Raw genomic sequence first — 1,153,433 nt, forward strand, 5'->3', positions numbered from 1 at the left:
AGATCATATCAGTGTCAGCAAACGTCTCCAGCAGGGAGCGAGTCATTATTTCAGACGAGTTTAATAATTCTTGACTGCGCAATGAAATGGATGCAAGCTCTCCATAGCACACGACGAAGTTAAGATCCTTACTAGGTACCTTTTCACTGACGTATTTATTTTCTGAATAGGGGAAAGATCTTCTATAAATCAGTGCGGATACTGGCCTACGCAGGTGACATAGATATAATAGCAAGAACCCAAAAAGCAATGGAAGAGACATTTACAGCTCTTGAACAGGCCAGTAGGAACATGGGGTTAATTATTAATGAACAAAAAACAAAATATATGGCAGCTGGAAAAGCACATAGAGAAAATATGCCAAATGCAATAACAATGGGCAAATATACATTTGAGATAGTTGAACATTTCAAGTATCTGGGCTCGACAGTTATACATCTAAATGATACCTCCTATGAAATTAAGCAGATATTAAAACTGGCCAACAGAGCCTATTTTGCCCTAACAAGACTTCTATCCTCAAGGCTCCTGACTCGTACCACGAAGTTAACTATGTACAAATCACGTTTACGACCAGTGCTTCCATAAGCCTCTGAAGCCTGGACATTAACAAAATATTGAAACACAGGATGCATTTGAAATAAAGGTAGTTAGACGAACTATCGGCCCAATCTGTGAAAGAGGAAGATGGAGGGGGAGATAAAACCATGAGTTTTGTATCATATACAAAGACCAACCCATCCGAAGGATAGTGAAATCATCCAGACTGAGGTGGGCGGGACATGTGTCTCGCATGAATCATACAGAAATACGAAAAAGAATATTACAAGGAAAGCCAGGAGGGCAGAGAGGACGTGGGCGACCAAGAGCCAGATGGGAAGATGGAGTAATCAAAGATCTTAGGAAGATGGGCTATAGAAACTGGAGAGTATTGGCAAAGGACCGAGAGAAATGGAAGGAAATTGTAGAAGAGGCCAAGGCTCGTCATGACCTGTAGAGCCAAGAAAGAAGAAGAAGATTTATTTTCTGATGGCCCTACACATAGCCTAGGGTTAGTGAAGTGTGGCGCTCGGGGAGACTAGTGTGACGTCAGAAGTTCGTTGCTGCGCCCATATTTCTCGAGGGTCCCAGCAAGGGGTTCTATGGCGTCATCTCCATTCCCTCCGCCTCTGTACACTTGGAGACTAGACTCACCAGTCTCTCCGAAAACGGATAGGGACCGTTCAAAACAATTCGACGAGAGCTTGAGCGTGATCCGATGCTGGATAGGATCTTTAGCTTTTCCATCCCTCCTCCTCCACTCCTTCCTCTGGCGTGTGCGCGGAGAATGGAGGGGAGGGTGCCTACACGATGTTGATACGCAAGTGAATAAAACAGCAAAGGATCCCTCTAAGCCCCAAATTCTCCCCCCCCCCCCTTCCCCTACTTCGGCAACACCCTCAGTGGCATCTCGCGCATTAGAAATGTCTTTGTACAGACACGTCCATCCGCTGATCCCTACCCACCAGCAGGACAGGATCTTTAGCCTCCTGCCTGCCTGCGAATAAACATCATGTACTCACGCCATTCTTCACCAGCTATGGGAATGGCTTTTCCCTATGCTGAAAACATAAGGACGAAATTCTAATCAACAACTCTCTAAAATCTCCAATGTTTTTCGTTATACAGGAGAAAAATAAACTGCAGATGGGAGCCCGTGTCCACACCAGTCGTCCACCAGGGCAACAGACCATCGCATTCGTAGAAGATAAGGCCTGTCGATGTGGCAGATATCTCCTTCTTCTCTACTGGCAATCACTCGAGATCACTGAATCACAAATAACATTGTGAGACGTTCCGCCTATTGTCCGCCAGTGTACAAAGTCACGTTTGCTGCCGAAGGAGTGGCCTAGTGGCAGGCACCGGCGCCTATAACTTCGACGCTCTGTAGCGCAGTTGGATGATATTTCCGAACGCAGGTCCCTGTCCTCAATTTGTTCCTCAATAGACCATCTACAACCCTCAAAGTCTGTCGCAACATTTCTGCGATGCCCTGTACATTTACAGCATATACATTTCATACCCAGATTTCAAATTTCCGTGCAGAACGCCATCTCGTTGTATTGAAGCCCTCAAAATGATATGGTATTCACCTGTCGAAATATTGGTTGTTGTCAAAGATGTCATCTGGCTGCATTCCAGTGTTATTTGAACGTTTTATAATCCAGGAGAAACCCAAGTTACATGTTGTCCCTCGGTTTTTACTTTTTTGCCATTGGGCATATTTTCATTTTTATTTATGGCCATCAGTATGAAATACTTCTCCTGGAGAATGATTGTTCTCTTTCTTTTGTCATTAGATTTCCTTGCAGGATTAACTTACCTGATTTTATCCCATCATGATGGTATTTTGTTTTTCCATTAGATATGTGGCATAGCTAAATTCGCTATTCAGTGCCCTTATATGTTCTTTTCACCTGACAATATTTTCCATGAGTATATACACTCCTGGAAATGGAAAAAAGAACACATTGACACCGGTGTGTCAGACCCACCATACTTGCTCCGGACACTGCGAGAGGGCTGTACAAGCAATGATCACATGCACGGCACAGCGGACACACCAGGAACCGCGGTGTTGGCCGCCGAATGGCGCTAGCTGCGCAGCATTTGTGCACCGCCGCCGTCAGTGTCAGCCAGTTTTCCGTGGCATACGGAGCTCCATCGCAGTCTTTAACACTGGTAGCATGCCGCGACGTGAACCGTATGTGCAGTTGACGGACTTTGAGCGAGGGCGTATTGTGGGCATGCGGGAGGCCGGGTGGACGTACCGCCGAATTGGTCAACACGTGGGGCGTGAGGTCTCCACAGTACATCGATGTTGTCGCCAGTGGTCGGCGGAAGGTGCACGTGCCCGTCGACCGCAGCGACGCACGGATGCACGCCAAGACCGTAGGATCCTACGCAGTGCCGTAGGGGACCGCACCGCCACTTCCCAGCGAAATAGGGGCACTGTTGCTCCTGGGGTATCGGCGAGGACCATTCGCAACCGTCTCCATGAAGCTGGGCTACGGTCCCGCACACCGTTAGGCCGTCTTCCGCTCACGCCCCAACGTCGTGCAGCCCGCCTCCAGTGGTGTCGCGACAGGCGTGAATGGAGGGACGAATGGAGACGTGTCGTCTTCAGCGATGAGAGTCGCATCTGCCTTGGTGCCAATGATGGTCGTATGCGTGTTTGGCGCTGTGCAGGTGAGCGCCACAATCAGGACTGCATACGACCGAGGCACACAGGGCCAACACCCGGCATCATGGTGTGGGGAGCGATCTCCTACACTGGCCATACACCACTGGTGATCGTCGAGGGGACACTGAATAGTGCACAGTACATCCAAACCGTCATCGAACCCATCGTTCTACCATTCCTAGACCGGCAAGGGAACTTGCTGTTCCAACAGGACAATGCATGTCCGCATGTATCCCGTGCCACCCAACGTGCTCTAGAAGGTGTAAGTCAACTACCCTGGCCAGCAAGATCTCCGGATCTGTCCCCCATTGAGCATGTTTGGGACTGGATGAAGCGTCGTCTCACGCGGTCTGCACGTCCAGCACGAACGCTGGTCCATCTGAGGCGCCAGGTGGAAATGGCATGGCAAGCCGTTCCACAGGACTACATCCAGCATCTCTACGATCGTCTCCATGGGAGAATAGCAGCCTGCATTGCTGCGAAAGGTAGATATACACTGTACTAGTGCCGACATTGTGCATGCTCTGTTGCCTGTGTCTATGTGCCTGTGGTTCTGTCAGTGTGATCATGTGATGTATCTGACCCCAGGAATGTGTCAATAAAGTTTCCCCTTCCTGGGACAATGAATTCACGGTGTTCTTATTTCAGTTTCCAGGAGTGTAATAAATATAGCTGGAGTAGCAACTGAGGAAGAATGCTGCAAACATTAACAATAGTAATTCCAGTTTTCAAGAACAGAGACAGGAAAATATCCGACAACTGTCATCGCAAGTAGTAAAAACAATGGAGAGGACACTAGAAAGAAGATTGAGGAAAGAAGTAGGTCAGTTAGAACAAATGCAGGATGTCTTTGGACATGGCAGATCAACAGCAGACTCAGTCTTCAGTAAGGGACAATTGGCAGAAGGGCATTGGCAGTATGGGAAAGACTGATGATGACATTTCTTCTGTTAGTAATGGGACGTGATAATGTTCTCAGAGAAAAGGTAGGGGAAACCTTGGCAAAGAATTGAAATTCTTCAAGCAACCCATGAGAAAGTTTCAGCTACTTCCATACGCAAGACGGAAGAACTGATTGGTTTATGAATGCTACGGAGCTAAGATAGAAAAGTGTGGTGTCATCACTGTTGTTTATAACGGTGATGGATGGAATCGTGAAAGAGACCAAAGAAGCTTATAAAGGAAATGAGATGAAGATGTTCCTATTTTCCGACGATATTGTATAGTGGGGAACTACCATTAAAGAAGTACAGAAGTACAGAAACAACTGGACTTATTAAATGAAAAAAATGATACGTTTGGCATGAAAAGCAAAGTGCAGAGAAAGTAAGCCTATGGAGGTGACTAGAGGAAACAAAGGAGGGAAGGGCAAATTAATATTAAATTGCAGGAATCCGAAACTGTGTACAACTGCAAATATTTACTATGTGAGATAATGTAGAATGCAAAGGTAGAAGCAGAAATTAGCGACAGGATTAACAAAGCATTACATTTTACCAGTTTGTGAAAGGCTTGGCCTAGGGAAGGGAGGTGACAATTGGAATGGTAGAGAGCCGAATCTGGATATGGTAAGGTGCTAGGTGTACCAAACGCAAACATTTTACACCATTACTTTTTTCAGTTCTTAGCAGATCTTAAATATCATAAATATTTAAGAGCTTGCTTAAGAGGCACTCAGAACACTATTCATAATTATTTAGAATAATATTTTAGAATCAACAGCATTTGAGAAACAATTAAGGAAAATGTTCAATTTCTGAAAACATTTAACTAAATCAAGCTTTTAAAGTGCCTAATCAGTAAGAAAATGAATGTTTAAACCGATAGTTCACGAAAGATATGAAAACAGGAGCATTGTTTTATAGTTTTGAAACAGAATTACAATGAGCTGAAAATGAATGCATTAGCCAAGGTTAGGATAGCGGCTGGAGCTCACCTCATTCATCAGACACTTCCCTGGGTCAGCTCAGACTCTACAACATACACAGAATACACATTAAAATTACGTAACAGAAAAATAGTGCCGATCGGAGACTGGTCTTTGGCCCTGGCGCAATAAACCTGAAGCAAGAGAACTGTCCCGTATTACCCACAAAAGCTTCAAAATACTCAGGCAGTTGAAGATACAAATGTTTAAAAACAGTCAGAACGCCTGAACATTCAGATTACAAAGGATATACAATTTTAAAGAATCAATGCCCGAATACTTTAAATATTTTTACCCCTCTCTCACTTCTACTGGCTTCCATCTCTTAGTTTTCTTGATTCTCGGATACAATCGAGGCGTTTGATATTTGTCTTTTGTGTGCTTTCTCTCCGGGGTTATTGACGACTTGACACACAAAGGATTAAAGGACCGATGACCTTGCAGTTTGGTCCCTATAGTCCGATCAATCCATCCATTCATTCTTTTATAACTATCTTAAGAAAAACTCGAGCATGTTCCGATTATCAGGGTTGCTGGTCACATTAAAAACAGAGGCCAAACTAACGGCCATTAATGAAAGCTGCACAAAGCCATTGGGGAGAACCCTAAGCAGTTTCACTGACAAAAGGCTCAGCAATAGAAAAGAGCTTTAGGTAAAGCTTGTCCAAAACTTTATCACACGCAAAACAAGATACTCACCATTTATTTCTTCATCATAACTGCCCGTTATAACCTATGCTGGAGGGACCACATCCACCATACAAAGCTGCCAAAAGGGGAATTGTGATAAGTCAGGAGATGAAACCCGCGGCACGTAGGGAGAAGGGAGCAGTGAGTCTTCAAATGGCACAGAGCTGCTCTCCACGATAAACATGGCGACCATGAGCCCGTTCTCGCCGGGATACCCCAGTTAACTTCCGGAACAGCCAGCTAAACAAGACCCAACACAGAACCATGCGTGCGCTTAAATCTCTTCAAAGAGTCACAAGGCCGTCACAAAGCAGGAAGCGAGGGGATCCGTCACTAATAAACGAAAACCGGGTAAGTTAAACGAGCGGCCAGAACCGATATGAGGCAAGCAGGGCTCACCGATGACGTTTGAGGAAGGTCCAGTGCAATGCGCACTTGACACCAGCGGAAAAGTGCCCCCATAGTAGCTGAAAAAATGCAGATATGTTCCTGCTTATTTAAAAGACTCTGACTGAAAAGTAGGGGTACCAGTTGTCTCATTCTCCTTTCCTCAGCGCCATCAGCCCAACTCATTGTCATTATCTCTTTGAGTCTCTCTGTCACTGTCACCTCTGTTGCAGCCGCAGTGGTTCTAGGCGCGCAGTCCGGAACCGTGCGACTGCTACGGTCGCAGGTTCGAATCCTGCCTCGGGCATGGATGTGTGTGATGTCCTTAGGTTAGTTAGGTTTAAGTAGTTCTAAGTTCTAGGGGACTGATGACCACAGCAGTTGAGTCCCATAGTGCTCAGGGCATTTTGAACCATTTTGCAGCCGCAGTACCCTTCGTTCTGTCCTTCTATCAGTCTCCCCACAGTGTCACTGTCTTGCGCTCTCTTACTGCCGATCCCTATTCCTTCCTTCCTGCCTAGTTGTGTTCATTATCTCTGAAGTATTAATCATATGTCAATCAGAAGAAAAGTGCTCCTACCGGAGCACAGAAAGGGTGAATATGTCCCTGTTTATTTAAAAGACTAACTTGAAAGTGGGGTACCAGCTGTCTCATTCCACCTTCTTCGACAACTTAGAAAATTTTCCCAAAAATTGTAGCAGGCGAACATATTCCCGCATTTTGAACGTGCAGCTTATCTTCAACTCGCACAAGCACTTCTAACTATAACTCACTCACAGCTAGTAGTCCATCGTTGGAAGTCGCTCATACCTGTCCGCTCCCAGTTGCCCTTTCTCACTCACTCATTCAGCCCAGCTCATTGTTGTTATCTCTTTGTGTCTCTGTTGAACCGTTACGCGATCGATAGGTCGCGCCGCCGTCTCTAGTGGAACATCTTTGCCTTGGAGGGGGGGGGGGGGGAAATGATAGCGCGGAATCTGAGGCGCTAAGGCAGAGACAGAGAGACCGGAAAAGTGAAACACTGTGAGGCTGCAGAGTTGGGCCCTGGCGACGAGGCGAGTAGTGTACCGGCAGTTGATGGCTAGTTCAAATTCGGCAATTAACAGTCACAGGCTCTGATCGTAGCGGCGATACCAGGAAGAGACACTCAGAGGGGTTCCTGGATCGCGTTGTGGCCAGTTGTAAATCTTTGGACGTGAGGCGCGTTTCGAGGGAAGGAGCGTGTTGTGGAGTGGGGCGGTGGACCACCGCGGTGTTTAAGTTCTGTGTCGGCTGCACGCTATCCTTTCTGGATCGTTGTGCGGTTGTGTCTGTTGAGCTTCCGATTTGGTTTATCGGATGCAAGTGAGCCAAGCATCGGCAGTAACCATAGCTACAATTGTCATTTCCTGAATCAGTACTGTGACCGTTTAGTTCAACAGTTTTCTGGTTGTTTGTTTGAGATTCACGTCCGGTTCCACATCAGACCTCTGGTTATTGATCCCGCTTCTGTCTCTAGGCAGGAAAGTTGCGTGTGAACTCCTGTAACACTACTGAATTTGTTTCTTTATTCGATGTTCCAATCTCAGTGTTGTCTGCGGAGTTCGGTCTCAGCTTCCTGCTTGGCTGCTGACAGACGTCGTATTTATGGCGGCGCGCGTTTATATATTATGTGGGTTCATTTCATGTTTCACGTCTTGCTTGTACTATTACTGGAGCGCACAATTTCATTTATTGTCTTATTAGGCGTTTATACTACCAAGTTTGAAGGTGTTTTGTATCGTTTGTAAGGGTGGCCTCTTTATTTTAATTATTAAGTGTCTCTCAGTGGCGACTTTATTTTGGGTGTGTTAATACCATTATTCAAAATGTTATGTTCTACCTGCTGTTAATCAGGGATTCGTTAGCCACCCCGATGCGCTCTATTCTGGAGTACTGCTGTGCGGTGTGGGATCCACATCAGGTAGGAATGACGGATGACATCAAAAGAGTACAAAGAAGGGCAAATTGTGTTGTATTATCGCGGAATACGGGAGATAGTGCGACAGACGAGATACGTGAATTGGAGTGGCAATCATTAAAACAAAGATCTTTTTCGTTGTGACGGGTTCTTCTCATGAAATTTCAATCACCAGTTTTCTCCTCCGATTGCGACAACATTCTGTTGGCAATCACCTACATATGGAGAAATGATTATCACGATAAAACAAGAGGAATCAGGGCTCGCACAGAAAAATTTAAGTGCTCGTTTTCCCCGAGTGCCATTCGAGAATGGAACGGTAGAGAGACAGCTTGAAGGTGGTTCTTCGAACCCTCTGCCAGGCACTTTATTGTGAGTAGCAGAGTAATCAGGTAGATGTAGATGTAGATGTTTTGGAGTTCAGTGCTCCTCTCCCCGTGGCAGTTACTTGTCTAGATCTCGCACACTTGCCGCGAGTTTGGTACATTTTGTGGTTAGCTGTATTTTGAACTTTGCCCGCCTTACAAGTTTCATTAATTTGGCTCCATTTACTCACTGAAAAACTATTCACTTGTTTTTCTTGTAGCAGTAAATGTGACTGCAGTTCGGCGGCGCTCACTCTACTACAGACGCCTGACGCACTTCCTGTACTAAAATCTGTATTCCTCTGTTAATTAAGCTACCATTTATGTTTCATTTGGTGAGACTTGGGTGAAAGCTACCTCGTTGACAGGGCAGGCGCAACATCCGAAAGTGGAGCCAAGTCCGCGCTCGACTGAACGGGTGCACGTGCTCTTAATCTGTCCGAGCCCACTATGCCTTACCAAGCCAGGGCTATATAATAGTTCGATGTATTTATTTGTTTCTTAATCATTGTGCGCCTACTGCTCTTCCATTTTTTTTTTGTTTCTAGCTCATGTAAATTATTGAAGTGTTAACTAGCTCACTTGCTAATTGAATAATTACTAGATTTTATTTACTTAAATGTGCTTATGCAATTGTGGGTGAATAGTTATTAATCTTACTCCTTGTCTGCACAGTTGGTTCTTGAACTGGACAAACACCGAGAGTTTTAAGATCTGTTAATTTCACAAAGATTCTCTTTGACTATTTGTACCATTCGGGACACAATATTTAACATCAATTTTGTCTGAATGTTTCTCTTGTGTGCCTTGCGCACCTCTACTATCAGGCGGTATAGTAATTTCCTTGTGTGACACTTATTTGCAGAGTATACTTCTACTTTGGACTGTAAATGTTAAAGTTTCTTTCGAGAAAGAACTCTCAGCTCTTTTCTTGTACTGCTACAGTTTTTATGATCGTATTTGATCTGTATGCTATTAATCAATATGGTACAGTTTTATGATTGTAAATTATTTTGTTTCATAGTAGTCAATATCACTGGAAGTTTTCTCCAACAGACGTTTAATAAAATAAAAAGAGTGTTCACAATACGAATGAGCGTCAGTCTCCCTTTGAGCCTGTCCCTCCTATCGCAGACAACCTGATGCGGGTATTACGTCCCCTGTCTCACACACACAACCCCTTGGTTCCGTCCTATTGGTACAGTCTCCTCTCTCTCTCTCTCTCTCTCTCTCTCTCTCTCTCTATCTCTCTCGCTCTCTCTTTCTGCTGCTCTCTCAATCCTTCCTTCCTATTGCTGCTGTCTCTTCTCACTGCGACTGTCTGTCTCTTCCTCATCGTTATTATCATATATTCTGTCTCTCATCATCACTGGTACTCACTCACTTCCACTTTCTCTTCCTCTTTCCTCCTCACCTGGTAATGTCTCCTTCACCCTTTTCATATCACTGTTCTGTCACTGTCAACAAAGTTCCACAGCCACTGTATCCCTCTGTTTCTCTCATTCTGACAGTCTCCTTCCCTCGTTTTATAACACAACCACAGTCTACTATCTTCCAGTATTTATTACTTTTCCGTATCCTTGCCACTGCGACTGTCTTCTTCTCTACCTGCATGAAAAAGCACAAATAAGTGACCATACCAAATTTTTGAGAAAATTTTGAAAGGTGCTGAGGAAGGTAGAATGAGGCAGCTGGTACCCCATGTTTCAGTCACCCTTTTAAATAAACAGTAAGATACTGACAATTCTTGTGCTTCGAAGCTGAATTTTTTCTATTGTTCGCTTCTTATTCCTGCTGCAGCAGTGTATATATCTCATATGAAAGTAAATGTATTGGTGAGTAAAATTCAGACAGTTAAGTTAAATTGAAATAATGCAAAACTGATTTTACACCTCAGACAGGTTTCTATGGGTGAAACAATTTTGCATTTGATTCAGTGTGTGTTTCAGTACTACAGCATGCGGTTCCAGACTGTAACGGAGACCCATCACAGCTTATTTCTCCGTGCCACCTCACTGTGTAAACTATGTTTTTGCCTCATACCGGATTTAAGTGTAGAATCAGGGTATGTCGGTAACGGACGAAGGCAGGACAGGAAGAAAATTTTAACGCTGTTCGAGGTCGGGATCTTAGGAAGATATCGTAAAAATTTGAACCATTTCCTTCGTATAGTCGTCTTGGAATCCTCGGCTGAGCTTTGGTCCGCTGGTGACGGCGAAAATGTAGTAAAAAGTCATTGTTGTGGGGTCTTCCTAAAAACATTCCACGCATTAATGGTGCCTCCGTAAGTCCCACGAAGCATATAGTGGACCACATAAAAAAAACAACCGATTTGTTCCATTTGCCTAATCTGGAGGAAGTGTACACTAATCACAATCTGGCCCTGTACTGTAGGATAGCGACAATAAGACGATCCTTCTTTTGGGTATAAAAATGGTCCCTAGCCCGAGGGCTATCCAAAACACTTGGCCCTACCTTTTTACCACAATCAGAAACAGAGGTGACAAATGGTGTCGCGTGCATACCGATATGTATCGAAGGCCTCGACAGTGGCGAGAAGAGAGGGGAGTAGAATCCAAGCTGGTGAAACCAAATTTCTGAGAAGCATGTTAGGGAAAAAGAGGAATACAGAGCTATAAATTAAGATGTTAGGGATGAATTTGTCGGAGGAAAGCAGAATTGTAGACTTGAGAAGAGTATGACTACAAAGTCTTTCTCGACGGAGTCCTTGCATAAAAAGTTCTCGGATTACTTGCCGCGTCAAATTTGCATAAAATTCCAAGCTTTCGATGACTACCTCCGTCATCAGGCAGAGAACTGCCAGGAATGTAAGAAGTCTCCCTCTTACATTCGTCGCAGTTCTCTGCCTCTTGCGATGGATGGCGCTGCAAGCAATGCTGGATAAAGCACGCAAACAAAAGCTATGGACATAGTGGCCGCCACCTCCGTACGCGCCATTTTCACCATGACGTCATCCAGCCAATGAGAAGCCGTCCACTGCTTATAAAACCGGAAGCCTCACCGGTCCACTATTGTTTGTTCTATGTCTTTCGGCTGAAGAGCAGCGCATATGCTGCAGCCAGCCCGCCCAGATGGGAAATTGAAAAACAATAAACGAAAAACAAAACTGTCCACGACAGTCAGTTTCAACCCTGGCGAAGATGACGGAGGTAGTCATCGAAAGCTTGGGATTTTAACTAAATTTGACGCGGCAAGTAAAATTGAGAAGAATAGGTTTGAAATGTTTTGGACATGTAAAGAGAAAAGAAAATGAAAGAATAACAAAACAATGATGGAGGCCAAATTTGAAGGCAAGAGGGAGACCCAGAGGAAGATTGATCGATGTGATTGACACCATTGTAAGTAGAAGGTATCTGGATAAAAACAAAACAGCAACAGGTATAGAAGAAGAATGGTGTAATGTCTCAACCCGGCCTGATGCCTGATAACGAGAAATGTGTAAGTAGCCTATTTAGGTTTTTATGTTGTAACGGCACGTAGCGCTTTGTATGAAAATCACTGACTGGGCTGTGTGGAGTCTGTGGCTGGTTGGGCAGTTGTGTAGTGTTGGGCAGTTGAATGTGAACAGCGCGAAGCGTTGGGTAGTCGGAGGTGAGGTGCCAGCAGTGGTGGATGAGGGGAGAGAGATGCCAGAGTTTTGAGCGGACGATCTGGACGTGTGTCCATCAGAAAGAGTAAATTTGTAATGCTGTATATCATGAACTGATATATATGTGATGAGTTCGAATATTATTAAGGTAAATACATTGTTTGTTCTCTATCAAAATCTTTCATTTGCCAACTATGCCTGTCAGTAGTTAGTGACTTCCGTAGTTATAATGTTTTATTTAGCTGGCAGTATTGGCGCTCGCTGTATTGCAGTAGTGCGAGTTACGGAGATTTTTGTGATGTAAGTGATTCAATAAAGGTATAGGTTTTTGTTATTCAGGGCCATTCTTTTGTAAGGGTTAATGAAAGTCAGATTGCGTTGCGCTGAAAATATTGTGTGTCAGTTTAGTGACGATCAGAATGAGTAAAGAGAGAAATGTCTGAGTACGTTGAATTTTACTCAGCTGTTTCTGTATCAAATAACGTAAGAGTTTTTCCAGCACTGTCATTCTTTAATTTTCAAAGAGGACGTTTGAAATGGACAACGGCGAATAACAGTAATGTTAAAAGGTAGGCGCACTGCGGTAGCTATACTGTTACAGAGTACACTCATGTGGTGCGATCGGTGCCGGCGCACGTCCGATGTACTGGCGCCTTGGAAGAGGCAGCGAGGTGCACGCGGGCGGCGGAGCGCGAAGCGACGTGTAACGCTAGCCGGCCGGCGAGTGGCGACCGCGGCTTGGGGGCTGTGGGGTGGGGTCGGGGCTCGTCTTTCGCGCCGCGCACCGACAGCTGGCCGGCGGCCGCCGCGCCGTCTCCCGTTGCAGCCGCCTCCGACGCCAAACGACCAGAGCAGACCACGACAGGCCCGGCGGCGCTGCGTGGCCGCGCCGTCTGCCTCCTGGGACTCACCTCGAGTTACGCGCTAACCAGGTGGCGAGTCCGCCACACCGGGGGCTCGTCTTGCCACGGTAAGCTACACACCCTCGTCGAAATCCTAGACCTTTGTACCTACCTACTCTGCTTCTTTATCTTCTACTACTACTTCACAACAGAGTTCTTGCAGCTGACACAGTTTCCGGTATCCAAATAGCCACACTGTGTCATCTCCGCATTAATAGCTCCACCCTACTGCAGATCCATTTTCCAAATCGTAATCAAAACATAAGCATGATCAATACTGAGAATATATTTCCTCTGAAAGATGCCAAGCTCTCTTGGCTTGCCCCTTACATTTTTTACTATCCACACGAGATGTTTCTGGTGAGAGTGACTCAATTAACGGGATAATGTAACAAGTGAGTGCGTACCCAGAACTTTAACTTCTCATTGCTGTGATATTACGCCGCAGCCGCTGATTCCTTCACGTCCGAATGACCACACTTGATTGGCTCACTGCTGACCACATCTCATATGTTCGTGAACTCCTTCTCCCAGGGCTTTTTCGAACTTTGTCAGAAACATAAGCGTACGTGTCACAGAACGAGGAGTGCCTTAAAATTGATTTTGTCATGAGACTGTTTCCAAAACACTTCCGATGAGTTCTAAGGCCAATCTAACACATTTCTAAGAAAAGTAACTAAACGCTTAACTCTCTTTCGAAGAAACAAAAACAGAAACTACTGAGGGAAGTTACTGTGTCTTTACTTACTTTTATCATTTAAAAACTGACCTACGGAATTTTTCCTGACAGGGACATGTCAAACTTAACTTATTCAATCATTACCCACAATATACAAGCCCACGCAATCTAACTGCTATACAGTGACAACATGGCTTCAAATAAATAATTAACACAAAAGAATGGCCCTGAATTGCAAGAAATCCTAACAATAATCCATACTTTTTCGTAAGTCATTTACCTCACAGAAAATCTTCATAACACGAACTACAGCAACTACAGCAAGCAGCAACTACAGCCAGCTAAATAAAAAGATTCTAACTACTATAAATTCTAAGTACTAGGAGGCATATGCTTAGCAAAAGAAAGATTTTGTTGAAGAGCAAACAATGTATTTAGAAGATTTTACCTTATTCATGTGACATCCAGTCCCAAAAATTATATAGTTTTCAATAATCCAACGTTAACAACTACATCCATCCTCATTTTACAGTGTATGTCCTACCAACACTGAGTCTCAACTACGAAATCTGGTCCAAACCCTTCTCTCTCTGCTCGCTAACTGCTAGTTCCTCCAACCACAGAATCTCTTGTTGAGGTCGCAGAGCGCTGTCAGCGATATTAATACAGTCTCTAGTGCTGCCAACATACAAACAGGTAGCCCCTCTGCTCCCCTCAAAAAAATTTTACGAAGCGTTTTGGGGAGTGGCCATGACTAAGTCGTTAAATTTGTTATATTAACAATATAAAATAGATCAGATGCCACACAAAGGTTAAATAATATGCTGTTGGTCAATAAAGTAAAAATTCTCCTCACAGTAACTATAGACAGTCCAAATAATTCATCAGAAGAGAAGTATACGCCAGTTTTATGCACAAAGGCTGCGCGGTATATGAAAATGCACAAGTAAATAGTGGACAACCATGGAGTATTAAAGAAGTAGTGTTGTCCTCCTCACAGAAACACTGTACTGACTCTTGACATGAACATTTCAGTTGGTATCATAAGATTGTAAGGGCCATAACATAGCAGACCCACAGCAGTATCAGTCGAAGTCTCGAGGAATATTGATAGAATTGATGGGTGTCCACAGTAGTCGTTGTAGAGATTACGATAGTAGTGGGCCACCAAAGTTGCAGACCCACTGTAGTCCTTGTAGAGATGGCCAGCAGCCATGTTTTGTGTCTGTGTGGGTGCACAATCACAATTGAAGAATCTTGAGGGTAATATAATAAGTCCATGAACCACCATTGTGTAGTCAGTATTGATGCATATTACAATTTCCTGAGCCACCACTTGTGTACTCACTAACATTTTTTTTTTACAATGACTTTACAATGAGCAATGCTTTTAACCAGTCTCTTGCTGAATTATCAATAAATGTTCAAGCATTAACACAGTAATATGATCTCTGAGATTTGACACATATAGAATGACCAACAGCAAATGTGTGCAGTAGAATGAAACCCTACTATTTACCTGGCTTGAAGAAATAGTGTCTGTACAATTACAATTTAATGGCATACGAATATATTTACAAATGTAAAAAAATGTTATATTAAAGAACATGATAATACAAATACCATTTGTAGTTATACAGGCTTCACAAAAAATATAGAAATAAGCCTATACATGAGTATTACAGGAATTATGACATAAGTAAATAAATGGAAAATGATAATATTAGTAGAAGCATAACATAATAAATAATGTGTGAACATCTTCCTAACGTAAAGAACTTGGTACAAAAACAGAGATTAGATTTGCGAATAACAGTATTCCTCGTGATAGTGAAAGCAGCCTAGTATTAGAAGGAAAAAAAAATCTACCAAATTTATGTTATCAGACAAACATAAAGAGATAAGAAGAACACAGAGACACAAGGGTACACATAACATAGCGGAATAACACAAAGAAAAAGACAGGATCTGTTTCAAATGTAAACGTGTCAAAGTGTAAGGGTAACATTTGATACTGTACTACTTGCAATGCGCATTTTATACCTCTGTTTCATTTTTTTTTTCCTAATATACTTCATGCTCATACCTGCTATACTTTCAATCAAATCTCTTTCATTTCCAACTAAAAATTCATTTAATTCTCACAGATCTCTCTTACTTCAACATTTGTTTAAAAAAATCCTATCTATCTGTATTTATACTTTCAACCAGTGCTTGTACGTCCATATTTTTCTTATGCCATCATTTCTATTCAAGAAAATCCTACCTAAACCTGTTGTCATTATACCCTACCTATATCCGTTCATTTCCTCTTTCAACCGGTACTTATACTTCCATACTTTTCTCATCATTCGTTTCCAGGAAAACCCTACCTAAACCTGTTGTCACTGTACCTTACTTATATCTGTTCATTTCTTCTTTCAAAATAATAGTTCCTCATTATACGATACTTTTTGGCCAGACCTTTTCCTTATAGATACTCAATGCATTTCTCCCAACGCATCATAACTCATTTTCTTATATATCATACCTACTCTTAAGCTAACTTAAATCTACTGAGCTCAGATACATAAACTAGACAACGAGGCAATGCAGCAGAACAAAAAATTAATACAAACAGCAATGACAAAAATGCAGATTGGCAAAGCAAAGAGCAGCATATCTAAATTAGCAAAGCAAATGCAACATTACAACTAATATAAGGCAATATACAGCAAACAAGAAAGTAAATCAGTGATAGATCTGGCTTAAGACAGTAATACAAAGTAAAATTCAGTAGGACATTGCCTGACAAATAGCAGCAGCCAATGCAATAACTTATACCTAAACACGACAAAGCACAAGCAGAAAAAATATTACAATAAAGACAGAAATGCAGACAAGGGAAATATATGTGTAAGCTTACAATAACATGTGTGCATCTCTGATCATCAAAACTATGCAAATCGCCAGGACAAGGAACAAGATCTGTACTATCTCCCATGTGAAATTCAATGGTTCTATGTCACATCGCAACACTAAAGTGGTGCACCACAACAACTTATTCTAACAAGTTCTTGAAAAGAAAATTATGTATGTAGTTCCTGTTACTTCTCCTTCTTATTGTACTTTCCTTTCCATCTGCTCTTTTCTTAGAATGTGGATCATAAAATTATTATTCAATGGACCTGTTGACAGAAAGTGTTCACATTACCATATGTATTAAATTTTATTTTATAAAACCAATTCTGCACTGCAGCCAGAAACCAGATATCAAATAAAATAAACAAACATGTACAAAGCAAAGTATAAAAACATCACTCAGTAGCCATGTGGCATTTCGAAAGTTAGAAGAAATTCTCTCAACTCTCGTGTAGAGACACTTGTCATAATCAGGAGTGTAAATGTAAGAATATTTCTCATCACTCCATAAGCATTTCAGTAAGTAGCACAAAGTACAAACTCCAAAGCGTAATCATATGTTTACAGTAATGTATGACATGTTTGTGGTGTGTTCTGCAAATAAAAGTCAACAGCGAGGTCAACGGCCTCTCTTTTCTACAGCTATGCGAGCGCTTGTGGGAGTGCAGCGAGCTATAAAGCGGCTGAAGCGGTACCAGCAAGGTTAACAGGTAACACGACCATAGGTTTATGCCAAAGAGGTGGTGACGCAGGCCAGCATAGCAGAGCTTTACATAAAGGTAACATACAATAAACATCTTTCAAAGCTCTCATAGTACCACCATGGTTCCTAAACAATATGTGAGCAGTTCACAAAATGCAAAGTACAATTTCTTAAATGCAAAGTAATCCAATTGTATAATTAGCTAGACATATGTCAGAGGCATAGTGAAAAATGCTTATTTCTCTCCGTTAAATGACCAGGTAGCTGTGTAATTCTGTGTTAGAGAAATATGGTACCGATGTATAAAACTGTATAAGCAAATACCGTATTAGCTAGGGCTACTTGCATTTCCCACATGCTTGGTACACGAAGTAGGTGTACTCACATGAGTGATAATGTAATTATACCTCAGATCTTACAGAAAAAAACTGCAGAATGAAATGTATCACTGAAATCCTTCTCTCTATCATTATAGTTCAAAAATATTTCTAATTATGTTTCAGTCACAAAAAGTAATAACTCAAATGCGTGTTATGTAGCGCTAAACTATACTTCTTGCTGTAAGATAATTTCTGTCATTGCTTAACAGTAAAAATGTGCCAGGTAGTTATCGTCGTTCATAAGCAAAGTTCTCCAAAAATCAGGAGTGTCATATAAAAACGTAAAGTGCTATGCGTGTAAATGTCATAATTATTACGTTCATTGCCGTGACCTTGAAAGTACTGTACTGTAACGTATTGATGTGAGACTGTGCAGACAAAAAACAGATACAGCGTAAAACCAATAAAGAAAATTGTGTCGCTCATAAGTAACATCGTAATACAACCACGTATCTGTCAGACAAACTGTGTCATCTGTGACCTCTCAGAAAGTACTTTAAATAGAATTTTTTGTAAGTAAACCAGAATTTTGCAGTAAAACCTCATTAGCAGTATATGTTCCAAGAATGTGAGCCTTATAGTCGTGATGTAATGGTGCAACTAACATGCAAAAGAGTACACACAATAAGACTGTGCCGTCTGTTCCCTATAAAAGTGAACCCGTAAAGTTGCGGTCTTAATAATCCATAGGTTCTTGACTAGATAGTTAACCTCAAAACATTGCTGCCTGCTAAATGTGACAAAGCGTAATAGTAACTTGACGTGAAAAATTTTATAGCAAAGACTAAGTCAGAAAGCAAATTATTTCTCTATAAACAGTTTTACATGAGAAATGTGATGTAATCCTTTATTTTTCTTAGTACGTAGAGTTTCAACTTCAACGCAATTATCATGCAGAATACGTCAGATCCTGCAAGGTCCATTGTAAATCAGAAAGAATTTGTGACTCAAATGTTTCTTCTTATGTGATAATAAACGGGCTTTAGTGAGAACTTTTTGACCAATGTGTAGTTTCTTTGCATTTGTCTTACCGTGTAGTTTTCTTCTTCTGTCTGCAGCAGATTTTATATATTTAATAGCCAAATCAATTACGTCATTAAGCCGAAGTTAACGTGCACTCAGAAAAGGTACCAGGTCTCTGATTATGTTCGGTGGTTCCTCATTCTTCAGTACAGGAATAGTTGGTAAAGCAGTCTAGTCATGAGGCATTTCATTTCAGTACGTTTTGAAATAAGTGTAAGTACCTGTCCCAATACTGATGCTTTCTGTGCCAATAAAGTCTGCAAAGCTTATTAATTCCTTTCATAACGTTTTCAGACGGGTTACAATGTGGAGAGTACAGTGAAATAAAAACAGGTTTGATTTTACGATTCCGAAGCATGCGTGACCAAATAGCAGATCTGAATTGTGGTCCGTTATCTGAAATTACCATCTCAACGTCTCCAAGCTCACGTAAGAAATTTTTAACATAGGCGTAGGATACAGAACATCCAGTGGCTTTGCGTAACGGTGTGAAAGAAATTAGTTTTGAAGTAAGTTCAACAGTGACGAGAACGTACGAAAATCCATCCAATGTTTTGACAAAGGATCCCAGAAGATCAACAGCAGCTAATTCTTTTAATCTACTGTAGCAGGAATAATAGGAAGGAATGGAGCACGATGTGAGATGGTAGACGGTCTAGCTTTTTGACAAAGTTTACAAATAAACAAGATTCTCCTAGTTCTCTTTTCCATGTTAAAATAACAAATCGTCCGAAGAAGATGATATTATTTTCTTGGACCAAATTGTGCATAGGTGAAATGAAAGTACCAAATGAGCTTATTAACAATATCGTCAGGGATACAAAGTACTCACAGCTTGTCATCAACAGTGCTACGTTTGAAGAGTATGTTATCTCTAACCAGATAATAATGACGAATCTGCGAGTGTGTCTTTTCATGCCATTTACTTTTAATATCTTTCCAAATCGGATCCTTGTCTTGCTCATGAACGATGTCCTTTAAAGAATCAAAAACAATGTGTGTGAAATCTTATGGGACTTAACTGCTAAGGTCATAAGTCCCTAAGCTAACACACTACTTAACCCAAAATTATCCTATGGACAAACACACACACCCATGCCCGTGGGAGTACTCGAACCTCCGCCGGGACCAGCCACACAGTCCGTGACTGCAGCGCTTCAGACCGCTCGGCTAATCCTGCGCGGCTTTAAAGAATCATTGACGACGTTTTGAAAGGCTTCTTTTTGAACGTAAAGGATACTGAAATTTTTCTCAAGATTAGCTTGCTTTTCTCAAGGCCAGCCGTTGCACGTGACAGTGCGTCCGCAACAATGTTTTCCGTGCCAGGAATGAAGATTATTGTGAAGCGGAATTCTTGCAGAAACAATGCTCAACGTTTCAACCTGTCATGATTTAATTTTGAAGACATAAGAAATTGTAATGCTAGATGATCACTATAAACTTTTACATGTTTACCAGAAAGAAAGAAACGAAATTTGTCAAATGCCCAAACCATAGCTAAAGCTTCCAATTCAGTGACGCAACAATTTTTCTCAGATTTTGTTAGCACGCGGCTAGTAAAAGCGATGGTTTTAGAAGAATCCGTGCAAAGACAGAAATCTTGCGACAGATCTGTGCGAGCTAAGATTGGCGCGTTAAGTGCTCTTCTTTCAAATAATCAAATTCCAACTGTGCCTGTTCGTTCCAGTTCCAAATAGTTTGTTGCCAGTGAGAGAACAAAGTTTTAGAGTTACTAGTATTTGCATGTTCAGGAACCGACGGTAGAAATTCACGAGACCTAGAAAACTGCGATCTTGACTTTTTGCGGACGGAACAGGAACAGCTCTGATTGCTTCCAACTTTTCAGGATCCGGCTGAATGTCCTCAGAAGATATAATGTGACCCAAAAACTTCACCTTTAATTCAGATTTTTCAAAGTTAACTGTAATTCCAGATTCAGCGAAAATACGTAATAAACTGTTGAGGATGCGATTATGTTGTTCGCAAGCGGCTTCTGCTACTAAAATATCGTCCACGTACGATGTGAGTGTCGTTTTAAGGACTCAGGTAATATGGATGACTAGCCCACGAATGAATGCCGCTGAAGAAATGTTCATACTAAAAGAAAGTTTCCGAAATTGATAACAAACGTCGAAACAAAGAAAAGCCGTATATTTGTTAAAAGCTGATTCTGAGGTCAATAGGAGACAACACTTTTACACCAGTGAAATTTTGAAGAAGTTCTCCCAACGTTTGCGGCCTGTCTGTTTCGGGAATGATTATGATATTTATTTATCTGGAATCTAAGACAAGCCTAATCGATCCGTTTTGTTTCTCAACAACACGTAATGGATTATTGCATGAGCTTACCGCTGGTTCAATAATGCCCTCGTCAAGCGTTGAATGTATTTCCATTCTAACACGGTCCCTATAATGTGCCGGAATTACGCAAAATTTAGTATGCTCACGAACACGAAATTTGTATTGAAATCCTTTAATTGTTCCTGTTTTCTGAGTAAAAACTGTGGAATGTGCTTGTAATATGTCAAAAAGGTCTTGCCTATCAGTGTCATTACAGTTCTCAATTGTTTGAACTTTTTCTAAATTAAAACTTTAGTATCTAATACATCACCAATATCATCCTTGTCAGTACTTGCAAAGTGATTATTATTGCCAAATTCCGTCGAAAGTTGCAAACTGTGATCTGACAAAAGATAAAGCCAATTGATTTCCTCGTCATGGTTTGAAAGCCAATATTCAAATTTCAAAGCTATTGACATACCTTCTTTCTCTAAAACTATTTCGTTGTCCTGAAAGTTTGAATTGCTTTACACTCATTCAAAAAACCTACACCTAATATAACACCCGTCGACATAATGGAACAACAAGAAAATTCATAATAAATCAGTGGCCTTACAAAAGTATTCAAATTTAATTTGTTGGCGTACATCTACACTTTCTCCAGAAATTGCACCTTGTTATTTAATCTTAGGTGTAGGAAGTCTGGGGCAATCGTTCGATTTATTGCATTTGCTGAGATTGTTTCACTAATTACCGAAGTAAGACTGACAGAGTCAAGTACTGCCATATAGTTCATGTCATTTGTTGTGATGTGACTTACAGGACATGCAGTATTGTTCTATTTCATGTCATGTTGCTGGAGTAAAATGTCCCTAACGTCTTCCATTTTCACGTAATAGATAGCCATGGCAGCTACGTCGTCAGCTTCATTAGTACATTTTGTGGCTGCCAGAAGTGCGAGTCATTGTCTGTTATCTCGTTGTTGTCACACATCGTTACTGGGATTTGGAGGTCTCATTTCTATAATTTCAGCTTGTTGAGAGGGCCCTGCCCTATTTGAATCACGTCAGTTCTCATTAAATTCAGGTCTGTTGTCATGACTATAGTGTCCGTCGTCTTGTCAGTGATTTCTTTCTTGTCGATTAAGTGGTGGAGAATTTCTCCCGGAATCGTAATTAACAGGTGGACTGTTGCGTCTGAAGTCATTTTGTCTCCCTTGGTAATAACTATTCTGGTTCCCATAATGTCTATTTCTACGGTTGTCTCTGTCATAGTCATTACCACAGAAATGAGATCTTTCTCTGTAATTATTGTTATTCTGCCAATGGTTGTCATACGGCTGGTGTCTGTTTTGGCCACGATTTGTCATGTACGGTTATTATTTCTGTCGTCACGAAATTGTGATGGATGTGACCTGTAATTGTTGTTGTTTCCCTGTTTTCGCATCATTCGATTGTCCGTGACGATTTCCAATTCTTGCGAAAGTCCCTGAAAAGCTTCGATATCATCTTTACAACGTCCAGCCAAAATAACATGTGTTCAGGCAATTTAAACAAGCACACGCGAATATTTTCCAAGGGGCTGTAGGGGTTTGAAAAATACTGATTCTTGTGTAACAAATCTTCAAAATATTTTACAGGGCTGGAAAATTCAGACTGTTCGAAATGCTTCATCATTATAATACTGTGTTTTTATCGATCTTGAGTAGCCTGAGGTCAACATGCAGAAAGGAAGGTATGATAAGAATCTCCTTCACTTTGACAGTCGCGAATAACCGATCTCCTTCTTACAGGTGGTTCATTTTCTAAATAGCTACACAGAAATTCTAATCTATGATCTAATGACCAATTTGGAGGAAAACAATGAGAAAATTGATGAAGCCAAGCGTGTGGATGTATGTCGTTACTAGACTTCTCAAATGTTTATATTTATGAGTTGTGATGAAGAGCTTATAGTCAAAGACATCATGTCACCGACTCGCAAGTCGGTCATTGTTACTTCGTGTCGATGGTTCCATCTCAAGGCTCGGTCCACCGTGCCGACTCCTTCCTAAAATCTCCGAAATACCATGTATTATTACCGTGTGACTTTTCTATATTTCTAAATGCCTCTTCCCATGTGTGAGAGCCAGTATCCTCTGAAATATCTAATTCTTGTATCACCTGTGCCAACTGATCTTGTGCTTCCCACATTTCCTTTTTGTGTTGTGTATTGATTTTTTTCTGACTGTTTAAATTTCCTAAATTCCCCGTACTCCTCTGTGTCAATAAAGGCTATCGGTCTTGTATCATTCAAATAATCATGTACTTTCGTAGATAAATTTGTCAATTGATCCACAAGTTCAGCTACTTTTTCCGATAATGTGCTGATTTCCTCCGTGTGTTTTTCTGAGCCAAGTTTTAGAGTGTCCTTTTGCGTCCTAAACTATCTACTGTATCCTTTAAGTTTTCCTGAGTTTTTTACAAACTGCACGACCATATCGGTAGACGCAAAAGAGTCAGTTTTCGGGTGCAAGTTGTCTTGATTTTCGTGTACAGTGGTCTGCAGTTCATTTATTGCTCTTTCATGTTTCTGTAATGTGTCTTCATCTCGCGAAAATAGGCTGAAAATGCTCACAAATTTGTGTTTTTACATATTTAGAAATGTTTTGATATTCGATTCGATTTTGTGTACTCAGCGCTTAAATCTTCACGTGTTTGATCAAGTCTTTGTTTAATTTCGTCAATTATGTCTAGCTTTTGAAGTAACTGCTGTCTTCGTTTCTGATTTTGTTCTATTTGTTGCTGTGTTCGTTTCTGATTTTGTTCCATTGTGTCTAACTTTTGAAGCTTTTGGTCTGTTTGATCATATTTTTGAATTAATTGCAATAACAATGTAATAGAGACTGAAACATGTTCCTTTGTATTTTTCGACAGTGCGTTTGCACCGGTGATATTCGTATTTTGAAAAGCAGAGAGTGTGTCCTGATTTAATTGAGAAAAGTGTATTGATGCAAAACCTGAACCTAAGGTATTTGCAAGATTGTGTTCTGTTATTTCACGTTCCTGAGGCGAACTGTTACAGACCGATCCATCGACAATAGTTCGCGGTTCACTGATTGCTTCAATTTCTACCCCTTCATCCAATGTCTGGTCCACGTCCCTATGCACTATTACCAAATTATTGTATTGAACATTTGTCAATTCGTTATTAGGTGGTACTAACAAGCTACGCTCTTCGCCTCGCCACTGTCATTTCTCAATTTGCTTTGCAGCCTAGTTTTAAGCTTTTCACTCGCCATGATTATCACACTATTTTGCACAATAACACACAAAAAACAATTCGAAAAGCAAAAATAAGAAGAAACACTAAAATAGTACTGTAAATAACCAATACCTAACTAGTTGCAAAAGCGACTGGCAGATACTTAGAGCAAATCCGAATGCATGCCACAAGTACAATCCTCATGACAGTACTGTTCAACAACAAGAAAGTACAAATACAAAGGATATTCCATACACACAATTATGCACTAGCACCAAACAATAACTAATTTCTAATCATGCGCTAATTATTCAAACTACAAGAAAATCAGAAGGTTCCAGTGAAGTGTCCTCGGCTAAGAGTCGACAGGTGAAACTACTGAGTGAAACTAGTGTTTTTTTACTTATTTGTATCATTTAATTACTGACCTACGGAATTTTTCCTGACAAGGACAACTCAGACTTAATCAATTCACCTATTACCCACAATATACTAGCCCAATCCAATGTAACTGCTATACAGTGACAACCTGGCTTCAAATAATTAACGAAAAAGAATGGCCCTGAATTGCAAGAAATTCTAAAAATAACCCATACATCCAGTTCCAAAAATTATATAGTTGTCAATAATTCCACTACCCAAACATTACCAACTACATCCAGCCTCATTTTACATGTCCTCAACACTGAGTCTCCACTAAGAAATCATGTCCAAACTCTTCTCTCTCCAGTCGCTAACTGCTAGTCCATCCAACTGCAGAATCTCTTGCCAAGGGCGCAGAGCGCTGTCAGCGATATTAATACAGTCTATAGTGGTAACAATATACAAACAGGCTCCTTACAAAACTACTAACTGCCGACGTCTTCAACTTGAGCAGTCTTACATACACAGTAGACCCGCTTGAAGAAGTTTATTGATGTCTTATGGCGACCTCCCTCCATTGTGATGTGAATTCGCCACACCGAAAACTTACTCTGATGAGGCCAAACCTTATGCCCCTCCCTTCAATAGCATGCTGGTCCACCTCCAGAATGCAATGTAGCAGTAATTATGTACATAATGGATTCGACAAGTTCTAATCCCCATAAATTACTGCCCGGTGGTTTGTCAGCCTAGAGCTGGAGGCCAACAGCGTCCAAATCAGGCGATTGGTTTCCCTGAGATTGGTATCCTTAATAGTAAATGGCTTTCGTTATTAATTAATAGCCTGTCTTGAGTTATAGCAACCACTGGTGACCCAGATACCACTGCATCATCCGCGGTTCTCCTGTGTTTCAAAGAGAAATGGGAGCTTGCAGCTAATGGACTGTACTACTAGCGTTCTGTAAATAGTATTCAGTCATTGGAGTTAAGGCCACAAAAGACAGACTAATATACTCGTAATGTCAGTCCATCTACCCATTTGCAGAACGAGATCGGCAACGCATGCATGTGTGCTGGTGCTCGACTTGGTGGTCACCATTCCGAATCTTGGAGGTGGATGGTCCTCTCATCACAAGAACACTGCTGCCTATTTCAACAAAATAGGGCAACTGGGCTACCTCCCCCTCCCCTCCCTCCTCCCCTCCATTCCCCTCCCCCAGAAAATGGCGGGAAGTTCAACTTCCATCAGGACAATGCAACGCACCATGGCTACCTCCACTAACCTAAGAAAATGGCAGTAAAATAGGTCACTTGGGCTACCTCCACTAACCTAAGTCATCCGACCGCCACCTCTTCCTAGGAATTGGCTGGGAAAGGACTTAGCTTGTACTGGATAGGATGAACATAAGTCTTTATTTCCAGTCTTTATTTAAACAATTTGAGGCTGTAACTCCATCCAGTGTGTTCACCATAAGGTCTGGAGTCCAACTGACCTAGTACACACTACTGCCACCAGAGTGTGCTTTCATCCTATAGCAGTCTGAAGGGAAAATGGCAGGAAAATGATTCATCCTGTGCTGGGCTGCTGGAGAGAGGAATGAGTGTACTTTATTTATTTGGGAACTATTTATTTAGGGTAGGATTCACATAACTTATTTATTACACTAATACAAAACACATGTCTGACGTGCTTGGGGTCACAATTCACAGCCTACAGACCTGCAAACTACTCGTAAATCACCGAAATATTGCGTACACTGATGTGCATTGATGCAAACAACTCGTAATTTGTCAAAATAATGCATGTAAAAGGCTCTGCAAACACGCTAGCTAATCATCAACTGTCGAAATCATACATTGCACAGCCTACAAACCTGTTCACTAAAAAAAAATGCGACAGACACGCAAACAACTAATAAATTGGCAAAAAATAATACACGTATAACGCTATGTAAATATGCTCACAATGCTTAAACAGCCGAAAATAATGCAGTGCACAAACACTCATTGCACATAAAATCGCTTTCAAACTATAGTCAACTGTGACGTATCAGCGAACTGCTCCCCTTCAGAACTCCAAGGCACGCATGTCAGATGGTGCACTCACGCTGGTCCCATATGCAAGACACTTTTGGGCATGCGTGTTTACCATTGCTGGCACAATATCCCTCTACCTATGGATACTGACATCACAGGTCACACTGTGGAAATCTGTTCCAGAACAACATCGATGCTTTCTCTCTAGACTTACCACCATTCTATCCACCAGCCCAGCACAGGCTGAGTCCTTTTCCCGCCATTTTCCTCCCAGACCGCCATCTTGGATTACATCACAGAAAGGAGAACAGCGCCCTCTGGCGGCAGTACTGTGTACTAGGTCAGTTGGACTCCAGACCTCATTGTGAACACACTGGATGAAGGTAGTGCCTCAAATTGTTTAAATAAAGACTGAAAATAAAAACTTACATCCATCCTCTCCAGCACAGGCTGAGTCCTTTCTCAGCCAATTCCTAGGAAGAGGTGGCGGTTGGATGACTTAGGTTAGTGGAGGTAGCCCATGTGACCTGTTTTACTGCCATTTTCTTAGGTTAGCCGATGTAGCCATGGTGTGTTGCATTGTCCTGATGGAATTTGAACTTCCAGCAATTTTCTTGGGAGGGGTGGCCAGGAGAGGGGAGGGGAGGGGAGGAGGGAGCGGAGGAGGTTAGGTTAGTGGAGGTAGTCCAGTTAACCTATTTTCCTGCTAGAATTTGAACTTCCCACTATGATGTCATTGCGACATTGCTATATCCATCACCGTCATCTTGGATCCGCCATCTTGAATAAATTTGTCAATAATGGAGAGTGGTGTGACACATAGGTTGCTTCACTACTTCCGTATATAGGGACAGATTACGCAGCGCATTCCTCTTTAAGAAATCGCATTTGAAAGTCGGTTATTTGTGAGAAAATCTCGTTGTGCCTAGTGGAAGAAGGAGACGTGTTGCAATTCGAGAGCGGTCAGGTCGTGGCCTATGGAGACCGCAGTTCACTGTTCCGCCGTATTGCTGATCCTGTCGAAATGGATATCAATTAGTCTCAGACGAATATGGATTCGATGGGTTCAGGATGGCCATAGCGTCTTCTAGGATCTCAGCCCAATGCACCTAACGTCCCATGAGAAGGGTGTATCATTCGTTGTGCCTGTCAATATCGAACAGACACTTCACACAGCTTGGGCCAGAAATGGGGTTTGTTAGCAACAAGTATCCACACAGACCACGCGACGACGTTTGAAGCAACGCAGACCACAACCACTGTTGCGGCTTCTCTTGATTCAGCACCAGAGAGGCAGGAGGGGCACTGCGTCTTTCCAAATGAGTCCCAGTTCTACGTAAGGCATCGTGGTCTCGCCTGTGTGAGCAGGTTCCTAGTTACATAAAGAGCCAGCACGAGGAGTGAGTATATGGGTGCCGTTGGGTACAAACGTAATCACTTATGATTTGCATAGGCCGTAATTTGACGTTGCTTCGCTTCTGACCTCTTAAGGCCAGTGGCTGCGCTCTGTCTTTGAGACTTCCTTGACAACATCATTCAAAAAATAACGTACGACTGTATGTTGCCCGTGGTGTGCTGATCAACCTCCGTACAGAGGGTGTTAGCGTTGCCCTGGCCATCACGTTCTCCAGATCTCACCTATCGTGCACTAAGATTCACATCCTGCTCACCTTCCGCATCGCCTCCCCCCTTCTCATCCTCCCCAACAGATCACCTACAACTTCAATCACGTATTGTTTTGCTATATTATATGCACACAGCAAACGATATTTCTCTGTTTCCTATCTTTGCAGGTACCTCGTCTCCTACCTTCCAAACTTTACAGAAGCTGTCCTGGGAACCTTGCAGAACTAGCACTCCTGCAAAGTTCGCAGGAGAGCTTCTGTAAAGTTTGGAAGGTAGGAGACGAGGTAGTGGCGGAATTAAAGATGTGAGGACCGGGCGTGAGTCGTGCTTGGATAGCTCAGTTGGTAGAGCACTTGCCCGCGAAAGGCAAAGGTCCCGAGTTCGAGTCTCGGTCCGACACACAGTTTTAATCTGCCAGGAAGTTTAGAGCTGCATATCGTCTAGTCGTATGTTTACATTAACTCATAACCAACAGGAAATCTAATAGTGAAGTGCAAATCTGGAAACAAGGACTGGCATATCGCTGTTACAGGTAACGTATTAAAATTACGGTTACCATAATGCATCAGGAATCAAATAATTACGGTCCACCGCCGCCTGTAGTGAACCTGGACCACAGACTGTAGTGCCAGACGCAGACCTGTGCAGAACGCAAATTATTTACAGCTCAGGAGCCTTCGCCGGGTCGTTAGCGACTGACTGCCCCTTCGACTCGCGAGTGATATACGCCTGGCCTTCGGACGCCAGTTTCCTGCGGCCGGACACGCCCGAGCGGCGGCGGCCCACACTCGCATCCTGTTTCACCGCCGTATTTTTTCGGATCCCGTTCGACAAGTTTCCTATCGTGAAGTCGTTAATTTTAAGGTTCCAGTAAAATTTATAGCCACAGAATGTTGCGAAACTGTAAATTTTGTCGCTGTCGTAAATTAAATTCAAAGGGTTCAGGACCATCAAAAATTAGCTGTACAAGACCCCTATTCGAGGTTCAGAATATCAAATCATCGACGCAGAAAAGTAACCGATTTCAAATCTGACCGTTGACAAGAATGGCTTGCAACAGGATTGTAACGAATTCATACGAACTTGAATAGTGACTGCAAATTTTTCAGTATTTATTGAGGCTGGCTGTAAGCTGTTTACATACATCTCTGCTCTTCCAGGGTTGAAGATAACCATCCCTATAATAACAGAGATTACATGATTCTTCTTTTAGCTGTTAGCATGGATGCGACCATATAGACCGCGAGATTTACGCACGCTCTCATTTGTTTAAGCGTACTATTCGCTTCGCTATTCCTCGAACCATTTATCTTCTTCTTCTGGTACGATTCTTATGCTCGCTATGCTCTGTAGTTGATGCATCACCGCTTAGGTTCAATAGGAACTCTATACAGGGTGTACCATAATTAATGGCGTAAACGCATACAGTTGAAAGTACATGATACAAGAAGCAAAAATGTCTCAGTAAACATAGGGTCGGAAATGCTTATCTTAAGAGTTACGAGCAATTTTTCATCTTCGATACTATGAAGCAAATCTCTTCTACCGCAAGCTCTTTGCTTTCCATATTTTGGGAAATGATAATATGGACCAAAACAAGAAAAAAAATGTAGGCAAACATGTGCTCTAAAATACATGCCTTAAGAGTTATGAACACTTGTTCATCTTCGGTACTTGGGAATACGACTCTTCTAATGAACAAGTGCTCATAACTTTAAAGATATGCATTTTAGAGCACAAGTTCACTGGACATTTTTTTCTTGTTTTAGACTATATTATCAATTCCCAAAATATGGAAAGCAAAGAGCCTGCAGTAGAAGGGAGATGCTTCACAGTATCGAAGATGAAAAATTGCTCTTAGCTCTTAAGGTAAGCATTTTCGACCCCGTGTTTACTGAGACTTTTTTTGCTTCTAGTATCGTGTACTTTCAACTGTATGCGTTTACGCCATTAATTATGATATACCCTGTATAATGAGAAATGTACTTCACACAATACTAACGTTCATTACATTAAATATTATTGTCATTTTATTATGGCTCCTCTGTGTAGCTGATGTACTATGCACATTGAAATGTTAATAGTAAACAATACCTCTAAGAATAGTAAGACTTAAGAGAATATCATAAATGTCAGTAAAACAATTACATAATTACGTTATCTTGGGAAATTAAGATTTTCCGTGTTACCGAATAATACACTGACCACTCAGAACATTATGACCATCTACCTAATATCCGTTATGTCCACCTTTCACACAGATGTGTTCCACCTGGTTCAGCTCTGTCAAGTTGGGGGGCTTGCACATCAATTGGAACTCGCCACTGTGTTTATCGAACCACTCCATCACACCCCTTGCCTTGTGACATGGTGCATTATCTTGTTAAAAAATGCCACTCTGCCCTCAGGAAACTTTATCGCCATGAAGGGGTGTACGTGGTCTGCAATCAGAGTACGATACACCTTGGCTGCCATGGCGCCTTGCAAGAGCTTCGCTCGACCCTTGAAAGCCCACGTGAATGTTCTCTAGTGCGCAACAGAGCCGCCGCCAGTTTGTCTCCGTCCCGCAAGACAGGTGTCACAGAGCTGTTCCGCTGAAAGCCGACGGATTCGCTCCCTCCTATCGGCATGGTGAAGAAGGCATGAGGATTCACCGGACCATGCAACGCTCTGCCACTGCGCCAACGTCTAGTCCGATGGTTACGTGCCCATTTCAGTCGTAGTTGCGGATGTAGCAGTGTTAACATTGGCGCCTGCATGGGCCGTCGGCTGCGGAGGTCCATCGTTAGGAGTGTTCGGTGCACTGTGTGTTCAGACACACTTGAACTCTGTCCAGCATTAAAGTCTGATGTTACTTCCGCCACATCTCGCCTCCTGTCCTCTTTCAGCAGTCTGCCCAGCCTACGACATCCGACAGGTGTAATGAGGGGTGGCTGCCGAACCCCAGGACGCCTGGACGTTGTTTCACCTGGGTTTCGCCACGTGTTGAAAACACTCGCCGCAGTACTCTTCGAACACCCGATAAGTCGTGTAGTTTCCGAAATTCTCCTGCCGAGCCTCCGTGACATCACAAGCTGCCTTCGGTCAAACTCAGATAGAAGGCGCGCCTTCCCTATTCTACGCGTGGACAGGACGCTCACTGATACTACGTGCATTCCTCGCCAGGTGACGCTCCTGTCGTCTGGATAATAGTTTATATCGCCTGAACGGGTATATTATGACAGCAGATCGGTGATCATAATGTACTGGCTGATCAACGTATTTTATTTATGACAAAACATAGATGTTGAACAAAGTAACATGAAATCCTAGCATAAGACCTCGCTCATGTAGCTATGATTTACATGTAATGCACGAGTATTTTCTTCTGGTTTCCCCACGGAGGTATATTAATGGGATATGACATTAAAGACTTACGCCAAACGTCGACCTGAAGCCGGTGCCTCCATGCTAGATGCCCCCAAAATCCGAGCAGACTGCTGTATAGGATCGGTCCTTGCTCTTATTCAGTTGTGTTCACGCAACAATGTATGAAGCAGAAAATGTTACAGTGCTTTCGAGATTAACGGAGCGTCATGATGGCATTTACAGACGTTTTTATGTTATTAAATGTTTATTTTATCCATTAATATATCGCGTTTCGTATCGTTAATGAGACTTTGTTTTTGTTATACACTGCGCATAACGAAGAAGAGTCGTACCGATATGAAAGGGCTGCTTTCGTAATCCAGCATTTTCTTTACTACCGAATGACGAAACCAATGTTCAATTTATGTAGTCTTACCGAAAATGCTGAGAAAATACTTTGAAATGTTTGATCGATTTCCAAACTTTCCTTCTCATTGCGTTCATCCAGGCAGCATTTCAAGTGGGATTTATAGTAAATCTAAAGTCAAACAACAGAAATAAAACCACTGTAGTAAAGACAAGCAGCGTAATCAAAATTGACGTAGTACACACATCATTAAAAGTTTTGCATTAACCCGGTTCCCAGAACTCCTGAAGATATGCTCTGACTGTGGATATTGTATCGCAGACACAGTCCCTTTGACTGTTCAGAGATGTCACTAAACCCACCCAAAGATGTAAACAATGACACCCGATCAGTTCTGACATTCCACCAGGAAGGAGGTACACGGCTCATGTTGTTTGTAGTTCAACCATGCCCAGACGATCAATACCGCGGTTCGATCGCGTTCGCATTGTTACTTTGTGCCAGGAAGGGCTCTCAGCAAGGGAAGTGTCCATGCGTCTCGGAGTGAACCAAAGCGATGTTGTTCGGACATGGAGGAGATACAGAGAGACAGGAACTGTCGATGACATGCCTCGCTCAGGCCGCCCAAGGACTACTACTGCAGTGGATCAGCGTTACCTACGGATTATGGCTCGGAGGAATCCTGACACCAACGCCACCATGTAGAATAATGCTTTTCGTGCAGACAGAGGTCGTCGAACTGTGCGCAATAGTCTGCATGATGCTCAACTTCACTAACGACGTCAATGGCAAGGTCCATCTTTGCAAGCACGACATCATACAGCGCGGTACAGATGGACCCAACAACATGCCGAATGGACCGCTCATGACTGGCATCACATTCTTTTCACCGATGAGTGTCGCATATGTCTTCAACCAGACAATCGTCGGAGACGTGATTGGAGGCAACCCAGTCACGGTGAACGCCTTAGACACACTGTCCAACGAGTGTAGCAAGGTGGAGGTTCCCTGGTTTTTTTGGGGTGGCATTATGTGAGATCGACGTACACCGTTGGTGGTCATGGAGGGCGCCGTAATGGCTGTACGATACGTGAATACCAACCTGCGACCGATAGTGCAACCATATCGGCAGCATATTGGCGAGGCATTCCTCTTCATTGATGACAATTCGCGCCCCCATCGTGCACACTTTGTGAATGCCTTCCATCAGGATAACGACATCGCTCGATTAGAGTGGCCAGCATGCTCTCCAGACATCAGTCCTATCGAAACTGCCTGGAATACATTGAAAATGGCCGTTTATGGACTACGTGACCCACCAACCACTCTGAGGGATCTACAGCAAATCGCCGTTGAGGAGTGGGATAATCTGGACCATCAGTGTCTTGATGAACTTGTGGACAGTATGCCATGACGAATACAGGCATGCACAATGTAAGAGGGCGTGCTACTGGGTATTAGAGGTACCGTTGTGTACAGCAACTGGACCACCACCTCTGAGGTTTTCACTGTATGGTGGTACAACATGCAATGTGTGGTGTTCATGTACAACAAAAAGGCGGAAATGATGTTTATGTTAATCTCTGTTCCTATTTTCTGTACAGGTTCCGGAACTTTCGGAACCGAGGTGATGTAAAACTTTTTTTGGTGTGTGTATATGCAGAATAAAATATCTTTTGAACTACTCCACAAAAGAATGATATGATTCATTTACGCTTTAGACTTCAATCACAGTGATTAGTACAACCGTAAATGACGCAAGCTGGTATTTGTAATCAAAAACATTCCACGACTTCACTCAATCGTAGCACCAAAAGCTAATATTAGGGGCCACTGACGTCGGCTACAAGTTTGTGACGTCATGACAACTCATTATTATACCTCCATGGTTTTCCATCGTACTATTAAATCTCTGAAAACACGCCAGGGCACGCTGTACGACCATGATCCAAGCACTTATTCTAGTATTGATCTACCCATTATGTTAACTTCTTAGGTATCCATCAGTCGCTTCTAAGTTCAAAGAGAGGTGTTTGTTGAAAACAGCCGTTAGATCTAATTGAGCTCAAGACTAAATTTCGTTAAATATGGACAATTCATATAGACTTTGGATATAAAAATAAGCATTGTAGACAATTATGAGTAATATGTAAGCCAAAGAAGAAGGCCCGAAAGGGACTGGAGAGTAATGAGCGTAAAATCGAAAATGAAAAGTAAAATAAATGAACTGTGCTTGAAATGTTGGTCATTATAACAGGATATCAAATTCACATTTTCCTTCAAACAGAATACATGAACAGTAGTCAGCCATATGCATGGCAAGTTCTGGAAGTGTCAGACCAAAGCCGGTTATACAGGGTGTATCGTAATTAGCAAAGAAAACTCACGCTGGCGAAACCTTATGATAACAGGCAAAACGTTACAGTAAACATCGGTCTTCAAATGAACTGTTTTGCGAGATAATTGTGAATGTGCCGTTTCCAGCCGCGACTGACTTCAGCAGTGCCGATGGCTCTTATCCAATTACGTATCGAATCGGACTGAGGTTGAATGACATACGTGAATTCATTCCAAGCGACTTGATGCCAGAGTTCGTCAATAGTAGTGGCTGGCGAGAGATGGAGTGGCAATCTGTCTACATGTACATCTACATGAATACTTTGCAATTCAAATTTAAGTGACTGGCAGAGGGTTCTTCGAACCACCTTCGGACTATTTCTCTACCGCTGCCTCTGTAACAGGGTGTGGGAAAAATTAACACTTAAATCTTTCTGTACGAGTTCTGATTTCTCTTATTTTTTATGATAATCATTACACTGTATGTAGGTTGTCACAGTAAAATATTTTCAAATTCAGAGGCGAAATATCGTGAAAAAATCTCACCGCAACCCAAGACGCCTTTATTTTAGAGATTGCCATCCCAACTCGTTTATCATTTCCATCACACTCTCTCACTATTTAGCAATAACACAAAACGAGCTGCCCTTCTTTGAACTTTTTAAATATGGTCCATCAGTACTACCTGGTAAGGATCCCGTACAGCACAGTAATGGAGGAATAAACGTACTGCAGGCAGTCTCTTTAGTCTGGACCCCGCTACTAGATGTTGGCAGTTGGTGAGCGCTCTGGAGCACGTGGTGGCCAGCGAGACAGTCGAACACCCTCTCTGTTCAAGTAGGATGGGACAGCACAAGAAGCAAACATCCTGATTTTGTTGAAATATAATGTCACGCAGACCTCAAAGACAGACCACAGTCATGGCCTTAAAGGGTTACAAATGTATCCCGTGTTGTACAGATTAGCGACTTAGCGAATCAGATGTGACGGACGTAGAGGAATTGTGAGCCAAGTTTAAACGGATTGTAAACCCTGCTCTGCAAATTATGTTCCTAGTAAGTGGATTAAGCACGGGAAAGACGAACCGTGGAAAATGCTGAGCAAGCAAAGTCTGTCGCACTCTCGGTCTGAAAGAGAATGCGTAAATGCGTAAATGTAGAGATTCGTGCGTCTGTAAAAAGATTTATGCTCGAAGCATAGAACAGCTGCCACCGTCATACCTTAGCAAAAGATATGGTTAAGAACCCGAGAAAATTCTCGACCTCTGCAAAAATTCTAAAAGGATCTAGGGCTTCTGTCCAGTCAATCGTTGATCAGTCTGGAGTGGTAGCAAAATATAGAAAAAGCTAAGACGAAGTTTTGAATTTCACATATAAGAAATGGTTCTTGGAGGAGAAACGTACAATCGTACCTTCTTTTGACCATTGCAAAATGGTTCAAATGGCTCTGAGCACTATGGGACTCAACTGCTGAGGTCATTAGTCCCCTAGAACTTAGAACTAGTTAAACCCAACTAACCTAAGGACATCACAAACATCCATGCCCGAGGCAGGATTCGAACCTGCCACCGTAACGGTCTTGCGGTTCCAGACTGCAGCGCCTTTAACCGCATGGCCACTTGGGCCGGCTTGACCATTGCAAGAACTCGTGTACGGAGGATATAGTATAGCAATAACTGAAGGAGTTGCAAGCAAAAAAAGTCGTCTTGTCGGGATGTAATCCAAATTCGCTTTCACAAAGAGTACTCTACAGGACGGGCCCCTCACTTAGCTTGCATTTATGGCGAATCTGTCGCCCTGTGCTAAGTCCCAAGGAACTGGAAAGAAATGGCAGCTGGCGTATGTATAGAAGCAATATTAGTAGGGTAAAAAACGGACCCGCAAAATTACTGTGCAATATCGTTAACATCAGTTTGCTGCAGAATCCTTGAAAGTACTGTGAGTTCAAATATGATAAATTTCCTTCAGACGGAAAAGCTTATCTCCACGAAATAACGGGATTCCAGAAAGTATCAAAAATGGCTCTGAGCACTATGGGACTTAACAGCTGAGGTCATCAGTCCCAGAAAGTATCGCTCGTGCGAAACTCAGCTTGCGCTTTTCTCACATTAAAAACTGCGAAATATGGATGAAAGGACACAGGCAGATTCCATACCTGTGATTTCCGAAAAGCGTTTACACGTTACCCCACTGCAGACTGTTAACAAAGGTAGGAACATATGGAATAGGCTCACAGATATGTGAGTGGCTCGAAGACTTCTTCAGTAGTAGAACTCAGTACGTTGTCCTCGAAGGCGAATGTTCATCAGAGACAAGGGTATCGTCAGGAGTGCACTAGAGAAGTGTAATAGGACGGCTATTATTTTCCATGTACATAAATGACCCAGCGGATAGGGTTTGCAGCAATCTGCAGTTGTTTGCTGATGATGCTGTGGTGTACCGTAAAGTGCCGTCTTTGAGACACTATAGGGAATACAAGATGACTTAGACACAATTTCTCGTTGTTGTGATGAACGGCAACTAGCTTTAGATATAAAAAACCGTAAGTTCATATGGATGAGTAAGAAAAATAGTCCCGTAATGCTCGAATAAACCATTGTTAGGGTGCTCCTGGACTCATTCACGTCGTTTTAATGTTGACGCGTAACGTTGCAAAGCAATTTCAAATGGAACGAGTATGTGAGGATTGTAGTAGGCAAGGCGAATCGGCGACTTCGGGTTATTGGGAGAATTTTTGGGAAGTCTGGTTCATCTGTTAAGACTACTGCATATAGAAAGCTAATGGCAACTATTTTTGAGTACTGGTCGAGTGTTTGGGATCCGTACCAGTTCGGATTAAAGGAAGACTTCGGAGCAATTCAGAGGTGGACTGATACATTTGTTACTGGTAGGTGCGATCAACGCGCAAGTGTCATGGAGATGCTTCGGCAACTCAAACAGGAATCTCTGGAGGGAAGGCGAAGTTCTCTTCGTTCCTCGAAGCAGATTGAAGAACGATTCTACTGCCGCCAATATACATTTCGCGTAAAGATCAGGAAGAGACGAAGTGTTAGGGATCATACGTGAAATGACTATTACTGGTACTATGTACCTTCAGCCATGCCCCCTATGGTGGATTGCGGAGTGTGTATGTAGATGTACATTCAGATCATGTTTTCCACCAAAGTGGCGTCCCATACCAGACGCTAGTCCTGTATGACGCTGGAAAATACGACAAAGCTACGTGCGTTCACCTCGGACCTCCACACAAGGATACGACCGTCGTGATGCTGTACATGGAACCGACTCTCGTCTGAAAAGGCGATACAGTACCATTTCAGTGTCCGGTGTCGTCGTCCGGAGTACCACTCTTGGGGTGCTCCGCTGCTGCCGCATGAAGGGGAAACTTCACAGTGGTCGCTGTGCTAACTGTCCGTTGCATTTCAGATGTCGGCGCACTGTCCAGGTGTATACATGCCTCGCTACAACAAGCACGTTGGTTGGCTCAAGGTACGTCGCACAACAGTACAGCAGTGGCAAACGAACTAAGTGTCCTCTCGGACGCTACTCGTGTGGGGCCTTTATGATATTGATAGCATAGAGTATGTCTCTCCTGATCCAATTAGTGCCATCATCGCATGACAGTCGTGGGACCCCGATTAGCCCGAGCAGAAACGTCGCGGTACGATCGACTGCAGTCTCTATTAGGCCGCCGTTCTGCTGCTGTCGAGTACCTACATGTGTTGACAGATGCTTCTGCTTTCTCATGGGGCGTAAAATGAACAAGATTTAAATGCCGTACCTCAATGCTAATCCCGAAGAGTAATCTTTCCTCTCGTACAGAATCTAGATGGTATGACTGCTGCCTATTTGGGGCTGCAATGTTAATCACGGCGTATCAGCGTGCCCTTCACGCCAATCTAATGCTTTGTTTTATGCCATCTTCTTGGTGGTCCAGTTTCATTAGCCCATAGTCTGTATGCATTACATTCCAATATCTCTTTATAGCTTTCAGCCTCTACAATCTACAGCTCCCTATAGAACCACAGAAATTAACGCTTACTTCTTAATAAATGTCCTCTCATTCTGTCTCTTTTTTTTCAGTGTTTCCACATAGTCCTGTTCTCGCCAGTTCTACATTCATTGCCTTATCAGCCAGCCTAATTTTCAACTTCCCTTTATAGCAGCTCCTGTCAAATACCGCGTTTATTTTCATTGCCGACTTCCCCACAGCCCGTGATTCATTTCCATACAATACTCTACTGCACGCACACATTCTTAGAAATTACTTCCATAAATTAAAGTTGATGTTAGACGGCTGTAGACTTGTTTTGGTCAGGATCCTCTTTTTTACTGTGAATTTGCCTTTCAAGTCCTCATTTCTTCGTCCATCGTGTTTCACATTGTTTCCAAGCTAGCGGTATTCCTTCACTTTGTCTGCTTCGTAGTCTACAATTTCGATTTTAGCTTCGCTACTAATCTCATTTCTATTAGTTAGTCCTTATTATTTTCTTTTTCATTTTAGTTTCAGTTCACAGCACATCCTCATTAGACTGTTCATTCGATTCGACAGGTTCTGGAATCATTCCCCACTTTCACTTAGAATTGCTATGTTATCAGCATATCCTGCCATTGATGTCTTTTCTTCCGGTATCTTAACACCACTCATGAAACTTTCTTAAACGTGTATTCATCATTGCTCCTTCGATATACAGGGTGTTACAAAAAGGCACGGCCAAACTTTCAGGAAACATTTCTCAAACACAAAGAAAGAAAATATGTGGACATGTGTCCGGAAACGCTTACTTTCCATGTTTGAGCTCATTTTATTACTTCTCTTCAAATCACATTAATCATGGAATGGAAACACACAGCAACAGAACGTACCAGCCTGACTTCAAACACTTTGTTACAGGAAATGTTTAAAATGTCCACCGTTAGCGAGGATACAAGCATCCACCCTCCGTCGCATGGAATCCCTGATGCGCTGATGCAGCCCTGGAGAATGGCGTATTGTATCACAGACGTCCACAATACGAGCACCAAGAGTCTCTACATTTGGTACCGGGGTTGTGTAGACAAGAGCTTTTTAAATGCCCCCATAAATGAAAGTCAAAATGGTTGAGGTCAGGAGAGCGTGGAGGCCATGGAATTGGTCCGCCTCTACCAATCCATCGGTCACCGAATCTGTTGTTGAGAAGCGTACGAACACTTCGACTGAAATGTGCAGGGCCTCCATCGTGCATGAACCACATGTTGTGTCGTACTTGTAAAGGCGCATGTTCTAGCAGCACAGGTAGAGTATCCCGTATAAAATCATGATAACGTGCTCCATGGAGCGTAGGTGGAAGAACATGGGGCCCAATCAAGACATCACCAACAATGCCTGCCCAAACGTTCACAGAAAATCTGTGTTGATGACGTGATTGCACAATTGCGTGCGGATTCTCGTCAGCCCACACATGTTGATTGTGAAAATTTACAATTTGTTCACGTTGGAATGAAGCCTCTTCCGTAAAGAGAACATCTGCACTGAAATGAGGATTGACACATTGTTGGATGAACCATTCGCATATGTGTACCCGTGGAGGCCAATCAGCTGCTGATAGTGCCTGCACACGCTGTACAAGGTACGGAAACAACTGGTTCTCCCGTAGCACTCTCCATACAGTGACGTGGTCAACGTTACCTTGTACAGCAGCAACTTCTCTGACGCTGACATTAGGGTTATCGTCAACTGCACGAAGAATTGCCTCGCCCATTGCAGGTGTCCTCGTCGTTCTAGGTCTTCCCCAGTCACGAGTTATAGGCTGGAATGATCCGTGCTCCCTAAGACACCGATCAATTGCCTCGAACGTCTTCCTGTCGGGACACCTTCGTTCTGGAAATCTGTCTCGACACAAACTTACCGTGCGACGGCTATTGCCCCGTGCTAATCCATACATTAAATGGGCATCTGCCAACTCCGCATTTGTAAACATTGCACTGACTGCAAATCCACGTTCGTGATGAACACTAACCTGTTGATGCTACGTGCTGATGTGCTTGATGCTAGTACTGTAGAGCAATGAGTCGCATGTCAACACAAGCACCGAAGTCAACATTACCTTCCTTCAATTGGGCCAACTGGCAGTGAATCGAGGAAGTACAGTACATACTGGCGAAACTAAAATGAGCTCTAACATGGAAATTAAGCGTTTCCAGACACATGTCCACATAACATCTTTTCTTTATTTGTGTGTGAGGAATGTTTCCTGAAAGTTTGGCCATACCTTTTTGTAACACCCTGTATAAACTTACAGTAAGGTAGTCGTGTGCATCCCCGCCTGTCTTTACTCCTTTTGATACTGTAGCGGCACCACCTTTTAGGATAGGGAAAGCTAGTTTTTTGAGATATTCTGAGCACAAGTTACAGCCAGGTGTGGGCTGGATTACAGTGAGTGACGCATACCATCGGTTGAGAAGTAGTATGGAGGCCACAGGGCCGTCGAACTGCTGAAAAGCGTAAACGCAGCGGTTTGCATGACGCAAGCTACAGGCAGAAGTGGCCCACGGGCTCAACACATGTGTTGTGCATATGTGACTATGAGCGGTGCGTTAGCAAAACAGAGGCGCACAGCCGAGTATAAATAGGTGCCGTTTTCTAACGAGCTTCATTCAACTGTGGCAGCTCTGCTGGACGGCGAGGAATGTCACACCACTGGCTACACGCATCAACAGATGGGGCGCCAGCGTTCCAGTCCATGGTGGGTCATTGGTTCAACCCTCTGAGGCCAACGCGGGGTCCGCAGCCAGCGGCGGGCCACTCTTCGACTTGCTACCATGGGCAGTCATCTCAGCTCCTGACACATGCCAGAGATTTCCCGAGGCGAGGGGCGCAGATTCTGATGACTGATAGCAGGTGCTTGTTGCCACTCGATCTCAGCTACGCCAGCGAGGAAGAAGCAGCAGCGAGTCCGGCCTACGTCTCCCGGTGGAGCGGCGAGGAGACATCGAGTATGGTGGTCACTAAGTCGGCTGCTGGCGCAGCGATCCTGGTGTAATCGGAACTCTGCAGCTGTTGTACAAGGCTGGCACGACACAGCATTGCGTTGCACAGGCCGCTGGGGAGCTCCCTCAGCACTGCAGAGCCCTGTGACGCAGACCAAGAGGAACGAGGCCACTGTAGCTAAAAAACAATAAATCACTTGGAAAGTTCTTGCTGAGTTTTAATATGGCACCTCCTGGCACCTATCCACTACATTTGGTGTCTTCCCGCTACATTTGGTCATACTGACACATTCGGTGGTGGAAGTCGCCACTACAATCCAATCAATTCTTTCTTGGCCTTTCATACTTATTATTCCTTCATAGTTCTTTACATATTAAGTGTTACCTGTCATTCCCTGCAGCTCATAACTATTGTCCCTCTTGCACCATATTAAATTGTCAAACGTTTGTTTGAGATCTGTACATCATATAAAAGTGTCTTCATTTTTTAAAAAAGATCTTGCGTCTACTGTCAGGTTAAGACATGTGCATCTACACCTACGTGGATACTCTGCAAATCGCATTTAAGAGCCTGGCATGGGATTCTTCGAACCGCCTTCACAATGCTCTATTATTCTAATCTCATGTAGCACGCAGAAAGAACGAACACCTATATCTTTCAGTACGAGCTCTCATTTCCCTTATTTCATCATGGTGATCGTTTCTCTCTATGTAGGTCAGTGTCAAAAAATGTTTTCGCATTCTGAGGAGAAAGTTGGTGATTGGAATTTCATGAGAAGATTCCGCCGTAACGGAAAACGCATTTGTTTTAATGATTTCCACCACAAATCCTGTATTATTTCACTGACACTCTCTCCCCTATTTCGCGATAACACAAAACGTGCTTCCCTTCTCTGAACTTTTTTCGATGTACTCTGTCAATCCTAACTTGTAAGGATCCCACGCCACACAGCAGTATTCTAAAAGAGGACGGACAAGCATAGTGTAGGCAGACTGTCTATTAGATCTGTTACATTTTCTAAGTGTCTTGCCAATAAAACGCAGTCTTTGGTTAGCCCTCCCCACAACATTTTCTATGTGTTCCTTCCAATTTAAGTTTTTCGTAATTGTAATTCCTAGGTATTTAGTTGAATTTACGTCCTTTAGATTTGACGGATTTGTCGTGTAAACGAAGTTCAGTGGATCCCTTTTAGCACTCATGTTGAGAGACACCCACATACCTTGCTCATACTGTGCCATCAAGCAGTCAGGCCTGCAAGATGAGTGGTCTGCCAAGCGAGTGGATTCATTCTTATTTGTCGAGTAACATGAACTCTAGTACTCACAATTAAGTTACAAATTATTCTCCTGTATGAATATTACGCAACGGAAACGCAAATCTGACTATTAGTAATTTACACTACTCTGACTGTTCACTACACACTGGCAATACCACATTTTCTTTTTTTATTTAACGGCTTTTATCAACACGTGGCCATCGCACTGAATATGAATGGCGCACACATTACAAATTCTGGATATCATGACAACATACAATTCGAAGGAAAAGGCCACCAATCTTTTCCTTTTCACTATCTTATTTATTCCGATAAATTCTATAACCTAAACACACAAATTCTATAACCTACAACAATAACACATGAGAAATTCCGCCCAGTGGGCATGGCTTTACATTGGTGATTCTCTATCTTATGGTCTCGTAATTACTTAATGCTACAGTGCACTTTCTGGATAGGATGGTGGATCTTTTGCTATATCTCACACTTCGACTCTCACAACCATCATCACGAAACTTTCCTCCAGACCGAGCGGTACAAAAGGAACATGCATAACCCACTACCTCTGAAACTACCTTGCTACTCTCCCATGCAAACCACACATACTTAAATTACATGACATACACCACACTGCAACATGGAATACAACATAAGGAATACTCACAACATTATAATCACATCACTTTCAGCTTTCCCACTTCAATTAGTATTCACCCCAGTTCCACACGACACTGCCCCACTTCGTAACTTTTCTTTCATACTACGAACTCTTGACGATATATGCACGTCTTCCTGAGCAATGCAAGCCAAGTGGCGTTTCTGGATAGACGGCTGACTCACCTTGCTTCTCTCTCAGAGTATTATAGTTTGAATCAAGCGTCACACGGAAACATATCACGTAAAGTAATATTAAGAACATATTCATCACACGTGCGAGTCCTCAACTGATACCATGGACGAGTACTTCTCTTTATCCTTTGTCTTATACACAGATTGAGACTCTCACAGTACTCACCACGTGGAAGTACTCGTCTCTAATTTCAAGTCCTGCACACGCCATTTCTTAAATATTTCCAACTTACAGTACACACGCTAGTAATTCACCTTAACTTAAGCACTCGGAAGTATTTCAACTTATTGCTACACGTGGTTTCATTGTGACCGTTGGTCACTTCCGAAGATTACTATGATCCCATTAATATTACCTGCCTGACATTTAATTCTCCCCACAAAAGTTCCTGAAATAGAGAAATTATTATTCTGAACTACTCTTAAGTATTTCACATGCATACCATGTCTCCACTCTTTTGTCCTTACGGAGCACGCCTAAGACAGGTCTTACCAACACTAGATCCAGCGGCAGAGTGCTGAAATATGGCCGTTCTTCAGGTCCTCTCGCACCTCTGCGAAGTGGGGGAGCACTTTGCTACCGTATTGGTCAGCCACATTTCAGGTGCTCAAAGCTCAGGTAAATTTCATCTCTTTGGTCCCACCAAAGGTGACCCAAGTACCGTCTCAAAGATGATCATATATTCACATTCACTATCTGCGGTTAGCAGATGACCATACATTCACTCATTTCACAGATCTCACCAAACTGGATGTAGGGATTTATTTTGTAGGAGTGCACATGTGATCAATTAAATAAATAACTTGTCATTCTTTCCCACACTGGTATCCAGCTTCGCTGTATTAATTGAAATTGAGTTATTTTTACAAAAAATATGTTGTTCTGACAAGAATAATGAAGTATGTTGTACCTATTTTCAATGTCGGGCTGTACTGTACCCTTTCAATGTGGATGACCTCACACTTTTCGTTATTTAGGGTCAATTGCCAATTATTTCACCATACAGATATCTTTTCTAAATCGTTTTGCAATTTGTTTTGATTTTCTGATGACTTTATTAGTCGATAAACGACAGCGTCATCTGCAAACAACCTAAGACGGCTGCTCAGATTGTCTGCCAAATTGTTTATATAGATAAGGGACAACAAAGGGCCTATAACACCACCATGGGGAAGGCCAGAAATCTCTTCCATTTTACTCGATGACTTTCCATCAGTTACTAGGAAATGTGACCTCTCTGACGGGAAATCACGAATCCATTCATATAACTGAGACGATATTCCATAAGCACACAATTTCACTATAAGCCGCTTGTATGGTACAGTGTCAAAAACCTTCCGGAAATCCAGAAATACGGAATCAATCTGAAGTCCCTTGTCAATAGCACTTAACACTTCATGCGAATAAAGAGCTAGGACATAAGATGATGATGTAGATCCAACGCTAGTAATAGGTGAGCCTCATGGAACGTGGATTTGGCTGACTACTCCAGCGACGTGACAGCAGACACCAATGTAGCTGGCCAGGAAGACTGTGAGTTTGAGCGAGCGCTGCACAAAAAGTGCGCCCAAATTTCCAGAAGTTTACCGTGAGAGACTGTATCTCATGGAGGCCACTGTGTGCTTCGAGAGAATGCCACTACTTTAATATCTTGTCAGTGTACAGTCACGATAACTGACTGCTGTAGGTGATATTCAACAGCGAAAACTAACGTCCGATTAAGAAAAAAACGTGCTATCTCTTTAAAAAGGTGTGGTTTTCATTGACGGAGTGTTCGTTAACAAATGACCGAGTTACGACAATAGTAAAGAGCACATTTTAAAATTTATTTTAAACATTAATAAGTTTCATAGAAAGAAAAGGGTGACAGTTGTGATCAAGTTGTCTTTCGACGACAAGATTCATGTGGCACCAAATGATATATGAAAACTTTCATCAAAATTCAAAATTGAAGCATTTATAGGACGTAACTGTAATTATTGTTATGTAACTGATTTTATTGTAACTTAACAACAAATACTGTAGAGGATAGTAATATTAAATTATCTGTATCTACGAAAGAACTAATTGAACCTATTTTGTAAAATTAATTTCATTTCAGTCTTACAATTAATTTCAGTAATCAGTAAGAATTATTGAAGTTAGGAACAAATGGTCATCACCTATTGGAAAAGCGGAAAAAATTGTTTGGAAATAAATTTGCACATTATTCGTTTCAATGATATTTTTATATGACGTTTCTGGCAAAACCGTCGTGTAACTAACGAACTAACTAACTGCGTACGATCAGGCCTTGTGGGTGAAGGTCCAAAGGTACCGACCGACAGCCGTGTCAACCTCAGACGATAGGCGTCTCTGGATGCGGATATGGAGGGGCATGTGGTCAGCACACCGCTCTCCTGGCTGTTGTCAGTTTTCGTGACCTGAGTTGCTACTTTTCAGTCAAGTAGCTCCTCAACTGGCCTCACAAGGACTGAGTGCGCCACGCTCGCCAAAAACACTCGGCAGGCTCTGTCACCCATCCAGGTGCTAGGCAAGACCGGCAGGAAAGTAGGAAGCCGAGGACCGGAAGGAAACCGGTTTTATCTCTGCGACAAAACTCTCATGTACCATAATTAAATCCCAATAAATTAACAGGTCCAGCCAACCAAAATTACCCCCAAACTAGAGACGAGAGTACAGGTATGATTAATGTTAATGTGAATGATCGACACATCCAATTACTACAGTTCCATACTAAATTCTTCTTCTGGAAGTCTGCTTAAACGTAGCTGGGCGACGTCTTGAGTACAGACTGGGCGGAGGTCACCCGAGCGGGAGGAAACAGCCAGCGTCCAGTCGTTAGGGGGGCAGCAGGCCTTTTCAAAAGACAGTCGCAGCCAGGGGGATGACAAGGACAGGTGGTAAATCGGAGCAGTATATTGTATGAGGGATAAATTCCGCCAAAGAGGAACCATTCGTTTTGTGTCGTAAACGAAGGGAAGCCAGTCCGCTGACACCGGAAAGACACGCCTTGAGCAGACAGCGGAAGACCGCAGTTTTGCGGTGCCCTGCCCTCAGCAGGAAGTCAGCATTTTGGGAAACGGTAAAGCCGAAGCAATACAAAGATAGAATTCTCTGAAGTGAAATAAGACAGGAGGCTGTCCGGCACCTTAGTATTTAAGGACATATGACCCGTCGCCGTTCTGGTGCTGAGTTAACGCATTGATGTTGACTGTTAAGAAATAGTAAGGGCTGGTGCCATTGGATAATACGGATAAGATGTAGAGTGGGAGAAGAGAAAACGGTTTGTTTTTGCACGACACTTGGTTCACTAAAAACATGTGACAGGACGGGTGGAGGGAGCTGCTTGTTTCTGAACCCTAACCCTAAAAACTCATACGACTGGTTAATTATTTTTAAACTGAGTTTGGAAGGGAGATTGCTGCAGTATTACGATGGGCCGGACTGAACATCACTCGGAGGAATCACTGCCGTGAAGACGTAAAAATTCAGCTTCTTGCTGGGAGCGCTCCGTGGACTTTACTTCCATTGAGACATACCAGAGGAGGAGAGGATGCTTCAGCCGAGAGAGAAACTTCGATTCTAAGGGAGAGCAGCCCTCGGCACAGACTAGAAGACAAAATTTCTACCCACTTCAGCCACCAGATGCAGGCACTTATTGTGGTAAGTGAGGTTAGTTACTACAGTGTTCGGAAAATAAGTGATAGATGTACGTAGAGTTCTCAGATTGGCGTTAGAGCTTTTACATTTTTAATTCAGTTACACTCACTAGTAATGTCGAAGTCAGCATCTGCACTATGGAGATAGTGGGTACAAGTATGATTTTTTCTGTAGTTCATTCTTTCCATTGCTGATTAAAATCTAGCAATGCGACTTCCGCAAACTTAATAGCCCCCTCTGATGTCGTATTGACTTTAACGCACTCACAGTCTCATTACCCGACTTTTGCCAAGGTGCTGTTAATTCCTTTTGAATGTAATAATTTCATGTCCTTCTGCAATTATGTTTAACCTGAAGTTCACAATAAATTGTAATAAATAGGATTTTGTAGTGAACCTTGCGAGTTATCGCATCCATGTTTCACGTATACTAGGGCCACCACTTTCTAATGAAAGAAATTCATTAAGTTATCTGCTGCACAACAACTGTGTCATTTTGCTTTATTTGGGCAGTAAAGGGTTTGTAGGCAGCGTGGGGGTGCGGCTATGTAGGGACACGACGCGCAAGGTGGGGAATAGAGTGTGAAACAGGTGGGCACCAGACTGGAATTCGATTGTTATTCGAGTCATGAAGTTTATTAAAAGGTTCCGAGACTGATTTCAGCCCTGGGTGACTGGAATGTCCCACTGTTAAAATTTGTACAATTCAGTGTATAAATTTTAACACTGCGACATTTCAGCGATACAGAATCAGTCTCGGAAACTTCCACTAAACTTTCTGACGCAAATAACAGACGAATCCCATGTCCAAATTTCAGACATAGTAAAAATAGGCGTGTAGTGCCGCGCAACTCTGTATTATTGATGTTGCATATCGCGTTAGGCTTAGCAGAATTTTCGTGTAGAGGCAGTGAACATCAGCGATTTAGCGTGAAGAGTCTCAACTTTGAACTGTACTGGTTGTTGTTGTTGTTGTTGTCTTCAGTCCTGACACTGGTTTGATGCAGCTCTCCATGCTACTCTATCCTGTGCAAGCTTCTTCATCTCCCAGTACCTACTGCAACCTACATCCTTCTGAATCTGCTTAGTGTATTCATCTCTTGGTCTCCCCCTACGATTTTTACCCTCCACGCTGCCCTCCAATACTAAATTGGTCATCCCTTGATGCCTCAGAACATGTCCTACCAACCGATCCCTTCTTCTGGTCAAGTTGTGCCACAAACTTCTCTTCTCCCCAATCCTATTCAATACTTCCTCATTAGTTATGCGATCTAATCTTCAGCATTCTTCTGTAGCACCACATTTCGAAAGCTTCTATTCTCTTCTTGTCCAAACTATTTACCGTCCATGTTTCACTTCCATACATGGATACACTCCATACAAACACTTTTAGAAATGACTTCCAGACACTTAAATCTATACTCGATGTTAACAAATTTCTCTTCTTCAGAAACGCTTTCCTTGCCATTGCCAGTCTACATTTTATATCCTCTCTACTTCGACCATCATCAGTTATTTTGCTCCCCAAATAGCAAAACTCCTTTACTACTTTAAGTGTCTCATTTCCTAATCTAATACCCTCAACATCACCCGACTTAATTCGACTGGTTAGTTGATGGTAATTTTCAGCTTAATTTACAGTGTTGAACTCTGCAGCATTATTGGCAAAAGACTGTAACACAGATCTGAGAGATTATCTCATTCTCGCGCAATCTTGTGCTAGAATAGATACTTATGTGCTCACTCCGTGCAACAGACTGCCGATACTTTAGGTTGCATTTTCTTAGTTACTCATAGTATCAAAAAATTATCGTGTGTCGGCTATAGTTATTGATTACTCATTTCCCATATTTAAATATTCAAAAGGTGTTAGAAGCAGAACCTTTTAACCTCAGTGGAATGTATTACCGTGTGTGGTCGCTCCCCTAGACAACCGAGAGGCAAACAATTTAGCGGTCACACATCGTACCAGCAGCCTTGGTGTGGAAAGGAAGCGTTTATTACTTGTTAGGTCACAAGCTGTCACGTCAGAATTGCCTATCTGATGCCTTTACTTTTGCTAAATCCAAGTAATCCTCAACTTTCTTTTCCATTTCAGTGTACATCATTTTTGTCACCAACTTGGATGTATGAGCTGATAAGGAAATTGTGCTCTTGCTAACTTCTGAATTCTGTGTATGATATTTTTCCTATATTCAGGTTAATAGATTCTACAAACTAGCTTGAATAGTCGGCTTGGTGCACCGCCCCCAGTGAGTTTTAATTTCTGAAGGGATGTTATTTACCCCGCCTTATTTGATCTGAAGCCTTCCAATGCTCGGTCATACACAGACTAATACTGGGTCCCCTATGTCTTCCAGATCTTCATCCATTTCTTCTACCATCGCGTCAGCAGACAGATCGCCCATCCCGCTGCCCCTTCCCCCTCCCCCCTTCGTAGAGGCCATCAATGTCCTCGAAGCTGCGTGAGAGCGGCTTCGTCATGGACTGCCCTCTTAAGGGTGTAGTTACAAAACTAGTACGGTGAAGCTACTCCCGCATTTTCATCAGTTGTAGGCGGCGTGTTTTAATCTGCCTTTACCATATTTTTAATAATAAAATGAAATATTAAAGTTCAACATTATTTAAACACAAAGCAGTCTCCAAGAGTACTATGTAAAGGAATAAAAGAATTCTATGTCGTAAATTGTTTCCGTCTAAATAAACTACTACACGACATTGTTAGCTCACTTTTTCTCGCTTGCTGCACTTATTGCTGACTCTTGTTGCTAATATACGTTTATTGACTTGATTTCTGGCGTGTTAACAGAGATTGAGGTGAAAGTCTTATTTATCTATGCTTGTAGAGAAAGTATTGCAACTACAGCAAAGTGTATTTTAAAGAGTGTACGTTCTCTAACCAAAGATATCTCTGCGCAAAGGGGTTGGGTTGTTGTGAGGGAAGAGACCAAACTGCGAGATCATCGGTCTCATCGGTTTAGGGAAGGACGGGGAAGGAAGTCGGTCGTGCCCTTTCAAAGGAATCATCCCGGCATTTGCCTGGAGCGATTTAGGGAAATCACGGAAAACCTAAATCAGGATGGCCGGACGCGGGATTGAACCGTCGTCCTCCCGAATGCGAGTCCAGTGTGCTAACCACTGCGCCACCTCGCTCGGTCTGCGCAAAGTCGACGCTAAATTTACCCTACGAAATAACTGCTTCTCAGATTTGAAACTATGGAGATAGTGGCAAATATTAATTAATTGTTTACCGAAAGAGAACTGATTAAGAAGTGACTTTCAACTAAAAGTGCTGTAAGAGTTTAAAAAGCGATTTTAATCTGATTTTTTTTAGCGTGAACAGTTTACTATGAGCCACAAATATATTAACAGTGACAGTCGTATGTTAACTTTAAAGTTCAATGCAACGCAGATAATAAAGTCTCTGGTCAAATTCTATGTGAGCTAGCCTGACGTTTTTCTGATAATTAATTAAATCATATTTCTGCGCCTTGAACGTTAGAAAAGGCTGGAAAGTTTAACATCACAAAATTATTTAACTGGACTTAACGCAAGCTATCTTAAATAATCGTCGCAGTCTGTTATATAGCGTAAGAATAGTAACGCATCACTTGCAGTGCCTACTAAAAACTATTAAAACAATATATCATAACGAACTGTGTTGCTTGAAACTAGGTTGCGTACCTTGTCAATGTCTAAATAAGACCAGTGTAAATATTTACAAAATAGCATCGTCATTACAAAGTAAAACAATACCAAGATTTTTTCTGTCAAAGCGACGCTCAAGATCGCTGCACCCGGCAACACTACTACTACGAAAAGAACCACAAAAACCCCAAGAAATAAGACTTAATACCAAGTATGACAAGACAAGACAATATGGAACCGGCTTCAACGGAGAGTGCATCCACACTCTCCTGGTGTGTTTTCATATGTGCTTTCAATCACTGAAACTTACACTGTCAAAGATCCTTTATCTCCCGCTTCCAGTGGGGATACTTGCTCCTTACCTTCTCAGAGATCATTTGGTGCAGTATATCCCAAATTAGCAAAACCATAGTGTATTACTACCAGAGTCACAGAAAGTTACCATCACTATTTTACCTATACAGGGTGTAAGGTGGCAGAATAAATGAAGGTGAGATTCGCACCTTACATGAGAGCTTTATACATCGCAACGGGAAGGTGAATATGGCATCTAACTTAATTCGGCGCTAATGAGCAAATTTGCCAAGCAGTACGTAATGCAAAAGGGGATGACATTCAATTGACGGTAATTAACACACCGTTCCTCTAATGCATGTTTGAGGGGAATGTGAAACAAGCAGCGAGAGGCGTTTTAGTTTGGAATTCAGAGGGACGATGCAGAGGCTATGCTGCACTACAGGTGGTACTATGGAAACCACTTAAAGGGGTGTCCCAGATGGAAAGTCAGCGACCGACCAGGGTACTCAGATGGGGAGAGCGAGTATGATGGTCCATCTAAGGGAGGACAAGAAAGAAAGCTTTTAGAAAACTGTGTTTCGGAATTCCAAATGGATACGAAACAAGACCAGTGACGCATTTTCGATCATGTGTCCAGCAAGTGAAAGAGTCAATGTACGCATTTAGGCATCTGGAACGGGCACAAAACGTCTGATTGGCGGAAACGCGCTAGGAGGGAGAAAAGAGCCAAAGTTTCAACGCAGTTTAAAGGTAGGGACCATGCGATTGGTAGAGAGGGTTTCCACAAAATAAGAGGAACGCTCCTATAGGTCGAAAAAAGCCATGACGTGAAGAACGAAAGAACCCAGGTGGGGAGACAGTTCGGCTATGAGTAAGACAAGACGGAAAATTTCGTGTACTCTTATTGAACTGGCGTCATGTGCAGAAAGGAGTGCATAACGCTCTGTACAACGCAGAGGAGCAATTTGTGTGAACGCTGCGTTCACAGTGGCTGATATCCAGCAGGAAATTAACTGTAGCATCGTCTAGCTGCAACTGAGGAGAAACGAACCAGCCAATTAGTTAATTGTTCCTGTGAGAACTGAGAGGGCATTATAATATGCACGCTGTTCCAACCATGCACGTGTATATCGCCACATAATAAGACCAGGGATGTGTACATGTTCTCGCGCATAACGAGAAACGTAGGGAAAGTTTCTGCTGGAAAATTCAGCAAAGGTGTAATTAGTTTTGTAGGTATTTCAGCGGAAGAGAGCTGCCTAGTAGACGACAGCTCATCACAGCTTAAGGTAAATACCGCGTGTAGAGGCGTAAAGTTGCTGGTTCACCAGCTTGCATCCACTGTAAACTGGAGCGACCTCGGGTAATCTTTTGCTCAATTTGTCACATAACTAACCATCCATCGTAGACGTGATTGTCGTCCTAAAAATAGTACCGAACTTTGAACCGGAATCTGACGATTTTTGTAGTACTGACCAACATCATAACGTAAGTGTAGGAACACTTTTGTAAAGAAACTTATAGTTAAACTTTAATATTGTCAAGTTTACGATAATTTAACCTTCTGAGAGTTAATATTTAATACGTATTGTTGTGTTTAGGATTATTTCAATTTTTTGATGTTGACGAGATTCGTCATCCTGAGAAATGTTTTCTGTTGTCACGTTGTAAACTGTGTAAAGGCGTGTATTCTTGTGCTAATATTGCGACATTAAACATGTCATTTCAACTTACACAGTTGTCTACAATCCTAGAAAAAGTAAACCACAAATATTGCACTTTACAAGAGGAAGAGGAATATGTTCTGTATGTAACTGATAACTTTTAAGCCCCCACAACAAGGTCTTAAAGTGTGTAAGGATAATTTAGAGTCGTGCTGCATACACTATACGATGGGATAACCAGAAGCTCTCTCTGTAGCATGTCGTACGTATTCATACTTACGAGGGTGTGCTAAAAAATATAGCCTCCGGCTTATCTACGTGAAAACTACTCTTCAGTAGCAACACTACAGGGAACAGACTGTAACAACGACCGTCGATGACACTGTGTGTGTTAACCGCTAACTACAGTGCTGCAAGTACAAGAACAGCTTCCCCAGCAGGAACGCAAGTCCACATATTCCGCCCCCCTCTAGTTTATTACGAGGGTGTTTTGAAGGGTTATGGCTCCGAATTTTTGATATGAAAAATTTTGACGCTTGTTAAGCAAAACAAACGTTATTAACTTTGAACATTTTTATTCTTCACGTCTACATATTTGCAACCCTCTACCGCTAGGGGGCTTCGAATTGGAGCGTGTAACATGACGGTGTGTAACGTAAATATGTCGGTAGATAAGGAACAGCGTTCTGTAAGCGAGTTTCGAATTCGAAGAATTCGTCAAATTTGGAGCCCCCTTTCCTTTAGCATGAAAACGCCAAACCACACACGAGCGCTACGACATTTAAATCAATCCGACGCCTTGGATCACTGTCATCGTTCATCATCCTTACAGTGTCGACTTGGCCCCATTCGATTTTCATATGTTTCCAAAACTTAAAGAACATCTTCGAAGACTTCACTCTGACAGTGATGAAGCAGTGCAAGCAAAGTGGAGTTGTGGTCCATCAACAAGTCAAACATTCCACAGTGACGGTATCGTCAAACTCATCTCTCGTTAGGAGAAAGGTGTTCGTCGCCAGGGTGATTATGTTGAGAAATAAATATGTAGAGATGAAAAATAAGTAGGATGTTAACAACGTTTGTTTTATTTCCAAACTTTAAGAGTTTTCATACAACAAATGCGGAGACATCACTTTTGAGCACGCCCTCACACTTGGACGAAAATATTTGTGAGAAAGATATGAAGAACTACCACGTCATAATCGGATGTGGGAAACTGTAAGATGCTGCGCGCAAGCTCCTTATTCTCTCTCTCTCTCTCTCTCTCTCTCTCTCTCCGTCCGAACAGGACGTGGAAGGCCCAACGGAACCGACCAGCCTCCGTGTCATCCTCAGCCCACAGGCATCACTGGATGCGGATATGAAGGGGCATGTGGTCAGCACACTGCTCTCCCTTCCGTCTTCCGTATGTCAGTTTACGAGACCGGAGCCGCTACTCCTCAATCAAATAGCTCCTCAGTTTGCCTACAAGGCACATCTATATCTTCATCCGTACTCTGCAGTCCATTGTGAAATGCATAGTAGAAGGTGCGTCACATTGTATCATGTATTTGGGTTTCTTTCCATGCCACTCGCGAACAGTGTGTGGAAAACATGACTACTTAAATACATTTGTGTGCGCCGCAATTAGTCTAATCTTTTTTCTTTTTTCATTCCCTACGTTAGCGGTACTTAGTGGTCTACCAGTTGTAGAAGTATGAAATCGGAATTTTGTTACAATAATTATACGTCTGTTTTTTGAAAGTGATAATATTTTATTCCAAATAATCTCCATTGCCATTTACACATTTCTCCCACCTTGCCGGCATATCACGCCAAAAAAATAATTCTTCTTTTGAAGCGAACCATGCAGCGAGCCGTTTTCGTACATTTTCATAAGAACTGAAGCGTTGTCCACCGAGAGCGTGTCCCAGTGAAGCAAATAGATGATAATGAGACGGAGGCATTCTGGAGAATACGCCGCACGCCCTAATATTTCCCAACTGAACGGCTCGATCGTTTCGCTAACCCATTTTGCTGTATGTGATAGGGCGTTATCAAAGAGCAAATTGACACTGCGTTGCCTTTTTCCATATTCCGGTCGTTTTCCACGAAATGCTCGATTCATATTGATCATTTGCTGTTGGTAGCGATTAGTGTTAACGGTTTCACCAGGTTTTAGCAGCTCATAATAGATGACACCTTCTGATCCCACCAAACACGGAGCATTGTCTTCTTTCCAAAGCGATGTGGTCTTGAAGTGGATGTCGATGGTTTGCCTCGATTCACCCATGATTTACGACGCTTAGGATTCTCAGAATATATCCATTTTTCATCACCTGTCGCAATTCGATGGAGAAACGACTTGTTTTTATATCTGGCAAGCAACATTTCACAAGTGGTCTTTCGATTTGCTTGCTGTCTTTCATTCAGTTCATTTTTCCACTTTCTGCACGTTTCCCACAGCTTTCAACTGAAGAGAAACGGCTTCCTGCGTCGCCAGGAATAAGGGTAGCCAGCGTTACAGAGAACATTTTACACACAAATATCCCCCTGAGAAGACGATGCCCTTCGTATTCCTTCGGTTTCTGCCATCTACGGATTCACTAACCTTGAGATTCCAGAGAATGAAATATGACTACGATTTCGATTGACAGAATATTAAATGTCGAATAATACGCCAATCTTGACGTCTTATAATTCGTTATTGGCGATCTTAGAATACTTTATACTCGGAGCTTTACTCGATTCCGCTAAATTTATGATTTTTGATCCACCAAATTGATCCCGCCATTACTGATTGGACAGCGAATTCGTAATCAGCCGCCTAAATAGTCTGAAAAGAACACAGTTGTTAGGTTTTTATACCCATTTTTATTACGTCTAGGTTTTGAAGGTAGTTGGCCCATTGTACGCCGGAAGCAAGTGTATTGGCGTTCTGGTCCTAGGAGACCACGTTGCCCCACTGAGCGGCTCTCACATCACAAAACTGCTCGATTTACCTTCAGATTCCAGCATTCGGAGTGTGCAGACCGTGTCACGTGAGACCCAGTTCACGGTAGCCGCGAGAAAATCGTTTTGTGCCAAACCAAAGAGGTTACGATACGCCCCACTGGAAAGCCAGAAACCGTACATAGATAACAATCTCAGAAGGATATGTCTCTGCTGAGGTTAGTAGCAAGTGCACAGCTCACCCCAGGACACATCACGATAATACCGTGTAACATCGCCTATAGTCTTGATAAAGGCTTCAGTTTGGCCTGGAGGAGAGTCCACAAATTTCTTCAGATTTGCAGTTTTCAGCTGAAGCCATTCGTTCGTGAATGGTCCCCAAAAATGATCCCAGACATTTTCTTTGGGACTAAGATCGGGTGTTTTAGCGCATCAGTCGAGGTTCGACAGGGTGCCAATGCATAAGACAAACCAGGAACGTATCAGTGAGGCCCTATGAACACGGCTGTTGGCATCGTGGAAAGCGGGAGTATCCACAAAATGCACATACAGAGATGCAGAAGAAAGACAACACTTGGATACCGATGAAATAAACGTCCTGGTTAATGTTTGCGGTAACCTCAATGAGGAGCCCAAGGTATGGCGCAAGAGCGTCACAAAACATCACCGAAACCTTACCGGCCTAAAATACACCCTCCACTTACTGGGGATTTTACTCCTCATTGGGCCATTGCTGCATTCGACGAGTTCCACATATTGACAAAAGGCAAAATCGCGTGACTTGTCGGACAACACTGCACGCTTCCAGAGAGCTAGTGTCCACTTTAAGAGTTGTTGGTCCCAATGGAGACTTGCAATGCACTGTTGTGAGCAATCATCTTTTGCGTGGTACCTGTCTATAAATGCCCATTGCATGGATAAGAGCAATAAACTGCGGATAAATGGGCGAAGAGATCCACTACTTTCGGTTACACTATTGGCGACAAAGGCCGGCCGGTGTGGCCGTGCGGTTCTAGGCGCTTCAGTCGGGAACTGTGTGACCCCTACGGTCGCAGGTTCGAATCCTGCCTCGGGCATGGATGTGTGTGATGTCCTTAGGTTAGTTAGATTTAAGTAGTTCTAAGTTCTTGGGGACTGATGACCACAGATGTTAAGTCCCATAGTGCTCAGAGCCATTTGAACCATTGGCGGCAAATGACTGCAAACAGTAACTGCCTTATTACTCCCAGGACTAACCATCTAGGGTCATCTAATGATGAATGACCACAAGTAGCAAAAGCAGATGCCTAACAGAGATTCCATAGTAAGAATCTGAAGGAAGTGTCGTTCATCCACGGAAGCTGTGATTTATAAAACATTCGTTCGAACAATTTCTTGAGTATTGTTCATCGTTATGGGAGCCTTACGAAGTAGAATTAGTAGAAATAATTGAGAAGATCCAACAGAGAGCGCCGCATTTCGTTATGGGATCGTTTACTCAACGTGCAACGTTTGTAAGTAGGCTGTTTATGTTTTCTCTATGTAAGTAGGCTGTTTATGTTTTCTTATTGGCAATGTTACGTAGCGCTCAATATGAAAATCACTGGCTGTGCTGTGTGCAGTCTGTGGCTGCTTTGCATTGTTGTAATACTCGCCATTGTAGTGTTAGGCAGCTGGCTGTGAACAGCGCGTAGCGTTGCGCAGTTGGAGGTGAGCCGCCAGCAGTGGTGGATGTGGGAAGAGAGATGGCGGAGTTTTGTAATTTGTCATGAACAGTTATATTTATATATGATGATATCAAGGTAAATACATTGTTTGTTCTCTATTAATATCTTTCATTTGCTAACTATCCCTATCAGTAGTTAGTGCCTTCCATAGTTTGAATCTTTTATTTAGCTGGCAGTAGTGGCGCTTGCTGTATTGCAGTAGTGGGAGAAACGAAGATTATTGTGAGGTAAGTGATTTAGTGATTTGTGAAAGGTATAGTTTAATGTTAGTCAGGGCCATTCTTTTGTAGGGAATTTTGAAAGTCAGATTGCGTTGCGCTAAAAATATTGTGTGTCAGTTTAAGCACAGTCATGTATAAATTGTTCAAAGGGGAAGTTTCATATGGCGACCCTGCCAGGATACCTCACTGGAATCTTCTGATTTTTTGTTGTAGTTTGTGTAATTAGTGTAGATTTTGTTTATTGCTAGCGCATAATTGTAGAGAAAATCTCCTTTGTCGTTGCAGACTTTCATTGTTGTACAGTAAAACAGTTGTGGCATGCATCTAGATTTGCACCAAGTATTTCGCAGCTGCAATTAACTAGATATTATTTTCAGTGCTATGTTAATGTGTTCTCTTATTTTTGATCTTCAAATTGTGTTTTTCTGTGTTGTCGTGTGAAATACTGTGACAATAATGGCGTGTGAAAAACGTAATACTAGGCTCCAAAGTAAACTGAGAAATGACAGTGAAAATGAAAGCAGTGTGTTAGCGCCGCAGAGTAATGAATTAACTAATGTTCAAAGTAGTAATTTGGTAATTGCGCATAGGGAAATGGAGCGGGCGGCAAACAATGGTGTAGACAGTGAAACAAGTAGTGAACAGGGAAGCGTTATCGATCGATTGGTCGGCAACAGCTCGCCTCAGGAATCGCGAATGACAGAACACAATATCGCAAATACTGTAGATTCAGGTTTTGGGTCATCACCGTTTTCTCAAATAAGTCAAGACACATTTTCTGCTTGTCAAAATGTGAATGTTGCCGGTGCAAATGCACTGCCGAAAAGCGTAGAGAAACAGATTCCAGACACTAATACATTATTATTGCAATTAATGCAACAAATGGAACAAAATCAGAGACAAATGGGACAAAATCTTAAAAAGTTAGACACAATGGAACAACACCAGAGACAAACACAGCAACAGTTAGACACAATGGAACAACACCAGAGACAAACACAGCAACAGTTAGACGCAATGGAACAAAATCTTCACACCACGCTTGAACAAACACGTGAAGATTTAACTACTGAGTTACATAACATTGAATCGAAATGTCAAAAAGTCTGTAATGACGTAAAAACACAAATTTGTGAGCATTTTCAACCTATTTTTTCGCGGCATGAAAATGTATTACAGAATCACGAAGCAGCCATAAAAGAACTGCAAACCATTGTTCATGAAAATCACGAAACCTTGCAAGCTAAAATTGACTCAGTTGCATCTACCGATTCGGTTACGCAACTTGCAAAAACTCAGGAAAACTTAAAGGACACAGTAGATACTCTGAAACTTGGTTCAGAAAAACATACAGAGGAAATAATTTCACTATCGGATAAAGTAGCTGAACTTTCAGATCAGTTCACTAACTTATCTCCAAAGGTAGATGATGATCTGAATGACACAAGACCTGTAGCCTTCACTGACACTGAAGAGTGCGAACAAATTAGGAAATTCAAACAAAATCAGAATCAGATTAATACGCAACACCAAAGAGAAATCCGGGAAGTACAAGATCAGCTGACACAGTTAATACAAGAATTACGTATTTCAGAGGATACTCGCGCCCCAATAGGGGAAGAGGGACACAGAAATACGGAACAGCCACAAAATAATAACACAGGGCATTTCGGAAGTTATGAAAGAAATTGGCATTGTGCACCGAATTTTGAAATGGAACCGCCGAAACGACGTAACAATGACCGATGTGCGACTCGCCGACATGATGACTGTGACTATAAGCTGTTCATTACTACACGTAAATTCAAAACATTTAAGAATTCTGGCAACGACATTCATCCACAAGCATGGCTCCATCAATTCTCTCATTGTTTTCCTCCCAACTGGTCATTAGAGCACAGATTAGAATTTATGTGTGGCTACTTAGAGAATGAACCAGCTGTAAGAATGCGGTCGGTCATTCACGATTGCCACAGTGAAGGAGAGTTTTACCATGCCTTCCTCTCAGCATATTGGTCTCAAGCCACACAAGACCGCGTAAAACATGGCATCATAATGATGAAACATTTCGAACAATCTGAATTCTCCAGTCTTGTGAAATATTTTGAAGACATGTTGCACAAGAATCAGTACCTGACAAACCCATACAGCCCCTCAGAACTCATCCGCATTTGCTTAATCAAATTACCTGAACATTTACGACATATTATTTTGGCAGGACGTTGCAAAGACGACATTGAAGCTTTTCAGGGACTGTTACAAGAACTGGAAAGTGACACTGACAATCGCGGAACGCGAAAACAAGGACACAACAATTACATGTCACATCCGTCACAATTCCGTGACGACAGAAACAATAACCGGACACGACTGGTCTATTCTTACAACGCAAATCGTGACCAAAATAGACACCACCAGTACGACAACCGTTGGCAGAGTAATAATAGTTACAGAGAAAGATCGCATTTCCGTAGTAATGACTATCACAGAGACAATCAGAGAAACAGACAATATGGGAACCAAAACAAGTATTATCAAGGGAGGCAGAATAACTTCAGACGCAACAGTTTGGCGCAGAGTTACGATTCAGGGAGAAATTCTCCACCACATGACCGACAAACAAGAAACTATGTAAACTACCGACAAAACGACAGACGTGAATTTCATCAGAACTGGCGGGACTCTAACAGAGCAGGGCCCTCTCGGCAAGGCGAATTTGTAGAAGTTATGTCTCCTAATCCCAATAACGACGCGCGCCAACAAAGAGACAGACAATGACTCGCACAGCAGGCAGCCGCGTGCGCCCGCTGGCTCCGAGAAAAATAACATAAGACGCTAGCCTTGAGAAAAATTTTAGCATTCTTTACCGATGTATACAACATGATATTTGCTTTGAAGTTGAAACTCTGTGCACTAGGAAGAGTAAAGGTTTACACCACATTTCTCATGTAAAACCATTTATTGACAGATAATCTGCCTTTTAACTTAGTCTTTGCAATTTTCACTTCACGCTACTTGTACAATTTGTCACACTGAGAATCTGTTAACATGCAACAATGTTTGAAGTTAAATATCCAGTCTAGAACCTAGGGAACATTTTTAAACAGAAATTACGAATGCATTGTTGTACTGAACAGACGACACAGTGTTGTATTTGTACATTCTTGCTTGTTAGTTGCACGATTACGTAACGACTATAAGGCTCACATACTTAGAACATTTAGCAGTAGTGCTAATGAGATTTTAATGCAACTTTTGCTTTACCTGAAAATACATTCTGGGTTTAAAGTACTTTCTGTGAGATACCAGAGGACACAGTGGTTAGTTTATGTGACAGCTACACGATGTTATCACGACGCTACTAATGAGTGACAATTCACAATGTTGCTTTTGCAGTGTATCTGTTTTACATCTGCACAGTTTTCTGAATTCTTCTAGGAAGAAAAACATGTTTTAGTAGTAACTTTTGTGGTATAGCAACAATGAGACAGCCTTTTTCGTGGCATAACAATACGTTACTGTACAGTACTTTCTTCATTACAACAATAAGCGTAATAACTACGATATCTATACGCAAAGCATTTCACTTTTGTGTATTATGATGTAAGTACATTGACTTATGCAGAACTTAGCTTTCGGAGGACGATAACTACGACACTTCCACACAGATTATGTTGCAACAAGACGCACATTTAGCGCTACAGTACACGTATTTGAGTGATTAATTTTGTACTTAAAACATTTATTTTTAAAGATTTTTGAATTACAAAGAAAGTTTTCCGTGATACATTTCATTGCATTGCTGTAATCTGTAACACCTGAGGGTATAATTACATTAATCCTCAGGGGGGTACACGCTTGCTTTGTGTACCATGTGTTTGGCAAGCACAAGGAGTCCTAGCTAATATGGTATTTGCTTATACAACTTTACACATCGGTACCATATTTCTCTAACACAGAATTACACAGCTATCTGATTATTTGACAGAGAAACAAACATTCTTTTTACTGTCAGTGACACATGTTTACGCAATTACACAGTTGGATAACTTCACACTTATGAAATTGTATTTTGTCTGTACTTTGTGAAATGCTCATATTTTTTCGGAACCATTGTGATACTATGAGAGCTGTGAATGATGTATTTGGTATGGATTCATGATTTTTAAAGTACGTTTGAGGCAGATGACACTTTTGACATGAGCAGAGAATTTTTTAATTCTTGGAGGAAGCTACGACGATTTTGAGATTTGACTGAGGTGTTATGATGTTATTTTTTTACGACGACGATGTGTATTATGCTGCTGAGGTATGTTTATGATTAATAAGCTGGTGCTATATGAGGAATTTGGTTATGCTATGTATTTATTATGATGAAATATTGAAGTGTCGTCGCAAGGTTGACGTGTCGACGAATATAAATATGTGTAATAAGGTAAGGAGTAATGAATAGTGATTAGGGACTCTGACTTATGGAAAAGGATGTTGGAAACCAAGAATCGTACTTTAGAATTATGAAATGTGTGTACATGTGTGAATCATGTGTGAATGTATCACAATGCCACTGAAAATTTTTTTGGACACTGTTATATTCATAGGATTTTGTTTCTACACATTTGCAAAGTAAATTCTCGACCTGTGAAATTTTGTATATATGACTGTCACTGTAGCGGAAACTGCTGTCGTAAATATTTCCGTACGAAAGTTAAGTGACCACCTGCACATAATGCGTCGTGGGCACCCAGGTGTGTCAGACGCCTGGAGAACAAGCCATTAGTGTGAATGCCTCGTCAGAAGCACAGGTAGAAAAAAAAGAAAGGGAAGGCCATTGTCCGCGCTACTGACATCTCCTTGTTGAAAGCATACTGTGGAGCTCGTAATTTATGATATTTACTGAAATGCCTAATGAAACGATGAGAAACATTTCACAGCTATTGCCTTGCTAGTTAAGAAAAATGCCATATGGCTTGCTTTATGTATTTATTTACACATTTTGTTTAATATCAAGTTTCTATCTGCACTGCAGCATTGGTTAAAATAAAATTTTATAGATGTACTAATATAAATATTTTCTGTCTACAGATCGAGTATATAATAATTTTTTTCAAAAAAATGAGGGAGCACAAAGCGACATTTACCTTCACAGGAACTGCATTCATAATTTTCTTTTCAAGTACTTGGTAATTTCTTTTGTAGAATAAATTGTGATGCATCATTCTAATGTTAAGATGTGACATAGGTATTAGACATGGCCATTTTAGTGTAATATTTTTTCTGCTTGCGCTATGTCATGTTTAGGTATAAGTTGCTGCTATTTGCCAGGCATAGTGTTATTGAATTTGACTTTTGCTAATTTATACTGTAGCTTGCTTTGCAATTTTCCATTTTTTTCATTGCTGTTTATAATAATTGTTTTACGTGCTGCTGCATTGCCTCGTCCCTTAGTTTAGCATCTGAGCTCAGTAGATTTAAGTTAGCTTAAGAGGGGGTAGACTATATGAGAAACTGACTATGGAGAATAGGTAAAGAATGCATTGCGAAGTTATATAAAAAGGATTTGGGCCCAAATGAGTATTGTACAATCAGAAATAATTATTTTGAAAGAAATATGAACAGAATACAGAAAGCATGCTTGGATAAGATTTTTTTGGTGGAAGCAAAGGTTGAAATAAGACGAAAGATCTATAGAATGAAGTTTTGGGATGGACTGCAGTACCAAATGTTACACTGAAAACGAACCCTGTCCTTTCCTTTTGTGTTATCCCAGTACGTGTTTGTGTACCCTTGTGTATTTGTTTTCTTCCTGTCTCTGTGTAGTTTCATAGAATTTTTTTCTCTTTTAATATTAAGCTACATTCACTATGATGAGGAATACTGTTATCCTCAAATATAATTGGCATTAATAATATGTTATTTACTTTGTAAAGATGTTAGACATTATTAATTCTGTTCTGTTCAATGCTCATGTGTGAAGTTGATGTTTCAAAAGTTATTGTGATCCTTTATGTATGTACTCATGTCATAATTCCACTGATGTATATGTTTATTTCTATTCTTTTGTAAAGCCTGTGTTACTACAAATGTTATCTGTATTGTTATGTTCTTTAATGATGTATTTTGTACCTTTGTAATTGTATTTTCATGTTGTAAATTTATAATTGTACAGACACCAGTTCTTCAAATTAAGTTACATTTCACTGCACACGTTTCTGTTGGTCATAGTATATGGACAATATGTGAGAAGTAGGGACTGTTAGTGTTTGCACGTGTGTTAATAATTCAGCAAGGGACTGGATAACAGCATTGCTGGTTCTAAGGACAATTCCAAACACTTTGTGAGTGCACAAGTGGTGGTTTATGGACTTGCTATATTCTCTGCAAGACTCTTCGATGGTGATTGTGCACCTGCACAGTCGCAACAGATGGCTGCTGGCCATTTCTACAAGGACTACAGTGGGTCTACATCTTTGCTGACTCACCAGTACCATTATTTCTACAAGGCCTGCAGTGGGTCTGCACCTCTGGTGGCCCACCAATACCGTAATCTCTACCAGGACTACAGTGGGTCTGTTCTGTGATGACCTACCTACCAATATTCTTCCAAACTTCGAATGACTCTGCTGTGGGTTTGCTCTGTTGTGGGCCATTACCTGTATGCATGTCAAGAGTCAGCACTGTCTTTCCGTTGGAAGGACAACACTACTTCTTCAAGACTGCATGGAAATCCACTACTTCCGTGTGCATTTTCTTTTACTGCTCAGACTTTGAGAAAAACACTGCTATTCTACTGTAATGAATGATCAGGACTATCTTTATGGACTGTGAGAAAATTTTAGCTTTTGACCAACATTGTATCAATAAGTGTGTGCATTTAATTTCTTTGTTATTGTAATTATGAAAAATTTTATCAAATCATTATTGGCCACTGCCCAAAAAAAATTTTGTAAAATTTTTTGTGGGGAGCATGGGGGCTATGTAAGTAGGCTGTTTATGTTTTCTCTATGTAAGTAGGCTGTTTATGTTTTCTTATTGGCAATGTTACGTAGCGCTCAATATGAAAATCACTGGCTGTGCTGTGTGCAGTCTGTGGCTGCTTTGCATTGTTGTAATACTCGCCATTGTAGTGTTAGGCAGCTGGCTGTGAACAGCGCGTAGCGTTGCGCAGTTGGAGGTGAGCCGCCAGCAGTGGTGGATGTGGGGAGAGAGATGGCGGAGTTTTGTAATTTGTCATGAACAGTTATATTTATATATGATGATATCAAGGTAAATACATTGTTTGTTCTCTATTAATATCTTTCATTTGCTAACTATCCCTATCAGTAGTTAGTGCCTTCCATAGTTTGAATCTTTTATTTAGCTGGCAGTAGTGGCGCTTGCTGTATTGCAGTAGTGGGAGAAACGAAGATTATTGTGAGGTAAGTGATTTAGTGATTTGTGAAAGGTATAGTTTAATGTTAGTCAGGGCCATTCTTTTGTAGGGAATTTTGAAAGTCAGATTGCGTTGCGCTAAAAATATTGTGTGTCAGTTTAAGCACAGTCATGTATAAATTGTTCAAAGGGGAAGTTTCACGTTACTGGGATGTTCAACACATTACAGCGGCAGACGCTACGAGAGGGGCGTTGTGCGTTAAGGGGAGTTTACTGTTAAAGTTCTGACAGCATATCTTGCATCCTCCATGTATGTCACGCGAAATGACCACAAAAAGAAAATCAGAGAAAATACATGTCATTCGGAGTATTGCCAGCAATCTTTCTTTTCTCGAGCCATTCGTGAATGGAACAGGCAAGGGTGGAAAAGATAGTTATACCAGAAGCATCCTCCGTCATACAGTGTAGGGTGACCTTAGGAGTATAGATTCCGATGTGGTAGATAACCAACAATGATGTGATATCTCTTTATAGCCAGACGACACATACATGTAAACTGTACGGTCAGAAGTACACAGACATTAATATGTAGTGTATCTACACTTTGCCTACATAATGGCTAGAATTCTCCTGGGGACACTTTCAGTAAGATGTGTATCCCTTTTGGATGCTGGGGTATGGAGCGAAGTCGACGTTCTAGCTCATCCCAAAAGTGCTTCATTGGGTCCAGGTCGCGATTCTGGGCAGGCTACTCCATTTCAGGAATGTCACTGCCAAAAAACCATAGTTTCACCTATAATGCTTTACGACCAGGTGCAGTGTCAAGCTGATACAAACATCGTCTCAGAACTGTTCCTCTAATGTACACAGTACGCAGTGCTGCAAAATGTGATCATGTTCCTCCGCATTTCGCATTTTCTTAAGCGTAATAAGTTGACAACACCCCAACCGTGAAAAACGCTCCCATACCGTATTGCTACCGCCTCCATACCTCACTGTCACATGGTGGCAGGTAAGGTTCTCCAGACATTAGTTAAACCCAAACGTTTCCATTCGATTGCCTAAGTGTATAGCATGATTCATCACTCCAAATCAATAGTTTCCGTTCATCTACTTTCCACTGGAGTCATTTACGCCATCTCAACCGTCGCTTGGTACTGACTGCATAAATATATGTGGCTTGTCAGCAGCTGCTTGACCATGGTACCTCATTCTTTTTCTGTATCTGCGTACATACTCCGCAAGCCACAATATGGTGCATGGCCAAGGGTACCAAGTATCACTACTAGTCGTTTCGCTTATTGTTCCTCTCGTAAATATCGGGAGGAAAAGACACTCTACGCACAGTCACTGTGCCAGCTGGACAGCGGATAGCACCTTGGAACTCAAGAGCGTATCCTTCTGCCTGCTTTCATGAGATATATGTATATAAGAAGGGTAGAAGGACGGATCCTCAAAATTGCAGACCAATATCCTTAACATCGGTTTGTTGCAGGGTTCTCGAACATATTCTCAGTTCCAATATAATTAATTTCCTTGAGACAGAGAAGTTGCTGTCCATGCATCAGCACGGCTTTAGAAAGCATCGCTCCTGCGAAACGCAACTCGCCCCTTTTTCACATGATATCTTGCGAACCATAGATGAAGGGTATCAGACGGATGCCATATTCCTTGACTTCCGGAAAGCGTTTGACTCGGTGCCCCACTACAGACTCCTAACTAAGGTACGAGCATATGGAATTGGTTCCCAAGTATGTGAGTGGCTCGAAGACTTCTTATGTAATAGAACCCAGTACGTTGTCCTCGATGGTCAGTGTTCATCGGAGGTGAGGGTATCATCTGGAGTGCCACAGGAAAGTGTGGTAGGTCCGCTGTTGTTTTCTATCTACATAAATCATCCTTTGGATAGGGTGGATAGCAATGTGCGGCTGTTTGCTGATGATGCTGTGGTGTACGGGAAGGTGTCGTCGTTGAGTGACTGTAGGAGGATACAAGATGACTTGGACAGGATTTCTGATTGGTGTAAAGAATGGCAGCTAACTCTAAATGTAGATAAATGTAAATTAATGCACATGAATAGGAAAAATAATTCTGTAATGTTTGGATACTCCATTAGTAGTGTAGCGCTTGACATAGTCACATCGATTAAATATTTGGCCGTAACATTGCAGAGCGATATGAAGTGGGACAAGTATGTAATGGCAGCTGTGGGGAAGGCGGACAGTCGTCTTCTGTTCATTGGTAGAATTTTGGAAAGATGCGGTTCATCTGTAAAGGAGACCGCTTATAAAACACTAATACGACCTATTCTTGAGTACTGCTCGAGCGCTTGGGATCCCTATCAGGTCGGATTGAGGGAGGACATAGAAACAATTCAGAGGCGGGCTGCTAGATTTGTTACTGGTAGGTTTGATCATCACGCGAGTGTTACGGAAATGCTTCAGGAACTCGGGTGGGAGTCTCTAGAGGAAAGGAGACGTTCTTTTCGTGAATCGTTACTGAGGAAATTTAGAGAACCAGCATTTGCGGCTGACTGTAGTACTGTTTTACTGCTGCCAACTTACATTTCGCGGAAAGACCACAAAGATAAGATAAGAGAGATTAGGGCTCGTACAGAGGCATATAGGCAGTCATTTTTCCCTCGTTCTGTTTTGGAGTAGAACAGGGAGAGAAGATGCTAGTTGTGGTACGAGGTACCCTCCGCCACGCACCATATGGTGGATTGCGGAGTATGTATGTAGATGTAGATGTAGATTTTGTACAACCATCCTCTGGAATGCTTGACAGTCCCTGTCTGTCAGCAACATGTGGTCAGCTTATCTTCCTGTGATTTCCAGTTGACAATCACCAATAGTCGACTCGAGCGGGTTTAAATAACCCTGATGGACTTTTTACTTGGGCCACATCCATTGACTAGTAGGTGTTCGAAGTCATTAAGCTCTCCTAACGGACCCAGTCTGCTGCTGGTGCTTCTCTACTGGCAACACAATACTCCCCGCCTCCTTTTATGCTGGCAGGTGGTTTCTAGTGACATATAGTGATCAATTCCGCATTACATAAGGTTGTCGGAATACTTCTGATCAGACAGTGCATTCGTCGCTATCGAGTAGGCTATTCGATAATTTTCCTTTCCTCAGGTTTTTAAGTGTGATGATTGTAGGTTTAGAATTTGATGTTTCAGTCACACACACCCTTTTTTTAGTTTTGTTAAGAGTGTGTGAGTCGGCATGGAACGCGCGAGGAATCTATGTGGAACAGCCATTTAGCAGAAGCTGACCAGTCATTCTTCCCCGCCACTAGCCTGACGCATGCCGCCTCCGACGAGTTAGCGGCCTTTACGGGAGCGAAAAAAACGTCGCTGGAGGATGTCTGGACGTTGACAACTGGCCGGTCTTTTTTCTGGCCGGCCGGATTCCTGGAAGTGGCACCTGCGCTACCAAACAAATTCGTGGTGCGCTGCTGTAATTGGCGTTGCCGCCGCGGCGTGGCAGCACAGCACGGCACGACACGGCCGGCGTTTTTGCAGCAGGTGTCCGTCCTGCCGAGTCAGCGCGGCCAATCCGGCGCGCCATTGTGGTGGCGGGGCTTGTTAGCCGAGCGTAATTAAAGCTGACACGTCGCGCCGCGGGAACGCCGCCCACCCCAGACGCCCGGCACCGGCGCCGCCCACGTCACCGTCTGCAGCTCGTGGTCTAGAGGTTGGTGTTGCTGCCCCTAGATCATGCTGACCCCGGTTCGATTCTTCGCCGAATCGAAGATTTTATCCGCTTGGAAACTGGGTGCTGTCTTGTTATAATCACTTCGTAATGGAAGCTCAAGTCTCCGTAATGGCGTCGAATACAACGAAGCGCCAAAGAAACTGGTGTATGAATGCCTCATATAAGACAAGAACTGTCTGGCGCAGTTGTAAGATCGATTACTGTTGCTACAAAAGCAGGTAATCAAGATTTAAGTGAGTTCGAATGTCGTGTTACAGTCGGCGCACGAGCGAAGGTAGCGATGAAGTGGGGACATTCCCGTGCGACAATTTCACGAGTGTATCGTGAAATCTCCGACATCGCTGCGGCCGGAAAAAGATCCTGCAGAAACGGGACCAATGACGACTTAAGAGAATCGTTCAACGTGACAGAAGTGCAACGGTTCCGCAAATGTCTGCAAAATTTCAGTGCTGGACCATCAACAAGTGCCACCGTGTGAACCATTCAACGGAAAATTATCGATATGGGCTTTCGGAGCCGAAGGCCCACTCGTGTAATCTTGATGACTGCACGACACAAAGCTTTACGCCTTGAGTGGGCCTTCAACACAGACATTGGACTGTTAATGACTGGAAACATGTTGCCTGATCGGACGAGTCTCGTTTCAAATTGTATGGCGCAGATGGACGTGTTCGGGTATGGAGACAACCTTACGAATTCATGGACCCTGCACTTCAGCAGGGGACTTTCAAGCGGATGGAGGCTCTGTAATTGGGGTGGGGCGTGTGCAGTTGGAGTCACATGGGACCCCTGATACGTCTAGAGACGACTCTGACAGGTGACACGTACGTAAGCAACCTCTCTGATCATCTGCATCCGTTCATGCCCATTGTACATTCTGACGGGAAATTCCAGCAGGACAGTGCGACACCCCAAACGTCAAGAATTGCTACAGAGTGACTCCAGGAACACTCTTTTGAGTGTAAACACTTCCGCTGGCCACCAAACTCCCCAGACATGAATATCATTGAGCAAATCTGGGATGCCTTGCAATATGCTGATCAGAAGAGATCTCCACTCCCTCTTACTCCTACGGATTTATGGACAGCTTGCAGGATTCGCGGTGTCAGTTCCGTCCAGCACTACTTCAGGCTTTAGTCGAGTCCGTGCCACGTCGTGTTGCCGCACTTCTGCTTGCTTCCGGGGGGCCCAACACGATATTAGGCACGTGTACCACTTTGTTTGGCTCTTCAGTGTAAAAAGACAGGCAATATGCGTCCGAAGAGCCCCAGTTGAGGTCTTCCAGTCAGTAACGCCATACGATGGTTTCATTTCATCAATGCAGCTTCGCCGCGAGCGTCACTTGCGCGACAGGACAGGTTTGTTCGTAACACTTTCATCGTGCAGTGGGAGAAGTGGTGGGCTATACAGGTATTCGTTCAGTCGAACCATTACGGTAGACGAAATCACAGCACAAACTAACGAGGCGATTGTCAATGACAGTAATCAGTGGACGACGCTTACAGAGTTAGCTTTCAAGACACACTTCAGTCTCACTTTAAGCTTTCTGTTAGCGTCTGCAGCGTCCACTCCAAGTACGTTTGTGCACTATACTAGTAACGCATTTGGCAAACCTTCTCCCCTTAACATTTTCTCCCACCGTCGCTCAGTCCTACCCATCCGACAGAAAAGCACTGTAAACGCCATCCTACCTGACAGAATTTGGTTTAATAGCTATAAGCGGAACATTTATACAGGATGTTTGCGGTAAAAGAACAGATATTTTATTGACGACTGAGCACAGTATACCGAACAACATTGTATCAGTATTTACTTCGTTTGCAGACTAGTAATTACAGTTACTAGGAGTAGTATGGTTTTAAGTTGGTTAGTACCTCAAAGCACACACTGCAAGAAAGCCATTAAATTATCACCTGGGCAGCAGATCAGGTATTGAAGCATGAACGCAAAACGGTAAGTCTGTACTAACAAATGTAGTCCACTTATTGGTGCAGTTACGACTGTGCAGAAAAAGAAACGGATGGTACATTATGTTACGTGTCTGTGAGACACATAGAAAAAAATAACTAACGCACTGAAGTGGTTATCTATTTCTTTTTCTCAGTTTGAAATAGTGTTCCTACAAATACATCACGTAATTTACTACTCGATGTTTATTGCACAGTCATACCTGCACAGTCGCCTGTCAGTATAGCCTGCCTGTTTTGTATTTACGTTGCTAACACCTTTCATATTCTGCATGTCCCTCCTATGAGTGCCCAGGTACATTTCTTCTGATATTTTTGCAGATACGTGCATTCTTTTCTTTCTTTATTTTTCTTTTTTTAATTTATTGCTCATAACGTTTTTAGTGAGAAGCAAGGTATCGATGGCAAGCGTCGGTTTGTTACCAATTATAAACAAAATTATTTTTAAAGTGGAATTTTATGTGTGCATTTGATACAACAACCCCAAATTAGTCTAGTGCGATACAGATATGTATTCACAGGTACAGTAAACCAAAGAATAACCAGTACTCCAGAAGCAACTGAGTAACTCCGTTGTATGGTGATACCATGATACCATCCAGTGCTGGCCAATGCGATGCTGGAGTACTGCGTATTCTTCATGTTTTACTGTCACTGTTAGTAAGTATCAAAAAATCCAATATGACAGTAGGCTAATTTTAGATCGCACTGTCGAACAGGCAAATAATTTCCACTTTAGAAAACATTTTCTTTCTAATAGGAAACAAATCAATGTTTTCCATCAATACTGGATGTCACAAGAAAGAAATGATCAGTGGTAGTTGCCGGGGCTCCTAAAACATTTAATCGATTTCAACCAAAGTTTGTATACACATGTCTACTATATGATAATTAGAGCTGTGGATAATAGAACCTCCTAGCTCTGAAAGCAACGGAGGTATTGAAAAAATGGGATCTTTCAGCCGCTGATATGTAGGCTGCCCTGCCTGACAGGCAGTGGATAATATCACAATGTTTTGAAGGTCTATGTGTGGGGTTAAAAAAAATGGCTCTGAGCACTATGGGACTCAACTGCTGAGGTCATTAGTCCCCTAGAACTTAGAACTAGTTAAACCTAACTAACCTAAGGACATCACAAACATCCACGCCCGAGGCAGGATTCGAACCTGCGACCGTAGCGGTCTTGCGGTTCCAGACTGCAGCGCCGTTAACCGCACGGCCACTTCGGCCGGCTATGTGTGGGGTTAGGCACAGTTGAGTAGACAGATGGGTGAAGCAGATGGAGAGTGGAAGAGAGAAGAGGATGAGGTGGACAGACAGACATAGAAGGGAGGAGGTGGATAGAAAAGGGGTAGGAGGAGGTGGACAGAGACCGATGAGAGGAAGAGATGATCAGAGTGAGGGAAGTGGAGGGGCTGATTGGGTGCCATACCACCAGGCCACAATCGTTCGTGCTTGGTTTGAAGAACATTCATGGTATCTGGATTGAATTGTCTGGCCACCCAGATCGCCCGACATGAATCTCATCGAACATTTATGGTATATAATCGAAAGGTCAGTTCGTGCACAAAATCCTGCACCGGCAACACTTCAGCGATTATGGGCGTGTATAGAAGCAACACGGTTCAGTTTTTCTGTAGAGAACTTCCAAGGACTTACTGAGTCCGTGCCACGTCTAATTCGCGCTACCCCAGCAAAGGGGAGGTTCGACACGATATTAGAAGATATCTCATGACTTTTGTCACCTCATTGTATTACCTAATAACCTATTTTCAAGAGTCTCAGTGAAGACCATCTTGAGTGGACTAAAGGTAAAGGCTCATCAGTAAGATCCTCAGTCTTCAATTACACAGCACTGGCCTCAAGACAGACAGTATACTCTGACAACTTATTGAATGCTCCTGTACACACCGACTGGTTCAAAAAAATTCAAATGTGTGTGAAATCTTATGGGACTTAACTGCCAAGGTCATCAGTCCCTAAGCGTACACACTACTTAATCTAAATTATCCTAAGGAGAAACACACACACCCATGCCCGAAGAAGGACTCGAACCTCCGCCAGTACCAGCCGCTCAGTCCATGACTGCAGCGCCTGTGGCCGCTCGGCTAATCCCGCGCGGCACACACGGGCTGGCATCAGACATGCACCGGATTTAACGATACAGTTTCAGTAAACTCTTATATGTTTATCTTTGGATTCACTGACAGTATCTCCATGTCTCACTACCTTCTCCTTTACAACAAATATCCGTCATCAGCAAAGCTACATTGCATCAGTCTCTCCGAAATCTTCAAAATTCGCTACGACCCTCATTGCGATTATCCCTGCTCCCTGCAATCCATTAACATACAGATACCACTGTCCAACCGCTGGCTCACAGAACAACATACCACAGACAGGACTAAGCACAACAGTCATAGTACATAACATAAAACAATTATTACATAAAAATTTACCTCCAGTCACGACTCTCTTACCTATGGAAACGTAAAAAGAGTGTCTTAAAACCAGTACAATGCTATCATCTTCACATGTTACTATCCTGAACTGCGGAAAGTCTCCAAAATCCTACTTTTCCGTAAACCACATAAACAACCTTGACGCACCTCTGCAATGTTTATGAATCCATCCTGAATCAGTCTCTACTCATTCCTCGTAATCAGAGTTGCTTCTGTCCCAACTTCTGCAGAGATTGGTGTACCTCACCCATTTCCTGCCCCATTCAACAGCCAAAAATCTGCAACACCTGCACTTCTAGTTAGCTTAGTTCGCCTTATTACATTTTCTCCCTTCAACCACCCATCCTTTGTCATTATTAAAAATACCGGTTGCCATACCTTCTATCCCACTAATTGTAGGACAAACCACCCACAGTATCAATCCTTGCGACTGCTACCTAACCATTTTCCAGTGTCCTTGACTATTAACTAACATAGTCAAATACGTCAGCCTAAACGCTCGGCTGATAGTTAACATGTGAACGGCATGTATTAACTAGCCAAAAGAAATCCCATAATGCTCGCGTTTTTGCAATGTGCCTCTCTAATCTTTCATCCTTCGATACTGTGACCAATGCCAATTCCTGGCTACCACTACTTGGGAACTGTATCCCTCCACTAACCTCGACATCTACAAACGCTTGCTTCAACTTATCCTCGGCTGTGCCAGTGTTGCCTGACATCATCTGCTGTGCCGTACATTTCTTTACGAATTCTTTACCATCTTATGAAATTCCCACCTGTTCTCACTCACATTGGACACCTCCATTTATTCCACCTTTCCGTGAAGACAGATCTAACAGCGCTGTTGTTTCCCCTTTAACTTTCAAATTTGTTATCTTTCCCCTTTATATACATGACATGTCAGGAAAATCACCAAGGGATTTTACAGAAAGTATCTTAATACCTATAGAAAAGAAAAAGAACATCAAAAAGTGTGAGGAACATAGGACAGTGAGCCTGATATCGCATGCACCCAAACTCTTGCTGAATATTTCTCAACAGAAGGCTATATGGAAAGCTGAACTGCTTAATGGGAGATAAACAATTTGGTTTCAGGTGAGGAATGGGAACTAGAGATGCCATTGGGCTACTGAGAGTGATAGGGGAGAGGTACATGGAGAAGGAAGGTGTATCTTGTGTTCATTGATCTTGAGAAGTCTTTTGACTGTGTCAGACGGGACAAATTGATGGAAATCCTGAGGAAACATTGAGTTGACTGGAAGGATAGACGGCTAATTAGAAATTTATATTTGAACCAGAGAGCAAGAGTAAGTATAGGAGGTGTGATGAGTGAAGAAATTGAACTAGGAAGAGATGTAAGACAAGGTTGTTGTTTATCACCAATGCTGTTCTATATATATATATATATATTGTAATGGCAGAGAGTGCAACAGAGATGGAACAAATGTTATATGACCTAAACACAAAATTAGAAGAATATGGAATGAAGATTAACAAGAGGAAAACGAAAAGCATGGTAATTGGAGGAAAGGGGAGAAAATCCTGTATTAAAACAGGGGGAGAGGATTAACAAGAAGAAATCGAAAAGCGTAGTAATTGGAGGAAAGGGGACAAAATGCCGTATGAAAATAGAGGGAGAGGAAACAGAGCAAGTGAATAACTTCAGTTACTTGGGAAGTGTAATAATGGATGATATATATTACTCAACAGAAATTAGGAAAGGAATTGCAATGGCAAAAGAAGCATTCAAGAGGAAACAGAAATTACTTTGCGGACCATTAAACAAAGATCTGAGGGAAAGACTTGCCAAATGTTACATCTGGAGCGTTGCACTATGTGGTGCGCAGACCTGAACATTGAGGAAGGAAGATGAAAGAAGATTGGAGGCACTAGAGATGTGGATATGGAGAAGAATGAAAAAAGTGAAATGGGAAGACCAAGTAAGGAATGAAGAAGTATTAAGAAGAGTTGGAGAAGGAGGAAACATGCTGAAAGTCATCAGAAAGAGAAAACGGAACTGGATTGGACATTGTTTGAGGAGGGACTGTTTACTGAAGGAAGGAATAGAAGGAACGGTGGAGGCAAAAAGGGGAAGAGGAAAAAGAAGATATCAAATGCTGGACAATATCAAATGAGACAAATATTCAGAAATTAAAAGACTGGCTATGGACAGACAAAAGTGGAAGAGGCTTAACCCATGACAAGACCTGCAGTAAGGCAGAATACCGTACTACTACTACTACTACTCCTTTATACCGACCTTAGACGTACAAACTCTCCATGTACACTCAAATCGACTCCCTCTCGCGGGCAATCAAATCCTTACCGGTATTTAACCACCCTACAAATTCTAAATCTTCTGTCGCTACCCCACTCCACATCAGGGCTTTCTGTCCCAGTTCGATGTCTCCCTGTCCCTCTTCTTTACATAGTTTAGCGTGGCCCTCACTCCATTTTCCACCTACTGTCCAAGCAACTACCCTCATTTCAATTGTTACCATTCACCTTCTGTTTTTAGACGCACCTCCGATACTACAGAACGCCTGAGCTTCCCTCTCCTGGAAGTCCCTCCGCAGCACATGTCATGCAACTTTTAGTGAAGTACGATGCTTCATATCAAGATTACCTGCCTGCACCAACATTTAATTTCTTATTTTATTTTTTTAACTTAAAAATAAAAATGTTTGTAATTTTTTTCTAAAACAGTCAGTTAAAATCAAACTTTTACTAATCTGAAAAACGTATGTAGATGCTTAACTCTTTGAGGATACTATTTCGATTTTATGTCTTTTAACTGCAATGATACTAAAAAGGGTTGCACATACCATTGATAGCCCCCCGCTCCCTACCCCTACCTCCTGATCCTATGGGCGTGGGGGAGAAGCAACAATGAAAACACTACTCAGGCGACGAGGAGTAATTCTGCCCGCAGTTCTTTCAGTCTCGGTACAACCACAGTTTGTAGTGTACTGATCCCTCTGCCACACCACCCACATGGACGGATCACTTTCAACAGAGCTTAGGAATTTAAGCAAGGACATCGGTGTATGGCCCAATTGTCACGAACTTCTTGCCTCCGTCTCTTCTGTTTTTGCACCCAAAATATCTTTCTCCCATCACTACATTTTCAACCAGACCTGTGAGCTGACCGCCAACGTTCTAGTATGCACTGTGACTTCGGAAGGGTATTTGAGACTGAAAGAAACGGGAGGGTTACGAAGGGCAACAAGGTTCGGCAAAAAATAATTCTGTGGCTTCCCGTTTCAAAAATCGTAACTCTGATATTCCTCAATTGATTACTCCCACATTCCAAAATGACGTCGAACGATTTTTGTATATCCTTCGTGTACTAAACTGGACTTCGGTGAATACGGATCATCCTTTCCACCGGCGATGATTCTGCGTCTGTCTCGCTCTCTTCCTTTGAACAGTGTTTCCACATTTTCACGCAACCCTTGTACGATGAGTGAAACATCCAAGTAATATCCTCTCCCCTAGCACAGTGGCTTGCCGTGCAAATGCCTTCAATTTGTGCGCTCACGTACACCAAGTTAAACACGATTCTGTCTTTCATTCAGTTCATCGCCAACCCTTAGTACCTCCATGTAACTAAAACCGGCCACATTCCTGTCTGACAGTGGGTATTGCTCTGTAATAATCGGATCTCTTACGTTATCGCGTCCCAAACATGGGTATTGTCTGGCATTGGACGACACAGGTCGTGGGAAGAGAAACAGCAAGCTCTTTTACGTGAGAGTAAGTCTTGACCTGGCTGTCCTTTATTACGCAAGGTAGAAATTGGAATTGACCGAAATAATCTGAAGTAGAACTGCTTTACAACTTCTAACTTCATTAAGAATCAGATTAAAATACTACTCTGGTTTTCAGTAAGGAATTGCATGCAGCAACAGGTCAAATCACAGTTCAGAGACGGTAGCGCCCACGCTCGCTATTCATCAACTGTGCCGATACGGCTACAGCTGTTAGCCCCACCTGGCTTCTAATGTCCTCCGACACATTCTCACTTGTGCCTATTGCGGAATGGACGTGTTCACTTTGATGAAAATCTCGCTACCGCTGGAAAAGACTAATAAAGGTGTCTTGGTAGGACGAATGCGTGGATTCTAGGACAGCTACTCCACTATTGTGACGCTAGTCGTTGCCTCTGTAGAAAGCAGATTTAACCTATCTGTCCCTGTGTTGACTATAGTTCCATGAACACAAACTAAATACTGTTCTCCGAACTAAAGTCGAAAGAAAACTAATCTGCTGTTCTGATCTACTACTCGAAGAAAACTTTCAAACTAACAGTGTGTGTATTGTGTATTGAACCGCGGACCTAGAAACGACGGAGAGGCTTCGTCCCTGCCGTAGCCCTCAGTGGTTCACAACCCCACAACAGGCTACAGCAGTCCACTCACCCCGCCACCACCCCACAACGAACCGAGGGTTACTGTGCAGTTCAGCCCCTAGTTGAACCCCCCCCCCCCCCCCACGGCAACGTCTAATACCAGACGAGTGTAACTCCAAATGTTTGCTTGGTAGAGTAATTATGGTGTATGCGTACATGGAGACAGTATTTGCGCGGCAATCGCTGACATAGTGTAACTGAGGCGGAATAAGGGGAACCAGCCTGCATTCGTCGAGGCAGATGGAAAACCGCCTTAAAAACCATCCACAGGCTGGCCAGCATACCGAACCTCGACACTAATCCGCCGGGCGGTTTCGTGCCTTCCGGCTCGGCTCGGTGCGCGGGCAAACTAACAGTACTAAGTTAAATCTCTAGGCAGGCGCTGTCTGTCCATACACGATAATTCTACTCATTGTTCTGTTTCTACTGACCATTATTATCTATCGGCCACTGTTTCTCTCTCTCTCTCTCTCTCTCTCTCTCGACGACTCGAGTACTTAAGATCCGACGAACATTCAGGACGACCTACCTAGCAAAACTCGGGCTGACTTACAGCTTACAACTCACAGCTTCTGCTCGTGCACAGTTACTTAAGTGCACTTCTCTCTTCTTGGTGGCGCTGCTGCTTCAGGTGGCGTGATGGTTTGCGCGCAGCGCTGTTCCTGCTGCGAACGGACGTCCACAGTGCCTCTGGTACTAACTGTCTCAAACTCTTCTTGTACGGGATCTCAGTACACCACAGTGCGCCCACTACTGCACTTCTCCTTTCACTCTCTCCACTCCTTCTCAGGAGCGTCCTGCTCCTCTGTTTTGTTCAGATTTCCCCCTCACTTCTGCTTGTCCCCGACATGTTGCGTGCCACCACCTGATTGACTCTAATTTTACCCTGTCCTCAGCATTTTTTCAGAGGCTGGGTGGTGCGAAAGAGGTGTCTTTCCTTATGTAGTTACCCTCTGCGTGCTAAGCGTCCAATTGGCTTCCCATGACATACATGTGACCCTACTACGCTTCGAAAGGGGGGAGTGAACCACGTACCATGTCTCCTGACCGCAGAAAAAAATACTAGGTGGTACCAGGAGTGGAATGTGGGTCCTTCCACGCCGAAGGCAATGACGCTAACGACTTGTATTCTTTCGAAATTTTATTTAACAGATATGACATAACACAAACACATCAAAATAACAGAAAATAAAATCAGTCTGTGATTTATTGTGCACATTGTAACACCTCTGTACTACAGCCTGGAAAATTGTTGGAGTACACTTCCTACTTGTTTTGAAAGTCGATCTGGGATACGGACGCGTTACTTAAAGACACTATTAATTTCGAGGAGTTCCACGTACTGGATGGTTATAACTAAACTGACGGTGGTCCAAGTGTTGAAGTGTGGCCTGTGTACGTCGCAGATATGTTCATTAGCCCTAGCAATACCAATCCATTTTCAATAATGTGCATTACCAAGGGGGGGGGGGGGGCAGATACTTTATGGGCGCGTGAAGAAAATGAAAAAAGTGAAAAGAACCGTATTCATTAGTAGTTATTAAATTATATTAAGAACATAGTTTGATATGTAAATATGCTCCAGAACAGGAAAATACATTTTAGCACACTCTTAACAATATCAATGAACTTTCAATATCGCGTTCGAAATGTCTGTGATCACTACAAAAATTTTTAAAAATGCAGTTTTCTTCACATTAGTTGATTTTCCCTCTCAACATACTTTTTAAGGGATTTTAACTTACAAGCCCTGAACCTCGAAATGTTGAATACATTATTCACTGGTAAAGTGACATCTGCTAAGGGGTCTTAAATATTTGGGTTAATTTTCACTTAAAAATTTAAAATATGTATGGGATCTGGTAGAAGAATTCATTAAAAACAACAATGTTTTTAGCATAATTTTAAAATATAAAATAAGTGACTGGATTGCAATTTTTTCAAAAGATGGACGTAAAGTAACGCCCTCCACCCCCCAACTTGATATTGCGCAGATTAATCGGTGCACTTGCAAAGTAAGCTAAAAAAAGTAATAGTTCCACTTCATGTCACCAGTTGAAAATATGCCGCTGTAAGCAGTCAGAATGTGAAACGTTTCCTGTTTTTTGTTGGTACATTGTTTGTTACTTTGCGACACGTGTTGACTTCTTTTGTGAGTTGATAGTCGGTGTAAAGGGTTAAGGAAGTTGAAACATTCCTCACAAAACGTAATGCCTATTGAGAATAAAGGCAGCTCACTGCTGGTAAAGTTGTATTATCAAAATGGCAGCAACAGCTGCACTGTTTTGCGGAAATATCGCCGACAGGAACAGCTGCGAAGAGGTCTCATGTCAACAAATATGCTAATGAAAACCATTAAGAAATTTAAAGAAACAGGTGAATTAGGTGCTGCAGCATGCAGAGGGAGGTGGCACATTTAACCGCAGATGCAGATGAAGTTGCTGTAGCTATACCCGACGGTGCAACACATACCTGAAATTCTTCTACAACCAGTGCTCGAGCTGTGTCACGGGAATTGTGTCTGCTCTGGTCAACAGTTCAAAAGTTTAGGGGGCCTAATTTACACTGGTATCCCTAAAAGATTCAGAACGTGCACCAAATGGAAGAGAGGCTACAATGCGTGATGTTACCCTTCGTGTTTTGGCACACAAGGGAATGGATGACATGTGGCCACGAAATATGCTATGAGCGGACTCAGCGCACTTTACACTGCACGGTGCAGTGAATGCGTAGAACTGTCGCATATGGGGTCCTACTCCGTCACATGTTGTGCAGGAACATCCACTGCACTCAGCTTTCATCACAGTTTATTGTGGTTTCTCAAGCCCCTTAGCTCTCGGTCCGTCTTTCTTCGAGGTCGTGACATCGCGTGAGCCTTTCAGGTGTATCGAAACTTGTTGCACATCGTAAGGGCCTCCTTATGCAACACGTGATTCCTACTTTGCAAGAATGCAACTATGTCGACACCACTATTTTCATCAAAGAAGGGATGACACCGCATGTCGCTTGCCAGGTGAAAGATATGCTACGAGAAACCTTAGGTAACAACCACATCGTCTCTGGGCAATGTCAAGAAGTGCAGCGTTTCCAGACCCCGGCCTAAGGCCATCTGACGTCTGGTTGTGGGGATATCTGAAGAACGTGTCTGACAGAGACGTATTTGGACCCTGCCTGACCTGAAGTGTAGCCTATGACTACATGCTGCTCTGATTACACCAGATATCCTGCGAGCAAAATCGACCATGCCGTATTACGGCTGAGTCGGAAGACGATACTGAATACATGTTGTAACTTCTGACCATATCGTAACAACGTGCTTGAACCACTGTTATGTTTCCTTCACTCCACATCACATTCTGATTGATTACAGAGCCATATTTTCACCTGGTGGCAGAAAGTGGAACAATTATTTTTCAGCATACTCCGTAATCGCACCAATTAATTAACATGCTTGCGACGTTTCAGTGTCCTACGATGTGTACAACCCCCACCGAAACACTGCCGGCACGGTAGCTCAGCGTGTTCGATCAGAGAGCCGGTTGGCCTCTGTAATAAAAAAAAAAAAAAAAAAAAAAACTGAGTGGAAGGATCAACCACCGAACTTGAACAGGATGTATTGCGAGGTCCGCAACGACCAATCACAACGATAAAAAAAGCGCCCGGAACACCATCAGTTTATTTATAACCTCCCCATGAAAGGCAGAGACACGGATCTAGTGGAGAAGTGGAGCGAACTGTTTGTACACTGAAAATCGAACATTCCTTATTACAAAGATCTATTAATTTTCAGTAGCCCAACAACCTTTTCTAAAAATTGACTGAACAGTTAACCCCATGCACTACCATTTAATTTATTCTGCTAATGGCAAGCGTTAGTCTCTTCCTTTGTTTCAGATCCAACAATCATTAGTTAATCAGTTTCATCTTACAATTAAATCCTTTTCTTTTGTTTTCTAACATTCACTTACAAGAGTTTACGCAAAGACAATTACCCAAAAATTTTAAACACGAATATTAAAACAATTTTTTAAAACAGCCTCCAGTCTCTTAAGTTGAAGTAACAAAAAACTCTGACAATACCAGAAGACAGTTCTTTTACAATAATCTATAAACTAACAATTCCAGAGGATACTTGTCATTAAATTTCACCAAGTTAAATCAGTCTACCAAAAGCATTTATGAGATCACATAATAACAAATAATTTAAGCAAAGCTCACGCAGAAAATGGCCAGCTTCAGTTCTCACATGATCATTTATAGTTAGTTAACAAAAAGGAATGTAATTAATAAAATTCAGTTTACCAAGAACAGTTACCAACACATTAACCTGAGAGCTCTCCACTATTTCCAGTAATTACTAATCTAGTCCAATACACGCAGTCCTCAAACAAGAAAATTCCAGTGTACTATATAACCGTACGCAGTGAGATGTTACAACAGAAAAGACAACCTTTTATCAAAGTACCATATACAGACTTACCTTACTTAAAATTACTTAACATCTACCCAACCCTTGGAGCCGTCATCCCTTTGTACTGTTCGTAGCACACTTCTGAAGTCTGACTACCAGAACACCAGGTTTTTCTCGACCAATATAACAGGTTACAGTTCGTACCTTATTTCCACCAAACAAAATAAACCTATTCGTTACTGGCGCTGTCCATATTTCTCTCCCTCTTGGAAGATCAGTTTCAGAACACAGTTCCACGAAGTTGTATAGCAACATGACTTCATCGGGTGAAACCGAAACCAGTTCCCTCGTTTTCATTGACCAAAATTTCGAAAGTTCCAAAAGTTCATTCTACACAGGATGGCTACCATGGTGTGTCGGCTTCTTCCTCCAAATTGCAGAAACTCTTAGCATGTGTTTCAGCCTCCCCAAAGCTAGCCGTTACGCTCACCAACTCTTGCTGCAAGTGCAGAGGCATTTCTCTATCTCGCCCGTATGTGTCCCCTCTTTCTTACTGGCGTCGCACAATTCATCCATACCACCAAACGCATTCTATGAAGACAAGCCAATGAATCGATACCAGCGGAAATCTTCAAGAGAAAATAAGCACGTTTATTCCCTATGCTAACATGGTACTATCATGATCTCCAGTACAAGACTCCATCTCCCTTCCTTACCACTACCCTTACCCACCACACTGCCTTATGACGCCTTACTCTGGGATATGTGCACTCTGTCTTTCCAGATGTTACATCCCATTCCAGGAGAGGGACTGGGGTTACCTTTTTAATAACCTCACAGGGATCGAGAAACCTGGGTAACATTACCGTGTTACTTTGTCAGCCCCTTTGCTTGTGGCCCAAATTCTTAATGAAGAGCTAATACGTTGGGCCTCCCGTTGCGCCAATTCCCTTTAACCGTGAAAAGATAATATTTTTCTGGCAACAGATCATCAATTTGCCACAGGGTAGATAACGGAAAATTAGTAGTGTATGCCCGCATCAACTTAACCGGGGAGGTCTTATGACTCCTGTGATCAGCCACGGAATCAATTGATCTTGATGTTGACATGCAATCAATACCGCATTAAGGTTCCTGTTAACTCTTTCGTCAAATGATGGCCGCAGATAATAAGGAGTTACGTGATCAATGACATGGTTGAAATAAAATCACCAGAGCTGAGCTTGCGAGGTGCCGGGGCTAGAAGTGTATTTAACACTAAATTCTTCTAGAATCCACATATGTAAATGATGCTCTAAGCCCCCCCTATTCTAACTCCGACTTTTGCTGTTGCACAAGGATAAAAAAAATACGCGAACTGACTCTAATCAACCCTGCCAGTGGAGTAGAAGAGAGTTTGGCACCTGCAATAATTTAATTTGATAAATAAGTTAAATAAACGAAGGTTTCATTAACATAGTGAGGAATGATAGGGTTGCTCTACCGATTAACAGAATGAAAGTTTTGTCCAAAATAACAATATGATTTATTAAGACTAAACACAAAATAATAAACAAAAACACTTGAAACCTTTACAATACATCAAATTGACTCAAATTGGATACTCAAACAAACGCTATGAATGTAAAGTTGTCCCTAAACTAGATTGTGAGGATTATGACGAAGTGGTATGTGGAGCCAATTCCTTGCAACTCAAATCTTAAGAGAAAACACACAGCCAACCCAACATTAATTGCTGCTACTCAAGACAGAACAAAGTTAGAAAAAGACGAACAGGCGCGCTCTGCTGAGCTCTGATTATCACCTAGGAAAATCCCTATCTGCCGGTGCTGCGGACATACATTACCAAACTGTCTTCTTAACTGCAAGAACACGATCTGGCGTTCCGCAGGCGATGGCTGGTTGCTTCGACGTCCTCGACCGAAAGGCGAGAGTCGACTACCCAGAGCACCCGTACAATGCCGAACACCGAACATTCCCGCCCCCACCACAGTGGCCGTGGTTAAACGTTCCAATCAGCAACTCGAAAACCGGCGGAAAATTCCACTCCATTGCCGGAGCACTACCATTCCACCAATGGAGATTCTTGGCGCCAATTTCTGCGCTGATTTTGCTACATCACGGAGCTATGCCCTGAGCAAGCCAATCACAGTTACTATTTTGCAGAAAGCGCGGGAATTTTCCCGCCACAACTGCCTGGGTACACAAGTCATTCCCACGCCTCGCTGGTAGCCCGCCAGAAAGTGTTTTCGCTAAGATTCTGCGAAGTAACGGAACCTCTAGCCCAGCCGCTACTTCAGACCCCTCCGGGCATGTCTTTTGACAATGTCGGCGTCTGCAAAGCATTCACTCGACTTCCTCACACCCGTCGGCTTAGCAGAGCCCGCCTGTCACCAGACCACCCGGGTGACGAGAGACGCTGCGTGGGAAGTCCGCGTGTGAAGGAATAGCAACTTTTCACCGCATGCAATTAGAGAGGAGAATCGTAAGATGGAAATATGAGAGGGGGCTCATGCCACCTCTCATTGCCCCTACGCCATTTTAGATTGTAATTGGTGAGCGGTTGGCTCACTTAGGAGCAAGGCAGTGAGTCAATCGCCCAAGAACAATCTTGCAAACTGACTCCACATGCCGCCCTCTACAAAGAAAATCACTGCAACTGAAAAATGCAGCTCATACAAGGAGGATTATTTATGATGTAGCCAACTTCACCTTCTTAATATGGAACTCTAACACTCACATCACACATCCATACCCAGGGAGCCCCTTCCAAACACTGATTCACACAGATATTCACTCTCTAAATATGGCCCAGGCATGTGAGCCAAATATGGAGCAATTTATTCTTTACAATCAGAGTTGGAGTGCTCCGCAATTAAATGCCCAAGATTTTACAACAATTTGAATCCTGAAACTAACCTGAACTCACTCACACATGATACTATTTAAGTTAACAATCTCTTTGTGAGCTTTCAGAATCTAATTACAACCTCCGATTCATTCTGTCTCCCTGCAGCAAGAATAACCTTTACAAAATGTTCCCTGAACTGATGGTCCATTCGCATTGACAGTGGTGGTATCTGCTTCAGTTTATGGGGACTTCAGGCACACTGTTTGCATACACACAACAATAAATACAAAATACAAAAAAAAACATGGTGTGGAGAACAATACAGTAATTTGTAATAAGAATTACAGTGTAAAACACAACCACATACCAGGTATAACATACATTACAAAAACAACACAATGAAAGAAATTTAAGAAAGAAAAGAAAGAAAAAAAAAAAACAAGGTTCATGGGGCATCAAGTTGTGCGTGCACATTGCACATTGTTCACGACTGTGCTGAGAATGAGGCACTAAATCACATTGTTAGAAATATTCGAAGCACTTCACAAATTACACATTACTGACATCACATAGGGCTAAACGTCGGGTGTTGTTGCTACGTTGTTGCAACGGCAATAGGGTATGCTGGAGCATCTGCAGTACTCTGTTGAGACTGGACCAAGACCCACGCATATGATGACGGCAATATGGTAGGAAGACACAGTGATCGGCTCTCCTCACGTCGATTAATTGTCTCTGAGGTCTACTTGTTGGCATACATCACTAGTCTAGGCCTCTTCTCTCGCTGGACAGTACTTTATGTTTCCCAATATTGCAGTTCAACGAGGGATGATGGCACGTGGAGTGACTCCACAAGTGTGTGAGGTCATCCTTACAGGATCGAACTAGGAGCGACGATTGCTAAAACCGCTCTCTAATAGAGAGGAGAAGTTAGAAATGAGACCAAACATTTGTTAGTGTGTCACGATACTGCTTTGTGTATGCAGATCGGCCAATGCTAGTGAGTTGTAAAAACCCAAACAGGTGAGTATATAGCGTCCCTTTCTGTCCTGAGGCACATGAGGCGCAGGTTCTGACACGATATGTGATCTTCTTCGTGTACTCACGACAAAGTGGTCTGCCGCAGGGAATCCCTCCAAACGGCTGTCGCGTCCGGAGAGCTAGCAGGCTGTCGCGTGTGGGTCGCGTGTCAGTGTCAATGGCCAGCCTCACTTTCGCTTGTGGCCCGGCGAGGATCCCGCGTAATCCCTCAGGTATACGGCCCCGTGACTGTCAGCTTGTAGGACCGGATGTTCTCGCGCCCTTCACGTCAGGTAGCGCGCTGACGCTTTCTTCTTGCAGGTAGCCGATGACCTCCGGCTGGCCTCTGCATTGCCATGATCCCCGTCATCTGCACAATTCTTACAAAAATCTTATGCCTAACTTTTCCCCATGACCTTCTATGTTATAATAAATTTACATCACGATACATTGATGGTCTGTCATTTCAGACACTCTAATTTTAGTTTTATAGTTATTTATCTGTAGCTATCATAACAAAAATCATGGAAATAATTTATCTTGATATTTGTGTAGAGACCGATCTCACTATTGTACATGGTGTGTGACGCTATATTGGATGAAGAACTAAATGTGCGGGCCCGCACTAATATTACTATTAAATATATAGATCGACAGTAGACATCTACATCTACATCTACATTGATACTCCGCAAGCCACCCAACGGTGTGTGCCGGAGGGCACTTTACGTGCCACTGTCATTACCTCCCTTTCCTGTTCCAGTCGCGTATGGTTCGCGGGAAGAACGACTGTCTGAAAGCCTCCGTGCGCGCTCTAATCTCTCTAATTTTACATTCGTGATCTCCTCGGGAAGTATAAGTAGGGGGAAGCAATATATTCGATACCTCATCCAGAAACGCACCCTCTCGAAACCTGGCGAGCAAGCTACAGCGCGATGCAGAGCGCCTCTCTTGCAGAGTCTGCCACTTGAGTTTATTAAACATCTCCGTAACGCTATCACGGTTACCAAATAACCCAGTGACGAAACGCGCCGCTCTTCTTTGGATCTTCTCTATCTCCTCCGTCAACCCGACCTGGTACGGATCCCACACTGATGAGCAATACTCAAGTATAGGTCGAACGAGTGTTTTGTAAGCCACCTCCTTTGTTGATGGACTACATTTTCTAAGCACTCTCCCAATGAATCTCAACCTGGTACCCGCCTTACCAACAATTAGTTTTATATGATCATTCCACTTCAAATCGTTCGGTACGCATACTCCCAGATATTTTACAGAAGTAACTGCTACCAGTGTTTGTTCCGCTATCATATAATCATACAATAAAGGATCCTTCTTTCTATGTATTCGCAATACATTACATTTGTCTATGTTAAGGGTCAGTTGCCACTCCCTGCACCAAGTGCCTATCCGCTGCAGATCTTCCTGTATTTCGCTACAATTTTCTAATGCAGCAACTTCTCTGTATACTACAGCATCATCCGCGAAAAGCCGCATGGAACTTCCGACACTATCTACTAAGTCATTTATATATATTGTGAAAAGCAATGGTCCCATAACACTCCCCTGTGGCACGCCAGAGGTTACTTTAACGTCGGTAGACGTCTCTCCATTGATAACAACATGCTGTGTTCTGTTTGCTAAAAACTCTTCAATCCAGCCACACAGCTGGTCTGATATTCCGTAGGCTCTTACTTTGTTTATCAGGCGACAGTGCGGAACTGTATCGAACGCCTTCCGGAAGTCAAGAAAAATAGCATCTACCTGGGAGCCTGTATCTAATATTTTCTGGGTCTCATGAACAAATAAGGCGAGTTGGGTCTCACACGATCGCTGTTTCCGGAATCCATGTTGATTCCTACATAGTAGATTCTGGGTTTCCAGAAATGACATGATACGCGAGCAAAAAACATGTTCTAAAATTCTACAAGAGATCGACGTAAGAGATATAGGTCTATAGTTTTGCGCATCTGCTCGACGACTCTTCTTGAAGACTGGGACTATCTGTGCTCTTTTCCAATCATTTGGAACCCTCCGTTCCTCTAGAGACTTGCGGTACACGGCTGTTAGAAGGGGGGCAAGTTCTTTCGCGTACTCTGTGTAGAATCGAATTGGTATCCCGTCAGGTCCAGTGGACTTTCCTCTATTGAGTGATTCCAGGAGATCCCGAAGAATTAACTACCATTTGCCAACGATCTACATTCTATGTCTTTTAATTCAATTATGTTGTTATGCAGGTCTAAGTTTTACTGTGCTATAAGGAACATGCAACTATGCTACTTTCGCTCGCCCGTCGTCCCTCCATCTCGGGTCTGTGGTTTGGTGACCTGAAAAATAGCATCTCAACAGGCGCGCGCCACACTTGTGGTAGAAAACCCCCACAATAATAATCAAGTTATTGTTAAATCCTACAGTTTAACTTATCCTAGTATATCGTACTTTCCCTTTTATTTATTTATTTATTTATTTTATTTATTTTATATTTTTTTTGTTTACCTTATATAATACTCTTACATAATTCCTGTTACGCTGAGATGTCTCGCTGCTCGCCGCTATTGACGACAGTGATGTGCGCGCCGTACGACATGGCCTCCGAGGTCTCACTACGCCTCACTGAAACTCCAGAGACTGGGTTAGCCATGGCTATACAAGACAATAAATTTATAGTTGCAACTTCTTTTTCTATGTTATGCAGTATTCGCGATCAAAGCCCACCTTTCCAGAGGCAATGTAATATGACCAAGCCAGGACTGGTTCCTGTTGAGGATTCCGTCTCCCACCACACATCAGCTACACAGTATGTCACGAATTTCCAAGTATAATTCCTTGGTTATTCATCTGTGACAGTCACAAGCAGCACGATAAATCCCCAACCAGCACATTGGCATGGTAGGCTTTATGCCCGCATTTCTACCGTCTAGGCCCTAGGGCACCATTGGAGTCAAACGCTCACAGGTTCACCCCGACTTGCAAGACAACGATGCTGGCGCATCACTGTAAAAACTATACTGCCCATATTCATCCTCGAAATCACGCAATATACCACAATCTTGCAGTGCACTGACGCGTGCCTGCAAGCATTGGTATGAACGTCTCACGAACTGGTTGTGGCCGCTATGGAGCGTATCACGACTTCTCAGAACGCTTCTAAGAGCACGTTCTTGTATGCGCCCGTTTGTGCGACATCACGTCACTCATATTTACCCCTTAAAATGGACACCAGATAGGAAAGGACAAAAACATTGCTCATGGAAAGGTAGTGCCTCTTATCGCAACGACAGAGGAGATCCCGAACATAGACAAAAAAAAGTTAACAGCAGTAAATTCTTATGCGAGAAAACGCAGCGTGTTAATACTTTAACAATCTTAATCTATTAATGCAACACTTATTGTTCCCCGAAGAAAGGTTCATATATTTGCCTATTCTACTATGTACACCACTGAAACTACTATTATTCCACAAACTCCTTTATGTGAGAGATGTGGTGGAGTCCTATGGACTATCGTCAATCCCTTCTTAGACTCCCCCTCCTCTGACGTGCATTAGGATTTGGAGGTCTAATTTCAATCTCCTGGTTCTCCTGTTGTCCTTGATTTCGCTCTCTCCAATTACGGTCGCTTTGCCGTTCGTCCTTCCTCCTGTCCCAGATTGCTTGTCTAGATTGAACCTGTTCCCTGACGTTTTGGTTTCTGTGTCTCTGGTTTCCATAACCTTGAATAGCGTAACCTTGATTTCCGTAACCCTGGTTTCCTAACTGACCAGTGCGATTATGCGATCTGTTGTCGTCTTCCCTTGCTGGCCCGTGGTATTTGTTATTTTGCGCCTTCTTCCTGTCCTTTACGTCTTGTTTATCGAAGACTACTTCGAGTTCGCGCAATAGACTCTTGAATGCTTCTATGTCAGATCCACACTTGCCGACAAGTGTCTGTTGATACCTAACAGGCAATTTGGAAAAACAAAATTTGATGATTTCTCCCTTGCTATATTGACTATCTAAAAATTGATTCTTCTTGAGTAAATCATCAAAAAATTTGGTTGCGCTCCTTTGCCCGGACACTTCCAGTTCAGGACAAAATATTATTTCCTCTTTAATCCTGTCTTGCGTTTCCTTTGACCAGTAGATCCCCAGGAACGCATCAACAAATTCCTGATAAGTCTGACACGTCGCTGCCACACCCCGCATCATTTCCGCTTCTTGGCCTTCGATGTGTCCACACATGAATTCTAATTTTGCCAGGGTTGGCCATGATGACGATAATGAATTTGTAAACTGCATCACCCAGCTCTTGGGATGCATCGACCCTCCATTATCTCTGAACTTTTGGAATTTTAGTATCGACAGGAAGTGATTGTGATCAAAATTCTGTCCGATCCTCGCACTGGTGTTGTCACTCGATTCCGATACTTGCACGTCTGCTGAGTGTCCTGATCTATCTTGCTGATAACTGTGATGTGCTACCTCTGTATCACAGTGGAAGTGGCACTCAGAATTCACTCTCCTAAGTGGGCTACAATTATTGGAGCTATTACTAGGTGTTTCTGCGTGTGCATTGTTAGTTCCGCACTCTGTCACTGGGCTAGAGCACGGCGGGCTTTTCCTCGGAGACACAATTCTGTGTACTGCATCATTGGTATCCGAACGCGCAGTGCTCGTGTGCCCGTTTCGCTCTAGTTTTGCTATCCGACTCTCTACTTCTTTCATTCGTTTCGTGATGTTCGTAACCGCAATATTACCTTGGGTTTTTAAGAACGCTAGGGATTTTGAGTGGGCTTGTGTTGCACGTCGCAAGCGACCTGCAAGTTGAGAAGTTACTCTTGCGATTTTCATTGCCTCTGTTGCTGCAGTTTTGGCTAGGCCTGCTACTTTTTGTGCTACCATTGACATTTGTTTTGCTTCTCCACATTTTTTCTTTATTGTTAATAATTCCCCACGAATTTCCCCTATATGCTAAATTATTGCCTCCGTGTCCTTCTTACGCTGTTCGTCAGCTTCTTCTTTCTCCTTCTTACGTTGTTTCTCATCTTCTTCCATCTCCTTCTTACGTTGTTTCTCATCTTCTTCCTTCTCCTTCTTACGTTGTTTCTCATCTTCTTCCTTCTCTTTCTTACATTGTTCATCAGCTTCTTCTTTCATTGATCGTAGGAAGCTCAGTATTGGGTTTACGTCATCTTTTTGATCCTCTTCAAACATGGGCGATGTAACTCTGGACACCTGGGCGCTAGAGTTCTGACGTGACCGAGCTGGCCTCTGTCTGCACTCGTTCGTTTGACTATAAACTTCTGCTACCGTCTCGACCTGTGTGCCTGTCTCTGTTCCATCCTCCAATTCACTATCATAATCATGGCCGCGACGTTGCTCTAAGATCGCGTCCAAATCATCGTGCTCATCAATGACCCTGTCGTCCTGTCCTGCTAAAAATGTGCCCATCTCATCTGCGAACCTACCCCCGTCAGTAACGTGTCTCTTATCCATTATAGTATCCACTTTTGTTTTAGCTTCGCTCACTAATAGTCGGGCCTTACTTCTCGTGATCATTCATGAGAAACAAAATTTATCTAAAATACACAATAAAAATAATCTACTCCCTGTATTTTTAAACATAGACATAAAATTTAAACAACGCTCTTCCAACGCTGTAATTACAAGCACAATTTGATGTGGTACAGAAACCGCACACAAATCCGATAAAGTGCGATGTGGTACGGACACCACATCAACGAAACACAAAAAACAATGAACAAAAAAATATATACACTGAAAACAAAAACTGTAATCATGCGCCGCTACTGAAAACTAATCACGGAACTATAAGAAAAAGAACTTGGGTGTTAATCATTAAAAAAATTAAGCAAAAAAAAATTCTGAGTGTCCCTACTACTAGTAATACTTGCTTATCAGCGATTCACAGGAAAGATCCGAGGCTAAGTGTCGCCATTTTATGCGAGGTGCCAGGGCTAGAAGTGTATTTAACACTAAATTCTTCTAGAATCCACATATGTAAATGATGCTCTACGCCCCCCCTATTCTAACTCCGACTTTTGCTGTTGCACAAGGATAAAAAAAATACGCGAACTGACTCTAATCAACCCTGCCAGTGGAGTAGAAGAGAGTTTGGCACCTGCAATAATTTAATTTGATAAATAAGTTAAATAAACAAAGGTTTCATTAACATAGTGAGGAATGATAGGGTTGCTCTACCGATTAACAGAATGAAAGTTTTGTCCAAAATAACAATATGATTTATTAAGACTAAACACAAAATAATAAACAAAAACACTTGAAACCTTTACAATACATCAAATTGACTCAAATTGGATACTCAAACAAACGCTGTGAATGTAAAGTTGTCCCTAAACTAGATTGTGAGGATTATGACGAAGTGGTATGTGGAGCCAATTCCTTGCAACTCAAATCTTAAGAGAAAACACACAGCCAACCCAACATTAATTGCTGCTACTCAAGACAGAACAAAGTTAGAAAAAGACGAACAGGCGCACTCTGCTGAGCTCTGATTATCACCTAGGAAAATCCCTATCTGCCGGTGCTTCCGGACATTACCAAACTGTCTTCTTAACTGCAAGGACACGATCTGGCGTACCGCAGGCGATGGCTGGTTGCTTCAACGTCCTCAACCGAAAGGCGAGAGTCGACTACCCAGAGCACCCGTACAATGCCGAACACCGAACATTCTCGCCCCCACCACAGTGGCCGTGGTTAAACGTTCCAATCAGCAACTCGAAAACCGGCGGAAAATTCCACTCCATTGCCGGAGCACTACCATTCCACCAATGGAGATTCTTGGCGCCAATTTCTGCGCTGATTTTGCTACGTCACGGAGCTATGCCCTGAGCAAGCCAATCACAGTTACTATTTTGCAGAAAGCGCGGGAATTTTCCCGCCACAACTGCCTGGGTACACAAGTCATTCCCACGCCTCGCTGGTAGCCCGCCAGAAAGTGTTTTCGCTAAGATTCTGCGAAGTAACGGAACCTCTAGCCCAGCCGCTACTTCAGACCCCTCCGGGCGTGTCTTTTGACAATGTCGGCGTCTGCAAAGCATTCACTCGACTTCCTCACACCCGTCGGCTTAGCAGAGCCTGCCTGTCACCGGACCACCCGGGTGACGAGAGACGCTGCGTGGGAAGTCCGCGTGTGAAGGAATAGCAACTTTTCACTGCATGCAATTAGAGAGGAGAATCGTAAGATGGAAATATGAGAGGGGGCTCATGCCACCTCTCAAGCTGACTAGAAGCGAAAGCAGCTGCATTGTCGGTAACTAGGCTCTTTGGCGGCCCAAAGCTAGCAAAAATATTCCTTGAGGCTCTTATACTAACATCAGTCATCATTCGTCCAGTTACTACCAGCCGTCATTACTAGGTTTGTTAATTTTACAAACCACTAACTACTATGTATCTTTATACATTCCCTTCCACCACAGGCTCATGATAATACTTAAACCCAAGTGCCAGTAATTCCTTGGGCTGGACTATTTTGTCCTTGTGTGGCTGAAAGGACAAGGCCAAATTGCAGATGAAATAACCCTTTACACTCTCTCCTGAAGTTGATCCTTAATAATCTTTAATTACCTGTCCTGATTCTGACTGACGTCCACGTTCTTAAAGAGCTACGGCAGACTCATCAATATGTTACTGAGATTAATAACTTTCCAGACATACTCCCCCATTTTTCATCCCTAGCTCATCCCGGGCTCTTCGTGGAACATGCAGCTCAAACTGACCGCTATGACACTGTGATCCCCCTGATATGCCTCACCTCAAATGTAAGTGCTGTTAAATGGGCCGCCCATTGAGCAGTTCTACCTCTTTTTCGTGGGTTGACCAGCACCCAATTCAATCGCAAATAGGACAGCTAAGGCTTCCAGCTCATACACAGAGTACCGATCTTCCAACTCGGACAATGGTTCAAATGGCTCTGAGCACTATGGGACTTAACATCTATGGTCATCAGTCCCCTAGAACTTAGAACTACTTAAACCTAACTAACCTAAGGACAGCACACAACACCCAGTCATCACGAGGCAGAGAAAATCCCTGACCCCGTCGGGAATCGAACTCGGACAATGGTCTGGATGCATACGTTATCGGTCGACCCTCCCTCTGTCTTCTTGTAAAAGAACGGCAGCGACGCCAGCCATTCAGGCATCAGTCTGGCAGATAAATTCCTTCCCAAAATCGGGAACTGCTAGTACTGGGGCGCTGGTGAGTGCCTGCTTGAAGTCCTTCGAAGGCGGCCTGCCGCGACTCCGTTCAGACCAATTTTTATTTCTTTTCTAAGTAATTCATTGAGAAGTGCAGCTAACTGAGCAAAATTTGGCACGAATTTTCTAAGGAAAACTCGCCATCCCTATAAATTTAGCGAACCACTTCACAGCTTTGGTAGGAGGAAGTTTATGAATAGCCCTTGTTCGCGCTTGATCAATCGGAACTTCCTGCTCCGAAATGATACGACCCAAGAAGGATATCTGGGAATGGGTCAAGCTAAACTTTGATGGCTTTACAGTGATGTCAGCTTCTCTTAAATGCTGTAGCACTTGGCCTAGGTGCTGCAGGTGCTCCTCCAGGGAAGCAGTATAAATAATAACATCATCCAAGTAATGGTTCAGGAACTTAAACTTTATCTCGTCAAATACATAGTCTAATAACTGAGAGAGTACAGCAGCACCCATCGATAACCCGAAAGGAACTTGCTGGAACTCAGAAAGATCCCAATCTGTACAAAAGGACGTGGCCGCATTTGACTCTCCAGATAAAGGTATTTGGTAGTATGGCTGGTTCAAATCTAAAACGGTAAATTACCTAGCCCCTTTAACTCAGGCAACGTATATAGGTCTGGTAATGGGACTGATTGCAAAATCACTTTCTTATTTAATTGTTATAGACCACTACTGGTCAAGAGACCTCACTCCCGGGTTTAGGAGCAAGAAATACAGAGCGACACGTAAGCTGAACTAGATGGCCAAATAACTCCTTGTTGTAATAGTTTGTAGATAATCTTCTTGAGTTCCTGCATTTTAGGAGGAGACACTCTGTACTGCATCTGCTTCACTGTTCATGGTCAGTGAACCTGTAAGTAGGCTGTTTATGTTTTCTTATTGGCAACGTTACGTAGCGCTCAATATGAAAATCACTGGCTGTGCTGTGTGCAGTCTGTGGCTGCTTTGCATTGTTGTAATACTCGCCATTGTAGTGTTAGGCAGCTGGCTGTGAACAGCGCGTAGCGTTGCGCAGTTGGAGGTGAGCCGCCAGCAGTGGTGGATGTGGGGAGAGAGATGGCGGAGTTTTGTAACTTGTCATGAACTGCTATATTTATATATGATGATATCAAGGTAAATACATTGTTTGTTCTCTATTAATATCTTTCATTTGCTAACTATCCCTATCAGTAGTTAGTGCCTTCAGTAGTTTGAATCTTTTATTTAGCTGGCAGTAGTGGCGCTCGCTGTATTGCAGTAGCTTGAGCAGCGAAGATTTTTGTGAGGTAAGTGATTTGTGAAAGGTATAGTTTAATGTTAGTCAGGGCCATTCTTTTGTAGGGAATTTTGAAAGTCAGATTGCGTTGCGCTAACAAAATATTGTGTGTCAGTTTAAGCACAGTCTTGTATAATTGTTCAAAGGGGACGTTTCATATGTCGACCCTTAGCCTAGGATACCTCACTGGAATCTTCTGATTTTTTTCTTGTAGTTTGTGTATTTAGTGTAGCTTTTGTTTATTGCTAGCGCGTAATTGTAGAGAGAATCTCCTTTGTAGTTGTAGCCTTTCATTGTTGTACAGTAAAACAGTTGTGGCATGCATATAGATTTGCACCAAGTATTTCGCAGCTACGCTTGCAATTAACTAGATATTATTTTCAGAGCTATGTTAATGTGTTCTCCTATTTTTGCACTTCAAATTGTGCTTTTCTGTGTTATCGTGTGAAATATTGTGACAATTATGGCGTGTGAAAAACGTAACACTAGGCTCCAAACTAAACTGAGAAATAATAGTGACGACGAGCGTAGCTTATCAGCGCCGCAGAGTAATGAATTTACTAATGTTCAAAGTAGTAATTTGGTAACTGTGCACAGGGAAATGGAGCGGGCGTCAAACAATGGCGTGGACAGTGAAACAATTAGTGAAGAGGGAATCATTATCGATCGATCGGTCGGCAACAGCTCGCCTCAGGAATCCGAAATGACACGACACGATCTCGCAAATACTGTAGATTCAGGTTTTGGATCCTCACCGTTTTCTCAAATAAGTCAAGACACATTTTCTGCTTGTCAAAATGTGAATGTTTCCGGTGTAAATTCACTGCCGAAAAGCATTGAGGAACATGTTTCAGACACCAATGCATTGTTATTACAATTAATACAACAAATGGGACAAACACAGCAAAAGCTTCAAAAGTTAGACACGGTGGAACAAAATCTTAAAAAGTTAGACACAATGGAACAACACCAGAGACAAACACAGCAACAGTTAGACACAATGGAACAACACCAGAGACAAACACAGCAACAGCTTCAAAAGTTAGACTCATTGGAACAAACTCTTGAACAAACGCGCGAAGATTTAACTACTGAGTTACATAACATTGAATCGAAATGTCATAAAGTCTGTAATGACGTAAAAACTCAAATTTGTGAGCATTTTCAACCTATTTTTTCGCGGCATGAAAAGGCATTACAGAATCACGAAGCAGCCATAAAAGAACTGCAAATTATTGTTCATGAAAATCATGAGACCTTGCAAGCTAAATTTGACTCAGTTGCATCTACCGATTCGGTTACGCAACTTGCAAAAACTCAGGAAAACTTAAAGAACACAGTAGATTCGATTTCAACACAAATGGACAATCTGAAACTTGGTTCAGAAAAACACATTGAGGAAATGTGTTCACTATCGGAGAAAGTAGCCGAACTTTCGGATCGGTTCACTAACTTATCTACGAAGGTAGATGATAATCTGAACGACACAAAACCGGTAGTCCTTAATGACACAGAAGAATGCGAACAAATTAGGAAATTCAAACAAAATCAGAATCAAATTAATACACAACACCAAAGAGAAATCCGGGAAGTACAAGATCAGCTGACACAGGTAATACAAGAATTACGTATTTCAGAGGACACTCGCGCTCCAACACGGGAAGAGGGACTTAGAAATACGGAAAAGCCGCAAAATAATAACACAGGGCATTTCGGAAGTTATGAAAGAAATTGGCAATGTGCACCGAATTTTGAGATGGAACGGCCGACACGACCTAACAATGACCGATATGCGACTCGCCGACATGATGACTTTGACTATAAGCTGTTCATTACTACACGTAAATTCAAAACATTTAAAAATTCTGGCAACGACATTCATCCACAAGCATGGCTCCATCAATTCTCGCATTGTTTTCCTCCCAACTGGTCGTTAGAACACAGATTAGAATTTATGTGTGGCTACTTGGAGAATGAACCAGCTGTAAGAATGCGATCGGTAATTCACGATTGCCACAGTGAAGGAGAATTTTACCATGCCTTCCTCTCAGCATATTGGTCTCAAGCCACACAAGATCGAGTAAAACATGGTATCATAATGATGAAACATTTCGAACAATCTGAATTCTCCAGTCTTGTGAAATATTTTGAAGACATGTTGCACAAGAATCAGTACCTGTCAAATCCATACAGCCCCTCAGAACTCATCCGCATTTGCTTAATCAAATTACCTGAACATTTACGACATATTATTTTGGCAGGACGTTGCAAAGACGACATTGAAGCATTTCAGGGACTGTTACAAGAACTGGAAATTGACACATACCGTCGCGGGATGCGAAAACAGGAAAACAATCACTACAGGTCACATCCGTCACAATTCCGTGACGACAGAAACGATAACTGGACGCGACAAGGCTATTCTCACCACACAAATCGTGACCAAAATAGACACCACCCGTATGACCACCGTTGGCAGAGTAGTAATAATTACAGGGAAAGATCACCTCTCCGCAATAATGACTATCACAGAGACAATCAGAGAAACAGACAATATGGGAACCAAAACAATTATTATCAAGGGAGACAGAATAACTTTAGACGCAACGGTCCAGCACGCAGTTACGACTCAGGGAGAAATTTTCCACCACGTGACAGACAAGAAAGAAACTATGTAAACTACCGACAAAACGACAGACGTGAATTTCATCAGAACTGGCGGGTTTCTAACAGAGCTGGGCCATCTGGGCAACGTGAATTTGTAGAAATTAGATCTCCAAATCCCAATAACGACGCGCGACAACAAAGAGACAATAGGCAATGACTCACACCGCTGGCAGCCACAAAACATACTTATGAAACTGACGACGCAGCTGCCGTAGCTAGTAATTACGTAAAAATGGAAGACATTAGGGACATCTTACTCCAGGAACACGACATAAAACATAACAACATTGCATATCCTGTGATTCACATTACAGTAAATGATGTAAAATTTACGGCAGTACTTGACTCTGGCAGTCCCATTTCAGTAATTAGTGAAACAGCCTTTAGCAAATGCAACAAATCGAACGATTGTCCCACACTTCCGTTACGTAAGATTAAATTACAAGGTGCAATCTTTGGAAAAAGTGTAGATGTACGCCAACAAACCAACTTAGAATTCTTTTGTCAAAGCCACAGCTTCTCTATGAGCTTTCTTATTGTTCCATTATTGTCGACGGAAATTATACTGGGAGTAGACTTTTTGAATGAATACAAAGCAGTCTTAAGCTTTCACGATGCTGAAATAAGTTTAGAGAAAGAAGGTAAGTCAATAGCTTTGAAATTTGAAGACTGGCTCTCAAACCATGATGAGGAAATTAATCGGCTTTACCTTCTGTTAGATAACAGTTCGGAATTTTCTACGGAACTAGACACTAACAATCACTCTGCAAGTACTGACAGGGATGACATCGACGGCATATTTGAAATTAATGAGTTAATTCAGAATAAAATTCAAACAATTGAGAATTGTAATGACACTGATAGGCTGGACCTTTTTGAGATTTTACAAGCACATTCCACAGTTTTTACTCACAAAACAGGAACAATCAAGGGATTTCAATACCAATTTCGTGTTCGTGAGCATACTAAATTTTGTGTTAGACCATACGTAATTCCAGCACATTATAGGGACCGTGTTAGGACAGAAATACAATCTATGCTCGACGAGGGCATTATTGAGCCTGCAGTAAGCTCATACAACAATCCATTACATGTTGTTGAGAAAAAAAATGAATCGATCAGGCTTGTCTTAGATTCGAGACAAATCAATACGATCATTATTCCTGAAACAGACAGGCCGCAAACGTTGGAAGAACTTCTTCAAAATTTTAATGGTGTAAAAGTGTTGTCTTCCATTGATCTCAGATCCAGCTTTTATCAGATCGAACTTCATCCAGAATGTAGAAAATACACAGCTTTCCTTTGTTTCGGCGTTTGTTATCAGTTTCGGAAACTTCCCTTTGGTTTGAACATTTCTTCAGCAGCATTCATTCGCGGGCTAAATTCCATATTACCTGAGTTCTTAAAACGTCACATCACCTTATATGTGGACGATATTCTAATAGCAGAAGCTTCATGGGAACTACATAATTGCATCCTCAACAGTTTGTTACGTATTTTTGCAGAATCTGGAATTACAGTTAACTTGGAAAAGTCTGAATTCGGTAGGACAAAGGTGAGGTTTTTGGGACATATTATTTCTTCTGAAGGCATTCAGCCGGATCCTGAAAAGTTAGAAGCAATCAGAGCCATTCCAGTTCCATCCACAAAAAGACAAGTCCGCAGTTTTCTAGGTCTCGTAAATTTTTACCGTCGTTTTCTGAATATGCAAATTCTAGTTACACCAAAACTTTGTTCTCTCACTGGAAAAAATACTATTTGGAACTGGGTCGAACAAGCACAGCTGGAATTCAATTCTTTGAAAGAAGCGTTACTTCACGCGCCAATACTAGCTCATCCAGATCTGTCACAAGATTTCTGCCTTAGCACAGATTCTTCTAAAGTCGGTCTTGGTGCCCACTTATTTCAAGAAGCCATAGAAAATGACACTACTGTTCAGAAAACCATTGCTTTTGCTAGCCGAGTGCTAACAAAATCTGAAAAAAATTATTCCGTTACTGAATTAGAAGCTTTAGCAATCGTTTGGGCATTTAACAAATTCCGTTTCTTTCTTTCTGGTAAGCACGTAAAAGTATACAGTGGTCATCGTGTATTACAATTTCTTATGTCTTCAAAATTAAATCATGACAGGTTAAAACGTTGGGCATTGTTTCTGCAAGAATTCCGCTTCACAATAGTCTACATTCCCGGCAAGGAGAACATTGTTGCGGACGCACTGTCACGCGCACCGGCTGGGCTTGAGAAAAGTACCACAGAAGGCAACCTCGAGAAAAATTTCAGTATTCTTTACATTCAGAAAGTCGCCTTTGAAAACTTCATCACCACATCTTTAAAGGACATTGCTCATGAACAAGATAAAGATCCGATTTGGAAAGACATCAAGAGCAAATGGCATGAAAAGCCGCACACTCAGATTCGGCATTATTATCTGGTTAGAAACAACATACTGTTCAAACGCTGCACTGTTGATGACAAGCTATGGGTACTTTGCATTCCAGACGATTTTGTTAATAAGCTCATTTGGTACATTCATTTCAGCTACGCACATTTTGGTCCACGAAAATGTTATCATATTCTTCGAACGACTTGTTATTTTAACAATATGGAAAAAAGAATTCGAAGAGTCTTGTCTATTTGTAAACTTTGTCAAAAGGCGAAACCATCTACTGTCTCACATCGTGCTCCGTTGTTTCCTATTATTCCTTCTAAATTAAAAGAATTTGCTGCTGTTGATCTCTTGGGACCGCTTGTCAGAACATCCAATGGATTTTCGTACGTTCTAGTCGCTGTTGAACTTACTTCAAAATTTGTTTCTTTCACTCCGTTACGTAAAGCCACTGGACGATCTGTATCCAACGCCTTTGTTAAAAATTTCTTACGTGAAGTTGGCCACGTTGCTAAAGTAATTTCAGATAACGGACCGCAATTTAGATCTGCTGTTTGGTCACGCACGCTTCGGAATCATAAAATCAAACCTGTTTTTATTTCATTGTACTCACCACATTGTAACCCGTCTGAACGGATTATGAAAGAAATCAATAAGCTTTGCAGACTTTATTGTCACAGAAAGCATCAGCATTGGGACAGATATTTACACTTATTTCAAAATGTGCTGAATGAAATGCCTCATGATTCCACTGCTTTACCACCTACTCTTGTACTAAAGAATGAAGAACCACCGAACAGAGTCAGAGAGCTTGTACCTTTCCCAAATACACGTAAACTTCGACACAAAGACATAATTGATTTGGCTCTTAAAAATATAAAATCTGCAGCAGACAAAAGGAGAAAACTACACGGTAAAGCAAATGCAAAGAAATTATGTATTGGTCAGAAAGTTCTCATTAAAGCTCATTCATTGTCACATAAGAAGAAACACTTGAGTCACAAATTCTTTCTAGTTTACAATGGACCTTACAGAATCCGACGTATACCACATGATAATTGCGTTGAAGTTGAAACTCTGCGTACTAGGAAGAGTAAAGGTTTACACCACATTTCTCATGTAAAACCATGTATTGACAGATAATCTGCCTTTTAACTTTGTCTTTGCCATAAAACGTTTCACTTCACGTTACTAGTATGCTTTAGAAACTGTTACCATGCAACAATGTTTGAAGTTAAATATCCAGCCAAGAACCAAGAGAACTTATTTAAACAGAAATTACGAATGCATTGTTATTGTGAACAGGAGACACAGTGTTATTGTGTGTGTACATTCTTGCTTGTTAGTTGCACGATTATGTAACGACTATAAGGCTCACATACTTAGAACATACCAGCACTGCTAATGAAATTTTCATGCAACATTTTGGTTTGCTTGAGAGTGGATCCTGGATTTGAGGTGCTTTCTGTGAACTGCCAGATGACACAGTGGTTAGTTTATGTGACAGCTACACGATTTTATCACGACACTGCTAATGCGTGACAATTTACAATGTTGCTTTTGCGGTGTATCTGTTTTATATCTGCACAGTTTTTTCTGAATTCTTCTATAAAGTGAGACATGTTTTAGTGGTGACTATTGTGGTATAGCTACAAGGAAACAGCCTTTTCTGTAGCACAACAATACGTTACAGCACAGTACTTTCTTCATCACGGCAATAAGCGTAATAAGTATGATATCTATACGCAAAGCATTTCACTTTGTTTATCATGAGGTAAGTACATTGACTTCTGCAGAACTTGGTTTTCGGAGGACGATAAGTACGACACTTCCACAGAATTATCTTACAGCAAGACGCACATTTAGCGCTACAGGACACGCATTTGAGAGATTTTGTACTTAAGCCATTTATTTTTCAAGATTTTTGAATTACAAAGAAAGTATTTGCTTATACAACTTTACACATCGGTACCATATTTCTCTAACACACAAATTACCCAGCTATCTGATCATTTAACTGAGAGAGACAAACTTTTTTTTACTACATCAGTGGCAGATGTTTACGTAATTATACCGTTGGATAACTTCACACTTACGAAATTGTATTTTGTCTGTACTTTGTAAACTGTTCATATTTTTTCGGAATCATTGTGATACTATGAGAGCTTTGAATGATGTATTTGGTATGAGATCATGATTTTTAAAGTACGTTTGAGGCAGCTGACACTTTTGACATGAGCAGAGAATTTTTTTAGGCTTAGAAATTATTGGAGGAAGTTACGACGATTTTGAGATTTGACTGAAGTGTTATGATGTTATTATTACGACGACGATGTGTATTATGTTGTTGAGGAATGTTTATTATGTTATGTATTTCTCATGATGAAATATTGAAGAAGTGTCGACGAATATGTATATGTATAATGAGGTAAGGAATAATGAGTAGTGTTTAGGGACTCTGATTTATGAAAAGGATGTTGGAAACCAAGAAACGTACTTTAAGAGTTATGAAATGTGTGACTGTATCACAATGCTGACCAATATTTTTTTTTGGACACTTATATTTATAGGATTTTGTTTCTACAGATTTGCAACGCTAATTCTTGACCTGTGAAATATTTTTATATGAGACTGCCACGGTAGCAGAAAATGCTGTCGTAAATATTTCCGTACGAAAGTTAAGTGACCACCTGCACGTAATGCGTCGCGGGCACCCAGCTGTGTCAGACGCCTGGAGAAAAAGCCATTATTGCGAGCCCTTTTCAGCGGCACAGGTAGAACAAAAAAAAAAGGGGAGGCCATTATCCTTGGAAATATTCTTACATCTGCAAACCTGATAATGACAAGTGTCTTTCTACGAGAATTGAGAGCTACTGACTTACGAAATGCCACATAGCTATTGAATGATGTTTTTATGCTTTGGTTGGCGTAATTGCTTATTTCATTTGATATCTGGTTTCCAGCTGTGTTGCAGCATTGCTTTTATAAAATGAAATGCATTTGCTAATGTGAACACTTTCTGTCAACAGATCTATTAAATAATTATTTTATGATCCACATTCTTTAAAAAAGGAGCACTTGGAAAGGAAAGAACAATAAGAAGGAACTAGTAACAGTAACACATAATTTTCTTTTCAAGTACATGGTAATATTTCTTTTTACAATCAGTTGTTGTGGTGCACCACTTTAATTAGTTAGACATTAAGATGTGATTATACATTTCCCTTATCTGCATTGTTATCTTTAGTGTACTATTTTTTCTGCTTGAGCTATGTCATGTTTAGGTATAAGTTACTGCTGTTTGCCAGGCATAGTGTTACTGAATTTGACTTTGTGTTACTCTGCTAAGCCAGTTTTACTACTCATTTATTTTTATTGTTGCTGCACATTGGCTCATATTAGTTGTAATGTTGAATTGCTTGGTAATTTAGATTTACTGTAGCTTGCTTTGCGATTTTCCATTTTTTTTATTGCTGTTTATATTAATTGTTTTATGTGCTGCTGCATTGCCTCGTTCCTTAGTTTAGCATCTGAGCTCAGTAGATTTAAGTTCGCTTAAGAGGGGGTAGCCTCTAAGAGAATGAGTTGCGATGAATTGGAAGAAATGCATTGAGAAAACAGGTTTAGGTAGGATTTTCTTGGAAATAAATGTTGAGGTAAGAAATGTGTGAACATATAAATACAGAAAGCATGCTTAGATAGAATTTTTTTGGTGGAAACAAAGGATGAAATAAGAGGAAAGATATATGAAGTTTTGGGTTGGACTGCAGTACCAAATGTTACACTGAAAACGAATCCTGTCCTTTCCCATTGGTGTTATCCCACTATGTGTTTGTGTACCCTTGTGTATTTGTTTTCTTCCTGTCTCTGTGTAGTTTCATAGAATTTTTTCTTCTTTTAATATTAAGCTACTTTCACTATGATGAGGAATACTGTTATCCTCAAATATAATTGGCATTAATAATATGTTATTTACTTTGTAAAGATGTTAGACATTATTAATTCTGTTCTGTCTAATGCTCACATGTGAAGGTGATGTTTCAAAAGTTCTTGTGATCTTTATGTATTTACTTATGTCATAATTCCTGTAACACTGATGTATATGTCTATTTCTATTCTTTTGTAAAGCCTGTACTACAAATGTTATCTGTATTATTATGTTCTTTAATGATGTATTTTGTACCTTTGTAATTGTATTTTCATGTTGTAAATTTATAAAATTGTAATTAACACCAGTTCATCTTATTATTAACTTGTAAGTTACATTTCACTGCACACGTTTCTGTTGGTCATAGTATATGGACAATATGTGAGAAGTAGGGACTGTTAGTGTTTGCACGTGTGTTACTAATTCAGCAAGGGACTGGATAACAGCATTGTTGGTTCTAAGGACTATTCCAAAAACTTTGTGAGCGCACAAGTGGTGGTTATGGACTTGCTACATTATCCGCAAGACTCTTCAATGGTGATTGTGCACCTGCACAGTCACAACAGATGGCTGCTGGCTATCTCTACAAGGACTGCAGTGGGTCTGCACCTCTGATGGCCCACCAAACCCGTAATCTCTACCAGGACTACAGTGGGTCTGCTCTGTGATGACCTACCTACAATATTCTTCAAAACGTCGAATGAACTCTGCTGTGGGTTTGCTCTGTTGTGGCCCATTACCTGTCAGCATGTCAAGAGTCAGCACTGTCTTTCCGTTGGAAGGACAACACTACTTCTTCAAGACTGCATGGAAATCCACCACTTCTGTGTGCAATTTCTTTTACTAATGAGAAACTGTAATTACTATTATGATGAATGATCAGGACTGTCTTTGTGGACTGTGAGAAAATTTTAGCTTTTGACCAACATTGTATCAATAAGTGTGTGCATTTTATATCTTTGTTACTGTCATTGTGAAAAATTTTTGTCAAATCTGTATTGGCCAGTGCCCAACACCATTTGTAAAAATTTTTTGTGGGGAGCATGGGGGCTATGTAAGTAGGCTGTTTATGTTTTCTTATTGGCAACGTTACGTAGCGCTCAATATGAAAATCACTGGCTGTGCTGTGTGCAGTCTGTGGCTGCTTTGCATTGTTGTAATACTCGCCATTGTAGTGTTAGGCAGCTGGCTGTGAACAGCGCGTAGCGTTGCGCAGTTGGAGGTGAGCCGCCAGCAGTGGTGGATGTGGGGAGAGAGATGGCGGAGTTTTGTAACTTGTCATGAACTGCTATATTTATATATGATGATATCAAGGTAAATACATTGTTTGTTCTCTATTAATATCTTTCATTTGCTAACTATCCCTATCAGTAGTTAGTGCCTTCCATAGTTTGAATCTTTTATTTAGCTGGCAGTAGTGGCGCTCGCTGTATTGCAGTAGCTTGAGCAGCGAAGATTTTTGTGAGGTAAGTGATTTGTGAAAGGTATAGTTTAATGTTAGTCAGGGCCATTCTTTTGTAGGGAATTTTGAAAGTCAGATTGCGTTGCGCTAACAAAATATTGTGTGTCAGTTTAAGCACAGTCTTGTATAATTGTTCAAAGGGGACGTTTCAAACCTTATGTGACACTAGTCACACTCATTTTCTGCGTCAGTAGATCTCCATATTTCTCCAGGAGCTTACCAAATTTCTCCTTTTCTTAGTGTGATAGCTCCCATACATCAACATGCTCCATAATCGAACCCTGACCTATTTGTGGCTCACTAATCCCCTTCCCCAGCTGATGGTTACAGAATGGATGCACTTTCCTGATGAAAATTGGCTTACCGCCCAATCACAGTTTAATCCCATCTTTTGGGCAAATTCGAATCCTAATGTCAAACCATTGGGTTGTTTTTCAGCCACCACTATCATCATTTTCCACGAGCAGGTCTGAATATTAATTTTTACAAACATTTCTCTAACTATGCTCAGTGCTGGCCCTTCTGTAGCCTCGCATTTCATATTACTTTTTCGTAACTTTGGAAGCTTACACACCCCGAGATTAGCCTTGTACCATTGCTGCCCATTATGGAAACCGAACTTCCCAAATCCACAAAGGTACATAATCATTCATCGTTTTCACTAGCACAGATAAAGGACAAACCACTGTTTCTGATAATTCTTATCCTATTACTCTGTTTAACCGCCACTTTCCTCATACTGCGCTTAGCCCGTTGTTGTAGTCATAATTCTGATGCGTCTCCCTTTACTTTCTGAGGACGATCACGAGCCACATGTCCCTCTTTGTGACACCTGAAACACAAGCCACTCCCCCTTGCTATTTCGTTTTTCGTCTGTCTCCTCTATACTTGTCTGTACCCAGTGCTCGATGCTGATCTGCCCGCCTAATACTCTCAACTTGGCTACAAACTCCTTACATTTCCAACCAGGTTCTATATATAAAAGAACGGCCCTCCTCGACCTGTCCTCTAGTTTGATTCCTTCTAAAATATTTTGTACCACGTCCGTTTCCGCTATATTCATACACAATGCCTTTACCCACGTCCTAATATCATGCACGTAATCATACAAAGCCTCAGTGGCCCCCTGAATCTGTGAATAATGAATCTGGACGAGTTCATGCATCTGTCTTTTCGGGACATACTCACTGCAAATAATTTCTTGCAGTTGTTTAACAAACCCCTGCTGCTGAATGATCTCTCGCATTCTGTCGCGTAACATTCCTCTGCTCAGGGGATAAAAAAATTTTGACAGTATCAGCATCCCTCAGATTACATATATCTCTTAAATCCATTACTTCCACAAGTGTTTCAACGGTGGAAGTGGTTCCACCGCCAGAGTCCCTATCTTCTGCAACTCTGGTAGCGACGAGTTCGGGAACTTAGCAAACTGATTTGAGGCGAAACAGGACAACGGTTCTGTCTCAGCATCCTTTCGCGCCCCTGAACTGGTTTCCTCAACTTCACCACTCCCTTCCAAAAATCTCGCAACCTCGGAGTGATAATCAAAAACACACTTATCGACTTTTGCACTGTCAACTCTTGCAACTGTCTGCAAATCCTTAAGTCGGTTCCCCCAATAAATAAGTTACACCTGCAAGCGTTTAATCTGTCTACGGGAAGGCGCACAAGATCTAAAGAAGGCTAACATTGCCGCCGAGCTCTTGCAAAGCAGTGCCAACAGAGGAGAGGGCCACTCTTCCCTCATCCATCTGTTCCACCGTGACGTTTACCAGCCGATCAGCTACAGCACGCATCTGCCACGCTAACTCGCCCACATATCCTTGTGGTTAGTCTCCGCGGATTTGCAGCTCGTACATCAGGCTTTCCTTTTTTAAAACGTTAACCTCAGGAATCTCCCGATACACCACGTCGCCTCCTCAAACAGAATTACGCGACAGTTTATGCTCACAAGAAAACAAAATACAGCCTTAAAACAACAAGTTACCCTTTATTCGTTTTGACTGTTCACCAAATCCACCCACAACTACGCTCTGCTACTAATGAGAGGCAGAGAGAAGGATTTACTGGGGAAGTGGAGCGAACTGGTTGTACACTGCAAATCGAACTCTCCTTATTACAAAGGTTTATTAATTTTCAGTAGCCCACTAATCATTTTTATACATTGGCTGAACAGTCAACAAGAGCCCTGCCATTTAATTTATTTTCCTAATGGCAAGTGTTAGTCTCTTCCTTTATTTAAGATCCAACAATTATTAGTTAATGAGTTCCAACGTACCCTGCAATCCTTTTGTTTTGTTTTCTAACATTCACTTACAAGAATTTATGCAAAGATAATACCCCAAAAAAATTTGAACGGCAATATTAAAACAATTTTTGGATCAGCTTCTATTGAACAAGGTCGATTTTCAGTCCCTTAAGTCGTTACTAAAAAACTCAGGCAATACGAGAAGACATTTCTTTTACAATGAACTAACAATTCCTGAGGACGCTTGCCATTAAATTTCATCAAGTTAAATCTGTCTACCAAAAGCACTTATGAGAGCACTTAATAACAAACAATTTAACCAACGCTCACGCAGAAAATGGCCTGCTTAAGTGCCCATGTAATCATTTACAGATAGCTGACAAAAAGGAATGCAATTTCTAAAATTCAGTTTACCAAGAACAGTTAACAGCACATTAACCTGAGAGCTCTCCACTATTTCCAGTAATTACTAGGCTGTGCCAATACACACTGTCCTCATACAAGGAAAATTCCAGTGTACTATATAACTGTACGTAGTGAGATGTCACAATAGAAAAGACAGCCTTTTATTAATGTATCATGTACAGACTAACCTTACTTAAATTTAGGAGGGAAAGACAATTATTATCCGCAAAGTAGTTACAAAATTGTATTATAATGAAATAGGAAACTTACAAGAACAACATTTTTCGACAGTCTCCTAGCGTTTCAATGCACTTGGTCAATTGTTGTACAAGCTCCCTGATACCCTCATAAAAGAAGGTTCTCCGTAGCGCTGCGAGCCAGGAATGCACCGCTTCTTTCACTGCTTCGTCTGAGGCAAATCGACGGTCCCTTAATGCCTGTTTAAGTGGACAAAACAAGTGATAGTCAGCAGGGGCGAGATCGGGACTATATGGAGGATGATCCAGTACTTCAAATTTGAGTTTCTGGAGCGTTTCAGCAGTGTGGGCTGCAGTATGCGGACGGGCATTGTCGTGCAATAGCACAACACCTTTTGACAGCAATTCTCGGCGTTTGCTTCGAATTGTATGCTTTGAACTGGCAGTAAGCGTCTCATTGTAACGTACACTGTTTATTGTTGTGCCCTTTTCCCCATAATGTTCCAGTACTGGACCTTGTGCGTCCCAAAAAACCGGAAGCATCAGTTTTCCTGCGGACAGTTGGGTCTTGAACATTTTCTTGCACGGCGAATTTGGATGTTTGCATTCCATAATCTGCCGTTTACTCTCCGGCTCGTAATGATGGATGCATGTTTCGTGACCAGTAATGATCCTGTCTAAGAAGTTGTCCCCTTCTTTACCATAGCGATCCAAATGTTTTTTGGAGATGTCCAAGCGCGTTTGTTCATGCAACTGCGTGAGTCGTTTTGGGACCCATCTTGCACAAACTTTATGAAAGCCAAATCTGTTGTGGATGATTTCGTGGGCAGAACCGTGATTAATTTGCAGACGATGTTCCACTTCGTCAATAGTTAATCGTCTGTCTACGAGAATCATTTCACTTGAAGGCTCAATGGTTTCTTCATTTGTGGCGGTAAACGGTCGTCCGGCTCCTTCATCGTGCGTAACACTCGTGGGACCATTTCGGAATTTTTCGGTCCATTCGTAGACACTCCGTTGTGGCACAACACTGTTCCCGTACTGTACCGAAAGTCTTCGATGAATTTCGACCCCTGATACTCCTATCGACCACAAAAAACGGAACACTGAACGTTGCTCTTCTATGGTGCAAATAGACAGCGGAGCAGCCATGATTAACACCACAGCAGCGATAACGAAAGTAACCTAGCAGCTTGAAAGTTGCAAACGTATCACATCAAAGAAGCAAAGCATGCGTCATCAACGTAAAACGACTGTACTAACAAAATAAACTAATAATTGACTTACCCTCATACTTAACATGTATCCACTCCTTGGACTGCTCATGCCTTTGTACTAATCGTACCACGCTTCTCAGGCCTGACTACCAGAACAAAAGGTCCTTCTCGACCAATAGGTCACAGTTCACGCCTTACTTCCTCTAAACCTAATCAACTTATGCGTTACTGGCTCTGTCCATATTCCTCCTCCTCTTGGAAGATCAGCTTCACAACACTGTTCTACGAGGTTCTAGAACAATATCACTTTATTGGAAGAAACCGAATCCAGTCCTCTCGTTTCCAATGATCAGAAGTTTCAGAAGTTCCAAAAGCGACACGCCGTCAGACTAAACAAGATGGCTACTGTTGCGTGCCGTCTTCTTCCTCAAACATAGCCGAAGTCTCCGCATGTGTCTTCCTTCACATACGCACGCTCCACTGCTACCAGCAGCCTCACCAAAGGCATCCACTCGCTAGCCGTTACGCTCACCAACTCTTCCCGCATGTGGACAGCCACTCCTCCATCTGACCCGTTTGCGCCCTCTCTCTCGCTGGCCTCCCACGCCACATCCACACCACCGAAGACATTCTCTGAAGACAAACCTGTCAGTCGATCCCAGCGGATATCTCGAATCATCGTACATGGTTCAACCTCCCACAGTAGCCGAAAATGCCCATTATGTCGTAATCCACCACCGATTTTTGAAAAACGTGGGAAATTCAATACGAGGTGTGGCTAGAAAAAAACCGGACTAGTACTGGTGAAACAATAAAACGAATGCAATAAGGCTGAAAGTCGCGTGGCCTGTCACGTGACTCTCTCTCCGCCTACTGCTCGAGTTTCATCTGCCTCCTGCACTCAGTCTGCCCGTGGCGTCTGTTTTAAGTAGTTGACGTTTTGTCTGTGCGTCGGAAAATGTTGAGTGTACAGAAAGAACAGCGTGTTAACATCAAATTTTGTTTCAAACTAGGAAAATCTGCAAGTGAAACGTTTGTAATGTTACAACAAGTGTACGGCGATGATTGTTTATCGCGAACACAAGTGTTTGAGTGGTTTAAACGATTTAAAGATGGCCGCGAAGACACCAGTGATGACACTCGCACTGGCAGACCATTGTCAGCAAAAACTGATGCAAACATTGAAAAAATCGCTAAACTTGTTCGACAAGATCGCTGTTTAACAATCAGAGCAGTGTCTGAGTTAACAGGAGTTGACAAGGAAAGTGTTAGGCAGATTCTTCATGAAAGTTTCAACGTGAACAAAGTGTGTTCAAAAATGGTTCCAAAATGTCTCACAATTGGACAGAAGGAACGCCGAAGAATGATTTGTTCTGACATCCTGGAAAACATTGAAAGTGATCCCACCTTCTTACAAAATGTTATTACTTGCGATGAAACGTGGTTTTTTACTTACGATCCCGAAACTAAACGCCAATCGATGCATTGGAAAACTCCTGGTTCTCCACGACAAAAAAAAGCACGAATGTCAAAATCGAAATTCAAGGCAATGATGATTGTTTTTTTTTGACATCAAAGGGATTGTGCACATTGATTGGGTACCAGAGGGACAAACAGTGAATCAGCATTACTACATTAGCGTCCTGGCTACCCTACGTGAGCGAGTACGGAGAAAACGGAACGATTTGTGGAGAAAAAAGTCATGGATCCTTCACCAAGACAATGCCCCAGCCCACAGTGCGTTGTCAGTGAAGACGTTTTTGGCAAAACACAACATTCCCATCTTAGATCATCCACCCTACTATATTTGAGACTGTTGAAGCAGTAAAAGAAAAAGCGACGGAAGTAATGTATGGACTTACCGAAAATGATCTGCAGCATTGCTATGAACAGTGGAAAATTCGTATGGAGCGGTGTAGAGACCGAGGAGGAGAGTACATTGAAGGAGATAACATGAAATTGTAAATAATTGTAAATAAATGTTTTTTCCAGCATCAGTCCGGTTTTTTTCTAGCCGCACCTCGTATAACTGCGCCAGAACTGTCAACAGTTCTTTCATGTCCGTTATCCACTACTCTAGATATTACCAAATACAGGTCTCTCTCTCATCTATCTAGACAGCAAGCTCGGTTTTGTTTTCATAGAGTTCCGTATATATTGCATCGTACTCTTGTATATTGAGCGGTTGGTCAATTTAAACTTTCTCCCCCAACATCGCCCCTCTATCCCCCCCACCACGGTGGCATACTGCGCAAATGCCTGCACTCTGTGCACTCACGTATACCACGTTAAACAAGATTCTGCTTTTGATCCAGTACATCGCCAACCCTTCGTACCCCAGTTTAATTAAAACCTGCTACATTCCCCCCGCACGCTGCGGCTCACTCTATAATCGGATCTCTTCTTGTTTTTAATTCACGGAACACGGCTCATTAGCAGAGCGGGGAAGGCGACGCTGTATGGAATGGAGGAGGGCGAGCGCAGGGTCGTTTGGCACTGGTCGTGCGAGAATCGATTTATCGCGGGGCCGCGATATGCGAGTGGCTGGGAGCCAAGCGTGCCTCGCCTGGCCGCTAACGCGCTAATTAAAAACCGTGCGGGCGCAGCTGCTGACAGCGCTCCGGGCGAGCGGCGCGCGAATTAAGGCGAAACACGGCCGCGTCGCCTAATGAATACAAACGACGTGCGAACGGCCCGGCGGGACGTGGCGATGGCTGCGACTGGGATCGCGCAGAAAACCAGCGAGCGGACCGTGACGCGGATAGGTTACACTGACGAGGGGGCAGAGAAAACCTGTTCCGATTAATCTCTCGTACAAAAATAGCTTCGAATAATGGCTCGCTCAAAATGCTGCCATAAGGTTTGGCGTCGAAATATGCGCTCTATATAACAGTATCCGCTTGTGTTCGCATTTAATGTTCAGTCGCAATGGATGTTTGTTATGGTTCAGCACGGTTCGTAATGGAATACGACATTCTTTGAGATAAATGTATAGGGCACCATTCACATTCATTTATGTAGCCGAGGTTGTTAAAACGTCGCCGGCCGGAGTGGCCGAGCGGTTCTAGGCGCTACAGTCTGGAACCGCGCGACCACTGCGGTCGCAGGTTCGAATCCTGCCTCGGGCATGGATATGTGTGATGTCCTTAGGTTAGTTAGGTTTAAGCAGTTCTAAGTTCTAAGGGACTGATGACCTCAGAAGTTAAGTCCCATAGTGGTCAGAGCCATTTGCACCGTTTTTTTTTGGTTTTTTTTTTTTTGTTAAAACTTCCGAATACGGTGGCCGCTGTGATTCCTGACGAGGGATGAATTTTCATCTTCAGTAACTGACTGGCAAGGGCAGGAAAAGTGAGGGCATATAATTCTTTAACATTAACCTCCTAAGTGTTGTGCTTCAGACACTGAACCAGGGTTCTGCTCTAGAGGTGCAAGGGAAGGGGGCACATATTGCCTCTCCCTCCCTCTCTCTCTCTCTCTCTCTCTCTCTCTCTCTTCCACTCCGTCTCTCTTTCACTCTCCCTCCCCCAGAGCAGCTCTGTCGCTCACCACCCACTCAAATATAGCTTACTGTCAGCCCCACTTTTAACCTGGCATACGTACCTTCGTCTTAATAACAAAAAAATATACAAATCGTTAAACACCCAAATACCCAGTATTGATGTTCCACAATAATATATATTGTATATGTGTTCGTGAAGCGACTTCAGACTTTCTGGGCCATTGTGAGACTACTTAAGACTGAAGAGACAGTCCACACAACTCCCGAGAGAACCTACAGTTTTACAAAGACCTATTTCCAAAAATATGAGACTTTTAGAGTATAGTTGCACAATCTTTTTAGAAAATTTTGAAATTTGTGGTAAATTCCTATGGGACCAAACTGCTGAGGCCATCGGTCCCTAGGCTTACACACTACTTAAACTAACTTACGCTATGTACAACACACACACTCATGCCCGGCGGAGGCCTCGAACCTCCGACGGGGGAAGCCGCGCGATCCGTGGCAAGGCGCCTTTGACCGTGCGGCTAATCTTTTTAGATTATGCGTCTATACATACATGTTCTCCGTATAGTTGCATAATATTTAGATGTCACATGTGTTTCGAAGCAAGAGTCTTATGCGGCTAGAATCTCTCGGTGATGTATTGTGCCGGCCGTTTGTAGCCGAGCGGTTCTAGGCGCTTCAGTCTGGAACCGCGAGACCGCTACGGTTGCAGGTTCGAATCCTGCCTCGGGCATGGATGTGAGTGATGTCCTTAGATTAGTTAGGTTTAAGTAGTTCTAAGTTCTAGGGGACTGATGACCTCAGATGTTAAGTCCCATAGTGCTCATAGCCATTTGAACCATTTGATGTATTGTGGATTGTCTGTTCAGTCCTACGATTTCTGACGATGGGCTAGAGAGCCGAAAGCCGGTTCACAACAAATTATAAAATAAATATTATTGTAGTACATTAATACTATGTATTGTAGCAGGGCTTCCCAACCGTTTCAGCAGACGGACCCCTTCTTCAGTCGAAAATCCATGGCGGACCCCTAGTCAGTCAAGAACACAGTAAATTTAAATTTCAGAGCGAAAGCCATGGGATCTGAAAGCTTCTTAATGTAAGTGCCACGTTCCACGTTCCCAATCACCCCCCCCCCCCCCCCCCCCGCCCCCGAAGTATCAATAGTCTTTGGTTTATTTATTATTTATTTTATTTATTTATTTATTGTTCCGTGGGACCACATTTAGGAGAAGTCTCCATGGTCATGGAACGAGTCAATACATGAAATTATAACACGATTGTAGAAACACATAAAATGAAACAAGTCGTTAGTTTAAATAAAGAAAATCAAGAATGTAACACTGGAATTTGCTTAATTTTTTATCTCTTCCAGGAGCTCCTCGACAGAATAGAAGGAGTGAGCCATGAGGAAACTCTTCAGTTTAGACTTAAAAGTGTTTGGGCTACTGCTAAGATTTTTGAGTTCTTGTGGTAGCTTATTGAAAATGGATGCAGCAGAATACTGCACTCCTTTCTGCACAAGAGTCAAGGAAGTGCATTCCACATGCAGATTTGATTTCTGCCTAGTATTAACTGAGTGAAAGCTGCTAACTCTTGGGAATAAGCTAATATTGCTAACAACAAACGACATTAAAGAAAATACATACTGTGAGGGCAATGTCAAAATTCCCAGACTATTGAATAGGGGTCGACAAGAGGTTTTCGAACTTACACCATACATAGCTCGAACAGCCCGTTTTTGAGCCAAAAATACCCTTTTTGAATCAGAAGAATTACCCCAAAAAATAATACCATATGACATAAGCGTATGAAAATATGCGAAGTATACTACTTTTCGTGTTGAAATGTCACTTATTTCAGATACTGTTCTAATGGTAAATAAAGCGGCATTTAGTTTCTGAACAAGATCCTGAACATGGGCTTTCCACAACAGCTTACTATCTATCCGTACGCCTAGGAACTTGAACTGTTCCGTCTCGCTTATAACATGCCCATTCTGTCTGATTAAAATGTCAGTTCTTGTTGAATTGTGGGTTAGAAACTGTAAAAACTGAGTCTTACTGTGATTTAGCATCAAATTATTTTCCACAAGCCACGAACTTACTTCATGAACTACATTATTTGATAATGTTTCAATATTACACACAAGATCCTTCACTACCAAGGTGGTGTCATCAGCAAACAGAAATATTTTTGAATCACCTGTAATACTAGAAGGCATATCATTTACATAAATAAGGAACAGCAGTGGCCCCAGCACCGACCCTTGGGGAACGCCCCATTTAACAGTGCCCCATTGGGACTGAACATCATTACCACTCTCAATATTGCGGAGGATTACCTTCTGCTTTCTGTTCTTAAAGTAGGAGGCGAACCAATTGTAAGCTACTCCCCTTACTCCATAATATTCCAACTTCTGCAGTAATATTTTGTGGTCAACACAGTCAAAAGCCTTCGTTAAATCAAAGAAAACACCTAACGTTCTCAACCTTTTATTTAATCCGTCCAAAACCTCACAGAGAAAAGAGAATATAGCATTTTCAGTTGTTAAGCCATTTCTAAAACCAAACTGTACATTTGACAGCAAATTATGTGAATTTAAATGCTGCAGTAACCTTGTATATACAAGCCTCTCGATAACTTTAGCAAACACCGATGGCATAGAAATAGGTCTATAATTGTCAACATTATCCCTGTCTCCCTTTTTATAAAGTGGCTTCACTACCGAGTACTTTAATCGGTCAGGAAACCGACCACTGCTAAAGGAAAAGTTACAGATATGGCTAAGTACTGAGCTAATATACGTGGAACAATACTTCAGTATTCTGCTAGATACCCCGTCATATCCATGAGAGTTCTTGGTCTTTAGTGATTTAATTATTAACTCAATCTCCCTCTTGTCAGTATCATGGAGGAGCATTTCAGGTAACAGTCTCGGAACACTTTTTTCTAAGAGCGCTATATGATTCCCTGTTGGGACTAGGTTTCTATTTAGTTCACCTGCTATATTCAGAAAGTGATTATTAAGTACTGTACATATATGCGACTTATCAGCAACACGGACATCCCCACTACGCGCTGATTCTATATCCTCGACCTGTCTCTGCAGACCAGCCACTTCCTTTACGACTGACCATATGGTTTTAATTTTATCCTGAGACTTAGCTATTCTATCTGCATACCACATACTTTTTGCCTTCCTAATAACTTTTTTAAGCACCTTACAATACTGTTTGTAATGGGCTGCTGCATTTAGATTTTGACTGTTTCTAACGTTTTGATATAATTGCCACTTTGTTCTACAAGATATTCTTATCCCTTTAGTCAGCCACCCAGGCTGCCTGTTTGTGCTAGTACCCTGTTTTAAACGTTCTAACGGAAAGCAACTTTCAAAGAGCACGAGAAAAGTCTTGAGGAAAGCATTATATTTATCGTCTACTGTATCAGCACTATAAACATCTTGCCAATCTTGTTCCTTGATAAGGTTTACAAAAGTCTGTACAGCAACTGGATCAGCTTTCCTAAAAAGTTGGTAACTATATTTAACATGTGTTGAAGCACAAAAATCTTTTAGACTTAAAATTTGTGCATCATGATCTGAAAGGCCATTCACCTTTTTGCTAACAGAATGCCCTTCTAATAATGACGAATGAACAAAAATATTGTCTATGGTTGTTCTACTGTTCCCTTGCACTCTCGTTGGAAAGAATACGGTTTGCATAAGATTATATGAATTAAGGAGGTCTACCAGCATCCTTTTCCTTGCACAATCACTTATACAATTAATATTGAAGTCACCACATATAACTAACTTTTTGTATTTCCTATAAAGTGAACCAAGAACCTCCTCTAGCTTTAGCAAAAATGTTGTGAAATCGGAGTCTGGGGATCTATAAATAACAACAGTAAGAAGTTTAGCTCCACTAAATTTAACCACACCTGCACAACATTCAAACACCTTTTCAGTGCAGTACTTTGAAACATCAATTGACTCAAATGGGATACCGTTTCTCACATACATGGCTACTCCCCCACACCGCAAAGAGCTCCTAGAAAAGCTGCCAGCCAACCTGTATCCTGGTAAAGGAAGCCTCTGAATTATCTCCTTATTTAAGAAGTGTTCAGATATACCAATAATTTCAGAGTCAACATCTATAAGCAGTTCACTAACTTTATCTCGAATACCTTGTATATTTTGATGAAATATACTAATTCCCTCATTAATCGGATACCCAAGCTTTGTAGAAAGTGGTTTCTTTGTTAGAGAGACTTCCCTTAAGCAGGAATACCTATCAGCTGACTTCAATCTAAAAAAGGTACAGCTCTAACACCCACAACTACCGGAATTTTCCCATGAGTGATCCCACCACCCCCACCTATGCTGTCACCTATAAGTTTTGCCAACCTCCCCTTCCCATACCTGTTGAGGTGCAGGCCATGTCTAGTGAAACCCGTCCTACTGATAGACTCCACCGACACCACTGAAATGTGACTCATGCCTTCTGTCATCAGCGCACCCCCAAGTCTCATGTTATTACGCCTGACGGCTATATTAAGATGAGGCCGATCGTGACGCTGAAACAGTTCCACGAAATGCACATTCGTGTTGCCAGTCTGAGTGGCTATCTTTTCCAGGTCACCATCTATGTCATACTTCCCATCCCTATCAATACTATTACCAGCCCCACCCACAATCACTACCTGATCCTCTTTAGTAAAATCCCTACATAACCCCCCTATGTTAAAAGTCACCTGAGCCAATCCTGCATTAGGCTTCACAATGCTGGTGACCTGGTACTCACTCCCCAAAACTTCCTGCAACTGCTGGCCTACACCTCTACCATGAGAACTACCTAACAGCAGAACCTTCTTCTTTCTCTTAGACTTTGCAACTGTCCTAGCCACCGTAACTGCTGAGGTCTGCTGCATACTTCCTACATCTACAGCTACTAGAGATTCCTCTCCACTAGACTCTGACAGTTGGTCATATCTATTACAAACACCAATAGTAAAACTATCTGAAAATCTCCTTCTCCTAGCAGATCTCTTGCCAACAGCCAGCTCCCATTCCCCAACCCCCTTCTCCCTCCTCATCCTATCTAGCTCCTCCTGTGCGTTTTTCAACTGCACCTGAAGGGCACAGATCTTACGCTCCTGCTCCTCTATCAACTTACTCTTGCTACATAACCTGCAGTTCCAGGAGAGGATCTCACCAGAATGCCCACTGGCTTCCCCACTGCATTCCCCCCAGTGAAAATACTTCGAACAAGTCTCACACCGCAATCCACTACTCACAAACCTACGGCAAAGCCCACACTTCTCACTCATGGTAAAATTTTACAATTATTGAAACAAGAAAACAACTTTATCTAAGTTCCGCTACTACAATAAGAAGATGTTAAAAACTGACTACAATTATCACAAACTTGCTCTACAAGGGAAGTAACTACTATTATTGAAAGTATTAATCAACAACAAATGAGAATATAACAAAATACTAACACAGAAAGAAAATCAAACGTCTAATGACAGTAACGAAACTGAAAGCAGTTCGCAAAAATTTCTTCTGAAGTTATTTCACCGGAAAACACCAAGAACACCGGTTGAAGACCACTAAAGTTCCTAAATAAAATACTATACACAAACAATTAATTAGTACTTAGCTTTCGATGCGCCGCTACAGCTGCAACTGGTCAGCGCGGAATGTAAACACGGGTAAGAGGTTAAGTTGCTCGATACGAAGCACTCACAAATATCAGGTCACAACACACGAAATGCAGAGGTGAATGAAGAAACCACTAATAAGTCACTTATATAGTAAATATTATCACAAAAACAGTTAAAATATATATCTGAAAACTAAAAATAGATGAAAACTTAGAGAGCGATCTCACACGCAGTCACGCGCTTATGACGTCACACCATATGTCAATGAATGAAAAAACTTGAAGGTCAAAAATCGACTTATGAAATAGGTAGTGCACTGACAAAGCAAGTTTAACATTTAATGATCCCTGGGGCCGCGTACGTGCCAGCGAGCGCTGTGATTGGTAGACAAAGCTCGCCCCGCTCATGCGTAAAAGGTTTCAGCGCATCTACCGCCGTGAGCCGGCGCACAAACGACCCCCGTATTGTTGTGAAACAGTCGATCAGAGAAGCCGCACTAAACTGTGTATGCGTTCTCATTTAGGAACCGCAAAGGCTGCTTGGGAATACGACCTGAAGTAAAAGCACACATGTTTTTCACACGTAAAAAAAGTGATAAATTTGTTCACATTTTTATTCAATAAGTTTATTCATTATTTTACACGATTTGGTGAAAGGTGGTAGCGGAACCCCTAGAAAGAGCCGGTGGACCCCTTAGGGGTCCGCGGACCACACGTTGGGAAGCCCTGTATTGTAGTATTTAGTCAAATGTTTGAGCGGAACGAAAACAAGATCCCCTAGAAATACACAATGCATTTCGTCCCAATTTTCATAGTCAAACTAAATGTGGGAAGTGAACAAATTAGGTACCAAATTGACCAACGTGAGCTCTAATTTTGCAAAGGAATATTTAATTCCTTCAAAATAGTGAGGGTAATCAACAAGAACTTAATTACGTACTGATTTGAGGGAAAATTTTTACCTCAACGTTATTAACCAAATACAGAGTTTGAAAGGTACAAATGGGGTATCAAACTGACCAATGTGAAGTTTAGTTTTGCTAAGAAAGATTTAATTGCTTTCAATTAATAAGGATAATTAACAAAACTTAATTAGTGATACGTGGGGAAAAATTCAAATATTTCACAAACAACTGCTGCTGGCTCTGTAGTTGAAATGTCAAAAAATATCAAATCGCAGCATATACTGAAACTTCTCTGTTTTATCTTGATGTCCATACTCCCCCCCCCCCCCCAAACCCCCGAAACGACGTACCATGGAGCTTGCCGTGGTAGGGTGATTAGCATGCACCAACCATACAGACAGCCGTACAGTAGGTGCAGCCACAGTGGAGCGGTATCTGTTCAGAGGCCATACAAACGTGTTGTTCCTGAAGAGGGCCGCAGCCTTTTCAGTAGTTGCAGGGACAGCAGTCTGGATGATTGAATCATGTGGCCTTATAACATCGACCAAAACGACGTTGCTGTGTTGGTAACAAGAAAGCTGAAAGCATGGGGAAAATACAACCGTTGTTTTTCTCGTGGGCGTGCAGTTCTACGGTATGGTTGAATGATGATATTCCAAAGGTAAATGCTCTCTCTTTCAGATCTCAAGGCAGATGCTACTCAGGAGGATGCTGTCACTAGGAAAAACAAAACTGACATTCTACTGGTCAGAGCGTGGAATATCAGATCCCTTAATTGGGTAAGAAGGGTAGAAGGGTAGAAGATTTTAAAAAAGCAAGTGGGTATTGAAGATAGAGTGGGAATTAATGTTGTCTGGTCATAGAAGAAACAGGATTTCTGGTGAGTTAAGTATAGGTTAATAAATAAGAAATCAGAGAGGGGTAGTGCAGAGGTAAGTCTAATAATGAATAAAAAATATGATTGCAGATAAGCTACTAGGAACAGTTTACTGAATGTATTATTATAGTCAAAATAGACACGACGCAAACGCCCATCACTGTAGCACAAGGTTTCACACTAACTAGCTCCACAGATGATAAAGAGATTGAAAAAAAATACGATAAAGAAAGTAAATTATTGAGATAGTTATGGAAGAGGAAAATTTAATTGTGATTGGGGACTGAAATTCGATAGTAGAAAAATGAAGTGAAGGGTAAATAGTAGGTGAATACGGATTGGGGGGAAAGGAATGAAAGGGGACGTCGCTTGGTAGAATTTTGCACAGCGCATAATTTAATCATCGCTAGAACTTGGTTTAAGAGTCATTAAACAAGCTTGTATATGCAGAAAACTCCTGCATATACTGGAAGATGAAAACTGATTATGCAGTGTATCCCAGGAGGAATGGTCTATATTCAGGGATGTGACAGGAGCGGACATGCGAAACAAAACATTTAGTAAACATGGGTTCTAAAATGATACGTTAAGAGTTATGAACACTTTTTCTTCTTCGTTACTGTGTAACGCATCTCTTCCCCTGAACAAGTACGTTAAGCTCTTAAGGCAAAGAGCACTGTGCATGACTTCAGAAAGTGGAAGCTGCGGATAATGAAAGTAATACTTGTTACAGCATTTAACAAAAAATGTCTAGCTGAAAAAGCGTCCTAAGGTATATCAAAGAGAACATCAAGAACAACACTAAAAGTGCCTACATACCAAAGGTGGTGAAAGCTGTGTTGGTTACGTAGTGAAATAAGAGCTCAGTGCAAACAGAAAGAGCTTCTGAACAGACAGATACATGTGCTTTATTTAGAACTAAGTAATCTGCTGTTTCCTGTACATATCATATGTACTGTATCGAAATTAATGTTTTCACTAGGACAGAAAATCACATCATTTCACAAAGCTATGAGAGGAAATTAACAGCCTTAATTCCAAGCAATAAATCATACAATAACCCATCATCTGGTGAAGATCGTTTCTTTGCTACAGTTATCATTTCCACAATTTTTAATTTTACTGATTATGCACAAAACCTGCTAAACGAGGTCTAAAGCATAACACTGCAATAAAAGAAGTAAAAATAACGTTAAGGAATTATTTGTTAAAACGCAAATTGCATGTGATATGGCTAAATTAAATAACTGCGATAATTCAGTAGGTAATAAAATAAATTAAGCCAGAAACACATAGACATAAACAAAGCATAGTGTAAATTTTCCCAAGAGTCAAATTGTGTCAGAAAAATAAGTAAAAAACTCAAGGAGAATAAAGTAGTTGTAGTTACAGCAGACATTGGAAGCTCTGGAAACAATGTATGAATACAGAAATAAAACACTAGATTATATTTCAGAAACAACAACATAAAAGAAATTAATTACAATCCAACCCTAAAATCACAAGATAAACTTAAAAAGTCCTCAAAGAGTGAAACTTCCTCCAGATCTCATTTTAAAAATCTGTATGCACAATAATGAAGCCTTCATCTACAAAACGTCAATTGCAACTAAAGATTCAAAAAGAACGGTGTCCTATGTGACCAACTGTGAACTCACAAAAGAGCCCTTTCTGTAAAATCAGTAAAAAACCTAATGAGATCTTCACCAGTGCCTTCACATTTGAAGGTAATTTTTGTGTAAATAATAGCTATGAGTTTTCAGATAACATCAAAGACATTCTCATACAAAAATCAGCCAGATTTGCGTCCTTTGATACAGTTAACTTGTACAAAAACATACCAGTAAAGGAAAAAATCTCAGGAATTGAAAGTAAATTTTAAAAAAATTAGTCTACCCGAAATTTATGAGCTTGCTCAACTTTTAATATTAGTGCTATCACATGCATACTGCTGCTTTAATAACAAGTTTTATGAACAGGTAGATGGCCTTGCAGTGGGCAGTAGCCTAGCTGAAGTGCTACCCAACGTTTATTTAAATCATTTGAAACATCCTTTTTCAATGTATTAAAAACACTATGTGGATGACACATTTATGTTATTTGATGGAACAATGGAAGAAAACGATCAGTTTGCAAAAGAGCATAACAAACATCACCAAAACAGAGAACTTGCTATTCAATATGAAACTGATAAAGACATAAATTTCTTGGACTTAAAAATTAGTAACTACAATGTTAAATATACATTTCAAGTGTATGGAAAACCCACTGCAACACATGTCAGAATCAACAGCTCATCATGTCACCCCAAGCAACACAAAATGGTACTTTGTAGGTCAGGGATCAACAGAACGGAAAAAATACCCTTATAAACTGACAATCAACTACAATTAGTAAAGAGAATCAAACTAATAGTCTGCAATAATCGTTACAGCTCTTGACACCATCAATAAAGTTGTCTGTAGAAGTAAAGACAAATACAGTAGTACCGAAAGACCTAAGTCGAAGCAAGTCCCCTAGAGTAAACGCCATTTCGCCATAATTACTTATAACCTTTCGAGCGCCAGCCACGACAAAACTATTCCATCTCGTGTGCAAAATGTATGAGAATGTTGTAATTCCAATTCCAAAAAAAAGCAGGTGCTGAACGGTGTGTAATTACCGAATTATCTCTTAATGAATCATGACTACAAAATACTAACATGCATTATTTACAGAAGGATGGATAGTGGGAGAAATCAGCGTCAGGGAAGATCAGTTTGGGTTCCAGAGAAATTATGAAACACGCGAGGCTAATTTCAAAAGACAGGTTAAGGAAAGGAAACTTACGTTTACGGTATTTGTAGACTTAGAGAAAGCTTTTGATAATGTTGACTGGAATACATTCTTTGGAACTCTAAAGGTAGCAGGAGTAAAACACAGGGAGCGAAAGGCTATTTACGATTTGTACAGAAAACAGTTGAAGGGCTTGTAAGGGAAGCAGTGGTTGGGAAGGGAGTGAGACAGTATTGAACGCTGTCCCCAATGTTACTCAGTCCGTTCGTTCAAAAAGCAGAAATGGAAACCAAAGAAAAGTTGGAGAAAGTTTAAAGTTTAAGGAGAATAAATAAAAACTTTGAGATTTGCGAATGACATTATAATTGTGACAGAGACAGCAAAAGACTTGGAAGAGCAGTTGAATGTGATGACTTGCGTCTTGAAAGGAGAATACAAAATGAACAGCGATAAAAACAAAACAAGGGAATAAAATCATGAGGTACTGAGGGAAGTAGATTAGTACACAAGACACTAAAGGTAGTAGATGAGTTTTGTTATTTGGGCAGTAAAATCAATGGTTATCTTTGAAGTAGGCATAATATAAAATGTATGTAATTGCTCAGTGGCAAGATAAACGTTTCTGAAGAAGAGCAATTTGTTAACAACAAATATAGATTCCAGTCTCAGGAAGTCTTTTCTGAAGGTATTTGTCTTGAGTGCAGCCTTGTGTTGATGTGAAAAGTGGGCAGTTACATTTCAAACAAGAAGAGAATATAGGCTTTGGAAATGTGCTATCAGATACACAGAGGGCGTTATGGTGCGAAGTAGATCACAGATGACGTCATCGATGAGTAACAGGATTTCGACACCCTTCTCCTCCACCGTCTGACAAAGGCCAATTGCTCTGCATAAAATGGCGGCAGATTCAAAAAATGGCTGGAAATTCAAATTTTGGTGGAGTTTTACCCCACTCCTATGATGACACTGAGGCAATATGGCTGTTCTCATAAATTGGCGGAAAATTCAAACCTACAGGATGACGTCCAGCATGGCTACCAGGACATACAGGCGTAGCTCTACTGTGACGTCAGAAATCTCAATGGTAGGAGAAATTGCCATATAGGGCTTTTTACAGCAGTCATATCACTGCGGAATTCCATACTGTCTGTCCTAACTTAAGCTATTCCTCTCTGACATCATCATTTAAACAGCTTTCGGAATTTTCCCAGTATATATTTCATTTACATTTGAAGTCCATACTGTATTCTGTGTAGCAGGAACAACTGCGTCTATAGTTGAACAAACACAAGGGGGAATGGTCCTCAGTTCTATACGTGCCACCACTGCAGTGTCCAGCCATCCTCGGTCTGGCAGCATGCCGATGTGCCATGCCGTTAGCCAGGACAGGGCTCAGCCATCAGTCAGCCAACTCACCTGCGATTTGCTCCGCAGAGCTAGTACTTTCTCCGACGTTAAGTACAGACATGTTTAAACATTTTTTAATGAAGTGTAAATGTATCTCTTCGTATAAAAAGAGATTGCTCATTACAGTGTCTATCCCTATTGGGAAAACACATTACACAAATGTACGCTTCTGCCTATAATACAAAAATTGAAGTGTAAACGCAGCCGTCTTATAGAAAGGACATGAGCAGTGCAAATGAAACTGCATGATGTAAGCAATTTTATATTTTATACGACAGGTTATAACGAAAGAATTTTAATAAGTAGATTTATTTGTTGATAGAAACAGATAGCAGCAACAATTTTTTCTTTTTGCAGAAGCATCTCAGACACCGACATCTTTGATGGCAGTGCATTTGAACTATCTCCGGCCTGTTTCCGTCGACTGACACGTCGCAAATGTCCTCAGGGCAACAGGTTTCTCTACTGGATCTTGATCCTGTGAGATTTTACTGACCTGAGACCTGAAACGGAATGTTATTGCAGTCGTAGTCGCAGTCTCATATCTATCGTCCCTTCCATAAATATTTGAAAACAATCATTTTATCACCTAGCGTAAAGCTGGTTCAGCACAGCACCTTTCGTTCCGATCCGGTAGAAGCCACCAGTACCAGCCAAGTCTGTGCGACGACACTCAAGGTCGACCTTGCATCTCCTCTTACTCAGCTGAAATTGGTAACTGGAACTCTCACTGCACAACCCTTTTCCACTGGAGGAAAACGACGCTCTCAGGTACCTTGACTCTCGCTATGTCTAGGTCCACCGTGCACAGTCTTAAAATTGGTTCATATTTCAGCTAAGCTGCTCATGATTTTGTTAATAAACTCTACAACACTGAGGAAGCGCCTGACAATGTAAAAGTCAATAATATGTCCTCTGTTGTAGTGGACTTCAATGGCCGGAAAACAATGAATTTAGTGGGAGGGTCCTGGTAACGACATTAAGAATTTATAGTCTCCACCTGCTTGCGATTGTAGGTTGATGAGATCAGCTTGATAGCTGGAATGAGTTCTCTGAACAGCATAGGCTTCACTAGTGTACCTTTCCTCTGGCCTTTTTGTTTTTTAAACAAAGATCACATAAGCTAAGATAAACTGGACATCTCTGTATGTTATATTATGGTTCTCTGACTTTAAGCATTTTATCATTCGCTCGCGTCCATCATGTCCAGTCATTACATGGGCATCATGTACGGTACTTTATCTTAAACATAGTACCTGATCTCACATTCTTCAGCAATAGGTTATATTAATTACTTTATTTCCTTTACCTTGAGCTTTCAATATTTCTTCAGAATTATAGTCTTTACCAACCCTCTTTCGTCCAGGTTTTAGTGATTTAACCTTGCCAATAAGTATTTTTCTCTGTCCATGAAGACATAATTATAACTGGGGTTTCCGTGTTACACTCTAGAAGTTCGCAGAACTTTACTGATTCAGCCATAGCTGCACTACTGTCGACCATAACAGCCCTGATACAAAGCATAACATTGACTAACTGACAAGAATTACATTCATGTCGGTGCCTTGTACCATTGTTGGACGCACCATTAATAATCCATTAATAATCTGCTACAATTTGCTATGTATAAATCCACCAACTGGGGCCAATGATTGTACACCTCCACTAGTGGATGTGTCTTTTTCAATTTGTGGTAAGGTTTCATAGATAATTTTAGATACGGCATACATGCACTAGTGAAGATTTACCTTTCCTAACCATCTTCTTCCACGATGACATATACAAAATGTGTTTCACAGTTAATGATTTCCCTCTACAGCTGATGCACATTACGAGAGGTTCGACTGCTCATAGCACACTTGATATTCTTTTATTCTTTCAGCAGCTTGGAACAGTTGCAGCACAGTTGACAAACTTACACATTATAACTACACTTGAGATGACATATTGATTTAGAGCTTCCCTGTCCAACAGCTTGCAATAGTCGTAGCGCAATTCAAAGATTATACATTGTAACTATACTTCACATGACATATTTATTTACATTTCCCCTGTGAGATCTAATTCTGTACTAAATGTGATCTCTTTTGATATGGTCAGCAGCAGGAAACTCAACATGCTGTACAGATAATACGCACAAGGTGTGAAAAACACAATATAATTCACACACTTGACACGAGCATGCAGGAGATAACATGTCATGCACACATAGTACGCAGAAAGCAACGTACTTACTCACATACACACTAGACCATCACTCACAGATATATACACATATATTCATTATGATAAGCAGGTCATACTATTCGACATTTTGTCACCATATATACAACACACACACACTCACATGAAAACACTCTATCGCCTAAATGAATAGTGTACATATGGTAAGGTTTCGATTCGGTCAGCGCAAATGACTTGCTTAAGTCATGTCACGATAACCCAGTTCTCAGTTATGGTACAATGTACGCCGTACGTCTTCATGACTTAATGCTGAGTTGCTGTACCATATTCAGAATGGGGGATGGAGTACCAGCAACATCACCATACAGGTTGAGAAACCAGCATTGACAGTTTTTCCTTGCTTATTCTGTAAGTTCTGTCTACCAAACCGTCGCAGTAATGTTTGATGAAATCATCAATAGCACCTTCTTCACCCTCTTCCTTAATTTTCGATTGTCATTCAAGAGATTCTGAAATGGCTTTCCAAATGCCCTAACTTCAACAACCACTGTGTCTCTCATGTAGCCTTACGTCCTTCAAAGACTTTGTTCTGTTAACTACTTGTTATGTACAAGAGCAGACTTTGGAATGGTACACAACTTATATACGCTCACGTCTGCCTTCTTTTCAGTTACGTCAAGAATTGCTGTTAACTCGCTTGTCTCGCTCGTCTTCTTTTTTTCAATTACACCAACCCTTGCAGTTAATTGATTAACCTCAAAGTAGTTGGAGAAAAAGTGTTTAGTTCCTTGATCCTTTTGTTGAGTGCTTCATGTCAAGTAGTATGACGTTTAACACTGTCGTTGAGTATCTGAATTTTTACATCAATGTACAGGCGAATGTTGTGCCTCCCCCTTTTAGACTGATTGTGTGTGGATGATCTCATGAACTTGTCCATACTGCAATGTATAATGACGTAATTACCCTGTTATAATATTCACATGCCATCACATTTTAAAAACATCCTGAAAGTTCTGATACGGCATTCTTAATCCGCCTGCTTCGTTTTATCAATAACTAAAAACCTGTACTGTAAATGATCCCACCAATCTCTACATAAAGTTTCTAATTCATCGAACTTCAAGTCATTTCCTACATGTGCCTGGTAAATATGCCTTAAATTCATATTATCCTATTTAAAAACAATAATAAGATTAACATTATCTCCTACTGGCTGCTTTGGGATCCTTAAATATGTCTGATCAGGGAAAAATATATCAAGACCTCTATGGCCAACATAAAAATGTATTTGCATATTTGTTTCTGATTTTCCACTATGACATCATAGAATATGAATACTCGATCACGTTTTACTCCTTCAGGTGACAGGACCTCATCACTTTGCGTAAAAGTCTTATATGTAAGGCCATTAATACCTGAAAGTATTTCCTCGAGTAGCTGGTACTTGGATTGAAACAGTATTTTGGAAAACATTATATATATGCATTAGCATGGACATGACACTTTCGTGTTCCTGCTGTCTGATCGACTGACAATAATCGAACTCATACCGCTGGCCAGGAGTGCCCCATTCTTGTCATTCTGTTTTTCCAAAGTATCTGCAGACGAATCAGTTACAACAAAGTCCTTAAGAAGAGGATACTTCGTCAACCAGCTCGTGTAGAATACTACACTACCGTTTCTGGAATTTGCAACACCAAGAAGGAAATGCTTGAATTCAATTTATTTAATATCAAGAGTTAGGTACATGACAAGTAACAAATGATTATCCTATCAAATCTGTACATGTCCTTTGAACCCTAGTATTCAGTATACCGTGTGGCCACCACGCGCTGCAATTTGAGCTGCTATACGTCGTGGCATTGACTCAGTAAGGTTCTGAATACGTTCCTGAGGGATTTCCCCTCCAGCAGTTTGTATCGAAACCCACAAATCAGTGACACCAGTTATTGGAGGATCGTGACGCACCAGGTGCCGACCAACCATATCCCAAACATGTTCGATGGGCGACTTGTCTGGCGAAAGTGCAGGCCAGCGAAGCAATGGTACCTGTCGCTCTTCGAAGAAGGCCTGTACATTCCTCGCAATATGTGACGGGGCACTGTCCTGTTGAAATGTGGCGTGACCTGAAGCAGGGGGAGTACCTCAGGCTCCACAACCTCGATTAGTTACCGGTTGCTGATCAAAGTGCCCACAATACGTACGAGGCTAGATCGGTTGATGTAACAAATGGCGCCCCAAACCATCACACCTGGTGTTTGTCTGCTACACCGCTCCACAATGCAGCCCTCCGGGTTGTGCTCACCACGGTACCAGCGGACACGTTATGTAGCCATCACTGTAGGACACGTGGAAGTGGGACTCATCCGAAAAGATTACATGTTGCCACTCAGCTCCCCAGTGACGGTGTCCACGTGCCCACTGCAGTCGGAGGAGCTTGTGGTTTCTGGACAATGGAAGCCAACGTAATGGCATACGTGCAACCAGTCCAATCTGCACCAGACGGCGACAAACCGTCCATGCAGACAAGTTCACACCTGTTGCAGTGCTCCAGCAGTATACCCATTTTCTACTGCTATTTGTTTTATTGTGTTCAGTTCTTGTGTGTAGTTCTGTCTGTTAATGGGTGTTCCGTTTAATCTGAAGTTTGCGTGCTTATGCGTCAGTGGGTGGTTTGATAGGTTGTGAATGGTGGTGCTTGCGGTTGTCGGTTTTCTGAATAATGTGAAGTTGTGTGTGTTGTTTGTTTTATGTATGGTGAGATCTAGAAAGTGTATTGTGTTGTTAGTTTCTGTTTCTAATTCAATTGGCTCTGAGCACTATGGGACTCAACTTCTGTGGTCATCAGTCCCCTAGAACTTAGAACTACTTAAACCTAACTAACCTAAGGACATCACACACATCCATGCCCGAGGCAGGATTCGACCCTGCGACCGTAGCGGTCTCGCGGTTCCAGACTGCAGCGCCTAGAACCGCACGGCCACATCGGCCGGCGTTTCTGTTTCTAATGTGAAGTGAATTGTTGGGTGTAATTTGTTTATTTCATTATGTGGCTGTTCTATGTGTGTATGTGGTTCATCAATCAGGCATATTATGTCATCGACATAACGGTAACAGTATATAACTTTGTAGTTTTTTCGTTTTATTATGCGTTTGAAGATCATGTTCTCCTGGTGAACAAATGAACACTGCCTGGGCTGGGACACACAACAAACCACAATCACTCTCTGTTTTCGTGAAGTGTAAAGTGTTTTACTACGTTATTTGTGGAAAATACTTGTTATACACTCCTGGAAATTGAAATACGAACACCGTGAATTCATTGTCCCAGGAAGGGGAAACTTTATTGACACATTCCTGGGGGCAGATACATCACATGATCACACTGACAGAACCACAGGCACATAGACACAGGCAACAGATCATGCACAATGTCGGCACTAGTACAGTGTATATCCACCTTTCGCAGCAATGCAGGCTGCTATTCTCCCATGGAGACGATCGTAGAGATGCTGGATGTAGTCCTGTGGAACGGCTTGCCATGCCATTTCCACCTGGCGCCTCAGTTGGACCAGCGTTCGTGCTGGACGTGCAGACCGCGTGAGACGACGCTTCATCCAGTCACAAACATGCTCAATGGGGGACAGATCCGGAGATCTTGCTGGCCAGGGTAGTTGACTTACACCTTCTAGAGCACGTTGGGTGGCACGGGATACATGCGGACGTGCATTGTCCTGTTGGAACAGCAAGTTCCCTTGCCGGTCTAGGAATGGTAGAACGATGGGTTCGATGACGGTTTGGATGTACCGTGCACTATTCAGTGTCCCCTCGACGATCACCAGTGGTGTACGGCCAGTGTAGGAGATCGCTCCCCACACCATGATGCCGGGAGTTGGCCCTGTGTGTCTCGGTCGTATGCAGTCCTGATTGTGGCGCTCACCTGCACGGCGCCAAACACGCATACGACCATCATTGGCACCAAGGCAGAAGCGACTCTCATCGCTGAAGACGACACGTCTCCATTCGTCCCTCCATTCACGCCTGTCGCGACACCACTGGAGGCGGGCTGCACGATGTTGGGGCGTGAGCGGAAGACGGCCTAACGGTGTGCGGGACCGTAGCCCAGCTTCATGGAGACGGTTGCGAATGGTCCTCGCCGATACCCCAGGAGCAACAGTGTCCCTAATTTGCTGGGAAGTGGCGGTGCGGTCCCCTACGGCACTGCGTAGGATCCTACGGTCTTGGCGTGCATCCGTGCGTCGCTGCGGTCCGGTCCCAGGTCGACGGGCACGTGCACCTTCCGCCGACCACTGGCGACAACATCGATGTACTGTGGAGACCTCACGCCCCACGTGTTGAGCAATTCGGCGGTACGTCCACCCGGCCTCCCGCATGCCCACTATACGCCCTCGCTCAAAGTCCGTCAACTGCACATACGGTTCACGTCCACGCTGTCGCGGCATGCTACCAGTGTTAAAGACTGCGATGGAGCTCCGTATGCCACGGCAAACTGGCTGACACTGACGGCGGCGGTGCACAAATGCTGCGCAGCTAGCGCCATTCGACGGCCAACACCGCGGTTCCTGGTGTGTCCGCTGTGCCGTGCGTGTGATCATTGCTTGTACAGCCCTCTCGCAGTGTCCGGAGCAAGTATGGTGGGTCTGACACACCGGTGTCAATGTGTTCTTTTTTCCATTTCCAGGAGTGTAGTTACATGTGCATCACAACACTTCAGCATGATGCGGAGTAGTGCTTGCCACACGAAAACGTATGTAAAAACGAATATAGGCACGAAAACATCGTGACATACTAAATTACATTCTAGAAGATAGGTCAACTCCCAGCAAAAACGTTCTCATCAACATCGTTTGGTTGCAGAAGAAAAGCTACCCGTAGTACACTACTGGCCATTAAAATTGCTACACCTCGAAGATGACGTGCTACGGAGGCGAAATTTAACCGACAGGAAGGAAATGCTGTGATATGCAAATGATTAGCTTTTCAGAGCATTGACACGAGGTTGGCGCCGGTGGCAACACCTACAAAGTGCTGACATGAGGAAAGTTTCCAACAGATTTCTCATAGACAAACAGCAGTTGACCGGCGTTGCCTGGTGAACCGTTGTTGTGATGCCTCGTGTAAGGAGGAGAAATGCGTACCATCACGTTTCCGACTTTGATAAAGGTCGGATTGTAGCCTATCGCGATTGCGGTTTATCGTATTGCGACATTGCTGCTCACGTTGGTCGCGATCCAATGACTGTTAGCAAAATATGAAATCAGTTTGTTCAGGAGGGTAATAACGGAACGCCGTGCTGGATCACAACGGCCTCGTATCACTAGCAGTCGAGATGACAGGCATCTTATCCGAATGGCTGTAACGGATCGTGCAGCCACGTCTCGATCCATGAGTCAACAGATGGGGACGTTTGCAAGACAACAATCATCTGCACGAACAGTTCGACGACGTTTGCAGCAGCATGGACTATCAGCTCGGAGACCATGGCTGCAATTACTCATGACGCTGCATCACAGACAGGAGCGCCTGCGATGGTGTACTCAACGAAGAACCTGGGTGCACGAATGGCAAAACGTCATTTTTTCGGATGAATCGAAGTTATGTTTACAGTATCATGATGGTCGCATCCGTGTTTGGCGACATCGCGGTGAACGCACATTGGAAGCGCGTATTCGTCATCGTCACACTGGCGTATCACCCGGCGTGATGGTATGGGGTGCCATTGGTTACGCGTCTCTGTTACCTCTTGCTCGCATTGACGGCACTTTGAACAGTGGACGTTACATTTCAGATGTGTTACGACCCGTGGCTCTACCCTTCGATTCCTGCGAAACCCTACATTTCAGCAGGATATGGCACGACGGCATTGTTGCAGGTCTTGTACGGGCCTTTCTGGATTCAGAAAATGTTCGACTGCTGCCGTGGCCAGCACATTCTCCAGATCTCTCACCAATTGAAAACTTCTGGTCAATGGTGGCCGACCAACTGGCTCATCACAACACGCCAATCACTACTCTTGATGAACTGTGGTATCGTGTTGAAGCTGCATGGGCAGCTGTACCTGTAGCTAAACCACTCGTTTCAGGGCCGGCCAGAGTGGCCGAGCGGTGTAGAACCGCGCGACCGCTACGGTCGCAGGTTCGAGTCCTACCTCGGGCATGTGTGTGTGTGATGTCCTTAGGTTAGTTAGGTTTAAGTAGTTCTAAGCTCTAGGGGACTGATTACCTCAGATGTTAAGTCCCGTAGTGCTCAGAGCCATTTGAGCCACTCGTTTCATCTCGTTACATTTTGCATATTACAGTTTACTATTACATGATACTGCTGGGATTACGTGCTTGTCATTATTCTTGCTCAAAAACCTGCCTACAATAACATTACAAGTACAATCAATTTTATTCATTACTGCTGCATAGAATACATCTACGTGTTATATTACAATCTAGGCTCTCACGGCCGGTGTTATCTACAGTTGAAACTTCCGGCCTGAGAGGCGATCCAAGCTCTGTTTGACTCAATGCCCAGGCGTATCAAGGCCGTTATTACGGCCAGAGGTGGTTGTTCTGTGTACTGATTTCTCAGGATCTGTGCACCCGAATTGCGTGAAAATGTAATCACATATCAGTTCTAGTATAATATATTTGTCCAATGAATACCCGTTTATCATCTGCATTTCTTCTTGGTGTAGCAATTTTAATGGCCAGTAGTGTAATTAACACACAAGTGATCCAGAAAATTCATGCACACCAAATGTAAAGGTAATTACAAAAAGAAACGATCTGTTGTTTGAACTAAAGATGCATATAATTTTATAGTAATTTAACAAAAATGCTTACATTGCGGAATAAATAAAAACGAAAACCCACTGATGATGGCACAGTGGTGCCGAAACATGTTTTGGTACTGAGTAAAAACGGTGTTTTGCATAACTTTTGGACCTCACATCCAACAATTTTAACTGCAAACAGAGCCAATACATGTAGCTGCAAATCAAAATTATGAATATTGGGTTTTTAATTTTCCCGTCAATTTATACTTACGACAACAGCCATATTTTGATAGCGACGTAAGAGTAGAAGAAAATCCAGCCGAAATTTGAGTTTCCCGTCATTTTATAAGTAATCAAATTGCCTTTTGTCGGATGGTGGTGAGGGGAAGTGGAGGGGGTGGGACTTATCCTACGATTCATCAATCACATCATCGAGTGATGCTACAGAAGAATACAGCATGTTAGATGGATAGATCGTGTAAGTATGGGGCGGTACTGAACCGAACAGGAGAGAAAATAAATCTGTTGCACAACTTTACTGAAGGAAGGGATTGGTAGACAGCCGACAATCGCAGGCATGAAGAGATCACTCAGTTATATGGAGAGATCAAAAAGTTTTCTTTCGAAGATCGTATAGTCCAGAATCGGTACGCCAACCGGGCAAATTCCCGTGATCATTCAGCCATCACACTGATGCATCAGGTTGAAGACACCGCTTGGTAGAATGCCTTGTCCTGCTGCGTGAGTAAGTCCATAAGTGCTGAAACGTCCCCTTAGAACAATTATACATGACTGTCCTTAAACTGACACACAATATTTTTAGCGCAACGCAATCTGACTTTCAATAATCCCTACAAAAGAATGGCCCTGACTAACATTAACCTATACGTTTCACAAATCACTTACCTCACAAAAATCTTCTTTACTCAAACTACTGCAATACAGCGAGCGCCACTACTGCCAGCTAAATAAAAGATTCAAACTACGGAAGGCACTAACTACTGATAGGCATAGTTAACAAATGGAAGATTTTAATAGAGAACAAACAATGTATTTACCTTAATGGTGTTGAAAAATCATAATATACATAGCAGCTCATGACATCCAGACTATCAAATTTCAAAACTCCGCCCTTTCTCTCCCCACATCCACCACTGCTGGCGGCTCACCTCTAACTGCGCAACGCTACGCGCTGTTCGCATCCAGCTGCCAAACACTACAATGGCAGACAACAATGCAAACTAGCCACAGATTGCACACAGCACAGCCAGTGATTTTCATACAGAGCGCTATGTAACGTTGCCAATAAGAAAACATAAACCGCCTACTAGCATAGCCAGTGATTTTCATACAGAGCGCTACGTAACGTTACCAATAAGAAAACATAATCAGCCTACTTACATAGCCTACATGCTCCCCACAAAAAAATTTACAAATTGTTTTGGGCAGTGGCCAATAATGATTTGATAAAATTTTTCATAATTACAATAACAAAGATATCAAATGCACACACTTATTGATTCAATGTTGGTCAAAAGCTAAAATTTTCTCACAGTCCATAAAGACAGTCCTGATCATTCATCACAGTAAAATTGCAGTGTTTTTCTCCAAGTCTGAGCAGTAAAAGAAAATGCACACGGAAGTAGAGGATTTCCATGCAGTCTTGAAAAAGTAGTGTTGTCCTTCCAACGGAAAGACAGTGCTGACTCTCGACATGCAGACAGGTAATGGGCCACAACAGAGCAAACCCACAGCAGAGTCATTCGAAGTTTTGAAGAATATTGGTAGGTAGGTCATCACAGAGCAGACCCAGTATAGTCTTGGTAGAGAGTACGGTATTGGTGGGCCACCAAAGGTGCAGACCCACTGCAGTCCTTGTAGAAATAATGGTATTGATGGATCATCAAAGGTGTAGACCCACTGTAGTCCTTGTAGAGATGGCCAGCAGCCATCTGCTGTGACTGTGCAGGTGCACAATCACCATCGAAGAGTCTTGCGGACAATATAGCAAGTCCATAAACCACCACTTGTGCACTCACAAAGTTTTTGGAATTGTCCTTAGAACCAGCAATGCTGTTATCCAGTCCCTTGCTGAATTATCAACACACGTGCAAACAGTAACAGTCCCAACTTCTCACATATTGTGCATTACTATGACCAACAGACGTGTGCATTGAAATGGAACTAACAAGTTAATAATATGATGAACTGGTGTCAATTACAATTTTATAACATAAGAATGCAATTACAAAGGTACAAAATACACCATTAAAGAACATAACAATACAGATAACATTTGTAGTACAGGCTTTACAAAAGAATCGAAATAACACATACATCAGTGTTACAGGAATTGTGACATAAGTAAATACATAAAAGATCAGAATAATTATTGAAACATCAACTTCACCCATGAGCATTAAAACAGAACAGAATTAATAATGTCTAACATCTTTACCAAGTAAATAACATATTATTAATGCAAATTGTATTTGAGGATAACACTATTCCTCATCATAGCTCATGTAGCGGAATATTAGAAAAATTCTACAACGTAAGTCTTATCAGATAAACATATAAAGACTGGAAGAACATAAATACACAAGGGTACACAAACACATAGTGGGATAACACAAGGAAAGGACAGGGTTTCTTTTACTGCAGTATTTTGCAAACAAAACTTTCTTTACTTCTCGGAGATCTCCCATCGTTCTTCATTATTTCCAAAAAGTCCTATCTATACCTGCTTTGTGTACTTTTTCTGTATGACTTCTCAATGCATTTCTTCCAATTCATCGCAACTCATTCTCTTATATAGTCAACCCCCTCTTAAGCTAACTTAAATCTACTGAGCTCAGATGCTAAACTAAGGGACGAGGCAATGCAGCAGCACAAAACAATTAACACAAACAGCAATGACAAAAAAATGGAAATTTGCAAAGCAAGCTACGGTAAATCTAAATTACCAAGCAATGCAACATTACAACTAATAAGAGCCAATGTGAAGCAACAAGAAAAATAAATCAGTAGTAAAACTAGCTTAACAGAGTAATACAAAGTGAAATTTAGTAGCACTATGTCTGGCAAACAGCCGCAGCAAATGCAATAACTTATATCTAAACATGAGAAAGCTCAAGCAGAAAAAATATTACAGTAAAAATGGCCATGTTTAATACCTATGTCACATCTTAACACTAGAGTGATGCATCAATGGTAACTTGTCTGCTAGAGCAAGTTACAAGTCACTGACAAAAATTATGTATGCAATTCCTGTGAAGTGGAAATCTCTTTTTGTGTTCCCTCATTTTTTTGGAGTACACACATCATACAGTTATTTTTTACTGGATCTGTAGGCATAAAATATTTATTTTAGTACATCTATAAAATTTTATTTTAACCAATGCTGCAGTGCAGCTAGGAACTAGATATTAAACAAAATAGGCAAAGCAAGGCGTGAAACGTCATTCACTAGCCATATGGCATTTCATAATGCAGTAAACAATCTTTCAACCAGCAAGACAATAGACATGAAATGTTTCTCATCATTTCATTTCAGTAAATATCATAAATTAAGAACTCTACAGTGTAATCATGTTTTCAAGTTTGAGGGTGTCGTATTTACGATGCTTTCTACAAAGGAATGTCAATAGCGAGGATAATGGCCTCTTTTTTTTTTCTCCACCTGTGCCTCTGAAAGGCACACACTAATGGCTTTTTTCCAGGCATCTGTCGCGCAGCTGGGTGCCCACGATGCATTACGTGAAGGTGGTCACTTAACTTTCTTACCGAAATATTTACAACAGCTGTTTCTGCTACAGTGACAGTCTCATATAAAAATATTTCACAGGTCAAGAATTTGCGTTACAAATCTGTAAAAACAAAATCCTATTGATATAACAGTGTCCAAAAAATTTTCGTCGGCATTGTAATACAGTCACGCATTTACATACATTTCATAACTCTTAAAGTATGATTCTTGGTTTCCAACAACCTTTTTCACAAACCAGAGTCCCTAACCTGTACTCATTATTCCTTACCTTATTACACATATACATATTGGTAGACACTTCTTCAATATTTCATCATAATAAATACATAGCATAATCAAATTCCTCATATAGCATCAGCTTATTGATCATAAACATACCGCAACAGCATAATACACATAGCCATCGTAATAATAACATCACAACACCTCAGTCGAATCTCAAAATCGCCGTAGCTTTCTGCAATAATTTCAAAACCTAAAAAATCCTGTGCTCATTTCAATAGTGTCATCTACCTCAATCGTACTTTAAAAATCGTGATCCCATACCAAATATATCATTCAAAGCTCTCATAGTATCACAATGGTTCCGAAAAAAATTCGAACAGTTCACAAAGTAGAGACAAAATACAATTTCATAAGTGTGAAATTATTCAACTGTGTAATTGCGTAAACATGTGTCACTGACATAAAAAAAAAATTTGTTTCGTGTTAAATAATCAGATAGCTGTGTAATTCTGTGTTGGAGAAATATGGTACCGATGTGTAAAGTTGTATAAGCAAATACCATATTAGCTAGGGCTCCTTGTGCTTGCCAAACACATGGTACACAAAGTAAGCGTGTACTCCCCTGAGGATTAATGTAATTATACCCTCAGGTGTTACAGATTACAGCAATGGAATGAAATGTATCACGGAAAACCTTTGTATCATTGGACTTCAAATATCTTTAGAAATAAATGTTTTAAGTACAAAATTAATCACTCAAATTCGTGTACTGTAGCGCTAAACTGTGCATCTTGTTGTAAGATAATCTCTGTGGAAGTGTCGTAGTTATCGTCCTCCGAAAGCTAAGTTCTACAGAAGTCAATGTACTTACCTCATGATAAACAAAAGTGAAATGCTTTGTGTATAGATGTCTTAGTTATAACGCTTATTGCCGTGATGAAGAAAGTACTGTGCTGTAACGTATTGTTGTGCTACGGAAAAGGCTGTCTCCTTGTAGCTATACCACAAAAGTTACTACTAAAACATGTTTTACTTTCCAGAATAATTCAGAAAAACTGTGCAGATATGAAACAGATACACCGCAAAAGCAACATTGTAAATTGTCACTCATTAGTAACGTCGTGATATAATCCTTTAGCTGTCACATAAACTAACCATTGTGTCATCTGGTATCTCACAGAAATTACTTTAAATCCAGAATGTATCTCCAAGTAAACCAAAATGTTGCATTAAAATCTCATTAGCAGTACCAGTATATGTTCTGAGTATGTAAGACTTATAGTCGTTACGTAATCGTGGAACTAACAAGCAAGAATGTACAAATACAACACTGGTCAACTGTTCACTATAACAATGCATTCGTAATTTCTGTTTAAAAATGTTCCCTAGGTTCTAGAATGGATATTTAACTTCAAACATTGTTGCATGTTAACAGTTTCCTAACTCTGGCAAAGCATACTAGAAATGTGAAGTGAAAAGTTTTATGGCAAAGACAAAGTTAAAAAGCAGATTATCTTTCAATAAACGGTTTTACATGTGAAATGTGGTGTAAATCTTTACTCTTCCTAGTACGCAGAGTTTCAACTTCAACGCAATTATCATGTGGTAAACGTCGGATTCTGTAAGGTCCATTGTAAACTAGAAAGAATTTGTGACTCAAGTATTTCTTCTTATGTGACAATGAATGAGGTTTAATGAGAACTTTCTAAACAAAGGCAATTTCTTTGCATTTGCTTTACCGTGTAGTTTTCTCCTTTTGTCTGCTGCAGATTTTATATTTTTAAGAGCCAAATCAATTATGTCTTTGTGTCGAAGTTTACGTGTATTCGGGAAAGGTACAAGCTCTCTGATTCTGTTCAGTGGTTCTTCATTCTCCAGTACAAGAGTAGGTGGTAAAGCAGTGGAATCATGAGGCATTTCATTCAGCACATTTTGAAATAAGTGTAAATATCTGTCCCAATGCTGTTGCTTTCTGTGACAATAAAGTCTGCAAAGCTTATTGATTTCTTTCATAATCCGTTCAGAAGTGTTACAATGTAGTGAGTGCAATGAAATAAAAACAGGTTTGATTTTATGATTCCGAAGCATGCGTGACCAAACAGCAGATTTGGATTGCGGTCCGTTATCTGAAATGACTTTAGCAACGTGGCCAACTTCACGTAAGAAATTTTTAACAAAAGCGTTGGATACAGACCGTCCAGCGGCTTTACGTAATGGAGTGAAATAAACAAATTTTGAAGTAAGTTCAACAGCGACTAGAACGTACGAAAATCCATTCGATGTTCTGACAAGGGGTCCCAAGAGATCAACAGCAGCAAATTCTTTTAATTTAGAAGGAATAATAGGAAACAATGGAGCACGATGTGAGATAGTAGATGGTTTCGCCTTTCGACAAAGTTTACAAATAGACAAAACTCTTCGAATTCTCTTTTCCATATTGTTAAAATAACAAATCGTTCGAAGAATATGATAACATTTTCGTGGACCAAAATGTGCGTAGCTGAAATGAATGTACCAAATGAGCTTATTAACAAAATCGTCTGGAATGCATAGTACCCATAGCTTGTCATCAACGGTGCAGCGTTTGAAGAGTATGTTGTTTCTAACCAGATAATAATGCCGAATCTGAGTGTGCGGCTTTTCATGCCATTTACTTTTGATGTCTTTCCAAATCAGATCTTTATCTTGTTCATGAGCAATGTCCTTTAAAGATGTGGTGATGAAGTTTTCAAAGGCGACTTTCTGAATGTAAGGAATACTGAAATTTTTCTCGAGGATGCCTTCTGTGTTACTTTTCTCAAGCACAGCTGGTGCGTGTGACAGTGCGTCCGCAACAGTGTTCTCCCTGCCGGGAATGTAGACTATTGTGAAGCGGAATTCTTGCAGAAACAATGCCCAACGTTTTAACCTGCCATGATTTAATTTTGAAGACATAAGAAATTGTAATGCACGGTGATCACTGTATACTTTTACGTGCTTACCAGAAAGAAAGAAACGGAACCCAAACGATAGCTAAAGCTTCTAATTCAGTAACGGAATAATTTTTTTCAGATTTTGTTAGCACTCGGCTAGCAAAAGCAATTGTTTTCTGAACAGTAGTGTCATTTTCTGTGGCTTCTTGAAATAAATGGTCACCAAGACCGACTTTAGAAGAATCCGTGCTAAGGCAGAAATCTTGTTACAGATCTGGATGAGCTAGTATTGGTGCGTTAAGTAGCGATTCTTTCAAAGAATTGAATTCCAACTGTGCTTGTTCGTCCCAGTTCCAAACAGTATTTTTTTCAGTGAGAGAACAAAGTTTTGGTGTAACAACAATTTGCATATTCAGAAAAGACCGGTAAAAATTTCCGAGACCTAGAAAACTGCGGACTTGTCTTTTTGTGGATGGAACTGGAATGGCTCTGATTGCTTCTAACTTTTCATTATCCGGCTGAATGCCTTCAGAAGAGATAATATGTCCCAAAAACCTCACCTCTGACCTACCGAATTCAGACTTTTCCAAGTTAACTGTAATTCCAGATTCTGCAAAAATACGTAACAAACTGTTGAAGATGCGATTATGTTGTTCCCATGAAGCTTCTGCTATTAGAATATCATCTACATATAAGGTGATGTGACATTTTAAGAACTCAGGTAATATGGAATTTAGCCCGTGAATGAACGCTGCCGAAGAAATGTTCAAACCAAAAGGAAGTTTCCGAAATTGATAACAAACGCCGAAACAAAGAAAAGCTGTGTATTTTCTACATTCTGGATGAAGTTCGCTCTGATAAAAGCTGGATCTGAGATCAATAGAAGACAACAGTTTTACACCATTAAAATTTTGAAGAAGTTCTTCCAACGTTTGCGACCTGTCTGTTTCAGCAATAATGATAGTATTGATTTGTCTCGAATCTAAGACAAGCCTGATCGATCCATTTTTCTTCTCAACAACATGTAATGGATTGTTGTATGAGCTTACTGCAGGCTCAATAATGCCCTCATTGAACATAGATTGTATTTCTGTTCTAACACGGTCCCTATAATGCGCTGGAATTACGCATGGTCTAACACAAAATTTAGTATGCTCACGAACACGAAATCGGTATTGAAATCCCTTGATTGTTCCTGTTTTGTGAGTAAAAACTGTGGCATGGGCTTGTAAAATCTCAAAAAGGTCTTGCCTATCAGTGTCATTACAATTCTCAATTGCTTGAATTTTATTCTCAATTAACTCATTAGTATCAAATATATCGTCGATATAATCCCTGTCAGTACTGTGATTGTTAGTGTCTAGTTCCGTAGAAAATTCCAAACTGTTGTCTAACAGAAGGTAAAGCCGATTAATTTCCTCGTCATGGTTTGAGAGCCAATCTTCAAATTTCAAAGCTATTTCTCTAAACTTATTTCAGCATCGTGAAAGCTTAAGATTGCTTTGTATTCATTCAAAAAGTCTACTCCCAATATAATTTCCGTCGACAATAATGGAACAATAAGAAAGTTCATAGAGAAGCTGTGGCTTTGACAAAAGAATTCTTAGTTGGTTTGTTGGCGTGCATCTACACTTTTTCCAACGATTGCACCTTGTAATTTAATCTTTCGTAACGGAAGTGTGGGGCAATCGTTCGATTTGTTGCATTTGCTAAAGGCTGTTTCACTAATTACTGAAATGGGACTGCCAGAGTCAAGTACTGCAGTAAATTTTACGTCATTTACTGTAATGTGAATCACAGGATATGCAATGTTATGTTTTACGCCGTGTTCCTGGAGTAAGATGTCCCTAATGTCTTCCATTTTTACATAATTACTAGCTATGGCAGCTTCGTCGTCAGTTTCATACGTACGTTTTGTGGCTGCCAGCGGTATGAGTCATTGCCTATTGTCTCTTTGTTGGCGCGCGTCGTTGTTGGGATTTGGAGACCTAACTTCTACAAATTCACCTTGTCGAGAGGGCCCTGCTCTGTTTGAATCCCGCCAGTTCTGATGGAATTCAGGTCTGTCGTTTTGTCGGTAGTTTACATAGTTTCTTTCTTGTCGGTCACGTGGTGGAGAATTTCTCCCTGAATCGTCTGAGCGCTGGACCGTTGCGTCTAAAGTTACTGTGTTGCCCTTGATAATAATTATTTTGGTTCCCGAATTGTCTGTTTCTCTGATTGTCTCTGTGATAGTCATTACCGCGGAGAGGTGATCTTTCCGTGTAAGTATTACTACTCTGCCAACGTTGTCATACGGATGGTGTCTGTTTTGGTCACGATTTATGTTGTGAGAATAGCCTTGTCGCGTCCAGTTATTATTTCTTTCATCGCGGAATTGCGACGGATGTGACCTGTAATTGTTGTGTTCCTGTTTTCGCGTTCCGCGATTGTCAGTGTCAATTTCTAATTCTTGTAAGAGTCCCTGAAAAGCTTCAATGTCGTCTTTGCAACGTCCTGCCAAAATAATATGTCGTAAATGTTCAGGCAATTTGATTAAGCAAATGCGGATGAGTTCTGAAGCGCTGTATGTGTTTGACAGGTGCTGATTCTTGTGCAACATGTCTTCAAAATATTTCACAAGAGTGGAAAATTCAGATTGTTCGAAATGTTTCATCATTATGATGCCATGTTTTACGCGGTCTTGTGTAGCTTGAGACCAATATGCTGAGAGGAAGGCATGATAAAATTCTCCTTCACTGTGACAATCGGGAATGACCGATCGCATTCTTACAGCTGGTTCATTCTCTAAGTAGCCACACATAAATTCTAATCTGTGTTCTAACGACCAGTTGGGAGGAAAACAATGCGAGAATTGATGGAGCCATGCTTGTGGATGAATGTCGTTGTCAGAATTCTTAAATGTTTTGAATTTACGTGTAGTAATAAACAGCTTATAGTCAAAATCATCGTGTCGGCGAGTCGCACATCGCTCATTGTTACTTCGTTTCGGCGGTTCCATCTCAAAATTCAATGCACCTTGCCAATTTCTTTCATAATTTCCGAAGTTTCCTGCGTTATTATTTTGTGGTTGCTCCGTATTTCTATGTCCCTCTTCCCGTACTGGAGCGCGAGTGTACTCTGAAATATGTAATTCTTGTATTACCTGTGTGAGCTGATCTTGTACTTCCCGGATTTCTCTTTTGTACTGTGTATTTATTTGATTTTGATTTTGTTTGAATTTTCTAATTTGTTCATACTCTTCAGTGTCCGTGAAGGCTACAGGTCTTGTGTCATTCAGATCATCATCTACCTTTGTAGATAAGTTAGTGAACTGATCTGAAAGTTCGGCTACTTTATCCGATAGTGAAATTATTTCCTCTGTGTGTTTTTCTGAACCAAGTTTCAGAGTGTCCATTTGTGTTGAAATCGTATATACTGTGTCCTTTAAGTTTTCCTGAGTTTTTGCAAGTTGCGTAACCGTAACGGTAGATGCAACTGAGTCAATTTTAGCTTGCAAGGTCTCATGATTTTCATGAACAATAATTTGCAGTTCTTTTATGGCTGCTTCGTGATTCTGTAATGCATTTTCATGCCGCGAAAAAATAGGTTGAAAATGCTCACAAATTTGTGTTTTTACGTCATTACAGGCTTTTTGACATTTCGATTCAATGTTATGTAACTCAGTAGTTAAATCTTCACGTGTTTGTTCAAGAGTTTGTTCCAATGAGTCTAACTTTTGAAGCTGTTGCTGTGTTTGTCTCTGATTTTGTTCCATCGTGTCTAACTGTTGCTGTGTTTGTCTCTGGTTTTGTTTCATTTGCGGCATTAATTGCAATAATAATGTATTAGTGTCTGGAATCTGTTCCTCTATGCTTTTCGGCAGTGCATTTGCACCGGTAACATTTACATTTTGACGAGCAGAAAATGTGTCTTGACTTATTTGAGAAAATGGTGAGGACCCAAAACCTGAGTCTACAGTAAGTGCAATATTGTGTTCTGTCATTTCGGATTCCTGAGGCGAGCTGTTGCCGACCGATCGATCGATAATGCTTCCCTGTTCACTACTTGTTTCACTGTCTACACCATTATTTGCCGCCCGCGCCATTTCCCTATGCACTTTTACCAAATTACTATTTTGAATGTCTGTTACTTCATTACACAGTGGTGCTGATAAGCTACACTCGTCGTCACTATTATTTCTCAGTTTACTTTGGAGCCTAGTGTTACGTTTTTCACAAGCCATTATTGTCACAATATTTCACACGATAACACAGAAAAGCACAATTTGAAGAGCAAAAATAAGAGAACACATTAATATAGCACTGAAAATAATATCTAGTTAATTGCAAGTGCAGCTGCGAAATACTTCGTGCAAATCTACATGCCTGCCACAACAACAATGAAAGACTGCAACTACAAAGGAGATTCTCTCTACAATTACGCGCTAGCAATAAACAATAGCTACACTAATTACATAAACTACAAGAAAAAAATCAGAAGATTCCAGTGAGGTATCCTCGGCTAAGGGTCGCCATATGAAACGTCCCCTTAGAACAATTATACATGACTGTCCTTAAACTGACACACAATATTTTTAGCACAACGCAATCTGACTTTCAATAATCCCTACAAAAGAATGGCCCTGACTAACATTAACCTATACGTTTCACAAATCACTTACCTCAGAAAAATCTTCGTTACTCAAACTACTGCAATACAGCGAGCGCCACTACTGCCAGCTAAATAAAAGATCAAACTACGGAAGGCACTAACTACTGATAGGCATAGTTAGCAAATGAAAGATTTTAATAGAGAACAAACAATGTATTTACCTTAATAGTGTTGAAAAATCATAATATACATAGCAGTTCATGACATCCAGTCTAACAAATTTCAGAACTCCGCCCTTTCTCTCCCCACATCCAGCACTGCTGGCGGCTCATCTCCAACTGCGCAACGCTACGTGCTGTTCGCATCCAGCTGCCCAACACTACAATGGCAGACAACAATGCAAACTAGCCACAGACTGCACACAGTACAGCCAGTGATTTTCATACAGAGCGCTACGTAACGTTGCCAATAAGAAACCATAAACAGCCTACTTACAGTGCTTCTTGGATACTCTCTCGGGACTGGAAGCGGCGTAGTCGATCCTCACGGTGATCTCGATGTGTCTCGGAGGGCTACACCGTCGGAACGTCTTTGAAATTTAATTACAGAAATTACCGGGTTCCATGATTTGCCGAAGGCTCGACTTTATCTTTCTGGGACTCAGTAGTCAAAGAAGCAATTGAAATTCGGTTGCCGACGAGTTTAATTAATAGAGATAGCGGCATCAGCTTTGGCAAATCATGGAATCCGGCAATTTCTGTAATTAAATCACAAACACGACGCGACGGTGCAGCTCTCCGAGAAACATCGAAATCACCGTGTGGACCGACTGCGAAGTCATGGAGGGACCAATGGAGACGTGTCGTCTTCAGCGATGAGAGTCGCTTCTGCCTTGGTGCCAATGATGGTCGTATGCGTGTTTGGCGCCGTTCAGGTGAGCGCCACAATCAGGACTGCATACGACCGAGGCACACAGGGCCAACACCCGGCATCATGATGTGGGGAGCGATCTCCTACACTGGCCGTACACCACTGGTGATCGTCGAGGGTACACTGAATAGTGCACGGTACATCCAAACCGTCATCGAACCCATGGTTCTACCATTCCTAGACCGGCAAGGGAACTTGTTGTTCCAACAGGACAATGCACGTCCGCATGTATCCCGTGCCACCCAACGTGCTCTAGAAGGTGTAAGTCAACTACCCTGGCCAGCAAGATCTCCGGATCTGTCCCCCATTGAGCATGTTTGGGACTGGATGAAGCGTCGTCTCACGCGGTCTGCACGTCCAGCACGAACGCTGGCCCAACTGAGGCGCCAGGTGGAAATGGCATGGCAAGCCGTTCCACAGGACTACATCCAGCATCTCTACGATCGTCTCCATGGGAGAATAGCAGCCTGCATTGCTGCGAAAGGTGGATATACACTGTACTAGTGCCGACATTGTGCATGCTCTGTTGCCTGTGTCTATGTGCCTGTGGTTCTGTCAGTGTGATCATGTGATGTATCTGACCCCAGGAATGTGTCAATAAAGTTTCCCCTTCCTGGGACAATGAATTCGCGGTGTTCTTATTTCAATTTCCAGGAGTGTATATTTTGGAGTGACTCTTCACATTCTGAAAGGATATTTTTGGCTCAGAAACGGGCTATTTGGGCAATAAGTGGTGTAAGTTCACGAACCTTGGTCGATCCCTGTTCACGAGTCTGAGTATTTTGACATTGGCCTCTCGATATATATATTCCTTACTGTCACTTCTTGCTAACAATATCAGCTTATTCCGAAGAATAAGCAGCTTTCACTCAATTAATACTCGGTAGAAATCAAACCTGTATTTGGATCGGACTTCCTTAACTCTTGTACAGAAAGGTGTGCAATATACTGCTGCATCTATTTTCAGTAAGCTACCACTAGAATTCAAAAATCTTACCGGTAATCCACGTGCTTTCAAAAGGAAACTGAAGAGTGCTGCATCTATTTTCAGTAAGCTACCACTAGAATTCAAAAATCTTACCGGTAATCCACGTGCTTTCAAATGGAAACTGAAGAGTTTCCTCATGGATCGATCCTTCTATTTTGTCGAGGATTTCCTTGAAAAATTAAGCTGATTCTTGTTGGAGTGTTGATTGCGTTTACTTAAACTTATGGCTTGACCTTTCTTTGGTTCATAAACGTATTATTTTTATCTGTTATTACTTTTATGTTGTGATTTCATGTGCTGACACGTTCCATGATCTTGGAGATTTGCTCCCCCGTTTGGTCCTATGGAACTCGATGTGTAAATAAATAAATAACAGTATCAAGTGGTCGACCTAGATGAACAACAGAACTTGAGGACCGAGCAGTCGTCAGAGAGGCACTTAGAGCCTTGGATTAATCATTATCATCGATCCACGTGCAACTGGTGCTTCAGTGACCACAAAGACCATTAACAGGCGGCTCACAGCAAGGGGTCTGAGCTCATTGCGCCCGTTGTCCCGACCACAGTTGACCTCCGTACACTAACAAGCCCGTTTGGAACGGTGTCGAACAGATCCGGCGCGGATTCCCTTTTACTGAGGTAGTACTGTGTTGAATGATGAGTCGCCCTTCGAGTTGAGGCCCCTCACATGGCCGGACAACCAGGAGTAGTGGTCTGGGGTACCACTTCTTTTCTTATGAGGACCCCTATGGTTGTCATTCAGTGCACCCTTACAGCCGTTTTGTTACCATTCTTGGCAAGCCATCCTTGACTTACAGTTCAGCAAGATAGTGGCCACCCGCTCACGGAAGGAGTTTCTACTGCTTTTCTTCGTGCTTGCCCTATCTTGGCAAGTACTAACGCCCGATCCCTCTCCAGGTGAGAACATCTGGAGCAGTTTGGGCAGCGCCTTCCAAGGAGTAATGGATTTTGACACTCTAACGCACCGATAGGAGAAAATTTGACAGGATATTTATTTATTTATTTATTGTTCCTTGGGACCAAATTAAGGAGAAGTCTCCATGGTCATGAAATTATAACACGATAGAAGAAACAGATAAAATGAAATATAAGAAACATCTTCAGGCCACAAGTCGTAAGTTTAAATAAAGAAAATCAACACTGTAAATTTGCTTAATTTTTCAGCTCTCCCAGGAGCTCCTCGACAGAATAGAAGGAGTGAGCCATGAGGAAACTCTTCAATTTAGACTTAAAAGTGTTTGGGCTACTGCTAAGATTTTTGAGTTCTTGTGGTAGCTTATTGAAAATGGATGCAGCGGAATACTACACTGCTTTCTGCACAAGAGTCAAGAAAGTCCATTTCACATGCAGATTTGATTTCTGCCTAGTATTAACTGAGTGAAAGCTGCTAACTCTTGGGAATAAGCTAATATTGCTAACAACAAACGACATTAAAGAAAATATATAGTGTGAGAGCAATGTTAGGATTCCGAGACGATTGAATAGAGGTCGACAAGAGGTTCTCGAACTTACACCACATATAGCTCGGACAGCCCGTTTTTGAGCCAAAAATACCCATTTTGAATCAGAAGAATTACCCCAAAAAATGATACCATACGACATAAGCGTATGAAAATATGCGAATTAGACTACTTTTCGTGTTGAACTGTCACTTATTTCAGATACTGTTCTAATGGTAAATAAAGCAGCATTTAGTTTCTGAACAAGATCCTGAACATGGGCTTTCCACAACAGCTTACTATCTATCCGAACGCCTAGGATCTTGAACTGTTCCTTTGTTGTTGTTGTGGTCTTCAGTCCTGAGACTGGTTTGTTGCAGCTCTATGCTACTCTATCCTGTGGAAGCTTCTTCATCTCCCAGTACTTACTGCTACCTACATCCTTCTGAATCTGCTTAGTGTATTCATCTCTTGGTATCCCTCTACAAATTTTACCCTCTACGCTGCCCTCCAATGCTAAATTTGTGATCCCTTGATGCCTCAGAACATGTCCTACCAACCGGTCCCTTCTTCTTGTCAAGTTGTGCCACAAACTCCTCTTCTCCCCAATTCTATTCAATACCTCCTCATTAGTTATGTGATCTACCCATCTAATCTTCAGCATTCTTCTGTAGCACCACATTTCGTAAGCTTTTATTCTCTTCTTCTCCAAACTAATTATCGTCCATGTTTCACTTCCATACATGGCTGCACTCCATACAAATACTTTCAGAAACGACTTCCCGACACTTAAATCTATACTCGATGTTAACAAATTTCTCTTCTTAAGAAACGCTTTCCTTGCCATTGCCAGTCTACATTTTATATCCTCTCTACTTCGACAATCATCAGTTATTTTGCTCCCCAAATAGCAAAACTCCTTTACTACTTTAAGTGTCTCATTTCCTAATACAATTCCCTCAGCATCACCCGACTTAATTCGACTACATTCCATTATCCTCGTTTTGCTTTTGCTGATGTTCATCTTATACCCTCCTTTCAAGACACTGTCCATTCCATTCAACTGCTCTTCCAAGTCCTTTGCTGTCTCTGACAGAATTACAATGTCATCGGCAAACCTCAAAGTTTTTATTTCTTCTCCATGGATTTTAATACCTACTCCGAATTTTTCTTTTGTTTCCTTTACTGCCTGCTCAATATACAGATTTGAATACCATCGAGGAGAGGCCACAACCCTGTCTCAATCCCTTCCCAGCCACTGCTTCCCTTTCATGCCCCTCGATTCTTATAACTGCCATCTGGTTTCTGTACAAATGGTAAATAGCCTTTCGATCCCTGTATTTTACCCCTGCCACCTTTAGAATTTGAAAGAGAGTATTCCAGTCAACATTGTCAAAATCTTTCGCTAAGTCTACAAATGCTAGAAACGTAGGTTTGCCTTTCCTTAATCTTTTTTCTAAGATAAGTCGTAAGGTCAGTATTGCCTCACGTGTTCCAATATTTCTACGGAATCAAAACTCATCTTCCCCATTTTACATTCGTCTGTAAAGGATTCGTGTTAGTATTTTGCAGCTGTGGCTTATTAAACTGATTGTTCGGTAATTTTCACATCTGTCAACACCTTCTTTCTTTGGGATTGGAATTATTATATTCTTCTTGAAGTCTGAGGGTGTTTCGCCTGTCTCACACATCGTGCTCGCCAGATGGTAGAGTTTTGTCAGGACTGGGTCTCCCAAGGCCGTCAATAGCTCTAATGGAATGTTGTCTACTCCGGGGGCCTTGTTTCGACTCAGGTCTTTCAGTGCTCTGTCAAACTCTTCACGCAGTATCCTATCTCCCATTTCATTTTCATCTACATCCTCTTCCATTTCCATAATATTGTCCGCAAGTACGTCGCCCTTGTATAGACCCTCTATATACTCCTTCCACCTTCCTGTTTTCCCTTCTTTGCTTAGAACTGGGTTTCCATCTGAGCTTTTGATATTCATAGAAGTGGTTCTCTTTCCTCCAAAGGTCTCTTTAATTTTCCTGTAGGCAGTATCTATCTTATCCCTAGTGATACATGCTTCTACATCCTTACAATTGTCCTCTAGCCAACCCTGCTGAGCCATTTTGCAATTCCTGTCGATCTCATTTTTGAGACGTATGTATTCCTTTTTGTCTGCTCCATTTACTGCATTTTTATATTTTCTCTTTTCATCAATTAAATTCAATATTTCTTCTGTTACCCAAGGGTTTCTACTAGCCCTCGTCTTTTTACCTACTTGGTCCTCTGCTGCCTTCACTACTTCATCCCTCAGAACTACCAATTCTTCTTCTACTGTATTTCTTTCCCCCATTTGTGACAATTGTTCCATTATGGTCTCCTTGAAACTCTGTACAACTTCTGGTTTAATCAGTTTGTCCAGGTCCCATCTCCTTAAATTCCCACCTTTTTTCAGTTTCTTCAGTTTCAATCATAACCAATATATTGTGGTCAGAGTCCACATCTGCCCCTGGAAATGTCTTACAATTTAATGCCTGGTTCCTAAATCTCTGTCTTACGATTATATAATCTACCTGATACATTCTAGTATTTCCAGGATTCTTCCATGTCTACAACTGTTCCGTCTCGCTTATAATATGCCCATTCTGTCTGATCAAAATATCGGTTCTTGTTGAATTCTGAGTTATAAACTGTAGAAACTGAGCCTTACTGTGATTTAGCATCAAATTATTTTCCACAGGAGGACACCCTACAACCCTGTCAATCAATGATAATCGGAATAACTGCTTGCATAAGCTTCAGAGGTGGACAAAATCATCACTGAATTCCTCAATTTCTGAAGCTCTTTCTATTGAATAAATTACCCATTTTTTCTGAAATTGTAATCATCTGTTTGTGCATCACATATAGCAGATTTCATCCCATTCGGATAATTCATTCGTGGTGTGTCGTCTTTTTATCCTAGTGTGTACAAGAGAACATTTATGTCGTCGTGTATTACATTACAGTACTTGTTAGTTTCGGCCTGTGGCCAATTGAAAATGCCTCTAGTAACAGTACCAACAAACTAAAAAGCTAAACCACTTGTTCCAGGGCCGGCCGGAGTGGCCGAGCGGTTCTCGGCGCTTCAGTCTAGAACCGCGCGACCGCTACGGTCGCAGGTTCGAGTCCTACCTCGGGCATTGGTGTGTGTGACGTCCTTAGGTTCGTTAGGTATAAGTAGTTCTAAGTTCTATGGTACTGATGACTCAGATGTTAAGTCCCGTAGTGCTCAGAGCCATTTGAGCCACTCGTTTCATCTCGTTACATTTTGCATATTACAGTTTACTATTACATGGTACTGCTGGGATTACGTGCCTGTCATTATTCTTACTCAAAAACCTTACGTAGTGGAAATTAAAACTGCCTACAATAACATTACAAGTACAATCAATTTTATTCATTACTGCTGCATAGAATACATCTACGTGTTATATTACAATCTAGGCTTTCACGGCCGGTGTTGTCTACAGTTGAAACTTCCGGGCTGAGAGACCGCTACTGCAGTAGCCGGACGACCTCAGAAGATATCTCCCGCAGATGGAGACGAAACGTCAGCTGGAAATTGTATACATCGACCACGGCCTCTCAGCCCGGAAGTTTCAACTGAAGATATCTACGTTTTGTTAAAAATTCTCTCGTGTTGATTAGTGGTTTAAATTGCTACTTACTAACTTAAATACTCACAACAACGTCACCAATGAAGAAAACTACAACAGAGATTATTATATAATTGAAACAAGCGTCCTCCAGAAGACGAGTTCACTATCTTACCAAACTGCCATCTCAGTCAGTTAAAAAAAAAAGGAAGGTAACGACTTAAGGTTCCCACGACCACCAACGACAGCTTTGAGTATGACAACGGAAGGCAACAAAACCAGCCTGCCTGCGTAGAAGGAACCACCACGTTATTTGTGTTAATGTGGACGTCATGTCAGGATGAACGATGGTATTCGCAAAACCATGCCCAGTTTCTTTAACTACTGTACCGTCTCGCACAAGGTGGCTTGAGGAGAATCGAAGTAGGCGTAGCGTATTTCAGCAGTGTATTCGCTGCGCCGAGTGCCTGATGCACTACCTAAAGTGGAAAATGTGTTGTGGGCATACACATAACGATGACAAGTGAGACTATCTCTCGTGCTGAATTCATTCAGCGCGAAGCGCATTAATATGCAGATGCTACGACCGATTCAATTTATTCCATAATACGTACCAAACAAGATGACGGAAATGTGCGACGACGCGTTTAACGGATCCACTTTAATAAGACGTATTAATCAGAGCGGACGGGTCTGGTGAACCTCACGGTATCTGCCCCGGAGATCTCCTCGGCTGTCCGCGAAGCCAGTGACCTCAGACGCTCTGGTGGCGGGGCAATTCGTTCGCAGTCGCTCTGTCTGTAACAGCGCTATATCTCTGTTGTGGAAGCGGATGGCGCCGTATCGGAGTGGGTCTGGTAATTAATATCTGGACGCGATACACTCCGGGTCGTCCGCGGTGGAGCGGCGCCGGTCCAGAATGACATAATTAACCCTGTCACCGGCCAGCGGCTTTGTCGGGTGATTAATCGCCAGCGGACAAAAATGAGACGCCGCCATAAACAACGGCGACGGACGATTAATCACTCACCGGCGCACTTCCGTCTGGCGCTAACGAACGTCTTCTTTCCACAGCAACACTCCCTCTGGAGCTTTCACGGCCTGTCATTCGAAATAGACCAGATGTCCATCGAACCATTTTGAAAAATAAATACCCTGATCAAAATAGTTACAGCATTAATTTTGTTGTCCCTTGAAAGAGTCCGTCATTTACAACACACTAAAATCGTCGTCGTGGCGGAGGCGTTTTCACTGGAACCGAAATCGGAGATGGAAGATGGAGAAGATAACTTGCTACATGAAAAAAAATGTATAATGTTGTAACGTTCTCTTTGTAACATTAAACTTTTTCAAGATAACGTTGAATGAATGTCTGAATCGTGAAATTGGTATTGAACTCTAATTGTCGTGTTGTGTGTCGTAAGTGCAAGTGGTGTGCTTACTCTGTGTTGTTGTTGATTGGGCAATGCATCTCCCAATATCAATAAAGAAATACATTCACTATAAAATGCATTCAGCTCCTTAGGCATTGAATCCTCTGGCCCTGTTCAAAATTGATTACTTTGGTCCTTGTGCACATGACAATAAATTAAATTGTCTTACCTCTAGAGCATCAACGGAGTAACGCAATATATTGTGGTCTCTCGCAAGAAAATATAAATATGCTAGCTACTGGCTCGGCGGTGTGCAATGCTGGCTGTGATATTTTGAAATGCACGTGAAATTGTTTTGTCTGAAAACTTGATGAAAAAGACTTATGAAAAATTCAATTTCTTTGAAAACATATGAGCTGGACAGGGAGGCGGTACTGATTGTTGTGAGTTACTAACAATGAGTTGTTTTTTAGCTAAATTGAATTGCAGGGTAAGTTTGTTTTTTCAGAATCATTTGACGTTACACTGCATACAGTTGATTCACAAATAATGATTTAAACAGCAAGTAGTATCTAACTTCACTAATTCAACATAAATGCAGATCATCAAATTACATATAGCTCTGTTAACAAATCTTTGAAGCATTACAAAAGTGAAATATCTAACTAGGCTTTTTTTTTTTTCAAAACAGTTTACGTACATTCTGGAGTTACTCAATAATTACAAGTCATCAGCCAACTCATTTATACTAACGCACTGGCAAAAACAAAAATCATAATTATTTAACATCTTATGACATATCTAAATTAACCCAACACTTGGTGGCTTCACACAGCATACCTCAAAAACTGCCTACTCCATCGTCTTCCGCTCACAGACTGCTACCTACAACTGAGCGCCCAGCGCTCTCTTATTCCAACACTATAACAATCTCAGACCATTAGCAGTATCTCTGGCTATGCGGTCTTACACAGCCAGCGATATAAAGCCTATCAAAGACATACACCGTTTAAGAAATCATATTCGGGTACTGCATAGAAATCTGCCACAGTAGACTCCTTTCAATATGAAACTTCCTGGCAGATTAAAACTGTGTGCCCGACCGAGACTCGAACTCGGGACCTTTGCCTTTCGCGGGCAAGTGCTCTACCATCTGAGCTACCGAAGCACGAGACGAGGTACTGGCAGAAGTAAAGCTGTGAGTACCAGGCGTGAGTCGTGCTTCGGTAGCTCAGCTGGTAGAGCACTTGCCCGCGAAAGGCAAAGGTCCCGAGTTCGAGTCTCGGTCGGGCACACAGTTTTAATCTGCCAGGAAGTTTCATATCAGCGCACACTCCGCTTCAGAGTGAAAATCTCATTCCTTTCAATATGTTACTCAGAAAAAAATGGCCAGGTGCTCGTAGGGTTCTGTACAGCTTTAATTATGTGTATAGACGAAGGAGGGTACAATAAATCTTCCTTCATATAGGCTCTTTATCCATTCCAGGAATCGAGAGTCTCAATAATTTTTACCTGTTTCCGACATTGATACCCACGAGATATCGGTCCCAGTTATTCCAAGACTTTCGAGAAGGTCTTAATTTCAGCTCTGAAGTCGAACACCAGATGAAAAAAGAAATTTTTGACGTGTGATATAATAACAAATTAACAGTTTTCTGATTTTGTTGCCTTCGATTGTGTTGTGAAACTTTACTTCTTGGCAAGTTTCACGATTCTGGACCAGCAGGAAGTACCCAATCGGTTTTGAACAGTGAGTTTGAGGTAATCTAAATATGTGACATAAATGATCTAACTTTTTGGATTCACTGACTTAGAAGCTTATATTTTTTACGCCGCCGAGAGGCTATAGACCATGCGTTTGACATAAATTTCAACTTTATACGTCTATACGTTTCCAAGGAAAAGGGGTTTTAACGGACAGACAGGCTGTTTTATAAAAAATGGAACATTTTTTTTGTGTGGTATAATTAGAAACTAATAATCTTTTTGGTTGTTTTCTTTGGTTGTACTGTGAGACCCAGCTTCATGCTAATTTCGCGATTCTATCTCAACGGGATGTACCAGTAGGTTTTGATGAGTGAGTCTTCAAGTAGCAAAACATGTGACGTGCACGTCCATATCTTGTGACTTCATTGGCTTAGAAGCTTCGATGTTTTACAGCACCAAGGAATAGTAAACTTAAGCAAATGACATAAATTTCAATTTGATGCTCGTTTCTGAGAAAAGGCTTTTTAAGAGTCGCCAGACAGACGGACACACGGACAGACCGTCAGACAACAAAGTGGTTCCATAAGGCTTCGGCTTTTACCGATTATGGTACCCTAAAAAGGAGACATATGTCTACATAAATTTCGTTTAAATTAAAAGTAAGGGTGTGAGCATGAGGAGTGCAAAACTAATTACAGTGCTAAACACAGAGGAGAGAGTGGCTTAAGGATAGACTTTGAAGACCTCTACGATGGGGAGTAACTGCTTGTTGATGTGATTGAAAAAGAATGCCTGTCACCCTTTAGAAGGCATAAAGAACCTAATAGAGTCAGCGTTTGACAGAGCTTTAGAAGACTTGTGAACAAACCAGACAGAAGAGGTAGACTTTGATTGGAAATTCTAAAATCAATGGGGAAAATGGCAAGCAAACGCATTTTCCAGTTTGTGTGCGGCTCACTCCAGTGGCGACGTTTTCTTAATTCGAGTTCCAGAGGTAGCAACCTTAACAACGAGGCATGCAGATAGCCCACTGCCTGAAAGACGTCGTGAATGGAAAATCCCAGGAGCGTATATTGGTTATCTCTGATCCTGTTGCTCAATCCGTGCACATGAATGGATCAAATGGCTCTAAGCACTATGGGACTTAACATCTGAGGTCATCAATCCCCTAGACTTAGAACTACGAGTACTTAAACCTAACTAACAGAAGGACATCACTGCGACCGTAGCAGCAGCGCGGTTCCGGACTGAAGCGCCTAGAACCGCTCCACCACCGTGCACATTATTTTGTGAAGAATTGAGCACTGTATTGCTTCATTGCACCACATATACATGTTTACTCCGCAAGCCGTCGCATTGTGTGGGGCAGAGGGAACTTTTTGTGCCATTGTCACTTCCCGCCTTTCGAGTTTGTCGCAAATTGTCCGCATGGAGATCTGTTTTTGGGGAAACCACCTTGTCAACTCAAAGCTCTCTAACTTTACCGTCATGCACGTTTCGTTAGATACACGTTGTAGGAAGCAATAGTGCACATTGGTTGACTGTTCTAGAGCGAATGCTCTCGAAATGTTGACAGTAAACCACAATGTAATGCACAACGCACCTCTCTTGTAACATCTGCCACGAAATCGCGCTGCTCTTCCTTGGATCTTCTCTATTTCCTCTATCAATACTAACTGGAAAGGATCCCATATTAAAGCGCAAGACAAGTGTGTTGTCGTCCGCAGAATGAGTTCTCATGCAACAGCTGGTACCTCACGACGATACAACAAGTAAAGACAGTTGCTGCTAGAAGCAGCAACGAATCGGAAACATTGGCGTAGACATGCTCCTAGGCGTTTCTTACTCCACCGTAGCGCAAAAGTTACACCGACGGAAAAAATCGCAACACCAAAAGAATAATGTAGCATGCTAAAATTTTTGGAATACGTCTATCTAGGTAACATATTTAAGTGATTAACATTGCAAGACCATGGGTTAATGTAAAAGTGAAATAAGCCATTTCAAATGTGAAATGGTGGTACATTAATAACCTGTGTGACCTCCAGAATGTTGAATGCAAGCAAATGAGCGTGCATTGCATTGTACAAGTGCCGGATGTCAGTTTGTGGGATGAAGTTCTATGTCTGTTGCATTTCGTCGGTCAGTACAGGGACGATTAATGCTGTTGTGGATAACGCTGGAGTTATCGTCCGACGATGTCCTATATTTGCTCCGCTGGAAACAGATCTGGTGACTGAGCAGGCCAAGGGACATGTCGACACTCTGTAGAGCACGTTCGGTTACGACAGCAGTATGTGGCCGAGCGTTATCCTGTTGGAAAACAACCCATGGAATGCTGTTCACGAATGGCAGTACAACAGCGCGAATTACCAGACTGACGTATAGCTTTGCAGTCAGGGTATGTGGGATGACCACTAGAGTGCTCCTGCTGTCATACGAAATCGCACCCTGGACCATAACTCCAGGTGTAGGTCCAATGTGTCTAGCACACAGATAGGTTGCTTGCAAGTCCTCAACCAGCCTCCGTGCAATCAACACACGGCCACCACTGGCACTGAGGAAGAACAGCTTTCACTAGAAAACACAACTAACCTCCACCCTGGTTCCAGTGAGCTGTCGGTTGTCACCACTGAAGTCGGAAACGACGGTGGTTTGCGGTAAGTGGGACGCACACTACACGGCGCATATCTCGTAGCTGTCCTTGAAGTAAACGTTTTATAACAGTTGGTTGTATCACTATGATATCAACTGCTGCTCAAGTTGTTGCTGCAGATGCTGTACAATGCATTACAGCCATACGCCGAACACGGTGGTCTTCCCTCTCGGTACTGCCACGTGGCCGTCGGGAGCCCGGTCTTCTTGCGACCGCACATTCTCATGAGCACCGTTGCCTGCAGTCTTTTACAGTGGCTACATTCCTGCAATATCGTTCCGCAGTATCGCAGAAGAAACATCCAACTTCTCATAGCCCTATTACACTATCTCAAACTCAGTGAGGTGTTGATAATGGCATCTTTGTCGCCATAGAGGCATTCTTGACCAACATGAACTCACCAAGTCCAGTCTTCAAAGTAACTAACGCTCAAGACGTTGCAGCGAGTATTTAATGCAAAGCCGGCCGAAGTGGCCGTGCGGTTAAAGGCGCTGCAGTCTGGAACCGCAAGACCGCTACGGTCGCAGGTTCGAATCCTGCCTCGGGCATGGATGTTTGTGATGTCCTTAGGTTAGTTAGGTTTAACTAGTTCTAAGTTCTAGGGGACTAATGACCTCAGCAGTTGAGTCCCATAGTGCTCAGAGCCATTTAATGCAAACCTGATCTGCATCCTCATAGTGGCACAACTGTTATGCGACTAGCACGTAATTGGAATAGCCTCTACGTTTGAGATGTGGAAACACGCCTACCAACTTCCGTTTATGTCGCACAGCTCTTCTTAGTGTTACGAATTGCTTCCCGGCAATAAACAGTACTTATGTCCGGACACAGTGTCACTCAGCCACTTTCTACGTAATAGTCCAATCTCTGTCCGTCCCTGGTAGCTGAGTGGTCAGCGCGGCGGACTGTCGTACCTAAGGGACCGGGTTCGATTGCCAGCTGGGTCGGAGATTTTCTCCGCTCAGGGACTGGGTGTTGTGTTGTCCTTATCATTATCATTTCATCCCCATCGACACGCAAGTCGCCGAAGTGGCGTCACCACGAAAGACTTGCACCAGGCGAACGATCTACCAGTCGGGAGGCCCTAGCCACACGGCATTTCCATTTCCAGTAAAATCTCTATGTAATCAGCCATCACTTCTAATCACCGCTAACGACGACAATATTGTCTTGGCAAAGATCCGGCTGCGAGCGAATAGAAAAGTTTTTCAAAACTTTATAAAAGCAATTGTACTGTGATGTGAACTACCATACTGAAATGACGAAGTGTTAAGTCTTATAACGGTCAGCGACAGAATCAAGTAAGTGTCATCCGTGTGGACCGTAATTGTTTCGGAAGTTAAGCATTTACCAATTTCAAATGGTTCAAATGGCTCTAAGCACTTTAGGACTTAACATCTGAGGTCGACAGTCCCCTAGACTTAGAACTTTTTAAACCTAACCAACCTAAGGCCATCACACACATCGATGCACGAGGCAGGATTCGAAACTGCGACCGCAGCAGCAGCGGAGTTCCGGACTGACGCTCCTAGAACCGCTCGGTCACAGAGGCCGGCACCACGTTCAGGTTTTAATAATTACTGCTAAGCGAAGCATGTATGTATGTGTGTGTTTGTGTTTGTGTGTGTGTGTGTGTGTGTGTGTGTGTGTGTGTGTGTGTGTGTGTGTGTGTGTGTTTGTGTTATGATATCCTCCCGGCCTCTTTCTTAAGTACTCTAGTTGTTACAGTACACCAGAATGACAGCCGATCGAATGACTGTTTTGTCAGATACCTCCTACGTGGGTACACAACACTTGCTGAGGATTCTTCCAATGAATTTCAATCTGGCATCTGCCTTTTTTATGATTGGTTTTATGTGATGTTCAACTTTAAGTAGTTTACTTATTCCCTGGTGCGCACGGTGGCCAGATACATTCTGAAAAGCTTGGAAGAGTATTGCCCGGTAGGCTGTGCTGAGAAATAATTGTTAACAAAAAAAATTCGATATACTGCGTAGTTTCCGAGTTAACTGGCATTGAAGTTAGTGAATCACAACGTTTAGCGTGCAAATTCAAACGGCCCGCTAGAGGTGGTATCGCCAAACGTGTTCTTCGTTTGATTTCCTAAAACCGAAGAAGAGTTGATTCAAAAATTGGACATGGCGCGGCAATAAGGATCGAACCCGAGCCAAAGGTCGAGCAAAAATATGGTTCAAATGGCTGTAAGCAGTATGGGACTTAACATCTGAGGTCATCAGCCCCCTTGACTTAGAACTTCTTAAACCTAACTAACCTAAGGACATCTCGCACATCCATGCCCCAGGCAGGATTCGAACCTGCGAACGTAGCAGCAGCTCGGCTCGGGACTGAAGCGCCTTGAGCCGCTCGTTCACAGCGGTCGGCAAGGTCGAGCAGTCTCGTGCTCTGCAATCTACGCTATGAAAACAACTGATACTAACTGTTAGTGGCGGGCCGCCTGAATTTATGAGCGCAACTACCAGACTGGCTAACTTCAATGCTAATTATCTAGGAAACAGCGTAACATATCGAACTTTTTTCTTAACAGTTATTTCTCTGTACAACCTACCTTGCAAACACCCTGACAAGCTTTTCAGCATGTTTATTGATGTGCTACTTCCAAATGGTTCAAATGGCTCTGAGCACTATGGGACTTAACAATCGAGGTTATCAGTGCCCTAGAACGTAGAACTGCTTAAATCTAACCAACCTAAGGACATCACACATACCCATGCCCGAGGCAGGATTCTAACCTGCGACCGTAGCGGTCGCGCAGTTCCAGACCGAAGTGTCTATAACCGCTCGGCCACAACGGCCGGCTACTGTTTCCAGTTATTGTTCGGCAAGTCTTGTAGTTTTTCAATAATGACTTTTCCCACTATTTATGCAAAATACCTTACATCTGTTTTTGTTGAGGATCAGTTGCCAATCCTTGCACCGTGTGTCGATTCTTTGGGGGCTTTCTTAACATTTCACGATAGGAATCACGTGCGAATAAATGAGATTCGCAAATATGTCCGCATGGCCAATATAATGTTACATACGTGCCTTGCCAATGTATCTACAAATTGTTCTAGACGGTAAGTTGGTGAATTTACCGGGCGGCCGAAATCAAACTGCCCCGGAAAGTGCTTTAGACATCTCTTGGTGGCGTAAAAATATTACTAAAATGGAGAGTGCATATCGTTATTGGAGTCTTGGTACGACATCATGAGACGATAGGGGAAGAAAGAACTGTGAACCCTCCTTGCCTCACCTTATCTCTCTCCCTCCGATTTGTGACTTGTATGGTAATTTGATCATCAAATTGTGATGTAAGTCTTCAGAGTCGCCGCTCTTTTTTTATCAAAAATGTACTGCAAGCACACAATCGTCATTTGATCGATAGCTTCATTATAACTTAAATATACGCATAATAAAATCTGATTCTAACGAAACATACACAGTCCGTCCAAAATGTTTCGAGACTAATTTTATTCCTGGCTTATAAGCGACGTAAGCACAATAACTGCGGTGGTAGCTTGAACTAACGGCCACAAACAGTAGATGAGCATTCGACCAGCTTCTTGTGAGCAGGCAGTGGATAGCGGACGTGCGGCCGCAGTGTATCAACGTCGTTGTGTCCCAAAGCGAAACATCTATAAATAGTTTTGAGGACATTCTCCGGAATGTTTTGGAGAACAGGAAAACGTGTGCAAAGTTTGTTCAGCACAACCTGACTCCTGACCAAAAACAACGTTACTTGTAGACATGCTGCGACTCGATTGGAATGCAAAACGCTGACTGTTCTCTTCTGGGAGAAATTTTGAGACTCGGAGTTATCGAAACGAACCTACCGGAAACCGACAAGGTGCAGAAATTCATATGAGGGGTTACCGCTTTGATGACGTAAGTGTCGCCCAGGTCAATGTGACACGTGAGTTGCACAACATTTCAAACAAGGACTTCTCTGACTCTCTCAGATGACTGTATGAACTTCTTGTGCGCTGTACTGAAGAGTACACCAGAAGAAATAAAACCACCACCTTAAGATTTTCCTATGGTTTTTTTTTCTTTTATTAATCCAGTCCCGAAACTTTTTGGATAAGATGGTAAGAGCAGATTACGGTGGCAAAATAAAATTGCTCGAAATTAGTAGGGTTTTTTTCAAAGAAATCATTTTATTTTCTTTTATCCTATCATCGGTCTTCCTGTAATTTAAATTTCCGCTTTAAGTTTCCTTTTTACATATGGTACCTAATTTTGAAGTACACCTTCCGCACATGTCTAGTAAGTGATGGTTTCCATGCGTTACTCTGTCAAGCCTTTATAAGAGCACTTCTCTATTCGTTATCGATCCTTTCGAAAATCAGCCTTCTGAAGCAATAGATCAATCTGAGTCAAACTTGTCGGTCAAAAGACATTCAATCAGAAAAAATAGATTTTTAATTGTTGATTAATTAATGCACCAATAAGAATGTATTTACTACATTTAAAACATACTTCCTTGACCAAAGTTTCACTCCAGATTCGCACTCACCATATCGAATGTCATCGTTTGGTATTCATAATAATCTCATTCTACTTTAATTTCGGCAGTTTTGTAGTAAACTTTCTCTTGTATGTTTTTAACCATTGTACGCTCAAGTTAACATGGTTCAATCAATATGTTATAAACGTGATTTCCATGCAATGAGAATCGACATTTCGTAACACTCGTATATTTCCGTCACTGTGCGCTGAATCACGCAGAAAATTCACTATCAGCTTAACTCAAAATTATGTAAAATATGAACTGAAGTAAAACACACTTTTTCACTATGATGTATGTCTTTATTAGTGCCATAGTAATGACGTCACCAGGTATAATTTCAAGAGCAGGAGCTTTAGTTTAAGAGAGGCTGCATCTAGCGACCGTGTTAAGTCGATGTTGACGCACAACATGTCTCACTCTGGCTGGATCAGTTTTTCCGTTTTGTATTATTTTCAAAATGGCAACACCGATGTTAACTTGATACAGTAATGACAATACAACTGAACATAATTTGTGACCAAGTCGGCAACTTATTAATTACCGATTATATTTATGCTTCGTGTCATTATAATACACACCATAAAAAAAATTCTATGCATAGGATAAGCACCGAAATTTTATAGAAAAATATTAGTGCTCTTTTGAAAATAAGTACTGTTGACTTTAAACATAACAAGATATCCAAAAATTAATCATAGCGAACAAATGGTAATAACTTTCTACTATTCCACTGAAACACTGAACGGAAAATATAAACAGTACAATTTCTTTTTAGAACTATTTATAGTACTGTAGTGCATGCTATCCCTCCTTTAGCTAGTTTTAATTGATATTAGAAGTTTTATTCTGTTGCATTTATTGGGTACATAATTCAGAAAAGCAATCTTCTATTTACAAAGGTACAGAAAAATGAAACTTTAATTTAAATGAAAGGTATATATGAGTTCTACAGTATGACATGTTATATTTTTCCCAAACATTTGGATTTAAGTTTCTATTACTGAAACCAGTAAATAATTAGCAGGACTGTTGTTCAGTCTTGGAAAGAATTATCACTGGAATAGGAATTTGATTTCAAATAAACAAATCCACAGGCACGCAGATATCAGCGGGACAACAAAACTTTCAAATTTTTAGCACTTGTCTCAAACGAACCTGACATGCGGACATATTTTCGGTTTTTGTGCGTGTCATATAACATAGCAAGAAAAACATTCTCAGTCCTCTGGTTAAGGACACCGCCAATTTTCTTCATATACAAATGAGTCGAAAGTAGCATCCAGTCTGCAGCTTACTAATCACATTCATCCTTCGCATTCAATCTAACAGTGAAACTGGAAAACAGCTGCTGTATTTCAAATACCTACTAATTACAACAAAATTCTGAAGACTATGCATCAAATACAAATTCATGGAACTAAATGCCTAATTCAGTGCCTTAGCTCAGGATTTGCGCTCCAGAGTGATACATTGAAATATCAGTTTCTGACTTTGACCACACGCCATAGGAATCTGAGCCCTGTGGCTCGCACGTAATATTTTCATCCGGCACTTCGTACCATCTTTCCGTTGAGCGCTTTGCTGGTGCTGCAGCGCCGTCTGCTGGCCATTCCACACAGCTGGCAGGTGGCCTGTCAGAGCCGAAGGCGAGTTACGAACCGACAGCGGAGGGCAGCGGGACCCTCGTTCTTCTGGCCGCCCTCTGGCGTTTGTTTCACCCAGGTTTGTGACGGGAACAACTAGAGCGAGAGACGCTCTCGCTCCGCCGTCTTGGTTGAGCCGTACGTACCATGAGGGTCCTTCGTGGCGTGTCCCTGAGTTTCCTGCAGGGCGGCTACTGTGTTCCGCTCGCAGCGTGTATTTGTTACCCTGCAGTTGCTGGAGGTTGGTTAGGACGAGTGCGGGTAATGGTGTTGCTACCCCTCGCTTGTGCAGTGCACCACAGAATTTGTTGTTGAAGCTCTGGTGTTCTAACGCTCCGTTGGGTGTTGCGGAGGTACCCGTGGTCTAAGGGCTCCCATTTGTTTAGTCGGCACGGCATCTCAGCGTGTTCGGTAAGAGGGTTAGTTGCCCTCTGTAATAAAGAACTGAGTTAATCGGTTAATAACGAACTTAAACGGATGTCTTACGACGTCCGCCCCGAGCAGATGCAACGAACGAAAATGAACAAAATGAGATTAAAAAAAAAAACAGGGGGTAGTGTCTTTGATTCATAATCAAAACGTCTTCGGTCCCGGGTTCGAGCCCCGCCACTGCCTAAATTTTGATAAATAATCAGCATTGGCGGCCGAAGACTTCCGTCATAAGAAATCAGCCTCATTCTGCCAACAGCCTTGTCAAAGAGGGCGGAGGAGCGGATAGAGGTTCAGGGCACTCTCTTGTCCTAGGAGTGGGAAATTGCCCCTAAAGGCGGAAGAATCAGAAATGATCAACGACATGAGGATGCAGAAGGCAATGGAAACCACTGCATTAAAGACACGTAATGTGTATCCACAGGACATGTGGCCTGTAATTGAAGAAGTGTCATGATGATCTCTCCATTGGCAAAAGATTCCGGAATAGTCCCCCATTCGGATCTCCGGGAGGGGGCTGCCAAGGGGGAGGTTACCATGAGAAAAAGATCGAATAATCTACGAAAGGATAACGTTCTACGAGTCGGGGCGTGGAATGTCAGAAGATTGAATGTGGTAAGAAAACTAGAAAATCTGAAAAGGGAAATGCAAAGGCTCAATCTAGATATAGTAGGGGTCAGTGAAGTGAAGTGGAAGGAAGACAAGGATTTCTGGTCAGATGAGTATCGGGTAATATCAACAGCAGCAGAAAATGGTATAACAGGTGTAGGATTCGTTATGAATAGGAAGGTAGGGCAGAGGGTGTGTTACTGTGAACAGTTCAGTGACCGGGGTGTTCTAATCAGAATCGACAGCAGACCAACACCGACAACGATACTTCAGGTATACATGCCGACGTCGCAAGCTGAAGATGAACAGATAGAGAAAGTGTATGAGGATATTGAAAGGGTAATGCAGTATGTAAAGGGGGACGAAAATCTAATAGTCATGGGCGACTGGAATGCAGTTGTAGGGGAAGGAGTAGAAGAAAAGGTTACAGGAGAATATGGGCTTGGGACAAGGAATGAAAGAGGAGAAAGACTAATTGAGTCCTGTAACAAGTTTCAGCCAGTAATAGCGAATACCCTGTTCAAGAATCACAAGAGGAGGAGGTATACTTGGAAATGGCCGGGAGATACGGGAAGATTTCAATCAGATTACATCATGGTCAGACAGAGATTCCGAAATCAGATACTGGATTGTAAGGCGTACCCAGGAGCAGATAGACTCCGATCACAATATAGTAGTGATGAAGAGTAGGCTGAAGTTCAAGACATTAGTCAGGAAGAATCAATACGCAAAGAAGTGGGATACGGAAGTACTAAGGAATGACGAGATACGTTTGAAGTTCTCTAACGCTATAGATACAGCAATAAGGAATAGCGCAGTAGGCAGTACAGTTGAAGAGGAATGGACATCTCTAAAAAGGGCCATCACAGAAGTTGGGAAGGAAAACATAGGTACAAAGAAGGTAGCTGCGAAGAAACCATGGGTAACACAAGAAATACTTCAGTTGATTGATGAAAGGAGGAAGTACAAACATGTTCCGGGAAAATCAGGAATACAGAAATACAAGTCGCTGAGGAATGAAATAAATAGGAAGTGCAGGGAAACTAAGACGAAATGGCTGCAGGAAAAATGTAAAGACATCGAAAAAGATATGATTGTCGGAAGGACAGACTCAGCATACAGGAAAGTCAAAACAACCTTTGGTGACATTAAAAGCAACGGTGGTAACATTAAGAGTGCAACGGGAATTCCACTGTTAAATGCAGAGGAGAGAGCATATAGGTGAAAAGAATACATTGAAAGTCTCTATGAGGGTGAAGAATGGTCTGATGTGACAGAAGAAGAAACAGGAGTCGATTTAGAAGAGATAGGGGATCCAGTATTAGAATTGGAATTTAAAAGAGCTTTGGAGGACTTACGGTCAAATAAGGCAGAAGGGATAGATAACATTCCATCAGAATTTCTAAAATCATTGGGGGAAGTGGCAACAAAACGACTATTCACGTTGGTGTGTAGAATATATGAGTCTGGCGATATACCATCTGACTTTCGGAAAAGCATCATCCACACAATTCCGAAGACGGCAAGAGCTGACAAGTGCGAGAATTATCGCACAATCAACTTAACAGCTCATGCATCGAAGCTGCTTACGAGAATAATACACAGAAGAATGGAAAAGATAATTGAGAATGCGCTAGCTGACGATCAGTTTGGCTTTAGGAAAAGTAAAGGGACGAGAGAGGCAGTTCTGACGTTACGGCTAATAATGGAAGCAAGGCTAAAGAAAAATCAAGACACTTTCATAGTATTTGTCGACCTGGAAAAAGCGTTCGACAATATAAAATGGTGCAAGCTGTTCGATATTCTGAAAAAAGTAGGGGTAAGCTATAGGGAGAGACGGGTCATATACAATATGTACAACAACCAAGAGGGAATAATAAGAGTGGACGATCAAGAACAAAGTGCTCGTACTAAGAAGGGTGTAAGACAAGGCTGTAGCCTTTCGCCCATACTCTTCAATCTGTACATCGAGGAAGCAATGATGGAAATAAAAGAAAGGTTCAGGAGTGGAATTAAAATACAAGGTGAAACGATATCAATGATACGATTCGCTGATGACATTGCTATCCTGAGTGAAAGTGAAGAAGAATTAAATGATCTGCTGAACGGAATGAACAGTCTAATGAGTACACAGTATGGTTTGAGAGTAAATCGGAGAAAGACGAAGGTAATGAGAAGTAGTAGAAATGATAACAGCGAGAAACTTAACATCAGGATTTTTTTTGTGGTTTTAGGGCGCACAACTTCAATGGTCATTAGCGCCCAGACTACGTTAGGAATGCACCGCGAGGCACAAGTTTAAAACAGCAACTAAAAGGTAAAACACAATAAAAGACAGACTGACGGGCATAGGATTAAAAAAAAAACAGCATAATCAAATGTCCTTAGAGAGGTTTGTCAAGTTGATAAAACGAAGAACGCGAGCAGCTGCTCGTGGGTCATCCGCTAAAATGGCATCTAGAGTGCATGGCAGGCCAAGATCAAGACGCAGTGTGTTAAAATCCGGACAGGACGTTAAAATGTGGCGGACCGTCAGCAATTGCCCACATGGGCAGAACGGCGCCGGCGCAGCCGTCAGCAGATAGCGATGGCTGAACCTGCAGTGTCCAATTCGTAACCGGGCCAAAACGACCTCCTCCCGTCGAGAAGGGCAGGAGGAGGACGTCCAAGCCGCGGGAAGAGGTTTCAAGGCCCGAAGCTTGTTGTCCGTAAGTGCAGCCCAATCGGCATGCCACAGCGATAAAATGCGCCGACAAATGACCCTGCTACAATCTGACGAAGGGACACAACAAGAAGCTGTCCGAGGCTGGAGGACCGCAGCCTTGGCCGCGGCATCTGCAGCTTCGTTCCCAAGGATACCGACATGGCCAGGAACCCACATATAGCTAACCGGAGAACCGACGTCCACCAGCTGCTGAAGAGAGCGTTGGATCCGGTGCACGAAAGGGTGAACCGGATACGGATCACTGAGGCACTGGATGGCGCTCAGGGAATCGGAGCAGATGACATAAGCAGAATGTCGGTGGCGGCAGATGTAAAGAACAGCCTGGTAGAGGACAAAGAGCTCAGCTGTGAAGACCGAACAATGGCCATGGAGCCGGTATTTGAAACTTTGTGCCCTGACAATAAAAGAACACCCGACCCCGTCATTGGTCTTAGAGCCATCTGTATAAATGAAGGTCATATTAATGAACTTCGAACGAAGTTCGACAAAACGGGAGTGGTAGACCGAACCGGGGGTAACCTCCTTTGGGAGCGAGCTGAGGTCAAGGTGAACGCGAACCTGAGCCTGAAGCCAAGGTGGCGTGTGGCTCTCGCCCACTCGGAAGGTTGCAGGGAGTGAAAAATTAAGGTGTTGAAGGAGGCGACGAAAGCGAACTCCAGGGGGTAGCAGGGCAGAGACATACAACCCGTATTGACGGTCGGGAGAGTCGACAAAAAAGGAACGATAAGACGGGTGGTCGGGCATTGACAGTAGCCGACAGGCATACCGACAAAGCAGTATATCGCGCCGGTAGGTGAGTGGCAATTCACTAGCGTCAGCATGAAGACTCTCGACGGGACTAGTATAAAACGCTCCGATCGCAAGTCGTAAACCCCGATGTTGTATGGAGTTGAGGCGGCGTAAGATGGATGGCCGTGCAGAGGAGTATACGAAGCTCCCATAATCCAGCTTGGAGCGGACGATCGACCGATATAGATGAAGTAGGACGGTTCGATCCGCTCCCCACGACATACCACTGAGAACACGGAGGACATTTAGAGAACGGGTACAACGGGCAGCCAAATATGACACATGACACATGACCAGCTGTTTCCTGTCAAATGTAAGACCCAAAAATTTTGTTGTCTCCACGAATGGATGAGCAACGGGACCGAGTCGTAAGGACGGTGGGAGAAACTCTTTGTAGCGCCAGAAGTTAATACAGACCGTCTGCTCGGCAGGAAAACGGAAGCCATTGGCGACACTCCAGGAGTAAAGACAGTCAAGAGAACGCTGAAGACAGCGCTCCAGGAAACATGTACGATGCGCGCTGCAATAGATGGTAAAATCGTCCTCGAAAAGGGAGCCTGATACATCAGCTGGGAGGCAATCCATTATTGGATTGTTCGCTATGGCGAAGAGAGCGACGCTCAAAACTGAGCCCTGTGGAACCCCATTCTCCTGGCGAAAGGTGTCTGACAGGACAGAACGCACACGTACCCTGAACTGTCTATCCATTAAAAAGGAACGAATGAAAAGAGGGAGGCTACCGCGAAGGCCCCATGTATGCATGGTGCGGAGAATGCCCGCCCTCCAACAGGTGTCGTAAGCCTTCTCCAAATCAAAGAACACAGCCGCGGTCGGGCGCTTCCGCAAGAAGTTATTCATAATGAAGGTCGACAAGGTAACCAGATGGTCAACAGCAGAGCGGCGCCTACGAAATCCACATTGTACATTGGTAAGTAGGCGTCGAGACTCGAGCAGCCAAACCAAACGAGAGTTAACCACTCGCTCCATCACTTTACAGATACAGCTGGTAAGCGAGATGGGTCGATAACTGGAAGGCAAGTGCTTGTCCTTCCTCGGCTTAGGAATCGGGACAACGATAGACTCGCGCCAGCATGCGGGAACATGTCCCTCAATCCAGATGCAATTGTAAGTACGAAGAAGAAAGCCTTTACCCGCAGGAGAAAGATTCTTCAGCATCTGAATATGAATGGAATCAGGCCCTGGAGCGGAGGACCGTGACCGGGCAAGTGCGTTTTCGAGTTCCCGCATGGTGAATGGGGCATTATAACTTTTCGAGGAGCGGAAGTTAGGTGGCCTTGCCTGCTCTGCCTGTTTGCGGGGGAGGAAGGCAGGGTGGTAATGAGCGGAGCTCGAAACCTCTGCGAAAAAGCGGCCGAAGGCATTGGAGACATCCTCAGGGGCCACAAGGACGTCATTCGCGACCGTCAAGCCAGAAACTGGTGAGTGGACCTTAGTGCCAGATAGCCGGCGAAGGCTACCCCAGACAACAGAAGAAGGAGTAAAACTGTTGAAGGTGCTTGTGAAAGCAGCCCAGCTGGCTTTCTTGCTTTCTTTAATAATACGACGACACTGTGCACGTAATCGTTTATAATTGATACAATTCGCCACTGTAGGGTGGCGTTTAAAGGTGCGTAAAGCACCTCGACGAGCACGTAAAGCGTCTCTACATGCTGCGGTCCACCAGGGGACCGGTACGCGACGTGGAGAAGAAGTAGGGTGAGGGATGGAATATTCAGCAGCAGTGAGAATGACTTCCGTGAGGTGTGCGACCTGACGATCGCAGCTTGTGAAGGTTTGATGCTGAAAGGTCGCCCTGGAAGAGAAGAGCCCCCAGTCTGCTTTGGAGATGGTCCAACTAGATGAGCACGGAGAGGGGGTAGCTGCAGGAGATGGATAACACACGGGAAGTGGTCGCTCGAATATGTATCAGAAAGTGCATACCACTCAAACCGGCGTGCAAGTTGGGTAGTACATATAGAGAGGTCTCATTGGGAAATGGTGTGAGATGTGTCCGAAAGAAAAGTAGGGGCCCCAGTATTGAGGCAGACAAGACTGAGCTGGTTGAAAAGGTCTGCTAACAGGGAGCCCCTGGGGCAGGATGCTGGAGAGCCCCAAAGGGGATGGTGGGCACTGAAGTCTCCAGTTAACAAAGATGGTGCAGGTAGCTGAGCAATAATTTGCATCATGTCTGCCCTGGTAACGGCAGACGACGATGGAGCGTAAACGGTACAAATGGAAAATGTAAAAGTGGGGAGAGTAATTCGGATGGCAACTGCCTGCAGGCCGGTGTGCAGCGTGATGGGATCGTAGTAAATATCATCCCGGACCAGCAACATAACCCCACCATGAGCCGGAATACCTACCACAGGGGGTAGGTCAAAACGCACAGAGGTGTAGTGTGCCAAGGCAATTTGATCGCATGGGCGTAGCTTCGTTTCCTGGAGGGCTACGACGAGCGGACGGTGCAAGCGGAGCAGCAACTTCAAGTCCTCTCGGTTGGAGCGAATGCTGCGAATATTCCAGTGAATAAGTGCCATCGTAAGAAGAAAAGGAAGATGAAAGAAGGGGTCAACTCGAAGGCCGCTGAGGGCCTGGCTTCGAGCGAGCACTGCCGCCGCTATCAGTAAGCGGACAGTCACCGTCCATTGGTTCTATAGGTTCATCGGCCATCTTGGTAAGATGGCCGGGAGGGGGAGCTTCCTCCGCCGGTGAACGGCCAGATATTCGGCTAACAGCGGTGCGGCCAGGCGAAACGGATGACGGCCTGGGGCGGCAACCGCTGGGTGGCGCAGGAGAAGAAATGCGCCGTGGCGGAGAAGGAGAACTGTGCTTCCTATGAGCCTTCTTGGAAGGTCGTTTGGTGGAAGTACTGGTCGATGGCTGGGAGGTCGAGGTATGTAGGAAGTCTGCACGGGACGGTTCCTTCTTGAAGGCCCGTGCATCTGACTTCTGGGTCTTCGTCTTAGCAGAAGCTGATGAAGGGGCTTGTGTCTCTGGGGTGATGGGAGGAAGAGGAGACGTCGACCGCTCGATCTTAGCACTGGCCGAACGGACGACCGTGGTGCTGAAGGTCAGATCGCATGTCTGGGGTGCCACCTCCCTGGTAGTCCGAGGAGAGGCGAGGACAGTACTGTATTTCCCGCTGGGAGCAGCGTGGGCTTCCTACTAGCCAATAGCTTGCGAGCAGCCGAGGTGGACACTTTCTCTTTGACCCGAATTTCTTGGATACAGCGTTCTTCCTTATAGATGGGACAGTCGCGGGAGGATGCTGCATGGTCACCCTGACAGTTCACACAACGAGGAGACGGAGGTGGACAGTCACCCTCATGGGCATCCCTGCCACAAGTGACACATTTAGCCGCATTGGAACAAGACTGGCGAGTGTGATTAAAACGCTGACACTGGTAGCAGCGCGTAGGTGTCGGGACATAGGGGCGAACAGAAATAACCTCGTAGCCCGCTTTGATGCGCGATGGCAGCTGAACACTATCTAAGGTCAAGAAAAGTGTCCGGGTCTGTACAAGGTCAATGTTGACCTTTTTCATGATCCTATGGACAGCCGTCACGCCCTGCTCAGCGAGGAAAGACTGAATCTCCTCGTCAGTCAATCCGTCGAGGGATCTAGTATAGACCACACCACGAGACGAATTCAAAGTTTGGTGAGCCTCCACCCGGACAGGGAACGTGTACAGGAGTGTGGCTCGAAGCAGTCTCTGTGCCTGAAAGGCGCTCTCAGTTTCTAGTAACAAGGTACCATTACGCAACCTTGTACAAGACTTAACAGTACCGGCTATGGCATCTACGCCCTTCTGGATAACGAAAGGGTTGACAGAGGAAAAATCCTTTCCGTCCTCAGATCGAGAAACGACGAGGAACTGTGGGGCAGGCGGTAGTACTTTTGTCACTGGTGGCTGGTCATGTTTCCGATTGTGGGCAGAAGTCGAGAGAGAAGAAGAGAAATCCATTGCGGAGGAATCCCCCATGATTGCCAGCGTCTCCGATGGCGCGCTCCTTCCTTATGGGGACCCTCTCAGAGGGCACTCCCGCCTTAGGTGAATGTTTACACCTCAGGTCACACCTCCCGAGAAACAGACGGAGGGACTAATCAGCATTGTCAGAAGGTATCAGCTCAGGCAGTCACCCCTCCCTGGGCCTGGCCTTTACCAGGGGGTACGTGAGTGCCTTACTTGTCTACCCAAGGCGGGGAATTACGCGTTACCCCGTCACCGGCTACGCGTGCGAACGCGTGGGTCGGCCTTCAGGTGCGCACAGGGAGGAAGGAAGAAGAGGAAAAGGAAGAGAGAGAGGACAGACTGTCTCGAACGCCGAGGCGGTGACAAGAGAAGGCAAGGAGAAGAAGGCAAGGAGAAGAAGGCAAGGGAAAGAGTAAGGAGGACAGTGAGATGGAGAAGAACAAAGAAAGGAACCAACCAAAGGAAGGAAGGAAGAAACGAGAAGTGAAAAACCAAAAAGACCACAAATATAGGTCGTGGAAGCGTCCGTCTCCGGACGCAGGCGCTAACTACCCCCTTGAGGGGGATGGACTCCTTTTAGTCGCCTCTTACGACAGGCAGGAATACCTCGGGCCTATTCTAACCCCCGGACCCGCAGGGGGGTCATCAGGATTGATGGTCACGAAGTCAATGAAGTTCAGGAATTCTGCTACCTAGGCAGTAAAATAACCAATGACGGACGGAGCAAGGAGGACATCAAACGCAGACTTGTTATGGCAAAAAAGGCATTTCTGGCCAAGAGAAGTCTACTAATATCAAATATCGGCCTTAATTTGAGGAAGAAATTTCTGAGGATGTACATCTGGAGTACAGCATTGTATGGTAGTGAAACATGGACTGTGGGAAAACCGGAACAGAAGAGAATCGAAGCATTTGAGATGTGGTGCTATAGACGAATGTTGAAAATTAGGTGGACTGATAAGGTAAGGAATGAGGAGGTTCTACGCAGAATCGGAGAGGAAAGGAAAGGAATATGTGGAAAACACTGATAAAGAGAAGGGACAGGATGATAGGACATCTGCTAAGACATGAGGGAATGACTTCCATGGTACTAGAGGGAGCTGTAGAGGGCAAAAACTGTAGAGGAAGACAGAGATTGGAATAGGTCAATCAAATAGTTGAGGACGTAGGTTGCAAGTGCTACTCTGAGATGAAGAGGTTAGCACAGGAAAGGAATTTGTGGCGGACCGCATCAAACCAGTCAGTAGACTGATGACCAAAAAAAAAAAGGGGTGTTGCGGCGTAACATTGACTGCATAGGAGGTACTTGCAACTGTGTTGTTGCTCGGCTTTGAACATTTCCCATATGCGGGTGTTGCCTATTTTGTTTCCGAATGTAAGCTGTACCCATCGGGGGAGAGTTTGGCTAATGGCTCATTGTGTGAATATTTTGATGTTTCGTTGATCACACTTGTTTGACCTAATATGATTCGTTGTTTCTTTCGTAACACCTTATGCTTAAAGTGAATTGAATTGTGTGATTACTCTGGACCACATAGTGAGATTCTCGTATTAGTTCGACTCCCTTTTAAGAACCTTGTTTGACTGTTCCTTTTAAACTGAAGAGCCGAAGAAACTGGTACACCTGCCACCGCGAGCACGCAGTAGTGCCACAACACGACGTGGCATGGACTCGACTAATGTCTGAAGTAGTGCTGGAGGGAATTGACGCCATGAATCCTGCAGGGCTGTCCATAAATCCGTAAGAGTAAGAGGGGGTGGAGATCTTTTCTGATCAGCACATTGCAAGGCATCCCAGATAAGCTCAATAATATTTATGTCTGGGAGTTTGGTGGGCAGCGGGAGTGTTTAAACTCTGAAGAGTGTTTCTGGAGCCACTCTGTAGAAATTCTGGACATGTGGTGTGTCACGTTGTCCTGATGGAAAAGCCCAAATCCGTCGGAATGCACAATAGACGTGAATGGATGCAGGTGATCGGACAGGGTGCTTACTTCGTGTCACCTGTCAGTCGTGCCTAGACTATCAGGGGTCAGATATTACTCCAACTGCACATTCCCCACACCATTACAGAGCCATACCAGCTTGAACAGTCCCCTGCTGACACGCAGCGTCCGTTGATTCGTGAGTTTGTCTCCATCCCGTACACGCCCATCCGCTCTATTCAATTTGAAACAAGATTCATCCAACCATGCGGCATGTTTTTAGTCATCAACGGTCCAATATCGGTGTTGAAGGGCCCAGGCGTGGCGTAAAGCTTTGTATCGTGCGGTCATAAAGGGTACACGAGTGGGCCTTCGGCTCCGAAACCCGTACCGATTATGTTTCGTTGAATGGTTCCCACAATGACACTTGATGATGGTCTAGCATTGAAACCTGCAGCTATACGCGCAAGGGTTGCACTTCTGTCACGTTGAAGGATTCCCTTCAGCCGTCGTTGATCCCGTTCTTGCAGGATCTCTTCCCAGCTATAGCGATGACGGAGGTTTGATGTTTTATCGGATTCCTGATATTCATGGTGCACTCGTAAAATGGTCGTACGGGAAAATCCCCACTTCATCGCTACCTCGGAGTTGCTGTGTCCCATCACTCATGCGCCGACTATAACATGGGTTTTAGGCGTGTTATGCAAATGTTAACTTTATTTGCTAACGTGACTTATATTTAGAGCCAGTTCCTTTATTCCGACTTGCATTGTGTTGGGTACAACCATATACTTGGCAGCCATTGTAGATGGTTTTCAATGGACCTTTCTAATGTTGGCCCTGTTCCGTCACGCCCTGTTCATTTCTGTGTCTCGGCAATGAGGACCGCCCTAGCTGTTTGTGTGTTTGCTTGTGGTGTAGCAGTGCTCACTGACGCTTATGTCCGTTTCGTTCTCGACCATGTTTGCTTCTGCCCAATGCAAGTTGGCACAGAAGAGTGATTCGTGAAAGGCCGCATCAAACCATTCAGAAGAATAATGACTGAAAAATATAATCTAATTTGCCGGAATTGTTCCACATGCATAGCAATACCATTGTTTCTGATATTTATTTTGGCATTTTTCTAGTTATTTTCGTTCCTGTACGTTTTTAGGGCTTGCATCATCCTTTCATCTCAGATCAGTCAGTATTTATTATAAATACGATTTGCATGCGAACAGACCAGAAGTTCGTGAGGGATTGCCAATCTCATTTTGAGGCAACGAATCATCTTTATAACTGGTCACCAGAGAAGATTAAAATTATATGAAAATTAATATGATCGTAAGGCACGTCGTAATTCTGCGCATAGGAGTTATTTGGAGGCATGGGAAAGACGCCATTAGCCACTAAAATAAAAGATGCAGACTCACCTCAGAGTGAGCAGTTCTGGGGAATCTTCGCACGATCTAGGCCTGTGTAGCAAGCAGACGTTTTCACAGCTCCAGATATACATATTTGCAAAACGGTGCCGTATCCCTTTTGCCTAATGTGAAGCTGACAACACTGATGCTGAGAGATAGTTCCGTGAATCTCAGTTGTTACGTTGTTTATGCTCGCAACCCAGATAATAAAGACATCCCGGAAAGTTTTCTTTGTTTTTTGTGGAAGTTAAAATTATCTCAAACCAAAATTTGGAACAGTGGATGTGCAACGCTTCAAAACCAATGACCACAAGTGCTGTCATATTTCATCACGAACGGTACCTGTGCAATGTCCTCATAACGTTATAAGAGTCAGTCGTGGTCAGAACAATGTTCCATGCAGTTCTGACTGCATTATGTCGGACGTATATGAATTCGAACATTGGCAAATTACTTGCGCTCGTGTGGATGATGCCTCCGTAACCAAGGTAGCTGAAGTGTTTGTTGTTTCAAGAGGCACCGTACAGAAGATTTATTCTGCTAAACAACGACGCGAACGAAAGTGTGTGTTGCGTGATCGTGACAGATGGTTATAGTACAGGGCTGTGACGAAAAACAGAACGACGACACCTGCAAAAAGTCACTGGGAAACAATTTGCACTACAGATGGGTAGGTCCGAATGGAAACGGTTGCTTGGACCCGCATCAGTTGCACTGTTGATGGATGTAAACCCGAGTGCAAGTTGGATACGCAGCCTCGGACACGCATTGACATCGATTGGCCAGCAAACTTCCCAGCAGCGGCCGGCATTGGAAACGCAGTGGTGGAGTGGAATGGAGACTGACTGAGTGGCAAAGCCCGCGCCAGATGTGGAGTCTACCGTACCTGCCTTACAGAAGTTAGACGCGCCAGCAGCTGCACACAGCCGCTGCGGCTGGCGGCGAATCTGCCGCTGTGCGAACGTGGCGCACGCCGGAGAGGCAGGCCGTTGTCCGTCCCGACTACCTGTGGTAGTGATTTTGTTCAGTACAACCCCGACCGACCATTTCCTGAATTTTTGTTGTTATTCAGTGAACTGTAAGTTTCGTTGAAAGGTGAGGTTATTACTGAAAAGTAATTTTGGAACTATTCTAACTATTGATTGTGTGACTAAAAAGTCGGCAGTAACGTTTTATTGCTCGGTTTTGGTGTATTCAACGGTGTGGTTTTAAGGTATGGATATCTTTACGTGATAAACAGTAACGGACAGCCCAAATTTTTTATTTTCATGATAATTTTCATAATCATATTTTTAAAAGTTTTAATTTTTATTCTCTCCAGTCTGTCAAGCAAAGGTTGCAAGCAAATTCTGACCACTGCATATGATATTATGGACACTACATGGGTTTAATGACAGATAACTAATTAATCTTTTCATTCATAGTGGCCTACTGTATTTGTGCACGAGTTGGATATACACTCCTGGAAATTGAAATAAGAACACCGTGAATTCATTGTCCCAGGAAAAGGAAACTTTATTGACACATTCCTGGGGTCAGATACATCACATGATCACACTGACAGAACCACAGGCACATAGATACAGGCAACAGAACATGCACAATGTCGGCACTAGTACAGTGTATATCCACCTTTCGCAGCAATGCAGGCTGCTATTCTCCCATGGAGACGATCGTAGAGATGCTGGATGTAGTCCTGTGGAACGGCTTGCCATGCCATTTCCACCTGGCGCCTCAGTTGGACCAGCGTTAGTGCTGGACGTGCAGACCGCGTGAGACGACGCTTCATCCAGTCCCAAACATGCTCAATGGGGGACAGATCCGGAGATCTTGCTGGCCAGGGTAGTTGACTTACACCTTCTAGAGCACGTTGGGTGGCACGGGATACATTCGGACGTGCATTGTCCTGTTGGAACAGCAAGTTCCCTTGCCGGTCTAGGAATGGTAGAACCATGGGTTCGATGACGGTTTGGATGTACCGTGCACTATTCAGTGTCCCCTCGACGATCACCAGTGGTGTACGGCCAGTGTAGGAGATCGCTCCCCACACCATGATGCCGGGTGTTGGCCCTGTGTGCCTCGGTCGTATGCAGTCCTGATTGTGGCGCTCACCTGCACGGCGCCAAACACGCATACGACCATCATTGGCACCAAGGCAGAAGCGACTCTCATCGCTGAAGACGACACGTCTCCATTCGTCCCTCCATTCACGCCTGTCGCGACACCACTGGAGGCGGGCTGCACGATGTTGGGGCGTGAGCGGAAGACGGCCTAACGGTGTGCGGGACCGTAGCCCAGCTTCATGGAGACGGTTGCGAATGGTCCTCGCCGATACCCCAGGAGCAACAGTGTCCCTAATTTGCTGGGAAGTGGCGGTGCGGTCCCCTACGGCACTGCGTAGGATCCTACGGTCTTGGCGTGCATCCGTGCGTCGCTGCGGTCCGGTCCCAGGTCGACGGGCACGTGCACCTTCCGCCGACCACTGGCGACAACATCGATGTACTGTGGAGACCTCACGCACCACGTGTTGAGCAATTCGGCGGTACGTCCACCCGGCCTCCCGCATGCCCACTATACGCCCTCGCTCAAAGTCCGTCAACTGCACATACGGTTCACGTCCACGCTGTCGCGGCATGCTACCAGTGTTAAAGACTGCGATGGAGCTCCTTATGCCACGGCAAACTGGCTGACACTGACGGCGGCGGTGCACAAATGCTGCGCAGCTAGCGCCATTCGACGGCCAACACCGCGGTTCCTGGTGTGTCCGCTGTGCCGTGCGTGTGGTCATTGCTTGTACAGCCCTCTCGCAGTGTCCGGAGCAAGTATGGTGGGTCTGACACACCGGTGTCAATGTGTTCTTTTTTCCATTTCCAGGAGTGTATATTTTAGAACAGCTTTTTTGTGATTTTAGATTTCATTATGCCACTGCACACGAACAGTGAATCCTGGAATCATTTTACAAGCGAAGAAAGTAAACCTAAGTATCGATATCATTCTTTAAATCTCGCTTACAATCCAAGAACTGGAACGGGAAATCTCGTTCGACGTACGAAGAACAAACATAACAATATTCCACTACACCATGAAAGATTTGAGATAAATTTATCCACCAGTGAAGAATTTACTAAGATCATCAGCAGTTCTAACAATACTAACCACAACTCTGTATTTGATTCTTCACCATCCAATTTTTGTAGAAGTTCTACCGTGCACTTCAGTCGTCTTACAGCCCTGAATTAGAGTATCTCAAGAAATCCAAACAGTATATCAAACATCAAAATCAAATATAATTACAAATTATACGACTAATACAGGGCCCCATCAAATTCAGCGTTCCAAACAAACTGATAATGAATTATAAAAATGATTGTAAAAGAATACCATCCATTTAAAGTTACTGAAGATCTTGAGTTCCGAAAACTGTTTAATTTACTTTGCCCAGCATATAAGATGCCAACAAGAAAAATAGTATGTTGCGATTTATTCCCTGCCATCCACAACGAACTAAAGGAAGAAATTTGAAATTTATTTAGGCGAAGAACAGATCTGTGTTTAAGTGCTGATGGAAGGACGTCTCAAAATAATGAAAAATATTTCTACGCCATCACAGGTCACTTCATCTATGAAAACCCAACGTTGCAAAATGTGCTCCTGGACTGTATTTACTATCAAACCTGGCACACGCCTCACAATATAGCAAAAATGCTCAGAGATGTTGTATCTGAAGGGAGTATACGTCCCCATCGTACAGCATAATGTTATTGCCATGTTCACGGATACTTCTAGCAACATATTAAAGGCTGTGACAGTCGCAGGGTGGAGACAAGTGTGATGCTTTGCATACTCCTTAAATTTGACAGTAAATTGTGGTCTGCGACATGAAGAAAATAAATCAGTTACAGCAAAAGTAAGAATACCGTCGAATATTTTAAGCCAAGTTCATATGCCTTATCTAGGTTAAAGGATATTTATATGAAAAAGAATTAAACCTTCCTATACTGAAAATGAAACAGGATTGTCTAACTCGTTGGAATTCAACGTATGATATGTTTATTAGATTTAACATAATGAAGACTGCTATAGTAACTACTCTAGCCATTGAGAACCCACAGCTATATAATTTGTTGATGAGCGGGAAATTATACCATAGTGCAAATAAGTTTTACATGTTTTCCGTGTTGTAACATATTCTCTTTGATTAGAAAAACAAGTCCTCCTATAAAACAAATATATTTATGTTTGTGCCATGCTGGACAAATTAAAAAATGGTTCAAATGGCTCTGAGCACTATGGGACTTAACATCTTAGGTCATCGGTCCCCTAGAACTCAGAACTACTTAAACCTAACTAACCTAACGACATCACACACATTCATGTACGAGGCAGGATTCGAACCTGCGACCATAGCAGTCTCGCGGTACCGGACTGCAGCGCCTAGAACCACACGGCCACCGCGGCCGGCTGGACAAATTAAATGAATACTCAAAAGAACAAAATAGAAGTTGTACTGAAGAATAACGCAAGGCAATTATGCGCGAGACAAACGCAAGATTTGCTGGAACAGAAGAATTAATTTCTCAAGCAGCGCTGCTAGATCCAAGGATCAAATCACATGGTCAAGCGTCTAGAAACGCAGAAAAAGCAATGGGTGAGCTCCACGAGCCGTGTGCTACAATTAAGTTAAATACTGATCAAAACCATGACGAAATTAGTACAAATATTGAAGACACTCTCTCAAGTCAACAGCACTGTCAGTCGCTGATTTCGAGAGAATCTGATCAACAAGTTAAGAATTTGCTTGCTCCACAAAATCCTGCTCCATCGAGCGCTATTGAAATAGTTAAACATATTACTGAAGAATTACTTGACAGGACTCAAGATTCTCTTATCTGGTTGAAACAAAGAAAAGATGTTTATCCACATCTCTATAAAGTGAAGCTGACCCGGTTGTGTATCCCTGCCATCTCTGTGCCATTGGAGAGGATTTTTCCATGATGGGACAAATAATTAATGAGCGACGTAGCAGACTAAAGCCTGAAAAATTATCCCAGATAATATTTCTTGCTCACAATTTAGTATAATTGTGTCGTACGCCCTTGTAGGCATGTTTATATACACATACATCAAAAAAATGCTTTGCATCACATCGGTTCCGAGAGTTTACAGAAAATTGGAATAGAGATCAACATAAACATCATTTCTGCCCCTTTTATTGCTCGTGCAAACCACACATTGCTTGTTGTACCACCATACACCGAGCCCTTCAGAAGTGGTGGTCCATATTGCTGTACACACCGGTACATCTAATACCCAGTAGCACGTCCTCTTGCACTGATGCATGCCTCGTAGCGACATATTATCCACAAGTTCATCAAGGCACTGTTGGTCCACATTGTCCCACTCCTCAACGGCGATTCGCCGTATATCCATCAGAGTGGTTGGTGGGTCATGCCGTCCATAAACAGGCCTTTTCAATCTATCCCAGGCATGTTCGATATGGTGCATGTCTGGAGGACATGCTGGCCATTCTAGTCGAGCGATGTCGTTATCCTGAAGAAAGTCATTCACAAGATGTGCACTATGAGGGCGCGAATTGTCATCCATGAAGACGAATGCCTCGAGAATATGCTGCCGATATGGTTACACTGTCGGCCGGAGGATGGCATTCACGTATCGTACAGCCGCTACAGCGTCTTCCGTGACCACCAGCGGCGTACGTCGGTCCCACATAATGCCACCCCAAACCAGCAGGGAACCTCCACCTTGCTGCACTCGCTGGATAATGTGTCTAAGGCGTTCAGCCTGACTGGGTTGCCTTCAAACATGTCTCCAGCGATTGTCTGGTTGAAGGCATATGCGACGCTCATCGATGAAGAGAACGTGATGCCAATCCTGAGCGGTCCATTCGGCATGTTGTTGAGCCCATCTGTACTGCGCTGCATGGTGTCATGGTTGCAAAGATGGACCTCGCCATGGACGTCGGGAGTAAAGTTGAGCATCATGCAGCCTATTGCGTACCGTTTGACGTCCTGTGGCTGCACGAAAAGCATTATTCAACATGGTGGCGTTGCTGCCAGCGTCCTCCGAGCCATAATCCGCAGGTAGCGGTCATCCACTGCAGTAGTAGCCCTTGGACGCTCTGAGCGAGGCAAGTCATCGACAGTTGCTGTCTCTCTCTGTATCTTCTCCATGTCCGAACAACATCGCTTTGGTTATCGCTTTGGTTCACTCCGAGACGCCTAGACACTTCCCTTGTTGAGAGCCCGTTCTGGCACAAAGTATCAATGCGGTACTGACCGTCTATGAATGGTTGAACTACAGACAACACGAGCCGTGTCCCTCCTTCCTGGTGGAATGAGTGGAACTGATCGGCTGTAGGACCCCCTCCGTCTGATAGGCGCTGCTCATGCATGGTTGTTTACATCTTTGGGCGGGTTTAGTGACATCTCTGAACAGTCAAAGGGACTGTGTCTGTGACACAATATCCACAGTCAACGTCTATCTTCAGGAGTTCTGGAAACGGGGGTGATGCAAAACCTTTTTTGATATCTGTATATTTACAGGAAACATTGCTGAATCGATGTATAACTTCTACCATAGCTGATACTAGTAATTATTTAAAAATATTGATTGACTAAAAGTGGCCACTTTTACAGCAAAAACTAATAGTTAACAAAGGTAGTAGTGTTGTGGAGATACTCAGAAAAATACTTATTGGGTTGAGCTGTTTTGGGGGAAGAGACCAAACAGCTAGGTCATAGGTCTCATTGGATTAGTAAAGGACGGGGAAGGAAGTCGGCCGTGCCCTTTCAAAGGAACCATCCCAGCATTTGCCTGGAGCAATTTAGGGAAATCACGGAAAACCTAAATCAGGATGGCCGGACGCGGTATTGAACCGTCGTCGTCCCGAATGCGAATCCAGTGTGCTAACGACTGCGCCACCTCGCTCGGTAAAAAAAAAAATAAATAAATAAATAAATAAAATAAAATAAAATTTTAAAAAAAATTGTGATTTGGGTGACATATATAGTAACTGATGACTGTGAATTTATAATGCGACAAAGTGTTTGTGATTTTCTGGTAATAAAACATAATTTTATCACAGTTAGCATCCTCTTATTCTTAAAAAAAAAATCAAGACTGTCTGTTAATAAGTTATGGGCTGCATTTTCTTTAACTCCTGTGTAACATAAGTGCAATCCTTCTCGGTCAGAGAAGATTCGCTTCATAGATAAGCCTAGCCCGCTGGCTGTAGACCCAGACCAATACAGGTCCAGCGGACGCGAATTCACTTCACAGATACTGTCTGTCCAACCGGCTTTAGGGCTGGACCCACACAGGTACAGTGGACGCGAAACCTGGATGCAAGTCCGCATAGCAGGATGCAGATCCGCAGTCGACTCCTTTAAAATCATGGACCTAACCATTTCTACATTCGCACTCGCGAACACTGTTAGCAAGCACAACACGAAGGAAGCACCATAAGCAGGGAATTGCAGTGCTAGATGGAACGCCAGAACAACTCGTCAGTAATTTAAAACCTAGTGCCGTTGTCATAATACCTGGAGTATCGAATAATGGAACAAATTCCTTTGGTGGTATGAGTCTTTTTTTCACACCGTATTCAACGTCTGGCCGAATTTAATCCCCAACATTGGAACATGGCGGGGGTTCGTTGATAATTTGGTAGGTATATAGTGGTATTCCATGGGCCCTAGGGTTTTGAATTGCTGCTAAGGTTTGACCATTTGAGATAATCGATTCCATCCTATGAAACAATGTTTGTTCCCCAGTAGCGATGCTGTGTTTAAAGATGACAGGACAGTTGTTCACACAGTTCGCATCATCCGGGCCCAGTTTTATGAGCACAAGGATCAACTGTCCCATCTCCTCTGACCACCACAGTGACTAGACCTGAATGTTATTGAGCCCTTGTAATCTACTTTGGGGACTTTCATCATCATTACCTAAAATTTCCACTATTTTGTAGGAATAATAGTGTAAGATTCCCTTGGAAACAATGCAAGACCTTTGTTTATCCATTCTGATATGACTGGGTGCTCTTTCGAATGCCAAAAATTTTCCTACACAGTCTTAGGCAGAGGAATGTGTAGAGCTTTTTGGTTTCCATTATTTTTGTCGACCCCCTGTTGGTTTCAGTCTCTCACACACATTACTTGCATTGCTGTATCACACACACATTACTTGCATTGCTACCTTAACCTCAAAACATTTAACGGTAATCTGCAGCCCGTGCATTTTGACAGTGAAGGACTGATAGGCTGAGGGTCCCATTCTGTTTAGGGGTCATATACCGACGACCAGCAGTGGAGGGACTCCGTGCAGTAGCTGGTTCGTTCTGGGCCTCAGAACGTCCACAGCCGGCAGAGTCCGTCTGTCTTCCTCGCCCCACTACCCGCGGCCGCCGCCTGTTTTTGTCTTCCGCGATAACAAAGGGGCAGCAATTACGGCACACACAGCCACAGCGGGCTGCTACAACAATGTTTCCAGTCAGCCGTAAAAATCTGACACTGCCTCCGTCCGGGTTACGCCGGCGCCGTATTTATTTTAGGAGTCAGGTGCCAACAAACAGTGGCCTGGGACCTGGAACAAGTGGGGGGGGGGGGGTAGGGGGGAAGGAGGGGGGGGGGGAGCGAGAACGAGAACGGCAGGGGCGTGCGTAGCGGCGGATCTGGCACCGAAAGCGTCCGATGCCCAGCTAGCTCGCTGCTCGTTACTCAAGGGGCAGCGCGCAACACGCTGGCGCTCTACCCGGCTCGACTCTGTGTACGTGGACTCCGCTTTAACGCCAGTACAGATACACAGGGTGTCCCAGGAGGAATGGTCTACAATCAGGCATATGATAGAAACGCTCACAAAACTCACTAAACGCACATATGCTCTTTTCCGAATTGTTTCCTAATTAGAACACATTTAATGGCAATTTTTTTTTGTGTAGCGGCGCGCACGCACGTGCACTACCTATCCAACCTCTTTGACGTTTTATTCTACCCCAACTTACAACGTTGCTTTCAACCTCTTTCCTCGCGACGACTTTCTGCCATAGGAATTATGATTCATTTCCAGTCACTCAAATTTCCCACCCTTAGGACACTTTTTGAACGGTTCAGCACAACGTTTTGCTTTCTGTTTGTTCAGTGTGATTCGAACTAGTTGTGTGAAAAGTCATCAGTTCCATAAATAACAATGTACATTTAATTTGTTCTATTTCGAAAAATATTTGATGCATACTGAGATCATTGCTTCTAATACTTGTTTTTGTCATATCCCTGAATGCTGACCATTCATCCAGGAACACTGTGTATACAAGGTGCCCGAAAATAATGCATACACTCTTTCAAACCGAAACTCTGTTTAATTGAATAAGATAGAAATAATTGAAAAGGCAGTGATAAATTTAGCAATATGGCGGATTTCCTAGAAGCATAGGTTGAGAGATGGAAGTGACCACGTTTTGTGGGGCCGTAAACGTTTTTTTATCAGAAAATACAATTTATTAACAACAGATTCACCAAATTTCCAAACATGAGACAAAATTTCCTATTGAAATGTGCACAGGAATGATATAACCTCAACAGAAATTTTCAAATATTAGACAATGAATATAAGAAATCGTTACTAAAACAACTACATCTAAAATACAAGAAAAGCATTTAAAGCTTTCCTAAATAACTGGAACAGTGTTTCATGAGTAAAGTATGAGACATTAAAACCCGCAATGAAAAGAAGAAAATCGACACCGTGCACAGTGTTTCATGAGTAACGTATGAGACGTTAAAACCCGCAATGAAAAGAAGAAAATCGACACTGAAAAGAGCAGAATTAAATTACACTAGACGAAGTCAGTGCCCAAGATTTACGTAACAGTAAACAAAGCCCGCAATGTATAAAACAAAACCTTATGATTAAAAGCTCAATACTAATATCCCGAAAAACAGCAGAATTAAATTATATTGTAACCTAGACTACAGAATCGACAGAAGTAGAGCTCTGCTTTGACATACTCGTAACCCCTGAGACACAAAATGTAACAATTAAATGATAACTGGGCTGAGTAGCATTACAATTATTATTAGATAACTAGGCGCAAAGACAACTACGCATAAATTAATCAAAGGCAGTTTTCATGCGTGGTCAGCTTGTACTGAATCACTGCTCACGTAAGCTCCATTGGACTAGTAACAGCTCTGTTTTCTGTCTGTGCACACTTGCTCATGCGGCGGGCAGACAAGAACAAGATCTCGCACTGCCCCATGCGAAGCCCTTTATGCAGGAACAGATTTTTGGGACGTCAATACAATACCGAGCGGCCCGTCGTCCTTGCCTGCAGCACCACTCCCACATACCGTCAGTCGCCAACCGCCACCCGGCTTCCCAGTCGTACGCTTCCATTCCAAGCTGAAGCAGCGACTTCCAGGACGGAACTCTCGGGACAAGAACAACGCCGAACGGCTCGATGCACGCGGGTCCGCTATCCGTATGCTGTCAGCCAGCAGCCGCCCACAGTCCCGGCTCCAAGATGCGGCTGTTCCACTGCTCGCAGAAATTTGCGTCCGCAGAAATTCATCCAATAGGGCGCAAAAATCTAAAATTTCCGTTTTTTAACTTCCACCAGTAATTTCGAAGATAATTATTGTACGTGTAACGATTGATAATAATTCACTTAATATGTTCTAAGAAAAAAATCGAAGGAATTACCCAAGTGGGATGGAAATCGTTATTTACACGTACGGACAAACAAATGATTACGATTTCAGAAAAACTGGAAGATTGGTTGAAAGGGAATCAGCTTCACGAACTGAGCAAGTCAGTAACGCCTTGGTCCTCTTCTGGCCCTTATCTAAGCAGTTTTTCGGCTTGGCATTGATTAATAGTATTGCTGGATGTTCTCCTGAGAGATATCATGCCAAATTGTGTCCAATTGCTGCGATAGAACGTCAAAATTCCGAGATAGTTGGAGGGCCCTGTTCATAATGCTCCGAAAATTCGTGAATGGGGAGAGATTCGGTGACACTGCCGTCCAAGACACGGTTTGACCAAAACTAAGAAAAGCAGTAAGAGTTCTCGCCGTGTGCGTGCGGACATTAACTTATCGAAATGGAAGCCCTGAATGGATTGCCATGAAGTGCAACAAAACGGGATAACAAATGTCTTCGACGTACCGGTGTGTTGTAGGAGTGCCGCGAATGACGACAAAACAGGTTCTGCTACGAAAAGAAATGGCACCCCAGATCATCGCTCCCGGCTGTCGGGACGTTTGGCGGGTGGCAGTCAGACTGGTATCTCACCGCTGTCCAGGGTGTCGCCAGACACGTCTTCGCTGCTCATCGGGGCTCAGTTTGAAGCGGGACTCATCACTGAAGACAATTCTGCTCCAGACAATTAGATTCTAGGTCGAAGACGTGTGTGTCGACGCTCTGGAATGCGGTGGGATGACGACCAGAGTGTCGCCCATGATATGGCTCGACAATGAGAAGTCATGCTGTGAGGTACAATCTCTTTTCATAGCATGAGCCCTTTGGCTGTCATCCGCGGCACATTTACAGAAAAGCTGTACGTCGACGATATTCTACGGCCCGTTTGTTGTCCTTTATGGTAAGCCATCCTGGGCTTACATTTCAGCAAGATAATGCCTTCCCGCACGCGGGGAGAGTTTATACTGCTTGTCTTCGTGCTTGCCAAACACTACCTTGGCCAGCAAGGTCGCCGGATCTCTCCCCAGTTGAGTACGTTAGGAGCATTATGGGCAGAGCCCTCCAACCCTCTTGGGATTTTGACGACCTAACGCACCGGTTGGACAGAATTGGGCACGAAATTCCTCAGGAGGACAACCGACAAGTCCGTCAGTGTCAAGCTGAATAACATCTTGCACAAAAGGCCAGGGGCGGACCAACGCGTTATTGAGTTGCTCATTGTGTGAACCCCTTTCTCTTGAATAAATCATCCAATTTTTCTGAAATTGTAATCATTTATTTGTCTATACTGTAAGTAGGCTGTTTATGTTTTCTCTATGTAAGTAGGCTGTTTATGTATTTTATTGGTAACGCCAACTCTGTATGAAAATCACTGGCTGTGCTGTGTGCAGTCTGTGGCTGCTTTGCATTGTTGTAATACTCGCCATTGTAGCGTTAGGCAGCTGGATGTGAACAGTGCGTAGCGTTGCGCAGTTGGAGGTGAGCCGCCAGCAGTGGTGGATGTGGGCAGAGAGATGGCGGAGGTTTGTAATTTGTCATGAACTGCTATATTTATATATGATGATATCAAGGTAAATACATTGTTCGTTCTCTATTAATATCTTTCATTTGCTAACTATCCCTATCAGTAGTTAGTGCCTTCCATAGTTTGAATCTTTTATTTAGCTGGCAGTAGTGGCGCTCGCTGTATTGCAGTAGCTTGAGCAGCGAAGATTTTTGTGAGGTAAGTGATTTGTGAAAGGTATAGTTTAATGTTAGTCAGGGCCATTCTTTTGCAGGGATCTTTGATAGTCAGATTGCGTTGCGCTAAAAATATTGTGTGTCAGTTTAAGGACAGTCTTGTAAGAATTGTTCAAAGGGGACGTTTCATATGTCGACCCTTAGCCGAGGATACCTCACTGGAATCTTCTGATTTTTCTTGTAGTTTGTGTATTTAGTGTAGCTTTTGTTTATTGCTAGCGCGTAATTGTAGAGAGAATCTCCTTTGTAGTTGTAGCCTTTCATTGTTGTACAGTAAAACAGTTGTGGCATGCATATAGATTTGCACCAAGTATTTCGCAGCTGTAATTAACTAGATATTAATTTCAGTGCTATGTTAATGTGTTCTCTTATTTTTGCTCTTCAAATTGTGTTTTTCTGTGTTGTCGTGTGAAATACTGTGACAATAATGGCGTGTGAAAAACGTAATACTAGGCTCCAAAGTAAACTGAGAAATGACAGTGAAAATGAGAGCAGTGTGTTAGCGCCACCGAGTAATGAATTAACTGATGTTCAAAGTAGTAATTTGGTAATTGTGCATAGGGAAATGGAGCGGGCGGCAAACAATGGCGTGGACAGTGAAACAATTAGTGAAGAGGGAAGCATTATCGATCGATCGGTCGGCAACAGCTCGCCTCAGGAATCCGAAATGACAGGACACAATTTCGCAAATACTGTAGATTCAGGTTTTGGGTCATCACCGTTTTCTCAAATAAGTCAAGACACATTTTCTGCTTGTCAAAATGTGAATGTTGTCGGTGCAAATGCACTGCCGAAAAGCGTAGAGAAACAGATTCCAGACACTAATACATTATTATTGCAATTAATGCAGCAAATGGAACAAAATCAGAGACAAACACAGCAAAAGCTTGAAAAGTTAGACACAATGGAACAACACCAGAGACAAACACAGCAACAGTTAGACACAGTGGAACAAAATCTCAAAAAGTTAGACACAATGGAACAAAATCTTCAAAAGTTAGACACCACACTTGAACAAACACGTGAAGATTTAACTAGTGAGTTACATAACATTGAATCGAAATGTCAAAAAGTCTGTAATGACGTAAAATCACAAATTTGTGAGCATTTCCAACCTATTTTTTCGCGGCATGAAAATGCATTACAGAATCATGAAGCAGCCATAAAAGAACTGCAAACTATTTTTCATGAAAATCACAACACCTTGCAAGCTAAAATTGACTCAGTTGCATCTACCGATTCGGTTACGCAACTTGCAAAAACTCAGGAATACTTAAAGGTCACAGTAGACACGATTGCAACACAAATGGACACTCTGAAACTTGGTTCAGAAAAACATACAGAGGAAATGATTTCACTATCGGTTAAAGTAGCCGAACTTTCAGATCAGTTCACTAACTTATCTACAAAGGTAGATGATGATCTGAATGACACAACACCTGTAGCCTTCACTGACACAGAAGAGTATGAACAAATTAGAAAATTCAAACAAAATCAAAATCAAATCAATACACAGTACAAAAGAGAAATCCGGGAAGTGCAAGATCAGTTGGCACAAGTAGTACAAGAATTACGTATTTCAGAGGACACTCGCGCCTCAATACGGGAAGAGGGACATACAAATACGGAACAGACACAAAATAACAACACAGGGCACTTCGGAAATTGTGAAAGAAGTTGGCAAGGTACGCCGAATTTTGAGATGGAACCGCCGAAACGACGTAACTATGACCGAGATGCTACTCGCCGACACGATGATTTTGACTATAAGCTGTTCATTACTACACGTAAATTCAAAACATTTAAGAATTCTGGCAACGACATTCATCCACAAGCATGGCTCCATCAATTCTCTCATTGTTTTCCTCCCAACTGGTCGTTGGAACACAGATTAGAATTTATGTGTGGCTACTTAGAGAATGAACCAGCTGTAAGAATGCGATCGGTAATTCACGATTGCCACAGTGAAGGAGAGTTTTACCATGCCTTCCTCTCAGCATATTGGTCTCAAGCCACACAAGACCGTGTAAAACATAGCATCATAATGATGAAACGTTTCGAAGAATCTGAATTTTCCAGTCTTATGAAATATTTTGAAGACATGTTGCATAAGAATCAATATCTTTCAAACCCATACAGCCCCTCAGAACTCATCCGCATTTGCTTACTCAAATTGCCTGAACATTTACGACATATTATTTTAGCAGGACGTTGCAAAGATGACATTGAAGCATTTCAGGGTCTGTTACAAGAATTGGAAATTGACACTGACAATCGGGGAACGCGGAAACAGGAGCACAACAATTACAGGTCACAACTGTCACAATTCCACGATGAAAGAAGTAATAAGTGGACACGACAAGGCTATTCTCACAACACATATCGTGACCAAAACAGACACCACCCGTATGACAACCGTTGGCAGAGTAGTAATAACTACAGGGAAAGATCACCTCTCCGTGGTAATGACTATCACAGAGACAATCAGAGAAACAGACAATATGGGAACCAAAACAATCATTATCAAGGGAGACAGAATAACTTTAGACGCAACGGTCCAGCGCGCAGTTACGATTCAGGGAGAAATTCTCCACCACGTGACCGACAAGGAAGAAACTACGGATTCTACCGAAATGACGACAGACGATATGATCATAACGACAGACGTCAATTGCATCAGAACTGGCGGGATTCAAACAGAGCAGGGCCCTCTCGGCAAGGCGAATTTGTAGAAGTTAGGTCTCCTAATCCCAGTAACGACGCGCGGCAACAAAGAGACAGACAATGACTCGCACAGCAGGCAGCCGCGTGCGCCCGCTGGCTCAGAGAAAAATAACATAGACGCTAACCTTGAGAAAAACTCCAGTATTCTTTACCGACGTATACCGCCTGACAATTGCATTCAAGTTCAAACTCTGAGTACTATGAAGAGTAAAAGATTGTACCACATTTCAAATGTAAAACCGTTTATTGAAAGACTTAGTCTTTGACATAAAATTTTTCGCTTCACATTACTAATATGCTTTGTCAGATTTAGAATCTGTTAACATGTAACAATGTTTGAAGTGAAATATCCAATCAAGAACCAAGAGAACTTATTTAAACAGAAATTACGAATGCATTGTTATTGCGAACAGACGACATAGTGTAATTGTGTGTGTACATTCTTGCTTGTTAGTTGTACGATTAGAACATTTACCAGTACTGCTAATGAGATTTTAATGCAACATTTTGGTTTACTTGAAAATACATACCGGATTTAAAGTACTTTCTGAGAGATACCAGATGACACAGAGTTTAGTTTATGTGACAGCTACACGATTTTTATCACGACGCTACTAATGAGTGACAATTTACAATGTTGCTTTTGCAGTGTATCTGTTTTATATCTGCACAGTTTTCTGAATTCTTCTAGGAAGAAAAACATGTTTTAGTAGTGACTTTTGTGGTATAGCAACAATGAGACAGCCTTTTTCGTGGCATAACAATACGTTACTGTACAGTACTTTCTTCATCACGGCAATAAGCGTAATAACTAAGATATCTATACATAAAGCATTTCACCTTTGTTTATCATGAGGTAAGTACATTGACTTCTGCAGAACTTAGCTTTTGGAGGACGATAACTACGACACTTCCACAGAGATTAGCTTACAGCAAGACGCACATTTAGCGCTACAGGACACGTATTTGAGTGATTAATCTTATACTTAAAAGACTTATTTTCAAAGATTTTTTAATTACAAAGAAAGTTTTCCGTGATACATTTCATTCCATTGCTGTAATTTGTAACACCTGAGGGTATAATTACATTTATCCTCAGGGGGGTACACACTTACTTTGTGTACCATGTGTGTGGCAACCACAAGGAACCCTAGCTAATATGGTATTTGCTTATACAACTTTACACATCGGTACCTTATTTCTCTAACACACAAATTACACAGCTATCTGATTATTTAACTGAGAGAGACAAACATTTATTTTACTGCATCAGTGACACATGTTTACGCAATTACACGGTTGGATAACTTCACTCTTATGAAACTGTATTTTGTCTGTACTTTGTAAACTGTTCATATTTTTTCGGAATCATTGTGATACTATGAGAGCTTTGAATAATGTATTTGGTATGAGATCATGATTTTTAAAGTACGTTTGAGGCAGCTGACACCTTTTACATGAGCAGAGAATTTTTTTAGGCTTAGAAATTATTGGAGGAAGTTACGACGATTTTGAGATTTGACTGAGGTGTTATGATATTATTACGACGACGATGTGTATTATGTTGTTGAGGAATGTTTATTATGCTACGTATTTCTCATGATGAAATATTGAAGAAGTGTCGACGAATATGTATATGTATAATGAGGTAAGGAATAATGAGTAGTGTTTAGGGATTCTGATTTATGAAAAGGATGTTGGAAACCAAGAAACGTACTTTAAGAGTTATGAAATGTGTGACTGTATCACAATGCTGACCAATAGTTTTTTTGGACACTTATATTTATAGGATTTTGTTTCTACAGATTTGCAACGCTAATTCTTGACCTGTGAAATATTTTTATATGCGACTGTCTCTGTAGCGGAAACTGCTGTCGTAAATATTTCCGTAAGAAAGTTAACGGACCACCTACACATAATGCGTCGTGGGCACCCAGCTGTGTCAGACGCCTGGAGGAAAAGCCATTAGCGCGTGCCTTTCAGAGCACAGGAAAACACCTGGAGAACAAGCCATTAGGGTGTGCCTTTCATCGCTAATGCGACACCCTCGTTACTTGAAAACATATGATTACTCGCACTTTGTGCTAATTGCTGAAATGCTTATGAATTGATGGGAAATATTCGTACATCTGCACACCTGATTATGACAAGTGTCTTTCTATGAGAGTTGAGAGCTACTGACTTACGAAATGCCACATGACTATTGAATGATGTTTTTATGCTTTGGTTTGCGTAATTGCTTATTTCACTTGATATCTGGTTTCCAGCTGTGTTGCAGCATTGCTTTTATAAAATGAAATGCATTTGCTAATGTGAACACTTTCTGTCAACAGATCTATTAAATAATTATTTTATGATCCACATTCTTTAAAAAAAAAAGGAGCACTTGGAAAGGAAAGAACAATAAGAAGGAACTAGTAACTGCATTCATAATTTTCTTTTCAAGTAATTGGTAACTTTTTGGTAGAATAACTTCTTGTGGTGCACCACTTTAATTACATAGACATTAAGATGTGATTATACATTTCCCTTATCTGCATTGTTATCTTTAGTGTACTATTTTTTCTGCTTGAGCTATGTCATGTTTTGATATAAGTTATTACATTTGCTGCTGCTAGCTTTGCCAATCTGTATTTTTTGTCATTGCTGCTTGTGTTAATTGTTTTGTGCTGCTGCATTGCCTCGTTCCTTAGTTTAGCATCTGAGCTCAGTAGATTTAAGTTAGCTTAAGAGGGGGTAGCCTCTAAGAGAATGAGTTGCGATGAATTGGAAGAAATGCAATGAGAAAACAGGTTTAGGTAGGATTTTCTGGGAAATAAATGTTGAGGTAAGAAATGTGTGAACATATAAATACAGAAAGCATGCTTAGATAGAATTTTTTTTGGTGGAAACAAAGGATGAAATAAGAGGAAAGATATATGAAGTTTTGGGTTGGACTGCAGTACCAAATGTTACACTGAAAACGAACCCTGTCCTTTCCTATTGGTGTTATCCCACTATGTGTTTGTGTACCCTTGAGTATTTGTTTTCTTCCTGTCTCTGTGTACTGTTTCATAGAATTTTTTTCTCTTCTAATACTAAGCTATATTCACTATGATGAGGAATACTGTTATCCTCAAATATAATTGGCATTAATAATATGTTATTTACCTTATAAATATGCTTACACATTATTTATTCTGTTTAATGCTCATGTGTGAAGTTGATGTTTCAAAAGTTATTGTGATCTTTTATGTATGTACTCATGTCATAATTCCACTGATGTATATGTTAGTTCGATTCTTTTGTAAAGCCTGTACTACAAATGTTATCTATTATTATGTTTTTAATGATGTATTTTGTACCTTTGTTATTGTATTCTTATGTTATAAAATTGTAATTGTCACCAGTTCATGATATTATTAACTTGTTAGTTACATTTCACTGCACACGTTTCTGTTGGTCATAGTATATGGATAATATGTGAGAAGTTGGGACTGTGAGTATTTGCACGTGTGTTAATAACTCAGCAAGGGACTGGATAACAGCATTGCTGGTTCTAAGGACAATTTCAAAAACTTTGTGAGTGCACAAGTGGTGGTTTATGGACTTGCTATATTATCCGCAAGACTCTTCAATGGTAATTGTGCACCTGCACAGTCACAACAGATGGCTGCTGGCCATCTCTTCAAGGACTACAGTGGGTCTACATCTTTGATGATCCATCAATACCATTATTTCTACAAGGACTGCAGTGGGTCTGCACCTCTGGTGGCCCACCAATACCATACTCTCTACCAGGACTACAGTGGGTCCGCTCTGTGATGACTTACCTACCAATACTCTTCAAAACTTCGAATGACTCTGCTGTGGGTTTGCTCCATTGTGACCCATTACCTGTCAGCATGTCAAGAGTCAGCACTGTCTTTCCGTTGGAAGGACAACACTACTTCTTCAAGACTGCATGGAAATCCACTACTTCCGTGTGCATTTTCTTCTACTGCTCAGACTTTGAGAAAAACACTACTATTTTACCGTAATGAACGATCAAGACTGTCTTTATGGACTGTGAGAAAATTTGAGCTTTTGACCAACATAATATCAATAAGTGTGCATTTAATTTCTTTGTTATTGTAATTATGAAAAATTTTATCAAATCATTATTGACCACTGCCCAAAAAAATTTTGTAAAATTTTTTGTGGGGAGCATGGGGGCTATGTAAGTAGGCTGTTTATGTTTTCTCTATGTAAGTAGGCTGTTTATGTTTTCTCTATGTAAGTAGGCTGTTTAGGTTTTTTATTGGTAACGCCAACTCTGTATGAAAATCACTGGCTGTGCTGTGTGCAGTCTGTGGCTGCTTTGCATTGTTGTAATACTCGCCATTGTAGCGTTAGGCAGCTGGCTGTGAACAGTGCGCAGCGTTGCGCAGTTGGAGGTGAGCCGCCAGCAGTGGTGGATGTGGGCAGAGAGATGGCGGAGGTTTGTAATTTGTCATGAACTGCTATATTTATATATGATGATATCAAGGTAAATACATTGTTCGTTCTCTATTAATATCTTTCATTTGCTAACTATCCCTATCAGTAGTTAGTGCCTTCCATAGTTTGAATCTTTTATTTAGCTGGCAGTAGTGGCGCTCGCTGTATTGCAGTAGCTTGAGCAGCGAAGATTTTTGTGAGGTAAGTGATTTGTGAAAGGTATAGTTTAATGTTAGTCAGGGCCATTCTTTTGCAGGGATCTTTGATAGTCAGATTGCGTTGCGCTAAAAATATTGTGTGTCAGTTTAAGGACAGTCTTGTAAGAATTGTTCAAAGGGGACGTTTCATAATACATGTACGTCACATCTACCGTTTTTCGTCTCAGATAATTCCCTCGTGACGCTACGGTTTTTTTATTCTACTTGTAAGATAGATTACTTTTGACACTTAAACAGTAGGCATATTTCAGTCGTGTATGCCACGCGGGGTAGCCGCGCAGTCTGAGGCGCCTTGTCACGGTCCGTGGGGCTCCTCCCTCGGGCATGGGTGTGTGTGTTGTGCATTGCGTAAGTTAGTTTAAGTTAGGTTAAGTAGTGTGTAGGCAGTTTGGTTCTATAAGACCTCACCACAAATTTCCAAAATTTTTCAGTCGTGTAAGCGATCTTTTGACAATACTCCATGTGATATGGGGCTACCTTTTTTAATCAGGAATCTGAAATTATATCGTCATATGATTACATCCACTGCAACCAATGACTTTCAAAATATAGGTAAAAACTACTCACAAAATGATTCTTATATTCCATTAATGTTAGGCTGACACTCAAATTAAATATCTGAAATATAAAAATTCAGGATGATTCAACAAATCTTGATGAATTTCAACAAAACTGACCAACCAAAAGTGGCACGTTAATGTCTCAAAAAGTCGATAAAAGGGAATGAACTTTAAAAAACACTTATTAAACTTCGATGACTTCACCAACAGTTCGTCTCCTCACGAAACTTCGTATCTGAACATGTGATCTGATTCATTGCATTACTTCCACGCTTTCGATTATAAATGTTTTGACCGGTATAACTACAATTGAACAAAATGTATTTTGAAAGGTACATTTTTTGGATTGGTTGGAAAAACATAGTCCAGGGTCAACATTCGACTAGATGAATATTGTAAACCTCAAACCAGCTAGTAGAATGGGACTGAACCAAGGCAGTCGTCGTCTCTCTACTAGTTTGTCAGATTATTGTGCGTTCAGGCGAACTGGAGAGCAGAATTCATAGGTTTACGATTGTTTGTGATGCTGTCTTATAGCCTGTTGAAAAAGGTCCGATTCCTGCAGAGGACATTTTTCTGCTTCGAAATTTCACGCTTCCTCTTTTCACAGGAAGTGCAGGAAAAGGTATTTCCTCCTTTTTGACTGAAACTAGGTACAGATGAACAAAACAACTGTATAGCATGGCTATGTTCTTCAGCGACCAGTGAACTTTTCTGAAAATTGAATGCAGAAGCAGCAACCCATCACTAATCTTCTTTGTCCAGCGAGGCAGTAGTGCAACACCAGGAGAGGTTGGTCTGCGCCTCTTAGCTACCGTTAATTCTGAAGTTAAAAGAGACTTCCGTGCTTAATCCGTATATTAATAATCTCCACTTTAATCTTTTTGTACACAATCAGTGTTCCCTATAACCGCAACGTTTTCTGTTTGTTACTCAACTACTGCTTCTTCGTACGTCCGGGTAGTGTCGTTAGCTTGCTTTCCGTCAGACTCATTGCTCTATTTTTATTTACTTCTTTTCGCTGAAGGGTAGAATATCTTCAGTTATCATCGTCTTTTCGCCTCTGCTTTTGATTGTCTCTTTGCTCTGAGTTAGTTCTTTCTTTGTTATAAAACTGCTTCCTTAAAGTAAAACCATTGGCTTTACAGTTTGTGTCATTCATCTTTATGTCGTCATATGCAATTTTTGTAATTTTTTTAGTCCTGCGGTCAACGAAAAACGTAAACACTACCCAATGTAGACTTGAGCCTGTTATTAGTCGCCTACATTGCGCCAATGAATGCACAGAGAAAATTTACAAAATAAATTAATTCATACTCCATCATGCTTTTTATTTTGATATGATTGTAATAACCGCTTGTCGTCAATTATGTGGAAAATGATGCATATTAAATACATTACTGTTCTGATTTTTTCTCAACTCTGTTTTAAAGCTGTGTTTGTTGTTCTCACCTAATTTGAGGACAGTTAAAAAGCTGCTTAATTTAGCTTAAATGATTTAAAAATTTGGAGATGTATTTGAACCGACAAGTTGTAAGATATGACGGACGTCAGTTAGTTACATTTTCTACAGATAACTTACGCGATATATCATAATGACGGGGATAGAGAAAATGTGGGTTATTAACTATTTGACGCAATAGATTGCTCCTCTCCGAGCACGCGCTTAGGCAATATGAAAACTTTTCTTTTTTTCTGTTTCATGTTCTTCTGCTGTATGTTTCCATTCAGTCTGCAAGTCTTCGTCATAAGGTTCAGCATTTGGTTTAACCTTTGCAAGGTAGTAAATAAGAGGAATATAGGATTCATAAGAGAACCTTTCTGGCATGTATAATCAATTTTACATTTTTTCTTACAAGGCATCTGACTTCCACCCATTACTTTTACTGTTATATCTTTTTTGTGTGAAGTGGCGAACCCGTGTTTCACACGCAGTAATAAATTATCGCGCAACTACACTGCGCAATAAAAGTATCACAGTTTCGAAGCCCCGTAACTGTCTCCCATTACGACGCATAAGTTTCAAATGTGGTTCAAATGTGCCTACAAAATTTCTCTGTAATGGTGCAAAAGCATGGCGCCCTGCAGAGTCACTCTAGGATACAACGACACGTGTAGTGGTGCAAAGAACTCAATAGTATCATTACGGGTTTCCCAGCGGCAACGATGTATGGTAAATTTAAGTAGATTTTTATGACAGTATGACTTAAAATTTTTATGTTGCATATTTTGAATTATTGACATGTAACCACAAAGCATCTGATTTTGTTTCACGGGTGGTGGAGAAAGAAGTTGGCAGCGATATATGTTTTTCATATCCGAGAAAGCATTGGCACTTCCGAACATTTTTCGCCGTCAAATCAGCGGCAGTAGGTATAGAGAAGATTCGGGAGTTCCAAGTTCTTCCTACGACTAATTGTTGTAACAATATAAAATAACGAAATAATCGTCAATCGATCTTGTGATCTTGTTACTGCGTTACACGATTCAGTACGTATTATGCGCAAATGAAAATTTGTGTGATTCCTGAAATTAATGGTTCAAATGGCTCTGAGCACTATGAGACTTAACTTCTGACGTCATCAGTCCCCTAGAACTTAGAACTACTTAAACCTAACTAACGTATGGACATCACACACAGCCATGCCCGAGGCAGGATTCGCACCTGTGACCGTAGCGGTCATGTGGTTCTAGACTGTAGCGCCTAGAACCGCTCGGCTACCTCGGCCGGCTCCTGAAATTAATTGGAAGTTATCGGTATTCTGATTTTTGTGAAATTCTGGTGAATAGAATTTTGTGGAGAATTGCAAAGAAGTATCTGCACTTGTAAAAAAGATCTTAACCAAACAGGAAGTACACATTGTCGCTAGTGAGGTAACAAAATATATCTTTGGATTCTAAAAGTTATCGCAATGTAGCCAAAGGACTTTGATAGTCTTTCCCATCATTAGAAATTGTTTCTACAGTGCTAACTATTCGTCTCTGATAGAAGAAATAATGGGCGTATAATCTCATGTAATCTTATGCGTTTGCACTTTTTCAGGTACAAATGGCGTAATTAACTTTCGCCAGAGATCATCGCTACTTCCGCAAAGCTGAAGTGAATAGTTCCCGGTACGAAATTTCGTTCTTTCAAATAAAATGGATATTGTAATTAAATTCTATTGGAATTGTAATTTAATTCTATTGGAATTACAATCTGCATTTTATTTGAAAAAACGAAATTTTGTACCAGGGACTATTCACTTCAGCTTTGCGGAAGTAACGATGACCTCTGGCGAAAGGTAATTACGCCAGTTATACCTAAAAAAAGTGCAAATGCGTAAGATTGCATGAGGTTATATGTCCATTATTTCTTCTCTCTTTGATGACAATTGTAGGGACAATTTGTAATAAGAAATAAAACATAGTGTGTTAGCAGATATTATGATTCCCAGAGCTGACGGATCATAAGGAACTTTGCAATAAAACGATATAGCTGAGTCGTTATATCAACGTAAAAAATCAACTAACCCGGGTGCCATTGATTTCTGCATTGATTTGGAGGAAGAATCGAGTTTAACTAATATATTCCAGATTCATCGCCACGGTAAGTACGCCAAATCGTACAAAATCCTCACAGAAATAATCTTCCGACGTAGATGAGATAGGATCTTCGTGCGGTGTGGCTTCAAGCTGACGAAAGAGTTGATGCGTCACCTGAGATACGTACTGCGGGTTAGCTTAAGAGAGAGGCTGTCTCACTTTAAGATTGGAATGAAGTACAAGAATAAAAGTGTTTGAGAGAGCAATTTCGTTCGGAAGAAGGAGGACGACAGGAAGAACTAAGAAGCAAATAAGAAGCTCAAGAACAAGATTCATAGAAAGGCTCAAGAACAGAAAGGGAGAGCCTTGAATGGTGTGGGTGGGGAGGGGGGGGGAAGTAGAATTAATTTGTGCAGGTTGACTTGCAAAGCGGCCGCGGGAGAGATCCAAACCCTCTCGCAGCGATCAACACTCCGAGTTGCCGCTGTTAGCAGTTCGCCATGCAGAGCTCATTGCCAGCCGCCCCACTCATCAAGGCAGATATCTAAGATCGCCAGCATATTCTTGCCAACTTTAATGTCGTCTGGAGATGGAGGACAGAATTCAGTTTGTAAAAGTTTGGGTGAGTCAGATCGATCGATGAAACTTTTTGGGCAGTAAAACTCTGTGTGGTCCAGAAAGTGACTAGCGCTAATGAGAATTAAGGGAATATGACAAATGGTAATAATAATAACTTGTGACAGTTAAATAGAGGCTATCCACAGAAGTAGTTTTGAAGTTACAGTGGTAGAGGAAAGATAGAATTTTAATAGCGGTAAGTTTGTCATGGGAACTTCAGGGTCAGTGTCTGAGTATACATGTGTCATGAAGAACATGGAGTTACTGGCCGCTAGTCTAGCGCCATTGACAACAAGAATAAAATAAATTGATGGTAGCTTAACTGCAAGCAATGCTAATACGGACCGTAGATTAGAGGAATTACAATTTAGTCCAAAGTAATGCTAATGTACAACGTCATTTAAAAGAAGTAAATGCTTATATGGATCGTAGTTCACACGATACGTATTCCGGGTTGTCTGCGCTTAACAGCAAGAGCAGCCTCGAGGCACCACTCAGCTGAAAGGTTGTCGAAGTTCCTGTACAGATGATGCTCCATAGTATAGCCCGCTGCGAGTTTTGTACATGTTTAAAGTAGTCGATACATGTGCGGGTGTGCCGTCGAGGACGTTGCCGAACAAAGGGCTCTTAAAGAGAACCTTTGCCGGTGTATTCAGGCACTTGTCAATGTTCCACGGTTACGTGACCACGTCAGAGGAGGGCGCGACACACGAAGGCTGAAAAAGCATAGACATCCTTTGCTGCCTCACCCCAGTTCAGGTTTCGTAAAATAGTTTGAACGGTGAATAGTGGTTCTACTCTGTATACCCGAAAAAAAAAAACTCCAAAGGGGTCAGCTCACGTTCAATGGGGCTGCACTCCACGGTGTCCTCAGAGTAGCGATGAATCGTCTGAGGGGTATCAGCAATGTCAAACGTTATCAAGAACGTCCTCCTGTTCCTAATAGAGTTGTGAGCACTCGTATTCGACCGCGAAATGTGTGGGACTCATCACCACAAGGGAGGGTGTGTTTCACTGAAGCCCTTTGTACCACCACTTTATTTATTTATTTATTTACACGTCAAGTTCCGTAGGACCAAACTGAGGAGCAAATCTCTAAGGTCATGGAACGTCTCAGTACATAAAATTACAACGTAAAAGAAATAACAGATAAAAATAAAATGTTTATAAACCCGAAAAAAGTCGGGCAATAAGTTTAAGTAAACGCAAACAACAATACAACAAGAATCAGCTTAATTTTTCAAGGAACTCCCTGACAGACTCATGAGGAAACTCTTCAATTTCGATTTGAAAGCGCATGGATTCCTGCTAAGATTTTTAAATCCTTGTGGTAGCTTATTGAAAATGGATGCAGCAGTATACTGCACACCTTTCTGCACAAGAGTTAAGAAAGTCCGATCCAAATACAGGTTTGATTTCTGCCAAGTATTGACTGAGTAAAATCTGCTTATTCTTGGGAATAAGCTGATATTGTTAACAAGAAACGACAGTAAGGAATATATATACTGGGAGGCCAATGTCAAAACATCCAGACTCGCGAACAAGGATCGACAATAGGTTGGTGAACTTACACCACTTATTGCCCGAACCGCCCGTTTCTGAGCCAAAAATACCCTTTTAGAATGGGAAGAGTTACCCCAAAATATAATACGACACAAGAGAATGAAAATAAGCAAAATCGACTAATTTTTGTGCAGAACGATCACTTACTTCAGATACCGTTCCAATAGTAAAAATCGCAGCATTAAATCCTTGAACAAGATCCTGAACATGGGCTTTCCACGACAGTTTACTATCTATCTGAGCACCTAGCAATTTGAACTGTTCAGTTTCACTACTCATACGCCCATTTTGTGAAATTAAAACGTCGAGTTTTATTGAATTGTGTGTTAGAAGCTGTAAAAACTGCGTCTTACTCTGATTTGGCGTTAGTTTATTTTGTACAAGCCATGAACGTATGTCATGAACCGCACTATTTGAAACCGAGCCAATGTTGCGCACAACATCCTTTACTGCCAAGCTAGTGTCATCAGCAAACAGAAATATTTTAGAGTTACCCGTAATACTACAGAGCATATCATTTATATAAATAAGGAATAAGAGTGACCTAGGGCACACCCCTCACCCCTCCCCCCCCCCCCCCTTGACCATGCTCCACTCATACAACACATCACAGCCATTCTCAGCTCTGTAAATAATGACCTTTTGCTGCCTGTTGCTAAAGAAACAGGCGAACCAATTGTGAGCTACTCCCCGTATTCCATAATGGTCCAACTTCTGGAGCAATATTTTGTGATCAACACAATCAAGCGCCTTTGTTGAATCGAAAAAATATGCCTAGTATCGAAACCTTTTGTTTAATCCATCCAGTATATCACAGAGAAAAGAGAACATAGCATTTTCAATTGTTAAACGACTTCAAATTCGAAATGAAAATTTGACAGCAAATCGTGTGATATAAAATGATCAATTATCCTTACATACATAGCCTTTTCAATAACCTTAGCAAACACTGATGGCATAGAAATAGGTCTAAAATTGTCTATATTATACCTTTCTCCCTTTTTATAAAGTGACTATACTACTGAGTACTTTAATACTTCAGGAAACTGACCATTTCTAAGAGAAAAATTGCAAATATGGCTAAATACTGGGCTAACGTGTAAAGCGCAGTACTTCAATATTCTGCTAGGCTCTTCATCATAACCATGAGACTCCTTAGTCTTCAGTTTCCCCTTTGTCTGTATCACATAGAATATTTCAGACATCAATTTTGGGAAGGCATTTGCCAAGGGAGTTATATAATTCCCTGTAGAAACTAAATTTTTATTTAATTCACCAGCAATGCTCAGAATATGATTGTTAAATAATGCACATCTATCTGATATATCACTAACACAAATATTTTTACTACGAACTGACTTTATATCGTCGAATTATGCTGCTGATCAGTCACTTCCTCCACAACTGGTGATATGGTTATAATTTTATCCTTTGAATCAGGTATTCTATTTGCATACTACATACTCTTTGCTTTCCTAATAACATTTTTAAGCACCTTACAGTACTGTTTGTAATGGACTACTGTAGCTTCATTGTGACTACTTTCCTACATAGTTTGTAATTATGTGTGACGTTTCTTCGAGTACAAAAGCTTTTTAGTGTTAAAATTTGTGTATCATGGTCTGAAAGGCCATTCACCCTTTTACTAACAAAATGCCCCTCTAATAATGGAAAATTAATAAAAATATTTTCAATGGCTGTGCTACTGTTCACCTGCACGCTAGTTGAAAAAGAAACACAGTTTGCATCAGATCACATGAATTTAGGATATCTACCAACATCCTTTTCCTTGCACAATCATACACAAAATTAATACTGAAGTCACCACACACAAACAATTTCTGGTACTTCTTACAGTGAATCAAGAACCCTCTCTAGCTTGAACACAAATGCTCTGAAGTCAGCGTTATGAGACCTATAAACAAGAGCAATTACAAGTTTAGTTTCACTACATTCCCAGGAGAGGATGTCGCTAGAATGCCCACTGGCTTCCCCGCTGCATTGCCCCCAATGAAAATACTTTGAACAAATCCCACACCGTAACCCACTACTCACAAACCTACAACAGAGCCCTCACTTCTCACTCATGGTAAAATTTTACAGTTGCTGAAAAAAAATTATACGTCTCATTACCTAAGTTCAGTTACACCAGTAGAACTATTTATAGAACTAACAATAGCGGTCTGGAAATTCTCTCTCTACTAAGAAAGCAACTGCTTGTATTAATACTACTAAACCACAACGAATACCAATAACAACAAAATTTCACAAAATTATTAGCTAAAACAAAAAATTCAAACCACCACTGGAACACTCAAAGAAGTTAAAACACTGAATGAAAATTTTACTGAAATGTTTCCCTAGAAACAATAAGAACCGTCAGCTGAAAACTAAAGCACGAAATTTACTAAACCACTTCAACGCACAGAAAACTGTAAAAAACACAGCAAGCGAACGTTCCCAAAAATATATTTCGCCACAAACAGCACGAAACACCACTGAAAACTATTAATTTTAATAACTGTATAACAGTGCACAAGCACCTTCGTCGGTACTTAGCTTTATAAACAGCTACAGCTACAACTACACGCCGCAAAATGTAAACACACTACTTCGGCGTGAGGCTTGGACAAACGATGTAAGTAAGGACATACGAACAACAGACCACTCGAGTCAATAACACAGGAAGAAAGACTGAGATTATTGAAAAATCACCTAATCAGTTTCTTTTACGGCCAATATTAAAACAAATAAACTTTGAAATAAGTAACTGAAGACTAAAACTTTGTAAAATATTGACGAGCAATTTCAGCAACAGTTCAGCACACGTGACGTCACGCCTGACGGCTTCTCGTGCCGATTCCGAGCAGCGGTGTGTCTGAAATGTTTTCCCAGGCCACACATAAAAAACTGCGTAATTTCAAAGCTGCGTGTAACAGTTCTGACCTACGTCTCAAAGGCGCCAAAAGAAGGGGTGAAATATGTGTAACAGGGGGGGGGGGGGGGTGTAACACGTCTGTGATGGTGTTGGGCAGAACTGTGATGAAATGTGCTCCCGATGAGACATCACTAACCACTTTACACCTCGCATGAAATTCTGAGGTGTGGCCTGTTTCCTGTTTTCCGCATGTGTCGACACGTTGCTGAACACGTGATGAGATGTCGTAGGGCGCCGCCCTTCTGCACCGTCACAGAGGAAGGCTGTAGACAACTTTCAGCCAAATTGTCGTAATATGAGACGTTACTAGGTTTCGAAAAAGTTATACTTCTTTTGCGCAGTGTTTCTGTCTGGCATAGAATAAATGTGGCAGCCAAATTTCGCAAAACAGTGAAATGCTGTAGTCGAATGAGCTGTACCCGTTCTTCTGATAAGCCTGTGGCGTTATACACCTATAATCGCAGACTGCGCAAAACCCGACTGAGCTATTTGTCATTTTTTTGCGAGTAATAAATCTCTATTTCCAACCAATAGCTCAATAAGTACGTAATAAATCTCTATTTCCAACCAATAGCTCAATAAGTACTTTCAATACCAGGAATATGAACAATCTACAGAAAGACCTAAAATCTCTTACCTTGGTCCAAAAGGAGGCCCAGTATTCAGGAACAGACATTTTCAATAAATTTCCAGCAACCATTAAAATCTTGGTTTCAGATAAAGCACAGTTTAAACAGAGTTCGAAATACTTTTTGACAGGCAACTCCCCCTACTCTATAAATGAATATCTTAACAGAGACTGTTAAGCCAGTTAAAAATGTCTGTTAGATTTCAGGTTTGACAGCACTTGGTCACAACAGTCAAGATTAGGTACTTTGTGTATGATAAATTTATTAATAGTGCATAACAGTGTTTCATTCCGACAGTATGCCAATTCTGTAAGTATTAGCTGTTCCACTTCACCGCATTGTATTCACCCATTTCGACAATCTCCTGACAAATGATCAAGGTAGTAAGTATTATATTCAAATGTTTTATGTTATACTTTCTGACATGTTCGACACCCAAGAGAAACATCTCATTTCTTTGGTCTATGAGACGAAAACTGAATCTAATCTAATCTAATCTTTTTTTCATATCTGGTAGCAGTCTAGCGACGACTTTCACATGGATCATCTCAAACAAACGACACCTGAGGATTGGCTCATAAAAGTCCGAAACTGGTCGTGTGAAAATAAAGTAATTTACAAGTGAAGCGCTATTTTCAACCTCTACTATAATGCTCAGTTGCGGATTTTCTGCCAACAGGATTATCTCAAAGAGAGTTACATCCATGTCTGATTTCACTCGCTCCTTTCTTAAATGGTGAAAATTAAAGAGATAACTTGTTATCCACTCCCGTCAGCATGGGATGAATTTCACTGATGGCAAGTTATCCAAAACAAAGAATTTGTGCTGGCGTGTGGTGCTGTAGATTACGATTTTGAACGGTACGGAACATACAATGCTACTTTTTAAATACTAGTTTAACCAAAACTGTTACACAGATCAAATTAAGAACTACACAAAACAAACTCATTGGCAAAAATAGACTGCTGGAAAAAAAAAAATAGTACACCTGGAAAGACGACATCGATTTTGATCCGATGACGGCATATGCCACCTGGAGGATAGTAGGTGTACTGATGACTGTTTCAGCATCGTCGGCCAACAGATAGCGTAGTGGCATAACTACCTGAGCGTCACCTGTGTCTACCGTTTAACAGGCAATACTCAGAGCCTGAAGGCTCAGTGTAGTGCAAACGTGTGAAGCAAGCAGGCGACCATGCCACGGAGACGCACTCGTGCTTCTTGCAGCCAACTGTGCGAGTTTGAATGGAATCATATTGTTGCCCTTAGAGTAGCGGAATGGTCCTTTCGGAGAATCGCCATGCAAGTTGGACATGTTCCATCATTTGTGCAACGATGCTGGTATCATTGGTCACGTGAACATCCTCACACCTGTAGATGAGGATCTGAAGTTCCAGGCAGCACAGATGCCCGCCAGGGGCGTCGTATTGTAAGAGCAGCAGTGACAGATCGTACAGCCGGCACGGCACAGATAACAGTGCTTGTGAGACCATACGTGTCACGCCACAGCATCGACGTGCACGGCTCAACTGGTGGCCAGAGGGTCACTTGGAAGATGGGATGGCGCGCGCTGCATGGAAGTAATGGTCGTTTGCGCATACGACATAGACCTGGTGCGCACTGTCTCGTAGAGTGCATTCGTCCAAGACATACTGGCCCTGCCACATGCCTTATGGTTTGGGGTGCAATAAGCTACAACACTCGTTCAGCTTCGGTGTTTCTGGAGGGGACGCTAACCAGATGTTGCGGCCACATGCAGCTAGCGTTGCTCCACCAAGTGGAGAATAGCAAAACAGAGGCACGCCGGCGACCGAGGCATTGTGAAATAGGCAGGCACAGATAGCCTTGCTGACAGCAGCAGTCTGCCCACAGGCTGACGCAAGGACGCACACAGACTGAGAGCCGAGTGAAGCCTGGAGAGTGTTGACTAAGGGGAGTGAGGTCAGCACGCTAAGTTATGCTGCAATATACTGCGGGAGTAATAACAAAAAGCTACCACTGAGGGTAAAAAACGTCCTCCTGCCAGATATAAACGGACGTGGTCCATGTCCAAATGTTCAGTGTTCGTAGGTGACGATTCCGGAAGTCTGTTCCAGCTCGCATGAGTCATCCGTTCGCCGCCAGCAGCTCTGGAGGTCGGCCCGAGTTCGGTCGGCACCACGGCTGACTAACTAACAGCGAGAACTTCCAGCAGGACCGGCCGCAGCACGGTCTTGGTCACAGGCGCCGCTGGGGACTGACACCCGGACTTCACGGCAACCCCGCGCCACGGCGCGTGGTCCGTCCATGACGGGACCCCGCGGACATCGCGACTGACGGCTTCCCAGCCGCTGGTGCAGCACGCGTCGGCAGCTGACCTCACGGCGACGCGGCTCCGTGGGCGCACCCAGACTGGGGGCGCCGAGCGGCGACGAGTTCATCTCAACCACAAGGCATCCTCGCTTCAGCGGAGCACTGGTGGCTTGAGGCTGCCGAGTGCTATCAGCGGCGCGCGTTGCGCGCGTTGTCGGAGAATCTACACAGAAGCAACCAGGCGGAGGGATCCGCAGGGCTGGGCAGCGACGACGAGGGAGAAATTGCAAAGCTAGTTCAATAAATAATTGTAAAACTCCACGTCGTCTCAGTCTTTGGCGCAGCTACTGTGTCTGCTGCTAACAAGTGGTGCAGAAGTCGTAACACAGAGCTCGGTACACGCAGAATGTTGTTAGACCTGTTCTTTTGACGTTCTTGCAACAGTATAACGCCCTGCCACACGCTGCCTGTGAAACTCAACGTGCTCTGCAAGACGTGCAGCAACTTCCCTGGCAGTATGGCCTCCGGACTTGTCTCCAGTCGACCACATGTGGGATATTATGGGACAAGAAGTGACTCGCACATCTCGTCAGCCAACAGTTCTTACAGAACTACGTGAACGGGTCAAGTAGGCTAGGCATAACGTATCCCAGGACAGTATCGCCATTTGGTGCGATCGATTGGGTGCCGAAGTCAGCCCCTGCATTGCCGCCCACGGAGGGTACGCCATGTACTAGCATGGGCTTTGCGCCATAGGCTGACACCTGGCACCACATAATCACTTATGCTGTTAATCTCTAAATGCAATCATTTCATGTAGACCGTACGCACTGTTGCAACAATAAATCTTGAGTGAACTGGAAACCTCTGAAAAAATGTACTAATTTTTTTCCGTCTGTGTTTTAGTAAGTACCTTAAAAGAGCACTCTGGCCGCATGACCTTTCACCTCTGACTTAAGTCGTTGCGATGAAGAGTAGTGTATGCGCCAGTCGGTTGTCTGGAATGAACGTAGTAAAAAGGGTCGACATGGAAATGTGACACAATGGCAGAAAGGAGCTGTCGTGATTCAACGTGCGTGTGACCACACCTTGAATGAAGTTGCACAATTTATTCTATTAGCGTACATTCTCCAGTGCGTCTACAGCGGATGATACAGCACTCGCATCTATGTAATACGGCACATGAACAATGGTCATCGTAATAGAGACCGAAGGCTTCATCAAAGGTAATTAATGTCAAACCCGACAGTAATTGCCGCTGTCAGTGAATGCCGGTCTATCTCAAATAGGTTGCGAACCAACATTGCGAATGAAACTGTATGCAGTGAACACACCTATTCAAAAAGGCAGATAAAAATTCACTTGACGCCTTCCTGAGAGACAATCTCCACTCATTCCAAATTAACAATTTAAGTGTAGACCAGATGTGGCTTAGATTCAAAGAAATAGTATCAGCAGCAACTGAGAGATTTATACCAAATAAACTAACAAACGACGGAGCTGATCCTCCTTGGTACACAAAACTGTTGCGGAAACAACGAAACAAACATGCCAAATTTAAACAGACGCAAAATCCCCAAGATTGGCTATCCTTTACAGACGCGCGGAATTCAATACGCGGAGTTCAATGCGAGACGCCCATAACAGTTTCCACAACGAAACTTTGTCTCGAAACCTGGCAGAAAATCCAAAGAGATTCTGGTCGTTTTTTAAGTATGTTAGCGGCAAGAAACAATCAAGGCCTTCTCTGCACGATGACAATGGATATACTATCGAAGACAGTGCTGCCAAAGCAGAGTTACTAAACACAGCCTTCCGAAACGCCTTCACAAAAGAAGACGAAGTAAATATTTTATAATTCGAATCGAGAACAGCTGCCAACATGAGTAACGTAGAAGTAAATATCCTCGGAGTAGTAAAGCAACTCAAATCACTTACTAAAAGTAAGTCTTCTGGTCCAGACTGTATACCAATTAGGTTCCTTTCCGAGTATGCTGATGCATTAGCTCCATACTTAACAATCATATACAACCGTTCGCTCGACAAAAAATACGTACCCAAAGACTGGAAAGTCGCACAGGTCACACCAATATTCAAGAAAGGTAGTAGGAGTAATCCACTAAATTACAGGCCCATATCGTTAACGTCGACATGCAGCAGGATTTTAGAAGATATGTTGTTTTCGAACATTATGATTTACCTCGAAGGAAACGGTCTATTGACACACAGTCAAAATGGGTTTAGAAAACGTCGTTCCTGTGAAACATATCTATCTTTTTATTCACATGAAGTGCTGAGTGCTATTGACAAGGGATTTCAGATCGATTCCGTATTCCTGGATTTCCGGAAGGCTTTTGACACTGTAACACACAAGCGGCTCGTAGTGAAATTGCATGCTTATGGAATATCGTCTCAGTTATGTGACTGTATTTACGATTTCCTGTCAGAGAGGTCACAGTTCATAGTAACTGACGGAAAGTCATCGAGTAAATCAGAAGTGATTTCAGGCGTTCCCCAAGGTAGTGTTATAGGCCCTTTGCTGCTCCTTATCTATATAAACGATTTGGGAGACAATCTGAGCAGCCGTCTTAGGTTCAGATGGTTCAAATGGCTCTGAGCACTATGTGACTTAACGTCTGAGGTCATCAGTCGCCAAGAACTTAGAACTAATTAAACCTAACTAACCTGAGGACATCACACACATCCATGCCCGAGGCAGGATTCGAACCTCGGTTCCAGACTGTAGCGCCTAGAACCGCATGGCCACTCCGGCCGGCGCCGTCTTAGGTTGTTTGCAGATGACGCTGTCGTTTATCGGCTAATAAAGTCATCAGAAGATCAAAATAAACTGCAAAAGGATGTAGAAAAAATATCTGAATGGTGCGAAAAGTGGCAGTTGACCCTAAATAACGAAAAGTGTGAGGTCACCCACATGAGTGCTAAAAGGAACTCATTAAACATCGGTTACACTATAAATCAGTCTACCTAAAAGGCGTAAATACATCTCAATACCTAGGTATTACAATTACGAACAACTTAAATTTGAAGGAACACATGGAAAATGTTGGGGGGAAGGCTAACCAAAGACTGCGTTTTATGGCAGGACTCTTGGAAAATGTAACAGACCTACTAAGGAGACTGCTTACACTACACTTGTCCGTCCTCTTTTAGAATACTGCTGCGCGGTGTGGGATCCTTACCAGATAGGACTGATGGAGCACATCGAAAAAGTTCAAAGATAGGCAGCACGATTTGTATTATCGCGAAATATGGGAGAGAGTGTCACAGAAATGATACAGGATTTGGGCTGGAAATCATTAAAAGAAAGGCGTTTTTCGTTGCGACGAAGTCTTCTCACGAAATTCCAATTACCAACTTTCCCCTCTGAATGCGAAAATATTTTGTTGACACCGACCTACATAGGGACGAACGAACATCACGATAAAGTAAGGGAAATCAGAGCTCGTACGGAGAGATATAGGTGATCATTCTTTCCGCACGCTATACGAGATTGGAGTAATAGAGAATCGTGAAGGTGGTTCGATGAACTCTCCGCCAGACACTTAAATGTGGTTTGCAGAGTATCCATGTAGATGTAGATGTAGACATTTCTAGTCGCGTATGTCGAAAAACGCCAGCGGCGCATAAAGCTACACCTCTTCAAAGTGCCTCATAGCACAGAAACTGGAAAGTAGCTTATTGCATGCGGGCTTGCGTCTGACGAAGTCACAATTTTTCCCTTTTCTTCGAATGATGCTGGCAGCCCAATGAGGCGTTTAACCGTTATTCTGTGGAGTGCGCAGTTCAGGCTAGAGGTGGTTCTATGACGAATTGCGAGGGCGGCGGGGGTACTTGCCATGCCTTGGGTCCACTTCACTGATTGCCGTGAAGCTGAACCAGACTGTTTGTTCCAGATTTCTCAGCAAACAGATGCTGACCTTCTTCCACATCTTCGTGATGGGTGTGTTGTGGACACTACCACGGAGCTTCATGCATACGTTCCTGGTTTCTTGAACGCTTACGAAGAGAATTTGTAGCAAACAGAACACAGCAAGTTAATCTCACCGAAGAGAAGCCTTACGACATTAAAGTAACTTCGGGTGTACCCCCCTGGCATGTTACAGGACAATTACTTTTCTCAGTTTGCATAAGTGAGATAGAAGCTGACCTCGGGGATGATCAGTTTGGATTCCGTAGAAATGTTGGAACACATGAGGCAGTACTGACCTTACGACTTACCTTAGAAAATAGATTAAGGAAAGGCAAACCTACGTATTTAGCATTTGTAGACTTAGAGAAAGCTTTTGACAATGTTGACTGGAATACTCTCTTTCAAATTCTGAAGGTGGCAGGGGTAAAATGCAGGGAGCGAAGGGCTATTTACATTTTGTGCAGAAACCAGATGGCAGTTATAAGAGTCGAGGGGCATGAAAGGGAAGCAGTGATTGGGAAGGGAGTGAGACGGGGTTTTATCCTATCCCCGATGTTATTCAAATGGCTCTGAGCACTATGGGACTTAATATCTGTGGTCATCAGTCCCCTAGAACTTAGAACTACTTAAACCTAACTAACCTAAGGACATCACACACATCCATGCCCGAGGCAGGATTCGAACCTGCGACCGTAGCAGTCGCGCGGTTCCGGACTGAGCGCCTAGAACCGCTAGTCCATCGCGGCCGGCCGATGTTATTCAATCTGTATATTGAGCAAGCAATAAAGGAAACAAAAGAAAAATTCGGAGAAGGAATTAAAATCCATGGAGAAGAAATAAAAACTTTGAGGTTCGCCGATGACATTGTAATTCTGTCGGAGACAGAGAAGGACCTGGAAGAGCAGCTGAACGGAATGGACAGTGTTTTGAAAGGATATAAGATGAAAATCAATAAAAGCAAAACGAGGATAATGGAATGTAGTCGAATTAATTGGGGTGATGCTGCGGGAATTAGATTAGGAAATGAGACGCTCGAAGTAGTAAATGAGTTTTGCTATCTGGGGAGCAAAATAACTGATTATGGTCGAAGTAGAGAGGATATAAAATGTAGACTGGCAATGGCAAGGAAAGCGTTTCTGAAGAAGAGAAATTTGATAACATCGAGTATAGATTTAAGTGTCAGTAAGTCGTTTCTGAAAGCATTTGTATGGAGTGTAGCCGTGTATGGAAGTGAACGTGTACGATAAATAGTTTGTACAAGAAGAGAATAGAAGCTTTTGAAATGTGGTGCTACAGAAGAATGCTGAAGATTAGAATGGTAGATCACATAACTAAGGAGGTGGAATTGAATAGAATTGGAGAGAAGAGAAATTTGTGGCACAAGTTGACCAAAATAAGGAATAGGTCGGTAGGGCATATTCTGAGGCATTAAGGGATCACCAATGTAGTATTGGAGTGCAGCGTGGAGGGTAAAAATCGTAGAGGGAGACCAAGAGATGAATACACGAAACAAATTCAGAAGGATGTAGGTTGCAGTAGGTAATGGGAGGTGAAGAAGCTTGCACAGGATAGAGTAGCATGGAGAGCTGCATCAAACCAGTCTCTGGACTGAAGACCACAACAACAACAGCAGTAAATAATGTCGGAATTGTCATGAGGTTTTTCGCGCATGATGCTGTTGTATACAGAGGAGTCGCAACGCCAAAAAAATGTCGCGACGCTTGGTTCACGGAGTGGCAACTGACCTACAACATAAAAAAAACGCGAAGTATTGTGAAAACAGATAGAAAGACTCTTTAGTACATGATTACACGGTTACAGAACAATCACTAGAAGCAGTTACTTCCAGTATGTGGTAGGAACCGACGTTTCGTGGAAAGACCGTATAAAATTAATCGTGGATAAGGCAGAGATCAGGGTGAGATTCATTGGAAGAATCTTCAGCAAACGTAGCCGATCAACAAATAAAGCAGGTTAGAAAACCATCGTTACACCAGTACTTGAATATTGCTCGTCAGCCTGCAGCCTGTGGCAATTAAGACTGGTAGAGGAAATATAAAAGATCCAAAGAAGAGCAGCACGTTTCATAACACATTTATTTCCTCAGCCCGATAGCGTGACGTAGATGCTCAGTCAGCTCCAGTAGCAGATACTGCGTGAGAGGCTTCCTGCATCACACTGTTGTCTGCTGTTAAAGTTCCGAGAGCGTACGTCGCTAGAAGCGTCAAACAATAAACTGCTTCCTATGTTGATGTCGCGGAAGGGCATGGAGATAAAACAAGAGAATTTCAAGCTCACACACAAGCTTACCAGTAATCGTTCTTTCCCGCTACCCATACGTGACTGCAACGGCAAAACAGGGAAGTGACTTCGGTAGGCAAAGTACCCTCCACCACACATTTAAGGTGACTTGATGTAGATGTAGATCGTATTGCTTCTCAACTGACAGATCTGAATCGCATAGAAAAGTCTGAGACTATGCGGAACAGCTTGGTGAAGCTTAACTATCAACATTCCCACAATTTGGTAGCGCTATAGAAACTAATCGTGAGTCGTTATAGCCTAACTCAAGAAAGTGCTATCAGGACTACAGTGTTACACTGTAGTAGTGTGATGTGTTAGGGGGTTGACTAAATTTTTGTCTATACTATACGATATTGCAAGCACTGAAATATCGTATTTACGTGCCGATACCGGGCAAGCGACTTTCAACTACAACATCTGACCTGTACGGGAATATACATAATGGATGTACGAGTACAGGTCGCAGGCGCATGGTTGACGACATATGGAAGTTTGCGATGGGCCGTTGTAAGGGGTTCATTAGGAGTTTATTACTATTCGCTAGCGCACTTGAGCAAATGTAATTTCGATGGATTGCTCACGCGGTGCCTGCGATATGGAATATCTATGCTACAATAGAATCGCAGGTCAGAGCAGTGTTGGCAGTAAGTCGAGTTTAGTAGCTCGCAGAGAGCAGTTGTTTTGTAGCTCGCACAGAGCACTTCAGTTATGGAGTTCGGACAGGGCGGTGCAGCGGTTGACTTGTGCAGAACGATGGCGGTGCCTGAGCGATGTGGTATATATATATATATATATATATATATATATATATATATATATATATATATATAATTGTTCTTTGTTGCCGCTCACGTATGTTAATTGCCACAACTGATTTAACCACACTTGTAATGTTAAAGTACCATGTAATTCCTTGCAGAAATGCTTCAATAATAACTTTCGTTCTGAATAAAACTTTTGCCAGGCATTTATTTGAGTTTAATGCTTTTACGATTTTTTTCTGTGCATACTCACGTTGATTAAGCAAAAGAAAATCAGTCGTTGTCCTACAAATGAAAATCTGATGGCCAGCATTGCACTGGGCTGTGCCAAAAATTTCTTATAGTAGCAGATATATAGATAGCGTTATCCGTTGACATCATTGTGAGGTAAGAATTTTTCACTTTATTCCGGATGATTTCATAGGACCATGACGCAGCGCTGCTGACGTCAGAACTTATTAATCTCGATATGCAGTCAGTCTTTAAAGGAAGGTAATATTAAAACTTGAAATTTTATTATTGGAAAGAAATTTCTCTATTGGGAATTTAAACGAGATTTTTTTGTTGGGAGGCTACACTAAATGTGAATATTATAATTATTTTTCTATAGGGATGTTACATCGTGACTCGTGCGCGGATAGCTAAATGCTAAGGCGAATCGGGTTCGAATCGCAGTGCCGCTCAAGATGTTAGTGTCGTCATTCCATTCTACAGCTGACGGCTGTCCTCATTCGCGTTTGCGAGTTTATTTGATATATAAATTTTTGTCTGGTGCGCTTTCAATTACATTCAAATTAATGCCACCTGTGGTGCAGGCCTTGCATGTTTTCGTTGTTCTACTGCACGCCGTGTCACCAATTTCCTGGAAGTATTTCGTATGGCGTCAGGAATCTGCCTCCGAATGTTCTTCGAACGAGTATTACGGCGTCTCAGCGGCCAAAAACCCAGAGGCAGTCTCTTACTAGCAAAGCCCCTGTAATGGTCCAGTCGGTATGTCTAAAATTTTCACTAAGGACACGTCTCCCCTTTACTAGAAACACAAATAGGGTCGTTAGTTCGCCAAGACGGCAAATTCCGCAGCGACATTTATGTGGCGGCCATTACAGTGCGTACCCGTCAGAGGGAGAAACGACAGTGCGTGGCGTTTAGTTTTATTTGGCTGGTGTCTGCCCGCCCTCCTCGTCCGACAGGCGGCTGTTTGTACGGACAGGCCCGCTTAGGCCGTATCTGAGGCGAGGATCTGGCGCGAGCCGCTTCCACGAGTATCCCGCCAGCTCCCTGCTGGGCCGGGCGGTTATCGCTCTGCGGTATGGCGTTATGATTTAGGCCCGCCGTTTCCACTTTACATGGGGGACCAGCGGCCCGGCAGCAGCACCAGCAGGGGATGGCAGCAGGGCCAACTGCCGCCGTCTGAGTAACGGCCGAGAGCAGGCAACATGGCGCAGCCTACTCTCCCACCTGCCTCTCCCCCCTCCCCATCCCCCTTCCACTCTTGTAAACTTTCACCATTTCGCCAGCAGACATATTGCTCGCTGCCTGCGGTGTGTAATGACGAAGAAAGCGCCAGGTTCGTAATATCTTAGGACGACGTAACACAGACGTGCACACTACTTTTACGTGTAGTTCCCAAAACCGGATTTTGTAAACCGATTTCCCGATACCGCTTCTGGTCGGTCCAATATCGATTCAGAAAATGTGGCTCTAGCTGCAGAGCCGGCCAGTGTGGCCGTGCGGTTCAAGGCGCTTCAGTCTGGAACCGCGTGACCGCTACGGTCGCAGGTTCGATCCTGCCTCGCGCATGAATCTGTGTGATGTCCTTAGGTTAGTTAGGTTTAAGTAGTTCTAAGTTCTAGGGGACTGATGACCACAGATGGTAAGTCCCATAGTGCTCAGAGCCATTTGAGCCACTTTGATCTAGCTGCAGAATAGATTTTCGTTCTCAAATAACCGCACAACCGATTTCGAAACGTGCTTGGTTTGTCACGTTACGTCTTGTTATGAAAATTTTTCGTAGAATCTTGACGGACCGACCTTCAGTGAAGGAGAAATATATGCACAATAATGGAAATCAGTATAAAGGCAGGGTTCCAAGAAAGCAATAATACAATGTCTGTAGCATACACGTATCGAATTTACTATCGAAATAGTAGATACAAATGAGACATTAAGCAATTATGACAGAGTTACTAAGTTTCTTTCATAACACGAGCAACAAAATGAGGTCTTATAATTAAATTTTCCTTGAGACATTTACGTCTCATCCTTATCTACGATAATGATGGAAGCTAAATAAATGAATTAAAAGTTGTGCAACGGCCGAGAAACGAATTTGAGTCTCATTGCTTACTAGACAGGTTGCTGACCATTACACCACTGTAGCACTGTACCTAACGTTGCTGCATGGACTACTGTAATCTAAGGAGTACACCACATTGACAGAGTAAATCGAGGAAAGACTAAAGTAATTAGAAGTAGCAGAAATGAGAACAGCGAGAAACTTGACATCAGAATTGGAGACCACAAAATAGATTAAATTAAGGAATTCTGCTACTTTTGGGGAGGCCGTTGGACTTGACTACTTTGTGCAGCAACATTAGCAGTAATGCTGCGGCGATGTAATAATCAGCATTCCTACCTACTAAGCAAGCGTACCTCAGTTCAAATCCTGGCTGTGGCACAAATTTTAATTCATTTATTCAGCGTCCACCATTATCGCAAAGAAAATATTTGCTTTACCTGGAAAAGGCACTCACTGTCCTGTTGTGTTATTGCATTGTTAATACTTTGACCAGCCTCCGTTCTTCCTAATTACGTCAAAAATTCTCTTCAGCATTCAATCTGTTGGGGTTTGTAGTTCTTGCAGTGAAATTGTCTCCCATTCTTATCGTTTCGCTCTTTTCAGTTCACATACTGCTTCAAATAGCCTTCCATTGAGATAAACATGCCTTGCAAGTATTCCAGCAGGCCGCTGTGGCCGAGCGGTTCTAGGCCTTTCAGTCTGGAACCGCTCGGCCTCTGTAGCCGAGCTGTTCTAGGCCCTTTAGTCTGGAACCGCGCGACCGCTACGGTAGCAGGTTCGAATCCTGCCTCGGGCATGGATGTGTGTGATGTCCTTAGGTTAGTTAGGTTTAAGTAGTTCTAAGTTCTAGGGGACTGATGACCTCAGATGTTAAGCCCCATAGTGCTCAGAGCCATTTGAACCAAGTATCCTAAAAAGATTTTGCACGGGATTCAAATCCACGCTACGTGCAAGTCGGGGTAAGACATCGGTATCTTTATCTTCAGACCACATTTTCGTTGTAAAGAAACATGCACAGCTGCATTATCTTACTGAAACATTAAACTTTCGTCTCCCTTGTCCTCATACCTTCTAATTATTTCTGTCTCTATCATCTTAGTGTATATATTAGAGTACTTTCTAATATCACCCAGACAAAGATTTCTTTAGTATCAGCGTAGAAGGCTCCGCAGATCAAGGCTGCCCAGATCATAACACTTCCACCACCAAAATTTGTCTTTATTCTTACTTTCTACTCTGTTCACAGATCATGCAAGTAATATTCAAATCACATTTGTCCATCTAAATTAAACTTCTTCTCATCACTGAAGATCACTTTATCCCGTTCTTAAATCCATGGCATACATTTTTTCAGCTTACTCCAATCCAGCTTGTTTGCGTTTGGGTGACAATGCAGGCTTCTGCAGTCATTTCTTGAATGGAAGATGTTTCTCATTTGACAAAATTTGTCGTGTACGTCTGGCAGTTACTGGCAGACTGCAATTTTCCTGCAGATATCTGTGCCTTTATACTGATTTTCACTACTGTATTAGACAGAGCACGAAGTTATCTACCTCTGATGTTTAATTTAAGAGAAACAGCCATTGTGCTGACCAAATCGGGAATCTGAACAGCTGATTTCGAAATGCTATTTCTATAAAACAACTGACGTTCGGAAAATACTTCCTCAATTTTGCTTCTTGTCTTCCGGAATTTGTGCCGCATGTAAAAATTGTAATAGAGTTCACACTGCCGCTGGATACACTGTAAGTTATAGTCTACCTAGAAGGTGAGTATCCACCCTACCTCAGCACGTCAGAAGGAGCAGCTACAGGCTGTTTCCCAATGCTATAGCAGCTCTTCTCCTCTTAAATGAGTAGCAATGCAGTCCTCAGACACACATGGGTACGCCTATTTTCCGCTAAGTGTATTAACAACGCACAGAATAAATTATTAAATAATGTCAGTAATCCAAGAAACGTACGTGAACGGAATACACATATATAGGATGGACGAAAGTATTGGAACACCAAAAACACAACACATTACCGTGCCTAATACGGTACGGGACTCCCGTTTTAATTCAAAACAGACTCGTCTCACATAGGATACATACAGGTTCTGTCTATTTTTCCAGGGAATCTGACGCCATTCTTCCTGCAGAATAGGGGACACGTTCAGGTAACGATGCTGGAGTAAGATAGCGATCAAGCACCCTTCTCTACAAAGAAGACCAGAAAGACTTAATAATATTGAGAGCTGGCGTCTGTGGTGGCCAGCGAGGATGTGAAAATTCTCACAAAACTGGGCCCTGTCGCCTTGCAACATAGCATCACGATTGGAAAACAAATATTGTACGATGGTATGGACCAGTTTAGCCAAAATTGTCACACAATCCGTGACAGTAATGCGATATTGAAGAGTAACCACGAGAGCCCATGGAATACCACGACGTAGCTGCTCAAATGATCACCAGAGCTCCGCCATCTTTCACTCTTGGGACATAAAGACGGCCGGAAGCTGGAAACAGTGTTAAACCAGACTCATCCGACCAAATGGCTTTTCTCCATTGCTTCATAGTGCAGGTTATGGCTTCAGCACCATATTTTCCTGCTACAGGAATTTGCATCACAGATGTGTAGTTTTAGAATTCCACCCCGCCCAGCAATTACCCGCTTATAGAGCTCCCATCTTGTTTGTTTGGTCCTGACAGGGTTCGCGAGTGCGACATACCGTTTTGCTACAACTTTTGCATCTGTCATCCTCTTTATTTTTCGTCAAAAACCTCCTCAGTGACAGGCTGTAAGGATCACTCACCACACACTTTCCTCCGCATTGTCACTTAGCGGATGACGTTTCTTCGCTTTGGCTCTGAGCACTATGCGACTTAACTTCTGAGGTCATTAGTCGCCTAGAACTTAGAACTAATTAAACCTAACTAACCTAAGGACATCACACACATCCATGCCCGAGGCAGGATTCGAACCTGCGACCGGAGCGGTCGCTCGGCTCCAAACTGTAGCGCCTAGAACCGCATGGCCACTCCGGCCGGCTTTCTCGCTTTCCCTGTCTACTATATAACTCTTTCATACGGTGCCTCTTGAAACAGCAAACACTTGATCTATCTTGGTTACCGAAACAGCCAACACAAGAGCACCAATAATTTGAAGGCGTTCGAATTCACTCATCTCCGACATAATGCAACGAAAATTACATAGAACACTGTTTTGACTACGAAGAATACTTGCTGTACTTTCTAGAAAAAGTGGTTCAAATGGCTCTAAGCACTATAGGACTTAACATCTGACGTCAAAATGGTTCAAATGGCTCTGAGCACTATGGGACTTAACATCTATGGTCATCAGTCCCCTAGAACTTAGGACTACTTAAGCCTGACTAACCCAAGGACATCACATACATCCATGCCCGAGGCAGGATTCGAACCTGCGACCGTAGCAGCAGCGCGGTTCCGAACTGAAGCGTCTAGAACCGCTCGGCCACAGCGGCCGGCGTGTCCTTTCTAGACATCTTAGTCAATCGGAAAGTGAATGGTTCGTTAGGGTATTCTGTTTTGTCGTAAGTCAACACATACGGGCTTACATTTGCAGACGTCTAGCTACCACCATCCTCCACAAACCTTGGGCTTGCATCTTTCTTTCACACTAACCAGGTGTTGCTTGTGATAGTAAAAGCACAGCACAGTCGCTAGAAACCTCTGCCGGCCGGTGTGGCCGAGCGGTTCTGGGCGTTTCAGTCTGGAACTGCGCGACCGCTACGGTCGCAGGTTCGAATCCTGCTTCGGGCATGGATGTGTGTGATGTCCTTCGGTTAATTAGATTTAAGTAGTTCTAAGTTCTAGGGGGCTGATGACCTCAGATGTTAAGTCCCATAGTGCTCAGAGCCATTCAGAATACCTCTAGTTTGTGTTCAAAGACTATAACAGCTTCAGTAAGGAATAAACATTATCTCTCACAAGAGCACGAGGAGAAGAAGCTGTTCAAGTCCAATGCGTTCCTTCTACATGTGGAAAATATTTCACATAAATTAGGCAAAATCGTAAAGAAACAACATGCGACAGTAATCTTCCGGCCTTCCAAATAGACCTATGGAGGATGATCTGGGTTTGCGGAAGACTCGAGTTTACAGAATACCATAGCAATGTGGCATAGCCTACATTGATCAAACAACACCCACAGCACGCGTAATATGCGTAGAACACGATCGCCACACTCGCATTTCCCAGGCCAGTAGTCAACCATAGACGGCTCGTTTGTCTCCAGAAGTCGTTCTACTAATTATTCTGCCATGGAAATCTTGGCGATGACGAGACCCTTTTGCGATTCATTTACTAAGGAATCTGTAGGAATACGACTGGCGAAAAATCTAATTAATGTAATGGTAGCTTTCATCTTCATAAGGCGTGGGACGTGGTAATTTTTTCAATATCGTCACAAAAACAAAATTTTACATCTAATGACACGTTTAGTAGAAATTAAATTTATTATTCTGAGCACGGAATTTTAAGCTCGCAGGCCCGCAATTCTGCACTGGCCGTGGCATATAAAATCAGCCTTAAGCATTAACCCGCGCGCCGCATGTGGTCCGATATTCATCAGAGAGCGCTCAGCCACGCTAACCTACGAGCATGCTGAATGGTTGTCAGCCGAACTATCGCGAAAGGATGACGACGATATGCAGATACAATCGAAAATTCATGGAATTTATATTTACACTGTTTACAGAACGAATTTTTCGCTCTGCAGAAGAGTGTGCGGTGTTATAAAACTTCTTGGTAGATTAAAACAGTGCTGCGACTGAGATTACAAACGGAACCTTGCCTTTCGTGGCCAGTGCTCCTTTCTTCCGGGAGTTCTAGCCCCGTAAGGCATGCGGAGACCTTGTACTTCTAAATCTATATCTTCATGGATACTCTGCGAACCACTGTGAGGTGCGTGGAATAGAGTAGTCTCAATTTTACCAGTTACTGGGGCTCCTTCGTGTTCCATTCACGTTTGAACTGCCTTCGTGCTTCCGTGCATGCTGTGATTAAACTTGTCCTCACTGTTCCTTCGGGAGCGATACGTACGGAGTTATAGCATGTTTCTACAGTCATCGTTTAAAGCTGATTCTTGAAAATTTCTAACTAGGCTTTAACAGGATAGTCCACCTCTGTCTTCAAGTGGCTGCCACTCCAGTTTCTTCAGCATCTCTGTTAAATCCTCCTACGGATCAAATAAACTTGTGACAATTCGTGTTGCCTTTCCCAGTATACACTACGTAATCAAAAGTATCTGAACACCTCCAAAAACATACGTTTTTCATATTAGGTGCTTTGTGCTGGCACCTACTGCCAAGTACTCCATATCAGTAGTTTTAGACCTCGTCAATGAGCAGAATGAGGCGCTCCATGGAACTCATGGACTTCGGTCGTACTCAGGTGATTGGGTGTCACTTATGTCATATGTCTGTACGCGAGATTTCCACACTCCTAAACATCGCTAGACCCACTGTTTACGATGTGATAGTGAAGTGGAAACGTGAAGGGACACCTACAGCACAAAACTGACAGAGACTGCCTACAATTGAAGAGGGTAGTAACGTATAACAGACAGACATCTACCCAAACCATCACACAGGAATTCCAAATTGAAACAGGATCCACTGCAAGTACTATGACATTAGGCGGGAGGTGAGAAAACTTGGATTTCATGGTCGAGCGACTGCTCATAAGCCCCACATCACACCGGTAAATACCAAACGACGCCTCGATTGGTGTAAGGAGCGGAAACATTGGACGATTGAACAGTGGAAAAATGTTATGTGTAGTGACTAATTACGATACACAATGTGGCGATCCGAGAGCAGGGTGTGGTTATGGTGAATGCCCGGTGAACTTCATCTGCCAGCGTGTGTAGTGCCAACAGTAAAATTCGGAGGCGGTGGTGTTCTGGTGTGGTCGTGTTTTTCGTGGAGGGGGCTTGCACCCCTTGTTGTTTTGCGTGGCACTATCACAGCACAATTATGCATTGATGTTTGAAGCACCTTCTTCACGGCCTGTGACAGAATGGTTACACGACAATAACATCCCCGTAATGGACTGGGCTGCACAGAGTCCAGACCTGAATCTTATAGAACACCGTTGGGATGGTTTGGAACGCCGACTTCGTGCCAGGCCGCACCGAACGACATCAGTACATCTTCTCAGTGTAGCACTGTGTGAAGAATGGGTTGCCATTCCCCAAGAAACCTTCCAGTACCTGACTGAACATATGCCTGTGAGAGTGCAAGCTGTCATCAAGGCTAAGGGTGGGCCAACACCATACTGAATTGCAGCATTACCGATGGAGGGCGCCACGAACTTGTAAGTCATTTTCAGCTAGGTGTCCGTATACTTTTGATCACATAGTGTATGTTCAATATCCCAAGTTAGTCCTATTTAGTATGTGCCCTACATACTTGGGAAAAATTCTAGGATAGGCAGCACGAGTGACCTGTAAGCACTCTCATTTGTTGACTGTTTACATGCGCCTAATATTCTGCCAATAAACCGAAGTATGCCATCTGAATACTTCGGTTTATTGGTAACCCGTATGTTGTCAAGTATCCACGACGCCGTACACCATCTGTAAAGATTCTTAGTACCCTGATCGATCGACTTTCGGAAATGGGATCCTTTGCAACACGACTACGATATCGTGATAGGCCTCGAACGACTCGCACACCTGATATAGAGCAACTGGTATTATAACATGTGAAGAACAACACTGGAACGAATGTCTCAAGGATAGGTGCCGCGGAAGATGTTGCTAAGTCTGTTGGCTGGACAGTCCTCTATGTGCTACGAGTCCATGCTCTGCTGCTGCACTATCGCCCTGCCAGATTGCAATTCTGACAGTGGTCCCCCCAAACGTGTGCTCATGGTCTGCAGTTCACGGCGAAGGTGTTGTTTCATTATGAGGCAGATTTCACGAAATATGGTATCGTAAATTACTATAACACACACTTATTGGTTGATGCCAACCCACATGCACTTGAAAAGAGACGATACCAGCACTCATTTGGTATCAATATTTGGATAGGCGTCCACGGGGGACAGGTTGCTTGGTCCCTATGTTCTACAAAACACATTGAGTGGTGCTAGGCATCGTGACTTCCTTTGGAACCAGTTAGTTACCTGTGTTTCAGGAGAATGTCCCATTACATGAACGACTGCAAATGTGATACGTGCATGATGGGGCATCGGCCCATTTTCAGTGTAGGATGAGGCGACATCTAAACGAGTTTTCAGAAGCGATGGATTGAACGGGAAGGGCCAATACCTTGGCCTGCCCGTTCTCCTAGCCTTTACCCTGTGGATATTTGGATCTGGAGGCATGTAAAGACCTTGGCGTATTCGATCGAATACATTTTGTGGGTAGACTACGACAACATATGTTGAGTGCCTGCGACACAGTCCGTCAACAACCAGGGATGTTTCAACGAATGTGTTATTCCATCAGACTTAGGTTGGAAGGCTGCATTGCAGTGGATGGTAGTCACACCAGCAAAGAAACACAGTGATCCTTCACAGTGCTTGTAGACCATAGATATGAGATTTGCGATCAATGTTTATAGCAACTTTCTTCTTCCCTTGTTGCATACTACATCTTCTAAATGTTGGAACCTTTTTTCCGGAGATAATACGTGCTAAACCTCTACCATAGACTTCTTAGTTACCTGAATTTGGGACACCTTCTAAACTGACGTGTCAAAGACGAATACTTCAGCGAAAGTTTACCACAAACTGTGAAAATTTGGAGCATCATCATGGCACCTCTTTGGCTACGAACGCATCTTCTGTGAAGGTTGGAAATACTGACAAATGTAATAGTATGAGGACAAATGATGATTCGCTCCTGGATATCTAACCTAACTCAACCAAACCTCACACTTCCCATTTCGCGTGCTTTTCTGCTGAAGTCACCTTTGTTTGACTGAGGGCCCTGTTGATAAGCACGGATTAGGCTACCATGTAGAAGAAATTGGTTAAGATCAATCCAATTTATACTCAGGGGTGCCGTATAGATTTCCTTGCGTGGTTAGCTGGCTTTGAGTACTATTATCGGTCCGCGTGCTCGTATCTGATTGCGTTTTTGCGCACGGTGGAATAGGTGCGAAGAGGTAGCGAAGTCATAATTGCTCGGAAGCTGGTTAAATACCTACATTTCATTCTGTACTATCTTCAATTCACCGATGTTAACTGTTCATGGAGGTTAGCTTACCTTTTGAACTAATGTTTCTGGATTATACATCATGAGATTGTCTTGCTTTGTGAGGGAAAGTGTAGGTAAGATTATCTATACGAGATTCTGAACTGTGTCAGCTGTTTTCAATGGCCAATACATTCATCATTCAAATCATGAGTTGTGAGCTTACTTCCTGGAAACATACTCGTATTATCCTGTATACTAGCCTCATAAGGTACCACACCAGCGAGCCGCCATGTTTTTATGTTGCTGATATCAAATACGTTCTGGCGTAACCACAAACGCCGGAACGAAGATGCAAAACGAAAGACCAGAGAAGGCAGTGAAAAACGGCGGCCAATGGTGCGCGGAATCGGACCGCGCCGCGCCAGGCGCGTCCCCTACAATAGCTGCATATAAACGCAGCCCCTGCTAGCCTCGGCCGCACATGATAAGCCCGAGTCTGCAACGCGATCAGTGCTACGTTGTCAGTATCAACTGTTTCCCTGGACTCTGTGCGTACCAAGAACTGTACTGTTTTCACGTCGCCTCTCGCTGGCGACATGTGCTGTAAAGAAAGTTAAGTATTGTCAGTTTGCTTTCTGGAAATAAAACTACTAATGTTGTTTGTTTGAAATTGGGCATCGATTAGCCCCTGTGTGATATGTCGGAGAAATACAACATTGTGAATGGGGTTTCCAATTATAAGTTATGGAATACTAGCCTGACCTACCATCAATCACGGCATCAAGGTGGGGTCCCAAGTGCGACTGGACTGAGTAGCCAATGAGTAACACGTTGTTAATTATGACTGTGTACCCATTTCTATCCCTCTGATTACAGCGCCATCTGTGGTGAAACGAAGAATATGCTTCAGGCAAAATTTACGTAGAGTTTGCTGTAAAATCTTAATCTGCAATAAAAATGGGAGTCCACATTCAAGATTACAAAGTTGCTCCTCAACCCACCCCCCAACACCCATGCGCTTGGTCAGGTGTGGGGTGTCATAGGATGTACCCCCCAAGGGAAATAAATTGGAATTATAACTTTTTTGTTCTGATGTGCTGTTTTCGAGCTATTTCATTGTCTCCTGTTAAAATGAACACCTTTTATACATTATTCACCTACTGTTTGGTGGGATGAATTCACAACACAGCTCATCGCTGAACTTTATGATGGGTTACTCTGGATGAATAATGACTTTGAGGAGCTCTGTTTCCAGAACAGAAAGGCTCGCTTTCAGAAAACCTGTAAGATCCCTGTGCCGTCCTGCTTGGAGAGATGTGATGTGCCCCTGAAAAGAGTCATCTCATAGTTTAGCTGTGACATCTCAGTACTAGCCTGGCGTCTGTCTATAACAGGACAGGAGAGGGAACTGTCGCTCGCCGTAGTAGCAGCCAAGGACTACGACCATCTTGTGGAAAAAGCTAGCTGTGGGGTGGAGTGATGAAGTACTTGGCATGGCACTCCATCCTTGCAAAGCTATCGACAGTGTGGTGCAGTTGCTCCCATGCGAGCATCCAGGCCGGGGCAATGGCTGCCATGAGCTGTCTACATCTCGCAGCCATGACCGAAGTGCCTGTGGTGGTGGTGGTGGTGTCCTAGAGGCCAGAGGTAGAATCCGATGGCTACCAGAGCGATACAGCGGTGGTGGAGGCAGTGGTAGAGATGGCAGGGTTGGCAGCGATTGGGGCTGTGGCGCCTGAGGCAGCTGTGGTTCATGCAGTCACGAGCCTCCACTGGTCGGCGAGGCATGCCACACAGACTGCATTTTGGCAATGCCGTTTACACTTGCCCTTGCACGTGCGTCATGGTGTACTGAAGGAATGGTGGAGGGGAAGCTCACACCCCCAGCAGTGCTGGCTCACCATCGGTAGAGAAATGTTGTTTTTGTTGTGGTCTTCAGTCCTGAGACGGGTTTTATGCAGCTCTCCATGCTACTCTATCCTGTGCAAGCTTCTTCATCTCCCAGTACCTACGGCAGCCTACATCCTTCTGCTTAGTGTATTCATCTCTTGGTCTCCCTCTTCGATTTTTACCCTCCACGCTGCTCTCCAATACTAAATAGGTGATCCCTCGATGTCTCAGAACATGTCCTACCAACCGATCCCTTCTTCTAGTCAAGTTGTGCCACAAGCTCCTCTTCTCCCCAATTCTATTCAATACCTCCTCATTAGTTATGTGATCTACCCATCTAATCTTCAGCATTCTTCTGTAGCACCACATTTCGAAAGCTTCTATTCCCTTCATGTCTAAGCTATTTATCGTCCACGTTTCACTTCCATACATGGCTACACTCCATACAAATACTTTCAGAAACGACTTCCCAACATTTACATCTATACTCGATGTTAACAAATTTTTCTTCTTCAGAAACGCTTTCCTTGCCATTGCCAGTCTACATTTTATATCCTCTCTACTTCGACCATCGTCAGTTATTTTGCTCCCCAAATAGCAAAACTCCTTTACTACTTTAAGTGTCTCATTTCCTAATCTAATTCCTTCAGCATCACCCGACTCAAATCGACTACATTCCATTATCCTCGTTTTGCTTTTGTTGATATTCATCTTATACCCTACTTTCAAGACACTGTCAGTTCCGTTCAACTGCTCTTCCAAGTCCTTTGCTGTCTCTGACAGAATTACAATGTCATCGGCGAACCTCAAAGTTTTTATTTCTTCTCCATGGATTTTAATACCCACTCCGAACTTTTCTTTTGTTTCCTTTACTGCTTGCTCAATATACAGATTGAATAACATCGGGGAGAGGCTACAACCCTGTCTCACTCCCTTCCCACCCACTGCTTCCCTTTCATGTCCCTTGACTCTTATAACTGCCATCTGCTTTCTGCACAAATTGTAAATGGCCTTTCGCTCCCTGTATTTTACTCCTGCCACTTTCAGAATTTGAAAGAGAGTATTCCAATCAACACTGTCAAAAGCTTTCTCTAAGTCTACAAATGCTAGAAATGTAGGTTTTCCTTTCCTTAATCTTTCTTCTAAGATAAGAAGTAGGGTGAGTATTGCCTCATGTAATCCCATATTTCTGCGGAATCCAAACTGATCTTCCCCGAGGTTGGCTTCTATCAGTTTTTCCATTTATCTGTAAAGAATTCGCGTTAGTATTTTGCAGCTGTGACTTATTAAACTGATAGTTCGGTAATTTTCACATCTGTCAACACCTGCTTTCTTTGGGATTGGAATTATTATATTCTTCTTGAAGTCTGAGGGTATTTCGCCTGTCTCATACATCTTGCTCACCAGACGGTAGAATTTTGTCAGGACTGGTTCTCCCAAGGCTGTCAGTAGTTCTAATGGAATGTTGTCTACTCCGGGGGCCTTGTTTCGACTCAGGTCTTTCAGTGCTCTGTCAAACTCTTCACGCAGTATCATATCTCCCATTTCATCTTCATCTACATCCTCTTCCATTTCCATAATATTGTCTTTAAGTACATCGCCCCTGTACAGACCCTCTATATACTCCTTCCACCTTTCTGCTTTCCCTTCTTTGCTTAGAACTGGGTTTCCATCTGAGCTCTAGATATTCATGCAGGTGGTTCTCCTTTCTCCAAAGGTCTCTTTAATTTTCCTGTCATCAGTATCTATCTTACTTCTAGTGAGATAAGCCTCCACATCCTTACATTTGTCCTCTAGCCATCCCTGCTTAGCCATTTTGCACTTCCTGTCGATCTCATTTTTGAGACGTTTATATTCCGTTTTGCCTGCTTCATTTCCTGCATTTTTATATTTTCTCCTTTCATCAATTAAATTTAATATTTCTTCTGTTACCCAAGGGTTTCTACGAGCCCTCATCTTTTAGAAATAATTACGGAAAATAGGTACACATGTTATAAACTCGGCTGCTGCTCCTGCTGCAAAGAAAGAAAAAACAGTGATTATATTACAAAAAACAAAATTACCTATGTCGCCCTCTACCAATTCTGACATCTCCGGCTCAAATTCTCGGATCAGCGGCTCCCACTACCTGGACCGACATGGCTCCACCAGTCCAGCTCACTGATATCGTCTACAACAATAATAACACTGATTAAAAGAAATGTGTACAGCACTAAGAACAAAAATTTAACAAAAAGAATATGTACTTACATGACATGTGTGATAGGATTATTAGGTGTGGTGTAACACATTCCTCGACCTTCTCGAATTCCCTCACAACAGCAAGAACATATTGATTCAAAACCTTATACAGCGAAGAAGCATATATACGAAATACAACAGTAAAAAAAAGACTTTTACGATAATATGTACTTACATGGGAACTGTGTCGGCTGATCTGCCACTGGAAGCTGTCCAGATTTGTTGGCCCGCATTTCAGGAATAAATGTTGCCGGCCTCGGTGGCCGTGCGGTTCTAGGCGCTCAGTCCGGAACCGCGTGACTGCTGCGGTCGCAGGTTCGAATCCTGCCTCGGGCATGGATGTGTGTGATGTCCTTAGGTTAGTTCGGTTTAAGTAGTTCTAAGTTCTAGGGGACTGATGACCACAGATGTTAAGTCCCATAGTGCTCAGAAACACATACACACACACACACACACACACACACACACACACTTGAATAAATGTTGTAACAACAACAAGGAGAAAATTGTAGTACAGGAAATTTTTCTGACATATAGATTTGACAGACACACATGCTACGAAATTTGTGACATTTGAACATACTAATTTGATAAACACATGCTACGAAGCTTTTTTAACGGCAGTATACTACTAAAACACTAACTTGATGAACACATGTAATGAAATTCACGAAATTTGAACTTTCTGATTTGTTAGACAAATTGCTATGAAATTTGAACGTCATCTCTGACTCTTGAAGACGTTCGCTGCTGCTGCTCCTGCTGCTGTCGCTGGTACTGCTAGTGTTTACCGCTGCCACTCACTTCGTGGTACAGGTGGATGGATGCACTATCGAAAACTCGACGAAAAAGGTGGATAGACGCACTAACGAGGACAACTGCACATAGTCACAGATTAGAGTAGAATGAAGATGACTGTAAGGGGATTAGGGTTTCTATAGACTCACGTTCCACCCATTAATTCTGCAGGAACCAATAGGAATGCTTTTACACGGTGAAAACCCAGGCCTGCAAGTTCAGACACTTCGAGTACTGTTCACATCCTTCAGACCATCCACATACAGAATTCAGGTGAGAACGCAGAGAATGCCATTGCAGAATTCACCAGTCTTTCCCGGAAAAAAAAAAAAAAACTTGTTTCGGATACATCAAAATAGGTTCAAATCGCCTGGGACAGCTATTGTTAATGTCCTTAAATACCGCCCTCATACAGAACGCGTGTGGGAAGACAGGGAATGCTTTTTCAGTGTTCATCGGCCCTTCCTGGAGAAAACAAGTTGTCAGATACATCAAAACTGGTGTTAAATTCTCTGCGGGTGGGTACTGTTCACAAGGTCCACGCTCTAGGAATGTATTTGTCAGTGTTCGCCAGTCCTACCCGGAAAACCTGTTGTCGGCTACATCAAAGCTGGCGTAAAAATCCTTTGAACAGGTATCATTCACCAAGTCAAGGTTCAAGGAATGTCTTTCTTGGCGTTCATAAGTCCTCCCCAAAAAACCGATGGTTGGCTGCATCAAGGCCAAGGACAGCATCCTGGTGTTTACCTTTCAACTCTTCCAGATGTCTTTGAAGGAAATGCTTGTGCGAGGAAACAGGAAAAACACCGTGCTTTGTTGGTCGTTCTAGAAAGGTCTTTGAAGATGCCAATACAGGTCTGCTGCCTCAGTTATACTGGAGGATAAGGAGATTCAGAAAGAAACAGCGTCCTTCAGACAGCACACATGAAGTATACTGTTTAGTGAGCAAATGTCTTTGATGCAATCGCGACAGACCACATCATAGTGAAATCGATACAAGGGCCAGAAGATGCTGACAAATGAATGCTGCTTCCGGTCTGTAGGATGTCCGGCAGAAAAGAAAAAGAAACCGTCCTCAATGACTGGTCGCAGCCACTACGCATAGAGCGACATCGTCTTCCTAGGAAGGCCTTTGGAGCAGCCGCCGACTGAGCGAACGTTTCGGTCTGGGATATACACATGACATGCAGGTGGTCGGCTACTGACGAAGACGAAAGCCACCAGTGCATATCGCTGGCAGGACCTACGAGTTCTGCACGTGTTTTACAACACACAGGGAGCGCACCGATCCCATGGAAGATGCAGGTGTTCGACGATGCGTGCTGTTCTTCTGCGATCATTAGGACTGTGTCTTGCGATGATTTTAACTACCATTTGTCGCGAGCGGAAGAATAGGACAATTTTCCGAATGGTTTTCGTTCTTATTTCGACCTATAACGATGTTGTTAACCGTTTCATCGTTATGGGTTTGATTTGCAATTTCTAGGCATGTGAACGGTGTAAAGTGGCGTCAGTTCATATTTATGTGATTATTTTTAACCTGTTACGATCTTTTCAACTTTTTTTGCGATATATGATTTACTGTGAAAAAGGCCTCTGTTTTGCGAGATATGTCACGACTGACTACGTTTAGTGTTACAATTGCTATCTGTAGCAGTGTAATTACATGCAGTGAGTGTTTATGCTATTGCTGACGCCGATTTCGTGGCGGGATTGCACGAGCGATTGGAGAAAACCAATATTCCCACTGCGAAATTTTGAACTATTTATGAGGAATCTAGATTCCTTACTCTGCCATCTGTCAGACGGCAGCAAGCCGTTAATAGTCTGTGGTGACTTCAATGTAGATTTTCTAAAGAATTCTGATAATAAAAATGATCTGGAACCTTATTTTGATCCTATAATTTGATCTCAGTAATTAATTTACCAACTCAGGCGGGTAAAGGAAGTAGCACCCTAATTGATGAAGCTGAAAGTAAGAAAATAACTGTTTAACCTATAACAAATGCTCTCTCTGATCATGATCTACAGTTAGTTAGAATAAATAACGTAGCACGTTACAGTGTGGATACTCCTCAGTGGAAATCAGTTACAATAATTAAGGTCTCCAGGACAAAGTTTTTAAGAATAGTTTACAGGAGATGACATGGGATGTAATTTATACAGAACTAAATGCTAACATAAAATTTAATCTATTCCCTGTTAAATTTATCAGAAAGGACACTAAACAGCCATGTAAGAAATAGTGGATTACTAGAGGGATCGAAGCGTCTTGTGAAAGGAAAAGGGAAACGTATCTTTTGGCAAGAACAAATAGGGATCCTGTAGTAGCTGCAAGTTAGAAAACTACTCAGAATTATTAAGAAGGGTTACTAAAATTCAAGGAACATGCAAATAGTGACAGAAATCACTTGTTGTGACATGAGACTTAAAGTATAATGAATTTACTGAGATGAGGGATAGGGCAACCAGCCACAAAACAAGACAACATCACTATTTACCTGAATGGAGGGGCTGTAAATCATGAGTCACAGCTAGCAAATGCTTTTAATTGTCATTTCTTAAATAACATAGGGACAGACAGTTCAAGAACAAAATCACAGCAACATGTTAAAAATATAACTTTCATAAATTCATTCATATGAAAGTGTCACCAACTTCTCCTTCTGAAATGGAGAAAAATATACAACCTCTCAAAAATAAAACCTGGTTTTGATGGTGTTTCCTCAATATTTCTAAAAATTTGTTCACTTATAATAAGCACAGTCTTATATGAAATACGTAATGCATCACTAAGTCAGGCATTTTTCCAGAGAGACTGAAATGTGCCATTGTTAAGCCCCTCGTTTAGAAAGGTGATAAGACAGATGTTAGTAACAACTGATCTGCTTCACTGCTGACATCGTTCTCCAAAATTTTTGAGAAGGTGATGTATTCTAGAATAGTATCTCACCATTGCAACAACAGTAACCTTTGAAAACTACTTTGGGTTTCAGAAGGGTTGCTCTACTGAGAATGCCATTTACACGTTCACTCACTAGATTTTACAAGCATTAAATTATAAAATAACTCCAGTTAGTATTTTCTGCGACCTTTCGAAAGCATTTCACTCTGTGAATCACAGTATTCTCCTAGATAAATTGACGTTTTGTGAGATTGATGGTACAGCCAACCAATGGATAATTTCATACTAACCAGAATACAGAAAGTTGTACTTAGTAATTCAAGCAATATAATTCAGGATCATAGATCTGATTGGGGAGAAATCACTCATGGGGTTCCCTGAGGTTGAATATTAGGTCCACTATTGATCCGCATTTATGTAAACGATTTTCCATCTAATACACAACAAGCAGTATTAGTTCAGTTTTCAGATGACTCTAGTATTGTAATCAGTCCCAGCATTTGCAAAAAAACAGAAGAAATTGTAAAGAAATTTCTTAAAATTATCATTGAGTGGTCTTCTGCAAATGGTCTCATCCTCAGTTTTAAAAAGACACAACATATTCAGTTCTGTACATGCAGAGATACTACACCTAGTGATAACTGTAGCACATGGTGAGGAAGTAATAAACTGATGGAAACTTCAAATTTCTTAGAGGTCTGAATTGATGAGGATTGAAATTGGAAAAACACATTTTGGAAATCCTAAAACAGCTTAGCTCAGCCACATTAGCACTTAGATTCACTGCAACTCTTGGGGGGGGGGGGGGGGGGAGACAAATCAGTAATGTGACCTATTTTGCATATTTTCATTCAATAATGTCATAGAGATTGATGTTCTGGGGTAACTCATCCTTAACAGAAAGTCTTTATTGTGCAAACAGGTGTTATTAGTATAATATGTGGTGCTCACCCATGATCATCTTGTAGGCATCTGTTTAAAGAGTTGGGCATTCTGACTACTGCTTCGCAGTATATTTATTCCCTCATGTAGTTTGTTGTAAATAATTACAGTTCAAAAGGAACAATGAAATACATAATTACAAAACCAGAAGGAAAAATGACATTCATTGCTCCACGTTAGTGTTGTCTTTAGCACAAAAAGGAGTACACAATGTGCAACAAAAATTTTTGATCATTTACCCAGTGATATAAAATGTCTGGCAAACAACAAAGTAAAATTTGAGAACAGACTGAGGAAGTTCCTTCTTGACAACTCCTTCTACATCTACATATTCACAATAAAGTGCCTGGCAGAAGGTTCAATGAACCACCTTCAAGCTCCCTCTCTACCGTTCCACTCTCGAACGGCACGCGGGAAAAACGACCACTTAAATTTTTCTGTGCGAGCCCTCATTTCTCTTATTTTATCGTGATGATCATTTCTCCCTATGTAGGTGGGTGGCAACAGAATGTTTTCGCAATCGGAGGAGAAAACTGGTGATTGAAATTTCATGAGAAGATCCCGTCTCTACGAAAAACGCCTTTGTTTTAATGATTGCTACTCCAATTCACGTATCACGTCTGTGACACTACCTCCCTTATTTCGCGATAATACAAAACGAACTGCCCTCCTTTGTACTTTTTCGATGTCATCCGTCAGTCCCACCTGATGCGGATCCCACACCGCACATCAATACTTCAGAATAAGGCGGACAAGCGTGGTGTAAGCAGTCTCTTTAGTAGACCTGTTGCACCTTCTAAGTGTTCTGCCAATGAATCGCAGTCTTTGGTTTGCTCTACCCACAATATTTTCTATGTGATCGTTCCAATTTAGGTTATTTGTGATTGTAATCCCTAAGTATTTAGCTGAATTTACAGCCTTCATATTTGTGTGACTTATCGCGTAAACGAAATTTAGCTGATTTCTTTTAGTACTCATGTGAATAACTCCACACTTTTCTTTATTCAGGGTCAATTGCCACTTTTCGCACCATACAGATATCTTATCTAAATCATTTTGCAAGTCGTTTTGATCATCTGATGACTTTACAAGACGGTAAATGTCAGCATCATCTGCAAACAATCTAAGACGACTACTCAGATTGTCTCCTACGTCGTTAATATAGATCAAGAACAATAGAGGGCCTATAACACTTCCTTGGGGAACGCCGGATATTACTTCTGTTTTACTCAATGACTTTCCATCTATTACTACGAACTGTGACCTTTCTGACAGGAAATTATGAATCCAGTCGCACAACTGAGGCGATACTTCGTAGGCAGGCAGTTTGGTTAGAAGACGCTTCTGAGGAACGGCGTCGAAAGCCTTCTGGAACTCTAAAAATAGCGAATCAATTTGATGTCCGCTGTCGATAGCACTTATTACTTCATGACTATACAGAGCTAGTTGTGTTTCACAAGAACGATATTTTCTGAATCTGTGCTGACTACGTGTCAATGAATCGTTTTCTTCGAGGTATGCGCTATATTTCGAACTTCTGTACAACTCTGCCAATCTTGGGGATTTTGCGTTCTTTTAAATTTGGCATGCTTTTTTCGTTGATTCTGCAACAACGATCTGTGTACCATAGGGGATCAGTACCATCACTTATTAATTTATGTGGTATATATCTCTCAGTTGCTGTCTATCTCTTTGAAAACATTCCACAACTTTTCTACAGTTACATGATCAGACCGGAAGGAGTGAAGACTGTCTATTAAAAAGGCTTGTTTCAAATGGCTCTGAGCGCTATGGGACTTAACATCTGAGTTCATCAATCCCCTAGAAATCAGAACTACTTAAAGCTAACTAACCTAAGGACATCACACACATCCATGCCCGAGGCAGGATTTGAAACTGCGACCGTAGGGGTCGCGCGATTCTAGACTGTAGCGCTTAGAACCGCTCGGCCACTCCGGCCGGCAATGTCTTAAAAAGGCGTTAAGAGCATTTTTATCACCTCTATTAAATAGATATACTTTGCGTTTCTTTTTCATGGTTGTAGGTGTTACGGTATTCAGCCTAGCAGCAACTGCCTTGTGGTCGCCAATCCCTGTATTCGTCACAATACTCACTATTTGTCCAGGATTATTTTTTGCTAAAAGATCAAGTATGCTTTATGCTTTCGCAACCATTTACGCTTCGAATGGCCTCATGAACTAATTGTTCAAAATAATTTTCTGAGACAGCATTCAGTACAATTTCGGATGACGTTATATGCCTGCCGCCGGCTTTTATCTTATAATTTTTCTAGCATATCGAGGGTAGATTGAAGTCACCACCGACTATTCCGTACAAGGATTTCTATTACTGTAATGTGTAATAGATGGTGGGTAGTAATTACTAACACACATCTGTATATCTTTTTTTCTTAATTTGCCATGTGAATGTAAAATGAAACGTTCACAATTTTATGATCAATCATGCAAAATAATCCATGGAACATGTAACTAACTAAGTAATTATTTTTTGACATCTCGATATTTTTTCAAGTATTTTACACTTGCACGTTCCAAAATTAAATAAACAACAGAGAATGATGAGCTTTTCCCGCCAAGTAAAGAGATTCACAGCAATGTCTCCTGACTTTTATAAATAAACAATATATCCTCCGCAATGTAATTGACATTGATGTCAGTTTCATGTCACGAGATCCTTCCACTCCAACAGCTCAGCACAGACTGCACGATTTTTCCCGCCTTTTTCCAGGTGGGGGGGGGGGGGAGGGGAGGGATGGAGAACAGGAGTGGATAGGGGAGTGGAGAGGGAGGTGTGGGAGAGATGGGGAGGGGTAATTGGTTGAATTGAATTAATTAATTTGATATCAAAAGCGTGACGTTGCCAAATCTAAACCAGGGCGCAGGGGTGGGGGGAGTGTCCGCTATCTTGAATAAATTAAAAGTGGCACCCTTCTCTCCTTTCTGGACTACACCCGTGCAACTGTTGTTCATGATTTTTCATCTACCTATACTTACGAGCTATGACAATGGAACATGCCTTTGTGAGTAAATCAAGCCCTGTCCGTGAAAAGAAATGGACATACTCATGCAAACTTAGAGACTCCGAATATGCGTTTTTCATTCGTGGTTCCTTATCAAAATATATTTGTTGTTGGCTGCGTCGTGGAACAGTCCACAAATTTCTTCACTTATTATAGGAGGAACGTTCAGTAAGTAAAGCAACTCGTTTTTTCAGCCAGTTTCGGTTTAAAACGTGCAGAATTTGTTGTGAGACATCGTGGAATATTCCCGCTTCAGTCCCTATAGTTTCATGAAGTTTCGACAGGTGGCAGCACTATACACAGCCTTGAAAATGTCTATAATGGAAGCGCGCTCCAAGCAGAAAGCTGTTATCGAATTCCTTTTTGCAGAAAACCAGACCATCGCCAGTAGTCATAGCCGCTTGCAGAATGTCTACGGAGACCTGGCTGTGAACCAAAGCACGCTGAGTCGTTGGGCGTCGCGTCTGTCATCATCGCAACAAGAGTGCACAAAGCTGTCCGATCTAGGTAATGTTCATTGCGATAGTGTCTGCAGGTGTGTTGAATTTTTTGAATGATTTCGTGGTGCCTTCAGCTGCAATTCTCTTTATTTCATGTACGATTGTATAATTTCAGCCTTAGGTCATTTTCAAGTGTCTAAATTGGAAGAATTACGCGTTGGATACATTTGTGTCACTTGTGATTTTAACATAGGATCAGTTCTTTAGTAGTATATTATGCCATGTACGTCCTTGCTTCTATGACTCCATGGAGCTGTCATAGAACAAATTAGAAAAGGTTTTTTTGCCATTTTAGGAGCACATTGCTTTCGAGCAGTTGTTCCAAGGCTCTTACGCATAAGGTCGATGTTTTTAACGTACTTACAAAAGGAAGATTAGAATTATTTTAAAGATTTTTGTTAATTAACCTAAGTACATTTTTGTTCTCAGTTATATTTAATTATCGTTCATCATTGGTGTAAATATGTCTGTATGTAATTTCTTTAAAATAACAGATATTGGTCCTGTTACTGTGGGAGCACGTCATTTTGAATAGTTGTTACAAAGATCTTATGTATAAAATGGATCACAGTACTGTAATGAAACATTACTGAAAACTATGAGAATCGAATAAAACCGGGTTTATGGTTGCGTGATCTTTCGCAGTACAGTCATATTTATTAATGAGTGCAGCGGTAAGTATAAATCCCATTGTTCTGTAATGCTTCGTAATAGAACTGATAAAAAGTTCGATTTCGCCATTTCGCAGGTCTTTTTGTTCATTTAAAATTGTGTCTGAGTGGTCTTTTAGACGGATGTAAATTTCAATTTCTTCCATTAAATCCATGATTTTTCCTTTCTGTAACTTATGTAATATAGATAAATCATTTTAAATTTTATAACAATAACATGCAATTGTAGGATCAAGGACTTACGTGGCATAATGTACCACTAAGGAATCGTCCATAAAGTAAGTTATAATGCGCCTAACAGATCTAGAGATATGAGTTGTTCCTATCTTAAAATGACAAGTAACACTACTGAATTCAACGTATAATACTTCCATTTTTTATTCTTCAAAATAGCCTAAGACGGAAATTATGCACTTGTAAATGAAATAAAGAGAATGGCAGCTGAAGGCAGCACGAAATCATTCAAAAAAATAACTGTAGGTAGGTGAATGACGTTAGAAAATACGCGGTGGCAACACAGACTCGTGGCGCTGGAGATGGCATTGAATGGAAGCACCTGGAGAAGGCTTTAATCTAGCAGTGGATGTCAGATACCTGGCAGTAAAAGTACAAAAATTGTACATACAAAAGTGTACTATAACAGCGATAATAGCGGTTACGTACATAATATAATTAGAATGATCACTAAATTCTACCGAGCGAGGTGGCGCAGTGGTTAGACACTGGACTCGCATTCCGGCCATCCTGATTTAGGTTTTCCGTGATTTCCCCAAATCACTCCAGGCAAATGCCGGGATGGTTCCTCTGAAAGGGCACGGCCGATTTCCTTCCCCATCCTTCCCTAATCCGATGAGACCGATGACCACGCTGTCTGGTCTCCTTCCCCAAACCAACCAACCAACCAACCACTAAATTCTCATTGAACTCAATTTGTTTCGATCCACCCCTCAGCAGGTAACTACGCCCAGGTCGGGAAAAACTGCTCTAGGTGTTGCATCGCAAAAATGGTTCAAGTGGCTCTGAGCACTATGGGACTTAACTGCTGAGATCATCAGTTCCCTAGAACTCGCGCCCGGGTTCCCGGGTTCGATTCCCGGCGGGTCTGGGATTTTCTCTGCCTCGTGATGACTGGGCGTTGTGTGATGTCCTTAGGTTAGTTAGGTTTAAGTAATTCTAAGTTCTAGGGGACTGATGACCATAGCTGTTAAGTCCCATAGTGCTCAGAGCCATTTTTTCCCTAGAACTTAGAACTACTTAAACCTAACTAACCTAAGGACAGCACACACATCCATACCCGAGGCAGGATTCGAACCTGCGACCGTAGCGGTCGCGCTGTTTCAGACTGTAGCGCCCAGAACCGCTAGGCCACCCCGGCCGGCTGTTGCATCGCAACGCTGTGTGTCCGTGTGTGTGTGAGGGGGAGGGGGGAGGGGAAGGCGGTGTGTGTGTGTGTGTGTGTGTGTGTGTGTGTGTGTGTGTGTGTGTGTCTGAAAATATGTTTTTGATATGCGTCTACTGTGATCTTTGCAAACTAATAACCCCTTACTTTCGAGATGTACCATGTATCCTTGCACCATCATATGTGATAATAGTCAGCGAATGAGTTCTTCGTAAAGTGACTACGAGGCGCATTTGTTGCGACGCGTCTTATTAGAACCACCACATCCGGAGAGAAGCGTAACATTTCTGAGAACCAGCGTGGCGAGGCAAATGCTCAGTCACGTGGGAACGGCCAGCTCCGCGGACGGAGGACAAATGTTTTGGCAGGCAGACGCTGCGCCCCGCGGCGCGTCCACCTGCCAGACTGTCAGGCTGCGAGGCCCGGGTTCGTGACAGGCCGCGGGTGTCAACAGCCGCGACGCCGCGCCAGCAGCGGACGACTGCCTCTGGCGGTCGTTGCCAGGCTCCACGGCTAACGTGGCACACGGCGGCCGGTCCTTAAAACCACAGCTAAGCTCGCAGGACGAAAAAACACTGACAGGGAAAAAACCCCAACATCAAAAAATAATGTTGAGTAATGATGTTTCGGGAATACATCTGTTTAAGCAACATATTTAAGTGATTAATATTGCAAGATTACAGATTAACGTAAGCTTGAGACTGGATAGCAGGGTACAAATCTGTTGCTGTTTTTCGATGAAAGCTGATTCTGCTTCGGTGCCAGTGATGTGTATGTGTCAATTAGAAGGAGGCCAGTTGAGGACCTGCAACCAACCTGCCTGCATGCTAGATACACTGACACACAAATGCTCGTACATTAATAACGGGTGTAACAGCCAGAATGTTGAATGCGAGCATGCAAACGCGCATGCATTGTGCTGTACAAGTGCCGGATGTCAGTTTGTGCACCGGATTTCATTGTCTTTCGGTACAGGGACGATTAATGCTATTTGTGGGTTCAAATGGCTCTGAGCACTATGGGACTTAACTTCTAAGGTCATCAGTCCCCTAGAACTTAGAACTACTGAAACCTAACTAACCTAAGGACATCACACACATCCATGCCCGAGGCAGGATTCGAACCTGCGACCGTAGCGGCCGCGCGGTTCCAGACTGTAGCGCCTTTAACCGCTTGGCCACCATGGCGGCCCTATTTGTGGGTGACGCTGGAATTGTTGTCCGATGACGTCCCATATATGCTCGACTGATCTGGTGATCGTGCAGGCCAAGGCAACATGTCGATTCCCTCTACAGCATGTTGGGTTACAACAGCAGTAAATGGCTGAGCGTTATCCTGTTGGAAAACACCCCTTAGAATGCTGTTCATAAATGGCAGCGCAGAAGGTCGAATCATCTGTTTGTTGTACAAGTTTGCAGTCGGGGTGCGTGGGATAGCCACGAGAGTGTCCCTGCTGTCATATGAAATCGCACTCCAGGCCATACTTGTAGCACCAGAGTATCTAGCATGAAGGCAGTTTGGTCGAAGGCGCTCCACTGGCCTCCTTCTAATTAACACAACGCCATCTCTGGGACCGAGGCAGAATCAGCTTTCATCGCAATATACAAAACAGATCTCCACCCTGCCGTCCAGTCTCTCGCTTAACGCCACTGACGTCGCAAACTACCGTGGTTTGTCTGTCTCGGAGCTGTCCTTAAAGTAACCGACATGTACCGTAGCTGTTCGTTATATCACTGTGGTGCCAACTGCAACTCAGACTGCTGCTGCAGATATACCGGGTGATCAAAAAGTCAGTATAAATTTGAAAACTTAATAAACCACGGAATAATGTAGATAGAGAGGTAAAATTTGACACACATTCTTGGAATGAGATGGGGTTTTATTAGAACAAAAAAAAACTATGTTCACAAAATGTCCGACAGATGGAGCTGGACAGCAAAACTGCTACCGTGACGGGTGAGAGGTGCGCCGATATGTTACAGAATCGCATCATCCCCAACCTGGGTGATAAACACTTGCTGGAACGTACGATGTTTATGCAGGATGACGCTCCACCCCATATTGCTAGACGCGTGAAAGATCTCTTGCACGTGTCGTTTGGTGATGATCGTGTGCTCAGCCGCCACTTTCGTCATGATTGGCCTCCCAGGTCCCCAGACCTCAGTCCGTGCGATTATTGGCTTTGGGGTTACCTGAAGTCGCAAGTGTATCGTGATCGACTGACATGTCTAGGGATGCTGAAAGACAATATCCGACGCCAACGCCTCACCATAACTCCGGACGTGCTTTACAGTGCTGTTCTCAACATTATTCCTCGACTACAGCTATTGTTGAGGAATGATGGTGGACATATTGAGCATTTCCTGTAAAGAACATCATCTTTGCTTTGTCTTACTTTCTTATGCTATGCTAATTATTGCTGTTCTGATCAGATGAAGCGCCATATGTCGGACATTTTTTGAACGTTTGTATTTTTTTGGTTCTAATAAAATCCCTTGTCATTCCAAGCATGTGTGTCAATTTGTACCTCTCTATCTACATTATTCCGTGATTTATTCAGTTTTCAAATTTATACTGACTTTTTGATCACCCGGTAGTACGATGCGCCAGAGCCATACGCCGAACACGATGATCTTCCCTCTCGCTAAGGCCACATGGCCATCTGGAGCCCGGTGTTCTTGTGACCGTACATTCTCGTGAGCACCGCTGCCAGCAGTCATGTACTGTGGCTACATTCGCAAGTCTCGCTGCAAAATCACAGAAGGAACATCCACCTTCACGTACCCTATTACATGATTTCGTTTAAACTCATTGAGGTGTTGATAATGATGTCTTTGTCACCTTGAAGGCATTCTTGACTAACATCAGCTCACCACGCCCAGTCTCAAAGGGAGCTAAGTCTGACGACCGTTACAGCGTGTATTTATAACATACCTGATCAGCTTACACAGCTAGTACGAAATTTAAATAGACCACCTCTAGTACTGATAGTGGCCTCAATCAGGAGAGGAAGCGTGTCCACATATTTCTTCAGCTTTGTGATATCCTTATGAACACACTCGTCGATGATTAGATCCCATAGAGCTGACAAATTGCGGGGATGTTGTTTGCTGTGTTTCACCCTGTTTGAAAGGCTTCCGGATGTTTTATATAGCAATAGGCAATAGCTAACATCAAAATGGCTCTGAGCACTATGGGACTTAACTTCCGAGGTCATCAGTCCCCTAGAACTTAGAACTACTTACACCTAACTAACCTAAGGACATCACATACATCCATGCCCGAGGCAGGATTCGAGTCTGCGACTATAGTGGTTGCGCGGTTCCAGACTGAAGCGCCTACAACCGCTCGGCCACAGCGGCCGGCGCAATAGCTAACTATCCGCGCCTTCAGTGTCATAAGCATGTCATAGATTTCATACAAGGTTCAATGAGAATAAGAGCAGATACTTCTACATGTGGTACCTTGATATGCACACACATATGCGTTGCTTTTTTTCTGCGTCGATCAGTCTTCCCGCAAACACCTCACAAACTTTACATTATAATATTTTCTGCACAGTCGTACTTCATCAGTAACAAGTAAGTCCACTACGCCTGTCAGTATAGACTAAACGTTTTGCGACCATGCGTCCACACGCCTGACCTGCTGCCCAGGGGAAAATAACCATTAATGGCTTGCTTTTGCTTCATGTTCTTAGAGGTACTAAGTATTATCTTGCACGTGACGTGAATACTGATGTAATATTGTCCAGTACACCGTCCCCATTCACCAACAGAAACAACTGCACTTTTTTTCTGGTGTCCGTTTTTCCCTTAGCTGCTCCAAGTTCGTGGAAGTATATACCATCTATGCAAATAATTGAAGACAGTTTGTTTAATGCCTTAAACGTTTCGCTTCTTTTTATTTGGGAAGCGTCATCAGTGGCCTGAAATACACGATTCCTTTTATACATACAAAAAAGTATACGTAGTAGATATATTATGCTCCTATATTACATATTGTCATGTTTTTCTCTTGTTTTTTAGGTTATAGTCAATATTACGGAACTTGTGATACAAAAGTTGATTCTAACCTAAAAAACAAGACATTACATACTTCCACGAGAAATATCTGCACTTATGCCCGTTATACCCTATGTATGCAGGGCGTCCCAGGAGGAAGGATCAGCATTCAAGGAGACGGCAGAAAGAATCATTCGAAGCAGAAATGTCTAACAAACATGAGCTCTAAAGTGCGTACCTTAAGATATATGATCACTTGTTGAGTAGAAGAGATATGTTACATAGTAGCGAATATGAACAAGTGCCAACAGCTACAGCCGGCCGGGGTGACCGAGCGGTTCTAGGCGCTTCAGTCTGGAACCGCGTGACCGCTATGGTCGCAGGTTCGAATCCTGTCTCGGGCATGGATGTGTGTGATGTCCTTAGGTTAGTTAGGTTTAAGTAGTTCTAAGTTCTAGGGGACTGACGACGTCAGCTGTTAAGTCCCATAGTGCTCAGAGCCATTTGAACCGTTTTTGATTTGCCAACAGCTCTTAAGGCATGCATTGTAGAGCCCGTATTTACTAGATTTTTTTTCCTAATGATCCAATCCTGTCGTAACCGTGAATATTGACCATTCCTTCTGAGACACCCTGTATATTTCACAAACATTAATCATACTTCGCACATATTTGTAAGCAAATTTCATCCGAATCCCTAACGAATTTTAAACTACAGTTTCATATTAATTTGGAGGACTCTTGTAATTCTAACAGAAATTGATTGTCGTTTCGAGAAAAAGAATTGTCGCTGGCAACAGGTTCTCTGCTGTTGCACCCCATGGGACTCTAGAAACTAGAAAGAACGACAAATGTATTTGTGGCACTGAGCCGTGAGGTAGATCTTCGGCCTCGAAACACGTAGACAAAATGAAACTTCCTGGCAGATTAAAACTGTGTGTCGGACCGAGACTCGAACTCGGGACCTTTGCCTTTCGCGGGCAAGTGCTCCACCAACTGAGCTACCTAAGCACGACTCATGCCCCGTCTTCACAGCTTCACTTCTGCCAGTACCTCGTCTCCTACCTTCCAAACTTTACAGAAGCTATCCTGCGAGCTTTGCAGAACTAGCACTCCTGAAAGAAAGGATATTGCGGAAACATGGCTTAGCCACAGCTGGACTGCTGATAGCACTTTGGAACTTACGAGTGATCTGTTCCGCTGGGCCGGCCGCGGTGGTCTAGCGGTTCTAGGCGCTCAGTCCGGAACCGCGCGACTGCTACGGTCGCAGGTTCGAATCCTGCCTCGGGCATGGATGTGTGTGATGTCCTTAGGTTAGTTAGGTTTAAGTAGTTCTAAGTTCTAGGGGATTGATGACCACAGATGTTAAGTCCCATAGTGCTCAGAGCCATTTGAACCGTTTTTTTTTTTTTTTTTTTTTTGTTCCGCTGGTTTTACGCGATTCTCGTCAGTCCTTGTTTGTCTGTACATTAGTTCTGCTTGGTCTTGGTTTTGCAGCGGTTATTCTCTCGCTTTTCCACTTCTGAATCACATCACCAACCGTGGACCTGGCCAACTTTAGAATGAATTAAATGTCCCTGATGGGTTTTTTGTTCTCAGGTGACATCCGATGACTGGTCCACCTTGGAAGTCACTGAGCTCTCCTGATCGATCCCATCTCTTGTTACTACTTCTGTGTTGACAGCAAAATTGAGCCGTGCACGGCTCGTGTTTGTGCCGTTGATTGTTTGTCATGTTCTCTTACGGTACTGCCGGCTAGTTTTCTTGTTCCATTTCCTGGTGCCACTAACTTCCTGCCTTACCTGCCGTGAGGGGCAGCAGCAACGCTTATCGCTAAGTGCACTGTCGTACCATCTCTGGAGCGACCGATTGTATTTCCAGGTCGTCGTGTGTCTGGAGTTCGGTCAGGACGCAGCAGCAGTGAAGTCGGGGACGGAGCGCTGGTGAGGTGTGGACAGCCAGTGCTCGCGACACACTTGAGCTGTCCGACGGAAGGAGAATGGAGCGGGAACGACCGTTGGTTGGTCGTTCGATCGGTCGTCTCATCGGCCGACGTGTATTTGGTCCTTTGACCGTTTTAGGGCCTACGAGTCGGTTGGTTGGGGCAGAGCAGCGAGGAAGTCTCCATGGCGCGTAGTCAAGCTGGAGCTGCTGGCGGCGTGCACGCGCGATTGGAGTTGTGAGGCGCTTTTTGCGAGGGTTACGAAATTCGTCACCCACCGATCTTGGACACTAAAGTTGAGTGCTGACTTAACCTACCATCCAGCCTCAACTGCTATCACCTCTCTTCGTTTGATCCTGGTTGTCGTTTTCTGGGAGACTCCCGTGATCAACAGCGTGTGTGCATTGAAGTTGGCTAGAATTGTAGCAGTGTTCCTGTGTGGTGTTTAACTTACACTTAATTAATGAAGGAATGAATTAAATTACCAGGGGTATCTTCTGCCTAGTGTCCGTTGACGTTCTGGTGACCTGCCCTGGTCGTCGACGTAGTTTGGAAGTGTATTTTCCTCGTCATGTTGATGCTGTCCAGCACGGCGTGTAGTTCGATAGCTAAGGTGTTGTTGGTAGTTTTCGGCGTGTATTCTGACTTGGCTGGATTGGGCACCAGTATCCAGAACGTTGTGCTATTGACATCTTGTTGTCGTTTTGCTGGTCGGGTGGAGCAGAACTGATCTTGTTGGTTGGTTCGTCGGATGGCTTTCGATTGGGTTGCGTTCCGATTAAAAGGTTGTCGGTCTGGCTGCCTGTCTCACCTTAAACGTGCATTAGTGTTACTTTCCCAGGCCGATCCTTGGAACCTTCTGAACGCCGCTCCTTGTGTTTTACGTAGTGATTTCCTTTTTAGTCTGAAGCATCCTGTGTGGCCTTCAGCCGAGTTTTAGCTTATTAAAATTGCAAAGACTTTCTTCTTAGGCCTTAAGCCATAAAAAAATTGTTTCTTGTTTGGTATGTGCCCTTCAGCTGAGTTTCAGCCTTTCAAAATTAAAATTGAAAATTCCTTTTGTCTAGGCCTTAAGCTGTAAATTGGTTTCAAGTTGGTATGTGGCCTTCAACCGAGTTTTCAGCCTTTTAAAATCAAAAGTTGAAAATTTTTATCCAGGCCTTAACCCTAAGAAATATTTTCTAGTTTTTATGTGGCCTTCTGCCGAGTTTTCCAGCTTAAATTAAAAATTCGAAATTTCTTTGTCTAGGCCTTTAGCTGTGAGATTATTTGGGTTTCGTATGCGGACTTCAGCCGAGAGTTATGTGAAGCATTTTAGGATAAAGCCTTTAGCCTATTTTAGTTGAAATTTAGAAGCTCTTCCCTTTGGGCCTTAAGCCGTAGAATTGTTTTCTGCATGGTTTGTGGCCTTCAGCCGAGTTTTAATCTCTCTTAAATTAAAAAATTCAATATCCTTGTCTTGCCCTTAAGTCATAAGATTGTTATTCTTTACTAAGAGGCCTTGAGCCGAAATTTACTCGAAATATTTTAAGATAAGGCCTTCAGCCTATTATATTGAAGGTAACAATTTTTTTTAAAGAAGTGAAACTTCCATCAGAAGTCCTGTACCCTAATTCCTTGCTTAGGCCTTGTGCCTTGGATTTTCGATGTGGCTTCAGCCGATGTAAATTAAATCAAAGGAGGTCTTTCGTTAAAACCTTGAGAGTTCTGATTCTTGCTTCTGCGATTGTGTGTTTTAAGAAATAAAGTTTGTATGTTGAGTGCAACTGACAGTAACTTATTTTGGCCCCCTTCCACAAATACACTCCTGGAAATTGAAATAAGAACACCGTGAATTCATTGTCCCAGGAAGAGGAAACTTTATTGACACATTCCTGGGGTCAGATACATCACATGATCACACTGACAGAACCACAGGCACATAGACACAGGCAACAGAGCATGCACACTGTCGGCACTAGTACAGTGTATATCCACCTTTCGCAGAAATGCAGGCTGCTATTCTCCCATGGAGACGATCGTAGAGATGCTGGATGTAGTCCTGTGGAACGGCTTGCCATGCCATTTCCACCTGGCGCCTCAGTTGGACCAGCGTTCGTGCTGGACGTGCAGACCGCGTGAGACGACGCTTCATCCAGTCCCAAACATGCTCAATGGGGGACAGATCCGGAGATCTTGCTGGCCAGGGTAGTTGACTTACACCTTCTAGAGCACGTTGGGTGGCACGGGATACATGCGGACGTGCATTGTCCTGTTGGAACAGCAAGTTCCTTTGCCGGTCTAGGAATGGTAGAACGATGGGTTCGATGACGGTTTGGATGTACCGTGCACTATTCAGTGTCCCCTCGACGATCACCAGTGGTGTACGGCCAGTGTAGGAGATCGCTCCCCACACCATGATGCCGGGTGTTGGCACTGCGTGCCTCGGTCGTATGCAGTCCTGATTGTGGCGCTCACCTGCACGGCGCCAAACACGCATACGACCATCATTGGCACCAAGGCAGAAGCGACTCTCATCGCTGAAGACGACACGTCTCCATTCATCCCTCCATTCACGCCTGTCGCGACACCACTGGAGGCGGGCTGCACGATGTTGGGGCGTGAGCGGAAGACGGCCCAACGGTGTGCGGGACCGTAGCCCAGCTTCATGGAGACGGTTGCGAATGGTCCTCGCCGATACCCCAGGAGCAACAGTGTCCCTAATTTGCTGGGAAGTGGCGGTGCGGTCCCCTACGGCACTGCGTAGGATCCTACGGTCTTGGCGTGCATCCGTGCGTCGCTGCGGTCCGGTCCCAGGTCGACGGGCACGTGCACCTTCCGCCGACCACTGGCGACAACATCGATGTACTGTGGAGACCTCACGCCCCACGTGTTGAGCAATTCGGCGGTACGTCCACCCGGCCTCCCGCATGCCCACTATACGCCCTCGCTCAAAGTCCGTCAACTGCACATACGGTTCACGTCCACGCTGTCGCGGCATGCTACCAGTGTTAAAGACTGCGATGGAGCTCCGTATGCCACGACAAACTGGCTGACACTGACGGCGGCGGTGCACAAATGCTGCGCAGCTAGCGCCATTCGACGGCCGACACCGCGGTTCCTGGTGTGTCCGCTGTGCCGTGCGTGTGATCATTGCTTGTACAGCTCTCTCGCAGTGTCCGGAGCAAGTATGGTGGATCTGACACACCAGTGTCAATGTGTTCTTTTTTCCATTTCCAGGAGTGTATAACCACATCCGCTCTATCCTGCTAGCCCAGAGATTTCAACAATACTCCTCGCTTCCTTCTATGCCGTCGGGTACACCCTTCGTAGCGTCTGCTCGTCAATTCCGCATTACAAAGAGGTGTCCGGATACCTTTGATCAGACAGTGTATCATGCTACTCCCTGGACATCTGCCGTGCTTCGTGCGATAAACTTTCGCGAACGTGCCGAGTGTTGATTTAATCTTGTATTTGCTTCGTTGGCCACAGCTAATTAATCACCTCCATTAAAGGCACGGTTTGTCATAGATGTGTACCTCTTCTATACTGATGTGATAGTTTGAAAGTCATACAGGTGTTCTGAGACTGAGAAACGGGAGACACTCGTGGCTCGTATTTCACATCCATCTCCTACAGCGTATGGGCACTTAGATCACGAGTTGGCCTGTTCTGATGCAAACGTGCCCGCTAACAGAATTCTGTGGTGATGTATTCATCTTACGTCGCAGGCACTCTAGAACGTGATCTCGGTGCGAGATGTGCCCAGACGAACGCCCAGTGCATCTTGTGCACATGAGGAGCTTACCACGCAGCTGCAGCTCAGAGCTTTCGTGCATACGTCGCCAGCGCAATACGCAAGTGGAACGAATTTAGTGCCCTGTGTTGGAAAATAAGCCTTCTATTCGTGGCAGTGGAAACATTTATCTAAGGCTACTTAGGGATAATTATTTGGGGTTTCAAATGATGTAGTTTCAGCAATTTAGAGCACGTCTGAGTTTTCTGGAACCGTTTCGCGTAAAGTGCACGTACTTCACCGATAGTCTTGATGCCATTGCTCAGTGTTTTCTCTCAATGAGTTAACGAAATACTTTATCTTCCTGTCGACAGACTGAATTTTTTAAAGTCACCAGTCTTGCTGTTGATTTGGTGCTGTCTTCCAACTATATTGTGCTTATCTTTCATCTCCACGCAATTACTAGGGTGACCTCTGTTTCTCAGGTTTCTAATCGTTTGATACCCCTCCTGCTTCCCACCGCTACTGCTCCTAGCTGCAAATGCCCTAATAACATGTCCCCTCTTCCGTTAAGCTCTTTCATACAAATATTTCATTACATATTCTATTTCGCATTTCTTCATTTCGCACTTTCTTTCTACACTCAATTTTTAACATATTTTGATAGCACCATAGTTCTTCTTGTCTAGGTTTCCAACGGTTCTTGTTTCACACTTCCATACTCTTCATTTCTTCATTACCGTGAAATATTTGCTACCAGAAGAACCCTTTGCTATACTTCTCATAACTTTGCTTCAGCTTTCTTGTTTAATGTGCTTTCCATTGCGTAGTTCCCAGTTTTGATATTAATCAAATAGTTATTATCCTTTCTTGGTCACATGTTTTCGTAGTCAAATAAAGAGTTAGACACGGGCAAATTGCGAATAAAATTGATCAGTGTAAAGTAAAGTTTTGCTAAGAAAAATTTGTTTGAAAGTAATCAAGATAGGCAGGCCGCGGTGGTCTCGCGGTTAAGGCGCTCAGTCCGGAACCGCGCGACTGCTACGGTCGCAGGTTCGAATCCTGCCTCGGGCATGGATGTGTGTGATGTCCTTAGGTTAGTTAGGTTTAAGTAGTTCTAAGTTCTAGGGGACTGATGACCACAGAAGTTAAGTCCCATAGTGCTCAGAGCCATTTGAACCATTTAATCAAGATAATTTGAGGGGAAAATGAGAGATTTCACCAATGGAAATGAAGTGTCAGATACTACCAAGTCACAGGAAAAATTGCAACTCCTCTGATTTCTCTTCATCTACATACTCTTATCATTTATACGACACCGATCGATAGTTAAACCTATTGCATTTCACACTTCTTAAAGAAAATTTGAAAATTAAAAAGGAGTTTGAATGAGAAAAAAAGGTCTGTCTAAAGGTAAGGAATAAAATCGGTTACAGAAACATTTAAAGCCGCTTTGAATGATGCTGTAAATTATGTACAGCAAATGAGGCGCTGATTGAGAATTTTAAGTTCAATGTTCAACTAAAAATCCTAGGATATTAAAGAGTGCTAGAAGATATTTGTGTGCTGCAATTTCTCCTTAAGTCACTAACGTATTAGTATCTCAACTGCTGTACATGATTTCGAAAATCTTCAAAGGCACGTCAGAATATTTCCCCAATCTATTTTATTTCTTACTTTTAGAACAATCATGTCACAGAATATTTGACCTTTCTTTCAGTTGTTTCTTCTGTTGTGCATCGCATGCGTCTTTGATTAGTGTATGCTTAAACCACATTCTGTGCGAAGTGTGCTATGCCTTTTCTCCGATTGGTCTACTAATAAATCATCCTTCTAAGCGGCCAGAAGGACTGCGTTTAATTTCCTAATTTGTCCACCACAAAACGGATGATCGAAAAATAACAGAGAAAGTGAAAATAAAATTTTTGACCGGTATTGTCAACAATGTGTTTCAGTTTGGATAGAAATACACAAACCTTGAATTTCCAGTAGTGCAGAATTTATTATCGGAGTAGCTATATTTTTCATTGATTGGTGATGTTGTAATATCTTTGAATCTGATGTATTTGTTATTTACTCTGTCCAGGCAGCAAAACGTGCTGACTCTTTCACGTCTGGCACGCCTCATTTGTCACTGGTATGTTGTCTAGTGTAAACCGAACGCCTGCCTTGTATTAACACGATTTTAAGATGAAGCCTCCTGCTTTTAAACGTTGGTTCTTGTTAAGGTCTGGCAATTGTATGCGATAGAGCAAAAAAGTATAAAAAATATTGAAAAGAAAGTCAATTACACCTTGTCGACGTCAAAGGCGGCAGTACCAGCATGTGGGTTAGAACAGGGGAGGACAAACGGTCTTTGAGTAACGTTTGTCGCAGTATTTTATTTCAGTTATATACAGAATCATACGGCAATAGTGGCGGGCATGTCAAAAAAAATTAGGTCAGGTAATTAATTTATTTTTTCTCGTATAAATCTGCAGTTCTGGTACTCAGAGAAATACCTACGTCTGAGTACCACCTCACGCCATTAGAAAACCCAAAACAATATATATATACAGACCGAATCGGCGAATGAGACCGAAGCGGCGAATGAAAGCTTGTAGGAAGGCCAGGATTCGAACCCAGATCTATTGCTCAGTGGCCAGATACGCTAACCGAAACGGCACAACTGCACATACTGCCGTAGCATGCAGCTCCCTCCCGTTCTAGTTTAGGAGGAATACCAAGTGGGCTGAGGTGTGAATGGAAATTTTGATTGAGGTGGGAGGCGTGCTTGGCTAGTTAGTGCAATTGTACAAAGCCGCTGTGCCAGGGTGGCGTCGTGGTTAGTGCATTTGCCTAGACAGGAGATCCGAGTTCGAATCCTGGTCTTGGTTCAAATTTTCATTCATCGCTTCAGTCTGCACATACACATTTCCGTGAAGAACTGGGACCGCAAGGAAAGTACACGCCTTGGCAATCTGTGAGTAACATCGGTGTATCGCAACCGAGGCGACAGTGTAAAAAGTGAAAACGGTTGACGGAACTGTTTCTGACGTCTTGCGCGTCATATAGAACAGGTCAGGTGGCTACCTACTAGGACCCGCGGCTACGGCGCCCACACAAAACGGACGTCGAATCAAGGCAGCAGCGGTATGTAGAAAACGTATCAGGCCAGTACAGATTATTTTAAGCCACCTAATTACCATGTACGACTGCTAAGTGCATTACCATGATCCCAAAACAGAGAAACAACGCAAACAGTGGAAGCACAGAGATTCAATACCGCCGAAAAAGGTGAAGTGCCCACCGTCATCTGGCAACATAATACTGATTGTTTATAGGGAATGCCATCGGGTGATGCTAAAAGATTATGCTCACAAGAAGCAAAGCGGCAATAGAGCATACTACCCATATCTCTTGACAAGATTGCGGGAAGCTGTCACGGTTAACTGTTGCAGGAAACTGCCCAGTAGGGGTGTTTTTGCTCCATGACATCGCCCCAAAGAACACAGCTACACATTCCACTGTTATCAAATTCTGCCTCACCTCCTGTATTCTTCTGGCATAGTACGCAGATACTTCTTATATCCTTGGATGAACAAAGCAGAGAGGAACAGGAATTTCCGAACTGACTAGAATGAGAGTGTCATGGGGAGCGTGTCCTAGCCAAAATGCAAAAGACTGCAACCAAATACTGCGCCAAGCTACTCACCGTTTGTAAGAATGTGTCTGATTGGGGGACTCACACCTTCGCATAGTTTCACTGTATTGCTTGATTGCCGGCCAGAGTGGCCGAGCGGTTCTAGGCGCTACAGTCTGGAACCGCGCCACCGCTACGGTCGTAGGTTCGAATCCTGCCTCGGGCATGGATGTGTGTGATGTCCTTAGGTTAGTTAGGTTTAAGTAGTTCAAAGTTCTAGGGGATTGATGACCACAGCAGTCAAGTCCAATAGTGCTCAGAGCCATTTGAACCATTTTTTATTGCATGATTATTTTCGAGGTTGTAAGTGAAACATTATGGCCAATCCTCGTAAACACGGTAAGAGATCCTGACAGAGACTGCGCAGGACAGTGTGGTCGATTTTCGGTGACCAATATCCGGCCGAAGTGTTGGGCAACTTCATTCGTTTGTTCGGTAGGGCAGGTCGATATTATTTGTCCCCTGTCTACCGATTGGCAACGCGCTGCGATGACGGAATTGAGGCCAATGCCCTGCAGCCTTTCTCAAATGCTTTAACAGAAACTATACAGCAAAATATTTGTTTCTTGCAACATCACGACCACCTGCTTAACAGCTTGTTTCTCCGTCTTTGGACGGAAATATATCGCTGATTCTGCGTATCAGGGATGCGACAGTTTGTTAATACGTTTTTGGAGGTATGTGGATTAGATGTCTATGCACACAGGATTTCCGTGAGGCGAATTTGTTCGCACGGTTCTGGCTGCGAATCACGGACAATTATACTACTGAATGATGACATCGCCGTCGGGGAAGACATCAAGCATGAAAGTAAGCAGGCGGATCGCAGTTGTCAGAGTGCGTTCGATTACTACCACAGGTCTCACGCAATCGCAGAAGAATGTCTCCCATAGCATAACATTGCTCCCTACCAGCCTGCGTCCGTGGCGCATTGCACGTTTCGAGCCGCCGTTCACAACAATGACGGCGTTCGTGGAGATTACCATCGACATAGTGTTGTAAAAATGTGATTCACCCGAAAAGCCGAGACGTTTCCATTGATCGATGGTCGAATCCCGATGGTCCCTTGTCCACTGCCGTCTTAATTGACTATGTCGTTGGGTCAACATGTGAACATGGGGAAGTGGTCTGCTGCCGAACTCCATTGTCAACAATGTACGATGAATGGTGTGTTCCGAAACATTTGCGCGTGCACCAGCATTGTGCTCTTTCAGCTGAGATGCCACAGACCACCCACCATCTATTCGACTTTACAGAGCGCACAAGCCTTGGAACACCACTTCTGTGAAAAGTTGTGGACGTCCAATAAGTGAATGCCTAGTGGTAGTTCCGCTGTCCTACCTCTTTCCGTAGATGCTCACAACAGTTGTAAGACGTCATGGTCTCCTGACCTTTACTGCTTACATATTCCGCCCTCACAATCATATTCCACACATCAAGACGCTTCATTCGAACCCAAACTCGATAAGATAAAGTCGATGTTGTATGAATTCATGTAAATGATACGCAAATAACAAGTGCGCACCGGGGTTGAGATACTCGGGGCTGTCGTACACACACACATTCAAGACACAACGGTCACAAGAGCTTTTAGTTCGGGAGAGGCGGACTGCACGCCGAGAAGCCGGTCCCTTTAGAGGACGATTCAGCCTATCTATGTCAGACGGCGACCGCCCGTGGAGCAGACAGCGTTTGCCCGAGTGAAAGGAAGAACGACCCTGTGTACGGCTTAAAAGCAGATTCCGCTACATTGTGTGGGAGCACCCAGCCTACGCATTCTTTACAAACATAGCATGCAGTTTTAGAGGTTTTCACATGGAGACAGCAAACGCCAAACGCCTATGCCACAGATTTCCGGATTGGTCATCTTAAACGAAACGTAATTCTCCCGTTTTAGAAGAGCAATGCTGATTGGCAGGCGATATTCCTGACGCCTTGAGCTGAAGGAGTAATGGAAGAGACCGAAAGATATACCCCTTCACGTCTGGCATGGAGAGGGGCCGTTCTGTTGTCGCTCTTGGAGCGAGAACACGTAACGAGAGCGTGTGCGCTCGTACATGTACACAAAGAGCGAGGAACAAGTCCCTCCTCAGTACTTCACTGGGAGAGCACCTCCGTCGAGAGCAAACCGGAGTGCGACTCTATATTGAGTCCTTGCGATTAAGCGTTGTTCACTGTGTTGGCCGCCACACTTATTGTGCAGTGTGAACAGACAGAGTTATAGTTAAACGCCTGCAGGCGAATTTTTGAGTGACATTGCGGTAGACTGGTTATCTGACCGGTGTACCACGCCATTAGTTAGACTAGGGGCGAATAGGAGTCCTTGATTTCATCAAGGCGTAGGGAGAGTTTGATTGGCAAAGGTCAATCCAGATAGACCGAGAGTTATCTTATTTGTCAGCAGCGAGCAGCGCAGACAGCAGTCATCGCAGCTTACGGTATTGTGTGCTCCAGCTCTTGCGAGCCCCAAATTTCCTCCTCAACAATACACTTCACTGTATTTCACACGCGACAGCCTCGACTGTACCTAGCAACATTCTACCGGATAATTATTCAATTTGAGTAGGTGCAGCTCTCAGCCATTCTGCCAAGTCAATAACAATCTTAAACTTTGTATAGAAATTTCATTAGCGAATCCTATCCTTAAGAGGTAACTTCATATTCCGAAAAGAACCCGGAAATAACGTGTTCAGTTCATAACTAACAGTGCCATTGTGATTTCTCAGAATTTTTGCAAAATAAATAATAATTTTCGTTAGTTTCATGTTTTTCTTACACTAACTACCACTACTCCAGTACCCAAGTATCACACTAGTTACATAAGAAATTTTGTGAATTTTTGTGGCATTTCCCTACAGCGGACTACTCCAGAAGATATTTATTGCTGAAAGTTTTTCAGACATTTCTCTTTAGAACGTTAGGAGCGTCTGTCTGACTTCTGTAGTAGTGTGGGGGTGGAAATTGCATCTTGCAGGAGCCACAGGGTAAAGGGTACATCTCAGATTAATCCGTTGCGCAGAATGACAGAATAGCACCCACACGCTCACACAGTAGTACTTGAATATTCGACCAGCTTTGCCACTTTCGAGATACTCGTTGACAGGCTCTGCGTAATAATAATCTGCCCTTCGTCGAAGTCGCTTATCCCAATTGATTCTCCCATTTTCAGCCCATATCATCGCTTGTGTGATCCCCGTTCGTGTCTGCTCTGCTTACGTACTTTTGTTACTGCGTCACATGCCCGCTACGCCACCAGGTGGCATCCAATGTCGCGGTGGGCAGTGCTCATAATGTTTTGACTTATCGGTGTATACAGCTTTATGTCAGCTTCATGATGACGTGCCCATCATTTCGTTAATGGTCATAATTACTGTGATGTTTGCATTTAAATAAGACACTGCGCAAAATTCGAAGAAGTTTGCAACGAAAAATAGGGATCGCTATGATTCTGCGTTTAGTGCATATAATACAATATGTTGCTGCGTATAAAATTTAGGCAAAATGTTGAATTTTCCTTTAGACTTTGGTGGATGTCTCTATCTGTCACCAACCTCTAGGAAGTTGATCTTATGTAGTACATATTCATTTGCGATCTTGAGCGCCAGCGCAAAGGAAATTTTGGAAATTTGTGGTAAGGTCTTGTGGGACCAAACTGCTGACGTCATCGGTCCCCAAGTTTACACACTATTTAATCCAATTTAAACTAACTTACGCTAAGAGCAACATAAGCCCCCATGCCCGAAGGAGGACTCGAACCTCTTACGGGGTGAGCCGCGTGGCCCAGCGCTAAGACCTGAAGAAATTTTGACAACATGCCTCATACGTCATAAGCGGTTTGAGATATCGAAAAGAGATTTTGGCAAGTAGTAGTGCCCAAACAGAATGCATGGTTCAAATGGCTCTGAGCACTATGGGACTTAACATCTGAGGTCATCAGTCTCCAGACTTAGAACTACTTAAACTTAACTAACCTAAGGACATCACACACATCCATGCCCGAGGCAGGATTCAAACCTGAGACCGCAGCAGCAGCAGCGCGGTTCCGGACTACAGCGCCTAGAACCGCTCGGCCACAGCGGCCGGCGAAGAGTATTTTGCCACATGGTTATTACATAAAACTTCACTATCTACCACGTTACTCAACCAGCTACAGACTTTTTCGATGGAAGAACGTAATTTTTAGGGGCCCTTGACAGCTGATGAAAAGAGAAATACAGTGGGTTTTAGAACAACATAAATGAAGGTATTACACATTTTTGTACCAACTGTGTGACTATTCATAAGCTATTGACATTATCTTCCCTCAGTTCCTCAATTAATAAAGTTAGTAGACCATAGTTTCAGAATTCTCTCGTAATTGCGCCTCTACAACATGTTAGTGAGCTTCGTAAAAATACCTTACGTACTTGCTGGCATTCCAGAAACATCAGCCCACGCACGACTCTGAAGTCCACACATCACTGAGGTTCACTATCGCCCCAGTAATCCACGTGGCAGTATTCAGGTAAACTTTACGAGCGTAGCTCAACCATGGTGCGTTACTTCCTCTGATTCTAATTAATCTGTGCTAGCCAATTCTACCACTTACCCATCATTTGGTAAGGAGCTCTTCAGCAGCGTGTAGTGTTCAGTTGTTCCTCTGACCGGTCGGCGTGCGCCCGCGAAGGCGCACGGGGAAGCAAACAAGTAGCGTTAGCGGCAGCAGCAGGTGGGACCATGTTCCGGAAGCTGCATGTGTGTGTGTGTGTGTGTGTGTGTGTGTGTGTGTGTGTGTGTGTGTGTGTAAGGCTTCGGGCACGGGATGGCCGCTATAAAGGAGCAGGAACGTGCGTACCGTGTTTGTTTTACCCGCCGCTGGCGTGTTAACTGGACGCCAACTGGCTGCTCCACAATACCACCAGCTCCACACGATAGCCACCGTGCAGCACCTCTGGATAACAATAGTTCCGTTACAGCACCGATGTGGCTAACATTAAATTCGTTCTAAAAGAACAACACACTGGTTAGCTATGATTATCACACTTCCGCTGCACCCCTAGCGTTGCAGCGTTCTACAGTGCCCAGAAGAACCTCGTCTCGCAAGAGTTATAGAATATTTAGACAATGTGAACTAAGTTGCTCCAGCTAATCTCTGTTATGCAAAAAAGCGCAGGTACAAATCTAATTAGCTGAAAGTAAGGGTTTCAGATGAATAGTGAAACCTAGACAAATTTTGCCAACGGCCTTGCCACAGTGGTAACACCGGTTCCCGTCAGATCACCGAAGTTAAGCACCGTCGAGCTGGGTTAGCAATTGGATGGGTGACCATCCGGTTTGCCGAGCGCTGAAACGGGGTGCACTCAGCCCTTGTGAGGCAAACTGAGAAGTAGCGGCTCCGGTCTCGGAAACTGACATACGACAGGGAGAGCGGTGTGCTGACCTCATGCCCTTCCATATCCGCCTGTGGGCTTAGGATGACACGGCGGCCGGTCGGTACCGTTGAACCTTCATGGCCTGTTCGGGAGGAGTTTAGTTTTTAGTTTTTTTTTGGACAAATTTTAAATTCCTGTCTAGGACTGGTCACGGTAGACGCGAATTTTCTGTGATATTTATTCGATATAATCATAGTCATCATGAGTATTTTGCCCAAAGGCAGGTTTTCACGTGGTAACTCTCCATATTCTTCTGTCTTCTGCCATTCTCTTCAGATAAATCTAGACTATTGAAACAACTACTCTAAAAATCAAAACAGAAAAACAAACTCCACTTTTCTCAAATCACATTTTTCACAGGAAATACACGAAATTTCTACTAAAATGTTGAGATCGGCCAAGCAATGATTGGTGCATTCTCTCTAAAAATACAGCAGCAGCTCAGTCGAACAAAACCGCATTAGTATACACCACCAAACACTTTACTTTACGGGACAAACGACAGCGCGCTCGTCGCCGACTGCATGTCTTTTTGTAGCCTTAGCTCCACAACACTGTATTTCAGACCTGTGGATGTCTGGAAAATTTTGCTCGGTTCTACGTCCCCTAGACTGCTCTAACACCATTATGAGGTTGTTTTTGCCATCCTGAATAGCAGCAGGTTGATGACTCGGTGGGTAAGTGCCAGAAGATTACCCCAGAGACCCAGGGTTCAGTCCCTATCAGTATGCCATAGCAGTTATTCGTTTACTTACAGTTTATGTCACCTCTGGTAATGATCTGAAAACTGTGAAGTTACACCGTAGTTCCTGGTCAAGGTCAAACTGGAGGCTCCGCTACAAACGTTGAAGTCTTTTTAACTCATAATTTTTCTGAAATTTCAATGACTTACAAACATCAGCTGTGTATGGAAGATTGGTAGATATCAATAGGAAGAGTTGAAAATGTGTGCCCGACCAGGATTCGAAGCCCGGATCTTCTGCTTACTAGGAATGCGCTCTAATCCCTTCCCACCACCGAGGACACAGAAATTACCGCGGCTGCGCCGACTTGCCCCAACCACGCATCCCCCCCCCCCCCCCCCCCACCGAACACCCACATTCTCAACTTACTCCACACACTACGAAAGTAGTGTTTCCTGCCCATCAATCTCATGTTATGAGTTCGATGGTATGTGTGCATCTGCACAGAAATGATCCTTGACTTGTGATCACAGTAATTATATGTGTGTGGTGTCTGTTCTTTCTGATGTGTCCGAATAGGCAGGGAGCACTACTTTCGTAACGTGTGGAGTAAGTTTAGAACGTGAGTCTGCTGGGGTGCGTGCTTCGGATAAGTCCGACCAGCCGCGCTAATTTCTTTGTTCTCGGTGGCTTAGGTTTTAGAGCACTTGCCTAATAAGCAGGAGATCCTGTGTTCGAATTCCAGTCAGGCACATATTTTCAATTCTCCCCGTTGACTTCTATCAACGTCCCGTACACATCTGATGTTCGTAATTAACTGAAAATTCATTCTACACAGCAGTCACGATCCATCATGGTGTCTGTTTTTTCGGACACGTCCGAAAGAACAGACTTCATACTCAATCATCATTTTCCTGACTGGTCAGATGCGGCCTGCCGTGAATAGGCTATTTTCCTACATTAAAAGTATGGTTCAGATGTTGTTATTTTTATTGATTATTACATACAAATAGCATTTACTGTCAATATTCTCACTCCCCCCCATGAACCATGGACCTCGCCGTTGGTGGGGAGGCTTGCGTGCCTCAACGATACAGATAGCCGTCCCGTAGGTGCAACAACAACGGAGGGGTATCTGTTGAGAGGACAGACAAACGTGTGGTTCCTGAAGAGGGGCAGCAGCCTTTTCAGTAGTTGCAGGGGCAATAGTCTGGATGATTGACTGATCTGGCCCTGTAATATTAACCAAAACGGCCTTGCTGTTGTGGTACTGCGAACGGCTGAAAGCAGGGGGAAACTACAGCCGTAATATTTCCCGAGGGCATGCAGCTTTACTGTATGGTTAAATGATGATAGCGTCCTCTTGGGTAAAATATTCCGGAGGTAAAATAGTCCCCCATTCGGATCTCCGGGCGGGTACTACTCAGGAGGACGTCGTTATCAGGAGAAAGAAAACTGGCATTCTACGGATCGGAGCGTGGAATGTCAAGTCCCTTAATCGGGCAGGTAGATTAGAAAATTTAAAAAGGGAAATGGATAGGTTAAAGTTAGATATAGTGGGAATTAGTGATGTTCGGTGGCAGGAGGAACAAGACTTCTGGTCAGGTGAATACAGGGTTATAAATACAAAATCAAAAAGGGGTAATGCAGCAGTAGGTTTAATAATGAATAAAAAAATAGGAGTGCGGGTAAGCTACGCATTATTGTGGCCAAGATAGACACGAATCCAATGCCTACTACAGTAGTACAAGTATATATGCCAACTAGCTCTGCAGATGACGAAGAAATTGAAGAAATGTATGATGAGATAACAGAAATTATTCAGGTAGTGAAGGGAGACGAAAATTTAATAGTCATGGGTGACTGGGATTCGACTGTAGGAAAATGGAGAGAAGGAAACATAGTAGGTGAATATGGATTGGGGCTAAGAAACGAAAGAGGAAGCCGTCTGTTAGAATTTTGCACAGATCATAACTTAATCATAGCTAACACTTGGTTCAAGAATCATAAAATATGGTTGTGTACATGGAAGGATCCTGGAGATACTAAAAGGTATCAGATAGGTTATATAATGGTAAGACAGAGATTTAGGAACCGGGTTTTAAATTGTAGGACATTTCCAGGGCCAGATGTGGACTGAAGAAATTGCAAAAAGGTGGGATCTGGATAAACTGACTGAACCAGAGGTTGTACAGAGTTTCAGGGAGAGCATAAGGGAACGATTGACAGGAATGGGGGAAAGAAATACAGTAGAAGCCGAATGGGTAGCTCTGAGGGATGAAGTAGTGAAGGCAACAGAGGATCAAGAAGGTAAAAACACGAGGGCTAGCAGAAATTCTTGGGTAACAGAAGAAATATTGAATTTAATTGATGAAAGGAGAAAATATAAAAATGCAGTAAATGAAGCAGGCAAAAAGGAATACAAACGTCTCAAAAATGAGATCGACAGGAAGTGCAAAATGGCTAAGCAGGCATGGCTAGAGGACAAATGTAAGGATGTAGAGGCTTATCTCACTAGGGGTAAGATAGATACTGCCTACAGGAATATTAAAGAGACCTTTGGAGAAAAGAGAACCACTTGCATGAATATCAAGAGCTCAGATGGAAACCCAGTTCTAAGCAAAGAAGGGAAAGCAGAAAGGTGGAAGGAGTATATAGAGATTCTATACAGGGGCGATGTTCTTGAAGACAATATTATGGAAATGGAAGAGGAGGTGGATGAAGATGAAATGGGAGATATGATCGTGAAGAGTTTGACAGAACACTGAAAGACCTCAGTCGAAATAATGCCCCGGGAGTAGACAACATTCCATTAGAACTACTGTTACCCTTGGGAGAGCCAGTCCTGACAAAATTCTACCATCTCGTGAGCAAGATGTATGAGACAGGCGAAATTCCCTCAGACTTCAAGAAGAATATAATAATTCCAATCCCAAAGAAAGCAGGTGTTGACAGATGTGAAAATTACCGAACTATCAGTTTAATAAGTCACGGCTGCAAAATACTGACGTGAATTCTTTACAGACGAATGGAAAAACTGGTAGAAGCCGACCTCGGGGGAGATCAGTTTGGATTCCGTAGAAATGTTGGAACACGTGAGGCAATACTGACTTATCTTAGAAGAAAGATTAAGGAAAGGCAAACCTACGTTTCTAGCATTTGTAGACTTAGAGAAAGCTTTTGACAATGTTGACTGGAATACTCTCTTTCAAATTTTAAAGGTGGCAGGGCTAAAATACAGGGAGCGAAAGGCTATTTACAATTTGTACAGAAACCAGATGGCAGTTATAAGAGTCGAGGGGTATGAAAGGGAAGCAGTGGTTGGGAAGGTAGTGAGACAGGGTTCTAGCCTCTCCCCGATGTTATTCAATCCGTATATTGAGCAAGCAGTAAAGGAAACAAAAGAAAAATTTGGAGTAGGTATTAAAGTCCAGGGAGAAGAAATAAAAACTTTGAGGTTCGCCGATGACATTGTAATTCTGTCAGAGACGGCAAAAGACTTGGAAGAGCAGTTGAACGGAATGGACAGTGTCTTGAAAGGAGGATATAAGATGAACATCAACAAAAGCAAAACGAGGATAATGGAATTTAGTCGAATTAAGTCGGGTGATGCTGAGGGAATTGTATTAGGAAATGAGACACTTAAAGTAGTAAAGGAGTTTTGCTATTTGGGGAGCAAAATAAGTTAAATGGGTCAAATGGCTCTGAGCACTATGGGACTCAACTGCTGAGGTCATTAGTCCCCTAGAACTTAGAACTAGTTAAACCTAACTAACCTAAGGACATCACAAACATCCATGCCCGAGGCAGGATTCGAACCTGCGACCGTAGCGGTCTTGCGGTTCCAGACTGCAGCGCCTTTAACCGCACGGCCACTTCGGCCGGCAAAATAAGTTATGATGGTCGAAGTAGAGAGGATATAAAATGTAGACTGGCAATGGCAAGGAAAGCGTTTCTGAAGAAGAGAAATTTGTTAACATCGAATATAGATTTAAGTGTCAGGAAGTCGTTTCTGAAAGTATTTGTATGGAGTGTAGCCATGTATGGAAGTGAAACATGGATGATAAATAGTTTGGACAAGAAGAGAATAGAAGCTTTCGAAATGTGGTGCTACAGAAGAATGTTGAAGATTAGGTAGGTAGATCAAATAACTTATGAGGAGGTACTGAATAGGATTGGGGAGAGAAAAGTTTGTGGCACAACTTGACTGGAAGAAGGGATCGGTTGGTAGGACATGTTCTGAGGCATCAAGGGATCACAAATTTAGCATTGGAGGGCAGCGTGGAGGGTAAAAATCGTAGAGGGAGACCAAGAGATGGATACACTAAGAAGATTCAGAAAGATGTAGGTTACAGTTACTACTGGGAGATGAAGTAGGTTGCACAGGATAGAGTAGCATGGAGAGCTGCATCAAACCAGTCTCAGGACTGAAGACCACAACAACAACAACGTGGAAGAAATTCTTAGAGAAACATAATATAAAACCAATTTTCATTTCGAACTTCCACCCCCAAGGTAATCCCACAGCACGTGTGTTCCGCGAGTTTCATCGCTTTGTGAGAACGTACTGCTCAGCTAAACAAACTAAGTGGGTAGAATACATAGAGCCGTTTGAAAGTGTTGTAAACTACATACCACATTTATCGGCAGGTTTTACTCCAGCAGAACTCACATTAAAAACAAAAGAGAACAATAGTTGGGTCAACCCACTTCCAAAACTAAATACCGAACCGGAAGACTGGGAGGACAAAGTTAGACAAGCATTGGTCACACTATACGAGAATGCACAGAAACGGCAAGAATCACACAACCGGAGACTACAGAATACTCAACAATTTGACGTGGGAGATATGGTGTTAGTAAGGAATTATCCGATGTCCTCATTATTAAAGAGAAAAATGGAGAAGTGGTTTCCGTTATATTCAGGACCATTTGTCATCTTAGGTACACCACATAAAAATAGTTATTTCTTGATCCATCCCAACTCAAATAGACAGAAAGGACTATACAATCACAAAGACTTGAAAATATATGTATCTTAAGTACAGTAAATGACCTTTTACGTGTGTCGTAATGAGGTGAAGTCAAACATCAAAGACTCAAGTACTGTGCGAGTAGGCTAAGTGACAATTATTAATTAATGGAGTAGTGTATAAGTATTTCATGCACACTGCGATGTGGCGTGTGGGAGAAGAGGAACATACAACATTGGAAGCATCAGTACTGCTTGGAGGAAGACACTCTCAGAATACCAATTAGTTGTAATAAAATTTCAGCTCCAGTTTGACGGAGAAGAGGACGCCAAGCTGCAGCCAGGAGAAGAAGAATTGCTTCAAGATGGTTCCACCATAAGACACTTAATCAAACATAATACAAACTTGTTGAGATTTAGTAAACTTTCAGGACATTATGCGTGTGAAACTTCGAACAGTGAACAGAACTGCATATTTCAAACAACAGTAGGATATAGTGACTTTAGAAAATAAACGTTTCATTTTGTTGATTGTTAACTATTTTGAACTCACTAGGGTGAGCAGGTTATGTTCTTTTTTTTCATTCAGACTGTGTGAAGGATACACTTACAACATGTAAAGTTTACGCGAGTTACGTATAGGTTTAAAAAATTTTCCACCGTAAGTTAGTGCCCGGACTTGCATGAACTATAAACCAGGTCGAACAAGATGTTGTCCATGACTGAACAGATCATTACACAGACAAACATATACAGACTTGTGTTTATCACTGCACAATTCTTTGTAAGTCCAGGAGCACCTTTTCGAGAAAATATATGACTTAGGATTTGCTTTTATATTGTAAATGACTACAATTATGTACTTCATTTGATATGTACAACCATTCAGTTATTTATAATTATGTAACTAGACTGTGTAAAGACATTCTTATGGGGAGCAAAAGGACTTTACCTTGTCAGACTTGATAACTGTGATCAAGTGACTACGTGGTGGAGTGAACATGTCACAGATGACCTATGAACAAAGACTTCCTGTGAACATTATGCTCTGCGCGTACGATCTTTATTTCACTGGCGAAAGAGTGGAATTTAACACAAAAGTGGACGCTCAATGAGTGCGTTGTGTTACCATGATTTCGTTTTCAAATTTTGTGCTACGAGTGTTTAGTAATGCCAAGTATTCAGAGTGTTATTGGGACCACATGCGTGGACGTAACATTCCAGGCAAACTAAAACTCAAGAGCAAGTGTTTTTATCGATCAGTCAGCAACAGTGGTGAGTCGTAACAGTGTTGGCAACTGCTACTGACTATATCATTAAACCCGTTGCAGAACTGTATCAATGTTGGAACGTAATTACATGAACCTTTAATTGCAGATAGTCAGTTACGTCGGAAGGGAGAATGGACTTGCATCATGATAAAGAAACTCACAAACAGTCGAACACCTCACAAAAAAAAAAAAACACATTCTTCTTGTTGAGTGAAAGAGTGCATGAAATATGATGTAATTTAGATGTTAATTTAAGGAACTGATACTGCTGTTTGAATTTCATGTGACTGTACGCTGGGATGCTGAGCACACGTGTCGGTGAGGGCAGCATACTGCAGCGACATCATCCGTCATCCCTTGCCGCACCCTGCCACGTCATCGCAGTCCATCGCAGACTTACCTGATGGGGCGAGACATCGGTGTTGCAGTACACCAAGTCGCCAGCCGTTGTCACCAGCAGCACTATCTCGAAATTGTACCATTATTAAATGTCATACAAAGTGAATATTCGAATGTTAAAAATTAACAAAGAGGGTATGGAAGATGTGCTCGCTCTGCCGTGGCTTTTTCTGGGGTTTTTCCCATTGGCCTTTGCCCGAATGGGGGAGCAAAACTGAAAATCCCTGAGACTTAAAAGTAAACAAAGCACATGCTTCCAAGTGAAAGAACACAGTGAACTTTAAACAGAACAGACAAGGAAAATAAGCCTGCTTGGATGTCCAGTCAAACAAGTGTGACTGTACATCCAAAGGGGGCAATGTAGTGCTACAACGATGGAAATTAATATTACGACGATGTCAAACCTTATTTTCATGATTTAAAGAAGCATTCATGATATTAAAAATGTAATTATAATTTTATTATTTTCATTTTTGTGCTCAGTGTATCAAAGACTTTCTAGTGAACGGAATAAATTAGCATTGTTTGTACTACGAAACTATATATGACTGTTAAGGGTTAAGCATGTAATAATTCGATGTAAGACATTTTGTTGAGTCTGAATTTTGTTCTCGTACTGGTCGGTAGATAAGGAAAAGTTTCTTAATGGATGTGAAGGTATAAAGGCTGTAAAAAGGGGAGAGAGAGAGAAGGTAAATACAAGTTATTCAAAACAAATATCTCTAAAGTGTAACGTCTTGTGGTTTCCTATAACTAAAATTTGCAAGGTCTAATCTGAGCCTGTCCTGAATAACAGCGAAGAACATTTATGTTATCATATATTTTCTTCGTTTGATCACGGTTGTGATCAGCATGTTTCTTTTTGTTACGTGACGTGTTATGAATATTTTCATTATACGCTCAAAAGTGCACACAGCTTTAATCGAACCTGCGTCTTTCGGAAACGATAACTTTTAATCAATACAATTACGCGAATATCGTCAAAATCGCAACCGTGATCGCAAAAGTATTTCCTGGACCAAATAATTCCTATAAAATGTTTATTCTCCAAAGCGACCAGCATTGCACTATCGCTGACTCGCAACAATCGAAAGAGTAAAAACAGTGCTTAAATAAAATTGCCACCCTTTAATAATTATTATTATCCCATTAAATAAATAAATAGTAATTCAGTGGCTATCCAATCAATAAACAGAGAGGGCAATTCAGACTGCAGCTTGTTGTCTGTGTCAAAATACTGTCTTCATAGCCAGCGGTTCATTTGAGCAGAGATGAACCTCAGGGGTAATCAATTGCGGGCTGTATTGTGGGTGATCAAACACTTCCCCTCGAAAACGCTGCGGGCCTACAGAGTGCGGCCGAGAATTGTTGTGTAGAACGAACTGCATGACAGTTATGTTATGTGGATTGCATAGCTTCAGGCGAAATCTTTCGCCAGGCGCTCATACTTGATGGGAGACACTAATTTCTAGCCGGCCGGAGTGGCCGTGCGGTACTAGGCGCTATAGTCTGGAACCACACGACCGCTACGGTCGCAGGTTCGATTTCTGCTTCGTGCATGGATGTGTGTGATGTCCTTATGTTAAAAAATGGCTCTGGGCACTATGAGACTTAACTTCTGAGGTCATCAGTCCCCTAGAACTTAGAACTACTTAAACCTAACTAACCTAAGGACATCACACACATCCATGCCCGAGGCAGGATTCGAACCTGCGACCGTAGCGGTCGCGCGGTTCCAGCCAGACTGTAGCGCCTAGAACCGCTCGGCCACCTCGGCCGGCGATTAATTTCTAGCCGCCTTTACGTTTTCACTGTTAGCTCAGAACTGAAAAGAGCGACATGATGCGATCGACGGGAGTACCAGACACAGTGCCCAACGCATCTGTGCAAAGCTTCATCAGATTTTAACTGTGTTTTCCATTTCCCGACTGATCGTTCCTTACTTTCCGAATAACCCTCGTAGTGGTGTTAGACTAAGTTACGAGGCTTCTGCGTACTTTTTCTGCAATCGATTTAGCTGTTTAGTGATGGAGAATGCAATAACACCTTTTAAGTAAGAACAGAAATTTTGTGAACGCTAATAGTGGAAACCTGGAGAAAGCTTACATGTTATTGCTCCACCCAGCTAGAGCAGCGATATGTGCAGCGACGGACATTCTTTTGCCTGCTCACTGCAACATCATAGAACTTGCTCAAAACTAAGGAATTTTGAAACTTTTGTAAAAGTCAGTCACATACGTAGCTTAGAGAATTTAGAAAGGAAAATTGACAAGTTAAAATTAGATATAGCGGTAGTTACTGGAATGTGGTGCAAGGAAGAACATGACGCCTGGTCAGGTGAATGCAGGGTTAGAAACACCAATTAAAAGTGGATACACATGCCTACAATAATGAATAAGAAAATTCGAATGCACGCAAGCTTCTACGACCAGCGTTGTGAACGGTTGTAGTCAAGATAATCACAAAGCAACACCTACCATAACAAGTTAAATTTATATGCCAGATAGCTCTGCAGATGATAAATAAATTGAAAGAATATGTGATAAAATAAAAGAAATTATTCAGACAGCGAAGGGAAAGAAAAATTTGTGATGGAGGTCTGGAATTCGATGATAGAGAACTGAAAAGAAGGTAAATTAGTAGGATAAAATTGATTAGTATTAAACAAAGAAGGAAAAGCTGAAAGGCGGAAGGAAAATATAGAATGGCTATACAAGGGACAGAAACTGAAAAGTGATATTATAGAATGGGAAGAGGAAGAAGATGAAAAAGATTTGGGAGATACTGAGAGAAGAATTGGATAGAGCACTCAAAGACTTGAACCGAAACAAGGCATATTCTCATTCGCTCAGAGTTACTGAGGTCCTCGGGAAGGTCACCTTGACAAAATTATTCCGCCTGGTGCGCAAGATACATGAAACAGAGAAATACTGTCAGACGTCAAGAAGAATGTGATAATCACAATTCCAAAGAACGCAGCTGCTGATAGGTGAATATTACCGAACCATTAGATGTATAAGTCATTCATGCACAATACTGACACGAATTATTTACAGAAGAATTCGACAAACAGCTAGAAGACGACCTCGGGATAGATCCGTTTTTCGGCCTTGAGAAATATAGGAACACGCAGGGCACTATTGTCCCTATCACGTCTCTTTAAAGACAGACTGAAGAAAGACAAACCTACGTTTATAGCTTTTGTAGATTTACAGACAGCTTTTGCTAACGTTGACTCGAATACACTCTTCGATATATTGAAGGTAACGGGGCTGCCGCACAGGAGTCGAAAGGTTATTTACAACTTGTGCAGGATCCAAACTGCGGCTATAAGGATCGAAAGTCATGAAAAGGCAGCAACGATTGAGAAAGAAGTGAGACGAAGTTGGTGCCTCTCCCCGATATTATTCAGTCAGTGGAAAAAAACACAAGAACAAGTTTGGAAAAGGAATTAAAATTCAAGGAAGAAGAAATAAAAACTTCGGGGTTTGCCGATGAAACTGTAATTCTGTCGAAGACAGCAAAGGGTTGGGAAGAGTAATTTATTGCTAAGGACGTGTCTTGAAAAAGAGGTTACAAAATGCACAAGAGTAACAGAATGCGATCGAGTTAAATCTGGTGACGTTGATAGAGTTAGATAATATATGAGATACTAGCAGCTTCGATTTTCACTATTTGGCCTGAAAAATAACTATCTGTGGATTAAGTAGAGAACATGGAAAATGCAGACTGACTGTAGCACAGAAGGCGTTTTGGAAGAACAGGAATTTATTACCTAATATTAATTCATGTCTTAGGACGTATTTCCAAAGAGTATTTGTCAGCAGTTAGCCTTGTGCGGAAGTGGAAAGCGAACGATAAGCAATTCACACACGAATAGACTATAAGCTTTTGAAATGAGATGCCAAAAAAGAGTGCTGAAGATTAGATGTCTAGGTGGAATAACTAATGAAGACGAGCTGAATCGAACTGAGGAAAAACATAATTTATTGCATAACGTGACCAAAAGTAGCGATCAATTGACAGGACACATCTTGGTTGTAAAGGAAAGTGTGTGTGTGTTTGTAGGGGGGGGGGGGGGGATACCCTTTAGAGCTCCCCCTAGTACCATGGAAGTTGTTCCCTGCTGCCCTGATTAACACATGTCCTATCGTCTTGTCACTTCTTCTTGCCACTGTTTTCCACATGTTCCCTTCTTCACGGATTTTGCGGAGAACCTTCACATACCTTATCTTACCAGTCCATCTAATTTTCGACAAGATTCTATTGTACCACATTTCAAACGCTTCGATTCTCTTCCTTCGCGGTATTCACACAGTTCATGAATCACTACCACACAACACTGTGTTCCAAACTTATATTGTCAGAAAATAATTCCTCAAATTAAGGTCAGTGTTTGATATTAGCAGACTTAAAAATGGTTCAAATGGCTCTGAGCACTATGGGATTTAACTGCTGAGGTCATCAGTCCCCTATAAGTTAGAACTACTTAAACCTAACTAACCTAAGGACATCACACACATCCATGCCCGTTAGCAGGCTCATACTGGCCATGAATGCCCTCTTTGTCTTTGCTAGTTTACGTTTGATGTCTTACTTGCTTCTTTCGCCACGCGTTACTTTTCTAACGACGTAGCAGACAGAATTCCTTCACTTCGTCGGTTACCAGGTCACCAGCTTTGATCTTAAATTTATCATCTGACTGCTGCTATTCCTCAGTACTTTCATCTCCCTTGGGTTTGCCCACAGTCCACATTCTATACTGTTCATTTCATTCAACAGGTCCTGCAATTCTTCCTTACTTTCGCTGGTGATAGCAACGTCAACAATGAATCTTATTATTGATATCCTTTGACCTACAATTTTAATCCCACTCTTGAGCCTCTGATATAGAGCCACCATTGCTTTTTCGGATATAGACTGAATAGTGGGAACGAAAGGGTACATCAAGTTCTTACACCACTTTCAATCCGACATTTGGTTCTTGGTTTTTCAGTGTACACACCTAATATGTTCCAAAATGCCACGCATACCACTGGTTCATTGGTTCTATAGGTGACAAAAAGGTAGGGTCAACTGTTTTGGACAACCAATGGGATAGGGCCCATTTGTACACGCAACAGAAGGATCCTCTTAGTGTCACTGTTCTAAGGGTCAAAGCGTGAATATTACACGCCTCCACCTGCATATGCAGATGTGGCAAATCGGTCGGTTCTTTTTACTTGATGGACGTTGGGCTTGATCGGACTTCTGGAGGCACCACTAGTTCATGGCCGGTTCCTCGGAAAACGCCACAAAAAGGGTTTTACTACATTTTCGCCGTAACCAGTTAACCAGAACCCAGCCGATGATTCCAAGACGGCTATGGGCAGTAAATGGGTGACATTTATACAATATATCCCTAAGATCCCGGTCTCGAACAAGTTTGAAAATTCTTTTGATATCCTTTCCCAGATATGGAGGTTCAAATTTACCTTACTTACGCACGCAAAATTCTATATGAGGTGAAATCCAAATAATAAATAACGGCAGAAAATTGTTCAGATTTTTAACGATGTATTATCTAGGCATTTGTCTAGAGGATCCATCTCCCCGTTTTCAAAAATCTTTATTCGTTATCGAGAAACACTCCAAAAACTCCTCCAGGGATTCAGAGACGGCTATGCACAGCAAATGGCAGTAATTTTTTCAATCAGTTTCAAAGATCCTATCTCGAACAACCATGAAATTTTTTTCATATCGTTATCCGTTCCCGAGATGCAGAGATTCAATGTTACCCAACTGTGAGATGAAAACGTAGTTCATAAAGTGACATAGCACAGAGAAAAGTGCTGTAAGGCATCTCTGTTATCATATGGTACCTCATGATGTAGTACTGAAGCGCCTACTTTTTTTCCACGTAGAATCCTGTCTGAGGTGTAAAATTGGTTTTGCGTTATTTCAATTTCACATAAGTAAATATTGCTTACAAATACATTTCTTTTCATATGAGTTACATGCCCTATTGCAGCAGGAAAGAGAAGGAAACCATCTATCGGAGCACAAAAAAATGCAGATATGTTCTTGTTTATTTAAAAGACTCTGACTACAAAGCGGCGTACCAGCTGCTTCTTTCTGCCATCCTCAGCACTTTAAAAATGTACCCAAACATTTTGGCATGCGAACTTATTCACGCTTCTTTATACTGAGAGAGAAAGATAGTGGCTGTGACAATGAGGCGGAAAGAAATCCTGGAAGAAAGAAAGAAAGAGGGGCACACGTTGTTAGTGGAATATAGTTGACAATGACGGAACAGTAGTAGGAAAAGAGTGAAAGAGACATTGCGAGAGGGTAGGAATAAAGAGAAAGAGAAGATGGAAGTGAGTGAGAATCACTGATAATGACTGAGTATATGACAATGACTGAGAGGAATAGAAAGATAATGACAGTGAGAAGAGAGAGCAGCTGGAGACAATAGCAGAGAGACACAAAAAGATAATGCCAATGACTTAGGCTGAATGAATGAGTGGGGAAGGACAACTGGTGTAAGTAGCCTGTCTATATGTTTGTATGTTGGCAGCGCTATAGACTATTAATATCGCTGACAGCGCTCTGCGCCCTCAGAAAGAGACTCTGTGGTTGGACGGACTAGCAGTTATCAGTTAGCGAGCAGATTGCTTGGACATGTGTCCTTCGTGGCGACTCAGTGTTGGTAGGACACGCATTGTAAAATGAGGATGAATGTGATTGGTAATGTTTGGGTAGAGGAATTACTGATGACTATATAATGTTTGGAACTGGATGTCACACGAATAAGGTAAAATCTGCGAAATGCAATGTTTGCTCTTCAACAAAATCTTTTTTTTGCTAACCATAAGCGTTCAATCCTTTTGTTTAGCTGGCTGTAGTTGCTGCTTGCTGCAATTGCTGTAGTTCATGTTATGAAGATTTTCTGTGAGGTAAGTGACTTATGAAAAAGTATGGGTTATTGTTAGGATCACTTCCAATTTAGGGCCATTCTTCTGCAATAATTATTTGAAGCCATGTTGTCATTGTATAGCAGACAGATTGCGTTCCACTTGTATGTTGTGGGTAATAAATGAATAGGTTAAGTTTGAGTTGTCTTTCTCAGGGAAACTTCTGTAGGTAAGTGTTGAAATGATAAAAATAATTAAAGAGACACTAAGAAGTTTCACCTGGCGACCCTGCCAGGATACTTCACTGGAATCTTCTGATTTTCTTGTAGTTTGAATATTTAGCGCATGATTAGAAATTAGTTATTATTTACTATTAGCACATAATTGTGTGTATAGAATTTCCATTGTAGTTGTAATTTCTTATTGTTTTACTGTATTCTCATGAGAAAGGAGTTGTGGTATGCATGTGGATTTGCAGTAAGTACCTCACAGTCGCTTTTGCAACTGATTAGATATTGATTATTTTCAGTGCTATTTCAGTCTTGCTTTCTATTTTGCTTTTAAAGGCTGCAAAACAAAGTGAGAGATGACAGTGATGATGACCATAGCTTGTTAGCACCACCTAGTAATGAACTGACAAATGTTCAAGACAATAATTTGGTAATAGTGCATATGGACATGGACCAGGCAGTAAACAATGGGGTAGAAACTGAAACTATTGGTGAACAGGGAACTACTGTCGATCAATCGGTCAGGTAACAGTTCGCCTCAGAAATGCGAAATAACAAAATAACATCTTGCAAATACCGTAGATTTAGGTTTTGTGGCATACTTTTCTCAATTAAATCAAGACACACTCTCTGCTTTTCAAAATACGAATATTGCCGGTGCAAACGCACCGACAAAAAGCATAAAGGAACTTGTTTCAGTTACTATTGCATTGTTATTGCAATTAATTAAAATATTCAATCGAAAAGAGAAACGAACACAGAAACAGCTTCAAAAGTTAGAGACAATGGAACAAAATCAGAAACAAACACAGCAACATCTTCGAAAGTTAGACACGATTCAACAAACACTTGAACAAACACGTAAAGATTTAACCACTGAGATACACAAAATCGAATCGAAATATCAAAACATCTCTGAAGACGTAAGAACACAAATTAGTGACCATTTTCAGCTTATTTTTTCGCGACATGAAGACTCATTACAGAAGCATGAAGCAGCTGTAAAAGAACTGCAGATCATTGTACATGAAAGTCATGACACCTTGCGGTCTAAAACTGACTCTGTTGCATCTACCGATACGGTCGCGCAACTTGTAAAAAATCAGGAAAACTTAAAGGACATAGTAGATACGACAACGACACAAATGGACACTAAAACTTGGCTCAGCAAAACACACGGAGGAAATCAGCACATTATCGATAAAAGTAGCCGAACTTCCGGATCAGTTAACAAATGTATCTACGAAGGAAGATGATGATATGAATGATACAAGACTGGAAGCCTTTAATGACACAGAGGAGTACGAGGAAATTAGGAAATTTAAGCAAAGTCAGAAACAAATCAATACGCAACACAAAAGACAAATGCGGAAAGTACAAGACCAGTTGGCACAGGTGACACAAGAATTCTATATTTCAGAGGATACTCGCGATCTGACACGGGAAGAGGGATTTAGAAACACGGAAAAGTCACAAAGTAATAATGTAAGGTATTTTGGGGATTTTTGGTGCAGCGAACCTTGAGATGGAACCGGCGACACGACGTAAGAATGACCGATTGGTGGCTCGGCGTGACGATGACTTTGACTATAAGCTCTTCATCACAATGCGTATATTTAAAACATTCAAGAATTCTAGTAATGATACATGTCCACAAGCTTGGTTTCATCAATTTTCTCACTACTTTCCTCCTAGTTCATCATTAGAGCATGTTGTTGTTGTTGTCGTTGTGGTCTTAAGTACTGAAACTGGTTTGATGCAGCTCTCCATGCTACTCTATCCTGTGCAAGCTCCTTCATCTCCCAGTACCTACTGCAGCCTACATCCTTCTGAATCTGCTTAGTGTATTCATCTCTTTGTCTCCCTCTACGTTTTTACCCTCCACGCTGCCCTCCAGTACTAAATTGGTGATCCCTCGATGTCTCAGAACATGTCCTACCAACCGATCCCTTCTTCTAGTCAAGTTGTGCCACAAACTCCTCTTCTCGCCAATTCTATTCAATACCTCCTCATTAGTTATGTGATCTACCCATCTAATCTTCAGCATTTTTCTGTAGCACCACATTTCGAAAGCTTCTATTCTATTATTGTCTAAACTATTTATCGTCCATGTTTTCTTCCATACATGGCTACACTCCATACAAATACTTTCAGAAACGACTTCCTGACACTTAAATCAATACCCGATGTTAACAAATTTCTCTTCTTCAGAAACGCTTTCCTTGCCATTGCAAGTCTACATTTTATATCCTCTCTTCTTCGACCATCATCAGTTTTTTTTATCCCCAAACAGCAAAACTCCTTTACTACTTTAAGTGTCTCATTTCCTAATACAATTCCCTCAGCATCACCCGACTTAATTCGACTACATTCCATGATCCTCGTTTTGTTTTTGTTGATGTTCATCTTATACCCTCCTTTCAAGACACTGTCCATTCCATTCAACTGCTCTTCCAAGTCCTTTGCTGTCTCTGACAGAATTACAATGTCATCGGCGAACCTCAAAGTTTTTATTTCTTCTCCATGGATTTTAATACCTACTCCGAACTTTTTCTTTGTTTCCATTACTGCTTGCTCAATATACAGATTGAATAACATCGGGGAGAGGCTAGAACCCTGTCTCACTCCCTTCCCAACCACTGCTTCCCTTTCATGTCCCTCGACTCTTATAACTGCCATCTGGTTTCTGTATAAATTGTAAATAGCCTTTCGCTCCCTGTATTTTACCTCTGCCACCTTCAGAATTTAAAAGAGAGTATTCCAGTCAACATTGTCAAAAGCTTTCTCTAAGTCTACAAATGCTAGAAACGTAGGTTTGCCTTTCCTTAATCTTTCTTCTAAGATACGTCAGTATTGCCTCACATGTTCCAACATTTCTACGGAATCCAAACTGATCTTCCCCGAGGTCGGCTTCTACCAGTTTTTCCAATCGTCTGTAAAGAATTCACGTCAGTATCTTGCAACCGTGACTTATCAAACTGATAGTTCGGTAATTTTCACATCTGTCAACACCTGCTTTCTTTGGGATTGGAATTATTATATTCTTCTTGAAGTCTGAGAGATTTTCGCCTGTCTCATACATCTTGCTCACGAGATGGTAGAGTTTTGTCAGGACTGGCTCTCCCAAGGGTAACAGTAGTTCTAATGGAATGTTGTCTACTCCCGGGGCATTATTTCGACTGAGGTCTTTCAGTGCTCTGTCAAACTCTTCACGATCATATCTCCCATTTCATCTTCATCCACCTCCTCTTCCATTTCCATAATATTGTCCTCAAGAACATCGCCCCTGTATAGAATCTCTATATACTCCTTCCACCTTTCTGCTTTCCCTTCTTTGCTTAGAACTGGGTTTCCATCTGAGCTCTTGATATTCATGCAAGTGGTTCTCTTTTCTCCAAAGGTCTCTTTAATATTCCTGTAGGCAGTATCTATCTTACCCCTAGTGAGATAAGCCTCTACATCCTTACATTTGTCCTCTAGCCATCCCAGCTTAGCCATTTTGCGCTTCCTGTCGATCTCATTTTTGAGACGTTTGTATTCCTTTTTGCCTGCTTCACTTACTGCATTTTTTTTTTGTTTTCTCCTTTCATCAATTAAATTCAGTATTTCTTCTGTTACCCAAGGATTTCTACTAGCCCTCGTCTTTTTACCTATTTGATCCTCTGCTGCCTTCACTATTTCACTCCTCAAAGCTACCCATTCTTCTTCTACTGTATTTCTTTCCCCCATTCCTGTCAATTGTTCCCTTATGCTCTCCCTGAAACTCTGTACAGTCTCTGGTTCTTTCAGTTTATCCAGCTCCCTTCTCCTTCAATTCCCACCTTTTTGCAGTTTCTTCAGTTTTAATCTACAGTTCATAACCAATAGATTGTGTTCAGAGTCCACATCTACCCCACGAAATGTCGTACAATTGAAAATCTGAGTCCTAAATCTCTGTCTTGCCATTATATAATCTATCTGAAACCTTCTAGTATCTCCAGAGTTCTTCCATGTATACAACCTTCTTTCATGATTCTTGAACCAAGTGTTAGCTATGATTAAGTTATGCTCTGTGCATAATTCGACCAGGCGGCTTCCTCTTTCATTTCTTAGCCCCAATCCATATTCACGTACTACGTTTCCTTCTCTTCCTTTTCCTACTGTCGAATTCCAGTCACCCATGACTATCAAATTTTCGTCTCCCTTCACTACCTGAATAACTTATTTTATCTCATCATACATGTCATCAATTTCTTTATCATCTGCAGAGCTAGTTGGCTTACAAACTTGTACTACTGTAGTAGGCGTGGGCTTCGTGTCTATATTGGCCACAACAATGCGTTCACTATGCTGTTTGTAGTAGCTTACCCGCACTCCTATTTTTTTATTCATTATTAAACCTACTGCTGCATTACCCCTATTTGATTTTGTATTTATAACCCTGTATTTACCTGACCAAAAGACTTGTTCATCCTGCCACCGAACTTCACTAATTCGCACTATATATAACTTTAACCTATCCATTTCCCTTTTTAAGTTTTCTAACCTACCTGCCCGATTTGTGGATCTGACATTCCACGCTCCTATCCGTAGAACGCAAGTTCTCTTTCTCCTGATAACGACGTCCTCCTGAGTAGTCCCCGCCCGGAGATCCGAATGGGGGACTATTTTACCTCCGGAATATTTTACCCTAGAGGACGCCATCATCATTTAATCATACAGTAAAGCTGGATGCCCTCGGGAAAAATTACAGCCGTAGCTTCCCCTTGCTTTCAGCCGTTCGCAGTACCACAACAGCAAGGCCGTTTTGGTTAATGTTACAGGGCCAGATCAGTCAATCATCCAGACTGTTGCCCCTGCAACCACTGAAAAGGCTGCTGCCCCTCTTCAGGAACCACACGTTTGTCTGGCCTCTCGACAGATACCCCTCCGTTGTGGTTGCACCTACGGTACGGCTATATGTATCGTTGAGGCACGCAAGCCTCCCCACCAACGGCAAGGTCCATGGTTCATGGGGGGGGGGGGGGGGGGCATTAGAGCATAGATTATAATTTAAGTGTGACAATTTAGAAATTGAACCAGCTGAAAGAATGCGATCGGTTATTCGGGACTGACGTAGTGAAATAGATTTTTATCATGTCTTTCTTTCTACATATTGGTCTCAGGCTACTCAGGATCGAGTAAAATTAAAATACAGTATAATAATGCTGAAGCATTTCGAACAGTCTGTATTTTCCAGCCGGGTAGAATATTTTGAAGATACATAACACAAGATATATAACACACAGCGCCATAGACTGTGTTAATATCGCTGATAGCGCTCTGTACCCTCGCTAAGAGATTCTGTGAGTGGCTGGACTAACAGTTAGCAGTTAGCGAGCGGACGCCTTTGACATGTGTCCTTCGTGGAGACTGTGTTAGTAGGACATGCTTTGTAAAATGAGGACGGTTGTGAATGTGCACCTGGACAGTCGCGGTGGATGGCTGTGGCCATTTCTACAAGGACTTCAGTGGATCTGAACCTTCGGTGGCCCATTACTGTCATAACCTCTACAAGGACTACTGTGTGTCTGCTCTATGGTGACTTATCGATTCTACCAATATTCTTCGAAACTTCGACTGATACTGCGGTGGCCCATTACTAATCTTACGATATCAACTGAAATCTTCATGTCAAGAGTCAGCATTGTGTTTCCGTGGGGAGGACAACATGACTTCTTCAAGACGGCATAGTTGTCCACTAGTTACTTGGGCATTTTCATATGCTGCTCAGCCTTTCTGCATAAAACTGGCGTAGACTTCTCTTCTATGGAAGCAGAACTGTCTCTAGGGAGTGTGAGGAGAATTTTACTTCATTGACCGACAGCATACTACTTAAACTTTTTGTTCATCCGATCTATTTGATACTGTTAATATAAAAAAAATTTTAACAACTTAGTCTTGGCCACTGCCTAAAGCTGTAAAAATTTTTGAGGGGATCGGTGGGGCTATGTAACTAGCCTGTTTATATGTTTGTGTGTTGGAGGTGCTATAGACTGTAAATCACTGACAGCGCTCTGTGCCCTCAGAAAGAGTCTCTGTGGTTGGACAGACTAGCAGTTACCAGTTAGCGAGCAGACAGCTTGGACATGTGTCCTTCGTCGAGACTCAGTGTTGGTAGGACATGGATGTAGTTGGTAATGTTTGGTGTAGAGGAATTACTGATGACTATATAATTTTTGGAACTGAATGTCACATGAATAAGGTAAAATCTGCTAAATATATTGTTTGCCCTTCAACAAAATCTTTCCTTTGCTAACCATATGCGTACTAGTATTTAGAGCCTATAGCAGTTAGAATCTTTTTGTTTAGCTGTTTGTAGTTGCTGCTTGCTGTAATTGTTGTAGTTCGTGTTTTGAAGATTTTCTGTAAGGTAAGTGACTTATGAAAAATTATGAGTTATTGTTAGGATTTCTTCCAATTAAGGGCCATTCTTTGTGTTAGTTATTTGAAGCCATGTTGTTATTGCATAGCAGTCAGATTGCGTTGCACTTGTATATTGTGGGTAATAAATGATTAGGTTAAGTTGTATTTCTCAGGCAAAGTTATGAAGGTCAGTGTTGAAATGATAAAAATAAGTAAACAGACAGTAGCAGCAGTTTCACTCTGCAGTTTAAGTGAACACTAAGACGTTGCACTGGGATTGGGAGAGTATGAGCGACTCACAGCAACAGACTAGTGAGTACGAGTGAGTTGCAGTTAGGTGAGCTTGTGAAAGTTTGAGGTGAGCTTCTGGTACCGAGCGCCGCGGGTTTCGAATCCGCGCCAGATGGCATGCACCTCGACTACAACTAGAGGTCTCTGCAGCCGTCGTGCCGTAACCTTTGGCCGCGCGCGCTCCTGGCCCGCGTATAATGCGAGGGCGTCACGGTGGAGCACGTGGTCCCAGCGGCCAATAGCGACGTACCCCATCATATATTGAAGCGCCTGCCTCCCGCTCATAGAGGCAGTCTGATATTCTCGTGAGTCTATTGAACATCTCGCCTACAGACAGCGTGTTTACTTCACTTTGTTTCTGTGTACGAGTGGACGTTGTGGATTCGTGAGGTTTTCGCTTGTGACCCCATTGCTTCTTGCGTGTTGTTGTTTGTAAGGTCTTGCTCGGTCGTCCGTCGTTGTTCTTGTCCGTCCTTTCCCGTTCGTTTTGTTTGTTCGCGGGCCACTCCCGTTTGGTCCCGCCACGCTTTCGTTCTCGGCAACCCTGCGACTGTACCAGTTGCGGTTACAACAAAGCTGTATGATAAAAAAAAGCAAGAATATGTTCGGATGCCAAAATTTTTGGAAACATTTTTGAAGGTGCTGAGAAAGGTAGAATAAGGCAGCTAGTACCTCCCTTTTCAGTCAGTCTTTTAAATAAATAGGGGCATATTCGATTTTTTGTGCTCCGATAAGAGCGGTTTTCCACTAGTTTAGGATATTACCCATCTTTTCTTATAGTTGAATTATATTTTCCTCAGAATTTCGAATATCTTGCACCACTTGGCATTGACGTGCTCTTTTTCCAGGTGGCCAAGCCTTATGAACGCTCCTTACGATTATTTAAGTCTTGCTTCCATTTATGATTGCTACTTCACAGCATCCCCTTTAGTACCGTTATCTTTCCGAGATCCAAATTTTCCTTTCTTTTGTGTATTATTCTTGTTTTTAGCTTGTATGCATGACCCGTTACGCTGATATTACAATAGCTCTTGCACATATCTGCCACTGCTATCTCCTGTATTGTGTGGATAATATTTTTCCAGAAGTCTCATGTTTATCACCATACCAATAAATTCTACTCACCAACTTGAATAGTCGCTTCGTTGCCGCTTCCGCGAAGGATTTCAGAATTTCCGATGCATTGTTATGTGTCCCTTCTGACTTATTTGATGGCAAGTCTTCTAACGCTAGGCTAAATTCTGGTAGTAATACTGGATGCCCCGTCTCTTCCATATTGACTCTCGTTTCTTCCTCAATCTCGTCATCAGACGAGCCTTCCCCCTCTCAGAGGCCTTCAGTGTTCTCTTTCCATATGCCAGCTCTCTCCTCAGCATTTAACAGTGGAATTTTCACTTCACTCTTAATGCTGACGCTTTTACTTTTAATTTCACTGTCTTTCATTGCTTTTAATTTCACCTAAAACTATTTGTGATTTGATGAATGTTGAGTCAGTCCTTGCAACCACTATTTCTTTTTCGAATACACATTTTTCTTGTAGCCATTTCACCTTTCTTACTAGCATTCCCTATTTATTTCATTCTCAAGTGACTTAATTTTTATATTCCCTAATTTTCCTGAAATTTTTTTTTTTACTTCTTTCTTACGAGGATCAGTTGAAGTATTTCTTCCGCCACTGAAAATTTCTTTGCTCTTACTTCCTTGTACCAATGTTCGTCTGCCCACCTTCTGTGATTGCCCTTATTAGAGTTGTCCATTCCTGTGCAGCTGAAATCGGTATTGTGGCATTCAGTATCTACAGCCTCAGAGAACTTCAAACGCACCTTATCAGATCCAACTCCTTTCCACATTGATTTTTCTCAACAGTTCTCTTAAACTTCAGTCTATTCTTCATCATTACCAAACTGTGTTCCCGAGACAATATCTGTTCAGCTCTTAAGTTCTTGCACGGCATTTTGAACACGACGAGCTCACGAACTTTAGCAGCAGCGTAGATGTAGCCACGTCAGGTCCAGTCATGTGAGTATTTTAGCCTCGTAATCACTATTGATGGATGTTGAGTGTATTACTATGACGGCAAGAGAAAGGAGCAAGGTAAGCGGTGGGAACGTGTGGATTTAACAACACTGTGAAAAGGCTAAGACGCAAGTTTCTTGGGACTGTCATGGTATGGTGCTAGCAGTTTATGCCAGTAAGGAACGTATCGTCACAGGGGCACCTTACCCGAATCTCCGGATGAGGTTGCGGGAGTCTGTCACGACGAAGTGACGCAGAAAGCTGTCCGAAGGCGTGTTTTTGTTCCACACCTCAGGTCATTCTCCACAGGTCACCGTCACACACGCTGCTTCTTTCGAATAAAAATTCTTTTCCTCACCTCCAGTACTCTTCTGGCAAGCTACCCAGTCACCCTTTCTCTTTACTCGGATGAAGGAAGCGTTACGTGGCAGATATTTCCTGATTGACGACGACGTGATTTTCGAGATGTCACATTTCAGAAGTTGTGATCTCTGTCTTAAATTTTGTTACACGTAGTAACCTGGAACAACAAAAAATCAGGTTATAGAGCAAGTGGAAATCTAAACCACTCTCTCTGGTGAATAACCTAGTCTATAATCACACAAAACAACCGTGTGCAATCCTCGTTCCCTTCTCTGAGTTTTTAAAGTAATTGATCGTTAAGTTTGAACCCTGTGCACAACAAAAACACTGACACAGTGATATCAACAGCTTACGAATATAATAGTTTATATTTAATATTTGTGTGTCGTCTGATAATAAAGAAGTTGTAAAACAGTAAGGAATCTTTTTCTTTTATTGTTTTTTTTTAATTGGCTTTCGGAACGTGCCCATATAGCCATCTCAATAACTGAAATTTTATATTAGGATTACAGTTTGTTTTGACAATTCAAAGTAGATATTAGTTTAAATTGTATCCTGGTACGAAGTAACATATGCTTAATACAGAACTGATTCCAAAATAAAACAACTTTCATAACCACACTACAGGGTGTGGTAGATAAGTAATGAGACTCAGTCTAGAAAAACAAATTTATTGATCCAATTTGTACAAAACGTTAATATTCTTCAAAGTACTCGCCTTGGGCGTCGACACAACGTTGCCAGCGCGTTTTCCAAGCTTCATAGGCCCCACTGCAGTCCGTTTGAGTTATCCCAGTTAGTGCCTTCGTGACAGCACGTTGGATGTTCGGAATATCGTCGAAACGATGACCCTTCAGGCATCTTTTGACCTTCGGAAATAGGAAGAAATCAGGAGGACTCAAGTCAGGGCTGTATGGTGGCTGTGGCAAAACTTCAACTCCAATTCGGGTCAAGTAGGAGGTCACGAGGAACGCTGTGTGCGCCGGAGCGTTGTCGTGGTGGAGACGCCAGCGTTGAGCAAGGTCCTGTCGCTTCCGTTTGACGGCTCTGTGCAATCGCTGAAGGACTTCTTTGTAGAATTCGGCACTGACAGTCTTCCCCTGAGGGACAAACTCTTTGTGAATTAACCCCCGCTTGTCGAAAAACACAATCAGCATTGTCTTGATGCGGGACTTTGACATTCTTGCTTTCTTCGGCCGCGGGGATGCCGGTGTGTGCCACTCCGAGCTCTGGGCTTTCGTCTCTGGGTTGTACTGGAATGTCTACGATTCGTCGCCTGTTACTATGTTGTCTAAAAAGTGTGGATTATTTTCCAAATCATTCAACATCTCACGGCAAACGTCCACTCGTTGTTGCTTTTGTTTGGCGGTGAGCACTCGGGGAACCAATTTTGCGCAAACTTTCCTCATCATCAAATCTTGCGTAACAATTTGGTGAACCGTAAATTTATTCACGGAGACCTCATCGGCGATCATTTTGAGACTTAAACGACGGTCGGAGTCCAGGAGTTCTTTCACTTTGGCCACCGTTTCATCCACACGACTCGTTGAAGGGCGTCCAGATCGTTCCATGTCTTCAACGGATTCCCTCCCGTTTTTAAATTCATTAAACCACCGGAACACTTGAGCTCTTGATAGGGAGTCTTCTTTGTAGGCCTCCGTAATCATAGCAAAAGTTTCCGAAGCAGTTTTGCCCAAGCGAAAGCAAAATTTGATTGCATACCGCTGTTCTATCGAGCGATCCATCTTCAGCGTTTTCACAAGTGTCACGGGCACACACACAACGTAATACGCGAAGCTCGACCCTCACTGCACCAGAGCTCCGACGCGACTGCGAACCGGTTCTATCGTTAGCTCAGATCCCCCACCACGTGACGAACAGGTGGAGACCGCCCTGCGAGCGACTGGGGCGCCGTGCGGCGGCCAGTCTCATTACTTATCTACCACACTCTGTATTCTGAAAAAAGTGTACAAGACGAAAATGTAACGCAGGATATACAGAGGTAGTATGCTATAAAAATGCTACTGGTAACACAATAAAAAACAACAAATCGCCGTTGAAACACATCCGGAATATCCCCAGTTCAATTCATGTTAATGACTATACATCTAAATTAACAGTAAATTTTATTTGGTATGTCCTGCAACAATCGTTCCAAAAACTGCGAATAGGGAACTGAATATTTGTGCAGGTCTCTGAGCACCATCTAGATAAAACAAGAGAACAGTTTACAAGAACCAGATTTGAGTATTACACCCATACGTGTAGATACAACAGTACTCAGACAAATAGATATAGAAGGTACATAGTGACCTACTAAAGCTCAGCGTCCCACATTTTGCTGAGTAGCACGTGCGAATATAGTCAGTTAATTAAGCTTAGAGCTGCCGCTGGCATTCTAATTACCAAAGGAGTTAAAGAAACAGCCCAGGGAGCTATATCTTGATGTTGGCACTGTTAACGAACTCGTACATGATTTTATACGTTACTATATCGTTGGAAGAGATTAAAACTGAAGAAACTGCAAAAAGGTGGGAATTTAAGGAGATGGGACCTGGATAAACTAAAAGAACCAGAGGTTGTACAGAGATTCACGGAGAGCATAAGGGAGCAATTGACAGGAATGGGGGAAATAAATACAGTAGAAGAAGAATGGGTAGCTTTGAGGGATGAAGTAGTGAAGGCAGCAGAGGATCAAGTAGGTAAAAAGACGAGGGCTAGTAGAAATCCTTGGGTAACAGAAGAAATATTGAATTTAATTGATGAAAGGAGAAAATACAAAAATGCAGTAAGTGAAACAGGCAAAAAGGAATACAAACGTCTCAAAAATGAGATCGACAGGAAGTGCAAAATGGGTAAGCAGGGATGGCTAGAGGACAAATGTAAGGATGTAGAGGCCTATCTCACTAGGGGTAAGATAGATACCGCCTACAGGAAAATTAAAGAGACCTTTGGAGATAAGAGAACGACTTGTATGGATATCAAGAGCTCAGATGGAAACCCAGTTCTAAGCAAAGAAGGGAAAGCAGAAAGGTGGAAGGAGTATATAGAGGGTCTATACAAGGGCGATGTACTTGAGGACAATATTATGGAAATGGAAGAGGATGTAGATGAAGATGAAATGGGAGATACGATACTGCGTGAAGAGTTTGACAGAGCACTGAAAGACCTGAGTCGAAACAAGGCCCCCAGAGTAGACAATATTCCATTGGAACTACTGACGGCCGTGGGAGAGCCAGTCCTGACAAAACTCTACCATATGGTGAGCAAGATGTATGAAACAGGCGAAATACCCTCAGACTTCCAAAAGAATATAATAATTCCAATCCCAAAGAAAGCAGGTGTTGACAGATGTGAAAATTACCGAACTATCAGCTTAATAAGTCACAGCTGCAAAATACTAACACGAATTCTTTACAGACGAATGGAAAAACTAGTAGAAGCCAACCTCGGGGAAGATCAGTTTGGATTCCGTAGAAACACTGGAACACGTGAGGCAATACTGACCTTACGACTTATCTTAGAAGAAAGATTAAGGAAAGGCAAACCTACGTTTCTAGCATTTGTAGACTTAGAGAAAGCTTTTGACAATGTTGACTGGAATACTCTCTTTCAAATTCTAAAGGTGGCAGGGGTAAAATACAGGGAGCGAAAGGCTATTTACAATTTGTACAGAAACCAGATGGCAGTTATAAGAGTCGAGGGACATGAAAGGGAAGCAGTGGTTGGGGAGGGAGTAAGACAGGGTTGTAGCCTGTCCCCGATGTTGTTCAATCTGTATATTGAGCAAGCAGTAAAGGAAACAAAAGAAAAATTCGGAGTAGGTATTAAAATTCATGGAGAAGAAATAAAAACTTTGAGGTTCGCCGATGACATTGTAATTCTGTCAGAGACGGCAAAGGACTTGGAAGAGCAGTTGAATGGAATGGACAGTGTCTTGAAAGGAGGATATAAGATGAACATCAACAAAAGCAAAACAAGGATAATGGAATGTAGTCTAATTAAGTCGGGTGATGCTGAGGGAATTAGATTAGGAAATGAGGCACTTAAAGTAGTAAAGGAGTTTTGCTATTTGGGGAGCAAAATAACTGATGATGGTCGAAGTAGAGAGGATATAAAATGTAGACTGGCAATGGCAAGGAAAGCGTTTCTGAAGAAGAGAAATTTGCTAACATCCAGTATTGATTTAAGTGTCAGGAAGTCATTTCTGAAAGTATTCGTATGGAGTGTAGCCATGTATGGAAGTGAAACATGGACGATAAATAGTTTGGACAAGAAGAGAATAGAAGCTTTCGAAATGTGGTGCTACAGAAGAATGCTGAAGATTAGATGGGTAGATCACATAACTAATGAGGAAGTATTGAATAGGATTGGGGAGAAGAGAAGTTTGTGGCACAACTTGACCAGAAGAAGGGATCGGTTGGTAGGACATGTTCTGAGGCATCAAGGGATCACCAATTTAGTATTGGAGGGCAGCGTGGAGGATAAAAATCGTAGGGGGAGACCAAGAGATGAATACACTAAGCAGATTCAGAAGGATGTAGGTTGCAGTAGGTACTGGGAGATGAAAAAGCTTGCACAGGATAGAGTAGCATGGAGAGCTGCATCAAACCAGTCTCAGGACTGAAGACCACAACAACAACATCGTTGGAAGCTAATAAGATTTGGAGGCTGCTTGGGAATTGATGACCAAGAGTCCGACATTACTTGGAAGTACTTTTATGTGATATTGTTTTCAGAGGATATTGTACAAAAATATGGTTTGGATCTCTTCCTCCCCGCAAACCCAAAGAGAGATGGCCCTTAGGTTGAGCAGGTAGAGACGTTTGTTGAACTTCCAACAACTAAATTTTAATCGTGCTGTAACTGTCGCAAAGCGTCTCAATGTTCGTGTATTAATATACCATGGTACTTTTGAAATCATGGGATGAATTATTGCGTTGTGACTCCTTTTCATTTTAGATGTCCGGGACTATTCCTCTTGCGCCTTCAGTGAAGTTGGATACATCGTATACAGCACACACGTATCCTGACAGTGAGAGAGGAATTTCATTGCCGTTGCATCAGCTGGATTCTAGTTTTGAAACATTAAACTGATCCTGACATCAGTCTGCAGAGTCGACGTTCAGTACGCCCTGTTGTAGTGCGGTAGAAGGGGACTTTTCCACACCTGCATCCCCATATATACAGCCGCTTTCTGAGTGTGGGTATCATATCTGTGAGAGGGGGCGTACAATTTTTAATAGCTACAAGTAGAGATGCCTGCTTTGCTACGACATCTACTTGTTCATTTCCAGGTATCCCAGAATGGTCTTTCATCCATACCATCACGATACTGCGACAGTCCCTCTGCACCCGAAACACAACGTCAACAATTGCTGCAACTGTGGTGTGGTTACAACTATTATCATTGTCTCTGATCAGTTGCACAGCTGAAATACTATCAAATATTATGACTGCTGTGTCTGCTGTAGTCGTCTGTGTGATTAGCAGGACTTCCGAAATGGCAGTTAGCTTGCTTGTCGCAATAGTGAGTGTGAATACAGCTTGTAAGGCTTGTTTACTTCGGGTACGCAATAAGCACTACTAGCGCCTTCACTAAACGTGGACCTATCTGTGTACACCACACAAGCATCGTGAAAGTGAGAGAGGAATTCCATTGTCGTTACATCAGCTGGATCCTTGTTTTGAAGCGTTAAACTGATCCTGACATCAATCTGCTTATACAACGTATAGTATGGCCCGTTGTAGGGCGGTAGGAATTTCCTACACCTGGTGCTTCAAGTCCTGCATCTCCATATATACAGCAGCGACGGGTGGAAGTTGCTTATTTATCCAATATGTCCGCACACATAATAAGATATTTTTCGCCAAGGGGATCATATTCGTCGAAAAAGAGTCGCAGGAGGAATTTCTTGAGGAGGAATACTCGTCGCAACTGTATCGGTGGTTTATTCGTAATGCTTTGGTTGGGGTTTACATAAACGCCCCAGTAACTATACGCAAGGCTTTGCAGTGCGTAGTGTCGAGTCTTTGCAGCGTCCTGTATGATGCTGCTCTGCAGCACAGATGTCCGTAATCAAACTATGTCCTTAACAGAGACCGGTATGAATTCATCGCTGTCTGCCCAGCAGAGCCACACTTCAGCAGTATCTCTGATGATATTGCAGGCTTTTTCACATTTGATAATGATATGTCGGATACAAGGAGCCCATCTTAGTCTATCATCGATCATTGTTCCAGGCTATTGTGTTCTTTCCGCAACTGGAAAACGACGTTGTCCCACTTGCTTTGTTTGGGGCAGTGGAATCCTGTGGCGGATAAAGATCATAAGAGTAAGAGTAGACTTGCGATCACAGATTTCGAAGTCATTTTCGTACTCATGCAGGCGTATGAGAGCAGTGTGCATTTTCAGATGTCAGGACTGAAGCGCAATGTCTTCCGGATAGATGCAGACATAGCTTTCGTATTGTAATATTTTGCTGTCACTGCCAAAAAGGCCATGAAGGCCAGCAGTATAAAGATTGAGTAACAAGGGAGCCAAGACTGCCAGTTTCACTGGGACCCAGTGTAGTACTTTTTTTGCAAAATGGCTTCCTACTGCTCAGAAAGCTTACAACGTTATGCACGAATGATTTTATAAACTGGAGTTTTTCCAGTTTTTCCCAAGATTCACGAGATGACGTTGACGTATGCTTTAGTGTCGTCTACGAAAGCAACTGTCATATAATTATTGCGAGAGAAATGTAGCTGTATGTCAGCAACCAACAGTAGAAGGATTTCAACTGTTTGTTTTCCTTTTCGAAAGCCAAGTTGTTCTGTCGGTAATGTTTTCTTGTTTTCACACCACCGGTATAAGCGCCGCTTGATAATCCTTTCCAGTGCCTTTACCGAACACTGTAGCAAGGCGATAGCACGATATAACATGTGTTTATAACATTCTTTTACCGATTTGTAGATGAGAAAGACACGACGTGTTTTCAGCGAGTCGACTTGTAAATTTTGAGCAACATCAGTTTCCCTTTTGTCGGATGTGTCATCTCATTGGGTAGTCAATATAATCTGAGTTAGCACTGTTGTGAGTTTTTCCAGCGAAAAGAGTTTGTAAGTAGGCTGTTTAGATTTTCTTGTTGATGACGCCACGTGGCGCTCTGTATGAGGGTCACTGGCTGTGCTGTGTGCAGTCTGTGGCTGGTTGGCATTGTTGGAGTGCTCGCCATTGTAGCGTTGGGCAGTTGGCTGTCAACAGCGCGTAGCATTGCGCAGTTGGAGGTGAGCCGCCAGCAGTGGTGGATGTGGGGAGAGAGATGGCGGAGTTTTGAAATTTGTAAGACTGGATGTCATGAACTGCCATATATATTATGACTTTTGATGACTATTATGGTAAATACATTGTTTTTTTCTCTATTAAAATCTTTCATTTGCTAACTATGCCTATCAGTAGTTAGTGCCTTCCGTAGTTTGAATCTTTTACTTAGCTGGCAGTAGTGGCGCTCGCTGTATTGCAGTAGTTTGAGTAACCAAGATTTTTGTGAGGTAAGTGATTTGTGAAACGTATAGGTTAATGTTAGTCAGGGCCATTCTTTTGTAGAGATTTTTGAAAGTCAGATTGCGTTGCGCTAAAAATATTGTGTGTCAGTTTAAGCACAGTCTTATATAATTTTTCTAAGGGGACGTTTCAAGTTGTGTAATGACACTGCTGCCCTCTTCATATTCCGCCTCGTTTTCCTTGTCCATGACGTCAGGTGAGCCTATCGTACACAAGAACGATTAATAGTTTGTCGGATTTAGGGGGGGGGGAAGGTGGGGGAGGGGGGGGGGTTGCGTGCATGTCCATTGTCAGACCGTTTTTTATGTTCCTTATCACAGTATAAATACTGCTTATTTATGTTTCTTTGAAGATTTCAGTCCAGTAATTTTAGCACTCTTTTCTGTACTTGAATATTTTCTTGGCTGAAGGTTGTGCTTTTTTAAGAGTTAGAAAGTTCGTATCATTAGAGAGGTTTTTGTAATTTCTCAGTGATTCCCCTCGTTCCCTGAGGACTACGTCACATTCTCAGTCCTATCAACAGTGTGATGGTCGATGAGTAGTCCGCTTTCGTCCTTTTTGAGGTTCTGAGACTTCCGCTGCTTCATAGATAAGCGGTACCAAAAGACGATAGTCTCTTTTGGAATCGTCAGTTTCGATGATCGATTCTAGTTTCTCTTCCAGTAGTGTTTCGCATAGGTTGTATTTAGCTTTGTTTATGTTCAATTTCCGGATAATTGCGTGTTTGACTGTCTCTGTAGGTTGTGTGTTTATTATGATTTGAATTTTCAAGTGGTCCGAATGTAAAGTATCAGGTATAACGTCCAATGTTGTTCCGGCAGACAGTGCAGCGGATGTTACGCTCAAGTTCACTGTAGTCGGGAATTCATTTGGTCGGACTATTCGCGTGAGTGGTCCGTCGTTTAGTATTATAAGGTTAGTATAAGTGGATAGTACGTCCAATAGTATTTTCTCATTGCGTTGGCATTTTGCAGCTATACAGTGCATGGTGGCCGTTAAAGTCACTTAGTATCAGAAGGGGTTTGTCGATGAAGACAATGACTGTTGTTAACCGTTGTTTGGAAAGTCTGTCGCTGGGTGGTTTGTATCCTGAGACCAAATTCAGATAGAGGTCCTCGATCCGCAGCTGGATACTTACTATTATTAACGTATCATGCCGAGTGCCAATATTGACGACAGGAACAACAACGCTGAACCGCGTTAGCCATCATCTTTATTTTCTCTAATGACAAAGTAGCCTGGGAGTGTGGTTTTAACCTTATTTTGGCGATGGCACGAATGACTACCTTACATTCGAGCAGAAAATGTCGAAGGCTTTTTTTGTCTTGAGCGGTCTTGCGTTCCATTGGATGATTTTATAGGCCATTTTGGGATGTGGTCAACGTATTCTGGATTGACATCCGTATCGAATCCGTTTTTAGTGCTGGAGTGCGCCAGTTAGTAATCGGCTGGTAGGATATATCATTCATCACAGCTGTAATTATAGTTAAAATGTTATTAACGAAGTATTTACCAACACCACCAACTGGTTGAGTCTGTGTTATTGCGATAGGTAGGGAATGGGACCCATTGGAGCAAGAGGGAGGTAGAGTTCTTGTTGGTACAATTGGTCCCAGGGAACCAAGCATCAATATGAGAGGATGCGGCGGTGGTGTCGGCGGTGAATCCACTGGAGGCACCGTTCCTGACGTCTGCGGCATTGTCGTCATGGGATGGTTTGATTGCTGTGGACTGTAGCTGGCGATACTGGTATTCGCACTGAGCCGCTACTGAATCGTAAATGGTGGGAACTCTGTACTCTGTCTCTTATTGTTAGGGAAAGAAGTAACTCCATTCACATACGGTCTATTTTTGGAAACAGCTGTAGCTTCTGGGAAGGTAATATTACTGAGAGATATAATTTTGTTTATTTCCTTGTATTTGAGATACACTGGGAAGGTTCAAGTTAAGACAGTATGACCATCGGTACAACGAATACAGGTTGATTGACTGGCCATCCTGTGTGAACTTGTGCAGTTCGCGCATTTTGTGTTACTTGTGCACTATTTACTGCCAGGTCCAAATCGCAAACACTTATGGTATTGTAAGACGGAGGGTACATACATGTCTAGTGGACAGCGAACTTCATGAAATAAAACAAACTGTGGGGGGGGGGGGGGGGGGGGGCTGGGATCTAAATGTCACAACACAGCCGGCCGTGTTGGACGAGCGGTTCTAGGCGCTATAATTTGGAACTGCACGACCGCTACGGTCACAGGTTCGAATCCTGCCTCGGGCATGGATATGTGTGATGCCCTTAGGTTAGTTAGGTTTAAGTAGTTCTAAGTTCTAGGGGACTGATGACCTCAGAAGTTAAGTCCCATAGTGCTCAGAGCCATTTGAACCACTTTTGAACTAAGCAATTGCCCAACTCTGCCCCTTATTATGACTGCGCGATCTAATATCAATAACGCGAAATGACTGACATCACCTACGTACTAAACACTAGAAGACCCTACTTTCAAAGATGATTTACGGTGGAGTGGAACCTCAGTGGAAATAGCTGTTTAGCTTTATAGCCCCAATAAGCCAGTGCAATTTGCGATATCACCGTATGTACTACGTCCGGTGAGTCGAAGTGATGGTTCTCGTATTCGTCTGCGACGATGGAAAAACTCCAGCCACAAATAAGCTCTTTCAAACACTAGGACGGCAGAAGGCGGTCCTAGACTAATGTACTCTAATACTGTCTACTCCTCTCTGTGTTCTACAGACGAGAAACGCGAATTCCCAGCCACAACGACGGAGTTCAGATAATGTCCCAACGTAGATATACGCAGAGGAAGTGCTCTGAATTACTGAACGCTGCGTACTCAACGACGACTACCAGCCCGGAAGTGAAGTCCAGAATCATATAGGTTCGCAACAGTACTGTTCTAACTATAAACTCTCCTGGAGTCAGTCTGTATCAACAAAGCTGATATAGAGCGACCGTCACACACGGGCGCTCGCAACGGAAAGACCACGTCTCTCCACCGCTGGCTTCCCACTAAGGCTCGGCTCCCCACCATCGTAATTCCGAAAACGAATCATATTCCCAAAACCACGGAATATTCTCCCTCTCTACAGATTCTTCCGAACGCCGACCAAGCATATTTTAGTCTTCTGTCGTCCAGCGCGGAAAAACGTATACTCGTATAATGATACGCTTCTGAGCAAAAATCCTGGGAAGTAACCCAGTCTGCGTGATTTCCAAGGTGCCGCTTCTTCGTTCCTCTCACCTGCGTCCAAGATTTTCAGGGTTCGGAAGTACTATCAGGTTATCCTTCCGGTCCCTACTACAACAGCGGCCAGCCGTCACACTATTGTGCTCCAGAGCTCAGGTGCCACGACGTCCGTCACGCTACTTCCTGTGTTTAAGCAGGACCAACACTTGTGAGGGCCTTCCGCCCAGAGCTTGAGTTCTGCCTGCCATTTCATCTCCACTGGCGTTCCAACCGCTACTAGTATAGTCGATCATTCATTACGCCGTTTTTATAATAAAGACACTGTGTCATCTTTCATGCAATTTGCGTTAACAATTATTTACAAGACGTACGAGACAATGTCAGTCTCCTGCATATAAGCGATGTACAACCTATCACATAATACATAATTGTATTTGTAGATCACGGCAAGGTATGTGGATGATTTCTTGTAAGGTGCGAAATTATAGCCACCTTACACACTGAGTCAATGCATTAGTCAAATATTGCAGAAAGACCCAAGCTCAGCGATCCAGATTAATTTTCAAATAGCCGGCCGGTGTGACCGTGCGGTTCTAGGCGCTTCAGTCTGGAACCGCGTGCCCGCTACAGTCGCAGGTTCGAATCCTGCCTCGGGCATGGATGTGTGTGATGTCCTTAGGTTAGTTAGGTTTAAGTAGTTCTAAGTTCTAGGGGACTGATGACCTGAGACGTTAAGTCCCATAGTGCTCAGAGCCATTTGAACCATTTTTAATTTTCAAATCACAATAGTAGGAAGGACAGCAGTCAGTTGCAAAATCCGTAATTTACTGCAGGTCTAGATTTAGACTGTAACAGCGTCATCTTCGATGCATTACCAATGAGTCATACACGTCCCAGTGTGTCAGAGCTTAACATTTGAGAAAATGATACTAGCGTTTACATATCAGACACAAAACGCTTAGTGTCTGTCATGCAAATGCTGGTGTTATTTTGTCATTATTATGCTCTGACACATCGGGACTTACGTGACCCTTTGGTAACGCTCTGCTCGTGACACTGTTATAGTCGAAATCTAGATCTGAAATAAACTACGGATTTTGCAAGTGAACGCTGCCATTTCTTCAGTCTACATATATTGAACGATCGCTGCACATAGAGGAAACCAATGGGTCTCAACTTAGTAAATTATCCAGTTACCACAGTGAGGCAAGGAATGCTGACAAGACCAATAAATGAGGGCAAATGCGATCATACGCCCAGAGTCACTGCTTCGTAGGCGCCGGCTGGGCTCTTTATACAAGGCCATTTTTTCCACCATGTACAAACTCTAGGGATTGCTCGATGAGAGGATAAGAAACCAAAAATGTCTAATGAACCAATGTCCGGAAATGCATGGTTTCCATGCTAGAGACCATTTACTCAATCTTACTTTGTTACAGAGACATCGTTATAATACACGCTGTACCACGTAGCCACAGTTAGAGTATGCGTGGTTTCCCATTAGAGGGCGGTACTGTTCCTCATACGTCATGCCCTAGCGTTCTCTCCTGCCATAGTAATTGATAATGTTGTGTCCGCTTCACTTCTCTTGCTGGCTCACCTTGTAGTGGATGTGATACAGCATTATATACATTGGTTCCGTATTCGAATCGAGAGCTTGCCGACATGACGTTTACTTACGGAAAGATAAATGGCAACGGGCAGCAAGCAGCAAGGTTGTATCATGAGATCCATCCCGCCGACATCAACTACGCATTCAATGTTTGCAACAGTGTTTAGCCGTCTCTCTGAGACAGGATCGTTTCAGGAAGCAGGAAATCATGAAGGACGTATCCGAAATGTTCGGACACCTGACTTGGAGAAAATGTGATTAACACTGCGGAGGGCGACGGCCACGTCAGCACCAGGCAGTTGTCCCGCCAGTACAGGGTAAGCCAGACGACGGTGTGGAACATTCTCCATGACAATTGCTACCAGCCTCATCACTTGCAGAGTGTGCAGGGCTTGCTACCGACAGACTTTCCACATCGCGAGTAGTTTTGTCACTGGTTTCTTCACCAGGCAACCAAGATCCTGGGATTTGTGTCATCCATCCTATTCACCGTGGTACCTTCAACTTTCAGACCATTAATCTGCTGCATAATATGCAGAACCTCCACGATATGGTGACAGAGAATCATCAGCATCCGTTCAGCCGGAATGTGTGGACCTAGATAGTTGACGACCGTATTTTGGGACCAGTGTTCCTTCCACGTCGCCTAACAGACCGGAATTATCTGCGTTCCTCCCCTGCTGCAAGAAGTGCCATTGATGATTCGAAGGGTTATGTAGCTGCTATGTGATGGTGCTCCAGCCCACTTCCCCGGTAACGACCGCACGCATCTCTGTTATGTCTTCCCTGGCTTTCCTGGTCCATGGATTGGACAAGGGGTCCAGTTGCATGGCCTGCTCGTTTACCGGATCTCAACTATGTGATTTCTGGTTATGGATACATCTCAAAAGTATCGTGTGTGCACAGCCCATTCCAGATATGGAGACACTGGAGCAGCGTATCTATGCTGCCTTTGTTTGGATGTAGCCTGTCCGATGTGAACGTGTGAGACACAACATGGTAAGAGGCGTACACGCAGGTATTGAGGCACATGGGAACCTTTTTCAACACAGACTGTAACAATGGCTGCATGGTACAGCGCATATTAGACCGCAGTCTCTGTAACAATGTATGACTGAATAAATGGTCTCTAGTATGGAAACGATGCGTTTCCGGACATCGGTTCATTAGACCATTTAAGTCCCGTATCATTTCATCGATCAATCCCTAGAGTTTGTACGCAGAGGGAAAAATCACCTGTATAATAAGGCTTTTGGGGCTAATAGACACATCCAGTCATGGTGTCGTTCTGTCGGTGTCACTAGAACCAGAGAATGATCGTCTACTGATTTCCAGTGGAACCACTACAAGTTGATCAGTGATGGTCAGCCTGCTCCCTGCTTGCTGACTTTAACCCCGAGACATAACCAACGTGATGCTTACGACAGCTGTGGTCTGCTGTTGCTACCTACAGGGTCATCACAGATGGAGAGGTGACTGGAATGAGGCCAGCCCTCTACTGATGATCGCCCACTGACGACCTGCAAGCTATCGTCTCTACACTGAGAAGGCATGGCAAGTTTGTGAAGCCCACTGCTCGACCCAAGAACATCTGCTGCAGTCTTTATCTATCTGCGGTGGATGACCAGGGCCTAGTCTTCGCGACAACTAACATCCTGGACCACACAATCAGCTGTCCTCACTGCAACGTGATGGGTTGTCTATCACAGCACCGAGGAATGAGCTCGCATTGCACTGCAGAACGTCTGGACACTGACGACACTGTAAGTAGGCTGTTTAGGTTTTCAGCCGGCCGAAGTGGCCGTGCGGTTAAAGGCGTTGCAGTCTGGAACCGCAGGACCGCTACGGTCGCAGGTTCGAATCCTGCCTCGGGCATGGATGTTTGTGATGTCCTTAGGTTAGTTAGGTTTAACTAGTTCTAAGTTCTAGGGGACTAATGACCTCAGCAGTTGAGTCCCATAGTGCTCAGAGCCATTTGTTTAGGTTTTCATGTTGGTAACGCCATGTAGCGCTCTGTATGACAATCACTGACTGTGCTGTGTGCAGTCTGTGGCTGGCTTGCATTGTTGGAATTTTTGCTACTGTAGTTTTGGGCAGTTGGATATGAACAGCGTGTAGCGTTGTGCAGTTGGAGGTGAGCCGCCAGCACTGGTGGATGTGGGGAGAGAGATGGCAGATTTTTGAGAGCGGACGATCTGGACGTGTGTCCATCAGAAAGAGTAACTTTGTAATACTGTATATCATGAACTGATATATATATATTGATGACTTTTGAATATTATTAAGGTAAATACATTATTTGTTCTCTATCAAAATCTTTCATTTGCTAACTATGCCTATCAGTTGTTAGTGCCTTCAGTAGTTAGAATCTTTTATTTAGCTGGCAGTATTGGCGCTCGCTGTATTGCAGTAGTTCGAGTAACGAAGATTTTTGTGAGGTAAGTGATTCATGAAAGGTATAGGTTATTGTCAGACAGGGCCATTCTTTTGTAGGGATTATTGAAAGTCAGATTGCGTTGCGCTAAAATTATTGTGTGTCAGTTTGGTGTTGATCAGAATAACCAAAGAGAGAGAAATGTCTGAGTACGTTCAGTTCTGCTCAGCTGTTTGAAAATCAAATAACTTAAGAGGTTTATCAGCACAGTCATTTATAAAATTTTTCTAAGGGGGTATTTCATAACACCTTCCCACCCCCAGGCTGCCACCAGCACAGCACATCGCAATGGCTCACTGGCCTTCGGCATCAGCACTTCTTTGCGGCACGAGCTATTATACCCACACCCTGACGACGTCCCATTGTATATACCACTGTGTACTACCTCCGGGCGTAAATTGGACCATTTCTGCACTCGGCATTTGGTGTCCTGCACGCAGTGCGATCCCAGCTCTCTAGGTCATAAAAGGGGCGTCCTCCTCCGGTTGAGTCTTGGTGGACTGCAGATGAGATACATAGGTGTACTGATACGCCGTCTACGTAAATAGTAGCAGTGTTGGGACTTTTTAGTCCCCAAAGCTTTAATCCATGTCAGTATTTAAGCTGCAGTTGTGATAGAGAGCAATGGGCTTTCACTGGCAACTTATTACATTTGCTGAATTTTTTAGTGTTGGTCTAATATTGTGTTAAATGCGTTGGTAACGTCTGTTCTGAATAAACGAGTGTTATTAATAATTTGTTTATATTGAAATATTTGTACTACTTGCAACCAGATAAAAATATATCAATATGAACGTTATGATTGTACTTTCAGCTAGCTGCTTCTAGTCCTGTGTTGTCTGCTGTGCATTGAGGCTAACGTCGACATATGCATATATACCTAGGCAGCAGACTTAATCTCAGAGCAGATGAAAGGGTTATACATATAGCACTCTCTGACCAGGAGCGTTGTCGTAGTGGTAGAGCCAACCCTTTGATCGCTAAGATGGAGACCATTTTTTTCTGCAGTGCTTCACGGAACCGTTTTTGCACTTGAAGGTAGTAATGCTAATCCATTGATGACCTTGTGGAAAAAAATTCATTCTGATCATCTCCTTCCTGAACAAACAAGAAACTAGCAATGTTTTCGAAATGGTTCTCACGTGTTTTTATTTCGGTGATGAAGCACGCTTTGTGGGGCAGCGTATAGAATTAATTGTTTAACTGTTGCATAAATGTTTGTAGAATGTTGAAACACTTCATTTCCTGTTATTTTTGCTGTCTTTCGCCGTTCTCAACACTGGCTCTCTAACTACAATATTGGCTACCAGAAAAATGATTAGCAAAACGTGAAGCCTGTAATTAGAATTCCTAGTGCCCACTTCATCTGAGAATACACTTATAGTTACAGCTTATAGCTCTGAGGAATTAGGAGATTGTCCGGGATTTATAATCAAAAACGATTTTCTAAAATAGCTGAGTATATTCGGAAAGTCACAGATGAAAAACAAAAGAATCCACACAACCTAACTAACAGAGCAGTTCAGAGTCTAATGCACTGATGCAACTATAAATGTCCACATTAAATGTTTAAATGAATGCTCGCCATAATTTTATGATTAGGTTCATCAAACGCCACGCTAAATAATGGTAGAATGTCTGTCCCGCGGCGGCACGTGAAAATACGACATACGCAAACTGAAGATCGATAATTAAAGTCAACCCAGAATTAACACTTCACTCGAAAATGATTTCATGGTTACGCGTATCCCGAGTAACTTAATACGGCATCCGAGGCTGTTTGTAGCAATGATACCGACGCGACGCGACTCCCGACACAGATGACGTGCTATTCAGCGTCTGGAGAGAACTGGGGCCTTGCTTCCTCGGGCAGCGTTCTTATATATAAAGCCGCGGTGCAGACGGCTAAGGGAACGCCTGATCAAATCGGCTCTCCCGACTAGCCGCTGGGCTAGTAATGCACCACATTAAGTTATTGAATAAATCATAGCTTCTTTTGCTGACGGCCGATGAAGCTCTCAATTTAAATGTGCATTCAGCACACAGGTAAGTAATCTTAATAAAAGTTTGACGTGGCTAAGTTAAATATTTTGGGAGAGAGAATTAATTTAATTACACTACACGCAGTAGATGAGCTCTGAACTGCCCCTATCGCTATAGTTTTATAGGTATTCAAATGAAACTTTTCACATCTTCATAGTTATAGCGGATCTCCAACCTACTTAAATATAAACATCCTAACCTTATTTATTAGCCTACTTAATCTATCTTGCTTCCTTAAGTTTTAAGACAAAAACCAGAAAATCATGAATTTCCACTAAAAGTTTAATTTGTGAAACCCAAAGTACTGTTTTTATTAAATTATTATGAAAAAGGAATCTAAATATAAAATTTTAACTTTCTAGCTCTTTTCTGTTGCGCCAATGATTTTTACAGAAAAACGTCCAAATTTCGAAAATGGCTAAAGTTATCGAACTAATATTTAACACATATTAATTTAGTATTACTCCTGACATGCTAGAAATGTTTTAGGTTATTTGCTTGATTTTTAAAGTATTGCGCAACATTTATGACGTCAGAGCTAGTTACAGCGGACTAGGCTGGCACACAATGGAAAGACTGATGTGAGTTTACTACAGCGTGAGTAGGCTGCTTCCCTACATCACCCTCTACTTAAATTTTTTTTGTTTTTGAATGTTAATGAACGAAGAAAAAAAAATTTAATTACAAAAAGGGAAGCAAGAGTACAGCTTAACTTCCTATGAAAATTAAAATTGAAATCTAAATATGTAGAAACACTAAAAGAAAACTGATTACCTATACTAATTATTTAAATTGCGGGCATGATCACTGCCTCTTAAGCAATATTATTACTCAAAATTTAAGCAAAGTCAATGAAACACTTTGGCATACATATTGGCTTAGACAAACAAACACATAAAAATATGTAAAATTATGAAAATCTTAACTCCATTAAACACATTTTTACATACACAAATTCAAAGAAAATAACATGATACATAAACAGATGATTATCTCTTAGCAGTCTTTTCTAAACCTGAAAGAAAATTTCACAAATAATTTTTACACACGTGGTTGTAGCCGCTTTGGCTGGCGCTCTACACTTCCATTCACAAGGGTAGAGGAGGGGAAGTTGCTATGGTGTGCATCCTTCACGTTCACTCTAAATTACATGGGGAAAGGGGAGGGGTCACTGTGAGTTGTGTCCAAGTCACTCCACGCTTTCACGCAGCTACCAGGCTGCCATTATCTGGTTTGTCCTGCAGAACAAACAAAAAGAGTGCCTCAGACTCTGTTCACTTAATATCTAAGGGTGGGTCACAATGAAATGGGGATATATACATTTTATCCTTCAATATTTTGCTGGAACAAAGTTAACAGAACTTTTTCAATTTTTGCTCTCGTGGTTACTTAACTGTCATAATCGATAAACAAATGGCTCAAAACGCCGTTAGTCATGTACTAGAGAAAATTTATGCTCAAGGCATACAATCATAACTCCTACTTAATCTGAATTTATTATTTCTGGGCCGGAACACTGAACCAATGCTCGGTACATTCTTGATACATTCGTATTTTATTCACTTAGCTGACTCATCTTTGATTACCTTATTCTTAGAGATAGTATGAGTATATTTGATTAGTAGTTGTATTCTCAACTTCTTTGTACATGTGAGTAACTTTTGGTAATAGTACAGTTCTGAGTGTTCAAAACACACTACGTTTAGTTGACTACTAAATCCACTTATTGGTCCTCTGCTGCTGTGTCAGTTCCACATCTGTAATTAGGTACTTACTTCATTGAAGTGTATTTATGCTGAGCTATAAATAATGTTTCACGTCTGCCATTATGTATTTACTTACTTTGCTAGTGTATGAACTTAAGTAATACTCACTCCATTAAAATTTAAAGCACAGGATAGCACGTTTATTTCATGTCTATAGTGTATTGCAGCTGATCAGTTTGCTCACGTGGCAATCCATTTCCACTCGATCGGACGCTGAAACCACAGGTAGTCTCTCTCGACCTACCAATAAAGTGCATCAAGTAATTATGGACGAGCGTAATGCTAAATTCCTTAAACCTATAGGACACCATGAGCTGCTCTATCTCATCTAACATAAGGGTACCTATGGTCGCATTCACGCCTCCAACTCATAACCTAAATACATGTAGGTGTGTCCTGTCACACACTACACCAAAATAATGGCCAGCTCCAACCTTATAAATACTTCAGGGACGTGTCCTTCACGTCTCAACCACAAACACTGTTCAATTCTATTACACTGCCATTCCTTGCTACACAAGGTGAGTTCATTTTTACAATTTATCTGCATATTTTTCTTAACACTGAGCAATCTCTTTTACTATTAATTAATTAGCTCTACAGCATACAATAGCTTTCACTACCACTTCAGATCCTGCTTGTACACGAATTCATATATCGTTTTAAATTACTGTTGGTGGACCATTTCCAATAAAACAACACTTTGTACTTACTATACTACCAGGGTTCTATACATAATTGTTACTCAAATACATTTTATCTTAATTACATCATACTTCTCTGTTGTTTACGTCACTGTTAGGTTTGTCACATTAGGTATTTTTCTTCACTAATCGGTGGATAGAATGGTTCCAGAACTCATGGCTTGATAGCCATGACGGAAAATTTTTGTATTAGAAAGAAGGGGTCAAAACTTTGATGGATAGAAAAGATGAAGAATTAGTGAGACCTGAAAAGGAAAGAGGATCTCACACAACTGGGGCTGCACAGCTCCCACACTGTGTAGAGGTTACAGAACAACCTCCTCCCTACAGCATTCATTAGTTTATTATTGGCTTGATAACCATAACGGAAAATTTATTGTGTTGGAAAGAAGAGGTCGAAATTTTAGGTGGATAGAAAAGATGAAGAATGAGTGAGGCCTGAAATGGGAAAGAAGATCTCACACAGCTGGGACTGCACAGCTGCCACACTGTGTAGATGTTACAGAACAACCTCCGCCCTACAGCATTCATTCATAACCCTTGACCACGCCACGTCGATCTGTAAATACTTTATGATGCCTTTTTAGAACCTGTCTCATTTCTTCCTTCTGATTAGCTGGAATTTTATCGATTTCCTGCAATTAAACTTTTATTTTGTCCAAAATAATTGCTTCTTCTTCTGTGTTTAGCTTATTTTTTCTAAGATTAACACCTTCGTCCCAATATCTCCTGTTTTTCAGAACTCGTATAGGCAGCTCCCAAGTATCATCATTAGTCACTACATGTTTATCACTAAAAGGTACTGTAATTACTCCGGTTATTGGCAAGACCATTTTTAACTGGCTTCTTTCAAAGTCAACTACACTCTGATATTTTGACAAGAAATCTATGCCAATTAAAACCTCAATACTGAGATTGTTTACAATTAAACATGGATGATCAATTAAATTACCATTAATGTTAAAGGGCAGTAAAGCTTCTTGCTTTAGCGTTTTTGACACCTTGCCAGTAGCACCAATTATTCTCAGTCCTGATACCCTCACTACTGTAAGCTTGTCTTTACCAGGTAACCCATCAAAGAAGGACTGAGAAATCGCACTCACCTCACTTCCACTGTCTAAGAGACAACGTACATTGATACCCAACACATTCACTATTATTATAGGGTGGCTTATTCTAGTTTGCATAGGTGGTTCCTCAAATTCATCCAATAGTTCCTTTTGGATTTGTCTCCAACTAAAGTGATCGACATCTGTCTTCATTAAATTTAGATCAAAGTGCGTAGGGGTTTCCTGAATTACATTTTCAGCTGCCTTTTCCAGTCGGTCTATTAATTTCAAATCGAAACACCACACGACTTCATTACATTTAGTTTGCTGAACATGACCCAAATTACTGTAGTCTGAGCGATTCTGCGCTTCCAGACCGGGCATAACACTAGTTACAGCTAAACCACTTTCATTATTATCGTCGAGTTCCTTCTCAAGTGACAACTGGGCACAGCTACTGGGTTCATCGACCCCCAACAGGCTACCCTCTACATTCTCACTTATCTCCTGTCCTAAATCTATTAGTACATTATCAACATCCTGCACAGGCACTTTAGATAAGAGCACATCCTCCTCATCGTAAATATAAGCATGAATTTCTTCAGCTTCTTCACCTGACAATTCAGTATTTTGTAGCTCTTCCCTACTGTTACACTGCTGCGCCTTCTCTTTCTCTTCCCACTTAGAAAGCGTCTCTAACACGGTATCTATCACATACTGTGAATGATCTAATATTTCTGCTGTATTCTTAGGTGCTACCGACTCTTCATCCACATGTTCAGTTTGAGTATTCTGATCTGTCTTACCAATTCCCGTAACTACTGGCTTAGGAAAAGTAACCGCCTGGTGAGCGCCAGTATCCTCATAGACGGGAACTAGTTTTCCTGCCTCGGCCTACTACTGTTTCCTTTATTTTCATTATAGTTAACTGGTATAGCATTGCTTTCCGTAGTGTTGTTTACATGCATAGTTTTGTTTGACCCAAAATTATTATCATTTGGATGCCATTGTTGGTTCTGATAATTAGTTCTCCAATTCCTACCTCTCTTAGGATGACGAACACCTACTGTTCTGATGTTTACATTGCCATTCTGCTCGTTCCTAAAATTACTACTATTGTTATTAGCATTTCTGTTATTACGTGCTTGCTCCTCATTGGCAGCAACACGTTCTACACGTTCCAAATATTCAATGAAACGATCCAGATTGTCTCTAGGGGCAGATATAATTCTAGTTTGCCAATACCATGGCAGTTTAGCTTTTCCGCCAAATGTGACAAACGTGAGATCCATGACCTAGCAAACTCTTTAATTGATTCCTTGCCTGCATTGAAGCGTTTTCCACTCCAAAACTCTCTCAACACTTCATTTTGCTTATTACTAGACCAATACTCATTAATGAAAGCTGTTTTAAACTCCGCTAATGTTTTACTCTTCAGCATAACATCAGCTGACCAACGCATGGCGTCACCTGCTAAATGGCTTCTAATAAATGAGATTTTCTCTCGTTCAGACCGAGTTGGTGGAATCACATCTTCAAAATCGTTCCATAAATCTAGCGGGTGGATATTTTTATCTGGATCGAACCGCAAGAGCTGCCGACACCCGATAAAAGCGGCGTTTGCAGCTAAAACTTGTTGTATACTACCATTACCAGAAGTTACTGAAGCCACTTTACTCTCAATGTTAGCAATGTTAGTACTAATATTTTCTACTTTCATTTCAACATTATCTACTCTTTGTACAATATGAGTAGTATCAGTTTTGATTGCATCTACGTCTGCTTGACATATATTTACATTTATATTAATATCTTTAAACCTATCTGAGCACAGCTCAGATTCCGCCTCGATCTTTTCTGTTAACTTGTGCTCCAGCTTCGCATCTTCCATTTGGAAGTCTTTGCGAACCTCAGCAACTTCGGATTTTACTGTTTTATACATTTCAGAAAACTGTTGAGCAACCTTTTTCTTAATATCCTCATGATTGTAATGAATTTTATAATTCAAACTGTCTAGATCCTCTTTCAACTTATTGCAACCAGCCTTGAAGGTATCGTCCGTTACCTCCAATCGTTTATTAAAATTAGTTTGGCTGGCCATAATCTCATACTTTAATTCAGCATTACTGCTTTTGACCTCAGTTATTTCAGACTTTAATTCAGCATTACTGCTTTTGACCTGTTCACTTATTTCAGACTTTAATTCAGCTGTCATTTTTGCATTACTGGCTGACATTTTTGCATTACTGGCAGCTATTGCTTGTAATATAACATTTAAATCAATAGCCCCAGCATCTTTGGGTTGCTAACTAGCTGGCTTTTTATCACACTCAGGTGACGAAAAACTAGCTCCAACACCAGAATCATCAAAACTAAATAAAACTTCTGATTGATTAGTCATATCTAACTTCTCCTTCTTAAACTCTACCACCTCTGTTGACTGATTCATTTTTAATTCAACAGAGAAACTATCATCCAATAAATTAACAGTTTCTGCTTTCTGCTTTACTACAGGGGTCTCTATTATTGAATCATTGCCCCTTCCCAAACTACTGTCAGGAGACAATACTTCATATTTCACTTTAACATTACTACTTTCATGCATATTTACACTTGAACCGTTGTCTGGATTTACAGTTCCCTCAACAGACATAGGTTCTGATATAAGTTTAACCTCAGTTCTTTTGGCGGTTCCATCGCCGACAGTCTTTTAGTGCAGGTTAGTAAAATTTTTAAAAGCTTTTCACTTAACTTAGTTCCTTCTGCACGACATAAGGCGTTGTCTGCACGGCGTACCGGGATTACTAATGCGCCGCAGCGCGCTGAACTGCCGACGGCACGCCGACGGCTGTTGTGTGTTTGCGTGGCCGCAACTGCAGGCGCGGCTCCGGCTGCTCCAGTGGACGACTGCGTTGAGGGGAAACTGGCTTCTCTCGATGCCGGCAGCGCCGCTAGACTCAGTGCCAGCTCCGTCAATCCAGAGGCGTTGTTAATCCAACTGCGTCGTCCACATACGCACGCAACACATTCACTGTTCTATGCTCAGTTGCGTGTCGCATTTCACTCGCGAATCCGAATAGTTAAAAATCACTTTCACTTTTACTCAGTTTATTTTCCGGCCGATGCACCATATGTGGGGCGGCGGATAGAATTAATTGTTTAACTGTTGCATAAATGTTTGTAGAATGTTGAAACACTTCATTTCCTGTTATTTTTGCTGTCTTTCGCCGTTCTCAACACTGGCTCTCTAACTACAATATTGGCTACCATAAAGTGATTACCAAAACGTGAAGCCTGTAATTAGAATTCCTAGTGCCCACTTCATCTGAGAATACACTTATAGTTACAGCTTATAGCTCTGAGAAATTAGGAGATTGTCCGGGATTTATAATCAAAAACGATTTTCTAAAATAGCTGAGTATATTCGGAAAGTCACAGATGAAAAACAAAAGAATCCACACAACCTAACTAACAGAGCAGTTCAGAGTCTAATGCACTGATGCAACTATAAATGTCCAAATTAAATGTTTAAATGAATGCTCGCCATAATTTCTTGATTAGGTTCATCAAACGCCATGCTAAATAATGGTAGAATGTCTGTCCTGCGGCGACACGTGAAAATACGACATACGCAAACTGAAGATCGATAATTAAAGTCAACCCAGAATTAACACTTCACTCGAAAATGATTTCATGGTTACACGTATCCCGAGTAACTTAATACAGCATCCGAGGCTGTTTGTAGCAATGATACCGACGCGACGCGACTCCCGACACTGATGACGTGCTATTCAGCGTCTGGAGAGAACTGGGGCCTTGCTTCCTCGGGCAGCGTTCTTATATATAAAGCCGCGGTGCGGACGGCTAAGGGAACGCCTGATCAAATCGGCTCTCCCGACTAGCCGCTGGGCTAGTAATGCACCACATTAAGTTATTGAATAAATCATAGCTACTTTTGCTGATGGCCAATGAAGCTCTCAATTTAAATGTGCATTCAGCATACAGGTAAGTAATCTTAATAAAAGTTTGACGTGGCTAAGTTAAATATTTTGGGCGAGAGAATTAATTTAATTACACTACACGCAGTAGATGAGCTCTGAACTGGCCCTTTGGAGATACGCTATCGCTATAGTTTTATAGGTATTCAAATGAAACTTTTCACATCTTCATAGTTATAGCGGATCTCCAACCTACTTAAATATAAACATCCTAACCTTATTTATTAGCCTACTTAATCTATCTTGCTTCCTTAAGTTTTAAGACAAAAACCAGAAAATCATGAATTTCCACTAAAAGTTTAATTTGTGAAACCCAAAGTACTGTTTTTATTGAATTATTATGAAAAAGGAATCTAAATATAAAATTTTAACTTTCTAGCTCTTTTCTGTTGCGCCAATGATTTTTACAGATAACTGTCCAAATTTCGAAAATGGCTAAAGTTATCGAACTAATATTTAACACATATTAATTTAGTATTACTCCTGACATGCTAGAAATGTTTTAGGTTATTTGCTTGATTTTTAAAGTATTGCGCAACATTTATGACGTCAGAGCTAGTTACAGCGGACTAGGCTGGCACACAATGGAAAGACTGATGTGAGTTTACTACAGCGTGAGTAGGCTGCTTCCCTACAGCTTCCACTGCCTCAGTCGTTATTTAATTTCCAGGTAAAATCTGACACTTTTTTACATCTTTGATAGTAGCAGGGATAAAATAAAAGGAAGGCAAAGCTATCTAAAACTTGTATAAAAACCAGACGGTAACTATCAGAGTCGAAGGACATGAAAGGGAGGCAGTAGCTGTTAAGGGGAGAAAGAGGATTATATCCTAACTCCAATGTAATTCAACCTACAAAGAGGGAATGAAACCAGGAAGAAAGATGTAAAAGTATTTGGAGAGAGATGAAGTAAATATTAGGCATTGTAATTGTATCATATACGGCATAGGACTTCGAAGGTCAGTTGAACGGAATGTAAAATGTCTTGAAAGGAAGTTATAAGGGGAACCCTCAGCTAAAGTAAAAGAATGGGAACTGAACATACTCGAACTGAGGTGATATACTGTGGTTTAGGTTTGGAAACGAGAGAATAGCAAGATAAGATTTTAATTTCATTTTATTTTTTTGTTTCTTGAAAAGAGAAATTTGTAAATATGCAATATAAATTTAAGAAAATCTTTTCTGGAAGTATTTGTCTGAAGTCCTGCCTTGTACGGAAGTGAAACATGAACAATAAACAGTACAGATAAAAGAAAAATAGAAGCTTTTGAATTGTGGTGCCACTAAAGAATGCTGAAGATTAGATGGATACGTCGTGTAACTAATGAAGAGATGAGAAGTGGAGACAGGAAGCAAGGGTCGCATGGTATTATGTGATCAATTGAAGAGAAATAGTTTTAGTGCACATACTGAGGCATCAAGGAATGCAGGCGGTGTAAATAGTAGAAGCAAACCAAGGCCTGGCTACAAAAGCAGTTTAGAATTTGGGGTGGAGTGACTATGCAGAGATGAAAAGTCTTCCACACAATGTAAGCAATCAAGTAGAGGTGGACCAAACCAGTCTTCAACCTAAAGACGACATCTTCTGTCATCCCGTTATTTGACAAGAGTCTGATCTTGGTATACTGTTCGTCATGTTCCCAATTGCAAAACCGCCTAACACCTGAACGTCGTCAACGCATACAAACACTCGATAACAGCCGAATCTTCTGCGCAGACGATTGTTGTCTATTAGATTCAAAATAGTGTATGGTGCAAACAGCTAGAGCCTGTTACAACCGCCACTCCGCTCACAGGACACGTGTAGCTACATCTAATTGTCCTAGTCTACCTGTTGACGTGTCATCTGTTGCAAATTTAACCTTGTCGATGCCGTAGGGTGGAAACAAAATGAGATCCATTTTCACACTTCACACGATGCTTACAGTCCCGTGGCTGTAATGCTTGACTATACTGTGGCCTATAGAAAAAAATGCAGTTGCTAGTCATGTTAATAGGCCTGTACAAAGGTTACGTACAACGCCCATTCTCTGTTATTATTACGGTGGTCTTAAAGATTTGGCTTCATGAGTGTAAACTCACTGCTCCTGTATCAGGTATTGAACCAGAACTCTCCCACAGACCTATGTGCATCAAAAGAGATGAAGTAATGTCGCTTACACGGTGAAAGATTCATGTGTTCCTCTCGGTCCTTACTTGGTGAAAGAATACGTGACTTCGGCAGATTCTTTTCGCTTTGACATTGTAAGTCGTCTTTTTTTCTGTTTTCCGTCGTTCCTTAGTTGCTTCAAAATTCTTAGAGGTATGTTCCGTCTACCAACTAATTGAGAGTACTTTGTTTACTCCCATACGCATTTCGCTTGTTTTGTTTGTGAAGCATCTACAGTGGCCTACAACACATGTTCCTTTTTATACATATAATAAATGTATTATGTGGTAGTTACAATATGTTACTACGTTACGTTTTGTCATGTTTTTCTCTTGTTTTTAAGGTGACAATCAACTTTTGTAGAACGAATTTCGTGATGCGAAATTATCGTTCGGTGTTTACGATTTCCAGCGTTGTTAGCCCAACTTGCACTTTACATTGTGTGTGTGTGTGTGTGTGTGTGTGTGTGTGTGTGTCTGTGAGTATTTTATTTTGTGAAAATGTTTCGTTCTTTCTAAGAATGTGAAACACACACGCTCAAATATCCATTTAAAAAATCACGACACACACAAACACACACACACGCGCGCGCGCGCCCGCGCGCAAAACAAATTATAATATCAGATCACACACACAACACAAACAAAAGACTAGAGATAAACGTACAGCGACAGTTGGCAACACTACACACTGAAAACACACGTGTTGAACACAAAATGTAAAGTGCAAGTGATGTAAGCGATGTGCTGTATCAAATGTCGGTGAAAGAACGCCGGACGTCGGCCGACGAACATGGAGACTACTGAACACATCTCCAGGACCACATACATGGGCTGACAGCGCTGGAAATCGTAACACCAATCGATAATTTCACGTCACGAAATTTGTGCTACAAAAGTTGATTCTAACCTAAAAATCAAGAGAAAAACACGAAAAAATCTGACGTAGTAGCATATTGTAATCACCGCATGATACATTTATTGTATGTATAAAAAGAAAGGTGTATTACAAGGTCACTGAAGACGCTTCACAAATAAGAAAAGCGAAACGCGTATGGCAGTAAACAAATTACCTTCAGTTAGTTGTTTGGACGGAAAATACTCCATGAACAATGTAAGTGCATGTGCTTTTAAGGACTTGGTTTGTTTTTGTGCCAGTACTGTCCGATCAATGACCTAGATCTTGTATGAGATCTGATACAACCTGTATAAAATTTACAATATCAGCTGCGGAAGACATCGTAATAGTAACCATAACTATACCCTGCTTCAAATTACTTCGCCATTTACGGGACTTCAAACCCTAATCTCGGATTCATTCAAATTCCAATTTGAAATTCTAAAACATAGATTCGGAGTATTACAGTTTTACGAAAAATGATTCGGCACTGTCAGTTCAAGTTTCAATGCTTAGGTTAATATTTATTTGCTGATTGCACTGCGAGCTAGTCTCTCCCCGGTTGCGTATCAACCACGGTTGAACTCCTTCCCACTAACAAAGGATACGTATCAAGATAACCCTTTTTACAACTGCTAGAAGAAAGAAAGAGGTGTAACTACTTACTGTTTTCCTACAGTGTTTTCAAAGCACAGCAGAACCGTTTTCTACCAAATCTTGTGAAACTGGAGATGCTGCTTCCAACAAGTGCTTTGTTTTGTTGTTTCATGAAGGTACACTATGTGATCAAAAGTATCTGGACACCCCCAAAAAATACGTTGTTCATATTAGGTCCATTGTGCTGCCACCTACTGCCGGGTACACCATATCAGTGACCTCAGTAGTCATTATACATCGCTAGAGAGCAGAACGGGGCGCTCCGTGGAACTCACGGACTTCGAACGTGGTCAGGTGATCGAATGTGACTTGTGTCATACGTCTGTAGGCGAGATTTCCACACTCCTAAACATCCCTAGGTTCCCTGTTTCCGAAGTTGTAGTGAAGTGGAAACGTGAAGGGACGAGCGCAGCACAAAAGCGTACATGTCGACCTCGTCTGTTGACTGACAGAGACCACCGATAGTTGAAGAGGGTCGTAATGTGTAATAGGCAGACATCTATCCAGACCATCACACAGGAATTCCGAAATACATCAGGATCCACTGCAAGTACTATGACAGTTAGGCGGTAGGTGATAATACTTGCCGGCCGAAGTGGCCGAGCGGTTCTAGGCACTACAGTCTGGAACCACGCGAACGCCACGGTCGCAGGTTCGAATCCTGCCTCGGGCATGATGTGTGTGATGTCCTTAGGTTAGTTAGGTTTAAGTAGTTCTAAGTTCTGGGGGACTGATGACCTCAGAAGTTAAGTCCCATAGTGCTCAAAGCCATTTGATAATACTTGGATTTCATGGTCGATCGGCTGCTCATAAGCCACACATCACGCCGGTAAATGCCAAACGACGCTTCGCTTGGTGTAAGGAGCGAAAACATTGGACTGGAGTGACGAATCACGATACACAGTGTGACGATCCGATGGCAGAGTGTGGTTAAGACGAATGCCCGGTGAACGTCATCTGCTAGCGTATGAGGTGCCAACAGTAAAATTCGGAGGCGGTGGTATTATGGTGTGGTCGTATTTTTCATGGAGGGGGCTTGCACTCCTTGTAGTTTTGCGTGGCACCATCACAGCACAGGCCTACATTGATGTTTTAAGCACCTTCTTGCTTCCCACTGTTGAAGAGCAATTTGGGGACAGCGACTGCATCTTTCAACACGATCGAGCACCTGTTCATAATGCACGGCCTGTGGCGAAGTGGTTACAGGACAATAATATTCCTGTAATGGACTGGCCTGCCCAGAGTCCTGACCTGAATCCTATAGAACACCTTTGGGATGTTTTGGAACGCCGGCTTCGTGCCAGGCCTCCCCGGCCGACATGGATACCTCTCCTCACTGCAGCACTCCAAGAAGAATGGGCTGTCATTCTGCAAGAAACCTTCCAGCACCTGACTGAACGTATGCCTGCGATAGTGGAAGCTGTCGTCAAGGCTAAGTGTAGGCCAACATCATATTGAATTCCAGCATTACCGATGGAGGGTGCCATGAACTTGTAAGTCATTTTCAGCCACGTGTCCGGATATTTTTGATCACGTAGTGTATTAAAATATACAAAACCGTTTTCATTTTATACGACATAGAAACGAGTGTGTATGTACTTTGGTGTACTCTCTGTAGTTGCATAAACATTTTGATCTCTCAGTGTATGCTCCAAAATCTCTGTTCAGTTCTTTTTTCATTTTATCTCTATAGGTGATACAATGTCAAGATTATTTAGCTTCACGTATTCTGCCTATCTGGGCACGGTAAAGTAATCTTAAATCATTGTTTAATCTATTCAGATTCTGATTCCTGTATATGTTTATGATTTTATGCTTATAATAAGCTTTGGCGGTATGATTCAACTGAAGTAAGACAAAAAAAGGTAATATTCTTTTCTTTAAAGACAGTAACATCAAAAACCAACATGTAAATTCTTCCGCTGATTGACTATTCATCGCGAAAGGAAAGTAGGAGAGCAGTATTGCAAACCTTTCAGATCTATAACAGTCTCGTCAATAACTGGAAAATCAAGATGATCTCTTGAAGAAAGTTATGGAAATTGGCAGCAGCTACAGTCCATTTCATCTGCCGCACAACCACGTGAAGTTGAAGCGACAAATGCTAACAAGGGAAATTCCACATCGTACCCCCCCCCCCCCCCCCCCCCAGATTTGGTGGTTATATGGCCCAGTGGAAAGAAGAACTGAACACATATCATGCATGAAAACAGGAAGAAGGTGTACTGAACTACGAAAAAGAGAGCAAAATAGAAACAGTGAACCGTCCAAGGTCAAGATCTGCAACATCGAACGCAATTGATCAGCCACCGCGCCGTGGCTATGTATGATGGCTATTCAGAAAGTAGGGAACGTTTTGGCATTAAAAATAAAACTAAGAATAAGAAATAGATTTTATTATATGCATCTGAAAGAGCGACTGACATACTACTTTTCCACGTATCACCAAACACATTGAGGCACTTACCAAAGCGGTGGACAAGATTTGAAATACCTTCGTCGTAAAATTCTGCCGCTTGTGACTTCAGCTAGTGAGTCACGCCCGCCTGGAGTTCCGTGTCGTCATCAAAGCTCTGCGTTGCAAGCGAGTTCTCCATCTTGGGAAACAAGTGAAAGTCGCTTGGTGCAAGATCGAGGCTGTAGGGCGGATGAGGGAAAATTTCCCATTTGAATGAATTAAGGAGTTCTTTAATACGGTTTGCCGTGTGAGGTCGGGCATTGTTGTGCAAAAATAAAATTATGGACGTCAGCTTTCCTCGGCGTTTGTTTTGAACTGCTCTTCTAAGGCTGTGCAAAGTTTGACAGTACCGGGCAGAATTTATGGTCGCTCCACGTTCGAGAAAACCAATAAGAAGCACACCTGGCCTATTCCACAACAATGTCGCCATCAACTTCCTTGCTGACAAAGTTTGCAAACATTTTCTTGGTTTGGGGGGGGGGGGGGGAGGGGACCCTGTGCGCCCCCACTCCGTGGACTCTAATTTTGTCTCGCAATTTATTCGACCGAGTAATGAATCACCATGTTTGTGGTAGGCCTCCACAAATGTCAACGTTGCCCCCAATCACTGTTCTTTATGGTGCTATGTAAACGTTTTGGGCACCCATTGTGCACATAATTTGTGGTAGCCTAACTTCAAATATCGAAAAAGCAGACGGTCAGAGACGTTTCCACTGTCACGGATGAATGCCGACTGAGCTGCCGAGCGCGCACATACCAAAATACACGCGATCGGCGCGCGCCTAGCGGCGTCAGACAGAAACGTTCCCTATTTTCTGCGAATAGTCCTCGTAGCTACGGTGATGGAGTGCGACGGGGGAGATCCAAGTTCAAATTTCTTTCGTGCCCGATTTTTTTTCCCCTAAATTATGAACTGTCACTGACGTGTATGTATTCAGATTTGTGTGTGTTGTGTTGTAAGGTCCGTCTGCAACAGTGGGGTGTACGGAAGAGACCTACAGACATATTTACCTCCTATCTGTTCTACACAAGTACCATATATAATGACTCTCAAGTTCCGTTTTGGAAATTTCTTGAATTCCTTTGTTGTAGCATAATTTACACCCGTTTATTTGTTGTTTTCATTTCTGTGCGAAGTCTATGCGGCATCTAGTCTGCTCTCACTATTCATCACATTTACTTGCGACGGAAATATGTTCTTATCAAATGACTCTTGTTGTATAACCAATGTGTAGTACGAACAGACACGTTAATGACCGGTCGGAAAGATCACACATTTGTGAAAAAAAGTGGATCACGAGGGAGATTTGAACACGGATCTTCCACTTCGCAGTCCAGCACCGTCAGCGCACAACCACGATGCCGCGGTTCTTACAATTCTCTCGATGTTGCACATCTTTAACTTTGAGCGATCACTGCCTTTATTTCGGTTTTTCTCAGAGTTTAGTACCTCTTCTTCTTGTTTCCATGTTTGATCTGTGTTCAGGTTTTGACGGGCTATTCACTGGCCCTTTTTACCACTAAATCTGAGGGGTCTGCGATGGGGAGTTTCCCTTGTAAGAGCAACCCACAACATGGATAGAAAGTTTTCCCGGCTTCTAGAAGCATCTTATGACGACCAAAATGCGTTACAGTGGCTTCCGGACGATGTGTTTGGGACCTGAGACTAAGGGAATGGTCGCGGTAATTCGTGAATAACAAAGACACGGAGCTACGAAAAGCACATCCTGAAGATGGAATTGACTTTCAGGTGCAGGCAAGAAATGAATCAGTAGCACAAATCATGGCTCATTGCCCTGTACTTTGAAAACCACGTATCTGGGCAGACGTAACCAGTTACCAAAATTAATACACGAGCTCCTATTATAAACATATTTCTGCGATTCTTTTGGATTCCAGATATCATCCGTCGTATTGTATACTGACAGTGCCGGCTACCCTAGAAGATGGCTGAGAATAAAGCATCAGATGTAGCTATCATTGAAACAATCAATAAGACTCAGAATTATCGATGTTGCGTTTCCTTTAACACATAATTTAAACGAAAAGATGAAGGTAAATTGTTTGGCCCAAGCCCGCGACCGGGCTAGCGGCTTAATTGTGTGTAGAGTACAGCCGTTCTTCACTACAGTACCAGGGGCAAGAGGGGTGGAGGCCCTGTTTCCCAGGCCGCCTTTTGCTCCCATGAAAGATCCACAGAACTCATTGAGGATGAGTGGACCTCTGATCTTCCTGTAGGAACTGAATCGAAGATACATCCCCGCTCTCGTTCGGGATCGAACCCAGGTTCTGCAGAGGCGATGTCTAGTCATCTGCCCTCTAAGACACCACGACTACCAATATAAAAAAAAATCAAAAGTAAAAGAAAACTGAGGAAGTACAGTGGACTGAATATTCAAAGGAAGGATATCGATTATCTGCCAGGCTGTTGATACAGACGCTATAGCTCATCTTTAGGATCTGCAGGTCTTGTTTTGCTTACAGTGTTTGCAGTTAAGTAATAGGATGTAGGTACAGCCTTTTATGCAAAAACACTTTTTTCATTTTACTCAAACATGTTTCGGAACCTCTGTGCTATCATCAATGGGTTTGTTGAAAACTGTAAAAAGTGAACATATTTTAGGTTGTACCTCACTTTATTAGATCACTTACAGCCTAAAATATGTTCAATTTTTACAATTTCAATCAACAAAACTCGCTGATGATGGCACAGAGGTGCCGAAACATTTTCGGGTAAAAAGAAAACAGGGTGTTTTTTACATAAAAGGCGGAACCTATATCCTATAACACGCTATAGCGACAAGAAAAGTTTCAGGGAATTTCCAGAAACCTGTGAAGGTCTTAGAAGTGCCTGAGAGGGTGTTTAACGAAGAACAATAAGCAGTTTTAGTTGGGAAATGTAACTTATACAGAGATATATATCCACAGAGAGAAAACATTGTGACTGAAAGTTTATGCTTGAGAATAATATCTCACGTTATTTTTCACGCATTTTTCCACGTCAGTGGAAGCCTTACTGAGAAAAGATTCTTGTAAATTTTGCTCACAAAGTGGTGAAAATGTGGAGAAGGTTTATAAATCAGCACCAGTAGACGTGGTTGATTTGCTGCAAACCAGTTTTCTAAGCGATGAAAGGCTTCTGAGCATGCAGTAACGCCACGAAAGCTGTTGGATTGAATCTGGATAAGACACCGGTGTCCAGCAGCACATACTTGCATTGTTCCTGTAGCCCGCAGGCTGGAAGGTCCTCTCTGGAACCGGTCCGATGTTTATAGCAGTCCTGTTTCGCAAGTGGCGGGGCGATAAATACAGCAGCATTGTTTATTGAGCCTTGAACAAGGTACTTCCACCGCATGCCCATATATTTTGCATTGGTGTAAACTACTCGTATGCAGGAAGTATCCTTACGATGGTACGGTGATAAATAAGCCTGTTCCAGTCGTTTATCTCAAGTCTAAAGCATTATTCCACAGGGAATTCCATTGTTTTTAAAACATGCTTCACCTCTCGGATGTGATTATACTGTGCTTGAGATAAAATTCAAAATCTATATTAAAGATTTAATATTGTAGTTATTATAATTTTTTAGGTAAGAGAGATATAGATGTAAGTTTCCATATTGTTTTGATATAGTGGTTGCTCTAAACTTTTCTAACATCCTGCATTTTACATCTGTTTATGGAAGGCTAATTATGTGCTTCATTCTTGATTCGTAATCATCCACAGGTTCTAATTTTTTTTATTTTCTTCCTGTTTACCTCCCCACCAAGGGGCTGGATGGTTTTTGGTAGTGTGAAAGAGAAAAACCAGAAAATATTTCGTGCGTACAGTTTCATATTTTTCAATAATTTATTCGTTTTTAGTAAAACTTGTCACATTTTAACTTTTAAATATTCGACTACGTATAAATAATAAGATGCCCGATTCGGGAATGGACGAAGATCCTCTGGTATTTGTCTTTATACTTTCATTTTAACATCCAGAACCTATTTCATGTTTCCTGTTGCTGAGAAAAATGAAAAGAGACGTCGCCTGGACTTTGGTTGCATCTATTACTGCGTACCGTGTAAAACAAAATGTATTACGAAAATATTTTCTCGTTTACGTACTATTTTTTATCATTTTATCTGGATGCTTTTTATTGCTGCTATTCCTGAGAAGAGAGATGGGAAGTGATGCTTCGTCGTATCATAGATCTCATTATACACGATCAAAATATTCAAATGTGTGTGAATTCCTAAAGAACCAAACTGCTGAGGTCATCGGCCCCTAGACTTATGATAAGAACACCACACACACACACACACACACACCCATGCCCGAGGGAGGACTGTACTACTGTAGTAGGCGTGGGCTTCGTGTCTATCTTGACCACAATAATGCGTAACGTCCGGCGGGAGGGGCTGCGCAGTCCGTGACATGGCGTCTCAAATTGCGCGGCCACTCCGCGGCTATACACGATCCAATCACATTATTGCTGAAATCTGTTTTCTCAGGACAGAGCGGATGGGGTTGTGGAAAGGGGCCTAGGTCAATTACTGTTTGTTATACAAGAACACACACAACTTTATTAAAAAATGTTCAAATGTGTGTGAAATCTTGTGGGACTTAACTGCTAAGGTCATCAGTCCCTAAGCTTACACACTACTTAACCTAAATTATCCTAAGGACGAACAGACACACCCATGCCCGAGGGAGGACTCGAACCTCCGCCGGGACCAGCCGCACAGTCCATGACTGCAGCGCCCTAAACCGCTCGTCCAATCCCGCGCGGCACAAGTTTATTCCTCAAATCAGTGCAGAGTTTTCTCTTTAAAACAACAAAGATCAGTTCACGACTGGGGGCCCAAGAAACTTCTCCAGAATAAGCTTAAATGATTGCTTTTAAAATACCAGGATTTGGAGTAACGGCTGAAGGCCTTACTTAAGTAAAATTACAATATCTTCTTGGCTAAAGGCCGAAATAATCTTTCAGATCAGCTAAGGGAATTCTTTAAAAGACAAGCATTTACAAATTCCTGCTACAGGCCATATTAAGGAAACTTCAAGCTAATTCTTCAGCTGATATCCCAATTAAAAAAATTTTCTTTACATCATAAAAGAGAGACTTTAAAGATAAGCCTTTACACAGTACAACAGAAAAACATCTTAAGAAAACTTGACGTATCTTGTCGGCTGAAGGTCCAAACAATTACTCAAGAATCATTAAAGACAACCTTAAGTTAAACATTTACAGAACATGGCTGAAGGCCGTTTCAAGAATTTGAGATAGTTAAAGAGAATCCTTACAGACAAGGATTTACATATTAAAGCCACAGATTCTGAAACAAACGCGGCTGAAGGCCTAAATGCAGAGCAACAATAATTTTAAATGAAACACAGCTGAAGGCCTAATCTTAAAGATGTTATGAAGTCCGGCCGAAGGCCATATATTAACATAAAACAGACAATATTAATATACGGCTGAAGGCCTGGCACAGTACCTGCGACAAAATACTCGTAAAATTACTATCCAAACAACAAAGAGTGGTGCTCAGAAGTGTTCCAAGGATCGGCCTGGTGAGGAAACTAACCACAGTTCAGGTGAGACAGGCAGTCAAGCGTAACCCTAAATAATCGGGTGGCAACACGACCTAGGGACGGATGACGAAACAACCAACAATCTAAGCAATTCCCTTCCACCCGACCAGCGGCACGACAAAGGCAAATGTCAGCGAGGGCGAAGATACCAGCAGCACTATGTTTTCAAATATCGGCGCCTAAATACAGCCAAGGCACAATAAACACTCACTCTCTTGCAACCGACTGACTGGCGTCTCCAGTACGCAGACAGCATTCATCTGCTCAGCGGAAATCACAGAAGCTACACACAATTCCACGTAAACACTTGCACCAAGAACTCCGACAATCCTAAAACCAGTCACCGTGGAACAAAAGGAGAAATGACAGTCACACACACACAGAGTTTCCATAAGAGGTCGACGACCAAATACACGTCGTCCGATGAGACGACCGACCGAACGACCAACCAAAGTCGTCCCCACTCAGTGTCGGCAACTGTCGGGCGAGTCTTGACTGTCAGCAGCTCACTGCAGCTCCAATCCGACTCAACTCGATGTCCGTTCGGAACTCGGAGACACGGTGACCCGGGCAACTCGCTCGCACCCACCCATGCAGAGGTAACTCTTGCCCATCGGCGACGACATCTCTGCAAGAGGAAGGAACTGACCCGCGTCCGGCAATATGACCAACTAACGAGGCTCAGAAACGGACAAAAGACCACATAAACGACGACCAACCGAACGACCAACCAGCGGCCGTTCCCGCTCCAATCTCCTTCCGTCGGCCAGTACTGGCTGTCCGCGCCTCCCTGGCGCTCTGTCCCCGAGTGAACTCCCGACAGACGACGACCCGGAAATACTAACGGTCGCTCCAGAGATAATGCGACAGTGCACTTACCGATAAGCGCTGCTGCTGCCACTCACGGGCGAGCAAACCAGCAATCTAGTGACGCCAGTAAATCGAATTAAAAGAAAACGAGGCGACAGAACCATAAAAACAAGATGACGAGCAATAAACGGCAATCGCGAGCCGTGCACGGCTCAATTGCCACCACCGCCTATGTTCGATATCAAGGTGAAATAACCACTCACACACAGCAAGTGGTAGTCCTAGCGGTGGAGGGCATATAAAGCGTGTCGAATGGGACGCGGAAAACAGTGATATCGTTATCGTAATGCGAAAACAGAACGATTCATCTGATGTTCAAAAGGGCAAGGGTGGAACCATTTCCGAAACGGCTAAGTTTGTAAACTGTCTGCGTGCTGCCGTAGTCAACGTATACCGTACAGGGCAAAATGTCACTATCCCAAACAGCAGCCGAGGCAACTGCAGTCCGCCATGGGCTATACATGACATCGGTGAACAACGGTTGCACAGATGTGTACGGGCGAACAGACGTGCAACTGTTGAGCAACTGATCGCCCGGATGAACCAAAGTGCTATCAACAGTGTCTCCTCAACAACCATTCAGCGGACGTAGCTCCGCATGAGCCGCTACAGCAGGCGCCTGGTTAATGCATCCAAACTGACTGCAGTTCATCGGCGACGAAGGTTGCAACTGGCAAGCCAGTACCAAAACTGGGCTTCCACTGACTGGCGAAGTACGGCCTTTCCACTTTTTTTTTTTGGTCATCAGTCTACTGACTGGTTTGATGCGGCCCGCCACAATATCCTTTCCTGTGCTAACCTCTTCATCTCAGAGTAGAACTTGCAACCTACGTCCTCAATTATTTGCTTGACGTATTCCAATCTCTGTCTCCCTCTACAGTTTTTCCCTCTACAGCTCCCTCTAGTACCATGGAAGTCATTCCCTCATGTCTTAGCAGATGTCCTATCATCCTGTCCCTTCTCCTTATCAGTGTTTTCCACATATTCCTTTCCTCTCCGATTCTGCGTAGAACCTCCTCATTCCTTGCCTTATCAGTCCACCTAATTTTCAACATTCGTCTATAGCACCACATCTCAAATGCTTCGATTCTCTTCTGTTCCGGTTTTCCCACAGTCCATGTTTCACTACCATACAATGCTGTACTCCAGACGTACATCCTCAGAAATTTCTTCCTCAAATTAAGGCCGGTATTTGATATTAGTAGACTTCTCTTGGCCAGAAATGCCTTTTTTGCCATAGCGAGTCTGCTTTTGATGTCCTCCTTGCTCCGTCCGCCATTGGTTATTTTACTGCCTAGGTAGCAGAATTCCTTAACTTCATTGACTTCGTGACCATCAATCCTAATGTTAAGTTTCTCGCTGTTCTCATTTCTACTACTTCTCATTACCTTCGTCTTTCTCCGATTTACTCTCAAACCATACTGTGTGCTCATTAGCCTGTGCATTCCGTTCAGCAGATCATTTAATTCTTCTTCACTTTCACTCAGGATAGCAATGTCATCAGCGAATCGTATCATCGATATCCTTTCACCTTGTATTTTAATTCCACTCCTGAACCTTTGTTTTATTTCCATCATTGCTTCCTCGATGTACAGATTGAAGAGTAGGGGCGAAAGGCTACAGCCTTGTCTTACACCCTTCTTAATACGAGCACTTCGCTCTTGATCGTCCACTCTTATTATTCCCTCTTGGTTGTTGTACATATTGTATATGACCCGTCTCTCCCTATAGTTTACCCCTACTTTTTTCAGAATCTCGAACAGCTTGCACCATTTTATATTGTCGAACGCTTTTTCCAGGTCGACAAATCCTATGAAAGTGTCTTGATTTTTCTTTAGCCTTGCTTCCATTATTAGCCGTAACGTCAGAATTGCCTCTCTCGCCCCTTTACTTTTCCTAAAGCCAAACTGATCGTCAGCTAGCGCATTCTCAATTTTCTTTTCCATTCTTCTGTATATTATTCTTGTAAGCAGCTTCGATGTATGAGCTGTTAAGCTGATTGTGCGATAATTCTCGCACTTGTCAGCTCTTGCCGTCTTCGGAATTGTGTGGATGATGCTTTTCCGAAAGTCAGATGGTATGTCGCCAGACTCATATATTCTACACACCAACGTGAATAGTTTTTTTGTTGCCACTTCCCCCAATGATTTTAGAAATTCTGATGGAATATTATCTATCCCTTCTTCCTTATTTGACCGTAAGTCCTCCAAAGCTCTTTTAAATTCCGATTCTAATACTGGATCCCCTATCTCTTCTAAATCGACTCCTGTTTCTTCTTCTATCACATCAGACAAATCTTCACCCTCATAGAGGCTTTCAATGTATTCTTTCCACCTATCTGCTCTCTCCTCTGCATTTAACAGTGGAATTCCCGTTGCACTCTTAATGTTACCACCGTTGCTTTTAATGTCACCAAAGGTTGTTTTGACTTTCCTGTATGCTGAGTCGGTCTTTCTGACAATCATATCTTTTTCGATGTCTTCACATTTTTCCTGCAGCCATTTCGTCTGAGCCTCCCTGCACTTCCTATTTATTTCATTCCTCAGCGACTTGTATTTCTGTATTCCTGATTTTCCCGGAACATGTTTGTACTTCCTCCTTTCATCAGTCAACGGAAGTTGCCCACGATTTCTTCGCAGCTACCTTTTTTGTACCTATGTTTTCCTTCCCAACTTCTGTGATGGCCCTTTTTAGAGATGTCCATTCCTCTTCAACTGTACTGCCTACTGCGCTATTCCTTATTGCTGTATCTATAGCGTTAGAGAACTTCAAACGTATCTCGTCAGTCCTTAGTACTTCCGTATCCCACTTCTTTGCGTATTGATTCTTCCTGACTAATGTCTTGAACTTCAGCCTACTCTTCATCACTACTATATTGTGGTCTGAGTCTATATCTGCTCCTGGGTACGCCTTACAATCCAGTATCTGATTTAGGAATCTCTGTCTGATCATGATGTAATCTAATTGAAATCTTCCCGTATCTCCCGGTCTTTTCCAAGTATACCGTCTCCTCTTGTGATTCTTGAACAGGGTATTCGCTATTACTAGCTGAAACTTGTTACAGAACTCAATTAGTCCTTCTCCTCTTTCATCCCTCGTCCCAAGCCCATATTCTCCTGTAACCTTTTCTTCTACTCCTTCCCCTACAACTGCATTCCAGCCGCCCATGACTATTAGATTTTCGTCCCCCTTTACATACTGCATTACCCTTTCAATATCCTCATACACTTTCTCTGTCTGTTCATCTTCAGCTTGCGACGTCGGCATGTATACTGAAAGGTGGCTACACTGAGCCACAGCGCTAGAGATTGCGCCAAAGAGTATTTTTCAGCCGCCTCCACTGGCAGTTCTTGTCGAGAAGTCGTGGTGGAGAGTTCTTGTCGAGAAGTCGCAGTAGGCAGTGCTTGTTGAGATGTGGTAGTGGAGAGTTCTTGTCGAGAAGTCGTGGTGGAGAGTGCTTATTGAGAAGTAGCAGTAGGCAGTGCTTGTTGAGATGTGGTAGTGGAGTTCTTGTCGAGAAGTCGTGGTGGAGAGTGCTTGTTGAGATGTGGCAGTAGCGAGTCGTTGTTGACAAGTTCCCATGGAGAGTGCTTGTTCAGAACTTGTAGTATTGTTTTGATGGGCTAGACACCAGATGTTGTTGGATTGGGGATGCTGTAACGTGCTTTTCGTCAATATATATGAAGGTAAAAAAATTTCTTTTTTTTATTTATTTCAATGTCTTAAACAATAATGCCTCTTGGTCACAGGTTCAGTCAACAAAGCATCTGGTTCGTTTTCTTGTATTAGACTGTATTTCTGATTTCTATCAGCAATTATAGTATTTCTGGTTTTTTTAAATTACTTCAGTATAAATGGTATTTAAAATATCTTGTCGTATTGAGGAAGAACCTTGCCAGATGTGTAAGTTGAATCACACTTCCACACACAGAACAGCGACACTTGTGCCTTGTTGTTTCGTAGCTTTCATAGTTGCTGGGGACTTAATTAATTAATTGTGTTAACGGAAATTTTGTTTCATTCTTTGTTGTTGTTCTATGCAGTCAGATTGCGTACAAATACCAGTCAGGGCCAACCGGTTACGAGACTGCGTAACCGGACAGGCGACTACAAAAATTAAAAGTATTTGCATTCTATAATATGATTAAGCCCCCATGCACGTGGCGACAGCTGCTTCGGATCGTCCCTTGGAATTCTTCTGATTGTAAAAATAGCAGACAGTAGTATTGTTGTAGTAATTTGTAGTTTAGTAATTGTAGTCTATATTGCATGTGTAGATTTGCTAATTGTCATTCTTCTAATGGTATTTTTTGCAGAATTTAATTTTTGTTGTCTTGTATACGGGTTTGATAATTTTGTGCAGTTATGAAGATTTCAATTGTTCGTTAATCGTAAGATTAAACCAATTTTCATTTCACTTTTTCACCCTCAATCTAATACTTCAGAGAGATGGATGAAGGAAATCAATAAATTGTGTCGACTTTATTGTCATCAGAATCACAGAACTTGGGATCAGTATCTTCATATTTTTCAAAACATTCTGAATGAACTCCCTAATGATTCAACTTCTTTACCGCCTCTATTGATACTAAATAATAAAGCACCGACAAATCGCATTTCTGGAATCATTCCTTTTCCGCCTTCACGGAAACTGCGGCATTCTGAGGTTGTCAACCTGGCTCTACGAAATGTTGCATCTGCGGCTGCTAGAAGAGAGAAATCAGCTAAACGTCCTGGTCGTTTAAAAACCTTGTCAGTTGGTCAAAAGGTGTTAATTAAGCCTCATCGTTTATCTCACAAAGGAAAAGGCTTGTGTCGCAAATTTTTTCTGCTTTATAACGGTCCATATAGGGTTCGCAAAATTATTCATGATAACACTGTCGAAGTAGAAACTCTTAAATCTCGGCGCCCTAAGGCAATACATCACATATCGAACCTTAAAATTTTTGTGGAATGACGTACTTTCGAGAAACCAACAGCTACATGTAAACATGCAGAGAATGCAAGGATACCGCGCCGTGTTCCGGCGGCGGCACATACTCAAAGCAACAGTCAAGTCTGCGCGCCGCACAAGGCAGTCGTTGACCGCAAACAATTACTTCCTACGTCACGCGTACCTACAGCTGATCGAGCGCTCAGTGCGAATGCACTGACAGCCGTAAACAAATACACAGTCTAATTTCTCTGATTAAATTCAGTATAAAGCTATAGTGACTTGAAAAATTATGTTATTAACGTTCAGTATTTTTCAGGATACGGTTGTATAAAATATTTAAGACCTTCATGTAAATTCTGTGTGTGTCCGACGTAAAGAGGACTTGCTACCGAGAAAATTTCAGGAAGAATGTAATTTCGAAGAAGAAACTAATAAACTAAAAAAGGTAACTGTTAATTGAGTTTATTTTTCAGGTAATATATTTCCACTTAGGTACGTACTTTAGACGTAATTTGCTGCTCGCGATTACGTGATTTATACTTTGTGCTAAATTTCATGTTCTATGAATTTACTTGTGAAGCGACGTGCCTGCGTACGTTTGCTTATTTTGACAATGTTTTATTAATGAATAGGGTTGTTACTTGTGTATATTATGCATCGCTTGGCTGCACTGCTTTTTCACTGATGTCATATTTTTCTATTATGTGTCTGCTGTGCTTACTTATTTAAATTGTAATTGTCACATGATTAATTGTGCTGATATGGTTATGTATGTAAGTCATACTTTGTGATTTATCTGCTTGCATCTTCATGTTTACTTATTAAGAGTATAAACATTTATTTGCTTACGCTGATATGATGCTAATGACCTGTTTATTATGTAAGATACATATTTGCTGCTTTGCGTATGGATTGCATATTTATACATTTTTGTTTTGTTGTCATAACTACTCTTTATTTTGTTATATAGAAATGCTGATATACTGTGTACAAACATAGAGTTTAGGTCACACTATGGTATTAATTATAGATTATTCGCTTGGCAGAGCCTCGTTGTAGGGATTTTGCTGCATCCACTTGTTGACATTCTGTTCTCCACTGGTATATTTACTCACTATTGCATGTTTTGCTTACGCTCAGTGCCTTATATTTTAAGATAAGAAAATGAACTACTATAATGCTACGAACGACATTAGTACAAGAAACTTCATTGAAGTCACATGAGCTGGAGATTTTATGGAATCTGTATAAATTTATGCTAATAGAAAGGAAGCTAACGACATGAAATACCAACACTAGTTTTAGACCATTGACAGTTATTACACTGCATTCTTTGTGAGCAACTGAAATAGTGACACTTGACACAAGAAATACTCCACGTTTGCTTCTGTTTTGCCATGATTCTTAAAGTGGTGTGCACACTGTGAATTATTACTATCATTCACACTCCATACTCGTACTTACTTACTGAAAGTTATTCAAACTAAAGGCTGTTAGAGGTCATGTATGCATTTCTTTTATTTAATGATGGACAAGGTAACCAAAATGTATTTTATAATTCATAATGAGTAGAGGATTTGAGTCAGATGGATTACACAGAGGCTGTGTGCGGACATTGTGTCTTCGGATTGTATGGGATGATGAACTGAAGTTTGCACTAGGATTTTATCTGTATTCGTTCGAGGAGACTGACTAGAGGAAAGAGTTGTTATGGAAGTGAAATGATATTGGCGATAAGGTTTATATGTGTCGACGTATTGAAGAGGTATTATGAGGTATTGAGATTGTGTGAAGTTGATCATTATTGGAGTTTTGGTGGACAAGAGGTAAGGTAAATGACATTGATGATAAGGTTTATATGTATCGGCGTAAGAGGTGTTATTGAAGTATTAAGATTATGTGATGCTGATGAGTATTGGAGTTTTGGTGGACAAGAGGTAAGGTAAATGATATTGATGATAAGGTTTATATGTATCGACATAAGAGGTGTTATTGAAGTATTAAGATTATGTGATGCTGATGATTATAGGAGCTTTGGTGGATAAGAGGTAAAGTAAGTGAGGAGCATATTTTTTTTGTTGGTTTATATGGAACAAGGAGGATGAAGATGGCAGACTAGAACACTCAAGTAGATGGAAGATTGTCCACACACACACTTTGTTAAATCACTAAGCAGTATATACTTTTTTTTTTTTTTTTTTTGGAGAGAGGAAGCATTTGCATATCTTGGCACACTGACAGTTGTTCAGAAACCGTACATTTTGATTTGGCTAGGCAAACATTGGTCTTGACATGATGACTGACGTTGACTAAAAATTATTGACTGTTATACATTGCTGCCACTACTACTTGATACACATGTCGAACACCAAATTTTGACAGAATTGCTTCTACACAGTTAATACTATTCAAGTACACAGTAGTACTTAATGTGGATGAAAGATGAGTGAGTGTGTTTTGTGTGTTTTCCTTTCCTAATCCCAAATAATTGGTATCGATCCATCCCCTAAATACACTCCTGGAAATTGAAATAAGAACACAGTGAATTCATTGTCCCAGGAAGGGGAAACTTTATTGACACATTCCTGGGGTCAGATACATCACATGATCACACTGACAGAACCACAGGCACATAGACACAGGCAACAGAGCATGCACAATGTCGGCACTAGTACAGTGTATATCCACCTTTCGCAGCAATGCAGGCTGCTATTCTCCCATGGAGACGATCGTAGAGATGCTGGATGTAGTCCTGTGGAACGGCTTGCCATGCCATTTCCACCTGGCGCCTCAGTTGGACCAGCGTTCGTGCTGGACGTGCTGACCGCGTGAGACGCCGCTACATCCAGTCCCAAACATGCTCAATGGGGGACAGATCCGGAGATCTTGCTGGCCAGGGTAGTTGACTTACACCTTCTAGAGCACGTTGGGTGGCACGGGATACATGCGGACGTGCATTGTCCTGTTGGAACAGCAAGTCCCCTTTCCGGTCTAGGAATGGTAGAACGATGGGTTCGATGACGGTTTGGATGTACCGTGCACTATTCAGTGTCCCCTCGACGATCACCAGTGGTGTACGGCCAGTGTAGGAGATCGCTCCCCACACCATGATGCCGGGTGTTGGCCCTGTGTGCCTCGGTCGTATGCAGTCCTGATTGTGGCGCTCACCTGCACGGCGCCAAACACGCATACGACCATCATTGGCACCAAGGCAGAAGCGACTCTCATCGCTGAAGACGACAGGTCTCCATTCGTCCCTCCATTCACGCCTGTCGCGACACCACTGGAGGCGGGCTGCACGATGTTGGGGCGTGAGCGAAAGACGGCCTAACGGTGTGCGGGACCGTAGCCCAGCTTCATGGAGACGGTTGCGAATGGTCCTCGCCGATACCCCAGGAGCAACAGTGTCCCTAATTTGCTGGGAAGTGGCGGTGCGGTCCCTTACCGCACTGCGTAGGATCCTACGGTCTTGGCGTGCATCCGTGCGTCGCTGCGGTCCGGTCCCAGGTCGACGGGCACGTGCACCTTCCGCCGACCACTGGCGACAACATCGATGTACTGTGGAGACCTCACGCCCCACGTGTTCAGCAATTCGGCGGTACGTCCACCCGGCCTCCCGCATGCCCACTATACGCCCTCGCTCAAAGTCCGTCAACTGCACATACGGTTCACGTCCACGCTGTCGCGGCATGCTACCAGTGTTAAAGACTGCGATGGAGCTCCGTATGCCACGGCAAACTGGCTGACACTGACGGCGGCGGTGCACAAATGCTGCGCAGCTAGCGCCATTCGACGGCCAACACCGCGGTTCCTGGTGTGTCCGCTGTGCCGTGCGTGTGATCATTGCTTGTACAGCCCTCTCGCAATGTCCAGAGCAAGTATGGTGGGTCTGACACACCGGTGTCAATGTGTTCTTTTTTCCATTTCCAGGAGTGTATTATCTTACTTGTTTGTTGTGGCTTGCACTGACACCCATAAATATTATAGGTTTACTGTTATTTGTGTATTGTAATAGTTAATATGACAATTATCTGATATCATTCGTGTGTTTGTTATAATTTGTATGTTTAGTGTAAGAGCATTAATAACAATTTTGTAAAAGCAATTGTGTGTGCCTTCAAATTGTTGTTCGTGCTTGCACCTGTTCAACATTGATGGGTGCCACATAGAAATGTTTAATCTCTGCTAATGAACTCTGATAAACTGTCTGATTAGTGATAGTGAATATTATGGACTGTTACCTGCACTTGTTGAAAATGATGGGTGCCACTTGGAAATGTTTCATTTCTGCTGATAAACTCTGATGAACTATCTGATTAGTGATAGTGAATATTATGGACTGTTACCTGCACCTGTTCAACATTAATGGGTGCCACTTGGAAATGTTTAATTTCTGCTGATAAACTCTGATGAACTGTCTGATTAGTGATAGTGAATATTATGGACTGTTACTTGCACCAGTTCAACATTGCTGGGTGCCACTGATGGAACTGCTTCTACTGACATTATGTCACTTGTTGGTGTCTGCACCTGTTCAACATTGCTGGGTGCCACTGATGGAACTGCTTCTACTGAAATAATGTTACTTGTTGCTGTCTGCACCTGTCAACATTGCTGGATGCCGCTGATGGAATTGCTTCTACTGAAATAATGTCACTTGTTGGTGTCTGCACCTGCTCAACATTGCTGGGTGCCACTGATGAACTGCTTCTACTGAAATAATGTCACTTGTTGGTGTCTGCACCTGCTCAACATTGCTGGGTGCCACTGATGGACTGCTTCTACTGAGATAATGTCACTTGTTGGTGTCTGCACCTGTTCACCAACGCTGGGTGCCACTGATGGACTGCTTCTACTGAAATGATGTCACTTGTTGGTGTCTGCACCTGCTCAGCATTACCGGGTGCCACTGATGGACTGCTTCTACTGAAATGATGTCACTTGTTGGTGTCTGCACCTGTTCAACACTACTGGGTGCTACTGATGGACTGCTTCTACTGAAATGATGTTACTTCTTGCTGTCTGCACCTGTTTAACATTTCTGGGTGCCACTGATGGAACTGTTTCTACTGAAATAATGTCACTCGTTGGTGTTTGCACCTGTTGACCATTGCTGGGTGCTACTGCCGGAACTGTCAACTACTTGTTGATTGATATATTGAAAGGGTTTTATGTGAATATTTGTAAGAACTGATTTTTTGTGTTTTTACTGTTTATAAGATGTTATGAGACTCTTACCTGAACCTATTCGTCATGGCTGACGCTATTGATTGAATTGTTTAACCACATGATACTTATGTAGATTATTATGTAAAATCACATGTATGCAAGCATTTGTATTCTTTACTGTATTTTATATATTAGGTTATTGAAGGGTCAGTGCAAAGCCAAAATTTTAGCTAGTTATATGATATTTAATTATTAATATTATCTTTTATTTTTGTTTGTGTTTTTTGGACGAATTTGGTGGTATTTTCACCACCAATGCTGGCAAAAATACCATCAAATTCTGGCCTGTGGAGGAAGGGCATATGAAAGGTGGCTACACTGAGCCACAGTGCCAGAGACTGCGCCAAAGAGTATTATTCAGCCGCCTCCACTGGCAGTTCTTGTCGAGAAGTCGTGGTGGAGAGTTCTTGTCGAGAAGTCGCAGTAGGCAGTGCTTGTTGAGATGTGGTAGTGGAGAGTTCTTGTCGAGAAGTCGTGGTGGAGAGTGCTTATTGAGAAGTAGCAGTAGGCAGTGCTTGTTGAGATGTGGTAGTGGAGTTCTTGTCGAGAAGTCGTGGTGGAGAGTGCTTGTTGAGATGTGGCAGTAGCGAGTCGTTGTTGACAAGTTCCCATGGAGAGTGCTTGTTCAGAACTTGTAGTATTGTTTTGATGGGCTAGACACCAGATGTTGTTGGATTGGGGATGCTGTAACGTGCTTTTCGTCAATATATATATGAAGGTAAAAAATTCCTTTTTTTTATTTATTTCAATGTCTTAAACAATAATGCCTCTTGGTCACAGGTTCAGTCAACAAAGCATCTGGCTCGTGTTCTTGTATTAGACTGTATTTCTGGTTTCTATGAGCAATTATAGTATTTCTGGTTTTTTTTAATTACTTCAGTATAAATGGTATTTAAAATATCTTGTCGTATTGAGGAAGAACCGTGCCAGATGTGTACTTTGAATCACACTTCCACACACAGAACAGCGACACTTGTGCCTTGTTGTTTCGTAGCTCTCATAGTTGCTGGGGACTTAATTAATTAATTGTGTTAACGGAAATTTTGTTTCATTCTTTGTTGTTGTTCTATGCAGTCAGATTGCGTACAAATACCAGTCAGGGCCAACCGGTTACGAGACTGCATAACCGGACAGGCGACTACAAAAATTAAAATGTATTTGCATTCTATAAATAATTAAGCCCCCATGCAATACCTAAACTATCGTTGCCGGTGTTGGTCTGCTGTCTATTCTGATTAGAACAACCCGGTCACTGAACTGTTCACAGTAACACACCCTCTGCCCTACCTTCCTATTGATAACGAATCCTACACCTGGTATACCATTTTCTGCTGCTGTTGATATTATGCGATACTCATCTGACCAGAAATCTTTGACTTCCTTCCATTTCACTTCACTGACCCCTACTATATCTAGATTGAGCCTTTGCATTTCCCTTTTCAGATTTTCTAGTTTCCCTACCACGTTCAAGCTTCTGACATTCCACGCCCCGACTCGTAGAACGTTATCCTTTCGTTGATTATTCAATCTTTTTCTCATGGTAACCTCCCCCCTGGCAGTCCCCTCCCGGAGATCCTAATGGGGGACTATTCCAGAATCTTTTGCCAATGGAGAGATCATCATGACACTTCTTCAATTACAGGCCACATGTCCTGTGGATACACGTTACGTGTCTTTAATGCAGTGGTTTCCATTGCCTTCTGCATCCTCATGTCGTTGATCATTGATGATTCTTCCGCCTTTAGGGGCAGTTTCCCACCCCTAGGACAAGAGAGTGCCCTGAAGCTCTATCCGCTCCTCCGCCCTCTTTGACAAGACTGTTGGCAGAATGAGGCTGACTTTTCGGCCGCCAATGCTGATTATTTATCAAAATTTAGTCAGTGGCGGGGATCGATCCCGAGACCGAAGACGTTTTGATTATGAATCAAAGACGCTACCCCTAGACCACGGGTCAAATCACGCGAAGCGCTTTTTATGCTCTGACAGATGGCCATTGGCATCGACGGCGTGAAGTCTCTGAAAGCACGACAACAAGGAAAGATCCGTACCCAAAGACTGGAAAGTTGCACAGGTCACACCAATATTCAAGAAACATAGTAGCAGTAATCCACTAAATTACAGGCCCATATCGTTAATGTCGATATTCAGCACGATTTTGGAACATATATTGTGTTCGAACATTATGAATTACCTCGAAGAAAACGGTCTATTGACACACAGTCAACATGGGTTTAGAAAACATCGTTCCTGTGAAACACAACTAGCTCTTTATTCACATGAAGTGTTGAGTGCTATTGACACGGGATTTCAGATCGATTCCGTATTTCTGGATTTCCGGAAGGCTTTTGACACTGTACCACACAAGCGGTTTGTAGTGAAACTGCGTACTTATGGAATATCGTCTCAGTTATGTGACGGGATTTGTGATTTCCTGTCAGAGAGGTCACAGTTCGTAGTAATTGACGGAAAGTTATAGAGTAAAACAGAAGTAATTTGAGGCGTTCCCCAAGGTAGTGTTATAGGTCCTTTGCTGTTCCTTATCTATATAAACGATTTGGGAGACAATCTGAGCAGCCGTCTTCGGTTCTTTGCAGATGACGCTGCCGTTTATCGACCAAGTCATCAGAAGATCAAAACAAATTGCAAAACGATTTATAAAAGATATGTGAATGGTGCGAAAAGTGGCAGTTGACTCTAAATAACGAAAAGTGTGAGGTCATCCACATGAGTGCTAAAAGGAATTAGTAAAACTTCGGTTACACGATAAATCAGTCAAATCTAAAGGCTGTAAATTCGTCTAAATACCTAGAAGTTACAATTATGAACAACTTGAATTGGAAGGAACACTTAGAAAATGTTGTTGCGAAGGCTAACCAAAGACTGCGTTTTATAGGCAGGTCACTTAGAAAGTGTATTAGATCTACTAAGGAGACTGCCTACACTACGCTTGGCCGTCCTCTTTTAGAATACTGCTGCGTGGCGTGAGAGCCTTACCAGACAGGACTGACGGAGTACATCGAAAAAGTTGAAAGAAGGGCAGCACGTTTCGTATTATCGCGAAATACGGGAGAGAGTGGCACTGAAATGATACAAGCTTTGGGCTGGACATCATTAGAAGAAAGGCGTTTTTAGTTGCCACGGAATCTTCTCACGAAATTCCAGTCACCAACTTTCTCCTCCGAATGAGAAAATATTTTGTTGACACCGACCTACGTAGGGAGGAACGATCACCACGATAAAATAAGGGGAATCGGAACTCGTACGGAAAGATATAGGTGTTCATTCTTTCCGCGAGCTATACGTGATTGGTATAATAGAGAATTGTGAATGTGATTCGATGAACCTTCTGCCAGGTCCTTAAATGTGATTTGCAGAGTATCCATGTAGATGTAGATGTAGAACAATCGTCGAAAGGGTCAAAATAGGAGGGCATTCTCTGGGTGATCTCGTCATTCTAGAAGGCACAGTGGATCAACACAAGTATACAGCTATCCCCGGGAACCGTGTCCACCCCTACATGCAATTTGTTTTTCCTCAGCACGAAGACATCTACCCGCAAGATAATGCAACGTGCCACACAGCATGCAATGTACGTGCGTGATTCGAAGATCGTCAGGATGAGTTACCGTACTCCCCTGGCCACCTTAGCCTCCGGTTTTTAACCCAATCCAGAATCTCCAGGACCACCTCGATCAGGCTGTTCACGCCGTGGATCCTGAACCGAGAAACCTAACGCAGCTGGCCTGGCCACGGCACTGGAGTCGGCTTGGCTATAGCTTCCAGTGAGTTTCATGGTTAACAAAGGATTCCTAAAGGGTTCTGATATTGAGAAGGCTATCTACACTTACAGTGAAAATGTGCTTCATTCATTACACAAAAAATTCCAGGCAGCTGGTAAATTTTGTGATCTGTCAAAGGCATTTGACTGTGTAAATCACAATATTCTTTTACGTAAATTAGAATATTATAGTGTAACAGGAAATGCTGCAAAATGGTTCAAATCTTATATCTCTGGCAGGAAACAGAGGGTGTTGTTAGGAAAGAGACATGTATCAAGCTGTCAGGCATCATCCAACTGGGAACTAATTACATGTGGGGTCCCACAAGGTTCCATTTTAGGGCCATTACTTTTTCTTGTATATATCAATGACCTTTCATCAGTAACATTACCAGAAGCCAAGTTCTTTTTGTTTGCCGATGATACAAACATTGCAATAAATAGCAAATCAAGTGTAGTCTTAGAAAGGTCAGCTAATAAAATATTTGTGGACATTAATCACTGGTTCCTAGCCAATTCTTTGTCATTAAACTTTGAAAAAACACACTACATGTAGTTGAGAACGTGTAAGGGGTGTCCCACGAGTATATGCCTAACATACGATGACAAGCGGATAGAAGAAGTGGACAGTGTTAAATTCTTGGGAATACAACTTGATAATAAATTCAACTGGGAGGAGCATACCACAGAACTGCTGAAGCGTCTTAACAAATGTCTATTTGCAATGCGAATTGTGTCAGACATAGGGGATATAAAAATGAAAAAGCTGGCATACTATGCTTACTTTCATTTCATATGTCATATGGGATTATTTTTCGGGGCAATTCATCAAGCCAAGCTAAAGTTTTCCGGGCATAAAAACGTGCAGTAGGAGTTATATGTGGTGTGAACTCAAGAACATCCTGAAGAAGCCTGTTTAGGGAACTACGGATACTAACTACTGCTTCCCAACACATTTATTCCTTAATGAAATTTGTCATTAAAATCAGCTCAATTCATGGAATCAATACTAGAAATAAGAATAATTTTCACAAGGATTTAAAGTCACTTAGTCTTGTGCAAAAAGGTGTGCATTATTCAGGAACACACATTTTCAATAACTTGCCAGCAGCCATAAAAAGCTTAACAACAAACGAAATTCAGTTTAAGAGAAGCCTAAAGGATTTATTGGTGGCCAACTCCTTCTATTCCATTGATGAATTTTTCAGAAGAACCAACTGATTTGTGTGTATATATGTATATAAGTACAATATAACTTCTGCACCAGTTCAGTGCAGTAATGTGTTAATTGTAAATAAGAATTTAGCAGTTTTATTATACGTTTATTACCTAATAAATAAATAAAAAACTTTTTTATTTTAAATTCAGTGTATTACTATTTGTAAAATGATTCTTTCATACAGCGTTCATTAAAAAATGACGACCATGCCACTTGGGACCTGTGGAATGGTACATTACCTTATTTGTTTGAGTTGTAAATATTTGTCATGTATTGTTGTTTTTCTGACATGTTCTACATCCTGGAGGACCTCCGCTCTACGGATGAATTGGAATGAAAGTAAATCTAATCCAATCTAATCTACACACATAGTAGTAGCTCTCAACTTGGGGGTAATTAACTCATGAGGGTAAAACGTTATCTTCTGAGCGGTAGCCGGCCGCTGTGGCCAAGTGTTTCTAGGCGCTTCAGTCCGGAACCGCGCTGCTGCTACGGTCGCAGGTTCGAATCCTGCCTTGGGCATGGTTGTGTGTGATGTCCTTAGGTTAGTTAGATTTAAGTAGTTCTAAGTGTAGGGGACTGATGGCCTCAGATGTTAAGTCCCATAGAGCTTAGAGCCATTTGAACCAATCTCAGCGGTAAAAACAAAATTATTCAATTTTATTTCAGTCATTATTTTTAAAAGTACATTACTATTATTACTATTTCGTAAAACTGTAATACTGATTAAATTTGTTATCACTAATCATATATTTAAAAAACTCTTTCGTTAAATTGTGACACAATGTGGTAGTCTCTATAGTTAGTGAAACGAATCTACAAGCATCATCTTGCTCACATAGTCCACCCACTACACACATATTGTGTACTATGTATCTATAACATTAAATTGAGACATATACAAGGTGTACTACTTTGCTTCCGCCGTTTTTTCCCCAACAATTTAGGCTTTAATGAAACAAATTGGTTACACATGTATCATTCAAAGTATTTCCCATCGCTGGCCGCTACTTTCTCCCATCAGTGAAAAAACTGTTCATCTTTTGAAGCGCTCCACGAATCGATCCAATTTGTGACCTCTTCATGAGATTGAAAGTGTTGGTCAGCAAGCCATGCGCCATTGACCTAAACAGGTCATAGTCAAAGGGAGCAATGTCTGGAGAATACGGCGGGTGGGGTAGGACTTCCCATTTTAACGTTTCCAAGTACGTTTTGACCTCTTTTGCAACGTGGGGTCGAGCGTTGTCCTGCTGCAAAATCACTTTATCGTGCCTCTCGCTGTATTGCGGCCGTTTGTCTTTTAATGCTCCGCTCAAACGCACGTTCGATGACGAGCACCTGTGATTGTTTCACTTGGTTTTAACACCTCATAGTACACGACACCGAGCTGGTCCCACCAAATGCAGAGCATGATCTTGGAGCCGTGAATATTCGATTTGGCCGTCGACGTGGAGGCATGGCCGGGATATCCCCATGATTTTTTGCGTTTAGGGTTATCGCAATGAACCCATTTTTCATCCTCGGTCACAGTGCAATGCAATGCCTCTGAAGCAAGTGTTCACAAACACACAAACGCCGTTTAACGTCTCTTGGTTTCAACTCAAATGGGACCCAAGTTCCTTCTTTCTGAATCATGCCCACAGCCTTGAGACGTTTTGTAATGGCTTGCTCTGTCACTCCCACTAGTCGTGACAATTCTTATTGAGTTTGACGCAAGTGTTCACTCAGCAATGTCTCCAATTCTGCATCTTCGAAAACAGTCTCTCTTCCACCACTACGGCGGTCTATGACGTTAAAATCACCGTTATTGAAGCGATGAAATCACTCACGACACGTTCTTTCACTAACAGCGTCTTTACCATACGTACTTGAGAGCATTCAATTAGACTCAGTCGCTGTTTTCTTCATACTGAAACCAAACAGTAACACCTGACACAGTAACACTGACATTTTCAATCGAGAACAACTTTATAATGCAGACAAGAATCGACTAATGTTTGAATGTGGTCATGTTGATCGAGGTCCAAGCTAACTGCCTGACGTCTGCGATCCGTTTCTTTCGAACGCTGTTGTCGCCACCGGTCGGCAAACGGCGGAAGCAAAGTTTTACACCTTTTAAATCATATACGCTTAAATACCTCATGAAAATGCTTTCTCTGAGTTGTAGGCAGCCCCCACCCCCCACCTCCCCACACACACACACTCACACACACACACACACACACACACACACACACACACACACATCGGATCAGAAATTGCTTCATTAGGTCTATTCGTTTCGCAACAATAAGCGAATTAATTGACAGCAAAACACAACATTAGCTATGTTATGGTTACTACTACACTACCGTAGGGCCTAAGTTGTATTATTATTATTATTAGTGACAGTCGTCAGACAAAAGTCATTGGCAGTCTGAAGCCTTCCAATTCTTATCAGTTCAGAAGTAAGGAGACCGGCAATAATGTGAGTTACAAACAGTAGCTCTAAACGTAGTGCACACATTATAACTTGGCTGATAAATTATTTAGGCGTAATGTTGCAGACTGATACGAAACGGAACGAGCCCATGCATGGTTTATAGTAGGGAAGGCGAATTATTGACTTCGATTTATTGGGAGAATTTGTTTTATCTTCACCACGTTGTATCAAAGGAAGATCTCGAAGTAATTCAGAGGCGGCCTACTATATTTGTTACAGGCAGTTTCAACTGGCTCGCAAGTATTATAGAGATGCTTCGAGAACTCAAAATCCCCTGGAGGGAAGCGACGTTCTTTTGAAGGAACACAATTAAGAAAATTCAGTGAACTAGCATTAGCAGCTGATTGCAGAACAATTCTACTTCACCAGCGTGCATTTTGCGTAAGGACCACGAAGATAAGAGAAGGCAATGCTTATACAAAGGCACGTAGATAGTCGTTTCTCCCTCACTAGGCAGCGGAATAGTGCAGAGTAAGCGTGGTTTGTAAAAATTGTTCACTCCCAGTCTGGGTAGTTAGCTTCATTTTCTGAGGAGTAGTTGTGCGTAGCACTCGCGATGCCCTGCGTGTTGCTTCATTATTTTATAAAACACCCACCAAAACTAAATATCACTTACATTTCGTCATTTTAAAAATGAAAATGTTAAAAGAAAATTCTTTTTCATTCTAAAATTTCATCACACGCCAATGTTGATAATGGTAGGGTGAGTAGGGCCGTGGTACTCCCTAACATCTAATTGCCCTCAAGGGTAACGGTCACTGAGAGCTTGACATAAAACATATCTTTCCGCTCAGGTTTGTCTCTGAGCAGTCAGACACAAGCTCACTTTTATAATTCAGTACTCCTTCACACTGTGAGCTATTATGCTGTGCAATTATTGTTTTTGTAACACTTGTTGTTATGCCAGTAATTCTAAAGTAAGGTTGAGTAGTTAAATACTTTATTGTTTTATAGCCTTCCTTTCCGAACTCTTACAACGTTTAACTTTACTGAATTCGCGTTTATTTTACTGTGCATCAGGACAATGACACTGTGCCTATAAAACTGACGTAGAAAAGTACACTGACTGTGACCCAAGTATGTGCGTTTAACGGATTATACTATTTAGGTTCACTTTTTTCTGTCACCTAATTAGCAGATAGGTGCTCTTTGCTTTGTGTTTTAATTATGTTTCTCGTATATCTGATAAGAACTGCACACAGGAGAAAAGTTACACAGCGAGAACTACACAGTACATCTAAATCTACGTGATTATTCTGCTATTCACGATAATGTGCCCGGCAGAGGGTTCAGTGAACCACCTTCAAGCTGTCTCTCTACCGTTCCACTCATGAACGGTGCGCGGGAAAAACGAGCAGTTAAATTTTTCTGTGCGAGCCCTGATTTCTCTTATTTTATCGTGATGATCATTTCTCCCTATGTAGGTGGGTGCCAACAGAATGTTTTCGCCATCGGAGAAGGAAACTGGTGATTGAAATTTCTTGAGAAGATCCCGTTGCAACGAAAACCCCCTTTGTTTTAATGATTGCCACTCCAATTCACGTACCACGTCTGTGGTACTATCTCTCGTATTTTCACGGTAATACAAAACGAGCTGCCATTGTTTGAACTTTTTTGATGTCATCCGTCAGTTCCACCTGATGCTGATCCCACACAGCACAGCAGTACACCGGGATAGGGCGGACAATCGTGGTGTAAGCAGCATCTTTAGTAGTCTTGCTGCACTACCTAAGTGTTCTGCCAATGAATCACAGTCTTTGGTTTGCTCTACCCAAAATATTATGTACGTGATCAGTACTTATGTGAGGCAAATGTTTTTTGTTTCAGTCTAAAGTGATTACATGGTGTAAAAAAGATCTGAGGATGATCATTACGGACTGAAACCGGTCATCGTCTAAAGAATTCATATTGTGATCAAAGACTGAAATAAAAAACATTTGACATATTGGATCACTGTCTGTCGCAGTTGGTGAAACTTATGTGAGCAACTTCACACTTTTCTTTATTCATGGTCAATTGCCACTTTTTTCACCATACAGATATCTTATCTAAATCATTTTACAATTAGTTTTGGTCGTCTAATGACTTTACAAGAAAGTAAATGACAGCATCATATGCAAACAATCTACTCAGATTGTCTCTTATGTCGTTAATATAGATCAGGAAGAATAGAGGGCCTATAGCACTTGTTTGGGGAACGCCGGATATTACTTATGTTTTACTCGATGATTTCCCGTCTGTTACGACGAACCGAGACCTTTCTGACAGGAAAGTAGTGAGCGATATGAAAAAAAGAATGATTTAATTCTAACAATAACAGCCATTGTGGCAAACTCATATAATTCAAGATGTGATGATGACGTCTGTCGTTTTTAACAGAGAGAATCTCTCATTCCTTTTGCATAGCGTGGTTGATATGATACTGTGCCTTATATCCTGAATTAATTTTATAGATGGTAAAGTGCTTTCTTCAAAGGTTTGTAAAAGCCAGCTTCTGGCAACAGTGTAGTTCCTTCGTAATTTTTAAGACACAATATGCAAATGTACATTAATATTTCATGTCGAATTTAAAACGTGTGTTGTAAACATCGCCCTGCTATGTAGGAACTTCTTTCAGCCATTCATGCGAGATGAAGTAGTGTCAACTTGACTTCAGTTTGGGCACTGCCCTGCGATGCAAGGATTCCCCCTCCGCAGCCGAGGTCGCTAACCCACGCCTGTGGGGTGGCGCCGCTTCGAATCCTGGTGTCGTACAGCTCCTAATCAACTGGTTTCGTAATTACGTCGTGCCTTAAACTCCTAACTTCTAGGCAGCGTCTCTGGAAGAGAGGGTGTGGAGCATCGCTGATGGTGACTCGGCAGCCCCCTCATAGCTAGTCGAGAGGAGCAAACTGTGTACCGGGACCGCGTTTCGCCTCCTCCCTTGTCTCTTTCGCTGTCGTCAGTAACACAAACCTGCCACTAAACCGTGCACGTGCTCAACTCAGTAACCTACATTGGGCACATACACTTCGTACACCATGCTCTCTCTTCGCGAAGGGATGGAGAGCCTTTCCGATTAGATGAGAGAAGCTGCCCGCCGGAGGTCTCCCATTCAACGATGCTATACGACTTTATGCTTCCTACTCCTCTGACGAGATGCTCCAGCAGTGTGCGGAGATTAGGGTGAACGAGCACCTGAACTTTGCATTTTGTCAGAATGCAGTTTATTTTTTAATGAGCAGACAGCCTGTGGGTTGGCTGGTAACTTGCCCTTTTCCTTGAGGGATGGCACCAACCGCTTTTTAAATGTGTACCTGTAAAGGTTACAACTCTCCTACACAAAATGAAGGAGGAACACTTAGGATATTTTTCAGGTTGGCTGCAGCAGTAAACCTAAGATTTGTTCAGCTTTTAGCTCTCCATATCTTTACACAGCCTTTTGTGTTTAAATAATTATTTTTATACCTTTACTATTCTTCTCTACTATTTTCATCTGATTTGTTTGAATTTTCTGGGTAATTTAGTAACTAGAACCACTTATATTAATGTGCAGGCACTAACGAAAGTGCTACCGTGAACAACAACGACACAATAAACGGAAATTAAAGCAGTAAAATTTGAGCTATTATTTTTTAATATATATCTACAGTCGCTATAAATCTTTTGAAATGAGTCTCCAATCGTCGAAAAAAAGGCAACAATTGCACCGGTTATAGTATCGTGTAAGAAAACATGGGTATTTTTAGAATTCACATTCTTCTTCTTCTTCTTCTTCTTCTCCGACATTCCTGAAATACTTCATCTAATTTGTTCACAGTTGTAGATTACGTTATGGGGGATCTTGCATTTCTTCTGCATATTGAAAAAATCAGTTTTTTCACAAGTCGGCGGATATGGAGATCGAAATGATTCTTATTCGAACATGCGCTCTCGCTACACGTATTTTGATACTGGGACTCCTAGCTGAATACAGCATCTACAAATACACTCCGCAAACCGGCTTACGGTTTTTGGTGGAAGATACGGTACTCCTGGTACCATTACCTGTCCCAACTTCCCTGTTGTATAGTAAGGTGGCTATAATTTCGCACCTTATAAGCACTCATCCACATACTTTGCGGTAAACTACAACCACAATTAGGTATCATTTGATAGGTTGTATATCGTATATATGAATATTTAAAGGAGACTGACACTGTCACGTACGCCTTGTAAATAATTGTTAACGCTTATTGCATGAAAGGTGACGGATTGTCTTCATTATCAGAACGGTGTAATGAATGATTGCCTGTACTAGTAGAGGTTGGAACGCCAGTGGAGATGAAACAGCAGGCGGAACTCAAGCCCTGGGTGTGATGGTCCAGCTCCACACAGTAAGGGCCAAGACGGACAGTCTGGACACCTGAGCGCGAAGACACAATACAGGAGCGGCCGGCCGCTATTGCAGTAGGGCCGGAAGGATAACCGGCTAGTACTTCTGAACTCTGGAAAGCTTGGACGCAGCTGAGAGGAACGAAGAAGTGCCACCTCGGAAACCACGCAGAATGGGTTATTTCCAATGATTTCTACTCAGAAGCGTACCATTGTACGAGTATTGGTATTTCCTCGCAAATTTTGCGCGCTGGACGACAGAAGACTAAAATATGGCTTGTCGGCGTTCGGAAGAGTCTGTAGAGAGGGAGAATATTCTGTGATTACAAGAATGTGAATCACATTCTGTGTTACGAGGGTGGGGAGCCGAGCCTTGCTGGGAAGCCAGCGGTTGAGGAACGAGGACTTCCGTTGTGAGCGCCTGTGTGTGACGGTCGCTCAGTATCAGCTTTGTTGGTACAGACGGACTTGCTGTCTTTGCTCTCAGGAGAGTTTATAGCTGGGCACTGTACTGTCGCGAACCTATGATCTGCTTCAGGAGGTAGTCAGACAGCGCCAAATCATCATTTTAGCGTTTATTATTTTCCGTTGCGCACGTTCATTTTTACACCCGCCTGCAATAGCATCTTGGCATATTTGTAAATTGCGGCTGGAAAAAATGATTGTCGGTCAGCCTTCGGATTAGCTCTGATTTCTAGAGTTTTCTCGTTGTGCTCATTTCGCGAGACTTACGTGGGAGGAATTAAAATGTTGCTCGACTCTTCCCGGAACGTACTTTATGAGAATTTCGATAGTAAACATCTCCGTCATGTACAGCTCCTCTCTTGTAACGTCGGCCATCAGTGTGCGTTGAGCATCTCCATAGTGTTCTCGCTCCGACTAAACGATCCCGTGACGGAACGCCTCGCTCCTGGTTGAATCTTGTCAGACGATTTCCTTAAACCACCCTGGTAAGAGTCAGACGCTGATAAGTAGTACTAAAGAATCAGTCAGTGAAGCGTTTTATATGCCACTTCTTTCGTGGATGAATTGATTTTCCTTAAAATTCTTCCTATCAATCTCAGCCTGGCATTTCATTGTTTTATGTGCTCGTTCCATTTTATGTCACTCGGATGCTTATTCCTCGGAATTTTACGCTAGCTGCTACACGCCGATTTCTGCAGCGATATGGGTCTATTGGACGAACAGTCTTGACGGACATTATCTGAGCGTCTTCCCCTCATCTTCCTCTAAATATATACCCTGCAGTGTGTGATATTAACATAATCTACATTGCACTATACAGCACGGTCAGTTACCACGCCATGTGCGGCTGGATATTGTTGGACGAATGATTATTTATCAGCTTCTGCGTTAGATACTACTGCCATAATTTTATCTTCACGGTTATTACGACAGATATATGTAGATACGTAGCTTCCGAATTGAAAACTGGTAACTGAAATTACGGAGATGACCCTTCCTGCATCTTTAAGACAATTTTTAATCTCACGAGCATACTCTCTGTGAGGTAGTAAGGATACGATACAAAATGGTAGCTCATTCTTATTTTTTCGATTTATTGGCGGACCGTGCCATTCAGCAGTCTCAATAGTAATGTCAATTAAGACTACACGAATATAAAGACAACATAACACCCAATCCCCGAGTAGAGAAAATCTTCCACCAAGCCGAGAATCGAACCTGGGCCCCTTCGCTTAGCAATCCGCCGCGCTGACGGTGCAGCTACCGAAGTCGACATTTTTTGAAAAGTTAGTGTGAGTACTTTTTGTTTAGCACGAATCATATCATTAAAATAGCCCAATAAACTTGCATTTCGCTCAAGTGGGGTGACTGTTTCTCGAATATCGTTAAACAGTTGGGAATGCTTTCAAGGTTGGATTAAAGCAAGGAGTGAAAATCCTATGAAGTGCTGTGTAGTTCGTTACGGGATTGTTTAGTCAGTGTAGGGGCGTCAAAGAAGTGCTGAACAGCCTACAATCAGAGACGACGGGGATGGAATACCTGCTACTGGAGTTCTATTTTTTCCGCAAGGGCCTTTACCTGCTAAACCAGACACAAAGCAAAGAATTCCGATGGGGAACGAACCACCACGGTCAGCAGTTGGGTGATGGGATGATGGAGGATAGTAGTAGCCACTGGGGCGCGGGAATCGTAATTGTGCCCAAGAAGTCTGTGGATTGCCCTAGGAAGTACCGCTTTTGTTGTGATTACTGCCACTTAAATAGTAAAACTGCGACAGACGCCTGACCAATTCCAAACATCATGGAGATGATAGATAATCTAGAGCAATTGCTTCTCAACAATGGACTCAAAGAGTGGATACCATCAATTAGTAGTTGCTCTGGCTACGAGCTGCCAGTTTACATTCAACTCGGAAAAATGTCGCTTTGCGCTGGAAGAAATCAACTATTTCGAACATATCATTAGTAGGACGGTGTGAGAATGGATCTGAGGTTACTCAAGCAGTACAAGATTTTGCAGTACCACGAACAACCAAGGAATTTCAATATTTTATCGGTCTCACAAATTATTATAGGAAATCCGTGAGGGGATTTGCAGATATAACATGACCCCTTACGCAACTGTTAAAGAAGGGTGTCCGCTTTGTTTGGTCAGAATAATACCAGGGAGCATTTTTCAAACTGAAGAAAGTATTGACGTCGAGTCCAGTGTTAGTGTTCCCAGATTTTTAAGAGGTGCTCATACTGTCATGTAATGCATTCTAATCATGCTCTGGGGTGTATTTTGAAGCCAGGAAGTGGTTGATCAGGAACATCCTGTTACTTTTGTACCGAGGCATTTGCACAGAGTGTAAAAGAATTACTCCACAATGGAGAGAGAGAGGTGTTTAGCTTGCTATATGATGTATTTTTAATGTTACCTAGATTGTAGAACATTCAAAGTAGTGATGACCATGCCGATTTGAAGCAGTTACTAGGTTTTGCAGGGCCGACCTAGTAGATTTACGAGATGGGCACTGAAATTCACTGAATTTGAGTACAAATTAATCCACAAGCCTGGGAAGAAATGGTGGTGTTAGCACTTGGTCAGGACTTAGAGCAATGGTAGGTTGCACAGAATAATGAAGAGGAATGTAAACAATACAGTAAGCAGCAGTTCAGCATGCATGTTGGTTCATTGTGCAGAGAGACAAAATTAGCTCCACAGGTGTTTGCACCAACAATGTTGAAAGAGGTGTTCTGCGAAATGCATGATCACGTCTTGTTAGGGCATGGGTGTTGCAGAGCAACGAATTGGAGAGTGGTAGAGAAGTACTGATGGTGGGGTAACAGGCGTTACTACAAAAATAACCAGAGGCAATGTGACCATTTAGTTTTATTGGGTCGATGTATTAGGACCATTCAACTGGACGCCAGCTTGTAACGTTTTGTGCTGACCATAAAAGATCATTTTTCGTTACGTATATCAGGCGCCAGTGCCATATCAGTCACAGTCAGACAAGCACTCGTGAACAGGCGGGTAATTAATTTTGGGGTGGCTCAGGGACGATAATTATGGATCAGAGAACATGCTTCATGTCAGACGTAATGTAAAGGTTCTGTCGGTCACTAAGAGAGAAAAAAAATTAAGAACAAATCCACTTAATCCTCAGGCTAATGGAAGGACAGGACTGGCACATCAGCAGATTGAGAAAATGTTGAGTTATTACAAGAATGCACACATTCCGCTTGGGACACATATTTAAGGTTTCCAGTGAGTGCATGTAACTGCGAGGAACGCACTGGAAGAAGATGCCATCACTATGCAACATGATTGCACAAAAGGGAGGCATAAACGGCGAGTCAGTCTGAAAATTGACAAGACAAGTTACGGAGGTGTGGAGAAGGGTCCAGCGAGTAAATGCAAAGGAGTTGGAAAAACAAGAAGATGCAGTGAAGCGAGTGGGTACATCGCCACAGTACAGAGTGGGACAGTAGGTGATGTTATCCAGTCCTTACACTCCGAAGGGAAAAATGAAGAAGTTCGTAACAGTAACAAGGCACATACCAACTGATCGATACTACATCACCAGCAAAAGTCAAGCTACAATTGCCTGCAATGTCAACAGTTCCGCGTGTTCATTCAAGGGCGCGCCAGAAGCGTTTCCACAGGAAGTGGGAATGAAAATAAGGAAGCAGCCAGGAAAGAAGAAACCAAGGGATAGACATAGAGATGAGGGGGTCCAGACTCCTCAAGCTCGATATGCAATAGCGACTAGGAAGTAATCGTATGTTTTATGTTTTGTGATTCTTTTTTTCCTTTTGTGTATAGTATGGGTGGTTGACGTTGTTTTAATTAAGATACTACAATAGTTAGGATTTATCTATTGTATGAAGAGACGCGCTGTCGTGGACTGCGGGCTTCTCGCGAGAGGGAAGGTGACGAGGTTCCTGAGCTCAGGTCGCCGAACAGTAGATGGTTCAAATGGCTCTGAGCACTATGGGACTTAACATCTATGGTCATCAGTCCCCTAGAACTTAGAACTACTTAAACCTAACTAACCTAAGGACAGCACACAACACCCAGTCATCACGAGGCAGAGAAAATCCCTGACCCCGCCGGGAATCGAACCCGGGAACCCGTGCGTGGGAAGCGAGAATGCTACCGCACGACCACGAGCTGCACCGAACAGTAGAGAACCAGAGAGAAGAATGCTAGTGTTGGCAGTGCTGCACTTCTTCGCTGGTGGTGGAGTGGGTGCACTGCAGAGTCATCGCCTGGACGGAGGAGCTGTACTTTCCAGGAAACAAGATGTAACATTATCCAGCCACAGGTGGTCGCTGAGCTTAATGTTTAATGTTTGGGGACTAGGCTAGGAAAGGTGTTCGCTGGGGTGTAACAGCGATAGTAATGGGGTGCTTATGGAAGTCTTCAAGGTACGCAGGAAGTTACTGAGAGCATAAGCGCGTTTGCAAGAGCAGATGCTGGAGGTCATCTGAGCAGTGTCAGCAGTTAGCACACCACGCGAGGACAGAAGGGTAAAAAGGGGTTCGATAGGCCCAGGAGGTAGAATACGGAAAACCTTACTTGGGGCGGCAGAAGCAAGTGACGTGAGCAGATTGAATAAAACTGCAACGGCCCTGAAGGAGATAGCTCGGACAAATGAAGCAACAGAAGAGTTGCGTTCTATGCAGATCATGAATCTGGAGGATATGGTGCTACACAACGCACACATTATCTGGCAACTTACCGAGGAGGTTATGCATTATTCCTAGGCCTCAGCTAGTACTTAGAATCAAGATTTGGAAGCCGTTCAAGCACGAATCCCGGTACTGGTTGTGAAAGTAACACGGACGAGATGTTTGAAGTCTTTAGAAGATCGCATTTGGGATGCAAGATGGAGCTGATAAAATTACAGGAGTCCATGCACCAGGCGCTTCACGGGCAGTTGAATCCAGTCTTGCTGCCCTCTGAGCAATATTTCAAAGGATTGAGGAAGGTTCAGGAAGAGTTACCGCCGGAATTGCAGCAAGTAGTGGAGCCAGGTAGTCAGAACTTGTCGTTGTACTTTCAAAATGGTTCAAATGGCTCTGAGCACTATGGGACTTAACATCTTAGGTCATCAGTCCCCTAGAACTTAGAACTACTTAAACCTAGCTAACCTAAGGACATCATACACATCCATGCCCGAGGCAGGATTCGAACCTGCGACCGTAGCAGTCCTGCGGTTCCGGACTGCAGCGCCTAGAACCGCACGGCCACCGCGGCCGGCCTGTACTTTCACAGTACAGCAGTGGAGAAAACGACGGATAAAGCACGACTGTATGTGTCAGAGCGTCAGATACTGGCAGCGAGCAAGCATGCACTATTTAAATGTTACACGGTGCATATCTGTTCAATGAAGTTAGCGGCAATAGGGAAATTTGCGCAAACGAAAGAAGCTGGTAGCAGCAGATGGGGATCGACCTGTGGTGTTGAGCGAGGGTGAGCTTCAGCAGTGCTTGAGCGGGATGGACACCACAGGCACGGCATGCGAGGTCGCCACAGGCGGAAGTGCATGTGGCTTGCAACTATTCAGAGGTAGAGCAGAAAGACTAGATCGAACCAAAATTGTATTTTCAGAGGTCAAATTTACACTGGATATACTCAGTATGCGACATCATGGTAGTGGTGGCCAGTTGCTATGGAGAAGGGAAGATCATGGCAGCAAAACGTTTAAACTTACAGAGCAATGTACTGTTGATCAATGGGACCAAGTGTGATATAATGGGACCTACGTCCAATCCGTAAGCCACTATGACAGGCCACAGCTGTAACGCCCAGACAAACCCGTAGAGATGTTGTCCAAGCAGAACCTTTCCTTCCTTAATTACCTGGGAACACAGCCTGGACCGTTCGTTAAGTCAGATGATAGCTGCACAGGAGGGGCAAGCCACTGCAGAACAATTGCTGCAGCATGTAAGTCAATATTGAGATGGCAGACGTCAAGTAACCGTGACAAAAGTCGCACTCCCTAGCGCCATAGTGACTCTGACTTTTCCTGACATAGCGTTTATGTACGTGAGACGACGAGGCGTTCTGAGGGTTGATCCAAGGACAATTCGAGTTTCCTTGGACTGTATTCTGTGAGCAAAGGATAGAGAGTAGTTTGTCAAATTCAGGATGAGTGCGATAGTTGTCTATTAAGTAAGAGTAACCAGTCTAGTAATAAGCGTATTCGTCTGTAGAGTAAAGGGCGAAGTTACCTTAGCGGAAGACACCTGATGGATCAGACCTTCTCCGCAGGGGACGGCAGTGTTGTACCACTACCCAGTCTTTGGACAGAAAATTATAATTCCGTAGGAAAAATAAGGAGAAGTTTCATGGAAGCTGCCATAGAGTGTTGTGTTAACAGACTTGGGTTGGTAGCCGCCAGTGAGCGACATTTGGGTCAATAGACACGGTAGTGGATTGGGAAGCAAGGATAGCCGAGCACGGGCAGTAACTGTATAGCAAACAACGCTATATCACAATACCGGGACGAGTCTCTTATTAAAGCGACACGACTAGGTGCCGGGTTTTAGTGAAACAGATGGGCACTATAAGTCTGGGTCTTAAAGCAAGGATCACTTTTCGTCGTTATAATACAGCAGCGCCGCCGCGACGCCAGAGCTATGATGGACAGCGAGATGATGGGACACCACCAACAGCGACCATGGGTTCGAGGCCAGGCTGCGCCTGCCGCGCGCACTAAGTCCTTCACAGGACTTGATGTCACGGCCACACTGACCTCTCACCGTGCCAGCCACCACCAATGCTGAGTTCCTAGTGGGATTTGGTGCGACATTACCAGTCGCCGTTAGAATGATGTGAGTTCCTAAGGGACCAAACTGCTTAGGTCATCGGTCCCTAGACTTACACACTACTTAAACTAAACTAACTTATGCTAAGAACACACACACCCATGCCCGAGGGAGGACTCGAACCTCCGGCGGGAGGTGCCACGCAATCCTTGACGGGACGCCTTAAACCGCGCGGCCACTCCGCGCGACGACCCGCCGTTAGACTCATATGCGAGTGGAATACTGTCGTAGCACAACACAATATAGTGCTGCTGCTGTCAATGGATATCATCTCCAGAGGCCGCCAGCCTCAGTAATGCAGGGTACTGGCTCAGCAGTTATAGGCAGAAGCCACCGCACGTTCATCACCACTAGCCAAAGGCAATGGGAAGATGTGTGAAGGCCTCCTTGCATTACATTTTGAAGCCAGTAATAGTCATTTGTGACTATCAACAGCACTCCACCTGGGTCCACCGATCTATCGCCACCGCTCACTCAGCCTGCTGCGTATAGAGCACGCTATAGAAGTTAGTGATCTTGCACACTGGGAGCGAAGTCGATGTTCTAACTGAACCAAAAGATGTTCCATTGGATTTATGTCAGGGCTCTGGTCAGGCTAGTCCATTTTATAAATATTTTTGTCCACAGACTGTGACAGAGTGCATTGTCATGTTCATACAATCATTGTGTCCGAGCTTTTCTCTACAATACGCACTACACAATGCGCTAAAATGTGTTCAATTTCCTTTCACACTTGCCGCTCTCTGAAGTCCAATAAGTGAATCACACCGCAGTCTCGAAAACAGCCCTGTGCTGTAACACCACCTTCTGTGTACTTCACTGATGGCGCTCTACAGGATGGCAGGTAAAGTTCTCCAAGAATTCACCAAACCCAAACTTCCAATGTTGCCACAGGGTACAGTGTGACTCACCACGTCAAATCAGTCGTTTTCAGTCATCCACTGTCCAGTGCCACCGCTCTTTACGGAAACGTGTAGCACACAAGGAACTGCTCCAGCATTGTATTCCATTCTTTCTACTCCCTACACACAGTCACTGAATAAACTGGATTCGTGGTACCACTCACGAATGATTCCTTCCACTGATTTCAGTCGATTAATTTACAGCCGCCCTCCGCAGTGATCGGCGGTCCTTGTCCGAAGTTCCATGAGGCCTACCTGGTCTTGGTTTAGTTTTGGTTGTTCATTCGCATTTACACTTCACAGTCACATGACCAACAGTCGATATGGGCAGCTTTAGAAGGGTTGAAATGTCGCTGATGGATTTGTTGCTCAGGTGACATTCAGTGAGTAGTCCACGTTAGAATTTACTGAGCTCTCCTGGCCATCCCATTCTGCCGTCCCTCCTTCTCTACTGACAATACTCAACATCTCCTTTTATACTGGCGGGTAGGTCTCTCGTGGTACTTAGGAGTCACTTCTGCATTACGTAGGGGTGCCCAGATATTTTTGATCAAATGGTGTAATAGTGTATATTATCCTGAAAGTATAACCGACCTTAATTATAACGATATTAAAATGACAAACGAGAGACCTCACGCCGGACATCAGAATGTAGTACCGTGAAGAAATTGATACGCAAATCATAGAAATTAATACAAAAATTTATTACACAATCAAATCACGTAATCAGTTATGTTCATATTAATATGACTGATTGATACTAATACAAAACTTAGGCTTGATTTGAAGGACGCAGACAAGACTCAGTAACTAGGGAAGTACAGAAGTGCAACCCTTCAGCAAGTTGCTGCATATTTCAATGTTGGGCCATCAACAAGTGTCAGCTTGGTGATCCATTCAACGAGACATCATCGATATAAGCTTTCGCAGCCGAATGCCTACTTGTGTACCCTTGATGACTGTACTACAGAAACCTTTACGCCTCGTGTGAGTCCGACAACATCGACATTGGACTGTTGGTGACTGGAAACATGTTGCCTAGTCGGACGAGTCTCGTTTCAAGTTGTATCGAGGGATGGGCGTGTTCGGATGTGGAGACAATTTCATGACTCCATGGAACCTGCATGTCAAAAAGAGGATTGTTCAATCTGGTGGAGGCTCTCTAATGGTGAAGGCGTGTGCCGTTGGAGTGATATAGGATCCCTGATACGTCTATATACGACTCTGACAGGTGACACGTACGTAAGCATCCTGTCTGATCACCTGCGTCCATTCATGTCCATTGTGCATTCCGACGGACTTGGGCAATTCCAGCAGAACAATGCGAGACCTCACACGTGCCTAATTGCTACTGAGTGGCTCCAGGAACACTCTTCTGAGCTTAAACGCTTCCACTGGCCACCAAACTCCCTAGACATTAACATTATTGAGGATATCTGGGATGCCTTGCGACGTGCTGCTCAGAAGACAGCTCTACCCCTCGTACTCTTACGGATTTATGGACAGCCTTGCAGGATTCATTGTGTCAATTCCCTCCAGCACTACTTCAGACATTAGTCGAGTCCATCCCACTTCGTGTTGCGGCACTTCTGCGTGCTCGCGGAGGGGGAGGGGGGGGGGGGGGGCTACACAATATTAGGCAAGTGTACCAGTTTCTTTGGCTCTTCAGTGTATGATGTTCCACGCTATTCCAGAACATACTACATTACAGTGTTCTTATTAAACTGATAAACATATCAAGAATGTGGCTTGAGGATTTAAGTTCATTGTCTGAGGTACCATAATTATTATATCTTTCTGAATCTATTTTCATTCACTGGCACAAAAATTATGTGTTCTAGGAAATGTTCTGCGATTATTTTACTACCTCATCCGAATTACATCAGGTCTAAAAGGCTATAATGGCTCATGAGTAAATCTAGCATCCAGTCACTTTGAATAATGTTTTTAAGCCAATAAAAATTATTAGAATGGTTAGAGATTTTTCAGTGATTGTTTCAATATGTAACACACTTTCTCAAATACAAAGTGTGTAAATTTTCACTAAAATATTTCGTTACCATTCCTCCAAACCGATAATGTCGGAGCCATTTAAAATAATGTATAACTTGAACTGCAGGTCAATGCTTTCTTTAGTAAAATCTCGGAATTTTCAAAATCATGCCGTATCGATTACATAGAATAATACTGTTAGCGGTGTTGTGTGGCTAAGACCAATAAAACTAGTGGAATTTGTTACTTTCTTTCATCTACCGTGTGGTTACTTTCCCTATTTAACACGTTATAACACGGAAACTAAATACCGTACGAGTACCAAACTTGGTAGCATTAACGTCCAGAGTATGGGGTGCATGATTTTCACGCATCACAGCGCCACCGTCCAGTTCCGGCTGTGGTCTGCAGTGCTGTGATCACTCATCGTGCCGGCCGCTGTGGCCGATCGGTTCTAGGCGCTTCATTCCGGAACCGCGCGACTGCTACGGTCGCAGGTTAGAATCCTGCCTCGGGCATGGATGTGTGTGATGTTCTGTGTGGCGAATGATGAAGTTAGAACCAACTGGAGAACTGGGAGTCACTCCGGAAAGAGGCCGACGACCACAGGTGGCTGATGAAATCGCTGTTGCTATGGCATTTACCAAAAATTGTTCAAATGGTTCTAAGCACTATGGGACTTAACATCTGAGGTCATCAGTCCCCTAGACTTAGAACTACTTAAACCTAAGTAACCTAAGGACACCACACACATCCATGCCCGAGGCAGGAGCCGAACCTGCGACCGTAGCAGCAGCGCGATTCCGGACTGAAGCACCTAGAACCGCTCGGCCACAGCAGCCGGCGCGCAATTCCCATTCGTCAGGCAGTGCACGTGCTGTATCACGACAGTTGAACATCCCATGGTCCACTGACCAGAAGCTGCTTCGAACCATTCTCAAATGGTATCCATAGAAGATCCATATCGTACAGCAGTTTTCACCACAGGATGCACAACGAATTATTGATTTCGTTCTCCATAAGGATTGAAGTTGATGAAGGCTGGCCCTGGACCATCCCATGGACAGACGAAGCTCATTTTACTCTGATGGGTGAACACACACAATAGCCGAGTGCGGAGATTTTCACCTCTAGTCAGTGTGCATGAGGTTCCTCAGGATGGTGAACGTATCACCGTATGGTGTGGCTTCACGGCTCGTTCATCATTGGCCCATTCTTTTTTGAACAGATTGGCGCTCAAGGATCAAAGACGTGCAGTGTGACTGGCCAGCGTTATGTGATGTGCTTCGCCAGCATGTCATACCCATCCTACAGGAGAGAGACCCATTGAACTCAACAGTTTTCTTACAGACATATCGCTCGCTAAGTTCACCTGCTTCTCCGAAACACATTCGGAAACGATCGAATTATCAGTCGATCGTTTCCAATTGCTTGGCCGACACGATCACCTTATCTCACTCCCTGTGATATCTGGCTGTGGCGCTACCTAAAGGACAGGGTTTACTAGGGGTACATTCACAGATGTGCTGATCTGAAGCGCAGCATACCAAGAGAGGTAGCCAGCATACCTACGGACATGCTTCGTTCTGCAGTACAAAAGGCAGTCCTGCACTTTGAGACTCTTCTGGACGCTCATGGGCGCCATATTAAGCCCCTTCTTTCAGCAGTAATGGTACCGGTATGTAATGGTATGATACCAGGACATTAAAAGTGTTTCCGTTTAATTGATTCTGAATTAATTCTCTTCCCGTTGTCCTTGACTTTAATGCTACCAAGTTTGGTACTCGTACGGTAATTAGTTTCCGTTTTATAATGTGTTAAATAGGGGAAGTTTAATTATAGCCACCTGGTACATTAAGCAGTTTCCTTCAGATACTACGGAGTACTCTGGTTGCGTCTAACCAACTAAATAAATCTTCGTAAATTTATGAAGAAGTATAGGTGCCTAGCTAAGGAGGCAGATGACCATTTTAAACTGTATTGGAAGTGTACTACAACAACATAATGCTCGTCCACTTTCAAAAGACATTCCTCCAACCTACCTCTAAAATGAGCATACTTCAGAGAATTATGTGATTAAAAAACGGAAATCACGGAATCTTCGAGTAGGAACAAGTGATCAGCAAGAACACTTTCAATAATTATACTTTGGTTGGTTGGTCGGTTGTTTGGGGAAGGAGACCAGACAGCGTGGTCATCGGTCTCATCGGATTAGGGAAGGATGGGGAAGGAAGTCGGCCGTGCCCTTTCAGGGGAACCATCCCGGCATTTGCCTGGAGTGATTTAGGGAAATCATGGAAAACCTAAATCAGGATGGCCGGACGCGGGATTGAACCGTCGTCCTCCCGAATGCGAGTCCACTGTCTAACCACTGCGCCACCTCGCTCGGTATACTTTGGTAATAACAACGTAGCATCACCTGCCTTTAGAGCTCTTCTGACATTTCCCTGCAGCAAGAAAACCATCAGACCAAGTTACAAAGAAATTTGTCACTGCCAAATGATGGGGCAGTAGACACAACCAACTGTTAGGAAAGTCTTAGAGACTTGTCTATCATGTTGATAAACGCGAGAGGGGATGTTAAAATGCCGGAGAGAAAGTAATGAATGAAAGGGGAAACTTCGAAAGACAAGAGATGTGATGGGTGCTGAATCAGGCAAAGCTGATCCAAAGATGCCAGTCGGATTCTAGCTAACGCAACTCTTGGCGAGACGGCATTAGAGAGCGAGGAAATAGGTATCTCAAAGTGCCAACCACGGCGGGGCACAGGCTGTGCACATCTCGGTTATAGACTATGAGATGTTGCAATTCTGAGATCGCTTCATCACTGCATTCGTAAAATGTTGGCCACACAATCGTTCCAACAAATAAAGACTTGACTATAATTTGAAAAGTTTGGGACCATTAACTAACCGCACAACACCCAATGGAGACACTCTTCCAGAACTGTTTACGCCACACACAAGAAGGCAACTTTCCGATGTAACTTCGTTTGCTGTATTGTATGTCACTTTTTCCATTACTTTCTGCCGTTCATCATGACAGTAAATAAAGCTGAAACGTACGACTGGCACAACAACGTGTTACTGGAATTCTCAAGACTTCTTCTCTGAACTATAGATATTGTTATCGTAACTCCGCCCATTAACCTGTCAAATCGTCCCTGGAAAATATAGGTGTATTCGTCACTCAGCGACTCAGTGGTGAAGTTCTATAGGCAATAATTACTGCTGTACTCCGTACCTAGGCAGAACATATCTGTCGTGTCATACGTCACTGACAGGTTGAATGCCTGTCTGATTCGATGTCACGAGCTGCATAAGAAGAAGGTCTTATCATAGCACGTACAGGCTTCACCAGAATATTTAGTATGTTCGTGCGTTTCTCATTTATTGCCCGCTTTTCCGTCCTCTCTCCTAAACTCTGTCGATCAAATACGGGAAACGTGTAAATCTTTCCTGAAGATCCCTTTCCGGTGGTACAGGCTTCTCAGAGTAGGCGTTAGTTGACCGTTTCCTTTCACTGGAGTAAATGTTGTTCATACTTAGCTGTGTAACAATAAGGTAGAGATGCACCTCTTGTCACTATATAGTAAAAGACTTTCCTCGGGCCTAGCAGCGGACGAACAACGCTTACTTTTCGGTCAGCCACAATTTTTCTTTTCTTTTTTGTGAATGCGGAGGGCAGCGTGGAGGGTAAAAATCGTAGAGGGAGACCAAGAGATGAATACACTAAAGAGATTAAGAAGGATGTAGGTTGCATTAAGTACTGGGAGATGAAGAAGCTTGCTCAGGATAGAGTAGCATGGAGAGCTGCATCAAACCAGTCTCAGGACTGAAGACCACAACAACAACGCCTAAGGCAGTTATTGCAAGGGTCGACATTTCTGAAAGAGAAAGTAATAACTTATTTCAATAAACACAGACGATATTGCATTTAAGCCTTTTATTTTTATTTTATTTTATTTTTTTTATTTTAAATGCTGTTACGGCCGTGTTTATTGAAATAGGCTATAATATCAATAGATCGCTGCTTTCCCTGGAACAATGTTCCAATAAATTTAAAAACGTTGTAGTTTTCCCCCGTTTGTTCAACGAGGTGACAATAAAGAAAATTTGTGTCATATTTTAAGTCACTAGAAATAATTTCTAGGTTTTCATTTCGTGTCTTTAGGGAAACCTTTGTTTCAGACTCCTTACTGATTGTCATCAAATAAAAACAGCTTGGAAACAAAAACATTTTAAAATCCACTAGAATGCATCATAATTTTACTGGCTTCATGTCGATAAATAATTTCTATAATTTTTGGTATAAAATCAGTGAAACTATTGAACATTTCACGGAACCGGATAAACCAATCAGATCTCTAATGCCTCTGAATGAAGTACTCAGCTTCGATCCTTGGTTGAGCACATCGTGAGTGCCCAACATACTACGTGGCAGACTAAGAACACGAAATATGCGTGGTCGCATGGTTGCGCCTCATTGCTCGTAGCTGTAGCGGAAGCCACAAACCGCACCAACCTCACTCTCCAGTGGACGGTGATGACTGGTTTCTCACTCCCTCCAGGGCATTATTTGCATTTTTGGATGACCGAACTTAATGGCCAATCATTTCACCAGGTAGCAATCTTTCTTAATATCATACTGGTTCCGCAACAGCTTTTTTTCGCTTTCACAGCTCCTTAAATATAACGACGTAGTCTGCGATGTCCGAAACTGGTATTAATGTTGCGTCCTACACCATTAACCACAACTTGGGCGGAAGAAGACTCGCGTAGAGACTACGTTATATCCAGAGCAAAAGACTCACTCCGGCTTTTAACTTCTGTGAAAGAATTGCCTTGCCCGCCGTCTCAGAGTTTATCTTTATCAAAGTAGATGATAAAAAGTATACTCCAGGATGACCAGTAGAGCTAATTTTTTTTTTCCTTTTTGTGCCCAATATGCGTGATTGGTCTCACGTACTGCTAGCGATGGCCTAAGACGTTTTCTCTGCATAGACTCCAGTTAATGTGTGAGCGACTGTTGCTCACGGAATGCTATTTATACCTAACGTCATTTAATTACTGGTTCTCACGCCATCGTTCTGAGAGACGATCGTCATTTCGCCTTAGTATCCTGCTCTGTCAAAGTTTCTTTAGAATAATTCCGAAAATAAATAGCGTATTGTCGTCTGGAAATATACGACTTCTGTAATTGTTTGTATGATCATTTATTGCGTCACGGTCATTTAAATGTATATAAAGTATTCACATTACCAGTTTCGGCAAGTCGTTGCCATTTACACAGCAGATGCCCCTTAGAAGTGTTGTAAAGCTTACACAGCATGATCCAATGGTAACTTTCAATCTTCCTAATGTTTGTACAATATATACGCACTATCACGGGCGATATCATGGATCGATACTGAAGTGAATATAGAATTGATGTGATAACGACATGACTATTAGAAAAATGCACCAAACAACAGCTTATAATTACTAATCTTTATTCACTAATAATTACAGCTATTATTATTATTATAAACCACGGTGATGCTAGAGCATGATATGTGATGATATGTCGTCAGTTAGTGTGTCCGTCTTCAACTGAGGTGTGTGTATCACAGACTTTAGCTGAAGACAAATAATACCTTACTACATAAAAATGTATTGAACACGAAATTTTGGAGGGTTAGACGTCTTGTCGACGTTCAGATTCTTCCAGAATAATGAGCCAAACCATAAAGTACTTATAGTGAACCAATGGCTGCTTGCAATTGAGAATTTCTGGGAATGAAGCATCAAGTTTACTGTTACCAGTCACTGTTTATTTATCTCCACGGTGCGTTTCAAAGGTTTAAACCTCCATCATCAGATGTATTTACGTTTGTTAGTATGACATGTGTCTGTGTGTTGTGTTACGATCTTTTGGAGGAACACAAAAAAAGATCGTAACACAACACACAGACACATGTCATACTAACTAATGTAAATCCACCTGATAATGGAGGTTTAAACCTTTGAAACTCGTTGTGGAGCTACATACACACATTAATCATCGTTCCATAGATCATGAGTACTACATTTCGTAATGATGTGGAGCGTGTCACTTTAACATAAGTTTTCTTTACACAAAATATTTTTTTTTTTCGCAGTTACTACTTTATATCTAATAATTCATCTATTGAGTAGTGACTATCTCGACGACAATAAGTTGAGTGCGGCTTCTCAATCCTTGCCAATGTTTAAACTTCCGTCTTTGTTCATTCTGGTTCTCAATAGCGGTATTTCATATACTACTTACACTTTCCCAGAAACTTGGCGCTTACACGACTATACCACTGTCCCATTTCTCGATTATGCTTGTGACAGGGGTCGTTATCAACTTTCTTGGCTTCTTTATCTGGGTGTATCACTGCTGTAACCTGTTTATGTCTTAGGTTGTTTTGCTAATTTACCCCACGCACGATGAGGCATATTGGTAAGTAATGTGGTTTTACGTAACTAAGGTCATCTTTAATCTTATGAAATAGCTCTCTTACCTTCTTTAGCGAGCCTGAAATACATTAATGACACGTTCCCATCGCGATTTTTTCTCGGAATAGGTCAGTTAATTGACTAATGTTCTTTCTCTTTCTTCTACAGCGTTGATCTCTTTGACAGGCGTTGTTGATTTTCTCTTTAATTCCTATGCTATTTGTTTTCATGAATACACACTCCTCTGAAAAAAATTTAAGGGGTGCAAATTTTTCAGTGCTCTTCCCACTATCTGAAAACGTGAAAGCTTTATGAACTGGTAACTGTGAGACCAGAAAAAACAGAGATTGGTTCGTGTAGCTTCGATGTATGTACGTTTTCTATACATCCCATGGGTCTGAGATTCGTCTGCTCTTCTCGTGACTTTCACAGTGAAGCTACTGCAGAGAACTAACAGGTAATAAACTACCAGATACATAATAACCACCAACTCCATGCTAAATCTAACCAAAATAATGAAATAGTTGAAAATTGCAGGTACACTTCATGTGTATATCTTACTGTGCAAAAGCGTGTATCAGTTCACACACACACACACACCCACACACACACAGCACACACACACATAAGTGCCCTCGCGCGAGCATACGTACACAAACCAAGTTTGTCACAGACAGAAAATAGACAGTTTACAACAACATTCAATTGTTGGAAATAATATTCAAGCAAAATATGAGGAAAACTTGTGTTTGTATATACATCCACATGAATATTCCGCAAGCCACCTTGCGGTCTGTGACGAAGGATACTTTGTGTACCAGTCTCTCTTGCCCCTTTCCTGCCGCTGTCGCGAATGGTTCGCGAAGAGAACGATTGCCTGTAAGCTGCCGCGTGGGAACACATCTTTCTAATTTTATTTTCACGATGTTTTCGCGAGATATGTGTACGAAGAAGCAATATGTTTGTTGACTCTCCTAGGATCGTACGCTCTACGAACTTTAACAATAAACCACACCATGATGCAGAACTCCTGGAGTGGTTGATCTTACCCGTGAGGCTTTCGTACTTAGACTAAATGAACCAGTAACGAAACGCGCTGCACTTCTTTGGGCCTTCCGTATTTCCGTTATCGATCCTGTACGGGTCACACACTTAAAGCAATATTGAAGTACTGGTCAAACGAGAGTCTTGTAAGCCATCTCCTTTGGCGATTAAGTAAATTTCTTGAGAATTCTTCCAATAAATCTCAGTCTGGCAATTGGCTTTCCTGCGATCAGTTTTATGTGGTCGTTCCACTTTAAATAGCTCCATACGCATATGCCTAGATATTCTAAGGACTTCGGTATTCTCAGTGCTGTACTAGTGAAATTCTAAAAGACTGGAAGGAGAAGAATATCTTTAAAACCAGCACAGCAAGCACACATATAGAGCAGCATCTATAAATCTTGTAAGTACAAATGTGGACTATCCTTTCACAAAATGAGAAAATGAAAGAAACGTTTCTGACCTGAAAGTAGTGAATCTGGTATATAAAGCAAAATTTTATACACATAAATATGTACATACACAAATCAAAAAAATTTTTGCATCACCTCGGTTCCGAGACTTCCGGAACCTGTGCGGAAAATTGGAATAGCGATCAACATAACCTCCATTTCCGCTCTTTTTAATGCTCATGAAAACTACACATTGCATGTTGTACCACCATACAGCGAGACCTTCAGAGGTGGTGGTCCAGATTGCTGCACACACCCGTAGCTCTAATACCCAGTAGCACGTCCTCTTGCATTGATGCATGCCTGCACACGTCTTGGCATACTATCCACAAGTTCATCAAGGCCCTGAAAGTGGTTGGTGGGTCACGTCGACTATAAACAACCCTTTTCAATCTATCCCAGGCATGTTCGATTGGGTTCATGTCTGGAGAACATGCTGGCCACTCTAGTCGAGCGATGTAATTATCCTGAAGGTAGTTATTAACAAGATGTGCACTTTGACTAGATTTGTCGTCCATGAAGACGAATGCCTCGCCAATACGCTGGCGATATGGTTGCACTATCGATCGGAGGAAGGCATTCACGTATCGTACAGCCGTTCATTTTTGGAACACAACCTACGACCAGTTTAGAGACAGAAGTAAAGACACCTTCTGCAGGACCTGACCATCATTTTGCAGGACAATGCTCAAGCACGTACAGTGCAAGCCGTTACTGATTTGTTTGACTGATGGGGCTGCTAAGTGCTATACCACCTACTGCACTCCACTGACTTAAGCCCTCGTGAGTTCAACTCGATTTCTAAACTGAAGGAAACACTTCACGGCATTCGCTTCAGAACTGCTACAAATTCGTTGGACAATAGACCACGCCGCTCGAACTGTCAACACAACTGGCAGTGCTGAGATTGTCCTACGTCTTCCACATCACTGCCATCGGGCTATACACAATGCTAGTGACTACTTTGAAGGTCAGTAAAACTTTGAAACACGTATATATTTTGTACGAGCTGTAAATAAATAGTTGCCATCATAAAAGTTCCAACCCTCGTATTTAATTAATCGCTTATCCTTTATTTTATATTTCTGTGCACTTTCTTAATTCACAAATCTAACCAATGCATAGCATCTCTGACTGCAGGATCACAATTAAAGGTTATAATATCCAATGAATTAGCTGTGGGGCATGAAAGCAAAGTTCGCAGCTCGACTCTACAACTGCATCGAGCTATTCTTTTAAAACAGGCCGCCGGCTGCTGTGACCGAGCGGTTCTAGGCGCTTCAGTCTGGAACCCGCGATGGCTACGGTCGCAAGTTCGAATCCTGCCTCGGGCATGGATGTGTGTGATGTCGTTCGGTTAGTTAGGTATAAGTAGTTCTAACTTCTAGGGGAGGGGACTGATGACCTCAGATGTTAAGTCCCATAGTGCTCAGAGCCATTTGAACCTTTTTTTTTTTTAAACTGAACCGTGTATAGCCCCAGTATCTATTGTACGAATAACTACAGGTAAGGACCCAACTGGCTTCCTAGTATGGACTGCTGTTTGGAAGAGTGACTACACTCAGCAGTAACCGTCGGGTTCCATCGCAATATCTTGAGTATTTCAGATTGAAAGTGTTCTGTTGATGGGCACTAGCTATCTGCCTTGCTATCCCAGCACCACTTCCATTTCTTAGGCACTCTCAAAAAATGGCTCAAATGGCTCTGAGCACTATGGGACTTAACTTCTGAGGTCATCAGTCCCCTAGAACTTAGAACTACTTAAACCTAACCAACCTAAGGACATCACACACATCCATGCCCGAGGCAGGATTCGAACCTGCGACCGTAGCGGTCGCGCGGTTCCAGACTGTAGCGCCTAGAACCGCTCGTTGCCTGTTTCTCATGAAACATTCCATGTCTACTGCCCCCAATATAATTTAGTCATGAATGAGAAACCTGACGTATTTGACAAAGGCAAATACCACAAGCACTCGGCTTTCTTTTCATTAGCATCTTATACCATTTATATCTCTCCTTAAAATGGCATTGTTGACAGGAGGGCATCAGTCACGAGGAGTAGGATCGGACTTTAAGTATCTTAGTAATTTAGAGATACGTTACTAAATTTGAACCTCAGTTTTTTGAGTTATTCATGCAAACGTTGAAATCGGTTGCTACAATAACAGAATTACAGAGTAGAAGATTATACCTCCTTCAAAGGTCAGTTGTATTTATTTTCTAATATGCGAGAAACCAGTAAACCTTTACTCGTTATAATTATAAATATGCATCGTCCATTGGCACAAGAAAGAAGACATTGATTTACTTACGGGCCCAAAATTATGGACAGCATCACGAGCCGCAGGAGAGAAGGGAGGGGAAAAAAATACTTTCGCCACAATACACATACGCAATCAAAGCAAAATTATCATTGTAAATACAAAAAACTACAACCGGTCACTGGTTTTAGTTTTATGTATTTACGTTCAATTAACAGTCACGGGTTCTAAAATATCCGTAAGGGATCAGTTTGGAACTATCCTTCTTAGCCACAGCTAGAGGTCACATATCCATAGCAAACACACCACAGAAAAAATTCCATTGGCGGCCATGAGTCTTCAAATAGGCTACATGTCAAGTCTGTTTAATCGCATTTCAGACAAATGAAGGCAAGTTATATAGACATAAGGGAATTCGTCCAGAGTGGAATGCTACGTGTTATTTGTCGACTGGACAGGTATAGGTGAATAGAAATACCTACGCCACTCACCATGGACAGTTCACCTGCGTAAGGAAATTACGATGTAAAAATTCACAATAGAAGTTCGTCCACTTTCTTTTAATTTAGCACAGGCGGAGGCGAAACATTTAGTGACTCATTCTTAGAACGAAACCGAGTCTTACCGACTCACTGAACTCATGGTCGTGCGTGCTGTATATGAGAAGAAAATTTATCTTTCATGAAGACACAACATTCAACAAAATATTGAGGGGGGGGGGGGTTGAAAGCATTGCTAAATACAAGCTGAAAGCACACACAACTTAAATTTACTGGGAAGACAGAGCACTTAGATCTCACTCAACACCACCTGGGAAGTCGTTGATCAAGAAACAAATTTTTTGCGTGGCACAATTCGAACCAAATTAGACAGAAGCGACATTCTAAACGACTACAGTAAGAATAAATAGTTTCACCCGCATAGTGTATGAATAGATCGACCTAATGGGAGAGACATAGACAATATGCGACCTCCAAACGCAAAAGCAGCTACTTCTCCGTATCAGATGATTCTCACTAGAAAATAGCAGCGAAATCAACTCTATATGAACCAGTAAAATTCATAATAAATTTTGTCAAACACGGTCACATTGTTCTCCTAGTTATTGTGGAGGTAGTTTGGATCAGAATATAGCGTCCTCGCGGACATCGCATTTTCCTCATTTGCGAAATATTGAGAAAGACAAAATAAAATACCCTCACATTATACGCCAGAAACAATAACGTTAAACATCATGATTGCTCAAAGTGAGACCTCCTGATACTTACATGCGGAAACTATACCGTATTTAAATGATGACTAACTAAAACCCTCAGCTGCCGACAGGTGTTGATATACCTCGATGTGGACAGCTGAAAATGTGTGCCCCGACCGGGACTCGAACCCGGGATCTCCTGCTTACATGGCAGACGCTCTATCCATCTGAGCCACCGAGGACGCAGATGAAGAGCTTGACTGCAGGGACTTATCCCTTGCGCGCTTCCCGTGAGACTCACATTCCCAACTGTCCACAATTCTACATATGTAATGTACCTAATAGACATTTGCCCATTCATATCAACAACACCTGTCGGCAGCTGAGGGTTTCAGTTAGTCATCATTTATTCCAGAGAAAAGCTGCACGGTCATCAACAGTATTCTGTTCTTTCGAGAACAGTTACTGTCTTCATATATATAGTTACAGGCTACCCAGCCATTGACCTTCGTCTGTGCGAATGCGCACATGTTGCCCAAACACTTACGGGAATCGCCAAAGCGTGCGCGAGTAATGAGTGAATGGGAAAATGTCTATTAGGTACATTACATATGTAGAATTGTGGACATTTGGGAATGTGAGTCTCACGGGAAGCGTGCAAGGGATAAGTCCCTGCAGTCGCGTTATTCATCTGTGTCCTCGGTGGGTCAGATGGATAGAGCGTCTGCCATGTAAGCAGGAGATCCCGGGTTCGAGTCCCGATCGGAGTACACAATTTCAGCTGTCCATATCGAGGTATATCAACAACACCTGTCGGCCGCTGAGGGTTTCAGTTAGTCATCATTTATTCCAGAGAAAAGCTGCACGGTCATCAACAGTATTCTGTTCTTTCGAGAACAGTTACTGTCTTCATATATATACACCGGTATTTTTTGCAAAACCACAGTAGTTCATACCCCCACTGCAGCCAGACTGGGGCGCTCGGGAGGCAAACGTGGTGAGGGTAGCCAACCTAACGGTCTTAATGCGGAAACTCCTTAGCGTCTCTTACGCGCGTAGACAAACCTTTCAAATTTCTTCCATCACCATCTCAATCAATTCAAGTGGGAAAGATTACAGTCTTATAATACAGGTTACAGTTAGCCACGAAAATTTCAAACTAAACTCAATCACACTATCATATAACGTTGTGTTCGCACACAGGTGAAGTAGAGGTTCAAACATTTAATCATTTCAAATAGCCAGAAAATGCGTGTCAGCTTCAAATTCTTTTTTTTTTCTTAGTTATCAGGCTTGTAACTGGTTACATGCGGCCCACCATGAATCCTTCTCCTGCGCCAATCTTTTCATCTCAAAGCAGCACTTGCACCCTACGTCCTCAATTATTTTATGGATGTATTCCAATCTCTGTCTTCCTCTACAGCTTTTGCCCTCAACAGCTCCCTCTAGTACCATGGAAGTCATTCCCCGATGTCTTAGCAGTTGTCCTATCATCGTGTCCCTTCTCCTTGTCAGTGTTTTCCATATATTCCTTTCATCTCCAATTCTGCGCAGAACCTCCTCATTCCTTACCTTATCAGTCCACCTAATTTTCAACATTCGTCTGTAGCACCACATCTCAAATGCTTCGATTCTCTTCTGTTCCGGTTTTCCCACAGTCCATGTTTCACTACCATACAGTGCTGTGCTCCAAACGTACATTCTCAGAAATTTCTTACTCAAATTAAGGCCTATGTTTGATACTAGTTGACTTCTCTTGGCCGAGAATGTCCTTTTTGCCAGTGCTAGTCTGCTTTTGTTGTCCTCCTTGCCCCATCCGTCATGAATTATCTTGCTACCTGGGTAATAGAATTCCTTAACTTCATCTAATTCGTAACCACCAACCGTGATGTTAAGTTTATCGCTATTCTAATTTCTCTTATTTCTCATTACTTCCGTCTTTCTTCGACTTACACTAAATCCATATTCTGTACTCAGACCATTCATTCCATTCAGGATATCATGTAATTCTTCTTTACTTCCACTCAGGATGGCAATGTCATCAGCGAATCGTATCATTGACATCCTTTCACACTGAATTTTAATTCCACTCCTGAAACTTTGTTCTATTTCCATCATTGCTTCTTCTATATACATATTGAACAGTAGAGGCCAAAGACTATATCCCCGTCTTACACGCTTTCTAATCCGAGCACTTCGTTCTTGATCGTCCACTCCTATCATTCCATCTCGGCTCTTGTACATATTATATATTACACGTCTCTCCCTATAGCTTACCCCTATTTTCTCGAAATTTCGAACATCTTTCACCATTTTACATTGTCGAACGCTTTTTCCAGGTTGACAAATCCTATGAACGGGTCTTGATTTCCTTTAGTCTTGCTTCCATTTTCAACCGCAACGTCATAATTGCCCCTCTGGTGCCTTTACCTTTCCTAAAGCCAAACTAATCGTCATATAACCCACCCTCAATTTTCTTTTTAATTTTGCTGCATATTATTCTTGTCAGCAACTTGGATACATGAGGTGTTACGCTGATTGTGCAATAATTCTCGCGCTTGTCAGCTCTTGCAGTCTTGGGATATCATGTGTGGATGATATTTTTCCGAAAGTCTGATGGTATGTCGCCAGACTCACACATTCTACACACAAATGTGAGCAGTTGTTTTATTGCCACTTCCCCGAATAATTTTAGAAATTTTGATCGAATGTTATCTATCCGTTTTGTCTTATTAGATCTTATGTTCTCCAAAGATCTCTCAAATTCTGATTATAATATTAGATCTCCTATCTCTTCCAAGTCGAGTCCTGTTCCCTCTTCTTTGACATCAGACAAATCTTCCTCCCCGTAGAGCCCTTCAGTGTACTCTTTCCACATATTCACACTTTCCTCTGCATTTAACAGTGAAATTCTCGTTTCACTCTTAGTGTTACCACCCTTCCTTTTAATTTCACGGAAGATTGTTTTGACTTTCCTATATACTGAGGCAGTCCTTCCGATAATCATTTCTTTTTCGACTGCTTCACATTTTTCATGCAGCCATTTCGTCTTACCTTCCCTGTACTTCCTACTTATTTCATTCCTCAGCGACTCGTATTTCTGAATTCCTGAATTTCCCTCAACATTTTTGTACTTCCTTCTTTCATCGATCAACTGAAATATTTCTTCTCCTACCCATAGCTTCTTCGCAGGTACCTTCTTTGTACCTGTGTTTCTCTTTACAGCTTCTGTGATTGCCCTTTTTAGAGATGTCCATTCCTCTTCAACTGTACTACCTACTCAGCTATTCCTTATTGCCGTGTCTGTGGCCTTAGAGAACTTCAAGCGTTTCTCGTCATTCCTTAGTACTTCCGTATCCCACTCTTTTGATGTTGATCCTTCCTGACTAATCTCTTAAACTTCAGCTTCTCTTCATGACTACTACGTTGTGATCTGAAGCTATACCTGCTCCTGAGTACACCTTACAATCCGGTGTCTGATTTTGGAATCTCTGTCTGACCATGTTGTAATCCAACTGAAACCTTCCCGTATCACCCATCTTTTTCCAAGTATACCTAATTTTCTTGTGATTCTTGAACAGGGTATTCTGTATTACTAGCTGAAATTTATTACGGAGCTCAGTTAGTCTCTCTCGTCTCTCAGTGCTTGTCCCAAGCCATATTGTCCTGTAACCTTTTCTTCTACTCCTTCCCCTACAACCGCATTCCACTCCCCCATGACTATTAGATTTTCATCTCCCTTTACATAGTGTATTACCCTTTCAATACCCTTATACACTTTCTCTATGTCTTCATTTTCAGCTTTCGATCTTGGCACGTATACCTGAGCCGGCCGAAGTGGCCGTGCGGTTAAAGGCGCTGCAGTCTGGAACCGCAAGACCGCTACGGTCGCAGGTTCGAATCCTGCCTCGGGCATGGATGTTTGTGATGTCCTTAGGTTAGTTAGGTTTAACTAGTTCTAAGTTCTAGGGGACTAATGACCTCAGCAGTTGAGTCCCATAGTGCTCAGAGCCATTTGAACCATTTGAACGTATACCTGAACTATCGTTGTCAGTGTTGGTTTGTTGTCGATTCTGATAAGAACAACGCTGTCACTGAACTGTTCACAGTAACACACTCTCTGCCCTACCTTCCTATCCGTAACGACTCCTTCTCCCGTTATAGAAATTTCTGCTGCTGTTGATATTACGCTATACTTACCTGACCAGAAATTCTTTTCTTCTTTCCATTTCACTTCCCTGGCCCCTACTGTATCTTGATTGGGCCTTTGCATTTCCCGTTTCAGATTTTCTAGCTTCCGTACCACGTTGAAGACTCTGACATTCCACGCCCCGACTCATAGAACGTTATTCTTTTGTCGGTTGTTCAATCTTTTTCTAATGGTCACCTCCCCTTTGGCAGTCCCTTCCCGGAGGTCGAACGGGGGACTATTCCGGAATCTTTCATCACTGGAGTGATCATGATGACACTTTCTCAGTTACAGGGCGCATATCCTGTGGATACACGTTATGTGCAGTGGTTTCCATTGCCTTCTGCATCCTCGTGCCTTTGATCATTTTGATTCTTCCACCTTTTGGACAGTTTCCCATCCCAATGACAAGAAAGTGTCCTGAAGTCCTGAACTTGTATCCGCTCCCCCACCCTCTTTAACAAGGCCTTTGGCAGAATGAGGGTGACTCCTTATGCCGGAGGTCTTTCGGCCGCCAATGCACATACATAGAATGGACAAAAATTGTGAGAACAACAAAAACTGAACACATAAGCATGCCTAATATCGGCTAGAAGAAACGTTCGCATTCAAAACAGCTTCCAGTCGTCTCAGAACAATAGGTGTTGTATGGCTGTCAAGCGAATCTTACAGCATTCTTCCAAAAAAATAGAGGCAACTTCAGACAACGATTACAGAGGTGGATAGCGATCACGTACCTTTCTCTCCAATGTAAACCACAAATCCGGAACAGCCATGAGATTTGATGACTGTGATGGCAAAGGGAAATGCGACAATTCATCCTCGTGCTCCCAGAACGAGTCCTGAATTATGCAATATGTCACCAGAGGCGCTGACTTGGAACAAAGCGTCACCACTGGGAAACAAACACTGACATGGGCTGGACCTGATTAGCCAAAATGGTCACATAACTCTTGGCCTTCCAGAGTAACCATGGGGCTCACTAAATACCACGATATGGCTCCCAAAATCGTCACCACATCCCGCCTTGTTTCACGCGTGGGATTTTAAGTGGGATGAAGTCGGAAACAGTGTGAACCAATACCCATCATCGAAGGTGCTACTCCAGCCGGGTGTAAAAATGAATGTGTGGAACGGAAAATAATAAACGCTAAAATGACGATTTGGCTTTGTCTGACTACCCCCTGAAGCACATCTTACGATCTATTGTAAGTAGACTGTATAGGTTTTTTTATTAGTAACGCCACATAGCACTCTGTATGAAAATCACTGGCTGTGCTGTGTGCAGTCTGTGGCTAGTTTGCATTGTTGTCTGCCATTGTAGTGTTGGGCAGCTGGATGTGAACAGCGCGTAGCATTGCGCAGTTGGAGGTGAGCCGCCAGCAGTGGTGGATGTGGGGAGAGAAATGGCGGAGTTTTGAATTTGTAAGACTGGATGTCATGAACTGCTATGTATATTATGATTTTTCAACACTATTAAGGTAAATACATTGTTTGTTCTCTATTAAAATCTTTCATTTGCTAACTATGCCTATCAGTAGTTAGTGCCTATCAGTAGTGTGAATCTTTTATTTAGCTGGCAGTAGTGACGCTCACTGTATTGCAGTAGTTCGAGTAACGAAGATTTTTGTGAGGTAAGTGATTTGTGAAACGTATAGGTTAATGTTAGTCAGGGCCATTCTTTAGTAGGGATTTTTGAAAGTCAGATTGCGTTGCGCTAAAAATATTGTGTCAGTTAAAGCACAGTCAAGTATAATTGTTGAAAGGGGACGTTTCATATGGCGACCCTGTCAGGATACCTCACTGAAATCTTCTGACTTTTTCTTGCAGTTTGTGTAATTAGTGTAGCTTTTGTTTATTGCTAGCACGTAATTATAGAGAGAATTTCCTTTGTAGTTGTAGTTTTTCATTGTCGTACACAGTTGTGGCATGCATGTATATTTGCACCAAGTATTTCGTAGCTGCACTTGCAATTAACTAGATATTATTTTCAATGCTATGTTAAAGTGTTTTGTTATTTTGCTCTTCAAATTGTGCTTTTCTGTGTTGTCGTGTGAAATATTGTGACAATAATGGCGTGTGAAAAACGTAATACTAGGCTCCAAAGTAAACTGGTAAATGACAGAGAAGACGAAAGCAGTGTGTTAGCGCCACCGGGTAATGAATTAACTAATGTTCGACATAGTAATTTGGTAATTGTGCATAGGGAAATGGAGCGGGCGGCAAACAATGGCATAGGCAGTGAAATAATAAGTGAACAGGGCAGCATTATCGATCGATCGCTCGGCAACAGCTCGCCTCAGGAATCCGAAATGACAGGACACAATTTTGCAAATACTGTAGATTCAGGTTTTGCGTCCTCACCGTTTTCTCAAATAAGTCAAGACACATTTTCTGCTTGTTAAAATGTGAATGTTGCAAGTGCAAATGCACTGCCGAAGAGCGTAGAGGAACAGATTCCAGACACTAATGCATTGTTATTACAGCTAATGCAACAAATGGAACAAAATCAGAGACAAACACAGCAAAAGCTTCAAAAGTTAGACACAATGGAACAACACCAGAGACAAACACAGCAACAGTTAGACGCAATGGAACAAAATCTTCATACCACGCTCGAACAAACACGTGAAGATTTAACTACTGAGTTACATAAAATAGAATCGAAATGTCAAAAAGTCTGTAATGACGTAAAAACACAAATTTGTGAGCATTTCCAACCGATTTTTCCACGGCATGAAACTGCATTACAGAATCAGCCATAAAAGAACTGCAAACTATTGTTCATGAAAATCATGAGACCTTGTAAGCTAAAATTGACTCAGTTGCGTCTACCGATTCGGTTACGCAACTTGCAAAAACTCAGGAAAACTTAAAGGACACAGTAGATACTCTGAAACTTGGTTCAGAAAAACACACTGAGGAAATAAGTACACTATCGGAGAAAGTAGCTGAACTTTCAGATCAGTTCACTAACTTATCTACAAAGGTAGATGATGATCTGAATGACACAAGACCCGTAGCCATCACTGACACAGAAGAGTATGAACAAATTAAGAAATTCAAACAAAATCAGAATCAAATTAATACGCAACACAAAAGAGAAATCCGGGAAGTACAAGATCAGTTGGCACAAGTAATACAAAAATTACATAGTTCAGAGGACACTCGGGCTCCAGCACGGGAAGAGGGACTTAGAAATACGGAACAACCACAAAATAATAACACAGGACACTTCGGAAATTATGAAAGAAACTGGCAAGGCACACCGAATTTTGAGATGGAACCGCCGAAACGACGTAACAATAACTGACATGCGACTCGCCGATATGATGATTTTGACTATAAGCTGTTCATTACTACACGTAAATTCAAAACATTTAACAATTCTGGCAATGACATTCATCCACAAGCATGGCTCCATCAATTCTCTCAGTGTTTTCCTCCCAACTGGTCGTTAGAACACAGATTAGAATTTATGTGTGGCTACTTAGAGAATGAACCAGCTGTAAGAATGCAATCGGTCATTCACGATTGTCACAGTGAAGGAGAATTTTATCATGCCTTCCTCTCAGCATATTGGTCTCAAGCTACACAAGACCGAGTAAAACATAGCATCATAATGATGAAACATTTCGAACAATCTGAATTTTCCGGTCTTGTGAAATATTTTGAAGACATGTTGCACAAGAATCAGTACCTGTCAAACCCATACAGCCCCTCAGAACTCATCCGCATTTGCTTAATCAAATTACCTGAACATTTACGACATATTATTTTGGCAGGACGATGCAAAGACGACATCGAAGCTTTTCAGGGACTCTTACAAGAATTAGAAATTGACACTGACAATCATGGAACGCGAAAACAGAAACACAACAATTACAGGTCACATCCGTCGCAATTTTGCGATGACAGAAATAATAACTGGACACGATAAGGCTATTCTCACAACACAAATCATGACCAAAACAGACACCACCCGTATGACAACCGTTGGCAGAGTAGTAATAATTAAAGGGAAAGATCACCATTCCGCGGTAGTGACTATCACAGAGACAATCAGAGAAACAGACAATTTGGGAACCAAACTAATTATTATCAAGGGCGACACAATAACTTTAGACGCAACGGTCCAGCACGCAGTTACGATTCAGGGAGAAATTCTCCACCACGTGACCGACAAGAAAGAAACTATGTAAACTACCGACAAAACGACAGACCTGAATTCCATCAGAACTGGCGGGATTCAAACAGAGCAGGGCCCTCTCGACAAGGTAAATTTGTAGTAGTTAGGTCTCCTAATCCCAATAACGACACGCGCCAACAAAGGAACAGACAATGACTCGCACCGCAGGCAGCCGCATGCGCCAGCTGGCTCAGAGAAAAATAACATACACGCTAACCTTGAGAAAAATTCCAGTATTCCTTACTGACGTATACCGCATGATAATTCCCTTCAAGTTGAACCTCTGCGTACTAGGAAGAGTAAAGGATTGCACCACATTTCACATGTAAAACCGTTTATTGAAAGATGAGCTGCTTTTTAACTTTGTCTTTGCCACAAAGCTTTTCACTTCACATTTGTAGTATGGATTGTCAGACTTAGAAACTGTTACCCTCAACAATGTTTGAAGTTAAGTATCCAATCAAGAACCAAGAGAACTTATTTAAACAGAAATTACGAATGCATTGTTATAGTGAACAGACGTCACAGTGTTATTGTGTGTGTACATTCTTGCTTGTTAGTTGCACGATTACGTAATGACTATAAGGCTCACATACTTAGAACATTTACCAGTACTGCTAATGAGATTTTAATGCAACATTTTGGTTTACTTGAAAATAAATTCTGGATTTAAAGTACTTTCTGTGAGATACCAGATGACACAGTGGTTAGTTTATGTGACAGCTACACGATTTTATCACGACGCTACTAATGAGTGACAATTCACAATGTTGGTTTTTCAGTGTTTCTGTTTCATATCTGCACAGTTTTTCTGAATTATTCTGGAATGTAAAACATGTTTTAGTAGTAACTTTTGTGGTATAGCTACAATGAAACAGCCTTTTCCGTAGCACAACAATACGTTACAGCACAGTACTTTCTTCATCACGGCAATAAGCGTAATAACTAAGATATCTATACGCAAAACATTTCACTTTTGTTTATCATGAGGTAAGTACACTGGCCTCTGCAGAACTTAGCTTTCGGAGGAAAATAACTACGACACTTCCACAGAGATTATATTACAGCAAGACGCACATTTAGCGCTACAGGACACATATTTGAGTGATTAATTTTGTACTTAAATCATTTATTTTCAAAGATATTTGAAGTACAATGATACAAAGGTTTTCCGTGATACATTTCATTCCATTGCTGTAATCTGTAACACCTGAGGGTATAATTACATTAATCCTCAGGGGGTACACGCCTACATTGTGTACTATGTGTTTGGCAAGCACAAGGAGCCCTAGCTAATATGGTATTTGCTTATACAACTTTACACATCAGTACCATATTTCTCTAACACACAAATTACACAGCTATCTGATCATTTAACTGAGAGATAAACATTTTTTTTCTACATCAGTGGCACATGTTTACGCAATTACACGTTTGGGTAACTTCACACTTATGAAACTGTATTTTGTCTGTACTTTGTGAACTGTTCATATTTTTTCGGAACCATTGTGATACTATGAGAGCTTTGAATGATGTATTTGGTAAGGGAGCATGATTTTAAAGTACGTTTGAGGTAGATGACACTATTGAAATGAGCAGAGAATTTTTTTTAAGTTTTGAAATTATTGCAGAAAGCTACGACGTTTTTGAGATTTGACTGGGGTGTTATGACATTATTATGTCGACGATGTGTATTATGCTGTTGAGGTATGTTTATGATCAATAAGCTGATGCTATATGAGGAATTTGATTATGCTACATATCGGTTATGATGAAATATTGTAGAAGTGTCGACGATATGTATATATATAATAAGGTAAATAATAATGAATAGTGGTTAGGGACTCTGGTTTGTGAAAAAGGTTGTTGGGAACCAAGAATCGTACTTTAAGAGTTATGAAATGTATGTAAATGCGTGAATGTATTAAAATGCCGATGAAAATTTTTTGGATACTGTTATATCAATAGGATTTTGTTTCTACACATTTGTAACGCGAATTCTCAACCTGTGGAATTTTTTTATATGAGACTGCCACTGTAGCAGAAACTGCTGTCGTAAATATTTCAGTAAGAAAGGTAAGTGACCTTGACGTAATGCGTTTTGGGCGCCCAGCTGAGAGGTAGTCGTCTGACAAAAGAAAACCATTAGGTGGAGAAAAAAAGAGGCCATTATCCTCGTCACTGACATTCCTTTAGAGAAAGCATCGCAAATATGACACCCTCATTACTTGGAAAGATACTTACATCTGCAAACCTGATTATGACAAGCGTCTTTCTACGAGAGTTGAGAGAATTTCTACTAACTTATTAAATGTCACATGACTATTGAATGATATTTTTATGCTTTGTTTTTCATAGTTGCTTATTTCATTTGATATCTAGTTTCCAGCTATGTTGCAGCAATGGTTTTATAAAATAAAATTAAATGCATTTGCTAATGTGAACACTTTCTGTCAACATATCTATTAAATAATAATTTTATGATCCACATTCTTCAAAAGAGGAGCACTTGGAAAGGAGAGAAAAATAAGAAGGGACTAGTAACAGTAACTGCATACATAATTTTCTTTTCAAGTACATGGTAATATTTTTTTTACAGTAAGTTGTTGTGGTGCACCACTTTAATGACATAGATATTAAGATGTGAATAGACATTTCCCTTATCTGCATTGTTGTCTTTAGTCTACTATTTTTTGTGCTTGAGCTCTGTCATGATTAGATATAAGTTATTGCATTTGCTGCTGCTGTTTGCCAGGCATAGTGTTTCTGAATTTCACTTTGTATTACTTTGTTAAGCCAGTTTTACTACTGATTTATTTTTCTTGTTGCTGCACATTGGCTCATAATAGTTGTAATGTTGCATTTTCTCTGTTAATTTAGATTTACAGCTGCTTGGTTTGGCAATTTGCACTTTTTGTCATTGCTGTTTGTGTTGATTGTTTTGTGCTGCTGCATTGCCTTGTCCCTTAGTTTATGCATCTGAGCTCAGTAGATTTAAGTTAGCTTAAGAGGGGATAGACTATATAAGAAACTGACTATGGACAATAGGAAAAGAATGCATTGAGAAGTTATATGAAAAAGATTTGGGCCAAAATGAGTATTGTATACGGAGAAATAATTATTTTGAAAGAAATATGAATAGAATACAGAAAGCAGGTATAGATAGGACTTTTTGGGAATAATGATGAATGAAATGAGATCTCCAAGAAGCAAAGAAAGTTTTGTTTGCAAAATACTGCAGTAAAACAAACCCTGTCCTTTCCTTTTGTATTATTCCGCTATATGTTTGTGTACCCTTGTGTATTTGTGTTCATCCTGTCTTTATGTGTTTCTCTGATACGATTTATGTTGTAGAATTTTTCTAATACTCAGCTACATTCACTATGATGAGGAATACTGTTATCCTCAAATATAATTTGCATTAATAATATGTTATTTACTTTGTAAAGATGTTTAGACATTATTTATTCTGTTCTCTTTTGTTACTCATGTGTGAAGTTGATGTTTCAAAAGTTATTCTGATCTTTTATGTAGGTACTTATAATTCCTGTAACACTGATGTATATGTTATTTCGATTCTTTTGTAAAGCCTGTATTACTACAAATGTTATTTGTATTATTATGTTTTTAATGATGTTTTCTGTATCTTTGTAATTGTATTCTCATGTTATAAAATTGTAATTGTCACTAGTTCATCATATTATTAACTTGTAAGTTACATTTCACTGCACACGTTTCTGTTGATCATAGTATATGGACAATATTTGAAAATTAGGGACTGTTAGTGTTTGCACGTGTGTTAATAATTCAGCAAGGGACTGGATAACAGCATTGCTGGTTCTAAGGACAATTCCAAAAACTTTGTGAGTGCACAAGTGGTGGTTATGGACTTGCTATATTATCCGCAAGACTCTTCAATGGTGATTGTGCACCTGTACAGTCACAACATATGGCTGCTGGCCATCTCTACAAGGACTACAGTGGGTCTGCATCTTTGATGACCCACCAATACCATTATTTCTACAAGGACTACAGTGGGTCTACACCTTTGCTGACTCACCTGTACCATTATTTCTACAAGGACTGCAGTGGGTCTGCACCTCTGGTGGCCCACCAATACCACAATCTCTACCAGGACTACAGTGGGTCTGCACCTCTGGTGGCCGACCAATACCGTAATCTCTACCAGGACTACAGTGGGTCTACTCTGTGATGACCTACCTACCAATATTCTTCAAAACTTCGACTGACTCTGCTGTGGGTTTGCTCTGTTGTGGCCCATTACCTGTCTGCATGTCGAGAGTCAGCACTGTCTTTCCGCTGGAAGGACAACACTACTTCTTCAAGACTGCATGGAAATCCACTACTTCCGTGTGCATTTTCTTTTACTGCTCAGACTTTGAGAAAAACACTGCTATTTTACTGTGATGAATGATCAGGTCTGTCTTTATAGACTGTGAGAAAATTCTAGCTTTTGACCAACATTGTATAAATAAGTGTGCGCATTTGATTTCTTTGTTACTGTAATTATGAAAATTTTTTTCAAATCTGTATTGGCCACTGCCCAAAACAATTTGTAAAATTTTTTCGGGAAGCATGGGGGCTATGTAAGTAGACTGTATAGGTTTTTTTATTGGTAACGCCACATAGCACTCTGTATGAAAATCACTGGCTGTGCTGTGTGCAGTCTGTGGCTAGTTTGCATTGTTGTCTGCCATTGTAGAGTTGGGCAGCTGGATGTGAACAGCGCGTAGCGTTGCGCAGTTGGAGGTGAGCCGCCAGCAGTGGTGGATGTGGGGAGAGAAATGGCGGAGTTTTGAAATTTGTAAGACTGGATGTCATGAACTGCTATGTATATTATGATTTTTCAACACTATTAAGCTAAATACATTGTTTGTTCTCTATTAAAATCCTTCATTTGCTAACTATGCCTATCAGTAGTTAGTGCCTATCAGTAGTTTGAATCTTTTATTTAGCTGGCAGTAGTGACGCTCGCTGTATTGCAGTAGTTCGAGTAACGAAGATTTTTGTGAGGTAAGTGATTTGTGAAACGTATAGGTTAATGTTAGTCAGGGCCATTATTTTGTAGGGATTTTTGAAAGTCAGATTGCGTTGCGCTAAAAATATTGTGTGTCAGTTAAAGCACAGTCAAGTATAATTGTTGAAAGGGGACGTTTCACTATTAATAGTCTTTTTTACATATAAATTACAATCTAAATACAGGGCTATTACAAATGATTGAAGCGATTTCATAAATTCACTGTAGCTCCATTCATTGACATATGGTCACGACACACTACAAATACATAAAAAAACTCATAAAGTTTTGTTCGGCTGAAGCCGCACATCAGGTTTCCGCCGCCACAGCGCTGGAGAGCGCAGTGAGACAAAATGGCGACAGGAGCGGAGAAAGCGTATTTCGTGCACTCACATCAGTCAGTCATAACACTGCAACGACACTTCAGGACGAAGTTCAACAAAGATCCACCAACTGCTAACTCCATTCGGCGATGGTATGCGCAGTTTAAAGCTTCTGCAATCTCACGGTTTAAAGTTTACGGCCCCTTTTTCGTCTGCGGAAAAAACGTTACAGGACACGTGTATCTGGACATGCTGGAAAATTGGCTCATGCCACAACTGGAGACTGCCAGCGCCGACTTCATCTTTCAACAGGATGGTGCTCCACCGCACTTCCATCATGATGTTCGGCATTTCTTAAACAGGAGATTGGAAAACCGATGTATCGGTCGTGGTGGAGATCATGATCAGCAATTCATGTCATGGCCTCCACGCTCTCCCGACTTAACCCCATGCGATTTCTTTCTGTGGGGTTATGTGAAAGATTCAGTGTTTAAACCTCCTCTACCAAGAAACGTGCCAGAAGTGCGAGCTCGCATCAACGATGCTTTCGAACTCATTGATGAGGAAATGCTGCGCCGAGTGTGGGAGGAACTTGATTATCGGCTTGATGTCTGCCGAATCACTGAAGGGGCCCATATCGAACATTTGTGAATGCCTAAAAAAACTTTTTGAGTTTTTGTATGTGTGTGCAAAGCATTGTGAAAATATCTCAAATAATAAAGCTATCGTAGAGCTGTGAAATCGCTTCAATCATTTGTAATAACCCTGTATAAATGAATGATGAAGGCAACTAATACTATTAAACGATAAACGTTGTAGTTCAATACATATTTATTATAGATTAAAATCAACCCTTTAGTACAATTGTCTATATTTCCTGACTAAAATTGTTGATCAGTTGCTCTTATTTTGACTGAGTTGTCTAATATCACTAATGCGAAATGGCTGACATCATCTACGTACCGAACACTAGAAGACACTACTTTCAGAGATGATCTACGGTGGTGTGGAACCTCAGTGGAAATAAACTAACGTGATCACAGCTGTTTAGCTTAATAATCCTAATAAGCCGAAGCACTTTGCGATATCACCGTATGTACTGGTGCGGTGCATAGAAGTGATGGTTCTCATACTCATATGCGACGATGGAAGAACTCCAGCCACAAATAAACACTTTTAAACATTAGGATGGCAGAAGGTGTTCCACTGGCCAATATACTCTATTACTGTCTTCTCCTCTCTGCGTTCTACAGACGAGAAACACGAACTTCCAGTCACAAGGACGGAGTTCAGTTAACGTCTCAACGTAAATGTAGGCAGAAGTGCTCTCAATTACTGAACACTGCGTACTCAACGACGACTTCCAACCTGGAGGTGAAGTCCAGAATCGTATAGGCTTGCAACAGCACAGTTCCTAACTGTTCTAACTATAAACTCTACTGAGAGCAAAGACAGCAAGTCCGTCTGTACCAACAATGCTGATATCGAGCGACCGTCACACACGGGCGCTCAGAACAGAAGACCTCGTCTCTCCACTGCTGGGCTTCCCAGCAAGGCTCGGCCCGCTATCCTCGTAATTCCGAAAACGAATCATATTCCCGAAACCACGGAATATTCTCCCTCTCTACAGATTCTTCCGAACGCCGACCAATGATATTTTAATCTTTTGTGGTCCATTGCGGAAAGTTTGCGAGGAAAAACCTATATTCGTTCAATGGTACGCTTCTGAGAAAAATACTTGGAAAGAACTTAGCCTGTGTTGTTTCCGATGTGCCACTTCGTTCCTCTCACCTGCGTTCAAGATTTGCAGAGTTCCCGGTTGTCCTTCCGGTCCTACTACAATAGCGGCCAGCCGTCACCATATTGTGCTCCAGAGCTCAGGTGCCACGACGTCCATGTAGCTAATTCCTGTTTTTAAGCAGGACCAACACCTGTGCGGGCCTTCCATTCAGAGCTTGGGTTGTGCCTGCCGTTTCATATCCACTGGCGTTCCGACTTCTACTAGTATAGGGAATCATTCATTACGCCGTTTTGATAATAAAGACAATCCGTCACCTTTCATGCGATAAGGGTTAACAATTATTTACAAGGCATACGTGACAATGTCAATCTCCTTTAAATATTCATATATTCGATGTAAAACCTATGAAATGATACCTAATTGTGGTTGTAATTAACGGCAAAGTATGTGGATGAGTGCTTGTAAGGTGCGAAATTATAGCCACTTTACAATCCTATCAACTGACTTCACACCATTGCTCCGTAGTCCAGGTTTTATGGCTTCAGCTCCGCGTCTTCGTTCAAATGTGTGTGAATTCCTATGGGACCACACTGCTGAGATCATGGGTCCCTAGAATTACACACTAGTTAAACTAACTTAAACTAACTTATGCTAAGAACAACACACACACCCATGCCCGACTGAGGACTCGAACCTCATGCGGGAGGAGCCGCGCAGTCAGTGACATGCCGTCCTCAACCGGGCGGCCACTCCGCACGTTTTCGCGTCGCGAGCATTTCCACCACTCATTAGTGGTTTTGGAATTTCAAAAAATGGTTCAAATGGCTCTGAGCACTATGGGACTTAACATCTGTGGTCATCAGTCCCCTAGAACTTAGAACTACTTAAACCTAACTAACCTAAGGCCATCACATATATCCATGCCCGAGGCAGGATTCGAACCTGCGACCGTAGCGGTCACGCGGTTCCAGACTGGAGCGCCTAGAACCGCACAGCCACAACGGCCGGCGGTTTTGGAATTTCAACTTACCCTGAAATTCCTCCCTTCGTGTCGGGCTGGCTCTGAGCACTATGGGACAAAACTTTTGAGGTCATCAGTCCCCTAGAACTTAGAACAAGTTAAACCTAACTAACCTAAGGACATCACACGCACCCGTGCCCGAGGCAGGATTCGAACCTGCGGCCGTAGCGGTCTCGCGGTTCCAGACTGCAGCGCCTAGAATCGCACGGCCACTTCGGCCGGCCCCTTCGTGTCGTTTTGTGGCTGATAGGGTTCGCGAGTACGACATTGACTTCTACCTTGACTTTTGCAGCTCTCGTCTTCTTATGTTTCTTCACGATCCTCTTCAACGACGGTCTGTCACGATCACTCAACACACTCTCATCCGCCTTGTGAGTTAGCGGATGATGTTTTTCCGGTTTCCCTGTATGCGGTGTAAATCTTACATACGGTGCCTCTTGAAACACCAAACACTTCGGCCACTTTGGTTACGGAATCACCCTCCATACGAGCATCAGCGATTTGTCCACGTTCTAATTCACTTATTCCAACATCAAACAGCAACTACACAGAACACTGTTCTGATGTCGACTGACACTTGCAACGTACTGGACAAGTGCCGTTCGTTGTCAAACAGTGGAACCTGCAGGCTTGGCCAGTATCTGCTTTTATGTTCAAGCAAGCATTTCTCACGGTGTTTCCACATTTTTTCCACTCTCTGTACAGGTTACTTGTGCCATCAGTTGCATGCGAGTATAATGCCCACCGAGAGAATCTTCCTGTTATGAAACGGTTCCACCACCCCCGTTTTGACATCGCACCTATAGCACTAATCAGATTGTTCACAGGCGATGCTTTTGCAACCAGGGAAGGCAACAAGATTTTGACAATATTCCGCTTCGTGTAATGAAGGCAGCTCTTTTTATATATTGATAAAAGTAAGATAATGCGTGTTGAGTCGTGCGTGGCTCGTGTTCCTGCTATGTATCATTTGACATCCTGTTTTTACTGTACTACCGCCTCGTTATGTTAATTTTCAATTACTGGTGTCACTGAGTTGCTGCCTTGCCTGTCCGTGAGTGGCAGCAGCAGCGCTTATCGATATATTATGTTTGCTGCAGTGCTATTACTTCCTGGTCGTCGTGTGTCGTGCAGTGAGTTGGAACGTGCCAGCAGTTAGTTCGGACCTGGCAGTGTCTGAGTTGGCACAAGCTCAGTCGGGGCGCGGCAGCAGTGAGGTCCAGACCGCCATGACTCCCCCGACGGTTGCCGACGAACATGATTGGAGTGCCGACGACTTTGGCTGGTCGTCGGTCGGTCGTCTTGCCGGACGACGTGAATTTGGCCGGCGATCGCTTATGGGTTGGCTGTGTGTGCCGACTTGTGATTCGTCCCTGTTTCTGTACTGTTACTGCCGTTAACGTTGTCTGGTTCTTCGCGCAAGTGTTCGAGAAACTGTGTGCAGTTTGTGTGATTTTGACTAACAAGTTATTTTAAATATTGTCGACGTACGGGGCGATCTGCGACCAGTCGGTCGGTTGGTGTGGATCAGCCAAGGAAATTTCCGCGCGGTGCAGCGGGCCTGGCCCACTGGCGGTCGCTACGCAGTGTCGGAGTGTGTGGGAGCTGTTCCGATTGCTACGAGGTTCGTAGTTCACCGACCCAGGACATCAAAGTTGAGTGGTGATTTAATTACCGTATCCAGCCTGTTCACATTGTGCCGTTGGTTTTCATGGTTGGCTGTTGAGGGTATTCCCGTGAGTAACAGCGAGTGTTCGAGTTGGCGAAGGTTTGGCCACCATCCGGTGGAGTTTAACTGTATTTTGGTTATTTGAAGTCCAAGTGCACCAGCGGTATTTTCTGCCTTGTGGCCGTTAGCGTTCCGGTTACCTGCCCTGGCCGCTGACGTAAAATTCAGGCAGTGTCCTTTTCTAACTGTGTTGTCGCTGTCCAACACGTGTGTGTGTAGTTTTTACAGCTTATGCACACTTGGTTGTGGGCGGCTACGCCTCTTACGTTTTGGCATTGGAGCTCCTTGTATACTGGTTGGGTGGAAAGCAAGTCGTCTTGTCGGTGGGTCTGTTGACTGTCTCTTGGTTGGGTTGCCGGCGGATCGGATATAGTTGGGCCGACTACCTGTCTCCCCTAAGCGAACGTTAATATTTCAAGTGCAGACCGACACTCGGAAACTTCTGAGCGCCGCTGGCTGTACTGCCTTTTCTTATTGGTGTTTCATTGTGTATTTAATGGCTCATAGCCGATGGTTTGAATTTGTATGCTTTTAGTTGGGTTTTAAATAATGGGCCTTCGGCCGTTTTAAGATTGAAAGTTCCTCACTTGTCAAGTCTTGCATTGTTTGGGCCTTCAGCCTCATTTGAAATATAATTTAAGTATAAAACCTTGAGTTTTCTGCCTTTTTAAAATTTATTGTAGTTGTGTTTTAGATCATGGGCCTTCAGCCGTTTTAAAAAAATTAAATAGGTTGTGCCCTTAAGCTCGAAGTTTGCGCTGTAATGTTTGGGCAAGTAAATAAAGTTCTTTGTGTTCGAGTGTAACTGACAGCCGCTCATTTTTGGCCCCTTTCCACAATTCCAACTACCTGCTCTGTCCTGCGGATTTAACCAGGCGTTTCACGTATAATAAATGGAAAATGTCACATCGCGGAATTAAGTGTTATAGCAGGAAGCGATGTGAAATGGGAGAGTCACATAAAATCACCATTAAGGAAAGTAAATGGATTATTTGTTGGAAGGATCTTCGAAAAGTACAGTGCATCTGTAAATGAAACTGCTTACATGCATCACTGACACAGAGCTGTAATTGAATGATGAAAAAGATATGCAAGTGTGCTCCGTGGACAGCACGCACGAAACTTGTGGCGACCATTCTATCCCGCCTCAACATCTGCAATAAACGTGCAGCTGCCGGCTAGGCGCAATACGTTCGTGACGAGCGCGGGCGAGACGCCCGTGGGCCGCAGCTCGGATCTTACAGTGCGGCACGTATAGCTGCGTCCGGCCTAGTGGCTGTGTAAATCTGTACACCCCACCCCTCTGCCAGTCATTACCATAACAGCGTCCGAGCCGACGGTCGGCTCCAATTAATTTTACGCGTTGATAGCGACCCGCGGCAGGGACGACTCAACAAGTGTAAGACACGCGATAAAAGAGCCGCCATAAAGCTTCGTGAATTAAGAGTGGCGTGCGCCTCCTGCCCTTGGTACAAACACACTCGTAAACAGAAGCGCTGCCTTCATCCGTGAATGGTTAATGGTATTTCAGTCAGGAGTTAAACCAGAACCGATAGCCGGAATTACCTGCCGTGTTAACCTGCGATTAGTGTGTGACGAAAAATGGCATTTCCGCACGCCAAGTGGCTTCTTATCTAGAACTCCTGCAGACCGTTCATTCGATAATATTGTTGTAATATAATGTAAACTGAAGGGGGAAGGAGGAGAAAGGAAAGGAACTGAGTACGCCAGCTGCTCCGGGACTTCATGCGGAGTCAGCGGTGCCGACTGAAAAATTGTGGCGGACGAGAATTCGAACCCAGGATCTCTTGCTTAGTAGACAGTTGTGTTAAGCACTGCGCCACCCAGACAGAGCGTTTATTGCAATTGGGCGAAATACCTCCATACATTCCTTGGCGGACGCACATTTCCACTCGGAGCCACCTACTTGCAGTCGTCCACGTCCTCCATGCTCGCCACCTTGAGATTTCCGCAAAAGGTCGAACGTAATTGTGCATTCGCACTGAAGCTGGTGAATTCATAGCCCATCGAGGCGACTAATGGTGTCTGCTCTTTTGGACATGTCCTTTCTCTTCTCCTTTCTCTTCCTTTCCGTCCTCCCCCCCCCCCCCCCCTCTCTCTCTCTCTCTCTCTCTCTACATCCTCAATTTAAGTAGTATGTATCACAGCTGAGGATTCTGCGTTGCGTCTGTTATTTGACTGATTGAAAAGGGTGTTAGAGTGGGGTGCAGCCGGTCTCTCCTACACTTCAATTTGTGCACCAGAGAAGCAATGACGGAGATTAAGGGGAGGTTCACTATCTGTTGGTTCAAAAAACTGATTTTTTTAAAATTGCATTTTCGGATCCATAAAAGTGTTCAGAATGAACCCCTGAAACGGTTTTTCTGAATATGGAACGGAAATGTTTGCTATTCGTGGTTGAACAAAAAACGCACCTGCCTGAAATCGGCCGTTCTCGCGCACCAGTTTTTTTCGGGAATTTCGACTTTGTAGCCGCAGAAAGTTATTCTATGTGCTTGGCCAAGAATCAAGTGATCCAGTGATCAAGAAGATTACGACATACTATGGCTTGCTAATCCAACAGGATTCCAACTCCGTGGAACAGATGAAGAAGGCAATTTGGGCAATGCTTTTCCACAAGTGTTCGACGGATGGCCACCCACAACACCAAAATTGTCCGACTGGGGAAACTAGTTGGTGCAAGTGGCGCATTGCAGAGGCTACCGGACAACTGGACGAATATCAACACGACCAGCAGCTCTCCAAAGAAGTTCAAAAAGTGATTCATACGATATACGAGGCCCTTTCCGAGGACGAGTTATTGTACCAGTGCTTGGGAGGAAACACACTAAATTCAAATGAAAGTTTTAATTCCTTGTGTTTGGAAGTTAGCCCCCATGCATCTGCATTCTGGTGCGAAGACTTTGGAGATTGAGACTTTCCTGGTAGTGAGCAGCTTCAACGAAGGGTATTCAGCAGTTCTGAAGACCATGACAACGATAGACGTCACCCTGGGACTCTATTCGACGCAGATCGCCAAGCATTCGGACGACCACCGGATTCAAGCTTTTCACCGGCCGAACGAGCGGCTCTGGAACAGCGCAGGATGGCCCAGATCGAGGAGAACACCCTCTAAGAGGAAGAGGAAGGTGCATAATATTGCATTTATATGTAGCCAAAACTTCAAACGCGTTTTTCTCGAAATGATTTTTTTTTTTTTATCGCGCGGTATGGTGACTTCAAATCAACCGAACCGATTGGCATGATTCTTTGTTTCCGACGAAGCTAACTAAATTGTCTAGGAGTTGTATCACTTTTATTAGGATCCATCAACTATAAATATTTTTACTTGGCCGACGAAATCGAAATATCGATGAAAAAAACACTATTTTGTTTCCTACGGTCCAAATAACTTAAGCGAGGTACAGCACCTAAAGAATCTTATATACTTCACTAACGTGAACTCAATTTTGATTTCAGACGAGCCGGCTGACCTGTGACGTACCGCGCGTGGAAGTCTACATCGAAATATTGTTTCGTTCCGACGGCACTTGCGCCTTTGCTCTTCGACATTTCCGGTCAAAAAAATTCCCGTTTGTAAGGGAAATATCAATAAACATTTTAACCAAATTTGACATTGATATCTATAACACATCTAGAGAAAAATATTCTCAAAGAACATGCTTATTTCGGGCCAAAGATAGTAAACCTCCCCTTAAAGAAACTTTCAGGAGTGAAAAGATATCATTAATAAGATTCGCCGATGACAATGGTATCCTCTGTAAATGTGAGAAACAATAACAGGCGAAAGTTCGTAGTCCGGTGGTTACGTTGCGAATTAATGCCAGCCCACGTCCAACTTATACATCTATGGGAAATGGGCTCAACTCTCCCCAGTTAATAAAACCAAATCCTAGGAATACAAGAGGAGCAATGCTCTTCACTATCACAAAATAACGAGTAGAACTAAATCGTACTGATAACCTGACGAGCGAGTGCAATGCTCCTTGCATTCACAAAATAATAAGTAAATTATTCTGGTACTTGATCACTGCGGAGAAGGACGCGGCTGAGGCGTGAACCAATTGGATGTACAACAAGTTATTGCGTAGTTTTTATGGATCGCGTTACCAGGAAGATTTGTAGGGAAAGAGGGATATTGATATTTCATTCAAAGCTGCAGATAACAGGTGTTTATTTGCTTTGTATGCTCCAAGAAATTAACAACAAATTGCCAGAGAGCAAAGTAATGTGAATATTCAATCAAACTGACCAAGAATTACGCTAACACTGTTGGGGGCATAAAAATTTACCTGGAACACTGCACAGAGGATGAAGAACGCCGTACGCGATCAGCCAAGCGGTACCGGCACGGTAACTCAGCATGTTCGGTCAGAGGGTTAGCTACCCTCTGTAAGCCCGCATCTCGTGGTCGTGCGGTAGCGTTCTCGCTTCCCACGCCCGGGTTCCCGTGTTCGATTCCCGGCGGGGCCAGGGATTTTCTCTGCCTCGTGATGGCTGGGTGTTGTGTGCTGTCCTTAGGTTAGTTAGGTTTAAGTAGTTCTAAGTTCTAGGGGACTGATGACCATAGATGTTAAGTCCCATAGTGCTCAGAGCCATTTGAACCATTTTTTACCCTCTGTAATAAAAAAAACTAAGGTAATGGATCAACGACGAACTGAAACGGGTGTCTTGCGACGTCCGCCCCGAGCATATACAACGAACGAAAACGAACAAAATGATATTTAAAAAAAAAAAAAAAAAAAGAAAGCGATCTAAGGCGCTGCAGTCATGGACTGTGCAGCTGGTCTCGGCGGAGGTTCGAGTCCTCCCTCGGGCATGGGTGTGTGTGTTTGTGTTAAGTAGTGTGTAAGCTTAGGGACTGATGACCTTAGCAGTTAAGTCCCATAAGATTTCACACACATTTGAACTTTTTTTATGATGAACGAAGATCCTTATCTGTGCAGCTCGCGAATTCAATAGTTAACACTAAATCAGATCGTAACACAAGTTACGTATTAGAAACACACAGGCAAGCGAGTTGCTCAGAATACTGATCGCGCCACCCCATACCGTGCACTTACATTTCCTCAAGAAGAGCAAAGCGTGTCCAACAGCACCAAACGGCCACTAACATACGATCCCTCCAAATTACCTCATCAGAAGATAGTTGGCCGCAAATTCCCCAACTTAGTCCTTCCCAACTCCCCATATCAAAAAGTCCTACAACGGAGGAATGACTTTTATTTTGGTGCCAATGAAACGAGTAAGAACTGTTGTTAAATTCATGAAAAAGTAGGGGAAAGCACATATAACTTCGTTTGTTTTGCGTACCGAATGACAATTTTAAACGCGAAGTTGGTACAGGGTTGAAGCAATGCCTTCACGATGGTCAGAATTATGCAACGATAACACTGTATAGTGGCAGCGCAGTTCTATTGGTTGATCCAAATTTTTGGAGAAAACGTAACTGACTCTCCCATGCTGGTCGGACGGTGCCGTCGTGTCTTACTATTTGATATTCACGCGGAAAGCCAAAAATAGGTTCTTGGTCATGCTCTGAGGGCTGGAGGGCGGGCGCAACTTTCACTGACCACAGTGGGTGAAGACGCCAGCCCATCTTTCAGGTTACTACCCAACTTCCGTTAAAGCTGCCCACATTCCAAATGGAGGTGCTGTTGGCCTAATGAGATTCACCAGCTACCTGCCGATAAAAGAGGTCATAGAGTTGTTTCCCGCATCACACCACCCCAGCGTGGAGAGCGCAAGGCATAGCTCCAGTATTCTCAAAATTGGGGCTACGTAGTAGATGAAGTGAAGGGATTCTGCTACTCGGAAGCAAAATAACAGTTGAAGGACGAAGCAAGGAGGATATGAAAAGCAGACTGTCACAGCGAAAGAGGATATTCCCAGCCAAAAGATACCTACGAGATCTCAGACTGAGCAAGAAATTTCTGAGAGCGTACTTCTCCAGCTGAACATTGTATGGGAGTGAATAGTGGGCTGTAGGAAAACCGGGAAAGAAGAGAACTGAAATGTTTGAAACATAGTGCTATAGAAAAATGTTGAAACTTAGGTGATCTGATAAGATAAGAAACGAGGACGTTCTCCGCAGAATGAGCGAGGAAAGGAACTTACAGAAAACTGTGACCAGAAAGAGAACAGGACATCTACTCGCGCATCAAGAAATATGTTCCACGTTTCTGGAAGGAGCCACAGAGTGTAAAAGCTGCAGGAAAAGACAGAGACAGGAATATGTAGAACAAACAATTGGGTTAAGTACTGCTCTGAGATAATCAGATTGACACAAGAGAGGAAGTCATGGTGCATACCATAAAACCAATTAGAAGGCTCGATCGACACAAAGCGCAACTAAAATTCTGAGGCAATAATATTATAAAACAAAGAAACTAAAACATGCAAACAAAACACTTTTATTGGTTATTATGTAGTACATATAGGTTGTGATGCAAGCTCTTGTAGCAGTGAATCTTTTTAATTACAAGGCAGTCAAAAGATCAGTGAAATTGTTCATTTTAAAATCTTAAACGAAAATCTCTCTCTCATGGGACACATTCATGATCTCGAGCTCAAACTAGTCTCTGTCGTCTTCCTGTATCTACAACTGCACTGTGTCTGACACTGATGTGTTACCACTTGTTTACTTCGCATACTTCCACTCTGTTATACCCCACAGTCTCATGTTTGTGACATTTCGGTGCTTCTTCGAAGAATATTCTCATTTGTTATGGATTTTCTTGGACGAAGTTGTAAAGCTTTAAGGCGAGAGAACATCCAAAGGAGAGAAATCAGGAAACGAATGACAAGTCCCACAAACAGGTGGTGGTTAGTGTTTAACGTCCCGTCGACAACGAGGTCATTAGAGACGGAGCGCAAGCTCGGGTTAGGGAAGGATTGGGAACGAAATCGGCCGTGCCCTTTCAAAGGAACCATCCCGGCATTTGCCTGAAACGATTTAGGGATATCACGGAAAACCTAAATCAGGATGGCCGGAGACGGGATTGAACCGTCATCCTCCCGAATGCGAGTCCAGTGTGCTAACCACTGCGCCACCTCGCTCGGTCCCCCACAAACAGGATCGAAGAGGTGGAAAAACGGCGTTTAAAATGGTATGGGCATGTGATGAGATGGGGATGAGTGAGCCGGCCGGGGTGGCCGAGCGGTTCTAGGCGCTACAGTCTGGAAGCGTGCGACTGCTACGGTCGCAGGTTCGAATCCTGCCTCGGGCATGGATGTGTGTGATGTCCTTAGGTAAGTTGGGTTTAAGTAGTTATAAGTTCTAGGGGACTGATGACCTCAGATGTTAAGTCCCATAGTACTCAGAGCCATTTGAACCATTTTTTTTTGGGGGGGGGGGGGGGATGAGTGATGGCCGGAAAACTTACTACACACATCAAAACAGGTTTTGCATCACCCCAGTTCCCAGAACTCCTGAAGATAGACGTTGACTGTGGATATTGTACCACAGACACAGTCCCTTTGACTGTTCAGAGTTGTCACAAAACACACCCGAAGGTGTAAACAACCATGCATGAGCAGCGCCTATTTTTTTAGACGTAGGGGGTCCGACAGCCGATTAGTTCCAGTCATTCTACCAGGAAGAAGGTGAGACGGCTCATGTTGTCTGTAGTTTAAACATGCCTAGACGGTCAATACCGCTGTTCGATCGCGTCCGCAAAGTTGCTTTGTTCCAGAAGGGGCTCTCCACAAGGAAAGTGTCCAGGCGTCTCGGAGTGATCCAAAACGATGTTGTTCGGACATGGAGGAGACACAAACAGAAAAAAACTGTCGATGGCATGTCTCGCTCAGGGCGCCCAAGGGTTACTACTGCAGTGGATGATCGCTACCTACAGATTATGGCTCGGAGGAACCCTGACAGCATCGCCACCACGTTGAATAACGCTTTTCGTGCAGCCACAGGACGTCGTGTTACGACTCAAACTGTGCGCAGTAGGCTGCATGATGCACAACTTCAAACCGACGTCCATGGCGAGGTCCACCTTTGCAACCACGACACCATGCAGCGCGGTACAGATGGGCCTAACAACGTGCAGAATGGACCGCTCAGGATTGGCGTCACGTTCTCTTCACCGATGAGTGTCACGAATGCCTTCAATCAATCGTCGGAGACGTGTTTGGCAGCAACCTGGTCAGCAGGTAGAAGTTTCCTGCTGTTTTGGTGTGGCATTATGTGGGGCCGACGTACGCCGCTGGTGGTCATGGCTGTACGATACGTGAATGCCATCTTCAGACCGATAGTGCAACCATATCGGCAGCATATTTGCGAGACAATCGTCTTCATAAACGACAATTCACGTCCCCATCGTGCACATCTTTTGAATTACTTCATTCAGGATAACGACATCACTCGAATAGAGTGGCCAGCATTTTCTCGAGACATGAACCCTATCGAACATGTCTGGGATAGATTGATAAGGGTTGTTTATGGACGAAGTGACCCACCAACCACTCTGAGGGATCTACGCCGAATCGCCGTTGAGGAGTGGAACAATCTGGACCAACAGTGTCTTAATGAACCTGTGGATAGTATCCCACGACAAATAGAGGCATGCATCAATGCAAGAGGACGTGCTACTGGGCTTTAGAGGCACCAGTGTGTGCAGCAATCTGGACCACCACCTCTGAAGGTCTGGTTGTATGGTGGTACAACATGCAATGTGTGGTTTTCATGAGCAATAAAAAGAGCGGAAATGATGTTTATGTTGATCTGTATTCCAATTTTCTGTACAGGTACCGGAACTCTCGGAACCGAAGTGATGCAAAGAAAAAAAAAAAAGAAAAGAGTTCAAATGGCTCTGAGCACTATGGGACTCAACATCTGTGGTCATTAGTCCCCTAGAACTTAGAACTACTTAAGCCTAACTAACCTAAGGACATCACACACATCCATGCCCGAGGCAGGATTCGAACCTGCGACTGTAGCGGGGTGATGCAAAACTTTTTTTTTCATGTGTGTTAGCAATCTCCATGCAAAAGAAGTAGGAAGACCCTGTACAGAATGAAAAAGTCAAGCAGAGTAGGATGTGCAATGAAAAAAATTTGCTTCGAGACATGGTCGTTAGAAATGAGCTAATGAGCTGTAAAACAACTCGGAAAAAGATTACATACATGTATATTTATTTACTTCTTCATTTGTGTGGCCATAGCGTCCGTAGTTGCTTTATAATTCTTGAGCATATTTTGGTTCTGTCGTTGCAACGACAGAACCATAATACCATCAAGAATATATACATATATTTATTTTTTTATTTCTGTGGCAATTCGATGTATACAGATTGAATCAGGAGGAAATGTACACTCTGTGAGGGGAGGTAGTATTAGTGATTCTGAACAAAAAACATCGTCTGAACATACAGAATGTGTCCGGAGAAAGGTTGAATAAATCCGTAAAGAACAGTTTTCTGAAACCTCCTTCAGACACCTCGTCGCGGCGACTTTCACGGCATCTACGATACCAAGATGTGGATCTTTGAGCTTCTCCTTATTCGAGGAAACAGGAACAAGTCCGTTAGCGCCTAATCAGGACTGTGTGGAGGTTGGGGTAGCGTTGCCACATCGTGCCTGATCAGGAATTCGCAATCAATAAAGACGGTACGAGACGGTACGTTGTCGTGATGGAGTCACCAGTTTCCACTAATCGCCTTCCTGACGCGAAGCATCCTGTTTCGGAGCCTTTCAAGGACTTTTTAGTAAATTTGGCTATTGATAGTTTGTTCCTGTGGAACCAACTCCGAGTAGGCAACTGCGATACCCCCCTCCCCGCTCACCAACACTGCAACCTTTCGGGTTGGCAAGACACACCCTGTATGTCCTGTTCTGAAGTGTTTCCGAGAAAACTAACGAAAATAATGAGAACAGGACAAACGAAGGCGATGGTACTAAAATATTACGATATGATATTGTGTTTAATTGTGTACATTTCCTGACAAAATATGTTCAACAAGTACACCGTGAACTGTGATGCATTTTGCAGCTCTTGTAGGCAGCTACTGTGTTGCTGATCTGACCACATTGCGTGAATTCTATGCCATCAATAATACCCCAGCTTTGACGTGTCGATAGAGAAAGATCTGTACGCTACTGTGGGAACAAATTTTCGACGGCTTAGAGAACGTGTGGTGCAGTATTATTGATGAGCAACTTATCATCTAGTTGTTTCAGATGACAGTCTTAATGGAGTACGGTATCTTGATTTCCTTCAAGTTGTCGTACTAGAATACTTGAAGGACATTCCTTTGACAACACGACGTCGTATGTACTCGTACTTTCAGTACTGTTGGCGCCCGTTATTTTCAAACAGCTGTTTGTCGGATAGGTTAAGAAAAGGGCATATGTACAGTACATAGGATATACCTTTCTTCCTGGCTCACCATGTATAGTATACAAACAAAGTGTTGCTACAGTTTGGTGTTTACAAATTAAAAACCGCTCATAGAGTAACATGTTGTTGTTGTTCTGGTCTTCAGTCCTGAGACTGGTTTGATGCAGCTCTCCATGCTTTTCTATCCTGTGCAAGCCTCTTCATCTCCCAGTACCTACTGCAGCCTACATCCTTCTGAATCTGCTTAGTGTATTCATCTCTTGGTCTCCCTCTACGATTTTTACCCTCCACGCTGCCCTCCAGTACTAAATTGGTGATCCCTTGATGCCTCAGAACGTGTCCTACCAATCGACCGCTTCTTGTAGTCAAGTTGTGCCACAAACTCCTCTTCTCCCCAATTCTATTCAATACCTCTTCATTAGTTATGTGATCTACCCATCTAATCTTCAGCATTCTTCTGTAGCATCACATTTCGAAAGCTTCTATTCTCTTCTTGCCTAAACTATTTATCGTCCATGTTTCACTTCCATACATGGCTACACTCCACACAAATACTTCCTGACACTTAAATCTATACTCGATGTTAACAAATTCCTCTTCTTCAGAAACGCTTTCCTTGCCATTGCCAGTCTACATTTTGTATCCTCTCTACTTCGACCATCATCAGTTATTTTGCTACCCAAATAGCAAAACTCGTTTACTACTTTAAGTGTCTCATTTCCTAATCTAATTCCCGCAGCATCACCCGACTTAATTCGACTACATTCCTTTAGCCTCGTTTTGCTTTTGTTGGTGTTCATCTTATACTCTCCTTTCAAGACACTGTGCATTCCGTTCAACTGCTCTTCCAAGTCGTTTGGTGTCTCTGACAGAATTACAATGTCATTAACGAACCTCAAAGTTTTTATTTCTTCTCCATTGATTTTAATACCTACTCCGAATTTTTCTTTTGTTTCCTTTACTGCTTGCTTAATATACAGATTGAATAGCATCGGGGAGAGGCTAGAACCCTGTCTCACTCCCTTCCCAACCACTGCTTCCCTTTCATGTCCCTCGATTCTTATAACTGCCATCTGCTTTCTGTACAAATTGTAAATAGCCTTCGCTCCCTGTATTTTACCCGTGCCACCTTCAGAATTTGAAAAAGAGTATTCCAGTCAACATTGTCAAAAGCTTTCTCTAAGTCTACAAATGCTAGGCTAACATATCTTTCCGAATAATTTCAATCAAGTGGTCAGCAAAGCATAGGTCACGATAACGTACCAAGTACCCGGGGCGCGTGATCTACTTAACCAAGTGGCTGCCACTCAGTGAGCGTGGAATCTCCTTAGCAACGCGGCAAGCAGGTAGGCGTTCCTCTGCTCAGTCCTCACCTCGCTGTTTGCTACGGACGGATGCTGCGAGGCGGCGCGGCGGGGAAGCGCGCGTGGAGCGCAGCGATCGTGCGCGCTCGTGCGTCGCCGCCGACCTTCGGGCCGCGGCGTCCCCCCACCTCGGCTCCCCCAACAACCAGACGGCAGGCCGGCTCGCGCCACGCCAAGTCTGTGGCTGCTGGCCAGTCAGTCTGGCAAAGCTATGGCGGTCGGGCGGGGCTAGTGCTACGCAGCGACGCGTGTTCCGTGCTGGTTTCGCGACGCGGCGACGAGTGGCTGTCATCTGTGATGTGACGCGGCGATGGCTCTGCACGCCGAAGCCTCCCGGGGCGCCGCCGGCCGCCTGCGGCTGGCCTGCTCTCTCGTCTGCTGTTTCCTCCTCGACCTGTGCTCCGGGAATCTCAACCTGTACCTCAGCCAGCCCGAAGTCAGGCGCCTTCTCGGTAAGTCCGCGCGCTGTTATTTACTGTGAAGCGGCACGAATCGGGAGTGCGTCGTGTTATCGACACGCAACGAACAATTCGTCAACAGTAGTACTACTCTGTTGTGTTTGAGACTGCGCACGTGTTCATTTTCGTAGAGAAGTCGCGCGGCTTAACATCTTTTCGCATCCCATCTGTGTAAAAGAAATCTACCGTAATTTACAACTCATTATCGAAAGTAACTGTTATCCGTGTTCTTTCACGTGGCTGTATTATGTCGTATCTTTCCATAAAGTCGTTCATTCTTGCAATGCTCCTGGCATAAAATTACAATGTCGCATTTGTCACTTTTACAAAACTACAATTTCTTCAATGCTACACCCGAGTCAATTATTCCACAAGCATTCCAAATTGATACCTGATGTTCCTTGGCGGAAATTTTTAATCGCATGGAATTGTCATCTGTAGTAAACAATCATTACTGCTTCATGTGTACCAGTAACGACCTTTTGTTGTGTATCTCGAACTTCATTTCATTGAAACGGGTGGAAACATACGTGACCAAACAACACTATTTATCGAACATGTTCCTGTGGCAGGCAATGCTGCTAGTAAATACTTGTGTTTAAAGTGCATTCGGCATCACTGTGGCCATTATCAAAGACCGCTACGTGCAGGACACCATTGTTGTGAAACAGTGCAGAGAAAAGAACGGAGAAACGAAAGAGAGAACGAGAGGAGACCATGCAGAGAAGTGCGTGCGTGCGCGGGACGGCGCGTGTAGCGGGCTCCAAAGGACTGCCGAATTTAAACTAGACATTGACGTACGAGCGGTTTTTTGTGCGCCGACCGCCACATTTTGTTACAAGCGCGTCGGGAATGTCCCATACATCGCGTCACTGGCGTAAAACCGACTCGGGATATAGTAAATCTAGCACCTCGCTTCCTTTTCTCGCGTCGCCGCCTTCTGCGTGCTCTGTAGCCGACTGTTGCTTTATAAATATCGTCAGCCAATCGAGAAGTGTCAGTGGTTCCTTTGTTTTTGTTAGATTGCTTTCCTCTCCCATCCTCCTCCTTTTTTCTTTGATGGGGCGCTGTTAGGTGTGTTGATCTTAAAGTGCTGATGAAGGATCTTGACAGAAACAATTTGCATGATTGATGGATGCGCCTGTAGTGGCAGCGTTATCAGCACGGGTAGGGATGGGGCGCCTCGCTTCATTAAAAATCTAATTTTCCAGCTGTGTTTTCATTTCTTCTGAGACGATACTATCGTGGATGTGGCTAATCGGAAAACAGACGCTACTTGGAGAATTGTATGAAAGCACTGTTACTCTTAATGAGATACTCCCGAGCATCACTGCTGGGTCTGCACGGAAGCAAAAATTGTCCATTTCATCAGTTGTAGAGTATACATTTTCAGCTATGATTTGTCATTTATTACCAGTGAGGCAACGTTTTATATACTGGTCAACACCTCAGTAACAGACTATTCGAATTTATGCCGTACCCCAAGAAACAAGCGATAACCGTGAATGAATTTTTATTGAAAAATTAAGTTGATATGTTGACAGATCTTTCACTGTGTGGCAGGAATAAAATCAAAACGAATTCACTCACAATTTAATATCTCAAGTTGTAGGCAAAAACTGAACGCTCCCTTTTTTTAGTTTAATACCTCCAAAAAGACATTGACAGGTCTTAACGGAAGTTTCACTCGATTTCACATTTTTAATTGACAGACCATTTGGAAACTGTCGTCGTCCGGTGTACCACTCAGCAGAACTCGTAGTATCCTGTCGCGAAAAGAAGAGTGGGTGTTACACTGGTCCCATGTCCACATTATATCACGTACAACTGCTTCGTGAATAGCTGTGTATTCGCAGCTATAGATCGGCATAATCTTCTGTCTGTCATGTTGATAAGCACCTTGTACATTATGTTAAACTTCTCTTTCTCTGGCTATCATAGTGCTGATATACCTTTGACGCTTTTAATTAAATATTCATCAGTTATTACTCAAATGAAGGCCGACAGTGACCAAGATAAGAGATTCAGAATGGTGTTTAATAACAGCGTTATTATGCATCAGTCGCTATGTGTTGTGAGAGATGTTGGCGGGGAAAGAACTCGTCAGTCACTAAAGCCTGTGCTACACACAACGCATTTCGAAGCCTCTTGATTCTTCATCAGATGCAGGTTGGTGAAATTGCGTATTTGTTCTGCGAAAGACTAAAGTGGTTAGGTCGGATGCACTGTAACACGAGATTAGAGACCTATACTTACGTTGCGTTCAAACCTCCGTGCTGCAGAAGTACATTTCGTATGAGATTTTTCTCTGTTGCTAACAGAAGAGGCTTGGGTTCGATTGCTGGACTAGTCAGAAATATTCTCCACAGCGGGACTGAGTGTTGTATTGTCCTTACGTTTGTATGGTTATAATTGACATTCTTCAATTGAGACGGCTGTCTGGGCGTGTTCCGTAAGCTAATAAAATTAAGAAATAAAATAAAATGATTTGCCCACTGGAACAAAATATTCTTTGGATGTTATGAGGAATAACAGGACAACATCTCATCTGCGGAGAGAAGAGTGAACTGGTGACGGGCCATTCTTGTGTTACCAGCGACTCGGTCTGTTGCAGCTAGTTTAGCTATAGGGTTACACGTACAGTAGGTGGTAGTACGTACTAAGCAATCCCTATTGCATGGAATTTAAGATTAGTTAAATTTATAGTACGATGTACAAGATTAATGGCAACAAACGAGGCAGCCGGCAGTATCGCGGTTATTCTCAAATATTTCGCGAAGGTTTTTGCATGCAGATCACAACTTCCAGAATTCTCTATATGCTAGTCGAATGCTGGTGCTTGAGGCGTTAAGTAGTACGACCTCCTCGCAGGAAATTGTTATTGTCGCATTGTAGTCGATATATCGTAACCAGGACTCCCGAACCACGATCATAGACTAAATGGAGAGCTATCGAGAAACTCTCGCCGTATTCGAAATGTAACGAAGCACCAGATGCAAGTTTGCTGGGCGCGCCCTGTGTATGCCTTAACGCCGTCTCTCGCGTCTCGCTCCACGTTCACGTCAACTTATCGAAACACAAGAAAAGGTCGCATGGCTAAATCCTGGAGTCAGGCATTTAACGAAAAACTGACGAATACCAGCTCATAATGTGAGATCTCACATTCCGGGCGAACAACACGGTATGCAAATGAAATTGCTTGCTGCGAGTGCCTTGTGGGGGGTCGGCCAAATGCATTTTGCTGTGATGTTGATGGGCTTATTGACAGTTGAAGCACACGATGACAATACAGTTACTTCATTCCAGACGTTCGTCGGTAATTGCGTTTCTAGGTGCATGTCTCACGCAACACCTATCCATTTGTAACAGGAACTTCTGTTCACTGATGCAAACAACTTTCCGTCGTTCCATCACTTCATCCGGATATTTGCACCACACCTTTGGTACTCAGTAGTGTGACGTGTACTACGACATCTTCACCTCTTGTCTCTCGCTCATTTAATCATCTCGCTGCACCATCATATTAGCTTTTGTGTTTGTCTATTGCCGATGGAGCGAGTATAATTTTGTACAGTTTATGCACTAAGTTCTAACTGCCGTGGGTTGGTAACTAGTGTTCACGTATGTAAGAAAAGAATTTCGTGTGTGTTAATTGGAGATTTACATTGAGGTGACGAAAATCATGGGATAGCAATATACACACATACAGATGGTGGTAGCATCGCGTGCTCAAGATATAAAAGGTCAGTGCATCGTCGCAGGTGTCATTTGCACTTAGGTGATTCGTGTGAAACGGTTTCCGCAATGATTACGTCCGCACGACGGCGGGAATTAAGACTTAGAACGCGGAATGGTAATTGGAGCTAGACGCTTGGGACGTTCCATTACGTAAATCGTTATGGAATTCAATATTTCGAGATCCGCAGTGTCAAGAGCGCGCCGAGAATGCCAAATTTCAGGCGTTACCTAGACAACGCAACGACCTATGCCCTTCACGCAATGATCGAGAGCAGCGGTGTTTGCATATAGTTGTCGGTGCTAACAGAAAAGTAAAACAGCAAGAAATAGCCGCAGAAATTAATGTGGGACTACGACGAACGCATCCGTTAGGACTGTGCGGCGAAATTGGTCGTTAATGGGCTACGGCAGCAGACGATCGACGCTAACGCCTTTGTTAACAGCACGACATCGCCTGGAGCACCTCACCTGCCCGGTCTCTTGGGCGTATCGGTTGGACCCAAGACGGACTGCAAAACCATGGCCTGGCCAGATGAGTCCCGAGTCCAGTTGGTAAGAGCTGATGTTAGGCTTAGAGTGTGGCGCAGACTCCGCGAAGCCATGGATTCAATCAGTCAACAACGCACTGTACAAGCTGGTGGTGGCTGTTGATTTGGGGGAGGAGACCAAACTGGGAGATCATCGGTCTCATCGGATTAGGGAGGGATGTAGAAGGAAGTCGACCGTGCCCTTTGAAAGGAACCATCCCAACATTTGCCCGAAGCGATTTAGAGAAATCACGGAAAACCTAAATCAGGATGGCCGGACGCGGGATTGAACCGTCGTCCTCCCGAATGCGAGTCCAGTGTGCTAACCACTGCGCCACCACGCTCAGTGATCTGGTGGTGGCTCCATAACGGTGTGAGCTGCGTGTGCGTGGAATGGACTCGGTTCTCTGGTCCAGCTGAATCGATTATTGAGTGGAAATGGTTATGTTCGGCTATGGGAGACCATTTGCAGCCATTTGGGGGCCTTATGTTCCGAAACAACGATGCGCAATTTCAAGGGGCTACAGCTATTCGCGATTGGTTTGAAGAATCCGTGCACAATTCGAGCGAATGATTTGTTCACCCACATCGCTCATCAACCGACATGAACCCTATCGAGCATTTATGGGACATAATCGAGAGATTAGTTCGTGCACAAAATCCTGCACCGGCAACACTTCCGCAATTATGGATGGCTAAAGAGGCAGCGTGACTCAGTATTTCTGCATGGGGCTTTCAACGACTTGTCAAGTCGATCACACGTCAAGCTGCTGCATTACCCCGGGCAAAAGGAGATTCGACACGATATTAGGAGGTATCGCACGATGTTACTCACCTCAGTGTACTGTTGAATATGCTTTTCAAGTTCCTGCTTTTTTTCCGTGGTAATAATTGCCATTTGGTTGAGGTTGCACTAAGATTCTACCCCTCTAGCTCCAACTTTTACTTACTGCAGTACATACAAGTGTCCACATTTCATTAAGATCTTATTTCTGCCAACCTCCGGCTTATTCAGCTCCTAGCTCAAGTATGATAAGACCGCAGTTACTTCCCCGAATCCAGGTACTCTATTAGGAAAACATTTGATCTTAGCTATTGTATAAGTGATAACTGTTTACAACGTAACACAGTGATTTAGGGGAAGCCGAGCCGAACAATTTGATAAAGGACACTTGTCTCTAAAGGGGAAAAACAACGTCAAATTGGCTTACAAAACCTACCTATGCTACAGCACATGCCCACTGCGCGACATTTTTAATATCCTCTCACCCTCTTATGCCACCGACTTTCCTTAATATCAGTAAATTGGCCTTTCCTGTGAGGGTAATGAAAGGTATAGACTTTCGAACAAGTTATACAAAAATTACTTAAAGTTTCCAATTCGTTTTGTATTAAGACAAACAAAACGATTTAACTGTTAATTTTACGATGTTACAATCCACAAAATTGGGAGGTAGCATGTACACAAATTTCAATTTTACAGAATGAGATTTTCATTCTGCAGCGGAGTGTGCGCTGATATGAAAATTCCTGGCAGATTAAAACTGTGTGCCGGACCCAGACTCGAACTCCGTACTGGCGGAAGTAAAGCTGTGAGGACGGGGCGTGTGTCGTGCTTGGGTATCTCAGTTGGTAGAGCACTTGCCTGCGAAGGGCAAAGGTCCCGAGTTCGAGTCTCGGTCCGGCACACAGTTTTAATCTGCCAGGAAGTGTCAATTTTACAATTTGCAAATGCACTACCAAGCCGGCGGAGTAAGAGAGTGGGAGTATGTTAAAACTCACGCTGCACACTTGCGCTAGAGCGTGGGTGGTACTTGTAGGCCAGTTTTAGCTTAATATACACATCAAAAAAAGTTTTGCATCACCCCATTTCCCAGAACTCCTGAAGATAGACACTGACTGTGAGTATTGTATCACAGACACAGTCCCATTGACTGTTCAGAGATGTCACTAAATCCGCCCAAAGATGTAAGCAACCATGCATGACCAGCGCCTATTGGGCCGTGTACCTCCTTCGTGGTAGAATGACTGGAGCTGATCGGCTGTCGGACCACCTACGTCTGTGTTGTCTGTAGTTCAACCATACCTATACGGTCAATACTATGGTTCGATCTCGTCATCCCTCAACAAGGGATGTGTTCAGGCGTCTCAGAGTGAACCAAAACGATGTTGTTCGGACATGGAGGAGATACAGAGAGACAGGAACTGTCGATGACATGCCTCGCTCATGCCGCCCAATGGCTACTGCTACAGTGGATGATCGCTACTTACGGATTGTGGCTCGGAGGAACCCTGACAGCAATGCCACCATGTTGAATAATGCTTTCGTGCAGCCACAGGACGTTGTGTTACGACTCAAAATGTGCGCAATTGCTTGCATGACGCGCAACTTCACTCCCGACGTCCATAGCGAGACCATCCTTCCAACCACGACACCATGCAGCGCGGTACAGATGGGCCCAACAACATGCCGAATGGACCGCTCAGGGTTGGTATCACCGATGAGTGTCTCATATGACTTCAACGAGACAATCGTCGGAAACGTGTTTGGAGGCAACCCGATAAGGCTGATCGCCTTAGATACACTGTCCAGTGAGTGCAGCAAGGTGGAGGTTCCCTGCTGTTTTGGGGTGGCATTATGTGGGGTCGATGTACGCCGCTGGTGGTCATGGAAGACGACGTAACTGCTGTACAATACGTGAATACCATCCTCCGACCGACAGTGCAAGCATTGTTGTTGTTGTGGTCTTCAGTCCTGAGACTGGTTTGATGCAGCTCTCCATGCTACTCTATCCTGTGCAAGCTTTTTCATCTCCCAGTACCTACTGCAACCTACATCCTTCTGAATCTGCTTAGTGTATTCATCTCTTGGTCTCCCTCTACGATTTTTACCCTCCACGCTGCCCTCCAATACTAAATTTGTGATCCCTTGATGCCTCAGAACATGTCCTACCAACCGATCCCTTCTTCTGGTCAAGTTGTGCCACAAATTTCTCTTCTCCCCAATCCTATTCAATACTTCCTCATTAGTTATGTGATCTACCCATCTAATCTTCAGCATTCTTCTGTAGCACCACATTTCAAAAGCTTCCATTCTCTTCTTGTCCAAACTATTTATCGTCCATGTTTCACTTCCATACATGGCTACACTCCATACGAATACTTTCAGAAATGACTTCCTGACACTTAAATCAATACTGGATGTTAACAAATTTCTCTTCTTCAGAAACGCTTTCCTTGCCATTGCCAGCCTACATTTTATATCCTCTCTACTTCGACCATCATCAGTTATTTTGCTCCCCAAATAGCAAAACTCCTTTACTACTTTAAGTGCCTCATTTCCTAATCTAATTTCCTCAGCATCACCCGACTTAATTAGACTACATTCCATTATCCTTGTTTTGCTTTTGTTGATGTTCATCTTATATCCTCCTTTCAAGACACTGTCCATTCCGTTCAACTGCTCTTCCAAGTCCTTTGCTGTCTCTGACAGAATTACAATGTCATCGGCGAACCTCAAAGTTTTTATTTCTTCTCCATGAATTTTAATACCTACTCCGAATTTTTCTTTTGTTTCCTTTACTGCTTGCTCAATATACAGATTGAACAACATCGGGGAGAGGCTACAACCCTGTCTTACTCCCTTCCCAACCACTGCTTCCCTTTCATGTCCCTCGACTCTTATAACTGCCATCTGGTTTCTGTACAAATTGTAAATAGCCTTTCGCTCCCTGTATTTTACCCCTGCCACCTTTAGAATTTGAAAGAGAGTATTCCAGTCAACATTGTCAAAAGCTTTCTCTAAGTCTACAAATGCTAGAAACGTAGGTTTGCCTTTCCTTAATCTTTCTTCTAAGATAAGTCGTAAGGTCAGTACTGCCTCACGTGTTCCAGTGTTTCTACGGAATCCAAACTGATCTTCCCCGAGGTTGGCTTCTACTAGTTTTTCCATTCGTCTGTAAAGAATTCGTGTTAGTATTTTGCAGCTGTGACTTATTAAGCTGATAGTTCGGTAATTTTCACATCTGTCAACACCTGCTTTCTTTGGGATTGGAATTATTATATTCTTCTTGAAGTCTGAGGGTATTTCGCCTGTTTCATACATCTTGCTCACCAGATGGTAGAGTTTTGTCAGGACTGGCTCTCCCACAGCCGTCAGTAGTTCCAATGGAATATTGTCTACTCCGGGGGCCTTGTTTCGACTCAGGTCTTTCAGTGCTCTGTCAAACTCTTCACGCAGTATCATATCTCCCATTTCATCTTCATCTACATCCTCTTCCATTTCCATAATATTGTCCTCAAGTGCATCGCCCTTGTATAGACCCTCTATATACTCCTTCCACCTTTCTGCTTTCCCTTCTTTGCTTAGAGCTGGGTTTCCATCTGAGCTCTTGATATTCATACAAGTCGTTCTCTTATCTCCAAAGGTCTCTTTAATTTTCCTGTAGCCGATATCTATCTTACCCCTAGTGAGATAGGCCTCTACATCCTTACATTTGTCCTCTAGCCATCCCTGCTTAGCCATTTTGCACTTCCTGTCGATCTCATTTTTGAGACGTTTGTATTCCTTTTTGCCTGTTTCACTTACTGCATTTTTATATTTTCTCCTTTCATCAATTAAATTCAGTATTTCTTCTGTTACCCAAGGATTTCTACTAGCCCTCGTCTTTTTACCTACTTGATCCTCTGCTGCCTTCACTACTTCATCCCTCAAAGCTACCCATTCTTCTTCTACTGTATTTATTTCCCCCATTCCTGTCAATTGCTCCCTTATGCTCTCCCTGAATCTCTGTACAACCTCTGGTTCTTTTAGTTTATCCAAGTCCCATCTCCTTAAATTCCCACCTTTTTGCAGTTTCTTCAGTTTTAATCTACAGGTCATAACCAATAGATTGTGGTCAGAGTCCACATCTGCCCCTGGAAATGTCTTACAATTTAAAACCTGGTTCCTAAATCTCTGTCTTACCATTATATAATCTATCTGATACCTTTTAGTATCTCCAGGGTTCTTCCATGTATACAACCTTCTTTCATGATTCTTAAACCAAGTGTTAGTTATGATTATGTTGTGCTCTGTGCAAAATTCTACAAGGCGGCTTCCTCTTTCATTTCTGTCCCCCAATCCATATTCACCTACTATGTTTCCTTCTCTCCCTTTTCCTACACTCGAATTCCAGTCACCCATGACTATTAAATTTTCGTCTCCCTTCACTATCTGAATAATTTCTTTTATTTCATCATACATTTCTTCAATTTCTTCGTCATATGCAGAGCTAGTTGGCATATAAACTTGTACTACTGTAGTAGGTGTGGGCTTCGTATCTATCTTGGCCACAATAATGCGTTCACTATGCTGTTTGTAGTAGCTTACCCGCAAGCATATCGGCAGCATATTGGCGTCGCATTAGTCTTCATAGATGACAATTCGTGCCCCCACCGTGCACATCTTTTCAATTACTTCCTTCAGGATAACGACATCGCTCGAATACAGTGGCCAGCATGTTGTCGAGACATAAACCCTATCGAACATGCCTGGGATAGATTGAAAAGGGCTGTTTATGGACGACGTGACCCACCAACGACTCTGAGGGATCAACGCCGAATCGCCGTCGAGCAGTGGGACAATCTGGACCATCAGTGCCTTGATGAACTTATGGATAGTATACCACGACGAATACTGGCATGCATCAATGCAAGAGGACGTGGTACTGGGTATTAGAAGTACCGGTGTTTACAGCAGTCTGGACCACCACCTCTGAAGGTCTCGCTGTATGGTGGTAAAACATGCAATGTGTGGTTTTCATGAGCAATAAAAAGGGCGGAAATGACGTTTATGTTGGTTCTATTTCAATTTTCTGTACACGTTACGGAACTCCCGGAAACGAGGTGATGCAATTTTTTTTTTTTATATGTGTATAATTGCGGAGGGTTCGCGGCCGGTGTCAGTTAACATAAACGTTTTCTGAGTACGTTACCGCGTCATAATGTAAAAACGAAGCTACAGTGGAAAATACATTTTTGCCACGGTTATAGTGGCCTTCTTCTGTGTCTCAGTAGAACCAGAAGAAAGCCACTGTTGCCATGGCCGAAACATTGGTTTCTCCAGTACAGATCTCTTTTTACCCTGTTACGCGATATCGTACCCAGAAAACTTTTATGTCAATTTGGGGTTGTTTTCTATGTTAATAGACCACAAGTATCCTCTATCAGATTGTTTGTCTCGACGTCTCCTAAACCACTGTGGTTCTTCATAAACAGTTGTACTTTACACCCTGCAGAAAGAGTCTTCGCTCTATTGGAGGTGGTATATGCGTTACCTTCAAGCCATCTGAGAAGCATCTCACCCAGAATATTATGAGGGAACATGTAGCTGTAAATGGAATCGACAGTTATCGCCTGAAAATTCGTCAAAGAATGTACTTGTAGCTGGTGTCCTCATTTGGCACGTAAAATATAAGGCCGAGTATTGCCCTATCAGTGAGACACACTCGACAAATACGGATGGGAAATGCGAGGGCTGTTCGGAAAGTAAGAAACGATAGGTCGCGAAATGGAATCCACAGTGAAAATCAAAACCGTTTTATTTGCAACAGTTAGCTTCAACTTCCAGCTACTTATCTCCATAGTCGCCGATCCGACTTACACGTTTATCGTAGTGTTGTACCAACATCCTAGTACCCTCGTTATAGAAGTCAGCCTCCAGTGCTTTCCTCTAACTCTCTACACTGGCCTACAACTCGTTGTCTGGGCCAAAATGTTATCTTCATAGCCAGCGGTTCATGTGAGCAGAGATGAAACTCAGAGGGACACAATTATGGGCTGTATTGTGGGTAATCAAACATTTCCAATTGAAAACGTTGCAGGAGCTCTTCATTTCCCCTGCAGAATGCTGCTGAGAATTGTCTCGAAGAAGAAAACACACGACAGTTTTGCAATGTTGGCTGCATAGCTTGAGGCGAAATTTCTCACCAGGCCCTCGTGCTTGGCGGGAGTCACTATTGTTTTAGGTATCTTTATGTGCTCCCTGTGTGCTCAGAACTGAAAAGAACGACGTAATGCGATCGACGGGCATACTAGAGACACTGCCTAACACACCGGTGCAAAACTTCATCGGATTTAAACTGCGGTTTCCACTTCGCGGCCGATCGTTCCTTACTTTCCGAATAACCCTGATACTTGGCCATTCACCATGGAGTCCTGATATGAGCCGACCATACTTTGATTCGTTTCCCAAACTGAGTAAACAACTCTGTGGAACACGTTTTGACGCAACTTACGAAGCTTCTCAACAATGAAAGGTGCCCTGTCTGGAATACAGAAGTTGCCGTAACGTTGGGAAGTTGTCATAACAAGAATGGGGATTATATTGAAGCCCTGCAAACCTATTTTGTAAGATAAATTATGCGTGTTATATGGGCGGCCTCTTCATTTGAAATTACTTACTACCTGAGCCCCCATCTTTCTGTACTCGCTCCTGTGAACGGGAACGCGTTATGCAGATCTTGATGCCTCTCGCGTCCATCTAGAAAAGGTAATGATTTTACTATTTTATATTTCTAGTTTTTACCGAGTTTAAGGAAGGCAATGCTGGCCTGATATATTCGACGATGCCCTTTGGCTACACTGACTAAAGGATTCTTAAGAAATACCAAATTAAGATATTTACTCTTTCAGTAGGTGATGTGTTTATATTTTCAATAGGTGAGCTGTTTATACATGCATATAGGTTATCCAAGTCTGCACAACGCGATCGCGATTGTTAAATAGATGTATTTGTTCTCTGTTTTCTATTTAGATAACCTGAAGATGCCTAAATAAGGCGAAACGCGTCGTTAAAAAATAAAAAAACTGTTTTTAACCAATACTATTTTTTCAATTCTATCTTACAAGGTGCAGAAATTTTGAAACGAGTCTCGTATAATATTTTTATATTTTTTATTGTTATTATGTGCGCGGTTCTAAACCCTGCGCAGATTTCCGCGCCACACGCAACGACTTTCCTGCATAGGCAAGTTATAGTGTGAGCGTTACGATCGCTTCACACGCCGGTACAGCATCTTTGAACAGTGTTTGCGGTACGAATTATGCGCTATGCTTTACATCTCCGCCGCGCCAGTTGGTGCATGCCTATTTGAGTGCCGACAAAAGACGAACAAAGGAAGAAATAAGGCCGGGCTCCGCTGTCCGTGAAATTGCGTCCATTACTTCTCTGGCCGGCGCAGCACCTCCGGACCACAATTAAAGCCGCTTATCGTCCACGTATCGCACTCTTACTTCCCTCTGCTAACAGCGGACTAATAAATCGTGAATGCGCTGCGTCGATTTCCGCCGGACCGACTCTGTGTACCGAGTTCGGCGTTCCTTCACGTGCCATCCGCGCGGCGTAATTTCACGCAGGTTTACAAGAGCAAACAGTCCCGCTGCCGAGACTGTAGCGTCTCTTCTGTAAGTGTTATTAGTCCCAGAGGCGGCGACAGCGCCCGGCTGTGTTCTCGTGAGATCCTGGGGTGGGGCGACCCTGCTCCCCGTGTTCCACCGTCCCCGCGGCGTGCCAAATCGCTTCGACGCGCCGTAATGGACGCGTGTTGGCCACGCTTGTTGCCGCACTGCCAGCAAGGCGGGCAGTAAAATTTTCACGTCGTGTGTGTTCCATTACGCTCGTCGTTGGTACTGAGACGAGTCGCCAGCTTTAGATACGCCGGTCACGGTTGCCGGATTGCTGCCGTGATGTGGCAGTTCCTCTCCTAGGAACTGCAGCCGGCGATTGTTACTGGGAAGTACGTCCCCTCCCTGTTTTTAGTCACTTCGTCTTCTGAAATTGACTGTTATTGTCTAGCTATTGGCGAATACCAAGGTGCTTAAAGTATTTCGCTTACTGTCCATATTTTGGATCTGCAGCTGTTTCTTCTGGTCTTGCAGTTAAGCTATACGTTATAGGTTCCGCCTTTACGCAAAAATACCGGTATATTTTTTTTTTCACCCGAACATATTTCGGTAACTCTGTGCCACCATCAGTGGGTTTTGTTTATTGAAGACTCATAGTGCTCACCGCGCTTTGCGGAGTGAAAAGGCGTTTACAACAAACGAAACTACACAAAGTACATTAATGTGTGTGTTGTGTGCAGTGCCCGTAGGGCGCAAAAGAAGAACGATCAGTCACACAAAACATGACAAGCTATCAGTGCAGGACACCATACAGAAGGAAATTAGAATTATATATTAATACCTTCAGCTGCTGACGGGTGTTGATGAGTATCAACTGAGGTTCTGAGGTCATCAGTCCACCAGAACTTAGAATTACTTAAACCTAACTAACCTAAGGGCATCACACACATCCATGCCCGAGGCAGGATCCGAACCTGCGACCATAGCGGTCGCGCCTAGAACCGCTCGGCCACACCGGCCGGCCAACATTTCCTTTGTCGTCGCTTTTTGACTAGTTCCTCTCCCGTATTTCTAATTCGCCTATCATTTCTTTTTGCTTCAAGGGATAGGCGATTTAATACGTACGTTACGGTCGCCGGACGGCCGAACACGATATTTCAGTTTTCTTTAAAATATGCTGTTAACATTGCTTCTGATAGTTTCGGTTGGGTGGTCGATACTGCTTCAAACACTGTACCTTCTCTGTCATTATTCATGAATCTCAGTCATTATTCATCAACGGTATTCCCATAGTCTCCATTATTTTTTCCTTCGTAGTCGGAAAGACGTCTGGAAAACTAGTTACATTGGCCTCAGAATATAGGATTTTCTACAGAACAAGTTATCAATCAGTAGCAAAGATTTTGCTTTCAACATAACGTAGAATCGAAAACGATGAATTTACTTTCATAATGTTTAGCTGCAGAACGTTGTTACACAGCAAGGAATATTGGTCAGCTACAAAATAATGGAAGCAATGGGGTCAGGCAATCGAAACCTGACCGCGAAGAAAATTTACCGGATCATTATGGGTAGATAACAAAAGCATAGGACAGTGCTAAAAACAAACTGAATAAACGTAGATGTCTGCTTGTGGTAGTGCAGTAACCGGAAATTAAATCTGTGGGCCACTCACCAAGGGTAACAGATTCTTAGTGTTAGAAGCTATTCGTTGGAGGAAACAATACGAGGACGCACAAAAAGCTTCCTGGACGAGGTAAGGAGTACAGTATATGCTTACTGTATATAAAAAGGAGCAACATGAAGAGCGGATTTCGGTTGTGACAATAATATGATGATGATGATGATGATGATGATGATGATGATGATGATTTGTAAGCTAAATAGTCTAAGTTCGTACTGTGCGTAGGTAGTCTACAGGGACTCAGAAATTTAAAAATACAAATGAAGTCGATTACTAATAAAAAGTCCAGCTATGAAAGCAAAAAAATTGCAAAAAATAGTGTGCATGAGAAACGAAAACACGTGTTTCCCGGCAAGACGAATCAAGAACGTCTACACTTCGCTCTGTGAACAGGCCGGAACTAGCTTCTTGCCGACTAGGATTAATAGATGAAGTTACTGCCGAACTTACCATGTGGGCAAGCACTGTACTGGTGGGAGTTGAGGACGACACGCTTTGAATTTCCCTTCATGTAATTGTCAGATGATTCCTTTTAATTGAAAACGGCGCCTCTCTGTTTTTCTAGAAGTTGAAGCTTTGTTGTTAAGCGACGTGTGATGTTGTAAAGTAATGTTTTGCACTTTTGTAAATACAAGGGTCACGTTTCAGAAGAATTCATCCAACGAGCTAATAATAATTTCTTTATGATATCCGTATCGACAGTTTGTAGCGACCACAGAATATTCGTTAACTCTCCGCCGGAAACAGTATTTTCAAAACACAATCAACATTTTTTTCTAGAGCCTATGTTTATTCAATGTTTCTTCAACTATGTTTCAAACTGAACACAAACAGTCGGATAGTATCGTTCCTTGTACGATTCGAGCACTAAGCTGGCGTATTTCATAGAAGCGTTGCATCGAATGAGTGTGATTTCCTTCCAGACTGATAAAACTAACTCTGCCATGAATACGGCAAGGATGTCGATCTAGCTAGCGGACTTCGAAAATTACGAGGTGGATTCATTCTTCGGGTCTGATTTCATCCAAATCACTGATCAATGCCTAGAATACTTACGTAGCTTAGTCCGTACAAAAGGCTGATGTTTATCTGCATCAGCTTTGTTAGTGCCGTTTTATTCGGATCTCCAGTCTGGAATCTGTACTAAATGGAATTAAATAAAGGGAATAGGGAAGATCCAAAGGTCAGCCCAGTTCTTCACACGTTCATTTAGTACACTCGAAAGCGTCACGTTGATGCTCACCCAACTCTAGCGACAGGCTCTGAAGGGGAGGCATTGGGCGTCAGGATATCTTTTACTGTTAACGTTCCTAGAACGTACGTTCACAGAAGAGTCAACCAATATATTGCTTCTTTTTATATCTCGAGAAAATACCATGAAGGTAACATTAGAGAGATTCAAGTTCGCACAGAGCTTTGCCAACAATCGCTCTTCCTGTGGACTAATCGGTCTTCAAGAAGAAAGGAGGGAAGTGACAGTGGTACCAAAGTTCTCTGCGCCGCGCAACACAATATGGCTTGCTATCAGGGCTGTTCATAAAATATCGATATATCGATATTTTTCCAAAATATGTAGTTACGTATCGGCGACATTTCTTTCGCCAATATATCGATATCGAAAGGCGATATCGAGCTCCAATATTTTTATTTTGTTTTACAGTTTTTTCGCAATTTTCGGTAAATATTTTAAGTTGTTCTCTTGAAATTGTAGTCGAGCATAATTTGAATTTCACTATGTAAAGGAGTCTTACTATTTTTTGAGCTTTCATTACGTCCAGCCTTCTCTGAGCAAGTATAGTTGGCACAAAGAAGAAGTGAGATTCACGGGGGGGAGGTGGGGGCGGGGGCGGTGGGAAATGAATAACAACATGTCCGATGTGAAGAAATACTGCACCAGTTGCATCAATAAACAATTGTTAATGCAACCAGTGTGCTATTTCTTCACATCGACATCCTTCAAAACAGTTGGTGAAAAAATGGTTCAAATGGCTCTGAGCACTATGGGACTCAACTGCTGAGGTCATTAGTCCCCTAGAACTTAGAACTAGTTAAACCTAACTAATCTAAGGACATCACAAACATCCATGCCCGAGGCAGGAGTCGAACCTGCGACCGTAGCGGTCTTGCGGTTCCAGACTGCAGCGCCTTTAACCGCACGGCCACTTCGGCCGGCACAGTTGGTGAAACTGATGAACAAAAATCTAATTGACAAGGATGGTTTTTGTGGTGGGCCAAGTCGTGTGAGGGGGAATTCTGACGTAATCTGCTATCGGTGCTACCACGAAACTACAACGTTTAACTTCACCCCGCAACTGCTAGGTCGCTGGAATCCAGACAAATCCGTTATGTGACGAAGCCGAGCGACACCTTTTATCGTGCCACTTACCTGCAGTTAGCGAACTTGCTATCGCCAAGCGTGAACGTGCATCGTTTCCTTTCAATTCTTGCTCCAAGGGGAATAAGCAGGCTGCTAGCTCGCTGATTAGCAGAATATCTAATAATAAATCAATACTTACATATATAGCTCTAAAACTGGCGGTATATTTACAATCTGCAATCGATATTTTCCTTTGCCGGTACGTCGATATTTTTCCGTCGATTATGATTTTTTAGATACGTCGATTGCCAATAATGATATTGCTTTAAATATCGATATATCTGATTCTTAGTATTTTTAAGAATATCGGCAGTGCTAATATCGGTGTAGATGCGGATAATTCTTTTCGTGGTTAGCTCCAAAATGTATTATCATTCGCTACTGTTTTCAAAGATACGTATGTCAGTAATTCAGAGTGGATTTTTACAGCAGGATGAGTGGCACCTTATCTCAAGTGCTTATCCAGTGGCGACGTCTCAACGCTAGATATTAAAATTTATTGGGATGAGAGATAAGCTTTTATCTTCTTAGTTACGCTGCACTCCCATTGACTGTACTCAGACGAACAGTAACATAACTACTGAAAAATTATTTGAACGAAAGCGTTGTCGCACAGTATTATTTAATACGAAGGGATCGGCGGAAGAAAGTGCTAGCTCCATTAAAGTCAAGATTAGTCTAACTTTGTAATCTGTTGTGTTTTCAAATAAGGTTCTTTATGTCTCGCTAGAACTCGTTGTCTACCTTATAAATTGCTTTATCGTATTCTATTTTTATTCTTGTCTTTAAGTTTAACCAAACATATAACATTCTATCTATCTATGGCTTGCTCCATTGTCCCGTATTGTGCGCGGGGTTGGCGTGGTTAAATCGCATTTGGCATGTTAATTTGAAGGGGTGGCCGGATGCCCTTCCTGCCGCCATCCCGTACCCCCAGGGACGGAATCAGAGTACCCCAACTGTCTGCATCTAGTGCAAATCATGTAAAAGTGCGGATGTGTGTCAAATGTCTGCGAGTCATGTAACTGAGGCGGGATGTGGGGACCAGCCCGGTATTCACCTAGAGGGATGTGGAAAACCGCCTAAAAACCACATCCAGGCTGGCCGGTACACCGGCCCTCGTCGTTAATCCGGCGGGCGGATTCGATCCGGGGCCGGCGCGCCTACCCGAGTCCAGGAAGCACCGCGTTAGCGCTCTCGGCTAACATGGCGGGTAAGCAAACATATAACATTCAATAACTCAAAATACGTTCTTGTGGGTTATTATTTTTTTCCGCAGATTCCTTATTTCACCCGCGTACCGTTGCTGAATGGAAGAAGAGAGATGGTACAGTGCCTTGCGGCACCATGTGATATTAATATAGCCGTGCGTGAGTACAACCGCTTTCCAATCAGCAGTGCCCCTGTACTAAACGTTGTCTACACTACGTGGGCACGAGGACGCGCGTGAAAATTCACTTTAAGTGAAAAAATGAAAGTAGAAGCTTGTATGGAAAAGAGAGATGGATAATGATGATGATGATCGGTTTGTGGGGCGCTCATCTGCGCGGTCATCAGCGCCCGTACAAAGTCCCAATTTTTACACAGTCCAATCTAGCCGCTGTCACACATGATGATGATGACGATGTTGGTGATGATGATGATGATGAGCATGACGATGAAATGATGAGGGCAACACAAACACGCAGTTCCGGACAGAGGAAGGTATGGATAATAAGAAATGGAATGAGGAATTTAATCATGAGCTAAAAGAACTCACAACGTTGAAAAGTTGAATTGACTGTCATGAAAGGGTCGCTTGCCCGGTGTCGGCGAATAAATGTTAAGCTGGATAAATATTTATTCGCCGAGACCGGGCAAGCAACTTTCAATTAAAATGTCTCCCCTGTTCGCGAATATACATAGTCAATATACGAAAAAAATGGTTCAAATGGCTCTGAGCACTATGGGACTTAACTACTGTGGTCATCAGTCCCCTAGAACTTAGAACTACTTAAACCTAACTAACCTAAGGACATCACACACATCCATGCCCGAGGCAGGATTCGAACCCCCGACCGTAGCAGTCGCGCGGTTCCGGACTGCGCGCCTAGCACCGCTAGACAGTCAATGTACGAGTGCAAGTCTTAAACGCGTGGCTGACGACTTACGGAATTTTGGTTCTGGCCGTTGAACGTGCTCGGGTAACCTAATAGTAGGGCCACCGCTTGCGATAATCGGCATATCCGGTTTCGAGGCCGGGTCCGGAATAAATTTTCATTGTCACCATACCATTATACAAGCTGATGATGGTCCGTATTCGTAATTTCGAATACATTTCGTGGAAAGATCTACATGGTTTAAACTGTTTCAAGAGGGAGGCAATCAATCTGAAAGGAGCTCCAGTTACTGGTCCTTACAGAGGAAACCAAAAACACCTGCTGCGTTATTGTCAGACAAGACCGACGAAAAATCTTGCGAACACTCCCTGAAATACTGAATATTTCGCTGGGTGCCACCCACAAGTTGGTAACGGAAATTTTACACAAGACACGTTTGTGCGCGGCGGGTTCCGTGACTGCTGTACCCCCAACAAAAGGACATTCGGATGCAAGTCTGCATGCACTTGTAGCTGATGTTAGAGGAAGGTCCGGGGTTTCTTTCAAAGGTAATCACTGCTGACGAAACTTGGCTGCAGCAGATTGATCCTGAGAGCAAACAGCTAAGCTCAGTGTGGAGATCTTTTTCATCATCAACCTCCAAAAAGCCAAAGAGGTTGCGCCTGCTGGAAAAGTCATGGTCCTCTAATTTTTTTATATTCGTGGATTGGTTTATCAATATGTTGTACCTAGATATACATCAGTAACTGGACAGTACTACAAGGATGTAATGCAAAGTTTGCAAGTCCATACCAGGAATAATGGTGGATACTGTACCACGATACAGCACAGCCACATACTGCAAGTGTTATTGCTGAATATCATGCAAAAATCGATCTGAAGTGCATATGTCACCCTCCCTACAGTGTGTAATTATTTTTTATTCTCTAACCTGAAGAAACGGCCTTCGTGGAAGACATTTTCCACCATCAGGTACAGTAGTGAAGACTTTGGGGATGATTCAGTAGAGCCTATCAAAAATAGTTTCCAGTATGTCTCTGCAGACTGGCAGAAAAGCTGGGACATTAAGAGGAGAATATTTTGAGAAGGGCTATCAAAATTATGAGCATGAATAGAGGTATTTTGTCAAAACAAACATTATGATAATTCTTTATAGATCAGCCCTTGTAATTTCGTGCAAGGTTTGGCAGCTCACGAGGTGGGGAATCAGCTGGCAGCCCTGACGAAGTTAGAGCGGTAGTCGCGAGTCCTGTAGGCCGGGGCTGAGATTTTAATTGTTCCTTGTACGATCCTCAGTTTTTGTGAGAAAGGGTGTGAGCCAGTGAGTGAGCATTTGCTACGCGGAGAAAGGTCTCAACTCGGTACTTGGACACGTCAGCAAGCTGGAGAATGTGTTTGATAACAACGAGATGGCCTTGGCGAGGCCTTATGGAAGACAGTAAATTCCATTTGTTTCAATCGACACCTGTTCATGTGTACGTCCTCTTTCCTTTTATCTCTAGACTGTTAACCAGTATGGTTTACGATGGAGACAGTGTATCCCTGTTGTAGTGACTGCGTGGTGTTCGTTTTCCAGTGCAGTGGTCGGATCTGAGAACATTTTGATAGAATGAGAGTGTTACCAGAGCACTAATTATTGCGGCGGTTCACAAGCTTTTTGAGACCATTACGCCAGCCGGCCGGAGTGGCCGTGCGGTTCTAGGCGCTACAGCCTGGAGCCGAGCGACCGCTCCGGTCGTAGGTTCGAATCTTGCCTCGGGCATGGATGTGTGTTATGTCCTTAGGTTAGTTAGGTTTAATTAGTTCTAAGTTCTAGCCGACTGATGACCTCAGAAGTTAAGTCGCATAGTGCTCAGAGCCATTTGAACCATTACGCCTGAGTGCATTCATATGTTAGGAAGTACGGCCCCTCCCCACACCACAGTCACATCAGCGCCCTACTAAACTTTGGAATCAAAAAGAATTTTTTGTTTTCAAAATGACGAACGATAAATATTTGGTTAGTGTGTTATTAAACCACAAACCAGTGAAACAATTGGTACCATTTATTTCTTTTTTATAGATTGGTGCATCACAAGTGCTACCTACAACTCTTTCTCACAAAAGAAATAGGCACTTGTTACAAAACATACTTCCTTTGAACCACTCCTTTCCCTAGCGACACCTGCTCTCATCCACACCCTGCACTCCCATTTAAAATTAAACTATGTGTACTACACTTAGGCCTACGTGATTGCTGTATTCCTTACTTCTAAATTGGCAGAAACTGGAACGTTTCAGGTTGACAATGCTTTCAGTATGACGATTGCCGCTACTAGTATTACTACTCCTGTTACTACTACTACTCATAATAATAATATGGATTAGCCATCACATAGTTACTGTCATGTTATGCAATCAGTTAGTACGTTTATCTCTTGCGAAGTGAATGATGAAACAAATTCTGACCAATTGCAGGAACTACCTACACCACGGAGAGGGCTTTTCCATGATATGCTTAAGAATATGTGTTGTATATATGAATTTTACTATTGTAGATGCATGATACAAAGTGTAGCAAAGTATGTACAGAGTGGGAGCACTAAGTGAGGAAAATGACGTTCGCCCGTTCGCTGTAACCTCCACCACATAGTCCCACTCGTTAATACTAGTATTAGGGGGAAAATGTAATAATTGCCAACTTATGTAATCAGTATTAACAGTCTCACGAAATTGTGATAAGAATAGTGGTTTTAAAAACTTTTGTTTGACCGAAACACAATCGCGTTCTTTTGTTTTTCCGCCTCAGAAAATTTCATTTTACCCCTCAGGGAGTACTTGATAATCTCCCCAGGGTAGGAAACACTGGTTTAATAGCATAGAAGAATGTTTATTTTAACCTTGTTTCGAGGGTCAAAGTAAGGCTGATGATCCTTATTTGGCATAACAGTATGTGTGCAGCAGTGCGTAGAAGTAATCGAGGTCTGCTAACAGACATTTTGGAGGGAGTCAACGGTGCGATACGTCGCATGGTTTGTCTCGAGCACTGGACGGCGCTAAAAGATAAGACTACGAAGATAAAATTGCAGAGATTCGAGTACACACGGAACCTTACTAGCAATCGTTCTTCCCGCGAACCGTACGCAACTGGAACAGAAAAAAGTGGATGAGATAGTGGTACACACAGCTCTGTTATGAATCATCTTGTAATTCAAGCATTTAGACTTTCGTTCGTCGTTCTGTACAGTTTAAACGAACTGAAGTTGTTGCCATAAGGTAGATGTTCGTCATGTACAAAAATGTGGATTTCATTTCCAACCATTAGCACATTATCTGGAAAAACTCAGAACCTTCTGCCTTCTGTATACTGGGTGAGCACAACGTCTTGCACTGATTATATCAATTTATTACAGAATAACCGTTTGACATAATAATTTACATTTGATGCCGTTACATAGGTTAGTGTCACTAGTTTAAAAAAGACCACATACGTTAGTAAACCTCAACGTGTGCTCCCTTGGTAGCTCGGAGAATGTCGAGGCGGTATTCCATTTCCCGCCAGGTGTTTCGTAACATGTGTTCTGCCACAGTACACACAGCAGTTTGTATCCTAGCCTTCAGTTCGTCGACGTCAGCAACTGGTGTGATGAAGACTCTGTCCTTGACATACGCCAGAAAAAAAAGTCAATGGCCGTAATGTTTGGAGAGCGGGGTGGCCAGAGGGTTGGACCGTTCCTTCCAGTCCACCGATCGGGAAATGTTTCATCCAGGAACTCACGCATTGTCAAAGCCCAGTGGGAGGGGGTTCTCCATCTTGCTGGAAAATTATCCATGGTTGATATTCGTCTGTGGGGCAATGAACTGTTGCAAAACGTCTAAGTAAATGTTAGCGGTAATGAATTTTTCCGCGAAGAAAAACGTCCAAAAACCTTGTTATGCATGACGCCGCACCAAACATTTACTTTTTCGCTGTCTCGCTGTAACTGTACAGTAGCATGTGGAGACTCTGTACCTCATATACGGACATTATCCCTAGTTACCATTCCACAGACATGAAAGGTGGATTCATCGGTAAAGCATATGCGATTTAAGTAATCGTTAGCGCCATCAATACTGTTGAGAATCTCAGTTGAATATTCAGCACGTGTCAGCAAATTATTAGGTTGCAAGGCCTGCACGATTTGCACTTTGTAAGCATGCAACCTAAGCCTTTCATGAAGAATCTTCACCACACTTGCTTGTGGTATTTGATGTTCACGTGATGCTTGACGAGATGATTTAGACGGACTCCGTTGAAACGATAGCCGAACACGATCAACAGTTACATCAATCACACGAGGCCTGCCACTTCGGGGACGATCTTCAACGCTGCCTTTTTCGTTATGATGGGCGATTTCGTTTCGTGAAACCAAGGCACATATTGCGCTTTCTCCTGCTTCGACGCCATTTCGCCAGCAACTAACGTGACCTAACAAATCGCGTCGGTGTTGTGGAGCACTATCGCCATTTATTGGTCACAACTAGTAACACTAACCTATGTAACGGCATCAAATGTAACTTATTATGTCAAATGGTTATTCTGTTATACATTTTTATAATCAGGGCAAGACTTTGTGCTCACCCTGTATTTTATATTCTAAAGATTTGGACCATTCTGTGTGATTTATTTTTTCAGAGCATTCTGTAGCCCAAAGTTGTCGCCTACTACAACAAATGTCTTCTGCATAAACATGTAGACTTATCTGAGAAGGAATTATGCATAGAGTCAGCTAGAACGCACAGAAAACAGGCAGGACAAACTTCAAACGCTGGCATAGACTTAATTGCACGATACAGACGCTCAACTTATAGCATATGCCAGAAAAATGGAAAAAAATGTTGGCTCGTTGAGAGAAATAAGTTACAGAAAGCGGCAGCTAAACTGTGCCGTGAACTTCGCCAGAGTTGCTGTTTGCGACGGCTCTGCGCCGTTTAGAGGTGACGGCCGCTGAGAAACGACGCTACACTGCGGCTCCTGGGAGCCGTAAATTCGCTGTAACTCCCTCCACAGGTACAACCCGCTTCCCTCCCCCCGCCCTCCATACCGCTAACCCATCCCTCTCCCCCTGCCAGTACATGTTGCCGCCTCGTTACTCGCGATGCAAAGCGGTTCGGCCCATGGAATGTCGCGCCTGCGCATAATGCATCCCATTACCGGGCTGTCGTGACAGCTGACGAACGATATCCGGGTGCATCGTCCGCGAGAGATCGCTCGCGAGCTGTCGATCTGGTCGAACGCCTGCTCCGGCCGCACGCGGTAACCGACCTTGCGTAAGCGGCGTTCGGGCAGGAAATACCGGATCGAGGCTTTATAAAAACGGGGCAACATACCTGTACACTGATTTCAACAGAATTACATTTTAAGACTGCATCTGCAAAACAAACTGTTTGACAGTACTCTTCATTAGTGCTGTTCACCCAGAGTATAGGCTAAAAATCAAAGAATTGCTATGGCAGAAATGTTGCGAGAAGTTAAGACTATTTTTACCTTTTAAGTAGCGATAAAGAATAAGTTATTTTGTTCTAAAAGAGTATTTCTTTATTTGAAAAATCAAGCCGTTGCCTCATTAAGACCTAAAAATTAAAGATGTTTTTGAGGCAAGGAAGAAATTGCTATAGCTAAATAGCTGTGAGCAGTTCCCCTAGAACTTAGAACTACTTAAACCTAACTAACCTAACGACGTTACACACATCCACGCCCGAGGCACGATTCGAACCTGCGACCGCAGCGGTCACGCGGTTCCAGACTGTAGCGCCTAGAACCGCTCGGCCACACCCGCCGGCAATTGCTATAGCTACTTGACACTAAAATACAATTGTAATGTTTCTGAAATTCGGACAAAAGTGTTAGTTATAGTATTTCGCTTTCACAAGGAGTTAAGAATTCCCTCATTCTGACATATTTTCTCAGTTCTTGCGATTACGTTGTTCTGAAAAGATAGCAGCTGCTATTGCTTGAATCTGTTTATAGCATAGAACTGCTGTAAGCAGCCTTATCACAGTTTGTGTTACCGCACCTAAAGGTTGCGGGATTAACGATGTGCTTCTGCCCCAAGAGAAACCAAATCTATTTTTTGCGTTAGTAAAATTTTTTATAAAAAAGTTTTCAGCTAGTTATTCACACATAAAAATGACAAATTATCGTTTTAACTTAAAATCAGCAACTTCGAAATTCCACATCGGATTTTTTTATTCTTCGTGTCTGTGAAATGCTTGTAGTGAACTGTGACCTAGCGATTCTGTGGCCTAGAATAATCATAATCGTGTAATATACAGACATTTCAGTAACTCTGAGCGGAGCAAAATTCTAAATCATATTTGGAGTTTGAAATTGTATATCAAATAAACCGTGGATTTTCAAGTTTTTTATTTAAAAAACAAAATTTTATCTTACGGAACTCTTTTCTTTCGGTAAAATATTTCGTAAGAAAATAAACTGCAGTACGTTTAACGACTCCTGTTTCTTCCTGCTGGTCCATGAAAGCCGAACATCGCTCCATCTCTCGGCACCTTTCTGTGGACATGATGTGCGTGCAGGTGCGTACATAACGAACTCACTATTCAAATTTATCTAAATATGACTTCGTTATGAAGCAGAAAATCAGCGTACATACTAATTCAGAATCCATTGCCTTATATTTCCTTTCTCTCTCCTTTAAAGCATCTAATATGGCTGTTGCTGCTGTTGAATGTTACGTGAAGTTACTAACGATAGTTTCCCGTCATACTGATTTCACAGCGGCACTGATATCATCTTTCCGTCACTTCGATGAGTCAATGAAGGCGCTCACCTTGTCCTTCGCTGAAATGGCCCAAAATTTGAGCGTGAATGTCAAGATGTCTGTTCAGAAAAAGAAACTTGAGGTTCATCAAACAGTCCATAAACTTTCCGAGTATGTTTGTTACAGCAGAAACGTCAGTCGGGTCCTTACTGATGCCCAAGAACGTATAAAAAATCTCTTTGAATTACGCCGAAGATTCCCTTTCACTCACAGACTTTTTTTTATTCAGAGTTAGAGCGCAAGATCATTTTTCGACTGCCAGATCCAATAAAGACGCATTCTTTCAATTTCGCTTCTGATAGATGAGGAAATTCTCATGGAGATCAGTACTTTAATTATTTTCCCTGAACCACGAGGTTCTTGCATAAGAAGAAGATCCAAACAGCTTGTCATAGTAGTCATGGTACGTACTAACCGGTGCAACCACTACCAGAAATATTTCAACTTCATATTATTATGTCTTGAAATACTATGTGAAAACGCTAAAAATACATTTTTAAAATAATGAGAGTTAACTGCGGCATTTTTGATATCGTATTAATACCGGTTGCGTTAATTAAAAAAGGGTTTTCACTTCTGACGTACACAATTTAAGTGAACCTCATGATAGATCTTCCGGAAAGTGTAGTGGAAAATAAATAATTGGTGACAGCTACTTACGCAAGGTTTATGTGTCAAAAAGAAAATATACTGGAGCATTGCGGATAAGCTGTTAAGCAGATTTGTCTATAATGCAGCAAATAACACTGCTTCACAACAAAATGACTGAGTTTCCCGAGTACGAATTACTTGGTGACCGTTGGGGTTCTGTCTAGCACAATCGTTGCTTAGTAGAATGGAATATCTGTGCTCTGAGCACTATGGGACTTTAACATCTGAGGTCATCAGTCCCCTAGACTTAGAACTACTTAAACTTAACTAACCTAAAGAGAGCACACACGTCCATGCCCGAGGCAGGATTCGAACCTGCGACCGTAGCAGCTGCGCGGTTCCAGACTGAAGTGCCTAGAACGCCCTCGGCCACAACAGCCGTCATGAATGAACTGAGACATCGTATAACAGCAGCTGTGAAAGCCTTGACTCACACAGACATGCTCGCTGCAGTGTAGGAACAGTTTGAATACCGAATTGACATATGCCGCGCATCTCGCTGGGACCACATTGAACAGCTATGAAAAGGTATGAAAAATTTGGGTTTCGCGTTCATCAGAACACAAAATTCATTGTATATCTTTGTTAGTTTTAGAAATATAGACTGCCAAATCGGATGATTCTTTTTGATACGCCCTGTATACTGCAAGCTCCTCCCATGGCCTACAGCATTACCCTTTTATAACGGCTAGATAGCAGCTCGTGATGGATACTATTGGGTATCACGCAATGACTCCGGGCACTGGAACATCTGGTCATTTGGGTTAAACATTATTTTGTATCTTAACTAATGTCGCTTTTATGTTAAAACTAGCAGACAAACCCAGCGTGGCAAGTATTCATTTTGCCAGTTTTCTATTAGAAACGAAATCTTATACGTGTTCCTGAAGTAGACTCGGTGTGACATAGTCACGAACAGTTGCTGTATGCTGGACGCAGCTGCTTCCCATGTCTACAACGCGATTTCGTAATTGTCTCAAAGGAACGGCTCTTCATGTCTCCATAGCTGGCTATCATTTTCACCTACAGCGGTTTGCCCTTCGCTATTGAAAACTGTTCAAAGGGCTGCCAGCTGTGACTCGACTGAAGGGGTGTCTAATTAGAAGGAAAGAATGTATTACAACGTCGTGTAAGATGGAGAATTTTTTTCACTCATTTCAGTGTTTATGACGCCATATCTCTTGAACGGTGTATAGTACAATGATATATATGTGTAGGCACATTCAATGGCATGTGCAGATGCTGTCTACGAAATATTTTGCAAATGGGGTTAGTAGCACAGAAGTAAAAAATTTTAACGTCATGCATGACACTGCAGTTTTTCACGCGTCAGTGTTTATGACGTCATATCTTTTGAATTACTTGTGGTACCATTACGTAATGGTGTTGGTGCATTTAGCGAGATATGTGGAATAGAGTCAGCATCACAGAAGAAATAAATTTAAACGTCGTGCATCTGCGCCAAGTTTTTCGCTCATTTCATTGTTTGTGACATCATTTCTCCTGAACTATGATAGGTATATGGTTCTTACCCTCACGAGGATGTTGCCTGGCAGTGAGGGATATGTATTCCAAGTTTGATTGAAATGGGTCCAGTGGTTTAGGAGGAGATGTGGAACATTGATAAACACATCCATTTTTACGAAATGTATGGATTTAAAGCTGGTAATATTGTATTACTTCACAATCTTGATCTGAAGACGGTTATAATACCAGAAACCGGTTACCATCGTTAAATATACAAGGTGTACAACTTTGCTTCCGCCGTTTGCGGATAGTTGGCGACAACGGTAAGTAGCGATCAAAAGAAACAGATCGCAGACGTCAGGCAGTTAGCTTGGACCTCGGTCAACATAACCTCACTCAAACATTAGTCGATTTGTGTCTGCATCATAAAGTTGTTCTTGATTGAAAATGTCAGTTTCCGAGCCTAATTCTCGTCATTTGCGGAAGGTGCTACTGTTTTGTTTCAATATGAAGAAAACAGCGACTGAGTCTCATCGAATGCTCTCCAGTACGTATGGTAAGGACGCCATTAATGAAAAGAACGTGTCGTGAGTGGTTTCAACACTTCAAGAACGGTGATTTTAACGTCGTAGATCGGCATCGTGGTGGAAGAGGGAATGTTTCCGAAGATGCAGAATTCTAGACACTGCTGAGTGAAGACTCGCGTCAGACTCAAGAGGAATTGGCACAATTAGTGGGAGTGACACAGCAAGCCATTTCAAAACGTCTCAAGGCTATGGGCATGATTCAGAAAGAAGGAACTTTGGTCCCGTTTGAGTTGAAACCAAGAGACGTTGAACAGCGTGTGTTTGTGAGCAGTTGCTTAAGAGGCAAAAGCGGAAGGGATTTCTGCATCGCATTGTGACCGGAGAGGAAAATGGGTTCATTACGATAACTCTAAACGCAAAAAATCATGGGAATATCCCGACCATGCTTCCACGTCGACGGCCAAACCGAATATTCACAGCTCAAAGATCATGCTCTGCATTTGGTGAGACCAGCTCGGCGTCGTCTACTGTGAGGTGTTAAAAGCAAGTGAAAAAAATCACAGGTGCTCGTTATCGAACGTAATTAATGCGTTTGAGCAGAGCATTAAAAGACAATCTGCCGCAATGCAACGAGAGGCACGATAAAGTGATTTAGCAGCGCGACAACGCTCGACCCCAGGTTGCCATAGAGGTCAAAACGCACTTGGAGACGTTAAAATTGGAAGTCCTACCCCACCTGCCGTATTCTCCTGACATTGTTCCCTTTGACTGTCACTTGTTTAGATCAAAGGTGCATGTCCTGGCTGACGAACACTTCCTATCTCATGAAGAAGTCACAAATTGGATCGATTCGTGGATCACTTCAAAAGATTCGTACACTACCCGAAAGATGGGAGAAAGTAGTGGCCAGCGATGGAAAATACTTTGAATGATACATGTGTAGCCAATTTGTTTCATTAAAGCCTCAAATGTTGGGGAAGAAACGGTGGAAGCAGAGTTGTACACCTTTTAAAATAAATTTACGATCTCGACTGCTACTTTTTACTAAAAATTCTAGCGTCAGAATAAGTCGCTTATTGCCCTGTAAACTGGAAAACACAGAGACTTTACTGTTTTTCTGTAATAGCTATACGTAGGAACATACCAGGTATACCGGTATGAAATGAGCGTTTGTTTTTGTGAAAATGAAACACTAATTTTGAATTAAAGAGTAAAAACATTTTATTCAAAGTACTGACCATTGCTTTCTATACATTTTGCCACCTTTCTGGCAATTTGTGGACACCACGCCAATAGAAATGTTCGTCTTTTGAAGCAAACCAAACAGACACCCAATTTCCGACTTCTTCGTAGGAATCGAAGTGTTCCTCAGCCAATGCGTGTCCCATTGATGAAAACAAATGGTAGTCGGAAGGGGCCAAGTCTGGTGAATACGGCGGATGGGATAGCAGTTCCCAGCCAAGTGTTTTGATTGTATCCTGAACCAGTTTTGCTTTGTGTGCACGTGCATTGTCATGTCATGTAAAAAAAAATACTTTGCCATGTCTTCTGGCCCATTCTGGTCTTTTTTCGATCAATGCATAGCTCAAATTGATCATTTGTGGTCTGTAGCGATTAGTATTCACAGTTTCACCGGGTTTTAGAAGCTCATGATACACCATACCTTTCGGATCCCACCAAACTTGCCGAATCGATCTGCTTTTGCAGTCGATGTTGATGGTTGTCCCGGATTAACGCATGATTTTTCCCTTCTAGGATTCTTAAAATAAATCCATTTTTAATCGCCAGTAACAATTCGATGCAAAATTTTTCTTCTTTCATGTCTTTGAAGCAAAATTTGACAAATGGTTTTTCGGTTTTCCATCTGTCTTTCATTCAGTTCATGTGGCACCCATTTTCCACACTTTTGGATCTTTCCCATAGCTTTCAAACGGTCAGAAATTGTTTGTTGTGCAACATTTAGCATTGCTGACATTTGCTTCTGACTCAAAGTATCATTTTCATCCAATATTACTTGCAATTCGGCGTCTTGGAACTTTTTTGGTGGTCTGATAGAGCATGATCACCATATGCGTCGACAAGCATTTGATGCGACTCTGCAGTACTTTTTTTTCAAATGAAAACAAAAAATTACTGCTTTCCGCAAATCAACACTTTCTGGTACAAAATTCGACATTGTTAACACGATGAAAACATATGATGTTGTTTGTTCCATGACTTGACGTATACTAAATATCTTTGACAGATGTCATACCAACCAAACAAAAAAAAGTTAAGGCTCGTTCACAACTAATGTTCCCTATTTGTATCTTAACGCTCATTTCATACCGGTACACCTGGTAATGTTCCTCAGGAGTTGACAGGAAGTCGTTCGCATTGTCTCCAGTCTGCATCGTGCTGTTATTCCACACTTTTATCTGGCACCAGGCGTCTCTCCCGTTAAACCTCTTACATTTAAGAGCGCCTTTTGCTCAGAGCCGCAATATCTCATGCTGCCTGTGCAGCTTGAAACGCCTTTGAGATTGCATAAATACCAACACCATCAGCATGAAATAAGAAACGAACGTATTTCAGTCTGTATTGACACAGCGGTAAAGAGAGACGAGATACCGCCGTGCGGGCGTTATGCAAAGTCGCCCACTGCGTGAAATGAGATAACCGGGTCTGTCTGTGTCACCTCGTACAAAGCGACCTCGCTGGCGGAATGAAAGACGACCGCGCTCGCTAGAGAAATGCCGTCCGCTCGTGGCGCAGTTCGAGGCGCCTGGAGTCCGACTGGACTAGCCGCGTTTCGTGCAGGCGGCGCCCAAATTACACCTCATTCGCGAGGCTTTGGGCTTTGTACAGAGACGTCCATACACCGCTCATTTTCTCGTAATCTCTCTCTCTCTCTCTCTCTCTCTCTCTCTCTCTCTCTCTCTCTCTCTGCAAAATACCCGAATGGACGAGAGGCAAGAGAGGACCTTTTCTTTTCCGCCCACGGCCGTGCGACAGCTTTTGACATTCTCCTTTCGTGTTACAAGGTTATCATGATGTTTCTCAGAATAACACTCCAGTGTAACGTGCACATTCTGTCTGTTAGCGTGTACTTTCTTACCGCATTTGTCCTGAAATAGTGCTGTCTTTAGAGACCATCTATCATCCTTCCTCTCTAATAGCACCTCACCCGGACTTTCCTTTACAGTCATCTTGTTGCCGGGGCAGCCTTTTATGTCTGCAACCAGCTCTTTCATGTACCGCAGTATATATAGTTTTCTCGGCGTGATTCGGATCTGCACGCCAAATCTTTCTTTATTCGTCTTTAAGGCTTTGCAGGAATTGACAAAATATTACTCGTGCCCAATATTGATTCACACAGTGATTTTGTATCGTTATGGCGTGTATGCGAAATAATACGGAAATAAAGAAAATCAAAAGTAATGGTAAACTAAATGCCTAGGGACTGCAGTTAAGAGCTGACACACAGAAAATTGTGCAGAACTGCGTTTTATCAGCTGAACAATAAGTAGATGCTACAAATCTGTCAAACGAACTGCTTGCACCACGCTTGTCCGTCCTCTTCTGGAGTATTGCTCCGCAGTATGAAATCCTTACCAGACAAGGTTGACAGAAGACACCGAAAAAGTTCTGAGAGGAGCAGCTTGCTTTGCATTTTCCCTCGCTGATGACATCTGCCTCTCCTTACTCCTAGGGCCGGCCGAAGTGGCCGAGCGGTTCTAGGAGCTACAGTCTGGAACCGCGCGACCGCTACGGTCGCAGGTTCGAATTCTGCCTCGGGCATGGATGTGCGTGATGTCCTTAGGTTAGGTTTATGTAGTTCTAAGTTCTAGGGGACTGATGACGTCAGAAGTTGAGTCCCATAGTGCTCAGAGCCATTTTACTCCTAGGACTACATTCTTCCAATGCAGAGGGTGCAGATTCAAACGATATTCTTTTCTCTATAGCTTCTATTGCAGCATTTCCTCTTTAAAGATGTCCCCATCAGTTAGTTGCTCGCCACGAGTCTCTAGGAATAGTCTTCTTCGCCGTAGAGGTTTGCTTTCCATTGGGGGTAAGTTGCCCTTAATAGCACTTAAGTTATATGCAGATATGTCGATGATATTTGAGAACAAAACAATGTGCCACTACTTATCTTGCCCTTTACTATATAATTCACAAGCACCTTGTCTAGTGCGTCCACAGCTCCTTTCGTAGCGTCGTAATCTAAAACAACTTGAGTTTCTTCTGTTGGTGACGTCACTGACTTCTGCATTATGGTGCAGAGTGCTTTGTACAATAACACATTTGTTTTGCTTTGGGATGTATGATTTAAGCGTTGTGTCCTTTGTGAAAGCAAATGTTGGTGAGTGATTAAGACTCCCCTAGGTCTTCAATACTTTTGGTGGGATGGAAGGCTTGTTTTTTCGTACAGTTCCATTCATTGTGATATTTCTCTTCATCGGCATTTGTCCTCGCTCGTTGTAGGTGAAAAAGTTGTCGCAAGTAGTGCTGTGCCCTTTCAAGCCATAAGACAAGTCAGTTAAAACCTTAGACCTTGGTTCTTTTCAGGGGCACTATCTGTTTATTTTCCAGTATAAATCTGAATATTCCATACATAACTTGTTTCCTCGTCACAGTTCCCAAAACTTGATGCCATACTTCGCCGGTTTACTAGGCATATACTGGCGGAAAGGTTTACCCTGAACGCAACAAGTCTTTCGTCTACTGTAACAAACATAATGGGATTGTATAATTTAGGTAATATCTCTACCCATTTCTCCCACAAATCCCTTACAGTTGCAGACTTAACCTATTCACTTATTTTTTGCCTTGTCTCACGGTCGTCAAATGGATTAATCCTTTTTTGAACGTTTCTAGTGACATTTTAACTCTGAAAAGTGGACCCTATGTAATCATCCCATAAACTATCAGTAGACTCATTTTGTGACTTACTAATTCCTGCTAATAACAACAGACCTGGGTAAACATCTAGGTCAAGAACATAATTTTTTGCACTGATCTCAGACAAATGCATTCCTTCAGCATTATAATGGGTGAGTATAATGTCTTCCATTGATGACGGAAGGAAATCTTCCGAAGCTGAGTATTCATTTTTAATTCGAGAAGTGACATACCTCGTTGGTGCTTGAGTCAGGTGAACTATATTACATGCTGCATGCCGTCCCAGTTGAGGCAGGGGTTCTGTTTCCATTCAATTGATTTAATCTTTGACTTCATTATCGTACTGCTAACTATTTGTTATTCTGGTGTCTCATCTGCGTCTCCTAGTGAAGATCAAGAGGTGCATCCCGAAACATGATCGTCATCCTTCGAAACAACTTCATCACTGTCAGATATGTTTATGTCTGCTATTTCATCATTTTGCAAACAGGCCATTATTTTGAGAAAAAATCTTACAAAATATATGAATTACAAAGGCAGAAACCTAGTGACCTTAGTAGAGGTCAATGACTTTACAAACTGATTTGGTTACAGGAAAAAACAATCATTCGCACTCCCCCTTCCCTCCTCCCCAACAGGCACTCCGTTTTTCAAAACAACGACTTCGTTTATACAATGAAGAGCCAAAGAACGCCTGCCTAATATCGAGTAGGGTCCCCGCGAGCACGCAGAAGTGCCGCAACACGACGTGGCACGGACACGACTAATGTCTGAAGTAGTGCTGGATGGAACTGCAGAGCTGTCCATAAATTCGTAAGAGTACGAGAGGGTGGAGATCTCTTCTGAACAGCACATTGCAAGGCGTCGAAGATTTGCTCAATAATGTTCATTCCTGGGGAGTGTGGTGGCCAGCGCAAGTGTTTAAACTCAGTGTTCCTGGAGCCACTCTGAAGCAATTCTGGACGTGTGGAGAGCCGTATTGGCCTGCTGGAATTGCCCAAGTCCGTGAGAATGTACAATGGACGTGGATGGATACGCATGAAGCTAGTATATGTACATATATCATTAGTGATCTTGCAGCTCTAGAAGAATGAAATTATAAAGAAATCTAGTTCTTAGCTGCTTACAGGCGTTGTTAAATACCAACGGGGACAGTTGAAAAATGTGTGCCCCGACCGGGACTCGAACCCGGGATCTCCTGCTTATTTGGTAGACGATCTATGCGACTGAGCCATGGAGAGCACAGAGGATAGTGCGACTGCAGGGACGTATTTCTGGCACGCTCCTCGTGAGACCCACATTTCCATCGTACTGTCCACACACTACATTTGTAGTGCCCCTGCCCATTATACTCATTACTCGCGGCAGTGAATCTACCGATTACCGCAAGAGTTCGGGCAATGTGAGTGCATCCGCACTGGAGAAAATCACTGGCCGGTAAGCCTTATCTATATGAAGATGGTATATGTTGTTTCGGGCATATACAGAAGAAACAGCGTACGAAGACAAGTTGGAGAGGTTTAGCAGTCTCGTAAAGTAGACTTCGGACACTGAACGTTTTGAGATGAAATTTGCTTGCCTTATTTAATCAACAAAATAATAGCTTTTAAGTTCAATGAGCACCGTTGCAGAGGTGAATGACACGAAACTACTACATAGCAGCTCATGGGCTTCACAGCGAAATGCGCCGTTACATTCAGCGTTGCCCCTTCCATCTCCGTAGACGCCTGCCGGACATTAGGAAAATCTCACCGTTTGCATTCTCTCCGCGCAAATGTTGGTAACTGCATCTCATCTCAAGTCTGCTCGCCGGAACGTGACTGCAGAGACAACGCAAACAGGCACCTCGTTGTGATGCCAACAGCCTGCCTGTGCTTTGGCTGCGGCCGTGGAAGCAGGTGATAATTCCGAGAGTTTTCTCTCTTCCGCAGCTCGCCCGGGCCATTTTCCCCCCTCAACTTTTATTAACCGACCGGCCCGGAGTCTTTTTGTTGCACTCGCGAAGAGGAGACTCAGGTAGGGCGGAGAAGTAAACAAAGCAAAAAGGAAGGAAAAAAGGGTAGCTGAAGAGAGAGAGAATGAGAAGGAGAGACGGGCAAAAAAAAGCGGGCGCCTTACTCGCTCGACCGTTCTCCAGGCAGAGAGGCGGTTACGGGTTATTTTCGCTCGCCACGCGCTTCTGACAGCTGTGGCTAACAACCATTAGCATACGCCACTTATCGGGGCGTGCAGCGCGCGCGAGAATGGCCCTTACTGGCTCGGACACCTCGTTCACACGTCTAACGAACCGTTTGTGTTGGTTTTCAAAGTGTTCACAGGCTCCTCGGCATAACAAGTGCAAACATATAAAAGGTGCTCCGCCCCTACACCTCTCCGGCCTGCCTCTCATACATTATGCATGTAATATATAAGAAATCGTTGCATGGAGAGGTGACAAGGCGAATGACGATTATGCACGAGCATTGACTCCGCTATAAACAAAGCGAGAAAACTCGGCGTCGGCAGCGAGCAACAGAGAAAAGCGGGACGTGTGGGAGGAGACTCGATGCTGTTCGCCGCAGCATAACCACGCGAGGTGCTCCCGCCCAGATATAAATTCTTGTGCGAGGACGCAAAGCGGAGAATGTTTCCTGTCGGAGATGGACTGCGGGTGATGTACAGGGCTTTTTACATTTGAAATTCAAACGGGCCAATGCATAGTAAATAAAGTCCCGCTGCGAGCGAGTTATCGAGTGCTGTCCTTGTTTATGGTGGTGTGGGCGGCCGGTACCTAATTGCTACGAGCACGCGAACTGGCAGCCCATTCGCGCTGCGGGGGCCGTCCCAGCTACGCTATCACTAATTTGGTCACCTCACGTGCTGCGTGATCGCTGTGGCCGCTTATACGTAACTCAAGGCCGCATCGGGCTAACCGTTTCCGAACTATAGCTTGACTACAACAGAGTACTGCGCTCCAAGTGGCTATAGCCAATCGTTTGGAGTTAAGAGTGGGAACAGTTTTGAATTATTGGCTGGAGGTTACGATAGTAGCCACCATAGCGGTGGTTCGTGCAAGGAAATTAGTTTTATATACCGCTAGCTGGCCGCAGCTCGTGGTCGTGCGGTAGCGTTCTCGCTTCCCGCGCCCGGGTTCGATTCCCGGCGGGGTCAGGGATTTTCTCTGCCTCGTGATGCCTGGGTGTTGTGTGATGTCCTTAGATTAGTTAGGTTTAAGTAGTTCTACGTTCTAGGGGACTGATGACCATAGCTGTTAAGTCCCATTTGAGCCATGCCGCTAGCTGAGTACCCGGCGTCTCCCGGGTATGTATTTTTTCCAGTCTTCTATTAGTCCATCTCTTCCTCTCCCTCAGCCCCTCTCTCTGTCCATCTCTTCTACTCCACCCGCCCCCAACCGTGGTTCATCTCCTCCTTGCCGTCATTCTGCCCATCTCCTGCTGTCTCTTCGTCAATCTGCTACTCCCCCACCTATCCATCTGCTCCTTCCCCATCTGTCCATCTCCTCCACGCCCCTCTCTGTCCAGATCGTCCTCCCCTCTCCCTGTTCATCTCCACCACCTTCCATCTCCATATCTCCCCTCTCTCTGACCATCTCCTCTTCCCTTTCGCTGTTCATGTCCTTCTTTGTTTGGTAAGCTCATCCTCTCCCACCTCTCTGCCTGTCTCTTCCTCCACCTTGTAACCTCCCCCTCACGTATCGACCCTAATGACAGTGAAAAATTAAACCGCGTGTACCTAATGGAAATTTGGGAAAAAGCAATCGTCACCGAAGTTAATCTGTCGGTAAAGAGGGAGGAAGAGTTACATCTAAATGAAAGGAAAAATGCAAATTAAATTGGTGGAAATTAATTTTGAGAAAGGGTAAAGTTATTAAAGAAAGTAAATGTGCGGTCGTTACGTTAAAAATTAACTGGCGTTAATTAGATATTTAAGATTTGGGGAATATTACGGTCGCTAGTCCTATGGACAACTACTATAATAACTGAAAAACAAAGGTTAATGCACTAAAAGCGTTGAAGGATGACATGTTTTGTGTGATAACTGAATGTTTGTCAGAAGTAATAAATTTCGCTACACTCTGACTTAATTTAGAAAAAGAATTAATAAAACCGCAAGATTGAAAGTTAATTTAGTGACTGAAATTAATAGTGAACTTTGTTTCTGAAGCACTACGAAATTAAATAAAATAAGGTTAGTCTTGGGCTACCTCAACAATCATCTCAAAAGCAACTTGAATCTACGCAATTTAGAAATAAGAGATTTAACTTTGAACTTGAATTAAATGATTTTGAACAACTAACAATAGTAAAATTTAGTACGTACCAAGCTGAGCTGCAGTCACAGGTAAGCTAAAATATGGTAACAAAACTCGCACTCTTAAATTGTGCTTGTGTGATCTAAATATAGTTCTGTTTGTTTATTGTAGCCAGCTACGAATACTTTTACTGAACTTCGAAATTAAAGCAGTGAAATGGAATGATATTACTTTAATGCTGGCGTTGAATTTCAACGACACTCGGGTTCATTTCGGAAAAGGAAGGGACCCTGCTTGGTAATGCAATTGGGGCAATGAGCAACTAGGGGCAATGAGCAACAAAGGTTCATGCTAAGTTGCAGTATTTTAATGATGCAAATGGGACAGTTTGAAAAGTTAAGGTGTGCCATACAGTTCTAAAACTTTACGTGCCTTCAGTCTTCCTTGTTGGTTGATTGAAGGTTTGATGTCGTCGATCGAGGAGGTGGCGACAGTCACTTATGTCGGCCGTCGCTGTTGCAGGAGCTGGATGTGGCGCGCCTTCTTCTCGACACGGTCACCAGGCGAAACAGGCTCTTCATGTGTGCCAGCTAATGTTTCCCGTCCGCGACACCGTGCCAGAAACTATCATAGCAAGTCGAGCGCAATTACATGCTGCCAAACCCCGAAAGCGCAGCAACTCTGGGGAGTGTCACTCAACACACCTGCCCAACCGCCCTATTCCAGCCAGAATCTGCTCTGCCCGCGCTCCACGCGGCCGTTAACACTACCAAAGATCCTAAGCACTTTGGTTCTCCACACGACGTATCGATGTAATCGGTCGATAGCATAGTTTTCCCTAGGCAAGACCCAGCGTAAAAATACAAGCAATATTTACAAAACAAACCAATTATACATCGACATAAATACATAAATATATATTAACAAATTGTAAAATAATTACAATATATAAAAACACAGAAATGTCATATCTTCAGGTAACAAAATAAGAAAAAAAATTATAGTACAATAGATGGAAATAGGAGGATATGCATTTCCGGCGTTACAAGCTGGTCCATCTCCTACTTCCCCTCTCTCTGTCCTTTTCCCCCTCCCCTATCTCCTCCTCCTCCTGTCTATGCCTATCTCCTCCTTCCCCTCGCTATCTATCCATCGCCTCATCCTCCCTTCTCTCTCCAGGATATGACACTCACCCCAATAGGAGGCTGGTGGTTCTTACACCTACAGTATTTCTCTTCAGTTTGTAACTAATATGCGTAGTCAGATTGACTGAAATCGTTCCAGGGGCTTAGTATGAAATTTTTACACGTCGCTTTGTCCGCATTCGCGCACATATACAGAATGAACATCGGAGACATCCATCAGAGACTGAAAAATGTGTAGGAGACAGAATTCTGTCGAAAACCTGCCGTTGTGGAATGGATGCGGCAAGTGGTGATGCTGCTTCAAAAGGCACGTCCCCACATCATAAACGTCGAGACGCAGAAGTTACGCCAACCCTGGAGCACTCGTCCTATAGTTCTGTTCTCTCACCATGCGATGATGGAGTCTCAGTAACCTCCCCCTTCCTAATCGGCCTACTGGGTTAAGATACAGCTGACCGTGAACGCTTGTGCCTATTGAAATTTTACAGTTAGTAAGGCTATCGTTATCGAAGGAAAATAACGCCGGTTAGTTGGAGGAAAGTGTACAACAGACTTTTCTGAAGGAAGAATCTATTCTAAACTTAAGCTAAATACTGATGATAATTTTGTAATGGGTGGAATGTAGTGCAATCGCTCACGAACCGCACAGGGGGGGGTTACCATGTAATATTTACTACAAGAATCACTGATATCACGTATAAAACACTGATTTGCTAAGAAAAGGATAATTAAACGATTGCCAGCCCAGTAGGCAATGAATCTCCAGAATCTTGAGAAAGTTAATGGCAAAGAAATTTAGGCAAATAATCACGGGCGTGGTAACAGAAGGTTGTCACCCTTTTCCACAGCATAGCATTTCACGAGAAAATAAATGAATCACAGAACACGGAGTTTGCAGTTACTTATTCTGGACTAGTAAATTTTTAAAGTAATTTTAAATGAAGTTACTGGTTAAATAAATGACTGCCTTGATTTTAACAGTGTTATGTAAAAAAAAACAAAAAAAAACTTTTAGCAACCTCAGTATAACGTAGTGCAAAATGTAGAAAAAGACAAGCAATTTGATTATTGACTGAATTGAATTTACTTTAAGCAAATGAGCAACTGGTTTAACTTTTAAAATAACAGTAACATATATACCAAACCAGCAGAAGTCACTCGTTAAGAGAAGTAAAGAATAAATGAAACTGTGCACTCTTAATCTGTGCTGTATCTTTAATTATTAATTTTGCCATTGAAATTTTACTTTGCTTTAAGTAGCCTCTGTTATGCAATACAAGAATGAACAGTTACTGTGCCGGAAAATTTAGACTGAAACTGGCAGTAAATAGTTAATTTTTTATGTTCTTGCTACACTGGGTGATAGCATGGAAAGGAAAGGGACCCTGCGTGGTAATAACGTCTGAGGACAATGACAACGCAGGTGCCCTACAAGTTTTAACTATTGCAAGTTATTCATACTTTGTATAGGGTTGTTGGTCCGTATGACAAGAGACATCTCAAGACATTTGAAATGTGGTGCTATAGGAGGATGGAAAAGATAACTTGACAGCAAATCTAACAAATTAAGAAATTCTTAGAAGAATAGATGGAAAAATACCTCTGACGTAAAAGAAGAGATCAGTTAATTGGCTAGCTCTATCGGCACAACTGTCTCGCAGTTAACGTTACGGAAGGAATGATTTAAGGCAAGAGAGGAAGAGGATTACTGAAAATCTCCAGACATATCAAGGGTGACGTAGGAGCAGGCTCATACGAGGAAGTGAAGAGACTAGAACAGTAGAGAACGAGAATTGGTATCAGCCGATCTTCGGAATGAAAATTAAGAAGTCTTACATGACGTGAGTATTAACATACTGGTAACAACTAGGGAACGCCGAACAACACTAGGTCGTTACAGTTGGAAGTTCATGGTGGAAATGTTAGGGAGCCATTTAGTGTTGCATTTGAAACTTCAGCACTTTTCCATTGGGTTGGTCAATTCATGTCCATTTACTTAGCTTCTACCTTGCACCCCTTATGTGGGACTACATACCACGTTTTACAGCGTCTTTGACTGATTAAAAGCCATACCTATACTTGAGTATTGCTCATCAGTGTGGGATCCGTACCAGGTCGGGTTGACGGAGGAGATAGAGAAGATCCAAAGAAGAGCGGCGCGTTTCGTCACTGGGTTATTTGGTAACCGTGATAGCGTTACGGAGATGTTTAATAAACTCAAGTGGCAGACTCTGCAAGAGAGGCGCTCTGCATCGCGGTGTAGCTTGCTCGCCAGGTTTCGAGAGGGTGCGTTTCTGGATGAGGTATCGAATATATTGCTTCCCCCTACTTATACTTCCCGAGGAGATCACGAATGTAAAATTAGAGAGATTAGAGCGCGCACGGAGGCTTTCAGACAGTCGTTCTTCCCGCGAACCATACGCGACTGGAACAGGAAAGGGAGGTAATGACAGTGGCACGTAAAGTGCCCTCCGCCACACACCGTTGGGTGGCTTGCGGAGTATCAATGTAGATGTAGATGTAGACATAACTGCTTCTGTCAGTATAATGATATCATATCTGAGTAAAAGCCATAACTTTTTCTGTCACTATAATAGTGAATTCAGATCCATACTATGTACACTGATGAGCCAAATCTATTATAATCACTTGCTCAATAGCTTGTTTGTGTGTTTGTCCGTCTTCGGAACGAAATACATAACTGATTCTGTGTATCTGGGATCCGACAGTATGTTGGTTTGTGGAGGTGTGTGGCATTACGTCTACGCACAGATCATGTAATTCGTGTAAATAACGGGACGCTGATCTGCTAATGCTTGTGATGGCGCCCGATAGCAACATAGATGAGTTCCATACAATTTATGGTACATCAGGCGAATTTGGTCGCCGAAACATCAACGTGAGTTCATTACAATGCTCTTCAAACTACTGTAGCAGGGTTTTGGCTCCGAACCACGGACAATTATACTGCTGAAAGATGACATTGCCGTCGGCGAAGATATCAAACACGAAGGGATGCAGGTGGTTCGCAGCTGTCAGCGTGACTTCGATTACTACCACAGGTCCTATGCAAGTGTAGGAGAATGTCTCCCGTAGTACAATATTGGCCCCACCAGCTTGCGTCCGTGGCGGGCTGCACGTTTCGAGTCGCCGTTCACCTCGGTGACGGCGTTTGTTGAGACGATCATCGATCTAGTTTACCAGAAATGTGATTCATTCACCCGAAGAGCCGACACGTTTCCCTGATCAGCCGTCGAATACTGGGTCCCGTGCCCACTGCAATCGTAAATGACGACGTACTTAAGTTAACATGTGAACATGTAGGGGTGGTCGGCTGCGGAGCTCCATGTTCAAGAATGTACGATGAACGGTGTGCTCCAAAACACTTACGCGCGCACCAGCATTATGCTCTTTCAGCAGAGAAGCCACAGACCACCATCTATCCTACTTTACAGAGCAGACAAGCCTCCGAACCCAACCTTCTGTGAAAAGTCGTGGGCGTCCAACCATTTTGCACCTAGTGGTCGTTTCACTGTCCTTCTACCTCTTTCCGTAGATACGATAGTAGCCCGAGAACATTCGACTAGCTTCGCCATTTTCTAGATATTCGGTAGATACGATAGTAGCCCGAGAACATTCGACTAGCTTCGCCACTTTCTAGATATTCGTTCACAGGCTCTGCGTAATAATAATCTGCTCTTTGTCAAAGTCGAAGTCGCTTATCCCTGTTGATTTCCCCATTTACACTCCACGTCTTCGCTATGGTGATCCCCTGTCTCTGTCTGCTCGTCCCCGCAACGCCACCATGCGACATCCACTGTCGCAGTGGGCTGTTGTCATAGTGTTCTGGCCTATCACCGTTTACTCACATATATTTCTTCTGACATACAAATTCAGGCCTTCCCATTTGAGTCTGGATCTGCAATGTCCTCGGCACTCAGACATACGTCACGGCTATAATCAGCTTCAATTATTATTCGATCCACGCTGTTGCTTGGCATCTTACAGACACATGGATTGGTGACGAGACAGAAGTGCGACGTGCTGCCGAAATTGGTACAGCTTACAAAGGCTCGGCCACAGAAGCACTGCGTCGCTAGCGTTGACACCCAAGCAACTCAGACGTACTCCTTCTCCTAAACCGCTGCAAAACTGCGTTGGGTTGACTATTACTTGCCAAGCCACTAACTTAGTGCACCTGTTGCAATCCATGAAGACACCGATGTGCTGAGTAGATAGTATTCAAACGTCCTCGAGGGACGCTTTACCTACAGATGCTACAAAAGCGAAATCAGCCGCACCTGGTTAATATAAATGGCCTCTGTCGGCGCCACACACTTTCTACGTCTATCTGTGAACGACTGCATTTCCTGCTGTAATGCTCCGTCTATTCGGTGTAAAATTTAAGTATGTTTTTTCATTGCGTAAAATGTATCTATTGTAAATAGTAAAAGGCAGTGTCAAACGAATCTTAAAAGGTCACTACCGCTGTTTCCATCTAATTTTCGTCAGCATTGTGGACTCTCTCTACGTGGTGAGTTTTGCTGACAGCATTCTTCATCAATACTCACACTTTCGCCACGCCTCAAACGTTGCTTTACCAAATCCAACGAAATTGAACGAATGCTCAAGAAAAAGCGCGTATGTTGACATTTATTACTGTAAGTTTAGCTGGAAGGCATAGAGTCAACAGTAGATAGCGAAGAAGTGTTTGAGAAAAGTGTGAAAAATACTCCATGCTGTAAAATTAGTTCCGAATGAGTCATGACACATCCAACAAGTTAACTGAGGTGCCTGAACAGTTTTCACTTGGAAATGACCTTAACAAGAGCAATTGTTTGTCAGCTGAAGAAATGGTAAGATACTTCGCTATCTTTTGTGCTGTTCTGCCTTGTTCAGTGTCTCGTATAAAAATATATGGAAATTACTTTTTTCCGACGTTTATGCGTCGGACGTGACACCAGCGACGTTCTGTGAACTTTGGATGTATCCTTGGTTCTCTTTCCGTGAACCGATTTCACTAATTGACGAGTTCGATCGAACAACCTGAAACAAAAATTTTTGAAGATGCTGCTAGAATTTACCAAAATTCATCGCGGCAAGGTTTGCATACATGCTTCGGTAATTGACTGCACAAGTATTCCATAGTTATTGTTGTACACGTCTAGAGTGGGCATAGTAAAGCATTACGCTAGAACGTATGTCCAAAGACGGCGTTTCCACGCTACAAAGAGAATAAATCGGCTTACTTTTCTTACCTGGTTTTGGTTCAAATGGCTCTGAGCACTATGGGACTTAACTTCTGCGGTCATCAGTCCCCTAGAACTTAGAACTACTTAAACCTAACTAACCTAAGGACATCAGACACATCCATGCCCGAGGCAGGTTTCCAACCTGCGACCGTAGCGGTCGCGCGGTTCCAGACTGTAGCGCCTAGAACCGCTCGGCCACTTCGGCCGGCTTACCTGGTTTTCTTAGGCTACCCACATTGAGAGCCTACAATACCTGCTTGGAACATCTGTTCTCACAGGGTGCTTTCTGTTTATACACTGCGTCATCAACTCAGTTGTGGGGTATTATTGATGATAGTTCTCATTACATAGGTGTGCTCTGTTGCTTCAAGAATGACAGTTGGTTCTTGTTCCTCCATTGTTCGCACTAGCGCTCCGCACATCCATCTACCAGTGCATCATTATTGGCGCATCTCATCTTCAGAAATGTTGGCGACATCGACATCACTGGGCAGTAGCGGCGCCCCGAGGTCAATAGTATTCGAAACCTCTACAATACTGTGCGGCAGTACTCCGTTTTGATGAGGTTGGTTTCCTTACGCTTTCTCGGAGTGTTCTTATATCGGACTGCTATTTTGCAAATGATGACTTTAGTGTTTTAGGCATCATTATCATCATCAGTTATCTGCTATATTAGCAGGTCCTTTGCCTCTCGATTTTCTGCGATCCATTGCTTCCTTCTTAAGGCTACTGTATGTTGTACCGTCCATCATGTCATCCAGTATCTGGAATCTCTTCCTTCCTCGCTTCCTTTTCCCTTCTATATAACCTTCTAAAACTGTTTTTATCAGTCCGTCATTCTTTCTTAATATATGCCCAATCCAATTTCTTTTTCTTCTCTTTATTACATCTAGTAACTGTCTTTTCTCTCCCACTCTTCTCAGTACCTCTTCATTTTTTACTCTGTCCATCCAACTTATTCTTTCCATCTTCCGCCATGTCCAGATCTCAAAAGCCTCCAGCCTTTCTCTGTCTTTTTCCCTCACAGTCCATGTTTCAGCGCCATATAGAAGAACACTCCATACAAGACATTTTATGAGTCTCTTTCTGAGTTCTCTGTCCAGACCGCTGCAGAAGATTCTCCTTTTCTTATAAAACGCCTCTTTTGCCATTGCTATCCTTGTTTTAATTTCTGTGGTGCACTTCCAGTCGGTGTCTATCCTGCTTCCAAGATACTTAAAATTTTGCACCTGTTCTAGTGTTTCTCCATTCAGCACAATTTTTATTTCCTTATTTCCTCCTATTGCCAATACTTTTGTTTTATTTGTGTTAATATTCATTCCATATTTTTTTCCGTTAGTTGCAATGGTGTCCACCAAATCCTGTAATTCTTTTTCCCCTGTGGCTAGAAGGACCATGTCATCAGCAAATCTCAAGCACCCTACTCTTCTTCCTCCAATTTCTACTCCTTTATCATCTAATGAGCATTGGTCAATCATATTTTCCAAGTACAGGTTGAAAAGAGTAGGTGATAAACAGCATCCTTGTCCTTCTCCTTTCCCTAGTCTGATCCAGTTTGTACTTTCTCCTCTCACTTTAACTGAAACTTTTTGATTAAGGTACAATGAGTTTATAAGTCTTCTGGTTTTCCAGTCCACTCTCTTTTCCCTCATAATAGTCGCCAGCTTGTCCCAAACCATATTGTCAAATGCCTTTTCTAAATCTATGAAGCACATATATAGGTCTCTTCCTTTTTCAATAAACGTTTCTCCCAAGATTCGTAGGAGCCCTATTGCATCTCTGGTGCCCGTATTCCGTCTAAAGCCAAACTGCTCCTCGCCGAGATTCTCCTCTATTACTTTTTCAAGTCTTTTATTAATTATTCTTAAAATTACTTTGGCTGCATGTGAAATGAGGCTGATTGTTCTGTGCTCGCTGCATTTCTTGGTTCCTTGTTTTTTCGGTAATGGAATCATTACTGTTGTCAAAAAGTCCTCAGGCCATTCACCACTGTCGTATATTTTATTACATAACCTCAATATTTCTCTTATTCCATTGTGGTTCAAGCATTTTAGTATTTCCCCGGTATTGTATCTGTCCCTACTGCTTTGCCATTTTTCATTGCAGCAATGGCAGACTTTACTTCTTCCATTATGATGGTCGGTCCTTTCTCTTCATCACTTACACTGTTGTGTGATTCAAGTTCCAGAGTTTCTAGTTTGCTATTTGTGTCCTATAGCTCTTTTATATATTCTTCCCATCTCTGGAGGACATCGTCACGATCTTTGTACACTACCTCTTCGTCTGTACTCAAAATTTCCATAGCAGCACTTCCTGCTCTGTTTTGTTCCCATGTCATAGTCTTTACTCTGTTATATAGTAAGTCGTATCTTCCCTTCCTGTCCAGTTCTTCAATTTCATCACATTCCTCTTTTAGCCATTTTTTCCTAGCCTGCTCTGTTTCTCTTCGCAGTTCGTTATTTAATCTTCGGTATATCTTTCTTGCATCTTCAGTGTTCTTGTTTTTCAATTTTCTTCTCTCCTCCATCTTGGAAATCATTTCTTGTGTGACCCATGGTTTTTTTGTCCTTTTCCCTTTTACATATCCTATATTTTGCTGTCCTGCTTTAATGATTTCTTCTTTCAGCATATTCCAGTACTCGTTGGCATTATCAGGTGCTTCTTTGTCTCTTTGTTTTAGGCATCGTATTGTATGTATTTATCCGCTCATTCTGAGCTTCCACCAAAAAGCTTAAGGGGGGTAGGACGTCAGACGGTCCGACTTGGAGCAGGAGAGGCACCACAGGACATTTTAATTTCCACTGTCTATACTTTTACAAATAAATTCATAAAACTTTGTCAGCATGACCAGGAAGGATTCAGGTTTCACACTCATAGCAGTGGAAGTTCAAAAATATAACAAAATATTTTTTTTAAATGTGAATTTTCATTATGCTTTCACTTACTGTTGGCTGCATTTGTTGCTATAGCTTCTTCGATAAATTTTGCACAGCATACAAACCGTACTTACATGTGCATGAAACTCTAGAATTTTCCAAATCTATTAAAATTGAGATAGTTAACTATAACATTTGAGTTTTTCTAAACATGAAGTTTAAATTGTAACAGCTCATTCATTTATTCATAAGTTAAATAAATAGGAAGGTGGGCCAGCAGAGTCGGGACGAAGCCGCTCGGCGGGTTAACGACTGTGGCTGGTGCATCGGCTGGCTTGAGTGTGGGTTTTTATGCCATTTCCCAACGCTGATATAGGCAAATGCAGGACTGATGACCAATTTTTGCCTCAGACAGTACGACACACAAACAGCTAAAACACTATCACACACAGAACAGAGTTTACACGATTCTAGAGAGAGGAAGCATGCGACTTCCCTCCCGTAGGTTTCCTCGACGAGTGCGGCGGCAGGAAGGGCATCCGGCCGCGAAGAGAAATAAAACAAAATCTGCCGAAGCTGTGGTACAGCGGAGCGCGTAACGAGACGCGGTAAAAGCCAAGGAATAGCAGAATAAAATTGCTGGAAATGTTTGGAGTTAGTCACAGAGCCTAGGATAAGCCCAGGAGACTCGAACCACTGAGTGAAAAGGACCAGTGGCTTACTTCACAAATGCGTCGCTGGAGAGTAGCTCAAGCCAAGAAGTTTTATCGTGTAGCTACATAATTTTTGTATTAAGACTTGGCTTGCACAATATTGATGCAGTTCTTTTACTGCTTAGTTCGTTCGTACCATTCCGCTTGGCCAATGCGAATTATCAGACTTTTGTGGAACAGGTTCTTCCCGGCTTGCCTAAAGATGTTCCAGTAATTTTGAGAGGCATCATGTGGTTCCAGCGTGATGGGGTACCTTCTGATTTTGGACGTCTGGCATCGACGTGGTGGTGCGGTTCCCTGGTCCCCAAGCTGACTGAATTTATCGAGGCCTGATTTTTGTCTGTGGGGAGTCGTAAAAACCTTCATGCATCACGGTCCTGTGGAGTCTGAAATGAATCTCGTCGCAAGAATCGTCTGCGAAACTGCTACAATCGGAGAAACTCCCTGGTGTGCTCGCTCGTGTGCGACAATCGATGCTCCGTCTATGTCAGGCATGTGTAGCGTCAGATGGTGCAAACGTCTAGCATCTTTGTAACATTAGAGCTATGTTGATGTAGTACATCATGTGTACTCATTATGTCCAATGAAGATTTCAAATGAATCGCTGTCTTGTTTCGTTTCAGATCTTCGACTTCTGCTACCACTTACTCCGGACTTTTGCGTCCATGGTTTGCTACCCTAGTTCTTATGATTGCCCCAGCTCCACTAGACGTTTGTCGCAACATTTCTGGGACACCTCATTTCCCTTATGAAGAAGTGTGGTGATTTGCCACTGTCACTACTCATTGCCTACATTTGTTTCGATCAGAGGCTTTCACAAAATCCACTGGGAAAGGTAATCATTTTAACAATGAAAGCTTCATTTTACATTTCAGTGTTGCAGTTCTAAACGTCACAGTGGTATCCACCGTTATTAAATCTCCTCTCCGAGCAGCGCTCCACTACGCGGCCAAGAAACACGATGTTGGCCGCACATCTCCGTGTGCAGCCCCCTGGGGCATTGACCTCACATAACACTAAGCGATTGGCCACCCAGAGTATATAGCGACCCCAGCCGCCAGCTCCCCGCGCTCCATACGTCTGCAAGCCAGTTCTCATCGCGTTATGTTTCTACTCCAAAATTCGGAAGTGCTATGCTGCGGTGGACCTGCTGTTGGATGTTGATTCGGCTGCACTTAGAATCCGAATGCTATACTGGGACTTGGACTTCAACGTTCACTAGGCTTGGTATTTCAACGGACTTGCGAATTCAGCCGGAATTCTGCATTTGACTTACACTTCCTGGATATTGGTATAACCACCGTCAATTTACGTATTTACACTACTGGCCACTAAAATTGTTACACCAAGAAGAAATACAGATGATAAACGGGTATTCATTGGACACATATACACTCCTGGAAATGGAAAAAAGAACACATTGACACCTGTGTGTCAGACCCACCATACTTGCTCCGGACACTGCGAGAGGGCTGTACAAGCAATGATCACACGCACGGCACAGCGGACACACCAGGAACCGCGGTGTTGGCCGTCGAATGGCGCTAGCTGCGCAGCATTTGTGCACCGCCGCCGTCAGTGTCAGCCAGTTTGCCATGGCATACGGAGCTCCATCGCAGTCTTTAACACTGGTAGCATGCCGCGACAGCGTGGACGTGAACCGTATGTGCAGTTGACGGACTTTGAGCGAGGGCGTATAGTGGGCATGCGGGAGGCCGGGTGGACGTACCGCCGAATTGCTCAACACGTGGGGCGTGAGGTCTCCACAGTACATCGATGTTGTCGCCAGTGGTCGGCGGAAGGTGCACGTGCCCGTCGACCTGGGACCGGACCGCAGCGACGCACGGATGCACGCCAAGACCGTAGGATCCTACGCAGTGCCGTAGGGGACCGCACCGCCACTTCCCAGCAAATTAGGGACACTGTTGCTCCTGGGGTATCGGCGAGGACCATTCGCAACCGTCTCCATGAAGCTGGGCTACGGTCCCGCACATCGTTAGGCCGTCTTCCGCTCACGCCCCAACATCGTGCAGCCCGCCTCCAGTGGTGTCGCGACAGGCGTGAATGGAGGGACGAATGGAGACGTGTCGTCTTCAGCGATGAGAGTCGCTTCTGCCTTGGTGCCAATGATGGTCGTATGCGTGTTTGGCGCCGTGCAGGTGAGCGCCACAATCAGGACTGCATACGACCGAGGCACACAGGGCCAACACCCGGCATCATGGTGTGGGGAGCGATCTCCTACACTGGCCGTACACCACTGGTGATCGTCGAGGGGACACTGAATAGTGCACGGTACATCCAAACCGTCATCGAACCCATCGTTCTACCATTCCTAGACCGGCAAGGGAACTTGCTGTTCCAACAGGACAATGCACGTCCGCATGTATCCCGTGCCACCCAACGTGCTCTAGAAGGTGTAAGTCAACTACCCTGGCCAGCAAGATCTCCGGATCTGTCCGCCATTGAGCATGTTTGGGACTGAATGAAGCGTCGTCTCACGCGGTCTGCACGTCCAGCACGAACGCTGGTCCAACTGAGGCGCCAGGTGGAAATGGCATGGCAAGCCGTTCCACAGGACTACATCCAGCATCTCTACGATCGTCTCCATGGGAGAATAGCAGCCTGCATTGCTGCGAAAGGTGGATATACACTGTACTAGTGCCGACATTGCGCATGCTCTGTTGCCTGTGTCTATGTGCCTGTGGTTCTGTCAGTGTGATCATGTGATGTATCTGACCCCAGGAATGTGTCAATAAAGTTTCCCCTTCCTGGGACAATGAATTCACGGTGTTCTTATTTCAATTTCCAGGAGTGTATTATACTAGAACTGACATGTGATTGCATTTTCACGCAATTTGGGTGCATAGATCCTGAGAAATCAGTACCTAGAACAACCACCTCTGGCCGTAATAACGGCCTTGATACGCCCAGGCATTGAGTCAAACAGAGCTTGGATGGCGTGTACAGGCACAGCTGCCCATGCAGCTTCATCACGATACCACAGTTCATGAAGAGTAGTGACTGGCGTATTGTGACGAGCCAGTTGCTAGGCCACCATTGACCAGACGTTTTCAATTGGTGAGAGATCTGGAGAATGTGGTGGCCAGGGCCGCAGTCGAACACTTTTTGTATCCAGAAAGACTGCAACATGCGGTCGTGCATTATCCCTCTAAAATGTAGGGTTTCGCAGGGATCGCATGAAGGGTAGAGTCACGGGTCGTAACACATCTGAAATGTAACGTCCACTGTTCAAAGTACCGTCAATGCGAACAAGGGGTGACCGAGACGTGTAACCAATGGCACCCCATACCATCTCGCCGGGTGATTCGCCAGTATGGCGATGACGAATACACGCTTCCAATATGCGTTCACCGCGATGTCGCCAAACTCGGATGGGACCATCGTGATGCTGTAAACAGAACCCGGATTCATCCGAAAAAATGACGTTTTGTCATTCGTGTACCCAGGTTCGTCGTTGAGTACACCATCGCAGGCGCTCCTGTCTGTGATGCAGCGTCAATGATAATCGCAGCCATGGTCTCCGAGCTGATAGTCCATACTGCTGCAAACGTCGTCGAATTGTTCGTGCAGATGGTTGTTGTCTTGCAAACGTCCCCATCTGTTGACTCAGGGATCGAGACGTGGCTGCACGATTCGTTACAGCCATGCGGATAAGATGCGTGTCATCTCGACTGCTAGTGATACGAGGCCGTTGGGATCCAGCACGGCGTTCCGTATTACCCTCCTGAACCCACCGATTCCATATTCTGCTAACAGTCATTGGCTCTCGACCAACGCGAGCACCAATGTCGCGATACGATAAACCGCAATCGCGATAGGCTACAATCCGACCTTTGTCAAAGTCGGAAACCCGATGGTACGCATTTCTCCTCCTTACACGAGGCATCACAACAACGTTTCACCAGGCAACACCGGTCAACTGGTGTTTGTGTATGAGAAATCGGTTGGAAACTTTCCTCATGCCAGCACGTTGTAGGTGTCGCCACCGGCGCTAAACGTGTGTGAATGCTCTGAAAAGCTAATCATTGGCATATCACAGCATCTTCTTCCTGTCGGTTAAATTTCGCGTTTGTAGCACGTCATCTTCTTGGTGTAGCAATTTTAATGGGCAGTGGTCTAATTTCCATGAAGTGTTCAGCTTCAACTTGGCGCTTGGTAACAGAACTATTTTGTAACAGTGTTGCGTCAATAAACGGTGGTATATTTATTGTGTTATTCCTAGTTACAGCAGTCACCAAGCGCAGGGCATTCACACTGTACGTATTACGAGAAGCCAGCACACATGGGCGCCGACCGCCGGCAAACAGTGACAGATAGACAGCGAACGCGGTGCTGTTCATAGCTCCACGTCACTCCACTCCTCCTAGGAGCCAAGACTGAACTCGCCCCCCTCTGCCGTATTTGCGAGGGCGACTCTCTGAGGACAATAGGCGGACGGCAGTTGTACACTTGAGTGGTGCGCGGCATACGCTGTCACTGATTAATGAGCCAGGCCGGCCGGTCAACCGCACCCCATTAATCACTGCAGTGCAACGGCTGCAGCAGACTGTCATACCATCTATATCATTGCTGAGGAGCATACTGATGCACCGGCTTCGTTTTCTGTCGCCTTATATTGTAACTGAAATTGCAGCTAGATTATATCCCATAAATAGTCACTACGTAAGTTAGCCGTTTCCCTGCGAAGACGTGACTAGTGACTAGTGATTCGTGAGCAGTTCAGTCCAAAAAGTTCCTAGACAGCATTAACAAAAAAAAACAAGGCTAAGATGGCGTCGTAATGCTTCACGTGTTCTACACAGTCCGTCCCGTGTCCCCCTTGAGTAACACGCACAGAAAGTTCATAGAACCTTGTGAACCTGTCAGAAAAGTCTTTGGAATGTTGTTCATCTCGGACTTTACGTTGGCTTCAATGTCGGTTATATCGTCAAAGCGTTGACCTCCATGCATGTGAATTTCAGCGTTTTGACTTTATGCATTAGATTGGTATTGATAACACCAAATCTCAATACCCGTGAAGATTTTTTCCAGAAAAGAATTGTCCGCGTTTCGCATTTTAGTCACTCCGCGCAAGGTGTCCACGCGTCGTTGTTTCTGTTCTGGAGTCAAGGTGTGCGGGATAAACTTTTTTTTCTTCTTCAAAACATTCGGGAGAATCAGACATTGCACTAATGTAGTCTGGTGAATGTTTTGAGCACCTGATTTGGAGATGTTGCTGCATTGCAATTTGCAACATAACAAAGTTGACACATTATGCTCGTAGATCCGCTACTTAATAACCGTCCACACAACAGACTGGTCGAATGCACGTGTGATGCTTACAGTTGTTGGTTGAAGCTGCCACCGTAGTTACTGCGCAGAAGTCGTTTATAGCCCAAGAATGACTTCAGGCGCCGAAATTTTTGAAAAGACGGTCTACTTTTTTCCCTAGTAAAAGGGGCAGTGGTGAAGATTTAATTATAACCTCGAGTTTCGACACCTCCTTTCCTTTTACTAAAAAGACTCCGCCCGAGCAAGCCATGAAGGCACAACGGTACCGACCGGCCGCCGTGTCATCCTCAGCCCATAGGCTTCACAGGATGCGGATATGGAGGGGCATGTGGTCAACATACCGCTCTCCCGGCCGTATGTCAGTATACGAGACTGGAGCCGCTACTTCTCAGTCAGTAGGGCTGAGTGCACCCCGCTTGCCAACAGCACTCGGCAGAACGGATCGTCACGTATCCAAGTGCTAGCCCAGCCCGACAGCGCTTAACTTAGATGGTCTCACGCGAACCGGTGTTACCATCGCGCAAGGACATTGGCTAATTGAAGATACGAGGAGGCCAATGACAACTTACCTCCGCTAGCAGCTTGCAGGAGACAGCCCAGCGGAATTCCCTCGACGTCTTCAACGCCTCTCGATAAGTCTGATGACTTTATTTGATACGGTGATAAGATTCTCCTCAGAAATATTGTCTTAAACGGATGTGGGGAACAGTGTATGGCGCCTAGTCTGAAAAAAAATAGGATTGGTAGATTTGAGCGTATCATAGACGGCAGGATGATAAGAAACAGAGTGCTTCCGGGAAGGAATGCATCGGTCTTCGGTTCTGGACGAAGCACCCTGCAGTTCGTTTAAAATGACTCTCGGGAAACATGTACAGTATAAGTTAGGATGAACAGAGGACGATCATAACGCCGCTTCTCTTGAATACGAGTCCAGAGCCTCAACTGCACTACTTCGCTCTGTGCTCATTCTGAAACGTTCAATTTAGTTAATTTCATTAGGAAGAGAGCAGGAAAGAAACAGTGGCCTGAATACCTAACCCAGAATGACGTTTATGCAGATGTTCAGTAGTAGCCCAGAACAGGAACAAAGAAGAGCCGTGAATAGGGAGGAGAGGAAGAGTACAGCAACTAAAACATATCAGTGTGTAGTGAGGACTTAGGGGTGAGTGTGCGACAGGGACAACAGGTAGGGGATTCCCCGGTCGAGATAAAGGAGAAATACGGCACCGGGCCGGGAGTCGTGCGATAAGGCGCGGCACACACACGGCTTAATGAACTCCTTTATGCAGGACGGGGTAACAACGAGCAGCACGCGAGGATGTAGGCGCCCAGCTCTCGCGCTGATCAGAGGGCTCATTAGGGAGCCGGCCCGACAGCTACAGCCCAGAGGCCGCGCTTTGTCCGCAAAGGCCGTTTGTTCCTTAATAACGCGCGATTTTAATCCCACGCAGATAGGACTCCGTCTTGTCGACCCAACGAGATGCCTCCAAGATTAAGAGCGAGGTCCCCAGTATAGAGATTGAAGAAAGGGGTTCCTGCTACGTATAGGACTTTGCAGGCTTCGTGTCTTATTCCGTCACAAGTAACGCGGTACATAGTGCATCGACCCAACACTCCCTGTAACCATACGCGCAAAATGTACCTTTTTTCCCCCTCTTGGCTTAATCTTTCGTTAACATAGCTGGAATGCAAAATATTTGATCAGGTGAACATTCGAAACCGAGGAACATATTTATTGAATAAAAATCGACTTCAATTGCCAGTAATTTTCTTATTTTATTGCACGATAAGTTTCGAAGCTTGTAGCTTCATCTTCAGGTGCCATCAAATAATAGGCTACCTAAGTGTGTGGTGGTCGGGCTAGTCAAGTCATTAGGGATCACATCCACGTTCTACGTGGTCCTACGCTCCCATGATTTTGTTTTGTGTTGGTGTGATCTCCCGTGACTGCCTGGTCCCGACTACCACACACTTATTCCCATAATTATTTGGTGGCACCTGAAGATGAAGCTTTAAGCTTCGAAACCGGTCGTGGAATAAATTAAGAAAATTACTGGCAACTGAAGCTGATTTTTATTCTATAAACAGCTGTAATTAGCTTGCAAAAACATTTTAACTAATGGATTAGTGGAGAGAGATAGTGTAGACTCCCCAGCAGCTCAAAACCTACGTTGTTCCTTGTCTCTGATGTTCAAGGTGAAGCCGTCTAGAATCCAAATGCTGAACATCATCAGGTTTCGGGCTAGCAGCAGTACAATATCGACATCTTTCCACTATATTTCGGCTGCCAACCATTCAGCCATCTTCAGGTGAGTGTTTTACACTGGGGGCTGCTGGCCCACGTCGCTAAGTTTATACTCAGAATTGGTGCGGAAACAAAATGCAAAGTCGTGGGTGACGGTAGTCGATTTGTATCACGCCTTTTCGATTGCGCCACGGAGTTATAAGTACTAAATGCTCTTTTCCCTTTCGCTTTCTCGGCGAAGGCAAGTCCCTTGTTGTTAATGGGGTAAATAATTCTAAAAGCTGTCACCTACACGCTCGTGGTGTTAATGGAGCTGACTTGTTATTTCCCCTTCGACGGAGTTGTGTGCCTTTGCTCAGCGTTCCCAAATCTGCAAGACTGTGCTGTGAATTCGCAGGAGTGGAAGCTAGCAACCTTGCGGTCACGGCATGCCTGAGACAAGCGTATGACCGGAAGCTGTGACGTGACCAGCAGAGGATCCTCGTCTAAGATGGCAGCTAACTTCAGCAGCGCCGGGTTGAGCGCTTCCAGGGATGCCAATGTACTCTGTTGCGACTGGCAGTGAGGGCGTTTGCGTTTTTTGTCGTTTGTCCATCGGTATCAGCAAGCACATCTGGTATCTTTCACGTCAACGCTAGCGGCTGTCGTATGCCACCATACAACAGCGCCTTGACATAAGAATCGCCATGAGCTCCAGCGACAGCTGCAGCAGATGGACGGACCACAATGCAGCAATCCGTTATTAGAGAACAACGACAACTAATGACAGACCCATCCCAGACAAAACCAGAACTCGGTATGGGGTTCAGAAGCCACTGGCCCACATGTGTACCTCAGCTCACTCTACGTCACGCAGCACAGAGATTTTCACTGCTACAGAAACATGTCCTTCGCACGCTCAACAAAAAGGATAAGGCCGCCTGAACTAAAGCAGTTGTTATGTACACTATGTGATCAAAAGTATCCGGGCACCCAGTTGAAATTGACTTTACAAGTTCGTGGCGCCCTCTACCGGTAATGCTGGTATTCAATATGGTGTTGGCCTACCCTTAGCCTTGATGACAGCTTGCACTCTCGTAGGCATACGTTCAATCAGGTGCTGGAAGTTTTCTTGGGGAATGGCAGCCCATTCTTCACGGAGTGCTGCACTGAGGAGAGGTATCGATGTCGGTCGGTGAGGCCTGATACGAAGTCGACGTTCCAAAACTTCCCAAAGGTTTTCTACAGGATTCAGGTCAGGACTCTGTGCACTCCAGTCCATTACAAGGGATGGAGATCCATGCCTGTTGCAGTTGGTCGGTCAATACTGGAACGATTAATGCTAGTTGTGGATGACGCATATATGCTCGATTGGGGTCAGATCTGGTGATGACGCAGGCATCATGTCGACAGTCTGTAGAGCATATTGGGTTACAAGAGCGGTATGTGAGCGAGCGTTATCCAGTTGGAGAACACCTCCCGAAAGCCGGCCGGAGTGGCCGAGCCGTTCTAGGCGCTTCAGTCTGGAACCGCGCGACCGCTACGGTCGCAGGTTCGAATCCTGCCTCGGGCATGGATGTGTGTGATGTCCTTAGGTTAGTTAGGTTTAAGTAGTTCTAAGTTCTAGGGGACTGATGACCTCAGAAGTTAGGTCCCATAGTGCTCAGAGCCATTTGAACCATTTGAACCTCCCGAAATGGTGTTGATGAATGGCAGCACAACGGGTCGAATTATCAGACTGTCGTACAACTCTGCAGTCACGTTGCGGGGGACAACCATGAGAGCGCTGCTGCTCTCATACGAAATCACACCCCCAACCAAACTCCAGGTGTAGGTTCAGTGTGTCTAGCATGCAAACTGTTTGCTAGTGTCTAGTGGCTCTGAGCACTATGGGACTCAACTTGGGGAACTTAGAACTACTTAAACCTAACTAACCTAAGGACATCACACACATCCATGTCCGAGGTAGGATTCGAACCTGCGACGGTAGCGGTCGCGCGGTTCCAGATTGTAGCGCCTAGAACCGCTCGGCCACTTCGGCCGGCTGACTGTTTGCTTGCAGGCCCTCAGCTAGCCTTCTTGTAACCAACAACCGGCCATTATTAACACCCAGGCAGAACGACTTTTCATCAGGAAACACAACAGGCCTCCCGTGCCCTACAATGAGCTCTCGCCTGTGTAATGGTACTTGAATTACGTAACTATTACGGCAGCTTACCTGAACCTCTCGATACCAGCAATATTCAACTGTGTTTCTGTAAAGTAGTCAACATGTTTCTGAGACAACATTCAGATTTGATTTCATTAATGTAAAGGTACTTTGATACATCGATATGTTTATGTTGTAATGATATTACTCTTATGTGTATTCTTTCTTTTGTCACTATGATCTTTGACGTACTTGTAACTCTGATTTTTGGGCGCGTAAGCGATTATTAGTTAGTTGTTAGAGAGTCGGACCTCGAGAAAGTCAAGTCTTGGACGTCATGTTGGAAAGACGCATATTGTAGCCAGTTTATAAAATGTGAACTTTAACAGTGAGGAAGATGTTTTCAAGTATGTTTTGTATTGTGAAGTGATGTTTCGTGTGTTACGTCCTATCGCAACAAAAGCAATAAAAAAGAAGTGTAACTTAAATTCGGAGTGCTGATTATTTTTTTACATCACCATTGTGCTAACTTTGAAAGGTTTAATCTTCAAGAATGGTTTGTGAAGCGCATCTACAAAAGTTTTGAATATAGCAGAATAAAACCTAGGCCTCTTTGCATCCGAGCTTGGAATCATAACCACCTAGATTTTCGGCGATTGAGCCATGATTTTACGACGAGACCAGCGTTGGAAACACGAAAAGATGAGTGCCTAGTTTATTTATTATTACATGAAATGACTTTATTAACCGTGCTCTAATGACACCTGCCGCATAATAACTGTGTTGTTGCCCGAAAATGCAGTATTTAGCAGCGTGAGCAACACCACAATCATTATTAAATTTCGACCTTTGTTGTGGTAGGGTTGTTAGACCTGACACTACTGAAACCGCAAATGGCGGTGGTTTGGGGTCAGTGGAATGCATGTTACAGGGTGTCTGATTCGAAGCTGCCCTTGAAACAACCGATGTGTCACAGTGGTGCCAACTGTTACTCAAATTGCTGCTGCACATGCAATATGATGCACCTGAGGAATAAGTCGAACACGGTGGTCTTCTCTCTCATTACTGCCACGTGGCCGTCCGGAGCCCGGCCTTCTTGCGACCGTACATTCTCGGGACCACCGCTGCCAGCAATCATATACAGCGGCTACGTTCCTGCTAACTCTCTTTTCAGTATCGCAGAAGGAACATCCAGCTTCCCGCAGTCCTATTACATGACCTAGTGCATACTCATTGAGGCGCTGATCATGACGTATTTGTCGCCCTAAAGATATTCTTGACTAACATCAACTCAGCACGTCGTATCTCGAAGGTAACTGACCCTCACGACCGGTACCGCGCGTATTTAAAGCAAACCTGATTCGCGTCCTCATGGTGGCGCTAGAAGTGCGAAATATGAATAGACATCATCTTTCAGATGTTGAGACAAGCCTACCAACTTTCGTTTATCTCGCACAACTCCTTCTTTGTGCTACGGTTTTGTTTTCCATCGTTCTATGACTAACCGGTCCGCGGTACAAGATGACGTTGGACAGTACGTGTGCTCCGTACTTTCTGTTCCGAAGCGATAGCCGTCTCACCTCAGACGCTTCGTTGGCGAGCAGGCAGGTATCGGCTGCGGCTGTGCATTGCACAGGCGTCGACCCATGGTGGCGGCCACACGTGTGTGTCTGCGCGCCGCGCCTCACGCCTAATTTACGCCCCCACCAGCTCTGCGAAACTACAAGCCGGCTCGCAAGTCCAGCACGCGCTTCCTGCAACACTCTGCCCCGAAACCTGCAGCGAGTGTGTGTGGTGGACTTGCAGGACACCGCTTCTGGCATTTGTCCAGGTAAGACAACTATAGCAGACGGAATGACCTCCCGAACGACGTCATCGTCTTTAGTGTTCACGCATTAGCGCAACTGAGCGAAGAGGAGGGAGACAGTAATTGGTTACAGTCTGGGTGAACCATCGATCTGCGCACGTCATTCTAAACAAGGAGAAGTCCTGTGAAGTGAAAGTAACATCGCTCGCATCCCAGAGCGTTCTTGGGATGTACATTGTCGGGTTGGGCTGTGAATTGTTTTGGGGGAAGAGACCAAACAGCTAGGTCATCGCTCTCATCGGATGAGGGAAGGAAGGGGAAGGAAGTCGGCCGTGCCCTTTCAAAAGAACCATCCCGGCATTTGCCTGGAGCGATTTAGGGAAATAACGGAAAACCTAAATCAGGATGGCGTCCTCCCGAATGCGAATCCAGTGTGCTAACCACTTCGCCACCTCCGTCGGTCTACATTGTCGGGATAAAAATTAGTAGACCAGGAAAAACGACGTCGATTTTGATCCGTTGATGGCATATGCCACCAGAGGGACAGTGGATGTACTGATGTTTCAACGTCGTTCGCCAACAGATAGCGGCGTACCTACCAGAGAGCAATCTGTGTCTACCCTTTAATATCGCATGCTCACTGCCAGGAGTTCCTGTGTGGTACACATGTGTAAAGCAGGGAATCATGCCACAGAGACGCACATGTGCTTCCTACAGCCAGCAAAGAGTCTGAAAGGGGTAAATTGTGGCCTTCCGAGTGGCGGGATGGTCCTTTCGGAGAACTGTCACACAAGTTGGACGTGCTGCGTCAATTGTGCAACGGTGCTGGCGTCAGTGGTCACATGAACATTCACACACCTATAGGCGAGGTCCTGGACGTTCACACAGCACAGACGCCGTCCAGGATCGCCGTATTATAAGAGCAGCAGTGGCAGATCCTACAGCTACCACAACGCAGATAAGAGTGCTTGTGAGCCTACACTTGTCAACACGGACGGTTACGAACCTGCTATTAGTAATGGGGCTACGGCACGCACACCTCTAGCCCGTATTCCACTCACACCACTGCAGCGACATGTACGGCTCGACTGGTGCCGCCAGTGGATCAATTGGAAGATAGAATGGCGCACCGTGGTCTTCAACGATGAAAGCAGTGATGGTCGTTTGCGCGTAAACGTAGACCTGGTGACTGCTGCCTCGTAGAGTGCATTTATCCAAGACACGCCGATCCCACCCCCGACCTTATGGCCTGGGGAGCGATGAGCTACAACTGCAGTTCACATGTGGTGTTTCTGGATGGGATGCTAACCAGCGCTCGGTGTATGCAGAATGTTCTTAGACCTTTTGTTTCTTCGTTCTTGCGACAGGAAGGTGATGTGTTGTTCCAAGAGGATAACTCTCGCCCACACACTGCCCCTCAAACTCAATGCGCCCTACAAGACCTGCAGCAACTTCTCTGGCCAGCACGATCTCCGGACTTGTCTCCAATCGAGCACATGTGGGATAAAATGAGACGAGGAGTGACTCTTGGGACTCGTCAACCAACAACTCTTACAGAAGTACATGAACAAGTCGAGGTGTGACATAATGTATCCCAGGAGGGTATTTGCATTCTGTGCCTGCATTGCCGGCCGTGAAGGCTGCATGCGCCACGTACTAATATGGGTGTTTCATCTTGGGTGGATGCCTCGTATTTCGCAACACTTTGTCCTTTTCCTTTTTTCTTTTTTTCTTTTTTTCTTGGTCATCAGTCTTTTGACTGGTTTGATATGGCCCGCCACGAATTCCTCTTCATCTCAGAGCAGCACTTGCAACCTACGTCCTACTGATCTGTAAATGTAATAATATCATGAACTCCATATTCGCTGTTGCAGCAATAAATCTTGAGTGAAATGGAAACCTCGAAACGTGTGTGCTAATTTTTTTCCAGTGTACCATAGACAAATGAGCTGATTGACATCGTCTGAAGCTCTTTATAGCTATTCGAGGATCATGCGGTCGTGTACAGGAAATGCTTTTTTTATTATTATTATTTATTTCTTTAGCGAAATGCAGGGTGTCCTGCAGACAGTCAGCGCTTGGTGCAGCCGTCTGGCTGGTGTCAACCGCAACATAAGTACAGGGTTTGGACAAAAATAGAGAAACACGGCGAAGATGTATGCCTGAATATACGAGGGCGAGTCAAATGAAAACCTTAAATTTGTAATAACAAATCGAAATTTGGCGCCGTTATCCTGTAAGTTGGTAATCATGCTACAAACAGCGTGCAGAATGGCCTGTAGGTGGCAGCATAGTGCAGATGCACACATACTGTCGCAGTATCAGTATAAAGATGGCCGCCCCACTTGCGACTTGCACCAGGGAAGGACAGCGTTCTGTTATTCGGTTTTCGCGTAGCGAAGGTGGGAAACCTATTGAAATTCATCGACGAATGAAGGTTCAGTACGGTGATGCATGTTTGTCTGAGCAGCAAGTCTACGAATGGAGTAGGAAGTTCACAAATGGTATGACTTCAGTGGAAGATGCTCCTCTTCCAGGTCAAGCACAACGAGTTGTGACTCCACAGAACATTGCAGCAGTTGAAGCCATAGTGAAGGAAAACCGCCGAATGACACTGAATGACATTGCAGCACGTTTACAAATTAGTCATGGGTCAGCATACCACATTGTGCACGATGTGCTCCAGTTTCACAAAGTGTCTGCAAGATGGGTGCGGCAGCTGACTCCTGACATGAGAGAACGACGTGTTGATGCTTGCGAAGAACTTCTTCTGCGCTTTGAACGGAAGGTTATGGCTTCCTTGCAAGAATCGTTACTGGGGACGAAACCGGGTTCACTGCCACCTGCCGGAAACGAAGAGAGCGAGCAAGGAATGGCGCCATTCCTCATCACCAAAACCAAAGAAGTTTCGAACAGAACCATCAGCAGGGAAGGTTATGCTGACTCTCTTTTAGGGCGAAAAAGGCGTCATTTTGGAGCATTACATGCGTAGAGGGTCCACTGTCACCACTGCATCATACTCAGATCTCCTAGCAGGTGACCTTTTGCAACATGACAATGCAAGGCCCCACACTTCCCGTACAACAGTTGCAAGAATCATAGACCTGCATTTTGAGTGTTTTCCTCATCCACCATACTCACTAGACCTTGCCCCAAGTGATTTCCATATGTTTGGACCACTCAAAGACGCAATGGGAGGAAAGAAGTTCCGTTCTGATGAAGAGGCACGCCACACGGTGCATGAGTGGCTGCATGGACTACCAAAAGAATTTTTTTCTAAATGCGTTTATGCACTTTGTAAGCGCTGGAGGACTTGCATTGAGTGTGGGGGAGACTATGTTGAAAAGTGATACAGCTTTGTACCACTTCTGCACAATAAATAATATTTTAAAAAATATTTAAGGTTTTCGTTTGACTCAAGATGATAGCCAAGCCTGTACCACGCGCTGTTGTATTTGGCCACGAGCAACACCTTTGCAGTCCCCAATACGTTGGTAGTGTCAGCCGCGGTCGGAACAGCGTTCTGTGTATTTATGACTGAATTTGAAAAGTGTTGCTAGTCATATAGTAGACGCTTCCTTAACGATGGGAACCGAAGTAGTTGGTGCTTCAAGAGAGACACAGTGTCACATGCAGAGAAAGTGAAAAAAACGTAAACTTCCATTTCACAACGCGAACCAAAGTGAGTGTTGAAGGATGCTGACAGATGGTGATGGAAGAGGAATGCTGGGAATTGCAGCTCGAGCTGAAATTCCAAAACCACTCATCAGTGATGCCAATTGCCTTAGCATGGAAATGTGGTACCTAAGCCATAAAACCCGGGCTATGGAGCAACGGAAGAAAGCCATCGGTGACGTATGGTTGACGAAATGTGAAAGTTTGCATCTGGCCGTGAGTCGTGCGCCGATAGGCAAATCGTAAGGCGACCGCTCGCGATAAGCGGTAAATCTGGGTTCGAGTTCCGGTCCGGCACAGATTTTCATTTCCCTCATTCCATTCCACAGCTGGTGGTAATCATTATTCACCATTGCGAATTCATCTGATGTGTTTCGTAACGGCCGTGGTCGCCGCGGTTCATCGTCATCAGAATAACACAGGCGCTGCGATATCGAAACTCATTTAGTCGGATAAGTCTCGTTGCACAGTATCTCCAATTTCTGGCCAAGTTTACGCACCAAAAGTGAAACATGACGGTGGTTTGGATATGAACTGCGCAGCGACATCGTGGCATCCATCGGGTCCCGTGATTACGCTGCAAGGTCTCATTACTGTCAACGATTATACGACCATTCTCGATGACCAGATGCACCTTATGGTATAGTGTTTGTTCCCCAGTGGTGATGCCGTGTTTCAAGACGACAGAACCGTCATTCACACAGCTCGCATCGTCCACAGCTGGTTTTGTGAGCACGGGAATCATTTTTCGCATCCCCCCCCCCCATTGCCACCCCAGTCACCAGATCTTAATATTATTGAGCCTTTGTGGTGTTCTTTGGAGAGAAGCGTGCTTGACCACTTGTAGGTTTAAAGTCCCGTCGACCGTCATCGTTATGATGGAAAGTGTAATTTTAGTGTTTCCACGTTTTTGTCCACCTCCTACATGGTCCATCTTAAACTGGTCACTGGTGCTGAAGTAGACGGTACATACCCAACGCACCATAACTGGGCCGCTGGTAGGGTTGCAGAGGGCGAGACGCTGGTGCGTAACGCACCGCCGCGGCGCCTCACGCAGTTTGGCGGCCGTGTCACGCGCGAGACGCCACGCTGCTCGCCTCGGCACGCGACGCGACGCCACCGGCGGCGTGCGTTATTGATCAGCCGGGCTCAGCTCAGCCTTGCGACTCCTCTCGGCTCAGCAGGCCGCGATAGTCGACGCAGCTGCCGCTCCCACGGCCTCGCAGCCGGCGACCGGCCACTGCCGCACTCGCATTCTCCAGGTTTGTCGCAAACTGCGCCGCGGGAACAAAATGAGTAAGTACATTGTCTCAACTAAAGTGTCCCGATACCCCTAAGTATACGGACCAGCCCACTATATGTCACGAGAGGAGTATTGCGTTGTCAGCAGAGAAGCAGTAAAAGCAGTCTGGGTCGGCCAGAAGAGCTCAGCGACTTCGAACGTGGACTTGTTATTAGAAGTCACCTGAGTAACAAATCCATCGTGGACACTCCAACGCAACTTTTCTAAAGCTAACCAAATCGATCGTTGGTTATGCGACTGGAATGTGGAAACATGGAGGAACAAACACAGCTAAACCGAGATCTCCTGTACCGACGGGCATTACAGACGGTAGTAGTACAAAAATCACATGAAATCAGAGGAAGGAATCACCTCGTGGCTTTGCAAGTCATAACAGCAGTGCAGCTAGCACGACGACTGTGCGCAGAGCGTTAAAAAGAATGGGATACAGTGGTCGAGAACATTATTATAAGCCACAGATTTCTGTAGACGATGCTAAGTGACGCTTGAGGTGGTCTAAACAGCTACGCATCTGGACAGTGGACGACTGGAAACGAGTGATCTGAAGTGATGAAACTTCCTGGCTGATTAAAACTGTGTGCTGGACCGAGGCTCGAACTCGGGGCCTAAGCCTATTGCGGGCGAGTACTCTACCACCTGAGCTACCCAAGCACGACTCACGACCCGTCCTCACCACTTTAATTCCGCCAGTACCTCGTCTCCTACCTACCAAAGCTGTGGGGACGGGTCGTGAGTCGTGCTTGGGTAGCTCAGTTGGTAGAGCACTTGCCCGCGTAGGGGAAGGATTCCGAGTTCGAGTCTCGGTCCGCCACGCAGTCCAGTTTTAATCTGCCAGGAAGTTTCATATCAGCGCACACTCTGCTGCAGAGTGAAAATCTCATTCTGATTTGAAGTTTAAAATTATACCCCATGAAGGTACTGACGAACTGAATTTCACTTATCTTGTAATACAGGGTGTCGCACTCAAACCTCCATGATTTCAAAGCCCCAGGAAAATAAAATAAAAAACACAGTAGATACGATAATGAAAAATGCTCCACATTGTAGAGCATCTCAAAGAATTTATTTATTTATCATCAACACGCCTCTACATGTGAACCATTTGTAGCACGAAGAATATCGAGTCTATATTCATTGTCTTGCCAAGTGCTTTGTAACATTTCCTCTTTTATTGTTTCAATCGCATTAGTGATACGATGTCGCAACGTAGGAATATCGTAGACTTCGGTCGCATTGCTACCTTTTCTGGTTTTGGCTCTCGAGGAACAATTGATTGCTACTCTTCCACTGACACTGAGGCGCCTTACTGAAACTGTACCCAGTAGAGTTCAACTCGCCATAAAGCATAAAGGAGAAGTGTAGAGGCACTCCATTTTTATATCTACTTATAGGTCTCCAGATATTTTCGATCTGATAACGCACAGGAGCAGTTAGATACATCTACTGAATTCCTTTGAAGTACTTATCTGTGATGTTTGGGATGACTCTCGTAACAAATTTATTGAGAATTTGAAACAGATCGTACATTTTATGTTTGAAGAACTCCAGGGCTGGCAGCAGCTCGTACGCGCTGTAAACGTGGAAGAAATTTGTTTATCTTGAAATTTTGGGGCGTTACCTGGGCGGAGGAAATGAACTTGGAAGTGGTGAGGGAAGCAATCACATCGGATATCATAATACCGTGTAAAGCCGCCTGCAGTCTTGATGAAGTCCCAGTTCGGTGACGCAGAGAGTTCACACGTTTCTTGAGGTATTCCATATACCCGATGCCTATCTTAGGTAGTGAGATTCTGTAGAGCTGTCAAATTACGGTGATTTTAAGTGTTGCGCGTGACCCCCTGTTCCAAATAGTCCCAGGCACTTTCTGTGGGATTGAGAGCAGGTGATTCATAGTCGAGGTGCGATAGTGTGTCTGAGTGTTTTTCAAACCACGAACGTATGCGTGCAGTCATCTGAACACCACTGTGGTTATTTTGGAATATAGGAGTATCCGGAGCATACACATCATGAATATCCTAAAAAAAAATGGCAACACTTAGTAATCTTGTTTAATGTTCACTATAACCTGATTGACTGGGAAAAACTTATGCTCCGAAAAACACGTGAAAACGTCACAGAACCCAACGAAAAAAATTGCACTCAGTGTACTCGATGTCTTTGAAAGCAGCCAAAATCACGACTCGTCGGACTACGCTATACGCCTAAAATGAACTACATTCCAGTTTCTGTATGGTTTCGCCCACTGAAGACGTGTCGTTTTATGTGCTACTGTGAGCAATGAACCTTTGGCGAGGAGCATTTGTACATTTCATGCATTGTGCATTGTCCTCCGCAATGTTCGCTTGGAAAGTGGTTGAGATCGACCTACATGGACTGGAAACAGCAGTTCCTATCGGGTTTGAAACCCCCTGTCGTTGACAAGGCGTGACACTAGTGTCCCGGTTCCTGTTGATTACGATCTTTTTACGTCCCCTTTTCTTGCACCGCGTTATACAGGTGTGAGTGGTACACCGTTGCTTGCAGACACGCTGGACAGTTCACGTTGATATACCAGCAGATCGAGCAACTTCATTTACGGTGCAGTGGTGGGTGCATCCAGAAGCGGAAGCTGCTTTGTGTCACGTCTCCACATCAGCCCATCTTCCCCGCTGAATCCATACACCCGACTGGCACACATTTACCACAACGCTGCCATAAAATACGCCGGCGATGGAAGGACACGTTACCGCCCGCTACGCTTTCCTTTACCGCACGCTACGCTTTCTACAGCGTCTATAGCGCTCCGAAGCGTCGAGTCTGTTTTTTAAACGAGGGAAGGGGATTACACTTACTTTGGAAAAGGGAGTCGCGAGTGGCCCAGTATGAAGAAGGAAGGAAGAAAGGTTAGTGTCTCACTGATGACAGAATCAGAAATGATACAGTGTTTACAGAAGAGCGCGAAAAGTCACTTATTAACTTATCGTCGACAGGACATTTAACCCTGATCTTCTTTCTTGATTGTGTAAAGATAGTGACATCAATCCCGTGAGTACATGACCTAAAGATCAGTTCTATATTGTAAAGGGATAAAAGTGCTATTGAGACCAAAGGGTAATTTTTATGATGATAATAGTAACTGAAACCAGTAATTCTTTTGTGTTAGGAAGACGTTTGTCCAGATTATTAATTCACCCTACTTTCACAGAGTGAGGTTGTTCACACGTTGCTGCACAAGGCTGTGTGTCAGAGCACGATCCAACCATCGGAAAATGTGGTTTCTATAGAAACAAGAACGAAAACAAAATTGAGTGATTGCGGTTGTTATTGCCACGCCTAAAGCTGTATTTTGCAGTGGAGTTCTATACAGGCCAATTATTGAAATTTTTGAGCAAATATTTTTTGTGTGTAATTCAGAGCACGGTTTGTGGTTAAGTGCTTCATATTGCTTGCTGAGCTTCAGAAGGCACAGTGCCAGAGATATCACATATCTTAACAGTTTTAATTAATCGGTAACTAGCCACACCGGTGCCCATTGGTCATCACACGTCTCAATAAACATTCCAGACGAACCTCTGAAAGATTGTCTGCAGAGTTCGTATAGACCCTGTATGGCAGACAGAACAAATTAAGTTACCAGTTCCTCCTGGGCCTCAGAAAGACGAAAAACTCGTAATTAATTTGGAAACTCGACTGTGGTTTAATTTTTTGGATTTCGTCACTACAATTACAATTAGGACCAAAATAAAAAGCGGATTGTAACAGCACAGTTTTTCGCGTTGTAAAAGCCTCGAAACGAGTTTCCCGTGCTAGAGGCAGGTGTTCCGCGTTGCTCCATCGCGGGCAGGCAGGCAGCGCGATGTATGGCCTATGATCCGGCAGCGCGCTCTGCTGTCCACAGCGGCGGCGGCAGGATCTCGGAGGCGCCTTTTTTGCCGTATGTGCTCGCACAGGCGAGGCGCCACGCGGACGATGGATGTGTCTGCAGTTTCTCAAGCATTTCCGCATGCTTCCACCGCACTCCTGCAGCCCTGTATCTTACGACTCGATGTCTTACAACTGAGGCATTCCAAAAGCAAAGTCCAACTCTTCTCCTTTACATCTATTCGCATTCTGCTGCCACATCGTAATTATTAATTATTAAGCGCGCGCTCTAAATCCTGGTTTACATTTGAGTGAATGACAGAGAAAGAGGATTCTGTGTGACGCAATGCAGTAAAACTAAAAACACAGAAGAAGATTTTTCGGTCGTAATAAACTTTCCTATACTTCCCAAGCAGTACGTAAGTCACGCCGGCTTCATTGAACCGATTAGTGAGATGAAATCGGAGTGTGTATACACTACTGGCCATTAACATTGCTACACCAAGAAGAAATGCAGATGATGAACGGGCATTCATTGGACAAATATATTATACTAGAACTGACATGTGATTACATTTTCACGCAGTTTGGGTGCATAGATCCCGAGAAATCAGTACCCAGAACAACCGCCTCTGGCCGTAATAACGGCCTTGATACGCCCAGGCATTGAGTCAAACAGAGCTTGGATGGCGTGTACAGGTACAGCTGCCCATGCCAACACGATACCACAGTTCATCAAGAGTGGTGACTGGCGTATTGTAACGAGCCAGTTGCTCGGCCACCATTGACCAGACGTTTTCAGTTGGTGAGAGATCTGGAGAATGTGCTGGAAAGGGCAGCAGTCAAACATTTTCTGGATCCAGAAACGCCCGTACAGGACCTGCAACATGTGGTCGGGCATTATCCTGCTGAAATGTAGGGTTTCGGAGGGATCGAATTAAGGGTAGAGCCACGGGTCGTATCACATCTGAAACTTAACGTCCACTGTTCAAAGTGCCATCAATGCGAACAAGAGGTGACCGAGACGTGTAACCAATGGCACCCCATACCATCACGCCGGGTGATACGTCAGAATGGCGATGACGAATACACGCTTCCAATGTGCGTTCACCGCGATGTCGCCAAACACGAATGGGACCATCATGATACTGTAAACAGAACCTGGATTCATCCGAAAAAATGACGTTTTGCCATTCGTGCACCCAGGTTCGTCGTTGAGTACACCATCGCAGGCGCTCCTGACTGAGATGCAGCGTCAACGGTAACCGCAGCCATGGTCTCCGAGCTGATAGTCCATGCTGCTGCAAACGTCGTCGAACTATTCGTACATATGGTTGTTGTCTTGCAAACGTCCCCATCTGTTGCGTCAGGGATCGAGACGTAGCTGCACGATCCGTTACAGCCATGCGGATAAGATGCCTGTCATCTCGACTGCTAGTGATACGAGGCAGTTGGGATCCAGCACGACGTTCCGTATTACCCCCTGAAGCCACCGATCCCATATTCTGCTAACAGTCATTGGATCTCGACCAACGCGAGTAGCAATGTCGCGATACGAAAGACCGCAATCGCGATAGGCTACAATCCGACCTTTGTCAAAGTCGGGAACGTGATGGTACGCATTTCTCCTCCTTACACGAGGCATCACAACAACGTTTCACCAGGCAACGCCGGTCAGCTGCTGTTTGTGTATGAGAAATCGGTTGGAAACTTTCCTCATGTCAGCACGTTGTAGGTGTCGCCAGCGTCGCCAACCTTGTGTGAATGCTCTGGAAAGCTAATCATTTGCGTATCACAGCATCTTCTTCCTGTCGGTTAAATTTCGCGTCTGTAGCACGTCATCTTCTTGGTGTAGCAATTTTAATGGCCAGTAGTGTATGAAGTGTTGTTGTTGTTGTTGTTGTGGCCTTGAGTCCGCAGACAAGTATGATGCAGCGAGGCGCGGTAGTATATCGTGTGTAGTCCTCTTCACCTCTGGATAACAACCACAACCTAACATCCATTTGAACCTGCTTGCTTTACTGAAACCTTAGTCTCCCTCTACAATTTTTATCCCCACACATTTTTCCATTACCAGACTGACAATTCCTTAAGGTCTCACGGTGTTTTTGTCAACTGCTCCCTTCTTTTAGCCACTTTGTGCCATAAATTCATTTTTTCCCTACTTCGAGTCAGTACCTCCTCATCTCTTATAGTTACTGGATCTACCTACCTAATCTTCATCATTCTTCTATAGTACCACATTTCAGAACCTATCATCTGGTCTGAGTTACCTGTCGTCCACATTTCATTTCCATACAGGGCTAAACCCCACAAAAAGGCTTTCTAAAACACCTCCTGACTTCATTCGCCTATATTCCAAGTAGTCATGTGGAGCGATGTCTGGTAGGATAACTTCCAGAATGGCAGTTGCAAACTTTTATCAATTGAAAACATAATTTGGTAAAATGAAATAGTTTTTAAAATGAAGTATATCTGCTCAAAGATCGTTCCAAAATTTTACAATTAAAAATACAACTAGTTAATAAACAATTTTAAGATTGAAATGATAAACTGATATTACAGGATAATATGCATGTTCGTTCATCAGACGCTTTTATTTTAAAATCAAATATAGACCTGTTTCACTCATGGATCGTCTTCACGGATAAGGGCTGAAATGGTTTTAGCAACAAAATTACATTCGTTCATTACGTAAATAATATGCAGAGCATGTGACGAATATCAGTATACGACATTTCGAACCAAACATTTTTGAATTACAGGTGATATAATTTAAGAATTAGCCACAATTGCCGGTTAAATAAAATACAAGTAGTTCATAAAGTAATCCTAAGCAACCACGTTCATCGACGCACCGAAACCAGTGTAAAATTTGATTTGTACAACCGCGATAGAACACAAATGGTGTTGTTCATTTTTTAAATGGAATGCGTCGACAGGCCACAAGGTTCAATGCATAAATTCCTTACGGGCATCATAACGTATTACATAACATTATAACTCTGGTCATCTGAAAAATAACAAGTACTAGCCTTCATCAAATAACTATTAAAATCACTGCCATATCAGTTTCGACTTCTGCCCATTATATTCTGTCCGAAAAAGTCACACCACTAGCCATAATAAATCAGTGACACTCGACATCACTCTTCAAATCACAGCAAGAAAATTTCAAATAAGTTCCTCACAGGTATCACTACGTACATTGGGTATGAACCAACTCACACTGTGAAAATTAAAAATTTACTAATCTGGAAAAAAATAATTTAAAATTATACCCCATCAAGTTACTGACGAACTGAAATCCACTTATCTTGCAATACAGGCTGTCCACACTCAAGCCTCCTTGGTTTCAAAGATCCAGAAACAAAACATCCAGCGGGCACGAACTCTGTAATTCACAGAAGCTCGAGAAAGGGTCCTCTTATCCAACACTTCAGACAGAAGGACGCACACATATATTTGAACAAACGAGTCCATTGCGTTCTCGAGAACAGCAAAGGCCTGCAAGATTTTCATTCTCATTTTAACTCTGTTTGAATCTGTTGAGTCCAACATTTGCATTTTTGGGAGGAACTCTTGAAGAGTAGAGGCTCTTCGACTAAACGGTGTCGGCCCCGGTTCCGTACCAAAAACTGATAGGAAAACCAAATGAAGACAAGTGTTTATCTCAAACAAAATTGTGCTACGGCAAAATCCTGAAATGGACGGATTGTACTTATGGAAAACTGTTTCATGCAAAGCTTAAATCTTGACGTTGACTTTAAAAAAATGCTCTGAATAAAAGTACTATTAATTGGTGCTCATTATTGTATAGTTCCTCTCCTCTGAATAATTTTTCGTCATCCTTCTGTTATTTAGAGCATTTAAAACAATAACTTTTTTATTTGTAATCTTACCTTACAAGATGGGATGAAAAAAGGCAAGGCAGCATTTGTGGTCGTTGTAAGTTTATAGAAAGGTTTTAGCAATGTTATCTCAAACACATTGAAATTTGGAAGGTAGCAGGGATAAAATACACGGACAAAAGGGTTACTCACAGTTTGCACGGAAACAGAAGGTGGTGAGACAGGGTTGTAACCTATCCCCCATGATATTCGATCTGTACACTGAGCAAAATTAAAAGAAGCTAAAGATAAATTTGAAAACGGTGATGCTGATGTTTTGTGGGGCGCTGAACAGAGTGGTCATCAGCGCCCGTACAAGTTCCCAATCTTTCCATTTCCAGTCTCGTCACGCCTCGAATGATGATGAGATGATGACGACACAAACACCCAGTCCCCGGGCGGAGAAAATCCCCGATTCGGCAGGGAATCGAACACAGGACTTAGCAATCAAGAGGCAGCAACGCTAGCCACTAGACCACGACCTACGGACAATTTGGAAACGAATTTATGTTCAGGGAGGAGAAATAAGTACTTAAAGGTTTGCTAATGGTATTGTTTTCTATTACGGACGGCAAGTGACTCGGAATATCAAATAAACGGAATGGATAATGTTGGGAAAATAGGTAACAAGAAGAGTATCGTCAAACGTAAAACGAGACTGATGGAATATAGTCGAATTAAATCTCGTGAAGCTGAGGGAATCGGATTAGGAAATGGGACATCAAAGGTAGTCAATAAGTTTTGCTATATGGTGAACGTAATAACTACGGCAGATGTAGAGAGGATATAAAACGCAAGCTACCTACAGCAAGCTAAGTGTTCGTAGAAAGATAACTTTATAAACAGCGAATATAAATTTGAGCGTTATTAGATTGTAGCCTTGTACAGAAACGTTGTTGTTGAGGTCTTCAGTCCTGAGATTGGTTTGATGCCGCTCTCCATGCTACTCTATCCTGTGCAAACTTCTTCATCTCCCAGTACCTACTGCAACCTACATCCTTCCGAATCTGCTTAGTGTATTCATCTCTTGGTCTCCCTCTACGACTTTTACCCTCCACGCTGCCTTCCAGTACTAAATTGGTGATCCCTTGATGCCTCAGAGCATGTCCTACCAACCGATCCCTTCTTCTTGTCAAGTTGTGCCACGAACTCCTCTTCTCCCCAATTCTATTCAGTACCTCCTCATTAGTTATGTGATCTACCCATCTAATCTTCAGCATTCGCTGTAGCACCACATTTCGAAAGATTCTATTCTCTTCTTGTCCAAACTATTTATCGTCGACGTTTCACTTCCATACGTGGCTACACTCCATACAAATACTTTCAGAAACGACTTCCTGACACTTAAATCAATACTCGATGTTAACAAATTTCTCTTCTTCAGAAACGCTTTCCTTGCCATTGCCAGTCTACATTTTACAGAAATACAAAGTGGAAAATGAATAGTTAAGACAATAGGAAAGCAGAGGTTTTTTGAAGAGTAGAGCTACAGTAGAATTTTGAATGTAGGTCGGATAACAAACGATAAGGTACTGGAGCGAGTTCGGGAGGACAGTTATTTGTGGCGCAGTTTTACTAAAAGAAGGGAAGGGTTGATTGGATTGATATTTCTTGAGGCATCTAGAGGTCGTCAAGAAGTGTGGGTGTTAAAAATTGTAGAGGGACGCCAACGCTTGACTGCACGAAGCTTATGCAAATGCGTATATGATGTAGTATTTATGCAAAGATGCACATGATAGATTAGACGGAGAGCAGCTTCGAACTAGTCTTCGAGCTGAATACCGCTACATCAATAAAAACATAACAGTGTGCCTACTTACGCTGTGGCTTATCATTGCTACAACCGTAGCGGTCACGCGGTTCCAGACTGTAGCGCTTATCATTGCTACACCCGTACAGAATGGCATGCCGATATCTTACAGAGAGTGGCGAACAGAAAATCAAAGGTCTGCTCCTAGGTGTGGGGTTCGGGCACTGGAGGTAAGGGCAGCTTTGGGCCAGTTGTAGAGTCTGGGGTGTTGAGCAGGTAAAAGTTTCGGATCTCGAGTGAGGCGAACGCGTATTCGGAGGTAACCTCGTCATCCTCGAGGTGTCTGTGATTGGCACTAAGGCTGTCGACTAAAGACGTTCCAGGAGAGTTACAAGCGTATCGTGCGTAGCGAGACGTACCTCGGCGAGAACATGCGACGCGAGCATTCTCGGACAGGTACGCCGGTCTGGCTCCCCTGTTTAGCATTCCCTGCCCGAGCTAACTTCTGCACCATGCGTGACGCACACGACACGGCGCTCCACGCACTCGAACACGCGCCGGCTGGCAGCTGTCTGTCACGTCTCCTCTGTGCGGCCGCGCCTTCCGACCTAGCCCGCTCGTCCCGTTCGAGAGAGAGAGAGAGAGAGAGAGAGAGAGAGAGAGAGGGCGAGAGCGAGCGGTGGATCGAGCGATCGATCGGTCGACGGCGAGCGCTTTGTCAGTGCCTGCCGTTACGGCGGCTGATGAATGGTATTGGCAGCTTATTGGTACTTTGCATACAAGCCCCGCGGCGCGCAAACTCTGCCGGCCGGTCTGGTTCTGCGTGGCGGCTTTTTTAATGGGCGCGCGATCTCCAGTGGAGACTTGGAAGGCCCGGTTGGCATACCGGTATCGCCTAGGGCGAATCTCGCTCTCCCGCCTCCCTACCTCGTTTCCCACCGCCTCTCTCTCTCTGTTTCTCCCGCTTGTTTTGTTTTCTCCTCTCTGCCTCTGTTTTCTTTTGCCTTTCCGCTCTCTCTACGGAAGGATGAGAGGCCCGGGCCAGCCTGGCTGCTGCGAATTTGAATACGGCCCGTGACACTAATCGACGGAACAAATGGTGTGCTGCGACGCGCCAGCGACTAGTATTAATAGCACTCCCTGCTCTGCAACAATGCTTTAATAAATAACACCCCTCCCCTCTCCTCCTACCCCTTCTTCCGTACCCCACACACTTGCTGGACGGCGGAAGGCCTTTCAGAACGTCCATGGTAATTGCGTGGCGGTCCCTTTTGTCCGCCAAAGGATACAGTTCCCGAAAAATAATTTGCATGTCCACTCAGTATATCGTTCGCCCCGTCCGGACTGTGGCTTTTCTGTTCATTTGCAATTAAAGGCGGGCCGCTGTCCCCCTACGGTGGCTTCTGTTGTCCCGCCGAGGTGCTGGAGTTAGGGTCGGTCCAGAAAGCCACAGTAGCGGCTCGGCGCATACATTACGGCAGCGACGGTCACTGAATGCCCTCGTGGGGTGTCACGACAGCAACCGCTGTAGTCGCGGCCCACAAAAGCCTGGCAGTACGAGTGCTCGCCAGTACGATGCCCATATTTTAGCAACTCCGTCAAATATTTCTTCTTCTTCCTCTACTTAAGCGGGTGACAATCACTAGTTTCTTCCCCTCTGCACTTTGTATCAGGCCTTTGTGTGTTACGGTGGCCCTCGCTGCCTTGACCTTTCCAGAGTTCTTCTGGCTACCGGATTATAAGATTCCTGCCGTTGTTTGGCAGTCTGCTACGACGATACAATATGTTGCAGTTTGAGTGACTGAAGCAAAATGTGACGAGTACAATCAGTGTCTGGAGAATCAGGCGCTCTGCACATTGATTCATTCATATCGTTCTCTGTGTTGCCACAGATAACATGTAACAGTTCCCTTTTGTACTGGAAAGGTAGGACATATACACTGTGTGTCCCATTTCTGTTAGGATTATAGATATGTAAAACGAAAAATCATTCATTATATTTACACAGTCACTGAATTTATTCACAATAGTCTCCACCTGGATCAATACACAACTGGAATCGTTTCAAAAATGGTTTGAAATAGTCAATGTAATCCTTTTTTGGAATTGCATTTAGAGCAATTTTCGTGAATGTTCTTAAGTGCGTCGTGATGGTGTCCTTTCATTGCCAGTTTCAACTTCGGGAACAACGAGAAATCGGCAGGTGTTAAATCCAACGAATACGGTGGGTGATCCAGGACTGTGATCCATTTGCTGGCCAAAAGCTCACGCACAATCGGTCACTCTGTGGACTGGGGTTTCTCATGGTGGAGGGACCAGGTGCCTACCTACCTCTCGGCATTCGAATTTGACGAATTCTCGCTCTCAAGCACGAAACTCAACACAAAACTTGATGTTGCCTCAATGCTCCACCACCATTTTCCGACGAGTGCGAGACACGTACTGTTACAATTGCGGCCAGGACACCTTCTCCGTCGATACTAATGCTTTGATCTTTTACACGGCTGTTGTTCGAACTTCAGGATCATAACACACAGCTCACCGCGAGATAGCGTTGCAGTTTGGAATTCAACACCAGCAATGCTAATGGACACTTGGGCACACAGTGTAGGCTATTCTGCCACATCAAGGCATTCCGTAATTGTCAATGAGTAGAAGTAGCACATACGTCGTGAGTCCATTGTTGTTGATGTGAGGCTGTAATAAACTAGTAACATAGCTAAGGCTACGAAATTACCAGTCCAATTACAATCAGGAATACCAGAGGCTTTTTTATTACCACACAAATCGTGTTACAGATAAGCCACAAATTGCTAAGAAACCACTTTACAAATGTACGCCGACGAAGTCACACTTATCACAGTCCACGTACGAAACATTAATACGCCTGGTACGTTGAATGCATTCTATAAACTACACTCACAAATAAAGTTACACATTCTCTACTCTGATCTTGTCGGTACTGCACGCAGTCGCTATTCTAATATTAATGAAAGTTGTTATAAAAATTACTTCTAAAGTAAGCTGATGACCGCATGCTGTTCAAAAATATTAATAAATGAAAATTGGAGATATTGTGCCTGGATCCTGATGTGGTAGCCAATTAGATTAACCGACTACGAAGCTGACGCAGTTTCTCGCCGAATTGGTACTCACTGTCTGTTGTCTGCCTCTCGCTGCACCTCTTACGTGACCCAACGACCAAACTAAACTTTCAGGTGAAGCTTGGTGTGGAATATTAGGGTTCCAAAGCCAGAAATGTCACACTGCCACTGTTAGTTCTGTGAAGATGTTCACTCCAATTTCTTCTGTTGTCTTCATTTCTGTTTCTTACGTTAAATACGTTTAATGCCTTGCTAATGTCGCTGCTTCTCATTCTGTATACTCCGGCAAGCCTTTCACAGCCCTAAGCTGCTTGGGTACCGTAGCGTAGTGTGGGAACCGTCATTACTTTATACTAGTTTTACTTTTACAGCTTCTGGTTTCAGTTGTGATCTACAGCCATCGTCAGATCAGTCTTGCATTAAAAAAGGTGTGAATGCGTTGTCATAGTGCTTAACGTAATATGTAAAACGTCTCTTACAAAGCGAACCCAGTCTGCACCGACAGTATTTCGGAAGTGGTTCAGGGGTATTTTCTACGTATTTTGGTGTAAGGGACACGGCTGCTATGTGTCTTTATAGAGCGATTAATTTTCGTTTGGTCAACAGTAGATTGTCGTGGTGGACCTGTTCCGTAGCTCACTCGGTCACCAGAAGTGACATAACTGGACTTCTCCTTCTGGAGCAGTGTGGAGAGTCCAGTTTACAAGACTCTGGTTGATACTCACATGCACCTGGTTGCTAGGATTTTCGCAATAGTAGTACGCCGAAAGTCCTGGAATTCTTGAACGTCAGTCGATGATGCGTTGCTATACACTTTCCCGTGATCACAGTTTGAAGACACATGATACTTCATAATTACATTACTAACCTGTAAGGAGCCACAAGAGACCACATGTCCCTTACACCAAAATACTCAGAAAATATCTGTGAGCAACCTCCAGATTATTAGTGCTGGAATCCACGTTCGCTTTGTACACCGACACAGAAGGGAATCCTGCGCGACAAACGTCAACCCCCCGAATACAGTTTCAATCTGCCAGTAAGTTTCATATCAGCGCACCCTCGGCTGCTGAGTGAAAATCTCATTCTGAAAATAATTGTAGTCTGGGCGGAGGATATTTTCAAAGAATATTTGTCCCCCTCTGTCCTGCTCCAATCGTAGTCCCCTGTGGAGCGAGGATAAATTGCTGTCTGTACACTCCCGTATGCATCGTCATGTTATTTTCTTGATTCATATGAAGGATACACGACTAAGGCATCAGAAGTGATTATGAAGAAGTGTGCCGCAGTGGGATTGAGCAACGTGTGAACACCAAGTTTTTTAAAAAAGGTGCCTAATGGTGACAGATACGCATGCGATGTTAGGGTGGAGAACAGAAGTTTTGAGTGGGTAATGCATACAGGGCTGATTAAAATCTCTTCGGGATGGAAATCATTTAGAGGATAAACGGTTTCCATTATACGCCACATTACTGGCTAGAAAAGAGAACGCAACGCGGATAGAAATTACTGGGGATTCCGGTCTGATACACGTAGCCGAGCTTTTTATGCATATCATCATAACACGAGCTGGGAAGTAATTACCATATTCACACTATACAGATCACCCTACAACGCACATCCAAAGACCTGCAACATGAATGCGTCCATAAATTCAGAAGAAGTATTCGTTGACATTTACGATACGTTGCCAAAAGCATTTGAGACACTTTGCCAAAAGTCTATTATAACCAGTGGAGAATAAAAATATTTAGTTTTTGTTTTCATCTGTCTCTCGTTATGATATCTTTCATCGGGAATTTTAGATAAACATTGTTTGCCTTTATTGTCCATTGAGGGTTAAAGTCAGAAGGCTAGTTGATTATACAAATTATGCACCATAGTTTTTATTTCGCTGCATATTTCGGAGAGCTTATTCAGTGACATTATTTGCTTTTTAAAAAATGTTAGGACACAATGTTTCTGCAGAAAGAATTATAATTTTATCGCCATCACTATCGTAAAATGATTTAACAAAAGTAACGCCATGAAATTTAACACAGATTTGGTCTTTTATAAAAATGTGAGACCTCTGCAATAAAATGATCTGTTACGCATCCCAATTACTGTATTTCAAAATGCCTCTGTCAGGATCCGAAAAGGCTACCTCCTGGTTTAGCAATTCCGAGCTAGCCAGCAGTAACGATCTCGTGTATGGATGCAGGTATTGATGTACTCCTTTGTCAGCAATGACCAATATAGATAAAAAAGAGATAAAAGTGCACCATTGGCAGTAATTCATAAAACAATAATAACAGAAGGGAGACAGATTTATTGGAAGAAACTTCAAGTACTGTAATCCACTCATGAGGAGGGACATTTTTTAGAGAACATCCGTTCAACCTGTACCTGAATGCAGCTTGTCAGTCTGGGTCCCTAACCAGATAGGATTGATAGAGAAAGTAGAGAAGATACAAAGAAGAGCGGAGCGTTCGTCACACTTTGGTTCACTAAGCGCGAACTCGTCCGGATCCAGTAGCAGTCGCTGCAAGAAAGGCATTTCGCATTACAGTATGGTTTACTGTTAAAATTCCGAGAGTGTGGCAGCAAACAATACACTGAGCTACAATAGTCATGGGAGCCGGCCGCTGTGGCCGAGCGCTTCTAGGCGCTTCAGTCTGGAACCGAGTGACAGCTACGGTCGCAGGTTCGAATCCTGCCTCGGGCATGGATGTGTGTGATGTCCTTAGGTTAGATAGGTTTAAGTAGTTCTAAGTTCTAGGGGACTGATGACCTCCGATGTTAAGTCCCATAGTGCTCAGAGGCATTTGAACCATTTCTGAAGTCATGGGATACCTCCTGATACCATATCGGACCTCGGTTTGCTCTGCGTAGTGCAGCATCGACTAAACAAGTCTTTGGAAGTCCACTGCAGCAATATTGGGCCATGCTGCCCCTATAGCCATCCATAATCGTGAAAGTGTTGTCGGTGCAGGATTTGGACACGAACAAACTTCTCGATTATGTCCCGTAAAGAATCAGTGACTAAATCATTCGCAGAAATTGTCCAGAACGTTCTTCAAAGCAATTGCGAACAATTATGGCCCAGTGACTTCCATCGTTGTTTGGGTATATGAAGTCCATGAATGGCTGCAGATGGTCTTCAAGAAGCCGAATATAACCATTTCCAGTCAATGATCGGTTCAGTTGGACCAGAGGACCCAGTCCACACCATTATGGAGCCATCAGCAGCTTGCACAGTGCTTTGTTGGCAACCTAGGTCCACGACTCCATAGGTCTGCGCCATACTCGAACCCTGCCACCAGGTTTTGCCAACTGAAATCCTGGCTCTTCTGACCAGGCCATAGTTTTTCCATCCGTCTTGGATACTACCCCAGAAGAGGCTTTGCAAGCGGTCGTGCTGTTGGCAAAGGCACTTGGGTCAGTCGTATGCTGCCACAGCCCATTAACGTCAGATTTCGCCGCACTGTCCTAACAGATACATTCATCGTCGTCCCACTTTGACTTCTGCGGTTATTTCAGGCAGTGTTGCTTGTCTGTCAGCACTGACAACTCTATGCAAACGCCGCTGCTCTCTGTTGTTGAGTGAACGCCGTCGGCCACAGCGTTGTCCGTGGTGAGAGATGATGCCTGAAATTTGACATTCTCGTCACACTTTTGACACTGTGGATCTCGCAGTATTGAATTCTGTAACGATTTTCGAAGTGAAACATCCCATGCGTCTAGCTACAACTACCGTTCCGTGTTCAAAGTCAGTAAATTCCCGTCGTGTGGCCAATAATCACTTCGTAAACCTTTTTACGTGTGTCACTTGAATGTAAATGAAGGCTCCACTAACGCACCACCCTTTTATACAGGGTGTTTGTAAATGAATATCGCTGTTTTAACGTTTTATAATATTTATTATATTAAACTTACAGTTATAAATGATATGACAAATGAAAGAGCAACTCAAACAGTTTTATCAAGAACCTTATAAATGTTCAATGTGAGCACCATTTGTTACACGGCACACATCAAGTCTATAGCCGATTTCTTCCCAAACGTTGATAAATGTGTCTTCAGCGAATGTAGCAACAGCTGCTTCAATCCGGTTTCTTAATTCAGGGAGGTCTGCTGGTAGCGGAGACACGTACACACGATCCTTGATGAAGCCCCAAAGGAAAAAATCGCATGGTGTTAGTTCGGGTGGACGTGGAGGCCATGCAAAGCAAGCCCTGTCACTGGGCCCCTTGCGGCCCATTCAGCGCTTGAGTACAGTGAAGTTCAACCAATAGCGTACTTTGCTATGCCAGTGAGGTGGCGTACCATCTCGCTGGAAAATGAAGTTCTCTGGCTCATCTTCTTCCAAATGAGGGAAGAGTCATTGCTCTAGTGTATCAAGGTAAGAAGTGCCCGTTACAGAAGATTCACCAAAAAAGAAGGGCCCATAAACTTTCTGCCGGGATACAGCACAAATAACAGTCACTTTAGGGGAATCTCGTTGCATTTGTACCACCTTGTGAGGATTTTCTGAGCCCCAGCTGCTCACATTGTGAGTGTTCACATGTCCGCTAAGGTGAAAGGTCGATTCATCACTGACGAACAACATGATCCAGAAAATCTTCATCGTCATGAAACAACATTTCGTTTGCGAACTTGGCACGTAATCCATGGTCTGCCGGCTTAGACCCTGTAATAACTGTAAACGGTACGGACGTAGTTGTACGCGTTTTCTTAAAACTTTCCAAACAATCGACATGGGAACTTATACTTCACGACTAGCCTTCCGGACTGATTTCTTTGGGCTACGAGTGAACGACTGTCTCACTCGCTTAACAGTCTCTTCACTAACTCTTTGTCGTCCTGTGCTCTTCCCTTTACAAAGGCAGCCGGTATCTTCAAATTGATGATACCATCTACGAATGTTATTATCACTTGGAGGATCACAACCGAACTTCAGCCGGAACGCACGTTGCACAGTAACTACAGATTCGGTCTTTGCTAACTGCAAAACACAAAACACTTTCTGTTCACTATTCGCCATCTTCGCTACTACCGCTGTCTAGCGGATTGCGGCGGAAACGTTGCGCGCTGCGCATGCGCACTGATGCCAAACACAACTGTTTGAGTTGCCCTTTCATTTTTCATATTATTTATAACTGTAAGTTTAATGTAATTAATATTATAAAGCATTAAAACCCCGATATTCATTTATAAACTCTGTACCTTATGTACATGGTACTACCGCCATCTGTATATGTGCACACTGCTATGCCACGACTCTTGTCACCTCAAAGTATATCGCTTCCTCTTACGTACATGGTCGCGAAAAAATCAGTGAAGAGGAGCAAAGCAACAGTCGTCCCCGCGTACCATTCGACAATGGAACAAGTTGGTTTGCGGACAGTATACAAGGTGAGTCGCGTAAGACGTAACACCCCCATCATTCCGTTGGCGATTGCATGTATCGACAAACGGTGTTCGGCGAATCGTAGCCGACTATGGGGCACATACTTTGGGACATGCACAATAATCACAACGTTTATATTGACCGAGATAATGAGGAAAGTACATGTTTTTTTTAATGGGACGCTATACTTTTTTTACCATCATTCGAACGCTCTGGAAAAGACGGGTATAGTGATGTAACGGATTGTGATTCAAACTTCGCTTAAAAGACGCTGGAAAATATTGTACGATTGAAGGTCGATGCGGTCGGAAGCGGCTGCAGACTGTAAACACGCCTCGCGCGACCCGCAGGCCGAGTTGCCGTGCTCCAACACCTACTCAAAGGAAGGCCTCAGCGCTTGTTCGTGACGTCACGTCAGCTAGGCACGGCGAACGCCAGGTCTGTTGCAGGCTTACTCATAATGGTGGTCTCTCCCTCTCTGACACAGGAAAATGTGAAACTATTGGCGGTAGTTGACCAACACACATTGTTCTGAGAGATTTCTGCAATCAATTAATTGTGCAATTCATTACACTTCTTAACAAATAGTGTACTCCTGAGCTTAAATTTCCACCTGTTTTAAGGATTGACATACAAAAACAACTTCATGGTCCAGCAGAAACAGAATTCGTGCTTCTTTACCTTATTTGTAAATCTGAGGAAGTCACGTTTGTACTGCGTTGCTTTTAGAACTGTGAACATATTGGTGCTCTTCTTTTTTAGGTATCTTGGTTGACTATGGGGTGAGGAGCACTGAATGTTAATGAAATATCTTGCGATTGTATACGTTGGGGGAGGGGGTGGGAGACAGAAGAAGAGGCAAAAGAGAGATACTTCTATTATCAAATAAATTTTTTTTTATCTTATAAAGTTTCTCCTTTCAGTTGCAAGAGGGGAATACTTATCTTTTCTAATGCGCATGTTTAAAAAAGTTTAAGCTCAGCAGTATTTTCGATGTACGAAGCTATTTTGTTTACTGTTTAGAATTCCTTTCGTCGAAAACGACTGTAATCTAATGACTGGCAACAGTTGGACATTTACAGATGTAAATTAGTTCACATTTCCAGTGACGATGTCAAACTAAAATAAATAAATAAATAAAAGAAACGAGTTAATTGTAAGGGGGTTGGGGTAAGTTTCGATAACAAAATGGATCAAGTAAATATAGTTTCTTGAATGTAAAATTTCGGAAGTTTGCAATGGGGCAAAGCATCTTCTCATATTGATCTACGTTTGTTTCGACAGGATTCGTTAATACAGAACTATGATCTTCATTTGTAGCTTTACGATAGTAAGAAAATCTTTCATCTAAATAAAACTGCAGATTCCAAAACAATACCAAACAGTTTGTCCAAAAATAAGAGATTTATAGTGACAAGCACGCCCAGGCGTTTCTGCCTGCAACAGACCTGGCGTTCGCCGTGCCTAGCTGACGTGACGTCGCCAACAAGCGCCGAGGCCTTCCTTTGAGTCGGTGTTGGCTCTACGCAGCATGCACGGCCTACGCTACGTAGCAAAGTTTGAATCACAATAGCAACATGCGTTACATCACTATACAGGTCGTTTCCGGAGCGTTCGAATGATGTTAAAAAAAGTATAGCGTCCCATTTAAAAAACATATACTTGCCTCATTATCTCCGTCAATATAAACGTTGTGATTATCGTGCATGTACCAACGTCTGTGCCCCATATGATTCACCGAAAATCGCATGCCCATACGGGCAATCGCCCCCGGAATAAAAGGGGGTGTTACATCTTACGCGACTCACCCTGTAAATAGATATAGATGTAGGCAAAAAGATAAACAGAAATAAATAATATAGGAGAGATGCGTTGATAGGAATACAGGTCAGTGTGTCATGGCGCCATATGCCAATGGAGTAAGACCGCGAACAGACATCTCGTAGGGAGCAGCCGACGCTTGGAGGCCGTGTCACACAGCGCGCTCGGCCAGTGTTTCCAATTACGCGAGAGATTGACGCGGCCGGGCTTAGGGCCGCTCATTAACATAACGGCGTCAGCCGCGCGGCCGTGGCTGGGTGGCGGGGGAGGAGGGGGCGGCTACGGCCACGTCCCGCCAGCTGGCAAGGTCGCCAGCCGCACGCAGGGCACAGGACGCGCCAGTCAGCTACCTGCAGCTGCCTGGCTGCGGCTTCGACGAGATCCCCGGCCAGCCTCAGGCGCGGCACAAAGCTTCCTTCCCCCGCCCTCCGACCCGCGCCGTCGCCGTTTGACAGCTCCTGACAAATCCGATTGTCGGCTCTAAGGCGTCAGCCGACAGGAAGGCCTAGATTTCTGCCCGTCACCCGTACAAGACGTGCGCTCGCACCTAGGAGACGCGACGCACATTTGGCATTTTCAGTGCCAAGCTTTCACGCACCTTACCCATCACTGCCGCCTCTGAGCAGCCGTTATTTGTCTCATACGCCTGACACGTTAACAGTGCACAACGACAAACGCAGTTGGTACGTAGCAATCAGATCGAGGTCGAACAGGTGCAGTGTATAGATTAAAAATGTAAAACATCTTCAACATAAGGCAGGAATGGCACAGCAACAAGTAATATACGATGAAGAAACAGTCGGTTTTGGTTTGCAGTGACGTATTTACTGTTTATTTACCACTGACTAGTTTCGCCTGATTCAGGCATCTTGGTAGAGCATTTGCCCGCGAAAGGCAAAGGTTCCGAGTTCGAGTCTCGGTCCGGCACACAGTTTTAATCTGCCAGGAAGTTTCATATCAGCGCCCACGCCGCTGTAGAGAGAAAATTTCGTTCTAGATACAAACGACTTATTTGCTAATTATTAGGTAGCGTCGGCTACGTAGAATACCGAGTATATAGAACGTGGCCGGCCCCAGTGGCCGTGCGTTTCTAGGCGCTACAGTCTGGAAGGGCATGGATGTGTGTGATGTCCTTAGGTTAGTTAGGTCTAAGTAGTTCTAAGTTCTAGGCGACTGATGACCTCAGATGTTGAGTCCCATATTGCTCAGAGCCATTTGAACCATTTTATACAGAACGTCCCAGCAAATAATTGCCCACGCCAAATATTTGCAAACATTGTGCGGCCACTATGAATAAATAGAACGGGATAAAGCCACACCCAGTCACCTGCTTCGTAATAAAAATGTATTTTGCACTTCATGAAGTTGCAGAAGGAAAAGGAAAGAGAACGGATTACCTTGTTGAGACATGCGACGTAGTCCAGTGAATGCACAACGGGAACAGGCCTACATAGTGCTACCTTCATGTTGAGATGTAGTTACTTGTGTCCGGTCTGTGCACACAATACTGGTCACCAGAACACACCACTATAGCATGCAATTTTTTTTGTTGTTACTTTTGTCTTGTTATTTTGGCCCTCATCTGTATCTATCCACAATCTCAATGCGATTAGTTTTGTATCAGTTTCGTATATTATTTGTCAATAGGTCCAATTTTAGGCATCTAGCATTTGTGCCCCGATTTTATTTCAATTTCAGTTGTATTTTTTTTTAATTTTTATATGCCCTTGGATTTGTTCCACCAGTTATCATTTGCATCCATCTTTGATGATTGTCGTTTCCATTTGTGGGTTTACGCGGTTTTACGTCTCAGCACTATACCTAGCAATTTTTACTGCTATTTTGACTCACATTTGTAAATGGATTCTCCACAATTTCATTACGACTAGTTTTCTATATCAGTTTTATACATATCGTCTAATAGTTCACTAGCGCCATCTGCTGTGAGGTGCAGACACTTATCGCACGCCGATGTCCATGATGACGGATCAATGTAGCCCTGATCTTCTTTTGTTTATCTCAATAAGGTAATCTGTTTTTCTTTCTTTTTCGTTTTGTGTTTCTATTTCATAGAGTGTGAAATATATATTAATGACAAAACTGGTCACAGGGTGTGATTTTTTCACCTATATTCCATTCTATTTATTTACAGGACGCGCGCAATGTTTCCAAATATTTGCTGCGATGTTCTGTATGCTAGGTATCCCATGTACCTAACACCATCTGATGTTCAGTAAGTCGTGATACAATTAGTTGCTAGTAACTCCAATTTTGCAAAATCGGCTCGTGTCACTTGTAAAGAAATGTATATTTTTTGTGTAGGCCAATCTGAAAATCCCTGAATCAGGCGAAGCGCTTCTTGGTAAATATATTATAAACGCACCCCTGCCACCAATGCTAAAGAATCGTTCTCTACCAAAAGAGAACTTCCTGAGCATTTTGCACTTCCGTTCCATCGCTCCCTACTTCTAAGCCCCATCATAACCATGGTCTTCTTCAGTGAAAAATTAACCATTTTTATTAAACTTCTCCTGTTTTACAAGCACAAATGCTGCGAATACTTAAATTGTATTACTTGCAAAAAACCGCTATCAATTACTGCAACTTCGCAGTTACAATAAGTTTTTACTTGTATGTACTTTCATATTTGTTTCATATTTTATATGAAAAGAATTTTCAGTAGTTTCTGCTAGAATAATATACAGTTTTGTTTCTCCATCTATTAATTATAGCCTGCTGGGGTGGCCGAGCGGTTCTAGGCGCTACAGTCTGGATCCGCGCGACCGCTACGGTCGCAGGTTCGAATCCTGCCTCGGGCTTGGATGTTTGTGATGTCCTTAGGTTAGTTACGTTTAAGTAGTTCTAAGTTCTAGGGGACTGATGACCTCAGAAGTTGAGTCCCATAGTGCTCGGAGCCATTTGAACCATTTTTTATTAATTATAAATTTAAAACAGTTCGTGTCAAAATCTTTTTATAGAAATGAAATGTTGCTTACAGTTACTCTTTTTCTCTGTTATTACAGAAATATCCACTGAAGACGTGTTTTATGTAAAAGACAAAACACGTCTGGGAAATTAAATGGTAATATTACAGCACTAAAAAGTCGTTTAATTTATAAGCAATATTTACATAGTCGTTTACAATACTACGAGTACGTTCTTGTTATGAAATATACAGCTAGATGTTTTTATTCGTGACTTTATTCTGACCCATCGAAAGTTTTTCTTTTCTTTAGTAAGTTAAACTTGCTCTAACAATGTGTCTTCGTGGTAAAACGCCAGATTATGAATGCAAAGGTCTGCGGTTCGATTCCCTGTCATTCCTAGGCTATTTACCTGTCACTTTCCATTTCCTTCTTATCTGTCAATGCTTGTTGTTGTGAGAAATGCCTGACTGCAACATGAGTCGGAATCCATGCAGAAATGTAGGTTCAAATGGTTCAAATGTCTCTGAGCACTATGGGTGCATCAGTCCCCTAGAACTTAGAACTACTTAAACCTAACTAACCTAAAAACATCACACGCATCCATGCAAGAGGCAGGATTCGAACCTGCGACCGTAGCAGTCGCGCGGTTCCGGACTGAAGCGCCTCCTAGAACCGCTCGGTCACCGTGGCCGGCAATGTAGATCCCCAACAAGTGCCTGGGAAAGTCAGCTGAAAGGCAGCATACCATCTCTAATAGCACCATGACTAATAAAACGCTGTCCTGTTCAAACTAACATTCCAGTTGATGATAGCTTTATTTTCACTTCACAATATACGGGGTGTAGCAGCTATAAGTACAGAGGTATTTATTGGTAAGTGAGGACAGTATACTGAATAACATTACATCAGTGTTTACTTCCTTTCCAGACTAATAATTTTGATTAGGAATGGTATATTTTTAGGTTCGTTATCACCTGCAAGAACGTATGGCAAGAACAGGCTATTAATGTTTTTTTCCCCCCTCTTGGGTGGCAGGACAAGTGTTGGGAGTGTGGACGCAAAACTGTTGCTTTATACTGACAGGCAGTTACGACCGTGCAGAATACATCAGGTAGTAAATTTATGTTTTCGCGGGAAGGCTGTTGGGCACAGAGCAAAAACAACCAATACACGGACTCGTGTACTTATTAAGGTAGTACCACATATAAAAATGTCTGACTTGTACCCACACATCAGTTAACTGGAAATTGTAAGACATACGAGTACAAGCTTCAGTAGCTACTACGCGGCAGGAAACGTAAGAAGTGCAGTACATAAACAATAAATAAATACTGACCAATGCCACATTGCAACGTTTCTTGTAGTTTGATAAAGTATAATGTAAGAGTATAAGTTGTACGCACGTAAAGGCTGAATGTGCAGTAAACGACTTCGAAACGTCACAAAATAGAACACTGTTCCTGACAGCAACAAAATACAAATAAATAACGTATTCATCAATAATCGGTACCTTTACACTAAGCAATGACTACAGCTCGTCTTAATAGTTGTATAAATGTGCCATTATTTTTCTCTGCAGTAAATTTAAAATAACCCCAATCCTCTGGTTTCGACAAAGGTTGTAGTGACGTCCTCTCGGTTGTCAGCTGCTGAAGGAACATTTTCAGATATTCTCAATCAGTAATCCCTTTTGGGCGCAAGTAACTGAAAGTATCAACTTCTGCGCAAGCGTTGGAAGGGAATGGCTATACATCACAAGATGTTTGGCACAACCTTGAGATCTTGTTGGTGTTACAAACTCCTCTTGAAATTTTTTCAGTGTTTGCGAATTAAATTTGACTTTTTAAGCCCTGCCTTCAGGTAAACGTTATCTCTTTCTTTTTTCTGTTTATACAGACATCTTTCGACGCCTATGTGTGATCTTCCGCGTGTCTCGATTTATTTCTGTAAAAATACTGTTAAAAGTTCTTCATTGTTTTTCGGTATTACGCCCAAAAATTAGAGCATGTGCATTTCTATTTTGCTTTGATTGGTTGGCAGAAAATTACGTTAATTGTGAAATGGATTTGCACATTTCTTCTTGCATTTACATCTTTTTAATATTTTACAGTGATCTGAACGTCGATGGTAACGCAGCGGCCATCGATGGGTACAGAGATCTAAGTTTACTCTCGAATCTGCGAAAGGTCTGAAAAAAAGTGTATGTAATTACGACCAAAAAGCAGAACATGCCTATGGTTACAACAGGACAGGGAAGTCCACCGCATACACCGCTACCACTTCCGGGAAAGTGTTTCAAAATTGACAGCTTTCCAAGGAAATTCTTCCGACTACATTGCGGATGATATGCTGTAAAAATTTAAAAAGGTGTAAATGCAGGAAGATCTATGCAAACCTGTTCTCTCAAGTAATTTAATTTTCAGGTGAGCAGTCAAAGTTTTTAGTCTTACAATAGAAAAACAACCATGGACTTTGAATAATATTTTTATAGAAATAAATCGAGACCCACAAAAGATAACTCAGGGAACATGTCTGGGTAAAATAACAAAAGAAACACTTTGTGTGTTTTGCAGAAGGCGGAGCTTAAAAGTCTCAATATCACATGATGATCGAAAATAGTGAACTGATGGGGAAACTGTACTTTTGAATAAAATGTACTTTTCATTTTTGCCGCGTCAGATGTAAGAATTCGAGCTTTCAACCACTTTATATATATACTAAGGTGGTATCTGTTCTTTCGGACATGTCGGGTCGGGACACGCATTTCCATCTGTCCCTGTTGACGTATGTCAACGCCTGTAAGCAGCTAAGGGTGTTCATTTCATTGTAATTTCAACCACTTTCTCTATCGTTATCGGCAAGAGAAACTGATCTCCTGTAACCAATAGTCGGCCTGTGACTGGTCGGCCTACGCCATCATGACGTGATTCAGAGTCATATGGTAGCCAACATCATGTCGATATCTTCGTTGGAGATACGTCGTTAGCGCTACGACTTCTGTTTGACAGTAACCAACTCTTCGTTGTGCCGTGGTGGTTTCTGTGAGAGCGCGGGCGCAATCCTACTGGCGCCACTTGTACGTGCGTCCCATCGATTCTGGGCGCCGTCGTATAATCTTTGTCTGGTTGTGTGTTCCCTCTGGGGCTGTGTGATGGTGAGTGGTGCGTGGGACACGGAGCTGGACGGATGTGTCTTTGTACTCGGCGTCTGGCGATTGTAGTGTGTTGAAACCGCTGGGCCTTGGGGACCGTGTTTGCCTGCAGCGTTCATCGTTGTACCGGCGAGTTAGCGAGTAAGGAGCGGCTCTCGTCGCGTGCAACTTGGTTACGAAGTGCATCTGTTAACTGTGGTGTCCTAAATACACCGGGATGTATTGCGCAACGTGTTAGCAATTACGAACAGGAGGGCAGTATTATCCGGTGCCTACCTGGAATCGTGAAGCTATTGGCCTCCATGGCTATTTGAAATTGTACATGAAGACTGTTCAGGAAGTAAAACGAAACGAAACTCCTCCCGCACAGGCCATGATGGCCCAAAGGTAACGACTGGCCGCCGTGTCATCCTCAGCCCACAGGCGTCACTGGATGCGGACATGGAGGGGCGCGTTGTCAGCACACCGCTCTCCCAGCCGTATGTCAGTTTCCGAGACCGGAGCCGCTACTTCTCAGTCAAGTAGCTCCTCAGTTGGCCTCACAAAGGCTGAGTGCAACCACTGCGGCAAGGCCGTTGGCACTGTTCAGTAAGTACTGTACATAAAAGAGTGTCAGTTCAGCCCCGGTGTGAGTTGGCCAGGAATCTGGTTCCTTTATGCCCTCCACTGACACCTTTTGGGGCTGTGCGTGTCAATCTGGAGGCTTCTGTAAACGCCAAGCTAGTATTTTGCAACGTTAATTTCGTATGTGAAGTCATGTTTTCTTGCCATTGAGTAACTGATAGTACTGATTGTAATTTCTGTTTTCTGTAGACATTATAGCTCTTCGTGGGGCAAGTTATTGGTTTTGGCCTGTAAGTAAAATTGTGTGTGCTCAACCTAAAGGTACGCACGTGCTGGTCATGTATGTGTATATGCTTATATTTCACACTTTCTTACTTCGTGTTGAGCAACTTTTCGGATTATATATGTATATTTTAACCCGTCATCTCCCATTTGGTCGATATTTAAATTACAGTTTCCCTATGAGGCTCCAGTAAAGGTATACCTTGATTTATTTAATGTTATTTGAATTATTATGTAATTATTCTTTTAAATGACTTTGTCCATTGTTTCTTGTTGTTGCTAGGAAGAATAACTTGCAGTGTTTGAGTGGGCCACTCCTATATTACAGTTTTAATAGTTGGTTTCTTCGAAAATAATCTCTAATTGCCCTTTCAAATATTTCCGTGTGTGTTAATTTCTAACAAACTTCCAGAATGAGATTTTCACGCTGCAACGGAGTGTGCACTGATATGAAACTTTCTGGCAGATTAAAACTGTGTGCCGGACCGAGATTCGAACTCGAGACCTTTGCCTTTCGCGGGCAAGTGCTCTACCAACTGAGCTACCCAAGCACGAGTCCTGCCCCGTGCTCACAGCTTTACTTCTGTCAGTACCTCGTCTCCTACCTTCCAAACTTTACAGAAGCTCTCCTGCGAACCTTGCAGAACTAGCACTCCTGAAAGAAAGGATATTGCGGAGACATGGCTTAGCCACAGCCTGGGGGATGTTTCCAGAATGAGATTTTCACTCTGCAGCGGAGTGTGCGCTGATATGAAACTTCCTGACAGATTAAAACTGTGTGCCGGACCGAGACTCGATCTCGGGACCTTTGCCTTTCGCGGGCAAGTGCTCTACCATTCTGGAAACATCCCCCAGGCTGTGGCTAAGCCATGTCTCCGCAATACCCTTTCTTTCAGGAGTGCTAGTTCTTCAAGGTCCGCAGGAGAGCTTCTGTAAAGTTTGGAAGGTAGGAGACGAGGTACTGCCAGAAGTAATGCTGCGAGGACGGGGCGTGAGTAGTGCTTGGGTAGCTCAGTTTGTAGAGCACTAGCCCGCGAAACGCAAAGGTCCCGAGTTCGAGTCTCGGTCCGGCACACAGTTTTAATCTGTCAGGAAGTTTCATATCAGCGCACACTCCGCTGCAGAGTGAAAATCTCATCCAGGCATTTGTCTGAAGCGATTTTGGGAAATTACGGAAAACCTAAAGCGGGATGGCCGGAAGCGGGTTTTAAGTGTCGTCTTCCCGAATTCGAGTCCAGTATGGTAGCCACTGCGCCGCAAGTAACGTACTTGACAAATTGTACCCTTGTTTTCATGTATTTCTTTAGTCGCTACTTATATCGTAAATCTACCAGTGCAAAGAGGCCAGTGCAGCATGGTGTCTACCGGGAATACAAAGGGGGCTTTCGCTGTTGCTTTGACGCGAAGCCTCTCGAATTGCGCGGGAACTCATCTTTTGCTACAGAGCGTAATCAACTTGCAAATACTGTGGCAGTGTCGTTCCCATTTCCTGTGGGTCCCGAGCGCCCGCCCGCCTTCCCCAAGTCATCGTGTCTCGTCACCGTAGCTGTCACGCTTGAAAGGACAGGGCGGGCCCCGCGGTTGAGTCAGCCTAGCGATGCTGCGCGATATAAAACCAATTTACTGCCAAGACTGGAGAATAAATAGTGTTGGCGGCCCTGAGCGTTGGTGCCCCCGCCCACCGTGCCGGCTTGTAGAGCGAATTAACGGTGGCTTGTCGGCTGTCAGTCAGGCGCGCCGCGTCCTCAGGGGCCGGCCCCAGCACTGCCACCTGCTGACTCACAGCCACTCCGCGCCCGCCCGACACACTATAAATTGTGCCTGGGAGGGGCTCACTCCCTGTCCTTCACAGGGGAATACCCTCAGTGATGCCAACGATCCGGCGAAGTCTCCTGGGAATTTGTGCCAAGAGTAACAGAACTATACTCATACCGAGGAGTAGTTTTCGAAGTTCGGTTGTCGTGTTACTTCCGAGCTAAACTGCCACCTGAACTTAAATATTAATGCTGTCATCAACCAGAAGGTTGATCTCAACGCCACAATGATGTACTGGCCCCGCTGGATGTGGTATGACGTTGCCTTCCTCCTACCATTGACTTATCATCTACATCCACACTCCGCAAGTCACCCGACGGTATGTGGCGGAGGGTACCTTGACTATCTCTATCGGTTCTCCCTCCTATTCCAGTCTCGTGGTGTTCGTGGAAAGAAGGATTGTCGTTATGCCTCTGTGTGGGCTCTAATCTCTCTGATTTTATCCTCATGGTCTCTTCGCGAGATATACGTAGGAGGGAGCAATATTCTGCTTGACTCCTCGAAACTTCAACAAAAGCCCGTACCGAGCTACTGAGCGTCTCTCCTGCAGAGTCTTCCACTGGAGTTTATCTATCACCTCCGTAACGTTTTTGCGATTACTAAATGATCCTGTAACGAAGCGCGCTGCTCTCCGTTGGATCTTCTCTATCTCTTCTATCAACCCTATCTGGTACGGATCTCACACTGCTGTGCAGTATTCAAGCAGTGAGCGAGCAAGCGTACTGTAATCTACTTCCTTTGTTTTCGGATTGCAATTCCTTAGGATTCTTCCAATGAATCTCAGTCTGGCATCTTCTTTACCGACGATTAATTTTATATGGTCATTCCATTTTAAATCACTGCTAATGCCCACTCCCGGATAATGTATGGAATTAACTGCTTCCAGTTGCTGACCTCCTATGTTGTAGCTAAATGATAAAGGGTCTTTCTTTCTATGTATTCGCAGCACGTTACACTTGTCTACATTGAGATTCAATTGCCATTTCCTGCACCATTCGTCAATTCGCTGTAGATCCTCCTGCATTTCAGTACAATTTTCCATTGTTACAACCTCTCGATGTACCACAGCATCATCCGCAAAAATCCTCAGTGAACTTCCGATGTCATCCACAAGGTCATTTATGTATATCGTGAATAGCAACGGTCCTATGACACTCGCCTGCGGCACACCTGAAATCACTCTTACTTCGGAAGACTTCTCTCCATTGAGAATGACATGCTGCATTCTGTTATCTAGGAACTCTTCAATCCAATCACACAATTGATCTGATAGTCCATATGCTCTTACTTTGTTCATTAAACGACTGTGGGGAACTGTATCGAACGCCTTGCGGAAGTCAAGAAACACGGCATCTACCTGGGAACCCGTGTCTATGGCCCTCTGAGTCTCGTGGACGAATAGCGCGAGCTGGGTTTCACACGATCGTCTTTTTCGAAACCCATGCTGATTCCTGCAGAGTAGATTTCTAGTTTCCAGAAAAGTCATTATACTCGAACATAATACGTGTTCCAAAATTCTACAACTGATCGACGTTAGAGATATAGGTCTATAGTTCTGCACATCTGTTCGACGTCCCTTCTTGAAAACGGGGATGACCTGTGCCCTTTTCCAATCCTTTGGAACGCTACGCTCTTCTAGAGACCTACGGTACACCGCTGCAAGAAGGGGGGCAAGTTCCTTCGCGTACTCTGTGTAAAATCGAACTGGTATCCCATCAGGTCCAGCGGCCTTTCCTCTTTTGTGCGATTTTAATTGTTTCTCTATCCCTCTGTCATCTATTTCGATATCTACCATTCTGTCATCTGCGCGACAATCTAGAGAAGGAACTACAGTGCAGTCTTCCTCTGTGAAACAGCTTTGGAAAAAGATAGTTAGTATTTCGGCCTTTAGTCTGTCATCCTCTGTTTCAGTACCATCTAATTATAACGGGATCTACAGCTTAGCGTAGACTCCGAACCGCGATGCAGCTCTGCCTGTTTCACATTACAAAACATTACTGGCGGAAAGAAGTGATAAAAGCCAGACAAAAATCTTAGAACTACCTGGAAAGTACATGAATGGTGTTTGTTCTTTCGGACATGTCCGAACGAACAGACACCACGCATTTATATAATCGATTCACCTAGTTGGGCAATTGATCCACCTTCTTCAGTGCAGATGCGCAAGTACGTCCGACCTTCTGCTGGAATCACAAAGTAGCGAGCATGGAGGAAAATGGACAGGGACGGCGGGTAGGTGGTGCTCGGTGGGAATGCGGATCGGCCATGAGGCGTACTAAGATAGTCCACGCAGATGCGATAACACTGTCTACATCTACATACATACTCCGCAATCCACCATACGGTGCGTGGCGGAGGGTACCTCGTACCACAACTAGCATCTTCTCTCCCTGTTCCACTCCCAAACAGATCGAGGGAAAAATGACTGCCTATATGCCTCTGTACGAGCCCTAATCTCTCATATCTTATCTTTGTAGTCTTTCCGCGAAATGTGAGTTGGCGGCAGTAAAACTGTACTGCAGTCAGCCTCAAATGCTGGTTCTCTAAATTTCGTCAGTAGCGATTCACGAAAAGAACGCCTCCTTTCCTCTAGAGACTCCCAGCCGAGTTCCTGAAGCATTTCCGTAACACTCACGTTATGATCAAACCTACCAGTAACAAATCTAGCAGCCCGCCTCTGAATTGCTTCTATGTCCTCCCTCACTCCGACCTGACAGGAATCCCAAACGCTCGAGCAGTACTCAAGAATAGGTCGTATTAGTGTTTTATAAGCGGTCTCCTTTACAGATGAACCACATCTTCCCAAAATTCTACCAATGAACCGAAGACGACTATCCGCCTTTCCCACAACTGCCATTACATGCTTGTCCCACTTCATATCGCTCTGCAATGTTACGGCCAAATATTTAATCGACGTGACTGTGTCAAGCGCTACACTACTAATGGAGTATTCAAACATTACGGGATTCTTTTTCCTATTCATCTGCATTAATTTACATTTATCTATATTTAGAGTTAGCTGCCATTCTTTACACCAATCACAAATCCTGGTCCAAGTCACCTTGTATCCTCCTACAGTCACTCAACGACGACACCTTCCCGTACACCACAGCATCATCAGCAAGCAGCCGCACATTGCTATCCACCCTATCCCGGATGGCGCAGTGGTAAACGCACCTGCCTAGTAGTAAGCGGGACATCCTTGGTTCGAATCCCAGTCCGGTACAGATTTTCACCCGTCGCCGCTGATTCCGCGTGCTGGCATCAGTAATCCCTTTCCTTTCCTCTCTCTCTCTCTCTCTCTCTCTCTCTCTCTCTCTCTCTCTCTCTCCCCTTCTCGACCTTCAGTTTACATGTATGGCAAATATTTATTTTGTTTTATTTTTAGGATTTAATGTCCTATCGTTGTGGTAGATTGTACATTCGCTCAGTCTGTTGAACTCCGTCCTGGTTATAGCCAAAAGCGACTGACAAGTTGAAGGCCTCAGACAGGCCAACCGATTCGGCTCCTATAAGGCGCAGTCCAATGGAAACCGAACACTCACCATAACGTGATCATGGAATAGTTATGTTCAAAATTAATCACCACTTGTGTTAAGACGTTTATTCCATTGGAAGACGAGATTATCAATTCCTGTTTCGTAGTACACGGTCAGCCGCTGACGTATCCAAAACCGCACTCATTCTTGCACTTCCTCGTCCAGCCAAAACCGATGTCCACGCACATCTATCTTCAGGTCTCCAAGGATGTGAAAATCACACTGTGAAAGATCCGAGCTGTATGGAGGATACTGCAGTGTTTCCCAACCAAACGGCTGGAGCATAGCCTTCGTACGATTGGCAGTGTGGGGACATGCGTTATTATTTAACGGGATGATTCCGTACGACAGCATTCCTAGGCGTTTTGACTTTATGACGCAGTTTGTGCACTGGTTGTGATTCCACGCTCGAGGAACTCGACAACCATGCGGCCACTACAGTCGAAGTCGAAGCTTTGGATTCCTAGGGCGGGGGATTCACATGGCTCTGAGCACTATGGGACTTAACATCTGTGGTCATCAGTCCCCTAGAACTTAGAACTACTTAAACCGAAGTAACCTAAGGACAGCACACACATCCATGCCCGAGGCAGGATTCAAACCTGCGACGTAGCAGTCGCGCGGTTTAGGGCGGGGGAGATGTGGAATGTTTCATTGTTGGCTTTCCCATTTGCCCTTGGTCTCGAAATAGTGTCATGTGAGGTGTGCGTCGATGTTAGTTGGACGAGAAAGTGCAAGAGTGGGACCTAATCGAAAACTGAGCATTTACCGTCATTTGTAAGGGCCGCAAATGTGTGTTTTCGTAGAAATAGGGGGAAGAAACTGTTAACGTTTGTTGCTTATGTACCCATAAGGTAAAGACTGCTGAACGAAAGTGGAGCTAGTGTAGCGACCAACCACGATGAATGCTGCGATTATTCACTGGACAAGACTTGAACTTTGAGATAGTCTTATCTGTCTTCATTAGGGAAAGTTTTACAAATTTCAAGGGACATTTAGGTGACTTGGTGTCGTTTAAAGAGAGCATTACGAGGATACGAGGAGGTAGTCTTTTTCCGTCTCTCATTAAATTTATTTACCATATCTGCAATATTTACAGGATTTCTGATGATTACATCAAACTACGTTTCAGTATTTACAAGTTTTTCAATTATTCTGACGTTGTCTTCGTCGTTGTAACTTCTGTGTGTTGGCCACGGAAGCCAAAAATGATTTAAGTTCCCATCAGTCGGGGATTTGTTAGCAATCGTTTTGTCAGCCTTCGTTGCTGACTCCCTTTTCTTTTTTTTCTTTCTTTTCCCATCAAAGTTTAAAATTAATCGGTCAAACTGGTGGCCGTGGTACTCCGCATCTTCAAAAGATTTCTCACTAATGAGTAAAAATTGGAATGAACTGTTCATACTAATGCATTTATTCTTTGGTTCCATTCTTCTGAGATGTTGTTATTGGTGCGATGGCGTCTTCCACTGCAGTTCTACATCTTTCTTCGTTATCGAGCCACTGGTCCACAAAATTGTCATAAAATGCACTGGTCTACAAAACTGTCATAAAATCCCTGAAGGTTTTGGTTTTCAGACATGCTGTCGTGAATACACAGCCAGTCACATCCAACGCTGCCAGGCGAACATGTGCTAGAGCAGAACACATTCTTATGTGACGGAGAACTTCCTCGTTTTGCTTATAGGCTGGAAAGAGCCGCAACACTGATCTTATTTCCACAAACTTTGATTAAAATGATAACTGGAACCATTCATCTCTGTTAAAGGAAACAAAATGTTAGCTGCTTGAATGACGGCAATTTCAAAGTCCATCATCAGAGATACAGAGTTCTATCCGGATGCGTAAATTTTAGTAGTTTAAAAAAGAGTTCATGTGTTTCTCGCTTTTTATTTGACATCAAAGTTTAAACATCTGGAATGGTGTTTTTCCGTCCCAAGAACTATTAAGGTCAGCGTGAAGTATAAACAACTGTCGAAACTGCTTGCTCGAAACCTTGAACGTTCCATCCACAAAGAAAGATTCGTGATTTGATACGCTTTTCCCTTTTCGCTAGCAGACACCAGTATTCTGTCATTCGGCCTTCTGTTATTATCTGCAAGTAAAAAACTGATACCATCATTCATCAGTAAATCAGTTTCTTGGAAGAATATTCCTCCAGAATCGTTGGGATCTTGTGTAGTTCCCATACATTTTCGCATAATGCTGTGTAACGATTGTGTCGCACTTTCCCTGCTTCTTCAACGTAAACTGATGAAACAGTAGCGTCTGTTTCTTTTGCCCGGTTCTTTGGGCTGACAAAATGTGTTCGCATTTCATTTGCTGCTTCATCTGGAATATAAAACGTGGCTACCCTCCCACATGGAACGCTACTTGCCAGTCAGGGGTCAACTGAAGTACTAAACTTTGAGAAAGCGCCACGCACTCTGCGAACGGGTGCGAGGACAGGGAACTCTGTGCAGGAAATGGGCTTCGGCCTTCCGCAGAACACGTCGCAGGTAGCGGCGAAGAGGCCGGTGTACCCCACTTCTGAAACACCCTGTCCACTATCTACAGTGTCCTGGGCTCCCTACAAATGTCAACACATTCCCTCTCTGTAAAAGTGTCTCTCCATGCAACTGTCACCAACACCACGTCCTGTCGTCTCTCTACTCCGACCGCTTCCTTCTTGACGCTGTTTTAGACCATGGTTCACCCATTCCTGCCAGCATCTTCGAATAATGGTATTGCTTCTATTCAAATGTGGAGCGATTCGCAGATTACTCCAGCCGGCTTGTTTGAGCTCAACTACACGTCCTCCCTCAAATGCTGCCATCTGCGTATACGGAATGAAATTCGCAAAGTCTTCATGGCTTGTTATTGGCGTATCCCCTCCTTACTATCCTCGCCAGCTGTGCGATGAAACTGCGCTGCAGCGTCACGCAGTTGTTCATCAGTCGCCAAAGTTTACAATTTTGAATTCTCCGTCGATACCTGTATGAATATCAATTAGTGACCAATATGAATAACTCCTTTGGGGCGAGCCTTTTTTTCTTGGGGGGAGGGGGGGGGGAGTGTACTTCCTCACGATAAATGCAGTTTCGGCATTCGGGGCACTGTCAAGTGCTAATGCAGTGAATCAACGCAGGCCGAGTCCGCAGCTCGTGGTCGCTTTCTCGCTTCCCGAGCACGGGGTCCCGGGTACGATTCCCGGCGGGATCAGGGATTTTCACCTGTCTCGAGATGACTAGGTGTTTGTGTTGTCCTCATCATTTCATCATCATCCATGAGTTGGGCGAGTTTGGACTGAGCAAAGGTTGGGAATTTGTACGGGCGCTGATAGCCGCGCAGTTGAGCGCCCCGCAAACCAAACGTCATCATCAACACAGGCCGAAAATAAAAGGTAATAACGTGAATGTAAACATTCGGGTCCTTTGACGACTCTGAGCTGTGAACAATGTCTTGCCGGCCGGAGTTGCCGAGTGGTTCTAGGCGCTACAGTTTGGAACCGCGCGACCGCTACGGTCGCAGGTTCGAATCCTGCCTCGTGCATGGATGTGTGTGATGTCCTTAGGTTAGTTAGGTTTAAGTAGTTCTAAGTTCTAGGGGACTGATGACCTCAGAAGTTCTGGCCCATAGTGCTGAGAGCCATTTAAACCATTTTAAACTATGTCTTTTTGTCACTAGAGCTATTTTTCTGACACTGGTGTGGATACACCAACTCCAGCTTGTTTTTTACGATTTTTCTTTTTATGTCAATAATGGTTTTTTTGTTATGGTTTTAGTGCGCCGCTTGAGGCTTAGTAAATTCACTACTTTAACGAATGATACAAACAACACAGGAGTAATCACTTTACCCGCCACCGATCTCAGAAATAAATTAGCCAGCCATACATAGATTAAATGCGAACCACAGGCATAGATTAAATGCGAACCACAGGGCGTGCTGTCACTTTTTGTGCACACAGTTCTCAGCAAGAGATGAAGCTAGCAGGAAGTGCAAGAACTAAACTGCGCCTGAGCAGCATCAGCACCTCGAACCCTAGACCTTCTGCTTATCTGTCTGACGTCACAAAATAAGGTAGCGAGCAATCATGTATTACAGAAGATTCAGGATATTACATTGTAGTAATTATAGATAGATTCTTCCTCATTTCTGACTGAACAAGTGCTTTGTGCTATAGATTCTTTTAGTCTTAAATTGAACAGACAGTGAGAAAAAAATCTGTGGAAGAAATGGAACATCATCTTCTTCGTAGGTTCCACACACAAAGCGTTGCCAGAGTAGCTCATCGTTGTACTTCCACACATGACACAGCAGTGGTCGAAAATTCTGCGGCAGCGCATGGACTGTTGTTTAAACAGAAAGCGAACTCTGCAAGTTGTAGGCAAGAGCTTCGTGCAAAGAAACTGGATATACAGGACGTTTCTAAGTCTTTGCGTCAAACATCTGAAGGCAATAGATCAGCTAACATTTTGTCTCTAACAAAAAGTTGTTCCCCGTAACGTTATCTATCATCCCTAAACGGTTGATGCAAAGACTAAAACTCCCTGCACAGAAAGTCGAGAACAGTACATTCACCTTGCTCGCCTGGCGATAGGGTAGACGGTAGCCTCTTTTACCCGCAGCCGTTTATGACCTACGTCAGCGACAAGCGGCAGATACGTCACAAAGCGCCACCGACGAGAGGTACTCTGGAGCGCAGCCCTATGACTTATGACGGCGGAAGAGCGCCTGCACTGCAGATAACACGGCGTCCGCTCCCGCAGTAGCGTGGCTGTATTTCCCCACGACATGCAACCAGTGCAAAGATAAAACTGCGATCCAACGTGACAGGAGAAATACTTTCGGTACAGTAAGGCATTAGACTTAGAGAAAGCTTTTGACAATGTTGACTGGGATACTCTCTTTCAAATTCTAAACGTGGCAGGGGTAGAATACAGAGAGCGAAAGATTATATACAATTTGTACACAAACCAGATGGCAGTAATAAGAGTCGAGGGGCAAGAAAGGGAAGCAGTGGTTGAGAAGGGAGTGAGACATGGTTGTATCCTGTCCCCGATGTTATTCAATCTGCAGCAGTAAAGGAAACGAAAGAAAAATTTGCAGTAGGAATTAAAACCCATGGAGAAGAAATAAAAACTTTGAGGTTGACGACAAAACTATAGTTCTGTCAGAGACAGCAAAGGACCTGGAAGAGCAATTGAACGGAATTGACAGCGTCTTGAAAGGCGGATATTAGATGAACATCAGCAAAAGCAAAACCAGGATAATGGAATGTAGTCGAATTAAATCAGATGATGCTGGGGGTATTAGATTAGGAAATGAGACACTTAAGGCAGTAAATGAGTTTTGCTCTTTGGGGAGGCTAACTGCAATAGTGGCTGAAAAGACTGGCTAATTATAACACAACATGACGCATTAAAACAGCCAGATTAATTTTACTGACTCTTATACACTACTGGCCATTAAAATTGCTACACCACGAAGATGTGCTACAGACGCGAAATTTAACCGACAGGAAGAAGATGCTGTGATACGCAAATGATTAGCTTTCCAGAGCATTCACGCAAGGTTGGCGACGCTGGCGACACCTACAACGTGCTGACATGAGGAAAGTTTCCAACCGATTTCTCATACACAAACAGCAGTTGACCGGCGTTGCCTGGTGAAACGTTGTTGTGATGCCTCATGTAAGGAGGAGAAATGGTTACCATCACGTTTCCGACTTTCACAAAGGTCGGACTGTAGCCTAACGCGATTGCGGTTTATCGTTTCGCGACATTGCTGCTCGCGTTTGTCGAGATCCAATGACTGTTAGCAGAATATGGAATCGGTGGGTTCAGGAGGGTACTACGGAACGCCTTGCTGGATCCCAACGGCCTCATATCACTAGCAATCGAGATGACAGGCATCTTATCCGCATGGCTGTTACGGATCGTGCAGCCACGTCTCGATCCCTGAGTCAACGGATGGTGACGTTTGCAAGACAACAGTTCGACGACGTTTGCAGCAGCATGGACTATCAGCTCGGAGACCATGGCTGCGGTTACCCTTGACGCTGCATCACATACGGGAGCGGCTGCGATGGTGTACTCAACGACGAACCTGGGTGCACGAATGGCAAAACGTAATTTTTTCGGATGAATCCAGGTTCTGTTTACAGCATCGTGATGGTCGCATCCGTGTTTGGCGACATCGCGGTGAACGCACATTGAAAGTGTGTGTGTTCGTCATCGCCACACTGGCGTATCACCCGGCGTAATGGTATGGGGTGCCATTGGTTACACGTCTCGGTCACCTCTTGTTCGCATTGACGGCACTTTGAACACTGGACGTTACATTTCAGATGTGTTAACGACCTGTGGCTCTACCCTTCATTTAATCCCTGCGAAACTCTACATTTCAGCAGGTTAGTGCACGACAACATGTTGCGGGTCCTGTACGGGCCTTTCTGGATAAAGAAAATGTTTGACCGCTGCCCTGGCCAGCACATTCTTCAGAGGCCAGTCACTACTCTTGACGAACTGTGGTATCGTGTTGAAGCTGCATGGGCAGCTGTACTCTACACGCCATCCAAGCTCTGTTTGACTCAATGCCCAGGCGTATCAAGGTTGTTATTACGGCCAGAGGTGGTTGTTCTGGGTACTGATTTCTCAGGATCTATGCACCCAAATTGCGTGAAAATGTAATCAAATGGTTCAAATGGCTCTGAGCGCTATGGGCCTTAACATCTGAGGTCATCAGTCCCCTAGAACGTATAACTACTTAAACCTAACTAACCTAAGGACATCACACACATCCATGCCCGTGGCAGGATTCGAACCTGCGACCGTAGCGGTCGCGCGGTTCCAGACTGAAGCGCCTAGAACCGCTCGGCCACACCGGCCGGCAAAATGTAATCACATGTCAGTTCTAGTATAATATATTTGCCCAATGAATACCCGTTTATCATCTGCATTTCTTCTTGGTGTAGCAGTTTTAATGGCCAGTAGAGTAACTGATTATGGTCAACGTAGGGATGATATGAAATTTAGACTGGCGATGGCATGGAAAGCGTTTATGAAGAAGAGAAATTTGTTAATAACGAGTAAAGTATTTGTATGGGGTGTAGCCATGTATGGAGGGGAAATATGGACATTAAACCGTTAAGACAAGAAGAGAATAGAAGCTTTCGATATGTGGTGCTACAGAAGAACGCTGAAGATTAGATGAGTAGCTCACGTAACTAATGAGGAGGTACTGGATAGAATTGGGGAAAAGAGAAATTTGTGGTTCAACCTGACTAGAAGAAGGAATCGATTGGTTGGACACAGTCTGAGGCATGAAGGGATCACCGATGTAGTACTCTAAGGAAGCCTGCGGGGGGAGAGGGGGGGGGGGGTTAAAATCGCAGAGGAAGACGAAGAGATGGATACAGTAAGCAGATTCAGAAAGATGTAGGTTGCAGTATTTACTCGGTGATGAAGAAGCATGCACAGGATAGAGTAGCATGGAGTGCTGCATCAAACCCGTCTTCGGACTGAAGACCACAACAGCAACAACAACAACAACAACAACGTAGCAAGGTATATCCTTCGCTGCCTCTACCCCCCCAGGGCAGGTCCGGACCGTGGTGATCTGCTGGTCTCCTGGCTGGGCAAAACTGCGCACACTCACTTCCTGCTCTTAAAATTACCTTCCTCCAATCTTCCATACGCAGATATAGCATATTGTAACATTTCGTAAGTTTGTTTATAAAATGAAGCGTTGTTGAAAAATATTACGTAAAAGAACTGCAGTAATGAAAAATATTTCGCACGACGATTTGTAGTAAATAAATTATAAACTGTATAAAGTTTCTTAAGGAATAACAAAATCATTGTTTATGACAATCGGACATTACTTTCAGTAAGATGTGGAAGAAACAACTGTACATTTCTTCCTACTAAATTAATAATGGAAGGTAAAGGGCGATATTTAGTAGTTGAGAAAACATCCCTTTTCCGTGAAATGTGTTTCTTTTGTCAAGAATTGTGTTCCAATTATAATTTTACTACAGCACAGCCCTGGGACAAAGAAATTCCCACGAAATTTTTGAGTATCGCTAACCATTCGGAGTTAAATGCGTATTCACGTCAAAAACGGCCGAGTGCATTAAAGACTCGAAATGGGTTCCTGAACGCGTCGATGACGACACGCAAGGAAGTCTGAAGAATATCCTGCGATCAGTCGGTGAACTAGACTGCCACTCCAGCGCATGCCCGGAGTGTACCTCCGTTACGCGGCTTCCATCGTCGTGTCATTACCCCCACGCCATCGTTTTCTGAACATTGTTTCAGATATAGACAGTTTGAATGAAAATATACGCTAGTTAGTTAGCCTAAACATTGACCCGTCTTAAGTCTTACATTGCCATTAGTATTCTTAAGAAACGCGAAGCATACATTTATTTAATATCGGTTTGTTGCTTCACATTTAACACGTTGTACGCGTTTTTTATTAAGATTTTTTGTAGGCAAGCTTATGATTCATAGTTGTGAGGAACACTAATTAAAAATGTACCTCCATTTTTTACAAAATTTTGACGTTGAATAACAAGTAAACTGTTCTTGTTCAACTGATTTTTGTTTATTTCTAACGAGTTTTCGGATTATTGTGCCACCTTCATGCAACAAGTGGTTCTTAGATAACCAACATTATGAGCAAAGGTAGAATCCGCTTGCACAGAATGATTTGCGCTAAACTTGTTTCTTAGCGCTGGAAATTAACTTTACACAATGGACAATATTAAACGCAATTAATAATTAGATTACACAATATTATTTTATTTCACGTTATATGGTATAGGCCTAATGCCAATGGTTCTGAGATATTGACAGTGGTTGAGAAATTGTCATACTGAGCACTACTTCTTTAAGTTGTGTACGAAACATATTTTTTAACACTGTAAAATCCGAGCATTCAACCAGTGTGTCTTTGTCGACTGGTTTTGTATCGACAAATTCTCCATTTGCTACTCCGTCAGCGACCAAAGAATTAAACATCTGGCGTGCCTGTGCCAATAGTAACTTCGGGACCTGTCTAATGTACACTTGAACGGAAGCTTACGAGACATTCTCATTTTTGAACAAAAATCCGGCTTTTCGGAGGTGAAACATTGCAGGTTCGTTGGAAATATTTCGGAAATGGGATCATCGAAAGGGTGATACTTTTGATCTAAGGCCATTTGAATAACACGCGCTCCATTTCGTATTCCATTCTTGTCTGACGTGCCATATCTAATTAGCAGAAAACCGGACTTACAGACTGGTGGTACAAGAAATAGAAGCACAAAGCGTTAAAAAGTGGAAATACAGAAAGGACCCAAATTTTCAGTACGTACATTGCTATAATTTTTTTCCAGCTTCGGATTAAACAGCCAACTGGTTGTACATAAATGATTGGTACATTGTCCTAGGTTTCGATACCTATTAGTGGTGTCTTCATCAGAATGAAATGTTGTTAAATCGTAAAGTTACATTGCTTAAAAGCGACAGTACAATTTGGAGCAGCTATGCTCAAGTCAAAAATAAAAAAAAAAAACTCTTCTAGCTTTTGCCACATATGCCCAGGTATGAACTACATCAATAGGTGCTCCAAGTTTTGACTATTGCTTTTTAGCAGTGTAATTTTACGATTTATCAACATTTCATTCTGATGAAGACACCCCTAGTAGGTGTGGAAACTTAGTTCGGTGTACCTATCATTTACGTGCAACCGGCTGACTGTTTAATCCTAAGTTGAAAGTAGTATAAGGCATTTGAATAACAGCCATGTTAAAAAAATCTTTGTTATAATATATTAACAGCAAAATTGACAGACTGTTGCATCTGTGGTCTCAATTCTGCTAATTTTTTTTATTCCCAGTCTAAAATTGGTACTTTTGATGAGCACCTGTGCACCAGTGTCTAAATTTTGTTCATAATATATTATAATAAAATACTTATAATTATTGAAAATTTACGTCCTTTCTCGTATTACGACTTATTACGACTTTGTTCAATTGGCTCAAATGGCTCTAAGCACTATTGTACTTAACATCTGAGGTCATCAGTCCCCTAGACTTAGAACTACTTAAACCTAACTAACCTAAGGACATCAAACACAGCCATGCCCGAGGCAGCATTCGAACCTGCGACCGTGGCAGCAGCGCAGTTACCGACTGAAGCGCCTAGAACCGCTCGGCCACAGCGACTGGCTACGACCTTGTGCTCCTGCTTTTTATACTATCAGTCTGTAAGTCCTGATTTTCTGCAAATTGGATATGGCACATCAGACAAGAATGGAATACGAAATCGAGCGTGTATTATTCAGATGGCCTTAGATTAAAATCACCACCCTTTCGATGACTCCGGCACTTCCGAGATATTTGCAACGAACTTCAAGAAAAATGTTCAAACGTGTGTGAAATGTTATGGGACTTAACTGCTAAGGTCATCAGTCCCTAAGCTTACACACTGCTTAACCTAAATTATCTTTACAACAAACACACACACCCATGCCCGAGGGAGGACTCGAACCTCCGCGCCGGCCGGAGTGGCCGTGCGGTTCTAGGCGCTGCGGCTGAGACCGCTCGGCTAATCCCGCGCGGCCAACGAATTTACAATGTTTCTACCTTCCTAAAGTGCGGATTTTTGTTTAAAAACGAGACTCTCTCGTAAGCTATCTTTCAAATGCACTGTAGACAGCTCCCGAAGTTACTATTGGCACAGGCACACCAGATGCTTAATTCTTTGGTCGGTGAGCTAGTAGCAAATGGAGAACTTGTCGATACAAAGCCAGTCGAGAAAGACGCATTGGTTAGGCGCACGGATTTTAAGCGTGTCAGCCGGTGTGGGAAACGTACGGGTTAGACAGTGGTGGAGCAAGCAACACTAGCCGAGTGTGGCCGAGCTTGCAGACAGCAGAGCATGGTACGCCCTGACCGCAGGTCGGCGTACATCACGGCGGCCGCTGTGACTGGCTGGAGCGACGCCCGGTAAATCTCGCGCGTGCCAAAGGCAGCGCCCCGCATGCCGATGAACCGGGCTCGCGCCTGGCGAGTGACGCACGCGTAATTTACGTCTCGTGGCGACGCCATGTACGGCGACCTGCAGCTAGGGTTGCCAACTTATCCAACACCCCAATAAGGGACCTCAATGACAGTTCCAAGTTTTTACCGTGATCAGCTGTTAATTTTACCAAGGGAAGGACGTGCACATGTAATAACAAGAAAACTTACGTCCAGCAGTTTTATAAAATACTGCAGGCTTACTAATCACGTTCAATGTAAATTCTACAGAGCTCGCATAAACACGTGCGAAACATTCAAAATGTTAAAGATTGAACTCTAATCAAAATAATTCTACTCTGACAAAATCGTATTTACGGCGCTTATTTCTTTTCCTTTAGTCAACAGTTTTTTGTCATTCTTATCAATCTCAAAAGATTCCTTATAGCTGTATCTATGAGTGACGCATTTCCCATCTCTTTAAATAAACACATAGCAGATTAACACGGTTAGGAGGTGAACTGGACTTTATTACTTCGAGGTTAATCGTATTCGTACAACTAACAACTAATGTCCAGTATGGGCACTGACGTCTATTTCCTACACATAATTGCCGTTCGTTCGGCTTTTCAGACTTCAAATTATTGTTGAGTAGTACATAGATCGTATTATTTAAGGGGGATGTTAATGAAATGAACGGAAAATTTCAATTTTTCCTTTTTTTTTAAATTTATTACTTGAACTCATGGGAAATAAGTTCCAAAAGCCTAAATGCTGAAACCGCATCTGAATTGCCAGAAAAACACTTAAATGTGTGAAGTGACTTTGCTGCTACGTCCACTTTTTGAAGCAACACTTCAGTACTAACTCAGAGAGCAACGACTGCGTAGATTACTTTCACTGGATACATTTATATGGCTGTGATATATGTCCTCTGGTTTTATATATCACCTGTGACTCTGTTCTGTATCTTACAAACAAGAACAAACCAGCTGCTTTGTTTCTGAAGAAACAATTCTTGCTTTGCCACGTTTTCATACGCTACTGTCCTCAGAACTGGAACTTATGAATCAGTTCTTGTATTTAATGAGGGGAACGTAGGGAAGATGCACGTTGTTGGGAGAATGGGCTTAGGATAAGAAATTTCACTCAAGACATCTTGAGAAAATAGATTTACAACGCCTATCTGCAGCTGAAAAGTCAGTTGAATAGGTGGTAAAGCAAAGACGGCAGAAAATAAGGAACCAAAAGAGAGGCCATGAAGGGAAATAGGATCCTGAGTACAAGGGGTCTTCTGAAGAGGTGACATAAGAAAAAGGTTACGATGAACTGTAAACTGCGTAATGTGAATATTATGTTTTTAAAGGTTATGTACCTTTTTATCGGAATCTACGAAGTGTAGAATTATTACATTTTATGCACTTATTTCTATAGACCTAATAAATGTTATAAAGTGCTTGAAATTTTGCATAAATTTTGTATTTTACTTACAGAATTACAGTTAAACGATTATTAAAATTCTCCCATTCGATGTATCAAAAAACTCATGAGGGAAAATTACTATATGCAAACAGAGAAAATCTTGTACAAATCTCTTGAATAGCGATTGCGAAAAAGGTATATGTACCTTTTTTAAATACATTTTTTTAATTCCATAAAAAATATTGAAAATATATAATCCAAAGAACCTGAAAGTAAATGTGTTAATTTCATGTAAAACATGGTACATTTCATTGCTGTATCTTCAAATTTGTGGATTTGGTGCATCGTTTGAATATTGTATTTTTTCATGAACGTCCCCCCTCAAGTCAGTTTGACAGCTGAGTTAGGCTACCGTTTAAATAAGGTAAATTCAGACCTAAACTCATAATAATAAGTAATGTGGAGTAGCGTAACACGCTCCCGACAAACGTGTTATAAGATAAACGATTACTTCAGTATATTCTTCAGCGACGCACACGCCCATCAGTGATGTAACTCCGACAAATAAGCTTCACGAGTACTATAAATTAGCGGAAAATATTAAAAAAGCGATTTTAGCGTCCCTTACAAGGTCCATCTTTGACTTTTTTTAATTGTCAAATACGGAAAAATCTCTTACAGCACGTTTGGCCAATTTACCTACAGGCACTTGATCAGTCTGTAAATGCACGAAAATTTTGCATAAATGATAACACCAAAAATAATGCGAAATCGGTGGTTTTTACAGAGAATTCGAAATCGGTGGTCGTGATGGAATGTTGCAAAATTTAGCATTTTCCCCGTTTTCGTGTGAAATTTGTTGTTAATCTAAGGGTATCAGTTTACTGCTATTGGTAACTGACACTTAGTTAAAATTGACATTGGGTATTGATTCTTTGTGCCACGTCTGAGTTTCGCGTATAGCCTTGAAACGACAGTTCATTTCTTGCGAGAAGAAGTGGTGCCCTAGATGTGACGTCATGAAAATACATAACTTTCATGGAACTCCATTCCGATAACAGATGTTTTCGCGACCACATTTCACGATTCTCTCCTCAATTAAACTGCATGTTTTCAAAATGGTTCAAATGGCTCTGAGCACTATGGGACTTAACATCTGAGGTCATCAGTCCCCTAGAACTTAGAACTACTTAAACCTAACTAAACTAAGGGCATCACACATATCCATGCCCGAGGCAGGATTCGAGCCTGCGACAGTAGCGCGGTTCCGGACTGAAGCGCCTAGAACCGCTCGACCACAGGAGCCGGCTTGTCGATGACTTCCCATCTTAAATAACATGCTGCGTCTTCCATACCAAGAAATCCCCAATTCAGTTACTAATTTCGTTTGATACCAATCATACTTTGGAACAAAAACAGTTGATGTAACTAGAACAATAAACATTAAGTAAATTCAAGGTGGACGGGGCAGAAATGAAAGGAAAAGGAAGGAATTAATGATATCAGCTGCATCGGAACATTATGTGGAATCAGCGGTGACGAGTGAAATTGTGTGCCGAATTGTGACTCAAACCCGGGATCTCCTACTTACTAGGTAGTTGCGTTAACCACTGTGCCACCTGGGAACAACATTCATCAGAAATGCGTGGACCACCTCGTCACGCTCCCCAGTCGACCCACATTTCCACCTAGTGCCACCTGTACGCAGTCTCCATGCATGTACTCCAAGCTCTGTTATTTTAGATTCCCACTGGAGCTCGAATGTCATGTGCATGTAGCTGTAAAATGTAAACTGCCACGATCGGAAATGTCACAATTAAGAAAATGTTTCGGACTACTATGCCGTGGTCGAATGTCTTTAGTAAGCCAGGGTGTGATTCGGGCATTCAACAAAGCTACGATCTCTCTTAAAAATGTCCTCCGCAGGTGGGGACGAAACGTCCGGTTTTAAGGTGAAATCTATTCGACCACAGCATAATACCCCGGAAAATTTTAGACTGAAGAGCCAAATGAACTGGTACACCATGCCAAATATCGTGTAAGGCCCCCGCGAACATGCAGACGTGCCGTAACACGACGTGGCGTGGACTCGACTAATGTCTGAGTTAGTGCTGGAGGGACTTGATACCATGCAGGGTTGTCCATAAATCCATAAGGAGGTGGAGATGTCTTCTGAACAGCACATTGCAAGGCATGCCAGATAAGTTCAATAATGTTGATGTCTGGGGAGTTTGGTAACCAGGGGAAGTGTTTAAACAGCTCTGGATGCGTGGGGTGTACATTGTCCTGCTGGCATTGCCCAAGTCCGTCGGAAAGCACAATGGATATGAATGGGTGCAGGTCATCAGACTGAATTCTTACGTACGTATCACCTATCAGATTCGTATCTAGCGTATCAGGGCTTCCATACCATTTCAACTGCAATCGCTTCACACCATTACAGAGCCTCCACCAACTTGAACGGTCCTCTGCATACAGAGTCCATGGATTCATGAAGCTGTCTCCATACCCGTACACGCCAGTTTGCTCGATACAATTTGAAACGAGACTCGTCCGACGAGGCAACATGTTTCCAGTCATCAGGGGTACACGAGTGGGCCTTCGGCTCCGAAAGCCCATATCGATGATGTTTCGTTGAATAGTGCGTAAGCTGACACTTTCTGATAGCCCAACATTGAAATTTGCAGAAGGGTTGCACTTCTGTAACGTTGAACGATTCTCTTCAGTCGTCGTTGGTCCCGTTCTTGCAGGATCTTTTTCCGGCCGCAGCGATGTCGGAGATTTGATGTTTTACTGGATTCCTGATATTCGCGGTACACTCGTGAAATGGGTCATAGGGGAAGACCCCCACTTCATCGCTACCTCGGAGATGCTGTGTCCCATCGTTCGTGCGCCGACTATAACACCACGTTCAAACTCACTTAAATCTTGATAACTTGCCATTGTAGCAGCAGTAACCGATCTAACAACTGCGCTACACCCTTGTTCTTTTATATAGGCGTTGCCGACCGCAGCGCTGTATTCTGCCTGTTCACCTATCTCTATATTTGAATACGCACTCCTGCACCAGTTTCATTGGCGCTTCCGTGTATTAAATGTGTACCTCTGCACGGGAGGTTGTGGATTCAGTGCACTGCGTATCAAGGTGAATCAGTTTTATGAATGCATGTTGTCTGTTCTTTTGGACATGTGCGAAAGAACTACAACCTTCATCGTTGATGCACATTTACGTTCGACCTCCAGTAGGAATCTAAGGAGCATGAAGGAAACGAGTGGGACTGCAGACAGCCAGCTGGTGCGCCTGCCGAGATAGTCCGGGCATTTGCGAGAATCCCAGTGTCCGGGTGGCGCAGTGTTCACGCATCTGTTTAGTAAGCAGGAGATCCCAGGTTCTAATCCCTGTCCGGCAATCATTTTCAATCGTCGCCGCTGATTCTGCAGGAAGCCCCGATACAGCTAGTGTCATTAGTTGCTACGGTTTCCTTTTCTTTTTCCCCCTCTCCACCTTCAACTTAAATAATATGTCTTACACTTATGGATTTAGCGTGGTGCCTCATTTTTGGATATTTCCGAAAGAACAGAAACCACGCGTACATATAACTGAAAGCAGTGCGACAGATTGGGGAGAGCGTACCTCTGTGGCCGCGTTGTCTTGGCTCAACTTGTGTGGTGCGGTGCGCCAGATGGCTGGCCGGAAGCCACGGGGTGGGCACCCCCTCCTCCTGCCACCGGGAGCAATTTTGGGGCTTCCTGCCGAAGGGCGCGTATCCATCAGCGGCTGCACCGTTTGATGCCTCTGTTTTCTCGCCTCTGCGCCCCTCTGCCAGGACCATAGAGTGCTCATTCGACCAATAAACGTGCAGCACGCACATCCGGCATCGAGTGGGCTCGACACCCCCGTCCAGGGAGTGACCCCTGTCCTTAATCGTAGGCTGAAAGGCAGCGCCAGAGCGCCACGTCCTCGTGAGTCATAAAGCACAGCAAGGTGCTCCTACTATTTGCGAGGCTGGTACTCGGAAGCGCGGCAGTTCAACTGTCCGGGCGTCCACAGTTAGGTCTTCCGTCATTTCCCTAAATCGCTTAAGGCGGATGCCGGGATAGTTCCTATAAAGTGGCATAGCCGATGTCCTTTTCCAATTCGAGGTTGTTTTCCGTTGTCGACTGGACGTTAAACCATAACCTTTGCCGGCCGCGGTGGTCTAGCGGTCCTGGCGCTGCAGTCCGGAACCGCGGGACTGCTCCGGTGGCAGGTTCGAATCCTGCCTCGGGCATGGGTGTGTGTGATGTCCTTAGGTTAGTTAGGTTTAAGTAGTTCTAAGTTCTAGTGGACTTATGACCTAAGATGTTGAGTCCCATAGTCCTCAGAGCCATTTGAACCATTTTGAACCATAACTTTTCTTTCCTTCTTCCCTTCTTCATATGAGACCCAGGGCACAACAAACAATCATCATTACAGAAAGCGAAACTGACTCAAAAACAATGCAGACGATCATGATAATTCCTTCGATCGAATCACGTAGTATAGAGTCACGTAAAACCTCTGCAGTAGAAGTAGGAATATAGCTTCGTAACTACACGAACCACCGGTGAACGCGTGGCTTGGTAGTCTCTGCGAGGACAGACACTCCCCTACCCAACGCCCTCCATTTTGTGGTGGCAGGAGTCTACAACTCATCTTTAATCTTCGCAGTTATCCAAAACTTTCTTCAGTCTCACTAAGTTACTGACATATTTACTTGGCACTCTCCATTTCTCTTAAGTAATTTAATTTTTCTTTCCAACTCATTATTATGACTTCAATATTTTTATTGCTGAAAACAAACATTGCTTTTAATACGCAACAATACATGTTATCACAAGAAAAAATTGCAAAATGTTCAACCTATTTTTAAAATAAAAACCACTGAACCGATTTCGATGTTCCTTACTGTCAGCCTGTCAGGCAACAATTGCCGTGGGGTTAAGAACCACCTACCTATTGTAGTTCAGGAGATATGATGTCATAAACAATGATAGGCGTGAAAAAACTGCCGCATCGGGCATGCCTCTTAAATTTATTACTCCTCTGCTATTAGTTCTATACGCAATGAATTTCGTAGGCAGTATGCACATAGGCCGCTAAATGCATCTGCAAAATTACAGTACAGGTAGTTCAGGAGATATGACAAAGTAAACAGTGAGATGCGTGAAAAATTACCATATTGTGCATGACTTTTAAAATTATTACTGCTTTGCTAGTTTGTTCGCAACATATTTTAAAGACGGTATCCACACATGGCACTGAATGTACCTGTAAAATTATATATTGTGTGACACATATATCAGGACATATGATTGCATAAATACTGAGACACGTGAAAATCGGCCGCATCGTGCATGACGTTTAAATTAATTACTTCTTTGCTACTAACTCTATTAGCAACATTTCTTACTGACAGTATCCATAATACGCCGCTGAATGTACCTACAAAACAACAGCATTGTACGACAAATAGCTCAAGAAATATCGCGTCATATGCACTGACATATGTGAAAAAATGCCGCAGCATGCGTGAAGTTTCAATACATTAATTCTTACGATTGTTTCATAATTTCACAGATGGTGTCACGAATACGTGGAAAAGAAATTTTTTATGGTACATCACTGCAAACACAGTTCATTTTTTCTTTTCATTTATAATGTAAAATTGGCAAAATGAATACCAGGACAATGCGGGGTTTGTAAGCTAGTATGCAAAAAAGAAATGAAATTCCTTCTTTCCGACTGTTTGCTATTTTACGACGTATGGATTGACAGTGGAAATAATTAACGAATACTCTCCTGCTATCTCATAGATGAATATCGAATTTCTTCAAAGGAATCAGACTAAGGCCGGGGAACGCGTTGGAAGGTATGGCCCACGAGAACTTGCTGCTCAACTAAAGCAGTGCGTGTTTTTTTAATTATTGTGAAAATCGAACACCCAGGTCTTCTCCGCGGCAAATGTAGATTCGTGAAGCACAAACGGACTAGCAAGGAGATGAACTCGTCTAAAAAATTCCGGAAAAATACAGGCAGATCAAATATATGTTAGTCGTTCTCCTTCATTATGCATCAGTACAGTTATATCTCAGTTCACTGATCTTTTTATATGAGTTGTATTGCGTAAATCACAATGAGCTCATATGGGCATATTATCATCGTCAGGTGTTCTGTAAATACATTAATAGGTGATAGTCTTGGAATTGTAAACTGTAGCTATGATCGTAATGATATTTACATTCGATTTATGTTTACCTTACCTCTAATATCGATGCTGCTTTATGCTGTCTTTGTTGGAACTTGTATTTAGACGTTACGTGGACGTTCGTTGTAGAGGTACTGTTATATTTGATTTTTAGATACATATTAGTTTTTCTGGGTTGTTATTCCTCTCGACAGCTTGGATGACAGTGAATCAGTGATGTCACAAGTTTGCATAATTACAACTAGAAATTAGGGATGTTTGGAAATTCGGTAATGTTTTGATTATTTTTATTGGGCATGGATCGTCTACAGCGAATGTCCAAGTAGCGGCTAAACACAAATTCTAACAAAGACAGCCTGTGGCGTCATCGACATTACGCATAAGGTAAAAACACCAGTCGAATGTATAATACCTTAATGATCATTATTACAGTTTACAATATGAAGACTATCAACTGTTGATGTGTTTACAGAACACCTGACGACGGCAATATGCCGAAATGAGCACACTGTGATTTTCGCTATAAAACTCTTAGGAAAAGAGCAGTGTAGCTGGTATATTTTTATCGTAAATTGGAAGAAGTACATTGGAGCAATGGGGACAGAAAGTGAGATATGGGAAGGCCAATATGGAGCAAACTATGAGCCTGTTCCTTGAAGTGTAGAGGAAGGAGAAGATTTTTGTGGGTTGATAATATATGGTACCCTTAGCAAACCAAACGTGTTTCCTTTGCATCAGTAATGAGCTAAGGAGGAGTCAAGTCGTGTAAGACTTCTGAGGACGCAGATCGCCCGCCGATCTCTGATTTTTCCACCACTCCTCCCGACCGACGGACGCAGTACTTGTAGCCCGTCACCCACACGCCCGGCAAAGAAGCTCTCCGAGTTCTTAATGTGTCGCGCCAGCGGTGTTTAACGAGGCAGTCGTGTAAGTCGCATCGGCCCACGTAACTGTCTCGGGACAGACCTGGGGGAGGTCCAGAAACGGCAGAGATATCCTAAGTAGGGCACGCATTAGTGCGGGGTGGCGCCACCCTAATACAGTCCTCATGCCCGATAAGGGAAGCTGTAAGAGGAGGTGCCGGCAGTGGTAGAGGTTCCCGAGCCAGCAGCCGCTTTATAGGGACAGCCGCCATTACGGACCCCCACAAAGGCGGCAGAGCGGACCTGGGCCGATGCGTATCGCACGGTGTGGCCGCCCGCTGACGTCACCTCGTAAATTACGAATTTAAATTGGCCCTTTGTTCGGCCGCTTCTCCTCCAGTCTCCTCGTTCTTCCTTCCTACCGACCGACCTACCTCCCACCCTGCCTGCCTGCATCCTTGGGCCGTGTTTGGATCTGAATTATACGCGCTTGCCTATTCATGGCCGATGATGGGATAAGTGCCGGGCGGGCCTCAGTGTTTATTCTTATGTTAATGCTTTATTCGTCGGCGGGGGCGGCGGTCCGCGTCTGGGGCGCTGGCTGGCTGACTGCCTGCCTCCTCAAAACAAACAATGAATACTATCGGCCGGCCGTCGCAGGATGTCCGCGAGGCTGCCTCCGGGGGCGGCGCGATGCGGACGCGATAAGAAAGGGTGGGTGTGCGCGGCCACCTCCGCTTAATTGTGGCCGCATAATCAGCCATTTTTCTCAGGCTCTCTCTCGCGCAGGGGGACACCCAATGGGAACCACACCGTTAGGAGTAGTCCATCTTAAGAGTGTATTGATACGCCCGCCTCACACGGAGTAAGGTTCGCCGTAAGTTTGCTAGGTGAGGCGCTCCGCTGTTGTCTAGCAGGGAGTGTGAGGCGTAGCGCCTTCGCATCGCTCCTGTCACTTGATAGGACGAAATCGTTATAGGCATGAGTCATCAAGACAGATGTCACCAGCTGACATGGACCTGAGTTACAGAGCTGCACGTAGTTGCTCTAGTAGGCGGCAGAGGTCAGCCAGTAGTAGTCAAAACAATGTTGTAAAGTTATGTTTGATTAATATTTAATGTATTTGCATAATTATAATTGTTTTATATGTGTAGTAATTAGCAGTGTGAGTGTTGTATGAGTGAAGAAGAACAGAAGTAAATGAAAATTGTTTTGTTTATTCACGAAGTACCAGTTAAACTATACATGGGATGTACTATAATTAAATGTGCAGTCAGTTTATGGTACTAATAAATCGTGAGTGGAACACAAATTAATCGGTAATTTCGGAAGGAGTAATTCTATATTTGACACTTTTCTAAATTTATTTATTTAGCAATTGCCATAGAAAGAAATGTTTTACTATGATTGGTCATTGAAATAAAGCGCGGGTTAGCGCGGCATAATACTGCAACCTGATTTGCTGTTTGTGGTGTCAGCCAATGAGAAAAATGCAGGCTCGCACCAATCTATAATGGGATCTAGGGGGGTCGGGGCTGAGGGTTCGAACTAGTAACATCTCATTGAAAGCAGCTCCGACGAAACTACTGTAAAATCGCGGAAAAATGCTAATTACGAGTTCGCGAAGTAGTACAAAGTGTATTTGAGTGAACGGTATAGTGGAAATCGTGTGGAATTCCGGACGGAATATCAAACTTATTGCTTTTGACTGTTAGTTAAAACCGCGTGGCGTGTTGTGCGCTCTAAGACTGGAACAGGTATTACGTGTAGAGCAGAGTGGACAACATTTGAGCGAGCATTTTCATAACTAAACGATCCGGTGAACTCTATTAACTTCGGTAACGGGTATAAATACAATAAACTGGCTACGTTTGTGATTGTGATGTGTGTGTGAACTTTACATTGTGTTGCCACTTAGTACGGGCTTGGCAGTATTAACTGTGATCTTTATCGTAAAAATACACCTGAAAATTTACATTGCCAAGTTAAAACTTTTATTTCAGTAGCTAGCCACATCCCGTTTGCCGGACAATTCTATGTATGTTGCGACTTGCAATAGACAGTAGTGGTCTAATATTTTCTACTACAGCTTTTAGCTAGACAAATGAACTTTTCTGGACACTGGCAGGGCGGTAAAAAGTAGCGTGCCGTGTCGCAAGTGTAGATTGACTAGCTCGCTCGCCGGTGCTCCCACTCACACGGTGCAATATGCAGGGCTGCAGCTACACTCCGCGAAGGGCATTGCGCGCCAGCCGACTGCTTTCCAGCTTTTCTCAAACTAATTTAAGTAAACTGTTCAGTTAAAAAAATCTCTCGCGTATCACAGCATGATTCGTCAGCTTCGTAATGAACCGCCTGTCATTTCCTTGATGCTTACAGGCACTGTGATGTTTCAGCATTAAGTGAGCTAGTGCATATAATTCGAATACCCATCTTTTTGATTTGCAGCTCCTTGTATTGGCCGTGTTTACAGTTAACAATTTTTGGATGTGACTTCCGCCAGTTGCGCAAAACAACGTTTTTCTCAGTACCCAAACATGTTTCGGCATCACTGTGCCATCATCAGTGGGTTTTCGTTTTTATTTACTCTGCAATGTGAACATTTTGTTAAATGATTATAAAATTATGTGCATTTTTAGTTCAAACAACAGATCGTGTCTTTTTGTAAATACCTTTACATTTGGTGAACACTAATTTTCTGGATCACTTTTCTGGATCACATACACACACACACACACACACACACACACACACACACACACACACACACACACACACAAAGATAAAATTCAAATTAGGTGCCGAACTCTCTGCTGAACAAATGAACACTGACTGAGCTGGGACACATAACAAACCACAATCACACTGTGTTCTGGTGTAGTAAAAAAGTCTTTTAATACGTTATTTTGTGGAAAATACTTGTTATAGTTACGTATGCATCACAACATCCCGGCATGATGCGGAGAATGGAAGTGCTTGCCACACGAAATCGTAAGTAAATTCGAAAGTAGGCGCGAAAACATCGCGAGAAACTAAATTACGTTCTAGAAGATAGGTTAACTCCCAGCAAAACACTTTTCTCATCAACATCGTTTGGTTGCAGATGACAAGCCACCTGTAATAATTAACACAAAAGTGATCCAGTGTTCACTAAATGTAAAGGTATTAACAAAAAGACACGATCTGTTGTTTGAAGTAAAAATGCACATAATTTTATAATCATTTAACAAAATGTTCACATTGCAGAATAAATAAAAACGAAAACCCGCTGATGTTGACACAGTGGTGCCGAAATATGTTTGGGTACTGAGAAAACGGTGTTTTGCGTAACTGGCGGACCTCACATCCAAAAATAATTCGAATAATTTGCAGTGAAAAATAGAAGTCGGTATGAGTTTGCATTTGCATACATTGCAGCGTGTGAAATGTAGCTAACATACTAAATTATTCTTTAAAAATGGAAGGAGATCTATATCTATCTCTACTCTCGATAAAGTGGACTGTATGTGTCGCACTCAGTTCCGCTCACGTGTGCAAACGATAAAACCAGGACGAAATACTCATAACATCTCTCTTATCTCCCGAACGGTTTGAGGTATCGATAAGAGATTTTGGGGAATGATAGCAAGCAAAGAGAAGAGAATTTTTCCGCGCGATTAAAATATAAAACTTCCTTATCTGCTACAATACGCAAGTAAGTACTGATTTTTTCAGTGCAGTAATGTAATTTTTAAGGGCCATCAATAGTCGGTAAGACGAAAATTGCTGTGGGTTTTCCAGTAACATACGTGCAGAAATTACATGTTATTTTAGTACTAAGAATGGACTTTATGAAGAAGTATTGAGGTGTCTTGCCCTCAATTGCTGTTTAATAATACAAATATCTATTAGTTCACCAAAGATGTTGCTAATCTATTTTCACATTGACGAATAGTTCACAGGATGCTACAAACTGAATCGTTTCCATATTTCACATTTTTTCCTTAACACCTTGGTTGAGTTATTAGGCTGATTTCTTGCATAGCCCTATGTATAGGTTACGTTGGAATTTACGATTCTGGTTGTCAATCGGTAAAGCCGACGAATATCAATGCGTGTAAGGGTTGTGGCAACAGATTGATGTGTCGTAATTGAAGACACGATATGTCAGGGAATCGTGACCACTTAATAAGAAAAGTCACGATCCTAGTCATTTGCTATGTTTTATTAGGCAAACCAGTTTGGACCTTTGATACGTGTCATCCTCAGACCCATACGTCTAACTGATGCGAAGCACAGTTTGTTAGTAGGGCGAACACTCGGTAATTTTTTTATATTTAATTGAAACTTCACCGCTGTGACACTTTACGCTTCAGTCATTACATGCATATTTCTGAGGATATCCAAATATCGAAGGTCGAAACCAGTTACCGTACTGAAACACACCAAGTTATCCAGACGGTATCTGTCTTCATTACAGGTCGGTATCGGACGTACGTTTTCTTATAACTAACTAAAACTACAAGGTAAATACAGAAAAGCTGTGTTACATAATAGACAGATGTCAATGTATTTTTTTCTTTTTTTGCGCTTTATGTACATTTATTCAACATCAGCTCCGAAAAATGTAAATGTTTGGTGGAGGGGGGAGGGGTCTGTCAATTTAACAATTGCCAATATCACTTGCTGATTTGCCGACATTGACAGATTATATCAGTCTTCTGTTAGCCGCAAAGAGGTATCAATGTTATCTATGAAGTAAAGTCAGAGTTACGCTATGAACAAGTTTTTAAAACTATGAGTATCGTACATAAATTATAAATTAAAATCTTCTACAAATTTCCTTTGATATGAATTTAACAGAAAACTTGATTTTAAAAAACATATTTAGTTATTTCATTATGGGTAAGCCTAAATGAATCTCTAGATGAATAAAACCCATGTACACGTAACTGACCACACCACCCACACCATCCAACCTCCACCCTATTTTCCGGCTCCCGGCGGAATATAAAGACACAGAAAAATATTGCAAAGATTACCTAGAATTGTCAGCTAAAGGTGGATGTACATTTCAGCAAGACTGCGATCGATCGATCTCTCGACCCGAAAAACTGAATTAGACGGTAATATCGGTCTTCGTTCATTTTTACTTTTCATGTCAGATCATCTCCACATCACCGTTATGGAAATCAAAAATGTTTGGCCCCTCGTACTTTTTCGCCATTTAACAAGTCGCAAGTGTGCTAGATCTTACTGAAATCTCATCAACCCTTCCTCCCTTGTAATGCTGGATGTCTGTTACCCACACTATATTTTCTCCCAGGTAAAAGTCATATCTGTGTTACGGGTTGTTAAAATAGCTGCAGGCTTCCCTGTTTTAAACTGGATCATAAACATACACAGATTTTTATACAGTTCTGTATATTGGCATTGTTCTTTGATCTGCCCTTAAGACTGTGATTGAACAAAACTTCTCAACCTAGAGAACAGCAAATTTTCCTGTCAGATTAAAACTCTGTGCCGCACCGGGACTCGAACCTGCGACCCTTCCCTTTCAGGGCCAAGTACTCTACTGCCTGAGTTACCCAAGCACGACTCACGATCCGCTCTCACCGGTTTACTTCTACCAATACCATATTGTGTACGGCACATAGTTTTAATCTGTCAGGAATTTTCAAATCAGCGCACACTCCACTTCAGAGTGAAAATCCATTCTGGACTAAATCTGTGGTAGTGTCAGAAGTATGAATGTACACAACAAGGAAAAGTCAAGGTGAAAATTAAAGTATTTTCATTGACAAGGTGAAGAAAAACTTACCTCTTCCTACTTTCCCACCTCAGCTGTTATCGCCGTCTATAAGGTCCTTGTTGTCTTTCTTCCTGCCGGCCGCGGTGGTCTAGCGGTTCTAGGCGCGCAGTCCGGAACCGCGCGACTGCTACGGTCGCAGGTTCGAATCCTGCCTCGGGCATGGATGTGTGTGATGTCCTTAGGTTAGTTAGGTTTAAGTAGTTCTAAGTTCTAGGGGACTGATGACCACAGTAGTTAAGTCCCATAGTGCTCAGAGCCATTTTTTTTTCTTTCTTCCTGGGAAATAACGAACATTGAGAGCTACCGGTTGAAGGCAATGGAAAAATGACTGTGGGTAAAGAACGTATACCAGGTATTTAAAAAGTTTCACATATTATTGTAAGAAATGAAGCAACCAGCCACTTTTTTAGGTATTTTTATTTATGCCAGTACCCTTTTCGGGCTTTCACCTATCTTCAGTTGGGGTAACACTTAATCAACCTTCATTTGTACATCGTTAAAATATCGACAGCAGTTTGAATGCTGCAGCTCGCCTATACAAATTAACAGCTTTGTTTAGTTGCTATACCTCACGCGTTGTGTATTTACGGTGTATTACTAATTAGACGCACTTAATTTTTACTCTGCTTGTGGTCTCTAATTTTGCCTTTATAAGCATGGCACAAATATTATTTCATTCTGTTTTGCACAAAAACAGCGCAGTATCGGCCATGGTGCCAAGTTACATATTCGTTTACATCGAATATTATGCTTACAGGTTCTGAAAGTACTATTTCTAGTTCAAGCTTCTGTATGACCAAAAAACTGAAATTGCTTTGCATGAATGTTCTGAGTGCCAGCACGGTTATTAAATAAATGCAGTCTAAATTATTAATTAAACTGTGTTGATTATTGGGAATATAATGTAGTACCTTTGTATATAAAAGAGTTTTAACATTACGTATTTTAGTCACAGTTGTAGTAACGTAAACGCAGAACACAATCCCACAAGAGGTAGTACTGGTATAAATTAGAAGAAAAGTTCCCATAAACTTATGTCCGGAAATCAACACCTGTTGAGGTACGATCAATCTTTATTGCCATTTTCTTTTGTCTGTTAACGTAGAAGTAGTGACCGTAGGCAATGCTGCATATGGTTACCATGCATCAAATGGTTCAAATGGCTCTGAGCCCTATGGGACTTAACATCCGTGGTCATCAGTCCCCTAGAACTTAGAACTACTTAAACCTAACTAACCTAAGGACATCACACACATCCATGCCCGAGGCAGGATTCGAACCTGCGACCGTAGCAGTCGCGCTGTTCCGGACTGAGCGCCTAGAACCGCAAGACCACCGCGGCCGGCCACCATGCATCCTGATACATCCTTCAACGAGGAGGCCACGCTACCTGACAACTTCGACCAATCCATCGCTCACGGAAGGTTGCAGTGGGGTACTGTCGCAGCACAACCTCAATTGACGGATGTAGCAGATGGTTTCACTGATATGATTTGTATCAGTGTCACCATCAGAGTTCTGCAAATTACAACCATCATTCAGACGTGCACAATGAACTGCAACATTAAGACGGCGTACGCCAATCGTCACGAATAAAACGTCCCATACTTCAACAGGTGTTGCTTCAAGACTTACAATTATTGGAAATTTCTTCTAGTTTTGACCAATACTATCTTCTGTAGGAATATTGAGACCTTGTATAAGAGAAATAATTAGGCGGTTTTGGTAGAAATCAGTGAACAGAAATATTTTTCAGAGCAAATGAGGGAAGGGTGTACTAGCTTCACAGTAAACATGATTGATGGGATATCTTCAACGGATGTAAACTAATAGCATTACCACTGAACAGTTTCCGAACCGAGCTTGTGTAGTATCACTGAGGTACAGGGTGTTTCAAAAATGACCGGTATATTTGAAACGGCAATAAAAACTAAACGAGCAGCGATAGAAATACACCGTTTGTTGCAATATGCTTGGGACAACAGTACATTTTCAGGCGGACAAACTTTCGAAATTACAGTAGTTACAATTTTCAACAACAGATGGCGCTGCAAGTGATGTGAAAGATATAGAAGACAACGCAGTCTGTGGGTGCGCCATTCTGTACGTCGTCTTTCTGCTGTAAGCGTGTGCTGTTCACAACGTGCAAGTGTGCTGTAGACAACATGGTTTATTCCTTAGAACAGAGGATTTTTCTGGTGTTGGAATTCCACCGCCTAGAACACAGTGTTGTTGCAACAAGACGAAGTTTTCAACGGAGGTTTAATGTAACCAAAGGACCGAAAAGCGATACAATAAAGGATCTGTTTGAAAAATTTCAACGGACTGGGAACGTGACGGATGAACGTGCTGGAAAGGTAGGGCGACCACATACGGCAACCACAGAGGGCAACGCGCAGCTAGTGCAGCAGGTGATCCAACAGCGGCCTCGGGTTTCCGTTCGCCGTGTTGCAACTGCGGTCCAAATGACGCCAACGTCCACGTATCGTCTCATGCGCCAGAGTTTACACCTCTATCCATACAAAATTCAAACGCGGCAACCCCTCAGCGCCGCTACCATTGCTGCACGAGAGACATTCGCTAACGATATAGTGCACAGGATTGATGACGGCGATATGCATGTGGGCAGCATTTGGTTTACTGACGAAGCTTATTTTTACCTGGACGGCTTCGTCAATAAACAGAACTGGCGCATATGGGGAACCGAAAAGCCCCATGTTGCAGTCCGATCGTCCCTGCATCCTCAAAACGTACTGGTCTGGGCCGCCATTTCTTCCAAAGGAATCATTGGCCCATTTTTCAGATCCGAAACGATTACTGCATCACGCTATCTGGACATTCTTCGTGAATTTGTGGCGGTACAAACTGCCTTAGACGACACTGCGAACACCTCGTGGTTTATGCAAGATGGTGCCCGGCCACATCGCACGGCCGACCTCTTTAATTTCCTGAATGAATATTTCGATGATCGTGTGATTGCTTTGGGCTATCCGAAACATACAGGAGGCGGCGTGGATTGGCCTCCCTATTCGCCAGACATGAACCCCTGTGACTTCTTTCTGTGGGGACACTTGAAAGACCAGGTGTACCGCCAGAATCCAGAAACAATTGAACAGCTGAAGCAGTACATCTCATCCGCTTGTGAAGCCATTCCGCCAGACACGTTGTCAAAGGTTTCGGGTAATTTCATTCAGAGACTACGCCATATTATTGCTACGCATGGTGGATATGTGGAAAATATCGTACTATAGAGTTTCCCAGACCGCAGCGCCATCTGTTGTTGAAAATTGTAACTACTGTAATTTCGACAGTTTGTCTGCCTGAAAATGTACTGTTGTCCCAAGCATATTGCAACAAACGGTGTATTTCTATCGCTGCTCGTTTAGTTTTTATTGCCGTTTCAAATATACCGGTCATTTTTGAAACACCCTGTACAAAATGGCCAATAAGAAGCATTCCATCCATCACAGTGCATCACTATTGTCAAACCTACATGCCAGGTAAATTACCCAGCTGCTGTCTTTTGGAATTGTTATTACTTTGTGCTTCGATTAGCATAGACGGATGAAGGAATTTTGGTGTTTAATGTCCCATCGACGTCAAGGTCAATAGAGGTTAAACTGGCGCTCGAGTTAAGACAAAGGAGAAAGCAGATTCCCTTAAGGAATGGTCCTGGCATTCGTCTCAAATGATTTAGGGAACTCTTAAGTTTTGAAATAGTAAACTGCCCAGCCCTAATACAAATCCAGTATCTCAACCGTTGCGTCACCTTGTTCGGCTTGATCATCGTCGCATTTAGTAGCACACACCCTGTCAGCGAGCAGGCAATCGCAGACGGCGAATTTAATTTGTCGTTTGTGGAGAATGCTACTGAAACCTCACGTTGTGCACGGAGAGAACATGATTGCAGTCAGAGCTGTCTGCCGGCTGGCTCCACCTCCGACGGGCCACAACGTTCGCCTTCTGTGTGACAGTCGCTTTCTGCAAAGATCTCCTCAGTTGCGATAGGGTCCTGCACCGCCTCGGCGCCCGAACAATAAGCTACTGTCTCCTTTATGACACAGGAAATCACGCCCCCCTGCGCTCTGTTTGTAAATGTGCTTCTCGTGTAACAGCTTTCGGCGGCGACTTTTGTCACAGGCGTGACCGGCGATAGCATCTAATGGCAGCTTCGGCGCCGAACCGGGTGCTCTGGTTCTGCTGCACACGTCGATAAACACGAGCGAGAGCAAATATTTGGCATTTCGTACCAGGCCTTGAAGTAAGGACGAGAGACATGACTTGTTACACTGAATGGACAGCGTACGTGATACAACATTTTTAGTAACGGTCCATAAAATTAAAACGGAAGTATGGAGTGAGACTGTTTAACAAGTCAAACATGCGAACTGATGAAGATGTAGCTGGAACAGCGCAAGCATTCAGTTACTCACGAAGCGCATTACAAAAGACTGGAGTGAAGAAAAATTAGTACAACGGAAAAACAGTCCACAGTTGCAAATTTTGATTTTTTTTTATTCACTCGATTATATTTTACAAGCTTTCTTAGGTTATTAATTCGTTTTCTTTGGTTACTTTGTCATTTGTACCAACATCATGTTTTTCAGAAAGTAGATGGAAATTAACGTCTGTCTCTTTACGCTGTATGTGTTCCACGAAAATTTCGTAATAACTTGCGTTTTATCTTATTTTTTCGATATTATTAACCCGATGCATATCTTCCTCCCGTGAAACTGGGGTGATAGAAATAGTGCAAATGTGATTTATTCAAATGGTTCAAATGGCTCTGAGCACTATGGGACTTAACTTCTAAGGTCATCAGTCCCCTAGAACTTAGCACTACTTAAGGACATCACATACATCCATGCCCGAGGCAGGATTCGAACCTGCGACCGTAGCGGTCGCGCGGTTCCAGACTGTAGTGCCTAGAACCGCTCGGCCACCCCGGCCGGCTGTGATTTATTAATAGCATTTAGTTTTAATAAGTAATTTTTGTAACACATATTTGGGCAGTGAAATGTGAAAAGCACATATGTTCTACAAAAACTGACGGAAACCAGGCCTGAAGATTTTTTCTGCAAGGATGTGAACTACATACCAACGGATAACGATCGATGATTACTTACTATCAAGTAGAGAAGAGCGGACTATCAGTTTGTTTCCCATTACTTTCTATGGTTAGTGTTTTATTTATCACTTATAATCTGTAGCACCTCTGCCAATGTTTGTTGATGTAAAAAACACCGAGTTTCAACATTCTTCAAGTGTAGGTCCCTCTGTCACTAGCTGGGTAGGTCAGTTGAAAGGTGGGAGGAAGACATCTCCAGTAGGATCACTCCAAGTGAAACATTTTATGGTCTGACATTCGGGTTCGTGAGAGCATTATCCTTTCCTAAAAATTTCTTTGAGTGCTGTGTGTGAGGCGGACTCTGGACTCCACGTGGTATTCTGTTAAATGGATGAGGGACACAGCCGGGAAACGTATCAGCGGACTGTTTTCGCCTCAGCAACACGCCCCGCCGCCACACGAGAGCTCCGTCAGCGCCGTAGGCTGTTTCCCCTTGAGGATGAGTCTGCTATGCAACAAACCATTTAGATCTGTAGATTGAAAATGTATTTGTTGTGCGCATTCTAATCTCTCTATCGCACGATAATTTTATGAATAATCGCAGACAATATTCCTCAGGGAAAAAAAAATGTTACACTTTAGTTCCTCGTCTACATTGACATTATTAAATACTAAGCAATAAATGGGTGGAAGATGTTTCGCAATAAAAATAAATGACTATCCCATCGTTTGTATTAATTTATTTACTCCCACAGCAAAGTAATGCTGTCATTCTCATTTAGAGTGTCCTTGAATCATTTACTGTAGGCTACGAAGTGCAGTTTCCAAAGCTCCACTTCGCATCATCGACCACCCGAGCCACGAACAGTTCAAGGTGGTGGAAGATACTTTCGAGCGTATAGTAATTAAGTAATGAGGTTTTCCTTTACTGATGCCATAACCAACCGCATCGCCTCTGACAGTATAGAAACATTTCTACGGCGTCAGAGTTGATAAAGTACTGCACCAGTCGTCAAGACTGCCATCTTTCTCAATAAAATGATCTGGCGAAATGTCGCAATCGCTTGATTTCCTACAGCTTAAAATCGTACTCTTCCTCAGATTGAAAAAAATGGTTCAAATGGCTCTGAGCACTATGGGACTTAACTTCTTTGGTCATCAGTCCCCTAGAACTTAGAACTACTTAAACCTAACTAACCTAAGGACATCACACACATCCATGCCCGAGGTAGGATTCGAACCTGCGACCGTAGCGGTCCCGCGCTTCCAGACTGTAGCGCCTAGAACCGCTCGGCGGCCGGCTGTTCCTCAGATTGACACGTTGCTGTTGGCATTGCTGAAAATCCTTCGGCGCACTCTGTCGCACTTCATTTTCTTGTTAACACAGAGTCTCAAGCGCCTCAGCCTGCAACGGCCACTGTGCATACAGTACGCCATTTGGAGACGCTGGCGCCAGCGCACCGGAAACGGCGCTTCCTCCTGGCGCCACAGACGTGACTACCACACCTCTAAATTTGGTTACCAACGATCAGGTGACGCGTCACTGCAGTTTCAAAACTTGCTCGACCATTTCGCAGCCATCACCAGTAGTCCACGCAAATAAAGGAAGTGCTATCCGCACCGCATCCGACAAGTCTGTCATCCGCATCTACGGATATTAAAACTTTGTAAGACATTTTTAACCTGTTTGGTACGCCCTGAGTTCTGAAGTCGGACGTCGTCATTTCTGTTTGACACAGTAAGAACGCACAGGCCGCTCACAACCGCATATAATACTGCGTAGCATACCATGCATGGTGTTAGGAGTATAAGTTAGGGATCGGAAAAACCCACCAGTTAAAACTGATACCGGTACTTTAGCGTGGATAACCGATATTTTTCGGTATTTGTCTGGTTTCAGTTAAAACAATTTTTTTTTAATTTTGTACTGATAACCAAGTAAAGAAATAGAAATATTAGTTAGCTATAGCAGCACTACTTAAAGTTTTCGTTTTTAACTAAACTTCTTTTAGTAATTCTTATTCATAAAATTTGTAATGGTGTGAAATATTGCGTTATTACAGAAAATGGGAAAAGCGGTCAGTGCTACTTTAATTACAATGCCGACAAAAACGAGCAACCAACACGTGGCATAAGAACTGCTACAGCATTGCCGACACAATAATGTCCGTGTTGCCGTGCATCGTGGCTTAAAGTAAGCAAGTATGCGCAGTAAGCAGGACTGGACCACATCTCGTCTAAACGGTACGGTAGTTTCTCGTTGTCGTCGTCGGCAATCTGTTTTATTGCAGAATGGCACCAACCCTTCTATGGAAACATTTTTACAAAATGAAGTAGCAATGAATTACAATGCTTCATTTGCTTTAAAAGACTGAAGATTTGTCTACTATTTCTATGAAATAATAAGAGGTTGGAAATTATGGTAACAGCAATAAATTAAAAACTCAACGACAATTCATTCATAGTATACAATAAAAATATAAAGTAGCTGATCTGTTGCCTATAACCCTTGGAAACAGACAAATTATACGTAAAACAAAGTCCTTCAACCCAAGTTTTCACCTTTCGGCACTGACTATTCGTAATGCTCAAATAGTGGTATGATCCTTGATTATAACATGATTTTTGGAGAGAGTTTAGAATCTGTGGGGAGTACAGGTGATTTTTTGTAGTATTCGACCACTTACCACTTTCCGAGAAAAGCAGTGAACAGTGGACGGACTAAGTTTCCTGTCAGATGCCTATTTTATTCAATATTTTGATTCTATGTATATTGAAACTGAGACTCAAAATTTTTCAGTCTTTGTTGGATTTGAGACCTGAGTTTCTCCTGGCGTATACAACTTTCAAATAACTTCCGGGAATTCAGCCAGGTAACACTTTCAGCGACCGCCCATATTTCGGCGGGAGAGCACTCCACCATTTTCAACGCAAACTGCAACGTACAGGCGACGTATATGCAAATTTAAAACCTCAGTTCCCGGACTGATGCAGTAAAGATAACACACACACTCAACACTAGTGCCACCAAAGATGACCAAAGTCAGAGCTACCGATAGTGAGACTACGAACTCGCAGGTGAGGTAGCATTGACTCTGTCCCTCTGTTTTTTGACAAGGGAGAGAGCCGGATTCCAAACAGAGTTTAAACAAAAACCTCCATCCCTGTTAACGAGGTTGCTCGCTAATTTAATCTCATCTGCCTCTTTAATAACACTGTCCCAAAAGCTGGACGTGCATGCCAATATATCGGTGTTATATAACATGGGTGACCAGTATCCAAGCAATGTTCGGCAATAGCAGATTTACTTGGCTGCTGTAATCGTGTGTGTCGTTTATGCTCAGTACATCGGTCCTCTACGGTCCTAATAGTTTGACCAATATATGCCATGCCGCAGCTAAAAGGAATGCGATATACACCCGCCTTACGCTGACCAAGATCATCCTTAACAGAACTCAAAAGCGCTCTAATTTTAGATGGAGGTCGGAAAACACATTTCACATCGTATTTCCGTAAAATACGACCGATCTCGTTGGAAGTGTTTCCTACGCAAGGCAAAAAGGCAGTACACTTAGGTGTCGACTCAGAATTATTATCAATCACCCGATGTACAGTTGGTCGATAGCGCAACGCACGTTCAATCTGTCTATCACTATAACCATTTTGACGAAACGTAACTTCAAGATGGGACAACTCAGCTTGCAAAGTCTCAGCGTCGGAAACGACTTGTGCCCTGTGTACCAAGGTACGAAGTACCCCTTGACGCTGAGCCGGATGGTGACAACCATTAGCCTGTAAGTACAAGTCGGTGTGAGTACGTTTCCTGTAGACTGCATGTGCCAATGATCCATCATCCTTCCTTCTAACCAACACGTCAAGAAAGGGAAGGCAACCATCCTCTTTCACCTCCATCATAAAACGAATTTTCGGGTGGATCGAGTTCAGATGTTCTAGAAAGGCATTCAAATTCTCCCTACCATGAGGCCAAACAACAAAGGTATCGTCAACACATCTAAAGAAACAGGCGGGTTTCAAAGGCGCCGACTCCAATGCGCGTTCCTCGAAGTCTTCCATAAACAAATTTGCGATCGCAGAAGACAACGGACTACCCATCACAACTCCATCTGTCTGCTCGTAATGCTGGTCATTGAATAAAAAGTAAGTGGATGTCAATACAAGCCGAAAGAGATTAGTTAATTCAGCACCAAACATAGCCTCAATTAATCGCAAAGAATAAGACAGAGGAACACGAGTGAAGAGAGAGACCACACCGAAACTCACTAAAATATCAGAGTCATTCAACTACAGTCTCTCCAAACGACGTAAAAAATCAGCTGAGTTCCTGATATGATGTTCACACCGACCTACTTGTGGACTCAACAGAAAAGCAAGATGCTTGGCTACACGGTATGTTGGAGCGCCGATGTTACTCACTATAGGACGGAAAAATGGTTCAAATGGCTCTGAGCACTGTGGGACTCAACTGCTGAGGTCATTAGTCCCCTAGAACTTAGAACTAGTTAAACCTAACTAACCTAACGACATCACAAACATCCATGCCCGAGGCAGGATTCGAACCTGCGACCGTAGCGGTCTTGCGGTTCCAGACTGCAGCGCCTTTAACCGCACGGCCACTTCGGCCGGCATAGGACGGAAAGGAACCCCTTCCTTGTGAACCTTCGGGAGGCCATATAACCTATGGGAACAGCTCTATAGGTGTTAAGACTCTTGATAGTGTCCTGCGACAAACCACTTTTCTTCAGGAGGCTGTTGGTCTTTCTCTCAACATTTTTGTGGGGTCAGCATCGATTCTGCGATACGCTGAATCAGATAGTACACGTTGCACCTTTTGTAAATAATCCTCTTTATTTAAAAGAACGGTGGCATTGCCCTTGTCCGCAGTTAAAATAACAATATCAGAATCAACGTTGAGAGGGCGTAAAGCAGCTCTCTCTGCTGCTGTTACATTACTCTTGGGTGGACGAGCCCTAGTCAATACACGGCATAACCTCACCGGCTACATTTAAGACAGAGGTCTTAAATTCACTCATTTCATACAAAACATTGCACGTGTCCTATGTCAAACGCAAACAAGATACAGATGACGAAGCGAAGATTCCAATAGATTTAGTATCGTACAAGAGCTTTGTGGTAGAGATGACACGACTCATCTCTGTTAGTACAAACTGCACACCAATGACTTAGAATTACTACAGCTGCTCTGACGACGGAAAAAGGATGCATTTGTAAAAGTTGCGAAAAATTAGGAAGTAGTCGATGGCGCTCTTAAAAATGCCACGAAAAATTAGGAAGTAGTCGATGGCGCTCTTAAAAATGCCAACGATCCTTCTAACCTCTTCAGGACACTGCATATTCAAGCCATCGAATCCCAAATGGACATCTATACTGACAACTACTGCTGTCAATAGCATGTATTTTAAATCAACGACACTGCCTCTCCACTTTTATGCACAAAGTAGTTATTACTGTAGATATCCGCATCGGCGCGGACTTTTATGTAGAGGTTAATTATCATTGCGGATAATCGCTTCGACGTATACCTAACAACGGCAATCCTCCACGCCACTTTCCGACTTACAGTAAATAAGACTTTTCCACGATTCCGGCGAAGTACAACACATCGACGTTCATCATGCGATGTAACCAGAATACGATCTCAGTCAGGGGTTGATCATTATGAAACGGTTAACAGATTCGATGATCAGCTGCTATCAAAAGTCGATCCTGCATTAGCCGCATATTATGCATTGTTTACTTTCCTTGTGTGAAACGCCCTGTAGCAAACAGGAAATGTATAAATTATAATCACTGTTCGGTTTATTATTGGCCCACCCCTTGGGTGCGTGCCATTCAACGCCACGTGGCTGGCGCCACTGTTTCCGGATGTGGGCTGGTGGGGGGCAGGGGAAGCATTTTATGTGGCGCCAGCACTGGCAGAGGCGCCTGCTGTTTACGTCGCCGCGCCGTCTCAGGTCACGCGCGACGTCGCGACGCTTAGCGCCGGGGCGTGGCCTGGTCTGGCCGGGTCGGGTCGCTTAGCGGATCGCGTTTTACGGCCTCCCGGCCGGCGGAGGCGGCAGCCGTAAAACCGATACGGCGCTGTCTGACGACGACTGCTCTGCCCGGATTTGTAGCGGATGCCGCCGCCCGGGAAACGTGGTGGCGACCGTTTCCTTCCCTCTGCATTTCCGACGTGGCCTCCTAATGTGGACAACGGCCACAGCACCCACGAGAGCAAAGAACGGCTTTACCACAGCACGTTGTAGATACACACTGAAGAACCAAAGAAACTGGTACACCTGCCTAATATCATGTAGGACCCCACGAGCACACAGAAGTGCCGCTCAACACGACTGGCATGGACTCGAGTGATGTCTGAAATAGTGCTGGAGGGAACTGACACCATTAATCCTGCAGGGTTGTCCATAAATCCGCAAGAGTTCGAGGGGGTGGAGATCTCTTCTGAACAGCACGTTGCAAACCATCCCAGATATGATCAAGAATGTTCATATCTGGGGAGTTTGGTGGGCAGCTGAAGTGTTTAAACTCAGAAGAGAGTTCCTGGAGGCACTCTGTAGCACTTCTGGACGTTGGTTGGTTTGTTTGGGGGAAGAGACCAAACAGCGAGGTCATCGGTCTCATCGGATTAGGGAAGGATGGGGAAGGAAGTCGGCCGTGCCATTTCAAAGGAACCATCCCAGCATTTGCCTGGAGCGATTTAGGGAAATCACGGAAAACCTAAATCAGGATGGCCGGACGCGGGATTGAACCGTCGTCCTCCCGAATGCGAGCCCAGTGTGCTAGCGACTGCGCTTCTGGACCTGCCCTGCTGGAATTGCACATGTCCGTCGGAATGCACAATGGACATGAGTGGATGCAGGTGGTAAGACAGGAAACTTGTTGATGGCCCAGCAATGAAATATGTATCAATTTGCGGAAGGGTTGCACCTCTGTTGTTTCATACCAATTAAGAGGTACACAACAAATACCGCGAGAGACCCCATCACAAAGGCAGAACCAATACCCGGCGTCCCTCAGGTCCATGCAGCAGCCGTGAGATTACGCTCACAAACCCGGACGACTTCCTGCTTCCGCGCAGCTTCCTCCACTGTGTCTTACGGGTCCGCCGATACTGTCGCCGAGCGGTTCTAGGCGCTACAGTTTGTGTTGTGTACATGGTTCCGCGTAGTCAGCGCGTACACAACTTTCCCACTAGAGCGCGCCCCGCTAAGCGCAGGCGCAGCGCTCGTCCGTCTCCGCACTACGAGATGGCGCTGTCATAGAGACGGACCAAATTCTGCTTCCGCCGATACGCAGCCAAGAGATTGCTGCTAACGTAGAGCCTTTTCTCCTCGCGGATCACACTCGCGCAGTGATACCTGAACGCTCGAGGTATAATAATGAGTGTACAGACCTCCGATTAGTCTGTCTGCATTTGTCTGCCTTAGTCTGCATTAGTCTGTAGTCAAGTTTCAGTCTGCGCCTAATAAGATTATCATATTCCTGTACATAGCCATGAAGATAAATGACTAGACACTTTGCCAAGTATCAGAGATATCTGAGAATAAGATTAACGTATCACGACCAAAGGAACTTCAGATTGTCAATTGTAAACAGCATCCAGAATCAAGTTACGTAATATCTATGCTTTTTATTATTTTAATAAATGTGTGTGAAACTTAATCAAGTTCAGTTTAAAGTTGGTCACCGTCAATCTGCTACTGTAAGCGTGCAAGCGGCATTTCTATCGTCTGACCTAACGGCAGAAGATAAACACGCCGCGATAAGACCACGAGACATATTGCTGACACTCGCCTACTTCGTTAGAGCGACAAGTCAAATAATCTGATGGTGTGTGCACCGAAGGCCTTATATTACGCACACCACAGTTTGGAACCGCGCGACCACTACGGTCGCAGGTTCGAATCCTGCCTCGGGCATGGATGTGTGTGATGTCCTTAGGTTAGTTAGGTTTAAGTAGTTCTAAGTTCTAGGGGACTGATGACCTCAGAAGTAAGTCCCATAGTGCTCAGAGCCATTTGAACCATTTTTGATACTGTCGACAGCCGCCTCAACCGCGAACTACTTTGCTTCCTCCCTGTAATGGCGGACGTGGGGGCCCTTCCATTGACAGTCATCAAAACAAGACGCGCCGCAGACACTCAGACAGTTCCCATTCAGCCGTTAGAGAATTCAATTAAATTCCTGCAAGCAGCTCAGCACAGTACACTGAAGCCTGTATTCCGTTTTTATCATTGACTATGTGCAGAGAACTTCGATCATTAACAGTGTCCGCTCGACTACATTCAGTCATAGTGACGACATCATACACTGCCAAGACGTCATTATATTACCTTAGGGCATCAAGCGTCACGCATCAAATTGTGCCAAAGTCAAGTACCATTTTGTAACATATTCTTAGCAGCGAAACATTTTTCTGCTACTCTGGATGTTGGGGCTGGATTAATAGTAGCATTCAGTTACTACATTCGCAACTTTCCCCGTCTCCTTTAACCTTCAGCCGCAACCAGTGGCGGATAAAGAAAAACGTCAAAGAGGGCGCGCACAGATATCCTCAGCTACCTTTACTTTTACGGTAATAACGTTCGCTTCCAGACTTATATGGTGTGTGAACAAATACCTACTGTAAAAGCGACAAGCCAATATGTACCTTACGACGTATAATACAACGGCGAGTTTCCAATGATGACGTCGTCCGGCAATTTATGTGTGTGGAACTTTTATTGTCGATTCTGTTCCTTTCTAGTGCATTCGATAGAGGGCCTATATAGTAACAATGCGTTTTTAGGACTTTTCTCGGAAGTTACTATTACCAGACATATACGCATAAATAGTTTCCCATGCTAACTCGTATTACGAAATTAGGTATGGTAAACTATTGTTACGTTATTAGTAAAAGTATTGTTACGAGTCTCGTAACAATATTTTTACTGAGAAATTACTGTGAATTACTATTATTAATACGTCGCAATCGACTGATCACTCCCACTCTTGATTAATCTTCACACTTGCACTTGCTACAACTAGGACTTTTTACTTATTCATTCTTCAGTCTTAACATTTCTGCTTCTGACTATAAACTAGCTTCCTACTCGGCGAGTAGTCCGTATATATAACGCTACATGTCGAAGGATCTCCATACAACAAAACAATAAAATATTCGCGACTGTTCTCGAGCAAATGCCAGACAGAATAACGTATCGAGATCACTAGAATGACCGTGACATTTCTCGTAGGTATGTGTTGGCTATCGATGTGGCAGACAGAAACGTATAATATACGATGGCGCGGACGCGCGTGCTACATAGGAGAGTACGACTGTAGTCGACAACACGATTCAGTCGAGTCGACTGACGAAAGAAATGAACGAATAGCGTGCGGGCTGACTGGCGGTGGCGGCGCGCGTGTCAATGCGGTCGGCCTTACACGGTGTTGGGGCGGGGGGGGGGGGGGGGGGGGGCGTGACCCCTATACAGTGTGTAAACTTTTAGATGGCAGACCTCTCCCTAGTCCTGAATCGGCCGAAGTCGGTAAACGTCGGGAAGCTTCGGTAGGCACGCAGTTTCGACTGCTGCTAACATTACGTAGATGACTGTGTTGTACAAGGTAGCCATTGTCGTCTGCTTCGTTATTGTTTTGCGCTGTACTGTTCTGCGTGTTTTTATTGTGCAGTTGTGCTAAACATTATCAAAATGAGTGAAGAGGCAGTTGCTGACCCATCTCGGGAGTCGCCAACAAACCCTACTGGTAGGCCTACGGTTAGAAGGGAACCAGTATTACGTAGCGATGCTCGCAAAATTATATTGCCTGTGATTGAATGCTGCGAAAGGGAAAGGGAGCAGAAAAAATTGCTTCACCCCATTTACAAATCTTCAGTGAGAGCTGCTACATACACAGGACAAAGCATGCGTAGCACTGGAAGATTCAAACAGTTTTCCAAGAATCATCCTGGCGTATCGCCACAAACGCCTGGCAAGAAAAGGTGAGTTTCCATTTCAGATATTTTTTTCGCGACCACTTTGAAGGAATCACGAAAATTTCATTGCAGTCGGATGAATGGTTTGGGAACGCACAGAGGGTAGACATAAATACATTCATTTTTATATATAGAGATTGACAGTTACGTTATAGTATATTACCTGTTTAAGTATATTTAAATTTTATAACTAATAGTTTAACATTGCGGGGAATGAAATAAAATAAAAAATTGCGAGTAGTGGGAATCGAACGCGGGTTCGCTGCGTCTCAAGCCTTTACCTAATCAATTGCGCTACGCATACAACGTTGACCTAATTGTTGAAACATTACGGCTTTCGGGCGTTCGGAGAACAACTCACCGAAGTTTCATTGCAATCGGATGAATGGTTTGTGAGCGCATAGTAGACAAACATACATACATTAATGTACATGACGATTTCAGTTTCGTTTACGAACAACATTTAAAGCGAGTTTTACTTCCAAGCCTTTCGTCTGCTTTCGTGTAAGCGTGACACGCAATTTGTAGTGCCAGCACTGCAACTGGTAGGCGTGCCTTGTCCCCCCCCCCCCCCCCCCAACGGCTCCTCTCCCCCCCCCCTCGCCAGCCAATGCTTGATTCCTCCTCTCCCCACACTCCCCTCACAACGCAGCCGCCTTAACAGTTAACACACTTTTTTTTTCGTGCATGTATCCGCCACTGGCTGTAACCGACGACTACTATTACGTTGGCGATTAGCCCGTCAAGATGCTCGGAAAGTATTTCTGTATGCGTATGTCCATTCCATGAGAGGGAAGCAGTAGTTGAGAAAGGAGTGAGACAGGCGTGAGACCTCTCTTCAGGTTTTAAATTTCCCTTTTATAGAACCGTATTAAATGGCAAATACATTTGACAACGAACCTATCCGTGTAACTAAGAACGTCTTGAGGAAAATAGAATTGTTAACTTTCCAAGTATTGTTGTTTGTAGCTTTGCCTGGATGATTGTGTTTATTACGCTCTGTCACTATGCGTACAATGTCTCCGTCAGCGAGGCACGAATCATAGCTTGCTGGAGGAATTAATTTTAACAAAAGTATCGTTTTGGGTCTTAACTTTGGAATCAGCGTACTAATGGGCAAATTTCAAGCGAATACGGCTGCTACGTACTTGTCGCGTATTGTTAACAGGGGTATGGAAATCTCCCGCGCGATTGTTCATTATAAAATCCGCGTGCGCCTGCCTGCTCATATCGTCACATGTGCTTTCCGAGAGTCATTCCTAGAAACAAAACATTTTACCCTATTTTAAGTAGACAACTGGGTAACAAAACAAATGGAACAAGAGTTTTCGTCTGCAAATTATATGTTCTGCAGGTCGCATTTACGTACGCGATTAAAATGTTACTGGCGATGTAATGTATTTTCACACTTAACAGCAGTGATGTACGAAGGCTTTTATGTTGTTTGGCACCATATGTTTAATACCCGGCTAGCTGTTTTAAATGACTTTAAGGTACTTGAGAATAATATGAGGACTGAAACACGTTGCAGTAAAAAAGTGTTTATTAGCAGCTTCTGGCTGTGGATCTCCGACGTTTCTGTTATTTACGAGGTGTGGGGCACCACCTGCACTAAGGTAACGTACCTGTTGAAAGGCTGCACTTAACGATCTTCTCGGATCGCCATCCAAGTGAAATCGTTCCTTATCCACGATATTTAGGCGACGGAATATTCATCCTTACGTATAGCTGGGGTAGTATGTGTAAGCTTAGTAACTGCATGTGGACCAGATGGTGTGGTTCAAAATCTAGGGCTGATGTATTCCTTGAGACGGGCTGGGCTTCGTGGCAGAAGGCACTATGTGATTATGGAGCTAAACTGTCCTCAGCTCGAAGGTCGGTTTAAACACTACAGCGCTACTCTATGCACGATCCTGTTAGGGATGATGTGCCTTTGCGTTCCTCCGACCTTTGAAACGAAACAATTTCTAGAGCGTGTTTTGCTACGACTGATTTTTCGGAGCAAATCCTGAGGGATCCAAAAGACATCTTGGTTCCCGGCACTTTTCAAGCATTTACAATGACGTTCCATTGATTTTTGGCAGTCGTGCGCCCTACAGTAGGGGATCTTTCCGCTTGTTTGTGCAAAATACATTACATTTGTTTATGGTGACGGTTAACTACCTATCTGTGCACAAAACGTCGATCGTGTGCACGTCAATCCGCGTTCCGCTACAGTTATCTAGAGTTGCGACTTCTCTGTAGAAAAGATTTCATGCGAGAATATCCTCACTGACCATCCTCAAAATTACTTTTACGTTCGAAGATTTGTCTCAGTTTAGAACGACATTTCCATTTTTAAGAATCTCTTCAGTCCTATAACAAAGCTGTTTTCTTGTTCCGTAAACTCGAATTTTTTTTCTGCAGGCGGCAGTGCGAAACTGTCTCGAAAGCCTTCCTGAAGCCAAGGAACACAGCATCCACCTCAGCGCCGTTATCTACTGCCTCGTCGGTATCCTGGACGAACAGAGCGTGCTGGGCTTCACGCGAGCGTTGTTTACAGGTTCCGTATTGATTGCAACAGAGCAAATTGCTGGTCTCCAGCAAGGTCATAATACGCTGGCATGAAACATGCTCGAAGGTACGTTGTCTTCTCAGCTGCTACCAGAGGAGGCGTAGAAGTCGAAAGTCTCCATCTCTGATGAAAATAAGTCGAAGTACTGCCGAGGGTGAAAAAAGGCGAGTGGGGAGTGTGAGGTGAGAGAAGGCAGTTTAAATTGGGAGCGGGCTAAAGTAAACTGCCGACCTGGAGTGGCGCTGACGGGCTGTTGACTTAGCACCGCAGCCAGCCAGCAGGCGGGGCAGCCCCGGCGGCAGGGTCGCCACTACAGACACCTCAGCCAGCCTGCCAGCGGCTAGGCGGGGCAGCCCCGGCGGCAGGGTCGCCACTACACCACAGACAGACAGCTAGACAGGTCCGTTCCCGCCCAACAGCTGCTACCTCACCTCGCCCCGGGCCACGCCCTAGAAGGCGGCTGTTGAAAGGCGTGAATACTGTCGAACCATCAGTTTACCCGTGCTTGCAAAATACTTACACGTATTATGTACAAAACGATGGAAAAATCGGTAGAAGCCGACCTCGGAGGAGATAAATTTGGGTTCCAGATAAATGTGAGGCCACACTAGGCAAAACTGATCCTAAGATGTAGGAGGTGACATTTGTAGGTCTGGAGCAGTGGTAGTCAGCCTGGACTCTACCGCCCACTGGTGGGCGATCCAGCTTTCCTGGTGGGCAGTAGCGCTTTTAAAGATATTTTCATCAGGATTTCATAACATTTTTACATGAAATATTTAATTATTATTGTTATATGCTTTTACTAGCCGTGACTCTGCTTCATAAATTTTATAAAGTTACTTCCCAAGATTGAAAATTATCGATACACTCAGTGGGGGGTTAGAAAACCTTACTACTAACAGAGATGCATAAGTGAGTGGTCAGTAAGAAAGGTTGATTACTCATGATCTAGAGAAAGTTTTTGACAATATTCACTGGCCGACACTCCTTGAAATGTTGAAGGTAGCAGGGATAAAATACGTTGAGCGAAAGTTTATTTACAACTCGATCAGAAACCAGACACTAGTTTATACGAGTCGAAGGATCTAAGAGGGAAGCAGTGGTTAAGAAGGGAGTGGAGACAGGGTTCTAGCGTATCCCCAACGTTATTCAATTTCTGTATTGTTCTAACAGTAAAGGAAACGGTGGAGAAATTTGGAGACAAATTAAAGTTGAGGGAGAAGAAATGATGTTTGGCGACGACACTGTAATTACGTCACAGACGCAAAGCACCTGGTGCTGCAGTTGGACTGAGTGGATAGAGCCTTGTGAATATTTTAAGATGAACATCAAAAAAATTAAAACAAGTGTAATGAAATGTAGTCGAATGAAATCAGGTGTTAATTAGAGAATTAGATTACGAAGGAGGAAGTAAAATTCGTAGGTGAGTTTTTGCTGAGGGAGTAAGATTAGGAAAGGGAAAGTAAAAGTAGAAGATGAGTCTTCTGTTTCGATAGCAAAAAACTGGTGATCGTGGAAATAGAGACGATACAAAATGCAAATTATCAACAGGTGCCAAAGAACTTACGAAAAGGAGGAATTTGTAAACATCCAATATACACCGATAAGGCAAAACATGACCATTGCCCACCGCGGCGTTGGATACCACCTGGTCGAGTTACGGGCACGTGACGTGGTAACAAAAGTAAGTAAGTGGAGTAGATACGGACGAGGGATCACTCTAGCGAACATAAGGTTGCAAATGGAGAAATCCGTTGAAATAAGCGACCTCGACGAACGTCACATTATTATTACGTTGAGCCTGTGAGCGAGTATCTCGAAAACGGCGAAGCTGGTCGAATGTTCACGTGCTACTATCTTGAGCATCTACGGCAAGAGGTAGGACGACAGTGAAATTACCACTAGGCGCTAAATAGTTGGACGTCCACCGCTCTTTACATAACAGGGGTTTCGGACGCTTGTCTGCCCTGTAAAGTAGAACAGATGGTGATCTGTGGCATCTCTCCCGAAAGAGCACAATGCTAGTGCACGCTCAAGTATTTCGGAGCACACCGTTCATTGTACACTGTTGAACATGGAGCTCCGCAGCAGACCATGAGAGGGGACTATCCTATTTGCCATGACGATTTTCAGGCAGGTTTGGCCATAAATGTGAATGGAGCAGCGAATTTGATAAATGTACTCAACATCTGTGGTATCGATATAACTATATTCAGGCAGTGTGTGTTTGTCAGTCTGGCAGCGCACTTGGTTTGAAAAGCATGGAAGCTAGTCGGCCGTGCAGCAGAGGCAGCAGTATTTAGATAGGATTTTGCAATAAGATGTTTTTGATTAAAAATACTGAGTAAGTGCGATTGTATTAATCGAGGAATTACGTAAGCTAAAGTGTTAAGATAATCCAGTTTTTTTATATTAGTAATTGTGTAGTTTATTGTTAGAACATTGCGTATGGTTAAAGTTCACTGGAGAAATTTTATAGTGAAGCACATGGATTTGTCTTATAATTGAAACAAGTGTCGAGTAAAGTAATTAACACGGGAAAAATTATTAAAAAATATTTTACTAACTTGTCTAGTTGTGACAACTTTATGCGGGCACGTGACGTTAACATAAGTATGTAAGCGGAGCAGACAGGGTCGGGGGATCACCCTAGCGCAGATACGGGCTGCAAATGAGGAAAATCCATTGAGATAAGCGACTTTGACGAAGGGCAGATTATTACTACGCAGGGCCTGTGAGCGAGTATCTCGAAAACGCAAAGCTGGTCAAATGTTCATGTGCTAGTGGCTTGAGCATATACGGAAAGAGGTAGAAGGACAGTGTAACCTCCACTAGGCACTAAATGGGTGGAGGTCCATGACTCTTCACAGAACGTGAGTTTCGGAGGCTTGTCTGCTCTGTAAAGTAGGATCGACGGTAATCTGTAGCATCTCTGCTGAAGGAGCACAATGCTGGTGCACGCACAAGTATTTCGGAGCACACTGTTCATTGTACATTGTTGAACATGGAGCTCCGCAGCAGACCACCCCCACGTGTTCACATGTTGGCCAAACGACATCGTCTATTGTAACTGCAGTAGACTTGGGGCCACCGGGATTCGATCGCCGATCAATGGAAACGTGTCGGCTCCTCGAGTGAATCACATTTTCGTGACACTAGGTCGATGGTCGACCCCACAAACGCCGTCACCGGGGTAAATGGCGTCTGGAAATGTACAGCGCGTCGCGGAAGCAGCCTGGTGGGGGCAGTATTATGCTATGGGAGACATTCTCCTGCACTTGCGCGGGACCTGTGGTAGTAATTGAAGCCACGCTGGCATCTGCGAACCACCTGCATCCCTTCACGCTTGATGTCTTTCCCGACAGCGATGTCATCTTTCACCCTATTGATTGCCCTGGTCTCGGATCCAGAACCGTAATGCAGTGATTTGAAGAGCATTATAGTGAACTCACGTTGATGTCTCGGCGACCACATTCGCCTGATATAATTCGTATGAAAACCATATGGGGTCGCTATCCGGGCGGCATGGCCGCGTGCGCCCATCAGCGGCCCGTTATTTATGCAAATTACGTTACCTGTGCGTCGACATCTAACGCTGCACACCTCCACTAGCCTACCAACAAACTTTCGGCTCCTTAATAAGCATAATCAGTGCTATATTTCGTTCCAAAGACGGACAAACATGCTATTAAGCAGGTGATCATAATGTTCTGGTTCATCCTTGTATGTCAGTTCACCATAGCGTTAAATAGCGTCAACGTGCTACATTTCACACCGTAACAAACGCAGCCTGATGCAATCGTGTTCAGTGATCGCAATGAACCCAGTTTGACGACCATCGTGTAATAATACTTAATTGCCCTTTAACTTTCAACGACAATGTAATTATTATTTCTGTTTTTCTCCCGCAGATATCTACATTCGCGCAAAATTTTATCCGTTTAGTAACTCTTATTGGAGATTTATCCGCGTAAACCTTTAGTGCAGGCATAGCATTACACAATAATTTCGCGTTCATGTTTTGGAGATATATCACATGTACAACTTGTCGCCTTAGTGATAAAGAAGGAAGATTATGGTTTAACCTCCCGTCGACATCGAGGTCATTAGAGGCGGGGCAGCTTAGTCGAATGGTGGGACGGCTCCATTGAGAAAGGCACGGTTGATTTATGTCTGTGTTCCTGGTAAATTGGAGCGTGTGTTCCGCTTCTAATGACCTCAATGTCGACGGGACGTTAAATCCTTATCTTGCATCTTCTATTACTAACCGCATTCTGCAGTGGTAGCCTCAACTATGTTACCACCGCTTAAGAGTGATAGTCAGGGCACATCTACAGAGCCTCAAACCACGATTTGTTGGTGTTGGGCTTTTATGACAGTTAAAAGATTTATATTTTCAGAAACGTCTTTTGTATCTGAAAAATTCGAATCTGACCTTCTAGATTCGACATTAAAAGAGGGAAAGATAAGGATGAAAGCAAAGGGTATAAGACACCGATGTAGTCTTTCGCTTTACTGTTCAGACTGTATAAATAACACGTTGTTGTTACAGGACATTCTGCTGAAATTACGATTCAGAAGGCTAAAGATAATACAGATATGGACTTGCGTAACGTTTTTTTTCAAGACCGAAAATGTATGGTCATAGCATCTACATGAGTGACTTGCTTGATCTGGCTGATATTGAGAAAACATGCTGATTTATTCAGCGAGGCTATCGCATTATGAATCCACGTCGCTAGCCTTAATCAGGATGAAGAATACAAAGAAAGCAAGGACGAGCTAGATGTGTGGTTTCCACAATTAGTTCTAGTATTGCAATACAGCAACAGAAGAAATAGATTTCTTGACAGTGCCATTAACTGTTTTTTCTGGAAATGGTCTCACTCTCAGTTTTAAAAAGACGTAACACACCAGTTTCGTACATTTAGGGGTACTACACCAATGATAAGTTAAAACACTGTGAGGAAACAATAAATAAGGTGGAAACATCAAAAAATTTGGGTGTCCATACAGATGACACTTTAAGCTGGAAAAATCACATTTTAGAACTCCTGAAATAACGTAGTTCAGCCGCATTTGAATTTGGTCAACGTAAATCTTGGGGAGGGACAGATCAGTGAGTTAACACATTTGGCATATTTTCATAGAATAATACCATATGGAATAATGTTATGGGGTAACTGATCTTTAAGATAAACAGTCCCATTACTGAAAAGCGTACTGTAAGAATAGTATGTGGTGCTCACCCGTGATCGTCCTGCACACATCTGTAAAGGAATTCGGCTTCACCATATATTTATTCCCTCATGAAGTTTGTTGTAAATAATCCACTCCAGTTCAAAAGGAACAATGATGTATGTGATTACAATACCAGAAGGAAATATCAGATTTATTGCTCCACGCCGGCCGCGGTGGTCTCGCGGTTCTAGGCGCGCAGTTCGGAACCGCGCGACTGCTACGGTCGCGGGTTCGAATCCTGCCTCGGGCATGGATGTGTGTGATATCCTTAGGTTAGTTAGGTTTAAGTAGTTCTAAGTTCTAGTTGACTGATGACCACAGATGTTAAGTCCCATAGTGCTCATAACCATTTGAACCATTTTTTTGGTGAGGAAACAATAAATAAGGTGGAAACATCAAAAAATTTGGGCGCCCATACAGATGACACTTTAAGCTGGAAAAATCACATTTTAGAACTCCTGAAATAACGTAGTTCAGCCGCATTTGAATTTGGTCAACGTAAATCTTGGGGAGGGACAGATCAGTGAGTTAACACATTTGGCATATTTTCATAGAATAATACCATATGGAATAATGTTATGGGGTAACTGATCTTTAAGATAAACAGTCCCATTGCTGAAAAGCGTACTGTAAGAATAGTATGTGGTGCTCACCCGTGATCGTCCTGCACACATCTGTAAAGGAATTCGGCTTCATCATATATTTATTCCCTCATGAAGTTTGTTGTAAATAATCCACTCCAGTTCAAAAGGAACAATGATGTATGTGATTACAATACCAGAAGGAAATATCAGATTTATTGCTCCACGCCGGCCGCGGTGGTCTCGCGGTTCTAGGCGCGCAGTCCGGAACCGCGCGACTGCTACGGTCGCAGGTTCGAATCCTGCCTCGGGCATGGATGTGTGTGATGTCCTTAGGTTAGTTAGGTTTAAGTAGTTCTAAGTTCTAGTTGACTGATGACCACAGATGTTAAGTCCCATAGTGCTCAGAACCATTTGAACCATTTTTTTGGTGAGGAAACAATAAATAAGGTGGAAACATCAAAAAATTTGGGCGCCCATACAGATGACACTTTAAGCTGGAAAAATCACATTTTAGAACTCCTGAAATAACGTAGTTCAGCCGCATTTGAATTTGGTCAACGTAAATCTTGGGGAGGGACAGATCAGTGAGTTAACACATTTGGCATATTTTCATAGAATAATACCATATGGAATAATGTTATGGGGTAACTGATCTTTAAGATAAACAGTCCCATTGCTGAAAAGCGTACTGTAAGAATAGTATGTGGTGCTCACCCGTGATCGTCCTGCACACATCTGTAAAGGAATTCGGCTTCACCATATATTTATTCCCTCATGAAGTTTGTTGTAAATAATCCACTCCAGTTCAAAAGGAACAATGATGTATGTGATTACAATACCAGAAGGAAATATCAGATTTATTGCTCCACGCCGGCCGCGGTGGTCTCGCGGTTCTAGGCGCGCAGTCCGGAACCGCGCGACTGCTACGGTCGCAGGTTCGAATCCTGCCTCGGGCATGGATGTGTGTGATGTCCTTAGGTTAGTTAGGTTTAAGTAGTTCTAAGTTCTAGTTGACTGATGACCACAGATGTTAAGTCCCATAGTGCTCAGAACCATTTGAACCATTTTTTTGGTGAAGAAACAATAAATAAGGTGGAAACATCAAAAAATTTGGGTGTCCATACAGATGACACTTTAAGCTGGAAAAATCACATTTTAGAACTCCTGAAATAACGTAGTTCAGCCGAATTTGAATTTGGTCATCGTAAATCTTGGGGGGGACAGATCAGTGAGTTAACACATTTGGCATATTTTCATAGAATAATACCATATGGAATAATGTTACGGGGTAACTGATCTTTAAGATAAACAGTCCCATTGCTGAAAAGCGTACTGTAAGAATAGTATGTGGTGCTCATCCGTGATCATCCTGCACACATCTGTAAAGGAATTTGGCATTCTGAATGCGGCTTCACCATATATTTATTCCCTCATGAAGTTTGTTGTAAATAATCCACTCCAGTTCAAAAGGAACAGTGATGTATGTGATTACAATACCAGAAGGAAATATCAGATTTATTGCTCCACTTGAAGGTTGTCTTTAGCACTAAAAGGTTTGTACAATGCTACAGCTAAAATTTTTGGTCACTTACCCGTTGATATAAAATGTCTGCCTGTAAGCAAAGTAAAATTTGAAAACTAACTGACAAATTTTCTCCTTGACAGCTCCTTCTATTGCGTCGAAGAATTTCTGTTATTGTAATGTGTCACTGACGTTTGTACATTTAATAATAATAATAATCATAATTAAAAATTTGTAAATGTTCAGCATGGAACCGTATTTATGAATAAATCTGCGATGTGAATATAAAATGACTCGTTCCACATCATTACTATTTATCGTGCAAATGATCCATGAAACATAAAACTAAATAACAAACTCACATCATTAAAGCAGCATCTCTGTGATTCCATCAAAACCGCTGTTAAAACAATGAATAAAAATCTGCGTATACTTGAGTAATGTTTCCACGGTAACAGCCTGTCTGTTAAATGAAGCTACGACTACGGTGGCCTACGATAGCGATTGGCAGTGAGTTTGGTCCCTAGACAGTAGCGAAATTTAGGCAGTCGACATTAGAAGTGTTGGCTAAAAGTCGCTTAAAACTGAACTGTGCATAAAAGTTCGTTGGAGGGCGCAGAAGATGGTACAGTTTGTCATCGTCGATCTATTAAATGTAGCAATACTGATGATTTAGGGTCATTAGTTCCCGGTTTTAAAGGAGTGCTTTTCAGTATATGTATGTACGGAACGTTTGTTGTTATGGATAAATCCAGGTAAGGAACGTTTATTTTTAAGATTTTAGTTATACTGTATATGCATGTTGTAACAGCACTCGATAAGCGGTTGACTTTTTTCTTCCTGTGTTATGTACGTATGTAAACTAGCTTTGACACATACGAAAGAGCCAATGTGTCTAATCGCATTTTGTTCTGTTCCAGGTAAGTACAGATGTCACAACCAAAGACCAGAACGTGTTGTCATCGCATCCAAATGTTCTGAGAGCACTGCGTTTAACAGTAAGTACCAAGCACCAAATACCGTATTTGCCTCACTAAAATGCGGCTAGGCGTGTTATTTCAGACTACTGATTACTTGTACCTCAGTACATCGGCGCCTTTCGGCTCGTAAACACGTAGTTTCTTCCACGTTTCTAGAAAGAAGGTGCAGGAAAAGAGAAGTTCGCTGTCCCCCGAAAAGTGAATGGTGTGGAAAAAATCGAAAAAGACACTTTTCTCCAGTGATCGAAGAAGGAGAGTGCTGCACGGGTTAATGGGCACAGTGAGTGACATTTTAAATACTAAAAGTTAGCAGCAGACCAGTGAACCGAGAAAAAAGTAACACCTTCTCAGAAAAATTATGCTTCTCTTTCACGCAGGCGCTCGTCATAACGCGCCAAGAGTACCTACTACGCGGAAAAACCATTGTGTACTTTTTCTCAGACTAATATACTTATGTGTGTGTATGTGTGTGTGTGTGTGTGTGTGTGTGTGTGTGTGTGTGTGTGTGCGTGTGCGTGTGTGTGCTTGTGCGTGTGTGCGCGCGCGCACCCCTCTCACGCTCATTGTTCTCACGATTCCTGCAAGAGATATACAGTACAACGGTGGCAGGTACATCGTCAACCAGGCCTCATAGAAATTGGTTATCTAGATCTAGCCATGAAGGTCTTGGGAGAATAACTGTCGCCTTACAAGATCTTCATTTAATTTCTCGGAGAATCTTAGTGTACGTGGTATGACTGGAGCGGTAATCTAGAAGTGGTGGTCTCGTGTGTGGTTTCCTTTATAGATACGCTGCTCTTTCCCAGAACCATTTCAACAAATCCAAGTCTTTCTTACGCCTTCTCTGTTACGGAATTTGTGCGTTTGCCTCATTTCGTATCGCTTCTTAGTATTACTCGTGAATATTTACTTGATTTGAATGCAATATACCCTTTGAAATTCTGAACGTAGCGGGGATAAAATATCTATAAGTTACAGAAACCTGAATGTAGTGGTAAAGAGTCGAAAGACTACATAGCTAAGCAGTATTTGAGAAGATACTGAGACAGGTTTGTAACCTCACCCCAGTGCTATTCAGTCTGTATACTGAGCAAGCAGTGGAGGAAACCAAGAAGAAATTTGGAAACGAAATTAAATTTCAGGCGGAGGAAATAAAAACTTTGAGGTTTGCCGATGACATCGTAATTCTGTGAAACACTCCAAAGGACTTCGAAGAACAGTTGAATGGCATGGGTAATGTTTGGAGAAGACTTCTTGTCGTGAACGGCGACGGAAGTGAAACGAAGGCATTGGAATATAGTCATACTATATCAGGCGTGCTGACAGAATTGGATTATGAAATGGAATGCTAAAAGTATCTGGACAGGAAATTACCTAGCAATGCCCGAAGTATAGAAGATGTAAAATGCAGACTAGCAATAGCAAGAAAATTATTTCTCAAGAAGGGGAGATCGAATAAAAGTTTTAAGTGCTAGGTAGTTTTTTATGAAATTCGTTAGTTCGTTGTATGGAGTGTAGCCCTGTACGGATGCGAGAGTAAGATTTCAGATAAAAAGAGAATAGAAGCTTTTAACGTATCGTGCTATAGAAGAATGCTAAAGGTTTGATGAGTAAATCGGCTATCTAATGAGAAGCTACTGAATCGAATTAGGAAGAAACGAAATTAGTGGCACAACTTGACTATAAGAAGGGCTCGATTGGTAGCACACATTGTGAGGCATGAAGCAATCGCCAGTTAGATAATAGAAGGTAGTGTGGGATATGAAAAGCCGACCGCTGTGACCGAGCGGTTCTAGGCGCTACAGTTTGGAGCTGCACGACCGTTACGGTCGCAGGTTCGAATCCTGCCTCGGGCATGGATGTGTGTGGTGTCCTTAGGTTAGTTATGTTTAAGTAGTTCTAAGTTCTAGGGGACTGATGACCTCAGAAGTTAAGTCCCATAGTGCTCAGAGTCATTTGAGCCATTTTGGATATGAAAACAGTCTAGCGGAGACAAGAGAATAATGCACTAAGCAGGTTCAAATGGATGCAGTTTGCAGTAATTATGTAGAGACTAAGAGTTTGCACAGACTAGCGTGGAGAGCTGCATTAAACCAGTCTTCCAATTGAAGACCACAACAACAACAGCATTGAGATGCTATGTAGATTTACCATTAATCATGTATACTGATACAATTGAGCTCTTCCTGCCTGTTACGGTTATTATCTTGCATTTATCCACATTTAGAGAGAGCTGCTATCCAATAAACAGAATGGAGATTTCATGAAATCTGCTCGCATTTCCTTACAGTCATCCAACGATGTTATTTTACTGTAGAAAAGACCATTGTCAGCGAACAATTTTTAGTGCTTCTGACACTACATGAGAAATATTTTATGTATGCCGTCTAGTAGCGTGCAGGATTCTATTAGACAAAATGCAATGAGCGACTCGCGTATTATATATTTCAAGTAAAGGCAACTGTTCATGAGAGGGGTCTGGAAAAGACTGATTGCGGAGTTCCTTGTCACGTAGTGGAAACAACTTTCAGAGACACTAATAGTATCTATAACAAAAAATCCGTATCAAAATACCTATAACTGAGACAGTACCATTAAGTTATCAAAGTAGAATGTCTTGATGGGTCTAAAACACTCATATCAAACCGAAAAATTGAAGGAATCCAAAAGAGTTAACAAAAAGTAGCCCAATTAGAAAAATTAAAGATACAAATTATACCGAAGAAGGAACGTACAGAAGAAGAGCAACTAAAAAGTGGAAAAGTTTACCAACATGTATTCATATATGATAAAACAAAGAAAAAATTCTATGGACGTATTAAAGGAATGGACACAACCGGATTAAGTACACAGCTTGTAACCTACGAAAGTCATAGTAAATCTAAAACTGAAACAATGAGACGGATCGGTGCAGCCGAATGAAGCAGAAATAAAACAGCTTGGTATACCAGACAGAAAAATTTGAAAGTAGATAATTCACGACTGGACCGAACACCCAAGGAGATCGGAACAACTTGATCTGGCGAGTGGAAAAAGAGCCCATTCTGAGAGAATTATAGTAGTATGGGCACAGCCGGCCGGTGTGGCCGTGCGGTTTAGACGCTTCAGTCTGGAACCGCGTGACCGCTACGGTCGCAGGTTCGAATCCTGCGTCGGGCATGGATGTATGTGATGTCCTTAGGTTAGTTAGGTTTAATTAGTTCTAAGTTCTAGGCGACTGATGACCTCAGAAGTTAAGTCGCATAGTGCTCAGAACCATTTGAACCATTTTTGAATATGGGCACAAAGAGAAGCTAAACCAGAACTTTAAAAAAGTCCTCTGTTGTTCATTGCATGGTCCAGTAGGGATTAAACGTGAACAATAGTTCTTCTTCTACTTGTGTTACGGCCTCTGCAGGACCACAGGTAGCCCCTTCGTGGACTGCATTTTCCTCTTCTTGTCCCAGAACCGCTTCATTCTTTCTCTTCTTCTCTCCCGCTCTTCTTCCGAGATCTTCAGTGTCCTTTTCTCCTGCCGGCTCCACTGGTGACACACTAATCTTTTCCTGTATTCTTCTCTGTCGTTGATCTCCGGCATATTGGTCGGTGTATATTTGTTCCTCCAATTTTCCTTTCCTTCGACTTTGATCCCAAATTCCAAACAGTCCTTCCGAAGTTCAACATCCCACTTGGTTCCTGTCTTTCCCCTTGTCCTCCCTGTTGTTTCCCACACTCTCTTCGTCATTCCGTCCAGCAGACCTTGCCCTTTTGAGTCTGATTTCCCCGGTTATTTTTCTCATGTTCCCGGTACAATTCTCCCCTAGGTCTTCGCATCCACCTCTCTCCACCTCCTTTGGGACCTAGTATTTTTCTCAGAATTTTTCTCTCTTCTTTCTCTAGTTGTTCTGCCCCATTTCTTCCTAGTGTCATCGCCTCAGCAGCATATAATACTGCATTCCTCACCGTTGCCTTGTAGTGGCTTATCTTTGCCCCCGTAGATATATTCTTTTCATTACAATAGTTACACATCTGTATATTGAGCAAGCAGTAAAGGAAACAAAAGAAATGTTCGGAGTAGGCATTAAAATCCATGGAGAATAAAATAAAAACTTTGAGGTTCGCCGATGACGCTGTAATTCTACCAGAGACAGCAAAGGACTTGGAAGAGCATTTGAACGGAATGGACAGTGTCTTGAAAGGAGGATATAAGATGACACCAACAAAAGCAAAACGAGGATCACAGAATGCAGTCAAATTAAGTCGGGTGAAGCTGAGGGTATTAGATTAGGAAATGAGACACTTAAAGAAGTAGAGGAGTTTTGCTATTTGGGGAGCAAAATAATTGATGATGGTCGAAGTAGAGAGGATATAAAATGTAGACTGGCAATGGCAAGGAAAGCGTTTCTGAAGAAGAGAAATTTGTTAACATCGAGCATTGATTTAAGTGTTAGGAAGTCGTGAAAGTATTTGTATGGAGTGTAGCCATGTATGGAAGTGAAACATGGACGATAAATAGTTTGGACAAGAAGAGAATAGAAGGTTTCGAAATGTGGTGCTACAGAAGAATGCTGAAGATTAGATGGGTAGACCACATAACTAATGAGGAGGTATTGAATAGAACTGGGGAGAAGAGGATTTTGTGGCACAACTTGACTAGAAGAAGGGATCGGTTGGTAGGACATGTTCTGAGGCATCAAGGGATCACCAATTTAGTATTGGAGGGCAGCGTGGAGGGTAAAAATCGTAGAGGGAGACCAAGAGATGAATACACTAAGCAGATTCAGAAGGATGTAGGCTGCAGTAGGTACTGGGAGATGAAGAAGCTTGCAGAGTATAGAATAGCATGGAGAGCTGCATCAAACCAGTCTCAGGACTGAAGACCACAACAACAGTTACAAATACATGTTACATTTTGTAGTAACCGTGCGCTGCGAGTTTTGTGACTGGAGCGGATGTTTCGGCTATCTGACACAGCAAAAATTGTTCCTCTGGCGACGCCTGGCGTGTGGTTTTCCCCTGGAAGTGGGAGACGGCGAGGCAGGCAGCAGCTGCAGCTGCTCTCGGGCGTGCGTGTCGCGGCCGCTACCTGCCCGTCAGTGGCGCTGGCTCGCGGCCTCTCGGACGGCCTTGGCAGCCGCAGGAGGCTCTACCTGTTCGGAGCCCACTGCGCTCGCACCACCCACCACCTGCCCGACCAACAAGGGAGGACGCGTGACGACGCGCTTTCACTCGAATGCACTGGCTTTTCCGCATCCCTGCGAACTTCCCCACTGATAGGCAGCGCTCCTCGTGCGATGACTGGCAGGTCGTAAACACTCGTGTGGTCCGAATGTCCCCAGCGCCCCCTCCCCTATCCCTCACCACCACACAGAGGGAACTACTCTGACATGAAAATTAAGGATCCTCGCATGAGAGTCACAGGCGCGCCACATTTTTTTGTATCGTTGGTGTCCACGGTACACAGCGCACGTCAGGCTATGGTGTACTCGTCAGTCCGAAGACAGATTTGATTCGTCTAGCACAGGGGTTCCCAACAAAATTTTCTCGAGGACCCCCTCATCGAGCATGATTGGTACCGTGTCGTATCACAGTGTCAAGTACCCAAAAAAACAAATTAAAAGTCTTTTTATACATTTTCTATTTTTGGTACTTAGAAAAAACATTGACATATTCATTATTGAAAAAATATTGAGAGACAAAAGCAAAAAATCTGTTATCATACGAAATATATTTAATAAATTTTTTATTCTAATAGCATCTTGCGGACCCCTCTGGCATAGCTCGCGGACCCCTGGGGGTCCGCAGACCACCTGTTGGGAACCACTGGTATAGCAACACTGGTCTATCATATACAACCCCTTGTACGTGCTGTACCGTACGTCCATTTGAAATTGTTGACTGTATCCTAGCCTTGATCTTCCTGTACAGCTTTTGCTGCCCCTCCCCCCCCCCCCCCCCCCCCCCCCCCACACACACACACACACCGCCATTACCAGGGGTTGGAACATTTGCACAGAGTCATACCTGCACGGAGCTTGGGGCTCTTCCAGTCTAACCGGCTAACAGGCACACTAGGGAGTCCAGCAGTTCAGCACAGCTGCTTGTGCAAGCTGGCTCGCGGTCATCACACCACAGCAGTGAATAACCATGTATTAATGGGAACAGACTACGAAATTCAACATTGAAAACTGACAATGAACTTCACATCTCTTAATCCGCTGAGTGGATAAGTAAGGAACATGGTATTTCTTACGGCTGTTGCAGTCTTACGATGACTGCCGTTTTGGGACGAAATTTAAACTGACGGCAGGCCGTTGTGGCCGAGCGGTTCTAGGCGCTTCAGTCTCGAACCGCGCGCCCGCTACGGTCACAGGTTCGAATCCTGCCTCGGCCATGGATGTGTGTGATGTCCTTAGGTTAGTTAGGTTTTAGTAGTTCTAAGTTCTAGGGGACTCATGAGATCAGATGTTAAATCCTACAGTGCTCAGAGCCATTTGAACCATTTGATTTAAACTGACAGATTTATATTTCGTTACCGTTTTATATAAAACTTAAACGTAAAATCACAAAATGTCAGTGAATATTCCTACTTTTGCGTATTACTAAAGGATCAATGTCCGGTACCACTTTTCGAGTAATGCTAAATCGAAGACCAGCTCTTAAGTTGAAGTCTGCCATTGAGCTTGTGTGGGTGGATTTCATTCTCTTCATTGCGTAAAAGAGCAACGTGTACTCTTAAATCCAAACGTCGACATTATTGCAGCGGCAGACTTCTAACGTCGTGAAGATTTACATTGAGGAAACATATGTGTATGAGACTAATTTTGCTATGAAGCTAATCACGCTAACATCATACTATGGGTGTATAAATTCTAGCAGTAGCCGGGTTTCCATTCTGTCAACATAACGCGAAAATCGGTGAAACTGCGCAACCCCTTACAAACTGAAAAGCAGTGGGGTAACTTGATCTAACTGCATATTCATCCATTGAGTGTTTCTCTTGGAAACAAAAATGTATTTCCACAGCGGAAATGTTGGGAAAACTATTCAGACATTTATTTCTCTGCTCCCATACGACACTAAAAAGAGCGCCTTGCTTTTAATGTTGGGTACACTTGCATCTCTCAGTTCACCTTCCGAATGCCCACAATATTTGCATGGAATTTATTGTAATGTTGTTGTAAACTGAATTTTTTTCGTTCTGTTCAAAGTTTTGAAGTATATTAATAGAACACTAAACATATCAAGACATCAACGCATGCAACAAACACACAGACTAGGACTCCTGCGCTGATACATTAATGTTGATGTGTCTCACCGCTTCGAAGCTTGTAATCCGACTATCGTGCTACTTTTCATCCCTTTAAAAACAGCTACTCTCCATTTCAAGGGGAGACTCCACCCTAAAACTTCATTCTTCAAGAAAATTTAATGGCTGTTTCACGTCTTTGGAGTGTTTACTCTTAGATCTCAAAACGAATTGGCTGTTTTCCCATTACAAATAGGTCTAAGAAATATTTGGGCCTTGGTATAAATTTAATAATGGGAAAAACAAGTTGCAGGATTTCCAAGGAAACTGAGACAAAGCAACAGCCAGTCGTTGGAAATTAATTACTTTGCCTGTTGACTGTGAAAACAAAAATTTAGGGCATACGCTGAAGTCCTGTTCAGTACAAGCAATAAGCACCATGGAAAGAGGCACTAGCTTACAATCAGATGTCCACTGCTCCTCCTTAAGAAGAATATGAGTATATTTTTATCCAGTAAATTCAAGACTGGAAGGGGGACAGCAAACTTTGTGAAGGAAATGGGCTTTGGCCCCCGCAGAATAAGGTGCACGTAGCGGTGGTCAGGTCGGGTTATCCTACATCTGGAACACCCTGTCCACTGCCTACAGCGTCCCGGGCTCCGTGCAAGTGTCTCTGACTTCCATTACCAGACTGACGATTTCGTTGTGCCTCGGAATGCGTCCCGTCGACCTTCCCCGTCGTTTAGTTTTATTTTCTCCCCTTTTCAGTTCAGTCGTCATCCGAGCTACTCACCTAATATTCAGTATTCTTCTGGAGCACCATATTTCAGATGGTCAACAACGTAACGCTTAAATTTATATTCGATGTTAACATTTTTTACCTACAAAAGAAGCTTACCTTGCTGTTGGTTGTCTACGTTGTATACACCGTACACTTCTGCTGTCACCAGTTATTTCGATACCCTAATAACAAAATTCCTTTACTAGTTTCAACAGTTTAGTTGCTAATATACCACGACTGATGACCATAGCTGTTAAGTCCTATAGTGCTCAGAGCCATTTGATTTAATATACCACAGTTCTCTCAGTATTACGTGTTTTAATTCGACGTTACAACTGTTTTTCTTCCATTTTCAATCATGTTATAATTCCTTTTTGGTAGAGGATTAATTCAGTTTTGTTTCTGACAGAATTAAAAAATTTCCGACTTTCTCTTTTGTTTCCTTTGCTGTTGCTCGACATAGAATTTTAACAAGTCTGTCCCGCTCCCTTCTCAGCTTCTGCGAAAGATAACTGTCCCCAAGCAGGTACAGATTTATTACACTTGCAGTAGACAATATGTACCAGGCAGTCACTGTTATTGCGGTGAACAGGGTATCCAAAACGGAGGGAGGTATCCATCCTCGAGTATCCGGGTCCACGGTATCTGGAGCGTTTCCAGTAATGGAACTGAAATGGCCTTAGTAAACGTGCCACGCGGCCTACGCTGCAAAAATATCATACACTTACCTCGAGATAGTATTAGGTTTAAATATAGCTCCTTTTGTTCGACATGTTGCGTTAAAATCTTCATCTTTTGTAGTCCTATCGTCTTTAATTGCGTGTAATATTACGTCAGTCTGATAATTTTTGCTTTGGGACCAACTAAATGACAGCTGAATGAAACGCAAGTTTTGTGCCACTCGCGTTTCGCCTTTATTCTTTGCAAGGCATCTTCAGTGGCAGATTTCGTGGATGTTGATCTACATGTTGTGTTCTTGTTCCATTGTTACGACTATTCTCATTATTATAACCATCATCAAAATTTCGATTTCACACTTCACCGAAAATGGAACTGAAAACTAGTTTTGATGTTACGGTTTGCGTCAACTATGTGCATCAACAGCCACGAAATCTGCCGCTGAAGATGTCTTTCAAAGAATAAAGGCGAAAATTTGCGTTTCATTCAGTTGCGATTACACGGTCCCAAAGTAAAAATTATCAGCGTACCGAATATTACATTAACAAGTTAACAATAGGGAATAGCTCGCTGGGGTGCCCATGGTGATGGAGGAAGGGGAGGAGGAGGGTCTATATTTAAAACAAAAAACAAAAGGATGATAGCTTGTGTAGACAGGCGATATTTGCACAATCGCTTTGGCGTTCAAATGCGAATTTTTTGTTGGAAAATTGTACAATGTTTTATTGACGATGACTGTAGGATGAAAAAGATCAGCAACCCGTTGTGCCTTGGTTTTCATACGGCAGTTCATCCTGTAGTATAGTTGTGGGTATAACAAAAAGTTTGGCTTTGCTGGCACCGAAAATGAAGGGGGAGCTGTGGCCGTATTCTTCGGCCACTGCAGGATGTTGCGACAGCGGCGAGCTCTCGCGACATTTGTGGCCACTCGAAACACGCCGTGTTCTGACACAGGCTGGCTGACGCCGCTAGGGGACTCCCCGTGGCGTTGGCAGCCCTGCGCTGCCTACGACCTACCTAGAGACGTGTTGTAGGAGACTGCCGCCAACTGTCGTAAATCGGCGACACAAGGCGCTCGCGTCTCTTGATTCTGCTATTTGTTTTGTCACGCTCGGCGTTGTGTTCCAAATTTGCAGCTGTGCTCTCGCCGACAGCATTGTTCGCTGAGGTTACGATCTGCACGCCGCAGCGCAGGGTGTGCCTGCGTTACATTCGTGATTGGTTGCTGCAGCTTTCGGCTTTCGTGCTCCTTCGTATATCTCACCAGTGTCAGCGGCACTGGTGGCACGTAGCCAGCACAGTGTGTGTGTGTGTGTGTGTGTGTGTGTGTGTGTGTGTTTGTTTGGCAATATTGACAACACTCCAGAGATGCAGAAGTCATTGTAATATTTTAGTACAAAAATGTTAATTGTAATTAATTCTGATTATACGTAGCCCAGTGGCACTTTAAACTCGTAATGAGTTTGGCACTATATGTCTTTGTAATAATCGCTCTGTAAAAAACACTATTATTGTCAATAAGGCGTTTGTTCTCTCCTTTCACATCAGTCTGTTTCTTCGTATGTACACGAAAGTGATTGATGCTTCTAGCGTTATCGCAAACCTCTTTCACAGTTAGTTACGCATATCTTTAGCGTATAAAAGAATGGAATAAATGAAGGACCTTGTTGGAAAACTAATGCATAGTCGACGAAATTGTACGCTCTAGTTCGAAAAATACCTACAATGGCGACGACACATCAGACGTGTGGCGTCTTAGTCACATACACCATCTTCTAAATTGTGACTTACACCTTTCTACCCAAAAACCATCTTTTAGAACAAACAGGCCGTACAGGCCGCGTAGTAATTGGCTTTTCTATCTTCCTCGTTTCTTCACTGGAACAAAAAGAGATACTGCGCAACATCGAAACCATTCGAACATTGAACTTCTACGAAGAATTCGAAAATTACCGAAAAATAAAAACAAATCAGAATTAAATCCACTTCATTTTCATATTTTTATGAAACCTCTTAAAAATATATGCCAGAAATCATATCAGCAATTTCGAGACCCGGAGGAAGGCGGCAGCACTTCAGTTGAAACTTCGGCCATTGTTGTATTGTTCTTATTATTTTCTCATTAGGTTCAAATGGTTCAAATGGCTCTGAGCACTATGGGACTCAACATCGTAGGTCATAAGTCCCCTAGAACTTAGAACTACTTAAACCTAACTAACCTAAGGACATCACACACACCCATGCCCGAGGCAGGATTCGAACCTGCGACCGTAGCAGTCCCGCGGTTCCGGATTGCAGCGCCAGAACCGCACGGCCACCGCGGCCGGCTTTCTCATTACGACACAGCCTATTCTGTAAAAGGACTTTAGTACATTAAGACTAGACGCAGAAGCCCACGCGTTTTTGAAATCAGTATAACTGACGAAAATAAAAAGCAAATGTGATGATATCCTTGACAAAAGTGTAATATCTCTGAGATAACAGTATGAATGATGTGTGCGCGTCTCCTATTATTCGCTATATATGCTGAAATACACAGTCTTCTACAATAAACGTTAGGAACGACAACTTGTGTGTAATGTACAATATTTCGTTGCTACCTCCATGAGAAACGTAAGTAAATTCGATAATTTTCCGCCAGAGCGCTAGGAAACTGGTAATGTGATTTCTATTGTAACGTGAATGCTAGTCCTACCCCAGCATTCTCGATGGCTGTAGGCAGCAACTTACTGTAATTACGTCAGAGCTGCACATAAATTTGTTTTTATTTAAATGGCGACCTGTTTCGGAACTTAGTCCATTATCAAGTCAGCTGCATGAGTCCTACCATAACAGTTATGTGTGTGCGCCGGCCACCATTGCTTGTATAATGGTTAAGAGCAAGGTGCTATTAGCACACGACAGTCCACTGATGCGTGCACATAAAGCGTACATGCATTATGGTGTTATGGTAGGACTTCGGTGGATGGCTTGACAGTGGACTAAGGTCTGAAATTGGTCGGCATTTACATGACAACTAACGTCTGTGCAACTTCGACGGGTTTATAGCTTCAATGAATAAATGCTTGCACTGTTAGCGTATTGGCACTAGTATAAATCTCACTACAGGAATCTTGGGATATCGGCCTTTGTATGTTTGTTTAAGTACACTACTGGCCGTTAAAATTACTACACCAAGAAGAAATGCAGATGATAAACGGGTATTCATTGGACAAATATATTATATTACAACTGACAAGTGATTACATTTTCACGCAATTTGGGTGCATAGATTCTGAGAAATCAGTACTCAGAACAACCACCTATGGCCGTAATAACGGCTTGATACGCCTGGGCATTGAGTCAAACAGAGCTTGAATGGCGTGTACAGGTACAGCTGCCCATGCAGCTTCAACACGATATCACAGTTCATCAAGAGTAGTGACTGGCGTATTGTGACGAGCCAGTTGCTCGACCACCATTGATCAGACATTTTCAATTGGTGAGAGATCTGGAGAATGTGCTGGCCAGGACAGCAGTTGAACATTTTCTGTATCCAGAAAGGCCCGTACAGGACCTGCAACATGCGGTCGTGCATTATCCTGCTGAAATGTAGGGTTTCGCAGGGTAGAGCCACGGGTCGTAGCACATCTGAAATGTAACGTCCACTTTTCAAAGTACCGTCAATGCGAACAAGAGGTGACCGAGACGTGTAACCAATGGCACCCCATACCATCACGGTGGGTGATACGCCAGTATGGCGATGACGAATACACGCTTGCAATGTGCGTTGCTTTCACCGCGATGTCGCCAAACACGGATGCGACCATCATGATGCTGTAAACAGAACCTGGATTCATCCGAGAAAATGACGTTTTGCCATCCGTGCACCCAGGTTCGTCGTTGAGTACACCATCGTAGGCGCTCCTGTCTGTGATGCAGCGTCAAGGGTAACCGCAGCCATGGTCTCCGAGCTGACAGTCCATGTTGCTGCAAACGTCGTCGAACTGTTCGTGCAGATGGTTGTTGTCTGGCAAACGTCCCCATCTGTTGACTCAAGGATCGAGACGTGGCTGCACGATCTGTTATAGGCATGCGGATAAGATGCCGGTCATCTCGACTGCTAGTGATACGAGGCCGTTGGGATCTAGTACGGCGTTCCGTATTTCCTCCAGAACCCACCTATTCTATATTCTGCTAACAGGCATTGGATCTCGACCAACGCGAGCAGCAATGTCGCGATACGATAAACCGCAATCGCGATAGGCTACAATTCGACCTTTATCAAAGTCGGAAACGTGATGGTCCGCATTTCTCCTCCTTACACGAGGACCGTGAAATTGTGTGTATTATTTATGTTTAAAACTACTAAACACAGAGAAGAGCTACAAACGGAGCTAAATATAACATGTTTTATTGCAGTGGGCATGGACTTACCTGCACTCCATGCATTTCGGGAATTTCTGGGAAAAAGATATAAAAAGTGTCGTGATTGTATTGCAGGGGTGCCTCAACGTGCTGGTTTCAGTTTTATTGGTAATGCTGGAAATATTGGTCAGCGACAAGGAGAGTCAATACCGTACTGCGCGCTGTAGATGTGTAAGTTCGTCGCACTAACCAGACCGCACGTAAACTTGAGCTGCTGTTATTCATTGACTACGGCTATTCGTCATTCCCGCCGGAACAGTGCATCGCTTTCAACCTCTTTGTCCGCCCTGCACGCACGAAATTAGTTTCTTAGAGCTGGGAGCAGGGCGTCGCGTTTATGTGCATGTTTCAGTTGCTTTTGTTCCAGAGCAGAGAGAGTCCGCCTGTCAACATCCGCAACGCCTAAGGTCACTGGGACGCCTTCAGTACCACTTGAATGCCGGGAGATTCTGCGTGATGCTTGCATTTTATTAACGCAAATAATCTCGTTACTTTATGTCTGGTGCATCTCTTAGCTTTCTTAGCAGTCAGCCGCATTCATCACATCCAGCAGCCGTGAAATCCTTTTTGAGGCGCTCCATTTTCGTACAAAATTTACGACCGCTGCCTCCCTGACGCTCTGTCGTGAAGTTTTACGATTTGCGTACGTGGCTGTTAAGGCGTGAGTGTGGGCTCCTCGTTTTTACGACGTCTCTTGTCCCTGTAGTGGTACAATACTATTTACCTGCCTTTTCCAGAGGAACGCAACGCAGTAGATACAGCCTCCAACAAGATCCGACGGTCATTTCATTCCTGCCGTAGCCTCACAGAACATGTTTGCCACGCCATCATTCTGCTGTATGTTTCATTAAATTCTCGATTCGTCGAGGGGACGGTCGAAGGCGGAGGGCTGGACCGAGATAAGCCAGGGCCTATTGTGTCTGCGAGGAGGCGGCGTTTCATTCCGACCACAATAGTGGACGCGCCGATGAGTCGAAACCTCGCTTTGTGTGCTTGCGGGATTACAGCCCTTCCGAAATTGTACTGCCTCCTTCATTTGTACACACTTATTTGATTCCCGTCGGATAAGCATCTCTCGCCGCGGAAATTGCTTGCTCCGCTGTGCATTGTTATCGGAAGGTTCAATCGGAAGCCGAATGCGATCGCATCACATTTCGAACTACTGTCCAGCCATAACGCGAATCCGCAGTGTCTTCGTGCTTTCTCTTCATGTTGATACAATTATTTGCAGATTATCAAACTGTAAGACTTTCTGGTGTAAAGGAACCGTAAATAACCTTACATCATCCGCGTTGGACTGTTGTTTAGCAACTGTGATTGCTTATGTCAATAGCGATGAGTTAAAACAGTTATCACAGACCGTCACCTTTTGTGTTCGTTTATGTCGCACAGCTCCTTCTTGGTGATGCGATTTTTTTCCGCCGGTGAATAAGCGACGTGGCTGTCTCATATAGTACACCACTAATACTCTTCTTATCCATCTGCTTTAATTTACGTTCTTTCACGTGCAAAGCAAGCTGCTATTTCTTGTACCAAACAGAAATTCTGTCCAAGTCATCCTGATCCTCCTGCAGTCACTTATCGACGATAGTTTCCTGTCCACTACAGCGACGACGGCGAAAAGACTCAGATCGCTGCCGACAAAATTCGTCAAATCGTTTATGTGTACAAAAAACAATAGCGGTCTTCCCACAATTTTCTGGCGCAGTCCTGACGACGCCTTTGACTTAAATGAAGTCTAAATTAGAATAATATTAATACTGTCTTTTGATAACGGGCGTTGATATATATATCAACGGGAAGAGGTGAAAATGTGTGCCCCGACCGGGACTCTAACCCGGAATCTCCTACTTACATGGCAGACGCTCTATCCAGCTGAGCCACCGAGGGCACAGAAGATAGCTCGACTGCAGGAACTATCTCGCCCACGCCTCCCGCGAGACCCACAGTCTCACCTCGTATGTCCACACACTACATTCGTAGTGTCCCACCCCAACACACTCATTACTGATGGAAGACAATCTTACCAAGTCCAGTAAGAGTTCGGGAGTTCGGGGAATATGTGTGCATCCATATATGTATATCGTTCTGGCAACACCGGCCATGACCTCCTCCTCCTGTGCGTATGCACACATATTCCCCGAACTCTTACGGGACTTGGTAAGAATGTCTTCCACGAGTAATGAGTGTGTTGGGGTGGGACACTACGAATGTAGTGTGTGGACATTCAAGGTAGAATGTGGGTCTCGCAGCAGACGTGCGCGAGATAGTCCCTGCAGTCGCGCTATCCTCTGTGCCCTCGGTGGATCAGCTGGATAGAGCGTCTGCCATGTAAGTAGGAGGTCCCGGGTTCGAGTCCCGGTCGGGGCATACACTTTCACCTTTCCCCGTTGATATATATCAACGCCCGTTAGCAGCTGAAGATATTAATATAATTCTAATTTCGTTCTAGACGGCTGCAGGTCATGTCCGAAAGAACAGACATCATATCCATATAAGTATAAATGAATTCTCGTTTTCCAGGTCAACGTATTGTGTTCCATTACTTAAAAAGTCTTTACCAAAGGTAGAACTGATCCAGCGTTGCAGCGACGATGCGCTTCATCCGGTGCCGCCAGAACTCGAGTTATTCGGAGCAAGTTTAAGTTGTCAGATAGCAGCGCCAGGGGACGGGGCTGTGTTACTTTCCATTACGAGCGTGAGCTGAAACAGAGTGGTGGTCTCAGTGACAGCGACAAGGTGAGTAGTCGAGGAGAGAGAGAGAGAGAGAGAGAGAGTGAGAGAGAGAGAGAGGAGGGGGGCGGATCTAAACGTCATCAAGTCCCATTTCGTTAGAAGGCAGACCAGTGCCTCTCCCCCCCCCCCCTCTTCCTCCTCTGCCTCTTATGGTAATGGCCGTGCCGGCGGCTTGGCCCCTAAATAAAGGCGGCTGGCCCGACAGCTCGCAATTATCGAGTAATCACGCGCCGGCCGGCGTGTTTACTCTGGGCGCGCTCGCGTCCGACCCGGCAGCCGTGCTGCTCGCGGCTCCGGACATTCCGAACGGCCGCGCTGACGGACGAGCGCGAGCGTGAACGTGGACGTGAAGACAGACCAGTTTCAGGGCGGCGGCGCAGTCCACTTTAACGGCCCGTCGACGTGGAGGTCGTTAGTGGCGCAGCAACAGCCCAGCTGCGGAAGGGCGGGGAAAGAGACCACAGTGGTCTCGTCGATGGAAACATCCCGCCATTCGTCAGGGAAATTCCCGCCAATCATCTTCTAGCGTAGCACAGGTAATAGTCTTCCCTGCCTTCTCCCCTTCATTATTATCTTGAGGTCGGTTGTGAAGTGACAACATCAGAAGGTCGGTTTGGCAAAGTTTTACAGAAGTTCGAAATACGGCGCGTACTTCAGTGCGAGATGCTTTTAATAATTTCCACAACGAAATTCTGTCCCAAAATCTGGCAGAAAACCCAAAGAGGTTCTGGTCATACATAAAGCACACCAGTGGCAAGACGCGCAATCAATACCTTCGCTGCGCGACATTAACGGTGAAGTCACTGATGACAGTGCCGTTAAAGCAGAGTTATTAAACACAGTTTTCCTAAAAACTCCTTCACCAAAGAAGACGAAATAAATATTCCTGAATGTCAATCACGAACAACTGCCAAGGTGAGAAACATAGAAGTAGATATCCTCGGAGTAACGAAGCAGCTTAAATCACTTAATAAAGGCAAGGCCTTCAGTTCAGATTGTATACCAGTCAGGTTCCTCTCAGAGTATGTTGACAAAATAGCTCAATATTTAACAATTATATACAACCACTCGCTCATAGAAAGATCCGTACCTAAAGACCGGAAAATTGCTCAAGTCACACCAATACCCATAAAGGGAAGTAGGAGTAATCCGCTGAATTACAGGCCTATATCACTAACGTCGATTTGCAGTAGGGTTTTGGTACATATACTGTATTCGAACATTATGAAGTACCTCGAAGGAAACGACTTATTGACACATAGCACGGTTTCAGAAAATGTTCTTCTGAAACACAACAAGCTCTTTATACTCATGAAGTAATGAGTGCTATCGACAGGGGATGTCAAATTGATTCCATATTTTTAAATTTCCAAAAGGCTTTCGACACCGTTCCTAACAAGCGTCTTCTTACCAAACTGCGTGCCTACGGAGTATCGCCTCAGTTCTACCACTGGATTCGTGATTTCCTGTGAGAAAGGTCACAGTTGGTAGTAATAGATGGAAAGTCATCGCGTAAAACAGAAGTAATATCCGGCGTTCCCCAAGGAAGTGTTATAGGCCCTCTATTGTTCCTGATCTATATTAACGACATAGGAGACAATCTGAGTAGCCGTCTTAGATTGTTTGCAGATGATGCTGCCATTTACCGTCTTGTAAAGTCATCAGATGATCAAAACCAGTTGCAAAATGATTTAGATAAGATATCTGTATGGTGCGAAAAGTGACAATTGACCCTGAATAAGGAAAAGTGTGAATTTATTCACATGAGTACTAAAAGAAATCAGCTAAATTTCGATTACGCGATAAGTCACACAAATCTGAAAGCTGTAAATTCAACTAAATACTTAGGGATTACAATTACATATAACCTAAATTGGAACAATCACATGGATAATGTTGTGGGTAGAGCAAACCAAAGACTGCCATTCATTGGCAGAACACTTAGAAGGTGCAACAGGTCTACTAAAGAGACTGCTTACATCACGCTTGTCCGCCCTAATCTGGAGTATTGCTGTGCGGTGTCGGATCCGCATCACGCGGGACTGACGGATGACATCGAAAAAGTACAAAGAAGGGCAGCTCGTTTTCTGTTATCTCGGAAATAAGGGAGATTGTGTCACAGACATGATACCTGAATTGGAGTGGCAATCATTAAAACAAAGGCGTTTTTCCTGGAGGAGGAGGAGATTACTGTTTAACGTCCCGTCGACAACGAGGTCATTAGAGACGGAGCACAAGCTCGGATTAGGGGGATGGGGGAGGAAATCGGCCGTGCCCTTTCTAAGGAACCATCCCGGCATTTGCGTGAAGCGATTTAGGGAAATCACGGAAAACCTAAATCAGGATGGCCGGACGCGGGTTTGAACCGTCGTCCTCCCGAATGCGAGTCCAGTGTGCTAACCACTGCGCCACCTCGCTCGGTGGCGTTTTTCCTTGCGACGGGATCTTCTCATGAAATTTCAATCACCAGTTCTCTCCTCCGACTGCGAAAACATTCTGTTGGCACCCACCTACATAGGGAGAAATGATCATCACGATAAAATAAGAGAAATCAGAGCTCGCACAGAAAAATTAAAGTGCTCGTTTTTCCCGCGTGCCGTTCGAGTGTGGAACGGTAGAGAGACAGCTTGAAGGTGGTACAGTGAACCTTCTGCCAGGCACTTTATTGTGAATAGCAGAGTAATCAGTAGATGCAGATGTAAGAGAAACAGGCGGCTGGATCTAATCCGAGAGTAACTCTGATGTGTCCAAACATAGCTTTAATTTTTCCATTTAGTAAGTTTATTGGAAAACTTTTGACAATGTTGACTGGAATGACCTCTTTGGAATGACGAACGTGATAATAGGCGTACAGAGAGAGAAAGCTGGTACAGAAATGAGACTGCAATTACATGAGTGAGAGAATGTGAAACGGAAGAAGTACTTGAAAAGGGATTGAGACAGGCATATACCCTCTCCCCTCTGTTATTCAGTCTGTACACTGAGCAGGCAGGAAACGACACCAAGAAGACATTTGGAAATTGAATTTATTTTCAGATTCGCCAATGATGTTCATAATCCCATCTGAGACGGCAACGATGTAGGGTGTTTGAAAAAGAACTCCCTAGTTTTAAGCATACATTTAATGGGGAAATTAATGAAAAATTACATCAGTGCGTACATGTCATGAAAGATAATGCCTTCACGTTTTATTTAATGTTAATAGACGTCAACGAGGGATCCATTTGTTGCCCTGCACACGTCGAGACGATATTCCACTTCTCGCCACGTGTTCACCAACATTTCAGGTGTAACTGTCTCAACTGCCGCGACAGTTCTTTCCCGTAAATTATTGATGTCTCTGATCTTTTCACTGTACACAACATTTTCTATGTGGTCCCCAAAGAAAAAGTCAAGTGGGGTTAAGACTGGGCTTCGTGTTGGCCAAGGTACTGGGCCAGTCCTTGCCTATCCACCTTCCTGGAAAGCGAGTGTCAAGAGCTGCATGCATATGGTTACTGTAATGAGATGGGGCGCCATCTTACTGGAAAAACACAAGCCCCTTTTCCGCCTCGGTATCGTCTATGTGGGGCAAGACGTACTCTGACAACATGTCACAGTAAAACGTCCCGATTTATTGTTTTTTCTACAAAAATGAAAGGACCAGTCGCATCAAACGACGCCAGACATTAATTTTGGGAGAGTCACATTGACGCCGATTAACTACATGTGGATGCCCTGCCACCCAAATTCTGCAGTTATGACGATTAACTGTTTTACTGACATGACATGTTGCTGAGGTGCGCTGCACTGCATTGCACGCATGCCTGGAATGAACTGAGGGAACAGTGGGAAAAAACAGCACTGATGCCGTCAAAAAGGTCAAGCAGACCTGCCAATTGCAGGGGAGTCAAACTTGGAGAGCTGATGAATCAGACACCATAAACTACAATAGTGTATGTCACTTTTTATAGATTGTAGAACACATTGAAACTAGGGGAGTTCTTTGGTAAACACCCTGTACAGTGACTCGATAAGCAGTTATGAGCTGAGCATCGACTAATGTAAAGTAATTCTAGTCTAAGTAAATCAGGTGACAGTGAGGAATTAGGTTAGGAAATCACGCTAAGAGCAGGAAATAGATTTATTATCCGTCTGTCGATCACTGTTTTTGTAATTTCAGATAGACCGGTTTCGGGCTGTGTCGTTCATCTTCATATTTCGTAGCTGCAGAGTAATCGGCGCTAACGAACTTCCAGCTTCGCTCTCACAGGTTGTTATAAACTGATAGTTGCGTTATGAGTGGTTCCCCTGTAACTACAAGAAATGATATAATGATGGGGAGACACTGTCCGAAACCAGTCAGTTTAAAAAAATAAAAACAGCAATCGACAGACAGAAAAATGTCTATTTTCTACAAATATGAATCATTGATAGCTTTCTGTTGAATTGTTACTTACTTTGTTGCCTGGTATCATGAATATTGGATTTAGTTTCTAGTCAAGTCTATAACGCTCAACAGAATTTCCAGGTGCGTCAGCAGACCCAGTAAGCGAAGACTGGTTTGTGGTAGGAGAGACTCCTCAATGAGCGACGCGTACCCAAATAGTGAAGCTGAACAGCTATCGTAGCAGAGGTGTAAAGTGGCGTCCACCGTGCTGCAGGTTCGTTCGCAGCATCCAACTTCATATAGAATCCGTACCACCTGAAAACTGACTTCGTGATTAATAAACTAAGTGGACGGTGTAATTGAATTGGAGTCTCGTCAGCGACCTCGTGATGATCACTTTGTATTTTATTGCTCTTTTTCTTCACAATTCAGTGTGGACCACATTCCACACATGTACACAATCCTAGTCAACATTCATGGCGTAACGCACGTGCACAGAGCATCTAGTATATTTACAGTGGGTATACAAACATTGATCGACTACTGTCGGCCAATAAACATAATTATGACGTGTTTCGATCTTTGGGTAGTAAAATAGCTGACGTTGGCCGAGGCAGACAGCTACAAAATGCAAACTACCAGTGGCAAGAAAAGTGTTTCTGGAAAAGGAAATCTGTTAACAGCGAATATACATTGAAGTGTTTGGAAGTCTTTGAGGTATTTGTATAGAGCGTAACCTTGTTCGGAAGCGAATCTTAGACGATAAGCGGGTCAGACAAGAAAAGAACAGAAGCTTTTGAAATGTGGTGCTACAGAACGCTGAAGGTTAGAGGGGTGGATCGAATGGCAAATGGAGAGGTGCTGAATCCAATTTGAAATGATACGAGCGGGAGGGGAGTGGTAAGGTGCCAAGCCACTTTACAAGCATACCTTAAAAACAGCATTATTGTTAGTCTCTTCGCAACTTTAAACGCTTTGAAACAGATGGTCAGTTCAGAAAACTTTAAACAAACTCTGATGACCAGCATTAAAGATCATCATTAACTTTACAACTATGATTGCTAACAGTAAAATAACAATCCCTTCTTTTAGTCTAAATAGCCATAATTTTTTTTTCCAGTGCGTCTCAGTACTTCCCCATCTGCTATTCAACAAGCCATCTAATCTCTTAACATCCTTGTGTAACACATCTCAAGGGCTTCTAATTTCTTCTTGCCTGTAGAGTTTTTCACCTATATTTCCCTTCCGTGTAAGGATACACACAAAAACAAACGTTAAGAAAGCCCTTAACACTTAAATTTATACTCGATATAAATATATTCCACATTTTATTTGCTATTAAAATTCTGCATTTTATATCATTTCTACTTTGGCCATCCTTCTCCTGTAAAAGAGTATCCATAGCAGAACTGCCGCAGAGATAAATAGATTTTATTTTTGGTTTTATTTTTAATAAGATTGATTAGCTAACTAAATGGGCAAGCTCAAGACTAAAAATCCAAAACTCCCGTTCAGGACAGCTTTATTTTACGTATTTCAGAAGCAAAGACGTAGTTCTTTTACCTTGACACAAAAACTTATGCGACCCTGAACGCTGATGGCGCAACATACACTGAACGGAGAGGGTTTGTTATTATAAAATAGCGTAACCTAAAAACTATAACTGTGGAACTCACACATACTAGAATGTATGATAGTCTTGTATCTCTTTCCAATGCCGGTTCACAGATAAAAACCTCGATCGTTTATACCAAGGTGGGTGGAGCTGTCCTTAACACACTGCCCCGTCTTTCGAAAAATTAAAGGAATGTTATGGTCTGCACATCCGATCGACGACGTAGCCGTGAGACGGAGTGGGGAAGGACTGGAAAGAGTAGCCATTCCGGCATTCGTCTCACTTGGTTTAGGGAAATCAAGGAATAATTAAGTGTCGTTGGACGGACGGTGGAATTGAATCTCAGACCTCCGGAATACGGGTTGAGTGTATATCAACTGCTACTCCACTTAGCTCGGTTATAGGTGAATGATGTGCCTCATTTGTGTATGTTGTGTTTAGTGATGAGTTCGTACAAACTCTTGTTGAAACGACACGTTTCGCACTACTCTTACTTCATAGCATGTTATATTATAAATCACCCCAAAGGCAAAGCTGTCAACCCCAGTTAACGTGTAGTGGTTACGTGCGCCAGCAAATTAAGAGCAATATGTTTGTTTTTAGTCCTTGTCCTTATTAAGAAGCCGCAGAAAAATTAGGATATCTCCTCGACTTGTAATTCGGTTGCTCGGATGCTAGTGAAAACTTCCCAGACCACCAGTTTACCTTCTAGCTACGGACTTTGTGTTGTCTCCATGTATTCTGTGAACTCACATTCGAGTCGACTCTGGGCTGTTATCGAACTGCGTTGTCGATTACCAGTGTTCCGCTACTATCAATAGGTACAGCGCACAGATCTCACAGTAATGAAGTGAGGCTTGTCGCCGAGCACAAAAACCGGTGGTGGGGGAGAGCGGTGGCGGACTCTGGAATTATCGACCTCGGCAAGTCGACCCGCGGCGAGCTCGTGACGCGTCGGCGGCCGGGATGTCCGATGCAATCTGGACTGGTCCGGGCAGCGCCCGCTCCTTCCTCTCGCTCTTTCTCTCCGCCGGCGCTGCCGGTAATTATCCGTGAGGCAGGCATCAGCGGCTGCTGGCTGGCCGCTCCGGTCCGGCGATACTATCGACCGCTATTGTTCTTCCAGTGTTTGGAAAACGCACCCACCCTCTACTGCTTTGTCCACCGGAATTCCGAAGAAAGTAAACTTCGCCATATTCCGTCTACATGACCATCACCCGTGTTCTTGTCTACTAATAATACACTGTTGGCCGTAAAACTCACGCTTGGAAGGGTACCAAGTAAAGAAATATTACGTATTGTGCTTCTACAGTATGGCAGGAAAGTACGTGATTAAATTTGCGATTGGTTTGGGGTACACAGAGTGCGAGATTTAGTACACAGAACTGCCCTCTTTCGTCGCAACATTCCCTGGAACCCGGTTTGGTATCGAGTCGCACTGACAGCTTGGATGGCAGATGCTGGTACGACATTGCATGCTTTTCCAACTCTGTTCCAGAAGTCATCGATCGCGGTGGCTGGTGAGTGTAGGCATGCGAGTCTCTCGTCAGCTCATGACCAATTGTTTTGAGTGGGTGAGAGATCTGGGGAATGTGCCTGCGATGGCAACTGTCAAACCCCCTCTGCATCGAGGTAGCTCAGGACAGCTCTGGCAACTTGTGGTTTTGCGTTTTTGTGTTGAAATGTAACGTCTTGGAGATATAGCAGAGCCACCGCCTTAATCTTTCAGAACTATGTCTGCTGTCCAAATTACCAAGCAGATGATAGTGTTGTGTATTATATACCCACTGGCACGCCGTACCATCACGCAGGGTACGAGGCTCGTATAACGTAGAAAGCCGTCTGGGAACGTTTGCTGTCTTCGGAGCTTCCAAACAGAATTCATCCGTCATAATGTGTTGTATGTGGAACTGTGATCCTACTGAAAACACGATATGGTTTCACTTCAGTGCCCAGAGTTCTCATTGACGGACCACTATCCGTTCGCAAACTCACCTTTAATGCTTGTCACATTCATGCTGTTGCAACCTTAATGGCTCACAGTGTAAAACGGCCACTGGTCTTTCAAAAACAGAAGAGAACTGTAAACATGTAATTCATTGCGTGACTTTCTCTTTTGTGTGGAAAGGCGCATACATCGGAGCGCAGTCACGTAATCCGCAGCGCAGCTTCGTACGAGTTTTTGCGTTCATGTGAGCGAAAGCTACACACGATTTTCGTTATCCCTAATTTACTCGTCTCTTGCATATCTACACTACACTTATTGCACACTATCGAATCAAAAGTACTAACATGCTAGTCGATATAATTAAAGGCACATCTTATCCTTTTGCAAAGCGTAGGATATAGCTGTTCTTCATTGTTGTCGCCAATAACAAGAACTTACGGCTTCCCCTGCATTATTTAATCAGATAAAAGCACATAATTTTTTATGTTGTGACGTTATTCCGTCGCCATTCAGGGCGAGATGAGCTAGCAGTCCTCTTCAGTGGGGAGCGCTTACAAAAATAAACAGTTTCAAAATATTAAAATGTTAAAACATGAACGTGTTAGTTTCTGAATTATTGAAAGTTACCACTCTCTTTGCTACGGCAAATTGTAAGAATCTGGAATAGGGAAGAAAAAGTTGGGAGTGGATTAGGCGAGTAAAGATGCGCTATGAAGAATGGAGTGGTAAAGGAGTTGATGTGTGGGGATGTGTGTAGCGTAGCAGAGTGTGTGGCAGGAGAATGGGATTTTGGATACGGATATCAGCGATGAAGGTCAGTTCGTTGCAATAGAGAAAAAAGAAAAGGACTGTGTGAGATATAAGGTGGAAACCCTGATGTCAAGTAGAATAAAAGCTTGGGCAGAATTGCCTTAGAGGGGATATGAAGCTGAAGGGCTGGGTGGGATATGTTTACCGTGGCACGACAGCATGCTGGGATTTGGTAACTAACAGGGAGACAATAAAATGTATGGAAATGAGCGTTTGGCATCAGTGACCGGGAGACCCATTATGGGGCAGGTCCGGCCGCCGTGGTGCAGGTCTTATTACATTTGACGCCACCTGCGCTCCGGATGGGGATGAAATGATGATGATGATGAAGACAACACCCAGTCCCTGAGCGGAGAAAATCCCCGACCCAGCCGGGAATCGAACCCTGGCTCCTTATGACGGCAGTCCGTCACAGACCATTCAGCTATCGGGGAGGACAATAAAATGTAAATGTCGTGTGACTAGGGCCTCTCGTCGCGCAGGTCATTCGCCGGGTGCAAGTCTTTCGATTTGACGCCACTTCGGCGACTTGCGCTTCGATGGGGATGAAATGACGATGGTTAAGGCAACACAACACCCAGCCCCTGAACGGAGAAAATCTCCGTCCCCGCCAGGAATCGAAGCCGGGCCCTTAGGATTGATATTGTGTCGCGCTGACCACGCAGCTACCGGGGGCGGACAGGGAGACAATGAGAGCGTTGGATTCAAGTGTGTGGTATTTTTAGGATATACGGTGGTTTTAATTGTGGATGCGGAGGAAGGGGAATTTAACGACTTGGTAGAGAATTTGGTTAGACGTATATAGGCGGATGTTGTAAGTTAGACAAAGTGGATGGCATTCGGGGGTTTGGAATGATTGATAGACGCAGTGTAGAATGGATGTCGATGTTACATTGGCGTAAGAGAGGGCTGGTCAGATCAAGATAGCTTTGCATGTGTAGAGAGGGTGATGAGCGATGAAATAAACAAGTTAGTAGTGAGGGTCGCTTATACCTTCCCTCTTAATTTGAGCTTAGTAAAGCAATGCTGTTATTGTGTAAATCCAAACGTGGCAGCAGGTCTGTGAGGTACAGAGCGATCACCCGCTGTCCTCGAGGCTGGACCTATGGCGAGCGGCGTGGGCAGGTTCGACGCCTCCCCAGCCGCAGCCGCTGCCGCCCTGTCGCGACCGCAGGTATTCCCTTTTTGCCGGCGGTGTGCGGTTACACGGCCGAGAACACGCCCAGTCCAGGCCGCGCTCACCAGGATGTGCGGCCGGACCGATCGGCGCCACCGCCGAGTCGCGATTTGCGTCCGTTGTTAGGTGGAGCTGTTTGTCGACCGCAGATAGAGTCTTACAGCGACGGCTGGCAACGCCTGTTTTTCTCCGGGGGCTCAGCTGCGTGTATGTGATTCGACCACAGCTGCTAATGACGGCGCCTTCGCCACATGCTAGATTCCGACCGAAAGGAAAAAAGTCCGCAAACATGGAAGAGTTGAACAACGCGATATAGGGAAATGTTTGAAGCTGAACTAGTGTATAAAACGACAGATAGTGTCCAGTACAGCTTTTTTGCGTAATTGAGAACCGTCGAGTATAATTTCACGCGACGACTGGCTGTGATTGAGGGAATTCTGAGAATGCAACGGTACGCCACGAACATCCTGCATCCTCATTTGCTACCTCTCGTGAGACAATACCGTGGTGCTATTTTTCAACAGGTTAATTTTCGTCCACACATGACACCTGTCTCTGTTAACTGCCTGCGTGATGTTGCCTTACTACCGTGGTCAGCAACATCCCTAGTTATGTGCGAGTCGGAATATATGTGGGAGCAGTTCCGACGTCAACTCCGTCCCAGTGCCTTTATCCAGAATATAAAGGAACAGTTACAACAACTGTGGGTCATTTACTTCAGGAGAGAATACACCGGCTTTATAATAGTCTTCCCAACCGCATCAGTACATCCATCCAGGCCTGAGAGGGCGCAACGTTACAGCATATTTTGAAATTCGTAAGTTACGGAAAATTCATGCGCCAGAGATGATATAATCAGTGGAGCAGCAATTTTGTGCGCTAACCGATCGGAGGTTTTTACTCTCTGCTATTATTCGTTGTTCGATGTCCTACGTAAAGCGAAGGATTTTTATCATTTATTCTGGAGAGCACAAAGAATAATTAATTGGATGAGATTTTCACTCTGCAGCGGAGTGTGCGCTGATATGAAACCTCCTGGCAGATTAAAACTGTGTGTCGGACCGAGACTCGAACTCGGGACCTTTGCCTTTCGCGGGCAAGTGCTCTACCATCTGAGCTACCCAAGCACGACTCACGACCCGCCATCACAGCATCAGTTCTGCCAGTACCTCGACTCCTACCTTCCAAACTTCACAGAAGCTATTCTGCGAACCTAGGAGATTCAAATGGTTCAAATGGCTCTGAGCACTATGGGACTTAACTTCTGCGGTCATCAGTGCCCTAGAACTCAGAACTACTTAAACCTAACTAACCTAAGGACATCACACACATCCATGCCCGAGGCAGGATTCGAACCTGCGACCGTAGCAGTCGCGCGGTTCCGGACTGAGCGCCTTAACCGCGAGACCACCGCGGCCGGCCGAACCTAGTAGAACTAGCACTCCTGGAAGAAAGGATATTGCGGAGACATGGCTTAGCCACAGCCTGGAGGTATGTTTCCAGGATGAGCATTTCACTCTGTAGCGGAGTGTGCGCTGATATGAAGAGCTACTGTGAAGTTTGGAGGGTAGGAGTCGAGTTACTGGTAGAACTGAAGCTGTGAGGACGGGTCCTGAGTCACACTTGGCTAGCGCAGGTTATAGAGCACTTGCCCGCGAAAGCCAAAGGTAACGAGTCCGAGTCTTGGTCCGGCACACAGTTTTAATCTGCCAGGAGGTTTAAAAAATAAACTGTTTACGTCTTACAGAGTGAGACAATTTAAAGTACTTTCGGTTTTCCGAGTTTCAAGTTCATCACCGGGATTTCTCTTTTACGTTATTTGGTAATTATTGGCGGTCCGTGGTGAGTCGTTGCAAAATCTAGCTTCGGAGACGATCTGATATACCACCCTAAGTAATTACGGTGTAACATGCAAGGGCATGGGCTATACAGCATAGCACGGAGTTGCTAATCACCAATAAGCAAAAACTTCCAGCTTACTTTAATTACAGTTAACTTGGTTAACTAAAACGACTGCTGACTGTTATTTATTGATTCATACAGAATTTCCTAGCGAAAGATCTGTAGTAGCTGTCATTAGGTGGATTAGACTGGCTACTAGACCAGGGGTTCCCAAACTTTTTGTCGCTGCATACCACTTGCCATTTTGTCCGGGACCGCGGGGGGGGGGGGGGGGGGGGGGGGGGGAAGCAGGCTGTTGGGCAGTGACTGCCGGAGGGTGAGGAACGGTATGCGCGAAAGAATTTTCGCCATCTTGCTCAGCGCTAACAACACGCAAGGAAGACGAGGTAGTGGCAGAAGTAAACCTGTGAGGACGGGGCGTGAGTCGTGCTTGGGTTGCTTAGTTGGTAGAGCACTTGCCCCCGAGAGGCAAAGCTCCCGAGTTCGAGTCTCGGTCCGACAAACAGTTTTAATCCCCCAGGAAGTTTCATCATGTACGGTTTTTGCGTCATACCGATCAACTACTATGTATGACAGAATTGTCACATATAAGTAACGCAATTAAGATAAACTTCACATCACAATTATAGTAGTCGTATATTATAGAAGTACATAGTACTATAGCTCATTGTAATATGCACATTCCAGTTCCAGACGCAAGCGTTTCCTATCATTTAATGTAACGCCCAACAAAGTGTCAATAACAACAATAAACCGTAAAAATTACTGTAACGCCACACATTGGTGGACCGCAAAATTGGCAGTATTTGCAAAGCGGCACGAAACCTTTCGAACGATCACCGATACGACTCATCAAAGTATCGCCACCAACGTCGAAAAGAGATGAAACATTTCTGGCCAAGGCAGCGATGAATAATTATGAGAGGGATGGGGAAGGTACAGTCTCACCTTCCTATGTCGTGTGCACAGTCCGAAATAAATCAGATAACAGTACGTTTACTTATATAAATAGATGCTGTGTTTACTTTCACGCGTATCACCTGAAATGTCCTTGCGTACCACAGCCTGGAAACCCCTATATTAGAATATACAATTAATACTCACATTAATATTATTTAGAAGAAGACTATTTCAACGTTACACCGATAAGTAGACTCATACAGGTCTTTGTGAATTTGACTTGATTTTTTAATAACTGACGTAACGCCACATACCCTTTCAACACATGGGTTTTCATTTCGTTATTTCGTTTCATGCTCCCCTTCTGAATGCTCCAGTGTTTTTTTTTTTTTTTTTTTTTTTTTTTTTTTTTTTTTTTTTTTTTTTTTTTCTACAGTGTAATAGCAGTTAATTCACTGGAAGAATAGAATGGTATGCAGCACTGTTAGGTATGTTTAACTGTGTTATAGTAATTATGTGCACTATCACAAAATAGATTTTGCGGAAACAGCCAGATAAAAAATTTGTTCGAAGTTGTTCTATTACAGCGAAGATTTACAGCAGTTACTTGTCGGCTAAAATCAATACTTCCGATTAACATACGTATGGTTCAAATGGCTCTGAGCACTATGGGACTAAACTGCTGAGGTCATCAGTCCCCTAGAGCTTAGAACCACTTAAACCTAACTAACCTAGGGACATCACACACATCCTTGCCCGAGGCAGGATTCGAACCTGCGACCGTAGCGGTCGCGCGGTTCCAGACTGTAGCGCCTAGAATCCCTCGGTCACTCCGGCCGGATTAACATACGTATACCATCTTTGAAATCACGTCACTGTTATTGATTTAAAAACAGACTTGGCGTTCTATGCTCCAAGAAAAGAATTCGAAGGCTGGACTTGAAGCCTGATTAAAATATGTTTTTATTTACTAAGTACTTGCAAGCTTGTTAATCATTTAAGTAATTGCTCCATTTCAGCGTTATAAGTGTTGGGACTGTCGAGAGTGGTAGTAACAGAAGCAGTACCTAGTAACGGTATTAGTCGATGCTGCAATAATCACAATAATCAAGTTTGAAGGCGCTACTCGCGGACCACCCATGTACTGCGAGGGCGTATACTGCGGGACACGGTGATCGCTCACACACGCTGCGTCCTCGTGATCAGACGGCAGGTGCGTAGGTGGCGGTAAAAAGCTGGCCCAGCCAGCCGGGTCTGCGCTGATAAGCCGGGGACATAGACTAATGGCGGGCGTCGGCCCGGAATTTTAAACCGACGCCAGCCAGCCCTGTCGAAAGGTTTCCACTCCAACTTGTAAGTGGCCCCTAATACCCCAGGTTGACAGCGCGTGCCCAGCGAGAATACCAAAGCAACTGACCGACTCGTCCCGCAAACACTTCACTGCGTACCCACTTCCGGGGACGTCGGCCACACCAGATGTTATCGCTCAACTCACACCTTACCACCATTGACTTGAAATGCTTAATTCCGAAAAAGGAACTGTGAAAGAAAAATTCGACGTAACAGAAGTGATGACACAGTAACGCAGAGCGATGCAGAATTCACACGGTGCTAACTGTGAAGCTACGAAAGTAGGCGAGAGGTAGTGGCAGCAGTGCTCGTGTCTGGATAGCTCACACGTAACAGCGTAGCACGTGAAAGACAAGGTCCTGGTTCGAGTCCAGGTCCAGAACACTATTTTTAATCTAGCAGGAGGTTTCAAAGCAGTGCACATTCCCTTACGCAGAGAAATATTCATACCAGCACCTGGCGTCGGATTCCCTTTCCGCCAGCGCGTGTACCTAACATTTTCAAGTGTTTTCTAGCACTTTTGAATACGTTGTGGGAATGAACAGTGATCAATGTGTTACAAATATTTACTATCAGAAACGGTCTTGATCACAATTTGTTTATTACGGTGACTGGTTTCGACCACTACTGTGGTCATCTTCAGATGAGCAATTTACCACCAGAAGGACGCTCTTACTCATTGGTCTGAAGATGACCACATTAGTGGTCGAAACTGGTCACCGTAATAAATAAATTGTGATGAAGACTGTTTTTGATAGTAAATTTTGCAGCACTGATAGTTCAACTGCTCTACATTTCAGTTATTATTTACATGTTCTCGCCACAACTTACTTGTCCAGTTTTACGTCTTCTGCTGACTTTCCTCCAGTTTGATTGCTTGGATTTGAGGCTGTCTGCCGCCGCGCTGCACTTAACTTTAGTGGCCGTTGTTTTGCCTGCGATGAAATCCATATATCGTTAATATCTAGTGCTTCTTCTTCGCTATAGAGGAAATGGTAATGCTTGTGTATGTTAATGGCTTCCACACATCGAATAGCATAATGACTCTTTTCACTAGCTTAAACTTGAACCTCATTTGAACCTTACTAGGTGGCAAATATTACTGAACCTAAAAAATCGCCTCTCGCCGAACCCGTAACTGCCGGACTTGTGAATTTTTTGATTCTCAACGCTGCATAACTTTAATATGGATGTTAAGGCAGATGATTTAAGCAGCTTGTAGAACTGCGTCCTGTGGTCTCCTGGGCTTTATTGCTGAACTACTTTAGTTCTTACACGCATATTTCAAAGAACAGACACTGTTAACGATCCACAGCTGTACTTTCGTAATTAATTTGCTGACTAGATCTATGCATAATACAGCTGATACCATGGAATTCGCAGTCAACGAATTAATTTCAAAAGTACTTCAGTTCGTTGAGTAACCATAAAAAAATTCTTGAAATCCATCTACATCTGCCTCTCCATTTCTCAAGTCCACTGAAGATTTGAATGGCTCCTCTGTATTCTCAAAGAAGTGTCCTGACACAGAAAATATCCCCCCTTGCTTCAGTTGTTCCCAAGGCGGGATGGGAAACCTCTGAGGAACGAAGGCATTTTATGTTCCTATGTCCGAGCAGGTAGAACTTGGCCACTGCATTCCTCAGCAGTCGGCATACCCCTCTTTTCCTTCTTTCGAAGTTTATGTAGGAGGAATAATTCCTATATCATACAACTCCCTAACGCTGCCTCTCAGTCCCATTCTTCTCGTTCGGACATCAGCGGTTGCTGTTAGATAGTAGGCTTCGAAGACACCTTCGTTTATCGCCTTCAGCCTCAAGCATTTGCCGCATAGAGACGCACCAAAGTTCTGCTGTTCATTACAGTGGACAGAGACGTGTAATGTTGCCTGATATAAAGAACTATACTGCACGGAAGACATTTGCACAACTGCGAAAATGTCGACGGCATGTGCTGTGTGTCTTGTTTGGAAACAAATTCGTTCCATTCACTGACGGCACTTGCTGTTGACAGGAAAGTGGCTGCAGATCGTCGCAGATAGGGAATGAAATGGATTTAAAAAGGATCAGGACAATGTGACCACACACAACATTTTATCAGTGCAGCAATTTTTCTCCAATAAAAACAGATCAGTTCCTGAACACTCACCTCACTCAGCTGATCTGTCACTGTACGTTTTTTTTTTTTTTTTTAATTCCGGAAAGTAATTTTGTGAGAATAGTGATTAATTGTGTGATAGTGAAAGAAACGAGGTACATAAATATTGTGAGTGAGTGTAGTGAACTGACAGGTTTGTCTAGTCAGATGATTCCTACTTTGTGAATTGAAACGTTTGTCTAGTCAGGTAATACGTACTTTGAAGATGTTCACTACTAACTGAACATACTTGATAAGCACACAAAATTTGACTATACTTCTCGCCTGTTTTGCGTCAGGCATCTCCTCTGAATCTAATAACGAACCAAGACGAATATCGTGAATAAGATGGCAAGAAACAATCTTGGCATTAGGGTAGCATTTCACAACATCTGGGGATTATTTCGCAATTCTCCAGATCCGAAGATCACCTTCTCACTTATAATTGCTTTGGCTCATTTATTTAAGCCTATCACCTGACTAAGTTCAGCATGTATGCCTTTCCCTTCTTCTCTGCTTTCTTCGGTGCATAATTTTGATTCAATGGTGATGTCACGTAACACGGAAAAGAAAATCACAGCTGAATTTCTGCCTGTTGGTATCTCGCAGTTCGTTGGAAACAAACAAGAAACAACGAATTTTCTTCCGTATTGTCACTATTAATACGTATCATCGATGGAAAATAAGGACGATAAATTCGTTGGCCTAGTACAGCGGCGGTAAGGGGCCTTCTAAGCTCTCCATAAAATGTACTCGTGCCTGCTCCTGCAGTCACGTTCTCGTGCTTAGCCCTCATGCTAATGCCTCATAAATTTGTGGAACTCTCCCCATGTGAGCAAGGCAGCTGGTGAGTAAGTTCGCCGCACGCAAACGCAACCAGGGACCTGGGCTCGCTCAGAACCAGCCGGAAACGTCCGTTTTTTCCCCTTCTTCTTAGCACGAACCGAACCACTTGTTGGGGTGTGGTACACTAGAAACAAAAAAGGCGAGATTACAAGGTTTGTCCGCACCTGGTGTTACAAGTTGAATCGCAAACGTACACGTTCGATCGAGAAAATTGTTTTATAGTATTCGTAAATTGAACATTTTACCACAGTCAATACAGGCAGCAAAACTCGGTGATATCACCCTTTTGCTCCAAACTTAAGGAAAACACATTCCATATTGATCGTGGTTGGCTTTTGAAACCAGGGCAGCGAAATTTTTTGTAAGATCTCTCCCGTTCCTCTGCATTGTTACTGTTGTGGTCTTCAGTCCGAAGACTAGCTCGATGCAGCTGTCCACGCGACGCTACTTGTGGAAGTCTCTTCATCTGTGTTGACTCCTCCAGCCTATATCCATTCGAATTTTGTTACTGTAGTCCAACCATACTGTGCCTATAAAATTTATACGCTTTCCCCCCCCCCCCCCTCCCTCTCCCATTCCGCCCGCCTGCCGTACCAACATAATTAGTCCTTGATGCGTTATGATGGGTCTTATCAGTGTTTGCCTACTTCTGGAGAAACGTCCATAAAGCTTTTTTCTCCCCGATTACACTCAACAACTCATCACTGGTTATTCGATCGACACATTTAATCTTCAACATTTTGCTTGCAACACCACATTTCAAAAGCTTTTACCCTCGTCTTATCTGTGCTCTTCTATCATCCACATTCCACTTCCAGATGAAGCTGTACACGAGACAAACACTTTCAGAAAATACTTATCAACACTTAGATTGTTATTCGATGTTAACAAACATATTTTTCTTGTTTATTCCTCGACTGCAAATTATATAATCTTTAGAACAGAGAAAAAGGCCTTGCACAAGATAGGTTTACTTAATCTTCACGTGTGACGCTTTTCGCCTGTTCTGTGCATCATCAGACAATTTGGAGAAATTACCAACTGGTATAAGTATAAAGTACTACTGAAGGCAATAATAAATGAATAAATTAAAAAATTAGAAGACGACATACACCGATTGGACTATGGAGCACAGGGTCACATTTGTGTTTCACGGGGTGTTGAGGGCTATAAATTTCAACTCATAAAAGATTGCACCAGAATTGAGCTTATCGATAAAAGTTCTTGCTAATCGTAACCGAAGCTTCAAATGTGATTAAGAGTCCCGTAAAACTAGGAGCGGATAAACTGAAAGAACCAGAGGTTGTAGAGAGTTTTGGAGAGAGCATTAGGGAACGATTGACAAGAACGGGGGAAAGAAATGCAGTAGAAGAAGAATGGGTAGTTTTGAGAGATGAAATAGTGAAGGCCGCAGAGGATCAAGTAGGTAAAAACACGAGGGCTAGTAGAAATCATTGGGTAACAGAAGAGATATTGAATTTAATTGATGAAAGGAGAAAATATAAAAATGCAGTAAATGAAGCAGGCAAAAAGGAATACAAACGTCTCAAAAATGAGATCGACAGGAAGTGCAAAATGGCTAAGCAGGGATGCCTAGAGGACAAATGTAAGGATGTAGAGGCATATATCACTAGTGGTAAGATAGATACTGCCTAAAGGAAAAATAGAGATCTTTGGAGAAAAGAGACTTACTTGTATGAATGTAAAGAGCTCAGATGGAAAAGCAATCCTAAGCAAATAAGGGAAAGCAGAAAGGTGGAAGGAGTATATAGAGGGTCTATACAAGGGTGATTTACTCGAAGGCAATATTATGGAAATGGAGGAGGACGTAGGGGAAGGTGAAGTGGGTGATATGATTTTGGTGAAGGATTTGACAGATCGCTGGAAGACCTAACTCGAAACAAGGCCCCGGGAGTAGACAACATTCCATTAGAACTACTGATAGCCTTGGGAGAGCCAGCCCTGACAAAACTCTACCATCTGGTGAGCAAGATGTATGAGACAGGCGGTATACCTTCCGACTTCAAGAAGAAGTTTGCGGTAGCCATGGAATGGAATGGTTATAATTATATCACCTTTACTTTTTCCGTCGTTAGTTCTATCAGTAATTTTGTTGCGTAAATTGAGAAACTCATCTACTACTTTCAGTGTGTCATTTACTTATCTATTGTCCTTAACACTAACTTACTCAATTCGATTGCACTGCAACACCCTTGCTTGATGTTCGTCTTATAACCTCTTTCCTATACAAATCGCCCATTCCGTTCAACGGCTCTTCCAAGCCGTTTCTCGTCATCACTGGATGACAGTATTAACGGCAAATCTCGAAGTTTTAATTTCTTCCATCTGAAAGTTAAATCCTTTACCATGATTTTCCTTGGTTTCCTGTGCTGCTTACGCCCAGACTGAATAAGGTGGACAGCCTACAACCCTGTCTCACCCGCTTCTCAACCGCCGTGTCCGTTTTATGTCAGACTGTTATAATAGCAGCCTGGTTTGTGTACAAGTTATAGGAGATGTAACATGCTTCTCCGGAGTGCCGTATGATAGCCGCGCGAGCCGTATTATTAGACGAATTCAGTTGTGTATTCAACAACAGGGGGGACACTTTCAGCACTTAATGTGAAAATTTGTAAGTAAAAATGAATATTCAATAAATTAATAACTTGTATTTCACTGAGTTTCATTTCGGTATATTCACTGCGGCATACGGCACGCGCGGTTAGCAATCATACGGCACTGCGGAGAGACTTTTTGACCACCCCGTATTATATGGAAGCCATAAACAGCCAGTGCCGCACCGAAGCTTCCTGGAAGTTGAACCTGTTGTCATCAAGTGATGATGCAATACGAGAACAACTGGAGAATGTTTACCCACGTCGTCGTCTCCTACTGCATTCAATCTGCCTCTAATTTTCGGATGACTCTCCATCACACACACACACACACACACACACACACACACACAAGCGCGCGCGCGTGGTGGAGGGTGAGTATTCTGTACTTTGATCTTCGCTTTGCTCGAGCATCTGGCAAACTGATTTCTAAGTAAAGATGACCGACGCTGCACAACGTATCGCATGGCTTCAGCTTGACGCTGATTCGAAGTGTCAGCTAGTCTAACCGCGCTGGTGTGATTGCTTCTGAGAATCGCCTCACGTCGTGTCGCACAGCTCCACGAGAATCAAGTCAGAGCATTCCCTAGCACGGACGTGCATAGCCGTGAGCCCGAAATCTCCGCATTGCTAATACGCGTGGGCTGTCATAGAGAGCTAGAGAGGCTGGAACGAATGCAGAGGCGTCGTGGGGAGCCGTCACGCCGTGTCTAGAGCCCCGGGCCCCACGCGGAGAATACGCGGAACTGCGAACCCGGCTCTGCTCCTCCAGAGCGGAAATCGGCATTCTAATTCCGTAGCCCGCTTCCCGGTACCCGTCTACGCTCCCTTCTTTCGCCGAGCGGATGGTCACGGATCGGCGAGCACGCCGCGTCGCGTCGTAGGGAGCAGTAAAAGTGAACACGCGCTCGTGTTCCCCGCGCGCTATTATATTCCTGCTCGAACGTAAACAAGGCTGATGATGCAACAGTAAGCCATAAATCTTGCTGTCAAACCAGGCTCTGCCATAACTGCATGTATATCCAGTCATTACCTTTTTGTCCTGATCTGGTCATTTATGTGTTTTCATGTTCCTACACACCAGCGCCGTCGGGTACTGGAATTTGTACCTTGAGCATGGTTATCCTAGGCTTTGAATCCTCACCGTCGCATTGTACATCAAAATAAGAAAATTCTTTCTGTTAATTAACTGACTAGTGAGTGCCCCTTCTGTCGCAATGATGCCTTGAATATCGAAGATAACGATTAGCATTGCGTTGAACTTTAAACGACTTACACGTGTTTTCTTCTCAGGTGAGGAAGGTAATAATGTTCGATACACTTATTTTCGATGCGCGTATTTCCCTAACTTCTGCACAAAAAAAATCCAAGTTTCATCGTACATGATGTTGTTGTGCTCTTCATTCCGAGACTGGTTTGATGCAGCTCTACACGCTATTCTATGCTGCGCGGTCACTTCGTCTACGCATAATTACTACAACCTACATCCATTTCAACTTGCATACTGTAGTTAAGCCTTCGTCTCCCTCTACAACTTCAACCCCCTCCACCTCCCACACTTGCCTCCATTACCAGTTTGACGATATCTTCTATTAGTCGATCCCCTGTTGTAGTAATTCTGCGTCACAAATTTCTTTTCTGCCCAATTCCATACAGTATCATCTCATTAGATATCGATCTGCTTAGCCAATCTTCATATTTTGTCGTAAGCTTCTAAGGGACAAAACTGACGTCATCGGTCCCTAGACCTACGCACTGCTTAATCTAACTCAAACTAACTTACCGTAAGGACAACGCACACCACACACCCATGCCCGAGGGAGGACTCGAACCTCCGGCACTCCGACGTAGTAATTTTGTTGCACAAATAGCAAAACTCGACTATTACTTTTTGTGGCTTATCTTCTTAATCTAATTCCATCAGCAATAACTGATATAATGTTACTGAACTCCATTACATAAGTTGATATTCACCTTATATTGTGTTTTCAAGACGTTGTCCAGTCCGTTCAGCTGATCTCACAAGTCTTTTGCAGTCTGTGACAGAATTACATTGATACCCGCGAACCTCAATGTTTTAATTTCTCCTCCCTTGACTTGAGTTCTATTTAAAATCGCATCTGGCATTTCGTGAGGAGTCAATATGTTTCTTAATTTATGGCCAACTTTGAGCTTGACAACATGTTAAGTCTGCTGCAACGTATGTTAAAGACATAAAATCAAATAATTGAAAACGGCATAAAAGGCCGAAATGTGGCTTTATTTATTAAAGAATAAAACAGTCAAATGGCGGTGTGTTTCTTTGAAAAGTATTACAGTTAAAATCTGGTTTCTAGACCAGTTATGAATAATTTTTCGCTCATTGGATTTTGTCCCTGCTTCAGTCAGTACTAACAGTCTTTAAAAAAACAGGGCTCTTCATCAACCTGTTCCACATACCAAAACGAATTTTCTTCTTTCGTTTTCTTCACCAGGTCAATTTTTTATTAGTATTTTCGCACTTAACGTTCTTCATGTTCTTGTACTCCTTTAAGTGCGCCAATCACTTCCTTCGTGCGTTTGCAACATTCCAGTAATACGAGGATCACTCAGTCTTCAGTCTCCCCTCATTGCTTCTAGAATTTTTTCAGTGTCTACCCCTATTCTCTTAGTGCGATATGGTCAGTCACGGTTTTTCGCCGAGTCCCAACGTTCAGAAGATCTCTTATACTATTCACAGACTCTCTCAGTCGTCCCTATTAGCAAATGAAAAGTCTCAAAAGTTGGCTTCATATATTTCAAAAGAAACGTCAGTTACTCGTTGTCGACGTTTAGTGCAGGGAAATTTTACGGTGGAACGTAGGAACACGTCTGTAGTAAACATTTTGTCAACCGCCTGTGAGTTGACTCTTTTTAAGTTCGTAAACAGCCTCACAATAATACTCTACGGGAAACAGTTACAGTCTGTTGGTGCATTATGAATCAAAGATATGTATCTATTTGGTGTATGCTTTAAATTTTCGTCTTGCGCTTTTTCTCTTTTTCTGCTGAGGAACTTGAAAAAAGAGGAAGGTTACGTCATACAGTGCAGGCTTCCACGGCCTGTGTTCTTGTTCTTCATGAAGTTTTGTTTTATGGCCATTAGGCCATGGTCCAAGGCATATTTCTGTGCCAAACGTTTTCATTTCCCATTGCTTGAGACAACGCCAGAGGCCTTAAAAAGACTCAAATAACTGTTCAATCCTAAGGCAAAAATCTTGGTTAAGTCAAAATTTGTTGCTCGAGAACACACTGTTAATGCCCACGTATTTCTTCCGTGCTACTTTGCAGAAGTAGCACCAGCCTGTTCAAAACAACTGCCAGGGAATTCTTTCAGGAGGGAGTATAGTTAATGCACACTTGTTACTGAGCGCTTGTCATGCGGTTCAGATCTGCTCTAAGTTAGTTGCATTGCCTCCAACGATGAACCAATACGTGGGTCCAAATATTTTTGCAGCCGATAATACTGTTCGAGAATTTATGACAAAATGGTCGATAGGTCAATGGAAACTTGCCTGTGGCAGTGTAATAAACTGCCTTCCGTCCTTACAATTACTATTATTTCCTGTTTTCGTAAGGATATTCAAAGCTAGTTTCCTAACTTAACATCAGTTTAATGTGTGCAGTTTATAGTGAGTCTGACAGGCTGACTTAATCCACAGTTCATGAATTGCTAAAATTACCAAACGAAGAGATGGGGTTGAGTATCATAGAGAGCCAACAGCTGTTTGCAGGGGCAATATTTCTCGGACGCCTGTCTGCCTGCCTGTTTGCTGAAAGTGTATAGCGAGTGGACTAATGACAACACATAGAACTGGGAAACTGCCTTTGATGTGCGAAGTGAATGTCGACAGTGATGACGACCAGATATGTTACAGCAGAGCACGTCCTGACCAAAACACTTAAAAAATAATAAAAAGACGTGGGCGACCAGACTCGTGGCTATAGTAACTCATCGGCGACGAACCTGTTGCGCAAGGAACTCCGAAGGAGATGGTGACTTGATAGGTCTTCATTGTTGCTAACGACGGTGATTTGGCGGAAAATACTTTAAGACAGAAGACACTTGTTATGGACTGTGACGTATTGGCGGTGCGTAACTTCTTTGAACTGACGATCGTCAAATAACAGGCACTCTGCGACAAGTGCTGTAAAAGTAAAGGTAGTGGCGATGTTGAGGGAGGAGGTGGCGAGGTATGGAAATAGTCGTTCGGTGGGAGATGTGTTATAGTCCGGGGAGTAGTTTCAGCACGTGCTGTAAAACCATTATTCTATACCAAAAGCTATCTTGAGGCTATGGATTATGAACCCACATTTCAGAGCAATTGCTCACCCATATCGTTTGATCGTCTGCGCTGGGAAATGCGTAATCTTTCAGCAACACGGCTGGAAGAATAAAAACAAATACTGAAATTACATATTTGGTTCCCAAATTACCTGAAACGTAATACAAGTGAGCATCTAAGAAATCCTAAATCTTAGTATTCGTTTAGAAAATCATTCACTACGTATCGTTCAACTCCCCCACTGCTGTTGTACTGTATTGGCCGAACGTTTACTCTAGACTATACAGACAGCAGCGATAGAATCACTCAGGCCAAGTGTAATAATGCATTTCAGATGGCTCTGAGGACTATGGGACTTAACATCTGTGGTCATCAGTCCCCTAGAACTTAGAACTACTTAAACCTAAGTAACCTAAGGATATCACACACATCTATGCCCGAGGCAGGATTCGAACCCGCGACCGTAGCGGTCGCGCGGTTCCAGACTGAAGCGCCTAGAACCGCTCGGCCACTTCGGCCGGCAATAATAATGCATTTCGTGTAACGGCTGTGTGCGCTGTAATATGGGATGACAGTTGGTACTTCAGTAGGTCGCTAGCGTACGCCTGTGCGGATGGGTCTCGGCTCGGTGGTAAGCCAGTTCGAATCCTGGTGGTGGATGAATTTGACAGCCAAGGGGAGGAGAGATGGTGACGTCACCAGTCTTTGCGCCAATGTCGTGGATTAAATTCATAAACTATCCGCAGTGTCTGATGAAATGGGAGCAGTTGATACCGCTGATGGTGACCTGTCTGCCTGATGGGGACGTTAAACTTGGCGTCCCCCTTGCCGATATTCGAGAAGGGTAGGCTCTGTGCCCGGACTGGGTTTCAGCCTCTCCCTTGTCTCATCATCGTCAGGCAACACTAACATAACACTACACAATACACGCATCCATTTCACCGACCTGCACTATACAAATACCCGTCTGACGGAACTCTCACTTACCTGCAACGAAAGGCGTTATTGTGAACAGTGGAAGAACACCCTCTTCGACAGACATCTGAAACCATCCCACGGGATAACCAGCCGACAGTGCCACATGGCATGTGACTCGACAATATACAGGCTGACTGAACTGCCCCTGCATGTGAGTTTTATGCAGCCAGCAGTGCCCTCAAATGCCACGCACAAGATTTTCGTATTCTCTCGGTCACTACGCAACCAGCTATTGGCCCTTCAGAAAATATGTACAGGACCTTTTTACTAAGAAATTTAATTCAATTAAATTTTTTACGGGGATACTTTTTCACTAGAGGCTGTAGTTTTCGAATTCCTCAAGAAAAACTTACAAATGTGACCTTCAAACGCGTTTTTCTTGGATAACTCGAAAACCGTTGCCTCCAGTGAAAACGTATCCCACTAGAAAATTTAACTACATTAAATTCTCTACAAAAAGGTCCTGTTCATTGTTTCTGTGGGACTAGTAGTTGCGTGTAGCAAGCGAGAGAGCATGAGAATCGCGCGCGTGGTTTTGAAGGCGTTGTGGGTTGCATGGAGTAGGGGCAGCTGAATTACCCTGCTAAGGAAATATTATTTGTGATGCGTTTCCTTTCGAAAATTCATGGGACTTACAAGCTATCACTACGTTGTGAGCCCACCACTGCCCTCCAAACAGCACAGACCTTAGTGTGGACTGTGCGAGTATGCATGTCTTCGAAGGAGCCTAAAAGGAAGATTGAGACGTCGATGACCCGTCGACACGAGACCATTGCAGCCGGACATTGAGGTCAGATTAAACGAAAATAGTAAAGGAAATTGGCGTTTTGTACTTCTGAAATTAACTTTCGCGGCCGCCGGCTTGCAGAAACCACTGAAAAACGTACGGGATGGCTTAACAGAGACGTAAATTCTTCTGCTGTCGAATGCGGTTCCAGTGCCCTCTATCGCCGCGCCAACTAGTCCCGTGCGCGTACTTGGGCGCGTAGGTGATGGCAAGCGAGTGGGCACGGCCGTTAATCTCGAAGCTGAGTCGCTGCCAGTCGCCATCGGTCGAGAGCGGAACGCCGGCGATAGATCACGGTAATAGTGACGTTACGGCTCAAGATTGGCAGCGGCGCTTTGCTGAGCCGCGGAGAGCCGACGCGCGCGCGGTCAGATGTCGCGGCGTGGCCGCCGCGCGCGGTTTGCAAGTATAATGGCGTGGCTAGCCGCTGGCAACTAGATCCTAGCTGGCAGCCGCAGGTGCAGGCTCGTAATTGACGTGAGATTACCCGGCAGATGCTGCGCACAGCTGTCGCGGCAGCGCGCTCGGCCGTGAAGCGCGCGCTTAGCCGCCTCCGCTGCCGCCGGCTGCTGCAGTGACAGCCCGCTGGCCGCGGACATCGAACGGCTGCGCTATTAAATTACTCTTTCCCAGTTACTGTTGGCAACACTGCGCCTGCGGGGCCGCTAGTTAGCTACACTGTCCGAAAAAAAAAAATGCAACATCCTCAAGGACTAGGTCATTTTACTGACAAGTGACGTGACAGGTAGGTCTTCGTTGTAGGAGACAAAATGAAACACACATGGCACAGTAAAGGGATGCCCAAATAGTTGCTTCAATACACACTGTACCTCCTTCCGGCGGCAATGTAGGCGTGTATTCTCGCATGCAAACCATCATAAATGTGCCGAATGGCACCCTGCAATAGATCGTCCTAGGCATTTACACCTTTGGTCGCAATTCAGCAACTTTCTCCGTAGTTTCAGGAGAGCGAGTAAGTTCTTGCTTCAGAAACGTCCCTTACGTGTTCATTTGGAGAGATGACTGGTTATCCTCCTCGTCAGTGCCGTTCTGCACAATGTAGACCACTTTACATCGCAGTAGCGGTACGTGAACATTGTCCTGCTGAAAAAGCTCATCTTCATCTTGTTGAAGAAGAGACAGTATCAGACGGATAACAACCAGTAGTAGCGACTTCTGCCACCAAATGTAACAGAAACACCAAATGTCAGAGGTAGAAGGCACCGTATTAAGACTCGTCAGAGCTTTCTAAGTGGTTTATTGTTTCCAACTACAGTGATGCGTTTCCCTCAGTCTGTGTCACCGGGTCCAGAAATGCTGAGGACACCACCTCAGCATCCCGTCGGGCGCTCTGCTAATGTGTCGGCCTTGTACGGCCGCAGTGATATGACGACATCAGGGCTGCGCCAGCAACTGGCTCAGCAGCCTTCATCCTGCGCTGCCTCAGCGCCGCCCGCTGAGAACTGCAAGGTGGCCCGCACCGTGCGTCCCCGCCGGCGTGGCTTGGGTAACAGCGACAACAAGCGCCCGCAATCCGGCAGCTGAATCTGCGGCCCTCGCCCTGGATGTCTCCGGTGCGTGTTGGGAGCCAAGATTACTGCCCGCAGTAGCAGGCCGTGGCCTGCGTCAGCCTCAGAGGGTCGAACCAGCGACCCACCGTGGACTGGAACGCTGGCGCCCCATCAGCTGCTGTGTGTAGCCAATGGTGAGACAGACCCCACCATACAGGAGAGCTGCCACGCTTGAATGTGTTGTTAGTGAACCGGCGCCTCTTTATATGTGGCTGTGCACCTCTGTTTTGCTAAATGCGCCGCTTCACGTCATGTACTCATAACACTTAGGTTGGCGCCTTCTGCCTGTGACTTGAGTCATGCAAACCGCTGTGTGTACAGTTTCCGGCAGTTCTACGCCCCTTGGCCTCTATATTACTTCGCAACTGCTGGCGAGCGTAACTCACTGTAAACAGGCCCACAACTGGCTGTAACTTGCTCGCTGAGAAATATTGCACTGACTTTTCCTATCCCAAACGGTAGTGCCGCTACAAACTTGTGCAATCTAGCAGGCACTGGTTACTTACCCTGCAGGAAAACCAAGCGTGATCTGGAGTTGTGACAGATAGCCTCCCACACCATTCAACCTTGGGTGGAGACTTGTGTGTCATGGTAGAGTACAATCCGGATAGTTCGCTCACCATGTCTACACCCAGGGCTCACGAGAAATACATCTACATGCGCATCATACTGCGCAAGCCACCTAATACTGTGTGTCGGAGATTACTTTCGGTACCAGTATCTGATCCCTCCAACCCTGTTCCACTCGCGAATAGTGCGTGAGAAGAATCATTGTCGCTAAGCCGCTGTATTGACTCTAATTTCTCGAATTTTCTACTCGAGGTCAATATGCGAGATGTATGTTGGGGAAGTAAAATGTTGTCTGACTCCTCCTGGAAACTGCTTTCCCGAAATATCGATAGTAAATCTCTCCATGGTGCACAACGCCTCTCTTGTAACGTCTGCCAGTGGAGTTTTAGCATCTCCGTAAAGCTCTCTCGCCAGCTAAACGATCCCGTGGCGAAACGCGCCGCTCTTCGTTGGATCTTCTCTACCTGCTCTGTCAGTCCTTCCTGATACGGATCCCAGATAGATGAAAAATACTCAAGAATCTGGCGAACAAGCGCCTTATTAGCCACTTCTTTCGTGGATGAGTTACATTTCCTTAAAATTCTTCCGATGAATCTGAGTCTAGAATCTTCTTTTCTCACTGTCTGTGTTATATGGTCATTCCACTTAAAGTCCTTCTGGATAGTTACGCTTAGATATTTTACGGCAGACGCTGTCTCCAACTGTTTGTCATCAATAGTGTAGCTGAACAGTGGTGGATTTATGCGCAGTATGTTACATTTATGTAAATAGGCCCTGAAACGAACTTGTGACGCTACACTAGTCGCCTTATCTATCATACTTCGCGAACGGTCGACTCTGCGCAGGGCCTGCGAGAAATAGATATTTCAAAGAAAAGGTACCGACTGAAACTCTGAACTTTGTTGTGTGCGATGGAGAGCTTGCAATCACTGAAACACGCAGTTTAGCTCTTCTGAAATATTACTCTCTCGCCGCCACAGACGGCTGTTTGCAACCGGAAGACCGGCAGTGTCACTTGCCGTGACGTACGTACCTCGGCCTGTCTTTCTCGTGGACCTCGGTCTATGCCGTACACATGTATGTCAGTTACGCGCAGATTGACAGAATCTACTCCCATCACGGGAAAAACTAAGCGCCATTACACTCACAAGTCAACTCTTTCACGACTCCAGAGTAGCCGAGCTTGGCGGTGTCGTAGGTCAGTAGCAGCATGGACGGAGGCGCAAATGATCTTAGTCCTGCTGCAAACAAACGATTCCCAGTGGTCCTTGGTGACGAGGCAGGTGCAGCATGTACCCAGCTTCCGTCCCTGGTAGATGTTAGGTTGGCCACTGCTGCTCGCACATCCGTCGATTCTGACCTTATTCAGTATTACGCGGACGTCCAGAAGCTTGTATACACGTGTAGGAATCTTCCACAGACCACTGCCGAAAGCTGCGACACACCGTCGGCCCTTTGTGTCCAATATGCGCAGTACTCTGTCGATATGTCCTTCCAGCTTGTTGCAGATCCGTAGCGCGACCGCGTTCAAATTTCAAATGGCCCCAAGCACTATGGGATTTAACATCTAAGGTCGTCAGTCCTCTAGACTAAGAACTCCTTAAACCTAACTAATCTAAGGACATCACACACACACACACACACACACACACCCGTGCCCGAGGCAAGGTTCGAACCTGCGAACGTAACAGCAGCGCGATTCCGGACTGAAGCGCCTAGAACCGCTCGGTCACAGCGGCCGGCGACCGCGTTCAAGTGGTTGACCTCTACACTCAGCACAGTTACTGCGTGCAGAGTCAAAACAGACAGACCTCCTAAGCGCCACCTGATCGACGATGACAATGACAAATGAATCACTGTCAGTAGAACACCTCAATATACACCTAGTGCCACTAAACACAGTCTGTGAGGATGATTTTTTTCTGGCAACGTAGTTGATTAGTTACGTGTCCCACGCATGATTTTAACAAATTTCTTTTCCGAATTGTGTAGAATGAGTCAGTTCACAGGATACATATATCTGATTAGTTTTAACATAATTGGACATATTAGTTTTCAGCCCTATTCATGCAAGTACACTCACAACTACTTTTTAGCAGGCTACCTGATTTTAAATAGTAAACAGTCTGTGGAAGGACCAGCCACGGCGTGCCAAACTTCACGCGTGCAGCGTGAGCGGGCCGCCTGCAGGCAAGGCATGAGCTGCGTACAGGCGTTGATATAAGTCAACGGGAAGAGTTGAAAATGTGTGCCCCAACCGGGACTCGAACGCGGTATCTCTTGTTTAGATGGCAGATGCTCTATCCATCTGAGCCACCGTGGACGCAGAGGATAGTGCCGCTGCAAGCACTTACCTCTGTCACGCCTCCCGTGAGACCCACATTCGCAACTTATTGTCCCGCACTATATTCATAGTGCTCCTGCCCATCATACTCATTACCCGCGGCTTTAGCGCCGATTCCCGTAAGAGATCGGGCACTGTTTGTGTATCCGCACAGAAGAAGATGGTCAAGTGACCGGTGAGCCTTATAAGGCCCGGCTTGTAAAATCGGCTTTGGTTTGCTCGCTACTTCTCGCAAGTACCCGCACAGCATTGTGGCATTTTCTGGTCGGCACAACTCTCTGGGTTCGGCAGAATCGCACTGTGAGCTCTGTTTACCCTTCGCTATTTGCTCGTGGTATGAAGGACGTTCTCAGGACCAGTGACTGTTAGCACAAAAAGAGGCAGTCTAGCGATCTATTGTCACAAACTTTAAAATGAATGGGAATAACAGAAGAGAGGGATGATAATTCTCAATTCTGCTTATCTGCTACTGCTTACCTACTACGAAACGACACTATAGTATTATGCAGCAAGAATTCAAATTTTGAGACGACAATGAAAGAGCAAAAAATTACAATGATCGACCTACGGCATTAATTATTCAGTACATCAAGAGACACTTTGTGCTAAATTTGCACTCGTGAAGCACTTGCAGAAAGTGGTGGTACGAATAGTAAAGTTTCTGAAGTTGCACCCATTATTCCATTTTCAGTTGCAGCAGTTTTCAGTGGAAATGAAGGAAGAGTATGGAGACTTCATATATTACTGCAAAGTTCGTTGGTTAAGTCAAGGGGCATACCTGAAGCTAGTTTCTGATTGCAATCTCGCTATTGTTGAATGTATCAGGGAGAAAACAGTGCAGGAACGAAAATTACATCATCCGGAGTGAAATGCAGACTTCGCATTTTAATCAGACTTCACTGCACACTGTCCACAGTAACGCATTGCAAGGCAGTTTGTTTCTGATTTGCTGGTGGTGTATTTAAAAAGAGCCAACGACCTTTCCACAGTGGTAACACCGGTTCCCTTCAGATCACCGAAGTTAAGCGCTGTGTGGCCGGGCTAGCACTTGGATGGGTGACCACATGGTTCAAATGACTCTGAGCACTATGGAACTTAACATCTAAGGTCCCTAGAACTTCGAACAACTTAAACGTAACTAACCTAAGGACATCACACACGTCCATGCCCGAGGCAGGATTCGAACCTGCGACCGTAGGGGTCGCGCGGTTCCAGACTGCAGCGCCTAGAACAGCTCGGCCACACCGGCCGGCAAACATGCCTATAAAATAGTGTCTCCCGTCAAGTGTGAGTGCTTTCCGTGAGATTTTGCCTGAGTTCATGCAACCCCACATAACTGTCATGCATTTTCTTCCTTATGACAATTCTCGGCCGCATACTCCAGGGCCAACGAGGACGCCCCTGCAGCGTTTTCAGTGGGAAGTGTTTCATCACCCATCAGATAGCCCACACCTGGTTCTGTCTGATGTTCATCTCTGTTCACATGAACCATTGGCTACGAAGACTACTTTTTGGCACAAACAACGAGCTGCGGAGCAGCGTCTGATCACCGAAGTTAAGCGCTGTCGGGCTGGGCTAGCACATTAGATGGGTGACCATCCTGTCTGCCGAGCGCTGTTGGCAAGTTGGGTGCACTCTGCCCTTGTGAGGCAAACTGGGGAGCTACTTGATTGAGACGTAGCGGCTCCGGTCTCGGAAACTGACATACGGCCGGGAGAGCAGTGTGCTGACCACATGCCCCTCCATATCCGCATCCATTGGCGCCTATGGGCTGAGGATGAGACGGCGGCCGGTCGGTAACGATGGGCCTTCATGGCCTGTTTGGGAGGAGTTCAGTTTTAATAGTACTTCCTTGCGACACGTTCGAGTTTACTTTTGCGTCTGACGACCTCTCTTCGTTCGGAATCAGAATGGCATGTGTTCTCAGAAAGAGATTTTGACTCTGCAGTGGAGTGTGCGCTGATATGAAACTTCCTGGCAGATTAAAACTGTGGCTCCTACCTTCCAAACTTTACAGAAGCTCTCCTGCGAGCCTTGCAGGACTAGCACTCCTGAAAGAAAGGATATTGCGGAGGCATGGCTTAGCCACAGCCTGGGGGATGTTTTCAGAATGAGATTGTCCGCGAAAGGCAAAGGTGCCGAGTTAGAGTCTCGGCCCGGCACACAGTTTTAATCTGCCAGAAAGTTTCATGATGTGTTCTATTTGCTAGAAACTCTTCAGTCTAGTCACTGAATTGGTTTGATATTCAGTGCTCTCGTGTTTTGTTCATTAGGCGGTAGTATCTGTATCAGACGTCTTCTGGAAGTCAAGGAACACATCGTGTATGACGAAATAGAGCAGTAGATCGCGCTGGAGCAAGTTCCTGCCACGTAACGTCTGTTGAGCTGTGGCCACGTTCATTACTGACGAGCACGTCAGGAGGAGACGCGCCGAGGGTGGTGGAGAGGCTTGGCTGGCACCTGGACCTGATGGAGATAAGCGGGGGCTGCCCGCGCCATTGTGTCGGCCGGCCCCTCGGCTCCACACCCACAATAACGGCAGCCGAAGCCGCCGATGGCCCGATAATACCCCATTGTGAGCTCACAGGACCGCACTCTTCCCCAAATTGCGCGGCGCCTCTCATTTGTAGCGTGTTATCCGACTTCTCGCGGAGTAACGACCTCTCGGGCGCACACAATCGTTTGCTCGCCCGTGCCCCATTGTGGGAGGGATCAGTCGGTACTCAAACAATGAGTGATCGACTGCAACCTGGCACTTGTTCTGTCGTCGTGATTTTATCTGTCTGCTGCATGTGCTTTCGACGGGAGGGTGTTGCGTTCTCAAACGGCGCGGGGCACGCGAGATATGCCTGAAAATGTATCTGCTCAAAGCCGCGACGCTGGAGGCTCAGATCCCCATCACACGTGTACCAACTGACGCGAAGCAACACGTAGTGAATCGGCACATTCCTCTATCTGCCAGTCGCTTTAATTTTACCGGTGAGTGTTTTAGCGTCAGATTCCAATTGCAAAGGTTTGGAGCTTTGCTTTCCTTTAGGACAAAGCCGTTTCTTTTCCTGCGACGTCAATCGGACTTTCACTACTGTCAATGATGTGTGTGTGTGAGAGAGAGAGAGAGAGTGAGCGAGTCAAGTTATACGTTGGTAAGGACTGTAAGGTGAACTGCAGGGTCATCTACAACTTGTTTTCTAGTCGGGGATATGTCAATAGGCGAAGGGATACCACATAAAGAAGGAGTATGCAGTCCAGAGCCTGTGGTGTTCGAACCAACATTCGGGATGTTAACTGCAGTGTTGTTACTTGCAAGTTCGTTTTATAAATTCAGTCGCCTTTTTCTCGCTGCAGTTTGTTTTATTTGTTCCACACGCCTTTCGCCTTATTTGTAAAGTATGTTCAGTAGATTTAATCTCGAGCAATACAGTTTTCATATGCGATCCTTATACATTAGAAAACCCATAATTTTTGTATAAATTGATTACTACTATTATTCATTTTCCTTGCCCTTAATCTGCTTTTCCGCTCATCCTATACGTTAAATGTCCCACTGTAACATTACTTCCGAAACATCGACCTATTTACACGCCACGATCTTTTGGTTTCATAGTTTGCGTATTTCGTAAGCTAGCTGCTGCGGAACACCATTACTGGTCTGGCAGTAGTTACAATATTTCTTACGGGAACTGTTCGTGAGTTCTGTCGTAAAGGTGTGTTCACTTGATATCCCATTTCTTAGTTGTTTATGTAACTGTTGCCAAACTAATGATATGCTTGACAAAAACTTAACGACTATTCATTACTGTGCTCTTCGTGTCTCTTGCTCTGTATGTGTCTATGTGTCTGTATATATCTATGATTTTCATGTCAGTTGTTATAAGTGTATACTCAAGAGCAACCCCCCCCCCCCCCCCCCGCCGCCACGTCTCTCTCTCTCTCTTTCAAAGTGTTTTTAATGATCTACAGTTTTATTTTATTTAACTTTGTGGCCGGGTGCCCTTCCTGTCACGAGTATTACCGGAGACTGGGATACCACTTGTCTTTTTTGACAAATAACGTCCTCAGAATGCCGCCAAACTCCTCTTTCGAACGTATCCAACATGGCGGCCAAAACGGAGCACTCGTCGCAAAAATAAAAATACCACGCGAACAAGTATACTGATTAAAACCAATGAAATCACAGGGACAACCGCGGGAGCAAGGAGGTTTTGTACGGTGACAAATTAAAAATTCAATAATAAGAACCATAATACTGTTCAAGACGCAACACTGCAAAAAACAAAAACTCGAAATTACCAAAAAACAAAACGCGACAAAACCATACAAAACACACCATACGATCACTGTATCCTAGTCTCCAGTCAAACTATGTAGCTCATCCACAGATCAGGATACCAATACCAATGAACTCCGCTCCCCCCCCCCCTCCCCTCCCCCGCCACAACTACAAAGGCTGATAGTCGAGTCTCCAGTTCCCCTATATAGCTGAACTCTAAATCCTTTCATTCCGCAGAACTACAAAAGCCGGCATCTCAATCTCCATTTCACCTCTACAGCTCAACCCCAAGACCGGGATACAAATAACCACCCCCACCCCTCCTCCAAACTACAAAAGGAAATACCCAAATCTCCAGTTTACTATATAGGTCAACATTATAGTAAAAGCCCACTTAACGCTGTCGGCGGCTTTCCTGTTTCTTTTGTGGTTGGTAACTGTATGCGCGCTGAATGATGGGAACTAAACATGATGAATGATGAGTCGAATAGGACAAGATGGTGGAACTCATAAGAAAATAGTTTTCGACAAACGTCGTAAGTGGATCATTCTTTTTTAATTAAATCATAGGAGACGGTAGGGGGATCAAAGTTTTTGATCTAGATCATGGGTGATGATGGTTGGATCAGTGTTTATTAATACTAGAGTCATATGTTCGATATAGTAAAAACATTGACCCACCTATCTTTTCCCATGTTTTAATTAAACACATTGATCCATTTACTCGGTGGCTACGCAGGCAGTTTAAATTTTACGACACATTAAGTTTTATATTCCAGCATTCTGCGGAATGTAGTCCATTGTGGCACCACGTAATTTCGTACACTCTACATCATGGCGACTGTAGTACACTAAGCCGCGCGGAATTAGCCGAGCGGTCTAGGGCGCTGCAGTCATGGACTGTGCGGCCGGTCCCGTCGGAGGTTCGAGTCCTCCCTCGGGCATGGGTGTGTGTGTTTCTCCTTAGGTTAAGTAGTGTGTAAGCTTAGGGACTGATGACCGTAGCAGTTAAGTCCCATAAGATTTCACACACATTTGAACATTTTTTTTTGTAGTACACTAAATGACACAACAAGATACCTCACAAACACATCGCTACCACATAATTAGCCGCTAGATCACGCCACCTCTTCAAACCCCCCCCCCCCCCCCCCCCAGCGACATTTACTTCCATTCCGAAACAATCACACAGCAGCTCGATGGCGTCACACAACACATCGCGACACAGCGCAACTGCGTCACAGGTCAAAACAGACGGGTGGAGTATACCTCAGTCTCCAGTCGTTATTTAAACTACGGGAGACTCGTCGTCTGCACCACCTGCTTGCGAATCGTGTAAACTTTGCTCTGTATAAATTGGTGGACTTCAACTACCAGTGCGAACTTGAATCATGGTGTCTTGTTGCAGCGAGACGTTGATGCGGCACGTCAGTTCAATCTTGTGGCCGCTTGTTTGTATTGCTGAGCTGAATCCGGCTCTTATGGAGCTGCTGGCTAACTACTGGTTGCTGTACTACACGAGTTTCAGACAGCATTCCGTGCGACTGGATATATCAATAAGAACATACACTTTGTGATCAAAAGTATCCGGACACCTCAAAAAATACGTTTTTCACATTAGGTGAATTGTGCTGCCAGGTACTCCATATCAGCGACATCAGTAGTCATTAGACATCGTGAGAGAGCAGAATGGGGGCGCTCCGCGGAGCACACGGACTTCGAACGTGGTCAGGTAATTGGGTGTCACTTGTGTCATACGTCTGTACGTGAGATTTCCACACTCCTGAACATCACTATGTCCACTGTTTCCGATGTGATAGTGAAGTGGAAACGTGAAGGGATACTTGCAGCACAAAAGTGTACAGAGACTGCCTACAGTTCAAGAGGGTCGTAATGTGTAATAGGCAGACATGTATCCAGACCATCACACAGGAATTCCAAACTACATCAGGATCCGCTGCAAGTACTATGAAAGTGAGGCGGAAGGTGTGAAAACTTGGATTTCATGGTCGAGCGGCTGCTCATAAACCACACATCACGACGGTAAATGCCAAACGACGCTTCACTTGGTGTAAGAAGTGTAAACTTTGGACGACTGAACAGTGGAAGAGCGTTGAGTGGAGTGACGAATCAGGATAAATAATATGGCGATCCGATGGCAGGGTGTGGGTATGGCAGATGCCCGGTGAACGTCATCTGCCAGCGTGTGTAATGCCAACAGTAAAATTCGGATGCGGTGGTGTTATGGTGTGGTCTTGTTTTCCGTGGAGGGGGTTTGCACCCCTGTTGTTTTGCGTGGCACTATCACAGTACAGGCCTACAATGATGTCTTAAGCACCTTCTTTCTTCCCACTGTTGAAGAGCAATTCGGGATAGGCGATTGCACCTTTCAACACGATCGAGCACCTGTTCATAATGCACGGCCTGTGGCGGAGTGGTTACAGGACAATAACATCCCTGTAATGGACTGGCTTGCACAGAGTGCTGACCTGGATCCTATAGAACACCTTCGGGATGTTTTGGAACCCCGACTTTGTGCCAGACCTTACCGACCGACATTGATACCTCCTTAGAGCGGCACTCCGTGAAGAATGGGCTGCCATTCCCCAAGAAACCTTCCAGCACCTGACTGAACGTGTGCCTGCGAGAGTGGAAGCTGTCATGAAGGCTAAGGGTGGGCCACACATATTGAATTCCAGCATTACCATTGAAGGGCGCCACGAACTTGAAGCCATTTTCAGCCAGGTGTCCGGATACTTTTGATCACATAGTGTACAACGAGCTGAGAAGTACATTGAAGGTTTCTTACCTTTGAGGTGACAGCGGCCGTACACGTGAGGTGGTACGCCGCGCCGGAATCAAACCAATATTCCGAAGTGGCCGCAAGAGCTAAGATCTGTTGAGGCCCACTTAGGATTCCATAGATGATCTCCATACTACAGTCGTTTACAAGTTCGATGTAATTTCGGCGAAGTGTGCTTCGGTGAAACCGGGAGACCGATTAGCTCTCCCATGTCGCAGCAAGAACGGTACGTTTGACTGGGGCGACGCAACAAATCGGCTGTAGCTGAACGCTACCAATGGTTTGGCCGATCTGTCATTGTTCGTATGCTTTACGTGCTTGCCCGTCAGCCGTTAATGCGACAACGAAACACTGCAGAGGCTATCGAAATAATTAAACACCCCCACAGCATGAACAGGATGCAGCGATCCCAGCCCAACGGGCCGCTTGTGTTTGCCAGCCAACAGGACCACATGATCCAGATCCAACAGTATTAAGGAACAGCCACAGGCGTTCGCCTTCGACATCACGCTGCAGGAAAACACTTCGGTTGCGGCCTGCCGATTCGCTGTTCCCTGCGTCACCTTACCACAGTAACACGGGCAATAGCCTCCCGTACGGTTCGATTCCCGGCTGGGTTGGAGATTTTCTCTGCTCAGGGACTGGGTGTTTGTTTCGCCTTCATCATCATTTCATCCTCATCGACGCGCAAGTTGCGGAAATGGCGTCACCTCAAAAGACTTGCACGAGGCGATCGCGTCTACCAGCCGGGAGGCCCTCGCCACACATTTCAATTCATTGGTGTGCAAGGAGAATGACTCGGAAGTGTGCAATTCTTGACCCACAGACTTGAACGTGCACTGTATTGAGCAACTCCACAGTACTCATTAGCATGGTAGGATCGATCAGCATTGCGGTAATTTTAACTCCAGGCCACCTCTTGTTACTGTTCGAGATGAGTAAATCATGTACCGGCAGCGTACTACGCCCGCTGTCTTTTCCTTAATTTTCAACAACATAAGAGGTGTGTAAGAAATCATCCGTAGCTTACTTCATGGAGCCATATTGGGCTCCTTCGAAAGTAATGCAGGAGAAGCGGGCAAAGTTTTAATGACGGCTGTCCGGAGGAGATTTGAGACGGAACAGTCCGGAACACAAAGCCAGAGCGTTGATCACTGCGACCCATCGTTGTCTTTGCGACTGCCATTAGTGCTGTGGCAGTTCTCGTGAATGATGTCATTACTTCGTACGAAGTTCATACTTAGTTATAAAATTATTTCCTTATAAGTAGCATTATTAAAAATGTCAGTAAGTCCGTTGTCTCCAGGACTCCATAGTTCTGCTTGTCTCTGTGTGTTCTTAACCAATGTGTGACATCCATTCTTCCTTCAGTGTGACAAATAATGTTATTTTCAATGCGTGTAGAAGGGTTACTGATTGCAGTTCGTTCTGTTTCAGGTGAGTAATGACGTCGCAGCCTGCTCTTATGCATCTCGATGACACCTATGGCGGTACGGTAATGTCTACTTGTTTGGCTTCATATTTATGACATATGTTGTCTTGTTTTTATTAATAATCCATCAATGTAAGCAGCTGTTGTTGCATACAAGTTTACTCAGGGCACACTACGTAAACACGTCGGGATTTCTGTGGTATCATATCCAGGTGGACTGGGAGTGACGCCATAACAAGTGCATTGCGTTTGCACTGTTAAATGCGATTCATATTTTGGTTCAACGGTTATTCTGGCAAAAGGAGGCCATGCGGGCTAAAAGTGGCTGTTTGTGTTTTAAAGAGAATCATAGAATAAGTTTAGCAGCCCAAAAGGTTTCCTTACTAGAATTATCTTCTTCACTTTTCAGATGACTACAGCACTAGTAAAAATAAATAAATTTTTGTCAGAATTGGTAGGTTTCGACTTTTTGGGTAGCATCCTGCAGTTTCATTTCCTTGATTTGACTACGCTTAATGTAGGTCATAAACACTTTTTTTTAGTATTTAAACTTTGACACCAATTTTGCTTGCTCGTTTCATGACTTCTTAAATTTTTTCAGCCACCTTCAGTAGACATTCGTTTACAAAGGCTGGGCAATATACATTCATGTTCCATGAATATTTCTTTCCATATTACTGGCAGAAACCTTCCAATCACCGTCAAGGCGATTCACTTCCTAGTTGAAATTCACATCTTTTTATTCCTTGAGACGCCAAGACACGTCATTCAAAGATGTGAATACACACAGATGTAGCTGACAACACTACGGCACATATAAATGTATGCAGAAATGAAAAAAAAGATATAATTGCTGCAATGACAGCATGGTTTCCATGAACTACCTGAGTGGAGGATCTCGTCCTAATTGATGAAATTATATTGATGTATTTACACCGGTTCCATGAAGTTCTAAAGAAAATGATGCGGTTGCCGGGATCTGAACGTCGTAATAATCAGTGCAAGTACACTGCTCAGCGACGGAGTCTGAAACTGATGTGCTGCTGATGTTTCATTTCTCTCTTTTTTAGTTCTTGGTTATATATACCGCCTTCCTAGAGGGGTACGGATAGCAGCGAGCTGATTGCCTTTGCCTTAAAAATAAAAGTCATATAAAAATAAAGTTAACCGTATAAAATAGGAAAGTATTCATGACAGAATAACGGTGAAGTTTGTTCTGCTGTTCTGTGGTGATGTTAGGGGCTACTGCTGACTTGGGATATGGATTTAGTTGAAGGAAGATATTGGAGAGGATGTTGTGTAAAAAAGATCTGTGGGATGTTTACAGGAGAAGAATGTGATGGTTGGAGTGTAAAATTAGTAGATGGTAAGATTCAATGATGCGGGAAGAGGGTGAGTTGGAGCCTTAATTTGGGATGGGATTTTCTTGGGGGAGGGGAGGGGAGAAGGCGAGGTGGTTACAGTTTTGTTCAGAAAGGCTGTGGTATGTTTAGGATGAGGGGAATGTGGTATCTGCTAATAAGTGGTTATGCGTGAGTACCTCTGGGGTTTCAGAAGATGACTGTGCGATATCTACGAGGCATCAAGATAACATACACATATCAGCGGACAGAGCACCTCTCCAGGTTTTTAACTCATATTAAAGATCCTCAGTGTAGGCTCCGTTTGTGACTTGGAAAACGTCAGTATGGGCAGAACAATACGCGCTGCTGACTGGGAGTGCGCTAAACACCAGCCTGCTTTGGTAATCTGTTCACTGAGCTGCCTATCTGCAGGCGCGGACTTGATGGATGCGACAGTGCGGAGCGGACGGTTTGTCTACATGTTCTGACAGCTATGCCAAGGCGCATTCTACGAAGCGAAAACTTGTAAAGATGTTCTGTACACTGATATTTGTCATCTCTCCGTACGTCCAGTAGTTTTCGTGCGGTCGTATTCTGAAAGGCCAGAGGAATTTACGAATAACGCCGCATAGACGCTGCAGAAGACCTGGATTCTCGAGGCCAGGGGCTGCAATGAAGTGTTGGGAAAGTGGAAGGAAGATAAAGGCTTAACATCCCGTCGGAGAACGAGGCCAGAGATGCAGTACCAGCTCTTGACGAGGGAGGCAATGGGTAAGAAATCGGTCCCGTCCTTTACAAAGGACATTACGAACCACGTTTACAGGAGACGTAAGACAGGCGAAGATTTTCTAGGTGTTTGAGGAGGAGGTGAGGGTACTTTGCAAAAAGGTGCAAGATACGTAGACGGATGCCAAGGCGGAGTGTAGGTCCTTCCAGGACAGACGCTCCCAGTTTGGAAGTAATTAACCCGTCAGTGGTAAAATAAATTTTCTGATGAGTGAAACCAACTGTTTCAGTTTGTCATTAAGCTAAATTATTTTAACTTTTTTTACTATAAACACTACTTAGTGTCTAAAACACTGATTATGCAACTTACCAATAAATTATTTTTTTCGAAATACTAACATTAACACCTGGCACAATTTGGTGGATGTTACAGCTTGTGAAACGAATGTATGAACATGTTCTCATATAGTCCACCCACTGCATACATACTCTGTTCCATGCATCTATGACAGTAATACTGAGATACATACGAGGGTCCACCAGAAAGTAAGCTCCGATAGGTTGCGAAATGGAAACCACCGTGAAGATCAGAAATATTTTATTTGCAACAGTTAGCCACACCTTTCAGCTACTTCTCTACATAGTCGCCGCTCCGACCTAGACGTATGCGGTCGAGAATTGTCCTAAAGAAGAAAATGCTTGACAGTTATGTGGGGTTGCATGAACTCAGGCGAAATCTCACGGGAGGCACTCATACTTGACGGGAGACTCTATTTTATAGGCATGTTTGCCGGCCGGCGTGGCCGAGCGGTTCTAGGCGCTTCAGTCTGGAACCGCGCGACCGCTACGGTCGCAGGTTCGAATCATGCACCGGGCATAGATGTGTGTGATGTCCTTAGGTTAGTTAGGTTTAAATAGATCTAAGTCCTAGGGGACTGATGGCCTCAGATGTTAAGCCCCATAGTGCTCAGAGTCATTTATAGGCATGTTTACCTGCTCGGTGTGCGCTTAGAACTGCAGAGTGCTACGTGACGCGATTGATAGGCATAGTAGTGACATTGCCCAGCACATCTATGGAAAGCTTCATAGGATTTTCAATGTCGTTTTCATTTCGCGACCGATCGGAACTTCTTTTCTGGACACCTTTCGTAAATACGTTATGCTTAAATATCTGTTGAATATGCCTTCTCCGAGTTGTAGATATCTGTCGCAGTAGACCAGAAATTTCTTCATTAGTCATTTCGCAACAATAAACGAACGGTCTGACAGCACAGCACAACAATAACTATGTTATGGCTGCCGCACTGCTGTAGGGTCCAGACAGTATTATTATCAGTGGGAGTGGTCAGAGACGAGGCATTGACAGGCAAAAATCTTCCAGTTTCTGTCCATTCGGATGTGAAGAGTCCAGCAATGAAGTGGTTTACGAACAGTAGGTATAAGTATAATGCACTCAGTTTAATTTGGGCGATTTTAAATAGGGGTGAAGAGTAGTGTAAGTGATGCAGGAGTCGCCTTGGAGAGGAGAGTGTTCTGTAGCAAGCATCTACCCTGAGTGCGGACAGTTAGCTCTCTTTTTCTGAGGAGGAGTTGTAGGTAGCGCTCACGATACACTGAGAACTGCTTCATCATTACATAAGAAAGTAATGTTAGAAACAAGCAGTACTAGTTGCGTCACTGACTAGTCCGAGGTTCAATAAAGCACCTACAGAAACGAAATATCATTTATTTTCGTCATTTTAAAAAGAGAAGCTTTGAAAGAAAATTCTGTTTATTGTAAACTGTGGTTGATGATAGTGAGGGTTGGGGTAGGGTAACCAGTTAGTGTCTGACTTCACTCGTGGGAAATGGTCTCAAAAAAATCATTAACAAAAATGTTCAGATGTGTGTGAAATCTTATGGGACTTAACTGCTAAGGTCATCAGTCCCTAAGCTTGCACACTACTTAAGCTAAATTATCCTAAGGACAAACACACACACCCATGCCCGAGGGAGGACTCGAACCTCCGCCGGGACCAGCCGCACAGTCCATGACTGCAGCGCCCTAGACCGCTCGGCTAAAAAGATCATTAACCACTGTTCAAGATTTTCGAGAAACCGAAGGTAGGACTGGGCCACTTCGACGTCCCACGCGGCATTATTGTGCGTATTATTCGTTCGGGGGAGCCTTCACACTCGCACAGCGCTCCCCCTTGGCGACGCAGTGTAATTGGCGCGGGTGAGGGGCAGGCAGTAGTGGCTCCTAGTGCAGGGCGGCGGCCGCGCTTTCAAAGCCAGCCGCGCTTATACACGGGCACGCCTCAGGCGGCTGCCGGCTGGTTCAGCCACGCCACGGCGCGGCGTGGCTCTGCAGGTCGTTACGCACGGCGGGCGCCTCCTGCCCGCCCCCACCTTCCACCCCCGCGCCCTACTGCCACTGCGGCTCGCCTAATTAACTCGCTCACCGCGTATCGACCCCGGCACCCGCTATCAGCCGCCAGCCTCGCGACAGCTGCGCGCCCACGCTCTGCTCCGCAAAATATCCTCCACACAAATCCAGCAGGTCCTACCCACACGCTATGCGGTAATCCACAAGTGTACTGCAAGTAACCCTGAAGCGGTCATAACTTGTTTATTAACTCGCGTAGATCATTCAAACCGAGCACACATTTGGAGCGTCCGTAAAGCCGCCTAACAGGAGTGGACGAGGAGGCGTTGTGATTCGGCGTGCCGTCCACCTGTACGCAGTCATCTCATTCAGTGGAAAGAAGAGTAGTTAGAGGTGGTAAACTACAACTACGGTCAATCAAATCCACAACCCAGGTCTGGCGAACGTGATGCCAGCAACATCGATGGAAGGAAGTAATGCTCTAAGGTTAAGAATAGGACGTGGGTGATGATGAGCTGTAATAAGGAGAATAAAGATTTGCTCGACGTCGATCTCGCTAATGACACAACAGTGGAAGGAGCGAAAGAATTCTCCTATCAAAGAAGCGAGATTACAATCGGTGGTCGAAGCAAGGAAAATAGTAGAAGTAGACTGGCACAGGCGATGAAAAGTTTCTGCAATTAAACGTCTCCGTCCGCTGTCTTCGTTTAGCCGCGCGGGATTAGCCGAGCGGTTTAAGGCGCTGCTGTCATGGACTATGCGGCTGGTCCCGGCGGAGGTTCAATTCCTCCCTCGGGCATGGGTGTGTGTGTTTGTCCTTAGGATAATTTAGGTTAAGTAGTGTAAAAGCTTAGGGACTGATGACTTTAGCAGTTAAGTCCCATAAGATTTCACACACATGTGAACATGTGTCTTTGTTTATTGATATGTATCTGGAGGAAGAATTTCCTGGAATTGTACGTCTGGAACACAGGCGAGAGCAAACGCCAATGAAAGACTCTTAGCATAAGTGAGAGCTTAGTGGGACATCTGCTACAGCATCCAGGATTAGTTGACGTGTCGCTGGGAACGACGGTAAAGGGGGGGAAAACTGTAGGGGCAGGCCATCACTAGGATATGGAGACAGGTTGTGGAGGATGTTGCGTGTAGCACTTATGTGTAGGTGAATAGATTAGCCCAAGAAAGGAAAATATGGAAGAGAGCAGTAAGTCAATGGAAACATGGTAACCTAAAAAAGGTAATAGTCGCGCCATAGCAATCTATACCACCATGTCTACTTATGCTACCATACTCAAAGAACAATTATATATTTCCCTATATACAGGTATACCAAATAATTATTTAATAGACGATGTCGTTAGAACTGTGGTACTGCCCTCTGTCGGTCTCTGTTTTACACACATTAATTAGCTTACTGATTAATTCGACCGATTGTGCCGGTATGGCTACCTGAAGTAATTGAGTAAAACACATTCGCCAGATTGATCTATATTACTAAAAGGATAACCAGGCGTTCGGTGCACGTTTCGAGTTGCAGATTGCCTATCTAACTGCTAACAGGGGCAAAAATTTTAATTTGCAGTATGCCTTACAATTATTGATCGAACGTAAAAATTTTAAATGCTGTCATAATCTACACATTAATAAAGAGTTAGAACGTTATATTAAAGGTTTAACGGAGGAAGTTGAAAACTGTGTTTTGTCGTCAGGCAGCGTAAGTTACGGTGAACAAATTACCTAGATTATATTCATCGAGCATTTGAGAATGAGAGCATAGCGTCTTGCAACAAATTTTACACGCAATTTCAAACGCTTCCGACACTTTTTCTCCCTGATACCTCCCACAGATCGATGAAAGGAAGACGTTGCTGCCTTTTCGCTGTTTATGCAGTAAAACTACCATATCAGGCACGACGTGTGATTTTTTTTTCTTTGCCACTAACTCTGTTCCCAATACATTTTGCAGAAAGTATCCACGTACAGCATTCAATACACCAAATTATATCGTTCCACGGCACAGAGTTCAGTGGACGTGCCGTCAGATACATTGAAGTGCGTGAAAAAGTAGCTTTTGTTTAAAATGGACCGCAGATTACCAACAGCTTCTGAATTTTGAGACTCTTGCAAACTTAACGTCAAACGCTTAACACGTTAACGCAATTGCAAAGTAATCAGACGTGGCTTATACATGGGAGTTCTATTCCTTAAAGAACAAAAAGTGGGGGCTATACTAGTGTTTCTCTGTTAAAAGTAAGCGCGCACATTAATAGAAATAGAAACGCCCTTAGTCGAAGGGCATCGGTTTGATCCTACTTGCATGACTTAACCGTTACAAAGAGGATACGTCGTGGGGATAACTACACGCAGTCTATGTTTGGAGTGGTCATGTAATTTAGAACCAAGACCCCTGATAAAAACGATATATTATTTTCATGACCTTCAACGGACTCACAGAAACCTTTTCATTGTGGGAGAAACAAGAGGAACGGGTGCGCCAGGGTTTTGCTAAGCACGGAGAGTTAGCTGCGTACTGCAGCGTGGTTTGCTGCGGTGACTGGAGCTCCTGTGTAACAGGCTGAATCGTCCACCAGGGCCGGCCGAAGTGGCCGTGCGGTTAAAGGCGCTGCAGTCTGGAACTGCAAGACCGCTACGGTCGCAGGTTCGAATCCTGCCTCGGGCATGGATGTTTGTGATGTCCTTAGGTTAATTAGGTTTAACTAGTTCTAAGTTCTAGGGGACTAATGACCTCAGCAGTTGAGTCCCATAGTGCTCAGAGCCATTTGAACGTCCACCAGGCTTTCCCCATCTCTGACGATTCAGCAGTGTTTACTTTGTGGCTGGGTAACTTTTTACAGTATTTCTTATAAAATGTTTGGTAATATAACACGGCTGTAGAAACGTAGAGTCGGAAGTTCCGCGGTAGTTTGTAAATGTAAAGTTCATTCAAATGAAACCTGGTCATTGCGTCTACCTTTGCCTTACACGTAAGATGGAACCACGTAACTGCGGGTAGACGGAGCACCATCTATTGGTAGAGGGGGCGCCATCTGTTGGTAGACTGACGCGTGCGCACCGTTTGATGTTGCATAGCGCCGGTGTGGTTTCCCGCTGAAGCGAAGGTGGTCACACAAGTTATCGTCCACTTCCGAACATGCAAGCGAGTAAGCAGGAACAACGAGGAGTGACTCGATGTTTGGAGGCGAAGGGAGTTGGAGGCCGTAAAATGTATCGACGGATGCAGGCTGTGTTCGCTGAGTACAGTCTGAGTCGTTCAAGTGTTGTGGGATGGCACAAACGATTCGTTGAGGTTCGCGAGTCACTGGAAGACGATGCTCGTCCTGGACAGGTTCATCGTGTCATCACACCGGAAATGGTTGCGGACGTGAATGCTTTAGGCTTACCAAAGCTAAAGCTTGCTTTAGCTAAAACCAGCTATTCGCGGGGAACGATTCGCAACGGACGACGACATGTGTGACTGGGTCCAGTCCTGGATCCGACAGCAGCCTACTAGCTTCTTCAAGGATGGAATCGACGGGCTAGTATCGCAATGGGATAAATGTGCCAACAGTTCATGGCGACTATTTTTAAGTTTGTGTACTGTGTGTAACTACATTTTTGAGTTAATAAAATCGTTACCGTTACTTTACACTAGTGACCGGGTTTCATTTAAAAACCCCTCATATTAATTGTAGTGAGTTAAGAACTCGGTACGATTGTCTTCAAATGTGGGTGTTATGCAGTAACAACCTGTGGCTATTTTTTTAGTTTTGCCTGTATATAGCCACTTGTAAAAGAGGTGTTTACTTTTTAATTCAAAAGTATGAACTTAAAGAATTGCCGCATTTTTTTGCACAGAAGTGGGGGAAAGCATAGTTTTATCTTACAGAGAAATGAATTTTTATTAATAGTTTCATCTGTCATTTTCAAAATGGTTCAAATGGCTCTAAGCACTATGGGGCTAAACATCTGAGGTCATTAGTCCCCAAGACTTAGAACTACTTAAAACTAACTAACCTAAGGACACCACAAACACCCATGCCCGAGGCAGGATTCGAACCTGCGACCGTAGCAGCAGGGCGCTTCCGGACTGAAGCGCCTAGAACCGCTCGTCCACAGCGGCCGGCTCTGTCATTTTATCAGTATTCATTTTATGCACTTCACGATAGGTTTGTTGCTTGCTGAGTTGTGGTAAAAACTTCATTCTTTGAAGGTTTTACAGGTTTCCTCACAATTACCAATGGACTACAAGCATATCTAAAATATCACTCGTCTGTTGTGTGTATATAAGAAATGGGGTTAAGTATTATTAAGTTTAAATATGTATGTTTATGATAAGACGTATAAATACATCAAAAATATTCCTCTCCATTTTCCACTTGCGAAAATATCTCAAACCTGAAAAATTGTGAGACGAACTGCTCCAGTACAGTTTTCGACTGGGAAGAAACGTAATTTCATACAACTGGTTTCATGTTGGTAACTACTGTTGTTGCCGTATATTTACAATACACAACTAAGCGCCGGGGGTTCTCAATTGTTTCTCCTGCAGTCTATGGTCTCTCTTTTTCTTCATTCAGGGTCACTAGGAAATCTAAAAATGCGAAAACCATTTTTGCAATAATTTGTGCAGTTGACAGCTGAGCAGCCACCCATATTTCCGACGAATTCTTCAATACAGCTAATTAGAAATCTCCATTCGCATCGTGTCTTGTATGTAAACAAGTATGAATTTTCTGTACTTTGTGGAAAACACAGCGCACAGCTCAGCTCAGGTTACAGGAGTCTTAGCTGTGACGGTGACGTCAGTGGCGCGTGAAGCTGGTAAGCAGAGGTTCAAATGGCTCTAAGCACTATGGGACTTAACATTTGAGGTCATCAGTCCCCTAGACTTAGACCTACTTAAACCTAACTGACCTAAGGACATCACACAAATCCATGCCCGAGGCAGGATTCGAACCTGCGACCGGAGCAGCAGCGCGGTTCCGGACTGAAGCGCCTAGAACCGCTCGGTCACAGCGGCCGGCCATAAGCAGAGGCTGATATTTCGCGGCGACGGCCTCACAACACGTTTCAATCTCATCTGTAACTCTGTCCTTCTAGAGATGATCTCTTCTTCCGCCATGAAACCCGTTGTCCTTCCTGGGCGATTGTCTTCAGAGAATATCCTGCACTGGCACCTCCCATGTTACCACCACAAGTGGTCTGGCAGGGTCATTCTTCCCTCAGGAACAGCAAAATAAATTATGTCAGTTAAATTTCCTAATGGGGCCAACTTTTCACGAGCCCTGTGACTGACATTATCTTTGTTTTCTTCGCCGAGTTTGAACTTGCTTCCTCTCCTAAGAAGCCACTACACATTAAGCCCCCTGTGTCGGACACTGTAAGGTATCTTACGTATTACAGATGCAGATGTATGAAACCACCCCAGCACGTGACCAAAAGCTATGAGTCACTGAATGTGCCCCATGTTTTTCCTCTATTATCTGCACCAAGGGCGGAGCTTAGCACACTGGTCTCGACGATTCAAATCTCCGTTAGACCATCCAGCTTTAGATTTTCTGATTTCCCTAAATCGTTCCAGGCAAATGCGGGGGTGGTTCCTTTGCAAGGGCACCGCCGCTTGCGCACCCTTTCTTTCCCTAATCTGAATATGCGCTGCATCCCTAGTGACCTAGTTGTCGACGCGACGTTAAAAACTCTTTATCATCCATAGTATCTCCCGTGCTCAAGTCACTGACTATTTATAAATTGTATCTATAAATACACAGCTTTGCCTCAATATCACACGCCTATCGGTGTGGTGGCGAATCACTGCACAGTGCTTCAGATAGCCACTAATCCCAAAAAGCGCTGAAAAATCTCGTTGGGCGGGCATTTATGGCTGACAAAGCTGGAGCGCCAGCTGTTAACAGCGCCGGCCCGTGTGCTGTCTCCCAAAACGGGCAGCGTCGCCCGACACTGGCACACAGGAGGGCCAAGTCTGACGCGCCGCCAGCATTGTTTCGGCGCCTATTGTGACAGCCGGCGCGGTCGATACCTAATTTCCGGCGGTTCCAATTGCAACGCGCCACAATGGCGCGCCTGTCTTTCGCCGAGCCTTTATTCCGAATATCGCTGCTCCAGTCTGCAGACGCCGGCGTATTGTTCCCGGCGGTACGCGGCAGCGCCGCCGAAGACTAGACCAGCGATACAAGAGGCGCGCGTAACGGTTCGCTAGTCCAGCACACAAGGAGGACAAGTTGGAAAGAGAATACCGACTTGGTTCTTTTGTGACCGATTGTTAGGCTACCACTACGTTCGTGTTAGAAGGCACACCTCTTATATCTTACTACTGTAGGGTTACGCTCTGGAACTTTTTGGCGCTTAATATGAATTCTACCGCGATCGGTGCCTCGCGAATGGGTCTGTCTGTTGAGGGGTGGGCCGAATTGCACTAACTACGGCTTCTATGTTCAACAATACGACGTCTTGCAAGTAAGTAAGCGAGCCGGTGCGGAGTCCGAGGGGAGATGACGCGTGGGTAAAGTGGTTGTGTTCTGCGTTTGTACACCGTGTTTCATTATTCCTATAACTGGTTTTTAGGGGCTGTAGAAACGACTTAGTAGATAAAGTTTTGCTAAGGAACCCATTTTCAGAAATCTAACAGTAAGATAAGAGGCAGCAGTGACGTATAATAACACATGTCACAGCTGTGGCACCGTCGTCTGTTGGAAATGTATACTTTGGGGAATTTTAACAAGAATTTTCCAACGAGAGAGTAAAGTGATGTGGAAAAATAAGTGTCAGGACAAGTCATCCACAATGAAACAGTTAACCTTCTACATTAATCGATGTGGGATTTGACTGTCCGTGTACTGAAAGAAAAGTTGGAAATCGGTACTAACAAAAAATAAAATTTGAACAACGCAGTGAGGAAACGGAAGGAGTAAATGTAGTAAGATTGGTGACTAGTGCGTGTGGATTCCGGCGATTTAACGATCTAAAAAATGGGGGTTATAACAATTATGAATGAAACACTATTTTGATATTTGTGATAAATAATTTTCGATTAATATAATTTAAATGTTAAACATAAAAACGTGTTTGCGACCAAATGAGGCTGGCCGTAGGTTGACGTTTGACTAATGTAGTTGGTCACATGGCTCGATGAGCTGAGAGCATGCTGCGCTGTTTTCGTGGCCTTTTGCCGATGGACACCGATCTGGTCAGGTCGTTTAGGCGGTAAAGGCTTGCTCGTGTATGTAAGCCGAGTAAGGCGTTTTGAAAGCCTGCTTTAACCTACGAGTTGAGAAATACTTGAGTGTTTTGTTCAATGGTTCTGAGACATCAGTAGCAGGTTTACTTTCGTGCACAACGTAACATTTTTTGGATTTGCGCACATGCACGCAAGCGCGCGTACACACACACACACACACACACACACACATATATATATATATATATATATATATATATAATTTAAAAAAAAATTGGGAAATAGTAGTGTAGACTAACGTCCAATTTTTATTGTTTGCCGGCCGCGGTGGCCGTGCGGTTAGGGCACTTCAGTCCGGAACCGCGTGACTGCTACGGTCGCAGGTTCGAATCCTGCCTCGGGCATGGATGTGGGTGATGCCCTTAGGTTAATTAGGTTTAAGTAGTTCTAAGTTCTAGGGGACTCATGACCTCAGATGTTAAGTCCCATAGTGCTCAGAGCCATTTTTTTTTATTGTTTACACAGACAGAGTTGGTCACAGAAGTAAGTTATCATTTTGCTAGTTGGTACTTTATTAATTTTTTTTATATATATATAAATAAAATTTAAAAAATTTTGGGAAATAGTAGTGTAGACTAACGTCCAATTTTTATTGTTTGCCGGCCGCGGTGGCCGTGCACAACGTAACATTTTTTGGATTTGCGCGCATGCACGCAAGCGCGCGTACACACACACACCCATACACACACACACACATCTGAGGTCATGAGTCCCCTAGAACTTAGAACTACTTAAACCTAATTAACCTAAGGGCATCACCCACATCCATGCCCGAGGCAGGATTCGAACCTGCGACCGTAGCAGTCACGCGGTTCCGGACTGAAGCGCCCTAACCGCACGGCCACCGCGGCCGGCAAACAATAAAAATTGGACGTTAGTCTACACTACTATTTCCCAAATTTTTTTTAAATTTTTTACTGTCTCTCCTGTAACGCTCTGGCTATTTAATGGCATGTCTTTTGGTGGCTCGATGCTCAACTTGTGTACTGAAACTTGCAACTACAATAGAGAGATTAGCAACAGTTTCATCGTCCGACCACAAAGCAGAAAGGAAGTTTAGGGGCAAGCTCTGTTTTGGGAAGAATGTAAAAGTAAATGGGCCGTTATCTTTTAAAAGAACCAACCCAGCGTTTGGCTTGTGTAGAGTCGCTTTCTAACAAAACTACGGTTCGGTGGTTTTCGTGCAGTTCATAAATTACGTAGCAAATCGTAGAATTACGGGTAGTATTGTTATCATTGGCAGGAAAGATTTTTTGCTTATTTGTTTTGCACGTAATTAAAAAAAAAAATGCACATCGTTCAGTGTTAGTCCACTGTGTATTTGATATCCTTACAAAATATAAATCGAGTTTTATGAGTACTAAAAAATAGTTGACCTCCTAACTTGTGCACCTTTACGTAACCGAATCAGTTATTTTGGGTGCAAGTGCAGTTTACATGCAAGAACCTAAAAAATCTATATAATCATTGTTGCTATTTTGTACTCTTGTGTTCAAAACCAAGAGTTTCTTGTTATTACTGATAATTGTGAAAGTTATTTATGAATAACAGAAACATGTTTAGTATTAGTTCAACGAGATATTGAAGCGATGTTTGGTATTTTATTGCTTTGCGGTTTTTTTATTTTACTTTTTTTTAAAAGAAAATTGCGTTTTCTAGTGCTATAAGAAAAACCTGAATATCTTGAATTTTTATTTTTACTACAATATCCCTCCGTTGCACGTTAGAAATCAGCAGTTTTCGAATGAAACCTGAATTATACATTGCTGCTTCAGTTTTGCTATAAGTAAAGTTTATTTTAAGTGACAGACAGGAGGAAAACGATACGGAAGAGAAATGTTCCGGAGGGTGTGCGGCTCCTAATATATCCTCATCACTTCCGGCTTCTATGAGAATCTTGTAAGACACTGACCACGTTCACAAAGGAATGGAAGTGAGGTAACGCCCAGTAGGTATGTAACCCACCTAACGTACAAGTAACGAAGTTACTAACTTAACTGACCAAGGCTACTAGGAAAACTACCGTACTCCGCACTCGCTTGTGACTGCCTACGATAGTTTTACAACTCTAGCCTTCAACAATTTTGGGAATCTTAACACTGGGTGGCCGGACGGGGATTTGAACCATCATCGACTGAATACGATGGGGCAGATGCCATATTCCTTGACTTCCAGAAAGCGTTTGGCTCGGAGCCCCACTGCAGACTCCTAACTAAGGTACGAGCATTTGGGATTGGTTCCCAAATATGTGCGTGGCTCGAAGACTTCTTAAGTAATAGAACCCAGTACGTTGTCCTCGATGGTGAGTGTTCATCAGAGGTGAGGGTATCATCTGGAGTGCCCCAGGAAAGTGTGGTAGGTCCGCTGTTGTTTTCTATCTACATACATGATCTTTTGGATAGGGTGGATAGCAATGTGCGGCTGTTTGCTGATGATGCTATGGTGTACGGGAAGGTGTCGTCGTTGAGTGACTGTAGGAGGATACAAGATGACTTGGACAGGATTTGTGACTGGTGTACAGAATGGCAGCTAACTCTAAATATAGATAAATGTAAATTAATGCAGATGAATAGGAAAAAGATTCCCGTAATGTTTGAATACTCCATTTGTTGTGGATTGGCAAGACAGCCAACCCACTATGACAGGAAGCCGAAAGGCACGCGTTTAAGCTCACGCAGGCTGGCGTGAGGTCTGGAACAGGACACGGATTTTAGACTTCAGAAAAAAGGAGGTAACTGGTAGAATACTTAACTTTAATCCATAATAGGTGAACATCGCTCTTGACGGTACATGTTTTACAGCATCAATAGTAACTGGTAATGGCGCCTTGCTAGGTTGTAGCAAATGACGTAGCTGAAGACTATGCTAACTATCGTCTCGGCAAATGAGAGCGTAATTTGTCAGTGAACCATCGCTAGCAAAGTCGGCTGTACAACTGGGGCGAGTGCTAGGAAGTCTCTCTAGACCTGCCGTATGGCGGCGCTCGGTCTGCAATCACTGATAGTGGCGACACGCGGGTCCGACGTATACTAACGGACCGCGGCCGATTTAAAGGCTACCACCTAGCAAGTGTGGTGTCTGGCGGTGACACCACACCATTAGTAGTGTAGCGCTTGACACAGTCACGTCAATTAAATATTTGGGCGTAACATTGCAGAGCGATATGAAGTGGGACAAGCATGTAATGGCAGTTGTGGGGAAGGCGGATAGTCGTCTTCGGTTCATTGGTAGAATTTTGGGAAGATGTGGTTCATCTGTAAAGGAGACCGCTTATAAAACACTAATACGACTTATTCTTGAGTACTTCTCGAGCGTTTGGGATCCCTATCAGGTCGGATTGAGGGAGGACATAGAAGCAATTCAGAGGCGGGCTGCTAGATTTGTTACTGGTAGGTTTGATCATCACGCGAGTGTTACGAAAATGCTTCAGGAACTCGGGTGGGAGTGTCTGGAGGAAAGGAGGCGTTCTTTTCGTGAATCGCTGCTGAGGAAATTTAGAGAACCAGCATTTGAGGCTGACTGCAGTACAGTTTTACTGCCGCCAACTTATATTTCGCCGAAAGACCACAAAGATAAGAGAGATTAGGACTCGTACAGAGGCATATAGGCAGTCATTTTTCCCTCGTTCTTTTTGGGAGTGGAACAGGGAGAGAAGATGCTAGTTGTGGTACGAGGTACCCTCCGCCACGCACCGTATGGTGGATTGCGGAATATGTATGTAGATGTAGATGTAGGAGTACTGTATGGCTATTACTGCGCCAGATCGCACGGTCAAAGCTTCCTATAAGCAAATATATTTGTGTACGAACTGTTTCGATAGCAGTGTCGTCCAACCGCTGCCGGATGTCAGCTGTGGAGGTGTGTTCCCATATGGCGTGGCGTGATGTGACGTTGCCGGGAGACTTGTGGCCCCCTCCTCCCCTCTCCCGACGTTTTTCTTGCTGTGGCGCCGGTGAGGGGTGGGGCGGCGGTGGGCGGCGATGTTTGCAGAGGCCCGAGGCCCGCCATCCATCATGCCGGCCCATCCGTCTCCGTCTGAGCTGGGCTGTCGGACTCTCCACTACCTGGACGCGCGCTGACTCTGCTCGGGTGTGCTGCGGGCGCACGTCGGCTTCGGTTCTGAAGCAGAGCGACTTACCAGTAGCTCCTTCCGTCCTCACTACATTCTCCTGCTTGCCCTCCGCCACGTATTCTTCTGCCGCCTCTCGTCGACACAAAATACTTCTCAACTGACCAGAACAGATCTTTCCGTCTGTATCAGTGTATGCACTATTTCGGAATTTTCCGTTATATTAAAACTATATACTGGACCGGAAGACTGGAATTCATTCTGGAAATAATCCCCTGGATTGTAGCTGAGAATTTCTCCGCAATGTGCTTTGTTCCTCTACACTCTCCGAAGACCAGTTTGGATTCCGGAAAGACAGAGGAACCAGAGAAGCAATATTTGCTCTAAAACTAATAATAGAGAAACGACTAGATAAGAACCTGACAACATACATAGCTTTCGTAGATGTAGGGAAAGCCTTTGATAATGTTAAATGGGATAAGATGTTTGAGGTACTCAAAAAAGTAGGAATAGACTATAAAGATAGAAAAATGATATGGAACCTGTACAAAAACGAGACAGCAGTTATCCATGGACGGACAAAACAAGAAGAGGTGCAAGTACGGAAAGGTGTCCGACAAGGTTGCGCACTATCCCCTGTTATCTTTAAACTATACATTGAAGAGGCGCTGAAAAAAGTAAGGGAAAATTCACAGGCAGGTATAGTAATTCATGGCCAACGAATAGATATGATAAGATATGCCGATGATATAGCTGTCCTGGCTGAAAGTGAAGAAGATCTTGTAGTCCTACTGAATAGAATGGATAAAGTTATGGGTGAGGAATATAATATGAGAATTAATAAAGCAAAAACAAAAGTAATGGCATGCGGCAAAAAAGATCAAGTGAAAGTACAAGTTCATGTAGGCAATGAACTGCTTGAACAAGTTGATAAATTCACTTATCTGGGGAGTAATATTACCAGGGATGGAAGGAGCAAGGCAGAAGTGAGAAGTAGAATTGCTCAAGCAAAAGCTGCTTTTAACAAGAAGAAAAAATCTTAACATCTAAGAGCATCAGCCTTGAAATCAGGAAAAGGTTTTTGAAACCATATGTGTGGAGTGTGGCATGCTATGGGTGCGAAACATGGACTCTCGGGACAGAGGAAGACCAGAAGCTAAATTCTTTTGAAATGTGGTGCTGTAGACGCATGCTCAAAATAAAATGTATCGACAAGGTCACAAACGAAGTGGTTCTGGAAAGAGCAGGTGAGAAGAGAAGCTTCTGGAGTTTCATTGTTAAAAGAAGAGTGCAATTTATAGGCCATCTATTAAGACATAAAGGACTCCTGAACAGAATGATAGAGGGATATGTCGAGGGAAAAAGACCAAGAGGAAGACCACGACTGAGGTACATGGATCAAATCATGAAAGATGTGGGATGTAACACCAATAAAGAAATGAAGAGAAAAGCTGAAAGGCGCACAGAATGGAGGCAAGCTGCCATTGTAGCTGTTGCAAACCAATCATTGGATTGACCACTACAGAAGAAGAAGAGTAGAAGTGCTTTGTTCCAGGAGCGCTAGTTCAGGAACGCATGCAGAAGAGGTTCTTGTATGTAAAGTAGACAGAGGTTCTGGCAGAAGTTCATCCGTGAGTCTGCTTCCTGAGTCATTCCGGGAAAGCTCCCGAATAGCAAAGTCCCGGATTCGGGTCCTGGCCCGGCACACACTAGTAATGTGTCAAGACGTTCCGTCTCTCAAGTTACAGTGAATACAGCTGTGAGGCGTCCTGCATCTGCTGGCTCCTACGGAGTAAGATAGCGCACTGAACTCGAGTTCGTAAGGGAATTCAGCAATTCCCCACACTTAGGTTTTATGTTGTTTTCATAAATAAGACGACTGCCCGATGTTTCCACGGACACGGCCACTGTTCTTTCTCTTTCGAAATGAGCTACTACTCCTCTCTAAAGACTTCAGTGTTGACGAGTCGTTAAACTGTAACCTCAGAATATTTTCATAGATTCAGTGTCCTCAGTAAGTCGCTAAATTGAACCTTCTCCTCCTCTTCCTCGAGAGAGAGAGGTAGAGTAGAATTCCATTCCTGGCATTCATTCTTTGGATTCGGAAGGTGAACCTCATTACGCCCCTTACTGTGCTACCGTCTCCAGCGTAGCTTACCTTGTGCACGTAGGTTTTCCTTCTGATTCCACTTAAAGCTGTAAATTCTACACCTTTTCACATTTTTTCGAGATTATAATTCACACTGTAACCAAGCTAAATCAACCAAAATTCTTCGACGTCAAGATTGAGATTATGTGGAGAAATTATCCTGTTCTGCCGTCACAGCTCGTGAGTACTTCCCGATATCCCCAGTCGCAACAGAGAGATCCAGACCATTTTTATTCGTGAGATGACACCGCCCAAATTAAAAAAATTCTTGCCTGCTGTTGATTATGTACTAAATCTGAGAGGTGGGACACTTCTTTAAGTGTCTACTCTTTTCCGCGAAATCTCTACAAGCTAGACTTGTGGAATGGCCAAACACAATTCTGAATATTTCGGAGGAATCCTCCAGTTTCGGCAAGCAACTTACCACCGAACTAGAATCACGGAAGCGTTTGGGCCTAGTTAAGTTTTCTGTTGGGACTGTGCTGGCCAACAGTGATCGTGTCTGCTGTGTGAATATGCAACTGGCAGTGTGAAAGAGAGGGGTCGATGAATTCCTCAGCTCTTACTGGAGTGTATCTACCGACGTCACGGCACGCTGATGGCATCCACTGTGTCTTTACAAGTCAACGACGCCGTACTAAATGACTCGGGCGGTTTCCGGTGGGAAGAGGCGCTCCTCAGGGCTCGCTGCTCGACCTCTCATTCTGTATGCGACGTCAGGCTGCGGAGTCGCCTCTCGAATAGAGAAACGAAGCCGTCACGCTAAACAAATTGTGCGTGTTTACACGAGGCGCGTTTCCGTGTAACGCGACACGGAGTGGCGGGCCACGTGGGAACGCCGGCGGCTGCTGCTGCTGCGTGTGGCAGCGGGCAGGTAGCGGCGATACCCATCTGGACGTGGGTTAGGCGCGCACACTGGGGCCTTGTGTGGGGGCGCACCGCGCAGATAGCGCCGCCGCCCTTATCTGTGCGGGGGCGGCAGCAGCGGCCACTGTGCATTCCACGCCTGTCTGCTCGCTGCCTGGCGACACGGCGGTAGCAGCGCCAGCATCCACGCCGGGTGAAATACACCTCCACTTATAACTACTTACAGGGCGTTCGCAAGAATACCAGCATACGTCAAGGGATAATTCTACCGAAATTCACGGAGAGAGAGAGAGGGAGAAAAAAAAACAAAAAAAAAAAGCTGGTATGTGCATGCTGTAAATGTTGTTGTTGTGATCTTCAGTCCGAAGATTGGTTTGATGCAACTATAAACGTCAGTATATCCTGTAACTGTAAAACCCTATTCATGTCTGCATAACTACTGCTACCTACATTCATCTGAACCTTCCTTACTGTATCCAAGCTTTGGCCCCCCTCTACAGTTTTTATCCTCTTTCCGTTCACCCCCTTCCGCGCGACACACACACACACACACACACACACACACACAGAGAGAGAGAGAGAGAAAGAGAGATAGAGAGAGAGAGAGAGAGAGAGAGAGAGACAGACTGTTATTTGCTTCTCTTCTGACGACACAGTGCCTCCTACCTCCTTCTATACTGGTGGAAGTTCCCCTCGTTACATCTAGGCTCTGTGCACTATGGGAATTAACTTATGAGGTCACCAGTCCCCTAGAACTTAGAACTACTTAAACCTAACTAACCTAAGGACATCATACACATCCACGTCCGAGGCAGGATTCGAATCTGCGACCGTAGGGGTCACGCGGTTCCAGACTGTAGCGCTTAGAACCGCTCGGCCACTCCGGCCGGCATCCAGCCATCAATTCTGCATTACACAGAGATATGCGGATACTTGTGATCAGATAGTGTACATGGCAGTCCTCCATACGTATATTTTCGGGTGCTTCTTTCTTATTTTTATAACAAAAGTTTGTGGCATTAGAGCTCTTTCACTGAAGAAAGCTTTCTTCGACTGTGGCAACGTACTTCATACATTTCAATCGCTTAGGTCATCCTGTGTATTCCTAGGTTGCAGAATACTGCTACTTTTTCCACTGCAGTATCACTACCAGTTTCAATGTTGAACGTGTTCCGAAATTGGCTTCTCACTTCCAACACTGCACATTTGACCTACAAATCGGGCAACGGACGCGATAAGCTGCAACCAGGTCTTATATCTTGCTTAAGACGTACTAGTCTATATTGTCCTTTACGAGTATGACTATAGCTTGAGGTTTGTGGATGTTGTAGATTATTCGGTCGTCCTTGCACTTCACTCAAATCGTTTAAGAACTTTTTTCGGCTTCTGTGGGTCCACAAACTCCACAGTGATCGATTGATTTTTCTTCAGCTTCCCTTCCACTACCAGGTGAATGCGAGAATTGCTCTCTGTGTGATCTTGACAGAGAGAAACGATTAAGCAGCCGAAGTGCGTAACACGCTTGAATATTGCTAGAACATCTGCCGATTTGTAAATGATGTCACGTTTCGTTGGTTTAAACATGAGGATATAAACAGCTCACCTTGACAGTTTTAACGATAATGTCATATACAGTAACTACTCCGACGGAGCAGCCTGTGCCCTGGCTTACAAGACTGTGGCCACTGTGCACCCGACCTTGGTCATCTAACGTGGGTCCATCGAGACAAGAAACCACGCTCGTCCAAAGATACTGCCTACGAATATCCCAGATGACAACGCAACAACTTGCGAGCAACACTGGGGACACTTGGATCAACATGATAGCAGAAAGACATTAACTGTAAGACACACACACACACACACACACACACACACACAGAGTCACTGGTGGGTGGTAATCACGGGTGGATGGTATTCACAGGAGATCTGTGGGCGTGGAAAGAAACCGAGGCATAGGGACGTAAATTTTACTTTCTGCTTTGTATTTCAATTGATTCTTTTACCTGCTAACGGACTGCCATTCCACAATGCCTTTACTTTTCAAGATCTTTTCTCTTTCGCCAGTATTCCGTCATTCTCGGAGTCGTCTCTATTCGCTCTTCTCCCGAGAATAGTACTCGTGTTGTTTTGTCTTGTCATAGGATAGATCGCCAGGCTAACTAGTTTTTCTCTGAACCTCTCTGCTTTTTCTGTATTTTTCACTGATCCCGGACTTCCCTCTATCGTAATATAATTCTACACTTATTATATTGTGTTTTCTGTTCCGCTATGTCGATATCCTTTTTGCAACCTTTCTGGTTTCCGCTATTTTGTCGAAAATTGACATAATAAATCCATTGGTGGATGAAAATACAAGATACTTCTGACAAAAAAGTAGAAATAGCAATGATCCACTGTTAATAATGCTATTTATAAGCAACAAAATGTGGCGTTACTTGTTTCTAATTGGCAAGTTAATCCTCACATATGAACAGTCGTCTGGTTCTAAACCGATAACAGTGCTATTTCCTCCTAAAAAAAAAGCATTATTGACAGTGGCTGGTTGCTATTTTAACGTTATTGTAGCAATTATCTTGTACCTTATGATTTCATTCTTTCGATGTGTTCTTAGAGAGAACAGCCTTGGTTTTCTCTATTGTGGGTGAGATCTTTTCAAACTTTTCCTATGGTCCTTTGTGTAAGTGGAATGGAAAGTCATCTGCTGTTACCGACTTTTGACCCAGGGATCTTTCATAGAAATTTCCTCGCTTTTTTTTATTTCTGAGATTGAGTTCTAGTAATTGTCTCTGCTGAATACAAATCTTCAGGTTTGAGTGCGATACTGTAGTACCTGAGTCTAGTGTAAAAAGATTGGATTTACTTTAATTAACATAAAAATTAATCAATCATTCCAGTGTTTATCACTGTTTGTCACTGCCTTGTAGGGGATAAATCTAAACGTGTACCGTATTCATAACGGTTTGCAAGGCTCAGCTGTTTAGAACTCATAATGGTCACTTGACGCTAGACTCAATTATGCAGAGGTAAGTACGCAACTTAGGCAGAGGGTAGAGTGATGAGTCTACCCGTCACATGTGTCTGACTGAGAAAGATTGGGGCAATTTACTAGCGTAGTTCTCATTCTGTGCAGTGATACCACCAGTATTTACCCATGCGGAGCAACCGACGAGGTGCACGTCTGCGTCATTGGAATGGAAATGGAAAGCTCCTCTTCGAGAATACAAATGTCGTGTTCCCGACTGGAGAAAACCCTACGCAATATTGCTTTCGAAATAATAGATATTGAGAAAAATGATCACGGAATGGAAAATGAACTGAAATTACTTCGTCTTATAACCACGTAAGCTGTTTTCAAGAAACATTTGGGAAAATATTAAAAACAAATCTTTGTTTTGCAGAAGGGGGGCTTCAAAAAGAAAAAAAAATCTGCGCAGGGTGTTTCAAAATCGTACGACAGATGTCTAGAGGTGACAGATCCGTTTTGGGGAACAACTTTTGTTTCTGACAGTGAAACGTCCCCTTTGAAAAATTATACGCGTGACTGTGCTTAAACTGACACACAATATTTTTATATTAGCGCAACGCAATCTGACTTTCAAAAATCCCTACAAAAAAATGGCCCTGACTAACATTAACCTATGCGTTTCACAAATCGCTTACCTCACAAAAATCTTGGTTACTCGAACTACTGCAATACAGCGAGCGCCACTACTGCCAGCTAAATAAAATATTCAAACTACGGAAGGCACTAACTACTGATAGGCATAGTTAGCAAATGAAAGATTTTGATAGAGAACAAATGATGTATTTACCTTAATAGTCATAATATATATAGCAGTTCATGACATCCAGTCTTACAAATTTCGAAACTCCGCCATCTTTCTCCCCACGTCCACCACTGCTGGCTGCTCACATCCAACTGCGCAACGCTACGCGCTGTTCACATCCAGCTGCCCAACACTACAATGGCAGACAACAATGCAAACTAGCCACAGACTGCACACAGCACAGCCAGTGATTTTCATACAGAGCGCTACGTAATGTTGCCAATAAGAAAACATAAACAGCCTACTTACAACAGTATGTTCACTGACGCTTCCCGCCAACACTTAACGTTCTTTAGTATTCGCCGTCCGAACTAGTATTGTCTAATAACCAGGCATACTGCTGCTACAAAATTCAGTAAACTGACAGAGGGATTTTCAACAAGAAGACCGTATAAATAATTGGTTCTAAGCGGATAAAGGTATTTTAGAAGCGAATCAGGAACTTCAGTTTTGCACAGTCTGTCACCTTTCACGCGGAGTAGACGACTGGATTATAGGCAACACACACCACATACACATGCTGCACATTGCCTACGCGTTGCCACCTCTCAATGGCATGTTGTTGCTATTGTTGTTGTTGTGGTCTTCAGTCCAAAGACTGGTTTGATGCAGCTTTCCATGCTACTCTTTCTTGTACAAGCCTCTTCATCTCTGAGTAACTACTGCACTCTACATTCTTCTGAATCTGCTTCAAAATGGTTCAAATGGCTCTGAGCACTGTGGGACTTCACCTGAGGTCACCTGTTTCCTAGAACTCAGAACTAATTAAACCTAACTAACGTAAGGACATCACACACATCCATGCCCGAGGCAGGATTCGAACCTGCGACCGTACCAGTCACGCGGTTCCGGACTGAAGCGCCGAGAACCGCTCGACCACCATGGCCGGCTCTGAATCTGCTTAGTGTATTCATCTCTTGGTCTCCCACTGCGATTCTTTACTCTACGTTTCCCTCCAGTACTAAATTGGTGATCCCTTGATGCTTCAGAATGTGTCCTACCAACAGATCCCTTCTTCTTGTCAAGTTGTGCCACAAATTCCTCTTCTCCCCAATTCTGTTCTGTACCTCCTCATTAGTTACGTGATTTACGCACCTAATCTTCAACATTCTTCTGTAGCACCACATTTCAAAAACTTCTATTCTCTTCTTGTCTAAACTGTTTATCGTCCATGTTTTACATCCATGGCTACGCTCCATACAAATACTTTCAGAAAGGACTTATTGATACTTATATCTATATGCGATGTTAACAAATCTCTCTTCTTCAGAGACGCTTTCCTTTCCATCGCTTGTCTACATTTTATATCCTCTCTTTCGACCATCCTCAATTATTTTTCTGGCCAAATAGAAAAACACATGTACTACTTTAAGTGTCTCATTTTCTAATCTAGCCGGCCGGCGCTACAGTCTGGAACCGCGCGGCGGCTACGGTCACAGGTTCGAATCCTGCCTCGGACATGGATGTGTGTGATGTCCTTAGGTTAGTTACGTTTAAGTAGTTCTAAGTTCTAGGGGACTGATGACCTCAGCAGTTAAGTTCAAAAAATGGCTCTGAGCACTATGGGACTTAACTTCTGAGGTCATCAGTCCCGTAGAACTTAAAACCAATTAAAGCTAACTAACCTAAGGACATCACACACATCCATGCCCGAGGCAGGATTCGAACCTGCGACCGTAGCGGTCGCGCGGCTCCAGACTGTAGCTCCTAGAACCGCTCGGCCACTCTGGCCGCCAGTAGTTAAGTCCCATAGCTCTCAGAGCCATTTGAACCATTTTCCTAATCTAATTTCCTCATCATCACCTGATTTAATTCGGTTATCCTTCATCTTGTATCCACCTTCGAAGACACAGTCCATTCTGTTCAGCTGTTCTTCCAGTCCTCTTTATCTCTGACAGAATTACAATCTCATCGGCAAACCTCAAGGTTTTTATTTCTTCTCCCTAGACTTTAATTCCTACTTCAAATTTTTCTTTCGTTTGCTTTACTGCTTATTCAACTTACAGATTAAATAACATCGGGGACAGGCTGCTAACCTGTCTCACTCCCTTCTCAACCACTGCTTCCCTTTCGTGCCCCTCGACTCTTTATAACTGCCATCTGGCCTCTGTACAAATTGTATATAGCCTTTAGCTCCCTGTATTTTACCCCTGCCACCTTCAGGATTTGAAAAAGAATATTTCACTCAACATTGTCAAAAGCTTTTTCAAAGTCTACAAATGCTGTAAACGTAGGATTGCCTTCCCTTAACCTAGACTCTAAGGTATTTAGTAGGGTCAGAACCAATGCAAAAGGACGCCTAACGTCGCCGAGAAGCGTTGAAAATGCTCAAATGTGTGTGAAAAATATGAGACTTAACTGCTGAGGTCATCAGTCCCTAATCTTACACATTACTTAACCGAAATTATCCTAAGGACAAACACACACACACTCCCATGCCCGAGGAGGACTCGAACCTCCGCCGGGACCAGCCGCACAGTCCATGACTGCAGCGCCGAGACCGCGCAGCTGATTCCGCTCGGCCCGAGAAGCGTCAGCGAACGTTTTGTCACTAACAAAACTTGGTCCCCGTGACGTGATCTGGCAGCCTTAGATGTCTGAGACAAAAGGCTTTGGAACACCCTGTGTAAGGATATGCCTCCGTCTTCCACTCCCCGAGTTCCCAAAAGCGGAAGCGAGGCTGTTTCCGCAGCTGGCATCAGTCGCATGCCACCGAAGTCACAACAGATTCGGCGTGTTTTTCCAGCCGCGGGGCAGGGGCGTGTTATTAATGGTGCCGCACCACGCTGCAGATGCGGGCCTCGGGGCTACACAGCTCGCGCTGGCGGGACGCAGCTGCGACAGTGCGACGCCGTTCCATAGGCCGCAGCGGGGGCGGAGGCCGTTACGCCGGAGCCGGTCCTCGTCCACGCAATTGATGTGCGGCCCATCCGAATAGAGCGCGCGCGCACCAGACAAAGACGCGGCCGTCGGCCGAGTGAAACGTCTTCATATATCTCTGCGGCGCCCCGCTGCGCCGCGCCGTGTTGTGCCTCTCTGGTGCTGGTGGTGCTGGGTGCGTGGGAGGGCCGCGGCCTCACGGAATGGCCAATTTACTACCCCACAGAAAAAGCCAGCGTCCCCCGCCCCCTGCCGTCTTATCTTCAGCTGTGTGGTGACAAAAAAAAATCTGGCGTCGCCCCCCGGCGTGAGCACACTGCAGGGTCCCCCGCAGTTGGTCCCTGGAATCCGACACAAGGTTCTCGAGAAGTCACTGCTCTCTTCTCCTCTGATTTATACCTCCATATACTCTGTTGCTGTCCCAGCAAAGAAATTTCTCAGCGACTGCGTCTTTTGTGTAAATGGAGCTTCTCGAATGACGTCTCCAAAAAATGGCTCTGAGCACTATGGGACTTAACATATGAGGTCATCAGTCCCCTAGACTTAGAACTACTTATACCTAACTAACATAAGGACATCACACACATCCATGCCCGAGGCAGGATTCGAACCTGTGACCGTAGCGGTCGCTGCGGTTCCAGACTGAAGCGTCTAGAACCGCTCGGCGAATGACGTCTTCGGCTACGCATACCTCCATAGAGATTTTCGGTGGTTGCTTACCTGATAACGTTGGTATTACTTAAGATCCTGGTAAATCATGCGGGTTTTATGTCGTGGTCCATCAAACTTCTCCCTTTCTACAGTTTTGGCGAGAGTTCTGCTGGGCATCTTCAGAAGTGCTCTGGCTTCCGCTGAGACTTGCCAACTGATTCAGTGGAACCAGGAGCACCTCTGAAGATACCCAGCACAACTCTGGCCAAAACATTAGCTACGGAAAACTTTCAGAGACCAAGGCGGTACAACTTGAAAGATCTACCAGCGGCTAAGACATGTGGTCTTGAAAGCCTACCTTGTATGACTGATAGCACTATAATGTGGACTCTCCCCTTTAATCTTTAATTGCGTTTTGAAAACAAAATAATGGAAGAGTGGGAAAGTGCGCTAGAAAAAGATAAAAACGATACAGAAAGGAATCATAAACAGTTGCCTAGCCTTTGCGGATGACTTTACAGTCTTTGGCTCTGAATTGAATCAGCCACAACGTAAATAATCCTCCTCGGAAAAATATCGCAGAAAGCAGGCCTACAAATGTCAATATGTAAAACGTAATACGTGACAAATATCGTAGATGCTCCAAATCACTGAAAAGAGATTTCCGAAAAATTAATAAAGTTTATAAATTTAAGTAATCATTCAAACGAATACTGACCAAAGAAACAAACAACGTCAGGTGCCAGAAGATGGAGATGGCGTATAAACTCTCCAGAGACACAATAAAAAAATCAGTCCCCGTTAATGCGAAAACTAGACGCCAGAAGAGCTATAAAAACCGAAAGTGCTCAATACAGCACAATGCATTGCTACACGTAAGGTAGGAGAAACAGCAAAAATAATGGAGAAAAAAGAGAGGACAATGGTTTTAAAAATTCTGGAACTAACCGCAGACGAAATCAAAATTAAGAAACCACAAAGAACTGTATATAAAAAAGATGAAGATTCCAAAACCCTCAGACATAGTTCGGAGATGGCGGTCAGTTTCTTTGCATACTTGAAAGAAATGGAGGACATCTGATTAATTAAAAAACAATCTTCCAAGATTACTATACCAGAAAGAAAGTCAGTGAACCAAAGATGTTCAGAGAGCGTTAGGAGAGATAGACATAACTGAAGACGAAACTCAGAACAGGGGAAAATTTGGAATGAAACTTAAAAAAACTTCAATGGTTTTTAAAATAACTAGAAGAAAGTACAATAAGGCCGTTCGCAGATGACGCGGCTATCTGTAAGAAGATAGCAATGCCAAACGACTTCCGCCTTTGCAGCTGAGTGGTCAGTGCGGTTTATTGCCATGCAGAGGACCAATCTCAAAAATGGTTCAAATGGCTCTGAGCACTATGGGACTTAACTTCTGAGGTCATCAGTCCCCTAGAACTTAGAACTACTCAAACCTAACTAATCTAAGGACATCACACATATCCATGCCCGAGGCAGGATTCGAACCTGCGAGGACCAGCGTCGATTCCCGGTACTGTCAGGAAGTTACCCGTGTTGGGAGAACTGAAGAAGTGTGCATTCAGCCTCATGACGTCAATTGACGAGTCACTTGACGGATTAGGAGCGGCTCCAGGTTACTAAAACCGACAACGTCTGGCAGAACCGTATGCTGACCGCAGACCCCCTGACTGCACTCCCCTCCTTACCTCATCCAGTGACGACATTGGCAGTGGAGGACACGGCTGTCGGTCTATACCAATGGGCCTGCCGTGACCTGTGGACGGAGTTTATGTTTTTTTAACGCCAGATGACTGGAGCGCCTTGCAGAAGGACCTGCAGAGGATTGATGAATGGGCCGGCCGGAGTGGCCGAGCGGTTCTAGGCGCTACAGTCTGGAACCGAGAGACCGCTGCGGTCGCAGGTTCGAATCCTGCCTCGGGCATGGATGTGTGTGATGTCCATAGGTTAGTTAGGTTTAAGTAGTTCTACGTTCTAGGGACTGATGACCTAAGAAGTTGAGTCCCATAGTGCTCAGAGGCATTTGAACCATTTGATTGATGAATGGTGCAGGGACTGGCAGTCGACCCACGAAATAAATAGATGTAGCGAACTGCACATGTATGGGAGAAGTAACCCACTACTGCTCTTCTACACACTTCTGACGACAAACTGCTGTAAACGGTAACTAATCACAGTATAATATCTAGGAGTAACCAGCCAGAGCGATCGTAAGCGGAATGACCACATAAAACAAATAGGAGAAGCAGACACCAGACAGATTCATCGAAAAAATCGTAAGGAAATGTAATCATCTACGATAGAAGGTGGCTTACAAAACACTTGGTCGACAGATTCGCGAGCATTGCTGGCATGTATGGAACCCTTGCTTGGAGAGATGAATAGAAGAAATAGACAAGATCTAACGAAGAGCGGCGTGTTACGTCACGGGATCGTACAGTCGGCGCGATAGCGTTACGCAGACGATACAAGAGAGGCGTTGTGCATCAAAGAGAGAAAGAAAGAGAAAGAGAGAGAGAGAGAGTATATTTTGGGAAGAGTCGGAGAACGTGTTATTTCCTTCCACATGTGTCTCACGAAGTGACCACAACAACAAAATTCGAGAAATCAGAGTTAATAAAGAGGTTTACTGACAGTCATTATTCCCGCACGTCGTTCGTGAAGGGAACGGGGTTCAAATGGCTCTAAGCACTATGGGGCTGAACATGTGAGGTCATCAGTCCGCTAGACTTAGTACTACTTAAACCTAACTAACCTAAGGACATCACACACATCCATACCCGAGGCAGGATTCGAACCTGCGACCGTAGCACATGCGTGGTTAGGGACTGAAGCGCCTAGAACCGCTCGGCCTGTGCAGCCGACAGGGAACAGGGTAGTTTGATAAATACCAGGCTGGTGCTTGATAGTGAAACACTTTTCATTTTCGCCAATGTGTTTCCAGTTATAGACGTTCCATGCTACAATATTCTTCTTGCGTGGACTAAGGCCAACTGTGCACCGTGTAAACCAGTTACATAAAGGAACTGTTCTTTCGAATGAGGCTTTTCTTCCGGCCTCTCCAGATTAGTTAGAGGTACCGGAACCGTGCTCCGCCACACGCCTGAAGTGGCTTGCGGAGTGTAGAAGTTTAAGTAAAATAAACAAACTTGCTGACGGCTTCGAGATGACGAGATGTTGAGATTCGGGAAGCGCTTGACATCGTAATGCTGCTGGAACAACTCTTTGTTGGACGCGCCATCCCTGTCCGACTGAGTACAGTGTTCGGGGAAGACGCAAGCGGTCGCCGCTTCCCACTTGGACCGCTGGCGGAAACAGTACATCTCGCCGCCTCGGCGTGCCACAGCCCTCCAATGAGGCGAGTGATTTACTCCCAGACGGAGACAAAGGCACGCGTGTCTGCGCCTGTGTCGTGCAGGGGTGGCATGACGTATGACCAGGCGGGCCGCGCACGGCAGGCATACCTGATGACGGTTGTGTATGGGCTTTACGTGACGAGTGGTCATAGTGAAGTATTGTCGGCTCCACTCCCGACATAACACTAAGACTGGTGCCTCAACACTGGTGCCTCAATCGTAAAAAAAAAAGAAAAGAAGAAAGAAAAGAAGAAAAAGAGGAAACTGGGGGTGTGTAGCACAGGAATGATCTGCAGAGTTCTATCAAAATAAATAAATTTGTTGTCTGCATACGAAAGATATCTTCTGTGATTCCAGCAAGGTTGTGATTCCAAAATGACATTAAAAATGTATGTGATAAGCGGTTTCAGTCAAAATCTGACAGTTTCAGACTATTTATACCATGATGGTAGGCGGTGGCAGCGAACGAAACACGTCTCGTGGCTCCACGAGCAGTTGAGCGGTTGAGTTCCTTGGAGCAACGTCTCTGTTGGCCGCCACCGCCTACCATGGTCTGAAGATGGTCACATCATGACCGAAACAGATTCCACTGCAAATAAATGTTTTGTTGTGATAAAGAATGTTTTGATCTATTTTAAAGTATTTTAGCTAGATCGCTGATTTTCTCTACGAGAATTATTCTCAAAAATTAAAGATGACATTACATTAGATCCACAATGTCAAAGTCGTGTGTGCACTCCCGTTGTGGGATTCTGAATAGTAATTCTGTGGTCTTCTGCGACAGATATCCTGTATGTACGTGGTGATCCGACTGGTAGCGTCCTTCATACTTCCCATCCCTAGCGAGTGGAAAGCTCGCAACACTTATCTTTGCATGATGCCACGGCGAGGGTGGAGCAGTAAGTAGGCGGGTAGCGGAGCAGGAAGTGAAACACTATGTGGACCCTTGTTACAAGAAATGTGTGTGAACTGCATTCAGTTTTTCGCATTTATGTGAACCGTGCCGCCATTAGTATCCATTAAAATTAAACTGTTTTAAAATCGTTAAAAATTGTCAACCCTTTTTCTGCGAACTTCATCCTCACAACTGCGCATTACTGAAGACATTGAGCGGGAAAAATGTGAGGCAGCAAGTAAGCAGCTTATCTTCAATTTGTGAACGACATGGCACAGAAACCATTGGATAAGTGTTTTCGGCACCGTTTAGATAAATTACTTATGGACTAAGAGATTTGCCTGTAGCAGACTGGAACAAAAATAGACGTAAGCAGTGATGGCGAAATTTACGCCTTCAGTCACCTTCGAAAAAGACATCGCATACATTCATAAGTCGCCCAACATCCGTTAACGAGATCGATGCCATTTGGTTCATAGACGACCTATCGATAGGTCACAGCAAATGACGAGTCTCAAGACCTAGATGAATGAGGGGCATATCTCGAGGCTGATTTCATCGTTGGGGAGTGGGAGTTGGTTGAAACTTCGGCGGAAGAGGATGGATAAGGTATGATGGTGCATACTATGTGGAATATGGTTGCGGTGGCGCGGCAGAAAACTGGGTGTGTGATTACTGTCTGGGAAATCGGATGCTGGGAATGGATTTTGCGATTAACTCATCGGATCCTAAGGTGCTCTAGGAAGAGAAGAGGATGTGTGAAACGAATGGGTTGGTACAAATGCGAGTTGGGGAGGGTAGATGGATGCGGAAGGCGATGCGGAGTGCATGTGTTTCCACGGTTTCGAGGTACTATTAGGGGAGGCAGAGATCCAAGCAACATTGGTGTTGGTGAGGAAGGAGCGAATGAAGGATTTATAGACGAGGATAATAGTAGATGGATGTAAACCCCACGTGCGGCCTGTCAGTAGTTTTAGTTGGTTTAGGACTTTGTGTTGGATGGTAGGGAGATGTGCATTCCGTTTTAGTTTTCTTTTCGAGAGTTAGAGCCAAATACCTTACTCTGTTAGCCAGAGTGGTTGTAGATGAAGAGATGGAAATGTGGACAATAAAAACGCCGAGTGGAGCAGGCAAATATGGTGGCTTGGCCTTTCCGTGGATTTACTTGAAGTTTCCCCGTGTTACACCACTTGCTGAGCTGCAACTATGCCTCCTATTATGCGTGTGTGGGTATGAGACGCGCGGGAGTGAAGGCGCCGAATTCGGTGACCAACAGCGAAGATATCGTGATCGGTAGCGGATGGGACAGATTCGTCATCTGTCGGAACCAAGAGCTTCGGCGCACGCGCAAAGGCTGTTGTTCATTGTTGGCGCTGCCCGTCAGCCCCTCCAGCGCATTCTGTTGAGTCACGTGCCGATATACGCCTCCGCTTTGGCGTATGACGATGCACACTGTTGTCATGAGAATATCTGTGTCGTCGCCGAAGCGTCATCCATTTTATGACGAATAGTTCCGCGATAAGGACAGCTTCACTGTTAGCCATCGAATTTGACCCTCCACACCTGCGCGTTTCTTACTTAGACTGACATAAATAAGAGGCTTTTGTCACAGCTGCAGTCGCACTCAACCAAAAATACGGTTCGGCAGATTTGGTATAGTACGTAAATGACATAGTAAATATCATGTCTGCAGGTAGTGTTGGTAGTGTTAGTAGGGAAAGAAATATAAATGAATGTGTAAGAGAGGAAGTGGGAGCCGGCAAATTCTCTCCATATTTTGTCTGTATCTTTTGCACTTAATTAGAACAGCACATCATTCAGTTTTAGTGGATTGTGTGTTTTATATCGTTTATAAATTGTATTTCATAAGCAACAACAATTAGTTGTTCACGTAAATTCTGCACTTTTGTGTAACCAAAGCAATTACTATTGATAAAAGTAAGGTTTACATGTCAAACATTAAAAAAATCTGTATAATTACTGTCATTATTTTATACGCAGTAGAAGGTTCTTCATCGTGATTAAAGGCAAGAATTTCCTATCGTTACTGATAAATGCGAAAGTTATTTGTGAATCACAGAAACATGTTTCATATAAGCTCGACGAAGTATTGAAGCAATGTTTGATATATTTTTGTTTTGTTTCCTTTTTTAAATTTTATATATTTTTTTAAAAAAGAAATTGTGCATTGTGATTCTCTCTTTCTTTTTTTCCCCAACATCACTGTGTTTCACGTTATAAATCAACAGTTTTCGATTGAAACGTGAGTTAAAGACTGACAATTTCAATTTTACTCTAAGTACCGTTTACTTTTAAGTAATACAGGAGGACAACCATATAGAATAAAGATGTTCCGTAGATTACGTGACCTTTTATGCGTTCTCACTCAGTTTCTAGACGGTTAACCGCTTCCAATTTTTAGAGGAAACTAATAAGACATTGATCGCATATGTAAACAAAGCGATCGATATAAGGTAAAGCCCGAGAGATATACAAAATATCTAACACACAGGTAACGTGAATACGATCTTAACTGACCTTGGCTACTAGGAATACTTTCGTAGTCTGTGCTTACGTGTGGTGGTCGAGGGTAAACTACGGTAGTTTTACAACTATAGTCATAGCTCACCTGTGTGTTCGTAAAACCTGTAGATGTCGGTCAGATGCGCCGTTGAAGTACTATGGGAATATCTCACCGACATCCGGCGTCTGGCCTGAGTTGTTGCTGTTACTTTTAAGTTTAAAGTGACTTTCTCTTGCACTCATTATCGAATTCTGATTGCATTTCACTGTTTTCGCTGATTATTAAATTGAACGTTGTGATCCATGTGTACCTGTTTCGTCTGGGAGTTGTTGAGCTACTGTGTGTTTTGTTTTCTGGGTTTTGATGATTGGATATTACCGAGTTTTTCACCGTTCACGGCACGAAGGTAACTGGAGTAACAATCTGAATCCACAGGTACTGTAAAAATGGTTGTACATGAGTTAACGTCTGGAAAGAATCGCTGTGCGGGTAAAAACCACATCCCTGTCAAAGGGGCGAGCGTGCTGGTGGAAAAGCAATGTAGGCCACGACGTGCGAATACCCATACTTTATTCATCCAGTATTTGAGAATGAGAGCAGTAATGACTTGCAACAAATTTTTCGAATACTTTCATATCTTTATGAAACTTTCTCTCGCTGACAACACCTACAATATTAGGAAAAGAGAAAAGTTTATCGCTACTACATTTATGCTGTTCATAGTAAAACTTCTGTATAAACCACGACGTTTCAGTGTGTTACTTCTTTACTACTAATTGTATTAGCGACAAATATTGCAGATGGTATTCACATATACCAATAAATGTACAAGCAAATTTATATATTTGTACGACTGATAGTCCAGGAGATACGATGTCATAAACAATGGGATGCGTGAAAAACTGCCGTATCATGCATGACGTGTAAATTTTCTTTACTACGTACTCTATTCGCAGCACTTTTCGCAACTGATAACTAAATACACCACTCATTGTACGTACACAAATATATCATTGTACGACAAATAGTTTAAGAGATATTTCGTCATAAGCATTGAGCTGCGTGAAAATGAGACTGCAGGGAGAAATTCGCTAGAGATACAGGTGAGCTATGTGTACAAACACTTGTGAAACACTGTAAATATGCGAAAAATATGTGCGAACGTGGGCAAACGCGCGGGTAAAAGGCTCATTCTCAGCCCCTGGAGCGATTTCAACAAATTTGGTACACAAATTAATAACGATCTGGAAATAAATACTGTGGAGGTAAGAAACATCAGCCTCCTATTGCGGTAGGAGTGATAACATGGAGGGGGGAAGTGGGGAAGAAGGAGCTGGACACAGATAGGGGGGAAGGGGAGATGGACAGACAGAGGGGAGGGGGAGATGGACAGAGAGAGTGCAGAGGAGGAGATAAACCAAGAGAGGGGAAGGGACGATTGATAGAGAGAGGGTAATAGGAAATAGACAAAGAGGTAGAAGAGGAGGAGATCGAGAAAGAGAGGGGGAAGAGGAAGAGTCGGACAGAGAAATGAAAGAGGATGGGATGGAGAGGCTGATAAGGGAGGAAGAGATGAACAGCGAGAGGGGACTAGGAGATGGACTAATTGGAGACTGTAATAAATACAGGGCTATTACGAATGATTGAAGCGATTTCATAAATTCACTGTAGCTCCATTCATTGACATATGGTCACGACACACTACAGATAAGTAGAAAAACTCATGAAGTTTTGTTCGGCTGAAGCCGCACTTCAGGTTTCTGCCCCCAGAGCGCTCGAGAGCGCAGTGAGACAAAATGGCGACAGGAGCCGAGAAAGCGTATGTGGTTGAAATGCACTCACATCAGTCAGTCATAACAGTGCAACGACACTTCAGGACGAAGTTCAACAAAGATCCACCAACTGCTAACTCCATTCGGCGATGGTATGCGCAGTTTAAAGCTTCTGGATGCCTCTGTAAGGGGAAATCAACGGGTCGGCCTGCAGTGAGCGAAGAAACGGTTGAACGCGTGCGGGCAAGTTTCACGCGTAGCCCGCGGAAGTCGACGAATAAAGCAAGCAGAGAGCTAAACGTACCACAGCCGACGGTTTGGAAAATCTTACGGAAAAGGCTAAAGCAGAAGCCTTACCGTTTACAATTGCTACAAGCCCTGACACCCGATGACAAAGTCAAACGATTTGAATTTTCGGCGCGGTTGCAACAGCTCATGGAAGAGGATGCGTTCAGTGCGAAACTTGTTTTCAGTGATGAAGCAACATTTTTTCTTAATGGTGAAGTGAACAGACACAATGTGCGAATCTGGGCGGTACAGAATCCTCACGCATTCGTGCAGCAAATTCGCAATTCACCTAAAGTTAACGTGTTTTGTGCAGTCTCACGGTTTAAAGTTTACGGCCCCTTTTTCTTCTGCGAAAAAAACGTTACAGGACACGTGTATCTGGACATGCTGGAAAACTGCTCATGCCACAACTGGAGACCAACAGTGCCGACTTCATCTTTCAATATTATGGTGCTCCACCGCACTTCCATCATGATGTTCGGTATTTCTTAAACAGGAGATTGGAAAACCGATGGATCGGTCGTGATGGAGATCATGATCAGCAATTCATGTCATGGCCTCCACGCTCTCCCGACTTAACGCCATGCGATTTCTTTCTGTGGGGTTATGTGAAACCTCCTCTACCAAGAAACGTGCCAGAACTGCGAGCTCGCATCAACGATGCTTTCGAACTCATTGATGGGGACATGCTGCGCCGAGTGTGGGAGGAACTTGATTATCGGCTTGATGTCCGCCGAATCACTAAAGGGGCACATATCGAACATTTGTGAATGCCTAAAAAAGCTTTTTGAGTTGTTGTATGTGTGTGCAAAGCGTTGTGAAAATATCTCAAATAATAAAGTTATTGTAGAGCTGTGAAATCGCTTCAATCATTTGTAATAACCCTGTACATACCCGGACTCGGGCAACGCTGGGTACTCAGCTAGTACATCATAATTACATAACTATTCTTTAACGAGCCACTGAAGACTACAGGGTCAGTTATACCAAACTACGCAGAAAATGTCGCTGAACAACCTCTGAATTACTGTAGATGACGTTCTGGTTCGGCCTGTATAATTATTCCCTTTGTCAGAAAAGTTCCAGGATTTTTTTTTTATTTCTGAGTTTGCGGTACTAAAAAGGAACATGTTTTTATGTTACGTGTTATGTGTGCGCCCTTGAAATGACCTTGGCCATGTTTACACGCAAACCCACTAGGTGGCAGGGCTGAGCTTAGCAGCACACTGAGTTTTTGGCGCATTAGTTAGGATGACACAGTGGATGCTGATTGTGTGCAAAGAGTGAACAGCAAGTTTTGCGTTCTCAGGAAAATTCCTAATGAAACGTGTACAATGATTAAGTAAGCGTATGCAGGCCAGGAACTTTCAACAAGTCGTGTTTTCCAGTGGTACAAAAGGTTTCGTGACTGCAAAGCTGGCCGCCCGTCTACAGCATATACCGATGCAGACGTGAAGCGTGTAAGGCAGTTATTGCAAGAAGACCGCCATGCGACTGTCCGTGCGATATCAGAAGAACTTAATTTGAATCGTGATGTGTGTCATAAGATTTTACTCGAAGATTTAGAGAAACCTAAACTTAATGCAAATCTCGTCCCTCACGCACCAACAGACGAACGGAAGGAGGAATTTCTGCTGAACTACTGGACAGAACCAGATGTGATCCCACATTTCTGTCAAAGATTATTGTAGGCGATGAAAACCGGTGCCACCAGTATGACCTTCACAGGAAGCGTCAAAAGTGCTGAATGGCAGATCCCTGGATCACCAACCTGGAAAAAAATCAAACGACAATCGATGAGAACAAAGACATTGTTGATAGCATTATTTGATAGTTAAGGATTAGTTCACCATGATTATGTTCCTCCAGGTCAAACGGTTAATCAAACTTTTTATACTGAAGTTTTGAAACGTTTGCGACAAGCAATTCGACATACCCGCCCTGATTTGTGGCATTCTCGGGACTGTTTATTACTGTATGACAATGCAAGGCCCCATCCCGCTTTATCTGTTACCCAGTATCTGGTCAGACGTTTTTTATTGCCTTCCCATATCCGCGATTTTTTCTAATTTCCGCGAGTGAAAAGGCGACTGTAAGAAAGCTTCATAAAGATATCGCAGACTTCCAACGGGCTGTGACAAATGAGCTTACAAGTATCACAGCTGAAAATTTCCCCTTTTGCTTCCAAGACCTCCAGGACCGTGACAAAAAAAAAAAAAATAAAAAAAAAAAATGGTTCAAATGGCTCTGAGCACTATGGGACTTAACATCTGTGGTCATCAGTCCCCTAGAACTTAGAACTACTTAAACCTAACTAACCTAAGGACATCACACACATCCATGCCCGAGGCAGGATTCGAACCTGCAACCGTAGCAGCCGCGCGGCTCCGGACTGAGCGCCTAGAACCGCTAGACCACCGCGGCCGGCAGGACCGTGGCAACTGTGTACATGTATAGATAGCCAAGGGGGCTACTTCGATACGAGCTAGGATCATTATTTGGTATGCGTAACTTTCTATAAAGGAAAAAGAAACCAGCCCTGGAACTTTTCTGAAAAGGGAAAATTTTACGAGTAACACTTAGTAGGTCGTCTAAGTGCTCGGAAAATGTGAGTCAGGCAGACAGACGAGGATCGAACCAGGACCACAGCGTGCGTGGTGGGACGAGACAATGTCCGCGCGCTGGAATGCCCGTATCCGGTGTCAGGCGTGAAGAGGCGCGGCTGTGTGTGCCCGGCGCAAACAGCCCTCCCCTCGGTCAACACGTCGCTGCCCCCCAACGCCTGCTACCTGCTCCTCCTCGCGTTCGGAACGACTTCTGATATTCCACCTCCTCCTTTCTGTCACCAACGCAAGGCTGGCCTGAACGCCACAGCGTAGCGCTCCCCATCGCTCAGTTGGCGACGGCTTATCGTTTCCTCGTAACATCCTGATTTAGCGAATAAAATCTCCTCGGGTTTCCCACCGCGTCAAGTGCTTTTTCATTCCCAGGCTTTCGGTCGAGTGCTCATTGCCCATTGTCAAGTAGTAACTAAGTGCAATATGGTTCACATAGTACTGGAATCACTCCACACTTGCACTAGCACGGTGGCCATCATAGAAAGTTCCACTGTCACCTCTGCAAATAGTAATTCGATCTAGGAGTTGAAGGATACGAGGCTGTGTTCTTGTTCGTATCTCTGGGTAAGATTATCCACTAATACGAGCCCATCGGAGAATAGTAGCAATGTGATTGCTGCCCTCGTCATTGTATAGCCGTCGTACTAGCTGTGACGCCACCGGTGCTCAGTCGAGGGCTAGGTGAAGGGAGCCCTGCGAATGTCTAAAGAAGCTCGTGTTTCGACGGGTCGTGTGGCTGTGTAGTGGGAAACTCGTCTGCTACGTGGACGGCCTGGTTCGATGATTGCAAGCTAAGATAAATCTTTAAACAAAGGTACATGTGCTGTGAGTATTTCCGTGAAGCGTAAAATACGTAAAATGAAAAACAGTAGTTAAGAATTTGTTTTTACAATAGATTTTTATACGATATATGTAATGAGAAATAAAAATACGATCGTTTCCATAAAAACGATAATTACTTGCTAATTAGCATATATTTGTTCAATTTTATATATAAATGGAATAGCTGTTCGAACTAAAAACATAACGAGACTCTACCCATCGATGTAGCGATTACCAGTCTCGAGAGCTACTGACATTTCTTTTCAATCTTTATGTATTTCAGGCTTTATGGAAATGCTCGTACAACATTGCACCTTTCTTTACAAATTTGCTTAAGCCAGGAATCGAACCATGAACCCCAACATGGCAGGCGAGCAGCTTCCCACAGAGCGACGTTGCCTGTCGAAAAATATATCTTATTTTAAGTTACACTGGCGGAAAAAATCGTAACATCAAGAAGGTTATGTGCGACATAAATGGAAGTTGGTAGACGTGTTTCTATGCCTGAAAGATGACGTCTATTCAGATGTCGCGCCAGTCTCATGAGAGTGACGAGAGTAGCGCCACCAGGAAGGTGCAAACCAGATTTGCTTTAAACACACGGTGTAACGGTCGTGAGCGTTAATTGCCTTTGAGATTGGACGTGGTGAGTTGAATAACTCAAGAATGCCTTTAAGGCGACAAAGACCCCATAGTCAACACCACACTAACTTTGAGCGAGATCCTGTAATAGGCCTACGAGTAGCTGGATGTTCCTTCTGCGTAACCGCGAGAAGACTTGACAGGAATGTAGCTACTGTACGGGACTGCTGGCAGCGGTGGTCACGAGAACGTACGGTCGCAGGAAGACCGGTCTCTGGACGGCTATAGGGCGCTATCGAGAATCAAGACCATCGTGTGCGATGTTAAGGGTCTGCAGCCAACCTATCTGCTCGCTAGACACATAGGACTTACACCTAGAGTTGGGGTCTGGGGTGCGATTTCGTATGACAGCAGGAGCTCTATCGTGGTTATCCCACACACCCTGACTGCAAAATTGTACGTGAGTCTGGTGATTCGACCTGTTGTGCTGCCTTTCATGAACAGTATTCCGTCGGGTGTTTTCCAAAAGGATAACATTCACCCACATACCAACCCAAAATGCTCTACAGTCTACAGTGTGTTCATCGTCGGTGTGGCCGAGCGGTTCTAGGCGCTTCAGTCTGGAACCGCGCGACCGCTACGGTCGCAGGTTCCTATCCTGCCTCGGGCATGGATGTGTGTGGTTTCCTTAGGTAGTTAGGTTTAAGTAGTTTTACGTTCTAGGGGATTGATGACCTCAGATGTTAAGTCCCATAGTGCTCAGAGCCATTTGGAACTTTCTGTTCAGCCTCATCCACAACCAGCATCAACCATTCCTGTGCTGGCAGACCAAGTGCATGAAGCATGGAACTCCATCACACAGCCGGCCGGAGTGGCCGTGCGGTTCTAGGCGCTGCAGTCTGCAGCCGAGCGACCGCTACGGTCGCAGGTTCGAATCCTGCCTCGGGCATGGATGTGTGTGTTGTGACTTGGCAAGACAGCCAAGCCACTATGAGGTGAAGCCGAAAGGCACGCGTTAAAGCTCACGCAGGATGGCGTGAGGTCTGGAACAGGACAATGTCTTGAGACTAGCAAATAAAGTACGTAGCTTCTGGAATACTTAACTTTAATCCATAATTGGTGAACATCGGTCTGACGTTACATGCATCACAAGATAAATAGCAATTGATAATGGCGCCTTGCTAGGTCGTAGCAAATGACGTAGCTGAAGGCTATGCTAATTATCGTCTCGGCAAATGAGAGCGTAATTTGTCAGTGAACCATCGCTAGCAAAGTCGGCTATACAACTGGGGCGAGTGCTAGGAAATCTCTCTAGACCTACCGTGTGGCGGCGCTCGGTCTGCAATCACTGATAGTGGCGACACGCGGGTCCGACGTATACTACCGGACCGCGGCCGATTTAAAGGCTACCACCCAGCAAGTGTGGTGTCTGGCGGTGACACCACAGTGTGTGATGTCCTTACGTTAGTTAGGTTTAATTAGTTCTAAGTTCTAGGCGACTGGTGACCTCAGAAGTTAAGTCACATAGTGCTCAGAGCCATTTGAACCAGCCATCCATCACACAAGCTGACATCCGGCATCTGTACAGTACAATGCATGAACGTATGCTTGCTTGCGTTCAACATTCTAGCTGTTACACCTTTTATTAATGTGCCAGCGTTTCGCATTTGCAATGGCTTATCTCGCGCTTACATTAATCTGTGGTCTAACAATGTTAATCACTTGAACATGTTACCTAGAGAAATGTCATTAGTCTACATTAATTATTTTTTGGTGTTGCGATTTTTTTCGGTGATGTACTAATACAGCTCAGAAAACTTCAGAGTCGTTTTTCTCGAAAATTTTTGAGAGTTGCATTGAGCCGAGTGATCTTGTAAGCATAACTGGTAGCAACCAGTATGGTGAAATTTTACCGTTTATGCAATGTACTGGTCAAGTACCTTAAGAGGTGCTTATCTTCTGTTAATGGACACCTTGACTCGTTAAGCAACCTTGAAGTTTCCTCTACGAAACAGGATCAATGAATGAACCTGCTTTCCATTGGGAGTCACCGGGCGTAACTAATTCCCAATCGGATGACCAGTGATGGCCAACTCGTTGAGTCGCCGGTGATCTGCTCCAAATTCTGAAAGTGACGTTTGGAGTACCGCTTGCAGTGATGCAGGAGGCGTGGTTGTGGTTTTGGTTGCGGTTGCGCACGCAGGCGAAGCGGGTCGCCGCCTCATTTCCGGCGCCGTCGCGTCCGCCTGAATGCGTCACCGGCACAATGGCGCTCGCTGAGTGACGGCCGTAATTAAGCCACCTGTTTGTGTACGTTTCGTGGCTTTTTCACGCCACGCTACGAAGGACAGCGCGGCGCGCAGGAATGCGTCCTCCGCCCTGCGCACAAAGGGCCAGGGAGAGGGGGCCCTACCGCCCGGCTCCCAGGGCAGGTAACGACTCCAGACCGCTGGCCAAAGGGCTTCACTTCTTCCAGATCCCCTTAATTAAACTTCCGAGTCTCTTCACGCCGCATCTTCATTCATCACCCTGCTAGCTGAGATCTTGAGGGACGCCGTGCTGATGTAGGGCAATAACGAACTTTCGATACGGAGGAATTTTCCCCCAATTCTAATAAAATACTTTTCAACATTGTGTGTGAATGTGTTTCACCAAGTAGCCGACTTTTCAAGTTGCAAAGTGGCACAGTTTATTTACATACGAATGTTTTTCTTTGTAGTATGAGGCGTCAGGTCGCGACTTGAATACTGGTGTTTGGGCATAAAATATAGACGTCTGATGATGCCTGATTGGAGAGAGAGAAATTTCTGCAGGCGCATAAAAAATGAAATATATACTCCATATGCGTATGCAGGGGTCGATGGACACAAACGAAAGCAGCGAGTAGAGGACGATGAAACAAGCTAATAAACATAGGTCCAGATACTAATTACTTCCCTGATACGACGTATTGCGACGAAGTACTGGAACATGTTGAAACAGTGTCCCCAGGGGTCCAAACTGCATATATGTACTTGGGGACAAACACATAGTAATATGTGTCCCACATGGTTACCGTTCACGTAAAGGCAGGCTTCAGTACGTCGACTCGTAGATGCCCACACACGTTCCAAAATAACAGGCTTGTTTGGAATTCTCTAACAGCCACCACACAGTACTTTCTCAGAGTTCATTATTAACACTGCTTTAATATACCAAAAGCTTTTAAAAACTGTCCCACGCCCCCCCCCCTCCTCCTACCCTAAACACGTACACAAAATCCAATTGATTCACATCGATGGACGTAGGAGGACATGGTATTGACGAGCAACGTCCGATACACTTGTTGTTGAAGTGCTCTTTACCAGCACTTAATCATCCGGAATGATGATAAAGCCAAACTAGGGCAGTTTACCGCTATGCAATTTACGCCTCACTTGGGGTTTCGAAATTAACGTGACCTTAGGCATTAACAGTATTGTAACATTGGTGTGATTGTACATGTACATACGTCTTATCTAGGACACTATCCGTTTCTGAATCTGTGTTTATTAGGATTATTTGCTTGTTTCATTGTTCTCTACTAGCCTCTTGTTTTTGTACCTGTAATACTGTAATCCAACGCGCTGAATACACACAGTACTCACTTCGTTTTCCCAGTCAACGCGTATAAAACAACGTAGCACGAAGTAACAATGGCATCATACAAACAGTATATAAGTTCTTGTATTAGGTTGGTGCATGATATCCTAGTCATTTTGTTTTGCATCTTGGTACTCCGGTTGCTATGTTTTTATTTATCGATTGTGATATTTTATTTACAGTTCACTTTTGCTACCAGAGGTTGAAAATAAAGCTACAGTTGTAAGGTTCTTTTTATTTAACACACTGTTTAAATGAAAAGAACCTCACAACTGTAGCGGTATTTTCAACCTCTGATATAATGTTCAGTTGCGGATGAGCCTCCGACAGAATTTGTTGTAACTGTTGCTAGTTGAGTTTCATATTGTCGTTTTGCCACTTGGAGATAATGGAGCTGTGGACGCTAGAAAATGTAGCGCCAAGTGGAAAATTCGTAACAGTACGGACGTATTCTTCTATTAGAGTTCGATGGAGTTGTGACAGCAGCGGAGGTAGCAAGAAACATTTGCACCATTGATAGGGATAATGCCATTGGACAGAGGACGACAAGGAAATGGTTTTCTCGTTCTGTGGAGAATCTTTTGGACATTAGTGACTCTTCAACGTTCAGGAAGAACTTGTGTGTTTGATGGGGCTCGTTTACACTGCAGTATACTCGAGAACTGGCGAATGTGATGAACTATGATCATTCGACCATGTGCGACATTTGCATGCAATGGGGAACTTTCAAAAACCGTTTATATGGGTACCGCCTATTCTAAACAAAAATCACAAGGCGCCCATATGTGCGTCTCCGCTTCCTCGTCATGAATTTGTTTGTGAACAACTCCGACCATTCCTATCCCGTATCGTTACTGGTGATGAGAAAGGGTGCCTTTATGCTAGCATGAGGAAAAGAAAGGACTGGTTGAGACCAAACACAGATGCAGCTCCCCACACTAAGACCTGTACGCATCCACGAAAGATAATGTAATGCACCTGGTGGAACAGCGACGGCGTGGAGTTCAACAAATCCCTACCCCGAGATGTAACCATGCCTATTGACAAAATGGTTCAAATGTCTCTGAGCACTATGCGACTTAACATCTGAGGTCATCAGTCCCGTAGACTTAGAACTACTTAAACCTAACTAACCTAAGGACATCACACACATCCATGTCCGAGGCAGGATTCGAACCTGCGACTGTAGCGGTCTCGCGGTTCCAGACTGAAGCGCCTGGAACCGCTCGACCACACCGGCCGGCCTGCTATTGACATTTACGGTCAACAACTTAGTAGTCTTGCAGACGCTATCCAAGGACAACAACCAGGAAGGCTGCGTGAGGTGAAGCTACTCCACGATAACACCAGCACGCATTCCCTTAGACTGATCAAAAACATTCTACAACAGTTGGCTTAGGAAGGCATCCGCAACCACCTTTTTCAGCCGTCTTTTCAGCTTTCCCGCACTCTATCGAAAAACCTCCAAGGAACTTCCTTTCCGGATGAAGATGAACTCCGAACATGGCTCGACAAGTTCTTCGCCTCCAGACAACATGGTTTCTGCAGTAGCGGAATCGAAAAGTCACACCAGCATTGGCAGAATGTTATAAATATTGAAGCAGAATGTATTAATAGCGACTAACGTCTCTGTTAAGTATATCTGTTGTGTTTATGAAACTACGAACAAACGCTACAAAATTATTCACCAATATTTAGAGCAGTAGAAAACACGATAATAACTTTCACTTGTTGGTATGTCAGATGTACTCTAAATAGGGGGATCAAGGGCTAAGAAAGTACTTTAGTCATTTCTAAGACATAAAACACCTAAGCAACGACATTAAACTGAGGAGCGAGTAGCGTGGAGGTGGATTTTCCGGAAAGAACGCTACAGCTGCCCTACAGGAACACTTACGAACCGGCTTCGAGTCTAGCAGTGTAGTGCAGCGTCCGATGATTTATGTAATTTCTCTGTGTGTAATTTTCTTGTTTTATTTACAAGGGGCGTTCAAAAAGAAACGAGCCGGTGGCATAATTACAGAAACCAGTACCTGTATGTTAGAAGTATTGACCCTGGCTGTTGAGACATTGTGACACAAGGCGGTAAGTGGCTGTCTCATAAAATTCCCGGGGCTGCTATGTTAACCAATTCCGCACCTACAGCTGGACGTCGTCGTCCGAGGTGAATAGTTTGCCCATCAGAGCCTTTTTAAGGGGACCAAAAATGGCGTAATCACAGGGAGAGTGGTCCGGAATGTATGGAGGGTGGGCCGAGAACCTCCCATTCGAATTTCTGCAGGAGTACCGCGACTGTGTTGGCCGTATGACGTTTTGCATTGTCGTGGAGCAGAATGACCCCACTGGTGTGATTGCCTGGTCGTTTTGATTTGACCGCTTGTGAAAGGGTGGTCAAGGTTTGTGAGTAACGCTGGGCATTCACTGCTCTCCCGAGCTGCAGGAAGTGAATCAGAAGGGGGCCATCTGGGTCAAAGAAGAACGACAGCATAGCGATTCAACTCGGACAACGACGTCCAGTTGTACGTGCGGAACCGGTTAACATCGCAGCCCCGGGAATTTTATGAGACAGCCATTCACTGCCTGTGTCACAGTGTCTCAACAGCCAGGATCAATACTTCTAACATGCAGGTACTGGTTTCTGTAATTATGCCTCCGGCTCGTTTCTTTTTGAACCCCCCTTATATATAAAGAAAAGGAGATCTTCGCTAGGCCGTGAAGGCACAAGGATGTCTACCGGTCACCGTGACATTGTCTGCCTTGTGACATCATGTGGGTGCGGTATGGACGGCCATGTGATCAGCATACACCTCTTCCGCTCCTTCTGCCGGCTTTCCAGACCGAGGAGACACTACTACCCGTTCAAGTAGCTCCTCAGTTGGCAACACGGGACTTATTGCGCACCATACGAGTCCTCCTACCAAGGAAAAAAATCCTTGGCAGTACCGGGAAGCGAACCCAGGTCCTCCGCATGAGAACTCAACTACGGAGGCGGACTGCTTCACTTATATGTTACTAATTTAAGTGTTATTGTGCGGAATTAACGCGTGTAGTGACAAATCAACTCTCCGTGGACGTATCTTAGCACTGCATAGCCATCGGTTTAAAACGCGCTGCGGAGAAACCGGTCACTGCGGAGAAATCGTCACTAGGTGCAGCTTGTGAAGTAGTTGGGTAGAGAGAGTTGGGATTCGCCTGCTCACTCATTAGTTTGCAGGCTGTATATCAGGTGGCTGTAATTAATGTTCAACTGCTCACATAGGTCAATTGTGGGCTGTAATTATCGTATGCAGCGAAACATGGCAGATATTCTAAAGCGGTAATGCGGGACTGATTTACGCTGAAAAAAAAGTACCAGTTTTTGCTACCAGCTGCAAATCTAGCGTTTGAATGGAAGCAAGACGTATAGAAATGTTTCCATATGTAATGGATTAGGGACGGGAGGAGGGAAAAAAAGGTCAAACAGGCGAGAAAGGCGTAATGTTACACAATTTGTTCAATATGAGCACCGGAAACATTGGCGAGATGCTGCATCCGCAAAACGATGTCATCAGCAGTTGATCGCAACAGTTCTGGTGGAATCCAAGCAACGTGTTCCTGTAAACTGGCCTTCAGACCAGGTAGAGATAGAATGTGTACTAGGTAGAGGCGTTATTTTTGGTATTCCCAGAACAAAAAGTCACATGGATCCAGAACAGGTCATCTTGAAGGACATGCATCTGAAAAATCTCTGGAAATAACACGTTCGTGAACCGTTGCATTGAGCACATCTGGGCGAGCGACATAAGGTGTTGCCCCATCTTGCATGAAAGCAGTGGTTTCCACTCGATTGTGTTCTTTCAAAGTCGCAATCAAATCTTGTTCAAGGATGTCTCGATAACGTACAGACGTCGCGGTTTAGCCGACAGGTCATGTGCATGCATTCTTTTCAAAGAAGAACGGACCGAGAACAAAGGTACTTGTGAATTTCACACTCTGCAGTCAACATATGGTGATTGCAACGACTCTTCGTGCGGGAAACGCGGTATAACAGTACCGCAAATTCGACAATTCTCTGTATTTACTGCATCCTGTAGTGTAAAATGTGCCTGGTTACTTCATAGAATATTGCGCGGCCACATATCATCAGCTTTGATCCGTGCCAGAAACAGAAGGGAAAATTCAGAACTTTGCTGTGGTTCATTACGTTTTACTTGTGCAACGTCTGGCTCTTGTACGGGTACTAGTGTGAAACAGACCGCAAAACATCCCGTACTATTGACCATCTACATCTACATCCATACTCCGCAAGCCACCTGATGGTGTGCGGCGGAGAATTCTCTTGACACTGCACGAGAACTAACAATACCCGGACCACGTGCTGCATGGTCAGTTGCAGCAATAGCAACCTCGTCAATAACTTTCACCGGGATAGGCCGCCTTCCAAGTACCATACCAAGGTCACACCGCGTTTTGGGATTTCATCCTCAAGTTCTAAAGGCCATTTAATGACATCCGACCTCTCCTCTGATCTTTCAGTCGGCGATACTCTCTCAATGCAACACTATAATTGTTGCCGTTCACATAAAACAGTTCGAGCAACAGAGCACGGTCTCTCTCCTCGACAGCCGTGCTTTGACGATTAACTTCAATCTTGCGAAGTCTCTCTCTCTCTCTCTCTCTCTCTCTCTCTCTCTCTCTCTCTCTCTCCCCCTCCTTCCGTCCCTCTCTCTCTCTCTCTCTCTCTCTCTTTCTCTGTCTCTATTTCTCTGTCTCTGTCTGTTCTGTGTGTATGTGTGCGTGGGTACGGGTGTGTGTGTGTGTGTGTGTGTGCAACCTTTGACATTAGCGTTTCAATATGCAGTATAATCTCTTTGATAAACAGAGTATCCATATCTCTACTTGATCTCCACTGTAAACCAAGCACCTAATAGCTGTTGACATGGACATGAAACGTATTTAACAGATCAGCAGAGATCGGTAGGGTTTGTTTATTTGTATTTTATTTTGCTTTTTTTTCAGATGACCATTTTCTTGATATTGACAATTTCCTCCTGGGATACCATTTGGTATATATGCGAAAGTTTTGTGTTAAACTCAAACCTTACGGTCGGATTTTAAATGAATGCTATATCACAACCAGCGGACTCGCTCTGTTACTGCTGCCGGCTACCACTATGCTGCCACTCCCGCTGCACAAAACAAGAAGGAAGCATAACCGATGCGAACATTTCTCCTGTTTCAAAGAAAAACGAAAATCTGTCAATATAGGGACGGTTAATGCTGGTTGTGGATGACATTGGAGTTGCCTTCCGATGATGTCCTATATGTGCTCGACTGGAGACAGATCTGACGATCGAGCAGGCCGAGGCAACATGTCGACACTCTGTAGAGCACGTAAGATTACAGCAGTGGTAGATGGGCGATCGTTATTCTGTTGGAAAACACCCCTGGAACGCTGTTCATGAATGACAGCAGAATAGATCGCATCACCAGAATGATATACAAATTTGCTTTCAGGATGTTTGGGATAACTAGGAGAGTACTCCTGCTGAAATCGCATCCCAGACCGTACCTCCAGGTGTAGATCCAGTGTGTCTAACACACAGACCGGTTGATGGCAGGCCCCCAACCGGCCTCCATCTAACCAACAAACAGCCACCACTAGCAACGAGGCAGAACCAGCTTTCATCAGAAAATACAATAGACCTCCACCCTGCCTTCTAGTGGCTTTCGCTTGGCACCATTGAAGTTGCAATAGGTGGTGGTTTGAGGTCAGTGGAATGCGCGCTACAGGGCGTCTGGATCGGAGTTGCCCTTGAAGTGACCGACTTGTAACAACAGTTCGTTGTGTCACTGTGGTGTCAACTGCTGATCACATAGTTGCTGCAGATGCAGTACGATGCGCCTGAGCTAATGCTGAACACGATGGTCTCCCCTCTCGGTATCCCCAGGTGGCCAACTGTAGTTGATCTTCTTACGTCCGTACATTCCTATGAAAACTGGTTCCAGCAATCACGTACACTGCTTACATTCCTGCCAAGTCTTAGTGGAGGGAATATTCAGCTTCTCGTAGCCCTATTACACGACCTCTTTCAAATTCGTTCAGATACTGATAATGACGTCTTTGTCCAGTTAAAGAGATTTTTAACTAACGTCAACTCACCACTTTCAATCAGTGGTAATTAACGATCACGACCGTTACAGCATGTGTTTAAATCAAACCTTGTTTGTATCTTTATAGTGGCTCTACTAACACCATTGTTACGCGACTGTCGCGAAATTTGAATATACATCATCTTTCAGATGTAGAAACACGCCTACCAACTTTCGGTTTGTCGCACAACTCCTTCTTGGTATTGCGATTTTTTTCAGCCTGTATATACAGCAGATTTGGTTTTAACTGTTCCAGACTTTTCCCAATTGGGCCTTTCTATCACCCCTCAAACTCCTCCTTCTGTAATGTAGTTTGCTAGCGCTGTCTACATACACGAATGTAAAAGTGCACCAAATTTGGTTGGAGTCGATCCATTGCGTTAGAAGATAGGGAACCTACCGATGAACGTACATATATACATACAATTATTTTTTCAAATATATGGATAAGAGGCAAAGGCGATTTTCATTCGCCACGGGGATCGTAGGGCAGCTGCAGCACTTGCTGCAACAGTGTAGCAACTGTGCACATGAAATGTCGTAGCCTAATTAATTTGAATCAGGCTATAGGCTCTGTCACGGCATCTGCTGTCTGGCATATATTCTACCGATGTCAAGGACACCAACATTCGAGAACAACTTCGGAGCTGCATTGTTAGTCAGACAAGTCCTTAATTGGCGCGATTGTGATTTAATTGCTCGTCGCGCTAAGAGGACTGCGTTAAAATGCCGCTCTCCATCTTGAATATGCCGTCCTTAATTGACTGTGTTGGATTTATCCGCACGCGAGTAATGAATTCGGCTCCAGCGGAGCCGTTAATCGCGGGCGCGGGTTATTCCTGGCAGAAGACGTTGCCGCCGCTCTGGTGCTGCTCCCCCGGGACCCCGCGCCGGCTCCCGCACTGTGTAAGCACATAAATTGCGTGGGATAAGCTCAAAATGTGCCGCAGTGTATTTAAATGTCCGCGTCTGCACAGTGTCTTCTTTGTTGGCGCCGCAGTAAATCCTGCGCTCTGGCAGCACAAAGATTAGTGTCGTGCGAGGACGCGAGAGATGAGAGCGAAACCGCCACGACAGAAAAACGGCCGCGGCACCGGGTTTCGTAAGGCGCGGGAATAAAGTATCAGCTCGTTACAACGCCGCTAACCGAATGGTTTCTTGTACGGCCCCTATGAGTTACTGCGCGTCGTTGCGACGAGCACTACTGAAGTTTCTCTTCTTCAATACTGACAAGGACGTGTAAATAACTGTAGCGAACTCGATAGTTCAATGAAATATTCCAGATTAGCGTACTAGAAGTACTTAATCAGGTACCTGCTTAAAATCAGTACTACGAAGCATTGCACGAGAACCTGAGGATAGACCCTTGGGTTATATATACACTACTGACCATTAAAATTGCTACACCACGAAGATGACGTGCTACAGACGCGAAATTTAACCGACAATAAGAAGATGCTGCCATATGCAAATGATTAGCTTTTCAGAGCATTCACACAAGGTTTGCGCCGGTTGCGACACCTACAACGTGCTGACATGAGGAAAGTTTCCAACCGATTTCTCAAACACAGGCAGCAGTTGACCGGCGTTGCCTGGTGAAACGTTGTTGTGATGTCTCGTGTAAGGAGAAAAAATGCGTACCATCACGTTTCCGACTTTGATAATGGTCGGATTGTAGCATATCGCGATTGCGGTTTATCGTATCGCGACATTGCTGCTCGCGGTGGTCGAGATCCAATGAATGTTAGCAGAATATGGAATCGGTGGGTTCAGGAGGGTAATACGGAACGCCGTGCTGGATCCCAACGGCCTCGTATCACTAGCAGTCGAGATGACAGGCATCTTATCCACATGGCTGTAACGGATCGTGCAGCCACGTCTCGATCCCTGAGTCAACAGAAGGGGACGTTTGCGAGACAACAACCATCTGCACGAGCAGTTCGACGACGTTTGCAGCAGCATGGACTATTAGCTCGGAGACCATGGGTGCGGTTACCCTTGACGCTGCATCACAGACAGAAGCGCCTGCGATGGTGTACTCAACGACGAACCTGGGTGCACGAATGGCACAACGTCATTTTTTCGGATGAATCCAGGTTCTGTTTACGGCATCATGATGGTCGCATTCGTGTTTGGCGACATCGCGGTGAACGCACATTGGGAGCGAATATTCGTCATCGCCATACTGGCGTATCACCCGGCGTGGTTGTATGGGGTGCCATTGGTCACACGTCTCGGTCACCTCTTGCTCGCACTGACGGCACTTTCAACAGTGGACGTTACATTTCAGATGTGTCATGAACCGTGGCTCTAACCTTCATTCGATCCCTGCGAAACCCTACATTTCAGCGGGATAATGCTCGACCGCATGTTGCAGGTCCTATACGGGCCTTCCTGGACACAGAAAATGTTCGACTGCTGCCCTGGCCAGAACATTCTACAGGTCTCTGACCAACTGATAATTTCTGGTTAATGGTGGCCGAGCAAGTGGCTCGTCACAGTACGCCAATGACTACTCTTGATGAACTGTGGTATCGTGTTGAAGCTGCATGGGCAACTGTACCTGTACATGCCATCCAAGCTCTGTTTGAGACAATGCCCAGGCGTATCAAGGCCGTTATTACGGCCAGAGGTGGTTTTTCCGGGTAGTGATTTCTCAGGATCTATGAACCCAAACTGCGTGAAAATGAAATCACATGCCAGTTCTAGTATAATATATTTGTCCAGTGAATACGCGTTTGTCATCTGCATTTCTTCTTGGTGTAGCAATTTCAATGACCAGTAGTGTAGGTTGTTAAAAAATTTCGAATATTTTGAGAGGTGGCGGTAACCATCAAAACAAGAAAAAAAGTTCACTAAACGTGGACACTGTGAGGACTTGTTCGTCATCGATACCGTGACACACGTGATTTCTGCTGCTTGCTCTTTGCTTTCCATATTTTGCGAGGATATAGTATGAAACAGGGCAAGGAAAAATGTCCAGTAAACATGGACTCTTAGAGCGTATATCTTAACTGCTATTACCACATATTCGTCTTCCCTACTGTGAAATACATCCCTTCCACTGAAAAAGTGCTAGTAGCTTTTAAGGTATACATTTTAGAGTCCATGTTTACTGACTTCTTTTCTTGGTTTGATTCCCCTAAAATATGAAAAGCCAAGAGCGTGCAATAGATGGGAACTGTTTCGCAATAGCGAAGACTTACGAGTGCTCATTGTTCTTAAGGTTAACATTTTAGAGCGGATGTTTGCTGAACTTTTTTCCCCGTATAAAGCACAGTGAGGTGAAAGCCAGAGTGATGGAAAGAAGTAAGCAAATCGTTTATTATTTCTAAAGTAACCGCCATAACTGATAATACATTTACCCCACTGTGAGACGAAATAGTTAGGATCTTAATGGAAATAAATTTGCGGTTGCCTACGAAACATTGATTGTGCCCAAGAGTGCACTTCTTCGTCCGAAGCAAATCAGTGGCCACGAATGCCTCTCTTTAGGACTCCCAAAATAAGGAAATCGCATGGGGAGAGATCGGGGACTGGCTGCGGCTTCCCAGGGAAAAATTGTGCAGTGTACTCCAAACAATCTGGGCAACTTGTGGGCGGGCCCAGTTCTCTCTTCGCGGTCCGGACGGGAGCGGTACGTAAGGGTTTGTAGTTACTTCCTTTATTCATCACCTAAATTTGGTTCTTGAAGCTTTGTGCATGGCCTTCTTCTGTATAGTTTTCTTCTGTCATTGTCTGCCAGTTCAGTTTGTTAAGCGTCTCTGTAAAGCCTTTCTATGTGTCAAACAAACCTGTGACTTTATATTGTTCTTTAAGTATCAAGTTTGCCACTATCGGTAGGAATTCTTTTTATTACTATGGCCGGTTTTGGCAGATCTACGCTGTCATCATCGGATCTGAAATTTACAAAAACAAACACCCCAAGGGAAGGTGTGGCTCAAACATGTACGATTTCATATAGCCGCAGTGTACACGGCTTGAACGTGTCTTGTAACATTATTAGATGTACATGCTTGTTGCAACACACATAGTGATGTTGCGCGAATTCGTAATCAAAAATGGCAGATAACATCGGCTCTCACAAATAAAATAATACACAATTAAAACATACGACACGTTGTGCTGATGTCCCAGCATACATTAATCAGTTGACACCACAGTGGCAACTTAAGATATTATTTTCACAGATAGATAAGTATACAGTTATTTACATAGCTGTGTCCGACAACTGATAAATTGTGGTACATCTGCCACTCTGAAATTATGTCTTCTCTCCAATACCTTTACAATTATTTTAAGACAATCTACCTAACATTTTAAATGGCAGATTCAAAATAACATTATGTTTTAAATATAAACAGTGTCATTTTTTTAAAAAAAGTAAAATTTATAGTGAAACATATATCGTCATCTATTACATGTAAACTTAAAATAAACTGTCTTAAAAAAATAAGTTTACAACTAACATACTTTAGATTACTCATCAACACAGAGCCACATCGAAGTCCTCAAGGTAACAACATGCAAGACAAATACAGTGTGAACATTAACAACAGCGACAAACTGCAGGGACGGAAATGGAGGAAAAAAGGTCCTATGAACATGTGTCCGGAAATGCATCGTTGCCACGGTAGATAGCGCCGACGAATGTAAGGTCCTCTGACCAAGTCCTGTGTTTTCCTTGTGTGTTTCAGGCTGTGCTATTGGCGAAGCGTACTGCAGGCAGCAGAATGGCCCGGTATTCATGTCGGGAAAAAGCCGAGGCGTGTTTGTGTACGGCCCAGCAGATGGAAACAATCGACACAGCACGGATATACCAAAACAAGTACCCTCACAAACAGCAACCACATTACACAACATTTCAAGCCCGTCTTGGCCGTTAGTGTGGTCGTGGGTCCTTTGACGAACGTGCAGGGCTGTCGGCCGTTTCCATCTGTTTGGATGTACACAAACACCATCTCGGCTAATTCCCGACATGAAAACCAGACGCAATCACACGACGTGCAACACACAAGGAACATAACAGCACATGGTCACAGGAACTTTCAATAGTCAGCGCCATCTGCCGTGACAACGATGCATTTCCGGACACATGTTCATAGGACCTTTTTTCTTCCATTTCCAGTAAGGAATCCGTCCCTACAGTTTGTCGGTTTTATTGATGTTCACTCTGTATAGGCCATAACAGTGGACCACACAAAATCACTCCCTCAAATACTATCAGGTTCACGTAACTGTATGCTTCACGCCATATTAAATGAACTACATTAAGTCATAGGTGCCAGTGATGCAGTGCTCGTGATCTAAGTACAGAACGTTCTTTATGTGTTTATGAGTTATGGGTCAGTGTAACCGCACAGCAGATTACGGAAAAATATTGTGGAGCTCACGATGTAGTTCCCGATCTTTTCATGAGGTCATATGCACCCACTTAGAAATATTTTTGACGTGCATTGTGGAATTCAAAGCTTACGTATGCTAAATTGCTCCTGGTTTATACATTCTAGTTGTTAGTTTAACGGGACACAAAGTACACCCGGAAATCAGATATGATATGCTAACAAAAAAAAGAAAAAAAAAAAGGTTCAAATGGCTCCGAGCACTATGGGACTTAACATCTGAGGTCATCAGTCCCCTAGAACTTAGGACTACTTAAACCTAACTAACCTAAGGACATCACACACACTCATGCCCGAGGCAGGATTCGAACCTGCGACCGTAGCAGTCGCGCGGTTCCGGACAGATGCACCTAGAACCGCTCGTCCACAGCGGCCGGCCCGCGTATAGGGTAAATGCTTTTATTCCATATGAAAAGAGATGAGTATTGTAAAGTTCCGGGTTACAATATGAGTCGGTGCTCCATGTTTATACTGGTGGGAGTACTTGAGATTTAAGAAAAACAACTAGTAGATATATCAAAGACTAAAGGGTGATACAGCAGTAATTAAAATATGCTACAACGATGCATACAGCCTGCTGTATGATCATTCGTGTTACCCTTTCCCGTTTACGTTCAATATCCCCCGTTAGTCCTGTTTGGCACAAGTCCTACACACTTGAGAAATACACTAGGATGGGTCACACTAGTCTGTTGTAAGGAATCTCCTTTGTAGAGTACTTGTATTTCCATAATATTCTGGCAATGAACAGAACTTTGCCATCTGCTTTACGTAAGAGTGAGCCTATGTGACTGTTCCATTTCATATCCTTACAAATTGCAGAAGCCACATATGTATATGGCGTGAACAGTTCCAGTCGTGACTCACTAATATTTTAGCTATAGGATACTACGTTTTTCATTTTGTGAAGTACATAAATTTACATTTCTGAAAATTTAAAACAAGTTGCCAGCCTCTGCGTCATCTTAAAATTTTATCATGATTCGAATGAATACTTGTGCTGCTTTTTCAGATAATACTTCCTTATAAAAGAGCGCTGGTTTGAAAATACCTGGCAGACTATAACTGTGTACCAGACCTTTACTCTAAATTGGGACCTTTCACTTTTGTGATAAAATACTCTACCGGTTGAGCTGTCTAGGTACGACTGGCGACCCACCCACACAACTTTACTTCCTCCGGTATCTCTCCCCTACCTTCTAATCTGCACAGACGCTCTTCTGTATATCTTGCGGGGCTACCACTCCTGTTCGAAAGGATATTGCAAAGTGAAAATTCCTTCTAGAAAAATCCCCTAGGCTGTGGCTAAGCCATTTCTCCACAATATACCTTCTTCCAGGAGTGCTGGTTCAGCAAATTACGCAAGTGAGCTTGTACGCCAGCCATCGATTTGATAAAACATTCATTCACCGCAGCCTGATCTGGAGAAGCATGGTACTAATTCTGATCCGACATGACCTCACAGTTGGCGATACAACAAATCGTAACGTACTTCCCCAGTCCATCTCCTCCCCCGTACTCTGTTTTCTATGTTTTACTTATCGGGAACATTACCAAACTTGTTTGAAGCATGCAGCGGCCATTGTTTGTCTTGATGAACAGAACATGTTGTTACGCCTTCCTACCCGCAGAGAACTCAGCACGATGGACGCTTAACTTTAGAACCTACCCGCAGAGAACTCAGCACGAATGGACGCTTAGCTTTAGAAAGATAGGTGAGTGCAGCCTCAGATTAGATACCACGAAAAAAATAAACACGCTACCGAGCCTCAATGTAAACAACCGCGAATATAATCAACTGCCTGCGTTTCAGCCGTACACGAGTAGCTGCACCTCTTTTTAAAGAGCGTGAGAAAACATGGTATAGTTCCCGCTCAGCTCTTAGTCGGGCGGTCGCAAGAGATGAACGCCACCGCCTACATAGTCAACATCTTCAGACTCTCCGAGGTCGCTGTCAATCCTATGTCGCGAGGACAGGCCCAGGCAGTTTCCAGCACCAATAAAAATCGAACTTTTGTCACTAGGCAATGTCTCTGCCTTCGACAGAAAAATTTGATTTCGTTTACAGCCTATATTCCACAGCAGGTGGAAACAGGTCCTACGCGGTGGCTTATCTGTCCTCCGCCATACCTTTATCCGACAAGTGTTAAGAACCATCTTTCTAGTCACAGGAGGGCCAATCAGCACCGACAGACCGTCGTGTCGTCCTTTGCCAACGGTTTCATTTGAATGCAGTGTGGAGGGGCACCACATCACACCCCCGGGCGTTGTCAGTTCAGCAGGCGTGGTGCAGTTACTATTCTGTCAAGTAGCTCCCAATTGGCATCTCGAGGCTGAGTGCACCCCCTTGCGGTCTCCCATCAAAGGAAAAGTCTTGTCAGTACCGGGAATCGAACCGTCCTCAGTTTAAATCCCGTACGACTTTTCTTGTTTGCCGTTTCGTAGTTTCCCTAAATTACTTCTTATAGTTTTATCTTGTTTCAGATATTTGAGCGGTAAATGTACTGTAAAGGACGAATCACGTAAAAGTAGCATCCCATTTTACGTCCTTCACGGTTCTAAATATAAGAACGAGGTATTCTGCGAATAGTTTTGTATTGAGAGAGACATCATTGTATCAAGAGGATTAATGCTATTGGTTCTGGTACCGACCGATGGAAGGAAGGAAGTAAGATTATTTGTATATGGATCGATGTACTTTACAAGGGCACGCAAAAGCTCTTTAAAAGGCGTATGCAACGTGTAGTGGTGTGTTCAAGAAATAACGGTTTTTTAAAGAATTTAATTTATACATCTACATCAGTGTTATCCCATTCAAAATAGTCGACGTTTGGTATTACACACTTAGCCGTCAGAGCTTTTTCCAATACTAGAAACGCTTCTGAAATCCGATCCTTCGAATAGCCCTTAGCTCTCTCTGTGATGCGTTTCAATTTCATATATACATCGTGGAGGCTTCGTGTAAAGTGCAGGCTACATATTCAAACGTCACAGGTTAGATCCCTGGTCACTCCCATGATTTTAATCTGTTGAGGCGTAGCGCTCTGCATCTCGCTTCGAGTGTTCGTTTATCTTTTAATTTACCTCGTTGTTGTCTTCATTTCGGAGTAATCTGCGAACCCTCGACTTGTTAAATATTTTTCCTATCTGTAGAATAACTTAATTTTTACTAAAACCCACGACTTGGCAACTCCGATCTTTTAAGGCTTTAATTGACCCTTTAAATTAAATAAGTATCTTGCTACAGAAGACCTTCTGGGTAACGAATAACAAGCGATTTTTTTCAATACTACATGTATTTATTATTGATATGAACTTCCGGTCACTGGTACTCCTTGACAGCGTGGCTGGTGCAGAAGACTCTATGCCGCCTTTGAGTGTCTTGCCCGCCAAGACGTCTTCACCTCTTGAAACGGCACGAGACCAGACAGAATGTTATCAAATAATAAAATACACAAAACAGGACTTGTCCCGTAATAAATCTTCTTACATAAGAACTAAATCTTTATATTCCGAACCATTATTCTGCACAGCAAAAATGCTCTCCATTCTACTACTAAAGCTTATTCATTTATATTCAAAATTAGTACAACATTTCACTTCCATTCAACGAAATCATTTATTTCCGACCTTTGGCTACAAAATACCTGGAAACTCCCGTACCTCACAGTGCCTACCTAAAGCCGTCGGCACACGGACCTTGCATCCGAACTTCGAGCGTTGAGCGTGCCGAGTTTCTGACGTCATAGTGTGGAATAGCACGATGGGGAGACTTTCCGAACGTGCAGAGCAATATCTAGCCTATAAGATATTCTGAAAGTGCGTTTGAGCGTTGACCAATGAGATGGCAGAACGCCTTCTACGTCACATGCACGCTGTCCACGGACGTGCACGCTATCTCCCTTGTGAGGCGCGATATTGGTTTTCAGTTGAAGCCCGTATGTATATATGCTGTTTCGGAGCACCAGCGAACTGAGGAGCTCTCGGAAACCTGCCGTCAATTGTATGATTCGTTGTAATAAAAGACGAGAAACGTCATATTCGTGGTAAAAGAATTATTGTAACTTGCATATTATGAGGGTATGGCATTTGAAGAAATCGACATGTTGAGGATCCATTAAAACCGCATTGTTCTTTGTACAGTTTGATATAATTAAATTTCAATTAATAATATAACTACGATTAAAGCTTGGTAACAACGGCCATACGATGTTGATGCCGGCACGATAGCTCAGCGTGTTCAGTCAGAGGATTAGCTGGTCTCTGTAATACAAAAAAACTGAGTGAATGGGCCAACGATGAACTTGAACGAGTGTCATGGAACTTCCATCCCGAATAAATGCAACGAATAATAACGAATAAAATGAGATAAAAAAAATAAACCTCAATGAATAGTGTCTCAGGATCGTGATGCAATGTATGATACGATGGTGGTTTGCGTCCTGCTACATCCAATTATTTTTTTTCTTAACTTTCGCGTTTTTAATACGGTCTGATACTTCCGTTAAGTATGTACTATAATATTCGATGTTACGTAAATATTAGTGCGCTCTTTTTGGGGAGTGAGTTTGTTCGATTGGCTTAAACTACAAGACACTTGGCACTACTTGCTGCAACGTATTTTGCCCTTTTTTCTTTTAAGTTATGTAATTCACATCTTGTAAAGATTCTACTACTGAGTAGGAATAGTAATCATGTAAGAATGGCCTTAGTGTTTTTGTAAGAATGATGAAATAATTTTTATCTTGTGTGGAGAACTGTTGTAAATTTGCATCATACTATTTGTAATGGAACTTTTATAAGCCGACGTCCTTATCGACTTGACACGGTACTTTCCTTTTTGCCGTGTAATATTTTTACGGATATTGAAGTTTTTATTTATGTATACTACAGACAGAACAACCTGACTAGCATGTATACAAGGGAGGAAAGCACGTTTTAACACAGCTAATACAGGAATTTTAGTCCCGTCCAGTTCGTAAACAGTGTGATTTACGATCCAGATACAGCCGACAACTGCAACTGGAGCGCGTTGCGATTGCTTATTTGACGATGGGGCCCACGCACTATAACGACAAGTCGCATCGTTTCTGAGCGTTCAGCGGCCCGTTGAACTAGGCACGTGTTCGTTTTAGTATGTAACATGTAATGTTTGAATAATCAAAATACGCATGGCGTGTTATACAAGCCGTATGTGTGAAATTAACATTCAGGTCAAATTGTGTAATATTTGAGCGAGCATTCTGTTACAGATAATCCGCTTTGTAATGCTGTCTGGTATTAGGTTTAGTTCCACACCATAAACTCGCTATTACGAGTGACTGTGACTGCGTGTTAGTGTTGAAACTAGAACTTAACATTAGCAACGGCTTGGCAGGGTTTTTATATCAAACAAGGGTCAATACATCGAAGTCTTCACCCGCGAACTACCTTTCTATTAATCATTCAGCTAACCTGATACTGAAGAACAGCTGTTGCACCCGTTGGATTCGTATAATGCTGCTGGTTCTACTACAGCGTTTCCGGTAGAACACCATTCGTTTTTAGCAAGGAAGGGATGTGGGCCATACTTCAGAAGAGGAAATTCAGCACAAGGTGAGTGGACATTTTCTGTAGAATGAGCATAATTAATCGCGCCATTAGACTGTCACCTATCACTTCGTTCACCTCTGCTACTGCTTGTTAGTGTCAAAAATGTTGAGTTCGCCGTGGTCTGGAGGCCACGATAAACTATGGGTCCCCCTATTACTGGCTGCGAAGTCAGTTCAGAGGTCGGAGAAAGGAAACGGCATACCAATACGACCGTGGCAAGTAAAGCGTTGTGCTGTTCAAGCCAGATTTCCGGCTGACGGTGGCTTACCCTTGTGCACATATAAAACAACGATCTTTTATCATCTGGAACAGAAAAAGTCACATGAGTACATGTCTGGTGACTATGGAGGTTCTGGCATTATTACAGTGTTGATTTTGACCAAAAATTCACGAACAAGCATTGTCGTGGGGCAAGAGCTATGGACTGCTTCGCCACAGGTGGAGTGCTTCAGGCAAACTGCTTTAAACGTGTAAGCAGTAGTCCTTATTGCTCGTTCGATATTGTGACAAGAACCGTGGAGAACTACGCCGTTAAAACCGAACAATACAGTAAGCACACCTTCACATCTGACTGCAGCTCCTGAGAATTTGTTCGAAACTTTGTGATTTTAGAATCAATTTTGTTCTCGCACGTTTCATACCCAAAAATTTGAAAACATTTCATGGTATGAGCCATTTGATGTACCAACATCATCAGTGACATTTCTGTTGTTATTCGGCGACCGTTCATAATCATTCCTTTCCCCGTTTACACTGTCATCGATTGCTGACGTGCTGTGGCGTCCAGAGTGCTACTATCTTTAACGTCTTCTTCGAAATGGTTATACCATTCGTGAACCCTCGCATTACTCACAGCACAATAACCAAAATGAATATTAACATTTGTAAAACTCTGCTGCACTTTATTTCATTTTTATAGTAATCTTTAGTGTGAATTCTGTGATCCATTTGATACAAAATATATAATCAGCGATAGCACTTAAACACGTGTATTCTTTTTGACAGCTGACAAAAGACTAAATATCCGATACGGATAACTCTGTACACATACGTTTCAGACGTGTTTACCAACACAAAAACGAGAACTCGGGTCCATCCGACTTATGCTCCCTGAATACACCTCATATAACACATGTCAATACTAGCTTTGAATCATTTCGCGTATCTGAGAAATGTGCTAAAACTTAGAGGTGAGTTGACGCCAGAATGGTCTTTGCTGCGTCCACCACTGCCAAGTTGGCCTGTCTTTCTAGGCACCGTCGCTACATGCAACAACAAGATAAGCCGAGGCTACTGAGATAAAACTTATTTCCTCTTGACGGTATTCTATACGACAGAGGTACAGCTACGATTTTCTAGAAACGACCTGTATCTTACCCTTAAGGGTGTCAGGAAAGGATCAGAAAACTATTTCAACTATGTATGTGTCTCAGTGTTTTCACATATGCTATACAGAGTGTAACAGTCATAAATGCAGAAGATTCTACTGGTGATTGAGGACGAAGTACTGAACAACATTACATCAGTATTTACGTCACTTGCAGACTAATAATTACAGCCATTACAAGTCGTGTATTTTTAGGTTGGTTAGTACCTCCAAATCCACATGACACAAGCAAACCATTAATGCTTATTTTCCCTGGGCAGCAGGTCAGATATGGAAGTGTGGGCTCATGGACACAAAACGGTTAGTCTATACTGACAGACGTACACCACTTAGTTATGCAGTTATGACAGTGCAGAAAACATCAGGTACTAGTTTTGTGGCGTGTTTGTGGGAAGACTGTTCAGTGCAGAGAAAAAAGAACCAACACAATGATCTTTGTAAAGTACCACACATAAAATTATCTATACTTATACCTATTGCACCCTATATATACGGTCGGAACTCGGTTTGAGAGCCCCACTTGGCAGACTTTGTGTCGAAATAATAGATCTTTTGGCAGGTTTATCAGATACTTTTTGCAAAAAGTTTCAGTACCAGAATTAACAAGCATAATATTATTGTGTTTGTCTTTTCAAGAGTTTTCGAATGTCGTTAAAGTGCTATGTCGTCTTATTTATTTAAAGTATTTATTTAAAAAAATTAGGAACATACTTGCTTGAATAGCTAATTTAATAGATAAGTTAACAATATTAAACCTGTAGCAAGATAACATGTCCATCTGTGTACTATCTTTCTCTGAAAGCTTCGTTTCTATATCTTGAATCGTTCATGAAATAAAAAGGATGTTACAAGTTGTAACATACTCTGTACATGTATTGCCCTTTGTAATTATGAAAGATGATTGAGCTGCTCCTACCTGTGAGTTTTATGCAACCCACAACACCTTCAAATACCACGCACAAGATTTTCATATTCTCTCTCTCACACTATTTAAAAACTATTAGTCCTACAGAACAAACAAACAGGACCTTTTTGCAGGAAATTTAATGTAGTTAAATTTTGTACAGGGACACGTTCTCGCCATAAGCCGTAGTATTCGAACTATTCAAGAGAAACTTGTCAAAGTGCTCTTCAACCGCGGTGTTCTTGCATAATTGGAAAAGTAAGTGCTCCACTAAAAACTTATTGCAGTACAAAATGTAACTACATTAAATTTCCCACAAAAACGTTCAGTTTATATTTCTGTAGGACTCGTAATTTGCACGTAGCGAGCGAGAGAATGTTACAATCTCATTTGTGGTTTCTGTAGGCATTGCCGGTTGCTTAAACCCATACATCTGAATAACCTTGTATACCTATACAGGATTTTGTGACTCGTTTATGTCACACGTTTCAGTGTTGTTTCGTAACAACTTTTGTTAATCTGCATGGTGACAACAGGGCACAGTATTTTTCGTAGATTTCAAAGATCCTTTAAGTTACGGACGTAATTCTACCCGCCTCCTAAAAAAAGAGAAGACAACGAATGCTGGGAACCGAATATAAATCCAAGCTAGGTCATGTTTCACAATAATAAGCGTCGCTAAAAGAGAAACCCGAGACCTGTTGCGCCAGCGTTATCGGAATCTTCCGCAGGTCTGGACCTCGATGTTGCAGCGAAACTCGCCAGCGAACCCCCCTCGGCTCCATCCGTCTCTCGCCCCCTTAATTGCGGTCTCGCCAGAGATGGGGAAAGAAAAGCGAGGAGCCGTTTTGTCCCCCGGCTATCTGGTTCCAGACATCTGCGGGTGCCTTCGTTAATTAGCACTGGTCCGGCGTGCCTGCTGATGTATGCGCCTGTGCTTATCTCCCCACGGTCGAGGCATATTTCACGCAGAACGCCGCTACCGTGTAAGGAGCACTCCTCTTCCACCCTCGGTTGTTCAAGCGGCTAGTAAGCTGCCGCTCGATTAATCTGTGTCCTCCGTGTTCGGTGGCCGTGATTGGTAGCGCTGTTCGCCGGCTCCGCGCCAGAGATTGCTGCGATACATCGCCAGAGATACTGCCTGTTGTCGGCCGAGATGGCAGCGATTACTTACCAGAGATGTTCGTTAATCGAAGATGGCTGCCGTCGCCACAGCGATGTCGCCTGCGATCGCGAATCAAAGATATCGACTGACAAAGAAACATCTGTGACTCACAACGGAAATACGTATTGGAAACCACTGAGTCTAAAGACGTGATGAACAGTTTAATCTTTCCTATTTATGAAATAATTTCTGCTCTTTCAGTCAGTATTTGCTAAATTTGTTTTCACTAGGTGTTTCGGTAGCATGCTACGATCTTCAAGTGCATTGCACTTACTTGTTACATTATATTAATCTGAGGTCTGAAGTTCATTTGCTGCATGTGTGCTTGAGGTAAGCCAATGAAATATAATAATTTTGGTAGACATTTGTCTGGCTCACCCTTTCACATTCACATATATCATTCCAGAGCCTCTTAACAGTGCAGGTTTACCACTGCGTCAGGTAATCACTGATATCGCATTACTATACAAAGATAAACCCGCGTTCCGCGACATTAGCGTGTGGCATTTTGTGGGATGTTGCTGATGCTTCCGTGCCTCGTGTTGGTTGAGTATTTGCTGCCCACTGTTGTTGGTATATGATGCTTTACAAGACTTGAAGTTCTTCCTGATGAGGAATTTTCTCATGCCCACCAAGACATATCTCAGACTTGCTGTCCGACAAGTTCAGCAGGAAGATGCATCAGTCATGTATTTTGGGCAGTATGATCGGTGTCTTTGATAAGTTGAATACTTCTCAGTATCGGACCAAGTTCCTCCAACTTATTTCCTTATGCTTTAGTAGACAATGTGTTAGGTTTCAAGACGACAACGCACTAGTACGACGAGCCCATTTTGTGAACTCGTTCCCCCTGGAGGAAGTGAATGGCATGACCTGCGTTGTCTGCTGGCGTAAAGTCGACTGAGGATGCTCTGGACCAGTTGAAACTAGCAGTGGGTAACCTCAGAAGGGACGTCGCATAGAAAGCGTGCGACAGGTTTGAGGAGCTGCGATTCTCTACCACCGTGTGGACGGCTTGCCAACGGTGACACAGTCATCTTACAATGTGCATGGTGGAACAATACGGTACCGAATTTAACCAGAAGCAGGTTCAGATTTCACAGACGAGCGCCATTAAACAAACTAAAATTTTGTGGTTATTGTTTTGTTTTTATTATATATTTAAGTTTTTTTAATAAATGAAAAGCACCAGTTTGCTGTTATTCTACAATATTGTAGAATAAAACAAATAGAACAAAAGCAAACTGGTGCTTTTCTTTTATTATAATGTTGTTCTACCAAGAACCAACGGAAGATTCTGTTAATATGATAAGTTTTTTTTTATTTTCATAAGGCTTATTCTTTGACTCCCTGCTCTCCTTGAATCATTCGCAGATTATGAAGGTGATGCCAAATAGGCAGTTTATATTTTAAGAGCATAGGATTTAGCAGCAGGAGTCAGTTTCAATATAATACTCTTTGGTGTATGGCGGCCTCATAAGTGATAAAACGACAAACGTTTCAACTGCTGTTGCAGGCAGTCTTCATCGATATGACTACTTGTGGCTTGTCGTTGCAGCTTTGTATTTATTTTCTGAAATCAGCTGAGACCGGCATGCGTTGCAATCACTCTTTTTCTTTCTGTGTACTGTACATAAACAAAGCAGACACATTTATAAGTGCAAAATAAATGAATGATAATGATAATTTTTGTACGTTATGTTTATTTGAAATTGTTTTTCAAGTCATTTGAGATATCAGTATTTCTGATCTTACCGTCTTCTGTAAAAACATATTCATTTTTGGCTGTCCCACTTGCGAGAGTGAAAGATGTAACTGATCATGTGAAAAGCTTTTTGTCCCTGGCTTCAGGCTGCAAGAAATTAAATTTTGTTGTTTAATTAATTACCATGCTGAGAGGTATATCCTTGAACTCGATGTGCTGGAGCCGATGGATTAATTTCGTTATTTTTATATGAAACAAAGGAAGTTCATTAGAGCCCTGCTTACTTCCGTTTAGATGCATGTAAGATCGCCATGTTCGTACCTTTAACCATTTCCGTAGTGCCATACTGGGTTAAAAGGTCACCAGCTGAAGGCTGTACTACGAGTGCTGGTTCTGAATCTACGTTAGTATCTAACTTCCGCACAGATCGTACAAGTTGCCAAATCTTCGTTTCCATCCTTCAATGCAGCTGTATCAGTATTCATGGTAGCGTGTTGCAGTGACAAATTTGCTACATCAGTTGTCACGTATTTTGCTTCGGAATTCATGTTTTGCGAAAATTTCGCTTGACAGTTTAGCGGACAATATTCAGATTTAGTTGACACGTTACTCTTAATACACAATTCATTATGGAAAAGGGGTAATTTTATTTTTAGTACACATTTCATTACGTAACGTGTGTACTTCAAGTAATAATTTAGGGATAACTGATCTGATAATTCATTATGTTTATTGGACATTTCATTACGAAAAGTGGACGTAGTATTAAGAGTAGCATTCTGAGGCACAGTGCAATCTAGCATTCCACATGTTTGTACACGCATTTCACCCGTATCTATAGCGAATGATGAGGAAACTGGTAATTCTGCGAGTAACTGATTATCTTTTCGAGAAAGAGGATTGTCGCTGGCGTCTGTCTGATTCTCCACATTTGACACCATGCGAATTTAGCGAGGACGTTAAATGTATATGCGGTAATGATCTTTGGCCCGAAAACAGATGTGGCTGATGCATCAAACAACACAGACGCTTCATTCTTTCGAAGTATGTGAAGGCAACTAATTATAGGAAAGAAATACCATCAGGTCGTTTTCAGTCGTTTATACGTGTCATCCCCTCCCAGCGTCACCCTAACTCCTTGCTGTAGTTGGTATTTCTTCCATTTCTTATTCCACAGTATGTTAATTCAACAAATTTGGATGAATTTGCACCAGAAGTTCCTGAGTTATGCTTTTACGACACGCCTTTTCACTCTAAATCCTCACCCGTAGAGGTACTAGTGGTGCCTAATTGCCACAGTACATTTTTGCAGACAGCAAGTGATACGTGTGAAACGTTTAGTAGAAATTTCATCGAGCGTTACAGAGATATGCTGATACGTTAATGTCTTTGCACTCTCCCTCCTCACGCCTCCTGCAACACGATGGGTGAAACACCATCATGCCCGTTACCTAAAGTCCAGCGACCCGAGAACTATAGTACTGGTATCGGTCGTTGGAGAAAGATTTTACACATCACATCTTCTCACCCTACTTCTATTGGTGGTTAGCCTGTATTACCTGCACAATATTTTTATACAAATAATTGTACAAATAATGAGTCATGTATATACAAAAGTGACTGAAACTGCTCCAGATGTTTCTGAGTTAAACTTCTGTGATTTCTCTCCCTCTTTTCCACCTCTTTCCTATGGGTAGGAGCTGATGCTTGCACTCCGTCTTCAGGCCACAAGTGGCCCATCGGGTCCATCCGACCGCCGTGCCATCCTCAGATGAGGATGCGGATAGGAGGGGCGTGTGGTCAGCACACCACACTCCCAGTCGTTATGATGGTTTTCTTTGACCGGAGCCGCTACTATTCGGTCGAGCAGCTCCTCAGTTGGCGTCACGAGGCTTAGTGCATCCCGAAAAATGGCAACAGCGCATGGCGGCCTGGATGGTCACCCATCCAAGTGCTGGCCACGCCCGACAGCGATTAACTTCGGAGATCTGACGGGGACCGGTGTATCCACTGCGGTAAGGCCGTTGCCTAGCTGATACTTACCCCCACAGAAACCTTCCCCAATGTGAGCACAACAGCTCACCGAAGTGTTATTGTAATCGGATGATGGTGTAGGTACGCATAGAAGATGAACAAACTCAATGTTCATTATTATATCTTTGATAGGCTTGACGACCATTTTTTTGGCTGAGAGACCGCACCAACTAGAACTATATCCGATGCTTATTTCTGCGAATGTTTGACATTAATTAATTTTAATTATTCAGTAGTTACCAAAAACTACAAGTAGTCATCCTGATGAAGGCTATCTGCAATAGTGGCTGAAAAGACTGGCTAGTTATAACACAACATGACGCAGTAAAACAGCCAGATTAATTTTACTGACTCTTATACACTACTGGCCATTAAAATTGCTACAGCACGAAGATGACGAGCTACAGTCGCGAAATTTGACCGACAGGAAGAAGATGCTATGATATGCAAATGATTAGCTTTTCAGAGCATTCACACAAGGTTGGCGCGGGTGGCGACACCAACAACGTGTTGATATGAGGAAAGTTTCCAACAGATTTCTCATACACAAACAGTAGTTGACCGGCGTTGCCTGGTGAAACGTTGTTGTGATGTCTCTTGTAAGGAGGAGAAATGCGTACCATCACGTTTCCGACTTTGTAGCCTATCGCGATTGCAGTTTATCGTATCGCGACATTGCTGTTCGCGTTGGTCGAGATCCAATTACTGTTAGCAGAATATGGAATCGGTGGGTTCAGGGGGGTAATACAGAACGCCGTGCTGGAGCCCAACGGCCTCATATCACTAGCAATTGAGATGACAGGCATCTTATCCGCATGGCTGTAACGGATCGTGCAGCCACGTCTCAATCCCTGAGTCAACTGATGGGGATGTTTGCAAGACAACAACCATCTACACGAACAGTTCGACGACGTTTCCAGCAGCATGGACTATCAGCTCGGGGACCATGGCTGCGGTTACCCTTGACGCTGCATCACAGACAGGAGCGCCTACGATGGTGTACTCAACGACTAACATGGGTGCACGAATGGCAAAACGTCATTTTTTCGGATGAATCCAGGTTCTGTTTACAGCATCACGATGGTCGCATCCGTGTTTGGCAACATTGCGGTGAACGCACATCGGAAGCGTGTATTCGTCATCGCCATACTGGCGTATCACCCGGCGTGATGGTATGGGGTGCCATTGGTTACACGTCTCGGTCACCTCTTGTTCGCATTGACGGCACTTTGAACAGTGGACGTTGCATTTCAGATGTGTTACGACCCGTGGCTCTACCCATCATTCGAGCCCTGCGAAACCCTACATTTCAGCACGAAAATGCGCGACCGCATGTTGCAGGTCCTGTGCGGGCCTTTCTGGATACAGAAAATGTTCGAGTGCTGCCTTGGCCAGCACATTCTCCAGATCTGTCACCAACTGAAAATGTCTGGTCAATGGTGGCCGAGCAACTGGCTCGTCACAATACGCCAGTCACTACTCTTGATGAACTGTGATATCGTGTAGAAGCTGCATGGGTAGCTGTACCTGTACACGCCATCCAAGCTCTGTTTGACTCAATGCCCAGGCGTATCAAGGCCGTTATTACGGCCAGAGGTAGTTGTTCCGGGTAGTGATTGCTCAGTATCTATGCACCCAAATTGCGTGAAAATGTAATCACATGTCAGTTCTAGTATAATATATTTGTCTAATGAATACCCGTTTATCATCTGCATTTCTTCTTGGTGTAGCAATGTTAATGGCCAGTGGTGTATTTTTGTTTCCATTACCACTCCTAGGGAAGCACTGTGAGAGTGGTGCCAGTAGGTGGTTTAGGAAGTCGGCATGACACTGAAAGCTGGTCACTTTTTGCCTAAAGTGCCTCTATGATTATAAGGGCTGTTTCGTGTGTAGGGTGATGAGCCCCAGGACGGCAAGGAGAGGGACTTTCGGAGTCTTGAGCCCGCCTGCCGCTCGAGCCGTTGATCCACGTCCGCCTGTGCAGACGCCCGGCAGCGCCCCAGACGGCGCTATCGCCGTGTCAACACGTGTCCGGCCGCTATCTGCTGCTACCGGCGTGTCCCGCGCCCCGCCGCTCAAAGCGCGCCCTGTTCGCGCCCTCTACATGTCACGCCTCCCTGCTATCTCGCCTCTTCCTGCGACTCTCCCGGAAACACGTGTGCTGCGCCTTCGCACGTCTTCACTACTACACCGTCTACTGTCTTTGTGATTTCGGTAACTGTGTAGAACCTAAACGAAAATGACCTGACCACAGTTCCGCTCTACCAAAACTATGATTCATAGTTTTGATGCACTACATAAATGATGTAGTAAATTTGGTAGTATTACACGTGGTATTGGTAGCATTGGTGATGGGGTAAGAATCATAAATGAGTGTGTGTGAGAGAGAAATTGGGAGCCGACGCCGGCCGTGCTGGCCGAGCGGTTCTAGGCGCTTCAGTCCGGAACCGTGGGACTGCTACAGTCGCAGATTCGGATCCTGCCTCGGGCATGGGTGTGTGTGATGTCCTTAGGTTAGTTAGGTTTAAGTAGTTCTAAGTTCTAGGGGACTGATGACCTCAGAAGTTAAGTCCCATAGTGCTCAGAGCCATTTGAACCATTTTTGGGAGCCGACGATTTCTCTCTTTTTCATTTACACATAATTAGAACAGCACGTCACTCAATTTAGTCCAACATGTGTTTTATATCCTAACAGAATATAATTGCATTTTATAAGTAATAATAAAAATTAGTTGATAGCGTAACTTCTACGTTTTTATCTAACTAAACGAATGACTTTTGGTGCAAGCACGGTTTACATAAACTATCATAAAAATATATTCAATTTTGCTGTTATTTTGCACTCAGTAGAACATTTCATTACAAAAAAAAATGGTCCAAATGGCCCTGAGCACTATGGGACTTAACATCTGATGTCATCAGTCCCCTAGAACTTGGAACTACTTAAACCTAACTAACCTAAGGACACCACCCACATCCATGCCCGAGGCAGGATTCGAACATGCGACCGCAGCAGTCCCACGGTTCCGGACTGAAGCGCCTAGAACCCCTCGCATTTCATTAAGATCAGAGGAGTTTCCTGTTATTATGGATAAATTCGAAAGTCTTTTATAAATGAAAGAAACATGTTTTATGTAAGTTCTACGAAGTATTCAAGCGATGTTTGATATATTTTTGTCTGCAATTTTTTATTTTATCTTTTTGTTGAGGAAATCGCGTTTTCTAGCGGTGTATGATAAATCTGTAGTGTTTTCTCTATTTTTTACAACGACGTTTCTCTGTTTCACGTTAGAAATAAACAATTTTCGAATAAAGTCTGAATTAAACGTTGACAAGTTCAATTTCGCTGTAAATACTCTTTTTTTTAACTGTGTAGAACAAAAATGTTCCGTAGATAATGCGTCTGTTTAGGTGTCCTCACACAGCTTCTAGACATTTTACCACTTCCAGTTCTTAGAAAAATCTTGTAAGACACTGATCTCATACAGAAAGAAAGTGGTCGTTTTGAGGTAACGCCGTAAGGTATGCGACACAATTTATTTACATGTAACACAGGCATGACCTTAACTGACCAAAGCAAATAGCAACAGTACTGTAGTCTGCAGTTACTTATGATAGTCTACAACAGCCTACGGTAGTTTTACAACTCTAAACCTGACCCTGCTTTTTCCAGACAACAATCCAGTCATAGTGATAAGATGCTACCCTCACATTTGGGAAGATGACATTTCAATACCCCTACAGACCATCCAGGCTTTGGTTTTTCGTGGTACCCCTAACTAATTTGTTGTCCTTTTTTTTCCCCTACGGGGTCGGCGTTGTTATATACACTCCTGGAAATTGAAATAAGAACACCGTGAATTCATTGTCCCAGGAAGGGGAAACTTTATTGACACATTCCTGGGGTCAGATACATCACATGATCACACTGACAGAACCACAGGCACATAGACACAGGCAACAGAGCATGCACAATGTCGGCACTAATACAGTGTATATCCACCTTTCGCAGCAATGCAGGCTGCTATTCTCCCATGGAGACGATCGTAGAGATGCTGGATGTAGTCCTGTGGAACGGCTTGCCATGCCATTTCCACCTGGCGCCTCAGTTGGACCAGCGTTCGTGCTGGACGTGCAGACCGCGTGAGACGACGCTTCATCCAGTCCCAAACATGCTCAATGGGGGACAGATCCGGAGATCTTGCTGGCCAGGGTAGTTGACTTACACCTTCTAGAGCACGTTGGGTGGCACGGGATACATGCGGACGTGCATTGTCCTGTTGGAACAGCAAGTTCCCTTGCCGGTCTAGGAATGGTAGAACGATGGGTTCGATGACGGTTTGGATGTACCGTGCACTATTCAGTGTCCCCTCGACGATCACCAGTGGTGTACGGCCATGTAGGAGATCGCTCCCCACACCATGATGCCGGGTGTTGGCCCTGTGTGCCTCGGTCGTATGCAGTCCTGATTGTGGCGCTCACCTGCACGGCGCCAAACACGCATACGACCATCATTGGCACCAAGGCAGAAGCGACTCTCATCGCTGAAGACGACACGTCTCCATTCGTCCCTCCATTCACGCCTGTCGCGACACCACTGGAGGCGGGCTGCACGATGTTGGGGCGTGAGCGGAAGACGGCCTAACGGTGTGCGGGACCGTAGCCCAGCTTCATGGAGACGGTTGCGAATGGTCCTCGCCGATACCCCAGGAGCAACAGTGTCCCTAATTTGCTGGGAAGTGGCGGTGCGGTCCCCTACGGCACTGCGTAGGATCCTACGGTCTTGGCGTGCATCCGTGCGTCGTTGCGATCCGGTCCCAGGTCGACGGGCACGTGCATCTTCCGCCGACCACTGGCGACAACATCGATGTACTGTGGAGACCTCACGCCCCACGTGTTGAGCAATTCGGCGGTACGTCCACCCGGCCTCCCGCATGCCCACTATACGCCCTCGCTCAAAGTCCGTCAACTGCACACACGGTTCACGTCCACGCTGTCGCGGCATGCTACCAGTGTTAAAGACTGCGATGGAGCTCCGTATGCCACGGCAAACTGGTTGACACTGACGGCGGCGGTGCACAAATGCTGCGCAGCTAGCGCCATTCGACGGCCAACACCGCGGTTCCTGGTGTGTCCGCTGTGCCGTGCGTGTGATCATTGCTTGTACAGCCCTCTCGCAGTGTCCGGAGCAAGTATGGTGGGTCTGACACACCGGTGTCAATGTGTTCTTTTTTCCATTTCCAGGAGTGTAGTTTTCGGCAATATTGGTGGTAGTTGGGTTAAGACCGGGTACGGGGTTTACAGTGCCTCCCAGCCTGAATGTGTCGTTTAGGTGGAGTGGGTGGATTCGATCCCAGGCCATCGCGCCTCAGCGTTTCCCGGGAGCGGGCGCTTCAAAACGTTCGGCTCTCCGGGCGGGCGTGGTTTCCCTAAATCGCTTAAGGCAAATCGACCGATAGTTCCCGAAAAGGACAGGGTCGATTTCGTTCCCTCTCCTTCTCTGAAGCTATTCTTCTCTAACGGCCTCGGCATCAACAATATTTTGTCATCATTTGACCGCAGGAAGGTGCAGTTTGATTAGGAACTGTATCATTAGGTTGAAGAAGGTGACTCATGGAAAATGTCCTTTACAGGGGAAATACAAAAAGATTCCTTCGGCTTCTTGGGTGTCGATGGAGATGAAATGATGATGATAAAGACAGCACAACACCCTGTCCCTGAGCGGAGAAAATCTCCGACCCAGCCGTGAATCGAACCCGGTCCGTTAGGTATGACATTCCTTCGTGCTGACGACTCAGCTACCAGCGGAGGACCTCAATGATGGAGAGGCTTCGTCCCGCCGTAGCCCTCAGTCGCTCACAACACGTCACAGCAGTCCACCCACCCCACCGCTGCCCCACACCGAACCCCGGGTTATTGTGCGGTTCGGCCACCAGTGGAAACCTCCCCCCCCCCCCCCCCCCCCCTATCAACGTCTCATACCAGCCGAGTGTAACCCCAACTGTTTGCGTCCGTGGAGACAAGTGTTTGCGCAGCAACCGTCGACATATTGTAACTGAGGCGAAATAAGGGGAACCAGCCCGCATTCGCTGAGGCAGATGGAACACCGCCTTAAAAACCATCTACAGACTGGCCGGCACGCCTGACCTCCACACTAATTCGCCGGGCGGGTTCGTGCCGGGGACCGGCACGCCTTCCCGCTCGGGAATCAGCGCGTCACACCGCGCGACTAGCCAGGCGGGCTTGTTTTGATGTACTCTGCCCCCTGTATTAATTTGAACGAATATTTTCGAAATATGGGGGTCCGGAGAGCGCGAGTTCTACTCGCACTTGTCCAGCTATTTAAATTATAATATTAGGTGTAGTAAAGGAGTTTTGCTATTTGGGAAGCAAAATAACTGATGATGGTCGAAGTAGAGAGGATATAAAATGTAGATTGGCAATGGCAAGGAAAACGTATCTGAAGAAGAGAAATTTGTTAACATTGAGTGTAGATTTAAGTGTCAGAAAGTCGTTTCTGAAAGTATTGGTATGGAGTGTAGCCATGTATGGAAGTGAAACGTGGACGAGAAATAGTTTAGACAAGAACAGAATAGAAGCTTTTGAAATTTGGTGCTACAGAAGAATGCTGAAGATTAGATGGGTAGATCACATAACTAATGCCGGCCTCGGTGGCCGTGCGGTTCTAGGCGCTGCAGTCTGGAACCGCAGGACTGCTACGGTCGCAGGTTCGAATCCTGCCTCGGGCATGGTTGTGTGTGATGTCCTTAGGTTATTCAGGTTTAAGAAGTTCTAAGTTCTAGGGGACTGATGACCTAAGATGGTCCCATAGTGCTCAGAGCCATTATTGAACATAACTAATGAGGAGGTATTGAATAGAATTGGAGAGAAGAGAAATTTGTGGCACAACTTGACTAGAAGAAGGGATAGGTTGGTAGGGCATATTCTGAGGCATCAAGGGATCACCAATTCGCACGTCCACGTACCGGCCGAGCACGGTCTCTCTGACTCTCTTTCGGCGGAACGCTGGAGAATGGAGCTCCTGCAGGAGGGCAGCGTGGAGGGTAAAAATCGTAGAGGGAGACCAAGACATGAATACACTAAACAGATTCAGAAGGATGTAGGTTGCAGTAGGTACTGACTGGGTGATAAAGAAGCTTGCACAGGATAGAGTAGCATGGAGAGCTGCATCAAACCAGTCTCTGGACTGAAGATCACAACAACAACATCAGGTGTTATCCGTGAATACTCACGGCAGACTGAACGCAGCCGACCGCGCCTGGTTTTCATCCTTGGTTCACCTGAAGGAGCAGGGGGGTTTTTCAGTCCGTCCGGTCGCCGACCTTCCGTGGGACTGTTGGGGCGTAACTGAAGGACTGCGCGAGGGTGTGAGCCCAAGGCGCTCCATTCTCCATCGTTCCGCCGAAAGAGAGTCAGAGAGACCGTGCTCGGCCGGTACGTGGACGTGCGAATTGAGCCATTGGCACGTGCGCGCCGTGATGGCCGCCGTGACGAACGGCGAGCCGACACGATTGCGGCGGAGTGGCGGTCACGGTGTTTACGTGGCGGCGGCAGCTGGACGGCGGGCCGCGTCTCCCGCCGCAGCTCCTGCCGCGGCTGCGGCTGCCTCCCGCGACGGCTGAGGTGTCCGCAGCTGGCGGTCTGTCCCCCCGCTCCGCGCTACAGGGCGCCCCGCCAGTACGCTACCCAGCCAGCCCCGCGCCGCAGCTGCGACCCGGCGACGCTGACAAATTGTGCCGCCGGCGACGCGACACAGCCGGGCGGAAATCTCGCTCACCTCAGCCCCACCTCCTGCCGCTATGTGAATAGCGGTGTGCTGCTCGGAGCGCCTTCTCGGCTCACACTTACTCCCTCCCTCTTACTCCCTCGTTCCATTAATGGGATTGATGCAATCCATCCGTCACGATCTGTTCGCCGAGCTCTGTGAAGGAATCTGACTTCATTATAAACAGGACCGTGGTGAAGCATCAGAATTTGCCGTTGTGTCTCTCCCCTCTGTCGATGTCCTTCCCCTATAACAACAACACCGACTCAAAGGAAGGCCTCAGCGCTTGCTCGTGACGTCACGTGAGCTAAGCACGGCGAACGCCAGGTCTGTTGCAGGCATATTCATAATGGTGATGTCTCCTTCTGTGACACAGGAAAATGTGAAACTGTTGGTGGTAGTTGACCAACACACATTGCTCTGAGAGATTTCTGCAATCAATTAATTGTGCAATTCATTACATTTCTTAACAAATAGTGTACTCCTGAACTTAAATTTCCACCTGTTTTAAGGATTGACATACAAAAACAACTTCATGGTCCAGCAGCAACAGAATTCGTGCTTCTTTACCTTATTTATAAATCTGAGGAAGTTACGTTTGTACTGCGTTGTTTTTACAAGAAACTGAACATATTCGTGCACTTCTTTAGGTATCTTGGTTGACTATGGGGTGAGGAGCACTGAATGATAATGAAATATCTTGCGATTGTACACGTTGGGGGAGGGGCTGGGGGACAGAGGAAGAGGCAAAAGAGAGATACTTGTTTTATTAAATAAATTTTTTTTATCTTATAAAGTTTCTCCTTTCGGTTGCAAGAGGGGAATATTTATCTTTTCTAATGAGCATGTTTAAAAAAGTTTAAGGTCAGCAGTATTTTCCATGTATGAAGCTATTTTGTTTCCTGTTTAGAATTTCTTTCGTCGAAATCGACTGTAATCTAATGACTGGCAACAGTTGGACATTTACACATGTAAATTAGTTCACATTTCCAGTGACGATGTCAAACGAAAATAAATAAATAAATAAAAGAAACGAGTTCATTGTAAGGGGGTTGGGGTAAGTTTCGATAACAAAATGGATCAAGTAAATATAGTTACTTGAATGTAAAATTTCCGAAGCTTGCAATGGGGCAAAGCATCTTCTCATATTGATCTACGTTTGCTTGGACAGGATTCAGTAATACAGAACTATGATCTTCATTCGTAGCTTTACGATAGTAAGAAAATCTTTTCCCCAAATAAAACTGCAGAATCCAAAACAATACCAAACATTTTGTCCAAAAATAAGAGATTTATAGTGATAAGCACGCCCAGGCGTTTCTGCCTGCAACAGACCTGGCGTTCGCCGTGCCTAGCTGACGTGACGTCACGAACAAGCGCCGAGGCTTTCCTTTGAGTCGGTGTTGATAACAACCGCTGAAAATCTCTCTTCCTGTCGAACACTAGACCCTTACTCGGGTTTCCGTTATAAATCACTTCACGCGGATGCTCGCTCTCCTCGTACCGCTGATTCTCCCCTTTCCTTGTCTACTACGCTAATAAATGTTGCGCACAAACAGGCGAAGAAATCTACTACTGCGCTACAGTGAGATGACGAAATTCATGGGATAGCGATATGTAAATATACAGATGGCGGTGTTATCGCATGCGCAAGGTATAAAAGGGCAATGCATTGGCGGAGATGTCATTTTTACGCAAGTGATTCTTGTGAAAAGTCTTCCGACGTGATTGTGTCCGCAAGGCGGGAATCAAGCAGCGCGGGATTAGCCGAGCGATCTAAGGCGCTGCAGTCATGGGCTGTGCGGCTGGTCCCGGCGGAGGTTCGAGTCCTCCCTCGGGCATGGGTGTGTGTGTTTGTCTGTAGGATAATTTAGGTTAAGTAGTGTGGAAGCTTAGGGACTGATGACCTTAGCAGCTAAGTCGCATATGATTTCACACCCATTTGAACATTTTTGAACGGGAATGAAAAGACTCTGAACGCGGAATGGTAGCTGGAGCTATACGCATGGGACATTCCGTTTCTGAAATTGGTAGGGAATCCAATATTTCGCTATCAACAGTCTCAAGGTAGTGCTGACAATTACAAATTGCAGGCATTATCTCTCAGCATGGACGACGCAGTGGGCAACGACCTTTATTTAACGATCGAGAGCAGCGGCGTTTGCGTAGAGTTGTCAGTGCTGACAGACAAGCAATACTGCGTGAAATAACTGCAAAAGTCAATGTGGGAGATATGACGAATGTATCCGTTAGGACAGTGCGGCGATATTTGGCATTAATGGGCTATGGGAACAGGAGACTGCTGCGAGTGCCATTGGTAACAGCACGACATCGCCTCCAGCACCTCCTCTGGGCTCATCACGGCCGGCCGCTGTGGCCGAGCGGTTGTAGGCGCTTCAGTCCGGAACCGCGCGGCTGGTACGATCGCAGGTTCGAATTCTGCCTCGGGCATGGATGTGCGTGATGTCCTTAGGTTAGTTAGGTTTAAGTAGTTCTACGTATAGAGGACTGATGACGTCAGATGTTAAGTCCCATACTGCTTAGAGCCATTTGAACTATTTGGACTCATCACCATATCGGTCGGACCCTAGACTAGTGGAAAATCGCGGCGTGGCCAGACGAGTCCGGTCTCAGTTGGTAAGAACTGATGATAGGGTTCGAGTGTCACGCACACGCCACGAAATCGTGGACCCACGTTGTCAACAAGGCATTGTGCATGCTGGTGATCGCTCCATAATGGTGTGAGCCGTGTTTACACAGAATGTTTAGGGTCCTATGGTCCAAATGAACCTATCATTGGCTGCAAATGACAATGTTCGGCTATTTGGAGACCATTTGCAGCCATTCATGGACTTCATGTTTCCAAACTGGGTCACAATTATTCGCGATCGGTTTGAAAAACATTCTGGACAATTCGAGCTAATGGTTTGGCTTCCCAGATCGCCCAACATGAATCTCATCGGAACATTTATGACACATCAGTTCGCGCACAAAATCGTGCACCGTCAAGACTGTTAAGACTTAAGCATTATGTAAGGTTATAGAGCCAGCATGGCTCAGTATTTGTTCAGAGTACTTCCAACGACTTGTTGAGTCTATGCCACTTGGAGTTGCTTCACTACTCCGGACGAAAGGAGGTCCACCACGATATTAGAAGGGATCCCAAGACATTTGCCACCTCATTGTATTACACGGTCGGTGACAAGATCGCTGGAACCAGTCGCTACGTTAAAACACCGAGGATGACCATCTGGAGCGACCTAAAATAAAATTGCCAAATGAAACATATTGTAGGAAAATCGGAAGTCAGGCTCAGATTAATTGACAGAATCTCAAGGAAATGCAATTCATGTAGTAAGAACACGACTTACAAAATACACTGATGTGCAATACCTAAAGACGAAACTAGCTCTCGCATACTGTCATAGTGCCATGTAACGTAGCCCAATGAAACTTGGATTTCACATAGAAATACCTGGTACAATACAATAGTACAGAATGTAACTGAAAAAGAATCACGCAGTGAGACGAACATAAATGACAGCTTTAATCGGAAGGACTTATTACACTGACGTCTCTGTGATTTATGGTGGTCTCCTGGACGGTACAGAAGACTTGACATGGCTGCTAATAGGATATCTGACATCCACGGACGACACTGCACGCTCTGCAGCGTGCTCCAGTGTCAGCGACCAGGTTGGTTGCGAGTTCTTGCGGTAGGGCGTTCCAATCCTCCGCCAGCTGGGTTGACAACTGCTCGATGGTTGTTGGTGAATATGGGCGTGCTGCAATAAGTGCCCCATCTCATCCCACTCGTGCTCCAAGAGATTTAAATCGGAGGAACCGGCAGGTTAGTCCATCCGCCAAATATCCCTTCATTTCAATAGCTCCACCACCTTGCGCTCTTCGAGACAGTCGCGTATTGTCATCCATAAAAATGAAGTCAGGGCCGAATTCAACCCCGAAAAAACACAAAACAGCAACGTTAATCGGTAAGTGTATGGTGTTCAAAGATACGGAGGTCAGTACACCCATGAAAAGTTATGCCTCCACACACACACACACACACACACACACACACACACACACACACACTCCCACACGCTCACTAACCGTAACACCTGGACAATGTTCCTGGGTGCATTACGTGATTCCACCTATCACCAAGTGAGGATACGTCCAAGTGTTATGATGTGGAGAAGCATAATTGTTGCGTGGGCTTACTGACGTCCAATTTTTTGAGCACGGTACACTCAACGGTAAACGTTACTGTGACACAGTTCTCCTTCGCCATGTGCGTCTTTTCAGAGTGCATTCGGACCGCACTTGAGGATATTCGGTGAACTGTCTGGCTCACTCGCTCCCCCGACTTAAATCGCATCGAGCACATGTGGGATGCCTTGGGGACACGTACTGCGGCACCTCCACGTGCACCAACGACAGTCCAGCATCTGTCGGCCGTTCTGGTGGAGGAATGCGACGTCCTACCAAAGAACCCCTAACCAGCCTTCTGGCGAGCAGAGACATACGTTGGAAAGCACGCACTACTGTGCGTGTTGTTCACATATTCTATAATGAAGTCCGCAGCTCGTGGTCGTGCGGTAGCGTTCTCGCTTCCCGCGCCCGGGTTCCCGGGTTCGATTCCGGGCGGGGTCAGGGATTTTCTCTCCCTCGTGATGACTGGGTGTTGTGTGATGTCCTTAGGTTAGTTAGGTTTAAGTTCTAGGGGACTGATGTCCATAGTTGTTAAGTCCCATAGTGCTCAGAGCCATTTGAACCATTTTTTTCTATAATGAACCATGTAACCATGTAACGCCGTTTGTAATATCCAGGCGACCCTCAGCATCGCATTTACTTCACTGTAATTGTAGTGTTTCAGTGAAAGTCTCATTTCTGCTCCCTCCACAGCAATGTTTCTTTCATTTATTCTGTTCTGCACTGTAGCAGCTTTTTCTACACTGAAGAACCAAAGAGGCTGGTACATCTGCCTAGTGTCGTGTAGGGCCCCCGCGAGCAGGAGGAAGTGCCGCAACACGACGTGGCATGGACTCGACTAATGTCTGAAGTAGTGCTGGAGGGAATTGACACCACGAATCCTGTAGGTCTGTCCATAAATCCGTAAGAGTACGTGGGGGTAGAGATGCCTTTCCGAACAGGATGTTGTGAGGCATTCCAGATATGCTCAGTAATGTTCATGTCTGGGGAGTTTGGTGCCCCGCGGAAACGTTCAAACTCAGAAGAGTCTTCCTGGAGCCACTCTGAAGCAATTCTGGACGAGTGGGATGTCGCATTGTCCTGCTATTGCCCAGTCCGTCGGAATGCACAACGGACATGAATGGATGCAGATGATCCGACAGGATGCTTACGTATTTATCACCTGTCAGAGTCGTATCTAGACGTATCAGGGATTCCATACCACTCCAACTGCACACGCCCCAGACCAATACAGAGCCTCCACGAGCCTGAACAGTCTTCTACTGCCACGCAGGGTCCATCGATTCATGAGGTTGTCTCCATATCCGTACACGTCCAAGCGCTCGATACAATATGAAACGAGAGTTGTCCGACCAGCCGGCTGCTGTGGCCGAGCCGTTCTAGGCGTTCAGTCCGGAACCGCGCTGCTGCTGCGGTCGCAGGTTCGAATCCTGCGTCGGGCATGGATGTGCGAGGTGTCCTTAGGTTAGGTTCAAGTAGTTCTAGGTCTAGGATACTGATGATTTCAGATGTTAAAAGTCCCATAGTGCTCAGAGCCATTTGAACCATTTGTCCGACCAGGCAACATGTTTCAAGTCATCAACAGTCCCATTGTCGGTGTTGAAGGGCCCAGACGAGGCGTAAAGCTTTGTGTCGTGTAGTCATCAAGGGTACACGATTGGGCCTTTGGCTACGGAAGTCCATATCGATGTTTCGTTGAATGGTTCGCACTCAGGCACTTACTGATGGCCCAGCACTGAAATCGGCAGCAATTTGCTGAAGCGTTGTACTTCTCTCACGTTGAAAGATTCTCTTCAGTCATCGTCGGCCGAAGTGGCCGTGCGGTTAAAGGCGCTGCAGTCTGGAACCGCAAGAGCGCTACGGTCGCAGGTTCGAATCCTGCCTCGGGCATGGATGTTTGTGATGTCCTTAGGTTAGTTAGGTTTACCTAGTTCTAAGTTCTAGGGGACTAATGACCTCAGCAGTTGAGTCCCATAGTGCTCCGAGCCATTCTTCAGTCATCGTTGGTGCCGTTCTTGCAGTATCTTTTTCCGATCGCAGTGGTGTCGGAGATTTGGTGTTTTACCGGATTCCTGATATGCACGGTGCACTCGTGAAATGGTCGAACGGCAAATCGCTGCCTCGAAGGTGCTGTGTCCCATCGCTCGCTCGCCAACTATAACACCACGTTCAAACTCACTTAAATTTTGATAACCTGCCACTGGAGCAGCAGTAACCGATCTAATAACTGCGCCAGACACTTGTTGTCTTATATAGTCGTTGATGACCCCAGCGCCGTCTTCTGCGTGTTTACATATCTCGGTATTTGTATACGCACGCCTATACCAATTTCTTTGCGCTTTAGTATATGCAATGTCCAATTTTCATCGAGCTAAGTTACTTGGCAGCAACACATCATGCTTAATTTTTGCCCAACAGTGAACAAGCACTTTTGATAATGTCTTTTTTGATGTGGGGATAACGACACTGACCTTTCCGCCCACTCCTCCCTCCCCCCTTTGCCCCCCTCATCGGCTGCTGCCTTTCCTCTTTCAAACAGTACCTGGTTTTGCTGGACGCAGCGCAGTAGCCTTAAGACTTTGACGTGCTCACCAGTACGTATCAGCTGAGGACCTCTTACGTACGATGCCGATGCGTCCGAGATGCATCCGGAGGCAGCTGAGAGACCCTTGAAAGTTTCTGCAGCTACAAAGTAAATATTTGCGGGAACACTGCTGAATGTATGCAAGTGGTCCGGAGACGGTGAAGACATTAGCATAGCGGCAGGTGCCGTGGCTGAGGAGCTGGTGGCTGAAGTAGCGTACCGGCGAGATTTCTTGCGTCGGGGCGGACTGGTATAGAAGCGGCAGCTACCCCAGGGCGGCGGACGAGGCGCGACGAATGGCTCAAAGCGAGCAGCCAGAGGCGTGGGCCGTAATCCAGGCGTGCAGCGGCGCCACTCAGCCGGCAAATCACGTCTCCCCGGCTGTCCTCGACACAGCTCGTCTGCAGCGGCGGCAGCCCGCAGGCCGTCGCACCGCCGCCACAGGCCGAGACCAGCGGAACCGTGTAGGGGCTTCCAGCAGGTGCACCTCTGCATCTCATGTGGCCTTGTATAACGCAGACGATTAGGATCCTATCTTCCGACGTGTTAAATATCTGAAGTTCTCGACCTACACCACTGACCATTAAAATTGCTACACCAAGAAGAAATGCAGATGATGAACGGGTATTCATTGGACAAATTTGTTATTCTAGAACGGACGTGTGATTACATTTTCACGTAATTTGGGTGCATAAATCCTGAGAAATCAGTACCCAGAACAACCACCTCTGGCCGTAATAACGGCCTTGATACGCCTGGCCATTGAGTCAAACGGAGCTTGGATGACGTGTACAGGTAACAGCTGCCCATGCAGCTTCAACACGATATCACAGTTCATCAACAGTAGTGACTGGCGTATTGGGACGAGCCAGTTGCTCGGCCACCATTGACCAGACGTTTTCAGTTGGTGAGAGATCTGGAGAATGTGCTGGCCAAGGCAGTAGTCGAAGATTTTCTGTATGCAGATAGGCCCGTACAGGACCTGCAACATACGGTCGCGCATTATCCTGCTGAAATGTACCCTACATTCGCAGGAATCGAATGAAGGGTAGAGCCACGGGTCGTGACACATCTGAAATGTAACGTCCACTGTTCAAAGAGGCGTCAGTGCGAACAAGAGATGACCGAGACGTGTAACCAATGGCACCCCATACAACCACGCCGGGTGATACGCCAGTATGGCGATGACGAATACTCGCTTCCAATGTGCGTTCACCGCGATGTCGCGAAACACGAATGCCACCATCACGATGCTGTAAACAGAACCTGGATTCATCCGAAAAAATGACGTTTCGCCATTCGTGCACCCAGGTTCGTCGTTGAGTACACCATCGCAGGCGCTTCTGTCTGTGATGCAGCGTCAAGGGTAACCGCAGCCATGGTCTCCGAACTGATAGTCCATGCTGCTGCAAACGTCGTCGAACTGTTCGTCCAGATGGTTGTTGTCTTGCAAACGTCCCCATCTGTTGACTCAGGGATCGAGACGTGGCTGCAAGATCCGTTACAGCCATGCGGATAAGATGCCTGTCATCTCGACTGCTAGTAATACGAGGCCGTTGGAATCCAGCACGATGTTCCGTATGACCATTCTGAACCCACCTGTGGTGTCACCGCCAGACACCACATTTGCTAGGTGGTAGCCTTTAAATCGGCCGCGGTCCGTTAGTATACGCCGCACCCGCGTGTCGCCACTGTCAGTGATTGCAGACCGAGCGCCGCCACACGGCAGGTCTAGAGAGTCGTCCTAGCACTCGCCCCAGTTGTACAGCAGACTTTGGTAGCGATGCTACACTGACAAATTACGCTCTCATTTGCCGAGACGATAGTTAGCTTAGCCTTCAGCTACGTCATTTGCTACGACCTAGCAGGGCGCCATTACCAGTTTATTTTCAGATTGTAATAATGTCTAAACAAGAGCGATGTTCTCCAATTGTGGATTAAAGTATTCCAAGAACTACGTTCTTTTCTTTATAGGATAATTACTTTACCTTGTTCCAGACCTCACGCCAATCTGCGTGAGCTTAAAAGCGTGCATTTCGGCCTCCTCTAGCAACACGGTGTTGGCTCTTCTGCCAACACATCACCACCGATTCTATATTCTGCTAACATTGGATCTCGACTAACGCGAGAAGCAATGTCGCGATACGATAAGCCGCAATCGCTATAGGCTACAATCCGATCTTTATCAAAGTCGGAAACGTGATGGTACGCATTTCTCCTCGTTACACGAGGCATCACAACAACGTTTCACCAGCAACGCCGATCAACTGCTGTTTGTGTATGAGAAATCGGTGGAAACTTTCCTCATGTCAGCACGTTGTAGGTGTCGCCACCGGCGCTTACCTTGTGTGAATGCTCTGAAAAGCTAATCATTTGGATATCACAGCATCTTCTTCCTATCGGTTAAATTCCACGTTTGTAGCACGTCATCTTCGTGGTGTAGCAATTTTAATGGCCAGTAGTGTATTATCTCAAGGAATACTAGAAATTTCTACGACTTATTGTTAGGATACTATTTCAGCATCCCTTTGTTGTCTCTCTGTTTGTCCGTACGGCTGCCAGGCTGTTCAGAACCCTTTCTCACTGGAACTAGTGGACGTATCACGTTCAAATTTATATCACATATTAACGTTTCCAGTTCCTTGGCGGCATAAAAATGTTAAGCTTCTGAGTCAGTTCAATCAAAAGATTCGCCCATTTATGTAACATTTTGATACTCGAAAATTCACTCATCAAAAAGTATAGGGTAATTCTCATTGATGTAGAATCATGAAATCTATGAAGCAACGCTTCACACTACAAGTAAAGAAAAAAATCCGATCACCATTAATTTCTAATTATATCACACGAAAATAATGTTATTTGTCGTTTTTAAAAAATGTTCAAATGTGTGTGAAATCTTATGGGACTTAACTGCTAAGGTCATCAGTCCCCAAGCTCACACACTACTTAACCTAAACTATCCTAAGGACAAACACACACACCCATGCCCGAGGGAGGACTCGAACCTTCGCCGGGACCAGCCTACCGCTGCAGGAGCAGGACGACGGGTAGGGCAGGGGTCGACACCCGAAGCCTGGCCATCCAGCCGCCACGCCCAAGCAACGTGTTCGAGTTCGAGGATCGAAGGATCAGGAAGGGGATGTAGTGGGTTTGTCGATGTTCTTGTATTTACTTATTTCTTTAATTTTTACAACATTTTTAATTTTTTTTAATTTTCATTTTGTATTGTATTTATAGATTTATTTTTGTTTCATTACAAAGAAAGATCCTACAACTGCCGTAGCCGAGCGTCAGAGTCGCCTTCTCGTCTGTTGGGAGGGTTTCCCCCCTATTCCGTCCATAGAGGATCAATATGCTCCAGGATTCTTCTTCATTTTCAGCGTCTCATACCCGGAACGCCTCAGTGAGCAGGTTGTTGTTGTTGTGGTCTTCAGTCCTGAGACTGGTTTGATGCAGCTCTCCATGCTACTCTTTCCTGTGCAAGCTTTTTCATCTCCCAGTACCTACTGCAACCTACATCCTTCTGAATCTGCTTAGTGTATTCATCTCTTGGTCTCCCTCTACGATTTTTACCCTCAACGCTGCCCTCCAATACTAAATTGGTGATCCCTTGATGCCTCAGAACATGTCCTACCAACCGATCCCTTCTTCTGGTCAAGTTGTGCCACAAACTTCTCTTCTCCCCAATCCTATTCAATATTTCCTCATTAGTTATGTGATCTACCCATCTAATCTTCTGCATTCTTCTGTAGCACCACATTTCGAAAGCTTCTATTCTCTTCTTGTCCAAACTATTTATCGTCCATGTTTCATTTCCATACATGGCTACACTCCATACGAATACTTTCAGAAATGACTTCCTGACACTTAAATCAATACTGGATGTTAACAAATTTCTCTTCTTCAGAAACGCTTTCCTTGCCATTGCCAGCCTACATTTTATATCCTCTCTACTTCGACCATCATCAGTTATTTTGCTCCCCAAATAGCAAAACTCCTTTACTACTTTAAGTGCCTCATTTCCTAATCTAATTCCCTCAGCATCACCCGACTTAATTAGACTACATTCCATTATCCTTGTTTTGCTTTTGTTGATGTTCATCTTATATCCTCCTTTCAAGACACTGTCCATTCCATTCAACTGCTCTTCCAAGTCCTTTGCTGTCTCTGACAGAATTACAATGTCATCGGCGAACCTCAAAGTTTTTATTTCTTCTCCATGAATTTTAATACCTACTCCGAATTTTTCTTTTGTTTCCTTTACTGCTTGCTCAATATACAGATTGAACAACATCGGGGAGAGGCTACAACCCTGTCTTACTCCCTTCCCAACCACTGCTTCCCTTTCATGTCCCTCGACTCTTATAACTGCTATCTGGTTTCTGTACAAATTGTAAATAGCCTTTCGCTCCCTGTATTTTACCCCTGCCACCTTTAGAATTTGAAAGAGAGTATTCCAGTCAACATTGTCAAAAGCTTTCTCTAAGTCTACAAATGCTAGAAACGTAGGTTTGCCTTTTCTTAATCTTTCTTCTAAGATAAGTCGTAAGGTCAGTATTGCCTCACGTGTTCCAGTGTTTCTACGGAATCCAAACTGATCTTCCCCGAGGTTGGCTTCTACTAGTTTTTCCATTCGTCTGTAAAGAATTCGTGTTAGTATTTTGCAGTTGTGACTTATTAAGCTGATAGTTCGGTAATTTTCACATCTGTCAACACCTGCTTTCTTTGGGATTGGAATTATTATATTCTTCTTGAAGTCTGAGGGTATTTCGCCTGTTTCATACATCTTGCTCACCAGATGGTAGAGTTTTGTCAGGACTGGCTCTCCCACGGCCGTCAGTAGTTCCAATGGAATATTGTCTACTCCGGGGGCCTTGTTTCGACTCAGGTCTTTCAGTGCTCTGTCAAACTCTTCACGCAGTATCGTATCTCCCATTTCATCTTCATCTACATCCTCTTCCATTTCCATAATATTGTCCTCAAGTACATCGCCCTTGTATAGACCCTCTATATACTCCTTCCACCTTTCTGCTTTCCTTTCTTTGCTTAGAACTGGGTTTCCATCTGAGCTCCTGATATTCATACAAGTCGTTCTCTTATCTCCAAAGGTCTCTTTAATTTTCCTGTAGGCGGTATCTATCTTACCCCTAGTGAGATAGGCCTCAACATCCTTACATTTGTCCTCTAGCCATCGCTGCTTAGCCATTTTGCACTTCCTGTCGATCTCATTTTTGAGACGTTTGTATTCCTTTTTGCCTGTTTCACTCACTGCATTTTTATATTTTCTCCTTTCATCAATTAAATTCAATATTTCTTCTGTTACCCAAGGATTTCTACTAGCCCTCGTCTTTTTACCTACATGATCCTCTGCTGCCTTCACTACTTCATCCCTCAAAGCTACCCATTCTTCTTCTACTGTATTTATTTCCCCCATTCCAGTCAATTGCTCCCTTATGCTCTCCCTGAATCTGTGTACAACCTCTGGTTCTTTTAGTTTATCCAGGTCCCATCTCCTTAAATTCCCACCTTTTTGCAGTTTCTTCAGTTTTAATCTACAGGTCATAACCAATAGATTGTGGTCAGAGTCCACATCTGCCCCTGGAAATGTCTTACAATTTAAAACCTGGTTCCTAAATCTCTGTCTTACCATTATATAATCTATCTGAAACCTTCTAGTATCTCCAGGGTTCTTCCATGTATACAACCTTCTTTCATGATTCTTAAACCAAGTGTTAGCTATGATTATGTTGTGCTCTGTGCAAAATTCTACCAGGCGGCTTCCTCTTTCATTTCTGTCCCCCAATCCATATTCACCTACTATGTTTCCTTCTCTTCCTTTTCCTACACTCGAATTCCAGTCACCCATGACTATTAAATTTTCGTCTCCCTTCACAATCTGAATAATTTCTTTTATTTCATCATACATTTCTGCAATTTCTTCGTCATCTGCAGAGCTAGTTGGCATATAAACTTGTACTACTGTAGTAGGTGTGGGCTTCGTATCTATCTTGGCCACAATAATGCGTTCACTATGCTGTTTGTAGTAGCTTACCCGCATTCCTATTTTCCTATTCATTATTAAACCTACTCCTGCATTACCCCTATTTGATTTTGTGTTTATAACCCTGTAGTCACCTGACCAGAAGTCTTGTTCCTCCTGCCACCGAACTTCACTAATTCCCACTATATCTAACTTCAACCTATCCATTTCCCTTTTTAAATTTTCTAACCTACCTGCCCGATTAAGGGATCTGACATTCCACGCTCCGATCCGTAGAACGCCAGTTTTCTTTCTCCTGATAACGACATCCTCTTGAGTAGTCCCCGCCCGGAGATCCGAATGGGGGACTATTTTACCTCCGGAATATTTTACCCAAGAGGACGCCATCATCATGTAATCATACAGTAAAGCTGCATGCCCTCGGGAAAAATTACGGCTGTAGTTTCCCCTTGCTTTCAGTGAGCAGGAGGATCCGCAAATAATGAACCTAAATAATTTGCAAAACGAGTTCTGTACTTCAGGTGGCGGCTGAAAGCTGCATGTGTCGTCATCGATAGGGACCAAAAGTCGAGTGTGCCTTTAGGAGCATCGCAAAATATGTAGTAAACGGCCATGCCTTTTAGCCAGTTAACGGCGTTCGTTCTGGTTGATGGAAAGTATACGTCGCCAGACCGCTCGGCTAATCCTGCGCGGCTGTCGTTTTTAACCCATGCATCAATCTGTTCGTCTGTTAAGATCCATTTTTCCCTGGAACGGGTTGATGTATCGCGTTCGAATTTGTGTGAAAAATGTAAGTTTATTTAGTGCCTTTAAAATTAGTTGCGACTTTTGACAGTTCAGTACGGAGCGAGTGGAGGGAAGTGCAGATGCCAGCGTTTGTTGAACGCGTTAGCAGGCGACGATAACGGAGTGTAACATGTCAGGTGCGCAAGCTGGCCGATCTGCAGTCTTTCCCTAACGATTTTAAAGAAACTATACCGTAATAAATTCTGAGTCTAGCACATCTTATAGTTTCATTTGCTAACTTCATAATGAATTACCTATCATTCCTTTAATGGCCATAGTTATTGTGGTATTTCGGTGTTAGCTAAACTACTGCGAGAAATTCTTAAAGTTTGCAGTGAAAAAGAGGGGTCGCTATGGATTTGCGTTTGGTGTATGTTAGGTCATAGGTTGCTACACATGAAATTTAGATAACATATTAAATTGTTCCTTAAACCTCGAAGCATATCGCTATCTATCTCCAATGTCCAGAAAACGGAATGTATGTAAGAGGCTCCATCACGAACACACTCGCCAGTGAAAAAGCCAGAATGAAATATCCATGAAGCCCTCGTATCTCATAAATGGCCAGATATTGAAACAAGATTTAGTCTAATGATAGCACGCAAAGGAAGGATATTTTGCCATATGACTAATATGCAAAACTTCCATTTCTACCGCGACATTCAAGCAACTACATATTTTTTAAATGAAATAATGTAATTGATAAGGACCATCAGTAGTCTGTGGAATGAGAATTACTGTGGGTTTTGCAACATTATAAGTGAAAAAGCTTCACATTTATTTTTATACTGAAAATGGACTTTCTGATAACTGTTAGTAAGTTGTTTTTGTTTTGGGGAAGGAGACCAGACAGCGAGGTCATCGGTCTCATCGGATTAGGGAAGAATGGGGAAGGAAGTCGGCCGTGCCCTTTCAAAGGAACCATCCCAGCATTTGCCTGGAGCGATTTAGGGAAATCACGGAAAACCTAAATCAGGATGGCCGGGCGCGGTATTGAACCGTCGTCCTCCCGAATGCGAGTCCAGTGTCTAACCACTGCGCCACCTCGCAGTTAGTAAGTCTCGCCCTCTGTTACTAGTTCAATAATACGCTGTTTTAGGATTCTGCAACAATTTCAACTGCATTAGAATGTTAATAAGGTGTATGCCTGTAAACTCTGCTGTGTTTAGGCAAAAGAAGCAGATGTTAACACAGCTGCAAGAAAAGTAACGTATTACTCAAAAGTTGACAGTACAGTCCTTCATGAATCAATGTCTTCTCAACCACAATCTTGGTATGGCTGACAACTTGTGACCAGGCCTGTGATGTAAAATTTGTAATGACTTCTTTTGTCAGCATTTCAGCCTCGCTGAGCGTAATTTCTTGTTGTTTCTTGCCACGTTACTTTTCACCCATGCCATATATTCTCAGTCGGATTTAAGTGAGCATCATGCCGAGGAAGCCTGTTTAAACTACGCTCTTCAGCGTTAGGCATTTCGACGACCTGATGGCGTGGACTTTTTAGCTTGTACGGTACTGCAAGTTCCATTAACTTCGCCTTACACAAGCTAGGTTCAACTTTATCCAATCGCACTTTTCTTTGTACCCAGACAAAAATAGCCGCTTTCCTCCACTGCATTGTTGGAGCTGTATCCATCACAGCCAGATGAGTATTGCGCATTGTCTATTATTATTGTCTACTTCAGGGGAATATTTTGCAACGGAACATTCTCTTCACAGCCGGAGAACGTGTTCTTGGTCGCCCACCTATGTTGTGAATCTTGTGTTTAGACATGCTGTTATTGTTAGGTCTAAAGCAGCGCGAAAACGAATACCTGACGACTATAGAACACCAACTGCGACATAACATGTATTTTACCTAATGTGTTTTTATCAGATTATGGTTCTTACGTAAATGAAGAATACATGTAAGCCAACAGTAGCGACAGCTTTGAAGGATGTAGGTAAACAGATTTCTGATAGCTACTGCACTTCAGTAGGTTTTGTACAATAACGCCAGTTGCAAAATGGCTGTGTGGACGATGTGGCCTATTTTACACCATATTTTAGATCTATGTGACGATGCTATGCTGAGTGTATTTATATGTTTTGACGATGCCATTAAGTCTTTATCACATTAGGACTTGGTGTAGAACAGGTACGTTTTACCTTATTTTATCTGTACATTTCCAAGTTTGTATGGTAGTAGATTGTGATATGAAATGCTGTATTGTGTTAAAAGATAGACTGCCCACTAGGTGTATATAATTTTTATATTGTAGATCTGAAGATGGTCATCACTGACAGAAACCGGTCATTGTCAAAGGAATTTATACTGTGATCAAAGACTAGAATAAAAAAAAAACCATTGGACTGTAGAACACTTCAACGCCATAAAATATCACTTTACAACGTGAGCTAATGAACATAGGTGCCTCTATAACATAGGTGTGTCTATGCGCGACACCACGTGGTACTGTTTATCCACGGCGTGGCAACAGGGACGCTTTACCAACCGAACCGCTGGCGGCATGGTAGGGAAAGCCGGCTCGCCATTGGTGTTTCCCGAGCAACGGCATTATGTCACCTCCGGTGAGCCAAACGTCAAAAGTTGAAACGAATTTTAAACGCAATCAGAAGATTCGGTCATTTATGTGACATATTTTGACACTCGCAAACTCTCTCATCCAAACCTATAGGCTATTTCCTGTCGACCTAGAGTCATGAAATTTGGCAAATTGCAAGGTTTTACAGTGCAAGTGAAGTTAAAAAGCAGGAAATTGTTAAACTGTAATTATATCACTTAAGAAATATCTTTTTGCTATTACAACATACGTTGCGTTCATCACCCGCCGAAAAAATTATAATAGACGAATTGGCTGTATATTTCCGAGGGTGTGGTTAGGAAGGAAGCTAGGACCTGAGCTTAAATTGCTGTTATTGAACCTAGCGACTCCCGTATTTGTAGTCTTGCTAGTCACAAATATTTAGCTGCGATCCAATCCTTAACAACGCTGTCGTAAATCTGATAGTCAAGAAAGACTTAAGATCGCTCCACACAACGAGCGAAGGACTTCAAGTGACCGATTTCCCATTTCATCCGAGCGGAAGGACGTCACGTGACCGATTTCCGATTTCAGCCGAATGCCAGCCGCACATCGTGGTACTTCCTCATTTTAGCCACTCGTAAGAATTCAGTCTGTCAATCACAAAGACATTTTATTCGAGCTGTACTGAATATAGGGCGGCGTGCACACTACCTTAATTCTACAACTGCAGCGCCATACAGGCACGTAATGAGTACTCACTGCGAGTGCAATGACACTGCCAACTCGTGGTTCGGAGAAGGCGATACGAGAGCTTTCTGACATTTGCCGTCTTGCTACGCTATAACTTCTGTTTTGATATTTGGTGTGAATAAGCCTGTTACACTACTGGCCCTTAAAATTGCTACACCAAGAAGAAATGCAGATGATGAACGGCTATTCATTGGATAAATATATTATACTAGAACTTACATGTGATTAAATTTTCACACAATTGGGGTGGATAGATCCTGAGAAATCTGTACCCAGAACAACCACCTCTGGCTGTAATAACGGCCTTGATACGCCTGGGCATTGAGTCAAACAGAGCTTGCATGGCGTGTACATGTGCAGCTGCCCATGCAGCTTCAACACGATACCACAGCTCATCAAGAGTAGTGACCGGCGTATTGTGACGAGCCAGTTGCTCGGCCACCATTGACCAGACGTTTTCAATTGGTGAGAGAACTGGAGAATGTGCTGGCCAGGGGAGCAGTCGAACACTTTCTGTATCCAGAACGGCCCGTACAGGACCTGCAACATGCGGTCGTACATTATCCTGCTGAAATGTAGGGTTTCGCAGGGATCGAATGAAGGATAGAGCCACGGGTCGTAACACATCTGAAATGTAACGTCCACTGTTCAAAGTGCCGTCAATGCGAACAAGAGGTGACCGAGACGTGTAACCAATGGCACCCCATACCATCACACCGGGTGATACGCCAGTATGGCAATGACGAATACACGCTTCCACTGTGCGTCCACCGCGATTTCGCCAAGCACGGATGCGACCATCATGAGGCTGTAAACAGAATCTGGATTCATCCGAAAAATTTAACATTTTGCCATTCGTCCACCCAGGTTGAGTACACCATCGCAGGCGCTCCTATCTGTGATGCAGCGTCAAGGGTAACCGCAGCCATGGTCTCCCAGCTGATAGTCCATGCTGCAGCAAACGTCAGCTGTTCGTGCAGATGGTTGTCTTGCAAACGTCCCCATCTGTTGACTAGGGGTCGAGACGTGGCTGCACGATCCGTTACAGCCATGCGGATAAGATGCCTGTCATCTCGACTGCTAGTGATACGAGGCCGTTGGAATCCAGCACGGCGTTCCGTATTACCCTCCTGAACCCACCGATTCCATATTCTGCTAACAGTCATTGGATGTCGACCAACGCGAGCGGCAATGTCGGAATACGATAAACCGCAATCGCGATAGACTACAATCCGACCTTTATCAAAGTCGGAAACGTGATGGTACGCATTTCTCCTCTTTACACGAGGCATCACAACAAAGTTGCACCTGGCAACGCCGATCAACTACTGTTTGTGAATGAGAAATCGGTTGGAAACTTTCCTCATGTCAGCACGTTGTAGGTGTTGTCACCGTCGCCAACCTTGTGTGGATGCTCTGAAAAGCTAATCATTTGCATATCACAGCGTCTTCTTCCTGTCGGTTAAATTTCGCGGCTGCAGCATGTCATCTTCGTGGTGTAGCATTTTTAATGGCCAGTAGTGTGTGTTGAAGAGACCGTAGCTAGGATACCACTTACCCCTTTTGGGGCTAGCTGCTAGACTTCCCAGCACCTCTCACCTTCAGCCTTGTAGGGCGATTTGACTTGCGACCACGCAAGCCACGCCCCCCCTCCCTCCGTCCCTCCCTCCCTCTCTCTCTCTCTCTCTCTCTCTCTCTCTCTCTCTCTCTCACACACACACACACACACACACACTCGTCGAATACACCGTGTCAGCACTAAGGAACACGGGACGCTAATTAAAATTCCACGCCGCAGCAAGGGCGCGGTCGCTGCCGTAAATCTAAATACAATTGTAACCTCTCTTTTCATCTCCGTTCCAAAATTCGTCATTTGTATTTCAGTGTGCGGCGTTTATGTAAATATTTATGCCGGGCGTCGCCACTCGGCGCAGGATAATGGTCTTTATTGTTGGTGCGCGCACAAAAGAGAGCTGTCAGACGGGGCGCTGCGTATGGGAGCCGCGCGCGGGCTTGCATTAAAATAGTCCGCGAGCAGCTCCGACGTAGCAGCGGTGAATGGGTGCCCGCGGCGTGGCTTCGTGCCGCAAGCAGTCGTGTGCTCCTTAAGGAGGCATCGGCAGGCGTTCATTTACAACCGACGACAACTTCCTTGTAGCGCCAGCGCGCAACCCAGCCGTATTTCAGTGCCGCGAGTGAGGTAGGCGCATTGTTCTCGGCTGCGATACGAACCCGTTATTCACAAAGTGTAAAGTGTTGCCGACGCGTACAGCGAGAAACGCCGGGGTTCCCAGGGCTTTGTTCTGCTCTGCTGTGGTTGGTCAGCGAACCCACTTCTGTATGCTCCCCTCTTTTGGGGAGAAATATGTGTTGCAGGTAGAGCCGAAAAACTACAGTAGACTACCACAAGTAAGCGTTGACTACTATAGTTTTCCTAGTAGTTTTGATCAATTAAGACCGTAACCGCTTTACCTGCACATTAGTTGCGTTGCATTCCTATCAGGAGTTACCTCATTTCGCTCGTTTTGTCTGCGTATGTGATCAGTGTCTTACTATATGGCGACAATTATTGAGCTTATAGCGTCCCCAGTGAAATAATACCAAAAGACTTAAAAAACAGTATTTATAAAGAAGAGACATTTAAAAATTGAATAATATTCATTTTTATCATGTACCTGGATTATAATAATTTCTCTGTGTAAGTTTCGAGGGCAGAGAAATATAACAAAATGATCCAAAGAGACGACAAGATACACTATTTTGTTAATTTTTTAGTCGTCTTCACTTCTTCTCTTGTCTTGGTCGTGTGTAGACGGACATCTTGCGAGTGCTGGCAAATGTAAGCATATTTGTACTAATTAAGCAGATAATATATTGATTTAATATCATTGTTCACTTTTAATTTGCAAGAGGTGATCCCGATTTCATGTCCGCCTTCCTTGAAATAACCTGCATTCGAGTAATTTACAGTTCAACAATCGCAGCGGCCGATGCAGCCAACGACGCCATTACGTGGCGATATTAACTTATAAAAAAATTTGCGGAAATGAAAAACTCCCCCGCTGTTTACATAATATTCATTTTTCTCCACAGCCGCCCGACGTTGTAGAAAATACGTAGCTTTAAGATTCTTATTTTCAGTACCACAGACGAGAGCCTGAGCCAGGACTCTGACTACAATGCAATGGTTAACGGAGGTAAGAAGAAATACTCTCGCGCCTGTGTGGAATTAATTTGAATTAATAACTAAAGATTTTTTGCTTTAAAGTGAGCTGACTAGCCGAGGGAATTAATATGAAAAGATTATTCCATTGTTCAACTTACATGCTCATGTTTTCAGATGTTTTAAGGCGAGTGTAACATTCATTAACGTAACAAATAATTTAGGATTAATATTGTTAAAAAGGAGAACTTCACAAAAGCATTTAATTGTAAATCAAAATTGAATGAAATATCATTTTTATTAAGGCCCACCACGTAAGTCGGCAACAATCAACATAATAATAATACACTCCTGGAAATGGAAAAAAGAACACATTGACACCGGTCTGTCAGACCCACCACACTTGCTCCGGACACTTCGAGAGGGCTGTACAAGCAATGATCACACGCACGGCACAGCGGACACACCAGGAACCGCGGTGTTGGGCGTCGAATGGCGCCAGCTGCGCAGCATTTGCGCACCGCCGCCTTCAGTGTCAGCCAGTTTGCCGTGGCATACGGAGCTGCATCGCAGTCTTTAACACTGGTAGCATGCCGCGACAGCGTGGACGTGAACCGTATGTGCAGTTGACGGACTTTGAGCGAGGGCGTATAGTGGGCATGCGGGAGGCCGGGTGGACGTACCGCCGAACTGCTCAACACGTGGGACGTGAGGTCTCCGCAGTACATCGATGTTGTCGCCAGTGGTCGGCGGAAGGTGCACGTGCCCGTCGACCTGGGACCGGACCGCAGCGACGCACGGATGCACGCCAAGACCGTAGGATCCTACGCAGTGCCGTAGGGGACCGCACCGCCACTTCCCAGCAAATTAGGGACACTGTTGCTCCTGGGGTATCGGCGAGGACCATTCGCAACCGTCTCCATGAAGCTGGGCTACGGTCCCGCACACCGTTAGGCCGTCTTTCGCTCACGTCCCAACATCGTGCAGCCCGCCTCCAGTGGTGTCGCGACAGGCGTGAATGGAGGGACGAATGGAGACGTGTCGTCTTCAGCGATGAGAGTCGCTTCTGCCTTGGTGCCAATGATGGTCGTATGCGTGTTTGGCGCCGTGCAGGTGAGCGCCACAATCAGGACTGCATACGACCGAGGCACACAGGGCCAACACCCGGCATCATGGTGTGGGGAGCGATCTCCTACACTGGCCGTACACCACTGGTGATCGTCGAGGGGACACTGAATAGTGCACGGTACATCCAAACCGTCATCGAACCCATCGTTCTACCATTCCTAGACCAGCAAGGGAACTTGCTGTTCCAACAGGACAATGCACGTCCGCATGTATCCCGTGCCACCCAACGTGCTCTAGAAGGTGTAAGTCAACTACCCTGGCCAGCAAGATCTCCGGATCTGTCCCCCATTGAGCATGTTTGGGACTGGATGAAGCGTCGTCTCACGCGGTCTGCACGTCCAGCACGAACGCTGGTCCAACTGAGGCGCCAGGTGGAAATGGCATGGCAAGCCGTTCCACAGGACTACATCCAGCATCTCTACGATCGTCTCCATGGGAGAATAGCAGCCTGCATTGCTGCGAAAGGTGGATATACACTGTACTAGTGCGGACATTGTGCATACTCTGTTGCCTGTGTCTGTGTGCCTGTGGTTCTGTCAGTGTGATCATGTGATGTATCTGACCCCAGGAATGTGTCAATTAAGTTTCCCCTTCCTGGGACAATGAATTCACGGTGTTCTTATTTCAATTTCCAGGAGTGTATATTAAATTACGACGGCCGACGGACGCGAGAACCTATATGAAAAAAAAACATAAATTAGTTACAAACTACAGCGTGCACAACGGTATTCAACATGTAAACGTCACTACAGATATTTGGATTTACGTTATGACATCTTCGACATGCCTGCCATCATTTTAGATGATGTGGCGCAGACGAGTAGCGAAATTCTGCATGAGCCGCTGAAGTTTCGGAACTTCTATGCTGTCGATGACCTCCTGAACGGCTGTTTTCAGCTCATCAATGGTTTTGGGGTTATTGCTGTACACCTTGTCTTCAATAAAAAGAAGTCGTATGTGTTCATATCCGGAGAGTATGGCGGCCAATTGAAGCCCATGCCAGTGGCCTGTGGGTACCCCAGAGCCGGAATGCGGTCCCCAACGTGCTGCTCCAGGATAACAAACTATCCTGCTTCGATGGGGTCGAGCTACGTCTTGCATGAACTACATCTTGTCGAAATCAAATGGTTTAAATGGCTCTGAGCACTATGGCACTATTTGTGCGACTGCTAAGAATGCTTTTTGTCAGGAACGAGTATATGTATCAAGTTCCAATTTATCATCCCTTGACAGCGTAAAAATTTTAACCTGCTAAGCCAGTGCAATCAAAAGATACGCCCATCTATGTGACATATTTTGATGAAATGATTATTAAATGGACACCCTAGCTGCAAACAGGCGTTGATGTACTTCATTGGGGAATGTTGAAAATGTGTGCCCCGACCGGCACTCGAACCCGGGATCTCCTTCTTGCATGGCAGACGCTCTATCCATCTTTTTTTTTCCACTAAGTGTGCATAAATCTTAACACAAAACTCCCATTCTCCGATGTAAGAAAGACAAAGAAACCTCTTCTCTGAGGAGAAACTGAACACTGATAAAACTTAACAATTCTTCTTGAATCACACAAATACTTTGGAAGTCGAACACGAGTAATTCTGAACAAAATGTTTTGAAAAAAAAAAATCTTCGTGTAACATAGAAGTTCCGGAAGCAAGGTAATAGTAAATAAGAATAAGAAACAAAGTGACTTTTAATTTTCTTCTGTTCGTTCTCGTTCAAGGTGTTGTAGTGGTTCCACATATTTAACCAACACCCATTCTTTCAAAAATGATCTTCAGCATGTTGCCGTAGTGCGTCTTGTGGTTGCGATACGTGCTGATTTTTGCATATTCACACTTCATGTAAACGCGGAATTCTATCTCATTGTCCGACCCACGTTTGTCGATGACATAACTAACATATTTTCCCAGTAACCACCTAACGGCGTTGGTTTTTAATTTCGAAAAGTATGTCATGTCTGGTCCCAGGAGGAGCGATGGCGTTATATATTCCGTCGAGGATCTGGTGAGAAAGGCGATTTGTTGCCTGAACCGATTCCAGTTGTGCACATTGCCACCACAGGTGAATCTGCCAGATTGCATTTTCCACAAAGGGGTGTCTGGTTTAAACCGATCCCATATAGTCTCTCGTTGGTGCTGATGATATTGTTAACTTGGCTCTGAGCACTATGGGACTTAACTGCTGTGGTCATCAGTCCCCTAGAACGTAGAACTACTTAAACCTAAGCACATCACACACATCCATGCCCTAGGCAGGATGCGAACCTGCGTCGAAATCAGGCCACTTTGGATAATGGAGATGAAATCATCTTCCAAAACCTTCACGCACCGTTCGGTAGTCACTGCGCCATCAAGGAATATCGCACCGATTATCCCGTGACTGGACATTGCACACCACATAGTCACCCGTTGAGGGTGAAGAGACTTCACGATCGAGATTCTCAGTCCTCCAAATGCTTATTGACGAACCCATCCAAAAAAGTGGGCTTCGTCGCTAAACCAAACCACAAAGGGCATACTAATTGCCATCATGCTCCTCTGCCACTGTGCAGGTTGAACGCCCTAACGCAAACCATTCAGAAATTATGACCTTTTTATTACATATAGTCTAATAATTGTCACCCTGTAAATTCTGCTAGAAACCGGAAGTTGTGAACCATATAGAAACTGAGTGAGGATATATAACGAGGGACGTAACTAATGGAAAATTCTTGCTCTGCATAGTTATCCTTCTGTTTGTTACATAAAAATAGACAGTATTTATAGCAAGATTGAGACTGTCAGTATTTAATTCAGATTTTGTACGAAAATTGTTGATTTCTAACGTGAAACGGAGGGATGGTGTAGAAAAAAGGTACAGACTTATCATACAGTGCTAGGAAAGCCATTTACCTCAACAAAAGCTAAAATAAAAAAAATTCTCGAAACAAAAGCATATCAAACTACGCTTCAGTACTTTGTCGAGCGTATATACTCTCGCCTTTGATCATGATGAAGAACGTTCTGTTTAGTACAAGGTAAGAACAGTAATAGCATAGATTTTTTTAATGTTTGCGTATGCAAACAGTACTTACATAAAACGCAATTGCTTTGTTTAGTACTTATAAAATGCAATTTATTTTTTTAGCGATATAAAATACACAAATGGCTAACACTGAACGATGTGTGATTCTAATTATGTGCAAAACAAACAAAAAGTAAACAAAAAAAATCAGAGAGAAGTCGTCGGCTCCCAGTTTCTACTCACACATTCATTTATGTTTCTTTCCCTACCAAAGCTATCGGTACTGCCAGTATTCCTAGCACTTACTACGTGATTTCTGCACCATAATAAACCACCGACCCGTAGTTTTGGTACAGAGCAACTCTAGCTGCAGTGGTAATGCAACATAAACAGTAATTTTATAAACAACACAATTTGCTGCTTCAAACACGTTCAATAGAAATATGTAACACGACGCGTTTCGGCAGCATATTGCCACATCGTATAATCATATGCATATCGCGCTAAAGGTATGATGTTTCTGTTGTGTGTACCAGTGATTTTAGGTGGCGTTCTGCCGAGAAATTTACCGTGGGCTCGATCCAACCTTTTTTTTTTTTTTTTTTTTTTTTTACAAGTTAAAAGAGAACCTTACGGACTGGCCCTCTTTGATTTTCTTCGTGTTTATAGTCATTGAAGAATTGCTCACACATCACGTTTCTAAAGCAGCACTTCACAATTTCACATTTATAAACACTTGAAAGTATTGCCTTTGAAAATTAGATTTCCGAGGGCTGTTGATTACAAGCACTTTCGAACCCATTGCGAGTCTCTTAATCGCAAATTCGTTGGTTCTAATCTCTCTAGTACAACGACTGGTTCGTTGTTTCGTGTGGTTGGGTATCAGCTGATGTGACTGGCTAACTATGGCGGCGTAAACTTAACAGCTTGTGAAGCAAAATGTTCAGTCCTTGTAGCGAAAAATCTCATAAGTACACTCAAGTTACCGGCAAGTCCGTCGGACTTATTGATGGATTCTTGGGATATCCCGACAGATATACACGTATATGTGATAGGTGGATGCCAGCAAATATCATTCGTGCCTTGCGAAACTGTAACATATTTTTTATAGTGAAAATCATTGGGGAAAGAACTACATGTCGCCAGCAAATCACGTGAAAAACAGACTTAAACAGGAAGACGGTCTGGTCTATTTTAGCAGACAAATCCGTAAATTCAATGTTACTGCCACATGCCTACATATAGGATGGTTATAATTAAATTGACGGTGTTGCGAATGGCGCAGTACAGTCTGTATACATCTCAGGACGCCGAAACGTCGTAGGTATGATCATTAATCATGGTTTGCGGAATACACTGAAAAAAATTATACTTCCACTATCTGCCACAAGGTGAGAATACGGAGCTGTAAGCAGTGAGAACGTGGCGTGGGTGCAGGTAAAGGGGAGAAATGATCAAACCTAAGGTAACGGTGGTTCTGGCACCTTTAGTAGGATATCTTCGAAAGTTGCAAACATGTGTTCAGAATAGTCTCCTGACTCAACAATATGCTGCATCCGTAACACGTCTTGGTTGTCAGTTTCTCACAGCTGTGTTCTGATGTCAGCTTCCCTGCATCAAATTATTATTCAGACATTTCCTGTTTAGATCACGGATTAGCGAACTTGTAGTTCCCACATGCCTCGCGGTTAAAGGCGCCATGCCGCGCGGTCTCCGCCGTCTTGTCACGGTCCGCGCAGCTTCCTCCGTCGGAGGTTCGAGTCCTCCCTCGGGCATGGGTATGTGTGTCGTCATTAGCGTAAGTTAGATTAAGTAGTGTCTAAGCTTAGGGACCAATGAGCTCAGCAGTTTGGTCCCATAGGATCTTACCATAAATTTCCAAAAAAATTAGAGGCGCCAAGTCAGCATTGCGCGGCCCCTCCCGCCGGAAGTTCGAGTCCTCCCTCGGGAACGGGCGTGTGTGTTGTTCTTAGCGTAAGTTAGTTTAAGTAGTGCGTAAGTCTAGGGTCCGATGACCCTCGGCAGTTTGGTCCCTTAGGAATACACACACACACACACACACACACACACACACAGTTCCCACTTATCAGTTTGTAGCAACCTGAAAATGTTGTTGGCCGCATGTGTTTCCAGACTAAAGCACTCCGTCTTCAGGCCACAAGTGGCCCATAGGGACCCTACTATTCGGTCGAGTAGCTCCTCAATTGGCATCACGAGGCTGAGTGCACCCCGAAAAATGGCAAACGGTCACCCATCCAAGTGCCGGCCACGCCCGACAGCGCTTCACTTCCGTGATCTCACGGGAACCGGTGTATCCACTGCGGCAAGGCCGTTGCCAATATTGTAAAGCTGCAGCAATAAAATATAACCCAAAATCCAACGATTCACTTTGTTTTGATAGCAATGGGACATGTACAGTAATTAAGTGAAAGAAACTTTTTGAAATTTTTTCAAAGCAGGATTTTATTTGATGAACAAAAAAATTAGGAAATATCAGTGTTTTTGGAGTTTAAGGAAACAAAACGAACACAAAATTAAGAACTGTAGAGGAATTTTGTTGATATTTTACGGCAGACGACTTTGCGATCGCGTAATACTGGCAACATTTATCTAATCTGGCATTCCCTGAGGAAAGTGTACCCCTCAAAAGACTTACGTATATTGAATTAGAATGATAATAAAAGGAAATCGAAACATTCAGAAAATTATTTACAAAAAAGGAAAGAACGCAGTTCACGCTGCCATTTCATGTTTTTTCGAGTGATGTACTATCAATACACGAAGTACAAAAATGATTATATCGATTCCTATCTGGAAATATCACTGTCTGCGTATTGCAAAGCCGAGATATCTGTAAGAAAGTAAACATCAAGTTTTGAACCCTTTAGATAAGGTACGATATAAAACGAAATATGACTCTGCAGGCCGCAAAAAATGGATGGTCCCACGGATTGTCGTGCGCTGGTTCGGACGATGTTCGTGCCGTGTATTAAGAAGGTAAGCAGACGATACGCACTTGACATCATTTGAGGTACTTCTGTGCATGAGCTGGAATACGGGAGATGCATAGTGCTGACGGCCCCAGCCACAATTAACATACGACGCTCGCAGCAGATAAAGTCGGCACGTGCGCTTTTGCAGACGTTTCACTCTCGGCCCTGCGAGGCGGAACGACCTCGACAGGCAAAGAGCTGCCTTACGAATCCTGAATTAAGCCCCCCCCTCCCCCCCCCCCCCTCCACGGATACGTCCCACCAGCCGGCACAGTTGCTGCACCGACACCACATCACTATGTGCCGCAGTACCTTACCTAGTGTGTTGCCAGCTCCCTCAACCTGTGCCTGTTTATCAGTCTACATGGCCCTGGATGCACACCACAGCTTAACAATTCACTGCTCCTGCGTGGAATTTACATATTGTGCACCTTTAATGACCAGAGGATCTCCGGCCTTCAATGTCAAGCTCTGTTTTCTAAGGTGCCGCACATTTCTGTGGTAAAAAAAATAATACTAACATTATGTTACGGAACTAACAAGGGAACCTCCCCATCGCACCCTCTCAGATTTTGTTATAAGTTGGCACAGTGGATAGGCCTTGAAAAACTGGACATAGATCAATCGAGAAAACAGGAAGAAGTTGTGTGGAACTACGAAAAAAATAAGCAAAATATACGAACTGAGTAGTCCATGCGTAACATAAGCAACATTAAGGATATTGTGAGTTCAGGAGCGCCGTGGTCCCGTGATTAGCGTGAGCAGCTGCGGAATGAGAGGTCCCTGGTTCAAGTCTTCCATCGAGTGAAAATTTTACTTTCTTTATTCTCGCAAAGTTATGATCCGTCCGTTCGTTCATTGACGTCTCTGTTCACTGTAATAAGTTTAGTGTCTGTGTTTTGCCACCGCACCGCAAAACCGTGCGATTAGTAGACGAAAGCACGTGCCTCTCCAATGGGCACCCAAAATATTTGCTCGCAAGGTCATAGGTCAAGCGATTCCTCCACAGGACAACACGTCTGATATATTCTATACGACACTGGTGACGGCATGTGCGTCACCTGACAGGCATATGTTGTCGACCCATCTAACTTGTACACTTGGCGAATGGGTAAAAAGATTCTTCTACCTTGCCGATTTAGGTTTTCTTGTGGATGTGATAATCACTCCCAAAAATGTGATGAAAACATAAGAGTTTGTCACATGAACTGCAACAAATGAATGCAACAGTTTCACAGTCGTACAGTTTTCCCTGTGCTCTGTCAAAACATATGTTTTTAACGTTTTCAAATTTTTGCGTGTGTAGACCGTCAAATCCTGCATGTGTCCAAGCAAATATGAACATGTCCTGGAATTTTGGAGAGCGAAGTTGATTATGTTTGAGTGCCTTAACTTTGATAATAGTCTGAAAATAAAAAAAAATTTCACTCGAGGGAGGCTTGAACCAAATACCTTTCGTTTCACAGCTGCTCACGCTAACCACGGGACCACGGCGCTTCAGCGTTACCAGTGCCCTTGATGCTGCCTATGTCGCACATGAACTACTCAGTTTGTATATTTTGCTTATTTTTTTCATAGTTCCACACAACTTCTTCCTGTTTTCTCGATTGATTTGTGTTCAGTTTTTCAAGGCCTATCCACTGTGCCAACTTGTAATTAAATCTGAGGGGCGTGCAATGGGGAGGTTCCCTTGTAAGGAAGGTAAGTTGCGCTTCTGTTACTTTGCTCAAATTTTTATTCTCAACTACTCTTCTGTTCCCTCACTGATCTACCATCTGTTTATGAAAGTTCAATGGTTTTCAATGACGTTTACCGCATTTGGGCATTGAAGTCTGTAAATAGTTGCAGGTGAAAATTTGTACCGGACCAGGACTCGAACTCGAATGTCCGCCTAACGTGAGAGTGATCTTAAACGCGTCCGCCATCCATGAACCCATCCCTTCCCATCCCGATTCCCACTTGTTATTCACGTCTGATGGAGCGGCACTTAACCCATGAACCCTATACTCGCAGTCCCTGCTTTCCGTAAGAGATCAGGCAAGGTGTACACTATGTGATCAAAAGTATCCGGAGACCCCCAAAAACATACGTTTTTCATATTAGGTGCACTGTGCCACCTACTGCCAGGTACTCCATATCAGTGACCTCAGTAATCATTAGACATCGCGAGAGAGCAGAATGGGGCGCACCGCGGAACTCACGGACTTCCAACGTAATCTGGTGATTGCGTGTGTCTTGTGTCATACGTCTGTACGCAAGATTTCCACATTCCTAAACATCCCTAGGTCCACAGGAATTCGAAACTGTATCAGGATCCACTGCAAGTACTATGACAGTTAGGCGGGAGGTGAGATAACTTGGATTTCATGGTCGAGCGGCTGCTCATAGCCATACATCACGCCGGTAAGCGCCAAACGACGCCTCGCTTGATGTAAGGAGCGTAAACATTGGACGATTGAACAGTGGAAGAATGTTGTGTAGAGTGACGAATCACGGTACACGAAGTGGCGATCCGATGGCAGGGTGTAGGTATAGCGAATGCCCAGTGAACGTCATCTGCCAGCGTGTGTAGTGCCAATAGTAAAATTCGGAGGTGGTGGTGTTATAGTGTGGTCGTGTTTTTCATGGAGTGAGGGTTGCACCTCTTGTTGTTTTGCGTGGCACTATTACAGCACAGGTCTACATTGATGTTTTACGCTTGCTTCCCACTCTTGAAGAGCAATTCGGGTATGGCGACTGCATCTTTCAACACTATCGAGCACCTGTTCATAATGCACGGCCTGTGGCGGATTGGTTACACGACAATAACATTCCTGTAATGGACTGGCCTGGACAGAGTCCTGACCTGAATCCTATAGAGAACACTTTTGGGATGTTTTGGAACGCCGACTTCGTGCCGGGCCTCACGGACCAACATCGATACTTCCCCAGCATTACCGATGGAAGGCGCCACGAACTTGTAAGTAATTATCAGCCAGGTGTTCGGGTACTTTTGATGACGTAGTGTATATCCGCACTGAAAGAAAGGATCATTGTTCGTCGTCATCTGATTGTGTGTGTGTGTTCTTTCTGATATATCCGAAGTTCATTTCGAAACACCGTGACCACGGAAGAAATCCGGCCGGCGAAAGTGTATTAGGAAATGCAGAATTAGTAAATTCCGGTAGTGTGAGGAAAGGCGGCCCCAAACTAGGGGCGCTGAGACGGATGCGAGTGTTACGCTGCGAGCGGCGCGCTGGCGGTGGCGTGCGGGCGGTGTGCGTTTAACAGGCCTCTGCGGCGACGACGACGCGATTGTCGACGCACCGTGTGCCGCCGACACCTCGCCAGCGCCGCCCCATTGTGGCTTTCTCACGCGCGGTCCGGCCCTGACAGCTGAATGTCTTTGTGCAGGCCCACAAAGAGTCCAACCCCTATTCCCCTGCGCACACACACACACACACACACACACACACACACAAAGAGAGAACGGAGGGGACGAAAAAACGGCGCACGAAAAGTAGAAATGAATTTCCTCGCGGCGCGGCGCTGCTTTACATGGCCCTTCCCGGCCCCTAGCGGTGGCCGCGCTCCACCATTCGGTCATCGCAGTAGACGCGGGATGTGCGCGCTCTGATTTCGGCCAATAAGGCACATGCCGCGAGGCGCTCACGCTGTGCGCAGTCGAGTTTAATTTGGGCCGGCGCTGCGGAGAAAAGAAGGCTGGTGCTCGTGTTACTGGAAATTGGCTCCGTTCCAGGAGGCCTCCTCTCCAGTTGCAGTTCCCAGTGCTGGATCGCACAAAGCTGTCGCGGAATGACGGCAATGTCTTCCGACACCGCCTTCCTGGGCTTTCATCGCCCCGGCACACAGCTGCGGTGTCGAAGCGGATGGCCTCGTCTCGCGTTCGCGTCTTCTTTATACGTCAAAGGAGGAGGAGCAGGAGATTGAAATCTGGAACGTCGCGAAACTAGTTGTGACAGCAGCAATAAAAATATTGTGGAGCGGGCTCAACGCTCCTCATCGTTTTGTGGGGACTCCGAATCGTATTCGGAGCGATAATCGGTCATGTCACACATTCCCTTTAGGGTCTCTCTTCTCCGAGTTCTGCACGCACTGCAAGTACTCAAAACACTTCGCAGGACCCTTTTGATGAGCCCGCCCGGTTGGCCGTGCGGTCTAACGCATGGTCTTCCGGGCGGGAAGGAGCGCCTGGTCCCCGTCACGAATCCGCCCGGCAGATTTGTGTCGAGGTCCGGTGAACCGGCCAGTCTGTGGATGGTTTTTAGGCGGTTTCTATCTGTCTCGGCGAATGCGGGCTGGTTCCCCTTATCCGCCTCAGTTACACTATGTCGGCGATTGCTGCGCAAACAAGTTCTCCACGTACGCGTACACCACCATTACTCTACCTCCAACATCCGAACGGCACAATAACCCTGGGTTCGGTGTGGGGCGGCGGAGGGGCGAAGTGGACTGCGGTAGTTGTGGGGTTGTGGACCGCTGCGGCTGCGGCGGGGACCAAGCCTCTCCGTCGTTTCTAGGTCCCCGGTTAACATACAATACAATACAATACCCTTTTGATTCTGAGCTCGTTTTCTACATTGAGATGGTTGACACTTTCCACGTCAGAGGCGCATGATTCGTATTACCGTCTGACGGGTGAGAGAGGGGTCCCTAGAGCCACATTCCCGCAGGAAATGCGACTACTATACTCACACTACGACATAAAGCAATGTCTTAGAGACCAGACCATGAGGACCGATCTCAAGAACTATAAAAACAGAATATCTATATCGTTACCTAAAGAACACTTGCTGCGGCGAGAGTACAGGCAGCAACGAGCATAGGTGACGAATGACTGCACGGACAATACTAGCGAGACTGAAAGTAGTTCTAGCAGAACGGAAGGCAGCGGCAGTGACGTAGACGGACTGAGATAGGATAAGGAGTAAATACAAAGTACTAACATAGGCTGGCTGATACAGGCGATACACTAGAATTCATGACTACAAGTGGCAGTCAAACTAAAACGAGACAGGTGGAAAAAGTAACTAAACTGTTCATTATTTCAAAAATAATCGCCGTAACTGTTTATACGTTTACCCCACTGTGAGAAAATCTTTGTGATTGTCTACGGAACCACGATTGTAACCAGGCGTGCACCTCTTCGTCTGAATCAAGTCTGTTTTAATGAGAGTCTTTCTTTGCACTCCGTCTTCATGCCACAAGTGGCCCATCGGGACCATCCGACCGCCGTGTCATTCTCAGCCAAGGACATGGATACGAGGGGCGTGTGGTCAGCACACCGCGCTCCCAGCCATTACGATGGTTTTCTTTGACCGGAGCCGCTGCTATTCGGTCGAGTAGCTCCTCAATTGGCATCACGAGGCTGAGTGCACCCAGAAAAATGGCAACAGCGCATGGCGGCCCAGATGGTCACCCATCCAAATGCCGGCCACGCCCGACAGCGCTTAACTTTGGTGATCTAACGGGAACCGGTGTATCCATTGCGGCAAGGCCGTTGCCTGAGAGTCTTTCTTTAGGGATTCAAAAATTTGAAAATCGCACGTGGACCTATCGGGACTGTATGGAGGATGTGTGAGAGCTTCTCGCATGTTGCCAAGGTTGTTTCGAGTACGCTGAAGAAGTTTCGCTGGAAATCCCTTGTACATCCTCCACACGGTCCCGATGTTTCCCCCTTATATTTCCATATTATTGTAACGCTGAAGAAAGACATTCGTGGTAGTCGATTTCTTTGGACGAAGACTTTTGGGTACATTCCTGATTCGGTAGGTAGCCGAAAAGATTTTTCCATGAAGCCACTGATGATTTTGTTTCACAGTAGGATAAATGCATTAACAGTCATGGCGGTTACTTCTGTAATAATAAACAGTGCACGTTCTTTTTTTACATTTGTCTCGTTTTCATTTGTCTGTCCCTTATAATAATCCAGGTGAATCCTGTATGCTAGGCATGGAGCAATACTGATCACTTAATTATACAGAACATAAATACACAAAGACATATGGTAAAAATCTGAAGAACTAAAAATATTAGAATTATGAACAGGATAATAACCAAACGTTACTGGTGCCTCAAACCGCAGAGTCGCGAAAAGCGTGTACTATACTTTAGACAATAATATTAGATTTGTAAGACAAATGTAGAAATGGAGGACAGTAACGCTGCAGTAGATGAAAAATAGAACCTAACCTAGATGCAGAATGACGCCATCTGAGGACGAGAATCTCAAAAGCATTGCTGAGATCATCGCCCTCCGGTGGCGAGTAGCGAAGATGGGGCGGTGGCTGGCCAAGAGAATGAGGCTCAGTATTTTTCCGAGTTACTCCCTCCTGGACGGCTCCTCTTTTCTGTCGCACTACTTTCCTATTTTACTTATACATAAATAGTTAATTTTAAACACTTTTGTTTCCTAGTTAGGTTTAAGTTTCCAAGTATATAAAGCTGCAAAAGCTTAGTTAAAACACTAAGAAAACAAATAAGCTTTATTTTAAGTACATGTAGAATTTACTATTGTGAAAACACCATCAACCTTAGTTGTCGGGTGGCAGGTCAAAGGAAATCGCAGCAAATTAAGTATAGAATTCCCATCTGACAATTAGGATTTTTCTTTTCGGTAGTTTTCCCAGATCACAGCGTGTGTTGAGATGGTCCCTACGACAGTCATGGGCGATTCCAACCTCCACCATTCCTTTTCCTGTGATGGTGTTGCACTATAATACCATCGGCACCAACACACAAAGAGTAACTCTTCTTTAATGAGTGACGGTTAGAAGCTTAAAATTTTCTCACTCATGTCGAGGTTATATGGCGAAACACAGTATTGAAATTACAATGAGATGAATACCCCTAGCTGCATACAGGCGTTGATGTAAGTCAACGGGGACAGTTGAAAATGTGTGCCCCGACCGGGACTCGAACCCGGGATCTCCTGCTTACAAGGCAGATGCTTCCCTATCTGAACCACCGAGGACACAGAGGATAGTGCGATGCAGGGACTTATCTCTGACACGCCTCCCGTGAGACCCACATTCCCAACTCATTGTCCCGCACTGTATTGATAGTGACTCTGCCCATTATACTCATTACTTGCGGCTTTTTGCCGGTTCCCGTAAGAGTTCGGGCACTGTTTGTGCATCCGCACAGAAGAAGATGGTCAAATGGCCGGTGAGCCTTATATATATCTAGGGGTATTCATTTCATTGTAATTTCATTCTAACGAGCTGCATGGTCACCGATGGTATACCATTTTCATATAAACACAGTATTAATCGCAAAAAGGAGAGTGGAAGGTGAAGAAGGGGTCCTTGTTACCAGCGTAAGGGTAATGGATTGTGGTCGAACGGGAGGTTAAGCCTTGCTTCTTTAGAAGGAAGGGAGATTAGGGTTAAGCGTCCCGACGACGAAGGGCTCATTAGAGACGGATCGCACCTCGGGGCTGGAGAAGGAAAACGGCCGCATCGTTTTCTAAGGAGCCAACCTGGCATTTGCCTTAAGTGACCTGGGGAAACCACAGATAACCTAAATTTGGATTACCGGGACGTAAAACATTGTGCACGAGGCGTGAAAGACCTGTTTTCTTTCTTTTTCTTATTTTTCGAGTTCAATTCTAGTCACCCTCATACCATAATTCCATGCGTTCTGGCTCTGGTGGGCGTAGGTTGCAGTAGCTAGGCGGAGATGAGTAGACTTGAAGACCGTATCAATAAAAACATTGAATTGTCGAATTCCTCGTTTGTTCGTTTCGAATAAGATTCATTTTTAGTCATAAGAGACGGTCCAGCTAATTAACTTTTGCCAATAGTCATTTATAAGAACAAAAAACAAGAAAGCCATCGATCTCGACATAATTTACTATTGCAATTACATCGAGTACTATTTATTTATTCGTTACTTTTACATGTTCTACATTTTCATATTCAAGCGCGTCTATGGATCATGCATGTCGGGTTGCCTACCTGCTTGTTGGTTAGGCGCTATTCTTCCAGCACGTACAGTAGTTCTCAGTTGACGAATTACAGTGTAATACCAACTGAGCTAAAGATTATTCGTAAATGTAAGTCGTTATATGTCGCCACGAAATGGTACAGTTGTATCCTTATTTAGTGACAACTTGCAACATTCAGAGCGAAATGATACAGGAGTTACAGGCACTGGACACCTCTTATGGGTGGAGCGGTTTTTAAATGCTAACATGGCAACCAGATTTAAGTTTTCCCTGATGTCCTTAAATTATTTCGGACGATTGCCGGGAGAGTTTCATAGATAAGAACTGGGCCTACTTCTGTGTTCATTTCTCATCCAACTGCGCTTGTGATCCGTTTCCAGCGATATCGTCGTACACGAGGGACGTTAAACCCAAATCTGTTTTGTTTTCATATTACCTGTAAGGTATTCTGGATAGTGGGGGTTAGAACATTGCTGAATCAAGTTGTGGTGATTCCTGGACTTGTAAAAAGGGAAGAGGATATTCCTATGACGACACATTTCTGTGACTGAATAGGCTAAGTCCATAGATTGTTCCTCACGTCTAACAAGCGTCTGCACTCAGTGATTAACTGACTGCTGGAAGAGAGCCTTGCTTACCTCATGCCTCCTGGAGATGTCTCGTTGTCCGCACTGGAATTTTGTTCCGTAGTTCGCGGCTTTGACAGTTATTTTCAACAGTGGAAGCAAATGTGCTCATTGAGATCGTTATTATTCTCAGTGCAATTACATTCAGTGTTTTTGGTTTAGGAAAAGAAGATGACACCTTATTATCCGTCGGATTATGCTAAATTAGGAAACACTTAGTTTTGGCGATATGGTGAAATTAATGCCTCGTGAGAGACGGTAAAAATCCATAAATAGAGGTTACTATGTCTGACTCTGATATCGAGCACCTCAACCATTGTACCTAGTATCACTGTATCTCTGCCTTTTCTTTTCACTTTCAACTACACAACTATAGCTTGTTCGTTCAGTAACGATTTAATACCAATAAACAGTCGTCAATGCTTTTTAAGGGGATATCTAATTAAATAAACTAAATAAACTGGAAAGGACGGTGGTAATGTGCACCACATCACATTTGCTGAACATTCATTCATTGCTAAGCATTCCCCTAAAGATCATGGTGGAACAGTGATTTTGTGTCAGGAGCTTAAAGGACGGAAATAAGACTTTCGTGAAGAACTACAAATGTTTAAACATACACTCGGTAGGGATGGTAACATGTTAAATGATCACCAGCAATCTGCGAGTCGACGGTTTCTTGAAGATTCAGACCGGTTAGTGCAGATGGAATTCGTTATTGGCCTCCACTTGTCATTCACTCTCTTCAAATTGGTTTTTTATGAAATAATTCACTGTTATAATCCATTTTTAAAGTTTCTCCTTTTCCTCCCTACCTCCCATCTTACCCCATTGTTCTGTCTAAGAAATTTTCTCACTTCCTTTTCGATATACGAGTGGCGATTCGTAGTTTACACTTTAGGTGCTTGCTTTGTGCATATATTTTCGCGCGGGTTGGGCATCTACCGATGTTTGCTATTCCGTGCACTGCGACAACTCTGTCGCCGCATGGCACCGGCTATATCAGCTTACAGGTCGTGCCACTACTTTTAACTCCATGTACCTTTTAATGTGAAGATTTCTGCGCTTAACCCCGTTCCAGGGGGAATGTTTTTAACAGATTTTATTTGGTTCTAATGATGGTCACACATATAATTTTAAAGCGGCCTCACAAGTAACTGCATGCTTGACAAGCAAGCTTGTGCAAGCGCTCTTGATAATGTGTAGGATAAATTTGCGCAAACATTGGGCCTGTACAAGGATCTTGATTCTTGATCGAATTTCCATTATGCATGCTTGTGCAAGAGTTCAAACGTGTGTATGTTTTAGTGTATGTACCAAAAATACAGAGGCTTCTGCAAGCACTTGTCAGTGATTGGGTTTGATTTAATTTATATTTGGTCGTGTTAAATTACATTCTGTACAGTGGTTGTATTATACTGTAAGTCAAGTCAAAGAATGCAGTATTATGTGGAGAAAGAGAGAAGAAAAACAGTACTGTGAGACAGTTTCCATAGCATGTCTGCCAAGAATAGCTAATACGGGAGTAATGTTATCGTTGCTTTAACCACTCTTAATTCCATATGCCGCCCTTTTCTTTTTTTTTTTTTAAAACAAGCAGAAAGGTTGCCAAAGCCATGTGAGATCGACATATCCTGATAAACAAAATGGCTCTGTGCAATATGGGACTTAACATCTGAGGTCATCAGTCCCCTAGAACTTAGAACTACTTAAACCTAACTAACCTAAGGACATCACACACATCCATGCCCGAGGCAGGATTGGAACCTGCGACTGTAGTAGCAGAGCGGTTCCGGACTGTAGCGCCCAGAACCGCTCGGCCACCTCGGCCGGCTCCTTATAAACAGATACTTGTACAAGCATGCTTGAATCGTGTGTAGGCGCCAGAAGTTTGTACATGCTTGCGCAAGGGTGCTTGTCAAGCATGCAGTTACGTGTGTGGCAGCCTTTCTTGACATAGGCGTCTGTGCTCTGAAATTTGTCGTCGGCGAAATGCGATTTTACGTGTAAGTAATTTTGGTTTATTACTTTTTATCCAGTGATTTTGTACATCCTTTAAACCTCGGTAATTCTTTTTAACTATGATGTAAATAATATCCCCAATAGTTCCATGTATTTCTGAAAAAGACAATTTTAAAATTGTTGGAATAATGGTCAGGCGTTGTTAATAAACCTTTACATCTGAAGCTCGTTTGCTCATTTTTCTCGAATCACTCATTTACCTTCGCCGTTGCCGAATAGCATCTTTGTTGAAAGATTTTGAAACTCTGCTGATAACTCCGCAGAAATCGCATCGTTTCTTATGTTTACCTATTCGTTCCACTAATTGCTGTGTAAATTACAGAAAAAACACCTTATTGAAACAATCTGTGTAAGGTTAAGAAAGTGTGCTAGGGGTGTTCGGGAGAGGCAGTGTGTATTCGTTGGGTTGGCAGGCATGCGCTCGTGAAAGCGGATCCGCGGCCGTTGTGGGGTCCGGGAGCAGCGGCAGCAGTAGCGCCAGGGACCGCCTGCCCCCCCGTCCGCTGCCGACGCTGCTGGCTTCTCACACCTCTGGCCCAGGCAGCCATGCACAATGGGCCGCGCGACTAATTGATCAACTGGCGCACACTGCCTACTGCTGCACTGGGGCTGCGCGCGTGGCCGCCGTGTTGATACATGCCGAGGGGCAGAGTGGCGTGCGACAAGCAAGCCTCAGGGTCTCGCCCCAAGGCAGCGCTCTCCCGATTGTTCTACCCTCGTGATACTCTGTCGGGACAGGCTCCAACTTTCAGCTCCAGTTGTCGTTAAAGGGTGGATTCGCTCCCGACGACACGGAAGGTCAATAAATCCCACAGTGGATCTGAAAAAAAAAAATGGCTCTGAGCGCTGTGCGACTTAACTTCTGAGGTCATCAGTCGCCTAGAACTTAGAACTAATTAAACCTAACTAACCTAAGGACATCACACACATCCATACCCGAGGCAGCATTCGAACCTGCGACCGTAGCGGTCACGCGGTTCCAGATTGAAGCGCCTTTAACCGCACGGCCACACCGGCCGGCAGTGGGTCTGAAACGGGACGTCAGTGTCAAGGATTTGTAGGAAGAAAGTTCTGCAGTTAACGTTAGGGGGGTGGGGAGGGGGGGGCGGGGTGACATGTCGTCGTTGGCTGACACCGGTGTTTTTGTTGTTGTGGTCTTCAGTCCTGACACTGGTTTGATGCAGCTCTCCACGCTACTCTATCCTGTGCAAGCTTCTTCATCTCCCAGTACTTACTGCTACCCACGTCCTTCTGAATCTGCTTAGTGTAATCATCTCTTGGTCTCCGTCAACGATTTTTACCCTCAACGCTGCCCTCCAATGCTAAATTTGTGATCCCTTGATACCTCAGAACATGTCCTACCAACCGGTCCCTTTTTTTGTCAAGTTGTGCCACAAACTCCTCCCAATTCTGTTCAATATCTCCTCATTAGTTATGTGATCTACCCATCTAATCATCAGCATTCTTCTTAAGCACCAGGTTTGGAAGCTTCTATTCTCTTCTTGTCCAAACTACTTATCGTCCATGTTTCACTTCCAGTTAACGTTTTCTTGCAGCACTCGCTCATAATTGTTGGTACCGTATCCCCTCTATTATTCTTTGTTGTTTGACTTTCGTGCAACATTGTGAAGGTTTCCAGTGTCATAGGAGTTCCAGATACGCTGTATGTGACTTAAATCAATAGGTAATAAATTTCCTACGATATGAACAACCCAAAATACTAACCTGACACTGTTTTATATAGAGAATGATCCTTACTAACTTTCAAAAACCTCTGAAGTGACGTAGATGAATCTGAGACAATTAATTTAATATGACTCACATGGGTCCGCATATATCTGGAAGTACCCCAGAAGTGGATGGCAAGATTTGAACTTACGTTGTCACCAGGGAACAGCGCTACACATCGCTCCGCTAGGCTGCTCTGTTTTCTGAATGGCATGTTTTGAACACACGTTGTCACCAGATGACGTAACTCGGCGCAAGCACACCGTCTGGGTTTGCTGATCCTGCCCTCACAGGCAGGAGGCCGTGCTGCAGACCGTTCTGCTAGGCTATTCTGTTTTCCATATGGAGTGTCTCTTCAGACATGTCTGAATGAACAGACACCACACATATACAAGTAAGGCGAGGACGGCGAATGCTGTCTTAGTTCAAATGACTCTAAGCACTATGGGACTTTACATCTGAGGTCATTAGTCCCCTAGACTTAGAACTACTTAAACCTAACTAACCTACGGACATCACACAATCCATGCCCGAGGCATGATTCGAACCTGCGACTGTAGCAGTAGCGCGGCTCCGGACTGAAGCGCCTAGAACCGCTCGGTCACACCGGCCGGCCAATGATGTCTTGAGTGCGGATGCACACCTCGCTTGGTAATCGTCGCAATGCCGAGAGTGATGAGGATAATGGGCAAGGGGAACTATATTAGTACTGTGTGGATAAATTGAGATTTTGAGTCTGTCGGGAGGCGTGCTAGGGTAGTCCGTACAGTTGCAATGATCTCTTTGTCCGGTTGGCTTAGTGGTAAGCCCAGTAAGCAGGAGAACCGGGTTCAAATCCTGGTCGGCCACAAATTTTCGACTTTCCCCTTTGATTTCAATCAATGTCCACCTGCAGGCAATGTCTGTAATTCCTTTGTGTCTTTACTCTGTTTTCGTTCTAGCACTATCCGATGTCTCAGGGGTAGTGGGAACAAATAGCAACAAAGTAGAAATCGTTTGATGCGTTAGATCTGACATGATGATTAACATTGATTTCAAAACACAGCACGTGTGACCACTGTGTTACCTTCCCCCAGCGCATTTTGGCCTTCACTGTTTACTTGCGTTCGACGACCCACTGAAGGAAACGGTGTTTGAGAAGGTAAAAAAACACTGTGGCAAACGTTCCGCGTAAATTCGCCTTGCTGCCACCGCATTGGAATTAGCAATATCGTAACAGGGACGTATGTCTGCAAGCTCGGTAAATGTAAACTGCTTCGTCATAGTGTTGATTTACCACTACCGTGAGCAGCATCGTACGACATCGAAAAACTGCAAGAACGAAATGAGAGGAGCCTAACGGAGCGATGTGCTGCACTGCCCTCTATCGGCTAGGGTGGGCCCGAGAAGTCTAACCGCTACACTTCCGCCGAGATACATTGTCTGGTGATGTCACCTGGTCAACATCTAGCATCAACTTTTTGTGGTATTTCCAGACATTTGCTGCCCAATGTGTCCGACATTAAATTACTTGTTCAGCATTATCGGCTTCGCTTCAGAGATTTTTAAACGTTAATAAAAATCACATTGTATACCGATAAGCCACAATACAATAGCGATCGGCCATACTACGACAGCGGCCATATAGTTCCATTTCATTGACGCACGCCATGGGCGTTTACGCCTCACAGTTTGACGCTGAAGTTGCTAATCTGTTAGTGTGATGATAGAACCCGTACTGACAGAAATTTCCGTCCCTCAGCTGTGAAGGAATGACTGTGCCCAGCGATTTGTATATTCTACAGGTCCTGCCCAGTGCACCCCAGAAAAGGCGACCAACAGACGAGGACGAAGTTTTCTCATGACCGTCAAGCCTTATAAGTTGTATTGGGCTCCATATTGGTCGAATGAAATCTCTGGTTAAAGAATAATTAATTCTGAAGTTTATCAGGTGCTACATAATCCGCCTTTGTTGCGTTAAATGAATACATTAATACATATTTTAAAGTTCCAAAGTTCATTCATGGTTTCCATGTGTTATTCGTCACCTGCGTACCAGCTGTTCAGAAATCACTAACAGCGCTATCAGCTTTGTTTTTAATTTTTTTTTTTTTAGTTTAACAGGTAGCTAGAAAAGGAGTTTTTGTTCGGGTTTATATCACAATGTAAACGCGATGTTGAGATTAAATCAGGTTATGTTTTATTATTTTTTCATATTATGAGCATTAACCACACGCAAGTACTCAGTTTCAAAATATTTCGTTGAGGACAGAATGTAATATTAACCCGTAACGGAGATGGTAAGGCTGACATTGTTTCCTGTGATGCAAGCTACAGTTGGTGACATTGTAACACGACAGAGGCAATTATCCACGCGTGGCGTTACTCATTATATGTAAGCGATTTATCGGACAGGATCTGCAGCACTATAAGATTGTTCGCTGGCGATGGTGCTGTCTGCCGGAAAGTATCAATGTTGGATGATCGTGAGGTAACGAAGGAAGATTTGGACACTACTTTCACTACGTTAGTGAATGGCAACTCTCTTTAGATGTGAATAAATCCAAAATAACATCTGTAATAAATTATTCGATTGCAATTTTTTTTTTCAATATCGTCACATCGTATAGCTATTCAGGAGTAATATTAAGACACTATACGAAATCGGACGATCACGAAAGCGAGTTGAAGACGAGGTATGTTGAAATGCTACCTGGAAAGTGCGGCGCATTTGTAAAAGAAATGGCTTGCAAGACGCTAGTGTGATAATTCTAACGTGCTACACTTCTCTATATAAGATGTGTTGTAATATGTGCTTCTAAATAAATTAAAGAAAAGCGTCGATAAATTCATCGATTCTATATCAGATATTATTTAGTGCATAAAGTGCAAATAGGTGAAAGTCGTAATATTGACACTGTTCAAAATGGTTCAAATGGCTCTGAGCACTATGGGACTTAACTTCTAAGGCCATCAGTCCCCTAGAACTTAGAACTACTTAAACCTAACTAATCTAAGGACATCACATACATCCATGCCCGAGGCAGGATTCGAACCTGCGACCGTAGTGGTCGCGAGGTTCCAGACTGTAGCGCCTAGAACCGCTTGGCCACCCCGGCCGGTTATTGACACTGTTCTTTAACTTTTAATAACAAGTTGATTATTACACCAGTGGATGTCTGCTTCCGTGCATACTCTTTCAGCGTTTGGATTCCTCGTAGACAGACATTGACCGGTTTCAGAGACGTGCTGCTAAGTTCCTAACAGGGCGGTGTAGTACGTATAGGAATGGTCCAGGAACTTAAATGGGATTCCTTATAAGAAAGACGACATAGTGCTTGCGAAGTCCCGTTGGGTATATTTAAAAAAGCTGTAATTGAGGAAGACTGTGCGACAGTTCTTTTGCCACCGTCGTATAATTTGCTTAGGAATTCTGAGAACAAGGTAGAGATGAGGGCGAGCACAGAGCCGTATAGATAGACATCTTTCCTTCGCTCAACAAGCTAATAGAACGAGGCAGAAAATTGAAATATAGAAACACAGTGCCCTCCGCCTCGCACTGTGCGGAGTTTTTATGCATGGGTGCGTTATGTAAGGCCGGAGCATTTCATGCCACAGCACGCCGAGCGCAGAACTTGAATCATCTGCGCTTCGCCGCGATCCTTATTCGCCGACAATAGCGTTAGTTAACGAGTCACGAAAATACGGCAGAAAGACGCGCCAGCAGCGGCAGCGGCTCAATCAAAGGAGGTGAGTTGCGAGAAGGCGCGGCCCCGCCCCCTCTCCCCCACCCCCACCCCCTGTCCACCACCCCTCCACACGTCGTTACCGGACCACTAATTTGATGTCTGGGCGAAGTGTATAATAGCCGACCTGTCGTCACATGTTTTCACAGCGGCACTTCACTGGAGTAATTGTTAACCACTGTGTCCTCGAGGCCCTCCTGAAACACGTTCTGTTTATGAGGCGGCACGCCAGCTGCCCGTATTCGTGCTCTTCACGTATCCTGAAAGAAAAAAAAGGCCCTTCACGTATCAATATTGTTTGTTGCCATTCAATAAGGCACTGTTGCAGAAATAACGTCGAGCAACGAGTTGCTAAATGTGTCTGCTCTAGTATAGTCTGTCGAGCGAGGTGGCCAACGGGGGTGGCGGTTTCAGTCCCTGACATTTGGAACAGATATTAGGGTTTTCCTGAATCGATTAGAAACGGCGCAGTCGATTTCTTCCCCCAGCACGAGATTGTGTTCCGTCTCTAAGAACCTCGTAATCGACGGAAAGTTGACTACTAATCCTTTCTTCCTCCGAGCGAAATGCGTGGAACTGGATCTTGGCATGATTAATTCCTGTAAGAAGGTCGCAGCTGGTTTCTGCCCTTACACTTGACTAGCCCTGTTTTCTGCTCAGTCTCTCAATGACATCACGTTAGATCAGGTTCGTAAGTGTTCTCCGTATAGCTTCTGTGGGGACCGCAGAGACAAGGTCAGGCTAAAAGCAGCTCGCAGCTTCACACAGATGTCCACTGATATTCGCAGTTTTAAATACTTCGCGGAAAAAATCATTCACCGAAGCAGATATCCGCTGGTGTAATAATTATTTTGTACTTATAAATTAAAGAACAGTGTCAAAAAAATGGCTCTGAGCACTATGGAACTTAACTTCTGAGGTCATGAGTCCCCTAGAACTTAGAACTACTTAAACCTTACTAAACAACGGACATCACACACATCCATGCCCGGGTCAGGATTCGAACCTACGAACGTAGCGCCTAGAACCGCTCGGCCACTCCGGCCGGCGAACAGTGTCAATATTAGTACTTTCGCTTGTTTGCACTTTATGAATTAAATAATATTTGATATAGACTCGCCGGCCGGAGTGGCCGAGTGGTTCTAGGCGCTCCAGTCTGGAACCGCGCGACCTCTACGGTCGCAGGTTCGAATCCTGTCTCCGGCATGGATGTGTGTGATGTCCTTAGGTTATTTAGGTTTAAGTAGTTCTAAGTTCTAGGGGACTGATGACATCAGAAGTTAAGTCCCATAGTGCTCAGAGCCATTTTTTTTTAATATAGAGTCGATGAATTTATCAACGCTTTTCTTTAATATATTTAGAAGCACATATTACAATGTATCTTACAATGAGAAGTGTAGCACGTTAGAATTATTTTCATTTCTGGAAATTAATGTGCATTTTATAAATGGATTATTTGATTAATATGTACCAGTTTGCATGATGTGATGACAACATGTAACACGACGTCATCTGACTTCCCAATGTCAAGGAAAAAGTTCCAAGAAAACAACAATAATTCAGTTATAGAAATTACGAAACGTATGAAGAATGTGATACTATATGTTATATTGAAATGTGGTCCTGATTGGTCTCTACTACTTTAGTGTATGAAATTTACATTTGAAGTCCGACTTCAGCAGGCGAAAATTTAGCCAGAACGCAGTCAACCGTCAGAGCTGATGGGGGGGGGGGGGGGGGGGGCTGAAATTTGAAGCGGGAGACGAAGAGATGACTACAGTTAATAGGGGAGTACATTGCAATAGTTATGAGGTGTGAACATTTACACAAACTTAGTAGCTGTACATGGAAACGATTCCGCTTCGAATCTTGAATGCACTACGGGCCAAAGATGGAAAGTTTTAGTATTAGTTACACTAACGGAAAGAAAATCCGAACACCAAGGAATAATTAATGTAGGATAATTAAATTCAGGGCATACATTTGTCTAGGTATCATATTTAAGTGATTATCATTACAAGATCGCAATTTCATGTAAGGGTGGAGAAACCGATTGCAAATCTTTACGCTGCTACGTTAATAATCGATCTAACCGCCAAATATTGAATGCCATCATGCGAAATTGCATGCACTGTGTTGTACAGGCGCCGGATGTCAGTGTGTGGGATGGAGTTCCATGCCTATTGTACTTGACTGATCCATACAGGGACGGTTAATGCTCTTTGTGGATGACGCTGGAGTTGTTGTTTGATAATGTTCCATATGTGCCCGATTTGAGACGAATCAGATGATGTAGCAGCTCAAGGCATGTCGACAGTCTGTGGAGCATATTGGGGTACACCAGCGGTCTGTGGACAAGGCCCCCTGGAGTATTGTTCATGAATGGCAGCACAACAGGTCGGTCATCAGACATACGTACAAATTTGCAGCCAGGATGCGTGGGATAAGCACGAGAGTGCTGCTGTTGTCATACGAAGTCGCACGCCAGACCACAACTCCAGGTGTCGGTAAAGCAGACATATTGGTGACAGGCCCTCGACTGGCCTCCTTCTAGCCAACACACAGCCATCAATGGCACCGAGGCAGCACCAGCTTTCAACAGAAAATACAAAAGACCTCCATCCTACCTTCCAGTGAGCTCCCGTTCGACAACACTGATGGCGGTGGTTTGGGATCAGTGGAATGCACTCTCCAGGACGTCTGTTTTGGAGCTGTCCTTCAAGCAACCGATTTGTAACAGCCCGTCGTGTCACTGTGGTGCTAATTGCTGCTGAAATTGCTGCATCAGATGCATTACGACGCGACAGAGCCATACGGCGATCGCGGTTGTCTTACCTCTCGGTAATGGTAAGTGTCCGTACGGAGCCCAGTCTTCTTGCGACCGTACATACCGCTGATCACTGGTGCCAGCAATCATGTAGAGTGGCAACCTTCCTGCCAAGACTTTATACAGTTTCGCAGGAGGAACATTCAGCTTCTGGTAGGCCTTTTACGCGACCTCTTTCAAACTCAGTAAGGTGTTGATAATGGCGTCTTTGTTGCCTTAAACGCCTTCATGATTGACATCATCTCTCATCACGTCCAATGTCAAAGGTACTTAACGCTTACGACCGTTACAACGTGTAAATAAATCGCAGCTGATTTGCATCCTCACAGTGGTACTACAGGGCCGAATTTTCAATAGAAATCACCTTTCAGATGTAAAAACACGCCTATTGACTTTCGTATATGTCGCACAACTCCGTCGTGGTGTTGAGATCTTTTTCTGTCAGTGTATTTTTGTTAACGTGTTGCCTACGCGCAAGTGTGAACCAGAGGGCAGTAATTTTGTGCGAAGGGAGTTGGTTGCGGGCTGCTGCTGCGTTACGCGTGTCGGGCGCCGCAGAGGCGTCGGCTAAGGGCGTCTCCGCGAGCACCTGTGGCGGGTATCGACCCCGCCTAATGAGACGGTGGCGCGACCGCACTGCGGGGGTGGCGGGGGCGGCGGGGCGGCGGCTGCATGTCGTGCCCTCCGCGGCGTCGCGCCCTCCCCTACAGCAACCACCACTACCATCGTGTGTCTCATCACATGTCTGTCATCGGGTGCGCCATCGTGTGAGATCTCGGGCCTAGAATTTGTTCGTGCGGTTCACAAATTATCCTAGTGCTCATATGTACTCAAACATGGCCACAGTGTATTCTGGGACGCTGTTCGATTACGCAAAAAATTGTAGAAAACTTAACAGTAAATATCCCAGTGTAGCAAAGCAACTTAAGTCACGAAACAAAAAGGCTTCCGGTCCAGATTGCATACTAATTTAGGTACGTTTCATACAGTGCATGGTGATGGAATACTTTCGCATTTAACAATCATGTACAACCGCTTACTCGACAAAAGATTCGTAGGTAAGAAATAGAAAGTTGCACAGGTCACATCAGTATCCAAAAGGGGAAACAGAAGTAATTATCTTAATTACAAATTCACATTACTGACATCATTTTGTACTAACATTTTGGAACATATACTGTGCTTGAACTTTATGACATTTCATCCAGTTGTGGGCTATAGTTAAAATTTCAAGTGTCTAGCTCTTCAAGATGTTAGTTTCTGCATCTACATATATATATACTCCATACTTCTGCATATATACTCCACACGGTCCGTGCCGGAGGTTAGCGTGTACCATTACTAGTCGTTTCCTTTCCTGTCCCACTAGCAAAAAACGACCATCTATATGTTCTGTGCGACTTCGTACACAACAGTAACGCGAGGTGGGCCAGAGAGTGGTGCAGCAGCTGTTGTTGAAGGGAAGCTGCACAAGAGTAGGAATGATTAGCGAACAAGTTAACATAGTAAACCGAAAATTTACTTAACTGGTAGTTCTGAGAGCATATGAAGACTTATTAGAAATGATGCAGCAAGAAATACATTCCGACGTCAATGTCCACAACGAAGAGACACTCTGTACTAAGCATGAAAGATGTAGTTGGAGCAGCAACTGGCGGCATCTGCGTGGCGAAGTGGCTCTCAGCGCAAGTGGGCTGAGCGTCTGCCACCGGCCGCCCAATATTTCGGCGGCAGAGCGCGCTTGTAGAACAGAGCTGCCGGACTTGTGGCTCAGCGGACGCGCACCATTGGGTCCGCCAGATCCCGTGCGAGTGCTGTCGGTGTCAGACGGAAAGTTGCAATTCCGTTACCAATCTTGATACGACTTAGGGTGGTATCAATATGTGGTACTGCACCATATGCCTCTGTATGAAACTTAATTTCTCGTATCTTACCTTCGTGGTCCTTACGCGAAATGTGTGCTTGCAGTAGCAGAATCGTTCTGCAGTCAGCTTCAAATACCAGTTCTCTACATTTTGTTAATAGTGTTCCAACAGGAATTACCATTTGAATTTTTGACGCATGTCCGTAACACTTGCATGTTGTTCGAACTTACCAGTAACAAATTTAGCAGCCCGCCTCTGAATTTGTTCGATGTTTGCCTTGAATCCGACTTTGTACGGAATTCCAAACGCTTGAGGAGTACTCATGAACAGGTCTCACTGGCGCCCTTGTGCAGTCTTCTTTACAGGTCACCACATATTCCCAAAATACTCCCAATGAACCGAAATTCATCGTTCGCCTTACCCAACACAATGCCTCCGTGATCGTTCCATTCATATTGCTTTACAACATTACTCCCAGATATTTAAAACACCCCAGCATCATCAGCAGCCAGCCGAAGTGGCCGTGCGGTTAAAGGCGCTGCAGTCTAGAACCGCACGACCGCTACGGTCGCAGGTTCGAATCCTGCCTCGGGCATGGATGTTTGTGATGTCCTTAGGTTAGTTAGGTTTAACTAGTTCTAAGTTCTAGGGGACTAATGACCTCAGCAGTTGAGTCCCATAGTGCTCAGAGCCATTTGAACCATCATCAGCAAACAAATGCAGATTGCTATCCACCTCGTCCGCCAGGTTATTTATGTGTACAGAAAATAATGGCCTATCACACTTCCCTGGTTCTCTCCTGACGATACCATTTTCTCTGATGAACTCTGGCCGACGAGGACACTTAAGATATGTTTGAGCCAGTCACATATATCGGAACATATTACATATCTCGTATCTTCATTAACAGACTGGAGAGGCGCATCGTTTCAAATGCTCTCGGAAATCTAGAAATATGAGATCTGCCTCATGCCCTTCATCCATGTTTGGCGGGATATCATCTGAGAAACGGACAAGGTGAGTTTCGCGCGAGCTATGCTTTCTAAAGCCTCGGTAATTCGTGAACACAAACTTCTCGGTATCAAGAAAATTTATTATAGAATGAGATTTTCACTCTGCAGCGGAGTGTGCGCTGATATGAAATTTCCTGGCAGATTAAAACTGTGTGCCTGGCCGAGACTCGATCTCGGGACCTTTGCCTTTCGCGGGCAGTGCTCTACCATCTTCTGCAGAAGAGCTTCTATAAAGTTTGGATGGTAGGAGACGAGGCATTGGCAGAAATGAAGCTGTGGGGACGGGGCGTCAGTCGTGTTTGGGTAGCTCAGATGGTAGAGCACTTGCCCGCGAAAGGCAAAGGTCCTGAGTTCGAGTCTCTGTCCGGCAGACAGTTTTAATCTGCCAGGTAGTTTCAAAATTTATTATATTCGAACTGAGAATATGGTCAAGGATTCTACAGCAAACCGATTTTAGGGCTATTGGCCTGTTATTTTGCGGGTCCGTAGTTTTGCCGTTTTAATATGCAAGAGTCACTTACGCATTTTTCCAATCGTCTGAGACTTTCCGCTGGGCGAAAGGCTTGCGATAAATGCAAGCTAGGTAAGGGTCCAATGCTGTAAAACACCGTTTGTAAACTAGTTTAAAACAATTATAAAAATTATACCAGACAGACAGAGAGGGACAAGAACGTGACTTAATACATACGTGGTAAAAACAAAAAGGAAAGCAGTGTATCATTTGCTGTTGCTTACATAGTTATTAAGAACGAAATCCGGCATACAAGAGGTCAGTTGCGTAATGTGGAATAGGTGCGTTAACTGTTATCTATTCGCCGGCAGTACAGTGGCAGCGTTCGGCTGTTGAACAGGACAGCAGGTATCCTATCAGCGAGAGCCGGACGCTGCGTCATTGACAGGATGCGCTGCAGGTGATGAGCTGAGCTGCCATCACGTGCAAGTGTTCGGCAGCTGGCCGGAAACCAGAGTCTGTAGCCGGCATCAGGACCACATTAATTGTCCCCTCACAGCCATGCTGAGTTAACGCCAATCAAACCTCTCATCATGCTATGGTATAAGTGCCGGAAATACACGGACGAAAAAAAAAAAAAAAAATCGCAACACCAAGAACAAGTTTTATGACATAAACGAAGGCTGGAAGGCGTGTTTCTACACCTGAAAGATGTAGAAAAATTCGCGCCAGTCGCATAAGATTGTCGCTAGTAGTGCCTCTATGAGCATGCAAGTCAGGTTCTCCTTAAATTCACCTTGTAACTGCCGTGACCGTTATTACCTTTGAGATAGGACGTGGTGAGCTGGTGTTACTTAATAATGCATTTAAAGCGACAAAGACGCCATTTTCAGCACCTCACTTACTTTGAAAGAGGTCGTGTAATAAGGCTGTGAGAAGATGTACCTTACACGGTGTTGGAGAAAGACTTGGCAGAAATGTAGCCACTGTACGTGACTGCTGGCAGCGGTGATCCCGAGAATGTGCGGTCGCAATAAGACCGGGCTCCGGACGGGCACGTGGTGCTGCCGAGAGGGAAGACTGTCGTGGTCGGCGTATGGCTGTGGCGCAACGTACTGCATCTGCAGCAGTAATCTGTGCAGCAAATGGCACCACAGTGACACAATGAATTGCTACTAACCGGGAACTTCAAGGAGAGCTGCGCATTCTACTTAACCTCAAAGCACCACGATTTGCGACTTCAGTGGTGTCAAACGACAGCTCGTTGCACAGCAGGGTGGAGATCTGTCGTGTTTTCTGATGAAAGCTGGTTCTGCCTCGGTGCCAGTAATGGCCGTTTGTTGATTAGAAGCAGGCCAGCCTAGGGCCTGCACCCAACCTCTCTTTGTGCTAGACACATTGTACCTACAGTTGGAGTTATGATCTGAGGTGCGATTTCGTACGGTAGCAGGAATACTGTCGTGGTTGTCCCCCAACCTGGCTGCAAATTTGTGCATCAATCTGGTGATTCGACCTTTTGTGCTGCCATTCATGGACAGCTTTCCAGGTGTTTTCCAGCAAGATAACGCTCGCCAACATACCGCTGTTGTAACCCAACGTGCCTTACCGAGTGTCGATATGTTGCTTTGACCTGCTCGATTACCTGAGCACACGTGGGACATCATCGAACGACAACGCCAGTGACATCTACAAATAGCAACAACTATCCCTGTATTAATCGACCGAGTGCAACAGGCATGGAACTCCATTCCACAAACGGACATCTGGCACCTACACAAAACGACGCAGGCACGTTTGCATGCTTACGTTGAATATGCTGGCAGTTACACCGGTTTTTAATGTACTAGCATTTGACATTTGCAATAGCTTATCTCGGGCTTACATTAATCTGCGATCTTGCAATGTTAATAATTTAAATATGTTACCCTGACAAAAGTGTTCCCAAAATTTCATTACTCTACATTAAGTACGTTTTGGTGTTGCCCGTCCGCGGCTCGTGGTCGTGCGGTAGCGTTCTCGCTTCCCACGCCCGGGTTCCCGGGTTCGATTCCCGGCGGAGTCAGGGATTTTCTCTGCCTCGTGATGACTGGGTGTTGTGTGCTGTCCTTAGGTTAGTTAGGTTTAAGTAGTTCTAAGTTCTAGGGGACTGATGACCATAGATGTTAAGTCCCATAGTGCTCAGAGCCATTTGAACCATTTTGGTATTGCGATTTCTTTCCGTCATTGTATGATGAGAACTTCGACTCAAGAAACGCATTGTTCTGTAAGATGGAGGATATCTTACAGTGTAACTGAAACATACAACGCTGCTGTTCTCCCGATTATTATCAGCTTGCACAAAATAAAACAGCTTTCAGACTGATCGAACACTTAAATTTGAATGTCCATATTGATATTTTTGCATAACATAAAATTTTATGGATAGTTTGATACAACTCTTCACGCTACTTTATCCTGTGCAAGCCTTTTTATCTGCGCAGAGCTACTACAACCTACATCCATCTGAAACTGCTTACTGTACGCTAGCCTTGGTCTCCCTCGACAGTCTTTACCCCTCTACGTTTCCTTCCCTTACTAAAGGGACGCTTTCTTGATGCTTTAGGATGTGTCCAATGAACAGATCACTGGTTCTATTCAAGTTGTGTCATAAATTCCTTTCTTCTCGAATTTGACTCAGCACTTCCCCACTAGTTATCCGTTTCACCCATCCAGTCGTCAGCGTTCATCTCTCACACAACATTTCAGTAGGTTCTGTGCTGTTCTTGCCTGAAGTGTTTATCGTCCACGTTTCACTTCTGTACAAGGCTACGGTCCACTCAAATAACTTCAGAGAAAACTCACTAGCGCTTAAATTTATTTTCGATCGTAACAAATTTCTCATTTTCAGAAACGCTTTTTTTTTTTAATCGCAAGTCTACATTTTATATCCTGTCTTCTTCGGCTATTATTTTGCTGCCCAGATAGCAAAACGTAACGTTTCTTTATCTGGTTACAGGAGCATCGCCTGATTTATTTCGAGTACATTCTATTATCCTTCTTCTACTGTAGTTTATAGATCGCAGCTCGTGGTCTCGCGGTAGCGTTCTTGCTTCCCGAGCACGGGGTCCCGGGTTTCCATTCCCGGCGGGGTCAGGGATTTTCACCTGCCCCGAGATGACTGGCTGTTGTTGTGTCGTCTTCATCATCATCATTCATCCCCATTACGGTCGGAGGAAGGCAAGCCATCTCTATTAGGGCCTTGCCTAGTACGGCGGTGCGGGTCTCCCGCATCGTTCCCCTACGCTCTGTCGAGAAGCATGGGACTTCATTTCCATTTCCACTGTTGCTCATGTTTATCTTATAACCTGTTTTCAAGACACTATCTATTCCATTCATCTACTCTTGATAGTCATTTGTCACATCTGAAGCAGTTAAAATGTCGTCGAAAAAAAATTGTAAATTCTATTTCTTGTCCCTCAACTTTAATTCCTTCTCCGACTTTTTCTTTGGGTTCTTTTACTACTTGTCCAAAATATAGATTGAATAACATCGGGGATAGGCTACAACTCTGTCTCATTCCTTTCTCAACCACTGCTTCCCGTTCATGCCCCTCGACTTGTAACACGCCCCAGGAGTAATAAGGGGGGTGGAGGTACCTTTAAACTGACTTCTCGTTTCGTGACTGTTTCTTTTCTTGACCGTGCGCCCTGTCCACACCACGTTGCACTCTTTTGTGGTAAATAGTATTACTGATTCACATTTATTCATTCTTGGAGACCGAACACGGCGCGGATGATCGATGCTATGCGACACGCAACGAGAGGGTACATAAATTCGTTATTAACGCCACTGCTCATTTTCAATTACTTCTTGACACACTTTCCTCTGAACCATTTCCATATGTCATCACTTTACTATAATAGCACTTGTAGCAACACTTAACCTGAATACTAACAATACTCCTACATTCAGAGCTACACACTACACAACATAACAGTTTCGTGTCCCGTGCTCGACTCACTACAGACGCGGCTGCCCGCAAAGATACTCCACAACTAAGCCAGCGATATGACAATACTCTTACAGACTCTTGTAACAGCCGTCTGGTTACTGTATAAGTTGTGTACATAACCTTTCGCTCCCTGTATTTTATCCGTGTTACTTTCAGAATTTTAAAGACTGGCCCACTCAACATTGTCAAAACATTTCTGTAAACATACACATGATATAAACGTAGAGTCACCTGTCGTTTGCCTGACTTTAAAGGCAAGTCATAGTCTCAGTATTTTCTGACTTGTTTCTGCATTTCTATGGAACCTAAACTGATCTTCCTCAAGTTCGGCTTCTACCAGTTATTCCGTTCGTCTGCAAATAACTGAGTCAGTATTTTGCAAGCAAGAAGTAATAAACTGACAGGTTACATCGGACAACACTTACTTTCCTTGCAATTGGAATTATTACATTACATTCTTCTGGAAGCCTCATGGTGAAGGGAGAGGGTGAAGTCTTCTGTTGTACGGTAGCGAGAGTGGAAGGGGGGGGGGGGAGTGCAGGGTGGCAAACTACCGAGCTTAACGTCCCCATCAGACGGGCCAATCAGCATCCGCAGTCACACGCCTCTGCTCAATGAGACACTGAACCAGCCTCGTAGTCGAGGTGCGATGTGACGCTGTTGATGGTGTTCCGTCCGTCGGGTGGACACGTTAAGCTCGGTAGTCTCCTTGTATTATTCGATAAGAGCACACGATGTACGCCTGTCTCTCCCTTCTCTTATCATCATCATCAAGAACAACAAAGCCGGCCCCAGTGGCCGAGCGGTTCTAGGCGCTTCAGTCTGGAACCACGCAACCGCTACGGTGGCAGGTTCGAATCCTGCCTCGGGCATGAATGTGTGTGATGTTCTTAGGTTAGTTAGGTTTAGGTAGTTCTATGTTCTAGGGGACTGATGACCTCAGATGTTAAGTCCCATAGTGCTCAGAGCCATTTGAAGAACAACAGTGACAGCGACAACAACAACAATAACTACTACTACTACTACTACTACTACTCCAGTGGCAAACACTGCAAGGGAGACGCTGTGCATCACGGAAACGTGTACTACTAAAATTTCGAGAAGGTAATTTCTGGGGAGACTCGGACAACTAATTATTCCCCCTTCCCCACCCTCCTACACTACTCGCGAAATGACCGCAACGTGAAAATTCGAGAAATTAGAGATAGTACGGAGGCCTATCTAGAATCATTTTTTTGACGCGCTATCCTTGAATTGAACAGGGAAGAGGTGAGCAGATAGAGGTGCCTGTTACCGCCACACACTGTCAGATCGCTTGCGGAATATTGATGTAGATGTAGAACATGACCAACCCGCCAGGTTAGCCGAGAGCGCTAACGCGCTGCTTCCTGGACTCGGGTAGGCGCTCCGGCCCCGGATGGAATCCGCCCGGCGGATTAACGACGACGGCCGGTGTGCCGGCCAGCCTGGATGTGGTTTTTAGGCGGTTTTCCACATCTTACTAGGTGAATACCGGGCTGGTCCCCACGTCTCGCCTCAGTTACACGACTCACAGACATCTGAAACACATTCACACTATTTCACGATTTAAACTAGACGCAGACAATTGGGGTACACTATTCCATCTTGGGGGGTACGGGGTGGCGGCAAGAAGGGCATCAGGCCACCCCTTGCAATTAAGAGGCCAAATCCGGTTAACCATGGCCGACCCTGCGTAACCGCGGGACAATGTACAAGCGATAGATAGAATGTAGAACATGACCACAAATAAGATACTACCTGTATGCTGTACACGCATTCATCACAGCCACGTTTACGAGTCCGTGTAACACACTACACCTGCCACGCAAGCAGTGTTGAAGCGAACGTGACACGACAATATTTCTCCCACCTCCAGGATTCGAACTGGAAACCTGTCGGCTGAGCGCCACAGCTCGAGCGAGCGTTAGCGACTACGAACACGGGCCAGAGTAAAAATAAAAGTAATACAACGAAATGCGTGCGCTTACAGCTTTCATCGTGAGCAGTCCAACTCGGAATACCTGGGCGGCGTTCATCTGCTGAGAGCTCCAAGGCGGGCTTTGAGGCGGCCGTGATTACATCACGCGGTGGCAGTGGCGGCGGAAACCTCCCAGAGTGCACCGCGCTACATAGCGTGCCTTTGTAGCGCCGAAGCGCGGTCCATCGTCTTCTGCCCACGGCGATGTAGGGAAAGGGGAGGGCTTTGTAAGAGAGCGATGCGTCTCGGAGCAAAGCGACTGCAATTTCTTTGCTGCTAAAAAAAACACCGCGTGAGAAGACCTCGCCACAGATGAGTCGCTACGGCAAAGATAGGCGACGTGCAGAGAATGTTCGGTTTGTTCATTCCTGTGATGAGTTTTACAGGTAGCCGCTTTTCACAAATGCAGTACACTTCGCGAGATGGGTTTCTCTACGTCTTGCCCACCGGCGGACGTCTTGGTAATGTTTCGATACACACAAGACTCAACGTGGAAGATATGAACACCAAGTTATGTACCATTATAAAGTGTTTCGAGCTCTCTGCATTTCAATCTTCCAAGTTTCATTCCCGGATCTATTAAATGGAAAGAAAAGTTTTTTACGAGTTATCGCCTATTCCAAAAGAGTATGAACAACAACATTCGTGCTTTCTCAGACCTGTAGCATTCCATTAGTAATCAAGTTCTTACGCATGCTTCTGTTCTAAGGAATATTAAAAATCTGAATAAGTAATAAACGGATTACTCGCGGTTTCTCAAATCGTTGTATCAAATAGTAATCGTAACGAATCATCTCACCTGTATTCTTCTAAAGCAGCTTTCTGTTTATTCGTTTTATACATTCACACGTCTTCTTCATGTTGCAATACAGGGAGCAGAACAACGAGCTGACAATAATGGTAACACTCATTTCACAAGATTCCTGCAAACGTGACCCTCGTCTTGTTTGAGGTCACACGCAGTATCGGTAATTGATATGGCAGGCACCATATGCGTTTTGGCACATTTAGATATTTTGAATTATAACTTGCAGTATGCTGTTTAAAGGCGACGGCGCATTGAAAATGTATTACAAGCACGTTATCCTTATCATGAAATGTGAGTTACTAACGCGTTAACAATATAAGCCTCGAAGAGTTGCCACAGGTATGATAACGGTAACATGAAACAAAAGTTACATGACTAAGCTGTGAAAAAAAAGGAGGATATATCGTTGTCTACGGAGCCGACGGATTGGGGCCCGCATCTCGTGGTCGTGCGGTAGCGTTCTCGCTTCCCACGCCCGGGTTCCCGGGTTCGATTCCCAGCGGGGTCAGGGATTTTCTCTGCCTCGTGATGGCTGGGTGTTGTGTGCTGTCCTTAGGTTAGTTAGGTTTGGCTGGCTCTGAGCACTATGGGACTCAACTGCTGAGGTCATTAGTCCCCTAGAACTTAGAACTAGTTAAACCTAACTAACCTAAGGACGTCACACACATCCATGCCCAAGGCAGGATTCGAATCTGCGGCCGTAGCGGTCTCGCGGTTCCAGACTGCAGCGCCAGAACCGCGCAGCCACTTCGCGGGCAAGTTAGGTTTAAGTAGTTCTAAGTTCTAGACTGATGACCATAGATGTTAAGTCCCATAGTGCTCAGAGCCATTTGGAGCCGACGGATGTAGGTTCGCACTCCGCTAAGTGCTAATTTCCTTATTTATTTATTTTTTTTCATCTTCGCGTTGTTAACACATTTTGGGAATTGCTTGTGAATGTAATATGTTCTGCATTTTTCGGTGCTATTTAACATTTCCGTCTTATTAGACAACGAAGGATGAACTATTTGGCTATTTATTTCCGAATAAGTGACAATTTCCTAATGTGTGGTTAGGCAGGAACCTAAGAGGACGGCTTCAACTGCTGCAAGTGTAACGATGAGCAGTAACATTCATATTCTTTCTTGTCACAGTTATTTCACGGATAATTCTCACGTCACAAGACTTCTCACAAAACAAACGCTAACGAAAGTCGATAGCAGTTCCTTCGGTTATCTATATTGCGTGTGACGTCACGTTTGTAGGGAATATTGTGAGATGAGCGTTACCGTGATATAATTACGCCACAGCGTGGTAGACCGCGTCGAATCGAATCACTGTTGGAAATGCGCCGTTGTGGAGCTACGGCCATAAAACGATAAGCAACCAGCGATGAGCACGCGGAAGTGCGTGCATCACATCACAATAACATCGAAAATTATTGCACAAGCAGCTCTATCCATTACCATGGAAGTAGAATTGTTGTGAACTTACTTTCACCAAGAAAGAATGAACGTAAAACACAAAATAGTATTTCCTACCAAGGAATAAAACTGTACAATAAATTGGAGAGACTGAAGAAATTGCTAAAAGAAAATGATTTAAAAAGGCTGTTAAAAAGTACTTGTTACACAATACATTTTATACGTCGAAGGCTTATTTAGATACCGCTGAGTAAGAGTTTAGTAAAAAATGTAACACAAATAAATAATAGTAACAGTAACAAAACATCTATCAATCCACATGACACTTCCACAGTACATTTCTTTTCTTAAAAATCGTGCTCTCAACGCTATTCAGTGTGTAATATTACACACCTTATCGTCTTTCCGAGCTCAACATCTCACAAGGCAGTCACATGAGTTACAGTGTGTGTAGAATTGTGAAGCGATGTGTGCAGTGACTTGGAGTGAGATATGGGTGAATAGTTTAGCGCTAGCCTTTTATTCTATTATATAACTTAGTTATAAAATAACGTTGCACACTAAGAATAAACAGAGTGAGGCAGGACTGTTTCAAATATATCGGCCATCAATTCGGGACGGTGGACGCTCTAGTCTTCATTCAGACATTACAACTTACGTTTTCCGTGGTTTCCTTAAATCACTTCTGGCAAACACCGGGATGGTTCCTACTATAAGGCCACGGCCGACTATGTGCCTCTTCCTTCTCAAACTAGACCTGTAAGTATGCAAATTTCCGTATACGTGACTTGCTTTGTTTTTGGTTGTAATAGCAACACATGTCCAATATCTTTCTAAAAGAGATCTAGGGATGCATAAAACTGCAACAACAACAACAACAACAACAACAACTATTACTACTACTACTGAAATTACTTTGCTTCAGTTAACGCCTGTTATGGCAAAGAGCGCCGTTACCCTTTAAAGTAGTTGGAGATAATGACTTTAATTGAACATATATAGCTAGTCAAACTTTAAATTCCCATCCCGAAATTCTGTTATATTTACTGCGTAAAACTCGACTTTCTTTCAAGTAGACTAAATACATCGCAATTATCTTAATTTGTTAAGATAATAAACTGTACTGCAGAAACACCACTGCAGTGAGGTAGTCGATATTGGTACTGTAAGGTACAATGTAATTAATAGTGATATCTAAGGACCATATCTTTTACTTTTTACCACACACAGATTGCATGAATTACCGTTTATATGAAAAGGTGCAGTATGAGAACATTAAGTGTGAAATAATACGGTGACAAGAATGAAGAGAGAAATTAAATTTTAAACAGTCCTTTTGTTCTCAAATTACATTTTTTTACAGCAATTGCACGAAAGTTCTCAAATTACATTTTTTACAGCAATTGCACGAAAGTCCTGCCCACAGCTTCGCTTCGAAGTTGACAAGAACCACAGCAACAAACACAGCATAAGACAGAAGTATCGTTAGCTGGACAGCACCGCACTGCTAGACACGGACACTGTAAGTCCATCTTTGTACAAGATGATTGAGGGATTTGGGCTGTTCATTATAAAATATAAAATTAAAAACACCTTCAGCCGTCTATGTTTTGAATGTAATTTGCTTATGCGACCTGTTTTGGTATTTCACTACGCCATCTTCAAGCCCCTGCGTAAGGATAACAACAATAATGATAGAGTGAATTACATATTAAAGGGACGGTGTAAAATTTAAGATATCAGTTATATGCAGTGCTAATATGTAGTAAACATTTAAGGAAAAGAACTGTAGAAGATGTGATATCACAACTAATGTGTACGGCTTGTACAGTCTGCTTTGTGTCAGATCTTTACCACATATTACCGCCCCATATAAGTGATATCTTAAATTTTATACCGCCATTTTGTTATGTAGTTCACACCGTCATTATTGTTGTTGTTCTTACGCAGGTGCCTGAAGGTGGCGTAGTGAAACAACGAAACTGGTCGCTTAAATAAATTATATTGAAAGTATAGACGGCTAAAGGTGTTTTAATTTTACATTTTACGCCCATCAAGTACGCGTAGTGGACAAACTTCCGGACCCTGCTCGCCGATTGTCGTTTGGCGGCCGTAGCTCCAGATGCGTAGTCCGCAACTTGTGGTCTAGTGGCTAGCGTTGCTACCTCTGGCTCACGGGGTCCCGGGTTCGATTCCTGGCCGCGTTGAGGATTTTTCTCTGCCCGGGGACTCAGTGTTCGTGTTGTTCTTATCATTTTATCATCATCATCCTTATCATTCGTGTGAAAAAATGGGGACTTTGTACGGGCGCTGATGACCGTGTAGTTGAGCGCCCCACAACCCGATCATCATCCAGATCCGTATATTTTCGATCTGCGGTTATCTGGAAAATGTTGCTAGGTTCGAGGTCCTTTACTCCGCTTTGACCTTATCAGCTTGTTTCACTTCATTCTGTGCAATGTTTACTTTCCAGTCGCGTTTCGCGTTTTATATTAAATCGATTTTCAGATCTACAGTGGAGACCTTTCGTCGTTACTTGTTTATCATGCCAAGATCTTCGTTCTGTCTAATCTGATCATAATTTAGGGGACACAGATGGTCTTCACTTACGAAAATCAGGCGCAAATCTCGTCGAAACTTGTTCAGACTTGGTTTACCGTGAGCCAAATGGTTCAAATGGCTCTGAGCACTATGGGACTTAACATCTATGGTCATCAGTCCTCTAGAACTTAGAACTACTTAAACCTAACTAACCTAAGAACATCACACAACACCCAGTCATCACGAGGCAGAGAAAATCCCTGACCCCGCCGGGAATCGAACCCGGGAACCCGGGCGTGGGAAGCGAGAACGCTACCGCACGACCACGAGCTGCGGACTGAGCCAAATGATGAGAAACACTGATGATCTGGCAATAACTTCTACACCTACATCTACATATATACTCCGCTAGCCAGCAAGGTGTGTGGCGGAGGGCACAATTCGCGCCGAAGTCATATCCCCCCCCCCCTCCCACCCGCGCGATTTGAAAGTTGGTAGTAATAATATATGCTCAACATCTTCGGCGAAGATCGATCGGATTTCGGAATTTAGTGAGCAAGCCCCTTCCGTTTAGCGCGTCGTCTACCTGCATGTGTGTCCCTCTTCAAACTTTAAATGAGATTTGTAACGCTGTCGCGATGGCTCAATGGACCAGTCACAAATCTTGCCGCTCTTTTTAGGACCTTCTCAATCTCTTGAATCAGACCCAACTGGTAAGGGTCCCATACAGACGAACAATACTCTAAGACTGGACGAACTAACGTATTGTAAGCTATTTCGTTCGTTGACGGACAGCATCACTTCAGGATTCTACCAATAAACCGCATCTAGAGTTCTCCTTGCGCGTTACTTGTATAACTTGAAGTTTATATTACAAAAAATGAGCCAATTTTTTTTTTTAATTTGGTGTCCCTTGTCTGCACACTGCCTCTTTCTCTCGTGACGTCATTGTTCCTATATGTGGGTTGTGAACTCGTGTGTTGGTGTGTTGCAGGTCTGGAGGCGGAGCTGTTCTACGTGCGGGACGGCATGGTCAACACGTACGCGCTCAACTTCGTGGTGCCCGTGCACCCAGGCATCGAGAGCCTCCACTTCACCTGGCAGTCGCTCGCTGGACGACCGGTGAGTTGCGCAGTGCCAGAACTGATACACGTCTGAAGGTTTCCGCTCCCGTTCTCAACCTCGTCAACACCCTTCTACTTATACTACTGGATCGTCTTCTACACTGAAGAGCCAAGAACACTGGTACAACTGCCTAATATCGTGTAGGGCCCCCGCGAGCACGCTGATGTGCCGCAACAGGACGTGGAATGGACTCGAGTCATGTCTGAAGCAGTGCTGGAGGGAACTGACACCATGAATCCTGCAGGGCTGTCCATAAATTCGTAGGAATACGAGGGGGTGAAGATCTGTTCTGAACAGCACGTTGCAAGGCATCCAGCATATGTTGAATAATGTTCATGTCTGGTGAGTTTGGTGGCCAGCGGAAGTGTTTAAGCTGAGAAGAGTGTTCCTGGAGCCACTCTGTAGCCATTCTAGACGTGTGAGGTGTCGCGTGGTTCTGCTGGAACTGCCTAAGTCCGTCGGAATGCACAATGGACAGGAATGGATGCAGGTGATCAGACAGGATAGTTACTTACATGTCAACTGTCAGAGTCTTATCTAGACGTGTCAGGGGTCCCATATCACTTCAATTACATACGCCCCTCACCATTACATAGCCTCCACCAGCTTGAAGAGTCCTCTTGCAGGATCTTTTTCCGGCCTCAGCGATGTCGGAGATTTGATATTTTATCTGATTTCTGACATTCACGGTACACTCGTGAAATAGTCGTACGGGAAAATCCCCTCTTGATCGCTACCTCGTAGATGCTGTGTCCCATTGGTCGTGCGCCGACTATAACTCCACGTTCAAACTCACTTAAATCTTGATAACCTGCCATTGTAGCAGCAGTAACCGACCTAATATCTTCGCCATACACTTGTCTTATATAGGCGTTGCCGACCGCAGCGGCGTATTCTGCCTGTTTAAATATCTATGAATGTGAATACGCATGCCTATACCAGTTTTTTTGGCGCTGCAGTGTACAATGCTTAAAATGCTAAAATTACCGCCCTGAGAAAAGCCAGACTGTTCAGGTTAACAAGGACACCAGGCTATACAGTATCCGAAAAACGTTGACAGTTCGAAATCAACAGGCGCGTGTGTTGGAGAGGCTGAAATGTGGAAATGCGCTTCCAGTACAGTGCCGTTTCATCAGTATTGTAAATCTGGTTGGAGTGAAAAGTACTATGTTCGATGAAACTGAAGAGTTTACCGCTTAACGTATCAGGTGCATATTTTTACCATGAAGTTTCTCCCATTGTAGAGCAGTTTCTTTAATCCCGCAGAGACGTTTTAATCGTGATGAATGGTTAAAGTTTCCTTCAATCTTCAGACTTCATGGAACTCGCCTACTTTCCCTCTTACTGTATCACGGCATCTGATACGGGAACTCGTTCTTCTGGTGGAACCGCAAGGTTCGCGCTTCGTTTGTAAGGGGCAGACAAATGGTTCAAATGGCTCTAAGCACTATGGGACTTAACATTTGAGGTCATCACTCTCCTAGGCTTTGAACTACTTAAACCTAACTAAGGACATTACACACATCCATGCCCGCGGCAGGATTCGAACCTGCGACCGTAGCAGCAGCACGGTTCTGGACTGAAGCGCCTAGAACCGCTCGGCCACTGCGGCCGGCTGAGGGGCTGACAAATTAAAACGTGACACAAGAGGAAAAGTAAGTAAACTGTTTATTATTTCCATTGTAACAGCTATAAATGTTTATACATTTATCCTACTGTGAGTCAAGATGGTCACTGCCTTCATGGAAAAATGTCTGCGTTTACCTACCGAGCCATGGTTGTACCCAGGGATGTGTCTCTTCGACCGAAGGAAATCGACGGCCACGAATGCCTTTCTTCGGAGCTCCAGAGGTATGGAAATCTCATGCGAAGAGGTCGGTACTGTATTGAGGATGTATAAGGGCTCGCATGTTGCCAAGACTGTTACGAGTGCGCTGAAGAACTTCCGTAAAAGATATGCCCCCGCTACCACTTAATTTGGAAGAGTTTAAGTGCAGTTCTATGTAGCGGTCCAGTGCAGCAGTCAAATACTCGATACGGTGACGTGTGCAGAGCTACTAAGACTCCTATAACTTGAGCTGAACGGTCTGCCATGTTTTCCCTAGAGTATACTATATTCATACTTGCTTATGTATGAGTCCCGATGCGAGTGGATGTTTCTGATTAAATGTATTGAAGAATTTATCGTAAAAAGGGTGGCTGCTCAGCTGTAAACTGCACTAACCATTGCAAAAATGGTTTTCACGTGTTTAGATTTCCATGTGATCCTGAACGAAGAAAGCGATACAGCTGGTTACCAGGACCTGGCACTTAATTGTGTATTGCAAGTATACGTTAATAAAAGTAATTATAAATATGAAACCGATTGTATGAAGCAATTCGTCTCATTTTTTTTTATTCTTGAGGCATTTTCGCAATTGGCAAAGTGAAAACGAATATTTAGGCCTGTTGTGATTATTTATACATACACAAACTGAATAATACATAACTCCTTTTCTTATTTGGTTGGTTGGTTGGTTGGTTTGGGGAAGGAGACCAGACAGCGAGGTCATCGGTCTCATCGGATTAGGGAAGGACGGGGAAGGAAGTCGGCCGTGCCCTTTGAAAGGAACCATCCCGGCATTTGCCTGGAGCGATTTAGGGAAATCACGGAAAATCTAAATCAGGATGGCCGGACGCGGGATTGAACCGTCGTCCTCCCGAATGCGAGTCCAGTGTCTAACCACTGCGCCACCTCGCTCGGTATTTTCTTATTAATAATTAAGATATTTTTACAGCGGATTGATCATTGTGAGGCAACCTGCACAAGTCACATAACTTCCAAACTATAAAGTTGTGACCACAACAAGTAACAACGTTGCCGTCTTATTTTTCTGTTAATGATAAAAACAATAAAAGCGTGAATTTCATGCACACAAACTTTACGGTTGGTGCTTAGTGAGAACGGGTGTTTACTCAGACACCCCTGCTGGGCAAAAACTACATCTACATCCATACTCCGCAAGCCACCTGATGGTGTGTGGCTGAGGGTACTTGGAGTACCTCTATCGGTTCTCCCTTCTATTTCAGTCTCGTATTGTTCGTGGAAAGAAACATTGTCGGTATGCCTCTGTGTGGGCTCATGGTCTCTACGCGAGATATACGTAGGAGGGAGCAATATTCTGCTTGACTCCTCGGTGAAGGTATGTTCTCGAAACTTCAACAAAAGCCTGTACCGAGCTACTGAGCGTCTCTCTTGCAGATTTTTCCACTGGAGTTTATCTATCATTTCCGTAACGCTTTCGCGATTACTAAATGATCCTGTAACGAAGCGCGCTGCTCTCCGTTGGGTCTTCTCTATCTCTTCTATCAACCCTATCTGTTACGGATCCCACACCCGTGAGCAGTATTCAAGCAGTGGCCGAACAAGTGTACAGTAACCTACTTCCTTTGTTTTCGGATTGCATTTCCTTAAGATTCTTCCTATAAATCTCAGTCTGGCGTCTGCTTTACCGACGATTAATTTTATTTGGTCATTCCATTTTAAATCACTCCTAATGTCTGCTCTCAAATAATTTGTGGAATTAACTGCTTCCAGTTGCTGACCTGCTACTTTGTAGCTAAATGATAAGGGATCTATCTTTCTATGTATTCGCAGCACATTACACTTGTCTACACTGAGATTCAATTGCCATTCCCTGCACCATGCGTCAATTCGCTTCAGATCCTCCTGCATTTCAGTACAATTTTCCATTGTTACAACCTCTCGATATACTACAGCATCATCTGCAAAAGGCCTCAGGGAACTTCCGATGTTATCCACAAGGTCATTAACTAATTCGACGTAATGAACAAAAAATAACATAAAATGGTAGTTTTGCTTCATAGGCCTGTATGAACATACTTCTATGGTTGAGTTCATGCATGGTACAATTCCCCTCTGTAAAACTGCCGTATTTCTTAAAGCACCTACTTACGATTAAAACATAAACACCACTTTTACAAGTGCCAACATACGTGCAAAAGCTAATAAGCAGACATAGGTTGTTACTGTCTAGCATCCATATTTGAAGACATTGGGACGGAGTTCGTAATTCATTACATTTAATATTTACAGACTACCGCGGAAGTTTCGAGCCTACATTTCTATGGCAGTGTAATACTACATTTCAGTTTTCCGTTATATGAAAAGGGCACTCCAAGTAACTCTATACACATTAATTGTTGTTCGGTACACTTCGTACACGCAGTATTCAATTTCATAATAAGTACTGTAAAAAGTTGCATGAATAGTTAACCACCCAAAAGGTGGGTGGTTAAATCGTCAGAGTTGGGGGAAACTTGGCGGACGATTCAGCCTGTTATTATAGGAGCTCTAAGAGATACCGTAGTGCACATCAACAAACCTATCAGCGCCCTTTCAGTTCAAAAAATGGCTCTGAGCGCTATAATACTTAACATATGAAGTCATCAGTCCCCTAGACTTAGAACTACTTAAACCTGACTAACCTAAGGACATCACACACATCCATACCCGAGACAGGATTCGAACCTGCGACCGTAGCAGCAGCGCGGTTCCAGACTGAAGCGCCTAGAACCGCTCGGCCACAACTACCGGCGCCCTGTCAGTTGACGGCGGTTGGCTAATGGAAACGGGTTGAGGCTACCGCTGCCTGTGTGTTCGGTAAGGCACTTGTCACTCACGCCCTGGGATCGTTCTGACGGACAGATTAATTAGCACCACGTCTGCTGGGTCGAGGTAGCGAGGGCGATGAGGGGAGGGGAGGGGAGGTAGCAATCAGTGTGTAACGTCTGGGGCTGTCACCAGCAACAATAGCGCAGCTCTCCCCTCCGGTCTCCAGCTGCCTGCTACACTGCCTGTCCTTCAACTCCAGTCCGCGTCGCAGTCTGTGCTTTCAACATTCAGAACCGAGCGAGGTTCCGCGCGGTGGTAAGACACTGGACTCGTATTAGGGAACGCGTCGGCACAAATCTCTGTCCTCCCATCCAGATGTAGGTTTCCCGTGACTTAAAAGATTTTCCACGATATGTGAATTAATTTCACTCAATAGGACATCCATAGGTACAAAAGTGCATTAATGCATCCACATTAATGCGTCCAGCCATTATAATTTGTATCTTGATCTACCTTATACAGCAACTGAAATAAATTGTATAATGTAGAATAGTTCCCGATTTATGTATTAGGCAAAACGGTAGCAGAGCGAAGCACAAGGCCACACTGTGATGGTATATATCTTGTATCACAAAAATCAGTGATATATAGTTATACTGACATTTGATTTACGGACAGACCGCGGTCCGCGACATAATTCTTTTTTTCCAAACCCGCCTCTGGGATGGGAGGTATGCCGGCCCCGGATCGAATCCGCCCGGTGGATTAACGACGAGGGTCGACGTGCCGGCGTCGGGCAGCCTGGATGTGGTTTTTAGGGGGTTACCCACATCCTACTAGGTGAATACCGGGCTGGTTCCCATGTTCTGTCTACTACGCAAACGTGTAGTACAGTTTCTCACCCTTGCACACAGAATTAACGCCATACGCAGACAGACTGGGTAACTGTTCCTGCCCTGGGTGTGGTGAAAGGGAGTCTGATGACCATAGCTGTTTGGTCTGCTGAAGCACTTTCTCACCATTAGCAACATCATCTTCTAGTCCTGGAGGCCTCATCAGACGCTTTAACGTCCCAGATGGCAGTTACAGTCTCAAACAAACTCACTAAAATCGAAGTGTTTATATGCAACGGTTGGTTCGTGACGTCATTACACCGCTATCTAAGATCGCAAGATCACGCAGACGTATGTTTTGGAGCATGTAGTGCGGAAGAGTTTGCACTGTTTGTTTTATTTAGCACTGATGATGCCTCCAGTGTGGGAATACGAAACATTCGGCAGAGAATTATGCCTTGGACCATGAAACAAACATAGGAATAATGCAAATACAGCACGTGAAAGTCTGCATTCAGTGATACACAATGTTAACATAGTTAATGTCTTTCTTTTTACCTAAGGATTGTCTGATGTTTGACCGGACTGTTAGTTATAAAAAATTAACTAGCAGCTATCGTGTTAAATCTTTTTTTCTGTAATATTTAAAAACTGTGTATTATCTTCTGCTTAAGGCAACGTTTTCCATGGTTTCCTTAAACCACATAAGACAAATGCCTCGATGATTCCTTTGAAAGCGCACGGCCTGTTTTCGTTCCCATAGTTCCGCAGTCCAAGCTTGTACTCCGTCTCAAGCGACTTCCTTCAACATTCAGTGAATAGACGTAGAGAGAGAAAGAGAGAGAGAGAGAGAGAAGAGTAAGAGTGAGTGAGTCTACTAATAATGTGTTACGACATATACCACGAGAAGTAAAGTTATTCAGAAGGCATTGTCAAGGAAGTACGCTTTGTATGGTCATTTCGTTCTGCTAGACACAATCTCTGAGTGAACATTCTGGAACGTGCTGGATAAGTACCCTCTTTTCGTTGCCTAACCTGCTGCTTTTGTCCTTTATATATTTCCACTTCACTTCTTCTTCTTCTTCAACACTATCGTTTTATTAGCCATTTCCTCAATTTTCTTCATGTCTGGTCTCCTTCTCGACTTCATTTATTCCGTTTTCTTCGCTTACTTCTCGTATCCCCCCCCATGAACCATGGACCTTGCCGTTGGTGGGGAGGCTTGCGTGCCTCAGTGATACAGATGGCCGTACCGTAGGTGCAACCACAACGGAGGGGTATCTGTTGAGAGGCCAGACAAACATGTGGTTCCTGAAGAGGGGCAGCAGCCTTTTCAGTAGTTGCAGGGGCAACAGTCTGGATGATTGACTGATCTGGCCTTGTAACAATAACCAAAACGGCCTTGCTGTTCTGGTACTGCGAACGGCTGAAAGCAAGGGGAAACTACAGCCGTAATTTTTCCCGAGGGCATGCAGCTTTACTGTATGGTTAAATGGCGATGGCGTCCTCTTGGGTAAAATATTCCGGAGGTAAAATAGTCCCCCATTCGGATATCCGGGCGGGGACTACTCAAGAGGACGTCGTTATCAGGAGAAAGAAAACTGGCGTTCTACGGATCGGAGCGTGGAATGTCAGATCCCTTAATCGGGCAGGTAGCTTAGAAAATTTAAAAAGGGAAATGGATAGGTTAAAGTTAGATATAGTGGGAATTAGTGAAGTTCGGTGGCAGGAGGAACAAGACTTTTGGTCAGGTGATAACAGGGTTATAAATACAAAATCAAATAGGGGTAATGCAGGAGTAGGTTTAATAATGAATAAAAAAATAGGAGTGCAGGTTAGCTACTACAAACAGCATAGTGAACGCATTATTGTGGCCAAGATAGACACAAAGCCCATGCCTACTACAGTAGTACAAGTTTATATGCCAAGTAGCTCTGCAGATGATGAAGAAATAGATGAAATGTATGATGAGATAAAAGACATTATTCAGGTAGTGAAGGGAGACGAAAATTTAATAGTCATGGGTGACTGGAATTCGTCAGTAGGAAAAGGGAGAGAAGGAAACATAGTAGTGAATACGGATTGGGGGGAAGGAGTGAAAGAGGAAGCCGCCTTGTAGGATTTTGCACAGAGCATAACTTAATCATAGCTAACACTTGGTTCAAGAATCATAAAAGAAGGTTGTATACCTGGAAGAATCCTGGAGATACTAAAAGGTATCAGATAGATTATATAATGGTAAGACAGAGATTTAGGAACCAGGTTTTAAATTGTAAGACATTTCCAGGGGCAGATGTGGATTCTGACCACAATCTATTGGTTATGAACTGCAGATTGAAACTGAAGAAACTGCAAAAAGGTGGGAATTTAAGGAGATGGGACCTGGATAAACTGAAAGAACCAGAGGTTGTAGAGAGTTTCAGGGAGAGCATAAGGGAACAATTGACAGGAATGGGGGAAAGAAATACAGTACAAGAAGAATGGGCAGCTCTGAGGGATGAAATAGTGAAGGCAGCAGACGATCAAGTAGGTAAAAAGACGAGGGCTAATAGAAATCCTTGGGTAACAGAAGAAATATTGAATTTAATTGATGAAAGGAGAAAATATAAAAATGCAGTAAATGATGCAGGCAAAAAGGAATACAAACGTCTCAAAAATGATATCGACAGGAAGTGCAAAATGGCTAAGCAGGGATGGCTAGAGGACAAATGTAAGGATATAGAGGCTTGTCTCACTAGGGGTAAGATAGATACTGCCTACAGGAAAATTAAAGAGACCTTTGGAGATAAGAGAGCCACTTGTATCAATATCAAGAGCTCAGATGGCAACCCAGTTCTAAGCAAAGAAGGGAATTCAGAAAGGTGGAAGGAGTATATAGAGGATTTATACAAGGGTGATGTACTTGAGGACAATATTATGGAAATGGAAGAGGATGTAGATGAAGACGAAATGGGAGATAAGATACTGCGTGAAGAGTTTGACAGAGCACTGAAAGACCTGAGTCGAAACAAGGCCCCGGGAGTAGACAACATTCCATTAGAACTACTGATGGCCTTAGGAGAGCCATTCATGACAAAACTCTACCATCTGGTGAGGAAGATGTATGAGACAGGCGAAATACCCTCAGACTTCAAGAAGAATATAATAATTCCAATCCCAAAGAAAGCAGGTGTTGACAGATGTGAAAATTACCGAACTATCAGTTTAATAAGTCACAGCTGCAAAATACTAACGCGAATTCTTTACAGACGAATGGAAAAAACTGGTAGAAGCGGACCTCGGGGAAGATCAGTTTGAATTCCGTAGAAATGTTGCAACACGTGAGGCAATACTAACCTTAAGACTTATCTTAGAAGAAAGATTAAGAAAAGGCAAACCTACGTTTCTAGCATTTGTAGACTTAGAGAAAGCTTTTGACAATGTTAACTGGAATACTCTCTTTCAAATTCTGAAGGAGGCAGGGGTAAAATACAGGGAGCGAAAGGCTATTTACAATTTGTACAGTAACCAGATGGCAGTTATAAGAGTCGAGGGGCATGAAAGGGAAGCAGTGGTTGGGAAAGGAGTGAGACAGGGTTGTAGCCTCTCCCCGATGTTATTCAATCTGTATATTGAGCAAGCAGTAAAGGAAACAAAAGAAAAATTCGGAGTAGGTATTAAAATTCATGGAGAAGAAGTAAAAACTTTGAGGTTCGCCGATGACATTGTAATTCTGTCAGAGACAGCAAAGGACTTGGAAGAGCAGTTGAACGGAATGGACAGTGTCTTGAAAGGAGGATATAAGATGAACATCAACAAAAGCAAAACGAGGATAATGGAATGTAGTCAGACTAAATCAGGTGACGCTGAGGGAATTAGATTAGGAAATGAGACTCTTAAAGTAGTAAAGGAGTTTTGCTATTTGGGGAGCAAAATAACTGATGATGGTCGAAGTAGAGAGGATATAAAATATAGACTGGCAAAGGGAAGTAAAGCGTTTCTGAAGAATAGAAATTTGTTAACATCGAGTATAGATTTAAGCGTCAGGAAGTCGTTTCTGAAAGTATTTGTATGGAGTGTAGCCATGTATGGAAGTGAAACATGGACGATAACTTGTTTGGACAAGAAGAGAATAGAAGCTTTCGAAATGTGGTGCTACAGAAGAATGCTGAAGATAAGGTGGGTAGATCACATAACTAATGAGGAGGTATTGAATAGAATTGGGGAGAATTGAAGTTTGTGGCACAACTTGACTAGAAGAAGGGATCGGTTGGTAGGACACGTTTTGAGGCATCAAGGGATCACAAATTTAGCATTGGAGGGCACCATGGAGGGTAAAAATCGTAGAGGGAGACCAAGAGATGAATACAGTAAGCAGATTCAGAAGGATGTAGGTTGCAGTAGGTACTGGGAGATGAAGGACCTTGCAGAGGATAGAGTAGCATGGAGAGCTGCATCAAACCAGTCTCAGGACTGAAGACCACAACAACAACAACAACTTCTCGTATCCAACTTTTTTCGTTCCCTCGTATTGTCTTCCTTACTCTAAGGTTTTCTAAGTTTTCCTCTAAGTTTTCTAACAAGTTCGCTACACTCTTTCACATATTTTCTAATGAACATACGGAGAGTTCGAATTAGTGTGCTGCACTGATGAGAAAGAATTTATTTTTTCGATGAATAGGCCTTATCTGTTCATATATTATTTTGTAGATCTATCCAATAAGTATAGCATAGACTTGTAATCGTTTTTAAGTTTTCGGTTTGTATCATAAACAGCAGCCCTGAGACCAACTCCAAGTGATGAATTCCATTGCCTGATAGGCTCATATTCTGGCGTGATGTCTGCACTTTTTGTTTCGCTTCTTAGTACTAGTCTCATGCTGACACCATGAATACATCCTTCTGAAGAAGGGCACTAAGTGCCCGAAACAGGTGAAATATTAAATTTATTATATGCAGCTGGTTGCCTATTAATTCATTATAGTCGACTACAGTTGCTGCCGATTGACAAAACACTAAACTTCATTTTAATGTTGATCAGCTATAGACAACCATTTCGCTCGACAGCCTGTACTCTTTTTTTTCTTGAGACCTGTGCAGGATATTTTCATACATCTCATTTGTATAGGCACGTTTTCAGAATTTGAGGTAATGTAGAAAATGTTGCAATCTGTTTTGTTATCAAATGAGAATAAAGGTACTGACTGCTGATGGTTACGTTATCCTTTTATATGACTCAGAAGAGCCATAAACAGCGCTACACTCTAAGGATTGGTGTGCACCAGAAGTAGAATATTTGAGCAGGCAAGTAACCAGTAGGTTTTTGTGACGCCTTGTGAACCCGACTTTCACATTTTTGCGAATAAAATGAACAATGAGAATTACAGAACGTGACTAGCACGAGGCTGACAAGAAATCGTATTGCGTGCTTTGTTCCGACGTTTCCCTCGTGTTTTTGTCATTTGTGGCGGTGCTCCTCAAAGTGGGTAACAAGGCAGCCGCAAGCACAGACGCGTAATGGCAGGTGTCTGGCGCTCGGCTCCACTGCCCGGAGCCATCTGTGTCTGTAATACTCAAATTCCCTCCTTCGGTTTTTGTTCGCCTCCTCGCCTTCTAAACGCGGATCTCCGGGTAAACGACCTTATTTGCAGGGAGCCGAGCTGTCTGTGTGTTTATCCTGCTTTTATATTGTCTCGTTGCCGCAATAGCGGAAAGAAGAAATTCCATCTGGAAGACGGCTGGTCACCGCTTGCAATGAAACATTATCCTCTATGACAGGTAGTATTTCAAAAGCAACTAGAGCCGAGTGACGCTCTTACCTTGCGAAATACTAACGGTGAGGGGAAGAAGACCTCTGTAAGAGACGAGGAAAAAGGGGCTGTCGGCGTTTTTTGTTTTATTGGTCAGTCCAAAACTGCAGCGCTTTCTTTTCCTTGTTAGTATTACTCTTTTTTCTCTTAAATTCGCATTAAGTAAGAACCTCGTTTGTTTTTATTCACCCAGATATCTTTCGACACCTATCTGTCATCTTCTGTGGGTCAGATTTGTTTCTGTAACGTATGCTTCAGAGATTATAAACCTTTTTCCATTGTAGGGCAAACAATTATAACATGTGCATTTTGTTGGGTTTGTTTAGATTGCTTTCCTGAAAATTACATTGCTATTGAAATTGCATTTTTACAGATCGGTTGTTTGTGCCTGGTTTTTTTTCGTTTTGAAAGCATGTCATCTGAAAGTAGTCATGAGGAAAATATGTGCGTTTCGCGGTTAGTAGTTGTGGTTCAAATGGCTATGAGCACTATGGGACTTAACTTCTGACGTCATCAGTCCCCTAGAACTTAGAAGTACTTAAACCTAACTAACCTTAGGACATCACACACATCCATGCCCGAGGCAGGATTCGAACCGGCGACCGTAGTGGTCGCGCGGTTCCAGATTGTAGCGCCTAGAACCACTCGGTCACTACGGCCAGTAGCAGTTGTGTATGTTACTGTACTTAGGTTATCCTCCTTGTTGCGTATCTCGGTGGATGTCTTTTTCTCGTGCTAATGAATACACTGTTTGCTCACAGATTTCTTATATATTTTCACTATCACATTTGCTTCAAACGCATTTTCCACAAAGCGTGATTTGAGAACACACTTCCGCCTCCATATTCAGTGAGAGGTAGTATGTTGCTCATTTGTGCATCGTTTGCCTTATGTTTACAAAGTGGCACTAAATTTGAATATTTCGCCGCGCGGAGTGGCCGTGCTGTTTGAGGCGCCATGTCACGGACTGCGCGGCCCCTCCCGCCGGAGGTTCGAGTCCTCGCTCGGGCATGGGTGTGTGTGTTGTTCTTAGCGTAAGTTAGTTTAAGCTAGTATTAGTCGTGAGAGCTGGTATTGCGCCTCTGCTGAGACTAATAGTGCCTAATCGCTGCCGCATCTCAGGGGCATAACCAATACAAAAGGGCTTGCCGGCAAGCATCAGCGAACAGTTTTTCTCTAACAGAAGTTGTTCCTCGTGATATGTTACTATCACCATTAGACGTTTGTCTCAAAGACTTTGAAACCCCTGTTTATCTGGGTTGTGTCACTTCATAATTTACCAAAAAAATGGTTCAAATGGCTCTGAGCACTATAGGACTTAACATCTGAGGTCATCAGTCCCCTAGAACTTAGAACTACTTAAACCTAACTAACCTAAGGACATCACACACATCCATGCCTGAGGCAGGATTCGAACCTGCGACCGTAGCGGTTGCGCGGTTCCAGACTGAAGCGCCTAGAACCACTCGGCCACACCGGCCGGCCATAATTTAACAGCCAGAAATAACTCTCAAAACTGAATTTGTGTAACAATTGAGGAAAGATACCCAAAGTAGATATCATAATGTCTGTACTGAAGCCGGTTCTTCTAGAAGGAAGCAAATGTTGAAAACTTCGCGATCATTATAAAACAAGAATAAATATCTCACAGATCAGGTTTTTTATGTTCCCTGAGCGTCGTAACTTTGAATGAGGTCACAAGAAACAATGATGCCGAAAAAATAGTCTGCGATCTCCAATTGAGCCAGTTTAAATGGACACGTATTTTGTTATAACGCCAGAGACTATGGTATAATGTACAATGCTCCAACTTCGATTTCTAGGAAAGAGTGATTATGAAGACAGTTCGCGTAGTCACAAAACTGGAACTCTCTCAGTACTTTTAGTGGATTACGATTATGACGATGCTTCTGTCTTTTCAGATTTCGACATTGCTTTGGGTTTGCGAAGGCCAAACAAAGCACTCACGGTTTTCCCACATTCTTACGAACTTAAATATTTGTGGTAGACGAAGGAGGGATGCGCAACCTCTCCTGCAGTGCCTTCCTGAAAAAGTTCGTTTCAGGTCGTTAGGTGGGAGGCAGCGCGGAAGTTACCGCGCCGCTTTCAAATCAAGTTTCCATAATGGAGGTGACGCGCTGAATATTTAACTTCTACATGTTCTGTGAGTAAACTTGTCTTCGTTTTTAAGGCTGAATCCAACTAAAATGTGAAGTACCAGCGAACAGAGAAATTGAATTCTTCGGGGTTCTAGTGTGGAATGCCGCTCCGTTTGAATATTGAGAGACATTCTTTCAGCACTGGGCGAACTTTTCAAGCGAAATTTCTGCAGTTTATGTGCATTCGGGCGATATAACCCTTCTGTATTCTGATATGAGGACACACAGAAATCAGCCGGCCAGAGTGGCCGTGCGGTTCTAGGCGCTACAGTCCGGAACCGAGCGACCGCTACGGACGCGGGTTCGAATCCTGCCTCGGGCATGGATGTGTGTCATGTCCTTAGGTTAGTTAGGTTTAATTAGATCTAAGTTCTAGGCGACTGATGACCTCAGAAGTTAAGTCGCATAGTACTCAGAGCCATTTGAACACACAGAAATCAAATCTTATGAAAACCTTGACCAGTTTGATGGGTCGTACCTCGCTGCAGAGGAGAGAGGCCTCTTTTCACACGGTAGAGCCATTGTTACAACCTACAAGATACAAAAGGTTGTGTATCGTGCTTAAGTCGCCATGTGTATTACGACGTGGAGCGCAGATGAAAAACAAATTGAAAAGTTTCCATAGTGCTCCAACGAAGTTCTTTGACAGTCATCGGTTTGCAAAAAAATGGTTCAAATGGCTCTGAGCACTATAGGACTCAACATCTTAGGTCATAAGTCCCCTAGAACTTAGAACTACTTAAACCTAACTAACCTAAGGACATCACACACACCCATGCCCGAGGCAGGATTCGAACCTGCGACCGTAGCAGTCCCGCGGTTCCGGACTGCAACGCCAGAACCGCACGGCCACCACGGCCGGCCATCGGTTTGCAGTTTATGCGCTTTGATCGAGGAAGTGTAATTATTTAAGAACGGAAAAAAGAGAAGCGGCTAACTTTGTTCTGCTGTATTTATTTTTGTAGCTGATAGTTTTCGTTTTACAATGCTGCCAAGTGTGTTTTCAACTAAACAAACTTACGAAATCAAAATTGTATAATCGAAGGATGTGTCGGAAAACGTTCCAAGAAAAGTCACTCTGCAATGATGGAATAACTAATAACTGATGCACCCGGAAGATTCGATTTCAGACACTCTTTCTAGAAAGAAATGTGCGAGATAATTGCAAAGACTATATACTCGTAACGGACACACAACACACGATTTCTTGCACCTACCGTTGTTCAAACAGAGTACGCGCGGTGTCTCAAATGACATATTCGGTGACGGTTATTGAATCCTTATTTCCTCAATTTATAATGCATACACCATGTTCATCACACAGGCTGTAAGCATCTTATTTTGTTTGTTTTTACGCAGAGATTCTATCGATGATCGTTTAAATGGTTGCGATTTAGCCACATTACTGGAAAATTCACGTTTTAGCGTTATATTTACAACGTTATCACAAAAATTTCGTTATGTTTCCCTGTCATCTGGGCCTTGTCTCTCTTTCTGTCTCTTTCTAAAACACACGCACACATGCACGCTCGCGTATTCAGTATCAATAATTACAGTCTACTGCTGTATGTTTTTCCCCAACGTATGCCAATGATACAACACTTGCAATGTGTGATCTTTACACAGAAATAGTACTATAATGCCTTACATCTGCAGTACCAGTGTGCTTAAGGTAGAGGATTTCATTTTTACTTCAGTTTGAAATGCAATCTTTCACCACCGTAAGGTTCGATTTCACTCACCCTGTCCAATTTCATTGAAACTGCACAAAACTGTATACCCGTAACAATATTTATGACTCAGAAACAATAATTTTCCCCCTTATGTAGAGGAAGAAATGGCTCTGAGCGCTATGGGACTTAACTTCTGAGGTCATCAGTCCCCTAGAACTTGGAACTACTTAAACCTAACTAACCTAAGGACATCACACACATCCACGCCCGAGGCAGGATTCGAACCTGCGACCGTAGTGCCGGCCGCGGTGGTCTAGCGGTTCTATGCGCTCAGTCCGGAACCGCGTGACTGCTACGGTCGCAGGTTCGAATCCTGCCTCGGGCATGGATGTGTGTGGTGTCCTTAGGTTAGTTAGGTTTAAGTAGTTCTAAGTTCTTGGGGACTGATGACCACAGATGTTAAGTCCCATAGAGCTCAGAGCCATTTTTGCGAGCGTAGCGGTCGCGCGGCTTCAGACTGTAGCGCCTGCAACCGCACGGCCACTCCGGCCGGCTGTAGAGGGAGACCTAGACATGAATACAGTAAGCAGCTTCATATGGATGTAGGTTGCAGTAGCTTCGTAGAGACCAAGGGAGTTGCACAGGACGTACTAGCGTGGAGAGCTGCAGCAAATCAGTCTTCGGATTGCTGGAAAAAAAAAAAAAAAAAAAAAAAAAAAAAAAAAAAAAAAAAAAAAAAATCGATATACGATATGAGCACGAATGGCGGGGCAAACAACCCTACTGTTCAGTGAGATAGAGATTTTAAACAAGACCTGCGTCAGTCAGTTGGCAGAAAGAGTGAAATCTTTCAGCTCTGTGCCTCACTGTGTCACTCATGCCTCTGTTTTTAGGGGAGCAGCAGGTGGAGACGAACTTTCTCGGACGTAGGTAGTATGGTGGCAGGAGATGATGGAGCTGGAAAATACGTGAAAAACTGCATAAAGAAGGAAGGCAAACATAAACATCACATGCCAGTGTAAGTTGACAATGAGTACAAGAAGATAAAATCACAGTTGGAGAGCTTCAGAAGTAGGTGTCACCAACGCATCATGAATATCTGGTGGCCAGAAAAAATAAATAACATCGAGCAAATACTTGAAGATGATAAAATGTAATCTCCGTCCATAGACCCTGACAGACCCATCGGTACCGACCAGCCGTCGTGTCATCCTCAGCCCACAGGTGCCACCGAATGCGGATATGGAGGGGCATGTGGTTAGCACACCCCTCTTCCGGCCGTATGTCAGTTTCCGAGACCGGAGCCTCTACTTCTCAATCAAGTAACTCCTTGGTTTGCCTCACAGGGGCTGAGTGCAGCCCACTTGCCAGCAGCGCTCGGCAGACCGGATGGTCACCCATCCAAGTGCGATCCCAGCCCGACAGTGCTTAACTTCGGCGATCTGACGGGAAACGGTGTTACCACTCCGGCAAGGTCGTTGGCATAGATGACAAAATACGTCAGAGAAATTGGAGATGGCTGGGGCGAACATTGAGGAAGCGAAACGTAGCAATCGAGAAAAAAGCATTGGAATGGAACCCGCAGGAAACATGTAGGAGAGGAAGGCTCAGAGAGGTACATGGAAGAGGAGAGCGGAAGCAAGGAGAATTGGCAAGGCCTAATTAGAGTTGAGAGAAATTGTCAAAGACAGATGGTTCAAATGGCTCTAAGCACTATGGGACTTAACATCTGAGGTCATCAGTCTCCTAGACTTAGAACTACTTAAACCTAACTAACCTAAGGACAGCACACACATCCATGCCCGAGGCAGGATTCGAACCTGCTACCGTAGCAGCAGCTAAAGGCAGAAATGGATGGAGAATTCTCCTGGATGCCCTATGGTCGGCGGAATTAAGCCGAATAAATCACCATGTCGTTTACATTACAATAAGTACAATAAGGACGAATAACCTGCACGCCAGAACGGCCTGTTTCCTGTGGCGCCATGACATCTGATACTAGTCGTCATCGTTCGACGACCAGTCTCTGAGCGTGCAGTGAGGACTGAGCTTGCGATGAGCAAAACATAGTACAGAGGCTACTTTTTTTTCAGGGTCTGGTCTGTTGCGAAATGTAAACCACAGTGAAAATCAAGAATGTTTTATTTGCAACATTTAGCTACGCCGTCCAGCTACTTCTGTACGTAGCTGCCGCTCCGACTTCGACATCTGTCGTAGTGTGATGCCAGATTTTGCAATATCCTCGTCATAGAAGCCAAACGCCTGTGCTTTCCCCGATTTCGTACGCTAGTCTGTAGCTTGTCGCCTGCCGCGGTGGCCGAGTGGTTGTAGGCGCTTCCGTCCGGAACCGCGCGACTGCTACGGCCGCAGGTTCGAATCCTGCCTCTGGCATGGATGTGTGTGATGTCCTTAGGTTAGTTAGGTTTAAGTAGGTCTAAGTTCTAGGGGACTGATGACCTCAGAAGTTAAGTCCCATAGTGCTCAGAGGCATTTGAACCATTTGTAGCTTGTTGTATGTGCAAAAAGCTGTCCTCATAGGCGGCGGTTCATATGACGAAAGAAATGAAAATCAGAGGGAGACAGTTCCGCGCTGTATGGTGGGTGATCAGACACTTGCAATAGGAAACATTGCAGGAGCGTCTTCACTGCAGCTGGAGTGTGCGGCCGAGCGTTGTCACAATGCCTGGTGACAACATTGCTCTTGGGGTGTTCTGTATTGCTCTTCGAAGACGATTTTCTCGAAAGAGATCATCGATTGACACTCGCTTTCTTACCTGACCGCCTGCGTCATGGACATCTGTACGTCCTTGTTCAAAGTTCCTGCACCATTGCCGCACTTTGCTGTTACGCATGACAAGTTATGTTGGTCGCATGAAATCAGGTGGAAGAATGACATCACGCACTTCACACTTGTCGGGAGACTTTATTGCTCTATGCGTCTTTACGTTCTCACTGTGTGCTCAGAACTGAGGAGTGCGACGTGACGCGATCAACGTGTATCCTACAGATATTGCGCAACACGTCTGTGCAAGGCTTCATCGATTGTGCGAACCTTGAAAACAGAAAATGGGCCTCGCATAGTGGAGCCCCAATTCCCGGAGCTGGCGGCAGGTCACGTGGCAGCGTGGCCCGGGCTGTCTGTCGTGAGAAGGCGGGCAGTCAGACAGGCGCCTAGCCGCTAATCGGCCCACATCGCGAGGCGAACGCCACGGCACAGCAGAGCACGGCCAGGCACGCTCTGCCCCCTCCGAGCGCCGGCGCCGAACACCGCTACAAAAGAGAGCGCCGCGGCGTGGCGTGGCGAGCCGCGAGGTGCAGATAGCAGATAGCGCATCTGGGCGGCCGCCGCGCCGCGCCGACAAAGGCAGAGCCAGCGCCAATACCTGCAGGCCGTTTGCTCAGCCGAGACCTCCTCAACCTCAACACTGCTGCTTCGCCGCCCCGCGCGCTTCAGACCTACTCTGTCCCACACTCGGTCAGCATCCGATTCTTCTTGATCTAGGCCGGCCGGAGTGGCCGAGCGGTTCTAAGCGCTACAGTCTGGACCCGCGCGACCGCTACGGTCGCAGGTTCGAATCCTTCCTCGGGCATGGATGTGTGTGATGTCTTTAGGTTGTTGTTGTGGTCATCAGTCCTGAGACTGGTTTGATGCAGCTCTCCATGCTACTCTATCCTGTGCAAGCTTCTTCATCTCTCAGTACTTACTGCAACCTACATCCTTCTGAATCCGCTTAGTGTATTCATCTCTTGGTCTCCCTCTACGATTTTTACCCTCCACGCTGCCGACCAATGCTAAATTTGTGATCCCTTGATGCCTCAGAACATGTCCTACCAACCGGTCCCTTCTTCTTGTCAAGTTGTGCCACAAACTCCTCTTCTCCCCAATTCTCTTCAATACCTACTCTTTAGTTATGTGATCGACCCATCTAATCTTCAGCATTCTTCTGTAGCACCACATTTCGAAAGCTTCTATTCTCTTCTTGTCCAAACTATTTATCGTCCATGTTTCACTTCCATACATGGCTACACTCCATACAAATACTTTCAGAAACGACTTCCTGACACTTAAATCTATACTCGATGTTAACAAATTTCTCTTCTTCGGAAACGCTTTCCTTACCATTGCCAGTCTACATTTAATATCCTCTCTACTTCGACCAGCATCAGTTATTTTGCTCCCCAAATAGCAAAATTCCTTTACTATTTTAAGTGTCTCATTCCCTAATCTAATTCCCTCAGCATCACCCGACTTTATTCGACTACATTCCATTATCCTCGTTTTGCTTTTGTTGATGTTCAACTTACATCCTCCTTTCAAGACACTGTCCATTCCGTTCAACTGCTCTTCCAAGTCCTTTGCTGTCTCTGACAGAATTACAATGTCTTTAGGTTAGTTAGGCTTAAGTAGTATGAAACGTCCCCTTAGAAAAATTATTGAACTACTGCGCTGGTAAACCCCTTACGTTATTTGATTTTCAAACAGCTGAGCAAAACTGAACGTACTCAGACGTTTCTCTCTTTAGTTATTCTGATCATCACTAAACTGACACACAATATTTTTGGCGCAACGCAATCTGACTTTCAAAAATTCCTACAAAAGAATGGCCCTGACTGACAATAACCTATACCTTTCAAGAATCACTTACCTCACAATAATCTCCATTACTCGAACTACTGCAATACAGCGAGCGCCAATACTGCCAGCTAAATAAAAGATTCTAACCACTGAAGTCACTAACTACCGATAGGCATAGTTAAAAATGAAAATTTTGATAGAGAACAAACATTGTATTTACCTTAATAGTGTTCAAAAATCATTATATATATATATATCAGTTCATGACATCCAGTCTTACAAATTTACTGTCTCTGACGGACACACGTCCAGATCATCCGCTCTCAAAACTCCGCCATCTCTCTCCCCACATCCACCACTGCTGCCGGCTCACCTCCAACTACGCAACGCTACGCGCTGTTAACAGCCAACTGCCCAACACTACAATAGCAAACAACAACGCAAACCAGCTACAGACTGCACACAGCACAGCCAGTGATTTTCATACAAAACACTATGTGGCGTTACCAATAAAAAAAACCTAAACAGCCTACTTATAGTAGTTCTAGGGGACTGATGACCTCAGAAGTTAAGTCCCATAGTGCTCAGAGCCATCTGAACCATTTGAATCTTGATCTAGAAGCCTTTATACTCGGACGCTGAGCCAAGTGGGGCAGCGGTCAATAGGTGTGGGTCCAGGGTTTGTTCCTGGGAGGAGGAGATAGGGGACAGCTTTCCACTCGATCTCACCCTCCTCCCGCCCCCGCTCCCCAACGACACTTTTAACAAACCACAGGCGCATGGGGGTGTTAATATTATCGACAACTGTTGACTTCAGTGGTTAGTACAGTGATTTTGGGTTTTGGGAGTTTTATGACTCCCACGCAAGCCCCGCTCCTCTTCTTTACTTGATGCCTGCTAGTCAAGACAATGAATTCCCATTGCACAAATATCAGTCTGCCCACCATGATTCAGAAAAAAATACAGGCTGTCCATAAAAGGATACCCCACGTATAAATTTTGATACTATAAACTGCAAGCATTGTAGAGTCTTGGTTCAACGTCACAAAGAGTAACGCAAACAGTTCAGTTAATCGCAAGCGCTAGTACTTCTCTGCTGTTTTCGTGCTTGCCACCACTACATACCCAAAATGGCGACTGCTGAGCGTAAGGCGTTTTGTGTTCTGTAGTTTGCTAATAGTGAGTATGTTATTTCCATTCCGTTTAATTGTGATCCCCCATGTGGCAGAAACATCCGCTGATGGTATATTCAATTCTAAACGCCACGGATGTTTGTGTAGAGAGAAAAGCACATGACGACTAAAAGTATCTGAAGGGGATGTCCACCGTGTCAGAGCATTTTATCTTCGCAGCCGTGAAGAGTCTGTTCGGAAAACAAGACTTGAACTTACACTGCCAAACAACACAGTGTGGAACGTTAAAATGAGAAAAAAAAGTGAACACATGCCTCCATGTCAGTTACAGCTGGTACATGACCATTGAGCATGTTATAATTTGCAAACGAAGTGTTGTAGCGAGAAGATAACTTTCTTCATCGTGTAGCGTTCAGTGATGACGCAGTTTTTCATCTAAATGGGAAGGTCAACATCCGTAATGTTTGTATCTGGGGGTTTCAGCAGATCTTCATGAACCTATTCGATATCAAAGACATTCCCCAAAACTAAACTTTTTTGCGCTGCGTCCCACAGTCAAGAGTACTCAACTTTTTTTCGCTCAATCTACCGTAACAGGGATGGCTCCTCTGAATATGTGGCAAGATTGGCTCTTTTTCCCAATTAGAAGGTGAACCTGATAACTTTTATTTGGCAATAAGATGCCGCCCCTCTCCATTGGCACCTCTTAATAAGAGAATTGTTAAACGTCGAAGTCCCCAATTGTTGGATTGCTCTTAATGGTCAATGCGACAGAACTCTTTTGCGCTGGCCTCCACGTTTACCAGAGCTCACGCCATGCGATTTTTTCCTTTCGAGCTTTATAGAAGATCGCGTCCACGTTCCTCTACTACCTAGTGATGTACTAGAGTTGAGACACAGAACTGAAGAGGCTGGTGCTTCCTTTACTCCAGACTTGTTCACCAAAGCATGAGAAGAACTGGATTTTTGGTTTGATGTTCGCACATAGTGAACATTTTCAATAAAAATTAAGTTAGTTTACCTTCAGTTTGATGTATGGTTTGCTGTAAATACTCTGAATGAAACTGTTACGATATGCCATTTAAACTGGGACATTCTTTTATGGATACCATGTATTTGCTCACTTTTTTTTGCAACTGACTATCTGTTTCAATCCCAAGTACTGAGGCGCAGTCAACAAAATCACATATCCTAGTAGGTGACATTATAATTAGTTATTTTACTGGATTTGGGCCGTCTGTGGGCCACGCGAATAGCCACTTCTGATTATGTTTACCGTTTGGACAAGAGCAAATCCCTCTTTTACAACTGAATGTTTCTTTTGTTTTTAACCAAATACGTTTCGCTTATTCCTACTAGGCATCATCAATGGTGTTTATCTTTTTATTCCTTTCATGTGCAAATTTGTTCCTCTGTGGGCGCTAGATTCCATTTGATAGTATGTCACACTTATACGTTTCATTACACACAGCCTTTCCTGTTGCACACTGCAGTAAGCCACGGTTCTACCATGGTCGTAATGTCATGTTCCCATTTACTTCAGCGTGGCGCAGTACCTAATATTGATGTAATAGAGGCAGTGTGTCGTTCTGATTACTTCTAAGTAGTACTTGTACAAGCTGCAGTACGTGTATGTGCAAAAACTGGTCACATTTCCTTGTACCAATACGATATGCCACCTTCGTTAGTCCATATAAATCTCCATTCTTTCCCACGCCTCGGTGTTCTTTCACCCCACCATGGCAGTCTTGTAATCACAGCGACCTAATCCTACCTCTTCTTCTGCTGTTTGATGTACTGAATAATTATTGGCATTGTCGACTAGACGGTTCTGTAACAGCGTCACTACAGACCGCTACTTTCCCCTATGTTTTCCGGACTTTTAAGTCCGTTTAGGATGACTGTAAGTTCTGTTGTTAAGACAGACGCTTCGAGGAAATGATGGGTTCTGCCATCTCGTACCGTATCGTTTTATTATACTGCTGTAAATATATGTGCAGTCTGCAAAATGCTGAATAGATCGCTGGAGAAAAAATCATAGATTGGGTGTAAGCTGACTTCATTATTTCAATATTACGCGTTTTGGACATTTCCATGATTTGATAGCCTGGAACATCACGCTGCACACAGATACAAAAGTTACATGTTGTAGCAGTAACAAACATAAGCAGACTGCAGGAACATCATGTTTTACGTAGATTAAAAAAAATTAAGTGTTGTATTAGTAACGATGATAAGTATAATGCTTACCATCGTTACTACTACAACATGTAACTGTTGTACCTATGTATAACATGATGTTCCAGGGTATCTGATGGTGTCAGTGTCCGAAACGCGTAATACTGGAATAACAAAAGTCAGATTGCATGCAGTCAGTGACTTTTTCCTCAGCGACATATTCAGCTATTTGCGGATTGCTGATATTTTTCCACAAGGTCGCATACCTCTTTTGTGATTTCATGTCGAGCTATGTAAATATACAGTTACCGGAATCACAGTAAGTTACCATCACTATCTCAACCATCAGACACGAAGAATGGAAGACATTATTTGATGTCCATTCCTCTTGAGTGGGATGGGTACTTTTCCAGTCGTGAGATCCTATTTAAAATAATGTGCGCCCAGTCTCCACAACAAGCCCTCAAAATATACGAGGGCAGTTCAATAAGTAACGCAACACATTTTTTTTCTGAAACAGGGGTTGTTTTATTCAGCATTGAAATACACCAGGTTATTCCCCAATCTTTTAGCTACACAACACTATTTTTCAACGTAATCTCCATTCAATGCTACGGCCTTACGCCACCTTGAAATGAGGGCCTGTATGCTTGCACGGTACCATTCCACTGGTCGATGTCGGAGCCAACGTCGTACTGCATCAATAACTTCTTCATCATCCGCGTAGTGCCTCCCACGGATTGCGTCCTTCATTGGGCCAAACATATGGAAATCCGACGGTGCGAGATCGGGGCTGTAGGGTGCATGAGGAAGAACAGTCCACTGAAGTTTTGTGAGCTCCTCTCGGGTGCGAAGACTTGTGTGAGGTCTTGCGTTGTCATGAAGAAGGAGAAGTTCGTTCAGATTTTTGTGCCTACGAACACGCTGAAGTCGTTTCTTCAATTTCTGAAGAGTAGCACAATACACTTCAGAGTTGATCGTTTGACCATGGGGAAGGATATCGAACAGAATAACCCCTTCAGCGTCCCAGAAGACTGTAACCATGACTTTACCGGCTGAGGGTATGGCTTTAAACTTTTTCTTGGTAGGGGAGTGGGTGTGGCGCCACTCCATTGATTGCCGTTTTGTTTCAGGTTCGAAGTGATGAACCCGTGTTTCATCGCCTGTAACAATCTTTGACAAGAAATTGTCACCCTCAGCCACATGACGAGCAAGCAATTCCGCACAGATGGTTCTCCTTTGCTCTTTATGGTGTTCGGTTAGACAACGAGGGACCCAGCGGGAACAAACCTTTGAATATCTCAACTGGTGAACAATTGTGACAGCACTACCAACAGAGATGTCAAGTTGAGCACTGAGTTGTTTGATGGTGATCCGTCGATCATCTCGAACGAGTGTGTTCGCACGCTCCGCCATTGCAGGAGTCACAGCTGTGCACGGCCGGCCCGCACGCGGGAGATCAGACAGTCTTGCTTGACCTTGCGGCGATGATGACACACGCTTTGCCCAACGACTCACCGTGCTTTTGTCCACTGCCAGATCACCGTAGACATTCTGCAAGCGCCTATGAATATCTGAGATGCCCTGGTTTTCCGCCAAAAGAAACTCGATCACTGCCCGTTGTTTGCAATGCACATTCGTTACAGACGCCATTTTAACAGCTCCGTACAGCGCTGCCACCTGTCGGAAGTCAATGAAACTATACGAGACGAAGCGGGAATGTTTGAAAATATTCCACAAGAAATTTCCGGTTTTTTCAACCAAAATTGGCCGAGAAAAAAAATGTGTTACATTACTTATTGAACCGCCCTCGTACAATGCATTTTTAGAAAGACACATTGTAAATCGCTATCATAAATAGTCCAGTAATTAGCAGCGTTGTGATTCGAGGCTTCTGTGCCCGTGCTACTCGTTAATGTCATAGCGCTGTGACGGTCACATGATACTTAATCGCTTAGTATGCATTCCTTTAAACGACATATTTCGTACATATACAGCGTAAGTGCAACGACTCAGTGGCAGAACGGTGGCGAACGGAAACGGCACGGGCGCATTTGTGAACAGTAGCTCCTGATTAACGTGGACCTTCATTCATTTTACATCGTTATTCGCAGCCACGGATTGAAATACATTAAGCAGTAATTCCACGTCTGTAGCAGATAACCTGAATTCCATTCCCCGAGGACCAGAAGTAATGGCCGCCTGCTCGACATACAGCATAACAAGACAGGTTGTCGCCACGGAATGTCTCTGCATACGTACAGCCAGCGTAGAAGCTGTTTGTACACTTATACGCTTGGGCTTAAAAGTTCATCGGGCAGTAAATCATCGTTCTAACGAACAAGCAAAGATGTAGTCATACACATAAAGCTATTTGTCACGTGAGCATTTCTTACTCAGCTTACCGTAATAAGTAATAAAAACAATCTTGAAATCATTATTTATCCGTACGAGAGATTTCAAGATTCACGAAACACGTCATTTCGTGGGGCGCATTTTGAACTGCGTCTCTCTATGTAGATATTCGTTGTCATATTTTCCGCAGTTTCGAGAGGAATTATCATTATTTTTAAAATTTATGTTGCGTACGAGAAACTAAATAGTATCTCTTCTGTTTAGGCGGGAACTTTAATGTTTAGGCCAATTACCAGCTTTTTTTTATACGACAAATTGTTTTACTTTTAATTGTCACTGTCTATCGTGGTCTCCGCTACAAATGTAATATACGCGATTCGTTTCCTTTCTGATAAACTGATAAAGCTCTTCTTGTCTGTTTGTTGCACTACAGCTGTAGAGCTTGAAAACTCCCCTTAGAAAAATGTATGAATTACAGTGCTGATAAACCTCTTACGTTATTTGATTTTCAAACAGCTGAGCAGAACTGAACGTACTCAGGCATTTCCCTCTTTACTTATTCCGATCAACACTAAACTGACACACAATATTTTTAGCGCAACGCAATCTGACTTTCAATAATCCTTACAAAAGAATGGCCCTCACTAACAATAACCTATACCTTTCATAAATTACTTATCTCACAAAAATCTTCGTTACTGGAACTACTGCAATACAGCGAGCGCCAATACTGCCAGCTAAATAAAGGACTGTAACTAATGAAGCCACTAAATACTAATAGGAATAGTTAGCAAATGAAAGATTTTGATAGAGAACAAACAATGTATTTACCTTAATAGTGTTCAAAAGTATCAGTTCATGACATCCACTCTTACAAATTTCGTTTTTCTGACAGTAGACACGTCCAGATCGTCCGCTCTCAAAACTCTGCCGTCTCTCTCCCCACATCCACCACTGCTGGCGGCTCACCTCCAACTGCACAACACTGCGCGCTGTTCACATCCAACTGCCCAACACTACAATAGCGAATATTCCAACAATGGCAACCTGCCACAGACTGCACACAGCACAGCCAGTGATTTTCATACAGAGCGCTACGTGACGTTACCAACATAAAAACCTAAACAGCCTACTTACAAGCTAACTTTACAATACCGGAAATCTTTTTAAAAATACGGCCAAGAATATGACGTTATAGTCGCCACATTGTTTACGGTACCTAATGCATGTTCACTTCGTAATTGGTCTAAGCCGTCAACTAGAATCAAAATTTTCACTTTATCGGATCAATCCTTTCTTCGGCCGTTATAGACCTTGTACAGTACTTGAAGGGCACGTTCTTTTCTCTCGAACAGTTATGATGATCCCGCGAAGTCACCACTTAGAAACTGCTAGAGTATTGTTGGTCGGAGAGGGAAGGTGACGCGTGCACTTGTTGCAGTTTCAGTCTTCCAGAAAGCAGGACTGAGGAAAAGGAGGAAGAGCAGCCCCGAGGCGTGAACACGCTCAGCCGGAGCGCTGTAGCAGCAGGCTGGCTCCCGTGTATATGCGTGTGTGTGTGTGTGTGTGTGTGTGTGTGTGTGTGTGTGTGTGCGTGTGTATGTGTGTGTGTGCGCCGCCCCCGCCTGGGCCGGGCCCGCTAATGGATTCTCCATTAAGCACGCGCTCCACAAAACAAACAGCCCGCGGTAACACAACACGGCCCGCTTATCAAACGGCCATTATGTCCGCCCGACACCTTCCGCTGCTGGTTACTCAGGGTCAACCCAGGGGTGAACGCAGCCAGCCAGCCAGCGCAGCAAGAAAGAAAGCAGTCTGCTACACCGTCTCCTAAGGAGACGTCACACGTTTGTGCCTCGCGGAATGGCGAGCTGGTAACTGCGCTATCTCCGGCGGGAGATGGTCCCTTGGCCGGTGTGGCCGAGCGGTTCTAGGCGCTTCAGTCTGGAACCACGCGACCGCTACGTCGCAGGTTCGAATCCTGCCTCGGGATGGATGTGTGTGATGTTCTTGGGTTAGTTAGGTTTAAGTAGTTCTAAGTTCGAGGGGACTGATGACCTCAGATATTAAGTCCTATAGTGCTCAGAGCCATTTGAACCATTTGATGGTCCCTTTGAAGTTCTGTAGGATCGCGGTAGTCTCTTACTCGATTTTATTTTCTTCTTCCCTCCCGCTCTTTATCCAAGACAATCAGTATCCTCTTTTCTTGTCTACTTCAGTGGTGACCCACACTACCCGTTTCCTTTATCGTCTGCTGTCATTGACGTCTGGCCTATAGGCATACACATTTTTAAAATTATTGTCAGGTGATTTCTCAAAAATATGCGTTGTAGAATAATCTTATAAAGCTTGCTATGGAAATTACTTTCGTTTTGTTCTATCATGTCAGACTTCTTAGCACAATAATACATATTTCGAAGATGTAAGTAGTTGAAACGCAAATATTAAAATAAAAAATCTATCGAGGCCTAAATTTTTATAATTATTTCTTTATTTTTAGGCAAATTCTAAAATACTTCAAACAGTTTTCTTAGAATCATTATGGGTACGCTCTTACATTAATTTTGTAAAATGAAGAAACCACGAACAGTTGCTTAATCCACACAGTTTTCCTGTTTGTGTCCTCGCTCGCGCAGCAAGGGGAACGGTTTTCGTGGAATTTGCGTTCATCTTATCCTTTTGACACGAGACCTTTAGTTACTGAGAACTGTGGGGTGAAGATGATTAAGTGTTGTCATTTTTCCACCGAATGATAGAACTTTAAGTGTTCCGAAACCATTCGTGTCCACAATAAAATATTGCGGACTAAGCAACTGTTGGCGGTTTCTTCATTTTACAAAACCGACTTATACAGCTCCGGCTGCCCCAGAAGAAGAACTCTTAGCTACATCAAATTTTCAAACTTTCTCGTTTTTGATTTACTTACAAAAGATATATTTTTACTGGCCCTCCTCAACGTCCATCAATAGGCCATCCTACTTTCACTCCATCTTCCCCACTGCCTCTACACCGCCTGCTCAGTGTCCTGATGGAAACGATCTCCTTGCTCTACTTTATAAGGCCCCAGATTTTTACGGAATTAGTCAAGATGTGCACTTTTACGCTGATGCTACAACCCAGCCACTTCAGATTTTACATCATAGTTTTGACAATGTTCTTGTGAAATGGCTGATTTCTATTCCCCAGGAAGTGTTCAGTACCACGCCTGAAGGCAGTCCATGCATCTTTTTCTCTTTCTTTGTTCTGAAATTCGTGGTCCTTCATCAGTTTGTGACTCTGAGGACCAACTAACTTCCGGCTTTCATTTTTCTCTTCACACTACCGACGGGAATTTTATATGAAATTTATTGAAAATTACTGCCCGATCAAGCCGAATTTGGCATGTATCGGTAAAAGCAATATTTTTGTGTCGTTTAAGCTGTTCATGCAAGATATATTTTTACTACAAGCCAAAAAATGCTTCAGATTTGGCCAAATCTCTGCGCTCTAATGCTTTTGCTTTGTACAGCTACCCCATTCACATAAAAATCAGAGCATTTTCGTGCTCTCTTAGTAACATTCCTGTAAGTATGGCTAACATAAACTTTTTAGCATAAGGAACAGCTCTGAAATCGGCTTAAATATATTAGTCAGAACACATGTTTATTTGCAGTCGTAAGAAATCATGTGATTTTTAGTTCAGTCACAGTTGCGATTTAATACGGTCGATCACCGGTTTTGACAGTTATCATCCACCTTTAAATTTTTTCAGCTTTGCTTCAGCGCTACTCATCAACGCCGTCGTCGTGAAAGGCTCTGTATTAAATAGCAACTGTAACTGAAATAATCGGCGATAACGTTACACTTGCCACAGATCTTCACTGACATTGTGACTGCCTTTATAAAACCTAGGTTAACTGTCACTGATCTTATCTGGCCACATGCAGTATAGAGCCTGAAGCTCGATGGCGGTTGCGTTTGAATAGATTGGTGCAGTGTCAGCTGCGCACGCCCCTCAAATGCAGGCATCCCGCTACGCATCGTAAGCCGTGTGATCGCTGATGACGCTGCAGACGTTGCTACTCATTGATAACTACTGAGCTCCCAGCCGTGTTGGCGCGTTTCGGCGTGCACGTTTTTACTCTCTGTACCTCTCTGAGTATAACCAGCCTTCGACTTTCGTGATTCTGTTGGTCATTCCATATATCTCAAGGAAACACGGCTGTGATGATGCAGACGATTACTGTTACCGAATTTTATGCATGTATTTTAATTCACTTGACAGTTACTATTTCGTTTTAATGATTTAATCGCTATTTATTTCAATCTTTTGGAATTGGCCTACAGATACTGCATACGGTTAAAGCATTAGGAACATAAACAGTACTTCAACTGTGAAACTTTAATTTCTCTCTGTATACAAAGTGTTGAAGCAACTTCGGAGAATGCAGGCGGGGGACGCCTTCGACTACCGCCAATATTTCTACAGGTGAAAACTACGTCATTTGACCTTGAAAATGACGGAATGTTCACATGTCGAAATATCGGTTGTTGTCCAAGACCTCATCCGGCTGAATTCATCAAAAGTTGTTTGTACATTACTTCTCTGCTATTAAAAACTATTAAAATATTGCTTAACGCCTCTCCTGAGCATTAATCGTTTATAGTACTTAGATGAAACACGGTTTTAGTCTTAACATTTTAATTGTACGTCTTATTTGAAAAAGAGTGGTCAGAGGTCGGAAAACTCAGTGTTATTTAATAAATAAAACAAAACTTATTCAGCTAATTTAGTGACCAGTAGCTGTCAGATTAATTTAAATAAATTTACAGTGTCACTCACAGTAGACGATAGGAACTAACTGTACTTAAAAATTCAGTTAATTAATGCACCAACTGAAGCTTATGAGTTGCAAGTTAGTAGTGGGAAGACTCCCATTCTTGTAGGAATATACTCTGTGTTCGTCAGTTGCTCAAAGTTGTAACACGGTTTTAATTTGGAACTTCGTAACGGGTTATAAGCGTATGCCTGGCTGGGGATCAGTCCCGAAACCTTACTTTTCGCCGAAGGTATTATTAGGCAGCTTAAGCTCTGCCAGCACCTCTCATCTACCTCCTGAACTTTACGGAAGCTCCCCCCGCATACTCGGGTGCACTCGTACTCCTGGAAGAAAGGCTATCGCGGCGACATTGCTTAGTCGCGGCCTACGGGACTGAAGTTAATGCAGATGAGTAAAAAAAAAGTTCTGTAATATTCGAATGCAGTATTAGTAATGTGCTGCTTGTCAGAATCTCATCGATTAAGTATGTAGGAGTAATGTTGCAAAGCTACGTGAAACGAAACAAGCACGTAAGGTCGGTTGTAGGGAAGGCGAACGGTAACATCGTTTATTGGGAGAATTCCAGGAAGCTGTACCTCGTGTATAAAGAAGACCGCGTAGAGAACATAAGTGCAACCCTTTCCTATGTACTGCTCTAATGTTTGGGATCCCCAGCAGATCCTATTACAGAAAGACACTGAAGCAACAGGAAGGCACGGTCCTAAATTTGTCCGTGCGGGTATTGGGGAAATAGAAATCCCTGGAGAGAAGAAGACTTGTTTTTTCGAAATCTTATCGAGAAAGTTTAGAGAACCCGGATTTTGCGACAGACTACAGAATATTTCTACTTCCACTAACGTACACCCCGCGTAAGAACCACGCAGACAAGATAAAAGAAATCTTGACTCTTAAGGAAGCATAAGGTCAGTCGTTTTTCTCTCGCCCCGTTTGCGAGTGGGACAAGAAGGGAATGACTAGCTGTGGTTCAAGGTACTTACCACCATGCATCGCGTGGTTGCTTGCCGAGTCTGTATGTAGATCTAGAATCTGTGTGATCTATTCGTGAGATATAAAAAATACTTCTTTCAGTTTCGAACTGTATCAGAGTTAAGGGGGTTTTATTTCCAAAACGTAACACTTTGCACCTGCTGCCATTGTTGAAAAGTATTGCAGTACGATGCGAAGAATTGTAGTTGAAAGTACGAGTATGACTGGGCTTCAGCCTGATGATGTGGACAGAGTGATGCACACAATTTACAGCCTAGCTATGGAAACACAGCAACCTCTATTTTCATCATGTGAGATGTTTTCATAATACATCAACTGCCGACTTTTGTGCCTAAAAATGTAGCCGTGTTGCTTTGAAATCTGTCGTAAGTAATTCTGACAGTAATAAATGCAATACAGCTATTTGGTTGTGGAAATGGAGTAAATAGTGTTTATTGTCCACCGTAAGAACGGGAAAAGTATTTTCATACAGGCATGTCGGAAGCTGACGTGTTTAGGTGGTCGGGACTTGTCTAGGAACTATGGTTAGCACACCATAAAATACGTTGTTTCCGGAAGCTGCAGAAATGCTCAGTGCCTGAGGATGGAAATCAATGAGTGGCAAGACTTTCAGCAGTTTACTTTGCCGGAGGGGCGCCGACGTCTACAACTTCTACGCTCTGTAGCGTCGGTGGATGACATTTGACGACCCGGCTTCCTATCCTCGATTTGTTCCTTAAGAAGCCCCCTACAACCTCTATAAGTTTGCTGCAATATTTCTGGGACACGCTATATTAACATACCTTCCTCGTGATTCAGTGTAGTCGGCCGGAGTGGCCGACTGGTTCTAGGCGCTACAGACTGGAACCGCGTGACCGCTACGGTCCCAGGTTCGAATCCTGCCTCGGGCATGGATGTGTGTGATGTCCTTAGGTTGCTTAGGTTTAAGTAGTTCTAAATTCTAGGGGACTGATGACCTCAGAAGTTAAGTCCCATAGTGCTCAGAACCATTTGATTCAGTGTACGTATTAGTGTAAACCGTAGCAAAACCCCTACAGTAGTTCTTGAGATTAGCCTTCACTTACCGCTAGAAAAACGAGGAAGGAAATTTTAAATTGTGATACACAATGATAATCGACGACTTAGCGAGGACCGCTGCTCAAAACGGCTCATTTAAAATCTTATTACCGCCAGCAGACCTGAAGACTATATCACAAAGAAGAGCAAGATGCCAGTGGGAAGACGAATATCAATTAACGATACGCAGTAAAGGGAAGTATTATGGTCAAGTACAGCCAAACATGCTCTCGACACCCTGGTTCCGCTCAGTTAAGGCAAAAAATTCCACAATTTGCATGAAATTTAACCTTGGAACATTCTCCAGCAAACCTCATGAATACAGGTTCGAGATAATCTTTAGCGATAATTCTTATTGTTAATGTGGAGTAGGAGACATCAGTCGTGTTTTTTTTCAGAATGTGAACTGTAGACAAACCAGAAAATTGATTTCATGCAACAGTTACTCTGATCTAATCAAGTATTACAAATTAAGTGGCAGGTCTCCTTCAAAATAACACTCTATATTACATTTAAAATTCAGTACGAAATTTTGAAATAAGTGTAACCTTAAATCTGTCCATGTTGGATAGAACTGATTAAGGTCAGTGATAGAGATATAAATTTATGAAACAGTATTTTCAGCTTCAGTTAACTTTTAGCTAAAATTTACTAGCACGTCGCGTTTTGGCAACAAGCTGCCGTCGTCATGTGCTGTACAGTTAAATGTATATTAAGGTGACGTATGGTGAGGATTTTTTGCTTGCTGGATGTGTCAGTGAGTTTATGTGCCGAAATTTACCCCTGTACTAAAGTAAATGAACCTTTGTGTACAGGGTTATATTTTGGTGCATATCTTCACTGGCACACCCACCAATAATCCTCACCATGCATCAGATTAATATACATGTAACAGTAATGCAGCTGGTTATGGCAGTATGCTGCCGAAACGCGTCCTGCTAATACATGTTAGTAAAAAGTGGCTGAAGCAGTAATATTATTTCATGAATGTAACCTTACCCTGGAAATTGCTAGAATATTCCTAAAGCGCTGAATGATAGCTTTTAGTTTTCGTTAAAGAAGGTTATCCAGATGAGTGCTAAAGGAAACCGTAAAATTTCGGTTAGAAAATATATCACACAAATCTAAACGCTGTCAATTCAACTAAATACCTCGGGATAATGTTGTGGGGAAGGCGAATCAAAGACTGAATGTTATTGGGAGAACACTCAGAAGATGCAACAAATCCTCTGTTTACACTATGCTTCTCCATTCTGTACTAGAAAAATGCCATGCGGTATAGGATCCTGACCAAATAGGATTGACGGAAAACATTGAAAAGGATAGAAGAACGGGAAGATCGTTTCCTTCTATCGCGAAATAGGGGAGAGAGCGTCACGGATATAATATTTAAATTGGAATGGCAGTTGTCAAAACAAGGGCGTCTGCCGATGCGGCGAGACCTAAATTTCACTCCCCAACTGTTTCAATGATCTTTCCTTCATGGTCGACCACGGTCATGTAGAGCTGTCTGAAAGAAATTTCCGCCATTTCACAGTTAATTTTATTTATATTACACACTCATCATTTCGGCCTTATAGCAATTCTCAAGTATATTTTGAAATGTTAAAGCATGTCTGACCCGATTGTGAGATGTCATCTTCGACGCTATTTGGCGCCGAAACTGCTAACACGTTTCGAATAAACGACGTTGAATTACAGTACAACTGTTGTTTCAATTATCATTATTCGCATAGTTCATGTCCAGCCGCTGTCCTAATGCCCTCGATGGATTACCAGGGACCTTGCCGGCTAGGATTGACGGAAAACATTGAAAAAGTTGAAATAGGAGCTGCTGGTTTTGTGCTATCGCGAAACAGGAGGGAGAGAGTCCCGGATATGATACGCAGATTGGAATGGCTGTCATTAAAACAAAGGTGTTTGTCGATGCGGCGAGATCTTTTCGCGAAATTTCACTCTCCAACTTACTCCTCCGAAAGCGAAAACGTTTTGTGGACGCACACCTACATTGGGAGAAATGACCGTCGTAATAAAATAAGAGAAGTTAAAGCTCACGCGGAGACAGTGTTCGTGTCTCCAGCGTGGTCTCCGAGGGTGGAACGTCTAACAATACCACCACTTGCAAAGTAGGTTAGAAATCAGATAAATAATGTTGCTCACGCAGCATATGTTCGCTTTATCGGACAACAACAAAGTTATAGACTGTGGACGGTATCGTCAAAATGGAAATAATGAAGTCACTGTAAAAATGTCATTAATTTTGGCACTTATCTTGAATGGATTCCCACGTAGATTTCGTCGAAGTTGTTATGGCTCATCTTGTTGATTCTAGGGTGATTCCACTTTGACTGCTAGAAGGTCCAGATCTGTATTTTAGCAATAGTTGAAGACCTAACAATTGCGTTTTTCAAGAAATTCGTAATGATCAATAATCCCAGATCAGAACAATGGTATGGTAGAAATAATTTTTGACTTGGTGTTAACGATACACATTTTTATTAAATTTCTTGTAAGTTCACATGTACTTCTTCTTAATTGTTACATCATCAAGAAAACAGTTTTGTATCAATCTTCATATGTTTAATTTCCACTTTAACCAAACACAAGACTTGACTGTTCTTTTACAAAGCGAAATAACAACTTAATTTCTCCAAAGTGAAACAAAGACTGCTCTGTGCGCATTCGCGCCAAAACGGTTACAAGTACGTCAAAGATTATGACAGTCTCACAGAAATGAATACACACGAGAACTGTATCACTGTAATATATCGATACATCGGCGTACCTATACATTAATAAAACCAGATGTGAATATTGTCACAAAAATATGTCTGCTACTTCGCGGAAAAGTAGTACGATATTGCTGGTATCGAGAACTGGGGTTGGAGTGCCGTAATGGTCACGTAAATAAAGAACCATTACAAACGATGGAGAAATACTGCGAAAGTGGTTCGATGAACCCTCTGCCAGGCATTTAAGTTCGAAGTGCAGAGTAGTCATACGGATGTAGACGTAGAAAACTGGAGCGCGGTGGGCCACCAACCCCGGTTGCAGATGCGACGCAAGTTCTCGGTAAACCAGACCAGAGTAGTGAAGTTGAATCGCCCGGAAGAAATCGTGACAGTTGACAGCTGACAGGTGACGACTGCGAAGGCAGAGGAGCGTAGATGACGTAATGCGGTGATACAGGGTAGGTGCAACATCCGGACGTCTGTGCGGGAGAGCAAAAAGACCAGAACGAGTCGTGTCAGTGCAGGAAACGGCGTGGAGAATGACAGCGTGGGTGACGAGGCGGTGCAGCGGGCTGCAGCCGGCAACCGGAGATGAAGTGTGGGTGCAGAGTGGAGCGGAGCGGCGGGGAGGGGAGGGGAGGCGCTGTCCCGAAAACAAACGCGCGCTGACGTGTTTATTTGTGGCGTGTCCCGTCGCGGCAGCGATTAGCTCTGCCTCAACCGCCCTCCCCCCCCACCCCACACTCGGCCTCCCATTCCACCGGGCAGCCTCTCCACTGCAATTAGCGCCGCTCGCCGGTCGCTTCTCTCCTCGTTGTCGGCCGCAGTTGGCCCGCAGGCCCGTAGACTGGTCAAGAGGCCGCCGTGCCCCGCTCTCACAGCCTCTCCATCAGCTCTGCTATCAGCGACGGCATTCCTTCGCGTAGCTGGTGTGTAGTAACTGCAAATTTTTGCCCCGATCTGCGATCGCGTATCCGCGCGTTCTTTGGCTGCGCGGCCTGTGCACGCGATCGGCAGCCTACAGTTAAACGTCTTCCGCGTGAACGGCGTTATTTCAGCTCTCGTTTAACTTCCAGTGCAGGTGCTCCCGATGTGAGTTGCTGAGTGCGGTGCTCCGATACAGCTGGCGTGTGCAGCAGAAGAGAGTTTTTAAAGCTGCCTAATTCACTTGCACTGGTCGAATGCTTGAATTGGCGCGTCCCCTATCGACTGGAAACACCACTGAGGTACACGATCGCAAATTGCCCAGTGGATCGACGATTGGTTCAAGGACTGGCAGTTGACACTGAACATAAATAAATGACAGTGCGTATAAATAAGTGATGATGTCCACTACTGCCCGATTACACGCGCGTGGAAACAGTAATTACCTTAAAAATACTAAGGAGTTACGTAAAAGAATGCCGGACATTTGCCACGACGGACGTTTGCCACGACGGACATTTGCCACGACGGACATTTTCCACGACGGACATATGCCACACTTGCTCTTCGCCAGGTAGCTTGAGTGGTGATCCCTCAGGTAAGGGACGCCCTTCTTCGAACGTCTTCTATCTGCTTTCAAACCGCCGTCTCCACATCTTACTCGATACAACCAGTACGTAAGGGACCTTCTTCTTCGACATCTTCGCGACATCTTCTTTTTCGAAATCGAAATGTTTATAACTTTTGGGAAACGAAGGCAATACCGACGATTATGTCAGTATGTAACTAGTTCTGCCAAGTATAAATATAGATCCCTCTGTCTGTACGGTAGCTTCCTTTCACGCTTACTGATTGCGATAGAAACAGTCCATCGCCATGGGAGCAACAAGAAAGGAACGATGTAAAGAGAATGCGAATGTACGCTAATCATTTCTTTTTGATCACTGCATTTGTGTCTACTTTAATTACTACAACTATATACCTAAAAGACAATAAGGAACGAAGAAATTGGCATGTGAATGTTTGAAAAGGAGAACGACATACTCCATATTAATTTGCTCTCTAAAATCCGATATCCCTTGTGGCGAAACATTAGGTAATAAAGTGTAGCGGGTCAGTGTTCAAAAAATGACTAAAAATACGTTCACTAAAAAGAGATAAGAACATCTATGATTTGCATGTCATCTAAAGTCGACGTACAATTTTAAAATGTTAGAAATAAGGAAATAAAGTAATACAGAATGCTATGCTTGAACGTACGTTGTTGTTCTACATTGTTTAGCTCTGGTATTTACAGTCACAGAGAAAGCATCCTAAGTTTTGGGGGGAAAAGCCGTAATTGTAGTGATCTGCACTACAACAGAAACAAGAAGCACAGCTTAAGGGAAAAAAATGTAATATGTGTTCAGCTCACATGCGACATTGAAGCAGATAGTTCCTGTGACTTACTATGGGGAGAGATTATTTTCGACAACCGGAATAAATTAATAACTGGCTCCTTTTACCGACCCGCGGTCTCAGATGAAACATTTGCTGAACAGTTCAAAGAAAACTTGAGTCTGATCACAAATAGGTACCCCACTCATACAATTATAGTTGGCAGTGACTTCAATCTACCTTCCGTATGTTGACAGAAATACATTTTCAGACCCTATTGTAGATAGAAAACAACTTTCGTAATTGTTCTAATTTTTTTAATTATTTTGAACAGTTCGTTCACGAGGCCATTCAAATTGTAAACGGTTACGAAAACACACTTCACCTCGTAGCCACAAATAATCCTGAGCATCACGACGGATACAGGGATTAGTGAACACACAGTCGTAGCGAGGCTCAATTCCGTAACAAAGAAATTCACCAAAACTAAACGCGAAATGTATCTATTTGTAAAAGCAGCTAAAAATTCTTGACGTCTTGCTAAGAGACAGTCTCCAATCCTTCCAAACTATGTAAGTGAAGAGCATATGTGGCTTAAGTTCAAAGAAATAGCATCAACAGCACTCGAGAGATTCATACCAAATAAATTAATAAGAGGCGGAACTGATCCCCCATGGTACACAAAACACGACAGAAGGCTGCTGCAGGAGCACCGAAAAAGGCACGTATAATTTAGACGATGGAAAAATCTCCAAGACTGCCGAAGTTTTACTGAGGCTTGAAATTTGGTGCGGATTTCAATGCGAGATGGATTTAATAGTTTCCACAACGAAACTCTCTCTAGAAATGTGGCGGAATATGCAAAGAGATTCTGGTCCTATGTTAAGCAAACCAATGGAAAGGCTTAGTTAAGTACCTTTACTGCGCGGCAGCGACGGTAATGTTACTGATGACAGTGCCACTAAAGTGGAGTTACTAAATGCAGTTTTCCGAAATTCCTCCACCAAAGAAGACGAAGTAAATATTCCAGAATTCGAAATGAGAATAGCTGTAAACATAATATAGGAGGAGGAGGAGGGGGGGGGGGGGGAGGAGCGAGACAAGGGACCCAACCCGTCGGAGCAGGTAAATGTCCGCACACCACGTAAAATGCAATGACGACGTAAAACCCATGGAAAGAAGAGCAGACGCCAGGTTGGGATTGAGAGATGCTGTCATTAGTTTCCACGACGGAACTCTGTCACGAAATCTGGCGGAAAACCCGTCACGAAATCTGGCGGAAAACCCAAACAGATTCTCGTCATATGTGAAGTATACCAGCGACAAGACGCAACCAACACGTTCGCTGCGCGATAAAAAAGATGTCACTGATGACAGAGTAAAGCAAATTACTAAACACGGCTTTCCGAAACTCTTTCACCAAAGGAGACGAAGTAAATATTCCAGAAATTGTGTAAAGAACTGCGAACATAAGTAACGTAGAACTAGATATCCTCGGTGTAGCGTAGCAGCTTAAATCGCTTAAAAAAGGGCAAGCCTCCGATCCCACTCAGATTAAAAAATGGTTCAAATGGCTCAGAGCACTATGGAACTTAACTGCTGTGGTCATCAGTCCCCTAGAACCTAGAACTACTTAAACCTAACTAACCTAAGAACATCACACACATCCATTTCCGAGGCAGGATTCGAACCTGCGACCGTAGCGGTCACGCGGTTCCAGACTGTAGCGCCTAGAATCGCACGGCCACTCCGGCCGACCACTCAGATTCCTTTCAGAGTATACTGATACAATAGCTTCATACTTAGCAATCATACATAATCACTCGCACACCGGAAGTTCCGTACCTAAAGACTGGGAAGTTTCACAAGTCGCACCAGTATCCGAGAAAGGAAATAAGACTAATCCGCCGAATTGCAGACCCATATCACTAACGTCGATTTGCCGTAGGGTTTTGGAACATATACTGTGACAAACTGCCTATTGGCTTCTGTCTCGGGTTCTTCGGCCGACGTTCGTCATCAGACGTCGGCCGAAGAACCCAAAACATGAGCCAATAGGCGGTTTGTCAACAAGTGGCCACGAAAGCTTTACAATTTTGTAACATATACTGTGTTCGAACACTTTGAAGTACCTCAAAAAAAAAAAAAAAAAAAAAAAAGATCGGCAAGGGATGTTGCATTTGATTCCGTATTTTTAGATTTCCAGAACGCTATTGACACAGTTCCTAACAAGCGTTTTCTAATCAAATTGCGTGCATGTGGAGTATTGCCTCAGCTGTGCGACTGGATTCTTGAGTTCCTGTCATAAAGGTCACTGTTCGTAGTAACTGATGGAAAGTTATCGAGCAAAACAGAAGTAATATCTGGCACTCCCCAAGGAAGTGTTATAGGCCCTCTGCTGCGCCTGATCTACGTATACGACGTAGGAGACAATCTGAACAGTCCCCTTAGATTGTTTGCAGATGACGATGCTGTTATTTATCTTCGTGTAAAGTCATTAGAAGATCAAAACGAAGTGAAAGATTATTTAGACAAGATATCTGTTTGGTGCGAAAAGCGGGAACAACGAGCGGAAGCAACGAGCACTAAAAACCGCTAAATTTCGGTTACACTATAAATCATACAAATATAAAGACTGTAAATTTGATTAAGTACTTAGGGATTACAATTACGAGTAACTTATTTTTTAAAAGGTCACAATGATAACGTTGTGGTAAAGCAAACCAACGGCTGCGATTCATTGGCAAGACACTTAGAAACTGCAACAGGTCTACTAAAGAGACTGCTTACACTACGCTCGTCCGCCTTTTTCTGGAGTACTGTTGCGCGATGTGACGTCCGCTTCAGATGAGACTGACGGGGGATATCGAAAAGTTTCAAATAAGGGCAACTCGTTTTCTATTATTGCGAAATGGGGGAGAGAGTTCCACGGCCAAGATAAGTGAAGTGGGGGGGCACTCACTGAAAAAAGCGTTTTTCATCTTCTCATGAAAAATCACCAAATTTCTCCTCTGATTGCGAAAGTATTTTGTTGACGGTCACCTATATAGGGAGGAACGATCATCACGATAAAACAAGAGCAATCAGAGCTCGGACAGACAGATTTTAAGTGCTTGTTTCTCCCAGACGCTGTTCAAGAGAGGAACGTCAGAGAAACAGATGAAGAGGTTCGATGAACGCCGTGCCAGGCACTTAATATTGTGAATTGCAAAGTTTTCACGTAGATGTAGATGTAGAATCACTGGAAGGAGCTTAAGTAAATATAAATCGTCCAAGTAAGAAGTGGCTTTCAAAACACTTTTCTGACCGATTCTTGCGTATTGCTCATCGGTCTGGGACCCTTACTATATAGAATTAGCAGAAGAGGTGGAGAAAATTCAACGAAGAGCGGCGAGTCGCGTCGCGGGATCGTTAGTCGGAACGCGAGAGCGTTGTGGGGATGCTTAACAAACTCCGGAGGCAGACGCAATAAGAGAGGTGTTTGCGTCACGGAAAGGTTTAGAACAGAAATTCAGAGAGAGTACGTTCCGGGGAGAATCGGACAACAGATTACTTCTTCCGACATGCGTATTGTAAAATAAATGCGACAAGAAAATCAGAGAAATTAGAGATAATACAGAGCTTCACCAACAGTCATTCTTATCCAATGCAACAGCAAAACGTGGGAGGGGGGTATAGTGGTACCAGGAATACCCTCCGCTGTGGCGCATAGATGTAGATGCGTTTCGTCAAGGGAACTCCTGAAATCACTTACTTACACCCTACACGTAGAGGAGTATGAGAACCACGAGCAGCTGTGGCGAGTGGATCTATCGTCTTCTGCAACAATCGTCATACTTCATTCTGGAAACATCCCCCAGGCTGTGGCTAAGCCATGTCTCCGCGGTATCCTTTCTTCCAGGAGTGCTAGTTCTGGAGCTTCGCAGGAGAGCTTCTCTAAAGTTTGGAAGGCAGGAGACGAGGTACTGGTGGAAGTAAAGCTGTGAAGATGGAGCGTGAGTCGTGCTTAAGTAGCTCAGATGGTAGAGCACTTGCCCGCGAAAGGCAAAGGTCCCGATTTCGAGTCTCGGTCCGGAACACAGTTTTAATCTGCCAGGAAGTTTTAATCGACATACTATCTGCATTCTTCAGCATACCGTCTGGTTAAAGTCGAATCATAAACTGCTGACTGTATCGGATAAAGTTTGTCTTCCTTAGTACAGCGATTGCTTACGAGATCCCATATGCAGATACATGCGCGAAGCAACCTTCCTTTATCTTGGTGTAGTGTTTTAAACAAAGATTAACCATGACTTTTTTACCAGGTAATGTTTCTTACACATTTTTAGGCATAATGACTTGACAGTGGTCGTGTGACCGGAGCCAGTTGCCTGTGAACAAATACACAGTATAGCAGCTTCTGGTGCTTCATGATGGCATTTCCTAAATGCAAGGAAGCTCTGTAGCACTGTCTACAGAAGATATTAAAACAGGTTCAATTATGGTCCAGCAATGAAGTCATATAATTTTTTACTAACCCATCATTGTTACCAATAGTTCGTTACGCTCACTGATAAGTAGTCAGAAATCAAAATGCAGGCTGTTAGGAGTATAAACACAGAAACTGTGATCATTGACATATTAATGTGTAGCCATTACAATATGTTAGTTGTGTCTCTGCGTCTTTCGGCCAAGGGAACTCCTGAAATCACTTACTTACACCCTACACGTAGAGGAGTATGAGAACCACGAGCAGCTGTGGCGAGTGGATCTATCGTCTACTGCAACAATCGTCATATTTCATTCTGGAAACATCCCCCAGGCTGTGGCTAAGCCATGTCTCCGCGGTATCCTTTCTTCCAGGAGTGCTAGTTCTGGAGCATCGCAGGAGAGCTTCTGTGAAGTTTGGAAGGTAGGAGACGAGGTACTGGTGGAAGTAAAGCTGTGAAGATGGAGCGTGAGTCGTGCTTAAGTAGCTCAGATGGTAGAGCACTTGCCCGCGAAAGGCAAAGGTCCCGATTTCGAGTCACGGTCCGGAACACAGTTTTAATCTGCCAGGAAGTTTTAATCGACATACTATCTGCATTCTTCAGCATACCGTCTGGTTAAAGTCGAATCATAAACTGCTGACTGTATCGGATAAAGTTTGTCTTCCTTAGTACAGCGATTGCTTACGAGATCCCATATGCAGATACATGCGCGAAGCAACCTTCCTTTATCTTGGTGTAGTGTTTTAAACAAAGATTAACCATGACTTTTTTACCAGGTAATGTTTCTTACACATTTTTAGGCATAATGACTTGACAGTGGCCGTGTGACCGGAGCCAGTTGCCTGTGAACAAATATACAGTATAGCTTCATGATGGCATTTCCTAAATGCAAGGAAGCTCTGTATCACTGTCTACAGAAGATATTAAAACAGGTTCAATTATGGTCCAGCAATGAAGTCATATAATTTTTTACTAACCCATCATTGTTACCAATAGTTCGTTACGCTCACTGATAAGTAGTCAGTAATCAAAATGCAGGCTGTTAGGAGTATAAACCCAGAAACTGTGATCATTGGCATATTAATGTGTAGCCATTACAATATGTTAGTTGTGTCTCTGCGTCTAACAGTCTTCCTGCAAACACCTCACATAATTAACTGTCTGATGTCTTTTGCACGGTCGTAACTGCACCACTAAGTGGGCTGTGCCTGTTGGTATAGACTTACCGTTTTGCGTACACGAGTCCACACACCAGCTCCTGACCCGCTGCCCAGGGCAGGTCGTGCTCTCATATTGCAGTACTGGATTTCGCTCTTTGCTTCTTCTTAGTCGTTATTTGATTAGTTTGCTTCGTCCGTGATCCATTGCAAGTGTGCCGGCCGGAGTGGCCAAGCGGTTCTAGGCTCTACAGTCTGGAACCGCGCGACCGCTACGGTCGCAGGTTCGAATCTTGCCTCGGGCATGGATGTGTGTGATGTCCTTAGGTTGGTTAGGTGTAAGTAGTTCTAAGTTCTAGAGGACTGATGAATTCAGAAGTTGAGTCCCGTAGTGCTCAGAGCCATGTGAACCATTGCAAGTGTTCTTTGACAAATTTGACATTTTTTCCATTCACTATTCTTCTATAAGAGATGTCAGATATCTGAAAGCGAAAATTGGTTTAAGTTTAACAATAACTGCACACAGCTGACATGTACACTATATGTAAATAAGACCATAAATTGATGAAGTGTATTTCATTAAGTAACGTTTTATAAGTGGAGAAAGTGAGTTCTGCTGAAGGAGAAACGTACAACTTGCGACCGAACCGCCGAGTCTTTCCATCAGTAAATGGGGTATGTTCTCAACTGACTCGGTTGTTTTAACCCCCTCCACTGACAGAATGACCCGCTTCCTACTTCCGTATGTATAAAGCCGATACGGACTTGTAACTGTCACGCCTTTGCGCTTACTGCTACGTATTTTAACCGTAAATAGCTCAGTCCTAATGGTAAGAGGTAGTAGTGGATTCACGTTATTAATCTTTGAATACAGCACAGCTGCCACAAGCTCAGCTCACTTTTACTCCACTCCTACCCTCGCCATTGCACCACATTAACTAGGTGCTACATGGACCTTGCTAAATTCACTTGCGTATACATTTTTGACCGTTACTCGCTAGTATTTACCTAATGATTAGTACACTCCTAACCGGACTATTTCCCAAAGAGCTGTGATGATTGAACGGGTTCGATCCACGGCCTACAGTGCCCTACAGTTCACACGGTAACACTGCCTACCTGACCCACTTAACTTGGTAGTGAGCTTATGTATCCAATCACCACTGCTAGCAGCAGTGGATAATCCTATCAGCACGACGAGAGCAGCAGACTTACCGTCGAATCCTCCTGAAAATACTTATAACTACGGTCGCCAGCTCTGAAGGAGCAAAAGAATAAATCAATTTTTTGGCTCGTTTCAAAGTGAAACGGCTTGAGTTGGATTTAAACTTAATTCTGAATATTACTATTTCTGATCATTCTAGGTGATTCTACAAAGCAAATACTCTCTCAATTTCTGTGAGTTGGCTTGGTAATTACCACCAAGACAATTTAAGAAACTTAGGTTAACAAACTTCTACCCTTCAACTTATTTAATGATTTTGGATATTACTCTTTGGACAATTGATATAGAATTAGTTAAGTGACTTTACTTGAAAGGTTACTAACAAAAATTTAAGTAACTATAAATAGGCGACTCATTCTGGGGTGACCATTGCTCTTTTCAACATTCTTATATGCTAAAGTATTCTACAACCAAAAGAATTGTAAATGAAAGAGGCGATGGTGGCCTCAGTCTGATTTCACTATACTATGTTTGAGGTTACTACACTTTACAATGAACAACATGCGTCGTAATTTTACTCATTACTATATTCTGTCCTCTGCACTTGCATAAAAGAAAACTGGTATTCTCCTTTTACATGTATACAAAGTTCGACTTAACAATTGCAAGCGGTCTTGCCTTGGGTAGACGTGTCGGTGCTGGTGGTGAGATGCATGTGGCTAACGCAGCTCTTCACGCCTCATGCCCTCAATGGCGGCTGGAACTACGAGCTGTAGCACTCGTATAAGCTACTGCACGTCCGCCATAAAATATGGGCGCAGGAACTCTTACAATCCGCCCCAGTAGCATAGAGACGGCTTCGACAACCATTCGTCGCGTTCTACTCCACAAACGGCGACGATATTCGCCTCTTCGCTGTTGCACAATCACTTTTGCGTGAGCACAGTTACGCACGTCCGATCACGTCAACACTCCCCAGGCCATTTCATTGTTCCGTCCCTGTGTCTCCAGCTAGCTCTAGCTTCGCTCGTATCACCAAGAGTGGGGGCGTTCCCCTACCACCTTTTCACCGAAATCATTTAGCATTTAAGAATATTTATATTTATTACCCTGGAGTTCATACCAGTCATAATAATTTACTACTAGCGCTTTATAACATTAAATCATACAGTAATAACTTATAATTACCAAGAAAAAGAATACATTTGACTCCGAGAGCTTAGTGCATTGTCTGCCAGGTAGCGCTAATTCCCAGTTTCGCCAATAGATGGCATCAGGGTGCACTCCCTGGCAGTCTCACACCAACGCGCCCGTTTCCGACGCGCGAGCTCCAAATTACTGTCAGCCCACCATCATTTCAGTTCCGTTACAAACTGTTCATGACATTATTTGTTACGTAGGGGGAAAACGACATAATGGATAAGAAAAACAGACTATAGAGTCTGCATTCCCTTATAAACATAGTATGATGTGTGAGATTTAAAACTTTCCCGGCGTACGTACTGTTCCACAAAATTTCGGGTGAACTGCCGGATGTTTGCAACTTCCTGCCACAATATTTCGGCGCAGTGTCTTCTGGCCAACTTCAGGTATCACCTGTGGCAGGAAGTTGCAAACATCCGGCAGTTCCTCCGAAATTTTGTGGAAGAATAGTACGATGTGTTTCTATGTACATATTTTTCCCAGCAGATAAATTTCGTTGTTTTGAAATGCTGTTTCATTTTTCAGCAATTTACCATACAAACATCGGTTATGGATGCTTTGCCCATTAATAAAATTCATCCTAGTTACTTCCTTAATTCCGATACTATATTTCGACTTTTCGTATCACGGATGATATCTCATAACACTACTTCCACCTTTCGGATCTGGACTAAGCGAATTGACGCCGTGATGACGTTCCGTCTAGTTTGAACTCTCCATCATCTGCGGGGCTCACGATAAATACGGACCCTGCAACGAACTTGTGAGACTTCGCGAACGCTCGGCTCCTTGCAGTGTCCACGGAACATGAATTTATCAATGAAAAGCTACTCTCTGTAGGTCGTAACTTTTTCGTGTGCTATCGAGAGCTTGCATACATTTAAACGCACAGTTAAGAATTAATAAACTCATTTGAAATAGTTACTCACCTTCTGACGGAGGCGGCTATTGGTACTCGTAAAACCTGTTGTGCTACGTGCTGTGACGCCACGGTCTGTCTTTCTCGTCGGCGTCGACCACATGGCGGGTACGTCTCAGCACGTGACACTGCAGGTCTCACGAGTGCCAGGGAGACGTCTCTGGCGAGGTGCGAAAGTTGTTGTTTTTGTTGTGGTCTTCAGTCCAGAGACTGGTTGATGCAGCTTTCCATGCTACTCTATCCTGTGCAAGCTTCTTCATCTCCCAGTACCTACTGCTACCTACATCCTTCTGAACTGTTTAATGTATTCATCTCTTGGTCTCGCTCTACGATTTTTACCCTCCACGCTGCCCTCCAATACTAAATTGGTGATCCCTTGATGCCTCTGAATATGCCCTACCAACCGATCCCTTCTTCTAGTCAAGTTGTGCCACAAACTCCTCTTCTCCCCAATTCTATTCATACCTCCTCAATAGTTATGTGATCTCCCCACTAATCTTCAGCATTCTCCTGTAGCACCACAATTCGAAAGCTTCTATTCTCTTCTTGTCCAAACTATTTATCGTAAATGTTTCAATTCCATACATGGCTACACTCCATACAAATACTTTCAGCAACGACTTACTGACACTTAAATCTATACTCGATGTTAACAAATTTCTCTTCTTCAGAAACGCTTTCCTTGCCATTGCCAGTCTACATTTTATATCTTCTCTACTTCGACCATCATCAGTTATTTTGCTCCCCAGATAGAAAAACTCATTTACTACTTTAAGCGACTCATTTCCTTATCTAGTTCCCTCAGCATCACCCGGCTTAATGAGACTACATTCCATTATCCTCGTTTTTCTTTCGTTGATGTTCATCTTATATCCTCCTTTCAAGACACTGTCCATTAAGTTCACCTGCTCTTCCAGGTCCTTTGCTGTTTCTGACTGAATTACAATGTCATCGGCGATCCTCATAGTTTTTATTTCTTCTCCACGGATTTGAATTCCAACTCCGAATTTTTCTTTTGTTTCCTTTACTGCTTGCTCAATATACAGATAGAATATCATCGGGGATAGGCTACAACCCTGTCTCACTCCATTTCCAACCCAAAAAAAAAGTTCAAATTGTGTGAAATCTTATGGGACTTAACTGGTAATGTCATCAGTCCCTAAGCTTACACACTACTTAATCTAAATTATCCTAAGGACAAACACACACGCCCATGCCCGAGGGAGCCGGCCTGTGTGGCCGAGCGCTTCTAGGCGCTTCAGTCTGGAGCCGCGCGACCGCTACGGTCGCAGGTTCGAATCCTACCTCGGGCATGGGTGAATGTGATGTCGTTAGGTTGGTTAGATTTAAGTAGTTCTAAGTTCTAGGGGACTGATGACCTCAGATGTTAAGTCCCATAGTGCTCAGAGCCATTTTTGCACCATGTCCAAGGGAGGACTCGAACCCTCGCCGGGACCACCTTCCCAACCACTGCTTCCCTTACATGCCCCTGGACTCTTATAACTGCCCCTTGGTTTCTGTACAAATTATAAATAGCCTTTCGCTCCCTGTATTTTACTCCTGCCGCCTTCAGAATTTGAAAGATAGTGCGAATAACAATTTGAAAAGAATTTAGTAGTTCTTGTCTGCGTGTTTAAATGCATGCGAATTCTCGATAGCACACGACGAAATTAAGACTTTCAGATGGTACCTTTTCAATGAAATATTGATCTCCCGTCGGTCCTGCACGGAGCCGAGCGCACGCGTAATGTGGCGGACAAGCCGACTAGTGTGACGTCACCAGATCGTTGCAGGGCCCGTGTATCCCGTTGGCCCGAAACGACTTGACGGTGACGTCGCCTGACGCTCCGTGTCTTTCCGTTGGCGTCTCGTGTGACTCGGCCATCATCCAGAGCGCGACGGATAAATTCGGCAGCCTGCTAGACTCGGCGCACACGTCTCAGAAACGCGATCGCCGCCTGTGCGGCGCTAATCCCTGGGCAGCGCGCGAGGCGCGGCGCCTACCCCGCTCTCTGCCCGCCGTGTTTACGCGGCGCGCCGCCGCTGGCTGCGTTTCGTCACCTCGGGCAGGGCCGCTGCGACGCCTGGGAACGCTCGCAAACAGTTATTGTAGCGGACAACGGCCGGACTCAGCTGCCCGGGATAAAATTAACTGCGCGTGTTTGGCGGGGGCGCGCGCGTTCTGAAAGCTTAAACAAACACCAGAGATCAGCGGCTAGTGCCAGGCGTTGATGGAGATCCCGCTCACTAACTGTGGTTTTCTTTTTCTTTCTTTCTACAAATCTCGATGACAGATTCGTTAAAAAAAAAAGTTAAAGCTTCACAACAACTACTCTGTCAGGATGGGTGTTCTGCTTTTCTGTTTCCTGTTGCGGAATTACTTACGTGGTTTCCAGAACGGTCTCACCACCGTCCACAATACACTGGGTGATCAGAAAGTCAGTATAAATTTGAAAACTTAATAAACCGCGGAATAATGTAGATAGAGAGGTACAAATTGACACACATGCTTGGAATGACATATGGTTTTATTAGAACAACAACAAAAAAAAACAAAGTTCACAAAATGTCCGACAGATGCGCGTCGTCTGGTGATAATCCTGTGCTCAGCCACCTCTTTCGTCATGCTTGGCCTCCCAGGTCCCCAGACCTCAGTCCGTGCGATTATTGGCTTTGGGGTTACCTGAAGTCGCAAGTGTATCGTGATCGACGGACATCTCTAGGGATGCTGAAAGACAACATCCGACGCCAATGCCTCACCATAACTCCGGACATGCTTTACAGTGCTGTTCACAACACTATTCCTCGACTACAGCTATTGTTGAGGAATGATGGTGGACATATTGAGCATTTCCTGTAAAGAACATCATCTTTGCTTTGTCTTACTTTGTTATGCTAATTATTGCTATTCTGATCGATGAAGCGCCATCGGACATTTTTTGAACTTTTGTAATTTTTTTGTTCTAACAAAACCCCATGTCATTCCAGGCATGTGTGTCAATTTGTACCTCTCTATCTATATTATTCCGTGATTTATTCAGTTTTCAAATTTATATTGACTTTCTGATCACCCTGTATTTGTGGTCCGAAAGTACGTCAGTGAGATATGGGAAAACGTATAAGAATGATCTGCTTATAGCGTAACGCACAGCGCGCTAGCTGACCAGACTTTGATCGACTGTGGGCTGGTTTCCGGCTAGACGGAGTGTGAATTTTAATCAGGTTCTCGCGCTGGGCTGGTCCCCAAATTCCACCTTAAATACTAAGATACGCCAGCTGTTAAAACAGGATAACACAAAGAAGGACGTAGACACCATTCACAGACATATGGCGCACCGAATCCCCTTCCTGAGAGTTAACAACTGTGACGTCAGGAAGAGCATCCGGCCACAAGTGAAGTAATGAAATAAAACCAGCCAAATCCTGTAAAAGGAGTACTAGACTGGACAATGCCTGTAGAAAAGAAAACAGAAAAATAATGTGCATGTCTGTATTCCCAGTGAATGTGTAATAAAAGGCCCATTCGAAACTCTTTACTATTCGAATCTTCCTGATTACCGCAAGATACGAAAAATAAATCTAAAACAAAGTCAACGAGAGCTTCTGCACTACGTGTTGTACAATTACGATAATAGCAAAAATTCCTGCGTGTGAAAATATACGACAATAGGATCGAACGAGGTCTGCAAACGATTTGTCGCACTGATACTTTGGCTACCGAGCCACAAAGCATATAGAAGCACAGTAGCAGTTATTCCAGCCGTTTGACACAGGGAGAATGCCCAAATAAAACTTAATTTATACTTTTGATTACAAATTAAGAGTACTCTTTAAATTAGGAGTTGATTGGTATAGGTCACAGGCGAATGGGCCCACTAGCTCTTGTGAAACGCAGCTAGCTCTCTATTCGCACGAAGTGTTGAGTGCTATCGGCAAGCGATTTCAAATTGATCCCGTATTCCTGGATTTCCGCAAGGCTTTTGACCCTGTACCACACAAGTGGCTTGCAGTGAAATTACATGGAATATCGTCTCAGTTATGTGACTGGATTTGTGACTTCCTGTCGGAGAGGTCACAGTAATTGACGGAAATTCATCGAGTAAAACAGAAGTGATTTCTGGCGTTCCCCGAGGTAGTATTATGGGACCTTTGCTGTGCCTTATCAATATGAATGATTTGGGAGACAATCTGAGCAGCCGTCTTAGGTTGTTTGCAGATGACGCTGTCGTTTATCGACTAGTAAAGTCATCAGAAGATCAAAACAAATTGCAAAACGATTTAGAAAAGACATCCGAATGGTGCGAAAATTGGCAATTGACCCTCAATGCCGGCCGCTGTGACCGAGCGATTCTGGGCGCTTCAGTCCGGAACCGCGCAGCTGCTACAGCCGCAGGTTCGAATCCTGCCTCGGGCATGGATGTGTGTGATTTGCTTAGGTTAGTTAGGTTTAAATATTTCTAAGTCTAGTGGACTGATGTCCTCAAATGGTAAGTCCCATAGTGCTTGGAGTCATTTTTTTTTTACCCTAAATAAAGAAAAGTGTGAGGTCATCCAAGTGAGTGCTAAAAGGAATCCGTTAAACTTCGGTTACACGATAAATCAGTCAAATCTAAAGGCCGTAAATTCAACTAAATACCTAAGAATTACAATTACGAACAATCTAAATTGGAAGGAACACATAGAAAATGTCCGTCCTCTTTTAGAATACTGCTGCGCGGTGTGGGATCCTTACCAGATACGATTGACGGAGTACAGATAATAAGTTCAAAGAAGAGCAGCACGTTTTGTATTATCGTGAAATAGAGGATTTGGGACGGACATCATTAAAACAAAGGCGTTTTTCGTTGCGGTGGAATCATCTCACAAATTCCAATCACCACCTTTCTCCTCCGAATGCGAAAATATTTTGTTGACGCAGACCTAGAAACGATCACCATGAGAAAATAAGGGAAATCAGAACTCGTATGGAAAGATACAGATGTTCGTTCTTTCCGCACAGTATACGGGATTGGAATAATAGAGAATTGTTCAAAAATGGCTCTAAGCACTATGGGGCTTAACATTTGAGGTCATCAGTCCCCTAGACTTAGAACTACTGAAACCTAACTAACCTAAGGACATCACACACATCCATGCCCGAGTCAGGATTCGAACCTGCAACCGCAGCAGCCGCGTGGTTCCAGACTCAAGCGCCTAGAACCGCTCGGCCACCGCGGTCGGCAATAGAGAATTGTGAAGGTGGTTCTATGAACCCTGTGCCAGACACTTAAATGTTTTCTGCAATGTAGAAGTAGATGTAGATGTAGTATAAAAATCGATATAATTAAATCGTATCAAATGAGTTGCTGCCGCTATGCATGGGTGTGCGTCCCTGTCCATCGATAGCGGATACAGACTCCCTGCGGTACCTCCATAGGCTTGCCTAACCACAGGACGCCCGGCATATGAAGAAATTATAATTTCCTGGGGGCTGGTTTAATCAATACAGAATTTGCACAGTATGGCGTATTTCTGGAAGACCAAGGGTATCTGTTGGTTTGATCTTCAGTCTTCCTTTACCAGCGACGAAGGGATGCACCCTACCCGTCGTTTTCGTAGGAGACCGGCTGTTCCAGGTCTCCCAACCTGTAGGCCACAGGTACAGCCCTCACGAGCCGGAACAAATCCGCAAGATGCACACCAGTTAGTTTGGTCACGGGGCTCCTCTTCTTACCGTGGAGGTATTACAGTGTTGTGTCTCCGCACACAAAAGTGACAAAAGATGCCTTCGACGCCCCAACTGAAGTCAGTTCTTAGTTGGTGCAGGTTCAAAATGATTCAAATGGCTCTGAGCACTATGGGACTTAACAGCTATGGTCATCAGTCCCCTAGAACTTAGAACTACTTAAACCTAACTAACCTGGGAAGGCTATAAACGAGTGAAACTTTTTCAGATAGTGTTATGAAACTTCCCTTTTGTGTAGCGAGCGAATGCAAGAATCTCTAGAAATTACAAATGGCGTTTCGTCCGAATTTTCAAAGCCAACCGTATAGCGAGAAAAGGAAAAATGGGGTATCTAATTAGCCAGGGTGAGGTCTAGTTTTCAAGAGGAAAAATACCAAACTGCTTGAAAGTCATCAGGGTAACTATGAAAAAACTTAATTAGTGATTTGAGAGCAAATTGGTATATTTTACCAACAGCGGCAGTAAGATATGTAAATGAAATGCCAGAAACTATCAAATCATTGCATAAATTGAAACCTATCTTCTATCTCTTGATCTATATCCTCTTTATAATAATAGAACACCAGTCGATATTTAAGTATATTACATTTCTTTATTTCTGAATAGAACTTCAAATTTGGAAGAAAGTCGAAAGGAAGATCAAAATTTTTTGTCAGTTTGTCTAAAAGTAAGAAATAAAATACAGAAGCTGTCAGTAAGTTATATGTGTACCAAGTTTGTAGGAATCTAACCAGAGGTTTAGGAGGAGCATTCTTCCCCTAGACACATATATATATATATATATATATATATATATATATATATATATATATATATATATATATATATATATATATACCGTATTTCAGACATATTTGTACACACATTTCACCTGTACCTCTAGCAGATATTACTTGAAGTTTCGTTTCACACACTTCAGTGTTGATGACATCACCTGAACAATGTGTCGTACAATGATATAATTTGGCGAGTACATGCATTGGTATATGTGAATATTGTATGCAAAATGTGTCGCGAATAGAAGTAGTAGTAAATGAGCAATAAATTAAAATGTAATTCCTGATATGGCAGTTTCACCGCATGAGCAGCAAAAATATAGTAAGTGATACACCTTTTCCTTTCATTTTGTGGGAAGCGACAGCGAGAAAAAGTTTCTTGAAAGTTTGAAGCCATATGTGAAGTTTTCAGCAAAACGCTAAGTTCCCCCATTCTCAAATACGGGATGAACAGATTCTGGTATTTGCGTGTCGTGAACTATGCTTATTTTTCACCCGAACCCCCTTGAGAGGTACCCACAGTGGTTCTTTCCAGGCAGTCAGTGATATCAATACCAAGCTTGGCTGAAATCGCTCAAGTGATTTAGGAGGACATGTGGAATATACATGCATACATTCATTTTTATAATATATGTGGATTAGGAGAACATCGGACGCCCGTTTGAATGATTGAAATAATTTACAGCAAATGAGGTTCAAACTGATAATCTGATGTTCAAAGTTAGAATGTTAGACTTCTAACGAATGCTACAGGATAAGTGTCTGTTGGAATTTTATTCAGTGATATCCTTGATATCTTTACCTCACTAACGTATGAGCATCTCAGCTGCTGTGCATGAATTCGAGCCTCATTAAATGGAACTCGAAATCTTTCTCTAATCTTTTTGATTTTGTACTTTTAGACAAATCATTTCTCAAAATATTTTACCGTTTCTTAAAATGTTGTAAGTATAAGAAATCTGTCGCGAAATACCTAGAAATAATATGAGCAAGGGAGTGAAAAGCGAAAAATGGATTGATTACTCCTCTCCAAAAAATTTTACTTACTGTGGCGGTAACCATTGTTTCCGGTACAAAACAACAGATAGCATTGTTCGAATCAAGCAAGTTCCTGCGCTGTGCCAGCCCTGTCATATTTTCATTTTAGAAACCTCCCTTGAGGGAAGTGACTGCGTCAGGTATGTTTACGGAAGTACTACATCACATGCTCTTTGTTGCATTCCCTTTGATTCCTCGGACGCTTTTCTCATCAACCGCGACAGCGAGATAGATGACTGCCATTATCCAGTCTCCAGGAGAAATAAACTGCCCGCGAAGAGAGAATCTGCGTCCCGATAAACACGCTGGAATAAGAGCTACATCGATTTCCTGTGTACTTCCTCCGTTATCCTGATAATGGACGGACGAGACTCCATTAATCTTTCTCGGACAATAAACTGGTGGGAAGTTGAATAATGGTTTGCCTGGCATTGAAGAGAAGAATACGCAAGAAGTAGGAAGCTAGCTCGTACTGAATCTCTACTGTCAAAGGCCGCGGAAGTGCAAATAATATTTCGCAAACTGTATCGTGCGACGTTTCATTCACTGTTGCATAAAATGTTTTCTTCGTTCTTATTGCATAGAGCACGTATAGGCAACCGGTGGCACGCGGGCCGCACCCGGCCCGATATTCGTTCAGTCCGTCCCGCGGTAGAAAAAAATGGTTCAAATGGCTCTGAGCATTATGGGACTTAACATCTATGGTCATCAGTCCCCTAGAACTGAGAAATACTTAAACCTAACTAACCTAAGGACATCACACAACGCCCAGTCATCAAGAGGCAGAGAAAAGCCCTGACCCCGCCGGGAATCGATCCCGGGAACCCGGGCGCGGGAAGCGAGAACGCTACCACACGACCACGAGCTGCGGACCCCGCGGAAGAAATTGTATTTAATGGGTTACAGAAACAATCACACCTATGCAATCAGTCACCGTAGGTATTTTGGACAAATATTTCAAAATACTTGCTAATACTAATTATTAGTTACAATTATATTAACAAACTCAATTTCAAACACCCAAATGAGCTGCCTGTAGCCAAAAATCGCTAAGGTAGTCCTAACTGCATGTTGATTGGAATTCCGCACCTCACTGCTGTATTTTGTTTTTCTATCCTTTCTCGTATTAACATTAATAAATAAATCTTGCCCTTTGTGTACGTCAGAACTCTGCATCTGTTGAAGTTGGTGCTAATATATAATGAATTAGCTGCAACCAGTTGCTTTTAAAGGCGTCCATTTTTCCATGAAACATTTCAAGACACCTGGCATCCAGTATTCAAACGTTTACATTTATTTACATGTCGCGAACATTTTTTCTTTACTAAAGGCGTTGAAGAATTTTGCAACGGAAGTTTTTAAGACAGCTATTGTAAGAAGTAAGTAAAGTAAGAGTAGTCACAACGCAGAAATAAATGTAAGGATCAGAAGATGGAGTGAACATAAATTGGATGCTTTCTCAAAAAAGCGTGTTTGTAAGGCATAATTTGTTAGCGTGGCGTGTCGATAAAGCGGTTCTGTTCATATCAGCTAGTTACCCTTTATCATTAATGTCACGCTATGGTTTTTTGTTTTATACCGCGTCACGTAACAAAGTGGCTGGCCCGTGAGCTTAGGGACGTCCGCCAATCAAGCTCGCAGGTCACCAAAGGTTACCCATGGCTGGCGTAGATCACCGTTAGAAAATCTACATTTCGTACGAGCTTCTTGCTAACTCACATAACCGGAGACTGGTTGTGTCATGGCGCAGGACTTAGTTCAAACATATTAAGTTGATCCTTTTGTTGATCTACGATGTTTGCGTCCATCTGGCCCTGGAGGTCTCGAGTTCAATCCCGGATAGGGGCGGGGAATTTTCCTCTTTTCAGTCTCTCCAAGATGGCACCAGGTCCGCTCAGCCTGCTATCAAATGAATACCGGAGATTTTTCCCAGCGATAAATATGGCCGGGGCTATAGGCCAGCAACCCTCCGCCTCCATCTACCAACTGCAGACGTCCGTGTTCCCGGGTTCGATTCCCGGCGGGGTCAGGGATTTTCTCTGCCTCGTGATGACTGGGTATTGTGTGATGTCCTTAGGTTAGTTAGGTTTAAGTAGTTCTAAGTTCTAGGGGACTGATGACCATAGCTGTTAAGTCTCATAGTGCTCAGAGCCATTTGAACCATTTGAACCAACTGCAACGCGCTGAGAAATTGCTAACTTCCCGATGGGACCAAATAAGAAAAGAAGGAAAATACCAAACGTGAAGAAAGATTTACGAATTTTTTTAAATCATTGCAATAAATACATATGCATAAATGCATAATCATCCAAACATCACAATGCCACGACCGAAGTCAGCAACGCAACGTAATACCATAGATATGGGCGATGTCTCGCTACAATCATCAGCGATGATTGGGAGGCTTGCATGAAGATTCGCCTTTTGTCTCACAGTGCAGTGCCATCACACATAGGTCAATGTAGAGCCAAGCATTGAATCGCTCTGCTCCAGTCCGTGGCCTCCGATGAAGCAATTAACATCATCTAGTTAGAACACCAGTGCTATTCGAGTCTCAGATGGAAATTTACATACGTAAATGTTGAAATTGTACTACAGGAAAAGAAGTTGTAATTGTGTGCATCAAGTGATGCTTAACTATTCAAAAGCAGTTGTAAATATTCGACTCTTCGTTCTTGTAATAAAGCGAAATAATGTTTCATATGTAGTAGTTCCGATCAGCCACCTCCCACAACAATCACGAACCACAATTACAGGACGATTGTGGTTTCGTCACGACATGAAAGACAGCTGTTAAAAAATCTGTGGTGAATTTCAGCAACCAGGCCGGTCAACAAACTGGTTGACAACAACAAACCAATAGGCTCCAATCAACATCAAGACACAGCAGCACTCAGACGAACTAGGCCTCACAACAGTACCTAACCACAATGAAATAAACAAATATCAAATTATTTCCAGTTTGCATTGTTTAATTAACTACGTAAATTTATAAGATGACTCGTTTCTGATGTTTCGGTGAAGAAAGATTGCATTCTACTTGCCAGTTAGGCAAGTAGTCCAGTCGTGGCGTTTGGCCAAAGACTGTACTTTATTTTTACTTCGCAAATCACTTTAACTTGCGTCGTCTCTACATCAGCGTGAAATTATGCTCCCATGTGGAAAAACTAGATCCACCTCCGTTCTCAAGTATTGCTGTTTTCCACAAAGATATCACACGTGCAGTGTCTTCAGCGACATTCAAAGAATGATTTGTTGTCCCTTGTTGTCGCCAGAGATAGAGACATTCAGAGTAACTGTGCTGAGAGAATCAGGACTTGCAGGTAAGGATGATTCAATGTACCTCGTGTATACAGTGGAGAGATGCGGACTGATACAAGGGTCAGAACAAGGTAGAAGACGTCGAATCGACGAAAATATTGCAAATAACCATAGTCCGTAGATGCTCCTTTACGGAGCAACGGCCACGACACGACAGCCAATTAGCAAGGAGCGCACGGAACTGTGTGCATCTGAACCAGGTTGCCCCAGCAAATATATGTTATGCTAAAGAAGGCATTTACAAATGAAATTAGCTGAAGATAATGATTTCAGTTGAACAATCAAAGCTTGGTCGACTCTAAATTCCTATAAATGGCTGCTTACGCTAGGCGCTAATTTTCTGAAATGTTTACTGGGTGAAGCTTGGCTATTGAACCATCTGTGCCAAAAGTGCCGTACTGCCATTAACTTGTTAAGATATTCACCTGTGGTGCAGAGAGAGCAAAGTCAGATCGGTCGCGAAATGGAAACCATAGCAAAAATCAAGTATGTTGTATTTGCGTTTGGCTAAATTTTCCAGCTCATTCTCTTCGTGATCGGCGTTCCGACTTGGACCTTTGTGGTTGTATGGAACTAACTTTCCAATACTCTCGTCACAGAAGCCAGCCGCCTGCGCTGTCCGTCAATTCTCTATGCTGGTCTGTAGCTTGTCGTCTGTCCAAAATGCTGTCCTCATAGCCAGCGGCTCAAGAGAGTAAAGAGATGAAAATCAGAGGGAGCCAAGCCCAGGCTGTACGGTGGGTTGAGTGCTCAAAGACTTCCCATCGAAATCGTTGCGGATGCATTTTTGTTGCCACTGCAGTATGTTGCCGAGCATTGTCATGAAGAACAGTGCTGGATGGCAACTGCCCTTCGTAGACGATATTCTCTACTCGCCTGATCCACTCGCTGAACAAGATCATCAGCTGACAGTCGCTTCCTTCCCTGATCATCTGCGTCGCGCGTGATTAGCCGAGCGGTTTAAGGCGCTACAGTTATGGACTGAGCGGCTGATCCCGGCGGAGGTTCGAGTTCTCCCTCGGGCATGGATGTGTGTGTATGTCCTTAGGATAATTTAGATTAAGTAGTGTGTAAGCTTAGGGACTGATGACCTTAGCAGTTAAGTCCCATAAGATTTCACACACATTTGAACTTATTTTTTTGGACCACCTGCATCATGAACGTCAGTTCGTCGTGCTTCAGTGTTCCTGCTTCGTTGCCGCACTTTGCCGTGAGGCATGGCAAGTATGTTCTATTGGCTCCGTAAATTCAGGCGGAATCCCTCGTCATGAAAAAATCGAATGACAGCACGCACTTCACACAGGGCGGGAGACTATTGTTATACGTATCTTTACGTACTCACTGTACGCTCAGAACTGAAAGTGAAGCGATCGACTAGCATATTAGGAACACTGCGCAACACATCTGCGCAAAGCGTCATAGGATTTTTTCTGTGGTTTTAATTTTGCGATCGATCTAACCTTTAAAAAAATCGACGTATGGCACTATAAGGTTCAGTGAAATCTAAGGGCGAAATGTGATTTTTGTTAGTGTAGAGAAAACATTAATGAATTTTCATCTGACAGATTTAGTAGATCAGTAAGTGTGAGCTAAGACAGTAGTGAAATAGAGCGCATAAGTTAAATTTTAAACATTATTTTATTGGTAAATCACATTTTGTATAGTGAATTCTCGATATTCGCGCCTTCAGTGTAGCTCTAAAGTTGACATCGGCGAAAAAATGAACAGTAATTGCAGCATAATATAGAAGCAGCGTAATAGGAAAGAACCGCACTGTTAGACACACACACACACACTTTAGCTTGCGGAACGAAGCCGGCCGGAGTGGCCGTGCGGTTCTAGGCGCTACAGTCAGGAGCTCAGCGACCGCTACGGTCGCACGTTCGAATCCTGCCTCGGGCATGGATGTGTGTGATGTCCTTAGGTTAGTTAGGTTTAATTAGTTCTAAGTTCTAGGCGACTGATGACCTCAGAAGTTAATTCGCATAGTGCTCAGAGCTATTTGAACCATTTTTTGCGGAACGAATTTCCGCGTGATCCTCGACGGTTGTGTGCCTTTTATGGGGATAGTGCATTTCCGACCTATGGTTATTGAGAACAAATTGCTCGATCTGGCGTCACCTATCGTGAACTGACCTTACTATCGGGTTATTCTTCCCCACCAAGTAAGTTCTCACTTCCGTTGTGAATCATCGAAAGAAAGAAGTCAGACGACGCGACACGTCACGGGCGCTTGGGCGAGCACGATGTGTCGAGCCGCGGAGCCTTAAAAACGGCTCTTTCGGCAGCGATCGCGAAGAACTTTGCTGTCGCCTTGGAATTTTCGAGGGGCGTCGTCCCTGTTACATAGAACTGGCAGGTGTTTTTTGTGCCACGGCCTAACCAGTCTCGTATTACCTCGGTTTCCGCACTTAGTGTCGTTCAGCCGTTCCTGGAGCCATCAAATAAACCTCGGAATAGCCTGGTACTGTCTGCCGTACGGACACATTTGAACGGAGGAAACCATAAAGCCTCGAATTTAGATGTAGGTGTATGCGTGTGAATGAACGTATTTCTGCTAATGAACAGGACAGGCGTAGTCACCTTTTACTGTTGTAATAGTGACATAGGCCGTAAAAAGTGTTATTCACGTCAAAAACTAGGCAAGTTGTTTCCCGAAACTAGTATGTGGTATCTTTTCCGCAACCTTGAAATCTCCGCCACACAACATATTAGCACCAGAGGACAAATTTTTTAAAGAGCTGGGGCTTTGACAACTCTATCTTGGCCATTCAACCAACCCACTAGTTGGGTGTCGATTTTTCACTCTACATTAACCTCATTGGCTCAATGTGCAGTGCCTTTGGAGAGCCACTGTGCACTAGGCTACCGACTATATATGTAGATTATGTTGCAAGTTCGAAACAAAGTTGGCTTAACTGTTTTTTTCATAGAAACACGACTATTATTTATTTCATTCTACTGTTTGGTTCACTAGATGAAAGTTACTGAATGCGATTTGTAGTGTCTAGATATTCAATTTATTTTTAAATTATAGTATTTTGAACTGAGGAACCTATTTTTCTTGTTCAAAATGTGTATAGACTAGGTTATAAATAAATGGAGGCATTTGCTGAAATTTTGCCGAAACCTCCGCACATCGTCGTTATTGCGGTTCTTCGATTTATTGAAAAATTTCGAGAGCCAGGCTCAGTGTTAGGTACCGAATGAACTGTAAGACCACCTAAATTAAACGAACAGAAGTTGTTGGATATTTCTGTCTCTACGCAGCAGAGCGGAGCAAAATCGTTGAGGAAGTTGGTACAAGTAAAACATGTCGGGCTTGCAACAGCGCATTAAGTGGCAAGACAAATATTGACATTGTTTCCTTATAAAATGATAGCAATGCAAGAATTATCCGCCCCCGGTAGCTGAATAGTCAGCGAGACAGAATGTCAATCCTAAGGGCCCGGGTCGTTGTGTTGTCCTGATCATCATTATTTCATCCCCATCGACGCGCAGGCCGCCGAAGTGTCGTCAAATCGAAAGACTTGCACCCGGCGAACGGTCTACCCGATGGGAGGCCCTAGTCGCACGAAATTTATTTTATTTAATGCAAGAATTGAAAGATCTCCCGCCAGGGTAGCCGCGAGCTGGACTCGCGTAGGCACGCCGGCTCCGGATCGAATCTACCCGGCGGATTAACGACGAGGGCCGGTGTGCCGGCCAGCCTGGATGTGGTTTTTAGGCGGTTTCCCACATCCCGCTAGGTGAATACCGGGCTGGTCCCCACGTTCCGCCTCATTTCCACGCGTCACGCACACATTTGAAACACGTTCGTACTATTTCACGATTTACACTAGATGCAGACAGCTGGGGTACACTGATTCCACCCCGCGGGGAGCGGGGTGGTGGCAGGAAGAGCATCCGGCCACCCTAAAACTAACCTTGCCAAATCCGTTCTAACCGCGCCGAACCCTGCGATCGCTGCGGGACTATGGCGTAAGCGAAAGAAGAAGAATGCAAGAAGTGAAAGATGCGGATGATGACAAGTGAATCCCTTGCTGGAAATGGTTTACATATTTTATTAAGAGGAATACCACTGATTTTCTTGACGTGACTTGCTTCACAGACGAGGCGTGGCTGCATGCTTATGTTAACACACAAAACACACGATTTTGTCAACGGAGAATCCTCGTGTTGTGTTTGAAACGCCATTGCGTGACCAAAAAATTTGTATGTGGGTGGTAACATCCGGACGTCGCATTATTGGCCCTTTACTTTTTGAAGAAACCTTGAACAGTGAAAGTTATTGTTTAATGACCCACTATTTAATTAGCCAGTTAAAGAAAGGTGCAATAAACTACTCATGATTTCAAACAGGTGTACTGCGCACACTACTATGCATCTACTGAAAGAGTCTTTTGGGGAGCGTGTCATCTCAAAAAACCTATTGCGCATTTATTTATTTATTTATTTATTGTGGAGCGCAACAAAATCTTCGCTCATGCACGCTTTGTGACTTAAAAACCGAAGTAACTACGTTCGTCATTTCCAACTTAGGTGGAAACTGTAGAGCAATTTTCCGAATATTATCTTTTTCATGTCGTTTAAAATCAGTACATGTAAGTTCGAATCATTATGTACATGACATCATCTATCCTTTCAAAGTACAGTAAAAACACGCACACGAGTAAGCGCGCACGCGCGTGCGCGCGCGTGCTTGACGTCAGGTAACACTGAAAGGAAGCGAAAAGATTTGCACCAATTCTCAGGTAAATCTGTTTTAAGGAGCTATCGGTACTTTCCTGTGGCACACAAACAACAAGTCGGAAAAACATAAAACTAATTCATGCTTAAGGTGACTACATTTTAAAGATTTCATGGAGCTTCTTCATCTGAACGAAACACATTGGTTTAAAATGTGCGATAAGTTTGAGTAGCGAATGAGGACCGCAGGTGGCCATTTAAAGAAAAGTGAAACGGGAATTTTTTCTGCAAATTATCTGAATTTTCTGCTGGTGTATATATGTATCATCTTTCCACACATATAGTGACATATATTGCTGGAAGGTAGACCTGTTCCGGACTTCTCCAGTCATTTCGGTACAGGCATCCACGTTGCTCTAGCTCTGTTCCTAAAATCATCTACAAATTACCGTTAGGAGGTTGTTTTCTCGGTCTTTTCCCACCGAAGTAGCACAGTGGGCAACACAGTGGATTCATATGCAGGAGGACAACTGTTCAAATCCCAATATGGTCGTTTTTTTTTTCATGATTTACCTAAATCGCTTAAAGATGTTTCCGGGATGGTTACTTCGAAAAAAGGCACACCCGATTTTCTTGTCCAGCCTTTCTGTATCTTACCTATGATGACCCCTCGTAGGCGTCGGGACGGTAAGCGCAGATCTTCCTTTTCCTATCTCCCAGACCCAGCAAAGTGTTTCCTTGGTCTGCCTGTCGTAAATTCGTGTGACTACATACCTCAACTACCTCTATTTTTTTCCATCACAGTCCTGATAACGCTATTCACTCGAGTTCCTTTCGTGCTCCATTTATTTGTTTTCATTTCCATTCCCTCTCGCCACTAGTCGCTGCGCGGCCCTCAGTGCGCTAATGGTTTTCACATTAAACTTCCATGTCGCACTGACAACTGATTGTAAACTTTCAGTTTCAGGCACGTACGAAGTTTAGTTCTTCAAACCCTTTACCAAAAACTCTCCAGCGTGCTATCTGTCTATTTGATTTGTTATTCGTCCAGCGTTGAATTCAGTTGCCCTAACTACAATAACTTGTAATCTAATTTTATAATTTGTGGTTGGTTTCTACTGTTTTCTTTTATATGTTTTGATTCTCCAATATTTTAGTTTTATTCTAATTTATTTCCCGTCTTACGCTCAAACGCGTCCTATTAACTTCTAAAATCAGGTGTCGAAGTTTATTTACATTAGAGACAAAGAGACAACGGCGCCGTTTGACCCAACTCATTGCGGTCAGTTACTCTAGTTACGTGCACTCAATATACGTCACATCCTACGAAGTGACTATATACGCACAGGAATTCATCATTTTTAGTTCGGCAGCCGAAAAACCTACTGAGTATGAGTACTCTTACGCAAAAATATTACATAATAATTTCTTTTTTACAGATCTACTTGAACCAAAGCATTGTACCAAATTAGGGTACTAATGCACCACATACATTCACTAGGTAAATTGTTTTGACAGGATTATCCAGTGCCACCTCGATTGTTAAAAATACAACTGGAAGAAGTATTAAAAGTATGTAGGAGCAAATGGAGCTTTGTGGGAAAGTCGGTGTGGATTGACAAACTATATTCTCTTATTCGCTTGTAAGCAAGCGATAATTGCTGAAGATGGTGATGACTAACGAAGCCATTAGCGGACTATGACAAGTTGGGTATAAAATGATAACGAGTACCGACGAAGAGCTTCATTTTATGTGCTGTTAGTATTAATATTACATGTTGTTCTTTTAAATATCAAAGTGTGTCTACATCTTCGAATGGATAGAATGTAGAAAATATTAAAAATAAGATTTGACAAGGGATGTATATTATTGGATAGTTGTACTGTGTCATTTGGAATAATTAGTTTACAAATAAAAGTAAAAGTTATGCAGAAAACTATAATAGAAAGTATGTATGTGGGTCAGATGTTTGGGAAATAAGAGGGACAGGAAAAGATCAACTGCTGTCCATGGAAATAAATTACTGAAGACGAAGTGCTCGAGTCTCAATACTAGACCAAATAAGAAATGAAGAAGTTAAAAAAAAGTGTAACTGAAAAGAAACATCGTGGAAGGTATTGAGAGGAAGATGATAACATGGTATGACTATTTAGAACGAATGGATTATCATACATAGCCAAAGAAAGTACATATGTTGACCCAGAGGAAAAAGGAAACAAAGTCGATACTCTACAAGGTGGTGGCAGGTATCAAGGAATCTACGCAGTTCACCAATCTCCAAGAGAGGAAGTGAAAAGACTGCGAACTGCCGAGTTCCAGTAGGGACAAGCAGCATTTGCTGTAGGAGCAGTGGTGTGCCTGACTGTTTGTCAAACAAGGAAGATATACGTGCAACGCTAGGCACATGGCTGTTCCTACACTGAAGCACCAAAGCAACTGGTATAGACATGTATATTCAAATACAGAGATATGTAAACAGGCAGAAGATGGCACTGCGGTCGGCAACGCCTATATAAGACGTCTGGCGCAGTTGTTAGATCGGTTACTGCAGCTATACTGGCAGGTTATCAAGATTTAAGTGAATTTGAACGTGGTGTTACAGTCGGCGCACGAGCGATGGGACACAGCATCTCCGAGATAGCGATGAAGTTGGGATTTTCCCGTACGACAATTTCACGAGTGTACCGTGAATATCAGGAGTCCGGTAAAACATCAAATCTCCGACACCACTGCGGCCGGAAAAAGATCCTGCAAGAACGGGACCAACGATGACTGAAGAGAATCGTTCAGCGTGACAGACGTGCAACCCTTCCGCAAATTGCTGCAGATTTCATTGCTTGGCCATCAACAAGTGTAAGTTTGCGAACCACTCAACGAAGCATCATCGATATTAGCTTTCGGAGCCGAAGGCCCACTCGTGTACCCCTGATGGCTGCACGACACAAAGCCTCGCATTGTATCGAGCGGATGGATGTGTACGGGTATGGAGACAATCTCATGAATCCATGGACGCTACGTGTTAGCAGGGGGCTTTTCTAGCTGGTGGAGGCTATGTAATGGTGTGCGGCGAGTGCAGTTGGAGTAATGTGGGACCCCTGATACGTCTAGATACGACTCCGACAGGTGATACGTACTTAAGCATCCTGTCTGATCACCTGCATCCAGTCATGTCCATTGTGCATTTCGACGGACTTGGGCAGTTCTAGTAGGGCAATACGACACCGCGCATGCCCAAAATTGTTACAGAGTGGTTCCAGGAACACTCTTCTGAGTTTAAACACTTCCACTGGCCACCAAACTCCCTAGGCATGAACATTATTGGGTATGTCTGGGATGCCTTGCAATGTGCTCTTCAGAAGAGATCTCCACCCCCTCGTACTCTTACGGATTTATGGATCTGCAGGATTCATAGTATCAGTTCCTTCCAGCACTACTTCAGACATTAGGCGAGTCCATGCCACGTCGTGTTGTCGCACTTCTTCGTGCTCGCGGGAGCCCTATACGATGATAGGCAGGTGTACCGGTTTCTTTGGCTCTTCAGTGTATCTTGGATGATGGAAACGTCTACAGCAAATGCATCATGAAGATGCAATAGAAGGGGCATCACTTGGTCACGGAGAATGTAGCTTTAGTGATCTTGGGTTAATGCTGATTTTAACCTAAATGAGTTGGTCCAGATCATAACACGGCAAACACCCCCAAAACATCACACGACAATCTCCAGCATAAACTATATCCTGCATACACTACGGGTTATACGGCTCAATGAACTGTCCACGCACTAAACGCATTGCATCACTCGAAAAGCACGTAAATATCACGACTTATCGGGCTACTCTACATGTTCAAGTCAGCAACTGTTCACTTTGTGTGCTGTTTGGCCAGTTGGTAGCTGTCTGTGCCACTCTGAGCAATGGTCTTTCGCGAGGTAGAAGACTCCAACTTTCCATGTATGCAATTTCCTTCCAAATGTTCCCTTTGAAACTGGGTGAGATGAACCTGCATTCGGTCACTTCAGCAGCTCCTTTCTGTTTAGAAACCGATTGACATTGACAGGGCGTGACACTCATATCCGGTCCCTGCTAGGCAGGAATCGTAAAATACGATCACTGGTCTTATGCTGTCTTATATGAGTGCGAGTGGCTCAGTCTTCCTCGCGCAATACTTCATGGACACGTCCGAACAAGGATTGACGGTTATCGCGTAAGCAAGCGGTTTTCGGTTAAAAACTTCCTGGCAGAATAAAACTGTGTGCCGGACCGAGACTCGAACTCGGGACCTTTGCCTTTCGCGGGCAAGTGCGCCACCAACTGAGCACGACTCACGCCCCGTTCTCACAGCTTTACTTCTGCCAGTATCTCGTCTCCTACCTTCCAAACTTTACAGAAGCTCTCCTGCTTTCGCATATTGCCACAGAAAGAAATCAAGTAAGGGTAACGTCAGGTGAAAGTGCTGGCCATGAAAAAAGAACCTCCACTGCCCATTCACGTTTCAGGGAATGTCGGACCCGCGGGCTTCGGAAGTTGGGGCACTTATTTTGTGCTCTGCGCGAGACCAAGTCAAAACTTGATAGATTTTCGCTGATGCCTTTTGTCTTGGTCGTTTCCAGACCAGGGGCCCTTGCCTGAGACTGATACGTTTATCACTGTAAGTTTGTAACGTCATCAAGAAATCATCCTGTATACATGGTTTTATGCAGTCCATGACACCTTTAAATACCTCATGCAAGATTTTAATATTCTCTCGCTCGCTATGTGCAGACTTTTAGCCCTACAGAATTTATGGACAGAACCTTTATATAGTAAGTTTAATTTAGTTAAATTTTGTACTGGAGAATAGGTTTTTGACAGAGGCCATAGTTTCCGAATTATTCAAGAAAAACGTACAAAAGCGACTTTCAAACGAGTTTTTCTTGAATAACGCAAAAACTGTGGCCTTATACATTAAATTTCCTACAGAAAGGTTCTGTCCATTTGTTTCTGTAGGACAAATAGTTTGCACATAGCGAGCGAGCAAATATGAATCTTGTGCGAGGTTTTTGAAGGTGTTGCAGGTTGCATAAAGTCTGTCGGTAGGGGCAACTGAATCCTCCTGTATATTAAAAAACAAACAGCGTCTGAACAGGCCTTGAAGGTCCAACGGTACCGACCGGCCGCCGTGTTATCCTTAAACCTTAGACATCGCCGGATATGGATGGGCATGTGGCCAGCACATTATTCTACCCGGCCGTTGTCGGTTTTCGTGACCGCTGCCGCTGTTTCTCAGTTAAATAGCTCCTCAATTGGCCTCCCAAGTGCTGAGTGCTCCCCACTTGCCAACAGCACTCGGCAGACCCGGACGGTACCAATCCAAGTCCTAGCCAAGCCTGACAGCTCTTAACTTCAGTGATCTGACGGAAGCCGGTGTTACCACCACAGCAACGCCATTGACCCCATGTATATTGCTGTACTTAAAATTAAGAAACTGGAGAAACAGGATGCCAGCAAGTCTTTTTTTAAATTTTTTTTACTGTGTCCACTGATTTAGTATCAGTGTTTCTTTGCGCCGTTCTCCACTTGACCATATCAAATGTAATGGCTGAATCGTCGTTGTTATTTCTGGAGTTGTGGGTGTGAGTGACGTTTCCCACGCGTCAGCTCCACCCTGGGGCGTTATTAGGCGTGCCGGCAGCCGACATCCGCCGTCGGACGGGGCAGTCACAACAAACAGACGAAACGCGACACCCCGGCGCGCCCAACCCACTCGTAAAAATACGCCGGCCAGCTACAGCACATCACGTCGCATGGCATCGCGCCTCCGGCGTGGCGCCGCATTAATTTGTCTGGCCCGGTCTCGGGTCCTGGCTGTGTTTTTCTAGTGGAACGCGCGCGTTAAATGGCACAGTAAACGGCCCGGAATAGACCGCCGCCGGACACGCCGCCCCGGGGCCTCTCTGCTTCCTCCCACACAACCAGTGGCTGTCTATTAGAACGCTGCAAGCCGATGCTCGGTCCGCTTGCCGTCCACACGGCTGCAGTGTGCGGCACATAGGCGAATAAACTTCGCACAGCGTGGCGGAAGTTGCCAAAGATGAATGACACTTCCTTGCCTAATGACACGGATTCTGGCGCGGCTTGCCTGTCCCCGTGGAAATCGCGCGGATACACAAATGCCGCAGAGTCGCAATGTGTGCACGTTCGACGATCTTTCCGCCCCACCTGTTTTACCTCAGTGTTTAGCAAGGCCTTTGAATCCATCCTCTCCTGACGCATCCGCCGGCATCTGCAGCAACACCGTCTGTTTCCTATTACCCAGTGCTTGCCTTCCTCCTCCTGTGCTGATGATCATCTTCTGAACCTGACCCATCTCGTATATCTACAGTTCAACAACCGTAAATCCACCATCTTTGTGTACCTTGACCTAGAGAAAGCATATGACAGCGTCTGACATTCCCGTCTCCTTTTCAAACTCTAGACATATGCACTTCCAATCAACTATGTCCGACTTATTGCATCATCCCTTTCCAATCTCTCATCTGATGTCATTGTCAACAACCTTCCATTGCACTGCCTGTGTACAGGCAGGCTTGCAGCAGCATACTACGCCGCTCTTTGGCCGCAGAGAAACACAAAGATACAATGAAGACAATGAGAGAAAAAAAAGATGGTGGACATATAAACGGAGACAAACACTTTTTAAAATACAAGGTGCCGTTCACGGGCGTAGAGTCCAAGATAAAATTGTTAAGACACTTGGACACGGACAGAAACGAAAATTGTCACACGTGAACGTAGGTGCACAAAACGAATAACACTGAACCACTTAAGCACAAAACGACGGCACACACAGAACACGAGGCGTTGATCTCCGGCGCGCGAATGTTCACTAACCGTGTACGAGTCCGGGGACCTGCCAAGAGAGGAGGAGGGGGGGTGGGAGAGGGAGAGGGGAGAGCAGATGCCATGGGCAGGGAGACAGGGGGAAGGGAGGAAGGGAGAGGGGAAGCCCGGGGGAAGAGGGGTGGAGGGGAGGGGATGGGAGAAAAGGAAAAGGAAGGGAGGGAGGGTGCCTAAAGGAAAGGACACAGGAAGTGGGGGGGAGGATCAAAGTTGATAGGAGCGGTAGATGGAGGGGAGGAGGACATCATCAGGGAGGGGGAGCTGAGGGAAGCCACCTTGGGAGAGGTTAAGGAGGGTGGAGAGATGACCGGGTGGGACGTGGGAATACAGGCGCAGCAGCAGGCGGGGGTGGGATAGGATGGGTGAGACAAGCGGGTGAGGAGGATCGAGTTTGCGGGAGGTGTACAGGATCCGTATCCTTTCAAGGAAAAGGAGGAGGTGGGGGAAGGGGATGAGATCGTACAGGATCCGCATGGGGGAGGGAGACGGATGCGATAGGCGAGGCGGAGAGAATGGCGTTCAAGGATTTGGAGGGATTTATAAAAGGTAGGGGGGACGGAGATCCAGGCCGGATGGGCGTAACAAAGGATAGGGCGGATGAGGGATTTATAGATGTGGAGGATGGTGGAGGGGTCCAGACCCCACATACGGCTGGAAAGGAACTTGAGGAGACGGAGTCGGGAGCGTGCCTTGGCTTGGATTGTCCGGAGATGGGGAGCCCAGGAGAGGCGACGGTCGAGGGTGACGCCAAGGTACTTAAGGGTGGGAGTGAGGGCCATAGGACGGCTATAGATTGTGAGATAGAAATCAAGGAGGCGGAAGGAAGGGGTGGTTTTGCCTACAATGATCGCCTGGGTTTTGGAGGGATTGACCTTGAGCAACCACTGGTTGCACCAAGCAGTGAACCGGTCAAGATGGGATTGGAGAAGGTGTTGGGAGCGCTGCAGGGTGAGGGCAAGGGCAAGGAAAGCGGTGTCATCGGCAAACTGGAGAAGGTGGTTGGGGGGTGACGGCAGCGGCATGTCCGCCGTGTACAAAAGGTACAGAAGGGGGGAGAGGACGGAGCCTTGGGGCACACCGGTGGAGGGGAAAAAGGTGTAGGAATCTGTGTTATGGATGGTGACATACGAAGGACGGCGGGAGAGAAAGGAGCCGATCAGACGGACGTAGTTAATGTTAAGGGCGAAGGTTTGGAGCTTGAAGAGGAGACCGGAATGCCATACGCGGTCATAAGCTCGTTCGAGGTCCAGGGGGAGGAAGATTGCGGAGCGACGGGAATTAAGCTGGTCGGAAAGGAGATGAGTGAGGTGAAGGAGAAGGTCGTCGGAAGAGAAGGTCGGCCGAAAGCCACACTGGGTAATGGGAAGGAGGCGGTGCTGGCGGAGATGCTGGTGGATGCGTCGGGTGAGGATAGATTCCAGGACCTTGCTGAAGACCGAGGTAAGGCTGATGGGACGGTAAGAGGAGACGGCGGACGGCGGTTTGCCAGGTTTAAGGAACATTAGGATACGGGAGGTTTTCCACAGGTCGGGGTAGTAACCGGTGGACAGGACTACATTGTAGAGCCTGGCCAGGGTGGAGAGGAAATAGACAGGAGCTTCACGAAGGTGACGGTAGGTGACACGATCGTGACCAGGAGCGGTGTTGCGTTTTGTGCGGAGTGTAGCAATGAGATCCTATGTAGTGATAGGGGCACTGAGTTCCGTGTGTGCAATGTTGTCCAAGTACTGGAAACCAGGAGCGAGAGGAGGGACAGAGGTGTCAGTTCGATCGCGGACATCCGGGAAGAGGGAGTAATCGAACTGGGGATCATCGGGGATGAAAAATACATCGGAGAGGTAGGAGGCAAAGTGATTGGCCTTACTAAGGGTGCCAGGGAAGGGGTGATCACCATGGAGAAGAGGAGAGGAGAGTAGGTGGAGGGTTTAGTTCCGGTAAGGCGACGGAAGGCTGACCAGAACTTGGACGAGTTGATAGGTAGGGTAGCATTTAAACAGGTGCATGTCTGTCGCCAGTCCCGGCGTTTCTTAGCCGCGAGCAAATTACGAATGTGTCGCTGGAGTTGCCGGTGGCGTCGTAGTGTGTCCGGGTCACGCTTGCGGAGGAAGGCACGGTAGAGACGGCGGGATTCACGGAGGAGGAGGACGGCCTGTGGGGGTAAGGTAGGACGGTGGGGGTGGATGGCGACAGTAGAGACGTGGGCCTCCACGGCCTCTGCTGGAGAAAGGAGGCGGCATGGGTGACATCGTCAGGGTGGTGGTAGGTGAAGGGGTGGCTATCGACCTGGGTGGAGAGGGCATCCCGGTAGGCATTCCAGTTGGCACGGGAATATTCATGGACGTACTGAGGGGGAGGGTCATTACGAGGGTCGGGGCGGGGGCTACGACCGTCTGAAACGATGAGGAGGACAGGGAGATGGTCGCTACCAATAGGCTCCAGGACATCCACCGTGATGCGGCCAAGGAGGTTGGGGGAGGAGAGGATAACATCGGGAGTGGAGTTGGATTCGGAACGGGTGTGCTGGGGGATGGGGATAAGGTCGCCTTGAAGGGAGGAGAGGAACCGATGCCACTGCCGTAACTGGGCGGCGGAACGACTATGGATGTTGAGGTCAGCGGCGATCACGTAGGAGGAGAAGGTACGGTCAATGTGGGAGAGGAAGTCGAAGGGAATAGGGGCGTTAGGGCGTACATAGATGGTGGCACAGGTAGGAGATTGCTAGTGCAAGTCGCTCTATTTTTACCTAAAAGTGCCGTAGGCGCGCATGCGCCAAGTTACCGTAGCATGCGCGCCACCTGTCGATTCCAAGGCCCTCTACAATATTACTGCATCTATGGAGCGCAAACGAATGCGTGAAAAAAGTAAACCATGCACGCAGACGTGTCCAAAACAATAAAATGCAAAATTTCAATATTAAAATTAAAAATACTTGTCGCTCGACATGTCAGAAGGCAAAAAAAGTTTTCTTTTCGTTGAAATTAAAGAAATCAACGGGTCCCAGGTCTTATTCAATAAAAAGCCGCCATCACGATTAATGAGATTTTCCGCTAAACGTTTTTTCACGGATTCCTTCATATCTGAATCCCAGAAGGATCTCGATGGGGCCAAGATTTTCGTGGCCGAATAATCCATAGCATATCCTGTGGAAATACAATGTTCGGCTATGGCCGACTTACTGGGCTGTGAAAGGCGAGTGTAGCGCTCATGTTCAACGCAGCGGTCGTGTACTGTGCGTGTGGTTTGACCAATGTAGGCTTTCCCACACTCGCAAGGTATTTTATAAATTCCAGCCTTCCGTAATCCCAGATCATCCTTGGCTGAGCCCAGAAGAGCACGAGTCTTTGTAGGTGGCCGGAAGATTGCTTTCACACGATGTTTCTTTAAAATTCTGCCTACTTTCGATGAAATGTTCCCGACATATGGGAGAAATGCTCTGGACTTAAACACCTCCTTATCCTCTTGATTCTGTGGGTGGTCACGTTTTTTCCCCCTTAAAGCAGTACTGACCAGATGTGCAGAATATCCATTATGCTGAAATACCGATTTCAGATGCTCTAATTCATCTGCAAGGCTGTCTTTATCAGACACGACGTGTGCCCTATGCACCAACGTTCGAAGGACACCCATAGTTTGTGACGGGTGATGACAGCTTGACGCCTGCAGGTACAGATCCGTATGCGTGGGTTTTCGATAGACAGAATGCCCCAATGACCCATCCACCCTGCGTTTAACCATGACGTCCAGAAATGGTAGGCAACCATCCTTTTCAACTTCCATCGTAAACTGAATGCTTGTGTGGATGGAATTCAGATGTTGTAAAAACCGTGAAAGCTCTTCTTCACCGTGAGGCCACACTACAAAGGTATCGTCCACGTACCGTCAGAATACTGTTGGTTTCAACATCTCCGAATATACACACTATGGATTATTCGGCCACGAAAATCTTGGCCCCATCGAGATCCTTCTGGGATTCAGTTGTGAAGGAATCCGTGGAAATACGTTTAGCGGAAAATCTCATTAATCGTGATGGCGGCTTTTTATTGAATAAGGCCTGGGATCCTTTGATTTCTTAAATTTCAATGAAAAGAAAAGTTTTTATGGCTTCTGACATGTCGAGCGACAAGTATTTTTAATTTTAATATTGAAATTTTGCATTTTATTGTTTTGGACACGTCTGCGTGCATGTTTTACTTTTTTCACGCATTCGTTTGTGCTCCATAGATGCAGTAATATTGTAGAGGGCCTTGGAATCGACAGGTGGCGCGCATGTTACGGTAACTTGGCGCATGCGGCACTTTTACGTATAAATAGAGCGACTTGCACTAGCAATCTCACCCCCTCCCAAGGTCGTCCATGACTATCACCGTGCCAACTGGGATGCCTACCGGGACTCCATCTCACCCAGGTCGAAAGCCACCCTCTTACCTATCGCCATCCTGACGACATCATCCACGCCTCGTCCTTCCTTCAGAAGGTAATTACTGACGCCGTGGAGGCCCATGGTCCTACTAAAACCATCCACCCACACCGTCCCACTCTCCCTCCGCGGGCTGTCCTCCTCCTCCGTGAATCCCGCCGCCTCTATCGCTCCTCCCTGCACACTCGTGACAGGGATACACTCCAACGCCACCGGCAAATACAGCGACACGTACGGAACCTTATTACAGCAACGAAACGCCGAGACTGGCGCCAGACCTGCACACGACTCAACGCCACCCTCCCTATCAACTCCTCCAAGTACTGGTCCGCCTTCCATCGCCTTACTGGTTCCCTTTCCGCTCCCCACTACCCCCTTCTCCATAACGATCGCCCCCTTCCTGACAACCTCAGTAAGGCCAACCACTTCGCTTCTGACCTCTCCAAGGTATTCTCCATCCCCGATGATCCCCACTTTGATTATTCTCTTTTCCCCACCGTCATGGAATGTGCTGATACCTTGGTCGCTCCACTTGCTCCTAGTCTCCAGTACTTGGGGCAGTTGCCCCCCTCCAACATAAACACTCCCATCACAGCACAAGACATTAAACTTATCCTCCAGTCCAAACGCAACACGGCCCCTGGTCACGACTGTGTCACCTACCGCCACCTTCGAGAAAGCCCCTATTCCTTCCTGACTGTCCCCACCCATCTCTATAATGTCATCCTCTCTACTGGCTTCTACCCTGACCAGTGGAAGACCTCCCGCATCCTCTTATTCCTCAAACCCAACAAACCACCTTCTGCCACCTTTTCCTATCGTCCCATCTGCCTCACCTCCATCTTCAGTAAGGTCCTTGAATCCATCCTCTCCCACCGTATCCATCAGCACCTTGCTCAGCACCACCTCCTCCCCCTTACCCAGTGTGGCTTCCGACCCTCCTTCTCTGCTGAAGACCAACTCCTCAACCTTGTTCACCTTCTGTCCCTCCAGCTCAACTCCCGTCGCTCCACCATTTTTGTTTCCCTTGACCTCCAAAATGCCTATGACCGTGTATGGCATCCTGGTCTCCTCTTTAAACTCCAAACCTACGCCCTGCCTATCAATTTTGTCCATCTGGTTGCTTCCTTCCTCTCGCACCGTCCTTCTTATGTCACCCTCCACAACACCAACTCCCGTATCTTTTATCCCACGGCTGGTGTCCCCCAGGGTTCTGTCCTCTCCCCTCTCCTTTATCTCTTGTATACAGCTGATAACCCAAGCCACCCCCACCAGTCCACCTTCTCCAGTATGCTGATGACACCACCTTCCTGGCTCTCTATCCTACCCTTCAACGGTCTCAACATACCCTCCAAACCCACCTTAACCAGTTCACCACTTGGTGTAACCAGTGGTTCCTCCATCTCAACCCCTCCAAAACCCAGGCAATCATCATAGGCCGCACCACTCTCTCCTTTCGCCTCCATGATTTCTACCTCACCCTTTATGGTCGTCCCATCCAGCTCACCCCCACCCTGAAATACCTTGGCCTCACCCTCTACCGACACCTCACCTGGACCCCTCATCTCCAGACCGTCCAGCAGAAAGCCCATTCCCACCTCCGCCTTCTGAAACTCCTGTCTGGCCGGACATGGGGATTGCATCCTTCTACCATCCTCCACACCTACAAATCCCTCATCTGTCCTATCCTCTGTTGTGCCAGCGTTGCCTGGATCTCTGCCCCCACCCGCTTTTACAAGGCCCTCCAAATCCTTGAACGCCATGCGCTCCACCTTGCCTTCCGTATCCGCCTTCCTTCCCCCACACGGCTCCTGTTTAAAATGATCCCCTTCCCCCATCTCCTCCTGTTCCTCCAACATCTCCGCATCCTTTAAATTGTCCACAGGCTTGATCCCCCCCACCCTCTGGTTTCCTCCTTCCTCTCCACCCCCGCCCATTGCCGCACCTCTATCGCTGTATCCCTCCCTCTCTCCACCTCCACACCCTCCATCTCCTTCATCAGGGCAATTTCCAACGCCTCCCCCTCCCGGATGATGAACTTCGCCATGACATCTACCCTTCCTTCTAACTATAACCTGGCCTTGTTCCCCCCCCCCCCCTCCCCAGGGCCCCCTTTTTTCCTCTTCCCTCCTTCTCCCAGAGCGGATTTTCCTCCTTCCCCCCCCCTCCCCTGAGACCCTGCACCCCATACTTGCCTCTTTCCTTCCCACATCCCTCCCTACCGGGCCCTCTTCAGCGTGCCCCCCGCTCATCTCCCCCATCTCTTCCCCTCCCTCCCTTCTTCCAGTCTCCCTCATCTCCTAGCGCCTGGCAGATCCTCTGTTTTGATCATCGTCAGAGTGCCACATCAGTGTTGTGTTTAGTGCTGTTTCTCCTGTGCTTCAAGAGGTGTGATTTTAATTGTGTACTGCCTTGAGGTTCGCCGTCAGTGTTTGTTCTGTGCTACGCCATCTGTCGATACCTTTTATGCTCCAGTCATACTGTGCCTTGTGTTCTTTTAATTGTCGCAGTGTGTGGCTTTTTGTGTGAGCTATTTTTAAACAGTTTTAACAGTTTTTTATCTCCATTTTACGGTCACCCTGTTTTTTTGTCTATTGCCTTCCATGATGTTCCCCCTTTTTTATATCTATGTTCACCATATTCTCTCCTTTGTTATTTTTAATTGTCTTCTATTGTTTGTTCTATGTCTTTCGGCTGAAGGGCAGCGCATATGTTGCTGCCAGCGCGCCCTGATGGGGAATTGAAATACAATAAAGAAAAAAAAACTAGCAATCTCCAGTGTCAAACACTCGCCTGAAGATGGCTGTAAGGTTGTCAGCCGAAATATCGTGGAAAGAAGTCGATGAGATCCGGCTGCAATCCCGAAATCTTGTGGAATAGTTTTTAATAAATTAATTACACTTCTCCTTTTCCCTGTTCTAGTCAAATTTTGCCTAATGCTCCCTCTGAAAGTCACAACAACCTCTGGTTCTTTCAGTTTATCTAGGTCCCCTCTCCTCAATTTCCTACCTTTTCGCAATTTTTTCAGTTTTGATCTACAGCTCATAATCAATAAATTACGGCCAGACTCCACTTCTGCTCCTGGAAATGTCCTACAGTTTAAAATCTCGTTCCTAACTCTCTAACAGTTATATAATCAATCTGAAACCTCCTTAAACCAGTGTCGGCGATGATTAAGTTACGCTCTGCAAAATTTTAGCAAGCGGCTTCCTCCCTCATTCCTTTACCCCTGCCCATATTCACTTGCTGTTTTCTCCTCTCTTTCTTTTTCTACTGTCGAATTCCAGTCCTCCATCACAATTAAATTTTTGTCTCCTTCAACTATCTGAATAATTTCTCTTATCTCATCATACAATTCTTCAATCTCATCATCTGCTGAACTAGTTGGCATGTAGACTTGTGCTACTGTGATAGGGGTGGGCTTTGTGTCCATCTTGGTTATGAAGTATAAATGAAAAATATTGTCATCTTAATCGCGTATTTTGAATTGTAAATACGAAATTTTGCGACATATTTTCTCGTGCTCAAATTTCACCGCCAGACCACTAGGGGCGCTGTTGCTCTGTGCTTCTGTGTTCTCTCAATTACAGTTTCCTCCACTTTCGACAGATCGCCAAACTTATCCCACATGAATTTTCGTTCCAAATACTTTCAAGAATTGAAGGACATACTCCTATTTCGATACGAATATCTCTGTGCTTGTAGTATACAACTTCCATAAGCTACAGTTTCACAGAGCGCGTTTCATGTACCAAAAATAGGGCAACGGTAAGTTTCGGTTGGGATATGCCCTGTCCACTATTTTAGTTGAAATTGAGACGCATATGGTAAGTCTCAATTCCTGGATTGGAGGTTTTCATGTGCTTCACAGTGACTAACTCCTTTATTTTTAGGTCAGTTGCAGGCGAGGTACATATACGTACCTTGGTCTTTTTATAAGTATTTGATCAGTTTAAGGACGCTCATTTCATCTCATTTTAGTATAGGCTGCAAATGCGTCGATACGTCGATGATCCAGTCATGATATTTTACAGACCTATAGAGTTTTGTGCAAAATTCCTTGAAAAACACACATTCCTTTAAAATCACGGTAGGTAAAGCAGATCTGAACATCAATCATACGGCATTTTCCAAAGCACTTTTCCATATTCTGTTTTCTTCCTTAATAACGAACCTCCGATCCAGTACCTTTACAAAAAGGAAAAAGGGCATCGAGCAATGTTATCACGTTGACCATCTTGTTTTAACGTAGATCATGAAGAAAATTAGGTGATAACGCACAATCATTTTAAACGTTAAAACACATTAACTTTGTCTATAATTTTTGTTTTATCTTATGAGTTCCATTGTTCCAAAATCTTGAGGGATGCTTCTTGATGTAGCGCCTATGGCACTGTACTGGGTTTCGTTTCTCTGGCGTTTTTCCAGGAGAATACACAGTCATGGTCAAAGGCTCTCCCTCCAATGCCAGTGGGTGACTGCAATCGACGTGACACCAAGCACTATGGCCGAAGTTGATTTTCACTCAAAGTGGTATCGTAACGCATGCTTTTGTCAGGTCATTTTTGATTTCCTGATGGCTGTCCAGACAGAAATTCGCTAGAACGATAAGAGAATTGAGGTTCCGTATATTTTTAGGATTTCTTGTCTCTTGTGAAGCTGCTGCCATGTAAGTTTGTGGTCAGTGATTTCTCGTATCAATTGGCAGTACTCCATAGCGCGGTTCACTTATCTGGCTTTACCTATCCACCCCTGTCTTTCACACTGTAAAATTTCTTTTCACTTTAAAGTAGTGTCGCCAGGTTATGTTTCCTAACTCCAGAAAATGACGACGTTGTCAAGCGAATCCTAAAGATTAATCTGTAGATTTGGTTAATGTAAATAAAGAATGCAAAAGGCTGTATTTATATTCGGAACTGACCCGTTTATTCAAAGACGAAGTTACAATTTAAAATTTGGTGTAGTAAGTCCTTGAAGTATACAGGGTGTCCCAGAAATGTTGCGACAAACTTCAAGGGGTTTTAGAGGATGTCTTGAGAAATAAATCGACGATATGAATCCCTGTCCGGTAGTGTCATCCAAGGACACTACAGAACGACGAATTTACAGGCGGCGGTGACCGCCACTACGCCACCTCTTCAGTAGCAAATTTGACTTTCTGCAATGGAAGACCGTAGGCGGAACTTCTCGCAGGGTAATTTGTTGCTGGCCGCGATGACCGAGCGGTTCTAGGCGCTTCAGTCCGGAACCGCGCGACTGCTATCGTCGGAGGTTCGAATCTTGCCTCGGGCATTGATGTGTGTGACTTCCTTAGGTTAGTTAGTTTTAAATAGTTCTAAGTTCTAGGGGACTGATGACCTCAGATGTTAAGTCCCATAGTGCTCAGATCCATTTTTATAATTTGTTATTCAGTGATCGTGACGACTGCCACAACCGCCAGCGGATAAGCTGCTGCGTAGAAAGGCATTGTCTCCTAAGAATGCGATGCTCTGTTGCCTTTGCGGATGACAGTTTCAGACACGGGTTTCCAATTGCAATTTATTTTTCTCCTCTACTTTATATCGAAAAGCATTGGAAATTTTAGAAGCTTTCAGGAGAAACAACTGCGGTAGGAAACCCGTGTCCGAAATCGTTATCCACCGAGACAACAGAGCATCGAATTCACAGGAGACAAGGCCTGTCTACTGAATAACAAACAGCATTGTAGACTTAACTATGTGACATAAATTTGAATTTGATACGCCAACACGTTTCAGATGGGAAAAAAAGGTTTTAACAGACGGGAAGATAAACAGACGACGAGTAAAAAGAGAGAAAAAATATTTGTTCGTGACATATAATTACAAATTAATACTTTTCGGATTTTTTCCTTGTACAGTGAAACCTTGCTTCTTGCAGAATATCATGATTCTAGGTCAATGGGAAACACACTGTGGGTTCCGATGAGTGAGTTTTCGAGGATCAAAATATGTGAGATAAATAGCCGAATCTTTTGACTGAACTGAATTAGAAATTTAATGTTTTACACCGCCAAGGGCTCATTGACTTTAGGGTGTGACATAATCTGAACTTGATAGGCCAACCTATTCCAGAGAAAAATGGTTCTTAACCGACGTACGGACAGACAGATGGATAAAATGTGATAAAAGATTCTTTTCGTATGATATAATTATAAGTTAACAATTTTCAGATATTTACCTTTACTTGTGTATGAACCTATACGTCTTTCCAAGTTTGACGGATCTAGGTCAACGGGAAGTACGCTTTAGGTTTTGATAAGTGAGTTTTCGAGTATCAAAATATGTCCCCAATGAAATATATCAACACCTGTTTGCAACTAGGGTGTCCATTTAATTATCATTTCATTCTAACGAAAGCTGCATGGTCATCAACGGTAACTGTTCTCTCAGGAACGGATACTACCTTCATATATAGTTAAAATATGGCTTCCCGGCCATTGACCTTCTTGTGCGAAAGCACACGCTATGCCCAAACTCTTATGGGACTTGGTAGGTTAAGCTGCCACGAGTAATGAGTATGATGGGCAAACATCTATTAGGCGCACTACGAATGTAGTGGTGTGGACATGTTGGGAATGTGGGTCTTACGGGGGGCGTGCAAGGGATAAGTCCCTGCAGGTGCACTATCCTCTGTGCCCTCAGTGGCTCAGATGGATCTAGTACAGAAAAGGGATCATGTCCACTGTTACCAATTATTTATGGCGAGGAGACATATTCAGGGTTGGTTGCGACTACCGTTATACTGGATGTCAGAAACGGGGGCCTCGGTTTGGTGGATATTCGCAATAAAGTGTCTGCTCTGTTCCTCGAACGGACTTTCCAAATACTCAGAGAACTTCCACAATTTATAACCGCAAAGCTCTTTGAGGCTGTGACACCCCATAGCCTGCAAGCACCGATTGATGTGCGAAGGATTAATGCCCGTTTGCAGTATGTGAGGAACTTTTTCCTCGAAGCAAGTTATCTTAGTGACAAAATCAGAAGCAACACACGTATCACAGCACGCGACATCATACTTGAAAGGAAGTTAAATGAGGGCAGAAACGCAATTGAAACGAAATTCCCTAATTGTGGCTGGAAAGCTGTATGGCAGAACATCAACTATGCCGGGCTATCTACAGACGCTATTTCCGCATGGTACAAAACAGTTAACAATGTCATCAGCACCAACGAGAGACTATATGGGATCGGTTTAAACCAGACACATCTTTGTGGAAAATGCAATCTGGTGGATACACTCATCCACAGATTCACCTGTGGTGGCAATGTGCACAACTGGAATTGGATCAGGCAACAAATCGCCTTTCTCACCGGATCCTCGACGGAATATGTAACGCCATCGCTCCTCCTGAGACCAGACATGACATACTTTCCGAAATTAAAAACCAACGCCGTTAGGTGGTTACTGGGAAAATATGTTAGCTATGTCATCGACAAACGTGCGTCGGACAACGAGATAGAATTCCGCGTTTACATGAAGTGTGAATATGCAAAAATCAGCACGTATCGCAACCACAAGACGCACTACGGCAACATGCTGAAGATCATTTTTGAAAGAATGGGTGTTGGTTAAATATGTGGAACCACTACAACACCTTGAACGAGAACGAACAGAAGAAAATTAAAAGTCACTTTCTTTCTTATTCTTATTTACTATTACCTTGCTTCCGGAACTTCTATGTTACACGAAGATTTTTTTTTTTTTTCAAAACATTTTGTTCAGAATTACTCGTGTTCGACTTCCAAAGTATTTGTGTGATTCAAGAAGAATTGTTAAGTTTTATCAGTGTTCAGTTTCTCCTCAGAGAAGAGGTTTCTTTGTCTTTCTTACATCGGAGATTGGGAGTTTTGTGTTAAGATTTATGCACACTTAGTGGGAAAAAAAAGATGGATAGAGCATCTGCCATGCAAGAAGGAGCTCCCGGGTTCGAGTGCCGGTCGGGGCACACATTTTCAACATGTCCCCAATGAAGTACATCAACGCCTGTTTGCACCTAGGGTGTCCATTTAATAATCATTTCATCAAAATATGTCACATAGATGGGCGTATCTTTTGATTGCACTGGCTTAGCAGGTTAAAATTTTTACGCTGTCAAGGGATTATAAATTGGAACTTGATACGTATACTCGTTCCTGACAAAAAGCGTTCTTAGCAGTCGCACAGATAGGCGGACAGACCAGACGTATAGACGGACAAAAAAGCTATCCTATAAGGGTTCCGTTTTTACAGATTGAATCGCGAAACTGTAACAGAGAACGGAGGAAATGAACGGTGGGAGGAGTGGGGGGAAATGACTGTAGCGGGAGCGCAGTGCCAGGGACGGCGGCAGCCAATTAAATGCGTGGAACGTGGGCCGGCGGCATGCCGACGCAGCCACGCGCCGGTAGCTCTCAGCTGCTGGCCGCCCCACCTGAGCTGACGTGACGTGTGGCGCCTACCGAGTCGTCCGCATTCTCCACCCGCATTCCTGCCCGACTTTGTGACGTAATCATTAGCGTCTCCCGGGAGACGTGCGCGCGCCGCATTCCTGCGACGCAAAGCGGCGATGCCGATCCGCGAGCGCCGCGCTGGCTAAAGCTGCGGTTCCTGGAACTCGTCTCAGGCAGCGCTCCGTAGCAGCTGAGAACGGAGATACGGCCTTGTCAGCTACAAGCGACAAATGTTGTCTTGTGCTCATTTTCCCTATAACTCTGTCCTGCTCCTGACATTCCTACCTAGAATATCTTGTTCATATTTTCTTATCCATTATCTATGTACCGTGTGATCAGAAAGTCAGTATAAATTTGAAAACTGAATAAATCACGAAATAATGTAGATAGAGAGGTACAAATTGACACACATGCTTGGAATGACATGGGGTTTTATTAGAACCAAAACAATGCAAAAGTTCAAAAAATGTCCGACATATGGCGCTTCATCTGATCAGAATAGCAATAATTAGCATAACAAAGTGAGACAAAGCAAAGATGATGTTCTTTACAGGAAATGCTCAATATGTCGACCATCATTTCTCAACAATAACTGTAGTCGAGGAATAATGTTGTGAACAGCATTGTAAAGCATGTCCGGAGTTATGGTGAGGCATTGACGTCGGATGATGTCTTTCAGGACCCCTAGAGATGTCGGTCGATCACGATACACTTGCGACTTCAGGTCAAAGATCTTTCACGCATCTAGCAATATGGGGTGGTTCTAATAAAACCCCATATCATTCCAAGCATGTGTGTCAATTTTTACCTCTCTATCTACGTTAGTCCGTGGTTTATTTAGTTTTCAAATTTATACTGTCTTTTTGATCACCCGGTATTTCCAAGTACACTCGGTCGTGAAACGCAAGCATCAGTGCGCATTACAACTGCAGCCAGCCAACGTGGCTCTGGACAAGATGAGCTGGGCTTTACTCGTAATATTGTTTCATCTAAATAACAGCAATAGTGCTGCTGCCCTTAGCGACAATCGCTGCATTAAAGGAGGTAAACAGCATATTTGGAAGTTCGAATTAACTGACGACTTGCGAACTGCTCCTGGAAGACGCTAAGGCCTATTGCGCCACAAATTGTAGAACGAGTTACCGTTGCTGCGGCTGAGAATTCTGAACGCAATGTGCGACCTTCAAGCAGCGCACGAGCTGTGTCACGACGTTTGGACATTCCATGGTCCACCGTTCGAAGAGTACTGCGAACAATTGTGAAATGATATGTGTGTAAGCTTCACATTACTCACTAACTTCTGCCACGTGACGGAGACTTTCGAGTAGACTTCCCTCTTCCGTTTCTTGAAAAGGTTAAACATTTTGTGTAGTGATGCGTACCTTACGCTCACTGCGGCAGTGAGCACTCACAGTTATCGCATTTGAGAATCGTCACCGCCAAGAAACGTTCATGAAGTTCCCATGCATAGTGAGTGCGTCTTTGCGTGGTGTGGATTCACGGTACAGTTCATGATTTGCCCATTTTTCTTCTAGGAACTGGGATCGCAATGACCAAGGACACGCAGAGTGGACGGCACACCTTACTGTGATCTACTTTGCCAATATTATTTTAGTCCCTGCTCTACGGGAGAGAGGTGCTTTGGACTCAACTGTTTTGATGCGCGATGGAGATCCACCTCGCGTTGCCCTTGAGACCACGCGGTTACTTCGTAACACAGTAGGAGAAAACCGAATCATTGGCCTTTCGTTTCAAACTGCGCGGCTACCAAGATCACCAGATTTGAAGCCGTGTGGTTTCCCTGAATGACAGGGTTTATCAACGCCACTCCAACACATGTCGGAGGTTGAAGATGAACATAGCGAGGGAGGTAGTGAACATTCCACCTGAGATGTTTCGGCAGCAGAAGAGCAGTCTCTGTTGCGGTTGCAGGTTGCCGTGAATGCAGATAGTCGCCACAATGAACAACGTTAGTAACCTGAAACGTATACATGTACGTAACTAACAAATGTCACCTTCTCACGTGGAAATTAAAACGTGTTTCTTTAAATGGTTTGTTCGTTATTGTTCTTCCGCATGTCATTACATATGTTTTCGCCGGCCGGAGTGACCTTGCGGTTCTAGGCGCTACAGTCTGGAACCGGGCGACCGCTACGATCGCAGGTTCGAATCCTGCCTCGGGCATGGATGTGTGTGATGTCCTTAGGTTAGTTAGGATTAAGTAGTTCTAAGTCTAGGGGACTGATGATCTCAGATGTGCTCAGAGCCATTTTCAAACCACTTTTAGTGGACATCATTATGGGTGTGTGTACGGCCTTCCCTTTGATCAGTAAGGTGTCTGAATATCAATAGAGGAATCACAACCCATTCTTCCTTAAGAGTCGAGACCACAAAAAGCGCTGATGTTGGGCGCTGGATTCCAGTGTGAAGCATACGTTATTATTCACCCTAATTTTAATAAAACATTAAAGTATGTAAAAGTACCTTACGACTGTGTATCCGGTTCCAGAGTCCCATCCTCACAAGGGGGCCTTACTTGTAGGGTTTGAAGGCCAGTGCCCGGGTATCAGCTTCCTAAAGGAAAAAAAAATCGCATTTGAATACTGGAAGATTTCCGACCGCTGTTAACTCCAAACATTTCGAACACGTTAACGTAATTGCCTGTAACTGTGTTCATAAAGTCTAGTTTTGATGAAGTCGTTGATTCGAAACTCGCTCAAAGAAACTTTTTCTTTATTTTTATATAAATTCTATATTTATTATCAAATGGAAATGTTAATTAAGCAATATTGAGTCATAAATTTAATAAAGTAATACTTTTGTATTTTTTTTATTACTGGTCGTTAAAATATATTAAATTTGATACAGGCATGTGGAATGGCCTGTTGTTAAATGAAACAAATTGGGCAATCAATGATAAGATAATATTTAATTTTCTATAGGATGTCACACAGTTTTGTAGCAAATTTGAATTTATTATGAAGACTCGCTTTTTCTTGCGATTAGTAAATGAAACAGAAAGACGTCATTGTTATTAAATTTTGATTTACCATTGTTTAATTAACACTTCCATTTGATAAGGAATATAGAACTTAAATAAAATTTAAAAAAGAAGGTTCCAGTAACCTACGGGAAAGCAACTGACTGAAGTCTTCGACAACTGGCAACATTTCAACAGTTGCACACCCTGTCATTTTCAAAGCACAAATTGTATTCCCGTAAGCTATTTGAACATTCTGTACGCCGGGAGAGACTAAAGTTCCATAAAAAAAGGTTATTATCAGTGAGATGTGAACCAATGAATTTACAAAATAGTAGACTTTCACGTTACGCACTTTGTTTACTTTTTCACTCTTTTTGTGTGCTTATGTATTTTTTAGAGAGTGGATGAACAAAGAAAGTAAATACCTCTTCTCTTGAGAAAGCGTTCAGTTACGTACAGCTATATTAAAGGAAGAAAGGAAGGGAGGTTAGGTTTAACGTCTCGTCAACATCGAGGTTATTACAAACCTAGCACAAGCTAGGATTGTCAAGGATGGAGAAGAAAATCGACGCTGCCCTTTCAAAACAACCACCAGCCATTTGCCTGGAGCAATTTAGCGAAACCACAGAAACCTAAAGCAGGATGGCCGGACGTGGTTTGAACCGAATGCAATTCCAGAGAGCTGACCACCGCTCCACCTCGGTCGGTACAACTAAGTTCATGAGCTGGAAATGTTGTGGACTTCACAGCGGTCGTAAATCTTCCAATTTTTACGACTTACTACTTTCGGAACTTGCTGACTACACACTGACTTTGAAATGCCCTTGTTAGGGTTCCAGTGGCAAATTAAGTGCAGGCTGCTGCCATCACTACGCCATGCAGTGCTTAAGTCCTACCTGTACAGCATGTGCGACCAAGCATTGTTCCTTTCGGTGGCAGGAGGAGTTGACACAAATGTTAATGGTACTCAGTTGTGTATGAGAAAGCAAAACAGTCTGCAGAAGCACATCACTTTTCTCGTGGTACAACGACTGGGAACACTATGGGCGTCAGTGTCAGCCGATGTTTACTTTCGGCACTGAGCTGGTGAAGGGCGCAGTGTTTAGCGAGTGCCCTCCCTGGACGGTGGGTGGGCCCAGCCGCTGCCGCTGCCGCTGAAAACTGCTCGTTTCCGCTTCCTTCCTTCCTTCCCCGCCACACGTGCCGCGCACGCCCTGCACACTAGGGCGACCCAGCAGCCCAGCTGAACAGCGGCTGCCACTGTGTGCACGCATCGTGTCAGCTCCGTGGGCGCACTCTGTTACTTCTTAAGCTGCACAATGTACTGGCTATGGCATTTATTCTCATTCATCGTCCAGTGGCTCGTTCAATGGTACAACGACTCGTGTTCTGATCGGCCTGAACACGGTAAACTCCGAATTGTTGATGAACCCCCCCCCCCCCTCCCCCATTGGATGATAAGATGCACTATATTCAAATCGAGTACGCAGTGATAAACAAATTAAAACGCAAGCACTAACTGCTGTGGACTTTGACTTTATTTGCTTACGACGTTGTGGAAACACAGGTTTAGCAACTGCCTCCCATGCGGCCCAGGGAGATGCAAAAAAATGGCCCCAAGCGGTATAGGACTTCACATCTGAGGTCATCAGTACCCTAGACTTAGAAACTCCTTAAACTAACCTAAGGACATCACACACATCAATGCCCGTGGCAGGATTCGAACCTGCGACCGTAGCAGCAGCGCGGTTCCGGACTGAACTGCCTAGAACCGCTCGACCACAGCGGCCGGCCCAGGGAGATGCGAGTCACGTGGTACTTATAGATATTAAGCGGTCAGTTGCAGACTTGAGACATACCTGTGTCCGACAGTTACTTTTGTTTGCCCACTTTTATTTTCTAGCATGTAATGGCATAATATTATGAGGCAACTCTGTTTTGGTGGAGTAAACATTCATTACTCAGAAACGTGTAATGTGGATAACACGCGATCTATCATTAGAACTCCCGTAGACAACCGTGCACAGTGCACACAGCTTTCAAGAACACATTTTTCTTTTTTTTGTGTACTATCCAAAACTTTGGATAAGCATGATATTAAGAAAAAAGAAAAAGAAGAAAACGACGCACCATGAACTGATTATCCTAATGTAACGCAAATCGATAGAAGTGATGTACACATACAGACGATGAAATGATTACACTTTCAGAAAAATTGGATTATTTATTCAAGAGAGTGAGCGACACAAATTGAGCAACTCAAAAAACGCGTTGATCCACCTCTCGCCCTTAAGCAAGCAGTTATTCCACTTCGCATCGTTTGAGAGAGTTGTTGGATATCCACTTGAGAGATATCGTGCCAAATTCTGTCCAATTGGCGCTTTAGAAAAGCAAAACCTCGTGATGGTTGCAGGGCTCTCCCCTTAATGCTCCAAACGTTTTTAGTTGCGGAGAGATCTGGCAACCTTGCTGCGAAAAATAATGTTTGGCAAGTACGATGACAAACAGTAGAAACTCTAGCATTGTACGGAAAATCGTAATCTTGCTGGCCGGCCGTTGTGGCCGAGCGGTTCTAGGTGCTTCAGCCTGGAACCGCGCTGCTGCTACGGTCGCAGGTTCAATTCCTACCTCGGGCATGGATCTGTGTGATGTCCTTAGTTTAGTTAGGTTTAAGTAGTTCTAAGTCTAGGGGACTGATGACAGATGTTAAGTCCCATAATGCTGAGAGCCATTTGAATCATTTGGACTGATGGCCTCAGATGTTAAGTCCCATAGTGTTTAGAGCCATTTGAACCATAATCTTGCTGAAATGTAAGCCCAGGATGGCCTGGCATGAAGGGCAACAAAACTGAGGGTAGAATATCGTCCACGTACCGCTCAGCTGTAAGGGTGACGCCGATGACTCCTGGTAGATGGGGCGTATGGCGGACGAGAGTCAGGTTGCTATCTCACCTACATCTACATCTATACTCCGCGAGCCACCTTACGGTGTGTGGCGGAGGGTACTTATTGTACCACTATCTGATCTCCCCTTCCCTGTTCCATTCACGAATTGTGCGTGGGAAGAACGACTGCTAGTAAGTCTCCGTATTTGCTCTAATTTCTCGGATCTTTTCGTTGTGATCATTACGCGAGATATATGTGGGCGGTAGTAATATGTTGCCCATCTCTTCCCGGAATGTGCTCTCTCGTAATTTCGATAATAAACCTCTCCGTATTGCGTAACGCCTTTCTTGAAGTGTCCGCCACTGGAGCTTGTTCAGCATCTCCGTAACGCTCTCGCGCTGACTAAATGTCCCCATGACGAATCGCGCTGCTTTTCGCTGGATCATGTCTATCTCTTCTATTAATCCAACCTGGTAAGGGTCCCATACTGATGAGCAATACTCAAGAATCGGACGAACAAGCGTTTTGTAAGCTACTTCTTTCGTCGATGAGTCACATTTTCTTAGAATTCTTTCTATGAATCTCAACCTGGCGCCTGCTTTTCCCACTATTTGTTTTATGTGATCATTCCACTTCAGATCGCTCCGGATAGTAACTCCTAAGTATTTTACGGTCGTTACCGCTTCCAATGATTTACCACCTATGGCATAATCGTACTGGAATGGATTTCTGCCCCTATGTATGCGCATTATATTACATTTATCTACGTTTAGGGAAAGCTGCCAGCTGTCGCACCATGCATTAATCCTCTGCAGGTCCTCCTGGAGTACGTACGAGTCTTCTGATGTTGCTACTTTCTTGTAGACAACCGTGTCATCCGCAAATAGCCTCACGGAGCTACCGATGTTGTCAACTAAGTCATTTATGTATATTGTAAACAATAAAGGTCCTATCACGCTTCCCTGCGGTACTCCCGAAATTACCTCTACATCTGCAGATTTTGAACCGTTAAGAATGACATGTTGTGTTCTTTCTTCTAGGAAATCCTGAATCCAATCACAAACCTGGTCCGATATTCCGTAAGCTCGTATTTTTTTCACTAAACGTAAGTGCGGAACCGTATCAAATGCCTTCCTGAAGTCCAGGAATACGGCATCAATCTGCTCGCCAGTGTCTACGGCACTGTGAATTTCTTGGGCAAATAGGGCGAGCTGAGTTTCACATGATCTCTGTTTGCGGAATCCATGTTGGTTATGATGAAGGAGATTTGTATTATCTAAGAACGTCATAATACGAGAACACAAAACATGTTCCATTATTCTACAACAGATTGACGTAAGCGAAATAGGCCTATAATTATTCGCATCTGATTTATGACCCTTCTTGAAAATGGGAACGACCTGCGCTTTCTTCCAGTCGCTAGGTACTTTACGTTCTTCCAGCGATCTACGATAAATTGCTGATAGAAAGGGGGCAAGTTCTTTAGCATAATCACTGTAGAATCTTAAGGGTATCTCGTCTGGTCCGGATGCTTTTCCGCTACTAAGTGATAGCAGTTGTTTTTCAATTCCGATATCGTTTATTTCAATATTTTCCATTTTGGCGTCCGTGCGACGGCTGAAGTCAGGGACCGTGTTACGATTTTCCGCAGTGAAACAGTTTCGGAACACTGAATTCAGTATTTCTGCCTTTCTTCGGTTGTCCTCTGTTTCGGTGCCATCGTGGTCAACGAGTGACTGAATAGGGGATTTAGATCCGCTTACCGATTTTACATATGACCAAAACTTTTTAGGGTTCTCACCGGTATCCGGGGCGTCAGCGAACATATCTTCGGCCTGGAATGTCATTGACTGGAGTATAATTGTCTTCAGTGATGTGCCACACTTCTAACTGAGCCACTTTGACCAGCGAAGACGTGCCTGCCGACGTATCCAACAGCGGTGGGATGCCAACCTGACTGTGGCCCGCCATACTGCCCGACAACCAAGAGTGTTGGTCTTGGGTACCATTTATTTTCATAGCTCGACTCCTTTCGTTATCATCCGCGGCACCCATACAGCACAGCGGTACGTCGACGATATCCTACGCCCTGTTTTGTTGTCCTTTACGATAATCCATCCTGGGCTTACATTTCAGAAAGATAATGCTCGTCCGCACACAGGCGAGAGTTTCTACTGCTTGTCTTCGTGCTGTCCAAACCATACCCTGGGCAGCAAGGTCATTGGATCTGTCCCGAATTGGGAACGTTTGGAGCGTTATGAGAGGGCCCTCCAACCAGCTCCGGATTTTGACGATCTAATGCGCCAATTGAATAGAATTTGGCACTATATTCCTCAAGAGGACATCCAACAATTGTATCGGTCAGTGCCATATCGAATAACCGCTTGCAGAAGGGTCAGAGATGGACCAACGCGTTATTGACTTGATCAGTTTGTAAAGCTCTTTCCCTTCGTGGTACGTCTTTTTTTAGTATGCGTAATCGTGACAAACTTTGGTTATTTGTACGTTAAACTGAAGTGTTCAATAAAGAGTAAAAAATTTTAACTCCAGTTAATGTTGACAATATTCCATCCTCCTCTTAACAAATTTCGTAACAAGTGATACCATCTATTTTTGTCACCAGTATTCTTATTGGTTTGAAGCGGCCCGCCACGGTGCGAACTTCTTCACCTTCGAGTGCACTTGCGCTAAACATCCGCAATTATGTGTTATATAAGTGCTCGGATTGAAAACAGTGAAACGTAGGTATGCGGTCTTTCTCTCCTCTTGTTGAATTTGTACGTCGAATAAGCAAAGACGGCACCGAAAATAAAGTTCAGGAGGGGAAAGAATATCAATGATAAGATTCGCTGATGGCATTTGCTATCTTTAGTGAAAATAGTAATTATTACGGCAGATACTGAATGCAATTAACAGTCTATTGAGCATACAATATGGACTGAGAGTACACCGAAGAAAGTCAAAAGTAATGAGGAATAGCAGAAAGAGATGAGTGAAAAACACTGAAATTGGGAACCAAGTTGTAGACGACGTTAAGGAAATCTGCTAGCTTGGAAGCAAAATGAGCCATGACGGACGAAGGAAGGAAGGCTTAAGAAACGGACTAGCACAGGCGGAGAGGGTATTCCGGTCCAAGATAAGTCTACTGGTATGAAAATTAGGCATTAATTTGGGGACGAAATTTCTGAGGATGCACGTTTGGGGCCCAGCGTTATGTGGCAGTGTATCATGGACTCCGGGAAAACCGGGAATGAAGAGAATAGGAACGTTCGAGGTGTGCTGCTGCAGAAGGGTCTTCAAAATTAGACGGGCTGGTAAGATAATAACTGAAGTGACAAGATGACAGGACACATGTTAAGGCATAAGGGAATAACTTCCAAGGTAGTAGAAGGAGCTGTAAGGAAGACAGGGGCCGGAATGTTTCCAACAAATAATTGAGAATTTAGGGTGCAAGTCTAATTCCGAGATAAGGAGGCTGTCACAGGAAAGGAATTATTGGCGCGTCACATGAAACCATTCAGAGGACTGAAGGGTAAAAACACCCTACCTCTGTCTTTCCCTACAGCTTTCGCCCTCTACAGATCCCTACTCCCATGGAAGTTATTCCCTCATGTGTTTAGTCATGTGCTATCGTACTGTCCCTTTTCCTTGTGACGGTTTTCCGTAGGATCCTTTTACTCGCTGAGTCTCAGGAGAACCACAACATTTCTTTTCTTATCAGTCCATCTAACTTTCAAATGCCAAATTCAAAAATTTTTCTGCATTGATAAGCCTATAATTAATTGCGATTTATCTTTACTATATATGCGGAGTGACCATTCTTTGTTTACGCAAAGTGGTAAGACATAAAGATAATGCTGAAAGGAATCGAGAAGTTATGCACCATTTGCTCACAAACTGCGAGGGTCACTCCAAAAGAAATACACTCTATTTTATTTAAATCCATATTTTATTTTACATGTTTGAAAGTTTTACAGTGGGTAGATACATCCTTTAAGAACAGTATTTTCATTTCTCCACATAATTTCCATCCCTCTCAACTGCCTTACGCCATCTTGGAACCAGCGCCTGTATAAACGCACGATAAAATTCTGGACCAACCTTTTGGAGCCACTGTTCGGCAGCATGCACAAGGGAGTCATCATCTTCAAACCTTGTTCCACGAAGAGAGTCTTTCAGTTTCCCAAAGAGATGATAGTCACATGGAGCCAGGTCAGGACTCTAAGGCGGGTGTTTCAGCGTTGTCCACCCGAGTTTTGTGATCGCTTCCATGCTTTTTTGACTGACATGTGGCCGTGCATTGTCGTGCAACAGCAAAACATCCTGCTTTTGCCGATGTGGTCGAACACGACTCGGTCGAGCTTGAAGTTTTTGAGTGTCGTCACATATGCATCAGAATTTATGGTGGTTCCACTTGGCACGATGTCCACAAGCAAGAGTCCTTCGGAATCGAAAAACACCGTAGCCATAAATTTTCCAGCAAAAGGTGTGGTTTTGAATTTTTTTTTTTTTTTGGGTAATTTGCATGATGCCACCCCATTGATTGCCTCTCCGTCTCTGGTGAAAAATGATGGAGCCATGTTTTATCACCTGTCACAATTCTTCCAAGAAATTTATCTCCACCATTCTCGTACTGTTCCAAAAGTTCACTGCATACCGTTTTTCTTGTTTCCTTGTGAGCCACTGTCAACATCCTGGGAACCCACCTGGCACAAACCTTTTTTAACGCCAACACTTTCAGTATTCTGCAAACACTTCGTACTCCTATCCCAACGTAGCGTGACAATTCGTTCACTGCGATGCGTCTGTCAGCAGTCCCCAATTCGTTAACTCTCTGCACATTGTCTGGAGTGTGTGCAGTACGAGGCCTGCCGCTGCGAGGACAGCCCTCAATATTGCCGTGCCCGCGTTCATCACGTAACCTGCTTGCCCACCGACTAACTGCACTGCGATCGTCAGCAGCATCTCCATACACCTTTTTCAACCTCTCGTGGATGTTTCCCACATTCTCGTTTTCACAGCACAGGAATTCTATGACAGCATGTTGCTTCTGATGAACGTCAAGTGTAGCAGCCATCTTGAAGACACGCTTTGACGGCCCCACTCACGGGAACAGGTTGAACTAATCAGAAAAGTACTTGGGCTCGAACAAACAGATCTGTATGAACGTTTGGTTACAGGACCATTATGTACCTCTGAATGTGCTGGTGGGTGTCGTTTTTCTGCAGAACTCTGCAGCCATGCTCTAGATATCACTGTAGATGTAATTGTAGACGCCATACGCAATGCAGCAATCTTAACTATAAATGTAAATGCGAAATGTCAATAAAATGCTCCGAGCAATACGAATGACTGCAAAATGCACAGCGAAGAAATGCAAGTTGATCGCATGGCGTGTTTTCACATTATATAATATCAGTGTTGAACGCCACGTCAGTGACACTTTTGAAGTTCTTCACTGCTTCACCAATATCGTAGCCAGCGTTCTGCCACGCGTAACGAAGCATTGGTCTGTATACTCCCGCAGATAACTGATTGTAAATGACAGAATGCATATTCATGATAAAGAATCTATCGTGTAATTTCGGCTGCATATTACTGGAACGTAGTTTAATGAAGTCTGTTATTCTCTTGGCATATATTTCATTGCCTGAAGAAATACACATCCAGAGCTTGTGCATATTTTGTAGTTTTAGGCGGAATGATTTTTAAATCTACATGTTTTCCGCCAGATGCTTCCAGTAGTACTCGTTTATCCTTATGTCCAGACCAGGAGTCACAAACTACTAATGACTTTCTCGACAAATGTGGATTCAAAACTGACAGAAAAAACGTCTTCAGAAGTTGTTTCGTCATCTTCCCACTCACACTTGATCGACGACGACATTTGGAGGGCACCGCGTTTCTATTTCCCTTGACACGCGGGGTCCAAACTTTCCACTGGATTCTTGGAAGCAAATATAGAGTTTGTCTGCCAATTGTCCGTCCATTGATATAGCAACATGGATCATGTAACTATGTGTTGCACAGTTAACTGATTGCAACATCGCGACAGTGTTTCTCTCCACTTTCATGGATAGTGTTCTGTCACAAGAAAGTTCATAGTTGAACTGACTCTGATCACAGTTCCATACAGAACTAATATCGATGTTTTCTCTCGTGATATGCTCATTGACGTCAGCAACAAACGTTTGAGCTCTTTCAATCAGCTCTTCTTCGTCGTCCTTATCTTTTCGTGCTTGGAGCATAGTGATACTGCGTGATGTTATCCTAAACTCCATTTTTAAATTAGTAATACATCTTAGTGAAGCTGTAAGGTTTGTACACCCGAGATTTCTGGCTACGTCCAATGCCCAATGTTGTAAATGCCAATAATGAACGGTGGAACCGCATTCTCGCGCTTCACCGAATTTCACCATTACACGCTCCTTGATGGTCTTGAACAGCAGTGTACGATTTCTTTTGAAAACTGTATTTCCTTCTCTTTTCTTTGCCACGTAATCCAGTATGTTTTTAATATTGCTTTTAGGCTTCAGTTTAGGATATCTATTCAGGAGCTTGTCGTATGTGTCGAAACCTCTTACGTAATAATCATCGTACATGTTGTCCAGTGTGATGTCATCAAACGCCGTGCAACTTTAACCTTCTTCTTGGGAGACGGTTGGTATCACTGTCACTGCTTCCATTGCCTCTTGCCGCACTTGCCGCAGCACTACCGTTTGCAATGAGTTGTCCGTCATTATCATCTCTATCATCATCATTATGTGTTAGTGTTACAACAGTATCTGTTTCTAACTTATGCTCATATTTCTGCACTATAATAGATACCAGAAAACATGCGAATGATTCGTCTTCTACACCAATGCCATCTTCACGAAGAAGAGTTCTTCGTAACTTCATCTCAGCCAATCGCAATACATTAGCAGGATTGATTACCAATCGCATAGCCATCTGACGCTTCAATACACAAATAATGTCACAAAACGCAACTTCAGAGGCACACTGCACGGTCCCTACTGGTCCCGACTGGCGTACCGGCAGGTCAGTGTGCAATGGGGCATGGCATACGCAGAGGCCTCTAACGGACGACTGCAGAATTTTGCAGATGCGGGTGTATCACTAGTGCAATAAGAGACCTTTACATTATTTCTCAGCCGGCCGTGGTGGTCTAGCGGTTCTAGGCGCTCAGTCCGGAACCGCGCGACTGCTACGGTCGCAGGTTCGAATCCTGCCTCGGGCATGGATGTGTGTGATGTCCTTAGGTTAGTTAGGTTTAAGTAGTTCTAAGTTCTAGGGGACTGATGACCATAGATGTTAAGTCCCATAGTGCTCAGAGCCATTTTAACCATTATTTCTCACACGATTTTGGTGTATTTGTGTTTGTTCGAGCCCAAGTACTTTCCTGGTAAGTTTGAAAACAAGGGGGAAGGAAGTATCTGCACACTGTAAAACTTTCACACATGCGGAATGAGAACTGTATTTTTACAACAACTGTGCGCATTTCTTTCGGAGTAAGCCTCGTAATATTGACGGAGCTGTAGCTGCTTTTCTGTAGCTTTGTAGGCACACTCGTCCGTGTCGGTAGACAGTTTGGGAGTGCTGACTTGGCGCCTCGCCGTGTGCCCGCAGCTGCCGTACGAGGTGTCGGTGTGGGCGTCGGACCTGGAGGCGCTGTGGCCGCCGCAGCTGAACATCAGCGCGCGCGGCGAGGTGCCGACGTACGCGCAGACATGGCGCGTCACGCTGCCCTGCACCGGCCGCGCCGACGCCGAGGTGGACGTGGCGCTGTCCGTCAACGTGACGCTGCACCGCGCCACCAACAACATCACCTCGCTGCTCTTCCGCCGCCGCAAGATCTGCCGAAAGGGCGACCCCGGTGAGTCCGCCTTTAACTCTCCAACCAGGAACATAATCGTATACAGGCACACGTATTACCTTGTTATCATATAGCAACCGCTTATCTGTTCCAGTCACTCTTGTTAAATGATTCTGTTGATAGTTATACGCCCGCATCTCGTGGTCGTGCGGTAGCGTTCTCGCTTCCCACGCCCGGGTTCCCGGGTTCGATTCCCGGCGGGGTCAGGGATTTTCTCTGCCTCGTGATGGCTGGGTGTTGTGTGATGTCCTTAGGTTAGTTAGGTTTAAGTAGTTCTAAGTTCTAGGGGACTGATGACCAAAGATGTTAAGTCCCATAGTGCTCAGAACCATTTGAACCATTTGATAGTTATACGTATCAGCCTGTGTCATCATCTTCAGAATGTAAAACAAAAACATATAGCAAATGATCGAGCCAGTATATCTTTCTTACTGTAAGATTAGATACTCTTAGATTACACTACTAGCCATTAAAATTGCTACACCATCTACAACCCGCTGAAAGTTTCCAACCAATTTCTCATACACAAACGGCAGTTGACCGGCGTTGGCTGGTGAAACATTGTTCTGATGCCTCGTGTAAGGAGGAGAAATGTGTACCATCACGTTTCCGACTTTGATAAAGGTCGGATTGTAGCCTATCGCGATTGCGGTTTATCTTATCGCCACATTGCTGCTCGCGTTGGTCGAGATCGAATGATTGTTAGCAGAATATGGAATCGGTGGGTTCAGGAGGGTAACATGGAACGCCATTCTGGATCCCAACGGCCTCGTATCACTAGCAGTCGAGATGACAGGCATCTTATCCGCGTGGCTGTAACGTCTCGATCCCTGAGTCAACAAATGGGGACGTTTGCAAGATAACAACCATCTGCACGAACACATGGACGACGTTTGCAGCAGCATGGACTATCAGCTCGGGGACCATGGCTGCGGTTACTCTTGACGCTGCATCACAGACAGGAGCGCCTGCCATGGTGTACTCAACGACGAACCTGGGTGCACGAATGGCAAAACGTCATTTTTTTCGGATGAATCCAAGTTCTGTTTACAGCATCATGATGGTCACATCCGTGTTTGTCGACACCGCGGTGAACGCACATTGGAAGCGTGAATTCGTCATCGCCATACTGTCGTATCACCCGGAGTGATGGTATGGGGTGCCATTGGTTACACGTCTCGGTCACCTCCTGTTCCTATTGACGGCACTTTAACAGTGGACGTTACATTTCCGATGTGTTACGACCTGTGCCTCTACCCTTTATTCGATCCCTGCGAAACCCTACATTTCAGCAGGATAATGCACAACCGCATGTTGCAGGTCCTGTACGGGCGTTTCTGGATCCAGAAAATGTTCGACTGCTGCCCTGGCCAGTACATTGTCCAGATCTCTCACCAACTGAAAACGTCTGGTCAATGGCGGCCGAGCACCTGGCTTGTCACAATACGCCAGTCACTACTCTTGATGAACTGTGGTATCGTGTTGAAGCTGCATGGGCAGTTGTACCTGTATACGCCATCCAAGCTGTGTTTGACTGAATACCCAGGCGTACCAAGGCCGTTATTACGGCCAGAGGTGGTTGTTCTAGGTACTGATCTCTCACGATCTATGCACCCAAATTACGTAAAAATGTAATCACATGTCAGTTCTAGTATAGTATATTTGTCCAATGAATACCAGTTTATCATCTGTATTTCTTCTTGGTGTAGCAATTTTAATGGCTAGTAGTCTATTATCTGCTAGGTGTTGTAATTATAAATCTGACCAGCAAAAATTTCATGTACGTTACGATAGGCAGCCCAGCTTACATCGTCTGCACCTAGGGCAGGTAATGCTCGCAGGGTTGCCTATCTTAAGGTGCATGAAATATTTTGCGGGCCACCTTTATGGCCCATCCTGCACAGTACAAGGTGGGAAAGCGTCCAAGACACTTGACTCTTTAATTTTTTGTTTGTTTCGCTGTTACTCAAGCAGCTTCACTCTGCAGAAAGACAACCTCAACTTTAAGGCAAAATTTTTCATTAAGTGTCCTCGCTGTTCAACACTGTAGTGTCCCAGGGTACTGGCTGCAGAAATATTGGATATTGGGGGTTGGGGTACACACAGGTGAGCTGTACGTTGTTCTACAGCTACTTAAGATTAATCTTAGAGCAGAACAACGGACTGGTGATGACACTTAAATGGAAAAAATATCATCGTCGGCGTGTGAGCTGCACCCATTGCTTCAAGGTAGAAGAATAGAGTCCTGCGACCTCTTGCCGGATATTGGAGCCTTTCGTGATGCTTTCCTTTTATTAGACAAAAATTCTGTGATTGAATATAGCATGTATGTTTGATACTGAGACACTTCATGAATATAATTCGTACAAAATGAGAGAAGGATAGGGTAAATTCATACGCACACTAACTTCACACTAAAAGAATACAGTTTGAAGGAAGTCAGCCCTTCGCCACATAACTACAGACCACGCGGTTCATTCACCCCAGCACAGCAAATCAAGTGGAACGCTCGCAAATTTTCTGAATATTTACGAGATAAATAAAACTGATAAATACTTGCCACGGTAGTAAAAATCCAAACGAATACAAAACAATTTACTAAATAAAAAAGATGAGGAGCTCAGGACTCAACTGAATCGTTTGTGCATGTGACCTACACGAACAAAGCGCGTACTCGAAAATTGGAGTTTAACACAATCGAATCACACGAACACATCTAACTACACTGAATATTTCCTATCGCACGACTCAGCCATAGAAAACACAATTGGATAGTGCTGAGGGCACACAGAAAGAATTTTGACCATGTGTGATGCCATTAAAAAAAAAAAAAAAGCTGGAAAGCTATAGATACAGCTGAAACGGAAATGAATTTACAAGAAATGAAAGTAAATTCACAGGAGAGTACATTCACACGCACATTATCATTCTCACTTAATAGAATTCATTCTCTGAATAACTTAAGCGTATACTGGTAGAAAGCATTTCCAGACCACAATTTCTCGTAAGACAAAGTACTCTTAACGAACAATCAAATATAATTCTGAGGCTGTCATCGTGAAATAAACTGAACTAGAATACTTCACATTGGCCTGAGGACTTACACAATTCACGTTCCAAGGCGAAGTCTCGCCTGGCTCTTACAGTTACGATGTGCGCTCACCAGCCGTCCAGTGCCAAATGTTTTTGCAAGCTCCCCGAACCCCGAGTAATGAACCTCTAGGTAAGAGGAGCTGACCAGCATCCTCTCCGACACCAGCTTAACGACAGTCGAAAGACACACAGCAAGCACAAACCTCTTTGCTGTACCTGAAACCATTGAGATTGCAATCCTGTGTCTACAGCAGACAGCAAAGTGCTGCATCACTAACTATTGTTGAAATACTAAATAGACACGCTCACAGGTGCTAAGAAAGGAAGGGACGTATGGAAGCACATAACAAAAATCACATAAGTAGTATTGAGGACTTGCGTGGAACATAAGTATGCATGTATAATAATAATAGTGTCGTGTGACGAGGGCCTCCAGTCGGGTAGACCGCTCACCTGGTGCAAGTCTGTCGATTTGACGCCACGTCGGCGACTTGCGCGTCGATGGGGATGAAATGATGATGATTAGGACGACACAACACCCAGTCCCTGAGCGGACAAAATCTCCGACCCGGCCGGGAATCGAACGCGGGCCCTTAGGATTGACAGTCTGTCGCGCTGACCACGTCTTCACGTCTTCTTCTTTTTTTTTTTTTTTTTTTTTTTTTTTTTTTTTTTTAATCTCATTTTGTTCGTTGTATCTGCTCGGGGCGGACGTCGCAAGACACCCGTTTTAGTTCGTCGTTGATTCATTACCTCAATTTTTTTTATTACAGAGGGCAGCTAACCCTCTGACCGAACATGCTGACTTACCGTGCGGGCACCACTCAGCTACCGGGGGCGGACAGTATGCATGTATAAATACGTTAGAGTGATGCGGAATAAGGTTTGCCTCATCTTTCCATTAATTTATAATGAGATAAGCATGTCCAGCTGCTCAGTTTTCTCGCGGGTTAGCCAAGAAACGCACCGATAATTCGAGGTGGCGGTATTGAGTGGAAATAAAATGAAATCTGAGAAAGATTACATGAAACGTTTCCGACAGAGACGTTTCAACACGACCTTTACCGGCGGAGCGTAGGAACACGACTACAGTAAGCTGCTCTTCAACTGCCACTGAGCTGACTGAATTTTTACGAAACTCGACATAAGCATATGATCCAATTACTTGCTTGATCAGTACTTTACGTCAAATACTATCAAATATATTCATCCAAGATAGTCACTGACCTTGATATCTGTAAGAAGTTGTGTAAGTCGCTTCAGACAGGTAACACGTTTCTTCAGTCACCTTTATATTACTTGCGTCACGTTTATCTTAACGGCCGTATAATGTTCTGGTAAAGAGAAGAGGGGAAAAGGGAAAATAACATGCTCATTTAGTGGTGGAAGTGAAACGAGAGAGATAAAGACATTGCTCATGCTGCCTAGAGCTGCCTTAGGGATGGTAAATGACCGCGTCGTCTCCGAATTACGAGAGATCAGTATATTTCGAAGCAGTATAAAATAAAATATGCAGAGCGTCGTTATATTACACTTCATTAATTTCTGTTACGAGGCAATCTGGATTGATGTTGCACGGAGGTATTACAGACTCGCGTCATTCGAGTTAGGTTTTGAAGAACGGTGGTCGTCGATAGCTGGAGAAGCGTTCAAGCTGTGGCCCCGGGTGTAGAGGTATTTTTGGGGCCGGCCGCTGGATGTGTGTCGGGAAGTGATCGGATTCCTGCGGCCGCGTGACAGCCGCGGAGAAACGCACTTAACGGCTGCGCCCTGCTAACGACGGCGATACGGGCAGCCGCCACTCGGCGCTGCTCCCAGGTCAGAGCTTCTGCCGCGTCCCGGGGGACCCATCAGGTCCGGAATATTGATGAGGCGGCAGCGTAAAGTGTTCCGGCTGAGATGGAGAAACGCTAATAAATAAAGCCCAGCCTGTTGGGGGCAGTCTATTCTGAAAGAAATCTGAAGAGAGTTCCCTCAGTAATGAAACAAGCATAAAACGTCATTCATGCAGTGTTGCGACCAGCGACTTCTTTTTTAAGATTCCTGGACATTTTCTGCCATTATCAGCCTTTTAGAATCAGCACAAATAATTTTGATACATATTGCCTACGAAAAATAAAATAAAGCGGGGGGGCACTGAGAAGAGCCAGAGGAAACGAAATGGAACTTAACAAGTCATGTTACCGCAGTGATGACAATGTCGAGTCCGATTTTCAAAGAAGTTGTCAGTATAAGCTCACTTATCAGTAGGACACGGATTTTAATTATCTAAGCATTTATGACGTAAAACTTACATAAATATGACCTTAAAAGTAACATGGTTGTTGATTTTTTTATGTCTCGTGTAATACAGAATTCACTTCTGAACAAATTTAAAGTATAATACACTACTGGCCATAGAAATTGCTACACCACCAAGATGACGTGCTACACACGCGAAATTTAACCGACAGGAAGAAGATGCTGTGATATGCAAATGATTAGCTTTTCAGAGCATTCACACAAGGTTGGCGCCGGTGGCGACACCTACTACGTACTGATATGAGGAAAGTTTCCAACCGATTTCTCATACACAAACAGCAGTTGAGCGGCGTTGCCTGGTGAAACGTTGTTGTGATGCCTCGTGTAAGGAGGAGAAATGCGTACCATCACGTTTCCGACTTCGATAAAGGTCGGATTGTAGTCTATCGCGATTGCGGTTTATCGTATCGCGACATTGCTGCTCGCGTTGGTCGAGATCCAATGACTGTCTCGGGAGGACGACGGTTCAATCCCGCGTCCGGCCATCCTGATTTAGGTTTTCCGTGATTTCCCTAAATCACTCCAGGCAAATGCCGGGATGGTTCCTCTGAAAGGGCACGGCCGACTTCCTTCCCAATCCTTCCCTAATCTGATGAGACCGATGACCACGCTGTCTGGTCTCCTTCCCCAAACCAACCAACCAACCAATGACTGTCAGCAGAATATGGAATCCGTGGTTTCAGGAGGGTAATACGGAACGCCGTGCTGGATCCCAACGGCCTCGTATCACTAGTGGTGCTACAGAATCGATGAGAAGATTTTATCTTTGACGTACTATGATCGATAGTTAAATTTTATCCTTGACAAGGTTTATCTCTGCTATCACCTGAAATCCAGACCACGCCCACTTTCCACGGTATTTAGGCCGTTCTTCGACGTTTGTACCGTTATTCAGCATGACTCGCTACAACCAGGAGCACCTCCGAAGATGCGCAACTTAGCTTTGGGCGAAACGTCAGGAACAGAAGAGTTCCATGGGCCACGGCCATACAACCCGGAAGAATTCTCGGCAGCTGAAACATCTGGTCGTGAATGCTTTCATTGTATAATAATGCACACAGTTCAGAGATACCCGTGCCCTGTTGAAAAATGGCACAGCGATGATGTAGCGTTGTGACGTCAGAATACCTTCAGTCACTACCAGTCGTGACCTGAAGTCATATCTGATTACGCCGTAAAGCATGACGCCACAAAGAAGACCGTTGTACATCTCCAAAACATGATACTCCTCCTCAGATCTTCGCCATACTCGCCGACGATGGTCGTTCAGGACCTTGATCCATCGCTGAATATGGTGCGACGCCATTTATCAGCAGCCCATGCTTACCGGTTACCGCTACGCATGGGATGGTAATTCCGAAGTCAGGCTGCTACTAGTCTCCGATCAAAGAATGGTGCGGGATGACACAAAATGTTGAATGGAGTCCATTACTTTTCCTCGGATCGCAGGTGTTAAGGCGGTGTGACGTGGTTGGTGCACAATGCGGTGATCCTCCCTTTTGGTTGGCAGACGTGGTCGAGCGCAACCTTAACGACGAGAAAGCCTGCAGTTACGTTTCCATGCTGTCCAAAATCCGGTCACTATCACATCCGAATGCGCCACAAACTTGGATATTCCACGATTCCACCTGCCGGTCAGACAGAGACCCACATCACGCCCCTCGAAATTGTGCAGGTGCCGATAACGCTGTCTCATACGTGTACCTGCCATCTCCGTGTTCTTCACGGTGATCACTCAATATCTGATGCTGTTCACGCCCCTTGTATATTCTGCCAGGCCTGATAGCAAATACAAACCTGGAGAACGCTAACGCACTCCGGTTACCATTCTACTTGTCTCACAAAAGTGCAGCTGTAATCTCTTACATAATCGCCAACGGTATCTAAGTGTACGAAGTCTCGTTGACGTCCGATCATGTCTTCTGGAGCCAGTTCTGGTAATTGCGTAAAATGTGTGATCCCTGTATGAATGCCGAATTAGTTGAAAAGAAAAGTAACCAAACAGGTGCCGCGTCCTCGTCGAATACAGATAAATGTGGCGCATTAATTGTTTTCCCGCTCATCCTTTACTGGCATATTTATTCACTATCCGTCAGAGAACTGTGTACTTCTTTTACGCATTTTGTTTCTGAGGTTTGCCATGATGTGAGCCAAAAAATGAGGGGATATGAAAATACTCACTTTACATCACAGCTGGACCATGTGGCTTCAGGTGTTGGACGCAATAGTTCCGTCAACGTTATACGAAAATAAGATTCAGGTTATGATACAGTGGCGCTTGATACATCCACTCTCCCAGACTACTGTACCAGCCCCATTTCTGGAAATCATTGCTCTGCGATCGAAGCTACGCGCAGAAGCAGGCGATTCTCAGTAGTGTGCATGCTCCTGTCTTTCCGTTGGTTGCACGCACGCATCACTGCCGTAGCAGTCACAGTACATCAGTATACCCTGTAAAGGCGAGACATCTCAGTATTCCAAAACCCTTTCCCGGAAATCGACAACTCGGTGTGTTTCGAAGATACTAATACTCCACTTTTAAGCCTTTCATTGATAACGAGGCCCATAGGCACTTGCTTTTCACTTCTCTGATCTTGGCGTGTCAGTGAACTTCCACCCAAGCGAGACGCGGCGCTGTTGCTGCCTCCTTGGGTTCGTCGTGTCCTGTAGCCGTCTTTCCTCGTTGCCGGCACAGCGCTTACAGTCTTCAGAGTTTGGTTTCGTACGGACCATTCTTCCCGGGTCTAGATTACACGAGAGTTACTGCTGCAATGCCTATCGAAAGTTTTTGTTGTCGTCTTTAGTCCGAAGACTGGTTTGATGCATCTTCCTATGCAAGTCTGTCCTATGCAAGTCTCTTCATTTCTGCATATATCTGTGACAAAGTCAGTCCATTGGAATCTGCTTATAGCAGTCAAGCTATGGTCTATAATTTTACTCCTCTCGCTCCCCGTCAGCCCCCTTCCCCCTCTCTCCATCGGTCTCTTTCATTGATAACCGCAGTGATTATTCCTCGACACCACCGGTTGTGCCCTATCAGTCGATTGTGTTCGAACATAATGAGTTACCTCGAAGAAAACGACCTATTGACACACAGTCAACATGGGTTTAGAAAACATCGTTCCTGTGAAACACAACTAGCTCTTTATTCATATGAAGTGTTGAGTGCTATTGACAAGGGATTTCAGATCGATTCCGTATTTCTGGATTTCCGGAAGACTTTTGACACTGTACCACACAAGCGGCTCGTAGTGAAATTGCGTGCTTACGGTATATCGTCTTGGTTATGTGACTGGATTTGTGACATCCTGCCGGCCGCGGATGCCGTGCGGTTCTAGGCGTTTCAGTCCGGAACCGCGTGACTGCTACGGTCGCAGGTTCGAATCCTGCCTCGGGCATGGATGTGTGTGATGTGCTTAGGTTAGTTAGGTTTAAGTAGTTCTAAGTTCTAGGGGACTGATGAGCTAAGATGTTTAGTCCCATAGTGCTCAGAGCCATTTGAACCTTTTTTTTTGTGGCTTCCTGTCAGAGAGGTCACAGCTCGTAGTAACTGACGGAAAATCATCGAGTAAAACAGAAGTGATTTCTGGCGTTCCCCAAGGTAGTGTTATAGGCCCTTTGTTATTCCTTATCTACATAAACGATGTAGGAGGCAATGTGAGCAGCCGTCTTCGGTTGTTTGCAGATGACGCTGTCGTTTATCAACTAATAAATTCATCAGAAGATCAAAATAAACTGCAAAACGATTTAGAAAAAATATCTGAGTGGTGCGAAAAGTGGCAGTTGACCCTAAATAACGAAAAGTGTGAGGTCATCCACGTGAGTGCTAAAAGGAGCTCGTTAAACTTCGGTTACACGATAAATCAGTCCAAACTAAAAGCCGTAAATTCAACTAAATACCTAGGTATTACAATTACGACAACTAAAATTGGAAGAAACACATAGAAAATGTTGTGGGAAGGCTAATCAAAGACTGTGTTTTATTGGCAGGACACTTAGAAAATGTAACAGACCTACTAAGGAGACTGCCTACACTACGCTTCTCTTCTTGTAGGATACTGCTGCGCGGTGTGGGATCCTTATTAGATAGGACTGACGGAGTACATCGAAAAAGTTCAAAGAAAGGCAGCACGTTTTGCATTATCGCGAAATATGGGACAGAGTGTCACAGAAATTATACAGGATATGGGCTGGACATCATTAAAAGAAAGGCGTTTTTAGTTACGACGGAAACTTCTCACGAAATTCCAATCACCAGCTTCCTCCTCCGAATGCGAAAATATTTTGTTGGCACCGACCTACATAGGAAGGAACGATCACGACGATAAAATAAGGGAAATCAGAGCTCGTACGGAAAGATATAGGCGTTCATTCATTCCGCGCGCTATACAAGAATTGTGAAGGTGGCTCGATGAACCCTCTGCCAGGCACTTAAATGTGATTTGCAGAGTATCCATGTAGATGTAGATGGCTCAGAGCACTATGGGACTTAACATCTGAGGTCATCAGTCCCCTAGAACTTAGAACTACGTAAACCTAACTAAACTAAGGACATCACACATATCCATGCCCGAGGCAGGATTCGAACCTGAAGCGCCTAAAACCGCTCGGACATTGCGCCCGGCAAGATGTAAATGTTGATGCCATAACTCTCTATCCTCACCAGTTCTATTCAGTTATTCGCTCTTCTCATCTAACCTTCGGCGTTCTTCTTGAACATTGCATTTGAAAAGATTCTGTCCTCTTCTTGTGTATGATGCATCGTCCAAATTCCATTCCATATAAATATACACTCAGACGAATGCGTTGAGAAAAGGCTTTATCACACTAAAATTTATTTTTCTTTTTCAGAAACAGCCGTTTTTGCTATTGTCAATCTGCGTCCTGAGTCCTCTCTACTTCGAGGATCTTCAGTTATTTTACTGACTGAATTCCAGAACTCGTCTACAACTTTTAGTGTCTCATTTCGTAATCTTATTGCACAGGATCACCTAAATTCTACTACCCTATATTACCCTCGTTGAATTTTTGTTAATGTTCATCATGCAACTGCTGTTCAAGGCACTTTTCATTACTTTCAGTTGATGTGCTTCACATGCACGCTTCAATTGCCCAGAATTCCCACAGTGTGACACGCACTTCATTATGCGTACTCGTTCCGCTCCATCTCGCTTCGCAGTGTCACATACAGATGCGTGATGGTTGTTACTGACAAGGGAACCTCCCCATCGCACCCCCCTCAGATTTAGTTATAAGTTGGCACAGTGCATAGGCCTTGAAAAACTGAACACAGATCAATCGAGAAAACAGGAAGAAGTTGTGTGGAAAAATAGCAAAATATAAAAACTGAGTAGTCCATGTGCAAGATAAACAACATCAAGTAGAATCTGAGGACAGGAGCGCCCCGGTCCCGTGGTTAGCCTGAGTAGCTGCGGAGATCCTTGGTTCAAGTCTTCCCTCGGGTGAAAAGTTTACTTTCTTTATTTTCGCAAAGTTATGATCTGTCCGTTCGTTCATTGACGTCTCTGTTCGCTGTAATAAGTTTAGTGTCTGTGTTTTGCGACTGCACCGCAAAACCGTGCGACTAGTAGACGAAAGGACGTGCCTCTCCAATGGGAACCGAAAACATTTGATCGCAAGGTCATAAGTCAACCGATTCCTCCATAGGAAAACACGTCTGATATATTCTATACGACACTGGTGACGTCTTGTGCGTCACATGACAGGAATATGTTGTCGACCCACCTAACTTGTACACTTGGCGAATGGGTAAAAAGATTCTTCTACCTTGCCCGATTTAGGTTTTCTTGTGGATGTGATAATCACTCCCAAAAAAGTGATGAAAACATTAGAGTTTGTCACATAAATTGCAACAAATGAATGCAACAGTTTCACAGTCGCGCAGTTTTCCCTGTGCTCTGTGAAAACATATGTTTTTAACGTTTTCAAATTTTTCCGTGTGTGGACCGTCAAATCCTGCATGTCCAAGCAAATCTGAACATGTCCTGGAATTTTGGAGAGCGAAGTTGATTATGTGTGAGTGCCTGAACTTTGATAATTGACACACGATCACGTAAACAATACTGCTCTGTGTACTTGTGCAGCTTCGCAAAATAATTGTCTGAAAATAAAAAGTTAAAGTTTTCACTCGAAGGAAGACTTGAACCAAGGACCTCTCATTCTGTAGCTGCTCGCGCTAACCACGGGACCGGGGCGATCCTGCAGTCACAGATGCTTTGATGTTGCCTATCTTGCGCATTGACTACTCAGTTTGTATATTTTGCTTATTTTTTTCATAGTTCCACACAACTTCTTCCTGTTTTCTCGATTGATCTGTGTTCAGTTTTTCAAGGCCTATCCGCTGTGCCAACTTATAACTAAATCTGAGGGCGGTGCGATGGGGAGGTTCCCTTGTGAGCCTCGGAGCGCAGAGGGGGCATTGCTGTGGAACTGAAACAAAATCACTTTAACTACAAGTTACGAAGGCCGCTTGCGCATCGCTGCCTAGCTATTGAGACGTAACAGGACATGAAGCGAACTGCGAGACGGCCACTTAGTGGTGGCACCTCTGCCGAGAACCGGTGAGAAACGGCCCTAATGAGCACGGCCTCGCGATACGGGACGGACGTGGTGGTTGGCATGACTGACTGCCCGCTTATCCAGATACCGGGGTCCGCCGCTCCGCATTAGCGTTTTTGCCCGACTGACTCACTCTATGTGTGTGTGTGTGTGTGTGTGTGTGTGTGTGTGGTGCACTCTGGAGCGGTACCTCTCGCATTATTTCTTTTCCCCCACACCCCTTTACAGGCACCACTGACTGTGTTGACGTTTGTTTTGATTCCCGCGCCGCTGTCGCTGCTTAAGCTGTCGAGCTCAATGAGAGACGTTGTTTTCGATGTCTAGATTCCCGCCGTGACGCATTAGCCGTTCAAAATCCGGCGCGGCAGTGGTCGCGGCTTAGAGGAGACACAGCGTGGCGTTCCCCGTGGATTTGACAGTGGCTCACCTTTTTGTGTGTGCTTTCTGTAGCTCTGCTCCAGGCTTACGCGGCAGTGATAATTATGGTGAATGGGAGAACTGTCCATAGCAGGAGAGAACGGCAGCCCGGGTTACATAAATCTCACTTTGTACAATTGGAATATATTCTCCGGTGCCTTCATCAGGCAGGTCGTGTATAGAGCAGTGTTAACAGAGAATTACCTCTCACCTTGCAACGGAGGATACTGTACATGCAGAGTCGCGAAAGTTGGTCAGATGTTAAAACTGCGTGCTGTATCAAGATGCGCTGCGGGTAGTGCTCTTACCGACTGAATTATTTGGGCACACCTCACACCCTGTCTGAAAGCTTCTGCTCCTTAGTATGTCTTCCCGAACTCTCCAAAATCACTCACAGCATGACCTAATGGAGAAGCTGTTATCAACCCAAAGGCTCTTTTACAATTTTAAAATGCATAAGCCGCTCGCAGTGGCCGCGTGGTTTGAGGCGCTGTGTCACGGACTGCGCGGCCCCTCCCGCCTCCCTCGGGCGTGGGTGTGTGTGTTGTTCTTAGCATAAGTTAGTTTGTGTGTAAGTCTAGGGACCGATGACCTCAGCAGTTTGGTTCAAATAGTTCTGAGCACTGTGGGACTTAACTTCTGAGGTCATCAGTCCCCTAGACTTAGAACTACTAAAAACTAACTAACCTAAGGACATCACACACATCCATGCCCGAGGCAGGATTCGAACCTGCGACCGTACCAGCAGCGCGGTTCCGGACTGAACCGCCTAGAACCGCTCGACCACAGCGGCCGGCAGTTCCATTAGAAATAATGTGGAAAATTTTACAATACTTCTCCACATAAGATAAAAACTATTTCATCATTCTCATTTTTTAATAAAATCCTAAGGTCTGTCTCACTTGATCATCGTTCCCAGTGAGCAGCAGAATCTTTACAACATGTGAAATACTAAACTTAAAAAAACAAAGTGCAAAATATCTTAAGCAAGTAGTGCAAGCGGTCTTGTAGATCACGCTAATCGATAAGAACTCACTGCCCAGAAAGGGCACACTTATATTTACTTAACATCGTATGTTATACAATGTACTTTTATTAAATTAATAAGAAAGTATCAGAACCGATCAGAAAACTCGAAGCATAGTAGAAAATTTTTTGGGTACAGTGAGACGTGGACCAGCAACAGATCACCTTATAACTTACAATTCCACGACTCTACTGATGTTGCCTAGTTGCACGGCAGTGTGTTGAAGCTGCGCTGTACTAGATATTATTGTTTTGCGACTATACTTTGCATATATTGTCTCCTGACAGCTGATTTGGTATTAATTGAAAGTTTCAGTGTTAGATATATTATTAACTGGTATTTAGTTATAACAGATTGTACCAAGCACATTGCATTTTTTATGGATCCTCAGTGTGACGTCGTCTTGAAGGTCGTACTTGCATAATACACAAGTTACAGTAATTCTTTAACCACCAATATCACGCTTCACATCATTTCATTGAACTACATAGGAAGGAAAATGGTTCAAATGGCTCTGAGCACTATTGGACTTAACTTCTGAGATCATCAGTCCCCTAGAACTTAGAACTACTTAAACCTAACTAGCCTAAGGACATCACACACATCCATGCCCGAGGCAGGATTCGAACCTGCGACCGTAGCGGTCGCGCGGTTACAGACTGTAGCGCTTAGAACCGCTCGGACACTCCGGCCGGCTAGGAAGGAAAGGATTCCACGTAATACAAATGAACAAAATGCTATAAGAATTATTTTTAAAAAATTTAATAAATATAATTTTTTTCGAGAATTTCAAGGAATTTCTTTTGGTATTTTTATAGATCTTATGTACACATTTAAACAGGCACAAACTTGCAACAGTGTCTGATTAGCATACCAAGACAGCCCCAATGTTCGTAGTAGTCAAAAATAAAAAAGTTGAAGACGGGAAGTTGTCAAAATAAGTAAAACAGAACATCGGGGCGAATAGAGTGATGGCGTAGTACGAGAAGAAACATGTGTAGGTACAATGAGTGAAAACTAAAGACGTAAAGATCAAAACTGGGGCGTTCAGCGAGCTAAATAACCAACGCCATCCGTGTGGAATCAGTGAGATGCTGGACATTACATTAAAACAGCAGCATACTGGCAGTGTTATTGACATGCTAATTTTTTTTTTTTTTTTGTGTCCGTCAGACTACATCAAGTGAAAGGACACCTTACTATGTCAGAAATTTAAGGTAATAAGATAGGAAAGAACTATAATAACTTGCAGTAATACAAAACGAGGACCTATACATACACTATGGTGGTTGCAAGGACAGGACATATAAGGCTATCAGGTGTGAACTGAGACTTCCAAAGGCGACATACGACGGGAGGCGCTACTGCGCAACGGTAAGAACACGACGTAAGGTAAACGTGGCGGGATTTTTGAATATGAAAGGTTGGGAAAGAATGTGTCCAAAGACAGAGTAATAAAAAAAAGTTAAAGATGAAAATTGATTATTCAAGAAAAGGTAAATATAATGAAGTAAAAAAGTGATTCAGATAAAAATAAGTTGAATGACAAAGTAGATCAAATTAAAAATCCACTTTTTAGACAGTCAAAGTTATTCAAAATACCACAGTACCTTAGTTCCATCTGGTTATTCAGAGTGTGCGTGGGAGGGTGTTCTTACGTGATCTCCACTTCCCGAAGGATATTGAGAGTTAAATAATACGTAAATTGGAGTGTAGATTACCAAATGTATGTCCTGTTTCACGAAGGGGAGCACTCAAGGCGACTTCAAACTGGCCAAATTAAGACGTTCACGGGAACGCACACTGAAATATCTGCCGGTGCCGGCACAAAGCCTACTTCTGTCGAAGGGCACCAAGGAGGACGCATTCGACGGACGGATCACAACATGCCCTCACATCATGAGACACTGCGGAGAGGTTTCGAATTTAATCCAGAACATCATCGGAAAGACTAAAGAGCAGGAACTATACACTACCACTTCTCCATCCCTTCTGGGCAAACAGTGGCTGTGAGAATTTAGTTCAATTCTAGGATTCGGGCCGGCTTGCCTCCGATGCGCGCTACCGCACAGGCTTGCGTTGCCGACCTCGGCTGCGGAGGTGGGTTGACAGCTGAAGAAACTTCTGGACTCTCTTCCACCCCGAAATTAGTCCCTTATCAAGGGTGGAAGCCGTGTTGCACGTTATTAGCATGATGTCACGTGGGAGTGATTAAATTTTTGTTCGCTGTTCTTATAACGATTATTGAAGTACAACGATATATTCATATTATTCATGTGTACTGTCACACATACCACATATCTTAAGTGTGATGTAAATGACTTAGTGCCACTACATGGAAAGAGCAATGGCTGAGTTTCTGTGAGGCGCAACTTGCTACAAGACGAACGTTCAGTGAATTTTTCCCACTTCTCTTGTCGATTTACGTATTAGTATAGGGGCGGTTTTTATGGGACAGGTAAGATGACTGGCCTATGTGGGACGGACGGCAGTGTGTGCCTGGGGACTGGTGTGCCCGCCGTCGGCTGCTGTGCGAGTTAAACCCGCGCTGCTCTGCTATGCCCCAAATCGCCAGCGTCGTTTGAGGTGCAGCGGCGTGTGAGCGGAGACGCGCTAGCAGCAGCAACAGCAGCAGGCACAAAGCCCTGTGTCGCTGTGAGGGACAGCCTACTCCAGGCCGTCCTCTGCTGTGTTGAGCGTGTGTACGCAGTGGCAGCCGGGTGGAACGCGCCGCTTAGCTGCTCCAGCGCACCTGCTGGAAGCTCAGCCGTCGCGCGTGTGACCACCCGCCTGGACACGGACAGCCCGCCTACACACTGCGCACCGTCCGCAATATTTCCTGGCGTACAGCCACTCTGGCACGTGCCGGGGAAAAAGTGGACTAGGCTCTTGAGGTGCAACATCGTTTTACCCTGTACAGGTCGATAGTAGTCAACAGAGTGTCTAGTCAAGCAGTTTTTATATCTTCTTGTTCTCAGTGTTGTTGTTGTTGTTGTTGTTGTTATCAGACCGAATAGAAAACTCTCCACGACAGGTATGCTACGCAAAGCTGTTCACCTCTGCATAGCTATTACAACTTATGTCAATTTCAACCGCTTTCTGTAGTCAAGCGTTGGTCGCCCTCATACAATTTCTACCCCTCCCCGCCACACACAAACACATACATTTCCTACCACAATTCTTTGGCGCTGCGGTCGTGGATTGTGCGGATGGTCCCGGCGGAGGTTCGAGTCTTCCCTCGGGCATGAGAGTGTGTCTTAGGTTCAAATGGTTCAAATGGCTCTGAGCACTATGGGACTTAACGTCTGAGGTCATCAGTCCCCTAGAACTTAGAACTACTTAAACCTAACTAACCTAAGGACATCACACACATCCATGCCCGAGGCAGGATTCGAACCTGCGACCGTAGCGGTCGCGCGGTTCCAGACTGTAGCGCCTAGAACCACTCGGCCACCGCGGCCGGCTATTGCCCTTAGGATGATTTAGGTTAAGTAGTGTGTAAGCTTAGGGACTGATGACCTTAGTAGTTAAGTCCCGTAAGATTTCACACACACACAATTCTTTGATACCTCAGGATCAACCGATCCCATCTTTTAGCCACGTTGAGCCATAAATTTCCTTCCTCCTCACTTAGAGTACCTACCCATCTAATCTTCAGCAATCCTCTATAGCACTCCTTATCAAAAGCTTCCAGTCCCTTCTTGTATGAAATGCTTATTGTCAGTGTTTGACTTCCGTGAAAGGCTACTGTAACATTTCTATCTCTTGCAGCCATGGCTACTCTCTTCTCATCTTACGTGATGTAGCAGGCAGCTGACGCCTAGAGTTGTAAATCTACCGTAGGCTATAGTAGACTGTCACAAGTAAGTCTAGACTGAGGTAGTTTTCGTAGTAACTTTGGTCAGTTAAGGTTGTACCCACATTAACAGTGTATTGGATTGGTTGTATACCTGTCGAGTGTTACCTTATAACGGTCGCTTTCTTCACGCATGCTATCAGTCTCTTACTAGAGTCCTCCAAAGACCTGTACCGTTGAACCGTCTAGAAACTGGGTGACGATATACAAAAGGCCACATAACCTACGAACATTTTTGTTCTACATAATTATCATCCTATTACTTACAAGGTGTATCAAAAAGAATTATCCCATTAAAAAATCACAACTATTATGTTATTTGAGATATGGGCGTGAGCAACGTACTGTTGGAAAGAGCAAAGTCTTCGAGTTTTACATCTTTCTCGCTAGGTAGCAGCAGTGTGCGTCGCACTTCAGTTCTAGCAAAAATGGTGTCGAGGCAACAGAAAGCGTGTTGTGTTGTATGTTTTGCGCAGTGCAGGTCAGTAATAATTGTTCGGCGTGACTTTCGTGCTATATATAGTGTGAACACTCCTACAGCACAGAGCATTAGACGATGGCATGAACAATTTCGAGAAATTGTTTGTGTAAAGGCAAATCGCTGGGCCGTCCCCGAGTGTCTGACACAGATGTTGAACGCGTCCGCCATAGTTTCCCAAGCAGTACGCAGAAATCCATTTGCCGTGCAGCTCGACAGCTCAACATGCCCCCGATGTCCGTCTGGGGTGTGTTGCGTCGACGTTTACACATGAAACCATACAAAATTCAGCTACTGCAAGCTCTTCGTGAAGGCGACAAACAACAACGTGTGGAGCTGTGTAATTTCGTTCTTGGCAAGATGGAGGATGACAGTTTTCTTCCACGGTTAGTGTTTAGTGAAGAGGCAACATTCCATTTCAATCGCAACGTGAACCGCCATATTGTGAGAATATGGGGTACGGAACAACCACATGAAGTTGTACAACATAAGAGGGACTCTACAAAATTTATTGTTTTTTGTGTAGTTTCACAGGAAAAGGAGTACGGTCCATTTTTCTTTGCGAGAACACTGTTACAGGAAGCACACATCTCGATATGCTTGAGAACTCCCTTTTCCCGCATTTCGAGATTGACTTGAACGACTTCATTTACCAACAGGGTGGGGCACCGCCACACTGGGATCTTGAAGTGCGGCAATTTTTAAATCAAAGGACTAGAACGATGGATCGGTCGCACTGGACCAAACGATTCAGCCTTACGTTCCTGGCCTCCAAGGTCACCGGACCTGACTGCGTGTAACTATTTCTTGTGGGGGTTTTAACGGAGTCTTTTATAAGCCCCAGCGGCAGCTCGCGAGCAACAGAACCGCACAACGCCAAAGGTATCGACACGCATGATACTCACTACTAACCAAGCCTACCCTTGCATGACCTGTCGCAGGCAGCAAGACATCCGCTGCTGCTCTTACCACCCGTCCTAACTATCGCAGAGGTTTTCTTCCCTTGGCTCTGGCCTTCTTTCGACTTCGACCCAACCTATCTTCAGATGAGCGCGTATTAATGGTTAACTTTAACTAGACGTACGCAAACATCGCAGCACCCTCATCCTGCGACACCTCACACCTTATGCAGAGATGGCAGTAGACCTTTTGAGTCGGCCATCATGCCGGCATGGGCGTGAAGGGGCTCCACCTCTTTTTTTTTGTATAAAAAAAGTGCCTCCGTCACCAACAATAACGAATGAACTGAAACATCGCATAATAGCAGCTGTGGAAGCTGTACTCAAGACATGCTGGCTGCAGTGTGGTAACACTTTAAATATCGCATTGACATATGCGTGCATCTCAATGGGTGCATACTTAACACCTATGAAAAGATATGAAATAAAAACTTTTTGTGTTTCACGTTCATCAAAAAACAAAATTCATTGAATATGTTAATTAGTTTCACAAATATAATTCTTTTTGATCCTTGAAAAGGTAAAATTAAAAAAATACGCACACAAGAAAAGCATACCAACATAGCTTCAATACCTCATCTACTTTATATAAAACATATTTCTATTATGTGAAAAAACTTTCGCACTTACCAACAGCCGGTCAGTGTGGCCGAGCGGTTCTAGACGCTTCAGTCCAGAACCGCGCTGCTGCTACGGTCACAGGTTCGAATTCTGCCTCGGGCATGGATGTGTGTGATGTCCTTAGGTTAGTTAGGTTTATGTAGTTGTAAGTCTATGGGACTGATGACCTCAGATGTTAAGTCCCATAGTGCGTATAGCCATTTTAAACTTACCAACAATAACAGGAAAGTCTTGCCGTTTAACATGATGGAGAAAGTTCTGCTGAGTACAAAAAACAACGATAATAATATAGATTTTTATGTTTGAGCATGAAAAAAGTGCTTGTATCAATAATAATTGTTTTGCTTTCATTCAAACGCAGAAGTTGCACGATAAACTAATTTTATTACTTATAAAATGCAATTTATATTTGTAAGGATATAAAATACACAGTGGACTGACATTGAACGCCGGCCGGTGTGGCCGAGCGGTTCTAGGCGCTTTAGTCTGGAACCGCGCGACCGCTACGGTCGCAGGTTCGAATCCTGACTCGGGCATGGATGTGTGTGATGTCCTTAGGTTATTTAGGTTTAAGTAGTTCTAAGTTCTAGGGGACTGATGACCTCAGATGTTAAGTCCCATAGTGCTCAGAGCCATTTTTATCATTGAAAGATGTGTGGTTCTAATTGTGTGCAAAACAAACAGAAAACAAAGACAAGTCGTTGGCTCCTAGTTTCTCTCTCACATATTCATTTACGTTTCTTTCCTTACTAATGTTATCAGTACTATCGGTATTTCTACATTTACTGCGTCATGTATGTATTGTGCAAAAACTACCAAACTGTAGTTTTGGTAGACCGCAGTTCTACTGACGCCACAAACATTTACTGATCGCTGTTTGCGATCAAAGGAAGTTGCCACATGTCGGTTGCGCGCTGGACACCACTTTGGTGAGCTGTCTCTCGTCAATGAATTAGCAGAATAATGTGATTGTACATTTATAAAATAAGAAAAAATATGAATTGCTCAAATCACTTCGCGCGTTGTTGGGTTGTCACGAACAATGCCTCAAGAAGTAATCCGCGCTAACAGTTGAGACCAATTACAAATTACGAAAGCCATTTATTGCTCTTTGTGAGTGTAAAATATTCTTGCTACAAATGCGGATTGTGCTACCAGAATAATAGGTCGTTAACCATTGTGAGAATACGACTTTGTGATTGTCGTTTTGTTATTTTGACCAACTTCGTGAATAAACTAACTGGCTTCCCTAATGAAATTTCGGCTACGTCATTAAATAGTCTGCCTACGCCTACGCCTAACTAGCACGTACAGTAGAAATTTATTTCAGACACCATGTCCATAAATCCGTAAGAATACGAGAGGGAGGAGATGTCTTCTGAACAGCACGTTGCAAGGCATCCGAGATATGCTCAATAATGTTCATTTCTGGAGAATTTGGTGGCCAGCGGAATTGTTTAAACTCAGAAAAGTGTGCCTGGAGCCACTTTGTAGAGCAATTCTGGGCGTGTGGGGTGCCGCAATGTCCTGCTGGAAATGCCAAAGTCCGGGGGACTGCGCAATGGACATTAATGGATGCAGGTGATCAGACAGGATGCTTAGGTATGTGTCACCTGTTAGAGTCGTATCTAGACATGTCAGGGGTCCCATATCACTGTAACTGCACACGACCCGAACCATTGCAGAGCCTTTACCGGCTTGAATAGTCTCCTGGTGACATGCATGATTCATGGATTCCTGAGGTTGTCTCCATACCCGTATGCGTCCATCAGCTCAATACAATTTGAAACGAGACTCGTCCGACCAGGCATCATGTTTCCAGTCATCAACAGTCCAATGTCGGTGTTGACGGGCCCAGGCGAGGAGTAAATCTTTGTGTCGTGCAGTCATCTAGGGTACACGAGTGGGAGTTCGGCTCCGAAAGCCCACATCGATGCTGTTCCGTTGAATGGCTCGCGCGCTGACACTTGTTGATGCGCCTGTATTGAAAGCTGCAGCAATTTGCAGAAGGGTTGCACTTCTGTCACGCTGAACGATTCTCTTCAGTCCTCGTTGGTCCCGTTGTTGTAGGATCTTTTCTCTGGCCCCAGCGATGTCAGAGATTTGCTGTTTTGCCGGATTCCTAATATTCGCGGTACACTCGTGGAATGGAAATGAAATGAGCGTTTGGCGTCATTGGCCGGGAGGCCCCTCGCGGGGCAGGTCCGGCCGCCATATCGCAGGTCTTATTACATTCGGCGCCACATTGGGCGACCTGCACACCGGATGGGGATGAAATGATGATGAACACAACACAACACCCAGTCCCTGAGCGGAGAAAATCTCCGACCCAGCCGGGAATCGAACCCGGGCCCAGAGGACGGCAATCCGTCACGCTGACCACTCAGCTACTGGGGCGGACGACTCGGGGAATGGTCGTATGGGAAAATCCCTGCTTCATCGCTACCTCGGAGATGTGTCCCATCGCTCGTGCACCGACTATGACCCCACGTTGAAACTCTCTTAAATCTTGATAACCTGCCATTGTAGCAGTAGTAAGCGATCTAACAACTGCGCCATACACTTGTATTATACAGGTGTTGCCGACCGAAGCGCCGCATTCTGCCTATTTACGTATCTCTGTATTTGAATACGCACTCCTATACCAGTTCCTTTGGCGCTACAGTGTGTTTTCTACAGTTAATGTAACCAAGTTTCCTGACAAGGACAACATCAGACGCTACTGGGCAACTGTGATCAAATGACGTCGAAACTCTTACTCCTCCTCTTGAGATAGCGGTAAGATTATGTAATAACGTTTACATTTGGTGAAAATACAGCCATTTGAACGCATCGTGCAATATGTACTCGTACAATACTAACCACATCCAGATCATTGGGTCAAACTGGATTTCCGCATTTGATTAGCAGTAAGTGTCTTCTTCCTCACAGTAATCTCTAGTCTAAAGACTTGTCTTTATAATCCTGCTTCAAGTATGCAGTTCCAGTGAAGTTGAGTAGAGACATTCATCCGTTATTTACGGACACGAATACCTTTAAATCGAAAGCTATTGACAGAACCGGTTTGCCAGAGTTACGTTCCGGACTTCCTGACGTCAAAGTCAGCAGCTGATTTCACATTTCTAAAATATCTTTATTCTGGTGACCTAGGCCGAAATTTGTGGCGGTCGGAACGTTTCCCCAATCAAAGCGAGTTAACACCGCCGTGTCTCCTTTTGCGTTCTTCGACTGGGGAAGTTGCAGAAGAGTTAAGCAATAAAATGATCTGATCAGGTGCGCCGCTTTTCTCCACGGACAGGCAGGACCACCGTAAAACTTTTATGACGTGGATACAAGCTTCGCTTTTCAGTCTACCCAGCGTAAAAAAAAAAAGAAGTATAATGATACCAGAGTCGTTCGTAATGAAAGCTGCGTCGTAAAACGTTGTTCTTCATTAATGTGGCAGTCTGCAGGGAGTCCATATCTGGCAGAATAAAATGAAAGGGGGCAAATTAAATCCGTCAGAAGCAAGTTGTTAAATTATTTTAAGGGCCATTACCATGTATTTGCCATAAATGGAAGTTTAATGTTTTCCATAACAAATACATATAGGTTTCCTTTTTTCTAATTAAAAAAAATAGTAGTACGTTTATCAAAAAGTCTGTTGCGAGCACCGGAAAGACTTCGCGGAATTTAGCGCTAACAGCTTGTACCGGCCCCATTTTACGTAATTCTTTCAGATTTTCCCTTGAATATATGTTTGACACATATCAAAGAGATGTGAATAGTTCCCTTTCGTTATTTGAACGTTAAACATTAATTTCAGCATAACTCCACGAGTTAGGTTGGGACAAATAAAAGTTTCAGCAAACTTTCCAAATGTGGCGTTGTGAATGTTTGTTAAATTTGAAGTGGAGCGATAAAGTGCGAAAAGAAGAGGTTCTGAGAAGGATAGGTTACAAAGGAAGTCCTTGTGAAACCCTTATTTGAAGAAGAGGTCCATTTGTGGGACACCTGCTGAGGCATCCAGGTTGATTCCTGCTGAGTAGAATGGAAAAATTTTAGGGACAGATGCCTAGTATATCAACGAAGATTAATGATATGCAACATGGAAAGAGATAAAGAACGGCATCAAAGCAATGAATTTAACTCGCTGATATATGACAGTCCCAAGGGTAAATGCTGAGTGACACGAAAAAGTTAGAGCGTTTGTTTTGTCTATAATTAAGTAAAATGTAAATAATAGATTTTTGTCGATTTATTGTGTTCATAACATTGACTCACAGAGATTAACCTATTTATTGAAACATTAATGTAATTGTCTTTAATGAATGGCATTGATTTTTTAAAAGTAATGTGCTTATATATCCAGACTTCGACATTACCTGTACATATGTGGATAACAACAGTAAAAAACTTGAAAATTTCAGTATCTGCCTGCTACTATAAGAATATTTGCAAGCAGCACATAGGAGCTGAAAGTGAACTCCTACATAGTAATAGCAGTGCTAACGTCGCTGTGAAGCCTTCACCGTCAGCGTTGACATCCAGATTTGAAATCCTGAGCGTTCCCACAAATCACAGGGCGCCCTTTTTTTTTTGCACAGTAGGCTCCGTATGCTAAAGTTGACAGTGTAAATATGGCCGTAGGAAGCCGTGTGCCAACGTTGACAGTGTAAACAACGAGCTGAGGAACCCATTCCTAGGCGGCTGCAGCCGACACTGGACTCTGTGTTCTGCTCTGGCCTTGAGGTATGTCGATAACGGTACCGGTGCGCCGAGTCGATAGTCGCTGCCGTGACCTCGAATTGCAAATCTCTTCGAACGTGAAGCTCCACGGACGCTCGCAGCCCACTCACATCGCTCAAACAGCGAGAACAATATGCCATCTCTTCCTTGAATCTCTCAGACCTTTGGGATCATATGAAATTGCCCGGGTCTCATACACAGACCGTAGATCGCATGCATTTATTAATTATTATTATGACGCGTATGTGCCTCAGGCATCAGGCTACAGATGATTAAGCAGCCCCTACCACTATTGTCTTGTGCAACCCGCCTCGTTTTGAGTAACTGGCCTTCGTAAAACACTCGCTAGATTTTCGTATTCTCTCGCTTGCTCCTCGAAAATTGTTAGTTCTACAGAAAAAACTGAACAGAACCTTTGTGTAGTACATTTAATGTAGTTACAGTTCATACTAGAACAAGTTACCACTAGAGGCCGCAGTTTTCGAGTTATTCAAGAAGAACATACAGAAATGACCGTCACTCACCCCACTCCCAAGCACAGCCTCAACCAGTAAGGATGTTTTGTATGTTGTTCGTGGCATTCCCTCCAACCACTGTACAGATATTTGCGACTGCATAATTTATTTCCCGCATTTGATCTTTTTTCGTCTTCATTGACTGACCCTAGTACGCCACAAAGAGTTTAGCAACTACAAATTGTAGAACTGACGTTTGTGTAAATTTTTGCGAGTTTAAACATCGTTGTATTCGGCGGGCCTTCTGACTACGAAACTACTGTGCCTGTAACAGTTAAGTGTGGACCGAACAGTCAACGTAATCAGTTTTGGTGTAAAGTTTGTCGTTTATTACTGTCAGAGGTGCGCTTAAATCAATAATGTTAGCGAAGTAGCTGAATATGCTAGTGGCGAAACAGCCCAGTCGAGACTAAGAAAAGTCGAGTATCGGGAACAGTTCACGTAGTCGGAAATATTTGCACTGTGGTATGGAGGAATGCCACGAACAACGTACTAGAAATCCTCACTGGCGGCGGATCAGAGAGGGTGGATGTGTGTTTCAATGTTACTTCTGTACCTTTTTCGTGAATAACTCGAAAACCGTGACCCCAGCGGAAACGAAACAAAGTAAAAAATTTAACAACATTACGTTTCCAAAAAAGAGTTCAGGTAATTTTTCCGTAGGAGTAAAAGTTTGCGCATAGCAAGTGAGAGAAAACGAAAATCTCGTACGTGGCTTATCAAGGACAGCTGAAACTTTGTAGGTTACATAAAACGACAGTGGTAGGGTCAGCTGAATCACGCGGTATAAGAAAATCGAAACATAAAGAGCAGTCGGTATGAGCTAATGTGCAAACAGGTCGTCGTGGATCTCCGTAACTCTTAATACATACCAAAGAAAAATCAAGTATGGATACTTGCTGCCTTTGATCACTGGGTCTCAGGTTCGATTCCCGGCCGGGTTGGGGATTTGTTCTGCCCCGGGACTGGGTGTCTGTGTTGTCATCATCATTTCGTCATCATCATTCGTGGCAGTGGCTAGAGGAGATTGGATAAAAATTGGACTGTGTAAAAATTGGGACTTTGTACGGGCGCTGATGACCGCGCAGTTGAGCGCCTCAGAAACCAAACATCATCATCGGCGTGTGTGGATACAATGTATCTCGCCTAATACTAGACTGAACAAACAGTTGTAAGTGCTAACTGAGATCTATGGCAGCTGATCGAGGTACTAGCGAAAAATTGCTATAACATGGTACTGTAGTTAAATACGGATTGGTGTACTAATAAAACGCTAAATAACGGTATTCATGCGATTAAAACACATTAATGAATGTAAAAAGGCAACAGCATTATCTCTCCATATAAAATATATAAAACACCACATGTGACTCCATAGTTACCAGTTATACTGTTCTCGGTTATTATTTTTTCCATAAAGTACAAAACCGTGAAAAAGACACGGTCGATGTCAGAAGGAAAGGAGGAGGAAGACTGAGAGACGCACATGCAGATCACCCTTCACTCAGTTTCATGACAAAATTATCTGTCGCAGATTTCCCTGGAGGTTTTTTTTCCAAAACAGTGCAAGCCTTAAAGTCTTGTGCAAACAGTTTAGTGCGTGTTTTCCACGAATCACAGCATTTGTGTCCACTTCAGTGAGTCACTGACCCCTTCTACAGCTCTCATTGAGAGAGAAACAACTTGTTGCTGTCACGTGTCAGCGCATGAGCATCCACCCCCTCACGTGCTGCTTTCACATCAAGTGGAGTTTCGCTCTTTTCTGGCGAATTCTGTACTCTTTATGTTACGTTATTACGAAATGCCGAAAAATTTTATCGTGCAGTTTTTACGTTTGATTACGCTGTACGCCAGTTTCATCGCCCTTGTTGATACAGAAACACACGGTTTCCAACATACATCGACTAAAAAAATGCGCTTACCTACTTTTCGAAGTCTACGTTGCGCTCAATCTACAGTAATTTTCCAGCGTTCCGCATCTGTCTTGGCATTGTTCTGTGGCTGAAATCAGTCTTTTCTGTTCTCAGCTTCATCTAGATATGGGCAGTGTAGACATTCTGGAATGGATTTTCGAACGGTCACATTAACCGGCTTCAGTGAGTCGCGGTTTTATCCCAGCTCTCAGCCTGTGCATGCTGTAACTATGCGATTTTGCATTATCTCAAATTTATTATTAATATTTTTCCACTTGCTGCAAATTCATTTTTGAGTGGCCCGTAGTCTCCGCAGTGCCCTCTTGCCTCTTAAGCCCCTTTTATAAGAGCATCATTTTTGTTTCAATTGACTGCTCGAGCTAAAAACATTCAATAGCCTAGATTGCGTAAAATGTTTCTTTATTTATACCAATCTATTTCGACAGTCTTTGTTGTCAAATTCAGGTCTTAAGAATCTTTTTGTTGTGAAACGTGTTCAGTTTACGTCGCACCTCACGCCAAGTTGTCATGTGGATAAAAATAAGCACATTATAAAAGGTCTGTCATAACTAAAATATTGAGGAACATAAAGAACACAGTGCAAAAGTCCACGCCATAATACGCCGGTCACAGAAGCTTGTTACACCACAAAAACACGATACACAGTAGGACATCCTTTAACGTAACTGGGCATATTCTAAACAGTGGAAATCCACTTCAAACGGCATATTAGATACAAATGTAACAAAGCTTGAAATACCACGCGCAAATTTTCATATTCTCTTGCTAGCTACATGCAGACTATTAGTGCCACGGAAGAAAATGAACGGGACTTTTTTTTTAGGAAATTTAATGTAGTTTAATTTTGCACTGAGATACGTTTCTCCTAGAGGCCGTAGTTTTCGAATTATTGAAGGAAAACGTACAAAAGGGACCTTCAAATGCTTTTTCCTTGAATAAGTCGAAAACTGTGACCTCTGGCAGAAACGTATCCCAGCAGAAAGTTTAACTACAATTAAATTTCCTACAACACTGTCCTGGTCAGTTTTTCTGTAGGACTAACAGTATGAACATCGTGAGCGGGAACGTTTGAAAATTTCGTGTGTCGTTTTTGAAGATATAAAGGTTGCAGGAAACCCGTAAGTAGGGGCAGCCGAATCACACTATTGCTGTTGTCGTTGTGGTCTTCAGTTCTGAGACTGGTTTGATGCAGCTCTCCATGATACTCTATCCTGTGAAAGCTTCTTCATCTCCCAGTACCTACTGCAACCTACATCCTTCTGAATATGTTTTGTGTATTCATCTCTTGCTCTCCCTCTACGATTTTTACCCTCTACGCTGCCCTCCAGTACTAAATTGGTTATCCCTTGATGCTTCAGAACATGTCCTACCAACCGATCCCTTCTTCTAGTCAAGTTTGCGCCACAAATTTCTCTTGTCTCCAATTCTATTCAATAACTCCTCATTAGTTATGTGATCTACCCATCTAATCTTCAGCATTATTCTGTAGCATCACATTTCGAAAGCTTCTATTCTCCTCTTGTCTAATTTATTTATCGTCCACGTTTCACTTCCATACATGGCTACACTCCATACAAATACTTTCAGAAACGACTTGCTGACACCTAAAATACTCTTATGTTAACAAATTTCCCTTCTTTAGAAACGCTTTCCTTGCCATTGCCAGTGCACATTTTATACCCTCTCTACTTCGACCATCATCAGTTATTTTGCTCCCCAAATAGCAAAACTCATTTACTACTTTAAGCGTCTCATTTCCTAATGTAGTTCCCGCAGCATCACCCGATTTAATTCGACTACATTCCATTGTCCTCGTTTTGCTTTGTTGATGTTCATCGTATATCCTCCTTTCAAGACACTGTCCATTCCGTTCAACTGCTCTTCCAGGTCGTTTGCTAAAAAAAATGGCTCTGAGCACTATGCGACTTAACTTCTGAGGTCATCAGTCTCCTAGAACTTACAAGGGAACCTCCCCATCGCACCCCCCTCAGATTTAGTTATAAGTTGGCACAGTGGATAGGCCTTGAAAAACTGAACACAGGTCAATCGAGAAAACAGGAAGAAGTTGTGTGGAACTATGAAAAAAATTAGTAAAATATACAAACAGTAGTTCATGCAAAGATAGGCAACATCAAGGAGACTGGGAGTCTAGGAGCGCCCTGGTCCCGTGGTTAGCGAGAGTAGCTACAGAACGAGAGGTCCTAGGTTCAAGTCTTCCCTCGAGTGAAAAGTTTAATTTTTTTATTTCCAGTTTATGTGACAAACTCTTATGTTTTCATCACTTTTTTGGGAGTGATTATCACATCCACAAGAAAACATAAATCGGGCAAGGTAGAAGAATCTTTTTACCCATTCGCCAAGTGTACAAGTTAGGTGGGTCGACAACATACTCCTGTCATGTGACGCACATGCCGTCACCAGTGTCGTATAGAATATATCAGACGTATTTTCCCGTGGAGGAATCGGTTGACCTATGACCTTGCGATGAAATGTTTTCTGTTCCCATTGGAGAGGCACGTCCTTTCGTCTACTAATCGCACGGTTTTGCGGCGCGGTCGCAAAACACAGACACTAAACTTATTGCAGTGAACAGAGACGTCAGTGCACGAACGGACAGATCATAACTTTGGGAAAATAAAGAAAGTAAAATTTTCAGTCGAGGGAAGACTTGATCCAAGAACCTCTCGTTCTGCAGCTACTCACGCTAACCACGGGACCACGGCACTCCTGAGCTCACGTTCTCCTTGATGTAGCGTATCTTGCGCATGCACTACTCAGTTTGTATATTTTACTAATTTTTTTCACTGTTCCACACAACTTCTTCCTCTTTTTTTGATTGATATGCGTTCAGTTTTTCAAGGCCTATCCACTGTGCCAACTTATAACTAAATCTGAGGGGGGTACATGGGGAGGTTCCCTTGTTAGAACTAATTAAACCTAACTAACCTAAGGAGATCACACACATCGATGCCCGAGGCTGGATTCCAACGTGTGACCGTAGCGGTCGCTCGTTTGCAGACTGCAGCGCCTAGAACCGCACGGCCACTCCGGCCGGCGGTCGTTTGCTGTCTCTGACAGAATTACAATGTCATCGGCGAACCTCAAAGTTTTTATTTCTTCTCCATGGATTTTAATTCCTACTCCGAATTTTTCTTTTGTTTCCTTTACTGCTTGCTCAATATACGGATTGAATAACATCGGGGATAGGCTACAACCCTAACTCACTCCTTTCCCAACCACTGCTTCCCTTTCATACCCCTCAACTCTTATAACTGCCATCTGGTTTCTGTACAAATTGTAAATAGCCTTTCGCTCCCTGTAGTTTACCCCTGCCACATTCAGAATTTGAAAGAGAGTATTCCAGTCAGAAGGTTTCTCTAAGTCTACAAAAGCTAGAAACGTAGATTTCCCTTTCCTTAATCTATTTTCTAAGATCTGTTGTAGATTCCGGCCGGAGTGGCCGAGCGGTTAAAGGCGCTACAGTCTGGAGCCGCACGACCGCTACGGTCGCAGGTTCGAATCCTGCCTCGGGCATGGATGTGTGTGATGTCCTTAGGTTAGTTAGGTTTAAGTAGTTCTAAGTTCTAGGGGACTTATGACCACAGCAGTTGAGTCCCATAGTGCTCAGAGCCATTTGAACCATTTTTTTGTTGTAGATTGCCTCACGTGTTCCAACATTTCTACGGAATCCAAACTGATCTTCCCCGAGGTCGGCAGTTTTTCCATTCGTCTGTAAAGTATTCGCGTTAGTATTTTGCAGCCGTGGCTTATTAAACTGATAGTTCGGTAATTTTCACATCTGTCAACACCTGCTTTCTTTGGTATTGGAATTATTATATTGTTCTTGAAGTCTGAGGGTATTTCGCATGTCTCATACATCTTCCTCACATGTGTTGAGAAATGACCACGATGAAAAATCAGAGAAATTAGATGTCGTATAGAAATTTATTGACATTCTTTCGACGTACCTGTGGCAGCGGCATCAGGTATACCCTCTGGCACGTGCTTTACGGAGGCTTGCGGAATATAGCTGTAAGTTTACCTAACTGTCTGAGGTCATGAGCACAACCATGCGTTCTTAAGACACAACATCTCTATGAGTTATCTTCACACAATTTGAATAGATGCTGGGCAGCGTCGAGGAGCAGATGACAGTCGCAGTGCTCTGGAGGTGTCGAGGAGTCAGTCAGCGCCGCGAGGCCTCACGTGGCGGAGCAGCGCGGCTGCGCGGTGCTGGGAGCGCGCCTCCTTTGTGTGAGTGGGCCCGCTGCCTTCCCTTTCCTTTCCCTGCCCTTCGCCCTCCTCCGCGCCGCCCTGCTCCACTGTTTGAATAAGGAATGCTAACAAGTGCGCGGCGGCCGGGCAACCGGTCCCGCGGCGGCGGCCACATGCAAAACAGGGCCTGCTCCTCTGCCAGCTTTCGGCTAATTAATGGCGGGGCGCGCACCCACAATGGCGCATGCTAATGCCCGCAGTATTTCCGCCGACGGGCGACGCGCCATCTGATGCCGCAGCCAGGGGCGCGCGCAGTGGACCGCCCGTTCGGCGCCCCCGCGACCCAGGTCGTGCCACAATAATTCGGAGCAACCTGACCACTACCGGACCTGGAATGTTTTCACATATCCTGCGCTATACCTATGGGAAAAAAAAATAACACGAACACCTCATCTCCGGATGTACACTACTGGCCATTAAAATTGCTACACCAAGAAGAAATGCAGATGATTAACGGGTATTCATTGGTCAAATATATTATACTAGAACTGATACGTGATTACATTTTCTCGCAATTTCGGTGCAGAGATCCTGAGAAATCAGTACCCTGAACAACCACCTCTGGCCTTGATACGCCTGGGCATTGAGTCGAACAGAGCTTGGATGGCGTGTAGAGGTACAGCTGCCCATGCAGCTTCAACACGATACCACGGTTCATCAAGAGTAGTGACTGGTGTATTCTGACGAGCCAGATGCTCGGCCACCATTGACAAGACGTTTTCAGTTGGCGAGAGATCTGGACAATGTGCTGGCCAGGGCAGCAGTCGAATATTTACACAAAGGCCCGTACAGGACCTACAACGTGCGGTCGTGCGTTATCCTGCTGAAATGTAGGGTTTCGCAGGGATGGAATGAAGGGTAGAGTTACGGGTCGTAACACATCTGAAATGTAACGTCCACTGTTCAAAGTGGCGTCAATGCGAACAAGAGGTGACCGGGACGTGTAACCCATGGCACCCCGTACCATCACGCCGGGTCATACGCCATTATTGCGATGACGAATACACGCTTCCAATGTGCGTTCTCCGCGATGTCGCCAAACACGGATGCGACCATCATGATGGTGTAAACAGAACCTAGATTCATCCGAAAAAATGACGTTTAGCCATTCGTGCACCCAGGTTCGTCGTTGAGTACAGCATCGCAGGCGCTCCTGTCTGTGATGCAGCGTCAAGGGTAACCGCATCCATGGTCTCCGAGCTGATAGTCAATGCTGCTGCAAACGTTGTCGAACTGTTCGTGCAGATGGTTGTTGTCTTGCAAACGTCCCCATCTGTTGATCCTGGGATCGAGACGTGGCTGCACGATCCGTTACAGCCATGCGGATAAGATGCCTGTCATCTCGACTTCTAGTGATACGAGGCCGTTGGAATCCAACACGGTGCCCCGTATTACCCTCCTCAACCCACCAATTCCATGTTCTACTAACAGTCAATGGATCTCGACCAACGCGAGCAGCAATGTCCCGATACGGTAAACCGCAATCGCGAAGGGCTACAATCCGACCTTTATCCTCCTTACACGAGGCATCACAACAACGTTTCACCAGGCAACGGCGGTCAACTGCTGTTTATGTATGGGAAATTGGTTGGAAACGTTCCTCATGTCAGCACGTTGTAGGTGTCGCCACCGGCGCCAACCTTGTGTGAATGCTCTGAAAAGCTAATCATTTGCATATCACAGCATCTTTCTCCTGTAGGTTAAATTTCTCGTCTGTAGCTCGTCATGCTCGTGGTGTAGCAATTTTAATGGCCAGTAGTGTAGTTTCCTGACGTATGCACTGCCTGACAAACAATGTGAAGCACCCAGTAGACATGATCGGATGTCAACATAGCTTTGTACTCGTGCAAACCATCTGTGGGTATATAAATAATTACTCAAGGGACATTCAATAAGCAACGCAACACTTTTTTTTCAGAAAACAGGGTTGGTTTTATTCAGGATTGCAATACGCCATATCATATTCCACTCTTTCGGCTACAAAACCATACTTTTCAACGTAATCTCCGTTCATCGCCACTTTACTGGAGGGCCTCTATGCCATCGCGCTACCACTCTCCTGGTCGACGTCGGAGCCAATGTCTTGCTTGCGACAAATGCTCTTTATTGTCTTCTGTTAGGCGGCGAGTATCCCAACAAGCACATGCATTTGAGTACCCGTAGTGTCAGCACTTCCAAAAGAGACATCCAGTTGAGCAGCGTGGTGTTTGTGATTGGTCGATCACCTCGAAGGAGAGCGTCCGCACGTTCCAGCACTCCAGAGGAGTCGCAGCTGTGTGCGGCCGGCCAGCACGCGGGAGTTCAGAGAAGTCTGCGTGATCCTGTCGCGATGATGGCAGACGTCTCGCCCAACACCTCACCGTGCTTTTGTTCACTGCCAGATCTCCGTCACGTTATGCTAGCGCCCATGAATATCTGCAGTACTCAGGTTTTCCATTAACAGGAACTCAATGACAGCTTTCTGCTTGGACCGCAGCTCTCTTACGGGTGCCATTTTGCAGGTTACGGATAGCGCGACCAACTTTCGGAACGTCATGAAACTATAGGGGCTGAAACATGAGTTTTCCACGATGTCCGACAACAAATTCCGATTTTTTTCCAACCGAAATTGGCCGAGAAAAAAAAGTGTTCCATTATTTATTGGATGCCCCTCGTAATTGCAATTCCGTGTCACACGTAGAACGGCAACTACAGTGCATTACTGATTTCATGTTAGGTGTCGTTAGTAGGCCTGATAGGGTATATAATGGGGTCGTTGAGCATTCGTTGTGGAGATACCACAGCCGCGCGGGGTAGCCACGTCTTGTCACGGTCCGCGCGGCTTCCCCGCGTCGGAGGTTCGGGTCCTCCCTCGGGCATTGGTGTGTGTGTTGTCCTTAGCGTAAGTTAGTTCAAGTTAGATTAAGTAGTGTATAAGCCTAGGGACCGATGACCTTAGCAGTTTGGTCCCATGAGACCTTACTACAAATTTCCAAAAAAGATGCCACATACTCGTCCGAGACAGCGTTATCAGCACTTGGGAGAGATTAAAAGAGGCCTTATTGTAGGTCTCCATTTATCCGACGGGTCGAATCGTGCTATATCCACATTTGTGGAGCATTCGGATGCGACCGTCGCCCAATCTTTTGCAGAGCCACAGCAATGTTACTCATGGCGTAATAGCGTGCGGAGCTGTTGGCTATATTTCCGGTCACGGCTGGTAGTAATTGAGGGAACTAAGACGGTCCTCATACGTTATCTCTCATGCTCGTCGTCACATGACCGTGTCTGTATGAACTGTCTGCCTGTTGTTGAGGCACTCCGGTTGCCATCAGGATCCCTGATACGACATGCGTGAAACTAGCTTCCGCGCCAGCTAAAACCAGTGACACAATCCAGCATATCAATGACCAGTTACAAAGGTTGTGAGCAATATACCTTAACAGAGGATACAACAGATTTATGATACTCTTCTAAAATGATTGGCAACGGCCTTGCCGCAGTGGATACACCGGTTCCCGTCAGTTCACCGAAGTTAAGCGCTGTTGGGCGTGGCCGGCACTTGGGTGGGTGACCATCCGGGCCGCCATGTGCTGTTGCCATTTTTCGGGGTGCACTCAGCCTCGTGATTCCAACTGAGGAGCTACTCGACCGAATAGTAGCGGCTCCGGTCAAAGAAAACCATCGTAACGACCGGGAGAGCGGTGTGCTGACCACACGCCCCTCCTATCCGCATCCTCAACTGAGGATGACACGGCGGTCGGCTGGTCCCGATGGGCCACTTGTGGCCTGATGACGGAGTGCTTCTAAAATGATTAAAAATAACAGTGTACTCATTAATGTTTACACTAATCATCACGTTCTATATGTCCTTATTATACACTCATGCTCATAAATTAAGGATAATAGCAGAATGTGGTGCGACACAACATGGCACTACACATAACTGGCGTTTTAGCATAGGCACTTAGGGAACACACACGACACAGATCTGTAAGTTCACGGTATTGGTGATAAGTTGAGAAAACCGTCCCGAAACACATGTGCTACAAAACGCCGCTGTTTCCTGCGTGTGTACCCCGACATCAATATGGGATATGATCATCATGCACATGTACACAGGCCGCACAACGGGTTGGCGTACTCTGGATCAGGTGGTCGAGCAGCTGCTGGGGTGTAGCCTCCCATTCCTGCACCAGTGCCTGTCGGAGCTCCTGAAGTGTCGTAGGGGTTTGAAGACATGCAGCGATACGTCGACCGAGAGCATCCCAGACGTGCTCGATGGTGTTTAGGTCTGTAGAACAGGCAGGCTACTCCATTCGCCTGATATCTTTTGTTTCAAGATACTCCTCCACAATGGCAGCTCGGTGGGGCCGTGCGTTATCATCCATCAGGAGGAAGGTGGGACCCACTGCACCCTTGAAAAGGCGGACATACTGGTGCAACACCTGACCTGTTACAGTTCCTTTGTCAAAAACATACAGGGATGTACGTGCACCAATCATAATCCCACCCCGCACCATCCAACCACGACCTCCATACAGGTCCCTTTCAAGGACATTAAGGGGTTGGTATCTGGTTTCTGGTTCACACCAGATGAAAACCCGGTGAGAATCACTGTCCGTGAACATAACCTGGAACCACTGTTCCAACGACCGTGTACTGTGTTCTTGACATCAGTCTTTACGGGCTCTCCTGTGACCAGGAGTCAGTGGAATGTGCCTTGCGGCTCTCCGGGTGAAAAAACCATGTCTGTAGACTGTGTGTGTGGAGACAACTGTTCCAGTGGCTGCGGCGAGGTCCCGAGCAAGGCTATCTGCAATACTCCGTGCCCGTCTGCGGGCACTGATGATGAGATATCGGTCTTCTTGTGATGTTGTACACTGTGGACGTCCCGTACTTTAGCGCCTGGACACGTTGCCTGTCTGCTGCAGTCGTTGCCATAATCTTGAGATCACACTTTGTGGCACACGGAAGGCCCGTGCTACGACCTGCTGTGTTTGACCATCCTCCAGTCGCCCTAGTATTCTACCCCTCATAAAATCATCAATATGTGTTCTTTGAGCCATTTTTAACACACAGTCGCCATTAGCACGTCTGAAAACGCCTGCACACTTATTCGCTGCACCGTATTCTGACATGCACCAACACACCTCTGCGTATGTGGACTGCTGCCACCGTGCTACGATCGCAGAGCAAATGCACCGCATCGTCATACACCGAGGTGATTTAAACCCACAAACCGCCCACCAGAGCGTTGTTTCACCATGTATCAGCATTATCCTTAATTTATGAGCATGATTATACATTCATATCAATAAAATAATCGGTTCAAATGATCTATGGAATATGTAACTAACTTCCCAACGGAATCAGTTTCTTGCATCCAGGACAGAGGGTGGTGCAGCATCATACTGATAAGTGGGCTCTGCTGCCAAGTTATTTTTAATTTGATTTGATTTTCTGATACTGTAGTAACGTGACATACACTCTCAACTCTTGAAGTTCCATTTCGTTTCCTCCCCCTTATGCTTCTGGTTGCGTACCATATTCTTTTTTTTTTCGTGTATTGTACGGACGCGTTCTCTTTCCCCACTCGCTGTATAACATCTATAGAATTATGTTGACCTGGCAGAATTACTCAACGAAGCATACCATCCTCCCAGCTTCAGCGGATATTTTAGCTGATCACATAAATAGGATGTATCCTCAGACTTCTTCTGGATGCGCACCAAGGGCTGATTGTGTGTCTAATATACAAACGAAGTATCTTGGAACTCCCAGGATTCGTATCTGTAGCCTTACAAATGTTCTGTAGTTACATTATTTAAAGCTTCCAGACCAACTTACGTCTGTTTAGTTCAGCCGACGGTTTCTAAATAAAGTCGTTCAGGACATTTGGATCCTTAGTTTTTCATTTCTTTCGATTAGGACTTTCCAGGCTTCCCTGGTAAGTGAACTCACAAACACACGACATTATGTACCAAAAAATTCTCATCAGTACGTTGAGCTTCCGTAGCGCAACATTAAGACAAGTGAGCGGCATATGAAACGTATATACGAGAGTCGTTCAAGAAGTAAAGCCCCACCTTTAATTTCTTAGAACATATTTATTGTTAAGTGTCAGAATTTGGTGACAATATATATATTTTTTCTGCGTTATCTCCATCACGTTATGGCCGTACACCAAAGTTGGGAAGAGTACGTATTCCTCGCTGGTAAAAGCTCTTGTTCTGTAGGCGTAGCCGTGTTTTTACTGCATCCGTGGCCTCTCAGTCGGTCTCAAAACGCTCCAGCAATTCAGATGAAATGGCCTTTCTTTGAATCTTGAGGTCCGCTGTGAGCATGCGTGGAACCCATCGTGAGCACTTCTTTGAATATCCGAGAGTCTCGATCATGGTAGACGCACTTCCAATGCTGATCGACAACTGTAGAGTCAATTGTCGAGTTACGATACGCTAGGCGACACGAATAATGGCGTCCGCACGATTCATTATGTCTGGAGCAATGGCTGTGACAGGACGTCCCGAGCGTGGCTGATCATGAAGCTCTCTTTCTGCGTTTCCTGAGGCTGTAACTTTCTTTACCCCAACTGTACTCCTATCAACTGCAGTATCGCCATACACTGCACACAATCGTTTATGGATGTTCACCATGGTTGGTTTCATTTTCTGCACACAAGAATTCAGTAACAGCACACTGCTTGTAACGTGAGTAGTATGTAGACGCCATTTTGACGCTGTACTACGGCTCTTGCATCTACCACAACGGTTCTGAAGTTCACAGGTGCACAGAAAAAACATCAAAAGTGAAGCACCAGCAAGGACGTTTGTTTATGTATATTAATGACTTTAAAAAAACAACTGTGACGCATTACTTATTGAACGACCCCCGTATTAATTCACGTGTAGATCAGCTTACAGAGGATATTGCGGATATGGATGTTATCGTCAGAATGGGAGGAAGGAAGATAACAGTTTAACGTCCCGACGACGATGTGATCATTATAGAGGTGACGTACAAAGCCGTTGTGAGGAAGCGTGGGAGAAGGAAATCGGCCGTGCCCTTTCGAGGCAACCATCCTGGCATTCGCCCTACGCAGTTTAGGGAAATCACGAGGAACGTACATTTGGACGGGAAGTACGGGACTTGGAACGCCGTCTTCGCGAATACCAGTCCAATATCATACGAATACGGTACATCGTTTCGTTTTCTCATACACCGCACATGCAAATCTGACGTTAGTTTATGGCTTGTTTGGTGAGGAGAGGACAAGAGCAGCAAAATCTCGTCGCCTCTGCGATAACCTAATCTCCGACAATGTGACTGTCACTTTCGTGGCAAAATCTAACTGCTAAGTGTACTCGAATAATCTACACACACCGGAAGAGCTACAGCGTAACGTTCTAAAGTCTGATGTTACTATTTCTCGAGGACGGTCTGCTACGCGTATCTCACAGTGTGATAAATCGTGTACGGTGCTGCATCGACATTTTACGGTAGCAATTTTCATCATCTTCTGCTATTTATTCAGTGCGGTTACTTATTTGGTGTCAGATTTGTAAAAAATTTTCGGACTGGGTACACTTTCGGGACTGGTAATTACCCATTAATTAATTATAATTATCCATGTAGCATTCCTGCTTAAAGTTGACATGCCGGCTAATTTCACTGCCCATGCCCAATAAACAGTCCAGTAAGTTTTGTGGTTTGCCAAATTTTCAGTATTTTGTTGCAGTTCAAATTAAGGCTCCACATACACCTGGTAAAGCAGTGACAATATCCCAGTTGAGAAGTGCGTGGCTTACGTCCACTCTTCGCCTTTTTGACGCCTTGCAATCTGCTGGGGCACTTTCAGTGATGTTTCCGAATGTCTGTGGAGGAATGGAGGCCATTCTTCCTCAGGGACTGTTGGTAGACGCTGGGATCTGGAGCGAAGTCGACTTTCTAACTCACCCCAAAGCCTTTCACTTGGCTTCAGGTCAGAACTCTGGGCGGTCCAGTCAATTTCAGAAATATTACTATCCACAAACCACTGCCTCACATAATGCTGCTCTCTCTCACAGATACTGGTTTATGATGGGGTGCATTGTCATACTGAGACAGACACTTATCTTCTTCGAACTGTTCCTCTACTGTACGCAGTACACAATGCTGTAAAACGCATTCGCATCCTTACCCGTTCATTGTTTTCTTGAGTGCAGTAAGGGGAAACACAAATAACGCCTTACACACCGTAACACCATCTCAACCGAACTTCGCTATTGACATTACATATGATGGCACGTAACATTCTCCAGGCATTCGCCAAACCTAAACCCTTCCATCGGATGATGATGATGATGTTTGGTTTGTGGGGCGCTCAACTGCGCGGAAATCAGCGATCGTACAAAGCCCCAATTTTGACACACTCCAATTTTTACACAGTCAGATCTAGCCAGTGTCGCGAATGATGATGATGAAATAATGAGGACAACACAAAAACTTAGTCCCCAGGCAGAAAAAATCGCCAACCCGGCCGGGAATCGAACCTGAGACCCCGTGATCCCGAGGCAATAATACTAGCCACTATACAACGAGCTGCGGACACTTGCATCGGATTGCCACGGGCTATAGCGTGATGGATCACTCCAAGGTACTCGTTTGCAGTCATCAAATTTGAAAGCCGTCTCTTCCTATACCACCTCCAGCGCCCCTTAATACTGACTACCGATATGCTTGGTTTATGAGGAGCTGCTCGACCAATGCACCTATTCTTTTTAATTCCATACGCACAGTCATTCTGCTGGTGGCACAGTGGAGCTCACGAGTAGTTCCTTCCGCTGATTTCATGCGACTGTTACTGGTACCTTCTGCAAGCCTCGACGGTTCGTTTTGTCAACACATGGCGTCTGCCTGATCTTTTTTTAGGTGTGTCTTTTCCTTCGAGTTTCCAGTTCACAATCGTATCACCGAGTACCGACTTGGACAGCTTTAGTTCATGTGCGGAGGTACTAAGCTCTCGTGATCGACCGATTCCGCTGATACTGCGTCTCTGCTGACAATACACAGATCAAAAAAAGTTTTGCATCACCTCAGTTCCGAGAGTCCCGGAACCTGTACAGAAATAGAGATCAACATACACATCGTTTCTGCCCTTTTTATTGCTCATGAAAACCTCACATTGCATGCTGTACCACCATACAGCGAGACCTTCAGAGGTGTTGGTCCAAATTGCTGTACCCAACGGTACCTCTAATACCCAGTAGCACGTCCTCTTGCATTGATGCATGCCTGTATTCGTCGTGGCATACTATCCACAAGTTCATCAAGGCACTGTTGGTCCAGATTGTCCCACTTCTCAACGGCGAATCGGTGTAGATCCCTCAGAGTGGTTAGTGGGTCACGTCGTCAATAATAGCCCTTTTCAATCTACCCCAGCCATGTTCGTCAGGGTTCATGTCTGGAGAACATGCTGCCCACCTTAGTCGAGCGATGTCGTTATCCTGAAGGAAGTCATTCACAAGTGTGCACGATGGGGGAGCGAATTGTCGTCCATGAAGACGAATGCCTCGTCAATATGGTGCCGTTATGGTTGCACTTATCGATCGGACGGTGGCATTCACGTATCGTACAGCCGTTACGGCGCCTTCCATGACCACTAGTGGCGTACATCGGCCCCACATAATGCCACCCCCAAACAGCAGGGAACCTCGACCTTCTGCCCTCGCTGGACACTGCCTAAGGCGTTCAGCCTGGCCGGGTTGCCACCAAACACGTCTCCGACGATTGTCTAGTTGAAGGCATATGCGACACTCACCGGTGAAGAGAACGTGATGCCAATCCTAAGCAGTCCATTCGGCATGTTGTTGGCCCCATATGTGCCGCGCTGCATATTGTCGTGGTTGCAAAGCTGGACCTCGCCATGGACGTCGGGAGTGAGGTTGAGCATCATGCGGCATATTGCGCACAGTTTGAGTCTTAACACGACGTCCTGTGGCTGCACGAAAAGCATTATTCAACATGGTGGCGCTGCCGTCAGGGTTCCTCCGAGCCATAATCCGTTGGTAGCGGTAATCCACTACAGTAGTAGCCCTTGGGCGGCCTGAGCGAGGCATGTCATAGACCCTGTCTCTCTGTATCTCTTGCATGTCCGAACAATAACGCTTTGGTTCACTTCTAGATGCCTGGACGCTTCCCTCGTTGAAAGCCCTTCCTGGCACAAAGTAACAGTGCGGACGCGATCGAACCGCGGTATTGACCGTCTAGGCGTGGTTGAACTACAGACCACACGAGCCGTGTACCTCCTTCCTGGTGGAATGACTGGAACTGTCGGACACCCTCCGTCTAATAGGCGCTGCTCATGCATGGTTGTTTACATCTTTGGGCGAGTTTTGTGACAACTCTGAACAGTCAAAGGGACTGTGTCTGTGATACAGTATCCTCAGCAACATCTGTCTTCAGGAGTTCTGGGAACCGGGGTGAAGGAAAACATTTTTCGATGCGTGTATAATACTCCTCGCCTCTTTTTATACTGGCTTCCGCCTCTCGTGACATCTGGCGGTCAATTCTACATTACATAGGAGTGACCAAATACTATTTATCAGATACTGTCTATTCCTACCGCCTACGGCACCATTCACCAGTGACTAGACCAAATCTGCTTCTGTTTCAGTGATATGTCGAGGCAGTACTGACAGTTTCCTTACTGACAACTTAATCGGCTGCATCATGGTTCTTTGGCAAGGCAGCTGCATCGGTTGTCTCTCTCTCATGCCATATCGTCATGTATAATCTATTCATAAGATAAATTTACTGAATACCTTCCTGATCTCAGATGCAAACAGATACGTCTCTTGAAGTATCTTTAGTCGAATCGTCGACCGGAGTAAATTCCGGCCTGTCAGAAAGCAGGCCGCGTTACACTGGACACGGACGTACAGGCGGCTACTCCAGATACGGAGCGAGCCGGCGATGTATACACCTCGAGCCATTACCAGCTGGCGGACACCTGGCCCTCACCTAACTGGACTCTGCCTGGCAACCTCCCAAACGAGCGCACGAAAAAACGAGCAACATGCAGCGTTAAGATCTCAGCAGACCCGGTACGAATACTAATCTCGCCGAGGCTGTGCTCGTGTGCGACATCAGGCATGCAGTGGCGAGCACTCGCTTGTCAACCGTGACTGGTTCGGGTGCAGCGGTGTAGGCTCCAGGCTATGTAAGTAGGCAGCTGTTGAGATCAGTCCAAATGCGGTGGAGGCACACCATTTGAAAGGCGAGTGAAGGACCGTGAGCAAAGCTTAATTTACTGTAATGACGCTTCTGATCTCTCTGTAGAGAGGTTGCAGGTTTGTTAGGACTGTGCAGGGAATTACACTGGCGTACATACGAGTAATTAAAGTAACATTTACGAAATGTATAATATTTTAAAAATCGGATATGTTTATTGAGATGCGCATCTGAGCTATGCTCGCGATGCACAGTCTGCCATGACTGCGAATCAGTTAGCAGATGTCCGCAGCTCGTGGTCAAGTGGTTTACGTCGCTGCATCTGTGTTACGGGGTCCCGTCTTCGATTCCCGTCAGGGTCGGGATTTTCTCGACCCGGGGACTAGGTGTTTTTGTTGTCCTCATTATATTATCATCATTCAGAAATTGGCCAGAGTGAGAAATGCAAAGACTGAGAAATTGTACGGGCGCTGGTAACCACGCGATTGAGCGTCCCCCAAACCAAAATCATCAGCAGCAGCAGGAACAGCTAATAGATGGTCTGTACATTGTAATCTGTTGTCGATGTCGATGGCTCTTCTGGCCAATCAGCATCGCGCCCACATCTATGCGTCCTTGCTCATTTTGTTGGCATCATTTCTGTACGGCTGGATGCGACATTGCATTTGGTGCAATTAACACCTGCATTTTACTGTGAACCTCAGAATTGTACTATCCCGCGTATTTCTACTTCAGAGTGGGTTTCCATTTGCCGCTCCATTTCAAAATGGCTCTAAGCACTATGGGACTCACATCTGAGATCATCAGTCCCCTAGACTTAGAACTACTTACACCTAATTAACCTAAGGACATCACACACATCCATGCCCGAGGCAGGATTCGAAGCTGCGACCGTAGCGGTCGCGCGGTTCCAAACTGAAGCCCCAAGAACCGCTCGGTCACTGCGGCCGGCCAAGGACCAGAGATGGACCAACAATTACTGACTGGCTCAGTTTGTGAAGTTCTGTCTATCGGGTAAATCATCCAGTTTGTCTGAAACTGTAACTGTTTGTTTGTCTGTACGTGTTCATCGCATCTACCAATCTCCGACCTGCTGGAGTAATTGTTTCGTGGTGCGTCATTTTTTTTAAGGGCGTATTTTACTGTCTTTCAGGTCGCATTCGATATAGAGCATGCTGATACTGAAGTGTGGTTCCGCATTTTGATTGACATATTGATTTGCATGTCAGGCCTCATACAACGTAGTACGTAATGTGCATCGTGTGTATCCCAGCTCGCGCTATTCGTCCACGAGACTCAGAGGGCCATAGACACGGGTTCCCAGGTAGATGCCGTGTTTCTTGACTTCCGCGAGGCGTTTGATACAGTTCCCCACAGTAGTTTAATGAACAAAGTAAGAGCATATGGACTATCAGACCAATTGTGTGATTGGATTGAAGAGTTCCTGGATAACAGAATGGAGAGAAGTCTTCCGAAGTAAGAGTGATTTCAGGTGCACCGCAGGGGAGTGTCGTAGGACCGTTGTTATTCACAATATGTATAAATGACTTGTGGATAACATCGGAAGTTCACTGAGGCTTTATGCGGATGATGCTGTGTATCGAGATGTTGTAACAATGGAAAATTGTAGGAAGATTTGCAACAAATTGACGCATGGTGCAGGAAATGGCAATTGAATCTCAATGTAGACAAGTGTAATGTGCTGCGAATACATAGAAATAAAGATCCTTTATCGTTTAGCTACAGTATAGCAGGTCAGCAACTGGAAGCAGTTAATTCCACAAATTATCTGGGAGTAGGCATTAGGAGTGATCTAAAATGGAATGACCACATAAAATTAATCGCCGATAAAGCAGATGCCAGACTGAGATTCATTGGAAGAATCCTAAGGAAATGCAGTCCGAAAACAAAGGAAGTAAGTTACAGTACACTTGTTCGCTCACTGCTTGAACACTGCTCACCGGTGTGCGATCCGTACCACGTAGGGTTGATAGAAGAGATAGAGAAGATCCAACGGAGAGCAGCACGCTTCGTTATAGGATCATTTAGTAATAGCGAAAGCGTTAAGAGATGATAGATAAACTCCAGTGGAAGACTCTGAAAGAGAGACGCTCAGTAGCTCGGTACGGCTTTTGTTGAAGTTTCGAGAACATACCTTCATCGAGGAGTCGAGCAGTAAATTGCTCCCTCCTGCGTATATCTCGCGAAGAGACCATGAGGATAAAACCAAAGAAATTAGAGCCCACACAGAGGCATACCGACAATCGTTCCACGAACAATACGGGACTGGAATAGAAGGGAGAACCGATAGAGGTACTCAAGGTACCCTCCGCCACACACCGTCAGATGGCTTACGGAGTTTGGATGTAGATGTAGATGCATACGTGTTTCGTACTGACGCCTGAGTCGAGACTGGCCAAGAGCACATAAAATGTAAGGTAAATCTACAGCCTACAACGGACAACGTTTTCTTTTATGGTAAGCTGAAATGTTTCCTTTTCTTAGGGGGTGGGGGAGGAGCTGGGCATGACCCTAGTGACCCCGCCTCCATGCATCCGTGTCTGATCCGGTGTGCGGACATTTGCCACGCCGGTCATTTGCCACGATTTTACCTGCTCCGAAGGGTTGGGTCGCTTGTCTCCCCCTCCTCCCCCTCACCCTCCTCACCCTCCTTTCCGCTGGTTTACTTAACACAGGACCAGAATCTCTAAGGATTTTCCGCCACATTTCTAGAGAGAGTTTCGTTGTGGAAACTATTAAATGCATCTCGCATTCAAATCCGCACCAAGTTTCGACCTTCAGTAAAACTTCTCCAATCTTGGAGATTTTGCGTTCGTCTAAATTATACTTGCCTTTCTCGGTGCTCCTGCAGCAGCTAACTGTCGTGTTTTGTATACCATGGGGGATCAGTTCCGTTTGTTATTAATTTATTTGGTATGAATCTCTCGAATGCTGTTGATACTATTTCTTTGAACTTAAGCCATATATGGTCTTCACTTACATAGTTTGGAAGGATTGGAGACTGTCTCTTAGAAAGACGTCAACCGAATCTTTAGTTGCTTTTATAAATAGATATATTTCGCTCTTAGTTTTAGTGAATTTCTTTTCGTGATGCTCAGGATTATTTGTGGCTAAGAGGTCAAGTGTGTTTTCGTAACCATTTACAATCTGAATGGCCTCTTGAACTAATTGTCCAAAATAATTTAAAAAAAGGATTTAGAACAATTACGGAAGTGGTTTTCTATCTACAATAGGGTCTGAAAATGTATTTTTGTCAACATACGGAAGGTAGATTGAAATCATTGCCAACTATAATTGTATGAGTAGGTACCCATTTGCGATGAGACTCGAGTTTTCTTTGAAATGTTCAGCAACCGTTTCATCTGGGACCGGGGGTCGGTAAAAGGAGCCAGTTATTAATTTATTCCGGTTGCCGAATATAACCTCTGCCCATACTAAGTCACAGTAACTATCAGCTTCAATGTCGCTTGTGAGCTGGAACATACATTACATAATTTTTCCTTAAGTTGTACTTCTTGTTTCTGTTGTGGTGCAGATCATTACAATTACGACTTTTCCCTCCGAAACCTAGGATGCTTTCTCAGTGACCCTGTAAATACCAGAGCTAAACAATGTAGAACAACAACGTACGTTACAAGCATAGCATTCTTTATTACACCATTTCCGTATTTCTAACATTTTAAAATTGTACGTCGACTTTAGATGACATGTCAATCATAGATATTCTTATCTGTGTTTATGAAAGTACTTTCAGTCATGTTTTGAACATTGCCAAATGGTTCAAATGGCTCAGAGCACTATGGGACTTAACATCTGTGGTCATCAGTCCCCTAGAACTTAGAACGACTTAAACCTAACCTAAGGACATCGCACACATCCATGCCCGAGGCCGGATTCGAACCTGCGACCGTAGCAGTCGCGCGGTTCCGGACTGAGCGCCTAGAACCGCTAGACCACCGCGGCCGGCCAACATTGTCCCGCTATACTTTATTAACTACTGTTTCGCCCCAAGGGATATCGGATTTTGGAGAGTAAATTAATATGGAGTATGTCGTTCTTCTTTTCAAACATTGACGTACCCATTTCTTCTTTCCTTATTGTCTTTTGGGCATGCGGTTGCAGTAATTACAGTAGGCACAAATGCAGTGATCAAAAAGAAATGATTCGCGTATATTCGCATTCTCTTTACATCGTTCCTTTCTTGTTGCTCTCACGGCTCTCTATCGCAATCAGTAAGCGTGAAAGGAAGTTACCGTACAGACAGAGGGATCTATATTTATACTTAGCAGAACTAATTACATACTGGCATAATGGTCGGAATTACTTTCGTTTTCCATGAGACAAGCGAAATACTCTCAGACTTCAAGAAGAATATAGTAATTCCAATCCCAAAGAAAGCAGGTGTTGACAGATGTGAAAACTACCGAACTATCAGTTTAATACGTCACTGCTGCAAAATACTAACGCGAATTCTTTACAGAGGAATGGGAAAGCTAGTAGAAGCCGACCTAGGGGAAGATCAGTTTGGATTACGTAGAAATATTGGAACACGTGAGGCAATACTGACCCTACGACTTATCTTAGAAGCTGGATTAAGGAAAGGCAAACCTAGCTTTCTAGCATTTGTAGACTTAGAGAAAGCTTTTGACAATGTTCAGTGGAATGGTCTCTTTCAAATTTTGAAGGTGGCAGGGTTAAGTACAGGGAGCGAAAGGCTATTTACAATTTGTACAGAAACCAGGTGGGAGCTATAAGAGTCGAGGGGCATGAAAGGGAAGCAGTGGTTGGGAAGGGAGTGAGACAGGGTTGTAGCCTCTCCCCGATGCTATTCAATCTGTATATTGAGCAAGCAGTAAAGGAAACAAAAGAAAAATTCGGAGTACGTATTAAAATCCATGGAGAAGAAATAAAAACTTTTGAGGTTCGCCGATGACATTGTAATTCTGTCAGAGACAGCAAAGGACATGGAAGAGCAGTTGAATGGAATAGACAGCGTCTTGAAAGGAGGATATAAGATGAACATCAACAAAAGCAAAACGAGAGTAATGGAATGTAGTCGAATTAAGTCGGGTGATGCTGAGGGAATTAGATTAGGAAATGAGACACTTAAAGTGGTGAAGGAGTTTTGCCATTTGGGGAGCAAAATAACTGATGATGGTCGAGGTAGAGAGGATATAAAATGTAGACTGGCAATGGCAAGGAAAGCGTTTCTGAAGAAGAGAAATTTGTTAACATCGAGTATAGATTTAAGTGTCAGGAAGTCGTTTCTGAAAGTATTTGTATGGAGCGTAGCCATGTATGGAAGTGAAACATGGACGATAAATAGTTTAGACAAGAAGAGAGTAGAAGCTTTCGAAATGTGGTGCTACAAAAGAATGCTGAAGATTAGATGGGTAGATCACATAACTAATGAGGTGTTGCATAGAATTGGGGAGAAGAGAAGTTTGTGGCACAACTTGACTAGAAGAAGGGATCGGTTGGTAGGACATGTTCTGAGGCATCAAGGGATCACCAATTTAGTATTGGAGGGCAGCGTGGTGGGTAAAAATCGTAGAGGGAGACCAAGAGATGAATACACCAAGCAGATTCAGAAGGATGTAGGTTGCAGTGGGTACTGGGACATGAAGAAGCTTGCACAGGATAGAGTAGCATGGAGAGCTGCATCAAAGCAGTCTCAGGGCTGAAGACCACAACAACAACAAGTTATAAATATTTCGATTTCGGAAAGAAGTTCTGTATTTCACCAAGATGTCGAAGAAGAACGTCCGAAACGTACTGGTTGTATCGAGTAAGATGTGGAGACTGCGGTTTGAAAGCGAACAGAAGTAGTACGAGGAAGGGCGTCCCTTACCTGAGGGATCGCTACCTGGAGAAGGGGCAAGTGTGGCAAATGTCTGGCGTGGCAAATGTCCGGCATTCGTCTGCTCCACCGGACCCAGCACTGGCGAAGTTCCTACGAAGAAACAGCGTCGGAACCCGCTGTCGCAGTACCTCGTCAGAGCACGTCAGAGGTGTTCCCTGTCACACGTGGCTGCCGCCGCCGCCGCCGCTCGTCGGGCCTGTCTGTCTCGTGGCGCCCGGCTTGCTGTGCTCCACTGTGCTGTGCTGGATGGTTTCCCCTGTTTTAGGGCGCCCGTAAAGAGCGCCGGAAGCGGCGCTTCCCATTCTCACGCCCCGCGCCCTGTTCCTCTTCTCGCGCCTCCCTGAATACTCTCGCGCCGCGCAGAAGCTCGACGAAAACCTCGCGTCTCTCCGCACTTCCCGTGCACTTCCCTCTTAAACTTGCTCCTCCTTTTATTTCGGTAGCAAGGAGACGCTTCACTAACAAGGTACCGTCCCTGGCTTCGGTGATCTGCTCCGTAGGTGTCTCATCTACGGTACCACTCACTGCTGGTTCAAATGGCTCTGAGCACTATGGGACTTAACTTCTGAGGTCATCAGTCCCTAGAACTTAGAAATACTTAAACCTAACTAACCTAAGGAAATCACACACATCCATGCCCGAGGCAGGATTCGAACCTGCGACCGTAGCGGTCGCGCGGTTCCAGACTGTAGCGCCTAGAACCGCTCGGCCACCCCGGCCGGCTACTCATTGCTGGTTATCACTTTTTTGTACTAATTTTCAGTTATGTATGAACGTGGGAGTCCGCAGAAATTTATCTAGGAGGGACAACGTTGTAAAATTGCCGTTTTTTACATAACGGATTAAATGAGTTTGAGAACGTATTGGCAGAAAGTTCACAGATAACAGTGTCTCAAACGTCTGATATGAATCCCCTTTTTTTTAAGGTAAATTATTTGAATACGTAAATGGTAAGCATATTTCATTTCCCAGCCCAAAGTTAACCTTTTACACTGTTGCCATGAATCAAAATGCCAGTAACCTGAAATTACGTTAAGAAGGCTTAAGATTAAATCGAGTATATCCAAAGGTTTATTGACAAAACATTATGTTCATATATCCATTTTGTGTTGAAAGGATGTACAGAGTCTTGAAAAGTGATTATAAGATAAACATAAACAAAAGTAAAACAACGGCAATGGACTTTTAGTCAAATTAAGTCAAACGGTTCAAATGGCTCTGAGCACCATGGGACTTAACATCTGAGGTCATCAGTCCCCTAGAACTTAGAACTACTTAAACCTAACTAACCCAAGGACATCACACACATCCATGCCCGAGGCAGGATTCGAACCTGCGACCGTAGCGGTCGCGCGGTTCCAGACTGAAGCGCCTAGAACCGCTCGACCACACTGACCGGCAAATTAAATTATGCGACATTGGAAAAAGTAGTAGATTTGGTCCCCAAAATAACAGATGATGGCCGAAGCAGAGAGTACAGAAAATACAGACTGGCTGTAGCAAAGAAAGCGTTTCTGAGAAAAAGGGATTTGTTAAATTTAAATATACATTTAAGTGTTAGGAAGTCTTTTCTGAAGACATTGCTCTCGTGTGTAGCCCTGTATGGAAGCGAAATGTAAGCGATAAACAGCGCACACAAGAAGGGAATATCCGCTTTTGAAATGTGGTGCTACAAAAGAACGCCGAAGATTGCACGGGTAGACCGAATATATAATGAGGAGACTGAATCGAAATGGAGAAAAAGAAATGATCGATTGACAGGACATATCCTGAAGCATCAACGAATGGTCAACTTGGTAATGGAAGGACGTTTGGGAGACCTAGACTTAAAGAAAGCAACCTGAATGTGTCAAGCGTGGATATACTCTGTAGCTGTTCGTGGATGGAAAAACTTGCTCAGGATAAAATATCGTGAAGAGCTGCATCAAACCAGTCTTCGGACTGAAGATCGGGAAAACAAATGATGTTTGGTTTACATTTAAAATTAAAAAATCCGGAACAGGAATAAAAATCAAATTGATTGACAAAATCCTGTTGTATAGCAGCAAAAATAACCAGCAAAAGATGCAGCTTTAATTCTCTTCAAAGCAACAAACTTTAAGAGACGCTTATTCAAATGTTACGCTAACTGTAATAGTTGGTTTCTTTACAAAACTTTCCATTTTATCGCTTAAACGGATTTATTGCATTACTTTAATGTACTCTATTATTTGAAGTTGAAAAAAAGTCTGTTTTGAAAGCTACACTTTTTGGGTTGCTCTAGTAAAGTGTATCCCTGTGCCAGCATTCGACTAGATGATTGCGGGAAATCTCCCAAAGCACACTGAAATTGACCAATAGAATCAGCTTCTAACGGCCTAGGATTGAACCAATGTGTTTCTTCTCTGCCAACTGACACACTGCCGTGCAGCCCTACCAAAGTGATTGAAGGATTCTTGTTTCCATGTCGCACTGTGGCTGGCATGCTACAGGATTTGAGAAGGTCCTATTTCCTAGAGAGGACTTGTTTCCCCCTTGAATTTCGGTTCATAGATGAACACCCCTGAAGTATAGCATGACCGTATTCCAGTAAGCCGTCAAGTTACTTAAATGTCCACAGAGAAATGGTAAGCTACTATTCTGAAACATGGACGATAAATAGTTTGACAAGAAGAGGATAGAAGTTTTCGAAATGTGGGGCTACAGAAGAATGCTGAAGATCAGATGGGTAGATCACGCAACTAATGACGAGGTACTGAATATAACTGAGGAGAAGAGGAATCTGTGGCACAACTTGACTAGAAGAAGGGATCGGTTGATAGGACATGTTCTGAGGCATCAAGGGATCACCAATTTAGTACTGGAGGGAAGCGTGGAGGGTAAAAATCGTAGAGAGAGGCCAAGAGATGAATACACTAAGCAGATTCAGAAGGATGTAAGTTGCAGAAGTTTCTCGGAGATAAAGAGGCTTGCTTGCACAGGATAGAGAAGCGTGGAGAGCTGCATCAAATCAGTCTCTGTACTGAAGACCACACAACAACAACCATAAAAAGAAAAGTGGGTATAAATATTCTATATATCTCACTTTTGTTATATGATGCTCTCGAGCAAAATTGTGAATTGTTTTCCCACTCACTTGTAATGTTGCAAAGTAGTTATTTTGATTCATAAATACCAGTTTTGCACGACATTTATTTAAAATCAGCGATCAGTTTAAATATTTAAACGTCCATGATTTTTTTGACTTTGAGAGTAGCGCTAGGTATACCTGAAAAGTTTCTCACATTTTGTACAGACAAGTATTGCCCACTGTGATTGTACATTCCCTAAGTACAATGACCAACTACCGTGATATGAAATATTTAGAACATTCAGATTCGTTAATCTTTACGTATAAATATTTTGAATGTTTAAGAATTTCATGCGTTAATGTCATAGCTGACAACACTACTTCCACTTTATTATTTCTCAAGGCAGTTAACATCTTGTGGCTATTCGTGTTTTCAAAACATAATTTTGAATTCGCAAAAAGTTACAAATTTTCATAGTTTATTTTTCCAAAATAAAAGGTGAAAGAAGCTCAGATGCACCCATGTATTATTCTTCTCTCGTAGTATTGGGAACAAAGTATTTATTGAAAACAAATTCAGATCTCTATCACTTCCGGTTTCTTTATTACAATTTGTCAATTTTCCCTTTCGTTACAACTTTTTCACAAATACTCTCATTTAGAGACGTCTCTAGCATTTTAAAAAATCACCAGAAAATCAAAATATTGTGGTTTTGGAGAGGTATCTTGTGAGCTTCAACATATATTTGTTTCTCAGCAAACTTTGAAATAGTAATGTGACGCATTCACTCTTGCTCTGTATGATTTGAGATGGAATCATCCAGCAGTATTATGCTATGGCAGATATTCTCCTGCGCTTGCATGCGACCCGTGGTAGTAATAGAGGACACGCTGACAGCTGTGAACCACCTGCGTCCCTTCATGCTTGATATATTCCGAAGGTGATATTATCTTTAAGCAGTATAACTGTCCGTAACTCAAAGCCAGAACCGTGCTACAGTGATTTGAGGAGCGTTATAGTGAACTCACGGTGATGCCTCAGCGACCAAATTCGCCTGATGTAAATACCGCAGAAGACATGTGGGTTGTTATTGGGCGCTATCACCGCGTACGCAGAACAACGGCCCGTTATTTACGCGAATTACGTGAAGTGTGGGTAGACATCTAATGCCACATACCTCCACAACCCTACCAACAAACTGTCAGATCCCTGACACGGAGAATCAGTGATTTATTTCGTTCCAGAAACGGACAGACAAGCTATTAAGCAGCTGATTGTAAAGTTGGCTCAGCGGTGTGTGTCTGTTTTGGCCTAAACTGTGCCCACAGGATTCTGTTCAACGTAGTGATACGAAAATAGCCACAGCCATATCCCTATTGGCAACAAAAATTTGCTCTCAGCTGTGACTAAGCGCATACTATCACACATTGTGAATGCAGACATAAATCCCCGTCCAGTCATCTTCTTGCTGGCCTCTTCCCGTAAATCACATAATTCGCTTGTATCCTCCACCATCACCATTCAGTTTAACTCGTCCTTCCCAACTTGAGTGATCTCAACCTCGGAAATAAATTAAATTCTAGCCTTTCTACTTCTCATGGTCGGGGTCCACAGTCATGTAGAATTTTTATAAACACAGATCGATTTTCTGGCACTGAGCTTACATGTAAAATAAGGCCCTTGACGCGAACGGCCTTTGTTTGCATGTAAACGGCGTCCTATAACATCGATTTGTAACGATTTACGTTAATGCTGTTAACATTTGTAACATTTCACGTAATTTACATTATTTCACAACATACAGAACTTCGTCTCATTATATTTCTACAGTGAAAAGGTCTGTTTTTGATGATGACGCGTTATATGTCGGGGGATTTTAAAAGTTTGAAATGTGCTAAAGCAAAATCTTTTGCAGTGCCGCTTGAAAATGACCCAAAGGCAGAAACTTCAATAATGAAATAAGTAATTTCTAAGGACCACGGTGAATATGATGGCCTTTAGAAAATACTATAAGGCTGTTCATGATTGGTTCAGTATTTTAAAATAAGGTGTAGAATAATCTGATAGCAGATGAATACCCTATTTGCTGCCTCTATGCTTCTCCGGAAACCTTACTAATGAGTGTAGTTCTCACGAGATGTGTATTCGTTGCAGCACCCGTTATACTCGTAGCATCAGTCAAGTTTATTAGATGCTCCGCAAAACTACAGTTGGTATTAGGCTGTAATTGCTGCTGCAAATTGTCGCTGTTCTCAGACGGTAATTACGTATCACTGACGAGTGGCACCAGTATTTTCCTTAATTAGATGTGTACCAGCGGATGGGCTGTCGAATTCCCACTGGTACAGAAGCATCCTCCTTATGCACTCGAAGTTCCCGCTCCTGAGAATTTGTAAGCAGTGGCCGAAGCACGGATGAAGACCTGAAAAGCAGTTCCACGCAATCCTAGGCATATGGCAGCTCCTAGGCATATGGCAGCCGAGTAGAGGTATCACTAGTAACTGACCGTATCAAAAATGGGTCAAATGGCTCTGAGCACTATGGGACTTAACATCTATGGTCATCTGTCCCCTAGAACTTAGAACTACTTAAACCTAACTAACGTAAGGACAGCACGCAACACCCAGCCATCACGAGGCAGAGAAAATCCCTGACCCCGCCGGGAATCAACTGACCGTATCACCAGCTGTCTCGCGGAATACATTTTCCTCGAATAGCATATTTCGTCTATGAAAACAATGGCGGTTCGAGGCCTAGTCTTGTTAATCATGAGCTACTGTGATGCCTTACTCCGGCCTTCAAACTACGAGGTCTCCCTCGCCTTCTATTAAGTATGCAGGCGACGTATCTCTCATTATCATATCGTAACCACAATGAACTCCTAATCAGAAAGTTAATGAGTTAATGTGTGTGAAATCTTATGGAACTTAACTGCTAAGGTCATCAGTCCCTAAGCTTACACACTACTTAACCTAAATTATCCTAAGGACAAACACACACACCCATGCCCAAGGGAGGACTCGAACCTCCGCCGGGACCAACCGCACACCAAATCAGAAAACTTGGTCCTCAATGAAGTATAACATTTTGCACAGAAAGCTCGTATATTACGGACACTAACGTAGAGTCCGTAGCTCGTGGTCGTGCGGTAGCGTTCTCGCTTCCCGCGCCCGCGTTCCCGGGTTCGATTCCCGGCGGGGTCAGGGATTTTCTCTGCCTCGTGACGACTGGGTGTTGTGTGATGTCCTTAGGTTAGTTAGGTTTAAGAAGTTCTAGGGGACTGATGACCATAGATGTTAAGTCCCATAGTGCTCAGAGCCATGTGAATCATTTTTTTGAACTAACGTCCTGGACAGAGAACGCTGCTATTTCTATAAACATCGAATATTACGGAATAGGTAAACATTGAAAACCTAGAGACTTCGAGACTCTCCAGAAGTAAGAAATACTGAATAACAAATATTTGCTCTTGATCCGATCGTACACGCCAGCCAGTGATGCGTACCGTTTCAGTACAAAGCATGCAGGTACATTTCGCAGCAGTATTGTTCCTGCCTGCAGCAGGTTACGTATGCCAACACGGGATTACTTTGTTCAATTGCCTCCTCAGTGACCATAGGCGTATATACAAGTTGATCAACATGACGTATTACGTCGACGCCAACGACAATCGTATTTCGATACAAATCAGAGTTTGGAAACCCATACTGAGTAAACATTAAAAGCATGCGTTAGTGCCTTCTTCAAACACCGTTAAATCAAAGTTGATTTTAAATACAAAGTGCTGTAACGTCCTGATGTTCGCACTGAGCCAGTAAATAGCATGTAGCGTTGTACAGTGCCTTCTTAGCGTTCGCAGTACGTTAACTTCGAGCACTGCACGTGGAAAGAATTGCAAGACATGACACTGTTTACTGTGCAGCTGAAGGAAATCGTCGAAGAACACAGCGAATATACCGCGGATGTTTCCATGTAAACGTTTGTATGTACGAAGATGTCCGCATTATGGCACATTTACTGCAGTTCACGTTCGACTGGGTAATACCGACACTTTGGCGCCACGTAGGTGTCTTGAGGATGACTGCTGCGGATATTACAGGCAATCGGATAACCTCTCAAGAGAGCCTCCCTCATTCGCGGCCGCTTTCTTCATGTCAGTGACGATTTCCCTTTAATATAGTGTCGCCGCAGCAACCTGCGAATGTCACAACGCCAAAATGGTGCTACACTACTGGCCATTAAAATTGCTACACCACGAAGATTAAATGCTACAGACGCGAAATTTAACCGACAGGAAGAAGACGCATTTACACAAGATTGGCGCCGGTGGCGACACTTACAACGTGCTGACATGAGGAAAGTTTCCAAGCGATTTCTCATACACAAACAGCAGTTGACCGGCGTTGCATGGTGAAACGTTGTTATGATGACTCGTGTAAGGAGGAGAAATGCGTACCAGGACGTTTCCGACTTTGATAAAGGTCGGATTGTAGCCTATCGCGATTGCAGTTTACCGTATCGGGACATTGCGACATTGCTGCTCGCGTTGGTCGAGATCCAATGACTGTCAGCAGAATATGGAATCGGTGGGTTCACGAGGGTAATACGGAACACCTTGCTGGATCCCAACGGCCTCGTTATCACTAGCAGTCGAGATGACAGGCATCTTATCCGCATGGCTGTAACGGATCGCGCAGCCACGTCTCGATCCCTGAGTCAACAGATGGGGGCGTTTGCAAGACAACGACCATCTGCACGAACAGTTCGACGACGTTTGCAGCAGCATGGACTATCAGCTCGGAGACCATGGCTGCAGTTTCCATTGACGCTGCATCGGACAGGAGCGCCTACGATGGTGTACTCAACGACGAACCTGGGTGGACGAATGGCAAAACGTCATTTTCTCGGATGTGTCCAGGTTCTGTTTACAGCATCATGATGGTCGCATCCGTGTTTGGCGACACCTCGGTGAACGCACATTGGAAGCGTGTATTCGTCATCGGCATACTGGCGTATCACCCGGCGTGAAGGTATGGGGTGCCATTGGTTACACGTCTCGGTCACCTTTTGTTCGCATTGACGGCACTTTGAACAGTGGACGTTAGATTTCAGATGTGTTACGACACGTGGCTCTACCCTTCACTCGACCCCTGCGAAACCCTACATTTCAGCAGGATTATGCACGATCGCATGTTGCAGGTCCTGTAAGAGCCTTTCTGGATACAGAAAATGTCCGACAGATGCCCTGGCCAGCACATTCTCCAGATCTCTCACCAATTGAAAGAGGTGGTTGTTCTGGGTACTGATTTCTCAGGATCTAAGCACCCAAATTGCGTGAAAATGTAATCACATGTCAGTTCTAGTATAATATATTTGTCCAATGAATACCCGTTTATCATCTGTATTTCTTCTTGGTGTAGCAATTTTAATGGCCAGTAGTGTATAATGGCTTAAGATTGATGATAGAAATTCACGTTGGTGTTTTGGCTACCTAATCCGTCGGACCTGAGCACTATGGAACGCATCTGGGCCGCTACTGAACGTCACCTCTACGCTCACAAACAGTGGCACATAAGTTGCGGGAATGGCGTGATCTTTGTATAGATATCTGATGCCACACACCTCCAGAAAGGTACCAAAGACTTGGCTCATCAGCTTATGTCCAGTAGAGGCGTAAATGTATCTATTTTTTTTCTATAGCGACTGTTTTCACATATTAGCAGTTGCCTTTTCTCAATGCCACGAACTTCTGTTCCGCCGGTCTCCTTCCTTCCCATAGGACCCTCCTTTCCGTGACTTTGACTATAGTTCCCTCTACGGTGCCCTTGGCTTGAGTCGGCTTCTTCTCCCTGGGTGAGACCAGTTGAGTAAACACTGCGGCCATCGCTGTTGCCACGTCCGTCGAACGTGTTCATATCATCTCAGTTCTCGAGAACTGTAAAGGACACACTGATCTCACATACTCATGTAAGAAATTATTATCTGGATCTGACAGAATTTGGAAGAGGCCTCTTTGTGAGTCTCCATTTCGCCGGTTGATCAAATTGTGTAATATCTAGATATGTGGTGCTTTTGGATGTGATAGTGACCTAAATCTTGGCTGCATGAGACTGTGATGGTAGGTATACTTGTCATCAATGTTCAGGCGAAGAGGATCTCAGTATTATGCACCAAGCACATCGTATTCCCTTCAAATCCATACCTCTGTGTCATTGCACACTGTGGATCAGATACTAGCAGAAGCTGGACTGGGACATTACCATCCCATGCCATGTCCCAGCTGCATTTGCAATGGTGCTATTGCAGGGAAACATGTACTGCTGATGAACTTCATCACATTGTGCTTAGCAGTGAGTCATGGTTCCGCACTGATCTAGATGACCACTATCAGCAAGTATGATGGCAACCTGGGAAGAGGTCCCTTCCTTCCAGTGTTTTGGAGAGGCATTGTGATGTTAGTCCTTGTGCCATATTGTGGGGAGCCATCAGGTATGACTTCGGGTCACAGCTGGTAGTGATTGAGGAGATTCTGAGTGCACAAGGATATGTACGGACATCTTACATCCCCATGTGTTACCTCTCATGTGAAATATCATTGTTCCATTTTTCAACAGACGTGGCACGTGTCTTTATGACTGTCTGTGTCATGTTGAGGTACTTCTTTAGCCATGAAGATCCCTAGATCTGTCCCCAATAGAACATGTGTAGGACCAGTTCAGATATCAACTCTGTCCCAGTGTCAGTATCCAGAGTATCAGGGACCAATCACAACAGTTATTTCCACCAATGGCGTGTTTCCTGTTGGTTTGTGTAATCACACCCCACTATTTCTGCCTGTGTTGCACAAAAGACTCGAACACATGCATCCATGTTTTGCAGTATTAAGTAAGGAAAGCATTTGAAAAAGCTTCACCACCCCTAGTCCCCCCCCTTTCCCCAACTCCCTGTCTGTGACGGGCTCCACCGTATCCCATCTGCTTTCCTACATGCACATCCTTAAGTCGATAAAAGCTGATCGTTCTCATACTGCGCATAATTTCCCTTCGTCGTTAGCCATAGGATCCAGGGAAGCACCCCCGCTTCTTACCTCGCATTTTTCTTAGAGTAATCACAGATAATTTGCGACTCTGGCAGTGTGTAAGTGGAGAGAAATGGGGCGATGTTTTCTCTTTCGACCTCTCGGTGACAAGAAAGGTCCGGTTGGCGGCGGTTTGTGCACTGACAGAAGGCGAACGCGCTATTTATTGGAGTGGCGCTGCGCAGTGCGTAAAGGTCAGTAGTTGTGCGTGTGGGCGGTGGGCTGCTTTCGCCGGCGACACCCGTACGTTCCCCAGGAGTTATCTGATGGCGCTCCCGGTATGGGCGGGGGCCGGTCCAGCTTGCAGGCTGCAGGCCGTGGCGTCTGGCCTTACACTGCAGCCGCCGTATCCGGCTGGGAGCGCGACACACGGACATGTAGAGTGGCCATTACCTCGTTAAGGCTGGAGTGCGGTGCTCACTGCGGGCTGCGCTCTCAGGTCTTCCTCGATGAGCTGACGACAGGATGGCGGGGCTGAAGGAGCACATTGTCCCTACGGTGGCCTGCAAGTAAGGGTTACCTGGAGGGACGCGGTGATCGAAGGACAGGTATCGTCACTGTACTCTTGAGCAGTAATGGAAGAAAAAAAATCATCGATACCATGAAGGATCGATACGTATCTTCGATCAAAAGTTTAGAGTACGTCCTATCGGCCCCAGTCTCTACACATCTGATTTGAAAATCTGTCTGCAATAGACGTTTCTGAAAATAAACCGCTTGCAGCTGTATGTGAACTTTTACACGAACACGGCCAGTTTCGTGATGTCAAATAACGTCTTTAGGTTTACAGCTACAAGATAAGAAACGTGCAATCGACATTATGATAAAAAAAAGAGACCTATCGTAATGATCTATGACACTTTACTTTCACTTGCGTCTTTGTCCCGCAATGTTCGCAGGGTCGGCGTGGTTACAACGGATTTGGCAAGGTTAATTGAAAGGGGTGGCTGGATGCCCTTCCTGCCGCCACCCCATAACCCCCCCAGGACGGAATCAGTGTACCCCAGCTGTCTGCGTCTAGTGGAAACCATGAAATAGTACGGAAGTGGTGCAAATGTCTGCGTGTCGTGTAACTGAGGCGGGATGTGGGGGCCAGCCCGGTATTCACCTAGCGGGATGTGGAAAACCGCCTAAAAACCACATCCAGGCTGGCCGACACACCGGCCCACGTCGTTAATCCGCCGGCACGCCTACCCGAGTCCAGGAAGCAGTGCATTAGCACCCTCGGTTAGCCCGGCGGGTGATGTATGAGCAATGACAACCGATGTGAAATACACGTCAGTAAAACGTTTAAGCCTTAATACAGGAAAGGGGGGGGGGGGGGGAGGAACTCAACCTTCACGAAATAAAATACTGTTACCCACAACGAGCAAGACATCATAGTTTAAACTGACGGGTTGAAAAACTGAGATGTTAAAAGCGCGTTTCCTTACAGTGAGAAGATCAAAATAATAAGGCAACAGTTAAAGCTAAAAGCCCCAGAAAGCAACCGTGAAAGAGCACAGTTATGAAAATTTCATTCTAGGAAGCGGCGGGCAGCAACCCTCCAATCGCCTCGTCGTGCAGGACCACACTGCTAGTCAGTCAGTGTGATCTTGTGCGTCACGGAAGGCACTAGACCTACCAAACTTATAGCGCGGAAAGTTACGAACATTTTCGTGCATATCCAAGTATCATAGGAATGACTGAAGCCCCCGTTACACAGCACAACCATTTAAACTATAAAATACTTCAACATTCCAAATGTGCAGGACCAAACAGACCAGAAGCAAGAGCATATACAAGTCGAGGAGCAATAACCAAGCAGTCGAATAACTACGACTTTACGTCCTTGAAAGGCAAAAAGTTCGTCAATGTATTGTAACGTCTTAACTCTGCCCGATTTTTAAGGGTGTGTTGGGGGTATTGTTTGCCTTTCAGGGACGTAATGTCATACTTGTCCGATTTCTTGGTTATCGATCCTGGGTTTCTTGTTATATGTTCTTGCGTCTGGTCTGTTTGGTTTTGTATTATATTTTTGTATACTGAAGATTTTTGTGCTGTATAAAGAGGGCCTCAGTCATTCCATGATATTTCGATATGCACGAAAATGTTTGTAACTTTCCCCGCTATGTCGAAGGTCGCGATAGTGCTCTCCGTGACACACATGAATACATTGACTAGCAGTGTGGCCCATACGGCGAGGATTGCTGCCCGCCGCTTCCTAGTATGAAGTGAGTTTTCTTAACCATGGGCTTTCAGTGTTACTAGCTGGGGCTTTTACCTTTAATTATTTTCTTGTTTTGATCTTTTAACTTGTCAGTTTTTCATCAGGCCAGTTTGAACTATAATGCCCTGTTTCTTATGCGGGTAACAGTATTTCATTTTCAGAAGGTTGAGTCCCCCTCCTGCTCGTATGAGGGCATAAATGTTATACTATTCATATTATACTATTTCATATTGCCTGTCATAGAGCATAGATTATTACGATAGGTATATGCTTTTTATCATAATATCAATTGTACTTCAACTGTCTTGTAGACGTACATCTGAGGATGCGATTTGACATCATGAAACCGGTCGTTTTCCTGTAAACGTTGTTACGCAGCTGGAAGCGGTTTACTTCGGAAACGTGGATTACTTCGGCTGCAGTTGCGCTCAACTATTTGTATCTCTTAGTGGATTTTCGTAAGGTTTAATCAGAATGACACAAGCTTTAAATCAAACAAAAAAATACACGAACAAGTTCACTGCCTGACAAGAAAAAGTGAAGCACCCGTAAGGAAGGAGACAAACAAATGAAACTTCACGGTCTGAAGGGGTACATGATTTTATTACATTGATCACAATATCCAATCAAATTTAGAAACAGCTTGACAATACGAGTCCACTTATGAATATGACATCGCTCCCCTTCTGGCCCGTAGGAATGCACTGATTTGGTTATATCCTCTCCTGAGGTAAGCTGGCCCACCACCACTGCTGCAACTGGTTCTTGATAACCTTATAGTCACACTAGGACGGAGTTAACGTCTGAACTGGTCCCACAGATGCGCTATCGCATAGAGATAAGGGGACACTACTAGCGATGAGAGGACCTCCGCATATGCTGACAGTTGATAGAACCACATGCCATTTGTGGGAGAGCATTATTCTGTTAAACGAAACAACTAAGATACAGTCGCATGAGAAGCCACACGTGAGTACGCAAGATGTCCGTGACATATCGTTCTACCATCAAAGTTCCCTTGATTGCTACGAGCCGTGACCTGAACTCATACCCAGTAGCTTCTCACACCATGATGCCATGAGTAACACAGCTATGCCACTCCAAATCGTTCGAAAGATGCGACATCTCCCCAGGTCGCCGCCGTTCTGGCCGACGAAGGTCATCCAGGGTCGTGCAGAAAAACGAACACTCGCTGAACACATTGCGGTGCCTTTCATCAGAAGTCCATGCTTCCCAGTTACGACACCACTCCAAACCCAGCCGTTTGCGTTGTGATACTAACGGCAGTCAATACATGGGGCTGCTGCTGATCTCCAAGTGTCTAAAAACGAAAATAACGATCGGCGGACATATTTTCAGAAAAGAGCTTCAGAAAGTTCCTCAACTACTTGACCACCTGTGTTTTGTATCTTGCACGACTGTTCCTTTGGGGAAAACAGATGAGAAGATTATGGTTAGACGTACTGTCGAAGACGAGGGAATTAGAGAAAGACCACAATTACAATTTCGGGAAGATAGGAAAGGAAACTGGCTTTGCCCTTTCAAAGGAACCATCCCAGCATCCCCTCCAGGTCATTTAGCGAAATAATGGACAGCCAAAATCTGTATGGTTGGGCGGGGTTTTGAACGACTTCCCTCACGAATACGTGTCCACTGTCAAGCCACTGCGCCCATGTGGCCCTTATACAATGAAGAAAAAAAATTACGCCTGGAAAGACGACGTCGATATTGATCCGATGATGGCATATGCCACCTGGGGGATAGTAGATATATTGGTAATGGTTTTAATGTTTTCCACCAACAGATAGCGTAAAGGCATAGCTAGCAGAGCGAGAGCTGTGTGTACCCTTTAATAGGAAATGCTCACAGCCAGAGGTCCCAGTGTGCTGCAGACTTGTAAAGCAAGCCGGTAACCATGCCACAGTCCGGCCCCTGTAGCTGAGTGGTCAGCGCGACAGAATGTCAATCCTAAGGGCCCGGGTTCGATTCCCGGCTGGGTCGGAGATTTTCTACTCTCAGGGACTGGGTGTTGTGTTGTCCTAAACATCATCATTTCATCCTCATGAGTCGCCGAAGTGGCGTCAAATCGAAAGACTTGCACCCGGCGAACGGTCTAGTCGACGGGAGTCCCTAGTCACACGAAATTTTCATTTACCGTGCCACAGAGATGCATTCATGCTTCCCAAAACCAAATGAGCGAGTCTCAAAGGGGTCAAATTGTGGCCTTCCTAGCGGCGGGATGGTCCTTTCGGAGAATTGCTACCCAAGTCGGACGTGCTGGGTCAATTGTGCAACGATGCTTGTATCAGCAGTAACGTGAAAATTCTTACACCCGTAGCCGAGATTCTGGACGTCCACACAGCACAGACGTCCACCAGGATCCTTGTACTGTTTCGACAGCAGTGACTATTGTATAGATACCAGAGGACAGATAAGAGGTTCTTTGGAGTCCAGACGTGTCAACACGAACTGTTACGAACTGGTTATTAGCAGTGGGGCTACAGACACGGACACCTCTAGCCCATCCTCCACTCACCCCACAGTATCGATGTGCACGGCTCAACTTGTGCCGTCAGAGGATCCCTTGGAAAATGGAATGGTGCGCCGTGGTCTTCAGCGATGGAAACGGGTTCTGTATGCACGCAAATGATGGTTGTTTTGCGCATACGACGTACACCTGTTGAGTGCTTTCTCGTAGAGTGCATTCGTCCAAGACACACTGGCCTTATGGTTTGGGGTGCGGTAAGCTACAGCCCTCGTTCAGCTATGCAGTCGAACATTTTCTGTATCCAGAAAGGCCCGTACAGAACCTGCAACATGCGGTCGTGTATTATCCTGCTGTAATGTGAGGTTTCGCAGGGATCGAATGAAGGGTAGAGCCACGCTTCGTAACGCGTCTGAAATGTAACATCCACTGTTCAAAGTGCCGTCAATGCGAACAATATGTGACCGAGACGTCAAAGGATCGCGATTCAGTCTGGAACCGCACGACCGCTACGGTCGCAGGTTCGAATCCTGCCTCGGGCATGGATGTGTGTGATGTCCTTAGGTTAGTTAGGTTTAAGTAGTTCTAAGTTCTAGGGGAGTGATGACCTCAGATGTTAAGTCGCATAGTGCTCAGAGCCATTTGAACCATTTTTTGAACCATCTTCAAAGAATCGAACGCCCATGTATATAAAGCAGCTTCAAACGTCCGACTACTGGATGATTGTAATCTGGCTGTTTGTGCTCCATTTCAACCAAAAGCAAGTTTTCCGCGCATCTCAGTGTTTATGACGTCATATCTCCTGAAGATTAATATAATTTTGCAGATACATTCACAGTTGTATGTAAGGGGTTGGGTTGTTTTGGGGGAAGAGACCAAACTGCGAGGTCATCGGTCTCGTCGGATTAGGGAAAGATGGGGAAGGAAATCGGCCCTGCGCTTTCAAAGGAACCATCCTGGCATTTGCCTGGAGCGGTTTAGGGAAATCACGGAAAACCTAAATCAGGATGGCCGGACGCGGGATTGATCCATCGTCCTCCCGAATGCGAGTCCAGTATGCTAACCACTGCGCCACCTCGCTCGGTTGTTGTATATTGGTACTGTGTGCAAAGTGTGCCACGATTCGAGATTGTTGTGAAGAAGTAATAAATTTAAAGGTACCTGTGAGCCATTTTAAGCAAAAGGTATTTTTCCACGCATCTAAATGGCTCTGACGTTATACCTCCTGAACTATGTTTTACATTGATATAATTTTGCATGTACATTCAGTTACACATGTGTATACTGTGTGCTAACAGGTTTACGAAGATTCGCAGTGAAGAAGTAATAAATTAAAACATCATGTCTGATGCTGAAATTTTACTGCAGGAACAGCGAAAATGTAGTAAGCGACAAATTTTTTACTTTTTATCATTTTTTGGGGTGATTTTAGCGAGAAAAAAGTTTGTTATATGTTTTAAATTACATGTAAAGTTTGCTGAGAGTGGCTAAGTGCTTTAGCGAGAAAAAAGTTCGTTATATGTTTGAAATTATGTGTAAAGTTTGTTGACAGTCACTAAGTGCTCTCATTCTCAAATACTGGATGAATAATCTCCAAGTGCCTCCGTGCTGTCAGCTACGCTACCACAAGAAAATTGTTTCTAACTGTTATGCTTGTATTATTGTGCTAAACTTTTAACATGAGATTAAGTGTCTTAATGAGTGGGTTAGGACAGTGTTTTAAACGTTTATTAAATTCGATCAATAATTACACGAAATCATTTTTGTTGCCCCTCGAAACCGTCCTTATTCCCTACGGGTTACGGGGTAGTCGCCTCTAAGACAAAACAAAACGATGCGGCACGAAGGAATTAACTGAAAGGGACGGAAGTCGATAGATGTTTTTGTATCCCACCTGGAAGGCGACGCGTGGGTCTGCTCCTGAAAACTGAAAGGTTGACCGAATGAAGGAAGTGAGTAGGAACAGGAAAAGGTAATACACGTTGGTACTGCAAGAAAGTAAAAGTGGTTTACTGGTGCATGAATATATACAGAGCATACATAACTTTGTACGTAGGTGCGAAGCCGTAGACCCGACGTAAAGTAGAGCAAATATATATGAAGCGAAGTGTCCGGGCTTTCTGCTCTTGATCCAATGAGGAGAATCTGGAGCGGAGGTCGCAGATCCGGACAGCGCCTGCTAGAGGGCGCTGTCGTCGGTGTCGGTGTCGTAGTGCCAACCTACGCCGTGGCATCGTAGCTATTGGTACCGCAGCTGTGATGCACATCTACAGACAAACAAGTGATTACAATTTCAGAAAAATTCAGTAATTTATTCAAGAGACGGAACTTCACAAATAGAGCAAGTCAGTAACGCGTTGGTTCGCCACTGGCCCTTATGAAACAGGCTTGGCATTGATTGATAGAGTTGTTGGTGTTCCTGTAAGTGATGTCGTGCCGGATTCTGTCCAACTATCGCTTTAGATCGTCAAAATCCCGAGACGGATGGACGGCCTTGCACATAATGCTCCAAACATTCTCAATTGGAGAGAGATCTGACAACTTTGCTGGCAAAGGTAGGGTTTGCCAAGCTCTAAGACAAGCAGTAGAAACTCTCGCGTGTGCGGGCGGGCTTTATCGTGCCGAAATGTAAGTTCAGGATGGCTTGCTATAGAGGACAACAAAACTCGACGTGCGATATCGTCCATGTACCGCTGTGCAACAAGGGTACCGCGGATGAGAACCAAACGAGATCTGCTGTGAAAGGAAATGGCACCCTAGAGCGTCACTCTTCGACGTCGGGCCGTACAGTGGACGAGAGTTACATTGGTATCCCATAGCTGTGTGAGGATTCTCAGTGGTCATCGGGGATCAGTTCGAAGTGGATCTCATCCCTAAAGGCAATCCTACTCCAGTCAATGAGATTCCAGGCCGAAGACGTGTGTGGAGACGCCCTGGAAAAGTGGTGGGATACCAACCTGATTGTCGCCCGCCATACGGCATGGCTACCAAGAGTGATGGTCTTGGGAGCTATTTTTTTTAAGAGTAGGTCCTCTTTAGTTGTCATTATTAAGATGGAAAGGGATTCACCATCTTGGAAGCATAAGTAGAAAAAGCGCTGAAGGGGATTGAGAATAGGAAGACATGTGGAATTGATGATTTACCAGCAGAACTGTTGAAGAGTCTGGGAAACAAGGCAAGAAAAGAAATAGTCTACCTCTGTAACAAGATATATGACAGAGGGGAATGGCCTGAGGACTTCCTTGCAACAGTTATGATACCAACGGAGAAAAAGAGAAACACTCAAAAACGTGAAGAGCACCGGACATCAGTCTAATTTCTCATGCAGCTAAAGTCTTGCTGAGAGTGTTGAGTAGAAGGCTATATGGCAAGCTGGATAGAGCGATTGCAGAGGAGCAGTTCGGGTTTAGAAGAGGAAAGGGAACAAGAGATGCTTTTGGCCTGTTAAGAACTGTAGGGAAAAGATATATGGAAAAAGGTAGAGATTTCTTTGCTGTTTTTATAGATTTAGAGAAGGTTTTTGACAGAGTTTAGTGGAACAAGTTGAAGGATATTTTGAAGAGGAAAGTAGTAGATTGGAAAGAGGTTCGACTCATACAGAATCTATATTTACACCAGAAAGTAAGGATAAGTATTGGAAATGAAATGTCAGATGGAAGCAGCATTGGACGAGGTGTTAGACAAGGGTGTTGACTTTCCCCACTGTTGTTTAACGCATAACTTGAAGAGATTATTGCGAAAGGCTTAGATAGGCAAAGAGGAATATGTATTGGTGGAAAGAGACTAGAATGTATAAGATTTGCTGATGACATGGTATTAGTGGCAGAAAGTGAGCGGACAGTGAATAACATGCTGAAAGATCTGAATGAAGCTTGTGTGGAATATGGGATGCAAGTAAACACAGCAAAAACAGAGTATGGTCATCAGTACAAGACGCAGACTGTTCAATATTAAAATAGGACAATCTAAAATTAGCCAAGTAAATTCATTTAAATATCTTGGAAGCACAATAACTGAAGACTTGATATGTCACCAGGAGGTGTAAACTCGAATTGCCGTAGCGAAGGAGGCATTCAACAGAAAGAGGAAACTCTTATGTGGCAAATTAGATAAAGGTCTAAGGAAAAATTGTTCAAATGGCTCTGAGCACTATAGGACTTAACTTCTAAGGTCATCAGTCCCCCAGAACTTAGAACTACTTAAACCTAACTAACCTAAGGACATCACACACATCCATGCCCGAGGCAGGATTCGAACCTGCGGCGGTAGCGGTCGTGCGGTTCCAGACTGTAGTGCCTAGAACCGCTCCGCCACCCCGGCCGGCTCTAAGGAAAAGGCTTGGCAAATGTTTTGTCTGGAGTGTGGTACTATAAGGGGCAGAAACGTGGACGCTGAGACGAGAGGATGAAAAAAGGTTAGAAGCATTTGAGATGTGATTGTGGAGGAGAATGGAGAGAATAAGCTGGATGGAAAGAGTGAGTAGTGGAAGAGTATCGGAAAGGGTTGGTGAGAGAAGATGTCTGGTGAAGGTTGTAAGAGAAAGGAAAAAGAACTGGTTGGGACATTGATTGAAACGGGAGTGCTTGCTAGCAGATGCTTTGGAAGGATGGTTTGTGGGAGAAGACTGGGAGGAAGAAGGAGATACAAGATGATGGACGAATTAAAGGGCAGAGGAAATTATGCAGACCTGAAGAGGATGGCAGAAGACCGGACTGCCTGGAGAACTACCATGTGAAAACCTGCCTATTGGCAGAAATGATGATTATTAATAATTGGTAACCTGCAAAAAATAGTGTGTTACAAGACCACAACAGACTAGCTATAGTATAACTGAAATATATTGGATCGTTAAAAGTCGGCACCATTCGAAATACTATTTAGACTCAGCGACCCAGTGTTGTGACACTATAATTGCCTGTCGATGTGTTATTGTGTTTCCTGTGTGAGGAGAGGGTTAACTGATTAATGACAGTAATTGTAATTGTATTTAACTCTTCAGCAGCGGCACTGGTCAGTGTTTTTCCCGCATTGAGGCGCCGCGCGTTTTCATACTGCATCTATCTGCTCTGCTTTCCGTTTATCCCGTCGTGGGAAGGCAGTCGTAGTCGAAAGCCCGAGGCTGCTATTTTAATACACTGACCTTTACTAAAATAACCACGAATTATGCGACATCTCATTTGTTCAAAAAGCTCTATCGTTGAAGGCTCACAGAACATAATTGTACTCACAGTGGCTCGATGCGACTGGCTGACACATAAATTCATTTACGTTATTGTTCTGCTGGTAGCATAACTGGGAGGTAATTAAATCCGAGCGACCCGCCACGCAATCTCATTTGCCGTTCGCGGTCAATCATGTTAGCGGCGCACAACTACAAACTACGAACGGACTTACACCACATTCAAAGTATGAGTCTGAACTGCATTGCGTGCGTGCTTTGATGTTCAAAACTGTTAGTGCGACGAGTTGCCAGAGATAACGGACGGACATTTTGGCGAAAGGTCAAAACTATGTGTATCTACTGTGTTTGCAGTTACTTACTGAATTACATTCATACCGGCTCATACTGAACCAACAAGTGACTCTTTTACCTCCACCAGGCTCCTCTTCAATTAATCTAATCGCAGTTACAACTTTGTGTTGGAAGTTATACAAAATTGTGAATTTTGTACATCCTGACGATTAGTTGCTTCAAATAATAAAATCGATGAATTCTTCAGTATCAATATGTGTAATATCTCTTTAACGTTAATGCTGACTATTTATATTTCACCGCTGTCCGGGGCGTCTCCAGACACGCCTTAGATCTCCAATTTCATTGACTGGAGTAGAATACTCTTGAGTGATAGTCCCGCTTCGAATTGAGCCCCGATGACCAGCACCATGGGGGTCTGTGCAACGAACCACTCACAAAAATGTCGCCACCGAGACAAGTGCGTGCGTAATAAGACCGGTACGCGTTAAAAGCGTTACGGAGAGTGGCAGTTGTGGAGAATGTTCCACACGGTCGCTAGGTTACCTCTGCTGGTGGGTCCGTGCCTGGTGCTGATGCAGGGGTCACTGGCAAAGATGTTCCGTCTCCATTCTCAAGTGATTCTACCCCCTCTGGAACGCGTTTCCGGCCATATGTACGAGGGGTGTCCGTAAAATAAGGATCCCAATTTTTTTTACAGTGTAAAATATTTTTATTTCATGAATGCGTACGTTTTGGAAAGTTCAGACTTAAACCTAATTTTCTACATAGTCGCCGTTGAAGTCAATACATTTTTGCATGCGGTGTACGAGCTTTTGAATGCCCGAGTCAAAACAATCTGCCGCCAAGCCGCGCAGATACCTGAGAACCGCTTCTTCCAGCCCTTCTCTGTCGCCGAAATGCGTTCCACCCAGGTGTTTCTTCGTGTCAGGGAAGAGACGGTAGTCAGTTGGGGCTAAGTCCGTGCTGTAGGGTGGGTGTTTTACCCCATCCAAATTTTGCGATGAACTCGTTGGTGGCTTTAGCGGTATGCAGTCGTGCGTTATCCTGATGCAGACGCACCCCCTTGGACAGCGTACCGCTCCTCTTGTTTTGAATTGCACGGCGCAATTTTTGCGATGTGTCGCAATACCCGGCAGCGTCGATTGTTGTGTATCGGTGGGCAAGAACTCGCACAACAATACTTCCTTCTTGTCCCAAAACACTGTTACCATCACTTTGTCGACACTTTGCGTTTCTTTGTATTTTCGCGATCTCGGCGACTCAGGGTGCTTCCATTGTTTGGACTGTTCTTTGGTTCCGGGTGAGCGGTAGTGCACCCAAGTCTCGTCTCCAGTGACGATGGAGTCGAGGTATTCCCCGCCAAGAGTTCCGTGGTCTTAAGAAGCTCTTGGGCCGCTTCAACGCGTTGACGTTTGTGGTCTTCGGTCAACATTCTTGGCACCCACCTCGCGCAAACCTCAGCATACCCTAAATGTTCCGTCAAAATCTTGTCAATAGAAGTTTTGCTGACATCAGGGATCATTTCGGAGTGCTCACGAACTGTCACTCTTCGATCTGAGATTGTTTCGTCAGAAAGAGATGGCCGTCCGGAGCGCTCCTCATCATGGACGTCAGTACGCCCGTTCTTGAATTCTCTGCACCATTGGCCGGCTGGAGAGGCCGAGGGGTTCTAGGCGCTTCAGTCTGGAACCACACGACCACTACGGTCGCAGGTTCGAATCCTGCCTCGGGCATGGATGTGTGTGATGTCCTTAGGTTGGTTAGGTTTAAGTAGTTCTAAGTTCTAGGCGACTGATGACCTCAGAAGTTAAGTCCCATAGTGCTCAGAGCAATTTGAACCATTAATGCACCATTTTTGCACATGTTGTACGGTCTTACACTTGTCTCAGTAGATTTCGCATAGCTGGGAATGGATTTCTGCCGGCGCAACGTTTTTTGCAGACAGGAAACGAATCACCAAGCGCAGCTCACATGTGGCCGGCGAAGCGTGGGGGAGGTCCATCACGTACGGCTGCCAAACCAAGACTGAGCTCCGCAGGCAGTTCGCTAGGGAGGGAATTTGGAGTGGGGGAACCAAGGTACACTACAGAATCGCGGGATCCACCGTAACAGCCATGGAGGTAAAAATAAGGGGAGTTGTCATGACGTCACAAACTTGAAGCCGACCCAAGTGAAGATCCGCCATGTTAGCTACCCCAAAACATTCACTTCTGGTAGTTTGATTCCTTGTAGTCGTGAAGAGTTTTGATAAAAAATGCCAGCTTGCGTCGCTTACGGGTGTACTAATCGTTCTGATTGTAGTCTAAAGTTTAAACAAATCACATTTCATTCGTAAGTGGACTTATTTAAGCGCTATTTTCTTATATATACTAGAAATTCTGATGCGCTGTAAAGGTTTGCAGTATGGTTTTACTTTTATGATTTGACTTTAGATTACCAATCAATTCAACGTGAAGAGTTCTCTGGAGGTGAGCAATACACTTGGTTTTCATTGTTTGGTCATTCCCAAGTAACTGAAAAGTCCTGGCAAGAAATATCCTGGAAATGGGGACTAATATTTTAAAATGCGATAATTTAATATAAAAGTAATGTAACTACATGTAGTTAATTAAATCTTCAGTAAAATGTGTGGAACACCTGTTACAGTGGTTAAATTATAAGTACTTAAAGGGTTACATATGTTAAAGCAACGTACCCTATCTAAGCCCAGGCTATTTAGATCATTACTTTAGTCACTGTGTTGTCGTGTTACCCTGTAAATTGCTGTTATTTGCCACACTGGATGTCACTTGGTAGGTGCAATTGAAAAACAAAGCAGATGTGTAAACTGCAGTGGGTCTGACAATCTTAAATTCCGTTCTTTTCCTTCGTAATTTAACGAATCTTTCACTTTGTTGAGATGACAGCTGGCTTGTTTATATCATCGCTGCATACATCGATGGGACACCAAAGGAAATAAGGTAAGTTTCTTGCAAACATAAACATTAAAAATTTGCATTTCACTTGAAAATGCAACGAATAGAAATCGGTGCCTCTAAACTATCAATAATTGCTTTTGGAGTTCTGGCTTTATCAATTATCGACACAAACACAAGTCAATGAGAGTGAATAGAAATGGATTACGGAAGCGCGCTTTTCATAGCAAATACTTCTCTTCTCGGTTATTCGAAGTGTATAAACAAAAAGGAATTACAGTACTGAGGCCAGAAGCGTCATATTTTCATGTCGTATTACTGTATCGAATACGCATTTAAGACCAGAAAAACGTTTGGAGTTGCGTTCCTTATGCTGTGTTGTTCACTAAAATAGTGTAACATTAACTATATAAAATAAATATTGCGTGCACACGACAGAAACAACGAACAAGAAGCAATTGTAAACACTGGTCTGCTAATGTTTTGGGGGATCCAAGATTGCGGCAGGCCCCTCCCACTACCTTCAAGACAACGTACAGCCTAAGTCTGTAGCGTCATCTCCCCTTATTCTACCTCCATGGTAACAGCCCTTTTCAGGACTGTAGCGCCATGGGAACCTTACTTTACGGACAACCCTTGTACATGTGACCCTTGACCCTTATCCACTGAGGGACCATTTCCTGCAGTTACGGTCTCATTTACAGACATCCAGCTTTCTGGTGACGTCGTATCACTGCAAGAGAAGAGAGACAGAGATGTTTAGTGTTCAACATGTTGTGGGTGCTGAAGGCGTTAGGGAAGAGGTTACTGAGCACCCGAGTGAGAGTCGCGTGTGGTGTGTGTGTGCAGAGAGCCAGCAGCCGTCGGTGGTGGTGGATGCGGCGGCCGCAGTGTCGGAGGCGACGCCGACGCTGGTGTTCTACGTGGCGCTGGGCTGCGCATGCGCGCTCATCGTCATCGTGCTGCTCGCCGTCGCGGGCTGCTACCTCAGGACCTCCAAGGCGCGCCGCCACGGGCACATCCTGCAGTGAGTACCACCCTTGTCGCATTAGAGCCTCTTTTGCGTCTGGCATAACTCCTCCTTTAACTGAAATATGGATAAAAGTATATTAAACGGTAATACAGGGTGGCGCACGAAATGTGTTACCATTTTGTTTTTGAATATAAACTTTATTGTCAATACAATCTGAAAGGAACATATACTACAATGAAGAGCCGTCCATGGAGTGTTTTTCTAACTCAGCACGTGCTCAATATGTCCACAATTTCGTTTCCTAACTTCCTTCAAACGAACACTGAAGTTAGTGATTACCCTATGGCACATGTCTTCCGTAATTTCACTGCAAGCTTGAATAATAAGTCTTCTGAGCTCCATTAAATCACGTGGACGTTTCGGGAAAATTTTTTCCTTTAGGTAGCCCCAAAGAAAAAAGTCACATGGATTGAGGTCTGGACTATTGGGGTGCCAATTTTGTCCGTCAATGAAGCGACCTGGAAACCTGAGTGAAATGATCCTCATCTCGAAATTCTCGTGTAAAAACTCCAACACAGTGTTTGCAGTATGAGGTCTTGCTCCATCTTGCATGAACCACTGTGTGTTGAAGGGCAAGGCAGTAGCAAGAAGCTGTGGAATTTAATGGAGCTCAGAAGACTTATTCTTCAAGCTTGCAGTCAAATTACAGAAGACATGTGCCGTAGGGCAATCACTAACTTGTTCGTTTGAAGGAAATTAGGAAACGAAATAGTGGACATACTGAGCATGTGCTGAGTTAGAATCAATGTCCATGGACGGCTCTTCATTGTAGTATATGTTCCTTTCAGATTGTATTGACAATAACGTTTATATTCAAAAACAAAATGGTAACACATTACGTGCGCCACGCTGTACATAACAGGTACAAGAGCTAGAGGGGAAAAATAAAAACGGAAGACCAAGAAGCATGTGCACGAATTTTGAAAGTGTATAAGGCAAGCATGCAGTCTTCCACCTATACTGTTCAATCTACAGAGTGTAAACGATAACTGTTTACAATGTTTATTAAAAGACGCTTGTGGTCTATCAAATCAAGAACTATCTCTGATTAATTAAGGTCAGGATGATCAATGTCGTCTCCAGTGCGGATGCACACCAGTCTCTTAACTCTTATGGGAATCGGTGAAATGCCGTGAGCAATGAGGATAAAGGGCAAGGGGCACTACATTCGTAGTGTGTCAATAGGTTGAAAATCTGGGTCTGATAGGAGGCGTGCTAGGGTAGTCCCTGCGATTGCAATGATCAGTTTCCGGATAGTGCAGTGATCAGCGCATCTGCCTAGTAAAGGAGACCCAGCTTCGAATACCGATCCGCTAAAATTTTTCAACCTTCTCCATCGATTTAAATCAGTGCCCACTTGCAGTCAATGTCTGTAATTCCTTTGTGTCTGAATTATCTCTAATTGGCCTACAAAAATAACCTAAACTACATCGCATGCGCGTCTCGCGAGTTTTTCATTATTCTCACATTCTGGTGCTTTTTGATCGACGCACGTACTCTCCGAGCTGTGTGACATGTTGCAGTGTCCTGCTGGTAGATGCCACGATACCGAGGAAGAAAGAAACTGCAAGTAGGGGTTGGTATGGTCCCAAAGGGTAGATGCATACTTGTATTGATCCGTTGCGCCTTTCAGAACGATTCTTAAGTAATAGAACCCAGTACGTTGTCCTCGATGGTGAGTGTTTATCGGAGACGAGGGTATCATCTGGAGTGCCCCAGGGAAGTGTGGTAGGTCTGCTGTTGTTTTCTATCTACATAAATGATCTTTTGGATAGGGTGGATAGCAATGTGCGGCTGTTTGCTGATGATACTGTGGTGTGCGGAAAGGTGTCGTCGTTGAGTGACTGTAGGAGGATACAAGATGACTTGGACAGACTTGGTGTAAAGAATGGCAGCTAACTCTAAATATGGATAAATGTAAATTAATGCAGATGAATAGGAAAAAGAATCCCGTAATGTTTGAATACTCCATTAGTAGTGTAGCGCTTGACACAGTCACATCGATTAAATATTTGGGTGTAACATTGCAGAGCAATATGGAGTGGGACAAGCATGTAATGGCACTTGTGGGGAAGGCGGATAGTCGTCTTCGGTTCATTGGTAGAATTTTGGGAAGATGTGGTTCATCTGTAAAGGAGACCGCTTATAAAACGCTAATACGACCTATTCTTGAGTACTGCTCGAGCGTTTGGGATCCCTATCAGGTCGGATTGAGGGAGGACATAGAAGCAATTCAGAGGCGGGCTGCTATATGTGTTACTGGTGGGTTTGATCATCACGCGAGTGTTACGGAAATGGTTCAGGAACTCGGGTGGGAGTCTCTAGAGGAAAGGAGGCGTTCATTTCGTGAATTGATACTGAGGAAATTTAGAGAACCATCATTTGAGGCTGACTGCAGTACAATTTTACTGCCGCCAACTTACATTTCGCGGAAAGACCACCAAGATAAGATAAGAGAGATTAGGGCTCGTACGGAGGCATATAGGCGGTCATTTTTCCCTCGTTCTGTTTGGGAGTGGAACAGGGAGACAAGATGCTAGTTGTGGTACGAGATACCCTCCGCCGCGCACCGTATGGTGGATTGCGGAGTATGTACGTAGATGTAGATATCACCCAGGGAATGCCACGGAAACTTCCACCAGAATATAAAGCTCCCTCCTCCGGCCTCGACCCTTTCGACGATTGCTGGAGGTCCATATACGCCAACGGCCGTCTGTCCGATGGAGCATAAAACGTGATTCACCTGAAGAGGATACCTAGCGCCACTCAGCAGACGTCCAGTTGCGTTATTATCGTGCAAATTCCAGTCTTCGTCGCCCATGAATAGCAGTCAGCGTGGGTGCATGAATCACGCGCGGTGCTGCGGACGCCCATATACAGCAACGTCCGATGGACGGACGCTGGCGACACGCTGTTGGCAGCCCATTAGTTCGTCTGGCGACCGGGGCTCTGTTGCTCAACAGTTGCACGGCTATTCACCCGTACACATCTCCGCAGCCGTCCTTTACCCCTTTCATCTATGGCCTGCGATGCGCTACAATTGCCTCGGCGCCAGTTTTTAGGATAGCGGCATTTTTCCATGCACGGTATGCTTTAACCTGGGCGGCAGGGGAACAAAAAAATGGCTCTGAGCACTATGGGACTTAACATATGAGGTCATCAGTCCCCTAGAACTTAGAACTACTTAAAGCTAACTAACCTAAGGACATCACACACATCCATGCCCGAGACAGGATTCGAACCTGCGACCGTAGCAGTCGCGCGGTTCCGGACTGAAGCGCCTAGAACCCCTCGGCCACCGCGGCCGTCGGCAGGGGAACAATTTACAAACTTAGGCCTTTCGGAAACGCTCACACTCTTAGCCCGAAAGCCAACGATCATGTCCTTTTGCACGTCAGGTAGATCGCTCCGTTTCTGTATTGCCACAACGACTGCACTGTTTTCCTCATCCCCCAGACAAGCTTTATATACCCTCCACTGCTAGTGCTGCCACCTGCCGTCTGTACTGCAGCATGTATCTGCACGGGCGTCGTTGTAGTGTCTTCTTTCCAGACATTTCTCACCTCTGAAGCACAATGTGCTTTCTGGCCGAAGTTAGAGGTCCCAGGAAGCTGAAAGGAAAACCGAGCTCTGTGAAGGTCAAACTGCCACGAAAGAAGTGCAAAGTACAATTTTTTCTATCCTGAAACTAATTTCTTCATCACAGTTTGCACGTGGCAGTCATATCGGTAGTTATCTTCTTCAGTTGTCACGAGTTTCGCGATCGATACGTAGTCTTAAAACTCCTACCAGCCCGATTCTCTAATCTCCTTAGTTCAATGGCATTAATTTCAAAATAAGTAACAACAAGCGTGCTGTCGAATTCTCTGTCCCAGGAGCAAAGAATACTCCGTTTGTAGAAATATTACGTCGCTACTGTGGTTGTTCGTTCCACTGTTCTGAAACTGAGAATCTGGAACAAAACATTGTATGAACGTGAAGCAGGTACTGGGAAGAAGAAACAGGAGGCAGTTGAAATGTCTAACAGAAATGTCTCAGCCGGTCTGTGTGGCCGTGCGGTTCTAGGCGCTTCAGTCTGGAACCGTGTGACCGCTACTTTCGCAGGTTCGAATCCTGCCTCGGACATGGATGTGTGTGATGTCCTTAGGTTAGTTAGGTTTAAGTAGTTCTAAGATCTAGGAGACTGATGACCACAGATGTTAAGTCCCATAGTGCTCAGAGCCAAAAATGTCTCAAAAACAAAGCAGCTAAGCAAAATAAGAAATGCAAGGAACTCTCTTACCAGCAGGAAGTAGCAGTCAGAGCACACGTCCTAAGACATGCTATAGCAGGCAATATAGGAAAGAAGGGGGCTGTTGGGGGCAAACTTCCACCGGATATCAGACAGTCTATGTGTGGAGGGATTGGACAGAATCATGGAAACATCCCGAGAAATTCATGCTTGAATGTAAATGCAGATACTAGCTAATCCTGCAGATTGCACTATGGTATTGGACCACTAACTGCGCTTGTGCAATGCCCCCATTACGTTGCATGTGTCAGTTGCGTGCGGAACGATGTTCTGTGTGGTTGTAAGTGATATATGTCGAAGCTGAGTGAACTGGAACGTGGGAAAATTGTTGGTGCTCGTTTAGTGGGTGCTTCGTAACCAAGCACGTTTGGTGTTCTAAGAGGCACCGCTTACAGGGAAAAACGAAAAACATCATCCACTAAGTCACAATGCGGACGAAAGTGTGTGTTGAGTGATCGTGACAGACGGTCGTTGAACAGGGTTGTGAGTGTGATGAAAAATACGAGGACGACCGCTGCAAAAATCATTGCAGAACTGGATGTCGCATCTCGAGCCCTGTTGGCACCAAACCAAGATCGAGGGAGTTCCGTAAACAGGAAATTTTAGAGCGAGCTGGAATTCCAAAACCATTCATCGGTGATGCAAATACCTGTAACAGGAAAACGAGGTGTCGAATCCATGAAATCTGGACTGTGGATCAATTGAAGAAACTCATTTGGTCGGGCTAGTCTTGTTCCACACTTTTTCCAACTATCTGGAAAGTTTACGTCCCAAAAATGAAATATGGCGAAGGTCCGGTGCTGATTTGGGCAGCCATATCGTAATATTACATGGGCCCCATGGTTACTCTGCAAGGTTGCATTACTGTCAATGATTATGTGACTATTTTGACGTATAAGGTCCATACCATGTTACAGTGTTTGTTCCCGAATAGTCATGCCATGTTCCAAGTCGGCAGGGTCCCTATTCACACACCTCGCAACGTGTAGGACTTTTGTGATCATGAGGATGAATTGTCGCATCTCCGTTTGTCACCACAGTCGCTAGATCTCAATATTATTGAGCTTTTGTTGTCAACTTTGGGGAGAAGGGTGTGTGATCAGCATCCACCTCCATCATCATTATCCGAACTTGCCACTATTTTGTAGAAAGAATGGTACAAGATTGCTTTGAAAACCATACAGAACGTCTATTTATCGGTCAGGGCGGCATAGACTTTCTTCCGCCGTTGGTTCTCTTTGAACTGCACAACGGGTAGCGTGGGCGATAGGCACTGTTTGAGCAAACAGTGTGGAGTAGGTATAGAAAAAACCGATCGGTTAAAACTGATACCGGTATTTTAGTTCTGAATAACCGGTAGTTTTCGGTACTTCTTTGGTTTCGCTTATAACAGGTGTTTTTTATTTTTTACTAATAACAGAGTAAAAAATCGAAATATCAATTAGCCATACATACATGCTACACAACTGGTTAGTGAGTTTCAATATGATCTTTCCCAGTCTGATCTTCCATACGCAACGATGGAACTAGGAATGAACAAATTAAAGATAAACTGAATGTTGATGGGATAATCAACACAATAGATAAATATAGAAACATATGGAATGAACATCTGGGCAGAATGCCAGAAGAAAGTTTGGCGGAGTAACGATTGACATACAGCCCAAGAGGAAGTAAAAGCTCTGGTAGACCCAAAATGTGATGGGCTCAACAATAATCTTTGAAGAGGCCTAATCCCTAGAAGTTGAGATGATGATGATGCTGTTGACATTGCTGGCTAGTTGATTATTTTTGGCCGCTTCGTCTCAACAAGTTGGCAGTGAGCCTGATCCCTAGAAGTTGAGATGATAATGATGCTGTTGACATTGCTAGCTAATTGATTATTGTTGACCACTTGTCTGAACAAGTTGGTCCGACCAGGACAAAAAAATGGCTCTGAGCACTATGGGACTCAACTGCTGAGGTCATTAGTCCCCTAGAACTTAGAACTAGTTAAACCTAACTAACCTAAGGACATCACAAACATCCATGCCCGAGGCAGGATTCGAACCTGCGACCGTAGCGGCCTTGCGGTTCCAGACTGCAGCGCCTTTAACCGCACGGCCACTTCGGCCGGCTGACCAGGACACTGACCGTGTCTCCAGGAGGCAGGTCACTATTAACCAGACCACTACCTCCTCATTCTATAAAAGTACCCCAACCCATCGCCAACACACAAACAAAACATAAGTTCATCCCCTCTTCCATCGTAAAATTACAATTGAATTTGTATCTGTTGAGCTATAGTACTCCAAGTCAAAGACTCAGTTCTTGTTTAAAAACGGGAAAAACCTCGATGAACTTAATACGCAAAGCTCCTCGTTGAATTTACTTGTATCGGATACCGAAGCTGCTTAAGATCCTGACGACTGGAGGAAATAAATTATTACGAAGTCCAGATAGCAAATACTGTGCAGAGTACAGCGAATACTGCACCAGGCTGACTGATGTATAGCCGTTCAATGTATCGCTGCCCGAGAGCATTTGACCAGTGTAATTGTTGTTTCGCTAGGAACTGTCATGCTGCTTAGCGAACAGACACACCCCTGCCTCGGCGTCGCTGTTCCGACCGGAGTGTGTTATTTGTTTTTATCAAACTGCACGTTGCGCTCGTCACGTTCGGCTGGCGCTGGCTGTTGCGGACAAGAGGTAATAAACGGTGCGCTCACAAAGCGAGAAAGAAGACGTGTGGGCGGGCAGCGCACAGCACACGGCGCCCAGCTGTGTCTGGCGACCGTGCCGGGATCCGATGTGCGCTGGCGCTGATGTCGATGCAGCAGGCGCACACAGCGGATCCTTCGCATTATACAGGCATTATACTGGCTGTGTTCAACACTCTAGAAAAACAGTGGGATAGCCGTACGGTAGGTACGCATTATTATATCCTCGACCTGACGTTAACGAGCACGTAGGCGCCATATGTTGCAACATCTACAGTGGCAGAGTGTCTGTATCAGAAGACTGGCAGACTGTCCGTTTGCATGTCGCTCACTGGCGTAATCGGTAATGAAAATGATTTATCTGAGTCATATAATCGGATGGATGATCCTCGAATTCTTCATTTGTTTGGCCGCAACTCCTGGAGGTTTTTTTTTTTTTTTTTTTTTTTTTTTCTCCCATCTTTGTATTACACATGTACAACCCGCCACCTCACATAATTAGTGGGTCCTTAATTGTTGCGATATTGAAACTTCCTGGCAGATTAAAACCGTGTGCCCGACCAAGACTCGAACTCGGGACCTTTGCCTTTCGCGGGCAAGTGCTCTACCATCTGAGCTACCGAAGCACGACTCACGCCCGGTACTCACAGCTTTACTTCTGCCAGTACCTCGTCTCCTACCTTCCAAACTTTGAGTACCGGGCGTGAGTCGTGCTTCGGTAGCTCAGATGGTAGAGCACTTGCTCGCGAAAGGCAAAGGTCCCGAGCTCGAGTCACGGTCGGGCACACGGTTTTAATCTGCCAGGAAGTTTCATATCAGCGCACACTCCGCTGCAGAGTGAAAATCTCATTCTGTTGCAATATTGTTAGCAGCTAATTTACAAGGTTACAGGTGAGCTACAGTAGTGTTACAATGGGCAATTTGTTTACAATTAATACTACTCTACTTATTCTAATGGTGTGCTTAGTGACTAAACCTCTTCACTGCCCGCAGCGTCACAGGTGTGTCAGTCAAGTGTATAAACCTACTGCGCGTCCTTGCCCACCGAGCTAATCCCGATGAGCGTGCCCTTTACACTAGGCATGCCAAAGATAACTTGAATATCGCTGCAGGTTCCTATTTTTTGTTCCCTAATTCTAAGTTCTACTTACTAAGAATCTAGCCTACGTCAATTTCGGTGCTTGTCTTGGTTCAGTGTTGTTGCACCCCACTGTCCATAGTCCTGCACGTGGCGGATTCCTACTGTAATGGTAGTCGACCTATCCACGCACAGGCGCTACGTGATTGGGGTACTGGGACGCATTTGGTTATTTGTTACTTATCACGATTGTCCCTCAGATATTCCGATAAAACTTTTCGTGATACCTCGTTCGCTAGGTTGTTTCATGTTCAAAATGTATCCTTTCGTCTCAGTAGTGTGTACGTGTTGTTGTTTGGTAGTTGAAGTCGTAGCGCGCCTGCTACATCATTTAAAAAAAAAAAAAAAAAAGGTTCAAATAGCTGTGAGCACTATGGGACTTAACTGCTGAGGTCATCAGTTCAAATGGTTCAGATGGCTCTGAGCACTATGGGACTAAACATCTATGGTCATCAGTCCCCTAGAACTTAGAACTAATTAAAACCTAACTAACCTAAGGACATCACACAACACCCAGTCATCACGAGGCAGAGAATGAGGTCATCAGTCCCCTAGTACTTAAACCTAACTAACCTAAGGACATCCATCACACACATCCATGCCCGAGGCAGGATTTGAACCTGCGACGTAGCGGTCGCGCGGTTCCAGACTGAAGCGCCTAGAACCGCTCGGCCACACCGGCCGGCCATCATTTTAAAGGGGGCACTCGTAAACCCCATGGTTGGGACTATCCTCCGATGCACCACAGTCACACAAAGGCGTAGTCCTCCTCCCAAACCGACATAGCTATGTCGGATGGAGCACATGACTAGTGAGGAAGTGGAACAGTCCCCATGTTGGCTCGAAGTATCTCATGCCTAACCGTTCTTTCACGTCTAGTAGAAGATGGAATGTTCTTCGGCCAGTGTCATCAGCTGCCCATGATTCCTGCCATAGCTCTTCACGTCGTCTCCTAATCGCACTCTTATCCCCAGCCCGAACGCCCAGAATGTCCCCTGTTCTTCCAACTACCCCCTTCTTAGCCCAAACCATGCTGCCTACTTTCTGATTTTAATGTCAAGAGTGCAGAGCCCCATTATTACCAACAGGACTCCACTTGGAGATTTCCTGTCCCACCTGACTTTAATATGGTATAATTTCATTAAATGAGGCGAACATGGAATCTTTTATGACCAATGGAAATGAGGTTATTGAGTACTTCCAGGGCTCTTTGGGTTACGGTTTCGATGTACTATTCAATGTTCCACCTTTCATCAATGATGACTCCCAAATAGCGCGCCTCTCCTCGCCGAACAACTGGCGAACCCTCACTGTTGGAATCCTTACAAGTTGTCCTTTTAGTAAGAGATATGCTGACTTATTTGGTGAAATTGTCATTTTCGTATTTCGGCACTATAGTTGTAGTTTTTCCATAACCCTTTCTATCTTTGGCTCAATATCTTCGCGGCTACGGCCGCCAACCAACGTGAGGAAGTCATCCGCTAGGCTATCACCTGTAGCACCTCTTCACTCTGCTATAGGCTGTTCAATAAGAGTTCCATGTGGATGTCCCAGCGCCTGGAGTTTGTGGGCTTAGCCCATACCACAGCCAGGGTGGTGTAGACTTTCTTACGCTGTTGGTTCTCTCTGAACTTCAGAACGGCTAGTGCAGGCGATACGCACTGTTTGAGTGAACAGTGCGGAGTACGTATAGGAAAAACCGATCGGCTAAAACTGATGCCGGTATTTTAGTTCTGAATAACAGGTATTTTTCGGTGCTTCTTTGGTTTCGGTTATAACAGGCGATTTTTATTTCCTACTAATAACGGAGTAAAAAATCGAAATATCAATTAGCCATATATAATAAAACCTTTTTTTTTTTAGAAAAAAGTAGTAATTTTTATTCGTAAAATTTGCAGTGGTTTGAAATATTGCGTTATTATAGAAAGTAGGAAGAGCGATCAGTGCTATTTTAATAACAGTGCCAACAGAAATGATTAACAAACACGTGGCATAAGCATTGGTACAATATTGCTGAGACAGTAATTTCGCTGTTGCCATGTGTCGTGGCTTAAAGTACCCGCGAACGTGCACTGTGCAAGACTTACCCTACCTGGTCTGTATGGTAGTTTCCTACTGTCGTCGCTGCATATCCGCCTTATTGCGGAATGGCACCAAACCTAGACTGAAAATATGTTAACGAAGCATTTGCGGTTACCGACTATTTACATGAAGTGGGGCCGGGGCTGTTCCTCAGCTAAGTAACGTAGCTTGACATGATACCACGGTACTTAAGCTTTTTATGTTTGACCGTGTCTTATTCTTGCATGTATTCGTTTATTTTATGCTTCTGAAGAAGGCTAGATTACTCTAGCTGAAACCTGGGTAAAGACCAGTAACTTTTCGCAACTGAGGCGGATCTTTGACGTATTAATTTATCAGTTACTGTCAGGGCTGCAACATGTTAAAAATTTATAGCGAAGTGACGTAATAATCAGGTACAGTACTTCATTTGCTTTAAACGATTAGAGATTTGTCTGCTATTTCTGTGAAATAATGGAAAAGGAAGAAAATTTTGGTAACAGCAATAAATTGAAGACGTGACAACAGTTCATTCATAGTAAGCAATAAAAATAGAAAATAGCTGATCTCGTGCCTGTGTCTACATAATCATGTCTTTATCTGCATGCAGTCCTTGAAGATGGTCAAGTGAACGCTTAAAACAGGGTTCTTGACTCTTAAGTTTTCACTCTTTAGCACTGACTTCTCGTAATGCCGAAATAGTGGTAAGATCCCCGGTTAAAATGTGGTTTCCGAGCAGAGTTTCAAAAAATTGGTGATTTTTTGTAGTATTCAACCACTTAACACTTTCGAGGAAGCGAACGATGGACGAACAGAGTTTCCTTTTGTTTGCCTATTCAATATAATATTTTGATTCTATGTTATCTGGAAACTGAGAGAGACGAAATTTTTCAATCTTTGTTCGATTTCTACGTTTATTACAGTAAATAACTGGAACAGAAAGTCGAAAATCGATTGTTTCAGAAACCGGTTTTAACAGTCAGGTTTAATTGTCATGGAAAAAAACGATATAACTGAAAACCGTTTTTTTTTTTTTTTCAGCGGTAACCGTCATCCCTAGTATGGCGGAGTCTGTCGAGTGTGCGGCCAGAGAGTCAGAGGCATGAGAAAGAATGTAACTCAGACCGAACGATATCGCGAGTGATTATGCAGAATATATCTTAGGTTGCGTATTTCATGTAGGCCTAAGACAAAGATTTATCGTCAGTAATGGACTTATGTATGTGAAGTTTCAGCCACCAATCCTAGAGTGCTTTGTGTCGGACCTAAGTGAGTCCGAACTTGGGATACTTGTTGGTGTCCATGTGGTGGGTGCTTCCGTAACCAAGGTTGCCGAACTGTTTGGTGTTTCAAGGGACACCGTATCGGGTATATACAGGGTGTTACCCTCCACGGTGCCCTTCAATACTAAATTGGTGATCCCTTGATGCCTCAGAACATGTCCTACCAACCGATCCCTTCGTCTAGTCAAGTTGCGCCACAAACTCCTCTTCTCCCCAATTCTATTCAATACCTCCTCATTAGTTATGTGATCTACCCATCTAATCTTCAGCATTCTTCTGTAGCACCACATTTAGAAAGCTATTCTCTTCTTGTCCAAACTATTTATCGTCCATGTTTCACTTCCACACATGGCTACACTCCATACAGATGCTTTCAGAAACGACTTCCTGACACTTAAATCTGTACTCGATGTTAACAAATTTCTCTTCTTCAGAAACGCTTTCCTTGCCATTGCCAGTCTACATTTTATATACTCTCTACTTCGACCATCGTCAGTTTTTTTGCTCCCCATATAGCAAAACTCCTTTACTACTTTAAGTGTCTCATTTCCTAATCTAATTTCCTCAGCATCACCGGATTTAATTCGACGACATTCCATTATCCTCGTTTTGCTTTATTTGATGTTCATCTTATATCCTCCTTTCAAGACACTATCCATTCCGCTCAACTGCTCTTCCAGGTCCTTTGCTGTGTCTGATAGAATTACAATGTCATCGGCGAACCTCAAAGTTTTTATTTCTTCTCCATGGATTTTAATACCTACTCCGCATTGTTCTTTTGTTTCCTTTACTGCTTGCTCAATATACAGATTGAATACGAATGAAGGGGTGGTAATGTGTTGCGTTTTTTGTTTCCATATTTTTGTCCACTCTCAGAAAAACTGTGATATCAACAGTGTGCTTGTACCGCCAAGAAATTATAGCCACCGATAGTTGTAATTAATCTCAAACGTCTAGTGGAACTGGAACTGTTATTATGTAATATTTCCAGTCATTGACAGTACACATTTCTAAGAATGAGTTTAAGCATGTCCTATAATGTTTTGATCTTAAATGAGATGTGCATTGTGATGAAGCATAAAGGGGGCGGGGGGCAGGGCTCAAAGATGACTACAAGGTAGCGAACGAGTGCAAAGTAGGGGAAGGTATAATGAGTTGGCAGTGAGATAGAGAAGGCGGAGTGGAAGTTTATGATGTGGTAGAGAGAGAGAGAGAGAGAGAGAGAGAGAGAGAGAGATGGAGGTGTCGTGGCGAAGAGGGAGAATGCAGTATTTAGCAGGTGAAGTTTATAGACTTCTCTCTTGCCTCTGTGGTGCAAGTGCATCATCTGTCAACTAATGACACCATTTAGAACTGCTGGGTTCAATGAGGCCATTGACGTCAGAGTTAAATGTCGACTTCGGTGGCGAAAGAAGACCAGCCGACATACTTGGGAGAAACAGTTGATACACCAAATAAACTCTACTGGCTATTTCAGTTGAGTTACCGTTCTGTCTTTAGGTTCTGAAGCAGGTGGAGGTGTCTGCAGACGTGGTGAAGCAGTCTTAAATTTGCGTGCCAGTGAAGCAAATAAACCTTGGCGAAACTGCCATTTCGCACTGATAACAGGTTCTTTGGTTCGACTAGCATTTACCGTGTATTGGGACAGGACTATATTTCAGAAACTTTTAAGTTTGGGTTTAAAGATGACATGAGCCGAAACTTATGTGAAACAACATAATGAAAGATAGACTTAAGCCATCTAGACGGTATTATTCTTAAATTACTTTATGATCACGAATTCATATTACGGAATTTTTTCCTTTATTAATAAGTAACTGTAAACTACTATAATTAACCGAAAGCCGCATAACAGTTTTTGATGGAAAGAGGATGGAGACTACTTTATATAAATGCACCCATGCTGACCTAGATTTTTCTTCATTTTTTCAAGTAATTCCTCTTCATTTTCCTATCTCGAAACGAAAAAGTCAAAGGATGGTTGGTTTGGATTGTGATTCGGACATTCGTATGAGGGACAAGACACCGCAACCCATAGTCAGAAATGGTTCAAATGGCTCTGAGAACTATGAGACTTAACCTCTGAGGTCATCAGTCCCTAGAACTTAGAACTACTTAAACCTAACTAACCTAAGGACATCACACACATCCATGCCCGAGGCAGGATTCGAACCTGCGACTGTAGCGTCGCGCGGTTCCAGACTGTAGCGCCTAGAACAGCTCGGTCACCCCGGCCGGCGCAACCCATAGTCCTTGGAAACTTTTGTGCAACGACTTACGAACTTCATTTGAGAAGTGTGCGAGTGCACCATACTGTATGAAGTAAACTGCGCAGTATGACCCCACTAAGCAATTACTGGACATACACGATTTTGCAGTGGACATACACGATTTTGCAGTATCTTTAGATACGTTTTAGACATGCATCGGAAAGGACCACCAACGGAAGTCACCGACAAGCCGCACTGAACTACCACCTTCCGTCTTCAGCATAAATGTCCAGAGCCTTACTAGCCCAGTAATGATAATTGCGTATAATGACAACTACATCTGTCGGAAGAAAAAAAATAAAGAACTCAAATGTGAAACACTGCCCAATCTGACTACAGCACACTGATAAAAATACCCAACAGTACATCAGGCCAGCGCAAAAAGACTCCAGCGAACAACGCATTGCGGTCACAGTGTTCACAAAACAATAAATCGTAGGTGTAAAGTGCTGTCCAATTCGTAAAGGATATCTCTCTATTCAGAATGGTTCTAACTGTATGAACCGTTAGACCTTTCCATGCGACCCTTAAGCCAGGTGCTGGTAAGAATCCATTATTGGAAGCCGTCACAGCAGAACTGATCTGGTTCAAAAGGCTCTGAGCACTATGGGACTTAACTGCTGTGGTCATCAGTCCCCTAGAACTTAGAACTACTTAAACCTAACTAACCTAAGGACATCACACACATCCATGCCCGAGGCAGGATTCGAACCTGCGACCGAAGCGATCGCGCGCTTCCAGACTGAAGCGCCTAGAACCGCTCGGTCACTTCGGCCGGCAGAACTGATCTTTCTGATCTCTTCGCATCAATGACACTGCCCGTTGCAGGCAGCATCCGAAGACAGTTTTTACATGTTTTGACATACGACGTTACATGAATTTCACATTAAGCTTGCCACTACCCCCGACATCATATCTCAACTCTTCATGGATTGTCTACCACACTTACGGTATGCGTCACAATTATCTGAAAAAAATCTCAAGTTCTAAAGATTGCCATGGTAAGTTTCAATGTAGTCTTTAATTGGCAAATATCCTATACTATAAATTCGGTGGAAATGTGTGTTTCATATTTCACAACACACGATTATATTCGTCATACTACCAAATAAGATTTCTGTGTATCCTCAGCGGAGTGAAGGAACATCCTCGGCAGCGCGCAGCCCTGTCGTGTATGAGATGCCCTCATTGGCATTCCACGTGGATGCCACGTTCACAGCAGCCGTGTAGCGGCGTGGCTTCCTGACACGTGTATGTGACGTTCTGTGATTTTTTTTGGTGGCTCCTCTGGAATTCGTAAGAACATCTCCCCTCTCCCGCACCGGCAGAACTAACACATATTCTTGTTGACATGTGACATTTCATGCAGAAAGGTCAGTGAGTTGTATGATACGCCGGATGTCCCAGACCTACCTTGCCAGTGCTTTATCCCTCAGTGAAAAACGTGGCCACATGCTCAACATTCACACGGAAACTTCAGGTTATTATTACTACCTTTTTAAAACTACAGTGAAACATACTTAATTATCTTCATTCTCTCTTTCTTAAACAAACACACACACGGTGTTACAAAAAGGTACGGCCAAACTTTCAGGAAACATTCCTCACACACAAATAAAGAAAAGATGTTATGTGGACATGTGCGGAAACGCTTAATTTCCATGTTAGAGCTCATTTTAGTTTCGTCCACATACGCTCAATGGAGCACGGTATGATTTCATACGGGATACTCTACCTGTGCTGCTAGAACATGTGCCTTTACAAGTACGACACAACATGTGGTTCATGCACGATGGAGCTCCTGCACATTTCAGTCGAAGTGTTCGTACGCTTCTCAACAACAGATTCGGTGACCGATGGATTGGTAGAGGCGGACCAATTCCATGGCCTCCACGCTCTCCTGACCTCAACCCTCTTGACTTTCATTTATGGGGGCATTTGAAAGTTCTTGTCTACGTAACCCCGGTACCAAATGTAGAGACTCTTCGTGCTCGTATTGTGGACGGCTGTGATACAATACGCCATTCTCCAGGGCTGCATCAGCGCATCAGGGATTCCATGCGACGGAGGGTGGATGCATGTATCCTCGCTAACGGAGGACGTTTTGAACATTTCCTGTAACAAAGTGTTTGAAGTCACGCTGGTAAGTTCTGTTGCTGTGTGTTTCCATTCCATGATTAATGTGATTTGAAGAGAAGTAATAAAATGAGCTCTAACATGGAAAGTAAGCGTTTCCGGACACATGTCCACATAACATATTTTCTTTCTTTGTGTGTGAGCAATGTTTCCTGAAAGTTTGGCCGCACCTTTTTGTAATACCCCGTATATATATGGAGTGGTCCATTGATAGAGACCGGGCGAAATATCTCACGAAATAGGCATCAAACGAAAAAACTACAGAGAACGAAACTCGTCCATCTTGAAGGGGGAAACCAGATGGCGCTATGGTTGGCCCGCTAGATGGCGCTGCCATAGGTCAAACGGATATCAACTGCGTTTTTTTGAATAGGAACCCACACTTCTATTACATATTCGTGTAGTACGTAAAGAAATATGAATCTTTTAGTTGGACCACCTTTTTCGCTTTGTCATAGATGGCGCTGTAATAGTCACAAACGTATAAGTACGCGGTATCACGTAACATTCCGCCAGTGCGGACGGTATTTGCTTCGTGATACATTACCCGTGTTAAAACGGACAGTTTTCAATTGCGGAAAGGTCGATATCGTGTTGGTGTATGGCTGTTGTGATCAGAATGCCCAACGGACGTGTGCTATGTATGCTGCTCGGTATCCTTGGACGAGAATTCTCAGCCGCGTTCTGCAGGGGCAATGAAGATGCTCCTGCATCGTTTTCAATTGAAAACGTTTGATTACCCACAATACAGCTCGTAATTGTCTACTTCTGAGTTTCATCTCTGCTCACAGGAACCACTGGCTACGAAGACATTTTACCACAGACAACGAGCTGTAGGCCAGCGTAGGGAATTGGCGGAAAGCACTGGCGGCTGCCTTCTATAACGAGGGTATTGGAAAGTTGGCGCAACGCTACGACAAACGTCTAATTCGGATGGGCGACTATGGAGATAAGTAGCTGGAAGTTGTTGCTAACTGTTGGAAATAAAACAGTTTTGCTAAGATGGTATCTGTTCTTTCGAACATGTCCGAAAGAACAGATACTATCGGTGACCAAGTAGCTCGTTAGAATGAAATTACAATGAAATGAAGACCCTTAGCTTGTTACATGCATTGACATACGTCAACGGGGACAGATGAAAATGTGTGCCCCGACCGGGACTTGAACGCGGGAGCTCCTGCTTACATGGCAGACGCTCTATCCATCTGAGCCTCCGAGAACACAGAGGATAGTGCGACTGCAGGTATTTATCTCTGGCACGCTTCCCACGAAACCCACTTTCTCAATGTATTGTCCCGCACTACATTCGTAGTGCCGCTGCCCATTATACTCATTACTCGCGGCGCGTTGCCGAAAGAACATGTACCATCTTAGTAAATATATAGTTAAGGCTCACCGGCCACTTGGCCATCTTCTTCTTCTGTGCGAATGCACAAACAGTGCCCGAACTCTTGCGGGAATCGGAAACGCGCCGCGAGTAATGAGTTTAATGGACGGGTGCACTACGAATGTAGTGCGGGACAATGCGTTGAGAATGTGGGTTTCGCGGGAGGCGTGCCAGAGAGAAATCCCTGCATTCGCGATATCCTTTGTGTTCTCGGTGGCTCAGATGGATAGAGCGTCTGCCATGTAAGCAGGAGATCCCGGGTTCGAGTCCCAGTCGGGGCACACATTTTCATCTGTCCCCGTTGTCGTATGTCAATGCCTGTAAGCAGCTAAGGGTCTTCATTTCATTGTAAAACAGTTTTGATTTTCACTGTGGTTTCCATTTCGCGATCTGTCGTTCCTTACTTTCCGAATAGCCCTCGTATCTTCTCATTTCTAGAGTTTTACCATCCTCCACGTGCGCTTTTCAATGCAGTCGCGCATTGCTATCCATAAAAATGAAGTCGGGGCCGACTGCACCCCTCAAAAGGCGCACTTAGGGAATGAGTACCGTGTTGAAGAATTGGGTGGTTAGTACGCTAACGTGACACTAAAGCTCTCCAGGCCATAACACAAGCAGCATCAAAACCATCGTATTCGACTATGTTGGTGAGTCCATTGTGTGTTCCCTGCTCTCGCCATATGAGGGTATGCCAACTATTGTCAAACATAATTGCTTTGGTAGTCCAGGCGTTAAGGTGTGGGGAGGCATAATGTTGCAAGGGCGTACTGATCTCCAAATCTTTGAACAAGTTACACTTGCTGGTCATTGTTTTTTTGTCACTGTGCTCCTTCCTTATGTGCGTCTTGTTCAGCGGTCTTTCGGTCCTGACTTTGTTTTTGGGGATGACAGTGCGCGACCGCATCAAACTTTGACCGCATCTCTTGGAACGAGAGGATATTTGGCGAATGGACTGGCCCGCCCATTCACCGACTTAAATTTCATCGAGCAGCATGTGGTATGCGTTCGGGACACTTAAGTGTATATGCGCCAAAGCCCATCCACAGTTGCCAACCGAGCTGCCATCCGTGGTGATCATACATCATATTAAGAACCATGTCCCGCTGTTTGTAAGGACCAGGACACCATCGTGAATCGCAGTGACTTCAGCGTAATTATTGTCTTTGAATAAAAGTGTCATATCTGGCTACGTATCTCTTTCAGTTAGCATCTGTGCTATACTGTAGCAGTTCTTCCTGTTCGTGTGCAAAGTTTCACAGAGATCTGTTAGTTGGCAGTGACACATCATGCGAAAGTTACTTTCGTCCTTAAAGCCTAACACGACGACATTGGGTTGCGCCACTTGTTGCATGGAATGAGATGCACGCAAATGGTTTCGTCTTTGACAGTCGACACGGCTAAACCAGTATACTCTTCAGTTTCGTCGTTTCATGGGTTGCTGAGTCGTGTCTGAAATGAAAGTTTTGGCAGCTGCATGTCGCACGAGCTGTGGTGGAGTTGGAAAGCTTGTTTCGTGGAATCGCTGCTTAAGAAGAAAATAAACGTGTTTCGATTCGTCACTGAATGAAGAAAAGACGTCAGCTCGGTTGCTCAGCATCCTTGGTGAATTAATTTGTAATGGAAGACGCAGGAAGTTCTTTTAATTATCTTAGAATGTCACCAGAACTGTTCACGTATCTTTTAAATAGAGTTAATTTTGCGATAAGGAATAAAAATACTGTAATGCATGACGCACTACGCCAGAACTGAAATTACATATCACATTGCGTGCGTTACAATCGAGAACACTCGGCATGCTATAAGGTGCGGATTTAGTTGGTGATGACACTTTTTCACTAACACCAATAATTAGTAACATTAACAGTAATAATCATTAACATTAACAGCAGTAATTATTCGAATAGGCCGCATCAAGAAGAGAATAGTTTGCAGACTAATCTCTTGAAGATAGATCTGTACAGTGGTAATATTTCAAAATTCAAACATATGTGAATGAGGTGCACTGCTGCGATGTTTTAGATAGATGAATATTGAATAAAGAAGGCAGCTTCTTGATTTATGTAGCCTTCCCTCCTGCTAACAATATTCCTGGAAAAAAAGAGTCGGCCAACTCGAACGGTGGGATTTTAGTCATGTAGACGAGAACATTTCCACAGCTGGAATTACATTTGCTTGTATTTTTCACAGTTCAGTTGTATATGTGCTTCTAATTCAATAAATGTTGCCCTGCAGCTCAGATATTGTCAAACTTTCTGTGTTCTGACCGCACGTGAAGGTCTCAGGAGCAGCAATATATTGCTTACTTTTGTAATCAGCATCACTGAAATCCCACAAACACCTACGCAAAGCATAGATATCCAAAAACCGAACATTATTCTCCGTTCCTCATTGCATATTTCAGTTTGTCTACACTCTACAAACACACATAACCTCAAAAGTCATGCAACTAGTCTCGCCAAAGTTGGAACACGCCGAAACTATTTTGTTTCACCGACGAGTGGCTCAAACGCGCGGCGCGCATGCCCGGTGGCCGGTAGCGCAGTTGACTGCAACCTAGTGACGTCGTGTAAACTAGCCTTACGTTTTGCACACCAGTATTGTAACTAGCATGGTGGTCAGTTGGTACCTAAAGGCCTAGCAACGCCAGCGGACGGAGCTTTAGCTTTTTATTACTTCAATGTTGTGGTCAGGCACTTCGTACAACTGAATTAGACGTTTTGTTTTTTATCTGAGTTCAGTGACTGTTCGTTCGCAGAAAAGCAGCCATTAATTTCTAAGGAGATGATATATACACTTTTCAAGTCAGCAAAGAGAGGTATTTCAATTTCTCTGTTACACACTACTGGCCATTAAAATTGCTACACCACGAAGATAACGTGCTACTGACGCGACATTTAACCGACAGCTAGAAGATGCTGTGATATGCGAATGATGAGCTTTTCAGAGCAGTCACACAAGGTTGTCGCCGGTGGCGACACCTACAACGTGCTGACATGAGGAAAGTTTCCAACCGATTTCTCATGAGATGACAGGCATCTTATCCGCATGGCTGCTGTAACGGATCGTGCAGCCTCGTCTCGATCCCTGAGTCAACAGATGGGGACGTTTGCAAGACAACAACCATCTGCAGGAACAGTTCGACGACGTTTGCAGCAGCATGGACTATCAGCTCGGAGACCATGGCTGCGGTTATCATTGACGCTGCATCGGACAGGAACGCCTGCGATGGTGTACTCAACGACGAACCTGGATGCATGAATGGCAAAACGTCATTTTTTCGGGTGAATCCAGGTTCTGTTTACAGCACCGTGATGGTCGCATCCGTGTTTGGCGACATCGCGGTGAACGCACATTGGAAGCGTGTATTCGTCATCGCCATACTGGCGTATGACCCGGCGTGATGGTATGGGGTGCCACTGGTTACACGTCTCGGTCACCTCTTGTTCGCATTGACGGCACTTTGAACAGTGGACGTTACATTTCAGATGTGTTACGACCCGTGGCTCTACCCTTCATTCGATCCCTGCGAAACCCTACATTTCAGCACAATAATGCACGACCGCATGTTGCAGGTCCTGTATTGGCCTCTCTGGATACAGAAAATGTTCGACTGCTGCCCTGGCTAGCACATTCTTCAGATCTCTCACCAATTGAAAACGTCTGGTCAATGGTGGCCGAGCAACTGGCTCGTCACAATACGCCAGTCACTACTCTTGATGAACTGTGGTATCGTTTTGAAGTTGCATGGGCAGCTGTACCTGTACACGCCATCCGAGCTCTGTTTGACTCAATGCCCAGGCGTATCAAGGCCGTCATTACGGCCAGAGGTGGTTGTTCTGGGCACTGTTTTCTCAGGATCTATGCACCCAAATTGCGTAAAAATGTAATCACATGTCAGTTCTAGTATAATATATTTGTCCAATCAATACCCGTTTATCATCTGCATTTCTTCTTGGTGTAGCAACTTAAATGGCCAGTAGTGTAGCATGCTCTGGCACATCCTCAGCCTCTGTAGCCGACAGCGCGCGCCCCGCACCTGAGACGTGGCAGAGCAGCGTGGGACGCACTTTGCAGCGCCTGCTCCCTCGCGTAAAGCAGACTCAGTTGGACGGCGTCCAGCAGACCAGCTGCCTCGCGTTTAACCTTTACATTCCCCCCTTCCTCTGGCCAGCTCTCTCAGGTCGTACTCTGCAGTTGCACATACAAACCGAACCACTGTCCGTAGATTGAGCCGAGAGAAATTTCTTTTCTGGCGCCTATTATTCCGTTCATTCTGATGCTACTCGAAAGGGAAGATAGAATAAGGCACGTTTCACATCTTTGGTTACGATTCAATATCTGGTCGAAGTCAAAATAGTTAGAGGGATATCGATCTACTGACACGTATCATATAGCGTTTAAACAAAAACTACATGAATTGTAACATTGTGTGAAATGCTGTACAGCATAGTCGGTTTAAAAGCAGCTAATGTAATGATATCACACAAAATAACAACAGGATTAACATATTGAAGTTACAACGTACAGTGTATCTCCCCTAAGAGTTGTCAGGCGCATTTTCTCTGCTATTTCGGCAGATATTTGCAGTTTCGTTATTTCAACATGTAGCCAGAGTCAGCCCCTAATAAATACTGCACACCACGTCTTTCATGCGACGTCCGGTGTGGACGGAAAGCATAGGTTCCTTTGCCGTTGCAATCAAAGTGATTTGTAATGCGTAATTTTACGTGCGCATCCGATAGAGCGGTTCCATGTTACCCTTATCTGTCAACAGCGGCAACAAAATACGAACAATAGTAAAATGGTTCAAATGGCTCTGAGCACTATGGGACTTAACATCTGAGATCATCAGTCCCTTAGACTTATAACTACTTAAACCTAACAAACCTATGGATATCACACACATCCATGCCCGAGGCAGGATGCGACCGTAGCAGCAGCGCGGTTCCGGAATGAAGCGCCTACAACCGCTCGCCCACAGCGGCCGGCGAGGGAGGTGAGCAAACTTGGATTTCGTGGTCGAGCGGCTGCTCTTAAGCCACACATCACGGCGGTAAATGCCAAACGACGCCTCTCTTGGTGCAAGGAATGTTAACATTGGACGATTGAACAGTGGAAGAACGTTGTGTGGGGTGATGAATCACGGTACACAGTGTGGCGATCCGATGGCAGGGTGTGGGAATGGCGAATTCCCAGTGAACGTCATCTGCCAGTGTGTGTAATGCCAACAGTAAAATTCGGAGACGGTGGTGTTATGGTGTGGTCCTCTGTTTCATGGAGGGAGCTTGCACTCCTTGTTGTTTTGCGTGGCGCTATTACAGCACAGGCCTACATTGATCTTTTAAGCACCTTCTTGCTTCCCACTGCGAAGAGCAATTCGAGGATGGTGATTGCATCTTTCAACACGATCGAGCACCTGTTCATAATGCACAGCCTGTGGCGGAGTGGTTATACGACAATAACATCCCTGTAATGGACTGGCCTCCACAGAGTCCTGACCATAATCCCATAGAACACCTTCGGGATGTTTTGGAACGCCGACTTTGTGCCAGGCCTCACCGACCAACATCGATACCCCTCCTCAGTGCAGCACTCCGTCATGAATGGTCTGCCATTCCCCAAGAAACCTTCCAGCACCTGGTTGAACGTATGCCTGCGAGAGCGGAAGCTGTCATCAAAGTTAAGGGTGGGCCAACACCACATTGAATTGCAGCATTACGGACGGAGGGCGCCACGAACTTGTAAGTCATTTTCAGCCAGGTGTCCGGATACTTTTGATCAAAGAGTGTATAAGTAACGTGAATATCGGACTAGGCTAATCTGGGACCACTCTATCGAATGGGCACGTAAAATTTTACTTTACTGATAATTTTGTTTGTTACAGGAAACGGATGATTTTCGTCCACACTGCGAGTCGCATGTGCGACTCGTATTTGACCACGAATGGCACCTGCGTAATGTTTTCAGTGTGCTTCAAGGGTCAGTCGTGGTCAGAACGGTGTTTTGTGTAGTTTTGGGCACATTATGCCGACGCTAAGTGGATTCGTTGATGCTTGTATGGTAGGTTCTTCAGTAAGTAAGGGAGCCGAAGTGCAGTGTTTCAAAAGGCACTTCATAGGAGATTTATACCGCATACAGGAAAGCGGAATATCATCACCCGCTAAGTCAGAACGCGGACGGAAGTGTGTTAAGTGATCTTTACAGACAGTCATTGACGAAAATTGTGCCACGATTCCCAACTACACTCCTGGAAATGGAAAAAAGAACACATTGACACCGGTGTGTCAGACCCACCATACTTGCTCCGGACACTGCGAGAGGGCTGTACAAGCAATGATCACACGCACGGCACAGCGGACACACCAGGAACCGCGGTGTTGGCCGTCGAATGGCGGTAGCTGCGCAGCATATGTGCACCGCCGCCGTCAGTGTCAGCCAGTTTGCCGTGGCATACGGAGCTCCATCGCAGTCTTTAACACTGGTAGCATGCCGCGACAGCGTGGACGTGAACCGTATGTGCAGTTGACGGACTTTGAGCGAGGGCGTATAGTGGGCATGCGGGAGGCCGGGTGGACGTACCGCCGAATTGCTCAACACGTGGGGCGTGAGGTCTCCACAGTACATCGATGTTGTCGCCAGTGGTCGGCGGAAGGTGCACGTGCCCGTCGACCTGGGACCGGACCGCAGCGACGCACGGATGCACGCCAAGACCGTAGGATCCTACGCAGTGCCGTAGGGGACCGCACCGCCACTTCCCAGCAAATTAGGGACACTGTTGCTCCTGGGGTATCGGCGAGGACCATTGGCAACCGTCTCCATGAAGCTGGGCTACGGTCCCGCACACCGTTAGGCCGTCTTCCGCTCACGCCCCAACATCGTGCAGCCCGCCTCCAGTGGTGTCGCGACAGGCGTGAATGGAGGGACGAATGGAGACGTGTCGTCCTCAGCGATGAGAGTCGCTTCTGCCTTGGTCCAATGATGGTCGTATGCGTGTTTGGCGCCGTGCAGGTGAGCGCCACAATCAGGACTGCATACGACCGAGGCACACAGGGCCAACACCCGGCATCATGGTGTGGGGAGCGATCTCCTACACTGGCCGTACACCACTGGTGATCGTCGAGGGGACACTGAATAGTGCATGGTACATCCAAACCGTCATCGAGCCCATCGTTCTACCATTCCTAGACCGGCAAGGGAACTTGCTGTTCCAACAGGACAATGCACGTCCGCATGTATCCCGTGCCACCCAACGTTCTCTAGAAGGTGTAAGTCAACTACCCTGGCCAGCAAGATCTCCGGATCTGTCCCCCATTGAGCATGTTTGGGACTGGATGAAGCGTCGTCTCACGCGGTCTGCACGTCCAGCACGAACGCTGGTCCAACTGAGGCGCCAGGTGGAAATGGCATGGCAAGCCGTTCCACAGGACTACATCCAGCATCTCTACGATCGTCTCCATGGGAGAATAGCAGCCTGCATTGCTGCGAAAGGTGGATATACACTGTACTAGTGCCGACATTGTGCATGCTCTGTTGCCTGTGTCTATGTGCCTGTGGTTCTGTCAGTGTGATCATGTGATGTATCTGACCCCAGGAATGTGTCAATAAAGTTTCCCCTTCCTGGGACAATGAATTCACGGTGTTCTTATATCAATTTCCAGGAGTGTATTTTCTGAACAAAATCGGAATTTTATTTTGGAACCTAGATGAAACACGCGTAGGCCTAAAATTCAACATGCAATATAACAAAGCACTCTGAAAGTATTTGTATGGAGTGTAGCCATGTATGGAAGTGAAAAGCTTTCGAAATGTGGTGCTACAGAAGAATGCTGAAGATTAGATGGGTAGATCACGTAACTAATGAGGATGTATTGAATACGATTGGGGAGAAGAGACGTTTGTGGCACAACTTGACCAGAAGAAGGGATCGGTTGGTAGGACATGTTCTGAGGCATCAAGGGATCACCAATTTAGTATTGGAGGGCAGTGTGGAGGGTAAAAATCGTAGAGGGACACCAAGAGATGAATACACTAAGCAGATTCAGAAGGATGTAGGTTGCAGTAGGTACTGGGAGATGAAGAAGCTTGCACAGGATAGAGTAGCATGGAGATCTGCATCAAACCAGTCTCAGGACTGAAGATGACAACAACAACTGCATTTCATCTTTTTAATATTGCCGCCTGCTCCTTAATAGCACCTACCCCTCCTCCCAGCCGGCCGCGGTGGTCTCGCGGTTCTAGGCGTGCAGTCCGGAACCGCGCGACTGCTACGGTCGCAGGTTCGAATCCTGCCTCGGGCATGGATGTGTGTGATGTCCTTAGGTTGGTTAGGTTTAAATAGTTCTAAGTTCTAGGGGACTGATGACCACAGCTGTGAAGTCCCGTAGTGCTCAGAGCCATTTGAACCTTCCTCCCCGTCTAGAAAACGATCAAACTGCGGGCTTCACCATAAATTCAGTTTCTGATGTAGCGATTGACAAACAGTTCCTCTTTATTCGCCAAGTGTTCCTCATGAGCCTTAAAATTCTTTCTGGGGCAGCACTGGAGTGGCGCATAGAAAACACGCAACGGACAAGTCTGAAGAGGTTTTCACAAATTTCGCAACGACGAAAAAGTTTCTTCCACTTATCATCAGACTTCAACTTAAAAAAAAAATCCTCTTGTGGTTTGATTGCACATGTTCTTCGAAAATCAAATCCTCGCCTACACGAACTACATATCGATGGGTCATTTTAATGAGTTCTGAAATTGAGCACTGCCTGTCAATGAAAATGGTTTGAAAGCTTTGTACGCGCTCTCCTAAAAGCTAAATCGTTTGTCATGATAAGTCTGTACCTTGCTGCAAGTAATAGGCAGCTTCTCTTTCGAATTATTTGACACGATCTTCATTTACTGACGATCGAGCATGCCACAGAGCAAGGAAACTGCACAACACTACTTTGTTGTTCAAGACAACAATTAAGCAGTGTGATGATCGACGACTCGCTACTCGCAAACGACGGCAGTTAAGTCAGGTTTGCCATCTTAGCTCTCTGACTAAAACTAAAGCAGAATTTTAAATTCCAGAAACTGTTAGAAGGCTGCCGCTCAGTTTTAAGCTGCAATTAACAATTTAAAGTGAAGACCATAATATTATTTGAAATATTGAACTTTTTTCTGTGCTCGGGATCTTTACCTATTATGACAAGATTTAAGCGGGAGTCGGATTTTCGACTGGAAATTAAGAACAATTCCGACTGAAACATCACACTTGGCAACTCTACTGTGATGAAAAATACGAGGACGACAGCTGCAAAAGTCACTACAGAACTGAAATGGTTCAAATGGCTCTGAGCACTATGGGACTTAACTTCTCAAGTCATCAGTCCCCTAGAACTTAGAACCTCGGCCGGCGTACAGAACTGAATGTCGCACTTGTGAATGCTATCAGCGCCAAATAAACACGAAGCGCCAAATCAGCACGAAGGGAGCTCGACATGCAGGGCACTGGAGGGCGATCTGGAATACCAAAACCACTCATCAGTGATGCAAATTGCCGTCTCAGAAAAAAGTTGGTGCCGAAACCATAAGACGTGGACTAGTGAACTGTGGCTGTGTCATTCGGTCGGACGAGTCTTGTTTGACATTGTTTCCAAGTGCTGGTCGAGTTTACGTCGCTAGAGGGAAACATGGCGGACCTACGGTGGTGATTTGGCGAGTCATATCCCCCCCCCCCCCCCCCCATGAACCATGGACCTTGCCGTACCGTAGGTGCAACCACAACGGAGGGATATCTGTTGAGAGGCCAGACAAATGTGTGGTTCCTGAAGAGGGGCAGCAGCCTTTTCAGTAGTTGTAGGGGCAACAGTCTGGATGACTGACTGATCTCGCCTTGTAACACTAACCAAAACGGCCTTGCTGTGCTGGTACTGCGAACGGCTGAAAGCAAGGGGAAACTACAGCCGTAACTTTTCCCGAGGGCATGCAGCTTTACTGTATGGTTAAGAAATAAAAACTTTGAGGTTCGCCGATGACATTGTAATTCTGTCAGACACAGCAAAGGACTTGGAAGAGCAGTTGAACGGAATGGACAGTGTCTTGAAAGGAGGGTATAAAATGAACATCAACAAAAGCAAAACAAGGATAATGGAATGTGGTCGAATTAAGTCGGGTGATGCTGAGGGAATTACATTAGGAAATGAGACACTTAAAGTAGTAAAGGAGTTTTGCTATTTGGGGAGCAAGAAAACTGATGAAGGTCGAAGTAGAGAGTATATAAAATGTAGACTGGCAATGGCAAGGAAAGCGTTTCTGAAGAAGAGAAATTTGTTAACATGGAGTATAGATTTAAGTGTCAGGAAGTCGTTTCTGAAAGTATCTGTATGGAGTGTAGCCATGTTTGGAAGTGAAACATGGACGATAAATAGTTTGGACAAGAAGAGAATAGAAGCTTTCGAAATGTGGTGCTACAGAAGAATGCTTAAGATTAGATGGGTAGATCACATAACTAATGAGGAAGTACTGAATAGGATTGGGGAGAGGAGAAGTTTGTGCACAACTTGACTAGAAGAAGGGATCGGTTGGTAGGACATTTTCTGAGGCATCAAGGGATCACCAATAGTATTGGAGGGCAGCGTGGAGGGTAAAAATTGTAGAGGGAGACCAAGAGATGAATACACTAAGCAGATTCAGAAGGATGTAGGTTGCAGTAGGTAGTGGGAGATGAAGAAGCTTGCACAGGATAGAGTAGCATGGAGAGCTGCATCAAACCAGTCTCAGGACTGAAGACCACAACAACAACAATCGTAGAATTCCATGGGTCCAATGGTTTCTTCTCAAGCTTGCAGTGCTGCCAAGTATCATGTGATATTTCGGCTCATAAGGTCCATTCTATGGGACAATGTTCGTTACCCAGTGGTGATGCTCTGTTCCAGGACTGTTGTTAACACACCCCGTATCGTCCAGGACTGATTTTATGGGCACGAGGATAAACCCCTGCATCTTCCCTGGCCACAATAGTCAGCAGATCTCAGTATTATTGAGTCTATGTGATCTAATTTGGAGAGAAGGGTGCGTCAATGCTATCCATCTCCACGATCGTTACCTTAAACGTATCACTGTTTCGCAGGAACGACGATTTAATATTCCCCTGAAAGCCATTGGCGTTTTTGGTGTTCTCATATTTTTCTACTCCCTTTCCCCCTATTCCCCGTACAGCAACAATTAAACGTAGCGACCATTGTATCAGGCGGTCAGAGTCATTCGAAAACATTCGTCCGTCAGCTGATCTGCAGTGAGCCGCGTTTTCCGTCCTTTCGTTCCGCCGATCTGTGCTTTTCACGTCCCGTTCCGAACATTGCCGAAGCAACAGGTAGCCGTTGGCTGCCTCCATTGACCGTGCCATTCACTCGGGGCCATCGACGCTTCCGCCTTTGTGGTCCTTTATGTTATACTCTGCGGCTCTGAACTGTCCCACGAGACCGCAGCTCAAGTGGCTATGTGGCGCCTGCGACACGTGAGCAGCGAGGCTGTCATATAAAAGTTTTGTGTACCTTCCCTTATACCCAGAGAACTGCCCAAGCTTGGCGATGTACGTCCATACACTATCGGCTACTGACGTCGTTCGTTGCATTCTAAGACAGTACTCGGAATGCAGGATCATTTTAGTTAATTTACCTGATCGGGTAATGTAGGGAGCAGGCCGCTGAGGTACCATACGTAGACGGAATTTGCGCTGAACTGAAGTAAAATGAGATTCAAATAGGTTCGTAATTATTCTTTAAAAGACATGTTCGGAAATATGTGCGTGACATTCCGTCTCTGACAGTAATGGAAATCTGATTGAATATATATAGAAAAGGGTATTTGAACAGAAAGTTAATTACTCCTCCCACGCATTACAAACTAATGAAACCTTAACCATCTGACTGCGAGATTTAAAATATCCTCTAACGTCTCCTAACAGGTGTTCTGCAGTACTCCTGCACGCAACGGACAACTTACCTCGTCTTGCCGCTGCAACTGCACAGATCAGCAGCTTGCTAAAATATTCCAAAAAGCAGTACTGCGATCCATGCAGAGAGCAATGCATGAACTAATTGCATCAATTACTGACATACTTCTATACGAGGGCTGTCCAGAAAGTAAGTTCCGATTGGTCGCGAAATGGAAACCACAAAGAAAATCAGAAATGTTTTATTTGTTAACAGTTAGCTACACCTTCCAGCTACTTCCCTACGTAGTCGCCGTTCTGCCTTAGACATTTGTCGTAGCGTTGTACCAACTTTCCAATACCCTCGTTATACAAGGCAGCCGCCAGTGCTTTCCGCCAATTTTCTACGCTGGCCCACAGCTCGTTGTCTGTGCCAAAATGTTGTCTTCATAGCCAGCGGTTCATGTGAGCAGAGATGAAACTCAGAGGGAGACAATTACGGGCTGTATTGTGGGTAATCAAACATTTCCAATTGAAAATGATGCAGGAGCATCTTCATTGACCCTGCAGAATGAGGCTGAGAATTGTCTTGAAGAAGAAACTGCACGATAGTTATGTAGTGTTGGCTGCATAGCTTCAGGCGAAATTTCTCGCCAGGCCCTCGTACTTGGCGGGAGACACTATTTTCTAGACATCTTTACGCGGTCAGTGTGAGCTCAGAAATGAGAAGAGGGGCGTGATGCTATCTAGGGTCATACTAGGGACACTGCCCAACACATCTGTGCCAAAACGTCATTTGATTTTCGTAGTCGTTTTCATTTCGCGAGTGATCGGAACTTACTTTCTGGACACCCCTCGTATATATAAATTGAATGATCAAGACGGGTTTCGTCAACTAACCTTAAACGATGTAAAGAAAAATGAAAGAAACCAATAAAAACTATTAAATTACTATATTCAGAAAATTGATGATTTAAGTGCTGACAAACTTTACACGGACTTTTCATTATTCCGCGGTGGCCGTGCGGTTCTAGGCGCTCCAGTCCGGAGCCGCGCTGTTGCTACGGTCGCAGGTTCGAATCCTGCCTCGGGCATGGGTGTATGTGATGTCCTTAGGTTAGTTAGGGTTAAGTAGTTCTAAGTTCTAGGGGACTGATGACCACAGCAGTTGCGTCCCATAGTGTTCAGAGCCATTTGAACCATTTTTTTTTCATTATTCCAGGATGTATATAGTCAATAACCACTGGCCACAACAAAGTTACTTCCGCTGCTCGTGATCGCGCGGTAGCGTTCTCGCTTCCCGCGCCCGGGTTCCCGGGTTCGATTCCCAGCAGGGTCAGGGATTTTCTCTGCCTCGTGATGACTGGGTGTTGTGTGATGTCCTTAGGTTAGTTAGGTTTAAGTAGTTCTAAGTTCTAGGGGACTGATGACCATAGATGTTAAGTCCCATAGTGCTCAGAGCCATTTGAACCATTTTTTGAACGAAGTTACGAATGTCCATTATAATTATCCGGGCTGTTATGCCGTGGTCGGTTGATGAATTCTGTGGTGATTCCCAACGTTTCGTCTCCGCCTGCGGGAGCCATCTTCAAGGGGGTCCGTAGCTCGATGGAAGGTCCAACACACACACTGGTTCGCCACTGACTGCCGCTAAATTCCGTGTCCGCGCGCCCCCGCGCCGCGGCGTGACGTCACGTGTTTTGAAAACGTCAGTGCAATTGGCCGCTGTCCGTCGCCGTCGATCGCCGTTGCCATCGCCCAGTAGTGGACGGGTGGTACACATCTTCTTTAACACCGGTATCCATATACCGTTTAATTTGACGCCCTCCACCTTTCGGTTGAAATTATTTGGGTGTTTAGCGATTTCGATTGCCTCCCTGTAGAGCCTTTCGTAATATCCGCTCGTGGCCGCTAGTACTTGCGTCTCCTCGAAACGAATATTGTGGTTCCCTGGCTGGAAAGCATGCTCCGCAACAGCTGATCGTTCCGTTTCTCCTCTTCTACAATTTCCCTTGTGCTCTTCCAAACGTTTAGAAACAGTTCTTTTAGTGGAACCCACATAAACATCACCACAGCTGCATGGGATCCTATACACTCCAGATTTTTCCAATGGTTTGCGAGCGTCCTTGGCAGGCTTAAGGTAATCCTGTATCTTCCTGGTGGGCTTGTAAATTACGGTAATATTCCGCTTCGTCAAGATCCTCCCTATTCTTTCCGTTACATTTTTAACAAACGGCAGGAAAACCTTAGATTTTGCAGTAGCCTGTACGTCAGTATAATTTCTGCGTTTTATTTCGGCGGACGGATATCCGTTCTTCATTAGTGCATTGTGGAGATGTTCCATCTCAGCGTCGAGCAACTCAGGTTCACAAATATTTCTAGCTCTGTCCGCTAACGTCTTGATAACACCCCGCTTCTGTTGTGGGTGGTGGTTCGAATCCCGGTGCAAATAACGGTCCGTGTGCGTGGGTTTGCGGTACACTGAGTGGCCCAAACTACCACTTTCGTTTCTAAAAACAAGCACATCGAGGAAATGTAATTTGCCGTCTACCTCCTCCTCCATTGTGAACTGAATTCTCGAGTTTATACTGTTCAGAATATTATTCTGAGTGTAGGCACACATAAATCTGCCAAAATCCCTCGAGTGCGCAAGAAACCAACAGCTACGTGCAGCGAAAAGGCAAATTATCAAAAAATCCTCAATTAATACGGGAGTCTCCTCCGGCGGTACTAGCACGATCACGGCAGACTTCGACCTCGCATGTCGCGCGGCTTCTCTCGACCGCAGGCCGCGTCCGACCACTTCCGCCTCCCCTCGACCACTGCTCGTTCGCTACTACTCGCGATAATACGAGTAAAATCCCAGACTCAAGAGTTTGTGTATGCACACGGCAGAACCATAGACGTCCAACTTTCAAGATGATTATTGGCCGGGAGGCCCCCGTCTGGGTTTGTTGGGCCGCTTCGTGCTAGTGGTTCTATTTGACGCCGCTTCGGCATCTTGCGCGTCAACGCAACGAATTACCATCCGTTGCAGTTGTGACACTGACAAACCTGGGTGTGGATTTTAGTCCGTTGCTCGTACATCTTTCGACGAATTTTTATGATTTCCCGTCACCCGTCAGAAACACGGCGAAGAAAATGTTAAAGCGCAGAGGACAGATTTTACAGGACACACATATAGATAATGGAAACACTACTTAGATGAGAGGCGACGTCAAGAAGCGTACGGCCAGAGAAACAAGTGTATTTTCAAGGTCTGCTAAGACTTAAAATGTGCCGACTGTTGCCAGGGATGTTGCTAGGACGTCATTTAGGTAATTCTGAATTTTTGATTCTTTGCAATAGGCTTGTGTAGTAGCACTGGACATGCCTGAAGTCTCAGATGAAAACAGCCTTTCTTTTTACAGCTCATACAGACACTGCTGCTCGATCTTTTTTATCAAGCGATTCCTATCGTAAGAAGAAGGCAGATCGGGGTTCGACTTTCCGTCGACGACTGTGGCTTTAGAGGCAGGGCACAAGCTCAGAGTGGGGAAGGAAATCGACCATGTCCTTCTCAAAAATGCCACCAAGCAGGCATCTGGATGACGTCTTCATCCATGTGGATTGCCCTCACCTGACTGCATCTTTTCTGCTGCTGCCGGAGACGAGCTGATCCTGCGACGTTTTGTTTCGGGCCCTCTAGCGTGCTATAGTTTTGCAGCGCAGGTCTTTTAATGTGAACCAGAACAGCAGACATCTATCTGCAGATTTAAAAAATCTGTTACGTTATTTTGTGTCTGCAAGCTCATGCTTAACCGTAGCAACATAAACACATTTTCAGTAAGATGTATTACCAAGGGGGTGGAAAGGGTACATAATGCCTACCCCAAGGTAATACAAAGAACAACAAAATTAGTTAACTGTTGTTGACTTTTAGTGAAAACATATTTTTTAAAGAGATATTGATGAGTAAGTATAGTCCTGAAATTGAAATACTGAATTTTTACATTCGTTGTGAAAAAGTCACGGCTACAACTACTACTTTTGTGTTAATTTAAATTAAAGTTAAAAGTTTGATGGAATCTGGTAGAATACTCCATTAAAAACAATAATATTTTTTTCAGGATTTTAAAGGTTAGCCGGCCGAAGTGGCCGTGCGGTTAAAGGCGTTGCAGTCTGGAACCGCAAGGCCGCTACGGTCGCAGGTTCGAATCCTGCCTCGGGCATGGATGTTTGTGATGTCCTTAGGTTAGTTAGTTTTAACTAGTTCTAAGTTCTAGGGGACTAATGACCTCAGCAGTTGAGTCCCATAGTGCTCAGAGCCATTTGAACCATTTTTTTTTACCGGTTAAAGCCTTAAAACTTCGCTTCGTAGATCCCAGTACCACATGCGGAGCGCAAAAAAACTCATGGATTAGTTAACAGGAACGCAAATGTTGTGTTGTATTGCAGTGGCACAACAAATGGAGATAAACGAGTAAGACTGAAATGTCAAATCCTCTTTACACTTCCAACTACTGCAGTTCCGTAGTTAACTAAAAAAATGCTGTGCCGTGTGTAGTGAGGTTCACACATTAATTATTAAAAAAAAGTGTGCAGTTATCTTTCTTCACAAAGTTTCCAGCCAGTAACAAAAAAATATGAGTACAATGCAGATCCAAACACAGCACCCATTATGTCTCTGTTGCAGCCAGTTTAGACACATATATTTCTACTAATAGTTCATAACTGAAGGGATTATCCGAATGGGATGGAAATCGAAGTGATTTACACGTGCGGACAAACAAATGATGGCAATTTCAGAAATACCGGATGATTTATTCAAGACAAAGAGAGTTTCACACATTGAGAAAATCAATAACGCTTTGGTCCAACTCTGGCGCTTATACAAGTAGTTATTCGGCTTGGCATTGATTGTTAGAGTTGATCATTGTTCCCCTGATCGATATTGTTCCGAATTGTATCTTATTTAGCCGGAAGCTGTGGCCGAGCGGTTCTAGGCGCTTCAGTCCGGAACCGCGTTGCTGCTACGGTCGCAGGTTCGAATGCTGCCTCGGGCATGGATGTGTGTCATGTCCTTAGGTCAGTTAGGTTTAAGTAGTTCTAAGTTGTAGGGGACTGATGACCTCAGATGTTAAGTCGCATAGTGCTCAGAGCCATTTCAACCATTTGTTCTAGGCGCTTCAAAAAATGGTTCAAATGGCTCTGAGTGCTATGGGACTTAACATCTTATGTCATCAGTCCCCTAGAACTTTTTTTTTTTTTTGGTCATCGGTCTACTGACTGGTTTGATACGGCCAGCGGCCCGCCACAATATCCTTTCCTGTGCTAACTTCTTCACTTCTTCATCTCAGAGTAGCACTTGCAACCTACGTCCTCAATTATTTGCTTGACGTATTCCAATCTCTGTCTTCCTCTACAGTTTTTGCCCTCTACAGCTCCCTTTAGTATCATGGAAGTCATTCCCTCATGTCTTAGCAGATGTCCTATCATCCTGTTCCTTCTCCTTATCAGTGTTTTTCACATATTCCTTTCCTCTCCGATTCTGCGTAGAGCCTCCTCATTCCTTACCTTATCAGTCCACCTAATTTTCAACATTCGTCTATGGCACCACATCTCAAATGCTTCGATTCTCTTCTGTTCCGGTTTTCCCACAGTCCGTGTTTCACTACCATACAATGCTGTACTCCAGACGTACATCCTCAGAAATTTCTTCCTCAAATTAAGGCCGGTATTTGATATTAGTAGACTTCTCTTGGCCAGAAATGCCTTTTTTGCCATAGCGAGTCTGCTTTTGATGTCCTCCTTGCTCCGTCCATCATTGGTTATTTTACTGCCTAGGTAGCAGAATTCCTTAACTTCATTGAATTCGTGACCATCAATCCTGATGTTAAGTTTCTCGCTGTTCTCATTTCTACTACTTCTCATTACCTTCGACTTTCTCCGATTTACTCTCAAACCATACTGTGTACTCATTAGACTGTTCATTCCGTTCAGCAGATCATTTAATTCTTCCTCACTTTCACTCAGAATAGCAATGTCATCAGCGAATCGTATCATTGATATCCTTTCACCTTGTATTTTAATTCCACTCCTGAACCTTTCTTTTATTTCCATCATTGCTTCCTCTATGTACAGATTGAAGAGTAGGGGCGAAAGGCTACAGCCTTGTCTTACACCCTTCTTAATACGAGCACTTCGTTCTTGATCGTCCACTCTTATTATTCCCTCTTGGTTGTTGTACATATTGTATATGACCCGTCTCTCCCTATAGCTTACCCCTATTTTTTTCAGAATCTCGAACAGCTTGCACCATTTTATATTGTCGAACGCTTTTTCCAGGTCGACAAATCCTATGAAAGTGTCTTGATTTTGCTTTAGCCTTGCTTCCATTATTAGCCGTAACGTCAGAATTGCCTCTCTCGTCGCTTTACTTTTCCTAAAGCCAAACTGATTGTCACCTAGCACATTCTCAATTTTCTTTTCCATTCTTCTGTATATTATTCTTGTAAGTAGCTTCGATGCATGAGCTGTTAAGCTGATTGTGCGATAATTCTCGCACTTGTCAGCTCTTGCCGTCTTCGGAATTGTGTGGATGATGCTTTTCCGAAAGTCAGATGGTATATCGCCAGACTCATATATTCTACACACCAACGTGAATAGTCGTTTTGTTGCCACTTCCCCCAATGATTTTAGAAATTCTGATGAATGTTATCTATCCCTTCTGCCTTATTTGACCGTAAGTCCTCCAAAGCTCTTTTAAATTCCGATTCTAATACTGGATTCCCTATCTCTTCTAAATCGACTCTTGTTTCTTCTTCTATCACATCAGACAAATCTTCACCCTCATAGAGGCTTTCAGTGTATTCCTTCCACCTATCTGCTGTCTCCTCTGCATTTAACAGTGGAATTCCCGTTGCACTCTTAATGTTACCACCGTTGCTTTTAATGTCACCAATGGTTGTTTTGACTTTCCTGTATGCTGAGTTTGTCCTTCCGACAACATATCTTTTTCGATGTCTTCACATTTTTCCTGCAGCCATTTCGTCTTAGCTTCCCTGCACTTCCTATTTATTTCATTCCTCAGCGACTTGTATTTCTTTATTCCTGATTTTCCCGGAACATGTTTGTACTTCCTCCTTTCATCAATCAACTGAAGTATTTCTTCTGTTACCCATGGTTTCTTCGCAGCCACCTTCTTTGTACCTATGTTTTCCTTCCCAACTTCTGTGATGGCCCTTTTTAGAGATATCCATTCCTCTTCAACTGTACTGCCTACTGCGCTATTCCTTATTGCTGTATCTATAGCGTTAGAGAACTTCAAACGTATCTCGTCATTCCTTAGTACTTCCGTATCCCACTTCTTTGCGTATTGATTCTTCCTGACTAATGTCTTGAACTTCAGCCTACTCTTCATCACTAATGTATTGTGATCTGAGTCTATATCTGCTCCTGGGTACGCCTTACAATCCAGTATCTGATTTCGGAATCTCTGTCTGACCATGATGTAATCTAATCGAAATGTTCCCGTATCTCCCGGCCTTTTCCAAGTATACCTCCTCCTCTTGTGATTCTTGAACAGGGTATTCGCTACTACTAGCTGAAACTTGTTACAGAACTCAGTTAGTCTTTCTCCTCTTTCATTCCATGTCCCAAGCCCATATTCTCCCGTAACCTTTTCTTCTACTCCTTCCCCTACAACTGCATTCCAGTCGCCCATGACTATTAGATTTTCGTCCCCCTTTACATACTGCATTACCCTTTCAATATCCTCATACACTTTCTCTATCTGTTCATCTTCAGCTTGCGACGTCGGCATGTATACCTGAACTATCGTTCCCGGTGTTGGTCTGCTGTCGATTCTGATTAGAACAACCCGGTCACTGAACTGTTCACAGTAACACAGCCTCTGCCCTACCTTCCTATTCTTAACGAATCCTACACCTGTTATACCATTTTCTGCTGCTGTTGATATTACCCGATACTCATCTGACCAGAAATCCCTGTCTTCCTTCCACTTCACTTTACTGACCCCTACTGTATCTAGATTGAGCCTTTGAATTTCCCTTTTCAGATTTTCTAGTTTCCCTACCACGTTCAAGCTTCTGGCATTCCACGCCCCGACTCGTAGAACGTTATCCTTTCGTTGATTATTCAATTTTTTTCTTATGGTAACCTCCCCTTTGGCAGTCCCCTCCCGGAGATCCGAATGGGGGCCTATTCCGGAATCTTTTGCCAATGGAGAGATCATCATGACACTTCTTCAATTACAGGCTACATGTCCTGTGGATACACGTTACGTGTCTTTAATGCAGTGGTTTCCATTGCCTTGTGCATCCTCATGTCGTTGATCATTGCTGATTCTTCCGCCTTTAGGGGCAATTTCCCACCCCTAGGACAAGAGAGTGCCCTGAACCTCTATCCGCTCCTCCGCCCTCTTTGACAAGGCCGTTGGCAGAATGAGGCTGACTTCTTATGCCGGAAGTCTTCGGCCGCCAATGCTGATTATTTATCAAAATTTAGGCAGTGGCGGGGATCGAACCCGGGACCGAAGATGTTTTGAACTTAGAACTACTTAAACCTAACTAAGCTAAGGACATCACACACATGCTTGCCCGAGGGAGGATTCGAACCTGGGACCGTAGCGGTCACGCGGTTCCAGACTGAAGCACCTAGGCGCTTCAGTACGGACCGCTCTGATATAGTCGCCGGCTTTCTCGCCGCTTGGGGCGCTAGTGTCGTTCCGGCAGTCAGATGGTATCAACTTATACAGCCGCGAGTGTCGCGATGTGCAACAGACAGCGAGTGCACAGTCGTTACCGCTGCTACAGCCGCCTGGTGTGTGCTGCGTGTGCAGGGAGTCGCGCCACGGGTCGGCCAGCAGCAGCGCGGCGGGCCACGCATCCCTGCTGCCGCCGCCCCCGCCGCCGGCGCGCGCCACGTCGGCCGCCTCCAGCAACAGCTACGCCAGCCTCCGCACGTCCGCGGGGCCGCTGCCCGCCCCCGGCGCCGCCGCCCAGCCGCCGACCGACATCCACGAGCGCATCGCCCAGCTCACCATACAGAGGTACTTCTCTCTCTCTCTCTCTCTCTCTCTCTCTCTCTCTCTCTGTGTCACTTGCTATACATCGAAACCTGGTTTCTCCGGACTAAGTGCGATCGTTGGTCATCCGGATTGTAGAAAATCCGGATAATCTGAAAATCACAGAAGAGGAATGGTAATCGAATAACATGTCGTAAACACACAGGTCATATCCGTTATCACTTAATGATATTAATTATACTGGATGATCAAAAAGTCATCTAAATTTGAAAACTGAACTAATCACGGAATAATGAAGACAGAGAGGTACAAATTGACACACATGCTTGGAATGACATGGGGTTTTATTAGAACCAGAAATATACAAAAGTTCAAAAAATGTCCGACAGATGGCGCTTCATCTGATCAGAATAGCAATAATTAGCATAACAAAGTAAGACAAAGAAAAGATTATGTTCTTTACAGTAAATGCTCAATATTTCCACCATCATTCCTCAACAATAGCTGTAGTCGAGGAATAATGTTGTGAACAGCACTGTAAAGCATGTCCGGAGTTATGGTGAGGCATGGGCGTCGGATGTTGTCTCTCGGCATCCCTAGAGATGTCGGTCGATCACGATACACTTGCGACTTCAGGTAACCCCAAAGCCAATAATCGCACGGACTGAGGTCTGCGGACCTGGGAGGCAAGCATGACGAAAGTGGCGGCTGAGTACACGATCATCACCAAACGACGCGCGCAAGAGATCTTTCACGCGTCTAGCAACATGGGGTGGAGCGCCACCCTTCATAAACATCGTACGTTTCAGCAGGTGTTTATCAGCTGGGCTGGTAGCAGTTACAAAACCGGAATAACGCATTTCCTCAAAGAAAAAAGGCCCGATAGCAGTAGATGTGGGAAATGCAACCCATACCGTGACTTTCTCGTCGTGCAATGGAGTTTCCACGACAGTTCTAGGATTTTCGGTAGCCCAAATTCTGCAGTTGCGGGCGTTGCCATACCCTAGGAGCGTGAAATGAGCTTCGTCGGTCCACAACACGTTACTCAACCAATCGTCATCTTCCGCCATCTTTTGAAACGCCCACACCGCAAATGCCCTCCGCTTCACTAAATCGCCAGGTAACAGTTCATGGTGCCGATGGATTTTGTACGGATAGCATCGGAGGGTACGCGTCAGTGCACATCTTCTGTGCACCGCAGTAGAACGTGGCGCCGCTCCCACACACCTCAACTCGCACAAAAACTAGAACACAAACAGACAACACAAACAGAAAACACGGCATACACAAAGCAAACATCAATTAATATAAGTTAAGAACCAATAAGTAATAATATAATTTAAGTAAAAACAATAAGTGCCTTCAATAAAACAACGTAAATTTTGCAGCAATATCAATGCTGTAAACATTTTAACTAAGACATGTACACAAATTTAATGTTATAAAATAGTATCAGACTTTTACACTCTCAATATTTGCTCATATGATTAAGGCCGACAATGTTTACAAAGATGAAATGGAAGTAATTTCAAGATAATATTACGTTATTCAAATGCACAACTTCACCACAAATTAGGTTTTTTGCACTTTAATTTCCTTGCATAGATCTGCAATGTAACTGCCAATTGTGTAAGCTTGGTACGCAGAAATTTACAACTAGACTGTGACCTAATATCTTAAATAGCTTACATGTCCGAATGAACAGGTGCCATTGGCGACCGTGCAGATCTCTAGAATGAAATTACAATTAAATCAGTGCCATAGCTGCTCGCAGCCGTTGATATACACCAACGGGGACAGTTGAAAATGTGTGAGCGGACCGGGACTCGAACCAGGGATCTCCTGCTTACAAGGCAGACGCTTATCCATCTTCCCTCTCTCTTTTTTTTTAAGCTCATTTTGTTCGTTTTCGTTCGTTGCGTTTGCTCTGGACGGACGTCGCAAGACTCCCGTTGCAGTTCGTCGTTGATCCATTAACTCAGTCTTTTTTTTTTTTTTTTTTTTCTTTACACAGAGGGCAGTTAACCCTCTGACCGAACACGCTGAGCTACCCGTGCTCCATCTGAGCCACCGAGGGCACAGAGGATAGTGCGACTGCAGGGATGTATCTCTGGCACACTCCCCGTGAGACCCACATTCTCAACTTACATTCCACACATAACTTTCGTAGTGCCCCTGTCATTATACACATTACTCGCGACAGACAATCCACCGAGTCCCGCAAGAGTTCAGGCAATTCGTGTGCATCCGCACTGAAGAAAGGCATCAGCCGGTTAGCCTTAACGATATGAAGATGGCATCTGTTCTTTCGGTCATGTCCGAAACAGAAATGTGAGCCGAAAAAGGAGCGACTTGAGGCTGTCCCGACACACTCATCTAAGTACAAGGGACAATAATAGAAAGTAGGGACGATCGTTACGGAATTGGGACAGGTGGCAGCCCTAGACCGGGCCGCGGTGTCACACTTCGTCTCGCTTGTGTCAGACGTACTGCTCAATATATATCATCCGAAACGTGCACTGGAGGACCCAGATTAATTCTCTGCTTTGATTCACAGGAATAAAATTTACGAGCGTCGTTTTCCCGCGAGACAGGGTTAAACTTCGCTACAATCCACAGCAGCATCATTCCCGAATAGACTGAAAGAGCTTCCTACTTTATCCACTGGGTCATTTACATACATTCTGATCAGTAATAGTCCCGTAGCAGTTCTTAATATAACGCCTGTTGCTACTTTCACATCTGAAGATTTCTCTCCATTAAGGACAGGCTATGTTCTGTTTTCTACGAACTATTTTGATTTTCCGTGCGCTCGTTATTCATTTGGTGAGGGTCGGAGCAGCATCAGGAATTAAAGAATCACGACATCAACTTGGGCATTGGAATCTCCTGCAGCTCTGTATAAGGTTTCATTCGTAGCAAGACACATTGCACATATTGTTGTAGCTAATAGCAGTGTTTGAAATTGTGTTATGTAGTATACTCGTAGTTGTACACTAAACACAAATTAACGATTGAGAAAAGCGTGCATCAGACCTGAAGAACTTAACATTAACTATGACACGACTTGAAGAAATTAACATTAACTATGACACGAAACAATACTCAGATGTGTTGATATGTTCTACTTTATTATTTCTTGAGTACTTCCAAACAACCATCTGCATCTCTCCCGTCGTCCCGAACTGTACAACGTTTGCCTCCCTTCTTCCCTCGAAAAGCACAACACTTTCGCCCGAAACTTCCGAAAATACTTGACTTCCTGTGGGTCACACGTAACAGGAGGCCCCAATATGGCCACAAATCCCTCGTGATGTGACTTCGGCCAGTCGCGAACTGCAGACGGCGACAGGCGGAGGGAAAAAGGATTAGTAGTGTCTGCTGCCTTCTGGATCCTGCGGACGAATATAGCAAGCACGGTTTGGCAAGATCAAATGTTCAAATGTGTATGAAATCTTATGGGACTTAACTGCTAAGGTCATCAGTCCCTAAGTTTACACACTACTTAACCTAAACTATCCTAAGGACAAACACACACACCCATGGCCGAGGGAGGACTCGAACCTCCCTCGGGAACAACCGCACAGCCCATGACTTCAGCGGGTTTGGCAAGATCATTGTTTGCGAAATCTGTTGAGCAGTAAACCCCCGGTTCTTTAAAGAATCGAACTCCCATACACCCCGTGTGGTAATAGTTGAGATACAGCTGCTCACAGAGGTCCATTGTGGGCCATAGTTATCGTATGGCAGCGAAACTGGGTACACATTCTAATGCGTTAATGCACAACGATTTACACTGACAAAATTACTGACCACCAGGTGGAAATCTGGCACAGTGAAGGAAAAAAATACGTACAGAAATGTTTCCATACATAATGGATAAGGAATGGGACGTGTGCAGAGAAGGCCAAAGAAGTGAGAAAGGCATAATGGTGATTTTGTTATTAACTACCGCTTACACAAATTGTTAAATATGAGCTTCAGAGATATCGACTAGATGCTGTCCAGCGCCAGGTTTGCACTGGTGACCAAAACTGGAACTAATTTTTTTCTGCCGTAAATCTGTTTCGCGTTAGATATCTTCCATGTTTCGCTGCCATAAGGAAACAACAGCCCGTATCGGACCTCCGTGAGCTGCTGCACTTCAATTGTAACAACTCGGTATTAAATAGCTTCAAATGGCTCATTATTTTACAAATGGGTTAAAGTGTAAAATATTTGACTTTATATACGAGGGGCGTTCAGAAAGTAAGCTCCGATCGGTCGCGAAATGGAAACGACTATGAAAATCCGATAAAGCTTTGCACAGATGTGTTGGGTAGTGTCTCTAGTATAACCCCAGTTAGCATCGCGTCGCTCTTCTCATTTCTGAGCTCGCAGTGAGTGCGTAAAGATGTCTAGAAATAGTGTCTGCCGCCAAGTACGAGGGCCTGGTGAGAAATTTCGCCTGAAGCTATACAGCTAACATTACATAACTGTCGTGCTGTTTCTTCTTCAAGACAATTCTCAGCCGCATTCTGCAGGGGCAATGAAGATGCTCCTGCATCGTTTTCAAATGGAAATGTTAGATTACCCACAATACAGTCCGCAATTGTCTCCCCCTGAGTTTCATCTCTGGTCACATGAACCGCTGTCTTTGAAGACAACATTTTGACACAGACAACGAGGTGTAGGCCAGCGTGGAGAATTGGCGGAAAGCACTGGCGGCTGCCTTCTATGATGAGGCTATTGAAAAGTTGGTACAACGCTATGACAAAAGTCTAAGTCAGAACGGCGACTACGTAGAGAAGTAGCTGAAAGGTGTAGCTAATTGTTAGAAGTAAAACATTTCTGATGTTCACTGTGGTTTCAATTTGGCAATCAATCGGAGCTTACTTTCTGAACAGGCCTCGTATGTAAGCAAGAAGAAATGTTGAGAAGATTTGAAATTATGCCCAAAGTTTGTTGGAAGTCGCTAAGTGCTCTCATTGTGAAACAAAAAATGAATATACTCTGGATAATTTATCCACCATTTTTGACACAGCTAAATGCTTATGACGTCGTATCTCCTGAACTTTGCGTCTTACAACGACATAATTGTAGAGGTACAGTACTGGCCATTAAAATTGCTACACCACGAAGATGACGTGCTACAGACGCGAAATTTAACCGACAGGAGAAACGGGAGATGATGCTGTGATATGCAAACGATTAGCTTCTCAGAGCATTCACACAAGGTTGGCGCCGGTGGCCACACCTACAATGTGCTGACATGAGGAAACTTTCCAACCGATTTCTCATTCACAAACAGCAGTTGACCAGCGTTGCCTGGTGAAACGTTGTTGTGATGCCTCGTGTAAGGAGGAGAAATGCGTACCATCACGTTTCCGACTTTGATAAAGCTCGGATTGTAGCCTATAGCGATTGCGGTTTATCGTATCGCGACATTGGTGCTCGCGTTGGTCGAGATCCAATGACTGTTAGCAGAATATGGGATCGGTGGGTTCAGGAGGGTAATACGGAAAGCGGTGCTGGATGCCAACGGCCTCCTATCACTAGCAGTCGAGATGACAGGCATCTTACCCGCATGGCTGTAACGGATCGTGCAGCCACGTCTCGATCCCTGAGTCAACAGATGGGGACGTTTGCAAGACGACAACCATCTGCAGGAACAGTTCGACGACGTTTGCAGCAGCATGGACTATCAGCTCGGAGACCGTAGCTGCGGTTACCCTTGACGCTGCATCACAGACATGAGCGCTTGCGATGGTGAACTCAAAGACGAACCTGGGTGCACGAATGGCAAAACGTCATTTTTTCTGATGAATCCAGGTTCTGTTTACAGCATCATGATGGTCGCATCCGTGTTTGGCGACATCGCGGTGAACGCACATTGGAAGCGTGTATTCGTCATCGCCATACTGGCGTATCACCTGGCGTGATGGTATGGGGTGCCATTGGTTACACGTCTCGGTCACCTCTTGTTCGCATTGACGGCACTTTGAACAGTGGACGTTACATTTCAGATGTGTTACGACCCGTGGCTCTACCCTTCATTCGATCCCTGCGAAATCCTACATTTCAGCAAGATAATGCACGACCGCATGTTGCAGGTCCTGTACGGGCCTCTCTGGATACAGAAAATGTTCGAATGCTGCCCTGGCAAGCACATTCTCCAGATCTCTCACCAATTGAAAACGTCTGGTCAATGGTGGCCGAGCAACTGGCTCGTCACAATACGCCAGTCACTACTACTCTTGATGAACTGTGGTATCGTGTTGAAGCTGCATGGGCAGCTCTATTTGACTCAATGCCCAGGTGTATCAAGACCGTTATTACGGCCAGAGGTGGTTGTTCTGGGTACTGATTTCTCAGGATGTATGCACCCAAATTGCGTGTAAATATAATCACATGTCAGTTCTAGTATAATGTATTTGTTCAATAAATACCCGTTTATCGTCTGCATTTCTTCTTGGTGTAGCAATTTTAATGGCCAGTAGTGTACATTCAGTGATATATCTAGGTACTGTTTGCAAACTGTATTGCAAATAGAGTCGGTAGTAAATCAGTATCACTAATAGCTCCCACGTTCACGTACTCCATAATTACTCTACCATGTAAACATTTGGGGTTACAGTCGTCTGGTATGAGACGTTCCGGTGGAGGGAGGGGGGGGGGGGCACTGGGGGCCGAATCGCGCAATAACCCTGCGTTCGGTATGGTGCGGCGGTGGGGTGCATGGACTGCTGTGGCCTGTTGTTGGGTTTTGAACCACTGAGGGCCACGGCGGGACGAATCCTCTCCGTTGCTTCTATGTCCCCGTCCTAATACATACATACATACATACGAGTCAGTAATAAATTAAAGCGTCACGCCTTAAGTTGAAGTTCTACTGCATGAACAGCGACAATGTAGTGAGCAATAAGCTTTTCTCAAAATGGCTCTGAGCACTATGGGTTAACATCTGAGGTCATCAATCCCCTAGAACTTAGAACTACTTAAACCTAACTAACCTAAGGACATCACACACATCCAGGCCCAAGGCGGGATGCGAACCTGCGACCGTAGCAGTCGCGCGGTTCCAGACTGAAGCACCTAGAACGGAAGCTTTTCTTCTTTCGTCATTTTGTGGGGATGTCAGCGAGAAAGTTTTTCTTGAAGCTTTGGAATTATGTGCAACCCTTGTTGGCAGTCACTAAATGCTCTCATTCTCAAATATTGGATGATTGAAGTTTGGATATTTCCACTCCATCTGTTAACACTGCCTCAAGACATACAAACAGTTTCTAACTGGAATACTTGTCTCATGGTGTTAAACTTTTAATGTATGATTAGGTCTCTTAATGTGTAGATTAAGACATCATTTAAATTCAGTCATTAATTGCGCGAAATATTGGAAATTTAGTTTTTGTTGCCCCTAGAAGCCAATAAGCAGGAAACCTGCAACTGGTACGGGATTCTGGAAAAGTCGCTTAGCAGTATCGACTCTTACATAGGAGGTATTACAAGGGGCTGGATGCAGCGCACTTTTTCTTCCTGTTTGGCGCCGCTATCGCTCTCTGGCCTCCCTGCAGAGACGCTAGGCCGGCGTCGCCGACTGGCTCGGTCCGGTGCTGGCGGGGAGTGGCCAGCGTTAACTGAAGAGGACGGAGGCGCCGCGCCCGCTTTTTATCCCGGCGGCGCGGCGGCCGCTTCTTACTGCATTCCGGCGCCTTCCGCCGCTGATCACGGCTTCATTTAGCCGCACTGGCGCCGGACTGGCGCCAACGCCAAATCACATAACCAGCAGCAAGAAAGGTCCCATCGTGACCGACCAGTCCCGCCCCACTTGAGACGGTAACAAAACCAGTGTCCCTGTAGTCCTGAGCAGCAAACACGTAAGAGTGGCTGCAGACGATGCACGTAAAAAATCCTCGACATCCAACAGGATTGCTACATGTGACATCGTGCTATATACAGGGTGGTCCATTGATCGTGACCGGGCCAAATATCTCTCGAAATAAACGTCAAACGAAAAAAACTACAAAGAACTAAACTTGTCTAGCTTGAAGGGGGAAACCAGACGGCGCTATGTTTGGCCCGCTAGATGGCGCTGCCATAGGTTAAACGGATATCAACCGAGTTTTTTGAAATAGGAACCCCCATTTTTTTATTACATATTCGTGTAGTACGCAAAGAAATATGAATATTTTAGTTGGATCGCTTTTTTCGCTTCGGTCTGGGCTTTCGGAGCCGAAGGCCCACACGTGTACCCTTGATGACTGCAGGACACAAATCTTGACGCCTCGCCTGCTCCCGTCAACATCGACATTGGACTGTTGATGACTGCACACACGTTGCCTAGTCGGACGAGTCTGGTTTCAAATTGTATGGAGCAGATGGGCGTGTACGGGTATGGAGACAGCCTCATGAATCCATGCATCCTGCATGTCGTCAGGGTACTGTTGAAGCTGGTTGGAGGCTCTGTAATGGTATGGGGCGTGTGCAGTTGGAGTGACAGGGAACCTCTGATACGTCTAGATACAACTCTGACAGGTGACACGAACATAAGCATCCTGTCTGATCAGCTTCATCGATTTATGTCCATTGTGAATTCAGACGGATTTGGACAATTCCAACAGGACCATGCGGCACCCCAGACGACCAGATTTGCTACAGACTGGCTCCAGGAACACTCTTCCGAGTTTAAACACTTCCGCAGGCCACCAAACTCTCCACATATAAAGATTATTGAGCACTTCAGGGATACCTTGCTGTTCAGAAGAGATCTCCACATCCAAATATTGTTATGGATTTATGGACAACCCTGTAGGATTCATGGTGTCAGTTCCCTCCAGCACTACTTTAGACATTAGTAGAGTCCATGCCACGTCGTGTTGCGGCATTTCTGCTGCTCGTGCGGGGCCCTACACGATATTAGGCAAGTGTACCAGTTTCTTTGGCTCTCTAGTGTAGTGCGCGCTGTAAACCTCCGCAGATGGCAATGCAGGCGCTGATTCTGTCATTCTGTCCATCGAACAGAAGCCGAATACTGTCCTGGGACAGTTGTGCCACGCCTGCTCGATCTTTTCACGTAGTTCTGTAAGAGCTGTTGGTTGACGAGTCGCACGAGTCACTTCTCACCTCATCATATTCCACACGTGCTCGATTGAAGTCAAGTCCAGAGATCGTGATGGCCGAGAAAGTTGCTGCACGTCTTGCAGAAAATGTTGAGTTTCACGGGTGATGTGTGCGAGAGGATTATCCTGTTGAGTACGGCAGAAGAATAAGTCTGACAACATTCCGCACGTACGGAGCGCTGGTTAGCGTCCCCTACCGAAACCACCGAAGGTGAAGGAAAGTTGTAGCTTATCGCTTTCATCGCTGAAGACTTAGGCGCGCCGTTCCATCTTCCAAGTGATCTTCTGACAGCCCCAGGTGGTCCGTGCACGTCGATGGTGTGGCATGAGCACTGGAAGACCAAGTGGAAACATGGCCCCGCGGTAGGTGACGCTCCGTCAGGATTACTGACAGCCTTGATAGAGCCAGCCGTGACGAAACTCTTACATCTGGTGTGCAAGAGGTATGAGACAGGGAAATATCCTCAGACTTAAAGAAGAATGTAATAACTGCAATTCCAAAGAAAGCAGGTGCTGACAGATGTGAATAGTATACAACTATCAGTTTAATAAGTCATCGTTGCAAATACTATTCCGAATTCTTTATAGAAGAATAGAAAAATTGATATAAGTCGACCTCGAGGAAGATAGATTTTGATTTCGGAGAAATGTAGCGACACGCGAGGCAGTACTGCTCCTACAACTTTTCTTAGAAGATAGGTTAAGGAAAGGCAAACCTACATTTATAGCATTCATAGACCCAGAGAAAGCTTTTGAAACTGTTGGCGGAATACTCTCGCTGAAATCTCCAAGGTAGCAGGGGTAAAATACAGGGAGCGAAAGGCTATTTACAACTTGTACATAAATCCGACGTCAGTTATACTAGTCGAAAGACATGAAAGGGAAGCAGTGGTTGGGAAGGGAATGAAACAGGGTTGTAGCCTATCGCTGATGTTATTCAATCCGTACATTGAGCAACCAGTAAAGGAAACCAAAGAAAAATTTGGAGAAGGAATTAAAGTTCGGGGAGAAGAAATAAAAACTTCGATGTTTCCGGACGACAGTGCATTTCTGTCAGAGCCTGCAAAGGACTTGGACACCCCAAAGGAGGATGCAAGATAAATATCAACGAAAGCAAAACAAGAATAATGTAGTGTGATCGAATTAAATCAAGTGATGCCGAGGGCATTAGATTAGGAAATGAGACACTTAAAGTAGTAGATGAGTTTTGTTATTTGGGCAGAAAAATAATTGATGATGGCCGAAGTAAGGAGGATATAAAATATAGCCTGGAAATGGCAAGAAAGGCGCTTCTGAAGAAGAGAAATTTGTTGAGATCGGCTATAGATTTAACTTTTAGGACGCCCTCTCTCAAAGTATTTGTTTGGAGTGTAGCCTCGTACTGAAGTGAAACATGGGCGATAAAGAGTTCAGACAAGAAGAAAATGGAGGCGTTGGAAATGTGGTGCAACAGAAGAATGCTGAAGATTAGGTGAGTAGATCACGAAATTAATGAGGAGGTACTGAACAGAACAGAAGAAACAAGAAATTAGTGGAACAGTTAGATTAAAAGAAGAGATAGGTTCATACGACATATTGTGAGACATCAAGGGATCACCAATTTAGTACCTGAGGGAAGTGTAGGGGTAAAAATCGTAGAGGAAGAGTAAGAGATGAATGCAGTAAGCAGATCCAGGAGGATGTAAGTTCCAGCAGTTATGTGGAGATGAAGAGACTTCCACAGGAGAGAGCTGCGTGGAGAGCTGCATCAAACCAGTCTTCGGACTGAAGACCACAAAAACAACAACAACAACAACAACAACGACGACGACGACGACGACGACGACGACGACAACATATTTATCTGAGGTATTAAAAAAATTAATTGAAGGCATTACATGTTACATAAATCTTCAAAGTAGTACCTTTTGACGCAAATACATCCCAACTTTCCTGCCACTTTTGAAATGCATCGTGAAAGTAGAATGATGTAAAAAAATGCCATCAACAAGAAATAACCAATGTAGAGTAATTGAATTTTGGGATACGTTCCCCAAGGTAACATGTTTAAGTGATTAGCGTTTCAAGATCACAGGTTAACGCAAGCTGAAAAAAGCAATTGCGTAAGTGGAGTGCTGGTGCATTAATAACTGGAGCATCCGCCAGAATGTTGAATGCAAGCACACAAATGTGCATTCACTGTGCCGTACAGGTGTCGGGTGTCAATTTGTGGAATGGATTTCGATGCTTGTTGCACTTGGTCGGTCAATACAGCGACGGTGAATGCTCATTGCGGATGACATGATGTCCTGTATGTGCTCGACTGGGCAGAGGTCTGGTAATCAAGGAGGCAAAAGCAACATTTGGACACCCTGCAGAATATGTTAGGTGAATGCTATCCTGTTGGAAAACACTCTTGCTCATAAACGGTAGCACAACACATCGAATCACTAGATTGACGTACAGATTTGTAGTCAGGACGTGTGAGATATGCACTGAAGTGCTCCTGCTGCCCTACAAAATTGCTACCCAGTCTAGTTGTAGCTCCTCAATTGACCTCCTTGTAACCAACACATGGCAGTCACTGGCATCGAGGCGCAGCAGTTTTTATCAAAAAATATAACAGACCTCCAATCAACTCTCCACTGAAGTCGCAAAAGGTTGTGGTTTGGGGTGAGTGGAATGCACACTACCGAGCTTCCGGCTCGGAGCTGTCGAAGTTAATTGCTGCTGCAGATGCAATTTGATACACCAGAGCCATACGACAAATAGGATTGATTTCCAACTCGGTAATGGCAGGCACATAGCTGTCCAGAGCCTGTTTTGCACCTAAACATTCCCGTGACCACCCAGCAATTACGTGCAGTGGCTACATTCCTCCCAAGTCTTTTTTTGCAATATGAGAAAGAATGTCCAACTTCTTGTAGCCTAAGTTACACAATCTTGTTCAAGCTCAGTGAGCTGTTGATAATGGCGCCTTCGTCGTCTTAAAGGCATTCTCGACTAACATCAACTCACTATGTCCAGTCTGAAAGGTAACTAACGCTCATGACCATTACTATGTATATTTAAAGCAAACGGGATTTACATTCTCACAGTGGCTCTAAAGGTGCCACTCATAAGCGAATGACTTGTAATTTGAATAGACAACATCTTTCAGATGTAGAAACACACCTATGAACTTTCGTTTCTCTCACGCAACTCCGTATTTATTGTTTAAGAAGTGACAATTTTCATCATCTTAGCAGCCATGCTCCAATTAATATGCTTAAGTCCTACTGGATTATTACAGGCAATGAATAAGTAAAAAAATATTTTCTGCTGTTAATTTTACATTTATCCACAAATATAAATATATTTATATTTTTCAGAGGGGGTGGGCTGTATACAGAGATGTGATACACTGAAAAACCATGTATAATTAGGCCTTACTGCTGCAAGCCAGTGCAGTATTTTCCCACACACTGTTTACTCTATAGATATGCTGCAGATATGATTGCTTGGTCCGAGGTAAACTAGCACATCAGTGATCCCAACTAAAGTTGTTAATTGTGTATCAACATGTATTTCTTTATTACCTTTCAGAATCAAAATATATTGATGAAATTTGTTGCTATTGGAAAAGTAGCTTATTTCATATAGTAGTGCTGAATAAAAGTATTCAGATCTTTGGAGAGTTATCAAGGCATTTGAAAATTACATTTTGTAATAATGATGTATCTTTATAGGTGTCGTGTGCGTCTGCGTAGTGTGGTTCTTGAAGGAACATTTGGTAGAGTGTATCGTGGTTCATACACTCATGAAGATGGCGTGGAAGAGGAAGTGCTAGTCAAAACTGTGACAGGTACCATTTTTCCTTCAAAATGATATACATAAATCTATGAGGCAGTATCAAACCAAAGTTTATAATGTTGAATACTATAATATGCCAGAAAACAATACTTTACTGACAATAGGAAATTTAATTCCCCATTTTCGTTGAATTAACCTCTAACAAATGGTAGGATACTCAACTGTGTCCATTGATAATCATAGAAAGCAGAGTTGGAATATAGGAAAAGGTAGGTTGCTGCTAATTGTGTGGCAGAGGTATTGAGTTGCAGACAGGCACAATGAAAAATACTATTGAACATTTGAGCTCTTGGATAGAAGGGCCTTCTTCTTAAACAGAGAAAACACACACACACACACACACACACACACACACACACACACACACACACACATGGCCTCTTTCTCTGGGTGCTGAGGTCCAATGTAGCAGTCTTTTTCATTGTGCCTCTCTGACTCAACACAAGGATTACCAACATTTGATCATGGTCTTAAGGGGGATGATAACCATCTAACCATGATTTTAAAGGACATTTAAGGCATAATTGGGTGCAATAAATTCCAACTGCACGTACTACATCACATTTTCTTGGAATGGTTAACAATGGAGATATAAATATAAAAAACTGGCAAGCATGATTTAGTTTTACTCTTGTTAGGCCATACATTATCATATTTTGGGATAATTTCACAAACTGAGAGAAAGTTTTTAGAGTGCAAAAACATGTAATAAGACTTATTTGGGGTGGAAGTTCTAGAAAAGCATGCCATTATCTGTTCAGATAATGAGATGTAGTAACTAATGCTTCTCATTATATTTATTTTCATGAGCCTTGTTTCCATAAATGGAAAAAGACTATATGTAAATTATAGGATTGATTATTACTTGAAAACTTGGAGATCTGCCAGTCATGGAATACGAAATATCAATAGTACTGTGTGGGCTTGATAATAAATATTTCATCAGTGATCACCATTATAAAATGATCATGGTAGAAATACACAGGAGAAACAGGTGATCAGTAGGGGAGCTGGGAGGATTAAAAAGAACTCCTATACAGGAGATCCTGGGAAATGTGGAGTGTTGGTCACCTTACTCATCGCTTCCTCTGTGTGTTGTGTAGCAGTCTATTCATTTCACGTTATTCCATCTTGAACTTTCCATTGTTTGAATTGTAGTATCTATTACATCCCCCTCACTCCCCTGTCCCACCCACCCCCTTCAAAAAAAGTAGGGAAATAAGGTAGGGAAATAAATAAATAAGGCAATTTTCTCTGCTGGTTTGTTATTATTATTTCCGTTATTTATTTTTCCTTTGCTCTTCCACCCGTCATGCTAGTACGTAGCCAATTATATCTCTTTACATGTTTTGTTGCCAGCATTTTTTCTTTGGGCTACATCCTGAATGCTTGCATTTATGTTACAATTACTGTAATTAGGTATGCTTTGTGTTGCTTATTATGTTCATTTATAACTTATCAACATAGCAAGTAGCTTATTATGTCTCTTTATTTTGTTTGCCAGTTTTTTTCTGCTGGTTGCATCCTTAATACTTGCACTTATATTACAGTTTCTGTAATTTGGTACACATTCTGTTATTTATTAAGATGTATTATAACTTGTTGATGTAGCAAGTTGTTAACTACATGCTTGTTTTTTAATTTCCTTGAAACAGATCATGCATCCCAAGTACAAGTTTCATTGTTACTGCAAGAGGGAATGGCAATGTATGGCTTCAGCCACAAGAATATTTTGTCTGTGCTGGGTGTGTCCATTGAAGACCACACTTCACCTTTTCTCATTTATCCATATCATGGTTACACAAACCTGAAAAGGTAAGCATCTGTTTTTGCTTATCTATTACTGTTATTAAAATAACATAATTTATCTGCAGTGCAGGGGTGTGGAAGGGGGGAGAGTTTTGTTAAAATTCTTTTCAGATCCTAATCACAAGTGGTTCTGTTGATGTTCTTCATGTGGGTACATGATCCACTATGTATTTACCATTGATTCTGTGCACATTAAAGTAAATGTTAGTCTGTGGTCCAGTTCACATAAGTTTTATTCATAAGTTACAGTTCTTTACTTTAATAGATACAGATTTTTATCTTGAATGTCTGTGATATATCTTGTGTACAAATGAGGTGGTATGTGTAAAATCAGAAGGAAGGAGAGAGGTTGATGAGTGACAACTCATGACTAAACCATGACATTTAATTAATCAGTCCTAATCTTTTTATGTTTAGCTCACCATGTTGGTGAATTACATTAAGAGGAGTTTCATGTGCATAAGATGTCCTTCTTAGTTTATATTATTTTTTCTTTACTCATTATGAACTATGTTATTGCCATTATCTATGTAGAAGGCTTTTTGATGTTATGTTATTAACTTTATTTTCTTGAATGTAGTGTCTGATGCATTTGAAATGTATATCAAAGTAAAATATGTATTTTCCCATTGCAAAACTATTCCTCACTGACTGTAATATCTTCTCAAGCATAATTAAACACAACTCATAAATAAATTGCTCATTCCAGGTTCCTGCAGAAATGTAAGCTGTGCCCGGAAGGTGTAGCACATACTCTGACAACACAGGAGGTGGTCGACATGGCACTGCAGATTGTGGCAGCAGTGCAATTTCTGCACAAGAAGCGACTCGTGCACCGTGACCTCGCAGCACGGAACTGTGTTGTCGATGAGAGGCTGCATGTGCAGCTCACAGACTGTGCTCTCTCACGCGATCTCTTTCCTGCTGACTACCATTGTCTGGGTGACAACGAGAATCGCCCTGTTAAATGGCTGGCTATAGAAAGTCTCCTTCACAACAGCTATTCACCAGCATCTGATGTCGTAAGTTGAACAACTTTCAGCAGAAGTGTAACTAAATCATACAGTGGAAACAATAAAGAATACCTGAACAAGACGCTACGTCTGGCTATGAAATTGTTATTTTCTATATACATAAATGATCTGTTGTACAAGGTGTGCAGCAATCTGCAATTGTTTGCTGATGATTATATGGTGTATGGGAAGGTGTCAAATGAGAATTCCAGATGACTATACAAAATTTCTAATTGGTTTGATGAATGACAGGTAGCTCTAAATGTACAAAAATGCAAGTTAAAGTGGATGATGCCCATTATGTTGGGGTGCAGTGTTAGTAGTGTTCCTTGATACAGTTACATCATTTAAACATCTGTGCCTAATGTTTCAAAGCAGTATGAAATAGAATGAGCATGCGGGGATTCAGGTAGGGAAGGTGAATAGTCAACTTCAGTTTATTGGGAGAATTTTGAGCCAGGGTGGTTCATGGGTAAAGGTAACCACAAATAGAACACCAGTGTGATCTGTTTTGAATACTGCGTGAGTGTTTAGGACCTGCTTCATGACAGATTAAAGGAAGTTACTGAGCAGTTGAGAGGTGTGCCGCTGGATCATTACCAGTAGGTTTGAACAACGTGCAAGTATCATGGAGATGCTTTGGGAACTAAAATGGGAATCTCTGATGTTCTTTTGAAGGAACACTACTGAGAAAATTTAGAGAACCCGCATTTGAAATTGACTGTGGAATGATTCTACTGCCGCCAACATACATTTTGTAAGAAAAGACAAGAAATTAGTGCTTGTACTGAGGTAGATAGACAGTATTTTCCTTTGGTCTATTTATGTGTGGAACAGGAAAGTAAATGGCTAGTAGAGATACAAGGTAGCCTTCCCACACATTGTACATTGGCCTGTGGAGTATATATGTAGATGTAGATGTAAATGTAGAAGTATTCAAACAGAAACAGTAGCAGAACAAAAAATGGAATGTGTCTTAGGTGACAAAGAAAACTTATTGTACTAGCACACATGTATGAACGACTGACGTCAAAGCTTATGTTGAGCTCTTGAAGTGAATGCCTGAATCTAGAATATTAAAATTCATACTAACAATCCTAATATGTGTCACAAGACTTTTTAATTTCATCTAAATAGTTACATAAAGTTCTTCTGTTTAGTTCTGTTAATTGAAACATGACTCAGGCAGTAGACTGATACTGAACTGCAGAGATCTTACTAGCTGCCACCTGAAAATTTTGCAACAATTACTTGCTTATCTTTTATTATTTACATTCTTACATTCTGAGAACTTTGCTCATTTGTAGTGTGTGTGTGTGTGTGACAGAGAGTGGGGTGAGGGATCTGTTTGTTTCTTATCCAACACATTGAGTATCAGAGTGTATTGAGGTACTGAAGTAATAAAATCTTACTTTGTTTCAGTGGGCCTTTGGAGTACTACTCTGGGAGCTAACAACGCTGGCACAGCAACCTTATGCAGAGATTGATCCATTTGAAATGGCTGCATACCTCAGTGATGGTTTTAGGCTTGTGCAGCCTGTAAATTGTCCTGATGAACTGTGAGTTTCCTCTTTATCTTATGATCTGATTTGCTGTGACTTGTTAAAGGGGTTGTAACACTATTAAACAGTCTAATGTCATAAGCTGGGTATAATATACTATACTGCTCACTGCAGTTGGCATATTGAAGAAATTAGGCTTATTAGGAAATAAACCTCCACTCATTTCTTATCCTAATTTCCTGCTCCAGTTTTATCTGTCACACTCTATTTGGACAGATGATATACTCACATTTACAGAGCATCTCAATGGCAATGTAAGGAATTATGACCTCACAGAAAAGAAATCAAAGTATTAAAATCTCAGTCTGATATTCTTTAACAGTTTTTTTTGTACACATTTAGTTTCTTTTATCTTATTTTCCATGTTTTAGCCACAATTAAAGGCTTAAACAGAACATCAGGAATAATATGATTTTTTTTTTATTTAATAAATATTTCAGGTGTAACAGTACTCATTCTGGCACATACGAGCGTAAATTGTGAGATCTGATAGGCCAGTTGTGATTTCAGTGAAACAGTTGAACAGACACGTAAGACCACAGAGGTAATGTGTGATAGGATGGTGTAGTCATTTCAATCAGTCATTACTGCTTTGAATCTTCTTTGTGTAGATTCACCACTATTGTCAAGGAATTGTTGGCAGAATTCTGTACGTACTGGGAAGAGTAACCTGCCACTCCAGAAGCATTTTGTGGCATGCTAGTGTAGATGCAGTTCTGCTGGCAGGCTTACATCAAACATGACCAGTGGGGTTTTAAGTGTGATAAACACACAAGTTACTTGCTTCAGTTTACAGAGAGATTTGATGTATAATAAATATCGAAAAGGCCATCAGATGTAACTTCATCGTCAGTTTATTTCATTGGCTAACAGTTTAAGTGATATAATATTCCATCTTGAGACCCTCTATTCTAGATAGAATTTTTCAATGACAAAATGTACATACAAGGATCATTCTGTAATCAAAGAGACAAATTGGTTTGGAGAAAACAGCATTTATTTTTACAAAGCAATACTTTTTCTACTTTTCGATATAACTCCCTTGAACATTTATGCACTTGTGCCAATGGGCTACAAGCTTTTCTATTCTGACTGTAAAGAACTCTTTATCTTAATGTTTGAACCAATTTCCCACAAACTTTTTCACAGCCTCATTGTCGTGGAACCTCTTCCCACGTAATGCCTCCTTCAGTGCACAAACTTTTTCACAGCCTCATTGTCGTGGTACCTTTTCCCACGTAATGCCTCCTTCAGTGCACCAAACTAGTAGAAATCACTAGGTGCTAAATCAGGACTGTACGGGTGATGAGGCAGCACTTCCGAACCCATTTTGTCAATGGTTTACCAGGTTAGTTGAGCAATATGCAGAAGTGCGTTGTCTTGCTGGAGAATCACACCCCTCCTCTGAGATCTCTCACATGAGAGAGAAAAGCAAATCTGAGTAATATTGGCTGTTCATTGTATGCTGCTCTTCTAGATAATCACAAAAAAACTGGACCTTCATCATCCCAAAACACCATCAACATGACTTTTCCTGCTTATGCTTGGGTTTTCAATTTTTTATTGACAGGTGAGTTGGTGTAATTCCACTCCATGCTTTGTCTTTTTGATTCTGGCTCATAATAGTGAACCCAAGTGTCATCACAAGTTAAAATTCTGTTGAGGAAGTGTTGACTTTCTCTTTCATAATGTTTCCTTAGGTCTGTGCACACTCTCAACCTTGTTTTCTTGTGTAGCCACATCAACTCCTTTAGAACCCATCTTGCACATGTTTTGCAGTACTTAAGCTTGTTACAGATAATGTTGTGAACTCTACCAGTACTGACTTGAAACTTATCAACTATCATTTTCACAGTCACACAGCGATCGGCATGAATAACGTCATCAGTTCGACTTCAAGTGAGGGAGCTTAAACTGCAACCCGTTGGCCAGAATGGTGTTTGTCAGTCACTGAGTCCTGACCATTTTTGAACTGCTCTACCCACTTGTAAAAATTTTCACAATTCATACAGCCTTCACTATAAAATTTAGACATTCTACAATATATATTCACTGGTTTCTCACCTTCAGCAAGTAAAAAATGAATAACAGAACGATATTCAACTAATGTGAACATTTCAAGTGGACTAGCCATCTTGAAATGTATTTTTGAGGTTATAAACAAAACAATGTTGATACATCTGCTGATCAAGGCTCATTCCAGTGATGCCAACATAAAGCCATAGAAGTACCAAACTTGCCCTACTAACTGTTTTTTCCCCTGACCAATTTTTCTCTTTAATTATTGAATGACACTCATATGTCATATATGGGAAATAACCAGTCTTCTCAGCAGCTTGTGTACATATGATGTAAGCACATATTTTACATAAATTCTTTCAGTGAAAAATTGAGCCGCAATCTAGAGTAGACGGCCTGATGATGGCGAGTTATATCGCTGAAACCAGTAGCCTATAAAATAAGTTGAAGATGAACTTACAGCTCATGACTTTCTGGATGTTTATTACATGCAGCTTGGCTGCTGTCATGCCTTCCAACATAGCAAGAATGGACGAATCTAAGTTAGGGAGATTGTATGCTTGGATTTTCAGGCGTGTCACCGTGAACAAAGTTGGTATGTAGAGAGTATCTTCACAAGACTGATTGCACAAGCTGGCATCATATTACCGGACAATGTGCACTCTGCCACTGAATCTGATTACAGAGGTACTAATATTATAGTTTGACACATATGACAATATTCTGATTGCTTTCAAACTTATTACATTGCTTGAAAATTAGTCCACAGCTGCATAGCTATGCTCTGTCACCACCCTCATTGGCATCAACAGCCTCTTGCCATGGCTAGCTAGCTAGCTCTTATCCTTCTAATGGCTCTTCACTTCATGAGTTGAACCTAATTGTGATATTGACTCATCTGCTACTTGGACTTGTCCCAAAATAAAAGCCCTGACTAAATTCAGAATAATCATGGAAAACGTGTACTTTGGCCCTCAATAGCTTATAATAACTTTGTCTTGTCACTGTGTTAAGTATTATTTAGAATTTTGCTACTTGCTGAATTAATATGGATTAAAACTTGTGTTGTTGCAAAATAACAGCTTTGATCAGGTTATAAGCAATAGTCTTTACTTTCATAATCAAGTTTTTGGACATAATATTCTGCACATAGCACATTATACATGTGCCTGCAACATTTGCATAACTTCCATCTGTTTCAGGTTTGGTGTGATGGCTTATTGCTGGGCAATGAGTCCTGATGAAAGACCAACATTCAGTCAGCTCCAAGTGTGCCTTCAGGATTTCTATACACAGTTAACAAGATATGTGTAGCAGATCCAGCTTTGCTTGTTTTGCTGCTACATTTCTGACATATCACAATGCCATTACAAGCAGAAATGGAAAAGACTGTATCACTCTATAATGTTATGTTAAAACATAAAGTAGGCCAACTTAAGTGATTGAAAAGTAGGCGAACTTGAGTGTGTGATGCTGTAACATTCCAAGAAATCCTGTTTTACTGGCATTATGTGGTTTATCCTCCATTAATTGAACATCATTATTTGAGCACAACAGCCCCTCGATAAATTACGTATGTTGGGTGATTAATCTGAGTAACAGCTTCAGAGATTTAGCATCTCCTCATCACCTATAAACTTCTGTGATTAGTAATACCTATACATTTTAAAACTATCTCGCTTATGCTTGTAAGATTTATCACTATATTAACTACAACAATTTGAAATAGTTTTTCTTCTTAGAAACTATGTTTTATGCAACATTTGAGTTGGCCCAGTAATCCACATTAATGAGTGATATTGTAGTTTATCTTATGGTGCAAATTATTAAGTGCCATAGTCTTTTCTTGTCATTATTTGAAACAAGTATTTATAACAGATTTTTTTTCTAATCTGAAACATACTTAAGAATCTGTTCCATGCCACTGTCTTGGCATAAGCTTATATGTATTTGGCTTCTAATCAGTTAATTCCTATTGACTGACACTAGCAAATGAGAATTTGTTGTTTTCCTTAATCCATGTAATGCTGTGGACAACTATAATTGAAAATTATTGCAGAATCTTACAGAGTAACAGAATTTGAGCTGTATTGTAAATCACTATCCTTCCTTCAAGGACAGGAATTGGTTACTTTTACTTTCTGTTGCATAAGAAAGAAGCTGCTCTCTGTGCGTTTCATCAGTTTCTGTATTGTTCACTCTGGTCCATTAAGAGAGCATTCATTCCTATACTGCACATCGTGTCAGAAGACATCTCTACGCAATGAAGAAGAGTAAGGAGAGCAAATACTGCTCCTGTTACAAAGCTCTATAAAGTGCTTTTGTGGACAACAATGCACAAAATTTCATCTCCACTGAAGTATGGCCACAGTGCAGTCTGGAAGAGACCATTTATTACCACCATCGCAAGGCACATCTAGGGAAAGACTAAATGTCATTGCCTGCCATGTTTAGTAGAAGGAGATGCACAGAATGATTCAAAACTGGGCCACATTCCGTGTGACATGTATTATTACGGGCACTGATGTACTATACATTTTTAAAATCTCTTGCATATTTAATCTTACAGTACTGTCTGTCATATTTTTCTCTAGAATGAGCCTAGACATATTTGAATTTGTTTCATTGAAATAGTTCATTTCTAAATCTGATTTTCAGTTTTTTCACAGAACTTTGATGTCTTTTAGGTACAAGTGTTTGGTTCCACAAATAGAATCTAAAACCTACTGTTCTAGACTAATTCTCTAACATTTCTGTCTCTTCATTTTGTAACTGCTGTGAGATATCTAAGTGAACACATGCATTCATGTAGTCTTGCCTGTGCATCTGCTGATAATTAGCATCAGTAATTGTAACAATTTTGTCACAGAGCTCTTTTCTTCAGAGGCTTGTAACTTGGCATTTCAAGATATGATAAAACGGTAATGCTCAATGGCAGTACTGTGTATTAAAGTGATAGGACTTCAAACACATCAGTCATGTGGAGATTCTAATAAAATGTTTCTTCCACTCTGTGGAGGTGCACGTTAAAGCTAAATAGTATAACAGGAAACACAAAAAATATGAATAACATTTAAATCTAAGACTGTGCATAGGTGAAAAAGGAACAATGGCAATTCTGATCAGATGTGTTCTAGCATTTGTTGATTAACATGATATTGGTTTTTGTATCATATTTAAATATTACTACAAATTTATGACATGGTTGTCCAGACATATCATTGGGAAGTTCTAATGATTTTTAACGATTTTTTATCTTCACTTTTTCATGCCTTTTTATCACAACATAATTCTGACTACCCAGTATAGAAAAATACACGTAATACCTAAACACTGTTTATGAGTAATTTTGATCTCTGAGCCTCAGTCAACTTTAATCTGCTGGTTAGGCACATACAGAATATCTGATACTTATTTTGATAATGTTGTGCTGCTCTCCTTTGTTCTTGTACCATTTATTTACCTTATCAAAGTGAATTAGTGGTCATATGTCCACTTTCACACATGCACTATTTTGAATCTTTTTCTAGGTTTCTAGTTTGGATCATAAAAAATTTAATTTGCACAGTGTCAGAGTCTGCATCATATTTTGACCATGCTTATCAGACAACATTTTTATTTGTTGAATTCCATAGTTTACTATCAGTCTTTTGTATCATTAAGTTTTAACACTAATATTGTGACTGTGAATGTTTTGTCAAGAAGCATTAAATAAAAGCAGTGCATCATTTTATTGATCTGCTATTGGAAGGAAATTGTATTAGTAGCTATTGTAGGTACTATTATGCTATCAAGAAATATTTGTATTCAGTATTCAGACATTCTAGAGCTTTTAGAGATAAATGTGGGAATTGTATGAAGAATATTTTAATTCTTACATGGAAGTGTCCTTTGCAACTTTTGTACACTTTAAAAGAGATGATGTTTGTAGCAGTAGGCTCTTTTACCATAGCCTTACCAGCTGTTTTTGAGGTATACTTAATAAAAAATCATGACCAATGTGCCCTTATGATAGAGAAGCTGGCAAGCAGTACAAAATGTAACTGATAAAGTGCCCATCCCCTGCCTTTGCCTGTGATGATCTCAGATTTCTTCAGTACAGTATATTAGGTAAAAGTGCCATTACATTAGATGGAAGTGGTCTCAGATATTTATAGACATGTAGAACTTGCTGTAGAGACTGTCATGTAGTAGCACAGTGTCAATAGACATGCTTCCAAATTAATGACAATCGTACTATTTATGTCAGAGAATTTTTCAGGAATGAGATTAACATTTTATGTCATAAGTTTAAACGAAGTGATGTAAGTGCAACATTCACTGATATCATCATTTGAGAGACCTCTATGGTTATCTTGTTTTTGCAGTATATTCATAAATTTATCCAAAGCACAAGAAATTGCAGCCTTGTACTGACACCAGAATGCATATCATAAAGATATTTTAATGTAATACACTGCAAATATTATCATACCATTGAACATAGATCTTCCATACAGTTTTTGTACATATAACAACCATTTCAGTAAACATATTTGAGACAGTTGCTCATGGATGTTATTAACTGCTACAAAATGAGTTATCATTCCTTCAAGTGAACATATGACTGTATAGTTTTAAGAGACCCTTATAATATACGTACATTGTAAATATGGCTGTATATAAGATTTTTCTGTAAACATTTGTAAATAATTTGAATATTATTTATTTCATATATTGTAAATCAAAGTATAAAAAAGTATTTTTATTGTAAAATTATTCATGTACATATTTATATTAATTAAAATGAACCATATATAATTGTACACTTTCTTTCATTCAAATTTTAAATTTTCTCTATGTGCAAAATGATCCTGAAATTCCACTTCAACAATTTATATACAAGACAACATGGAAATGGAATTTATGAAATGAAATCAGTAATCTTTTTAATGTCTCATCTACAAAATGATAATTTATGATAATGACAAACTACTAATGAATCTTAAACACAGAAAAACTGTCCGGTAATCCATGAGTACTTCTTTGCCTCTTGCTGCTATGTTCACAATTTTATGTAATGAGTGGCTTTACTATCGTGTAATGCTATCACTGTTAAAAAGATAACAAATGCAGCCTAAAACTATGTTCTCAAATTGAAACAAGAAATTCTGCAAAAAAATATATACAGGGTGATTCACCTGCCTCTACTGACAGGTTTTATGCAATCTGCAATGCCTTCAAAAACCAGACATGTGAGACATTCATATTATCTCATTCGATACACACAAAGTGTTAGACCTATAGGACAAATGAGCAGGACTTTTTTGTAGGAAATTTAATGTAGTTAAATTTTGTACTGGTTTAAGTTCTCGCCAGGGACCAGGATTTTTGAGTTGTTCAAGAAAAATGCATTTGAAGGTCTCTTTTGTCTGTTTTTCTTGAATAATTTGAGAACTGTGGTGTCTAGCAAAAACACACCCTGCTACAGAATTTAACTACATTAAATTTCCTACAAAAGAGTCCCATTTATTGTCTCTATAGGAATGATAGTTTGTGCATAGCAAAGGAGATAATATGAAAACCTTGCGTGTTATATTTGAAGACATTGCGGGCTGCATAAAATCCATCAGCATGAGCAGCCGAATCATTGTATGTATGATACATGTGCTTGTGAAGCTCTCTTCCCGTCATCTATAGAATTTGGTAGTGTAAATATCTCAAGTACTTTTATGGAACTGCCATTACGTTGTAAGAGATTAATCTAATGGTCTGGAGCCTTGAGTCGACTTGATCTCTCAGGCATAATCTGAGTATATGAATAATGCCAAACCTTCTCCTACTTCTACTCACATCTTTCCCAACTGATGCTTTAAAGTAATTGTTGTGTTGCTGTCCTCCACCACTGATAACATCCTTCCCATTTGCAAAGTGCAAATTGGTTTATAAATTATAGCTACTTGATGAATAAAATGTAGAGAAACTAATTTGTTTCATTAATTTCCTATATCTGTAGTCAAACTTCAACAGTACAAGACACTTTCATTTAATGCATAAAAATGGTAAAAAGTTATTTCATCATTTACATATAAAATATGTTTTAGAAAACAATGTGTGAGAAAATTTAATGAACACAATTTTGTGGTAAATACTGTAATAAAACGATAAACGACGGAAACAAGTTTTATGATAGTTGTAATATACTTACCTCATTCCAAGCCAGTGATTTGTCTGAAGCCATGTATTTACTTATTTACTTCTCTTCCTTACGCCATCTACTGGTTTTGTCTTGAAGTCAGTACTGGACACTGACTGCTGGTGTCACCTATCATCAGCACTGACAACTAGAGGAGCAGCAAAGTGATTGTTGAAGGTTACCCACCTTTTCAAAGCAATGTTGTATTGAATACTGGATGATGGAATCCACACATAATTGTATACTTAATTTATAACATCTCTTCAGTAGACATTTGGAATTTTGAGTAATGCTTTGTTCTTATACTTCATTTAAGAAGATATTTCTATTTATAATAGTTTCAGCCTGAAAGCACCTAGATGTAATTACCTTCATATGTAGCCATTAAAATCATCATAAGGGCCCAGTGGTTTTACTTTAAAACCACCCAAAATACAGTACCATGAAGTTAAAATTTTGTTGTTGTTATATCATATGATCACTTTTGTGTCAATAAAGCTAGATTTTGTTCCAGGGAGGATTCCAGTTTTGATGTAGTAGGCCAGATATCACACCAATGAGTTGGAAAGATCAGGAACCATTACAGTTTCTCCAAAATTTCCACAAAATTGAGAATAAAAACATAGCAGCTTGGAAATGTAAAGATGATTCCCTTGTAGATATTTCATGCCCAGATATTGTAAAGGATTACAGTGCCTACAAGGAACTTGCAGACCTATTCTATGAGTTAAAAATCAATCTATGATATTCATAGCAAGAGCAAAAAGTGGTAGCATTGAATTTACTGGATCTTACTTTGTGTCACTGTTTTAATTATCTTCATCATTTATAATGAACATTGCAATCATGAGCAAATAACTTTGAAGCCATTCAGAATCTATTTACTGCACCCAAAAAGTGCAATGACAATGAATGCATGCTACAAAGAGAACCCTCTCAAACGTGCATACGCTGTTGTACTGCTAAAAGTAGAATATGTAAAACATACTTAACATGTCAAGCATAACTAACAGGAAATCTCTTTCTGTGTAGCTCAGATGAAATTTTGACCAACATTTCAGTTAGTAATAACAACAATGATTTAAAAGATGGACTAAACAGAAAGAAACTAATATTTGAACTTCTGTGTGTGCCATACAGCATAGCACTTTTTTGCATTGGTGCACCCACTGCCTTAACTTTCTCCAGCTTTTTTTCTCAGATCAGTCCATCTTCAGAACATGTTTGTGAGATAATGGTAATGTCAAACATTCATCACCATCAGCAGCAGAGATTTATCATCAGCTGCTGAATAAAAGCCCCTCATATATTTTTCCAGGCTTTACATTCGTGCTCCATGTATCCTTATTGTTCCTGCCTTTTTTGTATTGTGATATATCCATCTTTTTTAGGACAACAATGTCTTGGCCTTTTCTTATTTCTTGAAATCCAGCAAAACGACTTTCTTGGTCCGTCTACCATGCATTCATCTGGTTACATGCTGTGTACACCTCCCCTTATTTTCTTTACCATAATAATTACACCTTCCCACCAGTCTGTTCAGTGATTAGTAATTTCTAACATGGAGCTCTCCACAGCCCTCTGAACAATACTCACCTTTTAAAATAGTTTTCACATTAAATCATAGCTTTGAAAACACAGTTTAGGCTGCCAAAAACAATCCAAACGATTTTTTTTACTGTTGCGTGATATTTATTTTGTCTTACTTCAACTCGTCATCTTCAACTGCTGTAAAATCAAATTATCATGAGCCAAGTACATGACTAATTTGTTTTACATTTTTTGTGTCATATTATAATTGATTTTGCTCTACTTTCAAACGTGCTGTACTATGTTCTTCCATTGGTTGCTGAATTTTTTCTGCACTAGAGGCAAGCAGCACAGCGTAATTCACAAAATGTAAGTGATTCGGATATGGTCTATTAAGACACATTCTTTCTTTGTTTTAAGATTTGAAAACTTCTCCCAGGGCTACAAAGTTATGGAGTTTCCTTGTTTGACTTCTCTTTCAATTTTAAATTTCTTACAATCTGGATGAAGTTCAATGGAAACTATGGTGTTGATATATATAATTTTCAGTATACTCCTAAATTTTATTCAGTATCTTACATCTATTAAGCTGTTATTAAAATTTCCAATCCTGCTCCTTTTCTTATGAAGTAGAATAATAATAGTATTTCTCCATTTTTTTGGGAAATGTCCCTCCATAAATATTGTGCAAATAATTTAGCATATTCATTTTGTATTTTTTTTTCTCCAGGTTTAATCATTATTAACCATCTCCATTTCTGATTCATATCTTGAACTACACATTAAAAAAGAAATAGAAATCCTAGTGCAATTTTCTCTTTCATTTTCTATCTAAAAAAAAAAAAGAACAGATATTACAATATATGAGATTGCAGGCTTTCTTGGCATATTCCAGTGAGGAAATCACTTCGGGTGATCAGCTGAGTTGTGGTGCTGTCTTGTTGCAATGTTTTGATGGGTTTTGTAGCCATAATCTTCAAAGCAAAGTATTGGGGATTCTGTATGCCATCTATCTGTATAGTCACTCGACCACTGTCCACTTATACAGGTGGGCCAATCGCTTGCCTCCAGAAAGGGATACTGTGTGGTTATTGGGGATGCAATTTGACCAGTGATGGGAAATCATAGCCAGGCCCTGACATGGCCAGTGAGTCCTGGTTGTAGTCCAATCTGTCTGTGGACTCTGTTGCCTTCAGAATGGAGCATTATTGCTGTAATTCTTAATTGTGGCATCCCATGCTGTGCTAAACTCAAATGAGCTATCATGACTTAGTAGACTTTTGTGAAAACATGATAGTGGATTTCTGCTAAGCACAGCATGGGATTCCACAATTGAGTAAATAGGTCAGGAACATTCTGTTCTGAAGCCAGCAGCATCTGCAGATGGACAGTATCTGAGACTTGATGCCAGTGTCAGGACCACACTGCAATCCCCTGCCACTGGTTGTGTCATGTTCCCCGACCACCAATATGGCACCACACTTCTGGAGGTGAGCAATTGTACTGCCTGCAGAAGTGGACAGCTGTCAAGCAATTATATGGATAGGTGGGACACAGCATCACAGCACTTTGCTTGGAAAGTTCAAAACAAAACTAAAAAAAAATTTTTATTAAATAAAAGTTATTACACAGTAATGGACTATCTGAATTAAAACATGTAGTGTAATTAAAGTAGCCTGCATTGTAATACATGAGGAAATAATTATAATATGAAATCCAGAACTGTACAGTACTATAAGAAAATTACATAAGAATATAAAACTAACGTAAGGTACTTTAAAAATGTGTGTATATATTAATTTTAAGTGTATAAATTGTAGGTATATTGTATTGTATATGATTTTACTGATGAAATCCACACAGTGTAATTTGTTACATGGATTAATGAAGAAATCAATCAATCAGATGATGAAGCTTATCACAACATTGCAACAAGATGATGCCATCACTCAGCTGATAACCCAAGAAGATTTCTTCATAAATGATTACAATTTCAGAAAAATTGAATGTTTTATTCAAAGGAAAGAGCTTCTCAAACTGAACAAGTCAATAATACATTGGTCTGCCTCTGACCTTTATGAAAGCAGTTGTTTGGTTTGGCACCAACTGAGAGAGTTGTTGGATGTCCTAGCAGATATGTTACCAAATTTGCACATCAGATTATCAAAATCCCAAGCTGGTTGGGGGGGGGGGGGGGGGTAGGCCCTGCTCACAATATTCCAAATATTTGCAATTGGGGAAAGATCCAGTGACCTTGCTGGCCAATGTAGGGTTTGGAAATCATGGATACAAAGGAGCTGAAACTCTTGTCATGTATGGGTAGGCTTTATCTTGCTGAAATGTAAGCCCAGGATGGCTTACCGTGAAGGGCAACAAAGTGAGGGGTGCCGGATTTCTCCCCAGTTGAGAATGTGTGCCACATTATGAACAGGGCCCTCCAACCAGCTTGGAATTTTAATGATCTGGACAGAATTTGTTCTGATATTCTTCAGGAAGTCATCTAACAACTCTTTCAATTGATGTCAAATGGAATAACTGCTTGCATAAGGGCCACAGGTGGAGCAGTGTGTTGGTGACATTCTCAGTTTGTGAAGCTCTTTCTTGGGAATTAATCATACAGTTTTTCTGAAATTGTAAGCATTTGTTTCTCTGTTCATGTACATCATATCTACTGATTTCTAACCCATTCAGATAATTCCTTAATGGTGCATCATTTCTTTTATCTTGGTGTGTATTCTTTCCTTTTTTTTCTCTCTCTTCATGTCAGCAACATCTTTTGTTGTTTGTGTTAACTACCTGTATTAAGTGATTGTTCTTGCAGCCACATGCATATTATCTCAATTTTCTAAGATGCTGAAATTTTTTATGGTATTCTAGTATAGATTCCTATTTGTAATTAATTTCTTATAATCCAATATTCTGACATCAGGCCTGATGACTATTTCTTTATAGCTTTGAATCTGGGTTTTCTCTGCAACTTAAAATTATGTGATCAGTGGTATAAGAATGCCACCTCTTGTACAATTTCTGTATTATTTCATGGTTAATTCTAGTAACATATGATCTCTGTCATTTCCTGTATCATATCTGAGTTTACCAACTGAAAGGTAGGAGATGTCAAAGGGAATTGCTAATTTACAATTATGCAGTCCTCCCTTCATTCCTGTGGTATGGACATTTTATAATTATTCATTTACATTACTTTCATCCTCAGACACATGCTTTACAATGTAATTAGTATTGTTTTGATATGCATTTACCTAGGATAGAGAATATACACAGAATGAATATAAGTTCAAATTGCAACTAAGTATTGATAGAAAGGAAACATAAAAAAGGGCTTCACACTAGTATATCCTTTTGGAGTAATAAGAATAATTTGCATTTCTCATAAGCTGATGACCAGAACAATCAATAAATTTTGAATAGTTCAACAAGAAAAGAATGGAACATACTACAAAAATATATCATTAAGTGTGGAGAGACTAAGTATAAGAAAACGAATGTAAAAGAAGACTGATGTGGAAACAGATACATCAGATTATTTATGAAGAATGCCAAAGAATAGCAGCAACATCATACTATGAAATGGAAACCATAGGAAATAAAAATAGACAAACTGAAAATGAAATTTGGTGCAAAGACTCATAATGATGAATTTGTAAAATGACTTATGGCTTTGAGTTGTGAGTACAGCAGTGTGCAGATGCCCAACTTACATTGTTTATTAATAAAATGACTTAGTCTGCACCTTCTCTACATTATTTCCAGTGACAATATTCTTGTTTACTGCCAAAACACCTTCACTCCAAGACTTAGTTGTTTTTCTTGACAATTACACAGTTTTCTCCTCCATTACTTCAATGCTTGTGCTTCATCTAGTGTTATGGAAGACTGGTTGTCTTGTGATGGATGTCCAGGACTGAATAAGAACAACATGACATGTTTTTGATGGCTGTAAGTGCTTATAGACCTTTTCTGAACATCAGTTTTCTTTTCTTTATCAGATGACACTCATTTCTGCTATCAAATAGGGACTTTGCAGTAATGAAAAGAAGGACTGAAGCTTGTTGATATAGTCTACACAATGAAGTATGTATGTGAACACATAGTTAGCTCAAGTAGTAAAGGAAGTTTCACAGCTATCACTGAAAGTGAGGATATTTATGATTGCAACAACTGATGGCCAGAATATTACAAAACATATGTGAAGTCCACAAAATCTTCTGTTATGAAGATTCCTAGAGATAAAAAGGTATCATTCACTGTTCTATATTTCATGGAGTTCTGCTTTTCTGCAGAACAGATCAGAATAGTTACGGTAAAATCATTCATAGCAGGAATAATTCAATATTCTTTCATTCTCAGCCCAACATATCAACAAATCCCAGAGCTAACAACCAGATATATTTATTCAGATGGTGTGTGCCCAGTCAGTGACAACAGAATTAATGATATGCACAAAATGCTCAAGTATGTTCCTGACAGTGATGAACCCAAGGCATTTTATGAAAGAAATGCAGTTTGGGTAACAAAGATAAATGAGTAAAATTTGAATTTCTGGAAAGTTTTTTCTTTATGTTCATATTTCTTGATGACTTACTGTTCTCTGTATTCTGAATGCGTTTTTCAATAAACAGAATACACATTATATGTTTACATATCAGAATTGTATTGTGTAAAAAGCGCAACTGAAGATAATTTGAAAAAATCTCAGTCTTGCTTTTTAAAACAAAATTTGAACACGAAGAGATTACTAGGTCATATTTTTTTTTAATGGTTCTATGTAATTTACTTGTGTGTATCATATCATACAATAATTTTGTGTAATATTCCCTTCAGTAAGATAATAAACAGTTTTTTGTTGTTTCTGAAAATTTAACTCGAAGGGCCTAAGTCATTTTGCAAATTCATTATTGTATTCTAAGATTAACTATAAAAAGGAAGTTGAAAGTGGAAAACTGATGTTTGAGAGCCAGAAGTACAGAAGAATAAACAGAGCTCTCATTGACATCTTGGAGGAAGTCTAAGAGCTGTCCAGTAGCATGACAAGAGGGAGAGAAAGCAGCTGCAGATTCTATAACAGCACTGAAAAACTTGAACAACAGATCTTTGTAATTATTAAAGTCAGTTGGTAATTAAATGAATAAAAAGTTTTTCAAGTGACTGTATGACATACCGTTAGATATATACTACATTACCAAAGAAATCACTGACAGACAACTGTGAAAACTATTGCATGATCAGTCTGACATATCGTGCTTCTATATACAGTAACATATTAGGAAAAACTGAAGACATGCTGAAGAGGGATTGGTTTTCATTAAAAAAAAGAAAAGAAAAAACATTCATAACTTCTAAACCGGTTTGACATCACACTGATAAATGGAAACAAGATGGCTACAGGCCATTCCTTCCTCTTGTGTATGTGAATTCTTATTAAAGCAAAAAAAGGACGTAAATAGAAGACTTCACATTAAAACAGAAATGTACATGTAAGAGCCATTTTGCTCTTTATTCCCATCTAAAAATAGCAGAATCGGTGACTGAAATGGTATCTTGTGAAAAGTTATTTAGCACCCACCCCTGCCTCTGTAGCTGAGGTCAATAATGCACACTTGTACAGTGGTGATCATCTCAGAGGTAAGCTGGTTTGATCCTGGTGGTAGATTAAATTTTCACTGCCAGTTTTTGTCCTTCATGGGGAGGAGATTTGATGATGTAAGGTACCTCTTCACCAGTCTTGGCACTAATATCCTGGATCACATCCCAAGCTTCTCCTTAGTGGCTAATGAAATGAGGGCATGTGACACTATTGACTATGATCTGTTATTGAATGGGAAAATTAAGTACAGTGTGCTCCATTGGTGCTCTTCGGAAGGAGTAGGCTGCTTGCCAACACTGAGTTTCACCACCTCCCTTCTTTCACCAACATCATGCAACACTAACATAACGTTATACATGCATCAACTACACTCACCTACACTCTAAAAATACACATATGACCTAATTCTCACATATCTGCAAGGTAAAGACCAATATGCATGGAAGGAGAACACCCTTTCAAACAGGCAGCTGAAGCCATCGGGTGGGATATCCCAACTAACAGTGGCATACACAATTAACGTTTTTGAGCTGCTTAGCAGTCATTTTATGTACTTGACAAATATCTTTTTAAGACAAAATTTTTTGTGTGTTACAGACACTTCACAACAAAAATTCCTATTCGTAATGGCAAACATAGAAGTGTAGTGATTTGAAAAGTGAATGATCCTGTGTGTGTGCGATAAGCATATGTAGACATTCTGCACAACTGCAGTTCATAGGAAAGGAAGGCATACAACATTGTCAAGAAGAGTTCTTTCTCACTTCCAATTAGCTATTAGTCACCAGATGACTTGGCAAGTCCTCTAAGCTCTTAAACCCAAGCCATGAAACTGCACATTCCTTGGGGAACAAAAGCATCAAGACAGAATGATTACACCAAAGACATCAGAGGAAAGTAATGAACTGACAGGTACCTTGCTATGGTATCACCGTCTTTACAGATCTCTCTGTTCTGTGGATAGTGGTACAGTGGTCAAATTTGGCTTGCTGTCCATCTGAGGGGGTGACCACACACTGCCAGGTTAAGTCCTGGAAATTCAGTTAATGTTGTCCTCCCTCTACCTAAAATACTGATGAAAATAGGGTTACACAGTCATATTTTAGACAAGGACAGAGATATTGCCCACGCATTCTCCACCCTTAGTGGTCCTCGACAACGTCTGCAATTATCTGCAGCAGTCTGTTCCATATATGAGTTTTGCCATGTACATCAACTGCATTACTGCAGTGTTGCTGGGAGCACTTTTGTGACCACATATTGCCATTTACTGATGTACTTTGAATAAAGAAATGTGGCACCTAATACAATGTACTTCAATAATCATAGCTCAAGCATTTTATTCGGAATATTTTTCACATAATGCTGAATGTTTCAAACAATGAATTTGTGTTTGTCTGCATCCAATAGTATTTGAAGAAGGGCTAATAGCTCATCAATTATATACATTTGTAATTGTATGTTGTTTTAATTCTAATGGTAAATTTTCTACTGTCTCAAGCTGTTCTCGACAAGTTTCCCGCATTTAAGCCAGATTGATGCTTTTCTCATCAGATATTTTCTTTCGTCTTTAGGTTTCTGTTGCTGTTGAAATATCAAATATACTACATATCCCCTTGACTCTTTCAGCTGTTTTTGTGACTAGGGAATCACGCTTTCTCTCACAAAATAGAATCAGCACTTTCAGATTTTGTTGTTTGAGTCCCAGATTTTGTTGTAGGTACACCTGAGCATCATTCACTTAAGTAAGCAATGGGCTCCAAAAACAAAGAAATTCAATGAAAGAATAGGTCTTACTGCAAACCCACAAATTGCCTACATCTCCTTTGGTTTCTGGGGTTTCTCCTGGTCCATCCCACAAGACGACCAAAGCTTTTATTATGCATTTATGCGCTCTACAAGCCCATGTACAGATTCATGCTTTGAACTCCATTTTGCATCACAGGATCGCTTCACATTAGTTGGAACATGCTGTTTAAAAATTTCTCACCTATATGTTGAGAGTGAGAAAAGTGTGTACACCTTTTGCACAGTGCAAAAAACAAAAGTCACCAATTTTGTTCCAATAGTAGCTGCATGTACTCTAACAAGATTGAGTGAGTAGTACAAACACTGTTTTGGGGAGTGTGTAAAAATGTGTCCCTGAACTCCGTTAAGATGAGGTATGATCAAAAAGTAACGGAATTTTTTTAATTTTCATTTGTCTTGTTGGTACACATGTTCCTGATGTATGTCTGCATTTTCAGCTATTCTGAATATTTAGTTTATTGGTGACAGTCAAAAATGTTGTAAGTGCTTTCGAGTGCTCGGCGAATTTTTACTTTCGAAAAAGATGTATCAAAGAACTTGAATTAAATTTCGCTTGAAAAAGGCAACAAAGTGCAGCTCCGCATTCAAAATGTTGACTGTGGCTTTTGGCAAATCTGCCATGAGGAAGCCAAGAGATTGCGAGCGACGCAAACGTTTCAAAGAAAGTCGCATACATCCTCAAGACGAAGATCACTCTGGACCCCCAAGCACATCAGTTACTGGCGACGCTGTGGAAGAAGGGAAGAAAATGGTCCTTGAAAATCGCCGAATCACTACCAGAGAGGTTACTGATCATGTCGGCATAATCTTTAGCTCAGGCCAAGCAGTTTGTAAGGATGTTTTGAGCAAGAAATTGTCGAATTTCGACCGAAAACGATGTTTCTTAAACATCGTTCAGATATTTCTGTATGAAGTCGACAACGATCCAGAACTTCCAAAGATCGTTATTACAGGTGGCGAAACATGGCTACATAGGAATGACGTCGAAACCAAGGCACAATCGTCCGAATGGCAATTGCCTGAAGAGCCAAGACCGAAAAAAATTTAACAAGTTCGATCATAAGTGGAGGTTTTTCTCACTGTTTACTTAATTTACAAAGGGATAATGCACCATGAGTTCCTGCCTTGTGGTCATATGGTCAATAAGGCAGTCCGAAGAAAACGATCTAAATTGTGGCAAAATCAGCCGTGGAAATTGCATCAAGATAATGGTCCCACTGTTACGCCTCAATGCTTGCTATCGCCTTTTTTGTCCAGAGGCTGAAGAGAACCATGAAAGGACGTTGTTTTGCCACCACTGATGAGATAAAAACAGACTCGCTGAAGGAGCTGAACTCCGTAACGGAAAATGAGTTCCAGAAGTACTTCTAAGAGTGCTTTTGCACTGGCATAAGTGTGTTATATCTGAAGGGGATTACTCATAAGAGAACAAAATTGACGTTGATGAATAAATAAAGATTATTTAAGAAAAAAAAATCCCATTGCTTTTTGATCACACCTCGTATGTCCATACATGGTAGCAGCGTTATTGTATCCCTGAGCACAGCAATACTACAGTTTTACACCATCTTCTTTCAACTTGTCAAAAATTTCTTCTGTAATTTCATTAGCTGATTTCACACGTAATAAAATGAAATCGATAAAGGATTCGTCTACTGTGATTTCTGAACCTACAATACGTACATACGGAATTATTTCAGACATTTGACTGATGTGTGATACATCTTGTGTGCCATCAAAAATGATAAATAATTAGCGTTAGGAATGATCTTAAATATCTATGTTCTGAAATGATAATCAAATAGTTTGATATATTGAAAGGGTACAGTACTGCCCGACATTAAAAATAGGTACAACATTCTTCATTATTCTTGTCGGAACAACATATTTTTTTCTAATAATAACTCAATTTCAATTAATACAGCGAACCCGGATACCAGTGTGGGAAAGAATGACAATTTATTTATTTAATTGATCACATGTGCACTCCCACAAAATAAATCCCTACATCCAGTTTGGTGAGATCTGTGAAATGAATGAATGTATGGTCGTCTGCTAACCGCAGATAGTGAATGTGAATATATGATCATCTTTGAGACGGTACTTGGGTCACCTTTGGTGGGACCAAAGAGATGAAATTTACCTGAGCTTTGAGCCCCTGAAATGTGGCTGACCAATACGGTAGCAAGGTGCTCCCCCACTTCGGCAGAGGTGCGAGAGGACCTGAAGAATGACCATGTTTCAGCACTCTGCCACTGGATCTAGTGTTAGTAAGACCTGTCTTAGGCGTGCTCCGTAAGGACAAAAGAGTGGAGACATGGTATGCATGTGAAATACTTAAGAGTAGTTTAGAATAATAATTTCTCTATTTCAGGAACTTTTTTGGGGAGAATTAAATGTCAGGCAGGTAATATTAAGGGGACCGTAGTAATCTTCGGAAGTGACCAACGGTCACAATGAAACCACGTGTAGCAATAAGTTGAAATACTTCCGAGTGCTTAAGTTTAGCTGAATTACTAGCGTGTGTATAAGTTGGAAATATTTAAGAAATGGCGTGTGCAGGACTTGAAATTAGAGACGAGTACTTCCACGTAGTAAGTACTGTGTGAGTCTCAATCTGTGTATGAGACAAAGGATAAAGAGAAGTACTCGTCCATGGTAGCAGTTGAGAACTCACGTGTATGATAAATATGTTCTTAATATTACTTTGCGTGTTATGTTTCCGTGTGATGGTTCAAACTGTAATACTCTGAGAGAGAAGCGAGGTGAGTCAGCCGTCTATCCAGCAACGCCCCTTGGCTTGCATTGCACAGGAAGACGTGCATATATCCTCCAGAGTTCATAGTAGGAAATAAAAATTACGAAGTGGGGCAGTGTCGTGTGAAACTGGGATAAATACTAATTGAAGTGGGAAAGCTGAAAGTGATAATGTTGTGACTATTCCTTGTGTTGTATTCCATGTTGCAGTGTGGTGTATGTCATGTGATTTAAATATGTGTGGTTTGCATGGGAGAGTAGCAAGATAATTTCAGAGGTAGTGGGTTATGCATGTTCCTTTTGTACCGCTCGGTCTGGAGGGAAGTTTCGTGTTGATGGTTGTGAGAGTCGAAGTGTGAGATATAGCAAAAGATCCACCATCCTATCCAGAAAGTGCACTGTAGCGTTAAATAATTACGAGACCATAAGATAGAGAATCACCAATGTAAAGCCATGCCCACTGTCGGAATTTCTCATGTGTTATTGTTGTAGGTTATAGAATTTGTGAGTTTAGGTTATAGAATTTATCGGAATAAATAAGATAGTGAAAAGAAAAAGATTGGTGGCCTTTTCCTTCGAATAGTGTGTTGCCATGATACACAGAATTTATAATGTGTGCGCCATTCATATGCAGTGCGATGGCCACGTGTTGATCAAAGCCTTTGAATAAGAACGAAAATGTGGTATTGCCAGTGCGTAGTGAACAGTCAGAGTTGTGTAAATTACTAATAGTCAGATGTGTGTTTCCGTTGCGCAATATCCAAGCAGGAGAATAACTTCTAACTTAATTGTGAGTACTAGAGTTCATGTTACTTGATAACAAAAAAATGAATCCACTCGCTTGGCAGACCACTCATCTTGCAGGCCTGACTGCTTGATGCCACAGTATGAGCAAGGCATGCGGGTGCCTCTCAACATTAATTTTGACTTCGCGGAGAAAGCTAAGAAACAGCATTGCCGTCTGTCTGCTGAACTTTGCGAAGATTATGACTCGCAACTGGACCATATTAGGCAAGTAGCTAGGAAGTTTCGTGGAAATTACCATAGTTATCACTTCTACGAAGTCCGCACCCGGTAGCTGAGTGGTCAGCGCGACGGACTGTCAATCCTAAGGGCTCGGGTTCGATTCTCCGCTCAGGGAATGGGTGTTGTGTTGTCCTCATCATTATCATTTCATCCCCATCGACGCGCAAGTCGCCGAAGTGGCCTCAAATCGGAAGACTTGCACCAGGCGAGCGGTCTACCCGACGGGATGCCCTCGTCACACAACATTATTATTAGATACTTCCACGAATATTTTCTTACAAGGGAACCTCCCCATTGCACCCCCCTCAGATTTAGATATAATTTGGCACAGTGGATAGGCCTTGAAAAACTGAACACAGATCAATCGAGAAAACAAGAAGAAGTTGTATGGAACTATGAAAAAAGTAAGCAAAATATACAAACTGAGTAGTCCATGTGCACGATAGGCAACATCAAAGACAACGTCACCGTGGGAGCGCCGTGGTCCCGTGGTTAGCGTGAGTCGCTGTAGAGCAAGAGGTCCTTGGTTCAAGTCTTCGCTCGAGTGAAAATTTTACTTTCTTTATTTTCGCAAAGTTATGATTTGTCCGTTCGTTCACTGACGTCTCTGTTCACTGTAATAAGTTTAGCGCCTGTGTTTTGCGACCGCACCGCAAAACCGTGCGATTGTTATTGAAATCGCGAGCTATATTTGCTGGATTCATATTGCCCACGGAATACATCTCACGTATTTAATGCACTCTCGTCCAAAGTAGTGAACAGTCAACTGCCAGCCAGGGAGCCTCGTTTGCAGGAATACTCTCTCTTCCGTGCGCTGTAGTCGACTGACGTGTGTTTCGATGTTTGTTTATGTGTGGCGTCCCCATACTACGGCGCAGTTACCTCGTATCGGACGGACGGACGGATAATAATTGTCCGAAAATAAAAAATTAAAATTTCAGTCGATGGACGACTTGAACCAAGGACCTCTCGTTCCGCAGCCGCTCACGCTGACCACGGGACCACGGTGCTTTAGAGCTCATATTGTTCTTGATGTTACCTATGTTGCACATTGACTACTCAGTTTGTATATTTTGCTTATTTTTTCATAGTTCCATAAAACTTCTTCCTGTTTTCTCGATTGATCTGGATTCAGTTTTTCAAGGCCTATCCACTGTACCAACTTATAACTAAATCTGAGGGGGGTGCGATGGGGAGATTCCCTTGTTAGTGACCACGCAAGGTTAATACAATACACAATCAACATTACTTGCTAATAAAGTTTTCATTTCTCAAACGACTTATGATTATCAAATTTAATACCATCATGCTTGTGTAGCCGCATTTAAAGCTCTTTCCAGGTTTCAAATGATACAACACGATGACAATTTTTTTCATGTTCTAATACTTTGGGCTTAAGATTATTCTAATTCATAAATCCATGTGGCCGTAGAAAAGAAATTTTCACTGAGCTTTCTTAAATATGCGAGAAGAGTCCCAGGAGAATATGCCTACAAGAAAAAACTTCTAACGGCTTTTTAACTTTATACGAAACCAATCCGTAGAAAATGATCTGTCAGTATTATCTGTTGGAGAAAATGCATCTTTATTACGTAGTTCACATGTGCCTCTCGTAACAGCTTGGCCACCCAGATTGCCCGACATGAATATCATCGAGTATTTATGGGTCATAATCGAGAGGTCAGTTCATGCAAAAATTCTGCACCGGAAATAATTTCACAATTATGGACGACTATAGAGGCAGCATGGTTCAATATTTCTACAGGAGACATCCAATGACTTGATGAGTCCATGTTCCGTCAGTCTGCTGCACTACGCAGGGCAAAAGACATCCGACGCGGTATTAGGAGGTATCACATGACTTTTGCCACATTAGTGTACGTCACATACTGTAGCAAAACATGTAATAAATTCCATTTTGTACCATGACGTTACTAGGGAGATATGTACAATCTACATAATTGAATATGTGCTTGCTTAAAAGAAATTATATCTATCTAGCAGTAAAATTCTATACTAAATTTATTATTATGTGCAGAACTCTGGGGGGTTCTGTGATGTAACCGCATAATCCCTTATGGAAGCATCTTGTCTGATGAAGGAAATGGCGAAATGTAAACAACGCGATGATATAAATTGGCTGGATAGGATTTTCTGCTACCGGTGGATGCCAGTCCATCATGCCAAGTTCCCAACTTCTTGTGAAGTGAATTGAATGCAATTGACATTTGGGATCGTGTACTTCAAAACAAGCTTTCATCCGCAGCGAAACCTGAAGGTGACCATCTCCAATGGACCAAACAACGCAGAAACTGGACATTAGCTGACTGGGGGCGCTTAGTGTTGTTTGACAATTTACGATTTTTTCCTCTTTTCAAGTAATGCAACGCGTCGAGAACTTCGACGGACAAATGAGGAGGGTGTAGTTCGAACTGGGGAGGGCTCTGTGATATTTTGGGGGCACTGATGCAGGTAATCGCAAACATGAACCAGCCACTATATTTCGAGATTCACGGTGAGCGAGTTTTGATCTTTCTTCTGCGTCTTCGTGGTATGAATGCTGTGGACACTACCCTCAACAAGATGACAACAACTGAGTTGGCCAAGTTGCATACGTCTGTGTCGCTAGCCTGATGAACACTCAGGCACCACATCGCACATCGACTGGCCGGGTCAATCTCCCGAACTGAATCCCACAGAAAAGATCTGGGACCGTTGGGAACAGCGGGTGAATCCCAGCAACCAATATTCACGCAATATGGAGGCTCTATGCGACGTGCTCATCGGTGAATGGATTGAGCTGGACATGGCATACCTGAAAAAACTTGTGGACTCTCTTTCACGCCGAACTAACCCCATTGTGAAAGCTAGAGACGGTGTTCCACAGTATTACTGTGATCTCTTCCAGGGATGACAATTTTTTTCTCCGGTATCCTTATTACACTACTGGCCATTAAAATTCTTACACCAAGAAGAAATGCAGATGACAAACGGGTATTCATTGGACAAATATATTATACTAGAACTGACATGTGATTACATTTTCACGCAATGTGGGTGCATAGATCCTGAGACATCAGTACCCAGAACAACCACCTCTGGTGCCCGAGACGTGTAACCCCATACTATCGCGCCGGGACGAATACGCGCTTCCAATGTGCGCTCACCGCGATGTCGCCAAACACGAATGCGACCATCATGATGCTGTAAACAGAACCTGTCATTTGTCCGTCGAAGCTCTCGACGCGTTGCATTACTTGAAAAGAGGAAAAAATCGTAAATTGCCAAACTACACTAAGCACCCCCAGTCAGCTAATATCCAGTTTCTGCGTTGTTTGGTCCACTGGAGATGTCCACCTTTAGGTTTCGCTGACGTTTACAACTTGGCCAACTGAGTTGTTGTCGTCTTGTTGAGGGTAGTGTCCACAGCATTCATACCACGAAGACGCAGAAGAAAGATCAAAACAACCACCTCTGGTCGTAATAACGGCCTTGATACGCCTGGGCATTGAGTCAAACAGAGATTGGATGGCGTGTACAGGTACAGCTGCCCAAGCAGCTTCAACACGATACCACAATTCATCAAGAGTAGTGACTGGCGTATTGTGACAAGGCAGTTGCTCGTCCACCATTGACCAGACGTTTTCAATTGGTGACAGATCTGGAGAATGTGCTGGCCAGTGCAGCAGTCGAACATTTTCTGTATCCAGAAAGGCCCGTACAGGACCTGCAACATGTGGTCGTGCATTATCCTACTGAAATGTAGGGTTTCGCAGGGATAGAATGAAGGGTAGAGCCACGGGTCGTAACACATCTGAAATGTAGCGTCCACTGTTCAAAGCGCCGTCAATGCGAACAAGAAGTGACCGAGACGTGTAACCCCATACCATCACGCCGGGACGAATACACGCTTCCAATGTGTGATAACCGCGATGTCGCCAAACACGAAAGCGACCATCATGATGCTGTAAACAGAACCTGCATTCATCCGAAAAAATGACGTTTTGCCATTTGTGCACCCATGTTCGTCGTTGAGTTCACCATCGCAGGCGCTCCTGTCTGTGATGCAGCCTCAAGGGTAACCGCAGCTACGGTCTCCGAGATGATAGTCCATGCTGCTGCAAACGTCGTCGAACTGTTCCTACAGATGGTTGTTGTCTTGCAAACGTCCCTATCTGTTGAGTCAGGGATCGAGACGTGATTGAACGATCCTTTACAGCCATGCGGATAAGATGCCTGTCATCTCGACTACTAGTGATACGAGGCCGTTGGGATCCAGCACGGCGTTCCGTATTACCCTCCTGAACCCACCGATTCCATATTCTGCCAACAGTCATTGGATCTCGACCAACGCGAGCAGCAATGACGCGATACGATAAACCGCAATCGCTATAGGCTACAATCCGACCTTTATCGAAGTTGGAAACGTGATGGTATGCATTTCTCCTCATTACACGAGGCATCACAACAACGTTTCATCAGGCAACGCCTGTCAACTGCTGTTTGTGTATGAGAAATCGATTGGAAACTTTCCTCATGTCAGCACGTTGTAGGTGTCGCCACCACCGGCGCCAACCTTGTGTGAATGCTCTGAAAAGCTAATAATTTGCATACCACAGCATCTTCTTCCTGTCGGTTAAATTTCGCGTCTGTAGCACGTCATCTTCATGTATAGCAATTTTAATGGTGTATTTAGAAATAAGCAGAGGTCACTGAATGCAGTGCAAAGAGGTAGCTGCTCGCTGCAGATACTGCTTGCTGACATACTGACAGTGAAATGGGGGTATTGAGAAGCTGGTAGGTGACACGAATCGTATTCTCAGTAATCATCAGCCACTTGACAACTGTTGAACGCAGCTGTCCCTGGCCGCCTCACCTGAGCCGGTTTGTGCCGGCAGTGAGTAACGCCCCTCCTATCTGCCACCACTGGCCTCTCGGTGACGGGCCGCCCTTTAAGCGATTCTGCCCCCCCCGGAGACCGATTTAATTTGTCGCCAGTCCGTCGCAGCCCTTAATGACATAACCGCTGCCCGGGTGCACCGCCAACGAATCGCTCTCCATTATAAACTGCTGGACGGCACAGACGCCAGCGCGCCGAACCCATTTTTTACTCCCCGTCCCCTCTACACAGGCGTGCACAAAGATGATCCACCCTTGCAGCAGGGGTCGTAAATCGGCAGCCAGTAATTATTTCAATTGTGTCACCCGCCCGCCCTGTTGACGAAACTGGCGACGCGCAGCGGCCGCCAACGTAATTATAGGGCGAGTGTGCGTGACGTCATTGACGACTCACCCTGTTCTGCCCCCTCTGTCCTGCTATTCGACGTTCGCTGCTGTTTCTCCGCCTTACTGAGTCCACTTGGTACGTCTGATGTGATTATACTCCAATCGGGGCTCTTAAATTCACTGTTGGAATTATACTGATGGAATACTCTGTTGAAAAAGTCGCAGTTTATTGAATTCGCCCTTAAAACTGAGGCCAAGGCCCAGTGACAAACAACCGATAAAAACTCAGACTCAGCTCACTGGCTTTCATTCTCGTGCACTGAATGAAGCTTAAATGCTCCGAGCAAATTTTGGAGACGGCCCTCGAACTGTGCTATAATCAAATGGCTCAAATGGCTCTGAGCACTATGGGACTTAACTTCTGAGGTCATCAGTCCCCTAGGACTTCGAACTACTTAAACGTATTAACCTGAGGACATCACGCAACACATCCATACCCGAGGCAGGATTCGAACCTGCGACCGTAACGGTCGCGCGGTTCCAGACTGTAGCGCCTAGAACTGCTCGGCCACTCCGGCCGGCGTGCTATAGTCTCTCTACACCCAAGCAATACGGAAGAATAACAACATTCATTTTGTGAACGTAATGCAGAATTTGGTTGAGCTGCAACGGTGGGGAATTTCGCTTATATTCTCTGGAATTCACCGCATCATTGCCTCCAACAAAATGAATACATGGGCCTCCTCTCAAGAGGCGTAACGACAAATGACGCTTACTTATCCCCGATTTCAGAGCTTCCGAACACACACAAAAGATTGACGTCACCATCTGTTACATACTCCGTCCGGACAGGCCATGAAGGCCCAACAGTACTGACCGGCCGCCGTGTCATCCTCATCCTAGAGGCGTCACTGGATGCGGATATGGAGGGACATGTGGTCAGCACACCACTCTCCCAATCGTGTGTCAGTTTACGAGACCGCAGCAGCTACTTCTCAATCAAGTAGCTCCTCACTTTGCCTCACAAGGGCTGAGTGCACCTCGCTTGCCAACAGCGCTCGGCATCCCAGCCCGACAGCGCTTAACTTCGGTGATCTGGCGGGAACCGGTATTACCACTGCGGCAAGGCCGTTGGCCGTCTCTTATATAGCTGATGACTAAATGCTGGCGATAAAAACTTCTTCTACCACCAGGATTCGAACCAGAGATGTACCGCAAAAGGGACGAGACGTTTGGAGACGGGTCTCTTCTGCTGCCGTATGAGTGGACTACTTGGAGCTCCTGAGATGTTAAGCGTGCGTCACAGTCTATGGTGACGGGGCTTATATACTCACCGCAGTCGACATGTCAAACAATATGCCTTAAAGAAACTGTTTGTACGGCAACATGGTAGTTAATGCATAGTGCTGCACATGCGATTCGTAATTCATTCATTTGGTGAATTGAAAATTGTTTGTCAGATTTTATCTTTTACTATCCTTCGCGTTTGTTAACTCACGAGCACTTTTGGGAACATAAAATGTGCCTACAAGTCGACGTCTGGGATGAAGACAGTCTTTGGTCAGTCAAGATGGATAGTTTGGGGCCGCTCCGAGTGGCCGCGCGGTTTGAGGCACTATGTCACCGGTTGCGTGGTCCCTCCTGCCGGAGGTTTGAACCCTCCCTCGGACATGGATATGTGTGTTGTTCTTACCATAAGTTAGTTTAAGTAGTGTGTAAGCCTAGGGACCGATGACCTCAGCAATTTGGTCCCTTAGGAATTCACACACATTTGAACATTTTTTTTTTTTTTTTTTTTTTTGACAGTTTGGGCGCTGCTCTTTGGCGAGCAGTGTCTCGAACAATAAGGAATTAGCGCGGCCTAGACCGGCACAGCGTGGGGGCAAAGAGTCCTCTCTTGTCTCGGTTTTGGGCCATAATTTGTCTGCCGTACGCAGACGAAGAAATGGTTGGTGGTTGCTGCTTAGGTCTTGTAACCTCCCAACAGTAAAAAATATAATTATATAACATTCACACTCAGTGTAATCTACCAACAGCTAAATTCCGTAACCTACCAATAATACAATGTGACTAAACTCCTAATAAAAAATGTGACTCATATATAACCCTTCAATAATTAACTTACTGTGAATCTAAACTGGTTGATTTGGACGTCAGCAGTGCTGCGTCATGACCCTGAAAGATCGTACTGAATAAATTGAAAATTCTTACCTCAATGATGTCGCCGGATAACGCATATATATCTGCTCCCATAAGAAATTTTTCTGGCACAGCCCAGTGCAATGCTGGCCGATAGATTTTCATGTATAAAAAGAAACAACTGATTTTTCTTTACAATAATCGGGATGACCATGGATTGGAGAAATTAGTAAATTCTTTAAATTGGGATGAATGATTGTCAAAAGTTAATTTTTATAAGAAATATTATTATTAAGGTATTTTTTAAAAACCTTTACATGGGACTTGATATAACAACAGTACATCCGCGCGAGGCCGCTTTTACCTTCTACTACATTGCTCAGGCATCGCCATCGCTCTCCACGACTGGCCCAGCCAACTCCATACACCAGACTCCCAGCTACAACTTACTCCTACAGCCACACAGTTCCTACTGCAGCCAACACTGCTCTCTGGTCTGAGATTCTCTTATAGCTTACATATCGCAGGCAGCGCGTGAGCAGTCCATCGAAATTACATCTGCTCGAGTGCGCTAGCAATAAATGCCTTAGTCATGGACCTCTTACAGTCTGTATGAGCATACTTGCAATGAGATTTGCTTCCGGCATTCTCTTATTGCGGCCTACAACTTACGGTGTAACGTGCTGAAAAGTACGGTGAGCATATTATTTCACTGCAAAGAACGCAACCGATGTTGCCACGTTGGTAACATCTGTTCCCGCTCGATCACGGCAGTTAAGCATCGTTGGGCCCGAGTAGTAATTGGACGAGTAACCGTCCAGGGAAACCAGATGCCGTTAGTTTTAACACTTTGATTTCCGGCAGCTTTTTCATAAATTTTTCATTTTGGCCGTAATTTTTTTGCTTCTTATTTTAAAAAAGTAGAATCTAGTATATCTGATCACGCATGAAACGACAAAAAACCGTTTTTTACCTGATAAATATGGTGTGATCAAATATGATGCACATGACCTATTTTAAACTTAAGATGCGACTAAAAGCTTTATATGGCCACATGCATCACTCTTGATACACATTCATGTATCTGAAGAGGACGATATTATTAGCAAACTCCAACTACTTTAATTTTCAAAATAAAGAACTTACATTTTTACACATTCGTACATTGCAAAAAAAGAAAAAAAAGAAACAGTACATGTACATGAAACTCTGGGAACAGATTTGACATGTCAATGAATCCTGCTTGTTATTTATGTATGATAGCATGCTTCCTCCCACGTGCTTTGGAGTCGTCTCACTGCAGTTTCAAGCTGTTCCTAACTCCCATTCATTGGTGTCTCCTGAACATCGTCAATCACGAGAACCTCGTTTGCAATAGCCTCATGGCAACAATGACACCCATTTCTGGTTTGTGATTTGAACATACAAAGTATGAGAATTTACAACAGTGAATCGGCTCTCGTTTATTTAGAAACGCATATATTGTTAGCGTCTTCCCCCGCATGTTTCAGGTTTTGCAGTTACGTTGCCTCGCGATTTTCGTAGCGGCCGGCGACATCTCAAGTCCCATTCAATATTTGTTCTGTTGTTCAATAATTTCAATCTTTGTGCGGAAAAGTGTTTGGATCCCAATTGTGAGGTATGCTCATTGCACGTGCTTGTTCTATAAGATGGAGCATTTACACATTTCGTAAATCAGGTGGTGAACTGGGTGATAGGCGAATAGACCATTAAAGTACATATAAATGTTCATTGCTGCCCATAGAACAACAGTTGCGCAAGGTAAGTGATCCCTTGTTAACTTGTTCTTAAAACAAATATTATTTCATGGGCCAGCATTAATGGATTAAAAGAGGACATTTTAAATAGGACTATTTTCTGGAGACGTTCTTACATCTACTCAAAACTTAATAACAAGCAGTACCCTTACAATATATCAGTAATTTCTATCTGGTACACTTGAGATTGCAGTGCTCAGAACGCGATGAACAGTTAAGTCCGATTTTCATTGTCAAAATATGTCCACTACATCCTCACAGGCAGAAAAAATTCAGCGGGTCAGTATAGCATTACTCGACGACAAGCCACGGTATTAATGGGTTACTTCACAAGCTTGCGTAACAACTTAATAAGCTTACTTAAGAACTTCTGAGAGCTGGCAGGAAACGTATATGTCAAATGTGAAACAAAACGGTAGTGCAAGAACGTTTAACATATTGTGTACGTAAGTTCCTCAGTGAAACAAGGAGTTACAGCCGCCCCTCTAGCATTTCCACTTGTTGTTAAACGAAATGGACAACAAGTCTGCGCAAAAAAGGACAGCAAATAGAGGCATAACAAACCACGTAAACCTATCGCAAAAATTTGAGAACGAAGGAGTTAAAGTGTGACGAGTGAATCAGTCACAGTTCATTACAGACAGTTACGAGTCCATTTACAGCTCGTGAGGGCTGGGTTAGGTAATCATTTTTTGTGCTATCAGTCTGCTGGAAGTTTGAAGCGGCCCATCGAGAATGCTTCTCCTGTGTCAACCACTTAATATTAGAATGGAGCTTGCATGCAGCGTCTTCCGCTATTTGTTTCGTATATTCCAGTCTGTGTCTTCCCCTACAGTTTTTACCCTCAATTACCATATAAGTTATTCCTTGATATTTCAGCAGATATTCTGTCATTCTGTTCCTTCTTCTTGTTAATGTTCTCCACATCTTCGTCGTTTATGCAGAGAACCTCTTCATTTCATATCTTTTGAATCCACTCAATTTTGAACTTCTTTCTAGAGCACCACGCCTCAAAAACTTTGATTACATTTCTTTTATTCCTACAGCGCATGATTCGCTTTCACACAGTTCTATGGTTCAACGTGAGTTTTCAGAAATTTCTTTCTCAAAGGCCGATGTTTGATACTAGTGCACTACTTTTGGCCAGGAATTCCCTCTCTGCTTGTGCTAATCTGATGTCCTCTTTGCTTCGTCCGTAACACGTTATTTTGCTTCCAAGGTAGTAGAATTTCTTCACTCAGTCTACTTCGTAAGCCTCAAGTTTGACGTTCGCTTTTTCACTAATAACATTTATGTTACTCCCCTTTACTTTCTTGCTCAGTAGAAAGTTCATTCCATTCAGTAAGCTCCGCAGTTCTTCCCCGTTTTCACTGAGCATAGCAATGTCATCCGTGAATCTTATCATTGATATTCTTTTATCGTGAATTTTAAACCCATTTCAGAAACTATGTTTCTTTATCCATCATTGCTTTTTCGATCTATAGATTGATTACTACGTCAGAAAGACAACATCGCAGTCTTACAGCCTTTCCGATCTGAGGACTTAGTTCCCGGTCTTTCATTAATTTTTATTCCTCTTGTCTCCTGTACACATTGCGTATTACCCGTCTTTCCCTGCAACTTAGCCCTATTTTCCCAAGAATTTTAAACATTGTAAGTAGGCTGTTTAGGTTTTTTTATTGGTAACGCCACCTCTGTATGAAAATCACTGGCTGTGCTGTGTGCAGTCTGTGGCTGCTTTGCATTGTTGTAATACTCGCCATTGTAGTGTTGGGCAGCGGCAGCTGGATGTGAACAGCGCGTAGTGTTGCGCAGTTGGAGGTGAGCCGCCAGCAGTGGTGGATGTGGGGAGAGAGATGGCGGAGTTTTGTAATTTGTGATGAACTGCTATATATATATTATGACTTTTGATGATATCAAGATTTATTAAATAATTATTTTCTGATCCACATTCTTCGAAAAAGGAGCTCTTGGAATGGAGAGAACAATAAGAAGGGACTAATACCAGTAACTGCACACACAATTTTCTTTTCAAGTACATGGTAATATTTTTTTACAATAAGTTGTTGTGGTGCACCACTTTAATTACATAGTCATTAAGATGTGAATAGACATTTCCCTTATATGCATTGTTGTCTTTAGTGTACTATTTTTTCTGCTTGAGCTATGTCATGTTTAGGTATAAGTTACTGCTGTTTGCCAGGCATAGTGGTACTGAATTTGACTTTGTGTTACTCTGCTAAGCCAGTTTTACTACTCATTTATTTTTCTTGTTGCTGCACATTGGCTCATATTAGTTGTAATGTTGCATTGCTTGGTAATTTAGATTTACTGTAGCTTGCTTTGCAATTTTCCATTTTTTTGGTCATTGCTGTTTGTGTTACTTATTTTGTGCTGCTGCATTGCCTCGTCGCTTAGTTAAGCATCTGAGCTCAGTAGATTTAAGTTAGCTTAAGAGGGGGTAGCCTCTAAGAGAATGAGTTGCGATGAATTGGAAGAAATGCATTGAGAAGTTATACGAAAAAAAAGTACAGAAAACAGGTTTAGGTAGGATTTTCTTGGAAATAAATGTTGAGGTAAGAAATGTGTGAACATATAAATACAGAAAGCATGCTTAGATAGAATTTTTTTGGTGGAAACAAAGGATGAAATAAGAGGAAAGATATATGAAGTTTTGGGTTGGACTGCAGTACCAAATGTTACACTGAAAACGAACCCTGTCCTTTCCTATTGGTGTTATCCCACTATGTGTTTGTGTACCCTTGTGTATTTGTTTTCTTCCTGTCTCTGTGTAGTTTCATAGAATTTTTTTTCTTTTAATATTAAGCTACATTCACTATGATGAGGAATACTGTTATCCTCGAATATAATTGGCATTAATAATATGTTATTTACTTTGTAAAGATGTTAGACATTATTAATTCTGTTCTGTTTAATGCTCATGTGTAAAGTTGATGTTCCAAAAGTTATTCTGATCTTTTATGTATCTACTTATCTCATAATTCCTGTAACGTTGATGTATATGTTTATTTCTATTCTTTTGTAAAGCCTGTTTTACTACAAATGTTATCTGTATTGTTATGTTCTTTAATGATGTATTTTGTACCTTTGTTATTGTATTCTTATGTTATAAAATTGTAATTGTCACCAGTTCATGATATTATTAACTTGTTAGTTACATTTCACTGCACACGTTTCTGTTGGTCATAGTATATGGACAATATGTGAGAAGTAGGGACTGTTAGTGTTTGCACGTGTGTTAATAATTCAGCAAGGGACTGGATAACAGCATTGCTGTTTCTAAGGACAATTCCAAAAACTTTGTGAGTGCACAAGTGGTGGTTATGGACTTGCTATATTATCCGCAAGACTCTTCAATGGTGATTGTGCACCTGCGCAGTCACAACAGATGGCTGTTGGCTATCTCTACAAGGACTACAGTGGGTCTACATCTTTGATGATCCATCAATACCATTCTTTCTACAAGGACTGCAGTGGGTCTGCACCTCTGGTGGCCCACCACTACCGTAATCTCTACCAGGACTACAGTGGGTCTGCTCTGTGATGACCTACCTACCAATACTCTTCAAAATTTCGACTGACTCTGCTGTGGGTTTGCTCTGTTGTGGCCCATTACCTGTAAGCATGTCAAGAGTCAGCACTGTCTTTCCGTTGGAAGGACAACACTACTTCTTCAAGACTGCATGGAAATCCACTACTTCCGTGTGCATTTTCTTTTACTGCTCAGACTTTGAGAAAAACTCTGCATTTTTACTGTGATGAACAATCTGGACTGTCTTTATGGACTGTGAGAAAATTTGAGCTTTTGACCAACATTGTATCAATAAGTGTGTGCATTTGATTTCTTTGTTATTGTAATTATGAAAAATTTTTGCAAATCTGTATTGGCCACTGCCCAATCCAATTTGTAAAATTTTTTGTGGGGAGCATGGGGGCTATGTAAGTAGGCTGTTTAGGTTTTTTTATTGGTAACGCCACCTCTGTATGAAAATCACTGGCTGTGCTGTGTGCAGTCTGTGGCTGCTTTGCATTGTTGTAATACTCGCCATTGTAGTGTTGGGCAGCGGCAGCTGGATGTGAACAGCGCGTAGCGTTGCGCAGTTGGAGGTGAGCCGCCAGCAGTGGTGGATGTGGGGAGAGAGATGGCGGAATTTTGTAATTTGTGATGAACTGCTATATATATTATGACTTTTGATGATATTAAGGTAAATACATTGTTTGTTCTCTATTAATATCTTTCATTTGCTAACTATCCCTATCAGTAGTTAGTGCCTTCAGTAGTTTGAATCTTTTATTTAGCTGGCAGTAGTGGCGCTCGCTGTATTGCAGTAGCTTGAGCAGCGAAGATTTTTGTGAGGTAAGTGATTTGTGAAAGGTATAGTTTAATGTTAGTCAGGGCCATTCTTTTGTAGGGAATTTTGAAAGTCAGATTGCGTTGCGCTAACAAAATATTGTGTGTCAGGTTTAGCACAGTCTTGTATAAATTTTTCAAAGGGGACGTTTCAACATCTTACACCATTTTACATTGTTGAACGCTTTCTCTGGGTAGATAGGTCATATGAAAATGTTCTGATTTTCTCAAAGTCTTGCTTCCATTATCAAACACAACGTCAGAACTCCTTCTCTGGTGACTTTACTTTCCCTAAAGTGCCAGTGATCGTCATCTAACAAATCTTCGGTTTCCTTTCCAGTTGTTTTGTACATTATTCTTGTCTGTAGCTTGGATGCATGAACTGTTCAGCTGATTGTAAGGTAGTTATCACACTTATCTGTCCTTGCTATCTTCAGGAGCCGGCCGTGTTGGCCGAGCGGTTCTAGGCGCTCAGTCCGGAACTGCGCGACTGCTACGGTCGCAGGTCTGAATCCTGCCTCGGGCACGGATGTGTGTGATGTCCTTAGGTTAGTTAGGTTTAAGTAGTTCTAAGTTATAGGGGACTGATGACCACAGATGTTAAGGTCCGTAGTGCTCAGAGCCATTTTATTTTTATCTTCAGGCTTGTGTGGATGATATTTTTCCAAAAATCTGACGGTATGCCACCAAACAATGTAAACAACAACAATTTTCGTTACACCGTGCTTTCACGGGTAAGGTTTAATCTGAAGTAAATATTTTGTGCATGTGTCGTCTGTGAAATATTGCGACCGCTTTTGTTTTTATTCTGCAGTCGCAGCATGCCGGGCATCGCTCCGACTAACGCCTACAGACGAGCGTAATGCTACCCGGAAAGCGATTCTGTCGCGCGTGCAGTTTTGTACGCCTGGCATTGGCATTCATATGTAGTTTGAAGCGAGAGTGCTGCAGCGCCTATATTTGACCAGTTACGGCTCGGCTGCTACATGGAGGAGCGAGCCGCTCGCGTCCAGCCTCAAATGACTGCTCGGTCATGTCGGACTCCGGACTCCGGGCATGCGAATAACCGTGCGTGGCCAGTCTTGGCAGAAGTCTCGCCGCGCCTCACTTCACCACTCCAACAGCTTTCTCTCGCACTCTTTCTCCTTCAAACGCAAAAGTAACGATTTCAGGAACGCTTACATGCCACACCTAACTTCATACAGTCGGTGAAAAATAATCTGATATTTCAGTACAACAACAGGGAAATATACGACTCATTTCCAAGCAGAAGATTTATTCTTCCTGTCATTAACAGGAAACTTCGTACATATTACACAAATACTATCCAAGAAATGTAGGAGACGACTGTTTTATTAACAGGGCACATCGACAACGGTGTACATTTACAGCTGTGGCTTTTCACACTTTTCAGCTGTTTGCAAGAGAAAAAGATTTGTAGTTACTGTTGATCAGCAGTATATCGCTGACGCGTTCTGGGTTTGTTCGGCTGTAGCGATGTGTTAATAACATTCCAGCTTTGCTAAGGCACCGTTCGCTAGCTGCGCTTGTTGCTAGGGTACAAACACTGAAGCGCCAGACAAACTGGTATAGGCAAGCGTATTCAAGTTCAGAGGTATGTAAACAGGCAGAATACGGCCTGGCGCAGTTGTTAGATCGGTTACTGCTACTAACGTGGCAGGTTATGAAGATTTGAGTGTGGACGTGGTGTTAAAGTCGGCGCAGGAGCGATGGAACACAGCACCTCCGACGTAGCGATGAAGTGAGGATTTACCCCCATTTCACGAGTGTACCGTGAATATCAGCAATCCGGTAAAAATTCAAATCTCCTACATCGCTGTGGCCGGAAAAAGATCCTGCAAGAAAGGGACCAAAGAAGACTGAAACGAATCGTTCAACGTGACAGAATTGCTACACTTCCGCAAATTGCTGCAGATTTCAAAGCTACGCTATAACGACTGTCAGCTTGCGAACCTTTCAAAGAAACATCATCGATACGGGCCTTAGGAACCGAAGACCCACTCGTGTACCCTTGATGACTGCACGACGGAAAGTTTTACGTCTGCCCCGGGACCCTCAATACCGACATTGGACTGTTGACGCCTTGTCGGACGAGTGTCGTTTCAAATTGAATCGAGCGGATGGACGTGTACGGCTATGGAGACAACCTCATGAATCCATGGACCCTGCATGTCAGCAGGGGACTGTTCAAGCTGGTGGAGGTTCTGTAATGGTGTGGGACGTGTGCAGTTGGAGTGATATGGGACTGCTGATACGTCTAGACACGAGTCTGATAGGTGATACGTAAGTAAGCATCCTGTCTGAACACCTGCATCCATTCATGTCCAATGTGCATTCCGACGGACTTGGGCAATTCCAGCACAATAATACGACACCGCACACGTCCAGATTTGCTACAGAGTGGCTCCAGCAACACTCTTCTGAGTTTAAACACTTCCGCTGGCCACCAAACTCCCCAGACATGAGCATATCTGAGATGCCTTGCAACGTGCTGTCCACCCCTCGTTCTCTTAAGGATCTATGCACGGCCCTGCAGGGTTCATAGTGTCATGGTGTCAATTCCTTCCAGCACTACTTCAGACATTAGTCGAGTCCATGCTACGTTGTATTGCGGCACTTCTGTGTGCTCGAGGGGGCCCTACACGATATTAGGTAGGTGTACCAGTTTCTTTGGCTCTTCAGTGTAAAATACGTGTTACGACTGCAGTCAGGCCTGCTAAATCCTTTTTATGTCTGTTCCACGATTTTAAGATATCGTGAGCGCATGGGTGCATTAAAATATAGACGTATACCTAATCTGCTTGAAAGGATCTCTTTTTATGGCTGGCTGCTGCACTGCACTTGAACTTTAGTAAACAGAAGAGAGAGAAATAGTACAGAACGGTTGTGGAAATCGTGAAAGAATAACCGGAAAAATTGTTTTACGATGAAGAAATATTATACGAATTACAATAGTTCCGTTTCGCTGTCAGGCACTATGCACTAACTACACAAAAACGATTACGTAAATGGTTGCATGTTGTACCTCAACAGTTGGCACACTTTTATCTCGCACAGTTAGGAATTTCCTGATTTTCATTTATGTCAAACTTACTGAGATACCGGGAGATGGCAAAACGGACGAAGCGGTTTTATGTTTAGAAATAATTACGCCTTAGTGCTCGTCCTTTTAACGCTTGTACGTGCTGTTAACAAATACACATCTGCCAGTATACGACAGTTACATATCTGTACTTTCCTTGCATCATAATGCAACAATACTTGTAAGTAAACTAATTAAACTCACCTCACAGTTACAGCTTCTGTCTTTGACTCTGCAGATTTTTTGACGCTTTTGAAACCAAAGAAAACAGACTGGATTTGAGGTTCTTTTTTGTCTTCTAACTCATCTGCGCCTTCATGAAGATTTCGAGAAATCTACAAGTCTTCCTGCAGGTTCATTGTCATATTCCTACAAATTATAATGGGGATTACTTTCCTTCAGTACACAGCAACTTGGTTATACAGAGTGCGTAAGGAATCTAGCACAGTGTACAGGCTGTTCCTGCGAGCGCTGCTCTCTGACTTCAACGCTGAGCCGGCCTAAGTGGCCGTGCGGTTAAAGGCGCTGCAGTCTGGAACCGCAAGACCACTACGGTCGCAGGTTCGAATCCTGCCTCGGGCATGGATGTTTGTGATGTCCTTAGGTTAGTTAGGTTTAACTAGTTCTAAGTTCTAGGGGACTAATGACCTCAGAAGTTGAGTTCCATAGTGCTCAGAGCCATTTGAACCATTTCAACGCTGAGCAGAGGCCACTTTTCTTCATGCAACGTGCAAATGCGGTCTACAGTATTTATTGTTGCTGCCATGTTAGCCGCATCATTTGACAAGATGCTTCGTCAATCGGAATTGTGCTAAGCGCTGTAATACAATGAGCAGCACAAGGAAGACTTTTGTGAGTTTCCAAAGTTTTTATTATATTGACACCGTAGTCGGAAACAAAACAAAAACTTCGCAACATGTCTGGCGAAATGTTCGAGTCATCATTTCTTCCGTAGCTTTCATAATATTTACTCCCCTAATCTTAATGTCAAGGAATTTAGTTTTAGCTGAAACGTTATTCACAAGAGATCAATGTGTGTTTACGTTAAATGCTGTAAGCGTCAGATTAGGCGCACTATTGTACGAATCAATCTACATATTAACTGTCGTAGAACATGTTTTATTAGTAAATTCCTCAGTAACCGGAAGTTTTACGCTGTTTCTAATTGCATCAGCTTGTTCTTTGACATATCTACTTACATTAGAGGGATGTGGCATGACATCTGAACTGCTGACTTCTCGCCAATGTGACAAAACTAAAACAAGCCATTCACGGACTAAGCGTAAGACCCGTTCCGACTGGCACTACTAGAAGCGATTAATGATCTTGGGACGTGTAATGAGGATGTTGTCAATTCCTCCGGTCGTTATTGTTAGTAGGTGCATCCTGGTGATGCCGGTTCTTCTTTTAAAAGCAACTCCCCCATTGGTCTCGCAAGGCTGAGTGGATACAGTTTCGGAGATGGGAGACAGAAATTGTTAATAATTTTTCAGTGAAGTTACACTAAATCTACTTCAACAGATAACATGACACGTGCCCAGTTTCGAACTAATACTGAAATCCAGATAAAGTGCTTTGACTTCAGAAATGGCACTGAGTATGCAAATACTACAAACCGCATGATATTTTTGTGATGATAATTCAAATTAATCATAATAACAATTGTGAGATAATGAATAGTTTTTCTGCATGGTAGCGCGGCAATTTACTCCCTGACATTGTGCTTCTCAAAGTAGTTCGAAGAAAATGGAGTATTCGAGACACATCGACTTCATCTAAATGTTTCTTGACGTCTGACCCTTCAATTCCAGTTTGGAATTTATTGAAATTGATCCCAGAATAAGTGCATTTGAAATTGTTCCAAGATTGGCGGTAGAGTCGGAACTGTATCTCTACACGAAAATATTTTTGAGAATGCAATGTCACACAGCTCGAAAAGGGTCTCTATTTGATGTTGATGTTGTGTCAAACGCTAGGGCCTTAACATATGAGCGAAAAATGCACTGCCGACCATGGTGTCCGAGCGGTTCTAGGCGCTACAGTCTGGAACCGCGCGGCCGCTACGGTCGCAGGTACGAATCTTGCCTCGGGCATGGATGTGTGTGATTTCATTAGGTTAGTTAGGTTTAAGTAGTTCTAAGTTCTAGGGGACTGATGACCTCTGAAGATAAGTCCCATAGTGCTCAGAGCCATTTTTGAAAAATGCACTCAGCAAGAAATTCATAAACAATATATATATTAAATTAATCATAAAAATTGTTACCATTATTTCAGTAGTGGGTTTTTCTTTTATTTTCAAATACGTATATACACACATCAAAAAAAGTTTTCCATCACCACGGTTCCCAGAACTCCTGAAGATAGACGTTGACTGTAGATATTGTGTCACTGACACAGTCCCTATGACTGTTCAGAGGTGTCACTAAACCCGGCAAAGATGTAAACAATCATGCATGAGCAGCGCCTATTAGACGGATGGGGTCTGAAGCCGATCACTGCCCGTATTTCCACCAGGAAGGAGGTAGAGGGCTCATGTTGTGTAGTTCAACCATGCCTACACGATCAATATCGCGGTTCGATCGCGTCTGCATTGTTACTTTGTGCCAGGAAGGGCTCTCAACAAGGGAAGTGCCCAGGCGTCAAGGCGTGAACCAAAGCGATGTTGTTCGGACATGGAGGAGATACAGAGAGACAGGAACTGTCGATGACATGCCTCGCTCAGGCCGCCCAAGGGATACTACTGAATGACCGCTACCTACGATTTATGGCACAAAGGAATCCTGACAGCAACGCCACCACGTTGAATAATGTTTTTCGTGCAGCCACAGGACGTCGTATTACGACTCAAGCTGTGCGCAATACGCTGCATGATGCGCAACTTCACTCCCGACGTCCATGGCGAGGTCCACCTTTGCAACCACGACGCCATGCATCGCGGTACAGATAGGCCCAACAACATGTTGGAACGCTCAGGATTGGCATCACGCTCTCTTCGCCAATGAGTGTCGCATATTCCTTCAACCAGACAATCGTCGGAGACGTTCTGGAGACAATCCGGTCAGGCTGGACGTCTTAGACACACAGCGCAGCGAGTGCAGCTGGGTGGAAGTTCCCTGCTGTTTTAATGTAGCATTATGTGGAGCCGACGTACGCCGCTGGTGATCATGGAAAGCCCCGTAACGGCTGTGCGATACGTGAATGCTATCCTCCGACCGACGATAGTGCAACCATATCGGCAGCATATAGGCCAGGCATTCGTCTTCATGGACGACAATTCGCGCCCCCATCGTGCACATCTTGTGAATGAGTTCCTTCAGGATAACGACATCACTCGACTAGAGTGGCCAGCAAGTTCTCCAGACATGAACCCTATCGAACATGCCCAGACTGAAAAGGGCTGTTTATGATCGACGTGACCCACCAACCACTCAGAGGGATCTACGCCGAATCGCCGGGACAAACTGGACCAACAGTGGGTTGATGAACTTGTGGATAATATGCCACGACGAATACAGGCATGCATCAGTGCAAGAGGACGTGGTACTGGGTATTAGGTGTACCAGTGTGTACAGCAGTTTGGACCACCACCTCTAAACGTCTCTCTGTATGGTGGTACAACATGCAATGTGTGGTTTTCGTGAGCAAAAAAAATGGTGGAAATGATGTTTATGTTGATCCCTATTCCAATTTTCTGTACAGGTTCCGGAACTCTCGGAACCGAAATGATGCAAAACATTTTTTTTTTTTTTTGATGTGTGTATATATGTTACTGAATTTTTGACCTGCATATTAGCTCAACTGCAGCGTCTTCACAGCTGCTTGCACTCGCAAAAACGCTTTTATTTCTCTTAGAAACAAGTAATGGATTTCATGTTCGAACATTGACCGTCTTTTCCACCACTGATTGATAAACAGCTAATGATATTGAAAGTAATAGAAATGGTATCCTCAAGCTATTAAACAAAATCTGTTTTCGTACGCTTATGAACCTCTGGCGGTTTTCCAGCACGTTTTTCTAGTCTCTTCCATTGCTGACAGTAACTTCCTAATTTTGCTGTCCAGATTCTCATTTCCTTTGTCGGAATTCGTCCTATTTTCCCAATAAATCACCATATCCCGCACAGCATGTGAATTGTGTGTGTGTGTGTGTGTGTGTGTGTGTGTGTGTGTGTGTGTGTGTGTGTGTGTGCGCGCGCGTGTGTGTGTTTGTGGTACACTTACACAAAGTTAATTTACATACACCGCACATAAGTGTTTGACTTACACGTTCATTTCCAGTTGTTCCACACGTACAGGGTGTACATAAAGTCCGGGAACACTTTCAGTTATTTATTGCACAAGAACTAAACATTGTACAGATGTCATACATATTGCCTTTTTAAGAGAAACTCTGAAAGTTTTTTTACAAACATTCGATATGCGAACCATGAGTGACCCGGTAGACGTCAATACGGTAATCGAATTCCTGTCATACCCGTCCCAGCAGGGCATCGTCGGCTGTGACAGTCGCTTCACGTATTCTCTACCGGAGCTCTGCTACATCACGTGGTAGAGGCGGTACATACACCAGATCTTTAATGTGTCCCCACAGAAACAAGTCACATGGAGTGAGATCTGGTGATCAGGGAGGCCATTTCATGAAACAGCTCGCTCCAAACCTGAACTCGCCATGTTTGCGACTAGCGCTGACTGTAGGCAAATTACCAAACTATGCTGTGGCGGCACACATGAAAAAAAACTTTCAGGGTTTTTCTTCAGAATATGTATGATATCTGTACAATGTTTGGTTCTTGTGAAATAAATAATTGAAAGTGTTCGCGGACTTTATGTACGCCCTGTAGTATGTTCCAAAACGCAGCTCATAAAAACGAGATTTTCCGGTGCTCATATCTCGGTTTCTATTGGGAATATAAAGGTAGGGTCAAGTGTTTTGGCTAGCCATTGCGGTTGGAACAATTTTTATATGAAACAGAAGGATCGTGTTGGTGTCATTACTCTACAATACAGGGTCAAAGTATGAATAGTACATACTTACTGATTCTTCGGCAAATGGAGCAAATCGGTTGGTTGTTTTTGCATTTGATGTGGTCTACGATGGGCTTCATGGATCTTATGGAGGCACCATTAGTTCATGGTCCTCCATGTAAAGGGATTTTTAACTATATTTTCACCGCCACCAGTGGACCAAAACCAAGTCGATGATTCCAAGATGGCTGTACACAGCAAATGGTTGAAATTTTTATGATATATTTCTAAGATCCCGGTCTGCAACAACCTCGAAAATTTTCTTGAAATTTTTATCCATTTCCAAGATACAGAGGTTCAAAGTTACCCTACTTGCACACGAAAAATGTGCTGTGAGGAGAAGACGCATTTCATAAAGTACCGTAGCACTGTAAAGTGTCTCCGTAATCGTGTGGGAACGCCATGCTGTGGTACTGAAGCACATACAATTTTTTTTCACGTAATATCCGGTCTGAGGTTTAAGACTAGTCTTGAGTTATTTCAATTTCGCATGAGCAAACTATCGAAATATTACTGACCTATATACTGCTTTTCATATGTTCTGCATGCCCTATTTCAGCAGGGAAAAGAAGGCGACAACTCTTCGTGATTACTTTGAGGAACATTCTGGACAATTCGTGAATCTCATCGAACATTTATGGACATAATGGAGAGGTCAGTTCGTGCACAAAATCCTGCACCGGCAACACTTTCGCAAAATGGAAGGATGTAGAGACTGCATAGCTCAATATTTCTTCAGGGGACTTCCATCGTCTTGATGAGTCCATGCTACGTCGAGCTGCCCCGCTAGGCAGTGCAAAAAGAGGTCCGAAACGATGTTAGGAGGTATTCCATGACTTTTGTCACCCCAGTGTAAGGCTCTTAAGGTATCATTCTGATAGCTTAATACTTCCAGAATGAGATTTTCACTCTGCAGCGGAGTGTGCGTTGATATGAAACTTCCTGGCAGATTAAAACTGTGTGCCCGACCGAGACTCGAACTCGGGACTTTGCCTTTCGCGGGCAAGTGCTCTACCATCTGAGTTACCCAAGCACGACTCACGCTCCGTCCTCACGGCTTTACTTCTGCTGGTATCTCGTCTCCTACCTTCCAAACTTTGCAGAAGCTCTCCTGCGAACCTTGCAGAACTAGCACTCCTGAAAGAAGGGATATTGCGGAGACATGACTTAGCTACAGCCTGGGGGATGTTTCCAGAATGAGATTTTCACTCTGCAGCGGAGTGTGCGCTGATACGAAACTTCCTGGCAGATTAAAACTGTGTGCCCGACCGAGACTCGAACTCGGGACTTTGCCTTTCGCGGGCAAGTGTTCTACCATCTGAGCTACCCAAGCACGACTCACGCTCCGTCCTCACGGCATTACTTCTGCTGGTATCTCGTCTCCTACCTTCCAAACTTTACAGAAGCTCTCCTGCGAACCTTGCAGAACTAGCACTCCTGAAAGGAAGGATATTGCGGAGACATGGCTTAGCCACAGCCTGGGGGATGTTTCCAGAATGAGATTTTCACTCTGCAGCGGAGTGTGCGCTGATATGAAACTTCCTGCAAGGTTCGCAGTAGAGCTTCTGTAAAGTTTGGAAGGTACGAGGCGATACTGGCAGAAGTAAAGCCGTGAGGACGGAGCGTGAGTCGTGCTTGGGTAGCTCGGATGGTAGAGCACTTGCCCGCGAAAGGCAAAGGTCCCGAGTTCGAGTCTCGGTCCGGCACACAGTTTTAATCTGCCAGGAAGTTTCAGCTTAATACTTGTTACACGTCCGCGCAATACCACCTCACTTTACAATGACCTGAGATAGTGATGATGGTGAGGTGGAAGAGAAAGAGGAGTTGGCGATGATATGAGATGATGATGATGTGATAAATCACAATGACGTGCCCTAGTGCTGACGACAACGCACAGAGTGACGCAATCCCCATATCACAGCACTCTAAGCGGCTTCTTCCTTTTTCGATCTGTCGCAATTCCGCTGTGTCACCGAAAACATGGTGATGAGAGCGACAGTTCATAAACGTGAAAGCCCGCTTACCGGTGAGTCACGTAACGACTTGGGTGACCGGCTCTCGGATGGCAATAAGGCCGGAAGCCCGGCCAACTCCCCAAGGCCTGCGACGGGTGTCGGCCGGGCTTCCGCGATTACCCGCCGGCGCTGGGTGGGACGGGAGCGGCTCTCCTGAGCACAATGCCACCAGAGTTTGTGTTGGGGGGGGGGGGGGGGGGAGGAGACAGAAGAGCGGCATTGTAGGCGCCTCGCGGCGTCACATACGCACCGTACGCACTCCCGCGCATGTGCGAGTGCAACACTGCGCCCGCGTCCCCAGAATCCCCCACCCCTTGGCCACGCTGCGTTCCATTATTTCTGCGTTAGATGAACGCATTCCCCACACGCCACCCCCCGGTTCACGGAGTGGCTGCATCATTAGCCAAATTGCACCTCCTCCAGGCCGAAGCAGGCGCGTCTGAGACGCGATTATCATTTTAAATATTCATCCCGGCAGCGCCTTCCCAGTTTCCCCGGAGTTTTCCGAGGGAAGGCTTCACCGCTAAGCTGCTTTCCCGGTTCCGCTACTGAAATTAATTCCGCCTTAAATACGGCGTCTAATGGCCAAGCGAGGCAATAATCCCTGCTGTCGAGCTAAGTGTTATTAACGTCTCTCTTTCTCTGCATCGGCCCGGTCCCCGCCGTGTGCTGTGTCACCGTTCGCGAGGGTCCACTAGCGGTACCGGTTGTCTCGAGTAAGCTGGGGTGCAACAGAATGTGGGGGTTCCCCTGCCCACTACTGCAGTGACGTCGACACAAATTTCGTGTAAGTGGACAGTGACATTCTGGAGAAAGTATCAAATAATCACAGGCCTAAAAACCTTTTGAAACGTCCCCTTACAAAAATTATGAATTACTGTGCTGGTAAACTTCTACGTTATTTGAAACAAGTACAGCTGAGTAAACTGATAATTAGCGCTGAAGTTAGCCAATGAGGCTCTTGCGCGGTCCGCCAAATAGAATTAGTGTCAGCTGTTCTTATAGGTGGATGATAGGGCGCGTGACTGCTCCGCCTTTGGCTCGAGTTCGATCCTTACTACTGTGCTATGTTCAGTTTTTGTATCACTCTCTGTTTTCGGTTTTAATAAGCCTGACGAAGGACACACATGGCGACGCCGTCTCTGGCGGGCCGCTTGAATTTGCACTCGCAAGTGTCTGATTAGCTGACTTCAACGCTCATTAACTCGGATACGGTGCAATGTAGGGGAGACCGGGTCTAGTCGATACAGGGTCAAATTGATACAGGCCCCATTAACTTCCAAACGTGAAGACGCTTGCAAGCGGGAACGGGAGTGGAGGGGGAACAGATCGATACTCAGTAACCACGCGTGTGCCGAGGGAGAAGGTTGCTTGCCGCTGTGTTTTGTGAATAAAAACTTTTTTTTTTAACTGAAAGTAAAATTTTAGTAGCCATTTCCACCTTTTGTTTTATGGTTATTCGTGAACTACTTGAACAATCAGACATATCATATTGTTTCATGGTTTGTTGATAAGAATATTAACTTTAAACGGTAAATACAACTGCTACCTGTTTCTCGTAGATTTTAGTTTAGTGTAAAGGCGTCGTTTGGGTCCAGTTGATAAGCTTCTTTTGGATCAAGTTGACATGGTGTATTAACCCACGAGTATTTTCTTATGTGGTGTTTTCGTTTTCAGAAATGCCGAGGAATTGTAAGAAGTCAACTGAAAGAGGCGAAATACCCACTGATATAATTCTTCAAGCTTTGCCGGCGAGGCGTTGTCATGTTGATTATTCGGGTTTCTGCCGGTTATTCACGTCTTGCCTGCACGATATTTCAACTGCGTGACTCGCAGTCTTCTTTGGGTGCTGTCTGATACTGATTACAGTGTGGAACGAGTCCGGTATTTATACCTACGTTGTGCTAGGCGTTCCCTCTGCGGTACGCGCCGCGTCTGGCGCTCTGTCCGTGGTGTGCGCCGACCAATAGCAACAGCTGTAGCGTTTTCTTCTAGCCGCAGGTGTTCCAAAAGCTGTGCGCGTACTTTGTGGTTTATTCGTTGCCAATATAGCTGAATTAAGTTCTGAATCGTGTCCAACCTGTACTAGTCGTTTAATCTTCCGATTGTCGTCATTTGAGTCCTTCTGTGAATTAGGACGTTCTTTTACACCTACATCTACATCTACATTTATACTCCGCAAGCCACCCAACGGTGTGTGGCAGAGGGCACTTTACGTGCCACTTTCCTGTTCCAGTCACGTATGGTTCGCGGGAAGAACGACTGCCGGAAAGGCTCCGTGCGCACTCGAATCTCTCTAATTTTACATTCGTGATCTCCTCGGGAAGTATAAGCAGGGGGAAGCAATATATTCGATACCTCATCCAGAAACGCACCCTCATTCGTGATCTCCTCGGGAAGTATAAGCAGGGGGAAGCAATATATTCGATACCTCATCCAGAAACGCACCCTCTCGAAAGTTGGACCGCAAGCTACACCGTGATGCAGAGCGCCTCTCTTGCAGAGTCTGCCACTTGAGTTTGCTAAACATCTCCGTAACGCTATCACGCTTACCAAGTAACCCTGTGACGAAACGCGCCGCGCTTCTTTGGATCTTCTCTATCTCCTCTGTCAACCCGACCTGGTACGGATCCCACACTGATGAGCAATACTCAAATATAGGTCGAACGAGTGTTTTGTAAGCCACCTCCTTTGTTGATGGACTACATTTTCTAAGGACTCTCCCAGTGAATCTCAACCTGGCACCCGCCTTACCAACAATTAATTTTATATGATCATTCCACTTCAAATCGTTCCGCCGCGCGGGATTAGCCGAGCGGTTTAAGGTGCTGCGGTCATGGACTCAGCGGCTGGTCCCGGCGGAGGTTCGAGTCCTCCCTCGGGCATGGGTGTGTGTCCTTAGGATAATTTAGGTTAAGTAGTGTGTAAGCTTAGGGACTGATCACCTTTGTAGTTAAGTCCCATAAGATTTCACACAGATTTGAATTTTTGAAATCGTTCCGTACGCATGCTCCCAGATATTTTACAGAAGTAACTGCTACCAGTGTTTGTTATGCTATCATATAATCATACAATAAAGGATCCTTCTTTCTATGTATTCGCAATACATTACATTTGTCTATGTTAAGGGTCAGTTGCCACTCCCTGCACCAAGTGCCTATCCGCTGCAGACCTTGCTACATTTCGCTGCAATTTTCTAATGCTGCAACTTCTCTGTATACCACAGCATCATCCGTGAAAAGCCGCGTGGAACTTCCTGTGCTGTGCTGTGTCGTGTTAGGCGTTCCACCCGAAGGTCTTGCCCCTCAGGAGCGGCTGCTGTGTCATTTGCAGCCGATTGTGTTCAAATTGTCGCTCGAGACTTGGAAGAACGTCCTCAAGTATTGTGTCTGTTGTCTGAGACATTACCTCACGTAAGTCCTTTGTTACATGTACTGGGCTGTTATCTCTGATTCCATCTTTATACTTGTGTCCCTTGGAGTCTGGATGTTGGCTGCGTTGCATCTTCAGAAGATTGAGTGTTGGGTTCCAAGCCGAGCTGAGCTGGAAACCGGTGTCCCGGTTAATGAGAGTCTCCGCAACCTTGATCTCAATAGATTATTTGATGACACTGTCCTAGTATCTTGATGTTTGTGTTGATTGATATATTTGAGAGGGCATATAAAGAAATTAAGAATGGCCGGATGTCTATTAGGGAAGTAGCAAAAACATTTGCTATAGACAAAATGGCACTTTATAGGTATAAAGTTAAAAAGGAAAAGCATCTAGTAACACCAGAAGGAGTTGGGGACGTAAAACTGGGATATGCTAAATTTCGACAAATATTAAATGATGATTTGAAAAACGAGCTTAGTAACTACATTTTAACAAGTGCTAAAATTAACTATGCATTAACTCCTAAAAATATTCGGGAAATGGCCGGTGAATTATCACTAACGAATCAAGTAAAGGTGACAGATACCTGGATAAATGCCAAAATGTCAACCTCAGAATGGTTTTATAAGTTTTTAAAAAGGCACCCCAACATTTCTTTAAGAGAGCCAGAAGCGACATGCCTTAGTCGGACAATTAGTTTTAATCGGTACAACGTTGGAAGTTTTTCTGAAAATTTGAGACATATTTATGAAAAACATAAGTTTCAAAGCAAAGAATGGAATGCGGACGAAACCTGGGTGCAGGCTGTTCAGCGGCCAAGCAAAATTACAACTGAGAAAGGCGTTCGGCAAGTTGCAAAAGCCACTTCTGCTGAGCGAGGGGAAACAGTTACAGTTGCAATTGCTGTCAGTGCTATTGGCAACGCTATCCCCCCCACTCTTCATTTTCCCTAGAGTGTCCTTAAAAGGACATTTCATAAAGCGAGGTCCGTCAGGGTGTATTGGTACTGCACATCCATTCTACAGTCCACATCTCGCACCTTCCCACTTCCATCTGTTTGGTCCAAGGAGGATGCCCTCCACGGGATGCGGTAAGTGGATGATGGGGAGGTTATTGATCCAGCAAGTCGTTAGCTCAAACATTGATCAGTAAAGTGGCACTATGCGGCGCAAAGACCCTCCCAGTAAGATGGTGTAAGACCATCACATTGAATGGAGGTTACGGTGAAAAATAGACTTCTGTAGCCAAAATAGTGAGGAACAATACGGTGCACTGGAATCCTGAATAAAACCAACTTATTTTCAGAAAAAGAAAGCGTTGAGTTACTTATTGAAAGCCCCTCGTGCAAGAGATTGTTACACTGTGGCCTGGCCTCCAAGATGCTAATACAACTACACACGTAACGCATTCCCCATGTATCTTACTGGCCGTCTGAGTCTCGCGTGTAACTGGTTTTGTCAAATGAAGCGGAAGAGATAGCATGTTGCTGATGCCACAGGTTCTATCAGGTAAGTAGCACTCCGTCTTCAGGCCACAAGTGGCCCATCGGGACCATCCGACCGCCGTGACAACCTCAGCTGAGGATGCGGATAGGAGGGGTGTGTGGCCAGCATACCACTCTCCCAGTCGTTATGATGGTTTTCTTTGACCGTAGCCGCTACTATTCGGTCAAGTAGCTCCTCAGTTGGCATCACGAGGCTGAGTGCACCCCGAAAAATGGCAACAGCTCATGGCGGCCCGGATGGTCACTCATCCAAGTGCCGGCCACGCCCGACAGCGCTTAACTTCCGTGATCTGACGGGAACCGGTGTACCCACTGCGGCAAGGCCGTTGCCTGTCAGGTAAATAGGCCCTGTGGGAACTTACGCCGCGAGACTGCTTCAAAGAAGCGGCTAGGGCGTCCGAAATAAAAATTCGTGCAAAAATCCTAAAATATGCGTCCCGTACAGATGCATTGGCGGTATGTGTCCTTGCACACTCATGTATTAAATAACAATAAGCCATTTTTAACAATCAGTTCTTTGAAGAAAAGCTTGCAGAATATTGTTCACCTACCTACCGGAAGTTATAGTTTGTCGGTAAAAAAATCCATCTAAAATTTCCAGTTGTGCTAACTGCACACCACACTCCTGCTATTGAATTATGCAGCGGCCCTCGATGTGAATGACGAAGATTCTCAGATGTCCAACGTCGATTGTTCTGCGAGTTCACGTGCCCCGACAAATCAAGCCAAGCTTCATTAGACTGGCCAGTCAATTGCACTCCCGGTAATACTCCGACGTGCCAAACTTCAGGACGAATTACGTTTCTCATCAGTTGTCGCTGCCAAGTGACACTGTTCTATGAAACTTTGATCAGACACAGAAAAAACTGATACAATATAGTACAGAAGGTAACTGAAATAAATACGCAGTGAGACGAACGGGAATGAGAAATGTCACTTTTAAAAACAGTCATCACACGGAAGTGGTCTCGATTTATCACGGTTCCCTGGACGTTACGTAAGGCGGGACATGTTCCTTAACACTGTGTGTGATCATCACTGAAAGCGGTACTTGTTCTGTACCGTGCTCCTATGAGTGCACAAGGTTGGTAAGGAGTTCTTGTGGTATGGCTTTCCACTCCTCCACCAGCGCGGCTAACAGCTGCTGGATGGTCCGTGGTGCTTGTGGGCGTCTTGCATTACGTCTTTCCAGCGTATCCCACACGTACTCGATGAGATTTAAGTCGGGGAACGGGCAAGACAGTCCATTAGCCGAATACTCTCTCTGTCCAAGAGTTCCTCCACTCTGCTCTTCGAAGCGGTGGCGCATCGTCATCCACAAAAATGAAGTAAGGGCTGAATCCACTCCTGAAAAGACGCACTTGGGATAGGAGTACATCAGAATAGCGTTGATAGGAGTGTTCTGCGTTTAAAGATCTTGAGATCGCTACGCCATGCAACGTTATGTCTCCCAACACCATTATACATGGACGACCAAAACAATATTTCCACTCAGTAATGTCTTATGGAATAGTTTTCTGGGGTAACTCACCACCTAGACACAAAGTACTGATTGCACAAAAGAGAGCAGTGAGAACGATTAGTGGTTTTCACCCAAGGACGTCATGTAGGCACCTTTTCAAGGAGTTAGGTATTTAACTGCACCATCAGAGTACATATATTAGCTAATGAAATTCGTTACAAATAATCCATATCAATTCGCGAAGAACAGTGATGTTCATACGTACAACACTAGAGGGAAAAATGACCTTTCCTATCCGTTATTGAAGCTGTCAGTTGCTCAAAAATGAGTAGATTATTCAGCAACCAAAATCTTTGATCATTTACACAACAACAAGTCTAAATCTAGCTTAAAATCATTTCTTTTGGACAACTCCTTCTATTCCATGGACGAGTTTCTGTTTCAGAACAGGCAAAAAAAAAATTGTACCTCTAAATGTAGTTGCATTTCAGTACTACTAATATTAACACTATTCGTGTGTGTATATACAGGGTGTTACAAAAAGGTACGACCAAACTTTCAGCAAACATTCCTCACACACAAATAAAGAAAATATGTTATGTGGACATGTGTCCGGAAACGCTTAATTTCCATGTTAGAGCTCATTTTAGTTTCGTCAGTATGTACTGTACTTCCTCGATTCACCGCCATGATTTCATACGGGATACTCTACCTGTGCTGCTAGAACATGTGCCTTTACAAGTACGACACAACATGTGGTTCATGCACGATGGAGCTCCTGCACATTTCAGTCGAAGTGTTCGTACGCTTCTCAACAACAGATTCGGTGACCGATGGATTGGTAGAGGCGGACCAATTCCGTGGCCTCCACGCTCTCCTGACCTCAACCCTCTTGACGTTCATTTATGGGGGCATTTGAAAGCTCTTGTCTACGCAACCCTGGTACCAAATGTAGAGACTCTTCGTGCTCGTATTGTGGACGACTGTGATACAATACGCCATTCTCCAGGGCTGCATCAGCGCTTCAGGGATTCCATGCGACGGAGGGTGGATGAATGTATCCTCCCTAACGGAGGACATTTTGAACATTTCCTGTAACAAAGTGTTTGAAGTTACGCTGGTACGTTCTGTTGCTGTGTGTTTCCATTCCATGATTAATGTGATTTGAAGAGAAGTAATAAAATGAGCTCTAACATGGAAATAAGCGTTCCCGGACACATGTCCACATAACATTCTTCTTTCTTTGTGTGTGAGGAATGTCTCCTGAAAGTTTGGCCGTACCTTTTTGTAACACCCTGTATATCTTGTAATCTGACTTCTTCCACATCATATCGATAAAATAATTGGGAAAATGATCTACGAAACATGACATAACTAAAACCAAACTAAAAACTAAATGTTCCTGGGTGTATTACGTGTTCTGTCCTCTCTCTATACTAGGGTAGTTCAGAATTGTTGCTCAGACTGAACCTGCTCTCATTTGAGAAGAACAAGCGACCCAGTCCTCGTTGGTCCAGTTCCTACGCTCTTGGCACCATCCCAGACGGTCCGCCGATTTGCGAATGCCAACAGAACACAACGCACTGATCATCCGGCATAGAGACCACTGACTTGCAGTCGCTGTACCAATGTGTGGTGTGAGTGGCGTGCCTTCGAATCTTGTCAAATGTGAAACTTCCTGGCAGATTAAAACTTTGTTCCGGACCGAGACTCGAACTCGGGGCCTTTGCCTTTCGTGGGAAAGCGCTCTATCAAATGGTTCAAATGGCTCTGAGCACTATGGGACTTAACTTCTGAAGTCATCAGTCCCATAGAACTTAGAACTACTTAAACCTAACTAACCGAAGGACATCACACACATCCATGCCGGAGGCAGGATTCGAACCTGCGACCGTTGCGGCCGTGCGGTTCCAGACTGTAGCGCCTAGTGCTCTATCATCTGATCTACCCGAGAACGACTGACGACCCGTCATCCCAGCTTTACATCCGCCATTACCTCGTCTCCTACCTTCCAAGCTCCACAGAAGCTCTTCTGTGAATCTTGCAGAACTACCACTCCTGGACGGAAGGATATTGCGGAGACATGGCTGAGCCACAGCCTGTGGGATGTTTCCAGCACTTGCCCGCGAAAGGCAAAGGTCCCGAGTTCGAGTCTCGGACTGGCACACAGTTTTACTCTGCCAGGAAGTTTCATATCAGCGCACACTCCACTGAAAGTGAAAATCTCATTCTTGTCAAATGTTGTTGCAATTACTACCCCTGTTTGAGGTGGATCCCTTCTTGCGAACTGTACAATATAATGGTTATCTGTTGCCGTAACTGGTCGTGGTCGACCATCTCCACTCCTTCGAACGGCAGTGTCTGTGGTTCGGAACGCACCCTACTCACGGGAAAAAAATGCTGTGAACAATACCAGACTCTTGGGCTACACCACTTTTTCCAGTTTCCCGATGATTTTTCTCTGTGTGAAGTCATCCAAACATTATATCCGGGCCACGTTACATTGAAGAACACCAACACAGTGGATCGTGACTGCTCTCTGCTTGTCTTTTCTCGCTCCGTCAACTGCAGCTGGCCCAACGGCCAAGCTGGCCTCATACCATGTGACGTTCAGCTTTCTGTGGACGACTGGGAGGCCCCTGGCAACATGCTCCAGCACTTTCATTTATTTCCACCGACTACTTACACAGCCTTAATTTTTGCAGAGCAGTGTATGTAAGGTTTCAGTTTGGGTTTTTACTCAGCTCTGTCAGCACATGTTACTGACATACTTGTCTAAAGCGCTAAATAACGCAACGGTTTCCTCGGACTTCCTTGTACGGCCGCTCTTAACTCGTACGTCCAGCTACAACCAATACGCCGCCTGCCAAGTCCGAAGAATATTCTCAGTGAGTCAGCGCGGCAGCTTGCTAATAGAAAGGGAACGGTTCTATTCCCGGCCTGGTCGAAGATTTTCTTCGTTCTGGAAGTAAATGTTGTGTTGTCCTTACATTTGAGTCGCCTTAACAGACACTAAAGTCGCCTCAGACATATATCGCACCATCTTTCCACTGCTGAGACGGCTATATGGTTACGAAACGAAAACTAATAAACTGGGAAAAAAATGTGACGAATGCGGTGAGGAAACCTGCCTCCATCTCCCCAGTATCGGTGGCAGTGCAACGCTGGGCGAAGTGGTTGTGTCAAACGTGAAACTGCCTGTGGTGTGTAGGTCACAATGAGCTCTCAGATGACGCCTTTTAACTTCCGAATGTCAGGGAAGGGCTGCCTATCGTCGCGTCACACGCCCTGTGCCATGCGATATTCAGAATTACCCGCTGGAATGTCGAGGAACCAAAGCAATAAAGTAGTCAGTCGAAGTCGTGCGTGTAATAGCTTGCCGGCCGGTGTGGCCGAGCGGTTCTACGCGCTTCAGTCTGGAACCGCGCCACCGCTACGATCGCAGGTTCGAATCCTGCCTCGGGCATGGATGTGTGTGACGTCCTTAGGTTGATTAGGTTTAAGTAGTTGTAAGTTCTAGGGGACTGATGACCTCAGATGTTAAGTCCCATAGTGCTCAGAGCCATTTTTGAACCACCGTATTTATAAGAAAACTGTTATCTTGAACTCTGAAGGAGTTCCTTGCAATATTACCAACGAAACGTAAATGATATTTGTGGAATATTTGGTCTGTTATTGGCGGAATACGGTCATATTAATAACTTGAATTTTTTTTTTTTGAGTCGTCAGTCTTCTGGCTGGTTTGATGCGGCCCTTCATGAATTCCTCTCCTGTGTTAACCTCTTCATCTCAGAGTAGCACTTGCAGCCTACGTCCTAAGTTATTTGCTGGATTTATTCCAGTCTCTGTCTTCCTCTACAGTTTTTTCCCTCTGCAGCTCCCTCTAGTACCACAGAAATCATTTCCTCATGCCTCAACAGATGTCTTATCATTATGTCCTTCTCATTATCAGTGTTTTCCACGTATTCCTTTCCTCTCCGATTCTGCGCAGAACCTCCTCATTCCTTACCTTATCAGTCCACCTAATTTCCAACATTCGTCTGTAACACCACATCTCAAATGCTTCAATTCTCTTCTGTTCCGGTTTTCCCACAGTCCATGTTTCACTACCATACAGTGCTGTACTCAAGAAATTTCTTCCTCAAATTAAGGCCTATGTTTGATACTAGTAGACTTCTCCTGGCCAGGAATACCCTTTCTGCCATTGCTAGTCTGCTTTTTATGTTCTCCTTGCTCCGTCCGTCATTGGTTATTTTACTGCCTAGGTAGCGGAATTCCTTTACTTTATCTACTTCGTGATCATCAATTCTGATGTTAGGTTTCTCGCTGTTCTCATTTCTGCTGCATTTCAATAACTTGAATACAAAGTATTAATGGCCCCCCAATAGTTTTTATTAATTCGTTATTAATTGGCTTTCGTCTTCTTATGTCATTGTCTGATAACTTAATGCAAAAATGATAATCCATACAACTTCAGCGAGAATTCGTAAGTGTACAAAGAATGGTTACAAAGATGTGCGACATTTTATGACTATATCGGTACAAAACACAAACATGATGTAATACCTATAGAGACTCTGCACAAATAGATGTTACTTCACTGTAAGTTTAAATATTAAAACTGTGTGAGTGTATAAAACAGAAATGTTCTACAAGTGAGTAATGGCACAGGCTACTGTGTCATATCGACAAACTGGTGATTGTGGCGGACAGACTGAATAAAGGGAAGGGAAGAAAGAAGTCTATGGAATGTGGGTATGGAACAGTTATAACAAACTAATTAGCTAATGGTGAGAGGAATAATAACTGGCTGCTATTCTAATAAGGATGACCCATGGAACTGTGTTTAATCATTAAGGACCAGGTCAGGATTCTTTGATTGATGTTTATTAATGGCCAGTATTTCGTGTTATATTACTTTTCTCCATTTAGTTCTTTTATGATGTACTCCATAAAGGAATTAAAGTGAGAAAACTAATATTACTTGAAAATATGGCCATTAATAAACACCAATCAAAGAGTCCTGACGTTGTCCTTAATGACTAAACATAGTTCCATTATTCTTTCTTATTAAAGCAGCGGCCAGTTATTATCCTCTCACCAATACCTAATAGGCTTTTTATAACTATCCCACTCTCACATTCCATGGACTTCTTTCTTGCCCTCCCTTTATTCAGTATGTTCGTCACATTCACCGGTTTGTCCGTATGACACAGTAGCCTGTACTATTACTCTCTTGTAGTACATTTCTGTTTTAAACACTCATGTATTTTTAATATTTGAATATACAGTAATTTAAGATTTACAGTGTGTTTCAAAAAGGATTTTACAACTTTGAAAATTCATTTAAATTAATTCATAGTACGTACAGAGGCGATTGTAGTGTCAGTTTGTAGAGATGTACAGTCTTAGACATAAAAACTGACCGCCGGCCGGTCGCCACAGAGGAAGTGTTGTCTACTACCGAGTTGATATGGATGGAGTGAGCCCGTGGTCTTGCGGTAACCGTCGTGCATTCTGAACTTACAGTCGCATGCTCGCGTCCAACAATTTTTTTTTTTACCACATTTCGGTCTAAAGTTATGATGGTTGGTTGGTTGGTTTGGGGAAGGAGACCAGACAGCGTGGTCATCGGTCTCATCAGATTAGGGAAGGATTGGGAAGGAAGTCGGTCGTGCCCTTTCAGAGGAACCATCCCGGCATTTGCCTGGAGTGATTTAGGGAAATCACAGAAAACCTAAATCAGGATGGCCGGATGCGGGATTGAACCGTCGTCCTTCCGAACGCGAGTCCAGTGTCTAACCACTGCGCCACCCCGCTCGGTAAAGTTATGAGTCTGGTAGAACATCGAAGACAATTCGCTTAACATTCTACCCACCCGCAATAACAAGTATTCCAGAAACAATTCCGCAGGACAGCTCGTGGCTGCGTCGCGATCATAACAGCTTACGCTAGAGCGTTTCCTCGCGCTGCAGCGGCTACCGGCCACCGGCCAGACGCCACCCGCCGCCTGAAATCCGGCGCCGCCCATGTGAAGGCGGCGCCACGCTGTCAGTGTATGTATCAATGCCATTTTCGAATTTGAAGTTCTAGTTACCATCTTGCAGTTAAGCATTGGATTTTGCATACTTGAAAATCGTGAACTACAGTTAAGCATTGTAAAATTGAGTCGCAAGTGCAAGAAGGTGTAACATCTGCAACACAACATTTACTTTGGTATAACAGAGGGGTGAATGTAGAGGAGGCAGCTAGAAAGATTTGAACTGTGTGTGGAGTGAGTGCTTTTGGGAAAAACACGCCAGAAAAAGATATTCTTGTTTCAACAAAGATCGTTCTGGCATGAATGATTTTCCACATAAAGGAAGTCTCGACTACTGATATATGTGACAGATTACCATTTTACCATCATGCGATATTTGCGTTCAACAAGCAAAGTTCTGAAGTCTGCTGAAGGAGTACTGCATGCTCTAATTCTAAACAACAAAAATCAACGGAGTGACTTATTGAACGTCATCAGGTCGCAAATTGAGCATTCCTATGCAGTACTGTTACTGGTGACGTGTTACGATGCCTTTATCGTTAACTTCCTAAGAAGAAATGAAAGGCTGAGCCCCACCAAAAGACGTAGACTAGAGTAAAGTGTAGTGTGAACATAATATTTTACATCTGATAGCTCCAAAAGTGTGTTTTGTGCTACGAATTCTGCCCCAAGCGGTGTGTGCAACACAGTTGAAATTTGTTGTCAACAACTGAGACACCTTTCGGTCGCAGTGTAAGAAAGTCGAGCAACAAAACTACATCACCTGAGCTACTGCATGATAACTCACTTCCTGATTTGAGAAACAAAACTATCCGGGAGATTGATAGGAAAGCCGTCTCTCAGACACTTGTATTGATAGGGAAGTCCTCTCTCAAGCGCTTGTCCCTCTCGTCATATATTCGTAAAATTTAACCTTTCCCGCTCTTGATCGATCAACCGTCAAGGCAATTCATTTCTAGACGAAAATACTCTTAAAACTACTATGGTTTAATGACATCGTTAAAACAAGTAGGTATCTACGGGCGTAGAATTTGTAAACAACTGTTGCTTTGTCAGATTGTTGTAGATATCGTCAAAGAAAATTCAGTTGCTGGTTAATTTCTCTTTGATGATTACTGTTGCGTTTAGTAAACTAATGGAAAATGCAAATAAAATATTCACTTTACTAATACAAACTAAATTCAGCTTACTACAGAAACATCACGACGGCAGTCTATCTTAATAAAGCATTAAGTTCAAAAATGGTTCAAAGGTCTCTGAGCACTATAGGTCTTAACTTCTGAGGTCATCAGTCCCCTAGAACTTAAAACTAGTTAAATCTAACTAACCTAAAGACATCACAGACATCCATACCCGAGGCAGGATTCGAACCTGCATCCGTAGTGGTCACGCGGTTCCAGACCGTAGCGAAGCATTAAGTGTCTGTAAGACGATTGATCCTATTTTAACACGAATTAGTAGGATATTACCGACTTTTGACTTCGAAAAGATCTGTATTTACTTCATTTCCTATATCATTCGCAAGTATTATGAAAATGTGGCATTTGATAGATAAAATTATGTATTCACAACAACAAAAAATATGTCGGCCAAAAACAAAAGTGGCATTATGAAATTGGCAGCACCGTAAGGTTTTCGCTCTGGCAGTAAGGGTTACTGAAAGTACCAAGACAAATTTTGGTCGAGCGCTGTCTTACGATTCCCTTATTGAGTTTGTATCTGCATGCTTGTAGCTCTACTACTAAAGAGTAAAATATCTGGCTTTCAGCGAGTCTAGAAAGGCGAACGACAGCAGCTTGCACCTGGTAGCCAAGCATGTTACCTGAGAAATTGTATTTTGCTAAAGTGGGAAGACATCCTTTTGTGGTTGAATTGTTGGCAAATATCAGTCAGACGTGTGCCGTTGGTCTAAGCGTTTCGGTGTGTTGAATTTGTACCAATGATTTTTCTACAGGTTTTTTCTGCCCCAAATAGGGAGTTGAAGTCTCCCTTCAGTATTTTCACGTCATCTTGGTGACTTTTGCTCGTAGTATTTTCGAGTGTGTTCCAGAATTTTTCCACATTTTTGGTGTTTTTCTTATTTTCGATGTTGGTGAGGCCATGTGCATTGATGAGTGTTTAATTTTTACTGGGGCTCTGAATGAGCATAATCGTAAGTCGATTGTCGATGGGTGTGATTTCTTTGACAGAACTGATGATAGATCTGTGTTCGAGAAAAGCAATGCCGAAGATTGGTACGCCTTTCGCTACCTTTTGTTGCATTTTGCTCTTGAAGATGCAATGGTTTCCGTAATGCAAGGTTTCATTGTCAGTTAGTCGTGGTTCTTGAAGAGCAATGATGAGAATTTTTCGTCGGTCGATTTATTATGTTAGATTAATTAGTTTTCTTTATTTGGATCAATGTATCGATATTTTGTTAAAAAAAAGGTCTTATGTGTGTGAAATCTTATGGGACTTAACTGCTAAGGTCATCAGTCCCTAAGCTTACACACTACTTAACCTAAATTATCCTAAGGACAAACACACACACACCCATGCCCAAGGGAGGACTCGAACCTCCGCCGGGACCAGCCGAACAGTCCATGACTGCTGCGACTCCGACCGCTCGGCTAATCCCGCGCGGCGTGTAGTTTTCAAATGCATGTTTTCTGCTTGTAGGGAAATTTACAAGAGATTTTCAATATTCTCTGCCGTGCTAACCTGGCCTCCCCAGAATCCGAAATTCCAACTGCCGCCTGTCGACAGTTTGCACAGTTCATGTTTGCTTGTGTTTCATTGGTTTGGCCTGGGTGATTCCAGGACCGGACAGGACCAGAGGGTGTTGAAGCCTTTGGAAGCAAATATTTTCAGCCGAGCTCATTGAGCTAACAGACGGTGACCAGAGTAGCGGTGGTTTTCACTCAGACGTGCGTGGATTTTGAGTTCAACGGATTGAGTAGTCGTTGACGATTGTGTTAGTATTTGGTTCACCCCAAGTATTTGATTTCCTCGGTACCACCCAGATGGGGGAGGGTTTCCACTATCAGCCCCACGGGATTATTATTATTGTTATTGTCATTATGTCATCAGCAAATCCGATTTCTGTAATTTCATTTCGATACCAGAGCGTTCTAATCGGATTCAGCCAGTCAGGCTTAATGTGGATATCCGAATACGACTCTCATCATTTGATAGACTGGGTAAACCACATTCTTAATCGGACGGTTCAATCTAGATCACTTACTTATGACAGGGTCTGAATTCTTAAACACTGTGAAAAATAATAATACACTGTGCTTATTACTAATATTTTATTTAAATATAAATATATGAACGGTCGAGATAACAGTTTATTTACAGGAGTACAGCCCCATCCATCATAGCAGAGCAGTGCGAGATTGGTTTCAGGGCCAAGAAATGACTAATCTGTTGCCGTTTGTTCCACGATCACCGAACATCAACCAGATAGAGAATATGTGGGCAGAGCTAACAAGGTTATTGCCATGTGGACCTACAAATGCATGCGACCTTTGGACGAATATAGAAAACGTATGGTGGGAAGTAAACCATCACGCTACACTGTCGACGACTTAATGATAACAATGCCCCTACGCCTTCGAGAAATCTTACGTAATGATCGTGGGTGGGTTGGTTACTAAAATTATACTCGTCCACAAAACCCATGTGGACAATTATCTGACAGTCGGTCAAGCTTTCCTTTGTCGCAGCTCTTTAGATACAAGTCCATTTACTTTCAGTCTCCTCCTTACAATTCCTGCAATGCAAGGTAATTGAAAAATCTCATCCACTCGACGCCAACTGAGGAACTGACTGCTAAATGTGTTGTTCAGCACACAGTAGTTGTCACCCTCACTGGAATCAATGACTGCTTGTGCGTGTGTGTGTGCTTTTGTGTTCACTCACAATTTGAATCAATACTATTAACATTAGAGAGACAAATATTGCATAAAGTATTTTAATGCGATGGGAAGTTAGATTCTGAATTTTTACCCAACCCACGACCTGTATATTACGTTCCGTTAAGTAAGACGTATTAACTCCATAGTATCATTAGCAGAGACAGTGCGCTCTTGCTGTCGAGGCTCGCGACAAGTGCAGCGATTAGCAGTGCCAAATGCCGCCGCGATTTGTTTATGTTGGCTGAGCGTGGACACTGCAGCAGACGCTTCGCCATAAACAGAAAGAAATCACCTTGGCTCTGACTGCAGTGAGCGGATATCACTGCCTGCGTGTTCTTATAGTAACCAACGTGAGACTCTACTCACAGGTGCCATGGAGCAATTGCAACGGGTATCATGTCATTAGTCATCAGAATATTAACCAGGGATGAAATGTCCACTCTACTTGAATCCCAAGAAAATAGGAACCTTCTCACAAAGGAATGTGAGGTGATATCAAAATTTATCCAATATACGAAAATTAACTACAGGACTTTCATGTATGCAGTAGTACCACAGCACACAAGGAAATATAATGTCTTGGAAGCCTATATTTCATTTCCTCTTCTCATATTAACGCCATTCTTTTAGTATGAAGTGAGAAAAGACATGAAAAACTAAAGTTCCTGAGAAGCATATTAGTCATTTCCTCTTTTCATATCATAACTTTTATTTTAGTGTGAAGTAAAAAAACAAACAGTTTAAGTTTGCGAAGGATAATATGACACAAGATTCTTATCGTAGGCGCTATCGAAAACGCAAAAAGCAGGGAGCTGTCCATTCTTTTGTCCAACAGTCTGTCTCCTTTCATGCATTACTCCCGCTGGGAGATTCTTATTTAAGGACTTGCGGGCATCAAGTTCTTCAGCAGAATAAGCCTTATGTTATTGTGCTAATTACGGTATGGAAAAAATGCAACAAAGACGATTTCCCCTGAAGCAGTGGGGATATTTGCAAATGTGTATATTCAGCAATGACTGCCAGCTGCCATAACACTTCACAGAATCCATGCGGCAGGCAACACAACTGCGCGTGCACTTCAGACTTCATTCAGTAAGACTTCAGGAGATGGATGGAAACGTCAAATTAACGTCGCTTTCCGAGTCGTATTCATTCCAGAATGAGGTGTTATTAAGGTAGTTGAGCGTTCTAGCAATTACACTTTTATAATTCCCATATGATTATTCCGATAGCCAAAAGAACCCGTTAGTGTGAAACTATCGGGAACTGCATTAATATCAAACTGGAAGAACTTGAGACAATACTTGGACTCTTCTCTTCGCTGGGTGACCTATTACTGTTATTTAGGATTCTCTCCGTCCTAGGCGTATTGCAAATGGAACTTCAGAGGCGCTTTCCGCTATTCTTGACAAACATCAGCAACTTGTAATCACTGCGAATTACAACTGTGTGATGATATGGCTCAGGTTGTCAGTAGTTGTGGTGGTGTTATGCTGTCAACCTGCTTACAGTAACGTTAATAGTGGCACACATAATTTAGCGCTGACTACCTATTTAAGTAAAGATAGTGTTGTGGCGTCGTCGCTTCTCTTTATTTGGCCTCAGCTTGAGTAATCCGATTTAACGAACATAGCACTCCATTCGCGGGCTGCTAATGATACAGTACGATTAAAGAGATCATCGTGCGGGTATTACATTAATTCTGCAATGAATTGCTTAACAAATATTACCCTCAGCTATGCAGCTGGAATGACTCATTACACAGGTACTCTGTGTTGCACTTGGTTAAGGGATCAGTTCGCTGCAATCCTGCTTCTACTGTTCGTAAATACTTGTATACTTCATAAATGGTTCAAATGGCTCTGAGCTCTATGGGACTTAACTTCTGAGGTCATCAGTCCACTAGAACTTAGAACTACTTAAACCTAAGCAACCTAATGACATCAGACACATCCATGCCCGAGACAGGATTCGAACCTGCGACCGTAGCGGTCGCGCGGTTCCAGACTGTAGCACCTAGAACAGCTCGGCCACCACGGCCGGCATACTTGTATACTGACCATTCGTTATTTGACTAAATATTAACTGCAATCTGATTCGCATATATATGACATGGCTTAGCGCCGGCACAAAGCAATGACTAAGGGTTGGATGCCGTTGAAGTCCCGTTACACTGATGGCAAGACAAATGTTCGCAAATCACCTCTATTGCCTTAAGAAACAATTTTAAATATCGAAGGACCGACGTTCACACTGTCACAGCGCGTTGAAATACAGCTAAGACGGCAGATGAATATTTGTGACCGACTAGGCTTCGAACCTGGACCTGCTGCTTACTAGGCAGACATGCTGATCACTGCACTATTATTTTTTTTAAAAAGTTTGAGAAACTTTCAGCACCAGGTAGGCGGAGGAAAAGAGGGCAGGGGTCGAAGATCCGAGGCCTGGCCTCAATGCCTTTGTCAGATTCCACTAATTATGATTGCATTATTAACTGTTGATTCACAGGCGCTTTTCTGCCGCTTATTGTAACTGTTATTTGAATGTTAGAGCTGGAAGAATAGAAACATCAGATTTTCGCCATATGGAAAGTTAGAATTCACCCTAAGTCTTCACGTTTCGAACAAAGGCGGAATATCCGTCAGGAAAGCTGACAACAATAAGCCAGGCCATGCCTGTCTTCTGGTTGATGTGCCAATGACAGTGATCTCAATAACAATATTCTACAGCAAATATACATTGCCAACTCAACCACTGGAGAAGTTCCAAAACGGTGAATCGCGTCTGGTGAATACGCTTTCAAGGTTTCTGTCCGATTAAGTAAGTAAAACACAAATAATTGCCGCAGTTATTAATTTATGACATTTAGTTTGCATTCAGTGCATCGACGTATTACAAGTAATTGCACTCTATCCCCTAAAGCTAGTTACAGAAATGCGAATAAGACTCATTGACATATAATGAGGATCTTGCGGCCCTTGCCACCCGCAACTTTGAAACGAAGCTATAGTCACTTCCGAGGTCACTCACAGAACACATCAGCTGGTATCCTTCCTGGCGGTATAACTGAAACTTGGCAACAGCGCAGAATATGTTTGGCAACTCTATGACCGACGAGTTACTTCTTTGATGGCACAGAACTATCCTGCTAAATTCACTTGATGTTATAGTGTCATTTCAATTTAATACTGAGTGATTTTCGCTTGAGACGTGACATAAGCATATCAGTTAATCCTTTTGAGTCCACGAAAGTCGTTCCACACGGGAAATGCAACTACTGTCGCCTCTTATGTTGCGGTTTATCTGCCATAGCGCTTACTGGGTCAATAAGTAAGGGGGAGTGGCAGACACCGCGTCTATTCGCTAGCTCCTAGATAGCCGGCACGGTAGCTCAGCGTGCTCGGTCAGAGGGTTAGCAGCCCTCTGTAATAAAAAAACTGAGCTAATCGATCAACAACGAACTTAAATGGATGTCTTACTTCGTCCGCCCCGAGCAGATACAACGAACAAAAGCGAACAAAATGAGGTTAAAAAAAAGAAAAAAGGTAACGTGCTTGCCTGTCAGGTGCATGCTGCCTCTGTTCGCCTTTCGAGCCTCGCCGAAAGCTAGGTTTTTAATTGTTTTGTAGCAGAGCTACAAGCAGGCAGATACAAATTCAATGAGGGAATCGTAAGACAACGCTCTAGCAAAATTCGTCTTGCTTCTTTTAGTAACCCTTAGTGTCAAAGCGAAAACCTTGAGGTACTACTAAATTCATAATCCCATGTTTTTGTTTTCTGCCGACATATTTTTTGTTGTTCGGAATACATAATTTTATCCATGAACTGCTACATTTTCATAATACTTGCGAAGCAAATCATGTGAAGTAACACTTTACCAACTTTTTGGGAAGGTGGAAAAAGCACTACCCTTTCTGGATGCTCTGTCTCTACCTGGATGTCGAGTAATACGATCTTCGAGTAAATGGTTAGAGATGAAGAACCTAGTGGTGAATGAACTCATAGATGAGCTGAATGCGGGGGACTACTCTTGAAAAGAATAAGTAGACGATCTATTCACAGTAGGACTTAGAAAATTTGTCAGTACTGTTAAATCTATGTGCACTGAACATTGTAAAAAAGAATTTAAAGACGAGCCCCACGAAAATTGGTGTAGTATTATTTATGAGGAAGCATGTCCAACACACATACTGAAAAATTATGTTTCTCGATGAAACTTTAGAGAGGGTTGTAGTGTATCTAGAGGTAGCCGTGGATGGAAAACTATTATGAACACCTCACATAAAGAATATTTTCCACTGCGAAAGATAATCTTACAAGCACTAGAAGCTGCTGCAGGGTAAACTGGGGTCTAAACCCAGTACGTACTGGATATACATCCCTGCAAAAAGACCAATTATAATTTATTGGCCTATAATATGAACAAAGTCGAACAGAAGGTGGCTGCTAGGGAGTCTGGCAAAGTGCAGAGACTGGCCTGCTTTCACAAACAGATGGAATTAGCAGGATATCCACTCTTGCAATGGATATTATGCTAGACATGCCCGCCTTACACCTGTGGCTTAAAATGGAGGCAGCGGCAGGGACATAAAGGCTAAAAATTGGAAATAACTGGATATAGTTAGAATATACGGAATCCCAAATCAGTAAGGCGATTGCTAGGGAAATGCCGACTAACTACACAATAACTTCTAGCTGTTTCAATAAACTTTGCCATGTAACAGTTGGAAGCAGGGAGCAGTGGAAAAACGAACCACAACACCGTGCAGGAGACATAATATAGTGGTTTACTGACAGGTCGAAAACAAATGAAAGTACCAGGTCTGGTGTACTGCCTAGAATCTCTTTAGGGAAGATGCCCACAGTATCACGCGTTTTTTTCTGTCAGCATGTGGACGGAGGAAAATTAGAGTAGACCCTGCAAAAATCGTAGCATCTACTTTTATTGAGACAGCCAAGCACCTCTGAAATCTGTATCAGCCCCTGCAACTAGATCGAAGGCCGTTGCAGAATGCCATGAAGCATTTTCTTTCGGACATGTCCGAAAGAACAGACACCACACATATATCCGTACACAGGGTGTTTCAGGAGGAATAGTACATATTTTAGCAGGTGGTAGTACAGACGAAAAAAATTCCATATAAATGCGTCCACTTTTTATTGAGTACAGAGATACAGCTGTTAGTACGTAACGCTAACAAACTCAAAGCAAAGGCAAATGAGGACATTCAAAGTTGATTTTCAAAAATTCAACAACCAACTTCAATGCACATTTGACTTCTCTTGATAACACCACGTGTAGCGTTACTGAGGTCATCTTTGCGTTCTTTTATGAGGGCTGCACTATTCATAGCGCGAACGATCAAATCGGCTCTTGGGTTTACTTTTTATTTGTAGACTTCGCCTTTAACCATCCCCGCAGGCAAAAATCCAAAGAGATAAGGTCCGAGGACCTTGAAGGCCAAGAAAAGTGCCCATATCTAATGATCCACCTTCCGGGAAATGTTAGGTTTGGATAACGTGTCACCTGACGACTAGAATGTGCAGGAGACCCGTCATACTGGAGGAACATACGCATTCTTGTAACCAAATGAACCTGCATCTCGGTTCTTGCAATAGTGCAACAGGTGCGCACTGGTTAGATGTAACTGAAGAGAGACTCCAACTCGGCTTGAGGTTAATCCTGTTAATGTAGCATGCCAGCCTAGATTACGTCCGAAAGCACTATGGCGATTGGAGCTGTATAAGACTTCCACCATCACAAACCAACACTAGAACCGTCTATGATTATATTACCACACATCGTCTTCACAAACCAATTCCGGTAAATTAACCTACAAAAAACTGGAGGAACGTCTGGAAAAATATCAACAATTAAATTCTACCAACTAGAGTCAGTGCCGTATGGTGCGACTTTGTAAACGAAACCATACCCTCAGCGGAACGATTATGGAAAATCAATTTGAGACCATCTCCATACTGCGACAAATGTCGGCTTGTAGAAACTGTTGAGCACATCTTCTTATGTGAAAATAGAATCAGAATTTGGAACTGGACTAGGAAGAAATTAGCACTATCAACAGAACCGCAGAAAGTCAAATACCGATAACTGAAGCTTTACAACCCGACTGGAAATGTTACCCGTCCGCAAAGAATAACAGTTATTCGTGGCTTCTGGGACAGTTTGTGTTTTACGTCGTAACAAACAGAACTTAGAAGAGTACATGTTTTATATTGTAGAAGAACATTTTACGCTGAAGAAGAATAGCAAATATAAGGAATGATTTCAAATTTTTTTATCTGTTTCTTTATGTGGGCTACGAAGAGGTGGACAGTTTTTTTGATTAGAAGCAAAATACTATTCTTTCACTTTCTTTAATCCTGGAATATTCTTTTACTTTGGTTCTAAAATCAGAACTGTTCTAATTTGGCAAAACCCCTCCGGCTCAGAAATTTTTTTAATTGTGGAACAATATAAGGCTGCCTTACAGACCTCATATGCATCCAGTGCAAAATTACTTAAATTGCGAATATATTTCTGAATGAATGTTTGTTATGTGTTTTTCCGTCACCCTTTTCACTGTTACAAGTTATGTTCTACAAGGAACGCACGCCATTGGAGGCGGAAATCTATAATTTATTTTACCTTAATTACTACTTCAATTTTTGTTCCACAATTTAAAGGTATATATGGGTGCAAACATGGAATACATGGGAATAATGCAGCTGCTCAGTGACAGGTATGGGGGAGGCATTGAGGCCAGGCCTCGGATCTTCGACCCCTGCCCTCTTTGCCTCCGCCTACCTGGTGCTGAAAGTTTCTCAAACTTTAAAAAAAAAATAATAGTGCAGTGATCAGCATGTCTGTCTAGTAAGCAGCAGGTCCAGCTTCGAAGCCCAGTCGGTCACAAATATTCATCTGCCGTCTTAGCTGTATTTCAACGCGCTGTGACAGTGTGGACGTCGGTCCTTCGATATTTAAAATTGTTTCTTAAGGCAATAGAGGTGATTTGCGAACATTTGTCTTGCCATCAGTGTAACGGGACTTCAACGGCATCCAACCCTTAGTCATTGCTTTGTGCCGGCGCTAAGCCATGTCATATATATGCGAATCAGATTGCAGTTAATATTTAGTCAAATAACGAATGGTCAGTATACAAGTATGCCGGCCGTGGTGGCCGAGCTGTTCTAGGTGCTACAGTCTGGAACCGCGCGACCGCTACGGTCGCAGGTTCGAATCCTGTCTCGGCTAATCTTCATACCATAGTCCTTACATTTCTGATCTAGCTCTGAAATATTACTTTGCAAACTTTCAATCGAATCTGCCATCACAACTAAGTCATCCGCATATGCAAGACTGCTTATTTTGTGTTCACATATCTTAATCTCACCTATCCAGTCTATTGTTTTCAACATATGATCCATAAATAATATGAACAACAGTGGAGACAGGTTGCAGCCTTGTCTTACCCCTGAAACTACTCTGAACCACGAACTCAATTTACCGTCAACTGCTGCCTGACTATCCATGTAAAGACCTTTAATTACTTGCAAAAGTTTGACTCCTATTCCATAATCTCGTAGAATAACTTCCTCCTAGGAACCCTGACATATGCCTTTTCTAGATCTATAAAGCATAGATACAATTCCCTGTTCCACTCATAACACTTCTCCATTATTTGCCGTAAGCTAAAGATCTGGTCCTGACAACCTCTAAGAGGCCTAAACCCACACTGATTTTCATCCAATTGGTCCTCAACTAATACTCGCACTTTCCTTTCAACAATACCTGAGAAGATTTTACCCACAACGCTGATTAAAGAGACACCTCTGTGGTTGTTACAATCTTTCCTGTTTCCATGTTTAAAGTTTGGTGTGATTACTGCTTTTGTCCAGTCTGATGGAACCTGTCCCGACTCCCAGGCCAATTCAATTATCCTGTGTAGCCATTTAAGACCTGACATTCCACTGTATTTGATGAGTTCCGACTTAATTTCATCCACCCCAGCTGCTTTATTGCACTGCAATCTATTGACCATTTCCTCCACTACCTCAAATGTGATCCTATTTCCATCATCATTCCTATCCCATTCTACCTCGAAATCTGAGACATTACTGATCGTATTTTCACCTACATTGAGCAACTCTTCAAAATATTCCCTCCATCTGCCCAAGGCATCCACAGGATTCACCAGCAGTTTTCCTGACCTGTCCAAAATACTTGTCATTTCCTTTTTACCTCCCTTTCGAAGACTGCTAATTACACTCCAGAATGGTTTTCCAGCAGCTTGACCCATAGTCTCCAACCTGTTTCCAAAGTCTTCCCAAGATTTATTCTTGGATGCTGCAATTATCTGTTTGGCTTTGTTTCTTTCTTCAACATAACTTTTTCTGTCTACCTGAGTAGCCATTTTTGACACGCCTTCTTTTTCCTTTTACAGGCTGCCTTGACTGTGTCATTCCACCAAGCTGTTTGCTTCATCCTACTTTTAGACACTACTGTTCCAAGACACGATTCATGGTGTGGGTTCCTATAGTCATGTCCTAGTTCATGAACCACGAGCAACGTATGAGTGGCCAAGTAAGTGGTCCAGACAGTCGGGATACCAGTTACTTTGGAATAGGGCTGGGCATCTCGGACATATTCTGAGTCGTGGTCACCTTTGTGCCCATACGGCAAAGACTACCAAATTCACCGGTTAGTCCCTCAGCCGTTAGGGGTAAAACCCAATGGGACTCGGGGCAAGTAAGGCTAGCAACCGGCTTCCCTAGTACTTTAAATATGATGCTGGCAACAATCAGGGCGCTAATATGAGAAGAGGAAATGAAATATAGGCTTCCAAGACATTGTATTTCCTTGTGTGCTGTGCTACTACTGCATACATGAAAGTCCTGTAGTTAATTTTCGTATATTGGATAAATTTTGATATCACCTCACATTCCTTTGTGAGAAGGTTCCTATTTTCTTGGGATTCAAGTAGAGTGGACATTTCATCCCTGGTTAATATTCTGATGACTAATGACATGATACCCGTTGCAATTGCTCCATGGCACCTGTGAGTAGAGTCTCACGTTGGTTACTATAAGAACACGCAGGCAGTGATATCCGCTCACTGCAGTCAGAGCCAAGGTGATTTCTTTCTGTTTATGGCGAAGCGTCTGCTGCAGTGTCCACGCTCAGCCAACATAAACAAATCGCGGCGGCATTTGGCACTGCTAATCGCTGCACTTGTCGCGAGCCTCGACAGCAAGAGCGCACTGTCTCTGCTAATGATACTATGGAGTTAATACGTCTTACTTAACGGAACGTAATATACAGGTCGTGGGTTGGGTAAAAATTCAGAATCTAACTTCCCATCGCATTAAAATACTTTATGCAATATTTGTCTCTCTAATGTTAATAGTATTGATTCAAATTGTGAGTGAACACAAAAGCACACACACACGCACAAGCAGTCATTGATTCCAGTGAGGGTGACAACTACTGTGTGCTGAACAACACATTTAGCAGTCAGTTCCTCAGTTGGCGTCGAGTGGATGAGATTTTTCAATTACCTTGCATTGCAGGAATTGTAAGGAGGAGACTGAAAGTAAATGGACTTGTATCTAAAGAGCTGCGACAAAGGAAAGCTTGACCGACTGTCAGATAATTGTCCACATGGGTTTTGTGGACGAGTATAATTTTAGTAACCAACCCACCCACGATCATTACGTAAGATTTCTCGAAGGCGTAGGGGCATTGTTATCATTAAGTCGTCGACAGTGTAGCGTGATGGTTTACTTCCCACCATACGTTTTCTATATTCGTCCAAAGGTCGCATGCATTTGTAGGTCCACATGGCAATAACCTTGTTAGCTCTGCCCACATATTCTCTATCTGGTTGATGTTCGGTGATCGTGGAACAAACGGCAACAGATTAGTCATTTCTTGGCCCTGAAACCAATCTCGCACTGCTCTGCTATGATGGATGGGGCTGTACTCCTGTAAATAAACTGTTATCTCGACCGTTCATATATTTATATTTAAATAAAATATTAGTAATAAGCACAGTGTATTATTATTTTTCACAGTGTTTAAGAATTCAGACCCTGTCATAAGTAAGTGATCTAGATTGAACCGTCCGATTAAGAATGTGGTTTACCCAGTCTATCAAATGATGAGAGTCGTATTCGGATATCCACATTAAGCCTGACTGGCTGAATCCGATTAGAACGCTCTGGTATCGAAATGAAATTACAGAAATCGGATTTGCTGATGACATAATGACAATAACAATAATAATAATCCCGTGGGGCTGATAGTGGAAACCCTCCCCCATCTGGGTGGTACCGAGGAAATCAAATACTTGGGGTGAACCAAATACTAACACAATCGTCAACGACTACTCAATCCGTTGAACTCAAAATCCACGCACGTCTGAGTGAAAACCACCGCTACTCTGGTCACCGTCTGTTAGCTCAATGAGCTCGGCTGAAAATATTTGCTTCCAAAGGCTTCAACACCCTCTGGTCCTGTCCGGTCCTGGAATCACCCAGGCCAAACCAATGAAACACAAGCAAACATGAACTGTGCAAACTGTCGACAGGCGGCAGTTGGAATTTCGGATTCTGGGGAGGCCAGGTTAGCACGGCAGAGAATATTGAAAATCTCTTGTAAATTTCCCTACAAGCAGAAAACATGCATTTGAAAACTACACGCCGCGCGGGATTAGCCGAGCGGTCGGAGTCGCAGCAGTCATGGACTGTTCGGCTGGTCCCGGCGGAGGTTCGAGTCCTCCCTTGGGCATGGGTGTGTGTGTGTTTGTCCTTAGGATAATTTAGGTTAAGTAGTGTGTAAGCTTAGGGACTGATGACCTTAGCAGTTAAGTCCCATAAGATTTCACACACATAAGACCTTTTTTTTAACAAAATATCGATACATTGATCCAAATAAAGAAAACTAATTAATCTAACATAATAAATCGACCGACGAAAAATTCTCATCATTGCTCTTCAAGAACCACGACTAACTGACAATGAAACCTTGCATTACGGAAACCATTGCATCTTCAAGAGCAAAATGCAACAAAAGGTAGCGAAAGGCGTACCAATCTTCGGCATTGCTTTTCTCGAACACAGATCTATCATCAGTTCTGTCAAAGAAATCACACCCATCGACAATCGACTTACGATTATGCTCATTCAGAGCCCCAGTAAAAATTAAACACTCATCAATGCACATGGCCTCACCAACATCGAAAATAAGAAAAACACCAAAAATGTGGAAAAATTCTGGAACACACTCGAAAATACTACGAGCAAAAGTCACCAAGATGACGTGAAAATACTGAAGGGAGACTTCAACTCCCTATTTGGGGCAGAAAAAACCTGTAGAAAAATCATTGGTACAAATTCAACACACCGAAACGCTTAGACCAACGGCACACGTCTGACTGATATTTGCCAACAATTCAACCACAAAAGGATGTCTTCCCACTTTAGCAAAATACAATTTCTCAGGTAACATGCTTGGCTATCAGGTGCAAGCTGCTGTCGTTCGCCTTTCTAGACTCGCTGAAAGCCAGATATTTTATTCTTTTGTAGTAGAGCTACAAGCATGCAGATACAAACTCAATAAGGGAATCGTAAGACAGCGCTCGACCAAAATTCGTCTTGGTACTTTCAGTAACCCTTACTGCCAGAGCGAAAACCTTACGGTGCTGCCAATTTCATAATGCCACTTTTGTTTTTGGCCGACATATTTTTTGTTGTTGTGAATACATAATTTTATCTATCAAATGCCACATTTTCATAATACTTGCGAATGATATAGGAAATGAAGTAAATACAGATCTTTTCGAAGTCAAAAGTCGGTAATATCCTACTAATTCGTGTTAAAATAGGATCAGTCGTCTTACAGACACTTAATGCTTCGCTACAGTCTGGAACCGCGTGACCACTACGGATGCAGGTTCGAATCCTGCCTCGGGCATGGATGTCTGTGATGTCTTTAGGTTAGTTAGATTTAACTAGTTTTAAGTTCTAGGGGACTGATGACCTCAGAAGTTAAGACCTATAGTGCTCAGAGACCTTTGAACCATTTTTGAACTTAATGCTTTATTAAGATAGACTGCCGTCGTGATGTTTCTGTAGTAAGCTGAATTTAGTTTGTATTAGTAAAGTGAATATTTTATTTGCATTTTCCATTAGTTTACTAAACGCAACAGTAATCATCAAAGAGAAATTAACCAGCAATGAATTTTCTTTGACGATATCTACAACAATCTGACAAAGCAACAGTTGTTTACAAATTCTACGCCCGTAGATACCTACTTGTTTTAACGATGTCATTAAACCATAGTAGTTTTAAGAGTATTTTCGTCTAGAAATGAATTGCCTTGACGGTTGATCGATCAAGAGCGGGAAAGGTTAAATTTTACGAATATATGACGAGAGGGACAAGCGCTTGAGAGAGGACTTCCCTATCAATACAAGTGTCTGAGAGACGGCTTTCCTATCAATCTCCCGGATAGTTTTGTTTCTCAAATCAGGAAGTGAGTTATCATGCAGTAGCACAGGTGCTGTAGTTTTGTTGCTCGACTTTCTTACACTGCGACCGAAAGGTGTCTCAGTTGTTGACAACAAATTCCAGCTGTGTTGCATACACCGCTTGGGGCAGAATTCGTAGCTCAAAACACACTTTTGGAGCTATCAGATGTAAAATATTATGTTCACACTACACTTTACTCTAGTGTACGTCTTTTGATGGGGCTCAGCCTTTCATTTCTTCCTAGAAAGTTAACGATAAAGGCATCGTAACACGTCACCATTAACAGTACTGCATAGGAATGCTCAATGAGCGACCTGATGACGTTCAATAAGTCACTCCGTTGATTTTTGTTGTTTCGAATTAGAGCATGCAGTACTCCTACAGCAGACTTCTGAACTTTGCTTGTTGAACGCAAATATCGCATGATGGTAAAATGGTAATCTGTCACATATATCAGTAGTCGAGACTTCCTTAATGTGGAAAATCATTCATGCCAGAACGATCTTTGTTGAAACAAGAATATCTTTTTCTGGCGTGTTTTTCCCAAAAGCACTCACTCCACACACAGTTCAAATCTTTCTAGCTGCCTCCTCTACATTCACCCCTCTGTTATACCAAAGTAAATGTCGTGTTGCAGATGTTACACCTTTTTGCACTTGCGACTCAATTTTACAATGCTTAACTGTAGTTCACGATTTTCAAGTATGCAAAATCCAATGCTTAACTGCAAGATGGTAACTAGAACTTCAAATTCGAAAATGGCATTGATACATACACTGACAGCGTGGCGCCGCCTTCACATGGGCGGCGCCGGATTTCAGGCGGCGGGTGGCGTCTGGCCGGTGGCCGGTAGCCGCTGCAGCGCGAGGAAACGCTCTAGCGTAAGCTGTTATGATCGCGACGCAGCCACGAGCTGTCCTGCGGAATTGTTTCTGGAATACTTGTTATTGCGGGTGGGTAGAATGTTAAGCGAATTGTCTTCGATGTTCTACCAGACTCATAACTTTACCGAGCGGGGTGGCGCAGTGGTTAGACACTGGACTCGCGTTCGGAAGGACGACGGTTCAATCCCGCATCCGGCCATCCTGATTTAGGTTTTCTGTGATTTCCCTAAATCACTCCAGGCAAATGCCGGGATGGTTCCTCTGAAAGGGCACGACCGACTTCCTTCCCAATCCTTCCCTAATCTGATGAGACCGATGACCACGCTGTCTGGTCTCCTTCCCCAAACCAACCAACCAACCATCATAACTTTAGACCGAAATGTGGTAAAAAAAAAATTGTTGGAGCGAGCATTCGACTGTAAGTTCAGAATGCACGACGGTTACCGCAAGACCACGGGCTCACTCCATCCATATCAACTCGGAAGTAGACAACACTTCCTTCTAACACTTCCCCATCTTACAGTGTTGCCAGATTGTGCAGATGGCCACACTTAAGAGTTGTCAGGGGCGGTCAGTTTTATTGGCCACCGTAAGTGAACGACTCGGACTTAGTCTCTGTGGCGGCCGGCCGGCGGTCAGTTTTTATGTCTAAGACTGTACACCACATTTTATCTCGTGTAGTTTGCTAGTGCCGAATCCCACCAATATGAGCTCCAGCGGCAGATGCCTTAAAGATGGCTACCTTCACTGAATCCGAGCGTGCTAACTACGTGTTTTGGTTTGATGAATCGAAGTCGGCGACAACAATTCAGCTTAATTTTCGTACCAAGTACGCTAAAGATGAGTGGCAGAAATGTTTTGTAGAAACAACGTGCTCTGTAAGACATGGGAAATCATCAGGAGATCCAAAAATATCTGACGACGTCGTTGAGCGAGTGAGACAACGTTTTGTCGACAGCCCTACGAAATCGACCCGCCATGCACTCGCGAACTGCAAATGCCACATGCGACTGTTTGGCTTGTGTTGAGATCCGTTTGCATTTGAAATCGTACAGATTGACGATCGTACAAGAAATAAAAGACACTGACAAAATTGCTCGCAAGTACTTCTTTGCGGATGTTAAATCGATTACATGAGGATGAACATTTCTTGGACAAAATCACCTTTTCTGATGAGTCAACTTTTCACTTAAGTGGCAAGGATAAGACACATAACTAAGGGATTTGGAGCAGTGAAAATCCATAACAAACATTGCAACATGTTCGTGATAACACTAAACTGAAAGTTTTTTGTGGATTGAGCAAGAACAAAATGTAGGGCCACTTTCTTTCTGTGAGAGAACCATCAACGGGGTAGTGCACTTGGATATGTTACAACAATTTTTGATACCACGGGTTGATGAGGATGACCAAGGACGAAATGTTTACTTCATGCGAGATGGTGCACCACCGCAGTAACTGGCTGATGTCCAGGATTTTCTCAGTGATTGCTTCTCAGGTCAATGGATTGACCGTGATGCGCCAATTGCATGACCACACGTTTCCCAGACCTGACTTCACTCTACTTTTTTTACGGATATTGATCATGGGTATCGTGTTTGTACCTCCTGTGCCGGCTTCTCCACCTGAAGTTAAAGCAAGAATTTGCGCCGCCACTGAGCAACTTACTCGTACACCTGTAAGGCTACAGCTAGTTTCGTAAGAAATTGACTTCCGGTCGGACGTGTGGAGGATAACCAACGGAAGCTACACACAACATCTTTAGCTTAAGGTAAAAAAACTTGACTTGTTTCCCTACAAAATAACACTAAACTCAGCCCTACATCTAGTTTAATACATTTATCTGAATTTTTGAAGCTGTAAAGTGCTTTTGAACACCCTGTATTTGTTCTGAGTCTCTTGAGGTATTACATCATGCTTGCGTTTGTATTGATATAGTTTTAAAACGTCACATATCTTTGTACAGCATTCTTTGTACACCTATGGATTGTCGCTGACGTTGTGTGGACTATCAGTTTAGCATGAACTCATCTGACGATGACCTAAGAAGATAATAGCCAGTTCATAACAAACTCATAAATATTATTGTATATATTATACTTTGTATTCAAGTTATTAATTGATATTTGTTTTATTTGAGCCCATGAGGAATTTTAAATTGTAATGGTTGGTTTAGAATCTTCAGTTAATATAACCCCGCAAAGCTGAAACAATGCTCACATAAAGGGCAGTCAAATAAAAACGAGACAAAAGAAGAAAAATAAGGTTAAAATGGCTCTGAGTACTATGGGACTTAACATCTGAGGTCATCAGTCCCCTAGAACTTAGAACTACTTAAACCTAACTAACCTAAGGACATCACACACATCATGCCCGAGGCAGGATTCGAACCTGCGACCGTAGCGGTCACGCGGTTCCAGACTGAAGCGCCTAGAACCGCTCCGCCACTGCGGCCGGCGAGAAAAATAGGTGAACTATTTATTACTTCACAAGTAATTGTCATAACTGGAGGGTCAGTGCTTTCGCAGAAAAATGTTTACGGTTGCCTACGGAACCATGATTGTACCCCGTCGTGCGTTAATTGTGGCGCCACGTTCTGGAAAGTCAATGAGCAGGGTAGTCAGAGAAAAAGCTCGTCATAGCTCTGCCGGAGCAAGCATGCCTGATGTTTCAACTACACTGCAGAACTTCCGATGGAAAGCCCTTAGACATCCTCCACATGGTCACAATCTCTATGTTTGGAGCCCTGTAGAAAGACATTCGTGGCCGTCGATTTGCTTCGGACGAAGAGGTGCACGCCTGAGAGCAATCATGTTTCCTGGACGATCACAAAAATTTTTCCACGAAATTATTGGCCTTCTTGTTTCACGGTGGGATAAATGTACTAACAGTTATGGCACTTACTTTTGAAGTAATAAACAGTCTATTTACTTGAACCCATCTGTTTCGTTTTTATTTGACACCCTCCTATAAATCTTACAAAAAAAAAAAAAATTAAAATAATTTAGTGGAACACCAAAAATTATATGTAACTCGTGAGACTTTTCACTGAAGAGATAATCACTGCGTTGTTAGATGCTACTTATAAAGACAATTACGCTTCATACCAGTTTCATACTGTCGTAATTATTATACTTGGTGCTTGACACAGTGGATAAAACGTAAATTTTTAAAGTCAGGAGAGCAGGTATTTGCACTTCACGTAACTTTTCGCTTGCGAGTTCGTTAGCCCTTAATATTGGGAATGGTTTCGTGTAACCATTAGTACAAAGATTAGACACTGTTAGTGCTGGGACGCGTTTAAACTGCCCTGTTTTGAAACGAGCCAAAAAGATACCATCACACAATCAAACTTTTAAATTCGCCAATATCTGCTCGGATTTACACTCGCTGAACTCTTTACATACCATTTGAAAACTCTTTTACTCTGATGTTTCTTGACGTTTCGCAGAAGGAAGATTGGGATTTAACATCCCGTCGACAACGAGGTCATTAGAGATGGAGCACAAGCTTGGATTGGTCAGTGATGAGGAAGGAAATCGTCTGTGTTTTAAAAAAGAACATCTCGGCATCTGTTTGTGTTTCGAGTCCATCCATCTTTCATGCAATCTGCTGAACTGAACTCCGTCCGAGCAGGCCTTGGAAGGCCCAACGGTACCGACCGGCCGCCCTGTCATCCTCAGACCACAGGCGTCACTGGATGCGGATATGGAGGGTCATGGGGTTAGCACACCGCTCTCTTGGCCGTATGTCAGTTTACGAGACCGGAGTCGCTACTTCCCAGTCAAGTAGCTCCTCAGTTTCCCTCACAAGGGCTAAGTGGACCCCGCTTGCCAACAGCACTCGGCAGATCGGATGGTCACCCATCCAAGTGCTAACCCAGCCCGACAGCGCTTATCTTCGGTGATCTGATGGGAACCGGTGTTACCACTGCGGCAACGCTGTTGGCCATGCAATGTACTATTCCACACAAAATCCAAAGACGCACACTGTCTAGGCTTTCTGGTCCCAAACGTACTATTAATTTGGTGCATACGTTCGTAGTATTCTTGTTTTGCATGTTTGTATTCCGCTTGTTAATTTTTATTTGTAGTTCACTGTTGCTATTTGAGTTTACATATTGTCATTTTGTCATTTGGAGAGAGCTAGTTGCGCTGTGGACGTTAGAAGAAAGAGTGACAAGTGGAGAAATCGGAACGTTTCCGACATATTGCTCTTTTTGAGTTCAGCAGAGCGGTGACAGCAACGGAGACAGCCAGAAACATTATTGCCGTGTATGGAGAAAATGCCACTGGACAAAGCGCTGTTAGTAACTGGTTTTCTCGTTTTAAGGAGGATCGTTTCGACATTAGTGACTCTCCACATTCAGGAAGGCCTTCGGGATTTGATGAAGATCATTTAAACGCATTAACCCGCAATGATACACGTCATCCTACTCAAGAACTAGCTAAAGTGAAGAACTGTGATCATTCCATCATAGTGCGACATATGCTAGCAATGGGGAAGGTTCAAAACTCTGGTGTGGGTACCGCATGCTCTAAATCAAAATCACAAAAATCAGCGGGTGGCCACATGTACATCTCTGCTTGCTCATCATCAATTGAGTCGTGTCTATATTGTTACTTGTGACGAGAAATTGTGTCTTTATGCTAACGTAAGGAAAAGGCAAGAATGGTCGAGGCCAAATAAAGCAGCAAACTCTCCGTACAAAGACTTGCACCCATCAACAAAAGATAACATTATGCACCTGGTGGAACAGGGACGGTGTGGTTGTACTACTAATTGTTTCTCCGAGGTGTAACCATCAATGCTGACATTTATTGCCCACAACTAACACGTCTTGCAGACGTATTCCAAGAAGAACGACCAGGAAAATTGCGCGAAGCGGTGCTACTCCACGATAACGCCCGTCAGCTTTCTGCTAGACAGACAAATAACTCTATACATGAGTTGGGTTGCGAAGTCATTCCGTACCAACCCTGTCCACTTGACCTTGCACCGTTCTCTATGGAAGAATTTTCAAGGAACTTCCGTTTCGGATGAAAATGCGCTCCGAAATGGCTCGACGAAGTCTCCGCCTCAAAACCATACGATTTCTACAGTCGCGCAATCAGAAAGTAACCCCAGTTGACAGATTGTTATAAGTACCGAAGGAGAATCTATTGAGCCGGGCGTTGTGACTGAGCGTTTCTAGGCGCTTCAGTCCGGAGCCGTGCTGCTGCTACGGTTGCAGGTTCGAATCCTGCCTCGGGCAAGGGTGTGTGTGATGTCCTTAGGTTAATTAGGTTTAATTAGTTCTAAGTCTAGGGGACTGATGATTTCAGATGTTAAGTCCCATGGTGCCTAGAGCCATTTGAACCATTTGAGAATCTATTGTTAATTACTAAAGTCTCCATCACTTCTGTCTGTCGTGTTTAAAACGCTACGAACTTCTGCGCCAATCCAATGTCAGTCTGCGAGAAGGTTTCAAAACAGCTTCCTCTCCGCTGCAGAGTGTAAGATTCATTGTGGAAGTACGTAATGTACCTGCAGAACTGTAATCAGAGCAAAAGAAGCGCGGGCCTGGCAGCGGAGGCAGCGATGTGCTGTGTCCTGCTTCAGAGAGAAACGTATGCAAATGTTGGTGCACTCAGAGCAGATGAAAAATGGAACTATTAGTAAATCTTTCACCTCTCCCGAAAAGGAACACAAAGAGTAAGGAACAAAGGCGCCCAGGGAACACTGCTCCTCAAGTCGTTCTAGAAGGCACCGCTGGCCTTCCAGACATTCACACAGCTTAGAATGCTACTGTGTCAACGACAACACGAAGTACTCGTTTTTAGTCATTTTATCCCGTGTGTGTGTGTGTGTTTCCTTAGGAGAGATGGATTTTTTCGTAAATTATCTATAACAGTTTTTCCGCTGTCTGGATCACATAGCTTCCTGTTGTAGAATTAATTACCAAAGAAGCTTTAGAAAAAGCGTATGATGCTGTCTCCAATCAACGGACTATGGGAAGCGATGGAGTATATAGGAGTAGAAGCACAACAGATATCCCTAATTCAAAGAATATACAACTAATCGTACGCAGCAGTCAAACATCGAAAGGACTTTGACAGGTCTGCTGTATGTCGCCGACCCTCTACATCTACATCTACATCTACATGGATACTCTGCAAATCACATTCAAGTGCTTGGCAGAGGCCTCATCGAACCACCTTCACAATTCTATTATTCCAATCTTGTATAGCGCGCGGAAAGAATGAACATCTATATCTTTTCGTACGAGCTCTGATTTCCTTTATTTTATCGCAGTGATCGTTCCTCCCTGTGTAGGTCGGTGTCAACAAAATATTTTCACATTCGGAGGAGAAAGTTGTTATTGGAATTTCGTTAGAAGATGCCGTCGCAACGAAAAACGCTTTTCTTTTAATGATCTACAGCCCAAATCCTGTATCATTTCTGTGACACTCTCTCCCACATTTAGTGCTGCCTTTCTTTAAACTATTTCGATGTACTCCGTCAGTCCTATCTGGTAAGGATCCTACACCGCGCAGCAGTATTCTAAAGGACGGACAAGCGTAGTGTAGGCAGTCTCCTTATTGGTCTATTACATTTTCTGTCCTGCCAATAAAACGCAGTCTTTGGTTAGCCTTCCCCACAACATTTTTTTGTGTGTTCCTTCCAATTTAAGTTGTTAGTAATTTTAATACCTAGGTATTTAGTTGAATTTAGGGGTTTTAGATTAGACTGATTTATCGTGTAACCGAAGTTTAACGAGTTCCTCTTAGCACTCATGTTGATGGGCTCACACTTTTCGTTATTTAGGGTCAACTGCCACTTTTCGCACCATTCAGATATCTTTTCAAAATTGTTTTGCAGTTTGGCGTTTAGGACAACTCAACACCCAGTCCTCGAGCGGAGAAAATCTCCGACCCAGCCGGGAATCGAACCCGATCCCTTAGGATTCAGCACTCAGTTTCAGCAGTGTGGGCAGCAGTATGCGGGCATTGTCGTGCAACAGCACAACAGCTTTTGACATCAATCCTCGGCGTTTGCTTCGATTTGCAGGCTTTAGCCTAGCAATAAGCACCTCACTGTAGCGTACACTGTTTATTGTAGTGTCCCTTTTCCCATAATGTTCCAGTACTGGACCTTGTGCGTCCCAAAAACCGTAAGCATCACACTCCGTTGTGGCAAAACACTGTTCCCATACTGTACCGAAAGTCTTCGATGAATTTCGGCCCCGGATACCCCTCCCGCCCACAAAAAACGGATCACTGAACGTTGCTCTTCTTTGGTGCAAATAGACAGCGGAGAAGCTGTAATTAACAGCAAGGCAGCGATAACGAAACTAACCTAGCAGCTTGAAAATCGCAAAGATATAACAACAAAGAAACAAAGCATGCGTCATCGACGTAAAACGGCAGTCCTACCAAAATAAACAAAAATATAACTAAATTACGGATAATAATTGACTTACCCTCGTATTACACATACATTGAACTTATTTCACACATATTTGTACACATATTTCATTCTTACCTCTAGCGAGATCGAAAAGGGACTGTCCTATTTGCGATGTAGATTTTCAAGAGGATCTGACCAATAATGCGAATGATGTGAATGTGATAAACGTTCTCAACCGCAGTATTATTGACGCAACCATATTCTTTGTAAGTCTGTTCTTGAGACCACAGATGTTGGTCAGAGAGATTAGTTTTACCTTGTCGGAGTAGCAGTACTGTGTGTTAGACAGTCTGGCTATGTAGTTGCTTTGAGAAGGATAGAAGCTGGCCTGCTGTGTAGTGGAAGCAGCATTGTTTGGAAAGGATTTTATATTAATTTATTCTGACGAAACAATTTGTGGTAATGAGATGGTATGAATGCAAGAATATCATAAGGATAGTTTTCTAAGGTAATCCAGTTTTTATGTACATCTGTAATTGTGCAGTTCCTTATTGAAGAACATTGTGCGTGGTTAAAGTTTACTGTAAGGAGTTTTATAGTGAAGCACACGTATTTGTCTTATAATTGAAATAAGTGTCATGGAAGGACCTGTGCACAGGAAAATTATAAAGAAAGAGTTTTGCTAACTTGTCTAGTTGTGAGAACTTTATGAAAGGGTGTAGTGTTGTTAATGAAGCGTAGTTGTACTTGGAGACTCTGTTCTCATCTATGTCTCGTTAAGTTTAGTTCCCCATTTTTCAGTCTTTAATTTTATCGTTATGTTTGTATAATCGCATTGCACATCGCTAATTGTGTGCTGCAGAAGCATTTTTGAGAGCATTGTTAAGAAACCGTCTTCCACTGCACATCGCAAGTACGGCAATTGAAATTTGTTTTTGGACAGTTAGATCAATATTCCTAATAGTAACAGGTTGCAGAACAGATGAGCGTTCCGTGTGCACAGGTAGGCCAACAAAGTTAATTATCATCAAAATTCATGTTAACTGTAAGGTGCAGTGATTGTCGGAAATATTCGTAAAAATATCACGTCATATCAGAGGTTTCAAATCAGTAAAAAAATTCAGTCAAGTGTTATCTTGTGAACTTCCAAGCAGTTTTAACACAAAGGCAGATGCGTTAATTTTTGTCCATTTGCTCTACAATTACAGTAACAGTTCTAGTCCAGTGATTGTTTGCAAGGCTTAAGATAAAGACCAACAATATTGAGTGCCAATATTTTAAACTGAGTCATTTGTTTTGAAGTCAAATGCCATATGTAAATTTCATTGAAGCCGGACAACTTTCTCGTAGGTGAATTGTTTGATGTACTGGTTAGCCCGGATTTCAATTCGAGTAGCGTGAGCTTCACATACTCCCGTTCAAAATTTAATTTTAAAACAGTTCTGTTGTCCTGACCGATGTTTACAAATTTCGATATCAAAATAAGTTTTACCAATTCATCAGATACCAACCTGACGTAAAGACGAGTTTAGAAGTTTGAACATTAACATTTCACTTGCCGACATTTTCTGCCATGATCCGTAATTACATGATTGTCCGCTGATTTTTGCAGTCAGATAAAGTTTTGATCTGCAACCACAAATTAAAATTTCAGTTGTAGGTTTTGACTTAGCAATTCCTTTCAATATTTGGGACTCAACAACAGTTTATTTGCATTATTTTTACCAGTGAACAATTTAGACAAATTTTCTGGAGAACAGTAAAAGTTTTTTTGAGCAGGTTTAGAGTTTAGTGTATTTTCTGCAATTCTGAATACCAATTTGTGACAGGTATTTTACAGTGTGTAGTGAAAATAGATTCTTTAATTTTATAAATTTATGGTGTTGTATAGTGCTTAGAATAACTGATTTTGCTACTGATCTTTGTTGTTCCTAATTATGTGGTCCAATTTTAAAGTGTTCTTTTATTCTGAAACTTGATGTGTTATATGGTTAGACAGAAAGTGATTTTTTTATGGTGTATCCTGTCAGTGATAATTTAAATCTTTTTCTGTTTTCATTAACATTTATAGGAAGCTATTTTTAGTAGTTATCTGTGTAGTATTGTCTTCTGTGTGTGACAAGTGTGCCTTTTGTTTGCTGTATTACTTGTATTACTTTAGTTGCATTAAAATGTCAAAAGCTACTGAGCTAGGTCGCTTGCTAGAGATGCAGCTGATTTAAATTCTGTAGACACAGAAGGGACAGTTCAGCAGGTTTAGTCTCACAACATTGATTTAACTGAAACTGATAGGACAATGTCTGACAGGATTGATCAGGGTAGTTTTTCGGTATCAAACAACGAACAAGAAATAGCGTCTGGGGATTTTGCTTTGCAAAATGAGTTTGTAGGATGTAATTTGTCACAACAGTCAGATTCTGTAGATAGATTCACGTTCTGCACCCACAGCTGTTAGTCAAGCTAAGCCAGTCTCTTCTCCTTCCTGTAGCAATGCCAGAGATAAGGACAACGATCTGTTACAGATACTATTGTCAGAGCTTAAAAGCGTTAAGGAAGACAATGAAATTCGTATATCAGAGATTAAAAGCGTCAAGGAAGATAATAAAGAAAATGATAGGCTATCATGAGAACGTGACAAAAAACTGTCCAGCAATCTGGAACAGAATTGTAAAAGGTTTAGAGAGGAAATTATGTCCCATTTAACTCAGAAAACTAAACAGATTTAGCAAGATGTAAACAACATAAAGTCTAGAGTACACTCAAATGGCTGAAATTTCATAATTAACAGGATAGCCAGTATGAAACCCAGATACAAAGTCTTGAAGAGCAGTGCGCATCGCTTAAGGCTAGAGAGACAGAATTCGCTACCCAAGAACGGTTGAATACAGTTACCAAACAAGTAGACGAACTTTCTGTAACAGTGATCCAACTGTCTAGCAACGCGGATAAAAGTTTTGATGTTATACAGCGTGTTTCCTCAGCAGAATCGGAAAAGTATCTTTCTCTTCATCGTCTTAAACAGGATCAGATGACCATTAATCAAAACCACAAGTCTTTTTTTAGGAAACTGGATGACAGATTATCTCGAAACGAAAGGAAAATCAGTCACAGGCATGATGATACAGGTTTTCAGACGGTACGCTTTAATACTTCTGACGAATTTTCCGATTTATGCCACGTAGGTGAACTGATACGCAAACGCAGTGTGTCAGGCAGACAAGATAGCGCGGATGCTTCACACAGCGCGAAAAATAATTTGCTTTCTCGGCAGACTGATTGATTCGATTACAAACATTTTCTTACAGTTCGGAACTTGAAAGTTTTTCGAAATTCTCTCAATGACACGCACTCCAGAGAGTTTACTCACGAAATAAATACGGAGAGGGCAACAGGCAAACTTTCCAGTCACAACGAAGGGGATCGGATTATGGGTATTCTGCAAATCGCAACAAAAGTTATGAACACAGTAATCAATTCTCTAATAGCCGTGTTCATAATCATTCATACAGTTGGTATCCGAGAGAACAGTCTAACAACGGCAGCAATTTCTAAGGTACCTACAGAGATCGTGGTTTTAGGAACGAAAGAAATTATGGCAATAATGGTGATTCCAACAAACATCAGTACAACGAAGGAAACAAGAGTAATTGGCGTGAAAGACGAAACTTTAATTCAAACCGAGTAACTGAAAACACTGATTTCAGGGCACATGACTATCATTACAACCAAACACGAGATGGTTCGCGTGATTGTGGTGGTTATCAGGAACGAAATGACCAGGAGAGGCGCGATCGTGGAAATTTTGGTCCTGAACGATGTGCTGACGCAGTTGAGATTAGACCACCTAATCCTCGTGATAATGTTAGACGTGGTGGTTCATCTCAGGGATGACTGATGGCACATGCGGAAAACGACTGGTTTGCCGATACACAGTATTCCGCCATTCGTACCATAAAAATAATTGTTGTGAATCCATTAATAAACAAAATGAACAGTGTGAGCCTGTTATTAATCAAAATGAGGATCAAATGGTATGTGACACTGGTCATAATCATGTTAATATAGAGACTCTCGAAGAGCAAGCTCTAAACTTAAGGGAAATCGTTGTTTTTGGCTGGGTAACTACTTATATGCCTTGGTCAGATGATGACAGTGAATGTACATACGCAAGCTGTAGAGAACATGTCTAATGATATGGAAGTGGATCGTGACACCTTCTTAGGAAAAACACTTTGTAACATGGACTGAGAGGAGAGTCGAATAAAGCTTGTTCAGTTTCATGGTATTAGAGACACATTATTAGAAGAGAGGGTAGGTAATCAGAACACCTTAATCCATCCTACAGTGTCAGTTTTTGTAGGAAAAGGTTTCTTATGAGCGGTATTAGACTCAGGTAGCCCTGTTTCGAGTATCACTGAGGCAGCTTTCAGTAAATGACAGGAATTAACTTTTTGTCCAATATTTCCATTGCAACATACCAAAATTAAGGGCGTGATTTCTGGAAAACTGTAGAAGATAGAAAACAGACACGTTTTGATTTCATTTGCAAAGGTCATCAATGCTCAGCCAACTTCTTAATCATTCCCCTTCTTACTACACAAATGATACTAAGGTTTCATTTCTTGACTGAACACAAGGCTATGCTAAACTTTAATGATGCTAGGGCGAAAGCTGTAGTCGGTGGCAAGTTAGTCTGTTTGCAGTTCGAGGACTGAATCTCAGAGGAGGAGGAAGTCATCAGCTGTCTGAAATTTGTATATACGTCAAAACTACAACCTTCCACTGAACGTACTGCTCATAAGTAAAATATTTCTCAGAAGATGCAACAGTCTTTTGACATTTCTGAAATGGTACGTGGGAAAGTAGACAGTGTAGATGATGCTTTTGAAGTAGGTAAAGTAGGTTGGCGAGAGTTATTCGATATCTTACAGTCACGTTCTGAAGGCTTTGTCAACAATTCTGGTACCATACTAAACATAGGAAATTTTTGTTCCACATTATGCAATTCCATTGCTATACAGAGAATGAGCAAAGAATGAGATCCAGTCCATGTTAGCTGAGTGTGTCATTAACCTGCTGTGACAGTCCATTTCATATTGTTAAAAAAAGAGATGGGTCGATAAGTTTGGTGTTAGATTCCAGACAAATCAATACCGTTAGCCTTCCTGAATCAGATCATCCACAGACGTTGGAAGAACTGTTACAGAAATTTCATGGTGTTAAGGTTTCATCTACTTTAGATCTCCGATATCTCTGGGCAAATTCTATTGCACCCTGCTTGTAAGAAATGTACAGCTTTTCTTTGCTTTGCTAGCTGTTACCAGTTTTGTAAGTTGCCGTTAGGATTTAACATTTCATCTTCTGCCTTTATTCATGGATTAGACTCTATTCTTCCTTAACACCCAAAGGAAAGAATTACCACCTATGTTGATGAGATCCTCATTGTGGAAAAGTCATGGTTAGACTATAACAGTTATCTTAATTCACTACTACAGGTATTTGCTGAGTTTGGCATCACAGTTAATTTGGAAAAGTCACAGTTTGGCAAATGTCAAATTTCTTGGTTATATCGTATTTAGTGAAGGAATTCAACCTGATCCAGAAAAAAGGCCTGTACCTACAACTAAACATCAACACAATTCTTAGGGCTCATTAATTTGAAAAACTTGACCACTCCCAGGTTGTATGAGCTGACTGGTAAGAATAATGTGTGCACTGGGACCAGGTAGCTCAGGATGAATTTCAAAGTTTGAAGGATGCACTTCTTGCATCACCAGTATCATACCATCCAGATCTGTCATGTGACTTTTATATTTCTACCGACAGCTCAAAAATTGAGGAAAATTGCATCATTACTCAAAGGACTATTGTATTTGACAGTTGTATTTTATCAACATCAGAACGGAATTATTCTCTGATCGAAATGGAGGGGATGGCTGCGGTTTGGGCTTTTGATTGATTCCGCTATTTCTTGTATGGCAGGCTTGCCAGGGTATATATCCTGATTACCATGCATTTCAGTTTCTGATGATTGTTAAGTTAAATCATGATCGTCTTAAGCGATAGACCTTAATTTCACAAAAGTCCCAGTTTACCATTGTTAAGATTCCAAGAGCACAAAACGTAGTAGCTGACTCTTTATCTCGTTCACCTGTTGGTCTTCTCAAAGCAACAGAAAGCGATTATCAGGAAAATAACTTCAGTATCTTATAAATTCAGAAGGTTGCATTTGAGAATTACATCTCATTAACTCCTGCTGACATCGCTAAAGAACAAGATAAGGACCCTATATGGAGGGAACTCAAAGAGAAATGGAATGACAGGGACAATGTAACTGTGAAACAATTTTATCTGATACAGAACAATATTCTTTTCAAACGTACGAGCCCCCATCATGAATTATTGGTGGTCTGCGTTCCTGATGACCTAGTAAATAAACTTGTGTGGTACATACACCTTAGTTACACCAATTTTGGGGCCCGAAAATGTTTTCACAATATTGAGACAAGAATTCATATAGTGCTTTTAAGGTGTAAACTATCAAAAGGCAAAAGCTCCTACTATGTTCCACTCTGCTCCATCTTTCCATAATCCCTGCTAAATTAAGATGGCTTGCAACTGTCAATTTATTTGGTCCATTTCCCAGAACAAACAACGATTACTCCTTTGTTTTTTGTGGCAATAGAACACACGTCTAAATTTGTGTCATTTACACCACTGTCGAGAGCAACAGCAAAATCTATACCTGCAGCAATTGTTGAATATTTTTTAAAAGAAGTTGGTCATATAGACAGAATAATATCTGACAACGGACCTCAGTTCCTATCTCAGTATTGGTTGTGTACATTACGCCATACTAAAATTAGACCTGTCTTTTCTTGATCATGCATCTTCAAATCTTTGTGGACGCCTAATGAAAGAACTTGGAAACTCTGCAGATTTTACTGTCACTGCAAACACAACGCTAGAGATACCTTGATTTGTTTCAGAATGTGCTGAGTGAGTTACCAAATAATTCTATATTTTTGCCCCCTCTTTTGGTGTTAAAGGATAAGCAGCCACCTGACCAAGTCAGACAAATAATATCATTACCCAAACAGAGACGCCTGCGTCATAATTAAGTGACTGATTTAGCCGTAGCTAAAATTAAGAGAGCTGCTGAAAACAGGACGAACTTGTAACGACGTGTAAATATCAAACAGTTCTATATAGGCCAAAAGGACTAGGTGAAATCTCACCATTTTTCTCAGAAGGGAAATTTATTTATTCATAATTTCTTTCTTCTATACAATGGACCGCCTCTCATACGTCGCATTGCTCGTGAAATTGCTGTGGAAGTGGAAACATCGAGGACGTGTAAAGTGCGAGGTGTTCATCATGAATCAAATGTCAGGGTATTTAGTGAGTGATATGATAGAGGATCCATCTCTCTATGATAGGTACATCAGCTGGATCATGGTGCACTCGACTTTTTCTACTGTTCTATTTAGTTAATAAGTGTAAATGAATCTCTCCCTCTGTCCTAGTGTATGTATAGTGAAGTAAGTTTTGAGACTTGTTGACCTTCCACAACAAGAAATTATTTTTCTGAGTAGTGATAAATGTAATTTGCTATGAACTTGGGTAATGTGTGAATAATGTTTCAGATGTCTATGGTACTGATGCCATTTTGAGATGTTTGAAAATATTTATATGAAGCTAACAGTCGTCAGCTTTTGGTTACTGGTAATACAGAGACATGAATTGCAAATTTCGGCTGAATATGAATATTCTGGACACAATGTAAAGAATGATAGAGAATGGGTGAAATATGACATTTATGTAAAAGAAAAAGTGCTGAGACTAAAAGGTAAGAGATGATGTGCTGATGATGTGGCTGTATTTGTGTGATGAAATAAGACGATATTTTGTAGTAGTAAAAATGTTCTTATGTTGGAAGTAATGAAGTAATAATATGTATTGAATTATGATGTATATGAGTGCAAAGAGATGTTTGTACGAATAAATATTTCAGGGAGCTAATGAGTATTAGAGGATGATGTTATTTCAGTAGTGATGGTGTATGGGATGTTTTGTGCATTGTTATTTCTGGTAGTCAATGAGGGGTAAGGGAAGATTTTTTTGTCTCAGAAATGTACTTTATAGGTACACTGCGTAGCAGTGGAAACAAGAACTAAAATATATTTAACATGAACATTTTCTTTTAGAATTGTGCTCTGTATGTATCTGTTAGGAATTTATTCAACGGATAATAGAGCTACTTTGTGGTTGTCAACTGATCTTTGAATTTTCAAAAACTTGAAGCTTGTTAATGAAAATATAATTAACATGTTACTCTTTTGTCACCATGAATGACAACAGTTTTGTAGTCATAATGATATCATGGAATTTGTAAAGTGCTGAGATGGTGTATGCCTAAGGTTTTTGCTCAGTTGGTGTAAGATATTGACTGACACATGGCTGACACTGATTGTACTGTAATAAGGTTTTCTATTCTAAGAGTGCGAATACAACAATTACCTATTTTGGTTATCACCACACTTGTTCCTAATGTTTTTGTACATGGGATATGTGATAGTTACCATTCTGGCCAAATAGATAAATGTATATAACTTAAGAAACTGGATACAAGTCTTTTCGTTTAAGTGAGCTACTTTAAAAATAAATAAATACATTTAAGATTGACATGTGATACCAGACTGATGATTAACTGTTTACTTGTGTAAGCAACTGGTTTAAATGACAACAGAACTTTATCGATAAGCTGTACATGTTCTGAGATAACCATCTCTACTGTATCTACATCAAATAAGGATTCTTGAATAAGGCACTGTGTGTGGAATTACATGTTTTCATGACAATTCATTATGGTATTGATATGCTAGTAACTAGTTATCGAATTCCCTTGTAAATTTATTTTGTGTATTCATAACATGTATAGGAGGTGAGCTTGGCTGACATGCACACACTATGCTTAAGGGAAAGAGTGTGCTGGATAGCTTTATGCAATTTACTGTGGAACTAACTTGAGTATCACACTATGCCTCAGGTTATGAAAGCTGGACCGATTGAAACACTGCTCATAATGGCAGTTCTATAGCAGTGATTGTAGTTCCTCAAATTCTGGATTGTCAGTGGAGGTTGCGACAACACACTTATTGCTCCCTAAGTCTGCCTGGATAAGCTCTTCAGATTCTGGGTTGTGAGTGGGCTTTGTGACAAGACACTTCATCCTCCCTGAGTCTGCCTGGATAACACTCATTTTGAGCCCTGTGGGTTGTCAGTGGAGAAACTGAAGGCAAAGTACTATGCTCTCTGAGTCTGCCCCAGGAATGTACTCATGCCATCATGCTGGCGCAATTGTGATAAGCATCTGTGCAACAAAACAGTGATGTGTGTGACATTTTTCTGTGATGTTTTTCTCCCATTGCATGACATTTTCCTCATAGGCTTTCTACATAATTTTGAACAGAAAATTCTACACTTTTGTATCACACTATAATTTGCGTATATTTCTTGCTGTATTTGAACTGACAAGAATATTAACTTGTTTTCATAAAATTATCTTAACCATTTGTACAGGCAGTTATAACTGCTTTGTAAAGTTTTGTACAATGTTGCATGAAATGTGTGTACCTTTCTTACTTCACTGGAACTGACAGGAGAACTTACCTGCCCTGATAGGTTACTTTTAAACATTTGTGCAGCTAATTGTAATGACTTTGTAATACTTTGTAAATTATTGTAAAAACACTATATGTAGTTATGCCGCTGGATGTGACTAAACTAGATTACTGTTTTACCAAAGCTAGTATCTTGTTATGCCATGTCTTCTGTTTCAAGACAAATATGTAAACTGATTGATTACTGGAAGCTTTGTATACTTGTCTGCATACATGTACTGTTACTTGTATTTAAACTTATGTACCACTGTACCTCTTCACCGATACCTTGTATACATTGTCACCCATTCCACGTATTTGTAACCACACATACTGTACAAAGCTTTTGTGACTGTTCCATTTATAGAATTTTTTGAGCACTTCCTGCAATTGTATCAGCAAAAACCATTCTGTAAAATCCTTGTTTGATAGAGGAGGGTTGATGAAAAGGGACTGTCCTACTTGCAATGTTGAGGAGGATCGTTTTTATCCCATAGTGATTTTCCACATTCATGAAGGTCTTCGGAATTTGGTGAAGATAGTTTAAACGCATTACCCATAATGATTCATGTCAGTGTACTCGAGAACTGGCAAATGTGAAGAACTATGATCATTCCACAATCTTGCGACATTTGTATGGAATAGGGAAGGTTCGAAACTAAGATGTGGGCAGCACATGTTCTAAACCAAAATTATACAAATCAGTGGGTCGCCATATGTACATCTCTGCTTCTCAACATCAACTGAGTGGTGAACAACACCGACCATTCGTATCCTTTATTGTTGCTTGTGAGAGGAAGTGGTATCTTAAGCTGACATCAGGAAAAGAAAATGACTGAGCTCACACGAAGCAGCTGCTCTCCGTACAAATACCTGTGTGCCTATACAAAAGATAACGCTAAGCAACTGGTGGAACAGCGTCGGTGTAGTGTATTAGGAATTGCTTCCCAGAGGTGTAACCACCAGTGATGACATTTATTGTCAACAACTAAGGCGACTTGCCGACGCTTTTCAAGAACAACGACCAGCAAGCGATGCTGCTAGAAAGTAATGGCCGATTTTCAAGAGGTTTTGACAATAAATGTGAATGACGAGAATTTAATAAATCTGCTCAACTGCTGTGTTATTGATACAACCATATTCTTTGTAGGTCTGTTCTTGAGAACACAGATGTTGGTCAGAGAGTATAGTTTTACCTTGTCGGAGTAGGAATAGTATGTGTTAGGCAGTCTGGCTATGTACTTGCTTTTAGAAGGATAGAAGCTGGCCTGCCGTGTAGTGGAGGCAGCATTATTTGTAAAGGATTTTATATTGATTTATTATGACGAAACAATTTGTGGAACTGAGATGGTATGAATGCAAGAATGTCATAAGGGTAGTTTTCTAAGGTAATCTAGTTTATATACATTCGTAATTGTGCAGTTTCTTACTGAAGAACATTGTGTATAGTTAAAGTTTATTGTAAGAAGTTTCATAGCGAAGCTCATGTACTTGACTTATAATTTAAATATGTGTCAAGGAAAAAATTGTAGACAGGAAAATTATTAAGAAAAATTTTTGCTGACTTGTCTAGTTGTGAGAACTTTATGAAAGGATGTAATGCTGTTAATGAAGCACCGTTATACTTGGAGTCTTTGTTCTCATCTACTTGTCGTTAAGTTTAGTTCCCCATTTTTCAGTCTTTATTTTTATCAATGTGTTTATATACTCGTATTACACATCGCAAGTTGTGTGCTGCAGAAGCATTTTTGAGAGCATTGTTAAGAGACCGTCTTCCACTGCACATCGCAAGTACAGCAATTGAAATTTGGTTTTGGACAGTTAGATCAGTATTCCGAATAGTAACAGGTTGCAGAACAGGTGAGTGTTCCGTGTGTAGAGGTGGGTCAACAAATTTGATTATCATCAAAATTCATGTCCACTGTAAGGTACAGTGATTGTCGGAATGTATCTGTAAAAATATCATACCACTTCAGAGGTTTCGAATCGGTAAAAGATTTCAGACAAGTACTGTCTTGTGAACTTTCAAGCAGTTTTAAAACAAAGTCAGGTGCGTTAATTTTTATGTACATTTGCTCTATAATTATAATAACAGTTCTGGTACAGTGATTGTCTGCAAAGCTAAAAAGAAAGACTAAATATATTTAGGGCCAACATTTTAATCTGAGTCATTTGTTTTGAAGTCAAATGATGTAAATATCATAGAAACCGGACTGCTCTCTCGCAGGCCAATTGTTTGGTGTACTGGCTGGCCTGAATTTCGCATGGTTTGGAGTGATCTTAACATACTTCTGTACAGAATTTAATTTTAACACAGTTCTGTGGCGCTCCACCGAAGTTTACGCACATCGATATCGAAATAAGTTTGACTAATTTATCAGATACCAAACAGACGCAAACACGAGTTTAGAAATTTGAACATTAACGTTTCAAGTTCGCCAAGCAGTTTCGTCTGAATTCTGAGGAAACTTGCTAATTCTGCCAGTAACTGATTTTAGTTTCAAGAAATACTTACATCAAAAAAAGTTCAGCATCACCCCAGTTCCCAGAGCTCCTGAAGATAGACGTTGACTATGTGTATTGATACTGTCCCTTTCACTGTATAGAGATGTCACTAAACCTGCCCAAAGATGTAAACACCAATGCATGAGCAGCGCCTATTAGATGAAGGGTGTCCGATAGCCGATCAGTTACAGTCATCCACCAGGAAGGAGGTACATGGCTCGTGTTGTATGTAGTTCAGGTTCGAATCCTGCCTCGGGCATGGATGTTTGTGATGTCCTTATGTTAGTTACGTTTAACTAGTTCTAAGTTCTAGGGGACTAATGACCTCAGCAGTTGAGTCCCATAATGCTCAGAGCCATTTTATGTAGTTCAACCACGCCGAGACGGTCAATATGGCGGTACGATCGCGTGCGCATTGTTACGAGTACTTTGTGCCAGGAAGGACTATCAACAAGGGAAGTGTCCAAGAGTCTCGGAGTGAACCAAAGCGATGTTGTTCGGACATGGAGGAGATACAGAGAGACAGGAATTGTCGATGACATGCCTCGCTCAGGCCACCCGAGGGCTACTACTGCAGTGGATGACCGCAGTGATGATTATGGCTCGGAGGAACCCTGACAGCAACGCCACCATGTTGAATAATGCTTTCTGTGCAGCCACAGGACGTCGTGTTACGACTCAAGCTGTGAACAATAGGTTGCATGATGCGCTGCTTCACTCCCACGTCCATCTTTGCAACCACGACACCATGCAGCGCGGTACAGATGGGCCCAACAACATGCCGGATGGACCGCTCAGGATTGGCATGACGTTCCCTTCACTGATGAATGTCACATATGCCTTCAACCAGACAATCGTCGGAGACGTGTCTGGAGGCAACCAGCTCAGGCAGAACGCCTTAGACACACTGTCCAGTGAATGCAGCAAGGTGGAGGGTTCCTGCTGTTTTGGGGTGGCATTATGTGGGGACGACGTTCGCCGCTGGTGGTCAGGGAAGGCGCCGTAACGGCTATACGGTACGTGAATGCTATCCTCCGACGGATAGTGCCAGCATATCTCTAGCATGTTGGCGAGGTATTCGTCTTCATGGACGAAAATCCGCACCCCAATCGTGCACATCTTGTGAATGACTTCCTCCAGGATAACGCCATCGCTCAACTAGAGTGGCCAGCATGTTCTCCAGACGTGAATCCTATCGCACATGCCTGGGATATATTGAAAAGGGCTGTATATGGACGACGTGACCCAACACCCACTCTGAGGGATCTACACCGAATCGCCGTTGAGGAGTGGGACAATCTGGACCAACAGTGCCGTGATGAAATTGTGGATGGTATGGCACGACGAATATTGGCATGCATCAATACTACGACGAATATAGGCATGCATCAATGCAAGAGGACGTGCTACCGGGTATTGGAGGTACCATTGTGTACAGCAATCTAGACCACCACTTGTGATGGTCTCGCTGTATGTTGTTACAACTTACAATATGTGGTTTTCATGTGCTATGAAAAGGGCGGAAATAGTGTTTATGTTGATCTGTATTCCAATTTTCTATACAGGTTCCGGAACTCTCGGAACCGAGGTGATGGAAAACATTTTTTTATGTGTGTAGATGTGCCACTGGCAAATGTCTCATTCTCCGTTGTTGTGGTATTAAACTGGGTGCCATGTATTTTGGCGCCGAAGCTCGATGTGGAAGATGCACTGAACATCGTAAATTTTTGAAGTATTCCTAGCCAACTATACACGGGAAAGATATATCTTTAGGGCGTTTTTGGACCTTTCTGGATGTTTGTGTTCTCATCGTCACCCTCGTCCCCAGCAGTAGTAGGAGTTTCTTACTCCCACATAGTTTTTGTGGAAATAATGAACCACGTTCATACCAAATTTGACTGAAATTGCTCCAGGCATGCCTGAGTTATACTTCTGTCTCATCTTGTTTTGACCCTCACAGTCACCAGATACAGTCTACAGATAACTTTGCGGGCGTGAACACAACAGGACCGCATACAAGCCGAGCAAAGAAATATTCATTTTCATGTAATACGTTGTTCAAGTTGTAAGCGTACTGTCATATCGCTGGATTGTTTGCGGAGTATCTTTGCGGGCAGCCGCGTCTGCAGAGTCGAGCATGGGACACGAAACTGTTATGCTGTGTTGTGGGTACCTCTGCATGTAAGAAGCATTTTTATTATGGAAGTGTTGCTGCAAGTGCTATTACAGTTAAGTGATGGAATATGAAAGTGATTCAGAGGAAAGTGCGTAATGATGTAATTAAAAGTGAGCAGTGCCGCTAATAACGTATTTGTGTATTCTCTCCTTGCGTGTCGCACAGCATCAATCATCCGCGCCGTGTTCCGTCTCCCTGATGAACTAATGTGAATAAGTAACACTATTTGCCACAAAAGAGAGCATTTAAGTGCCAGTGTCTTGTAGCGAGCGTGAGAACGTGCGTTCGATCATCGCGTTCCGCAACAATCAACCGCGCCGCGACGGTTACGCGCACACTCGTACAATTGAGAACTGTGAGCTGTAAATTTAACTTTGTGAACAGTGTTAAAATTTATTACTAGTGTCAAGGAGGACTGGTACCAAATATCCGTGTATGCGTGACGAGCGTAAGAACTTCCGTGCGATCGTTCAGTCTCTGCATCATCAATCACCCGCGTCATGTCGGTTGCGCGTACGCTCGTCTGAGTGATATTGTGGACTGCTAATCATCCATTAATTGGGATAAACACTTATGAATTAGAGTGTAAACCGAGCAACCCGCGATTTTCTTTTATCGTCTCAGAATATACTTGTTCATACCAGGCGTAGAACAGTGTTGTGTTTTAATATTGTGTGGCTCCCCTAAATCGGCTTGCATATTTAGATAATTAATTTCAGGCAAGCCAGCAGTAGTGTGGAGCAGAACAATACGACCGCCGTGGGATTATCAGGTACGTGGTGTGGACAGGGCGCACGGCCAAGAAAAGCCGAAATGAGAAGCCAGGTTGAGAATTTCCCCCATCCATTTGTACCCCCGGGTGTGTTACAAAGTCATCTACAAAGCATGTGGAGTGACACCTACTTACCCAGTGAAGAAGCCGATAACATGCTGCTGACGAATTTATTACTGTAATTAAACAAGTGTAGGCATGCGAAGATGAGCATGAAAACTAGAAACCAGTCACGTTATTGAAATGCTTTTTAATAGACTTGCTGTTTGTGAATAACAGCGTTTTCAGTCAAAAATCATTAGTTGAAAAACAGCCACGAAGTTTAATAAGATCCAAATCTGAAAAAAGAAAATTTTATTTGCAGTTGTCTGTAGTCTTATATTGGCTCATTAACTACTTATCGCCGAACGCGTCTCACTCCTTTGGGCTGTACGATTACCACCCTCTCCATGGCGGCTGTGGAGCGTTACCGCTGTGGCCAGTGATTAAGCCTGTCTCCGGCTGACCTGAGTTTAAACATAAATAAAGCAATGCTGCCGCAGCCGGCAGAGCAGTGTGCGGCTCCTGACGGGAGGGCGGCGCACTTAGGGCGGTAAGTGCCCCCCGGGGGCGCAGCAATCGCGCGCTACAATGGCGCCGCGGCGCGCATCTGTCACTGCAGACGGTCGACGAGGGCGGCGGATTCACAGCGCACCACCAGAGGACGCTGCTGATGAACAACTGCCGCTGCGTTTCGCGGCCGCCCAAATTCAATCTGCAGCGGAGTGTACGCCGCACAGAACTTCAACAACTAGATCTAAATACACTAATGAGGCAAAATATTATGACCCCTGCCGATAACCAGACTGAATACCGCCTGTCGGCGTAATGGGAACTTGAGACGAAAGGGAAAAATTTAAGAAGAGCAGACACAAGAGATGAAGTCATTATACGAGGGTGAGTCAAATGAAAACCTTAAATATTTTTTAAAATATTATTTATTGTGCAGATGTGGTACAAAGCTGTATCACTTTTCAACATAATCTCCCCCACGCTCAATGCAAGTCCTCCGGCGCTTACAAAGTGCATAAATTCCTTTAGAAAAAAATTCTTTTGGTAGTCCACGCGACCACTCATGCACCACGTGGTGTACCTCTTCATCAGAACGGAAATTCTTTCCTCCTGTTGCGTCTTTGAGTGGTCCATGTTGTGTATGTAGTTCCGCGTAGTCAGCGCATATACAACTCTCCCACTAGAGCACACCCCGCTAAGCATAACAGTGCAGGCTCAGCGCTCGTCCATCTCTGCACTACGAGATGGCGCTGACTTAGAGACGGACCAAATTATGCTTCCACTGATCTGCGTATTAATATGTAACGCAGCCAATGAGATTGCTGCTAATGTAGAACCTTTTCTCCTCATGGATCACACTCGCGCAGTGATACCTAAATGTGTGAGGTATTATAACGAGTGTACAGACCTCCATTTACTCAGTCTGCATTTGTCTGCACAACTCTGTACCAGTCTGCATTAGTCTCCGTTTATATGTCCACCATATTTTTATCTCACATTGTCTTCATTTGTCTCTTTTATGTTTCTCTGAGGCCAAAGAGCGGCGCAGTATGCTGCTGCTGGCCTGCCTGTAAACAGGTTTAAAAATAACAATAAAGAAAAAAAATAAAAGCACGTACACAACTTTCCCACTAGAGCGCACGACGCTAAGCACAACAGCACAGGCACAGCGCTCGTCCGTTTCCACACTACAAGATGGCGCTGTCTTAGAGACGGACCAAATTCTGCTTCCGCCGATCCGCGTATTGAAATGTAATGCAGCCAATGAGATTGCTGCTAAGTAGAACCTTTTCTCCTCGCGGATCACACTAGTGTGGTGATACCTGAACGCTCGAGGTATTATAATGAGTGTACAGACTTCCGATTAGTCAGTCTGCATTAGTCTATAGTCAAGTTTCAGTCTGCGCCTAATAAGATTACCATATTCCTGTACATAGCCATGAAGATAAACGAATAGACACTTTGTCAAGTATCAGAGTTATGTGAGAGTAAGATTAACGACCAAGACCAATGGAACTTCAGATTGTCAATTGTAAACAGCATCCAGAATCAAGTTATGTAATGTCTATGCTTTTTATTATTTTAATAAATGTGTGTGAAAATTAATCAAGTTCTATTTAAAGTTGGTCACCGTCAATCTGCTACTCTAAGTGTGCAAGTGGCATTTCTATCTGTCCTAACGACAGAAGATAAACACGCCATGATAAGACCACGAGACCTATTGCTGACACTCGGCTACTTCGTTAGAGCGACAAGTCAAATAATCTGATGGTGTGTGTACCAAAGGTCTTACAGTACGCACACCACACGTTCCCTGGGAGAGTCCACCGGGCACCGAACTGCACAATAACCCTGGGTTCGGTGTGGGGCGGCGTAGGGGTGAAGTGGACTGCGGTAGTCGTCGTGGGGTGTGGACCACTGCGGCTGAAGCGGGGACGGAGCCTCTTCGTAGTTTCTAGGCCCCGGTTAACATACAGTACAATATGCTGGTTGGCTCATCTATGAGCGTACGCTCTCGGAATTTTAACAGTAAATCACGCCGTGGTGCACAACGCCTCTCTTGCAGGGTCTGGCACTGGAGTTAGCTGAACATCTCCGCGATACTTTCGCGCTTACTAAATGAAACTGTAACGAAATGTGCTGCTCTTTTTTGGATATGCTCCATTTCCTCTGTCGATCCTATGTGGTACAGATCCCATACGGACGAGCAATATTCAAGTATCGGTCGAACGAGGGTTTTGTATACTACCTTCTTTGTTGGTGGCCTGCATTTCCTGAACATTCTTCCAACGGGGTCTGGCAACTACCGTACCCACGATTAAGATTATGTTATCGTTCCACTTTCAATCGCTTTGTACATACACTCCTAGACATTAAATGGATGTGACTGCTGCGAGTGGTTGTTCTGCCATGTATAGCGATACAGTAATGGGTCTCTCTGCCTATTTGTGCGCAACGTGTTACATTTTGTCAGTTAGCTTTTTCATGTGTTTGCATGTTGGTAGCGCTATGCAGCGTTATAGACTTCATTGTTATGACTGACAGCGCTGTGCACCCTCTGTAAGAAACTCTGTGGCTGGTCGGACTCTCAGTTAGGAGTTAATAGTTAGCAATGATGGAGGTTAGAAGCTGTCTTAGTGGTGAAACGTCCCCTTAGAAAAATTATGAATTACTGTGCTGGTAAACCTTAACGTTATTTTGAAACAGCTGAACGTACTCAGACATTTCTCTCTTTACTTATTCTGATCATCACTAAACTGACACACAATATTTTTTTTGCGCAACGCAATCTGACTTTCAATAATTCCTACAAAACAATGGCCCTGACTAACAATAACCTATACTTTTCATGAATCACTTACCTCACAAAAATCTTCGTTACTCGACATCTGCAATACAACGAGCGCCAATACTACCAGCTAAATAAAAGATTCTAACTACTGAAGGCACTAACTACTGATAGGCATAGTTGGCAAATGAAAGATTTTGATAGAGAACAAACAATGTATTTACCTTAATAATGTACAAAAATCATCATATATGTATCTATCAATTCATGACATCCATCTTTTTCAAATTTCCTTTTTCTGTCGGACACACGTCCAGATCGTCCGCTTATAGTGACCTCTCAAAACTCTGGCATTTCTCTCTCCACATCCACCACTGCTGGCGGCTCACCTCCAACTGCGCAACGCTACGCGCTGGTCCCATCCTACTGCCCAACACTACACAAACGAATATTCCAACAATGAGTCCAGCCAGCCACAGACTGCACACAGCACAGTCAGTGATTTTCATACAGAGCGCTACGTGGCGTTACCAACATAAAAACCTAACAGGTCAGCAACTGGAAGCAGTTAATTCCATAAATTATCTGGGAGTACGCATTAGAAGTGATTTAAAATGGAATGATCATATAAAGTTGATCGTCGGTAAAGCAGATGCCAGACTGAGATTCATTGGAAGAATCCTAAGGAAATGCAATCAGAAAACAAAGGAAGTAGGTTACAGTACACTTGTTCGCCCACTACTTGAATACTGCTCACCAGTGTGGGCTCCGTACCAGATAGGGTTGATAGAAGAGATAGACAAGATCCAATGAAGAGGAGCGCACCTCGTTACAGGATCATTTAGTAATCGCGAAAGCGTTACGGAGATGATAGATAAACTCCAGTGGAAGACTCTGCAGGAGAGACGCTCAGTAGCTCGGTACCGGCTTTTGTTGAAGTTTCGAGAACATGCCTTCTCCGAGGAGTCAAGCAGTATATTTCTTCCTCCTACTTATATCTCGCGAAGAGGCCATGAGGAGAGATTAGAGCCCATACAGAGGCATACCGACAATCCTTCTTTCCACGAACAATACGAGACTAGAATAGAAGGGAGAACCGGTAGAGGTACTCAGGGTACCCTCCGCCACACACCGTCAGGTGGCTTGCGGACTATGGATGTAAATGTAGATGTAGATGTAGAAAGCCTACTTACAGCGGGAGTGGACGGTCTGGCCGTGTGTCCATCATGGAGATTTAATATTGTTTCGACATGGATTGCAAAATGTGGGTAATGGAATTATTGACGATTATATAGTTTTTGGAACTGCATGTCACGGACGATTATATAATTTTTGGAACTAGACGTCACATGATTAAGGTAAAATCTGCTAAATACATTGTTTGTTCGGCAACAAAATCTTTCTTTTGGTGACCACACGCCTATTTGTAGTTAGAGCCTACAGTAGTTAGAATCTTTTCGTTTAGCTGGCTGTATACCTGCTGTATTTGCTGTAGTAAGTGTTATGACTTATGAAAGGTATGGGTTGTTGTTAGGATTTCCTCTAATCCAGGACCATTCTTTTTTGTTAATTCATAGTCAGATTTCGTTATCCTTGTATATTGTGGGCTATTAATGAATAAATTAAGTTTGAGCCGTATTTGTCAGGGAAAATTCTGTATGTCAGTGTTCAAACGATAAAGACAAGCAAAGTGACAGTACGTTCAGTTGCACTCAGCAGTTTTAGAAGGTTCAGTTGAAAAAGTAATTTAAGTAGAAAAAATTATTTGGAAGTTTCTCCTATCGACAGTTAGCCGAGGATACCTCGCTGGAATCATCTAATTTTCCTGCAGTTTGAATAATTAGTCCATGATTAGAACTTAGTTATTGTTTACTGCTAGCACGTAATTGTATATGGAGTTTCCTTTGTAGTTGTAGTTTCTTATTGTTGTACTATACTGTAATGAGCAAAGCAATAGCGTTATGCATGTGGATTTGCACCAAGTATTTCGCAGTCGCTTTTGCAACTAATTAGATATTGATTATTTTCAGTGCTATTTTAGTGTGTCTTCCCGTTTTTGCTTTTCACTTTGAATTTTTTCTGTGTTATCGTGTGAAATACTGTGATAATCATGGCGTGTGACAACCAGGCTGAAAGCAAATTGAGAAATGACAGTGACGATGAGCGTAGCTTGCTAGTATCACCTTGTAACGAATTGACAAACGTTCAAGACATTAATTTGATAATTTTACATAGCGACATGGACCAGGTAGTAAATAGCGGTGCAGAAAGTGAAACAATCAGTTAACACGGAAATATTGTCGATCGATCGGTCGGTAACTGTTCGGCCCAGGGATGCGAAACAACAGAACAAAATCTTGCAAATACCGTAGATTTAGGTTTTGCATCACTACATTTTCCTCAATTAAGTCAAGACACATTTTCTGCTTTTCAAAATATGAATGTTGCCGGTGCAAACTCACTGACGAAAAACACAGTGGAACATGTTTCACTCACTCTAATTGATATTGCTATTAATTCAAAAAGAGAAACAAAGGCAGCAACAAATGGAACACAATCAGAAACTAACAGACCAAAAGTTAGACACAACGGTATAAAATCTGGAACGAATACTGCAACACCTCCAAAAATTTAACACAATTGAACAACCACTTGAACAAACACGTGAAGGTTTAACCGCTGAGACACTCGAAATCGAATCGAGGTAAAAACACAAATTTGCGAACATTTCCAGCCTATCTTTTCGCGACATGAAGACACGTTATAGAATCCTGAAGCTGACATAAAATAACTGCACATTATTGTACATGAAAATTACGCCACCTTGCAGGCTAAAATTGAATTAGTTGCATCTACCGATACGATCACGCAATATGTAAAAAATCGGGAAAACCTTAAGGAAACAGTAGGTACGATTACGACACAAAATTCACACGGCAATAATATTTGGTATTTCAGAGATCTTGAAAAGAGTCGGCAAGGTACAGCGAGCCTTGAGAAGGAACCGCCGACACGACATAAGAATGACACATTTGCGAACCGGCGACACAATGACTTTGACTATAAGTTCTTTATCACAAAGCATAAATTCAGAACATTCAAGAATTCTAGTAATGATATACATCCACAGGCTTGGCTTTATCAATTTTCTTACTGTTTCCCTCCTAATTGTTCATCAGAGCGATAAAAAATTAACAAAAGATTATGCCACATTTTTCGTGTAAAATCGTTTATAGTGAAATAATTTGCTATCTGACTTAGTCGTTGCTATTAAATTTACGCTTTGTCACATTTCGCATGCAGCGATGTTTTGAAGTTAACTATCTAGTCAACAACCTATGGAGCTTATTAAGACAGTAATTTTACAAGTCCAATTTTATGGGGAACACACGACTCAGTCTTATTGTGTGTACATTTTTGCTTGTTAGTTGCACAATTACGTCACGACTATAAAGTCCACTTACTTGAAAAGACATTTTTATTTAAAGTACTTTCTGAGAGGTCACTGATGACAGAGTATTCGGTTTGCTTGACAGCTGCACGATTTTACTACGACGCTACTTAGGAGTGACACAATCTTCATTATTGTTTTTGCGCTGTATCTGTTTTATGTCTGCACCGTTTTTCTACGTTCTTCCGGAAAGTAAAACATGTTTTGGTAATGAATTTTATGGCATAGCTACAATGAGACAGGTATTTTTCGTAACACAACAATACGTTACAGTATAGTACTTTCAAGGTCACGGCAACAAACGTAATAACTACGACATTTATATGCATAGTACTTTACTTTTGTATAGAACAAGGTAAGTACATTGATTTTTGGAGAAGTTTGATTACGAACGACGATAACTACGACACTTGGTACATTTTTACCGTTAGCCAATGATAGAAATTAACATATAGCAAGAAGCATAGCATAGCTTAGCGCTACAGGACATGCATTTGAGAGATTAATTTTTGTACTAGGAACATTTTTAGAAATATTTTTGAATTACAATGATACAGAGAAGGTTTTCGGCGATACATTTCATTCCGCAGTTTTTAATCTGTAACATCTGAGGCATAATTACATTATCCCTCACGGGGTACGCCTGCTTTGTGTACTATTCGTGTGGCAAGCGAAAGGAGCCCTAGCTAATATGGTATTTGCTTATACAATTTTATACATCGCTACCACATTTCTCTAACACAGAATTACACAGCTACCTGGTCATTTAACTGAGAGGAATAAACTTTTTTACTACGTCTCTGACACATATTTACTTAGTTACACAGTTGAATTACTTTGCACTTATGAAATTGTACTTCGTCTGCATTTTGTGAACTGTTCACATGTTTTCGGAACCATTGTGAAACTGCGAGAGCTTGGAGAGATGTATATTGTATGGGATAATGATTTTTGAAGTACGTTTGAGGTAGATGACACTACTGAAACGAGCAGAGAGGATTTTTTTAAGGTTTGGAGATTACTGGAGGATGCTATGACGATTTTGAGATTTGTTTGATGTATTATGATGATATTATTACGACGACGATGTGTATTATGATGTTGAAATATGTTTATGGTCAATAAAGTGATTCTATATGAGGAATGTGATCATGCTGCGTGTTTATACGTATATGAATAATGAGTAGGGCTTAGGGATTCTGGTTTGTGTTCTGGTTTGTGAAGAAAAATGTTGGAAACCAAGAATTGTACTTTAAGAGTTATGAAAAGTGAGTATATATGTGAATGTGAGTACCAGAATGCCGACGGAAATTTTTGAACACAGGTATTGATGAGTTTTCGTTTCTACACACTTCTCCTGCCATTTTTCAACCTGTGAAATTTTTGATTTGTATCAAACTTTTATTGTAGCTCAAACTGCTATCATAAATTTTTCGGTAAAGAATGTATGTGACCTTGACTAAATGCTGTGCTGCACCCAGCTGCGAGCTAGCGGTCTGGAAAAACCCATTGAGGTGTTGCCTTCCAACTTTAAATGACATCGCGTAAGCCTGTGCGAAGCACGCCGCACTCCCATAACTGCGAGCACATCTGTAGAAAAGAGAGGCCATTGACCTCGCTGACGACATTTCTTTGCAGAGCGCACCATAAACACAACGCACCACTACTTCGAAACATATGCTTACACTTTGAAACTTGTACTTTACGCTTATGAAGTGATGAGAAATATTCTTACGTCTACACATCTGATTATGACAAGTGCCTTTCTGCTAGAGTTGAGAGAATTTTTACTGACTTATGAAATGTCATATGCAGGTGAATGACGTTTTTATGCTTTGCTTTGTACATATTTGCTTATTTTATTTGAAATCTAGTTTCTAGCTCCCCTGCAGCAATGATTTTAAAAAATAAAGTTCAATACATATGCTAAAGTAAACACTTTCTGTCTACAGATCCATTAAATAATAATTATGTGATCCACCTTCTTAAAAAGAAGAACACTTGGAAAGGAAAGAACAATAAGAAAAAGGGACTAGCAACAGGAATTGCATACATAATTTTCTTTTCAAGGACTCAGTAATTTTTTGGTAGTTGTTGTTGTGCACAACGCTAGTGTTAAAATGTGACATATGCATTAAGATGTGAATAGACATTTCCCTTATCTGCATTGCTGTCTTTATGTGTAATATTTTTTCTGCTTGTGCTTTCTTATGTTTACGTATAAGTTATTAAATTTACTGCTGCTATTTGTCAGGCATTGTCCTACTGAATTTTACTTTGTATTACAGTGTTAAGCTAGGTTTACCAATGATTATTTTTCTTGTTTGCTGCATATTGTCTTATATTAGTTGCAATGTTGCAGTTGCTTTGCTAATTTAGATATGCTGCCGCTTGCTTTGCCAATTTGCATTTTTGTCATTGATGTTTGTGTTAATTGTTTTGTGTTGCTGCATTGCCTCATTCTCTAGTTTATGTATCGGAGCTCAGTAGATTTAAGTTAGTTTAAGAAAGGGTATGCTATACAAGAAAATGAGCTGTGATGAGTTGGAAGAAATGCATTGAGAAGCTGTAAGAAAAAGGTTTGGCCAAAGAGTATTGTACGATTAGGAACAATTATTGTGACTACAGGTTTAGATAGGACTTGTTTTGGGAACAAATGTTGAACTAAGGGTGATCTCTGAGAATTAAAAGAAGCAGTTTTGGCTGAAAGTCATGGAGGGATCAGCATGAAGGATATTACTGAAAGGAGAAAAATGAGAAAGAAGTATACAACGCTCACCACAAGTAGGGAAGTACCAAATGTTACACCGAAAACAGCGCCTGTCCTTTCCTTTTGTGTTATCCCGCTTTGTGTTTATGTGTACCCTTGTGTGTCTGTGTTCTTCCTGTCTCTGTGTGTTTACCTGATAAAATTAATTTGGTAGAACTTTTTTTCCTTCTAATACTAAGCTGCATTCACTATGATGAGGAATACTGTTGTTCTCAAATCTAATCTGTCTTGGTAACATGTTCTTTACTTTGGGAAGATGTTTAGACATTTTTATTCTGTTATGTTTCCTTTTAATGCTCATGTGTCAAGTTAATGTTTCTAAGGATATTATCATTTTTGATTTATTTACTTATGAGATAATTCCTGTAGTACTCATGTATATGTTTATTTCTATTCTTTTGTAAATCCTGTATTACTGCAAATGTTACCTGTATTATCGTGTTCTCTACTGTAATGATGTTTTCTTTACCTTTGTAATTGTATTCTTATGCTGTAATATTGTAATTGTATAGACAGCAGTTCTTCATGTTAAATAAGTAGTAGGGATTCATTTTACTGCACACATTTGTCTGTTGGTCATACTATATGTATAAATTCTCAGTGGTTATATGACTGTGTTAGTGCATGCACGTGTGTCGATAATTCAGCAAGGGACTGGTGAACAGCATTGCTGATTCTAAGGATACTGCAAAAACAAAAAAATGTGAGTGTCAAGTGCTGGTTCATGGATTTGCTATATTATCCTCAAGACTCTTCAACTGTAATTGTGCACACGCACAGTAGCAATGGATTGCTGCTCGCTGTCTCTACAGGGACTACAGTGGGTCTACACCTTTTGTAGCCCAATATTACCATAATCTCTATAAGTAATACTGTGGGTGTGCTCTGTGGTGACCTACTAATTCTACCAGTATTCTTCAAGACTTCGACTGATTCTGCTGTGGGCGTGCTCTGTTGTGGCCCATTACCAATCTTCATGTCTTCATGCCAAGAGTCAGTACTGTGTTTCCGTTTTGAGGATAACACTACTTCTTCAAGACTGCATGGAAGTCCACTACTTGCGTGTGCATTTTCTTTTACTACTCAGACTTTGCGCATAAAACTTTCATAGACTTTTCTTCTAATGAATGATTAGGACTGTGTTTAGGGACTGTGAGGACAATTCTTTCTTTATTGACCAACAGTATATTACTCATTTTGTGCATCTGATCTATTTGATATCGTTAATATTAAAAAGATTGTATTGGCTACTGCCCAAAAGACTTCCTACATTTTTCTTTGAGAGGAGCAGGGGGGTTATGTAAGTAGCCTGTTAATATGTTTGTATGTTGGCAGCGCTATGCAGCACTATAGACTCCATCAATATCTCTGACAGCACTGTGCACCGTCTGTAAGAGACTGTGTGGCTGGTCGGACTCGCTGTTAGTAGTGATGGAGGTTAGAAACAGTGTTAGCGGAAGTGGACGGTCTGGACGGATGTCCATCATGGAGATTTAAAATTGGTTGGACATGTATTGTAAAATGTGGGTAATGGAATTATTGTCGATTAAATAATTTTTGGAACTGGATGTCACATGATTAAGGTAAAATCTGCTAAATGCATTGTTTGCTATGCAACAAAATCTTTCCTTTGCTAGCTACATGCCTATTAATAGTTAGAGCCTACTGTAATTACATTTAGCTGGCTGCATACTTGCTGTATTTGTTGTAATTCGTGTCATGAAGATTTTCTGTGAGGTAAGTGACTTATGAAATGTACGGCTTATTCTTAGGATTTCTTCTAATTCAGCACCATTCTTTTGTATTAATTAATAGTCAGATTGCGTTGTGTTTGTATATTCTTGGTCATTAATGAACAGAATAAGTTTGGGCTGTATTTGTCAGGGAAAATTCTGTAGGTCAGTGTTACGAAAAAGACAAACACTCAGCAGTTTTAGAAGGTTCAGTTGCATTCAGCGATTTAAGTAAAAAATTATTTATAAGTTTCAGTTTGTCTATGTTAGGGCTCATCTGCGAATCCCGTGCTCCAAGCGTCGATCCTCTGTAAGTCTTCCCCCATTTCAGTACAATGTTCGGGCTATGAGAATTTTCTGTGTATAACAGCATCATTCCCGTAAAGCCTCATGAAATGTTACCCAGTAGATCATTTACATATATTATGAAAAGTAATGGTCTTATAACACTCCCTTGGGCCATGCCCGAATTTACTTTTACGTCTCAAGACTTCTGTCCGTTGAGAATGACATGCTGTGTTGTTTACTACAAACTTCTCAATCTAGTCGCACAGTTAGCCTGATAGGCGGCATGTGTCGAATGCCTTCCGGAAGTTTGGGCACCTACACTCCTTCTTCATAAATCTCATGGACGAATAGAGCTATCTGGGTTTCACACGATCATTTTTCTCGGAACTATTTTGGATTTTTTCAGGGGAGATTCTCTGTCTTCAGAAATATCATAATACGCGAGCTTAAACGTGTTTTGAAATGCTACAACACACCGACGTCATAGATATTGGCCTATGATTTTGCTCGTCTCTTCAACACCTTTCTTAAAAACAGGAAACATCTGTCCTTTTTTTTCACCAGCGCCCTGTAAGGTGCCAGGCAAATCCAACACCTTCCATGAAAACCCTGACATGATAGCAAATCCGGCAGTATGTCACATAGCTCCAAATAAATCCTGACATTAAATTAACCAAAGTAATACGATCAACGAGTGAGCAAATGGAATACCACAGACTAACACAAGAACGCCTAGATGCATGTCATACCTTCCCACCGTGAAACAGACGCAGTTCCTAGGGGAGAAACGAGAACAGAAGCCGAGAGGAGAACCGTGTTAAGCTAGAAGGCCCTACGATAAGGGACGGACACCCACATCACCGACCGATCGCCAAGACCACCCCCCAGCCCATGTTAAAAGATAGAGCCCTCCAGAAGAACAGTATAGATCTTACGATAACACTAAAAGGGCCACACCAGCTGCAAGTTTTAGCGTGATACTATACGCGTCTCTGTTACGTTGCAAACGTTAAAAACATTGCCCCACTACAAAAAGTATAACATTTCTCATTGGATAGACAGAAGTTTTGTAGGCGGAGCTTAAGGTTAACATTGAGACCCCGATTGGTCAGTTGAAAACACAGCCAGATAGCTTTTCTAAAACCAGCTTCGGTAAATTGTAGTAAGGAGAAGTTAGAAAGAGTTGCTTCCGAGACGGCGAGGTGTGCGGAGCTGCGCCGCCCGCTGCCCCATGACGCTGCCTAACCAATGACAAGGTAATGAACGCACGCGATGCCGCATAAGAGTCATAAGGCTTCACTCAGAACTGCAGGAGTCTCATCTGTTACATCCCTTTTTACGTAATACTAGTGTCGATCGTCAATTAAACTTCATGGTATTCACATTTGCTATTAGAAGTTAAAAATCTGAAACGCGATGATTTTTCTGTTATATAAATATTGAGAAGCCACATCAGCCATTGTAATTTACGACAAGTTAAATAAGTAATTAAAGATAATTGAAAGTCTCTGTAGACCATTTTTGATAGTTTTCTCTTTTATGAAACTTAATTTAAACCTAGATTATAGATGTGATATGGCATAGGTCATCCTTCGATCCATTGTAGAAAGAAATATTCGTTCACATTTTTGTTGAACGCAGTTAGTTTTTATCATCCTGTATTAAAATATTTCCTTTTATCAATAGTGCAATTTATAAACAATGTTTTGTGAGTAGAATAAAAATTCCAATGGTAAACTTAACTGCTTTTTCGACGTTGTTTTACCAGCTATCCAAAAATAGGAAAGCCTTGAACCCCTTCCACTAAATTTAGTTAGTATTAAGATTCTTTTACAGGGAGTGCAGTGGAGCTGACGCTGAAATCATTAAGTATTTGATTATATCATCGCTAGTCTTACTGAACTCTTCTGAACTCTACATGTCATGTGTGGTCTGGCGTCTCTTTACCAGCAACAGGTCCCAGGTTCAAACTAGTCAATTCCCTAAAAAACACGCTCAGAGCGTCGTTGCGCGAAAGTGGTAGGGAGACACGACTTAGAACCAACAGACACCACGCAGAATGTTAGAGTCCTAAGCTAGATTGATGCTGGAAGAGTTGTTACACATAGTCCCCTCTACGTAAAATCGTATTTTCATCCCATCAAGTGCAATGACCTTCCCAGTACTGAGAGATTTCAGTTGCTTGTCTATTGCATGGTCACTTATTTCGATACCTGTCATTTCGTCCTTCGTGTGACAATTTCAAGGAGAAATCGCAATACGATCTTCGTTAGTGAAACATTTTAGGAGAAAAACAGTTCATATTTTGACATTCTCTGTGTCATCCTCCGTTTCGATGCTATTATGGCCTCAAAGTGTCTGAACATATGGCTTCGATCCGTTTACTGACTTCAAACCAAAACCTCATTGGACTTTCTGTCAAGTCGGTAGATAGAGTTTTACTTTCGAATTCGTTGAACGCTCAATGCCTGGCTCTCCTTAGGCTAATTTTGGTTTAGTTAAGATTCAGTTTGTTTGTGAGGCTCTGGCTACGAAGGATCGAAGACAGACTTCACTTTTAAGTGTGCAACAAACATAAGATAATGCCAAACACACACCAAAAGTATGATTTCTTAATTTCCTTTGATGTGCAAAATGGTCTCTATTATTACTAACAATACAACCGGTTATTTGTATTTATATTGTTTGTATATGGTTGTTATTTCGAGAGCGTGCTTCTTTTCTGTCCCCCATCTACGCGGCTAGGATTTGACATGGTTAATTTAAGGCATGGCCAAATGCCCTCCCTGTGCTGATCCCCCAATTCCTCCCCCCTCTCCCCCCTCTCCACCATCCCGGTAGGAAATGTGTGCACCCTGAGTGTATGGTGCAATTTTGTGCATGTGCAAGTGTGCGAGGGCTTTCTAAGTGTTTACGAATCCCATACCTGAACTAGACCTTGGGTACCAGTCCGACGATCACCTGGCTGGATGTGAGAAACCGCCTAAACTTCACATGCAGGCTGAGCGGCAAACCGCTCGTTGTCGGTATCTACCTGGCAGACCCGATACGAACTCCGGCGCACCTGCCCGTCCCGGAAGTGGTGCTTTAACACGCACGGGTATCCGGGTGCGTGTTATTATACCAAGAATAATATTTACATACAGTGAGTAATGTTAATATTTGCACGCTATGAGATCTTTTCTGTGCAGCATCATAACTTTATTCTAAACAAAACAAACAAAAGACATAAGTAAGTATTATATTAAGTGACGTGTCTTGTAAATGACACATATAAATTTTATTAACATAACTTACCAAATTTCTTTAAAGAACGATTTCAATAAAACTCGATCGTATTTTCACGTTACCTTAATATTCGGACACTTTTCAGGACTAACTGCTACAAGACAATTTTTTGTGAAAAATGTATGTTTCAATATATTGTCAGGGAGCCATTCTGCAGTATCACTTCTTTCAAACCTTACGTCATACTCTGATGATCTTTCTTCAGTAGTCAGTACACAGACCGTCCCTTTCTTCTTTTAACTGACGCTTCAAAAATTTATTTGTAAGATATTAGTGTTCGGCTGAAACGTTTCTGTAGTTCTCCCTACACATTCTCAGTAGGGAGGGTTAAAGTCTGGTGACATTCAGGCAGTTGTACAACAGACATTCTACATCTACGCACTACATATACATTTATACTCCGCAAGCCAACCAACGGTGTGTGGCGGAGGGCACTTTACGTGCCATTGTCATTACCTCCCTTTCCTGTTCCAGTCGCATATGGTTTGCGGGAAGAACGACTGCCGGAAAGCCTCCGTGTCCGCTCGAATCTCTCTAATTTTACATTCGTGATCTCCTCGGGAGGTATAAGTAGGGGGAAGCAATATATTCGATACCTCATCCAGAAACGCACCCTCTCGGAATCTGGACAGCAAGCTACACCGCGATGCAGAGCGCCTCTCTTGCAGAGTCTGCCACTTGAGTTTGCTAAACATCTCCGTAACGCTATCACGCTTACCAAATAACCCTGTGACAAAACGCGCCGCTCTTCTTTGGATCTTGTCTATCTCCTCTGTCAACCCGACCTGGTACGGATCCCACACTGATGAGCAATACTCAAGTATAGGTCGAACGAGTGTTTTGTAAGCCACCTCCTTTGTTGGTGGACTACATTTTCTAAGGACTCTCCCAATGAATCTCAACCTGGCACCCGCCTTACGAGCAATTAATTTTATATGATCATTTCTCTTCAAATCGTTCCGTACGCATACTCTCAGATATTTTACAGAAGTAACTGATACCAGTGTTTGTTCCGCTATTATATAATCATAAAATAAAGGATCCTTCTTTCTATGTATTCGCAATACATTACATTTGTCTATGTTAAGGGTCGGTTGCCACTCCCTGCACCAGATGCCTATCCGCTGCAGATCTTCCTGCATTTCGCTGCAATTTTCTAATGCTGCAACTTCTCTGTATACTACAGCATCATCCGCCAAAAGCCGCATGAAACTTCCGACGCTATCTACTAGGTCATTCATATATATTGTGAAAAGCAATGGTCCCATAACACTCCCTCGTGGCACGCCAGAGGTTAGTTTAACGTCTGTAGACGGCTCTCCATTGAGAACAACATGCTGTGTTCTATTTGCTAAAAACTCTTCAATCCAGCCACACAGCTGGTCTGATACTCCGTAGGCTCTTACTTTGTTTATCAGGCGACAGAGCGTAACTGCATTGAACGCCTTCCGGAAGTCAAGTCCTGCACAATGGAGCCTTATGTTTCGAGTCATTGTCCTGACAGAACTTGAACGTGTTTGAAACCTCCATTTTTTATCACTTGCGCGTAAACTGTTTTTCAGTACATCCAAATGGACATGTTTGTCCATAATACTGACAACGAACACTGATCTGACGGGTCGAAGTACGGATATACAACCCCAGACAAGAACACTGCCATCTCCACGTTTTGCAGTCGGCTTAATATTCTTAACTTTAAATTCTTCACTGTTATTCCGTCACGCCAATCTTCGTCTATCCTAACCAAAAACGTAAAATTCACTTTCGTCGCTAAAAACGACGTTGTTCTTCCATGATTTTTCCTTCGTAATAAACTCTTTAGAAAAGTCCAATCTCTTCTTTCGATTCTGTTCTGCACATAAAGTTTCTTCCTAGCCGCTCTTCCATTGTAATCACAATACTCCAGTGTTCTGCTAATAGTCTGAGGATGCACCTTCTTTCCAGTCTCGTCCAGAAGCTCACTTGCCAGCTTGGGTACACTCAGTGGAAGCTCCTTCTTTATGATACGTATTAGATGTCTCTTGTAACGTGCATCCCTTTCGGGATATAGAGTCTATATTGTCCTCAGTTTTGAATCGTCTGACGATATTTACCACAGTAAATTTACAGATGTCGACCATGGCAGCAGTTTGTCTACATGATTTACCATTAGTGTTACGAAAAATCGCCGGCCGAAGTGGCCGTGCGGTTAAAGGCGCTGCAGTCTGGAAACGCAAGACCGCTACGGTCGCAGGTTCGAATCCTGCCTCGGGCATGGATGTTTGTGATGTCCTTAGGTTAGTTAGGTTTAACTAGTTCTAAGTTCTAGGGGACTAATGACCTCAGCAGTTGAGTCCCATAGTGCTCACAGCCATTTGAACCATTTTTTTACGAAAAATCACTAGCTGTCATACATCAAAGATACTATTACTTTTGCGTGACATTGAACCGTCTATACGATCGACCGCACTTGTAAACATACACAGCCTTCTAACAATAACAGTATATAACTTGGCTTGAACGATCAAAACAAGCGCAACACTGGCAACTGTCGGCATATTAATTGGTGGGTTGGTTTGTTGGGGGAAGGAGACCAGACAGCGAGGTCATCGGTCTCATCAGATTAGGGAAGGATGGGGAAGGAAGTCGGCCGTGCCCTTTGAAAGGAACCATCCCGGCATTTGCCTGGAGCGAGTTAGGGAAATCACGGAAAACCTAAATCAGGATGGCCGGACGCGGGATTGAACCGTCGTCCTCCCGAATCGGCATATTAAAGTAACGTGAAAGTCGATCAGTGTTTTACATAATTGGTATTAATTGACCACTGTTATAAGTTATGTGAGAAAAGTTCATACTATTATTTGCCGGCCGCGGTGGTCTAGCGGTTCTAGGCGCTCAGTTCGGAGCCGCGCGACTGCTACGGTCGCAGGTTCGAATCCTGCCTCGGGCATGGACGTGTGTGATGTCCTTAGGTTAGTTAGGTTTAAGTAGTTCTAAGTTCTAGCGGACTGATGACCATAGATGTTAAGTCCCATAGTGCTCAGAGCCATTTGAACGATTTTTTGAACAATTATTTACTGGGCATCTATCTTAATATAAAACTCGATTTTTTTGCGAAGTTTCTGGGACTTCAGGTGAGTAAGAAATTGTAGTAATTTTGTATTTGTTGACCAGGCAGCATGCCACACTCATTACTTTCCTATGGTGGGGAAACAGGTCGCATGATGAAGCGACTGCAGTCTGTTATCAAGTCAAGCATTCTAAACAACGAACGTAAGAGTCACCGGGGATACGTCTGCGATCCAGAAAACGTTGACGCTGTAGATTCTAACTTCGAGAAACTTCTACCAAGGTGGACTGAAGAATGTGATGCTAACAGTTCAAATGTAGACGGCGATCCCGAGAGCAACATTACCACTGATAATGCTATTCCAAGTGATCACGAAACTGCAAGTGAACTCTCTGACGGTGAATCTGATGAAGAAGGCGAGATGCAGATTTCTGAAAGTGAAGACGAAAACTGTGTGTTCAATGTATTGCAAGTGCACAAGACTCCTCTTAAATGTTACCTCTTTTGTATACGTGTTTGACCTGTTGTTAGTATTTTACAAGTTTCCTACAGAACTAAATATATGCTCTTTTGTTATAGTTTAGGCGTTACTAAACGTATATCCGATAAAAATGTTTTTATTTGTCAGTTTTCCTTGGAAAATAGATATAACAGGACTATATGTAATATATTTAATGTATAGGGGGGTTCAGTGACACTGACCAGGCCAAACATCTCACGAAATAAGTATCAAACGAAAAAATTACAAAGAACGAAACTCGTCTAGCTTGAAGGGGGGAACCAGATGGCGCTATGGTTGGCTCGCTACATGGCCCTCCCATAGGTCAAACGGATATCATCTGCGTTTTTTTTTTAAATAGGAACCCCCATTTTTATTACATATTCGTGTATTACGTAAAGAAATATGATTGTTTTAGTTGGACCACTTTTTTCGTTTTGTGATAGATGGCACTGCAATAGTCACAAACGTATAAGTACGTGGTATCACGTAACATTTCACCAGTGCAGACGGTATTTGCTTCGTGATACATTACCCGTGTTGAAATGGACCGTTTACCAATTGCGGAAAACGTCGATATCGTGTTGATGTATGGCTATTGTGATCAAAATGCCCAACGGGCATGTACTATGTATGTTGCCCGGTATCCTGAACAACACAGTCAATGTGTCCGGACCGTTCGCCGGATAGTTACGTTATTTAAGGAAACAGGAAGTGTTCAGCCACATGTGAAACGTCAACCACGACCTGCAACAAATGATGATGCCCAAATAGCTGTTTTAGCTGCTGTCGCGGCTAATCCGAACATCAGTAGCAGACAAATTGCGCGAGAATCGGGAATCTCAAAAACGTCGGTGTTGAGAATGCTACGTCAACAGCGATTGCACCCGTACCATATTTCTGTGCACCAGGAATTGCATGGCGACGACTTTGAACGTCGTGTACAGTTCTGCCACTGGACACAACAGAAGTTACGAGACGATGACAGATATTTTGAACGCATTCTATTTAGCGACAAAGCGTCATTCACCAACAGCGGTAACGTAAACGGCATAATATGCACTATTCGGCATCGGAAAATCCACGATGGTTGCTACAAGTGGAATATCAGCGACCTTGGCGGGTTAATGTATGGTGCTGCTTAATGGAAGGAAGGATAATTGGCCCCCATTTTATCGATGGCAATCTAAATGGTGCAGTATATGCTGTTTTCCTACGTAATGTTCTACCGATGTTACTACAAGATGTTTCACTGCATGACAGAATGGCCCTGTACTTCCAACACGATGGACGTCCGGCACATGGCTCACGTGCGGTTGAAGCGGTATTGAATAGCATATTTCATAACAGGTGGACTGGTCGTCGAAGCACCATACCATGGCCCGCACGTTCACCGGATCTGACGTCACCGGATTTCATTCTGTGGGGAAAGTTGAAGGAAATTTACTATCGTGATCCACTGACAATGCCTGACAACATGCGTCAGCGCATTGTCAATGCATGTGCGAACATTACGGAAGGCGAACTACTCGCTGTTGAAAGGAATGTCGTTACACGTATTGCCAAATGCATTGACGTTGACGGACATCATTTTGAGCATTTATTGCATTAATGTTGTATTTACAGGTAACCACGCCGTAACAGCAATCGTTCTCAGAAATGATAAGTTCACAAAGGTACATGTATCACGTAGGAATAACCGAAATAAAATATTCAAACGTATTACGTTCTGTATTTTAATTTAAAAAACCTACCTGTTACCAACTGTTGGTCTAAAATTGTGAGTCATGTGTTTGTGACTATTACAGCGCCATCTATCACAAAGCGAAAAAAGGGGTCCACTAAAACATTCATATTTCTTAACGTACTACATGAATATGTAATAAAAAATGGGGTTCCTATTTTAAAAAAACCGCAGTAGATATCCGTTTGACCTATGGCAGCGCCATGTAGCGGGCCAACCATAGCGCCATCTGGTTTCCCTCTTCAAGCTAGACATGTTTCGTTCTTTGTAGTTTTTTCGTTTGACGCTTATTTCGTGAGATATTTGGCCCAGTCACGACCAATGGACCACCTTGTATATATATTGTACTTAGTTTCATGTTTACTGGCTTTAGGTTGTTTCTAAACTTGCTAAGAATAAAAGTACGATTCCTTTATGTGCCTTTGATTACTCACACGTCCCGAAATCCTTACCAGACACAAGCCACTTTTTTATGTGTGTGTGTGTGTGTGTGTGTGTGTGTGTGTGTGTGTGTGTGTGTGTCCACGATTCCATAAAGCAGTTAGTGTTAAAATTTCTGATCAAACCGGTTAAAGATTAAAAATAACATTATGGTGTTACAAACTTTTTATTGTCTCCGTATATTAACGTTGTATGTATTGTATTGTATGTTAACCGGGGACCTAGGAACGACGGAGAGGCTCCGTCCCCGCCGCAGCCGCAGTGGTCCACAACCCCACGACGACTACCGCAGTCCACTTCACCCCTCCGCCGTCCCACACCGAACCCACGGTTACTGTGCGGTTCGGCCCCCGGTGGACCCCCCAGGGAACGTCTGACACCAGACGGGTGTAACCCCTATGTTGGCGTTGTAGAGTAATGGTGGTGTACGCGTACGTGGAGAATTGTTTGCGCAGCAATCGCCGACATAGTGTAACTGAGGCGGAATAAGGGGAACCAGCCCGCATTCGCCGAGGCAGATGGGAAACCGCCTAAAAACCATCCACAGACTGGCCGGTTCACCGGACCTCGACACAAATCCGCCGGGCGTATTCGTGCCGGGGATCAGGTGCTCCTTCCCGCCCGGAAAGCCGTGCTTTAGACCGCACGGCCAACCGGGTGGGCTACATTAACGTTACTCACTGTATACTGAATTACTAATAAACGAGAATGAGATTTTCACTCTGCAGCGGAGTGTGCGCTGATATGAAACTTCCTGGCAGATTAAAACTGTGTGCCCGACCGAGACTCGATCTCGGGACCTTTGCCTTCCGCGGGAAAGTGCTCTAGCAACTGAGCTACCGAAGCACGACTCACGCCCGGTACTCACAGCTTTACTTCTGCCAGTACCTCGTCTCCTACCTTCCAAACTTTACAGAAGCTCTCCTGCGAACCTTGCGGAACTAGCACTCCTGAAGGAAAGGATATTACGGAGACATGGCTTAGCCACAGCCTGGGGGATGTTTCCAGAATGAGATTTTCACTCTGCAGCGGAGTGTGCGCTGATATGAAACTTCCTGGCAGATTAAAACTGTGTGCCCGACCGAGACTCGAACTCGGGACCTTTGCCTTTCGCGGGTTACTAATATACGTTTCCGAGTAGATCTGCGGACCAGTACGTTGTGTAGCTTGTCTCTCGCGCCGTGCATCGCCAAGACTGCGTCGATTCTGGACGCGGCTACGAGTGTGACACTTCTGTTGTTTCAACTCTCAGTTTACGGTATCACCATAGTTACGAGGCACGGATGAAAGAAACGTTTTAAGATGTAAGTACTACCGATACTCTGAGCTGAAGGGGCTGGCTCACGAGAGGAGGTCGTTGCGGGCTATACTGATGTAGCAAAAACAGAAGCTTCCTGAAATCGTCGTCACAACATTATTGTGCCAATTTAGAAAAAACTGGTTGTTACGTGTGAACAACGGTGTCCCGGTTGGGAATGATTCTACGGCTAAGGGCGGCTGCGTACTTGGTGGACACGCGTCTCTCTGTCCCTGCGGCTTCATGAGCTCGCGATGGGACCGTACTGTACGGCCACCGTGTTACTCTGTAACGGCTGCTCCAGAGCGCCAGGGGAGGCGGTTATTGCCGTCGCTGATGAGCCGCGAGCATTACGGCCGATAAACAGCGAGGCCGCCCGCGGGCCGTGGCGTGAATCACGCGCTCGGCCGGACACCTCATGAATACGCGCAGGCGGCGTGCACGGCCAGACACACACACACACACACACACACACACACACATCTATACAGGAGCTGTCCGTTATCTCAGCGCGGGATAATGGCTGCGCGATGCCCTCCCCGCAATTTTGTCAACTTGTGGATATTGCCACCCCAGAAACGCTCTACGTGGACGGTACGGTTTCCACCCGGTGGCGCGGATATGCATTTCCCCGCTTCTGGCCGTTCTGCGATGAAACTCATTTCCAGAGCCAACTAAATCATCTTTTCTTATCAAAACACAGCCTAGCCACAGCACAATATCACCGCAGCCCAGTTGCAGAAAATCATTTACTTATCTTTCTCGGTAGTTGGCGAAGATACTCACTCGACTCGCTCGCATAAAGCTTGCGCTTGCGGGTATGGCGATAAATCACCAGACTGCGAAGAGATCTAAACTCGAGTCAGTACAGCGGATTAACGACTACTGCTGGGTACCGCAGTCCAGTCTAGGTGTATCTCCTAGTGGAATGAATGTTTCTTCCCTTCTTCGTATAGTATGTATTTTTATAATTTCCAGTCTCTGCGCTGAGCCGACACGTTTAGATATTGCGAGATAGATAGAATCGCACAAAATAACCTGACTCGTAGCTGCGCAGACGATGTGGCAGTTAGGGAGAGGGGGGTCGGGGGTGGGGGGGAGAACGATAATGACGGCGGCTCTGTTGTGAACGACGATGGTGCGTTAGCCGAGTTGCAGTTCAACAGCTGAAGACACCAGTAAACCACAATTACAGAGTCTGCCAACGATGGTATCAACAGGTAATATATAACAATAATTCGACAGATGTTGTTGTTGTGGTCTCCAGTCCAGCGACTGGTCTAATGCAGCTCTCCATGTTACTCTATCCTGTGCAAGCTTCTTCATCTCCCGGTACTTACTGCAACCTAAATCCTTCTGAATCTGCTTAGTGTATTCATCTCTTGGTCTCCCTCTACGATTTTTACCCTCCACGCTGCCCTCCAATGCTAAATTTGTGATCCCTTGATGCCTCAGAACATGCCCTATCAACCGATCCCTTCTTCTTGTGAAGTTGTGCCAGAAACTCCTCGCCTCCCCAATTCTATTCAATACCTCCTCATTAGTTATGTGATCTACCCATCTAATCTTCAGAATTCTTCTGTAGCACCACATTTCTAAAGTGTCTATTCTCTTCTTGTCCAAACTATTTATCGTCCATGTTTCACTTATATACATGGCTACACTCCATACAAATACTTTCAGAAACGACTTCCTGACGCCTAAGTCTACTCTTGATGTTAACAAATTTCTCTTCTTCAGAAACGCTTTCCTTGCCATTGCCAGTCTACATTTTTTATCCTACTTCGACCATCATCAGTTATTTTGCTCAATTTTGGTAAACATTTTTGGAAAGCAGTGATCAATTAATTGTTATATTTTGACTAAAGTTCAGTCTTGATCACATCAGCGAGGAGAGCTCCGCCTACCATCCTAAGGGAGCCATGGGTCTGATGATGGTTTTGTAGAAAGAACCGAAACCGGTTACCTATATCATTAAAACATACATGATGTGATCAAGACTGAACTTTAGTCAAAATATAGTTATTTTGCTCCCCAAATAGCAAAACTCCTTTACTACTTTAAGCGCCTCATTTCCTAATCTAATTCCCTCAGCGTCACCCAATTTAATTCGACTACATTCCATTATCCTCGTTTTGCTTTTGTTGATGTTCATCTTATATTCTCCTTTCAAGACACTGTCCATTCCGTTCAACTGCTCTACCAAGTCCTTTGCTGTCTGTAACAGAATTACAATGTCATCGGCGATATAGATGTTCAATGTTCCTTATTAGAGTACGAAATAAAAAAGCCGTTTACAAATGGATCAACGAAGGTAAAACAATTCCGATGAATGAGCCGACACAAGGGAATCTCATAAAACAAAAAGGGGCAAAAAATGAAACGTTACAGACAATGTCGCTTATGATACTGACAAAGTAAAACAAGGGAAATGTGTTACGTTGAAATTACGAGGGACATTCAATAAGTACTGCAACACATTTTTTCTCTGGCCAATTTCAGTTGGAAAAAATGCGGAATTTGTTGTGGGACATCGTGGAACATTCCCGCTTCACCCGTTATAGTTTCATGACGTTCTGGCATTTGGCGAGACTACATGTAGCCTTCAAAATGGGATCGGTAACAGAGGTGCGTTCCAAGCAGAGACTGTCATCAAGTTTCTTTTGGCAGAAAACTAAGCCTTGCAGGTAATTATAGGTGCTTGCAGAATGACTCAAATGTGCAAATCTGTGTGAAATCTTATGGGACTGAACTGCTAAGGTCATCAGTCCCTAAGCTTACACACTACTTAACCTAAATTATCCTAAGGACAAACACACACACCCATGCCCGAGGGAGGACTCGAACCTCCGCCGGGACCAGCCGCACAGTTCATGGCTGCAGTGCCTTAAACAGCTCGGCTAATCCCGCTCGGCACAGAATGACTGCAGAGACTGGCAGTGACCAATAAGACGACGAGTCTCTGGGCGAGGCGTCTGTCATCATCGCAAAAGGTCGCGTAGATCTGTCCGATCCCTCGTACGCCCGCCGACCGCACACAGCTGCGACTTTTGCAGTGTTGGAACGTGTGGACACACTCATTCGAGGTGATCGACGGATCACAGACATCTCGCTGCACAACTCGGCGTCCCTGTTGGGAGCGATGACACACTCGTCCATCAGTGGTGGTACTCAAAGGCCTGTGCTCGCTGAATTCCTCCCTGTCTAATAGAATACCGTAGAAAGCAATAAATGCAAACTAATTACTATTTCTCAATGACAATTCAAAGTCTTACACAAGTCTGTGCACCCGAGAGCAGCTCACAGAACTTCATTTGACTGTTTTTGCTCATCCACCCTACAGCCAGATATCGCACCTTCCGACTTGCATCTGCTTCGCTCAATGAAGGATACACTCCACAGGTAGCAGCATGTGGATGTCAGGGACTTTACTGATGCAGCAAGACGTTCGCTCCGACACCCACCAGTCGGGTGGTACCGACAGTGCATAAAGAGTCTCCCAGTAGGGTGGCTAAGTTCGTCGCAATGAACGGACAGTGTTGAAAAATAGAGTCTTGTAGCGAAAAGAGCGGGGAACAACACGGTAAATTTAACTTTTTCTCCTTCTTCCACATCTTTCTGAAATACTGAAGCTTGGGGAACTACCTGTAGCTATGTTTTCCCCGTAGTCCTGTATTGACTTTGTTATAGGTTTGGAATAGCGAGATGCACCCGTTACCCACTCAAGCACAATGTTTAGTAATATCTGCACTTCCTCTTTTACTTCTCCCGACGTTATTTTGATGGAACGGTAAATAATCCCATACGCCTGATTATGAAGAATTTTTGCCGCACCTGCATCGTTTTTCCAAGAAGTTCCGAGACTGATTATATTTCCGGCGTATAAATGACGTCAGCACAATAACTACGGACACAATTGCAGGTAAGAACTGTAAAACCCAGATTTGCTTTCCATCAGTCAGTCGTGATCAGGCAGTGTTAAGTAGTGGACGTGCGACTGAAGCGTGTCAACATTGTTATGGCGTAAGTTGCAGTGGAACATAATCTTTAATTCAAGTGTACAAAAAAATTCTCCAGAAAGTTCTGAAGAAGGGAAAAGTGTATGCGACGTTGGTCTCATACACCCTGACTCCTGAACCAAAACAACGACGCTTGATCACCTGCCGCAACCTGACTGAAAGGCAAAACATGAACAGATTGTTTCTGAAAAAAACCAGCATTGTCGATACGAACCTACATCAAAACAACTTGCAGCGATTCGCATGAAGAACCATCGCTTTGACGGTATAACCTACACTGGAGCCAAAGTAATTCACGAGTTGAACAACATTCCAAAGAACGGCTTTTCTGACAGTTTCATATGGTCATTTGAACGTTCCGTGCATTGTATTCAAGGTGGAGAAGACTATACAGAGTGAGTCACCTAACGTTACCGCTGGATATATTTCGTAAACCACATCAAATACTGAAGAACCGATTTCACAGACCGAACGTGGCTCGCGGTTCTAGGCGCTCAGTCCGGAACCGCGCGACTGCTAAGGTCGCAGGTTCGAATCCTGCCTCGGGCATGGATGTGTGTGATGTCCTTAGGTTAGTTAGGTTTAAGTAGTTCTAAGTTCTAGGGGACTGATGACCACAGATGTTAAGTCCCATAGTGCTCAGAGCCATTTAGACCGAACGTGAGGAGAGGGGCTAGTGTAATTGTTTAATACAAACCATACAAAAATGCACGGAAGTATGTTTTTTAACACAAACCTACGTTTTTTTAAATGGAACCACGTGGTTTTGTTAGCACATCTGAACATATAAACAAATACGTAATCAGTGCCGTTTGTTGCATTTTTTTAACACAAACCTACGTTTTTTTTTAAATGGAACCACGTTAGTTTTGTTAGCACATCTGAACATATAAACAAATACGTAATCAGTGCCGTTTGTTAATTACATCCGGAAATATTGTAACCTAAAGTTGACGCTTGAAACCTCCGACGTTCAGTTGCGTGTTGTAACAAACACGAGCCACGGTCGGCGAGCAGCATCTGCAGGGACACGTTTACGATGACGACCGTGTTTACGAGTGTGGCTGTAGTGCACTGTTGTGGTTTTGTCTTGCTGTCGCAGTGTCAGCATGTAGCGCTTGCTGCTGTTGTGCCGGCCGCGGTGGTCTCGCGGTTCTAGGCGCGCAGTCCGGAACCGTGCGACTGCTACGGTCGCAGGTTCGAATCCTGCCTCGGACATGGATGTGTGTGGTGTCCTTAGGTTAGTTAGGTTTAAGTAGTTCTAAGTTCTAGGGGACTGATGACCACAGCAGTTGAGTCCCATAGTGCTCAGAGCCATTTGAACCATTTTTTTCTGAAAAGGCGGAGATAATACTCATCTATGGAGAGTGTCGACGAAATGCAGCTGAAGCCTGCAGGGTGTATGCAGAACGGTACCCGGACAGAGAGCATCCAACGTGCCGCACATTGCAAAACATCTACCGCCAACTGCATGCAATAGGTATGGTCGTAGCACGCAAACGGGTCCTTAACAGGCCCGTCACAGGAGAAGCGGGTGCAGTTGGTGTGTTAGCTGCTGTTGCCATGAACCCACACATGAGTACACGGGACACTGCGAGAGCCGGTGGACTGAGTCAAAGTAGTGTCATGCGCATACTGCATCGTCACCGCTTTCACCCGTTTCATGTGTCGCTACATCAGCAATTACATGGTGATGACTTTAATCATCGAGTGTAATTCTGTCAATGGGTATTAACAGGGAATGCGTTGCAGTTCTACCTGTTTACCGATGAAGCGGGTTTCACAAACCACGGGGTAGTGAGTCTACGAAACATGCATTACTGGTCCGTGGATAATCCTCGCTGGCTCAGACAGGTAGAGCGACAGCGACCGTGGACTGTAAATGTACGGTGCGGAATCATTGGCGACCACCTCTTTGGTCATCCCTTCATTGCAGGGGCCCAGACAGCTGCAACATACATCGCGTTTCTACAGAATGATCTGCCAACGTTGCTCGAAAATGTCCCACTGGAAACGCGTCGACGTATGTGGTATCAGCATGATGGTGCACCTGCACATTCCGCGATTAACACTAGGCTGACCCTTGACAGGATGTTCGACGGGCGTTTCATAGGACGTGGAGGACGCATAAATTGGCCAGCCCGTTCTCCTGATCTTACATCTCTGGACTTCTTTCTGTGGGGTACGTTAAAGGAGAATGTGTACCGTGATGTGCCTACAACTCCAGAGGATATGAAACAACGTATTGTGGCAGCCTGCGGCGACGTTACACCAGATGTACTGCGGCGTGTACGGGTTCATTACGCCAGAGATTGCAATTGTGTGCAGCAAATGATGGCCACCACATTGAACATTTATTGGCCTGACATGTGGTGACACACTCTATTCCACTCCGTAATTGAAAACAGAAACCACGTGTGTACGTGTACCTCACCCCTCATGGTAATGTACATGTGCGTCAGTGAAAAAGAACAATGAAAAGGTGTTAGCATGTGGACGTAATGTGCTGTTCCAGTCTCTTCTGTACCTAGGGTCCATCACTGTTCCCTTTGAATCCCTACGTAATTCGGTGCTCTCTAATACACACTATCGAACAGCGGAGGAGTGGTACTCAAGCGTCAACTTTAGGTTACAATATCTCCGGATGTAATTAACATTTTACAATGCAACAAACGGCACTGATTACGTATTTGTTTATATGTTCAGATGTGCTAACAAAACTAACGGGGTTCCATTTAAAAAACGTAGGTTTGTGTTAAAAAACATACTTCCGTGCATTTTTTTATGGTTTGTATTAACCAATTACATTAGCCCCTCTCCTCACGTTCGGTCTGTGGAATCGATTCGCCAGTATTTGATGTGGTTTACGAAATATATCCAGCGGTAATGTTAGGTGACTCACCATGTATATGCCACCCGAAGCATTAAATGAAAATGGTTCAAATGGCTCTGAGCACTATGGGACCTAACATCTGAGGTCATCAGTCCCCTAGACTTGGAACTACTGAAACCTAACTAACCTAAGGACCTCACACAAATCCATGGCAGAGGATTCGAACCTGCGACCGTAGCAGTGGCACAGTTCCGGACTGAAGCACCTAGAACCGCTTGGCCACAGCAGTTGGCAGCGCCTAGAACCGCTCGCCCACAGCGGCCTTCGAAGCATTAAAACCACCATCTTAAAATGTCTATATTTTTGTTATTAATGCAGCCGCGAAACTTTTTGGGCGGACTGTGTATGGTCGACAAAGACTGTGGCACCATGCTATGTAGTAAAGAAACAGCTCACTGTACATCCTCTGAAGTCCCCAACACACTTCTGCGTCATAGCGGAGCCTGCAGACCTGCAGTGTTCAGTGACAATGATAGTGATTCAAACTATCAGTAAATTGAAGTGACTCTCACACCATCAATAATACTGTGAGTTGAAAACGCGATTTTACGAGGCTAATATCTGAAACACCCAATTGAAAGCGATTGCCCAGTTGTAAAAGCTACAGCTGATAAACAACACAAACCAAGAAAAAACAGTGAAAGGTTCCTAGAACAGCCGAAAAAGAGGAGCGACTTATCATATTTAAATTTTGACTAAAATCATAACCACCGACCTAAAAGAATTCATGAACTATTTTTGGATGAATCCTGGATCTTACGACAATTTTTTAGTGTTGATAAGACTTAAAATAGAGAAGCAAAATAGGTTAATGAAAGAGGCAATCGCAGTCGATGATAAATGAGGTGTAACCGAGATTCCTGGTAAGTTCCAATACTTTTGAGTTTGGTACTCTAATATCAGGAAACACAACTAGCAAAATTGTTCTTGAAAGCTGTGAAGAAATTACCTGTTTCCTGCACTGATATAGTTAACGTAAAATATTTTTTGTTACGTTTTGTGATAAATTCGTACGACTGAGATTTATTTTGAAAACCTCTTACTTGTCACTGCATATATACGACGAAATATCAGAAGTTCAAACCTTTCTCTTCACTGATGTGTAATTCATGAAGCTAATAGCCGTATTATGATCTCAAATTCATAAATAAGCAATACCATCATGACCATAAGGTCATCATGACTTTTCTGGAGAGGGCGTGTCTGTTGTTTCGACCACGTTCAGAAATTTCAGTCCCGAATTCTCGCCATGGGATTTTCATATTTTTTGAGCCCTGAAGAAAGACGTTTGTCGCCGTCGATTTGTTTCGGATGAAGAGTTGCATAGAAAACTGCGTATGTTTTTCCATGAAAGCATTGACCGTCTTGTCTCACAGTGAAATGATTGTATTAATAGTTATGGCTGTTACTTTTGAAATAATAAGTAGTTTACTTATTTTCTTCCATCTGTCTCGTTTTCATCTGACTGACCCTTATAATTTTGGGGAACCGAGGATACCTTAAATAAGGATGACTGGATGGGGGTTAGAAGCGCCCATTTCACCGAATACAAGGCCAGTCAGTTAAGAACAGCACAGTTCCGTTCGATATTTCTCCATCGTAGCAAAATGCACGGGAGCCTGTAGAGGATCGATGATTGATGCAGGGAGTAGCAATTGACGCTTTACGAAAATAAATTTTATATTTTGCGCACACATAGACGCCGATATCAATCACTGTTCGAATTTGTTACCTGTGGAAAATCACTGAAAAGAGTAACAACTGTAAAATACCTAGAAGTAACCATCCGTATCGACCTCAAGTGGAATGAATGCATGAAACTAACTGATGGACAAGCAAATGCTGAGCTCGGATTGGTGGGAAAAATCTTAAGGAAATACAATTAATTCAGGAAGCAAGTAGCTTACAAAATATTTGTTTGACCGATTCTTGGGTGTTGTTCATCAATATGGGACCCTTGCCATGTAGCATTAGCAGAAGAGGTACAGAAGATTCAACTAAGGGCATCACATTTCGTTATGTGATCATTTAGTAACTTATAGATCGTTACGGAAATGTTCAACAAACTCCAGGAAGCTTTGTTGATCCATTATGGACTGTGGGACAACGGCTGACATGTATTTCTTGATACAACAATTTACCAACAGCCGTGTATAGCTGACACTACTGGCCTTTATAATTGCTACACCATGAAGATGACGTGCTACAGACGCGAAACTTAACCGACAGCAAGAACATGCTGTGATATGCAAATGATTAGCTTTTCAGAGCATTCACACAAAGTTGGCGCCGGTGGCGACACCTACAACGTGCTGACATGAGAAACGTTTCCAACCGATCTCTCATACACAAACAGCAGTTGACCGGCGTTGCCTGGAGAAACGTTGTTGTGATGCCTCGTGTAAGGAGGAGAAATGCGTACCATCACGTTTCCGACTTTGATAAAGATCGGATTGTAGCCTATCGCGATTGCGGCTTATCGTATCGCGCCCTTGCTGCCCGCGTTAGTCGAGATCCAATGACTGTTAGCAGAATATGGAATCGATGGATTCGGGAGGGTAATAAGGAACGCCGTGCTGGATCCCAACGGCCACGTATCTCTAGCAGTCGAGATGACAGGCAGCTTATCCGCATGGCTGTAACGGATCGTGCAGCCACGTCTCGATCTCTGAGTCAACAGATGGGGACGATTGCAAGACAACAGCCATCTGCACGAACAGTTCGACGACGTCTGCAGCAGCATGGACTATCAGCTCGGAGACTATGGCTGCGGTTACCTTTGACGCTGCATCACAGACAGAAGCGTCTGCGATGGTGTACTCAACGACGAACATGGGTGCACGAATGGCAAAACGTCATTTTTTCGGATGAAACTAGGTTCTGTTTACATCATAATGAATGATATGTTAAGACCAGAAAGAAGATAAGATGTTAGGATTATTCTTTGCAATGATTTAGTGTAAGGTTTTTCAGATTAAAAAGAAAATTTGACGCGAAAACGAGTTGTGAAAATGCAGAAGTGTTTTACAAGTATAGGTGTGTGCTTCAGTTACATTCTTGACGAAATCTTCACTCGACTTTATCTAAAATATCATTCAGTGCATAGAGTGTGTTGCCTCACAGGCTGTAGAACCATCTCGTCGACGGTGCAAGCTTACTACTCGTTTTTGGCTGGAGTCGCCAGGCGCAGGTGCGCCTCTGTGTTGGTATTAAGGTAGGAGATATGAAATGTAAAAAATTCCCAAAATAAAAATTTTACTTCCCAGTTTGCAGTTGATACATGTACTAATTACCAGTTTCGGCAAAGCTGTATAGCCTTCTTCAGATCATTGGATACGTGAATTATAAAGCCCCAACCTGTGGTAAATTACCATCTGGCCATTGAAAACATGGAGGTAAACTCACAGAAATGACACTTCTAAGCAACACTAAGTGCACTAAATTAAAAGCCGTAACGACCAACTTAATCAGCAAGGAACTAAGGTATAAAACACATCAAATTGAGCATATACACGCATGTGAGAGCAGAGTACGTGCTCTCTTTAATGTGTTTGCTACCTCAGTTCCTTGCTGGTAAAGTTAATGGCTTTTATTTTAGTGTACTTAGTGTTGCATGGAAGTGTCATTTCTGTGAGTTTACCTCCATGTTTTTAATGGGCAGGTGGTAATGTACAACATTTAGCGGCTTTATAATTCCTGTATCCGATGACCTGAAGACGCCAATATAACTTTGCCGAATCGGGGTATGTACTAACTGCGATCTTGGCAGTAAAACTTCTACTTTTCAAGCTTTTTTACATTGGTTTGGAGATCACTCTTCTTCTGAGAATGTCAGGTATTAACATTACTATTACTTGTGTTTAACTCTGATCTCGTTGTAAAAGCGGAATTCAATCCCGGAGGACTGTCTCTTATGATGCTTGAGTAGTAGTGCTAGCTGCCTTACAACGATGGACTCTGATGCTAAGATGTCGAAGTGAGTACTTTATGTACATTTCGTCTCATGTCTTGGACACCGTTCATGCAATGACAACCATGTAGGATGATTTAAAAACTTTACCAAAAGCCTGATATTTGACAATACGGAGACGTGGTGCAACTCATATAAACCCCCATTACGTGTACAAATCTAATTGGATGTAATTCAGAATCAGAGGAGATTTGAACTGTTTGTCTTTAGGGACTACAACTATAGGCTGAGGGGCTGCATGACGAGGACGAACGTTTAAAAAGCGATTCTGATTAAGTCAGTTCGAACCTACATCAAAACGACAACTTGCAGCGATTCGCATGAAGAATCATCGCTTTGACCGTATAACCTACACTGGAGTCAAAGTAATTCACGAGGTGAACAACATTTTCTGACAATTTCATATGGTCGTTTGAACGTTCCGTGCAGTTTATTCAAAGTGGAGAAGACTATATAGGCCACCCGAAGCATTAAATAAAAATGGTTCAAATGCCTCTAAGTACTATTGGACTTAACATCTGAGGTCATCAGTCCCCTAGAACTTAGAACTACTTACACGTAACTAATCTAAGGACATCACACACATCCATGCCCGATCAGGATTCCAACCTGCGACCGTAGCAGCAGCGCAGTTCCGGACTGAAGCGCCTAGAACCGCTCGGCCACAGCGGCCGGCCACGAAAAACAGCTTCATACCAATTCACCAGCTCATCCACACTTTGCTGTTGGCACCACACATGACAGGTAACGTTCTCCAGTCATTTGGCGAATCCGAACGCTCCCACTGGATTGCCGTCAGGTGTAGCACGATTCATCATTCTAAATCACTCATTCGCAGTCATCCATTGCCCTTTACGCCACTTAGCCCGTCACTTAGCAGTGACTAATGAAACGTTGACTTATATGAGGAGCTGCTTGTCAACTGTACACCATTCCTTTAACTCCCTACGCACATTCATTGCGCTACGTGGACTGTTTTAAGCACTTTGGAGCTCACCAGTGAGTCCTTCCATCAATTAATGCTATTTTTACGACCACCGCCTTCAATACTCAACGGTTCGTGTCCGTCAGTACATGAGTGCCTGTTCTTGATTTAGCTGTACTAGTTCTTTCGAGTCTTCTCTTCACAACAACATCAGCAACAGTCGAGTTGGGCTTTGTTGAAATGTCCCTGGTGGATTTGTTATTCTGGTGAGGTCCAGTGACCAGTCTACCTTGGAAGTCACTGAGCCATCCTGGCTGACACATACTGCTTTTCCTGCTTCTCTGCTGATAACACAATACTCCACACCTCGTTTTAGCTTCTCATGACATTGTTGTTGTTGTTGTTGTGGCCTTCAGTCTTGAGACTGGCTTGATGCAGCTCTCCATGCTACTCTATCCTGTGCAAGCTTCTTCATCTCCCAGTACCTACTGCAGTCTACATCCTTCTGAATCTGCTTAGTGTATTCATCTCTTGGTCTCCCTCTACGATTTTTACCCTCCACGCTGCCCTTCAATACTAAATTGGTGATCCCTTGATGTCCCAGAACATGTCCAACCAACCGATCCCTTCTTCTAGTCAAGTTGTGCCACAAGCTCCTCCCCAATTCTATTCAATACTTCTCATGACATCTGCTGGTCAATTCGTAATTACCAAGTACTTAGTGTGTATGTAGCCTGTTTATATGTTTGTATGTTGGCAGCGATATGACGCGCTATAGATTGCATTAATATCTCTGACAGCGCTGTGCGCCCTCTGTAAGAGAGTCTGTGGCTGGTTGGACTCGCAGTTAGAAGTTAGCGGAGGAGTTGATGGAGGTTAGAAGCAGTGTTAGCAGGAGCGGACGGTCTGGACGTGTGTCCGTCATGGAGATTTAAAATTGGTTGGACACGGATTGTAAAATGTGGGTAATGGAATTATTGACGATTATGTAATTTTTGGAACTGGATGTCACGGACGATTATATAATTTTTGGAACTGGATGTCACGTGATTAAGGTAAAATATACTAAATACCGGGTGATCAAAAAGTCAGTATAAATTTGAAAACTTAATCAACCACGGAATAATGTAGATAGAGAGGTAAAAATTGACACACATGCTTGGAATGAACTAAAAAGATTACCCCATATTGCTAGACGCGTGAAAGATCTCTCGCGCGCGTCGTTTGGTGATGATCGTGTGCTCAGCCGCCACTTTCGTCATGCTTGGCCTCCCAGGTCCCCAGACCTCAGTACGTGCGATTATTGGCTTTGGGGTTACCTGAAGCCGTAAGTGTATCGTGATCGACCGACATCTCTAGGGATTCTGAAAGACACCATCCGTTGGCAATGCCTCACCATAACTCCGGATATGCTTTACAGTGCTGTACACAGCATTATTCCTCGACTACAGCTATTGTTGAGGAATGATGGTGGACATATTGAGCATTTCCTGTAAGGCACATCTCTTTGCTTTGTCTGACTTTGTTAAGCTAATTATTGCTATTCTGATCAGATGAAGCGCCATCTGTCGGACATTTTTTGAACTTTTGTATTTTTTTGGTTCTAATAAACCCCGTGTCATTCGAAGCATGTGTGTCAATTTGTACCTCTCTATCTACATTATTCCGTGATTTGTTTAGTTTTCAAATTTATACTGACTTTTCGATCACCCGGTACATTATTTGCTGTGAAACAAAATCTTTCCTTTGCTAACCACATGCCTATTAGTAGTTAGAGCCTATGGTAGTAGAATCTTTTTATTGAGCTGGCTGTATACTTGCTGTATTAGCTGCAGTTCGTGTCATGAAGATTTTCTGTGAGGTAAGTGAATTATGAAATGTATGGGTTATTGTTAGGATTTCTTCAAATTCAGGGCCATTCTTTTATGTTAATTGATAGTGAGATTGCGTTGCGTTTGTATATTGTGGGTCATTAATGAATAGAATAAGTTTGAGCTGTATTTGTCAGGGAAAATTCTGTATGTCAGTGTTGAAACGATAAAGACAAGCAAAGTGACAGTACGTTAGTTTCATTCAGCAGTTTCAGAATTAAGTAAAGAAGTTTCACCTTCTCAGTTATTTCAGTTTAAGCAAAAAAATTATGTTTAGTAGTTTCAAGTGTACCTCCCAGGGCTGAACATTCCGCGGCCCATGTTCGCCAGTGAGTAGTACGGGCGACTGTTTACACACGGGAGAGAGGCGAGGGGGCGGGACCCGCTTCTCGCAGAGCTCGCTTGATGGCCGTCCTCGTACTGCAGAGGGCGCGCCCGTCGGCAGCGGCGGACACACAATTGCAGTAATCGTGGCGCGGCACGGCGACGCGTCTCGCGCTGGATGCGGCGCTGACGAGCGAGTGATTCACGGGCCTCGTTAGGCGGCAAATCGCGTTTCACGCGCCTCTAAAGGCGAGGGGGCGGGGCCGCCCCGGGCTGTCACTGTCTGTCTGCTGTCTTCTGCACACAACATTCCGCAGCCCGCACACCTGCGTGCCGGCATTCAGATACGCGCCATTACCGACACCAGCCCTCCAGGACTAACTCCGTTCCAATGCACCTGGAGCATCCCTTACTGCACTCACAAAATGTACACGTGTTGCCAACAAACAGGACGAGAATTTCATCAGTAAGTAATATTTCACCACCGTTAACGGTGTTGTGTTGTGGAACATAACCCCTCTGCGCTATCCTGCTAGGTGCAACGTAGATAGCCTGAGCGTAGGCGTTCACCGTAGTACCCGCAATCCTTTTTCCCATAATCGTTGTCTGCCGTTGAGAAATTAATTTAGACAGTGGATTGCTAATACGTAAATCTCATACCTTGTCCTACTGACGTTTATTTTTCAAGTGACACAGCTCCATCACAGCTCTCCATATTACGAACAACAGGATACAACAGTACTATATCTATATCCGAATCCCGCTCCAGCTACTGCCGGGTCTGGGTGCTGACGACTCCTCTCCATTTGGCTCGGTCCTCCCACCACTTTTCTTCCTCCATTTGCTGCCAGGTCACACCTCTCCTTTCAACAGATATTCTCACTCCCATTTTCCACCGTGTTCTTGGGCGCCCTCTAGGTCTTTTCCCATCCATCTTTAGTTCTTCCTTAATTTTGGGGAGTCTCTGCCCATGCATCCTCTTAACATGCCCATACCATCTTAATCTCTTTCTTTCAATTTCTTCTCTCATACTTTTTTTGTTTGAGGTCCTTTCTAATCTCTACATTCCTTACTCTGTCCATTCTTGTTTTTTCCTTAACTGCTCTGAGAAATTTCATTTTCCCTGCTTGCAGTCTGCTCCAGTCCCTTTCTGTCATTGTCCATGTTTCTCCACCATAGGTGACAATAGGGATGTAATAATTCTTATACATAAGGAGTTTTGCTCTTTCTGAAACTTCATTATTCCAAATCAGATGTTTTATTGTTTGGTAGAAATTGCCTCCCTTCTGTAACCTCCTATTAATTTCGTTAGTTATTCTTCCATCACTAGATATTTCACTCCCTAAATAAGTGAAACTTTCTACCACTTTGAGGGGTTCTCCATTCAAGGTAATATTTTCGTTGATTCCTTTCTCCCTTCCAAATACCATTACTTCACTCTTATCTTTATTTATTTTTAATCCACACCTTTTCATTATTTCCTTCCACGCATCAAGCTGTAACTGTACATCTACCTCTTTATCACCCCATATTACCATATCATCTGCAAAAATCATCTTTTTGTCTTTTTCTTTTACTATATCTTTAACTGCCCTATTCATTCCCTCCATCACAACATTAAGAAGCGCAGGAGATAGAATACTTCCTTGCTTAAGTCCTTGTCTTATTTCGAAGTATTCAGAGTTCCCCAATGGTGTTCTAATTCTACAATTATAGACTGTGGCACCATACACAATCATTAACCTGGCTCCAGGGAGGTAGGGTGCCCTTCCCTATTCCTCCACTGGGGTAATTCCCGCCTGGCGCGTCCACGTCGCGGGGGTGGGCATCATACACTTCAGTAGGCCGGAGTGCTAGGATGGCTGAGTTCAGGCAGGGACCCAATCCTGTGGGGTATAACACGGAACCCATGCCCAGGGTTACGGGTGAAGACCTTAATGGCAGCGACGGCGGAGAAGGAAGACTTCGGAACGGCGTAGCTGGCAGATGAGGCAGCCCTCCTTTCTGGGGATTAAATGAGAAGGGAACCACTGCCTTGTGGTGGAGAAGAAACTCCAAAGGCTAAGGGAGACAACCCCAACAGAAAATCCTTCCTTGCGTTAGGCCTAGCAAGCCAGTAGGAAAGTCTTCATATATTGCTTTCAAAACACAGACGAGCCTCGGAACGAACCACTCAGGATTTGACCCCACTGCTTCTTCAAGTACTGGTGCAAATGATGGGAGACCTGATGATATTCATCAGTACAAGAAGATGAAACCAACTGGACTAAAAAATAACCTAACTATTGTCAAACTTAATATATTAACCCTCAATGGAAAAATGGAAGAAATGACAGATGTACTAACAGAGAGGAAGTTAGATATATTGGGATTAAGCGAAACAAAGTGGAAGGGAAAAGGTGAGAAGAATTTGAGAGGAGGAGGAAAACTGTACTGGAGTGGGAATAACAGGTATGGAAAAAATGGTGTGGCAGTGATGGTGAATAAGAATGTACAAAGCTGTATTGAAAATGTGAGATATATATCAGACAGGATCATAATCTTAAACCTGAGATTCCAAAAAGAAACACTAAAAGTAATCCAGATTTGTGCACCTCAAGTGGGATGTAGCGAAGAAGAGAAGAGGAACTTTGAAAATGTGTTAGAAAACCATATAGAGAGTGCTGATATAGTGATGGGAGATTTTAATGCACAGGTAGGCAAAGACAGAAAGGGATTTGAGCAGGTGTTGGGATGTTCTGGGTATGGAGACAGAAATGAAGAAGGGGAAAGACTCCTGGATTTGTGCCAGAGAAATGGAATGAAAATAGCAAACCGCTGGTTTATGAAGAGAGAAAGTCATGTTATCACCAGATACAGTTGGGATGGAAGAACGAAGAGTGTAATTGATTATATTCTAGTAGATAGGGAATGGGGAGAGAAAGTAACAAATGTGAAGGTAATTCCAAGTGTGAGTGCAGATGGAGACCATAGATTACTGGTGGGACAATGGAAAATGAATCAGTGTGTGAAAAATAGAAAACAGAAGAAAGTGATGAGGATACGGGATTGGAAATTGAAGGAGAGTGAATGTGCTGAGAAGCACAGAGAATTAATAACACAAAAATTTCCAAAAGAAGTTTTCTGTGATGTAGAAAAAGAATGGAGTCTATTCAAAGACACTTTAGTCGAAGCAGCACAAAAAGTATGTGGCAGAACATCTGGAAAGGAAAAAATAAGACAGACAAGTTGGCGGGATGATACCACAATCCAAGCAGTTAGAAGAAAAAATGGAGCATGGAGAAAATAGTGGAAAACTAAAAATGACGAAGACCATAAAAGATATATAGAGGAAAAGAAGAAATGGAAAGAAATAGTGGAAGCAGCAAAGAAAAAGGCATGGGAAGAGTTTACAAAAAAACTTGAAGAAGATGTGAAGAGCAATAAGAAAATGTTCTATAAAGTGATGAAAAATAAAAGGAAGGCTTCTGAAGTACCAGTAAAGATGGAAACAGAGGACGGTACCATTATTGAAGATCCAGGGAATATAAAAGATCTCTGGAAAGAACATTTTAAGAAGCTGTTAAACGCTGAGGAGCAGGTACATGAGGAAACAACAAATAATGAAGAAATTGAGAGAAGTTGGGATGCAGAATTAGGACAAATTACACGGGAAGAAATGGAAAAAGCTGTGAAGAAGATGAATGGGGGGAAAGCCCCAGGACCTGATGAAGTATCAGTGGACATGATAAGAGCAGCAGGTCCAGTGGGAATGCAGTGGTTGTATAGAGTACTATCAAGCGTGCGGAGAAATAATAAAATACCTGATGACTGGAGAACAGGAGACATTGTTCCCATCTTCAAGAAAGGCAATAAAAGACTTTGTAAAAACTACAGAGGAATAACCCTCATGAGTCATACAGCCAAGATTTTTGAAAGAATTTTACTAAATCGAATAAGTGAAAAGATAGAAAAGGAGCTGAGTGAAGAACAGCATGGGTTTAGGAAAGGAAGGAGCACGATCGACCTGATATTTTCTATCCGTCAACTGATGGAAAAAAGTTGGGAGTGTAACAAAAGGGTGATAATGGTTTTTATAGACATAGAAAAGGCATATGACTCAGTTGACAGGGAAAGACTCTGGGAAGAACTGAAGAAGATAGATATAGAAGATGGATACATTAATGTTATAAAGACAATGTACAGAGGCCATAACAGTACTACGAATTGAAAGCGAGGAAGAATCACAATTAAACTACAGTGAGCATGACAGAAGAAATCAACTTTGTTGCTTCGTCAGCAATAAAATACCGAAGCGCGAATGAATTGCGTGATCTGCCACTGTGGCGTTTATGGCAGAAGGTACTTCCTGTCGAACCATTTATTAGGGCTGCTTCTAAAACCATACCCGCAAGCCACCGCATGGTGTGTGGCGGAGGACACCCTGTACCACTACTATTAGTTTCCTTTTCTGTTCCACTAGCAAACAGAGCGAGGGGAAAACAGTTATCTATAATAGGAGCCGTAACCTCTATGGTCTTATTTTCATTGTCCTTACGTGAAATCAACGCTAATGACAATATAATCTTACAATTCCCTGAGACATTTAAGTCTCCTTCTATTATCCACGCTAATGATCGAAGCATACGAAATGAATTAAAATTTGTGCTACGGCTGAGACTCGAACCCGGGTCGTCTTGCTTTCGAGGTAGAAACGTTAAACATTACACCACCACCGTACGACAGCCAGTATTGCAGCACGAATTACCTAAGCTGAGAGCCTTCCCCAACACAAACTTCAATTCATTTTTCCCTTACATGTTGTCACTATTGCCAGGGCTCTCTAGTATTGGCAAGCACCCCAGCATTGGGCGTAATGGGACGTCCTTGTACCATTGGTGATCTTATAGGTCTCATAATTAAATGTTTCAGGGAAACATTTAGCCGGCCGGTGTGACCGAGTGGTTCTAGGCGCTTCAGTCTGGAACCGCGCGACCTGTACGGTCGCAGGTTCGAATCCTGCCTCGGACATGGATGTGTGTAATCTCCTTACGTTAGTTAGGTTTAAGTAGTTCTAAGTTCTAGGGGACTGATGACCTCAGAAGTTAAGTCCCATAGTGCTCAGAGCTATTTGAACTATTTTGAACCTCATGCGGTACTTTCACTGTACTAACAGCGGAGAAGTGGTAAGGGGTAAATTTTTTTTTTCTTTAATCACTTTGTAGGGCTTGTCAGCTCGTCAGCGAGAAAAAATTTCGAAAACCTTGAAACTGTGTGTAAGATTTGTGACGTGTCGCTGAGTGCTCTCATTCCCAAATGCTGGGTGGATAAAGTGTGGGAATTAACGCATCGCGGCTAGACTCCTTTCTCATCCCTACCCATACCCCCTTGATAACTAAGTGATTCCTACTCGCACAGCGACTATCGCCTGACAGTTAAGGTATATGTGTACTAAGCTTCGGTGAAATCGTTGCAGTGACTTAGGAGGAGATATGGAACACACACACACACACACAGACCCACACATATACACACACATACACACACACACACACACACACACACACGCGCGCGCGCGCAAGCACACGTGTCCATTTTTATAATATTGTAATTAGGCTGTTTAGGTTTTTATGTTGGTAATGCCACGTAGTGCTGTGTATGAAAATCACTGACTGCGCTGTGTGCAGTCTGTGGCTGGTTGGACTCATTGTTGGAATAGTCGCTAGTGTAGTGTTGGGCAGTTGGATGGGAACAGCTCGTAGCGCTGCGCAGTTGGAGGTGAGCCGCCAGCAGTGGTGGATGTGGAGAGAGAGATGCCAGAGTTTTGAGAAGTTACCATAACCGGACGATCTGGACGTGTGTCCACCAGAAAAAGGAAATTTGTGAAGATGGATGTCATGAATTGATAGGTATATATATAATGACTTTTGAACACTAAGGTAAATACATTGTTTGTTTTATATCAAAATCTTTCATTTGCTAACTACGCCTATCAGTAGTTAGAATCTTTTGTTTAGCTGGCAGTATTGGCGCTCACTGTATTGCAGTATTTCGAGTAACGAAGATTTTTGTGAGGTAAGTGATTCATGAAAGGTATAGGTTATTGTCAGTCAGGGCCATTCTTTTGTGGGGATTTTTGAAAGTCAGATTCCGTTGCGCTAAAAATATTGTGTGTCAGTTTAGTGATGATCATGTCAGTTTAGTGATGATCACAATAAGTAAAGAGAAAACTGTTTGAGTAAGTTGAGTTTTGCTCAGCTGTCTGAAAATCAAATAACGTAGAAGTTTACCAGCACAGTCATTCATAATTTTTCTAAGGGGACTTCTCAACATGTATACAGGGTGGTCCAGTGATCGCGACCGGGCCAAATATCTCATGAAATAAGCGTCAAACGAAAAAACTACAAACAATGAAACTTGTCTAACTTGAAGGGTGAAACCAGATGGCTCTGTGGTTGGCCCGCTAGATGGCGCTGCCGTAGGTCAAACGGACATAAACTGCGTTTTTTTAAATAGGAACCCCTATTCTTTATTACATATTCGTGTAGTACGTACAGAAATATGAATGTTTTAGTTGGACCACTGTTTTCGCTTTGTGATAGATCGCGCTGTAATAGTTACAAACATATGGCTCACAATTTTAGACGAACAGTTGGTAACAGGTAGGTTTTTTAAATTAAAATACAGAACGTAGGTACGTTTGAACATTTTATTTAGGTTGCTCCAATGTGATACCTATACCTTGTGAACTTATCATTTGTGAGAATGCATGCTGTTACAGCGTGATTACCTGTAAATACCACATTAATGCAATAAATGCTCAAAATGATGTCTGTCAACCTCAATGCATTTGGCAATACGTGTAACGACATTCCTCTCAACAGCGAGTTGTTCGCCTTTCGTAATGTTCGCACATGCATTGACAAGCGCTGACGCATATTGTCAGGCGTTGTCGGTGGATCACGATGGCAAATATCCTTCAACTTTCCCCACAGAAAGAAATCCGGGCACGTCAGATCCGGTGAACTAGCAGGCCATGGTATGGTGCTTCGACGACCAATCCACCTGTCATGAAAAATGCTATTCAATTCCGCTTCAACCGCACGCGAGCTATGTGCCGGACATCCATCATGTTGGAAGTACATTGCCATTCTGTTATGCACTGAAACATCTTGTTGTAACATCGGTAGAACATTACGTAGGAAATCAGCATACATTGCACCATTTAGATTGCCATCGATGAAATGGGGGCCAATTATCCTTCCTCCCATAATGCCGCACCATACATTAACCCGCCAAGGTCGCTGATGTTCCACTTGTCGCAGCCATCGTGGATTTTCCGTTGCCCAATAGTGCGTATTATGCCCGTTTACGTTACCGCTGCTGGTGAATGACGCTTCGTCGCTAAATAGAACGCGTGCAAAAAATCTGTCATCGTCCTGTAATTTCTCTTGTGCCCAGTGGCAGAACTGTACACGACGTTCAAAGTTGTCGCCATGCAATTCATGGTTCATGGAAATATGGTACGGGTGCTATCGATGTTGATGTAACATTCTCAACACCGATGTTTTTGAGATTCCCGATTCTCGCGCAATTTGTCTGCTACTGATGTGCGGATTAGCCGCGACAGTAGCTAAAACACCTACTTGGGCATCATCATTTGTTACAAGTAGTGGTTGACGTTTCACATGTGGCTGAACACTTCCTGTTTCCTTAAATAACGTAACTATCCGGCGAACGGTCCGGACACCTGGATGATGTCGTCCAGGATTCCGAGCAGCATACATAGCACGCGCCCGTTGGGCATTTTGATCACAATAGCCATACATCAACACGATATCTACCTTTTCCGCAATTGGTAAACGGTCCATTTTAACACGGATAATGTATCACGAAGCAAATACCGTCTGCACTGGAGGAATGTTGCGTGATACCACATACTTACACGTTTGTGAATATTACAGTGCCATCTCTCACAAAGCGAAAAAAGTGGTCCAAGTAAAACATTCATATTACTATATGTACTACACGAATATGCAATAAAAAAATGGGAGTTCCTATTTAAAAAAAAACGCAGTTAATATCCGTTTGACCTATGGCAGTGCCATCTAGAGGACCAACCATAGCGCCATCTGGTTTCCCCCTTCAAGCTAGACGAGTTTCGTCCTTTGTAGTTTTTTCGTTTGATGCTTATTTCGTGAGATATTTGGCCCGGTCACCATCAATGGACCACCCTGTAGATTGAAAAAATCCTATTGTCGTGTGGTGTAGTGTCACACAAGAACTAATAAAGCCATGCCTTATTCAACTGATGGTTTAGTAATATTCACATCTGTCAGCATGTGCATCAAAGGTTAGCTTTATATTTTCGCACTTAGGTCTTTGGGCCCCCGAGTCCTTTTGTATTCCCCTCCTCTGCCTTCCCCACTCCCTGTCGCGTCTGCCCAGCACCCCCCACCCCTCTTATGGGTCCTCATCCTCCAACGGCTCCTTTCACCCCTCCCCTCCTTCGCTTTTCCTCTCCTTGCACCCCTTTTTTATTTTCCCATCATCTGTCCAGTTTCCCCCCACCTGCTCGCGGCTGTGGTGTGTCACATTTGCCAACTTTTTATGCAGTGTTCCAGTGAATGTTCAGTGTTGTTCGTCTTTCTAGTGTTGCGAACAGAAACCATGCTGTCGCTGGGTGTGAATTTTACGTCTTTTGCGAACAGAAACCAGCCTGTCGCCGTGTTTTTTAATTGTCTGTCTATTATTTTACCTGTCTGCTTCGTATGTATTTTATTAGCATCATCATCCCTTTGTTCCATGTTTTTAAGTTCCACGATTTTTTCGCCATGTTACTATGATAGTCTCCGGTTTTATCGCCTGTTTTTTATTCTCATCTTTTTAAAACAAAGTCTGTAGGCTGAAGAGCGGCAATCGAAATTCATCAAAGAAAAAAAAAGTCGTTGGGCTGGGAACAATATCGGGTATTTGTGATCAAATCTGGTGAGGCTTATGAACTCGCGCAATAATTTGTAATCACTGATTGTCCTAGCAATGTGTCATTTGCCATAGGATGAAGTTGTGGCCCCCTTTTGCGTCGAGCGCGCCCACAGGCTTCACTGACCACGCGTCTCGCACAAAATGATTTATGTGTTCAATCCCCACCGCCCTCCCGCCCGAGAGTGGAACGCTAGAGAAATAACTTGAAGACGGTTAGAAGAACCCTCTTCCAGACGCTTCATTGTGAATGGGAGAATAGCCAGCTAGCTAGATGTAGGTGCAGGCAGTGTCTAGAGCCTGGAGCGCGCCCCGACTCGTAGCTGCTAGCAGCGAGCGTTCCTGCAGAGCAGGCTGCTGCAGAGGACTCGGTGTCGTGGCCCCCTCAGCTGGCACGCCCCCACGCGGGGGAGGGACGGAGTACAAAGGGGAGCGCCACCGCGCCCTGACGCCCCCATGAATAAGTAACCAGGTAATGGCACCCCCGAATTACCGCGCACATTTTACACCGCCCGCGGCCTGACTTAATGGCTTTGCAGCCTCGACATCGCGCCCGTTTTCTGCATTCTCACTGGTCACGAAACCAGTGCTACTTTCGCGTTGCTTTGGCACTGTGGAGTCTGAATGCTCTTGTTAAACCGCTAAATATTAAAATATATCCATTACTGTCGTTAACGAAATATCTGTTCATAAGCTCCAAAGGCCAGTAACCTAGATATGCTACTGAGATCCTATTATTATTATTGTTATTATTTTTTGTGTTCCCTCATTCTTTGAAATTACGTGAATCAAAGCTATTTCGTGATGGACGAATGAGTACATACATGCACTACGATCTGTCATATTCGTAACGACGGTAGGTACACAAGTAACACAAATAAACATTGCAGTACGGGTTTGATACATGACAACACAAATGATATACCAGTATCACTCCAAAAGAAATGCACACTAATTTTGTAAAAATACAGTTTTCATTCTGCATCTGTGAAAGTTTTACAGTGTGTAGATACATCCTTCTCACTTGTTTTCAAACTTAGTACAACCAGTTCCCGTGAGTGGCACCGTCACAGCATGTCTTCAAGATGGCTGCTACACTTGACGTTCGTCAGAAGCAACGTGCTGTCATAGAATTTCTGTACTGTGAAAACGAGACGGTGGGAAACATCCACAAGAGGTTGAGAAAGGTGTATGGAGATGCTGCTGTCGATCGCAGAACAGTTAGTCGGTGGGCAAGCGCGTTACGTGATGAAAGCGGGCACGGCGATATTGAGGCCTCGTACTGCACACACTCCAGCCAATGTGCAGACAGTTAACGATTTGTCAGCTACGTTGGGATAGGGGAAGGAAGTGTTTACAGAATAGTGAAAATGTTGGCTTTAAAAAAGGTTTGTGCCAGGTGGGTTCCCAGGATGTTAACAGTGGCTCACAAAGAAACAAGAAAAACTGTATGCACCGAACTTTTGGAACAGTACGAGATGGTGGAGATGAATTTCTTGGATGAATTGTGACAGGTGATAAAACATGGCTCCATCATTTTTCACCAGAGACGAGGAGGCAATCAATGGAGGGGCATCATGAGAATTAACACAAGAAAAAAAATTAAAAACCACACCTTCTGCTGGAAAAGTTATGGCTACGGTGGTTTTCGATTCCGAAGGACTCTAGCCTGTGGACATCATGCCAAGTGGAACCACCATAAATTCTTATGCATATGTGACGACACTGAAGAAACTTCAAGCTCGACTGAGTCGTGTTTGACCACATCGGCAATAGCAGGATGTTTTGGTGTTGCACAACAATGCACGGCCACATGTCAGTCAAAAAACCATGGAAGCGATCACAAAACTCGGACTGAAACAGCCGCCTTACAGTCCTGACCTGGCTCCATGTGACTATCATCTCTTTGGGAAACTGAAAGACACTCTTCGTGGAACAAGGTTTGAAGATGATGACTCCCTTGTGCACACTGCCAAACAGTGGCTCCAACAGGTTGGTCCAGAATTTTACCGTGCGGGTATACAGGCGCTGGTTCCAAGATGGCGTGAGGCAGTTGAGAGGGATGGAAATTATATTGAGAAATGAAAATATTGTTCCCAAAGGATGTGTCCACATACTGTAAAACTTTCAAACATGTAGAATAAAAGATGGATTAAAAAAATAGTGTGCATTTCTTTTGGAGTGACCCTCGTAGATAATAAAACTGCAAATGGTCTCTGTGATCTCTGACTTCTGAGAATTCTGTGAGGTGTAAAGTGTGGTGTCACCGCCAGACACCCCACTTGCTAGGTGGTAGCCTTTAAATCGGCCGCGGTCCGCTAGTACACGTCGGACTCGCGTGTCGCCACTGTCAGTGATTGCAGACCGAGCGCCGCCACACGGCAGGTCTAGAGAGACTTCCTAGCACTCGCCCAGTTGTACAGCCGACTTTGCTAGCGATGGTTCACTGACAAATTCGCTCTTATTTGCCGAGACGATATTTAGCATAGCCTTCAGCTATGTCATTTGCTACGACCTAGCAAGGCGCCATTATCATTTGCTATTTATCTTGTGATGCATGTACCGTCAGACCGATGTTCACCAATTATGGATTAAAGTTAAGTATTCCAGCAGCTACGTACCTATTTTGCTAGTCTCTATTCCTTTAACTGTTCCAGACCTCACGCCAGCCTGCGTGAGCTTAAACGCGTGCCTTTCGGCTTCCTCTCATAGTGGCTTGGCTGTCTTGCCAAGTCACAACATAAAGTCCCTACATGCTGATACCAGTCGGTAAAACTTGTCGTTTTGTACAAAGAACGGCCTGTGTAAGATGCTTACGAAGCATCGGAACCAAAGCAATACTTCATCTTTCAATACATCCTATCTTCGAGTGGTCTATCTTCGACCAACACTGAAAATCTTTTACGATGTATGTTAAAAAACTTTACTTGTCGATCCAAAATGCGTCGATTTTGGTACGCTTGCGTCCAAGCAAGATCAACCACGCCACACATCCATGTTATCCGTAATTGCGGTTATCCATACGGAACCTCTCGGTAGCTCTACGGGAGAGAATTCATGGCTTCAATCATCCAACCGGTTGAACGAAAAAAATCATGCCGTAACTCTAGAATAAAAGGCAGGCGCAACACGTGTTTACGAGAAACGAATAAGACAGGAAACCGCTTCATTTCACTTCACTACTTCACATAAAGAACTGTCGAAACGTCGTCCCTACCAGACCAGAATACGGGGCATGGCGTCGTGATGGTGTGCGGCCCGGACGATCCCATTTCAAGGTGCGACAGGCAGTGACATTTTCCCAAAGTAACCTGCAAAATTTATGGAGGACCAGCCACAAGATCGATGAAAACATCTGACTTTTTGGAACCGCGAACATCTCGTAGAACAAAATATCACACTGCCAATAAACAAAATAAAGTAAATTGCATTGTGGTTGGAAGCTGTGAACTTGTGTACTCTGAGTGAAAGAATTTTTGGTCAGTTAATGAATCACACGCGAAGTGTTTCAATGAATTATCTGTAAATGAACTACATGCTAAGATTTTAAGCCGTAAAATATGCATTTTGAAGCGTATTCATATTCTTTTGATGATTTTTGCTTTAGTGCTCATGTATCCGTGAAATATACACGTGAACTTTTACAGCATGATTTGGTGATGACAATAATAAATAGTGATGATTACGATAGAACAGCTGAATTCATTGCTATATTGATGTATACCTTATACAATATTTCAACAAGTCAGGTGGTAAGAAAAGATACATTTGTCTTACCGAAGAGCTAAATGCACTTAAAAGTACTTCCTCGCATATGTTAGCACCTGCTTTAATAAATTCTGGATGATGTAACTTCTAGTAAAACAACAAGTTTGTGAATTCTGGAATCCAGAAGTGTGCTCTACGTGGAGTGGTTGTTATGGACGATCCATACTTTGACACTGGTTCAGTGGAGACATTGTATAGAGTAAGTAAGTGAACTATTCACTAATCACTTATGTATTACGGGGGCTCACGTTTTTCATTTGAAAACTCACATTTAATTTCACAACTATTAAAAATTCAGCCACAAATTTACAAATCTATCGGTTTGAGGTCAGGAATCTGTTTGTGGCTAGGAGAAGTTACTTCTTAGTCAATTTAGAAACGTAACATATTAAAAATTAATCTTTATTCAAACACTTATTTTCTACTTTTTAGTCTTGTGTGTGTGAAATTTTCTAACGGATTTTAAACATATTTGTGAGGTTGTAAGAGCGACGTTTTTAAAATGACATTGTACGTTTTAACTACGAGTCTGTTTTGAGTTTTTAATTAAATAATGGGGTCTGATATATCAGATGAATAATGTCAATCACCAACAGTAACTGAAAATCCAAGGAAATGTGTATGCAGACCGGAAAAGTGGGAGAAAAATGTCGCAAAACAAATTCAGCATGCACAAAAGCTAGTGTTAGGCCTCAAATTTGTTGAGAACGTGACAGTGGCTTCTGCAGTGCTGCACCTATTTTACCAACTGAAATTCAGGAGTTCATGACAGTTTCTATGAGAACAAAGATACTGATTTACTAAAGAAGTTCATTTCTGCATATACTTATGTAATTTCACCGGTGAGGTGCAGACCCAATCAGGGAAGTGGTAAAGGTGTCAAGAAGACAATTTCCGTAAAATATAAAGTAAAATCTCATACTGCTGTGGTAAATGTATGTCGAGATACATTTATAAGTGTACTGAACACTGGTAGGCGAGTGAGTGAAAATGCTGCAAAGGCAAAAGAGGGGCAGGTGTTATTGATCCAGAGAAGAGATGTGTGTCTAGATCGACAGCTTTAATGACTGCTCTTCAAGAAGAGATTTCTTCCCATATTCAGTCATTCAAATGCAGAGAAAAGCTATACATCCGAGGTGTTGCACAAGGGAGAACGTATCATCCTGTGGACCTGAATATTCGAAATATGTGGATGTTATTTTGTGAACAACGTGGAACTTCTGGTGTATCTACGTACTGCACTTACACTTTGCATTACGAGGTAATTTGTTGTCTTCTCTAATTTAATATTACTTAAACTCTACTTTGTTGTAAATTTAAAGGTTACGAAAACATAGTAATTTCGATTATTGTTCATATCATATATTTTGGTTGAAATCGAAAAAAATTTTGCGATGAGCTTTATAAGAAAGCTTACTGTCATATTCATTATCACACAAAGGTGTTTCCGTACTGGGAGTGCTTATGATTCTTTGCAATTTTTAACTAATTTACTTTAAATGTAAATATTTAATCGCTACAACAGGCTTTTTTGCAGATATTTGTTACCAAATTCAATCTAGGGTTCGGAAGCGTGAAGTAGGACACTTGCAGTTAATGTCTGAAATGTAGCGTGCAATTGAAATCAGCTGCATCTACCAATGAGAAGAGGGGGATAGCTGCTCAAGGGTAAGGGTATTTTCCAGAACCTCAACTAGTTGCTTGACAATTCACTGACTGTAAATTCTGATTTGATGCAAAACCAGCCTCTGCTTAAGACTACCATTGGGCAGGCCTATTACCCAAGACAGCTGTTGTTACATCTGCCACAGACGGCCCCTGCCAGGCAGACTACACTCAAGACACCCCTGTGTACCATATAACATACACAAACATTTGCTGGCGTAACCAAGAGGAAAACAGTTCTTCAAAACAAACAGAACTTGCTAGAGACTAATGCGAACCTTTTTCTGCTGAGGTCTCCTCACAGATACAGGGAAAGTTGGAGTACTCCGCCGGCCTCCGCCAGCTTTATAAGGCCAGCGCAGCAGCAGTACAGCCAGTTCCTCACTGAGCTAGGACCAGCTCCGACGGACCTCACCAACGTTCTTGATGAATGATCGTCTACAAGTTATTTGTTTTTGTGTGTATATAGTGATTGTTCGAGAAGTGTAGTTCAGTTTCAATAAACGACATTATACTGAATGTTCTACAATACTGAGTATTGTCCAGCTGTGCCATTGCGTTCACTGTATTGTGATTGTGGAAGAAGGTAAAACTATTAATGGGAATACGACACACTTCCAGAGATCGTTACAGAATGAGGGGCGTAGGGACCTATTAAATAACTTCCTGTCTATGGGACATTTTCTTAAAAATAAGCAGCAGAACAGGTCGAATCACCAAATGGACATACAAATTTGCAGTCTGGGCGCGTGGGATAACAACGAGAGTTCTCCTGCTGTCATCCGAAATCGCACCCCAGACCATAACTCGAGGTGTAGGTCCAGAGTGCCTAGCATGCGGACAGGTTGGTTTAAGGTCCTCAACTGGCCTCCTTCTAATCAATACAGGGCTATCACAGGCACCGAGGCAGAACCAGTTTTCATCAGAAAAAACAACAGACCTCTACCCTGTCCTCAAACGAGCTCTTGCTCGCTTGAAGTTACAAATGGCTGTAGTTTCGGGCCAGTAGAATGCACACTACCGGGCTGTCCTTGAAGTAACAGATTTGAAGCATTCGTTGTGTCGCTTTGGTGCCAGCTGTTGCTCATATTGCTGCTGCCAGTGCAGTACGATGCGCAAGAGCCACACACCCAACACGATGGTCTTCCCTCACGTTAGCGACAAATGGCCGTCCGGAGACCGGTCTTCTTGCGACCGTAAATTCTCCTGACCACCTCTGCTAGCAATCACGTACAATGGCTACATTCCTGCCCAGTCTTTCTACAATATCGTAGAAAGCATATCCAGCGTCTAGCAGCCCTGTTCCACGACCTTGTTCAAACTCAGTGAGCTGTTGAGAATGGCATCTTTGTCGCCTTACTGGCATTCTTGACCAACATCAACTCACCAAGTCCAATTTCAAATGTAGCTAACACTCGCGTTACAGCGTGTATTTAAAGGAAACCTGATTTGCGTCCTCACAGTGGAGCTAGTACCGCCACTGTTACGTGACTGGCGCGACATCTCAATAGGCATCATCTTCCAGATGTAGAAACATGCCTACCAGATTTCGTGTAAGTCTCACAACTCCTTCTTGGTGCTGCGATTTTTCTCTCCCTCAGTTTATTTGCACCAAACTGTTCTTTGAAATGAATGTGGCTTCGATGTCGCAGTTACTAGGACGAAAATACAAGTGTGGGACAATTTTGTGAGCTGTGCGACAGTTTACAATTATTGTGTTTAACTGGCCGATTAGAGTTCAGTACCTGAAGTGTCAGCGATGTTTATGGAATTCTTTCACACGAAATATTCATTAGACGCCAACAGTCCAAGTTCCAATATCTTGCTAATTTGCATGTTCAACTAAAATTGGTCAACACTGGAAAGGCAACTTGATCGACTGAGGTACTGAGGAGGGTCATGCGACAGATGCACATATTTATCAGCCCATATCGCTGAAGTCAGTCTGTCGTAGGATTTTGGAACATATTTTATGGTTACGCGCTACGGCAGTTTTGGAGAAGGGAAGTATACTGTATAAAATTTAACATGCCTCCTGTAAACACAGATCTAGCGAAACTCAGCTGTTCTGACCGTCCATATATCCAGAGCACTGTAAACACTTGCAATGTGGTTGATGCCGTGTTGCTATATTCCGAAAGGTTTCGCAATGTCTTTTAGTGGCCTAATTATGAGCATCTCGAGTATCGGACCACACTTATGGTTGTACAGAGGATTTTCTTGCAGGGAGAGCTTAACTAACAGAAGAAAATCGTCAAACGGACAAATAATTTCGAGAGTACCCCAGGGGAATATTATACCGCTGCTACTGTTGAAAATGTATATTAATGACCTAGTGAATAATGCTGGTGGCCCAGCAAGGCTGTTTACGGACGATGGTGTCGAAATGACGATAGAAACGTCAGAAGACTGTAGCGAGATGCACCAAGATCTGCAGAGGATCAACTATTGGCGCAAACAGTACAGTGGCAATTGACTCTGAACGTAAACGAACTGTGCGTGAAAAAGCATACATATCTATTCTAAGTAGCCTGCTTATATGTTTGTGTGTTGGCAGCGCTACGCAGCGCTATAGACTACATCAATATCTCTGCGAGCGCTGTGCGCGCTCTGTAAGACACTCTGTGGCTGGTCGGACTCACAGTTAGAGCTTGGTCTGGACGTGTGTCCGTCATGAAGATTTAATATTGGTTGGACATGGATTGCGAAATGTGGGTAATGGAATTATTGATGATCATATAATTTTTGGAACTGGATGTCACGGACGATTATACAATTTTTGGAACTGGATGTCTCATGACATCTGCTAAATACATTGTTTGCTCTGTGAAAAAAATATTTCCTTTGCTAATTACATGCCTATTAGTAGTTAGAGCCAACAGTAGTTACACTCTTTTTATTTAGCTGGCTGTATACTTAACTGTATTTGCTGTAGTTCGTGTCATGAAGATTTTCTGTGAGGTAAGTGATTTAAGAAATGTACGGGTATTTGTTATGGTTTCTTGTAATACAGGGCCATTCTTTTGTGTTAATTAATAGTCAAATTGCGTTATCCACGTATATTGTGGGCCATAAATGAATTGAATAAGTTTGAGCTGTATTTGTCAGGGAAAATTCTGTAGGTCGGCGATTAAATGATAAAGACAAACAAAGTGACAGTACGTCAGTTTCACTCAGCTGTTTTAGAAGGTTCAGTTGCATTAAGCAATTTAAGTAAATATGTAGCAGTTTCACATTCTCAATTATTTCAGTTTAAGTAAAAAATAAATAAAGAAGTTTCACCTGTGGACCCTTAGCCGAGAATTCTTCACTGGAATCTTCTGATTTTCTTGTAGTTTGAATAATTAGTGCATGATCAGAAATTAGTTATTTTTTACTGCTTGTGCGTAACAGTATATGGAATTTCCTTTGTAGCTGTAGTTTCTTATTGTTGTACTATTTTGTAATGAGCAAAGCAGTTGTGGTATCCCCGTGTATTTGCACTGAGTATATCGTAGTCGCTTTTGCAGCTAATTAGATGTTGATTATTTTCAGTGCTATTTTAGTGTGTCTTCCTATTTTTGTTTTTCATTTTTTTCTGTGTTATCGTGTGAAATAGTGTGACAATCATGACGTGTGAAAAGCGCAATACTAGGCTGCAAAGTAAATTGAGAAATGACAATGAAGACGAGCGTAGCGTGTTAGCACCACATTGTAATGAATTGACAAATGTTCAAAACAAAAATTTGGTAATTGTGCATAGGGACATGGATCAAGCAGTAAATAATGGTGTGGAAATGGAAACAATCAGAAAACAGAGAAGTATTGTCGATCGATAGGTCGGTAACAGTTCGCTTCTGGAATGCGAAATAACAGAACAAAGCCTTTCAAGTACCGTAGATTTAGGTTTAGCGTCATTACACTTTTCTCAGTTTAGTCAAGACACGCTTTCTGCTTTTCGGTAAACGAGTATTGCCGGTGCGAGTGCACTGCCGAAAATCACAATGGGACATGTTTCAGTCACTCATGCGTTGTTATTGCATTTAATTCAAAATCTTCAAAAGCTAGACTCAATGGAACAAAATCAGAAACAAACACAGCAAGAGCTTCAAAAGCTAGACATAATTCAACAAAAGACCATTGTACACGAAAATCATGACACCTTGCAGGCTAAAAGTGGCTCTGTTGCATCTGCCGATACAATTGCGCAACTTGTAAAAGCTCAGGAAAACTTAAAGAGCACAGTAGATACTCTAAAATTTGGTTCAGAAAAACACACGCAGGAAATTAACTCATTATCGGAAAAAGTAGCCGAACTTTCGGATCAGTTAACAAATTTATCTACGAAGGTAGATGACGATTTGAATGATACAAGACTGGTAGCTTTTACTAATACAGAGGAGTACGAGGATATCAGGAACTCTAAACAGAGTCAGAAACAAATCAATACGCAACACAAAAGATAAATGCGGGAAGTACATGATTAGTTGGCACAGGTGATAAAAGAGTTACATATTTCAGAGGATACTAGCGTTCTGACACGGGAAGAGATGTTACAAAGCAGTAATACATGGTATTTCGGAGATCTTGAAAGCAGCCGGCAGGGTGCATCGTACATTGAGATAGAACCACCAACACGACGTAAGAATGACCGATTTGCGACTCGGCGTCATGATGACTTTCACTATATCGCTACACTTAAACTCAAAACATTCAAGAATGCCAGTAGTCATATACATCCACAAGCTTGGCTTCATCAGATTTCATATTGCCTTCCTCCTAATTGGTCATTAATGTACAAAAAAAGAATGTAACAAGATCACATTTCTCGTGTAAAATCGTTTATTGAGAAACAATTTACTTTCTGGCTTAGACTTTGTCATTAAATAAGTCACTTGAAGTTACTATCACGTTTGTCACATTTAACATACCGCGATGTTTTGAAATCAACTGTCTAATCAACTGGAACTTATTAAGACAGTAATTTTACGAGTTCACTTTTATAGGGAACAGACGACACAGTCTCATTGTGTGTACATTTTGCTTGTTAGTTGTGCGATTACGTGACGACTATAAGGTTCATATTCTTGGAACATATACTGCTAACGATGTTTTATTGGAACATTTTGTTTACTTGAAAAATTTTTTTATTTAAAGTACTTTCTGTGAGGTCACAGATGACAGAGTATTCGGCTTTTTTGACAGCTGCACGATTATAGTACGACGCTACTTAGGTGTGATACAATCTTCATTATTGCTTTGGCGCTTTAGCTGTTTCAAGTCTGCACAGTTTTTCTGCTTTATCTGGAAAGTAATGACTTTTGTGGCATAGCTACAATGAGACAGTTATTTTCATAACACAACAATACATTATAATATAGTACTTTCAAGGTCACAGCAATGCACGTAATTAACTACGACATTTATACGCATAGCACTTTCATTTTGTGCATGACAAAGGTAAGTACATTGATTTTTGGAGAACTTTGCTTATGAATGACGATAATTACTGCACTTAGTACATTTTTACCATAGCTAATGACAGAAATTATCTTACAGCAAGAAGTATAGTTTAGCGCTACATTACACGCAGTTGAATGATTAATTTTTGTACTTGGAACATTTTTAGAAAATATTTATGAATTACAGTGATACGGAGAAGGTTTTCATTGATACATTTCATTCCTCAGCTTTAATCTGTAACATCTGGGGTATAATTACATTTCCCCTCGTGGGGGAACGCCTACTTCGTGTACTATGTGTGTGTCCAGCGCAAGGAGCCCTAGCTAATATGGTATTTGCTTATACAATTTTATACATCGGTGCCATATTTCTCTAACACAGTATTACACAGCTATCTGGTCATTTAAGTCAGAGAAATAAATGGTTTTTTACTACATGTTTGACACATATTTACGTAATTACACAGTTCGATTACTTTGCGCCTGCATATTGTGATCTGTTCACATATATTTTGGGAAGCATTGTGATACTGTGAGAGATCTGAGTGATGTATACAGTAAGGGATCACGATTTTTGAAGTACGTTTGAGGTATATGACACTATTGAAACGACCGAGCATTTTTTAGAGGTTTTTAAATTATTGAAGGAAGCTTCGACGATTTTGAGATTTGATTGATCTATTATGATGATGCTATAATGACGCGACGTATATTATGATGTTGAGATATGTTTATGTTCAATAAGGTAATGCTATATGAAGAATGTGATTTTGCTACATATTTATGATGATGAAGTATTGAAGAAGTATTGAATGAGGCAATGATTAAAGAGTAGGGGTTAGGGACTCTGGTTTGTAGAAAAGAATGTTGGAAACCAAGAATTGTACTTTAAGAGTTATGAAATGTGAATATATATGTGAACGTGAGTACCACAATGCCGACGGAAATTTTTTGACACTGTTATTGATGAGATGTGGTTTCTACACACTTCTGTATTTTTTCGATCTGTGTCATTGTATCTGTCGTACATGTTTTGGAAAGGAGTACTTGTGACCTCTATGTAATACTCTGCTGCGCCCAGCTGCGAGCTAGCAGTCTGGAAAAACCCATTGTGGTGTTGCCTTCCAACTTTAAATGACATCGCTTAAGCCGCTGTGAAGCACGCCACACTCCCATAACTGCGTGCACATCTGTAGAAAAGAGAGGCCATGGACCTCGCTGTCGACATTTCTTTGCAGAACGCACCATAAACACAACACACAATTACTTCGAAATATATGATTACACTTTGAAGCTTGCAGTTTATGCTACTTACTGAAATGCTTATGAAGTGATGACAAATATTCTTACCTCTACACATCTGATTATGACAAGTGTCTTTCTGCTAGAGTTGAGAGAATTTTTACTGACTTATGAAATGCCATATGCACGTGAATGACGTTTTTATGCTTTGTTTTGTGCATATTTGCTTATTTTATTTGAAATCTAGATTCTAGCGGCCCTGCAGCAATGGTTTTATAAAATAAATTTCAATACATATGCTAATGTAAACACTTTCTGTCTACAGATCCATTAAATACTAATTATGTGATCCACCTTATTAAAAAGAAGAGCACTTGGAAAGGAAAGAACAATAAGAAAAAGGGGCTAGTAACAGGAATTGCATACATAATTTTCTTTTCAAGGACTTGGTAATTTTTTTGGTGGAATAAGTTGTTGTGGTGCACCACTCTAGTGTTAAGATGTGACACAGATATTAAGATGTAAATAGACATTTCCCTTATCTGCATTGATGTTTTTAGTGTAATACTTTTTCTGTGTGTGATTTCTCATGTTTAGGTATAAGTTATTACATTTGCTGCTGCTATTTGTCATGCATTGTCCTACTGAATTTTACTTTGCATTACTGTGCTAAGCCAGTTTTACCGCTGATTTATTTTTCTTATCTGCTGCATATTGCCTTATATGAGTTGTAATGTTGCATTATTTTTTGCTAATTTAGATTTGCTGCTGCTTGCTTTGCCAATTTGGATTTTTGTCATTATGGTTTGTATTAACTGTTTTGTGCTGCTGCATTGCCTCATTCTCTAGTTTATATTTAAGTTAGTTTAAGAGGGGGTATGCTATATAAGAAAATGAGTTGTGATGAGTAAGGAAGAAATGCATTGAGAAGCTATAAGAAAAAAGTTTGGACAATAAGGAATAATTACTTTGAAAAAGGAAATGAACAGATGAGTAGGGTATAGTGACAACAGGTTTAGGTAGGATTTTCTTGGAAACAAATGACGAAGTAAGAAATATATGAAAGTATAAATACAGATAAATAGGGTTTTTTTGTGGAACAATTATTGAAATAAGAAGAAAGATCTGTGGGAATTAAATGAAATTTTGTTTCGAAAGGAAGTACCACAAGTACTGCAGTACCAAATGCTACACTGAAAACAGACCCTGTCCTTTGCTTTTGTGTTATTCCGCTATATGCTTACGTGTACCCTTGTGTGTCTGTGTTCTTCCTGTCTCTGTGTGTTTACCTGATAAGATAAATTTGCTAGATTTTTTTTTTTTTTTTGCTTCTAATACCAGGCTGCATTCACTATGATGAGGAATATTGTTATCCTGAAATCTAATCTGCTTTTGTACCATATTCTTTACTTTGGAAAGATGTCCAGACATTATTTATTCTGTTATATTTTATCTTAATGAGCATGCATCAAGTTCATGTTTCTAAAGATATTAACATTTTTCATTTACTTACTTATGTCATAATTCCTGTAATACTCATGTATATGTTTATTTCTATTCTTTTCGTAAAGCCTGTATTACTACAAATGTTATCTGTATTATCATATTCTTTACTGTAAAGATGTTTTCTTTACCTTTTTAATTGTATTCTTATGCTGTAAAATTGTTACTGTATACACACCAGTTCTCCAAGTTAGGTAAACAGTAGGGATTCATTTTGCTGCACACTTTTGTCTGTTTTTAATACTATATGTATATGAAATCTCAGAAGTTATATGACTTTGTTAGTGATTGCACGTATGTTGATAATTCAGCAAGGGACTGGATAACATCACTGCTGATTTTAAGGATATTGCAAAAAGTTTGTGAGTGCACAAGTCGCCACCCAGTGTGGCCGTGCGGTTCTGGGTGCTTCAGTCCGGAACCGTGCTGCTGCTACAGTCGCAGGTTGGAATCCTGCCTCGGGCATGGGTGTGTGTGATGGCCTTAGGTTAGTTAGGTTTAAGTAGTTCTAAGTCTAGGAGACTGATGACCTCAGATGTTAAGTCCCATAGTATTTAGAGCCATTTGAACCATTACGGCAGCAACGGGTTGTGGCATTGTCTACATCTACATACAATCTCAGCAGGCCACTGTATGCTTCATGGCGGTAGATACCTTGTACCACTGTTAGTCACTTTTTTCCTGTTCCACATGAAAATGGAGTGAGGGAGAAATTACGGTCTACTCGTAGTTCTAAGTTCTAGGGGACTGATAACCTCAGATGTTAAGTCCCATAGTGCTCAGAGCCATTTATGCGTGCACCAACAGTATGTTACTAATTGTGTGCATCTGATCTATTTGATATTGTTAATATAAAAAAAAAATCTTTACGAAATTAGTTTTGGCCACTGCCATAAACACTGTGTAAAATGTCTTGAAAGGATCAAGGGGGCCTATGTATGTGGCCTGTTTATATGTTTCTATGCTGGCAGTGCTATGCAGCGCTATAGACTGCATTAACATCTCTGACAACACTGTGTACCCTCTGTTAGAGACTCTGTGGCTGGTCGGACTCGAAGTTAGAAGTTAATAGTTAGTAATGATGGAGGCCAGAAGCAATGTTAGCGGGAGTAGACGGTCTGGACGTGTGTCCGTCATGGAGATTTAATATTGGTTGGACATGGATTATAAACTGTGAGTAATGGAATTATTGACGATTATACAATTTTTGGAACTGGTTGTCACGGACGATTATATAATTTTTGGAACTGGATGTCACATGATTAAGGTAATATCTGATAAATACATCGTTTGCTCTACAACAAAATCATTCCTTTGCTGACCACATGCCTATTAGTACTTAGAGCCTACAGTAGTTATACTCTTTTTATTTAGCTGGCTGTATACCTGCTGTATTTGCTGTAGTTCGTGTCATGAAGAATTTCTGTGAGGTAAGTGACTTTTGAAGTGTGTGGGTTATTGTTAGGATTTCTTCTAATTCAGGGCCATTCTTTTGTGTTATTTAATAGTCAGATTGCGTTATCCTTGTATATTGTGCGTCATAAATGAATAGAATCAGTTTGAGATATATTTGTCAGGGAAAATTTTGTAGGTCAGAGTTGGAATGACAAAGACAAAGTGACAACACGTTCAGTTTCACTCCTCAGGTTTAGAAGATTCAGTTGGATTAAGCAATTTGTGTAAAAATATAGAAGTTTGACATTCTCAGTTATTTCAGTTTAAACAAAAAATATATTAATAAGTTTCAGTACTACTGATCGATTACGCTATAGGTGACAAATGACTGGAAACAATATCGACTATGAAGTACCTAGCAGTAACCACCCTGAGCGTCATAAATTGGAATATCCACATAAAACGCAAATATTTAAATAAAATAATTTTTTGATGGAACAGTTTTAGATCTGACTAAAGCGTGTAAAATAATTTATTTCTCACCCATACTGAGAGTCTTGAAAATTTGTAATTGTGAATTTTTAATAGCTATGACAACAGTTGCAAATTTATAACGAAAAACATGGGTACATTCAATACACAACTGACGTATGAGCACTTCCTAACTGTTATCTACCGCACATACCCCATGTTTTTCGTAATCAATCTTAGAAATATTGCCATAGCTGTTAAACATTCACAAGCAAAAAGTTTCAGGCTATCTGTATGGTCTTAAAAATCTGTATCGTGTTAGGTGATACAGTGTTATTTACCTTTTAATCTGCTTAAAAAAGTGCTATGTTGAAAACTTATTTTTTTCAAAATATATGTTTTCTGTTTTGTTATTCTTGTGTGTGTGAAGTTACTCAATAGAATTTGACATTTTGATGGGATCATATTTTTTATTTAACTGATTATTTGTACATACACTAGCTTTTAACCTCCAGCTTTGCCCATTTATGTGTGTGTCACCTGTATAACACTCATCTCTTCGTCCTTTCTCTTTGTCCATCTCCTCTTCTTCCCTTTCTCTGCTCAGTCACTGCCAACCACTCGCATTCCGCCAGGAACGAGTCTGATACAACTCACACAAGGTGCCAGTGCCAGTCCTGCAGGGCAGCCAACATGTCAGGGGTTCCCAAACCTTATCACATCGATCCCCACTAGCACCGATCAGACTGACAAGAGAGCGAGTTAATATCTGATTATCATCCAGTTCTGAGCTATGCCTAAAATTTCAAGTCTAGCACATTGGGAAGCTAATTTAAAATTAATAACAAAATTTGGACAAAACAGTTAGACACACAAGAAAGCAATCTTATAAAAACGTGTCAAAATAGTAGATACAGCAGATGCCAGTTTGAGATTCATCGGTATAATCTTAACGAAATGTAATTACCTAGGAAATAAGCGGCTTCTTTTCATTTTTAAAATGATTTTCACCAGTCTGGGACTTGTACCAAGTAGGATTAATAAAAGAGATAAAGGAGTTCAACGGAGAGCGTTGCTTTTCGTCTCGGAATCGCTGACTCAGCGTGAGAACGTTACAAGAGGTGCTCGAAACACCAGTGGCAGAATAGTGGTATACTGTCGCAATTTCAAGAGCATACTTTCGAAGTGGAGTGGGGCGACACATCGCTTCTTCCCACATACGAGCCCCGAATGATAACGATGAGAATAACAGCCAAATTATATATTGTACGCAGCTTTACTGACAACCAATCTGTCCACGCGTCATTCGCGAAAGCGACAGGAGGGAGGCGAAGAAAGTGATATCAGAAGTAGCCTCTGCCACAAACCATAAGTTGCCTAGCGGAATATTCAGTACTGGCCATTAAAATTGCTACACCAAGAAGAAATGCAGATGATAAACGGGTATTCGTTGGACAACATATTATACTACAACTGACATGTGATTAAATTTTCACGCAATTTGGATGCGTAGATCCTGAGAAATCAGTACCCAGAACAACCACCTCTGGCCGTAATAACGGCCTTGATACGCCTGGGCATTGAGTGAAACAGAGCTTGGATGGCGTGTACAGGTACAGCTGCCCATGCAGCTTCAACATGATACCACAGTTCATCAGGAGTAGTGACTGGCGTATTGTGGCGGGCCAGTTGCTCGACCACCATTGACCAGACGTTTTCAGTTGGTGAGAGATCAGGGGAATGTGTTGGCCAGGGCAGCAGTCGAACATTTTCTGTTTCCAGAGAGGCCCGACGGCACCTGCGACATGCTGTCGTACATTATCCTGCTGAAATGTAGGGTTTCGCAGGGATTGAATGAAGGGCAGAGCCACAGGTCGTAACACATCTGAAATGTAACGTCCACTGTTCAAAGGGCCGTCAATGCGAGCAAGAGGTGACCGAGACGTGTTCCGAGTGGCACCCCATACCATCAGCCGGGCGATACACCAGTATGGCGATGACGAACACACTCTTCCAATGTGCGTTCACCGCGATGTCGCCAAACACGGATGCGACCATCATGATGCTGTACACAGAACCTGGATTCATCCGAAAAAATTTCGTCGTTGAGTACACCATCGCAGGCGCTCCTGTCTGTGATGCAGCGTCAAAGGTAACCGCAGCCATGGTCTCCGAGCTGATAGTCCAGCTGCTGCAAACGTCGTCGAACTGTTCGTGCGGATGCTTGTTGCCTTGCAAACGTCCACATCTGTTGACTCAGGGATCGAGACGTGGTTGCACGATCCGTTACAGCCATGCGTATAAGATTCCTGTCATCTCGACTGCTAGTGATACGAGGCCGTTGGGATCCAGCACGGCGTTCCGTATTACCCTCCTGAATCCACCGATTTTATATTCTGTTAACAGTCATTGGATCGCGACCAACGTGAGCAGCAATGTCGTGATACGATAAACCGCAATCGCGATAGGCTACAATCCGACCTTTATCAAAGTCAGAAACGTGATGGTACGCTTTTCTCCTCGTTACACGAGGCATCACAACAACGTTTCACCAGGCAATGCCGGTCAACTGCTGTTTGTGTATGAGAAATCGGTTGGAAACTTTCCTCATGTCAGCACGTTGTAGGTGTCACCACCAGCGCCAACCTTGTGTGAATGCTCTGAAAAGCTAATCATTTGCATATCACAGCATGTTCTTCCTGTCGGTTAAATTTCGCGTCTGTAGCACGTCATCTTCATGGCGTAGCAATTTTAAAGGCCAGAAGTGTATATGTAAAAGTGGATCACTTTTTGAAGAGAGGAGTGCAGCTGCAGCCTATCTCACCGGTTCTGGAAAAGAAGCCCTGCAAGGTCTAGTCCAGCTTGATGATGTTGAAAAAGTATCGACAGCATGGTCTCCACGTGCCGGCGAGCAAACAGAGGGAGCCAAGCGGTGGAGTAATTTCCGCGGTCTGCTGCTCTGCTACTGCTGATACATGGCGGCAGTGGCGAGAGGTGGCCGATTGATTCCAGAGAGGGGGAGGCACACTCTCATGTCCCCCTCCCCTCGGGACTCGCCCTCCCCCTACCGGGGTACGAGTAGGCACGCGTACCAGGGCGGCGCGATTGATATGGGCGGCCAGGCCAGATATGAGCCGCAGGCGACGTATGTAACAACTGGCCCCAGCCAGCAAATACTGGCACATCCGTCGGCAGTCCCACCAACCTATTGTGTGCTGCTATAGGCTCGAGCCATCCCTAGTCCATATAATCTGCAACTACGTTTACATGGCACACAACTTACGGAAAACGAAAACCGAAATTCAGAAACCATTATTCACTTTGTTGTTTACATGTTAAGGCCTTAAAAGGTTTTAATACACCGTCCAAATACGCCATATGGAAATTAACTGCTCCCACTTCTGATTTACATATACATCTACCTGGTTACTCTACTATTCAAACTTAATCGCGTGGCAGCGTGGATAAAACCCTCTCCAAGCTATTTCGCTACCGTTTCAGACTCGAACGGAGCATGGGAAAAACGAGCACTTAAATCTTTCTGTACGCGCTCTGACTCTCTCTTATTTTATCTTGATAATAATTTCTCAAAAAAAAAAAATGGTTCAAATGGCTCTGAGCACTATGGGACTTAACATCTGTGGTCATTAGTCCCCTAGAACTTAGAACTACTTAAACCTAACTAACCTAAGGACGTCACACACATCCATGCCCGAGGCAGGATTCGAACCTGCGACCGGAGCGGTCACGCGGTTCCAGACTGGAGCGCCTAGAGCGCACGGCCACACCGGCCGGCAATAATTTCTCCCTATGTATCGGGACGCCAACAGAATATTTTCGCAATTGGAGGAGGAAGTCGGTGATTGAAAGGTCGTGAGAAGATCCTGCCGCAACGAAAAACGCCTTTGTTTTAATGATCCCCACCCTAATTTACGTGTCATGTCCGCGGAACTCTCGTTCATATTTCGCGGTAATATAAAACGAGCTGCCCTCCTCTGAACATCAGTTCGGTTTGATACGGATCTTACACCGCACAGCAACACTCCAGAAGATGGTGGACAAGCATGGTGTAAGTAGTCCCTTTAGAACAACTGTTGCACTTTCTAAGTGTTCTGCTTTCCCCACAATACTATCTTCGAGCCGGTTCCAGTTTAAGTAACTGCAATCCCCAAATATTCAGTTGAATTTACAGCCTATAGATTTTTGCGATTTAACGTGTAACCGAAATTTAACGGATTTCTTTTAGTAAAGTAAAGTGCCGCGCGAGGTAGCCGCGCGGTCTAAGGTGCCTTGTTGCGGTCCGTGCGGCTGCCCCCATCGGAGGTTCGAGTCCTCCCTCGGGTATGGGTGTGTGTGTTGTCCACAGCGTAAGTTAGTTTAAGTTACATTAAGTAGTGTGTAGGCTTAGGGACCGATGGCCTCAGCAGTTTGGTCCCATAAGACCTTACCAGAAATTTCCTTTTACTCAAGTAAATGGGATCACGCTTTTCACGATTTGGATTCGATTGGCACTTTTCGCACCGTACAGATATTTTGTCAAAATCGTTTTGCAAATTGTTTTATCTGATGACTTTGCAAGACATTCGATGACAGCATCATCAACCATCAATCTAAGAGACCTGCTCAGATTGTCTCCTAAGTCGTTTATGTACATCAGGAACAACAGTCGGTCTATAAAACTTTCTTTGGGAACGTCAGGTATTACTTCAATTTCACTCAATGACTTTTTGCCAATCAGTGCGACTGTGACATTCCTGAAAGGACCCACGAATCCAGTCGCACAACGGAGGCGATGCCCCATAGGCACGCAGTTTGATTAGAAGTCGCTTGTAACGAACGGTGTCAAAATCCTTATGAACTCTAAAACCATGGAATCAATTTGAGACCCCTGTCGATAGCACTCATTACTTCGTGAGAATAAACAACTACACTACTGGCCATTAAAATTGCTTCACCACGAAGATGACGAGCTACAGACGCGAAATTTAACCGACAGAAAGAAGATGCTGTGATATGCAAATGATTAGCTTTTCAGAGCATTCACACAAGTTTGGCGCCAGTGGCTACACCTACAACGTGCTGACATGAGGAAAGTTTCCAACCAATTTCACATACACAAACAGCAGGTGACGGGCGTTGCCTGGTAAAACGTTGTTGTGATACCTCGTGTAAGCAGGAGAAATGCAAGACAACAATCATCTGCACGGACAGTTCGACGACGTTTGCAGCAATATGGACTATCAGCTCGGAGACCATGGTTGTGGTTACCCTTGACGCTGCATCACAGTCAGGAGCGCCTGCGCTGGTGTACTCAACGACGAACATTGGTACACGAATGGCAAAACGTCATTTTTTCGGATGAATCCAGGTTCTGTTTACAGCATCATGATGGTCACATCCGTGTTTGGCGACATCGCGGTGAACGCCTACTTGAGGGTGTATTCGTCATCGCCATACTGATCACTCGGCGTAATGGTATGGGGTGCCATTGATTACGCGTCTCGGCCACGTCTTCTTCGCATTGACGGCACTTTGAACAGTGAACGTTACATTTCAGATGTGTTACGACCCGTGACTCTACCCTTCATTCGATCCCTGCGAAACCCTACATTTCAGCAGGATAATGCACGACAGCATGTTCCAGGTCCTGTACGGACTTTTCTGGATACAGAAAATGTTCGACTGCTGCCCTGCCCAGCGCATTCTCCAGATCTCTCACGGAATGAAAACGTCTGGTCAATGGTGGCCGAGCGACTGGCTCGTCATTGCTCTTGATGAACTGTGGTATCGTGCTGAAGCTGCATGGGCAGCTGTACCTGTACACGCCATCCAATCTCTATTTGACTCAATGCCTAGGCGTATCAAGGCCGTTATTACGGGCAGAGGTGGTTGTTCTGCGTATTGATTTCTCAGGATCTATGCACCCAAATTGCGTGAAAATGTAATGACATGTCAGTTGTAGTATAATATGTTTGTCCAATGAATACCCCTTTATCATCTGAATTTCTTCTTGGTGTAGCAGTTTTAATGGCCAGTAGTGTAGTTGTGTTTGAGAAAACGATATTTTCTGAATTCGTGCCGACTATTTGTCAGTAAATCGTTTTTTGGTTCAAATGGTTCAAATGGCTCTGAGCACTATGGGACTTAACATCTGTGGTCATCAGTCCCCTAGAACTTAGAACTACTTAAACCTAACTAACCTAAGGACATCACACACATCCATGCCCGAGGCAGGATTCGAACCTGCGACCGTAGCGGTGACGCGGTTCCAAACTGAAGCGCCGAGAACCGCACGGCCACACCGGCCGGCTAAATCGTTTTTTCTTCGAGGTAATTCATAATGTTCGAACACTGTATATGTTCAAAAATCCTACTGCAAATCGACGTTAATGACATGGATCTGTAATTAAGTGGATTACCCCTACTCCTTTATTGGGTACTGGTGTGACCTGAGCAACTTTCCAGTCTTGAGGTACGGATTTTTCGACGAGCGAGCGGTTGTATATGATTTAGTCAGCACTAGCGCTGTTTCTCTTCAGTTGAATATTAAAAGAACACAACTTTATGCTCAGTATAGTATTTCTACTTATTCTTCACTGCGCGAAAAGTCACTCTGTCCAGGTAGGCCAATAATTAAAGAAAAGAAGGCATAACCTTGCAACCAAAGCACGTATAAACAATGGCTGTGCCTTTAAAAGAGAACGAAAGTCGATGATGAAAGCGGAAATCCGGCAATATTCGATACTGGAGTGTAAACATGACCAATTGGTGTACGGAAATCGGTTTACGAAATCTGGTTTTCGGAGCCTCATTTAAACGTAATGTATGGATAATAGGACACGCAGCATGGTTGTGTATGTTACTGTCATGACAGAAACATCTTTTTTTTGTTGCTAACTAAATTTCCACTATTTTCTTTCTGTGGATTGCGTTTGAAGCTGTAACATTACACGATTCCCAAAACAGCGTCTGTTTGTGTTGCTGGAATTAACACTTCGATAAGTAATATAAGTGTGCGAGTCTGACGCTACCTGACACTGTGGGAACAAGGTGTCAGCACTGCTGCTGACTGACGCATTAGGCGCTCTAGAGAGGCGACGCGTACGTCGCAGCTCAAAGGACGAGGCTATTACCAAGTGAGAGAAATGTTGGTCGGCTATTTTGGTTGCCATGCGCCTTGTCTGTCATACTTTGAAAACAATGTTTCCAGTTCTGAGAGACGAATTTACACTTATTTTTCAGTTAGGGTTGTGCGTCGGTGTGAATGTTCAATGATATGGTAAATGGACTTCTTCTTGTTCTTCGTTTTCATTTCGTGGAGTAAGCTTATAGCCTGTTCCGCCTTCGCTGAAACCATCTGTTTCTCGATGATCGTACATCCCTCCTTCCTACTGGTTTATAACTGACTACTCGTTCAACCAATCTCTTGTCACCATTTTGTTAGTATGTTGTTTCCATTTCTTGCAACGTTTATTCATCTTTTCATTTGTACAGTGTATGTTACAATCTCTTATAATACTCATCTTTGGGTTGAAGCTCTTTTCTTCCGTGTTTGCTTACCAATATGTATGTTTTTGGATAGGGTCTTCCTTTAGCAAAACACATTTTTTGTTTTTTAAAACAAGGAAAACGTAAGTGAGACATTATGTAAATAGACACACACATAGAAATAAATAATTTCGGACACAGAAATAACAAATTTTCAAATCGTAATTTTGGCTTAAACAATTTGTCTACTTTAAGGTATAAGTGGCTGCAGATGACAAACTGTGCAAAAAAACGGTCACTGTAGAAACACAACACATCAGAAAAGCCACGCCATGTGGTAAAAAGGTATGAAATCGTAATTTATGTGTTTTTTTCAAATATCTGTAATTACGATTTAAAAACTAATAGCTACATGTATACAAACAGCAAATAACACTCTTTATCTTTAACAGATGGAAAATAAAAGCCCACTGAAGATGCTGCAACTACAGTGAAACATGTCTGGGTAAAAAACAAGAAATATGTTTTGCTAAAGGCGGACCCTATCCAAAAACATACATACTCTTCTGTTTTATCTTGGAGGTTACAACTTTTAACTTTCCTCAATTATTCCATTTAATCAGACAATATTGTTGTCTTTCACAGTTAATTTCCATGATTCGCTTCCATATATTAGACTAGGATTTTCCATTACTTTGGAAAACTTTCACTTTGTATCCTTTCTTGTCTTGTTGCCTAGTCCTCGATGTATTGTGTAACATGTCGTTTTAAACTTATTTAATTAATTAGTGACGTCATGTTCTTATTTGCAGCTAACATCACAGGGTAATAGCAGGAAATGTGTCAGCTGGTCTATAGGTTGCTCAGTACTGTATTAAAGCTTACTGAAAATTTTCCTTTCAAGGCCAACAATTCCTTTTCTTTTCTTTTGTGGAGCCGTATCGCCCCCGCAATTTTCCACGATTCGGATACCATCCTCAGCTTCGGCATTCACTTAAGAGCTATATGAACCTAAGTAGTAACATTTATCCTACGTATTTATAGAGTTCTATGTTGCTTACATTAGGGCCTACAACTTTTCCTGCTTTCATCTCTCTCAGAAATGCTTGTAATTTATCTAGTGTATCCCCGAACACAAGTTTGTCCCCTTCATTTAGTGAAGTTGTTACTTCCTCCTCCTCGTCATCTTCTTGACTCATTAGCAAATGGTAGTGTTTTATTTAAGGTCCTTTATCTATGAAATTTATTCTTTCTGCGTCTCTTTCTTGCTTGTTAAGTTGCTTCATGAGTTTATAGGCCACTCCTTATCTACGACACTCGTCATTTCCTGTAGTTCACATAAATCTATGCCACTGTTCTTCATCAAATTTCCTTACTGCTCTTGTGGCCAAGTTGCACTTTTCTACCTGTATCGTTCGAATCACTTCTGTAAAATATGTAAATAAACGAGGTAACCGAAATTATTCTCCTACGAGAATTTCTTTTTCTCCCTGTATTGTCCATTGCTACTCTGTTAGTGCATGATTTGATGTTTCCCCTTTGTCTGTGTACATTGCTCTGAGTGATTTCGATCTGTATATATTGTTCGGGTCCTTGAGAGTACAGAGCCTTTATAATGTTTTGTTGTAACAGATATGCTTTCAATTCTTCTACTTTGGTGTTGTATAATTTATTTATTTATTTGTTTCTCTCATCTAGCCGACAGGTCTATCTTCGCTATAACAAGATTGTGGTCCGATTGCAGGTTGCTTCCTCTGTGAAATATTGTATCTTGGTCAAGTAATCTAAGTTTTTCTATTTACTATAAAGTAATCGAAAAGAGACCGTTCGCCTCTGGCACTCCATATCTCTTTTACTAACGTTTTGGTAATTTTCATATCCTCGAATGTTGCGGAATGTGTTCATCCTTGTCCATTATTATTTGTTATGTGCTCTTCTTATGCTTCTAACGCCCTGTGTTGGGATGGAAGTATGTGAGCCTGCCACAGCCTTCAGACAAGAAAAGAATACAATAATAAGCAAAAATCGTGCAGTCTGATAACCGAGTCTGGACTCTTAGATAATGAACAGTTCACTGTTGTACTCATAGTTTATATCATCTTTATTTCGAATTCCATTAATTTCCAGTGGCGGTTTAACACTTCAACAAAAATTCCGAGAGATAAGAGACATTGGTACAATTACCCCTGATACACCGAGCAAGCGAAATATTGATCCGGATTTCGGCTGCTGTCATTTTGAGAGAAGTTCTTAATTTATTCAAAATGTCAGCAAGCTTTAAAAACTCTTCGAGTTTCAAACTTTTCCTTCTTTTCCCATGTGGGGCCGCAGGAACACAGTGAGGATTGAAATTACAGTGAAATCCAGACATTTAGCTGCTTACAGGCGTTGATAAATATCAACGGGGACAGTTGAAAATGTGTGCCTCGACCGGAACTCGAACCCGGGATCTCGTGCTTACATGGCAGACGCTCTACCCTACTGAGCCACTGAGACAGGGCGACTGCAGGGTCTCATCTCTGGCACGCTCCCTGTGAGACCCACGTTTCCAACTGTTCACACTGTAATTGTACTGTCATACCGCTGGTTTGGTTGTGGAGTATCTTTGCGGGCAGCCGCGTCTAGACAGTGCAGCACGGGACACGGAACTGTTATGCTGTGTAGTGTGTAGCTCTGCATGTGAGAGGAATTGTTAGTACGTTAGTTGAAGTGTTGCTACAAGTGCTATTAGGAGTGCTATTACAGTAAAATGATGAAATATGGAAGTAATTCAGAGGAAAGTGCGTCAAGATGTAATTAAAAATGAGCAGTGCCGCCGATAACGTATTTATGCATCCTCTCGTTGCGTGTCGCACAGTATCAATCATCCGCGCCGTGTTCGGTCTCCCAGAATAAACTTATGTGAATCAGTAGAAATTAGTTACCATAAAAGAGTGCAGTCAAGTGCCAGTGTGTTGTAGCGAGCGTGAGAACGTGCGTTCGGTCATCGCGTTCCGCATCATCAACAATCAGCCGCGCCGCGACGGTTACGCGCGCACTCGTACAAGTGAGAACTGAGAACTGAAAAATTAACTTTGTGAACAGTGTTAAAATGTCATTACTAGTGTCAAGGAGGACTGGTACCAAATATCTGTGAATGCATGACGAGAGTAAGTACTTTCGTGCGCACATTCGGATTTCGCATCATCAACAATCATCCGCGCCGTGTTCGGTTACGCGTACGCTCGTCCTAGTGATTTTTTGTGGACAGATAATCATCCATTAATTGGGATAAGCACGTATGAATTAGAATGTAAACAGTGCAACCTGCGATTTTCTTTTATCGTCTCAGAATATAGTTGTTCATACCAAACGTAGAACAGTGTTGTGTTTTAACGTTGAGTGGCTCCCCTAAACCCGCCTGTATATTTCGATGGATAATTTCAGGCAAGCCAGCAGCAGTGTGGAGCAGAACAGTACGGCCGCCGCGGGATTATCAGGTACGTGGTGTGGACAGGGCTCACGGTCTAGAAAAGTAGAAGCGACAACCAGTTTAAAAGGACCACACCCATTCGTACTCTCGGGCGTGTTACAACACACTGCATTTGTAGGACTTCTCTCACATTTGTAGTGTGTGGACAGTACGTTGGAAATGTGGGTCTCACGGGGAGTGTGCCAGAGATAAGTCCCTGCAGTCGCATTATACTCTGTGCCCTCGATGGCTCCGTCGGATAGACCGCGTGCCATGTAAGTAGTAGATCCCGGGTTCGAGTCCCAGTAGCGGCACACATTTTCAACTGTCCCAGTTGATATTTATCAACGCCTGGAAGCAGCAAAGGATCTGGACTTCATTGTAATTTCATTTTTTGAGAGCTACAAGATCCGAAAGAACAGATGCCATCTTCATACAGTGAGGATTGTTTTTCGAAGGTTGGTACTAAGCTATAATGTGAAACATCTTTCGACAAGAGATGTAGTCCCCTATTTCACAGCAGGTAGGTTTTTCCCAATACCCCTCCAGCCTTTTGGGGTCGGAAGCTCACTTGGATGTGACATATCTGGAATCACGAAAGGTCGGACTGCAGGCGCTTCGGTCCCGACAATTTTTAGCTTCGATGCCGAGCAACAGATGCAGATCTATATCTACCGCGGTCCCGTTTTACTGTAGACACTTGCCGCCTCGCATTTCTGAACAGGTGAACTTGGACAGAACTCCGCATTGTTGTTCGCGTACGTGCGCCGTCTCGTTCGCACGGCGGGTCGACCACCTTACGCTAAGGCCACAGAACAACGCGACAAGAGCATACCGCGACCGCCCCTTTGTCACCTGGTTCAGTAGTCTCACTCTGGGTTAAATGAATTCCATCCAACATTGACCATCTGGCACAACACCGCCCTTGTATAGTTTAAAAAAATTTGCACCTAGTTGTGTAGTTTCAGTGCACTATAGCTGAGTTTCCCAGATTTAACTTTTCTTTAGTAATGCTTTACATTAGTTTAGGGTGTTTTCCACTGAACATTGTTAACCTATAATTTCTGAACGCTTTCATTTGTGTTGTGATAAAGCGGCTATCGATTTTTTTGAGTTGTGACCTGTCTCCCCAATCTTCTGCGTCCATACTAACGAAGGCCCCGTGCAGTAGGAACTTGCTGGTGCCTTACAGGGTCGGAGAAACAATAGATGATCAGTATCAGAATTTCGGTGACCAGTTGATCTGCAAACTGGGGCAAGCTACTTTAATGTTAGGCACCTGGGGTGCCAGCTCTTTTAACAGACAGTGAGAGAGGACAGCACGTCCACCAATGTCTCAAGGTATTAATATGTTTACCAGACGTGCTTCCGGCCCCCAATTATCATCAATTGATCGTACTTACTTTTGCCTACGAATTTTTTGTAATCCTCCATAAAACAATTCCGCCTTTTTTTAACGTTAAGCAAGGAAAAATGACTAAATCAAAGGCGAAGGTACAAGGATGAGAGTATCAAATGGTCCAAATAGCTCTAAACACTATGGGACTTAACATCTGAGGTCATCAGTCTGCTAGAGTTAGAACTACTTAAACCTAACTAACCTAAGAACATCACACACATCCGTGCCCGAGGCAGGATTCGAACCTGCTACCGTAGCAGCATCGCGGTTCTGGACTGAAGCCCCTAGAACCGCTCGGTCACAGATGCCGGCGGCGAGAGTATCCAACGAACATTTGCAATCCATTACTGAATTACTGAAGTAACAAGAAGGATGATCGGACAGTTGGAAACGCAAGACTTCGCAGTCATTTCTTGAGATATATGCGAAACTTCACTGATATTGCATGAAACAAGTGCCGTTAGTGAACTTTCCACGGCGTTTCAGTTGCCTTATTCAGCTGTTCGAGGAGGCAGACCTAATATTCTCTGATTATACTACAGTCCTAAGGCAGGCACAACAGTATTCAGTCTTTGTTCCAGATTACGGACGTTGTGAGCTTTCTGGCTGATTTATGGGAGCGGAGCTTCTTCGGTAGCGGGATGCCATACGCTTGTCGGTTCCTTTATTCAGGAATCATAGCTATGGAGCCACGTTCCATACTCAATCATTAAAATAACCAAAACATTCATTGTGACATCAAAATTGCCAGAAACACCTCTGGATGTCTCAACTAATTCTGTTCACTTGTCAAATATTTCGACACTCGATACGATATCGCAGTGCCTGCGTTATTGAGAAAAACGACGCAATGTTCCTTCAGACATGCATGCATGGTCGTAGGAACAGGCAATGCCACGTACAGCCGTTGCGAAGTGCATGAAATGTATCCGCAGTTGCGATAAGAACAACCATCAGCTATATGAGGGAATGGCGACAGTGAAAATGAAACATTGCATCGTTCTTCTTGGCAAAAGGGGCTCTACAATATTGTACTTATCCACCGATACCAACGAGCGACTTTCAATTAAAGTGTCCTCACCTGTACGGGAATTACACTACTGGCCATTAAAATTGCTACACCACGAAGATGACGTGCTACAGAGGCCAAATTTAACCGACAGGAAGAACATGCTGTGATATGCAAATGATTAGCTTTTCAGAGCATTCACAAAAGGTTGGCACCGGTGGCGACACCTACAACGTGCTGACATGAGGAAAGTTTCCAACCGATTTCTCATACACAAACAGCAGTTGACTAGCGTTGCCTGGTGAAACGTTGTTGTGATGCCTCGTGTAAGGAGAAGAAATACGTACCATCACGTTTCCGACTTTGATAAAGGTTGGATTGTAGCTTATCGCGATTGCGGTTTATCGTATCGCGACATTGCTGCTCGCGTTGGTCGAGATCTAATGACTGTCAGCAGAATATGAAATCGGTGGGTTCAGGAGGGTAATACGGAACGCCGTGCTGGATCCCAACGGCCTCGTATCAGTAGCAGTCGAGATGACAGGCATCTTATCCACATGACTGTAACGGATTGTGCAGCCAAGTCTCGATCCCCGGGCCAACAGATGGGGACGTTTGCAAGACAACAACCATCTGCACGAACAGTTCGACGACGTTTGCAGCAGCATGGACTATCAGCTCGGAGACCATGGCTGCGGTTACTCTTGACGCTGCATCACAGACAGGAGGGCCTGCGATGGTGTACTCAACGACGAACCTGGGTGCACGAATGGCAAAACGTCATTTTTTAGGATGAATCCAGGCTCTGTTTACAGCATCAGTGTGGTCGCACCCGTGTTTGGCGACATCGCGGTGAACGCAGAATGGAAGCGTGTATTCGTCATCGACCTACTGGCGTATCACCCGGCGTGATGGTATGGGGTGCCATTAGTTATACGTCTCGGTCACCTCTTGTTCGCATTGACGGCACTTTGAACAGTAGACGTTACATTTCAGTTGTGTTACGACCTGTGGCTAAAAATGGTTCAAATGGCTCTGAGCAGTATGTGACTTAACATCTGTGGTCATCAGTCCCCTAGAACTTAGAACTACTTAAACCTAACTAACCTAAGGACATCACACACATCCATGCCCGAGGCAGGATTCGAACCTGCGACCGCAGCAATCGCGCGGTTTAGACCTGTGGCTCTACCCTTCATTCGATCCGTGTGAAACCCCACATTTCAGCAGGATAATCCACGACCGCATGTTGCAGATCCTGTACGGGCCTTGCTGGATACAGAAAATGTTCGACTGCAGCCCTGGCCAGCACATTCTCCATATCTCTCACCAACTGAAAACGTCTGGTCAATGGTGGTCGAGCAACTGGCTCGTCACAATACGCCAGTCACTACTCTTGATGAACTGTGGTATCGTGTTGAAGCTGCATGGGCAGCTGTACCTGTACACACCATCCAAGCTCTGTTTAACTCAATGCCCAGGCGTATCAAGGCCGTTATTACGGCTAGACGTTGCTTCCTTGTACTGATTTCTCAGGATCTATGGACCTAAATTGCGTGAAAATGTAATCACATGTCAGTTCTAGTATAATATATTTGTCCAATGAATAACCGTTTATCATCTGCATGGTGTAGCAATTTTAATGGCCAGTAGTGTACACAATATGTGTACGAGCACAGGCTGTGACGCAGAAACGACAACATATGAAAGTTTGGGTATGGCTGTGAGATATGCAAAGAGGTTAAGGCGAGAGCACGTGCAAGGCGGAAAATCCGGGTTCGAGTATCCAACCTACAAAAAATTTCATTGTCGTCATTCCCTGCCGCAGCTGATGGTTGTTCGTATTCGAAACTGCTAAAAAATTTCATGTATTTCGGCACCCATTTCGTTCAGAGCTTTACCATGTTCCCAGGAGATATCCTCTATATCTTTATATTTTTGGATGATATTCGCTGGTCATCAAGAATCGTCGTTTGGGCAGCATCGCTCGTTCTATTGATGTTGTAGGCAGCCAACAGCGTAGCTCATCTTCTCAGTGCTGAAAGGCCCATTCTTGAAACAAAACACTCAGGTTTTGATAGGGTTGTAGGAAGAATTCTTCTTCCATACCGTTTGTAACATATCACTGTGAATGTCCTTGGCAAACTTTCCCTGCAAAAACAAAAATTTCATTACGCACAGTAACTACACAGACGAAAAACTTCTTGTGCTTCTTCCATTCCTACCTGAAATTATAAAGATTATAAAAATAGGAAACATGAGATCTTGCCACGGTTGCATAAAAAGATAGCAAACTATGTTTTTTGGTGCTTGTGTGCGAGAGGGGAGGCGAGAGGGTAGGAGCAATTATTCTTCTGTCTGGTGTGATACGGCCCGCCATGAATTCCCCTCTTGTGCCGACCTCTTCATCTCATAGTAGGACATCCTCGATTATGTGTTGGATATATTGTTCCCTTACAATATTTACCCCCTACAGCTCCCTCTAACACCATGCGACGTTATTCCCTGGTGTCCTAACACATGAACTATCATGCTATCCCTTCCTCTTGTCACTGTTTTCTATACTTTCCTTTCTTCGTGGATTCTGTTTAGAACCTCCTCATTACGAAACTTATCCGCATTTTCCGAATCCAGAATGACGTCAGAATTTGTACCGGACTGGAATTTCCCGCTTATCATGAATGGTCATCCTAATCACAACGGCTATCCACGTACGCATCCTGGAACGATCTTTATGTCACGAAATCCGTAACCAGTACGCATCCATTATTCGTGATTCCCGCACAGCGAGAGACAAACATTGTATCATAGTTTTAGCCCGTCGAGACATAGATACATCATTTCTGGTTACAATGCCTGTGACTTTGTAATGTTAAGGTAGAAACACTGTACAATCACAGACATTGTAATCCTCCAACCACCACATTCTTCATCTTATCAGTCCACCTAATTTTTAGTATCCTTCTGTGACAAAAAATGGTTCAAATGGCTCTGAGCACTATGGGACTTAACTTCTAAGGTCATCAGTCCCCTAGAACTTAGAACTACTTAAACCTAAGGACATCACAAACATCTATGCCCGAGGCAGGATTCGGACCTGCGACCGTAGCGATCGCGCGGTTCCAGACTGTAGCGCCTTTAACCGCTTGGCCACCCCGGCCGGGCTTCTGTAACACCACATTTCAAACTTCTGTTATCTTCCTTTATGGTTGTCTCGCAGTCTATGATACACTACCATGCAATTCTGTGCTCTGAACGTACATTCTCAGAAATTTCTTCCTCAGACTAAGCCCGATGTTTGACACCAGCACACCACTCTTGGCCAGAATTGCTATCTTGCCTAATCCGTTTTTTGTGCCCCCTTGTGACGTCCAATGTCTTGTGTTTTTCTTCCAAGGTAGCAGAAATCCTGCACTTCATCTACTTCGCGGTCTCCAATTTGGATCTTAAGTTTCTCGTTGTTCTCGTTTCTCCTACTCCTCGTTACATTAGTCCTTGCTCGGTTTACTCTCAGTCCACTTACTGTGCTTATGACGTTGTTCATTCCATTCAACAGGTCCTGTAATACCCCTTCACATTCTCTTATGATAGCAATGTCATTAGCGAATCTTATCATCGACATCCTTTCATTCTCAATTTTAATTCCGCTCTTGTAACTTTTCTTTTATTTCAGTCACTGCTTCCTCGATCTATAGACTGAACGGCAGGGACGAAAGATTGCACCCCTGCCTTAAACACCTTTTAATCTTAGCGCTTCGTTCTTGGTCTTCCATTGTTATTGTTCCCCTTTGGTGCTTGTAAAAATTGTATGTTATACGTCTTTCATTATGCTTACTCCTGTTTTTCTCAGAGTTTGGAATATCTTGCGCTTTTTTATATTGACGAACCCTTTTACCAGGTCGACAAAACCTATGAAAGTGTTTTGGTTTTTCTTAAATCTTGCTTCTATTATTAATCGCAATATCAGAACTGCCTCTCTGGTGCCCTTACCTCTGCAAAAGGCAAACTGATCGTCGTGTAAAAGATCCTCAAGTTTCTTTTCCATTCTTGTGTATATTAGTCTTATCGGACGCTTGGATGCATGAGCCGCTAAGCTGACTCTGCGATAGATCTCGCACTTACTTGCTCTTTTTTCTTCTGGATTGTGTAGATGAAATTTTTAAGAAAGACTGATGGATTGTCTCGGAATTTTAGGGTCTAAAATCTTAAATTAGGTACCTAAAAGAGGTTCTATCACTTAGAAAAATAGGCCATAAAAATCAGAAAATAGGTGGCCAAAATCTGACATTTTGTTGTCTAGAGAGATAAATAGATTGACAAAAATCCATGTTATGTTATTGCCCATGTCCTTAATTACAGGCACAGTAAATAACTAACACTTTCTCCAGATTTTCCGTTGAGAAACTGCATCTCTCGCCTGTTAACTGCATCTTATAGCTGAGAATGAGCGTCCCACATCAATAGATGTCACCGGAGCATATTTAAATGACGGCACTAGGCGCGGTGGGACCATACACTCATGTTCTGTTGATTTACCTGACATGTCAGCCACTGTGCAGACGGTGGTCAGTCCTGGGTCTTTCTTGTAGCGCTGTCTTTAGTTCCTCACTAACTTTCATACCAATAGAACTTGGCACCAAGTTGATTTTTTCTGTCACTTCTTTTGTCAATCGCAGTTGTGTGTAGACTAGTTTCCCTGAACACTCTAGAGCTTTAATAATAGGGGCTAAAGATGTATAATGAGATTTTATGTATGCAGTATCGTTGGAAATTGTTGGCTCCTTTAGAAGATCCGTAGCTAAAGTAATACTCACTGCCTCTTCCCGCAATTTAAGGACAATATATTTCATGTCTTCCAAATGCTCGCTGTAATATTCCACGGACTCTAGCCACTTTCCCCAGCGAGCAAGTATGGGTTCTGGTGGAAGTGGTGCGTTGGGAAGTTCCTCTCGAAATAACTGGACTCTTGTAGATGCTTTAATAAAAACTTTTTGATGCTTGAAACTAGCTTATTTACATGTGGAAATTCGAGACGTATCGTTTCAGCTACACGATTCATGGCACGGGAAAGACATGTGATATGGAGCAAGGATGGGTAAAATACTTTCAACAATTTAACAGTAGCAATCATGTGTGCGGGTGCATCAGTGTAGATTACAAGTACTGGATTTTCATCTAGACTGTTGAGGAAAAGTAATTTCAGGGTTTTATTACAAAGCTTGCAGTTGTTTCCTGGTTAGTCTTTTTTAGCTCCTTGCTGCAGATCACATGAGGTACAGAGCTAGTGTCAGGATCTAACATTCCAGCAATCAATTTAGCCACATATCGACCTTGTTTGTCAGTTGTCTCATCGACAGAGATCCACATTTATGAATCGCCTATATCTTTCCTTATACTGCTCAAAGTACTTTCATATAAGGTATCTAAATAGTTCTTTCTAAGTGTGGATTCTGATGGAATACTGCGGTGACAGTATTTCTCTTGAAACTTTTGAACTGGCTATTTTCAGCTTCATTGAATGGTATGTTTGCTGCCACAACGGCTCGACACAAGTCAAGATGATATCCGTTTTTGTTCGTTGCATTTGGTTTAGTTACAAACGCCGGCCAGTGTGGCTGAGCGGTTCTAGGCGCTACAGTCTGGAACCGCGCGACCGCTACGGTCGCAGGTTCGAATCCTGCCTCGGGCATGGATTGTTTGATGTCCTTAGGTTAGTTAGGTTTAAGTAGTTCTAAGTTCTAGGGGACTGATGACCTCAGCTGTTAAGTCCCATAGTGCTCAGAGCCATTTTTAGTTACAAACGTTTGTTTCAAGTTTGATTTATTTTTTAAATTTGTCTGGTGTTTAATCCTTGCAACATGCTGAGTTAAATGTGACATCTGTTCATAAAGTATCTAAAACAAAAAGAAATGAGAAATACTTTGTGGAACAATTTACGAACCAGATCTACTTAGCAAAATTAACCTATATTAAGGGTTTAGAAACAATATTTTTGCAGTCACATGTGTCTGGTACAAGTTAACTTGGGCGAAAACAGTGACATCACTGTTCTTTGAGTGGGCGTAGCAGATAAAAGGTTAACATTTTACTTACGTCTTTGTTGCACAGATTGCAGTGAATAACCCTTCCGTCTGTAGAGAAATCAGGAAATTCTTGTAACCACTGACGAATCAGAGATGATTTGGAGCTGATTACTTTCGGCAAGCTTGACTTATCACAAATACACTGATTGAAAATATATGATTTTTGCCTTACTTGTGGCGTTATATGTCAGCTTCGTGACGAAGTGCCCATCAACTCGCTAATGACCATTCTTATTGTGATGTACACATTTTAGTAAGACACTACGCAAAGCTCAAAAAGTTTGCAACGAAAATTAGGGGTCGCTATGATTTTGCGTTTGGTGCGTATTACACCATATGTTGCTGCATATGAAATTTAGCTAACATGCTAAATTTTTGTGTAGATTTGGGAGGAGGTCTCTATCTGCCTCCGATCTCGAGAAAATGGATCCCATCTAGCGTGCTCACTTCTGATCTCACGTCCGCGAGAATGAAATACTCGCAACATCTCTCATGTCTCCTAAACGGCTCGAGACATCGAAACGAAAGTTCGGCGAATGATAGCACACAAGGAGGAAAGTGTTTTGTCATTTCTTAAATACATGGAACTTTCTTATCTATGGCGATATATCAGTACTTGTACTTCCCTTTTTATTTATTTCACTCCAGTGACTGTAATTTTTTAAGAGTTATCGACAGCTAGCGAAACAAGAGATTCATAGTATGACAATAAACATGAAATTTCTTCTTTTATGTTACTGCAAACCGACACTATGAGGTTTTTCGTAGGCTATTCAGCTCTGTGATTGCCAGTTACTTGTTTAATGAGGCACTCCGTTTCGGAATTCTGTCTGAATAGCTGCTATGAGATGAGTTTGGCAAATTACACTATGACGCAGGAAGTACAATTAAACCAGTCACCAAGAGAAATGGGGCCGTTACTCACAAAGGGTGATGCTTCTTCGAATGAGAAAAGATTAACAACTCACACAAAAATAGATTGCCAATTCCGTTGGAATTTTGGTGGAATCCACGTAAACCATGGTATTTTTAACACTGAGCGACTGGAAAGGAAACTTACCACAGGATTTTATTCCTTCTCTTGATCTGAGCAGTAGTGAAATAATGACGAACGTTCCTTCAGGCGGAATGATAGGCACATGCCAGATACTGGTTACTCACCTACGGCTTAACAAACTGGCAATGTGTGTCGCAAATAAAATAGTTATTGAGAAAAATAAACAACTGATCTGTCGCACAACACAATGGTCAGTGTATTGTCAGCAGCGGAGGACAATGCGCGCGACAGGAATGCACAAGCTAGCCATTTGTGCCTTGTGAGCTGGAGTTCGAAAAACATTGTCATGAAAGTAGATCTGCCTTTGTCAGCAGTACATATCAACAAATTAAATATATCTAATCATAACACTCTTTTAGGATATTCCTACTTTCGTAATAATACCGATCATTTTCTTCATTTGTGTAGCCTGTTGAATAATTAGTTTATTAATGCTGATAATGTGCATGCAACAAAAGAAATGCTTTTTCTCATCACGGTGAACCAATTAAAACATTGTTATTTGTGACTGCCTTTCGACTGTTTCTAACTTGCAGTGGAAATGTGATGTTCACATGCATGTAATACAGTGTGTCGTATTACATTATTACATCCATATCAGAGTAATCACAGTGAGACCTATACTTCAGATCTTCGACGCTTTTTACCAGGAGCACGAAGGGATCACACCTGTGGAGATTATCCCCTCCTAAATTTCTGTAACAGATCGTACAGATACGCCAATATACTAGGCAGCGAGAAGCTAGCCTAACGAATGGCGTTCACGCATGCAAACAAACCAGTTACCATTCAATTACTGTTTTCTAAGTAGCCGGGAAGTCCAGAAGTGTAGTTTTAGTCATACAAATTTCATTTGACTGGATTTTTAAAAATGAGGTACAATCAGGTTCTAACATGAAATTAGGAATTTTAGGCACTATAAAATTACAGCTTATAAAATATTTGCGTAATTCTTAACTGCAAAGACCACGAGAGAATGTTAGTCACAAACAGTTTTATTTAATTGGATTTTTAAAAGGTACAATCAAGTATTAACCTGAAATTAGGTACTTTTAAGTGCTATAAAACTTGCGCTTTCGATCATAAATTGGCGTAATTCGTGTATGTATAAATTTTATTGGCTTTATTTAATGAGGAACAAATTAAGTATTTACCTAAACTCCAAGGTCTACTCATGACTCACAGATTTTGCACACCAACGTGAGTAGTCGTTTTGTTGTCACTTCCCCCAATGGTTTCAGAAATTTTGTAGGAAAGTTAACTATCCTTTCGGTCTTATTTGACAGCAGATCTCACTGATTATAATACTGGACTCTCTACGTCTTCGATTAGGCCTCCCATTTCTTCTTCAGTCACGTCGTAGAGCCCTTTAATGTACTCTTTCCACCCATCCGCTCTCTTCCCTTTGTCTTAACAGTGAAATCTCCTTGCACTGTTAATGTTAACTCCTTTGCGTTTAGTTTCACTGAAGGTTGTTTTGTTGTATCAGTTCTTCTGAAGACCATTTATTTTCCAATTTCTTTACATTTTTCCTGGATCCATTTCACCTTAGCTTCCTTGCACTTCCTAGTTACATCATTCCTAAGAAACATACATTTCTGCATTCCTGAATTTACCTGAACATTTTCGTACTTCCTTATTTGGTCGATCAGTTACAAAGTATTTCTTCCGGTTCTCAAGGTTTTCCCGCAGCCATCTTCCTTTTACCTATGTTCTTCTTGCAAACTTCTGTGATTTCCCTATTTAGAGATGTCAATTATTCTGCAACTGAACTGCCTAGTGAGGTATTCATTACAGTAATACAACGCTTTAGAGAATTTTAAGCACATTCCATTACTCTTTAGTACTTCAGTATTCCAATCTTCTGCACATTGATTCCTGCGGATCAGTCTCTTAAACTTCAGCCTACGCTTCATTATTACTAAATTGCTATCCGAGTCCTTATCTGCTCATAAGTAGCCGTGCAATCCAATATATGATTTCGGAATCTCTGTGTGTCGATGTTGTAATCCAGCTGGAGTCTTCCCGTATCTCCAGTCCTTTTCCAAATATACCTCCTCCTCTTGTGATTTATTAAAAAGATATTTCTATCACTAACTGAAATTTATTGCAGAACTCAGTTAATCTTTCTGCTCTCTCATTCCTATTACAAATTCCATATTCTCCCGTAACTCTTTCTTCCATTCCTTCCCCTACGAAGGGGTTTCAATACCTCATGATTATTAGTTTATCATCTCCTTGTACATACTGAATAATCCGTTCAGTCCACTCACACGCTTTCTCTACCTTTTCATCCCCTGTTTGTTGCATACGACGTATAGCTGAATTATTGCTGTTGGCATTGGTCTGCTGTCGATTCTGCTGAGAACAACGCTGTCATTGAACTTTTCGCTGTACCTCACGGTCTGGCCTACATTCCCATTCCTATTCATAACGAATCCTGTTCCCGTTACACCACTTTCTGGTGCTGTTGGTAATGCCCTATACTCGTCTGGACAGAAATCCTTCTTCTTAACATTTGGCTTCAGTGACCCCCACGATCACTAGAGATAGCCCCCCGGTTTGGCCGAGCGGTTCTAGGCGCTAGATTCTGGAACCGCGCGACCGCTACGGTCGCAGGTTCGAATCCTGCCTCGGGCGTGGATGTGTGTGATGTCCTTATGTTAGTTAGGTTTAAGTAGTTCTAAGCTCTAGGGGACTGATGACCTCAGAAGTTAAGTCCCTTAGTGCTCAGAGCCATTTTTTTATCACTAGAGATAGCTTTTGGCCTTTCAGGTTTTCTAGCTTCCCTATTGCATTCAAACCTCTAATATTCCACCCTCTGACTTTCGTTGGTTTTTCAATCTGTTTGTCATGGCTACCTCATTCTTGGCAGGCATTTCCCGGAGATCCGAATGCTGAACTAATCTGGAATCTGGCAATGGAGAGACCATCATGATATTTTTAAAATTATTCTTACATTGTAGCGTAACTATTTTTCAATTCCGACTGGAAGGAGTCACTGTCAGGAAATTTGTAGACCCTCTTGTATTATTGCGAGAGTCTGTGTTTTAGTAATCATACACTATCGGTCAAAAGCTTTCGATCACTCATGATAAAAACTATACGCTTTATTTTAGTGTATTAACACATCGCACAAACTGAATAGAACAATAAAATAATTATTTTGTTTCTCTGTAATTAAGTATAATATTATATGGTTCAGACTTAAGCCTCTTCAAAGTATTCCATCATTTGCCCACAGTACAGTTGCACAAACTCTTAGCACTGTGGAACAAAGATTTTGTGCTGTTTTTGCAGATATTGCAGTTCAACACATCTGTTAATTATTCCATAGATATTCAGCCTCTGTTTTCTGACCTCCCTTTCAAATTCGTGCCATAAGAGTTCAATGGAATTTAAGTCAGGTGAGTCACTCGACCAAACGATGTTCTTCCGTTCCCCGCATTGCTCTTTTCTATCGACATACCTTCTGCTCAGTTTAGAAGCATGTTTGGGATCACTGTTCTGCTCGAGAACAAACCCTCGACGATTAAGCCTGTTGCCAAATAGAACTGCATTGTAGATCAGTATCCTGTGATGTCCTTCTATCTACACTCCTGGAAATTGAAATAAGAACACCGTGAATTCATTGTCCCAGGAAGGGGAAACTTTATTGACACATTCCTGGGGTCAGATACATCACATGATCACACTGACAGAACCACAGGCACATAGACACAGGCAACAGAGCATGCACAATGTCGGCACTAGTACAGTGTATATCCACCTTTTGCAGCAATGCAGGCTGCTATTCTCCCATGGAGACGATCGTAGAGATGCTGGATGTAGTCCTGTGGAACGGCTTGCCATGGCATTTCCACCTGGCGCCTCAGTTAGACCAGCGTTCGTGCTGGACGTGCAGACCGCGTGAGACGACGCTTCACCCAGTCCCAAACATGCTCAATGGGGGACAGATCCGGAGATCTTGCTGGCCAGGGTAGTTGACTTACACCTTCTAGAGCACGTTGGGTGGCACGGGATACATGCGGACGTGCATTGTCCTGTTGGAACAGCAAGTTCCCTTGCCGGTCTAGGAATGGTAGAACGATGGGTTCGATGACGGTTTGGATGTACCGTGCACTATTCAGTGTCCCCTCGACGATCACCAGTGGTGTACGGCCAGTGTAGGAGATCGCTCCCCACACCATGATGCCGGGTGTTGGCCCTGTGTGCCTCGGTCGTATGCAGTCCTGATTGTGGCGCTCACCTGCACGGCGCCAAACACGCATACGACCATCATTGGCACCAAGGCAGAAGCGACTCTCATCGCTGAAGACGACACGTCTCCATTCGTCCCTCCATTCACGCCTGTCGCGACACCACTGGAGGCGGGCTGCACGATGTTGGGGCGTGAGCGGAAGACGGCCTAACGGTGTGCGGGACCGTAGCCCAGCTTCATGGAGACGGTTGCGAATGGTCCTCGCCGATACCCCAGGAGCAACAGTGTCCCTAATTTGCTGGGAAGTGGCGGTGCGGTCCCCTACGGCACTGCGTAGGATCCTACGGTCTTGGCGTGCATCCGTGCGTCGCTGCGGTCCGGTCCCAGGTCGACGGACACGTGCACCTTCCGCCGACCACTGGCGACAACATCGATGTACTGTGGAGACCTCACGCCCCACGTGTTGAGCAATTCGGCGGTACGTCCACCCGGCCTCCCGCATGCCCACTATACGCCCTCGCTCAAAGTCCGTCAACTGCAGATACGGTTCACGTCCACGCTGTCGCGGCATGCTACCAGTGTTAAAGACTGCGATGGAGCTCCGTATGCCACGGCAAACTGGCTGACACTGACGGCGGCGGTGCACAAATGCTGCGCAGCTAGCGCCATTCGACGGCCAACACCGCGGTTCCTGGTGTGTCCCCTGTGCCGTGCGTGTGATCATTGCTTGTACAGCCCTCTCGCAGTGTCCGGAGCAAGTATGGTGGGTCTGACACACCGGTGTCAATGTGTTCTTTTTTCCATTTCCAGGAGTGTATAATGTTCCATTAATTCTCACTAGATTACCGACTTTATCACCCACAAGACATCCCCACACCACTACAGCCCCTCCACCACGCTTCACCCTTGGCGTCACACACTGAATCTTCATATACGTTCTCCACGAAGTCGACGAGCAAACAGTCGACGATTGCTCCCAAATCTTTCGTACTTAGGTACATCCGTGGAAAACGCTTTGAGCCATTGTTTCCCGTTCCAACTTGGTCGCTGTGCCAATTACATTTTCATCTTACTTTTGTTTTCGTAATAAAGGTTTTTCGGCCGCTATGCACCCGTTTAAACCTCGTTCACTGTGTTACGCTGTGGGGACAGCGTTTGGAGCAGCCCGCATGCTGTTTACTTCCTCGCGAATTTCAGGTGCTGTACGGGTCCCCTGAAGTTTATTATGCAAACACATTAACCGGCCTTCCCTGAATGACGTTACTCGGGTCCTCCTAGATCGCGAAACGCATTCGAACCAGTTTGCTTGAAGTGCTACAATGTATACACCGCTATAGAGAGGGCTACGCCAGGTTTCTTTTTTTTCTATTGTCCGACTAGAATAGCCTTCCGGATACAAGGCTACAACTACAGCATGTTTTTCAATTCCGGTGGCTGGTCCCGGCGGAGGTTCGAGTCCTCCCTCGGGCATGGGTGTGTGTGTTTGTCCTTAGGGTAATTTAGGTTAAGTAGTGTGTAAGCGTAGGGACTGATGACCTTAGCAGTTAAGTCCCATAAGATTTCACACACATTTGAACATTTTTTTCTCCTCCTTCCGTCACATTATGAGATACTATGGCACGAAGTTGATCACCTACACAAACACACTACTGTAACACTGAGGTGAGAAAAAAAAATGGCTCTGAGCACTATGGGACTCAACTGCTGAGGTCATTAGTCCCCTAGAACTTAGAACTAGTTAAACCTAACTAACCTAAGGACATCACAAACTTCCATGCCCGAGGCAGGATTCGAACCTGCGACCGTAGCGGTCTTGCGGTTCCAGACTGCAGCGCCTTTAACCGCACGGCCACTTCGGCCGGCGAGGTGAGAAAAGTCATGGGATACATTCGAACGTCGTGACGGTCCTTTCGCCGAGCATAGTGCAACAAGGATGTAGAGGTTTGTCTCACTAGGGGTAAGATAGATACAGCCTACAGGAAAATTAAAGAGGCCTTTGGAGAGAAGAGAACCACTTGTATGAATATCAAGAGCTCAGATGGCAACCCAGTTCTAAGCAAAGAAAGGAAGGCAGAAAGGTGGAAGGAGTATATAGAGGGTTTATACAAGGGCGATGTACTTGAGGACAATATTATGGAAATGGAAGAGGATGTAGATGAAGATGAAATGGGAGATAAGATACTGCGTGAAGAGTTTGACAGAGCACTGAAAGACCTGAGTCGAAACAAGGCCCCGGGAGTAGACAACATTCCATTAGAACTACTGATGGCCTTGGGAGAGCCAGTCATGACAAAACTCTGCCATCTGGTGAGCAAGATGTATGAGACAGGCGAAATACCCACAGACTTCAAGAAGAATATAATAATTCCAATCCCAAAGAAAGCAGGTGTTGACAGATGTGAAAATTACCGAACTATCAGTTTAATAAGTCACAGGTGCAAAATACTAACGCGACTTCTTCACAGTCGAATGGAAAAACTGGTAGAAGCGGACCTCGGGGATGATCAGTTTGGATTCGGTAGAAATTTTGGAACACGTGAGGCAATACTAACCTTACGACTTATCTTAGAAAAAAGATTAAGAAAGGGCAAACCTACGTTTCTAGCATTTGTAGACTTAGAGAAAGCTTTTGACAACGTTAACTGGAATACTCTCTTTCAAATTCTGAAGGTGGCAGGGGTAAAATACAGGGAGCGAAAGGCTATTTACAATTTGTACAGAAACCAGATGGCAGTTATAAGAGTCGAGGGGCATGAAAGGGAAGCAGTGGTTGGGAAAGGAGTGAGACGGGGTTGTAGCCTCTCCCCGATGTTATTCAATCTGTATATTGAGCAAGCAGTAAAGGAAACAAATGAAAAATTCGGAGTAGGTATTAAAATTCATGGAGAAGAAGTAAAAACTTTGAGGTTTGCCGATGACATTGTAATTCTGTCAGAGACAGCAAAGGACTTGGAAGAGCAGTTGAACGGAATGGACAGTGTCTTGAAAGGAGGATATAAGATGAACATCAACAAAAGCAAAACGAGGATAATGGAATGTAGTCAAATTAAATCGGGTGATGCTGAGGGGATTAGATTAGGAAATGAGACACTTAAAGTAGTAAAGGAGTTTTGCTATTTAGGGAGTAAAATAACTGATGATGGTCGAAGTAGAGAGGATATAAAATGTAGACTGGCAATGGCAAGAAGAGAAATTTGTTAACATCGAGTATAGATTTAAATGTCAGGAAGTCGTTTCTGAAAGTATTTGTATGGAGTGTAGCCATGTATGGAAGTGAAACATGGACGATAACCAGTTTGGACAAGAAGAGAATAGAAGCTTTCGAAATGTGGTGCTACAGAGGAATGCTGAAGATAAGGTGGGTAGATCACGTAACTAATGAGGAGGTATTGAATAGGATTGGGGAGAAGAGAAGTTTGTGGCACAACTTGACTAGAAGAAGGGATCGGTTGGTAGGACATGTTTTGAGGCATCCAGGGATCACAAATTTAGCATTGGAGGGCAGCGTGGAGGGTAAAAATCGTAGAGGGAGACCAAGAGATCAATACACTAAGCAGATTCAGAAGGATGTAGGTTTCAGTAGGTACTGGGAGATATAGAAGCTTGCACAGGATAGAGTAGCATGGAGAGCTGCATCAAACCAGTCTCAGGACTGAAGACCACAACAACAACAACAACAGTGCAACAGCTCGACGTGGCATGCACTCAGTTAGTCGTTGGGAGTCCTCTCCAGAAACACTGAGCCACACTGTCTCTACAGCGTCCATATCTGTGAAAGTGTTGCCGGTGCGGAATTTTGTGCACCAACTGACCTCTGGATTATGTCCCATAAATGTCGATGGGATTCAAGTTGGGTCACCTGAATGGGCAAACAATTGGCTCGAACTGCCCGAAATGTTTTCAGACCAATCGCGAATAACTGTGGCCCGATAACGTGGCGCATTTTTATCCATGAAAATTCCATTGTTGTATGGGAACACGAAGTCCACGAATGTCTGCAAATTGTTTTCAAGTAGCCGAACATAACCATTTCCAGTCAATGATCGGTTCAGTTGGACCAGAGGGCCTAGTCCACTTCTGTAAACACAACCAACGTCATTATGTAGCTACCGCCAGCTTGCAGAGTGCCTTGTTGACGACTTGGGTCCGTGGCTTCGTGGGATCTGTGCCACATTCGAACCCTACCATCAGCTGAAATGGCGACTTATCCGACTGGGTCACGGTTTTCCAGTCGTCTGGGGCACAACCGACATTGCCAGGAGGCTAAGAGAGACGCTGCAGGCGCTGCCGTACTGTTAACAAAGGTACTCGCATCAGTCGTTTGCTGCCATAGCCCATTAACGACGAATTACGCCGCACCGTCCAAACGGAAACGTTCGCCGCACGTCCCACACCGATTTTTGTGGTGATTTCTTGTTTGTCTACGTAAACACCGCTGCGCTGGGTCGTTAAGTGAAGGCCGTCAGCCTCTGAGTTGTTCGTGATGCGAAGTAACGCCTGAAATTTAGTATTCGCGGCACACTCTTGACACTGTGGATCTCGGAATAGTGACTTGTCTAACAATTTCCGAAACAGAATGTCCCATGCTTCTAGCTCGATCTATCACTCAGGGTTCAAAGTCTGTTAATTGCCATCGGAAACCTTTTCACTTCAATCACCTGAGTACAAATGACCGATTCGCCAATGCACTGCCCTTTGGTACCTGTGTACGTGATACTACCGTCATCTTTATGTGTGCATATTGCTTTCCCATGACTTTCGTGGCCTTAGTGTAATGTGAACTGGTTGCTACACAGCTGAAGGCATGGGTCCTATTCGAATGTAATCGTCTTACCTAAAGGCACGTCAATATTCTTGTACACACTCATCAGCGCAGCTCTACGTGAAAAACCAGTCAAATACACAACAGAGACACTTAGTCTTCACATGTTTGTACCTGTTTTGTTATCAAAAAGGGTATGTGATAGAATATCCAAAACGAAATTCCTGTTTAACCATAAATCCATAGTTGCGACAAGTGATCGGAAACTTTAGACCGGTAGTGTACGTTAATAAACATAACAAAAATATGGGTATGTGGATCCGCCTTGATGGAAAACATTTTTGTTTTTTATTTATTTATTTATTTATTCCCGAAGCAGTTTCAGCGACAATATCGCCATCATCAGTGGGTTCTTCAACTCTAAAACTTACAGAAAAATTGGTTATTTATGAGCACTGTACAACATTCTTATATGTGTACTGTTTGATTCCAAAATATTGTGTTCCGTGAGTAGTTTCATAGTACTATATTTACTTTGTGTCACAGCATGGTTTTTCCGTTTGTTGCCGTTGTGTCCGTCAATGCCGGTCGGAGTGGCCGTGCGGTTCTAGGCGCTACAGTCTGGAACCTCGCGGCCGCTACGGTCGCAGGTTCGAATCCTGCCTCGGGCATGGATGTGTGTGATGTCCTTAGGTTACTTAGGTTTAAGTAGTTCTAAGTTCTAGGGGACTGATGACCTCAGAAGTTTAGTCCCATAGTGCTCAGAGCCATTTGAACCATTTGTCAGGAAGTAAATAATGTATTATGAAAGTATTGAAATAATAATGTTTTACAACGTTTATAAAAGTATGCTATTCTTTGCTTGTCTTGGGTTTAAAGAACCCACTGATGATCGTGATATCGTCGCCGAAACTAGTTTGGGAATAAATAAATAAAAAACAAAAGTATTTTGCATCAAGGCGGATCTACAATCCCCTATTGTTGTTTTTACGCGAACACGAACCAATGGAAGAGTTCAAGATAAAAGATTGTTTATAAACGTAGTTTACCATTCCACTGTATCATGTCTGTCTGAAACTGTAAAGCAATTGCGAAAGAGAATCTCTAGGTGCTGAATTTTTTCGTCGTCTGCGCCTGGCGCATTTTTGCGCTCATTTTAAGCATTCCAGGTTTTTGTGTGTGAAATGCAGGCGAAAAATGGAATTGCTACTGGAGGCGGCGCCTGATGCATTAAACAGGAGCCATTCGCGCATCAGCAGAGCTGCGGGGAGAGAGGGCTCTATTGTGCGCGGGAGAAAGGCGAGGCGGCCTGAGAAGGAGCCGAAAGGTTTGTGTCGGGACCCCAGATAGCGCACACGCACGCGCATGACAAACGGCTTCCCGCTAATGTGTTTCCCGGTCTCGTTATGGTCTGCGCCCGGTTAAGGGGTGGCGCGGCGACGTGTTTTGGACATCGGCGGGAGCTCGCGACGACTATTAAAGTAGAAACGCCCCTGATTTATGCGCAGTTATTTATTTTCTCCGAGCAGCCCGAATATGTTCGTCGGCGTCTGTTCCGGGCGGTCCTTTGTGTAGTTATTTAATTTCCCGGAAACGACGTATTGAGAGGGGTGCAGGGCACCCGCAGCGCCGCGTGCCGGCCGGATGCAGAAACTGCGAGCAGACACGCGACGAGGCGAGGGCGCAGTCGCTGGGGTGGCGTTGTGGGGATGTTGTGGCGGCGGGATGGGATGTTCCGTGGGCTCTGGGACAGTTCGCAGGGTTGCTCTGTATGTGATATCGAGCCTTCAAGGGCCCTACGGGTATCCATACAAAAAATGTAAATTTTCGTTACTTCAAAATCGTTCATCTCCAAAAGTTGTTGCCCAGTTGCTTCGAAATTTTGTCATGAAGTTGAATTGTTTTTAGGAACCTACCTCTTTATATTCTACTGGCCATTAAAATTGCTACACCACGAAAATGACGTGCTACAGACGTGAAATTTATCCGACAGAAGGAAGATGCTGTGATATGCAAATGATTAGCTTTTCAGAGCATTCACACAAGGTTGAAGCCGGTGGCGACACCTACAACGTGCTGACATGAGGAAAGTTTCCAACCGATTTCTCATACACAAACAGCAGTTGACCAGCGTTGCCTGGTGAAAAGTTGTTGTGATGCCTCGTGTAAGGAGGAGAAATGCGTACTATCACGTTTCCGACTTTGATAAAGGTCGGAGTGTAGCCTATCGCTATTGCTGTTTATCGTATCGCGACATTGCTGCTCGCGTTGGTCGAGATCCAATGACTGTTAGCAGAATATGGAATCGGAGGGTTCAGGAGGGTAATACGGAACGCCGTGCTGGATCCCAGCGGCCTCGTGTCACTAGCAGTCGAGATAACAGGCATCTTATCCGCATGGCTGTAACGGATCGCGCAGCCACGTCTCGATCCCTGAGTTAACAGATGGGGACGTTTGCGAGACAACAACAATCTGCACGAACAGTTCGACGGCGTTTGCAGCAGCATGGACTATCAGCTCGGAGACCATGGCTCGGGCTACCCTTGTCGCTGCATCACAGACAGGAGCGCCTGCGATGGTGTACTCAACGACGAACCTGGGTGCACGAATGGCAAAACATCATTTTTTCGGATGAATCCAGGTTCTGTTTACAGCATCACAAAAGATTTATATTCTGTGATATAATTAAAAATGAACAATTTTCTGATTTTTTATTCATTTACTTGCACTGTGAAACCTTGCTTTTCGCCAAATTTAGTGATTCCAGGCAATGGGAAGTATCCTACAGCTTTTTATGAGTTTCAAAATACGTGACATATATGATCGTATCTACTGTTTGCATTGACTTAGAAGCTTAATACTTTTATATACCAAGGGAACATAGACCTTTTTCTCAGGAGAAGGTGTTTGAATAGCTGGATGGGCAGACAGTGGGACAACAAACGCGAAAAAACTGTGTGATATAGCTAAAAACACACAGCTTTCGAATTTTTTCGTTTCCTTGTACTGCGAAACCTAGTCTCTTACCCAGTTTCATGATTCCAGGCCAATGGGAAGTACCTTATAGGTTGTGATGAGTGAATTTCCGAGATTCAGAATATGTGACATCAATGGCCGTATCTTTTGATTTCATTGATTTCGAAATTTACATTTGTTACAGCAACAAGGGACCATGGACTTTAGTATGTAACGTAAATTTCAACTTGCAAAGTCTACCCGTTATTGAGAAAACGGGGTCTTAACAGACGGACGGACAGACAGACTGACAGTTAGAAATCAAGTCTCAAAAAGAAAATCATGTGATATTATTACAAATTAACAATTTTAGGATTTTTCCCTTTAATTGTAGTGTGAAACTCTCCTTCTTGCCAAATTTCATGATTCTAGGTCAATGGGAAGAACCCTGTAAGTTTTGACGAGCAAGTTTTCGAGTAAAAAATATACGTGAAATAAATGGCCTTATCTTTTAACTGCACCGACATAGAAGCTTCAATTTTTTACACCGGTAAGGTTCCGTAGACCTTAATATGTGACATAAATTTCAACTTGATACATCAACCCGTTTACCAGAGAAAGGGTTTTTAACGGTCTGGCAGATAGACAGCTACACGGATACGAAGTGATCCTATAAAGGTTCGGTTTTTACCGATTGAGGTACGGAAACCTAAAAAACATAAAATATTCATGAAATGAAATAAAATAAAAATATTCAGACATAAAGTCCTCTAACTCTAAATTGGAAATACCCGATCCTCTATTTTGCTTCTTCATAAGGTACCATTGCCCAATCACCGAAGTGCTTCTTTGCCATAGTGATAATTCTCTCGCATGTGCTGCCTTCCCGTACACTTCCTAATTCTATAAATGAGTACACGGCTTCAGCTGGCTGCACTGCGCGATGGGCTGTTCCACTGCATTCCAGAGATGTTAAAGGGGCATGATGAAACAACGTACTGCTAGCTATCTATGTCAAAATGTTCACATATATCGTATTACCACTAAGCTCAAATAGATGTATGAACCCGTTGTAGAATGGGTTAACGCTCTCTCTCGCTTGTACATTAAACGCAGAAGATGATATAAATAGGGGCAAGTTAGTCGTAAGACGAATGAAGTCAATATTTTGAAGCAACAAAATAACAAAAGACCTAACCTAGGAATGTATCGTTCAATTGATAAAATTATCGATACGTACAGAGGAGAAACATAGTAAACAAGCGTCAAAGGTACAAGTTGCTGGCCTAGAGACTGACCACTCAGACTGACTACTGGCATCTCTAGTATGGACTATGCACCATATATGGCCATAAGAGAGCCAATGAGTGTGAATAATTCATTAGTAATCACAGGAACCATAAAGATGAAGCGTCAAGAATGATATGAACAAATATGAGGGATGGAAAATAACCGATGGCCAAAGAAAGTGTGCTACTGTGTGTCATTTATGTCACATCTCTACCTATATTTATTACATGCTTTAATGCACAGTATAGGAATATTTGGTACGGGAGGCTAGCGAGTACTTAGGATCGCAAGATAGACTCATCCAATGACGCGCCAGGTGGTCACATATCGTGGGAACGGCCGGGCGAGCTAGGGCCCTATCGCACTGGAACAGAGGCAGTTGGAATTCACTTACCACGCTGGTCGGTAAGAAGCGAATCTATTATTACTTATATTTACTGTTTAAATATTAATATATAGCTCCATCAGTACTGATGCCGATAGTTGCACTTGTTAATAATAATTTCAATATCACTCAATTAATCAGCAAATTACACAAATTTTAGTTATTGTCAGTGCTTATCGATGGAAAGGATGGACTAATCATAAGTGCACCCTGAGAGAGCAGGCGTTAAACTTTCAAGATAGCTCAAGACTAGTTTCTGAGCGTTTCTGGATGAGACAATACCTGGAATCGCGTGTAAAACGTGATCTCGTGTTAAGACGGAGTAATTTTTTTTAGAGTTGCCTTAGATGATACTCTTGTGCCAGCTTGTGTTAAACTCGTGTGAGTTATAAGATCGTGTGTCTTTTGTAGTGCTCTGGAAATGATTATCATCCGGAAATTTTGCCATGAGTAATGAAGACTGGCTCTCAGAATTTTTTTCTTCACTTTTTGCTTCAGAGTTTACACTGGACCTTAGCGGAAAGAAGAGAGCGTGGGCGACCAAGGGACCCAGAAGGAGACGGGGTCAAGATGTCCGGGATGCGATGGATCCCAAAGGACTACAAGAAGGAGACTGGCATGATCAGAAAAAGTGAAATACGGAAAACAAGAAGTGGCGCCAGCCGTAGGATACTCGCAAGATGATTATGATAATGATGATGATGAAACTTATCTTGGTGAATAGATAGTTCTTCAAGTAGATCAAACTTTGGTTCAAAAATGGTTCAAATGGCTCTGAGCACTATGGGACTCAACTGCTGAGGTCATTAGTCCCCTAGAACTTAGAACTAGTTAAACCTAACTAACCTAAGGACATCACACACATCCATGCCCGAGGCAGGATTCGAACCTGCGACCGTAGCGGTCTCGCGGTTCCAGACTGCAGCGCCAGAACCGCGCGGCCACTTCGGCCGGCTAGATCAAACTTTTTTTCTTTTCTTTGCTGCATATATCTCTTCTGTTTGCCTACTACAGGTTTACCGTACTTGCTTAGACTGAAGGCGTCTATGTGTTCTTTGTGCTTAGTCGAAAGTGTTCTTCCTATCTGTCCTATATACATCGCGTTACATTATGCATACCGTATTTTATATATTTCCACTTGCTCTAATTTACTTTTCCAGCTCCCAACGTCATTCCTTAAGCTATATCAGACTAAATTTGAATGCCAAATGGACACTGTAAATAACTCGCCAATTTCTCTGATATTTTCCCAACGTAAGACACAGTAACTTTAAATGCGAACATTTTTGGTTAGGTTTTACCGTGACTGTCACTGACATTAAATGAAACAACACGTTTACTGTTACCAGTCACTGTTCATTTGTCTCCACGACGCGTTTCAAAGATTTAAACCACCATCATCAGGTGGATTTACATTTGTTAGTATGAGATGCGTCTGTTTGTTGTGCTACAATTTTGTGGAGGAAACTTGTGGCACTGTCTAGTGGGAGAAACAAAACAGTATTTCAGAACACAGTTTTGGACTTCTTTGACAAAAAACTAAACGTATATCTAACGGTAAAAATTAAATAAGTAAAATAGAGTATCTCCAGTGGTCACAGGTTCCTTCCATTGTCGTAATACATCACATGTATACTGTCGTATTTTGTAAACAAATATGGCGTCGGGAAACTATCAGGTGCAAGGATCATATAGCAGAAGAAAAACATGATCACAAAGTACAAAGAGTATACATCATAACAACATTATTTCAATATAAATTTTAAAGGATTTTGCAGAATACATGTTAAAGAATTTTGGAGACCTTTATTTTGAAGTGTTGAATACATGATGTTATAAATATTTCAGGTGGTATATGAGTCCGATTTTGCCAAGTTAATATAGCTTAAACTTTATACTCATTTATACAACAAGGTGACATGTTGCAACCTTTAAGTACAATAATTATGTTGAATATGGTGGTAAAATTATACGTAAATAACAATTTTGGTTGGGATGCACAAACAGAAATGGAGGCAGGATGCAGAGCGAGAGGAAGAGAAAAAGAAAGTGAGAGGGAGAGAGAGGGTCGGAGGAGTGATTGGCTGAGCGCAAATTTGCAAAGCAGGGGTTCTTAGGATTATGTATGTTACATGTAATAACTGCCTAAAGGCTGTGGTAACACATTGGTTACTGCTGTAATTGTTCAAATGGATGTACAGTTTGTGTCATTAGTTGATGTACATATAGTTTGAAGCTGACAGAGGGTACAAGCTGTTGATGTGATGATATATTTGTAAATGAGGTTAATCCCTTGTACATTGGGGGATGTCATGGTAATGTAACTAAATATTTATGGTAAATATTAAGGTGTGTGTGTGTGTGTGTGTGTGCATCTGTGTTATTGTGTTTATGTGTGTGTGTACATTGCAAATTTAATAACGTTGGCAGTCGCTGAAAACAGAGACGATACGTTTGTTAATATTTTCATTTAAGATGGATTCAGGATGCTTTGTTTGGTGTTTGTATATTTGGAGTGTTTAGAGAATGTCTAGTTTATTGTCTTTAGGTTGGATGTTTAGGATGCTTGTACTTGTGCTGTTAACATGGTGTTTTCTTATGATGTGAGGTATTTTTTTGTTTTTTAATGTTGCCATGTATTCTTTGAATCTACTCTCAGATGATATGCTTGTCTGGCCAATGTAGTAGCACTCACAGTCCAAACATTCAATTTTGTACACACCTGTGTGTTGAAGTGGATTTCACGTGCTGATGTTTTGGGGTAATTTCTGTCCAATCTTGTTTTCTGTGTAAAGGATATGATTATGTTTCTCCTTTGTAGACATTGGCAATCTGATATGAAATGTTACCTAGGGAGGGGATTGTATGGAAGATGTATTTTTGTTTTGTTTTTTGTGATTTGATTGCTTTGCCACTATTGAGTGTTTTAGGGTATCTACTATGGGGTTGTTATAAGCATTTGCAATAGCTGTTTGTTTTGTTATTCCAATTTCTTGTTCATATTTGTCTTCAAAGAGGGGTAGTTGGATAGCTTGTACTGGAATGCTACCATTTTGTGGATTGTAGTATGTGTTGTCGTAGGCTTCCAATAGATTTCAGACTGATGTCTTTAATTTTGTTATACTGTCATCTGCTTGGTGTCGAACAGTGAATTTTATGTGTTCATGGAAACTGATGAATGACTGGTTCAACTCATTGATTTCATCTTTTGTGCCATATTTGCAGCAGTAGATAATTTTTTTGAGGAGGTAGTGGTTGGAATTCAGGATTTTGTCTTCTAAATTACTTATAAAAAATTCAGCTAACAATCCAGAAAGGTCTGAGTCCGTTGTCAGGCCATCTGTTTGTTTGTACATTTTATTGTTAAATTTAAAGTAGTTGTGTGAAAGTGTGAATTCGAGTAGGTCAATTAGTTCAGTAATGTGAGCTGCAGGGATTTTTTTGTGCTTTTGTAGGTTGGCATTAATTATCTGTAGTGTGGGATCTATTGACATAAAGGAATAAAGATTTTGCATGTCAAATGAGGCAAGTGTGGCTCCATCGGGAACTTCTGTGTTTTTGACATGTTGTCTAAATTCTGCTGTGTTTTTAAATGTTCTCTCAGTTTTGAATATGTATGCTTCTTTGAGAGTTTTGAAGGGCATTTTGTTAAGTTTGGGTTCATGCAGAAACACACACACACACACACACACACACACATATATATATATATATATATATATATATATATATATATATATATATATATATAAATTAACCACATGGAGATCACTCAGTCTTAGACAGGGTGAATACCAAATAGACCATGTCGCAATTTCCAAAGAAAACATAAAAGAAATTCAAAACATCAGAACCCGCAAAGGTGTCTGAATCAGATCATCATCTTCTCCAAATAAAAACAAAATTCCAACCCAACAGAATGCTAAAAAGGCCACCCAAAAGTACCAAACCAGATCCGGAATATCTGCAACTGAACAAAGAAAAAATCATCATGCAAATTAATCAGGAAAAATCAACAGACTTGAAGAAACTAACAGAGAAAATTCAGGAACCCCTCAAATTAGGACAACCCCCTCGCAACAGGAAACATCGCTGGTGGAATGCAACCTGTGATGAGGCAGTTGACAACCGAATAACTGCATGGAAAAAATTTAGCAGTCACAAAACTGAAGAAAACTGGGAGAACTTTCTTAAAACCCAAAAACAGACCTCAAAAATAATTAGGAAAGAAAAACGGGGATATGACAACAACAGACTCTCTGAAATCCAGCAGGATTTCATCAAAAATAATACAAGAAATTTTTATAAGACTTTCAGAGAAAACTTACAGGGATACCAAGCGCCTAGCGTGTGCTTCAAGAAACCCGATGGCTCTTTGGAAACCAACACAAAAAATAACTGCAAAATCTTAGCCCAATATTTCAGTTCCCTCCTCAACTGCGATCCACCCCAAGAAAAACTTGTCTTTTCTTCTCCAGTATTCACACACCCAGACTCACATGCCCCGGATCTTGAAGAAATTATGGAGATAGTCAAGCAGTTGAAAATCTAGTCACCAGGAGAAGATGGGATCATTGCTGAGTTCTGGAAACTAAACGATCCTATACTTATGCAGAAATTACACCGTATACTATCAGACATATGGATAACGGAGCAGATACCAGAGGACTGGAAATGCGCTCTAATTCACCCGCTACACAAAAAGGGCGACAAGACAGACATGAACAATTACAGAGGAATTTCCCTGCTCCCAGTCGCTAACAAAATCCTTTCCAAAGCGCTTTTAAACAGGATAGAATCCCAAGCAGATACACTAATTGGTGAATACCAGGCCGGATTCAGAAAAGGACGGTCATGTGCGGAACAGATCTGGTGCTTAAAGACAATATTACAAATGACGAAATGCAGAAACACAGTAGTTACATTCATCGACTTCAGGAAAGCATATGATTCAGTGGACCGTGGAACCCTGTTTAAAATCATGGGAGAATTTGGGATCGACCGAAAGACACGAAAAATCACAGAACAGACACTTACAGGAACAACGGCCAAAGTGAAATTCATGGGCGAAGTATCAGAACCCTTCGAAATCAAATCTGGAGTCCGACAGAGGGACGGACCATCCCCAATCCTTTTCAATATTGTTCTAGAAAAGATAATCAGGGAATGGGAACCTCACGTAAAGGGTATCCAAATTGGTATCAAGAAAGAGAACCGAATTAAAGTCAAGTGCCTTGCTTTCGCTGACGATATTGCAATTATCACCAATAACAGAACAGAAGCGATTCACGCAGTGGAAAAACTACATGAAATTTCACAAAAAACCGGACTACAGATATCTTATGAAAAAACCCAATATATGGAAAGGCAACCAGAAAATAAATCCCCTTTAATAACAAAATATGGTAAACTTGCACAAGTCTGCCATTTTAAATACCTCGGTGAAACTATACAGTCCTCAGGATTAAACCGAATTGCCAATGAACAAAGAATCACCAAGCTCCAGAAAGCCTACAAGCTAACATGGACGCATTACAACAAGAAGTGCATTTCGACAGACGCAAAATTAAGGCACTATACAACAGTGATTCTTCCAGAAGCAATCTATGCAGCTGAAACAATGGTGATTGATGGTCATTCTAAAATTAAGGAAATAGAAAAGCAGGAAAGAAAAATTCTCAGGAAGATTTACGGTCCAATCAACAAAAATGGCATTTGGATGAAGAGACCACAAAACGAGTTCTATAGAAAGATAAACATAGTAACAGGTGAAATCAGAAAGCGCCGAGCCAAATTTTATACACACATCTACAGGATGGAAGACTCCAGAACAGCAAAGAAATTATTCAATATTATAACAAGGAGTAAATGTGGCACGGAATGGCTGAAAGAAGTCCAGAGGGATCTACAGCAGATCAACATAAAAAATCTCGAAGATCGCACCGAGTGCCGGCATAAAATCACAAGTGTGAAGTTTGGGGAAAGAACATCGCGTCAGCCTGGTATAAAATGGACAGAGGAACGGAAGAAGGAGCATTCTGAGAGGATGAGGAGGTTTTGGGAAGCAAAGAAGAAAAACATCCGAAGATGAAATTATGAATTCAAGTTCAATAGCTCTCCTAAAGGGGAACAATCGTTATAATAATAATAATATAATTATTGTTGCTACTTTGTACTTAGTAAAATCATTCTTCAAACTGATCAAAGGCAAGAGTTTCCTGTTAGTATCGACAGAAGCAAAAATTGTTTATGAATAACAGAAGCACGTTTTATATAATCTCAACGAAGTACTGAAGCGATGTTTGACACAATTTTGTTTTGAGTTTTTTAAATTTTGTCTTTCTTTTGAGGTAATTGTGTTTTTTAGCACAATATTACAAATCCCTATTATTTTTATTTTTACTACTACATCCCTGTGTTTCACGACACAAATCAACAATTTTCGGGTAAAACCTGAATTAAACATCGATAGTTCCAGTTTTGTTACAATACCCTTTTTTAAATATCATCCTTTTTTTACATATCACAACAAAATACTGGCTTGTTTTATAGAAACAATAAACGGACCCTCGACTGTACTACTGTTCTAAACATACCTATTTCTTAATCTATATCTAGATCTTAATGATTTCTCTGCTATTCACAATAAAGTGCCTGGCAGAGGGTTCAATGAACCACCTTCAAACTGTCTCTCTAGCGTTCCACTCTCGAACGACGCGCAGGTAAAATGAGCACTTAAATTTTTATGTGCGAGCCTTGATTTCCCTTATTTTATCGTGATGATCATTTCTCCCTATGTAGGTGGGTGCCAACAGAATGTTTTCGCAATCGGAGGAGAAAACTAGTGACTGAAATTTCGTGAGAAGATCCCGTCGCAACAGAAAACGCATTAGTTTTAATGATTGCCACCCCAATTCGCGTATCATGTCTGTGGCATTATCTCCTCTGTTTCGCGAAAATACAAAACGAGCCACCCTTCTTTGTACTTTTTCGAAGTAATCCGTCAGTCCCATCTGATGCGGATCCCACACCGCATAGCAATACTCCAGAATAGGGCGGACAAGCGTGGTGTAAGCAGTCTCTTAGTAGACCTGTTGCACCTTCTAAGTGTTCTGTCAGTGAATCGCGGTCTTTGGTTTTCTCTACCCACAACATTATATATGTGATCATTCCAGTTTAGGTTAATTGTAATTGTAATCTCTAAGTATGTGGTTGAATTTACAGCCTTCATATTTGAGTGACTTATCGCGTAATAGAAATTTCGTGGATTTCTTTTAGTACTCATGTGAAGAACTTCACACTTTTCTTCATTCAGGGTCAATTGCCACTTTTCGCATTATACAGATATCTTATCTAAATCATTTTTCAAATCCTTTTGGTCATCTGATGATTTTACCAGGCGGTAAATGACATCATCATCCGCAAATAATCTAAGACGGCTACTAAGATTTATATAGATCAGGAACAATAGAGGGCCTGTAACACTTCCTTGGGGAGCGCTGGATATTACTTCTGTTTTACTCGATGACTTTCCGTCTATTACAACGAACTGTCACCTTCTGACAGTGAATCACGAATCTAGTCACATAACTGAGGCGATATTCCATACGTATGCATATTGGTTAAAGACGCTTGTGAGGAACAGTGTCAAAAGCCTTCTGGAAACCTAAAAATATGGAATCAATTGGAAATCCCCTGTCGACAGCACTCATTGCTTCATGAGTATAAAGAGCTAATTGTGTTTCGCAAGAACGATATTTTCTGAATTCGTGCTAGCTATGTGTCAATAAATCGTTTTCTTCGAGTTACTTCATAATGTTCGAATACAGTATATGTTCCAAAACCCTTCTGCAAATCGACGTTAGTGTATGGACCTGTAATTCAACGGATTACTCCTACTTCCATTTTTGGTTATTGGTGTGACATGAGCAATTTTCGTGTCTCTAGGTACGGATCTTTCTGTGAGCTAGCGGTTGTATATAATTGCAAAATATGGATCTATTGTATCAGCATACTCTGAGAGGAACCTGACTTGTATACAATCTGGACCAGAAGCCTTGCCTTTATTAAGTGATTTAAGCTGCTTTGCGACACCGAGGATATCTACTCCTATGTTTCTCATCTTGGCAGTTGTTCTTGATTGGAATTCAGGAATATTTACTTCGTCTTCTTTGGTGAGTGAGTTTCGGAAAACCGTCTTTAATAACTCTGCTTTAGTGGCACTGTCATCAGTGACTGCACCGTTGTTATCGCGCAGAGAACGTATTGATTGCGTCTTGCCACTGGTGTGCTTTATGTATGACCAGAATCTCTTTGGGTTTTCAGCCAGATTTCGAGACAGTCTCGTTATGGAAATTATTAAAAGCATCTCGCATTGAAGTACGCGCTTCATTTCGAACTTCTATAAAACTTCGCCAGTCTTGGGGAATTTGCCTTCTTTTAAATTTGCGTGTTTTTTTCGTTGCTTCTGCAGCAGCGATCTGACCCGTTTAGTGTACCATGGGGGATCAGTACCATCACTTATTGATTTATGTGGTATATATCTCTCAATTGCTGTCGATACTATCTCTTTGAAATCATTCCAC

At 43.4% G+C, this 1,153,433-nt stretch overlaps 1 protein-coding gene, 3 non-coding genes and 4 pseudogenes across 4 annotated transcripts; 4 read left to right on the forward strand and 4 right to left on the reverse strand.

Moving 5' to 3' along the window:
- Window positions 1-28,605: 28,605 nt before the first annotated feature.
- On the forward strand, window positions 28,606-28,680 carry Trnas-cga. Its single transcript has one exon. It is a non-coding gene; the product is annotated as a tRNA-Ser (tRNA).
- A 334,253-nt stretch (window positions 28,681-362,933) lies between these two features.
- Window positions 362,934-363,007, reverse strand: Trnat-ugu. The gene has a single exon. It is a non-coding gene; the product is annotated as a tRNA-Thr (tRNA).
- Window positions 363,008-392,930: 29,923 nt separating this feature from the next.
- On the forward strand, window positions 392,931-960,410 carry LOC124786947 (tyrosine-protein kinase Dnt-like). Its single transcript, XM_047254302.1, has 10 exons — window positions 392,931-393,174; window positions 730,737-730,864; window positions 825,781-826,027; window positions 897,947-898,124; window positions 936,146-936,355; window positions 949,137-949,252; window positions 950,916-951,075; window positions 951,779-952,091; window positions 953,505-953,641; window positions 956,866-960,410. Exons 1-10 carry the CDS (start codon window positions 393,033-393,035, stop codon window positions 956,975-956,977), a joined length of 1,743 nt encoding a protein of 580 aa, XP_047110258.1. The 5' UTR covers window positions 392,931-393,032; the 3' UTR covers window positions 956,978-960,410.
- On the forward strand, window positions 555,727-555,801 carry Trnat-ugu. The gene has a single exon. It is a non-coding gene; the product is annotated as a tRNA-Thr (tRNA).
- On the reverse strand, window positions 661,730-661,847 carry LOC124728049 (annotated as a pseudogene).
- Window positions 702,183-702,300, reverse strand: LOC124719526 (annotated as a pseudogene).
- LOC124723321 lies at window positions 860,274-860,391 on the forward strand (annotated as a pseudogene).
- Window positions 960,411-1,031,747: 71,337 nt separating the features above from the next.
- LOC124722227 lies at window positions 1,031,748-1,031,865 on the reverse strand (annotated as a pseudogene).
- Window positions 1,031,866-1,153,433: the final 121,568 nt, after the last annotated feature.

The sequence above is a fragment of the Schistocerca piceifrons genome, chromosome 1 (assembly GCF_021461385.2).
Source record: "Schistocerca piceifrons isolate TAMUIC-IGC-003096 chromosome 1, iqSchPice1.1, whole genome shotgun sequence".
Taxonomy (NCBI): Eukaryota; Metazoa; Arthropoda; class Insecta; order Orthoptera; family Acrididae; genus Schistocerca; species Schistocerca piceifrons.

What these genes read in the sequence shown, in the direction of transcription:
- LOC124786947 (XM_047254302.1), top strand. Translation starts at nt 393,033, where the DNA reads ATGGCTCTGCACGCCGAAGCCTCCCGGGGCGCCGCCGGCCGCCTGCGG. An exon ending in GCCCAGCTCACCATACAGAG is followed by an intron (nt 936,356 to 949,136) that starts GTACTTCTCTCT and finishes GTATCTTTATAG; the next exon opens with GTGTCGTGTGCGTCTGCGTA. An exon ending in GGTTACACAAACCTGAAAAG is followed by an intron (nt 951,076 to 951,778) that starts GTAAGCATCTGT and finishes TGCTCATTCCAG; the next exon opens with GTTCCTGCAGAAATGTAAGC.